At 37.8% G+C, this 956,141-nt stretch overlaps 2 protein-coding genes and 1 long non-coding RNA gene across 11 annotated transcripts; 1 reads left to right on the forward strand and 2 right to left on the reverse strand.

The window, feature by feature from the left end:
* Positions 1–26,139: 26,139 nt before the first annotated feature.
* Positions 26,140–769,664, reverse strand: MALRD1 (MAM and LDL receptor class A domain containing 1). Of its 7 annotated transcripts, XM_044928175.2 has the most exons (42): positions 769,271–769,598; positions 769,054–769,156; positions 584,695–584,835; positions 575,129–575,223; positions 574,879–575,040; positions 566,085–566,175; positions 553,334–553,435; positions 552,586–552,732; positions 539,626–539,792; positions 530,818–530,910; positions 528,080–528,287; positions 517,919–518,065; positions 511,324–511,421; positions 502,425–502,598; positions 495,759–495,879; positions 493,418–493,516; positions 462,350–462,502; positions 460,791–460,896; positions 459,969–460,336; positions 455,389–455,801; positions 424,326–424,413; positions 412,943–413,119; positions 409,454–409,616; positions 382,474–382,630; positions 378,717–378,827; positions 374,052–374,265; positions 347,594–347,841; positions 343,132–343,423; positions 303,177–303,422; positions 301,115–301,272; positions 254,248–254,431; positions 220,512–220,640; positions 208,379–208,540; positions 178,705–178,862; positions 160,683–160,884; positions 142,870–143,133; positions 131,894–132,019; positions 124,144–124,210; positions 56,984–57,063; positions 56,794–56,890; positions 29,978–30,053; positions 26,140–26,586 (listed from the first exon to the last, which is right to left on the reverse strand). In XM_044928175.2, the coding sequence occupies exons 3-42, from the start codon at positions 584,789–584,791 to the stop codon at positions 26,506–26,508; spliced, it is 6,321 nt and encodes a 2,106-aa protein (XP_044784110.2). In that variant the 5' UTR covers positions 584,792–584,835; positions 769,054–769,156; positions 769,271–769,598; the 3' UTR covers positions 26,140–26,505. The 7 variants fall into 7 exon arrangements, with proteins under 7 accessions (XP_044784110.2, XP_044784111.2, XP_044784108.2 ...); XM_044928176.2 differs by having other exon boundaries at positions 413,042–413,119; positions 769,054–769,599; XM_044928173.2 differs by having other exon boundaries at positions 769,054–769,598.
* LOC123329261 lies at positions 40,205–49,174 on the forward strand. Its single transcript, XR_006544646.2, has 3 exons — positions 40,205–40,394; positions 46,761–46,955; positions 47,788–49,174. It is a non-coding gene; the product is annotated as an uncharacterized LOC123329261 (long non-coding RNA).
* Positions 769,665–922,876: 153,212 nt separating the features above from the next.
* ARL5B (ADP ribosylation factor like GTPase 5B) lies at positions 922,877–949,972 on the reverse strand. Of its 3 annotated transcripts, none has more exons than XM_006078362.4 (6): positions 949,672–949,972; positions 936,766–936,826; positions 934,713–934,860; positions 931,997–932,080; positions 930,275–930,426; positions 922,877–929,266 (listed from the first exon to the last, which is right to left on the reverse strand). In XM_006078362.4, exons 1-6 carry the CDS (start codon positions 949,718–949,720, stop codon positions 929,218–929,220), a joined length of 543 nt encoding a protein of 180 aa, XP_006078424.1. In that variant the 5' UTR covers positions 949,721–949,972; the 3' UTR covers positions 922,877–929,217. The 3 variants fall into 3 exon arrangements, with proteins under 3 accessions (XP_006078424.1, XP_006078425.1, XP_044784114.1); XM_006078363.4 differs by lacking the exon at positions 949,672–949,972 and adding an exon at positions 949,584–949,632; XM_044928179.2 differs by lacking the exon at positions 949,672–949,972 and adding an exon at positions 938,015–938,073.
* Positions 949,973–956,141: the final 6,169 nt, after the last annotated feature.

Genomic DNA, 956,141 nt, shown 5'->3' on the forward strand with positions numbered 1-956,141 from the left:
ACAAAGATACACAAAGACCTGGACTGTCTATGCAATAAAGTTGTGAATTTGGGTCCTTAATCCCTCCTGGTGGGAGGAACAAAGGAAGTGACCTGACATACCTCTGTGGTTGTATGTACCCTTAAAATCAACCTAACCAGAATGCTCAAATGTATACACAGGAACTTCAGCTGATAATGTCAAAAAGAATGTTAAATGTGTGATAAATGTTATTGCTTCTAGACGAGTTCGGAGGAAAGGATTCACTGCAGGCTGAGTGTTGCAGGGAAGGCTTCCTGGAGGAGGGACAGCCTCAGCTGGATCAAGACAGAGCAGACAATGGATGGCCATAAAAGCAGGACAAGGAGTTCGAACATGTAAAGTGGCAGTGTGGTTTTAGGTGATAAAGACTGGATGTGATAACATGAAAAGGAAATGGTAATGAGAGTTAGCACAAAGTAAGTTTGATTCAGTGTATGATTCATCCATTTCCACTTCTGCGTGAAAAATCTCGAACTAAGAAACATGCACTGTTTTATGGGACAGAATCATTCTGGCAATGCTATTAATTGCTTATTTTTGTAATTTTCTAATTGCATTGTGTATTTAAGAGAATACAAAACTGAAAAATCAGCTTTTGTAACATTTACCATTTTGGATTATTTTCATACATGAGGCACCAAATATGAAATGGTGCCTAGCTAGCTTTATTTTAATAAACCATCTTAAGGTACTGGACAATACTAAATATCAAATGAAAAATAATAATTTTGTAAAGTATCATTAGTCTGCCAATCAACAAATGTTCATTTGGCACTGAGTATATGCCAGGCTCTGTGATAGGTGCTGCTGCTGCTAAGTCGCTTCAGTCGTGTCCGACTCTGTGTGACCCCATAGACATCAGCCCACCAGGCTCCCCCGTCCCTGGGATTCTCCAGGTAAGAACACCGGAGTGGGTTGCCATTTCCTTCTCCAATGCATGAAAGTAAAAAGTGAAAGTGAAGTCGCTCAGTCGTGTCTCGTCCATGGGATTTTCCAGGCAAGAGTACTGGAGTGGGGTGCCATTGTCTTCTCCGTGTGATAGGTGCTAGGGCAGATGCAAATAAATGCATTCTGGCTGGAATGGGAAACATTGATTTGAAATTCTGGAGAGGGTGTGGAGCAAAGGGAAACCTCCTACACTGCTGGTGGGAATGTAAGTTGATGCAGCCCCTATGAAAAACACTATGGCAGTTCCTCAGAAAACTAAAAATAGAATTACCACATGATGCAGCAGTTCCACTCCTGGGCACACATCAGAGAAAACTACAGTTCAAAAAGATACATGCAACCCTATGTTCATAGCAGCACTAGTTACAAATAGCCATGACATGGAAGGAACCTAAATGTCCATCAACAGATTCATGGATAAGGAAGATGTGGTACATATATGCAATGGAATACTACTTAGCTATAAAAAGAATGAAATGTCATTTGCAGCTACATGGATGCAACTAGAGATTATCATACGAAGTAAAGTAAGTCAGAAAGAGAAAGACAAATACCATGATATCATTTATATGTGGAATTTAAAAACAGGACACAGATGAACTTATCTATGAAACAGAAAAAGAATCAAGGACACAGAGAACAACTGGTGACTGCCAAGGGAGATGGGGTGAAAGTGGGATGGATTCATAGTGCGGGATTAGCAGAGTAAACTGGTATATACAGAATAAATAAACAACAAGGTCCTACTTGTTATAGCACAGGGAACTAGATTCAATATCCTATGATAAATCATAATGGAAAAGAATATGAAAAAGAATGTATACACATGTATAATTCAGTTTGCTGAACAGCAGTAATTAACATTATAAATCAACTATACTTCAATAAGTAAAATAAAATAAGGTGTACATAACAAAATCTGGTGCTCTGAATGTGACCTCTTGCATTTCCTCTAGGGGAGGGCTGCAGGAGTGATGTGATCTTATATATTAATATAATGGATCTTGGATATTTATATTCTAACACATACATGTTTTTCACTTGTGGGACATAATGGCTGTATAAGAACATTTATCTTTGAATATATTTCCACTTTTATGATGCAAACTTTAATGTCATATTTCATAAAGTTGCTGCCTTCTCAAATTTCAAGGGATAGCTTCTCAATCACATATGCCAGAATTTGATGAAAGTTAATTATTTCTCTGTAGCCATCTGGTTCATGTCATTATACATCTCAATAAACAGTAATAAAGAAAGAAAACACTGATTTGAAATTCCGGAGAGGGTGTGGAGAAAAGGGAACCCTCTCTTTGGCAGGAATGTAACTTGGTGCACCCAATACAGAAAACAGTATGCAGCTTCTTTAAGAAACTAAAATTAGAGCTACCATATGAACCTGCAATCCAAATCCTGGGCATGTATCAAGGAAAGATGAAAAAAAAAAAAAAACTAATTCAAAAAGACACATGCACCACAAATTCATAGCAGCATGAGTCACAATAGCCGAGATGGAAACAACCTAAATGTCCATCAACAGAGGAATGGATATTGCCAAATTCAGACTTAAATTGAAGAAAGTAGGGAAAACCACTAGACCATTCAGGTATGACATAAATCAAATCCCTTATGATTATACAGTGGAAGTGAGAAATAGATTTAAGGGCCTAGATCTGATAGATAGAGTGCCTGATGAACTATGGAATGAGGTTCGTGACATTGTACAGGAGACAGGGATCAAGACCATTCCCATAGAAAAGAAATGCAAAAAAGCAAAATGGCTGTCTGGGGAGGCCTTACAAATAGCTGTGAAAAGAAGAGAAGCAAAAAGCAAAGGAGAAAAGGAAAGATATAAACATCTGAATGCAGAGTTCCAAAGAATAGCAAGAAGAGATAAGAAAGCCTTCTTCAGTGATCAATGCAAAGAAATAGAGGAAAACAACAGAATGGGAAAGACTACAGATCTCTTCAAGAAAATCAGAGATACCAAAGGAAAATTTCATGCAAAGATGAGCTCGATAAAGGACAGAAATGGTATGGGCCTAACAGAAGCAGAAGATATTAAGAAGAGATGGCAAGAATACACAGAAGAACTGTACAAAAAAGATCTTCACGACCCAGATAATCACGATGGTGTGATCACTCACCTAGAGCCGGACATCCTGGAATGCGAAGTCAAGTGGGCCTTAGAAAGCGTCACTACGAACAAAGCTAGTGGAGGTGATGGAATTCCAGTTGAGCTATTCCAAATCCTGAAAGACGATGCTGTGAAAGTGCTGCACTCAATATGCCAGCAAATTTGGAAAACTCAGCAGTGGCCACAGGACTGGAAAAGGTCAGTTTTCATTCCAGTCCCAAAGAAAGGCAATGCCAAAGAATGCTCAAACTACCGCACAATTGCACTCATCTCACACGCTAGTAAAGTAATGCTCAAAATTCTCCAAGCCAGGCTTCAGCAATATGTGAACCGTGAACTTCCAGATATTCAAGCTGGTTTTAGAAAAGGCAGAGGAACCAGAGATCAAATTGCCAACATATGCTGGATCATGGAAAAAGCAAGAGAGTTCCAGAAAAACATCTATTTCTGCTTTATTGACTATGCCAAAGCCTTTGACTGTGTGGATCACAAGAAACTGTGGAAAATTCTTAAAGAGATGGGACTACCAGACCACCTGATCTGCCTCTTGAGAAATCTGTATGCAGGTCAGGAAGCAACAGTTAGAACTGGACATGGAACAACAGACTGGTTCCAAATAGGAAAAGGAGTTCATCAAGGCTGTATATTGTCACCCTGTTTATTTAACTTATATGCAGAGTACATCATGAGAAACGCTGGACTGGAAGAAACACAAACTGGAATCAAGATTGCCAGGAGAATTATCCATAACCTCAGATATGCAGATGACACCACCCTTATGGCAGAAAGTGAAGAGGAACTCAAAAGCCTCTTGATGAAAGTGAAAGTGGAGAGTGAAAAGGTTGGCTTAAAGCTCAACATTCAGAAAACGAAGATCATGGCATCCGGTCCCACCACTTCAATGGGAAATAGATGAGGAAACAGTGGAAACAGTGTCAGACTTAATTTTCTGGGCTCCAAAATCACTACTGATGGTGACTGCAGCCATGAAATTAAAAGACGCTTACTCCTTGGAAGGAAAGTTATGACCAACCTAGATAGCATATTCAAAAGTAGAGACATTACTTTGCCAACAAAGGTTCGTCTAGTCAAGGCTATGGTTTTTCCTGTGGTCATGTATGGATGTGAGAGTTGGACTGTGAAGAAGGCTGAGCACTGAAGAATTGATGCTTTTGAACTGTGGTGTTGGAGAAGACTCTTGAGAGTCCCTTGGACTGCAAGGAGATCCAACCAGTCCATTCTGAAAGAGATCAGCCCTGGGATTTCTTTGGAAGGAATGATGCTCAAGCTGAAACTCCAGTACTTTGGCCACCTCATGCAAAGAGGTGACTCATTGGAAAAGACTCTGATGCTGGGAGGGATTGGGGGCAGGAGGAGAAGGGGACGACAGAGGATGAGATGGCTGGATGGCATTACTGACTCGATAGTCATGAGTCTGAGTGAACTCTGGGTGTTGGTGATGGACAGGGAGGCCTGGTGTGCTGCAATTCATGGGGTCGCAAAGAGTCAGACATGACGGAGCAACTGAACTGAACTGATACACAGGGAAGACGGATCAAGGGTTCCTGGGTTTCCGACAAAGCAGGTACCCAGATCTCATTCTGAGGTCCACTTGGCCCCTTCTGGGCCAGCAGGTGTGGCCCTAGGGAGATGAGGGTACCCAGTGGGTGGGAAGGCTCCACAAGCATCTTGCCCTTCTCTGCACAGGGCAGGCTTACTTTCCTGGCATTGCATTTCAAAAACCCACCCGATGAATAAAAGGAGACCTTGCTGGGGGGTGGGGGGTGGAGGGGAGCATTCAAACAACTGACTGATGTTCTAGAGCATTCATACGTTAGTCAGGCATGACTTTGCATATGATAATTCACAAAAATAAACATTTTTCCAGTGTTTTCTGTTTTAGAAAAACTCTGTTTCAATGCTTTCATAAACAAGAATTCTTATTACATACTGTTTTTCTAGTGAAGAAAATATTTTAAGAATTTTTGCCATTTCTGAAGTAGAAGAAAAGTGCTAGCTAGAAAGCACTGGGTTGCTTATTGTGGCTGCTACAATGCTTCACATCTCTAGAAATCTTCTATATGAAACTTCAAATACATCACATTTATAGTACTATAGTATATCTTTATGAAATGAATGGGGTGGGGGGAGAGAAGCTGAGGAGGCTAAGGGACTCCTCCAGGATCACAGAGTCAGCATGGAAATGAATTCTCAGAGTGAACCTTTACTGATGCACTTTGCTGATGACATCTGACTGCAAGGCGGAGAGAATGGCTTCTCCAAGTATGGAAATGAGTTCATGTATAAAAGGTTAATCGATGACCTTACTACTGGGGAGGCTTTCCTACTCAAAACACATCTTTCCAAAGTCTCTGTTCAAACTAAATTGAATCTTATAACTTCTCTGCCTTCTTCCTAGTCATCATTTTCCATTAGGCACCAGAGAAACAGTGCTTGGAGACTACAAGTTTTCCAAGAGTCTAAGAAAATGTCAATGGGAAAAATAAATTATACTAAATATATGAAAAAATAATCACAAAATTGAATTAAACATTTCATTCATTGTCTGCAAAATGTGGCCTTATATCATCTTCAAATACAGTCCAACTAACATGATTATGTATAAAGTACACTTTAATGTCTGAGAGAATCCCATGGACAGAGGAGCCTGGCAGGCTACAGTCCATGGCGTTGAGAAGAGACACGACAGTGTACATGCACATGGGCACATTTTAAAAGTGTTTGATATAACACAAAGCACTTCAAAGAGTATCTATAATTTACAGAGAACCTCTTCCCCAGGCCTACCTGGAGACAACTACTCGTCTGTCAAATGTCAGCATTAAGTGCCGCTTTCTCTGAGAGGCTGTTTATTATTCTGCATTTCTGCTTCCTCTAGGCTAAAGAGGTAAGCACTTATTTCTCTATGTCCTGATGATGTCTCTGTATTCCCAGTTACCAAGAACTGTGTGAGGGTGTGGTAGGTGCCCCATAGTTCTTGACTGATTCATATTCCTTTTCTGTGAAGATGCTAGAGCATCTGAAATGCTACCATTACAGTTATGCTTTTGGGGAGGGTACATATGCTTATAAAATGCACATAATCTTGGGACTTATATTGGAGTGTTTTCCCCAGATCTTTTTGTATACCTAATAGTTTTTCCTAGGACTGGGTAGACACAATGTTAGAATCATATTTGATCATTTAACTTTTCCTCAAAGGATGACAGCTAGGCTGAAATTTCCCCCAAATACTCTTTGCCTCCATTTTCTTTCTCTGTTTCTTCTATCAATCATAATTTTTTCCCTCTTTACTCTTTCCATTTTGGATCTATCAATATAAGTTTTAGCTGGAATCAATTATCTTAAAGGTTATTTTTATAACAACTCTGAAAACTCAAGCTTCTCTTCTATATAAATCTTCTCTTAATTTACTGATATTTCCAGGATGTTTGTTTTATCTTTAAGTAGAAGGTGGAGGAAAAAAAAGAAACAAAGCATGCTTATCCTCATACTTAATATTTTTTACACTTACCCATTCTTGATTAATTACAATGATACGCTGCAGATGTCCAGCATAAACTGGATCATTTAATGCATAATTATACCTTTTAGATGACTCTCAGATCTATTGCTGTTATTTTCCATGGGCTGTAACTGTTATGTACCTGAACAGAATTAAGTTCCCATCATCCTGTGTCATAGAACATTATCTTATGGAAGATGAGAGTGAAAAAGGAAACTAGGTTGAGCAGAAATTGTTCTTATAATAGTAGAAGTAGCACTTTGGAGATGCTTTGAGTTTCTTGAAAGACAGAAAACTTCCAGATGCCACTATTAACTCATGTGAAAAATAAACTCCATTCTACAGATGATGAAACTGTTTACGTAGTAGTGAATCATGCCACTTGAAGAGTAGGTTTTCAGGACATGTTGTATCATTCACTTGGTAACAAAATACTGTTCCTATGCTTAACTTTCTTCATATAACAGGGATAATGGATGAAAGGGTAAAAACAAAACATCATAGCATTGCTTCATTTTAAACTTTATCATATGGCATACAGTTAATGAGATGTGTGTTTTTCTGTAAGAGTAACTGTTATTCAAGACAGCACTGAATTTGTGTGGCTGAATTTTTAGAGATAACAGTATCTTAAAATTGTGATTGGTTTAATTCCAAATAGTATCAGAATTTCAACACTGACCCTGAAAAAAATCAACATCACCTGTATCTCCAAAATATGTAATTGAACTGTGCACTTGACAGCTTAATTCAGTTATAGATTATGAACCTTTGCCTCCCTTTTAGATTTTCTTTTCTTTTTTTTTTAATAGTGGTGATAAACTACTGATGTGCTTTCAAGATCAAAAAGCTTGTTTATCAGAGCTGCCTTCCAACAACAGTATTTCATGGAGCTATTTTATTGAGTCCAGGGGAAGTTCCAGAATAAGAGGATGAATGTTGAGCCACTGAGTGACTGATCTGATATGGCAGAGATGTAGGCCAAGAGTCAGAAGCCAGGCATGCAAGATCAGTCTCATAACTATACTTTGCAGCTGATCTTAGATAGGTTAAATCATAAGCCTTATAAAATTGAGATGATAATACCTACTTCAAAGAATGAATTTACAAGTTTGATGCTACATGGGAAGGCACTTTTAAAGTGCAAAATTACACAAATTTTAAATTCTAGATTTTCCCTTAACTCCAGTGGATGATTTGTTAATCCAAATAACTTAAAAAATGAATAGCAATAGAACTGTCATTTATTGAGGCACTGTGTATATCTCATTTAATTGCCTACTAAAGACTTTATGAGGTAACTAGTATTATCTGCATTTAAAAAATGAAATCTAAATAACTCATTAAAAAAATAGCATGTGAATTTTCTCTTTTCATTTTCTCATTGTCCTGGAGCTAGAAATCCATATTACCTACTGTTTATTAAACTCTTTACTGGGATATCTAGGTTATTCAAATTTAATGTGTTTAAATCTAAACTCATTATTGTCCTTCCCAGATCAGGTTCTTTCTCTTGCATTCCTAATTTACTTAATCATATCAATATCTACTTAGTTCTAAATTGGGAAAGGAGTATATCAAAGCTTTATATTGTCACCCTGCTTATTTAACTTATATGCAGAGTTCAGTTCAGATCAGTCGCTCAGTCATGTCCAACTCATTGCCACCCCATGGACTGCAGCATACCAGGCTTCCCTGTCCATCACCAACTCCCGGAACTTACTCAAACTCATGTCCATCAAGTCAGTGATGCTATCCAACCATCTCTCCATATTTCTTGAAAAACAATATACACATTTAGGAAGGTCAGTGAACTCTAAGACTCTTTCTCTCTCAAAGAGAGCCAGAAATAGACATGTAATAGTAAAAATGATGAAAGTTGAAGACAAGGAGACAATCTTGGGACTAGCAGGAGAAAAACTGCTCGTTACTTTAAAAGGACCCCCAAGGAGATTAAAAACAGACTATGGTATGGTATGGTAGAAACAAGGGAAACCAAACATATTCAAAGTACTGAAAGAAAAAAGCTGTCAACCAAGAATCTTTTATCCAGAAAAACTATCTTTCAGAAATGAAGTCCAAATAAAGAATTTACCAAAAAAATTGAGAGACTCTATTTCTGGCAAATCTATTTCTAAGTTTTTCCAGAAAGAAATCCTACATTACTTTTTCAAGCAAAAAGCTGGTGAATTCAGATGGTAATTTGAATACATGAGGAAAAAAAGAGTACCAGAAGACATAATTATGTAGTTGTAAAAAAAAAAAAATAGATGTACATATTTTTTATTTCCTTAAATGATGTAAAAAGCAGTTATACAAAATATATACATAATCTACTCTTGGACTTATAAAGAAATGTGCCAATAACAGCATAAAGGAGGTGAGTGGAAGTAAAGGTATTTTGGGTTAAGAAAAGGACTAGATTGTAGAATAATAATTGTAGCAATGTATTTTGGGGTCTGTAATATTAACACACACAATGAGTATAAAAATAATACTTCAATAAAAGGAAAAGAGAACAGAGCTGTATAGGAATAATATTTAGATATAGATGGTAAACCCTGAGCAACTATCAGAAAAAATAACCAACTAAAAAAAATGTAGTGAAAAAAATCATTTGAGAACTTAAAATGCTACATTATAAAATATTCACTTAATGTTTAAAATAATCACAAAGGAGGAATAGAGGAAGAAAAAAGACATATATAAAAAACAAACAAAAATGGAAGCTGTAAATCTATCATAGCAGTAATTACATTAAATGCAAGTGAATTAAAAATGTATTCAACTCTCCAATTAAGAGGTAGGAATTTTAAAATTTGACTTAAAATAACTGCCACAGTGACCATTCAAAAGTGGAAATAGATTGAAAGAAAAAGAGATAAGAAAGATGTATCAAACAAACAGCAACCACAAAAAAGCTGGAGTGGCTATACTGATATCAAACAGACTTTAAAATAAAAGATGATACTAAAGATAAAGAGAAATGTTTTATTAATATACTGATAAAAGAGTCAATCCATCAGGAAGATACTATATATGCACTCAGTGACACTTTAAAATATATAAAGCAATAGTGATAGAAATTAAGGGAGAAATAGACAATTTAAAAATAATAATCTGAGCATGAATATCTTATTTTAAATAATGGATAGAAAGACTAGACAGAAGATCAATAGAAAATTTGAACCGCATTATAGAAATTTGTATGCAGGTCAGGAAGCAACAGTTAGAACTAGACATGGAACAACAGACGGGTTCCAAATAGGAAAAGGAGTTCGTCAAGGCTGTATATTGTCACCCTGTTTATTTAATTTATATGCAGAGTACATCATGAGAAACGCTGGACTGGAAGAAACACAAACTGGAATCAAGATTGCCGGGAGAATTAAATAACCTCAGATATGCAGATGACATCACCCTTATGGAAGAAAGTGAAGAGGAACTCAAAAGCTTCTTGATGCAAGTGAAAGTGGAGAGTGAAAAAGTGGGCTTAAGGCTCAACATTCAGAAAACGAAGATCATGGCATCCGGTCCCACCACTTCAATGGGAAATAGATGGGGAAACAGTGGAAACAGTGTCAGACTTTATTTTTGGGGGCTCCAAAATCACTACAGATGGTGACTGCAGCCATGAAATTAAAAGATGCTTACTCCTTGGAAGGAAAGTTATGACCAACCTAGATAGCATATTCAAAAGCAGAGACATTACTTTGCCAACAAGGGTCCGGCTAGTCAAGGCTATGGTTTTTCCTGTGGTCATGTATGGATGTGAGAGTTGGACTGTGAAGAAAGCTGAGCACTGAAGAATTGATGCTTTTGAACTGTGGTGTTGGAGAAGACTCTTGAGAGTCCCTTGGACTGCAAGGAGATCCAATCAGTCCATTCAGAAGGAGATCAGCCCTGGGATTTCTTTGGAAGGAATGATGCTAAAGCTGAAACTCCAGTACTTTGGCCACCCTAACATATTTATAGAACACTCATACATAACACAGAATATACATTCTTCTTAAGTGTACATGGAACATTCTCCATGGATTATCATATACTAGGCTATAAAACCTCAACAACTTTAGAAGAATAGAAATTATACAGTATGTTCTTTGGCCACAATGGAATAAGAAATCAGTAGCAGGAAAAATTGGGGAACTCATAAATATTTGGAAATTAAAACACACTCCTAAATAACTTAATGGGTCAGAGAAGAACTCAAAAAGGAAATAAAGTATTTTGATATATGTAAAAATTAACACAATGTACTGAAACTTATTGGAGGAGACTAAAGCAGTGGTTAGAGATAAATTTATAGTAGTAAATGCCTATAATAAAAACAAAGATTGCAAATCAATAACCTAAACTTTAGACACTGAAAAAGAAAAGCAAACTAAACCTAAAGCAAGCAGAAATAATAAAGATTAGAGCAGAAATTAATGAAACAGGGAATCTACAAACAATAGAGAAAAATCAAGGAAAACCAAAAGCTGGTTCTTTGAAAAGATCAATAAAATTAACATAAATATATAGCTAGATTGACCAAGGAAAAAAAAGAAGACTCAAGTTACTAGAATCAGAAATCTAAGAGGGGACGTTATTATTGCCCTACAGAAATAAAAAGGATTTAAAAAGAATACTATATTTACTTGAATACCAACAAATTAGATAATTGAGGTGAAATGAAAAAATTTCTAAAAGTATAAGAACTACTGACGTTGACTCAAAAAAATAAAAGGCAATCTGACTGTACTTATAATATAAAGAGACTAAGGAAATAGTTTCTTTAAAAATCTACACACAAAAAAGTCCAGACCCAGATGACTTTACCACTAAATGCTAACAAACACTTAAAGAAAAGTTGAAAACAACCATCACAAATTCTGAAACTTAGAAGAGAACACTTTCTAACTCCTTCGATGAGGCCAGTATTATTACCCTGACAACAAAGTCAGACAATATCATTATAAGAAAAGAAAAATACAGACTAATATCTCTTATGAACTTAGCTTCAAAAACCTTCAACAAACTACTAGCAAACCAAATCTACCAACATAAAAAAGTATACTCTATGACCAAATGGAATTTATCCCAGGAATGCAGGCCAGATTCCCCATTTTGAAAACAGTACATTATATCAATATAATAAAAAATGAAAGTCACATAGTCATCCCATTAGATGTAGAAACTGCATTTGACAGATGTAATAACTTTTGACAAAAAAGGGATTCAACAAATTAGGAATAGAAGGGATCATGCTCAACTTGACAAAGGCCACAAAAATCATAGCTAATATCATAGTTACTGATTAAAAATCTGGATACCTCCAAGAACAGATAAACAAAAAGATACCCTTCCTCACTATTTCTATTCAACATTGTACTGGAGATTTTAGTAAGGACAATTAGGCAGGCAAAAGAGATAAAAGCCATCCAGATTGGAGAAGAAGTAAAACTATCTCTATTTGCAGATGACATAACTTTATTTGTAGAAAATCCTAAATAATTCATTAAAAAGAATTAGACCTAATAAATAATAAGATAAATAAATGAACTAAAAGAAACAATCAGAACTAATAGACAAGTTGTTGTTCAGTCACTAAGTCATGTCTGACTTTGTGACCCCCATGAACTGCAGCATGCCAGGCTTCCCTGTCCTTCATTTGAAGAATACATGATCAATATACAAATATCAATTTTATTTATATTGCAGTGAACAATTCAAAATGAAAATTTTAAAAATCCTTTTATGATAGTGTCAGAAAGACTAAAATATTTAGGAATTAATTTAATAAAAGAAGTATAAATCTTATACTCTGAAAACTACAAAGCAATGGTAAAAATAAAGAAAATGTAATAATTGGAAAAATTCCTTGTTCATAATATTTTAATATGGCAAAACTCCCCAAACTTATCTATAGATGCAACACAATCATCATAAAAATTGCAGCTAACTTCCTTATAGAATTTAACAAGCTAGCTCCAAAATTCATATGGAATTTCTGGTCACCCAGGTTTATAGCCAAAATAATTTTGAAAAAGAACACCAAAATTAGAAGATGCATACTTTGCTATTTCAGAAGTTATGGCAAAATTTGAGTAAGTGACACAGTGTGGTATTGGCCCAAGGATAGACAGATCAATGGAATAAAATTCAGAGTTCAGGTACAAACCTATGGTTTATAGGTTTATAAACCCATATACGGTCAACTGCTTTTCAACAAGGGTGTCAACACTGTTCAATGGGAAAACAATCATGTTGTCGATAAAAATGGCTAGGACAACTGAATATCCATTTGCAAATGGGATTTGGTCCCCTTCCTCACACCCTACATGATAATTTACACAAAATGGATTAATTGAAATACAAAAACTAAAGCTATAAAAGTCTTGGAAGAAAAAATAGAGATAGACTGTCATGACCTTAGATTTGGCAATAGATCATCAGATATTGACTGCTCCAAAAGCAGGAACAAGACAAAAAATACATGAATGAATTTTATCAAAATTAAAAGAAAAAATGTGCTTCTAATGATGTCATCTGAAAAGTGAAAAGGCAACCACTAAAATGGCAGGAAATATTAGCAAATCATGCTGATATTGTTGACCATGAGGATGGAACAAGAATACTGAGAAAGAGTTTCTGGCACCTTCATGCCCATTCTAAGCATGAGGTAATGATAACTAACTGCTATATGCCTTTTAAGTCTGCTGGGAGGGGTGGCTAGGTGTGGGGAAGAAAGGTTAGGAGAGCAGCAAACAAGCCAGAGTCCTAATTAGAATAACAACCCAACAAAACAGAAGCATGACAAAAGAAGAGGCACGCTTATTTTCAGGCATAAATAATATTTACTTAGTCTCTGCTAGTCTACATGTGATATCCAGCATTCTATACAAAATTATCAGACAAAAAGCAAAAAGAGCTAATCCATAATTGAGGTAATCAGAAAATCCAGTTTCAAAATGACCAAGATGTTAAAATAATCTGAAAAGAGAATTTAAAATAATGATAATTAATAAGAATCTTGCAGAAAATGTTGATAATGTATAAACAAATGAAAGATTCAGCAGGCTGAAAGAGAGTATTGAATCAAATGAGAATACTAAAAATAAAATATACAATGACAGACATGGAGAATTCCTTCAATGGGACCATCAGCAGACCAAGCACAACTGAGAAAATAAATTTGCAGATACAACAATAGAAATTGGCTTCTCTTGTGGCTTTACCTGCAATGCAGGAGACCCAGGTTCAATCCCTGGGTCAGGAAGATCCCCTGGAGAAGGAAATGGCAATCCACTCAGTATTCTTGCCTGAGAAATTCCATGGACAGAGTAGCTGCTAGGCTACAGTTCATGTGGTTGCAAAGAGTCAGACATGACTGAGAAACTCACACACACAATAGAAATTATCCAAAGAGAAACTCAGAGATAAAAACTGGGGTAAAAACCAAAAACAGAATAGAGCATGCACAAACTTCAGGATATTATCAAATGATCTAACATATATGAAATTTGAATCTTAGAAGAAGAGAGAAAAATGAGATAGAATAAAAGGATGAAGAGATAATGGCTAGAAATTTTTCTAAAATTTATGGATTAAAAAAAAGACAGAAATCTATGAATCTCAAAGAACCTCTAAAAGAATAAATTCCCCCAAACACACCTACACATATTAGAGTCAAACAGCTAAAACTCAATGATAAAGAAAAAAATCTGGAAGCAAACAGAAAAACAAAAGATACATCACACAGAGAGGAACAAAGATGATAATTTTATTTCAAGGTTGATGTGCATTCTAAGCTCTACATAGTAATCATTTGAAAATAATATAATCATTTAAATTCTCATAAATATAATACAAAAATTATACAATCTCTAGAATAAAAACTGCCCCATATTTTTAAAAAATCTTAATTAATGAAGACTGATGCTCTATTCTTATAAAACATTTGTTCTAAATTGAAAGAATATATTTTAATATAAATGTTTAATCCTAAGGTCAGTAAACTTCATCTGTTTTCTCTCTACAAATTCAAATATAAAATAACTGGGATTAATCTAGTAAAGACAAGGACAAGGTGGACAATATTTTGTTCTATATATGCTCTCAACACCGTGAAACATAGTAGTAAAAGTTTAAAAGTATTTTATTCTAACAACAAGCAATAAGGTGAAATCTTTCACTTTCTATTCCTTACGGTGGTATGAAAGATAATAAACTTGCATTATAAAATCACCTTCCACAGTATCATGTTTCAAAATAAACCAGACAGTGTGAAGAGCCCAAGGTAATAAAGAGGAATTTTAAATTTGGAACTTTTAATGGTAAGAAATAACACTGTTTATTTGTTCCTAATATGTTTTACTTCGTTTTCATTTACTCTGATATTTTGGATCCAAAACCATTCGGAAAATAGAATATTTGTATTTTTAATTGGCATAAAACATATGCCATTCAAACAAAACAAAAACCAAAAAAAGTTGAGTTTTTAATCCTAATATAAGCCTTATTTTTTCAGCTTCCAAATTACATTCGTGCTGTAATATGATTGATAGAAGCACATCAAGCACTGGCCGTTTTCTTGCATTAATTGAACTACATTCATTCTAATCTTTGGCTTGGTAATGGTTTATGCACTGCATGCGAATGAGCAGCCACTGGGCTGGTTTTCTGACATCTCCTCCCATCCCCCTTTCTTTCTTTTCAGTTCTGCCTCTAGATGCTGCAGTAGATGAAAGCTTTTCAGAAGCAGCAACATGCTCATTGTCTTTCTAGTCATGGTATGATACAGAGTGACGAAGAGGAACAAGAGTGTTTGGAACAGCTACAATAGTATCTATTATGCATCAGTCATAGAAGGACTAGCTGAATTGTGCGGAATTGATATGTGCCTATTGTGGAAGCTTTTTCTGTAACATCAGATAGAAATAATCATTCTGAGGCAGTCTTTCCTGGGAAAGATATCCTCTCTCTTTTGGACGTGCGTTTTCAGTATGGTAGGTGGTGCTGCGGTTAATGTAAAGCACATCAAATGAGTAATTCAGTTTCAAAGAATTGGTTTTAATTGCTGTGGCAATACTAAATGATCAGCCATTGGGATGTATAATACCGAGCATGGAACTGGCACTCTTTTGAATTAGAAATTATCTGTTTTCATATTTATATCTGGCAAGCACCTTAAGTGTGAAGAAATGCAAATGCTTCAGGGAACTGCAAATGGGTATCTGCCAAATAGGTACCCATGAAGAGTGTAATGTCTAGTGCTCTTGAGAATCTTGAAATTCATTTTCAGAAATCTCTAGGTCATTAAAATCCTACTTGGCACAGGCATAATTTTCTTGTCTTTGTACTTTAAGGCACCAGATACTCTGTACCTTTTTTTCCTGCTAACATAATTTTAATTGAAAAATGTTAAATATTTTATTATATTTAACCTTATAATATCTCTGGTTATGATCTACTTCATCAAATGTCCTTCAAAAAGTGAAATTCCAAGGTCTTTTTCTAATAAAAATTTGCCAAGAGATTCATTTTGTAGAAAGACGTAGAAATTTATTTTAAAAAAATAGGGGGATTTTTGTAGTCTTATAGGCAATACAAAGACCCATACATTTTTTAATAGGCACATTATTAAGAATGTAAATCAACCAGTTTTAAATTTATAGTTTCTCTATAAGTTTCTTCTATTTTTCACATGGAAGGGAAAAATCTGCCTCTAGTCTGTCACAGTGGGTTTTCTTGAGGAACAGAACTGTTCAGACAGAGTTTGAACCCAAGAACTGTGCAGACAGAGAGGAGGTCACTAAGAATTTGACCGCTAGAAGCACCCCCTGTCTTGGCTCAATTGGGTGGGGTGGGGAGAGAGAAATTCTTTGCATGATGGCCATGGTAAAGCTGTCTTAGATTTGGATAGACTAGTGAGGTTAGCAAAAGAAAAGATTAGGGTCTCCATCTTATGATTTAACATAAACCAGAATTATATGATCTCTCACTGTCTCTTTTTCTCTCTCTCTCTCTACACACACACACACACACACACACACACACATCTATATATACCCATCTGTATCTACGTCTATAGCTATATAAATATAGCTATAGCCATCTACATCCATATATCTCTATCTCTACATTGTTCTGAAGAGCCTAATTTGCATCAAAGGTTTCTTTGCTCCATCACTGCAAAGTTTTGTATTCAATTGCATGTTGTCTGGACATGAGGACTTTCCTTTTCTCTCCATAAAATGTAACTTCTATGTGTAGACATAGGATAAAATTATACGTGAGCATGAGTATGCTACTTACCTACCTGAACAGAATTCCTGTCACTTCAATGGATACATTTCTTCTTTATTACAGCTGGGAAATCATTATACTAATTTGTGGCACACTGATATAAATTATTATCATTCTTGATATTAAGGCCATTATAATGTCTAGTTCTATCATAAGTCTGTTTTAATTTGGCACTAAGTAACTTCTACTTCTTGAAAATTGTAATCATGAATAATGTTAAGACATTTATTTATTGTGTTTCCAAATTTAATACAATTGAGTACTTAAAATGTTTACATCTGAAACAAAAGTAAGGCCATGTAAAATGATTTCTAAGGAATAATATATTTCCAAATCTTCACCATGAAATGTTTATTAGGGAAGTCAGAGTTAAGTGAAATTGTGTTCACTGGGAACAAACACAGTTTGGTAAAGAGGACTTGTGTTCTTCTAGATTAAATCTATGCAAAATTTGGCAAATATATATTTTTTGTGATTCTTTATTTTAAGGAATTTCAATAACTTCATTCAGTGTTAATTAACCGTCTGTGAGTTTCATTTTTAAAAGTTGCTAAAACTAAAGTTTCTAAAAGTTATCCAAGCTGCTCTTACAGTCTGTTCTCATAGCACAGAATGCTTTCTGAAAATCTATAAAATATTTTATATGACTTTAATGATATTTGTTAAAAACTTAACTTTTATTGATATTTTCAACCCCTAATAATGGACAGTATACAGAATGCATCTGTAAAGAAGAATGAAGGAATTACTAGAAAACAGAAAGGATAGATTTTCTAATCCATTCTTGGTCTGTAATCACACGTCACTGTCTAAATCAGGATCTGAACTTTACATTCTTATTCTATTACATTCTTAGCCAATTTTTAATATATTTTCCACACCTATGATATATGAAAAATGTAACAAAAAGCCATTGCAGATCCTATGTAACAACAGCACTGTTATGGACTGAAAGTTGGTATTCTCCAAAATTCACACGTCAAAGCACTGACTATAATGTGATAGTGTTTGGAGATAAGACTTTGGCAAAGTAATTAGGTTAAGATGAGGTCATGAGGTGTGGGGCCTTGAAAAGGAGAGGTTACTTTCACTCTTCTCTTCCCTAACACAAGGAAGAAGTCATGAGAGCACACAGGAAAGGTAGCTGCCAAGTGTCCAAGGGAAGAGGGCTCAGAATGAAACCTACTTTGCTGGCACATAGATCTCAGACTTCCAGCCTCCAGAAATAAATAAGAAATAACTTTTTTTTTGTTTAAGCAACTCAGTCTAAGGCATTTTTGTTACAGCTGCTCAAGCTGACTAAGGCAAGTTCCAATTTATGCTTCAGTTGGTTTTCTTTGGTTGTTTGCAATAGAAATAGCCTGACCAACTTAAGCAAGATAAAGGGATATATTGGAAGGATACCAGGGAGCTCTCAAAACTGAACAAAAGAACAATCAGAACATGTGAAGGATTTGAAGCAGCGTTGCTTTGAATATTGAAGTAAGGGCACCATCTTTGTAGGCATTTCCAAAAGATGCCTCAGCTTCTATCGCCTTCAGTCCAACTACCTTACATTTTCATATGTCTGCTTAATAGGCAGATTCCCATCAGGGAGAAATTAATTGGCCTGCCTGAGAGTTGGTAAGATTTATTATTCTAGTGTATCTATTTTAAATTTATTATAATAATTTCATTTAAAAAATTTGTTTGTTCAAGACATATATTCAGTTAACCTTATATATTATTCTTGTATCTAACAAACTTGTTATACTATTTATAATGACAATTTTCTCCTCTTCCAATACTTTTATGTATATATATTTTTTCTTTTTCATGTCTTCTTTTCTCTTTAGGATCACTAGTAAACAGTTATTAAAAAAAAAAAACTGGAAGATGAAGTCTTTAGAAAGACTTTAGAAAGCTTTAGAAAGCATTACTGTGAACAAAGCTAGTGGAGGTGATGGAATTCCAGCTTAGCTATTTCAAATCCTAAAAGATGATGCAGTGAAAATGCTGTACTCAATATGCCAGCAAATTTGGAAAACATAGCAGTGGCCATAGTACTGGAAAAGATCAGTTTTCATTCCAAACCCAAAGAAGGGCAATGCCAAAGGATGTTCAGACTACCACACAACTGCACTCATTTCACATGCTAGCAACATAATGCTCAAAATTCTTCAAGCTAGCCTTCAGAAGTACATGAACCGAGAATTTCCAGATGTGCAAGCTGGGTTTGGAAAAGGCAGAGGAACTAGAGGTCAAATTGCCAACATTCATTGGATCCTAGAGAAAGCAAGGGAATTTCAGAAAAACATCTACTGCTTCCTTGACTATGCTAAACTTTCTGACTGTGTGGATCAGAGCAAACTGTGGAAAATTCTTAAAGAGATGGGAATACCAGATCCCCTTACCTCTCTCCTGAGTAACTTGTATGCATGTTAGAACCGGACAGTTAGAACCAGACATGGAACAATGTACTGGTTTGAAATTGGGAAAGGAGTATGCAAAGCTGTATATTGTCACACTGCTTATTTAACTTATATACAGAGTACATCATATGAAATGCTGGGCTGGATGAAGCACAAGCTGGAATCAAGATTGCCTGGAGAAATACCAATAATCTCAGATATGCAAATAATACCACTCTAATGGCAGAAAGTGAATAGGAACTAAAGAGGTTCTTGATGAGGGTTAAAGAGAGCGAAAAAGCTGACTTAAAACTCAACATTCAGAAAACTAAGATTATGGCATCTGGTTCCATCACTTCATGGCAAATCGAAGGGGAAAAAGTAGAAATAGTGATAGATTTTCTTTTCCTGGGCTCCACAATCACTGTGGACAGTGACTGCAGCCATGAAATTAAAAGATGCTTGCTCCTTGGAAGGAAAGCTATAACAAACCTAGACAGCATATTCAAAAGCAGACATCACTTGCCAACAAATGTCTGTATAGTCAAAGCCATAGTTTCTTCAGTAGTCATGTACAGACGTGAGAGATGGACCATAAAGAAGGCTGAGCACTGCAGAATTGATGCTTTCCAATTGTGGTGCTGGAGAAGACTCTTGAGAGTCCCTTGGACTGCAAGATCAAAGCAGTCACTCTTAAAGAAAATCAACTCTGATTACTCATTGGAATCACTGATGCTGAAACTGAAGCTCCAGTACTACCTGATGCGAAGAGCTGACTCACTGAAACAGACCCTGATGCTGGGAAAGATGAAGTCAAAAGGAGAAGGGGCGACAGTGGATGAGATGATTAGATAGCATCACTGACTGGATAGAGATGAGTTTGAGCAAGCTCCAGGAGATAGTGAAAGACAGGAAAGTCTGGTGTGCTGCAGTCCATGGGGTTGCAAAGAGTAGGATACACTTTAGCAACTGACCACCACCAACAATGTCTTATTTTCTCACTGGGATCACTAGTAGACAGTGGGGGGGCGGGGGGGCGGGGAAGCTAGAGAGAGAAACAAAGTTTCCTATTCTTTATCTTTTATGCTGGCATTTTTTCATTGGCTCCAAATTATATATTGACTGCAGAGATTATGCTAATTTCCTCAGCTGATTTCTTAGTAACACAGCTTTAGGCAAATATTATAAAACTATAAGGAAGCTGTCTTTAAAGTGGCTAGAACCAGGCCTATAGAAATAAATGTTTTTAAATTTAGAAAAATAAAAACCTCTTTATTATTGCTTCCACATTCTAGAGAAGAAAATGTATTCTTTACTCTCTCAGAATGTTTAATGACATGTATCTGTGAATTTTTGAGTGGATCCTTAAGTATCATAATCATTCATTTATGCTTTTATTTATTTGCATACTTAACGGATTCATAGTTATAGAGTTCTTTAATTCAAGATATGGCATGTAACCAGTTTCACTGAAATTTCACAAAGTGGGTGCTTGTAGAAAGTGGTGCTTTTTCACTTCTAATTAAAGAGCAAGTTCTTGAATTTAATGACTACTTATTTTACAGATTGAACCCTTGTGTTGGTTTTCTAGACACATCAGCAATGAAACTCCAAGCATTTTGAAGGTTGATACAAAAAAAAAAAAAAAAGCAGAATAACATTAAGACTCAAAAAGCAAGACTTCCCTGGTAGTCCAGTGGCTCCCAGTGCAGGGGGGCCTGAGTTCAATCCCTAGTCAGAGAAATAGAAGCCACGTGATACAACCAAGCGTCTGCATACCGCATGTGAAAGATCTCTCGAGCCACAACTAAAATCCGCCGCAGCCAGAGAAAAGACTGACAAAGCTTTCATTGTTCACAGTGAAATATATACTTGAAATCTTATTTTTTAAAAGACTTTTTGGAAAACAAATTCAAAATCCTTTTATGGATTTTCCCTGGTGTTTATTTTTAAGAATAGTTTAAGACTGCTTGTTGCAAAAGACATTGCCATGAATATCGTAGTAGGTTTACCTAAAGTACATGCCCTTAAGTGAAAAATACAAGGCAGTTATTATTTAAAGGATTTAGGAATCTTCAGTTCTCGGTGTGACAAATGTGAAAAATGACTGACAGTCAAGAAGATGAAAAGGGAAAAGCAAATTCTTACATGATTTTTTCAAAATGCCATCTAAATGCAGAAAAACTAGGCAAAGATGATATGGTTATAATATGTTATATGCCAAGAAAGCACTGTTAAAATATGCTACTTTATCACATATATTTGGTAGTTTGCTTACAGCTAAACATGCTTTGTCTTATGCAAAACTTATCATTATGCTAAAATTTGGCTGCTTCTAGTTAAAATACATATACTGGGAAATATTTTCAGTGCTTATTAGATTTATAGAGATTGCTGCTGCTGCTGCTGCTGCTAAGTCGCTTCAGTCATGTCCGACTCTGTGCGACCCCATAGGCGGCAGCCCATCAGGCTCTGCCGTCCCTGGGATTCTCCAGGCAAGAACACTGGAGTGGGTTGCCATTTTCTTCTCCAATGCATGAAAGTGAAAAGTGAAAGTGAAGTCGCTCAGTAAGTGTCCAACTCTTCGTGACTCCATGGACTGCAGCCCACCAGGCTCCTCCGTCCATGGGATTTTCCAGGCAAGAGTACTGGAGATTACTGCTGTGCTATTTATAGGAAAATATTTCAATGCTGTTCTAAGCCGCTGCTGTTGGAGAGAGCTTCATGGGATGATGGAAATGTACTCTGTGTTGACCAATACAACTGTCACAAGCCACATGTGGCCATTGAGCACTTGGAACATGGCTAGTACAACAAAAGACACACATTTGCATTTAATTTTGGCTAATTTAAATTTCATATTAAATATCCACCTGTGGCTAATATAATATACAGATATTTCCATGTTTGTGATTTTAAAACACATAAAATAAAAACAGTATTTGGCAGATGATTAGTACTTATCAGTTTGTTATTAATGTTGCTATTGGCTTAAAGTATATTTTGGGAAAGAGCAGGTTGGTCACATGTGTCCAATTAACAGTAAGATGTTGCCTTAAATATGTGTGCACTCAAAGCCCTAAGAATTTATTAGCACTACTTATTGGTATCCATTCTCCTGACATCTACCAGCTTAAAAAAAAAAATACTTTCAACAGATTCTCTGTCCTTTGTGAAATTTTAGATGATTTAAAGCTGAGTTATGTAATTTGTGGGCTCTCTATACTTCCTGTTGTCCCTCTGGGTTTTTTTTTTTTTTTTTTTTTTTTTGCTTCCTTGTTTCTTTTAAAAATCACAATGATGCAAATTTGGACTTATATCAGAAAGTTTTCAGAGAAAGAAGTATGCAAATAAAAATAAAATTTTTATTTCTAAATCTTGCATTAAAATATGAAAACAACATAAACATTTCTACCTCTTCTACTTACTGGATAAGAAAAATCAGTTCCATTCTTTTAGCTCCACAGAACTGCATATGTATTTGTTGCTGCTGCTGCTGCTAAGTCGCTTCAGTTGTGTCCGACTCTGTGCAACCCCATAAATGGCAGCCCACCAGGCACCCCCGTCCCTGGAATTCTTCAGGCAAGAACACTGGAGTGGGTTGCCATTTCCTTCTCCAATGCATGAAGTGAAAAGTGAAAGTGAAGTTGCTCAGTCGTGCCCGACTCTTCCTGAACCCATGGACTGCAGCCTACCAGGCTCCTCCATCCATGGGATTTTCCAGGCAAGAGTACTGGAGTGGGGTACCATTGCCTTCTCCATGTATTTGTTCAAGACTCACAAATATTTGACTTATACTTTTTAAAGTGTGTTTAACTGCTCCTGAAGAAAGTTTTAAACACTTTTAAAAATATCATAATTTCTAGTCTGTGTAGATTTTCTAGTCTCTGTCATTAGTCTCAGTCAGAAGCTACATATATGTCAGGAGTTTCCTCGATACTCCAAAGAAACAAGCCAATTTAAATTGGACAGTCATTTTTATTATCTCTTTTGCACTTAAGCTATATTTTTCATGTAGTAGCTTTGAGAACTTTACTAAAACTATACCTGAATTTTAATTCACTGCTTATTTAGGAAGTAAGATAAAAATACTGAATATATCTGGATGATATTTTTAAGCTAAAATAAATGCAACTTCCAAAAATGCATATGTCCCACAATGCCATGAACCAGTAAACAACAACAATTCAACAATAAGAATGGCAACTGATCCTCTCCTGTATGATTTTTTTTTCTAAGTTCAGAAATTTTGGTGTTAGTTGAAAAGCAGCACTTAGAAAAAGATAGAAAAAGAAAGCAAAACTAGAATGCAGTTTATGGGGTTCAAAAAATTAATTTCGATAAAATTTGAGATTAACTTTATTGTAGGTTTAATGAAAAGTAATATTTTTCTCTACCGTGTACTCTCACAAAGGGCACTATGTTGGTAGTGAAATTTACATGGGGCTCAGAAATGTCCCAAACATAGCCTGAGAATTGAAACTTGTGAATGAGAATCCTTGCTGAAGCCATAGAGATGTCATAAGAACTACTGAACCCACATACTGCAATTACTGAAGCCCATGAGCCTAGAGCCCATGCTTCTCAACAAGAGGAACCACTGCAATGAGAAGCTATTGTGGTACAGCTAGAGAGTAGCCCCTGCTTATTGCAAATAGAGAAAGACTGCATGCAGCAATGAAGACCTAGCACAGCCAAAAATAAATACATTTAAAATAAAACTTTTAAAGAATAACAAAGCAAAGAGATGCCCTAGTTCCCAATTTCCTGATTTGTTGGCTAAAAATTGCCACATTATTTAAGCCATTTCAGTAGGGAAGTTTTCAGTTACTTACAGCCCAAAATGTTGTTAAAAAAAAAAAAAAACCCAATATTTTATAGATGATATTACATTTAAGTTATTGTAAAATATTGGCTATATTTCCTTGTGCTATGCATCCTTGCTTATTTATGTCAAGGAGAGTAGTTTATATCTCTTAATCCTCCACCCACTTCTTACCCCTCCCTTCTGCCCTCTCCCTCGCTGGAAACCACTAGTTTGTTCTTTCTACCTGTGAGGGTTTTTTTTGTTTTTGTTGTTGTGAGGGGTTTTTTTTTTGTTGTTGTTGTTGTTATATTCATTGGTTTGTCTTATTTTTTAGATTCCACATATAAGTGATAACATAGAATATTTGTCTGTCTGACTTATTTCACTAAGCATAATACCCTTCATCCACATTGTTGCAAATGTAGAATCTCATTTTTTTTTTGCTAAGTAATATATATACACACACATATATACACACATTCATACCTCATATCTTCTTTATCCACTCATCTGTTGATGGACACTTAGGCTGCTTCCATATCTTAGCTGTTATAAATAAATGCTGCTGTGAATGCTGGGGTACATATGAAACACTAAGTTTCGAATTAGTGTTTTCATTTCCTTTGGACATATACCCAGGAGTGGGATCGTTACATTTTCAGTTTTTTGAGGAACCCCCATACTGTTTTCCATAGTGACTGAACCAATTTACATTCCTACCAACAGTGTATTAGGGCTCCTTTTCTACGCATCCTTGCTAACATTTGTTATTTGTAGACTTTTTGATGATAGCCATTTTGATGGGTGTGACGTGATGTTTCATTGGGGTTTCCATTTGCATTTCTCTGATGATTACTGATGTCGAGCATCTTTTCTTGTTCCTGTTGGCCATCTGTATTCTTCCTAGGAAAAATGTCTATTCAGGTCTTTTGCCCATTTTTAAAATCACGTTGTTTCTTTTTTTGATATTGAGTTGTATGAGCTGTTTATATTTTTTTGATATTAACCCCTTATTGGTTATGCCATTTGCAAATATTTTTTTTACCATTCAATAGATTGTCTTTTCATTCTGTCAGTGGTTTCCTTTGTTGTGCAAAAGTTTTTAAGTTTAATTAGATTCCATTTGTTTATTTTTGCTTTTGTTTCTTTTGCTTTATGCTACTAAGTTGCTTCAGTCATGTCCGACTCTGTGCAACCCCATAGATGGCAGCCCACCACACTCCCCCGTCCCTGGGATTCTCCAGGCAAGAACACTGGAGTGGGTTGCCATTTCCCTCTCCAATGCATGAAAGTGAAAAGTGAAAGTGAAGTTGCTCAGTCGTGTCTGACTCTTAGTGACCCCATGGACTACAGCGCACCAGGCTCCTCCATCCATGGGATTCTCCAGTTTTATGAGACAGATCCAAAAAATATTGCTATAATTTACATATGCTTGCCTATGTTCTCTACAAGCAGTTTTATGGTTTCAGGTCTTACATTTAATTCTTTAATCCATTTTTAGTTTATTCTTGTATATGGTGTGAGAAGATGTTCTAATTCAATTCTTTTATAAGCAGTTGTTCAGTTTTCCCAGAACCACTTACAGAAGGGACTGTCTTTTCTTCATTGCATATTTTTGCTTCCTTTGTTGCAGATTAATTGACCATAAGCGTGCGGGTTTATTTCTGGGTTCTCTATTCTTTTCAGAAAAACAAAGCTTGTTAACATATATTTTAGCATTATTTTTATATCTATGTAAAGATAGATGTTAAATGATGATTTGAATGAAGAAAAGTTCAAGATGATAATTTATCATATTCTTTTTTTCCAAATACAGAAATACCTTTTATTCATGGTTATGTTGATTAGGATTACTATATTTGTCCACCCACTCCTGCTGGTTTGTAGTCAGTTCAGCTTTATTTCTAAGCTCAATGGAATATAAATAAGCATCTTAAAACTTCTTTATAGTCAGGATCTGAAACAATTTGATTCATCCTTTAAAAAATATCTATAATAAAGTCAAAAGAAAACAAGAAACTTAAGTGGGACATTTTATTAAAATATTCAGATATATAATGAAGATAAAGTTCTAATTCAGATTCCATGAAAACATTCAAAATATTCTATAAGAAAATTTATTTGTAACTGTAATAATTAGAGTGGTATTCCAAATCCCTTCCAGTTTTACTATTGGATAAGATGAGTTTCTATCAGATTTCACAGACTGGATATGAGATCATATTTGATCTTTTTGTTTTCTTTCTTTTTTTTTCTTTTGCCATGCCATGCAGCATGTGGGATCTTAGTTCCCTGACCAGGGATCAAACCTGTGCCCTCTGCAGAGGAAGTGCAGAATATTAGCCACTGTACCACCAGGGAAGTCCCAATCTTGATCTTGATGGCACTATTTGAGACGATTAGATATAGTCTCCAGTCTTCCTGATATTGTGTCATATAACGGATTTGAGAAGGAGTATACAGAACTCTAAAGAAAAACACATCGAAAGAGTTATGATTTTAGACTTTAAAATAAGAGACTTTTCCCCAGATCATGCAGAATGCAGTGAGTTTTTAATGGATTTTCACTGGAGTAATAACTAGTGCATCTGTGACTCCTGCTTCAACACCTCCAGTCCATACTGCCTGAACCACTGACACAGGCCTCTTCTTGGTGTGTGCCCAGCATCCTCTGAGCAAAGGAGCCATTGCCTCATCCTCACCTCCGGTGCGATGGGGGAATGCAGTGGCCAGGATCTTGACTGCTTCTTTCTATGGCACTGTTTTTAAGTTTGTTACTTTAATTATAGTTAGTTTAAATAAAACTAAATAAAAATATTTACAAAAAACAACAGCCAACAGCTTTCAGCTGGGAGAATTATATTTTGCAGTATATATTAGAAAATCTAAAACATGGAAAGTTGTATAGGACAACCAACATGATTTCTTCAACAAATAAATTGCAAGGGGAAAATAGAAAACAAAATGTAGAGATTAAAAGAGACCAGAAACATGTCTGGAGAAGGCAATGGCAACCCACTCCAGTACTCTTGCCTGGAAAATCCATGGACGGGGGAGCCTGGTAGGCTGCAGTGCATAGGGTCGCTAAGAGTCGGACACGACTGAGCGACTTCACTTTGACTTTTCACTTTCATGCATTGGAGGAGGAAATGGCAATCCACTCCAGTGTTCTTACCTGGAGAATCCCAGGGACGGAGGAGCCTGGTGGGCTGCCGTCTATGGGGTCGCACCGAGTCGGACACGACTGAAGCGACTTAGCAGCAGCAGCAGCAGCAGCTAAGCTAAGCTGCTTCAGTCGTGTCCAACTCTATGCAACCCCATAAATGGCAGCCCACAAGGCTCTGCCGTCCCTGGGATTCTCCAGGCAAGAATACTGGAGTGGGTTGCCATTTCCTTCTCCAATGCATGAAAGAGAAAGTGAAAGTGAAGTCCCTCAGTCTTGTCTGACTCTTAGCGACCCCAGGGACTGCAGCCTACCAGGCTCCCCCGTCCATGGATTTTCCAGGCAAGAGTACTGGAGTGGGGTGCCATTGCAGCAGCAGAGACATGTCTAACAATTTGAATGCACATAAATTATATGGATCCTGATTTTAAAAATATAGCAACAACAACAACAAAGTACAACCCCTCCACACACATTTATGAGACAAATGGGATAGGTTGAACACTGATGGAATCTTTGATTGTGTCACAGAATTACTGTTAAATGTTTGCAAGTGATACTGTGGTTATATATTTTTAAAATATATTTATCCTAGTATAACTGAAGTCTTTACAGGTAAAATTAAATGATACTGGAATTTGCTTAAAAACACTCTGGTTGACACAGAGTCAACAATTCACAGAGTGAATTGTAATGTAAACTATGGACTCTGGGTGATAATAACATGTCAATGTAGGTTCATCAGTTGTAAGAAATGTACCACTCTTGTTGGAGATGTTGATAATGGGAAAGGCTATGCATGTGCGGGGGCACAGGATATATGGAAAATCCATGTACCTTCTGTCCTGAACCTGAAATTTCTCAAAGAAAATAAAGTCTATTTTAAAAAATATTACCACCATTCTGGTGGGTGGAGGGAATGGGTGGCAGCAGAAGTGAAACAAGAATGACCATGGGTTGATCATTGTAGATGTTGGCTGATGGGTCCGTGGTTTTCAATATACTATCTTCTAAATTTGTATATCAGAATATGAGAATTTTCTCTAAGAATGTTCATAAGAGTATTTTCTGAGACGTCTACTTCTCTGTTATGTCAGGAAAGGTGCACTTAGTTTAATACAAAGTTATTTGTTTCTGAAACAACAGAAATCAAAAAAGCAACAAAAGTTGAGAGCTATGACAGGATTTCTTCTCTAGCCATTCTTAATGGAAAGAAACAACATCAAAGAGGAATGATTAATAAAAAAATGTCAAATTTAAAACATTGTATTTCCTTACATCCTTTGTAACTTTCAGATTCTAAAAGTTAAACTAAGCTAAAGACTAAAAAGATTAAATTTTCTTTTCTTTAGTAAAAATGAAAATATGTTTATGTCGCACCTTCCTACTTTGTCAAGAAGATACATTACTTTTGTTTCTTATTTATTAATATTATCCATTGAGTAAAACTCTGTTTTCATTTTTGCTCTGTGACTTAATTGACTTGAAATCAAGTTAATTCTGTATTCTTAGGTATATCTTACTTATTTTCATTTCTAACATAACCACACACAAAGAGTGTATTATGTCATTAATGAAAATGTAATGTCTTTAATTTCTTTCTTCCTCTTCTAAGTTATCAGGTAAAGTGAAAGTCGCTCAGTTGTGTCCGACTCTGCAACACCATGGACTATACAGTCCATGGAATTCTCCAGGCCAGAATACTAGCGTGGGTAGACTTTCCCTTCTCCAGGGGATCTTCTCAAGCCAGGGATTGAACCCAGGTCTCCCGCATTGCAGGCTGGATTCTTTACTAGCTCAGCCACAAGGGAAGCCCAAGTTATCAGGTAACAGAAAAGTCAAGTGTTTTATTAGACTTTGACCACATAACTCAAATATGTTGGAAACCACCTCTGCTACTTATTTTTAGTAACAGTAATAACTGTTTGTGACTGACTTTCATTAAAATTAAAAACTGGTTTTCTAACATATGCTCACTTTGACAACAGAATTAATTTGATACAATATTTCTAAAATCAGATGTAAGGAAGCTTTCACACAGAAGTGATGTGTCATGGCTAATCCTGTTTTATACCCAAATGGATGCTCATATTACATACTTAAGAAAGGGATGAGAGGGATTTTACTTGACATTTTCTCTCCAGCCTATTTCATATTGCACTCATAAAGAGTAGCCGTTAAAAAGGGCAAGAAAGATGTAACACACTTCAGTTTCTTCTTTCTCTGTCTAAATTATCAGGTAACAGCCCTCACAGCCCACACCTGAATTGAAAGAGAGCATAGAATGCTATTCTCCCTTTTGTGTTTGGGAATAAAATATGAAGAACAGTCCATGAAGAGTTACTGTGAGGAGACGACTAATACTCTGTCAGTTAAACTGATATTTTCCAGAGTTGTTGCCTCTTTCTCCTATGACCACAAAGCCATTTAACAGTGAACTTCTTCTATAAGCAGATTGAAACCATCCTGAAATGGAAAATCCTCACTGCATATTTAGAGAGAATTAAAATCCTTCCCATCTCATCTCTCTGGTGGAGAAATAAGTCCACTAAAACACATCTCTTAACCATGATATGGGAACATGTCCAGACAACACTCTGTGTGTGTGTGTGTGTGTGTGTGTGTGTGTGCGTGTGTGCGTGCATATGCTTGTGTTTTCCCTTCTCAGACAATACAGTTTATCATTGCCACTTACCTCTGTTTTCTCTGGGTTGCTCCAGTTCCCATAAATTGGATTAACAAATGCACGGTTAACACTTCTTTTAGTTTTCCTTAAAGCACACAAGGCCACAAAAAGGAAAGTAAGTATTGAAATTCACCACAGGACATTTTCAGGTTGTTATCTGATACAAATCTTTGGAAGACACACTGTCTAGCCAGTGTACTTATTTTTATGAAGGTATTTCCATAAGTAAAGACTACTTTGTAGGACACCAAGGCAACCACATCTTTGAAGGCAAACATAATGTGATGTCTGAAAAGTTAGATCCAAATAAATCCAAGCATAGAAAAAAGTTGTTCTTAATTTCTTAAATATTACTAAAATAATACAAAGGTTACAACATTAGAAAGAATGATGTAATGTAAAGCTGAACTGGTTATAAGGAAATACCACCATGAAGTCCCATAGATTCAAAAGTGCCAAGCCCACCACAATCTGAGGACTATTTTCCATGACATTGTCTGTCATAATGATGTGTACATAGCATATGAGTCAAAGTATTTAACATTTTAAACAGCAAATTTAAATAGGAACATTTTGAAGAGAACTTTATGTTAGTATTTCCTTTCAGGAGTCATAAAGAGGCATGTCCTTGGTAATCTCACATATTGGTTTATATCTGCATAATTGACTCAGATTAACTGAGCTCCTAAATGATCATTCCTTTTTATATTTTGGTTACTTAAGAGTCAATAGATTTATTAGAAGACAACTAGCCCTGGCATAGTTGGTCACAACTGATGAAGAAACAAATGCTCATCACAGGAACAAAATAAATATAACCAGATAACTAAATACACGCTATTGAAGATACAAGGAATATTGCATATATGCACACATTCACATACACATACACACAGTGGAGAATGGAAGACCAATTCCAGGATGATTGCCAGTGTCTTAAGAAGGCAGCCAGGAAGAAAAAGTTATACGTGCTGTGTCTAGTTGCTCAATTGTGTCTGACTCTTTGTGACCCCCATGGACAGTAGCCTGCTATGCTCCTCTGTCCATGGGAATCCTCAGGCAAGAATACTGGAGTGAGTTGCCCTGCCATCCTCCAGGGGATCTTCCCAAGCCAGGGATTGAACCCAGTTCTCCCACGTTGCAGGTAGATTCTTTTGGGTAAGAATTCCAAAAGGCATGGAAATATTTGCTTAATCAGAGTATAATGACAATTAATACTTGTCAATAATGTACCTTTATATTCTGAAAGAAAAGGGCGTAAAGAGTAAGTCTTACTGATTCCCTCTTTGATAAGATATTGTCAGAGGTGTGACCTCTCATTTCATCTACCAAACCACAGGGTCCTTTTCTAAAAAGTAACAGGATTAATGAACCCAACAGCATAATCTGGGTAACTGTGTCTGGCTGGCAATACATTCTCCCTGTGGATTCAGTGTTTTCTAAGATTCCTGACCTCTACTGTTTTTAAATATTCAGTAGCTAAACCAGATCACCTTTGGGTTATAGGTGAAGAGGGTTGTAGCGGCCATTTTTGTGAGTTATTTTGTGGGAAAAAAACAGATATACTTTAAAATGATGAAGGAACAATTAATTACTTAACCACTAATTGAAAATGTACAATTGCTATAATTATTAATGAAAATGAATAAGTGGTGTTTGATTCTTTGCCTTTTCTCTCTCCAAGACCAGTCAAGGTTGAGTTTTCAGAGCACTAATCTCATTAAGTGGCATAGTTAGGGCATGATGGGGCTGCTCTTAAAACTGAGACTAGGTAGGAAGTGAAGCGGTGTTTTGAAATGTGTCAAACGTGAAAGCAGAAGCTGGTACAGGAGAGACTGAGGTTTAAAACAAGATGGAAATTAGGAGCTAGGTAAAGATGAGACAGCCACAAACACCAACAACTGAGAAAAATTCTTGGCTGAAATCAGGCATGAAATCAGAAAGCAGGAGGAAACCCAAACCATAAGACCAGACAGGACAGATGGTCCAAAGACTGGGCAGGCAACCAGGAACTGAAGAGACAGGCTTTGCTGTCAGTGGGATAGAAGTGAGGCACAGGCAACATGAAAGATTTTGATACGAGATGATTATTTCTGGCTTTGAACTGCTAAGACTGCAGCTGACGTAAACCACTACTGGCAAGCAGAAGTCAAGTAAATTGATCAATTTTCCAACCCTATTATTACTATGGCTTTAGCTATAGAAGTTACTTTTCTTCTGAAAGGATTTTAAGTCTTAAATAATTTTCTGTTAAAATGAAGCGACCAGCCTTTGGGGTGGGTGACTATAAAGAAAGAAGAGGGATACATAAGTGTAAGGATATGGGGCCATAATAAAAGAAGGGTCACAGTATGAGTAGTGGGAGGTGAGCAAATTATGTTTACTTCAAATTATGTTTATTAGCAATCTCAAACTTTTAATTTTCCCCAGATCAGGAGCTGTTTCCCAATATGGAAAATATGAGAATTGTTGGGCTTAATTTTAATGTCTTTCCTATTTAAGAAGTAAAATCATACCCACTACCCATAGATACCTCAATTAAGTACATTTCAAGTGTCAACTCCATAGAATCACTATTTCAAGTTCCATGATACAAATTTCCACCTTCATCAGTTATATGTTTGATACTCAAACATAAACAATTTTACTTAAAATGACAAATCCTGCTACAAGGGACATAAAATGTTTCATTATGAAGTTTTCTACAAGTCCTAACACTGTATGGTACAATGTTAAGTCTGCATGAGGCTAAAAAATGCTGCTTTTAACTTACTGTATCTGTCATTATTAGGCAGACAGCTCTTTTTAAAAAAATATATAAATTTATTTATTTTAATTGGAGGTTAATTACTTTACAATATTGTATTGGTTTTGCCATACATCAACATGAATCCGCCACAGGTATACACGTGTTCCCCATCCTGAACCCCCCTCCCTCCTCCCTCCCCGTACCATCCCTCTGGGTCGTCTCAATGCACCAGCCCCAAGCAGACAGCTCTTTAAGAGCTAAGGTTTCGAAGAACAGAATCATCTCTGGGAATCAGAAAGGCATTGATTTAGAAGTTTAGAGTAGATAAAAGGAAACTGTGAATCACATGCATTCTCCTCCCCTGACTTAACAGGCATTCACATAAATTACCATTAAGCTCTGGCTACACCCAGTGTGTGCAGGCACTGTATAAGGTGGTGTTCTGAGGGAGCTAAACAGAGATATGTTAGTGCAGAACTAGGATAAGGCTGATAGAAGTTTCTAATTTAGATATAGTGAGCATATGGATACCTCCACAGGAACTGACTTCATGGCTTATTAACTAAAAAAATTGTTTCAGTGTTGATTAAAAACATGAAAGTAGTTATAATAGATATCTGAAATTATTTTAGATGGGCAATGAAGAAAAACAAAAAATAAATTCCTGTATGTTGCATCCATTAAACATGACTTTCAGGTAAATGCTTATTTTATACCTTTTAACCACCTTATTAAATTACAATTGACACACCCTACAAGTCACCCATTTATTAAGAATATAACTCAAAGTTTTCTAGGAATATTAATTGTATTTATTAATATTAAAATGTGGTAAATATATGTATATAACAAAATTTGCCATTTAAGCCATTTTTTAAGAGTGTACAATTCAGTGGCATTCACTGCATTCACAGTGTTGGGCACTATTTCATTCTTAGTGAAATGAACATCTTTGATGAAATCCAATTTATCTATTTTTTTTTCTTTTGTTTCCTTTACTTTTGGTATCATATCTAAGATGGCATTGCCAAATCTCAGATCATGAAGATTTACTCCTATGATTTCCCCTAAATATTTGATGGTTTTAGCTCTTATATTGAAGTCTTTGATCCATTTTGAGTTAATTTTTATGCATGGTATGAGGTAGGAGTTCAAATCCATTCCTTTGTATGCAGAAATCCAGTTGCCCTGGCACCATCTATTGAAAAGACTGTTCTTTCTCTATTGAATGGACTTGTCAAAACTCAACTGGTCATAGATGTATGGGTTTATATTTCAATTCTTAATTCTAATCCATTGGTCTCCACTTATATTCACATGCTAATACCACACAGTTTCATTTCCTATGGCTTTGTGGTAAGCTTTGAAATCAGGAAGTGAGTTCTCCAAGTCCATCCTTTATCAAGATTGTTTTAGCTCTTTGGTGCCTTTGTAATTCCATACTAATTTGAGGATAAGTTTTATATTTATGCAAAAAAAAAAAAAGCTGCTGCAGTTTTAATGGGTACTGTATTGAATCTGTAGATTGCTTTGTGTAGTACTGACATCTTGACAATAATAAATCTATCTATAAACTCAAAATGTCTTTCTACTTACTTATGTTTTCTTTAATTTCTTTCAGTAATGCTTTGAAATTTTAAGTGTAGAAATCTTTCACCTCCTGGTTAAATTTATTCCCAGGTATTTTACTCTCTTATATGCTATTGTCAATGTGATTATTTCCTTAATTTCTTTTTCTGATTGTTCACTGATGGTATTTAAGAGCATACCTGATTTTTATGTGTTGATCTTGTATATCAAAACTTTGCTGAGTTTATTAATTCTAGTAGCTTTCTTACTGATTTTTTTGAGTTTTCTATCTATACATGTTCATGTCATTTATAGTATAATTTTCTTTCTTCCTTTCCAATTTGGATGGCTTCTGTCTCTTTTTCTTATATAATTGTTCTGGTTAAGGTTTCTTATTGATAAACACATTAATCTCTAGCTTGCTGCTGCTGCTGCTAAGTTGCTTCAGTCATGTCCGACTCTGTGTGACTCCATAGACGGCAGCCCACCAAGGTTCGCCGTCCCTGGGATTCTCCAGGCAAGAACACTGGAGTGGGTTGCCATTTCCTCCTCCAATGTGAAAAGTGAAAGTGAAGTCGCTCAGTCGTGTCCAACTCTTCGCGACCCCATGCAGCCTAACAGGCTCCTCTGTCCATGGAATTTTCCAGGCAAGAGTACTGGAGTGGGGTGCCATTGCCTTCTCCATTAGCTTAGCAGACCTATAAAATCTTCATTAATAAAAATCCAAATTGTAATGCTAGTGTATGAAAAAAATTATTATGGCAATGTTTGGACAGTTTTAAGGTAGAGTCTGATTGCCATTAAATGTGAACATCTTTAGATAAGTGAATAAGCTTTTATCTAGGTTGAAAAAAAACAAGGTGACAGCATTCTGCAGTTGAAAAATGGCTATCAGGAAGCTGATAGAAAAGAATGACAAGACAGTGCCTGAATTGTTTTAACTGACAAGTCTATACTTCAAAATAAACATCTATTTACACATATTGTAAGTTTATTAATAATTGTAATCTGCTTTTATAATTTGTCTTAGTGAATGTCTTATTCATTTTCTTTACTAAATTTATTATTGTTTTTGGTTATCAGTTAGTAGTTTACTTTCTTTTTGTTAACAACAGACATCTTTTTCTCCAATTTTGTGTGTTGGGGAAACTGGTCAGTCTTCTTAAGTCAAATCCACCAAATATCTTCTCCTTGCTACCATCTCACAGGAGTAAAGCTGTCATAATGTTTTCATACTTAAAAGTAAGCTTAGAATATGCTCAAGTGAGCTCAAAACTTTAGCACAAATTATTAGGGTGGAACAACACTGAGAGGGCCATGCTCAATGGTTTCTGTTATATGCAGGTGGACTGTATTATAAAACTGTACTGTAAAAAATATGTCTATGAAAAAAGTATGAAGAACAACACTCTCTGAAACTGGGTACTCCTAATGTAGCTATCAAGGTGATTTGAAGAGATAAACATGATCATTTATTTACCAAAAGATATTCGTTGTGCATGTGTGTGTGTGTGAAGGAATTTGCTCTCATGCTTCCACTAAAGAAATGATTTCTATGTTTGTTTCTAAATGCTAAAGAACATTCTAAGATCTAAGAAATAACTGTTCTTAAGTGTCTAAAGGAAAATGATGTCTATAATGTGGTGACCCATTCCTCCAGATGGTGGAATGCTAGAATGCTGATTATGTTATTTATCATCTTTCATATTCATCTATTTAAATGTATCCAATATTTCTAGGACACATATTATCTATCAAAGACTGCTTTAGGTCCTGTACTTACAGAGTTAATCAGTATGTGGCTCCTGACTCTAGATCTAATTTCTTTTAGAGGGTGGCAGCTTACTAGATTTCTGTCTCTTAGATTAAATTACATGTTTATAAAATGCCCACCACAAGTAGATGCCCACTAATGGTTCAGTGCTATTCTTTTACCTTCTTTTCTTATTTTCTCCTTTTGCCATTGATATTTTCATTTAAATTCCCCACTTCTTTCTCCTGACCCCAAAGCTTGGGACCAATGAAAGGACATTGGAATAAAGGGGGGGGGGGAGAAGGAAGTGACAACATTGGCAATAATACTCACTGTAGTACTTTTAACTTTTTATGATAGATTTATTTATTTAGGGAGAAGGCAATGGCACCCCACGCCAGTACTCTTGCCTGGAAAATCCCATGGATGGAGAAGCCTGGTGGGCTGCAGCCCATGGGGTCGTTAAGAGTCAGACACGACTGAGTGTAGAGTTAGCAAGGACCTTTGCAATCATCTTGTTCATGCATTTTTTTACAGAGGGTTAAATGAGGTTCTTCCTTATCTGGCTTCCTCTTCTATCATAGCACCTAGTGTAGTACCTAGTGTTATAGGAATCAAGTGAATATTTACAGAAAGAATAACAACAAACGTATATAGTCTGAAGTCTTGATGATCCACCAGCTAACTCTCTACTCTGTTCTTCCATGCCCACTCCTAGCAATATACTTCATCAATACTCAGAGAAAGACATTCATTTTTACTATTGTGACCTTGGAATCACATTTGTGTTTAGATTTCTGTTCCATTTAGCCCAAGACTAAGTGGGCCAGGAGCCTACTTTTGATCTCTGTCTCTTTCTATTTTTTTTTTCAGCTGGTTAAGTGCCAGGCCAGAGGGGTAGCCTGGGGGCTTTCCTGAAGATGAAGTGAAAGTGAAAGTCCCTCAGTTGTTTCCGACTCTTTGTTACCCCCGTGGACTATACAGTCCATGGAATTCTCCAGGCCAGAATACTGGAGTGGGTAGCCGTTCCCTTCTCCACGGGATCTTCCCAACTCAGGGATCGGAACCAAGGTTTCCCACATTGCAGGTGGATTCTTTACCAGCTGACCCACCAGGGGGAGAAGAGTATAATAGAACAGGGCTGGTCCCTCTATCCATTTCATCACACAGGAAATGAAAAAATCATACAATTGGTGAAAAATTAATTTGGTAGAAATAACTCACTTTCCAACATTTGAAAAATAAAGGTCTGTGTTTCCTACATCTCGTATGTATCTCTGAAAAATGGTATGAAATATCCATGTATAAATATCAGGAGTTGATGTGAGTTTTCAGGCTATGAAGTATATGATTTGTTGCTACTGGGGAAAATGTTTTCTAACAGTAAAAGTACATGTGACATATTTTTTAAAAAAGGATCCATCTAAATTATGAAATACAATCATTTCACTGGTGAAAATGGAATTCATTTATTCTGGGAGTAATGCCTATTATATTAAATTTTGCTTACCCTGAATAATGGTGAACTTGAGGTGTCCCTCAGAAGTAAATCTCAATTCTACTTTACTCATTTCAGTCTCTGTCATTTTACACTCTTCAATTTGGTTTTTCTAAATATTTTCAGTTCTAAGAGTTTCTATGAAGTCTTCCTGAGTGTGCTTAATCTTTCAGGTAAAGGGAAAATATATTATAAAATCCTAATAAAAATAAAATATTTTTGATCCCTACTTTTACTCATATCTAGTAAACATATTTCTTTTGGTCAAGAAGAGATCTTTTTAGAAATGTTTGATTCTTAGTTAGGGTACTATTAATTTTTATTCTCTATCCCATTATAAAAATTAATGCTCTTTTTTTGCTTCCTGATTTTAAAACCTATGAAAATGAGGTTTGCTTGTTTTGATTTTTTTGGTTTGTTCATTTTTAAGTTTAGTAATGGGGAGAGATTGTGCACTGCATTTTCTGTGCAACCATGAGTGCCACACGATTTACATATATCATCTTTCTTTTCTGAAAACCCTAGATAGTTTTATTTTATACCTGGTCTCTGATCATTTCCAATCCAAATTTTAGCCTGTTTGAATAAACTGTTTTTAAGGAACGGTATCACAAATTTTAAAATTCAGACACTGCTTTGTCCTTTTTGTAATGAAAACAAATTTACAGCAGCTTTCAAAGATAAGCACAACAGAAGAATATAAGACAGATGAGAAGTAGATAGGAAGTGGAGAAAGGGATTCTGAGAACTGGAAAATAGAATTGACCCAGAGGGAATGCGCTGGGGACGGTCCATGAAATGGGTATGGTCCAGTCTATGTATTTAATTCATACAGGATACAACTTTGATTTGAAGATTCTCCAATGCAAATTTAAGCAGGACAAAAGAATCAGTTACCATAGGTCACGCTTTCAAAACAAAACAAACCAAAGCCAGTTGCTTAGAAGCACATCTCCAGCTTAGGAGGAAAGACATTTATGGTCTGTATCCTGTCTCTATCATCAAGACTAACAAAGTAACAAGGCCCCACAATATTATTTTAGGAAGACCAGCAATGTGCTTCATTAAGTTGTTTCAACTAAAATCCTTAAAAAATATCACACTGAGATTATGCCCAAGTGTGCTTCAGTAAAAACTGTCTAGGAGAGGTGGTGGCCAGAGGGGAAGGATTTAATGGAAACCTTGAAACACAACAGTACCTTAGAGAATCTGATTTGGGGGGCATTTTCATATGGTTGTGTTTATCATAAAAAAGCCAGCACCAAGATTACAATCTGCAGTGTGTAATTACATCGTGGCACATTAAATCTGTTATAAGAATCTACAGCTAGAATAAAATTGTACAACGTTATAAGGCAGTATGAGAAACAATAAACCAAGTCTATTAAATCATCCTTTTCTCACTGAATGTGTTAAAATGCTGTATTATCTGACCACTGCTAAAGAAAAAAGGGAAGAAATCGTGATGAGTAGTAAACAAAAATATTGAGCTATAAAATGGTGTCTACCTTTGGAAAGATGACGACTTAAAAAAAAAAAAGAATTAAAACAATCTGTAATAAAGGAAAGAAAGAAAAGAAACAACCCAATTTGGAAAAGCAGTGATAATTGGGGGCAGTTGTGGCGGGGGGAAGGGGGGGGTGGTCGGGGGCGGTGCGGGGAATGTCCATGAACTCAAGTTTTCATTTGCGAGTCCTTATGAAACAATCTGAACCAAATGTTTTGGGTGAGAAAATTCAGAAAACATTGGCTTTGCAAATGTAACCAGAAATGCCACAAAAAGGAGGGGAAAGGATTAATCATCCAGGGTCACAAAACCAAAGGACAACTGGGACATCAAATTTGCTAAACCGATTCACATGATACAGCAGCTGCCCTATTTTTTCTCCGACTCTTCTCAGGCAGGAAATAAATATCACTGACCGCAAAAACTGTCACTGTTTAATTGGATCTAGCTGTGGGAGAGTACTTAAATGGGAACATGCCCAGGAATATGGAGGCAGTTAGGATGAATAAAGCTGACCCAGGTTTCCGTAGCTTAACTCTAAGGAGACCCCGTGTTGCCAACAGGAAGGTGGTCTCTGCCAGCTTCTCCTCCCGAGTGCAGTGTTAGCACATCCACAGCCACCTAGTGGGAACCAGACGCAGAGGAAAACACAGACTTTCAAGATGAAAAGCGTATGTATGTGTGTGCACATGGATAAAGGTTTGGAAGAAGACACATCAAAATGTAACAGTCTGCATCTCTGGGTGGTGACATTAAATATAATCTTTAATTCTTTTCTGGCACTTTGTTGTATTTCCAAAATTCCATTCATTATGCTACTGTGTATCTGAATCTTGAGGGTGAGGTGATGGTTTTCCAATTTGGAAAAGATAATGAGGTGTTTCCCCTGAATGAGCTCCTTGCCTCTGTCCTGCCCGGCTCCTTGTAAATCATTTACCTAAAAGACAAGATCCTTATTGCAGTCTTTCCTGATTCCTCTCTTTTTAGCATTTCTTCTCAACATCTACCTACCTCCTGTTGCGGCTACACTCCTTAGGCTAGGTTTTAGGTAGGTCATGTTTTTTCATAATTCCTATTTTTGCTCTTAAATACCCTCCCAGGTGGCACAAGTGGTAAAGAACTGGCTTGCCAATGTGGGAGACATGAGACGTGGATTCGATTCCTGGGTTGGGAAGATGCCCTGGAGGAGACCATGGCAACCCACTCCAGTGTTCTTGCCTGGAGGATCCTATGGACAGAGGACCCTGGTGGGCTACAGTCCACAGTGTCACAGAGTCGGATGTGACTGTAGCCACTCAGCACGCACACACCCTTCTCATCGACCAGAGTCTTTGCCAGCCTTGGAGCCAGGTAAACCACATCTCTTCTTTGTACTTCAGTGTGCGTTGTGCATTTTACCATCAGGCTACATGATGTTTTTGTTAATTGAATTGAAATATTTTTCTCTGTAAATTCCTCCATATGAAAACTCACTCTAATTTCCTTATTGAATTCCCTTAGACACATAATTTCTTTGCTTAAAAACTGATTGCAGTATTGAAGTTAATTATCAGTCTTGTGACTTCCCCTAGCAATCACCTAGAAACTGGCTTCTTTCTAAATCTTTGACAATTTAAAATTGAAAATGCTGTGTAAGAATCTGTCTAGAAAAATGAACTTTGTTGCATTTATTTATCTACACTCACATCTCTCCAACTAGAATATTAACTTCCTATAGGCGGAGCTAAAATCTTTATAATTTATCTAGGAAACATTTCTTGAGCCCCAAATATGAGCCATGTACTCTACTGCAGAACTACTCAAGAGTGTGATTTATATTTGGTTATGGTCTTATTCTGTTTACTGTTCCAAGATGACATAAATACAAAAATTGAGGATAGCTGTTTAGAAATGTTTGTTGCTATTTGTGTGCTGAGACTAAGAATAAGAAATCTGGACTAGTGCCTTGTGTGTCTTTTAATTTCACTTTCCCAGTACGTCTTACAAAAGCATTGGTATGTGATGGATTGAAAACAAAACAAAACACAGCTGGTCCTTCATCATACAGTTTAGATAGCTCTGTTCTGCTAACACTGGTGTTTAGATATGAGTAAATACACATGTGCCTGGCTGGTTTCTACTTCTGATTTCTAATAACTTTTTGCTAGCTGAAAATATATATATATATATATATATATTTTTTTTTTATCTTCTGAAAATATGTTCTCTTCCTTTCTCTTTGAATGAATGTGATACCCAAAGTCCCACAATTGGAAAGGGCCAAGTACTATATAACTTTTTTCAATCAGAATGAAATATTTTTTCATGTAAATTGCTCTATATGAAAACTCACTCTAATTTTCTTGTTGAATTCCCTTAGACACATAATCTGTTTGATTGAAACTGATTGCAGTGTTGAAGTTAATTATCAGCCTTCGTGAGTTCCCTTAGCAATCGCCTAGCAACTTGCTTCTTTCTAAATCATTTTAGACAATTTAAAGTTGACAACTCCATATGATAATCTGTGTAGAAAAACTGACTTACTTCATTATGACTTACAAATACCAACAAATTCCTTTAAATATACCCTATATTGGGTTTATCAATACATTTATTAAAACTCTCTTGGATCTTTGAATTCATTCAGATCATAGTGCTTAAAATTTTTAAAAAGCAATAAAACTGCATTTTCTTATAGTTATTCTAAAACAACTTAGTTTTAAAATATAAAGAGAAATTTTTATGTACACAAGCACATGATTAGCATTCTATGTAGATTTCTTAAATTCTTAATTTCCTATCATTTTTCCTTATCTGTGTTTGCATGCTTAGTCATGTCTGACTCTTTGCAACTCATGGACTATAGCGCACCAGGCTCCTGTGTTCATGGGACTTTTCAGGAAGAATACTGGAGTGGGTTGCCATTTCCTTCTCCAGGGGATCTTCCCATCCCAGAGATTCAACCTGTATCTCCTGCATTAGCAGGCAGATTCTTTACACATTAAGCCATCACATTAACCCACACCATTCTCCAGTACAGCCTGTACCTTGACACAAGTTGTTCTGTCTGCTCTTCCTGCTTTTCATCTGGGGTTTTCAACCTATGAATTCAGACTTGAGTGATGTAGCACATAAATCCTTTCTCAACCTCCCCCACCATATTATTTTCACCTCTGAAATAGACTTGACCTCTTATTTACCTGTGTTTCTCCAAAACTTAGTAGGAAGTAGCTGCATATATGCTTGTTGAAGAAATGACATTATTTGCTTTTCTATATGCCTTCTCCACCAGACTGTACATTATCCTGTATTTTTATATCCCCAGCCAAGAGCACAGTGCCTAGCACATACTAGGTGATTAATAAATGTTTGCCAACAAGTATATTAATGAATTATTAAGAGTTTCTGATATATGTGTTTCTCTTTCCAAAGACAAAAACAGGCTGGCCTTCAAGGTCTGTTGTAATTGTGTCCTTTGATTCATTGGTGAGCTAGAGATTCCCACACAGTAAACAGATCATTGAACTTGTTAAGAGTGTCCCTAAGGATGGTTCTAAGGAGAAATGCTATCAAAGATGATGTGAAAGCAGAAAAGAATCTAGCAGGAGGATGGCAAAGCAGTTCGTGAAGAAAAATTATGGAGCTGATCCCATCGTCCCCTCTTTGAAATTCCCTACCCTCTAGTATCATTAATAATGAACAACATTTAGAATTCTGATTTTCTGGCAATAGTGACTTAATGTATTTGCTACATGCCATTGTAGAGCTAAATGGTTTGCTAATAGCACATGCCTCACTTATCTTTACTACCTTCCTGTACTTCCTCATTTAAACAGGTTACCTCTTTCAAGGAGCAACTCTGGTTTCCCTACAACACATTCTTCTACTCTAATTGCTTGGATAGGCAGAAACAAATGAAACACTGAAATACATCAGGACTGAAATGCTGTCTTCCTGCTCATGTAAGATTAATAGTGAACAGAAAGATGATGCTGAAAAGCGCCTTGCATCTTGCCCCGAGGACTATTTCTGCTAAACAGTCATCTGTATTGAAATGGGAAAATAGCTATCTTCAGATCAAATAATTAGAACATGGAGCTATTATACAGTAAAGTGCTCTTTCTATTTTTTCACACAGAATTTATTTCTTAGACTATTTGGAGTCTGTATCTGATGACAACAAAATTGAAACAACTTGGGAAAGTTAGCAATGACAACACACATATGTACAAACCACTGAAGCCTGTATTATTCCAGACTTGTATCCCTGACACATTGCATGTAAGCTGATTTTGTACAGTCAACTCTTTGCAACCCCAGGAACTGTAGCCTGCCAAGATCCTCTGTCCATGGGATTCTCCAGAAAAGAATGCTGGAGTGGGTAGCCACTGCCTTCTCTAGGGGATCTTCCCGACCTAAGGATCGAATCTGGGTCTCCTGAATTGGCAGGCAGAATCTTTACCATCTGAGCCACCAGGGAAGCACCAACGATCAGAGGAGTGGTTACTTAAGGAGCTACTAGTTATTTGCAGCAAATATTTTGAACATTCATGTGAAATTTTAAATTTTGTTCATTTGATAAATATGAGTATTACTTTAAGAGTAAATCTATATGCTCATCTATAAAGGGGGAGAGTGGACACATGTATATGTATACTTGAGTCACTCCACCGTGCATCTGAAACTATCACAACATTGTTAATTGGCTATATTCCAATATAAATTTTAAAAAAGTAGAATGGGAGTAATAATATCATTATGAATAAAACTGATAATTAGATTACCACCTAGATGGACTAGATTAGACTGTCAGATGCCAGGCATTGTTTTCAGAAACATTCAGGGTAAAATCTGTCACACATATAAATATCCAAATGAAATGATATAGTGTGAGGATGATATTGGGATGAGTGAATATAGTCACTTCTTAAATTTAAATTCCCTGCCTCCCTGAGATGCCCAGTGTTTTGATATCCAATTTCTTCCATAGAGTATGAATGTGCATACTTACAGGATTTTGGTTTTCTCTAATGTCCTTCATTCATATTCCAGGATTTAAGCTCCTGACTATGGGCTGATTTTGTAGCCCATCATGGAATTCAGTAATGATTCTGCTAAAGGTCATACATGTAGGCATCATTTGGAATTCCTTTATTTGCTTTCAGCCAATCAAGCTGGATTGAAATTTTTTAATAAAACTCAACAATGATATCCTAACTTTAAGAGTCATCTGTGAGGATTCTAGCAGAAATAAATCTTGGAGCACTGAAGCCAAGTAAAATATTTCTTGGAATATAAGATGTTCATTTGGACTCAAACACCCTACTGGAAACAGGCTAAGAAATCTGATTTAACAAATAATTCAGTTCAGTTGAGTTGCTCAGTCATGTCCGACTCTCTGCAACTCCATAGACTGCAGTAAGCTGGGCCTCCCTGTCCATCACCAACTCTGTAAAGCTTTGTCTGTAAAGCTTTTGATTTCTCCTTCATATTGGAATGAGATCCTTGCTGGGTACAGTAATCTGGGCTGTAGGTTATTTTCTTTCATCACTTTAAGTATGTCCTGCCATTCCCTCCTGGCCTGAAGAGTTACTATTGAAAGATCAGCTGTTATCCTTATGGGAATCCCCTTGTGTGTTATTTGTTGTTTTTCCCTTGCTGCTTTTAATATTTGTTCTTTGTGTTTGATCTTTGTTAATTTGATCAATATGCATCTTAGGGTGTTTCACCTTGGGTTTACCCTGTTTGGGCTCTCTGGGTTTCTTGGACTTGGGTGATTATTTCCTTCCCCATTTTAGGGAAGTTTTCAACTATTATCTCCTCAAGTATTTTCTCATGGTCTTTCTTTTTGTCTTCTTCTTCTGGGACTCCTATGATTTGAATGTTGGGGCATTTAACATGGTCCTGGAGGTCTCTGAGATTGTCCTCATTTCTTTTAATTCGTTTTTCTTTTTTCCTCTCTGATTCATTTATTTATACTATTCTATTTTCTACTTCACTAATCCTATCTTCTGCCTCCGTTATTTTACTATTTGTTCCCACCAGAGTGTTTTTTTATCTCATTTATTGCATTATTCATTATATAATGACTCTTTTTTATTTCTTCTTGGTCCTTGTTAAACCTTTCTTGCATCTTCTCAGTCCTTGTCTCCAGGCTATTTATCTGTGATTCCATTTTGATTTCAAGATTTTGGATCATTTTCACTATCATTATTCAGAATTCTTTCTCAGGTAGATTCCCTATCTCTTCCTCTTTTGTTTGGTTTGGTGTGCATTTATCCTGTTCCTTTACCTTCTGGGTATTCCTCTGTCTCTTCATCCTGTTTATATTGCTGTGTTTGAGGTGGCCTTTCTGTATTCTGGCAGTTTGTGGAGTCCTCTTTATTGTGGAGTTTCCTCGCTGTCGGTGGGGTTGTACGGGTGGCTTGTCAAGGTATCCTGGTTAGGGAAGCTTGTGTCGGTGTTCTGGTGGGTGGAGCTGGATTTCTTTTCTCTAGAGAAATGAAGTGTCCAGTAATGAGTTATGAGATGTCAGTGGGTTTGGAGTGACTTTGGGCAGCCTGTATATTGAAGCTCAGGGCTGTGTTCCTGTGTTGCTGGAGAATTTGTGTGGTATGTCTTGCTCTGGAACTTGTTGGCCCTTGGGTGGTGCTTGGTTTCAGTGTAGGTATGGAGGCGTTTGATGAGCTCCTGTTGATTAATGTTCCCTGGAGTCAGGAGTTCTCTGGTGTTCTCAGGATTTGGACTTACACCTCCTGCATCTGGTTTTCAATCTTATTTTTACAGTAGCCTCAAGACTTCTCCATCTCCTTTTGAAGACAATGGGCTGCTTTTCTGGGTGCCTGATGTCCTCTGCCAGCATTCAGAAGTTGTTTTGTGGAATTTACTCAGCATTTAAATGTTCTTTTGATGAATTTGTTGGGGAGAAAGTGGTCTCCCCATCCTATTCCTCCACCATCTTAGGACCTCCTCCTGTCTCTGCTTTTTAATATGCTGTCTAGGTTAGTCATAACTTTCCTTCCAAGGAGTAAGCGTCTTTTAATTTCATGGCTGCAAGTCACCATATGCAGTGATTTTGAAGCACAAAAAAATGAAGTCTGACACTATTTCCCCATCTATTTGCCATGAAGTGATGGGACTGGATGCCATGATCTTAGTTTTCTGAATGTTGAGCTTTAAACCAACTTTTTCACTCTCCTCTTTCACTTTCATCAAGAGGCTCTTTAGTTCTTCTTTGTTTTCTGCCATAAGGGTGGTGTCATCTGAATATCTGAGGTTATTAATATTTCTCCCAGCAATCTTGATTCCAGCTTGTGTTTCTTCCAGCCCAGCGTTTCTCATGAGGTACTCTACATATAAGTTAAATAAGCAGGGTGACACTATACAGCCTTGACGTACTCCTTTTCCATTTGGAACCAGTATGGTGTTCCATGTCCAGTTCTTAACTGTTGCTTCCTGACCTGAATACAGATTTCTCAAGAGGCAGGTCAGGTGGTCTGGTATTCCCATCTCTTTCAGAATTTTCCACAGTTTATTGTGATCCACACAGTCAAAGGCTTTGGCATAGTCAATAAAGCATATATAGATGTTTTTCTGGAACTCTCTTGCTTTTTTGATGATCCAGTGGATATTGGCAATTTGATCTCTGGTTCCTCAAATAATAGTTACTGGTTCCTCTGGTTCCTCAAACAAATAATTACTAAGATGCATTTTCTAACTGCTATTTGTTGAACTTAGGAATATGAATATGAATAGGACATGGACCCTACCATCAAGAAGCTCACAATCTGATATGGGAGACATCAAACCAAAAGTCAATGTGATGAGAAAAAAACAAGGCTGAGAACCAAGCACTTTGGACACTCAGAAGTAGGAGTGCTTGCTTTTGTCCAACGTTACCTGGGAAGATTTGCAGATGACACAGCTTCTGTGGTTAGTGTTTGTGAAAGTTTTTCCTTTTGTGTTTTATTTTTATGGGAAAGGAAGAAGTAAACCTAGTATTTCTGAAAATTTATTCTATCTTCCTTTGACCAATAAGTTCTTCTAGATCACTGGAGTCTGGAAAAATGGTAGCTGGCATCATTCATTCTATGTCTTGGGCATATTTGGCTTATAGAGCCTGAATCCCAAGACTTTGATGTATTACTGCAAATACATCACAGCCCCTAGCCACCTTATTTTTCATCTGCCCTACATGTTATTTGTGAAAAGCACACTGTGTGTTAGGCAAAGAACAGAGTAAACAAACACTGCTGTCTCTGCTTCCCAGAGATTTATCTGCAGATAGAATTAGAACTGAGTCCCAGATATTGCTGTTTCTAATCATCAGTCATCTGTGTGGTCAAGACCACCATACAGATAGATTTGCTAAGTGCCTAGTCTAATTTTGAATTGTAAGTTAGAAATTGTAATTTTTAAAATTAAGCATTAACTCTCTTGGAGAATTGTAATGCAAAGATAAAGACAGGACACTACTCAGTCAGATAAAAGGCACACTAATAGCTGAAAGGTTTAATGCAGTTATTAATACATCACAACCAGGCAATACTCAGGGCCCAAAGGAGTAAACCCTAAGTCTATTTAAAGATAAATAAATAAAAATAACAGTAAACGTAATACATAGTCATGCCCTGAATTGTGGGGGTGGCCTATGCATCAGGATTTCCCAATCCCCTGGCCCCCAGTCGTGGCCTGTTAGGAACCAGGCCACACAGAAGGAAGTGAATGATAGGTGAGTGAGTTAAGTTTCATCTGTATTTTACAGCTGCTCCCCATAGTTGGATGGCATCACTGACTCAGTGGACATGAGTTTGAACAAGCTCCAGGAGATGGTGAAGGACAGGGAAGCCTGGTGTGCTGCGGTCCATGGGGTCACAAAAAGTTGGACACGACTGAGCGACTGAACAATAACAACAACCCATTGCTCTCCCATCACTCCCAGATGGGACCATCTAGCTGCAGGAAAACAAGCTCAGGGCGCCCACTGATACTGCATTATGGTGAATTGTATAATCATTTCATTATATATCACAATGTAATAAGAACAAAGTCCATAATAAATGTAATACTCTTGAATCACCCTGAAACCATCACCCCACTCCCAGTCTGTGGAAAAATTGTATTCCATGGAACCAGTCCCTGGTGCCAAAAAGCTACACATGACAGGTATTTGGGAAAACTTTAGTTCAACTTCCTCATTTTATGTATAAGAAAATACAGGATATCAAAACAGTTTTCTTCCCTATTACCCAACCCGTTTATCTCCCTGGGTTTTTGGATTTTTGTTAGTGGCATTATCAACTATGCAGTTGTCTAAGTAATACAGTCTTGGATCAACTCTGACACGTGTTTTTTCCTCACCAGTTATATCAGGTCAGTTGCCACTGCTCAAGTTCAAGTTCTCATTGTCTCTTATCCAAACCTCTGAAATAGGATTATGTCCTCTAGACAGATGATCGCTTTTATAATCTTATCCTAATCTGTTTTCATGCTCTGCATTCTTTTATTTTAACCATAAATATGATCTGGTCATTCTTCTTACAATCTGAAAAGACTTCTGGTCATTCTTAAAACACTTTCCTGGCTTGCATCAGTTAAGGCCCTAGCAGGAAACAGCTGATATACTCCAATTGGGGAAGTGAGGAGTGTTTGATAAAATGATAATTTGCAAAGGTGTGGCCAGAATATAAAGACACCATACATGATGTGGCAGTAGGCTGGGCCAATGACATCAGGCCTGTTACCAGCCTAGGCTGGAAGGAGGAAGACTGAGAAGAGGTACAGCTGAGGTCTACATAGGGCCCCTCATGGACCCATCACTGCCGCCAGCCAGCTAGAATGGTGCTGGAGCCATAATCCTGGCTGGAGCCAGGATTATGATTACCCAGCCCCCTCTCTCTTTCCTCCCTCAAGGTACCCTCCACTTCAACCAAACATAATATAAATTCAGATGACAAGGGAGCCCTTAATGCAATCCATAAAGGCCAGTTCTCTAGATGCTGGGAGAGACAGACAGATAGACAGCACTTATCCCAACTTTATCAATAAATTGAAAACTCCTTAATAGTCATTCAAAACCCTTAACCACCTCTCTACCACATACTTTTATCACAAGTGTAATGTAACTTGTTCTCCTCCATATTCTATAGCTATGTTAGCCTACTGAGAAACTGTAAGTTTCCACAGTATCTTTTATTTTCAGCAATGTTCTTTCCTCATCTCTACCTAGTTTCTTCATCCTTTCAGGCTTTATATAAATGTTACTTTCCCCTTGCAGCCCTCTTCATCCATCTGAATTTCATCTTCCCAGAATATATCGCCTCTATGTGATACACCAAGACATACGCCATGCCCCACTCACTCCACTCTGAATAAAAGGAGTTCTGAAATCCCCAGGCACAGGGTAGGGAATGGGACTCTTCTGAGAGGTGCAGAGAGGTGCCTGGGACAAAGGCACTTCTTCCTTTGAGGTCTTTTTTATGGGCTTGTTCTATCATTTCAAGACAAAAAACAAAGGTGAGGATTAAGGGAAAAGAATAGGTGGCATGGTATTCTTTAAAAAAAAAAGAGAGAGAGAGAGAGAAGAAAAGGGAGGAGGAGGAAGAGGAGAAATCATCATGATCACATATGGTCCAATCCTGTTTTTAAGGGAAATATTTCAAAACTCTGCTCTCCATTTTCCTTTTCTAGCTCAAAGTAAACATTTAGCAGAGTTGACAGAACATGGCCAATATATGCACAAAGGCCTGAGACTGGGGAGTTAGGTTTGTGCATCTTAACAGCTGTACTTCTTTTGGGCAAATGCATATGTGGAGAGAGCAAAGGTTTGCAAGCATTGGGACCTTAGTCATTGCCGCTGGTGGAATTCCAATTTGCTAAGGCTAAGAATTCAGTTCTGGGACCAAAGACAGGCTTACTAGTGACATTCTAGCTGCAAGAGCAGCTGAATGCCTTGAGGCATAAAGTAAGTAATTTTTGATTTTGGCTAAGGATAAATATTCATTACTGAACCCAGTTTAGGTCTAGCCAAGGATCACAAACTAGGAGAGAAGCAAAACTTCTGCCCCCAAAGAAACACATTATCATACAAGGTATTAGCAGTGGGAAAGGCTCTGGGAGAAAGAATAATAATATAGAGACAGATATTTTATTTGGCCATCAGGGCCACTCATTCATAAATCTCAACCAAGAACATCTGTACTTTGCATGGGCAGCTGGTAAACCTTTTGGGATTCCAGTCACCTTCTTTTTTATCAGAAATATAAACAATTACTATTTTGATCATTCTTTCCTTCCATTTTATCCCCAAAGTATTTTGTTTTACATTTCTACCTTTACACATCCCATAGTCAAATAAATACATTACTATAATGGAGTATGAGCCAGAAAGCATATAACACACATATATATATATCACACACACACACACACACACACATATATATATATCTTTGAGCTTTTGCAAGACCAGCACATAGGACATCTTAATAAATGTTCACGGCATTGAATCAAGAGGCATTTCCAAGATCATATTCAGGTCTTATAATTTCCTACTCAGTAATATTTTTATAGTTGTACATACTTATAATCCCATGAAATTATTTAGAAAGTTTTCAGAAAGACGTAGACCTATCTTATTTCTCAGCATAACTGAATGAAATAGGTCTGTTAATTTTTAACATCTGTTAGTGTATTTATTAAATCAACACAATCCCTCAGGAGTAAGTGCCACAAGACAGCATAATAAACAGCTATTTACTGTGTATTTTTCCCCAGGCAAAGATGATGTAATCCAAAATAGGAAAGCAGTGGGTGTTATGTGGCTTTAGGAAAATAAGGATAAATAGCCCACTATTTATTTGTGTTCCTTAATATTGGCTTTCTGGTGTAGGTGGGATTGTCACAGCTTTTTGTATTAACCGCAAACAACTCTAGAAGTTAATACAAATTTGCTGCATCCTCTAAAGATGTGAGAGCTGGATTATAAAGAAAGTTGAGTGCCAAAGAATTGATGCTTTTGAACTGTGCTGTTGGAGAAGACTCTTGAGAGTCCCTTGGACGGCAAGGTGATCCAACCAGTTCATCCTAAAGGAGATCAGTCCTGGGTGTTCATTGGAAGGACTGATGTTGAAGCTGAAAGTCCAATACTTTTGGCCACCTGATGTGAAAAGCTGGCTCATTTGAAAAGACCCTGATGCTGGGAAAGATTGAGGGCAGGAGGAGAAGGGGACAACAGAGGATGAGATGGTTGGATGGCATAACCAACTCAATGGGTTTGGGTGGACTCTGGGAGTTGGTGATGGACAAGGAGGCCTGGTGTGCTGCAGTTCATGGGGTCGCAAAGAATCGGACACGACTGAGCGACTGAACTGAATTAAAGTCTCATGAGGAAAATCTGGTGGATTTTGGACTCTGAGGCCAGGTGTGGTAGATACCTTTCAGAGACCTTTCGTGATGACCCCCATCATCCTTACCATGGGGCACTGTATGGGGTCCCAGCAGCCATGTTTGTACAGTTGATCTTGCCCTATAACTCACCCATAGTAGATTTTACCAGAAATGGGATCTTGACCCAAGTGGGCTAATTAGAGGGTCTTCCTTTGGAATATGGAATGGAGATAGAAAAACAAAGATATAGTCTCTCCACAGGTCTGGGGGCATAATGAGTTAACATCCATCCTCAAGGCAACACATTTTTGTTATATAGACAGAGTAAAGGCAGTATGTCTTCAGAGAAAGAATCACCAAGAGCGAAGCAAAAAGCAGCAGAGATGAGAAGCAGAATACCACTGGGTCCAGGCCTTTCTGAGGCCTGATCTCTTTATTCCTACCCTTGAGCTCTGTAAGACATGTGCATTGTTACACTAAATTCTTTATTTTGATTAAGGTGCTTGAGATGCTTTCTTCCCCTATAATCATGTCCTCACTCATACATTTGGTAGCAAGTAGCTAACAGAAAGGTCAGAGAATGTATAATAAAATCCAGGAACTGCATCTCTAAAAACAACTTAAAGAGGCTTGTTGCTGTGCTTAGCATTGTCTGAGCATGCAGTGCTCCATCCTGTGTTTTTCAGAAATGAATACAAAAAAGTTTCAAGTCATTGAAGGATCTCTTATGCTACAGATTGTTTTTTATAAAATCTAATGAAAAATATTAAGGTTAAGGTTTATTTAGAGAAGGTGATAAATTTCCTGCTTACATTAATTCCTGCCTATCTCAAAGTTTTGGTATTATTTTCAAGATGAGTCATTGTTATCATGTAGCTATCTCCCAGCCAAACATTCTAACTTGCTTTAGGGCTTAAATGATTTTTTGCAAAAAGACATTTAAAAAAAGTTAATGTGTAACATTTTAATTGAAAAGTCATTAGTAAACATGAGCATTATTTCTGGTGATGATCAGAAGTATGGATAATATTAAAGTACAGATAGTCTTCAATAGGTGTGTATTGGATATGTTATGCATATGATGCTAGAAACTGGGAATGTAAAGATAAGGAATGGTTAATATGGAAATTGTTAAGTAATAACACTACAAAATGGTGTTTTAACAGTCTCCTTGAGGATAACATTCTGACAACTCAGTGACTAGCCCTGAAGGAATACCAGGCTATTTTTACTTAGTATCAAAAATACATGTGTTTGTATCGCTCTGCTAGGCATATTGTGTGAAATGCCACACACTTTAGAGGAATGCAAACACTTCCCAAGGGTAGGGTGTGTGTGGAGGGTGGAGTTGGTGGAAAATCAAACTTGGTGCAGTGGTCTTTGAACATTGCCACTTGAGTTATCTCTAAAATAATTTAGAAAAATATGCATCTCCTTTTACATTTTTATTTTAATGTTAAAAATTGTATTGAGTCAAATTCTAGATAGGTTGATAAGAAGTTGGGGGTCCCTGAGGAGGAGAGAGGGATCTGGGGCTCTCAAGGGGTCTGGAGTTCGCAAGGAGGAGAAAAGGACAAACTTTTTTTTTTTCTATAGTCCTTAGTTTTAGTTTTCTTTCCTTAAGCCCAGAGCTGATGATTATACAACAAAACAACTCAGCTTAAACTCTGTACTAAGGACTGTATTAACAATGTATCCTGCTTGAGGATATGTTTCTCCTTCTTGAGAACCTTCTGACTAATCCTGTTATCTTAAAATGTAAATTGTGGGAGTGGGTCTAGTAAGACCTTTACAATCTTGGGACATTCTTTTGATTTATTGTAATAATTAATTTAAAAAGTATAAATGGCAACCCACTCCATTGTTCTTGCCTGGAGAATCCCAGGGACAGCAGAGCCTGGTGGGCTGCCGTCTCTGGGGTCGCACAGAGTCGGACACGACTGAAGCAACTTAGCAGCAGTAGCAGCATAGCTCCCTTGCTAAGACTAGTGAGGCGACACTTTCCATCCCCTTCTGATGTCTTTGTCAGAAGCTTTCTTTTTCACTGTAATGAAACTTCTGCCACACAAGAGCCCTGAGTGGTCAAGCCTGGTCTCTCCTCTGGTCCCGAAGCTAAATCTTCTTCGGAGATCAAGAATCCAATATCGTTCACAGTAAGCTATAAGTTTAGTGGTTGCAAAGAAAAGAATTTCTGGAATATTTTATATTGAGTTCTTTAAATTATGGAATTTGTCTACCATCTCATCTAAGTGACAAAGCCAGTCGTGCTAACTATCCAAGCAACCAACTCAAACTTAATTTTCAGAAAAAGCTGACATTGTTAAATTTAAATACATATGTTAAAACATGTCCCAGGGAATCAAAAAAAAAAAAAATGGTACAAATGAACTTATTTAGAAAACTGAAACAGACTCACAAACATAGAAAACAAACTATGGTTTGTTACTGTTACCAAAGGGGAAAGGGGTGGGGAAGGGATAAATTAGGAGTTTGGGATTTAACAGGTACACACTTATTTAGTTGCTAAGTTGTGCCCCACTCTTTTGCGACCCCATGGACTGTAGCCTACTAGACTCTTACTTCTATATGTAAAATAGATAAACAACAAAGTCCTACTGTATAGCACAGGGAACTATATTTGATACTTTGTAAAAACCTATAATGGAAAGTAATCTGGAAAAAAATATATGTTATATACACATATAACTGGGTCACTTTGCTATACACCAGAAACTAACACCACACTGTAAAACAACTGTACCTCAATTAAGAAAAAAATTATGATTTCAAACTCTAAGTGAGAAAGGAGAGAAAGAGGAAAAGAGATCTCTCGGGCTGGGCTGTGGTGCCACCAACATTTGCCTTAGAAGTCTCTCCATAGCCCAGAATATACAGGTTGTCCAATATGAATCTGGAGAAGGTGTGAAACTTAAGGTTCTTTTTGAGGACTTCTGCTGATTGTGTTCATATTGTTAGGTAGGTAGAATAGGGAAAAGGAGTCCAAAATGGCGGTGGCTAAAAGACAAAGAAGGGAAAAGCCCGTGAAAATAGAACAAAGAAAGGTCAAAGGAAGGTCCGAGGACCAGAGTGAAGACTTCAGGTAGAACAAACAGCACTCCTAGATAAGCCCAATTTGCATAGGGCAGGCCCAGGTGGAGGAAAAAACATATAAAAGGAGGAGCCAAAGCGCTTTCTCATCTCTTTCTCTCCCGCGTGTGTGCGCACTTTCTTTCTCTCTCCCTCTCTCTCCCTCTCTCACTCTCTCCCTCCCCTGCGTGCTCCTCCACTCTCTTCTCTTCCAGTCTTTGGGTTGGCATGCCCTCACGCTTCGAGGATGGATTCTCCTGCTATCTTCTAAATAAAACAGAGCTGTAACACTGATTTGCCTAAGAGCTGTAACACGGTTTGTCCAAGACCTGAGAGCTGTGACGTGCTGAGGGCTTTAATGTCCGTCGCTCCAAATCTTTGTTGTGACAAGACAAAGAACGGAGGAACATGCACTCGTGTGACAAAGTGAAAACTTATTTATATAATGCAATGATTAGTTTTATGTGTCAACTTGGTTGGGCTGTGGAGCCCTATTGTTTGTTCAAACAATACTCGAGATGCGACTGTGAAGGACTTCTCAGATGTCACGAGCACTTACCATCAGCCAACTTCAAGATTACTACCTGTATTGTGGGTGGGGCTCACTCACTTATTCACAGGCTTTAGGAGTAAAGGCTGAGATCTCTTAAAAAAGAAAGAATTCTGCCTCAAGATTACAACAGAGAAATCCTACCTGTGTTTCCAGTCTGATAGCTTGTCTGAAAGATTCTAGACTCAAGCTTACACCATGAACACTTACTTGACTTTCCAGCTTGCAGGCCTGCCCTGCAAGTTTCACGCTTGCCAGTCCCCACTATTACATGAATAAATAAGTCCTTCTCTCTTAATATATTATATTATTGTCTTCTTAATACAATTAAACATGATTATCTCATTAATATTAATAAACACTTTTATAATTCATATTGCATAAATGGAATATATTAATATGTAATTCTTTATATGAAGATATATGTTAATTTTAAGATATCTTAATATATTGTATACTGACATATTTAAACATAATAAGATAATATATTAACATAATACTTATATAATAATTACTAATTTATTGTATAGGTTTTGTAGTATATTATATTTATACATTAAATATATTATGTATTTGATAATTAAAGATATATATACACACAGAAGGATAGAAACAACAGGATATCTACCTAGATAGCTAGCTTCTATCTTTTAATCTATTTTTTTGTTTCTCTGGAAAAAGCTACTATATAGTAGCACAAAACCAGTGTTTCACTTAGTAGCTTTGTTTCTGTTTTTTCCCAGTACATTAAGTCCAGACTTATTTTCATTCATATTTGTATCCACATTGTCTGGCATATTTTAGGCACATAAGAAACAAAGAATTAATAGATGAGTAAGATCTTAATAGTAATGGATTAAAACATATCTTTTTTCCTAATGAACACTATAATTTTATAATAAATTTGCCTTAATTGATGATATCAAGTTTGGTGTCTGCTAATTAACATGATTGCAGGCTGGTGATCTGAGGAGAATTCAAGCAGGAGGCACATTTAAGTTGGCACCAAGGAACAGGCAGCTTATCCAGGGCTCTGTGACACACTGGCTTGCAGCAAATCTAAATTTATGAACACAAATGCAGGTGTGCAAGACACGATGCATTTCTTTAATTTCTTAAAATTTCATTAAATCTTATTTTGAGCCCTTAGCTTGTTTAGTTCATGGGAAAGACAATCACTTTCATTACTGGGCAGATGTGATGTGTTTCTCATTCAGATGATAGAAGATGGGTATGAGGTAGGAAGCCCCAGAATCCTGAAGGGCACAATAGCTTGTGAGGTCTTAATCATGCATAAGTCCAGCCCACAGAGTCCCTCCCGGTGCACAGATCTCAGCCTCGGATCTGCATGCCGCCTGGGACATGGAGTCTTGGTCTGGGGCACTGGTGCAAGACCTCCCTGAGCAAGCTGAGAAAGGGTCTCTTTGACAGTTCTGCTGCCGACCCTGAGCACTGCCAGAAAGTGGGACATCCATCACCTTGTGCATTTTTCATTTGGGCTGAACGTCAGATTTTGTTATTTGGTGTCATCAAAAATGTTCCTAACATAATCAGAAAAGTAAACTTATGGCTTTTTATTTAAAAACTACTAATCATTAAATAGCTTAGGCTTTCTTCCCAGAAAAATAAATCCATGAAGTATGGAAAACTAAAGTTACCTGAATGTAATATGGAATGAAAGAAAAATATAACAAATGAAATGTTTCAGAAAATTGGTCTGCCAGAGCAATGGAAGGCATCACTTACCTTACTGGTACTTTTCTGTTGGCAAGAAAACACAAGACTGCTAGTGTAATATGAGCTATCAGGAAAGCTAATCCAATACCCAGGAGGGTCCATATATCTGGAATTTCAAACCAATGAAAAAATGTAAATATTCAGTGAAAAATATTAGAGACTCCAAAACTCAAGTGATTCTGGTCACAATGTCACTTACTGTTCTGAGTGTTCGTGAAATCAGCAGTCGGTGGGTTAACCTTGATGTGGCAACGATTTCCCTTCCAACCTTGTGCACATCTGGAAATGAGATAAAATGTGATAGTTGGCAAAAAAAAAAAAAAAAAAGAAGAAGTGGAAACATATTTTAGCAGTACTGTCATGGAATAAAACAATGAATGTTAAAAAACAATGAGATACCAGGAATGTGGGTAACTTTGATATGAAACCAAAAATGCTAAAGCAAAACAAAAAATTAAATGTTATTATTTTCACATTATTGTGTAAGAGAATTTTTTTTTCAATATTTATTCCCTCCTTGTTTTATCTGTAAGGTGAGGGCTTGATTTCTTTATCTATTTGGTGGGAACCATATTCCATATATTGGAATATATTTCCTTTGATTCTTGTGTTCCACAGTTCCTTTGATTACTGTGGCAGACAAATTCCATATTTCCATATATTGGAAAAGACCCTAATACTGGGAAAGATTGAAGGCAGGAGGAGAAGGGATGAGGATGAGATGGTTGGATGACATTACTGACTTGATGGACATGAGTTTGAGCAAGCTCCAGGAGTTAGTGATGGTCAGGGAAGCCTGGCATGCTGCAGTCCATGGGGTCGCAAAGAGTCAGACATGACTGAGCAATGGAACTGAACGGATGGTGGGAACAAGACTCATTTCTTGTTTTCAAAATTTGACTTCACTTTTCACTTAACTTTTTCATTTGTCTCAAACTCTAAAGCTAGCACATTTTTCAATAGTGAATGGATTTAAGTTCTTTCAGATACCAAGAGAGAATATTCAAATAATAGATTAACATAAATATAAATTAGAGAGTATTTTTATTTCTCATTATAAGGGGATGATCCTTCAATTTCATAGATGTGGAATCAGATTAATAATCAAATTGGAAATACCATCAATCCTATAGGATTTCACTATCTCTGCTTTATTTAGGGTCATACGTGATGAAATTTGTAACACTGGGAGCATCTGCTCTGATATGGATGGCCTTCAGAAAGCTCAGAACCGGAGACTAACTCATGCCTCAAAGGGAAACGGGGTTTATTTCTAAGCAGTATAAGTGTCAGAATTTCTCTGGTAGAATGTGTTTGCATATGAATGTGAAAGTTTATATATACATACATTCTTGTTTACCAGAAATAACAGGATACAAATTAAGACGGGTTTGGTTGAGTTTCCTGCCAAGTTCATAGTACATGTGACAAAACTGGATTAAAAACTGGCTTTTGAATGCATGTTTTTAAAAGCTATGTGTTAGAAGTAATGTTTCTTCAGCACACAGTTAATTTTTTTCTCAATCTCTCTTTTGAGTTTGAAAATCTGAATAACCAATAGCAATTTCTTTAAAAAAGCAATAGCTTCCTTAAATATAAAAAGCTTAGAGGTTCAAGGGGGCCCATAAGAATGCCTTCTTTCCTTAGTAAATATTCTTTAAAAAGTAGAAATTTAAGACAATTTAGTTGTTTTTGATGTCTCTATACAAATTAAAATAAATCAGAAATGTTTAAGATCAGAGTCTATTTGTTTTTTTATTCTCATAAACCTTAATAAGTATTCTTGATCAGTTCTCAGGTTGTGAGAACTCACACTCTCAGTGTGAGTCTACATGTCAGTCTTTCGCATTTTGCCTTACACTGACTTGATCTAAGACATTACTTTGCTGACAAAGGTCTGTATAGTCAAAGTTATGATTTTTCTAGCAGTCATGTACAGATGTGAGAGTTGGACCATAAAGAAGGCTGAGTGCTGAAGAATCGATGCTTTTCAAATTGTGGTACTGGATAAGACTTGAGGTTCCCTTGAAATGCAAGGAGATCAAACCAGTCAATCTTAAAGATCACTGAGTTTTTTTGTTTTTTTTTTTTTAAGGCTAGTCATCCTCTCTATTCCTTTTCATGTGCAATCTGAAGCTTAGATATCTCATTCATCTATTTATTTTTCACTAGAAAATCATCAATAGTAGCATCAGTTCACTTCAGTTCAGTTCAGGTGCTCAGTCGTGTCTGACTCTTTGAGACCCCGTGAATTGCAGCATGCCAGGCCTCCCTGTCCATCACCAACTCCCGGAGTTCACTCATACTCATGTCCATCAAGTTGATGATGCCATCCAGCCATCTCATCCTCTGTCATCCCCTTCTCCTCTTGCCCCCAAACCCTCTCAGCATCAGAGTCTTTTCCAATGAGTCAACTCTTTGCATGAGGTGGCCAAAGTATTGGAGTTTCAGCTTTAGCATCATTCCTTCCAAAGAACACCCAGGACTGGTGTTTAGAATGGACGGATTGGATCTCCTTGCAGTCCAAGGGACTCTCAAGAGTCTTCTCCAACACCACAGTTCAAAAGCATCAATTCTTTGGTGCTCAGCTTTCTTCACAGTTCAACTCTCACATCCATACATGACCACTGGAAAAAACATAGCCTTGACTAGACGGACCTTTGTTGGCAAAGTAATGTCTCTGCTTTTGAATATGCTATCTAGGTTGGTCATAACTTTCCTTCCAAGGAGTAAGCATCTTTTAATTTCATGGCTGCAATCACCATCTGCAGTGATTTTGGAGCCCCCCAAAATAAAGTCTGACACTGTTTCCCCATCTATTTCCCATGAAGTGATACCAAATGAAACAGTAGCATACCAAATAAAAAATAAAAGTGACTGTTCCTGAAGAAGGAAGGCACAGATTGTTATTTTCAGTGGCAGCGTTCTGGGTAGTTTTAACAGTTGTTGGGGATGCAAGGTGAAGGCTCTTGTGGGGAGAAAAAGGGAAAGTAGATGATCTATTGGAAAGAACCTGGTGTGCTTTGCCTAAGCAGATGCCAACCAGGGGATACCAGTCCAGGTGGGGCGTTCCAGGCACAGCTGTGAAAAGCTGGTTGGCTGGGTGGTGAGTTGGGTGGGTGTGGGGAGTCCTGTATAACTGTCTGATACCAAGAGTGAGATCCCTAAAAGAATGGGGCAATGAGATTCACCCTATTTGCTTGAAAATTAAAGACCAAATCATCCTTTCTAGGTAATGTTTTAGCTACCTTATGATTAGACAAGACTGAATGGGTTGGGTTGTATAACCCTTGTATAACCCAACGAGATTTATTAATATAAGGATGATAAACACTATATAATATTTGTGCTAAAGACTAGGATTATTGTTGTTGTTTAGTCACTAAGTCGTATCCAATTCCTTTGCAACCCCATGGACTATAGCCTGCCATGCTCCTCTGTCCGTGGGATTTCCCAGGCAAGAATACTGGAATGGGTTGTATTTCCTTCTCTAGGGGATCTTCCTGACCCAGGGACCAAACCTGCATCTATTGCATCTCCTGAAGATTCCTTACCAATGAGCCAACAGGGAAGCCAAAGACTAGGATATCTCAGTCTAAATGAGAAGGCTTGTTTTGTTTTAATGTCAAGAAGAAAAGAAATGTTAGATGTGATGAAATTATTCTGGAAGTCTTTTTCATACTGAGTCATAAGAAACAGTTTAATCAAAAAAATTACCTGCTAAGCTTGACAAAAAGTCAAAAATAACTCGTTTTTATTTAGAAAGTACGCATAAGCAAAAAGTTTTTGAGGAAAATTTAATTTATTCCGAGTTAATGTGAGGCTGTGTGTTTTCTCATTTATTTCATATACCTAATGAAATGAGTTTAACATTGGAGCATTTCAGCCTTATGTTTTGTTGTTCAGTTGCTCCGTCATTTCCAACTCTTTGTGACCCCATGGACTGTGGCACGCCAGGCTTTCCTGTCCTTCACTATCTCCTGGAGCTTGCTCAGACTCATATCTATTGAGTCGGTGATGCCACCCATCCACCTCGTCCTCTGTCGTCCCCTTCTCCTGTTTTCAATCTTTCCCAGCATCAGGATCTTTTCAAACAAGTCAGTTCTTTGCATCAGGTTGTCAAAGTATTGGAGCTTCAGCTTCAGCATCAGTCCTTCCAATGAATATTCAGGATTGATTTCCTTTAGAATTGACTGGTTTGATCTCTTTGCAGTCCAAGGGATTCTCAAGAGTATTCTCCAACACCATAATTCAAAAGCATTAATTCTTCAGCGCTCAGCTTTCTTTATGGTCCAACTCTCACATCCATACATGACTACTGGAAAAACCATAGCCTTGACTAGACGGACCTTTGTCAGCAAAGTGATGTCTCTGCTTTTTAGTATGTTGTTATGTTTGTCATAGCTTTTCTTCCAAGGGGCATTTGGAAGCCTTTCAGCCTTATTTTAGAACAATGGAAGTTCAAGCTGCTACTCAATTATCATGTATGTTATGACTGCCTGCCCCAAATTCATTGAAACACCCATCTTCCTTCCCTTCCCTCTGTCAAATTATAAGCATTTCTATGGTTTGGTTGAGATGGAACCCCAGCCTGTCTCTAGGGTTATCTCATTTTCCTTGGTGCAGTGTTTTGCCTCAGGACCCTGTCCATTACCAGACAGCACTTCCAGTCAACAGGGATTGGTTCATAGACAGACATGGACATAAGTTGTCCAGAAATAATTCTGTCACCAGTGGGTACACATTGATGGATATTTGTGGTAAGAATTATCCTCTGCCCAATTCTGATGTGGACAAGTAAGAATATAGCCTTATGAAGCTACCATTTTTCTACAAAAGCCAGCCTGAGGATAAAATAACCTACTGGGAAGACATAGCCTAGGAAATCATAGAGAAAGGGAAGAACAATCTTAATGGCATTTCAACCTGAAAGTCTGTTCCTGTTTCAAGTCTGCTCTGCATTCAGACTTTTTAGATACATGAGTCGATAAATTCCTTTATCATTTGAGCCAGTTTGAGTTTGGTCTTCTTTTAGGAACACACATGCAAAACCCATTTTCCTACTCTTCCATTTTGATCCCTGAAGTTCTCCTCATTAAATCAATATCCCTTATTCTTAAAATAGTTATTGAATGTCTACTACATACAAGATAGTCTGCTACATAGAAAAAGGATGGCCAAGATATGCTAGATAATTGGCAGGAGCATAAACTTAGGAGATAAAAACTTTTTTAAACATAAGTAAGAAACAAAATAGAAAATAAAATATATGAAGTATATAAGAAAGGGAAAGAAAAATGCTAAAGGAGAAGATGAAAAAACTGTTTCCAGAATCTATTTCTCCAGACTCAGAAAGTGAAAAATGTATAATCACAACCAGACATGTATGGAACAAGTGATTTATTAAAGTGTATTTATTCCAGAGCATGAAGTATTTATATATATATATTACAACGAGTAAGAAAAAATGGTCATCTGAGTATGTAGAAACCATCAATGACTGATGGGATCTGGAGAGATATGTCTGAATTATGTTCAAATTGTTAATGGGATGCTAATCTAGCCTCTAGATTTCCCAGTTCTTTACTGAAGTACATTTTTTTCAGAAATACTTACTCTATAATTTTTTAAGTCTGCAAAAGGGAACTTCCTTCAGAAGGAAGGGATTTTGAAAATAGTGCAGATTAATCATTTAGCATTCTAGTAGTAGACTTGTTTTTTTTTTACTAGGCATGTTTACAGTAACACTTTATGATTATTAAAATTCTGAATATTGTTATAGGAATTGATATCATTCAACAATGACATTCATGCTTCAAAAAACTAAAATATACTAAACCCAATAGGGAGTGGATTGAGCACCTCCTATGTGCTAAACAATATTCTAAATACTTTAATATATGATTTGTGATACACCCATGTTACAGGATACAAGTTATTTCCCCATTTCATAGTTGAGAAAATAAAGGCCCAGAGTGGTTGAGCAGTAAGTCACCAAAGGTACTCTGTGAACAAGCCCTTACACTGTATCTGTTTGGCTCTCAGCTGATGCTCTGTTCACTACATGGTTTTGCTTCCCACATTCTTCCCAAAGTTGGAATATAATTGTTTATAATTGCCATTAACTTCACAGTTTTTGTCTGTTAGGAGAGACGCTGGGGTCTGATCTTCATTGTCTGAAAACGTCCGTTTATCACATTAAGTTTTACCCTGTAAACATCTAGATGTAGAGGAGGCAGATGTGGTGCTGAGAAAGACAAAGAAAGGAGAATCAGGGCACCTGGATTCATTCAGCAAGACTAAGCCACTTTCTAGCTTTGTAGCTTTAGGAGAGTCAGATCGCTTCATTTTACTATTTATTTACTTATTTATTTAGAGAGGAGACATACTTTTCATTAATTAAAAGGTGATTATTTTTCCTCTTACAAAAGCAACAGTAGTTAAAAAACAAACAAACAAAGGTAAGCACACACACACACAAAAGAAAAACCCCAGTTTCGATCCCTGGGTTGGGAATATCCCTTAGAGAAGAGAATGGCTAGCCATTCTCCAGTATTCCTGCCTAAAGAATGGCTAGCACTCCAGTATTCCTGCCTAGAGAATTCCATGGAGAGAGGAACCTGGTAGGCTACAGTCTATGGGGTTGCAAAGAGTCAGACACAACTGAGCAACACTAACACTTTGACTTCACTTTTCTCCACCCAACTAAAGAAAAATCATGGTATTCATCTAGACTTTCAAAATACTACACAACAGTTAAACACACACACAAAATGCAGTTTCCTATTTATAAAGAGTAATACGTACAACTCATCTCCAGGATGTGTAGGAGAACTGAATTTAAAAATGCACATGAAAGCCTGTTGCTAACTGTAAAATATTATCTATGTCAGGCTTTTTGATACCCAGCCTTCTGCTTTCTATATAAACCATGGTCATGATCATTCCCTGCCCTAACATACTGACCCACCAGGGAGCTGGCATCTGACAACAGTCCTATATCCACCCCTGCCTGAGCATCAGTAAATCTTAGGAGACAGTGAAAAGCCATGGTTCACAGCTTCTGCTTTCATAACTTATCACTTATGTCACTTAAAAAGCATTATTACACCCAAATTTACCTGGAGGTTCTTGAACCAGTCACACAGGTAGAGGAAGGAAGAGCAGGTATTTAAGGAGCTCACTGCCTGTGTTGAACACTTCTACACCCCTCCCCCATCGCCTGTGGTTTCTACCCACTGGAAGTACTCCAAGGAGGGAAAAAGTAGTGCCAACCCAACTTTGCATGAAAGCATCAGTTCAGACGGAGTGCTTTCTGATCCCTATGGCGAGCCTGTGCCAGCAGAAGGGGAGTGGGACAATGGAGGTAAGCCCCTAATGAGCCATCCGTGTTGACGTGCGTGAATTCATTTTAACAGAAAACAAGAAAGCAGGAGAAACAACTATATAATCTCTGAGTCACAAAGCACTGAAATTCCACATTGAGCACCAGTGATTAATTCTCTTGGACTAATTTCCTCCTTGACTAATTAGCTGCAGCATATTTTATAACATTTAGAAGTATTAGGTAGAGCCCTCCTGAAAGAGGAAGATAAACCTCCCACTCCATCCATGCATAGGGGCCTGTTTTCTTAACACAAACAGGAGAAAGGGAGAAATAAAATGTAGTTAGACTCTTTCAGCCACAGCCAGCATCCTAATCTTTCCTAAATTCTTACAGGTCTTCTGCTACTAGTAGGTAATAAGGGAGGAGTTATAGAATAACAGCTTATTTCTGGGTGCGCTTGGGAACACCCATTCATTACTCACTAACACCTGGAACAAAAGATCCTCCCATCCTTTCTGTCTTCTGTGTGCTGGTCCCAGCTCATCTCTCATTGCCAGGAAAAACAAATGAGGAGCCACACATTTTCAAGCATGTGTTCATGGATTAATTTGGTGGGAGCCAGCAGGGGGTTTACTCTGTCCTTTTTGAGCAATATGAGTTGTTCAAATAATTCTAAAGTAATAAAAAACAAACTAAGTGATAATGCAGAGGCATGGCTATTTCATAACATGTTGACATTTGAATATTTTAGATTTTAATTAGCTGACCTCATCCAATACTTCTTACTGATTCAGGATAATGAGGCAAACACCTCTGACTGCATTTTTTTCCTAACAATTTTGAAAACTCTTGAAAGGGAATCTTAATTCTGTTTTGAAATATGATATTTCAAGCATCAGAGAGAGAGAAGAATTTTACGTTAAAAGAAAGATGTATAGGTTAAAAACTGTTTCTGAATTTCCATATCCATTCTTCCACTTCATCATCTCCAGGGGTCCCCAACCTCCAAGAATTAATGCCTGATGATCTGACATGGAGCTGATGTAATAATAATAAAAATAAAGTTCACAACATAAGTAATGTGCTTGAATAATCCCCAAAACAACCTCACCATCCCAGTCCCTAGAAAAATTGTTTTCCATGAAACTGACCCCTGGTACCATAAAGGTTAGGGACTGCTGATCATCTCAGTCACCAAAGTTCCATCAATTTACCTGCTAGGCATCTCAGCCATATGTCCTTCTGGTTCATCCTGCTTTGGTCACATGGCCAAAGGCCCTCCTTGCTCTAGTACTGGAACTGGATTTCCTGCCTTAAGAAACTGATGTCACATCATATAACTTCCCTGATTCAAGCCTTTGCTGGTTTTCTGCAGCTATGAGAATCCTATCTAGATGAAGAGGTTTCACATGGAGATTCTTCTCCAATAGGGTCTCCTGATGGTATGGAGGGTTTGATCTCCATTCTCCCTTTGTTCACACTCTATCTTTATTTGAGCCCCTTTCGTCTAAGATACTCTTTCGTACTCCTAGGACCTTCCAGGACATCTATTCTCATTAGCTGGAAAATGGGTTCAATCCTTATCAACCTAGCCAACTCACTTTAAGGACACAGACCAAACAGCATCCCCTGGGAAGCTTCCTTCATGCCCCTGCCTAACTGAAATGGACCATCTTTGGTTCTAGGAGATTCTGCAAGCTCCCATGATAGCTCTTAACATACAGCACCACAACTGCTGGTTTCTTTATAAATCTTTCTTGATCATGGATTTTTTTTAAGGTAAAGACTATACCTGTTTAACTCCTGTATGTTTCAATTAGCACAATCCTGCTCAAGACAATTTTTGCTGAAAATATTCACTAGCATCACAATAATGGGAGTTAACCCATGGGCAATGTGTTACTTTCATTTTAATGAAAGTCCAGAGTCCAAATAGTATCTGTTTAGCCACAGTCATGGTCATTTATAACTGTAGTGTGTAATAAAATGACCTAGAATGTTTGTGAAAACAGATGGCTGGCCCATCCATAGAGTTTCTGATTCACTAAGTCTGAAGTGACCCCAGAACTCCATTTCTCATGTTTTCAGTGATGCTGAACGGAGGCCACACTTTGAGAACCGATGCCTTAGAACCTCTCTTAAGGTAAGTGTTATTACCCCCAATTTACAGAGAGGAAACTGAAGCTCAGAGAGCAATGCTTTTGTAAGTGGCAAATTCAGGTTCTCAAAACTGCTTAGCCTGTGTTCTTGTCATTGTACCATATGAATATTTGTAAATTTCTCACTATATTCCATTTCCTTAGGAATATAGACCTCTCCTTATTGAAGTATAGTTGCTGTGCAATATTATATGTTACAGTTACACAATATTATATATTACAGGTATACAATATTATATTTTACATGTATACGATAGAGTGATTCACAATTTTTAAAGTTTATGTTCCAGTTATAATTATTTTAAAATATTGGCTATATTCTCTGTGTTGTATAATATAGCCTTGTATCTTATTTTATATATAACAGTTTGTACCTCTTACTCCCGTACCCCTGGTTGCCCCTTCCCACCTTCCCTCTTCCACTGGTAACCACTAGTTTGTTCCTTTCTTTTTTATTGGAGTATAATTGTTTCACAATGGTGTATTAGTTTCTGCTGTATAATGACGTCAGTCAGCTGCAGGTATACGTCTATCCCCTCCTTCTTGAACCTCCCTCCCACCCCCATCCCAGCCCTCTAGGTCATCTCAGAGCACTGAGCTGAGCTGAGCTTCCCATTAGCTAGCTATTGTACACTGGCCGTGTATATATGTCACTGCGACTCACTCAATTCTTCCCTGGCTCCCTCTCCCCCGAGCCCACTAGTCCATTCTCTACATCTGTGTCTTGCTTCTTGCCCTGCTAACCAAAAGCAGCGTATGTATGGTCAGATTTTGTCCTTAGGGGATGATAACTTGTAAATGTAAATCACACGCTCTTGTGTAGGAAATGCCAACCCACTTCAGTATCCTTGCCCAGGAAATCCCATGGACAGAGGAGCCTGACAGGCTATAGTCCATAGGGTCACAAAAGAGCTGGACCCGACTGAGCAACTAACAGCCATCACCACCACTTGAACTGGTAGCTAAGTTGCACAGAATTGCAAATATAGGAAGGAAGCACTTTCACCTGTTATTTCAAATTATTACAGGAAAAACAATTTTAATTACTTCAGAATAGAAATAAAGCAGATAAAAAGTATGTTTCTGTTTCCTCTTTGTTCATATAGGGAACTGATGTGATACTAAAAAAAAAAGGATTCCTGAAATTGATGTTTTGAGCTTCCCACTTAGTTTTTCTTTCTTTCTTTCTTTCTTTTTTGTTCCAACTGTTATGAAGTAATATTTCCCTGGAGTCAGATGAAAGGTGGGGAAAAGGTAGAGGAAATAACATAGAAACTAAATAATTCACAAACTGGGCAATTGAAAAAGGCTGCAAGTCAATAGAAACCAGTCTTGTTCTAGGATGAAGAAGATAAAGACATTAAGTTTTTGCTGTGAAGTGTAAACTAGCAAGAAATAGGTTTTTGAACTTTTTCTCCTGTCATTCTATGAAGTGTAAAAGAATTTTCCTTTAAAACATAAACTCTGACTTAATTCCAGCAAGGCCTTATTCTTGTTTTCTCTCCTTCGTTGAATATATGTGGGTTGAAATACATACAAAAACACACAAGATGGTAAGGCTGAAAACTAGAAGGAAGAAACAATGAATTGTCAGCTCTGGAAGGGATGTCCACTAACCAGAGTACCCACAAAGGCCAGGATGCGAGTTCATGGGTGTTTAGGACTCACTTTGACCTTTATTAATAATGAGGTCCTGTACTTGTTCAGTACACAACAATGAATATCCTAATGACCTTTCATCTAACTGAGAAAAAAAAACAGTCTAAACCCTGTACTCTTTGTTCAGTGAGTAATTATTGAATGTCTCCTATTGGGTTGGCCAAAAACCTCGTTTGTTTTTCCTTTTTTTTAATTTTTTTTATTTTAAAGTTTACATAACTGTATTAGTTTTCAAAAATATCAAAATGAATCCGCCACAGGTATACATGTGTTCCCCATCCTGAACCCTCCTCCCTCCTCCCTCCCCATTCCATCCCTCTGGGTCGTCCCAGTGCACCAGCCCCAAGCATCCAGTATCGTGCATCGAACCTGGACTGGCAACTTGTTTCATACATGATATTTTACATGTTTCAATGCCATTCTCCCAAATCGTTTGTTTTTCTAGAGCGTTTTTCATAAGATGTTATGGAAAAACTCGAATGAACTTTTTGGCTAATCCACATTATACACCAGGCCTTGTTCTAGGTGCACTGTAAGCTATTAGAACACATGTTGTCTGGTACTCAGTTCAGTTCAGTTCAGTCACTTAGTCGTGTCTGACTCTTTGCGACCCCATGAATCACAGCACGCCAGGCCTCCCTGTCCATCATCAACTCCCGGAGTTCACTCAAACTCATGTCCATCGAGTTGGTGATGCCATCCAGCCATCTCATCCTCTGTCGTCCCCTTCTCCTCCTGCCCCCAATCCCTCCCAGCATCAGAGGCTTTTCCAATGAGTCAACGCTTAGCATGAGGTGGCCAAAGTACTGGCGTTTCAGCTTTAGCATCATTCCTTCCAAAGGACACCCAGGACCAATCTCCTTTAGAATGGACTGCTTGGATCTCCTTGAAGTCCAAGGGATTCTGAAGAGTCTTCTCCAACACCACAGTTCAACAGCATCAATTCTTTGGCGCTCAGCTTTCTTCACAGTCCAACTCTCACATCCATACATGACCACAGGAAAAACCATAGCCTCGACTAGATGGACCTTTGTAGGCAAAGTAATGTCTCTGCTTTTGAATATGCTATCTAGGTTGGTCATAACTTTCCTTTCAAGGAGTAAGTGTCTTTTAATTTCATGGCTGCAGTCACCATCTACAGTGATTTTGGAGCCCCCAAAAATAAAGTCTGACACTGTTTCCACTGTTTCCCCATCTATTTCCCATGAAGTGATGGGACCAGATGCCATGATCCTCGTTTTCTGAATGTTGAGCTTTAAGCCAACTTTTTCACTCTCCTCTTTCACTTTCATCAAGAGGCTATTTAGTTCCTCTTCACTTTCTGCCATAAGGGTGGTGTCATCTGCATATCTGAGGTTATTGATATTTCTCCCGGCAATTTTGATTCCAGCTTGTGCTTCTTCCAGCCCAGCGTTTTTCATGATGTACTCTGTGGCTCAGATCATGAACTCCTTATTGCCAAATTCAGACTTAAATTGAAGAAAGTAGGGAAAACCACTAGACCATTCAGGTATGACCTAAATCAAATCCCTTATGATGATACAGTAGAAGTGAGAAATAGATTTAAGGGACTAGATCTGATAGATAGAGTGCCTGATAAACTATGGAGGGAGGTTCGTGACATTGTACAGGAGACAGGGATCAAGACCATCCCCATGGAAAAGAAATGCAAAAAAGCAAAATGGCTGTCTGGGGAAGCCTTACAAATAGCTGTGAAAAGAAGAGAAGCAAAAAGCAAAGGAGAAAAGGAAAGATATAAGCATCTGAATGCAGAGTTCCAAAGAATAGCAAGAAGAGATAAGAAAGCCTTCCTCAGTGATCAATGCAAAGAAATAGAGGAAAACAACAGAATGGGAAAGACTAGAGATCTCTTCAAGAAAATTAGAGATGCCAAGGGAACATTTCATGCAAAGATGGGCTCGATAAAGGACAGAAATGGTATGGAACTAACAGAAGCAGAAGATATTAAGAAGAGGTGGCAAGAATACACAGAAGAACTGTACAAAAAAGATCTTCACGACCCAGATAATCATGATGGTGTAATCACTGACCTGGAGCCAGACATCCTGGAATGTGAAGTCAAGTGGGCCTTAGAAAGGATCACTACAAACAAAGCTAGTGGAGGTGATGGAATTCCAGTGGAGCTATTTCAAATCCTGGACGATGATGCTGTGAAAGTGTTGCACTCAACATGCCAGCAAATTTGGAAAACTCAGCAGTGGCCACAGGACTGGAAAAGGTCAGTTTTCATTCCAATCCCAAAGAAAGGCAATACCAAAGAATGCTCAAGCTATCACACAATTGCACTCATCTCACACACTAGTAAAGTAATGCTCAAAATTCTCCAAGCCAGGCTTCAGCAATACGTGAACCATGAACTTGCAGATGTTTAAGCTGGTTTTAGAAAAGGCAGAAGAACCAGAGATCAAATTGACAACATCTGCTGGATCATCGAAAAAGCAAGAGAATTCCAGAAAAACATCTATTTCTGCTTTATTGACTATGCCAAAGCCTTTGACTGTGTGGATCACAATAAACTGTGGAAAATTCTGAAAGAGATGGGAATACCAGACCACCTGACCTGCCTCCTGGGAAATCTATATGCAGGTCAAGAAGCAACAATTAGAACTGGACATGGAACAACAGGCTGGTTACAAATAGGAAAAGGAGTATGTCAAGGCTGTATATTGTCATCCTGTCTGGTACTGCTCTTCCCTAAATACACTAAACTTGTTCTTGCCTTAGGGACTTCATAATGTTCCTAAGGGACTTAGGAACATAATGCCTCAGGGACTTCATGCCTTTCTGACAGTTAAGCAGTTTTGCCCAAATTTTGGAATAGCTTGCACTTTCCTGGAATTGTGATCTGGACTCAAATTACACTCTCTCAGAGAGGCCTTAACAAATTTATCAAAAATACATTACTGCCTTCATACCTGCTTACCCTAATGATTTCTTCATTGCACTTGTGACTACTCAAATTTAATGCACACATGTACGCATAAGCATATATATTATATACGTATATTTAAAATATACTTCTAAGTATAAATGTGAATATGCAAATATATAAGGTATAAAGAATAAATTTTTGTTTTATATGTATATACACACATATTTACATATTAAACTATAAATATAAACTTGAAAACTTCCATGAAATAAATGATTTTGCAATGATACTACAAATTACACAATTAATGTAAGTGGTAGAAATCCAGATAAGTTCAATAATACATATGAAATTGAAAAAGCCTTAAATTACTGCTTCAAGACCAGGCTATCTGGCTGTTTTTGTCCTTTCAAAGTTTCAAGAAAGGTAATTCTCATGCTTTACATGCTGTTTAGGAAAATAAAAAGCTACCCAATTTACTTCAGGGAGCTAATGCTTGCCTAGTAATGAACCTTAAAAAATATGCACAGAAGAAAAGCTGAGAACAATGTTGCTCATAGATGCTAATATCCTAAATAAATTACCAGCAATCTGAATACAATGTGCAAGAGTACATTGTGCTTTAGGATTTATTAAACACTCCTTTTTCCCTGGGTATGTAGTTTTAATCCATGGGGAAAAGAGAAATCAAATGGTACAAGAAGCAGAGGACCTTGTGAGAGAGAAGTAAAAGATATAACAGAAGAACCTATTGTTCTAAGGCATCCACAGAGTCCTTCCGATAAAGTTTCTTTCTCTAAATCACTGTACTGATGAATTTTCTCAAGTTCTTAATGAATAAATAATTTTTATGTTATATAAACTCTTCTAAACATAGAAAATATGTAAAAATAAATCCATTTTGTTATTAATGAAAAACCTCCTAATATATTTCCTGGTTTAGATCAGTTTACTAGTGAATTCTTTCAAATGTTTAATAAAGAGGTAGTTCCCAGGTTATATATGTCCTTCTAAACATGATTTAAAAAAAAAAGGTTAACTAATTTGCTGCATAAAGTTACATATCTCTGCTACATAAATCAAGTATAGCACACCCACAAAATCATAGATCAGGGGCTTCCCTAGTGCTAAAGAATCTCAGCGGGCTAAATCTCAGTGGGTAAAGGGGCTCAGTGGCAAAGAATCTGCCTGCCAATGCAGGAGACACAGTTCGATCCCTGGTCCGGGAAGATCCCACATACTGCGCAGCAGCTAAGCCCGTGTGCCACTGTTGAGCCTGTGCTCTAGAGCCTGGGAAGCACAACTACTGAAGCCCGCATGTCCTAGCGTCTGTGCTGTAGAAGCCGCCGCAATGAGGAGCGCATGCCCACAGCTAGAGCGTGGCCCCCACTCATCGCAGCTAGAGAAAGCCTGTGTGTAGCAACAAAGTTCAACCAAAAATAAATAAATAAAATTATTTAAAAAAATCATAGATCAATCTCACTCAAAGATGCACCAAAATCCTCATATAATTCAGAAAAAAATTCTCTGTTGCACACACACAAATATTTCCATTGTTTACATCTCTTTGTTACGAGTATGTGTTGATCCCTTAAAACTTCACGCCCTTGGACATAATGAAGAATGATGGTTCTTCATGTGTAACACCTGGTGAGGATGGAGCTCTGGATGGCTGCCTATATGGGCGGAAGCTCTGAATAAGGATAGGGTGGTGTGGCTAGCGATGGAAGAAAAATGACTCTGTTAGGGGCTATTTCACCTTGTGAAAATCTCATAAATTTTAAGGATAATAGGTCATTAACCACCTGGCTGGGGATATTCTAGGTACACAGCGGGAGAAAGAAATTGGAAAAAAGAAAAAGTCAGGGCAAGAACAAGCCGGTGATGCTGATGGATCTTTACCAAAGAAATGTTGCTTCAACTCTCCTGAGGTTTCATCTGTTTCTGTTACAATAAATTCTGACATTAGAAGATTTTACAACATCCAATGTACAGAGAATTAAGCATTTCCCATTAAATTAAAAACATATATATATGTGTGTGTGTGTGTGTGTGTAGTTTGAATTATTTCTGAGCACCTTACTATGTTTGCAAGGAAATAAACATGCACTAAAAATGGAATTTTTAAGCAATTAGAATGGACATGTAGCATGTATTGGTTGTGCTTATGTGCCTAAATCCTAAAAATAAAGCTGTTTTTGTAGAATGTTATATTTAATTTGTAAAATATATCTCCCATAGCAAACTCTGGGACAGAGAAGCCTAGTGTGCTGCAGTCCTTGGGATCGCAAAGAGTCAAGCATGACTTAGCGACAGAACAAAAACAACATATTTATATACATTATATAAACAGATTATAGTGGGAAAAAAATATATGTTTTCATTTGATTTGATTTTACATTTCTATTAAATCAAATGTTGTTTTAAAAATATTTAAGTCATTGTCACACTGTACGTTGTATATGGTGGACCTTACAATGTGCTCTAAAACATCTTTCATAAAAATCATTGTGTTGTTTTGAAATAAACATTTGATACTTAATTTACTTGTTGGAAGATATTTATTGAAGGCCAGGTGCCAAGTCCAAAGTTGGGACAGGAGCATAAAAGACAAAGTCCTAACCTCACAAAATATATATTTTATTGAGAGAGGGGGCTGTGGAGATAATAAGCAATTTATCAGTAACTATGTTTATGGTGGACTAGAGATGGCATCACTGACTCAATGGACATGAGTTTGGGTGGACTCCGGGAGTTGGTGATGGACAGGGAGGCCTGGCATGCTATGGTTCATGGGGTCGCAAAGAGTCGGACATGACTGAGCGACTGAACTGAACTGAACTAAGAGAGGCTGCAGTGCCAATGGAAGGACCCAGTTGGCAACAGTGAGTGTGGACAACTCTTTGAAGTGGACAAGATGGACATATTGGGAGCTGGAATAGAAAGTGGGAGCTAGTGAGGGTTGCGTTATTTTAAGGGTATAGATCCAAGAGCATGTTTGTTGATGATTCAGTAGGTAAGGAGAGGCTAATGTCTGATAAAGAGAGAGGGGGTGATGAAAGAAAAATTCTAGGATGAGGAGAAATGGCTGCCTTCAGAGCCCATGGGAAGTAGGATCTTTTTTAAGAGAGGATAGGGAACATGAGAACAGGTCATTTGCTAATGGAAAGGCTTTTGGGGAGTTCTCTTCTAATAAATCTTTTCAATAAATTTGAGGGTGAGTAGTTGGCACAGATGGTATTTTGGGGTGGGGGGACTGAGGAGAGGAAAGAGCACGAAACTGGAGTAATTTCTGATTCAAAAAGCACACAGTCTACAAACATGTGAGGTCATGTTCACTGAGGTCACAGGTGTGTGTGTGTGTAATCAGGGGGATTTTGCTATATTTATATTTTCAGTAAAACATTACATGCATAAGTGTTCACAAACTCAAGTTGAACTAAAAGTCTTAAGCTCCAAGACAAATACTTTCAATCTCCTTCCTGTTTCTTCCAGTTCTTCCAGTTTCTTCCTCTATTTATATTAATGATATTCATATGTGGTGCTTTTTGATTTATCTATTTTATTGTTATAGCTAAAAGTTTCACTGTGTTATATATCCAGCAGCTCCTTAGTCATGGCGTCTTAGAGCCCTTCCTCCACCACTCCATATAATTAAATCCATATTCACAGTTTATAACAACTATCACTACATAAATATTGCTGTTAACTGCCGAGCTAATAGGGTATGAAAGTGAACCATTCATTTACTTTTTTTGTTCTTTTCTCTGGAGCTAATGATCTGATTTATTTTAATTTGCCAAGTTGTCTGGGCTTTGGGGCCAATTCTTAAACTCTCCAACAACTTCTCAATAAAATGTAATCCACTAGATTAAACTATCAGATAGACTTATTCACTTATCTATAATTTATTTATTGTTTAATTTTGGCTGCGCTGGGTCTTTGTGGCTCCATGTGGGCTTTTCTCTAGTCAGAAAGAGCAGGGGCAGGGGCGACTCTCTAGTTGCAGTGCACAGGCTTCTCATTGCAGTAGCTTCTCTTCCTGGGGAGCATGGGCTCAGTAGTCACAGCTCACGGGCTCAGTAGTTGTGGCCCATGAGCTTAGTTGCTCCATGGCATGTGGGCTCTTCCTGGACCAGGAATAGAACCCTGCATTGGAAGGCAAATTCTTAACCACTGACTAACTGGCAAGCCCATCAGACTGACTATTAGTACACTATTTCCTTTGGAGACTTCCAAAGCCCCTTTGTGTTGATTCTTTGGGCCAAACTTGATGCTTGTTCTCTGGACCTCCTTTCCAGGGACTTTTCTGGGACTTCTCTTGAGCATCAGCCCTGTGTCCTGAATCCCACTCTGCCCTCTTCTTTGGTTCCATCCCCCCATTTTCCTAGGGCACAGAGTACATGGGATGTTCATTTTTTAATATTTTTTCTTTTAAAGACTACACTCACTCCATTTTTAGTTTGGAACTCGGGCTTGAAAATCATGTAATCGAATAAATAAATAAACTTAAAGATGTATTATCTTGTAGATCTCTCCATTCTTAGCTTCTAGTTTCCAGTATTTCTAGGATTATTCCCCCTTCTGTGTATGTGAACTGTTACATTCACGGAGAGTGTTGTCATCTCAGGTTTTCTGAAATTCCCCCAGGGACAGTCTTTGTAGGACTTGTTTGTCATCCACCGTACCTCTCACTTCATCAGTCTGGGGAAGGTTTTTGCACAGATTTCTTTGACAACTCTCCCTACTTTTTATTGTCTCTGTTCTTTCTTTCTGCAACTCATTTTTTGGGGGTACTGACCTTCTGAATTGATCCTTAAATGTTCTTATTTTCATCACATATTTTTTTAGCCCTTATATCCATTTTAAGGAGAATGCTCTGCTTTCATCTGCCAACATTTTTACTCATATTTTAAAATTCTGAGAAACATTTTAAACTTCTTTAAGCTTTTTTTCTCTATTTTTCATAGACATCAGGTATAATAAATTTTCTCTCTCTCTGAACACATTAAATCAAATTAAATATTTTTCTTTAGATCCACACACTGTTTGTTTTATATGAACTCCATTTTTCTATTGAATCTTTTGATTTATGTTATGAGTTCTAACTGTCTTTTATATCATTGGCTCTCCTCTACATTTGGTTATTCTTGGGTTTTTAGGTGTATTTAAGAGTAAAGGCCTGAAAAGATGATCACTGGGTCTCTGGCATGGGCTAAACTGGTTTACTGACAGGTTACAATTTAAGACAACAAGCCTCCTTTTCTTGGCACTGTCCTATTATAGAATTTATAGGTCTTTATTCTGGTGTGATTCAGTCTCTGTAGTGGGGGGTGGAAATTTGGCATATCGAAGATACAAAATAAACTGCTGGAGTTCTGGGGGCTGTGAAGGAAAGGAAAAGAAAAATAAGGTTTTCACCATTAAAAATGCAAACTGGCAATTCTTGAAGCAGCATCTCATGACTGTTCTCCACTGAACCTGTTCTTCTGGCATTCAGAGTGCTGGCACAATTTATTCAGAGAATTTTTGATCTCCTGAATGGGTGAGTACAGCTGGGGTTTGGCTGACAGTCCCTTACAGGCTTTCAACAAGTTATTTTCCAACTTAGTGCTCCATTCTGCCATTGAGGTACTCAGTCCTCCAACTGTTGAGCCCTACAAAGCAGCACTCTCTAACCTTTCTGGCAACAGGGACTGGTGTCATGGAAGACAATTTTTCCCCAGACCAGGGGCAGTGTGGGACGGCATGGGGTGGGGGGTTAGTTTCAGGATGATTCTAGTGCATGGCATTTTTGTGCACTTCATCTCTATTACTTTATCAGCTCCACCTCAGATCAGCAGGCATTAGATCATCAGGCACTAGATTCCAGAGGTTGGCGACCCCTGCTGTAGGGTGTCTAATGGGGTGAGGGCACCTATGGCTTATTGGAAGCCCCTTCTGAAGCTGGTTAGGCATCAGCTGGTTCCACTTGGGCAAGTCATCCTTTATATCTATGTTTCCTTCCTAAAATGCTACCAACTTCTCTTATCTTTTATTGTCTATTCATCACTACTGAGGCCTTGTGGATTTACATGGCTTTCATGCTTTGTTGCTGCTGTTATTTTAGTGAGTCTGGAAAAGAGATAGAGGTAAATGCATTTGCACAACTTCCCACCTTTTATAATCTTCTTCATCTACATTTAGCTGACCTGGTATATTCACAGAAAAGACAGGGAGTTGTGTACATTTAGAAGTAGTGTTTTCCCCAGTAAATGATTCGGAAAGTGAAAGTCACTCAGTTGTGTCTGACTTTTTTCAACCCCATAGACTATACAGTTCATGGAATTTTCCAGGTCAGAATACTGGAGTGTGTAGCCTTTCCCTTCTCCAGGGGATCTTCCCAACCCAGGGATCGAACCTAGGTCTCCCACATTGCAGACAGATTCTTTACCAGCTGAGCCATAAGGGAAGCCCAAGAATAATGGAGTGGGTAGCCTATCCCTTCTCTAAAGGATCCTCCCGACCCAGGAATGGAACTGGGGTCTCCTGCATTGCAGGTGGATTCTTTACCAACTCAGCTATCAGGGAGGCCCTAAATAATTCAGAGGAAAATGTGAATGGGAACTGACAATATTATCAAGAGAAGACTTTTAATTATAGACCACAGAATTGAACTTTGATAAGAACGTACGGAAATACATGAGGAAGTGAGGAAGAATGTAAAAACTACTTTGGAGTCAGTGGTATGGGGATCTGAATAAGAAGGAAGAATACTGCAGTGGACACTGCAGTGATAGATTATGTGGTCTGGAAGTATTAGGCAGAAACTTGAAATCTAAATAACGGAGCTGTAGATGATGACAGTGTCCAGGATGTGAATATGAGAAAGAAGAGATCTGCAAGTGGAGAAGAAAAGCTAACTGGGAAGAAGTCCGAGAATTGAAAGGACAGAGTATTGTGAAGATATATTCACTAACCCTTAGGCCACTAAGAATGATTACAGGCCTGGAAATGAATACAGATGAAAGCCAAAATCAAACACAGTGAGGCAGATGCTGGGAACAATGAGGGGTGGCAAGCAGCAGAGCCAGAGGGCACAGTTTTCAAGGCACGAACTGTTTTATGTGGTGGAAAGGAGGGGGAGTAAGTCATTCTAAAAGTTGCTGATGCTATGAGAAAGTTTGTTGACTACGCAGATTGGGGGACATGAGGAAAGAGTGTGGGGAAATGGATGGAGGTGGGTGGGGGGTGGTTGATGTAGATTAGCAAATGTATCTTATAAAATGGGGTTGAAAATTCTTAGATATATTAAATGGAATAAAAATGTAGAAAATTCAAGTTTAAGCTAAGACCCTAATGGCTAAGTTTTGGAAGGGCTCAGGCTAGCTATTCCCTTCAGTAGTTTAAGAAGATCTGATATCTTACAGGAGAAAGGGAATTAATACAATCAACCCCAAACAGGTTCCTGTTTATCTGCCAAGACTCTAGATAATGATCTTTGAATTATATGTAAATACTCGATGGTATGTGTATAACTAATATTATTTATAATAACCTTTGATCATACAGAGTGAAGTTAGGAAGAGAAAAACAAGTATTGTATATTAACGTATGTATGTCAAATCTAGAAAAATGGTACAGATGATCCTATTTGCAAAGCATAAATAGAGACATAGATGTAGGGAACAAACGTATGGATGTCAAGGTGGGTGGGAGGAATTGAGAGATTGGAATTGACACATATACACGATTGATACTCTGTATAAAATAGATAACTAATGCAAACCTACGGTATAGCACAGGGAACTCTACTTAATGCTCTGTGGTGACCTGAATAGGAAGTCCAAATGGGAGAGGATATATGTATATGTATGGCTGATTCATTCTGCTGTACGGTAGAAACTAATACAATATTATAAAGCAACTATACCTCAACAAAAACTGATTTAAAAATGCCAAAGAACAAAGTATTATGATTCTTAAAACCATTAAAAAAATAACCTTTGAAATGAAGTGCAAAAATAAGTTCATGGTAAGTACAAAAAGAAGTGTTCTGATAGTACACAGGCAGTATAATCTTAAAGTAATAATTTTGATTACTTCTGAGGTGTTTCTATTTGATGTACTTCTGAATTCCAAATTTTCTATAATAAATACATTAGAAATATAATTCTTTTATAAGAAAGAAAAAAAAATCTTTAAAAATATCCAACAACACCATGCATTGAATATTTACTTTTCTTTATGTGTGCTTATTTTTAAAAAGTTATTATATGAAAACTTTAGATTAATAAACAAGGTTGCTTTGAGATACATGAAGGCTATGAGGCATTCATCCTAAAACTAAATTAACACTTACAGCCAGTGATTTCCAAACTGGACTCATCATTAGCATTCTCCTTTGTTGTTGTTCAGTCACTAAGTCATGTCTAACTCTTTGTGACCCTGTGGTCTGCAGCATGCCAGGCTTCCCTGTCTCTTACTATCTCCTGGAGTTAGTGCAAGTTCATGTCCACTGAGTTGGTGATGCTATCCAACCATCTCATCTCATCTGTGCTCCTCTGAGATCCCATTAAAAGTCCTGCTCCTCGGCCCATGGAACCCAGCCACGATCACATTCCATGGCTAACAGGCTATGGAAGGCAGAAAGAGGGCTCTTCTGAGGGTTTTCACCCTGAATTTTTGCAGAACAACCCAGTCATCTCCTCAACCTGCATATCTGCAAATTAGGGGCTATCACAGAGAGCTTTCAGAGTAATTTTAACTACTTTCTTTACCTTTACTGCCTTTGTAATAGAGGTGACTTTGGTGGCAGCAAAGCTTCACCTTGATGAACCACAATCAGGAATTACATTTCACTATGTTTTATACAGGACTGTACAAAACTGTGCTAAAACCTGAACAGTTGGAAATTTTAAAACCTTCTTTTTCTCTTCCTTTGGATAGCTGGATGACTTTGAGTAAATCATGTAAACCCTCAATACCGTTGTCTGCAAATATTCACAGTAGACTCTCTACATCTCAGAAATGCTATGAATGCATAATTGTTTCAAGAGTGGGAAAATATTTTGAATTCTCCAAAAAGAACAATCCTGTATAAACTCAATAATAATGCTTGAGTTTGTTCTATAACAAGTGGTGAGTAAAAGGATTATTTCTCTCTTTGCCCTTTTGCTTCTGCAATGTACTGCTACTCTGAAATGTACTTGGTGTGCCTTTTTCATTTCCTCCAAAGAGCAGGTTAGGTAGAGACTCAATGGGAGAGGCTCAATGAACATGTTCATCTTAGAGGTCCTTAAATTTCCATTCAAATAATGGTAATCTACATGTTGTTGTTGCTGTTCAGTTGCTAAGTCATGTCCAAATCTTGCGACCCCATGGACTGTAGCACGCCAAGCTTCCTTGTCCTTCACTATCTCCTGGAGCTTGTTCAAACTTATGTCCATTGAGTCAGTGATCCCATCCAAGCATCTCATCCTCTGTTGCCCCCTTCTCCTCCTGCCCTCAATCTTTCCCAGCATCAGGCAATTATAAATACAATATAGTACTGATGTTGAATAGTACCCAGTCAATAGCAAAAATATATGACAAAGCCTTGTCCAATTATTTTCTTTTTCTTCCTAGAACTTGGAACAGTATGTACTAACTACACTCTTTCATATTAAAGTAGGGGCTTCCCTGGTGGCTCAGATGGTAAAGAACCTGCCTGCAATGTGGGAGACCTGGGTTCGATCCCTGGGTTGAGAAGATCTCCTGCAGGAGGAAATGGCAGCCCTTTCCAGTATTCTTGCCTGGAGAATTCCCATGAACAGAGGAGCCTGGCAGGCTACAGTCCAGACAGTTGCAGAGTCAGACATGACTGAGTGACTAAGCACAGAGTACACATATTAAAGTGGTCTGTGATTTTATTAACAGATGCTACATTTTCAAGATATATATTTTTTAAAATAAATAATGAAGGAAAGGGTGTTCCACTGAATCCATCTGTAGGTGGAAAGCTAATTCAAAACCTCAAACTTTCCATCTGTTTTGTTCATTGTGATGCTTGCCATGGTGTTTTATATATGCATTGTTTCTCACAATAGCAAGTGACCTGTTTCCCTTGGTTTGCTTGCTGTGATTATGTTGTCATTAATATCAATCTGTCATTTGGTTTCCTTTTTACCAAAGAAAAACTGTTAGTGTTTTTGGCATGTTGGCATTGGAATAACCAATCTTATCTCTTACCTCCTCCCACATGGAAAGAAAAGAACCTGGGAAAAAAGTTTAACAAGAAAGTCCAATTGGAAAACAGTTCTTTAAAGAACTGTGATCACAGTAGCTAATTAGTTTCCTCTTTTATGAAAACGTAGGGGAGTAGAGGAACCTTCTAGAATTAACACCACTACTGTGTTTTGTTTTTTCTTTTTGATTGAGCGCTTACGGGAGAAAATCTTTTAAGCTTTCAGGAGATTATAATTACTGTGAACTCTCAAAAACAAAGCAAGCCAAAGAAAAACAAAACAGAACTTTTTTTTTTTTTTTCCCTCACATGGAGAAAGGTGAAGGTAGCTTATCTGGGCATTTTGAAGTGATAACCTTACTTGGGCGAATATACCTGATATCCTCTTCTTCCATTTTCATAGCCTCACAATGCATATGTAATAACTAGTTAAGACCGCATTTCACTTCCTAACCTCCAAGGCCCAGGAAGACACTGCAGTAATGACTGTCTTATTCACTGCTTTATCTGAAGCCTGGGATAAGAGGTACTCTGTGGTCACTCAGTACACATGTTTTGAATTAAACTATGATGGATGCTTCTAACTTTTTAAAATTTATTTTTAAAACTAATTTATTTTTTAATAACTTCTTGTATGGGTATGTCTGATACACCACCACCCCTCACTTGCCAAAAGAAGAAAACTCAGAAACTCTAAATTAAGACTGATATTCCACCTATTGCCCGAGACTTGGAGAAGGCAATGGCACCCCACTCCAGTACTCTTGCCTGGAAAATCCCATGGACGGAGGAGCCTGGTGGGCTGCAGTCCGTGGGGTCGCGAAGAGTCAGACACTACTGAGCGACTTCACTTTCACTTTTCTCTTTCATGCATTGGAGAAGGAAATGGCAACCCACTCCAGCATTCTTGCCTGGAGAATCCCAGGGATGGAGGAGCCTGGTGGGCTGCCGTCTATGGGGTCACACAGAGTCGGACACGACTGAAGCAACTTAGCAGCAGCAGCAGCAGCCCGAGACTGGGAGAAATTTCTTCAGATAACAGTTTCAGGCAGATTAAGAGAAACATACACAAGCTTCGACGTCTTGTGTAAGCAGACTTTAGTTGCTCAGTCTGTGCCTAGCAAAGAACAAGGAGTCATTTTATTACTGCCAAGCTGTGCTTTGATCTCTCTATTGTCTTTTCAGTGGAGGAACCCTTGGAAAGCACCATGATCCAAAGATACTGATTTGGGGGTACATTATGGGCTTCCCTGGTAGCTCAGCTGGTAAACAATCTGCCTGCAATGCAGGAAACCTGGGTTCTGTCCCTGGTTTGGGAAGATTCCCCAGAAAAGAGAATGGCTACCCACTCCAGTATTTTGACCTGGAGAATTCCAGGAACTATATAGTCCATGGGATCACAGACAGTCAGACATGACTGAGCAACTTTTACTTTATGACCCACAAGATAAAGTCCTCACAGCTTGTCACTGAAGGTGAGGATGGCATTAGGGAGAAAGTCCTCCCTATAGCTCAGGCTGTGCATTGTATCTTACACAATTCTGCATCAAGTCATCAACACAGTCATCAAGTTGGCAGATCCAAGGGCCAGTTAGTACCATGGAATAGAGCTGAAAATGGGACTGCTTCTTCCCATCACCAAACTCCGCATTTGACTGAAGACAAGTTTAACATCATCCAAGTGGAAGTGGAGTGGGGATGTGAGCACCTGATATACTTATTAATTGACCTCAATAAATAAATACAAACACTTATATTTACTGACCTCAATCCACAAGGAAAAATAAACATGCCACCTTAAATATTATAGTAAGAAAAGGTGAAAGGAACATTATCCTAAAGATCCAGAGAATGAGCCACTGTAAGAAATGGCTTCTTTCATAGAAGTGCTTCATGCACACCAGTGGTGGAGAGAGAAGAAAATGAAATAAACTGGAATAAGATGAGGAAGATTATGTGAAAATTTAAAACAAAAGATTTAAAAATTCAAAATATATGTTGGAGGTAACAAACATAGAAATAGGCATTTCAGAAAATAGCTTATTGATGAAGAGAATAAATTTGAGAATCTTATCTAGCATGTAGAAGATAAAGATAATTACTTAGTCAATTTATGCTTCAGTTTCTTCATCTGTAAAATATGAAAACATAACACTTATCTCTTAGGGATTGACTCAATATATGTCAAAGTGCTTATAACTGTAACTTGATATATATTAAACATTCCATGAATGTTAGCTATTATCATAAACAAATATTTTATTGAGCTCCTAATATATGCAGTGTGCAAGGCTAACTATTAGAAATATAAAGGCCAAAGCAACTGATGTATTGATGAAAAGTTCATCAAATGACTAGCAGAGCAAATATCAAAAGACTGAAATAGATAAGAAGGAGCTCCCTATCCTAACAGTGACAGCTAAAGAGCAAAACATAAGAAAATACACATATAAGTCATTTCTAGGGCTGGTTCAGAAAACAGGCAGTTTTCTACTTTGCCAAATAAAGCCTTTACAAGATAGCAAATGATTTGTCTTCCAAAGCAAACATTTGGCTCAATTGATTTTTCATTTCTCTTTAAAAAAATCATGACTGTTTTCAATGGCGTCTCTCTAACAAAATCAGCACAGCAGTACTATTACTTTTAGAGATAAACCACCAAGAGACAGCTACTAGCGTTTTTTCAAGTGTGGCCAACATGACAATGAAAAATAATCCATATGAAATTAGAGGCTATACCAAGTGTTATACCACGGTAGGTAAATAGGAGAGGTTGATAAAAAAAATCTCACTGAAACAGCCCTTACTGCTCTTCTGGTCCAAGTCTCTCCTCTCATTCCCATCTATGTATAAGGAGACTCAACATCAGAGAAGTGAATTTGGTCAAAATGACTACAGCCATCAGAGCCCACAACTTTTGACCCTCAATATCAAGATCTCTCTAACATTTCCAAATTGTTGTATTTTGATGGTCCTTTGTTTGAAAAATGGAATACAAAGAGAAGAAAATTTCCAGAACCTCTTCCCAACACTTATTATGGTTCATGACACACCTGTGTCTCAGAATTAAGTCTCTGTGATGTTTGTACTCTCAGGTTATGTTGAGAACTGGTGAGGTATCAATCACGGAGTAAAAGATTGAAAACGGACAAACCCATGTAAGGTTACAGTACTATTTTGAGCATGCTGAGTCTCAAATCTATTTTGATCTTTTGTGAAAAGTCTTATACTTGGTCTGAGTATCAAAATACAGCACTCATACACTATTAGTCTGACTTTAATCAATAAATATTAAGTGAATACCATGAGTGGAGCAGAGCAGATACCTAAGAGTATAATAGCCTCTCCTCTTTCTACACCCACAATCTACTAGATGCCTTATATCTACATCATAGAATTTTCAAAGAACTTCTATCCATACTGTTTTATCCAGTTCTCAGAAAAGCCCTACGAGACAGCAAAGACAGACACCGTCATCCCATTTTAAAGATGGAGAAATCAGTGTTTATAGAAGCCTCACAAGCAATAATAGCTGAAGACAAGTGTCACCTAAACTCTTAGCTGGGAATCATGATGGCTTGAATGATTCATGACTTGCACATTTTCAAAGTAGTGGTATATTTAACCAACTATTGAATAAATGTGTATGTATTCTGTAGTATTGATACTTCTCTCTTAATTCATTTATTTATAAAGGAAGCAAAAACAATTCTCCTTTAGTCCTTGAGGTCATTTCTTGGTGACTAGGTGGGGCTTCTTCTAGACCTGGTATCTAAACTACCAGTACAGAGGTCCTGCATATGGATACTAGGAGATGCTTTCTTTGGGTTTTTCTGGAGAAGCCACCCTGAACTCTGCCTTCTCAAGAAAGACAAAAGCAAAGGCCCAAAGATTTTGTGGGAGAATGCACATTATTAGGATGTGGAAGAAGGGGATGGGTTCAATGCCAAATAAAAATCCAGTTAGCATAAAAGATAAATCAGTCAACAATGAAAAATTTGAATACAGATTAAAGAGAAAAATGATTGGATTAGATGATCAAGCGTGGTTGAACAGCTGTGCCAGTACACCAAAATGTATACATGCCTGCAATGCAAGAGACCCCAGTTTGATTCCTGGGTCGGGAAGATCCCCTGGAGGAGGGCATGGCAACCCACTCCAGTATTCTTGCCTGGAGAATTCTGTGGACAGAGTCTAGCAGGCTATGGTTCATGGGGTCTCGAAGAGTCAGACAGGATGGGAATGACTTAGCGCGTGCACACACACACACACACACACATCAGAGTCACTACCTACTTTAAAAAACATTGTCTTTATCCTACTGGTGCTATTTTCAACAATGGATATGTCATATGTCTAGCTATTACATCTCACCAAGCAATCAGTTTTATCACAGGTAAAATGGGAATAATTGTGGATGATATACTTGTCCTGTCTCCAGAAACATACATGACTTCTTGGAATCTCTAGGTTCTGTGATATCAAATGTATCTTCAAATTATCAATAGTTACATTGAAGAAAGTCATACCTAGAGAAGTAAATATTGGAGAACTCAAGACCAGAAATGGTCTATAAAATCACTTCCCTCTTCTCTTAGACAGAAGTAAATATTAGAGAACTCAAGACCAGAAATGGTCTATAAAATCACTTCCCTCTTCTCTTATACAAAGGGCAAACTCCTAGAAACAGACTCTTCTACATCTTACTGCAGAAATTTAAAAATTCTTCAATTTGAATTTCATTTTTAAAATTAATTTGACAAGAAGACTGTAGAAGAACCATACCCAACCCTCCAACTGAGGCATAGATTTCTTTTTAATCTCAAATGAAGCTTCTATAGCTTTTGCATCATCATTCTGTCTACAAATTCCCACTTGCTGTTATTTTTATCCCACACCACAGTGCAAAATATCGACCAACTACATCATGTTTTTTGCTCTTTAAAAATGAACTTTTAGATTCACATCAATTCTGTGATTATTTTAAAGTTATTATCAGAGGAGAAGGACTGATTCCTTCCTGTTAAATAAACAGGAAAAAAATTGCAGTTCTTTACTCTCTACAAAAGCCAAACACCTCAAGTCTTCATATAACTTTTATGTAGCAGGTGGGGCAGCAAGCTGAAACAGCCATAAATATTCAAGGCCTCGGGCCCAGAACACACTGCGTCTATCTTTTACATTTCTTTCTTGCCTCTAATTCTCTGGATAGTCACTTCCTGATTCCCCTTTGTATGTGGATATTTTCAGCTTCAACATTCATGCTCCCTCATTTTCTCTTTTACTGTATTCAATGACAAAGGTAGTTTCTTTGGGGAACTTTGTTCCCTAACCTCTTTTTACTTTAAGAACATTGAATTCCAGATTCAACCGAAAGTTATTTGTTTGCAACTGGGAGTAAGCGAAAGCAAAGTACTGCAGCCATTTAATACAGCAAAAATTTCCTTTCCAAAATACACAGAGAACAAGAAACTGCACTATTTAATATGATTCGCCTTTTGGGTTCATCTATGTAGAAATATGGATACTGTTCATTTTTTCCAGTCCAAGACAGCCTTTATACCTGTTTTCCCTGGTGCTTACCATGTAAATCAGCAGAGTGTGAATAACATGAAACAAGTCTTCACTTAAAGGCTTGAAGGATGACTGTGTTTCGTGAAATCCATTATGCTACATATCTTATTAATAAGATGCAAAAAAAACCCCTCATTTTTTGATGAAATTTTTTTTCTTTTTCTTTTCTTAATCTTGGTTTAGTCTTTTATCCATCAAAATTGTTTGTTCCCACTGGAGAGAGCATGCAAAGGGAAACATTACTCCTGCCGGGTGGATGGCAGTGCATATGGGAGGTGATAAATCATTTTGTCATGTTGAGGAAATCAGAAATTCATCTGCTTCCACAAGAGACAATATTATGCTATGAAGTCTATGGCTGTCTATTCTTAACGCTGCGCATGTCAGGAAGCCACTCAGTCCATCAGTGATAACCCCGCTCACTGTTAACAAAGAGCTTCATTAAACTGTTAAATGCAATATCACAGTTCCACTTAGAATTGAGGATCATGTGTCAGTGGCAAAGAAATGCTCAAATCTCTCCCCATCAAGGTTCCAAAAATAGAGGAAGGATAATGATAAATGATATTGATATTTTAGATTCCTGTCTATAATCTAGAAGAATCTTTATATATTTCTATTATCCTAGTTTCATAAATTTAATTAATCATCTAATTAATTCCTGGACTATGAGAGTTGTAATGGTGAAAAAAAAGTAACATTTATCTTCATGGTTAGTTGGTACTTCAGTGAACTGAGACATACATGGGTTTAAAGGAATAACATTGATAATCTGTAGACTACCCAAAGAGTGTCACACAAAAGAGAATAGTTTTAGACAACAAAGTCTTTAGACAAGTGGTAACTTTGGCATCTGGTCCCATCACTTCATGGGAAATAGATGGGGAAACAGTGGAAACAGTGTCAGACTTTATTTTTTTGGGCTCCAAAATCACTGCAGATGGTGACTGCAGCCATGAAATTAAAAGACGCTTACTCCTTGGAAGGAAAGTTATGACCAACCTAGATAGCATATTCAAAAGCAGAGACATTATTTTGCCAACATAGTCAAGGCTATGGTTTTTCTAGTGGTCATGCCTGGATGTGAGAGTTGGACTGTGAAGAAAGCTGAGTGCTGAAGAATTGATGCTTTTGAACTGTGGTGTTGGAGAAGACTCTTGAGAGTCCCTTGGACTGCAAGGAGATCCAACCAGTCCATTCTGAAGGAGATCGGTCCTGGGTGTTCTTTGGGAGGAATGATGCTAAAGCTGAAATTCCAGTACTTTGGCCACCTCATGGGAAGAGTTGACTCATTGGAAAAGACTCTGATGCTGGGAGGGATTGGGGGCAGGAGGAGAAGGGGACGACAGAGGATGAGATGGCTGGATGGCATCACCAACTTGATGGACATGAGTTTGAGTGAACTCCGGGAGTTGGTGATGGACAGGGAGGCCTGACGTGCTGCAATTCATGGGGTCGCAAAGAGTCGGACATGGCTGAGCGACTGAACTGAACTGAACTTAACCCTGCATACATTTGCATATATATATTCATAATGCTAATTAGGAGCCGCAAGCAACGGTGTGGAATTCAAAAGTTTCTTTTTTAACTATTAATGGAAAAACTATATTAAAATGGATCACTATGGACCACCAAAGAATAACCTAGATATTATTTTGAAGTTTAGTCAGACTATTCAGAAGTAGCCTTTGAATTATCCACGTGGAGGTAAAGAATAAAAAATTCTTCTTAAAGTACGAAAAAAAGAGAAGAAATTAACAAAGGTAAATGTGAATAGAAGAAAGCAAATGAACTTTAAATTTCCATTTTAAACCTACAGAAAATGCAACTTTGAGGGAAAAATCGTATTTAGTAATTGTTTAGGTTTATTCTTGCTAGGGATCAGAGGATTCTTTGCACGTTTAACCTGAAAAGTAATTTTCAGTATTCTCATTTTTAAGAAATGTTATAAGCTTCTAATATTTACCCTATATGTTTTCTTTTTGAAACACTTGTCACGTCTATATCCCATGTACCTTCTGGATTCACTGAGATGCTCTAAGTTAGGTGGCTGGCAGCACTCTAGTTGTTACCAAGGGACTCTTTTCTAGGTCTTACCTTACTGGACTTTCCACCATTTGAGAGTTCTGATGTCACTGGTCTGAATTCTCTAGGATTCTCTAGTTGAATCCCCTCTAGGACTTCTTGACATCAACTCCCCCAGACATTATCCTTCCTCAGATTCTTCCTTTCATTCTTTTCTGCAGTCTGCCTGTCCTTTATATTTATGTACTACTGATCCCAAAATTAAAACCTCTAGTTCCAAGTGTTAAGAACTACATGCTTTATAGGTATACATCATGATTGACATATATTATCTTATTCTTTATATATATGAACCCTAGCAGTAGAAATTATTCTCCTTCTATAATTGAAAAACTGAGGTTCGGAGAGTTTAAGTAACCTGTCTAGTTCATACACACACATTTTAAAATTTAATTTTACACATACATTTTTAAAATAGTACAGTGGTAACTCAAACCAAAGATAGTTTGACCAAAAGCTTCAGTCCCAGTCACCACACTACACTGCTTCTAATCAACAATCTCCTCTAACAGCCAGATGCTCATATTTAATCTCTAGAGTCTATCTCCATGTGGATATTCCACATCTGCTTCAGAATCAGTGTCTCCAAGCTGGAGGTCAACATCATCCTGCAAAATCTTCGAACACCTTTGCCTCTCTTAATTCAGAGTGGAACAAGTCAGTAACCTGACTGTTATCTTAAGCCATTTGTTTTCACTCAGCCCCATATCTGATTGGTTTTCAAGTCTTGCTGGTTTCTCTTTTGTATATTTTTATTTTTTTGCAGCTTCCTCTTTGTTCTCATAGCCATAGCCATCACCCAGGCCCTCATCATTCCTCTCCTGAATTCAATTCAGTGGCCTCCCCATGGATCCTTCTTGCTTCAGAGTATTACTGACACACTGTTCCAGAGCAGTCTCCATCCTGCTTTGTGATCTGTATAACATTCAGATCCAAGAATGTCCCTTCCCACTTTTCCGAGGCTCACCCTCCTCCTTGTGGCACATGATCTGAACCCTGTCTGGCTTTAGAAGTTTACCTCTAAGACCTCTAAATGCCTTTCCTGCATAGGCCGCATACTTGAACAGCACACTGAAGAAATGTCTTTACATACTTGGTTACTTCTTCTTGGACTATGTAACTCTTTGCCTGTTTAGTAAACATCTATTTATTTTCCAAGATTCATTTCAAAGGCATTTCATATAAGAAGTGAGAGGCATCGCACACTTCCCATTACAGAAGCTGAACACTCCAGAAATTTGCTTTTCCAGTTTCCATGGCAGCTAAGATGTCCGCATATGACTTAGGCTCTGCCCAAAAGAGGCTCTCATCCTAGACTTCTTTAAAATTTATTTTTAATTGGAGGATAATTGCTTTATGATATTGTGTTGGTTTCTGCCATACAGCAACACGAATCAGCCATAAGTATACATAGATCCTCTCCTTCTTGAACCTCCCTCCCACTCAGCCCTCTATCTCCATCCTGCCCTTTTAGGTCATCACAGAGCACCAAGCTGAGCTCCCGGTATTATACAGCAGCTTACCACTAGCTAGCTATTTTACACAAGGTAGGGTGGGAGGGATTGGGGGCAGGAGGAGAAGGGGATGACAGAGGATGAGATGGCTGGATGGCATCACCGACTCGATGGACGTGAGTTTGAGTGAACTCCAGGAGTTGTTGATGGACAGGGAGGCCTGGCGTGCTGCGATTCATGGGGTCGCAAAGAGTCGGACATGACTGAGCGACTGAACTGAACTGAACTGAGGCTATATGTGACAATATTACTGTCTCAGTATGCCCCACCCTCTCCTCCCCTCACTGTGTCTACAGGTCTGTTCTCTATGTCTGTGTCTCTATTCCTGCTCTGCAAATAGGCTCATCAGTACCATTTTTCTAGATTTCATATCTCCCTAGACTTGGAATTTGGCACTGGTGATGTATCATGGGCATTCTCACTGGCAGTGCTGGGGATTTCATCAGTTGTTAGTTTCTGGAACTATTAAGGACAGAGTCAAGGGACAAAGCAGGTGATTAAATAGTTAATCCCACTAGGGGACTGCAAGTGGAAAAAATATGGGAGACCCATGTAAGTTAATGGTTACTCAGGAAAGCACATTTGCTTAACCACAAAACCAAGCAGGCTTGCATAGCAACAAAAGCATGCAACAGAAGTATGAGACATGCCCCCAAACAAAAAAACAATGATAGCATGAGACCCGTGTCCTTCTCAGTGAGCTCAGTAAGTTAGGACACACTCTCTGCACACATAAAAAACAATCTGTGGACCTAGCTTGACCATGTAGGGACAGGAAGACTCCCCTGCCCAATCTGGAGGGGAAACTGATGATGGAAACATGGCATCTAATCGAGAAAGACAAAGAAGGTCCTCTACCCCTCCCCTCTCTTCCTTTGATTATAAATATGTGACCCACTAAGTTCTCAGGGCACGGCATCCTCTCAGCCACCGTGTGTAAGCCTCTCAAGTGTCCTATTGTAATAAATAACTTCTTACCACTTTGGCCGTCATTGAATTCTTTCTGCACTGAGACATAAAGGACTATGGTCCTGGAGTTCTTCAGAGGCCTTTGAAATGCCCCCATCTGTTTCAAAACAACTCTACTATGGGGATACAGCATCTGTGCTCTGTGGCAGCCGCAGTGATGCCCCATCACCATCAGTTCTGGGGCATGAATTTAGTCATGGTTCCTGGCTTCATAGATACCGCATAGTATTCTTGAGTCTTCTAAGTGTTTCTATAGACTATACTCTATTTTAAAGATACATTCCTTTCTACTTAAGGCCACCAGAGTTATATCTGTTTATTGCAACTAACAGCATTGATTGTCATGCCCTGGAGGATTAAGCAAGTCCTATTCTCTGATCTCATAGCATCCTTTCTTGTAGGCTATTATGCTCATCTCTCATTATATTGTGGTTTTCTTGCTCATCTGCCTTCCCCACTATATTAATCATTTTGAAACTATGATAATTGCCTTCTTTATGCTTCTATCCACATAATACCACAGGTCTTGGTGCATAATGGTATCAGTAAGTGTTTGTTTTGAATGAGGAAACTATTGAATGGATAACTAAAAACTTGTGATTCTGAACTAGTCTGCTTTACTACATTATACTTTTTCTTTTTCAAATAGCAGCCCTCTCTTAAAAATTAACAATGAAGCTCAAGTAGGCTCAGTCTGCCTACAATGAATCTGATGATTTTAAGTGTTTTCTAAAGACACATAATTGAGAGATCAAATGACACTCTTGTGTTTATCTGATCAAAAATGTTTTGGAACTTACGTGTAATATAGGTCACTATAGGACATTTCTTGCATAAGGGTATCTCAGTCCCCATCAAATTTACTAACTAATCTTCAGTTAATGAGAAATGTCAATTTCCTAACCATGATAGCTAAATTAAAAATTATTTGAACTGAAAGAATACCTAAATTCTTTGGACTTGTGACCATTTAATTCACTTTATTTTTAATGAGGAAAAATAGGGAAATGGTATTGAGGGGGAAATTCCATTATTGAATTAAAGTATTTCATTTGGGTCAAGAACAGAGAATATCCTTTGATGTGGACAGTGGATTCTAAAGAGGGTGAGAAATTGATTTTCTATTATCAACCATACATTTAGAAACACTCAGTGCTTTCTCTGGCTTTCAGTACAGACTCCCACAGTCAGGGCTGGCTGTCAAGCTGCTGCTGCTAAGTCACTTCAGTCGTGTCTGACTCTGTGCGACCCCATAGATGGCAGCCCACCAGGCTCCCCTGTCCCTGGGATTCTCCAGGCAAGAACACTGGAGTGGGTTGCCATTTCCTTTTCCAATGCATGAAAGTGAAAAGTGAAAGTGAAGTCATTCAGTCGAGTCTGACCCTCAGTGACTCCATGGACTGCAGCCTTCCAGGCTCCTCTGTCCATGGGATTTTCCAGGCAAGAGTACTGGAGTGGGGTGCCATTGCCTTCTCCGGCTGTCAAGCTGAGCTGATACCAATTCCACCTCTCAGTAGGAACAGCTGCTGCAGATCTAACCTAATGGGTGACATAGGAGGCAGCCTGTAGAGATCCAACTGACTTAAAAGATGCACATTAACTGGTTGGAAATCTGGAATGTCACAAAATCTTAAAAGGTTATTACAGAGACACTAGTTAATATTAGTTGAGGCTGCAGTGTAATTTTATTGCCCTTACAACCATGTATTACAATTACAAATTTATGTGTCTATCTCGACCACAGTCTACTTTGAGGATAAGATCTTTGCTGGACTTCATCATTCATTTTCTGATTTCCATGAGTAGGCACTGTGCTCGGTACCCCTTTAAAAATAAATAAGTGATAACAGGCTAAACCCATAAGCCAATGCCCCTTAAAAACAGGTTAAAAGCTGCTTTCTGCAAAAATCGACTCAGATCTTGTTATTACCCATTTGATGGTTTAAAGAGACTATTCAATAACATCCATTGAGAAATGGAATATTTTCTGCCATATCAGTAAACAAGGATATCACAGTCACCTCCAATTGCTGCCACCATGGATGGTAAGCTGGTGAACCCTGAAGGAACTCAGAAAAGAAAGAATACCTGCAATCCAGCAGCCATTGGACTGCACTCACTCCCTATGTGAATGAGGAGCTCAGGATGTGCAAACACACCGTCTTGGCCCCAGATAGGTGAGCTGCATATCAAAGGAATAATTTCAGTGAGCCCAGACTCTTTCATCTTCCTATATATTTGTACTAAGTTGTGTCTGACTCTTTTGTGACCCCATACATAGAGTCTTTTGTGACCTCCTTACCTTGAGATACCTGGTTTTGTTAATTAAACAGTAATCTCTTGCTGTTCCAAACTACCTGCCCTTTGTTGAAAAATTCCTATGTATTCTAGCTCCTCCCCTCACAACCTCTCAGCAATTTCTCAGAGTTATCTGAAATGCTGTCTCCCAGGTTGCAGCCCTCATTTTGCCCGCAATAAAACTTAACTTATAACTCTCACATTGTGCAATTTTTTTTAACACTACCTTATCCTTTCTGATGATTTCTAAATTGTTTTCATCAGTTTTTATTCTTTTATTATTCTAAGAAATGTTAAACAGTACTTTGCTTTGGTTTGAAATTTAACAGTACCATGATCATAGTTGAAAACAACAGCTAACAAACATGTGAACTTAAAACTTTAATTAATATTAATGGATATAAAATATTGCTATTTATTAAAACATAATAAACATCTAAAACACTTAACCAATTTTCAAAACTAATGTGTTTCTCAAATTGAAAAATCATTACAGGGTTAACCAGATGAAAAGCAAAGAACCCAAAGGATGAAATGTTCTAAAAATCCATTTTTGAAGAAATTTCTAACTCAAGGAAGTTTCTGATGTAACCATCCACAGTGAAGCTAAAGCCTAAATTTTGTTGTTGAAATCCAGGCTTTGCTTGCTGCTAATGTTATGACTTCTTTCAAAATTCTCATCCAGAAAATAAGGATGTCTACATTACTTATTTTACTTTACATTAGTACATTACTTATCTATTACTCCACAGAAGAGTTTTTGAGGATTGAGATAATGCATAAAAGTGCCCTGCAAAATGCCTGGCCCTAAAAACTCTAAAAATATCATACCATCTAAATCAGATGGACAGCTTCCATGGAAACAAAAATGGGTCCATTTTTTTTTATAAATTAAAACCTGTATTATCATAAATGTATTTTAAAAATTCAGGTAGAAAGGACTTTTGTCACTCTTCATACAACGTTAATAATAATAAGAGTGCTTACTCTAAATAGAAGGCTTACTATTTAGGGAAAAAACAAATTCTTGTTGGCAATAAAGTACCAGAATATAACTGGGAATACATGAAGATATTCACTATCTACTTACATCGTTCATTTTTTAAAAACAGAAAAGTAAATTAAATCTTAACTTTAGCCTGACTAGAGGATTATTGGTTTTATGTATCTTTACAAAGAGCCATCTTTTCATTGATTTTCTCTATGGTTTTCTTGTTTCAAATTCATTGTTTTCTATTCTTATCATTTCTTTTCTTCTACTTACTTTAGTTTTAATTCATTCTTTTTTATTTTTGTAAAATGGAAACAGGTTATTGATTTTAGCCCATCCTTCTTTTCTAACATATTCATTCAATGCTATAAATTTCCTTCTAAGCACGGCTTTCATTGCATCCCACAAACTTTGATGTTATATAGTTTTGTTTTCATTTAGTTCAAAATAGTTTTCAGTTTCTCTTGGGAGTCCTTCTTTGACCCATGTATTATTTAGAATCACATTTTTAATTTTCATGTATTTTGGGATTTTCCAGTTATCTGTTACTGATTTTTATTCTTTCAAATTTGCTAAGGTGTGTTTTATGATCCAGAATGTGATCTACCTTGTTGAATGTTCTATGTGAGCTTGAGAAGAATACGTGTTCTGCTGTTGTTGGGTGAAGTAGTCTATAAATGCCAATTACATCCAGTGGATGGATGGTGCTGTTGAGTTCAACTGTGTCCTTCTGATTTTCCTCCTGCTAGATCTGTCCATTTCCGAGAGAGGAGTCTGAAATCCCCAACCATAATAGTGGATTTACCAGTTGCTCCTTGCAGTTCAATCAGTTTTTACCTCATATATTTTAACACTGTATTGTTAGGTGCATAATACATCAAGGATTTTCTGTCTTTTTGGAGACTTGACCCCTTTATAAATATAAAATTCCTTTCTTTATCCTGATAATTCTTGCTCTGAATGGGGTCTGTTGTGGCAGAAATTAATATAACTACTCCCTCTTTCTTTTGATTACTGTTAGCATAGCATATTTTTCTCTATTCATTTACTTTTAATCTATATGCATTTTTATATTTACAGTGGGTTTCTTGCAGAAAACATAAAGTTGGGTCTTGTTTTTTGATCCACTCTGTCAATTTCTATCTTTTTATTGGTACATATAGACCATTTATATTCATAGTGATTATTGGTTGTGTTAGAATAATATCTGCCATATTTGTTACTGTTTTCTATTTGTTGCCCTATTTTTTCTTCTACACATTACTTTCCTTTTTAATTAAACATTTAGGTAATTGTATTTTCTTTTTTTTCTAAGTGTGTTGGTTATACACCTTTTTAATTTTTTTAAGTCATTGCCCAACAGTTGGCAGTATATATTTACAGTTAATCCAAGTCCACTTTTGAATAAGTGGTAACACTAAGTGGTAAGTTCATGGATAGTGTGAGTATCTTATAATAACAAAATAATTCCAATTCTCTCTCTCGTTCCTTGTATCATTGCTGTTATCCATTTCATTTATATACAAACATATACAATCAAAACCGTCACACTTGCAGTAAGCTTCATCAATTTTTCCTCCTAAACTTCTCCAGGGATATGCATTTCTTTCTTTCTGCTGCTAGGGCTTTTTTCTTGAAAAAGTTTTGAGGAATACTTCTGGGTCATCTGAGGACATTTTTCAAAACTTACCCAGCTTTAAAAAATGTTCTCTCTGCCTTTCCTCTGTCCAACCAGTCCCCTCTCATAGGTCTTCTATTACTCAGTGCTCAGCACAGCTCTTAGAACTTTTTCTGTTAAGAAACTACATATACACCTAGCACATGCTGTGTCTTAAATGACAAAGTAGCATCTACTTTTGTCCTTTTCAACTTCTGAACCAAGAAGAGTGAAAGTCTTTACATTGGTTATCTCATTCAATGAACAAAACAACTTTATTAAAAAAAAAAAAGTATTATCATTTGCTTTATTGTATTTTTAAAGCACGTATATGCCAAACAAGGAAAGGGGGCAGCAGAGGATGAGATAGTGAGATGGTATCACTGACTCAATGGACATGATCTGAGCAAACTCCGGGAGATAGTGGAGGACACAGGAGACTGGCATGCTGCAGTCCATGGGGTCACAAAGAACTGGACATAGCTCAGCGATTGAACAAAAAATATGCAAACGGTGTCTGGGCACCAGGGTCACAGACATAAACAGTACTTAGCTCTGTATCTGAGAAACAGAGGAAGGTTTAAAACCTATTTTAAATCTAAAATATCTTATATTCTACAAATGTTTTGGGTCATTGGTTAACCAAAAATTGGAAACCAATGTAGTCGCTGAGACAGAGGAATGGGTTTTCCTGTTAATAATCCCAGCCAGCAGCCACATGCCAGCACCCTCCGTAATAAACTGCTGAAAAAGGAAATGCTAACCTTTAGATATGTCGGGGCAGGGGGGCAGGAAACGAAAGAAGAAATGGTGTCATGTTTTAAGTAGAAAAGAAAACTGGTGAAAACTGGACCCATATTTAACTTAGCAAAACTTTGCTTTTCCTTATTTACATGAGCTACAAAATTTGCATTCAAACAAAGAAAATGCCAATAAAGGAAAACCAGAATTTGTTTCTGTAGGGAATACAGTACACTGTTACTTAATTTACTATTTAGGAGCTAAGAAAAAGATTTTTTCCTATCCATTTTTTAATATACTGAATTCAGAGTATCATCTAAAGTTTAACAAGATGCAATGGCACCATTTAACAAGAGAAACGGAGAAAAATTATCTGATAATGTTCTTCAATTAGACCTGATATATAGTTTATTCTAAGTTATAATCAGTATGGGATAATTATTTATATACTGTTAACAAAATAGAACATACCTGCAAAGGACAATGGATAGCTTTATAAATGGCTGCTTTTCTACATCCAAAAGGCTAATTATGAGGGATAAGAGTTAGGAGAATGTTATTTATAGTCAGAATGGGTTTACTTCCTGCTGCTTGTTAGTTCCATGATTTGGGGAAGAACTACAAGGTGTTGATCCTCAGGTTCATCATCTGAAAACAACACCATCATGGACTATTTATTCTTAAAATTAAAGAGACAGGGACTTCTCTGGTGGTCCAGTGGCTAAGACTCCCAAGGCAGGTGGCCCTGGTTCGATCCCTGGTTGGGAGATCTCACATACCACAGCTAAGAGTTCTCCGGCAGCAGCTAGAAGATTCCATATGCCACACTGAAAGATCCCACATGCCGCGATGAAGATTGACGCTCCCGTGTATTGCAACTCAGACATGGAGTGGCCAAATAAATAAAATATTAAAAAAGTAAATGAAACAGTGGTATCTTACCCATAGTAGTCAGAAGTGATGGCCATTTATATTATTAAATTATAATATGTATCCACTAACAACCCGTTTTGCTCCTGTCCTGAGCTCCTATCATGATATAAGATCTTGCTAAATGTCAATCTTAAAGATGATCCTCATTTAAGAACTCCATTTTATTATGTAGAATCAGATGCTGTCTTGCCTATAAGCCTAAAGATCACCTATTGATGTAAATGCCATTCTCCCACCATCACTGCACATGATCCAGTTAAATGAACTGCTTCCACCTGTTCATCTTTGATGCCTACAAGCAACAAAGCAGACTGATAGGCAATTATGGTAAGCATCTGCTAAGCCTTGATACAAATTTCAATGTCTCTTTCAAATGAATAACGATGGGGTTACTTTATGAGATCAGTGGGCTTCCCTGAGAGCTCAACTGGTAAAGAATCTGCCGGCAATGCAGGAGACCTGAGTTCGATTCCTGGATTGGGAGGATCCCCTGGAGAAGAGAACGGCTGCTCACTCCAATATTCTGGCGTAGAGAATTCCCTGGACTGTATAGTCCATAAGGTCGCAAAGAGTCAGACACGACTGCGTGATTTTCACTTTCACTATGAGATCAGTTACCTGAAATGAGCTCAGAAAACAGTACTCCACAGGACCACTGGTTCCTGTACTTCTGGGATCTTTAAGCCTACAGAGCACTACCTTTGCATCTTCTCCTTCTTTAAAACCACCAGCTGGGAGGGAAAGTGCTCAGGTAGGGTTTCGGCAGAAAACAGATGATGAAGTCCTTCCAGTTCAGTAAGGGGGTTTAGTAAAGGGATGTTTTTCAAAAATGAAGGCAAGGCTTAGGCAAAGCCACAGGGGACCGTGCAGTATATCAGGGCAAATAACAGTAGGAAGTTGAAGGGGTGAGAGGAGAGAGCAATTTCCTGAGCTCAGAAATAGAACTGCAGTTGGAGCAGGGCTCCAGGTCAGAAGCTATGTCTTAGAAGGTACAGCCAGACTGCAACAGCACAGGAGGGAGGTGTCCAGGAAAATAATCTCGTTTTCTCTTCTACCCTCTGATCTCTCCCTGTGCATCCCCACAGCTGAATTCAATTAGAAGCCAAAAGGCATGGGAGTCTGTTGATACAGTCCATGAAGGTCAGCACCCCAGGACCAGAGCGTGGGAAGAGAGAGTGGAGAATAGATATGGGGGCAAGCGGAATACGTGCTGTGGGGAGGGGACCGAATATGCATCATTTGTGGTCTAGACACTGCATACTAATAAACACACCTCTGTTCAACAAAAACTAAGGTCAAACATTTAACTTGATCTGTTAGTGGAGTCAGTGGCTAAAATAAGAACACTGAGTGCTGATCTCCATCTATTATCAGTGTTCATATGTGATTACATTAAAAAGTATGTTAAAATTACTGGAGAGTTTCACAATTTTGGTTAACTGAAGAAATAACACACATAGTCTTATTCATGTAAACTTACAACATTCATGTCTTTACCCCCAAACTAATAATTACCATACTAGTTGGTATGCAAAATGTTTCCTACAGTGAAGAGAATATATAAAAGAAATGCAAAGGGAAACTAAATTTGACCATTACCGACGAGGAGGCCATAAGACAGCTATGTTTGGACTAACGAAATTATTACAGCTGCTAAGTTACAACATGAATCAAGTTCAGTGAGAGCGTGAAGAGAGAGCTTTTTGGAGCCAATGGTAATGGCTTTGTTCGCATAAGTCTATCTGAGACCACTTCCTTAAAGACCCCACTAACTTCACAACCACATCCCCTTGCTGAGTAATACATGGATGCCCAGTTATCTTTAGTTCTTTCACTCTAGACTCTCAAGCTGGAGGCACATAACCTAATACTTCAAATTTTAAAAGACCCAGATCTTTTCAATGGAACATCACCTAAATTGAACTTGAGGATTTCTATGCAGAGTATATATTTTTTATTCTTAGATCTTTCTGAATTACTCAGACTATTGCACCTAGCCTTAGAAATAGGTTTGTTCAGTTGGATTATATGTGTATTGACTGTACTGATTATTTTTATCTTTTTCCCTGCTATTCTACTCAATAAACTTCTAGTGTGTTTTTATATTTTTTACTTTATCTTTGCTTTTTTTGCTTTTTATTTTTTACTGAGAGATTGGAAGTAACAATGAAAGAAAGTAAACTATGTAGGTAGGCTGTTTTAAATTAAAAAAAGAAAAAAACTCTCAATATTCCTGTTGCTTAGGTTAATGTTTATAATAATTTCTGTACTTCTAAATGGATTTCAAAAAAAAAGGGCACCAAGCCCTAGTAAAAAATGTACCCATTTTTCTAACTCTGAGGATCATAGAGTTCAACATACCTTCGTAGAAAAGTAATAAAATTAGCCACTAAGATTGTTCAGTAGATTTTCTGAACAGTCTGTTATCCTGTTTCCACAATGATTCAAGCCAACTTATGGAGATTTACATAAATATACAAACAAAAACAATTTGTTTGTACAAATATACAGACAAAAACACTGTTTCATTGGCCTAACCCTTAAAAACAAAATATGTGGCAGTTTCAGTAAATTTATTTTGGGCTTGAAATTGACATCTATCATTCAAAAATAGCTTAAAACTATGCCACAAATGACTGAGATTATTTTTAACTTATTTTTAAGTAATTTATTTTCATTGGAGGCTAATTACTTTACAATATTGTGGTGGTTTTTGCCATATAGCGACATGAATCAGCCATGGGTGTACATGTGTTAATTTTAAGGAAAAGTATACATTAATCTTTATTCATTCAAAGATAAACTCCAATTCTTACCATTACATGTTTACTTGTTATTATCAATAATAAAAGGACAAGGTTGAGATATATGGACTATAATAAAACTTGGGTCATTTAATACATGTTTAATTTACAATTTAACTCTGAGGAAGTCATGTCAAGAGTTTGGTAAATATTTTGTATATATACTTGTGATAAAATGCTGTTCCAGGCATTAAAAATCAACCAATGAGCTTGCATAACAGACAGCAAACTCCCATTAGATTATAAGATAGCTACAATGCTCATTTTCTTCTAACAAAGATTTTTCACTCCAAGAATGTAACAAATGGTTTCTATCATTCCTTGAAGGTCTTCCTTTTTCCATAATTTGTCTGTAGGATCCTATAATCTGTAATGGAGAATTAGAGTACCAGAAATAAAACGTTTTAAACAAAGTCTAATATTATACTGGGGGAAAATAGTTGGTCAATAAGTAAAACAAAACTATTAATCTGTTTTAAGATGAGGTCTTTACTTATAAAAAACACACTCTTATATAAAGCAGTACCCATTGCCACTTCCTATTTGTATTTCAGAATGCACCTTTTCCTTTTGCATGTAAAGCGTTTGTCTAATGATTAAAAAGCAATGAGTGTGCATATAATTAGTGCTTGGTACTCTGATACATATAGTTTATTTATAATATCTTTAGTGATCTTCATAATTTACTTTAATCATCCTATCTAAAAATAAGATTTTGAATGCTAATTAGAATATCCTTATGTATTACTTGATGTTTATCAGATTTGTCATACTATATATACTATCATATAAAAATATAATCCACCATCATAGAGTCTAAATATGTTTACATTAAACATATCTTTGGGATATTTAAATGTGACAAATTTATGATAAATATACCTTTGGGATTATAAAATCCAATCATTTTAGCTTTTGCCTCTTTTTTAAACCTATTTTTAATCTTCCTTTGGGACCATTCGTAAAAATGAATGTCCAAGAGGAAAAAAACACAGATGGCATTAAGAGGATAACAACGTGATTAGAAAGCAATTTTTAGATGATTTCTAGTTGGATATGAAAACAAAGTAAAAATTGCATAGCGCTAATTTTTTTTAAAGACAAAACTCCATTATTCGGACAAGTTCCACTTTTGCATTTTTTCCTTTTCATTTGAAAAACAAAAAATGATTATATAATTGCCACCTCTCAGCTCTTTTGTTATGTAATACCATGAAACAGTTATTTCTGGATTGAGTAGAAAGGAGAAAGGAGGAAACGAGATAGGCTCAAGAAATAAAATGAGAGGAACTTTTTAACCACAGAGTAACAGTGACCCAGAGAGATACAAATTAGAATTAGATGCTGTTGGATACATTTTTCAAAATAGTCTAGTGTTATGAGAATCCATGAAGTATATGATACAGAATATGGTTAGGGTAGAAAGGAAGTTAATAAAATGTTCAGTGTAAGTTTCCATTGAGGTTTTTGAAAGACCCCATACACGTTTATCTATTGAAATAACTGAAACAGACTTTTTCTCCTCCTTTTTCTTTCTTAGGATTGGAAACACCCTGCTGCTGCTGCTGCTGCTAAGTCACTACAGTTGTGTCTGACTCTGTGCGACCCCATAGGCGGCAGGCCACCAGGCTCCCCCGTCCCTGGGGTTCTCCAGGCAAGAACACTGGAGTGGGTTGCCATTTCCTTCTCCAATGCATGAAAGTGAAAAGTGAAAGTGAAGTCGCTCAGTCATGTCCGACTCCCAGAGACCCCATGGACTGCAGCCCACCAGGCTCCTCTGTCCATGGGATACTGCAATGGGACTTCAGGAAATAGCAGCTGAGGAGAAGAATACAATGAAGCAGTACCCCTTGTGGGCATCATATTCAATGGGGAGTTAGTGTAATACATTGGATTTGAGGGGAGAGGAGGTGATTTGAGCTGGTTTCATTTAATTGGCCCAGTTCTACTGTGAAAATAACCTCCATTTCCACTACTACCACCCCTGAAAAAAAAAAATCCCATATATTCTTCTCTATGATATATATACACAAAACCATACATTGACTCTGGAGGAAGAGAAATTCTAGGTTTAGTTAATGGTGACTCAAACTATATACTGTCTTGCTGAATTAAAAACATACAAATTATCTGAAAGTGATGTGGTGGTTAGCTGCTGGCCAGAGGTATATACATTGCAAATATAATCAGAAAAAATACTAATGTTTGATTGTGGTATATTCATACTTTCTTATTTAATGCCTCTGCCAGTGAAATAATTTGTATCTGCCATTTCTCACACGGATTTTATGATGGAAGACTAGAGCTGTGTGGTCAGGTTCCTGTACACTCCAGGACTGGAACACTGAGATCTCAGTGATCCCTTCAGGGATACTGTAGAGGATCAAACTCAATTTTGAAGTGTTATTTATTTTTGCATCTTTGTCAAAATGTATGGTGGGAGCTGGAGAAAGCTTGTATGGTGGATAGAGTTATTTTACAGGATTCTTACAGGGATCAAAGAGATATGCTTGTTGAATTTGAACTACTTCATTTCAGCCACTGTTCTAATCAAGACTATACAGAGATGACTACATCCTGCCAGCATCCTACAGACAAATGAGCACATGAGTTTCAACCATCTATGTACCACTGAAGTCTATTTGGTGATGTGATAGAAGTTTTTCTAAAATAAATGCACAGTGCTGTGCTGTGCTGAGTCATGTCCAACTCTTTGCGACCCCATGAACTGTAGCCTGCCAGGCTCCTTTGTCCATGGGAAGTCTTCAGGCAAGAATTACTTGCTGCCACGCCCTCCTCCAGGGGATCTTCCCAACCCAGGGATCAAACCCAGGTCTGCCTCATTGCAGGCAGATTCTTTACCATCTGAGCCACCAGGGAAGCACAAGAATACTGGAGTGGGTAGTCTATCCCTTCTCCAGGGGATCTTCCTGACACAGGAATCAAACTGAGGTCTCCTGCATTGCAGGCAGATTCTTCACCAGCTGAGCTACCAGGGAAGCCCAAAAAGTACAGTATGAAGACTAAATTTTTTTCTTTGCTACACTTTTTTTTTTTTTTTTTTTAAGGAGAACAATGTTATACATTTTTGACACTGTATTCATTTCTATATTTGAACTTCTGGACCATTCCTCCCCTTGACTTCCTAACTTTTACTTTGTGTATGGTTGTACACTGTACGAGTTTGGAATGATTTTTTTTTTTTTCCTACTCAGATAAAGCAAAGTTTAAGAATTTAGTTTTCATGAGGCTTCAGTAAAGAAGAATAAATAATAATAATTTTAAAAACCCTACCCTTCCTGTTACTCTGGTCATCCTCATGACAAAAAGGAAGTTAAACTGTTTGCTGACATGTCTCTTATGGTTTGAGCCTGGGCTTCCTTTTCTAGGACTCCTGCCAAACACTCAGCTTCCACAGACAATCTTTTGTGGGAGGTGACCTCTTTGGAATCTAAGAGCAAAGGCTAAAAAAAAAATGCCATAATAATTGCAAACAAACCCTAGTTCTGGTGAAGGATTGTTTGGTTCACATTCCTGAAGTAGCTGGACATATACTTTCTGAAGAGTTTAATAGAATATTAGTTCTCTTCTCTTGAAAACAACTCTTCTAGACACTCAAGTTCCAGTTTACTGTACCACCACTTTCCAAGTTGTTAAAAAGGGTTAGGGTAAACTTTCACTCTTCCTTCTTTATTATCCATCACTCATATTTGATTAATTAGTTCTAAAATCTCTTTTATAAGATGAATTTTCTGCTACTCCCTTAATGCAGTATCACTTGACTTTTAGATGAATGGTGTACCTGTAGCTTTTTTTTTTTCCCCTGTACCTGGCTTTTTAAAAACTTATTTTTTAATTGGAGGAAACTTGCTTTACAATGTTATGCTGATTTCTGCCATACAACAACATGAATCAGTCATAATTGTATATAGATCCCCTCTCTGTTGGGCCTCTCTCCCCTCCCCCATCTCACCCACGTAACTTGCATGATTAATTTCAGTCTCTTTAAGTATTCTCTCCATTATCATTTTCACCTAACTTCTTGTTCTGTGGCTTTTACACACTTCACATATTTTCATGATCCATGCAAAGAAATCAATAGAAGGAAAAGTGTCCTTTGGCATATAGGACTGCTTCATTGCCTTTGTTTAAACATTTAGTGTATAGATCCTTGATATTCCTTTTGTTGACTAAAACTTCCTTTAGGACTAAAAGTTTTTTTGCCTTCCCTTCTGCATTCTTCCATCTGTTAGTGATGTGGTCTTTCTCATACCAAGTGGTTTCTCTCTGGGAAAGTGATCTCAAATTTGTTTTGGAGATTTTATCTTGGCATACCAGTATTATGACTTCACCCCATGTGCCTACCTTGGCATGTAGCTGGTATGTTTGCTGATTCATTTCCTATTTCTGGAAAGGAAATGGGACATTAACCTTCTGAAAACAGAACTTTGACCATATGACTAATGTGGTTATAAACCATCAATGACTCCCCTTTGACTCTGGATCTGGAACTAGGTTGACCTGATATCCGGTTCTGCCACCACTAGCACAGGGGCAAGCTCCTGAACCTCATTAGGAATAAGTTACTTTATCTGCTAACAATTGATATATTCAGTTTCACTTTTGTGTTTAGAAGTAAACTTTCTCTACACTTTCTCTGCTTTGCCCTTATTCAATAGCAGAAGACACAGGAGATTCAGGTTCGATCCCTGGGTCAGGAAGAGTCCCTGGAGGAGAAAATAGCAACTCCATCCAGAATTCTTGCCTGGAAACATTCTATGGACAGAGCAGCCTGGTGGGCTACAGTCCACCAGGTAGCAAAGAATCAGACATAGCAACTGAGCACGCACGTACTCATAAAGTAAAGTAAGTAGGATGGGTTTTCTACTTCTATTGTTTTTAGAGGTAATAGCTAATAAATTTATAGAACGGTTTACCAACTTCTTGAATCCCCATTGTGTTGCACATCTACACTTTTCCTTTGGGATAAAGTTTTCTCTTTGTTTAAATACTTACCAAGGAATTATTTGTTTGTTTTTGATTGGGGTTTTCATTGTTTTGCATCGGCTTTCCTCTAGTTGCAGAGAGTGGGGCTACTCTGTAGTTGCAGGGCACAGGCTTCTCATTGCAGCGGCTTCCCTTTTGAGCACAGGCTCCGGATGCACAGGCTTCAGCAGTTGGGGCACATGGGCTTAGCTGCCTCAAGGCATGTACTATCTTGCCAGACCAGGGGTTGAACCCTCGCCCCTTGTATTGGCAGGCAGATTCTTAACCACTGGATCACCAGAGAAAACTTCTCTTTTATTAGAAAGCCTATGGATAATAAATATTCCTCTGACCATATCTTTATTTCACTCAGGCTTTATTTTTTTCCCATAACTATATTTTATTATTATTATATATATATATTTTTTTTTACCAGAGCACGAAATGTCAATTTGACAATTATGCTCCCTCAGTATTTTCCCTCTGTTGTCATGTGGTGTCCTGAGACAAGTCCATGGTCAGTTTAATTGCTAAAACTCTATAAGTACTGCGTGTATCTTTTCTTCCAAATGCTTTAAAAATAGTCTCCTTTCCCTAAAATCCTACAATTTTTCTGACACATTAAGTGGTGGATTTGGGGGTTTTTTGTTTTGTTTTTCCTTTATGTATAGTACTTTGTGTGCTACATTTGAACTCATAATTTTACTCAAATCAAAAATATTCTCAGCACCTTTTTTCTTTCAATATTGCTTTCCTAATATTCTATTTTTTTTTTAATGTTTCTAGAAATCACAACACTCTACAGATCACTCCCTTCTGTGCCCTTATCTGTGAAGAACCACTATGGATGACGTCCTTATCTGTGGTCCTGGGTTGGCTTTCTGTTGGGTTCATCCAAAGGGAGACAGAAGCTGGAGTTGGAAGGGTGGGAGAATGGAGAATTCAGATATCTTTTATCTGTTTGTTTCCTCCAGTTTCTCTGACAGGCAGCTGCTTCCTCAACTCCCACTCCTGCTATGAGGTCCCCTCCCCACGGTTCCAGCTCTGACTGGGCACTGGGCATCCATGTCCACTCCATGTAGTCTTTCTACTGCTGGTAGCCTCCAGGAGTCTCACCATCCCTTGTCATTCCTTACACCTTGCCAATGCCTCCACTAAAGTAAGTATTCTTGGAAGTTTGTTATTTTAGCCATCTCGATTTGTCTTTTCTGATAGGCTCCTAATACCACTATACAATTATGAAGGGTAGTCAGGCAGATCTAATTCTAAATCCATTCTTCCTTTTCTTATACCTCACACTCTTTCATATACTTGACCTTCAATAAATGATTACATTTTATATATTATGATACATTACCATAAAAACAAACAAAAATATAGGCAAAATACTTGTCAGTATGGATACACAGTTGTTCCCTAGGGAGATTTGTCCTAGTGAAAAAAAAAATAACATAAAAAGAATATATTACATATCATCTATCAACATATATCTTTTTATGTATATAACTTGTATCCCTCCATACCAGGGCATTATGGTTATAGGCAACACATTATAATTTACATTGTTACAGAGAAAATTCTTATCTTTTTTAGTTCCAAAAAATGGAAAAGAATAATATATATAAAGCCTCATTTTCTATGTTGAAGTCTTCATTCAAACTAACACACTCTCATTCTGACACTCTAACAAGAGAACAGTACTTTTCAGTTTTATCTACACAATGAAAAAAAAGTAATTATTAGAAAATATTCTTATTCCAAACTTAGAATTCCCCATGTATATTCCGAAGCATGCTACTTTAGTCCTCTACATTTTCAGATACTGGTGATACTAAAACATAAGTTTTGCTATGAAATGATCTTATATGTTTTCATTCTGAATCCTCAGGCAATAAATTCAAAAGGGATAAATTTCTCTTAATACCAAAATGCCTGTTCTCTCCTTTTATTTATTTATTTTTTTTTGCTGCACCTGCGGTATTTACTGCACTATATTTGTGTGGTTAGTCATGGCACACAGAGGGAATGAAAAGGCAAGAAGTTCAACACTATCATATTTTGCATAAAGTTATTTTTTCCACATTGTGTGTTGCTTTTTCTAGTGTTCATACGTCTGACTCACAATTCCTTCATGTTTCAATACACAGTAAATAGAAGGATAATATGGCCTTATAGATATATAGCTTATATAAAATCTAGCCACTGATCATGAATAGAGGTCATTTAATCCTAAACTTAGAGACATAAACAAGTTCCATTACCTCTTTCTTCCTCCTGGTGCAAACAAGGAAAATAAACAAAGTCTTTCTCTGAAGAATACAAAGGGATGCCCTACATCTCAGAGTTACAGATGGACAGCAGATTAAGGCAATCACACACATAAACCAGGGCTTTCAGAGGATAAGAAAAGTCCCACGGAGGTTTCAAAATTAAAATGCACTGAACTACTCAGATGTGTCAACATTTCACTAGGAAGAGGGACAAGTTCAAAAAGTTCTACCTCATTTGGTAGATTCTGCTTCTGTAAGGCAGAGATCAGACACCTAGCAACAGCACAAAGGAGTCTACTCTTGACATAGTTAAGCTCATGCTGGCTGAGCAGGAAGAAAAGCTATGTAGGATCAGGGCAGAGCTGGAAGGCCTGCAGTTCCAGTGCCACTAGGCAGCCTGGTTTGGGAAATTGTGAAATTCCGTCAGAGGAATGACTTTTTGCCAGCATTCTTTGAAGCTCAGGTTTCAGCACCTCTCTCCCATTCAGGAGACTGCACTGGACACATGCACGCACATCAAGCTTGGCAAAGAAAGAACGGGTGTCACTTCCAATCCACAACTACCTCGTTAAAGCAGCAGTGTGCATAGGCTAGGAAAAATGAGGAAGTAAAAACTGTGTCGATGAAGAGGAAACATTTTCTGACGCAGCTATTTTAGGACTGGTGAAGCACTGAGCTTTTTCAAGATCCTGATCTTCACAATATAGACAGCTATCTCTTGTTCTGTCTTTTAAAGCCAGTCCTTTGGCACGGTAGATCCTGCCCCAGAAATAACCCACCACTTTTCTTCCAGGAGAAGGGAAATATCTACTTAACAGTCAGGTCAGACCAGAGACTTTGGAAAATATCTGGATCACAAATCTGTCAGCAATGACCAGTGACCAAAATCTGGGCCATGTGCTTCTTTGGAGGGCACCCTTTTGGGAAGAGACCACACCACAGGTCATTCAGAAGGCAGTTGCATCAGATTGTCAAAGCAATGCTGTAGTCAGCTGTGAAAGTTTACAGGCTGGCGGGGGGGGTCTAAAAACAACTGGGCAATTAAGTGGCCCAACACTTCACAAGGCTTGCTTTCTGGGAAAGGGTCAGAGAGGGAAAATGAGGTATTACTGGGCTTTTGATTTTCATGATTCTCTGGGCATATGTGATCAGAGGAGAATGGAGCTCGAGGAGGGAGGTAGGGAGGGAGGCTTGGTAAGAGAGGTTATTTGTTTCATCGTCAGTCGCATTCCTGGCCTGCCTGGCCTGTCTGATTCGGCACAAGGCAGAAAGTGTGTAATGCTTTCTGACAACGGGGGAGGAAAACTCAGAGACAGGCACATCTCATCACGGAGCTGCTGGTAAAAGCAGCCAGTTGGCTCTGCCTTTTACTGTAAAAGGTGTTATTCTTTTTAAAACATTGCAACCATTTTAAAGATCTTTTTGGAAAAAAATGCATTTCAGAGCTACAAGAGCAGTTCTTGTTAAAATAAAAAGGCAGAAACTAAAATATGAAACTGTCCTTTTCTCCAGAGCCAGTCTCCTTCTAGAGAGGTCACTGACTCTCTAGAACACCTGAATGTGTTGATGCTCATGCTGCTATAAGCATTTATTTTGTATTTTCACATACTTTCTGCCCGCCCTCCCTCACATAGGATTTTAATACACATATTATTTTGGAATCTGCACATTTTTACCTAACAACAAAGATACTTTTCTGTCAGGATTTATATTTAATTTAAAAATTGTTTTCAAAATAGTACTGGCAAAATACCCAACTCAACACACTTATCTATATTTTTTTGTTAATATGACAGTGGGCTAGAGTCCTAGGATTGAGATGGCTGGGTTTAAGAATTCAGTTCAGTTCAGTTCAGTTCAGTCACTCAGTCGTGTCCGACTCTTTGCAACCCCATGAAGTGCAGCACGCCAGGCCTCCCTGTCCATCACCAACTCCCGGAGTTCACTCAAACTCATGTCCATCGAGTCAGTGATGCCATCCAGCCATCTCATCCTCTGTCGTCCCCTTCTCCTCCTGCCCCCAATCCCTCCCAGCATCAGAGTCTTTTCCAATGAGTCAACTCTTCGCATGAGGTGGCCCAAGTATTGGAGTTTCAGCTTTAGCATCAGTCCTTCCAAAGAACACCCAGGACTGATCTCCTTTAGAAGAATATGGATATTAAAAATCTTGAATGGATATTGCCACTTTGTCTTTCCTACAAGTTTCTTTTCCTAAATGTTGTATGTATAATTTCCTAAATATACAAGTTATATTCCCATATCTGTATAAAATAGGGTAAATATTTCTACCTTCTAGTAGATATTAGTTGGAGAAGGCAATGGCCCCTCACTCCAGTACTCTTGTCTGGAAAATCCCATGGATGGAGGAGCCTGGTGGGCTGCAGTCCATGGGGTCGCTAAGAGTCAGACATGACTGAGCGACTTCACTTTCACTTTGATGCATTGGAGAAGGAAATGGCAACCCACTCCAGTGTTCTTGCCTGGAGAATCCCGGGGACGGGGGAGCCTGGTGGGCTGCCGTCTATGGGGTCACACAGAGTCGGACACGACTGAAGCGACTTAGCAGCAGCAGCAGATATTAGTAGATAGTAGTAATACTATCTTCTAGTACTATCGAGTAGTACTATCTACTATCTATCTAGTACTATCTACTAAACTGGTAGATATTACTAAATTTTTTTTTGTCAATTTGATAGGTTAAACCAAAGTTTAAAAGGTTTAACTTTGTACTTTTTTATTAATGAGTGCTGAGTTTTATCTGGTATGTGCTGAACATTTATATTCCTTTTTCTGTGAATAATCTTTGTCTATCATTATTGCATAATATGTATTGCTCTGAGGGGATACTACATATATTATAGCTAATCTCCATCTACGGTGTTTACTGCATATCTTTCTTGTGGCCTGCTATTGTATCTTTCACCATTACTGCAGTTTTATTTTTGTTTAGGAACCATCCATGTGGTCAAATTTCCAAACCTGTTCATCTTTTCTCTTATGGTTGTTGCTGCTGCTGCTGTAAGTCACTTCAGTTGTGTCCGACCCTGTGTGACCCCATAGACGGCAGCCCACCAGGATTCCCCGTTCCTGGGATTCTCCAGGCAAGAACACTGGAGTGGGTTGCCATTTCCTTCTCCAATGCATGAAAGTGAAGAGTGAAAGTGAAGTCACTCAGTCGTGTCCAACTCCCAGCAACCCCATGGACTGCAGCCCACCAGGCTCCTCTGTCCATGGGATTTTCCAGACAAGAGTACTGGAGTGGGGTGCCATTGCCTTCTCCACTTACGGTTGCTAGTAAGCTTATAAATGACATCCATTCTTCAAGATCTTAAACTATTCTCTCATTGTATATTTTCTTTAATTATAAGTTTTCCCTATTTATACCTTTAACAAATCTTGGATTAGTTCATTATACCCAGATGAGTTTCTGGGTATAATGTCAATAACAATTAATATTTTAAAATAAATGGCTAACCAATAGTCCTAACATCAATTATTACATAGTCCAACCCATCTACCCTCATCAACTTGAAATGCCACTGGTTTTATATTAATTCCATATAGCTATATCAACCTATTAGTAGACTCTTCATTCTGTCCCAATAGTTTCTTTTGTGGTTTCTGTCCCTTCTCCACAATATTTATTACCAAGAATCTATAGAAAGCTTTAATATCAAGTGCAACAAATAGAAATCCCTAATTTTGTCTTTAAATATTATATTTCTTTTTCTAGTGAACATTAAGATCCATTGGTCTACTTCAAAAACAAACAAAATCTAAAACACTAAAAGTGTCCTTTGTTAATTATCATTTTTATATTATTGAATATTGCTAATTCCAGAAAGTAAGTTTGTTTTCTTTTCTTATCCATTTGATTAGGTCTTTGAGTATCCTTCATTTGTGCATGCAGTTCTCTTTATGTGGGTCTTCATCATTTGAGTGTAGGCCTGTATATATTATAATAACACTATTTCAGAATGGAGCTCTTTTTCTAATTATCTTGTTTAATTATTGTTCTTACTGGTGAAAAGGAAATTTAATTAGTCTTGCATTTTTATCTTGTATCTATCTACCTTGCTGAGCCCTTTTTATTATTCTAATAGTGCCACAGTTAATTTGCTTGACTTTCCTAGGCTGTGAGTATCTGCAATAATATTTGTGTTTCTTCTTTTTTAATATGTTTAATTTTTACTTCTTTTTGCTTGTTCCTTCACTCAAACCTCTTGAGCAAATAGAATAATCTCAGACTCACCCTTTTCTTTTTTTCTTATTCCTGGCTTTAAGGGAAAATACTTTCAGTTTTTAAAATAGATATATACATTTAAGTTTTTGGAGGAGAGGAACTACATCTTTGACATAAAATTTATACTATGTCATTTAATCTAATCAACTTTAATATCTCTGGGCCTATTTTGGTGATTTATATTTTCCCATCAAGTGGTCTCTTCATGTATTATTAATAGATATGAAAAGAAAAGCAACTGCATGGCCTTAAGCTTGCTACATAGAAAACATCTGAATGCTCTCTTTTTAAATTGACTTCTTGAAATTTTGAAATAATTTTCATTTACAAAGCATTCAAATGTTATTATAAATATATTTGTTAGTCCTTAGCACTTCAGTACTCTGTTTGGAAAAAAAAAAAAAGAGGCCATGATCTTAAATTTTGATAATTTGTTCTATTTTCCACCAGTAAAGAATTGTTGTTGGTTGCTATGGAGATGATTTCAATGATGTTAAATAAGAAACTGGCAAACAGATTACCAGTGCTTCCCACTTAGATATGTTTTAAAAGTGTTCTTAAGTAAATAAAACAATTATGAATTATATATATTCAGCAATACAGAAGCTCTTTTCAATTCATAGCTCCATCATGGCAGAGAATGTTGGTTTCTTAGTGAATGCTCATTTCCCCTTCTCTTCAGAAAAAAATGAGGTAATTTATTCAAAGTCATGGAGTTAGTCAATGGTGGATGGAGTTCATACCCAAGCCCAGGTTGACCTCATTTTAGGGTCAAATTCCTGCCCTCTTTTGTACACTTCCTACAGGATATGGCTCATATGCATGTGGGTTCATGGAAATAGAGAGGAGTTTCTACAAGTTGGGACATAAAAAATTAAACTGGAGTTTTTCAGATAGTCATGGTGAGAAAGTGAAAAATGGGCAGAAAGGAACAACATGAAAACTTGTAAGAATAGAAGTGCACAGTGTGTTAAAGAACAGAAAACATGCAAATAAAACTTAGTTTTATAATTCCTTCAGGCATTTGAGTCAAATCTATACTCAATGAATCTGGCAATTATAGAATCATGAGTCACCAAGACTTTACTGGTCGTCCAGTGGCCAAGACTCTGTGCTCCCAATGTTAGGGGCCCAGGTTTGATCCCTGGTCAGGCAACTAGATCCCACATACAACAGCTAAAGATCCCACATGCTGAGACCCAGTGCAGTCAAATAAATTAATTAACTAATTAGAATAAAATTAAAAAAAAAGACTCACGAGTCACCTAGTCAAATATCCAAAGAGGCAACATATCACAATGGTTGATAACTTAGGAGTAGAGACACTGGCCAGAAGACTATGGTTTAAGTCTTAACTCTATCACTTTCTTGCCCTTTGTCTTTAGGAAAATTACTCAATTTCATGGTCTCTTCTTACCTGCCAAATTAGACCCAGTATCATCTACCCTATAGGTTTATGTGAAGGCCAAGTCATGTCAGACACTTAAGAGGTATCTGACGTGTGACAGTAAGACACCTGATTTTTAACATTTGAATCAAATGAAAGAAAAGCCATATGATAATTCTAGCAACTATGACTATATATTCTCATTTTCCTTTAGCCCGCCCCAGGCAACACTTGTCCCACATCTGGTAGAAGGGACACCCCTTAACTGTTCTACATTCCAATTGTAGTCTGTTGTGTGAATGTACCATTGTTTATTCTGCCACTCTCCTATATGTCGGCATTTCGGTTGTTTCCAATATTTTGAAATTATAAAAAATGCTTACAGTGAGTAACTTTGTGGACATGCATTATCATAGTGCTGGAATTGTACCAAGAGTATAAATTCTAGAAGTGGAATTCTTAGGTTCAAGAAGTAAATGCATATGTAGTTTTGCTATATACTGCCAAATTCATTTCTATAAGAATTATACTGATTTGCATTTCCCCTAGCAAAGTGCTTGTTTCTTCACTTTCTTACCAACAGAATATGTTGCTCATCAGAGAGGCAGAGAATAGCATCTTAGTATGGTTTTATCTTTATCTCATGAATGAAGTTGAGATTTCTTCATATATTTAAGCATAATTTTGCATATTTTTAACTAATCATGGTCTATTTTTAATATGATGTTTAGGCTTTGGCCATATTTTAAAATATTTAAGTATTAGGCAAATTTTCATTTTCCTGCGATATATGATACAAACATTTTCTCTCAGATTGACAGGTGTCTTTTGATGTTGCATATGGTACTTTTTTATAACATGCAAAATATTCCTTCTAACCACATTTTTATGTAGTCAAATTTATCAGTATTATATTTTATTGTATTTGGACGTGTTTTTTTTCTTATATCCAGATTATAGAGAAATTCACCATGTATGTAATTGGTTTAAAAAATCACCCTAGTATATGCATGGTTTCACTTTGAACTCTGATCTACCTTAAGTTTATTTTTATTTGTGTATGGTGTGAGGTATAGTTTTAATTTTTATCTGTTTTCCAAATAGCTAAGAAGTTGCCCCAACACTGATTCAAAGTCCATCCTGTTCTGAGACTGAGATGCTGTCATTAATATTTACTAAGTTTTCATATGCAGTTAAATGTATTTCTAGACTTTTTATTCTGTTAGTCTAAAATGTCTATAAAGTCTACTCAATTTGCTGTACTCAGTTCAGTTCAGTCACTCAGTCGTGTCCGACTCTTTGCAACCCCATGAATCGCAGCACGCCAGGCCTCCCTGTCCATCACCAACTCCCGGAGTTCACCCAGACTCACATCCATTGAGTCAGTGATGCCATCCAGCCATCTCATCCTCTGTCGTCCCCTTCTCCTCTTGCCCCCAATCCCTCCCAGCATCAGAGTCTTTTGCAATGAGTCAACTCTTCGCATGAGGTGGCCAAAGTACTGGAGTTTCAGCTTTAGCATCATTCCTTCCAAAGAAATCCCAGGGCTGATCTCCTTCAGAATGGACTGGTTGGATCTCCTTGCAGTCCAAGGGACTCTCAAGAGTCTTCTCCAACACCACAGTTCAAAAGCATCAATTCTTCGGCACTCAGCTTTCTTCACAGTCCAACTCTCACATCCATACATGACCACTGGAAAAACCATAGCCTTGACTAGATGAACCTTTGTTGGCAAAGTTATGTCTCTGCTTTTGAATATGCTATCTAGGTTGGTCATAACTTTCCTTCCAAGGAGTAAACGTCTTTTAATTTCATGGCTGCAGTCACCATCTGCAGTGATTTTGGAGCCCAGAAAAATAAAGTCTGACACTGTTTCCACTGTTTGCCCATCTATTTCCCATGAAGTGATGGGACCGGATGCCATGATCTTCGTCTTCTGAACTACCCTGCTTTAATAGTAAGGACTTTACTATCTTTGTACTAGTCGGTGTACTCAGCTTCTAGTAGCTTTTTTCAACAGTTAACTAGCTGTTAACTAGTTTTATTTTCCCATATGAACTTTATTATCAAATTATTTACCCCAATTTGTGGATATTTTTGTAGGGTTGTGTAAAATTCATAGACTGACCTAGGGACCAAGGTCCTTTAAGATGATGAAGTCAGCTACCCAGAGAAGGAAAATGCCTTTCTATCTGTTCAAGATTGTGGGATTGATTTTATCATATGGATTGCTTTTTACTTTATTAAATTTATTCCTAAATATTTTATCTTTTTGTTTTTATTATGAATAGGGTTTCCTTTTCCATTTTCCCTGAATTTTGTGTATATTGACTTCTGATTGCTGTATATTGATTTCTGAATGCTAATTTTATATCCTCCAAACTTACTTATGGAAATGTTTTCAATTTTTGAATTTTATTTATGATCAATTTTCTAAGGTTTTCGGGGTTTATTGTCATAATAATTTAAGTTCTTTTCTAGTGCTTAGGCTGCTTGTCTCCTTTTCTTTTTGGTCCAATTAAATTGACTACCATCTCCCATACAAATTTAAATGTCAGTGAAGATAGTGGCCAAATTTCCTTGTTCCTGACATCTTAATGGAAACGCCTTGTGTGATTCTCAATTAAGATCCTGACTTTATAAATAAAGAATTGATTCAAAATTTAAAATAAGAATGTCTTACCACATTAAGAAAGCATCAGTTGGATACCAATTCCTATGTTCCTTAAGGCTTTTAAAAAAAAATCAGGAATGGATATTAAATTTTGTCAAAGACTTTTTTTTTTTTTTTTTGAAATTCTGGAGAAAATCCTAATAGGTTTCTTTGTCTCTCTGATTTCAGAAGTGTAATGCTTGACTAATCCCTTTTCCTTATTATTTGGTCTTTCTCCCTACAGGTAATGAGAATATTTTTCTTTGGTTTAGAGCCTAAGGTTTTTACTAGGATATATCTTGGAAATGCTGGGTTTGTGTCTGATTTCCCAGGTGCTGAAAAACTGTCATCTTACAGCTGTTCATCCTTTCATTATGTAAATTCAGGTCTTCTTTCATTTCTGAGTTTCTTGGATGATAGTTTTAAATATTAATTCTGTTCTATTGTTTTGATTTCCTTCCTTAGGGACTCAAACTACAGTTGATCTTTGAACAACTTGAGGTATAGGGACTCCAACCATTGCACAGTTGAAAATTTGTGTATAAATTTACAGTTGACCTGCTGTATCTGAAGTTCCACATCCCCAGATCCAATCAGTCATGAAATGTGGTATACTGTAGTACATATGTTTTTTAAAAATCTGTATATAAGTGAATTTGTAATCTGCATATAAGTTGTATGTACTTCAAATCCATGTTGTTCAAGGGTCAACTGTACATGCATGATTTTTGTCTTCCACTTCAATTACTTTCTCTTTGGTTCTTTTTACTTCATCTCACTTTCATTCCCTTGGTTATTTTCTTACTTTTGTTCAAAATTTCTTAATAAATTTAATTTTAATATATCCTTCCTTGAGAGAATTATAATTTAGTTTTTCTTTTTTAATTTCTTTCCTGAGTTCAATCAGTAATTTGATTCTTACTGTTGTGTTGTCCATTTGTACTTTGGTTTTGTCTTTCTCAGTTAAGATTTTTTTTCCCTTATCTCTAAATGTTCTGTTTTTTTCTGACAATATTTAGGAGAAGGCAATGGGAATCCACTCCAGTACTCTTGCCTGAAAAATTCCATGGATGGAGGGGCCTGGTTGAGAACTTCGAGTATTCTGTCTTTTGCTTCATATTACTTGTTTTTTCTTCTTTCCTTCCTTCCTTCTCCTTACTCCTCCTCTTCTTTTTATTTTTTGTGGGAAGAAGAATAGTGTTCATAAAGTGAACTTTTAAACAGTGGATTTGTAGGAAAGAAAATTGCATTTACTCTTCATTTAAAGCCTAGGGTTGTAGATTTGAGGTAGTTTATAAGATTCCTAGTTTAAGAGCACCCTCTTCTGTCATTATAGCAAAGTAGAGTTTCTTCAATGGGTGATATTTATCTTTTTTGATATCCATTCTGTCCTATAAACTGGAGAGTCATTACTTTTTAGTATAATGAGCACATCATAGGCTTACTCAATATTCTTCTTGCAGTCTACTTAGAAAACATTCAATAATTCCTTTGTGGTTGACGGTCTGAGTTTTGGTGAGACCATATGCTCACCTGGGCTTCCCTGGTGGTTCAGATGGTAAAGAGTCTGCCTGCAGTGCAGGAGACCTGGGTTTGATCCCTGGGTTTGGAAGATCCCCTGGGGAAGGAAATGGCAACCCACTCCAGTATTCTTGCCTGGAAAATCCCATGGATGGAGGGGCCTGGCAGGCTACAGTCCACAGGGTCACAAAGGGTCAGACATGACTGAGCGACTTCACTTTATATGCTCACCTTAATAACTTAAGACATATTTTAAAGTATTGATATTTTTTCCTTGAAACTCCAGAACTTTGCATGTATATCCATTTGTTCATCCTTCATTCAGTATATCACACAAATAGCTCTTATAATGTCAGGTATGAATTTGGTACTAGTCATGAGAAGATATACAACAAACTCTGGAAAATTAAAGAGATGGGAATACCAGATCACCTGACCTGCCACTTGAGAAATCTGTATGCAGGTCAGGAAGCAACAGTTAGAACTGGACATGGAACAACAGACTGGTTCTAAATAGGAAAAGCAGTATGTCAAGGCTGTATATCGCCACCCTGCTTATTTAACTTATATGCAGAGTACATCGTGAGAAATGCTGGGCTGGATGAAGCACAAGCTAGAATCAAGATTGCTGGGAGAAATATCAATAACCTCAGATATGCAGATGACACCACCCTTTGGTAGAAAGCGAAGAACAACTAAAGAGCCTCTTGATGAAAGTGAAAGAGGAGAGTGAAAAATCTGGCTTATAACTCAACATTCAGAAAACTAAGATCATGGCATCTGGTCCCATCACTTCATGGCAAATAGATGGGGAAATAGTGGAAACAGTGAGAGACTATTTCTTGGGGCTCCAAAATCACTGCAGATGGTGACTGCAGCCATGAAATTAAGACACTTGCTGCTTGGAAGAAGAATTATTACCAACCTAGACAGCATATTAAAAAGCAGAGACATTACTTTACCAACAAAGGTCCATCTAGTCAAGGCTATGGTTTTTCTAGTAGTCATGTATGGATGTGAGAGTTGGACTATAAAGAAAGCTGAGCACTGAAGAATTGATGGTTTTGAACTGTGGTGTTGGAGAAGACTGTTGAGAGTCTTGGACTGCAAGGAGACCCAACCAGTCCATCCTAAAGGAGGTCGGTCCTGAATATTCATCCTGAGATCGGTCCTGATGCTGAAGCTGAAACTCCAATACTTTGGCCACCTGATTCGAAAAACTCACTCATTGGAAATGACCCTGATGCTGGGAAAGACTGAAGACAGGAGGAGAAGGGGATGACAGAGGATGAGATGGTTGGATGGCATCATTGACTCAATGGACATGAGTTTGAGTAAACTCTGGGAGTTGGCGATGGACAGGGAGGCTTGGGATGCTGCAGTCCATGGGGTCACAAAGAGTCAGAGATGGCTGAGTGACTGAACTGAACTGATGAAAAGGTACAAAAAACATGACTTTTATTTTCTATTTTGGTCTTCAAAATTTTTGCCCACACTCTCTAAAAGAATTTTTGAAAATTTTTGAATTTCCTTTAAGTCAAAGTTATTATTTTTTTTTAATCTTAACTTTAAGCAATTTCAAATTAAAACTCTTAGACCACTTTTTCAAATGTTGTTATTGAAATGTAAATATCATGGTGATTGGATACACACTGGTGGTGGTTTAGTCTCTAAGTTGTGTCTGACTCTTGGTGACCTCATGGACTGTGGCCTGCCAGGCTCTTCTGCCCATGGGGATTCTCTAGGCAAGAATACTAGGGTGGGTTGCCATTTCCTTCTCCAGGGGATCTTCCCAACCCAGGGATTGAATCCAGGTGGCCTGCATTGCAGGCCATTTCCTTACCAACTTAGCTATGAGGGAAGCCCCGGATACACATTATCTTCCAACAAAATATACATGAAAAAGTTTGCCTTTAATGGTTAGAATTTTTAATAGCTCCTTTTCCTCATTGAACTAATATTTTGATTTTCCTTTCCAACTGATTTTTATTGTTCATATTGCAAACTTTTTTATCACAAAGCTTTGTTTTCAAACTTTCCAGCAACAAATATGTAATTTATTTTTTTAAATTGTCTGTGATAACTAAGATTTTATCCTTATATATAAAACTTATAAAAATTGGGAAAAGCAAATTTTGATGGTAATAAAAAATGAAATTGCATTGGAAATGTATTTCTTAATAGGATAGATAGGTTTTAAATAGGTAATGAAGTAAAACAAAGACTTGTAAAATAACATACTTATAGAGTCAATAGAGGAGCATAGAAGGAGCAATGAGTCATTTTACTTGGTTGGTATGGGAAAGGATATTCAAAGAAAATGCCATTTATAAGTATTAAAAAGTATCATTTGGGAAAATAAGGCAGAAAAAGAAAACTTGAGGCAGAAGTAACAGTGTGTGTGAAGTGTGGAGAAAGAGAAGATGCCCTGTCGAGGCAAAAGATCTTTTTGGACATGTTATATTTGTGATGCCTATTAGATATGAAGTCTGATGTCTTCTTGGCAGCTTACTTTAAGAATGTGGAATTTGGTAGGATAGGTTTGAACTGCTAATACACTATTCAAAGTCAATAAATTAACCGAAGCTTAGATGAGATCATATGGTAAGTGAAAGTAGGCAGAAAAGAGAAGAATTTCAAGCCCTGAGTATTGGAGCACTCCAATATTACAAGAAGGAGAAGGAACTAGTAAAGCAAAGTGAGAGTGATGGCCAGTGATATCTCAGAAACCAGATAAAGAAAAGCGGTAATTCACTCTCACATACTGCCACGGAGAGAAGATGAGAAAAGAGAAATTATCATTTTTATTGTCTTTAAAATTCCAGGTTAAAATGCACTTCTAACCTAAGGGCTTCCTAGAAATGGTATTCAAAATTTCCAAAAAGGTGTTTATTTTCTTTTGTCATCCTTCTTTTTTTTTTTTTTTCTTTTGGGTATCTAGAAACTGCTGCTTTCTTTATTTTGTTACTAGGTCATTTGCTACATAGGGATTTTTGTCTGTTGTAACTTTGAGAGTGCATCATTTTAATTTAGCAATATAACCTTTTAAAAATGTGCTTATACTATAATTTTGTGGGGTTTTGATATTAAAGTTACCACTGTGAATTTTTTTATTCATTTGTCAAATCGTTTTTTTCTTGCCTTTTTTCAGTTCTTCTTCTAAATATATTTTTGTTTAAAATTAAATATATGTGAAATAAAAATATAACATATAATGTTCATACAATAAAAATATATATGAAATAAATATGTATATAGTAAACTTCTGTATATGTATGTAATTGTATAAGTACTTTAAATTTAATGCTGTTTCCTATTTCTCTCTCTTAGCCTGGCTAACTTGATTTTCTTTTCTTTCTTGTAACTTCTTTCCTGCCCTCCATATTAACTTGAAATTTATATTACACAGCTCACTCTTTTTTCTAATAAACATGTTGGTATACTGAAATAATATAATAATCAAGCCTCCTCAGGTGAAGAATAATTTACATCTTTTGGCTCATGGTTTGCTTCCTAAGTCATTGAACATGCCAAGCTATTAGTGTTTCTCAAGTAATGGGAAACCATGGTTCACCTTGTAGCTTCTACTCTTGTGAATAATTACAAGCTCGAGCAATACGAATGACCTTATATAGTCTCTTTCCTCTGGGATTGTAGATTAAACCTGAAGGTCCTTTCTCACAGATTCCAAGAGGAAGTTCAAAGGCTTTTCTGACAAGTTTCCCCAGGAAACCATGAAATTCTTGTATCCACAGTGGCCTGAATGAGAGATGGGCTTTGGACTTCTGTCCTTATTTCTTTGGGTGAGAATGACAATGAATTCCCACTCTTGGGAATGAGAGAATGGGGCGTGATATAAAGCCAACACCTTTCCACAGTACCCTAGAGTTACTCTAAAACTGTATTCTAGAGCTGTCTTCATTTAACCTTATATCCAAAAATGAATACCTGTATGTGACAAATGAACTGGATTCTAAATTTAACTGGAAATGAATCTGGCACTAAGTGCCATCAGAAATAATTTACGTTGTTATTTGGCATTACAGAAAGACACATTATGCTTAAAATAAGGAAATGTACAAAAATAAGTCAAAGGATGGGTATTGCAAGATAACTGTGAAACAAAATACTTAAGAACCAAACAACTAGTAATAGGATTAATGGGGTTAATTACATGATGACAAGCCCATATATTGAATACTATATACTACACAGTATAAAACAGTGGCATAGTAATAATAATGGGTAGCATTCCTAGAATGTCTTATGTGTCAGGCTTTGTGCAGAATGTCTTACGTATATTAACCCCTTTAAATCTCTTAACGGCTCTAGGAGGCTCTATGAGTGCACTTATTTTCTCCATTTTAACAAAGAAGAAGCTGAAACAGTCAGATTAATGGATTCACCCAATAATACACAACCAGTAAGTGGTAGATCTAGAGCTATGTTGACTGATGTGGAAGAACAGCATGATTTTTCATGAAAAGATTACAAATAAAACACACATACACAGTACAAAGTGTATTGTAAAGTGTAATTCACATTTCTGTAAGAAATAAATGTGTGCTTGTGTGTGTGTGTGAAAAGAAAGCCATGTGGATATAAGCCATACTACTCAAGAGGAGGATTTAGGTGTTGGGATTTCTACTTTTGCCTCATACACTATTTTATGCTTTTAAAAAACTTTATTACAATACACGTGTCACTTCTGAAGTTCACCATTTAAAGAAATAAAAATTTGAATGAAAAGGCTACCATATTATACTACGAAAAAAATGTTTAAAAGTCGTATTTTTCACCCCTATGGAGCAGATAGCCCTCAGACCAGTTGTTTATATTGATGGTAATTAGAGTTAGCTAGCTATTTGAAAAGTATTATTTATTATGAAAAGTAACATAATAAAATACTTCATTGGCTTTCCAAGTCAGTGAATTGCTTTATATTGCATTGACCAAAAACTTCATGCGGGTTTTTTTCCATAAGATCTTGTGAAAAATCTGAACAAAGTTTTGGGCCAACTCAATACATTTTGCTGCATAAATTTCCTTTCTTTAGTCTAGCTCTCTCTCAATCCTCTTGTCATATCTTCTCCCCCCACATCAGAGTTTCCTCACTTGAGAGAAACAAGTTTCAAACATCACCATCTGGATTTCAATTTTTAAAGTTTATTTAAGTACACGAGGATGTTGCCAAGAACGTAAAAGTCTTTGCTTGCTCAGCTGAGACTAACTACATTTGGGAGCTTTTGTGTAACCATCAGGGTTAGAAAAGAGAAAAACTGGAACCTCCTTATTGTAAACAGTTGACACTAAACATTACCCACTCAGCTGATGATCAATAAATATTTATGCCATCATTCTCAATTTCTTCCACAAGATTTTTAGAAATTAGTAATATGTATCCTGTATTTCCACGAAGTCATAATTTGTAGAAAACTAATTTCCATGGAAACTGATACAGGGAAAAGTATAATTTTGCTAAGATGTTGTGAGTTAAATTATGGAGTGAATCTGAGAGTCAAAAACTTTTGAGAAACACATTAATATTGCTGTTTCAACAATGTTAAAATAGTGTAGTATTTCATCATAAAATTTTTTGTTGTTCTCCTTGGTAGACATGTTTGCTTTCTTATAAAGTGATAAATGAATTTTTCTAAAATATGAATGTTGACTCAGAAGGATATAAGAATTTAAACAACTATTAATGAGTTTTTCCAGATATTAATGCTTTTGTGTGCTTTGTTATGACTTGAATGTCAACCTGAAACCATTTCTCTAATAAGCAAAGTAATATATACACTGGTCTGTTAGAATAAAAAATCATAAACACAAATATAATGGAATATGCATCATTTCCTTTAGAATTTATGAAACTGTTTTGCATGATATTCCCGAAAGGGTGAGAGACAGAAATTTAAGCCATCTTTGATAGGCAATATAAATAATTCCCAGAAGAAATCACAAGAACTGTTTTGATTATTTTTGCTTTAACTATGCAAATGTATTCCTTATCTGTACCTTAACTTTATCTACTCATAAACATCCATTGAATAAACCAGAAAAAGGTTTTACTTATGAGTTAATTTCATTCTTGTCTTGTTAGAAAAGAAAAATATAGAACATGAAATAAAAAGGGAGATAGGAAATACAGACACTAAGTTTATCTGAAATAGGATGATACCTATATGAAATCTTTTTATAACCTGATATAAAAATTAAAAACAAGAAATAATGAATATTATTAAAATTATATATCCCATACAATATAAAATGAATGTTGAGAGATATAAAATCATGTGAAATCATTGATATTTTCCTAAATATCAAATATTCCTTTCTCACACTCAAATGGATAAATATTAATACTGCCATTATTCACTGTTTTTACCTTAATAACCACATGTTCATTATGTTCTCTTAGATCAGCCTCAAGAAAAACAAGATGACTATAATAAATGTTTAAAAAAATTTAAAAAGGCAATTATTCTTACCGACACACTGGACCGTTTTTCTCCAGCACACAAGTCCCACCATTTCTGCAGTAACCTCTTGGACACTCTAAAAAGAAGCAACCCAAAACCCACAGTTAATTATAAATATTACCAGGAAGAAGGAAGACATATTACTATTAATCAAGACATTAAATCTAATCATGGAGAATAAATTGCTTCCTACCATCTAAAAGCACAAGAATTTGTTTAGGCTACTTTCCTGTACCCCCAAATTTGTTCAATGCTCCCCACGGCTCTGGATGTGTTCATTCCTTATACATGCCCCGTGCTTGGTCCTAAGACTTTCTTTCCCCATAGATTAGGTACAATCTACTTATTTAGAAGGTCTGTATGACATCTTTGTGATTATACTGAAACGTTTTCTATACTGAAACATTTCTTCAGTTCCACACACCAGTCACTATATCATGGCAGATGAATGCTTCGCATGGGTGACTGTCATTTTGATAAAGTGTCACTCGTACGCAGACTCTTGTCCTGCCCTCCATATTTGTGACAGATGTCAACACAGCTCAAATGGATCCTCACCCCCCTGAACCTGCTTAGTTTGCTGCTTGTATCATTCCTGAGTTCTAGGTTAGCATGAACATTTATTTTCAAAGATGGTTTGTTTGTAAGTTAAAAAGAAGTTAAATAGTTTCATGAAGAAGTGGTTAGTGTTGCTCTCCCAAATACACTACGATGTGTAAGACAGGTAGCTAGTGGGAGGCTTCTGTATAGCAGAGCTTTAGCCCGGTGTGCTCTGTGATAACCTAGAGGGACGGGCTGGGGGCTGGGGGTGGGAGACTCAGGGGGATATATGTATGCATAATAGCTGATTCACATTGCTGTCCAGCCGAAACTAATACAACAGTGTAAAGCAATTATACTCCAATAAAAAAAGAAGTGGTTAGTGATTTCAGCTCTTTCCTTTACACAGTCTCCTTGTATTGTCACTACACAATCCCGATCCATTGCAACTTGCCCATTTCCCTACTCACATAGCTGTTAAGGCTGAGGGTACTGGAGCCAGACCACCTGAGTTGAAATCTCAGCTCAGCCTATTAGCTGTGTGATTCAGAGCAAGGTAGTTAATCTCTCTGTGCCTCAGGTTTATCTCTGTTAAACAGGGTTAATAATAGTACCTATCCCATAGGGCTGTTGAGAATGTTAATAGAACATCAGGATCATAATATGTGTTTAAGAAATGTTGATCTAAAAATTATATAGGCACAGCCTCTGCTCTCATTGACCTTCCGGCTTCATAGAGGATGTAAAAAGTTACTAGGGAATTAAAATATGGCATTAAAAGTAATCTACTTTGTAATGAATGTAACAAGGGTAATGGGGACACCAAGGAGAGAACCTAAGTCAAATTTGACCAATAAGGAAAAGCTCCAGAAGAGCTTTTATTTGGATAGGGGTGTGTGTGTGTGTGTGTGTGTGTGTGTGTAGGTAAACATAAAGACACAATGGTCTGAGAAGAGATTGTGATGTATTTGAGAAACTGAGGGATGTTCCATCAGACTGGGTTGTTGATAATACAAAGTATGAGAAAAGGTCATAGACACACAGGGACGAGATCATCTGGGCTCAGTGAGTTTAAACTTTATCCTAGGAAGCTACGATCTTAAGAAGGGAAGTGGTGTGGCTTATGCTTTAGAAAGATAATTCTGGCTACAGAGTTTACAGTCAACAGAAGGGCGAAGGCGAAAAATCTGGGTGTATGTCACAATCCAGGAATGCCTGAATGAAAGAGATGGAATGGAAACATTCAGAGTTGTGGGAATTTATGAGATATTTAAATATTGGGACTGAAACATTTTGCGAAAGTCAAGGATGATATTCAAATTTCTGACTGGGCTACTTATTAATTGATGGCTTGATTCCTTGAGTTGTGGAATTTATGGGGAAGGAAGATTTTAAAGGGAACAATGATGCTGTGTTTTAGGTGCCTAGTTCAGTTCAGTTCAGTTGCTCAGTCGTGTCTGACTCTTAGCAACCCCATGAACTGCACCACACCAGGCCTCCCTGTCCATCACCATCTCCCGGAGTTCACTCAAACTCACATCCATTGAGTCGGTGATGCCACCCAGCCATCTTATCCTCTGTCTTCCCCTTTTGCTCCTGCCCCCAATCCCTCCCAGCATCAGAAGGGACATCCAAATGGAAGTATTCAGTGGGCATTTTTGTAGGTCTGAAGAAAGGTGAAATATTAACACAGACAAAGAAACCATTTACTTGGGCAGAGGAAGGTTGATGTTCGTGAGGCATAGCAGAAAAGTAAAGAGGAGAAACAGAGACATTATGTAGGTATCATCCATTGAAGGAAACCATGAGTCTAAAGAATCAGATTGTCAGGTCAGTCACTGAAAGTCCAGAAGGGGCTGGTAGAGGCATTAGAAAAGAGGGAAACAGGGAAGAAGAAAGTTCGCCTTCTGGGAACAAACTTGAAATATACCAGTGTTGGGTATACATTTAATTTCAAAACTTTCCAGTGTTTTGTTTTTCCAGGGGTATATTTCCTGTCTTGCCTTCCCCACATCCTCCTATGTAACTTCAAGAGGAAAGTGCAGGGCTGGAAATGAGCATAAAGAGCTGCCCCCCTCAGCCATTAAAGGCAGACTTGACTGAACAGAGCAGATGTGAAATTTCCTTCATAAATAAGAAATTAGCTGGTCTGACTAAAAACACCCTATCAATTTGATAGAGAATAAATAGATATATACCTTGTTAGATTAACCATTTTATTATTATTATTTTTTGTCTTAGGTACAATTTTAATCTTCCACAAGTAAGAGCTGTGTTTTAATAGTAAAAAAAAATAGAATGTCTGATACTCCACAGTGTCAACATATAATACACAGCTGCAGATTTTTTTCTAGAGTTATTAAAATTTGCTTTGACGCTTACTTTACATCAGAATGACTTTGTGGGAATCTAAATACGTATTTTCTTGCACAAGAGAGTGGAGCACAGCAGAAAGAACACAGGCATCAGCTGCAATACAGAGTGAATTCCCGTGTCTGGGTGAACAAAGATTTCTAGATTATTTCTGCGAGAAGTTTTTCTAAGTTTTGGCCTTAAAACCAAGTTCTTTATAAAGATAATGGGCAGAAACAGTACAAGCAATTTCATCTTTAATTTATTCAAAACAATTTACAGCAGAGAGAAGAGAGTGAAATGGGGAAAGACATGGACACCAGATAGTAATGAAGATACAAAAAATATTTAGTAGATAAATGAATAGTTGGGAGCTAGAAATCCATAAGCTGGATGTTAGAATTAGCAACACAAATATCTCACTGCCTTGTACCCTCTTGAGTTGTTTATCATAACCATGTGTCTATACATGGTTAGAAGCCTATACAACTCACTGTTAACTATGTGGAAATACCATTCTGGAAAGGATTCACATTCAGTCTCACTCTCACATGTGACGTTGGATAAGCAGAAAACACATATAAGTTGGATAAGTGATGAGTACAAAAACGAAAGTAACTTTTAAGCTTAAATCTAAATAATCTGCAATTAGGCACACACACAAATATATATTTATATAAAATATTTTTACACATATATATTTATAAAATATGCTTATATATCTTTATATAATATTTGGGCTTCCCTGTTGGCTCAGCTGGTAGAGAACCCACCTGTCATGTGGGAGACCTGGGTTCAACCCCTGGGTTGGGAATATTCCTTGGAGACCCACTCCAGTATTCTGGCCTGGAGAATTCCATGGACTGTATAGCCCATGGGGTTACAAAGAGTGAGACATGACTGACTTTAACTTTCACTTTTCACTTTATATAATATTTATATATAATATAATCATATGTCTTTATATTTCATTTATATGTTTTTTTCCCTTCTCAGTTGCATGGAAACTAGAGTAGTGATGACTATTCTATGGTGGACTATAGGGAAGACTGACAATCACGTGAGTCCTGGTTTTCCCTCTGTGATACATGACTTAGTTAATGATTTATGTATTGTTGGATTAGGTATTTCAGGTATAAAGTTCTTCATGTTTAAAATGAAGATGACCTTCTTTTATAGGACTTCTGGGAGGATAAATTGCAAGGACTGATGCTGAAGTTCCAATACTTTGGCCAACTGATGCGAAGAACTGACTCATTGGAAAGGACCCTGACGCTGGGAAAGATTGAAAGCAGGAGGAGAAGGGGATGACAGAGGATGAGATGGTTGGATGGCATCACTGACTCAATGAATGTAAGTTCAAGAAAACTCCAGGAGTTGGTGATGGACAGAGAAGCCTGGTGTGCTGCAGTCCATGGGATCACAGAGTCGGACATGACTGAGTGACTGAACTGAACATTTTTATAGCAGTGAATGGTATGAATGAAGTATTAAATGATTGCTCTCATCCATTTCTCCATATCTGGTGTTTTTTTTTTTTTTTAATGATACAATTTATTTCTTTATTTGGCTCTCCTGGGTCTTAGTACTCTTGCCTGGAAAATCCCATGGATGGAGAAGTCTGGTGGGCTGCAGTCCATGGGGTCGCTAAGAGTCGGACACAACTGAGCGACTTCCCTTTCACTTTTCACTTTCATGCACTGGAGAAGGAAATGGCAACCCACTCCAGTGTTCTTGCCTGGAGAATCCCAGGGACGGCGGAGCCTGGTGGGCTGCCGTCTCTGGGGTAGCACAGAGTTGGACACGACTGAGCGACTTAGCAGCCTGGGTCTTAGTTGCCACACGCAGGATCTTCAATCTTCGTTGCGGCATGCCGGATCCTTAATTGGGGCATGTGGGATCTAGTTCCCCAACTAGGAATCAAACCTGAGTCCTCTGCTTTGGGAGCATGGAGTCTTGGCCGCTGGACCACAAGGGAAGTCCTATTTGGGGGTTCTTTGAGTTTACCATGGAACTTAATTTCTATTACCACTGCTCTCTCCAAATTCTCTTATTTTTCTTCTATCATCAAGATCACCATCTCACTACCGTTTACAGAAGACCTGCTTTATCAGAGACGTACAGCAAGAGTCCCAAGAATTGTACTGATGTTACTTCATTTAATCCTCACAGCATTAAATGGTATATCCTTATATCGCATACTTATCTTCTTCTTCTTCTTTTTTTTTTTTTTTTACAGAGGAAGAAACTGGTTAATAGTATAACTTGTTTAAGTTAACAGCAAGGGAACACCAGATGTTTAACTAAATTTTGGTCCTCTAGTTCTAAATCCTGTTAGTCTAAAAATGTCAAATAATTTGTTGTTCAGTTTAGAATTTCTACCACCCCTTGTGTTTCTTGATATTATGTGATATTTAGGCACTGCCATGGATTAAACATACATATACACAGCACACTGTATGTAGTTTCAGAAGCTCTATAGATTATAAGAGTTCACCAGAAAATTATGCAGCAAACTAAATTCCTAGTGGGCAGAGACTTCTCTTTATCTTGAAATCCCAGCTCAGGGACAGCAGGGGGATTAAGTGCATTTCAGAAACTTGAAAAAGCTTCACAAGTACTTATATGAGACATTTTTGTGTTATGTTTTGGTTTGGTTTTCAGAACCTCTGAAACTTTATTAAGCTATAGTATTATTATTGTTGTTCAAATATTAAATGAATACTATCTCATCTGATAATTGTATGTTTTGTGTGCCTTTCCCTAATTCTCCTTTAAATAATGATTATCATAATTACAGTATCACTTTAACATAATCTTTAGTAACTCTACTACTTCAAATGACTGGAAAAAGACTTTCAATGTAAATTAACTCAGACATATTCTGTTTAATAATTTTCTGTTGCCTAAGCAACCAAAACTTGAAAATAATATTCCTTTTTAGTGTAACTTGGGAACAAATAGGACTCATTGAAATATACTTAACCTGCAACACTCATGGAGTGCCTGAGCTTGATGTTCTGGTTAATGACTTAAACCTTGAGGTGAGGGAAGACCAGCTGCTCACCATCTGTTGTGTGACCACTGGGAGAATTATTGGATGCTGTAAGATTGGGCTCATAAAAGTCTATGAAATGCTGACCTTAAGAGAATATGATGTTTGAAAAGAGGAAGGTATAATATGCATGGACACATTTTAGCATGGATGAGGTATAAAGGCATTCTTAAAAACAGAAACATTAACTTTATCATATTTGATTGACAAGCTAAAAGGCATAAAAATATAAATAAGAGAATACATAATATGGATCTTTTTTATGAAAACTGTTTCATTAGTTCTTTATTTCATTCTAACCCAACAGCTGTGGCAATATGACCTATACTTTGTAAATGAACTAAGTGAATTGCTGAGTGACTGAAATGACAGACAACAAAAATGTGTACTATAATATTATCTACAGATTGTCCATCATACAGTATGAATGACAGGTCTTCTGTTTTCCTGACCGTATTTTAAAAGACAGAATATGTCAAAGTAGACAGTGAACTGAAACATGTTGCAACATACTTGTTCTCAGATAGGACTATCTTGAAAAAAAATCTCAGTTTTATACAGATAAATATGAGTACTGGACATAAGTGCTGTATCTTCATAAGTTCAAAGAATGGACTTATTTCATTAATACCATTCTTACTCTCTTCAGAGAATAAGAACACTTCCTTTTGGATATCTGATCTGATGTATAAGCATGCCTAGTAGAGATATAAAGTCAAAGAGCATTCATCTTTGCATATTTCATGGGATCAGATTTGCCCACTTCTTGATTTCCCTTCGTGCTCATAAAATTCAGTGCTGTGCAAGAACTCATTTTTAGCAGCATAAAAAATATTTTTGCACTATGATTTAATTTTAAATATCTTGCCTTTGTTGCTTATCTCATAATGTTTTTCTATCTTGAAAGATACAAAGAATATATTCTGTCCTAGTTTTGATATGAAATATCCCTGGTTTATTTATAAAATGTGATTGAATATATCTTTTATCACCAGTTCATATTATCTTTTAGTTGTGACATTTACATTGCCTCTATCTTTTATTTTACATATCCCTGCATGAAATAAAAATTCAGTTACTCAGGAGAGATGTTAACAATATGCTACAACAAATTAGAGGCTATTAAAGCAGTTTTGATAAAAGTATAATCACAAAAACACATTATCAGTTCTTAAAAATATTCTGGGGTCAGAAGAAAGAAAAATGTTTAAAAGCTAAAGTTTCATAAATTAATTTTTAAGCATGACTAGATCATGAAAATAGGGAGTTCTTAGGAAGAGGTGAGAAAAATGCACAATTAAAGGGTTCAGGATGGGGAACACATGTATACCTGTGGCGGATTCATTTTGATATTTGGCAAAACTAATACAGTTATGTAAAGTTTAAAAATAAAATAAAATAAATAAAAATAAAATAAAAAATTTTTTAAAAATGCACAATTAAAAATATTAATAACATTAGATTATGTAGGGGTTATATAAGATTAGATTACGTACGGTTATTATAGAAACTAGCAATTTGCATAGAGGAGATTATTAAATGCTAATAATGTAAGATATATTAAATTAAAATTGTTTGATTTTTATTTTGTGAACATTTTAAAATAGAGTATGCATGAGTTCATTGTATTATATATTGTGCATTTCTATAAATGTAGCAAAATAACATTAACATTCTTCCTGCCACTAAGCCAATAACAGAAATGTAATTATCCTGTTTGCCGTTATTTAGAATTTCAAGTTTTAATATTTTTATTGTGCACAGGTGAAGTTACTGACTCATATTGCAAAGAATATTTCAATGGATAGTTACCTAAGCAGCTGGATTCATCAGGTTGGAAATCCATGCAGTCAGCAAAACCATCACAGCGCTTGTGCAGTGGGATACAGCTGTTAGAAGAGGAGCATGCCAAAGCTCCATGAGAACAGCTCTCATCGGCTGAAGAAAAGAACAATAATAATCAGTTAAAAAATGGATTTCTTCTAATAATATAAGCCAATTTGTTTTATCCTTCATTTCTCGAGCCTTATTATTTTTAAAATTTTTAAGAATCTATTCTGTATTGGAGTACAGTCGATTGTGGTAGTAACAGGTGAATAGCACGGGGACTCAGCCGTCCATATTCCTATATCCATTCTCCCTCACAGTCCCCTCGCCTCCGGGCTGCCACAGATTACTGATCCGAGTTCCTTGTTCTAGCCTTATTTTTAAACTATAGAGTTCTTAATGAAGAAAACGTCAGTTTTCTAAATTGTTTAGAAAAACAAAAAAAACAAAAAACAAACAAACAAACAAACAAAAACAGTTTACTAAAATGTCCTCAAAAACCTGTCAATACAATCATTGTCCAGCTGTGTGCATCATGTAGTATTATTCCTGTATGTATGTATAAAATGCTTTGTGTATGTTTTATGGTCTGAACTGATGTTAGACTAGTCAACTTTAATATCAAGGCATATCTCTGTTTGTTCTTCTGTTGCTCCCCTAACATCTCTACATTATGTGCTATTGAATTAGCAGAGACTGTAACTTGTTTGAATGTTCATCCATTTCCATCTGGGTCATCAGCCATGGGTAGTCACTGGATATCTGCTAGATCCGGGTGATGGTGAAGGTCACTGCAGCCCAAGGTACTGTGACTACATGCCTTGATAGCACTGTCAATGCATGATGTAGGTATTTCACTACTTCCAGGGTCTCCTGCTGGCTTGATTTCAAGGGGCAAGCGTAAGTCTTGTGTGTAAGACTTTGGCTATTTCAGAAAACTGCCTTTATGGATGCCCATCAAGACTCCTGACAGCTCAATGGCAATCTAGCCCTGCAAAGTACTTGACCTTCCTCAGATGCTACTCTTAGTCCTGTAACTGTATTCTTGTATCCCTTATATGAATATTTTAACACAAAGCTGCTGCCAAAAATTTATAAAAGACTGATCTATGAAATACTTCTACTAGAATAAAGACAATTAAGCTCAAATTTTTCAAGCTAAATTGATAGCTTCAGAATACTCAGGAGTAAATTTCCCCATGTATGGGTCTTGCACAGATTTTGTCAGTTATGTCACAATTTTTCTTTTTTAAGTATATTTATGGGTTGGAAGGAGTTGTTTATTTGAATCGTAGGTTATTGATCAAAGGTTATTGACAAGTTTAGTTTGAGAACTGCCTATCACCATTTAATGTCAAGTAGGACATAAAAATGTTTTTAAGAGTATATATTTTCATTGACTAAAACTGCTGGATCTGAAAAATTCAAGTGATACTCTTCATTGAGTGATTCTTCCTGCTAGAACATTAATTCCCGCCAGTAAATAATATTGAGCTGCCTTATTGTAAGTAAGACATTATAATACTTTGAGCTTCCACTGGTAAGTGCAGGAAAGAGATTTTGAAAACAGTAATCAAAACATATGGAGCAACAAAATGAAGATAACAATATAAGAATGATTAATGTTTCAAAGTAAATATGGGAAATGTCATAAGGCCAGACTTAGCTAGAAAAGCATTGGTATAGGTAAATATGACAGAAACAAGAGATTCCTTTAGTATAGGGAAGTCTGTAAAGGGGGAAAGTAGGAATAGAGTCTTGAGATATTCTTTACATTTTAATTTACATTTTGATGCTTTCAGAGAAAATCCATTTAGCAGAGTGGGAATCAAATCTACAGATTGGGAATCAATACCTTTGATATTGGAACAGTAAGTAAAGCAGTTTGCCTAGGCTGGAGAATTTCTGTGAAGAGGTATGAGAGACAAATCTAAAACCAAAGGCTGAAACCAGACTGTAGAAATGGCTAAAGTGCTAGGAGAAAAAGCTAGGGAAAAAGCTCTTTAAGCTTTTCCAAAGGGTAAAATAATTTTAGGATATACATTGACAAGATAAATAATATTCCAAACCAAGCAAACTAAGAAACAGAATAATTTTCCAACTCTTATAAGATGAAGAGATGTTTGTAAAACTTAAAAAAAAAAAAAAAGGATTGTGTCTCTAGAGCCCACAAGCCACACTTACTGAAGCACACATGCCTACAGCCTGTGCTCCACAAGAGAAGCTGCCACAATGAAAGGTCAGTTCACGGCAACTGGAGAGTAGACCACTAGCAAGAAGACCCAGAGCAAACCAAAATAAGTTTAAAATATGAACGTGTGACTAAAAACATGCATCAATATATCCATGTATATATGTATATGACAAAGGTCCCCATGGTCAAAGCTATGGTTTTGCCGGTAGTCATGTACGGATGCTAGAGTTGAACCACAAAGACGACTGAGAGCTGACGAATTGATGCTTTCAAACTGTGGTGCTGGAGAAGATACTTGAGAGACCCTTGGACTGCAAGCAGATCAAATAGTCAATTCTAAAGGAAATCAACCCTGAAGATTCATTGGAAGGACTGATGCTGAAGCTCCAATACTTTGGCCACCTAATGCGAAGAGCTGACTCATTGGAAAAGACCCTGATGCTGGGAAAGATTGAGGGCAGGAGGAGAAGTGGGGGACAGATGATTAGATGGTTGGATAGCATCATTGACTCAATGGACATGAGACTAAGCAAACTCTGCGAGATTGTGAAGGACAGAAAAACCTGGTGTGCTGCCATTCATGGCGTCTCAAAAAGTCAGACACAACCGAGCAACTGAACAACAGCAATGTACGCATATGCATTATATCATTGTTTTGCATTGCTAGGAGCTGAGAGATCATACAAGAGGACAGATTTAAGGTTTTAAATAATGTGTTGAAATCTGTATACAAAGATGATGGTGCTTTTCTACTTGTAGAGCATTATTTTGGACCCTTCTTATCTCAGAAACACTAATCCAATTCATATTCCTTAACCCAATTTTCAGTATGACTGAGAGCTTAGTTTCAAGTTTATTGTACAATGAAAAGTTCTAACTTTAAATGATATAAATGTTCAACCATAGCCCAAGTAACATTGAAAGACATAAAATACATATAAGAAAACACATGGTTTCAATTTGTAGAAAATTTTACTCTTTTCTTTTTATAGAAAATTTACAGTTTAGATAATTTAAAATTGGCCTTTCACTTAATGAAATTAGAAACTAAAATCTTAGTTTCTATGATATGTTAAATGATATAATATTAAAGTTAATGAATACTTATTAAAATTGGGTTTTAAAAGTAGGTGGAAAACCTACTTTTACATATGTGATGAATACTTATCGACATCTACACAGCAAAAGACTGAAAGCAGGAAAACAAATGGAATCATTACTTTCTTTTTATCCATTATTAATATACGGGTCAGGAAGCAACAGTTAGAACTGGACACGGAACAACAGACTGGTTCCAAATAGGAAAAGGAGTACGTCAAGGCTGTATATTGTCACCTTGCTTATTTAACTTATATGCAAATACATCATGAGAAACGCTGGGCTGGACGAAGCACAAGCTGGAATCAAGATTGCTGGGAGAAATATCAATAACCTCAGATATGCAGATGACACCACCCTTATGGCAGAAAGTGAAGAGGACCTAAAATGCCTCTTGATGAAAGTGAAAGAGGAGAGTGAAAAAGTTGGCTTAAAATTCAACATTCAGAAAACTAAGATCATGGCATCTGGTCCCATTGCTTCATGGCAAGTAGATGGGGAAACAGTGGAAACAGGGTCAGACTTTATTTTTTAGGCTCCAAAATCACTGCAGATGGTGATTGCAGTCATGAAATTAAAAGACACTTACTCCTTGGAAGGAAAGTTATGACCAACCTAGATAGCATATTCAAAAGCAGAGACATTACTTTGCCAACAAAGGTCCGTCTGGTCAAGGCTATGGTTTTTCCAGTAGTCATGTATGGATGTGAGAGTTGGACTGTGAAGAAGGCTGAGCGCCGAAGAATTGATGCTGTTGAACTGTGGTGTTGGAGAAGACTCTTGAGAGTCCCTTGGACTGCAAGGAGATCCAACCATTCTGAAGGAGATCAGCCCTGGGATTTCTTTGGAAGGAATGATGCTAAAGCTGAAACTCCAGTACTTTGGCCACCTCATGCGAAGAGTTGACTCATTGGAAAAGACTCTGATGCTGGGAGGGATTGAGGGCAGGAGGAGAAGGGGACGACAGAGGATGAGATGGCTGGATGGCATCACTGACTCGATGGACGTGAGTTTGAGTGAACTCCGGGAGTTGGTGATGGACAGGGAGGCCTGGTGTGCTGCGATTCATGGGGTTGCAAAGAGTCAGACACGACTGAGCAACTGAACTGAATTGAACTGAACTGATACATAGATCCTCTCCTCCTTGAACCTCCCTCCCACTCAGCCCTCTATCTCCATCCTACCCTTTAGGTCATCACAGAGCATCAAGCTGAGCTCCCGGTATTACACAGCAGCTTACTACTAGCTAGCTATTTTACACAAGGTAGGTTGGGAGGGATTGGGGGCAGGAGGAGAAGGGGACGACAGAGGATGAGATGGCTGGATGGCATCACTGACTCGATGGACATGAGTTTGAGTGAACTCCGGGAGTTGGTGATGGACAGGGAGGTCTGGTGTGCTGCGATTCATGGGGTCGCAAAGAGTCGGACACGACTGAGAGACTGAACTGAACTGAATATACATACAACAAAACATTTTCCAAAATTAGTCCAAATAAGCTATAAATAAAATTTATAGGAAAATCAGGTTTCAAAATGTTTCCTTGGACAATATCAACTTTTGCCACATTCTCTTTCAAACATTATGGTTTCGTAGCTATAAAAATACTTATTTCAATCTGTCATCACCCTAGAGGTTGATACTCTTTCTAACCAAAATAAGTATCACAGTGCATTTTATGGCTTTTAGCTCATTCACTTAGGTAGATGATACATCAAAAATAAACAGCTGATGAATGATGGCTCACCAAAGTTACATCTGTAAAGTAATATGCCTTTTGAAGATTATACCTGCTACATAAGAAATATACACAGAAGTAAAGCATATATGACTATGGCTGTGTATCTATTTACTATTAAAATGAAAGGTCATATATGTAGCAGATTAACATTTCCAACATTAGAGGAGCTACGGTTTTGTGCCACGAGAATGAAGGCGACAAGCCCTTCAAGGCAGACACACGCCTAGCATGAAGCAGGATGGATATGTACTTTGTCCCTGAACAAAACCAATCAGTACTCTTATTAAAATATCTTAGCAGCTTAAATAATTTTAATAAAACTATAAAGACAATTTAATGTGGAAAGGATAATAATGCTTATATTATTCAATTTGCCACATTAATTCATTTAATTCTTGAATACCTCTGTAAAACAGACTTAACCACTATGATTTTCATGTTGAATAAACTGAGGAACACCTTTGTAAGAAGCTGTCAAATACAAAGGGTAATCTTTGTACATAGGGTGCTGAGATCATAGCTAACAAATTGAAAGTGAAAGCCACTCAGTTGTGTCACACTCTTTGTGACCCCATGAACTATACAGTCCATGGAATTCTCCAGGCCAGAATTCTGGAGACGGTAATCTTTCCCTCCTCCAGGGGATCTTCCCAACCCAGGGATTGAACCCAGGTCTCCTCCATTGCAGGTGGATTCTTTACCAGCTGAGTCACAATGGAAGCCCAAGAATACTGGAGTGAGGAGCCTATCCCTTCTCCAGGGATCTTCCTGACCCAGGAATCGAACCAGGATCTCCTCACTGCAGGTGGATTCTTTACCAACTGAGCTATCAGAGAAGCAACAAATTCAAAGGCCCCAATAAAACTGTTGATAAAGGTTGGTCTACAAGTCTTAGGAGCACAACCCCACTCCTAATTTTCAGAAGTGGCACTTAACTTCATAAAATACATCAACTACTTCTGGAACATAAATAAAAAAGTTGTGTGTGCTCAGTTGCTCAGCCGTGGCCAACCTTTTACAACCCTGTGGACTGTAGTCTGCCAGGCTCCTCTGTCCGTGGGATTTTCCAGGCAAAAATATTTAAGTGGGTTGCCATTCCCTCCTCCAGAGGATCTTCCCAACCCAGAGATTGAACCCGCATCTCTTGCATTTCCTTCATTGGCAGGTGGATCCTTTACCACTAGCGTCACCTGGGAAGCCCATCAATTAAAGTTAGATAGCAGTAAAACTATTCACCTCCCCATCTACTGGTCACAGTTATCTCTCTTATTGATAGAGAGCATCCATGTGCCTCTCTTGATCCATCTCCATCCTCTCTCCTTGCTCTGGGCCCCAGGAGGCAGAACATCTTTCTTTATCTTTTGCTTTGATTGGGTTTGATTGATGGGTACCACCAGTGGGAGGTTAATGCAGAGGAAGAGACTGTGAGATTACCAATGGTTAGCTGCTCCCATTACAAATGCCACATCCTTTATCAAGTAGCTCTCCTTGATTCTAGATTCAAACAACTGTTCCCTCCTCTCTCATCCTTTGTTCTATGGGTGACAAAAGACCTCCTTGTGGTTTTCCTATGCATATTACTTCCCTAATAAATAATTCCTTTATTAAAATAGTCTAAAATTGCACAATATCAATATGCCATCTATTTCTTGTCAGGACACTGACTGATACATCTGATGAAATAAAAATCTTCATGACGAATAGATTTCTATCAGAGGAATATCAATGAGAAGAATGTTTCTAGTTTGGGATTATTTTCCCATATCATTAAACCATACTTATTTTTTTCCACTTACTTTAATAAATTGGATATTTTTGGTCAAACAAAAGTATCACTAACGTAAGTGACACTTCTATAAAAAATATGTTATCATTGGAAATACATGGTTAAATATGAATTATTTTTAAATGTTGGACTCACCATATGCTCTGTTTGATCATTCTGATCACTAAACATGTATTTTTGTAAAAATAAAAGACTTTTAAATATCAATTGGTACAGATTTTCCTGTATAAAATTTCAAACTTTTCAGAATTCTGTTCCTACAATGCTTAAAAACATGCAAGTCTCACAAAACAAACAAACAATCAACCAAACCTCTTATTTTGTCCTATATTCCAGTCTCAATGCCACCTTCTTGAAGGGGTTTTCTGGCTTCCCTCTATGATTTCTCATCTTCTCCACAAAAGGCTGATGTCACAATTCTGTCCTCCTACTCCACAGGGTGTTACCTCTCCAGGATCACAGCAACTACTTTAGCTTTTTCCCAGTCTAAAAATTTTTAGTACTAATTTTATGTGATCTCACAGAAACATCTGAACCTGTGCATACCCTCTGATACATAGATTTCTACCTTTGATTTAAGATCATCATTCTCTTTTGGTTGCCCTCCTATGTCTATGACCACATCTCCCTGTCTTTTGATTTGTTTTTAAAACTATCCTTTAGATGTTCCTTAGGATTCTGTCTACCCCCTTATCTTTTTCCTCTATTATCTCATTTACAGCCACAGTCTGAATCATTGTATGCTAATAGCTTTGTATTTTTATGTATCTTCCTTGAGCTCATTCCTGAGCTCCACACACCCATTTCAAAACATATTCTGAATGTTTCCATGTGGGAACATGGAAGCCAGAGATAACATAAATAAAACATGTTTAAAGGTGAAGCCACTTTCTTACCCTAAGAGGTCCTTCTCTTCCTATTTTTCCCAGCTCAAGAAATGGCAGATTAGCTGTCTTGTTGCCTAGATCAGAAATTTGGAAACTATTATTGATTTCTTTCTCCTGCTCTTCACTTGAATATCTCTTAAATCTATTCATACTCTGCACCATACCATTAACCTAATCAACCTCTTACTATTTCATGTGTGACATCTCCTAACCAAGCACCCATCCTCATTCCAATCCATTCCATGTACCACTTAAACACTTATCACTGGCATGATAGGGTGGACTCTTCAAGACCTAGTCCCTACTTATCTCTCCCAACTTATTTCTATGTTTTTCACCATAGACTCTAGTTATATGAAACATTCTTCGATCAAACAATTTCTCCTCTATTCTTGGAACATTCTCACTGGAATCAAGCATTTCAAATTGCCTAATGACTATCTGTCTTTCCAAATTTGGCTCTGCAATCACTTTTCATGTTAAAATTTAGACACTCTGGCACCATAATTAGGGAGTACCCTATGTTATTCAATAACACTTTGGTTATCTCTCAGAGAACTTACCACATGGTATCCCAACTATCATTTACTACTCTCCTTCACTAATATAGAATGTATCTAACAACCTGAGCTTGTATTGAGTCATGTCCATTGGATCATCAATGCCCAATACAATGTGTGGCATAAATTACATCCTTAAGGTCCGTCTAGTCAAGGCTATGGTTTTTCCAGTAGTCATGTATGGATGTGAGTTGGACTGTGAAGAAAGCTGAGTGCCGAAGAATTGATGCTTTTGAACTGTGGTGTTGGAGAAGACTCTTGCGAGTCCCTTGGACTGCAAGGAGATCCAACCAGTCCATCCTAAAGGAGACCAGTCCTGGGTGTTCATTGCAAGGATTGATGTTCAAGCTGAAGCGCCAATACTTTGGCCACCTGATGCGAAGAGCTGACTCATTGGAAAAGACCCTGATGCTGGGAAAGATTGAGGGCAGGAGGAGAGGGGGACGACAGAGGAAGAGATGGTTGGATGGCATCACTGACTCTCAATGGACATGGATTTGGGTGGACTCCAGGAGTTGGTGATGGACAGGGAGGCCTGGCATGCTGAGGTTTATGGGGTCACAAAGAGTCGGACACAACTGAGCAACTGAACTGAACTGAATGGAGGTTTGTGAATGAATGAATGGCAGTTTATAAAATACCATTCTAAATAAAAAAAGAGCCCATAAAAAAAAGAAAAACTGTTATGCTTTCAATTGTTTAGTAAATTGTCACCATCAGATGACAATCCTGTAATTATTACTCTAGCATTTTGTCCACAATATATTTTCATGCAATTTTCCCTACAGAGCCATAACTCAATAAATATTTTGGAGATGGAAAAGAGCAATCTTTCACAGTACCATCTGTTCCTAATGTACACTTATTTCCCTTTAGGAGCAGAATTCCATATATTACTATCTCATCAAATACCAATTTTCTAACATATGTCTAAAAGTATAAGAATACAGTACCTTCCTATGCTTCTCTTTAAATAGCACTGTTATTTGAAGTCAAATACCATATGACTGTATTGAGCTAAATCTGATTTCTTTTTTATTTTTACTTTTTTAAATTTGGCCAAGCCACGAGGCTTGTGGGATCTTAGTTCCCCAACCAGGGATGGAAACTGCACCTATAGGAGTGAAAGTGCCCATTAATAATCACTGGACCACCAGGGAATTCCTTAACTTAATCTGATTTCTAACAGCCAAATTCCATTAGAGCCTTGATCAGAACAGGGATAAGTATCTTGGCTTCCTCTTCCTCATTTGCCTCTATTTGCCTCTTACTTGCCTCTAAGACAATATTATATGACCTCACAAACTGACTTTACTATAGAAAGAATATACATGTAGGAAATAACAGGGAAATAGAAAGCCAAGGAGAAGAGATTCACTGATTTAAAGCTAAAACCTTTAAACAAACAAACAAACAAACAAAAAAACATACAAAAACTGTCTTTACTTCATTCATCTTCATGCCTTTTGCAATAGATATCATAATTCTGGATGCTCACGCAAAATGGGGCACTGAAATAGCCTTCTATTTTTTTTCCAATACCCTCATCTTACAGTTGCATTCCAAACTTTACTGCTCCAGAAAAAGTGGCCACTAACATAAGGCTTATGGAGCTCTATCACTGCAGCTCATATACAGTGTGATATAACATGAAACCAGACAAAAAATAATTAAATAAAATGCTAGTGGTGCCTTGACTCCACCATGATTATGTGCTCACATTAGAGATTTGTGTAATTTGTGTAATTACTTAATTAACACTAAAGAAAGAAGTTGATGAATGCAGGACTGAGAATTATACATGCATTCTCTCCAATTCTTATAGCTCTGTAAGGCAGGCATAACATGGGTGGTGAGACTGACTCAAATGACTTTCCCCAAATTGTACAGGTAGTAAGTGATGAAGATGAGGTCAAACCAGATGTCCCACTGATTTACTCTGGCATTAACTTTAAAAAAATTTTTTTATTTGTTTATGGCTGTGCTAGGCCTTTGTTGCTGCACGTGGACTTTCTCGAGTTGTGGCGAGTGGGGGCTACTCTCTAGTTGTGCGTGGGCTTCTCCTCACCACGCCTCCTTTTGTTACAGAGCATGGGATCCAGAGCACAGGCTCAGTAGCTACGGTACACAGACTTAGTTGCTCTGTGGCATGTGGAATCTTCCTCGACCAGGGATGGAACCCATGTCTCTTGCATTGGCAGGTAGCTTTTTTATCTATTGTATCACCAGGGAAATCCTGCATTAACTCTTACTGACATAACATCTATCAAGGTCCAGGTCTAAACTCTAATTACATTTATTCACTAAAATGGATATTTCCCCACTTGCTTGTGCCATCTTCATGAACATTTTTAGGGGGAAGAAATTATAATTACATGTCTTTAATCCATCCCCACACACATTTTAAAAACTAATGGATCTGTAAGAGCATCCCCTATATGAATGATTCAGATGCAACTATAAAAAGGAGATTAGACACATCTAACAGAGATTAGTATGACTACAAACAAAATGTTTCCAAAAATGCTACCCTAGGACTGTACACTTTGTTCAGCAACATAGCACAAACAACTTTGTTATTGATGATATGATCATGCTAAGACTCTAGAGAACTTTGTTTTATGTGTCAAGCTCTCTCTATCATTTCCAAACAGCATTTCTTCCCTGGAACACTGAATGAATGAAAATAACTCACAGCAGCCAGATTCGTCTTCATTAAAGTAGCAGTCAGGCACTCCATCACAAAGCAGGAGGGACGGGATACACTCATGGGTAGAGCACTGGAATTCTGTTTGACCACAGAGCTGGGGAAGGGGGCTGATGGGACAATCCATTTCGTCAGATCCATCTGCGCAGTCTTCCTGTCCATTACATTTCCCTGCAAGAGGGACACACTGGACAGCGTAGATACAAGAAAACCAGTCAGCTCCACACAGTGACGGCTGTACTGTGACAAGACCTGCAAAAGAGCAAGTCATCTTCACATTAGGGGAGTTAGCTCTCTGTCCAGTGCTGAAACACTGTAAGATATTTTCAGTGAAACATTTAGCTAATTTAAGTGTTAATTTTCTATTAGGAATAATAAGCACTCTAACATAACAGTCCAACATGATTACAGAATTTAACCTCAGAAACATTTTTATAAAGGGCATCATTACTGTTAAAAAATGACACTTCCCAATTAAAGAGGAAATTGTGATTCATATTCTTAAATTCAACCATCAGATTTTCTTGGAGGAGTAAAAACACTTTTATATGGTAAGTTAGGCTCTTTGAAGGGTTACATTAATAATTTTAGCATTTAAGGAAATTGGCAGTATGTCCTTATTAACTGTTTCTCAGTGACTTCAGCTTGGGGAATTTGGCTCCTGAGAACTTGAGGAGGACTGAGTCACAGAATTGAGGGCTGATATGGTTTTGTCACACTATTCTTCGCCCTTCAATAAAAGTACAATATGTGCAGTCGTGTCAGAAGTAGAGATGAAAGCATAGCTTAAGCCAAGATATCACACTAGTGAGACTCTTCAAGATAATGTGATTCATACCCAACAATCCCATTTTATATATAAGGATACTGAGGCTCATAAAATTTTAGTGTCCAAAGACACAATGTAAGTTTAATGAAGTTTTATCATATGAAACTATTCCACAGCAACGGTTTGAATCAACACTTAAAGCATGAGAGAAGAGTGCCGACTTGCTGCTATTCCTAGAGGTCAGAGAGTATCTGTGAATATACAGGATTGCACTAATCTGCTGGAACATTATTCTTGGAGCAGTCCTTATACTTATCATTTCTGGGACATATGATAATGGGCTAATCAGTATTTTAGGGGGAAAAAATAGCATGTAATGGGGATTGGGAATTCCCTGGGGGTCCAGTGGTAAAGACTTCACCTTCCAATATAAGGCATGTGGATCTGATCCCTGATCAAGGAACTAAGATCCCACATGCCTTGTGGTCAAAAAACCAAAATATAAAACAGAAGCAATAAAGTAACATGGACAATAAAGACTTTAAAAATGGTGGATGTCAAAAAAAATTTCTTAAAAAAAGGAAATAATGGGAACCAGTTCAGAAATACCTTTTTTTTGTGTGTTCGTTACATTTTAAAACTATTATTTATGGATTTTGTAAGAATGCTTTGTTTTAAACATAAGAATGGTGGTGTGAATTCATTTTAGAAATGAAATCTAAAAGTTTCTCTCCCACTCAGTAGTGGTGATATACTCAGAACATATTTAAATTTGAACCCTGTGATGAAAGTCATGAGGGAATTTTTGTTCATAAGAATAAGCATGTTTAAGTGGAGAGGGAAACATGTATGACTCTTAGATGTTTGTATCATGTTTTTATTTAATTATCAGTGCATACAACTGCAGTGTTCCAATGGAAACATTCTGAATGAAAACTTAGAAAGTAAATTGTATTTAAATTTTTATAAATATATATATATATAGCATATATATCTTTTGATATTTAACCATGGTCAAATGAATAATTTCTCTTCATTCTTTTTATTAATCTCACATTGCAGGAATGGCAGACAGCCTTACTTTCATTTTTTTTCTCAAACATTTTATGGACTAAACTTTTATCTTTATAAACTTCCCTCAAGGTAGAACCTCAGCTCAAGGTTGAAAAGGCTGGATAAACTTTTTGCATGTGAAGAAAACCTAGAACTAATATTAGTAATTAACCTATTACTTAGTTAAGCTATAAATCTTTTCGGAAAAAACACGAGGGAAGTAATTTTCTGTATTTCACAAGCTTCTTGACTTATTCAAAATGAAGTATGTGTGCTTTCCTTTATATTTTTGCTTAGATAAGATATGCACAAATAAACTTCTCTCTTGTTTGGAGGCAGCAATTCTGTTAAGTTCTAGAATCATTTCTATCAAAAGATACTCAAACTCACTTGATCTAAGTCCTTCTTTACAGGAAACCTGGTAGGCTTGTATTGTCTCCTGTGGATTCTGTCTTGTATTGTCCAGATTTTTCTTGCAAGGTCAAGGCCCTCATTCCCCCAACTGCTGAGAGGTTACCAGATGATAGCGCACAGCTGTCTACCTCTAGCATCTTCCCTGTAAAGTCACACACCCTTGCAGAGGCTGTTCCTGGCAGAATTTCCAATTGTCACAGTTGACCAGTGGCACTGGAAGGTTGATTATGGGGGAGACAGGTATACACAAACTCTCTGTAATTTTCACCTCATTTTGCTGTGAACCAAAAACTGTTTTAAGAAATAAACTCTGTGTGTACATCTCAGCACCAATATCCCTCAAATCTGTATTCTAGCCTATAACTCATGTTTGATATTTTTCTTTTCAAATTTTCTGTGTTTTAGTTTCTCTAAGTTCCTTTTAAAATCCAGCATTTAAAATTCACTGTATTTAAGTAAGTGTATTTAAGTAAGTGTACCATTGGTCAAGCCACGTGGTCCATTTCTTCCCATGCCCAGTGAGCTGCTTAGTCAGTTGTTTAAAACCAACAGAATTGAGGTGTAAGGCCAGTGAATATACAAGAGAAATGGCACTATTTCAGTCCTAATCCAACTTTGCCTCCTTGAACATGGACGTGATTGTTCATTAAATGTGAGTTACTTTGAGAGAATGTAGCACAATCAGAAAAGGCAATGGATGACTTACAAGCTGGAATCAAGATTGCCAGAAAAATATCAACAACCTCAGATATGCAGATGATACCACTCTAATGGCACAAAAGTGAAGAGGAATTAAAGAGCCCCAATTGGAAAAGATCCTGATGCTGGGAAAGATTGAGGGCAGGAGGAGAAGGAGGTGACTGAGGATGAGATGGCTAGACAGCATCACTAACTCAATGGACATGAATTTGAGCAAACTCCAGGAGATGGCAGAGGACAGGGAAGGCTGGCATGCTGTAGTCCACGGGGTTGCAAAGAGTTGGGCATGGATGAGCAACTGAACAACAAAAGCACAACCAGAGCAAAATAAAACCGACATCCAGAAAGTCAACTGAAATATACCTCCAAGAGTAAAGTGAGAATAGGAAGGATGAAAGGTAAGAAAGAGAAATTGAGGGACATCAGAAATGTTGGTGACGGTGACAGGGGCAGAGAGAGAAAGTGGAAAGAAAGACAGTGCAAGAAAATGTGGATTCATTTTAACAATGTGATTCAGCCTTTAACTTACAGGTGTTCTTCTTATTGCTGTTTAGCCAACACTTCTCAAGCTGTATCTGAGAAGGGGAATTGTGAAGACCTGATACTGTGAAGACTTAGTACAATTGTACACACATACACTCACACACATATTATATCATCTTAGCTTTAGGGGCATGTTTCTCAAATAGATCACAAGTCTAAAGTGGGGTTCAAAAACCAAGGGTATCCCACATTGTGGTTTGCAACTGATTCACAGTCCATGAGGTCGCAAAGAGTTGGACACAATTGAGCGAATTTTACTACTCTTTGCAGGCTGGAGCTGATTGAAGGCATTGTTAACTAACTTTTGCATTCCCAGGAATCAAAGACATTCCTCTCATTACCACATTCCACTTTTTATTGTGCTATGCAGACAGGTACAATTTCTAACATTATGGATATTTCTTTGTTCTCCTAAAATGATGCTCAGTGTCATTGTTCACTTAGTTCGGGTAGTAGCTGAAATACCTTTTTTTAGAGCAATAAACATTATAGACAATATAAAGCAAAAACATTTCATACTGATGATTTACAGTGAAATACAATGTAGCATTCTCATGAATTTCATGTAAATTCAATAAAAGTCTAAAAGTGCCCAAGGAAAATCTCATGGATTTTGATCTTTATGATTAATATGTTTAGTGAAAGCAAAATTGATTGCCTGTTTTGAAGGGAAGGAAAAAATATGCGCAGGGAACTTTAGTTTTAAAGAGCAGGAATTAAGCTTTTGTCAAATCCTGCCATAGTCAATGACATAAATGGTAAAATGCTTATTGTAAAATATGATAGCCAGTTATAAATCGGTAATTCTTTGTCTTTGGCCAATACTTCATTAACAACATTCAAAAATGTTACAGGAAGCTACAAGAGGGGAAGCAGATGATAAACTTTTAACTTGAATTCTGCAGAACTCTTGATTTCAGATCATTTTGAATTAAAATTTAATTTTTATATCTTTGCAAATCACTTCATAAAGTATAAAAATATTTCTTGTTCAATACTTAGCTTTAATGTGGAGTCATAAAAGAATCATTTTTATCTTTTTATATCATTTCAATATTTAATAGTTTAAATATTCCTAGAAAGATGGAATGTGACTTCAGGTTGAACTAAAGAAGATAGAAGAGCCTGACATAAACAGAGCAGTATGGGGAGCACTGGAGTGGGTGATGAATCAGGAGAACTTGGGTGGGTGGTTAGAAAGGCTATACAGAAATGTCAAAAGTCTAACACAGTAAACAAAAATAAAGGAAATTTAAAAATTTGTAAAAGGTGAGTCCAAAGTTTTGAGTTGACCAAAAAGTCTGTTCAGGTTTTTCCATAACATCATATGAAAAATCTGAACAAATTTTTTGGCCAACCCAATAGAAGCTGCTAAGTATTTGAAAAGAGATGCCATATGGAAAGTGATAATTATTTTCAGAGTGAATGGTAGAGCTAGTAAAAGCTAAGGCTAAAATAAAGATAGAAGAATACTAGAAATTAAATTTGTTTTACATTTGAGAAGAGACCACATATCTACATGACACAGAAATCAAGAAAAAGAGTAACAATGATTGAAATTGAAAAAGATAGAAGAGACAAGTTCAAAAGTGATACAGACATACAGATATGCACAGACATACAGATGGCAACTGCAGCCATTAAATTAAAAGATGCTTGCTCCTTGGAAGAAAAGCTATGACAAACTTACACAGCCTATTAAAAAGCAGATACATTACTTTACCAACAAAGGTCCATCTAGTCAAAGCTATGGTTTTTCCAGTAGTCATATATGGATGTGAGAGTTGGATTATAAAGAAAGCTGAGTGCCGAAGAATTGATGCTTTTGAACTGTGGTGTTGGAAAAGACTCTTGAGAGTCACTTGGACTGCAAGGAGATCCAACCAGTCCATCCTAAAGGAAATCAGTCCTGAGTATTCATTGGAATGATTGATGCTGAAGCTGAAGCTCCAATACTTTGGCCACCTAATGTGAAGAACTGATTCATGGGAAAAGATGCTGATGCTGGGAAAGATTGAAGGCAGGAGGAGAAGGGGACGACAGAGGATGAGATGGTTGGATGGCATCACCGATGCACATGAATTTGAGCAAGCTCCAGGTGTTGGTGATGGGAGGCCTGGTGTGCTACAGTCCATGGGGTTGCAAAGAGTCAGACATGACTGAGCGACTATACTGAACTGAACAGATTAGCACTGATAAATGCATATATGTACTTTTGTGTAACAACTGTGTGTATGGATATATGTGCACATGCACTACACCCAGAGGCAGGTTATTTGAAACCATGAAGCTCTTTGCTAGTGACAGAAAGGCTGGAGGAGAGACCCACGGCAGTGGATGTTGGGTTACCTACAACATGAGGTTGTGATGGAGCCGCTCTCTCCCCAGCACACAAAGGCTGGATGTGAGAGAAAATAAAAAACACATTTTCCATACTGGGGAAAATCAAGAGCTGAAGGAGCAGAACATATTAAGAGGTCCTCTAAAGAGTTATCATTTTTACCCAACATCAGTATTTGCCACAATGATAGCCAATAGCTTCCTAACTATAAATAGTGATTCCACTGCAAATGTCTGAAACTGCATAAATGAAGAATTTTCTGCCTACTTATACCCTTCAATAATCTAAAACATATGTGAATGTGGAAACATGCATAAAATATGGAATGCTAGAACAGTTGTTGGTCATTCCTTTCTTGTCATGAAGCCTGGAACCCAGAGAGAGACCCCAGTGGATAAGAGATAAATTCCTCTCTTACCATCTCCAGATGGTGCTATACTATACTTCTTGGTCTGCCATATCTATGCTGGTGTGGCCTCTTTTGTATGCACTGTTGGGCCAGGTAAAGTACTTGCTTTAATGTAATGCTACTGTTCACTGATAGCTCTAGTTCCATATTAACTAAATTTTATTTAATAGTCAAAGAATTCCCCAAATGTTAAACTCTTGACTTCTATATTAGGGCCAATATTATTAAGTACACTCCCCTTTTAATCCATGCTTTACACTGCTTCAAATATATATTTCCCAAAAGAAGAATCCTGCTCAAAAAGGGTTCTTCAATGTCTGACACAATGAAGTCCACTGTCCTAATAAGATAAAGGTCCACCGTCCTGTGGTTATTCAGTGACTTAACTTCTGGTTCAGCCTCACCAGTGCTCTCCCATTAAGCCTAAAATTGCAGAGGAAATACTGACTCTCTTTCAGTTATGACTGTATTGTACTCTGCCAATTATGACTGTATTTTACTCTTTGACTATTTCAATTATGACTGTATTGTACTCTTTGGGCTTCCCTGGTGGCTCAGATGGTAAAGAATCCACCTGTAACATGGGAGACCTGGGTTTGATTCCTGGGCTGGGAAGATCACCTGGAGGGAGGGAATGGCAACCCATCCCAGTATTCTTGCCTGGAGGATACCCATGGACAGAGAAGCCTGGTGGGCTACAGTCCATGGGGTCACAAAGAGTCAGACACTACTGAATGACTAAGCACAATACTCTTTGTCAGTTGAGGTGAGGCAGAGAAGAGAATGCTGTTGTCATTCCTGTAAGTGGGAAGGTTTTCACTTATAATTATGAGAGGGTGTCTTGGCATCAATCAATTATTACATCTTTGTTTCAGTGTAGAAGGGTTGAGATGGAGAGTAGAAAGCTGTTTCTTTAACACACTCTACAAATACACACAATTGAAGGAAATCTAAGAGTCTCAGGCAATCTGTCTGTGAGGGAACTTTGCTGAATTTCTTACCTACTTTGGGGACTTTCTACATGTCCCAAGAAAGTCAAAGGAGAGAGGCAGATTCCAAGATGAAGATATGGAGGTGGGCAGTACAGACGACCAGTCAGGAGTTAAATATGGTGGTCTTTTAGAGATCTCCCAGCTGTACTGTCATGACTGCCTCTATGATCCAAGAGAAAGTGGTGGGGATAGCCCATAACTTTTAGTTAACAGGGCCTTGGCTCTAAGCACAAAGACAAATACCTCCAGCTATGTTTAACTTACTATTAACTTCGGAGGAATAGGAATGAATAACTTTCTCTAAAGTTTAGAGTGTTCTATACGATTGAATTACTATTAATTTTAAAATCACATAATTTGAAGACTAATTTCTGTCTTTCTAATAAACTCATTTAAAATGTACAGCTATATACCTGAAACTAATACAACATTGTAAAATAAAATTTTAAAAGTTAAACTAATCTTTTAAGTCAAAAAGAACTAGTAGAAATAGTACTTCATTCGTTGCTTAATGACAAAAATTGATTTATTGCGAAGATTAAAAAATGATTATTTTAAAGTGCGTTGGATTCTTTTGCTCCATGTGGAATTCTATAGGAGGCATGCCTATTTAACATACCTTAGTTACATTTTAATCATAAACAGCAGAATGGGCAAAATGCAAGATCTGGATATTTTAGAACTTGAACTGACTTATCAATTATCTCCATCCAACAGAGAAGACCAACTATGGGTCTATTATTCCTTTATACCTTTTTCTAATAAAAAACTGCTTATTTCTCTAACCTCATATTTTTTATTTTGAGGAAGTTCATATTAGTGAAAATGATAACTCATATATGTAAACCCATTTCTTTACTCTTTGTTAAGACAAGAAAGTTGTTTTTTATTTTCTATTTTCCTATTTAAAAGAGTGGTCAGTCTTTGCTGAGTAAAATGTTCTCACATGCCAGTAAGATGCTATCAGAAAAACGGTCATTCTGTTGAAGTCACTTGTTTTCAATGAAAAGAAAAAAAGCTTTTCTTAAAATAGATTTCTTAGTGAATGAGTGTCACTTTCTTATTCTATTTCTTGGGCAACAGACAAACACCCTTGTTTTCGTAGATCTGAATGTTTTCCAGATAACAGCATATGTGTTCCAGGGAATAAGGAGACCTGTAATAGAAACAGACTTAAATAGCCCAAGAGAACTAAACAGGCCCAGACTGACCTTGGCTATTGAAAAACTCCCAGAATCCCTCAGATACACTTGGCTTGGTAAAACATTTGGTCTACTAAGTATTTCCAAGTAAAAAGAAAAGAGTCAGCAAAGGTTATGATCATTTTCAAACTGACTGTGCAGTAGAGAAATAACAATCTCCATATTTTATTTTAAATATACATATATTTATATACTATGGTACAAAATATATATGATTATGTGGTAAACATCATTTTTCACATAAGAGCATTCACCTTTAAGACAGAGTGTTGAGACAGTGAAGTGTGGTTTATTGTTATGTTCAATACGAGGCACTTGTCAAATCCAGGCTAATGGAGTATGGTTCCTACTGGGACTGATTTTTCCATGGTTGTCATTTGGATTTCTTGCCCCTAACTCAACAGAATTCCTTCCAGTCTGAGGATCAGCAGGAAATCAAGTAAGAACCACCTCATAGTACAACAGACAAGCTCCTCCAAATGTAGTTAAGAGGGAATCCAGATTTTACTCCTATAAGTTGGCTTGGTATTAGCTTTTAATGTCATTTTTCTGGTTCCTGTGTTTTTCCCTTCTAATCTAATGTCCTTTCTGGGAATAAAGAGGAATTATTCTATTATTTGACAGACTGTGAGGACTTCACAACCCACAGTAACAGATTTAAAACATAATAATATTCTATAAACCAGTAAGTGAATCAGAATGAACAGACAATAATTTTCCTTCAGCTTTTTGTACATTCATTATTATTCCTTTAAAGATTAGGCCCATGAATGACTCACTGAATCAGTATTATAAAACGGACCCATGTATTAAAACTATGGTTTAAATTATTTATCTACAGTTGCTATGATACCACTTCTTATATAAAATGGATATCTACTCTATATCATATACTTTTTTCAAATTTATATTTTTATCCATCATCCTAAAATTAAAGATCACTTACACACAACAAAATTTTCTTTAAAAAATAAGATAATGGAAATTTTTCAATGTAGAGGAACTAAAAGTAACAGAAAATAAGCTACACATACCACAAAATACTATGCAAGATATATTACAGGAGAGCTGCAAATTTAAGTCTAAGACAATCTGGAACAGAGTTTATCTTTCTGCTGGGAATATCAAGGATAAATTCAAGGATAATAAGACGGTTTTGCTCTGCCCTAGAAAGTGAAAAAGGATTTTAACAAGAGGAGATAAAGGACAGGGCATTCCCAGTCTGAGAAGTGGTAAGATTAAAGTCAATGAGATGAAAGGAGAAAATATAGGAAAATATAGGACAAGACTAGAGAAAGGCAAGAGGTCCTGTTTTAAGGGATCATTTTAGAACCAGAATCACACAGCTAGCCAGGAGCTGCAATAAAGGGTAAGCAGTGTATTTAGCAGGCAACTGAGAGTCTCTAAGTATTTTTCTTCTTCTTTATAGCTGGTCTGAGTTACTATATTTTGATTAGTCTCAGTTTTATTTCCTCTCTCACCACTGGCATACAGATAGATAATTTATTGTTTCTGGTCAACCATATAAATTGAACCATATGGTTACAGAATATTCAGGCTTGATTATAAATTTTTTTAAAGAAGTAGAGGAATGGTGATCATCCAGGTGATGGATGATGTGGAAATTAGAAATGAAAGAGTAACTTACAAGACTCTGAAGCATGGGCATTTGACTAGGGCTTGGTCAATAGTATGCTTCCAATCAGTTCTTTTAATTTTGTGGGAAAGAGAAAGGCACAATTAGAGAATACTCATAATGATGGCAGGCAAGTAGACAGGTCAGCTCTGAAGGAAGTATTCATAGGCAGTGGAATTAGGCAGTTTCACTCACTTTCTGCTCATTTTTCTTAGACTCTTAGTTTTACATTTAATTTTTGGACTAATCTAATATTCTTTCAATAAACTTATTTTCTGCCTTTTAAGTTAGCCTAAGTCAGATACTGTTGCTTGCAATAAAAAAGAAAAATCTTTCTGTTGCTATGGTAAGAAAACTGCAAGAAATACTTTTCTGTTTCATCCACCTCATTAGAACTGATTCAAATGTATTCTTTTTAATGGCTGAGTAATACTCCATTGTGTATATGTATCATAGCTTTCTTATCAATTCATCTGCTGATGGACATCTAGGTTGCTTCCATGTCCTGGCTATTATAACTTACACTATAGTAGGGACTAGAACATTAAGTTGATCATTATGTGGAGTAAATTAGACAAATCGGGTATGCAGCCATAAGAGAGATTCTGATGAGTCATAAGAAGCCCTTGAACTAGAGTTTGAGCAACAAAAGGGAACTGGGGGGTGGGGGGTGGGGTGGGGGAAGAAGGTGAAGTCTATAGAATATGCTGCCTGAGGCATGCTTGGAATAAGCAAATGGAGTAAAAAATACTGGTTTCAAAGTGAATATTTGAGGAAAAAAAAAGGCACTAAAATATTGATAATACCCTTTATGGCTATTCATAACCAAGACATTCTGGGGTTTTGAAAATATCAACTGATACAAATGCTATAAATATCCTTATGATAGGGTAAGTTTTCAGTAGCAATATTCTGGATACATTATGTGAAATAGATATGCCCATTCTTTGCCCTGACTTTGCACTCCAGGATGTCTGGCTCTAGGTGAGCGATGACACCATCATGGTTATCTGGGTCATGGAAATCTTTTTTGTATAGTTCTGTGTATTCTTGCCACCTCATCTTAATATCTTCTGCCTCTGTTGAGTCCATACAATTTCTGTCCTTTATTGTGCTCATCTTTGCATGAAATGTTCCCTTGGTATCTCTAATTTTGTTGAAGAGATCCCTAGTCTTTCCCATTCTACTGTTTCCCTCTATTTCTTTGCACTGATCACTTAGGAAGGCTTTCTTATCTCTCCTTGCTATTCTTTGGAACTCTGCATTCAAATGGGTATATCTTTCCTTTTCTCCTTTACCTTTTGCTTCTCTTCTTTTCTCAGCTATTTGTAAGGCTTCCTCAGATAACCATTTTGCCTTTTTGCTGGAGTACGAGGTCAAGTGGGACTTAGGAAGCAACACTATGAACAAAGCTTGGAGGTGATGGAATTCCAACTGAGCTATTTCAAATCCTAAAAGATAATGCTATTAAAGTGCTGTACTCAATATGCCAGCAAATTTGGAAAACTCAGCAGTGGCCACAGGAAGAGAAAAGGTCAGTTTTCATTCCAATCCCAAAGAAAGGCAATGTCAAAAAATGTTCAAATTACTGCACAACTGCATTCATCTCACACGCTAGCAAAGAAATGCTCAAAATTATCCAAGCTAGGATTCAATAGTACATGAACAGTGAACTTCCAGATATTCAAGCTAGATTTAGAAAAGGCAGAGGAACCAGAGATCAAATTGCCAACATCTGTTGTATCATCAAAAAAGCAAGAGAGCTCCAGAAAAACATCTACTTTTGCTTTCTTGACTATGCTAAAGCCTTTGATTGTGTAGATCACAACAAACTATGGATAATTCTTAAAGAGATGGGAATATCAGACCACCTTACCTGCCTCCTGAGAAATCTGTATGTAGGTCAAGAAGCAACAGTTAGAACTGGACATGGAACAATGGACTGGTTCCAAATTGGAAAGGAATACACTGAGGCTGTATATTGTCACCCTGCTTATTTAACTTACATGCAGAGCACATCATCCAAAATGACAGGCTGGGTGAAGCACAAACTAGAATCAAGACTACAGGCAGAATATCAGTAACTTCAGATATGCAGATGACACAAAACTTATGACAGAAAGCAAAGAAGAACTAAAGAGCCTCTTGATGAAAGTGAAAGAGGAGAATGAAAAAGTTGGCCTAAAACTCAACATCCAAAAAACTAAGATCATGGCATCAGGTCCAATCACTTCATGACACATAGATGGGAAACAATGGAAACAGTGGGAGGCTTTATTTTCTTGGTCTCCAAAATCACTGCAGATGGTGACTGCAGTGATGAAATTAAAAGATGCGTGTTCCTTTGAAAAAAAACTGTGACTAATTTAGACAGCTTGGAGAATTTTGAGCATTACTTTACTAGCGTGTGAGATGAGTACAATTGTGCGGCAGTTTGAGCATTCTTTGGCATTGCCTTTCTTTGGGATTGGAATGAAAACTGACCTTTTCCAGTCCTGTGGCCACTGCTGAGTTTTCCAAATTTGCTGGCATATTGAGTGCAGCACTTTCACAGCATCATCTTTCAGGATTTGAAATAGCTCAACTGAAATTCCATCACCTCCACTAGCTTTGTTTGTAGTGATGCTTTAATCTGTATGCAGGTCAGGAAGCAACAGTTAGAACTGGACATGGAACAACAGACTGGTTCCAAATAGGAAAAGGAGTACGTCAAGGCTGTATATTGTCACCCTGCTTATTTAACTTATATGCAGAGTACATCATGAGAAACGCTGGGCGGGAAGAAGCACAAGCTGGAATCAAGATTGCTGGGAGAAATATCAATAACCTCAGATATGCAGATGACACCATCCTTATGGCAGAAAGTGAAGAAGAACTAAAAAGCTTCTTGATGAAAGTGGAAGAGGAGAGTGAAAAAGTTGGCTTAAAGCTCAACATTCAGAAAACGAAGATCATGGCATCCGGTCCCAGCACTTCATGGGAAATATATGGGGAAACAATGTCAGACTTTATTTTTTGGGGCTCCAAAATTACTGCAGATGGTGACTGCAGCCATGAAATTAAAAGACGCTTACTCCTTGGAAGGAAAGTTAGGACCAACCTAGATAGCATATTCAAAAGCAGAGACATTACTTTGCAAAAAAAGGTTCGTCTAGTCAAGGCTATGGTTTTTCCTGTGGTCATGTATGGATGTGAGAGTTGGACTGTGAAGAAGGCTGGTGCCAAAGAATTGATGCTTTTGAACTGTGGTGTTGTAGAAGACTCTTGAGAGTCCCTTGGACTGCAAGCAGATCCTACCAGTCCATTCTGAAGGAGATCAGCCCTGGGATTTCTTTGGAAGGAATGATGCTAAAGCTGAAACTCCAGTACTTTGGCCACCTCATGCGAAGAGTTGACTCATTGGAAGACTCTGATGCTGGGAGGGATTGGGGGCAAGAGGAGAAGGGGATGACAGAGGATGAGATGGCTGGATGGCATCACTGACTCGATGGACGTGAGTTTGAGTGAACTCCGGGAGTTGGTGATGGACAGGGAGGCCTGGCGTGCTGCGATTCATGGGTTGCAAAGAGTCGGACATGACTGAGCGACTGAACTGAACTGAACTGAACCTGGACAGCATATTAAAAAGTAGAGACATTACTTTGCCAACAAGTATGTCTAGTCAAAGCCATTGTTTTTCCAGTAGTCATGGATGGATGTAAGAGTTGGACAATAAAGAAAGCTGAGCACTGAAGAATTGGTGCTTTCAAATTGTTGTGTTGGAGAAGACTCTTGAGAGTTCCTTGGACAGCAAGGAGAACAAACCAGTCAGTCCTAAAGGAAATGAGTCCTAAAAATTCACTGGAAGGACTGATGCTGAAGCTGAAGTTCCAATAATTCGGCCACATGGTGCAAAGAACTGACTTCATTAGAAAAGACACTGATGCTTGGAAAGTATGAAGGCAGGAGGAGAAAGGGATGACAGAGGACAAGATGGTTGGATGGCATCACCAATTCAATGGACATGAGTTTGAGTGAGCTCTAGGCATTGGTGATGGACAGGGCAGCCTGGTGTGCTGCAGTCTATGGGTTCGCAAAGAGCCAGAACAACAGCAAGTGAACTGAACTGATTCTTTGCCCTGGACCACAGCTGTGGTCTTCACTCCTGTGTGGTGTTGGTAGGAAGCAAACACCATTAACAGTGAGGATCCTTCCTCTGAAGTGTGTGTAGAGCAGCCTATGTAAAGAACAAGACGGCATGCTTTTCTTCTTAAACCCACCAACCTGCAGTGATGTCATACTGGTAAATTAAAATTAACCTTGCTGGAGAATCGACACCAAGGAAATAGGAAAATGCTACACATGGGGCTTTTTTATCCTCTTGAGAACTAGCTTACCAGCACACCACTGAATATTTCTAAGGAATATTCATTGATGGCTCAATAAACCACTTCTCTACGCCTGATGCTGCCTTCAAGTCAAATGAAACTGTCTTAGAACCATAGTTTAGAGCTAAGAGAGTTTCAATTACATTTACTACTATCTTAAGCTTCCAAGGATGCATTGCTATCCCAATATGTCCTTAGATATTAAACTTCTGGAGAGCTGGCAGTAATATTATAGGCACATATGACTTTTCAATCTAAATTCAGGGCAGCACACAGTAGATTCACAACAAACTTTAGTTACATGGGATTCCCTGGTAGCTCAGCTCATAATCTGCCTGCAGTGCAGGAAACCTCAGTTTGATTCCTGAGTCAGGAGGATTCCCTGGAGAAGGGAGCGGCTACCCACTCCAGTATTCTGCCCAGGAAAATTCAATGGACTGTATAGTCCATGAGGTCACAAAGAGTTGGATGCAACAGAGCAACTTTCCCTTCACTTTTGGTTAAATGAAGGGCAGACTTACTCAAGTTTACAAACACAGCAAGTAATGAGAAGTCTTCTATGTCTTCCCGCAATGACATTTCTGCTCTAACTCCTGGACCCTCTGAACTGCCTCATCATTCTCTCTGGACTGTCTTCTTTTCTAGATCATTTTCTATCCCTTTCTTCTGCTTTCCTGATCCTCTTTTACAAATCCCATCCCATATGATCATAAGAAAGTAGAATTAAAAGAGAGAGAAGACACTGTTTATTTCATCTCCCTGGTAATATAACATGATCTAAGGAGTTTAAATTTCTTTGAAAATTATATAAGAGTTTGGTAATACAGTCATGATTTAGACTCATGTCTCCAAATTTTTAGTATAATTGTTATCTTTCTACCTCTCAATACAGTCACACAGAGTACATTGGACAATTCACACAGCTCTGTCTATCGCTGTCTCTTACTTTTTCCAAAACAAGAGTTAGAGAATAAGACTGGAGGCAGAGTTCATTGTTGGTAGTGAAGAGGGGTATCATATAAATTCAGCTGAGGACTTTTACTTATTCATCTTTTCATTTGACATATTTATTGTTTATTCATAGGACATGTTTATTGAGTATCTCCTATTTAACAGGTCTCCTCTAGGCATATAGAATACATCACTGGAGATAATATAAATGATGAAGATGATGAAAACAGACAAATATTTCCATTTTTAAATAATTTGCCTTCAAGAGAATATACCAGTCCTGGAAATGCTCCAGAGTAATACTCTCTGTTCACATCCAGAGATGGGAAAAAAGAAGAAAAATCTCTATTCAAGAATGAGGTGAGAGCTACTGTCATTTAGCAGTGATAATATAAACAAGGAGAACTTGTGGCTGCCTATTCCCCATGAATTCCTTATGAATTTCATTATTTTGTTTGGCACCTTGCTAGTTGCTGTCATTTTATATTTACCAAGTCAAGTTAAAAGGGATGCCCCAGGATAACATTTCTTTTTTTTGGAATTGCATTCACTCCCCGAAGATCTATTTTCTTTCAATTTAACGACAACAACAACAACAACAACAACAAAATGTAGCTGGAAAGATTGTTCAAAAAGAAGAACTAAAAAAGCCCAAAGTTAGTGGAAGGAAGGGAATACCAAAGATTAGAGCAGAAATAAATAAAATAGAGACTAAAAGCACAATAGAAAAGATTAGTGAAATCAAGAGCTGGTTCTTTGAAATGATAAACAAAATGACAAATCTTTAGCTAGACTCACCAAGGAAAAGAGAGGACTCAGATAAAATCATATATGAAAGAGGGGATGTTATACCTGGTAACACAGAAATACAAAAGATAATAAGAGACTACTACATGCAATTATACACCAGATAAATTGGACAATCTAGAGGAAATGGATTGATTCTCAGTAACACAATCTTCCAAGACTGGTTCAGGAAGAAATAGAAAATCTGAGCTGATGGATGCTAGTAAAGAGATTGAATCAGCAATTAAAAACCTTCCAACACACCAAAGTCCAGCATAAGAAGGCTTCACAGGTGAGTTCTACAAAACATTCAAATAAGAACTAATATCAGTACTTGTCAAACTCTTCCAAAAACAGAAGAGGAGAGAACACTTTCAAACTCATTCTGTGAGGTCAGAATTATATACATAAACAAAATAAGGACACTATAAGGAAAGAAAATTACAAGTCAATATTCCTGATGAAAATGAATGAAAAATCTTCAATGAAATATTAGCAAACCAAATTAAACAACACATTATAAAGGTTGTACGTAATGATCAACTGGGATATCTTCTAGGGATGGAAGGATTACTGAAAATCTGAAAGTGAGTCATTGTGATACACCATATTAACAGAATAAAGGATAAAAATCATATGATCATCTCCATAAATGCATAAAAGGCATTTGGCAAAATCAACATCCATTTCTCGATAAGAATTTTCCCAAAGAAAATATAGAAGAAATGTACATCAACATAATAAAGTCCATAGAAGACAAAGCCGCAGCTGATGTTATACCTAATGATGAAAAGATAAACACTTTACCTCCAAAAAAGACCAGGAACAAGACAAGGATGCACATTCTGTCTACTTTTATTCGATATAATATTGAAGTCCTAGCCATAGCAATCAGGGGGAAAAAAAAGTAAATGGCATCCACATTGGAATGGAAGAAGTAAAACTGTTATTATTTGCAGGTAACGTGATAGTATACATAGAAAACCCCGTAGACTTCACCAAAAAATTCCCTGTTGGAAACAATAAATAAATGCAGCAAAGTTGCAGCATACAAAATTAATGGACAGTTTGAAAGCAATGACCTTACTCTCTAATGTTGATAAAGTGAAGGATTTATATGAGAACAAATAGCCACTTAAGTGGAAGCATCTTAAACATCAGAAACTCAGATTTTTGTTAAAGGTATGATTTCTTAGAAAAGGAGTTAATTACAAGACTTTTTTTTCCTTGATGCAATAGAATAAGAGTTCTAGATTGTAATGTAGAAACAGAAGGGGAAAAGTTAATCTGGATGGAAAAGACAGGTGAGCAGAAGAGTCTTTGGGCAGTTGCTGTGAACCTTTGTAAATTAAAAGAAAAAATAAGACAACAAAGCTATATTGAGAAAACTAAATTTTCTCTGGGTTTCTTAAAGAACTTTAGTCAAAGCTACTTTGTTGCCTAGAGGGCATGGAAATTTCATGATAAAGTTTCACGGAGAGAAAAACTTTACCTCCAGCTGTGTCTACTGCTCTTTCTACAATGTATGAGTAAGACTGGGCATGAAAAGAAATGCAATTCCTCAGAAATTCCCAATTCTTTTATATTTAGATATCTAAAACAATCTTTGTACAGCCCATTTTCAGAAGGAATTGCTTACCTCCAAATACACATTCTGGGGTAAAAGAGATGTCATCAAGAGCGATAAAGATGTTCTCTTTTCCACTCAAATCAGCTTCAAATGCCACTTTAAATGGACTGTTACTTGAAAGAGGAACATGTCCGTACATCCAACCAGTTCGTTTATTGCCAATCACTGACCACATGAGGATGTTTAGTCCAGATTCATCAACAGTATACACCTAACAACAGGGAAGAAAACAAACAGAAAAAAATCAACTCTTTGAGGTTTAGGTATTAGAGGAACACAGATGTCCAGGTTGTCAATGAAAGAATGGAGTCTGGCTTGTGACAACCCAATAACAATACTTCTCTGTATATAAAAGCATGGTTGCCTATGGATGTTATATTTTCTTTGGTGAATCAGACCTTTGTTTAGGTCTGATTTCTGTGTACCAACTTAGATATGGGCCCAAAGTGTAACTATTTCAAGTCTCTAAAAAGCTGGCGGAGGGGTGCAACCAGAATTTCTCACCACTTAAAAAAAAAAAAAAAGAAAGAAAGAAAGAAAACAAAAAAACATGGAACAACAGACTGGTTCCAAACCGGGAAAGGAATACTTCAAGGTTGTATATTGTCACCCTGCTTATTTAACTTATATGCAGAGTACATCATGAGAAATGCTGGACTGGTGGACAAACATCCACAGGTGAAAAAAACCCACAAAACTGACTGTTCCCAGCAGAATTCTGGAATAACTGTAAGAGATGGACAGCATAGAGAAGAAGCACAACCTGGAATCAAGATTGCTGGAAGAAATATCAATAATCACAGATATGCAGATGATACCACCTTATGGCAGAAAACAAGGAAGAACTAAAGAGCCTCTTGATGAAAGTGAAAGAGGAGAGTGAAAAAGTTGGTTTAACACTCAACATTCAGAAAATTAAGATCATGACATCTGGTCCCATCACTTCATGGCAAATAGATGGGGCAAACAATGGAAACAGTGGCGGACTTTATTTTTGGGGGCCCCAAAATCACTGCAGATGGTGACTGCAGCCATGAAATTAAAAGATGCTTGCTCCTTGGAAGAAGAGTTATGACCAACCTAGACAGCATATTAAAAAGCAGAGATGTTACTTTGCCAACAAAGGTCTGTCTAGTCAAAGCTATGGTTTTTCCAGTAGTCATATATGGATGTGAGAGTTGGACTATAAAGAAAGTTGAGCTTTCGATGCTTTTGAACTGTGGTGTTGGAGAAGACTCTTGAGAGTCCCTTGGACTGCAAAGAGATCCAACCAGTCCATCCTAAAGGAAATCAGTCCTGAATATTCATTGGACGGACTGATGTTGAAGCTGAAACTGCAATACTTTGGCCACCTGATGTGAAGAACTGACTCACTGGAAAAGACCCTGATGATGGGAATGATTGAAGGCGGGAAGAAAAGGAGACAACAGAGGATGAGATGGTTGGATGGCATCACTGACTCAATGGGCATAAGTTTGAGTAAGCTCTGGGAGTTGGTGATGGACAGGGAAGTCTGGTGTGCTGCAGTCCACGGGGTCACAAAGAGTCGGACCCAACTGAGCAACTGAATTGAACCTAACTACAACATTAATTTCACATTCTTTGAAAGAGACAGACTATTTAGGAGTAATCAGAATTAAAGTGCCTCTTAATATCAGAATGACCTATGTAGCATTCAATGTTAGCCTGGTACCTCTAAGTTTTGTTTTTTTTTTTAATCCCAATTAGTAATATCACTGTACAGACTACCTTCAAAATGGCTTCAAAGGATCTTCCCTCAAAGGAAGGAAGTTTTAGACTGTAAAACAACAAACAGGAAAAAAAATGAAATTATTATTTGATTTACTTTTTTAGTGTATTCTGAAGAATTGTAAATATTTGGAAAAACGGTTTCTGGTTCTGATGGCTAACTAAAACATACATTTATCTATACACCTCAAAAATGTTTCCATCCACAGAAACACTGGAAAATTAGGAGCACATCTACCAATGTACAAAAATGGTAAGTTCTTTCTGGAAGTTTTAAATTAAATGCAAACTGTTGGTTGAAATTACATAAACAAAGCTGAGGAATTTGCAAACATCCACAGGTGAAAAAAACCCACAAAACTGACTGTTCCCAGCAGAATTCTGGAATAACTGTAAGAGATGGACAGCATAGAGAAGAATCTATGCATGTGTCACCAGCTTATAATTAATCAAAGAATTCCATGAAAAGCCCGGTCATTCATTATGTTAGGAGTTATTGATGCAGACTTGCATACCTAGAACACACAGGTTGGGTATATACTGCTGGAGAAAGTATTTTGTTATGGTGGCCATGAGCAGAGCAAACTAATGAACACATTAAACAAAAAGAATTCAATATAGTGGACTGCACAGGGATTAAGATTGAGGGTAGGAGGAGAAGGGGGCCACAGAGGATAAGACCGTTGGGTGGATTATCAACTCAATGGACATGACTTCGAGCAAACTCTGAGAGACAGTGAAGGACAGGGAAACCTGGTATGCTGTAGTCCATGGGGTCACAAAGAGTCAGACATGACTGAGCGACTGAACAACAACAATAGGGATTAATAAAGAGTAGTGAGCAAAGACCATGCTCTTTGATAATTATCATTGATAATTATATACTGATGATGTCTAAGGAATTTTAAAGAATACAATTGCCAGGAAAGTAGATGACATTTACAACATGCACCTAACTTTAGTAAGTCATAGAGCTGTTTGAGAGGGTTAGTTTAGGTCAATAAAATTTTGCCAAAGGTCTTTTTTTTTTTATTTGTGGGACAGGTAGTTTAAAGTATGCAATTAATTTTCAACAAAAATGGATAAATATTTTATAGAGATTTACTAAAAAATAAGTGTCCACTTTACAGAAAAAAATATAGCAATTAGAATGTAGAAACAGGGAATAAGAAGTAAAGGATGTATAATCAATCTAAATGAAGACAGAGCTAACATGGTAAATAATGAAACAAACAAACAGACAAATAGAAAATGTACACAAAAAATGGTTTGTATAGATGCAAAAGAACTGCACTGATTTATAAAATCTTAGATTACACAAAAAAAAAAAAATCCAGCCATAAGCTGTTTATAACTGATGTTCAGCTCAGTTCAGTAGCTAAGTTCAGTTCAGTTCAGTTCAGTCGCTCAGTCATGTCAAACTCTTCGTGACCCCATGAATCGCAGCACGCCAGGCCTCCCTGCCCATCACCAACTCCCGGAGTTCACTCAGACTCACGTCCATCGAGTCAGTGATGCCATCCAGCCATCTCATCCTCTGTCGTCCCCTTCTCCTGCCTCCAATCCCTCCCAGCATCAGAGTCTTTTCCAATGAGTCAACTCTTCGCATGAGGTGGCCAAAGTACTGGAGTTTCAGCTTCAGCATCATTCCCTCCAAAGAAATCCCAGGGCTGATCTCCTTCAGAATGGACTGGTTGGATCTCCTTGCAGTCCAAGGGACTCTCAAGAGTCTTCTACAACACCACAGTTCAACAGCATCAATTCTTCGGCGCTCAGCCTTCTTCACAGTCCAACTCTCACATCCATACATGACCACAGGAAAAATATAACCACCATAGCCTTGACTAGACGGACCTTTGTTGGCAAAGTAATATCTCTGCTTTTGAATAAGCTATCTAGATTGGTCATAACTTTCCTTCCAAGGAGTAAGCATCTTTTAATTTCATGGCTGCAGTCACCATCTGCAGTGATTTTGGAGCCCCCCAAAATAAAGTCTGACACTGTTTCCACTGTTTCCCCATCTATTTCTCATGAAGTGATGGGACTGGATGCCATGATCTTCGTTTCCTGAATGTTGAGCTTTAAGCCAACTTTTTCACTCTCCTCTTTCACTTTCATCAAGAGGCTCCTTAGTTCCTCTTCACTTTCTGCCATAAGGGTGGTGTTATCTGCATATCTGAGGTTATTGATATTTCTCCCGGCAGTCTTGATTCCAGCTTGCGCTTCTTCCAGTCCGATGTTTCTCATGATGTACTCTGCATATAAGTTAAATAAACAGGGTGACAATATACAGCCTTGAAGTATTCCTTTCCCGGTTTGGAACCAGTCTGTTGTTCCATGTCTAGTTCTAACTATTGCTTCCTGACCTGCATATAGATTTCTCAAGAGGCAGGTCAGGTGGTCTGGTATTCCCATCTCTTTCAGAATTGTCCAGTTTATTGTGATCCACACAGTCAAAGGCTTTGGCATAGTCAATAAAGCAGACATAGATGTTTTTCTGGAACTCTCTTGCTTTTTCCATGATCCAGCGGATGTTGGCAATTTGATCTCTGGGTCCTCTGTCTTTTCTAAAACCAGCTTGAAACTCAGGAAGTTCATGGTTCACATATTGCTGAAGCCTGGCTTGGAGAAATTTGAGCATTACTTTACTAGCATGTGAGATGAGTGCAATTGTGCGGTAGTTTGAGCATTCTTTGGCATTGCCTTTCTTTGGGACTGGAATGAAAACTGACCTTTTCCAGTCCTGTGGCCACTGCTGAGTTTTCCAAATTTGCTGGCATATTGAGTGCAGCACTTTCACAGCATCATCTTTCAGGATTTGGAATAGCTCAACTGGAATTCCATCACCTCCACTAGCTTTGTTCGTAGTGATGCTTTCTAAGGCCCACTTGACTTCACATTCCAGGATGTCTGGCTCTAGATGAGTCGCTCAGTTGTGTCCAACTCTTTGTGATCCCATGGACTGTAGCACACCAGGCTTCCCTGTCTGTCGCAAACTCTCAGAGCTTGCTCAAACTCATGTCCATTGAGTCAGTGATGCCATCCAACCATCTCATCCTTTGTCATCCCTTTCTCCTCCTGCTTTGTAGCTTTCCCAGCATCAGGGTCTTTTCAAATGAGTCAGTTCTTCACATGGGTGACCAAAGTATTGGAGTTGCAGCTTCAGCATCAGTCCTTCCAAAGAATATTCAGGACTGATTTCCTTTAGGATGGACTGGTTGGATCTCCTTGCAGTCCAAGGGACTCTCAAGAGTCTTCTCCAACACCACAGTTCAAAAGCATCAATTCTTCAGCACTCAACTTTCTTTACAGTCCAACTCTCACATCCATACATGACTACTAGAAAAATCATAGCTTTGATTAGATGGACCTTTGTTGGCAAAGTATTGTCTCTGATTTTTAATATGTTGTCTAGGTTTGTCAAAGCTTTTCTTCCAAGGAGCAATTGTCTTTTAATTTCATGGCTGCAGTCACCATCTGCAGTGATTTTGGAGCCGCCCCCCTCCCAAAATAAAGTCTCTCACTGTTTCCATTGTTGGGATGAATAAGATGTTAAAGTATTTATTTTTAAAGTGGTAAGATGTCTGTATTATAAACAAACAAAATAAGATTTCAGGTAAGTATAAAGGGGGGATATTTAAAATTGATAAACATTATAATTCCTCTCGCACATATAACTGTCTTGAATCTTCATGCATTCCATGACATGGCTTAGAAATATAGAAGCTGAGACCAATAAAAACAGAAAACCAAATTGCGACTTTATACTGGAGGAAAAATGTCTTTTTCCTAAATTGTCAAATTAAGTCAATAACAGTGAGTAAGGTTGTAGAGGATCATGATTTATCTCTGTGTTTCTATCATCTCTGTGTATCTATCTGTCTTTGTTTCAACTAAGAAGCAATCATTTTCTTACACATCCATAGAAAATTTACAAAGGTATACATAAACTTAACAATGATAACGAAAGCATGTCTAATCAACAAGGAGAGGGCATAGTACTGAATCAACAGTGTTGGAATAACCAGCTTCGTATCTGGAAAGAAAATCATGAGTTTCTAACTTCTCACCAAATATACACAAAATCAACTATGACTGCATGAATCAGTTAGATCTGAAAATCAAACTTATGTGATAACAAACAACTGAGAATATTTTGCTATTTATGACAGGAAAAGGCTTCCTAAACAAAGCATTAAAGCCAAAATCTATCAGGAAAATAGACTGATGTATTTCACAAAATAAAAATGGGGAAAAAAAGTTGCTTTAACTATGAATATATTAAGTGTTTTTCTCTTTTTAAGAAGTAATATTCAGCTTGGGAATCAGACTTTAAAGCAGAGCTGACTTCTGGTTCTTTCTCAAGGTGACTTTGCACCTAGCTTGCTTTTAGGCAGGTGTAAGAAATATCTTCTTTTGCAAATTCCCATGTCTCTATCCTAAAACTGTGACTTGATTTTAATTTTTAGCAGCATAACTCTTCAACTTGAGGTCGCTTTTCTTTTCCTGCTTTTATTATATTCTAAAGGGAAAGTCTAATTTGAAGGTCATATTCGATTAGCTCCTTCTTCTGAGTGTCAACCTTTGCATTTCACAGAGTGCCTTCTCAGCCTGCTAATTTATACTTTAATAGAAACTAACAGCAAGGTTTTTCCCATTCTGAGATTTATTTTCCTATTATATACAATAAAAGATAACAGCACGTGTCAGCACTGTTTCCTCTGTCTGCACTATTGAAGTATCTCTGCCATCAAGGTCTGTGCACCCACCTTTGCTAAGCTGTTAACATAAGCCCATGATTCTCACTACACAACACGCAGATGAAACATTCTGTTGGACACATTCTCCTACGGACACACTCCCCATCACAGCATCCTCAGTGTCACACGAACTGCTCAGCAAAATGCCTGGCACACCAGGTACAACCTTACCTTTCTTGTCTTCTATTCAGTAAGACCTGTCAGAAGAAATATAGGACACTGATACAGGGAGAATCTTGAAGCTATACTCAAAAAGGGAAGAAATCACTGAAAAATACTTGGGTTCATTTTAACTACTGTTCTTGCGTATTACCTGTGTCCCATTTTACAAATGACTGACATACCAGCATGCGTACACGTTGAGAATTACTGCCTTAGTACATGACTATGTTTTTGCTAAAATAGTATGAAATGCTCAAATGGAGGGTATTATCTAAAGTTTGATAAGTCTGTTTAGAGGGCAGAAATTTGCTAAGTCTGCTCATTTACACAGACTTCCGACTTTTTATGCCTGGGGATATTTGCGTGTGTCATTGTTTGCTCTGTTAAACATTCTCTGAGGTTATTCTCAAAAGCTGCCATTGATAAGCAGTGTACCACCACTTGTAGATATAAGGACTATGAGGTTCAGCATGTAACAGGAATGAGAGCGAACTTGTTAGCCTGGGACAGTTAAAATGTGTTTAATAAAAGAATAAAATTATAGACCAAATACTGATAATGCCTCTCAACAACTTTTGTAATAACATAGTATCATAAAAAAGCACTTTAAAATTAAGCATTAATAATAAACAAAAGGACTAAGCAGAAAATCTGATGTGTAAATTGCCTTAAGCATGTGCCATACAAACTATAGTTCTATAAATATAAGTATATATTAAACTTTTTTGAATATATTTTTTCCTTCCTGAAACTTAACATTTTTATCATTTATCCTTTTACTCAACATATCACTGGAAGAATTTCTATAGCACTAGTGATAATTAAGAAATAGGCCAGGTCCTTGCCTCTGTGGTAACATCACATGGTAAAAATCAGAGACTTAGGGCAAGTCATTAATTCAGGTTATCAGTTTGTAAGTTATGACTTCATTGAACTAAGTGGCAATCTAGTGTCCTGATTTGTGTGAATATAATCTAAAATGGGCTTCCCTGGTGGCTCAGATGGTATAGTGTCTGCTTGCAATGCTGGAGATCCAGGTTCAATCCCTGGGTTGGGAAGATCCCCTGGAGAAGGAAATGGCAGCCCACTCCAGTACTCTTGCTTTAGGAAAATCCCATGGACAGAGGAGCCTGGTTGGCTACCGTTCATGAGGGTTGCAAAGAGTCAGACATAACTGAGTGACTTTACTTACTTACTTTACTTAAATCTAAAATTCATTTTCCTTTATTACTAGGAACTGTTTATATACAATATTTTATTAATTCATAATTCAATTATTTCTGATCATATTATTATATGTGGTGATAAGGGTAGTTGCCAATTGGTGTATCAGATGTCCTTTCTAGAATACCTCAAAATACCTGGCCCTCAATGACTCATTGTGCTCTGCGTCACCCCTAGAGGGCCCAAGGTCATTTTGCATTTAAGAAACAAGGCTGAATTGAAGTGCGACTCTTTTCTCTTTTTTGGCCACCTGGCTTGAAAAATCTTAGTTCCCTTACCAGGGATTGAACCCAGGCCCTTGACAGTGAGAGCACAAAGTCCTATCCACTGGACTTCCAGGAAATTCCCTAAATGTCTTATTCTGAAGTTTGGAAGTCTAGAAGCAACACAGGGAATATAAAGAATTTCCTCTTGCATTGTTTGAGAGATGGGGGCCCCTGAAAGGGCCAGTTCTTCTAATAGGACAGATATAGATCAGATAACAAACCCAAGAGGACTCTGAAACTGACCAGAAAGGGCTTTGAAAAGTTTGACAAAAAGGATGTAGTCTTGGTGGCTCTTGTCCTTGAACAGCTCATTCAAAAGTTAACCTTCAAAAGCAGCAGAACAAAAGGATTAAATGTTATGACACAGGGGCAATTATAGAAAAAATGAATACTGATGGCACCCCCATCCAACACCAAACACATACTATACATTGAGGGTGCCATGTTTCAGTTCAGTTCAGTTCAGTCACTCGGTCGCGTCCTACTCTTTGCGACCCCATGAATTGCAGCACATGAGGCCCCCCTGTCCATCACCATCTCCTGGAGTTCACTCAAACTCATGTCCATCGAGTCGGTGATGCCATCCAGCCATCTCATCCTCTGTTGTCCCCTTCCCCTCCTGCTCCCAGTCCCTCCCAGCATCAGAGTCTTTTCCAATGAGTCAACTCTTCGCATGAGGTGGCCAAAGTACTGGAGTTTCAGCTTCAGCATCAGTCCTTCCAAAGAACACCCAGGACTGATCTCCTTTAGAATGGACTGGTTGGATCTGCTTGCAGTCCAAGGGACTCTCAAGAGTCTTCTCCAACACCACAGTTCAAAAGCATCAATTCTTCGGTGCTCAGCTTTCTTCACAATCCAACTCGCGCATCCATACATGATCACTGGAAAAACCATAGCCTTGACTAGATGGACCTTTGTCAGCAAAGTAATCTCTCTGCTGTTCAATACGCTATTTAGGTTGGTCATAACTTTTCTTCCAAGGAGTAAGCGTCTTTTAACTTCATGGCTGCAGTCACCATCTGCAGTGATTTTGGAGCCCCCCAAAATAAAGTCTGACATTGTTTCCACTGTTTCCCCATCTATTTCCCTTGAAGTGATGGGCCATGTTTAGGAGGATGATTTGAATAACTGTTACACCAATTTTTTTTGTTTTGTTTTGTTTCTGTTACATTGGTTGTTGTTGTTCAGTTGTTAAGTCAAGTCCAACTCTTTGTGACCCCATGAACTGTGGTACACCAGGCTTCCTTGTCCTTCACTATTTCCTGGAGTTTGCTTAAACTCATGTCCATTGAGTCAGTGATGCCATCCAATGCCATCATCCTCTATCTCTCCCTTCTCCTCTTGCCCTCAATCTTTCCCAGCATCAGGGTCTTTTCCAATGAGTTGGCTAGCTCTTCACATCAGGTAGCCAAAGTACTGGAACTTCAGTTTCTGCATCAGTCCTTCCAATGAATATTCAGGGTTGATTTCCTTTAGTATAGACTGGTTTTACCTCTTTGCTATCCAAGGGACTCTCAGGAGTCTTCTCCAACACCATAGTTCAAAAGCATCAATTCTTTGGTGCTCAGCCTTCTTTATGGTCCAACTCTCACATTTGTACATGACTACTGGGAAAGCCATAGCTTTAACTATACGGACCTTTTATGGCAAAATGACGTCTTTGCTTTTTAATATACTTTCTAGTTTGGTCATAGCGTTTCTTCGAAGGAGCAAGTGTCTTTTAATTTCATGGCTGCAGTCACCATCCACAGTGATTTTGGAGCCCAAGAAAATAAAATTTGTCACTGTTTCACTTTTTCCCCATCTATTTGCCATGAAGCAATGGGATCATATGCCATGATATTCATCTTTAGAATGTTGAGTTTTAAGCCAGCTTTTTCACACTCCTCTTTTACCTTTGTCAAATTACACTAGTAATTCAAATCAAATTTATATTGAAAACCACAATATGCAGAATATAAAACAGGCAAAGTATCTTTTAAAGACCAGATTTCAATAATTATTTCAGAGAATAAAACATGATTTTGAGCAATAAAGTATGGAAAATAAAATATGCCATAAAAACCCATCTAGTTCTGGGAGGCAGTAAAGCATATTAATTAAAAGCATAGGCTGGAGCCAGTGGGTGTGGGAACATCATGGCCTGCCATCTCTTAAATAGTACTGTGACCTTGAACAAATTCTTGAAGCTTTTTCTATCTCATTTTACTCAACTGTTAAAGTGTAGATAACGTCATTATGTTCCTCACTGGATGGTTGAAGATTCAGTTCAGTTCAGTTCAGTTCAGTTGCTCAGTTGTGTCTGACTTGTTGCGACCCCATGAACTGCAGCACGCCAGGCCTCCCTGTCCATCACCAACTCTTGGAGTTCACTCAGACTCACGTCCATCGAGTTGGTGATGCCATCCAGCCATCTCATCCTCTGTTGTTCCCTTCTCCTCCTGCCCCCAATCCCTCCCGGCATCAGGGTCTTTTCCAATGAGTCAGTTCTTCACATCAGGTGGCCAAATTATTGGAGTTTCAGCTTCAGCATCAGTCCTTCCAAAGAACACCCAGGACTAATCTCCTTCAGAATGGACTGGTTGGATCTCCTTGCAGTCCAAAGGACTCTCAAGAGTCTTCTCCAACACCACAGTTCAAAAGCATCAATTCTTCGGTGCTCAGCCTTCTTCACAGTCCAACTCTCACATCCATACATGACCACTGGAAAAACCATAGCCTTGACTAGACGGACCTTTGTTGGCAAAGTAACGTCTCTGCTTTTCAATATGCTATCTAGGTTGGTCATAACTTTTCTTCCAAGGAGTAAGAGTCTTTTAATTTCATGGCTGCACTCACCATCTGCAGTGATTTTAGAGCCCCCCAAAATAAAGTCTGACCCTGTTTCCACTGTTTCCCCATCTATTTCCCATGAAGTGATGGGACCAGATGCCATGATCTTCGTTTTCTGAATGTTGAGCTTTAAGCCAACTTTTTCACTCTCCTCTTTCACTTTCATCAAGAGGCTCTTTAGTTCTTCTTCACTTTCTGCCATAAGGGTAGTGTCATCTGCATATCTGAGGTTATTGATATTTCTCCCGGCAATCTTGATTCCAGCTTGTGCTTCTTCCAGCCCAACGTTTCTCATGATGTACTCTGCATAGAAGTTAAATAAGCAGGGTGACAAATATACAGCCTTGACGTACTCCTTTTCCTATTTGGAACCAGTCTGTTGTTCCATGTCCAATTCTAACTGTTGCTTCCTGACCTGCATATAGATTTCTCAAGAGGCAGGTCAGGTGGTCTGGTAGATTAGATCAATGTAAAGGACTTCAGTGTATAGCATATAGTAACCATCTTACATTATTCTCATTTTTTCCATTTTCTCATTTTTTGAAATTCTCTTACTATTTTTCTAAATATCACATTAAAACAAAACAAAGCAAACTTTACGAGCATAAGGCCATGGCAATAATGGCTTCCTGAACAGAAGATTTACATGTTGAATTCCATATGTTTTGCAGAAATCATTTAGCTCTAAAACTCAACTTTATTTTGTTTAAGATTTTTTTTTTTTTGATGTGGACAATTTTTAAAGTCTTTATCAAATTCAGTACAATATTGCTTCTGTTGTTTATGTTTTTTGGTTACTTGGTGATGAGGGATGTGAAATCTTAGCTCCTCAACCAGGGATTGAAGCCATACCCCTGTACTGGAAGGTGAAGTCTCACCTTAACCACCGGACTGCCTAAAACTCAACTTTAAAATAAAACTCACTTCAACCTCGTAGGCTAACTGTAAGCTTCTGGGAAGCCCCTTTAGATATATTAACTTATCTGTTATCACTGAAAGAAGTTTTAGGAAATAGTTCATTTTTCTCCCTTGAACAAAGAAAAGCTTCTATAAATTACAAAGAGCGTTTTGAAAAGTATTAATTACAAAACTTCACTTCCTTTTTGTGTCTTTAAAAAATGAGTGTAGAGGAATAAAGGGCTATTAGTTATTTGTAGGGAAATTCTCTTGTCCTGTGCCAAACTTTACCTCTTTTCATAGACATTAAATAATTCACCTGAGCTAGCATTAAATAGTAGGACAAGTCAGAAGCTATGAGCTGAACTACTGAAACTAAATAATCTCATAGGAAATTAATTTGGTTTCACTTAGGGCTTTTTTGGCAATATGTATCAGAAAACGACCAGCACCATTTTAAAGAGTGCTTTTAATTTTATATGTAGGTAGGTAATTGAAAGAAAGAAACTGACCTAGAAAATAAAGTATGTATTAGCATTGCTCCATAAATCATGAGCCTGTGAATCAGAGGATACTGAAGCCTGAATAGACATCTTATTATTCTGAATATTATTCATTCACTATCCTGAATATTATACATTTAGTATCAGGCTTTCTAGTTTCTATAAAACATTTCTTTCATCATGCAGCCTTCTACTTTGCAGGATGAATAGATGTGAATTATTTGGCTTTTTATCCTAAAAAAGTAATAGGGACATCATAATTGAATTTCACCTTGATCTCATCAACTGTATAACATTTTGATTGAACTAACTTTATATGATGCCCTTCACTAATATACTAATAAAATTAAAGTGTGTTTTATTTAGAAGATAATCTTAATATGCCAATGAAGAGCTCAGGCTTGTTCATTATTTGTAGCAATTGTTTTCCAGTTTATTCTTACACTCCACTTTAAATCAAGCTGGGGACCCCTGGAAGTCATCTAACTTGCCTTCCTGTTTCACATCCACTTCTGATTTCCTCCTCCTACCCCCAGGTCCTGTCCCTTTTCCACACAGCATATCTTCTAAATTTTCAAAGAAGATATTATTATCCCTCAGTTTAATACTCTCGGCTATGGACTGAATATATCCCCTCAGATTCATAAGTTGAAGCCCAAATTCTCAATGTTTTGATTTTGGGAGGTGGGGGTCTTTGGAAGGAATTAGCTCATGAGTGTGGGGTCCTGTGGATTAGATTAGTGTCCTTTTAAGAACAGACCCAAAAAAGATGATTTCTATCCACTGGTTGAGCACACAGTGAGAGCCAGTTATCTACAAACCAGAAAGCGAGTCCACAAGAGGAACCAAATTGGCCCATACCTTTATCTTGAACTTCTGAGCTTCCAGAGCTGTGAGAAGGAAACTTCTGTTGTTTGATCCACCCACTTCATGGTAATTTGTTATAGTAGTTCAAGCTGACTAAGACTCTCCAATGACTTTCCATGATTCTTAGAATAAAATCTAATCTCCTTACCATCCCTGCAAGGCCCTGGTTCCTACCTATCTCTGATTGTTTCTCTCTTTCTCTTGCTTACTTTGTTCCACTACAGTGGCCTTCAAATAATTTCTACTTTTGAGCTTTTCCCTTAGCTTATTTCTTCTGCCTAGAACATTCTTACTACAGTTATTCACAAGAATGGATCTTTCTAGTTTTTCAAGTCTAAATTCAAACTTCATATTTCTCAGACAAACTTTCTTACTATTCAATATAAAATAACTTTATCAGCAGACCGTGAGTAATTATGTATTACAGGAAACAGTTTAATTTGGTCCATAGTATTATATCACAAACAGAAGTTTTCATATTGGTGTTCTTTTTTTCAATTTGTTTTCTGTCTTCCTCTACTAGACAGTAAGTTTTTAAGAAGTTAATGTAAGGATGACAAATTTAAATTGGTGCTCATTCATAGTTTTTCACTGTTTTATCAGTTAATGTCTTTGAAAGATTCATGTTTTCTTTGACTTAGGTACCTAGACAGGGCTCAGTTAGGAAACAGAAACTAATATATTTCAAATAGAGGAATTTTAACATAGGCAATAGGTACTATGTTTATGGAAGAGATGAGAAATCACCAGGGAAATTATGAGGCAACCTATAGATTAGCATGTGCAGGAAGAAGTTTCTCTTCCGAAACCTAAAGTCAAAGGGAGGGAGTAGCGAAGTTGAGTTGCTGGAGGAAGATGGCATTTGTCAGTATCCTTGGTGGGAGTTGAACCAGGGAGGCAAGGCCTTCTAGGGGAACTGAGTCACAGATGAGATGCAGTACAAACTCAGCTAGAGAAATATAAATATGCAGAAAAAGAGAAGAGACAAAGAGGAGGAAGGCTTGTCTCTTCTTCCTGCCCTGATTTTTGGCCAGTACTTTCCTTTGGTCAAATTTATTCAGGAATGCAGCAGCAAAGGAGTCTGGGAAATGTTGTTCTCTGGGATACAGAACAGAGCACAGAAAGGCAAGAGATACATAACACTTAGCACAATTTCAGATTTGTGCTGACAAGAGACCATTCTAGCACAATCTGCTATTTGAGCTCTTTTAGGAATGCCAGGTTATTTTTAGGGCCTCATAGACACTTTAGTATGGAACTTCACTTTAAATATTTTCTTTGACATATCCTTTTTAAAGAATTTATGTTACCAATCTAAGAGATGGTTTATAATCTACCAAGTGCTCCAGAGCCACATTTGCTCTTTATTAACTCAAGAAGTGACCTGTTTATGGATACCCTTGAGCTGTCTTTCAACATTTTCAAAGGTGAAGATCCTTTGGAAAAACCCTTGTATATATTTTTCTTACTAGAAAGGCATCATATGCTTAATGTAGAAAAATGATAAAATAAATAAGAGTAAAAGTAATGAAAACAATCTTTTCATCTCACGTCTAAAGATAATTACTCTTTTCATTTTAGTGTATATCCTTTGATATATTTTTTCACATATATATACACACACACATATATACTTATTTACATAGATTAAGGAATAGATAGTCCCATGTTAAAATATGTGAAATTAGATATATTTTTATACATTGTATAAATGTATAATACAATGTATTATACATTCTAGAATACATATTTGTAAATTTGGTTACTTTGGTTATTAATGAATCACAAATGCTTCTCTTTATTATCATTTATTCATTTACAGAATTAACTTCTCCACAATATTTCACTGTAAGAGTGAATGTACTATATTTCACCAATTCTTAATATTTGACATTCATGTGGCTTCAAATATTCCTTTTTATAAACAACAGTGAGATGAAGACACTTATAAATAAAACATCATGCATATCTATCTTTATTTCCTTATATTTATAGATGTGGAATGTTTTGGTAAATAATATAAAAAGTATAAAGCTTTTAATTTCCAAAATGCTCTTTATAATTGCATGCTTATAACAGTGAATATCTATTTATCCACATCATGCCTCAGTGCATATTATCATTTATTATAGTCTTAAATTTTTTTAATATTAAAAAGAAGAAGTTCCTCCTCACCATAAATTTAGATAATATTATTTTGGTTACTTTAGAAAATATATTCACAAAGGTGGGTTTTCAGACCCTTTGTAAGAAGCTATCTGTCCATCAGTCTTGTCAATACTGTAACTACAGATGATTCTTTCTAAGGCAACACACCAGCTGAAATACCCCTGCCAAGGAAATTTTATAAAATATGACACTGTTATACTCAAATTAGAGATTACGAAAAAGAAAAACAGCTGCCCATGAAAGAATAGCATGCAGCTGGAAAGTCTCACTTTAGAAGAGTGGAAAGAATGGGTTTCCACTTCACTGATTCATTCACATAATATAAAAATATGGTATACTCAGGGAGTTTTTCAGACTGGGAATAACTCAAGATTAAAAGCAACAGTTGAGAAACAGACTTGCCACAGTTACTGTGATCCATCAGAGACATGAGGATACATTACAAAAACAGTTTCTCCCTGGGTTCTGTAACAGGAATTTTCCAATAGCAAGTAACAAAGAGCACTTGACTGACTCAGGTAAAGTAGGCTCTGGGATTTAAACAGAAACAGTTCTGTCTTCCTTCTTTTGGTCCCGAATTCCTCTGTGTTCTAGCTTCTTTCTCAGACAATCTCTCTCCCCATATCAGGAAAGATGGTCTCCAAGAGCCCCAGATCTAGTCTACTTCTAGCCAGTGACTTGCAACACAGAAGACAGAAAAAGCCTCTTGTAAACATCGAATCAAATCCTGGAAGTGACTATAATTGGTTCTGCTTGGGTCACTTGTGGAGATGGTAAAAAGCCATGGGGGCAGTCAAACCTACCAAGACAATCTGGTGTTGAGGAGGGCAATTTCTCTACAAAACCTGGATGTCAGCCTTACTGCAATTCCCCTCCACTATTCTTTCCAGTAGACCTCTCTGAAGACAGCCGAGAGTATAAAAGCAATGGTACACTTAACGCTGCCTTTCAGTTAGAAAAAACTGTAATCATTATTTTTAGTAAGCTATCAGAAATCAAGACTTGAGATCAACGTTTTCATTTCAAAGACTGTTTGGAGAAGCATGGCTAAAAACAGTGGGCTGTTTAACTAGGTAACTCAACTAGCTGACTGTCATAGTTAGGGTTTAACACGTGAATTTTGGGAGACAAAAACATTCAGCTTGTAGCACTGACTGACCAGCTGGTGAATAGCTAAAGGATATACAAATGTTAGTTTTGAATCAAGAAAGCAACACTTTGTTAGAAAGTGACTGAAATCTCTGTGCATTCTGTTGAAAGGTTTCCATTTCATATTTGCTTCTGTGTGTAACAAATAACCACTGACTACTGTCCTCTTCAATTGCAGTATCTATGTTTTAAAATATCAGTGAAAACAACATATTAGAGAGTCTTTTTAAGATCAGTGTTTAGGATAAAATTTAGCATAAGCAAAAGGCTAATCTACTGAATATTTATATACTACATGTAAAAACAAAAAAAAAATCCAAAATTTTTTCATGATGTACAAAATACATGTATCTAAACTGTTGAAAATGAATATCTTTCTTTGTTATTTTTACTGGTTTCTCTTGAGGAAAACCGATTTTCCACTTTCTTGCATGCTTTTATTTTTACTTGATAAGAGCTGGCTTTCCCAGCAATGGCTAGAATTGATTAGGCATTTTATTCTTTCTCTGCCTCATATTTCTCCTTAGATGTCTCTGAGTAATGCAGAAAATATAAGCAACAAGGATGTCAGATTTTTGAAATCAGATTTCTGGTCAATTGTGTAATCATGGAAAAGTTATTAAGCCACTTTGAGTTCAGTTTCTTTACTGAAAATTTTGGGAAAGCTAAACACTACCTTATTAGGTCAATGTGAGAATTAAAACTGCTAACACATATAAAGTTAAAATGAATAGCCAGAAAGATAGGAATCACTTAATAATAGCTGTTATTATTTATGAGGGACAATATTTGAGATAATGACAAAAATTCCAAATTGTATATCTATCCCAACAACAAATGACTGCATAATTTCAAGGCAATATCACTACATGTGTTCTGATACACAATCTTTTAATTAGAAATTAAGATTCAAAATTTGTTCCTAACAAGTGAAAATTTCATTCATTGATCTTTCATATAAGAAGTATAGACGCAGCAACCCGTTTATTTAAAGAGATTAGCATTTGGTGTAGATTCTTGTATTCAATTAGTTAAAAATAAAGCAGGCACATTGTTTTCAGTGTGAGCTGATAATATACTTATCTTAAGTGTGCTTTGCTTTTACTTTGCTTTTACTTTTACTTTACTATCCCTCTCGTCACATTTCTTCATTGTTCCTATCTAAGTTGTTATTAGAAGATACATGTAGAATCTGCCCATAATCTTTCATCTGTAGATAATCTTTTAAAAAGCGTGCACCATAATTGAGTTCAGGTGGCAGCCATGAATGAGACAAATCTTGAAGGAGATTAAGATGAATAACAGAACTGCTTGCCAGAGTCCCATTGCCCCAGAAAGAAATGAGAAATTAATAGAATCAGGATTGGTGTGGTCTGGCTACCAAAAAAAGAGAGAAATGTTTAAACACATGCTCTATGTCAGTGAAAGACAAATCTCTGTCTTCCCGTTGTACCTTTAAGACTCCTGTGCTCCCGGGATCAACCATGTAGAACCAGAACCGAACAGCACACATTCCGAGGCTTGCTGGAAAGTATTGGGAAGTGGTGATTCTTGCAGTGTATCCTTCTTTGGGGCCAGATGAGTTGACAAACAGGAAGTGCTGACCACTACCTTGAAATAGATAAACAATTTTTATTTAGTGAAATGATATATTTTGTAGCATGAGGTAGAATATATTTAAATCGTGTGTGAATTTCAGTTTTCCCCAAACACACACACGCGCGCACAGAGAAAATTAAACACAACTCACTTTCTGTCAATTATATATCAACAATATTGACTTCTTTAAACCAATATTAAAAAGAGTGTCACCATGATTATATGATTCACCAAGATTCACCTTGGTATGTGACTTGTGCATAAAGATGATCAAGTATTTCGTTGACTCTGAAAGTGTATTCCTTTTCTCCTACATTGCACAAACTTGTCTGTCAGTTTCAAGCAAATAAAATATTTTGTATGCTGCATGTAGAACAGGTATGGAGGGTGTTGGGACTGACTGATACTCTATGTTATTTTTGGTTGTTCCAATTCTCACACTGACCAAAGTAGCAGTGAATGGCAGGCAAGAACTGCAAAGGGAAATGTAATTCTGAAATTTACCTTACTATTTTTCTGAACAATAGATAACTTCTCAACTACATTAGTATGTGAACGATCTCTCAATTTAAACACAACTGGGTTTTCTTTTTCTGCAGACATCATCAAAATGCATCACAGATACTACTTCCTCTGTGGCTTTTACTAGGGGAGAATGAAATGTGTGTGTATATATGTATGTATGTATTTATATATATATAAACATTTCCTCAGGTTAATTATTTATTTATAGTTCTAAACAAAGTCCATTAAAATATTCTTTAGTTACAAGTATTTTTTCTTGTGGCTTTCTCAGTATTTTTACTGAGAAATACACGTGTAAATCATAAATTGTGAGTTAACAGTATGCCTTTTCCAGAATGTCATATAGTTGGAATCATACAGTACATAGTCTTTTTAGATTAGCCTGTTTCAGTTAGCAATATGTACCATTTAAGGTTCTTCTGTTTCTTTTTGTGACTTGATAGCTCATTTATTATTATCACTGGATAACATTTCCTTATATGGATGCACCACAGTTTCTGTATCTATTCACCTATGAAGGACATCCTGGTTTCTTCTCAGCTTTAGCAAATGTAAATAAAGTTTTTATAAGCATTAGTGTGTAAATTGTTGTGTGGACAGAAGTTCTCAACTCATTTGTAAATACACCAAGGTACACAACAGCTGGATCTTACAGTAAGACTAGGTTTAGTTTTGTATGAAACGGACAATCTATTTTCCAAAGTTGGCAGTCCCACCAGCAATGAATGAGTTCCCATTTCTTCTCATTCTTATCTGCATTTGGAGTTATCAGTGACCTGGATTTAGCTACTGTAATAGATAATATTTATTTGTGTTCTCTATTGAGGGCAAGTCTTGTTAGAGAGAACAGACTGTTCTGGATAAATGGTGACTTTTCTCTTCCACCAGCTCAAAGCAGAGAGGAGTTTTCTCTGATCTTTACTGTGAGAAATGGTAGGGCTCCTGAAGTTAAACCGTAAACAAGTTTGAGGACCCCTAACACTGAATCTCCCCCGGGATTTTTTAATCTCTCAAATGGGTGCACATTGTTGTTGTTTAGTGGCTAAGTCATCTCCAACTCTTTTGCAACTCTGTGGACTGTAGCCCGCTAGGCTCCTCTGTCCATGGGATTTCCTAGGCAGGAATACTGGAGTGGGTTGCTATCTCCTGCTCCAAGGGATCTTCCTGACCCAGAAACCGAAACTGCGTCTCCTACATGGGTAGGCAGATTCTTTTCCACTGAGACACCTGGGAAGCCCAGTGCACATTGAGCCTACAGCCCTTCATCAGTTAGGGATTAGAACTTCCTCCCCCAGTTCTGATTCCTGCAGAGGTTTCTGCTCTTGAGCTTCTGCTCCAGGAAGCTGTGATTCTGTTTCTCCTATTTGTCTCCAACTTGGAGGCAGTGGTTTGCCTTTGACATCAATTCTCTAACAGATCTAAAAGAGCTGTTGATTTTTAGTTTATTTAGCTTTTTGTCTTGTTATGAGGATAGGAATAATGATTTCCAAATGACTTACATTCAGATGAGAAACTGAAAGTGACTGCTATATATTAAAAAAAACTATTCCTTTCTGAAAGTATTTCTCTTCATTAAGGACCCTTATAATGTCTGGCAAAATAAAGAAAAAATCTTATCCAAGAAAAATAACCAAGAAACATGAAGTATGAGTTATTGCAGCAAGATTCTCCTCAATATAAAAGAGTGGTGGGAATTCCCTGATGGTCCAATGGTTGAGAAATGGGCTTCCCAGCCAGGGGACTGGGTTTGATCCCTGATCAGGGAACTAAGATTCTGCATGCCACGACTAAGACCTGATGCAGCCAAATAAGTAAATAAAGCATTTGTTTAAAAAAAGAGTGGTAGTGGAAATAATTTGAAATGTTTCCCTATTATATCTGTGAATGGTCTTCTATCTTCAATGTTCTATGAAATTTATTTTATGTGCTAGCAAGTACTGGATTAGGAAAACTGTACACACTATTTTAATCCAACAATGAAACAGTTTTCTTTCACATTTCATTGCAAGGATGTCACTTGTTTGTTTTCTTATTTGGAAAATAAAGACATATATGTGGGATGCACAACCAAGGTATACCTACACTTCATCTGTCAAACTTACTAAGAACTGTGACTTATTCCTTAAGAACATGCATTCTTTAACTCTATGCTATTTTGATTAAATAAGAACATTGAAGCTTTCCCTCATCTTATTACATTTTATACCCTTGATGACTTATAATTAGCTTAAATAATTATTCTTTTATATAGTTAAGACTTTACTGAAAACATAGTAGATGTAAAGAAAACATAGTAGATGTAAAGAAACAGACTTGATCGAGTTCCAAATAAGGTAAATTAATGCTAACTGTCTGGGCTGCCATTGTTAGCTCATGCACGAGGTGGCATGGCTCTGTCATAGGAGCCTCATTGTAGGCATGCTCTCAGCGGGGAACAACTGTGGTTGCAGGCTTTGTGAGTGAGCACGTGGTGTGGGTGTGGCTGGTACGTAAGCCCATTATCAGTGTTCCAACCAGGGGGGTGGGTCCAGCAGCAGCCACTTTGTTGGTGAACACACTGGGTGGTGGGCTGTATCACAGAATCCCATGGACTCTGCAGACAGCCCCTAGGGTGAAGCATGCTGGGATCCCTTTTCAAATGGAGTATTCCAGGCCCGCCTACCTCACACCACAGCTTGGAGCTGGATCTGAGCAGACAGGTCCTGGGAGAGTACTGCCATCTAGGCAACCGTGTTTCCAAGAGGCAGCACAGCCACTTCAATCCCCATAGCCACACCTCAGGCCCTAGCACCAGCCTGGCATTAAGTCTGGTAGGAACAAAATGGAGAAAGGGATGCAGCATTTGGGCTGTTTCTGGGTAGAACCGAGTACCCCTGCATGGTCACTCGGTGCATAGGTTCTCTGTGACCACACAGGCCTCACGTGCATTAGTGCTCACCTTCTTGGGGACAGAACACACACATGAGCAACAGACCCTTATCAAACCTGACCCTCAGGGCCTCTACTCAAACAACTGGGAAGCAGACCCATCCCTGACAGGTCTGTGACAGCCACACAGCAAAGAGGTCCGACACAACTTCCAGACAAGGCTTTTGTCACCACAACACCAGCCACACCCCCTATGAAAAGGATGACAGCCAGCACACCCTTTGGATGTGCTGTGCCTGTCGTGACTTGCAAATAGCCCTTGCACCCAAAATATTGGACTCACACAGTCTGCATGGGATGGTCGCACATGAAAACAGCCCTTCAATACCACAGTAGTTAACTGTTTCTCCTGGATTTACAGAGACAGAGAAATTTGAGAAAAGTAAAAGTGAAGGAACTATTTCCAACTAAATAGTCAAGGCTATGGTTTTTCCAGTGGTCATGGATGGATGTGAGAGTTGGACTGTGAAGAAGGCTGAGCGCCGAAGAATTGATGCTTTTGAACTGTAGTGTTGGAGAAGACTCTTGAGAGTCCCTTGGACTGCAAGGAGATCCAACCATTCCATCCTAAAGGAGATCAGTCCTGGGTGTTCACTGGAAGGACTGATGCTGAAGCTGAAACTCCAACACTTTGGCCACCTCATACGAAGAGTTGACTCATTGGAAAAGACCCTGATGCTGGGAGGGATTGAGGGCAGGAGGAGAAGGGGACGACAGGATGACATGGCTGGATGGCATCACTGACTCAATGGACATGAGTTTGAGTGAACTCTGAGAGTTGGTGATGGACAGGGAGGCCTGGTGTGCTGTGATTCATGGGGTCGCAAGGAGTCAGACATGACTGAGCAACTGAACTGAACTGAACTGAGACAGGAAAAATCCCCTGAAAGAAGAAACAATGAAACAGGCCTTTCCAGTCTGCTAGGCACCAAGTTCAAAAAGGAGGTGATAAAAATGATAAAGGAATTAAAGATTATCAATAGCTGAAAACTTCCCTATCACCCAAAACAATTAAGAAAATGGTGATAGAAACATATATATCAATACCTATCTTAAATGTAAACAGGTTAAATGTTTCAAGCAAAGGGCGTACACTGGTTAATGGATAAAAAAGCAAGACCTGTAAGTATGCTGTCTAACAAAGACCTCCCACTCCAGATCTAGGGATACAAACAGACTGAAAGTGAGAGGATGGAAAAACATATTCCATGCAAATGGAAATGCATGGAAATTCCTTTACTCAGAGGAAAGCTGGAGTAGGAATACTAAGAGAAAATAGACCTTAAAGACTGTTACAAGAGACAAAGAAGGATACTACATAATGATCCAGGGATCAGTCTAAGAAGGTGTAACTATTGTAAATATTTATGCCCCCAACATAGGAGAACCTCAATATACAAGGCAAATGTTAATATGCATTAAAGGAGAAACTGACAGTAATACAGTAATAGTGGGGGACCTTAAACTCCAATTTCATCAATGGACAGATCATCTGGACAGAAAATCCAGAGGAAACACGGGCCTTAACACACCCATTATAAGCAGACAGACGTGATATTTATAGAACATTTCATCTGACAGCAGGAGAATACACATTTTCAAGATACATGGAACATTTCCCAGGACTGATCACACGCTGGGTCACAAAGTGAGCAAATTTAAAATTTAAAAATTCTTAAATTCAAGAAAATTGAAATCATATCAAGCATATTTTCTCACAACACTCTGAGATTAAAAATCAAGGGGAAAAAAAAAGCTGTTAAAAAAAGACAAACATGTGGAGGCTAAACAATGTGCTACTAAACAACCAGTGGGTCACTGAGAAAAATAAGGAGGAAGTAAAATCCCTGGAGACAAATGAAAACAGAAGCACGATGATCCAAAACCTATGGGATGCAGCAGATGCAGTTCTAACAGGGAGTTTTATAGTAATATCTTACCTCAGGAAAAAGAAAAATCTCAAACAACCCAAACTTACACCTAAAGGAACTGGAGAAGAGAGAACAAAATCCAAAGTTAGTAGAAGGAAAGAAATCTTAAAGATCCGAGCAGAAACAAATGAAAAACAGATGAAGAAAACAATAGAATAGATGAATGAAACTAAAAGCTGGTTCTTTGAAAAAAAATAAAATTGATAAAGCTTTTTCAATTAAAAAATGGGAGAGAGCTCAAGTCAGTAAAATTAGAAATGAAAAAGGACAAATTACAAATTACAGTGGACACCGCTGAAATAAAACCCATAAAACACCACTATTAAACACCTGCTGCTGCTGCTGCTGCTGCGTCGTTTCAGTCGTATCCGACTCTGTGCGACCCCATAGACGGCAGCCCACCAGGCTCCCCCGTCCCTGGGATTCTCCAGGCAAGAACACTGGAGTGGGTTGCCATTTCCTTCTCCAATGCATGAAAGTAAAAAGTGAAAGTGAAGTTGCTCAGTCTACATACCGATAAAATGGACAAATTCTCTGAAAGGTACAATCTCCCAAGACTGAACCAGGAAGAAACAGAAGATATGAACAGGTCAATTGCAAGTACTGAAATAGAAACTGATTTTAAAACTCCCAACAAATTAAATTCCAGGACCAGATGGCTTCACAGGCAAATTTGATCAAACATTTAGAGAAGCGTTAACACGGGTGCTTCTGAAGCTATTAAAAAAAAAAATTGCAGAGGAAGGAACATTCCCAATCTCATTCTGTGAGGCCACCATAATCCTGGTACCAAAGCCAGGCAAAGACACCACAAAAAAAGAAAATTATAGGCCAAGCTCATCGATGAACATAGATGCAAACATCCTCAACAAAATATTAGCAAACCTAATTCAACAATATGGCCTTCCCTGGTTGCTCAGATGGTAAAGAATCCACCTTCAATGCAGGAGACCTAGGTTCAATCTCTGGGTTGGGAAGATCCCCTGGAGGAAGGCATGGCAACCCCCTCCAGTATTCTTGGCTGAAGAAGCCCCGAGGACAGAGACACTTGGCGGGCTACAGTCCATGGGGTCACACAGAGTCAGACATAACTGAGCGACTAAGCAAAAGCACACAATCTTTTTATAAAACTATTCCACATTTCATAATTTAGCTCTTAAATAGTAATGATATATATAATGAGATTGATGAACTTTGATCTCACAAAAGCAGATTATGTTAAACTCAGACATCAAATATATTTCTTTCCATGATTTAATGCTAACATGATGCTGAAGATTAAATATTTAGGGCAGTGGGGCAAAAAGTATGTGTGTTCATTGACATGAATTTAATCTGTTTTACAAAGTTGGGAACTCTCATTTAAAACCAGTATTGTAGTAAATTATTCTTCTAACTACAAAAATACACTGAAACTTCACTAATTCAGATGTTTCTCTTGAATAGTTTTAATCATATAGTATGTAGTTTAAAATGTAAGTTTTAAGCTTGCCCAGAAGCCTGAGTTCATTCTAACCAAGTTCTCCATGCTTGGTCTTTGCCTACTCACTTCTAGAGGGACTTAGACTACAGCATCCTTACTGTCTCAATACCTCCTTTCACGGCACCTCAAGTGGGAAGTTACATCTCAATTTTGTTTATTAAGTACTTCAGTGCAAACAACTTAGTATTTATTGGTATCTAACAATATTACAGGCCTTTGAAAACTAAAACATACAACTGAAAAAATTCATTTCATTCTTAAATAGCCACAATTATGTTCTATCTGAGTGGGCTTCCACTGGGCACTTCACACGTTCTCAAACCTCGAAATCAGATGGAACAAAATCACCTTCACTCCTCATTCCACATTTATTTTCCCAGGACTTAACTTTTTCTTACAGCAACTACTGAAAAGCAGTTTAGCAAAGATACAATATGACTGAAAAGAATGTAGGACAATCTGCTGTTTGTATTTTAGGGATATATCATGGAACTCCGTGTAAAAAAAGAAACATATTCACTGGGAATGATGATAATCCAGCATGCCACTGCAGTATGTATTATTTCAGTACAAGACAAACAATGTCACATAAGGCTCAACATCAAAGGTAGCAATTCCAATTATTAGTTAGGGGACTCTGGGTGAGCTTTCAGAGCACACCCCACCTAGCCTCTTCTGATTTGCATATTCAATTTTGGTCTTACCAGATCCCCCAAACACAGAAATCAGAAAGTCAATTCCTGTGTCGTGTATTTGTGCTTATAAATGTAAAATTTTATCCATTTAAAAATTTAAGATTGCAAAACCGTGCATAGCAATTTAGAAGCCACCATTGCAAATTTGGTCTTTGGGGATTTTAAATTCTGGAACTCAAGCATATCTAAGTTTGACCTTGCAAGTGAAATAGACTTGTTGCGATGCTATGTTTTTTTTTTTTTTTTTCCTGGAGAATCATAAAGGTGAAAAGTTGCTAAGTCTCTTAAAATTATTAATAGAAATGTATAAATTCTCTGGGAACTAGGTACTCTATCACAAAATTATAAACTGTTACATTGAATTATACTTTCAGAAATAGACTTGTTCTTTATCTAGCAAGCTCAGACTAGACATGCTTTCATACATTTATAAACTTTCAGTTGCTTCATTGACAGCTACCTATTTATATCTGGAAAAATCCTTGGGGAGGTCAATCCAGCCTCCTTCACAAAGTTCAGAACTTGTTAAAGCAGAAAATAAAGCTGAAAAGTTCCAATTACCACAACATAGTTAGAATTTAACAATAAATCATTAAACCAGCATTATTTAAATGTAACTTTGTGGCATGATCAAGCATTCATTCATGGGACAGATTTCCACAGAAGGGGACTGTTTTGTTCATTAATTTGATTTTAAACTATTTCATAACTTTCTACTGGGCATTTAAAAAGCTATTTAACTCTGATATAATAGATCAGAATGGATCCAATTAAGTTTGTAAAATCTAAAACATTACTACATGTAATACTCTAGAACATGGGCATTCATTAAATATTATCTGAATTTTACCTCTCCTTAGATGCTATGCCTCCTGATATTTTCTGTACCTTTTCAGTTTAACATTTCAATTTTGCTTGTACCAGACTAATGATTACAAATTCTTAAAATTCTCAGGGTATAGCTTTTATATTTCACATCTTAACTAGCTAAAATAAAAACTGGACAGAAATTTCTCATTAATGTTAAATTCTTTACCTTAAAAACTTTAGAATCACACATGTTTTCAAAAACTGCGTTAGTGTCAAATAGGGCAAATTCATCATCAAAGTGTATTTTGTTCAAATCATTACCGTTTCTTGACATTAGAGGCCAAAATACACTAGCCATATTCAGAATCCATCACCATGCTTCATGAACATTCTTTTTAAACTTTGATGTCTGCAGAAAGTAAAGATTCTAATTTGTCTTGTAGATGTTATTAGCTACAATTTTGAGTTTTTGAAAATATTTCATTGAGTTATTATGGCATAAGGTAATATATTTGACATGTCTCTTTAAAATAGACAGCTAATACTTTTAAAAGAAAGCTGCATTTTCTAAAGCTCCAGTGCCCTCAGCAGAATGATACTCATTTGCACTAGGGTCAAATCATAAAAGACAATTTCTCACTTCAAGTGTTCTGAATTCACTCCCTGCTTTAAATTGTAGGCAATTTTCATCTTTTTTTTCTTGTTCATAAAATAGGCTAATGGTTTTTTTTTTTTCCCTTTCTTTTTTAAATGCAATATGTCTCTCTTTCAAGATAGCAAATTCTCCCTTCCTCAAAGTCAGACTTCCTTTGTTTGGCTCCATATCCTCTATAATTTCTACCTGTATCTCATTCTAAAATAGAAGGGTGCACAGGACTATGAGTTGAAATGCCCTCAATCTCTTTATGTACTTTCATTCCCTCCCCACACCAGATGTTCAAGGTGTTAGCCATTTGCAACTGCAAGTTTTAAAGCCTGTGAAATAGAAACATACTCAGAGAGAGAACAAAAGTTTCCTCAAAGGTGTCAAAATGGCAACTACAGATACGGCGCCTCTCAAGTCAAGTGTGATCTGCTCATAGTATTTGATAGACATTGTCACTGCATCACTTCCTGAAGAGCTATGCACTGAATATATTTGACATTTCTTCATTTTCACCTTTTCCAACAGTTTATTCTTTAGGCGTTATTCTCTTGAGAGTCATTATTACCTATTTTTAAAAACTCCACTTTCCAGCAGAATGTCTCATTTCAGCACTATTCTCTATTACCAAATTGAGTGCTGTAAACTTTCCCCCTCAGGATGTGGTGCTCTGATATAAAAATGAAGCTTCTAGTTGCGACATGCTGACATAGGGTAGATTCAACTTCTTTTGAAGTTTCTAATATGCTCAGCAGCAAAAATGTCTCAATCACATGAAGATGATATATGAATGGAACTGGCTGGTACTTCCTATAAGTCTAGGAATTTCAAAGGATTCAGAGTTTCTCAATCCTCAAAGAAGAACCCTGAATTATATCTTTAGTGCTTTTTCCTGTCAAAATGCCTTTGGAAACATGTATTGGTTTAACAGTATTTCTGTAACATGGTTTCATTTGCCAAATTAAGATTAAAAAGGAAGCTAATTAAATTATAAACTCTTTTCTTTAGGTAAGTGATATATAGTAAGAAATGATTTTGTTTGATCTATTGCCTGAAAGGGTATGGGAAGCAAATAAGAATGGAAGAAAATTTATCTTTATGGAAATAGAAAACAGTATTATTATATTATTTTAATAAATAAATAAGGAGCAGAATCTGGGCTGGATTGTATACTAGTTAAGCCTGCAGGAGCTAGAGGTCTTATTTCAAATTCTGACTTTTCCACTTATTAGGTATGTGACCTTGAGCAGCCTATTAAAATTCTCCAGGACTCAAAAACAATAAGAGATAATTACAGTAGGTACTTTAGCCTCAAGGGGTTGTGGTAAAGACTGAATGAGACCCTACACAAGAGCATATAATACCAAATATTAATATAGATGGTAACTGCTATGTAGTTCAACAGATAACAGATGTCTTAAAATCGGTGGATACAGAGAGACCATAAAAGATGATTCATTATGTTGTTATTCAGTCACTCAGTCATGTCCAACTCTTTGTGACCCCTTGGATTGCAGCATGCCAGGCTTCCCTATCCTTCATTGTCTTCCAGAGTCTGGTCAAACTCAGGTCCATTAAATTGGCAATGCCATCCAATCACGGAGAAGGCAATGGCACCCCACTCTAGTACTCTTGCCTGGAAAATCCCATGGACAGAGGAGACTGGTGGGCTGCAGTCCATGGGGTCACTGAGTTGAACATGACTAAGCAACTTCACTTTCAATTTTCACTTTCATCCATTGGAGAAGGAAATGGCAAGCCACTCCAGTGTTCTTGCCTGGAGAATCCCAGGGACTGGGGAGCCTAGTAGGCTGCCCTCTATGGGGTCACACAGAGTCGGACACAACTGAAGCAACTTAGCAGCAGCAGCCATCCAATCATCTCATCATCTGTCATCCCCTTCTCTTCCTGCCTTCAATCTTTCCTAGTATCAGGGTCTTTTCCAATGATTCATTATATTAGAATATTAAAGAATATTTACAAGTGCTTCCCTTGTAGCTCAGTCAATAAAGAATTTGCCTGCAATAGAGGAGACCAGGGTTTGATTCCTGGGTTGGGAAGATCCCCTGGAGGAGGAAATGGAAACTCACTACAGTCTTCTTCCCTGGAGAATCCCATGGACAGAGGAGCCTGGCAGGCTACAGTCCATGGGGTCACAAGAGTCAGACATGGCTTAGTGACTAAACCATTACCACCACCACCAAAGTATACAGCAGAGATGTTGTCATAGGCAAAGAAGGTTGTACAGGATTGGGAAAAGATCATCAAAAAAAAAAAAAAAAAAAAGAAAGAAAGAAAGAAAACAAATGTGGGGGAAGATTTCTGGTTTCCAGTCCAGCATATAAGGAGCTTGGAAAGCACTGGTTTCATCTTCCCAACAGCCAAAAATAAAAAACTCTTCTTAGATCCTTCAAGAAGAGAGATCACAGGGAAAACTGCTTCTCCCAAATTGATGGGCATATATAGAGAGTACAAGGACTTCCCTGGTGTCTCAGACAGTAAAGCATCTGTCTACAATGCGGGAGACCAGGGTTTAATCCCTGGGTTGGGAAGATCCCCTGGATAAAGAAATGGAAATCCACTCCAGTACTATTGCCTGGAAAATCCCATGGACAGAGGAGCCTGGTAGGCTACAGTCCATGGGGTCACAAAGAGTCGGACACGACTCAGCGACTTCACTTTCACTTTTAGAGAGTACAACTTAGCAAAGCAAAATCTGGGAAAAGGAACTATGACTGGAGTCAGCATTTGGCTTTCCAGGTGGCTCAATGGAGGAGACGTGGGTTCAGTCTCTGGGTGGGGAAGACACTCTGGAGAACGAAATGGTAACCCACTCCAGTATTCCCTGGGAAATCCCATGGACAGAAGAGTCTGGCGGGCTACAGTCCATGGGGTCATAAAAGAGTCAGTCAGACATGACTGAGCGAGTAAACAACTCGCTTGGTAGGAGCCCTACCAAGTTTTCATGGTGAAGATTAGAAAAAAATCCCTTCTACTTCTTACAAGGAGAGAGGAAAAAGTAGCCATCTGAAAGTGTGCCTGTTTTTCTTAATGATTTCTCTCTCACCTAAGGCTTCTGGGGTCGGGTAGGGTAAGAAGTGGAAAGTACTTACGAAGGTTAAGGTGAAAGGACACAGCCACACGAGTAGACTGAGATCAAACCACGAGATTTGGCACTTTTCCATCCCATCATCACATCACTAGGGCTCCTACATAATAGCAGGGAACTGTAGTGAAAGAGTGTCACCTCTCAGACCTTATTTAAGAAGTTTGGACCTCCAAAATACAACAAGGGAGACAAAACCAGGATGCCAGAGGAAAACTTTACCTTCTGACACCCACAGCTCTAGTCAGCAGTAAACACAACCTAGCCAGATCAACAAAAACCTGACATTATCTGGCTGTTTATCTTGATTCTTTCAAAGCAATTCATTATGTTCACCATCGACACAAACTTACAAGTCATACTAAAACAACGATATAGCCAAATGTTGACCTTCGTTAACACCCAAAGCATATTCGAGGAATAAGCACACAGACTCTGTAGAAGAATGAGAGATGAAATCAAAACTGCTCTTTGGGGAAGAACATAGGAAGCCCTTAAAACCAAATTAAAAAGGTAGTGAAGAGCCTCTGATTTGGTGTCATCATTTAGTAATATTAACCCTGCATCCATGTGAAGAGTGGCCTGGTTTAGGAGAATACTTGCACAAAAATGAGTTGGCTGGACATGTGCAACAGTCCAGGAGTTACTAAGATGGCAGAGGTGGAGATGCAATGAAAGAAAAGCATAGAAGTTGAGAATGAAGAGGTAACAGATTGAAATTCAGAAAGAATTAGTTAATAATGTTAATAATGATAATAGTGTTAATAATGATAATTTTAATAACAGAAATAGTAAGATCAGGATTAGGAAATTCTTTCCTAAAGGAAGGTAAGTGTGAGTTTGAATATGGAGTTGAAGATACTGTCAACTAAAAATATGGGATGAGGATGTGGAAATAAGGGTTACATACATGGGGGAATGAGCAAATTTTGAGTGCTAAGAGAATAAAAATTCAAGCAAAATGTGTAGGAAAAGATATAAAAAAGTAAAAGTCAGAATATTGGTTAAGATGTACAAATAGGTCCTAAAAGGAGAAAGAAAAATCATAAAATACAAATATAACACTAGGGGGAAAAATCACATACACTATACTGAAAACATGGATGAATACTTTAAGAAGGTGTGGATTGATCATGAGTGCGTGCTAAGTCACTTCAGTTGTGTCCACCTCTTTGCAACTCCATGGACTGTAGCCCACCAGGCTCTTCTGTCCATGAGATTCTCCAAGGAAGAAGACTGGAGTGGGTGGCCATGCCCTTCTCCAAGGGATCTTCCTGACCCAGGCATCAAACCCATGTCTCTTGAGTCTCCTGCATTGGCAGGTGGGTTCTTTCCCACAAGCACCATCTGGGAAGAACAGGTGGATTGATCAGTAGTGTCAAATGCAGCATTAGAAGAATCATTATAATTATGAAATTAATGAAGTCCTCAAATACAGCTAGAATACATGCTTCATGAGGATCTGAGATGTATTTGATGAACAATTATCTCTACAGTTTTAGATCAGTGACCAAGAGTCAGTGACCACAATGCAACATGTGGACTCTTAGTTACCCAACCAAGAATCGAACCTGCACCCCCTGCATTGGAAGGGCAGAGTCTTAAACACTGGACAACTAGAGAAGTCCCAAGAAAAAATATTTTGGGGGGACTATGGAAGACAGATTGCAGGGAACCAAAGATGATGTGTGTATTGAAGTAGAGGATACAAACAGTGTGTTGCTGTGCAGTTTCTCAATGGTGTCCAGCTCTTTGTGACCCCATGACTGCAGCACACCAGGCTTCCCTGTCCTTCACCATCTCCTGGAGCTTGCTCAAACTCATATCCAATTAGTTGGTGATGCCATCCAAACATCTTGTCCTCTATCGTCCCCTTCTCCTTCTCTCTATCTTGCCCAGCATCAGTCTTTTCCAATGAGTCGCCTCTTCTCATCAAGTGGCCAAAGTATTGGAATTTCAGCTTCAGCATCAGTCCTTCCAATGAATATTCAGCATTGATTTCTTTTAGGATTGACTGGCTTGATCTCCTTGCAGACCAAAGGACTCTCAAGAGTCCTCTCCAAAACCACAGTTCAAAAGCATCAATTCTTCACAGCTCAGCCTTCACGGTCCAACTCTTATATCCATACATGTCCCATAATATGTGGAAAATGTTAATTTGAGATAAAAAATAATTAAAAACAATAATATTTAGACGAGAAACAAAGTTAAGATTTTGTAGTTAGGTAATCCATTGTTTTTTAAGGTAAGAAAGAATTGTGATGCCTAAAATCAAAAAGTGGTGATAAAGAGGTAATTTAAGGACACACACAAAATGAACTACATACAAAGAGGCAAGGTTCTGAAAAGACAGAAAAGGATAAGTTGAATGGTTCTATTATTTCACTGAGAACTAGAGTCATAAATAAATAAACATTTAGTAAATTCCTTTTAGAGAAACTCTTGATTCTTGGATACTTGGAAAATGATAAATAACCTGAAAGATTTTCAGAGTATTTATTTAGGCTTTAATCTTGCCCTACAGGATTCTAAAAGCACCGCTTCCTTCACATGCCTTCCACTTTCCACCATCTCTCACAGATGATACCTCCTGGCATTTCAAAAAGAGAAAGCATATCCTGAGTCCTACTTGAAACAATTATTAAGTATCCTTGGAAGTATTTTAAGTGAACACAGACAAAACAAAGAAAAGAAAAACAGAAATAAAGATTTTGTTTCTCCCGGGAGGCAGGAAAATGTGATATAAATTGGGTGGGGTATTGATTCAAATGCTGCATGTGAATGATTGGAAGGGGTTCAAGTTTGATACCAGCATTACTTTTTGCCAACAAAATAGAAATCGCCGTGGGATCATGAGAATTTTTGAAGAAACACAGAGGAGCTGTAGAGGATCTGGGCTTGTTTCTGCTATATAAACATCACGAAGTTTACCTTCTGTCTCAGAGTAAAATAAGGGGGACAGAAACAACCCTGGCCTAACCACTCACGTCCTGAAGGAAACTGTCCTTGCTTTCTCACTTCATGAAGATAAGTCACGATGAGAAGTGCCTTTATTCTAATTCTGCTTAACAAACAAATGAAGAGTGTCATCCATTGCCTTTTTGCAATGAGAAAATGAAATCTGCAAGACATATCCTGAGATTTATCAGCCAAAACAGCCTCTTTGTTTTTTTCCCCCCTTAGCATAGTTATATATTTGGAATGGAATGTTTGTAACTCCAACAAGTAACTGGAGAAAAACAGAAAGTAGAAATGATACTGAACCGTGATAAGAAAATGGCAACTAGAGTGAACAGGAAATATAGAAATAAAATACTTGTTTGTTTTGAGCCCTTTGACATGGATAAAAATGCCATCTCCCAACATTTTTGTGTTTTAGAAGAGAAACTATTAAGTATTCTCATATGACCATCACATTTTACATTTGTAAGCTTTGAGAGTGTCATGTTAAGCTGAAGAGATTGAGGGTTACACATGCAGGCTTTTGCTTTAGAGAGATATGAGTTTCAATGCTGGATTCAACAAGTGTCTTTTGTGTGGCTGGGGGCAAGTTATTTATTCTCTCTGTGCATCCATTTCCTCTGCTATAAAAGCCTCAAGGTATTATGAGGATTAGAAAAGAAAGCCAGGGACCTGGTGATTGGCATTCAGTGACTACCAGTTACACAGTCACGATTTTTGATAACCAGGCTTATTCTATTTCGTTACATAGAAAAGTAAGTGTTAGTCGCTCAGTCGTGCCTGACTCTTTGTGACCCCATGGACTGTAGCCGACCAGGCTCCTCTGTCCATGAGATTTTCCAGGCAAGGATACTGGAGTGGGTTGCTATTTGCTTCTCCAGGGGATCTTCCCAACTCAGGGGTCGAACCCAGGTATCCTGCATTACAGGTAGATTCTTTACCGACTGAGCACAAGGGAAGCCCTAAGTTACATATAACAATTTTCAAGTTGTAGTAGTAAAAAGAAATAAATGATAATAATAAAAAACCTCTCTTCATCTGTATTATACAAAACCTCTCTCCATCTGTACATATACTCTATGTATATGCAGATTATTTAGTACTCTTTCTGAATTATTATTCTGAAGTATTTACTTAGTTACTGAATTAATACATTATTTATTTATGAGATGACATTAAAGGTTACCAAAAGATAAAAGAAAATCAGAAAAATGTTATGCTATTTAATATTACTCATTTTATCCTAATAATCTATATCATTATTCTTGATAAAATCTCCTTTAACCTGATGCTATGTGTTTGATGGCATCATAGAAGAGAAGTAAAGGGGACAGAGGAGGTACAAATAGAAGAAAATAAGAAAAAATACCGACACACAACCTGTCATCATACAGATGTTATCATACAGTAATAACTATTATCTAATTGTTTTTTTTCCAAATCTGTACTTTCATAAAATCAATAACATATCAACTTTGAACTTTAACTACATATTAGAAAAAGAAAAATATATAAAAGACAAATTAAAGAAAATATGGAAATAAAGAAAGACTGATTCTTCTCTTTGAAAAGTATTGAACAAGGAGCCATAATAGTTGGGCAATAATTCAGAATGCAGTATTTTTAGACATAGAAATTGCTGATACCATAAGAAAACTGCATGCTAAGGTTTAAGTATTAAGAGGTAATATACACAATACAATATTATAAAGATAACGTATCAGATAAGATTATAATCACCCCACTTTACTTTTTATATGTTTTTTTTTTTCAAAGTACCTTTTGCATAAAGTAGACGAAGTTGTGCTGTGCTGTACTTAGTCACTCAGTTGTGTCCGACTCTTTGCGATCTCATGGGCTGTAGCATGCAGTTTCCTCTGTTCCTGGGGATTCTCCAGCCAAGAAAACTGGAGTGGCTTGCCATGCCCTCCTCCAGGGGATCTTCCCAACCCAGGGATCAAACCCAGGTCCCCCACATTGCAGGTGGATTCTTTACTGTATGAGCCACCAGGGTTAAGTAGGTCATTTTTGCATTTTTCTAGTGGCAAGTACATGAATTCAAAAAACAAGAGGCTGCCCATCTTCAAAGAGATGGATATTTTTCAGTATTTCTTTAGTTAATTCAAGTGTTTTTTGTTTTTTTTTTTTTTTTCACTTGAGTGACAAGAAAGCCTTCTCTATGTGTCCAGGGTAATATAGAACAGAGCCATTCAACAGAAACAGTGAATCCCATATGTACGTTTAGAATTTTTAGCAACACATTTTAAAAAGTAAAAGGAAATAGGTTAATCTTTAGTAATACAACTTAACTGAATGTTCCCAAATGCTATCATTGCAACATATAATCAATAAATTCTTAATGAGATTTTCCTAAATTCTATTTTCTTTTGTATGACATATTTGAAACAGTGTGTAGTTAACATTTGGACCAGCCACATTTCAAGGGTTCAATAGTTCCATGGGGCTAGTGACTACCACATTTGGACAGTGTAGGCTGTAAAAGAAAGCCTTTTAGTCAGAGACTTCAATATTCCAATCTCCCTGCCCATTTACCCTTGTGACTTAGTCAAGTTTTTTTTTTTTCCAACCTTTTAAAGAATTAAGTATCTTCTACATCTCACTGTATTAAAAGGATGAAATGAGATAACAGAGGCAATTCTCTTACTGTTTCTGATTCTCAGGAAACATTTAACAGATGTTAGTTTTCTTCCTCTAAATCCCTTTGAAATTTATCCTTATTTTGTTTGTAAAAAAAAAAATCCTTTTGTTTGGATTTTCATGAATGGATAAGAACAACAACTATTCCACATCCATTCACAACCCTTTATGGAAACAGTAAGGCAGGTAGACTCATTCTAGTGGCTACAGACAAAAATGTCTTTAACCTATAGTACCTCCCCACCCTTGTAACACCTACGCTACTCCCCACTGGCTCCTGGGTGATATTTTTTTGAAGGCTCCACTTTTCCTTTCTTTTTCCTAGCAGTTAACTTTCCACATACCATACAAGCTTTTTACTTCAAATGCTTGATATATTTTTTTTGTTCTCCTCTGCTACAATGTCAGCCACATGACATCAGAGATCCTTTCTTGACATATTCAACATATATTCCAAATAACTAGAAGAGCAGCTAACAAAAAACAAAACAGAACAAAAAACAACATATGCTGTATGAATAATTGAAAAAAAATCTTTCACCATGTCAGTGTATGATTTAACTTGGACAGTAAAGAATCTGCCTGCAGTGTGGGAGACCTGGGATTAATCCCTGGGTCAGGAAGATCCCGTGGAGAAGGGCACGGCAACCCACTCCAGTATTCCTGCCTGGAGAATCCCATGGACATAGGAGCCTGGCATGCTATATAGTCCATGGGGTCATAAAAAGTCGAACATGACTGAATGACTAACACACACACATAATGTATATAATTTTATTTATCTGTCACACGTGTAGAAACTCTTCCATTTAGTCACATGCATTTAAGATTTTTTGATGTGGACCATTTTTAAAGTCGTTATTGAATTTGTGACTATACTGCTTCTGTTTTATGTTTTGTTTTTTTGGCCCCAAGGCATGTGGGAGCTTAGCTCCCTAACCAGGGATCAAACCTGCACCCCCCTGCATTGGAAGGCGAAGCCCTAACCAATGGACCACCAGAGAAGTCCCCGGTTACATGTGTTTTTAAAGCAGTGGCTGAAGAATTACACAAATTACAGATGTTTTCCTTTAACACTCTTCTCAGACTTTAATGTGATGATAAAGAATAGTAGTAGAAGTATGTTAGTAATTCACTCCCTGTGGAGTATCCCCCAAAATTCCCATAACATATAACATGTATTATGTAGTAATATTATTTAATAATATAAATACAAAAATTATGCATTATTATGTATAAAAATACATAATAAATTCCAAGGTATTGTTTAAGGATCAGCTAAAATATGTACATATTTAAAAATCATATACCCTCAGAGCAGGAACTGGCAACCCACTTCAGTATTCTTGCCTGGAGAGTTTCATGAACAGAGGAGCCTGGTGGGTTACAGTCCATTGGGTCACAAAGAGTCGGACATGACTGAGCGTCCAACACACTCACCTTTGTTCTACAGCATTGTCTCTACCCTTGAGTAGCACGTGTCTTTATGAGAAATATGAAGGCTTGACTTATGATACACTTTCATATTTAAGGAGAAAAAGATGTGTGTATGAATGAGCCAATTTTACTGAAATGACTGATATTTGTGAAATGTAATGTGTCACGTGTCTTTAACCAGCCAACACTCATATTTAATCTATTTTTTTCTTTATTTGTCTGTGGAGTGAGGAGCACAGAGTAACAATGCAAACTTTCCAGGTGAATCCCAGCTCTTCCCTCTGATTCCTCCTTAGAGAGGCTTCAGGAACACTTCAGTCATTTTCTAGAGGTTGATTGTAGACACAATAAAACAAAACACACAGCTAAATTAAGCTAAATGATAACAATACATTCAGAGAAGGAACCTCATTTTTAATCTTACAAAAGATTGTGTGAAGATTTACTGTCAAGTAGACTGACTAGAATTTTAATGGTTAAAATACAGGCACAGGTGAATTCCACAAGCATCACCATTGGCTTAGTCCCAGTATATGGATTAATGACTTATATTGTTTGCCAGGGTATTTTGAGATTCCTTCCTTTAATTTTTTTAAGCAACATGTGATAGTATTACCTCACATTAAGAAATATACTGTACAGAAAGATATAAAGATAATCATGTAATCACTCTGAACCCTTCTCAGGGCCTTTCAAATGACTATGTGAGTTTGTAGGGCCATTTTGGTCTGTTACTGAGTTCTTTATGTTAGCCTACTGATCTCTGTATTTATACCTCTGCTAATACCACATTATCTTGAATACCATAGCTATCATTAAATCTTAAAATTGGATAAAGTAAAAAAAAAACCATATACCTTGAGTATCATTTAAAAATCTAATGAGATTATTTCAATTATTGCATTCATGTCTTCATTTCTACCTTGTATATTTCTGAATATCAAATTCTTATTTCACGCTAGATATCATATTATCAGGGTTTTTTTCACTTAAGTTACATTCATGTTTTGTGGGAAATATTTTTTAAACATCTTTGAGAAATTTCAAATTTATACTGAAGTATAAAAAAATAGCATAATGAAATCCCATCTACACAAAATCCAACTTCAACAGTCTCAACCCATGGTCAGTCTCGTTTCTTCTAAATTAACACTCATATCCTCACTACCACTAGACTATTTGAAAGTAACCCAGAATATGAAATTACATGTTTATATGTTAAATATAGGTCAGTATATATATCTACCATATTAGGACTATCATATTTCATAAATATATTACACAAAGATGAGTTATACTTCATTATAATCAAATATTTAGACAGTAGAAAATATATTTTATATTTATGTTAATATGGATATAAGTATATTTATTGGAGCATAAATATATATATACACACACATATATATAAATGGGAGTATCTACATTCCCAATTTTTTCAGAAATGATTATACTCCATTATAAATGGAGAAGGAGAACTGCTGTCTGCTTTCAGATCAAACTCATGTGCATCTGATTCGCACCTTTCATTGTAAGCACAGGACAAGTTGGGTGAGAAGGAACTCTTAAGGTTCAGTAGTAAATAAACATCTTTCTAAAGAACAACAAGAACATATGACAAATGTCTACTGCACTAAGTTATCTCCTTCCTCCAGGGTAACTGTTCTCTTTTTACATCCTTATCTTTCATGATATTGGCTGTTTTTAAATGCTTGGTGATGCTTGGCTATCTATTTCAACTTTTGAATGAAGATATCTATATATTACAGATATCGGGAAAGATATATAGATATATCTTAGTATATAGATATCAGGAAAGAATATTCACAGCTGTAACCAGAACTGTTTTTCCCACAGAGTTGTACTTTGATTGGAAGAATAAAGAGCAGGTGCTGGACAGGTGGACTGGGCACAAAGATGCACAGATGTCCCTAAGATGGGACAGTATTTCTCAACCTTGGATACACATTAGACTCAAGGAAAGTTCTTAAAAATCTTGCTGCCCAGGTCACAGCATTGATTGATTTTGTCAGAATCTTTGTGGGTGGATCCAGTTATTAATATTTTGTTTAAACTCTCAGGGGGTTCTAATATTCAACCAAGTTTGAGAACCATTGTCCTTGGTTGTGAGGTGAAGGGTTGGCAGACAGGCAGATTGCCTGTTCGATTTTCTTTTATTCCTAGGCAGAGTTATCTTTCTTTATTTCCCCCTGAAAACCTAGGGTATGGATCCTGTATAATCCCCAATATAACCCTGCTTCTTTTTCAGGATGTAATTAAATTATGATAATCATTTTGCAGGCAGATGCCTGGCTTTCCTTAGATAACATTTCGCTGATTTTATTCTGTGAGCAAAAGCTACTCTTGTGAGCAGTTGTGTTTGGAAACGATGGTCCTGGGAAGGAAATACAAAAGGTGGTGCCAAGTTCCAATTCAACCAGGTGTTCTGCATGCTGTTTCTCAGGGACTTTGAAGAATTCTTCACAACCTTTCCTGGTATTTGTATTAGTCAGCTCAGGTTGTGATAAATACCACAGACTGTGTGCTTCAACCACGGAAAGTTATCTCCTCACTGTTATAGAGTCTCGAAGTCCAAAATCCAGGTGCTGGCAGGGTTGGTTTCTCCTGAGGCCTCTCTCCTTGGCCTGAAGACAGCCAGCTCCACTGCGAATTCTTGCAGGGCCTTTCCCCTGGGTAAGTGCCTCCTGGTGTGTCTTCCTCTTCTTATAAGGGCATAAGTTTTTTGGATGCTGCTGCTGCTAAGTTGCTTCAGTCGTATCCGACTCTGTGCGACCCCATAGATGGCAGCCCACCAGGCTCCCCTATCCCTGGGATTCTCCAGGCAAGAACACTGGAGTGGGTTGCCATTTCCTTCTCCAATGCATGAAAGTGAAAAGTGAAAGTGAGGTCGCTCAGTCGTGTCCGACTCTTAGTGACCATGTAGACTGCAGCCTACCAGGCTCCTCCGTCCATGGGATTTTCCAGGTAAGAGTACAGGAGTGGGTTGCCATTGCCTTCTCTGGTTCTTTGGATGAAGGTCCCCCAATTCATGACATCACTTAACCTTACAATCTCTTGAAAGGCCTTGTCTCCAATGCAGTCACATTGGGAGTTAAGGCTTCAACATCTGAATTTTGAAGGGGGGGCACCATTCTGTCCAGGACAGTACTTTTGACTTTAATCTAAGAATATCTGTATAGTTTCCTTGGGAAGATCTACAGGGAACCATGTTCCCCTGGGCTGAGATTTATGCTGTTTTCACTTCACCCATTCTGATCCCATCTGTTTTTTTATTCCCTTCTGGAATACCTCAAACATTTCTGGTCTAAAGATGGGAATTTTCTAAAATGTGTGAAAAGTACAGTTATTATCTCTTTCTACATGTGTGTATAGGTGTGCATGAGTGTGTGTGGATAAGATCAAAGTGAGTGGTCTGATGAACATGTGAGCGAGGGCTGGCTTTTGTATATAACACACCATTTCCCTGACCAAGCCTCAACTCTCCCTGCTGTATCAGAGACCACGGTGAGATGGCGACATAATTCATAAGAAAGAAAAGGTTAAGCAGCCCCAAATAAGGCCATTAAGAAGTTTCAGGCAAAGCTGTACCTAAGGATAAAGCAAGACAGTGAAGGAAACAGCTTGGATGAAGCTCCAAACACCAGGGGTTCTGTTCTGAAGTGGGTGCTCAGTACACAGACTCAGAGAAGACCTTAAGCTCCTCTTGTTCTTCATCTCTGATGCAGGAATAATAATAGTATCTGTCCTGTCTGCCCAACAGGAAATACAGCTATCAGCATCAAGCCTGCAGGGCTCTGTCAACTAACTACCAAGTTAAGTTCTGTTTGTTGAACACTTAAGGCTTTAAATTACTAACATACGCATTAGAGTGTTAGTATCACTAAGATTGTTTGCAGCTTTACTTTTTGACCTTGGGCTGTGAGTAGAGAATTGCACAATAGTAAGCGTGTGGATCATATAAAGAAATATACTCCATTTTAGTTATCTTCCAAACATTCACTTAATTCGGTTTCCAACACATTGTGTGTGGTATTTAGAAGGCACTCAGGAAAACTACACTGCATTCTTTAATCCCAAAAATTTGTAAAATACAGACGAACATAAATCTAGGTCACGTGAGGCCTACATAAATTCTCATTAAGGTCTATTCAATTATAAATTCTGGAAAGAATATAAAAATAGCAAAAGATGTGACTTTGGTATACCCTATCAGAGTTTATACTCTAATTGTAGAGAGAGTTGATTTATTATAACATTAAAAAGAAAATAAAGTTATGAGGGAAGGGAAAAAAGAGACAGCAGCCTTCTGCATTTTGCCTCTGTTAATTTATGTCATGCAAATGTCATTCTTGCCATTAAAACTCATATATACTCAGTCCAAACACTATTCATGTGCAGACTGGAGAGTAGATTAATGCTTGCAGTTTCTCTCTACAACTTTGGTGATGGCCCCAAAAAGACTCATAAATAGGCCTGTGATGGACATTGAGAATGCCCTCCTTATGTATCTAATTCTTCATCTTGGTAACAACAAGTGAAAAGATCCATAAATGCAGCTTTAATTAACAGCAAGGTTGTGATGCTTAGAAAAAGACCGTGGGTTCTTTGAATCTGTTGGCCTTCTCATAAAGAATTTTGTTTTTCCCAGAGGGTCAACATTAATTAATGTCCTTACAATCTATTTAGCAGCCCATTGTCTCAGTGATGCCTAAACAAGTTGAGTGAGCTGTAGTGGTGTAGCCTGGGTGATATAATCAGCCCGCTTTGAAAAGAGCACTCCGTAAAAATAAACTGTCTCGCACAGTGATTAACAGGGAGGATAATAAAGTATTCTGTCCACATGATTACTTTTCCTTATCTGTGAACAACATGACTTGTATACCATATTGCATAAAGAACCAGACGGAAGACTTTTCATGTGGTCTTTAATGAACTCACACTAGCTATAAAGGTTAAAAAAAAGAAAATAAAAATAACCATTAATATTCTTTAAATTACATTAAAAAGGATCAATAGATCACTCATGGTTGTCTTTTGGGACAATGCATGGAAGCTTTCTCATGTCCATTGATTATACTTCTTTTTCTCTAAACTATTATATTGTATTATATTTCCTAAAGGAAATCCGTCCTGAATATTCATTGGGAGGACTTATGCTGAAACTGAAACTCCAATACTTTAGCCACCTGATGCAAAGCACTGACTCCTTGGAAAAGACCCTGATGCTGGGAAAGATTGAAGGCAGGAGGAAAAGGGGATGACAGAGGATGAGATGGTTGAAGGGCATCACCGACCTGATGGACATGAATTTGAGCAAGCTCTGGGAGTCAATGATGGACAGGGAAGCCTGCATGCTGCAGTCCATGGAGTCACAAAGAGTTGGACACAACTGAGCAAATGAACTGAACTGATTATATTATATTGTATTATATATTATATTATAGGTTAACTATTATATTTCTTCTTGTTGTTTATTTGCTAAGTGTTGTTTGACTCATTTGCAATCCCATGGATTGTAGCCCACTAGGCTCTTCTGTTTGTGGGATTTCCCAGGCAAGAATACTGGACTGGGTGGCTATTTCCTACTCCAAGGGATCTTCCCAATCCAGGGATCAAAGCTCATCTCCTGCACTGGCAGGTAGGTTCTTTATTACTCAGCCACTAGGGTAGCCCATTATACTTTTACATTTTCCCTAAACTGAGCCTACAATAATTTGTCCCACTAGTAGTATTATACAAGCAGACATGCTCTGTAGTTTTCAAATACTGTCTTAAGATGAGGAAAGACTGCTACAGATGTTATCTAAAGAACTCATGGGCATTAGTTACCTAAATGTTACTCTCTGGATCTTGTGTGAAGTCGCTCAGTAGTGTCTGACTCGTTGCAACCCAGTGAACTGTAGTCTATCAGGCTCCTCCGTCCATGGGGTTTTCCAGGCAAGAGTACTGGGGTGGGTTGCCATTTCCTTCTCCAGGGTATCTTCCCAACTCAGGAATCAAACCCAGGTCTCCCACATTGTAGGCAGACGTTTTACCGTCTGAGCCACCAGGGAAGTCCCCTCTGAATCTTAGTAGCAAATAAATATCAGTTTATTTCTCTTAATTTCTCAAGGAAGAGAAACTAATATTTATCCTCAGAGACTATCACAAAAGGTTAAAAGAAAAAAGTTCCATCTAAATGTATATTGACTGTTGTGATATTTGTTATACTGAAAATGTTAGGAAATAATTTAAGAATTTACCGTTAGATAATTTTATAAATCATGATATATCCACAAGTAGAATACTATGATATAATCACAATTATGTTACTAAATGTACTGCATAAGATAAACTTGTTCACATGATGGTTTTTTTTAAATTACTGAATCAAGTAGAAACTTTATTTTTGTTGGCCAATGTGTACATTAAGAAAGAATGGCAGGAGACACAGATATGAAGCTTAAAAGTAGTTATACTACTCTACTGGAATGACTAGAGTTTTCTTTTTTCTGCTTATTTAAAATGTTTTAGAAAAAAATGTATTTCCAGTAATGTAAAATTCAAGAAAAGAATTCTTGAAGAAAAAATGTTAAATATTAAGGATGAAATGCAATAGTTCAGGTTTTTTTAAGGAGTAAAACTTAAAAATATCCACCACATTTTCCACAAACACATAATTGTGCTGCTATCATGTATGCTGGTGTTTCTTTTGAGGTGTCATTCCTGGTTTCAATTATTCTTTTTGTTTTTGGATTTATTTCTCCTCTCTACTCCAACTCTATCATCCATCTACATAATTCATGTTAATAAACGAATGTATATCCTTTCTCATCTTCTTTTCCATGTTCATATTGTTATTCTATAAGTATTTGCATTTGGAGTTCAATGTATGCACAGATAAGAGGGCGTCAGTCATTGTTGTTTTAGAAATATTAGATCACATCGTATGATCATTTTGCATGTTATCTCACTCCTTTAAGAATATCTTTTGGAAATCCTTACAAGTCAAGTGTATGGCACTACACTCTTTTCAGTGGCTGCGTGATATTGTGCACTGTGGATTGAATCAATTACCTTGGCTATTCCTCTAGATTCTTGACAAGGGGCAATTTTGGCTCCTTGGTGGTAGTTGTCAATTTCTAAAGATATTTTGAGCTTTCAACACTGGAGAGAGGAGTGATGCTGGTATTAGCTGGGTAGAGGCCAGGGATACTGCCAAACATCACAGAGTGTACAGGGAAGCTCCACCGCAATTAATTAGATTGCCAAAACACCCACAAGGCATACTCTGACCTCAGCGTGTTTGGCACTGGCTATTCCTCAGGCTAGAACACCCTCTCCTTAGGTCCCTACCTGTATCACTCTCTCTCACTTCTGTCAAGTCATTTTTCAAATGGCCTTTTCTCAATGCAGCCTATTTTGACCAGCTTATTTAAATTAAAACTCTCCTTCAATCCATCCACTAGCCTTCAGGAACCTACTTCCTCTATTCTTTCTTTCACTAACTGACCATATAACATTTTTACTTATATGTTTATTTATTATTGTTTTTCCCTTCTAGAATGCAAACTCCACTGTGGTGATGATTTTTGTCTGTTTCATCCTCTTAATCTTTCCCCAGGTCCTAGAATGGTGCTTGGCATTTAATAAGTAATAAATAAATGAACAAGTGAATGATTAAATGATTGTATGAATGATGCATACTCATGTTGAAAGTGAAAGTCACTCAGTTGTATTTGACTCTTTGTGATCCCATGGACTGTAGCCTGCCAGGCTCCTCAATCCATGGAATTCTCCAGGCAAGAATACTGGAGTGGGTAGCCATTCCGTTCTCCAGGGGATCTTCCCGACCCAGGGATGGGATGCTGGTCTCTTGCATTGTATGAAGATTTTTCACCATCTGGACCACCAGGGAAGCCCCATGTTCATGTTACTTCCCATTTTTTCAACCTCAAACAATGTTGAAGTAAATATCCTTACATACATATGCTTACCCAATGGTCTTTATATTTCTATATGGACAAAATGCTTCCCAAAATGGAAAACTTTCCACAACTATGAATGAGTGTCTTTCCCCCTCTTTCCCCAATTCCATCACTCAGTCATCTGTGAGTGGCTTCTGAAAATCCCTTCCCAGCTTATTAATTTGCATTTCTCTGATGAGTTGCAAACTTGAGCATCATTTAATATATTTGTTGATTATTTGAATTTGTTCATCTGTGAATTGGTTATGCAAATCTTCCCTGGTTGGTAAAACTGCTATTTCTAATAAGTCTATAAGAGTTACCTACCTATGTACTTGAAATATGTAAATAAAAGAATTTTCAAATATATTATATGCCTGTTGATTTTGTTTATGAAAATTTTAGACCATAGTTATAATTTTATATCTTTAAATATGTGCAGTTTATTTATTTATTTATTTATTGTAGCTTTTGGAAGGTAGATACTTCTTTAAATTGCACATAGCTTACCCTATGTTTTCTTGCAAGAATTTTATTATTTTAACTTGTTATATTTATATTGTTAATCCATTTAGAATATATGATTGTATATGAAATATTCAGAAGAAAAACTAGAATTTCATTTAATTTCCTTCCATGTGGATAACTAGCCATGCCAGTATCACACTAAATAATACATCTTTTTCCCAGTGAATTAACCTTTGTTATAATACTAAACTCTTCTAATTATTTACCCAAGTGCCTTAATTCTCTATCCTGTTCCATTACCCTATCACCTGGTATACACTAATCTCATCTGTTTTTTAAGGAAATAAAAACTTGATGAAAGGCAGAGGAAATACAACTTGACAGGTCAAAAGGAATAGAAATATTCAACCTGAGGCTGAATTAGGAAACAGCTTTAAACAAAAACGCACATCCAAGCTGTAGTTGAAATCATGATATTTTCAATCTGCCTGGAATATATAAATAACAAAAATACTGTTCTCATTTATTGGACATAGAATGGCTGAGCCAATCTTGAACACCCTTTCTATGAAAAATTATTTTAATTCCACATAATCTTGTTCTTTTTCATTGAGCCTATGCTTCAATTATTTTGCGGAATGTTGTATTAATTAGAGTTCTCCAGAGAAACACAGCCAATAGGATATGTGTAAACATAGCAAGGCATTTATTAAAGGAACTGGCTCATGTAATTATGGAGGCTGGCAAGCCCCATATTTGCAGGAAGAAAGCCAACAGGGCAGTGAAAGTCCAAAGGCAGTCTGTTGGTAACTTATCTTTTGCTCAGAGAGGCTGGCCTTTTTGGTTCTATTCAGGTGTTCAACTGATTGGGTGAGGCCCACCCACATATGGCGTGTAATCTGCTTCAAGTTCACCAATTTAAATGTTAACCTCATCCCAAAACACCCTCCAAGATGATACATAAAATTAATCATCACAATAGTTAAGATGATTTTTTTTACCTCAAAGAAAAGCTAGATTTTATCCCTAAGAATAGTTTTGTCCCTAAGAAAATTTATCACTGAAAAAAGTTATTTTTAATCCCTAAGAAAGTTTGACTCCTAATAAAAATGTTAAGCATCAGGCAAAATTTCAGGTTAACAGCAAACAAAAATACAAGTTTACTTCTGCTCTGACTCTATTACTTGTAAAACCATTTCAGATCACCTTACTCTCAAACCACCGGCAGGAAGCAAAACTAGTTCAGGGTTCATTGGTGCTCATTCCTTCTATCATCACTTACCTTTTAAATCACTGCCTCTGCACTTCAGAGGGTCTGGAATGAAACTGATGGCCAGCTAGCTATCACCGTGGTAGCATGCCAACTATATTCTTTTGTCTACTGCATGCATTAATTTGAACATCCCCTACTTGTCCCTGCCCCAATTAAGAAATTTTAAGGCCATCTTTATTGCTGTTATTTAGTTGCTAATTCGCATCTGACTCTTTTTGCAATCCCATGGATTGTAGCCCACCAGGCTCCACTCTTCATGGGACTTCCCAGGCAAGAATACTGGAGTGGGTTGTCATTTCCCTCTCCAGGGGATCTTCAAAGCCAGGGATTGAACCCATATCTTCAGCATTGGTAGGTGGATTCTTTACCATTGAGCCACCAGAGAAGCCCTGGGCCTTTAGGGTACCATAAGTAAAATCTGAGTTTCTTAAAGTATGAGTCATGGATTTCTTTGTTGTAGCAATATCCGTTCTACGTCTGTTAAATAATTCAGGGGATAACCAGAAGGAACTAACTCTCTTTTCATAAAGGATACTAAGTTCTATCTCCACAAAGACACAAGGAAGGCACTCTGATGTTCAAACAGTTAAAGCAGATTACCACCCAGTGGACTCTTTGGCCTGGCTATCTCTCCTAGATTTACCTGGTGTGTGATCAGGGTCTGGACTCGATGCTTCTGTAGGAATTCCACTGTCAATGGCCCAATCCAAGTCATCTTGAGAATCTTGTGTAAGATGGCAAGCTGTGGTCCAGTTTCCTGCAGTTGTTTCAAAACTGCAGCTTCCTGCTGTGCCTGTATATTGGCCTAAGGAAACAAAAATATTAATGGAGTGTTCTGGAAATGTATGTCACACTTGATATTACACTTCATTTGTGATGGTTTAAAATTATTAGTGCATATTCTATTATTTAAAAATTTAAAGAATCATGGCATTTGTATTCATTGGATATATCAGTCATACACCGAAGGTTTTTTTTATCACAGAATCTAGAAGTGCATGAATACTGTCATTTAGCCGATAAGGATTTACATGAATTGACTAGTAACATTTTAGATGATAGATAAAACTGTATCTATACATGAAGAATGAATATAACATTATGATAATGCAGATAATTCAGGTCAAATAATTCAATATTTCCAGTTGTCTGGATGATTAATTTAGGCCCTCTGTCCACTGTAGTGCTTGAATAGCCAGCACCTTTAGAGAGGAAAAGTCAATAATTAAAGAAACCATCATCCACAGAAACATTTCAGAGCCAGTCACTAAATAATGAAAGAAGTTCTCTTCTAAAAGTGTTGATTGATAACTCATTAAAATATTAAGTTGTTCACAATGAGAAAAATTACTAGGTAATAACTGATTGTCTACTAGTTAGTCATCTGTGAAAAGTGCCATCATAACACCCTGATATCTGCTTTCACTTTTCTTTAATTTTCTTTTTGCATAGCAGTTATTATCTTTGAGCATTCACTGTAAAAGCTGTGTTACAGAGACAGAATGAATTATTGGATGGTTTAATCAGTATGAATCAACTGAGATTGTCATTGACTTTTTTTTTCTTTTTTGAAAGATGAAATCTGTATTATTTTAACACTTCTTCTCCAGGTGGTTTCTCATTCCAAACTTTTTCTTAACATAAAACTATTATGAGCATGTATAGACACATTGTCACAGGAAAACTTGCTGTTAAAATGGATGCCAGACATTAGGTATTCAAAGCTTTACTATTTTTATAGAAAACTTTCTGAATCTCTGAGAGTATTTTCATAAAATATCAGCCTTTTACTTCTCTGGCATGATTGCATCTTATTTCTATAAACTAGAATCATTTTTAATTATGTACATTTCTTTCATTCATTCTCCATGACCTATGATCCATTGGTTTTTACATGTTTATTTATGGGCTCTGTATATCCTTTTTATGTTTACATGCCAGGATTATGTGATATAAATAGATCTATATCATACTTATGCAATATGGATAAAAGTGAGGAATTTGTTTCTCCGAGTGTTTAGCTAACCAACTGCAAACATCCAGAATCTTCCAAGGTTACAGAAAAGGCAGCCATTGTGTGTTTATTAGAATGAAGTCACATACAGGTTCTACTGTATTTCTATAACAATAATTATTCTACATCCTTTTTTTCCCTTGCCCTAATTCTTCTACTCTATTTAATATTAAACTTCTTATTTGACTCTCAAGATATCTACACAATCAGGATTTATTCTGTTACATTTCAGCCTCTCTAACTCAAATTACCTCACTTTTACTTTTCCCTTTTCTAGGGCTAATCTTGCTAATCAACTGTTTATCAAGCACTGCTATTAGCATTCCAAGGCTTCATTTATTTCAAGGTTACACAAAGTTTCCACATCTTTCAAACACACATTCTCTACTAATTCCTTTCTCACCTTGCAGAGGTAGCTAGGGTGCCCCTCATGTTAAAAAAAAAAAAAATCACATAAAATTTGAAAGTCTCACTGTGTATATCTTCATTCATTCTTTCCCATGGCTTTCATACTTTTGTGCAAATGATCTACAAATCCACAGACAAAATAAAATGCAGGTGTTTTTCTACAAATGTTTGTTGAATATTCTACTTGGAATATGCAATTGTCATCTCAAAGCCAACAATCCTAAAATGAACTCATCACTGATCCCTCCAAATGGGTTCTTCTCTGAGATTGATTTATATCATAGCATGAATCTTCTCTGTCTAAAGATTCAAACTTTGAAGTTATCTTTTGATTTTGCATTCTTATTTGTATATCTAATCTACCAACATTTGTGTAATCTCCCTTCAAGAATTTGTTTAATTCACTCCTTTTGCAGCAGCCCCATAGTCCCTGTTCTAGTTCCATTGGTTTAAGCTGCCGAGTTAAGAAGCCTCTTTCTTTACTGTAACCTTCATTCTATCAACCTTATAAACTCAAACTCCATCAATCATCTTTCAGACTTCTCTTCTATTATTTCCTTTGCTCAAAATATTCAGGTGTTCACATTATTTAAAAATGCCCTCAAGACTTCTAGTCCTGAGTACAATAACCTTTCTGTTGATGCAATATTTTTAAGGCTGAAATCTCTCTTGTCTTCAAACTGTCTCTACAAATTTTTCAGTAAATTATCTCTTGAATAAAATTGACATTTTTTTCAACTTCTATGTTAAACTACTCTTATATTTTGCATATTCTCTCTAGCAATTGGGTGCTACTTGTCAGTCCTTCCTTTTCTCTCTTGTTCAGGACATAACTGCAGTTTTATTAAGAGTGAAGAACTGAAGTTTTATGAAGAGTGTCTGAAGAGTCTGCTATCATAGCTCCAGAGGTGCCTCACAGTTTATGTAAGCAATCCTGATGCAATGTTCAATTTTCCCTTGTCTTCACTGGTTTAAGACAGTTTTGGGATACATTTCTGACAATGAGACTTACTAGGAAAAAAAGACACCTAGGAAAATGTTTATTTATTCTTAAAAATAAGTCAAAAGGAAGAAAATCTATCTGTCCTTTCTCAGGATATCATTGCAAAGATGTGTAAGGGAAGCTGACTTTATAAGACCATTCATTATCTGAAGAAGGCAGAACTTAAAGAATTATGGAGGGCATACAGTTCTATACTTTTGATGACAAAAGTTACTAAATTAACCAACTCTAAATTGCTTTTGGACTTCTTGCCATTTGAGAAAATACATTTTCCTTATTGTCTGTATCAGAGATACATTTAGTTTCAAGTACTGAAAGCCCAAATAATAGCATAAATAGACAAGAATTCATTTATCTCAATTAACAATAGGTCAGGAAGGTGTCAGTATAAGGTTGGCATCCTGATGTTGTTGTTCAGTCACTAAGTCACGTCTGACTCTTTGTGACCCACGAACAGCAGCACACTAGGCTCTCCTGCCCTTCACTTATCTCCCAGTGTTTGCTTAAACTCATGTCCATTGAGTCGGTGATGCTATGTAACCATCTTATCCTCTGCTGCCCCCTTTCCTTTTGCCGTCATTCTCTCCCAGAATCAAGGCCTTTTCCAATGAGTAAGCTCTTTGTATCAGGTGGCCAAAGTATTGGGGCACTATGGTTGTAGTTCCAGCATCCAGTGTGAAGCACACATTTTCCATCCTTCCTTACTGTCATCTTGTCATCCTCATGCTCCTTCATGGTTGCAAGATGCTGCTGTATTTCCCAGAGCCACAGATATTCACAGCATTGAAAGCAATGCGAAGAGGAAAGAAGAGAAAAGCTTTTTGCCCATTCTGTCGCTTTTTATTTTTGAAAGTGATACTTTCCCCCAGTTCCCATGTATATCTCAAGGGCCTCTAGTGGCTACAAAGAAGCTGCAGAAGATAGTATCTGTGGCTGGTTATAATGCTGCCCCAAGTAAAACTGGAGTTCTGTTTCTTAACAAAAACATGGATAGGCAAGTAGCAGGGATTGCTCTGCAGTCTAAACCTGTCAAGTTTCAAATTTCTCTACAATTGTATTAATTTACCTTAATTGCTCCATTCCATCTGGCAAAAATACTTTTCCTTGAAAGTCCAACCTAGGTCCTATCTTTCTCTTTCCATATCATGTCAGTTCTTGGGTAGTGGGGGTGTTTTACAACAGTAATTATAGTTGTTACTATTTAAATATTTAGCAACTTATTACTTCTTGGTTTTGCATTGTCACCCTAATTGTTATTTACCACTGCAGCCTGGTGTGCTACAGTCCTTGGGGTTGCAGAGTCAAATACAACTCAGTGACCTGAACAATAACAACCACTGAATTACTATAAACATTTCCATGTGATTAAGTATTATTATTAACTGCATCACATAAGCCATAATGATTCCACACTAATTATTGAATGATAGATGATATGAACAATTTGAAATATTTCTTGATGATTAGTACATATCAATATTTTTGAAATGGCTATGGCTTTAGAAAAAATAATTTCCAAATTGTGAACTTTGTCATGATTCCTTGAATGGCTTCAAAGCATTACTAACACTCTTAAACAACTGGCATTTTTCCATTGGTACAATATTCAGCCATATGGTTGAATGGTCAGTACAAACATTAATCACCTCACTTATATTAAAGAGATGGCTCCATCATTAATTATTTTTAATTCTCACATCCACGTAGCCACCTGATTTTGCAACACCAAAATATATAACATGGGCTTCTCTGGTGGTTCACTCGGTAAAGAGTCTGCTTGCAAGGCGGGAGAACCAGGTTCTACCCCTGGATAAGGAAGATCCCCTGAAGAAGGGCATGGCAATTCACTCAAGTATTCCTGCCTGGAGAAATTCATGGACAGAGGAGCCTGGTTGGCTACAGTTCTTGGGGTCACAAAGAGTTGGACACGACTAGAGTGACTAACACAGCAATATATAACATAGAACTATTAAATAATTTCTCCTCATTGTGACATGACTTCTTGGAAAGTTGCATTCAAAAGAATTTTGGAGAGTCTGGGTATAGTGGGAAAAACTGTTGATAGTGATGCTCATCACTGTAAAAGACAGGAGAGAAAGTAGCCACCCCATTCTCTGCCTCCCTAGCCTAGAATATGAAGCACTCTTAACACATGTTTCAGGTAATACCTTCCTTCCACACACACACACACACACACACACACACACACACACACACACACAAAGGACATCTTTTCTAATGTAACTGTTTCTTTTAAAAAGAATTGCTCTCCTTTCCTATCAACTATGCATTTTTGCAACAAGAGGTAGAGATGCAAAAGAAAAATTTACCTTTGCTCATAACCTACAGTCAAAATTTAGTCATAAGAAATAGCTGCATTTATTGTCTGCTGAGTATAAGGGATATGTAAATAAGGTATTCACAATGACTGACAAATTTCAAGAGAATATAAAAACAACAGTATGAAAGAAGCTAACATTAATCCTCAAAGACTGAACAAATATATCCTTTACATTATTTCATTTAATTCTCAAAGCACTCTGTATGCTATTATATCTTCTGTATAGATAAGAAAAGTGAGTCTCTAAGAATTTAAATAATTGCCCAAGAAATGATGCTCAAAGTAAAAACGAAGACTTCAGTTTAATAATCTCAAAGGTCAATTCTTTCCTTATTTCTTCAAAGGTCACTTTGAAAATGTTCCATTATCCACAGTAGATTCTCTGCCTGCAGGAATCCAGTGCTGATGTCTCTGCTACATCCTCAAGATCAGCAATATAAAATATTGAGGGAGTCAATCTGAAGCATCAGTTTTGCTCAGTCGTGTCTGACTCTTTGTGACCCCATGGACGGTAGCCCACCAGGCTCATCTGTCCAAGGAATTCTCCAGGCAAGAATAGTGGACTGAGTTGCCATGCCCTTCTTCAGGGGATCTTCCCAACCTAGGGATTGAACTCGGGTCTCCTGCATTGCAGGCAGATTCTTTACTGTGTGAGCCACAGGGAAGCCTTTGCAGAATCAATAAAGTCACCTGAATATCCTTGTGTGCTTTGCAATGTTCCTCTTGGATATGAACAAAATCTATCAAGATGTTTTAAGAAAAGTGACTATTCACTTCTCAACATATTGCTTTTAGTTTAATGAATTCAAATATTTCCCGCTGCTGTCCATCAAAGTCATGGGTAACACTAACAGACATGGTATGTAACGGACTTCAGTTTTTGAACATCAAAAATGCCTCTGTGGCAAAAATGCCACAAGTTTTATATCAGTACCTCAAACAGCTGTGGGAAAGATAAAAATCATGTAAGGTTCTCTGAGAGGAAAAATAAATGAAACAACAAAGCATAGGCAGCATTCACACCTGAAAAACCAAAGGACTTGAAACACATTCTAATGTTTTAAAGTCTATTTTTATAATTCGTCTACAGATGTACACATGCACACACATTATTCTTCATATATACCCCCCAAATAACTGGTGGTAACTTTATTCCTGACAGTACCTGTTACATTTAAAGAAAATAACCTAGGGATCTTTTCATTTACAAACTTTTTAAAAAGCAAAGAACTTCATATTTTAATATATTTTCACCTCTAATTGTTTTTCCACAGTAGAAAGTCAATTTTAGAAAAGGCAGAGGAACCAGAGATCAAATTGCCAACATCTGCTGGATCATTGGAAAAGCAAGAGAGTTTCAGAAAAACAACTATTTCTGCTTTATTGACTATGCCAAAGCCTTTGACTTGGGCATCATAGTAAACTGTGCATCACAGTAAACTGTGGAAAATTCTGAAAGAGATGGGAATACCAGACCACCTGACCTGCCTCTTGAGAAACCTGTATGCAGGTCAAAAAGCAACACTTAGAATTGGACATGGAACAGCAGACTGGTTCCAAATAGGAAAAGGAGTATGTCAAGGCTATATATTGTCACCCTGCTTATTTAACTTCTATGCAGAGTACATCATGAGAAACGCTGGGCTGGAAGAAGCACAAGCTGGAATCAAGATTGCCAGGAGAAATATCAATAACCTCAGATATGCAGATGACACCACCCTTATGGCAGAAAGTGAAGAAGAACTAAAGAGCCTCTTGATGAAAGTCAAAGAGGAGAGTGAAAAAGTTGGCTTAAAGCTCAACATTCAGAAAACGAAGATCATGGCATCTGGTCCCATCACTTCATGGGAAATAGATGGGGAAACAGTGGCTGATTTTATTTTGGGGGGCTCCAAAATCACTGCAGATGGTGACTGCAGCCATGAAATTAAAAGATGCTTACTCCTTGGAAGGAAAGTTATGACCAACCTAGACATTACTCTGCCAACAAAGTAGCCATCTAGTCAAGGCTATGTTTTTCCCAGTAGTCATGTATGGATGTGAGTGTTGGACTATAAAGAAAGCTGAGCACCAAAGAATTGATGCTTTTGAACTGTGGTGTTGGAGAAGACTCTTGAGAGTCCCTTGGACTGCAAGGAGATCCAACCAGTCCATCCTAAAGGAAATCAGTCCTGGGTGTTCATTGGAAGGACTGATGTTGAAGCTCAAACTGCAATACTTTGGCCACCTGATGTGAAGAACTGATTCATTTGAAAAGACCCTGATGCTGGGAAAGATTGAAAGCAGGAGGAGAAGGGGACGACTGCCGGGAGCCGGCATATTGCATATTGAGTGCATATTGCATATTGCATATTGAGTGCAGCACTTTCCACAGCATCATCTTTCAGGATCTGGAATAGCTCAACTGGAATTCTATCACTGCCGGGAGCAAGCGTGAGGAGCTCCACCCATGACAAAGGTCATGAGGAAGGAGGCTCAGCATACGCAAAGGCGGGATCGAGCCTCAGGAGTCCCCCTGGAAATTCTCGAGCATCTACCCCCCAAAACCAGAGTCTGCCTACTTTCTGCTTTGTGCTTTCACCTACACCTCTGACTTTACGGGGGGCTGTCCCCCACTACCTCGCTCTGAAAAAAGAGTTAGCTTACAGCTCCAGTTAATAATTCCTGGGTGTGACAGTGTTTCAACCTACAAACTCCTTTGGAAGTCCTCTAGCCTGCCTGAATAGGTTTTTTCCGGCAACATGTGATTGTTCAGAGCCTCCCAACTGAGAGGCAGGAGATGTTCTAAACTGTCTAAACACAGATTCCTTTGAGTAGTTAAAAGATTGATTAGAAATTGTATTGGTGAAGGGTTTTTCACTTGTTGGGCCAATGTTTGCTGCTAAGTTTTCATATCCCTTACCTGCTGTGTCCCTGGCAGTGTATTGATTAATATAATTGGTGTAAGTAGTAGCTTTAATGTTTGTAACCTGGGACCCTTGAGTTAATTCTTTTTCTTGTTATAGCCCATCACACCTTTGCTCTGTAGGAATGCAACTTTATCTAATGCTTTTGGAGGGTGGCTCCTGACCAATCACCTTTAGAGAAAAATAAGTTTTCTGAAGAAAGGGTCTTAAAATGTTAACAGGCCTCCGGGCCAGAAGATGATGCAAATCACCTAAGCTTTTGCATATGATAAGTTTGCAGGAAGAAAGCCTGGCTTGCTGCATGACTCTACTCCTTCCCCCATTATCCTCTATGCACAACTTAAGGTATAAAACTACTTTGGAAAATAAAGTATGCCCTTTTTTTTTGTTCACCGAAATTTGGTCTCCCCATGTCGTTCTTTCTTTCACCTTCTAGCTGAACTTTTCCTCTGAGGCAGGGAAGCTCGTCAAGCCTACTAATTTTGCCTGGGCTTCTAAGATCTGACCGGGGAGGCCTTAGTGTCTCCTCTCTTTCGGGAGAACAGGAGGATGCCTGCGGCCTTCGTAGGTGACGTAAATTCCCTGCTTTGGAATTTTATTCAGCCTCTTTTCTTCACTGAATTTCTTCACTGAGCTATCCTTATTTCACCACTCTTTATATCCTTAATAAACGTTTAATTAAGCAGTTGTTTCCTGATTTTCGCCGACGCCGTCCCCGCTTCGAATTCCCTGGATCCACCGGGGCTGGACCCCGGCAGACGACAGAGGATGAGATGGTTGGATGGCATCACCAACTCAATGGACATGAGTTTGAGTAAACTCTGGGAGTTGGTGATGGAGAGGGAGGCCTGGCGTGCTGCAGTCCATGGGGTCACAAAGAGTTGGACACGACTGGGCAACTGAACTGAACTGAAGTGTTTAGAAGGTGGTTCTTAGTCCAGTTTAGGAATAGGAATAAATGGAAGAGTTTAATTTTTATATAAACATTTTCAATATATATTTTTACATGAGAGAAAGATAATTTACCATCTGTAATAAATTGTCTACATGCATGTAACAGCTGTCCCTCTTGTCCCACTGGATATGTACATCACTATCACCATATTCTTAATATTTTTCCTTTAGAACCTTCTTAAACTTTGCCAAGTTTTTAATGTTTTTACTGGTGATTATTAAAGCTCTACTTGTCATATCTTGTGGGGAAAATGGTGATTTCAAAATGCTTCAGAGCACTGTTTAAGAACTCCATTGAAATCAATTCCTTACAGTCAATGTAAAATATACGTGTGTGTGTGTGTGTGTGTGTGTATATATATTTGATTCACGTAAAAGAAGCTAAAAATAATACTAGGAATTATTAGTTAATATATTATAAATTTCATTGGAGAAAATATGCATTTTAGAGGAAACAATATTTTATAAAATTAAGATTTATATATTGTAGTATTAGTAGTACAGTTTTTAAAAGTACCAACCATTTATACTTTTTTATGCATGATTTAAAATGAAAAGATGGGATGAATGTTGACAATAATATGCTAACTAAAATAAGCCAGTCACAAAGGGATGAATACTGTGATTCCACTTATATGAGTTACTGGCACCCCACTCCAGTACTCTTGCCTGGAAAATCCCATGGACAGAGGAGCCTGGTAGGCTGCAGTCTATGGGGTTGTGAAGAGTCGGACACGACTGCATGACTTCACTTTCACTTTCATGCATTGGAGAAGGAAATGGCAACCCACTCCAGTGTTCTTGCCTGGAGAATCCCAGGGATGGGGGAGCCTGGTGGGCTGCCGTCTATGGGGTTGCACAGAGTCAGACACGACTCAAGTGACTTAGCAGTAGCAGCAGCAAAGTCATCAAATGAATAGAAAAAAATTAGAAGGGTGGTGGTTGGGGGCTGAGAGTTAGGGAGAAGGAAGGGCTATTGCTTAATTGGCATCGAGTTTTAGTTTTTCAAGATAATAAAAGTTCTGGTTATAGGTGGTGATGTTGGCTGCACAACAATGCAAATATATTTACTGCCCCTGAACCATAACATTGAAAGGCAAGAATAGTACATTTTATTGCACATATATTTTACCACAATTAAAAAAAAATAATGGATGCAAAAAGGAGAAATGAACACTGCAGAAGCATTGTCACTGTACCATTCTGAAAACACCACTGAGCTAAAAATAACAAACACTTAACTATGGCTTGAGTATTACTCCTTCCCAGTGCATGTGTGATGTTTTCCCATTGAGAAGTGGAGTCTACGCTCTTCCTCCGTTTAAATCCAGTCTAGACATTGTTATCTGCATGATCATTAGGAAGAATCAGGAGGGACATTCTGAAACTTCTAAGGTGAAATCATAAATACACTTGCTGCTTTTCCACAGACTCTTGGAATGCTTGCTCTTGGAACATTCACATGTGTGAATGAAAAATGCTGCCTGCCATGTCAGTAAACAAAGGATGTTGTAGCGATTAGCCACTACCCCCCACCCCCCACAGGGAGCCCTGAGGGACTCAGGGTAGAAACAGCAGAATGCCTGCCATCAAGCCCTCAGCCACTGCAGCCACCCCAACAGTGTAGCCTGAGGGGACTCAGGGTGGGAAAAACCAGGGTGCCACCCTAGATAGCTGAGATGGATATCAAAGGAATGATTTCAATGAGCCCACAGCCCTACATCTTCCCACACACAGGAAAGCACTAAGTTCCTTAAGATATCTGGTTTTCTTTCATTAACAGTAATCTTTTGATGTCTGGACTACCTGGTCTTTGTTGCAAACTTCCTATATAATCTGGCTCTTTGTGGACCTCTTGGGAGCACTCCCTCAGAGTCATCTGAGAGGCTGTCTTGTAGGATTGCGTCCTCCAGGTAGTAGTAGCAGTAGCAGCAGCATTTAGTAGCGATAGTAGCGGTGGTGGTGGTCAGCCAGCTGTGTTCGACTCTGTGTGGCCCTATGGACTGTAGCCCTGCAGGCTCCTCCGTCCACGGGATTCTCCAATCAAGAATACCGGAGAGGGTTGCCATTCCCTTCTCCAGGGGATCTTTCTGACCCAGGGATAGAAGCCTGGTCTCTCGCATTGCAGGCAGATTCTTTACCATCTGAGTCACCGGAATCCTCCCAAGAAAACACAATTCTCAACTTTCATGTTGAGCATTCATTTTTTCAGTCAATACATGGTAAAGGCCAACCCCATGAAAGATGTCTGACGAACCTATGATAGTCCAAGCCATACCAATTGCCCTAGAGGTTGATTCCATGCTGATTCATACAGAGAAACCAAAGAGCACACACATGCCAAATAAATAAGAGATACCACCATCTTGGAAGTGCTCCTCCAGGTCTAGATGTCCCAGTTTGAGTCATGTGGATCTGAGACAAACTGCCTCACTGATTCCTTCCTAAGTTACAGACCCACAAAATTGCAAAGTTGTTTGGACCACTAACTCTTAGGGTACTTTGTTACATAGCAAATGCTAATTGCACCAGGTAGCCGTGTGGTATATGAGTTCTCATCAGTAAGATATATGAAAAAAATTCTTTGGATTTAAGTATGTGCTCATGTTTTAAAATTACATACTTGGCTTTATACATGACCTTAAAAATCATTTGAATTAAAGTTTGAATTAAAAAGAATGTGGCTCATGTATTCTTTTTCCAGTGCAATGTAATTAATAAAATTAATCATTAAACTAGTATTTATTCAAGGTGCTCATTTTTTGCTTCATCTATAAAATCAGGCATTGGGTGGGGGGAGGAATGAAACCAGTAATGAGAATTGATGAAGCAATGTAGACTGCTAGTTCAATTTCTGACAATTTGAATTCTGACTCTGCACACAGTTCTATACAATGACATAATGGGAAATTTTGTCACACGATTTGCTATAGATTTGCTTCAGTTTTTAGTATGGGGATAAAAAGGATGGTAGGGCCTCTATTTAAATATCTTCAGAGAGAAGTTGGACAAATATTTTGGCTATTCTAAGTCTACTCTAGTGCATGAAAAGAATATTTCTTCTCACTCACCAACGTCAATAAGTTACTCTACTAATAAAGGGAAACTCCGGGCTGGACTGGCAGCATTAGAACAGGCAAACACACTTACCACAGTGAGCTTCGTCAGACCCATCAGAGCAGTCTGGCTTATAGTCACAGACAAGGTGGGATGCAAGACACTTCTTGTTGTGGCACAAAAAATCAGTGGCCTCTGGGCAAATCTCAGAAGTCTCTCCCACTGGAGAAAAACAAAATAACAATCGCAAACATCATTTTGTAATATTTTCATTATACTTCAATGCTCCCTTTAGTTGTTTTATAGATCCCACAGTATTAGATAAGTTCAAGATCTGAGTCATTGCCCAAGATAGACTTTAGATGACTCTCCATCTCTCAGTCACATCTGGGACTGTTCAGCAAGTAACAGAAACTGCACTTTGAAAATATATTTTAAGCAATTAAGGGCTGACCACTGTCTATTACATAAACCCAAAATCCCAATCAAGGCATTAAAATCTTTTGATTTTTGGTTCCAGCTTAGTTTTCCAGATGCAACTCTTCTCTGAAGCACCTGCAGCTAAACTCTATCCTAGGACTGAGGGCTTCACTGAGATGCCACTCACTCTGTGTTTTGCCATGTCCTCATAAATATTTCTTCCATTGCCTGTACTGATCATTCCCTATTTTCGTCCTGGTGGTCTGTTCAACCTTAAGACCCAAGGAAACAACTTTTTTCTCTACTGTGGTCCCACCTTCTCTTCGCCATCTGAGCCTCAGGTTGGACACTCCCTATTTCATGCTGCCTAAGAGCACTTTTATTTCTATATTAAATGCTTACTACCTTGTATAAGAGCTGTTTACACCTCTGTCTGTCCTTACAGACTCCAAGCTCTTTTGACACAGGATTTTTTGGGCCTAATACAGCACTCAATATACAACTTGTGCTTTATAAATGCTAGTTATAATAATTGAAGGCACAATGGTATCATCTAAAGGTGACTTAGAAAAGCAGATTGAAAAAAAAGAAAAAGAAAAGCAGATTCATGGACTTCCCTGGTGGTCCAATGATTAAGAATTTGCTGGCAAATGCAAGGGACACGGGTTTGACCCCTGGTTCAGGGAAGATCCCATATAACATGGAACAACTAAGTCTGTGTGCCACAGATACTGAGTCCATACTCTATAGAGCCTGTGCTTGGAAACAAGAGAGGCCAACACAGTGAGAAGCTGGCTCTCTGCAACAAGAGAAGGCTCAGGCAGCAACAAAGACCCAGATCAGACAAAAATAAATGAAAAAAAAATTTTAAAAAGCAAATCAACATAGAATTTTCCAAGCAATTCACCTGTTTGCATATAATTTCAACTGATACAAAGTCTAATGGTAATACTTTATAGCTTCAAAATTATATACATTAAAGGTCTAAAACTATTGTTATCAGATTCAACAAATTAAATAAACCTCAGCAATTCCTTTGTTACATAGATTACTATGGTTTTGGACCAGTGTGAGTGTGGTGGCAGTAAGTCACTCAAAAATAGGCAGTATTTTCATGAAGGAAAAGAGTAAATCTCTGCAGATTTCATAAAAGTGCATTTCCATAGTCTTTGAGTCATTTCCATAATACAACAGTTAAAACATGAAAAATTTCCAGAAACAATTTACCAGTAAAATGGAGTCTAAATATAAGATTGAAGAGAGGAAACCTAAAAGAACAGCCGTGGATATCAGTAACATGAATTAAAGATTATGTTCTTTGAGTGATTTAGAATCTTTGCCACATAATTTTAATTAACATTAGTGAGAACTTACTATTAACCCAGAGCAGTATGCGGACACTGTTCACCATGCAAGTCTATGCACTGGAGATTATTTTATTTTTCTATGCCATAGGCTGTGGAGTTACATAATTACTCCACAGAGGAAATGCGTTTTAATTTATAATCTAAATAATTGGTTCTTTAGTTTTAAAAAAATGATCAAGAGAGACTCCATCTCTAAATGAGGCTTATTTCCTTAAAAATATAAAATAGAAAAAAAGAGAGAGAGAAATCATAGTATAGTGAATTATAGTATAATTTTTGTAAACTTGGCATAGACCAGAGTACCTATGATATAGTTCAGTCACTAAGTCATGTCTGACTCTTTGCGACACCATGGACTGCAGGATGCCAGGGTTCCCTGTTCATGACCAACTCCTGGAGCCTACTCAAACTCATGTCCATAGAGTCGGTGATGCCAACCAACCATCTCATCCTCTGTCTTCCCCTTCTCCTCCTGCTCTCAATCTTTCCCAGCATCAGAGTCTTTACCAATGAGTCAGTTCTTTGAATCAGGTGGCCAAAGTATTGGAGTTTCAGCTTCAACATCAGTCCTTCCAATGAATATTCAGGACTGATTTCCTTTAGGATTGAATGGTTGGATCTCCTTGCAGTGCAAGAGACTCTCAAGAGTCTTCTCTAACATCACAGTTCAAAAGCATCAATTCTTCAGCACTCAGCTTTCTTTATGGTCCAACTCTCACATCCATACATGACTACTGGAAAAACCATAGCCTTGACTAGACAGACCTTTGTTGGCAAAGAAATGTCTCTGCTTTTAAATATGCTGTCTAGGTTGATCTCAGCTTTTCTTCCAAGGAGCAAGCGTCTTTTAATTCCATGGCTACAGTCACTATCTGCAGTGATTTTGCAGTCCAAGAAAATAACGTCTCTCACTGTTTCCATTGTTTCCTCATCTATTTGCCATGAAGTGATGGGACCAAATGCCATGATCTTGGTTTTCTGAATGTTGAGTTGTAAGCCAACTTTTTCACTCTTCTCTTTCACTTTCATTAAGAGGCTCTTTAGTTCTTCCTCCTCACTTTCTGCCATAAGGGTGGTGCCATCTGAATATCTGAAGTTATTGATATTTCTCCCGGCAATCTCGATTACAATTTGTGCTTCATACATCCCAGCATTTCTCATGGTGTACTCTTCATATAAGTTAAATAAGCAGGATGACAATATACAGGCTTGACATACTCCTTTCCAGATTTACAACCAGTCTGTTGTTCCATGTCCAGTTCTAACTGTTGCTTTTTGACCTGCATACAGATTTCTCAGGAGGCAGGTCCGGTGGTCTGGTAGTCCCAACTCTTTAAGACTTTTCCACAGTTTGCTGTGATTCACACAGTCAAAGGCTTTGGTGTATTCAATAAGCAGAAGTAGAGATATTTCTGGAACTCTCTTGCTTTTTCGATTATCCAATGGATGTTGGATCTCTGGTTCCTCTGTCTTTTCTAAATCCAGCTTGAACACCTGGAATTTCATGGTTCATGTACTGTTGAAGCCTGGCTTAGATAATTTTGAGCATTACTTTGCTAGTGTGTGAAATGAGTGCAATTGTGCGGTAGTCTGAACATTCTTTGGCATTGCTTTTCTTTGGAATTGGAATGAAAACTGACCTTTTCCAGTCCTGTAGCCACTGCTGAGTTTTTCAAATGTGCAGGACTTTCACAGCATCATCTTTTAGGATTTGAAATAGCTCAACTGGAATTCCATCACCTCCACTAGCTTTGTTCGTAGTGATGCTTCCTAAGGCCCACTTGACTTCACATTCCAGAATATCTGGCTCTAGGTGAGTGATCATACTATCATGGTTATCTGGGTCATGAAGATCTTTTTTGTATAGTTCTTGTGTGTATTCTTGCCACCTCTTCTTAACATCTTTTGCTTCTGTTAGGTCCATTCTGTTTCTGTTTCCTTTATTGTGCCCATCTTCGCATGAAATATTCCCTTGGTATCTCTAATTTTCTTGGAGAGATCTGTCTTCTTTTTGATTCGTTTATTTTCCTCTATTTCTTTGCACTGATCACTGAGGAAGGCTTTCTTATATCTCCTTGCTATTCTTTGGAACACTGCACTCAAATGGGTATATATTTCCTTTTCTCCTTTGCCTTTAGCTTCTCTTCTTTTCTCAGCTATTTGTAAGGCCTCCTAAGATAACCATTTTGCCTTTTTGCATTTCTTTTTCTTGGGGATGGTCTTGATCACTGCCTCTTGTACAGTGTAACAAACCTCTGTCCATAGTTCTTCAGGCAGTCTATCAGATCTAATCCCTTGAATCTATTTCTCACTTCCACTGAATAATCATAAGGGATTTGATTTAGGTCATACCTGAATGGTCTAGTGGTTTTCCCTACTTTCTTCATTTTAAGTCTGAATTTGGCAATAAGGAGTTCATGATCTGAGCCACAGTCAGCTCCTGGTCTTGTTTTTGCTGACTGTATAGAGATTCTCCATCTTTGGCTGCAAAGAATATAATCAGTCTGATTTCGGTGTTGACCATCTGGTGATGTCCATGTGTAGAGTCTTCTCTTGTGTTGTTGGAAGTGGGTATTTGCTATGACCAATGTGTTCCCTTGGCAAAATTCTGTTAGCCTTTGACCTGCTTCATTTTGTAATCCAAGGCCAAATTTGCCTGTTATTCCAGGTATCTCTTGACTTCCTAGCTCAGTAGGTAAAGAATCTACCTGCAATGCTGGAGACTCAGGTTCGATTCCTGGGTCAGGATGATCCCCTGGGGAAGGAAATGGCAATCCACTCCAGTATTCTTGCCTGGAGAATCCCATGGACAGAGGAGCCTGGCAGGCTACGGTCCCTGGGATCTCAAGAGTCAGACACGACTGAGCACCTAAACCACACCATACCGCGTAATGAAAAGGACACCTTTTTTGGGGTTTTAGTTCTAGGAGGTCTTGTAGGTCTTCATAGAACTGTTAAGCTTCTTCAGCATTACTGGTCAGGGCATACACTGGATTACTGTGACGTTGAATGACTTACCTTGGAAATGAATAGAGATCATTCTCTTGTTTTTGAGATTGCATCCAAGTACTGCATTTCAGACTGTTTTGTTGACTATGATGGTTACTCCATTTCTTCTAAGGGAGTCTTGCCCACAGTAGTAGATATAATGGTCATCTGAGTTAAATTCACCCATTCTAGTCCATTTTAGTTCACTGGTTCCTAAAATGTCAATGTTCACTCTTGCCATCTCATGTTTGACCACTTCCAATTTGCCTTGATTCATGGACCTAACATTCCACGTTCCTATGCAATATTGCTCTTTATAGCACATCCACAACTGGGTGTTATTTTTGTGTTGCTCCGACTCTTCATTCTTTCTGGAGTTATTTCTCTGCTGATCTGCAGTAGAATATTGGGCACCTACTGGCCTGGCGAGTTCATCTTTCAGTGTCCTATCTTTTTGCCTTTTCATACTGTTCATGGGGTTCTCAAGGCAAGAATCCGAAGTAGTTTGCCATTCTCTTCTCCAGTGGACCACATTTTTTTCAGAATTCGCCACAATTACCTGCCCATCTTGGGTGGCCCTACACAGTATGGCTCAAAGTTCCATTGAGTTAGACAAGGCTGTGGTCCATGTGATCAGTTTGGTTAGTTTTCTGTGATTGTTGTTTTCATTCTGTCTGCTCTCTGATGGATAAGGATAAGAGGCTTGGATATGGAAGAATATGGAAGCTTCCTAATGAGAGAGACTGACTGAGGGGGAAACTGGATCTTGATCTGATGCATGGGCCATGCTCAGTAAATCTTTAATCTAATTTTCTGTTGATGGGCAGGGCTGTGTTCTCTCCCTGTTGTTTGACCTGAGGCCAAACTATGGTGCAGGTAATGAAAATAATGGGCAGCTCAGTGCCCCCTACCATGCAGCAGGCCACTGTTGACCCACACCTCTGCCAGAGACTGCTGGACACTCACAGACAAGCTGTGGGGTCACTGCTACTTTCTCCTGGGTCCTGGTGCACACAAGGACCTCTAAGAGTCTGGCCCTCTAAGAGTCTGTTTTACCCTGTCCTGTGTAAGTTCTAACAGCTCTATGGTGGGGTTATGGTGGGGTTAATCTATGGTATATGGGTTGCACAAATTAAAAATAAAAAGATACTGCCATTCTAAGAAATGTAGATCTTCTTTAAGAGTATGGTCAGTCAGACTGGTGTTAGGAAAATCAGCATGGTAAATAGAAGAGGTGCATTATATTCCTCAGCATGTCTTGTCTATCTTTAACCATTCAGTTTCTTCTTTTAGTCAAAATGACAAAAGCAGTACCTATTCACCTGGTCAACAGATATATGAAATGAAAGATAATCTCACATATACTGTAGTAAATTAGAATGAGAATGGAAAAAGCATTGGTGCTCATAGGAGCAAGCTGAAGATACCCTGGCTGGCAGAAAACAATATATGAAACAGATGAAATATTTATTTTAGTTTAAAAAAGTAAAGACTGACAGAACCCTAAAGACCTAAAACTAAAACATGATAAATGGAAAAGTCCTAGAAAGAAGAAAATATCTGCAAAATGATGTAGCCATAAGAAGTGAATATTTAATCCAACAAAAAGCATGGGAAATATATAGGACTAATCCACTGTGGATCTGAATACATTGTCCCCACTTAAAGTGACATCACTTGAAAAGTGGCATCATTCTTCTTTGTAATAGAATTGACAGTAAAGAAATCCTTGCCCATATAAATTTGTATTTGGAGTAAAATAGCTTTGAACACAGGATTCATTACACAGAACTTGACATAATCATTCTACAGGTTCTATTTGTGGGCACACACTCATTTTATCATCTCTTTCAAGTGATGATATTCAGTATGCTCTGGGATTTCAGACAGTAAAATTTACATGGGCAGATATTTTTAAACACCTTTTTTTTTCATGCAGAATATTACCACATGAAGTACACAAAAAATGTGATGATAATGGCCAGACCCATTATTGAAAACCATATTATTCAGTTGGTAAGGTCATGTCCCCTTAGGCTCTTCTTCACTGGGACAGTTTCTCAGATTCTCCTTGTTTCTGATAACTTTTACAATTTAGACATTACTGGTCAAGTATTTTGCAGGATTTCTATTGGACTCTGATTCCCGACCCCTGCCCTTATAATTTAGATGGGGTTAAGGATGTAGGGGAGGAATAATACAGAAGTGTTATTTTCATCACATCATGACCAAGGTGCATACTATTACTTGACTTGTCACTGGTCATGCTGATCTTGTCTACCTGGCTAATGTAGTTCTTGTCATGTTTCTCCACTTTAATTTTTTTCCTATCCCTTTCCATAGAATAGTTTTTGGAAGGAAGTCACCATGTGTAGACCACATAGTGAAGATCCGTACGTCCCTCCTTGCGGGCAGAGAATCTACATAAATTTAGAGTTCTTACATATAGGAGATTGCTCTTTTCTCTCCCATTTATGTATTATTTAGTAAATTATATCAACATAGACTAAAGGATATTTATTTTACAATTTGTATTATTTAGCATAATACAATGCTAGTTTGGGCTTCCCTCATAGCTTAGTCGATAAAGAATCTGCCTGCAATGCGGGAGACATGGGTTTGATTGCTGGGTTGGGAAGATCTCCTGGAGAAGGAAATGGCAAGCCACTCCAGTATTCTTGCCTGGAAAACCCCATGCAAAGAGGAGCCTGGCAGGCTACAGTCCACAGGGTCACAAGAATCAGACACGACTTAGCGACTAAACCATCACCAATGTTAGTTTATTTTATTGCTCAAATTGCTCCAGCTTTGGCCAAGGAGCTCTTTCATTTGGCTCCTGTGTCCCTTTGACATATTCCTATCCATGTAGACTTAAAAAATTTTTTTTGCACACTGCCATTTGTTCTAACACCATAAGTTGCTTCAGGCTGATCTTGTACACTTCTTGACTCAGTCCTAGAATCAGCTGTCAGTCATTTCTGTAAGCAGCCCTGGTTTCTTTTATTGGAGAATGCTGTTGGAAACCAAAATCTGGGTGCTGGGTCGACCCCTGCTATTAGGGTGTGACTGTTTCTATGCTATGATAGCTTGAGGATTCATGATATTTTTCAATTACAGAAAATGATCAATTTTATCTCTTCAAGTAGTCTCTGTTTCTATTTCTGGAACTGCCATTAGAAGTGTTGGATTCATATACTCTATCCTCAGTGCCTCAATTTCTATTTAGTATTTTTTTCTCTTTACCTTTTTGCATCACATTCTGGTGAATAAGCTCACATTTCTTTTTTGATAATTTATCCATCAGTTGTGCTTCTGATCTGTTTAAATTTTTCACTGATATTTATTTTTAATTATAATCATTTCTGGGAGTTAAAGTTAAATATCTTATTTAGTATCCTGCCTATTTTATGATTTCCTTTTTCTGTATTATGATCCCAATAAAATGGGGTCCCAACAGCATAAATGTACAGTGGCTTCATGACTGTCCTTGCAGTTTTAAAGGTTCTAGAAATGTTAATATTAATGTGTTGTTTTAGAGTTATTCTTAAAGCTTGTACTATTCTATATGTGGTATGGCACAAGTTTTAGGGTTTTGGTTTCATGCTGGTAGATCCTGTTCTGTTTTTGTTTTTTTTTTAACCTTTTCTAAGTCCATGAGCAGACAACAAATTTCTGGGATTTCTCTGGAAAGGACAAGGCTTGATGCAAATTGTACATGTCTAGCTCTCCTATTCTTATACAGGATTAAAATTTTCAGTCTTCAGATACCATATTCTATGTTCATGTCCCCAAGTCCTTTACACCACTGGGAAGTTAGTTTTCATCTATAACCTGTAGTTAAGTCCTGTCTTTGGTTCCGGAACTGATAGATTTTCTTTTTTTAAATTTGGTATTAATTAATAAAATAATATTTAAATTATTTACATTAAATATTAACTTAAAATAAAATAATTAATTAAATATAAGTATTAATAAGTGCTTTTTAAGGATATTTTTAGATGTTTGAAGTGAATGGGAAACACATACTATGATACAGTTCTGCTAATTTTTCTATAGTCTAATTTACAACATGAATTTAATATTTTAAAACTTCTAATATATCATGAATTCTAAAAATAATCTCAAGAAAGTCCCAGAAAGCAATTTTCTCCAAATCACTCTCCTCATTTAACATTACTTGGATTTTGTCCAATCTATGCTTTAAAAGGAAAACCTCTGAAATCGGCATGTATCAGTTTATTTTGTGTTTCTATAAAAGTAAACATATACGAACATTTGAATGCATTCACTGAAACAGAAACATTAAGATATATTTGTAGTGGCTAGAAGAGAGAACATTTTCATAAACATGTTTTTGTTGTTTGTTAAGATATAAGTTTTCCTTGTCATTTGTCCATTTTAATTTGTTGATAAATTGCCTTTGGGTAGTTTTTATTGTAAGTATGCTTCAAACATTTCATCATGCTAAGCAAAAATTTCTCTCCAGTTAAAGTTGGTACTACTGGACAATAGATATTGATTGTTAGTGGAAAGTCCAAATATGTGAGGCCAATGTAAGGTGCTGAGCCTCCATCCTCATAAAAGCTCTGTAACCTCAGGGAAGTCATTTAATATCGATCTCCAAATGAAAATAATGGCAATAACTCTCATAGAAAGGACTGTACCTTTACACCTAGTGATGCAATCGATGTAGTATCTTTACTTATTCATCCTAGAAACATATATCAAACCATTATCAGACACCAGGGTGGATAGATCTTACCATCAAGGAATTTACAATCTGGTGGTGAAGACTTATATGAGTAAAACAGGATGTTCGGGGCTGTAATGGAAAATATTAAATGGCTTGCTGTCAGAGGACAATAAAATGTAGCCCTAGTTTGCACTGGTGTGATAATAAATATTTAATACATTTATTCAGCTGCTGACCTTTCAAAATGCCTATCATCTCAGCTTGTCATTTAATCAGTCAGAAAGATGGGCTAGACTACTCAACTGAGAGGAAGTAAGTCCTTTACAAAATGCCATTCTTTCTGTTTCCATATCTAGTAAGTTTGGGCACATGTGGCAAATACGGAAGATTCAGATTTATTTCGAGAATAACATTTGGCTTTTTGAAAAAGGGAAATGGGCTCAAGGAAAAAGTATTTTGGGAAAGATAATACACCTGAAATCTTCCTTGACAGGTGTTATTCTTCCTTAACAGAACTGATTATTTCACCTGAGTGCTCTCTTATTCTAGAAACACTAACAGGGGCAAGTTTGCAACTAAAAAGAAATCTCAGCACTGCTGACAACTACATTTCTCATGACCAGGATATTTAAATGTCCAGAAAATAACAATACAACCTTTCATATTTTCTATTCAGGGTGAATGTTTAAATCTATCTTATGTTAGAAAAAATGCTAGGTTTTAAGGTCATTGCACATATCAGACAGTTCAGTACAACGTATCTAACATAGTAACCTCATGAGCTCAGTGACAGCAAAGTTCAACTTGTGCCAAAATTATCAGAAGTGTTATCGGAATTACTGGACCATGTACCATGTCTTAGATACAGCAAGAGCTTAGGGAAATATAAAAAAATGTGAATCCACTACACAGAGCCAAGGTGTATACACAGTTGTCAAGACCAACTTTTCAAGATTTTAAGCAAAAAAAGGGGGCACTTTATAAACTGATTGTATATCAACCTCTCCTTTAAGACATGAAACTCAGATTTTTATCTTTAGCGTTTTTAGATCTGGTTATATTTTAAATGTCTGGTTTTCCTTATGGATTCTTCATATAATTAAGCACAGTAGATTGCTAAATTCTAGGCTGTAGACACATCAAGTTTAAAGGTTTAGACAAAAAGCCTTTTTAGAAGGCCTATGATGAACGAAAAGGAAATAATAAAAAAAAGTAAAACAAAATCAACAACAAAATTCAGAAATGATGTATATGACGAAGACCACTATGCCTTTATGCTTGAAGAAGCACTTTTAGTGTGTTAGTGATTCGAAAGTCCTCATTAACTCCTCACGTCTTTTCAGGTCCTTGTTGCTATTGTTCAGTCACTGTCATGTCTGACTCTTGGCGACTCCATGAATTGAAGCCCTCCAGGCTCCCCTGTCCTTCACCATCTTCCGGAGTTTGCTCAGATTCATATCCATTGAGTTGGTGATGCTAACACTCCACTAAAAGAACCCTTGCTCAGTTATCTGATGATTTCCTAACTACCATTTTAAAAGAAATGTCAGCCTTTTCCACTCTGGATTTTATTTCTGCATCTGACATGGCAATAATGTCTTCCTTCTTGTAACCCTCCATTCCTTTAGCTCTTGGCCACCATCTTTCTACTGCTCTGTCACATCTTGACCCCCTTCTCCTCTCTTGGCTCCTTTCCTAATCCAGGTCTTTAATGCCACGGCAGCAAATTGTGACCTTTTGCTCTCTTTGGACATCATATTCATGATCATGGTTTTACCTGCCATCTGGGAGTTGGTGACATGATGTCTGCAACCCAATCTGTCCCTTTGCCTGAGTTTAGAAACAGGATACATTTCCTGCTGGATTTCTCAATAACATACCAGACACACTAAACCTGACCAACAATGCACATTCTTCTTCTTCTTCTTCTGTTTTTTTTTTTTTTTCCTTCTATTTTCTCTTTCCCTACTTTGTGCCTCACACCAAACCTCGAAATGCCCATCTGTGGATGGTCCACAAAAGCATAACATTTTTACTCATCTACTTCAGTCTTTACTCTTGTTTTTACACCCTCATCCTGTCTCATCCATGTGGTGGAGATGGCTGACTGCTTACAACATATACCCTCAAATTTCTACAGCAGACCACTGTTGCTGGGTAGCAGCTGTTTAACTTCTCAGTTCCATTTGCAACCAGGTGGGGCCACAACATTAAGTTCTAACACAAGGACTGTGAATGGAGGAGATACCACCTCCAGCTGAAGGCACACAAACTTCCACGGCCTGCTCATCATGTTCTCTTTCTCCGCAAGGTGAATAAGAAATGAACTTGAACTGTGATCTACCTGCTATGGCTGCAGCTTCGCCATTTACAAATGGGATACAGTGAGGATGATTCTGATGATGATGGTGATGGCAATTCTTAAGGAGAAAAGGGAGTGGGGAAGGCAATGGGTTGTATGCCTCATCCTGTTTAAGCACATTACATATATTAACTCATTTAATTCTAAAGATAGCTCCACAAAGCAGGTACTATAAATTTCCATATGATTTGAACTACTGAAGGTCACACAACTACCTCATAGCAAAGCCAGAATTCATGCTCTGACTACAGTCTTTACTCTTACAAACCCCAACACCTCCCCTCATTCTGCTCAAATGTCTAATCCCATAAACTGTATGTTAAGTGTTACTCTTTCCAAGTCCCATTTACCCATCCAGCTCTCTTAGTGCTCTGGATAATATTAACTATAGCACATGGTATTGAAATACAGTACACTGATACATTTCCTGTTGGATTTATCCACTATACAATAAAAAACTAGACATGCTTCTTCTTTGAAAAAAATGAAAGAATCCTTAAAGGAATGAACTGTTTTGTATTAATTGCTACATCCCTAATACTTATCACAGAGCCCAGGTATCTTCTGGTGATTAAGTTAACATTTGTTGAACTGTGTTTAACTTTGGTAAAACTGCTTGTACTTTACCACAATAATCAGAATAGGTGGTAAATTAAACATAAAATTCTAAACATGCTATGAATTACATTTAATGAATTTAAAATATATTGGGCAAAATCATTCTTATAAAATTGTGCATTTAAAATGGTTATAAGAAAATTGTCAAATATTATAAACTATTTATAGGATAAATCAGCTGCAGGATAATTATTGTCACTGCCTAAGATAATTTCTGAGATGTACGATATACTGTGAGCTGGACCATCTATCTATAAACACAGGTCATGATGTATTTTTCTGGTTGTTACACAGACATAGGTCCATGGTATGTGATGACATGAGGCAGAAAGCAAAGATAAGCTAAAGAGAAGTGAGGAAAAGCAGCCAGGAGTATTGAGATAATAAATACTCTTTTGAAGGATGATGAACTTGGTGTTAGACATAAAATTGTAAAGAAAGAAAAAAACTCACCCTTAAAATTGTAATCATCATTCACAAGTGGTCCTTTATTAAGGATATCTATCTACATGCCAAATTCCAACTCTAACTCGAAGACAACCCATAATGTAAGAAATATGTCATCTGTTTAGACCTACTTAAAGTTTTCTAATTGTATTAAGAGAGGAGTGCACACTTTAGCTTAAGTTTATCTCCAGTCCACTGGAGATGAGGTGTAAGAGGAAATTTTCATATCAAAGCATATGTATATATGTATACACACATATGATAGAAAATGCAAAGGAGGCAGATTCAGTTGTTTATTTAGCATTTGTCTCAGAATACTATTTTTTTTCCCTTCGGGTACCTTTTGTATAGAAATTATACTGAAGCATTTGCTGATTGGTTCAAAATATTAATATATAGTAGGCATATATGTTTATTAAGATAGATAATAAGTAGTTGATCTATTTTAACCAAACTGAAAGCAACTATTTGTATATATTTTACTAATCATGTCAGCAATTACTATATATGTTTTTTTCTTTTTCTCCTACACCTGCTTTGGAATTACAGAATAATTGGAATGACAGACTAAATTGAGAATCAGTAAGCCTCATTCGATCTTTAATTCTTTAGAAAAAATGACCTTGATTTAAGATTGGTAAAACTGGTTTCTAGTATATGCACTAAATGAGGATATAAACTGTTAATCACACCTATTATTACCCCATCTTGGCCCCTCTTTAGAAGTAGGAATGCTTCAACAATAATCAATGATATGTGTAATATAGAAAAATGATCGTACATCAGATATTTCCACATTAAAGGAAATATATGGTCTTCCTAAAAATGTAAGATTCTAAAACCTGTCTGGTATTGATACCATTAATGGATTTTAAGGAAGAATAAGAGATTTTTAAATGCTGATCAAATCTAATTCAGTTTTCTTAATTAGTTTGTCTTGTCTCTTATTTGGGACACTTACATAATTTGCAGTTAATGTGCAAATTTTAGCATCAGTGATCAGGTTATGTTTTTCTGTATAAAATGAATACAAATAAGTATAACCACAGTATAATATTATCTTTTATCCCTTCCACTGAATTTTCTCATATATGTGAGATGTATAAAAATTTAATCTCCACTGTATTTTTGATAAAATATTTCATTCAAATCTTCAGAATTTAATCAGTTTACTGTAGTCTACAGAAACATATTTTGATGCATTTCATAACTGTTTCAGTTCAGTTCAGTCACTCAGTCGTGTCTGACTCTTTGTGACCCCATGAATCGCAGCACGCCAGGCCTCCTTGTCCATCAAAGAGTTCATCCATAACAAACTTAAAGATATTTTTAAACAAAATCTTCAAATGTCCCTGAGTAAACTCTCTAAAAACTGTGTCATTTGGCTAAATTAATCAGTCTCTCTGAGGCTCACATTCCTAATCCGACAAATGGAGCTACTGAAGGGCCCATCTGAATAACATAGGTGAATGAACATTAGAAATCATGTTTGCAAAGTTTTCAGTACATGTTTGACATTTAGCAGTTAGTTCTTTACTGTCACTTTTTTCCAATTTTTTCTTGATTCTTGACTACTTACCCTATTAAGAACCTTAGTTTCTTTATCTATAAAATAGGTTCTTGTAAGATTTAATGAAGATAAAACATATAAAGCTGGTAAACTGTCCTTGATTTGTAGATATTGAAAGTCCTAATTCTTTTGGTAGTCATCCTAGGCCAGCACTCTTACTACAACAAAATGCTCCTTTGAGAAGACATTAGTAATATTTTATACTACTGTTTCCTTTATAAATAGTGTTAGAAAATGCTTCATCATTTATTTGATATTAATCAAAATTAATATCATCAGTATTACTAGACAATATTAATTCTTCACTTAAAATGGACTGGGTACTGGTTGAATCACTTCCAAGGATAAAATCAATAGATATCCACAATAATCCAATTGTATGGAAGATGCCTAGATTAGGTAAGTGACTTGTTCCAGGTCATATACCTGAGAAACAGTGATGTTAAAATTCAAACTGAGTTAAAGATTCCAATGCCTATCCTATTACATAACCTCTAAATATTGCTTTTCAAATCAAAATAGTGATAAAAGAATAAAATTAAATTGTGTGTTCTACACTTCTAGGGAAATTTGAAAAATATCTAAAATATTTAAAAATAAAGGTTTTCTTAGAATATAAGATAATATCTTTTAGACTAGAAACAGCCAGAAGCTCACTGGATTCATTTTCAAACTCAACATAATACTTAATTGCTTAATATGTTGCATAAGTTCCTTTAAAGATAAACTCATCAAAGAGAACATTACATCCTAAAGAACGAGGCAGGATTGACATCTTGGGAAAAGATACACATCTAAAGTAGGATTCAAAAAATGATGATATTATTTTCCATAAAATATAAAACACTGCAAAAGACTTTGGTAGTCATGTGTTTTACATTTTAAAATATTTTAAGTATTATTGACAGAAACCACTTTTTTACTTCCATATTTGGTGGTATGAGATTTTAGTCACTGTATTAAGGTCATCTGAAAGAAAATATCTAAAATCTGTAATAAAATATGGAATTATATTTTCAAATGCAAGACTCTTCAAAGTAAAAAACTGAAATTAACTCAGCCAACTGGAATTTCTATTAAAATCTGGAGATAACTTCATGGGCTAAGAACTACCCAGGGCAGATTTATTGGAGGTTCCCAGACAAAACTGGAAGCAATAGGGTTTATATTTGCTGCATTAGACTAAATGAGAAAGAAACCTGCTTCTCAGAAGTGGTGGAGATATAGATATAGCTATAATGAATCACCTGAGTATCTATCTCTATATCTGTATCTATCTTTGGCCACCTGGTGTGAAGAGTGGACTCTGGAAAAGACCGTGATGCTGGGAAACATTGAGGGCAAGAAGAGAAGGGGGTGACAGAGGATCAGATGGTTGGATGGCATCACTGACTCAATGGACATAAGTTTGAGAAAACTCAAGGAGACAGTGAAGGATAGGGACGCCTGGCATGCTGCAGTCCACAGGGTCACAAAGAGTCGGACACAACTTAGCGACTGAACAACAACATCCATCTCCATAGATATATACCTATATATACCTATACCTACCTCTATAGCTATATACCTAGAGAAAGAGAAACAGAGTCAGAGATCAATCACTTGAATCTAGAATTGATACAGAATAACAAAAGGCTAACAGGAGCAAAGACACTCCCGAGAAAGAAGATCAAAATCAAGAGCCTGTATAGTGGATCAGCCAAAAAGTTTGTTCAGGTTTTTTCTGTAAGATGTTGTAGAAAAATCCAAATGAACTTTTTGGCCAACCTGATTTTCAGATATCAAAACTTATTTAAACATTATAGTAAATAAGAGGTGAGGAATAGCAGATACAGACTCATAAACCAGAGGACACAATAAAAGACCTACAACTGAACCTTATGTGTTTAGATATTTGATTTTTGGCAGACTTGGCATGCAGATCAGAAGGTAAAGAAAGAAAGGACCTATCATGCCTAAGCAGTCTTCAGGCTAATATGGGTGCACTGCAAGAGATCCAATCAGTCAATCCTAAAGGAAATCAATCTGGAATATTCATTGGAAGGACTGATGCTGAAGCCCCAATACTTTGGACTCATTAGAAAAGACCCTGATGCAGGAGACTGAAGGCAGAAGGGGACAACAGAGGGTGAGATGGTTGGATGGCATCACTGACTCAATGGACATGAGTTTGAGCAAGCTCCAAGAAACGGTGAAGGACAGGGAAGCCTGGTGTGCTGTCGTCCATGGTGTTGCAAAGAGTCGGACACAACTGAACAACAAGAGAGTCCACAAAAATGTTTGCAAGGGAGATAAAGACACAGTTTTCAGGAAATGGATTTCTAATAGATTTTCTTTCCCAAATATGAAGCTTCCTATAACTGATATGCCTAGAATGTACCGATGATCAACTTGGTCTTCCTTTACACACTCTTTCACAAGCATACTTAACGCTTTATAGAAGGTAGAGCTTTGCATCTTTCCCTCTATTTGACATTCAAAAATATACATGGGCAAACTGTGACAGTAGAAATATGGTAATTTTTAGCTCATTTAAAGTTTCACTTCTTTTATTCTATTTTCAAAGAATGTTTCAGCCTGATGGAGTTTCATGAGATTAAAGGGAAAAATATTAGCATGAAACCATTTTACCATACAATGTTATTTGCCAACAGTGCATTCACAACTAAAAATAAAGCTATATTTTAAAATTAAGAAATCTGAATATATAAGCACAAACATAAGTAAGTTTGATATTTTTAAGCTTCCATCAAAGTATTAAAGTTTGATACAAATCAGCATTGCTCACAGTGAAAGATCGAGAAACATACACCTACAGAAAAATTATTGTCTGATGTACTGTTAGTAGCTACAAGTTAAATGTTCATGTTAGCACTTCAGAAAGTTTATTGCCTATCATGACATCACTGTGCTCATGAATGAATGTGATGGCAGAAGCCGTTGTTGAGCAAACTGCATCAAAAATCATCACAGGGGAAAATAATATGCCTCATTGCCAAGAAAAATATATTACTCCTGAGATTACAACAAGCAGAGAAGAGCTTGTTGAAATATACTTTTGGAAAAGTATGTTGGGACTTGCATTGGGAGAGGAGTATTTTTATAAATGTTTACACATTTGTATTTACAATTTTTTTTTTTCCCTGAAGGAACTGCTTGATGACTAAGCAGAAGGGTGCCTTTCTTGCTCATGTTCATCTCTTTACTTTTTTTAAAAGTATGTGCTTATAGACTTTTTTGATGATGGCCATTCTGACTGGTGTGAGGTGGTATCTCATTGTAGTTTTGATTTGCATTTTTCTATAATGAGTAATGTTGAGCATCTTTCCATGTGTTTATTAGCCATCTGTAAGTCTTTGGAGAAATGTCTGTTTGACATTTGGAAATGTATATGCTACCATCTGTAAAATAGACAGCCAGTAAGAATTTACTGTATGACTCAGGGAGCTTAAACCCATACTCTGTGACTACCTAGAGGGTTGGGACAGGCTGGAAGGTGAGAGGGAGGTTCAAGAAGGAGGAGACATATGTATACCTATGGCTGATTCCTGTTGATATATGGCTGGGGAACACATGTATACTGTAGTGGATTCATTTTGATATTTGGCAAAACTAATACAATTATGTAAAGTTTAAAATAAAATTAAAAAAAAAAGAAACTAACACAATACTGTTAAACAATTATCCTTCAATTAAAAATAAATTTTAAAAAAGTATGTGCTTAAAAGTCAAGAGCAAAAAAAGAAAACACACACACAAATAACATGGATAAAGGAATTGATTAGATACTCCTTGGCCCTCATACAAATAGCCAAGAAGCAACTTGAAATGATGCTTTGTGACCCCATAGACGGCAGCTCACCAGGCTCCCCCATCCCTGGGATTCTCCAGGCAAGAACACTGGAGTGGGTTGCCATTTCCTTCTCCATAAATAATGTATAGATTCTAGTTGTTGTGTTTCCATTTCCATTTGTCTCCAAATATTTCCTCTTTGATTTCCTCAGTGACTCACTAGTTATTTAGTAATAAGTAAAGTATGTAGGAATCATGTGACAAAACCAACTTTTTTTTATCATATATAATTGACAAAGTTATGTTAAAATTATGTTTGCAATTTTTTACATCCTTATGAGTATATTATGTTAAAAAAGGAGCCACTAAGTGGAAGAGTAAAAAGATTACTATCTTTTTAAGTCTTGTTAGGTAAATCATTCTTGTATATTATTCTTAGAAATTAAGAGAATGAAAAATTCTACTGACTATATTATAATAAATGCTTTTATAAGTCAGGTGGATTCTAATCCATTGCTTCCAAAAATTCAGGGTAGTTTTCAGATATTAGATCAAAAAATAAGTTTCGATTATAAAATACTATGATTTTTTTAAACTTATATTTTTGGCCCATAATCCAATTCAAGTACTTTCAGGACAATGCTATAAGAAAATTCAGTCTTAACAAACATCACAACCTTATGTTAATAAGGTTTCTTAGTACTTACTTTTAATAACAGCCAAAAGTAGAAATAGATTCTTTCTTATTCTAGGAATATTCATTCATGAACATATAAAACAATTGATGTCATGAACATTAGTTCATGACAGTTGCATGCACGGTCAAGTCAGTTGCATGCAGAGTGAAGACTCTCGAAAAACTTTAGCCAAAAAAGAAGCAACACACACACACAATTTTACAGTATGATTCCATTTACATAAAGTATGAAACCTGACAAAATTAAATAATGTGATTTAGGAATACAGTTGTGCCAAAGCTAAAAATAAATTCAAGAAGATGATTATAATAAAAGTCAGGGTATTGATTTCCTCTAGCAGAACATTACATGAGTGGAGAAGTGCATATAAGGATTTGCAAAGTACCGGCAATATGCTTATTTTGTGTAGAGTAACTTGAGGGATCATTTTATTTTCATATTAAGCTGAAAATACACACTTAAAATACACACACACACACACACATATATATATATATACACACACACACACACACACACAATAAGGGCCTATATAACTGGCTGCACATTAGAATTATCTGAAACTCTAAAAATTATCGATGCCTGCAACCCACATCCAGAGATAATGATTTAATTGGTCTGGAATGGGGCCTGGGAAGAGATATTATTTTAAGCTCCCCAAGAGATTTCAGTGTGAGACCAGAGATAAAGGCCACAGCACTGATGCATTTCACAGTAGGAAGTAAATAATGGGTTTTTTAAAATTTTCATGAGAAAATAGTTTTTTCTTTTTTAAAATTTTTAATTGGAGGATAATTACTTTACAATATTGCATTGGTTTCTGCCTTACAACAACATGAATTGGCCTTAAGTATATATATGCCCCCTCCCTAGCAAACCTCCTTCCCAACCCCCATCCTATTCCATTTCTCTAGGTCATCAGAGAACAGCCAGTTGAGCAGCCTGTGTTATATAGCAACTTCCTGCTAGCTATCTATTTTACATATGGTAATGTATATGTTTTGATGCTACTTTCTCAATTCACCCCACCTTATCCTTCCCCTGCTGTGTCCACAAGTCTGTTCCCTATGTCTGCATCTCTATTCTTGCCCTGCAAATATGCTGATCAGTACCTTTTCCTAGATTTTATATTCAGTTAAGTCACTCAGTCATGTCTGACCCTTTGTGACCCCATGGACTGCATCACACCAGACTTCCTTGTCCATCACCAACTTCCAGAGCTTGCTCAAACTCATGTCCATCGAGTCAGTGATGCCATCCAGCCATTTCATCCTCTGTCAACCCCTTCTCCCCCTGCCTTCAATCTTTCAGATTTCATATAAATATGTTAATATATGATATTTGTTTTCCTCTAGTTGATTTACAAGGAAGTAAATACTGCTTTTAAGAAACAGTAGAGGGAAAGAGAGAGAGAAAGAGAAGATTCTGGAACATTGGAGATTTTGAATTTTTCGGATCATCTAAACACAGGGGATATGGTTTATGCCTTGTTGAAGGCCTCCATATGTTTTATTGAGCATATGTTCTTATAGTCTCTGTAAAACATTCCATAACTTATTGGGCAATTCCATCCAATACCCAGAGAGAGCTGTATGCCTCTCAACTTCATTTGAATGTGTTTATAATATTTAATATATCAGAGATGACTTTCAATCAGTGATTCAACACATAAAGGTAAAGCTGGGCATAAAATAACTCACACTAAAGTGATCTAGAAATGTTAACAAGAGTAAAAAATCAATGAATAATAAAATCATTGATTTCTTACTGTCATTTTTTGTTTTCTTATTAGTTCAACCAACACATTTAGCTTATTACAGATTAAAAGAATCTTTTAATAATACTATGCTTATATTTAAAGCAATTAAGAAAATGAAAGTATGACCCTGCTAAATGAATTCCTATGGGTCCTTGATAATCAGGATAATCACCTAATTCCATATTTTAGTTTCCACCAGAGTGGGATAATTGAGAATTCTAATTAACCACTAAGAAATAAACATGTAAAATCAATGCAGAATGTTCCCCAAGTGCAAAGCACAACAGATTAAAAAAGAAAAGAGTAGCTTACAATACTTGGAAAGTATAATAAAATGCACCAGCATGTTGTAAGTGAAAAAAACAATCTAACAGTGATTTTATTTTATTTTATTTGGTAGAGAGCTTGAGAAAAAGCAACAACCAAAAATATAAAGCATAAAGTTAGAAAAAATCCGAATGGTGATGAAGTAGTATGTTCAAGAATATTTAAATGTAAGCGTTAAAATGTAAAGATGAAAAACAGAATAAAATGTATTTATTTAACCTCTGGTGTTTCTTAAGCTATACAACAAAGGCACATGTATAAAACAAAACCTTCATTAAATTAGGTTAAATAAACTGGACGAGGATGCTTTCATCAAAAGTTCCCTAGTGGCTCTGACAGTAGAGAATCTGCCTGCCATACAGGAGACCTGGGTTCAATTCCTGGGTCAGGAAGATCCCCTAGAGAAGGGAGTGACTACCCACTCCAGTATTCTTGCCTGGAGAATCCCATGGACAGAGGAGCCTGGCAGGCTACAGTCCATAGGATCACAAAAAGTAGGACATAACTGAGGAACTAACACTTTCACTTCATCATCAGATCAGATCAGATCAGTCACTCAGTCATGTCCGACTCTTTGCAACCCCAGAAAAACATATTTACAATATATCTTACAAAAGAATGTTTATATAATTAGTGAAGAAAGAACATGTCCAAATCAATGCAAGAAGCAAACAGCTCAAAACAAATTTTTGACAAGAAAAGGAATGGGCAAATCTCAAAAGAAGAAATGTTAATGACCAATAACAGGCATTTTAGTAAAAAAAAAAAAAAATTATGTGCATTATTAAGTACAGATGTAGATATATCATTTCACCTACTAAATTAGGAAAAAATTCTTTAACAGAAATTTAATGAAAAACAGTGGGCAATGAGGATTTAAAAATATAGATAATTCACCTAAACTAAAAAGGGAAAGCAATCTAGATGGAAAAGGTAGGAGGTTAAGAAAGGTTTAATGTGTTGAATTATGGCAACAAGGGAAATATGGCCAAAGACTGAGAAGAACTGAGCAATAAGGAACCTTAACAGATAGCATGAGAAGAAACAGAGAAAACAATGAAGGGTTGCCAGTGGAAATTTGCATTTTATTAATCATTCTTATTGACAATATATATTAAATTCATCATTCTGTATACCTTTAGGCTGGGATATTGTCTGTAGGAACTTGTGGTAGGCTGCTGCTGCTGCTGCTAAGGTGCTTCAGTCGTGTCTGACTCTGTGCGACCCCATACACGGCAGCCCACCAGGCTCCCCCGTCCCTGGGATTCTCCAGGCAAGAACACTGGAGTGGGTTGCCATCTCCTTCTCCAATGCATGAAAGCGAAAAGTGAAAGTGAAGTCGCTCAGTCGTGTCCGACTCTTGGCGACCCCATGGACTGCGGCCCACCAGGCTCCTCCATTCATGGGATTTTCCAGGCAAGAGTGCTGGAGTGTGGTAGGCTAGTCATTTTCTAAACAAATATCCATTCCTTTCCTTTTCCTTAGTTTTGAATAAACATATTTCCTGACTTTCCTTATGATTTGATTATGAAACAAAATTTTGACTAATTAGTTATAAGTGGAATTTTAAGACATCAGCTTCAAGAAAAGTTTTTAAAGAACAGCTGGTATGGGCTCTTTGTCTTTTTCTTCTACCTTATTTTTTTTCTTGCCAGCTGGGAGGGAGATATTATGACTAGAGCTAAAGCATTCATCCTGAACTACCATCTCCCTTGCCAATACCTCATACAGCAATCTCCCCTTCTCTATTTCTATGGCAATACTCTAGCTAATTACTTTTCACCTATGCCATCAGACTAGCCATCCACTGGAATAAGTAACTCATCTGTGTACTTATTTGTGGAGGCATTGTATTCATATTTGTTGAATGAATACTATTCTAAGAATACATGATCAATGAGCCAAGAGTGGACCTGTTTACTCCACTCCCTTCATCTGATGACTCCCCATCATTCACCTGGACACATGGGCCACCAAAGTGGGGGCTCAGCAGGCATGTTTGCACATGTCTCTAACATCAGATTACTTAACTGGTCTGAAGATGGCTATTTGACCCAAGATAGGTCAGTTGGAGTCACCTACCAGAGAACTAAAAAATGTAACTAATGGGTCTCTGCAATGGTGTTTTGAGGCTCTTGAATCCTGTGGTGCAGTAACAATTTTTGCCATATATGGTGAAGCAAAGAAAGCTGGTTACACAGTAGAAAAGCCCAAAACAGACACAGAGGGAAGCAAAGAAGCACAGAAAGATTACAGCTCAATTTCCCTCTTTCCAATCCTTGGTTTTAGAATCTTCCTGAAGCTGGACTGCTCTCCCGAGCTTGGGTTTCCTGAGATTCCTTGTGTCCTTAAATAAACTCTTTATGTTTGATGTTTTTGGCGATTAAACTAGACCTAGTTAACCTAGAGACTTCTCAGAAATGATCATGAGGATGCATAAAGACTGACAGCCCAAGGAGTAAATGAGTGGAAAGAAATTCAAACCACACTTGTTTTTCTGCTGAACTCCTTCCTGACCATTTAATCAACAATTTAAAACTGTATTTCCCAACTCCTCTGAGGCAACTTTCCAAACAATTTGTTTGACTCATTTTGCTCAAATCCCTCAAGAACTTCTTCTGTATTAAATATCCTATTCCTGACTTAAAAGACATTATGTATGCACTGGGTCTGGTTTCACCATGCCACCCACAATGCTAGGTGTTCAAAATATATTAGCTTCCTTTCATTGTCTTGATGCTCATGTATGCAGTGCAGGTTTCTGTAAAATAATGAAGTTTGTATGCAGCTAAACAATGAAGGAATTAAGTCAATACAGCACAGAATTTGTATGGATTCCTACATTATTTTTCCCTCTATGATAAAGTCTTCTGCAGAGAAGGCATAGTGGAAGAGAGGGAAGTACTCTATCACAGCTCAGCCGAGAGCAACAAAAAAATACAGGGCTGTTAGGTATGTACCTCATCCCACGTTTCTTTGCTCTGTTTCTCCACACGCTCTCGTTTGTTTTCTTTTGTCACTTTCTCATGTCTCCATAATCCAAAAGCCTTAAACTCTTTTTCACACCACCCGTTCATCAAGATTCCTTGCATCCTACCCCACACACCTTTTTAGGTAAAGTAGCACATTTGCTGAAAAGTTCCTCTATTAGGATTCCTTGATTAGGGTTTTTAAAATGTTTTAAACTGTGCCTGTATTTTTACTATGGTTGCATTTATACTAGCACTGTATAACTTAGGTATCTGTGCTTATACTGGCTTGTCCCAATCCTGTTTTCCCATAAGCCCTTTTGTATGATTATCCAAATTATGAGGTTTTTGCATAAACTCATGCTTGCCTCTGTGTATATGTATGTACATATGCATGTATATGTGTGTGTGTTTCATCAAATAGACAAAAAATTAGTTTCTGGTCCTGGCCTAATATTTGTACATGTGTAAACACCTATGGATTTTGTTGAAACCTATTTATGTTTGAACTAACTGGATATAAATTTGAGTTCCACATCTACTTACTTTGCATACACTTCTATCTTGCATATCTTATATAAATACATTTGTTTCAGGACTGAAGACTTTACCTTTCAACTGTGTAATGGAAATTAAAAAATATATAAATATACACATATATATCAGTGTAAAATGGAAGTTTCATAAACATTAATATTCATTTTGATTAGAAATTAGCAAAAATACAATTCAGTAAAAATTGAAATGCCATACTATTACAAATTCTCTAAGCAATGGTCTTACTGACCTAATAGATATTAAGCGGGGAAATGTTCATTGTAATTGAAACAAATTCTAATTAGAAATTGCATGAATTGAGGAAGATGTTAGTATTCAGATCTACAGTAGTCTTCATTTGAACTTATGGATATTTCAAGGGTTATTGAAGGCTTACTAAAATGTATGTTCAAGTAATTATATTGTCTTAATATTATGAACAAACCAAGTTATATTATTGTGCTTTATTATAATCAAGTACAATCACATTAATTATAATATTCGGTTTGTCATGATGATACGATTATAGCTACATCTTTATATGTAGACTTTGACACTGACGTGCTAATTATATCAAATTTATTAAAAGATAAATTAAGATTTGATATTTTCTAGGTATGTAATAAATGGTTGACTTGAATGCAACATTAAAATAATTAGATCCATTCATGGCTTTGATTTTTTAATTTAAAATAACTGATTAAAGATATAATAAACTCAATTACTTAGTCCTATTGTCTAAAACATGGACATGGAATCAGGAATAAGAATCTATTCCCTGATTTTACAAGAAACAAATAAGTTGGCTCTCAGAGTTAATGAAGAATACTGTTGTTGGCTAACTATAATAAGGAGACTTCTCCCCTGAGGCGTGGCTAAAATTAATTCAAGCAGTGAGGCAAAGTGAGCGGACTGCTCTCAATGTCCGGAACGAGAGGGTTGATGCCACAAGGAGTCTCTCCACCTCTTGGTTTTGAACTTTGCTTAGTGTCAACTTAATTTTATGACCTCTCTCCTCATAAGACTGGACCCAGGAATGGTGTGGATGTTCTTTATTAACATATTTAAAGTTTTAGTATAGGAACAGTAAATGTATTTTTTATAGAATAGCCCTAACTGTAAAAAAAATATTACGGAATTTAACACAGGAAAATACATTATATGTTCATTAGATCTGACTAGATTATACGAAACTTAAAAAAATCTCCAAATCTCAAAGACATCATTTTTTTTTCGGTCACTTTGCTATCTAGGTCTATAACAAGTGGAAAGTAGGGATTTTTCTCTGCAAACTCAAGGGGACCAGGCAGATATAGACACATTGCCTAGAAAATGAGGCATCCTCAGCCACAGCAGCAGGAGACCATGTGGGCTGTGCCACAGCTTGGAAATGCTTCAGCCTGGAAATAACATTTCACGTCCTCACAGCACTCTGGCCACCTCTTTTTTACATGGGTCTACCTATCTAAAAGATTCAGGGACACTCGGGGGAGAAAATGGATATATCAAAACAGTAAATATCTCTAATGCACAATGGTAGGTTTAAAAAGTTTGTAGTATTTGTTCATAAATGAATGAATTGAGATCAGCATTATTCCCTTTTGATAAAGAAACATTTTTGAGTAGATAAAAACTAGTTACCTTTCTTTGAAAAGTCAAAATGTTTAACTTCTGCATAATGTATAAAGTACATGCTTAGTAAAATATGCATTTATGGATGGATGGATATCTTATTGATATGTAAGTTGGGAGAGGAATATAATCAGGATATATATTAATTATAACAAAAATTTTCAAGTATGACCTTGATACTTTTTGTTAACCCATAAAGGATATTTGCAGAAATGTAAAGTAGTTACTTCAAGTACTTTTTCATAGTCTTTTTCAGAACTGCTTGAGAATCACTGGACATTTCACCAGCAAACAGATAAAGTTCAATATAAAGTATCAGGTTTAATTTAAAGATATGAATTGGCTCTGACACACAGAATATGTTTAACAAATTATATCAATTCTTCGCAGAAATTTTTAGCTTTACGCACAAAGGTGCATTGCAGTTTAAGAAAACCTAAAATAAGAACAGTCGTATATAATCAGATAAAGAAACTGCTGTGAATTTAATCTCATTCAAGTCCTATAACATTTGTTCACAAAGTGTGTTTCCCTCCCTCATCTTACTGAAAAATATTCTGAATCCAAAATAAAACAAGTCTGTAACAATGAAGACTGGTTGAACATGAAATTTTTTTAAAACCAGGATTTATCATGTTGAAAATATTTCAAGTGTTACTAAAACACACCACTGTTAGGAGTACAAGTGATATGTCTGATACTGCCTTTCTTCCAAGAGCATTTGAAATTATTGACAAACTAGATGTGGCAGGTGTTGCACGACTGCTTTTACTCCAGAGTATTCATCATGATTTTAGCAGTACTCTCTGCTGTTATGGTTCAATATGGTTGTTTCTGTGCCATTAAGCATCAGTAAAGAAATCAAGCTGGTTGGAATTATTTAGTATAACCTCTGGATCCCTCGATTTTCCAGAGTTGCAGTGATGATTAAATTAAACATAATAGTGAGGATTTCAATGATAATCATGTCTAACATTTACTGAGTAATTACCACACAGAATTACTGTTCAAAGCTTCTGGCACATATTAACTTGCTAAATCCTCACAAATTGCCCTATAAAGTAGGTCTGATTTTCATTGCCATAAAAAACTGAGGTAAAGAGTTGATAAGTGCTTATTCAAGGTCACACAGCAACTAAGTGGCAGAGACAGAATTTAAACCTAGGAAGGCTGACTCCAGAGTCTGCTCGCTTCCCCTCTGGGCTGTGAGATGATCGTAGCACAAAGCAGCTGAGGACAAAGCTCTGCATCCTGAGGGTCACTGCCATCTCCCCACACTTCCTTCTGCTTCAGGAATGCATTCCCTCCCAGTGAGTCTGCCTTATTGTGCCTGAGGCCTGGAGTGCTTTTCCCCAAGGTGTTGGTGTGATTGCCTTTGTTTTTTTAAATATTTGGCCATGTTGTGAGGCATGTCAGAACATAGTTTCCTGATCAGGGATTGAACCCATGGCCCCTGCATTTGAAACAGAGTCTTAACCACTGGACCACCAGGGAAATCCCATGTGGTTGCCTCTTAGTACATTCAAGCCTTTGCCCATCTGTAACTTTCAGAGATTACTTTGACTACTCTAATCTGGGTAATAATTCTCCAACACTTTCTTCCTATAGTATTCATAGTACCCAGTACCGCATGACACAATATTACATATTTCTTTGCTTATTGTCTGCTTCTGCCAGTAGACTGTAACTCAATGAAGGCTCTTTTCTGATCTTTCAAATATAATAAGATTTGAATAAATGTTTTCTATTAATCCATCTGTCTGTCCATCTATTGATCCATCCACCCATTCATCCATCCACTCATTCATTCATCTTTTACGTACTCTTACATTATAAAGCACTACATATTATCTAGCCATTAGTTATTAAAAATAAAAGTCACTTTTAATTATTTCACTATGGTGAGATATTTAATACTTTTTTCTACTGACTATCATCTTCCCTTTTTTCCCTTTTCTGACATTTACTATAAGAGAAAATTACTTGGAACACTCCTGTGTTGAGCAGAAATACAGTTTTTCAGATTAACTTAGTGAAGAAGCGAAGTTTTAAAGTCACTCCACAGGGTAGTGTGTATAGATTTATGTAAATGTGAACTCTATATAGAGTAATCACTATTTTGTGATCTCCCAAGTTCAATTTGAATTCCGAGTGAGGCTGCGCTGAAATCATTAGCATCAAACCACTATTTTTCACTCCAAATCAATTACTGCTTACAGGACACTGAGGAGTCATACATACAGTGTTTAAGGGGGAAAACAAAAGGTGTGAGAGTCGTTATAATCTTTTAAGGTGATGTGAGAAGACCATGTACTAGATATCTGATATTATAATGATGCTATCTTCTCTTACTTTCTCCCCAAGGTTGCTTCCTTCCTTTCACATTTAGGATTATTTGGGGGAGCATGAGGTGTTTTCCTCTATATGAATTAAGAGAGAGACGGTGTAGCTACTGGGCTCCTGTCTACTTAGAAGACTTTGTTGACTTCTGGAAGCATTTGCAATCCCTGAATTATTTCCTTCTTTTCCTTCAATGGAAAACTGGTCATCATTCAATTGGATCTTTTAGATTTTTCAGTGGAAAAGGCAACATTTTATACTGTTACTGGCTCCTATCCCAAGGGCCTGGGCTTACCAGTGTCTTAGAGACTGCTCGCAGGGCAGTGCTGGCAGCAGAAGACACAGGAGGGGCACACAGGGGAGGGGAGGAAATGCCGGGCATCAGGAAAGGGTACTGAAAGGGGAAAAGGAAAGTCAGGAAAGCCAAACACTGTGAGCCACAGGCGGTTCAGCCCTGCTTCAGAAAGATGGACATAGTTCACTGGAGTTTTCTGTAGCCTAGTAGCTGAGCGATAAAGACCCACTGAACATGGAATGGGCCGAACCAGCTTTTAAGCGTTGATACAGAAGGTGTCGTGCCTGGAACAATGTCAAGCTTTTTGTCACTGTTGTTCATCTATACTTGTAGCCAACAAATATTCAGTGTTTTTTATGCCCCACATATTCTTCAAAGAATTTGTTTAAAGGATTTTTTTTAAGGATTTTAAAGGATTAAAAAATGATTTAATCCTTGTAAGAGCTCTTTGAGATGGAAGCAGTATTCCTACCATTTTCTGGCTGAGGAAAAGAATACAAAGGAAGATTTTGAAACTCGCCTGAAACCACAGAGTAGATAGCAAGTGGTCAAACTAGGATTTGCACCTAGCGTTCTTACTGCAAAATTGACATAACTGATATTTAGTATTAATAGTCAGCTCAATAAGTATCAGCTGAATGACTGTGCATAATAAATGATTGTACTTAATAATATTGATCCAAAATTGAGTAACCATTTAAATTTTGAATTGCCACTTTTATAAGTTACACTGATGGAATATTTCTTTTGTCACTATATGAATTCCCTTTCTACTTTTCTGTGTTATAGAATGGTGGTTGTGTTTTATAAGATTTTTGTACAAATAGTTTCTAAATCAAGTTGAATTTAAAGAGAGAAAATATCAAATTCATTAACAGTCATTTTTTTAAAAAATGCGTATGCTACTAGGTTCTATGTTAACTTGTCCAAAAAGGAGGTATGCTTCTTAATGTGTCCCTGCACACAGCAAAGATAGACCTATTCTTTTATTTTTCTGTTAAAAAATATAATAATTTTGACAGTTAATTGGAGGTAGCACCATGATGTGTTCTGAATACAAAGAAATAATGGGTATATATCTAGCTTTATGTTGGCCATGTACGAAATATTACTTAGTAAACCAAGTTATGTGTTTTTGAATGGAAGGTAAAAAGTAGACATGAAGCTGAAATAGTTTTCTTATCTGTAGGTAAAGTAGATAACCATCAAATATAGCTCATCTATAGCCTCAACTTTCTCCTCTTTCACTCTTAATCAATTTAAAACTTTCTTCTCATTAATTTTGAAATTTAAAAAGTATGCATAGATTCCAGAGTTTTCAAAAAGTCCTAGAAAAATCTCAGAGACACTGTTACGACTCTAGGAAGAATTATGTCTATATACTCTATACACATAAAAAAATAATGATGTGCTTTTCAAAATTTTCTGGATCTATGTCCCTCCAACTCTCTGATGTTAGTCTTTTCTGTTCTTCACCTTTCCCTGTTCAATTTTGACTTCACTCCCAGTGGTGTTTTTGTTTGTTCATTTTTTGCTTTGTTTTTGAATGTGGGCTGCTGTCCTGAAAGGGAATCCTGGTGGATCAATTTTGAGTGTTCCTGGGGTTTAGACTGCTCCAGCCCCACAGACTTAACCACAGATCCCTTGGTCCCAATGATTCTAAACGTAGGTGAAATCTCTCCCAGTTTTGGCTGCCATTTTAAAACCATGCGACTGCATCTTCAAGTGAGTATCTGTGGGCCATTTTGTGATTCTCCTGGCTTCTCTCTCATACACACAAATACCATACAGATCTTGCGGCTGTTGGCAGTTTATCCTCAGTAGCTTATATGTTGGGTTTCTTAGGAATGCATTTTCACTTACTTCGCTGCATATGTTTTCTATAGCTTATAGACTGCCAACTAGGCTTTGACTATTTCTTTTTTAATTTTAAAAATTAAAGTATAGTTGATGTACAGTATTATATAAATTACAAGTGTACAATATAGTGCCTCATAATTTTTAAAGGTTATTATACTCCACTTATACTTATTATAAAATATTGGCTATAGTCCCCAGTTCTGTTTTATGTGAGAATTTGGGAAAGTTCAAAAGCTATTCACCACCACCACCATTTTCCCAGAATTTTTTCTGAATTCTTTTTTATTTTTAATAGCTTTTGATAAACAATTTATAATTTAGATAACATTAAGTCCACCCACATAAAGTTTACAACTTTATGGTTTTAGCATATTTATGGAATTGTGTAACAATCACTATAAAAACTTATAATAGTTTCATCATCTCATAAAGAAACCCTGTATTTATCAGCAGTCACTCCCCCACCCCATATTCTTGAGCCCTAACTAGCCAGTAATCTGTTTTCTGTCTCTATATACCTCCTATTCTGGGCATTTCATATAAATGGCATCAGACAGTATGTGTTCCATTGTAACTGGCAGAAAATGATAAGATAAATGAATATTAAGTCATTTTTTAAGTTATTTATCTCAAATGGGAATCAGTTCCATGATAGGTTTTATGGTGACCTATTTGCATAGGGTCTGAAACTGGTTTCTTAATAGAGCAATAAAGTACCATTTAAAAATATGACATAGTTAATATTAATGATGATGGGTAAAACAATACAATGCAACACACAAATTTTTTACTGTGTGTCAAGACTATTCTAAGCAATTTATGTATAGTAACAGTATTCACAGAAATCTATGACAGAAGTGCTATTACTATTGTACCCATTTTATTGATGAAGAAACTGAGGAAAAGTGAAATAAGCTCACCTAAGTCAGTCAGTCAGAGAAGGCGATGGCACCCCACTCCAGTACTCTTGCCTAGAAAATCCCATGGACAGAGGAGCCCAGTAGGCTGCAGTCCATGGGGTCGCTCAGAGTCAGACAGGACTGAGCAACTTCACTTTCACTTTTCACTTTCATGCATTGGAGAAGGAAATGGCAACCCACTCCAGTATTCTTGCCTGGAGAATCCCAGGGACAGGGGAGCCTGGTGGGCTGCTGTCTATGGGGTCGCACAGAGTCGGACACGACTGAAGCGACTTAGCAGCAGCAACAGCAGCAGCAGCAAGTCGGTCAGTGGTAGAGCCAGGTTCCATGCCCAGGTAGTTTGACTCCACTCCTTCTTCCTAACCACCATTCTACACTGTGTCTCTGATGTTTTGTCAAATACCATTCTCTTCTAAATTAGCAATAGTAGAAAACAACCTAGATCAATGTATACACTAATTTGCTTCTTATTACTGATTTTTCACAGCCCTCATTTTATTGGCATACAGTTTAAAACTAAGAAGACCAAAAAATTATTGTTTTTTTTTTAGTTCCAGACATATGCAACAGCCTGGCTATTTAAAAAATGGTTACTTCTTCATAAAGTATATTTGACATACAATTGACCATATTCACTACAATTAACCAAAACTGCCTCTTTATTTATGACATAGAAAGACTTAAAAGTACTATATCACTAAATATAAGACAATAAAGTATTAGTAAGGTGAATGAATGTTCAATTGACTTGAATGCATTATAACCATGTAAATTTTCACAGGACTTTAAGAGAAGAACAAAAAGAACTTCAACATGAAACTTGGCAAAACTGGAATAATAACTCTCAAATTTTTTTCTGCACTGAATCAACCCATCCAAGAATCATTCGGTTTCCCTTGAGAGGAAAAGAATCTCTCCTGTTTAATAAAAGCTTCTTTCTAAAAATCTTAGATAAAGCTTTGAAGAGTTTCTCCTTTGGAACTTGCCAGAATCACTTATAAATTGAGTAACAAACTATAATGGAAATTTAGCATATTACTAGGAAGTTACTAGAAAAGCACTAAAGAAGCACATTCTAACTTCTAAGATTTTCATGATTATATTTTCAGATCCCATTTTCTGTGGTCCAGGAATCCTCTTCCAAACACCTCCACACCCAAACCCTGTTTTCAGATTCTCTGCTCCCTAGATTACCTAGGGTGCATACATTCTGCTTTTATGTAATATGTGTGTGTGTGTGTGTGTGTGTGTGTGTGTGTATGTATGTATGTGTATGTGTATACATATAATAGCTGAGTCTCAGTGGCCTTTGCTGGAAACACAGCAGAGGGGTGGGGGACTCAATAAAAGACTGACATCTAAGCAGAAGGCTTTTCATAAAGAAAGCAAATGCTCTAACAGCACCAAAAACCAAAGTCATATTTTCAAAATGTCTCAGTGAAGTGATATTTTAATATGAAAGCAGCAACGGAATTAAGCAGCACTCAGGTTTAGCTCTTCAGTCCCAGGGGCTTGCCTCCAAGGGAACCAGCATAGGAAACCGCAGAAGGCGTATCTTTCATGGGCAGGACATACCACACTGTACTATTTCGTAAATCAGATGGAATAACTTCTCAGAAAGAAACTTTGAAGTTGTGAAACTGTACAAATATATTTATAATTATTTTTGACATTTTCTGTGTAGTTTCATAAAGAGAATCTAAGTATAATTATGCTTCAGATTTAGAAGTGTGATAAATGATAACATATTTTTCAAAGTATTGTTCACTGGCTAGAGTAGCCTTTTAGATGCCTTAAGTATAGCTCTCAGTTTAAGTTCTGCTTGAATTATGCCTAGTTGTATATACTTCTTATATCGCCACTAACTTCCTATTTTCTAACCCTTTCTACTGGTTCATTTAAAATTAATTACATAAATGTATGTGAATATTAGGCTTATGGTTTAAATTGTGTTGAAAAATAAATTCAAAGAAAAACACTCCTACATGTTAGAAAAAGACGATAACATAGAAGGAAGAGAGGAATTATCTTTATAATCAAAAGATGGAGAAACTGTTATCTCTTAACATGGAACTGTAAATTCAACCATCATAAAATCATCTCTTTCAATTGATTTTTATGTACATACAGAACATGAAGTTCATGCAGTTGAAGAACATTTTATAAACATGAAGCAAAGATAAATGGCTAGGTTTTATGTGTGCTTCCAAACAGCAGAGCCTTCCAGAAACTTACCAGTCATGCAGTTTTCAAATTCAATGTCATCAATTGCAGCTCCTCCTCCCAGATCCCGTGTACGGAGACCTTGAAATATGACTTCGAAATTCCTTAACTTTCCTAGAAGGATGACAGCCTTTTGCCAGCGATCACCAGAGTTCTGATTATTTTCTTCCCATACTTTTGATAGTCCTTTCTCTGTCTAAAGATAAAGAAGTTTGCATTAGGCAAATAATTTAACACAAAAGAAGGAAAAAACACCAATTATTTGGAACACGAGCATTTGACCAGTGAAAACTGATTAAAAAGCTGATAATAGTCATGGTATACTTTACCCCATTGAAACAGAGGCCCATTAATCTACTAATGTATTCCCAAAAGAAATATGAGCAAGACTTGTAAACTTGTTTCAATATTTTCAGAGACATCATTATTAGCAAGTGAATACTCAATTAATTCCACTTCTTCTTGCTTGCATGCAGAGTTCTCAATGGATAGTTGATGGAGTCTGAACAGTTTACTGAAGCCCTGGTTTTACTGCTCTAGGTACCCTGCCCGCCAATCTTCTATGCACATTCTTTAATCATTGATACTGTATTGGGTTGGCCAAAAAGTTCATTACGGTTTTTCCATAACATCTTATGAAAAGCCCAAATGAAATTTTTTGTCCAGCCCAATACCTTTCTTTACAGATCTGAAATAACTTACAGACCTGAAATAACTTAAGGAAAGAGAAAAGAGAGAAGAAAGGAGGAACAGGTGGGAGAAATCACAGATCCCTGATAGATATAAGATATTGTGAAGTGAATGGAAAGTGATCACTTCTAAGATGGTATTTCAAAAATTCTATTAGATGATTATATGATTTTGGCTATTTATAAAATTCTACTATGATTATTAATAAGGCTTAACAGTATTTTAGAGCAAATTCTTCAAATTGTAAAGGAAAAATTAATTGTCTAAGAAAACATTTAAACATCTCCCCTCAAGACAAACGTTTCCTTGGCCAAGGGAATATAAAGAAACTACAAGGGACTAAAAATAACTGTACCCATGCACAGGTGGAGTAAATTATGAACAAGCTACACAAAGACTAAAACCCTGCCACTTCTGAGGTGCCAGGAGCAAAAGCAGGGACGGTGCATGATTCCTGCACAACAGTACCACCAAGGGCGTGGGCAGATCCCCCACGCCATTCCTCAGCCCACTTAAGGGACCCAAGCAAGGGAAGCTGGCGCTTGTTTTTGCTCCCTGATGCTGTAGCACAAGTCCCAATGAAATCTTGGTTGAATTTCTTGTCTGCCCTCTTATCAATTTCTATTGATTAAAAAGTTCAAGAATCCAAATTAGTAATACTCTGAATGTCAAAGTTTGGTCTGCTAGCAGTACAATATTCTAATAGATGAATAATCCAAGTATAACATGACATGACAAGACACAATGTGACATATTGCATAAGCTTAACAATAACAACAGCAAAAAAATGATGTTAACAGTAAACTAGAATGTAAGTCAGTTGATCACAAGGACAAGGCTTAAACTGTATGTGTTGCTCTTTGCTATTCTGGGCATAGTCCTTATTGGGAATTCAAGGTTAACAAATCATAGCAATGGATATATAGCAAAGAAAAACAGAAAATATATATAATTATGTTGATGTCCCCAAAATTAATAGTTCAGGGTCTAATACTGTGTTTTTATGACAAATTCACAAGTAAACTTGGTCACTGAAACTTATAATCAAAAAGGTGGAATAGAGGAGAATATTTAATGGAATGGCATCTAGAAAATCAAATAAGATGTTCCAACTGATTTATAGCATATAACTGAAATACATATTTTACAGATCTTTTTAAAAAATATATGGACTGAACAAAAAAAAAGAAATGCTTGAAGAGGAGATCCAAAGGAGTTACACATTTATAGTCTTACCCTTTTGGGAAACTAATGTTAATAAATGAGGTGGCTGACACCTCATTCTGTTGAGGGAGGCACAGATCAATCAGTCAAGCATCTCTTCTGGGGAATTACAGAGAGAAAGTGGAATTCTGTATTAGTTACTCTAAAATTAACTTTGTAAAACAACCAACAGTACACAGATAGATCTTTCAACATCCTCCTCAAAATAACAAACAAATTTTTACACCCAGAAACTCCTGTAGCTTCTGCATTGAAGGGGATGAGAAATTCACACCTAATTAATGAAAATTCATATCTTTCTAATGATTAAGGAAGAGAAGCTTTTTCAAGGTTAGTCTCTGACTATCACCAATGTCTTAGTGATTTGGAATCAAAGGAATGATTAGTTAAATTAAAGATTAAAGTAGAAAGTGTTTGACAACATCATAACATGCATAGATAATGATATAAGTCTCTTTTAATTTGCAAACTTAATTCAAGCTCAGTGCTCAGTCATGTCCAACTCTTTTGGACCCCATGGACTGTAGACAGCCAGGCTCATCTGTCCATGAAACCAGGTAATAATACTGGAGTGGGTTGCCATTTCCTCCTCCAGGGGAATCTTTCCAACCCTGGGATTGAACCACATCTTCTGTGTCTCCTGCACTGGCAGGCAGACTCTTTCCCACTGAGCCACCTGGGAATATATTGCTAATTTGTCCTGTTAGTTTCAGAAGTTTATAGAACCACTTCTATACTATGCCAATCACCAAAAGGGTTTTCCAACAAATGCCACCAAAGAAGGTTGTGTGATCACTTTAACCAATAAAATGCACATCATTTCTTTACTCTGACAGCAGGCCTTCTAATAAATAAGAATTAATTAATATATTTGTTCTCATTTTATATGATAGGAAAAGAAAATGAGGGTTAATGGATTGACCTGTTGATGGGTTACTGTAGTATATCATTTTAATATATTTGCTCTCATTCAACTCTGGATATAACATATCAAATCATGTCCCCTTAATTATCAAAAGTAGCCAATTCAAATGTGCAATGGAGATTTATTTATTGACTTATTCAGATAGTCTTCCATATATTCATCAAACATTTGATGCTCATACATTTGCCATATATGACATTAGACACCAGGAATAAGAAGGTCAAAAGAGAGGGGGCACTTACCCTATAATGGTAATCATTTAATAGAGGTGAGCCATACAAAAAATTATTAGTATAAAATTAATATAGAAACATAAAACAGAACTTTAAAACATTTAATATACACAATTTAAAAATATATAAATGTATCAGGTCAGATCAGTTGCTCAGTCATGTCCGACTCTTTGCGACCCCATGAATCGCAGCATGCCAGGCCTCCCTGTCCATCACCAACTCCCGGAGTTCACTCAAACTCACGTCCATCGAGTCAGTGATGCCATCCAGCCATCTCATCTTCTGTCGTCCCCTTCTCCTTTTGCCCCCAATCCCTCCTAGCATCAGAGTCTTTTCCAATGAGTCAACTCTTCGCATGAGGTGGCCAAAGTACTGGAGTTTCAGCTTTAGCATCATTCCTTCCAAAGAAATCCCAGGGCTGATCTCCTTCAGAATGGACTGGTTGGATCTCCTTGCAGTCCAAGGGACTCTCAAGAGTCTTCTCCAACACCACAGTTCAAAAGCATCAATTCTTTGGCGCTCAGCCTTCTTCACAGTCCAACTCTCACATCCATACATGACCACTGGAAAAACCATAGCCTTGACTAGACGAACCTTTGTTGGCAAAGTAATGTCTCTGCTTTTGAATATGCTATCTAGGTTGGTCATAACTTTCCTTCCAAGGAGTAAGTGTCTTTTAATTTCATGGCTGCAGTCAATATATATCTTCTATATAACTAAAAGTAACTAAAAATTATCAAGTCAAATTTGGAAAAGTCAGAAAAAATAAAAACTACAAAAATTATTTGACCTTTATTCATTTTTAAGATAATAGAGCATAGATTCCAAATATTCCAGTTAAATTTTCTGTGTTTGGCATGTAATGAATTATTTCTGCTATTAATACTTTTTGAAACTTCAACAATTTTTTAAACTTAAAATATGCTTAAATAAACATAATGCTTACAAAAGATTAAGCACATAAAGGATACCAGCACATTGAGCAAATAAAGGGTAAAAAAGATGCAATGTGATACAGGAATAATTCTGAACCAAAAACAACAACAAAAAAGTCATTTAATACATGTCTGGCCCTAATTACTGGCACTGCAGCCAAGTTTTGTCTTCTGACTCTAGACAAGATTAAAATATTGATTAATGATGCCATGTAGTATTAAAATCTTTCATAGCCATTATAAAATATTTTTATACTTTTTTTTAAATGGAAAGGAGTAGCTACAGTTTAGAATAATATCTGTATCTAGCAGATAAATATTGGGCTGGCCAAAAAGTTCATTCAGATTTTTCTGTGTAAGTTCTAATGAAAAAACCCAAATGAACTTTTTGGCCAACCCAATATATATAATTCTCTAAATCATCTAAATAGTAAGTCTTAAAAATTAAATATTAGAATTTTATATTTTTTACTATTCTAAACATTTTCAAATGTTTAAAATTTATATATAGTTTAATCCTATTTTGAATTTTCAAAAATAGGATGATATCAAGCATAGACTATTTTAAAAGTGCATAAAACCTATTCCACAGAAATATCTTGCAAATGGCTGTTATACTGGGAGTAAAATCTATAACCAGTGGCTCTTATATTTACAAGAGGATTTCTGTCCTAACAACATGATTTTGAAGTTTAGATTAATGTATTCACTGAACAGTCATGTGTGGTTTTAGACATATATTCACTGAAAACATTTTAAACAATATGTCCTCATGTTTTGTAGAGTAATGTTTCTTTAAATTCAAAACATTTATTTCTTGATAACTTTCTTTAAAGTTTTAGGCAACTAGCATGGGACTCAGGCAAAGCAGGCAGTTTAATGCAAAGTATCAAGATGAATAAAGCTGAAGTTATATAATTTTTACAATCACTTTTTTTTTCTTTTTATCATTCTGATCTTTCTGTTTCCTGGGAAACAGGATTCCAGAATCACAACTTCATTTACACTGTACAAGAGAGAAAGTTTAGTTTCTCTTTCAGTCATATACACACACAAATCTGATATATACATATATATGTATGTATATGTATATACACACACAAGTATTTTTTTTTCCCCCAAAATAAGCAACTGTCTTTTTATCTTCAAATGTCACCTTGGAGAAGCATTCATAGGACCTTCAGGGTGGGTTTCGTTCTCACTCACATTGCATCACCCTGCTTTAATGTTTATAGCACTCTCACTTCTCATTTTCCAATATTATCTTATATTTTAATTATTTCAGTAATTCACTGTCTGTCTTTCCCACAATTTAAAGTCCATGAGGACAAGAGCTTTCTCTATCTTATTAACCTCTAGATCTCCCAAGCCTAAGACAGAGTTTGGCATAATGTAGGCACTAAAAAAAGCTTCTTTTTAATCAGTGAAATATTTAATTCAAAATGGTGAATTAAGATGTTGCATTAAATTGTTAGTACCAGCTGAAAATAGGTTCAGTGCCTCTTTATAAAAACTCTACTGGATTTCAGATTCTCTGAAAAGGTAAAAACTGAGGTACCATTTCATGCCAGTCAAAACGGCTGCTATCCAAAAGTCTACAAACAATAAATGCTGGAGAGGGTATGGAGAAAAGAGAACCCTCTTACACTGTTGGCAGGAATACAAACTAGTACAGCCACTATGGAGAACAGTGTGGAGATTCCTTAAAAAACTAGAAATAGAACTGCCATACAACCCAGCAATCCCACTGCTGGGCATACACAGCGAGAAAACCAGAATTGAAAGAGACACGTGTACCCCAGTGTTCATCGCAGCACTGTTTATAATAGCCAGGACATGGAAGCAACCTAGCTGTCCATCAGCAGATGAATGGATAAGAAAGCTGTGGTACATATACACAATGGAGTATTACTCAGCCATTAAAAGAATACATTTGAATCAGTTCTAATGAGGTGGATGAAACTGGAGCCTATTATACAGAGTGAAGTAAGCCAGGAAGAAAAACACCAATACAGTATACTAATGCATATATATGGAATTCAGAAAGATGGTAACGACAACCCAGTATGCGAGACAGAAAAAGAGACACAGATGTATAGAACAGTCTTTTGGACTCTGTGGGAGAGGATGCGGGTGGGATGATTTGGGAGAATGGCATTGAAACATGTATAAGATCGTTTGTGAAATGAATCGCCAGTCCAGGTTCGATGCAGGATACAGGATGCTCGGGGCTGGTGCACTGGGATGACCCAGAGGGATGGTATGGGGAGGGAGATGGGAGGGGGGTTCAGGATGGGGAACATGTGTACATCCGTGGCCGATGTATGGCAAAACCAATAAAATATTGTGAAGTAATTAGCCTCCAATTAAAATAAATGAATTTATATTGAAAAAAAAATTAAAAAAATAAATTGCAGAGCTTGTCATAATAAACATTTAAAAATTGACTAACAGATAAATTCTCTCAACAGTGAGTCACTACACTCATAGAGAATTTCCTGAGACCTGCTATAGTTATTTTAACTCTTAGGTGATACAAAATGGAGGAAGAATTATTTATAACAAGGACTAGGCTATAGAGCTGATTATTCTTACAAAGTTACATTCAGAATGATTCTTGCAAGGTCCTTACTCACTTAAAAGAAAGGGCTGCCTAACCCAATTAAAATTCCCAGTCTATGATACTGAAGGTGATATCCTCCTTAGTGGTTGATGGCTTGTTTCTGCTGTCTTTCACACTACATTTGGTTCCTGAAGGAGAAAAACGTTCATACGGGTGAACATAGAAGAACAATGGGGAAAAAAATAAAAATGAGGAGTCTTTAGGAAGCATCTGACACGAAGAATAATAGAGGAGGCAGCAGGTCCGAGGCAGAATGTCAGTCATGAATGATTGTATCTGTCCCTTGGCACACTGCCGTTCACCAGGGTTGATAACCACTCGATGCGAACAAAAGAACAGCATTTTATGACAAAATCATTGGACATAACTCAGCTCCCTGTCTTCCTCCAGGGGTGGGAAATAATGAGAGAGAAAATAAAACAAATATATGTGTGTGAAACAGCATATGTGTACAAAGGAATGGCAAACTTCAAGCTAAGATTCGTGCACAACTTTTTCTTCCAAAGGAGACACAGGTATACAGTGTTTATAACACATGAATAATGGTCTACTTTCCTTCAGGAAAGTATTAAAAGAGTAAAATTCTCAATCTAAAATTCTCTGAAGACCAATCCTAATAGCAGGCCCAAAATTATAGGTATAAAGGTATTACTACCTAGAGAAGTATATATTATGTGTGTATAAAGAGTGAGAAAATTTTCTGACTTTAATAAATCATTGAATTCACCAAAACAGTATTGCTGTTTGTATTTAACAAACAAGTCAAATATATCTACACTTTTACACTCAAAATATATTACTAAAATAAAAATTGCAATTCAAAAATAATTATAAACCTAAAATCTGCATATAAATATGAAAAAAGAACACTAGGATGAGAATTAAGTCAATAACAAAAGAATAAGTCTAGTCATTAAATCACTTGGAATAGGAATTAACTAGGAAAAACAATGGTTTATTAAAGACTAGAACCCCAATATGATAAAATGAAATTATGAGTTTTCTACTTACTTAACTGATATGTTGAGTACTAAGCCTAGGTCAGACATTCTTCTAATTGTTGATAAAATGTTATAATGATAAGAAACACAACCTAATATTGAGCTTGTTTTACATAATCTCAAAGCAGGTATGTGCTCACTACATTGCAATATTCCCTACTGCAAGTAATGAAGGAAATGAACATCTATGATTCAAATGAGTGCTGAATTTTAATTTAAATCAATTATTATTAGGTTCTTGTATATGCTGTTAATTGAGACGGGTGTCAAGAAGAAAAATAAGCAGCTGTTATTATTTAATTCAGTTTAGTCGCTCAGCCGTGTCTGACTCTTTGTGACCCCATGAACCGCAGCACGCCAGGCCTCCCTGTCCATCACCAACTCCCGGAGTCCACCCAAACCCATGTCCATTGACTCAGTGATGCCATCCAACCATCTCATCCTCTATCGTCCCCTTCTCCTCCTGCCCTCAATCTTTCCCAGCATCAGGGTCTTTTCCAATGAATCAGCTCTTCGCATCCAGTGGCCAAAGTATTGGAGTTTCAGCTTCAAGATCAGTCCTTCCAATGAACACCCAGGACAGATCTCCTTTAGGATGGACTGGTTGGATCTCCTTGTAGTCCAAGGGACTCTCAAGAGTCTTCTCCAGCACCACAGTTCAAAAGCATCAATTCTTTGGCGCTCAGCTTTCTTCACAGTCCAACTCTTACATCCATTCATGACCACTGGAAAAACCATAGCCTTGACTACATGGACCTTTGTTGGCAAAGGTCTCTGCTTTTTAATATGCTACCTAGGTTGGTCATAACTTTCCTTCCAAGGAGTAAGCATCTTTTAATTTCATGGCTGCAGTCACCATCTGCAGTGACTTTGGAGCCCCCCCCCCAAATAAAGTCTGCCACTGTTTTCACTGTTTCCCCATCTATTTGCCATGAAGTGATGGGATCGGATGCCATGATCTTCGTTTTCTGAATGTTGAGCTTTAAGCCAACTTTTTCACTCTCCTCTTCCACTTTCATCAAGAAGCTCTTTAGTTCTTCTTCACTTTTTGCCATAAGGGTGGTGTCATCTGCATATCTGAGGTTATTGATATTTCTCCTGGCAATCTTGATTCTAGCTTGTGCTTCCTCCAGCCCAGTGTTTGTCATGATGTACTCTGCATAGAAGTTAAATAAGTGTGGATCACAACAAACTGTGTGGATCACAATAAACCGTGGAAAATTCTGAAAGAGATGGGAATACCAGACCACCTGACCTGCCTCCTGAGAAATCTGTATGCAGGTCAAGAAGCAACAGTTAGAACTGGACATGGAACAACAGACTGGTTCCAAATAGGGAAAGGAGTATGTCTAGGCTATATATTGTTACTATTTAAAGGACTCACAAATAAATAGAAACAAAAACACCATGTAACGATTTAGCTTGAGTGTGAGCAAATTCCATTATATTACAGAAAAATAACACAGTACTTGAGTGGAGTTGCAGTAAAATAAAGGATCTGTGTGAAATTAGGAAGGTGTAGTAAAGAGTGTAGTATTTGTATGGGCTTTGAAACTGCACAGAATACCACCAAGGGCATAAAGTATATGAGGACATTCCAAGTAAAGAAAATCACATGTGCAGGCAGTAGGCTATGAAAGTATTGAAATATTTTGGGAACCTTGAATAGCCTGATGTGATTAGAATATCAAAAGTATAATAAAGACTGAGGATGTACAACTCAGATATAGAGATCAAGACCATACATTGGAAAGTATCTTTAATTTCATTGTGAAGGTTTAATCCAATCCTATAACCAATATAAAGCCGCCTACAATTTTTAAATAAGGGAGTAACCTGATCATATCTGCTTTAGAAAGATCTGTTCTTTAGTAGAAAGAGCTGTAGATAGTGGGAAGGGTGGATCCATGGCAACTAATCCTGGAGCTTTAGAGGAAAGAAATTCTAGAGCTTTAGAGGAAAGAAAGAGATTTGATATGCAAGTGGGTTGAGACAGGACATGTATCATCAAAAGGTGTGACATGCAGAGAGCAAAGCCTGAGGCATCTAGGAGTAGACATTACTGTGGAATGAATGGGAGGCTTAAGGGACTTCACTGAAAAATCTAGTTGAAACTAGAATTCAAATTCCTAATGGAACTGATCAATATAAGTATTAATACATGGTTTCCTCAGTAGTCCAAAACCAATAACTAGAATTAGAGCAAATTCACGTAAAGAAATGCTTTTTGGAGTTGTTGCCAAGCTGGGAGTTCACAGAGAAGGAAAAAGAGGATATAGGCAAACATATGCTTGTGTTTTATAAAGAAAGAATACCTTTGATGAAATTAACAAAAAGTGTAGCCTACAGTGAGAATCAGGTGAAACTTCTAGAGACTATTCATCGATTCCCCTCCTAATCACCAAAGTATTAATTTCCCAAAGACTCTCTCCCTACCCCAAGAAGACATGAAGATTGTAATGGAAAGTGATATTGGTCAAACTGTTCTTTATTCTGTCCACAAGATGGGGACATTGATCTAGAACAGTTGACACTGAGCAGGGCTTCTGGACAGGTGATGAGAAAGAGGTCAAGTCTTTATAGCTCCTAGTGTTAAAGGTAGGCAGGTGGTGCAGTGGTAAAAAACCTGCCTATGAATGCAGGAGACCAAAGAGAAGTAGGTTTGATTCCTGGGTTGGGAAGATCCCCTGGAGGAGAAAATGGCAACCCACTCCAGTATTCTTGCCTGGCAAATCCCATGGACAGAGGAGCCTGGCAGGCTACAGTCCATGGGGTCACAAAAGAGTTGGACATGACTTAGTGACTAAAACAACAAACAACCTATTATTAATCTATTTTGTAAATAAAGAAACTGAGGCTCAGAATACTTCAGAAATTTGAAACTGAGAATACATGGCAAGAAATATTAGGATAGAGCAGAGGTTGGACCCAGATTTATGTGAATCTGATGTCCATGCCACCGCCTGCTGCCTGAAACAGGAGAGCCATGCTAACAAGAATTTGTAGGCAAAATATGGTTTAAGCCTCTGCTAAGCCAAATGGAATATTTCTCTTTAAAACAGTAATAACAACACTCACTCTATAATTTATTATCTGGACATTTTAACTGCTGAAATGCAGGGTAAGAGCTAAAAAATGAAAGTTTGATTTGCATTAGCCTTTCAATTTATTATGTATATAAAAATATGACTGCCATACTCATTAAGGTTTAATATCATAAAGAAGTGTGCATGTCCTTTGAAGCCTTGGGCAGCAGCACTGAGACCCAAATGCTTACGCGTGGTGGACTAATTACTCAGCAATAAATAGTTAAAAGTTTACTAAGGACAAGAATAAGGAATAATTATCGGATTTATTTATTCATGCCCTTGTTCCAAGGATGAAAGGTAAGGATACAAGAGTATAATAAGATGAAACTAAGTGATAAATATGTCGTTAAGGAAAAACTCATGTGGTAAAACTTGCAAATTCTAGTACACTGGCCTGAATGTTGGCCACAGAGACTCCTCAGAGCTTCATGTGTTAGCAAAAAGAACACATATGCACCCACACACAGTTGATAAATATGTCGTTAAGGAAAAACTCATGTGGTAAAACTTGCAAATTCTAGTACACTGGCCTGGATGTTGGCCACAGAGACTCCTCAGAGCTTCATGTGTTAGGAAAAAGAACGCATATGCACCCACACACAGTCTAAAATAGGAGGGTAATTAGAAAAGGCAGAACATATTTAAATCATGAAAAAGATACAAAGTTCTATTCATAGATCAGAGGTACCATAATTTCCTCTCATCTATCAAAGACTAAACTTCTAAAAATGAATGTGGCCTTAGCAGTCAAGAACCTCACAGCAGTGGAAGGAGAGGGTGGGACGAAGTGAGAGAGTAGCATTGACATATATACACTATCACACGTGAAATAGCTAGCTAGCGGGAAGCCGCTGCATAGCCGCTCAGCCCTGAGCTCTGCGATGACCTGAGCGGTGGGATGAGGGCAAAGGAGGGAGGTTCAAGAGGGAGGGAATATACATATACATGTAGCTGATTCACCTTGTTATACAGTGACAACTAACACAACATTGTAAAGCAATTATCCCCCAGTTAAAAACATAAACGCATTTTTGATAAAAAAATATGCAAAAAAAAAAAAAGGAAAGTCACAGCTTCCACGAGGCTTAGCTAGAAGGACAGTGCTGCTTTCTGTAGGTATTTCCCATTCCTTAAACCACACAGTAAGTGATAACTAAACTAAAATCTCTCTGTATTTGCAAACTTGCCTCATCTATACTACTTAATTTATTCTGCACTCAATGCAATGTAATGGAAATAACCCAGTTCTGTACTACGAGTTTCACTTTCCTCATCTGAAAAAATGAGAACTATCATATTTACCTTGTCATCTTTTGTAAGGATTGGAGATCCAGTGTTTAGAGCTTCTAATACCATGCTTGACATAGAAGACATTTACATTTTACCAATATATGTTCACTGATGCTGCTGCTGCTGCTGCTGCTGCTGCTGCTGCTGCTAAGTTGCTTCAGTCGTGTCCGACTCTGTGCGACCCCATAGACGGCAGCCCGCCAGGCTCCCCCACCCCTGGGAGTCTCCAGGCAAGAACACTGGGGTGGGGTGCCATTTCCTTCTCCAATGCATGAAAGTGAAAAGTGAAAGTGAAGTCGCTCAGTCGTGTCCGACTCTAGCAACCCCATGGACTGCAGCCTACCAGGAGGTCTTACACGGAGGTCCATGGGATTTTCTAGGCAAAAGTACTGGAGTGGGGTGCCATTGCCTTACACATAAACATTTATTATTAAGATCTATAGCAAATAAAAAATATATTTCTAAAACATAAATCATGATTGTTTAAATGCATTAACTCTCACCCTATTTTCTTTCCAGGGAAATATTCTAGGAGTGAGATGAAGAAAAATAAAAAAAATAAAAAATATATATGTATTGAGTTGGCCAAAAAGTTCATTGCAGTTTTTCTGTAACATCTCATGAAAATCCCAGATGAACTTTTTGGCCAACCCAATATATCTTTATACTCAACGATTAGATTAATGCCCTAAGATTCAGTGAAGAGGGGAGACTAACAAATGGGCTGGTTGCCTGTGGCTCAAAGAAGACTCTAAGGACAATAGTCTGCAATCATTACACTCCATAACACCCTGGATCTCAGAGGTCTTCACATGAAATTTGTCCTGTCAAGAAGTAGAGTATTCACAAGTATCTCAGAGGTCTTCACCTGATATTTGTCCTGTCAACAAGTAGAGCCAAATACTCACTGGAGGTCTTTTCACTCTTACTTTCCTCTTCAGTTCTAAACAACTCAGGCCAATGCACAAAGCTCTTCTTACACAGCAGACAGAGAGGCACAGAATCACTTGTTTTTTGTTTCACTCTTGCAGTTCACTACAAGGCATCACAAACAATCACACCTTTCTTCCAATTATACACTTGTCAACCTGTGGCTTACACAACACACACACACACACACACACACACACACACACACACACACACACACGGCTTCCCTGGTAGCTCAGCTGGTAAAGAATCCGCCTTCAATGGGGCAGACCTGGGTTCAATCCATGGGTTGGGAAGATGCCCTGGAGCAGGGCACGGCAACCCACTCCAGTATTCTTGCCTGGAGAATCCCCATGGACAGGGGAGCCTGAGGCACTACAGTCCATGGGGTTGCAAAGAGTCAGACATGACTGAGCGACTAAGCACAGCACAGCATACACACACCAACACACACATACACACACACACACACACACACATATAATGTTACATGCATATAGGTATGTACAAGTATGTACACATAACACCATACTTGAGTTTGACTCTGTGACCCTATGGACAGTAGCCCTCCTGGCTTCTCTGTTCATGGAATTTTCCAGGCAAATAGTACTGCATCTTTCTAACCCTGGGATCGATCCCACATCATTTGTGTCTCCTGCACTGGTACACAGATTCTTTACCACTGGCACTACCTAGGAAGCCCCACATATATACACACACATATGTGTATCGAACATAACCTATTCAATGCTACGATTTCTTTTTTAACCTTGTTATGTAACTTTAAAAAAATATTTTATTTTTATTAATATATTGATTTGGCTGGGCCAGGTCTTAGTTGCAGCATGCAGGATCTTCAGTTGTGGCATGTGGGATCTAGTTTCCTGACCTCCTATCTTGGGAGCTTGCAGTCTTAGTCATTAGACCATCAGGGAAGTCCCTACTATTTCTTGAGCGTCACCAGAAACCATTGTTTTCTCCCACAGGTGTGATGCACTAACGCTAAAGGGAAGAAGGAAGACATCATGGATAACAGGTGAAGTTCAAACTCAGGTAAAAGTCAAAACAAACAGCCAAAACTGTACCAGTAAGGCTAAGAATAAGGGAAAGACTAATTCTTAAAACTGATAAAAAGGGCTGAGGTTTCTCTCACATTGTCATTTAATATCTGTTGAAGGGCAGATCTCCATTCGCTTGGAAAGCCCCTCAGGCAGATGAAAAGATAGGGAGGAAATAGCCCCCAATCACTTTTTAATGATGTGATTAAATATATAACTATCATATTTAAGATGGCAGAGCTCAGAATAATTCAGGTCAACCATCAACACACTTTTGGAAAAGTGGTCCCTCTGTTCCAATCCTACCCTCTTAACCTTTGTTGCATTTTTTAAAAATTGTATTTCTTTGTATCTCTTGATGGTCAGTTTTATTGTCAGAGACCCAGACTTCTCTGGTACCTGATGTTAATCTGGTGGCTGATATCCGCTGCCAAGCAAACTAAGCTCAGAATTTTATCACTTTTCAATAAAGTCCATTTCCATACTCAGAAAGCAATCACTCAGAGAGTGATTTTTAAAGCAAATGTTAATACTTAAACCCAACACAATCAGGGGAGTTTCTGAATACAGAAGCAGGTTGTAGTGAACTGTCCATTTCACAAAAGCAATAAACATCTTTGTGTAATATTTTAATTGTAGCATTGCAAGTTACTTCATCTCTGGTTTTTGAAAAAGGGTCCCAAATAAAGAGGCAAAGCTCATGATAACATACATGCTTCTGTGTAGGACAGTCAGTAAAACCTCTTTTTCAGTTTTAAATTAAAATTAGTTAAGAGTATGTTAAGCAACAACTGGCATAGTTCCAAAATATGAGCTAGATTTCCAAACTCTTGGCTCATTTAATTGAATATATATTAATAATCTAAAAATTGTTTTTCTTATTTTCTTTTGTCTTATTTTAGCCATGCATGCTACATCAATCTCTTCTGTGATCGGTTTCATCCATATTTTTATGTCATCCATGTTAGATGAATGTCTAACATAAATGATTCATATGACACAATCATCTCATTTCACTCTTACTTTTCAGCCTGTTCCTAGGTCAAACTGTGTTTATTGTTAGAATGGCCATTCTTGTGCTGATTACAATTAGAGTCCTTGGTACATCCTGATCTTCATGTATGACAGAAGGAAGTGCTTTGGGGTGACAAGAAGCTGCCAGTTATATGAGTCTTTCTCAGCCTTGATAATTGTTAGGTTCTTCACATCACGTGGGGAAGGAACACACAACCTTTTACTCAGTACCTCAACCCCTCAACTTATTTTTTTCCTCTCTTCATTACTGACACCAAGGTTGGTTTTCTCATCCCTCTAAACACATGATGCCCTGCCACTGGAATCCCCTATTACTCTGATGGCCTTCCACGACACTGAAAGTGCAACCTGTACTTATACTTCTTACAGGAAGAATGATTCAATGCTTAGTGAATTTAGTTTATATTTCAGCTTCATTATTTGCATAAAGACCTTCATTATAGGGTGCTTTTCAGTGATTTTTAGTATCATATAACTTGAAAGTCTGTTACTCCTAAATCATGACCATTTGAATCAAACTACCTTAAAGATAATAGAAATAATTACTAGGATATTTGTGCCTAGAGTAGTATTAAATGTCTGTCTCCTGAAGAAACAGATTTAGAGTAAAACTAAGTGAACAGGATTTCATTTTACTATAGAACGGTGATGATACAAAATATCTAGATCTCTGCTTTGTGGAACAATTACAATTTTATAAAATATTCTAAGGAAGATTTAGCTGAACTTCCTATAGCAATTACTAGACTTCAGAAAACTTCAATTGGAATAAGCTTTTTTGTTGTTGTTTTTCAGTAGACTCGCAGTCTTTCCATTGTAAGGATCATCTTCTATCTTGACAGCATAGCCCAAGCAGCCAGGAATGCAGAGTTAGCACTGCATGGGCTCAAGAATATCATTAGTGGCTCCACTGCCCGGGAGTGGATTTGTTACAAACACCACCAGTAGAAAGTGAAGTCGCTCAGTCGTGTCCGACTCTTTGTGACCCCATGGACTGTAGCCTACCGGGCTCCTCTGTTCATGGGATTTTCCAGGCAATAGTACTGGAGAGGATTGCCATTTCCTTCTCCAGGAGAAGCAGAGCCTGATTACAGATGGAACTGCCTTAAAGTGAGACAGAAAATGAGTGCAGACCCAGACAACACCTCTTGGGGGCCCTCTTGGCGCACATGGGTGAAGAATGAAAATGCTATCATTATTCTGCACTTTGCATTTCTCACAGAAATGTCCAGCCCAATTAGTGAGGCTTCATAAACTTCCCACATGGAAGGGAAAATGAAAATTCAGATGGATAAACTTCAGGAAAGCATTCCAGATAGAAATTGAAACCTGACTTTCTAAGATTATAAAATGCAGTAATTATTTTATATCGTTCCAATAAACCACAGATCCATTCTATGTCTCATCACTAGGTATAAAAAATGTAATTCTCATTTGTTACATTTCACTCTGAATCTGTAGCTCTGGAGCCAGAAAGCAATTACCACGCTATGCACAAAGATTATGCGGTAATAATTATCGTCAGTCTTAAATTTTCTCTAGCATGCTGGCTTGGAAGCATTCAAGCTTTTGTGTCATGACTTTTCCCCCAGATTGTAGCTCTCTTGGTTTTAGTCTATGCATTGCTATGCTTATTTTCTGTAAATGACATTTTTCATATCTGAAAGATATTTATCTGGCTAATACTTTTATTATTTCTTTGTTTGAAATTCATTTCTCATACATTGATTACTATGCTATGGCATCAGGGTATTTTATTGATCATAAAATTACAAAGATACTGCAGAGTGGCATTTTATCACAGGACTTCACAGTCAATTTTACTAAATAGTATTAGTGCCAACATGAAGTTAGGAAAGAATATAAATGGGAAAGAGACCACAGAGAAGCCATTAGACTTTAAAGGTTAGAGAAATGGATTTTCCTTTTCAAAATTTCTTGCTGGAAGAAATGCTATTTCTTTTTTCTGTATTAGTATCTTTATCAGTCTTCCAGAGGATTTTATTTATTACTGAAATCATTCACTGTTTTTTGCAGTGTTTTAATTATTTTTTTTGCGTCATCAAAGGCAATTTGCTACAGATGGGTCCAGTCATATGCTCCTTCCATCCTTCTTCTTGGCACAAGCATACTCATTTTGGCTCTCATCTTTGAAATCCTTGTATCTAAGCCAAACTCTGGACATGTCTTTCAAGTTAAGGGTTTAACCCTGTCCTAGTCCAAAAAAAAATACAATAATAAAATGCCATTGAAGACTAGAGAAGGATAAGATGAATTATCAAAATATTCTTTCTGGATTACTGACAAGCCATACAGGCCCTGGCAAAAGCATAAATGGTATTTTTAGCTGTATTAATTTCAGTGCAATATATAGAAATATGTTAAATAGAGCAGCAATGAATCGTTACTGCATTTGGTCAAATTTGAAATCATCAAAGGTGGTTCTTTCTTGCACTCTTCAGTGTGTAAAGCTTTTAAACATTCTCCAATTCTGGAGTAATTACCGAGGCACTTCGGTGTCTGTAATATCTTGTACTCGTTTCACTGTGGCCCCTAATCAAGAATTAAAATGCTCTCTTTTACGATTGCCTGCCTTTTCCTACAATGGCTTCAGGTGAATCAGGCACTACTCATTATTCCTCATTTAAGCCAGTGAGTTTGTTTACACATCTCCAAAGCCAGTCAGCATTATTATGTCAGTCAGTGCTTAGAACTAGAATGCATTAGAGAGTCAGGCTTCAAATTCTGGATCTCATTAGCACAGTTTCTGGAACACAGAGTATAACAAATTCTAGGTTTAAAACACACACACACACACGTACATACATACACACACACACTGAGGAATCCAAAACATCTATGGTGACAGGAAAAGATAATAATGAATATTAAAACTTTTATCCTTCCACATAATAGAGGGCAGAGAAAGTAACACTTAGGTACAGTCCTGATTACTGAAATTATTGCAAAATGAGAACTAGCCATATTCTATACATTAAACACAATCAAAAGTTTCTTTCAGAGTCACAGAGAGAGATCTCCTCTATGTAAGAAAAAATATATATTTCAATTCCCTAAAAGCAGTGTTTTAAGTGGAAAAAACATAACATTTAACTTTTTAGTTCTGAATCTTCTAAACTATAGCATTTATGTTTGAAAGCAGTATGTGTGTGGGGGTGGGGTGGGGCAGGGGGAGAAGTGGTGTGGACGTCATCCATTCACCTATCCATCTAGCTATATTATCTAGCTAACTAGATTACTACATAGCTAACTAGATATATCACTCTCCCAAGCACAAATATAATGATAGCGTGAAGGGCTTCCCTAGTAGTGGTAAAGAATCCACCTGCAATGCAGAAGACCCTGGTTCAATTCCTGGGTCAGGATGATCCCCTAGAGAAGGGATAGGCTACCCACTCCAATATCCTTGGGCTTCCCTGGTGGCTCAGCTGGTAAAGAATCTGCCTGCAATGTGGGAGCTCTGGGTTTGATCCCTGGATTGGGAAGATCCTCTGGAGAAGTGAAAGGCTATGCACTCTAGTATTCTTGCCTGGAGAATTCCATGGACTATACAATACAGTACATGGGGTTGTAAAGAGTCAGACACGGCTGAGCGAAGTTCACTATCAGCACATAGTTATTCTTGGAGATCTACATTTATCCTAGGATTTTACATTCTTTGTGATGATAAAACTCATATGAGTTCATGAATACAAAGAATACTGTCAAGATTTTTCATAGGTCAGTAGGTTTGCCTTAAAAGAAGCGAATCCGGGACCTAGAGATTGTCATACTCAGTGAAGAAAGTCAGACAGAGAAGGAGAAATATTATATGACGTCCTTTATATGTGAAATCGAAAAAGAAATGATACAAATGAACTTACAAAACAGAAACAGACTCACAGACTTAGAGAATGAACTAATGGTTGCTGGGGGAAGGATAGGACAAAGGGACAGTTAAGGAGTTTGGGAAGAACATTTATACACTGCGTATTTAAAATGGATAAGTACCTACCGGAACTCTTCAGTATTATGTGGCAGCTTGGACAAGAGGGGAGCTTGGGGGAGAGTGGACACATGTATATGTATGGCTGAGTCCTTCACTGTTCACCTGAAACCATCACAACATTGTTAATTGGCCATCTCCACTTTTAGTCACTCAATCTTGTCTGACTCTTTGCAACCCCATGGATTGTAGCTCACCAGGGTCCTCTGTCCATGGAATTCTCCAGGCAAGAATACTGGAGTGGGTTGCCATTCCCTTCTGAAGGGGATTGTCCCAACCCAGGGATCTAACCCAGGTCCCGTGCATTCCAAGCAGATTCTTTACTGTCTGAACCACCAAGGAAGTCCCAATACAAAATAAAAAGTTTTTTTAAAAAAGTGAATCCACAGGCCATGCATGTGTTTGCTGTTGTAACCCCAGGGCCAGGCACACTAAGCAACCATTTCCTGAAAGAATAGGAAATGATTTTTCCTTATATCACATATTCATATCATATGTATATAACACGTTATATTACATACATACACATCTCTAACACATACATATGCATATATATGATATACATACATTAGATATTAGATATACATTATACATATTACATATACATTTTGTATCTGTATACAGCCACTCTGAATTGAGATCTCTACACTCAAAATTCATACACTGTGTAGAAGGAATGAATAAAAATAGCACTCTACAGTTACACAAGGCATATACAAAAATGACTGATATCAGTCTAGGAAAAGCACATTTTATTCATTTAGACATATTTCTTAAAACATATTCTATCCATTTAGATGTGTTATGTGTGCTTACTTAAGAAAAAGAGTTAGAGATTTGTGTTCCTGTAAATTATTATACTAAGGTTAATTAATGACATCACTTAGAAGTAAATTTGTTTCTCTGTCTAGAACTGAAACTGCATTTATTTTATAGGCTGTACTTGTCCTGTCATACTGACATATTAGTTGAATTCAATGGGTATTAAGCACCAAATAGTTCCCTCTCATTTTGCTATGTGTCATAACAAATAGTAAAGTATAAACTACATTTCTGAAACTCTTAAGTATTTACAACTACTCTGGGAAACATAAGTCATATATATATATATACATATAAATGTATATATATATATGAAGCTATGACACCATTATAAAATCATGGAACTTAAAAGCATGCACCAGAATCAAAGTTTAATTTATATTAAACTTATTGGAAATCCAATTCATTAAGTAATTCGATATGAGGCAAGGAACAGAACAGTTGGCATTTAAAGCTGTATGAGCCAGGACATGGAAGCAACCTAGATGTCCATCAGCAGATGAATAGATAAGAAAGCTGTGGTACATATACACAATGGAGTATTACTCAGCCATTAAAAAGAACACATTTGAATCAGTACTAATGAGGTGGATGAAACTGGAGCCTATTATACAGAGTGAAGTAAGCCAGAAAGAAAAACACCAATATAGTATACTAATGCATATATATGGAATTTAGAAAGATGGTAACAATAACCCTGTATACGAGACAGCAAAAGAGACACTGATGTATAGAACAGTCTTTTGGACTCTGTGGGAGAGGGAGAGGGTGAGATGATTTGGGAGAATGGCATTGAAATATGTATAATGTCATATATGAAATGAGTCGCCAGTCCAGGTTTGAGGCACGATGCTGGATGCTTGGGGCTGGTGCACTGGGACAACCCAGGGGGATGGTGTGGGGCAGGGTGGAGGAGGGTTCGGGGTCGGGGGCACGTGTGTGCCTGTGGCGGATTCATTTCGGTGTATGGCGGAACCATTGCAATGTTGTAAAGTTTAAAAGTGAAATAAAATTAAAAAAAAAAAAAAAAGGCTGTATGAGGAACGAAATAACCTAAAGAGATTCAAAGATGGAGAATAAGGAGGCAAAGATACTGTATGGAGAAGAGTTAGGAAAAAATATGAAGAGGAAAAGATGGAGAAGTTAAAGTAAAACCGTGAAGGTATAGTATCCCATAAGCTAAGACAAGGAAATGAAAGTGTTTCTAAGCAGGGGTGGTCACAGATGCCAAATACTGCTGAGCTGCCAAGCAACTTGGGCCCAGAAAGGTGTTAAGTGGCATTGGTGAGATGAAACTGGTAAACTTTCCAAGAGAAGATTCAGTGGAGTTTGGAAGGCTGAATATGAGTTGGTTGAGGAGTGAACACAAGTTGAAGATGGGAGCGCAAGAATTACAACTTTTTAACAAGTTTTGCTGTGAACAGAAGCCAAGTAAAGAGGCGGTAACTAAAGCAGGAAATGAGACAGATAAGGAATTTTAAAGGGTTTTACAAGTGGATTGGATGATATAGTGAGAGGGTGAGACTGAAAACAGGAGAAAGAGCATCATTATATGGAAGCAAGTACAGAAGGAGAGAGAGATTATAATTGAGGACATACTGGAGAGGAATTGTATGCACAGTGATGTCAAAGTTGTTTTGGTGCCAACTTGAGAGCAATTCCATTTGAGAGGAATATGCAAGCTTTCCATGTTTGGACTTTTTTTTAACCTGGGAATGAGGAACCACTGAATAAATGAGAACATGTAACAAGAAGAGAACACGTAAACATCAATGAAGTTTAAGCTGGGAGTGGTTATCAGGATGTCCTTGTGACAGCCAGCCAAGATGGCCCACTCCCCATTGTCTGATATTTACTGAGTTCTAGCCTGATGGATTGCTCACACTGAAGATGTTGGCCTATATAACCAATGGGTAATCCTGCAAATGATAGTGGATAACTTCTGAGGCTAGTAGTTAAGCCACTCTGACTCTTGCCTTGTTCCTGTAGGCAAATTCCTTGACCTGCAACCAGTGCTACCTTATAAACATACAAAAAAATTGCTTACAGCCGGAAACAAGCCATAAAACATCCCTTACTTAGATTATTTTTCCTTAAAAGCTCCATTTCATTTAGCAACTCAATATTTGAGTGCCTTTCTTTTATCAAGACCAGTTCTTAGTGCTTGGAATCCATCTGTGAACAAAACAGACAAAAGTCCCTACTGCAAAATAAGGTTTATTGTTCAGAGATTACAAAGACCATGAACACACCCTTTTCCTACTGGCAATGTTACTTAGCCAGGGTTGTTCACTTCTTTAAAATTCTTATACTCTTCCCATAAAATATGAAAACTAAACTAGGATTTTTAAAAAAAACACTTCGATGAAAGTCTGCAGAAATCATCCATTCTCTAGGATCTATTTCTTAAAAGAGCACATTTATGAATTTTTAAAAAATAGAAATACCATGATCTGATAATTTTAGTAAGTCCTATTGAAAACAAAAATCCTGCTTTCTTGTCTGATCTACATGTAGAAATGACATTTTGATTGCCATTTATCATGTTTAAATATGATAGTTGATTAGCCTAATATACTGTAATAATACATTATTTATGAAAATACAAATCATTTAACAGATTCTCAAGAACTAGAGCGATTATATCTTTGAATTATTGATTTTGTCTAATAACTCAGAAAGGGAATCCCAATATCACTTTCTTTTTTTGGAAAGTTTACATAACCAACCTTCATTTAAATGAATACACATCTTACACTGATTTGAAGGAATGGTCAATGCCCAAATACAAAAAATCTTTTATGGCTGTGTGGCATTGGTACATGTGCTTAGCTGGTTGGCAGGCTATGCAGGTGGCGGTTCAGGCTCTTAGAATGTCCACCCAAGTTCCCCACACCCTGCCCATTTCCTGGTGGGCATCCTTTAAGTTTAGCTCTTTGACTCAGCAGAATGGTGAGCCACCCTTCATGCCCACCATACATAATTTGGAAGTCTCCTTTCCATTCCAATCCTATCTCTTTGGTTTTGAAGATACGATGCTATTTTTGGTAAGACTCCATAGTGTTCCATGCCCAGTTCCTTACAGCATGTCTCTAGAACCTCCATAATGTCTTCAATGTGTGCCTAGTTGCTCAGTTGCGTCCAACTTTTTGCGACCACATGAACTGTAGCCTGCCAGTTTCCCCTGTCCATGGCAGTTTTGGGGCAAGAATACTGAAATGAGTTGCCATTTCCTTCTCCGTGGGAATTTCCCAACCTAGGGGTTGAACCCGCATCTCCCGTGTCTCCTACCTTGCAGGCAGATTCTTTACCTGCTGAGCCATTGGGGAAGCAGAATGTCTTAGTCCTATGGTTTAGTTTATACCTCTGAAGTGGAGGAACCTGAACATGGGTTGGGAAGTGCCAGGAGTCTGAGTTTCTTAGGGAGAGACACCTGCCTTAGGGAGGAACACAGGTGAAGGTTCAGGATTCAGCTCAGGTATCTTCTGGTTAAAAACTGAGGTTTGACCAGAGACACAAAGAAAAAAAAAAACACATATGTAAAAGAAAAAGAGAGGATACTGATGTCTCAAAAAACATCTTCCACTGCAGGAGAAAACAAAACAAAAAATTAAGGAAAATATAGCAAAGTAAGATTGATGCTATAGATAAAATAGATAACTAGTGAGAACCTACTGTGTAGCACAAGGAACTCCACTCAGTGTTCTGTGGCGACCTAAATGGGAAGTAAATCAAAAAAAGAGGGGATGTATGTATACGTATGTATGGAGAAGGCAAGGGCACCCTACTCCAGTACTCTTGCCTGGAAAATCCCATGGATGGAGGAGCCTGGTAGGCTGCAGTCCATGAGGTCGCGAAGAGTCAGACACGACCGAGGGACTTCATTTTCACTTTTCACTTTCATGCATTGGAGAAGGAAATGGCAACCCACTCCAGTGTTCCTGCTTGGAAAATCCCAGGGGCGGGGGGAGCCTGGTGGGCTGCCGTCTATGGGGTCACACAGAGTCAGACACGACTGAAGCAACTTAGCATGTGTATGTATAGCTGATTCACACTGAGGTAGAGCAGAAACTAACATGGGCTTCCCTGGTGGCTCAGAACACAACACTGTAAAACAACTATACTCCAATAAAAATTAACTTTAAAAAAGACAGAGAAAATAAATCTAAGGGAGAATGAAGAAGAAACTTCTAAATATGAAGGATTAGAGGAGGCAGTTAGGAAAGTTTTGTGTTTTCAAATAAAAATGTTTCCTTCAATTACAATCCAAATAAATAAAATGAACCTAATTGTGCAAGAAATATACAAAAACCAAGGGGAAAAAAACAGTGTTGAAATTCAATTAAATAAATAGAAGAGCACAATAAACATTCAAGGACTCTGAGAATGCTCATGAAGTCCCTTTATTATTCATCCACTCTCCATCTACTTCATCACTCCCCACATCAGTTTAATTCCTCTCACATGTTAACATTCAAAAGTAAGTCTAAAATCTTATCTTATTTAGGACATGAATTCCCTTTGGTTGCGTTATCTCTGACTTAACACATTTAAAAATCATCATATCTACCAATGATTATTCTGTCTGTGCCATGTGCTTAATTATAATTTTGTTGCTTAAAAGAACAAAAAAGATGTTTTCTATACCTATTATTTTCATTTCAGGTGTAGAATATATTATGGTTTCAATAGGGTTGTATAGACTAGTTTGTGAAACAAACCATGATCTACAATATTGTTTCTACAGAAAAATGTGTTGCAAGTTTCAACCAGCTGATTTATTCATGATCTTTTGGAAAATAAATCATTCACAAATTTTGCGCTGCCTAAAAATGATATGAATTCTATCAATAACCTCAGATATGCAGATAACACCACCCTTATGGCAGAAAATGAAGAAGAACTAAAGAGCCTCTTAATGAAAGTGAAAGAGGAGAGTGAAAAATTTGGCTTAAAACTCAATATTCAGAAAACTAAGATCATGGCATCTGGTCCCATCACTTCATGGCAAATAGATGGTGAAACAATGGAAACAGTAACAGACCTTATTTTGGGGGCTCCAAAATCGCTGCAGATGGTGATTGTACCCATGAAATTAAAAGACATTTGCTCCTTGGAAGAAAAGTTATGACCAACCTAGACAGCATATTAAAAAGCAGAGACATTACTTTGCCAACAAAGGTCCGTCTAGTCAAGCTATGGTTTTTCCAGTAGTCATGTATGGATGTGAGAGTTGGACTACAAAGAAAGCTGAGCACCGAAGAATTGATGCTTTTGAACTGTGGTATTGGAGAAGACTCTTGAGAGTCCCTTGAACATCAGGGAGATCCAACCAGTCAATCTTAAAGGAAACTAGTCCTGAATATTCATTGGAAAAATTGATGCTGAAGCTGAAACTCCAATACTTTGACAACCCAATGCAAAGAACTGACTCATCGGAAAAGACCCTGCTGCTAGGAAAGATTGACGGTGGAAAGAGAGGGGGATGATAGAGGATGAGATGGTTGGATGGCATCACCAACTCAATGGAACTGAGTTTGAATAAGCTCTGGGAGTTGGTGATGGATTGGGAAGCCTGGCATGCTGCAGTCCATGGGGTTGCAAAGAGTCGGACACAGCTGAGCAACTGAACTGAACTGAAAAATGATATGAATTCTGATGTATTTGGCCTGTAGTAAAGAATTATAGTGCATTCAAGATACTCTCTGCTCTTTTCATATTTATGTAGAAAATTATGCCATATATGGGGTTTCCAGGTGGTACTAGTGGTAAAAGAGTTGTGGGATCAATCCCTGGGCTGGGAAGATCCCTTGGAGGAGGTTATGCAACCCACTCCAGTATTTTGACTGGAGAATCCTCATGGACAGAGGAGCCTGGAAGGCTATAGTCCATAGGGTCACAAAGAGTTGGACATGACTGAAAAGGCTTAGCAAGCAAGCATTGCCATATATAAGATTTCCAAGATGTTTCATAAGAACCCAATGGTTCACAAAATATCTAGCCTATACAATTCTTTGGGGATAAGGTGACTCAGAAGATGCTGATTATCAATAGCTGTCATTAAATCCTTACACTTCTACTGAAGTGTAAGTATACTGAAATTGTACTCATTATCTCTTTTCCTGTAACTTTAATACATTTCTGAGAGTAATTACCAAATTTTATTTTCAAAATCCAACATCTTCCAGGCCATAGCTATGTAATTCCAATTATAAGCTGTGTGTCATATAAGTAGTAAAATACAACCTAAAATTAATTCATCTTCATCCCACAAATAGGTTTTTTTTCTTCCTGATTTCTCTATTCTTCCTGTATGTAAATTTTTACCCCAATCACTGAAACTAAATTGAGGACTGTGATCACTTTCTTTACCTGGCTACCCAGTTCCAGGTCACAAACCACTTATTTGACAATGCATTTTCAAAAATGTACTCTATGGTCTCCAACCTATTTGTGACAAAGTGGTTTATCAATTATTACTTTATAAGTTTTTAAAATTACATCTGAATGGATTTTATTCTTTCCTCCCACCTAGTTCATCCCATGTACTAACATCAGAAAAACCTTCTGGAAAAGGAATAGAGAGAATTTATTCAGGAGTTCAATTACTGAACACTATAGGCTATTATATAAAACTCTGTATAGTCTAGAACTAGGAAACCTTTTACTGAAAAAGACCACTAAATAATGTGCTACATTTAAAAGGAAATTGAACTCAGAGGGAAGGAGCAAATGTGAGGAAAGAAATTGGAAAACTCACTATTAAAAAAAAAAACAACAACTTACTATTTAGAAAAACAAGAAGAAAGTAGAGAATAATAATCTGGTTGATGGGTGAAATATGGGGATATACACTAATCTTTCCTAAAATTCTTACATATCTCGCGATTTAAAAAGAAATAGTCTAATTAAATTGTGTCCACTAAATACAGAGAAATTTAATTTATAATTTTCAAAGCAGAGATGGAAAACTAAAATAAAGAGAAGCTCTCAAAATCAACCTAATAGAAAGCAAGAAATCAGCAAAAGAAGTACAAGGTAAACATAGTAACTAATATTATTATTTAAGTATTTTTCTGCTTTCTCTGAGAATATGTCTATCGGTGTCTCAGACCTAAATCTGTAGTGTTGTAAAGCAACAAAAAGTTAAAGCTATTTCATAAAATGTCAGTGTAAAATTATTAATAGCCCCCAAATTTCAAAACTACCTAGTGGCAATTCATTGTTGTCATGGACTATGAAGAGAGACTCCAAAACTGAGCTGAAGTTCCTCATTTGTAAAATGGATAACTGTTTCATAATATTTTAAGAGAAGTAGAATGCATCATACATATGGCATACCAGCATATAGAACATACTCCAAAATTAATATTTACCATTACTTTTTCCCAAAAGTTTCAATCCATGTATAGCAGTGAGTTCAATTTACAAGAATAAAATTATCTTCTAAAGTACATCATATAAGAAAGGCTCTTTTCTTCCTTGTAAAATGGAATCTTTAATTTACAAAGGAATAACTTTTAATCTATGCAATGCATTGTCTATACTTATCATTACTAGGACAGAGGATAGTAATACACAAATCATGGATTTCTCTAGACAATGAGGAAGATTTTCATGGGAAAAATGGCAAGAGATTAGCTTGGGAGTAGAAGTAACAAGATAATTCTTTAGCTTTCTAGTGGCTGACTCAGCCTCCTCACAGTACTGATTTGTGAGTTCATCATTTGCAGGAGGAATGTGTCCCTGTGGGGCTTTAAGTTCAACCCTAAAGGTTCCAGTTGTCCTACATTTGCTCTAATGCTAATTTCTTAGCTCAGCATGTCTCCATCATGCAGATAGTATACACCGGGATTTCTCATTGAACATTTTGCAAATCTAAGTTTTCACATTATTTCAGAGACATTTTAGCCCTACACGAGACTCTTGAAAAATGGCAAACTTTGCTGCTGCTTTTCTTTGAGGGTTGATGGAGTTTTTCTAATACTGTATTTATTAATTACTTACTCAATTTATGCAGGGGAATTTTTGTGAGTCCAAACTCAGTTGCCCTTCTTTTAAAGAATCGATTCCATTCTAACCTTAAGACAGTCACATATTATATAATTTACTTATGCAATAACCGATATGAAGTAGAGATCTGAAAACGTGTCTGTACCATTTCACCACAAAGGTCATGCTGTCTTTAAAATTCTTTAATATAGTTTATAATTAAATAGCAAAATTTTCTCATACGAAATTCCAAATCACTGTTATGCTTAGAGAAATCTAGGAAAGTACTTAAAGTCCCTTGGTTTCTTGCCTGCTAGATGTTGAATGAAGACTGTGTGTGGAATTCATAAATCTCTACATTCTACAAACTGAGAGGCAGCCTTAGGTGATGGTTAAGATTTGAGTTCTCAAGCTGAACTGTCTGGATCTATAATCCAGCTCAACAACTTACTCAATATAGCAAGTTAATGAGTACTCTCTAATGCAGTTATACCATGGAAAGAAGAGTATTACAGTAATATCCTTTTCATAGAGTTAGCTTCCTTGATGGTTCTGCATTAAAGAATCTGCTTGCAATGCTGGAGACACGGGTTCGATCCCTGGGTCAGGAAGATTCCCTGAAGAAGGAAATGGCAACCTACTCCATTATTCCTGCCTGGAAAACCCCGTGGACAGAGGAGCCTCATGGACTATAGTCCACAGGGTCACAAAAGAGTCAGACATGACTTAGCGACTAAACAACTCCAACAACAAAAGAATAAACAAGATAACACATTTAGTTAAGAGGGTGCTTAGTTAGTAGGAAGAGAATAAGAATAGCTACTATTCATTGCTCCATTAAGCACACATTTTTCAATTTCCTTTTCCTGTTAAATGGTGTCTGGATAATATTGCTATTAGAGAGGCTTTGGTAAATGCTAACAGCTGCAGCAACTATGGGCTTTTAGGATTAGTTATATCTATTCACAAACCTAAATATTTTGTTATGTTCTTCATATTTTAGCTGAGAAGGGTAAGATGATGGAATCTAAACAATACCTCCTGCTAACCCTGAATTTGATACATTCAAGGGTTGGTGCATACACCATGATAGACAATTGCTATGGCATTTAAAAACATCCTTCTCCCACTCACTGTGCCTAAGAGGGTGATCCAATATTCACCTTCTTTTTAAACCCAAAACTGTCCACTGTGATATCACACAAAATCATGTACTCACTGACAACACTTTTCCAAAAGTAAATTGTAGCACATTTACCAAAAAAGTCCAATTAAAGAGACAGTTAATAAAATTAACCTGGGAAAAATCCTTATGGTTAAATAACACTGAGAGACTATTTTGCTAGGAAACATCAACACCAAGAAGGTTCGTTCTTTTAAGGTTCTTTTACCCAAATTCAGCTCTTAATAGAGTTCAAGCCTGTAACCTCTATCTCACAAGCTAAATGGAATTCTAATGAATAATAAATTTATTATCAATTTGCTGCTATCATGTAACAGTTATTCCCAAGTGTGGCTGGTTAAAAACAGGTCCTCACTAAACATTGGAAGGAAAGAAGGAAAAAAGGAGGACAGTTCACTAGCTTCTATTTCTTTCTCTCCTTGCTTTTATCACCAAGGTTATTTCCTGAAGTGTACAATGTTCACACTTAACTGAAAGATTTAATTTAGATTTCCAGAGGTCAAGAGGCAGGCTTGTACTATGCCATTCTTTTGATTTGAAATGCCTGATTATAGCTTAATCCCAAAGTGCAAATTATTCCATCTCAAATTTTAAAGTAGTGAGAAAATTGTCTGTCTCCTAGACTTGACATTCATGAGGACTGCTTCCAGGGTCATTCACAGTGACTTGTAACGAGGTTAAAAAAATCTGAACTACACTTGGGCACAAAATACCAAAAACCATTTACCCAACATCGCTAATTGTTAGAGAAGTGCAAATCAAAACTACAATGAGGTACACCACCTCACACGGTCAGAATGGCCATTATCAAAAAGTATACAGATAATAAATGCTGGAGAGGGTGTGGAGAAAAAGGAACCCTCTTACACTGTTGGGGGGGGGGGTGAGTGTAAATTGGTGCAGCCATTGTAGAAAGCAGTATGGAGGTTTCCTAAATACTAAAGAGAGCTACCATATGATGATCCTACAATCACACTTCTGTGCATATATGTGAAGAAAACCGTAATTTGAAAAGACACATGCACCCCAATGTTCATTCCAGCATTATTTTTACAACAGCCAAGACATGGAAACAATATCAATAGGCAGTGAAAAGATAAAGAAGACATGGTACATATGTACATTGCAATATTAATCAGCCAAGAAATTGAATGAAATAATGCCGTTAGCAACGACATGGATGGATCGAGAGATTATCATACTAAGTCAGATAAAGACAAGTGTCCTATAACATCATTTATATGTGGAATCTGAAAAAAAATATATACAAATGAACCTATTTAACAAAACAGAAACAGACTCGCAAACATAGTAAACAAACTTACATTTACCAAAGAGGAAAAGTAGGAGGGATAAATTAGGAATTTGGAAGAAACATATACACATTTCTATGTGGACAAGACTGAGCGACTTCACTTTCACTTTTCACTTTCATGCACTGGAGAAGGAAATGGCAACCCACTCCAGTGTTCTTGCCTGGAGAATCCCAGGGACGGTGGAGCTTGATGGGCTGCCGTCTATGGGGTCGCACAGAGTCGGACACGACTGAAGCGACTTAGCAGCAGCAGCAGCATGTATAAAATAAGCAACAAAGACCCACTGTGTAGCACAGGGAACAATACTCAATATTTTATAATAACCTGTATCTGATAGGTATATAGTGATATTTCCTTGTGGATTTAATTTGTATTTCCCTAACAGCTAGTAATATTGAAAACACATTCACAATTTTTTTTGCTATCTGTTGTAGTCTCTTCCGTAGAAGGCAATGGCACCCCACTCCAGTACTCTTGCGTGGAAAATCCCATGGGCAGAGGAACCTGGTAGGCTGCAGTCCGTGGGGTCGCTAAGACTTGGACACGACTGGACGACTTCACTTTCACTTTTCACTTTCATGCATTGGAGAAGGAAATGGCAACCCACTCCAGTGTTCTTGCCTGGAGAATCCCAGGGACAGGGGAGCCTGGTGGGCTGCCATCTATGGGGTCGCACAGAGTGGGGCACGACTGAAGTAACTTAGCAGTGGCAGTAGTCTCTTCATGTCTTTTGCCCATTATCTAACTAAATTGTTTATTTTGTTTGTTAATGTATTTCACTAATGTATGATTTTCACTGTTTGAAAATACCACCCATTATTTGATGGAATCTATTAGGAGGATAGACTATGTGATTCCTTGAAAAGAATCAAGAAGAGTCAAAACTGAACTGGAGGAGAAAGGATGGGAACTAGAATGTGCTGAAAGAGGGAATCCATGTGGAAGTTTGATATTTGTTTTTTTCTTTTGTGCTATGGGAATAGTCACATTCAGTCATTCTTCTACTGACTGACATTTGGGTCAATTCTAGCTTAGAGGTTTTATAAACTCTCTGCTTTGAATTTTTTAATGACTCTTAGACACACAAGCAATTATTTTCCTAGAAAATATGAAAATGAGGAACATAGCTGGATAACAGGGCCTATGCCATCTCAGTTTTACTTACTATTGCATAGCTATTTTCCAAAATTGTTATACCAATTTACAGTCTCACTAAGAGAAAAAAAAAAAATTTCATGGCTTGTTTTACTTTCTTGGGAACACTTGATATTGACTTTTTAATTTTTGCCCAGCAATTTCACATCAAATAATAGCTGCCTGTGTTTTGATTTGCATTATCCTGATCACTAGAGTGGAGCATCTCTTCATATGTTTAGTGACCATTTGTATCTTCTCTTAGGTGAAATACCTATTTATGTCTTATGCTTATTTGTCTGTGTTTTAGCAATCTGCAGGAATTCTTTGTAAAGAGAGAAAATAGGATAAGTTGGTTTAAAGTGCAGATTCTGGATCTTAAATCTTAAGATTTAACCTAGGCTTAAGTCAAGCCAGGTTTTAGGATGGATAGGGGTACAAGGAAGACCAGAGGTGGAGGAGTTAAACCTTCATCAGGAAGAGACATCCCCTCCTCATTTGAATAGGAAGAAAAGTTGTACCTGTATCTGGAGGTAGAAGGTGGACACAGGGCTATACATGGAAAACAAAACAAAACAAAAAATCTGAAATCATATTAATCATTGGATTATCCTTCTCATGTTCAGTGCTCTATTGGAGAGCTGGTACTCTGATAACAAAGTGTGGGCACTGGATTTTCTTCTCAGTAGAGAGCTACTGAATGAGGTGTCTACGGAACTATATCATGTTAATGTTCTTCCATCTGTGAGATATCGTGATTATTGGAACATTCGTCATGTGGGAGATGGGGAACAATGTTTTTTTAATGGACCATGTTGACATAACTCAATGTCCTTCCTTAGTTTAAAAACAAACATCTTAGGTTTATCTAGATACGTATTTGTCATGAATAACCTGACTCATAACAACATTCTGCTTTTCTAAACATTATCTCCTCAATGACAGACATCTTTAGCCAGGTTATGGGAGGCAAAGAATAACAGCTTGTGCTCCAAGCTTAACGCCTGAGGGGATCTCATCATGGCTCAGCTACAGTGAACACAGGCACAAAGTCCTATGCATCCAAACAGACAATGTGCGAGAATCAACACAGATAATGAGTTCTGGCATCAAAGAGAAGGGCAGTCAAGTGGAAACAATATGAAAATCCCCATTTAGAAAAGTGATCAAATTCACATTTGGGGATGATACATATATTAATACAATTTATTTTTAACAAAAGAACAAAAATAAATATTCTAATTTTTACTCTTTCTCCCTTTCCTAAACTCACTTTTCATTAAGAATCAATAGAAAAAAAAATGACTTAAAACTTATTAAATACTCTATAGTTTTCAAACAACACCCTCACCTATTATGGCACTGATGACTGTAGAACTGTTTCGGCTCATGCTATGACCATCATTTTATACGGTGGTTCAGTGGTAAAGAATCTGACACTGCAGGAGACAATCCCTGGGTCAGGAAGATCCCCTGGAGAAGGAAGTGGCAACCCACTCCAGTATTCTTGCCTGGGAAATTCCATAGACAGAGGAGCCTGGCAGGCTGCAGTCCATGGGGTCGCAAAGAGTCAGAAACAACTGAGCAACTAACTTTCAATTTTATATATATATATATATATATATATATATAGTGTACATATGTGTGTATCTTTATATACACACACACACACACATATATATATATATCATATATAGACCTTAAGGTCATGCCCAAGGTCATGAGTAATAAGTGGTACAGGTGGGATTCAAATCTGAAGGTCTCTCTGGCTACATATCTAATGGTCTTTTGACACACCCTGAAGCCTAGGGTGAAACTCTGTCAGTTAAATACTTCACACCTTGAGAAATGAGCTGATAGAGGTCTCAGTGTCTTGATCACTATGGTAAGATTCATCCACAGTGAAGACCAACTGCTATGTTTAGGGTGGTGTTATCTGAACTGGTGTCTGTCTATGCACTGGAAGGACAGATCATCTGATTCCTTGAAAGCCTCAAAGGAAGGTCAAACCCAGAGGAAAGGAGTAAGTCTGAGAATGAATTTTGTTTACCTTCCTACTGTCCAAAATAATAATTAAAACTCTGTAAAATCTATGACATACACCAAAGGCCGTTGGTGATTTTGCTTTGAATGAATAAATAAGATCAAAGAAGTATGTGGCTTTCTTCATTTGGTGACAACAGCAAAGTGGTTGTAGCAATCAAGGGGTCTCAGAGTACCAGACAGCAGCTAGAACAGAATAACTGATCACTGAAAATACTGTTGAGAGTTCCAGGCAGACGTACACAATGATGAGAGGCAGCTTCCTGGTAAACAATTCAACGGGGGATGTAAAAATAATTGCAAAAATATTAGATAATGGTGATCTTTCAAAGGGGAGAGAAGATGACCCTTCTCATGAATTTTTTGTTTATGTAGCTCATTCTCCATTCTACTTGCAGTTCTCACTTCCTTCTTCAGATAGAGCAAGTAAGATGTTTCCAGTATTCTTACCAAATTCAGAAATATTAAGAAAATTAATGTTAATATATCCATAAGACTACCAAGGACACATTTGCAATTTCAACTATTGTCACAAATTTAACTTCTTGCAGAATTTTTTGTTGTTGTCATTATGAAATACCTACTGAATAAATTGCGAATTATCTTCATGCATACATACATAGACGTATTCACATGGATATATTCACAGGCAATTACAAGGAAAAAATTAGTAAGCTTTCTTTCTCTTCTCTGTGTGTAGAATTTCATGTGTTTTCCAAGCAATTATCATGTATAAGAAGGTACAAATGGATGAAACAAGTACTGTGCCTGGGGTAATGATTCTGATCCTTGTGGTTCACACTGACATTATTAAATGTAACAGAACTTTTCAAAAGTGCTGACTAAAAAAAGTTAATACACCTTATGTGTGTGCAAAACATGACATGGAGCTATCACTTCCCCCCAGAGATCTAGGAAAACAAAGTGAATCTAGAGTCATCCATCAGCCACTCCAAACCAAGCACTGTCCTTTAGACGGCTCGTGGTCACTGCACAGCCATGCCTGCATTCATAAAATTTTCTTAGAAGTTTAGCAGTATCTGAGCTACTCAGAAAATCCTACATGTTTGAAGCTAGAGTTTGGAGGGGAAAAAAAGGGAGATTTTCAAGGAAGTAGGATATATCAGAAACTTCTAACAGAAAATAGAAAATATTGTATCTTAGCTACAAATAAATAATCTGGAAAAAAAAAAAATATGACCTGGTGCTCCAGATCAACAGTGTGCCTTTAATCATTTTATAAAATACAGAAGCATTTTTCAAGTACTGAGGTATCTATTTGAAATATTGTATGAGATTTTGCAAATGTTTATTACTGTGTGGATAGAACAGTAATAAAAAGAAGCATAAATGCACTGTAAAATCACTACTAACTGTATATCTGGAAAAATAAAACTGCTCACAATCTCTCGGCATCTAAGTAAACAAACTAAATTGCAAAAAAAAAATCAATTATATGTCCCCATATTTTGTGCTCAAATGTAGAAAGAAAATGAAAACAAAAAAAATTTCTTCTAATTCTGACTATTTCTTTTTCTTACCTTATCTTTTGTTTAGACATCTTTTGGAAGAAAAAACAACTCAAAATGAAATTGCTTTACAAAAGTTTAGCTTGTTTAGTGCTATTTAATGTTTTATTTTCTGTTCTTCTGTACATGTGTTTGTGTATGTTCTTTTGACTATTAAGAAAAATTAGCTCCAATTCTGATGAAGCTGAGAAAGATATTACTTTGAGTCTAACTTATAATTTAGAACTTTTTCCAAAAATAATTTAAATACCCCACTCGGTGCAAAATTAAATCCTGCTCTAAACTAAATAATTTTCTCATCACCTAGAAGCCATATGCATATCTAACTTTGGTGAGATTTTATTTGAAGAATGACCCCCAGTGAGGTAAAAAAAGAGTCAAGTTAACTCATTAAAAATATGACCCCTAAAATCCTTAAGGGCTCATGAATGCTGATGAAAAGAAACCCATAAATTCACAGAAAATATTATTTTACCCTTCTTTTTAACCTCAAGTCTCTATGTCACTTCAATTGCTAGCACTCAGAATAATGATCTCTCAGCTCATAAAACTGAAGAACTAAGTATGCTCTTTTGCCACCAAGAGGTTAGCATAAAATAGAAGACAAAGCAATGTACAATGATTATCTGTAGGATATAGTACATGGTGCATCTTGAATTGAAAATAAAATTGATCTATATTTGTAATCCATAACTAAGTCCTCAATGAATCAATCAGGGAATGTGCACGTTCAAGTCTTGATATGTGAATATATGACACAGGAAATAAAATGTTAAAGTCTTGGTCCATAAAGTAAATCCCTAAGAAAATGGTCTAATTCATAAAAAAGAACAGTAATTCAGCCAAGTCCATGCTTAACTCTATTTTTCCATTCTTGGGAGAATAACATCAACCGCAATATGACAGGGTTTTCAATTAGGACCACAAAGGTAGTAGTTTTATAAAGAATCTGTCTAGATGGCATAGATAATTCTGTATACAGGTCCTGCTCAAAAATTTCTTCCATTATCTTCCATTTTGCAAATTCCCTTCATTATATATTTACATATTGTTCTCCTTGTCTATATCTAAGTTCATTGAGATATTTGAAATCTGTCTTTTTTTTTTTTTCTAACAAGTACTTTATGTGCCTAAAATAAACTATTTTAGGGCTTCCCTGATGGCTCAAATGGTAAAGAATCTGCCTGCAACGCGGGAGACCTGGGTTCCATCCTTGGTTTAGGAAGATCCCCTGAAGAAGGGAATCTCTACCCACTCGAGTATTCTGGCCTGGAGAATTCCATGGACAGAGGAGCCTGGCAGGCTACAGTCCGTGGGGTCACAAAGAGTTGGACATGACTGAGAGATTTTCACATTCAAAATAAACTATTAATTACTTGAAAGGTCTAGTTCCAAATTCTCTTCCCCTAAACACTTTCACTCCACAAATACTCTAATAGCTTTGAATTCCTAGGATATTGAATGGTTTGTTCTCCATAGTTGGCATTTAATTATATATGGGAAGCCTGTATATTCACTAATTCATTTCAAGCACCTATTACATGCTATACACTAGACCTATGCTACATGCTAGAGATAAGTAAACAAGGTAGATACAGTTTCTGCAACATGAAAGCTCCCTAGCACTGGACTACAGAGCTTTACATGTAGACAATCAGGATGCAGTGTGATGGGGTCATAAGACATAGATCACTGGAATGGGAACACACGCCATTCAATTAGGACCCACACCATGACCCCAAGAGAAGTTCCTGTTCTAGGAATACAGCACAGCAAATCATAAGTCACCTTCTCAGATGGAGGACAACTTCAAAAGAGGATAATTAAATATCAAAGAACATTCCATTTTAGTGGGAGAGCTCTGATTGATTCTGATAGACTGAGTACCACACTGCTGCATTTTTGCAAACAGTTTAGTCCACTCTGAACTCACAGCCTTCATGACAGCAAGGAGTATATTCAATGGAAGTTCACTGAAGACTGCTTTGAATGCATGAATGGAAGAGTAATAGTATCCACAGAAGTAGGATCACAGCAGAATGTTACACAGAGCTTTGCTGACACAGGTCATAGATTATGAGAAAATATTCTTGACTTCTTTAGAAGATGTAGAGAGATGTACCAATCTGGACAATGGAAATTAATTCTAAACACTTTTCATCATTAAATGTGCTATATATTCATCTCATAGAGATAAGACTACCAACATAATTAGGATTTTCATTGTTTATTTTGACAATACATATGAGAGTGAATCATAGGGTTTTTTCTACTCCAACTCTATGATCTATAATTAGTAAAAACATATCACTGCCCCTGTAGCAGCCTGAGTCAGGCGTGTGATTCATTTAGAACAGTCAGCCCACAGATAAGCAATTTTAACCTTTTCCAGCAGAAACATATGCTGCAAACTCCAAAGAAAATTAACAGAGCAGGCATTATAAATTAACTGATAAGATAAATAAAAACTATACCAAGAGTCAAAAAAAATTAATTGATGAAAACTTACAAGTTCCCAAAAGTTGCTATCATGTGCCGAAGACTCAATTTTTCCAGCAATGCCCTCCCCAAAAATAAAAGAAAGTGAAAGAAAGAAGCGATATTTTGCCATGGCAAATTGGTTTTACATAGTGAAGATGCAAATATCAGGAAGTAAGCAAAAGTAGAGAGGAAATTAACCAATCCTCAGGATTCCCATCACTGGAGGAGGGCACAGCAACCCACCCCAGTATTCATGCCTGGAAAATCCCATGGACAGAGGAGCCTGGCAGGCTACAGTTCATGGGTTGCAAAGACATAACTGAAGCAGCTGAGCATGTACACACAGGATTCCCATTTAGGGCAGTCCATACATAATTGCGCTTCTGAATTTTCTGACATCAAATGGAGAGTAAGCAAGTGAAGTTACCAGCCAATTACACCTTGAATTAAAATTAATTTAAACATTAAATTTAAATTCAAAAGTGAGGTAAGTTACAATATTGTTTCTCTTCACTTTCTTCTACCAGACTTTATATTACATAAAAAGTCAATAGCTGTGACTCCTTATGACATTTGAAAAGACACTCCTGAAACTGGGTGATAAATCTCTCAATATTTTAATCCACTAACAGTCAGTTCAGAAGCTGCTGACTCTACCTGGCTGCAAGTCTGACAACCAGCAGCTGAAACAGCTCTTTGCTGTGGCAGCATCTAAACCTGTTTACAGTCATCCTGCTCTAAATTTGGTTCACATTGAATGTTATCTTCAGTGCCTTTAAGTTCCATTTATTGGGAACTGGAATTGCTTTTCCATGCAAAAAGTTCCTACTCAGACAAGATATTTATATATTTTAAACAACAAATAAGGTAGATACACTTATGAAATTAAAAATTCACAAGACCCTTTATAAGAGAAGGATCTGGGTTTTTAAGAGGGTCAGAACATGGATGGGGGAAACTTGAACTAAAATTTGGTATTTTTTTTCCAACTGTGAATACAGGCAACAAACTCACAAATATTGATAGCACTTGTGACTTTCCCACCAATAATAGTAACAAATATTTTAACATCACTTTAAAGTGACATAACTGTCTCAAAAATATCATTTATGTCTATCAATCTTTGGAATAATAGTTATTTTATCTTCCATTAAATTTTGTCCTTTACAATTTGTCACAAATTTACTATATCATGATTTTGGAATTTTAAAAGTATTTTAATAATTAGCATTATTTTTTTCTGGCCACACAGCTTGCAGTATCTCAGTTCCCCAACCAGGGATCAAACCTGTGCCCCCTAGAGTACAAGTGCAGAGCCCTAACCACTGGACTGCCAGGGAATTCCAAATAATTAGTATTAATTAACTAGTTTTCTTTGTAAGTCTAGCATTTTATACACTTATAAGTATTCCGAGAAGTAATTCAGAAGCTCAGCTGATTTCCAAGGAATCTGTAAAACACACAAACATGGACAATTGACAATCCATGACCTTGAAGATTTCTGCTTTAATTTACAGGGTCTCAGTTTTCAAAAAGGAAAAAATTATTACTAAGTTTGATCATACTAGTAAGCAGAGAGGGGAGGGAGAGGAAGATTCTAAAAAACAACAGATGTTTGCAACAGCTTTAAAGATTTCATGTTTGAATAAAAATTAAGAGCTTTAGTCTAGCTAGATTTCTGTCTTACAAAAAACAAATTATGTTGCTTCTAACTCATTCTTTCTTCATCAACATTAAAACGCAGCTATGAATCATGATTCTGAAATTTTTGAAATATTTATATATCAACCAGAGTGATTTAGATAAATGTGGCTATTATTACTAGATGTTGACGAGCTGTTCCCCCCCCCCAAAAAAAAAATCTGTAAAAGTTGCTAAACACAAACTAATCCTTTCCCCTCTTTAACATGTGTGGGACAGGCTGTGGATTTATTATTATGGAGAGACAGAAATCTCTAAAACATACGATCTCAGAGCCACAGGAAAACTTTGATGAGATATGTTTGCCTCCTCAGCATGAGAATGTTTTAAATTCTAAAAGCAGAAGTGGAATGCAGTAGTTTAGAGATGGATTTTAGAGCCAGAATTGGCTTTAAACCTGATGATACTGCTTATTATTTATGTGATTTGGGTCTCAGTGTCATGGTCTGTTAAATTAGAACAAAATATCTACCTTGCAGATTTATTCTGAAGATTAAGTGAATTACTATGTATAAAAGACATCTATGATATATAAACAATAAATCACCAAGATATGGAAGCAAACTAAGTGTCTATCAACAAATAAATGAATAAAGATGACATTGTATGTATCAGTTCAGTTCAGTTTATCAGTTGTGACCCCATGGACTACAGCACACCAGGCTTCCTTGTCCATCACCAATTCCTAGAGCTTGCTTAAACTCATGTTCATTGAGTCAGTGATGCCATCCAACCATCTCATACTTTGTTGTCCCCTTTTCCTCCTGCCTTTAATCTTTCCCAGCAGCAGGGTCTTTTCAAATAAGTCAGTTCTTCACATCAGGTGGCCAAAGTATTGAAAATTCAGCTTCAGCATCAGTCCTTCCAGTGAATATTCAGGAATGATTCTCTTTAGGATTGACTAGTTTGATCTCCTTGCTGTCCAAGGGACTCTCAAGAGTCTTCTCCAACACCACAGTTCAAAAGCATCAATTCTTTGGGACTCAGCTTTCTTTACAGTCCAACTCTCACATCCATACATGACTACTGGAAAAACCATAGCCTTGACTAGACAGACCTTTGTTGGCAAAGTAATGTCTCTGCTTTTGAATATGCTGTCTAGGTTGGTCATAGCTTTTCCTTCAAGGAGCAAACATCTTTTAATTTCAAGCTGCAGTCAGCATCTGCAGTGATTTTGGAGCCCAAGAAAATAAAATCTCTCACTGTTTCCATTGTTCTCCCATCTATTTGCCATGAAGTGATGGGACCGGATGCCATGATCTTCATTTTTTGAAGGTTGAGTTTTAAGCCAGCTTTTTTACTCTCATCTTTCACTGTCATCAAGAGGCTCTTTAGTTCTTCTTCACTTTCTGCCATAAGGGTGGTGTCATCTACCTGTCTGAGGTTATTAATATTTCTACCAGAAACCTTGATTCTAGCTTATGTTTCATCCAGTCTAGCATTTTGCATGATATACTCTGTATAAGTTAAATAAGCAAAGTGACAACATACAGCCTTCATGTACCCCTTTCCCAATTTGGAACCAGTCCATTGTTCCTTGTCTGGTTCTAATTGTTGCTTCTTGACCTGCATACAGATTTCTCAGGAGGCAAGTAAGGTGGTCTAGTATTCCAATCTCTTTAGAATATTCCACAGTTTGCTGTGATCCATACAGTCAAAGGCTTTAGTGTAGTCAATGAAGCAGAAATAGATGTTTTTCTGGAACTCTATTGCTTTTTCTATGATCCAACGGATGTTGGCAATTTGATCTCTGGTTCCTCTGCCTTTTCTAAATCTAGCTTGAACATCTGGAAGTTCTCGGTTCACATACTGTTGAAGCCTAGCTTGGAGAATTTTGAGCATTACTTTGCTAGCGTGTGAGATGAGTACAATTGTGCAGTAGTTTGAACATTCTTTGGCATTGCCTTTCATTGGGATTGGAATGAAAATTGACCTTTTCTAGCCCTGTGGCCACTGCTGAGTTTTCCAAATTTGTTACATATTAAGTGCAGCACTTTCACAGCATCATCTTTTAGGATTTGAAATAGCTCAGCTGAAATTCCATCACCTCCACTACGTTTGTTCATAGTGATGCTTCCTAAGGCCCACTTGACTTTGCCCTCCTGAAATACAGGCCACAAACTCACACATAAAAGCAAATATTACTAACCCTAACCTTAACCATACAAAATGAATGAAATCTTGCCATTTGCAACACTATGAACATAGACATTATACTTAGTGAAATATGTTAGAGAAAGACAAATACTGTATGTTTTCATTTATATGTGGAATGAAAAATAAAACAGAGGAATATAACAAGACAGAATAGATTTATAGATACAGAGAACAAGCTAGTGGCTACCAGTGAGGAGAGGGGTGAGGGGAGCGGCAAGATACGAGAAGGGAATTAAGAGGTAGAAAGTACCAGGTGTAAAATAAATGAGATACAAGGATGTAATGTACAGCATAGTGGAAAAAAACATTATTTTATAAAGATTTAAAGGAAGTATAACCTATAAAAATACTGAATCCCTCTGTTGTACACCTGAAACATACAACATAGCAAATCAACTATACTTTAATAAAAAGAAGAAAGAAATCGGTCAATAAGTAGAGGTTTGTCCAAAAAGTAGTTGTAGTAGTTTGGAATAGAAATGGAAGTGAAACAGCAATATAGTAGTTATAAGGACAGTCTGCAGTGCTGACCATATGAGTCTCTTGAAGAGTAAAACTCTAGGCTCAATTAAACTAATTAACTAGTCTCTTAATAGAAGGGACTCCACTGGCTGCCTAGTGGGAAGCAATAGAGGTATCTAAAAGAGATAGATGTGAAATAAGTAGTGAGAAGTTCAGAAAAAACTCTTAGTCAAAAATATATGGGGGATAAAAATTGCCCACTGTTGTGCAGCAGAAATCAACACAAAATGTTAAGCAATTTTCCTCCAAATTAAAAAAAATAATAATAAATTTTAAAAAATAAAACAAAAAACAAAAAAAAACCCACTGGCATGTTCTCTAAGGAACATTTGTTTTACATAAACCATGGTGTTGTGATCTTGTGGCTACTAATTAATCAAACTCTGGGTGTGTTGATCTCTTGTAAGTCTATCATTTGAAATGCAAAGATCAACTTTTCTCCCTTGATTTGACTAAGGTCAATAATATAATAGTATCAAAACTACTCAGATTGAATTGTTAACACACTGAAACAACTCCAGAAAAGCAAATAAAGTTCTGGTACTAAAGTTTAGTTTAATGAATTTACAGCTCCCAATGCACATGACTGGCTTTGAAAAAATCAATTTGCTATATACAACTGCTGTGTAGCCCCTCTATCCATATTCTCTACATCCTTTTCTCTGAAATAATGAATCAAATCTCAACAACGTGATTAAAATAGCATCAGATATTCAATAGGCAGAAAAGATCGAAAGATGTCTAAGTACAAAAGCCTGTCTGACATTCTCTTAGGCACATTAGTATTAGTAATTAGCTGTAAATCTCACATTAGGACTGTGGGGGTTGTGTGTGTGCACGCACCAGGGATGGGGTAGTGGTGAGTGAGAAAGGATGAAGGTGCTCACTTTTGTCAGTGGACCCTTACGCCCAAATGAAGCTCCTTGTTTGCTAGGCTGAGGGTAAAATCAGAACCAGAACAGCCAAGTAGGCAGTTCTTCCAAGTAGGCAAAGGAATCTGGCCTTTCCTTTGTTGATTTGACATTTTCCACTGCCTACTGAACAAAATCTGTATTTCCATACTGAATATGATTTTTAGATAGACTTTCCAGGAAGTCAAGTACGTAAGATCTCTGAATTAGAAGTCAGGAAAACTGAATTTGCATCTTAACTTTTTTCTTAAAATACCATATGAGCTGGGACAAGAAAGACAACCTCATAATCTTAGTTCCTTCATCTGTAAAATGAATAGTTTAAACATACTTCGAAGGACCTTACCAGCCCGAAAATTTTCTGAATCACTAAGCAAGATAAAGCAATAGGCTAATTTAATTACTCTCTTTCATCATAACTAGGTTGCTATAATCAGGAGGGCTCTCCTGAAATAACATTATTTTCCTCCACTTCAGGCTTGAATACATTATGTTTTCTATCACAGTGGCATAATGGATAGTCCTGAAGACCTCCCGTCAAATAGATTCAAATTCCCTATAGCATGAAGTCATCTTGATTAAAATATCAACAGTTTATCACAGATGGAGTTGCTCCAAAACACAATAATGCCCTTCAGGCAGCAGGTGTTTCTGCATTTTATTCGCAAGACTAGTTGAAAAGATGCAAAGGCCTTTTGTTTCATGATGAAACTAGAAATTTTACCTAGGAAAACAATTTATCAAATGCATGTAAACTTTAAAATTCCCTCAATTCTTTTTTACATATTAAAATCAACATATTACTCATCATTAAGTCCATCAGAAAAAATTGACCTGAAAAATGTGTAAAATTAAATATATTTGTAAAAACAAGTTAACTTTCATGCTGTAGCTCTAACTCTACCCCTAAGCATTTGTTTCATATTTTTTAAACCTTAGATGGTTTCAAAAGCTATATATTAAAATTTAATGAGAAATTTCATATTGAATGTATGAGTTAAAAGGTAGGTAAAAATGATAGATGATATCAAGAGCAAAGTGCAGTGAGGTCGCTCAGTCGTGTCCGACTCTTTGCGACCCCATGGACTGTAGCCTACCAGGCTCCTCTGTCCATGGGATTTTCCAGGCAATAGTCCTCAAGGGGATTGCCATTTCCTTCTCCAGGGGATCTTCCCAACCCAGGGATCGAACCCGTGTCTCCTGCACTGTAGACAGATGCTTTACCATCTGAGCCACCAGGGAAGACTATCAAGAGCAAACATACTATTTTAGAAACGAATCATGGTGTCATATGGCAGAAATCAACACAACATTGTAAAGCAATTATCCTTCAATTAAAAATAAATTTAAAAATAAAAATAATAAATTTTAAAAAGAAAAGTGAATTATTATTATATGCAGAAAAAGGCATGACTCAGTATGTGATACTGCAGTTATGATTTGCAGTCAACAACACTACCCTTTAGAACTATATGGTTATAAAATTATTGGTCAATGCTTTCATGCCTTTTGCATCTGAATGTATATATATATATTTCAGACTTAGATTACAGATTCTCCAGGTTAGACTTTAATCATGCACGTAATGTGTAATGGCCATTCCTTCACAAGGATTATCCCAAACAATGGTTGTCCTGAGCCCAGCGATGGGCTCCTCTGGGGAAGCACCACTCCTTTCCTCTAGTCCCTTCATCCTGCAATCCCTTCTCTGAAGAGCTGAGACAGACATAAGAACTAAGTCTCAAGGCTTTGCCTTCACTATGTTATGATGTATCTATTGAAATAGTATAAATATAAATGAACAGTCAGTCATAAGGAAGAATTTCTGGAGCTGTGAGAGACACTTACAAAAGGAATAGTCATGGTTGGCAAAAGTGTCGAGGAAAGATTTGTGAAAGGCTGAATCTACCCGATTGTGTTGGACCTGATGTGGAAGAAAACCATGGGAACACAGAAGGAGGCATTCCTGAGAAAAAATAGAGGAGACTGGGCCGGGGACACCATATGCATATACTGGGTCCATTCTAAAGGATACGGAGCACAGAAAGAAAGAAAAGGTAGCATTCACACCCCTGCTGTGGTTACCACCTGGCGAGGACAATTTCCAACTAATGAGTGAGGTGAAATCCAACATGCTTCCACACAGACAGAAGCCTAAGCAGTACTTTGTAATGATGATCAAAAATATGTATTATGTTAATTACCAAAATGAAATGATTGCCCTAATTCACGAATATCAAATCAATATATGGTATGAAAGATTTCTCCTTGTAATAAATGTAACTAAATAATAATAGGCATTTTTTTTTATACAATAGGAATATAGGTCTTTAAAGTTGCTATTAAATGTCCAGAGGAATTGGGAGGAATATGGGAGGTCAATGTGACTTGATAGGAAGACATATATGTCAAATCAGTATAATTTTATAGTAAAGTTTTTTCTAGTAATATAAAGCTTGTTACTATAAGAGGTGAGAAATGTAAATATGAGTGAAGTAAATAATAAAGGCAAAATCCAATGCATCAAACCCTTCACATGGCACTGTTGAAAAAAGACAACTTGCTCAAAATGGATTCACTTGTGCTAAGCACCATGACAGTAAACTAAGACCTTAATACCTAATTTAATTGCAGTTTCAACTTCCCTCAGGAAAGTAATCTTAACCAGTCAGAACTAGAGAAATTATCTGTCCAACAGAACCCCTCCATCCTCCTTAGGAGGGGACGTTCCCTGAAACAATGCATTTTTTTTTTTTTTTTGCTAATAATTTCCTTTTCCTGCCCCCTTTCTGCCTTTGAAAACCTTTTTTGTTTCTATAACTTGGCAGAATTCCTTTCTATCTCCTACATGGGATGCTGCCAAACTCATGAATCGTTCAAGAAAGCAATTTAATCGTTAAATTTCCTCAGTTGAAGTTTTGTTATTTAATAGTACAGACCATATAGCCCAGTGTCACATTCAATAGAGTACTGGAAAATATTCTTCTAAGAACTTTAAGCACTGTATTTCAGTAAGTTTCCATATTTAAATATAAGAATAAATCGTTGTGATATTTTCTGCATGTATTTTATTAGGCAGGCTTTTCTGCATTATTAGAGAAGGGTTCTAAATTATAAAGTTAGCTCAGGTTTCAGATAAAACATGAACTATGCAGCCACGAGCTATTCAGACAAATGAGGCCTTTGATATTCTGCTCAGGCATTGTCCATCAGTGTGGGGCACTTCACCAAAGCCCATGTGTGAGAAAATAGCAACAGCCTAAAAAGCATGTCTTTAGAGTAAGCTTTCTTGGAATTCTAAAGAGATTCCTGAAATGAACACACATGTGTGTACATACATGCAGGCATGCATGTATGCACACACACACGCACACACCCCACCTTTTTGCTGCTGCTGTAACTTGCCAAAGAGTCAAAGTATGTGAACCAAGTTTCATTAATATTAATATATACTTTGTTACTTTGCTCCCCAAACACTGTCACTCTGTTAAACTAAATTAAAGCCCTGTCAGAAACATCTGATTAATCCCCAGTAAGAAAATGTATTACGGTGTCATAGTTAATAAGCGGTTCCATGTAATCAAACCTTGATCATTCTCCTGAGCAGTCCTGTCCTTTGTATGCTGTACTTAGGACCAGAATGTTTCACATTAATTTCTTTAATGATCATTCATATATTAATTACAATGGATAGCTACTCTTCTTTCAGATGTACAAATCATCTAGATTCTTTCAGTGAGGAGGATAGGCAAGGAAATACCCAAATAGAGTGAAGAAACTTGTGGGTCTTAGACTAACTTACCACAAAGAGTTTCTGAGAGTCACTTACAACCTGTGTTACAACTTGTTGTATGATGTTGAGCTCAAAGCTGGTTCCTGTGCCCAGTTTACCAAATTCCACAAAACATCTGAACCACAAGCAGCATCGCCCTCCGATGGGAGGAGGCCTTCCAGGCCACGGCAGCAGAGTTGTGATAAACTCCCTTTGGCCATGTGCTGCCTGTAGGAAACTTCACGAAGCTCAGAGGCATCACCAACTGAAATCTTACCTTAATGAGGATCTGAATGGACCCCGTGGCTTTTGTGGATATGAAATACCAGAAGCTCATGGTGCAGGCAGCACTGGATTCTTGCCACAGGCCACTCTTGAGGTGTGCTTCTTCGCCCCGCAGGCCCACTGGAGTAGCTTCCAGATATAGGAAGTGCCCTGGGAACAAGATGAGATTCAGATCATGCCAAAATAACATGGAGAGGATCATTTTAGTTTTCCTATCGTAGCGTTTTTAATTACATTTCATAGGATCTCAACTGCCAAAGGTATTTCTACTTGAAAGAGAAAAGAAATATAATAGCCTTGCCTCCAGCCCACTGACAGAACAATTTCCAACTGTCTGTGCTTTTAGCAAAGTACTTCACAGTGTGCAGATGAACTGATCTGACAGAATATTTATGCCATGGACTCAATGAGACAGTTACAGAAATCATTGCATGGACTCCCCAAACTATCCAGTTACTGTGAAACAATGCAAAGATTGTCTACGAAATATAAATAAAGAAATATGACAGGCTTTCAATAAGTCAGTCACCTTTTGAGTGCACAAATAAAATGCTGAGAATTTTAACATACAACATACAAGGAAAGATACTGAGTTTTTGGCTTGTTTATCCAAATGTCCAAAACATTTTACGTATGTAGAGCTGAGTGTTAGAATGGGACTCAGGCCTTCCTTTCTCTGGCATGGTTGGCCCGGCTGGGAGAGCTCTGTTTTATCATGTGCTGTGTGCTTAGTCTCTCAGTCATGTCTGACTGTTTAAGACCCCATGGGCTATAGCCCACCAGTCTCCTCTGTCCATGGGGATTCTCCTGGAAAGAATTCTGGAGTGGGTTGCTCTGCTCTCCTCCAAGGGATCTTCCTGACCCAGGGACCGAACCCAGGTCTCCTGCATTGCAGGCGGGCTCTTTAGGGAAGCTACCAGGGAAGCCCCTGTTTTATCATAGGCCTATGAGTCTCAGTGAACTCCAGGAGTTGGTGATGGATAGGGAGGCCTGGCGTGCTGCGATTCATGGGGTCGCAAAGAGTCAGACATGACTAAGCGACTGATCTGATCTGATGAAACTTCAATATTTAAACACCTTTATTCTACTCTGTAACAGCCAGGAATTCAAGATCCCTTCTTTATTCTGCTAATGACTTTTACCCCTTGACCAAAGAATATGAGAAATAGGTTCAGCTCACTGTAAAAATGAGCCATCCCAAGCACCCTTCACAGAGATGATCTTACAGCTACATCTGCACAGCACCTTTAGGGCTTTCTACTGCCTGTCCCCAAATACAGATCATCTCCCTTGATCCTGACAACTCCAGGGCAAATTTTATTATCTCCATTGGACAGAGGAGAGATTTGAGAATCTGAAAAGTTACATGACTTGCTACTGATCAAATAAATGGTAGAATTCAAGGTTATTGATTACAAATGTGTCATTTAGAAAAGGTACCCGAGGGCAGGCTATGTTATCATCTATCTACAATTATCAAAGCAATATTCAGTTTTAATTACTCACTGTTATATGTTACATAGTGTCCCCCCAAAAGATGTGAAAGTCCTAATTCCTGTCCCAGTTAATGTGAGCTTCTTTGGAAATAGGGTTTTTGCTGATGATTAAGTTGAAATAAAGTCATGAAGGTGGCCTCTAGTCCAATAAGATTATTGTAATGAAAAGGGAAAATTTAGACACATACATAGAGGAAAGACAACGCAAAGACAGAAAGAGAGTTCCACCTACAAGCCAAGTAGCATGTGAAGCTACCAGAAGCTAGTGAGAGGCAAGGGATAGATTATTCTCCTTCAAAATCCTCAACAGGAACCACCAGCCCTACTGACACCGTGATTTCAAATTTCTAGCCCCCAAACTGTGAGACAATAAATGTCTGCTTTTAACACCACCCCGCTGAGGCTGTCTGCTATGCAGTCCTGGGAGACAAAGGTACTCATTAAATGTTTGACTTAGTTGCCCTGACACCACAGTGGTCTTTCTGATGCTCTCAGGAAAGACAATGTGATGCTCACTGTGAATAAAAGTAGAGTAACTGGAACAACCTGATAACCTACCATTTTCATTTCCAAGTGTGTGGTCTCTGGGAGGTCTTAGGCTTTGTGGAGAGCCGACCCCCAAAATCCAATCGAAGTTTTCAGCCAAGGAGTTTTGCCAACCACACCAGCCTTTTTCAAAAGTACAGGAGCCGCCGCATTCATTTTCATCAGTATAATCTCCGCAATCATCTACAAAATTACAGCTCTGCTCCGGTTTAAAACATCTGCCATTCTGACATTCCCGATAGCCATGTGGACAGTAACCTAAAAAACAAACAAACAAAAAGGATGAGGAAACACTCCCACCATGTTTATGAGGTTAAAAAGTAGGAAGAGTAGATTCCCTTTAATATGTAAAGAAACATAAGGTTCTTGGGAGTTTGGGGTGTCTGACCCCTGCCTCTCTCTTCCCTAATCTCTCCAGGGTTCTGGTCTATGGCTTATTCACAAGCTTCATTCAAAATGAAAACAATCAATCATTTTATTGATCTAGGAATGTACTCCAATCGTCCTCAAATGCAGCATGTCCTGTGAGCTATCCTCAAAGAAATAAATTAGATCTGAAAACCAAAGAGAGGCTTTCTATTTTTAATCCTGAAACAAGATCTTCAGGGTAGTAAGAACTTGTGTAACATGGGGTATTTGAAGGTACATCAGTATCCATGCACTCCATTATTTATCTGAAGCCAAACATATATCACACTTCCTCAGAAGCAGGGGCATGAATATACAACTAATATTTAACCTTCCAACAGATTTTTTTCCTCCAAAATGCTTATTTATTTCATAGTTGTTTGGAATTTAAGGTGCAATTTTCCTACAAAGCAGTGTTGCTCATAAAGACTTTTCTACAAACTTAAAGACAAAGCATGATGATTCTGAATGTCTGAGTTTGAACTGATGCTGATAATTCATCAGTTATGTGATTTGGATCATTCCTATATTTGATGAGTTTTAGTCTACTGATCAAAAAGGAGAAAAAAATAATAGTAAAAAGTTAAACTAATTAAGAGAGACTTGTTTATATTGGGGATCCTCAATCTCTGGGATCTAATGCCTGATGATCTGAGGTGGAGCTGATGTAATGAGAATAGAAATAATGTGTACAATAAATGTAATGGCTTGAATTATCAGGAAACTATACCCCCACCCTCACATCACAGAAAAAATAATCTTTCACAAAACCATTCCCTTGTGCCAAAAAGGTTGGGGACCTCCAGTTTCTATCACTAGAATAGTGCTTGAACCTTCACAGGCAAGCAGTAAATATTAGTCAAATGAATGAGTTAAAGTGTTTTGGAAATAATAAACCCGTTCAATAGGCACAGTCAAGTTATAAATATCCTGCTCCAACATTTCAATAGAACATAACCACCGTGGTTGACAATATTTCAGTAGGAAAAGTTCTGATGTGGTGACATCAGCTTCCCATTTGCTTTGTGACTCTATAGTACCTGAACTTTTGTTTTCCTTCCTCCTCAGTTGGCCAGTTAGGGGAGCTGGTAATACCACTTCCTACTTCATTTTTAGATGGGAGTTTCCATGGCCTGAGAGAGTGGCTGGAGGTTGAGGACTGGTGTGGATTAGAGGAAGGAGGTGATTCAGACATTTAATGGAAGGTGTTCTGAGAATTGGAAACTGCTTTTGATGGAATCTCATAGAAAAGCTTTTATGTTCTGGATCAGTCTCACATTTTAGAAAACAGATGGCTAAGAGGAAAGAAGTGGCAGGAGAGGAATGGAAGGCCATGTAGACACCAGTGGGGAAGAACTGGTGTTCTGAGAATTCCCAGCCACTTTGTGTGCTAAGCTCTTCTTGGACTGCACGTTCAAGATTGCCTAATTAAATGGCCTTTACATTTGCAATGCCTTTGAAACAAATTTCAACTCTGCATTCTGTCTCTAACAAAACTTTCTTGTCTTCTAGGTTAATTGCTAACATTTTCCTTTCTTGCAGTGTAAGATTAAACTATTTTTATTTAGGTGCCCAGTTCAGCTGGCAGATTGGAGGGTAAGACAAAAGACTTTTGTTGTTTCAATTACAGAGCTTGACTGAGAATTGTAACATTAAAGCATTTTTGAGCTACACAGAAATGGAGATCATTTACATTAACCCTCTCATTTATAGATGAGAAAACTGAGGATTATAGATGTTAAATGACTTGCTGAATTTTCAAGAGGAGCAATGCAATCTGGACCCAGGTCTGTTGTCTTCAGAATTATTTTTTAAGTCCATTGACTTGAAGGACAGTGGTAGGTCTACTACTGTAAGACAGAAGATCACCCAGGGATGAAACACCAGTGTTGACTACCAGTTGCATTATTTCTCATGGATCTGTTAAGAACCTGAGAAATTACTAGATCATTTGATTTTATATAATTGACATTTGTATTGATTCCATCAATTTCAATTTGTCTGGGGAATAAAAGCAAATTTACTGGTTTTGAAGATGTTTTTCTCCAAAGCAACTGGGTCAAGCTAAAATCTAATTCTTTTAAAACACAAGAGAAAATAATTTGGACTGTCTGTAAGTGGAAACATGAGGCAAAATATTACACAATCAATATAGCTAATATTTTAAGATAGTCACAATGTGAATCACTGTTTTACATTTATAAAACATAAATACTTGCATAATTTAAGATACAATGATTCAAACATAACACAAAATTAATTTTGAACTGAAAGCTCTCTAGGTTAATAAAGAAAACTTCGCTGCTATAATGTACTTTTATCCATAAAACAATTAGCAACATTTTTTGGTAAATTCAAGGGAAGTTATCAACTAATATTATTTACCTATTTCTAAATTATTTTCCATGCCTATTGTTTTGTTCAAAGAAATCAGCTACCTAAAAGTAGGGTGTATATCTTTAAATGATTTGATATTAAGGATCTAATGATATTATGTTCATTTTTACAGAAAAAAATACTGTTTAAATTAGGCAGTGACCCTTCTGATAGGCAGTTTAATTTTGTGTGCTGTGCTGTTATTAGTCGCTCAGTTGTGTCTGACTCTTTGCGACCCAATGGACTGTAGTCTGCCAGGATCCTTCGTCCATGGGGATTTTCCAGGCAAGAACACTGGAGTGGGTTGCCATGCCCTCCTCCAAGGAACTTCCCAACCCAGGGGTCAAACCCAGGTCTTCCACATTGCAGGCAGATTCTTTACCATCTGAGCAGTAGGAAAGCCCTTAATTTTGTAAGGAAGAACAAATTATAAAATTTAAAAACCTCCCATGTAAACGTCAGAGACTCTGAAACTTAATATGCTTAAGTTCAAAATCTGATTCTTCCCCTTCAAACTGACTCACTGAACAGTCTTCTCCATCTGTGTTAATGGCAACTCTATAACTCCAGTTGCTTGGAGAGAAAAAAGTCTTGTAAGGAGCTCTGTATTAGAAGTCTGACTCCACTTTTCAACGTATGACTTAATGACTGACAGCCTTTCCCCATGTGTTCTACACCCAGGAAATTTTCAAACCTTCTTGGTATGTATGTGGTGTCATCAGTCTTAGAGGTGATAAGATATATTCTAATTATAAGACTAACAATTGACAGAATTCACTGGATGATTACATATGATTTATGAGATAAAATATTACATATATTATTATTACAACTCCTAGAGCTTGGGACTATCCTCAGTTTCAAGGTAGACTGCTGTTCAAAATTGGGTTCAGATATTAAGACTGATAACACCACACCACACACCAGGATTGCATTACCCACAAAATGAGGTTTTCTAAGAAAGCCCAGGTGCTCCCCCTGTTGGTAGAAGATCCCAAATATATCAGCCCCTACCCGTGTGCAGCAATCTTCATCCAGGTCCTATCCCCTAACCAGCATAACACTCTCCCCAGGTTCATTTCCTCATTCTCTAAATATTAATAATATATCCATATATAATACTGTTGTAATAATATATAATATTTTATCTCATAACTTATATATAATCTTTCAGTGAATTCTGTCAATTTTCAATCCTACTCTGTTACTAGAGGTGATGTTACTACAACTTTTGGTTCAAGCCACTATCATTTTCTGTGTGTGATTTTATTACAACACTTTCCTTTCTGATCTTTGTACCCTACCATTTCCCATTAAGCAATAAAGAACGATGGTGATGTAAGCTGTTATATATGGAATGGATAAACCACAAAGTCCTACTGTATAACGCAGGGAACTGTATTCAATATCCTATGATAAACCATAATGGAAAAGAATGTGAAAAAGAATGTAATATATACATACACACACACATATATATAAATCACTTTTCTCTACAGCAGAAAATTAACACATTATAAGTCAACTATACTTCAATAAAAATATTTACCTAGAAAAACCATGGAGATATTTTATATGAATTGAATGTCACTTCTCTGTCCCAAACACTACAGTACTTAAATACTATTCCCCATTACAAGGAACTAGGTCTTGGGAAAATGGTCTATTTGGGGCTAAGGAAAAGAAGGTCCAAGATGAGCCTGGGAATTTTTTTGTGTGCGCCAAAAATTTAAAAGGTGCTCAAAAAAATTACATCATTATGATGAAAGTCTGAATTACTGGTCAAATCAGAAATAATTTCAACATCAAAATAAGTAATGAGAGGACTTTGGCTCTTACCACACGTATAAGAAAAAGTAAGAAGGTACAAAATTATTCTCCAGTCATAAGCAACTAGAAACTTGGGGAAAATCTATGTCTGATGCTTATGCTCTGTGAAACTGTTTACACTATAAACAGGAGAAGCACCAGCTCATAACAACCTCAAGGCCTAGCTGACAGTTCCAGACCAGGTCCTGAATGTCAGGAGATGCCTTTCTTTAACTCACTTTGCAATCCTGTTTATATGGCAAGAGAGTTCAGTGGAGCAACCAAACCTTCTGGGTGATATGAGGCTAGAAAATAAAACCCTTCTGGTTATTGTCTTTGCAGTAGGTAAAACATGGCAGTTCAAAGGCCTTCCTATTGGTTATTTTTAAGCCTCTTGATATTTCCCTTTAGTAATTTTCAGCAAAAACTTGAAAATATCAAGGTTTGTGGGATCTACTTTAATGTTATTAGCATGAAGGAGATAATATGTGGAAAAAAGTTCCATAAAATAGATAGTGGTGGCCTTAAAGAATTGACAAACGGAAGACAACAACAACAAAAGTAGAGGGACTGTGATTTGCAATAAGAAATAAGGAGAAACATGGAGGGAAGTCTAGGCAGAAAAAAGGCCTCCAGGTTTTAAGGAGAAAGACCTAACGTGGTTCCAACTGGCTGTGACTGAAGTACTGCTGAGGCCCTGGCTGAGAAGAGCAGTTCTGTACTTCTGTGCTTCCTGGGCAAAGCTTACTAGCCAAAGGCTCACTCAGCCCTCAACTGGGAACAAACTGCCAGCTGGACAAAATATAAAAATATTGTGCCTGCAGGCTCCCACTTCTTCATTCCAAATAGTAGCAATCCAAATATTCAAAGAGCACTTTCTAACAGTCTTGATCAGAACGATGAAATTTACACTAACACAGTTACCACTCATGTTCATTCAAAATACACTGTCAGAAAGAACAGTTCATGCCTCACCTTTTACTCAATTTTAATACTGAACATTTGAGAAATATTACGTTAACATTACATGCTCACCTTCAATTAACTCTAACTCTCTTAGAAGAACACTTAAACAATTACAAAGAAACCTGTAAAGATACATGTTTTTTTTAATAATTCTGACTTGGAGAACATTTCTAATGTCTTGGTGGTGAACGATTTATATATCTTTATTTTGAGGGTATCATACTTAGTAACACAAAGTAATGAGTTAGATCACTAAGCATCTCTGTTTTCTGAAGTCTTATTTTCGCTGTCAAGAAATGTAAAACAATTCTTTATTGTCCTTCAGCGTACCTAGTAGAGGCTCCAAGTATTTAAGGAGAATTATTTTTATCTAAGACATTGCAAATGGAGCTGTTGCCATAAGACGAAGCTAGAGCTACAAGTCTGACCTACAGTAAAATCTCAAGCTCGAAATCACTTTAGGAAAATTGTATTTTGTACTTCTATGCAGTCAAATTTTTACTTCCTTCCTTTTATGGCTTTTGACAATCCCATACTAAATAAAAGCCTTCCATATGTTTTCCAGGACTGTATGATTAATATATGATTTCATTTTTAAAAAGATTTCAAACCTTTGATGCACCTGAAATTTACTTTGGCTGCAAATGAACAATAAGATTTTTAGAGTGAAAAAGAGGAATATATACACAGGCACAACATACATGTGTGCTGGTGTATTTATTGACTGCCTCTGGAAAGATACATAAGCAGTGAACAATTCCTCTGGAAATAGAAACAAAGACTAAAGTCAAAAAAATTTTAATTTCTGCTCCTTTTTGGTAATACTGTGTGTGTGTAATGAAATGAAAGTTTGCTTTATTTTAAAAAAGACATTGGTGAGAACAAAGGCCTGAACACACCAGGGCCTCATCCCAGGTTAAAGAAAGGGCTATAGTTGTAAAGTTATATTATAACTGGGAAATCCCAAACAGACTGCAGTTCCTCTGAAGAGTATTAGCCTGGAATGAGTGGCAAGAATGTTGACAATTTTCTGGACACCATGGTTTATGGGGAAGTGGGAGATTGAACACACTCTACTCCATATGGCTATGGAAGAAATGTTGAAATTAAGGGAGAATTGAATCCAATTTCAGTTTAAAAAAGGAGTTGTAAGGAATGAAATGCTCTACCATAGTCAGGGGAAAGGCCAAGTTTGCTAAGGTGACAGAGAATCAACTCAAGGACTGTTTGCCACTCACCTTTCCAGCCTCCTCTCTGATCATGCTCTTCCCCTCAACTTCCCACCACAAACCTACTGGCCTTCATCCAGCACCTCCAGCCACAGACACTTACACAAGCTGGACCACCTACCTGCCTCAACAACTCTCCCTTTGAAAATCTTGCAGATTTAAGCTCAATCTCTACTTTCTGCAAGAAGCCATGATTGGTCAAATCCTTCTATTATAACCTCTTTTCACACCAGGCAGCTTTTCTTCAACGGACTTTTCAGAACTCTGTGTTATATGTGTCTGCATGGTTATTGGCATTTGACTCTTTCCACCGCCAGTCAGAAGGGTCCATGGGGGACTGAAATCGACACACCTTAAAAGTGCTCACTATACGTTTGCTGGCCGAACAAAAAACTGAATGAGTGAATGAATGAATGAACTGAGTAAAACAGAAAAGAGCACAGTGATGACTGAGAGCTTCAAGAAGATAGTGCATGCTCAGTTGCTAAGTCGTGTCCGACTCCTTGTGACCCCATGAACTGTAGCCCACCAGGCTCCTCTGTCCATGGGATTTCCCAGGCAAGGATATTGGAGTGGATTCCCATTTTCTTCCCGGGATCTTCCTGACCCAGGGATCAAACCCACATCTCCTGCTTGGCAGGTGGATTCTTTACCACTGAGCCACCAGGGAAGCCCTCCTACAAGATGGCTGAGTGGAAAATGACTTGCTATTCTGGCTGTTGGACAAGGATAACAGGCACGGGACTGTGTTTGAACTGATGAAATCTGAGATACCAAGACTGAGAAAATTATACAGAGTCAATCACCTCAGACCTCTTTTGCTGTGATGAAAATGTCAATTACTTCTGGGTTTTTCTCCTTTTGTTTTTGATAGTGACAGTAGCTATTCAGTTTGTTCAAAATATACATTTTCAATACCTTAAGCAAAGATTTACCTATTACTTACATAGGCAGAATTTATTATAGTCACAATCCCAATTTAATACTACCTTTATATAATTTGATTCTATAACAAAGCAGTTTCCATTTGTAAACCCTATTGACCTGGTTAACAAAAATTCTATGTAATGAAACGGAGGCAATTATCTAATTCAAAGGCAAATATACAACAGACCATTTAAGCTAAATTCTATTAATACGAAGCAAAGCAAATCCACAGGATTTGTGTGGCTAAATGCTACTCCCATTTGTGCAGTGTATTATGTCTAAAATTAACTGGGATAAACCAAACCATGTTTGAATTTGCTTTAGTTTATGTATTTTTGACTTAGTATATATCATTCACAGTGAGTTGAGTGCAAAATCCTTTTAAAACAAGATTAAAATATAGGGTCCCTTTCCTTAAAATACGTATTGTCTACCTAGGGTGAAAATAGTTTTCAGTACTTCCGTGTGTATGTCTGTGTGTATGTATGTTACATATGTGTTGCATAAGTCACCCATATTATATATATATGTGTGTGTGTTTGTATAATTTTGTATATATACATATGACAGTATTAAATATATGAGCATGCGTATATATTAAAATATAGTTAAAATGAGTGAAGAGCAATTTTAGAGTAAATGGCAAAATTAGTTATTTATCAATCACCTCCTATATGGTTTGCTTTGTGCTAGACATTTTATGACTATCATCTCTAATCCTCATGACAACATAATAAGAAACATTACCTCCATTTTCAAATGTGGTAACTAAGGATCAGAAGGCTAAAGTACAATTTAACACACGATCGGTGCTACTTTCTCAATTCGTCCTGTCCTCTCCTTCCTCTGCTGTGTCTGCAAGTCTGTTCTCTACATCTGTGTCTCCATTCCTCCCTTGCAATAGGTTGATCGGTACCCTTTTTCTAGAGTCCACATATATGCATTAATGTACAATATTTGTTTATCTCTTTCTTACTTCACTCTGTATAACAGGCTCTAGCTTCATCCACCTCACTACCACTGACTCAACTTGATTTCTTTTTATGATTAATATTTCATTGTATATAAGGTACATGTTATTGGTATTTTAATACTTTCTCTTCAGTAAGACTGCAGTGACCAAATGGATAAACAGATGGAATCAAAAGATAAAGAGAGCCTAATACAATGAATCTAGTTACAAACTTAGAAGCACAATCTGGAATCAAGATTGCCAGGAGAAATACCAATAACCTCAGATATGCAGATGACACCACCATTATGGTAGAAAGTAAAGAAGAACTGAAGAACCTCTTGATGAAAGTAAAAGAGGAGAGTGAGAAAGTTGGCTTAAAGCTCAATATTCAGAAAACTAAGATCATGGCATCCGGTCCCATCACTTCATGGAAAATAGATGGAGAAACAGTGGAAACAGTGGCAGACTTTATTTTGGGGGGCTCCAAAGTCACTGCAGATGATGACTGAGGCCATGAAATTAAAAGACACTTACTCCTTGGAAGAAGAGTTGTGACCAACTTAGACAGCATATTAAAAATCAGATACATTACTTTGCCAACAAAGGTCCATCTAGTCAAGGCTATGGTTTTTCCAATAGTCATGAATGGATGTGAGAGTTGGACTATAAAGAAAGCCAAGTGCTGAAGAATCGATGCTCTTGAACTGTGGTGTTGGAGAAAATTCCTGAGAGTCCCTTGGACTGCAAGGAGATCCAACCAGTCCATCCTAAAGGAAATCAGTTCTTAATGTTCGTTGGAAGGACTGATGTTGAAGCTGAAACTCAGTACTTTGGCCACCTGATGCAAAGAGCTGACTCATTTGAAAAGACCCTGATGCTGGGAAAGATTGAAGGCAGGAGGAGAAGGGGACAACAGAGGATGAGATGGTTGGATGGCGTCACCGACTCAGCGGACATGAATTTGGGTAAACTCTGGGAGTTGGTGATGGATAGGCAGGCCGACTGTGCTGCAGTCCATGGGGTCACAGAGAGTCAGACACGACTGAGTGACTGAACTGAACTGAGCTGAATACCACCCAGAAACAAATTTAAAAAAAAATTCTTGATTGGCACATGGAAAGAGTAGCATGAATACATAAAAAGAGACCCACTAGGAGGCTATTATGTTTAGGGATGAAGTAGGTTCAGACTGACAGGTATGAGTATTAAGTAAGCAATGCCTGGAACATAGTGAATACTCAACCCCTATGAGCTGTCAACATTGTCATTAGAAGAGTAGCTGAGTTGATGGTGAAAAGTGGCTGAAATTGGGAAATATGTTCAAGAAAATAGGGCCACAGAAATTTTTGCTAGATTCAAAGGTAAATAATCAGTATGGGAAAAGTCAAGAACACTTTTAGGTTTTTGGTATGAAACACTGCCTGAATGATTTAACCATTTATTCAAGTCAGGGCAGGAGGAAAATTTGAGACAAAATAAACTTCTATTATTATTTGCAAGAAAAAGATACATTAGTATAATAGATAATAATATAAATATCATATTTTTATATAACATTAACATTAAGAAAACTAAGATCATGGCATCTGGTCCCATCACTTCATGGGAAATAGATGGGGAAACAGTGGAAACAGTAGCTGACTTTATTTTTGGGGGCTCCAAAATCACTGTAGATGGTGATTGCAGTCATGAAATCAAAAGATGCTTACTCCTTGGAAGGAAAGCTATGAACAACCTAGATAGCATATTATAAAGCAGAGACATTACTTTGCCAACAAAGGTCCATCTAGTCAAGGCTATGGTTTTTCCAGTAGTCATGTATGGGTGTGAAAGTTGGACCGTGAAGAAAACTGAGCACCGAAGAACTGATGCTTTTGAACTGTGGTGTTGGAGAAGACTCTTGAGAGTCCCTTGGACTGCAAGGAGATCCAACCAGTCCATTCTGAAGGAGATCAGCCCTGGGATTTCTTTGGAAGGAATGATGCTAAAGCTGAAACTCCAGTACTTTGGACACCTCATGCAAAGAGTTGACTCATTGGAAAAGACTCTGATGCTGGGAGGGATTGGGGGCAGGAGGAGAAGGGGACGACAGAGGGTGAGATGGCTGGATGGCATCACTGACTCGATGGATGTGAGTCTGAGTGAACTCTGGGAGTTGGTGATGGACAGGGAGGCCTGGCGTGCTGCTATTCATGGGGTTGCAAAGAGTCGGACACGACTGAGCGACTGAACTGAACTGAACATGTATTATACTGTCCTCATCTCAATTCCTAGGGGGATTAGAGACCAGGATTCCTTTGTATAGGTGAGAAAATTGAGCGGGAGGAGGTATAAATGGTTTCAACACCTATACATCCACCAAGACATTATCACAGCAAAGCACACATTGGCAAATATTAACTATCTGCTGTATTTAAGTGCTCTCTCTGGAGAAGGATAATGCTGAATTTTCCTTGAAATTTACTGACATATGGAACCACACCCATGATGTATTTAAAAAGAGAAGGGAGAAGCGTCTTGTACTGAGTGAGACAAGATGAGAAGTGGAATGAAAGCTGAAAGAATTTAAGTAATGAAGGTAATCAAAGGTAAACAAATAATTTCCTCCAAAAGTATTTGAAAAATACAAAGGAAAATAGTGTACACACAAAGAAATCGACAGGAGAAAATGTCTAGTTTTCTTTTTTTCAGATTGTCTGCTACAAAATCAAGGCACTGAAAATTTTTTATGAAAATATGCAAATGTCCGACAGTTTTGGTGGAAGAAGGCTAACTGCTAATAGTTAACTAAGCATAGGAGGCATATTCACCACGCGAAGATCCATTCGTAGACCTTCAAAGTCTGGTCTTAATCACTTCTTTTAACCTTCCTGTACAAAAATTTTCCATTACTAAAACTGTTGTTAAAAATGACTTCACTTTCACGGTTTTTCTGAAATATAAATGAATGATCATAAGATGCTTTGGAAAACATGGGTCACTATGTAAATAACTATATAAAACCAAATTTAGGTGAACACATGCTTGGTTAAAAAAACAAAAACACTGTTTAATAGTCATCACTTTCATTATCGTAGCTTCCCTGATAGCTCAGACGGTAAAGAATCTGTCTCTGAGGCAGCAGACCTGGGTTTGATTCCTGGGTTGGGAAGATCCCTGGAGAAGGAAATGGCAACCCACTCTAGTATTCTTGCCTGGGAAATCCCATGGACAGAGGATCCTAGAGGGCTACAGTCCATGGGGTTGCAAGGGTCATACACAGCTGAGGGACTCTCATTTTCACATCATTATCATAACTAAAATTAATTGAATGTCAACCAATGCTGGGCATTTTATACATATTATCTCTAATTCTCACTACATTGAAAAATAATTATTATCTTGATTTTACATCAATATTAATTAACTAGTGCAAATTCACATTGGTATATGGCAGAGCTGGGATTTATACCCAAATGGATCTAACACTGAGGTTTGTGTTCTTTTTCATTATAACTCATTACATAAAATCCTAGGCCAAATGGAAAAACTATGAAATAAGAAGCCAAGACTACATCTCTGTCCTAACAGTTTATAAATAACAACAATGCATACATTTATACTAGAGGTTAGCTGAGCATATAATTCAGTATATGATGGGAGAACTGAATGGCATAAGTGAAGTCTAAGAAAGATGAGTGATATCAGCAGATGTAACACTGGGGTCACCGGTGATGACTCCAGAGAGGAGTTGAGTACTTAACTACCATAAAAAGAAGAGTAGAATTCATAGAAGAATCACTGAGAATGGAAAATGTCTTTCCAGCAATCAACAAGTGGTATGAATAATAATAAGTACAATTCACAGCATGCTTGTGGATAAGAAATAAATCAACTTTGAGATCCAAACTAATATTATTATAACATTGATAATTTACAAAGCACTTTCATATGTGTGTGTACCTATAGAAACATATATATACATGTACATATCAGTTCAGTTAAGTTCAGTCGCTCAGTTGTGTCTGACTCTTTGTGACCCCATGGACTGCAGCACGCCAGGCCTCCCTATCCATCACCAGCTCCTGGAGTTTACTCAGACTCATGTCCATTGAGTCGGTGATTCCATCCAACCATCTTATCCTCTGTCGTCCCTTTCTCCTCCCACCTTCAATCTTCCCCAGCATCAGGGTCTTTTCAAATGAGTCAGCTCTTCGCACGAGGTGGCCAAAGTACTGGAGTTTCAGCTTCAACATCAGTATTTCCAACAAACATTCAGAACTGATTTCCTTTAGGATGGACTGGTTGGATCTCCTTGCAGTCCAAGGGACTCTCAAGAGTCTTCTCCAACACCACAGTTAAAAAGCATCAATTCTTTGGCGCTCAGCTTTCTTAATAGTCCAAGTCTCACATCCATACATGACTACTGGAAAAACCATAGCCTTGACTAGACGAACTTTTGTTGACAAAGTAATGTCTCTGCTTTTGAATATGCTGTCTAGGTTGGTCATAACTCTTCTTCCAAGGAGTAAGTGTCTTTTAATTTCATGGCCACAGTCACCATCTGCAGTGACTTTGGAGCCCCCCCAAAATAAAGTCTGCCACTGTTTTCACTGTTTCTCCATCTATTTTCCATGAAGTGATGGGACCAGATGCTATGATCTTAGTTTTCTGAATGTTGAGCTTTAAGCCAACTTTTTCACTCTCCTCTTTCACTTTCATCAAGAGGTTCTTTAGTTCTATACACACATGTATATAAGATTATACTTGTTTTGCATCAAACCTTAAGAACAATCATGTAGAGAGTAAATTAGTCAAAACAGGGTCAGAACTCAAATGTATGTCCTCCTACTCTGAAATTCATATATGGACTTTAGTACAGATACGATCATAGGGGATTCTCATCTGTCTGCTTCATGGTCAGAACACTTCCTCTGAATTTAATGGAATTGAGTCTAAACTTCTGAGCACATCATTCAAAGACATTCACATGCCATATCCAGACCAACTTTATAAATCATTATCTCAAATTTTCATTATTACATCATCTCCCTTTCATTCAAACCAGGTATCTGTTCATCCTTCTAAACACACACGTACCGAGACTTTCCTGGCAGTTCCGCAAGTAAGATTCTGCTACCACTGCAGGGGTGCAGGTTTGATTCCTGGCCTGGGAACTAAGATCTCGCATGCTGCAAGGTGTGGTCAGTAAATAAACTAATAATAAACACACACATGGATGTTTATGTTCCTGAGTCCTTAATCATGCTCTTCCTAGTTTTAAGTATATCTCTATTCAAAGAAAATCTACAGTTCCATTAGATCAAACTTATCCCACTTTACTAGATCCCTCATTCTTTAGGAAAAATGATAAAGAAAGATGGGTGTGGTAGTATAAACAATGACTCATCATAATGTTCCTGCCCAAATCTCTGGGGGGAACCTGTGAAATGGTAATTTGTGTGTGGAGTGGGGCGGGGGGCGGGGGTGGAGGGGGGTGGACCAGTGGGTGGGGTGGGTATGATTTTGGTGAATGTGATTAAAGGTAGCCATCATTTATCTTGGCATCACTAAAGCCTAGAACATTTTCATATATAATATCCACTCAAGAAACATGCTGAATAGAACCTAAGTGGAATACCCGTCTAAGAAGTCCGAATTTTATCTTTTAGCTTAGGAAAGCTATTGAGTAATTCTCGGCAGAGAAGCAATGTGATCAGAGTATGGTTCTAGAAGGTTTAATCTTTTTAAATTGAGCAATGACCTGAAATTGGCAGTGACTAGAAGCAGTGAGACTAGTTAGGTTTCAATTAGTTAGTCTCTTTCATTTGACACTTAACATGTTAGGAAGCTGACACAGAGAGGTGAAGGGACTTATTTAAGGCTCTATTTTTAACTCTGAGCTGGCAAAGGGCTAAAACTCATTAAAAAAAATTCAAGTTCAATATTCTTCCCACTATATAGCATTGCTATTTGTGGTTCAAGTGTGATGGTGAACTTTAATGCAGAATCCAGAAAGCATTATCACCTGCCAGACAGTACCCATTTTTCAAAGTATAATGTGTAATTAACCAGGGACAGCCTCCTTTTCTCCAGCTGAATTTCCAAGGAAGCACCAATTCAGAGGACTGACAATGGACATAAAACATGTAAACCTATTCCTGTGTATCTATGCCTACAGTCGTTTCTGGTTACATTCGGTCTCATAAGACGAATAATATTAAGAGTAATGAAGAACCAAGAATAACAATAATTACTGGAGGCAGAAATATCAATAGAGATCATTTAACCTAATAGGATTCTTTGAATCAAGGAGACACACATCTCAGGAGCCAATACCAGGTCCATCCTTTCAGTGAATGTGTTTGGGACAAAGAGACCACATACACCTGCATCAGGACATAATAAGAATTCACCACTTATTATCTATGTTCAAACCTTACTCAATAAATTATCCAAATATTCTCATTACAATAAAGCGACCTGTTGCAGGATATTACGATGGTTTTCAGAACAACCTAACAAGGATGCAAATGAACTAGATTATATGTTTCAAATACACTGAGGCAAAATATAAAGATATTCTTTAAAATTTTTAAGATTCATTTTGAAGTCATCTACAATAAATGATATTCTTTTAAAATATGTATCTTTTTAAAATTTTATTTTCAATTGAAGGATAATGACAATATTGTGCTGGTTTCTGCCATACACCAACATGAATCAGTCATAGGCATACGTATGTTGCCTCTCTCTTGAACCACCCCATCCCACCCCTCTAGGTTGTCACAGAGCATGCATTTAAGTTCCCTGAGTCAAACAGCAAATTCCCACTAGCTATCTATCTTACATATGGTAATTTATATGTTTCCATACTACTCTCTCCATTTATCCCACCCTCTCCCTCCCCCACCCTCTGTGTCCAAAGTCTGTTCTCTGTGTCTGCATCTCCATTGCTGCCTGCAAATAGGTTCATCAGTACCATCTTTAAAATATGTATCTTAAATTGGGGGCCAATTCACGTGGTGTCTGGCAGGAAATGTACAATATATAGCCTGCTCTATATAAGCTTAAAGTCTTCCTTAAAGAATAAGACATTCATACACAAGACACAAAATAAACGATTAAGACTGGTTGCTGATTACTGGTCCAAGGCAAGAGTCTTTTAGAGTAATTCTTGGGGCTGGATGGCTGCTGCCACCCAGTGGACATTAGTTTGGCCATGCCTTTGATAACCAAGTCCATGTATTCTTGAGAAATTCCTGGAAGGTTTACCATGGTGCCAAGGTAGCCAAGGCTTCCTCTGTTATTGATCAAGGGGAAGATGTGCCTGTGACATTTTGGTATCAGGAAGATACTACTGCAGAGCCCGATTGGGGTCTCTTTTGAGTATACCATCTCCACCTCAAAGGAGAAGACTGTGATGACTATAACCATCTTTATTGCTCATCTTAACCTGTTTTCCATACAATTGTTGGAGTGATATATCTAACCAGGAAATCTCATCATGTGTGTGTATACACTTCAATATAAATATTATTTACATGCGTCCTCAAATCACTTAAAAAATACATTACAACTTTAAAGAAAAGTTTGTAATTTCCACTAAAAACATACTTAGTGTTTCAGAAACTATACTAACTAGGTTTGTGATAACAAACAGAAAACAGAAATCAGCCGTTACCATTTCTGCTACTGGGCTTTGCCTCAATCTTCACATTTTTTTAAGTTTTTTTTTTTTTAATGTGGATCATTTTTAAAGTCTTTATTAATTTGTTACAATATGGCTTCTGTTTTATGTTTTTGGATTTTTGGCCATGAGGCATGTGGGGTCTTAGCTCCCCAATCAGAGACTGAACTCACACCTCCTGCATGGAAGGCAAAGTCTTAACCACTGGACTGCCAGGAAGTCCCAATCTTCAAATCTTCAATGTGAACACCTATTATGAATAATATTACGCTGAAATTTTTAATTTATCTGAAATTGGCAATAGTATTAATATACATTGAAATCTGAGCTATATATTCTAGCTAGATCATACAGCATAATTTCCAGTATATTAAAACGTTCTCTGTATTATAAGAGAATGGATTTCTGTATCACTACTTTATTGTATTATGTATGCCATCTAAATAACTAAAGCACTAAAAGAAATAGTAGTATGTGTTTATATATGCAGTCTAAGTCATTGACAGCATTTTTAAAAAGTAGCTAACTCATGCATGTATTTAAATGGACTTTCTTTGGAAAGACAATAAAGATGCCAAAATGAAAGCCCCTTCACAAATAGCTTCTCAAACAATTTCCAGTACAAACAATAATTCATGCTAAGTGATCAGTAAAGAACTGCATTTCATTCAGTTCAATTGCTTTTGCACCATCCAACATGAGGGAGAAATAAGCTAGTCAGAAACTGCTTTGAATTGATAAATGTGTGTTCTACTATGAAAAGTGAAGTGAAAGTGTTAGTCACTCAGGTGTGTACTGACTCTTTGCAACCTCACGGACTTCTCTGTCTATGGAATTCTCCAGGCAAGAACATCCCCTTCTCCAGGGGATCAAACCTTGGTCTCCTGCATTGCAGGCAGATTCTTTACCATCTGAGCCACCAGTGAAGTCCTGTGTTCTTGTATATTCAGTGCAAATCTAATCAAAATAAAATTCCAATTTTTCAATTTCCATATTGACCTATATATTCGCTCTGACATCTGGATAAGAGTCACAAAACTATGTGAAAATTGCCGAAGCGTCTAGGCTAATTGATATTCATAATTTTAAGAAAACATTGTGAATAATGTCCTGCCTGTAGATCCAAGGGCAATTAATTTAAAGTGAGGAATAATACCCAGGTGGCACCATGGTAAGGAATTGACCTGCAAATGCAGAGATGCAGGAGGTATGGATTTGATCCCTGGGTCAAGAAGATCTCCTGGAGGTGGCAACAACAATCCAATCCAGTATTCTTGCCTGGAGAATCCCATGGACAGAGGAGCCTGGAGGGGCTACAGTCCATGGAGTCTCAAAGAGTGAGACATGACTGAGCAACTGAACACAAGCACACACAAGGAATAACATATACTGAAGTGTGAGAAACTTAGAAGTCATTTTCTTTAACAATTTTTATAGAGATGTTTTCCCTTACAGTTTATCTTGTCATTCTTTTTTGGTATGTGTTTAGAATATCATGCAATGCAAGAAATAGGTCTTCTGGAAAAAATTGAGGTTAACTTTTATCTTTCTGTGGTCTCCTGAAAGAACATAAATTTCAGCAATGGCTTGGCTTTTTTCTCCCCCAAAAGTGTAAACTCATCTTTTCTAAGAATTTTAATCTTTTAAAGTCCACTTGAGAATAATCATTTGGCTAGGAGACTTTAATTCACAAGAATATTCCTTTTATCATCATCAATGATCTTACTTTAGTTTATTGATGAAGACTATAATCACAATGAAAAATATATAATTTGACCGGTAATTCAAGTCTTGAGCAACCTAATGATTGTATTAAAAATGAAAATAATCTTATATAGTCATTATATATAATCTCAATTTTATATATATATACACACACACACATATAAATGGAGTTTTAAGAGTTGAAGACTACTTCAAGTAGCCCATGTCTCATCCCACACTCATTATATTGTCTTACTTTGTATACATTCACTTTCATTTATTTTGTCTGATAACTTCCAATATGTCTAAATAAGACATTTATAATGTTAATTCTTGATTTTTCAATTTCAGTATAAACTCTTGTCTTCATCCTCAAAGAGTATGGATATAAGTCATGCTACTTCCTTCTCTAACACATACACTTCTCTCCCCCCACCATATATTCATGAACTGTTATAATTTTTTGTTAAATCCATACTTAGTGTTCATATTATTGTAACTATACAAATACTGTTCTTGACTTAATTACATATATGTTTATAATAGTTAAATTCTTAATAATTATTTTCCTATACTTACCTATCTATTTTTCTTCCACTTGAGTATATAAATGAGATATAAAATTCCTCTAAATAGTCAAATCTATGAATAACAGTCCACTTGTACGTTTTCTTGGAGATATTGTTATTGCAAATTAGGCCTCTTAACCCAATATTGTCACCCTGCTTATTTAACTTATATGCAGAGTACATCATGAGAAACGCTGGGCTGGAAGAAGCACAAGCTGGAATCAAGATTGCCGGGAGAAATATCAATAACCTCAGATATGCAGATGACACCACCCTTATGGCAGAAAGTGAAGAGGAACTAAAAAGCCTCTTGATGAAGGTGAAAGAGGAGAGTGAAAAAGTTGGCTTTAAAGCTCAACATTCAGAAAATGAAGATCATGGCATCTGGTCCCATCACTTCATGGGAAATAGATGGGGAAACAGTGGAAACACTGTTTTTTATTTATTATTATTTTATTAATTATTAATTATTACTTTATTAATTATTACTTTATTTTGGGGGGCTCCAAAATCACTGAAGATGGTGACTGCAGCCATGAAATTAAAAGACGCTTATTCCGTGGAAGAAAAGTTATGACCAACCTAGATAGCATATTCAAAGGCAGAGACATTACTTTGCCAACAAAGGTCTGTCTAGTCAAGGCTATGGTTCTTCCAGTAGTCATGTATGGATGTGAGAGTTGGACTGTGAAGAAGGCTGAGCACCGAAGAATTGATGCTTTTGAACTGTGGTGTTGGAGAAGACTCTTGCGAGTCCCTTGGACTGCAAGGAGATCCAACAAGTCCATTCTAGAGGAGATCAGCCCTGGGATTTCTTTGGAAGGAATGATGCTGAAGCTGAAACTCCAGTACTTTGGCCACCTCATGCGAAGAGTTGACTCATTGGAAAGATTCTGATGTTGGGAGGGATTGGGGGCAGGAGGAGAAGGGGACGACAGAGAATGAGATGGCTGGATGGCATCACCGACTTCATGGACGTGAGTTTGGGTGAACTCTGGGAGTTGGTGATGGACAGGGAGGCTTGGCGTGCTGCGATTAATGGGGTCGCAAAGAGTCGGACACGACTGAGTGACTGAACTGAACTGAACTGAACCCAATATTGGTTGACTGCCTTGTGCACCCTTATGGGTTGACATTCTGCACACCCATATCTGTGGAAATTCCCTTTGCCTTTCTAATTAATTGATTTAGGAAATAATTACTGAGCTCCTACTATGCGACAGGGAGTTTTTAAAAAATATTTTAAAATATGCTTTTAAAGCAATTTTTTTAAAAAAGTAACTTAAATTTCTTTGAGATGAAATACAAAGTCAGTATACAAATATATGATACATATAGTATGAAAGATGAGGGGTCAGTATAAGAAAAATTATCAAAAATGAAAGTTACAGAACAATGCTTTTCACTAATATAAAAGTAAAGATATTCAGAAAAATTATACCTAAAATCTAGCAATATATAGGTAGGATAAAACATTCTAATCAAGTGGGTTTAATGCTAAGAATGCAAAGCCTTGTTTAAGATTTGAAAACCAGTTAAGGTACTATATACAGTTAGATATTAAAGGAGAGATACTGCATGATTTTCTTCACAGATTCAAAAAGAGCATTTGACAAAATTTGATATCCAATCATGATTAAATCTCTTAGAAGATTAGGAAAGAAAGAAAACATCTTTAAACTGATAAAACTGTTCATTAAAAATATACAGTTATCAGTTCAGTTACTCAGTCATGTCTGACTCTTTGCGACCCCATGAATTGCAGCATGCCAGGCTTCCCTGTCCATCACCAACTCCCAACTACTCAAACTCATGTCCATCGAGTCAGTGATGCCATCCAACCATCTCATCTTCTGTCTTCCCCCTTCTCCCATCTTCAATTTTTCCCAGCATCAGGGTCTTTTCCAGTGAGTCAGATCTTCGTATCAGGTGACCAAAGTATTGGAGCTTCAGCTTCAACATTAGTCCTTCCAATGAACACCCAGCACTGGTCTCCTTTAGGATGGACTGGTTGGATCTCCTTGCAGTCCAAGGGACTCTCAAGAGTCTTCTCTAACACCACAGTTCAAAAGCATCAATTCTTCAGTGCTCAGCTTTCTTTACAGTCCAACTCTCACAACCATACATGACTATTGGAAAAACCACAGCTTTGACTAGACAGATCTTGTTGGTTAAGTAATGTCTCTGCTTTTTAATATGCTGTTTAGATTGGTCATAGCTTTACTTCCAAGGAGCAAAGTGCTAACATCACATTTAATGGACAACAGAATGCTCCCCTCTAAAATCAGAAGCAAGGCAAAATGTATCTGACCACCACTTACTCTCAGCATTGTCCTGGATGTTCTAACCAGCAAGGAAAATAAATAAAAGCTTGAAGTTTGGAAGGAAAGAATAATGACACTGTCTTTTATCACATGTTCCATGATTTAAAGTCATAAAAAAAAAACTTATGAAAAGGCTACTATTAGAACTAATATATCAGTTCTGTGAAGATATACATTTAGCATACAAAAATCAATTATAGCTTTAGATATTTGCAACAAGTCTCTGTAAAATAAGATAAAATAAAACACTGCCACTAGAAATAGCACTAAAACATTTAAAAGTTTGAGCTTCTTTTTTGAGCATTTCTTAAAATCTATACCATTAAATTACAAAGTAGTACTGAGAGAAATTAAAGAACACTCAAAGAAGTGGAGACATATACATGTACATGCACATGGATAGAAAAACTCAGTACTATTCACACATCAACTCTCCCCAAACTGACAGATATGAAGTTATCACAATCAAATCACATTTACATGAAAATATACAGGATATTGAATAGACAAATATATAAACAAAAGAGAACAAAGTACCAGTTTTAGATCTATACCTATGTGATTAATTTTGATAAAAGCTTCCAGGAAATCAATAGGCAAACAAAAATCATTTCAGCAAATGATGTTGGAACATCATACATAATAGTGACAAGTCAGAGACCTAAGTATAAAAGTTAAAGCTCTAAAACTAATGAGAAAACATGGAAGAATACTTTGTGACTTTGGATAAGGAAAGATTCCTTAGAAAGAAAAAAAACTGATAAATTGGACATTTCTCATTATTAAGATACCATTAAAGAACTAAGACATTCATTTAGAAAAAAAAAAGTTTTACAATATATATATGCTGATACTTATATCCTGAGTATATAAAAAATTCTATAACTTAATATTAAATATCTATAACAATATTAAACTTAATATCGATATCTTAATATTAAGCATGCTGCTGCTACTGCTAAGTCGCTTCAGTCGTGTCCGACTCTGTGCGACCCCATAGACGGCAGCCCACCAGGCTCCCCCGTCCCTGGGATTCTCCAGGCAAGAATACTGGAGTGGGTTGCCATTTCCTTCTCCAATATATGAAAGTGAAAGGTGAAAGTGAAGTCGCTCAGTCGTGTCTGACTCTTAGCGACCCCATGGACTGCAGCCTACCAGGCTCCTCCATCCATGGGATTTTCCAAGCAAGAGTACTGGAGTGGGGTGCCATTGCCTTTTCCAAATATTAAGCATATTAAGGTGTTAAAAAAATGAAAAAATATACTTAAACAGGCACTCCATAGAGGAATATATACAGATGGCCAAAAGCACAATTAAAAATCACGAGGGAAAAGCAAACTGAAACTACAGAGAGATAGCATTTCATACCCACTAGAAGTGCTAAAATTAAGAAGACAGACAAAACAAATGTTAGAATGAGTAGCAGCTGGCAATCTCACACACTGCTGGTGGTGTTATAAAATCATTTTGAAAAAGGTTTGGTTGTTTTTTCATAAAGTAAAACATACATCTGTCTAATGACCAAGCATCCACAGTTCCAGATATTTACAAGGAAAAAACACATTTTGACAAATAGATGTGTACACAAATTTTCATAACAGTTTAATTCACAATATCCAATAAGTTGAAATAACCATGTGTTTATCAACAGAATGAATAAACACCGTATGACATATTCATACAATAGAATATATCATATTTATTTATTCAATTTGTCTATTTTATCCATCTATTCATAGAAAAAATAAGCAAATCAGTGACACACTCACTAATATAGATAAATTTTAAAAACCTTATATAAGCAAAAGAAGCCAAACACACCACTGATGGGATGGATGCTCATGACAGGCAAATCTACTATGTGGAGAAATACTTTAGAACTTCGATTGTTTTTGGAGGAATGGGGGACAGTATTACTGAGAAAGAGAACAAAGAAAATTTCTGGGGTGAAGGAAATTCTCAGTATTTCCAAGTGGTTTGGTTAACAATAGTGTAAGCATTTGTCAAAATTCATTGAATTATGTAGTTGACCCTTGACAACCGGTCTGAACTGCTGGGGTCCACTTCTTTGTGGCTTTTTTAAAAAATATAGTACCTATATTTTCATTTTACAGATCTGTAAATTAAATTTGGGGAAAAGTTTGTGTTCGATTAGATATCACAATATGTGGAATCAAAAGAATCACGGTTGGGTGATGATTCTATCCAAACTGTTTCAGCCCTCTGCCCTTGGATGAATCATTTATTAATTCCTCTGTTTTTGAGGCAGAGATAATAGTACAAGGATTTTCAACTGTGCAGGAGGTTGGTGCCCCCGACCCCTGTGTGGTTCAAGGGTCAACTGTATACTGGAAACCTGTACATATCACTATATCTAAGCAATAAATTTTTTTAAAGGAAAAGAAAAGATGAGAAAATCCTATGTAAGTTTTAGCAGAGATCCAGAGGACAGAAAAGGTTGAATGAGGAACAAGTAATATTCTAAGACATAATAGCTTAGAATGTTTCAGAATTTATGTAGAACTTTAATTCTTAGATTCTGAAAGTTCATTGACTCTTTAGTAGAATAAATACAGAGAAACCTATCCTATTTCACATAACTTGGAACACCAGGAAAAAAGAGAAAATCTTCACTATCAGCTTATTTTTTAGTGGAAACTTTATAAGTTACAACAGAGTACCAAGATGTATTTAAAGTGCTGAAAAGAGAGGGAAAAAAATGCCCCCTACTGAATTGGAGTAGGTATTTGCAAATGGTATACTGGATAAAGTGTTGATATCCAAAATACATAAATAAGTCTTACAACTCGATATTACAAACAAAACAAAGATACCTATTAAAAAATGAGGAGAGGAGCTGAATAGATATTTTCCCAAAAGAAGAATACAGATGGCCAAAAGATGCTCAATATCACTAACCATCAGGGAAATGCAATTTAAAAACACAGGATGTCACCTCACACCTGTCAAAATGGTTATCTTCAAAAAGCAGGAAACAAGTGTTGGTAAGGATGGAGGGGAAGGGAACCCTTGTCATCATTGGTGGAAATGCAAACTGCTCCATACATGATGGAAAATAGTATGGAGATATCTGAAAAGTAAAGGAAAAAAGAACTATCACACAAGCTAGAAATTCAATTTCTATGTGATTATATGAAGAAAACAAAAACACTAATTCAAAAAGATATATGCACTCCTTTATTTATTTCAGCACTATTTTACAATAGCCAAAATATGGATGCAACCTAAGTGTCTATCAATAGATAAACGGACAAAGAAATTGTCAATATGACTCGGCCATAAAGAAATTGAAATGTGGTCATCTGCAGCAACATGGATAGAACTAGAGGGTATTAAGTAAAATAAGTAAAACAGAGAATAACCAATACTATATGATTTCACTTATATGTGGAATTTCAAAAAAACAAAATAAATGAACAAACAAAACAGAAACAGACTCACAGACACAGACAACAAAACTAGAGGGACTTGGGTTGGGTCAAAGGACAAAAGAGGTAAAAAGGATTAAGACACACAAACTTCCAGCTATAATAAATGTGATAGATATGAAACACACAGCATATGGAATATAATCAATATTGTTAACAACTGTGTATAGTGACAGAGGGTAACTACACTCAGGGTGGTAGTCATTTCATCATGTATGAAAAGTGAAAGTGAAGTTGCTCAGTCGTGTTCAACTCTTAGCAATCCCATGGACTGTTATCTACCAGGCTTCTCTGTCCATGGGATTTTCCAGGCAAGAGTACTGGAGTGGGTTGCCATTTCCTTCTCCAGGGGATCTTCCTGACCCAGGGACTGAACCCAGGTCTCCTGCATTGCAGGCAGACACTTAACCCTCTGAGCCACAAGGGAAGCCCATCATGTAAAAGAGCACTGAATTATAGTAGTTTCAGTTGTACTCCTGAAACTAATATTGGATATTAATCATAATACAATAGGAAAAGTGATCAGGATACAGTTACTTGTGCTAGTAATTTACTATTTGATTCCTATACAGAGCAATGTAGTCTCAAAAATAGTACCTTAAAATACTGTATGATTCCACGTACATGAGGTACCTAGAGTAATCAAATTTATAGAGACAGGAAGCAGAATGGTGGTTACCAGGACTGGGAACACTGGTAAACGTGGAGGTACTGTGCAACTAAGCCCGTGCTCTACAGCCCAGGAGCCACGACTACTGAGTCCACATGCCACAACCCCTGATGCGTGTGGGTCCTAGAAGCCATGCTCTGCAACAAGAGAGGCACTGCAATGAGAAGCCCACGCAGGGCAGCAACGGGGACCCAGCACAACCAAGAATTTGAAAAAGAATACTACTAATAACAGCACTTGGATATTCTAATTCCCATTATCGTTTCCACAAATGAATAGAAATAATTTATTTGGAAACAAAAATCTTAAACTGAATAAAGGACATGTTCTTGGAACAATGATAAAGTGAAAAATTAAACTGCACCTCTCTCCACTACTACATCAGTAGGGTACAGCCAATTGACATTTGAAATGAAGCTGAAATTTTCCAACATATTAAGTTCACTGGGACATAAAATATATTTGATTTCACACAACCATATTTTTCTTCCAAGAGAAATGTAATTTGTGTTGTTTCACTTACATTCAACCATTAAAATAGCTTATCACACAATCTTTCTTGGTTTTTACTTAACCAGAATATACTTTCGGGGCTCAAACAGTAAAAACAGCTTAATTTTACCTTGACAACCAAGATAATGCTAATAATGCTGTAATTTTTAATTTTGCTTATGATATGAATATTTCAATAAGGATCAAGCTGATGAACAACACAAACATATATTATTTAAGAGAATACAAATGTAGTGCTCTGTTTTAGTGTTCCTAAGAACCAAATTGTAAATGCAAAGGAAAATATTTAAGATACAAAAACACATTTTTGAGAATTCTGTAACAATTATTACTACTGCTGCTGCTGCTGCTGCTGCTGCTAAGTCGCTTCAGTCATGTCCAACTCTGTGCGACCCCATAGACAGTGGCCCACCAGGCTCCCCCGTCCCTGGGATTCTCCAGGCAAGAACACTGGAGTGGGTTGCCATTTCCTGCTCCAATGCATGAAAGGGAAAAGTGAAAGTGAAGTCGCTCAGTCGTGTTCGACTCTTCGCGACCCCATGGTCTGCAGCCTACCAGGCTCCTCCGTCCATGGGATTTTCCAGGCAAGAGTACTGGAGTGGGGTGCCATTGCCTTCTCCAACCAGTCATTTAATAGGAAATAAAACAATCGTTAATCATTATAAGCTGGTATGAAGGTGAAAGTGTTAGTTGCTCAGTTGTGTCCGACTCTTTTGTGACCCCATGGACTGTAGACTGCTCCTCTGTCCATGGGATTTCCCAGGCAAGAATACTGGAGTGGGTGGCCATTTCCTTCTCCAGGGGATCTTCCTGACCCAGGGATTGAACCCAGGTCTCTGCACTGCAGGCAGATTCTTTACCATCTGAGCCACCAGGAACGTCCCTCAGCTATGATTTAAATACCACCCATAGTTATCTAAAAAAAGTGTCTATTGAAAGCAAAACAGTAGAAGGCTAAGTGGTAGTCTCCATAGTACAATGCATAAGAAATTCAGGCCATATCAGACTGAGTTGGCTACATTGGAGTTCATAGCCAGAGAGTTATAAAAAGAACTAATTGGCTCAGAACTTTCAATTCTTTATTTAAGGTTTGATCAGAAATTCAGAGTGTTGCTGATATGACCCTAAAGAAATTTCTTTTTGCTTGTAGGCAGGAGGCTGATATAGGCACACACACACACACACAAAATCAGACAGTTTGACTTACCAGACTGCAGAATTACAATAGAGGTTGAAATCAAATCCGGCAAGCAAGATTTTTAAGTGACATTTGGCACACTGGCTCATTAGAATCAGAATAACATGTTTAGAAAATTCTTACAAATACAACTAATGCAAACAATAAAGTCAAGCCTTTGGTACAAAATGCTCAGATCAATCAGCATTTAAAAGCAGATAACTCAAATCATCCTAAACATTTTAAACAGAAAGTGATTTGATAGTGAGAATTATATATCTGAGAAACTGTTGAAATAGTTGGAGGAGTGATGTATGTTGAGTTCCCACAGGAATGACTCCCAGAATTGACTCCCCAAGAGACCAACTGCCAATACAGAGATCATAGAACATCTTTCTTGGTGACAAGTGGAAAATCTGAGATCCTCTAAGAATAACTAGAGACAAGCCAACATCCAAACAAACATCATAATGGTATGGCATGTAGCAATTGAAAATAACAAGTTCCTTTATTAAGATATAGACTGGGCTGCTGTCCCAAATCAAAAGACAACAGTGACAAAGTGAGAGGGTTTTTCTTTTTTCCCCTCTCACTGCTATACAACCACAGACTGATGTTCTATTCTTTGCAGTCTAGGGGACCAGACCCCTTCTATCTGTCACATGCTAAAGAGGCAATTACTCAACCTCATGAACTAAGATCAAAACTTTAGCTCCTGCCATCACATCTACATTCCAACCAGCTGGTGAGAAGAGAAGGGAAATGGAGAGAATGTTTCTGTCTTCTAATGTACAATCTATAGGGTACATGTAATGCCTATTCAGAGTCCATTGGCTAACATGTAGTCACATTCATTGCAAGGGAAGCTGAGAAATATAGTTTTTTCCTCAATTAAAAATCAGTTGAAAAAAAATCAGTTGATAAGGGTATAAGGGTATAATAATAAAAGGTAATTATATTTATGTATACCAGTAACAAAAAGAAATAGAAAATTGAATTTTAAAAGACTATTTTTAAAAATATCATTTGCCTTTAGCATTTAAAATATTATATAATAAAAGCTCCTTCCATAAAAACTATAAAACATTACCAATAAAAATTAAAGATTACCTAAATATGTGTTTATCCTTACCATAAACAAGGTTAATATTTTAAAAATCAACTACTTTTCTACCCAAATCCCCTGGAGTAAGAAATGACTACCCACTCCAGTATTCTTGCTAGGAAAATCTCATGGAAGGGGAGCCTGGCGGACTGCAGTCCATAGGGTCACAGGAGTCAAACACGACTTGGCGACTAAGCAAACAAATATGTACTTATCCTTACCATAAACAAGTTAATATTTTAAAAATCAACCACTTTTCTATCCTCAACACAAATAGAAAACAAAAATTAAAAGATACCACTTTAAAAACTATAATTTTCAATAGCACGGAGGATATTAAATGCCCTTACCATAAAGTTATGATATATTATTGAATCTTTCAGTCTATGAAAATAATGCTATTTTGTATTTATTGCAGCAATGAAATGTTTAGCTATATGCCTGTCTAAATATAGGGCTATCTTATATACCACAAGAACAAAAATAAAATGGCTATTTCAGAACAAAAAGCAGATTACCACAGTTCCAATACTGGGTGATTCAATAAAAAATGATACCTTGTTTAGACAAGAGCACTTACTTTTACGTAATTAACTGTATAATAATTACACTGTAGTAAAGCTATATGAAAGAATGAATTATAAATGAAAATTCATTAGTTGCCTTACTAAATAGGGAATTTTAAAACTGATATATGCCATTGTTAACTAATATGTAATATAATTAATAATATGGAGCATTAGTACTATTTTATTATATTACTATCACCTAAAATATTCTAAAATGAAAGTGAAGTCACTCAGTTGTGTCTGACTCTTAGCAACCCCGTGGACTGTAGCCCACCAGGCTCCTCCGTCCATGGGATTTCCCAGGCAAGAGTACTGGAGTGGGGTGCCATCGCCTTCTCCATATTTATTTCTCCAAATATTCTAAGATGTGTTTAAATAAGACATAATGATGTCATATATTTAAATTTTATTTATGCACACACACAATGGAATACTACTCAGCCATAAAAGAGAATAAAATCTTGCCATTTGCAACACCATGGATGATCTTAGAAGGTATTATGCTAAATGATGCTGAAGCTGAAACTCCAATACTTTGGCCACATGATGCAAAGAACTGATTCATTGGAAAAGACCGTGATGCTGGGAAAGAATGAAGGCAGGAGGAGAAGGGGACAACAGAGGATGAGATGGTTGGATGGCATCACCAACTCGATGGATATGAGTTTGAGCAAGCTCCAGGAGTTGGTAATGAACAGGGAAGTCTGGCGTGCTGCAGCCTGTGGGGTCACAAAGAGTCAGACATAACTGAGCAACTGAACTGATTAAGAGAAATGAGTCAGGCGGCGAAAGACAAATACTGTATGGTACCACTTATACGTGGAATCTAAAAAATAAAACAGTAAATAAAATGAAAACTAAGGAACAAATTTTTTTTTATCCAAAATGTATAGAACTTTACACAATATCTGTTCTATTATATCTGAAATTAGAAGAAAGAAAATTTGTAAAATAGAGTTATCACTAGCAATAGAGAGACTTGGGACATGAAAAAGAATGGGGCTTGATGGGTACCTTCCTACTAGAGTGAGGAAAATTTTGTTCTACTTGGAACAAACACATTAAAAAAATAGAAGGATTTCATAAAATTTTTTGTATTAAAGGAAAAAAAGAAGAGTTAATTAATGATTATATCCATAACCTTGAGACAAGTATTTGTTTTTTTCAATAGACACAGGTAACACAAAAGAAATAAAGTTTTCAGACTTTAAAAGTCCCAGTCCACCCCTGGCCATTCAAATCTGAACCCTCACAAGTCCAAGCGTTGCCCAACTGTATCTACCATCATGCCTCCTTGAAAACTTACAGTATAGTTCCTTCCAACATAGTTAAAAATATGTTTCTAAAATTCAGATGTTCCATTTTATTGATTTTTAGAGATTTTTAAAGATTTTCTTTGATGTGGACCATTTTAAAATCTTTACTGAACCTGTGATAACAATGCTTCTGTTCGGTTTTTGACCTCACGGCATGTGGGATCTGAGCTCCCTGACTAAGGATTAAACCTGCACCTCCTCATTGAAAGGTGAAGTCTTTAAGCACTGGACCACCAGCGAAGTCCCAGATGTTCTGTTTTAAAATGCTGTATCCATAGCCAATTTCACCTTATTTAAGTGTGAAAAATTATTATGCATTACACAATCTACTCATCTAACCCCAACTAAGTTCTAAAAATGCAAATGAAGCACAGAGGAGCACCAATTAAGGTATTATGTTTATCCCTGCAATTATAAGAGCCATAAATTCTTTCAAGCCAATGATGTCTATCATTTTAATTAGTCAGTGTCTGAGTTTTCCTTAGACTAACATTATATGTTTACAGGAACAAACTTAATAGCAAATCCTTCAGTAAGATATAAGAGCACTTTAATAATTTTTTTAAAGATTTTTTTTTGTTTTTTTTTTTTTTTGGATGCAGACTGGTTAAAGTCTTTATTGAATGTGTTACAGTATTGTTTCTGTTTTTTTTCGTTTTGGTTTTTTGACTGAGAGACATGCGGGAATCTTAGCTTCCTGAACAGGGATCGAACCCACATATCCTGCACTGGAAGGCAAAGTCTCAACCACTGGACCAGCAGGGAAGTCCCTCTCAATTATTGTTTAAATCTATCACAGAAAACTAGCCAATCTGATCACACAGACCACAGCCTTGTCTAACTCAATGAAACTAAGCCATGCCATGTGGGGCCACCCAAGATGGTCGGGTCATGGTGGAGAGGTCTGACAGAATGTGGTCCACTGGAGAAGGGAACGGCAAACCACTTCAGTATTCTTGGCTTGAGAACCCCATGAACAGTATGAAAAGGCAAAATGATAGGATACTGAAAGAGGAACTCCCCAGGTCAGTAAGTGCCCAATATGCTACTGGAGATCAGTGGAGAAATAACTCCAGAAAGAATGAAGGGATGGAGCCAAAGCAAAAACAATACCCAGTTGTGGATGTGACTAGTGATAGAAGCAAGGTCCAATGCTGTAAAGAGCAACATTGCATAGGAACCTGGAATGTCAGGTCCATGAATCAAGGCAAATTGAAAGTGGTCAAACGAGAGATGGCAAGAGTGAATGTCGACATTCTAGGAATCAGCAAACTAGAATGGACTGGAATGGGTGGATTTAACTCAGATGACCATTATATCTACTACTGTGGGCAGGAATCCCTTAGAAGAAATGGAGTAGCCATCACGGTCAACAAAAGAGTCCGAAATGCAGTACTTGGATGCAATCTCAAAATCAACAGAATAATCTCTGTTTGTTTCCAAGGCAAGCCATTCAATATCACGGTAATCCAAGCCTATGCCCCAACCAGTAATGCTGAGGAAGCTGAAGTTGAACGGTTCTATGAAGACCTACAAGACCTTTTAGAACTAACACCCCAAAAAGATGTCCTTTTCATTATAGGAGACTGGAATGCAAAAGTAGGAAGTCAAGAAACACCTGGGGTAACAGGCAAATTTGGCCTTGGAGCACGGAATGAAGCAGGGCAAAGGCTAATAGAGTTTTGCCAAGAGAACACACTGGTCATAGCAAATACCCTCTTCCAACAACACAAGAGAAGACTCTACACATGGACATCACCAGATGGTCAACACCGAAATCAGATTGATTATATTCTTTGCAGCCAAAGATGGAGAAGCTCTATACAGTCAGCAAAAACAAGACTGGGAGCTGACTGTGGCTCAGATCATGAACTCCTTATTGCAAAATTCAGACTTAAATTGAAGAAAGTAGGGAAAACCACTAGACCATTCAGGTATGATCTAAATCAAATCCCTTATGATTATACAGTGGAAGTGAGAAATAGATTTAAGGGCCTAGATCTGATAGATAGAGTGCCTGATGAATTATGGACAGAGGTTCGTGACACTGTACAGGAGACAGGGATCAAGACCATCCCCATGGAAAAGTAATGCAAAAAAGCAAAATGGCTGTCTGAGGAATGGCTGTCTGAGGAGGCCTTACAGATAGCTGTGAAAAGAAGAGAAGCAAAAAGCAAAGGAGAAAAGGAAAGATATTAAGCATCTGAATGCAGAGTTCCAAAGAATAGCATGGAGAGATAAGAAAGCTTTCCTCAGTGATCAATGCAAAGAAATAGAGGAAAACACCGGAATGGGAAAGACTAGAGATCTCTTCAAGAAAATTAGAGATACCAAGGGAACATTTCATGCAAAGATGGGCTCGATAAGTGACAGACATGGTATGGACCTAACAGAAGCAGAAGATATTAAGAAGAGATGGCAAGAGTACACAGAAGAACTGTACCAAAAAGATCTTCACAACCCAGATAATCACGATGGTGTAATCACTCACCTAGAGGCAGACTTCCTAGAATGTGAAGTCAATTGGGCCTTGGGAAGCATCACTACGAACAAAGGTAGAGGAGGTTAAGGAATTCCAGTTGAGCTATTTCAAATCCTGAAAGATGATGCTGTGAAAGTGCTGCACTCAATATGCCAACAAATTTGGAAAATTCAGCAGTGGCCACAGGACTGGAAAAGGTCAGTTTTCATTCCAATCCCAAAGAAAGGCAATGCCAAAGAATGCTCAAGCTATCACACAATTGCACCCATCTCACACGCTAGTAAAGTAATACTCAAAATTCTCCAAGCCAGGCTTCAGCAATATGTGAACCGTGAACTTCCTGATGTTTAAGCTGGTTTTAGAAAAGGCAGAGGAATCAAGATCAAATTGCCAACATCCGTTGAATCATGGAAAAAGCAAGAGAGTTCCAGAAAAACATTTATTTCTGCTTTATTGACTATGCCAAAGCCTTTGACTGTGTGGATCACAATAAACTGTGGAAAATTCTGAAAGCGATGGGAATACCAGACCACCTGATCTGCCTCGTGAGAAACCTATATGCAGGTCAGGAAGCAACAGTTAGAACTGGACATGGAACAACAGACTGGTTCCAAATAGGAAAAGGAGTACGTCAAGGCTGTATATTGTCACCCTGCTTATTTAACTTCTATACAGAGTACATCATGAGAAACGCTGGACCGGAAGAAGCACAAGCTGGAATCAAGACTGCTGGGAGAAATATCAATAACCTCAGGTATGCAGATGACACCACCCTTATGGCAGAAAGTGAAGAGTAACTAAGGAGCCTCTTGATGAAAGTGAAATAGAAGAGTGAAAAAGTTGGCTTAAAGCTCAACATTCAGAAAATGAAGATCATGGCATCTGTTCTGATCCCATCACTTCATGGGAAATAGATGGGGAAACAGTGGATACAGTGTCAGACTTTGTTTTTTTTGGGCTCCAAAATCACTGCAGATGGTGACTGCAGCCATGAAATTAAAAGACGCTTACTCCTTGGAAGGAAAGTTATGACCAAACTAGATAGCATATTCAAAAGCAGAGACATTACTTTGCCAACAAAGGTCCATCTAGTCAAGGCTTTGGTTTTTCCAGTGGTCATGTATGGATATGAGAGTTGAAGAAAGCTGAGCACTGAAGAATTGATGCTTTTGAACTGTGGTGTTGGAGAAGACTCTTGAGAGTCCCTTGGAGAGCAAGGAGATCCAATCAGTCCATTCTGAAGGAGATCAGTTCTGGGTGTTCATTGGAAGGACTGATGCTAAAGCTGAAACTCCAATACTTTGGCTACCTCATGCGAAGGGTTGACTCATTGAAAACACCCTGATGCTGGGAGGGATTGGGGGCAGGAGGAGAAGGGGACGACAGAGGATGAGATGGCTGGATGGCATCACCAATTCGATGGACATGAGTTTGAGTAAACTCCGGGAGTTGGTGATACACAGGGAGGCCTGGTGTGCTGCAATTCATGGGGTCTCAAAGAGTAGGACACGACTGAGCTACTGAACTGATCTGAACCTCTTCAGAACCAGCTCTTATTGGTTAACATTATAATTCCTTTATCTTCTCTTACACTGAAATCTCTTTTGTTTTCACTTTCAACTTTTTCAACATTTTCTCAATTTCTGGAGGAATTTCTTGTTTAAATTAGACAAAAATACGCACTGAAGAAACACAGTCAGAACAAATGCACAAATGAAATAATATTTTACTGTGTATATACTACTCTCAATTTCCCCTAACCAGAGCAGTGTCTGTGATAAACTTCCTCCGTATGGTCACTGCATGAAATTTTCAAAATCTCATTGTCTGTTGACTGTATTTAGAACAGAACTTGAGATTTTTCCTATACAATATGTTGCTTAAACAGTATTCTCAGTTTTGCGTAATCCAAATATAATTTCCAATATAAATATTTTCCCCCCTAAAAAAATAAAAATTAAAAAACCAGAGTGAAATATAGTGATTCCATGAATTTGAGTACCAAAAATCAACAGATATTTTACTGGGAAAATATTAACTTGGAAAACACTGGGTGGAGTAAGCTTGTACATTTAAAATGAACTTTCCTCTGCCCCCACCCACATCATATGCAACTCATCAACTTCCTTGAATCTTAGGACCACTTCTTTCGTCTTCATTGTTTATTATGAATAATAAATGAAACTAGAGAATTTAGCAATTTAGGGGCTTTTGTGAGAGCAAATTCTTTGAAGAAAATAGGAGGGTCAGAGGAAATCTGAATTTTTAAGCAATGAATGGAACATGAAGAAGAAAAAATAACAAGTATACAACATGCTTTTAAGAAATTTCAACTTATGCACACTTTAATCTCCCCAACAGGGAGAGAACTGCTAGAAAAAAGGGAGATGTACTAAACGCTGACTGTATGCCAGTGGTTGCTTAAAACATTCTATATATTATTATCTCCATTATTTTTCAGATGACTTAGATTCCAATAGCTCCATTTTTATGGACAAGAAAGATAAGAATTAGAGAGGTTAAATAGATCAGGTGACACCTTATAAGTAGTAAGCATTACAAAAGTCCAAATTCATCTTTTTAAACCCCAAACACATGCATTTAGAACTAAACCCTGTGTACAGGGTTCACTAAATTACACAGCCGAGGATAATCAGCCAGATTTCCCAGCGGAGGACTCTGAGTTGCTATGCCAGCATTCTCATCAGTAGGTAAGAGCCTTTTAAACTCCCCCCAAGTATTTCAAGGAAATACTTGACATCAAAGAGAAGCTAATCCATTCACGCTCCATTGTCTTATGCATTTTTTTTTTTTGCCTTATTTAAACTTTTCATTTTATACTGGAATATAGCTGATTGATTAAGAATGCTGTGATAGTTTTAGGTGCACAGCAGAGTGACTCAGCCATATACATGGATCTGTTCTCCCCCAAAATTCCCCTTCCACCAAGGCTGCCACGTCACATTGAGACCAGACTTCCCCGTGCTATACAGAAGGTCCTTGATGGTTATCCATTTGAAATTTGGCAATGTGTACACATCGACCTCAAACTCCCTTACACATAGTTTTCAAGCAAAAGTTAATTGTCATGTTAAAACATAATTATTTTATGACTCATATCTATAAATTACTTAAAACACATATGTGCATACACACACAAATTAAGACTTGGTCTCTGTCCTTATTATAATTAAAATTTTTATTAAATATTGGTCAATAACACAGAATATGATAGTGGCTGAATCTCCATACAGACATTTAAAAGAGGAATCTTGGTTGTCTTTTTCTTATTAAAATTCATTAAACAATTATTTTTCTCCATCATCATTTAGCAATTAACAAAATTGCCATCGAAATAAGCTTTTAAATATAACATCTAAAGACTCAATAATAACCCCCTAATATTACTTTTGCTAATAAAGCTCTGGTTCTTATTTGACTGATTAGAATCACTAATTTCAGATTCAGTTCAATTGCATCTTCCTAAATATATATGTTTTGCCTCCTCTTGTCTTTTTCTATTTTAAGTCGTCCTTGACGGAATTATTAGCCTACACCCATGAATATAGATGAAAAGTGTGCATGAACTAAAGTCACTTTCAGAAGTTTAGTGGATATAGCCACTGCCTGAATATCATTTATCCTTCATTTATCTGTGAAAGTTCCAGGTTAAGTGTTTTTGCAGTACTGAGACATTGAGAAACATTTCAAAGATATACACATACACACACGTTCTTCATGACAAATCAAAATTACTAAATTAAAGAGGTTTTCAATAAATAATAGATTGAATGATTACCATGTAATATAAAATAATTATATGCTTGATCTCTGCAAGAGAGAAAACTTTGCTAAAACATATGGTAGAAATATATTCTTAATAAAATGCAAATAATGGAGGCTCACACTCAAATGTCTATACCATCTAAGGAATACTGGTAAGGTGCTCAAAATATCAGATAATGTAAAATGATATAGTTTTTACTGAATACATGCCAAACAAGAGAATATACCAAACATGAGACTAGGTAAATTATATAGGTGATTGCGTGTGTGTGCTAAGTTGCTTCAGTCATATCCAACTCTTTGTGACCCCATGGACTGTAGCCCACCAGGCTCCTCTGTCCATGGGATTCTCCAGACAAGAATACTAGAGTGGGTTGCCATTCCCTTCTCCAGGGATCTTCCCAACCCAGGAATCAAACCCACATCTCTTATATCTCCTGCATTGGCAGGTGGATTCTTCACCTTAGCACCTCCTGGGAAGCCCATATAGGTGATTACCTCTTTTTATTTTTTTTTAATTTTATTTTATTTTTAAACTTTACATAATTGTATTAGTTTTGCCAAATATCAAAATGAATCTTTTTATTTTAAGAACTTAAGAAATAGGTTCTCTTCGAATAACAGATGAGGAATTTGGGTTTCAGAGAAGTTGTACAGCACATAGCTAGTAAGAAGAATGTCTGAAATTAGTACCTACTTCACTAGAACATGGTACCTAACCCGTGCTTCCCCATTTAGCCTAGGGGTGTATTTTGCTTCTGTTTAAATAAGAATAGAACTGAAATTCTTTGGAATTCACAAACTGGACCCCAAGTAATGGAACCCAATTGTCAGACTTATATAAAAGTGCCCTACAGTATCTACTTCATCTCCTGTGCACTAGGATAGAATGAGTGGCTATCAAGCAATCAAAATGTGGCTAATCCAAATTGAGATGGGTTGTAGTTGTAAAATAAATACACACTGGATTTTAAAGGCTAAGTCTGGAAGTAAGATTATAAAATACTTCATTATTATCTTACATAGCTTTTGTGTTAAAAATGATAATACTTGGGGCATATTGAGTTAATTCAGGGTTCAGTCGTGATTCAGGGTGAACTACACCAGGGTGTAGTTTGGTCCGTAAAGAATCTGCCTGCATTGCAGGAGATCCAGGTTCAATTCCTGGGTGGGAAAGACCCCCTGGAGAAGGAAATGGCAAAATATATTCTAAAAATTAACTCTGCTTTTCCTAAACATAACTTCTAGCATATATAAATTACACAAGTAGCTTACATTAGTGGCTTGCATTATACTTCTGTTAAAAGTTCATGATATTGCTGAATTATCTTTCACCAACTTTCATGAAGACTAATAAAAAGCAATTTGGCTTTTTAAAAATTTGTCCAGGACACTCCCCCAAATATGTTTAAACACATATATACACAACAGTATATATACTCTCTACTGGCACTTTATTATATCTAACCTAATATTAGGTGGTTTTTGAGATGGTTTTCCTATTCTACCCTACCACAATGAGATATTCTTAAAAGCAGAGTCTCAATTTCTATTCACCAAAAATTTTAACAGAATATCTTCAACAGCATCAGGATATACAAAGAACTCTAGTGATATTAATCAGATCAGATCAGTTGCTCAGTCGTGTCCGACTCTTTGCAACCCCATGAATCACAGCCCGCCAGGTCTCCCTGTCCATCACCAACTCCCAGAGTTCACTCAGACTCACGTCCATCGAGTCAGTGATGCCATCCAGCCATCTCATCCTCTGTCATCCCCTTCTCCTCCTGCCCCCAATCCCTCCCAGCATCACAGTCTTTTCCAATGAGTCAACTCTTTGCATGAGGTGGCCAAAGTACTGGAGTTTCAGCTTTAGCATCATTCCTTCCAAAGAAATCCCAGGGCTGAACTCCTTCAGAATGGTATGCACCCTTAATTTTATAATTAATATATAATCTATACCACTTTATACATACTTTAAAATTTTCCTTTTGGAAGCCTTTCCATTTTTGTTTAAGAAACTTCATTCCAGATTTCACAGGTTTAAGAATTTAAAATTCCCAATGAGATTGGTTTGTTCCTCTGACACCCCACTTAGTAGTTGTTCATTGAAGTTTAAAGTGGTTCTACATAAAACTTTTGCTCTCTCGTTACTTGGATGCTATGAGATTACTTTTTATTATGATCAAACATTTACTATTTCAAAGGTCAGATCTGGACAAAAGCTAGTATAGCTGTCATCAGATCTCCTACAGAGAAAGAAGGTGAAGCTTTTCTCAAGAACTAGATTATTCTGAGGTATCTGAAATGCTTTTACATTTCATTCTTATTAGTATCTAGGCTTCCCTGATGGCTCAGCTGGTAAAGAATCTGCTTGCAATGTGGGAGACCTGCTGCATTCGATCCCTGGTTTGGGAAGATCCCCTGGAGAAGGGAAAGGCTACCCACTCCAGTATTCTGGCCTGGAGAATTCCATGGACTGTATAGTCCATGGGGCTGCAAAGAGTCGGACACAACTGAGCAACTTTAACTTTCACTTGTTTGTATATATATATCCCTCAACACAATTTTGAAATCTTTGTTTTCCTCTGTACCATTCCATACTGTGCTGGAAACTTCAAGCAAACATACTGACTTAATTATGTGTCAGTGGGGAAACAGTTATCTAGAAACATAATCTGTGAAACGAATGAGGAAGTCAAGGCAGAAATGGTACGGTTCCCCATTCCACCCACCATGTTAAGTCAGCACAAATAAATTAGTTCATTCTTCTTAAAGCACTTTTGTTTCTTATTTACAATATGTAATTTATATACAAAAGGAATGGCATTTTTATTTTCTTCTCCAAACTCATGGTTTAAATATTAATATATATCATGTTATCAATTGATAAAATTTGTTCTTTTGCTTTCTTAGCACTATATACTGTATTTATTTTCATCTAATACCTCTAATATATTATAGGGATTAATGCTATTTAATATTTCCACATCTTATAACACTGCCAATTTATGTATTTTATTGGACATCTATCAAGTCAACATTTTAATCTAATTATTAAGAAAAATTACCCAAATATTTTTAGCTGAATGGATGGACATAGTCAATCATTTAAATGACTTAAATATATAAATTCAACCATTCAAATGAATAAGTGAGTGAGTGTTAGTTGGTCAGTCATATCTGACTCTTTGTGACTCCATGGACTATATAACCCACCATGTCCATGGCTCCTCTGTCCATGGAATTCTCCAGGCAAGAATATTGGAGTGGGTTGCCGTTCCCTTCAAATGAATAAAGTATTTGTCTAAAGAGAATCAAGTATATAAAATAACCACACTAACATCTAATTAAAATGGAATAAATCTGTTCTTGACATTCTTACATTTTATTAAGAGTGAATGATATTTATTTTGGATTGAAATCTGAATCAAACTGAAAACAAAGGAGCCTTATTTTATTGATCTAAGAAGATACTGACTAAACTAAGAACTCAGGAATTGGTAAATACACCAAAGCTTGGAGAGAAAATTGGAAGACAAGTTTATGAGTAAAGGCTTGAAAGATAAGATTTTAGATTTAAAAAGAATTTTCCTTATGAAAAGAATAATTTACTAGGTGTTTAGGTCACTTCTTTTCCATTTCTTTCCTTCCCACCTGCTGCTGCTGCGAAGTCACTTCAGTCGTGTCCGACTCTGTGCGACTCCATAGACGGCAGCCCACCGGGCTCCCCTGTCCCTGGGATTCTCCAGGCAAGAACACTGGAGTGGGTTACCATTTCCTTTTTCAATGCATGAAAGTGAAAAAGTGAAAGTGAAGTCGCTCAGTCGTGTCCAACTCTTAGTGACCCCATGGACTGCAGCCTACCAGACTCCTCCATTCATGGGATTTTCCAGACAAGAGTACTGGAGCGGGGTGCCATTACCACTCTGTAAAAGCACGAACTAAATAAATTAAAATGTACCTGTTGGAAGAGGCACTGTGAGTTCTTCTTTCACGGAGTGATGGGAAGATAGACAGTTCTTTGTAAGCACAATGTCATCCAGTGCTATATCACCACGGTGGCCCTTCCCAACTCGGCCTTCAAATTTGAGTTGGAAGTCCTCATCACCAGACAGGACTAGCTCTTTCCGCTGCCAGAAATTGCCTTGTTCTACAGTGAGGTTAAGCAGGACCTTCGTTTGGTTTGAGATTGATACCTGGATCAAGGTGAGCGCTCCAATGCCATGTCCATACATGTGATAATGAAAAATTATCTGCAACCAAAAATAGAAATATTATAAATAATGAGTACAATTAATTTCATCTTATTTTCAATTATATCATGCTGTCCTCTCTTTTCTTAACAGATTCTGGAAGAAAAAATAGGTCTGTATGTTCTATTGCTTAGTGAATACTCTATCAATGAACGAAGTTAGTCTAGCCTTAAATCATATGCTGCAAAACATGGAATGTAGTACAATAAGGACCAAACAGGAATTTAGTTGAAAAAATGAGTGGCGTTTACCCCCTTTTTGTGACTTACAAAAGTAGGATTCCTCCACAAACTCTTAAAATCCGCTGTCAAAGGGATACAAATATCATTAAAAAGTGCTATATTATATAGAAAGACTTTTCATGATTAAGAAACATCAGATACTAAAGAAAATAATTTCCATCTCATGAAACTTAAATCATTTTCTTCAAAACAGCAGAGTACTTGATTGCTTATTCCACCACATTCTTATACTTGAAACACATTTTCAGTTCTTCAAGGTCCTCAGGGCTCTACTATACATAGCAAAACCACCAGAATAGCAATTTCTAAATTTTACTTGAAATGTTTTAGAAGAGTAGACTTGAGTTTTACCCCCAAGTAAAAATTAATATGAGTATTTCCAAGGATTAACATTTCAATGTTTCAAATATGGAGTTTACCAGATTTTTGGTGATTAAAACACTGGTGGAGAAAGTTAGGGGAAATTCTAAAAAAGAGAAGAGTATGAGTTAGGAACAGTAGGGACTCAGAGTTTGGGCTTGTCATTTTTAGGAGTGAGGGAAAACTAATGGTGGGTGATCTTCATGCAGGAAAATAACATTTTAGAAACACTGGCACTCATGGATATTATATTCTAGAGAAGGGAAATGAATGTGTTTAAAGGGTAAAGAATGTGATTAAACAATATACATAATGCATACTTTCAAACAGCATCAAGAAGTAAGCTCTGTGAAGTCAATCTATGCAAATTTCCTAGCTGATGAATAATACCCAAACTTCAGCTATTACTCGATCATCCAAAAACATTTATTCTATTGATTAACCCATTAATGTAGGAAAACATGAACTCTGTGACCACTGTGGCTTGTTCTGGGAGGACTGGTCAAACCTGAGTGGCACAAAGTGAGAAACAAAAAGTGTCTGACTGGGGTTGACATATATACAATATTGACACCATGTAAAAAATAGATAACTAACAAGAACCTACTGTACAGCCCAGGGAACTCTACCCAATGCTCTGTATGACCTAAATAGGAAGAAAATCAAAAAAAGGAGGGGATATACGTATATGTAGAGCTGATTCCAGGGGGCTCCCCTGGTGGCTCAGTGGTAAACAAATCCACCTGCCAATTCAGGAGACATGGTTTCAACCCCTGGGTCACGAAGATCCTCTGGAGAAGGAAATGGCAATCTACTCTGATATTTTTGCCTGAGAAATCTCATGAAGAGGAGCCATGAGGCTGAAAAAGAGTCTGACATGACTTAGCAACTAAATAACAACAGAGCTGATTCACTTTGCTGTACAGCAGAAAACTAACACAACAATGTAAAGCAACTCTATTCCATTAAAAATTAATTTTAAAAAAGTGTCTGAGGCCAGCTTCTTGAGCAGTGTCAAAAAGCAAGAAAGGAAACTATCCAACAGGAAATAGCACACATCTGTCTGCAGCCCCTGCAGTCATACACATGGTCTTCCCAGTATTCTGCCTTGTTCTGTCTTATTTGCACAGAAAGCATAAGGCATATGTTTTATGTCACATAAACACTTCTGTATCTTCTTGAGGCCATTTTCTGAATGATACCATTGGGTTAACATGCAAACAAACATCTAAACACAAACACTCCATTTCTACAGAGAATACTTGATGACAATGTAACCTAATCACAGGGCAACATGAGCAAATAAAAATCTGTCAAGTACTGAATTCTTTTAAGGAAGCATCTTCACCAGAATTTCAGTTACTCTCTACACTCATCAATCTATGTCTGCATACCTCTCTGTATTCCACCCATCCCTCAGAAGGGAGAAAATTCTCCAATTTGATTTTATTCTGCCTGAAGGTACTCCACAAGGTCAAGTGACAGGATTTTCATGAAAGTTTAGGAGGTCATTTCTGCTCACTTGATAAACAAATTTTTTATATCTGAGAGTCCCAATCATTTCCAGCATGACTTTTCCTTACTACTTTTTATACAATCCATATCATAAATATTCATAAAATGAACTATTCATCATTAATTTTTTGACATTTCTCCTAGGCATACTTCATTATTCTCACACAGATGTTTAAAACAGTGGGAACTATAGTTCTGGGACCAGGCAAAAGTAGAGATAAATGAAACCCTTGGTTACTACAGTATGAAAAAAAAAAAATCTACTGAACATTCTTAGAGGAAGTCTAAATAGAAAAGCTAAGAAGTCTTCTTTCTGTTGTCTTCCAAATTACTTGATACTTTCTTAAAAATAAAACCCCAGAACACCGGGTTTATATATGTTGTGTCTATATCTATAAATCTGTATATTCACAGATATTCTGAAATGAGAAAATCAGTTCTAGTCTTGGAAAGTTAATTAAAAATTAAACATGCAGTATATAAAATTTCAGTTTGACTTCTTTGCTTCTCTAAAACTCAATGTTTGCCAAACTAATTAAAGTTTAATTGTGTATTTTTTCATTACATCCACTCTGGACTGCTGAGTTATGTCTCTCAAAGTTTGATCGTGTCACTTTCTTGCAGAAAATCTATCAAATGTGCCTAAAGAGAGAAGAGAGATATTATTCCGAGTGTTAAACTATGAAATCAACTTAAGCTGAGACAGAAAAGCTCCGAAGACAAGCTAAAGGTCTAACATGACTGGGGCAGTGGTAGGATGTGAAGGCTGGTCAGTATAAAACAGAGGAACAAACACCTGTAGTAAATACAGGTTCAGCTGGAAAGCCCATGACCAAAGATTTAACATGTCTCCTTCTAGAGGTAGGGCTCTCTGTGTTGTGGAAAGAAATATACAAGAATATGACAATCTGAAGATAATAAAGATTTAAATCATGCCTCCCAGTTTGATTCTTTGATCAACTAGCAACTTTCTGGATATAATTTGTTTTATTTACAGTGTTCAGACATTGAGGAGTATACCAGTCCAAGTACATGTGTTCACAGCTATGGAGACTATTTTTTGTCACAAATACAAAGGGCACATTTATTCACACATTAACTTCTTATAAAAAGATGCCATGAAGTCATTTCTGAGGGCTTAATTTATATGTAAAGCTAAATTTAGCTCCCAGCCTAGCTGGCTCAAATCCCCCTGGGGAATAAAAACAGACACTCACACAAATAATAAAGGAAAGTGAAGGGCCTTGCAAATGCATAGTCATCATATGAAGATCCAAACAACTATACTTATATTTTTAACGCTCTATAAACATTTTCTTCAAATTTCCACAGGATAATGGCCAAACCATTTTTTCCTAATCTAGAAATTCTACTTTTTAAAGGGTCAACTTCAGTCTTTAATTTTCCGTGAAGATGTCCAACCACTTTATCATGGTGTCAACTGTGACTAATATTAGTTCTTGGAAATATTTAACTATTTTACACTATTTCTCGCTGTTTAATTCTCTTCCTTATGATGAAATTCCCATAATTCCAATGAGTGCCAAGTTCCCTGAGTGGACACAACCAATATTTCACTTTGTTCTAAGTGGCTCAGACAGTAAAGAATCTGCCTGCAATGCAGAGACACATGTTCAGTCCCTGGGTTGGGAAGATCCCCTGGAGAAGGAAACGGCCACCCAATCCAGTATTCTTGCCTGGAGAATTCCATGGACAGAGGAGTCTGGTTGGTTACAGTCATGGGGTTGCAAAGAGTCGGACACAACTGAGTGACTAACACTTTCTTTCACTTTCACCCATAGTTATGGATAATAACCATGACATTTTTCCAATGGATTCCAAGATTCTTTGTCTATGGAACTTATCCATAGGATAAATTCTTCCAACAGTTCTAACAAACCTTCCCTTTCATCTTCACTTTCTGCTGCTCACAAAATTCCAAGTTGAGTGCATTCAAAGTCACTTTTTGGTCGGGTTTTGGCCATTCTGTTTTCTGTTTTAGACTCTATCAGAAGTTGCTTATAACATTTCTGTTTTAATTTTTTCTCCATACCTTACAGTTTTTGCTTCTCCAGCTTATGACTGGACTTGAAATTCTGGCTGCCCTCATGGGCTGCTGAGGGAACAAGCTCTTTATAAAGATGTAATGGCCAGATGAATTTCCCAAGGTGTGGTCAGCTGCTGGCTCTGTGCCTGTAGCAGGGACATTGCTCGCCTTCAGATTCCAGTCAAAGTCATCATCCTGCTCCTGCTCCCAGGAACAAAGATCAAACTCAAAGTCACAGCGCCCCCTGGAGGCACCTGGAAAACATTTTCCAATTTATGGTGGAGAGAAAAAGGAAATCAGCCGATAAAGCATGCAATCCAAAATCACATTTTATAAAGCATTCTCATGTCTAGGGACCTTTGAACTTGCTCCTCTCTCTGCCAGGATTCCTTCCCAAATGTCCACATGACCTGCCCACTCTTTTCTATCAGATCTGTATTTGAATATCACCTTGTCAGTGGATCCTTATTTACTGGTGTATCTAAAATCTCCTATACTCAACTCTCTCCTGCTTCACTGCTTTATTTTTATTGTTGGCACTTTCCTAATATATCATATCTTTACCTATTTATTTTATTTTTTGGGGCTTCCCTCACTCTTCACTCATCAGAATGCATGTTTCATGAAGGAGAGAATTTGCTCAGTTTTGTTCATTGTTATTTTCCCAGTGCCTGGCAAAAAACTGCTTAATTTGTTGAATAAATAAATGAAGTTTAAAAACAGAAAAAAAAATTATAGTAATCTTATGTAAGCTTTTATATAGAGAATGAATAAACAACAAGGTCCTATTGTATAGCATGAGGATTATATTCAATATTATATGATAAACTATAATGGCAAAGAATACAAAAAATAATGTGTATATATATATGTATACGGAGAAGGCAATGGCACCTCACTCCAGTACTCTTGCTTGGAAAATCCCATGGACGGAGGAGCCTGGTAGGCTGCAATCCAAGGGGTCGCTAAGAGTTGGACACGACTGAGAGACTTCACTTTCACTTTTCACTTTCATGCATTGGAGAAGGAAATGGCAACCCACTCCAGTGTTCTTGCCTGGAGAATCCCAAGGTCGGGGGAGCCTGGTGGGCTGCCGTCTATGGGGTCGCACAGAGTCGGAAACGACTGAAGTGACTTAGCATAGCATATATGTATAAACTGAATCACTTTGCTGTACAGCAGTAATTAACACAACATTGTAAATCAACTATACTTCAATTGAAAAATACCAAAAAAATTACAGTAATCCTGCCACATCATGCAATATTCAAAACCTACCAATAATATCCTGACAGAAACATTAAAATAGAATATTTTAGTTTGTTACACACAGATACATTACAAGCTAATGACTTACGTAAGTTTATTTCTTCACCAATCTGGTCCCAGGGTCAAAATCCATGGGAAGCTGTTAGTAATTACACCTTTTCTCCTCCAAACCCCTATTTGATCAAAGTAACTTATTTCTTCTCTCTTCTCCTCTTTGCTTCTCAGCTCTTGGTAGGGAATTTAGGAAGTTCATTATTTTTCAACACAGTTTGGCATGGGAAATACTGCCTGAAGCAAAATTACTAATCATCATAATTATTTTTTTAATGTATACTCATTTCAGAGATAATAAAATTGTGAAATGAAAAAGTAAGGTTAAAACTGCAATTATTTATTATAATAAGTCACAGAAACTAAATCTGTTATTTAATACCAACTATCTCTCAGGTATTCTAAAAATATTTATTATTAACATTGCTTAAGTTTTTCTTTCATTTCCAGAACAGTAAAAATTATTGAGTTCAACTATGTCCGTATTGGTTTTCTGCCTGCCAAATCTATGCATCTCTGACAGTTACTGTTGTTCAGTCACTCTCATGTCCAACTTTCCATGACCCCATGGGCTGCAGCACTCCAGCCTTGATTTCTTTTTTCTTCTTTTTAAAAATACAGGCTATCCTTTTTTTTTTTTTTCCCTTCTTCTTCTTCTTTTTTTGCTTTTTTCTGGTTGCCGTAGAGTCTACATTATACATTTGCAACTAATCCAAGACAACTTTTAAATAACAATATACTACACTTCAAGGGTGGTGTGAATAGCTTATAATAACAAAATAACCCTAATTCCTCATTTTCATTCCTTGTATTACTGCTGTCATTAATTTCACAAAGATAAGCACATGTATTGGAAAAGGAAATGGCAACCCACTCCAGTATTCTTGCCTGGGCAACCCCATGGACAGAGGAGCCTGGAGGGCTACAGTCCATGGGGTCACAAAGAATCAGACATGACTTCGTGATTAAACAACAAAGTATATGTGTATATATACACACATACATATATATAGATATACACAAGAAATACATAAGCATACGTAATATATTGTGGCTTTTTATTATTTTGAACAAACTATCTGTTATAAGAAAAAAAATGTTTTTTATTTTACCTTCACTTATTGCTCCTCTGATACTCCTTTCTTTATATAGCTCTGAATTTCAGATTTTTTTCTCTCAAAAAGTTAGTTTAACATTTCTTGCAAGGCAAGTCTACTAGCAAAAGATGCTCTTATTGTTTGTATGAGAAAGTCTATAGCTTCCTCATATTTAAAGGATAAATTCACATGGTACAGAACTCTACATCAGTTTTTTTTTTTTCCTTACAACACTTTAAATGTCATTCCACTTTCTTCTATCTTGCATTGTTTCTGCAGAGAAGTTGGATGTAATTTTTACCTTTATTTGTGTATAAGTAAGGTATTTTTCCCTCTGACTTCCTTCAGAAATTTTACTTTACCTTTGACTTTCTGTAATGTTAAAAGTTAAGCCCACGTGTAGATTTTTTTGGGCATTTATCCAGAATCATATTTCCTGAGCTTCCTGTATCTGTGATTTTTATGTGCCATAGGTTTGGCAAAATTCTGTCATTATTGCTTCAAACATTTCTTCTGCTCCTTTGTTTCTTCTCCCTTAGATATTCCTATTAGTCACATCTTTGATAGTTGTCCCATAGTCCCCCAATATTCTGTTCTGTTTTTCTCAGTCTTCATTCATTTGCTTTTCAGTTTTGGAGACTTCTATTAATATACCCTCTAGCTCAGATCTCTCTCCTTAGCCACATTCAGGCTACTATTCAGTTAATCAAGACACCATTTCTGTTACAGTGTTTTTAATCAAAATCATTTCTTTTTGGTTCTTTATTAGGATTACATCTGTTCTTCTTGCATGCTGTTTTACCTACTAGAGGCCTTAGAATATAAATCATAATTGTTTTAAATTCTTAGTCTGATAATTCCAACATCCCTGCCATGCCTAGTTGTGATGCTTGTTCTGTTTCTTCAGATTCTATTTTTGCCTTGTAGAATGCCTTGTAATTTTTTCTTGATAGCCAGACATGATGTACCAGGTAAAAGGAACTGTTGTTGTAAGTAGGTCTTGAGATTCCCTGGTGGCTGAGATGTAAAGAGTCTGCCTGCAATGCAGGAGACCTGGGTTCGATCCCTCTGTCAGGAAGATCCCCTGGAGAAGGAAATGGCAACCCACTCCTGTGTTCTTGCCTGGAAAATCCCATGGGCAGAGGAGCCTGTCAGGCTACAGTCCGTGGGGTTGCAAAGAGTCAGATACGACTGAGCGACTTCACTTTCACAGAAGTAGGCCTTTAGCAATGTGGTGGTGAATATGGGGGTAGGGAGAGTGTTCTATGGTCTTATACTTGGGTCTCTTTTAGTGAACCTATGCCTCAGGACTGAACTTCACAAGTGTTCTCAGGATTTCTTCCCCCCTCACTTCTTAGGTGAAACAGGATTCCTAGAGGAAGCTAGCATTATTTCCCCTCGCCCTATAAGTTAAGCTCTGATAATACCCTAGCAATATAGGCTCTGGTTAACTACTAATAGCTTCCCCCAATGACAGGATTTGTTAGGAAGAATCAAGTGCTTTGGTGAATTTCAGAATGGTTCCTTTATCCTTCCTCCTGCTGGAAGAAGGAGGGGATTCTTTTTTCTCCAATATTTAATGTGGGAAGCTGGTTGAACTTCTGGAGATAAATCTCACAGTACTGGGTGGGGGAGGGGGGGTTGGAACACGCCTTATGGCTGTGTTCCCCTATAGTTTTTAACACTCAGGCTTGGCCACATTGAGCCTCCAGAAACTCATCAATATCACTCAGGTTTTCCTACTCTAGAAACTGATTTCTGAAGTGGCTACTGCTTGCAAGTCTCTGCTCTGATAAATTCTGACTCTCTGTACAGACTGCCTATCTTTCCAATCTTGAGGACAGCTTTTGTGCTATGCCCTCCCCTCTCTTATGGATGCAAGTGAAGTGAAGTGATATTGTCACCCTGCTTATTTAACTTATATGCAGAGTACATCATGAGAAACACTGGGCTAGATGAAGCACAAGCTGGAATCAAGGTTGCTGGGAGAAATATCAATAACCTCATATATGCAGATGACACCACCCTTATGGCAGAAAGTGAAGAAGAACTTAGGAGCCTCTTTATGAAAGTGAGAGTTTAAAACATTGGCTTAAAACTCAACATTCAGAAAAGTAAGATCATGGCATCTGGCCCAATCACTTCATGGCAAATAGATGGGGAAACAGTGGAAACAGTGGCTGACTTTATTTTCTGGGGCTCCAAAATCACTGCAGATGGTGACTGCAGCCATGAAATTAAAAGACATGTGCTCCTTAGAAGAAAAGTTATGACCAACCCAGACAGCATACTAAAAAGCAGAGACATTACTTTGCCAACAAAGGTCCATCTAGTCAAAGCTATGGTTTTTCCAGTAGTCGTGTACAGATGTGAGAGTTGGACTATAAAGAAAGCTGAATGTTGAAGAATTGATGCTTTTGAACTGTGGTGTTGGAGAAGACTCTTCAGAATCCCTTGGACTGCAAGGAGATCCAACCAGTCCATCCTAAAGGAAATCAGTCCTGAATATTCATTGGAAGGACTGATCTGAAGCTGAAACTCCAATACTTTGGCCATCTGATGTGAAGAACTGACTCATTTGAAAGACCCTGATGCTGGGAAAGATTGAAGGTAGGAGGAAAAGGGGACAGCAGAGGTTGAGATGGCTGGATGGCATCACCAACTTAATTGACATGAGTTTGAGTAAACTGCAGGAGATGGTGATGGACAGGGAGGCCTGGCGTGCTGCAGTCCATGGGGTCACAAAAAGTCAGACATGACTGAGTGACTGACCTGAAGTGAAGTGAAAGTTGCTCAGTCGTGTCCCACTTTTTGCAACACCATGGACTATACAGTCCATAGAATTCTCCAGACCAGAATACGAGAGTGGGTAGCCTTTCCCTTCACCAGGGGATCTTCCCAACCCAGGGATCGAACCCAGGTTTCCCACATTGCAGGCAGATTCTTTACCAGCTGAGACACAAGGGAAACCCAAGAATACTGGAGTGGGTAGACTATCCCTTCTCCAGAGGATATTCCTGACTGAGGAATCAAACCAGGTCTCCTGCACTGCAGGCAGATTATTTACCAACTGAGCTATCGGGGAAGCCCTACGGATGCAAGAAGAGTTGTTCATTTTTCATTCTGTTCAGACTTTTACTTGTTATTAAGACAGTAGGTTGCTGGCAATTTCTGAGCTCCTCACATACAGAACCAGATAGTGGGGATTACACTAACACCTTTTTACAATTCTGCTGCTAAATGATAAAGAAGGCTGACACCGAAGAATTGATGCTTTTGAACTGTGGTGCTGCAGAAGACTCTTGAGAGTCCCTTGGACAACAAGGAGGTCAAATCAGTCAATTCTAAAGGAAATCAACTCTGAATATTCATTGGAAGGACTGATGCTGAAGCTGAAGCTCCAATACTTTGGCCACCTGATGCGAAGAGCTGACTTGTTGGAAAAGACCCTAATGCTGGGAAAAACTGAAGGAAGAAGAAGGAGGAGATGACAGATGGTTGGATGGCATCACTGACTCAATGGACATGAGCTTGAGCAAGCTCCAGGACACAGTGAGGGACAGGGAAGCCTGATGTGCTGCTGTCCATGGGGTCACAAGAGTCAGACATGACTGAGCAACTGAACAACAACAGAACAAGAGGTTGTCAGCAATTTCTGAGCTCCTCACATACAGAACCAGATACTGGGAATACATAAACACCTTTTTACAATTCTTCTGTTAAATGATAACACTAACGATGTTAGTAAAGATGTTATAAAACTGAGAATGTATTCAGTTCAGTTTAGTTCAGTCGCTCAGCCGTGCCCAACTCTTTGCAATCCCATGAATCACAGCACGCCAGGCCTCCCTGTCCATCACCTACTCCCAAAGTTCACTCAAACTCACGTCCATCGAGTTGGTGATGCCATCCAGCCATCTCATCCTCTGTCGTCCCCTTCTCCTCCTGCCCCCAATCCCTCCCAGCATCAGAGTCTTTTCCAGTGAGTCAACTCTTCGCATGAGGTGGCCAAAGTATTGAAGTTTCAGCTTTAGCATCATTCCCTCCAAAGAAATCCCAGGGCTGATCTCCCTCAGAATGGACTGGTTTGATCTCCTTGCAGTGCAAGGGACTCGCAAGAGTCTTTTCCAACACCACAGTTCAAAAGCATCAATTCTTCGGCACTCAGCCTTCTTCACAGTCCAACTCTCACATCCATACATGACCACAGGAAAAACCATAGCCTTGACTAGACGGACCTTTGTTGGTAAAGTAATGTCAACAAACAGAATGTATTAGTAAGGGAAATATCTTATAAACATAACGTTTAGGACACTTTTCACATTATTTAAAGTAAATTCACATGCTGTAGCATAAAACCAATGAGTGATTAATTGACAATAAGAAAATGTACTATTTAGAATTACTTGTCAACAGTAATTCTTTATTTAAGTCCTACTTGAATATTACAAAGTGAAAGCGAAAATCTGTAAGATTGTAATTACATGTAAGCTGATGTTCAAAACTAAAAATGCTTGAGAAGAAGGTAAGTTGCAACATGTCAAGGTATATTTATACAAAGATTTTTCTCTTAAAGACAGCACATTTGAACAACTGCTCAATAAATAAAATTTAATAAATTAAAATTTTAATAAATATTTATAAAATTTAATAAATAAAAAAATTAATAAATAAAATTTAGATGATTTTATCAAAATGAGAGTAGGAATGATTCTGCTGCCAAAACTCTCAGGAAAGAGGAGGGCAGGTCGATATCCTGGCAGAAGTCACTGAAATTCCTGGATGAACAATCTATTTTATTACATGGGACTCTTTAAGAACTACCAAGGCATCAAAACTGTGTTTTTTCAGGGAATTCCCTGACAGTCCAGTGGTTAGGGCTCAGCACTTTCATTGTTGGGGCTAGAGTTCAATCATGGTCAGAGAATAAGCTCCCACAAGCCACACAGCACAGTCAAAAAAATAAAACACATCTTTAAAAGAAAAAACTTTTTTATTTATGGAGGTATTCTTACTGTTAACACAGGTCAGATAAAAAGTTTTAGTTCAGAATACTCAAGTTCTCCCAGGTATTCTCTCAAAGGACTGGGAAGTAAATCTCACTAAAATAATAATGAACCCCAACTCATTATCTTGTTTATAATATGAACTCTTGTCTTGGTTAAGAATATAAATGAAGTAACTAATTCAGTTGCCCTTACATTAGAAAATTTAGCAACCCATGAGGACCAGATTTCCATATGGACCAGCATCTAAAAAGGCATTTCCTTGTATAAGGAAATGATGTGCATTGCTAAAAGACAGATTTGTTTTTCTAAAAAAATAAAATAAAATACAAATAAAATACTGCCGCATGAATCTCTATAATGTAAATCATATTTCTGCTTTTGGTATTTACTATAGGTTTGAAGATATGTTTCCTTGGAAAGTTTAATTCTAAAATGTCAGTGGATAAAACACAAGAAGGCCTAAAAGCTATTTGAATTTCACATCACTACGGTTAGGAGCAGCAACTTATGCTTTCATTTTCTACTATTTCCCATCGGTGCCAGGTGAGACAAGCAACAAATAGTCTTCTGTGCAGATGCCAATTCTTGGCATTTCATGGAGCAATTAATGCCAGTGCCAGACAGGTGTGCCCTCAGGAGGAAAATGATCACCTTTGTCTACAGCTGTGTCATCCATCAAACCAGTTTTTCCCTTTCAAAATGCTTTTATTTCTCCATGGATCAATATCCTTATACGTATAAAATATCAGTTTCATTTAAAATGTGCATAGTTTTGAAAGAACATGCCTTGTAAGATCTTACCATCAAATCTCCAAAATTAAAATAGCATTATATTCATTTGTCCCTTTCATATACATTTTAATTATTTATTTTGAATTGAAGTATAGTTGCTGTACAATATGTTACAGGTGTACAATATAGTGAATCAAAATTTCACAGGTTATACTCCACTTATAGTTATTATAAAATATTAGCTATTTTCCATGTGTTGCATAATATATCCTTGGAGCTTATATTATACCTAGTAGTTTGTACTTCTTAATCCCTCACCCACATATTACCTATATTACCTCTCCCCTCCTGCCTCCTCTCCCCACTGGTAACAACGAAGTTGTTCTCTGTATCTTTGAGTCTGCTTCTTTTTTGTATTATTCACTAATTTGTTGTATTTTTTAGAATTCACATGTAAGTTATATCATGGAGATTTGTCTTTCTCTGACTTATTTCATTTAGCATAATGCCCACCAAGTCCATCCATATTGTTTCAAATGGCAAAATCTCATTCTTTTTATGGCTGAGGAGTATTACAATGTATGTATGTGTATACACATACACACACACACACATCTTCTTCACCCATTCATCTGTTGATGGAGACTTAGGTTGCTTCCATATCTTGGCAATTGTAAATAATGCTGCTATGAATATTGGGGTGCATGCATTCTTTTGAATTAGTGTTTATTGAGCACATTCTATCAAAAAAGCACATTTAAGAAAATGGGAAACAGCCTGGAAACAGGGCTCCATTGTATTAATCAAAACATAACATCAGGGCCTGAGCATTTTCTTTATACATATTATGACACTTAATTCCCACGTCTCTGTATAATAGTTATTATGCTTATTTTGGTCAAAGAGAAAGCTAGAGTTCAGAGTTAAAGTACTTTGCTTAGTATTATCCAGTAAGTAGCAGAACTATGAGTTTAAGAATGATATGACACAACCCCTGGACCAATATTCCCCATTATAATGAGGTACACAGTGGCTGGGGGTAGAAGCTGCAAAAAAAACCCAAAAAACAAATAATGCAGGATAAGAAAATACATGTGTCTATAAGGAAATGCTCTAGGAGACTTCTTCTCTAGGGTAGGGAGCTACATGAAGATGGCAGTCATCCAGTTTGGCTTGATTCTTCTTGAGGTGGCAAGACATCGTTCATCATTTCTTTAACTCTGTTCATCTGAATTATGAATGTCCAACAGATATCAATTTGCTGTGCAAAGGAAGTACGTTCTTCACAGTTGCCAAGAGACAGAATATGATCAATCTTATAAATTATATCTTTCACTGAGAGATTTCAAAATACACTAGCATATTAAAAGCTCCATGAATTCCCACAATATAGAAACTCTCTTTATATAATGAAGTCTATTCCCAACTTATTTAACAGGGCTTCCTGGTGGCAAGGAACCTTTTTACTTGCTTATTTAGAACTATGAACAACTTAGAATACTACACTGCTGATAATGCACACAGCAAGGTTCACAAATCCTAATTAAAAACAATTTACAAAGCAGAAATAGAGATACAGATGTAGAGAACAAAAATATGGACACCAAGGGGGGAAAAAGGGGGTCAGATGAGTTGGGATTGACATATATACACTACTATATATAAAATAGGTAACTAATGAGAATCTACTGCATAGCACAGGAAACTCTATTCAATGCTCTATGGTGACTTAAATGAGAAGGAAATCCAACAAAGGGGATATATGTATATATACAGTTGATTTGCTTTGCTGATGACACTACCCTTATGGCAGAAAGCGAAGAACTAAAGAGCCTCTTGATGGAAATGAAAGAGGAGAGTGAAAAGTTAGCTCAAAGCTCAACATTCAGAAAACTAAGATCATGGTATCCGGTCCCATCACTTCATGGCAAATAGATGGGGAAACAATGGAAAAAGTGACAGACTTCATTTTTTTGGATTCCAAAATAACTGCAGATGGTGATTGCAGCCATGAAATTAAAAGACACTTGCTCCTTGGAGGAACTGTGACCAACCTAGACAGCATATTAAAAAGCAGAGACATTACTTTGCCAACAAAGGTCCATCTAGTCAAAGATATGGTTTTTCTAGTAGTCATGTATGGATGTCAGAGTTGGACTATAAAGAAAGCTGAGTGCGGAAGAAGTAATGCTTTTGAACTGTGGTGCTGGCGAAGACTCTTGCAAGTCCCTTGGACTGCAAGGAGATCCAACCAGTCCATCCTAAAGGAAATCAGTCCTGGGTGTTCATTGGAAGGACTGATGCTGAAGCTGAAACTCCAATACTTTGGCCACCTGATGCGAAGAACTGACTCACTGGAAAAGACCCTGATGCTGGGAAGGATTGAAGGCAGGAGAAGGGGATGACAGAGGATGAGATGGTTGGATGGCATCACCGACTTGATGGACATGAGTCTGAGTAAACTCTGGGAGTTGGTGATGGACAGGGAAGTCTGGCACGCTGCAGTCCATAGTCACAAAGAGTCCGACAGGACTGAGCAACTGAACTGAACTGATAAAGCAACCATATTGTAACAATTTTTTTTCCAAAACTAGCAAAAAGCAAACTTAAAGAAGTTAGTTTCCACCAGTTCTGAGTGGGGTACTTTCCTTGAGGAATTGTATTTGTTTCTTAGGGCTGCTGTAACAAAGTACAGCAAAGGGAGTGGTTTTAAACAACAGAAGTTGACTCTCTCAGTTGCTCAGGTTAAAGATCTGAATCAAGGTGTCAGTGGCACCATGCCCTCCATATTGGCTCTAGGGGCGTATCCTTTCTTATGTCTTCGTAAGTATACACGTAGTTATCGGCAATCTGAGCATGCCTTGTCCTGTCCACACCACTCCACTCACATGGCATCCACCCTGTGTGTTATCGCATCATCTTCCCTCTGGGGGGTCTCTGTTCCTATTTCTCTCTTCTTACAGGGACACCAATCACAGGGTTTGAGCCCACCTAATCCAGTATGACTTCATTTTACTTATTTTTTTAATATAAATTTATTTATTTTAATTGGAGGCTAATTACTTCACAATACTGTATTGGTTTTGCCATACATCTACATGAATCCACCATGGGTGTACACGTGTTCCCCATCCTGAACCCCCTCCCACCTCCCTCCCCAACCATCCCTCTGGGTCATCCCAGTGCACCAGCCCTGAGCATCCTGTATCCTGCATCGAACCTGGACTGGCGATTCATTTCACATATGATATTATACATGTTTCAATGCCATTCTCCCAAATCATCCCACCCTCGCCCTCTCCCACAGAGTCCAAAAGACTGTTCTATACATCTGTGTCTCTTTTGCTGTCTCGCATACAGGGTTGTCGTTACCATCTTTGCTGGTCCAGGTTCGATGCACGATACTGGATGCTTGGGGCTGGTGCACTGGGACGACCGAGGGGGATGGTGTGGGGAGGGAGGAGGGCTCAGGATGGGGAACACATGTATACCTGTGGCGGATTCATTTTGATATTTGGCAAAACTAATACAATTATGTAAAATTTAAAAATAAAATCAAATTAAAAAAAAATAAATTCCATATATATGTGTAAGACCAGAAACTATAAAACTCCTAGAGGAAAACATAGGCAAAACACTCTCCAACATAAGTTACAGCAGGATCCTCTATGACTCACCTCCCAGAATATTGGAAATAAAAGCAAAAATAAACAAATGGGACCTAATTAAAATTAAAAGCTTCTACACAACAAAGAAAACTATAAGCAAGGTGAAAAGACAGCCTTCAGAATGGGAGAAAATAATAGCAAATGAAGCAACTGACAAACAACTAATCTCAAAAATATACAAGCAACTCCTACAGCTCAATTCCAGAAAAATAAATGACTCAATCAAAAAATGGGCCAAAGAACTAAACAGACATTTCTCCAAAAAAGACATACAGATGGCTAACAAACACATGAAAAGATGCTCAACATCACTCATTATCAGAGAAATGCAAATCAAAACCACAATGAGGTACCATTTCACACCAGTCAGAATGGCTGCTATCCAAAAGTCCACAAACAATAAATGCTGGAGAGGGTGTGGAGAAAAGGGAACCTTCTTACACTGTTGGTGGGAATGCAAACTAGTACAGCCACTATGGAGAACAGTGTGGAGATTCCTTAAAAAACTGGAAATAAAACTGCCATACGACCCACCAATCCCACTCTGGGCATACACACCAAGGAAACCAGAATTGAAAGAGACATGTGTACCCCAAAGTTCATCGCAGCACTGTTTATAGTAGCCAGGGCATGGCAGCAACCTAGATGTCCATGGGCAGACGAATGGATAAGAAAGCTGTGGTACATATACACAATGGAGTATTACTCAGCCATTAATACATGTGAATCAGTTCTAATGAGGTGGATGAAACTGGAGCCTATTATACAGAGTGAAGTAAGCCAGAAAGAAAAACACCAATACAGTATGACTTCATTTTCATTCACTACATCTGCACAGACTCTGTTTCAACATTCACAGGTTCTAGTTGGAATTTAAAGGGAAACACTATACAACTTAATACTGAAATGTTTACAGGTTTTAAAGCATATCACCATATCATTGGAAAATAATCACAAACTGCTAAGACAGAAGATCTTAAAAGTTCTCCTCACACACACATACAAAATGAGTAACTATGTATGGGATTGGATATTAACCAGACTTAATCTGGTGATCATTTTGCAATATATACTTTTGGTCACCTGAAAAATATTATATGCTAATTATAAATTCAATACAAAGAAAATATAATTTGATGTTTCTGTATTTCATTTTATGTCCTACCATATTAAGCAGAATCACAAAGAGTACAAAAAATAATATCATCAGTAATGGATATTCTTGACATGATCTTGATTTTACTGGGAATATTTCCATTGTTTCCTTCTTTAATTTGATAGACCATTTTTAACTTGTTAAAGTAACACCATTCTGTATATATTATAAGAAATGGTTGTTAAATTTCAGAGAATATATTCAGCACCTTGCAGTTTACTGTGACAGTTTTTAGTGACTTGGTTACATTAACAGTCTGTTACATTAAACCATTTTTAAAATGTAAGATTCTCATCTCAAAGTATATGATTGTTACATTACTGAATTTCGTTTGCTGGTGTTTTAAGTTTTGCACATTTATATTCACAAAGAGGTTTAACTTTCATTTTCTTTTCTAATTTCTGGAGTCTTCATTATCAGTAATATATTAGCTTCATAAAATAAATTCTATCATTTCATATGGTTGGAATAGTTTCTTTGGGCATTATCAATTCATTAAAAACTGATAGAACTCAGCAGTAACTATCCCAGGAGACAAAATTGGAGGACGTTTGTTGATAACTTTATTTTATAGTAATGGTCTATTCAGGTTTTCTGCTTCATTAGTTTGATTTTGGTCATTTTTCTGTGAAAAAACTAACCATTTCATTGACATTTTCAAACTAGCACAGTTATTAGTTTCCATATACTTATTCATTTTCCTTAAGCAAACCTACATTTGTATGTGTTTTTCCTTTTTTAAAATTAAAAAATTGGTGTTTTGTCTACTTTTAAAAATTACATATTCTTGAGTTTATCACTTGAATTGGTTTTGTTTCCAAGTTAGTATTTCTTTCTCTTGATTGTCTTAATATGATGTTATTCTTTGCAATATTTTATTTTGAAATAATTTCAAGCTTATAGAAAAGTTATAAGAATTGTATAAGTATTTTCTGTCTACTCTTTAACCTAACTCTCATGTATCTGCATTACCCCATTTGTTCTATCTATACATGCATGCTGCTGCTGCTGCTAAGTCGCTTCAGGCGTGTCCGACTCTGTGCGACCCCATAGACGGCAGCCCACCAGGCTCCCCCGTCCCTGGGATTCTCCAGGCAAGAACACTTGAGTGGGTTGCCATTTCCTTCTCCAATGCATGAAACTGAAAAGTGAAAGTGAAGTCGCTCAGTCGTGTCTGACTCGTAGCAACCCCATGAACTGCCTACCAGGCTTCTCCATCCATGGGATTTTCCAGGCAAGAGTACTGGAGTGGGTTGCCATTGCCTTCTCCGATACATGCATATGCATATCTATATACGAATTTTCAAAAAAACTTGAAAGTAACTTAGAGATATAGCATCACTTTATCAATATTTTCATGTGTCTTTCTTGTAAACAAAGATGTTTTCTTACATAACCACAGAAAAATCACAAAGCCAGAAAATGTGACATTAATACTAATATCTGATACACAGTTCATATTTCAATTTGTCAATTATTCTGCCTAAGTCCTTTATAGTTATCTTTCTCCTTGGTTCAAAATCTAATCCAAGTTAGATCACACATTGTATTAGTTGTTGTGAATTTTATTTTCTTATCTATGAGTTTTTCATCCTTTCTCTTTCTTTGCCTGGATATGTTCCATGAGGCCAGGCCAGTTACTTTAGCAAGTACTTGAATTTGGGTTTGTCTGAGGAATCCTGGTGATTAGATTCAGATTATGCATTTTAGCAGAAATACATATGAAGTTTCATTCAGCCATGAAATTAAAAGATGCCTGCTCATTGGAAGGAAAGCTATGACAAATCTAGACAGCGTATTAAAAATCAAATACATCACTTTGCTGACAAAGGTCTGAATAGTCAAAGCTATGGTTTTCCCAGTAGTCATGATGGATGTGAGAGCTGGACCATAAAGAAGGCTGAGCACCGAAGAACTGATGCTTTCATGTTGTGGTGTTGGAGAAGACTCGTGAGAGGCCCTTGGGCTGCAAGGAGATCAAACCAGTCAATCCTACAGGAAATCAATACTGAATATTCATTGGAAGGACTGATGCTTAAGCACCAATTCTTTGGCCATGTGATGGGAAGAGCCAACTCATTGGAAAAGCCCCTGATGCTGGAAAAGATTGAAGGCAAAGGGTGGAGGGGAGGGCAGAGGATGAGATGGTCAGATAGCATCACCTACTCAATGCACATGAATATAGCAAACTTGGGAAATAGTGGAGAACAGAGAAGCCTTGTGTGCTACATTCCATGGGGTGGCAAAGAATCAGATTACTTAGCGACTGAACAAGTGTGAAGGATACTTAATCTATTGATCTATATGATCAATACATACAATATTAACTGTATAAATTAACTGAACTTTATATACCATCAATGAATAGGTAAAAATCAAACTTTAAAATATAATTTTATCTGCAATCCTTTAAAAGTTAAATACTTAGGTACAAATCTTATAAAATATATACAAGACTTACAAGTTGAAAACCACAAAACATGGGTGAAAGAAATCTAAGTCTTAATAACGGAGAGACAAACAGCTCATGGATTGGAACACTCATCCTATTAAAAGCCTTATTTCTCCAAACTGATATATGTGTTTAATAAAATTCTTATCAAAATTATTTCACTTTTGAAAGATATATAGATGATTTTTTAAAAAATGCAAAAGCCAGGCTAAAGAAACAGGAATAACTGACGCTATTTAGTTGAAAAAAAAAAAAAAAACAACATAGAAAGACTTGCTCCACCTAATTTCAGGATTTACGATAAAGTTTTAGTTCCTAAGACCATGTGGCATTGATGAAGGAGCAGACATATGGATCAATGGAGCAGAATACAGAACCCAAAAATAGCTTCACACAAGTACAACAACTAATATTTGACAAATATGCAAATGCAGTTACAGGCAGGGAGGTCAGTTTTGTTAATGGTGATGAAGCAACTGGATAACTATTTACAAAAAATTAAAAATGTGCCCTAAATTTCCCATCTTCTATAAAAACTAACAAAATGGAGCATACGTTTAAACGTACAATATAATACTATACTTTTAGAAGAATAAAAAGAAAATCTGGAATCTAAAACTCAGTGAATTATTTTTACCATATCAAAAGCATGATCCAAAAAGGGAAAGATAATAAATTGGACTTCATCAAAACAAAATTCGTTACTCTTTAGTGCCACACTGTGTAATGTGCCACTCATATCAGCCAAAGGACTTATATCTGTAACATATGAAGAACTCTGAAAACTCAGCAGTTTGAAAAAAATCTGCTTAGAAAATGGGCGAAAAAGACATGAATAAACACTTCACCAAAGACAACAGAAAGATGACAGAGAAACATGTGAGAAGATGTTTAACACTACAAGCTACTAGAGAAAATGCAAATATCGTGATAAGATAACCCATACCAATAGGAAGAACAAAAAATAAAAATAAAATAGTTACAATACCAAATGCTCACACAATGTAGACCAACTGGATCTCTCACACATTGCTGGTGGTTATGTAAAATGGTATAGCCACTCCGGAAAATGGTACTGTGTGGAACTATGTACATTCCACATAGTGGAACATGAGGCAGCAATAAAAAGGAACAAACAAACACAAAAAACTTGGATGGCTCTCAAGGGGATTCTGCTGAATGAAATAAAAAAGCAGTCTCCAAAGGTCACATGGTATATTTACACATTTGCATAACTTTCTCAAAATGACAAACTATGAGGCAGAGAACAAAGCAGTGGTTGCCCAGGATTGGAATGGAAGGAGTACATATAACTGTAAAGGAGGAGCTCGGGGAGATTTTTGTGGAGATGGAAAAATTTAATTGCATGGATGATCACAGGAATTTCCACATATAATAAAATGCAAGAGAACTATACATACATATTACACCAATGTCAGTTTCCTAGTCTTGATACTATATGTTACATAAACTGTAACCACTGAGGGAAACTGCATGAAGGCTAACAGAATTTCTCTGTAATACCTACATAACTTTTCCTATTAATTCATTAGTATTTCAAAGCTTGAATTTCAAAAAGTTAATGACATGTGTCAATTATTATTGAGCTGTATCAATAAGAAATTGTGATGTGATATCCTTTCTATTGCCTTATTTTGTTAAAATAATGTTAACAAAGTCTACAAATACTTTCCAAACTGTTTCACAGACACAAAACAATTGTTCTACAAAGAGCATATTTGGTTTTCATACTAAAAAAATTGGAGGCATAAGATATTTGGAAAAATTCTATTTATAGTATCAGCTTTTTGAAAATTCACACTGCAGGATCCAGAGAAACCCCTCACATAGAAGTTTGTCTTCTCTGAAATGCAGCACTTGGATGCAATCTCGAAAACGACAGCATGATCTCTGTTCGTTTCCAGGGCAAACCATTCAACATCACAGTAATCCAAATCTATGCCCCAACCAGTAACACTGAAGAAGCTGATGTAGAATGGTTCTATGAAGACCTACAAGACCTTTTAGAACTGACACCCAAAAAAGATGTCCTTTTCATTATAGGGGACTGGAATGCAAAAAGTAGGAAGTCAAGAAACACCTGGGGTAACAGGCAAATTTGGACTTGGACTACAGAATGAAGCAGGGCAAAGGTTAATAGAGTTTTGCCAAGAGAATGCACTGGCCATAGCAAACACCCTCTTTCAACAACACAAGAGAAGACTCTACACATGGACATCACCAGATGGTCAACACCGAAATCAGATTGATTATATTCTTTGCAGCCAAAGATGGAGAAGTTCTATACAGTCAGCAAAAACAAGACCAGGGGCTGACTGTGGCTCAGACATAAACTCCTTATTGCCAAATTCAGACTTTAATTGAAGAAAGTAGGGAAAACCACTAGAGCATTCAGGTATGACCTAAATCAAATCCCTTATGATTATACACTAAAAGTGAGAAATAGATTTAAGGGACTAGATCTGATAGATAGAGTGCCTGATAAACTATGGATGGAGGTTTGTGAAATTGTACAGGAGACAGGGATCAAGACCATCCCCATGGAAAAGAAATGCAAAAAAGCAAAATGGCTGTCTGGGGAGGCCTTACAAATAGCTGGGAAAAGAAGAGAAGCGAAAAGCAAAGGAGAAAAGGAAAGATATAAGCATCTGAATGCAGAGTTCCAAAGAATAACAAGGAGAGATAAGAAAGCCTTCCTCAGCAATCAATGCAAAGAAATAGAGGAAAACAACAGAATGGGAAAGACTAGAGATCTCTTCAAGAAAATTAGAGATATCAAGGGAAGATTTCATGCAAAGTTGGGCTTGATAAAGGACAGAAATGGTATGGACCTAACAGAAGCAGAAGATATTAAGAAGAGATGGCAAGAATACACAGAAGAACTGTACAAAAAAGATCTTCACGACCCAGATAATCAAGATGGTGTGATCACTCACCTAGAGGCAGACATCCTGGAATGTGAAGTCAAGTGGGCCTTAAAAAGCATCACTACGAACAAAGCTAGTGGAGGTGATGGAATTCCAGTTGAGCTATTTCAAATCCTGAAAGATGATGCTGTGAAAGTGCTGCACTCAATATGCCAGCAAATCTGGAAAACTCAGCAGTGGCCACAGGACTGGAAAAGGTCAGTTTTCATTCCAATCCCAAAGAAAGGCAATGCCAAAGAATGCTCAAACTATCACACAATTGCACTCATCTCACATGCTAGTAAAGCAATGCTCAAAATTCTCCAAGCCACACTTCAGCAATACATGAACCGTGAACTTCCAGATGTTCAAGCTGGTTTTAGAAAAGGCAGAGGAACCAGAGATCAAATTTCTAACATCTGCTGGATCATCGAAAAAGCAAGAGAATTCCAGAAAAACATCTATTTCTGCTTTATTGACTATGACAAAGCCTTTGACTGTGTGGATCACAATCAACTGTGGAAAATTCTGAAAGAGATGGGAATACCAGACCACCTGACCTGCCTCTTGAGAAACCTATATGCAGGTCAGGAAGCAACAGTTAGAACTGGACACGGAACAACAGACTGGTTCCAAATAGGAAAAGGAGGACGTCAAGGCTGTCTATTGTCACCCTGCTTATTTAACTTATATGCAGAGTACATCATGAGAAACGCTGGGCTGGAAGTAGCACAAGCTGGAATCAAGACTGCTGGGAGAAATATCGATAACCTCAGGTATGCAGATGACACCACCCTTATGGCAGAAAGTGAAGAGGAACTCAAAAGCCTCTTGATGAAAGTGAAAGTGGAGAGGGAAAAAGTTGGCTTAAAGCTCAACATTCAGAAAACAAAGATCATGGCATCTGGTCCCATTACTTCATGAGAAATAGATGGGGAATCAGTGGAAACAATGTCAGACTTTATTTTTCTGGGCTCCAAAATCACTGCAGATGGTGACTGCAGCCATGAAATTAAAAGACGTTTACTCCTTGGAAGGAACATTATGACCAACCTAGATCGCCTATTGAAAAGCAGAGACATTACTTTGCCAACAAAGGTCCATCTAGTCAAGGCTATTGTTTTTCCAGTGGTCATGTCTGGATGTGAGAGTTGGACTGTGAAGAAAGCTGAATGCCGAAGAATTGATGCTTTTGAACTGTGGTGTTGGAGAAGACTCTTGAGAGTCCCTTGGACTGCAAGGAGATCCAACCAGTCCATTCTAAAGGAGATCAGTCCTGGGTATTCTTTGGAAGGAATGTTGCTAAAGCTGAAACTCCAGTACTTTGGCCAACTCATGCGAAGAGTTGACTCATTGGAAAAGACTCTGATGCTGGGAGGGATTGGGAGCAGGAGGAGAAGGGGATGACAGAGGATGAGATGGCTGGATGGCATCACCGACTCAATGGACATGAGTTTGGGTGAACTCTGGGAGTTGGTGATGGACTGGGAGCCCTGGTGTGCTGCAGTTTATGGGGTCGCAAAGAGTCGGACATGACTGAGCGATTGAATTGATGACTACCTGATTTCATAATTTGGAAAATATTATTCTAATGCATGTCACTTACAAAACTGTTGGTGTGAGTGGGGATCAGTGTCAGTAATTTTGGAAAGACAATGAAAGCTTCCAGAGCTCCAGTCACTTGACTACAGCCTGCAAAGAATGAATTCCTGAAGCTTAAGATAGCTGATCCTTCACAGAAGTTCTGGTTTATTAACATTATGATACCAGACCTACTTTCTAACATTATCTCCCAAATAAAACAAAAGCTATTCATTGTGCATGATGAATAAAGTCTCTGAAAATATACCAGTTGTTTTCAAGGTGATATAAAGTTTATGAAAATTCATGTTGGGAGTATATATTTATATTTATTATATATAAATATATAATTTATAGATTATATATTTATATATTCTCTCCCACTTTTATCCATTCAAAAATGCTTTGTACTTACTCTAATGCCCATTCACACTGTGAATGTTTAGGTACCTATTTCTCTAACTAGACAAGAAGCTCAATAATTCTTCATGTAGCATCTTATTTTTCTTTGTTTTCACTCCAGGTCACTTATATTAATGTTAGAGATGCCCAGTGTTTACCAAATAAATAAATTAAAAGGAAATGTCCAGTATGCAAGGCTAGGTCAGTGGTTTTCAGTGCCTATGATGGTGGACACTGTTGCACTCTCATAAAGGCAGTCTACACCTTTAAATTCACTTTGGACGCAACTGAGCACAAATTCTGAAATGCTCAAAAGTTTTAGGTGAAGCACTGAATATTGATGGAGACATAACATTCATAATATAACCTTGTGTGTGTGTGTGAGTCACTCAGTCATGTCTGACTCTCTGTGACCCCATGGACTGTAGCTCACCAGGCATCTCTGTCCATGGAATTCTCCAGGCAAGAATACTGGAATGGGTAGCTATTCCTTTCTCCAGGGCTTCTTCCCAACCCAGGGTTTGAACCCAGGTCTCCTACATTGCAGGCAGATTCTTTATCATCTAAGCCACCAAGTAAGCCCTAATATAACCTTACAGTGAGTAAAACATTAGATAGATAGATAGATAGATATAAACATATAGATAGATATATAGATATCATAGCATCAAACAGTAGCCCCTTCTCCCTCCAACATTCATCAGTTTACTTAAAAAGAGAAAGAATTCTGCTATAACAAATGAGAAAGGACATTCAGGACGTAAATGAGTCAACTCAAATGAAGGATAACTCTTTAGGGGAATTACAGTTATACATTCACAGAAACCAAAGGAAATTGTTAGTGATGTGGCAATGATACAGAAAGCGCTGTGTTTTGGTTATTGCTGGCTTTTAAAATAGTCTTTAATTTTTTAAAAAAATCATTCAAATACAACAAATATCACTCGGCTCAAACCCACTGTTTTTTCATTCTTTATTTAAATGTCAATTTCTCAGTGAGAACTTCTCTGATGGCCCTGTTTAAAACTGTAACCATCACTACAAGCATTTTCTTTCTCATTTTTCCCTATTTTACTTTTTTGCCAGAGCACTTATCCTTATTTTACTGTGTTATTTTACTTACTCTGTTTTGTCTGTGTCCACCTAGACTACCACCATCCATAACGGAAGCTTCATGAGAGCAGGAAGTTTGTCTGTACTGTTCATAGCATTAATCCAGATAGCTAGAAGAAACCCTCACACATGATAGATACTCAATAAATATTTCTGAATAAATACACAAATGTTTATTCTTTAAAATTTCTTAAAATCATCAATAAATTATATCAGGCAATTAAATGTATGTACAGCCATTAAATCTTGACTAGAGTATGAATGAATCAATTAAATTCATTAAAATATACAGAATCACTTCCAATATTTAAAACATTAATTATTGCCCGTATACAAATCCTGATATATTTGTGCTGCTAAGTCGCTTCAGTCGTGTCCGACTCTATGCGACCCCATAGACGGCAGCCCACCAGGCTCCACCGTCCCTGGGATTCTCCAGGCAAGAACACTGGAGTGGGTTGCCATTGCCTTCTCCAGTGCAGGAAAGTGAAAAGTGAAAGGGAAGTCGCTCAGTTGTGTCCGACTCTTCACGACCCCATCGACTGCAGCCCACCAGGCTCCTCCGTCCATGGGATTTTCCAGGCAAGAGTATTGGAGTGGGTTGCCATTGATATATTTGTATATGTCAATAAAAAATAAAATCATAGCTCTCTCCTCACCAGGAAACTTTTTCAAATGTTTGTCTGTTTAAATGAGTCTTTCTCGAATTTTAGTGTGTGTGTGTGTATATATATATATATATACATATTTGTTAAAATGCAGTTTATAATCTATAAGTCTGGGGTGGAGCCTGAATTCTAATAAAAATGCTATTTGTGGACCAAAATTTGAGTAACTGAGTTTAGGGAAATTTTCAGCAGTGTTAAATACCAGATATATATATATATATATACTGCACATAATGTAATATTAAAAATGATTATTTTTAAAAACATTGCATCCAATAAGAAAAAATGTGTTTAAAAATATTGGTAATGAATTTAGTAAGGCTACTATTAACTAACTGAGTATAAGAGTTTGATTTACTGTTTATCACCAAGTGTCTAACAGTTGGTATTCTTTCACCAAGAGGGAACCCAAATGTAACTATGGACCGTGGCGATAATGACGACTCCAGTGTAACAAATCGACCCTCTGGTAGGCAACATGTTAGTCAAAGGGAGGCTGTGCATGTATGGGAGTTAGTTTTGCTGTGAACATACAAGTCCTTTAAAAATAAATTCTATTGAAAATTTTAAAAGACAGCCTACAGAATGAGAAAAAATATTTGCAAATCATATATTCAATAATGGCTTAATATCCAGAATATATAGATAACTCCTACAACTCAACAATGAAAAAGTACACAATCCTATAAAGAAAAGCACAAAGGACTTCAATAGACATTTATCCAAAGAAGACATGCAAATAGCCATTAAACACAAGAAAAGATGATTAAGACTGTTAGTAATTAGGGAAGGACAAATCAAAACCACAATAAGAGTCTGCTTCATACACTTTAGGATGGAAATAACTTTAAAAAAGCGGGGGAAGGGGAATAAGTATCAGTTAGGTCCCAGATCACCTTTGGGTTATAAGATAAACACTAGGGCTTTAACACACAAGATGATGATTATAGCTAGCACTGTTGTATGGTATATTTGAAATTAAGAGATTAGATCCTCAGAGTTCTCATTACAAGGAAAAAAGGTTTTCTTCCCCTTTTTATTTTCTGTACCTATACTAAGCTCCCTAATATTGCAATTTGCTCTTCATTTTTATCTCCTTTAATTTACCCTATAGTTTCTCATACAAAGTATATTGTTTACCACCTTCTGCCATACTCTGTAATATACCGACACACACGTTCTGTGTAACTTTTGTCTTCTCTACTTCTCTTGCTCATTCTTGATGGAGTCTTGGAAATGTTATCAGTCTTTCTAAATTCTCTCTATCTGACATTTGTGTTCTATTCCATTAATTTGCATTGCAAGCTAATTTCTAATGTAAGAATTTAACTACATAAAATTTTCACTAAGCACTTTCTTATCTAAATACGACAGGTTTTTTTATTACATTATTGTTATTATTTATTTAAAACATATTCTAGCTTTTACTGTAATTTTTTTGGGGGGAGCCATGGGTTATTAAACATGTCTTTCTTCTAAGTAACAAGGATTTTTCTTGTTTTTGCCTTAGAACTGATTTCCAGACTAATTCAAAGGATCAATCCATGTCACTTTAATCCACTTAAAATTACTGATATTTACTTAGTGTTTAATAATTTTGTATGTACTTGAAATAGATGTCTGCAGTTGAGAAATACAGATTATTAATACAAGTGCCCATTAAGTTCAGATTATTAAATAATTATGCTGGTCAAATATCCTGTATCTTTGCTAATCACAGTTCAGAATTAAATTATTTTGAGTTTCCCTGAGATACTCTTAGTTGCGTACCAACAATAAATATGCTAATTGGAATATATAGGAAAACAAAAACATGACAGTTTTCTAAGGAGCCTCTACACCAATGGGAAAAAAATGTTTAAGATTTCAGATTTCTCAGATACACAAATCATTTTCTTTTTGACTATGTCCTGTATTTTCTAATATTTTATATCATAAAATAAAAAGTAATATTTCAACTTTCAGCCAAATTTTGCTTTCTGAGCCTATACTGCTCTACAGAAAATTAAAGCCACAGATACTTTGATGTATAAAGGATTATTTTATTTTCCTCTGTCAGAAATAGTCTATGTCTTTAAAAAATAGCTCATATTTTTCTATATCTAGGTGGTATATTTATACCAAATGATATTTTCGAAGTTTTATTAGAGTTGTGATATTTGTTCAGCCTTTACTTAGCATCTGAAAAAGTAAATAAATAAAATGAAAGAAACAAAAGAAGGACATACAAGTTCCAAAGATCATGAAACTTAAGGCTAAATTCTTGGTTGGTTGTCAGCCAAACTTCTGAAATCAGTTGCTATGGTGATTTTTTTTAAAGCTTTTCTTCCTATTCCTCTGGGACTAATTAAAGCATCGAAGTTTATAGTATATGGAGGGTTAGCACTCATTATTCATATAGTAGGTTCTAGCCACTTATAATTAAAACATTTAAAACCATCAATATAGGAATGCAACTGAGGTTTTTAAATACATAATAAAATAAGCAGTGCTATATAAAAAGAAATCAAGTTCATGTAATAAGATCCAATATTGAAATGTGGGATTTTTTTTTTTTAAGGTTTGCTGTAACTTGGTTATTTTTTCTAAGGAGCTAAAAAAATATTCTTCTTATGTAATATTGGAAACTAATTCACCTTCCTATTCCAGTATTACTGATATCATAGCCCATTCAAATCATAGAGAGACTGGGAAATTAGCTCACCAAAAAGCACCTTCTGATACAACTTTTCCTCCAAAGGCTTATAATGATTTTTGTCTTTAGTTTTCCATACAAAAGAGCTACCAAGACAAATTTCAATGCATTTCTCTGACCCTCTCAGTATATCAGTATCCCCTTCCAAACACAGATAGAAGATGCTTAGAAATATTCATAGCATTATTATCTAAACACAAAGAGTAAAATTCAGCCAGAAATAAAATGTTACTGTAAACACTGAAAAAATGCATTAAATCATATCTTGGGAAAGATATAAATTGGCAACATTGCAAATAAAATTCAAGAGCATAATATCTGTTCTATTTGACTGATAACCTAACAAATTTGTGAGATACTCATATGAAAACGACAATGAAGAAAACGGAAAAGCATTTGATGCAGAAAATGACTAAATATGCAGCAAAAATATTCATAAGATACAGATAAATATTAATTAAGAATATAAGATTAGCCACACAGTTTTGCTTGGTTTCTATATTAGTAACAATGGATATTATAAGACATAATCCACAATTGAGGAAACAGTTATTGGATAGAAACAAGATTTCTACATCTATAAAATCTTTGGTTTTCCTAAGATTCAGCTGTACATAGAGGTGGTATGGTATTATAGCTTTGGCAAAGCAGTGAATCATAAACCAAAGTATCTGGAAACTTGGATCAACTCTGCCAGTGCCAATTTTATGAAATTTGACCTTATCTCAGCCATTCTTGTCAGCAGCTTTATCCATGGAAATCACTAATAATTAATACCTCCCCCCCCCCACCACCTCTTGGGTTTCTGTGACGATCAATTGGAGATTAATAGATAAAAGGGCTTTAAATGTTGAAAGTTGTATATAAACATGAGCTCTTATTATACTGAAGTTGTTCTTGTGATTCCAGATTTGGTTTCAAGAGGCAAAAAATAAAAAAGATCAAACTGAAACACACTAGCCCTGAAATTATTACTAGTAATAGTGGAATAATTTGTCTTAGTAGAATAATTAGCCTTCATTTTGACAATTTCACGGACTTCCCTGGATGAGCACACATGGCCCATTTAACTAAGGATGGTTTAATAGGTGCTGTTATTACAAGTTATAACAATACTATACAGCTTATAACAATATTACACAGCTGATATATATTTCCCTTAGGAGATAATTTTATACATTATCTGGATATTGATTTTGTTTTAATCCACTTCTCCCAGATCATAATTGACTCAAGGGAATGACAATTCCCTGAAATACATCAAAGCATCAAGGCTCGTCAACCTGCACGAGTTGGCTTTGATGGATGTTTGGCTTGTCTTCTCCTCCACAATTTATTTTATGTAGAAAATACATGTTTCAATTCAGTTTGTCTTTGAAGACATCTGTTTTCCAGTTAACCTCCAATTCTTCACACACAAACACAAAGTCACTGACTAGTTTCAAATGACATGTTTTTTAATGACTTAAGTAAATTAAGTATTGCATTTAGAATCATTAAAATGTATTTGAATGGTTAAACTACCTTACTTGCCTAGGCTTCTCCAATTATATACACTCTGTATTTTTCATCAATGAACCCATCGCAGGGAGGGAAGCGGTAGAGATAAAGACGACAGGAAGGAAACAGAACATGTGCACTCACCACAGATGAAAGGAGTCTCATCTGAATTATCAGCACAGTCATTCACAAAATCACATAGCTTGTCCTTGGCAATGCAGTGCTTGTTAGCACACGTGAATTCTTGAGCAGTACATGTTCTGTCTGCGCTTAGAAGTGGGGAACAATCTTGAAAGGAAATATCATCCACTGCTACATCTCCTATGTAACTGATACCACGTTTTGCCCTGAAGATAATCTTTAAAAGAAAAAAATAAAACCACTGAAAAAAACAACATCAGTAGACTCATTCATCAAGAATTTAAAACTTGGGAGACTGGGATAAACGTACATAGACTATTGATGCTGTTGTTGAGTTGCTAAGTCATGTCGACTGTTTTGCTACCCCGTGGACTGTAGCCCTCCAGGCTTCTCTGTCCATGGGAGTTCTCAGGCAGGAATACTGGAATGGGTAGCCTTTTCCTTCTCCAGGTGATCTTCCCAACCCAGGGGTCAAACCCACGTCTCCTGCACTGGCAGGCAGATTTTTTACCACTGAGCCACCTTAGCTTGGACACACTTTTGATATTATGTATAAAATAGATAACTAATGTGAATCTACCATATAGCACAGGGAATTCTACTCAACGCTCTGTGATGACCTAAACGGGAAGAAAATCCAAAACTGAGGGGATACATATATATATATATATATATATATATAGCTGATTCACTTTGTTTTATAGTAGAAACTAACACAACGTTGTAAAGCAATGCACTCCAATAAAAATTGCTTAAAAATTTAAAAATAGAGTTCAAAACCTGGGACAAACAGTAAATGCAGTACAGAACATAGGGCTTGAATCTGATAAAAATGACCCTGCCATCCGTATGACGAAACTGACCCAGGAAGGTGGAGGGACACTGAAGATCTGTACCAGACTCAACACATAGGAACGTGCGAGCAGCAACACTCGTGCCTCTCGTCTAGGTTTTTGAAGATGGGGCCTGAGAAACTGGCAGGAGTCACCCATCACTGCTGCCTCTGTAAACCTCAGGGCCAAAAAAGACCTGGGCGCTTGAGAGCCTCAACGAACAAAGAGGTAGGAGGCCCACCAGGTGACAGAATGTACCTAGAGACAGAAGATACAAGCGTACTTTTTTTTAAAAATTATATCCACTTACCATTTTTTTGATCTAGTCAACTCAACTAGTGTTTATCAAAAACATACCAAACCTCAAAACTATGAATTTTTTAAAAATTGGCCACCTCTTTGGACTTGACACAATTGTGATTTGTCTTTGATTAATGGATGTGATGAACAAAATTCTCAAGTGTGTCACTATTGGTCAGTGAGATGTCACTTCTATGGATTTTGATAGAAATGATGGAAAATAGAATAACAGTACTCACTAAAGTTTTCTAAGTGAAACTAATTCAGATAGTTTCTATTAAATTTGTCGGCAAGCTAAATATGTATTTGTGTGTTAACAGGAAATAGTCATATATTTTAAAGCAAACTTGGGACAATTAGAGATGAGTTAATAAGAAATACCTATTTATTGTCATCAAACTCTCAAATCTTTTTACCAAATCTAAACAACTATTTTTAGTTTTTCCTTAATATATGATATATTTTTATACTACTATATGAAAAACCTAGGTGTTTTCCTTTTAAGATAACTGAAAATTCACATATTTTACATTATAAAAAATATACATTTTTATGTACAATAAATTCATGTATCAAATTTACATAAAAGGAAAAAATAATTTTTTTCATAGTAGTTGTACTGGAAAAGAAAAATAAATTTGTAAGATATATTAAGAGCTTGGCTGTGATTAAGAAGAGGTAAAATTAGAATTATAAAGACAACTTTTTTATAAGAAAAATTAAGTCCAAGACAAATGGATACACAAACTGAAACAGATATTCAATTACTGGATTATCTGAACTCTTAAATACATAATGCATTGCTTCTGATTAAGAAATTATATAATTCTAAAAGTATCTGAATATTCATTTATTTGTCATCCTATAGATAAACCTTAGGTACTTTGCCATAATCCAATGGTTAAAATATCACTTACGTGTCAACGCTCCACACAATGTTGGTTAAGATTCCATAGACTTTAATACCGAATGTCATTAAACATTTTTAAAAGCACAAGTATATTTTTTCTACTACAATAAATAAAAGTTGGATCAATTATTTTATAAAACATAGGAAGCAATAAAGCATGGCATCTGTATTATGGACTTGCACTTGACCTGCCTGTACTTAAAGCCTATCACTGCCTTTATGTAGTTATATAAATAGGGCAAGTTACCCAACTTTTAAATATCTCTGTATTCTAATCTATAAAATGGAGATAATAATATAAGTCCCTTATAACATTACAGGAATAAGTTTTTTATTCATAGAAGAGTACTTAGCATTTAGTAAGTACTATGTACATGATTGCTCTAGTTATAAAATTATTATAATTAAAGATTATGATTAAATTGTGGTTCTCAAATATAACTTTGAAAATGACCCAGTGCCGACTCAGTATATAATTTCTAAAAATACTATATACTTCTACTCAAAGGTTAAAGGCACTCATGTTTCTGATGCTAAAGAGAATGATACTGTAATAATGGAAGAACAGTAGACAATATATATGCTCCATCACTATTTCTCCAGTGCGTAGTAATGTGCTTTCCTGCACATAGTAGGTTCTTAATATGCTTTTATTGAAGGAATGAGTGAATCATATTAAATATCAAATATTAACAAACCATTAAAATTTCATCCTAAGATTCAAACAACATGAGCATATTCCTCTGCAAATTCCCTATATGAAAAATTAAATTTCAGAAAGACTAAATTAATAATTGATTCCTCTGCTTAAAACCCTCTTAATGTTGTTTTGAACAAGATTTTACTATGCAAATATTCTACTTGCACAGAATAGTTAAGAATCCACTGCCTGAAGTGGAAGCTGATGCCTGGCAGCAGCTGAACCTTCTACATGTTTTTGGTGATGATCCTTCTTGCCTCTGTTAAAAGGTCTTGATGGTTAAACAGGTAGAATCCTTTAATAATAAATTTCACACAGTGCCAGGCCACTATATTGCTGTCCAATCTTTCTTATTCTCAAGTTGAACTTATTTCTTGTCCATTTCCTAAATTATCTACAAATGACCCTTCAGAAAACTAGGTTCCAGCAAGATAGATTTATTATACCTAACATTCTAAGAAATTGGGGATAATGCTGAATCAATGCCTTTATTTATTTATTTTAAAATGTTACCTTTTCTTTAAGTCTTTATTGAATTTTTTTACAATACTGCTTCTGTTTTGTGTTTGGCTTTCTGGCCAGGAGGCATGCGGGATCTTAGCTCCCCTACCAGGCATTGAGACCACACCACCTGCATTAGAAGATGAAATCTTAACCCTTGAACAACCAGGGAAGTTACAAGTATCAGTGCCTTACAAGAGCTGTATCTAGCCTGTGCGTCCATTGGAGTTGAAATGGGCTGATCTATCAGATATGGCACATGACTGCAGATACAGTTACTGAATATTCACAGCTGATTTGACTACATTTGCTGTTATATAGTGGAGAAGGTAATGGAACCCCACTCCAGTACTCTTGCCTGGAAAATCCCATGGACGGAGGAGCCTGGTAGGCTGCAGTCCATGGGGTCGCGAAGAGTCGGACTCGACTGGGCGACTTCACTTTCACTTTTCAGTTTCATGCATTGGAGAAGGAAATGGCAACCCACTCCAGTGTTCTTGCCTGGAGAATCCCAGGGACAGGGGAGCCTGGTGGGAGGCTGTCTATGGGGTCGCACAAAGTCGGACATGACTGAAGTGACTTAGCAGCAGCAGCAGCAGCAGCTGTTATATAGAGGACTGGAAATGCAATCGTTAGCAAAGATAGTATACCATCTATAGATACATGTTGTAAATTCAAAGAATTCAGGCTTGTGCAGTTAAAAGTGAGAAAAAATGACATAAATGGCTCTGGATTCTCACTTTCCCATATCCATTCTAAATCTTATCAGTTAAGCATTATCATCCAGTAAATATCCCTTCATGTCAGACAAAGCAAACCTCCAAAAGCAAAAATCACACATCCTAGGAGCTCTTTTTTGCCAAATAATCCATAAAAAATAAAATTCACATTAAATATCTTGTCACATAATTACTTTGGGGTTAAATGTTTTAATCTAGGTATCATTCGTTCTTTTCCTTAACTTTTAGGTCTTATCCTAATATTATTGTATTTTACATGAAGACAAATACAGCATCACACAATTTTGTGCTTCCCCAGATATTTTTCAGTCACGTAAACCTGTTTTCTCTAATAAGGTTCAACAATGCAGTGTACTTTCAAAGGTCTCTTTAATCAGGTTTGAAATAAATGAAGGTAATTACTCTACAGTCTCTGAGAATCTATTTGCAAAATAGAGTGGTGTATGAGACTGTGGAGGCATGACGGTTGTCACTAAAATTAAATATTCCTAGAAATATGGTTGTCTGATTAGGAACAAAATTAGGGCAGTCCAGAACTATAAATTCCTTATGGAAAATGCTATATGGAGTGGTAAGAATTCATGTAACATATCAGAATGGGAATGGGAGGCCAGAAGACAGGGGTAGAGGAAATAAAGAAAAAAATCAACAAAACTCAATCATTATCTTAACTTGTTTACAAACCTGTATATGGGAATGAACACCTAAAAACAGCTCCACTTTTTTCCACTGTGCACCTTGCTGTCCACTTTGAGCCCACAATTTAGAAGTAACATTGTCTTTCTTGCTGAGTACCTGCAGAGATAAATCAAGTAAGAAGTATTGAAACATTGTGCCTTGATAAATTTTAAACATGTAGAATTTCCCCAGTATTTCTTTTAATTTTAATGTCAACATGAATCCCTGAGAGAAAAGCTCAGACATTTTTCATTAGATATCTTTGTTTTCTAGAACAGCACTGAGTCCCCCAGGGTACCTTACTAGCTCTGTGTAATAAAGTCGTGCATGAATATCTGTCAGTCAAGTCTGAAGGTATCTGGGCACCATTTAATTAAGAATTCTTAACTACCTTATCTTTTAAAATCTGACAGCAGGAACAACTTGAAGTTTCAATATTGAATAACAGTCATGTAGTCACATGAAAAGCACAGGATTATTTACTGAAACATAGTTTTGAGAATGACCTTGTGTTCAGTGGGGATGGTGAAATTACAACAGAAGCCAATTCAATTCCAACAGCACGTATGGGCGATATAAGCAGGCATCTTCTTATCTAAGCCAGTAAGAGTTCCCCACCCAATGAACTCTCACCAGTACTACTGGGGCGAGGGAGGGGGTGGCTTCCCAAGTGGCACTAGTGGTAAAGAACCCACATGCCAATGCAAGAGACTTAAGAGACATGGGTTCGATCCCTGGGTCAGGAAGATCCCCTGGAGGAGGGCATGGCAACCCACTCCAGTATTCTTGCCTGGAGAATTCCATGGACAGAGGAGCCTGGTGGGCTATGGTCCATAGTGTTGTCAAGAGTCAGGCACAACTGAAGCGACTTAGAACACTCACATGAGTACTACTGGGCCCTCATTCTAAAGGCAAATTGAGACTCAGCAGATAAATAATCATGGCTCTTCATTTAGATGACACAAAAAGAGCCATCAAGGGAGTAATTGAGAAGAATAGTTTCACATTTTAAAATAACTGAATTAGATGATGTATTTAATTATATCACGACATTACTTTTTAACAATACAAATATGTACAATGAAATTATTATTCACATAAAGGTGTGGGAAGGTTTGGGTTTTTGAGAGTGAAGTTAATTTTGAATGCTTTAATCATTATTTTTTAAAGATGTTAAATAGAAATGGTTATTTTTACAAAGTTAGAGTTTTCAGAGTCATATAAAAATTAGTTTGCAACTAGCAAAAATACCACTAAATTCTTGGTCCATAAAATTCAGGTTGAATTTTAAACATATTAAAGTCAAGAAAACAGAATTTCTAAAAAATCTAAAAAATCATTTTTGAAGTATACTAAATGAGTCAAGGCTATGGTTTTTCCAGTGGTCATGTATGGATGTGAGAGTTGGACTGTGAAGAAGGCTGAGCACCGAGAATTGATGCTTTTGAACTGTGGTGTTGGAGAAGACTCTTGAGAGTCCCTTGGACTGCAAGGAGATCCAACCAGTCCATTGTGAAGGAGATCAGCCCTGGGATTTCTTGGGAAGGAATGATGCTAAAGCTGAAACTCCAGTACTTTGGCTACCTCATGCGAAGAGTTGACTCGTTGGAAAAGACTCTGATGCTGGGAGGGATTGGGGGCAGGAGGAGAAGGGGATGACAGAGGATGAGATGGCTGGATGGCATCACTGACTCAACGGAAGTGAGTCTGAGTGAACTCCGGGAGATGGTGATGGACAGGGAGGCCTGGCGTGCTGCAATTCATGGGGTTGCAGAGTCGGACACGACTGAGCGACTTAACTGAACTGAAAATGAGTGTATAGGAAATAGGTCTTCTTTGTATGAATATTGCTGTACATACAAATCACTAAAGACAACTGTGTTCATATAACATAGTACCAACATTTAATGTCCTTTTATTCAGCCATGCACAAAAATATGGATTGTATGTATTACCACTGTAATTATTTGATAATTAATTGCTTATAAAATTTAAGGCTGTTTTATAATTTTCCATCTACTAATGTAAAATCATATTTTGAAAAAAAAAATGAAAGCCTATTTCAGACAATTAATCTCAACCACAAAATACACCCACTAAATAATTCTCATTTTTCTTATGGAAACCCTGTAGTCAGTTGTATTGATTGTTTTCTCTAAAACAATTTTTAAAGAATCAGTGTAACACAGAGGTAAATTATAACTTCAATCCACAAGCCTACTTGGATGTTTTCAGGTTATTATATGCACACATCATATACACAAACAGGTTTACTCTTTAACTGTTTTTGGTGAGAAGTCTCATCTATAATAAGTAAAACTATTCTTCCAAAATTGATTTATAAATTTAACATATTTCCAATTAAAAAAGTAAAAGCATTTTAAAAATAAGATATGTTTATCTAATTTGGGGGGATATAATACTTAATATTGCCAGAAAAATCCTAGAATAATACTAAAATTACATCAAGCTAGCTGACAAGAAATGGATAAGCAGGTGATCTGCAGTGTATTTCTCTCTACTTGTTGGGAAAAAGAAAGCAGGTAACCCAAGTGTCACCTCTTTGTAAATATACTAAATATAGGGCTTCCCTGGTGGTCCAGTGGTTGGGAGTCCTCCTGACAATACAGGGGACATGGGTTCAATCCTTGGTCCAGGAAGATCCCACATGTCATGGAGCAAGTAAGCCTGTGCAGCACAACTACTCAGTCAGCACTCTAGAGGCTGCAAGCCGCCACTGCTGAGCCCACAGGCCACAACCACTGAAGCCTGCAATGCCTTGGGCCTGTGCTCCGCAACAAGAGAAGCCGCCACAACGAGAAGCCTGCGCACCGCAACTAGAGAACAACCCTGGCTCACCGCAACTGGAGAAAAGCCAGCACACCGCCCTGAACATCCAGCGCAGTCAAAAAAAATTAATTTTTTAAAAAGATACTAGAAAGAGATAACAATGGAGTGTGATACATAATTCTATATTGAATTAAAATTTTCCTACAAAAGATTCTATTGGGATAGTGGACAAGAAAAAGAATCTCTGAGTGAAAGATACATTAGAGTTGCCTGTGAGATTTTTGCAACCTTTTGTGAGTTTCAAACAGTTTAATATATATGTGTGTGTGTGTGTGTATGTGTGTATATATATATATATATATATTTTTTTTTTTTTAACCAAGAAACAATTTGAAAGAGACTATTGGAGAATGCAGCACCACTACATCAAAGACAACAAGAATGCACATCCAAATAATCATCCAAGTGCTTATATTCATTTGTTGTGTTATTCACAGAATATTGACTCTGAAACCTATATGACATATTTCAAGTGTAAAACAGTATCACACAGTAGCTGTAGCCTCAGAATATTCATAATCATATACAACATTATAAACTATATGTCAATAAATTAAAAAAAAAACAAACATGAGGTCAACTGGCTACTTGAGTTTTGAAACAAACTTTATATGTTTATAAATGGTCTTGACACACTTTTATATGTCAAATATATTTGAAAAAAAATAGAAGAGAAAATAAAATGACCTAAAATAGACCATAATCATAAATAGGGTAGTTAAAAAAATTCTATTAGACATTCAGCTCCAATTCTACTAAATTTTTTCAGTCATAATGTTTTGAAACCAGTTGATAATTATTGGTAATTGTCCATTTCTCATTTATTAGCAGACTATATATTTTAATAACACTAAATTGTATAGTATGAATTTTTATAGAACGAATTTGGAAAATGCCATTGCCTAAGCAGTACCTGGAGAGAACCAACTGTGGCACCATTCATATGAGTCCAGAACACCAGGGTACATTTTGGTCCCGTGCGTGAAATGACAGGAGTAAGGATATCAGCTATGTCACCAAAATTTCCATTGGAACTATCAGCATACAGGTACCAGCCGTCTGCGGTATTTCTAGGGAAAGAAGGATGTGTTTATCAGATAAAAATGAAGAAGAAACTCATAAATACAGTTTGTCATTGATCATACATTACAGTTCTGTAATTTGTCCTAAGAATATAACATGCTGTTTAGCATAATAATGACTCATAACCTTCAGCACAGACATTCTTCTATTTTAATTTTGAATCTATGTAGCATTGGTACAATGTGCAAAAATTATGGTAAAGGCTGAAATTACCAATCTAACATGTAATGACTTGATCTTTTTTTTTACAGCAATACTACCAATACTCTGATCAGCTTTGTAGAGCTTATTTTTATGTGGGTAAAATGAGACTTTGAAACACTGAAAACATTTAGAAGAGGCATAAAAAATGTAACTATAAATATAAATAATTAAAGCATGAAAAAGAGAAATGAACTGTCCTGGGGTTCTATTAACTGGTCTAAAGTCTATCAGGTTCAAATTTATTTCCTCTATTAGGTCAGTTTTACTTAAACATATTTTAATAAATTGGTAGATAATTTTTAATGTGTGTCTTTTCTCTCTGAATTTCATACAGGAGAGGGAAACTAATGATGGAAACAAATATCAGCATAATCTTGCCATAACGGATAGAGTTTATACCCCCATTTTAATTATCAATTCAAAAAAGAGATAAGACATGCTATGCAACATAGAGCTTTTTGAAATATTAAATAAGGAAGTGATTCCTCAAAACTTGGGCATTCTGGCATTCTTTCACTTCTTTGATTAATTAGCTTTCACAGCACTTTTTCACCACATGTACCATAGAGTTTAAACTTGCTACTTATTAAAACCATTTGGAAAGCTGTATAACTTCTGGAGGAAAGTAGTATGAAATATTAATAGTAAATAGATGGAGAGAAAGAGCAAAGTGTCCCTTCAGTCACCACATGTTTACTGAGTCAGTCTTTCGAGTCTTACTTATCCGGCAGTGGGAATGTGACTGTGGACAAGACACATGACAGGGCTGAGCCCTGGCCACAGCATTTACTAGATGGCATTTTAGGCAAGTTATTTAACCTCTCTGAACCTACTGCTCTCTTTGTTTATAAAATAGGATAGCTCCATGTTATTAACAGGAGTTAGAAATAAGTGGAACCTCTAACACAGTACCTGGCCCATCTAATATATTTAATAAATGGGAGTTGTGATTTGTGATTATGTTTGTGTCACTAATTGTTGCTAATGGAATAAAGAATTTAGTGTCCTATGAACTACACAGGTTATGAATTAAGATTATTTTTAAGAGGCAGTATTATCACATTAAATTGTCAGAATTGTGTGTCAATGACTAAACAGTTCCAGCTTTTTTCCTTGTGTGTGCTTAATATCCTAGGATCCCACAGATGCTGAGAACAAAGATGAATACATGAATTATTCAGTGGTTCAGGATTCACTGAAATTCAGCTCCATTTAAGTAGATTTTTTCCCCCAAAATTGGCAAACTGACTCTAAGCTTAATATAGATATCCAAAGAACTAAGAATAGTCATTTTATCACAAAGGAGAACAAAGTTGAAGAATTTACTTGATCAGATATCAAGATTCATTATAAAGGTAGAATAATCAAGATAGAGTTGTACTGGAGTAAACAGAAAAACAGGCCAGATAAATGGATAAAAAAGTCTTAAAATTCTATACATATTTATACATCTGATTCATGAAAAGCTTAGTTCTTCAGAGCAGTGAAGGAAAGGACAATCTTTTCAATGTGGACTGAATAAATTATGTAGTCCTATGGGGAAAAAAGAAACCTTGATTTCACAGCATTCAAAAACAATAAATTACAGATAGAATATACCTGAAATATGAAAAGTAAAACAATAAAGCTTGTCTATGGTTTTTCCAGTGGTCATGTATGGATGTGAGAGTTGGACTGTGAAGAAAGCTGAGCGCCGAAGAATTGATGCTTTTGAACTGTGGTGTTGGAGAAGACTCTTGAGAGTCCCTTGGACTGCAAGGAGATCCAACCAGTCCATTCTAAAGGAGATCAGTCCTTGGTGTTCTTTGGAAGGAATGATGCTAAAGCTGAAACTCCAGTACTTTGGCCACCTCATGCGAAGAGTTGACTCATTGGAAAAGACTCTGATGCTGGGAGGGATTGGGGGCAGGAGGAAAAGGGGATGAGAGAGGATGAGATGGCTGGATGGCATCACCAACTCGATGGATGTGAATTTGAGTGAACTCCGGGAGTTGGTGATGGACAGGGAGGCCTGGCGTGCTGCGATTCATGGGGTCGCAAAGAGTCGGACATGACTGATGCTTTTGAACTGTGGTGTGGAGAAGACTCTTGAGAGTCCCTTGGACTGCAAGGAGATCTAACCAGTCTATCCTCAACAAAATCAATCCTGAATATTCATTGGAAGGACTGATGCTGAAGCTCCAATACTTTGGCCACCTAATGCGAAGAACTGACTCATTGGAAAAAACCCTGATGCTGGGAAAGATGGAGGGAGGGAGGAGAAGGGGATGACAGAGGATGAGATGGTTGGATGGCATCACCAACTCAATGAACTTGAGTTTGAGTAAACTCCGGGTATTGGTGATGGACAGGGAGGCCTAGCATGCTGCAGTCCATGGGGTTGCAAAGAGTCAGACACGACTGAGTGACTGAACTGAACTGACTATATAACTACATATTTATATAAGGAAGAACAACAGGATGAAATACTGCCAAATGGTAATTTTATATCTTTGGGGCCATGACTATTTCATCTCTTACACAGTGTCTGGTTCACTCTCAACAATACTTGATACTCTCAATAATACTTGATACTCTCAAAAATACTTGATAAGCAAAAAGTACTTTTAAAATCACATGTGAAAACAAAAACACCAAGGGAATACTAGAGCTGTAGATCAGATGATATTACACAAGAAAATTTTATAATAATATGTTCCAGGCTAGGGGAGAAAAAACATAAAAAGATAGAACAGTATGAATAGATTTGGAGGCCATGGAAGTATTTGGTGATTAAAAGTCATAATTCTAGTAACGATAAAAGCATTTAATCAATGGTTCTTCAACTGGAGGTCCTTGTACTAATTTCACAGCAACTAGACAATGAAAAAATACAAGTGCTTCATTTCCCCCAACAATACAATTCGAGAAAATTCAATCACAATAACAAAAGTACATGAATTATTGGAACAATTCTAATTATATTCCCTTGAAATATCCCCTCACCTGCAAAGAAAAGGAAAAAGGGAGACATTTCAGGAGATCCATTTGAAAAATGAAAACAATACCACTGCATTTGTGTTTTAACACTGTCCTATGAACACTGGGCTTCCCCAACGATCAGCAGTAAAAGAATCTGCCTCCAAGCCAGGAGACATGGGTTTGATCCCTGGGTCAGGAAGATCCACTGGGGGAGGAAATGGCAACCCCAGTATTCTTGCTGGAAAATCCCATGGACAGAGCAGTGTGGAGTGCTACAGTCCACAGGGTGGCAAACAGCTGGACACAACTGAGCAACTGAACATGCAGAAGCACACCTACACAGTACCAATGTAAAAGTATATCATCTGGTTACTAGTTTTATAGGCCTTAATTGAGGACATATGATGTGTGCATGATGTCTAATGGAAAGTGAAGAATTATCCAAGCACGTGCCTGAGATGAAATTATTTGAGCACGTACCTGCAGAGGAAATCAACTCCCCTCCTGGAAAGAGTACAGCAGTAATGATCATACCTAACAGTACTGCCACTCATAAAACATCAGCATCTCTCTCCCAGCCTTCAAACTGTCTTTTCTCATACAGGGCAGGAAGTATGATGTTTTATAGAAATACACCTTTTCTAATAAAACATAGCATAAACCACAGTAGTAAAGGTTTAAAGAAAGCACAGCTTTATATCCAGGTGTCACAAAAGTAAAGATCCAGGCGATGATATAGAAGTCACTAAAAAGTCATTATAAAAAGAGATCTGATTTACAGTCATGCTATTTTTTAAAATGCTGCCTAAGTATCATAGGATAATCAGTTTCTAGAGCCTCAGTATTACACAGATTAAGTGATTTAAAAATTGACATTTCCCTCTTATTTGAGAAGTGAAGTGAAGTGAAGTTTCTCAGTCATGTCTGACTCTTTGAGACCCCATAGACTGTAAAAAATAAACCCTTGCATGGACAAATCAAAATATACAGGTACAGTATGAGGGACATATTCTTCAGGCTTATCCTCTGTGTTGAGATATATCTTATGATTATAATGCTGTAACAGGCTGTTGTAATATACCTGATGATACATGCGTGACTGAAAGTTGTCATGAACTTGATTACCTGCACGAGTAGCAGAAAATACAAAGTGTTCAACAGTATAATTCTCCTGGGGATTTCCATAGTATCACCCTCATGTGTGCAATGAACCATCCTTGCCGTGTGTAACTGCTCCCCACCCCTCCTACCAGCTCCACAATCTGATCCACCGACTGCTGGAGTAACCTTCTTACATAAGACAGAACACTCAGAGTTCTCATGTGGGATTTTTAGAATATAAGGGAAAAGGAACATTCTTTCTTGAGTGTCAGGACATAACCCCACCCCCATCCCTGACCCCCACCCAGGTCTGAAACCAGATGTGTAGGATTCCAAAATTCCACATATGCCCTCTACATTCTGCTGGAACATTGCAAAAGACCAAAAAAGAAAAAGGTTCTATTTGATCTTATTGGTCCTTTACAATATACATTTGATTCTACCATCTGGCTTAGAAATCTTCAATACACCTTTACTTACTCAAAGTGAGATCCCTGAACTAAATTGTATGTTCCTGGATTGCAAGTACATAAGAAGCCTTGGTAAAATACACATCAATTCATTACATACACTGTCCTGATCAGCTGACTATTTTGTTTCATTTTTTTAATAGTTAGAATTTCTTGATAAAGGAAGCACTGAATTAATTTGCTTCTGGCGCAAGCTTGTTGATATCATCGTTTTCTTGTAATAAGCCTGTCCACAGAGCGGTCTTTCATAACGAGAAAAAGTGAGTTAGTCGCTCAGTTGTGTCTGACTCTTTGTGACCCTGTGGACTGTAGCCCACCAGGCTTCTCTCTCCATAGAATTCTCCAGGCAAGAATACTGAAGTGAGTAGCCATTCCCTTCTCCAGAGGATCTTCTCAACCACAAAACCCAGGTTTCCTGAATTGCAGGCAGATTCTTTACCATTTGAGCCACCAGGGAAGCCTCTTTCAGGCCGAATTGGTATCTTAGTGGGGGTCAGAGAACTTTTTTTCTGTGAAGGCCACACAGAAAATATTTCAGGTTTTGGGGGTCATATGGTCTTTCCTACAACTATTTGACTCTGCAGCACGATAGCATCCATGGACCACTTAAATGAATGATTATAACCATGTTCAAAAAAAAAACTACACTAACAAAAACAGGCATTAGGCAAAAACTGGCCCCCAGACCACAGTTTATTCAGCACCATTTTTAGATAAAAGTCTCAACTCATCGGGATCTGAGAAATAACTTTCTATACTAACATCCAGCTTCAACTTTCATATATTATTTCACTCAGCCACCCAGATTTATACTCATTGTATGTGTTCACGCACTTACTTGAATACATCATGTATTTCCTTCTCTCTGTCTCCCTTATGTTGGTCTTTCTTCTGGACAATGTATAACCTCTGTTGCTGTTCAGTCACCTGGTCATGTCCAACTCTTCGCGACCCCATGGACTGCAGCATGCCAGGTCTCCCTGTATCTCACCATCTCCCAGAGTTTGCCCAAGTTCATGTCCATTGCATCAGCCATCCAGCCATCTCATTTCCTGAGATGAGATGAGTATAACCTCTATCCTTAGTCTTTTTCCTAAAGATTTACCTTCCATAGCATCTCAAGTATATTCTCCTTTCTCAGTTCAGCTCAGTTGCTCAGTCGTGTCCAACTCTTTGAGACCCCATGAATTTCAGCACTCCAGGCCTCCCTGTCCATCAGTAACTCCCAGAGTTCACTTAGACTCACGCTCATTGAGTCAGTGATGCCATCCAGCCATCTCATCCTCTGTCGTCCCCTTCTCCTCCTGCCCCCAATCCGTCCCAGCATCAGTCTTTTCCAATGAGTCAACTCTTCGCATGAGGTGGACAAAGTACTGGAGTTTCAGCTTCAGCATCAGTCCTTCCTAAGAAATCCCAGGGCTGATCTCCTTCAGAATGGACTGGTTGGATCTCCTTGCTCTCCAAGGGACTCTCAAGAGTCTTCTCCAACACCACAGTTCAAAAGCATCAATTCTTCGGCACTCAGCTTTCTTCACAGTCCAGCTCTCACATCCATACATGACCACCGGAAAAACCATAGCCTTGACTAGACGGACCTTTGTTGGCAAAGTAATGTCTCTGGTTTTCAATATGCTGTCTAGGTTGGTCATAACTTTTCTTCCAAGGAGTAAGCATCTTTTAATTTCATGGCTGAAGTCACCATCTAGATTTTGGGGCCCCCCAAAAATAAAGTCTGACACTGTTTCCACTGTTTCCCCATCGATTTCCCATGAAGTGATGGAACCAGATGCCATGATCTTTCCTTGACTCTAAATTCCTTGATTCAAAATCACTCCCTCACCCAAGAATTCCATATCATTTTATACATAACTTTTAGATGCATTTTTCATATTAGATTTTAGTTCATTGAATATGAAGCTAAAAGTGAAAGTGAAGTCGCTCAGTCATGTCTGATTCTTTGCCACCCCATGGACTGCAGCCTACCAGGCTCCTCCATCCATGGGATTTTCCAGGCAAGAGTACCGGAGTGGGGTGCCATTGTCTTCTCCATGCCTTCTGCCACTGCCTTCTCCATATGAAGCTAAAGTCTCACATAAACATATGAAGGCATATATTTTAACTTAACCTATTACGATATCTAGAACACCTTGTAAAATGGCTTAAACTCAACGGGTGCTTAATAAATATTTACTGAATGTTTTGCTAAATAAAAGCAGTAGATATTTCTTGCTTTTCTATAAAAAAATTCTTCTTTACAAATACAATTTGCACCTCAATTGTGAAAAAGGGATTTAATTTGAGCAGTCCCTTTTAGATTTCTCTTTCCTAGTCTTATGAAACAAAAAAATGAAAAAACATTTGTTGAAATTTTATATAACCACCTGGGGTTTTATCAACACAAAATTTAATAACAAAGGTATTAAAGCCAACTGTTTTAATTAGGAGCATCCATGGTTCTTGTTTCAATATTGTATGACATTCCCTGGAGAACAGCTCTTTGTGAGGCAAGAAGAAATATATTTAAAAGATAACAAGTGCTAAACATAGAGGTCTTATATGGAAACTCCTAAATTTACACAATGCAGCTGTATTTATCATCTAATTCCAAAACAGGAATTTAGAATGCTCATGTATGTATATTCTTTGTTAAATAGATTTCAGACCAAAGAAACACTAGCTTCTACAATGTATAAAATATTGGAATTTTTAGATCAGTCTTTAAATTAGCATGCCTTTAAATTAGGGAGTATTAAATAATAGTTGATTATTTGATACTTGCAACAAGACTAAGAAAGTAGGATTATTCATTACTATTTCATACATGAGATAACTAAAACAATTTGCCAGTGGTAATTCTTTTGCAAAATACTGAAGTCAGGACTGGGGACTTAGATTCATCACCCCATGCTTTATACTCTTTTTAAAATAAGAACACCTGATTTATGCTTAGATAGAACTGACATTTTTACAAAATAACCTTCCTATTCAAGTATGTATTTCCACTTATCTATTTTTCAGTGTGCCTCAGAAGTTATTTTTTAAACTGCATTATAATTAATATACAGTAAACTGCTTATATTTTAAATGTTAAGTTTGATGGTTTTTAATAACCTTTTACATCTGTATAACCACCACACTGGATATAGAACATTTCTCTTACCCCAGAATATCTCCTACTAGTTGTCCTATAAGTATGATGTCTGAATTAGCAGCATTAGCCTCACCTGGACACTTTTTAAAATGCTAATTCTTGGGCCCTATCTCAAACCTACTGAATCAGTAACTCTGGGGTAAGGTTCATTCAACAAATTTTTCAGCTTATTCTGGGGCATGTTAAATTTTGAGACCCATTGCTCAAAATTGCTAACAGTTAAAAGTTGCTAAATGAAGATGCTAATCCAAAAGGAATATGCAGAAAAATAAACATTCAAGCTTCATTATCCTTCCTGAAATGAACACTCTAGGGACGATAACTTTGAGATTAAAGAATTTTTTTTAATAATTGTTAGAACAATACATTTTCCATTATATAATGTGAAAAAAGGTCCTATGTTTTAGTAGTAGAAGGAGAAGAGGAGGAAAAGGAGGAAGAGAAGAAGGAGGTGGGGACAGTAGGGAGGAGAAAGGAAAAGGAAAAAATGGTTAGGAGAAGTAAGATATCCATTTGCAAAATAATGAAGTTGGACCTTTACCTTTATATCACACACAAAGATTAAATCAAAATCCTAAACATAAGAGCTATAAAACTCTCAGAAGAAAGTTTAGAGGAGGACTTTCCTTGGGGGTTTAGTGATTAAGACTCCATGCTCTCAGTGCAGGGGGCAGAGGTTCAATCCCTGCTCAGGGAACTAAGATCCCACATGCTGCATGGCACAGCCCAAATACAGACTAGGGAAAAAGCCTCATGACGTTGAATTTGGCAGCTATTTGTTGGCTATGATACCAAAAGCAAAGGTAACCAAAGGAAAAATAGATAAACTGAACTATGCCAGAAGTAAAGCTTGTATGCATCAATGAACACCAACAACAGAGTGAAAAGTCAGCACATAGAATCTGAGAAAATATTTGCAAATCATACTCTGATAAGAGATTAATATCCAGAATATACAGAGAACTCCTACAACTCAACAATGAAAAACAAAAACCCCATTCAAAATGAGCAAAGGACATGAATAACTATGCAAATTAGCTAAGCACATACAAAGATAGTCAATGTCACTATCATTAGGGAAATACAAATCAAATGTGAAATGTGATATCATTTTTCACTCACTGGGATGGCTATTATAAACCCCTCCCAGGAAAAAAAAAATGCTGTCAAGAACGTGGAGAAAGAAATGTTTATTGTATATGTAAAATTGTATGTTAGATATATTTTGTCATAATAAAAAATTTGAAAAGACTTTAATAGGAAGCAAATTAAAGATCTTGTTATCTTTCTGGGAAAAAAAAGCATTCGCATTATTTGAATCTAATATTTAATATCTTCCAATACTTGCTTTATTCTTCTTACCATAATTATATAAAGAAAATATTTGTTGTTATTGTTCAGTCTCTCAGTCACATGGACTTTTTATCTTAAGCATGGTACACATAAAATCAAATCTCCTCTAATTTACCCAGTGGATCTTACCAGTATCATCATTTTCTACAGGCTCCATGTCATGAAAAAGATTGAGAAGCCCAACTATATTCAAGTTTTCTTTCCTTCTACTGGCCACTTAATTTAGTTTTACAAATATAGTAGCTGAAAGTCAAAAGAGAAATGAGAATAAGCAGAAGTATAGCATTCTGTATCAAAAAATATATATATCTGTAATGGAGAGATAACTGCTTGGACATATTTTCCTTTTGAAAAGCAGTTGGGCTGATTCCACAATCTAAAATCAGCATAAGCCTGCTAGTGTCAAGGAGGTAAAAGAAATGTACAAGCCGTCTCTGTTAACAGGCAATAGGCTTGTCGGATGTAAATGGCAATCACAAGTATGCAAATGAGTCATATTTTCCAGTCAGAGTCTTATTCATTCAACATTATCAGGGTCTGATAAAAACTAAAATGTTCTATGCTCAAATTTTAAATGATTCCTGTATTTGAATATTTTTCAATATTATTAAAGCTATGGTGCCTTGAGATTAAGCACTTCTACCTTTTTACCATTTTTTTAAAATGCCACACTGTACTAGAGATTAAATTAGCAATAAAGTATGAGTGAGGAGCAGCTATGATGTGTAAAACTATCTGTTGTCCTGTGTTGCACACAGAAAGCTGACCCTCAGATCTCTGCATCTGTACAGAGAGCAGGTAATTCGGTTCTGGTTCTTAACCTTCTCACAATCACACTGATGAAAGGGGATTCATTGTGTGCCATGAATTCCCTGTGCCAGGCCACCGAAGTTCAACATCAGTATTTTAAAGCCTTGTATACTTTGTTAAGGATGATCATGAACTATCATTCTTTGACCTTTACATTATTCTACAGCACTGCTCATCAGCAGTTGCTGTTATCAGTTATTTATAGTATCACTGGTCTGTGTTGCAAAGGGCAATCTAAATTCTGAATATACAAAAGATGTAGATCATGTTAGAAGTATTTGAAAATGTAAACAAACACTACCACAGTGTTTTGTGGCTAATCCTCTGTTTTCCTAATAACGTGAATACAGAATGTCACAACTGGAATCTAAACTAAGGCAATGCTAGTAATGAAACAAACATGGTACAAGCTATAACAGTTTAATGCTGTTAAAAGGGAAATCTTTTTTGAATTGAATGTGAACAGCGAATGGGTCTAGTCCAGGACAACTTTGGAGCCGACTATACTACTTCATAAAAAGCCTCTTGTGTCCTTTCCTTTTAAATCAATCTTTGAAATACACCAATGCTATTGATACTACTGGGCAGTCATATTTGTTTCAAAAATTTTGCTGATAAAAATTGAATTGCCAAATTTAATATTTAAATTTTAAAATAATTTAATAATAAATATCATTTCATTTAAAAAAATCTACACTTTCTAATTAACTCACTAAAAGCTTTCCCAGAATATTAATTTGAGTTCATGACATCCTAACCAACAGGATAACTGTGTTTCATTAGATAACTTTGTGTTTAATTTTAAATAGACTGAAAAGTAATCCCTGGAAAAAAATTTAGATCCCTACTTTAATATCAGGAAATTTTAAACTTAGTGATTTCTTCAAAGAAATTATAGCCCAAGATATTTTTCTCTGTCTTCTCTTTTACAAGTACTGCATACATCTCATGTAAAAGTTAATAAGTGTAATATATCTATGCACATGAATTAAAAGCATATCAGGAAATAATACATAAAAGCACCATAATTCTATCTAAAGCAGTTTGGAAAAGAGAACTAATTTTATCATCAAAATTTTATTATTGTAACCAATCTCCTCTGGCTTTGCTTTTAGCTTTTATTTATTTTTTAAGACCTCCTCTATTGGTCCAAATAGCAAATGCTTCAATTGTGTTGTTTTTTCATCATCCCTTTTCTCTCACAGTTACTTAGTATGCGATCAGCACAATGGTAGACGTTGTAAAATAGTCAAATTGTCAGCACCCTTTTTCTCAAGATACAGTATCATGAGGGCATTAGACAAGTAAACTAATATTAGTGGTATTCTCAGACACATGCTGGAATACAGCTAATACCCAAAGAAGAACTATTTGGATTTGACTGGAGAGAGATCAGAGAGTTTCGCAGAATTGACTTTCAACCAAGTTTGAAAGGGTGGTTTGGAGATTGTTGAAAGAAAGCACCATGCATGACACAGAGTCCCACATTTGGAGAGTAAACAGATTCACTAGAAGAACAGGAGAGAGGGCTAATGATGATGTGGCCAAAATAAGAAGCCCGAGTCACACAAGAAAAGACCTTAATGATGAATGCATTAATTAACCTTACTCTGGTAATCATTTTGCAGTATGCACATATAGAGAATTATTACATTATATAACTTAAGCTTACACAATGCTGTATTATCAATTATATCGAGATAAAGTTGGAAACAAAAAAAATCATAATACCAAGCTAAGGAGATGAAGAATGTTAACTTGGATGTTGGCTAAGTGCCTTAAACTAAAGAACTCAAAACAAAATGAGAGATCTTTTTCTGTTCCCACAGAAAGGTCCTATTGGACTTCTGTCAACCCAGGCTTCTAAGTTAAAAACGAATAATGCTCTTTAGCAGCTCTTTTTTCTTTTTCCTTGTATTTCCAGTTAGTCCAATTGTATTGCATTTACATCATACAAGTATTACATCAACTTCTCCAGCCTTTCCTCTCCTTTTTGTCCTTCTTAATTTCCCTTCTTGCTCATCACTTGAAGTATTTCAACAATGAATTTAGCCCTCTAGCACAAAGCGCTACTCCAATCAATTACTATTATCAATAACTTTAGAAAAGCAAATTCAAGCACATCTTTCCCTTCATTAAATGTTTTATCAATCATTCTACTATTGTAAAATAGTTCCAGTTCTGAAGACCTCTAAAGAATGTGTCATCTAGGTTCCATTAACTTCTGACTTTCAATTAGAATTGGCTGGCATAAGATACTAGCAGGAGACTGGAAGGTGGAAAGAAAGAGCATTCAGGGTATTTATTCCCACAATCCCAGTCCCTTCCCTCTCTACCTCACCATTTTTGTGGCAGGGAGCCACAAAGTGAAATAGAGATAGAAAATCCGCCAGAAAAAGAAGTCAGAGTAACAATAGTAAAGATGATTCAAGATCTCAGGAAAATAATAGAGGCACCAACGGAGGTGATACAAGAAATGTTTAATAAAGAGATAGAAACTTAAAAGAACAAACAAAGATGAATGATGTAATAACTAAAAAATTAAAAATACACTAAGAGGAATTAATAGCAGAATAAATGATGCTGAAGCATGAATAAGTGAGCTGGAAGACAGACTGGTGGAAATCATTGCTGCAGAACAGAAGAAAGAAGAATGAGAAGAAAAAAGGGCAGTCTAAGAGACCACTGGTACAACATTAAATGCACCCACACTCATATTATAGGGGTCCCGGAAGGAAAAGAGAAAAAGGATCTGAGAAAATATTTTAAGAGGTAATAACTGAAAACTTCTCTAACATGGTAAAGGAAACACTCAAGTCCAGGAAATACACAGAGTCTCGTACAGGATAAATCCAACAAGGAACACATCAAGACACATATTAATCAAATTGATAGAAAGTAATAACAAAATTCAGAGAAGGCAATGGCACCCCACTCCAGTACTCTTGCCTGGAAAATCCATGGACAGAGGAGCCAGGTAGGCTGCAGTTCATGGGGTCGCTAAGAGTTGGACACGACTGAGTGACTTCACTTGCACTTTTCACTTTCATGCATTGGAGAAGGAAATGGCAACCCACTCCAGTGTTCTTGCCTGGAGAATCCCAGGGATTGGGGAACCTGGTGGGCTGCCGTCTCTGGGGTTGCACAGAGTCGGACACGACTAAAGCAACTTAGCAGTAGTAGCAGCAGCAATGACAAAATCACTACAGATGGTGACTGCAGCCATGAAAATTAAAAGACGCTTACTCTTTGGAAGGAAAGTTATGACCAAACTAGATAGCATATTCAAAAGCAGAGACATTACTTTGCCAACAAAGGTCCATCTAGTCAAGGCTATGGTTTTTCCAGTGGTCATGTATGGATGTGAGAGTTGGACTGTGAAGAAAGCTGAGCACGGAAGAATCGATGCTTTTGAACTATGGTGTTGGAGAAGACATTTGAGAGTACCTTGGACTACAAAGAGATCCATCCAGTCCATTCTAAAGGAGATCAGTCCTGGGTGTTCATTGGAAGGAATGACGCTAAAGCTGAAACTCCAATACTTTGGCCACCTCATGCGAAGAGTTGACTCACTGGAAAAGACCCTGATGAGGGGAGGGATTGGGGGCAGGAGGAGAAGGGGATGACAGAGGATGAGATGGCTGGATGGCATCACCAACCTGATGGACATGAGTTTGAGTGAATTCTGGGAGTTGGTGATGGACAGGGAGGCCTGGCGTGCTGCGATTCGTGGGGTCGCAAAGAGTCAGACACGACTAAACGACTGAACTGAACTGAATGACAAACAGAAAACCACTGATTATTACTCCTCCATGATGGGAGCATAGTATAGCTGCTATTTTATCTTTGCTTGGTGAAGTTCTATGCAGTTCTTTAAAACCAGCTCAAAAATCACTTTTCATAATTTTTTGTTTCTTTGTATATGATCAACCCTGCTTCTTCTGCACCCAAGTAATATTGCACCTTCTTAATGGTCCTTATATTCTCTTTTAAATGATAGCTAATTTTTAAAATTTCTCTTCAGTTCAGTTCAGTTCAGTCACTCAGTCGTGTCCGACTCTTTGCAACCCCATGAATCGCAGCACGCCAGGCCTCCCTGTCCATCACTAACTCCCGGAGTTCACTCAAACTCACGTCCATTGAGTCAGTGATGCCATCCAGCCATCTCATCCTCTGTCGTCCCCTTCTCATCCTGCCCCCAATCCCTCCCAGCATCAGAGTCTTTTCCAATGAGTCAACTCTTCGCATGAGGTGGACAAAGTACTGGAGTTTCAGCTTCAGCATCATTCCTTCCAAAGAAGTCCCAGGGCTGATCTCCCTCAGAATGGACTGGTTTGATCTCCTTGCAGTCCAAGGGACTCTCAAGAGTCTTCTCCAACACCACAGTTCAAAAGCATCAATTCTTCGGCGCTCAGCCTTCTTCACAGTCCAACTCTCACATCCATACACAACCACTGGAAAAACCATAGCCTTGACTAGATGGACCTTTGTTGGCAAAGTATTGTCTCTGCTTTTGAATATGCTATCTAGGTTGGACGTAACTTTCCTTCCAAGGAGTAAGCGTCTTTTGATTTCATGGCTGCAGTCACCATCTGCAGTGATTTTGGAGCCCCCAAAAATAAAGTCTGACACTGTTTCCACTGTTTCCCCATCTATTTCCCATGAAGTGATGGGACCGGATGCCATGATCTTCGTTTTCTGAATGTTGAGCTTTAAGCCAAGTTTTTCACTCTCCACTTATCTAAACTCAAATTTAAAATTTTTTCATATCCTTCTGTTATTAGCATAAAGTATTTCTCATAACCAGTATGCAGAAATCTCTCTTAAATTGTATTATAATTATTGTATATCTAGAAGTAACTATTCTTAGGGAATACCAGTGATGTTATGAATATATCAATAGTTTACACATTATGAAGTCACTATAGTCTTGTAAAAATTTGACTACCTGTGGTGGATTCATTTTGATATTTGGCAAAACTAATACAATTATGTAAAGTTTAAAAATAAAAGAAAATTAAAAAAAATTTTTGACTAGATATAGACAAATTTGAAAGATAACAAGGATGATGCAGATTTTAAAATCTTGACTCTGAATCCCAACCTTATTATCCCAGAAACTTTATTACCTGTACTGTTATATTACAAATAAAATATTTGTAGCTATATATTTTTAGCTGCTTAAAGAAAACATTATGTATACATACTTATTCTTTTAATCTTATGATTATAGAATTTTAAGAACTCTTTAATTATTTTATGATGATCAATAACAATGAGGAAAATAAAATTATAAAAATGAAAACATTTATAAGTTAATAATAAATTATGCCCATTAAAACAATGTTCATAGAACTAGTACATTTTTAATGAGATCATTAATATTGCTTACACTTCCTTAATTTAATTTTTATTATTATTGTTATATCTCACCTTATTCTCAAAATATACTGCTATTTACAAAAATAAGATATTGTGTAACATTATAAACTAGAGCTTCCCTGGTGGCTCAGTGGCAAAGAATCTTCCTGCCAACGCAAAAGACTCGGGTTTGATCTCTGGATTGGGAAGAACCCCTAGAGAAGGAAATGGCAACCCACTCCAGTATTCTTGTCTAGGAAATACCATGAACAGAGGAGTCTAGTGGGCTCTAGTCCATGGGGTCACAAAAGAGTTGGATATGCCTTAGCAACTAAACAATAACAACATCATAAACTAAAAGATAAACACACACAAATGTATACTTTATTCTTACACTAAATGGAGCCACAGATAAAACTAGATCACAAAATGCATTTTATGTTGTACAGAATCACTAACATTAGATTAAAATTTTCATTCTAAGATTTCGCTGAGTCAATATGAACAAGGAAACATAAAAAGCAACATAATTCAGAGACTCAAGAAAACACAAAGCCAAAGTGATTGGATCACCCCTTTGGCATCAGTGAATTCTAACAGTCACAGGAAATAAACACCCACTTTTAAGGGTCTATATTTCTCAATATGACAGAAAGTTGACAAGGGTAAAAAAGTAACCAAAGTTAGAAGCCCATTTTTGGAGCCATTCCTTTATGAGTATCAGGGGAAAAAAAAAAAAAGTTTTCTGTATAAGACCTGGATATCAGTATCTTTAACAGTGTTTCCAGACAAGTCCAATGTGTTGCCAATTTTGAGAACCAGAACTTGGCTAAACAAATGGGTCTTCACAGCATGGCTGCCAGATGACTGGCCTCACCTGGGAACTTAAAAATGTAAATATTAGGGTCCAACCCAGACCTACTGAATCAGAAATTCTAGAGTGAGTCCAAGATTCCTGTCTTTTAACAAGCTCTCCAAGTGATTCTGATGTGTAATGGGGAACCACTGGACTAAAACAATTCCCAGGAAGCAGAATGAGATTGCCTTCTACCAACAAAATGTGGGTTCTGGACTTAGAAAAGAAGGCAAGAATGGGTTTGGATACTGGATATTTCTTTTCTTTTTTTAAGGTTTTTTTTGACGTGGACCATTTTTAACCCCTTATTAAATTTGTTACAATACTGCTTCTAAGTTTTGTTTTGTTTTTGGCCACAAGGCATGTGGGATATTAGCTTTCCAACCAGGAATTGAACCTCCTGCAGTGGAAGGTGAAGTCTTAACCTCTGGACCACGATGGAAGTCTCTGGACATTTCTAGATTACTGCTTTCTCCCCAAACTACCATCACTAACACTTCACTCATCTACCCTTCCTTTTTCTTCTGAATTATTTATATAGTACCAGTTGTCTTGTTTCTCCATCTCCTATGGCATAAAACTGCAAACAAATCAGGTCAGAAATCTTAAAAATGCTTGGTTCTTAAGCAAGAGATATTTCCAAGATGAGGGAAAGTTGTGTAAGATCACAGATTAGAGCATCTGTGATTTGGCTGCAAAGGTTCCATCTCCCAAGGTTACTAAAGTGTGCACCAAGGCAAGCTGTTTAACATCTTTAAACCTTGGTTTGCTGACATGTAAAACAGGGATAATTATACAAACCAGCAAAGTTCACTGGGAGGACTTAATGTGATTATGTATGAAAGGCATCCTCATAATGCCTATCACATAATAAACAATTAATACTGATTTCATTTCTAAGATGCTTCAGTATGAAAGATATCAGGGCTCATTTATCAGACCTCCCTGTTAGTTGTGTACAGTCAAAGAGGACATGCTGAGTAAACAGACCTATGTAAATATCTGAATTTAAAAATTCATAAACTTGGCATTTTCCCCCTTTTTCATGAACAGTCTCCACTTAATTGTAGATATTATTCTTTGAAATAGGCAAATCAAAGGTAGGTTTTAAGTATAAATTAGATGTAATTTTTAATTCTATCTAATATTTATTAATGATAAGTAAGTAATCTTATGTTTCCAGAGAAAAAGGATTTAAAGAAGATATAACTGAACTTATATAACATCCTTCCATTAGCCATTACATTATCAATGAATTGTTGAGCATACTGACCTTAGTACCTATCATGTGTAAAACTATGCATGATTTTTAATAAATCCACTTAAAGCATCTTTTGTAGATACTTTTAAAATAAACACTATGGAGTTAATCTAAGGAGAGACATATATTCATTCATTTAGTCATGAAAAGATAACAGCTGTTGTATCTCTTACATCACATTTTAAACTTCCATCCTCTGGTTATCTGACCATTAATAGAGAACTAAAGTATAAACAGACATCTCTTGTAAACTATTTTTAATAAACTGTTTTTAGTCTGATCTGCTACACTTGATAACTAAGACAAAACTACTCTTCTTGGATAATAATGTTATAAAGAACTTGAAGAAAATGAGTTCTAAACAACGAATCTACTGAGATTTATTCAAACCATGAGACCGAGGAAGTGTATTTTGAATTTCATTATGAGTGTAGTTCTAAAAGACAGACTTTGTAAGACCAGTGTAAATAATTCTTCAGTGGAAAAGTCTGTGCTAGATAGGATTACTACTACCTTTACCAATAGTTTATGGTTGAATTTGAATATCGTATAAACTCTCAGGAAAAATTTATGTTCTTAATGTCAGAGAGATTTGAATGGATGCATTAAAATCACATCATCTTACAAATAAATATCTTTTTAATATGCAAACACAGGCATCACATTTAAGCAAAAACCTTCACACCATAAAGAAAATGCATTGCCTTCCCTTGCTTGTATTTCTAAGTCTACAAAGTGAATACACAACAAATGTAGAAGAGGTTTCTTTCTTCCTCTATTAAAGCTCACTCTATATTTTTATACTAAGCATTATGTTGACTTTGTTAACTTTTGCTCAATTTATTTTAATATCTCAAAACCTAGAGAAAAGTTTAGTTTTAATTCAGTAAATTTCTTTTAAGTGGACAGAAATTTAAAAATCCACTTTATGTCAATCCTTGGTGATTGAAAATATTAGACTAAATTAATAATGTTAATAATGAGGCTTAAAATGTCAAATTGAAAGGAGAACTAAATCAAGTAGGTGCAGGTGAAGAAATGTTCCCATTAGAATAAAATTATCTAAGAAGTATGAATACAGATTACAATAATGGATGAATTTAGCTAAATAGGAAGCCACTTAATAAAGTAACCTGAAGCATTTCCAAGGCACTTGTTTTAGTGCCTATATTTAGGAAAGACACAAAAGGGAAAATTTTATGGAGACTAGATCCTAATGAGCTTACAACCTAGTGGAAAAAAAGAAAATAAATCCAGATGGCTATTTGCAGAAAACTCAATTGATGGAATTAATGTTAAATATTTGGAAAGTAAAGATAGCCATGAAGTATGTTACTGAAATAAATGATAATTCTAAATTTAGAAAAAAGGCCAATCTTTCCATCTCAACCATGTCTACCCTCCACTTGCAGATATAGCTTCTTTAACAAACATTCTGAACTTTAAATGATACTATTTCCTTCCTGGCATTTGACCACTGCAAATAAGCTCTCTACTGTCACAGTGAACTTCTGGTCAAGTCCACTACTCAGTGCCCTGAAACCTCAATATAATGACATTGATTTGGGGGATCTATAATGTTATTTTGTAGACATATTCTGCACATAATATTTTGTCACACTATTTTCCTAAGCACTATAAACTGAAAACCAAGCAAAGAGCACAAACAGGAGATACACAGAGAAATACCCTTGAACAAGGTACAAAGGAAAAAAGGTTACTCTCTCTTTGTTTTAGAGAAATGAAAAGAATGCGGTTAGCTGATATTTAATAGCTTTAATACACACAAAATAATTCAATACTCAATTGTTTGGCAAGCATACAGAAAAACAGACACCATCATGTACTGCTTTCAAAAACGGTACATTTTGCAAAGTAACACAAAATTATAAACCAAATGTTTTAAAACATAATTAATAATATAAGAATTCTACTCTGTATGCTTTTTAACTCTCAGGATGTAATCTACAATATGTGTAAAGTTGCATAGTGTTCAGCAAAGTTTGATTAAATTTGTGTATAATCAAAAACAACTCATAAATCAAATAGTGAGGAATTAAATTACTGCGTTATGGTGCATCCTGTTAATGGAAAACTATTGCCCCATTTTAAAAAGTATTGGTAAATAATTGCTTACCAATTGTATATAAAATTAAAAGCATATTAGAAAACAATGTGATTAACAGAACCTATTTTTGCTTATCAAATATATGTATATATACACATACAATGCTTTTTATCATGGTGGCAAGATTATAGTTATTGCCATTTTTTCCCTTTGTTATTTATATTTAAACATTTTCCTACAATAAGAATACATTTCTTCTTTTGTGGGGAAAAAGTATTTTTGTAACAATAAAAAAGTTAAAGTCTTAAAATGATCAGTAAATGGTCTTTACCCTTAGTGTGATTTTAGTTCACTTATATTGTTCACCAAAATTCAAATTTGGAGAATCTTTTCAGGTATTATTAAAGATAGAGACAACCAAGACAGACCTGTAGACCTCAGTGTCTACAGTGGGCCTCTCCTGAGTGTTACACATGTATTCATGTCTATGCTGGTTCCATGTCTGATTAAGCTTGCGATTCTCACAGACCAGATGCTTAGGAAATACATGTCTAATTTCAGAATGAGTTGTGTGTCTAGTCAAGGGTACCTCTTCATCCTCCAGACCATAAAGATATTTGAATATTTGATAAATCTGCATATACAAAGGTCATTAGATGATATTAATATATACGTGATTAATATGTGATATATATATATATATATAAAGAGTTAATATGTGGTATAGTATGTTCGAATTTTCAAGTTGTCTTCACATAAGAATTAAATCTAATTTACTTTACTTGAGAAAATATTTTATTCCTCCATATTTTGTATAACTATAGCAATTTTTTGCAAAAGTTGGAATACAAATAAATTTATTTCATCTTAATGTGGTTAAAGGGAAAGCACATTTAAATATTATATGATGAAAATGAATTCAAAAATTTTGAAAGTAACTGTAACTATGATATACAAGTTATTTTATTATTAAACAGTGACCATTGGTAACATATCATAAATCATATGCTATATTATGAATATATTGTTAAAACTTTACCATGTAGGGCAAATACATTACCTAACAAGCTATATTTATATTATTTTAGGAATGGTCTACAAGTATTATTTTCAGCATATATTTCTCTTAAATTCCATGCTTTGGAGCAACTGTAGTTAATTTTTTAAAAATATTATCAAGTTAAAATACACCAAAATAAAACTAAAGTGATTTAATTCACTTAATTAAAACAAATTATTGATATGTATGGAAAAATAAAGAATAGGTGCTTAACTCAAGGTCAACCTAAAATGAAAGCCATTTTTTTGTGTTTTAGAGGTGCAATTATGCTTTATATTCAGTCCTGTGAAAAGACTGCCAGAAATGCTATTTCCCACAAGTGTTAAAACAGTTAAGAGAAAATTACTACAGTTTAATTTTGATTTTGCCTGTTTGCATTTTTATTTTCATTTTAGCCAAACTGTTTCTAAAGCCTACTATTTAACCATTATTCTAGATTTATAAAACTGGATCTTTCAGAAATTATGTTGGAAGAGTGTTGAAGCATTTAAATTGGCCTATAAAATATTGGCTTCCCAGACAGGACTCCGAGAAAGCAGTGATCCTGGCATTTAATGTCTAAGAGAGTAAAGCTTTGCAAATTGTTATTGTTGCAGAGCAGAAAACATTAAAATATTTTCGGGTTTACTGAAGCCTTTATCCACATTTATATCTAGCACTTAGACACATTATGGTATGCACAGTTATGTCACAGAGACAGCTTGCATTATTTATGTGGCTTTTAGTTTATAATGATGTCAAGCCTGTACAAATGCACAGTGTTGATAGGAATGTAGGTCCACTGGCAACAGTGTGGACTATAGCTCATTCCCATCTCAAAGACAACAGTCAGTGCCATGAAATAAAAATTTCAGAAAAAGTACTTCCAGCTTTATAAACAAGCAACACACGAAATTATATTCTATCAAATCTGCATTTTGAATGAGATGGTTCATACTCAAACAGCTTCTCGATAATCTGTAAGCAAACCTTAAAATGCAAGGCATTTAAAAATAGCCTTTTTTTTTTTTTTTTGTCAAGATGTTAATAAAATCAGTACATTTGGTTTTGATCTTAAAGAAAAGCAAGAATCATTTTGATTAGGGGTAGAGAAGAAAACACACAGGCAAAAAGACTTGAGAAAAAAGGTTGGGTATCTTACATGAATGAGGCAACACAGAGGGTACCTTGAAATTACATGTCTTCTAGATTAACACAGGGTAGAGTTTTCTCCCATGCAATTTCTCAATTATAATAGTTACTTTATAGCACACACATTTTGTTGTTTTTGAATAAAATCATCTTTGAATTTTTCTGCTTCATTTTTCCTGAAATATTTTGTTCTAAATTTTTTAATTAGTCACTGGATTTAGAGGAAAATGAGTCGGCTCTGATCAAAATTGGAAATAGTTGCTAAGAAAGCCACCCTCTTCTAGCAATACCCTCCCCACTTTCTCCCATATATGGCTGCTAAGAATGAGGTTTTAGAACCATCTAGAAGTTATACTAAAAGTACAGAGTCCCAGCTCTAGCCTGAATATTCTGATTCAAGTGTCAGAATCTGCTTTTAAATAAATGTATTACATATTTAACTATTAATAAACACAGAAACGTGATCAGAGTTCCTTGATGTATACTTTGCAAAACTTCTCTAGAGCTTCTGTGAGCAGTCAGAAACCACTGCCCCAGAATATGCATGTGTATTCTACTAGATATAATTCCATATGAACAATGAATAGAGAGAGCTTAATCTGCCTGAGGGAACGATTTAAGGCTCCCACAAGATCTTAATAGCAGACTTTACTTAACCAATAGATAGGCATTTACTGAAGTCAAATAAAATGGAATTGAGGGCCAAGGGCTCAAAACTTTGCTCTTCTTGCTTCCACTGTGAAAATGAATAAGCTGGATCAAACAAAGGCTTTCCTGTGAGATAAAAATGATCCTAAAATTTATGGTACTTAGCTATGAGCCAATTTACATACTAAAGTAAAGTAAAGTAAAGTTGACTTGGCTTGTTGAACTGATTATGGAGGTTAGAGGAGAGGATTCTGAGGTCTTATAAAATTACAAACTGAGGGAAATCATGCACGACACTCCTATAGCATCAATGTTCTAAACTTAATATGAATTAACTACATATTCATACTTAATATGAATTAGTTACAAAGCTTAGATGCTAGGTAATCCAAATGCCTTGATTTAATACTAAGCAAATAATTTTTTAAAACAATTCTCAGTTAAGATTCATGTTTTTCCAAGTTCTGTAGTAGTTCCTGGAGCATGAATGGATATAAATCCATTTTGCTTCTGTGTTTTGTGTGTGTATGTGTGTGTTGTTGTTGTTATTGTTTAACTAGATCATGGTTCTTTTCCCAAAATACCAAGAAAATAATTTTTCTACTAAATATTCTCTCTCACTGCCTAACTTAAAGGAAATGGAAATTTCATCCAACTCAAATCTCAAAAGAACATGCAAATTGCAATATTTACATTGAGTAGGTTTTACTTTCTTATTTCTCCAGATTATAATTGAGAACAATATGTATTTTTAAATAAATATTTAGATTTCAATCCTAGGAAAAAATATCATGCCAGGTGCCCTTAGTTGGTCCCTGCTGAGCAGGATGAAGGGAGAATCCACTCACAAGCCCCATGCTAAGACCACGGCCACACAGAAGAAGCCCCAGAAGAAGAAAAGACTATTTCTAATTCATATGCATATGTTGAATGAAATAGCTGTATGGAATGGTGTTACTCTCCTACAAACAAAAAAAGTAAAATAAAGATATAACCCTTATTATAGACCCAGAGTTCACTCTAGATCCTCAAGTATAAAGACTTGTCTGTTAAAGTGTAAACACAAACCGAAGAGTGTCCCTTGGAATATCACTTCACTTTGTTAGCCTTTACCATTTCATTTCCATGATGAAAAACACAAGACTTATCAAAGATTCAACTACACAATGAAAACCTCCCTACATATTCCTTCTCCATCACGATAGACATTCTACTGCTTCACTAGGTATATAAAGTGAGAGAATATTCTGAAATACAGTAATGTGACTTGTTTTTCTTTGTACTAACTTATGAATGACCTTCGCCACCCTAAGCCAGAAGCAGTCTTGGGCTTAAGGTGAAGTGAAATCATAGAATGAAAGAATTGGTATAGACCTTTTGTATTTTCAAGAGTGCTCTTGAAAACTATTTCAGACACAACAGTCTAAAAATCTGGCTTTAAATCTCTAGAGCCAGATACCTGAGAGAGAAAAAAATATTTTCTAAATAGAAAAGCTCCTCTTGAAAAATAAAACAATAACAACAACAAAAAGACCAAACAGAATTTGGGTAAACTGAGCTTGTGCTATATGCTGTGCTTAGTTGCTCAGTCGTGTCCAACTCTTTGGGCCCCTGTGGTCGATAGCCCACCGGGCTCTTTTGTCCACAGAATTCTCCAGGCAAGAATACTGGAGTGGGTGGCCATGCCCTGCTCCAGGAGATCTTCCCAATTTAGGGATCAAACCTAGGTCTCCCATATTGCAGGCAGATTCTTTACCAACTGAGCCATAGGGAAGCTTGGAGTTCTACTACAAACCAGGGAGTAGGATAAATGACACATAAGAACTATTTCACAAAGTAAAAGGGAAAAAGAAAAAAAAACAGAGAGGAAGGCAAGAGGAGATGGAAGCTCAGGGACTGCACCCTTCTCCAGGACTCACTGTCACCTAGTGTTCATCCATTAAACATTATCTGACTAAGTATTCCTATTTAGGATGTATTTAACTTTGTGCCTTGCAGCCTTTAATTATAAAGTATCAATATATTGATCCTAATCATCAACTAATTCATTCAGCAAATAATTACTGGTACTTAATTATATAAGGAATCTTTAAAATAATGCAATGGAAGGGAATCACAGTCCTTGAAATTCCTCAGGGAATCTGCAGTCTACTGGAGGTGGCGGGGGTGAGAGGCAGAGACCAACAAGTTAAAAGTCAATTATATTACTCTGCTTATATGTTGTCATAGTTCTATTTACACTTTTACCACCTAGAAATGAGTCTCTTTTTCTTTACAAAAATATAGATTATTAATGAAGCACAGCTTTGCATGAGCCACAGACACTTTCTGAAATCACCCTATTCTTTTTTATGTGAGAAGCAGCCCGAGAAAACTTTTGTATACTGAAATTACAAAACTTATCTGCCAATTGTCAGAAGTGATCAAAACAAAGCAGCATTCATATCTGCTACTCTATAGACTTCGGGCAACTTGGTTGCAGATGTTTAAATAAAATGATGGTAAAACTGGAACCATTTTAATGGAACACAAACAACAAAAGAGAGCTCAAAAAATCAGGGTGAAAAAGTCAGCCAGGAAAATAAAGTCACTGAACACTAAAGATACAGTGATCCCCTTGAATGCAAGTTCAAGTTGGCTGGGCCAATAATGGACTGGACAGCAGATATACCTTTAGTTTTCTTTGAAGCAGCAACCATAGGAGCTGGGGGTCATAAAGCTTTACCAGAGGAGAAGTGTGAAGGTATAAAGGTTTTGAAAAGATTCTCTGTAATATAAATGGGGAGTTCTTTGTTGTCTTCAGTAACAGTTCCTTGAAATCATTAAAAGGAAAAAATAAAAATGGGAGCTTGTAGAGAGTATTATTTGCAGACTACAAAACAGGGGAAGGAATGAGTTATTAAAACTTGAAAGAAAAGACCAAAATAAACGATGATAAAGAGCAAGACTGGAAGAAGAGCAAAAGGGCAAGGTGATGGAGGAGAAGTTTGAAAAGGAAGAAAAGAGGAAAAGAAATTTGGAGAAGGGATGAACATATAACTCCTTCTGGATCCTGGGCAATATTACAAATTATTTTTCTTTACTTACGCATGCTTTTCTCTGGTTTCTATGACTTTTTTGTATGTAAAGGAGTAGTTTACTTGGAGAAGAACGTAGAGACCAAGGAAATGAGGATTGTGTCATCTAGCCTCACCAGACAGTTGCAAAACATTGAAACACAATAAAAATGAATATTAATGCACAAAGACTTCATGAGGTATAATAAGTTGCGTACACATTTAAGGCAGTCTATGAAATGTATTTTTCTAAACTTTTTAAATTAAAAAAATGTTGTTAATTTTTATTAGAGTATAGTTGCTTTACGATGGTGTGTTAATTTCTACCACACAGCAAAATGAATCAGCTATATGTGTAATGTGTGGGGGTGTGTGTGCTAAGTCACTTCAGTTGAGTCCTACACTTTGTGCTCCCATGGACTGTAGCCCACCAGGCTCCTTGTCCATGAGATCCTCCAGGCAAGAATACTGGAGAGGGTTGCCATGCCTTCATCCAGGAGATCTTTCCCACCCAGGGATCAAACCCACATCTCTTGTCTCCTGCATTATCAGGCAGGTTCTTTACCACTAGTGCCACCTGGGAAGCATATATACATATATGTATACATATATCCCCTCTTTTTTGGATTTCCTTCCCATTTAGGTCACCACAGAGCACTGAGTAGAGTTTCCTGTCCTTTACAGCAGGTTCTCATTAGCTATCTATTTTATACACAGTGTCATATCAATAGTGTATATATGTCAATCTCCCAATTCATTCCACTCCCCTAGACCCCCTTGGTATCCATACTCTAATTCTGCTTTGCAAATAAGATCATCTATACCATTTTGGGGGGCTTCCCCAATGGCTCAGCAGGTAAAGAATCCATCTGCAATGCAGGAGATACAGGAGATGTGGGTTTGATCCCTGGGTTGGGAAGATCCTCTGGAGGAGGAAATGGCAACCTACTCCACTGTGTTTTCCTGAAAAATTCTATGGACAGAAGAGCCTGGCATGCTATGGTCCAAAGGGTTGCAAAGAGTCTACATGCCTGAGCAACTAAGTAAGCAAGAAAAATTATACCATTTTTCAAGATTCCATATATATGCATTAATATACAATATTTTTCTCTTTATGACTTTTATAAGAGCATTTACTACTTTTTTAATTAAATGTCTTCTTCAATATTGTAAGAAAGAATATACTTAGTCCACTTATTCTCTCACTTAAACATTCATCTTTACAAGAGCACTAACAGGGTAAGGGGGCAAGGCAGGAATTTGGGCAGTGCTTAATAAACAGTTCCTAAGAGACATTTTCCAAATATGTGGTCACTTACGTTGTATGATCCACCGATGGCCTGTGATTTTCCTCACCATGATGAATACTGGTTCCATTACCAAGTCCCCATCTGAATGTGTTTGAATCTTTAATTAATTTTTCTGAGATTGGCTGGTACCATTCACACAGGCTTCCTTTCTCAAAACTGCAAATGTCCATAGCTTGAAGAGAATGGGACAGAGACAAGATGAGTTAATCACAAAAATGTATCAATAAATGGCAATTTCCATCTGCATCAGCACTTTCTTACACTTGGGGATTTTTAAAATTTTTAATCAAACTTTTCAACATTACTGAAATAATTAGGCTAATGCTTTATGTAATCACTCAAAGAGTTTTAAAGAAATCTAGGCGTATTATATTTAAATATGTATAGTCACGGAAATGTAGAAATAAATGCACACACTGAAGAATCTGCTTTCATAAACAAGTAAGGTTTTAATTAGCTCCTAAAGCAGCACTTTAAGCATCACCAGTCTCTTCTGACACAACACTTACATTGCTTATATGACCTCCAAGTTCTGATAAGTCTGTTCTTTTGTCACAGTATTACTGGAAAACTAAATTCCAAATTAGTTAAATTCAAAGCAATAAGATTTTCAACAGCTTTCATATTGAATCTCTTTCCTTGAAAGTTTTCAATATTCTTATCACTGTATTCCAATATCAAAAACTAAAAAAAACAGTAATTTTTAAAAATACATAGGTTGTGTGTAAAAACAAAAGCTCTCTTTTCCTTTCCCCCTCCCTTTCTCTCTGTATGTGTTCATATGTCTGTCTGTTTTCAATCCTCTACTTCTTAAAGATTCAATGAGGTTTTGTGTATAAAATGGAAAGCCTGGTGTGTTAAAACAAATAAAAACCAAAACTCCAGTTTTTTTCAGTTTTTAATTGGATGATAATTATGTTACAATATTTTAACAGTTTCTGCCATGCATCAGCATGAACCAACCATGGGTATCTTTAGATGGCATAAATAATAACGGCATAGACTACCACTACCACCATTTAGAAACTTGGTTCACAGTTTAACATAAAATTTGAGAAGGAAACACTGCATCAAAAAAAGTGATTTTAATCATGATATTCAAGTGTGTTATTTAATCACTGATATTAATATTGATCATATGATTATTCTGTGAAGAGGTTAAGTATTCAATAGAATCTTGTTCTTCACATAATTTTAAAAAGACCTTAAAAAGTATAGGTTTTTAAAAAATTACAGGACAGAGTTTCAGGCAAGCTATCTGCTGTACAATATTGTACCTATAGTCAACAATGCCATATTGTACACTTAAAAATATATCAAGGGGGTAAATCTTATATTGTTGTTCTTATTATAATGAAAAACTTACAAAATGTAAGACTGTAGATGACAGGAAGATTTATCACAATAGTTCATCTTACAAGAGATAGAGGAGGAAAGACATACAATTTATTCAGAAATAAATGGCAAAAATTCATGTTTAATCAAAATTAAACATCCTTATGATTTTAAAGTGATAATTTAATTGTAAGCATTCATTCAGGACATTTGGAGAACTTAACAAAACTTAACAAAACATCCCATTCAATCATCAATGACATTACTAAAATTTCTAAGCCGAACTGAGAAGAAAGTTTGTATTCACTAAAATTGCTCACTAGGTGTAATTAATTAGATTTTGTGTAAACTTTTACAAAGATAACTTATGTGTGATTAGAAGAGGATTCTGTTGTCTTCCCATGAAGAAGACTGAATACCACAACATCTTCCATTATCCTACATCTGTGATACACTGTGTATCTTCCTGACCAACTTGAATTAATTACTGTCTCATCTCATTCACAGAATGGATCAGCTTTGATTTTATGAGTTTCTTCAGCCTCATTTAGTTTACATGTGTATTTATACTTTTTAAGTTTTGGAATTCCTTGATGAGGCTGACACAGACAAATTAGAATGTCACTATAAGTGAAAAGGAACTAAATAGCCTCTTGATGAAAGTGAAAGTGGAGAGTGAAAAAGTTGGCTTAAAGCTCAACATTCAGAAAACGAAGATCATGGCATCCGGTCCCATCACTTCATGGGAAATAGATGGGGAAACAGTGGAACCAGTGTCAGACTTTATTTTTCTGGGCTTCCAAATCACTGCAGATGGTGACTGCAGCCATGAAATTAAAAGACGCTTACTCCTTGGAAGGAAAGTTATGACCAACCTAGATAGCATATTCAAAAGCAGAGACATTACTTTGCCAACAAAGGTCCGTCTAGTCAAGGCTATGGTTTTTCCTGTGGTCATGTATGGATGTTAGAGTTGGACTATGAAGAAGGCTGAGCGCCGAAGAATTGATGCTTTTGAACTGTGGTGTTGGAGAAGACTCCTGAGAGTCCCTTGGACTGCAAGGAGATCCAACCAGTCCATTCTGAAGGAGATCAGCCCTGGGATTTCTTTGGAAGGAATGATACTGAAGCTGAAACTCCAGTACTTTGGCCCCCTCATGTGAAGAGTTTGACTCATTGGAAAAGACTCTGATGCTGGGACGGAGTGGGGGCAGGACGAGGGGACGACAGAGGATGAGATGGCTGGATGGCATCACTGACTCGATGGAAGTGAGTCTGAGTGAACTCTGGGAGTTGGTGATGCACAGGGAGGCCTGGCATGCTGCAATTCATGGGGTAGCAAAGAGTTGGACACGACTGAGCGACCAAACTGAACTGAATTGATACACTGTACTGTCTGTACATTCTAAATCTTTAATATTATCAAGACATTTGAGCAAAATTATGGTAAATTCACATATAATCAATACCTAATAATGGGCAAGGAAGGGAAAAAATTCACAAGTGTTTATTTCTTCTGATCCTGTGCTTTGCCTATTCAGATGCAGATCAATCTTCCTCCTCTCAGTTTGTATCTCTGACTGAGACATTCACTTTCAAGTTAAATAATTTGCCTAGATCCATTTTTTAAAAGTCATAGATTGGTAGATGACAAGAAATGGATACCATCTTTCAACAGTATATAGCTATTGCAGTGTCCACATGTACTAGGATTGATTTTCTTATTAACCCTGCACATTTGACATGGTATTCATTGTATATGTGTATTTTGACAATGGCAAAACTTGAACAGATTCATCTTATTTGAGGGTATTATGCTTCTTCTCTAAATATTTCCATGTAATGATATTGAAGAATAAAGACAAAATGAAGATGAATTAAAAAAGGGCTGGTAAATGATAGCCCTAGAATCAAGTTAAGGTCATGAAAACAAGTATTCTGAATCTAAAATATTAAAGACACTTACCTCTTGTTGGACATGATAGAAGAATGCATGCTGACTCTTCCATCATTTTCTATACAAAAACCTTTTATATTAAGAAACTGCTTTAAACCAGGTTGAAGACTTCTAACTAGGACATTACAATACTACTTGAGATTACACTAGTGTTTTCTTATCTATTTTATGGCTATATTTAATACAAAATTTAGGAATTCACATACCGCAGGAGGATTCATCTGATTGGTCAGGGCAGTCATATCTAAAATCACATTTCTGGATATTTTCGACACACTGACCATCAGACCTGCAAACAAACTCACTGTCTGTGCAGTTGTGTGGAGGCAGTGTTACTGGAACTGTAGTTTCTGGTGGAGTTGGAAGGTTCACAGGTAAATGACCTTGAAATAACAGACAAGTATCATTTGGCAGTTTTTCCATAATCTTCAAAGATTGCACACGATAAACTTTACTAAGTATGCTTCACATTCAACATTATAAGGAATATCTGATATCATTTTCTAATCTGCTGAACTGCTTTATTGTAAGCATATAAATTGGGGTTCATGGTCTTAGTAATGGCAAATAACTCTGGATATCTCTGATTATAAAAATAGTGAAAGTGCAGATGGAAATTATTGAAAATTCTTCAGAGCTCACTGAATAAATGGGAGTCTCAAGAGCAGGGCTTGGATGATCTTCAGGAACCAAAAGAATCCCAGGTGCTGGCATTAGGGACCAGAGTCAAGGTCAGATTAAACCCTCAAGTTCTCTATGTAAAGGAACTTTGTTCTTCCACTTTCACAATGAATCTAACATCTCATGTTTGTTTCAGATATCCCCACATAGTTGGAATTCAAAGGCTGTAAGACAGACCCAAACAAAAGTATTCACCCAGAAGTATTTAAATAAGATAATTTTTGATATTACAGAATTTAGAAGAAATTTATACAAGCTAATTAATTTAGACAGTAAGCTATTCAATAAGCATTTTTTTTTGCAGGGTTCATTTTAGGTTTACTTTTTTTTTTCTTTTATTTTTAAACTTCACAATATTGTATTAGCTCTGCCCAACATCGAAATGAATCTGCCACAGGTGAACCCTCCTCCCTCCTCCCTCCCCACACCCTCCCTCTGGGTCGTCCCAGTGCACCAGTCCCAAGCATCCAACATCGTGCATCGAACCTGGACTGGCGACTCGTTTCATACATGATATTATACATGTTTCAATGCCATTCTCCCAAATCTCCCCACGCTCTCCCTCTCCCACAGAGTCCATAAGACTGATCTATACATCAGTGTCTCTTTCATCTCTGTATCATATACATACTAGTTGCAGAGGACTTAAAGCCAAAGTTGTCACTGCCATAAAATACTGGGTTGGTCCAAAAGTTCATTCAGATTTTACCATAAAATGGAATGGAAAAACCCAAACAAACTTTCTGGCCAACGCAACATTTCTCTGTTCTTTAACCATTACCTCATTGTCTTGATTACTGAAGCTTTATAATAAGTCTTGAAGTCGGTAGTGTCAGTCCTCCAATTTTGTTCTCCTTCAATACTACATTGGATATTCTGGGCCTTTTGCCTCTCGATATACACTTTAGATTTAGTTTTTCTTATTCACAAAATAATCTCCTGGGATTCTGTTTGATTGGGGTTGCATTAAGCCTATAGATCAACTTAGGAAGAACTAACATCCTGAATATAGTAAGAATTCCTCCAATGCATATTTTTGTATCCTTATCTCAAACAAACATTTTCTGTATAAAATATATACTGTTATGTGTCAGAAACTTTTACATAAATAATATTCATACTTTTTTTGAACTTGCCTTTTTGACTCAAAACATACTTTTCAGATTTCTCTCTATTGATACATACAGAATCAATTCATTCATTTTTAACTGCTTTAGAGTATTCAATTAAATGAATACCCAGATTCAATATTTATTGTATGAATAGTCTGCAGCTGGTATACCTCTTCTCAAGTAGGACAGTAAGAATATAAAGTCCTACAATGGATGTGTTTGTACATTTCTCTCTGTAAACACATGCCAGAGTATTTCCAAGACAAGTCATCTTAAAATGAAATTTCAGAGTTATAGAATATGTAATTAGTCAACTTTAGTTGTTTTCAAAGGTGGTTTACCATTTCCACCCAGAACTGTGTGCATTTCTCATATTCTAGCCAACACGTCGTATCGTGAATTTTTTGTTTAATGTTTGCCACAGTAACAGTTCTGAAATAAATCTGTGATATTCTAACTTGTATTTCCCTAATTACTGAGACTCTTTAGGCCACTCAAGTATTTTACTATAGTTTTTGACTATTCACATTCTCTGCTCTTTCTTTCTATTGAATCCATTGTCTTTATATTAATTCACAAATTTAAATTAATCCTATATTCTCTATACTAATCCTCAATCATTTATCTATGTGAAAAATAAGTTCTCGTAATCTATGATTTGTCTTTTCATTTTGTATGGTTGCCCTTCAGAAAAAAAAAATTCTAACTTTAATATATCAATCATTTCCTTTATGGTTTGTGCTTTAAATTTTCACTGAAAAATAATCTTCCCTGTTCTAATATCATAAATATATCTTTGATAATTTTCATGAAGTTTTGATAGCTTTACTTTTCATATTTAGATCTTTACTCCATCTGGCCTCTATTGTTCTCTGTCAGTGATAAGAATCTAAATTCAATTTTTTCCACACAAATGACCACGTTTTGACCTATTAATCTGTTATGCAACTCAAACTTTTCTCACTTATCATTTTATATTTTATTATGAAATATATTGGGCTTTCCTCGTGGCTCAGACAGTAAAGAATCCGCCTGCAATGCAGGACCTGGGTTCAATCCCTGAGTTGGGAAGATCCCCTGGAAAAGGGAGTGTCAACCCACTCCAGTATTCTTGCCTGGAGAATTCTGTGGACAGAGGAGCCTGGCAGGCTATAGGCCATGAGGTTGCAAAGAGTTGGACACGACTGAGCAACTAACACTTTCACTTTTTTTCCCCCATGAAATATAATTATACATATGGAAAAATGAACATAAAATATAGGCTTTTTTTTTTTAAGGATAATGAAAGTCAAAGTTTATGAAAATAAAATTCACAAACAGATTTGAACCCTCTAGTGTTTCTCTGTTGATTCCAGACCCTCATTGCAATCTTCCCTGGTTCACAGAACACTGAAATTTGTGTTTTTTATTTCTTTGCTTTCATTTGTGTTCATATTTTCTTCATTTGCATATAAACCAAATAAGCTCTTACGGTGTTAACTTACTAGCTCATTATGTGACTAAATAACACTGAAATTCTTAGAATAGTGACCATATACATGGAACACCGTGTAAGTCCGATTTAAATAAAACACTGTTGAGAATCAAACTTTGGATGAATGGACTCATTCTTTTTATAATCTGCAACTTACTTTTTTCTTAACATTGTATATTCACCCACCCAACCTAATGTATGTTCTCGCAGTTCAGGGGTTGACTGCTGTATAATAGTTCACTATATGACTATGTAACATATGTTTTCATATGTTTTGTAGCCATTATACCATCAGTGGTTCTTGAGTTGATCCTGTTTGAGGATTTGTTTGTACATTTCTCCTGATATACCTAGGTATGGAATTGCTTGGTCACAGAGCATGCACATTTAATTATAATAGATAATGCCAAACTGGGGCTTCTCTGGTGGCTCAATCTACCTGCAGTGCAGGAGACACAACTGACTAACACACAATGCCAAATTGGTTTCAAAAGTAACTCCATCAATGTCTACATTCCCCAAGAATGCATAAACATTCTGGTCATATCACACATTCGTCATCCACTAGTGTAGCTAAGAATTACCTGTGTGTTTGTCATTTACTTTGCTGTCTATTCCCTTTTGCATCTCAGCCTTGGTTTGGCTCATTCTGTCTTATAATGTTGACATTTACATCGTTCATTTGGTAAGAGTCTGGTGCAGTAAATTCATTTTTTCATTTGATTGTGGATGTCATACTGAGTGCCTCTTGTCACCCTCATTCTTGAAAGAATTTTGCTTTGCTCTAGACTAACAGTCATTTTTTCTCAGAACTTTGCAAATAATATCCAACTGTCTTCCTAATTCCATTCTTCTGTAATTGTATTTTAATCTCTGGCTATTTTTAACATAATCTTCCTTTTTATTGTTTTTCTAATTCATTTCCATAAGCTCACATCTGGATTTATTCTAATATTTTTGCATGAGGTTGACTAGGCTTTTTAAATCTTAAAATTCTTTGTCCTTTTCTCATTACACTGTATTCCATCAAAATTAATGAATCTTAAGTGTAGTATCTTTGTATTTGAGAGCATCAAAAGAACAATTGGAGGAAAGTGATTTCTCCAGCTAAAATTTAAGTATTTTAACAGTCTTCTCCATTTGGGGTATTTAGTATTTCCCTCAAATAAAAGATGACAAAATTTTAAAGTTTTAAATTAAAATAAGTCAGTTATTTGTCCAGTTTTATTTTCTAGAGACAGAATAAAAAATATTAAGTTGCACAGAGCACAGGCTTTGGACAAAACTTTTCCCTGGATATATGCTAAATCACTTTACAAAACTACGCTAGAACACTAAAACAAGAATATTTCAGATTATAATCACTGAGCCTCAAATTTCTTCATTTATGCCTTGAAGAAATATTTCCAGCATTTCTAAAAATTTTTCAGAATCTGTATTTCCTTTCAAAGTACAGATTTTTCCCAAAGCATAATGCTTTCATGAAATTTATTATATTGAGATAAATGTAATGGGCACACCAAACAGCTTAGTATTAGAAGGTAAAAAGCTGCCTGTGATATCCTAAAGGCATACACAATACAACACACACATTTTGCCACTGAAACAAATACCACCCTTTGTAGAAGGAAGGGAGACTTGATCAAGAACAAATAAAGCTGGTAAGATGTGTAGGCAGAGGAGGAGAGATGTCAGAAATTCCATAACTCGGCCAGTTTGGCAGCAATAGCAAAAGCTACTCGGTGTGGACATGGAAAAAACTGTTGCCAAGCATTCTCCAAAGAGTTAGTATCGTTTCTCAATCTTAAGGTGTCATCAGATGCAAGAAATGCCCTTGACTTAGTCACAACTTTCCTTGGAAAAATAAAATATGAATACCTTAGATAGTGATGCTCATTCTCGTTCCTTATGCATGTTCAGTCATGTCCGACTCTTTGTGATCCCATGGACTGTATCCCACAGACATCTCTTGGAACTTTCCAGGCAAGAATACTGGAGTGGGTTGCCATTTCCAACTCCAGGGAAACTTCCCGACTCAGAGATCGAACCTACATCTCTTGCGTCTCCTGCATTGGCAGGCGAATTCTTTACAATTGTGCCCCCTGGGAAGTCCAATACTCACTCTAATAATTAGTAATTCTAGTAACTAGTCAATGTAATATGCATGCTGAATTCTGAAACTTTCAACTGGTGAAAAGTACCCACTCCTGGGCATATAGCCAGAGAAAAACACGATCTGAAAAGATACATGCACCCCAGTGTTCACTGCAGAACTATTTACGGTTTACAGACATTTACAGAGAGACAGATAAAGAAAATATGGTGCATGTATATAATGGAATATTACACAGAATTAAAAAGAATGAAATAATGCTATTTGCAGCAACATAGATGGACCTAGAGATTGTCATATTGAGTGAAGTCAGAGAAGGAGAAATATCACATGACATCTCTCATATATGGAAAACAAAAAGAAATGATGTAAAGAACTTACTTACAAAACAGACTCACAGACTTAGGAAATGAACTTTTGGTGGCAGGGGTAGGGGAAAGGATGGGGAGAAGAGATAGGGAATTTGGGATGGATATGTACACACAGCTATATTTAAAATGGATAACCAACAGAAACCTACTGTATAGCACACGGAACTCTGCTCAATGTTATGTGGCAGCCTGATGGAAGGGGAGTTTGGGGAAGAATGGATACATGTATATGTATGGCTGAGTGCCTTTGCTGTTCACCTGAAACTATCAAAACATTGTTAATTTGCTATATTCCAATACAAAATAAAAAGTGCAAATTAAAAAATAAACAGAAAAGTATATAGGCAATTTTTATTTCAGTTGGCAAAGAGTATGTTGTGATGCCATGTCATCACAGATCTATTCTTCCAAATAACTCAGGTATCTCACCAATAATGTGTTCTGCTGAAAGAAATGTACTTCTTGCTTTTCTGATTGAAGATGGAAGGCATAATGCAAAACAGATACTTCCTCTGGGATAATATTTTTAAACCTGAATGTCTGGTAACAATTCTTCCAAAATAATCTACTCTGAAGGTCTAATTCAAGGTGAAGGGAAAGCTATTTAACTTTGCCATCATTCCGCATCATTATCTACTCTGGGACTAGACAACATCATCACACACTAATGCAGAGAATCATACGATTCAATTGCATGGTTAAGATTGTCTACTTTCCCTAGAAATGTAATTAATCTTGTCTAAACAGCTGTTTCTCTATTTTCCTCCTGAATTAGATTTAAAACGAGAATCTCTGTCATCAAAGTACTGAAACAAAGGCAGTACAATCCATAATTGAGAATGGATTTGAAAATTATTAGAAACAACTTGAAGTTAGAAAATGAGAGAAGAATGACCTAAAAGAGCAAGTAATAATCGTCTAGGATTAAGTGGAAATAAACTAAGCTTATGGCATAAAAATTATTGAGGAAAAGTAATAAAGGTTTGCAGTTAAGAAGCTCAATCATTCGAGTCAAGGACATGGCAGAGGTAATGGAAAAAATAGAACAGATGTGAGAAATATTTTGGAGTTGAGAGTTAATAGGATCTGCAAGGGGGCAAGTTTAAGGGGAAAGCCAAAGATGACTATGGTATTTCAATCCTGGGTTGCTAGAGAAAACTGAGTTCATCCAAAAGGAATAAGGGAGATATGGTGGAAAGAGTTTGATTTTGAGGAAATGGGTAAAAATGAAATAATCTACTTCACTTTAGCCATTTTTAGTATAAAATAAAATTACAGGTTACAAAACTGTATTTTGGACATGAGGTCAATAGTTTGTGTTTTTGTTTTTGTTTAGTTTTTATTTGTTTTGTTTCATTAATCAAGAGGGGGAACATGCCATAGATAATGTTTATACTGAAAGCAAATCAATGTAAGTGATCCTACATACACTGATCCCATCTCAGCTAATGTGATGTCATGACAAAACACTGACTGATAATCATCAAAAGCAATATTTTTATTAAAAGCCTAATTTTTATTTTCATTTTCATCTTATAGTAAGATTACATCAACTTCCTTTATGAGACATATGGCTTCATCAGATTCTGCAGTTTCAACCCAAAGTTTCTTTTGTTATGAAGCCAACATGAAAACCACACAGTTCAGACAGTCTTTAAAATTCCATATTTTTATTCCAAAATGTAAACCAGAAAATTGGGACTAATGGTGGGTAACTGATATTTCACATCTCTGCCCTTGTTTCTGGCAGCTCTTTCCTCTCCACCTTGGAAACATCAGCCACAGAACACATGCAGCAGTATAATTAAAGCAGCAACAGTATCCACGATGCCTTGGTTCTCTTTCTGAATTCTTTATTCCCTTCCACCACTGGGGTTACAGCCATTCTCCCTAAGCTAAGAATGGGAGGTGATTTGGGTACTGAAATCACACACCTTAGGTGAAAATCTCATTACAGCTTTCAACTGTGTATTCTCATCCCAGTCATCTACGTTCTTTAAGTTTTGTTTTTCAGATCCCTAAAATGGAAATCGCTTTTTCTTCCTTGGGAGGTGAATGCATTTGATGAGCAATATAATGATAGTGGTAAGCATTCTGATCCACAGAAGAAGACTGCACTCTGACATTTGATAGCTACGCAGCCTTAGACTGGCTATCTCCTCCTCAATGTGCTCCACAAAATTGGGATAACAAACACATCCAACCTATTTATCATTCAAGGTCTCTTCAACCTGTGATGGACCAAGCATTATTCCAGTTTTTTAAAAGGTTACAGGATTATATGAGATGATATGGAGAGTGATAACAATATTTAAGGAAGTGTGTTTTTTAATATTTACTTATTCATTTATGGCACTGTTGGGTCTTAGTCGTGGCACACAGGATCTTCGCTGAGGCCCATGGACTTCTCTCTAGTTGTGGCACGAGGGCTCTAGAGTACACAGACTCAGAGCTGTTGCGGGGCATGGCCTTAGTTGTACTGCAGCATGTGGGATCCCAGTTCCCCCACCAGGGATCAAACCTGCATGCCCTGCACTGGAAGGCAGATACCCAACCACTGGACCAACATGAAATACGACCATTTATCAGCTACCTTTCTTTTAAGGACTTTCTGTATTTTCTGTCCTTGCCAAGCTCCCCAACTGTAGCGAATACTGCTGTGCCCCATTGTAAGGCTTGATCACTTAACTCGCTCTGACCAGTGGAAGCTAGTAGACACGAGGCCCTAATAAAAGCTTTAAGTGTGCTTTCTTTTTCTAACCCTCTGACTTAAAAACAGAATGTGTCAGACAAGGATTTGGTCCATCAGCTTGGGTCCCAGATAGATAGGACATGCAGAACAGATATATAGTTTGGAACTACATGGAATTATGGGGCTTCCCTGGTAGCTCAATGATAAAGAATCTGCCCATCAATGCAGGAAGATGCAGGTTTGATCCTCAGGTCAGGAAGATCCCCTGGAGTAGGAAATGGTGACCCACTCCAGTGTTCTTGCCCAGGAAATCCCAAGGACAGAGGAGCCTGGTGGGCTACAGTCCATGGGGTCACAAAAGAGTCAGACACAACTCAGTGACTAAAACAATTAAAACAACATAGAATTATATGGAGATATGAACAAGAAGAGTGTATGTTTGCTGTTATTTTTCTATGCCAACTGACACACTTGAGAGCAAGAAATAAATGCTACTGGTTATAAGCCATTGAGATTTGGCTTTCAACAGAGGCTGACGTATAGTATATTACATACATAATTAATATTTTAGCAATAGTAATAATAAACTAAAATACATAAGCACTTAAAAAACAGACATCTCTCCACCTATCCACCCATCTATCCAATAGATGCTTATTAAGTACTACTATGCACCAGGTACGGTTTATACTACAAGGAACAGCAGTGATCAAATAAAATCCCTCCTCTCATGCAACATTATTATGGGAGAAAATCAAATTTGACTATAAGGTGATGATAGGTGTTGTGGAGAAAAACAGGAGATGGAAAATGTCAGGTAAAGAGATAAGAAGAGATGTGTGTATGTTTGAGAGAGAGGCGGGGTATAGGTTGAGAGAAGGTTTTACTAGAGAAGAAATTCTCTAGCAGTGATCAGAAAGAAGGAGGTGAAATGGATTATCTGGAGGAAGCACATTCCAGGAGGAGGGGAAAGCAGGTATAAAAGTCCTGAGGCATAAGGGGGTTGGAGTAATCAAGGACCACTTAAGGGGTCTTATCACTAAGGGACGTCAATTAGAAGCACATTGGTCAGGACTTCCCTGGTGGTTCAGTGGTTAAGCAATCACCTGCCAATGCAGGTGACATAGGATTGATTCCTAGTCCTGGAGGATCCTACACGCTGTGGGGCAACTAAGTCCATGAGTCACAACTAATGCAGCCAACGCACCTAGAGCCCGTGCTCCACAACAGGAAGCCACTGCAGTGAGAAGCCTGCATACCTCAACTAGAGAGTAGCCCCTATTCCCCGCAACTAGAGAAAGTCCATGTGCAGAGACATGGACTTGTCTCTGCTGGAAGAGCCAGCAGAGACAAAAATTAAACAAATAAAATTTTAAAAAGAAGGTGCTTTCAAAAAAAAGCACAGTGGTAGAAGGTAAAAACAGAGCCATATATGACAGTGCCAATCATTTACTCCTTGGATGTTATTGTAAGAAGTTTGGCTTTTGTTCTGAATGAGATGGATGTCATAGCAAGGCTCAGGTTAGGGTGACATGAGCTTATGTAAGTTTGAAAAGGATCATTCTGGCTGCTGTTATATGAGAAGAGATTATATGGTTCAAGGGTAGAAGCAGAGAGATCATTTAAAAAGCAATCACAAAAATCTACACAGAGACACTGGTGATTTGGACCAAGAGGAGAGAAGCAAGGGAAATGAGAAGTGGAGAATGGATACACGTGTAGCTAGTGGTTGATCAAATTTGTTGATGAAGTATAAGCAACTAGAGATAAATTGTCATTCACTGAGATAAGAAGGGAGGCAAAAATTATAGGATTGAGGGGACAATGGGTCATCCAAATTTTACTTTTACACATTGAGGGATAAAAGTAAACTTGTTGAATTCTGATTTCATCTTTGCTGGCCTTCCAGAGAGGGGTTTGACTCTGCAGAGTTCCATGGAAACTGCTACATTGAGGATGATAATTAACCCTGCCAGAATGATGAGCCGGAAAATTGGAGCTGGGGCATGTAGCTACAGTAGAAAGCACTGGAATCCAGCCCTCTGATTATGTCTGGGAAGGGGTAGATACTCTGATGGACCATTGCATGTAAAGTTTTCAGCATATGAAAAGGCTCTCCTTGGATTACTGCAATTGATTTTTAAACTACCCAACCTCTGATCACTCTGAGGAGGAGACGGTGCTTCTTCTTGTCATGCAATTAAAGAGTCTACAGTCTCAATCCCAAAATTACCTTCCAAGAGCTTGATATCTACTCTACTAGATTACTATGCACTGCTGGAATGAGTCTCCCTTGGGGCGTGTTTGTTTTAGGTTATTTCCCTAGTTATCTTTGAGATGCTCGTTACATCTAAGTTTGGATACTGAATAGGTTGTTAGTATCCAAGTCTGGAGTTCCAGCATTCTTGGGCTTCCCTGGCAGCTCAGCTGGTAAATAATCCGCCTGCAATGTGGGAGACCTGGGTTAGATCTCTGGGTTGGGAAGATCCCCTGAAGAAGGGAAGAGCTACCCACTCCAGTATTCTGGCCTGGAGAATTCCATGGACTATATAGTCCATGGCATCTCTAAGAGTCAGACACAACTAAGTGACTCACTTTCTTTCTGGAGTTCGGGGAGAGGGGAGGAGTTTGAGGACGGAGATATAAATCTGGAATAAATATATTAGTTTTTTAATGGAAAGAAGTCTTTAACTTGGAAAGGAAATGGCTGGCAGCAATCCTCAGGAATGTTTAAAGTGCAGCCTTAGAGTAAGACATCACTGAAGGTAACTGAATGGTTACTAAAGTCTACAAAACAATGTAATTACAAAGCAATCAGTTCAGTTATTATAACTGCCCACCCCCTCCCCTCCCCCGCCCCGGCCCAATATGATAGAATTACTGTTTAACTTCAGACACATTTTCCTAATACTTTGAATGTGATGGGATGTATACACAACTGATTCAAACCTCTTTACTATGTTTGCAAAGAGTTTGAAGAATTACAAAGATTTGCAACCTTTTCCAGGGTTAGGGTTAATTAAGAGAATAGAGAGAAGTGCAAATACTTTTGGAATATTTCTGGAAATGAAATATTGATTTCCTTGGAAGTTCTATTCAAGTAAACATGCTTGAAAGCACTCATACATTGAAATATCCTTCCTTACCAGGGTAGAGAGTGCAGTCCATGAATGACAAATCATCAATTGCAATGTCTCCAGTAAAGCCATCTCCCACTGAAGCCTCCACCAAAATCTAAGAACAATATAAGAAATTTGTTGATATTGTGAAGGAAATTCATTTATGGATACACATGGTTGAAAAATAATTCAGAATTTACCTAAAGACAATCTCCTCTTCTGAACCATTAAAATCATACTTCGTAAAACTCTCCATAAGCAGGCATCTTGTCTCTCTACCAAATACTTCCAGTCATAGGAAGTGCCACACCTTACTGGGCCTATTATATCCACGAAGCCCACTTTCACCCTGCTTCTGGTCAAAGTTTTGATTTTTTGAGATTTCAGTGTATCAGACTGATATCTACTTCTTTATAACTTTCCATCATTAATTCTAGACTTGTCTTGCTTTCCTCCGAGCCTTTAAGGCAAATTACTGAACCTCTGCCCAGCGTTGCCCTAGTAGCTCATCTGTTTCCAAGGTTAAATCTCTTCATCCTTCAAGAAACCCAATTTGTTGCCAGAGGTACTTGCTAGACTGCACATTGTGAAGAGCTTTAAAATTTTTCTCACATCGACCTTATTCTGTAACACTTTATGAAACCGGCTAATCGTTATTAGATCTCCTTCAGAACCACATTAATCACAGTGAACTCAGATGACATCGGTACTGTTATACGAGCTGCAATTCCACTGCAACTCCAGTAAAATATGAAACACTGACAAACCATGATAGTATATGGCAGATTGTAATTAGGGCTGAGATTTCCTATAGCAGAATTAATCATGATGAATTATTTTAATACTCATGCAAATATGTTGCACACTTACTAGGAATTCTGCTATATAATGAAGAACAGTAAGCAAACTCAAAAAAACACATTCCCTTTTTCCACTAGTATAGGAATATATGTTTGTTTCATTTTTCCTCACAAATGCTATATATGGAAATTGAAATTTTATTTCGTTCTTCAAATTCTATCCTCCATTAAAAGTTGTTTCATACATTATTCATGCCCTAAAGAAGATAATTAAAAAGGTCAAACTACTGACCTTAAGCCTCTTGACATCTTCCACCAGCTTTTTAGATTTTCTCCAGAATTACTAGAATTTTCTCCCTGATATGTCACTAAGGAAATTAATCAATTTGGAAAAGGTTTATGCATTCAACTAATGGGAAAATATAGTCCACCTAACACTGCCTGAATAACAGGACGTCTCCTGCTGTTTCAAAATGGATCACTGCAAATATAAAATGCACCCTTCTTTTCACCACCAGCATGATTAAAAGAAAACATTACAGGGGGAGAAAAGAGAAACACAATTGTATTCTAATAAACAAAAAGCCAGCAGTCAGAATTTGACAGAACACACTGTAATAAAATATCTCTTGTTTTATAGAAAATAAAGACAGCAGTTGGGTGAACAATAAGAAAAAGGTGTAAGGACTGATTAATAACTATACATTAATTAATTACTAATATATTCTTTGGATCAATATCACTGCAATACAACAGAGGACATGGTAACAAGAGGCTCAGAAGATGTACGAAAAAGGAAAAATTAGGATAAATAAAAATAAGCATTACTAACTTGACTACACTGCTCATGCTTATCTTGCTTTATTCGTGAGAAGGAATAGAAAATTGATATAATAGAATCTCAAGTCTATGATAAGCACAACTATACATATAAATATTTATAAGCTAACTATATGGGTATATAACCACACATAGCTCCATTTAAGTGGATGGGTGGGCTCAAGTGTCCCAAAGCATTCCTTTTGTTGTCTTTATAGAGTCACAAATTCAAGAATTGGCCATTTGAGAAAGTCACAAATTCTCTCATTTACAATCCACACCAGGTAAGCAGCATTTGTGAGTGGATGCTGTCTATACAAGGAGTATTTACATTGGGGTTACTTCACATTACACAATAAGCATTTTGATATTGTTTCTCTAGCACTGTCAGTGGGAAGACACAGAAATAATCCATGGCAGAGGACAGTTGGGTCTTGCTCTAAGACAAAAATTAACCATAATTTTTACCGAAATATCTTCAATTCCCTAACCTCTAAATGGTAGCATACTTGAGAAAGAATGAACAATAATTTCAAGCCAAGATACTAAAAAAGTCAATTTGCATATATAACTGCAGTCTCAGCCTTTTTTGAATATTTAATTAAGGCAGACATTTAAAAAGCCTACTTGATAATCATATCTTGAGAAAAAGTCATGAATGTTAAAGTTCAATTCTACTTCTGTCCTGTATTTATTTCAGTCTTGCAAAAAGCTTTGCAAATTATCCTAAGAAACTAGTCACAAGAAAGAGCAAACCCAAGTGTCTCTATTCTGGAAAATTCACTTTCTCTCTTGGTGTTTTTCCCAGAATAAATGGAAGGCTGTTAAAACACTAATGTTATTGTATGCAAGGCAGTATTGCCACTCTGGACATTAGGGAAGCCAAATTTTCCTCCTAAGTTTCATTAGCACCTTACTGAATGACTTAAAAGGCAATTGAAAATTCCAGTTTGGTCTGAATGACCTGCATTATCTGCAGAGGCCAATTCTACTTACTTGAGAACTATTACTGGCTTGAAAATTTTATAAAGTAATCCAGCCCTTTTAAGTTGTTCTTTTCATGGGCTGTTGCATGCTCCAAATAAAGATGGAGTGGTCTTGTCAGCTATATTGGAAATTTTAGCTCTAATGTAGCCAAAAACTCTTATATTAATAAGCCTCTAAAGACTTGTCTGAATAGATTCTTTTCCATATTGAGGAAACCGAGTTATTCACCAAAGTGTTTACATGATATAGAAACTAATCATTCATATGTAAGACAGAATTTAATCATATTTTTTACCAAAATACCTTCAATTTCCTAACATATGCATATTAATTCATAAATGAGTTATATACATGTATATATATTATGTATGTACATATATATACATGTACATATACACATACACATACTCTATTTTTTTTTCCTTATTTTTTTTTTCTTTGGTCTTGTTTAGTCTTACAAACTCTATTAACTCAAAGGAAAAATGGAATGGAGTCAGCCTGCCACTTAGTTTAACCACCCTGCATTGGGAAAAAAATTACAAAATTCCAGGATAATATATATCAATTTTTAATATAACTCATCTTCAGAAAGATTTGAAATTCTTGCTTAAATTTTATAAAAAGCACAAATCCTGTGTGGAGCAACTGGAATTCCAATGCATTGATGATGGGAATTCAAAATGATACAGTCACTATGAAAAATAGTTTGGCAGAAATAAACCTGTGCACTTAACGGTAAATTAATGAATGACAAAGGAGGTAAGAACATACAATGGAGAAAAGATAGTCTCTTCATAAGTGTTTCTGGGAAAATTGACAGCTACATGTTAAAGAATGAAATCATAACATTCTCTAACACTATATAAAAATAAACTCAAAATGGATTAAAGACCTGAGACCAGAAACCATAATAGTCCTAGAGGAAAGCATAGGCAGAACACTCATCGACAAAAATCACAGCAATATTTCTTTTGAATCTGTCTTCTAAAACAAAAATAGAATAAAAAGATAAACACATTGGGCCTAGTTAAACTGAAAAGCTTTTGCACAGCGAAGGAAACCATCAGCCAAATGAAAAGAAAACCTACTGAATGGGAGAAGATTTTTGCAAATGATGTGACCTACAGGGAGTTAATATCCAACATATATAAACAGCTTCTACAACTCAACATCAGGAAAACAAACCACCTAATTTTAAAAAATGGGCAGAAGAGCTGAATTTTCCTAAGAGGAAATGCAGATGCCCAACACGCATAAGAAAAGATGCTCCACATCACTAAACTTCAGGAGAATGCAAATTAGAACCATGATGAGATACCACCTCACACTCGTCAGAATGGCTGTCATCAAAAAGAACACAAGTAACAAATGTTGACTAGGATGTGCTGGAAAGGGAACCCTCCTGCACTGCTGCCTGTGTACCTGTGCTCAGTCATGTCCAAATCTTTGCGACCCCGTATACTGCAGCCCACCAGGTTCCTCTGTCCATGGGATTTTCCAGGTAAGAGTAGCAGAATGGGTTTCCATTTCCTTCTCCAGGGGTTCTTCCCAACCCAGGGATAGAACCCAAGTGTCCTGCATTGGCATGTGGATTCTTAACCACTGAGCCACCTGGGAAGCCCTCCTACACTGTTGGTGGGAGTGTAAATTGGCACAGCCACTATGGAGTTTTCTCAAAACACTAAAACTACCATGACTCAGCGTATATACCTAAAAAAAATTTACCATATTTCTTCTTGTCAGGCTTCACAATATATGGATTGGTAAGAATTCGGTTTTTCTGGGCAAATCTACTTTGGCATTGTGCCAACTGTTCCCCTGGTTACCAAGAAGGAAAAAAAGTCTTCCCTGTCCTGGCGTTTCTCATCATCAATGACAGAAGAGACTAAATGGTGATGGTTCAGTCCTCGTGAACTTAGTTTAACCCCAACAGTGCTTTCAAGTAGAAAAGTGAAAGTGGCTCAGTTATGCCCAACTCTGCAACACCACGGACTATACAGTCCATGGAATTCTCCAGGCTGGAATACTGGATTGGTTAGCCTTTCCCTTCTCCAGGCGATCTTCCCAACCCAGGGATCAAACCCAGGTCTCCCGCACTGCAGGTGGATTCTTCACCAGCTGAGCCACAAGGGAAGCCCAAGAATACAAATACTGGAGTGGGTAGCCTATCCCCTCTGCAGCAGATCTTCCCAATCCAGGAATGGAACAGGGGTCTCCTGCATTGCAGGTGGACTCTCTACTAACTGAGCTATAAGGGAAGCCTGTGTCAAGTAGAATAGGTTGCCAAATACTTCTTAAAAAAAAAAAAGATATTCTTGATGTGGACCATTTAAAAAGTCTTTATTGAATACATTATTGCTTCTGTTTTAAATTTTGGCTTTTCAAGATCTTAGCTTCACAATCGGGGATCGCACCTGCACTCCCTGCATTGGAAGGCGAAGTCTTAACCATTGTACCACCAGGGAAGTCCCAGCAAATACTTCTAAGGCAGGATGTTTCTCAAGAAGATACTGCCTGCAGTTGCTGCAGTCCCCATTACTCCCTATCAAACGTAACTCTAAGGCTGAAAGTCAGTTGCCATTAATTATTTTACACCCGAACCAATTCTCTTAATTCACATCCCTTGCCTGGTTTCCATAGGCACTTGGGTTTGCAATTCCTTGTGCATGCTGGTTAGGTTAGAAACCATGAAGGGTCTGAGACTTTACCCTACTTTCAAGCTAACAAGTTAGGCTGTCACTGTTTCATATACATACACTGAGAGAAGATACAAGAGATTGACTTAGAGAGATGGCAAAAAACATCAGCCAGAGAAATGTCTTCCATTGCTTTCCCACTTCCTGCAGGGGAAACATGATACGTGCCAGCCATTTTTCTGCCTGAGTGGTGGGCTGCATCATAGAAGAAGAACCCCAACATTAGGAGATTCTAGCTGTTATAAGCTGCTGGCACAACTGAAGGACAAGGAGGAGGAGGAGGAGGTGGTGACGCAGGAGGGAAGGAAGGGGATGGGCTCTAGGCAGGTTAAGTAACTGTGGAACACAAGCAAATGTCTCAGGGTAAACTCTATGCAATAGATTATTTGCTCAGAAGCTGAACAACATGGGACATACAAAATGCACGGAGCAGCCTAGGTGGGAGGGGAGTTTGGGAGAGAATGGATCCATGTAAATATATGGCTGAGTCGCTGTGCTGTGCACCTGAAACCATCACAACATTATTAATTGGCTGTACCACATATAAAATTAAAAAACATTTTTTTAAATGCATGGAGAACTGTCTCCCAATGGGGAAGTTGGACAGTATACTTAATTTGTGGAAGTATGATAATCCCTTCATGTATGTAAAAATTGAAATATTTATCTAAATTCAGACTCCTTTCCTCTTATACCTCATTTTATACTCTTCTAAACTGAATGAGAGTAACGTGTTAAGAGTCTCTCAGAGATGGTTATCCACCTGCTGTTGGCCCAGCTCCTTTTCCACCCACAAAAATCTTTTCCCATGAAAGCTGCTGCTATATTAACAGTAGAGATTTTTTAAAATTCAAGAAGCAAAGAATGGGGTTGAAGAAATAAGGTCACTGAAAACTTCATACAAGCTTCCTTATTCAGATAAAAAAATTTTCCTATTATTCTTCTTGAATGAAAGAGACAGAAACCTAAAATAAAAAAAAACTCTGAGTATTCAGGTCACATTATTTGGATTTGCTTTCCACAGTTTTTAAAGGATTGGCAAGCCACAAAGCTTATTTCTGATACTCTTCTCTCTATACCATTTTAGATGTACAGGAAGAGTCAAAATTTGGGCAAGTTTTTTTCCTCCCTGCCAATTCTTAACAGTGCCTTTCTGGAACTTGCCTAACTAGATTTTAAAAGGGATAAATGTTGATCAATTTGAAATTAATTTGCTACTTGAAACTAGACACATTCATATGCTATATTACAGCATCCTCCAGGGACTCATCTAGACCATAATCCATTACACATCTCATCAATTATGTGAATGAAGACAAATAGTTCTCAATTTCTCTAGTTCTAAGAATTTATACAGAACCAATTTGATTGGTGGTTACAAAGAAGCATTTAATTGAAAAAAGCCTGGTCAGTATCAGAGAAAAGTGATGCAGGTTTGGAATTATTGACTTAAAAGTTCAGAAAACTGTGGTTTTATTGAAATGATACAATAAGATATAATAGAATTTTAACAGAATGCGATGTAATACTGTCTGAGTGACTAGTTCACATGTGCCAAAATTAAATTCTCATTTAAGAAGCATAGTGTTGAAATTCTTAAAGGTTATCTTTTTTTCAATTAAAACTCATTTTTTTATCCTCCATACTATTAAAAATAATATTTAAAGGTAAAGGAGTAGAACTGCAGTTTATTATTTTGACTTTCAGTATGTCTTTTTTTACAAAAAAATAAATCACATGCCCTCTCAATCTCCTTGTGAAAAGATAAAGCTCCAAAGCTACCCCCTACCTCCATGTGGGTACTTCTTAAAACTGATGTAGACAGAAAGTGAGAAAAATCGGGTCACGCATTTAAACTCCAACGATAACACACATCTGCCCTTTGCCCTGGTTCCACATCTCATAATATCCACCCCATGATGACTGTGGATTAAAAAACCCATTTCAAATCTCAGTTTTAGATTATTACTTCCTCAGAGAAGCCTTCCTTGATCACTCAAGTTGAAGCTATTTTCCTTTAACAACGTCTCATTTTAATTATTTTGTTAAATAATTTGTAAGTATATTGTTATGCGTGCATTTCAGTGTCTGTCTCTTCTTGGAGACTTTAAGGACAAGTGACATGAGGCTCGCTGAGGCACACACAAAGCTGTATGCACCCAGCACCTGCACCCTGATAAGCATGTGGTGAGAATTGACTATTACAGGGAAAAACCAAACTAATTTCAACTAAAACTATACATGTTACTCTTGATGCCTTACTTCATTGCCCACATTTCCTTTCCTTTTTAAAAAAAAAAAAACTTATTTGGTTGTGCCCGGTCTAAGTTGTGGCGTATACAATCTAGTTCCTTGACTAGGCATCCAACCTGGGTCCCCCTGCTTTGGAAGCATGGAGTCTTAGCCACTGAACCACCAGGAAAATCCCAAGCTTGTGTTTTCTAAATGCAACTTAAGAGAAAAAATAGGCCTCCTGATGCCATTTAAGCAATAAACTTGAATGAACGGTCACACTTACATCTCCAGGTATTATTAAAATAAATTCAGATATTAAATAATGGTAACACCTAATTTAGACATCATTTAATCCACTATCTCCTAAACTTGTCTCACCATCAGAATCACCAAAGGTTTCTATTAAAAGTGCAGATTCATAGGACTCTCCTCTGGGGCTTCTGATACAGTGCATGAGATAACTTGTATTTTTTTTTAATGCTCCAGATGGTTTTGATAATTAAGAAAATTTGGGAACTACTAATCCAATCCAAATTCTGTGTTTAAAAGAACAAAGTGGATTCCCAAAGAAATAAAGTTCTTTATAAGATAACTGAGACACCTCACCACACACACATACAAATGCCTCAGAGATGAAAAGTATTCTGCCCAAAAACGGAGATAAGACATAGTAAATGAATGCCACTTGAACCAGTTTCTGTCCACACAGTACTACCAGGAGAATGTAAATAATGCACAGACTTATTTTGTTGCTCAAAAGGAAACTTTTTCCTGAACTCTGGAGGATCTCTAGCTGTATTTTGTAGCTTCCTGTAAGTCAACTAAAGCCTTGAAGGAAAAATTATTTTTAATTTTGATATATAAATGCCCTATAAATTTCTACTTCCTAAGAATCCATTCTATTTTCTCTAGTTCTCTACCATCACCTATTCTATACCTAAAATTACCACTGCATCTCATAGTCAGCTCTCAGTATTCAAGCTTAAGTGCATTAGGGTGAGCCTCCTTAAATGGCAAAATTTCAATACTGAAACAAAATTAAAACTAGTACAGTATGGAAGCCACTTAGTGTAGGGTTCATTTACACCTGCTTTTCATCCCCAAGATTTAAGTCTGTATTGAATTTGTTATAATATTGCTTCTGTTTTATGTTTTGGTTTTTTGGCCACAAGGTATGTGGGATCTTAGCTACCTGACCAGGGATTGAACTTGCACCCCTTGCATTGGAAGGCAAAGGCTGAACCACTGGAGTGCTAGGGAAGTCCCCATCCTCAGGATTTTTTAATGTATTTCTTTCTTCTACTTTTTTATTGGAATACAATTGCTTTACGTTAGTTTCTGCTGAACAATGAAATGAATCAGCAATATACATATATAGCAAGTTTACTGATAGAAATCAACAGTCACTCGAAATGTACTGAAAAGTCAGCTAAATTGGATGAGATTTAACTCATTGCTCTGTCTGGATCATCCCAGTTCATGGAGCCTCTGTGGCAGGTACCGACAGGCGGCCACCAATCAGGGACAGTTGTCCTTGCTCTTAACTCACACCCAAGGCCACAAGTTTTCATATTTGTTAAAAAGACCAAGATACAGAATGACAAGTTTACATTTTTTTTTTTTCTGGTGGGTAGATGAGCTTTTTAATAACTGCCAAAGGAAGTCTAAACTCTTAAATATACATATATACAGCTTGCTTTCTGAGTTGCATATTCACATCTGCTGGTTCTATAGAAAATGCAAGTAAGCAATGGCCTTAAAAAAGTCATTAGCTCTAGAGCTTTCTTCATTTTGAATCCCGTGGAAACGAAAGCTTCACCTATCACTAATCTCTTAAAAATTAATTTCACGTGAAATTGTCTAAGTAAGCAAGGGAAGGTGAGATACGTGAGGAAGCAATCAGTGGAGGAATAAAATTAGAAAATCATATGTACTGACAGCATGATGTCACATGGTAATAAAAAAAAAAATACCACCTAAGGTCTTAAATCCTGCATTAAAGGATCATTTTTAAAAACTAGACTGTTTTGGACACATTTTAGATAGAATGGAAAGTCATACATACAGATTATTAAAGTGTTTCCTTCAGTGTAATTTTAGTATAGGACATTCACTTTCATATAATTCTTAAGAGTCAGAGATTTAAAAGGCAAGGTTGCTCTGTCAAACCCTCAGTTTCATGCTTTTTGCATCTCCTCCATCCGTGTGTTAGCGACCTCTTTTCAACCTATTCTGTCAATCCTTTTGAAAACATATATTTTGTTTTCACCTCATCAGAAAACCATTACTCCACATCCTACCTTTCTGAGCAAGCAGAAGACTGGTTGTGGCCCAAGCTTGTTTTTAGTATATATTTCTAAACCAAGATGATTGGGAAGAATTGATACAATTCCCAATATACCTTTCAGTTAACAATCAGTGTGATCTGACTCCAGGGTAAGACAAAAAAGGCCTGAAAGCACGGTCTGTCTAACTATGCCTTTCTAACAGACCTAAACAAATCATAAAGCAGAAATACTCAAAAGTTACATTCAAATTGGTAATGTGGCAACATAAGAAAAATAAAGAATCATACCTAAGGATGACATACAACATACCAGTCCATTCTGAAGGAGATCAGCCCTGGGATTTCTTTGGAAGGAATGATGCTAAAGCTGAAACTCCAGTACTTTGGCCACCTCATGCAAAGAGTTGACTCACTGGAAAAGACTCTGATGCTGGGAGGGATTGGGGGCAGGAGGAGAAGGGGACGACAGAGGATGAGATGGCTGGATGGCATCACTGACTCAATGGACGTGAGTCTGAGTGAACTCCGGGAGTTGGTGATGGACAGGGAGGCCTGGTGTGCTGGGATTCATGGGGTCGCAAAGAGTCGGACACGACTGAACGACTAAACTGAACTGAACTGAAGGATGAACAGCAATTCTACTTCTATTATAATATTAAAGTGTATAATGATCTTGTGAACTCCATAGTGGCTTTCTGCAAAGATCAGGACTCAACAAAGTCATAACTTAGGTGTTTTTCCCCCCTTTTAATTGGAGGCTTTATTTTTAAAATGTTTGTTTTCTCAACTGGAACACTCCATTTGTTGTTGTTTAGTCACTAAGTCATCTCTGACTCTTTGTGACCCCATGGACTCCTCTCTCCATGGGATTTCCCAGGCAAGAATACTAGAGTGGGTTGCCATTTCCTTCTCCAGGGGATCTTCCTGACCCAGGAATAGAACCCATGTCTTCTGCATTGGCAAGCAGGTTCTTAACTGCTGAGGCACCAAGGAAGCCCAACAACAACAAAAGTTGCTTTCATTCTACCATGACTCCCTTGAGTAGTCCAGAGAGCGACACTGTGGTTCATGACATCTAAAATATTTATCACCTTGCTCTTAACAAGAAAAGTCTGCAAATGGCTGATACAGATTAAAAATATTTTGCCTGTCAGAATCAATAACAATTAAAAGGTCCTTTTATAATCTTTCATTTTTTAAACTATGTACTTATTAAATTAAAAAATGTAAAAATATCTCAACAAATCACTTAATACTAAATAATTTAGACTGAACTGTTTTAAAGCTGCCTTTTTTAGAAACTTAGAAACTTACTTCCTTTCTATCAAAGTAAAGTTTAAGAATCTGTGCTCAATTTAGTTCCAAACCTGGAAAAAAAAATCTGTTAGGAATATTTGTAGATCCTTTCAATTTTAAAAGCCTTTGATAAACTTTTGAAATATAAAATGTATTTCATGTACTCTATTCTTACATATAACCTGGGGTGAGTCTTACTCTTAGGTGAAGCATACAAAAAGGAAAGGTAAAAGTGTGTGAAAAGATTTTGAAGTATTTGGGAAAATTACAGTGAAATCCATAAAGCCAAATTTTCTATATAGCAATCTTCCATTTTATATGTGTTCAGCGGTTTTAGAGGTAGGAGTCTAGATTTTGGAGATATAAATAGAATATCAAACTATCTTCCCTAATATTGGAAGTAAATATTTTGAGAATTTAGGAAGGAAGGAAGGAAGGAGGAGGAGCAGAGTGAGATACAAAAGGAAGGAAGGCAGCTTAAAAGGATGACTTAGCAGCTTGGCTGTCTCTGTGATGGAACCTCATGGGTCTTCTGAGGAGCTGAATGAAATGGTCTAAGAAACATCCAATCCATTAGGGCGGAGGGAAGGGCTTCATCCCATACTGGTCATGAAGGGGGTTCCAGGGCATGAACTTTCCCACACTCCTGGGCAGCACCTGTATGAACATCCCACCTCCTAAACAACAGAAGCCATGAGCTGTGGGCCAGTCCAGGCCCACAGGACCTGGACCTGTAATAGGACCCAGGTTTGGGTCCTATTACACCCGAACAGAGTGGTTCAAGCCCTAGTGGAAGTTTATGAAGAACTGGCTGTTACAGCAGAAGCTAAAATAAAATATGTGCCTGAAAGATTGAGAAGTGGTGCCCAGGTATCCAAAATAGGGTCCCATTCACCTTAAGTGGGAACTAAGAAACATTTTCCTTTGCCTTATAAGAAATGCAGACCTGTACCTTTTAAGAACATCTAGGTTAATTAAGCACTACTTAAGCACATTGATGAGTCACCTAATTTTACCTACTCTGGTTTTCCCACTTTAAACATTCTCTCTGCATGAATCAATTCTATACTTTCAGTTACAACCAGTATGTTGATTACCCCAAACCTCTTTTCACTCCATACTTCCCTAAACCTCAGACTTTTTTCCCCCAACCCTAAATTTGAGATTTTTTTTCCAAAAAGAAATGTCCCTCAGAGTTTCTGATGGCCCTCAAAGTTTTAAAATGTCTTTCAATAACTCCTCTTTCTACCTAAAACTTCCTCTCTTTTGCTCTCTGTTCTATATTTCAACTGATGGCTCCTACTTTTGTTACCACCAGAATCTTGAATTATTCTGGACTATTCCCCATCATTCACACCATACATGCAAGCCTCAGTGGCATTACTTTCTAAATATTTCTTGAATCCTTTTCATTCCATCTATATTAGCCCATGTTCCCAGCTTAGGCTCTAGCTGTCTCCTACCTAAGCCGCATACATACGCATATACAAATACACACATAACACACACACACACACACACACACACACACACACACACATATATATACATGTATATAATTGATTATTTTTAATGGTAAGCCCTACTTCAAAAATGTTCTCCTCGAAGCTAACAGAGTGCTAGATCTGACAGTGATCCAAAAGTGATGGATCACTTTTGATCGGCTCACTAAACTGATTAAGACCTTCAATGGTGCTCATTAGCTCATGGTCAGTGTATGCATTTGTGACCATGACAAGTGAGTCATTCCCTGCTCTGGCTTCTGTCTACCTTCCTCTGCCTCTAACTTCATGCACCATAAACTACAGAAGTGCTTGGTGGTTCTTCCAATCAGCATGCTGCTTCTCATCTGTGTATATTTGCATCAGCTTCTGTGGCTCCTTAATCCTGACCCTCAGCCCCAACACAGGCCATCACCTATAGATACTGTATAGATACATAAATCATACAACTCCTGCCTTGATATCACCATTCCTAGTCAAGATGTCACTCTTCTAAAAAAATAATTTTTATTGTAACTATTTGCTTGAGTATCTCTGTCTCACTTTAGAATGTGAGCTCCATGAGGACAATGACCATCCACTACCTGTATTTGTATCACCACCAAGTAGCATAGTGCCTGAGGCAATGGACAGCCTAAAATCAGTGAACAAATTAATACAGACATGAATTAGCACTTAAGTTAAAATTTACACAGAGAGATTATACTTACAAGTTAATTTTGCTGTTTATGTTCCATTTCTTTCAGGAAATTAATGATTTACTTTTAGTATGCTCAACACATTTTTCTGATATTTAAAAAAAAAAAAGAGGAACTAAATGGCTATCTCTAAAAATACAACAGTAGAGCTGTTGCTATCTACCAGTAGAATTTGAATTATCTGAAAAGAAATTTAAAACAAACTCTGATCTTAAATGTGCATTCAGTTCACTTTAGTCACTCAGTTGCATCCGACTCTTTGCGACCCCATGAACTGCAGCATGCCAGGCCTCCCTGTCCATCACCAACTCCCGGAGTTCACCCAGACTCACGTCCATTGAGTCAGCAATGCCATCCAGCCATCTCATCCTCTGTCGTCCCCTTCTCCTCCTGCCCCCAATCCCTCCCAGCATCAGAGTCTTTTCCAATGAGTCAACTCTTCGCATGAGGTGGCCAAAGTACTGGAGTTTCAGCTTTAGCATCATTCCTTCCAAAGAAATCCCAGGGCTGATCTCCTTCAGAATGGACTGGTTGGATCTCCTTGCAGTCCAAGGGACTCTCAAGAGTCTTCTCCAACACCACAGTTCAAAAGCATCAATTCTTCGGCGCTCAGCCTTCTTCACAGTCCAACTCTCACATCCATACATGACCACAGGAAAAACCATAGCCTTGACTAGACAAACCTTTGTTGGCAAAGTAAGGTCTCTGCTTTTGAATATACTATCTAGGTTGGTCATAACTTTCCTTCCAAGGAGTAAGTGTCTTTTAATTTCATGGCGGCAATCACCATCTGCAGTGATTTGGGAGCCCAGAAAAATAAAGTCTGACACTGTTTCCACTGTTTCCCCATCTATTTCTCATGAAGTGATGGGACCAGATGCCATGATCTTCGTTTTCTGAATGTTGAGCTTTAAGTCAACTTTTTCACTCTCCTCTTCCACTTTCATCAAGAGGCTTTTGAGTTCCTCTTCACTTTCTGCCATAAGGGTGGTGTCATCTGCATACCTGAGGTTATTGATATTTCTCCCAATAATCTTGATTCCAGCTTGTGCTTCTTCCAGCCCAGCATTTCTCATGATGTACTCTGCAAAGAAGTTAAATAAGCAGGGTGACAATATACAGACTTGACGTACTCTTTTTCCTATTTGGAACCAGTCTGTTGTTCCATGTCCATTTCTAACTGTTGCTTCCTGACCTGCATATAGGTTTCTCAAGAGGCAGGTCAGGTGGTCTGGTATTCCCATCTCTTTCAGAATCTTCCACAGTTGATTGTGATCCACACAGTCAAAGGCTTTGGCATAGTCAATAAAGCAGAAATAGATGTTTTTCTAGAACTCTCTTGCTTTTTCAATGATCCAGCAGATGTTGGCAATTTGATCTCTGGTTCCTCTGCCTTTTCTAGAACCAGCTTGAACATCAGGAAGTTCACAGTTCACGTATTGCTGAAGCCTGGCTTGGAGAATTTTGAGCATTACTTTACTAGCATGTGAGATGAGTGCAATTGTGCGGTAGTTTGAGCCTTCTTTGGCATTGCCTTTCTTTGGGATTGGAATGAAAACTGACCTTTTCCAGTCCTGTGGCCACTGCTGAGTTTCCCAAATTTGCTGGCATATTGCACAACATCATCTTTCAGGATTTGAAATAGCTCAACTGGAATTCCATCACCTCCACTAGCTTTAGGGGCTCAAAAACCATTGAAATTCATGGTAACAATAAAAGTTTAGGAAAGCTTTTTAGAATATGATGGGCTTCCCTGGTGTCTCAAATGGTAGATAGTCTTCCTGCAGTGCAGGAGACCTGGGTTCAATCCCTGGGTCAGGAAGATCCCCTGGAGAAGGAAATGGCAACCCACTCCAGTATTCTGGCCTAGAAAATCCCATGGACAGAGGAGCCTGGCAGGCTACAGTCCATGGGGTCACAAAGAGCTGGACATGACTGAGCTTTTAACTTTTTTAAGATATGATAAAACTAAAGTTAAGTTTCTTAATAAGAATGACTTCTGTGACATACAACATGTAACAAGAATTGTAGAGTTCAATTATGAATGAAAAATGGAATTTCTTGAATTTTACAATTAGAAATAGTTTATAGATGATTTTACTGTTCTGATGAAAAAATACATAATTAAAAGATTAAATCACATCCATAAAGTCACTAGATCCCTTAATGGAAAATTTAATCTTTAGAATCCAGGTATTCTAGCTCCTGACTTGATGTTACTTCCATTTTATCACATTGTTTCCCAAGTACTTTCTAAACAATATTTATTTATTTGTGTGGCAGCAGCAGGCCTTAGTTGCAGCGCGGGGAATCATCAGCCTTCCTTGTGGCAGGCAAGGCCCTTAGTTGCAGCATGTGGCACCTAGTTCCCTGACTAGGGATCGAACCCAGGCCCCCCTGCACTCAGAGCACATGGTCATAGCCACTGGACCACCAGGGAAATCCTGCCCCATACTTTTAAAAATAAAACTTGGAAAATTGCATTTACATGTATAGCATAATATCAAGTTCAGTATAACAGCATAACTATTATGTGTATCTATTAAGGGCAAAACAATGAAATTTCATATAAAAATCATCTCAAAATAATTGAATATAACTGGGTAATCTAACAGGAAAAGCTCTTATACAAAGATATTTTACTCCCCAAAAGGGAATACATTGAAAAAATAAGATACATTATTTGTAAACATGATGAAATATAAGTTAGTTCATTTTAATCCAAAGCTTCAATTTGAAGCAAATTGACTTTCGAGTTATTCCCATTTTTTTTTCACAATCTTGTTCTTCATTATATTACACTATGCTTCATATCAACTATAATCAATTTTTCATATTAACATGTGCTGAAAATACAAAGGGTCACCATGCTGGAAATAAGTAGGAAGAATATTTGTTTCTTACTAAATTTTTTTTTTTAAGTTTCTTGCTAAGTTGTGTTTTTTTTTTTTTGTTTTGTTTTTTTTGTTTTTTTTTTAAGCAGAATCATCTTATTCAAACACAATGATTCCCCTTCCTCCTAAGAACTGGGATCTGTGAGGAAAAATAAGTATCAGCTTAAGGATGACAAAGTGTTAAAGATAAGGTGCTACTAACTGAAACTGCAGGGAGACATGCTGACTGCTTGAACCACTTCATTCTCTACAACACTGAAAAAGCAAGAGAGAAAAGGGTGGGAGTCACATATTCGGATACTGACAGGACTGTATTTACTGAAATTCATCTTCATGCTTGCATATGTGCTTTTGATTATGGCTGATACAGCAAAAACTATAATACAAGAACTAGATCCCTATTTTTCGGTAATTATAATCTAAGTGCTAATATTAGACTGATCATTTATATAAAGCTTATATCCATAATAGAATATTTTAGCTAACTATGTCTAGATAAACATCCCATTTCACTCTGTGCAAAAAAGGCACACAATCATGTCACTTTGCTGTGATTTGAGTCCAAGAGAACTTTTGTTTCAAAGGCAATTTAGGTTGGTATTTAAGAACTTGAATTGTGGAACCACACTGCAAATCTTAAAAACCTGGTTCTATTACTCAGTGTCTTCAAATCTCTCTATTCTGACTTCATTTTAGACTTACAGAAAAGATGCAAAAATAACACAAAGAATGCCCTATGTCCTTCCCTCTACTTCTTCTAATGTTAACTTTTACTGAGCAACTCTCATTTTCTCCAGGTAAGAGCAGAGTCCTCCACTTAGTAGTTTGGGGATATTATGAAAAAATAACATACAAAATACAGCACCAGGCACATAGAGTGTTAAGCTAAAGTATGGTTAACTAGTTTCTTTTCTATCTACATGTGTAAAGCTTTGGTAGAAATAGAGCCTAGAAGGAAAAACAGAAGGGAGGAAGCTCCTTGATCCGGCTTTGGGCTGCTAAAACTAATCACGGTTAACAGCCAGAACTCATGGAAATAGGACTCATGCCAGATTCCCTATAAAAATCAATCTGAGACAGAGATTTGGGTACAGAAATTTTGCTGGGGGAAACTCACCTGGAACCAACAAGTGGAGGGAAGTGAGAAAAAGAAGGACTGAGTGGAGGGAGCAGTTGAGCTGTGATGCAGTCACAACAGAGGCCTCAGCCAACCACACAGGGAGCCTAGAAACTGGGCCGGCCCTTCAGTACTGTCCTACATGGAGGCAACAGCACTGAGCTTTTAGGCTCTGCATTGGAGAAGGAAACAGAACCCACTCCAGTATTCGTGCCTGGAAAATCCCATGGACGGAGGAGCCTGGTGGGCTACAATCCATGGCGTCGCAAAGAGTTGGACACGACTGAGCGACTTCTCTGTGTGTGTGTGTTGACCAGACTGCAGATGTGGGCGGTCTCCAAGGAGAGGTATCCTCTTGGCAAGTCAACCCTCTTGGGGGCATTTTCTAGAGAGAGAATCAGCTAAGCAGCATTAGCTGCCAAGAGCCCCAGCACCTGGGGGAGGAGCCCTTCTATGCTGAGGGGGATTTAGGCTGTGGACAACAGTGTCCATGATCAATGAGTCATACAGAACTTTGTGTGGACAGAGCTAATTCATGGCCAGCAAGTCAAACCTACATCATCCTTTCTATTAGGTGATAGCTACTGAAAAGATAAATCAAAATCTATACATTAACGCTCAAAGCCTGTTAAAACATTTGTCTTTTGCTATATTTTGTTTTTGTTTAGTTTGGGAATCTCTAGAGAGCAATAATTACTAATATAACATGGAGTAGGAAGGAGTTAGGGAAAAAGAGAAGATTCTTTTCCCCTTTCCTGGAACTCAGACTAAGACACTCAGCATCCTACCGTGTGACAGCATCCACAGATGACACACCTTTAGACTGAATACAGGCTGGCCTCCTGTCGATGGGCAGTAGCAGTCCTGACAGTACATCAGGAACTTTCGTGAACAGTGACTATAAAGGTTGGATCTACTACAGAGTATTGAGTAGAGTTCCCTGTGCCTGTGTGTATGTCCTTATTGTAACAGCCTATATGGGAAAAGAATTTAAAAAAGAGTAGACACAGATATACGTGTAACAGATAAACTTTGTTGTACACCTGAAACATTGTAAATCAACTATTCCCTCAAAATTTTTTAAATAAATAACTTAATGTTTAATAATGTAAAGTTAAAATAGTATTAATATTATTAAATATTCATATTATTATTATTAAGAACAATAATAGCAGATATCAAGCTCAATTTCCTATTCCTAACATTAATGTAAATGCTTAATGTTTTCTGTACAGTTATTAATAACTACTGAATGAAAATTAATTTATTCATGCCCAATTTTATCCTATGGGACATCATCATCTGAGGATCATGCCAATATCTTTTGAAAATTGTCATTTTTTTGTTTATTGTATTTGTGTAATACAAAATACTTCACTAAAAAATAAAGGTTGAATCTAGATATTTAAAACAAAGTGAATGACATGTGGGGATTACAGACAAAAGTTGGGTTGTTTTTATTTTTTGTCATATAAGGAGCAGAAATAAATATGGTTAAGATTGAGGGGAAAAGAAAAAGACCTGTTTTGATGCAGATGGAAGCTACTAAATAAGGATAAATACAGACTGTACATCATAATGCAAGTCAAGCTAGAGGCATGAAAGGCAAAGATTAGGCAATAATTAGAATAGAGACCAGTTGGAACCATGAAATCCCACACTCAGAGAGGATATGACAGTCCTAGAAGGAGTCAATTTTGCCAAAGCTAATTAATGAAATGGAACCCAAGGAAGCATTGTGTTATCAAACATAAGTGGAGCATAAGCAAATGTTGAAATAATTTGATAATTTATCTTTTGGTGGCTCAGACTGTAAAGAATCTGACTGTCTTGTGTGAGACGTGGGTTTGATTCTTGAGTCAGGAAGATCCCCTGGAGAAGGGAATGGCAACCCACTCCAGTACTCTTGCCTGGAAAATCCCATGGACAGTGGAGTCTGGCAGGCTATAGTCGAGGGGGTCACAAAGAGTCACACACGATTGAGCGACTTCACTTTTATCATTATATTACAACATAAGAGAAAAATCAGGTAGTTTGTGCTGGCTACCATGAGGGGAGAAATGCCTTTATTTAGAGTAACTAGGCACAAAGATAGAGGAAATGGCTTATCTCCTCAACCACTTAGAAAGGAGACAAAGGTCATATGATGTTTACTTCTAGCTCAGTGACAACCTTCAATTTTTACTTTTAAACTTAATAACACCTATTATATTTATTATTATTACATTACTGTTCTTATTGCTAATGTTTGAGTAATTACTGTATGCCTGGAAAATTTCAAGTGTTTTATATGTATATATTAATACATGCAATCTTAAAAAAAAACTATACAAGGTAGCACTATTATTATACCTGATTACAGGTAAAGAAAATGTGGCACAGAGAGTTTACATAATTTTCCTAAGGCTACACAGATAATAACTTGCAAAGTCAGGATTTGAACTCAAGCAAATGTAAAGTCGATATTTTACTCTAAAGTCCTTATTATATCTTCCTCAGTAACCTGAAATCACTCTATAACAGAGTACAAGTTAAATTTATTGTACTAAAAAAATACCTCTTGAATCTGAGCTACTTAAAATGTAAACTAAAATTAACTCATACTTTATACCAAGTAGTAGTTCCAAGTCAATGCAAAGTTCTCTAACACTGCATAAATTGTGGCAGCGGTACAGCACTATAATTTGCAATGTAGGTATAACACTACTAATTGTAGATCCAAATGCATAGAGTTGACTTAGATAGAAGGACATGTAATACACCCACCTCTATCATTAGCAGTTATCAGAGCAAAGATAAAGCAATGAATTATAGAGGAAGCTGTCATTACCTATGAGAGAAGAGAAGCCAAGACAGCAGTAGGAATAAATCTTAAAATGCAATAAAAAATTCAAACGTCAGGGGCAACAACATAGGAGGAGTATAGAGTCTTGGAGGTCAAAACAAGTAGTTATACAGTGTATTTCATAAAGAAAAATAAAGCCTTATCCTAAGATAGAGCCTAGGTGCTCCCTAGCTTTTCTGAGACTTCCTCATGGATTTTAATTGCTTCTGACTGTGTTATAATTAAGATGAAGCTACAACCAGGGACACAGTGGGTGAAGGTCTGCTCCGTACTGATTGAAGCAGTAATCAGGGACCTGCAGTTTAAAGAATACTCATGATACATACAAATGAAAATCATAGTAACTCTGCTAATAACAGAAAATATAGTTATATGGATTTGCACATAAATCGATGTGCACAGAGTGAATTTGGAGATACCAAAGTATTCAAGTAGCCTCTACACGAAAAGGATGTATTTATACACAAAGACACATATTTCAGATTCCCCAGAACAGTCCTCATTTAAAATATCATAAATAGTCTCTACAAACCTCTCAAATGTCTTGAAAATTTCAAAGGTTTTCCTGAAAATTTCAAAGTTTCCAAATGCAAATAAAATTTTCATAGACAGCAACTCACAGAGAAACTGGGAATAGAAAAGTCCTTTGTCAGATATTCAGTGTAAATAAACACTTCAGGTACAACACAGAATTGCCCAAAGGATCAAAGTATGAGGTTATGGGGATTGATATCTATTTTTTTTAAAACAATTTTAAGGATTTTTCTCCATTTTCATTTGTTACTCTTAATCATGCTGGAGATTTTTTTTTAATTTTTTAACTTTACAATATTGTATTAGTTTTGCCATATATCAACATGAATTCACCACAGGTATACACGTGTTCCCCATCCTGAACCCTCCTCCCTCCTCCCTCCTCCCTCCCCGTACCATCCCTCTGGGTCGTCCCAGTGCACCTCTCTTTAACAAGTGGTGCTGGGAAAACTGGTCAACCACTTGTAAAAGAATAAAACTAGAACACTTTCTAACACCATACACAAAAATAAACTCAAAATGGATTAAAAATCTAAATGTAAGACCAGAAACAATAAACATCTTTTAACTGAAACATTTCATTAATTGGATTCAGATGGAGTAGCCATCATAGTCAACAAGAGAATCCGAAATGCTGTACTTGGATGCAATCTCAAAAATGACAGAATGATCTCTGTTTGTTTTCTAGGCAAACCATTCAGTATCACAGTAATCCAAGTCTATGCCCCGACCAGTAATGCTGAAGAAGCTGAAGTTGAACGCTTCTGTGAAGACCTACAAGATCTTCTACAACTAACATCCAAAAAAGATGTCCTTTTCATTATAGGGGACTGGAATGCAAAAGTAGGAAGTCAAGAAATACCTGGGGTAACTGGCAAATTTGGCCATGGAATATGGAATGAAGCAGGGCAAAGGCTAATGGAGTTTTTCCAGGAGAACACACTGGTCATAGTAAACACCCTCTTCCAACAACACAAGAGAAGACTCTACATATGGACATCACCAGACGGTCAACACCAAAATCAGACTGATTATATTCTTTGCAGCCAAAGATGGAGAAGCTCTATACAGTCAGCAAAACAAGATAAGGAGCTGATTGTGGCTCAGATCATGAACTCCTTACTGCCAAATTCAGACTTAAATTGAAGAAAGTAGGGGAAACCACTAGCCCATTCAGGTATGACCTAAATCAAATCCCTTCCGATTATACAGGGGAAGTGAGAAATGGATTCAAGGGACTAGATATGATAGAGTGCCTGAAGAACTATGGATGGAGGTTTGTGACATTGTACAGGAGGCAGGGATCCAGATGATCCCCAAGAAAAATAAAGGCAAAATGGTTGTCTTAGGAGGCCTTACAAATAGCTGTGAAAAGAAGAGAAGTGAAAAGCAAAGGAAAAAAGGAAAGATGTACCCATTTGAATGCAGAGTTCCAAAGAATAGCAGGAGAGTTAAGAAAGCATTCCTCAGTGATCAATGCAAAGAAATAGAGGAAAACAATAAATGGAAAAGACTAGAGATCTCTTCAAGAAAATTAGAGATACCAAGGGAACATTTCATGCATAGATGGGCTCAATAAAGGACAGAAACAGTATGGACCTAACAGAAGCAGAAGATATTAAGAAGAGGTGGCAAGAATACACAGAAGAACTATACAAAAAAGATCTTCATGATCCAGATAACCACGATAGTGTGATTGCTCACCTAGAGCCAGACATCCTGGAATGTGAAGTCAAGTGGGCCTCTTAGGAAGCATCACTACAAACAAAACTAGTGGAGGTGATGAAATTCCAGTTAAGCTATTTCAAATCCTAAAAGATGTTGCTGTGCAAGTGGTGCACTCAATATGCCAGCAAATCTGGAAAACTCAGGAGTGGCCACAGGACTGGAAAAGGTCAGTTTTCATTCCAATCCCAAAGAAAGGCAATGCCAAAGAATGCTCAAACTACCACACCACTGTACTCATCTCACACGCTAGCAAAGTAAGGCTTAAAATTCTCCAAGCCAGGCTTCAACAGTACATGAACCATGAAATTCCAGATGTTCAAGCTGAATTTAGAAAAGCCAGAGGAACCAGAGATCAAATTGCCAACATCTGTTGGATCACTGAAAAAGCAAAAGAGTTCCAGAAAAACATCTATTTCTGCTTTATTGACTATGCCAAAGCCTTTGACTGTGTGGATCACAACAAACTGGAAAATTCTGAAAGAGATGGGAATACCAGACCACCTGACCTGCCTCTTGAGAAATCTGTATGAAGGTCAGGAAGCAACATTTAGAACTGGACATGGAACAACAGTCTGGTTCCAAACAGGAAAAGGAGTACGTCAAGGCAGTATATTGTCACCCTGCTTATTTAACTTATATGCAGAGTACATCAGGAGAAACTGGATGAAGCACAGGCTGGAATCAAGATTGCTGGGAGAAATATCAATAACCTCAGATATGCAGATGATACCACCCTTATGGCAGAAAGTGAAGAAGAACTAAAGAGTCTCACCTGTGGCGGATTCATTTTGATATTTGGCAAAACTAATACAATTATGTAAAGTTTAAAAAAAATAAAATAAAATAAAATGAAAAAAGAGTCTCTTCATCAAAGTGAAAGAGTAGAGTGAAAAGTTGGCTTAAAGCTCAACATTCAGAAAACTAATATCATGGCTCTGGTCCCATCACTTCATGGGAAATAGATGGGGAAACAGTGGAAACAGTGGCTGACATTATTTTTGGGGGCTCCAAAATCACTGCAGATGGTGATTGCAGCCATGAAATGAAAAAACACTTGCTCCCTGGAAGGAAAGTTATGACCAACCTAGACAGCATAGTAAAAAGCAGACATTATTTTGCCAACAAAGGTCCATATAGTCAAAGCTATGGTTTTTCCAGTAGTCATGTATGGATGTGAGAGTTGGACTATAAAGAAAGTGAATGCTGAACTATTGATGCTTTTGAACTGTGGTGTTGGAGAAGACTCTTGAGAGTTCCTAGGACTGCAAGGAGATCTAACCAGTCCATCCTAAAGGAAATCAGTCCTGAATATTCATTGAAAGGACTGAGGCTGGAGCTGAAACTCCAATACTTTGGCCACCTGATGGGAAGAACTGATTCATTTGAAAAGACCCAGATGTTGGGAAAGATTGAAGGCAGGAGTAGGGGATGACAGAGGATGAGATGGTTGGATGGCATCACCACTCAATGGACATGATTTTGAGTAAACTCCGGGAGTTGGTGATGGGCAGGAAGGCCTGGCTTGCTGCAGTCCATGGTCTCAAAGAGTCGGACATGACTGAGCAACTGAACTGAACTGAACCTTAAACATTTTAAAGAATTGCATTCATCTGTATTCTTTTCCTCCCCTTGGCAGAAGGTTTTATATTATAAAATGTAAAGGCTTCTTCTACACAAGCACAAAACACCTAATTATTTTTGAATTCAATAAAAAGTTCAAGATGGTAACAATGAATTACTGTTTCCAGCGTAGATATATGACAAGACGAAGTAAACTACAATGTGCATTTGGAGTAAATAAAATTAAAAGATAAGTTACTTGGAAGATGATTTCTTGAATTCTAGTCCAAGAAATTATCTTTAAAAGTTTATAATCAGATTTCAGTTTGGCCATAGTCGACAGTGCTGTTTTGAAGATAATTTCAGAACAGGCCCTAGAGCAGTTCCAAATGACAATCCTGATAACACAGAGTGAAATCTTGCTGAGACCAAGAATCCTGAGTTTCTTTTCAGATTCCCAAATTCTGGGAAGCCCTTGAATACCCTGAATAATAACCATCTTCAATCACCTTTTATTTTATAAAGGAACATTTTCACTAAAAATTTCAATGTAAAAATTTGGATATGCACCATAATCATTAATCTGACATATTTAAGAAGGAAGAAGGCATTGTGTCCCTAATACTGTGAGTTGATATGTTCCATAAACAATTCTGGAAGGAGGCTGCACTCAGAGCATAAATTGGTATAGATTGCTTTGCTCTCACCGATATCACCATGATATTTTCTGCTGAATGAGAAAAAGTTTAAAGGCATAAATCAAGATAAAGCAATATCTGACAAAGAATTATAAAGAGGTACCATACCTTTTTCTTAGTGAGCGCTATGACACATTGATTTTCTACTGAAGATAAAAGCCAAAATCATGTGTCATCAATAAAAACAAGCAGAACTATTTGGTTCAATACGTTATATTGTTAAACACACACACACACACACACACACACACACACACATTTGCAGAGAAAAGTGAAATCTGAAATGTTACACATGATTAAAATGAGTTTGGATCCGCAGAGAAAAAACACACTTGAAAGACATTTCACCGAGTTTATTCCTAGAGGGTGAACAATACATCAGATGGGAATCAACTATTGCTTTTGTTTGTCCAGATAAATACACAGACACTGTCTGAATAAGAAGGCTCATATCCAGTATGCTACTTACAGTTTTGCTTTTAGCAAAATAATTCTGCCCTGATAATCTAGTGCACTTTTCTTCATACTGAAGTTTCACAGAAGTGTAGTTAAAAACTTGGTCAAGAGGCCAGAAAGGCAGCTGCACCATAGCCAGCGCTTTTGCACAAATTCCAGAATGGTAAATAAATCCCACAATGGAGATTTCAACCCCACTCAGAGCCCCGCAGCTGTATAGCCTTGCTGTGGCAAAATCTGCCAAACCAGACATGGCGACCCCTACACTGCGTCTACATTTTCTGCCTCCATCCTACTCCTCTAGCCAGAAGGGAGGATAAAAGTATTTGCAAGTATGATTAGAAAGGAACTGAATGGCTCATGTATGCAACACCAGGAAGAAAAAGAAACAAACCAAAGCATATTTACATGAAGTTTCAAATAGGGCATAGACTAAAAGGGGATAAGACAAACTACATGTTACGGAAAAGATCACAAAGAAAAATCTGAACAAACTTTTTGGCCAACCCAGTAAAACATTCAAACTCGTTATTTTTCTTATTGCTACAGTCCATGGGGTTGCAAAGAGTCACACGTGACTGAGTGACTAACACTTTCACTTTATGTAGCATGTATTAACTTCTATGATTTGTTAATACGTAATGATCCATAATATATAACACATATATTACAAATATATAAAGTATATTTCCAAAGTTTAATGACTCATATTAATATTCTACTGTAATTTTAGAGGATCAAAAATATTAGATGTCATTTAGTATTATAGAAGTCATAAGTAGTGTGTTAGTCACTCAGTTGTCTCCGACTCTTTGCAACCCCATGGAAGGTAGCCGCCAGGCTCCTCTGTCCGTGGGATTCTCCAGACAAGGATACTATAGTGGGTTGCCATTCCCTTCTCCAGGAGATCTTCCCAACCCAGGGATCGAACCTGTGTCTCCTGCATTGCAGGCAGATTCTCTACCAACTGAGCTACCGGGAAGCTCTCTCATAACAGAGCAGAATGTAAATAATGGATTTATTAAGGAATGAGACTTCCTTTCTGGCCCTTGCATTCTTGTAATATTCTCTACCTAACCTTTTCTTCTCCCTTTCTTACTCACACATTGTTCCCACTGGAAACCAAGCTCATCACGTTGGATTAGGTTGTGATCAAGAGTTGACACACTAAGCTGTGGTTATATTTGAGTTCAGCAGAAGAAGACAGCCTATGAGAAACTTAAGATTGTAAAATAAGATTCAGTATGCTGTTCAGTAAGCAACAAATCTATGAACGCTACTTACACAGCTTCAAGCCAGCAGATTTCATCCCAAACCTTTCAATGTAAATTCTAACAACTCCACTAGAATCTTGGAAGAAAAATGTTACATGAGACTGCATAAATAATTTATACTTGTAGCACTTCTGTTTATAATTTCATGAAAAGTGGAATCAACTTAACATTATTAAATATGGTCCTCTTTTATTTACAATATAACTTATGAAACAACATTTTTCCTAGAAGCACTGAAAAATGATGCACCATTTAGGATTTAAAGCTATATCCCACAAATGAAAAAAATAAATCATGATTATGAATAAGATTTTTCAATCTTTTCACAAAACCCACCAGTGGAAAATTCTCTTTATTACTGAGGGATGTTACCAGAACACTATAGAATTCTTTTAGATTTAGTCAGACAGTTCTGTGGTGTTAAGAGGTCTAGCCAAAGAATATTTTTTATATAATTTCTTAATATTTTAATGATGTGATACTACCTGCAGAATTTTTTTCTTTGAAAGTCCATGTTCTCTCCTTGGACCAACTTCATATATAAATATATACTTCAGAAAACAAGGCCATGTTAGGAATAAGTGAGCAGAAGCTTGTAAGTCCTGGTTCCTGCGGTGCCAAAGAATTAATAAGTTTCTTTAAACTAGGTTTTTGCAATACTTACCAGTGAACACTGCTGATATTGAATCCCTGCCAAGAAGAATGGAAAAAAACTGCTCTATTCACATCATGGAATACTATTTAACAATAGAAGGAAGTGCTGATATATTTGGTAATACATTGAATTTTAAAATAATTATACAGAATGAAATATGTCAGAAAAAAGCACATGTCATACAATTTGACTTATATAACATTTTGAGCGGTGTAAGTTAATATACACTGAAAGTTCAGTGGTTGTCCAGGGATGGAAGCGAGGGCCAGAAGGAGATACTACAAAGGGATATCAGAAACTTCCCTGGTGGCGTAGTGGATAAGAATCCACCTGCCAATGCAGGAGACATGGGTTCGATCCCTGGTCCGGGAAGACTGCACATGCTGCGAAGCAGCCAAGCCTGTGTGCTGCAAGTACTCAGCCTGCACCGGACGGCCCTCAAGCTGCAACTACTGGAGCCCTTATGCCCGAGAGCCCACATGCTGGGACTACTGGAGGCCGAGTGCTCTAGAGCACGTGGTCTGCAACAGGAGAAGCAACTATAATGAAAAGCCCATGCACTGCCACCAAGAGCAGCCCCAGCTCACCACAACTAGAGAAAGCCTGGGTAAAGCAATGAAGACCCAGTGCAGTCAAAAATCAATTAGTTAAAAAAAGAGGATATTAGGAAACTTTCAGGAATGAAGCATATTGATATTTGAATTAGCTTGACCATACATTCACTATGTATAGTTACCAATCAAATCTCAGAAATCTCATAATAAAAATTAGGTAGAAGGCTGACCTGAAGCTTTATATGCAGTGACTTGCTGAGCTTTTACTGACCATACCACACATAAAAGCAGTGGATGATAATTTAAACTGACATTAATAAGACAAATTGTTCCTATACCTGCATGAGCAATCTGGTTCTACCCTATGTATTTCATTTTAAATGAATGATCCTGAAAAACCTTTAAATTTTTCTATTAACCAAATATTTAGTGAGTACCTGTTAATTCCTGGGCATGATACTAGGTAATTTCACTACAATATCACAGTTAATGAAAATGTTGGTTGTTGCCACCTTCGCTCAGTAGAACAGAAACTATGTATATCTATCATTCAATGAACAAACATCCTATTGCTTAAAATGGTCTCAGTCCTTATTATCTTAAACCATTAATCTACACAGCATGCAGAATCTCTGATTTCATCTTTTCGTGCCTAAAATTCATAAAAAAAAAAAAAGAACCCTTAGATAAAATCAAATAGAGTACTCTGTGTAATACAGGTTGGGTTTCAAACCTCAATATTGATGCTTTAGATTCATAACCAAAGGAATCTTTGGTTAATTCCACGGTCATTTGACTCTGAAGCCACTCCCTTACAAAGTTGATTTTCTCCTGAAAACCAATTCTTTTTTTTCTTTTTTGTATTGGGGTATAACCGATTAACACTGTTGGGATAATTTCAGGTGGACAGTAAAGGGACTCAGCCATACATCTACATGTATCCACTCTCCCCCAAACTCCCCTCCCATCCAGGCTGTCATGTAACACTAAGCAGAGTTCCATGTGCTCTACAGTAGGTCCTTGTTGGTTATCCACTTAAAATATAGCAGTGTGTATATCCCAAACTCCCTAACAATCCCATCTCCCCATCCATCCCCTTCCAGAAACCATAAGCTCAATTCTCTAAGTGAAAAGCAATTCTTCAGTAAACATCACAAGGAAAGTTAATCCATTTAAATACTAGTTAAGCCCAAATTACAACTGACCTGATTAGACGTTAAGAATTAACTTGAAGTGGGTGAGCCATTATTAAATAAAAGTCAAAAAACCCTCTTCAATTTCATTTCACATGATTATATGGATCTTACCACTGGGCTGGACAGCAAGATATCACTATGCACCTTGCAGATTAGGTTTCATGATGTCAGCTTATGTCTATCAGTACAAAACACCAACCCCGATGTGTTCTCTACAGAGCCACATACAATGTATATCTATGATGGTTAGAAGCTCAGGTGGCCTGGAGCTAAGTTCTTGGCTGTAAAACTCTTTACTAGAGATTTAGATAAAGATAGTACTTTCAGTTGGGGTAACTGAGAAGTTTAGAATGTGCCAAAAAAAAAAAAGGTTTAGCCAGTATAGGTAAGAAGTTTCTTCCAATATATTATATGCACGTCTATTTGACCAGAAGGGAAAAAACAAATATTCAACACTCCTACTTACAACAGGCTATATGATGCAACAGAAAGAGAATGAGGGTTTCCCTGGTGGCTCAGTGGCAATAAATTTGCCTGCCAATGCAGGAGACATGGGTTCAATCCCTGATCAGGGAAGATCCCACATGCCATGAAGCAACTAAGCCTGAGCACCACGATTGAGCCCATGCTCTATAGCCTGGGAGCCACAACTACCGAGCCCACGTGCTACAACTACTGAAGCCCACACACTCTGGAGCCCACGCCCTGCAATAAGAGAAGCCAGTGCAATGAGAAGCCTGCAGACCTTAACTAGAGAGTAACTCCCACTCACTGCAATTAGAAAAAAAGCCTGAGCAGCAATAAAGACCCAGCGGGGCCAAAAATAAATAAAATTCTTATTTTAAGCAGAGTAAAAAAAAAAAAATGTATTATGAGACAAACAAACAAACAAAAGAAACAGAATGAGCATGAATTAAATAGACATTGTGGATTCTAGAACAAGTCCCTGTTTTTCTGCTCACCATCTATCTGGCCAGGAGCTCAGCTGGTAAAGAATCCACCTGCAACACAGGAGACCCCAGCTTGATCACCTGGGTTGGGAAGATCACCTGGAGAAGGGAGAGGCTACCCACTCCACTGTTCTTGGGCTCCCCTGGTGGCATGGATGGTAAGGAATCTACCTGCAATGCAGGAGACCTGGGTTTGATCCCTGGATTGGGAAGATCTCCCAGAGAAGGGCATGGCAACCCACTCTAGTATGCCTGCCTGGAGAATCCCTAGGGACAGAGGAGCCTGGCGGGCTACAGTCCATGGGATCGCAAAGAGTCAGACACGACTGAGTGACTAAGCATGGCACAAAAAACAACTTGAGTTTTTTCCTTCATATCTATAAAACTGGCAAAAAGGATCTTTGACTTACCCACTTCAGGGAATTGTTGAATCAAACAAAGTATGCCAACACCCTTTACAAAACTGTAAAAGCACATAAGCATTTGAACTTGCTATTGAAACTCTGACTTTTAGGAGAAGGTAGGAAAGATTTCGGAGAAGGCAATGGCACCCCAGTCCAGTACTCTTGCCTGGAAAATCCCATGGACGGAGGAGCCTGGTAGGCTGCAGTCCATGGGGTTGCGAAGAGTCGGACACGACTGAGCGGCTTCCCTTTCACTTTTCACTTTCATGCACTGGAGAAGGAAATGGCAACCCACTCCAGTGTTCTTGCCTGGAGAATCCCAGGGATGGGGGAGCCTGGTGGGCTGCCGTGTATGGGGTCGCACAGAGTCGGACACGACTGAAGCGACTTAGCAGCAGTAGCAGCAGGAAAGATGTAAAGAATATTCCACCAAGAGGAAGGAAACCTAGATTCGAAGTCTGGTTCTGCCCCAGAAGAGCTCCTCCAACAATGTGTGCCGTCTTCCTGGATTTTTGCTCCCTACTTACAAAATCTGAGGAAATGAGAGATTCAAAATAACAAGTTTAAGAGTCTGAACTTTTGGCAGAAGACTAGCGATTGAGCCAAACTCTTTTTTCCCCCCCTCCAGGTTTTTCATTTCAGCACAACAATGACTTAGATTGGAAGAACCTACAGCTGTGTTCAATGCCATGCGTCCACCTGTAGAAATTTCAATCTCACGTTACTGGAGGTAGTCAAGGAGGAAGGAAACCTAACGAGTGTGGGTACACCCTTAATTAATGATAAATGTGTGTCAAGCTAACTGACCAAAGTTCACTTTTAATTCAAGAACACAGAGATCTTTCATATTCTTTAAACGTTCTGACGCCATTTTGAATATACCTTGTGAAAGCCATTGTCCATACCTGAAAAGGCTTCCTGCTGAAAAGGCTGAGAGATTTCCGTATCCAAAGGGGGCCTTGATTCCCAAATATATGCCACAGCAGCTGTCCTCTTGTGTTGTTCCAGACGCGCTGGTAGACGGCCAGCCTATAAATGTGCTTTCCGAACATGTGGTAGTACAAGCGGAAGGTGCAGCCCTCCGCGTCAGTGGCGTTAAGGATCGGGCTGAGCAGAGCAGCTCGGTGCTGGAAAACCTGTGGTTCGGAAGATTCGATGTACAGATAGTGTCCTTGAGCGGTGCCCAAAGTGTTATCCTTCATCGGCCCTGTATTAAGCGTTGACGTTGGGCCCTGGTACCGGGTCCAGTCGAAATCATCTTCTGTATCTTGTTCCCAGTTACAAATTCCATTTTCAAAGTTACACTGAAGTTCAGGTACTGAAACGGGCATTAAATAAAATCAAAAGATCATTAAGGACCAAAATAACTATGAATGGGAATCCTAGTTGCTACTTCGCTTCTGCCAAGGTAAACCATTCTAATCTTTTTTAATGCTACATTAGAGCAAACTTTTAAGACAAGTAAATCTTAGCTAATACATCAAGCAATAATACTTTATAGATGGAGGTGGAATCACTTTGGCCATTATTTTCCAAATGCCTTTTATACCCATTCCCTGCCCTGTAGCACCATCCCAACCTTAGGGAAATGATCACTACCCCACAGCTGGCTCACCACAACAAACTTCTGTCTCCAGGGATTTCAACTTCAGCTGAATGTTCCAATCACCAGTGAACATTAGAAAAATTAAAGTTCAAGTTCAGCTCCAGATATGTTGATTTAATTGGTCCAAATTGTGTACCCATCAACTGAGAGGATATTTTACTAGCTCCCTTGGTGGTTCTAACATGCACTGCTGACAAGAATCATACTAGTTCTCAATCTTTGGGAATGCCCTGGGGTGAATGGTCAAGTTGTTTACTCCTTGGTAAAGTCCTGTACAAACACTGTGTAAGATATGGAAGGAAGCCCAATTTTTAATAAGCACCCGAGATGATTCTGAGACAGGTGTTTTCCAGACTTCACTCTGAAATCAAATTCTTCTCTCTGGATCCATCCCACCCCTCCTTTGTACCAAATATCCCTCCTTTGTACCACAATGACCGTATTTCAATGGTAGCTTATCATTTTTCTTCTCTATTCAAAATCCTTTCATATTTACTTATTTAACCTCAACTTAAATCTAAACTCTATCTTTCCAGCTTTACCATTCCCAAATTAAAATAACTTCCTGTTCATCCACAACTGTCTTTCCCCTTGGCATGCACTAATTTGTCAACATGCCCTAAACATCTCACCTCTCCCCCTCCCTCTCTCGATGCCTCTTATGTGGTGTGCCTCATCAGTTCTTAGCTCTGTCTCCTCAGTGGTAATCGTTTCTACTCACTGGGTTGTAGCTCCTTTGAGCTGATGCTTTAAAATGTTTTCGTTATCTATTTGTTTGGCTTCACCAGGTCTTAGATGTGGCATGCAAATGCTTAGCTGCAGCATGCAGGACCTAGTTCCTGGGATTGAACCCGAGCCCCCCGCATTGGGAGCATGGAGTCTTAGCCACTGGACCACCAGGGAAATCCCTGGTGCTTTTAAACTTTTAACTCCCTTCAGTCAGTAGAAGAACTCAAAGCACTTTTAAAGAATTGGTCAGTCTCTTATCCACTCAACACTCTACCTACATTTGTAGGATAAGATTGGAATGTATTCATTTTTCAAGATGTGACAATTCTGTTGACATCAAGTACTTTTTTAGAATAAATGGGATAGACTATACGTTTAACATTATTTGGGTAGAAGGGACAGTATTTAGGATCAATGAAGATTCCACACTTTAACTTCATTTACATAAGTTAATGTTTTTGAAAGACAAATGTCAGCTGTCCTCTATTCATCTTTCTAACGGCACTTGGCGCCAAAGGTGAACAAATATTCTGAAACAATAAATAAAAGCATATGTGAGTAAACGCAGCCAGGCAAAAACAAATCATCTGTCTCGAAACCTAGAGAACAGGAGCTTAGACCCAATGAAGGGAACCGAGAGAGTAAATGTCAAATGGGAGATGAGCTTTCCTTTGATATTTCCTCACTGGTGACTAATCAAGCGCAGCTGTGACGTGAACTGGGCCCGCAGGTCCCCTGCGAGTGTCAGTTTGGGGCTGTGCAGCAGAAGGGGGATGTCAAGCAACTGTGTTTTTGACATAAAACTGGCACTAAAGCCAACAGTATTTTTCACATTGCCTGTCTTCAGACTGACTGCATGCTCAATCTTTATTTCAAAAAGGAAGGCATATAGCCCCACCCTTCAATGAAAGACCACATTCCTCGAATACTTCGGGAAATATAGCATTGATTTCTGGATGACTAAGGCATTCTATGTTAATAAAGTACTAAATCTAGGGACTTCCTTAGTGATCCAGTGATTAAAACTCCACACTTCCACTCTAGGGGCACGGGTTTGATCCCTGATCAGGGAACTAAGATCCTGCATGCCACATCGCACAGCCAAAAAATAAAAAAGCTAAATAATAAAAAAATAAAAATAAAGTCTCCATGTAAAAAAGTTACTATGTCTATTTATATTCTTATGGCTGATTCACAGTGTTGTACAGCAGAAACCAGAACAACATTGTAAAGAAATTATCATCCAATTAAAAATATTTTTAAAAATTACTACGTCTAAATGGAAGGCTATGAGAGAAAGAGAAAGTGACAGTCACTATGGTTTCCTCTCATTAATATTTAGTCAGAAGAAATATTTTGATATTATAGCCATACTTCCACAATTTTATTCTAATCAGTTAATACTGTGAAGTTTGAAGGATAATTTGCTTATCTTTAGTAATAGATCAACATCTTTCAAGGAGTGGGGTTTGAAGTGAGTGAAAAAGATGAAAGGGCTTTCGAAATTTGCAAAAAATAAATTACTTTTAGGACAAGCAATGCTTCTTGTAACAGCCATTGGTCGAAATCATCAATTTCATTTATATGCACTAAAGTTATTAGTTGTGTAACAAGCTGCCTGGCAATTCTGACTTTAATGTGCCTGACTGTATTAAACACCACATATGTGCAAAATTCTCCACAATATTTATATGGAAATTTCTCAATGTAATGTTTCCTATGATGTTCCAAGTATTTGATGGCTTTCCTTTGGTTTATGATAAGACTTCCAATTTAATAGGCACATAGATTGAATTTTAAGGATCATTGCTATTTCTGGACAAAGAAAAATGCAAACTTTCCTTGATAGATTTTGGTAATTAAAAAAGAAAAACCTCTCTTAGCTTGTGATTCATTTTCAGAAACAAATGCAGCCGGCACTACCAGGAACCAGGTTTATTAATTAAACTGCAAGAGGTACACAATCATCAGATACCATCAACTTTTCGGTAATTTAAATCAGCAATTCGGGACTTTAACATCTCACTCTCTGCTCCCTATATCTAAGACATCATCTAACGTCCCTCCCCCAAACTTTAGTCCCTGCATCTCCACCACTGACACTGGAGAGAGGCTGCCAACCCCTCTCCTGGGAACTCCTGCTACAGGCTCCTAATAAATATGATCCAGTTTCCTCTAATCCACTCATTACACTGTATCCACAGTGACATTTTTAAATCAATTTTATTATATTACCTTCCTTCTTAAAAACCTTCAAATGGGGAAAAACTTCCTTAAAATGGTCTACAAAGACCTGATAATCTGGCCTCCCCCTTCATCTCCATCTTTATGTCGCATCCTAGTTCTCCCTCAATGCCTTGCTCCAGCCATACTGGGTATCTTGCAGCTGCTGTGCGGTCATGCCTCAGGGTTTTGCACATCTTCATTTACTTACTATTTTTCAGATCTCAGTTAAGTAACCATCTCTAGAAAGTCCAAACCCATAATTATATGAAGTCATAGCATTTGTGAAGTCCTGTCTAAGCTCCTGTCATTTTACATTTATTTTTTACATGTGTATGAATAATATCTATCTCCTCAATGAGACTGTAAGCCCCATGGGGTCAGCGACACTGTATAATTGTGCTCATCACTGTATCTCTAGGATGTAGTTCATAAATCTACATAATAAATACTGATGGCTGACTAATCACACAAAACATTCATTCAACTTTGGAACAATGCTTAGGGCCTTTGTTTTGATGGACTAGGAAAACAATGAACTGATCAAGATCACCACCATCAAAATGTATACCCATGGCTGATTCATGTCAGTGTATGGCAGAAACCAACACAACATCGTGGGGCTCCCCGCCCTGGTGGCTCAGTCTGTAAATAATCTGCTTGAAATGAAGGATACACAAGTTCGATCCCTGGGTCGGAAGGATCCCCTGGAGGAGGAAATGGCAACCCACTCCAGTATTCTTGCCTGGGAAATCCCATGGACAGAGGAGCTTGGCAGGCTACAACCCATGGGCCCACAAACAGTCAGACAAGACTTAGCAAATAAACCACCACCACCAGCACAATATTGTAAAGCAATTATCTTTCAATTAAAGTAAATAAATATTTTAAAAATTAGTAAGAGGGACCAGAAAGAAAGATACTTACCACAATTGACCTCATCAGTATAATCACCACAATCATCCACCAGATCGCATAACTGAAGTTTTTTTACACAAATCCTAGTGTGCAGACACCAGAAATGATCTGGCTCTTTGCAGCTCTTTGAGGGGGGTGGAAGAAGACAATTTTCAAATCTGATATCATCAATAGCTGAGACACCAACATAAATGCCAAGACTGACTTTATGTAGCAACAAATGGAAGGGCTGAGTAAGACGTCCAAGCTGAACAACTGCCTGTGACCACTGGTCACCCTGGTTATACAATACTCTCCAGAGTACCGTGGACTCGCTGGAATTTTCCATGTGTAGCTGTAACTCAGCTGCCCCCACTGATAGGCCATAGTTATAAAACCTGAAAGAGAACAAACACAAGAAATGGAAATGATTTCTGGAAAAGACTAATTGTGTGACTTTTACTCAGTCAACAGTCAATCAAAAATGAGTTATCACAATAGATGCCTTTATTTAATACTGTGGCCACCCATATGAAAGAGCTTATCTGCTCAGGTGCATACTCTGACTCTCAGGACCCTGAGACCCTTTCTCAAGGAGTTCACTCCAGAACTCAGGAAGCAGTGTTAATTATAATTCACTGTTGGAGGAAGGGTCCTTTTTATTTTAAGAAAGAACATTATAAATACTGACAATGTGCTCCTAAGTAAAATGCTAAATGTATGGATCTAATGCAATAGCTATTTTAAAAATAAAGCCAAATTATAGGAAAAATTACAATATTGAGTATATGCAGGACTATCCTTGCAACTGCCAAGCTGCTAGAGTAATTGACCATTGTTTTCAATATTTACCAGAAGGAAAGAGTGCATCCAGGTCCTGTCTGGCTGAAAGTTGGGCTCTGGAGTCTAGCAATTTGTGATAAGCTGTTGCTTTTCTTCAGAATGAACATAAAGTGCCCTATTGGAAAATAAGAAGAAATCGTAACTTAACCTGCAAAATTCTAAAATGAGACATCTTTCTGTAACCCTTACACTGAAGACTATACAACAATTAAAAATCAATAAAAGTGATTGTTAGCAAATTTTCTTTTATGAGCACTCAACTATTATCTAGAGCTGGGCCAAAATGATGCCAAAAACAACTGGAAGTTTCCATTAATTCAGCCAAAAATATATCTATACTCCATCCCCAAAACCTGTAAAGGAGCATTTCTTTTTTGACAACATAAGTACAATAGATAATATTCAACTGTTCTATTATTGTTTAGTTGCTTGGTTGTGTCCAACTCTTCGGTGACTCCCTGGACCATAGCCCACCAGCCTCCTCTGTCCATGAGATTTCCCAGACAAGAATATGGGAGTGGGTTGCCATTTCCTACTCCACACTGTCCTATGTTGTAGTATCAGAGAACTTTACTGCTTCTCTTTTTCTTCTCAGACTTGAGCAAAGGTAAACTGAAGTACAGATCTCCCTTGACTTAAGATGAAGTTATGTCTCATAAGCCCATCATAAGTTAAAAATATCAAAGTCATAGCACAGGGAACTCTACTCAATACTCTGTAATGGCCTATATAGGGAAAGAAACTAAAAAAGAGTGGATATAGACATACCCACTCTGCTATGTTTAAAATGGATAACCAACAGGGACCTACTGTACATAGCACAGGGAACTCTGCTCAGTGGCACGTGGCAGCGTGGATGGGAGGGGTATTTGGGGGAAGAATGGATACATGCAGATGTATGGCTGAGTTCTTTTGCTGTCCACCTGAAACTATCACAACACTATTAATTGGCCATACTCCAATGTAAAATGAAGTTTTTTTTTAAAATATGTGCATTTTAAAATACATACATCAGATATATGTATAACTGATTCATTTTGCTGTACACCTGTAACTAACACAACATTGTAAATCAACCCTATGTAAATAAAAAGTTTTTATAAAAAAAGAAAATATTGAAGTTCAAATGGCATTTGATACACCTGACCTACTGAACATCACAGTTTGGCCTTGCCTCCCTTAACCATGCTTAGACCACTTACATTAGCCCACAGTTACACAAAATCATCTAACACAAAGCCTATTTCATTCTACAGTGTTGAATATTTCATGTAATTTATTGAATGCTCTACTGGAAGTGAAAAACAGAACAGCTGTTACTGTATCGATTGTGCATCATGGTGATCACGTGGCTGCCTGGGAGCCGCATCTCTGCCTCTTCCCAGCATCAGAAGAGAGCATCATAGGTGTATCATTATCCCAGAAATGGTCAAAATTCTAAATGTGATGTATAGTTTCTATTGAATGTGATCTCTTTCACACCATCATTAAACTGACGAATCATTAGGTCAAACCATCGTTAGCTGGGGAAAGTGGGTAGGTTCGGAGAACCTCTACAGGCGTCTCACCTTGAGATGTGTTGTGAGTGTGATCCCGAGGTGGAGCCTGATCCTCAAATTCAGCAGAGAGGTTACTTCTAGAGCTCCAGGTCCACTCAAAATCATCACCACGGGCTGCTTCAAACCAACCACAGCTATCTGTTTCAAAGTCACATTCGGTAACTGAAAAAGAAAAACGCAGCTTTTCGGTCGACTCTTGAAGGTGATCACGTGTTTAAAGGGGTAGACAGAGCTCAATGGGAATCACCTTGCCACATTTCCCTAAGTAAAGTTTTATTTGAGGAAGAAAAGAATATCTGATCCCCTCCAAAAAAACTGAAAATTGTTAGGTAGAATCAACAATTTAAGAATATTTTCCAAATATTTTTCTAAGAAACAGCATTGGGACTTCCCTGGCAGTCCAGTGGTTAAGATGTCACCTTACAATGCAGGGGCGTGCAGGTTCGATCCCTGGTCAGGGAGTTAAGATCCCACATGCCTCGCGGTGAAAAAAACCAAAACATAAAATAGAAGAAATATTGTAACAAATTCAATAAAGACTTTAAAAAACTGTCCACAGCAAAAAAAAAAAAAAAGAAGAAAGAAACCTTAAAAAAAAAAAAAAGGAAAGAAACAGCATCATTCGGCCACATTGCTTATAGAATTGCAGAGGTCTAATTTATTCTGATACTTATGCTAGTTTCTCTGCTATTACATTATCTGGAAGGTTTCATTGTTCCTACAGACTATTTTAAACCAAACCATGAAAAGCTACTTCTAAAAAATTTAATATTTGAAAAATCCATGATTTTTAACATTAATGTTCACTTCTGATATTTGTAGAATTACTATTTCCCAAAGCATCAAATGTATCACCTAATAGGCACAAGGCAAAATAATATGACCTACTTTTCAAGTAAAAAGGAAGAGAAACAGTTAACTTCCATAAAGGCATTCTGGAGGAGGAAGAGAAGAAAAAAGTAAAAGGGAAAGAAGGGGAAGTTTTAATAATAGTAGTGTGGAATTAAAACTAATACGTAGTGGAACAGACCCTATACAGTAGGCTTTACATAAATCTAACTTTCACAATAGCTATGTGGAGAAGGTATTATTATTGTTGTTTTACAGAGGAAGAAAGGAAGGTTTAGGAAAGCTTTTAACTTAACCAAGGTCACATAGGTAGAAAGTCGTAGAGACTGATTGAAATCAAATATTCTGGCTTCTACTCTAATACTATTTTTGCAACTGCTGACAGTAACTTTTAATTGTCATTAGATTGGAAAAGGGATAAACCAAAAAGGCATGATCTGAATTTTCTTAGTGAGGATATTTAGGTGTTACTACAGACTCCAGTGAAAAATAAGGTTTGCCCCATTGATGATTATTACATTGGGATCCTTGGCCACTGGATATTTTTATCCAAGGACACAGTAATAAACTGCACAGATATTCCTTTAAAAAAAAATTTAGAAAGTAAGCAGTATAATTAAGAGATAAAAGTATAAAGTAAATCACTCAATGAAATTATAAAATTTTACATGGTAAAGGCAATTATATCTAATGATAAGTTATGTTTAATTTTGAAAATGCTCCTTCCACATGGGAAGCAATGTTAGGTGACTAGTAACATAATAAACATTTTTTATTTTTTTAAGATTCTATATTTCAAAAAATATGTTTTCTATCAGGTCTTCTGGCCCAAAATATGGCCAATAGAATACTTTCAAATGTTATCAAAAGTCAACGAGAAGGTATGAATACATTTAAAAATAAATATTTTGAAAATGTTGCATCAACTTTAATAAACAAGCAATAATTATATTTCAATAGAGACAAATAGAAATCATCAAAATGGAGACACAATTGCTACACTTAGAATAAAGATTTTCAAATAAATTTAGAAAGCAAAATTAAGTTCTATTCAAAAGTGACAAACAATAGTGATAAATAAGACAGATCAGATCAGATCAGTCGCTCAGTCGTGTCCGACTCTTTGCGACCCCATGAATCGCAGCACGCCAGGCCTCCCTGTCCATCACCAACTCCCGGAGTTCACTCAGACTCACGTCCATTGAGTCAGTGATGCCATCCAGCCATCTCATCCTCTGTCGTCCCCTTCTCCTCCTGCCCCCAATCCCTCCCAGCATCAGAGTCTTTTCCAATGAGTCAACTCTTCGCATGAGGTGGACAAAGTACTGGAGTTTCAGCTTCAGCATCATTCCTTCCAAAGAAATCCCAGGGCTGATCTCCTTCAGAATGGACTGGTTGGATCTCCTTGCAGTCCAAGGGACTCTCAGGAGTCTTCTCCAACACCACAGTTCAAAAGCATCAATTCTTCGGTGCTCAGGCTTCTTCACAGTCCAACTCTCACATCCATGCATGACCACAGGAAAAACCGTAGCCTTGACTAGATGGACCTTTGTTGGCAAACTAATGTCTCTGCTTTTGAATATGCTATCTAGGTCGGTCATAACTTTCCTTCCAAGGAGTAAGCGTCTTTTAATTTCATGGCTGCAGTCACCATCGGCAGTGATTTTGGAGCCCCTCAAAATAAAGTCTGACACTGTTTCCACTGTTTCCCCATCTATTTCCTCTGAAGTGATGGGATCGGATGCCATGATCTTCGTTTTCTGAATGTTGAGGTTTAAGCCAACTTTTCCACTCTCCACTTTCACTTTCATCAAGAGGCTTTTGAGTTCCTCTTCGCTTTCTGCCATAAGGGTGGTGTTATCTGCATATCTCAGGTTATTGATATTTCTCCCGGCAATCTTGATTCCAGCTTGTGTTTCTTCCAGTCCAGCGTTTCTCATGGTGTACTCTGCATAGAAGTTAAATAAACAGGGTGACTATATACGGCCTTGACGAACTCCTTTTCCTATTTGGAACCAGTCTGTTGTTCCATGTCCAGTTCTAACTGTTGCTTCCTGACCTGCATACAGGTTTCTCAAGAGGCAGGTCAGGTGGTCTGGTATTCCCATCTCTTGAAGAATTTTCCACAGTTTATTGTGATTCACACAGTCAAAGGCTTTGGCATAGTCAATAAAGCAGAAATAGATGTTTTTTCTGGAACTCTCTTGCTTTTTCGATGATGCAGCGGATGTTGGCAATTTGATCTCTGGTTCCTCTGCCTTTTCTAGAACCAGCTTGAACATCAGGAAGTTCGCGGTTCACGTATTGCTGAAGCCTGGCTTGGAGAATTTTGAGCATTACTTTACTAGCATGTGAGATGAGTGCAATTGTGCAGTAGTTTGAGCATTCTTTGGCATTGCCTTTCTTTGGGATTGGAATGAAAACTGACCTTTTCCAGTCCTGTGGCCACTGCTGAGTTTTCCAAATTTGCTGGCATATTGAGTGCAGCACTTGCACAGCATCATCTTTCAGGATTTGGAATAGCTCAACTGGAATTCTATCACCTCCACTAGCTTTGTTTGTAGTGATGCTTTCTAAGGCCCACTTGACTTCATATTCCAGGATGTCTGGCTCTAGGTCAGTGATCACACCATCATGATTATCTGGGTCGTGAAGATCTTTTTTGTACAATTCTTCTGTGTATTCTTGCCATCTCTTCTTAATATCTTCTGCTTCTGTTAGGTCCATACCATTTCTGTCCTTTATCAAGCCCATCTTTGCATGAAATGTTCCTTTGGTATCTCTGATTTTCTTGAAGAGATCTCTAGTCTTTCCCGTTCTGTTGTTTTCCTCTATTTCTTTGCATTGATCACTGAAGAAGGCTTTCTTATCTCTTGTTGCTATTCTTTGGAACTCTGCATTCAGATGTTTATATCTTTCCTTTTCGTTTCTCTTCTCTTCACAGCTATTTGTAAGGCCTCCCCAGACACCCATTTTGCTTTTTTGCATTTCTTTTCCATGGGGATGGTCTTGATCCTTGTCTCCTGTACAATGTCACAAACCTCATTCCATAGTTCATCAGGCACTTTATCTATCAGATCTAGGCCCTTAAATCTATTTCTCACCCCCATTGTATAATCATAAGGGATTTGATTTAGGCCATACCTGATAACTATGACAAACTAGGTACAAATGCTAAGAATATTTAACTCTTTGTATTTTCAAAAGCCATCTCTACCAATACAAATAACCCATAAATATGCATAGATTCCAGTATGTAGATGCTACTTCAATCCCAAAGAAAGTAAATACTTTTGATTCCTATTTCAGACAATCCCAAAAATAGGATCCAGGAGTTTTGTTATGCACATATAGAAAGAAAATAAGTTGTTGCTACTGTATAATATCTATCCCACATAGATCCCTGAAAATGGAACTTTGTCATCTACTATCATGGGATATATTGCCATGGAAATAAATGAATATTCAAACAGTAGAAAATTTAAGAAACTACTGCAGCAATTCTGTAGTTCTTGAATAAAAATCTTTATCTTTGAAGAGCCTTAGGGCCTTAGAGCCTGATGATTTTGCTGTTAAAATTCAAATATGCCTTGTTAGTATACTTTGTTTCTATATATTTAGATTTCTACACACATTTAAAAACTCAATTTGACTGATCAGAGATGTAATAATCAGATGAAACCTTCTCAAACTAAATATACACCTTGTCAATGGTAAACAAATGTCCTAGTCTGGAGGGGGGATGTGAATAATGGGGGAGGCAATGGATATGGACTTCCAACCTACAGAACTAAGAGATAATAAATAAAAGTTGCCTTAAGAAACTAAGTTTGCAGTAGTTAGTTATCTAACAATAGAAAACTCATGTACTGAGTAGAGACTGATGGCTGATTTCTCCCAACACTCTGGAGATAACTTTCCATTTTCTTCTGGTTTCCACTGTCTCCATTACAAAAGTCTAATAGTCAGTCTTTGACAGTGATTTATACCTTTTTCTAGCTGTTTTAAAAATGTTTCACTTTGTTATAGATTTTTAGCAGTTTCACTATGATGTCCCCACATGGTTTTCATTTTTGTTTTCATGCCCACAGGGCTTCTTGAAATATGGTTTTGTATCCTTTTCAATTTGAAAGCTCTTAGCTAAACTCTCTATAAACACTGTCAGTCTTGTTTTTTGTTTTTTTTTTTTCTTTTTCTGGGACTCCAAATATATAACACTAGAAATTCTCACTGCTCTCCCATGCTTATTCTTTTTTTTTCTGTAGTTTCAATCATTTTATTATACTTTACTTCACTTTTTCTCCTGATCTAAAGTCTAATTTCCTTATCTCATTAGCTGTGTATAGTATGCTGATAAACCATTGATGAGTTGTGAATTTTAATTATTGTTGTAATTTAGAAATTCCATTTAGTTCTTTTTTATATCTTCTAATTATCTGCTCAAATTCTCAGCTTTTTTTTTTTTTTTAAACTTTGAGCATATAAAAGATAATTCTTTTCAATTCAATGTCTGATAACTGCTTTATCTGGAGGAATTTTTGTTTGATTTCAGTTTTAATTGAGCTTTTTCTTTCCTGTGGCCTCATCTTATTGGTGTCTAAGTGCTTGACACTGTATATAATAAAAGGTAAAATAATTTGGGACCTAAGATATTACCTTTCTTCAGTAAGATTTATGTTTGTTTCTGTGGGCATGAAGAGTAAATAATATTTGAGGATTACACAAAACTAACTTCAGAGATTGAGGGTATTTGGAACTGGGTTTGAGACTCTGAGGAACCATACCTTGCAGTTCACACAGATCTCTTAGATACAGATTTTAGGCGCTGCAAACAAAACTGCGGAGTTTACCAACCCATATTTAGTATACTAAGCCTGAACTCCAAATTGTTCCCTTGCCTAACAAGACTTCCAAAGTTCTATACTCTAATTCTCAACTACCGGTTCCATGTTGGCATATGAAGTGGTACTAAACACCAGGTTCAGTTATCAAGGTCTTTCTTCTCACTGGTCACTTAATTTGTCCCTTCCTTTTTACATCTTCAATGCATTCAAGTAGGTTTATCAACATTTTTTTGATTAGATTTCTAGTTGTTCTCAGAGCGTGTCCCAAATTATTCTACCATAACTAGAAATAGAAGTTCTAGAATTTTTTATTTACACTTTTTAAAACAGTACTTTAGAACAAATTGTATGTAATAATAGCACATACAGTAGTCCCCCCTTAGCCATGGGGGATATGTTCCAAGACGCTTGTGAAATACCTGAAACTGAAAGATAGTACTGAACTCTACATATTGTATGTTTTCTTCCTGCACATACTTATGATAAAGTTTAATTTATCAATTAGGCATAGCAAGAGCAATAACTATATAGAAAAATTATAATAATAAAATATGTGAATATGGCCTCTGTCTCAAAATATCTTACTCTACAAATTTAATTCCTTTGCCATATTTATCATGCACTGTGGCTATTAACTTTTGTAGTTTGAGATGCAACAGTAAACTAGAACTAATTTTTTTTCCTACTTTATAATTTGATGTATTTCCTTCTTACTGTAGATCTTAGCAATGTCAATATACAGGTGTTTTTCTTTATTAAGTCAAGAATTTTCAACTTTTCACTTAAAGGAAACACTCTATAGCTTCCATTTGGCATAATCCAAATGAACAGAATGACTACTCTTGTGTTTTGGGGCCATTATTAAGTGAAATTAAGAGTTAGTTGAACAAAAGCACTGTAATACCATGATCCTCAACTTGATAACCAAGACGATACTAAGGGCAGGATACAGTGAACAAAGGGATGGTCCAAGGCAGGACAGAGCAAGATGGTGGGAGATTTCATCATGCTGCTCAGAACAGCATGCAATTCAAAAACTATGAATTGTTTATTTCTAGAATTATCGATTTAATACCTGCAGATCATAGCTGACCATAAGTAACTGAAACCACAGAAAGGGAAACCACTGATGAAGGGGGACAACTGTATTAAAATATTTATACAGTAATTATGGGCACATAATGCTCTAGTAGAATTTTATTTGTGGAATGGGGAAAAGTTATTTTTCTTAATGTCAAATTGTTTTTGAAAGAAACAAAGAAAATTTATGTGTATACTTAGATGTATATATAAGGTACAAATTGATGTGATAAATAACATAAAATATTCATTTAAAAACTTTCCAGTCTACTTTGTGTATCTTATGTCAATATTTAAATTTAATAAATTTTTATATCTATATAGCTTCTAAAATATTTTAACAGGTGTTACAATGGCTTCTATATATCTAAAACAGGAACACTATTAAATACATTCATAGAATACCAAGTCAGAAATGGAAATATAGTCAAACTTAGTTATAAATAGTCTTTAATTTTTGTTTGGGAAATGAAAAGAATTAGGAAATATGGAAATACCAGAAAATGCTAAATTTGAACCTTTGGTATTCTTTTAAAATCAATAAATTTTTGATTTGAGGTTTGTCCTAAAGCTTGAGCTCCTGGAGTTACTAATTATTCATTTATCCATAAGGATAAGAAATCCTTAGAAATGCTGCAAGTCCCATAGGGAATTATGAAAGGTCAAGACTATTCCACCAAATAATCAAAAATATCATTTTAACAAGGAAACAGGATGTAGGAATAAAATAACTTGCAAGGTAAGCCTAGAAAATCATGTAATAAAAAGGCATCATTAAGACATGATACTGATAGGAGACTATTAATAAAACTGGACTTGCCTTGCATCTTAAAATGGATAAGATAATAATATAAGTGACTCAGAAGTGACTGAGGAACAGTATATCTTGGGTAAATGAAAAAACCCTATAAATGTTAACGAAATAACCTGAGCTTATTAGCTCCACAGATAATTGGGCTCTTCTCAAGAAATACAAAATATCTGAAATCATTAGGTTAGTCTGAGGAAAGAAATACAATACCTATACAAAGAAGATACACATAAAAATCTAACAGAATAGAAAAAAAGTTAACTCTTTTAAAAAAAAATCATCATTCATTTCTGCCTACTCTTGGGGTAAAAAATAGTAAGCCTTTTTACAAATCATATTTTCTGTCTTTATATCACTCGAGTATTCATTCAATGTGATTATCATCTCAAAAATTGTTCCTCATAAGTTCAGGTTAGGGAGATGAGCATAATGAGTTTATTACATGTCTGTGCATGGCTTATTCTTGCTCGATGGAAGCAGCACAAAACGAGAGGTTATTAGACATTTTTCCATGGAAATGTGATGAAGCAGAATCTTTGCTCTTACTCAACAAAAGGTAGGGAGTTCTCTTTGTTTATATTTCTGGTAAGGCCTTGGTATCTCGAATTATTCCTTAAGATGGAGCTAGTCTAAGACATGGTTATCCTAAGATTCAGTTAACCTTATTCAAGTTTTAAAAAGAGTTAAGAATAAGAATGTTATTCACAAATGACTAAAAATTTCAGTAGTAAACTAAAATGAAAAAGGAAACATATCCATTAAAAATACCCATAGACACAACAGTCTAAAGATGGTAATAAAATTAAATTGTTTAAAAATGTCATCTCAAAGCTTTATTCTCTTACTAAAATGGTTTTCTTAAAGAATATCAATGGTTCTGAAAACAGAAGTATGGATAGAATCTTCTTACATGTATGTATATGATTAACTGAAGAAACAAGATGAGAAAAAGTTGAACTGTGCTTTTCCTTTTAAACTGTAAACTAAACACAGAATATTTTCTTTATAATGGAACTCATTGTCTTTTGAGGAAAAATGTTCAGTTTTGATTTCTAAAATGGTGTTTCAGAAATCTGCTCTATACATGTTCTGCCACAGATACAGCACAAGCTTTATAAGCAGATAAGCCAGGGTGGAATTTTACCCTTGCCTTTACTAGATTTGTACTTTTGGTTGTTGATCTCTCCAGAGGGAATTCCTACTTCCTTGAACCCTCCCACAAATTATACAGCATAAGTCTAAATCCATTAACAAGTTCCTCCTAACACTCCTGCTAAAATGCCCCACAGGTCCCCACAGTAAACCATTTTCCTTGTTCTGCAAGTATCAATCAACACAATTTTGTTACAGGGATTGTATGGTATTCTCTGATGGTTTTTCCTTTAGCCATGTATGAATATGAGAGTTGGACTATAAAGAAAGCTGAGCACCAAAGAATTGATGCTTCTTAACTGTGGTGTTGGAGGAGACTCACAAGAGTCCTTTGGACTGCAAGGAGATCCAACCAATCTATCCTAAAGGAAATCAGTCCTGAATATTCATTGGAAGGACTGCTGCTGAAGCTGAAACTCCAATATTTTGGCCACCTGATGCAAAAAACTGACTCATTGGAAAAGACCCTGATTCTGGGAAAGATTGAAGGTGGGAGGAGAAGGGGATGACAGAGGATGAGATGGTTAGATGGCATCACCGACTCAATGGACATGAGCTTGAATAAACTCAGGGAGTTGGTGATGGACAGGGAAGCCTGGCGTGCTGCAGTCCATGGGGTCACCAAGAGTCGGACACTACTGAGTGACTAAACTGAACTGAACTGGTCTTCTCCGATGGATGGGCATTAGTACCCTCCTTTCTGTTCTCAAAATAGTTCACATAGTGATTCTATTGAGTCAGTTCCTGGAAGGCCTCACTGCAAAGTGCCACAATGGTTCCCCATCTCACTCATTTAAAGCCAGTGACCTTACAATGACCCTGTAAGGTCTTAACTGAATGGCATTCAAACTTGATTGCATATTAAAAATCACATAGGCAGCTTTAAAATTGCTAACACCTGGGTTGTACCTCCAGCGACTGCAATGTTAATTGGCCATGGCATCTAGAGCTTTAGAAGCTCTCTAGATATTGGAATGGGCAAAAAGTTCATTCAGGTTTTTCCATGAGATGTTATGGAAAAACCCAAAGGAACTTTTGGCTAACCCAATACTTCTCAGGGCCTTTCTGGTGGCCCAGACGGTCAAGAAATTGCTTACAATGCTGGTAAGACCATTCCCTGGGTAGGGAAGATTCCCCGGAGGAGGAAATGGCAACTCATTCTAATATTCTTGATTAGAGAATCCTATGGACAGAGGAGCCTGGTGGGGTACAGTCCCTAGGGTCACAGAGTTGGACACGACTGAGTGACTTTCAATTCTTTCTTTCAATACTTCTCAAATGCAGTCAAGGTTGAGAAGCACAGCTTTAGATCATTTGTTTATTTTTCTGGCCTCATTTCCTATTATTTTTATCTTTTGTTAAAGGAAATCCTTTCTCTTTTTTTTTAGAATTTTTTTTATTTATGTATTTTTGGCTGTGATGGGTGTCCATTTCTGCGTGGACTTTTCTCTAGCTGTGCCATGTGGGGTCTGCTCTCTAGATGCGGCGCAAGGGCTTCTCATTGAGGTGGTTTCTCTTGTTGCAGAGAATGGGCTCAAGGGCGCCCAGGCTTCTGTAGTCGGGGCCCATGGGTTCAACAAGTTGCAGCTCCCAGGCTCTAGAGCACAAGTTCAATAGTTATGGTGCACAGCCTTAGTTGCTTCAAGGAATGTGGGATCTTTCCTGATCAGGGATGGAACTTGTGTCTCCTGCATTGGCAGGCAGATTCTTTACCTGAGCCCCCAAGGAAGCCCTTACTTTTTTTCTTATAATCACTCTCTTCCAGCCAAACAAATCATTTGCTATTGCTCAAACTCACCAGATAGCCTCCTGTTTCAATCACTTTGTTCTTGCTTTCTGCCTGAAAATCTTTTCTCTGAGATATTCTCAGTTTATTTCCCTTCCCTTCTTCAGTCTGCATTAAACCACCTTGTCCTTGAGAGCTACTATGACAATCCTATTTAAAATTGCAAAGTCATCCCCTCCATCATTACCTGATTGCCTTTACATCACTCTATTTCTTATAACATATACCGCTTCTAAAATAGTATGCACTCTGCTCATTTATCATAGTTTCAGTCTCTCCCCTACTTGGAACAAGTTCCAAGAAGAGAGGGATATCTGTCTGTTTTACTTACTGTGGGATCTATATGCTTGGCATAGACCAGGCACTCAAAATGCACTTGTTAAAAGCATCAGTGGTGACCTTCCTTTTTCCAGAAATAATTTTTTTCTCATTTCTTATTTTCCCCCATATTCTTGATTCTATTACTGAGTTAGACATACTTAGTTGGGACCCCCTAATACAAGCCCACTTATCAGTCCATCCACTCCTAAAAATTCACTCCTAATTTTTTTTTAACTAGGTTTCTCCTTTGCCAGAGTTCCCTAATTGTGTGTCTCTCTTTAGGTTCTATTTGACCCTTCTTTTTTCATCTTACTTATAATTATATTTAATTGCCTCTCAAAGGAGATGTAATTAAATATCATACTTCATCTGGAATGGAAAACCTCAAGTGGTGCCACCTTGCCAGATTTTCAGTTAAAAACACTGGCTCTTAGCCTATACTCTCTCCCCAGTAAATTCTATCCAATATCAAAGTTTCAATTACTTTATTATGTCAATAAAATTATTCAATAATTATTTCTTCAACTCACTGTCCTCTTGTTAATGCCAGAAGTATCCAACTTACAGACAATAATGATCTCCTCCTTCAATCTTACTTCTCCGTCTTACTCACTCTATATCCTGTGATTCCAGATAGAAATACTGATAAGTATTACATAAGACACCCATTTTCCATTCTACCAAAATTCACGGATGCCCCTGGCATCCAGTGGTTTAAGACTTCACCTTCCAATGCAGGTTAGACTAGACACAGACCTTATACCCTTCACAAAAATTAACTTCAAATGGATCACAATCCTAAATGCAAAATGTAAAACTATAAAACTCCTAGAAGATAACTTAGAAGAAAATTTAAATGACCTTGGGTATGGCAAAGACTTTTTAGGTACAACACCAAAGCATGAGCTACGAAAGAAATAATTAATAAGCTAGACTTTATTAAAATTAAAATTTTCTGCTCTGAAAAAGACAATGTCAACATACAGTATTTGTCTTTCTGTGTTTGACTTATAAGTCACAGGTAGGTAATACACAGCACAGGGAATAAAAAGTCGGTAATGTTATAACTTTGTATGGTGCATAATCTATAAAATAAAGCTCTCACTGTTTGCAGATGACATGATCCTCTACATAGAAAACCCTAAAGACTCCACCAGAAAATTACTAGAACTAATCAATGACTATAGTAAAGTTGCAGGATATAAAATCAACACACAGAAATCCCTTGCATTCCTATACACTAATAATGAGAAAACAGAAAGAGAAATTAAGGAAACAATTCCATTCACCATTGCAACGGAAAGAATAAAATACTTAGGAATATATCTACCTAAAGAAACTAAAGACCTATATATAGAAAACTATAAAACACTGGTGAAAGAAATCAAAGAGGACACTAACAGATGGAGAAATATACCATGTTCATGGATTGGAAGAATCAATGTAGTGAAAATGAGTATACTACCCAAAGCAATCTATAGATTTAATGCAATCCCTATCAAGCTACCAACAGCATTCTTCACAGAGCTAGAACAAATAATTTCACAATTTGTATGGAAAAACAAAAAACCTCGAATAGCCAAAGCGATCTTGAGAAAGAAGAATGGAACGGGAGGAATCAACCTACCTGACTTCAGGCTCTACTACAAAGCCACAGTTATCAAGACAGTATGGTACTGGCACAAAGACAGAAATATAGATCAATGGAACAAAATAGAAAGCCCAGAGATAAATCCACGCACATATGGACACCTTATCTTCGACAAAGGAGGCAAGAATATACAATGGATTAAAGACAATCTCTTTAACAAGTGGTGCTGGGAACTCTGGTCAACCACTTGTAAAAGAATGAAACTAGAACACTTTCTAACACCATACACAAAAATAAACTCAAAATGGATTAAAGATCTAAACGTAAGACCAGAAACTATAAAACTCCTAGAGGAGAACATAGGCAAAACACTCTCTGACATACATCACAGCAGGATCCTCTATGACCCACCTCCCAGAATATTGGAAATAAAAGCAAAAATAAACAAATGGGACCTAATTAACCTTAAAAGCTTCTGCACATCAAAGGAAACTATTAGCAAGGTGAAAAGACAACCTTCAGAATGGGAGAAGATAATAGCAAATGAAGCAACTGACAAACAACTAATCTCGAGAATATACAAGCAACTCCTACAGCTCAACTCCAGAAAAATAAATGACTCAATCAAAAAATGGGCCAAAGAACTAAATAGACATTTCTCCAAAGAAGACATACAGATGGCTAACAAACACATGAAAAGATGCTCAACATCACTCATTATCAGAGAAATGCAAATCAAAACCACTATGAGGTACCATTTCACGCCAGTCAGAATGGCTGCAATCCAAAAGTCTACAAGTAATAAATGCTGGAGAGGGTGTGGAGAAAAGGGAACCCTCTTACACTGTTGGTGGGAATGCAAACTAGTACAGCCACTATGGAGAACAGTGTGGAGATTCCTTAAAAAACTGGAAATAGACATGCCTTATGATCCAGCAATCCCACTGCTGGGCATACACACTGAGAAAACCAGAAGGGAAAGAGACACGAGTACCCCAATGTTCATCGCAGCACTGTTTATAATAGCCAGGACATGGAAGCAACCTAGATGCCCATCAGCAGATGAATGGATAAGAAAGCTGTGGTACATATACACAATGGAGTATTATTCAGCCATTAAAAAGAATACATTTGAAGCAGTTCTAATGAGGTGGATGAAACTGGAGCCTATTATACAGAGTGAAGTAAGCCAGAAAGAAAAACACCAATACAGTATACTAACGCATATATATGGAATTTAGAAAGATGGTAACAATAACCCTGTGTACGAGACAGCAAAAGAGACACTGATGTATAGAACAATCTTATGGACTCTGTGGGAGAGGGAGAGGGTGGGAAGATTTGGGAGAATGGCATTGAAACATGTAAAATATCATGTATGAAACGAGTTGCCAGTCCAGGTTCGATGCACGATACTGGATGCTTGGGGCTGGTGCACTGGGACGACCCAGAGGGATGGAATGGGGAGGGAGGAGGGAGGAGGGTTCAGGATGGGGAACACATGTAAACCTGTGGCGGATTCATTTTGATATTTGGCAAATCTAATACAGTTATGTAAAGTTTAAAAATAAAATAAAATTAAAAAAAAAAAAAAAAGAATTATATGCTGTATACCTGAAACTAATATAATACTGTTAAGTCAACTATACTCAATTAAAATTTTAAAAGACAATGTCATGAAAAGAATGATAAGACAAACCACAGACTGGGAGAAAATACTTATGAAAGACACAGCTGATAAAGGACTCTCGTCCAAAATTTTAAAAATCCTAACACTCAACAATAAGAAAATAAACTACCTGATTAAAAAATAATCCAAAGACTTGAAGACACCCCACCAAAGAAGATACAGCTGGCAAATAAGCATATGAAAAGACGCTCCACGTTTGTACATCATCAAGGAAATGCAAATTAAAACAACACTGAGATACCACCGTCCACATATTAAAATGGTCAAAATCTGGAACACTGAGGACAATAAATGCTGTTGAGACTGTGGAGCAACAGGAACTCACGTTCATTGCTGGTGAGTATGTGAAATGGTACAGCCACTTTGGAAGACAGCTTGTCAGTTTCTTAGAAAATTAAACACTATCTTACATATAATCCAGCAATCATGTTCCTTGGTATTTACCCAAAAAGGAACCAAAAATGTATGTCCACACAAAATCTTGCACATAGATGTTTATAGCTGCTTTCTTCATATGGAATATTGAACAATGGAATATTAATCAGCACAAAAAAAGTAATGCACTTGAAAGCCACGAAAAAACCTTAAATGCGTATTACTAAATAAAATAAGCCAATCTGAAATGGCTATAAAGCATATGATCCCAACGACCTGACCTTACAGCAAAGGCAATACACACTATGGAAACAATGAATGGATCAGTGTTTGCCCATAGTTGGGAGCAAGTGAGGGATGGAGCAGCAGAGCACAGAGGATTTTCTAGGGCAATGGAAATATTTTGCATGATACTGTAATGATGGATATATGTACTTATATATTTGTCCAAACCCATAGAATGCACAACACCAAGAGTGAACCATGAGGTATATTGTGGACTTCGAGTGATCATGATGTGTCAATGTAGGTTCATCAACTCTAAGAAATATCCCATCCTGGTGGGTGATGCTGATAATGGTAGGGGTTATGCATGTATTGGGGGTAGGGATTCTACAGAGACTCTCTACCTTCTCAGTTGTGCTGTGAACTTAAAATTGCTTAAAAATTTTTTATTTTATTTTTTAACTTTACAATATTGTATTGGTTTTGCCATATATCAACATGAATCCGCCACAGGTATACATGTGTTCCCCATCCTGAACCCTCTTCCCTCCTCCCTTCCCATACCATCCCTCTGGGTCATCCCAGTGCACCAGCCCCAAGCATCCAGTACCGAGCATCAAACCTGGACTGGTGACTTGTTTCATATATGATATTATACATGTTTCAGTGCCATTCTCCCAAATCATCCCACCCTCTCCCTCTCCCACAGAGTCCACAAGACTATTCTATACATCAGTGTCTCTTTTGCTGTCTCGTATACAGGGTTATTGTTACCATCTTTCTAAATTCCATATATATGCGTTAGTATACTGTATTGGTGTTTTTCTTTCTGGCTTACTTCACTCTGTATAATAGGCTCCAGTTTCATCCACCTCATTAGAACTGATTCAAATGTATTCTTTTTAATGGCTGAGTAATACTCCATTGTGTATATGTACCACAGCTTTCTTATCCATTCATTTGCTGATGGACATCTAGGTTGCTTCCATATCCTGGCTATTATAAACAGTGCTACGATGAACATTGTGGTACACGTGTCTCCTTCAATTCTGGTTTCCTCAGTGTGTATGCCCAGCAGTGGGATTGCTGGGTTGTATGGCAGTTCTATTTCCAGTTTTTTAAGGAATCTCCACACTGTTCTCCATAGTGGCTGTACTAGTTTGCATTCCCACCAACAGTGTAAGAGGGCTTCGTTTTCTCCACACCCTCTCCAGCATTTATTGCTTGTAGACTTTTGGATTGCAGCCATTCTGACTGGCGTGAAATGGTACCTCATAGTGGTTTTGATTTGCATTTCTCTGATAATGAGTGATGTTGAGCATCTTTTCATGTGTTTGTTAGCCATCTGTATGTCTTCTTTGGAGAAATGTCTATTTAGTTCTTTGGCCCATTTTTTGATTGAGTCATTTATTTTTCTGGAGTTGAGCTGTAGGAGTTGCTTGTATATTCTCGAGATTAGTTGTTTGTCAGTTGCTTCATTTGCTATTATTTTCTCCCATTCTGAACGCTGTCTTTTCACCTTGCTTATAGTTTCCTTTGTTATGAAGAAGCTTTTAAGTTTAATTAGGCCCCATTTGTTTATTTTTGCTTTTATTTCCAATATTCTGGGAGGTGGGTCATAGAGGATTCTGCTGTGATGTATGTCGGAGAGTATTTTGCCTATGTTCTCCTCTAGGAGTTTTATAGTTTCTGGTCTTACGTTGAGATCTTTAATCCATTTTGAGTTTATTTTTGTGTATGGTGTTAGAAAGTGTTCTAGTTTCATTCTTTTACAAGTGGTTGACCAGTTTTCCCAGCACCACTTGTTAAAGAGATTGTCTTTAATCCATTGTATATTCTTGCCTCTTTTGTCAAAGATAAGGTGTCCATATGTGCGTGGATTTATCTCTGGGCTTTCTATTTTGTTCCGTTGATCTATGTTTCTATCTTTGTGCCAGTACCATACTGTCTTGATGACCTTGGCTTTGTAGTAGAGCCTGAAGTCAAGCAGATTGATTCCTCCAGTTCCATTCTTCTTTCTCAAGATTGCTTTGGCTATTCGAGGTTTTTTGTATTTCCATACAAATTGTGAAATTATTTGTTCTAGTTCTGTGAAGAATACCATTGGTAGCTTGATAGGGATTGCATTGAATCTATAAATTGCTTTGGGTAGTATACTCATTTTCACTATATTGATTCTTTTAATTTTAAAAAAAGGCTAGTGCACTAAGAAAAAAATTTTGGTATCTTAAGACTAGGGCCAATCAAAGAATCAATCTATAACTTTCACTCTAACTCCTACATACTTCTCATCAGAATTAGAATCATGGCTATATTAGTGTAATATAGATCTCCCCACTAGACTGTAATCCCTAAGAAGGTAGGAACTACATGTGTCTTGTTCACCCTGTAAACAGCTGTTGAATCAAGTACAGTGCTTGATAAATATTTATTGAATGCATAAACTAACCCCGAGGATAGCAAGTGTTAAACTACACCTGCTTCCTACTATTATCCACTCTTTTCAGGCACTCTCCCAAAGTATGCACTCCTCTAGCCCAATATTACAACACTAATGCCCCAGGTAAAAACTTTCCCAGCTAATTTGCCTCACTCTACTTTTATCGACAGTAGATAAAATTGATGACACCATGCAAACTGTGCTTCCAGCGAACTTCACCTGTGCTGTATGGAATTTTCAACTGAAGTCAAGAAATGTTTATTCTCAAACTTTTCATTAAACTTTCCCCACAAGTTTCTCATTTTAGAATCTGATTCATGCCTATCCTAGTCCACCCTTATTGTCTATGAAGCAAAACCAGCTTTTTCTATTAGTTACATTTTTATGTATATTTTCATCTATTTTTTAAAATTTATTTTTAATTGAAGGATAATTGCTTTACAGTCTTGTTTTGGTTTCTACCAACACAATATGAATCACAAACATCAACCTGAATCAGCCATAGATTTACCCATGTGCCCTCCCACTTGAACATCTCTCCCACCTCCCTCCCCATCTACCCCTCTAGGTTGTTACCGAGCCCCGGTTTGAGTTCCCTGAGTCATACCTCAAATTCCCATTGGCTATCTATTTTACATATGGTAATGTATGTTTCCACATTACTCTCTCCATATCTCCCACCTTCTCCTTCCTCCCCACCGCCAGCTGTGTCTATAAGTCTGTTATCAATATTTGTGTCTCCATTACTGCTCTGCAAATAGGTTCATCAGTACCATCTTTCTAGATTCTGGTCAGAATCTTCATACTCTTCTCCATAGTGGCTGTATCAATTTGCATTCCCACCAACAGTGCAAGAGGGTTCCCTTTTCTCTATACCCTCTCCCACATTTATTATTTGTAAATTTTTTGATGGCCATTCTGACTGGTATGAGGTGATAACTCATTGTAGTTTTGATTTGCATTTCCCTAATAATGAGTGATATTGATTATCTTTTCAAGTGTTTATTAGCAATCTGTATGTCTTCTTTGGAGAAATGTCTGTTTAGGTCTCTTGCCCACTTTTTATTAGGCTATTTTTCTGGTACCAATTTGTATGAGCTGCTTGTATACTCTTGAAGTTAATCCTTTGTCAGTTGTTTCATTTGTTATTATTTTTTCCCATTCTGAGGGTTGTCTTTTAACCTTACTTACAGTTTCCTTTGTTGTGCAAAAGCTTTTATTAGGTCCCACTTGTTTATTTTTGCTTTTCTTTCCATTACTGTAGGAGGTGGGTCACAGGGGATCTCACTGTGATTCATGTCATAGAGTGTTCTGCCCATGTTTTCCTCTGAGTTTTATAGTTTCTGGTCTTATATTTAGGTCTTTAATCCATTTTGAGTTTATCTTTGTGTGTGGTGTTACAAAGTGTTCTAATTTCATTCTTTTACCGGTAGTAAAAGTTTTCCCAGCAGCACTTACTGAAGCGACTATCTTTGCTTCATTGTATATTCTTACCTCCTTTGTCAAAAATAGGATATCCATAGATGCATGGGTTTATCTCTGGGCTTTCTATTTTGTTGGTCTTTGTTTCTGTTTTCATGTCAGTACCATCCTCTCTTGATGACTATAGCTTTGTAGTATAGTCTGAAGTCAGAAAAGTTGATTCCTCCAGCTCCATTCTTCTTTCTCAAGATTGCTTTGGCAATTTGGGGTCTTTTGTGTTTCCATATTAGTTGTGAGATTTTTTGTTCTAGTTCTGTGTTCTAGTTCTAGTTCTGTTCTTGTTCTAATTTGGTAAGGATTACATTGAATCTATAGATTGCATTCGGTAGTATAGTTATTTTCACAGTATTAATTCTTCCTAACCCAGGAATATGGAATATCTCTCCATCTGTTTATGTCATCTTTGATTTCTTTCATCAGTATCTTACAGTTCCCTGTATACAGCTCTTTTCTATCCTTAGGTAGGTTTATTCCTTGGTATTTTATTCTTTTTATTACAATGGTAAATGGGATTGATTCTGTTAGGCGAAGCACACTGACTGAAACCGCCCACCCTGGCCAGGCCCTTTAGTAATCATTCGCATGAGTTGTTTTATGACAGGAGATCCTGGGAAGGAACACGGAACTAATAAGCGACCACCAACCGGAAGAGTTTGGGAAAGGTCAAAAGGAGACACCGCGTGTCCGTCCACGTCCCAGAATCCCTCTCGCTAGCATCCATCTTGGCTGGACGATGCATGCGCCACCAGGAAAGACTCTGAATCAGAATGATTTGCCAAAGACAACCCGGAAACTAATCCCATCACCACAAAACCCGAGACTGCGAGCCACGCAGCAGAGCAGTTCTCCTGGGTTCCCTTACCCTACTGCTCTCCACCCGGGTGCCCTTTCCCAATAAAATCTCTTGCTTTGTCAGCACATGTGTCTCCTCGGACAATTCATTTCCGAGTGTTAGACAAGAGCCCAGTTTCGGGCCCTGGAAGGGGTCCCCCTTCTTGCAACAATTCCTTGATTTCTCTTTCTGATATTTCATTGTTGGGGTATGGGAATACAAGTGATTTCTGTGTACTCATTCTGTATCCTGCCACCACTTTGTAAATTCAGTGATTATCTCTAGAAATTTTCTGAAGATATCTTTAGGGTTTTGTATGTATAGTATCATGTCATCTGCAAACAGTGAGAGTTTTACTTCTTTTCCAATCTGGATTCCTTTTCTTTCTTTCTCTTCTCTGATTGCCACAGCTAGGACTTCAAAAACTGTGTTGAATAATAGTAGTGAGAATGGGCACCCTTGTCTTGTTCCTGATCTTACAGGGAATGCTTTCAGTTTTTCACCACTGAGAATAACATTTGCTGTGGGTTTATCATATATGGCCTTTATTATGTTGAGGTAGATTCCTTTGATGCCCATTTTTTGAAGAGTTTTTAATCATAAATGGGTGTTGAATTTTGTCAAAAGCTTTTTATGCATCTATTGAGATTATCATATAGTTTTTATCTTTCAATTTGTTAATATGGTGTATCACATTGGTTGATTTGCATATATTTAAGAATGCTTGCATGCCTGTGATAAACCCAACATGATCATGGTGTTATGACCATTTTAATGGGTTGTGGAATTCCATTTGCTGCTCACAGCAGAGCAAATATATTAACATCTCTACATACTCTATACACATTTCTTTTAGCAGATATTAAGTACAACCACTGTTTATTATTATTATTAACCAGGTTACTGGCAATAGATTATCATGACTTCTTTTATGCACACGTCTAGATTTTCTCACTAGATTGCTTTTTCCTAAAGTAAAAACTCCTTTCTGTGTCTACCATACAAACCTAACAAAGTGTTGGAAATGTTCAAACAGTCTTAAAACACAGTCACTGGAAATACTAACCTATTTTAATGCCTTTCTTATAAATGTCCATGGGAGTGAAAAGGTTTACATTCTTTGATAACTTTACAAATTTAAGCACCCTGAAGACTCAGTGGGTGAAATGAAAATCAATCCCAAGATCCATTTTTCACTCCCACCTCTATCTCTACTGAACTAACTGCATGACCAAGACCATAGGAAGAACTGTGACATTCATTGTGTGTGCCTTATTTTTCCTAGCTATAAATTATTTAATACATATAAATTCATTTTAAACAATGTCAGGAACAAAATAAGTGCATGAGAAGTGTGTAACAGAATTTATATTATCATACCATCTTTAAACCTATGTTTAAGTCTACACCCGAAAGAAAGGGGCTTCTATCAACCCTGGAAGAAAATGATAACTTCACTATCTACAGTGGTAAAGTTCTTCAAGGCAAGGAGACAGGGACTGCTAAGCAAATCTAGTGTTCAACAGGAGAGGATGATTAAATCCACTTATATTTCTCATCACAACCATCACTAACCTGAAAATAGAAACTAAATGGACAACTGTAGCAGGTGTGAAACTAAAGAGAAGGACTGAAGTAGTTGGGGTATACAAGCAAAAATAATGCCACTTATACTTCTAGCTTATAGTTTTCAGAGTGAAGAAGAACAACGATCATGCTGAAAAACAAAATCAAGTGCCTCTCGATGAAAGTGAAAGAAGAGAGCAAAAAAGCTAGTTTAAAACTCAACATTCAATAAACTAAGATCATGACATCTGGTCCCATCACTTCATGGCAAATAGATGGGGAAACAATGGAAACAGTGACAGACTTTATTTTCTTAGGCTCAAAAATCACTGCAGATGGTGACTTCAGCCATGAAATTAAAAGATGCTTGCTCCTTGGAGGAAAAACTGTGACAAACCTAGACAGCATATTAAAAAGCAGAGACATCACTTTGCTGACAAAGGTCCATATAGTCAAAGGTATGGTTTTTCCAGTAGTCATGTATGGATGTGAAAGTTGGACCATTAAGAAAGCTGAGCACTGAAGAATTGATGCTTTTGAACTGTGGTGCTGGAGAAGACTCTTGAGAGTGCCTTGGACAGCAAGGAGATCCAACCCAGCAATCCTAAAGGAAATCAGTCCTGAATATTCATTGGAAGGGCTGACGCTGAAGCTACAATACTTTGGCCACCTGATCGAAGAACTGTCTGATTGGAAAAAACCCTGATGCTGGGAAAGATTGAAGACTGGAGGAGAAGGGAACAACAGAGGATGAGATAGTTGGATGGCATCACCAACTCGATGGATGTGAATTTGAGTAAGCTCCAGGAGTTGGTAATGGACGGGAAACCTGGCATGCTGCAGTCCATGGGGTTGCAAAAGTCAGACATGACTGAGCAACTAAACTGAACTGAGCTCAACACAATGATGCACACAAAATCTTTCCATAGATACTCTTAATAATGTAATTTATTGAAATTTAATCTTAAATAATCATAGAAAAAGACTTTCCTATTAAATACATAGATTCATATTCTCAATAGAATTTTCAACTGAGAAAATTCACTGTCTACTGCATTACCTATTTTATTATTTTATCCCTACTGTCCTGAATTTCTCTAGTCTAACAACATAATTATCCACAGCAAAGGGTGATCAAATCATCATGGGTTATTTACCAGATTTTGCTTGTCTACAGAAATAGTTTTCTCTTCCTTCAGTGATCAATGGCTCCACAATTGAGAATGAATGGATTTTTTCTCAACTTCATGGTTTTATGTCACAGAAATGATGAGCCTTCACCAGAAACAACTTCCCATTCTAGTCTTTTACAGTTACCTCTGTCTAGGGAGATCTTTATTTTTTTTGGACTGGAAAACAGTGTCTAAATCATGGAGGACAATATGAAGAGAAAGAGAACCCGGTTCGGTAAGAAAAAAAATAGCAAGATCGCCTTCTTTCTACAAAAACGTGTAGATTGATATACATTTAAGCAAGATGCTAAATTATTAGCAAATTTAGTTTTATTTGGAGACCCTATTTTTCCCTGGCAGTCGGGCCTATAGAAAACAGCATTAGATAGAAAACATGAAATAGCTTATTTCCACATCTTTCATTAAAATAAAAAGCAATTTGTGGTTATACAGAAAAGTACATTTTCAGATCAGATCAGTCGCTCAGTCGTGTCCGACTCTTTGCGACCCCATGAATTGCAGCACGCCAGGCCTCCCTGTCCATCACCAACTCCCGGAGTTCACTCAAACTCACGTCCATTGAGTCAGTGATGCCATCCAGCCATCTCATCCTCTGTCGTCCCCTTCTCCTCCTGCCCCCAATCCCTCCCAGCATCAGAGTCTTTTCCAATGAGTCAACTCTTCGCATGAGGTGGCCAAAGTATTGGAGTTTCAGCTTTAGCATCATTCCTTCCAAAGAAATCCCAGGGCTGATCTCTTTCAGAATGGACTGGTTGGATCTCCTTGCAGTCCAAGGGACTCTCAAGAGTCTTCTCCAACACCACAGTTCAAAAGCATCAATTCTTCGGCGCTCAGCCTTCTTTACAGTCCAACTCTCACATCCATACATGACCAGAGGAAAAACCATAGCCTTGACTAGACGAACCTTTGTTGGCAAAGTAAGGTCTCTGCTTTTGAATATGCTATCTAGGTTGGTCATAACTTTCCTTCCAAGGAGTAAGCGTCTTTTAATTTCATGGCTGCAGTCACCATCTGCAGTGATTTTGGAGCCCCTCAAAATAAAGTCTGACACTGTTTCCACTGTTTCCCCATCTATTTCCCAGGAAGTGGTGGGACTGGATGCCATGATCTTTGTTTTCTGAATGTTGAGCTTTAAGCCAACTTTTTCACTCTCCACTTTCACTTTCATCAGGAGGCTTTTGAGTTCCTTTTCACTTTCTGCCATAAGGGTGGTGTCATCTGCATATCTGAGGTTATTGATATTTCTCCCGGCAATCTTGATTCCAGCTTGTGCTTCTTCCAGCCCAGAGTTTCTCATGATGTACTCTGCATAGAAGTTAAATAAGCAGGGTGACAATATACAGCCTTGACGAACTCTTTTTCCTATTTGGAACCAGTCTGTTGTTCCATGTCCAGTTCTAACTGTTGCTTCCTGACCTGCATATAGGTTTCTCAAGAGGCAGGTCAGGTGGTCTGGTATTCCCATCTCTTGAAGAATTGTCCACAGTTGATTGTGATCCACATAGTCAAAGGCTTTGGCATAGTCAATAAAGCAGAAATAGATGTGTTTCTGGAACTCTCTTGCTTTTTCCATGATCCAGAGGATGTTGGCAATTTGATCTCTGGTTCCTCTGCCTTTTCTAAAACCAGCTTGAACATCTGGAAGTTCACGGTTCACGTATTGCTGAAGCCTGGCTTGGAGAATTTTGAGCATTACTTTACTAGAGTGTGAGATGAGTGCAATTGTGCAGTAGTTTGAGCATTCTTTGGCATTGCCTTTCTTTGGGATTGGAATGAAAACTGACCTTTTCCAGTCCTGAGGCCACTGCTGAGTTTTCCAAATTTGCTGGCATATTGAGTGCAGCACTTTCACAGCATCATCTTTCAGGATTTGGAATAGCTCAACTGGAATTCCATCACCTCCACTAGCTTTGTTCATAGAGATGCTTTCTAAGGCCCACTTGACATTTTAGGCAGCCTATAATTCTATAATTGAGTTTATATATGTTCAATCTCACCAAAAAAATACCTTCTCAAAAAACATTTTTTTTTAGAATATAAGCAGTAAAAGCAGAGCCTTCATTAGATCTCTCTAACATACATGCACACACAGACACAAACATACACACATTCTCAACAAATAGAGAGCAAAAGAAACACAGATATGGAAAATTCAAGCTTTCTCATAATGCTATTGTGTCATGAAAGAAATCTGTCTCATTGCAGAATACAAAAATTACTATTGGAAGGTAAAGCAAAGTGAATCAAAATGTTAGTCACTCAGTCATATCCGACTTTTTGAGACCTCATGGACTGTAGCCCATTAGGCTTCTCTGTCCATGGAGTTCTCCCGGCAAGAATACTGGAGTGGGTAGCCATTCCCTACTCCTGGGGACCTTCCCAACCCAGGGATCAAACCTGGGTCTCCTGCATTCAGGTGGATTCTTTACCATCTGAGCCATTAGGGAAGCCCATTGGAAGGTAAAACATTAGTAAAAATACATGGAGATGGCCTCCAAAGCATCAACACATAAAATCACTTAGCCTCTACCTCACTATCAGCTGTAGAAATGCCAGTGTTTAATACATACATTTTTATATTTAGCAGACATAGTAGTTTGGGCAAAATAAACAGCCAGTATTTAAGTTTGAAAAGTCAAATCAGAAAAATAATAAATCACTCTTCTTTTCTGCTCAACCTGCCTTGGCTTAGACTTTATTGAATTCAAACCAAGTACTGATGTATGTGTTTTTTCCTGTGAACAGAGAGAAAAGTAGAAAATAAGAAATTGTGTAGATCTATTTTTAGAAATAAAGCATATGCATTTTCTACTAACCAGTTTTTAGACAGAAATACAAGTGCTTAGAAAATGATGTTTGGGAATATTATAATACCTGTAAAACACAGAGAGTTGTTTAAAAAAATACAGGCTTTCTCATCTATCTGATAAACTATGTCTTTTACCAAAACTGGTTAAAAATTACATTTGGTAATTTTTTCCTAAAAAGTTCAAAGATATTTTAGAGACACAGAATATCTAAATTATAGTAAGTTTAACAACTCTTTTGAGGTAAGTCATAATCATTCTTATTATAAAGAAAGACAACTCAAATTAGGTCCGAGATAGTTGTGAAAATTAGAATAAATTGCATTTAGATATTAATATTTGAAACCCTAGAGGAGCAATGTTCCTTTTACAGAGAATTTATTTTTATGTGTAGAAATCCTGAGTGTGGTATCGTCTCTTCCTCCTTACAGATAATCTTTTTTTTTTAAAGCAATTAAGCTTTCTATGATTATACAGTGGAAGTCAAAAATAGATTTAAGGGACTAGATCTGATAGATAGAGTGCCTGATGAACTATGGGCGGAGGTTCATGACATTGTACAGGAGACAGGGATCAAGACCATCCCCATAGAAAAGAAATGCAAAAAAGCAAAATGGCTGTCTGGGGAGGCCTTACAAATAGCTATGGAAAGAAGAGAAGCAAAAAGCAAAGGAGAAAAGGAAAGATATAAGCATCTGAATGCAGAGTTCCAAAGAATAGCAAGGAGAGATAAGAAAGCCTTCCTCAGCGATCAATGCAAAGAAATAGAGGAAAACAACAGAATGGGAAAGACTAGAGATCTCTTCAAGAAAATTAGCGATACCAAGGGAACATTTCATGCTTCAACTAAAAAGCCTCTTGATGAAAGTGAAAGAGGAGAGTGAAAAAGTTGGCCTAAAGCTCAAGATTCAGAAAACTAAGATCATGGTATCTGGTCCCATCACTTCATGGGAAATAGATAGGGAAACAGTGTCAGACTTTACTTTTTGGGGCTCCAAAATCACTGCAGATGGTGACTGTAGCCATGAAATTAAAAGATGTTTACTCCTTGGAAGGAAAGTTATAACCAACCTAAACAGCATGTTGAAAAGCAGAGACGTTACTTTGCCAAGAAAGGTCCATCTAGTCAAGGCTATGCTTTTTCCAGTGGTCATTATGGATGTGAGAGTTAGACTGTGAAGAAAGCTGAGCACCAAAGAATTGATGTTTTTGAACTGTGATGTTGGAGAAGACTCTTGAGAGTCCCTTGGACTGCAAGGAGATCCAACCAGTCCATTCTGAAGGAGATCAGCCCTGGGTGTTCTTCGGAAGGACTGATGCTAAAGCTGAAACTCCAATACTTTGGCTACCTCATGCGAAGAGTTGACTCATTGGAAAAGACTCTGATGCTGGGAGGGATTGGGGGCAGGAGGAGAAGGGGACGACAGAGGATGAGATGGCTGGATGGCATCACTGACTCGACGGACGTGAGTTTGCGTGAACTCTGGGAGTTGGTGATGGACAGGGAGGCCTGGCGTGCTGCAATTCATGGGGTCGCAAAGAGTTGGACACAACTGAGCGACTGAACTAAACTGAACTGAAGCTCTCTATGGGAAATCTGACAAGTTAGTTCTCTGCTAGACTCTCAGCCTAAAATCACTGTGCTTACTTCTCTTTTTTGCTGCAAAGAAGACAAAAGATGCCTGCTTTTACTCCAAATTCTTTACTTCATTTCAACTCACGGCTGGGATCTTTAATGTATAAATTCATAAAAATGGGTTGAAAAATTAGCATTTGTATGACAAAACAGATTCATCAGGATAAAATCAGCCTTGCGGGGGTTGGGGGGGGACAAGCAAAGAAATAAAGACAAAGATTTTAGAGATATGAAGTTCATTTGCTTATTTTTTAATTCAATTCACTATAATCATGGATCCAATGCCAAATAAAGATTCCCATCCTCTTTTTGTGTCTATAAATCTTTTAAATCCCTGAAACACACAATTGGAATGGAAAGAAATTTAGTACATTTCTGATTTATGAGATGTAATGAGATAAACAAAATAATTTCTAAAGAGAAAAAATTAAGGTTTCTCTCTTCTTTTTTAAGGACATTAATGTTTTAAAACTTCCAGGCAGAATTCCTAAGATACCATTTGACATCCTAGGGGCCTGAGAGCATGATTTCTCCTCCAAAAGTAAATTCTTTCACTGGCTTCAAATTTCCTATTGCTCAAACTGATCAAGGAAGCAACTTTTCATTTCTGGAAACTATCATTTTCAATTTAATGATGAACTTGAAAGGACAGAAAGGTTTCAAAATGTGTGGTTAAGAATGTGTTCTGGGAACAGATTACCCACATGTAAGATGGCCTTCCACCAATTACAAACTACACAACATTAGGAACACGTGCCAGTTATAATCACATTGTATCCCAGCTCCAAATCTACCCTCTTTGCTCTGCTTTGAGATAACAGAGCTGGACTGTGCAAACATTTCTCTTTTCAATAGCTCATGCAATGGTTGGCTTTCTTAGTAAAGAGCAAAGAATGCCACAAAGCGTGGCAGAACAAGGACCTTCCCTTTTTGGTTCCAGGGTACTTTTTCTTGTTTTTGTTCTTAAACCATGACAACCAACCTTATAAGACAATGCAGTTAAGTCACCCTTCAGTGAGTTTTGCAAGTATCTTGGTGGATAATTTCTTCCTTGAATACTAAGCTGTTAACAAAATCTAGCCCACAGCACCCCAGCAGATTTCTCCAAATGGAAGAACACTTCCAAATACACCTTCAGGCCAACATTACCCAAATACCAAAATCAGAAAAGGATGCCACAAGGGGAAAAAAAAAGGGGGGCCAATATTTCTGATGAACAAAGATCCTCATTAAATACCTCAATAAAAATATTAGCAAACCAAATTCAAGAGCACCTTAAAAGGTTTAAACACTAGGATCAAGAAGGATTCATTTCCGGAATGCAGTGATGCTTCAGTATTTACAAATGTAATACACCATGTAACAAAATTAAGCAAATGTGATATATCATGAGAACAGAATGAAGGATAAAAATCATATGATCATCTCCATAGATGCAGAAAAAGCACCTAACAAAATTCAACATCCATTTATGATAAAAACTCTCAACAAAGTGCGTATTAACAGAATGTAGCTCAACATAGTAAAAGCCATATATGACAAGCCCACAATCAACATCATAATCTATGATGAAAGCTGAACATTTCTCCTCTAAGATGAAGTACAGGACAAAGATGCCTACACTTATCATTTTTATTTAACAGTATTGGAAGACCTAGTCACAATATCTACCAAGAAAAATAAAATAAAGAGCATCAAAATCAGAAACAAAAAATAAAACTATTTGCAGATGAAATTATAAAAGATTCCCCAAAAATCTGTTAGAACCAATCAATGAATTGGTAAAGCTGCAGGATACAGAAACAATATACAAAAATCTATTGCCCTTCTATATAGCAATAATGAACTATGAGAGATAAATTAAGAAAAGATTGACACTTAAAATTGCACCAAAAAAAAAACAAACAAAAAAAAACACAAAGTATTAGGGAATCAATATAACCAAGGGGGTGAAAAACCTGGACACTAAAATCTATAAAACATTGATGAAAGACATGGATGACGACACAAATAAATGGAACAATTTTCTATGCTCAATGAATTGTAAGAATTTATATTGTTATAATGCCCACGCTACCCCTCCCCGCCCCCCACCTCCCCGCCCATGACGCAATCTACAGATTTAATGTAATCCCTAACAAAGTTTCAGGGGTATTTTTCACAAAAATAGAACAAACTATCCTAAAATTTTTATGGAACCACAAGAGACACCAAATATCCAAAGCAATCTTGAGAAAGAAGAACAAAGACAGAGGCATCTCACATCCTGATTTCAAATTATATTACAAAGGTATCATAATTAAAACTATGTTATTGCCATACATAAAAACAAACACGGATCAATAGAACAGAATAGAGAGCCCAAAAGTAAACCCACCCATAGATAATTAATGTTCAATAAAGAAGGTAAAAATAAACAATGAGGAAAAGATAGTCTCTTCAATAAATGGTGCTGGGAACACTGGACAGTCACATAAAAATAAAACCAAAGTGGGCCACTCTCTTTACACCATACACAAAAATTACCTCAAAATAGATTACAAACTTCAACATAAGACTTGAAACATAAAAGTTCTAGAAGAAAACACAGGCAAGAAGCTCCATGACAAAAGTCTTTGAAACCCTTTTTCGATTTGACACCAGAAGCTGAGTCAACAAAAGCAAAAACAAACAAGCAGGATTACATCCAAAAGGTTCATCCCTGTTTCTGGCTCAGAGTTCCTAAAATCCTTGGAATTTCCTAAGTGTGCATGCGTGCATGCTAAGTCACTTCAGTCCTGTCCAACCCTTTGTGACCCTATGGACTGTAGCCCACCCGTCTCCTCTGTCCATGGGATTCTCCAGGCAAGAATACTGGAGTGCGTTGCCATTCCCTTCTCCAAGGGATCTTCCCAACCCAGGGATCAAATCTCCTGAGGTTCCTGCACTGCAGGTGGTTTCTTTACTGCTAAGCCACTAGGGATTCCTAAGTATGGAGAATAACAAAGTTGTGTATTCTCATGTTAATTAGGCAACTTTGGAGTGAACCTAAGGATGGAGGGCGGTTGCCAATGGAACCAAATATGTGATTAGAGGTTGGAACTTCCAGTCCTACCCCTGACCACTGAGGAGAGGAGATAGGCTGGAGGTTGAATTGGTGGCCAATGATTTAATCAATCACGTTAATATCTATGTAATGAAGCCTTCATAATAACTGAAAAGGATGGAGTCTGAAGAGTTTCTAGGTTGGTGAACACTTGGAGGTGTTGAGAGAGTAGCACCTGGAGAGGACACAGAAGCCCCTCATCCTTTGCCCCCACACTATGTCTCTTCCATCGAACTGTTGCCGAGTTAGATCCTTTTATAATAAACGGGTCATCTAGTAAGTAGAATGTTTCTTTGAGTTCTGTGAGCTGCCCTAGCAAATTAATCAAATCCAAGGAGGGAGTCCAAGGAACCTGATTTAGAGCCAGCCCATTAATAACAACCTGGACTTAAGATCATCATCCAAAGTACAGCAGAAGAAGGGGGGCAATCTTGTAGGACTGAGCCTCAACCTGTAGAACTTAATGACATCTTTAGGTAGATAGTGTCAGAACTGAGTTAAAGGTGTAGGACACTCAGATGGTGCCCTGAATTTATCTGAAGAAAACAAAAACACTAACTCAATAAGATATTTGTGCCCCCTGCTCACTACAGCATTACTACAATAATGAAGAAAATGTGATACATAGACACAATGGAATAATATTCAGCCATAAAATACAAAGGAATCTTGTCGTTTGTGACAACAAAGATAGACCTTGTGGGCATTAGGCTAAGTGAAATAAGTCTGACAGAGAAAGACAAATACCATATGATTTCATTTGGAATCTAGAAAACAAACAGACAACAAAACCCCAAGGTGCTAGTTCAGGGAACAGATTGGTGATGGCCAGAGGCAGGGAACTGGGGATCAAAGGGTACAAACTTATAAGTCATGAGGATGTAATAAAGTACAGCATGGTAATAATAATCAATAATATTATATTGTGTATTTGAAAGTTGTTAAGTGAGTAAATTTTTAAAGGACAATGGAGATCCCATATGCTACAACTAAGATCCAGTACAGCCAAATAAATATTTTGTTTAAATAAAAGTTCTCATTATAAGAAAAAATTTTATAACTATGTATGGTGATATAACTAGACTTATTTTCATGGTTATTTTGCATTATATTCAAATATCAGAGCATTGTGTTGTATGTCTGAAACCAATATAATGTTATACATTAATCACACCTTGATAAAAATATTTTTAAGATATTAATAACAAAAAAAGAAACATTCTTCATTAATTAAGTAGCATGAACTTTACATTCAGCAAGTAAATATGTACCCACAGATCTTAGTCGAGTGAGTCTGGACTCTCTCACTCACCACAGTTAGCTTCCTCTGCTCCATCTGGACAGTCAGATGTGAAATCATGCACCCTGCTGGATGACGTCCAGCCTGCGTCCTCAGGTGGCACAAGTCCAGCTTCAAATTAAGAGATGGAGAGAATAAAACATTTTTTTCTCTTCCAACAAATAGATGGAATGTGTAATTGTTTCATGAACACTAGTTTTTAAATGGGCTAAAGATGGCAAGCATAGGGTCTCAATAAATCTCTGGCCATAAATATAACATAATTCACCATAAGTAGGACTTGACAAGTCCCCTTCTACTCCCATCCCTAAACTCCTGCTTGGTAGAAATACTAAAGTCCATGAAGGAGATCTTATACTTGCCTACTGGATAAATTTGTACAAATGGTAAGAAAGTTTTTTCCTTTGTGTAAAATCATTGGTCTTTCAGGAATAATTCACGTTAAGTTTGGCCTAATGAGAATTATGCTCTAACCAACTGAGCTGGTGTGCCAATTGAAGCACACATAAATGAGTTTTGAGTTAATTTATGAAGAGAATTCTCTGTAAGTGAGATCAAGTATTCTCAGAGACTTCTACTGAGGTTAATTTTACTGATAATTTCAAACTTTTAACTACTTCTGCTTCCAAATACACCACCCTCAATGTCAACTCTAATACCTTCCTACTATTCCAATTCTGGTGATGTAGCATTTAATTAGGAGAAGGAAAATGTTTAATTAATTAACAGAAATAAGGTAATTCTGGTTAACCCTCCAAAACTCATTAATCATTAAATCTGTTGCTTTGCATTCTGTAATGTCTATCATCCCCCCCAACCCCTGCACCGCCACACACACACACACACACACACACTACACATAGCTTAGAATGGTTTATTGTAAATTCAGGACACATATTCTGAATGATGTAAAAGCATGTTAACACAACATTTAGGACATAGAATATACAGCCTCACCAATGAAAGATGCCTTTAATAAAGGATCTTTAATGAAAAGTTCTCTAACTCAGATCTGAATTTAAAATTGTTTCTCCCATATCATCCTTGATTAATGCATTTAGCTCCTATTAAGAATGCAACTTATCTCACTAAATATGTCATATAAGAAAACATAACTTCAGAATGTATGACATGCCTGATGTCCACATGCAATTATTTTTCATATAAAGAGATTAATAAAATGAAGTGTGGTGATTTTCAGAAACATTTTTAATATTCATTTTTGTTTCTTAAATGAGACCTGAGGAAAGGGGTGGTCAGAGAGAAACATCAACCAGTGGTAAAATAAGAGTAACTGCAGGCACAATATATACCCGTTTCAATGTGCTCTCACAAAGACCCCATGAACTATAGACCCCCAGGCTCCTCTGTCCATGGGATTTCCCAGACAGGAATACTGCAGTGGATTGCCATTTCCTTCTCTAGGGGATCTTCCCCACCCAGGGATCAAACCTGAGTCTCCTGCATTGGCAGGTGAATTCTTCACCACTGAGACACCAGGGAAACCCATATATTATGGAGAGGTTTTCAAAAATGCCTATTCTATTATTTGGGATCCATTGTTATGACAGTATATCTTTCTCTCAATTGAAATTCTCTACAAAATATGTAGTCAAAGAATTAGTCAAACTCCATTTGTTTCTTGAAAAAGTTGTTTTGAATTTAAACACATAATTTTAGGGTCAATTTTGAAATTCTTCTTTGGCCTTAAGTCACTTTTCCAAACAATACTTTTTTTGAACTCCTGAGTGATTCTGAAACATGAATTTAATTACATATTCACTTGAAGTATCAAACAATATTAAAATACAATAGATTATTAGAGAGGTATTTTAACACATGCAAAATATTTAAAATTCTTTCATAACTGTTATAATTAAATAATCTGTATGTGACAATTTTAGCCACAAGTATACAATGGTATTTTGGATAGCCTCGGCCTAGACTGTGATAGACCGTATTTTTATCTTTTTCTTTAAAAAAAAAAAAAAAAGTTTTAGTTTTCATGGACATGTGACATAATACACATCCTGATATTAATGAACTATATTAATGAAGGATTCTAATATATTTTATATTTTGAGGGACTTTTCTGGTGGTCTAGTGGTTAAGACTTTGCCTTCCCATCCAGGGGGTGAGGGTTTCATCCCTGGTCAGGAAGCTAAGATCCCACATGCCTTGCAGCCAAAAACCAAAACAGAAAAATATTGTAATAAATTCAAAAAAGATTTTTTAAATGGTCCATATCAAAAACTTAAAATGTATACATATATTTTTATATTTTGGTATCAAAGAAAACCATTTTAATGTTCAAAATTGCAACAACCATAAGAAAAAAAAGAAAAAAACTTACCTTTGCTTTGTACACTAGTACCTGGAAATGTCTTATATGAAATTTCACATTCCTGGGATACACTGATGTCATCTAGAGCAACAGTAGCATTTGATGATAAAACTGTAGCTTCCAAAATTAACTAAAATTACAGAAAAATAAATTATTAGAAATATACTATAAACATTTTTTTAAAATTTCTAGGCCCAAGATAGAGCCATTCCTGCCCTGGGTGCCATGACAGCAAATCAAAACTTAAGTAACTTTCATGCCTTTAAATGTTCCTCTTGACCAGAAACACAGTATATTCAGTCAGTCAGTATCCAAACTTCAAGCCAACTCTGGGCTCTATATTTCCTTATTCCTTCTTAACCCAAACAAGGTTGACTATGAGGCCTCAACCAACTGAATATTTTCTGTTTTATCTCTTTCTCATTTTTTATTCTTTACCCTATAAAGCTTCTTGCCTTCCACCCCATTTTGCATTTCTTCAAATTAGAGACTGTTTCTTGAAGTGTTGAATAAACCTTGTTTGTACACCCTAAACTATCTTCCTTAATCATTTTTTAACAAAAGTAAACGTATTACAATCATATTTCTTCATGTAGAGAAGCTTATTTGCATATGTCCCAATCTTCCAACCTAATTTTAGAAAATTGTTTTGATCAGAAAATTCAAATTAGGAATTTATAAAGTCATAACTGCTTTGACAGTACCTTATGCAACCTTAATATACTAGGTAACTTTGTTTCAATTAGAAGTTGCAACATTCATCACAACTGAAGGGCCACCTTCCCACTGGAGCCATTAAGAGTTATAAGCATTTAAAATGAGCTCTTTGGAGTAATCAACTGTGTGGTTTACAACTCAATTTAATTGTGATATGAGTTCATTTATAATGTGTCTGCTGAAGGCAATGATTCATTTACATATCAGAATATTTAAACACTTATATAGATTATATATACATATATGGAAACCTACTTAGGCAAAAAAACACAGCAGTTAATAACATTCATATGCTAAAGCACTTGGAGGCATCTACTTAAGTTTAATTTATTCTAACTTTCTAAACAATGACTAATATAATTTGTTTTCTTTCTTGTTGATCACTCACATTATGTTGTTATTTCACCATCTTTTAAAAAAAAAGAAAAAAAAATATGTGCAGAGTCTTAACAATACATAGCAGGACCACTAGTCCAGGCTAGCAAGTGGCTAGTAAGTGCATCTCCATGTTATCAGGAAGGATCTCTGAGCTCAGAGACCTTAAAATTAACCTGGTAAGACACATTGACACCTAAACTATACCATAAGTACTATATAAGAAATATGCATAAGATACTAAGAGAATCAAAGAAAAGCACTTCATTACTTCTGCCAAGAATGTGAGACAGAATTCGGAAAAAAGTTTTAGTAGAGAGGTAATACTAAACTTCAGTTTTAGGTCATCTACACCTTTGCCTGCTTTCCTCTATATAATTAAATGTAAGACAATGTGATGAACAGTTACAATTTGATCTAAAATTAATTAAAATCCTCCAATTTTAAGTAGAGAAAAATGTTAAAATTCCTCTAAAAATATATATCTCATATCTGTAAATAATATCACCTGATTGTGCCCAAATCATCTTCACTGTTTCTATTTTGTATTACTTGCTTTAAACCAAGCTGATCTTTCAATTCGTCACTGAAGGTAGCTCCCCCCTGAGAACTACAGTTATCAGTTAATAACCACTGTGTGAGCCAGAGGTTGCTCAGAAGAGACGCTTCAACCATGCAAAAAGGCAGAGAGAAAAACCTAATTTTAAGAAGATTCTGAAGGTAACTTGAGAGCTAAAATTTCTAATTATATGTAGATATCTTTCCTTCTAAAACTAATTTTTAGGATCTTGCTGAGTTTTGTTTTATTCAATTATATTATATTACTCCCTGAGTGAGCAGAATCCATTCTTGTTTTTGCTTTCAGGAAGCACGGCAATGGTAAATATTGTTTACAGTCAAGTGATTACTTTTTACATCTGCAAAACTGAGAGAAGGTTTTCCAGAGAAGTATTCAACTAGCATATTTAAATTTTGGTTCTTTGATATCTTGTTTTAAATAAAGGATAATGAGAATGAATAAATATGAATCTAAGGGGAAACGGAGACTATGGGAATATGGTAAGAAAAAATAAAGAAAAACTGGACTACAGTAATTTTTAAACAATGACGGTGGTGTTAATGTATACCTGTGGTGGATTCATTTTGATATTTGGCAAAACTAATACAATTTTGTAAAGTTTAAAAACAAAATAAAATTAAAAAATAAAATAAATAAAAATAAAATCAACAGCAAACTTTTACTAAGAGCTTGGATGCTTTTTTTTTTTTTAACACGCCAGGCCTGAAGTAAGCTAAATAAGTTAAAATGCATTCACTTATTTTAACCCTGAGAAGGCAGTGCTACTTTCGTCCACATTTTAAAGCAAAGGAAACAGAGCTTAGAGAGCTGAAGTTACTGGTTGAAGGTCACATTTTGAGTAAGAAAAATGTGTAACCTGAGCCACGGATGATTATGCTGAACATCATCACTACCATGAAATAAGAGATAACTGGTCTTCAGAGATGCTGGAGGACACAGCTACCTGGCAAAAGAAGATTTAATGAAGCCCTGGACTAAGAAGGCCAAGGACATAGCAACATTACAGAGACCCGACCAGCTTTTACTTTGCGTTATAAATCTTACCCTTCACCGAATCCTCAAATAACGTCAGGAAATTGTTATTGATTTATACCATCAGCACTGATCAAGAGTGAAAATTATTGTAGAAAATTCCACAAAAGGGTCATCTTAAAATAAAATCTAAATATGACACGATTATGTTTTAGTAGCAAACTCAAAGACAGCAGGTCAACCTGAAATCAATAAACAGTATTCAGAAAAAGTACCACTTCTAGATATGAAATTAAGAAGAGTTAGGAAACAAATTGCAAATTAAGTGGATATATTTGTGTAAAAAGCTGAATATTTAAAATGAGTAGGAACAGTTAAAACAGATCGAAAAAAAATACTATTAATGTGAACTATGTGACATACGTTCTTCCAATGAAAACCGCAAAGGCAATGGAGAGGATATTAAAATGCTAATCTGCTGTTCTTCCAAAATAAACAGTAAGCCAAATCCACTTCTACCAGAAGACTGAAAGCCCTACCTAACCTGGGCACTGATTTTCTAAAGAAATCAGAGCAATTTATATTCTGTTGCGATGTGTACAAGAGACATAAAAGGACCACACTGAATCTGAATGTCATGGCTACAAGAGAACGGAGAGGTCACACGGTCCCATGTCTTTCTCCTTTCCAATGTTTGGATTAGATAACTCTCTACAAATATATGCTTAGCCACATTATACTGATGGTCAGGCAATGAAGGTCACCCTTAAATACTTCAGTCCACTAAATTTAAAGTGCCAAAGGAGCCTGTTTCCAAGAAGATAAACTTTAAATATTTGAATATGTAAGAGCTAGATTGACTCTTTGTAGGTATAACATCTTTTCCGTTTGCTGTTGACCAAAGAATGAAGTAGAACTACATCTAGCTAGACTCCTCATGCATATTTCTGTAACTTTGAAAATACACATAGAAAAATCAGGTTAAAAACAACATAATTTTAGCATTTTTGTTTCTTGTAGAGGATAAGAAATGGAGTAGAAAAGGGAACCAAGAAGATAAAAGCTGTGCTTTTAGAAACAAATATATCAACATTAAAAGCAAATGAAAATGTTCATATTAATTCATTCTGAAGTTTAAGTACATGGGTGTTTGCCTTTCTGTGTACTTTCTACTTGTTTGAAAGGTTTACTAATGTATCTAAATAATATCAATGTATTCAATAAAAACACATGTTATGTATGTGTGTGACTGTGTATTTATCTATCTTATAAAATGTGTATAAAATCTGCACTGATTCACACCAGGATGTTAACACAGACCCCGATTCCTTACCCACAGTCTTTGAGTCCAGCTAGGATTTGAAATCTGAATAGTTCAGAGTTGTGGATGTTCATCTTAAATGTATCATGATGCCCTCAGAGAGACCGAGGGCAGCTCTCTATCATCAAACCCATCACTAAATGAACTGCTTAACAGTGGTTCAGCTCAGGTTAAATTTTGTCTCTAAATTTGTTTTTCAAAAGCTTATTGCTTTCCAAATTTTGACTTTCTAAATTGCTGCTTAGAGACTGTGGACCTATAATAGCCTTCTGAATGGTGAAATCTGAGAAAACAGTTCTTTTTCTTTTCACTGACTATAGTTTCTAAAACAAGCCTTTACTACAGCCAATTAACAGGATTACATGAGACGGAACAGAAAGAAAGTGAAGTCGCTCAGTCATGTCCAACTCTTTGCGACCCCATGGGCTGTAGCCTACCAGGCTCCTCTGTCCATGGGATTTTCCAGGCAATAGTCCTGGAGTGGATTGCCATTTCCTTCTCCAGGGCATCTTCCCAACCCAGGGATCAAACCCAGGTCTCCCGCATTGTAGACAGACGCTTTACTGTCTGAATCACCAGGGAAGACAACAGAACAGAGGCACAGGCTAAAACCCTTACCTTCCCAGGGCAAATTAAACACGGCTGAAGCCTAAAGCAAGAACCCAGGGCCATTCACTCCCCTCCAAAGCCAGAACAATTAAGAAGAACCTGGGACTTCCCTAGTGGTCCAGTGGTTAAGACTCCGTGCTTCCAGGGCAGGGGGCACAGGTTTGATCCCTGGTTGGAAAACTAAAATCTCATATGCCGCACAGTGCGGCCAAAAATATACTAAAAAGAAAAAAAAAGAAAAGAGGCTGACTGGTGCTGACTGGGACCCCTCGGGTTAGGAGAGAGAAAAACCAACACAGGATGCTGATTCACCACGGAGGGGAGCGAAGGGAGAAAGAGAGCACCAGAGTGTTTGCCAAATTATAAAATCTCGTCAAACCCTGATCAATCCACAAACTAGTTAATACGTCCCCCAGATAATAAAGAGCAATCTCAATTTTCACTGCAAAACAAAGACAAAAGAAGAAATATTAAAAAAAAAACAAAACACCTATACTATGCTAAAACTCTTCAATAATAAGTGACAGGTTAATGAAGCCCAGAAAGAACAGTATGAGTTTCAACTGCTAATATTTCTCAAAGAGTCAGTTTCAACAAAGAACATTCTGGTTTTTGTATTTTGTTTTTTATTAAGATTTTAGAGCACCTTTAGGGACAGTTTTAGAGCACAGTTTAGAGGAAGGTACAGAGGGTTCCCACACACCTCCTGCCCCCAAGCATCCATGGCCTCCTCCATCATCATCACCCCCCATCAGAGGGGGGCATTTGTTACAACTGAGGAGACAACAGTGATACATCATAGTCACTCATGATAAGATGTTTTCCCCAAAGGTTGAGTTTTCGATTCTCTAGCAGTTGGTTGTTCTCTGGGTGGGGCTGTTTATTCTGAGGTGAAGTATTATTTTAAATTTAAACAAATTAATTTATTTCTTGGCTGCACTACATCTTCATTGCTGCATACAGGCCTTTGCTACTTACAAAGAGTGGGGGCTAATCTCTACTTGCCACGTGCAGGCTTCTCATTGCATTGGCTTCTCTTGTGGAGCACAGGCTTTAGGTGCCCTGTGGCCAGTGGGATGTTAGTTCCTGGACCAAGAATCAAACCATGTCCCCTGCATTGGCAGGCAGATTCTTAACCACTGGATCACAGGGAAGTCCTTATTTTAAATATATCCCTGAAGGTTCTAAAGGCATCTTCTCCAAAATAGTTTGTTCTCCCTGTTCGACTTCTGTATTTGCCTCAGTTAGGAAGTGAGTAGCAGATGAGATGTGCTATTTTTCAGAGGCTTCAAACACCCCAACACACCTCCATGCACCCATTTACAGAGAGAAAATCAGAAGCATGGAAGGATTAAACAATTTCCCTCTGACTATATACCAGGGTTTGAACCTCAGGCTAAAGAGCCCATGTTCACAGCCACCGTTTTAGCTACATTTTCTTTAATACTCAGCTTCCCCAAATATTGCTTTTATTATCACTGTGGTTTTCACAGATTGGGAAATCTGAAGCTCAAAAGTATAATGTATACAGTCACTTAGCAACCCTTGGGTTAAGCAGAGATGGGAACTCAGACCATCTGACTGATGGCAGTGTGTGCTCCTCTAATTCCACCACCCAATCTAGTTACTAAACTAGCTCTTTTCAAACATCATCCAGAAGGGAGTCATGTCCAGAAGGGTGGAAGCTGGGGCACTCATCTGATAAGCTACAGTTTCCTTCTTTCAGTATTTAACCAAGAAAATGACATAAAAGTGTGATAAAAATTCTCAGTATTAATGGACAGCAAATAGGAGTGCAGCTCAGATTTTTTTCACTACCTCATGTACTCCGCCATCCTTATTTAAGAAAAATATTTTCCCGTTACATTTCTCTTCTCTCTGCCATCCTGTTCAATCCTTACCTCCACTTTTGCTCTGCTTCCACAAGTTAAGTCGTGAGTACTTAATCAAGATAACTTCTCGACTTATTTCTGACTGTGAATATGCTTGCTTTATTAACATCAGATAAACTTATGGGACATATGTGTTCCACTGTTGTCTGGGAAGATCAGCATTAAATAAGCATCTTCTTCTGAGTTGTATTCATCTCTTACATGCTTACCTGAAAAGGGAGAGTAGATTCTCCAGCCTTTGCAATGAGATTGATTTTTGCTTGTCGCCATTGAGATTCAGAGATTCCGATTAGATCACTGTGCTTCTGCAAATCCCCATTCAGAGATGTTCTTGTAAAAAGCGAGAGACGTGAATGCTGAGACAAACGATACCAAAACTGCACCTGGTGAAAAGTGTGTTTGAGTGATATAAATATTCCATTTACTTATGCCCAGTAGATCTTCTATAATTAAAAATACCCAAAATTACTTTGGTGTTCAATATCATCTTCTTAATTCTCCTCCAAATATGTAGACCCAGAAAATGCTAAGTACATCTTCTGCCAGCCTTTGTGGCCCCTCCTTAAGAAAAGGCTCAAGGCAGTTACATTAACTGGTATTTTAAACACATGCTATAGAGCTGTCTCAAGACATGGGACACCAGCATCCTGCTCAGGCAAGTATGAGGACAAATATTTGTCTACATCATTAGGGAACACTTTTAGGACCCTTTTCTCTTGCTTTCTTACTTCTTACGAATATAGGAAGACACACGTTCTATATCTGACTCAAATTACAAAATCACATACTGCTATTCATTCTCTTTGATGTCTTCAAAATTTCCTCAAGTAAAAGAAGACTGCAAGGAATACTTTTTCATGAATTCCTTCTTTGTTGTGACCTTAGCAAAAACCTTGGGAGATCACACAGTACTGTTTATCAATAATTTGATCTAACTAGAAAATGTTCTTTTTGAGGTTAGGGAGCCCAGATTTGATCATTTTGTTTCCTACTCACCATGAATGGTGGCACAATGTAAAGGACTGACAGGTTAATGAGGTGGTGGAGTAACAGCGAGGATTATTTTAGGTGCTGACTGCTGCAGCTAGAACATGGAATTCAGCACTATCACCAACCAGTATTTACTGACCATCTACTAAGCACTGCACACAGGCAAGTTGAAAAGTAATTGCCTCAGTGGTTGGATGATATAATACAAAATATATCAAGAAAAAAACCCCACAAAACCAGGTGCAGACACAGCAGCAATTTTTTCTTCCTCTCATTATGCCATGGAGTTCTAATGCTTCATGTTTCAAAGACAGAGCATTGTTCAGAGATGAGGCTCCTGAGAAATGAAATCCTTCTCTTTTGACTCAAAGTGACTCCTTTTCAGTTTCACTACATTTTAAATTCCTGCTTTTTTTTTTCCTTTCCCTTCATCACTGGACTTTTACCTTGCTGCATGTACAGGCATGATTACACGCATTATTTATTTATTTATTATCCCATTTATGTCATTGTGGGTACCAATTTCAGTGGAGATGAAAGTTGAAAAAAAATGTGTAATGTCTTCTAAAAAACTGTTTGAAACATCAAGCATTCTCTGTTTCAAAGTGGTACACATTTTTTTTCAGTGTCTACTGAATTGCCATCGCTTGGTCAAAGCATCCTTTCTGATCATCCATTTCATATCAGATTTTACCACCAAGCTCACCTACACTCAGGTCTTGAGGCAAACCAAGAAACGTAAAGTCAAATGGAACTGTTTAATTAAATTCTGTGGAAAGGGAGGCTACAGGGTCCCCTACCACAATTAAATTTTAGATCCCTGCTATAGTTTCAGCATGTTCCAACTTTGTAAATATTCAAAACAGAGCTTTAAACCTAGTTGAAGAGTTGTGCGTGCCGCACCAGAATTTCAAGCTGTCAAATTGTCACTCAGTACATTACCCGTGCGAGGTTAATAGTGCATTAAGAGTAAATGCCAATGGGATCCATATTCAGTTGGATAAGAGCTTAGAACTTCACATTTAATTTACTTTTTAAAAGTGAATTGGCTTTATAGAGATTTGAGGAGAATTGTTTAGTTTGGTATAGACCAAGAAACCTCCCAGAGTCTTTCCAAATTTAATACTGGTCAGGGTGAAAATACTGTACAAAAGTTAATACAGCTATGACTTTAGACAGGCACGTAGTCAACATATGTGGTTCCCACTGTAATACATGTTCAGTTCAGTTCAACTGCTCAGTCGTGTCCGACTCTTTGCAACCCCATGAATGGCAGCACACCAGGCCTTCCTGCCCATCACCAACTCCCATACATTGGAGAAGGAAATGGCAACCCACTCCAGTGTTCTTGCCTGGAGAATCCCAGGGGTGGTGGAGCCTGGTGGGCTGCCGTCTATGGGGTCACACAGAGTCGGACACGACTGAAGTGACTTAGCAGCAGTAGCAGCAGTGTGACATTATGTCATGAACTCAAAATCACAATGCACGTTGTTAATTCCTCATAGAATCAACTAGGGCAATTTGTATTTAGTAGGTATTCAGTTAATAGGTACTAAAGAAAAGAAGGAAGTTTGAGTGGGACTATCAGCATTAGTGTTAAAGTAAATGTTTATAGGACTTTCTTGGTGGTACAGTGGATAAGAATCCCCCTGCCAATGCAGAGGACACAGGTTCGATTCCTAGTCCAGGAAGATTCCACATGCCATAGAGCAATTAAGTCCATACACCACGAGGACTAAAGCCCGTGTGCCTGGAGTCTGTACTCCACAAGAGAAGCCACCGCAATGAGAAGCCTGCTCACTGCCACCAAGAGTAGCCTCTACTCGCCACGAGAGAAAGCTCCCGCAAAGCAACCAAGACCCAGCACAGCCAAAAATAAATAAATGTCTAAAGACCTTCAGAGAGAGTGATAAAGAGAGAACCCCCACCCCCCGCTATGTATCATAAAATGTACAAGGAATCAGGCATCCTTAGGGACCTCAAAGTTTTATGGGAGAGAACGAAAAGGAACAATTAAGCATATAATGACAAGCATATGAAAACAGTGTGGCTATTTAAATGTAAATGAATTCAACAAAATGACAAATTCACTCTCTCTGTTATCATCACATTTTAAATGCTCAATAGCTATTTGTAGCTAGTGACTTCCATAGTGGATGCAGAAGACAATTTCATCACAGAAAATTCTATTAAAAAGAACTATCAAGCATGTATATTAAAATCATGTTGTTGTTCTTATTGTTTAGTCACTAAGTCATGTCTGAATCTTTGTGGCCCCATTGACTGCAGCCCACCGGGCTCCTCTCTCCATGGGATTTCCAAGGCAAGAATACTAGAGTGGGTTGCCATTTCCTTCTCCAAGGGATCTTCCTAACCCAAGGTTTAAACCCACATCTCCTGCACTGGCAGGTGGATTCTTTACCATTGAGTTACCAGGGAAGCCCATATTACAATGATACCAACCATTTAAAATGTATTCATTAATTATCATTTAAAGGAAACTACTATCTTGATTTTTGTCTGATTCACTAAAAAGCAGGGATATAGGGACTTCCCTGGTGGTTCAGTGGTTAAGACTCTGTGCTCCCAATGGAAGGGGCAAGAGTTCAATCTCTGGTCAGCGAACTATGACCTGGTGTGCCCCCCTACCAAAAAAAAAAAAAAAAAAGCAATTATATAAAATGTTAATATTAAAGGCTTGCTTTTATTTCTTCTGGGTTTTCAGTAAGTTGTATATCCACAGCTTGGATTGTATGTACAGGGTGACTATGCAAGACACTGAATCAATTTATTCAAGAGAATTTTATGTGGTTTAAAAAGCTTCCAACAAAGCAATTCCTTTAATTGCAAATTGGAGAGAAAAGAAATGAAGCTCAAATTAATTTACTGTTTTTAATTGTATTCTCTGATTTTATATTATTTGTATATATTTTTTAAAATACTGAATCATTCATTCTACTATAAAAAGAAAGGACATCTTATTGAGTGACTTATACTATTAGTTACTGAGTGAAGGCTGAATAACTAATCTTGCTATTCTGTTTCTACAGGGTCCTGTGATATTCCCAGAGGAAAGGCCAATCTCTACAAAACAATATGATTAGGAACAACTAGGAATTACTTATTAGGAGAAGGCAATGGCACCCCACTCCAGTACTCTTGCCTGGAAAGTCCCACGGACGGAGGAGCCTGGTAGGCTACAGTCCGTAGGGTCACTGAGGGTCTGACACGACTGAGCGACTTCACTTTCACTTTTCACTTTCATGCATTGGAGAAGGAAATGGCAACCCACTCCAGTGTTCTTGCCTGGAGAATCCCAGGGACGGAGGAGCCTGGTGGGCTGCCGTCTATGGGGTCGCACCGAGTCGGACACGACTGAAGCGACTTAGCAGCAGCAACAGATATAACAGGACATTATTTAGAAGCTCAAAATAATGTCTTCCTTATTTCTGTTTGCTATTTCATTTGATTTGGGTTTGTCTCCAATCGGAACTCTACTCTTCAGATTTTCTGCTTTTTTCCTCAACTTTCTTATGCTCTTGACTCCTTTTGCTTCCCTATGAGGGAGCTTATTGGTCAGATCTTCATGTCTTTTCTCATTTTCTCCAAATGTGCAGTTATCTCTGTTTTCTCGGCCACAAACATCGCCCCCTGTCTGGTGTTTCCAACACCTGTTGTAGCTTCATGCAAAAAAATAAAACATGCATACACCAAAAAAAGAGAAAGAAACAAGATATCTGTAACTCCTCAAAACTCAGCTGGGAATAAGTCCATGTATTAGAGGGGGAGCATTCATCTCTCTCTCTCATACATCCCCCTTTAACATTACCAGAATACTGGAGTACAAGAAATCTGGAGTGGGTTGCCATGCCCTTCTCCAGGGGATCTTCCTGACCCAAGGGATTGAACCCAGGTCTATTATATTGCAGGCAAAGCATAGAGACCTGGGTTCAATCCCTGGGTTGGGAAGATCCCCTGGAGAAGGACATAGCAACCCACTTCAGTATTCTTGCCTGGAGAATCTCACGGACAGAGGAGCCTGGTGGGCTACTGTCCATAGAGTCACAAAGAGTCAGACGTGACTAAGTGGCTAACACTACTACTATTCTAGTGATTCTTATGCCTCCTAGTCATAATGATGCTTTTGACCGACTTTTTTATCTGAATGAGCTTAAGTGGAAGTTTGAAGTCTTCAATAAAATATAATCTTTTCTCATCTAAATGATTAATCTGGGTTTTAACCATGTCCAATAAGAAAGAATAGCTGCTCAACCTTTCCCCAAAATCCATTGTTTCCTCTAGAATATCTAACATGTATGCATGCATGCAAAGTCGCTTCAGCTGTGTCCAATTCTGTGTGCCCCACAGGGCTGCAGACTGCCAGGCTCCTCTGTCCATGGGACTCTCCAGGCAAGAATACATCGCAACCCACTCTAGTTCGACCCAGGGAACAAACCCCAGTCTTCTACATCTAACCTGCACTGGCAGGCGGGTTCTTTACCACCAGCACCACTGGGGAAGCCCAGGATCTCTAACATGATCTAATCCTATCCTTGGAGTAAAGAAAACAGAACAAATCATGATTGCACCATTTCAAGTCCCACCACGAATTTCCTAAATTTCTCTCTGATAAGACTTCATCACTCTAGTAGGGGAACATGATAAAACATGGCCTCTTAAAACTCATTGAGAGAGTTGCTACAAGTGGGTTATCACTGTTACATTTTATATTGTTAAATGTTTTATATATATATGTTATATATCTTATATATGTTTAATGTATGTGTTGTTACATTATACATTACATATGATTACAGATAATATTGCATATTGGGCTTCCCTGGTGGCTCAGATGGTAAAGAATCTGTCTGGAATGCAGGAGACCTGGGCTTGATCCCTGGTCAGGAAGATCCTCTGGAGAAGGTAATGGCTACCCACTCTGGTATTACATATATTATATTTTTATCATGCTGTGAAGCACTTAACACTGAACTGCTATTAGTATCCTTCACTAAATTCTATATTTTGGCAAATATTTTCTATATTATGACGAATGTGTTTCTATTGTCCCTTTATTATCCACATGGAGTATGGAAGTAACAGGTGTGCACTGAGTCAGAGAAAGAACATTTACACTTGTATGTGTGCACTCAGGAGTCTCAGAAGAACTATTTTTCTTTTGTTTTTTAATTCCTTGAACCTGAGCCAAATGACAACTCACATGTCTCTCTCTGCACTAGCTGAGTTTGAATACTTCGATTCAAACATGTAGCCTGGCCCTCAAACTTTATTTTTGGAACCATTCTATCTTTTGTTTCATCAATCTTTTTCCTGATATACCCATTCACTTTTTTTTTTAATTTTTAAGAATATTTAAATTAAAGACTATTAGAATAGCAAGTATGTGTTGGGGAATTTAGAACAAACAAAAGACAAACAGATAAACTGTTAATAGCATTGAAAGCAAAAGCTTCGTGTTATCAATCCTGCTGTATTTAATTGTGAAGTGAGATATTTGGTCTTTCAAACAGTAACTCAAATATGAGAGCTCAGAAAATATTAATATTCTCACAAACCTCTTTCATATTCTATATTTCCTGATTTATTAAAAACAGTAACAGTATTTCAACAGCAGTAAGAAATACTAGCTTCTGGCTTCCACATGTCCTGTGTGTCCTATCTTCTGACTATTCTAAGGAAAAATGCCAAATTTCCACCAGTGACTAAAGGAGCTTTTGAAGCTTTTAATAAAAGCCCACACCGTGAGTACTGCATAGTTACAGGACCAATTCTGTATGTCGATGGCATGTGTAGTCTATACATAAAGTACAAGGTAATTCATGCAAAATAACCCTAAAAGTCTGTTAGAAAAAGTTTCAAAAGAAAGCTTCATATTCCTTTAAAGTCCTTTCAAAAACATATTCTTAGCTGTATTAGCCTGATATGATTATGTAGAAGAAAAATCATATAATTTCATAAAATGAAAGCTTTAATCATATCAAAGTTCCCCACTTTGGTTATCTCACTGCCCTTCTTTATTATTTTATTACAAAGAACATCTGCTATTCCATGAATACAGCTATGATCAATAGGTTCCAATTAGGAAGATCAGCTGCATTTTCTGGTTATTGAAGAAGATAAGAATTTGTTCTGTTAGCTTATTTTGTAACTTTCATGAAAGAAAGAAACACACATTACCACAGACTTCTAAAAAAGTAATAGTATATTCTTAGAATACTCCTATGGGAGAGAACCTTGGCTATGCACATCTCAGACTATGAATAACCTATAACAATTGAATAATAATTCTAAGCTGGAAAGTACTATGAAGTAACCCAAATATCCACCCTTCTAACTCAAATATTCCTAACATTCAAGCAGATGCAGTTAAAAGGGAACAAAAACTTCCTCTGGCAGTCTTCCTCTGTAACCTCTTATTTTTCCACAAATCAAGGCAAGCCCCTAAATTAGTGTCTGAGAACAAAGGTGGAGGACTTTGTTCTGAGAGACAAACAACAAATCATCTACATTGCTCATTGCTTTTACTGAGGCTCCACCCCAATAGCTCCCATAGGTAAGCTCCAAATTTAAGCCACAATAAAGAAAAATGTCCTCAAGTGGAAACAATCATAAATTGTGGGTCAATCCCAATGACCACAAATTAATGGCTACCCACACAAACAGGAAATGCAAATCATCTTGAAAAAGAAGAGAGCTGTATGATTTCTTAATGAGTCTCAGAATTTCTAATAAGTTCTTAATGTTAGTTTTCATACTTGTGTAAGAGAGGCAGAATTAATACATTCCATTCCTTTTTATCCAGTCTTTAATGAATTTAACAACAGCAGTTGCATTACTTTGGTATGTGATCTTGAATTAAAGTTCAGTAAGTCTGTAAAGTGCTTTTAAAGAGCAAGTAAATGTTTCACAAGTTCTCCAAAAAAATCTATATCTATCACATCAGATTTAATTAAAATAAACCAAAGGTGAGAGAGTCTAGAGTCCAAGTGGGTGAGATGGAGGTGGAGTTCAGGCCATTGTTTTAATCCAAATTCTCACAAAGATATGGACAACAAAAAAACAAAGGAAAAAAATAAAAAAGAGTAGGACAATCTATTAAGAGTTGCAGGCACTCTCAGTCAGGCTTATATCAAGCTGAAAGTATAATTAAATTTACACCTCTGAATGATCTGTAATTTATCACCAGGAATGCCTGAATTAATTCTGTAACCCTGCATTTCCAGGCAATGAATTTAGTGTGTGGGACTACTGATCCCTTCATTATTTTCTGATAAGTAAAGGGAGAAAAAGAAAGCTGAAATCTACAGGCTCAGAGACATGTTAGAACTCTCAAAAGGATAGAAACTTCTAATGGAAACATTAGTGTTATGGAAAAATGGAAGGATTATGTTTATTGAACACCTACTATGGCCCAAATACTTTCCCAGATCCTTTATTTAATCACATTTGAATTCTCACAGCCATGTGAAGAAGGTGTACTATCACTACGCTTCCAGTGTGGACACTGAGTCTCAAAGCATATCATCTGTGGCAGAAGTGAAATTAGAACCAGGTTCATCTGACTCCAAAGTTCCCTTGCCTTCTTCTCTGTTATGCTGTGGGAATGAACTGAGTGTTTTACCCATTGGTCTGTGTTTAGTGGCACCAGAAGGACTAACTGAAAAAATAAAATTCGGAAAATATATTTATTTTTCCTGCACATATTTGTCTTCATTTATTCACCCTTTCATCTTGTTTTCAACAGAATTTGTTAAACTGCTTTTATTTTCCTCAATTATTAGCAACATTTCTGGCCAAAATAACAAGCAGTTGGGACAATGTGTATCCACAGCTTTAAATTATTGAAAGAACTACATGGAAAGAACATAAAATGATAGAAATATTTTTGAATAGGCCCCCCAAACAAAGGGTGCAAGTTATACGCTGTAAATGTCTTTTGGAATGACATGACATTTCCTGTTGAAATAGCTCACACAAATCTCTCAATACATCATGAAAATAGTAGTAAAACATAGGAGGCATTTACTAGCTGGAGTAACCCAAGCCTAACAGTTTATAACCACAGACTAGCCAATGAAAATTCCAGTAATTGGTTACCTGACATGGGGTAGAGACAGTGACTGATTTTGTAAGAACAGGACTTCCAAGCTTGGCCACTGCAGGTGGTTGATGTGCCCCAAAATAAATAAATGATCCTGCAAAAACAAACATAAAGTCATGTGGATAAAAGTTCTTCTCTTGTACATTTGGCGGTTCTTTGCTCTAATAGCTCAACCGTGCACACATTCAACTGTCAATCAGATAAAGAAAATTATATTTTTACTTCTTTACCATTAAGTTCCAGAGATAACCATGAATTGCTTTCATATGGATAACACTAAATATTTGAAATAAAATCTCATTGATGAAAAATAAGCTCTTGATCTAAATTCTCTCAATGAACATGTTTTATTGGCTTAACTCAAGTCACGGTTTGAAATTAAATTAAATGAAGCTTCTAAATTTACAATTAGATATTCAGCACGCCCTTAGAAAATTCCTAGGAGATCTTTACTTGTAAATTTCTTCTGGATGTACTGAAAGATGAGAGCCTATAGAATGAGCTTGGTTTCTCCTGGGGCTTACATGTTTGTCATTGTTGTCTGTGCTGGTGGGAATGAGAGCTTAATTAAAGATGTAATCTGAGTGTTAACAAAATAACTGCTTTTAGATTTTAACTACAATGGAAGTGCTAATGGCAAATGTACAGGGGGGATAACATCTCTCAGCAACTCGAAAGATCACACATTCAGAAGAGTGGTCAGGGTAGCTTCCCTGAATAATGAAAATTTACAACGTAGTCTATGCTGCACAATGTCAAGGTCTGATCCTGCCCTTTGATAATCACAAAATAGTAAAGACAACTATTTTGATGAAATAAAACACATTCAGAAGGGAATTTTCTTAGCCAGATCAACGCTGATTGCACAGAATGAAAAGGATTTCATAATTAAATGTGTTACAGGTACCACCACATGTTTAACCAAACTACCATGGCTGCAAGTCAGCAGTGCAGTCTCTGAGTGAGAAAAACAGAACCCAGTTTCTATGGGCTTTAAATCCAAATACATGTATACCTGTGGCGGATTCATTTTGATATTTGGCAAAACTAATACAATTATGTAAAATTTAAAAATAAAATAAAATTGAAAAAAAAAAATCCAAACCCAATTGGGAAGGATAATGCCCACTGTCTCCAACTCCAGACTAAGAGTAATAGAGTATATGAGTTCATTAAATTCTCTATTTCACCTATAGAAGAGTAGGAAAAGATGACTTTGAAAAATTATTCCAGCTTAAAAATCTTCAGGTTCAAGTAAAAATCAACTGAATATTGCCAAAAGACTAATAAAAATTTTAAACTTTAACAATATTCAAAGATCTTACTCCTCTGGTCATTTAAAACAATATGGACAATTTCAAACAAGCAGTTAATGAAGGATGAAACACATAAACACTAAAACTCCAAAATCTAAAAGAAGCAAAAGGTTTGAATAAGTTGATTATCCCACAAAATTAACTGGAAAAGTGATAGGAAAACAATCTACCAGGGTGTATGGCCCACCGTTTATTTTATTTAATTTTTAAAGAATAAATATTTGCACATTACTTTCATATATCACAGGTTTTAGGAAAATATGAACAGTTCCTTGACTCATTTTATGATGCCAGATATCTCTAATGTTAAGAATGATGAAAAGAGAATTAAACTATAGATCAATATCACTCATGATCATAGATACAAAACTCTAATTAAAATGTCTCAATTGCATGTGCAATTCTTAAAAAAAATGCTGTGCCCCGACCAATGAACTTTCCAAGAATAGAAGTTTGGTTTAACAGTCTTATCAACATAGTCAATAAGATCAAATTAAAGAGTAAAATAATAGAGTCATATAGAGTGAAAGTGAAAGTGAAGTCGCTCAGTCGTGTACGACTCTGCAACCCATGGACTGTAGTTGGCCAGACTCCTCCATCCATGGGATTTTCCAGGCAAGAATACTGGACTGGGTTGCCATTTCCCTCTCCAGGGGATCTTCCTGACTCAGGGATCAAACCCGGGTCTCCTGCACTGCAGGCGGAGTCTTTACCATCTGAGCCACCAGGGAATCCCTTATAAACAAATATTGAAAAGACTCTGAAAAATAGTCATTCATTCCCAATAACCTCAATAAAATGTTAAAAAGAAACAATAAAGATTAATGATCTACCTCAAAATAAATAATGTCTTCAATGGCCAACAATAAAATTATTTTAATTATAATGAGAAACTACCTAGAAAATTCTGTCACCATTACTAATTAGAGGAAATATTAGTAAGATAATATTACTTATCTTAGACTAATATTATCTCATAGGTCTAGCAAATGTGCAAGTCAAGAAAATAAAATTTCTAGTAAATGCAACAGAAAAGTAGAGATAGCGTTCCATGTGTATTGCCAATAATGTAATTGTAAAATCAGAAACCCCAACAAATTCTCTTTTAATAAAGACAGGTATCAATAAGAGAATTTAGCAAGGTAAATTCAGAGAAATACTTCTAAGTTTTTTAATTTATTTTAGCAATAAGACCCTGAATATAGAATGATAAGAAATATTCTACTCAGAGTTAACAATGATAATACAAGATATGTAGGAATAAATTTAACAAGAAAAGGACAGGACTTGTATGAAGAACATCATAAAACTCCATGAAAAACTATAAGACTTCTGATTAAGTGAAAAGAGATAACATGTTTTAGACGAAAAGATAATATTATGAAAATATTACATTAGTGAAAACTGATGTGGAAGCTAAATGCCATCTAGAGAACATTTTAACCAAATGCTTGAAAAACAGAGAGTATTGACCAAAAATTTATATATGCAGGTAGACCCTAAAGAGAATGAACTCTGACCCCAGGCCCATATACTTCCAGAAAGATATCTCTGGATTTATTTTCTTACAAGCCTGCACCACAGAATGCTCTGAATTAAGAGACCTATGAAATTACAGCATACCAAAGAGACTGTTCCTGTTCATCTTAACTATTCATCGTAAAACTGTTCTTGTAAAACTCCTGTAACCCCAGAGGGGCTAGCTGACCAGTACAGTATAAAAATAAAGAATGGAGGGGTCAGTCTCCCCAGGCTACACTGTCCAGGCCAGCTTCAACCTCACCTTTTGCAAAGGATGCACCCCTTGTAATGCAATATGGCCCAGAAAGGATTCCTTAGACACTGTGAGAACATTAGAAAATAGACCTTATAATGAATTTAGGTAAAAATATCACAAATATACCATTATGCAGGAAGAAATCATAAATAAAACCAGTCAAAAGAAGTTTGCATCAGGAATACAGGGTGGTTTAATATTTGAAAAAATCATTATTTTATTATAAACAAAAAAAGATAATATCACAATGATGATTATCACAATATGTTCTGAAAAGCATAAACCCAGTTTTAACAGATTAATAATTAAATATAAATATTTATATTTAATATTTATATTTTGGATGTTTATTATTTATATTAAAAATATCTTTGAAGACAAAATAATTATTTTGAATATTTTTAATTCAAAATAAATATTTTGAATATTTATTAATTATATTTATATTAAAAATATCTTTGGAGACAAAATAATTATTAATTATTTTAATTATTTATTAAATGAATACCAAAGAGACAGGAACAGTCACTTTGGTATGCTATAATTCCATAGGTCTCTTAACTCAGAGCATTCTGTGGTGCAGGCTTGTAAGAAAATAAATCCAGAGATATCTTTCTGGAAGACCCCAGGCCCACACACACACACACACACACACAAACTTTAACACTACAAATAGAAACATCTTTATCCGATACAAAACAATCTTTTAGTAACTATAGTATTCAAGGCTGAATTACTGACAGTTTTTCCCCTCAACAGGAATAAGACAAGTACAGAAGCTATCGCCAGCTCTAGCCAACATTTTTCCAGAGGTCCTTGTCAGAGCAATAAAACTGAAAATAAAGAGTTTAAGATTTAGAAAGAAGGAAATAAAATTGTCAATCTTTGAAGACAAAATAATTATGAGCCCATAATTTATAAATGCTTAACTATAATTTTAAAATAAGCAAGGTCATTGAATACAAGGTCAATATTTTAAAATATAACTATATTTATATATACAGGAACAACTCCAAAAATTAAGTTTTTAAAATGTGACATTTACAATAGCTGCAAACATTTTTAAAAACCTAAGGAAATATTAGCAAAATCTTTTTAAAATCTATACACTGAAGCTTCAAATACAGAGAAATTAAAGATCTAAATACATGGAAAAAATTAGAAACATTTGAAAAAGATCATCTTTCCATGAAATACAAATCAAGGTTATATATTTCCATTTATATAAAGCTTAGTGAAGTCGCTCAGTTGTATCCGACTCTTTGCTACCCCGTGGACTGTAGCCCACCAGGCTCCTCTGTCCATGGGATTTTCCAGGCAAGAATACTGGAGTGGGTAGCCATTTCCTTCTCCAGGGGATCTTCCCAACCCAGGGATCGAACCCAGGTCTCCCTCATTGCAGGCAGATGCTTTAACCTCTGAGCCACCAGGAAAGTGGTGAAATGAGAAATCATTTTTTACACATAAATTTTTTTTTTTAATTAAGAGAATAGCTTGTCTATTGATGGTAGACAAATAGAAAACAGTACTCCTTTTGCTGCTGGAATTTTAAGTATTAAAATTTTGAGAGAAAGTACATTTCTGTAAAAAAATAGGAGTATCACTGTTAGTTATTTACTGCATAGAATTAAAGATCCCCATATAAGAAAATGCATACCAGTATAGATTTTGCAGCATGGTCATAATATTGTTATCCAATAAGAGGATGGCTAGATATATTACAGCATACCCAGACCAAAGAAATTAAGCAAATTAACAAAAGGAATTAGGCTTTTTTCTGTTTTAAGGTAAGGTTGAATATCAGGCATCAGATTTAGCCTTCTATCTTACACTAGCAAAGAAATCAAAACAATATATATTATATAATGGTTTTCAAATGTAGGACAATGGGAATATAGAATCACAATGATCTCTGAGAGAGGAAACAAACGAACAAAGCTACACAATTTTCCCAGCTTGCTACCTAAACCCAGTTCCCAACTGCCAATCAGGGAGGCGGAAGCCAGCAGTGTGGTGGTCTTCTCAAGATGAAAAGACTGCAGTTTGGGGAAACACAAGTGGCCAAAGTTCATGAAGCAGAGTTCGAAGAAAAGGAGAGCTGCAAAGAGAGCGAACTCCGGAGATCTCCAGAGAGTTCCCTCCAAATCTCCACCTGAGTACTGACCAGGGCGTGGGCATAAGGTAATCACCTGAGGCTGGAGGAAAACCTTCTAAAAGGAGCAACTGGAACACTGCCCCAAGGTCATAAAGGGCCAGAAACAGTAGGGTCTTTTTACCAACCAGAGTGGAAACATTAATTATACATAGGAATTAGACAGAGTGCTCAACTCTAATGAAAATTTATGTCCAGACAATCCCGTAGGCAAATTATATGCTCATAATCACCAAAATGTAGGAAGAACTCAAATATCTTTCCACTGGTATACACCCAGGTCTAATACATGGTATGTACTCAACTGGTTTAAGAAAACATTATATAAACTTTGAGGAAATGTACTAGTAATAAATATAGTTTCAATAATTAATAGTCTCCTTCCTATTTTAAACTGTAAATTTAATCCAATCTGCTACAGAATCTGAAGGGAAAAATAAGACCCACTGGCACAAGAGCAGAAATTAAGATCTTAATCTACTCTTAAATAATAAGCTGAGTTTATAGACAACAGATGGGATGAATAGCCAGTCTCCCTCTCTGCCCCCTAACATCCTTCCCCACTAACCCCAACTTCCAATGGCTAAAAACACAATCAACACTATTAGTTTTGGTGTACTTCTTTGGAAATCTCAAAGAAGAAAGAGATATAATATCTAGTGGAGGTTATGCAAGCTTAAAGAGGATCTATGGCACAGTTGTGTTATTATAAAGTTATATGAAACTAATGTACCTTTGCAATTCATCAAACAAAACTAAAACAGAACAAAACCCTTCTATTTTCCCTGGAGTTTTACAACCCTTCAATGGAATGCTATATATAGTTATGGTTGCTCTATTTTAAGGGGATATGTAAAAACTGTACTGCTGGTTAAAATAAAAGGATATACGGGGAAGAAGTAAAACTGTTACAAAGAAGCTCTAAGAGTGATTAAGTTGTATTAGAGTATTTGCAATTTATTTTCGAGCTAGTGCTAAATCTCTGTTCTCTTTTCCTAGAAAAAGGATTAAACTATTCTGTTTTGCAAAACTTGGATTGCTCCAAAAAGAAGGCAAGCCTACTGTACATGATTCATGACAAGAGAAAATTATCAGAAGACTTTTCCCCTCTTCATGCCTTCAATCCCACCTTTTAAAAGGTGTAACAAAACGTTTTGTTATTAAATTAATGCTCCTTTCAGAAAACTCAACCACAAATTATGAAGTTGATTAGAAGAAATGAAAGCAAGACAAACCAGAGTTCCACTTATACAGTCTACAGTGGGAAGTGAAAATGCACAGAATCATCATTCCACAACAGGGGGAAAAAAAATTTTTTTTTTTAAGAAAAGAGGAAAATATCCTACCATGATTTGTGTTTGTTGGGTGCTCAGCATCAGGAAGATGGTGGTCTGCACTGGGCAACTCTTTCATGAATTCCCAGTGTGAATCTTCTGTGAGAAATGGCTCCCAGCCGCAGAAACCAGACTCAAAGTCACACCTGAGGTGACTGGCTGTTATGGACAAAAAGGAAAACAAACGAGAATAAAGGGGGAGCAAGCAGGGAAACACTGACTCTAGCATAGCCCATCAACTTAGGTGGTCAGAACCATCAATGTCTTCTGATCATCAGAGTCGTTTTGCTTTTGCCAACCTCACAACGTTGTGCTGCATGAGGCAGCGTCCTTCTACACGCTTCTATCTACACCTGGCGCATTTCTTCCTGGTTGGCCATCTCTGTTGCATTTAATAACATAAGGTAAAACTCTGCAGCTTTTCAGAGTAACCAATTCAACTGCCAAGATGAAAAAGATTCACCTGCTGGGATGGTTAAAAGGATGGAATTTAAATTAATTCTGGACACCTGAAGAGCCTGAGGTCAGCACCTTAGAATTCAATCTATTATGTTAGTTTAACAGTTTCTCTAAAAAAAAGAAAAAAAATCCCCAGCCACTTTGGATTGCAGGTAAATTAGATATTTTTGAACTTTGCTTTTTTCCTTCCTCTTAATACACAACTGCAAAGTTGAAAAATACTTAAGTTCCTACATTTATCACAAGATAACGAGTTCTAGAGAAAGTCGGGATTTAGAGTAAGCTTCCTAAACACTATTCATAGCTTTGTCACCAAATTTGTGAGGAAAAAAAACAGCAAGTTTTAGTGGACTGGGTAGTACACTAGAAATTCTAACAACTTGATTTGTGCTTTCAAGAAATTATAAAGTTTCCTTATCCTAAAATAAGAATTATAGTATCAGCCTATATTAGACAGTAGTTTGGGGGATAAATCCATGTAATTAATTTAAAACATATTTGCAAGTATTCCTCTTTATGCAGAGGCATTTTCATAACAGAAAGAAGGATAAAATAGTTCTTGGTCTTGGTTAGAAAACACCTAAAGTTTTGACAGCTCCCCCAGATCACAATTCTATGATCTTTAATAAAATAGGAATAGATGTATTCCCACTGAGCTCCAAGTATGTGCCAAGTATTTTGCATATATTACCATCTGTTTTCACAAACACCCTACAAAGCAAGTATAATTATCTTTTGGAAACCTTAGTGCTAAGTAACTTGCCTATGATACATTTTAGTAAATGGAATATCCAGACTGAGTTGTCTGATACCAAAGGTTATACTTTGAAGCCTCCCTACACCAGGGACTTTGCCTCAAAATTTAAACGACTGCATCACTGCTTGCTCTTAACGGTTTTGTTCAATTTTTAAAAATGTGACCAATTTTACCAGTATATTGAATAAGCTCATTATATCTTAATAATCAAAGGATATTCAAATATCCATAAAAATGGACACCTGGGTCACGACCAGATATTTTATCACTAATATGTCAGCTCTTAGAACACTAAAGGATACTTTGCAAATAAGGCCACAAATTTTCTCTCCATGTAAATTAAATGTTTAGTTCTTAGAGCTATGCTTGTTTAGATAGTCATATAATGGATATGTAACAAAAGATTTTTCTCTACAAGCAAATATTATTTCCCCTTAAATGTATTCTCCAAAAATAAAAACAAGCAAATTAACTACCATATAATAATGGGAAAATGTTGCTCATAACCCAAATCAACATGTCAAGGAAAAGCTGTTCACCCACATAGTACATAACTGGAAATCTATTGCCTCTGGATGTTTTTCTTTTCTCAGCTCTGGTTACAGTGTTGCTGGAATACTGCTATTGATAGCCAGTTATTGCTCCAAGCAGAGCCTCTTCGGTTTTTTGACAGTGTCAAGAACTTATGACCTAACTGTGACTGTCTCCCCCTGCATCCAGAAGGTCTTCTGATCTAGTTCTTTGGTCTCCTGTGAACTTCACCACCTGCTAAGCCACCCCCCAGCTCTTCTCAGTCAGAAGAATATACAAATAGACAAAGTTTAAATACATACTTGACCTCCAAAATGTGTTAACAAGTTCCCAATTCTTGATTGTGAACTTGGTCAAGGAATCCGTCCTTCCTCAACCACAAGCACCCCCATCTGGGTTGGCCCAGAAATGTCCCAGTTTATACCCATTGTCCAAGGAGAATAATTAATATCTCTCCTCTTTCCTCTCAAGTGCCCTGTTTGGGCAATATATTCAATATAGCCCTATTGGAGCAACAAATTACAGGTTAATACACAAAGGAAGCAAGCAAGACCATGCAGAGAAGAATCACTGTTAGATGCAACGGTATGAAATGGCTATAATACCACTGACCGTGAAAATGGAACGTACAAAATGACTCAAACATCACCAGCCCTTCCACAGATGTTTCACATCTGTGCCTGTGTCACTCAACTGCAAAAGCCGTAAAGATTTTAAGGCAAAATAGATTGTATTCATGTTGAAATTCAACTTTAGAAGAAAAGTTTTAACCGTTTCTTTCATTATCTGGATGTTTTATCAGTTAAAATGCCAATCATTGCACTTTCCACAGAACCCAAAACACTGTCTTTTGAAAAATGAAAATTAATTTTTAAAACCCATCACCATAAAGATATATGAAAGCAAAATGATGCAAAGTGAAAGTGAAAGTCACTCAGTCATGTCTGACTCCTTGCCATGGACTATTCTCCAGGCCAGAATACTGGAGTGGGCAGCCTATCCTTTCTTCAGGGCATCTTCCCAACCCAGGAATCGAACTGGAGTCTTCTGTATCACAGGCGGATTCTTTACCAGCTGAGCTACCAGGGAAGCAATCACCTCTATAAAATGATGCAATCATCTCTATAGAGATCTTAGTGAACTGCTCAGCTGGTTTTTTTTAAACCAATGACATTCACTCCAGTACATGTCAAAGGACTTTCTTAAAGCTAAATATTTCAGAACTTAACTGCACTATAAAATATAAGTCAAATTCCAGTCACCAAAGCTGAAGTTCTTCCATTAATATTTCCCCTACATAATTCCAAATATTTAAAATAAAGTTATTATCTGAAGTAAAACCAGGTGGGCCAAACACACGCAGGCAGTTAATAAATGCCTATGATACCACATGTGTTAAATGTTAAATATTTATAAAATCTAAAAATGTACCTATTCATATTATACACAACCTGTATTCATGACAAGTAGTGATTTGGATTATCTGGTTGCTTTTACTTAAATTTCTGTGACTGCAGAATACATATAGCCATTTCTAATCAGAGGATGAGATATGCCACAGTTCATAATTTCAGTGAAATTTCACTGAGTTCATCAGTTAGAGTAATATTTTTAAATTATGACAAAGCTTTCTCTTGCATGTTTAACCACTGAAGCATACTGGCAAGAGAAAAAGAATTTTATTGTGGCAGCTGAGGAAAATTCTGGATCATGAAAATTAAAATATTTATGAACTCCCTGGTTCAGAAGTCAGTCAGTCAGTTCTCTATTGTATAAGAAAAGAAGTCTGTGTGGGAATTATACATTCATTAAGCAGACACTAGGTTTTAATATGATTATACTAACAAAAATATTTTATTTATTGAGAACCCACAAGATCTTTTTTCCACTAAGTGTACATATATGTCCCTTACCCTCAGGAGGTATTTTAGTATTCAACATTTTTTTTCAAAATATGGAAAGCATTCAGGCACAGTATCATATTGAAAATTAAACATCTTGCACCGGATTCTTGGTTTAAGTTTCTTTCACTTGAATATCGTACCTTCTTCTTTGAAGTGTCACAATTTCTATTTGCATTTTAAATGCTCTAAAAGATTCCTATTTTTTCATTCAATTAAAAGAGTTTTCCCATGGAATTTTCCAAACTGCTTTAATTTAAACACTGATCTGTCCATCCTTCGTCCTTGTTGACACACAGTCTTTCTGCATGAACTATATATATATAGTTTTTTCAACATTTTATTGTGGTAAAATATATGGGCTTCCTTTGTAGTTCAGTTGGTAAAGAATCTGCCTGCAATGCAAGAAATCCAGGTTTGATTCCTGGGTCAGGAAGATTCCCCTGGAGAAAGAAAGGGCAACCCACTCCATTATTCTTGCTTGGAGAACCCCGTGGACAGAGGAGCCTGGTGGGCTCTAGTCCATGGGGTTGCAAGAGTCAGACACAACTTAGTGACTAAACCACCACCCTTATTATAAATTTTACCTTTTGGACCATTTTTAAGTGTCCAGTTGAGTGGCACTAAGACCTTGACACGGTTGTACAATTGTCACTATCATGTGTCTCCAGAACGTTCCCATAATCCCAAAGCCAAACTCCACACCCATTAAACATTCTCATTTGCCCCTTCCCTTCAACCTCTGGCAACCACCATTCTGCGTCCTGTTTTGAGTCCTCTAGGTAAGTAGAATTATACAATGTTTGTCCTGCTGTGACCTGCATATTTCACTTAGCATAATGTCTTCAAGATTTAGCCACATTGTAGCATATGTTGGAAAATTAGGTATATTTTATGTTAGTTGTTCTGCTAGCCAATGTATACTTTTAGACCGTGTATGCATATACCAATGTATACCTGGTATATGTTACATCTTATTAGAAATGTTGGAGAAAATATATGGCATGAGTATTTTATTCTTAAATGTCCCTGTTTTATACAGGATCATATTAATAACCATCAAGAATCTATAGTTTGGAACTGTGCCGTATTTGTCTTTCTGTGACTGGCTTATTTCACTTAGAATAATGATTCTACTTGCATCAGGTATGGAAAACACTGGAAAGCATATGCTGTTCAGCTGATACAAATTTTGGTTATGCAAAGTAGTGTCTATAGTCAACAATACTGTATTATACACTTTGCCAATGGTGTTGCAATACTTAATACTTGTAAAAAAAAAAATAAAACGTGTAGTGTAGTATTTTAAAATGGGAGAGGCAGAAAGGAGGAGCATGAAAAAAAGCTCACTTGTCTGCTCCACGAGCACCCGTTCACTGAACCGTCTTTCGTGTTCATTTAAACGACGTATTTTAAGCTGAAAGTGCTGTGGGGACATCTATGGGGTCACACAGGGTCGGACACGACTGAAGTGACTTAGCAGCAGCCGCAGCTGTGGGGACAGGCAGTTGCCTGTGCATCTCCAACACCAATCTTGAGACTTTAAGAGTGGACAGTGGCGACGTTTTACTGAGCAAGAGCATCTAAGCTATCTGGAACTTTGACAGGTGATATCCTCCACTAGGAAGGGTTAGAGGACTTTGGACAAGTTCTACAAAACTGCTTGCAGTAAACCACGCACTGGCGCTTCCCCATCCTTGCAGGGCTTAGAGTCCTGCTCCTGCTCTGAGAACTGGAAAGGCCTGCGCTCCTCGCTGCTACTCGGGGTTCTTTGGCCACCACCCCTCTCCTCAGGGGCTGATTCCCCTAGGTCACAGTGGTCACAGCCTCCGGGCTTCCCGCCTCCAGCGGCTGCTCGGGGCTCCCAGGTGCGCCCCTCCCTGAACCTTCCGTGGCTCATCGGCACTGCGGCCTGGGCCACGTTCTTCCGCAGGGACCACTGCCGTTTGGGCACCTTCCCTGGCAACACCTCTCCTGCCCCGGAGTGTCAGAGGGGGTGGCCCCCCCTTTCCCTCCGGCACCCCCACCTCCGCTGGACTGGTCTCTTCCAGGAAGGAGGAGCCGTGGCGAAGGAGACGACTCCACAGGAGCGCCCGGGTCCCGGGGAGCCGCCACACGGGGATGCCCTGCTAAGGGGAGGCCCCGGACCTGGGTGACCTGCGGCGATGGCCAAGAGGCCAGTGCCTTCGCCCCCAGGACCCAGATCACTAGGGCGGCGGATCTTGGGTCCTGCGGCGCCCCTTTCACCATCCGAATGAACGCTGTACCAAGACATCGAGGCGTGGGTTCACCTGCAAGGGCCCGTCGTGAAGGCTGCTAGACCCAGGCAGGGGTTCACCTGCAGCAGGTGGGCCCTGAACCTTTCCGCTGCTGGGAAATGTTGAAACACTCGGCGGCCCTTAACTGACCTGAGCCAGAGAAAAACCAGGAGGCAGCGGAAGAGGAAGGGGGAGAGGGGGCGCAGCCTCAGGTACCACCGGCTGCCCCTCCCCCCGCCATGCCCTTCGCCTCTGCTGCCTGCAGATAGCGGCAGGTACCCTCCAGCACCTAGGCTTCCAGGGCACTTGTATGCGCGGCCCCTCCCGGTTAGGAAGATAAATCTCGGGTCAAGTGTTTTGGCTACAAAAAAGTGGAGGGGGGAGGGCAGGGAAGGACAAGGAAAACTTTGGAGGTGAAGGATGCGGCACAGGTTTCACAAGTGTATGCATATGTCCAAAGTAACCCAATTGTATACATTCGTTTTGTGCACTTCTTGTACATCAATTTATCTTAATAGCACTATTTTAAAACTATGTTGTTAGGAATTATAGTGTTGCCCTTAGGTATTAGTGAAGTACTGGGAGTTTTGTTTTCTATCATGAAAGGCCTCCAATTTGCCTTTTAAGACTGTTTTCTCTTACAGTTTTCTCTCCACCTGTTTTCTCTTCTCAGAAAGTATTTTCGGCCTCCATTTTGGAAGCCTTTTAGGCACGGTGGTTGTCAAATTTTAAAAAATGCAGGTGAATCATCTGGGGCGCTATTAAAATGCAGTAGAGAAGGAAATGGCAACCCACTCCAGTACCCTTGCCTGGAGAATTCCATATACGGAGGAACTTCGGAGGCTACAGTCCATGGGGTCGCAAAAAGACAGACACGACTGAGTGACTTACTTCTACGGGAATTAAAATGCAAGTTTGGGTTCTGTAAGACTGGGTTGTATCCCAAAGTTCTATGTTTCCAAGGAATTCTGCAGATGCTGCTGCCGAGACTTCTAGTCAACCAAGTAATACTAAGGGTAGGAACTTCAGAACCCGTTTTTCCTTTACCATTAGCTACTTTTGAAAAGGTACTGGGCTGGAGGCTCAATCAACTACATTTGTTAAAATGGTATAAAAGTAAGAGGAACTTGGTAAAGAGAGTTTGGTAAACTTTCTTGGTAAACTTGGTAAAGAATGTTTACCTGAGAAAACATGCATTTTTGCAAAAATCACACTGACCACAGATACCAACTGATAATATTCATGAGTTAATATTTACTTAGCCTCTGGAATATAGTAAAAAATCTGATGTATTCAAGCTGTATATATGAATATCAGTTCAGTTGCTCAGCAGTGTCCATCACCAACACTCGGAGGGTGCTCAAATTCATGTCCATCAAGTCAGAGATGTCATCCAACCATTTCGTCCTCTGTCGGCCCCTTCTCCTCCAACCTTCAATCTTTCCCAGCGTCAGGGTCTTTTCCAATGAGTCAGTTCTTCGCATCAGGTGGCTCAAGTCTTGGAACTTCAGCTTCAGCATCAGTCCTTCCAATGAATACTCAGGACTAATTTCCTTTACAATTGACTGGTTTGATCTCCTTGCAGTCCAAGGGACTCTCAAGAGTGGCTCCAACACCACAGTTCAAAAGCATCAATTCTTTGGCACTCAGCTTTCTTCGTGGTCCAACTCTCACATCCATACCTGACTACTGGAAAAACCGTATCTCTGAATAGATGGACCTTTGTCAGCAGAGTAATGTCTCTGCTTTTTAATATGTTGTCTAGGTTGGTCATAACTTTTCTCCCAAGGAGCAAGTGTCTTTTAATTTCATGGCTGCAGTCACAATAAAGTCTCTCACTGTTTCCATTGTTTCCCCATCTATTTGCCATGAAGTGATGGGACCAGATGCCTTATCTTAGTTTTTTGAATGTTGACCGTTAAGCCAACTTTTTCACTTGGTGTCATCTGCATATCTGAGGTAGTTGATATTTCTCCCGGCAATATGAGCTATACTAGAGATTTATCCTATGCTGACATTTTAAAAAAAGGTATAAAAACATTTTTCTTGAGTTTTATGGACCTGAAAATTCTATTTATAAAAAAATTTGTATAATGAATTCAATTTTATAAAATACAAACTCAAAGTATGTTGCACAATGTTTGAAATTGGATTAAAATGTCAAAGGAAAGCCTCTTATGTTGCAATACCATATATATACATGTGTTTATATACTTTATATAGGGGATATGACATAAGAATGTAGCCATGTTACATACTACAAAACATATATATATACTTTGATGTCAACATGATTATTTCATGTACTTATTTGTATAATCATTTTTGCTTGGAGAAACTTATTTATATAGTAATGGAATTGTTAGAATTGGTACAGTGCTACACTATTTTATGTACTATAGTATTTAACATGTTTTGCATATTACACATGGGCTGCACATGTTAAATACTTCAGTGCAGAAAACAGTATAACATTATAACATTTATATAGATTCTAGTAATTCCATTACTATGCAATAATTTCCTCCAAGCAAAAATGATTATACAAATATGTACATGAAATACTCATGCTGACACCAAACTCTATGGATGTTTTGTAATATGTAACATGGCCACCTTTTTACGTCATATCTCCTATTTAAAGTTGATCTAAATCAAGCAAGCATGCCAGGTGTTCTTTGACCATTTGACTAAATGAGCTTACATTATTTGGAAACTTTAGCTGACTATGAAGTAAAACTACTTTTTGATAAGGACAGACATCTGTCCCTAAATTCACACAAAGGAAACAGCAAAATGGTATCAAGATATAATCTATGCGGGAAACGCCAGATAAGTAATCAATAAAACTTCCAATAAAGAGATATGGGAAAGTATGTCCAAAATCAAATGCTAAAGTATGTACTAATATTCTAGATGAAATTCGATGAAGAAAACCAGTTAAAAGGATAGCATAAAGAATCCTTCAATTGTGGGGAAAGAAAGAAGAAAAGCTATTAATAAGTTTAAGTTTCAATATGTGGAATTGAAAAGACAAGAAATATATTTACTCTCAATTATTGAAATTGAGAATAATACAAACCATTAGAAAGGTGAATTTGTCACAAGAAATGAACCAAATTGTCTGTAATAAAAAAACTTTTTAATGAAGCAAAAAAGAGGAAAGTGACAGTCGCATTAGAGAAAATGAAATGCCTCTTTTCTAATGAGAAAAAGGGCACAAAAAAAATCCATGGAAATCATATTGGTAAGGAGACTATTTTACTTAAATGTATGGTTAAAACCAAGTGTCTTGGGAATAGACTGAATTGCTATTTACAAACGGGCAGAGAGTTTCTTCCTTGCTTTCTCATCTCATCTTTTCTACATCTTTGTCCATTACTCTCAGTAAAATCCTTACTTACCAATCAGCAGAAGCATATTGTAAAAGCTTTTCATTAAAAAGGTGATATCCATCTTGTTATAATATTTTTCTGTTGCTCAATAAAATATATCACTAAAATAAAGCACTGCAGCAAAAATAAATGTAAAGTTTTTAATAATTAAGAAACCCTCCTGTTTGTGACATAGAAATTGAATGCATTTAGTTGTATTCATTGTTTCTAAGAAGACAAATATTTTAGTTGCTAAGTTACCTCATATGAATGAAAACCATGATGTAAGTTGTAAATTAAATTATGTTTCCTTTCTGACATAACTAGGTTTGAATAGTAATAGAATTTCTTATCATTACTCTTATCAAAGACTTCATAAAAGGTCTGAAATAAAGGAGTTGGGCCTTTTTGCCTAGTCGTGAATACCAACCATGGCTGATTTCTACATCATCATGGCTATCTGGAAGGTAATGACAGCCCTCCTTCTCTTTTTCCTTGCTCCACAGCTTTCTACATAATTGGTCAGAATGGAAAAAAATCTTACATTTAAAAAAGGTTATTAACCCATAGTAAATTTGTATTTAAGAGAAGAATACAAATAGGTTCCTTCTCCCATCCATTTTCCTCTTACTCAAAATACACACACCTCACTCAACATCACAACTATTCATTTGTTGAACAAATAGATTCTGAGAGTGAGAAAAAAAGCACCAAAACATTAAGTTAGCATAGAGATGTCCACAGGGAATAGTGCTAATGGCTTCAGAGTGAGAACACACCTTCATTTTACTTCATACATACTAACTTCACCTTGCTCAAGGTAAAGACTCTTTTAAATTCAACCACTATCATGAATGTGAGCATAGGAGTGAGTCAACCATTAATTTACTTACAGCAAGTTGTTGGGTCCTCATCACTCTTATCAGAACAGTCCTGCCAAGAGTCACAGACCGATTCCCGAGCAATGCACTGGCCGCTGCCACAGGTGAATTCATCTGTAGAGCAAAGTTGTCTCGACGGGGCCTGGGCACAGGCGTAGACCCACAGGTCATCAAGCCCAATAAAACCTTTGTGGCTCAAAACAGTTCCTTCAAAAATGATCTTCAGGGAAGCACAGAGAACAATTTGTGACCTTAAAAATCTCTTCAAAAAGACTCCAAAAATAATACTGGAGATTCAAGAATTATTAAGAAAAATGCCTTTTTAAAGATAAAGCAAATACAACTAAGAATAAAGTTCCCATTTGATAAGCTTGACTCACATGCATCAGATTGATGGGCACATTAGAGCCACTGAGGTGTCTAAGAAACCACCCATGATCTGATGATCTGATCTGAGAAATCACCCATGATCATGATCCCATTTAATCACCAACAATGTCCCTGACTGCAAACTTACTTGGTCATCATTTTCACAGCCCATTGACTTTAATATTCAAGGAAAAGAATAAATGTTGTTGCTATTTATGTAACAAGAGTTATAGATGCATTTGTTTTTTTAACTATTGAAATTAGTTACTAGAAGGTAGGAAGTGAACTGTCAGGCAGATAAAAAGGGTTGCAATAGAATAGGAAAACATCTAAAAGAATAAATTTTAAAATCTATTAATCCTTATAAAAGAATTGCTCTAACAATCAAATAAGTGCTAGTTAAAGGAAATGAATTCATTTTCTCTAACTGAATTGCAGGCTTTCTAAAGGTATAAACTACTAGCAAGTTGAAACAACCATACACTGCTATTCTAGTGTAAGATAATGTGAAAGTATTAATATCCCTTGAGGTTTTAACAAGAGCAATTATTAGGTAACACCAAGGGTCCAAGAGAAATCAAAAACTGTATAGCAGATGCCTTATTCTCTGCCATCCAATATGGTAGCCACTAGCTGCTGCTGCTGCTGCTAAGTCACTTCAGTCGTGTCCGACTCTGTGTGACCCCATGGACTGCAGCCTACCAGGCTCCTCTGTCCATGGGATTTTCCAGGCAAGAGTACTGGAGTGGGTTGCCATTGCCTTCTCCAGTCACTAGCTACATAGGCCTATATCAATTTAAATGAACTAAAATTAAGTTAAAATTCAGTTCCACATTTTAATAGTTACATTTCAAGAATTCAATAACCACATGTGGCTACTGGCTACCATACTGGAGAACGCAGATAAAATTGCCATTAACACAGAAAGTTCTGTTGATCACCACTGAACTAGATATTGGGTTTGGCTTGGTTTTCATGGAATACAACAAAAGTATTTCTATTTTTTGAAGTATAGTTAATTTATAATATTGTGTTTCAGATGTACAGCATAGTAATTCAGGGGGTATTCTTTTTGCATCGATATTGTTAATATGCAAATAAGATTCTAGGAACAAAGACTGACTCTTTTTAGCCTCTTCCAGCTTCAAATGTCTGAGAAATTTTCTTTTCAAAAACATGAACAATATATATTTAAGAATTACTTAAGATCAAGTTTGCATAAATATTTAACAATTTATAAAATAGTATCAGAATGTTAACTCAATGGGCTATGATATAAACCTCAACTTCTGAGATTGCTACAAAAATGCTGTGATTCTTAAGTTCCAAATTCAGCTGCAAATTGGATTTAAAAAATCTGCATAGTCACAGTTCATATCATTTGGGTCCTCCTTTTAATACCTAGAAAAATGTATGAGTGTGATATTACCTTAAAGGAATGAAATTGGTTTCATAAGCCACACATACAATCAGCCTCATTATTTTACACTTACACTCCAGTATAAATGCATTTATGTACTCTTTATACAACACAAAATGAATGGAACCTTAAAGTACTGTACTTTAAAAATAAAAATCTAAACAGCAATAAATAATACCAGAATTTCAATGTTGATCTGACATTACTACACATTGCAATATTGCCATGATATAAGAAAAGAAATGACAAACTAACACTCAATATGAAAGTTTAAAAATGTTACCAGATATTTTTCTGCACAATCTCAACTCTATATACAACACAAAACCCAAGTTAATAATTTTAAGAGATAGCATTCCCACTGAGCATATGTATATTTCAGATGCATCTTTGGACAGACTGAGTTACCCATGCGTTATAAAGATGTGAATTCCTGCATTCAAAATATTTGCATATACTCCCCTGATTTTTCAATACTGGTTTATTGTTTATCTGCTTCAAATGCAACTGGCTTCCTTGGTTGTACTGCACAGTGTTTGGGGATGCTAAGGAGGGAGCCCATGGAGAACGAGGATGCTTTAAACAAGAGTAGTTAATATTCTCATCATTTCAAAAACATTTGTTGAATACTGAATTATATAAAATTTGAATGTGTCAATCTTTTGTTTGTGAGTAACCTGTAGCTTCAGTATAAGAACTGTATTATTCTTTCCTAGATTTGATCAATACACTAACTCTGTTTAAAAAAAAAAAAATAGTAGTTACTTTCTTGCTTCTTCACTCAAGCAAATTTGACTTGAGCACAGGTAGGTACAATGAAAACAAGTAATTGCTCTCCCTAAACATATGAGTTTGTATTTCTAATTTAAATGCTAATTTAAATTAACAATGAATGATAAATTCACTACAAGGCTAAAAATTAAACCTATGATAAAAAAATACTTGTTTTTCCCTTTTATACCTTAAATGTCTTCAGTTCTTCTGGTATTACCAAATCCACTTTCACCCATTTTCTGTGAGTTGATGTGTTGTATATCCAAAATGTTTCTTCTTCCTTTGATTCAAAGAAAAAAACATCACTTATTCCCAAAATTCTATTCTCATATTTATATACATGCCCTCTTAATTACATTTCAGTGGAGTTGATCATACCTGTAGGGTATTAAGTACTAAAACTCTGAAGTATTGTTTAAAATGGTATATTATATTTTAAGAGAAAAATAAAGAAATGGAGATCAGGAGGGATGAAAAGAGAGAGTGCAGAGAGTATTTAAGGTAGCGAAAATACTCTTTATGATAATATAATGATGGGTCCATGTCATTCATTATACATTTGTCCAAACCCACTGAATATGCAGCCCTAAACATGAACGCTAATGTAAATTAGAGACCTCAGGTGATAATGACATGTCAGTGTAGGTTCATCAATTGTAACATGTGTGCTATTCTAGTGGGACATGATACTAATGGGGGAGACTGAATATGTGGGAACAGGGGGTGTATGGGAGATCTCTATACCTTTCTTTTGATTTTGCTGTGACTCTAAAACCACTCTATAAAAATTATTTTTTAAAAAATAAGGAAATAAAGTATATGTACATAATAAAGATGCCTATTTTTTATGATGGAGACAAAGTTCAGAAGAAAAATTTGAATAGAATCTTGAATAAAGTACTACACTTCCAAACATAAAATTCTAAGTATAAAATAGCTGTGAAAAGAAGAGAAGGGAAAAGCAAAGGAGAAAAGGAAAGATATAAGCATCTGAATGCAGAGTTCCAAAGAATAGCAAGAGATAAGAAAGCCTTCCTCAGCGATCAATGCAAAGAAATACAGGAAAACAACAGAATTGGAAAGACTAGAGATCTCTTCAAGAAAATTAGAGACACCAAGGGAACATTTCATGCAACGATGGGCTCGATAAAGGACAGAAATGGTATGAACGTAACAGAAGCAGAAGATATTAAGAAGAGGTGGCAAGAATACACAGAAGAACTGTACAAAAAAGATCTTTACAACCAAGATAATCACGATGGTATGATCACTCAACTAGAGCCAGACATCCTGGAATGTGAAGTCAAGTGGGCCCTAGAAAGCATCACTACGAACAAAGCTAGTGGAGGTGATAGAATTCCAGTTGAGCTATTCCAAATCCTGAAAGATGATGCTGTGAAAGTGCTGCACTCAATATGCCAGCAAATTTGGAAAACTCAGCAGTGGCCACAGGACTGGAAAAGGTCAGTTTTCATTCCAATCCCAAAGAAAGGCAATGCCAAAGAATGCTCAAACTACTGCACAATTGCACTCATCTAACACATGTTCTTGCCTGGAGAATCCCATGGATGGAGAAGCCTGGTAAGCTGCAGTCCATGGGGTTACACAGAATCGGACACGACTGAAGCGACTTAGCGGCAGCAGCAGCAACACGCTAGTAAAGTAATGCTCAAAGTTCTCCAAGCCAGGCTTCAGCAATATGTGAATCATGAACTTCCAGATGTTTGAGCTGGTTTTAGAAAAGGCAGAGGAACCAGAGATCAAATTGCCAAACATCTGCTGGATCATCGAAAAAGCAGAAGAGTTCCAGAAAAACATCTATTTCTGCTTTATTGACTATGCCAAAGCCTTTGACTGTGTGGATCACTGTGGAATCAACTGTGGAAAATTCTGAAAGAGATGGGAATACCAGACCACCTAACCTGCCTCTTGAGAAACCTATATGCAGGTCAGGAAGCAACAGTTAGAACTGGACATGGAATAACAGACTGGTTCCAAATAGGAAAAGGAGTATGTCAAGGCTGTATATTGTCACCCTGCTTATTTAACTTATCTGCAGAGTACATCATGAGAAATGCTGGGCTGGAAGAAGCACAAGCTGGAATCAAGATTGCCAGGAGAAATATCAATAACCTCAGATACGCAGATGACACCACCCTTATGGCAGAAAGTGAAGAGGAACTCAAAAGCCTCTTGATGAAAGTGAAAGAGGAGAGTGAAAAAGTTGGCTTAAAGCTCAACATTCAGAAAACGAAGATCATGGCATCTGGTCCCATCACTTCATGGGAAATAGATGGGGAAACAGTGGAAACAGTGTCAGACTTTATTTTGGGGGCTCCAAGATCACTGCAGATGGTGACTGCAGGCATGAAATTAAAAGACGCTTATTCCTTGGAAGGAAAGTTATGACCAACCTAGATAGCATATTCAAAAGCAGAGACATTACTTTGCCAACAAAGGTCCGTCTAGTCAAGGCTATGGTTTTTCCAGTGGTCATGTATGGATGTGAGAGTTGGACTGTAAAGAAAGCTGAGCATTGAAGAATTGATGCTTTTGAACTGTAGTGTTGGAGAAGACTCTTGAGAGTCCCTTGGACTGCAAGGAGATCCAACCAGTCCATTTTGAAGGAGATCAGTCCTGGGTGTTCTTTGGAAGGAATGATGCTAAAGCTGAAACTCCAGTACTTTGGCCACCTCATGCGAAGAGTTGACTCATTGGAAAAGACTCTGATGCTGGGAGGGATGGGGGCAGGAGGAGAAGGGGATGACAGAGGATGAGATGTCTGGATGGCATCACCGACTCGATGGACATAAGTTTGAGTGAACTTGGGAGTTGGTGATGGACAGGGAGGCCTGGCATGCTGTGATTCATGGGATCACAAAGAGTCAGACATGACTGAGCAACTGAACTGAACTGAAATATCAATAAACCAACTATTTAAACATTGATCCCACTGACATTACTACATTCTGCAATATTGCCTTGATTAAAGAAAAGAAAAATTGCAGGCAAATATTTAACATGAAAGTAAAAAAAATGTTATCAGATATATTTTCTGCAAATCTCAAATATTTTTTCCTATGGAAGAAGTCATTCCAAGTTCCAAATAATACAGTTCTTTTTTGGAGATTATATTTCTATCTTACTTTCCAGTCACTCAATCAAAGACCTTTCCATGTCTTCTAAAGCATCCTATGTCAGGTGTCTCTATGATGGTCATTTTCCAGGTTGCAAAGTATATGCAAAACTATGTTACTATATACTAGGAGGTCATATATTTGATAAAAGTTTATAAAGTACTCCACAATTTTGCCCATAGTGTTGGACCTTATGATTTTGAGTGTGCTTTCATGCTATGAAATAACCCTATTTTCCTTATATTTAATGATATATATATATATAATCACTGTGGATGGTGACTGCAGCAAAGAAATCAGAAGATGATTACTTCTGTCAGGAAAGCTATGACAAATTTAGACAATGTGTTGAAAAGCAGAGACATTACTCTGCCAACAAAGGTCCATATAGTCAAGGCTATGGCCTTCTCAGTGGTCATGTACGGTTGTGAGAGCTGGACCATAAAGATGGCAGAATGCCAAAGAATTGATGCCTTTGAACTGTGGTGCTAGAAAAGACTCCTGAAAGTCCGTTGGACAGCAAGGAGATCAAACCAGTCAATTTTAAAGGAAATCAACCTGAATATTCGTTGGAAGGACTGATGTTGAAGCTGAAGCTCTGGTATTTTGGTCATCTGATGTGAACAGACAACTCATTAGAAAAGTCCCTGATGCTGGGAAATATTGAAGGCAAAAGGAGAAGAGGGCATCAGAAGATGAAATGGCTGGATGGCATCACTGATGCCATGGACATGAACTTGGGCAAACTTCAGGAGATGGTGAGGAACAGGGGGGCCTGGAGTGCTACAGTCCATGGAGTCGCAAAGAGTCGGACATGACTGAACAACTGAACGATTATATACACACACACACACACACACACACACACACACACACTCACATATATATATAGATAGATATAGATATATAGTGAAATACAGTGAAAATGCAGACAGTGGCATAAATGTCTCAGGTTAAACTCTGAGGCCATCTCTGTGACCTCCCGTCTGTGAGATAGGAAACAGCACTGGAAGGTGACATCTAATTGTAATCCAGATGACACATGACATCCATCATTTTCAGACTCTTAAGAGCCTTTATCTCCTTACTTGGTTTCACTTATTTCATTCATACGCAAGATTTTCTAAATATGAATTTCTTTTTAGCTTTGTTCTTTGCCCTCTGTTATCTACTCCAATTTCTAGGTCTTAAATATTTCAGAGAAGATAGTCTAAACGCATTAAAATGTACTTCATTCTATTACTTATTTATATGAACAGTTAAGACTTCCATAACACAATGAAACATACATGGAGGACACATATTTTCAGCTGATCATTTCCAGGTCACATCACAATGAAGTTATAAAGGGTTGAGAAATATGACAAATTTTCTTTCAATAATTTCTTAAGCAACTTTAGTTATTTAGCATTGAGACACTATGTCCTCCGCTGATGCTTTTATTGGCACTACCAGGCAAGCTGCATTCACCACGTCCCTTCACTTTCAGTTTATGAGGGTAATGTGCAGTTGTTTTGCTCTTTCTTCACAATGACTAATTGATTTTCCCCATTCTACCTGAAGAAGAATGCATTTACATTTTGTTCAAGAGGCTGAGCATAGTTCTTTCTAAACTTAACTTAGCATTTGAAAAACCATTTAATGGTATATTGTGTATGAAATCCAGACTTTTCTACCACATTTTCCTGTCTGACAACACACGTAATGCAAACGAGAAAAATTTACTCCAACTACATGATATCAGCTTTTAGTTTATATTTGTCCATACTCTCAGACTTAGCTAGTTACTTTCAACAGGTGTCAATGTAAAACACAAACCCTCAGGTCAGAAAAGCCTTCAAGTGATATTCCAATTTTCTATTATCTTAAAATCAATCAAAATTGTTTAAATGTCTTTACTCCCCTAGACTAGCTTCCCAGGTGGCAGAGTGGTAAAGAATATGCCTGCCAATGAAGGAGATGCAAGCGATGTGGGTTCCATCCCTGGGTCAGGAAGATCTCCTGGAGAAGGGAATGGCAACCCACTCCAGTATTCTTGTCTGGAGAATCCCATGGACAGAGGAGCCTGGTGGGCTACAGTCCATGGGGTCGCAAAGAGTCAGACACGGCTGCATAACTGAGCACACGCCTAGAACTTAGCAACTGGACAAAAACAACAACAAAACTCCCCCAGACCAGGCTTAATAATGTTATTTTACCTCTCAAGAGAAATATTTATGATCAGATCTCTTAGAGTTCTCTGCTTCTCCCCCCCATCTTCCAGTGGGGGGGGGGGGGGGGAATCAGATATCAAGTTCAAGTTGTTTTTTTTTAACTACTTTTGATTGCATGTGGTGATAGGTCCATGTACTTTAGCAAAAGCTCTTCTTCAAGGAGAGCTTATTATAGCTTTAAAACTTGTATCATACAAGAAAATATATTTTTCTAAGGCATTTTCTTTCCTTTCCCAACATCAGGTTCCTCCTATTTATTTGCCAGTGGGAATTTAAAAAACATAAAAAGTCACCACAAGCTGGGAAACCTTACTATCCTTGGCTCAGTGACATGGCAACTTTCCTGAGGATAAAAGACAGGCTGTTGCTATGATTATTATCTTATAAATGATGGGCAAAGACTTAATCCTAAGAAGAGTTAGATAGTACATACACTGAAGCTGACTTTCAAAGTTTCAACTTTTTATATAACAACTTTTCTTTCACCTATTTGTTATTTCTCAAGCTCTAAAGTACTCCAAAAATAAAATTGTGCTAAGCATTCTCGCTAGATATATCTTGGTTCACCTGCACACATTATCATAAGGGTTGTTTTTGTTATTCTATCCACAGATTATGTTAATGATCATTTTCATCAGCAGTTAATTTTTTAAATGATAGGTTTGAAGTCCTTTTTAACTTTGTGACAAAACATCAAGTTGTAATTTAAATGTACTGTGATGCAGATTTTGCGCTAGTGACCAATGTGTTACATGTGGCGAGCACAGTGAATAGTGTCAGAAAAGACTGGACAGTGCCTTGCAGAATACTGGTGAACTCATGGATCAAGTATCAGTCAACACTGCCTCAGATGTATACCTCCAATTGGTTCTGATTAATACGCTGGATCAGTTCTCCACGGTTAACTTCTTCATCTAATGTGGGAGACAGCATCTTGATAAGTCTATTATTATTATATGACATAGTATCTGAAACCAATTTATTTGCACTTTTTTCTTGTACAGTCCCAAAGCCAGAGGAATGATACTGCTCACTTCCAATAATTCATATCTCCATATACACCCACTGAAACATAATCCACCACTGATGTTCAGGATATTAAAATAATCCTTAGTACTAGAAGATAAATAACACCAATTTCTACTTAGGGTAATAACTCATTCAACATTTAATGAATATTAATTACCCACCTCGGAGAAGGCAATGGCATCCCACTCCAGTACTCTTGCCTGGAAAATCCCATGGAATTACCCACCTTGTGAAAAGCAGTATTGTAGCATCATACTTTTTAAAACACATCTTTAACTATAATATAAGCTCAACAAAATTTCAGAATTTTCTTTTTCCTATGCCTTTGTTGAAGGAGGATTTGGAAATGACAGAAAGTTTCAAAGTACATGAAAGCTCAGTGGACTTGGTTTACATGGCACAGCTGATAATAACTAAAAGATGTTTGAAGCTTGAATGCTACAACATATATATATATAAAGTTAAACCTATCTTTGTAAAATTTTTCCAATTATCTGAAAAGTTTGGAGCCCTACAGAAAGGGCAGGGAGATGTTTCAGCCCCTCCACCCACCTCATACCACGTCAAATTGAATGCAATATATCAAATAGATTCTAGGGCAGTGGGCTGCCAAATACTACTGAAAAAAATGTGATGAAAATATAGTTACAAAATGCTACAAATTGTGTCTCATCCACGTAACAAAGGAAAATGTATGAGGCTATCTAATGAGAGTATTCAGCTTTATAAGTCTGTGGAGGTCCTGGAAAAGAGAAGTAGAAAAAAAAAAACTGGATATGATGAGAATGACACAAAAAGAAAAGGGACAGGTGAAATGATAGAACTCAGGAGAAAAAGAATGCCTTGTCAATGTTCGAGTATCTTGGTAATAAGAAGTCTGATACTTGAGGATCAACTATGAAGTCACTTCACACTTCTAGAGCCTATTATACAAGATGAAGTACAGAAAGAGAAAGACAAATATCATATATTGATGTATATATATATGGAATCTAGAAAGATGGTACTGATGAACCTGTCTGTAGGGCAGCAATGGAGAGGCAGTCATAGAGAACAGGCTTGTGGACACAGAGGGCAGAAGAGGGTGGGCCAAATGGAGAGAGTAGCCCCAAAACACATACATTATATGTGTAAAATTACATAGCCGGTGGAAATTTACTGTATAATACATGGAGCTTAGATCTGGTGCTGTGTGACAACCTAGAGGGGTGGGATGGAGTGAAGGGTGGGAGGGAGATTCAAGAGGGAGAGAACATATGTATACCTATGGCAGACTCATGTTGATACATGGCAAAAACCGATGCAATATTGTAAAGCAATTATTCTCCAATTAAAAATAACGAATTTTAAAAAGAGAACAAAAGAAAATGCTTCTGAAAGATGGTTAGTGGCACCTTATAAGTACAAGTGACAAACTTTCGTTGAAGAATGAATCTGACTGATGTCACAGAAGTTTCAACTCGATTTACCCAAAGCCATTTGAGCAAAAGGAAACTTGATTGGAGGCTTTTACTGTCCTTTTCCAATGTCAGAATTCCTGCAATTATTGTCAAATGTCTCCCATTTCTACAGTGACTGCTGTTTACCCCTATAATTTCTTTATTCCTACCTATAAATAAATTTTTCACAATAGAAATTCTCAGTGTCTCAAGTATTTTTCGCATGTGCGGAGAATTGTTTTCAGTTAAAGTTGGTTTTTTTTACTCACTAACATGACCACTACAGCTTTCACTCTGCCCAATGCACTGCTGCTGCTGCTGCTGCTAAGTTGCTTAAGTCGTATCAGACTCTGTGCGACCCCAAAGACGGCAGCCCACCAGGCTCCCTGTCCCTGGGATTCTCCAGGCAAGAACACTGGAATGGGTTGCCTTTTCCTTCTCCAATGCATGAAAGTGAAAAGTGAAAGTGAAGCCACTCAGTCATGTCCAACTCCTAGCAACCCCATGGACTGTGGCCTACCAGGCCCCTCCGTCCATGGGATTTTCCAGGCAAGAGTACTGGAGTGGGTTGCCATTGCCTTCTCCGGCCCAATGCACTATTTTTTTTCCAATTATATGACTCATTTGGCTTATTTAATCAGCAATTACCAATCTTTTAAAACTGTATCTACTGTAACAGAACAAGTAATTTGCTTCCATCATATTTATAGCTTTAAGGATGCAGAGATTAAAAGTCCAGAGCAGATCACATCAACTCTTCAGTGTAGAGTGAATAATATAGAATCCCCAATACATTATGACACCATAGTTACTTTTAACATATTTTCATGAATTTTAAAAATCTTATGAAGTTTTTACAAACTACCACCATGACTTTTGTACATGACAATATCTCTGAAACCAATTTCTTAGTACATTTTTTAAAGGTATACCAAATAAACAAGGTCCTATTGTATAGTACAAGAAACTACATTCAGTATCTTTTACTAAACCATAATGGAAAAGAAAAACATAAACTCCCCCCCCCCCGAGAAAAAAAATAAAAGTATATCAAATAAAGGCAAGTTAAAGAATACCTTCAGTCTACATATAACTAAGTAGTCTACATATAACAAATTTCCAAGAATAGAAATTTCATTTATTAATGAATTTGAAAGTAATACAAGTTTCTCCTCACCTTATCATTAGACAGTCCTACTCTGAGAACACTGCTTTCCATAGCGTAATAGAATTGAAGATGGCAACTCCTGCCCAGGCAGTGACACACGGAGCTATTCAGATAAGCCCTGCTGTCTAAATGGTTAAGAGCAGAAGCTTGCTTAGCCCCTATCCATAGACAGTAACCTGAAAAATAAAGGGGGGGAAAGCAACTTAGGAAAAAAAACCCAGCTGGTTCCATTTGAACAAAATTATCATGTTTCTGGAATTTTCAAAATCAAGTTTGAAACACAAATATTTTATTTAAAAGAATAGGATTTTTTTTTAAATGACATCAACTACAAATGATAGATTTTCACTTCCATATTTTCTTACTTTTTTTTGATGTGGACCATTTTTAAAGTCTTTATTGAATTTGTTCCAATATTGTTTTCTGCTTTGGTTTTTTCAGCCATGAGACATATGGGATTTTAGCTGCCTGACCAGGGGTAGAACCCTCACCCCCTGCATTGGAAGATAAAGTCTTAACCATTGGACCGCCAGGGAAGTCCTGCCATATTTGATTTCTAAAATGCATTGTAATCTCATCCTAATTCCTGAAATCAAAGTTTTATACCATCCTCAATATGAATGTTCTTATAAAAAGAAATCTATTGATATAAAAATCTCTGTGCCACCAAATGATCATTTAAATGTCACAATGCAATCTTTCTTTAATCAAAAATTCATCTTTCTTCCCAGAATTATTTTCCCTTTTGATTATTTTTTCTATTCTTCACAGGAAAACCTTTATCATTTAAGGGAATGTAATTTGAACTGCCTCTTTCTGACCAATCTATGTTGAAGCACCAGATACTTACAATCCCACTAAATTACATGGATGGGTTTTGTAGTACATAAAAATATTGTCAATCAATTTTTCCTATCTGATTCTTAAAACTAATTTGGATTTAATTCAATACATATAATGCAGAAATACAAAGCTATTTCTATATTTTCATAACTTTAATTTTCAAAAATAAGGTCTTTCAAATGCTCTATTTCCTTGTAAGATAGCAAATATTCCAACAGCTTCAAAAATAAACTATGAATTTAGTGAAGCTCTGATTGACCTTAGTCAAAATAGTACAATAAATTAATACTTTGCCTCTGACCTATACACAAGGAAATGATAAATGACATAAAAATACAGTTTTATAAAAGCAGAGACAGAATAAGCACAGGAGAAAACATTTCAAAAGATAAGGAAAAATAGATATGATGAACAGAGCTGAAACCATAGAACTCTCAGACTTGGGACCAGACACAGGCTGTAGTAGCTAGAATTTCAACTACTTCAAATGCTGCACAGTCCTGGATGAACAGAGTCTAATTCTCTCAATGAAGTTAGACATTAGGGCTGGGAACCTTGCTTATAAACTGAGATGGGGACTGGAGGAGCCAAGATGGCGGAGGAGTAGGACGGGGAGAACACTTTCTCCCCCACAAATTCATCAAAAAAGCATTTAAACGTCAAGTAAATTCCACAAAACAACTTCTGAATGCCGGCAGAGGACATCAGGCACCCAGAAAAGCAACCCAACTCTTCGAAAGGAGGTAGGAAAAAATATAAAAGACAAAAAAAGAGACAAAAGAGGGAGGGAATGGAGTTCCGTCCAGGGAAGGGAGTCTTAAAAAGAGAAGTTTCCAAACACCAGGAAACCTTCTCACTGCCGAATCTGTGCCAAGCTTTGGAAGCACAGAGGGCAACATAAAAGGGAGGAAAATAAATAAATAAATAAAAAATAAAAAATCGCAGATTGTGAGCCCTACGGTAACTCCCCCAGCAGAGAAGCAGAGCATACGCCTGCACACGCCATTAGCAAGCGGGGGCTGGGCAGGGAAGCGCGGCGCGGGCTGTGTCCCTTAGAGTAAGAATCGGCCCGAATGTCCTGAGCGCTATCTGAGCGAAATAATTTGGGCTAGCAAACCAGACTGTGGGTTATCTACCACGCGAAAAGCCAGCCCTAACCTAAGACACCGCCAGGCCCGCGCACAGAACAAAGGACTGAACAGAGATAGCCGGTTGCAGACCTTCCCCCTCCGGTGACAGGCAGTCAGAGCCGGAAGGGGGCAATCGCAGCCCCAGAGAGACACTATCTATAAAACTGTAAGCAGGCTTCTTTGCTAACTAAAACTTCTTGGGGGTCTGGACGGTCAACATCTGCCTGAGAAGGTGCGCCGGTTTTACACCCAGATAACCGAGTGGCGGGGAGGCGATAGGTCGCAGCATTGGCGCCCGCCAAACACATCACCTGAGCTGCTCGGATCTGGGAAGAGCACAAAACGCAGGCCCAACCGAGTCTGTGCCTCTAAGGACTACCCGAGTGCCTGAACCTGAGCGGCTTGGACCTGGGAGCTCAGCCCAGGCCCGGCCTCTGATTGTTCCCGGCGGAACAACCTAGAGCCCGAGCAGTGTGGGCAGGTAGGCTACACGCGCCGTGAGCGGGGGCAGACCCAGTGTGGCTGAGGCACTGCGAGCGCACGCCAGTGTTATCTGTTTGCAGCATCTCTCCCTCCCTCCCCACAGCGCGGCTGAACAAGTGAGCCTAAATAAAATAAAAAAAATAGTGTCTGCCACCGTCCGTTTTGTGTCAGGGCGGGAACCAGACACTGAAGAGACCAGCAAACAGAAGAAGCTATAACAGAGGGAAACACCTTGGAAGCTACAGGCCATAGCCCTGTGGTTACTACGGACTACATAGGAAGGGGCCTATAGATCTAGAGAAATATAAGTCAGACCAAGGAACTAGCCAAAAATGAACTGAACCCACAATACTCACAACAAAACCAGAGAAAGACCTAGATATATTTTTACTATTTTTACGATCAATCTTTCTTTTTTTTTTAATTTTTTTTAAATTTTTAAGTCCTCTATTGTCCTTTAATTTTCACTTTTATAACTATATTTTGTAAAAAAAAAAAAAAAAAGACCCTATTTTTTTTTTCTTCTTCAGCAAACTTCATATATATATTTTATAATTTTTTGACCGTGTTTTGTTTTGTTTTGTTTTTCTTTTTCTTCTTTTCTTTAACATTGTATTTTTGAAATTCCAAACTCTACTCTAGATTTTTAATTTTAGCCTTTTGGTATATGTTATCAATTTTATACCTATAGTTTTTTTTCATAATTTCTGTGACTTTTTTTTTTTCCCTCTGTTTCTTTCTCTTCTTCTTTTGTATAACATCGTATATCTACAATTCCAAACTCTACTCAAGACTTTTAATATATGCTTTTTGGTATTTGATATCAATTTTGTACCTGTATTTTCTTTATAATTTTTGCAACATTGTTTTTGTTGGTTTGTTTGTTTTCTCTCTTTATTTTTCTTCTTTTTTTTAACATTGTATTTTTGAAATTCCAAACTCTACTCTAGATTTTTAACTTTTGCTTTTTGGTATTAGTTATCAATTTTGTACCTGTAGTTTCTTTATAATTTTCGAGACCTTGTTTGTTTTTCTTTGTTCGTTTTTTCTCTCTTTCTTTTCCTTCTTCTTTTCTTTAACATCGTATTTTTGAAATTCCAAACTCTACTCTAGATTTTTAATTTTAGCCTTTTGGTATATGTTATCAATTTTGTACATATAGTTTTTTTTTTTATAATTTCTGTGACTTTTTTTCTTTTTTTTCCCCCTCTGTTACTTTCTCTTCTTCTTTTATATAACATCGTATATCTGCAATTCCAAACTCTACTCAAGATTTTTAATTTATGCTTTTTGGTATTTGATATCAATTTTGTACCTGTATTTTCTTTATAATTTTTGCGACATTGTTTTTGTTGGTTTGTTTGTTTTCTCTCTTTATTTTTCTTCTTCTTCTTTTTTTTTAACATTGTATTTTTGAAATTCCAAACTCTCCTCTAGATTTTTAATTTTTGCTTTTTGGTATTAGTTATCAATTTTGTACCTGTAGTTTCTTTATAATTTTCGCAACCTTGTTTGTTTTTCTTTGTTCGTTTTTGCTCTCTTTCTTTTCCTTCTTCTTTTCATTAACATCGCATTTTTGAAATTCCAAACTCTACTCTAGATTTTAAATTTTTGCTTTTATGTATTTGTTACCAATTTTGTACCTTTAAAAAACCCAATCCCCAGGACCCATTTTTCACTAGGGAACGAGATTAGTGGCTTGACTGCTCTCTCTTCCCTTTGGACTCTCCGTTTTCTCCACCAGGTCGCCTGTATCTCCTCCCTAACCCCTCTCTACTCTACCCAACTCTGTGAATTTCTGTGTGTTCCAGACGGTGGAGAACACTTAGGGAACTGATTACTGGCTGGATCTGTCTCCCTCCTTTTCATTTCCCCCTTTTATCCTTCGGGCCACCTCTGTCTCCTGCCTCCTTCTTCTCTTCTCTGTATAACTCCGTGAACATCTCTGAGCGGTCCAGATGTGGAGTGCACATAAGGAAGTGACTACTGGCTAGCCCACTCTCCACTATTGATTCCACCTCATCTCATTTGGGTCACCTCTAACTCCCTCCTCCCACTTCTCTTCTCCATGTAACGCTGTGAACCTCTCTGAGTGACCCTCACAGTAGAGAAACTTTTCATCTTTAACGTAGATGTTTTATCAATGGTACTGTATAGAAGGAGAAGTTTTGAAACTACTGTAAAAATAAGACCATTAACTGGAAATAGGAGGCTTAAGTCCAAACCCTGACTCCAGGGAACTCCTGACTCCAAGGAACATTAATTGACAGGAGCTCATCAAATGCCTCCATACCGACACTGAAACCAAGCACCACACAAGGGCCAACAAGTTCCAGGGCAAGACATACCAAGCAAATTCTCCAGCAACAAAGGAACACAGCCCTGAGCTTCAAGATACAGGCTGCCCAAAGTCACCCCAGAACCATAGACATCTCATAACTGATTACTGGACATTTCATTACACTCCAGAGAGAAGAAATACAGCTCCATCCACCAGAACATCAACACAAGCTTCCTAACCAGGAAACCTTGACAAGCCACCTGTACAAACCCACACACAGTGAGGAAATGCCACAATAAAGAGAACTCCACAAACTGCCAGAATACAGAAAGGACACCCCAAACTCAGCAATTTAAACAAGATGAAGAGACAGAGGAATAGCCAGCAGATAAAGGAACAGGATAAATGCCCACCAAACCAAACAAAAGAGGAAGAGATAGGGAATCTACCTGATAAAGAATTCTGAATAATGATAGTGAAATTGATCCAAAATCTTGACATTAAAATGGAATCACAGATAAATAGCCTGGAGGCAAGGATTGAGAAGATGCAAGAAAGGTTTAACAAGGACTTAGAAGAAATAAAAAAGAGTCAATATATAATGAATAATGCAATAAGTGAAATTAAAAACACTCTGGAGGCAACAAATAGTAGAATAACAGAGGCAGAAGATAGGATTAGTGAATTAGAAGATAGAATGGTAGAAATAAATGAATCAGAGAGGATAAAAGAAAAACGAATTAAAAGAAATGAGGACAATCTCAGAGACCTCCAGGACAATATTAAACGCTACAACATTCGAATCATAGGGGTCCCAGAAGAAGAAGACAAAAAGAAAGACCATGAGAAAATACTTGAGGAGATAATAGTTGAAAACTTCCCTAAAATGGGGAAGGAAATAATCACCCAAGTCCAAGAAACCCAGAGAGTCCCAAACAGGATAAACTCAAGGCGAAACACCCCAAGACACATATTAATCCAATTAACAAAGATCAAACACAAAGAACAAATATTAAAAGCAGCAAGGGAAAAACAACAAATAACACACAAGGGAATACCCATAAGGATAACAGCTGATCTTTCAATAGAAACTCTTCAAGCCAGGAGGGAATGGCAAGACATAGTGAAAATGATGAAAGAAAATAACCTACAGCCCAGATTATTGTACCCAGCAAGGATCTCATTCAAGTATGAAGGAGAAATCAAAAGCTTTTCAGACAAGCAAAAGCTGAGAGAATTCTGCACCACCAAACCAGCTCTCCAACAAATACTAAAGGATATTCTCTAGACAGGAAACACAAAAACGGTGTATAAATTCGAACCCAAAACAATAAAGTAAATGGCAACGGGATCATACTTATCAGTAATTACCTTAAATGTAAATGGGTTGAATGCCCCAACCAAAAGACAAAGACTGGCTGAATGGATACAAAAACAAGACCCCTACATACGTTGTCTACAAGAGACCCACCTCAAAACAGGGGACACATACAGACTGCAAGTGAAGGGCTGGAAAAAGATTTTCCATGCAAATAGGAACCAAAAGAAAGCAGGAGTAGCAATACTCATATCAGATAAAATAGACTTTAAAACAAAGACTGTGAAGAGAGACAAAGATGGTCACTACATAATGATCAAAGGATCAATCCAAGAAGAAGATATAACAATTATAAATATATATGCATCCAACACGGGAGCACCGCAGTATGTAAGACAAATGCTAACAAGTATGAAAGGAGAAATTAACAATAACACAATAATAGTGGGAGAACTTTAATACCCCACTCACACCTATGGATAGATCAACTAAACAGAAAATTAACAAGGAAACACAAACTTTAAATGATACAATAGACCAGTTAGACCTAATTGATATCTATAGGACGTTTCATCCCAAAACAATGAATTTCACCTTTTTCTCAAGCGCACATGGAACCTTCTCCAGGACAGATCACATCCTGGGCCATAAAGCTAGCCTTGGTAAATTCAAAAAAATAGAAATCATTCCAAGCATCTTTTCTGACCACAATGCAGTAAGATTAGATCTCAATTACAGGAGAAAAACTATTAAAAATTCCAACATATGGAGGCTGAACAACACGCTGCTGAATAACCAACAAATCACAGAAGAAATCAAAAAAGAAATCAAAATTTGCATAGAAACGAATGAAAATGAAAACACAACAACCCAAAACCTGTGGGACACGGTAAAAGCAGTCCTAAGGGGAGAGTTCATAGCAATACAGGCACACCTCAAGAAACAAGAAAAAAGTCAAATAAATAACCTAACTCTACACCTAAAGCAACTAGAAAAGGAAGAAATGAAGAACCCCAGGGTTAGTAGAAGGAAAGAAATCTTAAAACTTAGAGCAGAAATAAATGCAAAAGAAACAAAAGAGATCATAGCAAAAATCAACAAAACCAAAAGCTGGTTTTTTGAAAGGATAAATAAAATTGACAAACCATTAGCCAGACTCATCAAGAAACAAAGGGAGAAAAATCAAATCAATAAAATTAGAAATGAAAATGGAGAGATCACAACAGACAACACAGAAATACAAAGGATCATAAGAGAGTACTATCAACAATTATATGCCAATAAAATGGACAACGTGGAAGAAATGGACAAATTCTTAGAAAAGTACAACTTTCCAAAACTGGACCAGGAAGAAATAGAAAATCTTAACAGACCCATCACAAGCACGGAAGTTGAAACTGTAATCAAAAATCTTCCAGCAAACAAAAGCCCAGGTCCAGACGATTTCACAGCTGAATTCTACCAAAAATTTAGAGAAGAGCTAACACCTATCCTGCTCAAACTCTTCCAGAAAATTGCAGAGGATGGTAAACTTCCAAACTCATTCTATGAGGCCACCATCACCCTAATACCAAAACCTGACAAAGATCCCACAAAAAAAGAAAACTACAGGCCAATATCACTGATGAACATAGATGCAAAAATCCTTAACAAAATTCTAGCAATCAGAATCCAACAACACATTAAAAAGATCATACACCATGACCAAGTGGGCTTTATCCCAGGGATGCAAGGATTCTTCAATATCCGCAAATCAATCAATGTAATACACCACATTAACAAATTGAACAATAAAAACCATATGATTATCTCAATAGATGCAGAGAAAGCCTTTGACAAAATTCAACATCCATTTATGATAAAAACTCTCCAGAAAGCAGGAATAGAAGGAACATGCCTCAACATAATAAAAGCTATATATGACAAACCCACAGCAAACATTATCCTCAATGGTGAAAAATTGAAAGCATTTCCTCTAAAGTCAGGAACAAGACAAGGGTGCCCACTTTCACCATTATTAGTCAACATAGTTTTGGAAGTTTTGGCCACAGCAATCAGAGCAGAGAAAGAAATAAAAGGAATCCAAATTGGAAAAGAAGAAGTAAAGCTCTCACTATTTGCAGATGACATGATCCTCTACATAGAAAACCCTAAAGACTCCACCAGAAAATTACTAGAACTAATCAATGACTATAGTAAAGTTGCAGGATTTAAATCAACACACAGAAATCCCTTGCATTCCTATACACTAATAATGAGAAAACAGAAAGAGAAATTAAGGAAACAATTCCATTCACCATTGCAACGGAAAGAATAAAATACTTAGGAATATATCTACCTAAAGAAACTAAAGACCTACATATAGAAAACTATAAAACACTGGTGAAAGAAATCAAAGAGGACACTAACAGATGGAGAAATATACCATGTTCATGGATTGGAAGAATCAATATAGTGAAAATGAGTATACTACCCAAAGCAATCTATAGATTCAATGCAATCCCTATCAAGCTACCGACAGCATTCTTCACAGAGCTAGAACAAATAATTTCACAATTTGTATGGAAATACAAAAAACCTCGAATAGCCAAAGCAATCTTGAGAAAGAAGAATGGAACTGGAGGAATCAACCTACCTGACTTCAGGCTCTACTACAAAGCCACAGTTATCAAGACAGTATGGTACTGGCACAAAGACAGAAATATAGATCAATGGAACAAAATAGAAAGCCCAGAGAGAAATCCACGCACATATGGACACCTTATCTTTGACAAAGGAGGCAAGAATATACAATGGATTAAAGACAATCTCTTTAACAAGTGGTGCTGGGAAATCTGGTCAACCACTTGCAAAAGAATGAAACTAGAACACTTTCTAACACCATACACAAAAATAAACTCAAAATGGATTAAAGATCTCAACGTAAGACCAGAAACTATAAAACTCCTAGAGGAGAACATAGGCAAAACACTCTCTGACATACATCACAGCAGGATCCTCTATGACTCACTTCCCAGAATATTGGAAATAAAAGCAAAAATAAACAAATGGGACCTAATTAACCTTAAAAGCTTCTGCACATCAAAGGAAACTATTAGCAAGGTGAAAAGACAGCCTTCAGAATGGGAGAAGATAATAGCAAATGAAGCAACTGACAAACAACTAATCTCGAGAATATACAAGCAACTCCTACAGCTCAACTCCAGAAAAATAAATGACCCAATCAAAAAATGGGCCAAAGAACTAAATAGACATTTCTCCAAAGAAGACATACAGATGGCTAACAAACACATGAAAAGATGCTCAACATCACTCATTATCAGAGAAATGCAAATCAAAACCACTATGAGGTACCATTTCACACCAGTCAGAATGGCTGCAATCCAAAAGTCTACAAGCAATAAATGCTGGAGAGGGTGTGGAGAAAAGGGAACCCTCTTAGACTGTTGGTGGGAATGCAAACTAGTACAGCCACTCTGGAGAACAGTGTGGAGATTCCTTAAAAAACTGGAAATAGAACTGCCTTATGATCCAGTAATCCCACTGCGGGGCATACACACTGAGGAAACCAGAAGGGAAAGAGACACGTGTACCCCAATGTTCATCGCAGCACTGTTTATAATAGCCAGGACATGGAAGCAACCTAGATGTCCATCAGCAGATGAATGGATAAGAAAGCTGTGGTACATATACACAATGGAGTAGTACTCAGCCATTAAAAAGAATACATTTGAATCAGTTCTAATGAGGTGGATGAAACTGGAGCCTATTATACAGAGTGAAGTAAGCCAGAAAGAAAAACACCAATACAGTATACTAATGCATATATATGGAATTTAGAAAGATGGTAACAATAACCCTGTGTACGAGACAGCAAAAGAGACACTGATGTATAGAACAGTCTTATGGACTCTGTGAGAGAGGGAGAGGGTGGGAAGATTTGGGAGAATGGCATTGAAACATGTAAAATATCATGTATGAAACGAGTTGCCAGTCCAGGTTCGATGCACGATACTGGATGCTTGGGGCTGGTGCACTGGGACGACCCAGAGGGATGGAATGGGGAGGGAGGAGGGAGGAGGGTTCAGGATGGGGAACACATGTATACCTGTGGCGGATTCATTTTGATATTTGGCAAAACTAATACAATTATGTAAAGTTTAAAAATAAAATAAAATTTAAAAAAAAAAGAAGAAGAAGAAAAACTACTGAGAAAAAAAAATTAAAAAAAAAATAAATAAACTGAGATGGGAAATATGCTTACCCTCATTGCTGTGGCTAGGGCTAAGTGACAGAATGTGGAAAACATATGAGACCCTAAAACAGGACTGTTACTCACATAAGGTTCTGGGTTGCTGAGTAATACCACAATAAAACAGCTGAACAAGAAGGCAAGAACAAAGAAAAAGAGCTGTAAAGAATAAAGGTAGTGGAGAAAGAGAACAAATCTCATTGAAAAAGAGCCTACAAATTTTCCTGTTTCTGGACCACTATGTAAGGAGCTTGGGAGTTGCTAGAAAATATATGAAATGAAAATCAACAACTCCTCTTATACCCCTAAGAAAATTGAGGTCAGGGTACAAACCACTGGGCAGGAATTGGTGAGACAAGCAGATATAGAGAATCACAACTTTCAAGACCAGAATCCCAAGAACACAAACTTCTATGGAAATCAGTACTGGGGTGGAGAAATCTGGACTGTAATGAATGAACTGCTAGAGGCTCAGTGTGAACACACTTGAGAGCTGAAAACTCCAGACAGTCCCATCCTAGGGAGGACCTCATTCTCTTTTACCTCCAGGAGCCCTACCAGATTCTCACAGTAAGAGTTAGAGCAAAATCCCTTTTTGCCTACAGCTAGGGAGAAGAAGAGAAGGCAACGGCAACCCACTCTAGTACTCTTGCCTGGAAAATCCCATGGATGGAGGAGCCTGGTAGGCTGCAGTCCATGGGGTTGCAAAGAGTCAGACATGACTGAGCAACTGAACAACAACAACAACAAGGGGAAAAGAGGGCTTCCCAGGTGGCTCAGTGGGTAAAGAACCTGCCTGCAAATGGGGAAGACCCTGGAGATATAGGTTCAATTCCTGGGTTGGGAAGATCCCCCAAAAGAGGGCATGGCAACCCACTCCAGTATATCCAGAGGCAAGTATGCCTCTGTCCACAGGCAAGAGAATCCTGTGGACAGAGGAGCCTGGTGGGCTACAGTCCGTAGGTCACAGAGTCAGACAGGACTGAAGCAGCTGAGCACAGCACAGAGGAAAAGGAAAGTACTCATTTTGAAATATACCTGGCTTCTCCTGTTATTCTTAACAAGGCTTTTACTCAAACTATTTACCACCACCACCACATAACTGACTGCAGTTGAGATCAGGGAGAAGTGAAATATTAAATCCATCAGGTTCTAACCTTCCACATGAAGTGAGGCCAATATCCAGACCCAGTCCCCTCTGGCATTCCTGTCTCACCTGATGTAAGGGAGAAGGATTTGTGAAGGTTTTAGAGCAAAGGTACCATTTCTCTCAAAGACTGAGATGACTCATGGGACTATAGGATGCTTCCCTTCCTCTCACAAGTTATCACCACATCAAAAGTGGTCTTGTAAAATAACAAGGGCATGTTATCAAAAGAACAGCAGGCCTCAGACCTTATTTCAGAAGACATCTCTAGGGAAACCCAAAGACAACAGTGGGACAAAAACAAAAACATCAGATACAATTTTCATCTCAGACATTAAAAGCTATTGCCATCAGTAAACAGAGCCTAATCTATAGCTGGAAAAATATAAAAACTCATATTAAATACCTATTTATCTTAATTCCAATATGCTTGGCTATCATAAAAAAATTATAAGGCATACTAAAAGGCAAAAATATATAGTTTGAAGAGAAAGAAAAAGCATCAGAACTAGGCCCATAAATGACAGGGATGTTATAATAAGACTGAAAATTTTTTAAAATTAGAATTAATAAGTTAAGAGTTCTAACAGAAAAAGTAGAAAACATGCAAAAAGGATAAAATAGGCAGAGAGTTTAGAATGTTAGGAATAAAAAACACTAGAACAGAAATGAAGAATGCCTTCAAAGAACTCATTAATAGACTGACTCAACTGAGGAATGAATCTGAGCTTAAGAATACATCAACAGGAACTTCCAAAACTGAAAAGCAAACAGTGGAAAATAAAGGAGCAATTCTATAATCCTATCTAAGAACTCTGGGAAAACTACAAAAGATGCAACATATGCATAATGGGAGTATGAGAAGAAGAGAGACAAGAAGAAAACCAATATTTGAAATAATAATGACTGAGATTTTCCCCCCAAATCAATGTCAGACAGACACCAAAGTGCAGATCCTAGAAGCTCAGGAAACACCAAGTAGGATAAATGTCCAAGAAACGACACCTACACAAATTATTATATTAAAAACCACAGACAAGCAAAGACAAGCAAAAATTTTGAAATACTTCAGACTTGCTTTGTAAGAAATGCTAAAAGGCATTCTTCAGAGAGAAGGAAAATGACGCAGGTCAGAAATTCTGATCTACATAAAGAAAGGAATAGTGTTAGAGAGGGAATAAATGAATCTAAAACAAAACATTTTATTTTCAGCTTGCTTAGTTGATCAAAAAATAATATTCCTGTTGATCAAAAAAAATATTCCTGTTGTTCACAACAGGAATAGTCTTAATGTATTTGCTAATTAAGTGAAATGAATGACATCAATAATATGAGAGAATTGAGGGAAGAATTAGGAGTATTTTATTATAATAAGTTCCTTGTACTACCCATGAAAAGTATAGAGTTATTTGAAAATAGTCTTAAGATTAGTTGTAAATGCATTTTTATGATTCTAGAGCAAACACTAAAAAAGGTAAAAATGGAAGTATAATTGATATGATTTTTATTTGCTACCTTCATCATCACCGCTCTGGTCTTGTTGAGGTGTATATTCTAACACAAGAATTTCTCTTGCTTTTGTGCGCATCCAGGAAGTTTGCCCAGCAGTTGCTTCTGATACCCAGTCACACATGTCAAATGCGAATCCACAGGCTTGACACACTGAAGAGAGGAGAAAAAGATGTTGGCAGACTATCACAGTCTACTGGAGTGGCTGCTTAACAATGGCTTTAGCTGCAATCAAGGCTAAGCATATATACACACACAAATACACTAATTCATACCAATAAGCCTTAGAGTGAACACTTCTTTTTAAAATTTCTTAATTTGATCCAGACAGGCATCCTCTCAAATGAGAACCATTACCACACTTCCATTGTGGGTTTTTTTTGTTTTTTTTTTTTTTTTTCATAAGAAATACCAGACTTTACCTACTTTATGGAATTCAGTTGGTTTAAATCATTTACTATTCATAATCACATTAAAATTTTAAAGAAGATACATTGTATTTAATTCCATGATTTTTAGAGCAACTGTTTTTCAAAACATTACCTGAACTTGATATATTCACTGTCTTTCACTTTTTTAATAAACCACACACTTCCAATTACAATCCAGCTAAAAACCCAATGACACTCCTGGTAAAACGAGGACACAGATGCCAACAGAGCTTGTCAAGTGAGTACCCCTACTAGCGGTCTGATATTTCTGTTGGGGTCCGAGTCTCATGGATGGCAGGCAGGCATCTCATTTTTACACTTACACCTCAATCCTTCATCTGTAGAATCAAATCTGCAGAGACTTCTATCTGGATGGCATAGTTCCTTCTCAGTATTTGATGCCTCTTGACATGGCAAAATGTCATCTGTTAAATGTAAAGATTGGCAAGAAGTGAGATGTGGTATCACTAGAAAGGATCATGGATTTCTCAAAAAGTTAACCTTTGTTCTACAGAGAATGCTGAACCCAACTCTTCTCTATGGCAGCATCACACCATTATATAGACAGAGAAACCGATTCAGGAAGAGAAGAGAAGAGAGAATAAAACAACCATGGCAGTACTTCTAGATTTTAATCTGATCTCTGTGGTGCTTTCTAAGACCCCAAGCCAAATCATCTAGGTCTCCAGTGAAGTAGGTTACATGCCTTAATGTGGAAATAAAGAGCCTATCATTAGGCTGATAACTGTACATGTATCAAATACAACATATGGTACCCTCTTTACCTGGGTCTGCCCTGGATTTACTTTCCCTGCAGCTCTTTCAAATGGAGCCTATTTCCTCCCACTGCCCCACTACCATAGTCCTCCCAACACAGGACTTGAAGATGGTGGAATTGTCCTTTTATCCCCTGTTTCCATAGATAATTCTCAGCACAAAAAGAGGCAAGAATATACAGTGAAGAAAATACAGACTTTTCAATAAGTAGTGCTGGGAAAGCTAGACAGCTACATGTAAAAGAATGAAATTAGAACATTCTCTAGTATCATAAACAAAAGTAAACTCAAAATAAAGACCTGAATGTAAGACCAGATACAATAAAACTCCTAGAGGAAACACAGGCAGAACACTCTTTGATATAAGTCATAGGAATGATCCATCTCCTAAAGTAAAGGAAGTAAAAGCAAAAATAAACAAATGGGACCTAATTAAACTTTTAATTAATTAAGCTTTTGTACAACAAAAGAGACCATGGGAATGGGAAAAAAACATTTGCAAATGATTACTGATAAGAGGTTAATGTCCAAAATATATAAACAGCAACACAACTTAACATCAAAAAACCAAGCAAACAAACAAATGACCAGGTAAAAATGGGGAAAAGAAATGAATAGACACTTTTATCAAAGGGGAAATGCAGATGACCAACAGGTCATGAAAAGATGCTCAACATCACTAATCGTCAGGGAAATGCAAATCAAAACCACAATTAGATATCACCATACACTAGTCAGAATGACTGCCATCAGAAAGAACACGGATAACAAATGTTGGCAAGGGTGTGGCGAGAAGGGAACCCTCGTACACTTTTGGTGGGAATGGAAACTGATGCAGCCACTGTGTAAAGCAGAATGGAGATTTCTCATCTTCCTAAATATTTGACTTTTGAATCTTTTGACATCAGATGATATCCCTCTCTGCCTGTGCCAGCTTGTCTCCATCATCTATGGACACTGGTGCACCACCAGAACATTTTAAAGCTAAATCAAATAGTGAGTCAGACCTTGGTTCCTCTGCTCAAGATCATCACACGGGCTTCTGTCCTACAAGAAGTAGATGTAAAATTCCTTTGCACGATCCTCACACAAACCAGGCTTACTTTTGCCTCAGGACTTCTACATTTACACATGGCTTCCTTCCAACGTACACATGGCTAGTATCTTCAACTTATTTCCCGAGCAAAAAAAAAAAAAAATATATATATATATATACACACACACACACACACATTCTCCAAGTGACCATGCGTGATCTATTTAAAACTTTAAAATTCTACTTAAAACTTCATTTCCCCCTTACCTGGGCACTCTCATCTCAATTTTCTGCTGTTTTATTGTATCTATAGCACATGTCATCATGACATAAAATACATTTTTCTATTTACTTGTTTAATTTCATTCACTATCTGATTAAAATATAAATCCCATGAACTCAGGGATTACTGCCTTTTTTTTTTTTTAACTGCTTCTCCCATGCATCTAGAAAAATTCTTGATATGACATAGATGTTCAATATGTACCTGTTTAATGAATGGATAAATAAATGACCTAAGACCTATTCAATGAAATCTTCTAAAATAGTGCAAACTCTATATAAATTGTTTATATTTTTACTGGAAATAAAATTGAACCAATTGGTTATGAAAATGATTTATGCATAACGTCCTTAATCTGGTTTCTCATAATGGAAGCTAACAAATGATGAATATGCAAAGCTTCTTGAACATAAGATTCAAGGAAAATAAAACTAATGCAATTAAAGGAGTGTGGGCAATAAATGAAGCGAAGATTGAGCAATAACAATTACTGTGAAACAATTAAAACAGTAATTTTTGTAGATTCATATAAGAGCTACAAATCTTCTACCCCTAGAGCTCCATAATTAAATATTTGCCATAGTTCAATTAGATGTTGTATATTATCTCTAATTTTTTACTATTTGTACAAAACAATACCCACAAAAGTGCTATAAACAAAAATAGCAAAACGGTAAAGTACAAATTGCATGGAATTAAAAATATTTTTTTTGATGTGGATCATTTTTAAAATCTTTGTTGAATTTGTTACAACATTGCTTCTGTTGTTTATATATATATATATTTTTTTGGCCAGGAGGCAGGTGGGATCTTAGCTCCCTACCAGGGATCAAACATGCACCCCCTACAGGAGAAGGCAAAGTCTCAACCACTGAACCACCAGAGAATTCTCATGCATGGAATTTAAAATGCAGCTTGTATCAGTTGGTATTAAATATCTTTCACCAATGTTAGCCACTTTTACTACCTTTAGTCCCCCAAATGGAATTTGCAACCACAAAATCAATGACATGCAGGAGGGGTACAATAAATTGTCAATCAATTAATCTCCTGAACAGCTTTTTGTTTTAGTGTGTTCTATTTCAGAGCTCAAAGCTATTTAAAGATGTCATCTATATTTATATTCATATTCAATTTTCTCCCTCTCCAGCCTCTCTCCCTTTAATTCTTATACTGCACCACAATCCAGCTGTAGAAAATTATCTTTGGCATTTTAAAATTCTCCATCAATGATGTACAATCAGCAGGATGAAGCTTTGTCAACAGTTTCAAAGTCTGTACCGATGAAGCTACATGTGCAAAGCCTGCCATCCTTCAAATCTTATCTTGTACAAACAGGTTACATGAAATTGACCAGACTCTCTCAGATGGTGGAGAATGAAATCCAAGTCTCAAGGCTGCTGCTGCAAAAGTTATAATTGACATCTACTTTTGACTCCAGGGGTTTTTGACAATTTCTTTATCAGTTTTATTAAATCAGTAATGAATTCCAATGAATAGTCATTAGATCTTAAAAGGTAGCTAGAAATTAATAAGATAAAAAAGTAACTAGCTAAATAATGCTTATTTAACTGGATAATATACAAGCATTATTCAGGTTTTCATCAAGAGATAACTTGTGTACTTGGAATGTTTATAAATGAGACTAAGGCAAAATCCTGGCAAACCAACCTAAAAATATTCACAGAATATTCACAATATTCTGATTGTGAGCTATATCATGCAATCTTTATAAGAACACATAGTGAGTAATTTGTTCAAGAATCAATGTTATTTAAGAATCAGTGATTAAGTATATTCTTATTTAGTCACAAACACTGATCTCTTTTAGTCAGAAACACTGATCTTTTTTCATATTTGTTATTTTGGTAAAGCCTAAACAGATCTTCCTTATAATAAAGTGAAGTCGCTCAGTCGTGTCCGACTCTTTGTGACCTCATGGGCAGTAGCCTGCACCAGGCTCCTCCGTCTATGGGATTTTCTAGGCCAGAGAGAGTGGGTTGCCATTTCCTTCTTCAGTCCTTATAATAAATGCACAGTGAATAGTAGCCATCATGGTCAACAAAAGAGTCCGAAATGCAGTACTTGGATGCAATCTCAAAAATGACAGAATGATCTCTGTTCATTTCCAAGGCAAACCATTCAATATCACAGTAATCCAAGTCTATGCCCCAACCAGTAATGCTGAAGAAGCTGAAGTTGAACGGTTCTATGAAGACCTACAAGACCTTTTAGAACTAACACCCAAAAAAGATGTCCTTTTCATTATAGGGGACTGGAATGCAAAAGTAGGAAGTCAAGAAACACCTGGAGTCACAGGCAACTTTGGCCTTGGAATACGGAATGAAGCAGAGCAAAGACTAATAGAGTTTTGCCAAGAAAATGCACTGGTCATAACAAACACCCTTTTCCAACAACACAAGAGAAGACTGTATACATGGACATCACCAGATGGGCAACACCGAAATCAGATTGATTATATTCTTTGCAGTCAAAGATGGAGAAACTCTATACAGTCAGCAAAAACAAGACCAGGAGCTGACTGTGGCTCAGACCATGAACTCCTTGTTGTCAAATTCAGACGTAAATTGAAGAAAGTAGGGAAAACCACTAGACCATTCAGGTATGACCTAAATCAAATCCCTTATGATTATACAGTGGAAGTGAGAAATAGATTTAAGGGCATAGATGTGATAGATAGAGTGCCTGATGAGCTATGGAATGAGGTTTGTGACATTGTACAGGAGACAGGGATCAAGACCATCCCCATGGAAAAGAAATGCAAAAAAGCAAAATGGCTGTCTGGGGAGGCCTTACAAATAGCTGTGAAAAGAAGAAGTGAAAAGCAAAGGAGAAAAGGAAAGATATAAACATCTGAATGCAGAGTTCCAAAGAAGAGCAAGAAGAGATAAGAAAGCCTTCTTCAGCAATCAATGCAAAGAAATAGAGGAAAACAACAGAATGGAAAAGACTAGAGATCTCTTCAAGAAAATCAGAGATACCAAAGGAACATTTCATGCAAAGATGGACTCGATAAAGGACAGAAATGGTATGGACCTAACAGAAGCAGAAGATATTAAGAAGAGATGGCAAGAATACACAGAAGAACTGTACAAAAAAGATCTTCACAACCAAGATAATCACGATGGTGTGATCATTCACCTAGAGCCAGACATCCTGGAATATGAAGTCAAGTGGGCCTTAGAAAGCATCACTACGAACAAAGCTAGTGGAGGTGATGGAATTCCAGTTGAGCTATTCCAAATCCTGAAAGATGATGCTGTGAAAGTGCTGCACTCAATATGCCAACAAATTTGGAAAATTCAGCAGTGGCCACAGGACTGGAAAAGGTCAGTTTTCATTCCAATCCCAAAGAAAGGCAATGCCAAAGAATGCTCAAACTACCACACAATTACACTCATCTCACACGCTAGTAAAGTAATGATCAAAATTCTCCAAGCCAGGCTTCAGCAATATGTGAACCGTGAACTTCCAGATGTTCAAGCTGGTTTTAGAAAAGGCAGAGGAACCAGAGATCAAATTGCCAACATCCGCTGGATCATGGAAAAAGCAAGAGAGTTCCAGAAAAACATCTATTTCTGCTTTATTGACTATGCCAAAGCCTTTGACTGTGTGGATCACAATAAACTATGGAAAATTCTGAAAGAGATGGGAATAGCAGACCATCTGATCTGCCTCTTGAGAAATTTGTATGCAGGTCAGGAAGCAACAGTTAGAACTGGACATGGAACAACAGACTGGTTCCATATAGGAAAAGGAGTTCGTCAAGGCCGTATATTGTCACCGTTTATTTAACTTATATGCAGAGTACATCATGAGAAATGCTGGACTGGAAGAAACACAAGCTGGAATCAAGATTGCTGGGAGAAATATCAATAACTTCAGATATGCAGATGACACCACCCTTATGGCAGAAAGTGAAGAGGAACTCAAAAGCCTCTTGATGAAAGTGAAAGTGGAGAGTGAAAAAGTTGGCTTAAAGCTCAACATTCAGAAAACAAAGATCATGGCATCCAGCCCCACCACTTCATGGGAAATAGATGGGGAAACAGTGGAAACAGTGTCAGACTTTATTTTTCTGGGCTCCAAAACCACTGCAGATGGTGATTGCAGCCATGAAATTATAAGACGCTTACTCCTTGGAAGGAAAGTTATGACCAACCTAGATAGCATATTGAAAAGCAGAGACATTACTTTGCCAACGAAGGTTCGTCTAGTCAAGGCTATGGTTTTTCCTGTGGTCATGTCTGGATATGAGAGTTGGACTGTGAAGAAGGCTGAGCGCCGAAGAATTGATGCTTTTGAACTGTGGTGTTGGAGAAGACTCTTGAGAGTCCCTTGGACTGCAAGGAGATCCAACCAGTCCATTCTGAAGGAGATCAGCCCTGGGATTTCTTTGGAAGGAATGATGCTAAAGCTGAAACTCCAGTACTTTGGCCACCTCATGCGAAGCGTTGACTCATTGGAAAAGACTCTGATGCTGGGAGCGATTGGGGTCAAGAGCAGAAGGGGACGACAGAGGATGAGATGGCTGGATGGCATCACTGACTCGATGGATGTGAGTCTGAGTGAACTCCGGGAGTTGGTGATGGACAGGGAGGCCTGGCGTGCTGTGATCCAAGGGGTCGCAGAATCGGACACGACTGAGCGACTGATCTGATCTGATCTGAATACCCTTGTCTTGGAAGGGCAGTGGTTAGATACTGTTGCATGGAAGTAATGCAATGGAAGCATGGAAGTAATCTAAACTATTTCTTTAATGTTATAAAAAGAATTTAGTTTTATTGTCCAACTTGAAAACCTTCAGAAACCATGATAATACCTATATATATCACTTTTTATAGAGTCGTTTATACTTTTATAGTAAAAAAATAGAAACAGTTTGGTTTTTTTCCTAATGATAATAGTACACATAATAATCTATGTGGTGAAATAAAATATAAGAACAAGAGAAAATCTATCTGGTGGATTTCTCATGATCAGAATTTTCCCATTTGTAAAAAGTTACTATTTCTTTTTAATTAAAAAAAATTTAAACAATAAAATTATACATTTCTGGTATTTATTTCTGTGTGTTTTGACAAACATAGAGCCATGGTCTGAAAATCCATCAATATCTCATTTAGTCAGTCAGGGCTATCCCTAGTTGCTCTGAAGGGCTGAACTGTACCCACCACCACCAATTCATACGTTCAAGTCCAAACACTCAGTTGCTCAGAATGTGACCATATTTGGAGATAGGGTCTATAAAGAGGTAATTAAGGTAAAGTGTGGCCATAGTGGCAGGCTCTAGTCCAATATGATTGGTGTCCTTAAAAGAAGAGGCATTTAGCACATGGACACAAAGAGAAAGAAGACTATATGAAGACCAAGGAGAAGACAGTCACCCACAAGCAAGGGGAAAAAAAATGCAAGAAAAACAAACTTGGTGACCCCTCGATCTTGGATTTCCAGCCTTCTGAATCATGAGAAATGAAATTTCTGTTGCTTTAAGCCATCTGTTTGTGCATTCTTAGTCTCTTCCGTCACATCTGACTCTGTGCGACCCTATGGACTGTAGCCTGCCAGGTTCTTCTGTCCATTGGATTCTCCAGGCAAGAATACTGGAGTGGGTTGTCATTCCCTCCTCCATGGGATTTTCCTGTCCCAGGGATCAAACCTGTGTCTCCTATGTCTCCTGCTTTGGCAAGCAGGTTCTTTACCACTAGCACCACCTTAAGCCATCCAGTCTGTGATAATTTTTTTTTTTAACTACTGTCTTAGAAAACATGCACTCCCCCTGGGGTAATTAAGGCAGGTGTCTAGTGACCCAGAGTATGAAAGCCTAAAGAGGTGGCTGTTGGTTTGAAAAATACACTGTAAGGCGAGCTGGTTTACTGTCTCTAGGAATTGGTTCACTCTGGAAGAGACAGACCCTCTGTGATCAGCAAGACACTGGGTACCAAAGCATCAAAACAGAGAAAATAAAAACACGGTAATAGAATTGTTCCCTTGTCTCAAAAGAAAAAAAAAAATCAGAACAAATTTTTGAAAGCACACTAGTTTGAAGAAGAAAATAGAGAAGTCTTGTCAGGAAACCTATATATCTTAAACAAAACCATTTCTATAAATCAAAATGACCACCAAAAGACTTATTACAGCTTTCACTTTCAAGTGGACTCATTCCCAAATGCTATATATCTGCTGTAAAATGACAGAAAACACAATGTTTCTATTAAACCATGGCAAATGTTTGCCTCAGCTTAATTCATCCTGATAAAAAATCTCATTATTTTGAAGACATATCTTTATTTTTGATACTGAAACAAAACCTAAAAAATAATATAATATTCTTAGCATAAGTGTAAGTCCTGCTAAAGAAATATATTCCCATGATATTTTATTTAAATCTGCTTTTTATGGAATGATGCTTGTGGCTCAGCAGAAAGAAGAATTCATCCAAACTCCCAAATACTTGATATTTAAATAATTTCACATACTCTTTGTTCAATCTATTATTCAATTCTCGGCATTTAGCTGTGGAGGTAAATCAATACTGTGTGTGTATGTATGTACAGGGACTTGGAGTGTGGGGGCATTTCCTGTAAGAGAAGGCTTCTCAGAGAAGACACCCTGACTCAGTCTGAAAGGATATCTAGTAGCAGGACAGGTCAAAAAAAATTTTTATGAAATAAGCAGAGGGAGCAATGTTTGCAAAGATATGCAAAAAAGGAGATAACACTGGACTCACGAGTAGCTTTTTTGGGTCAGAATATGGGAATTCTTGGGGGAATTAAGAAGAAAGAATTTGGGCTGGTGTGTAAGAGCAGGATACTGGTGACTTTGTGTCATGACAAAAAAAAAATCTGAATTCCATTCTGAAGGCAATGAGAGTTACTGAGGGATTTAAATAAAGTAGAGATTGGTCATAGTTGGATGTTAGAAAGTACAAACGGGTGGATAGCAGATAGTAGTGATTAGTGGAGTGGAATAGACTGAAACTGGAATTTTCAAAATCCAAGAAAAAAAAATGTGGGACATACAAAATCAGAGTTGGATGAATAATAATGACAAATAAGTGGAGACAACTGGAGAAATATAAGAACATACTCTCAATAATGTTTTGCACCAAGTTAATGTGGAGGTGAGAAGGGGGAAGGAGGATTGAAGAATGACTCCTTGGCTTCTGTGTGAGACCAAACAGACATTAATGACTAAAATAGGGAACATAGGAAAAGAAATAGAGTTTGAAAGAAGATTGGAATTTAATTCTAAATATGCTAATGTTGAGTTTCTGTAGCAAATGGATGCTCACTCAACTTATAAACCTGTTCTCCTTGCCTTCCTTTATTACAGAGGCCAAATTTAAACACTCGGTTTTATTAGCCTCCCTAGCAACCAAGGTTATCTGCCTGACAATCATCTAGCTGATGAACGACATGTCCAAAACTATTTCCTATGCCATTCCTTCCTTCTTCCTATCCTGAATGAGAGAGGTTATTCCAGAAGCATAGATGGCAAGTAGCAAGGAAACCCCTTAGTCCTTGAATTTAGCAGTGTCAGAGTTGAAGAATCTGTGCCATGACTATCTATCTCCTCTATTAAGTCATCTGACAAGTGAAAGTTACTCAGTCATGTCTGACTCTTTGCAACCCCATGGACTAAACATTCCATGGAATTCTCTAGGCCAGAATACTGGAGGGGGTAACCTTTCCCTTTTCTAGGTGATCTTCCCAACCCAGGGATGGAACCCAGCTCTTCTGCATTGCAGGCAGATTCTTTATCAGCTGAGCCACAAGGGAAGCCCCAAAATACTGGAGTGGGTAGCCTATCCCTTCTCCATGAGATCTTCCCAGCCCAGGAATCAAACTGGGGTCTCCTGCATTGCAGGCATATTCTTTACCAACTGAGCTATCTGGGAAGCCTATTAAGTCAAAAGCAAAAGCAAAAATCTCAGACTTTTCTGCTTTCTTGCATTCCAATGCATATCTAACCCTATTTTCCATTGGAGTAGGATTTTCTAATGGAAATGTCCAGAAGCTGTTGGGTTGGCTCTGCCTGCTTCTCCCGCCTTGGCCATCACCACCAGGACCACATGAGACTGAAACCATTGACTCTAGTCATCCAGAACCCTACTCCAGGGCAGTCACTGCCAAATGCAAAAAATCAACACAAGACTAGGTCTCATGGTTCCCAAAGGCTAGTTCTGTTCTTAAACCTAGAATTGGCTGACTTCACAAAAATTTCCTAAGGATATTATTTAAAATGTAGGCCCCATCCTCAGTGATTCCCATCTAGCAGGGCTGGAATGAATCCCAGAATCAATCACTCTTTTACATGATTCTGATGATTAACTAGATGTAGTCTGTCAGTGCATGAATTTGACTGGAGAGTCTCATTTGAAAATTTAATGCCACCTAATTTTACCATCTCTCACAGTCCCACCATTTATAAAATGTAACTCCATCTGAATACCAGTCCTATCCCATAATGCTTTCTCCTTTGTCTCCATTAGTCCTCATGCTGCTGTGTTTTCCTCCCAAAAGTTTAAATATGCTTTCAATCTTCATTCTATTTGAAAAACAAAACCCGTGCACCCTCACCTTCAAAGATTCAAAGAACGCTTTGTGACCTTGACCTGAGTACGGAATTTCTCTAAAAGGAAACCACTCACTTTGCAGCTTTCCCCAAGGAGAGATATCTTTTTCCAATGCCCCATAAAACACAAGGCCAAAAATTAAAGTTATCTTCCTTCTAAATCCCCAATGTTGCTTCCATACAGTGATTTATTTTTCCATGTTGTAAAAACATCTTGGCTCATGACATTTAACTTATAGCCCTGGGTCATCCATGTAGGAGGTCTGATTTCTATATTTATTGAAGACTTCAGTCATGGATTTCAAAGTCATCTTCTCTAGAGCTTTATCTTGTAATCTTGTATAAACGTAACAATCATGTAAAAGCCCTACCCAATAATTGAGCTTTAAAATCCATGTCTCATCTTCATCAAACTTTATTTCCACATCACCTCAGAACAATATGGTGATAACACTACCTGGAACTATTCTTAGAAATTGTAGGTGCCAGTATTTTTCTATGTGACCCCAACTTTTCTTTGAATGTTCAAGTATCTGATGCTCTCACTCCCACTATTATTGCATTTTTTATTTCTATAGTGATGTTAAGGAGTTCAAGTGCTTACTAAAAACCTGGCATTTGTCTTCTGAGTAATTATTATGGCCCGTCTACACAGGCCTTTGTCCTAGTGTATGGGTCATGGGTACTTAGAGAAATGGCTTTGGTTCCCAGAGCTGAAGATGAAGAGTTAAGTTCATGTCTGAAATGCTAGCAGAGTCCTATTACAAGCAATCTCAGGCCCCAAGCACAACCCAAGCATTTTCCTGCATAAATTTGCTGTGTAAACAGTTTCAATGGCAACAGCCATTTCCTAACTCCCTGATGGTCCAGGAAGTCCAGTCAAGAGCTGATTTCATGGCTTTGTTCTCCTTTGAGGGTGATCAGCCATACTGGGCAATAAATACAACTATTAGGGATCATTTTGTCTGGCAGACCTCAATTTCTGTAGAAACTATTAAACTGAGATATATAATGTCCCTGCTGAGGTGATCAGGGTCAGGGACTAGATGTTTCATTAAGAATCAAGTGTAAGTGGGCTGTGCTCTGGTTCAGAAGCAACCATGCAGGGTAACAGAAGAGAGATTATTAGGGGAGTTTTGAATGGCAGATCATGCATCGCCTGGAGTTGACAATGTATTCTCTACTGGCATATCGCTTCCCTTCTGATAAATCTGAGGAAAATTATCTGCTTGTAGTGAAAAGTCACTGATGTGCTTAATAATAATGCTTAAATAATAATAATAATGCTTAAATTATTTACTTCTAGGAATGGGTGGAGGTTACAGTCTGTTCCTTTAAAGTTCTACATTTCACATCTATATTTCAATTTATCCTATCATGATTTCTTACTAATATATACTAAGAACTGAAAATACAAAGATGAAAGAGAACTTTATGTGTTCCATGTTTAGAGGGGCTGTCATTAGCTCTTGTAAATTTACCTTGGTTTGAGTGACAAGAGACACAAACCTATAAGCTCTTATAACAGCAGAAGTGCTTTTTAAGTATCAAAGCACAATGCAAACATCCTTTATCAAGTTTCCTTGGTCTCTCTTAGGTAGACTGGAACATTTTTTTCTTAACCACATTTCTTCTGTTACTGGAACATTTTTATTTTAACCACAACTACCATTTCTTTGTATCCAACTAGAACTTGGAACCCTCTCTACAAAATAGCTTTCTTGATTCTATCATATCATAATAAAATTTCAAAAGGAAAAATTCTATCAAATATCTATACTCAAATATATCAAATAAATGTTATTACTGCATATTAGACTAATTTCATCCTTACCAACTTATATTTTAAACATTGAACTTTCCTATTGAGAACAATGTGAATGGTAAATTGAATATTACACAGTTAATATAATCACAGGACTGATATGGATAATTTTTTAGATCTGATGTGTGGTTTATTGATCTAGTTGTTTCAGTCTAAATAGAAAATAGATTATAACTAATATACTTCTCCATTTGTGTCTTTCAGTGGCTTAGTTAAATTGATTCTCCAAGAAGACAGTTTCAAATCAATGGGGGCCAGTTTTCTCCTGATATCCTAGAAAGCATAGAATTCTCTGGGTAAGATTTAACTAACCAGTGTAAATATGCTACAGGATTCTAAATCTGAGACTAAATTACACACTTCAGTTCTTTACAGTAGCCTGTGTTCACCTCTAGCACAAATCTAGTCATTGTACCACAGTGTATAAGGACAAGAGAAAATAGTTCACTCTAAAACATTAAGCAAAAATAAAAGAGCAGATCAAAATCATTACACAATGTTTAAACAGAACTGAATTTATTAAACAATAAGGATCAGAATGAGAAAAATATCTTACCATCTGCTGGCAAGCAGCCTGAGCTGAAAGATAGATCATCAATAGCTATGACTTCATCCTGAGCTGAAATCATCTGGCCTTGAAAAATAACCTGGACAAGAAAAATAAACAAAAATAAAGAACAAGGAACAGTATTTTCTTACAGTCTTGTAGCACAGAGTCTATAAATAAACATGATACTTCCTAGAAGCACATGGGTGACCATGCCAATTCCAAGTGGAGAGAGATCTATACTTTGAAGAACAAAAAAATGCCTGGATGGGAGGGGAGTTGGAGGGAGATTAGATAAATGTATATGTATGGCTGAGTCCCTTTGCTGTCCACCTGAAACTATCACAACATTGTTAATTGGCTATACTCCAATACAAAATAAAAAGTTTAAAAACAAAACAAACAAACAAAAAACACCTGAACCAAAAAATGTACAGTCTTCTCTGTATCTCACATGTTTAGAATAGGTTAGGTAACATATTTGTGAAATGAATCAACAGCCACCTGGTTTCTTCCCCATCTTCCATGTTTGGTTCCTATGCATTCATACTACTTAGCATTTACCAGTTCTGGGAGCCTCACTCCATCTTAAGCTCTGGTTCTCAGTATTTTGCATCATTAAGCAAAAATAAAGAGCAGATCAAAGTCATTACCTCTGGTTCTCTGAATTTTACTCGCAGCCCCATCTTGAACGCCCTTGTCCTATCCTCCTGCACATTTTCTGCCATTATCTAAACATAGCCCGGGACACTGATTGGAAATCATTGTTTGGTGACTTACTGTTAAAATGACCGAATGTTGTACTGTGATGGGAGGCCAGCTCAAGTCTCCACCAAGAGGAAATACTCTAGCATAATGAATCTGAGAAACTTGGAAAGATCAAATAATCCTAATTACTTAAATCAATGGCTTCCCTAGTGGCTCAGACAATAAAGCATCTGTCTGCAATGCAGGAGACTCAGATTCGATCCCTGGGTTGGGAAGATGCCCTGGAGAAGGAAATGGCAGCCACTCCAGTATTCTTGCCTGGAAAATCCCATGGATTGCGGAGCCTGGTAGGCTACCGTCCATGGGGTCGCAAAGACTCGGACACAACTGAGCGACTTCACTTTCACTTAAATCAATAAAACATTGGTGTATTGGTAGAGAGTATTTTCCTGTCCTCACTAATGAATATCAATAATGTGTGAGGCTTAATTCATGGATGCATTAAACCTGTGTGCATGACTCAACCTTATTCATAATGTAAACATTATTTCAAGACATCACACTGGTTCTTAGCTTAACAGTTGGTCTGTATCACAAACCTTAGCAGATCATTTTGCTGTCCTGCATTTTCTTTTGTTTCTGTACAACGTGATGTCCTAATATATTTCCTTTTAAGCCAGAGATTGTCTACTAGTCTATTAAAAACGTGATGAAAAATGTCCATAATGTATCCAGTGAACTGCCAATATATAGCCCTAAGAAAGTCATCCTCTCTTGACATAAATTAGAATAACCATGCAACTAGTTACAAGTCAGGACCATGATGAAAAAAGTCTATCAAAAATTGTGATATAGGGATGGCTTCATATGAAGGTAGCATAGCATAGTGTGTATGCTCAACCGTGTCTGACTCTTTGCGACCCCATGGACTGCAGCCTGCCAGGCTCCTCTGTCCATGGGATTCTTCAGGCAAGAATACTGGAGTGGGTTGCCATTTCCTGCTCTAAGGGATCTTCCCGACTCAAGAATTGAACCCATGTCTCCTGCACTGCGAAGCAGATTCCTCACCACTGAGCTACCTGAGAAGCCCCCATAGCATAGTGATTAAAGTGTATATTTGGAATCAGATTACTTGAATTTAGATCCCAGATACACCACTTCCCAGCAGGAAGACCCTGGAGAAGTTACTTAACACTTCTGTGCCTCAGTTTCTTTCTTTGTAAAAAGGTACTGATAAGAATAGTTATTACCTATATGATAAGGTGCATGCAAGGTAACAAACGAGTCATCACTTATACAACTGCACTTGACCTATATAGTTGGCATTAAATGTCAGCTATTATGGCATAGAGTTATTAAAATATTTAAGCTACTGTATAGTGTTTACTAATTAAAAATCTACTCTGCACAGATTAACTTTATTCTTCTTGAAAGCCTATTCATATAGATACAGTCCCTAGTTCCTGTTGAACTGAACACTTACCTATAGCAGCCACATTTAAAAAAAATTTTTTTTTTAATTTTTAAAATCTTAAATATATTGTATTGGTTCTGCCACACATCAACATGAATCCACCACGGGCGTACACGTGTTCCCCATCCTGAACCCCCCTCCCACCTCCCTCCCTGTACCATCCCACCGAGTCATCCCAGTGCACCAGCAGTTGAAATGCAATTATTTTAGTATAATTGAAAACATTTCTATAGTATTACAATGATCAAGGATAACCAAAAATTAATATCTGGATACTAGGATTTCAAGGTGTCATAAGGTACTTGCAGCAGCCACATTTAAAGAGAAAAGTGGAAATAAGTGTTGACCAGTCTCTCTTCTCCTCCACGCTCTCCCCACAAACCCATTCATCTTTAGGACTTTAACTGTCACCCAGGCTCATGAATACATGTTTACATCAGGAATGTCAACCTCTTTCTCTTGAGCTCTCCTTCCCCATCTCTACCATCTGTTGAATATTTTCAGTCAGGTGACACGAAGTCACTTCTAATTCAAGATGTTCTTTCCTCTCAACTTGGACCTCTGCCCTAACGCTCATCCTCTGAAAATGGTACCAGGAGACTGCCATCTGCAATGCTCAAAACTCCAAAATGACCTTTGGAATCACTTTCTCCCCCAGTCATGTCCAATCCATCAAGATGTATTTAACCCTCTTTCCTTTCCATTGCTATTTCCTCTCCTACATCTTCACACCTGATCTAATGAAGTAGCTTTTATGTTATTTATTTGGCTCTGCCAGGCCTCAGTTGCGGCATGCAAATTCCTAGGTGCAATATGCAGGATCTAGTTCCCTTCCCAGGGATTGAACCACAGGCCCCCTGCATTGGAAGCTTGGAATTTTAACCACTGGACCACCCAGGGAAGTCCTGCAGTAGCTTTTAAATTACCTTCTTACCTTCAAGCCTCTCTTCAGAGTTTGCAATATGTGTGTTTATTTATTCGATTCAGTTAAATTATAGATTAACTTGGTATAGCTGAAGAGAAGCTAGTATGAAAATCGGCCGTCATTTAAGCCCACTGGCACTGCAAGAGCAAAGGGAAAAGAAGTGCTTCTCTAATTGTAGGGAAATTACTTGTGGATCTACGTAGCTAGGAAACAAAAGACCCACCAGGTACAAGGAGATAATCCAGTTAAATGTATTTAAACAAAAAGTTTCCAGGGATTTTGGTTGGGATCCTGAAAAGAGGGATGGGTGAATTATCTAAAGAATGTGGAAAGTGAGTGAAGTTGCTCAATCATGTCCAACTCTTTGTGACCCCCATGAACTGTAGCCTGCCAGGCTCCTCCATCAGTGGGATTTTCCAGGCAAGAATACTGGAGTGGGTTACCATTTCTTTCTCCAAGGGACCTTCCTGACCCAGGGATCGAACCTGGGTCTCCCGCACTGCAGGCTGGCTCTTTACTGTCTGAGCCACCAGGGAAGCCCTTAAAGAATGTGGAAACCCATGATAATTTTTTAAAAACCAGGCCCTATAGTCAGAGGCTGTTTGTGATATGGTAATTGCATTTCTAAGAGACGTGATTAACATTCTTTGTTTTCTCCAAAACTTAGTCAAATAACCTTTTCCAAATACCCAACTCATTTTTTTATGTGAAGTTTTTTCTTCATTTAGGTGAAGTTAAAAAAAAAAAAAAAAAGATAGGGACTTCCCTGGCAGTCCAGTGGTTAGGACTCTGTGCTTCCACTGCAGGGGACAAGGATTTGATTCCTGATCAAGCAACTAAGACTGAGTGCCTCAGGGGCACAGCCAAAATAAAGAAAAGAAAACAACAGCCAAGTAGCAAAATGAAAGCAGATCACAGCGTGGATAATGAAGTTAGAAGCTTGACACCATCACGTAAGTCAGGTATGGCCTGCACTGATGCAATGGAAAACATGAGACAAATTCCTTTCACCTCAAACATTTTAAGAGAAGATGGCTTGGAAGGGAGGCTTTGTGCTTGAAATACTCGATTTAAATCTTCAATGAAATTTTTATGGCAGGTGAATAATGAATAGAAACTCACTTGGATTATACTAGTAACGACATGAACAGAAACCCTTGCGTCTATATCTTCGGTATGAGAATTTTCCTAATTAGCAGTATGCATTTAATGGTCTTTTTCAAGAAAATATATAAAACACAAGAAAATGACAGTAGTGTTTTCATCGTCATGTGTTCACACAGTAAGTATTCTTGAATTAAAAGATAAAATGTCTCAAATTATGATTTTGAAAAGTTTGAGAGTAGCAGTAAGTTAATAATTTACATTCATCATTATTAACCACATCTTTTGTTTGTATTAATAAAGCCTATTGTTTCTGAATGGGAGAGTGATGAGAAGTCTCGGGCATTTCTAAGTGGAATATCAGAGAAATGACAAGTAGATAATAGCATATTAAAAATGCTTCAGTATTGTCTTAAAATTCAGGCACTGATTTCAAGAATCCAGACATTCAATTTGGAAACAACAGTCAATGATATACTTAGTAACATAGTATTTATTCCTTCCTACCCATAAAACCAATAGGGGAAGTCCCTTCAAGAACCAGAAAAAAACAGGGATGAGGGGAGATTACATCTGAATTTGAGGCTAAATTTCTACTATACGTTTAGCCTGGTTTATTCTTTGCTTCTATGAATATTTTAAGACAAGAGTAAAATTAATTGCTTTTGTCTGCAATCTTGAGAAATGTGATCGCAGTTCATTAGCACCATGCAATGCATAATAATGTTTCATCTAACACAGTAGACAAAGGATTCTTTAACAAGTCACATCAGATCTGACCAAATCTAGAGGTTGGATTTTTTTTCTATATTTTATAAATTCTTACACGGCTTTATTAGATAAAAAATTATCGTGGCTCAGTGACTGACTGAGATCTGAAATCAAGCTATCCTATGTTCTAATCTTGTATGGGATTTGGTAAATTATTTCATTCTCTATAGCTTACAATCCTCTGGACTTCCCTGGTGCTCCAGTGGCTGAGACTTCACCTTCCAATGCAGGGGGCCTGGGTTTAATCCCTGGTTGGGGAACTAAGATGCCATTTGCCTCAGGACCAAAAAACCAAAACATGAAACAGATGCAGTATTGTAATAAATTCAGTAAAGAATTTAAACATGGTCCACATCAAAACATCTTTAAAAAATAAAGCTTACAATCCTCATGTGAACAATGGGGTAAATGATAGTTGAGAGGACTGCCATGAAGGGCCAATAAGATAGTATACATGAAGGACTAAATGCAATTCTTTACACACAGTAAGCACTCAATCAAAACTAGATGTTATTCTTTAAACACCTTCAGAAATTTTTTGAAACACTGCCATCTCTGTGGACTAAATGCATAAACACCATTCCTAGTTTATACAGCAGCAGTCTCTCAGAAATTAACATACACTTCAGGTTAACAAGGGATGGATCTAGTTAGCCCTTTACAGGTGAAGGTGACAAAGTCTCCACACAAGAGCCAGATCCAGAGGCTTTCTCAGAAACCCATGCTAAGCCAGAGTCCAGCTGGGACTAAAATCTATGTAAGTATTTCTAAAGCAAGCATGAATGACTTTAAAACTATCAAGGCAGCATGCATGGGAAACTGCCAAGAAATAGAATAATTCTAGGAGACTTGTAAATTGATAAGGCAGCAGATACTGTCTGGAGACGCTGATTACAAAATGCCCCCAAATAAACCTCTTTCTAAAGCTTTTCAGGAAAGGGCTACTACATAGTGGCCTGCAGTACTAAAGTACAGCACATCTCTGTGGCCCAGCTCAACAAAAGCAAATGAGTATCTGTTCACTTGCTGACAGAACAGAGCTAAAACATACCTGCAGATCTTAAAGATCGGTGTAGCCAGAGGATCCCATGAGAGTCATACAGTTTCCTAATTTTTAGCAATGCCTTTAAGGTAGAAGCACTGTTTTTGTATCAGCAATGAAGGATTTTGAGAATCAAATTAATATGCTCCATGGGCATCTGTTTTGGTGGAAGACACTGCTGCATTTTAAAGCACTCAGGTGAATAATCTCACTTCTTCTGCTATAGCTGAATTGCCCTGGAGATAATCTATTTGGGAATTTAAAGTTTTATAGTTAGCTACTACACATATTTAATCATCAACCCCCACAAAATGCTATTTGGGAATGGACAGCTGAGAAAAGCAAAGAATTTATCCTAAAACGCTTAACTTACAAGTAGCCGGTTCCCGCTACTTGTATCCAACATCAAATCTCTTGTCGTGCTACTAATAAAGACCTTGACCAAAGTATTTTTTTTGGTTGTAGTTTTAGTTGCTAAGTCATGTCTGACTCTTTTGTGACAGGTTCCTCTGTGCATGGGATTTTCCAGGCAAGAACACTGGAGTAGGTTGTCATTTCCTTCTCCAGGGGATCTCCCTGGACCCAGGGCTCAAATCCACATCTCCTGCATTGACAGGCAGACTCTGCACTAAAATAAGAAGGCACAATGCTTGACAAAGATAGCTTAAGACTTTTTTTTTTTAAATCACCCACTCTGTTTCAAAGTCAGAAAAGGTGTATAAATACCGATAAAGTTTACACACAGACAAGAGTCCCATAGCAGTCCTTAAGGTTTAGACAAGCGTGCAGACAGAGGGACTTCAGCAAGCTCATCCTTCAGCATCTAGTCAGTGTCCCCTCAGAGGCACTCTTGGCTCTCTTTTGTTGCTATTGTTGTTACAGAAAAGAGACAAACACAGGGAAGTAAGAAAATAAAGTAATAATATAATAAATAAACTAGAAATGTCTCCTTTAGTTAATGACACCTGAACATCCACAACAAATCGGATGCATTCTTGTTGTCTGGGGTTCTCACTCTGCAGAGCACTCCCCACCAAGGCAGGAACTCAAGATGTCTTGTCCCTGTGCCTGGGGAGTCCTTTATAGGAAGACTTAAATGCCTGATGGCTTAAAATACCACACACACACACACACACACACACACAATACTGGATTTCAAGAGGATACAAAGCCTCAAATGACAGAATTATGCTTCCAGCTGTACAGTTCTCCTCAAGTCATCATCCAGGAGTCACCTAACTATCTACTAAATGATTTTCTTTCATCTTCTTTGGATTCCCATTTGATTTTACAAAAGGCTGAAAATTCTGAACTTCAGTGATTTTATGACAGATCAATTAAGAATATGTGCCATTCTTATATCTTATCATTCAATTTTAGTAATAGAGGTCTTGTTCATTCTCCCATATTCCCTCTTAGCCACTCAAAATTCAATACAATTTACTCTCTATATTAAGGCAAGTGCTAAATCTATCACATATCAGATGATTTTCTATAGAATGATTCTATAGAATAAGATGATTTTCTATTCTATATCAAAATTATAAAATTATTATATTATTCTAATAATAGATGATAAAGGAAACCTACCTGGGCTAAATTGAGTCACAAACCAGGTTTAAAAAGCCTATTTGTTCAGAATAAAATGTTTTAAGATCCCTTTTTTAACAGGAAAATTTTGCTTGGCTGCCCAAAATGTTAAAGTATGCACTATTTTTCTAAGAACTTCTATAATAGTTATTAGATTATAATTTCCATCATACATAAGTTTTATTAGGCTGCATAAATAAATGTCTTTTATAGGCTTACATTGGCTTTAATTCTCAAAATTATTTTGGAAGATGAAGGCTGTATTGAATAATTTGAGTTTAACCATGAAATGAACATGACAATGATTCCACTTCAGCAGCATTTGGTATTAGTATTGAAAACAGTCTATGTTCTCATTACCCAAGACAATCCTGTTCTCTCAAGAGATTGAGAAAATTGTGAAACAGAATCAATTTTTTTTTAAAATTGGAAGATAATTGCCTTACAATGTTGTGTTGGTTTCTGCCACATAGCACTGTGAATTAGCCAGAAGTATACATGTGTCCCCTCCCTCTTGAACCCCTCCTCCCACCCCTCTAGATTGTCACAGAGCACCAGGTTGAGCTCCTGTGTTACACTGCCACTTCCCCAAAGCTATCTATTTTACAAATGGTAATGTATATGTTTCAGTGCTACTCTCTCAATGCATCTCGCCCTCTCCTAACCCCGCTGTGCCCACAGGTCTGTTCTCTATGTCTGCGTCTCCATTCCTCTTTACAAATAGGTTTATTAGGTCCATTGTTCTCGACTCCATATATATGCATTAATATACAATATTTGTTTTTCTCTTTCTGACTTACCTCACTCTAGATTCAGCCACCTCACTAGAAGTGACTCAAATTCTTAAGAACGCAAAATGAAATGAAAGAAGATTGGAAAGATGAGAGAAAAAGGAAAGTGGAGGGGAATCAAGAAATTAGGAAGAGTATTAGAAGGTCACATTTTACTGTTATATCAATATATGTCAATATATAACAAATTTAGTTTTGATACATGTTTTAAACTTCTTAAAACTGTCTTTTAGGATGAATGGCCACCCCAGCTTCCTGGAACTGTTTGGTTTCAACACGTGACAGTTCTGGTAAATTCCTCAGTCCTCAGACAACTGGGATGATTAATCACCTGGTGTTAAACATCTGTACTTTATCATTTTTCCTTCAAAGACAGTTAGAAAACCCAACACACATACCTGAAACCTCTGGGGACTCTGAATTTTGATGACATTCCTCTCCCAACGACTCTGGAGCCCAGCAGTGTTTTGCCATAAATGCTGTATAGGGCCACCACAGGTAGTTTGAAAGCCAGCCATTAATTTGCCATTCATTTGGCTGGAGAAGTAATAGAAGGTAATCTGTGAAAAATAATGAATGTCCACACAATTATAATAACGAAGTTCCCAAATGTGGAAAGTAATTCAAATGCCGTGTGCTTTCAAATACCTGACAAGCATGTTGGTTATTCGTTGGAAGAAAAACTCTGCTGCTTATGTTTGAGGAAGTAGAATCCAAGTCAGAGACCAATGAGAGGAAGTGAGCTGTTAGAAACAAGACCATCATTGGTAAACGTATTCAATATACCAGGCGATAATTCAGGTCCATATCCACATTAGGTCAATATATTTTTGTTTAAAAAATGAACTATTTAACTGCACCATTTATTTTTGCAAATGGTCTGGCTGATATTGTGACTTCGATATATTCCCCAGTAAAATAACTAATTTTGAGTGCACTCCATATAATACTAATATGGACTGTAATCCACAACCCAGTTTATCTCATATAACTTAGAAAGTTATAACTCAGCAAAGATGGTATCCAGGAAAAACAGTATACTGGGATTGCCCACCCAAATAAGTAATTCAATGAAGAATTTAAAAGAAATCCTCTTTTGTAGTGCTTTTCTCCTGAAAGAATTGGGTCAATCAGCCGCAGTTTTCCCCAGGATTACGTGGAAAACAATACTGAGTCCCAGAGCTGTCCTGTACACTGCAGTACAGATTATGCCACTGGACTGTCACTATTTAGCAGCTTATAAAATAAACACAGAATATTCTCTGGGCTTTCATAAATTTTTGCAATGCTTGACAAGGTTATAGTGTATTATCTGGGAACCACTATTTCCTCCTACTCTATTTGGTAAACCCCCATTTGTCAAGAAGAATGAAAAAATGACATTGATGATGATTGTGAAGGTCTATCTCCCCAAGTTATTTAGTGGTATTTTAAAGCTGTCTTGGAAATTAAATGTAATTGTCACATCATTGACAGACTTAATTATGAAATCTATGAAGGCTCTTACTCCCTACAGCTTTTCCAAAATTTACCCTAATTAAGTGGGAAAAAAGAACATTAATGATTGTTTATAGATATAGTCAGAGGCATAACTGAAATCCTTGAAATAACAGAAAATTGTTCTGAGAATGTACTACCTGGAATAATTTTATAAACATAATTTAGATGAAGAGTTGGCATCATGGTGACAAAAGTGGACAATCGTTAGTTTGCTTTTGCTTCATATTCAGCAGGGAAAGCAAATGTTAAGCAAGTGAAAAATCAAATGAGCATAATGAGTCATATAGATATATTGTTTGAGGTGTAAATAAAATTGTTTGCAATACAAATGGTAACCCTATTCAATGGGCCCATAATTATTGTTTATAAATATTCAGCTACTAAAAAGCATTTGTGATACATACAGAAAAAGTTATTTTCATTTGTCAAGGAAATTACTTAACCATATTTAGTTTTCAAAGCTTGGTGTTAAAAATCAGATGGATACATTTTAGTCATTATGTAATAGAACAGCATTTTCAATAAAATAATAAACTATATAAATATTTAAGTTAGGTGTGTTATAAATAAGAACTGTCGTTTAGTACATTTTATGACACTGAATTATTCTGTATTGTGTCCAAAATTAAATGATAATCTTCAGGTTATCACAAAAAGTAAAGTTTAAATTCAGAAACAACTTAAGATCCTTTGGCATTTGTTCTAGCAACAAGCTTTCTTTTCATGGGGTAAAAAAGTGTTCAAAATACATCCAATATAGCAATATCTTTTTAACTTTTCATTCTAATTTAGTGACAATAGCAAGTATTTTTTTAATACACACACAATTTTTAAAACATTTTTATTGGAATATAGTTGATTCACAATGTTGTGTTAGCTTCAGGTGTCCAAAGGCAAAGTAAATCAGTTATGCGTACATAAACTCTTTTTGCATGCTCAATTTTACATTGCTCCCTATCAGCATAGAATTTCTTTAATTCATAGCTGGAGATATTCCTTGGAGAATATCAAAGTATAGCAAGTTCTCTTGCTTTCCCTGGGGCTTTAGTTATCAAGTTTATGATTAAAAAAGAAAAAAGCAGATCCCTGGCAGCAAAAGTTTTTCCACAAGCCCATTTCCTCATCTGGTACCCTTTCTTGCCACTGGCTTTCACCATCAAGAAGGGACTTACGAAGCTGATTTTTTTTTTAAAAGGTTCTCAATGTCCTATCCACATACCATTCTTAGTCCTTGAGGGAGACTAGTAGTATCATATCACATATACACACATCATTGTCATCATCACACGTCATCTATTTATCTCTACCATATTTGTTTCCGTGTATTCATCATCACCAACTCGATGGACACGAATTTGAGCAAGCTCTGGGAGTTGGTGATGGACAGAGAAGCCAAGCATACTGCAGTGCATGGGGTTGCAAAGAGTTGGACACAACTTACCAACTGAACTGAACTGATTTATCTGATTCATAAATTCCCATTTTATGCTTGCATCCATAAAAGCAACTGCATAGCATATTTTTAAAACATATTTAAAATAACCCTGTGATGAAGTTGTTAACTATTAAAATTATGAAATAAGGATTAATGACATTGCAAAATAAGATGACATGATATCATTTATAATCTCAAATGTTTACATTAAAGGGGTTTTTCTTCCTAGTTGCTGGGTAAGTATAGGAGTAAAACTCCAACATAAACTTAAGATTGATGACAAAAAAGTATATAAAATATGAAAGCAATAAAAACCATGAATCAAGTTTTTGAGGGCTAAATTCAATAATTTTGGCAGTGAATTCCACCAACCTTGATCCTCAGAAAAGATAAGGTAGAATATTCGGTCTCACTTTCTTCAATGACTGATAGGCAGTCTTGCCTTTTCTCCATTTTCCAAGTTCTAAGTGATTAATAGTAATGAATTCAAGCAGAATAAATATAAATCCTATTGCTCCTGCATAGCAACCTATGCATTTAAAGGAACTCAAAAACTTGAGTATTTTAACAGTGAGATACTATCCAAAAAAATTCAGGCTGCAGGAATGGATCATTGTGACAAGCTCCAAGGCATGAGGCAAAGGTTAGAATACTGAAACTTTGGAAAAGAAAAAGTGGGTTCATCTGTGACAGAAATATGGCTCAGTTCAGATAACAGAGGTGAAATAGCGTCTTGCATACGAACTCCTTCAAGATGATAATTTCTATTTATTAAATTCCATTTCTATTGAATCAAGTTTAGGCTCATTCCTGTTCATTAAATTCACAAGTCAACATTGCCACATAATATTTGCTAAAACTGTGTCAAAGGATACTCTCAAACAGTACTCCCATATAGTTGCTAGCAGTGTGTAAATAAATCTTGCCATATCGATTTAAGTCTGCTTCAGTGATAAAGGGCTAGGTGAATTACTTTAGGAAATCATTAAACATAACAAAAAAAATGAGGATGATATTAACAAAATTGCCAATGTAAAGATCTCTGAAAATTTTTTCCTCCATAAAAGCAAAGAAAATACTGGCAGAATGACCATAATAAAATTTAGAGAACTGGAGAATTTTATTCAATAGATAACTGAATCTCAGTTTAAAAAACAAAACAAAACAATGAATTTCAATAAATTTTAGGCTTTTTTTTTTTAATTTGCCCTATTCCCATTGTTGGCACCCCACTCCAGTACTCTTGGCTGGAAAATCCCATGGACGGAGGAGCCTGGAAGGCTGCAGTTCATGGGGTCGCTGAGGGTCGGACACGACTGAGCAACTTCACTTTCACTTTTCACTTTCATGCATTGGAGAAGGAAAGGGCAACCCACTCCAGTGTTCTTGCCTGGAGAATCCCAGGGACAGGGGAGCCTGGTGAGATATCCTCTATGAGGTCGCACAGAGTCGGACATGACTGAAGTGACTTAGTAACATTCCCATTGCCCACTCTCAAGCGCCATCAGTTCAGTTCAGTTCATTTCAGTCGTTCAGTCGTGTCCGACTCTTTGTGACCCCTTAAATCGCAGCATGCCAGGCCTCCCTGTCCATCACCATCTCCCGGAGTCCACTCAAACTCACATCCATCTAGTCAGTGATGCCAGCCAGCCATCTCATCCTCTGTCATCCCCTTCTCCTCCTGCTCCCAATCCCTCCCAGCATGAGTCTTTTCCAATGAGTCAACTCTTCGCATGAGGTGGCCAAAGTACTGGAGTTTCAGCTTTAGCATCATTCTTTCCAAAAAATACCCAGGACTGATCTCCTTCAGAATGGACTGGTTGTATCTCCTTGCAGTCCAAGGGACTCTCAAGCGTCTTCTCCAACACCACACTTCAAACGCATCAATTCTTCGGCGCTCAGCCTTCTTCACAGTCCAACTCTCACATCCATACATGACCACAGGAAAAACCATAGCCTTGACTAGACGAACCTTTGTTGACAAAGTAATGTCTCTGCTTTTGAATATGCTATCTAGGTTGGTCATAACTTTCCTTCCAAGGAGTAAGCATCTTTTAATTTCATGGCTGCAGTCACCATCTGCAGTGGTTTTGGAGCCCAAAAAAATAAAGTCTGACACTGTGTCCACTATTTCCCCATCTATTTCCCATGAAGTGATGGGACCAGATGTCATGATCTTCGTTGTCTGAATGTTGAGTTTTAAGCCAACTTCTTCACTCTCCTCTTTCATGTTCATCAAGAGGCTTTTTAGTTCCTCTTCACTTTCTGCCATAAGGGTGGCAGCCTACATTCCTGGTGCAGTATGGCAACCATAGGAATGAGCAGAATGAAGCTAAAACTCTTTCAAGCCTCATTACCAAATAATTATCATTATTTGACTTTACTGATGTTTCCTGATAGCAAAGGAAATGGCAATGCACTCTAGTATTCTTGCCTGGAGAATCCCATGGACAGAGGAGCCTGGTGGGCTATACAATTCATGGGCTAGCAAAGAGTTGGACGTGCCTGAGCACACATGTTTCCTGAAAGCCATCACTTATAAGGCTGTCTAAAATTGCCCAATGCAAATAGACTCCTCATAGTAGGCATGTGTTGAAAACAACAACTGGCAAGTATTTTAACTTTATAGTGGCCTGGAACAGTATATAACATCTGGGGCCAACAACAGACTGACTAAAACTGCCCAACAATCCCGAAGCCCAAAGAATGCTCTGGAAATGGATCCTGCAGGTGTGTCTGTGGAGAACAGCAAAGGGATTTCAGTTCTAGACTATGATCATACTTTCCTAGGACAAAATGGGAAGACTGGATGCTGTTTAATAGTGTGTTTCAAAATACAGTATATGGACTTTAGACCCATTTTAACAACTTAACAATTGGTTTAACAACTGGTTAAAATAACAAAAGTTCTTATAATTTCATTTAAACCTAATTTTAAACATTCAAATAAGGAAAATAATCTGGTATAAAAAGAAATATTAACTTTTCATAATTTTTTATCTTTGATAAACCTATACTGTTTAAGATTACAGATAATTATACATTTTAAAAGCCTCATGTATCACCTTTACTATTAGTTGAACTCTAGAATTATTCTATACTTATATATTTATAAGAATTAAAAGAAAAACTCATTTATGAGTTATGAGAAAAAATTTTATACTTATAAGAAAAATTGTTATAGTCCATCCTTTTAAAAGAGTGTTACTGTAATTGCAAAGATGTATTTGAATTTTTGTAATAATATTATTTTATCAAATCGCAATGTTATATACTTTTAAAAATCAGTACTACATCTTAATCACTCTGCTTCAAGCTTTAGTAGACGTCAAACATCAGCCCAGTGATGCTTTTAATGTTCTAACAGATTTTCAAAATTAGCTCAGAAAACTTCTCTAGGCATTGATTACATGATGAAACTTAATCTGGAGCACTGGCAAATTATTTCAAGTGTAAATTAATCAAAAATTTTATTAAAACTCACGAAATAAGGATTTTTGAATTAAGACAAGATTTCAGCATAGCTATTTTTCTATAAACATTTTCAACACTTTATATCTGAAGGCAAAACATTTGCTTATTTAAAATTATCTCTAGGGAAAAACTCATATTTTAACATTTAGTTGTAGTTACGAGACACATCACTATTATTAAAATCACTAGCCTTTCATTACTATGCTAATCAAAATTTTGCCTCCTTTTCCCTTTTTGGCTTATATTATTATTTCCATTTTACAGATGAGGACACTGAAACAACATAGTAAGCAGGCTAGCAGGGCCAGGGTTCAAACCCAATGAGTCTGACTCCAGAGATCTGGAGTCAAACCAAGTGATACAGATGAAAACAGTGTCTGCCTATATAACATCTCAATTTTGATATAAATGATCCCACGTTATCTCTTGACTAGGCTATCAAAAAATTAGCATGGCAAAATGAGAAAATAGGCAGAAGGAAGGAAAGAAAGAGGGATAAAAAGGAGGAGAACAGAAAAGAGGCAGAGATTCTGATGTTGTCTAACTTTCAGATGAAGAGGCAAGCAAGAAAGAGTAAGAGCTACATATGACATAAAATCAAAGTATCAAGTCTTCTGCCCATGATGGAGACTGCGGTAAGTAAAAGTATACTGCAAAAAATCTTGTAAAGTACAAGGAAGAAATGGTGGGGAGGTTCTAAAAGGGAAATGGTATTACAGTGGCTAAAGTCTGGGAACCAGATTCAGTGTCACCATATAGTTCAACTGAATTCACAATAAAACTTTTATGTGTTGCCGTGAATCACTGGTCCTGTCTGTGAAGCTGGTCTTTTCTTGGGGGGGAGGGAGCAAGGGTGGTGGTGAAAAAGTTGGCTTTTTCCTAACAATGGTCAAAAATTCTTTTTTAAAACTTATTTTTGTCATCAAAGTCAAGGAAGATAAACATTTTACTTACATGAGAGTTAAACCTAGGAAAACCAAAATTATTCAATTCATTTCAGTTCAGTCGATCAGTCGTGTCCGACTCTTTGCGACCCCATGAATCGCAGCACACCAGGCCTCCCTGTCCATCACCAACTCCCGGAGTTCACCCAGACTCACGTCCATTGAGTCAGTGATGCCATCCAGCCATCTAATCCTCTGTCGTCCCCTTCTCCCCCTCCCCCAATCCCTCCCAGCATCAGAGTCTTTTCCAAAGTGTCAACTCTTCGCATGAGGTGGCCAAGGTACTGGGGTTTCAGCTTTAGCATCATTCCTTCCAAAGAAATCCCAGGGCTGATCTCCTTCAGAATGGACTGGTTGGATCTCCTTGCAGTCCAAGGGACTCTCAAGAGTCTTCTCCAACACCACACTTCAAAAGCATCAATTCTTCGGCGCTCAGCCTTCTTCACAGTCCAACTCTCACATCCATACATGACCACAGGAAAAACCATAGCCTTGACTAGACGAACCTTTGTTGACAAAGTAATGTCTCTGCTTTTCAATATGCTATCTAGGTTGGTCATAACTTTCCTTCCAAGGAGTAAGCGTCTTTTAATTTCATGGCTGCAGTCACCATCTGCAGTGATTTTGGAGCCCAAAAAAATCAAGTCTGACACTGTTTCCACTGTTTCCCCATCTATTTCCCATGAAGTGATAGGACCGGATGCCATGATCTTTGTTTTCTGAATGTTGAGCTTTAAGCCAACTTTTTCACTCTCCACTTTCACTGTCATCAAGAGGCTTTTAAGTTCCTCTTCACTTTCTGCCATAAGGGTAGTGTCATCTGCATATCTGAGATTATTGATATTTCTCCTGGGAATCTTGATTTCAGCTTGTGCTTCTTCCAGTCCAGCATTTCTCATGATGTACTCTGCAGATAAGTTAAATAAGCAGGGTGACAATATACAGCCTTGACATAATCCTTTTCCTATTTGTAACCAGTCTGTTGTTCCATGTCCAGTTCTAACCGTTGCTTTCTGACCTGCATACAGATTTCTCAAGAGGCAGGTCAGGTGGTCTGGTATTCCCATCTCTTGAAGAATTTCCCACAGTTTATTGTGATCCACACAGTCAAAGGATTTGGCATAGTCAATAAAGCAGAAATACATGTTTTTATGGAACTCTCTTGCTCTTTCCATGATCCAGCGGATGTTGGCAATTTGATCTCTGGTTCCTCTGCCTTTTCTAAAACCAGCTTGAACATCAGGAAGGTCACGGTTCACGTATTGCTGAAGCCTGGCTTGGAGAATTTTGAGCATTACTTTACTAGCGTGTGAGATGAGTGTAATTGTGCGGTAGTTTGAGCATTCTTTGGCATTGCCTTTCTTTGGGATTGGAATGAAAACTGACCTTTTCCAGTCCTGTGGCCACTGCTGAATTTTCCAAATTTGTTGGCATATTGAGTGCAGCACTTTCACAGCATCATCTTTCAGGATTTGAAAGAGCTCAACTGGAATTCTATCACCTCCACTAGCTTTGTTTGTAGTGATGCTTTCTAAGGCCCACTTGACTTCACATTTCAGGATGTCTGGCTCTAGGTCAGTGATCACACCATCGTGATTATCTTGGTTGTGAAGATCTTTTTTGTACAGTTCTTCTGTGTATTCTTGCCATCCAGCTTTGTATCAGATAGTTTATGACAAATTCTACTCAAAATATCTTATTTAGCTCTTAAATCTGATCCAAGATAGATTTTAGAATTGAGTAAACCAAGTCTTAACAAAGTAAATTGCTCAAGATTATATAGTTAGTAAGTGTCAGTGCTGGGATTCCAACCACATGTATACTATTTATGTAAACATTTCCAAAAATTAATATGCAATTGCTCTAAATTATCTCTAAGCAGGTAATTCTCTGGTGGTCCAGTGGTTGAGACTTGGGCATTCAGTGCCATGGACCCAGGTTCGATCCCTGGTTGGGGAACTAAGATCCCACAAGTTGCACGGTGCAGCCAAAAAGAAAAAGTTATCTTCAGAGAAACATTCATATATAGCATTCAATTGTATTTATTTGAGAGAAGTACAAACTTTAAAAAATCACCAGCCTTCAATTAGTTATGCCAGGCAAAAGATTACCTCTTTCCATATCATGTATAAGGCCATCGGATGAAAGCAGGCACAGGGTCAATTTCTGTTCCCTAAAATATCTTAATTGCCTGGTATAAAATGGTGAATGAATGGAGTTCATTAGCTAACAAATAAAACAAATAAATATCTGGGTCCAGATCCAACTCAAAGGCCAGTGGTCAACCCATCAGTGCTTTCTAGGCAGTCAAAGAAAATGAGCATTACTACAATCAGTTGAGCCAAAAGCAAAGATATTTGACAAATTAATTTATGTAGGATTGTCACATTTAAATTTCACAGTTTTCAGATAGAGTCAAAATAGCTAGAAAATCCCAATTATCTAGATAGTCCTTTGGGAGATCAGGAACCCAATTATAAGTATCTAATATGACATTTTAGATACTGAGTGGCTCAGTGGTAAAGAATCCACCTGCAAGACAGGAGACATCGGTTTGATCCCTGGGTCGGGAAGATCCCCTGCAGAAGGAAATGGCAACCCACTCCAGTATTCTTGCCTGGAGAATCCCATGGATAAAGGAGCTTGATAGGCTACAGTCCATGAGATTGCGAAGAGTCAGACATGACTTAGCAACCAGATAACAACAACAATATGACACTTTAGAATCACAAACATCTTGAATATGCTTAAAGAAGATATCAAATTAAACATTATAATCATAATCTCTAAATATCAGCCAAGATTTTATGGTCCTAACCAACCATTTGACAAAAATGAATAATAAAGTTCAAAGCATTTACCAGACACATCACCATTGTGATCATAAAATGGAGGTGACTGGCTGATCAGCCCATTCCTCTTTGTCCAGCCAAGTCGCAGACTCTGATCTCGTATCATACTACAGGGCCCATCCTCAAAATCACATCTTTCATAATCCGAGCCTAATAAGAGAGAAAAGAAATTAGCTTCCAAAACCCTATGTGTCTTCTTAAGAAATAATACAATTACATGAAAAAAGAAAGCTTAGGAACAAATGAAAAATAGAGATTAACAGCTGGATAGTTTTTCACAATTTCAGTCTACTTTATCGATGCAAAGGTTTTCTGGACATGACATTCAAATAAATCCCCACACGTAAAAACCAGTGTGGTCATACAGACAGAATGCCACACATGAGGTCATAAGACTGAGGACCTAGTCCTGATTTTGTCTCTTACTAACGGAGGGCCTAGCTAAACCATTTAATCACACTAAGCCCTTTTTTTCCATCTATGAAACTAAAATACTGACATCCTGTCCTTTCTCCCTTGAATGATTTCTATGAAGATCTAATGATACAATGTATTTTAATCACACAAAAAAGAGTATTTTCCGGCTTTTTTTTTTTTTTTTTCCATTTTCTCTGGGTACAAGTGATCCAACAGGCTTGGGAGAAAGAAAAGGATTTGGACACCTGGTTGCTCGTGATAATCATCCAGAGTGGTCTTTATTCCAACATCCGCAAATGCCACTCTAAAATTAAACAGGTTAATTCAACCACAAATACACCATCCCTGGGTTGCAGCTCTTAGTAACGGTGATTTTCCTTTGACAAGTTTGTTCTTGTCCTGACTGGTTGCATTAGCCACAGTGCTTATTTGGACTAATAGATAAGACAGTGCTTGGCAACCCAGTCACAAAAACCTAATTTTTATTTAATCATATTTTGGTCAAAATATTACTTAGTAATACATCTGGTGCATGTTCTTGCGATCATCCATGTGAGTACTAAGAGCCAATTTAGAAATGACACTTTTAAACAACATTAGCTAAACCTGCTTTACTACCAATGGTCTGTTTTATTAATTTTAGTCCTAGATTCCTTATTGAAAGATTTTACAAAGCAGCTGTATTCTGTAATATTAACAGGAATATTCTAGGTACAATTTACTGAGGAAGGTCAGTGATAGGCTTTCTACTTCCAACAGTTTAATCTTTAGAACAACCTTACAAAGCAGGCAGCAAGTGAATGCTGGGGCCAAAAGAGGAACCCAGGTCTTTTTTGACTCCAAAACCTGAATTCTTAAAACTCTAAGGTCTTATTGTTAATCCACTAACCCATTTTTACCAAATACCTAGATTTAAAGGTCGGTCACAGTTTCTACTCAACCTGAGGAAACCAATATTTCCAGGTAGAAACAATGTCCTTCTGCCTAAAAACTAAGGAACTTGATTAGTCTATGAATCATACTATGATTAAATTTACAATTGCCTTAAGGCCTTTACAATGGTTAGAATTGCTGAAATATCTGAGTTATTACCTCATGGACTCCTACTGATCCAAGAGTCTAGTTGAACAGAAAATGAACTAAATTATATGCTATTTGTATATAAATGTGTGTCATTCAAATAGCTATGCAATAGCCTGCATAAATATGTATCTGTTTAAGTCTCTTTCAGCTCCAAGCAATGTTTCCAATGATCTATTTCTGATTACAAAATATTCACAAAAGTAATTTTATCACTGTATTTCAACAATTATGTGTATGAAATATACTCACATTCTCACATAGGTGTCAGTTTTTAAATACCAAGAAATTACCTTGCGTTAAAATTACTTAGTTGATGTTTGTTTTCAATGTTTTTGTTCTCTTTAATAAACAAGGATAATGATGATGTATTCTGAACTGTTAGAGCTACAAAGTAGCTAAATAAAACATTTTTATTTCTGAATAGTCTCAACAGGGGTTCTTTTCGTTACAGCATGAATCTAATGAGCATACATTTTTCAACTCATTCTTATTAAAAAGAAGCAATCATGAACGTCTCATAACTGCTGGGTTATTCAAAAAATCCATCAGAAAATTTTCTAAGTACTCATTTTTCTCCCAATACAGAACTGGGCATTTTAAGCCATTTGAACAATTTTTCTTGAATTGTGGTTGATTTGCATTTTATAATCTCATATGCCACCCAACTACATTCAAATCTGACAGTACTTGCTATAGTAAAATCTGTGTGGAGATTTATCTGCTATTATAGCAATGCTGCGGTTGGACTGGATATGGAACCAGAAGGAATGGACGCAGGAACTTATCCAGAGAATCATGTTCCTGAGCTTTCTAACTTGAGAAATTCCTCATTTTGCTTTTAATTTTGTGATACCACAGGTCAAGTGTACTATCATCAAAGAGAGACTGTCTCTATGTTGTTCTTTGAGGTTGCTTGGAAGACCCGAGTTATCTTCTGAATTGGCTTCCACCATGCCAGATTCTCTCATTAAAATTTTACTGCAGAGCCATTCAGAGATGTGATCATTAACACCGTAATTGGGGAAAATATTTTTTTAAATATCCTCAAGTGATAGTTAACATAGGGCATGCTTCTGAGAAAATGGAAAGGAATTTAAAAAAATTTAATAGTGGTTAATGGTGAAGAAATTGATGCAGAATTCAGGATTAACTTAGTATGAATGGTCATCACAATAATGAAGTTCTTAGAAAACAGAAAATATAAGAATTAGGAAATTTTTTAAAAGGAGAGGTAGAAGGCATTTATTTCACAGTTTTGCCTGGGCCTATATTAATAATGCACATTTTTTCCCTCTTGAAAGTTCTATGAGGCAGAGTTGTAGTCTTTCCTTAATGATAAATCCTGCTTTTCTTAAAAAATTGTGCTAAGACATACATAAAATGCATCATTTTAAGTATATAGCTCTGTGGTAACAAATACATTCACACTAATATGCAACCATCATCACCCTCCAAGTTCACAACTGTTTCATTTCCCCCAACTAAAACTTTTCATCCTCCCTCCCCTCAGCCCCTCAAAACCACCATTCTACTTTCTGTCTATAAACTTGACTACTCTAGGTACCTCATAAAAGTGGAATAAAATATTTGTCCTTTTGTGATTGGTTTATTTCACTTAATATAATTGCCCTCAAGGTCCATCCATGTTGTAGCATGTGTCAGAATGTCCTTCCTTTTTAAATCTGAACAATATTCCATTGTATGTATCCAGCACATCTTATTTATTCATTCATCTGCTGGAGGATACTTGGGTACTACTAACATCTAAACACTCTTAATTCTTCCAATCCCTGAATATGAAATGCCTTTGCATTTATTTGGGTCTTCTTTAATTTCTTCCAGCCAACAATTTTTAGATTTCATATCCTTGGTTATGTTTATTCCTAGGTATTTTATTTTGTTTTACCCTTTTATGAATGGAATTTTTTCTTAATTTCCTTTTTAGATTGTTCATTGTGTACAAAATGCAGTTAACATTTGTATGTTGATTTTGAATCTGGCTGCTGCTGCTAAGTTGCTTCAGTCGTGTCTTAATTTGTTTCTTTGTTCTAACATTTTTTTCATAGACTTTTTAGGATTGTCTACATTTAAGATCACATTTTCTGTGAACAGAGATAATTTTTTGTGTTCATATCCAGTTTTAATGGCTTTAATTTCTTTTTATTGTCCAATTGCTCTGGCTGGGACTTCTAGTGCTATGCTGACAGAAGTGATTAAAAAGGGCATCTTATCTTGTTCCAGATCTTAAAGAAAGAACTTTTAGTCTGTCACCATTGAGTATAATGTTAGCTGTCGATTTTCCATATATAGCCATTAGTGTGTTAAGGTTAATTTCCTTCTAGTCCAAGATTAAGTGTTTTTATCTCATTACTTTTTGAGGAAAGCTATGTATTACATGGTCACAAAATTTTACATACATTTTAATGTTTAGATGATTTCCCTCATGCAGATAGCATATAAAAATTTTTCACAAAGAATTATCTCCCTTACTCTCATATTTAAAAATTAATGGCCAGTTCCTGCAAAGGATAAAAATATGTTCAAAATATTCCAATTAAATAAAAGTAAATTTTAATTATCCTCAAAAGTAAATTTCCATGAAAGAGTGCTATTATTTGGCTGGGCAATTTGAAACCATTAATTAATTTTTATCAGGGAAATGTTTATACTTCACACTAAATTAATTTTAATAGTTTCAGTGAGACAAAAATAGGAAAAATCCTAATTCAGAAAGGTATGTGATAGCAAATGGAGTAAGAAGTTCCATAGCTCACACCAGAATTATCTAATGTTACTTAGGTTGGACTCTTGTCATATAGTTGCCTTTAATCTCAAGCCATTAAGCACATCTTCGGCAAGAATTTGACACAGATACCATCAGTGACACGTGAAAAAAAGATTTCCAAATCATTATTTTAACTGTAATATGTTACTCAAGATTACCAAAATTCAAAGGAATTCTCTCTATCTAATTGTCTGGTGATTTCTACAGAAATACTGACTATGTGTGGCATTTACTCAAGCCTGCAGTAATATTACATGAGTATTATAAAGGTTATATAGCTGCTTACAAACAATTCTCTACTTCAGAGCCGCAGTTTGGCGAAAAGATCTTATCACTTTTCACCGCTGTCTGTAATGGTGAATATGGGACCTTTAATAGAACGTTATCGCTCTTGCATAGAGAAAATTCATTTTGCATTCAATGTAGTGGTAAGATAAATACTGCACGTGAAAACTCACATTTCACTCTATTAATGTTTATCTTCATATACTTCAATGAACTTCTACAATTACAATTACTTTTAAAAGTAGTTGAAATTTATGTCATCCTACTGAAGAAACAATGTTTGTACTTAATATCATCTGAATAAACACTATCACCTCTCAGAATTTCAGAATGTACCTCTGAGGTAATTTTCACACATTTCACATACAATGATTTATATGAAGAAAATACCTTTTGAAAAATTCCTAAATTCAAAAAGTTTGCAAAAGAAGTTAGGTAATACTTTAAAACTTTATGATATATCTCATCATATCAAAGTAAACAAAAGAGACCAAATGGAAGTATTCTTAAGCAAGACATGTAAGTATGAGAGAAATTATATAACTGAATATATTTTTCCATTTTTCAGTCACAGTAAATTTAGCTCTAAACATAAGTGTTAAACAGTTAATGTTTAAATGTTAAACAGTTAATATTTAAATGTTAAGCAGTTCATGTTAAAACTAACTTCAGGTATGCTCAAGTAATTATCTAAGAATATTTTCTGGCAGTATTCCAGTAGTAGAGACCCACTGCATGGGATATACCTCAACATTGTATCAATAGTATAGTTTATTATCTTATGGTTGATTTATTATCTGAATGATAGCAACATAAGTAACATTACTGTTTTGTTGCTGAGTAAAAATAAAACAATAAAGCCTTCGGACATCAAATAATTTTGCATGATTGCTAAAAGAGAAACTATGGCTTAGTTTAATTAAACTAATAAAAATTTAATAGAATGAGGAAGACCAGGCAATGGGGTACTGCAAGGAGGCAGACAATGTGACATGAGAAACATAATTTAAAAATACCTAGAGCAGTACCACCGGAGAAGGCAATGGCACCCCACTCCAGTACTCTTGCCTGGAAAATCCCATGGACGGAGGAACCTGGTAGGCCGCAGTCCATGGGGTCGCTAAGAGTTGGACATGACTGAGCGACTTCACTTTCACTTTTTACTTTCATGCATTGGAGAAGGAAATGGCAACCCACTCCAGTGTTCTTGCCTGGAGAATCCCAGGGATGGGGGAGCCTGGTGGGCTGCCATCTATGGGGTCGCACAGAGTTGGACACGACTGAAGTGACTTAGCAGCAGAGCAGTACCACAACATTTATTTCCCTGGCTCAGGATATTAATAAATTCTAGTAAAGGAAAGTTCTTGTCAACATTAAAAACATATCATTGTTACACCTAAAAATTATTTTTCTTGCTCAAAATTTATTTGCTCAATATCATGTATACAGAATTTATTTCATTCTGAAGATTTAGTCTTTCTAAATTTACTATCTTAAAAAAATACTGAGTTAAAATAATACGTTTAAATATTCTGAAAATAGGACCATCATGTAAAATAAGAAATTTTTCAAAACATTATTAATAGAATTAGTTGCATCTGAATTTTAACTATGTCAATTTCATTTTAAAAAATTATATTAATCCATTCTCTAGAGCTTACATTATTTGGACTTTAATGAGGGTCACAAATTGCTTTTTTCCCCCAAAATGTGATTGCTTAACCATCATAATAAAGTTAGCTTTAGGAAAAAAAAAAAATCTTGTCTGTAAGTTTAGTATTGCAAATTTTCAAGAGAAAAACTGCTTTGCTATCATGATTCCTCCACAATATTTTCCCTCTAGTGTACAAAAGAAACTCATGCTTAAAAGTGATTGTCAATTTTATCTACAGCTATCCCATTTTAAATAAAATACCAAAGTGGAACTTCTCAGAAACGAAAAGTGAAAAAGCCAAGAGGTGACTTCCCCAGGGTAACATTTAAAATGAAATCTGTTTATTCGACAGATCTGCTCCTTCATGCTTCTCTCAGTCTGGGGTTATTAGAATCTTTCATGCAGCCAGATCTTTCCTGCTCAGCAACTCTCCCCTTCTTTCTCATTAACCTTTTCCTCAAAGCAGAACCACTCATGTTATCAGAGCAATCGTGCTAAAGGAAGCTTCAGAGGGATTATTAATGGAAGGGACTTTGCACTTCTGGTCAAACTAGCCAAGTGGTTTCCCTTTGCTGCTCAAAGAATAGTAATGGCTTCTGCCAGACAAGCCAAAGAAAGGGCAGTGTGTCCACAGGTGGCCTCTCTGGATAAACTGGACAAATATAAATGAATCCTCCTTTTTCGTTGCACTTTGTGTTTCATAGTTCCTAACAGCCTGATTGTAATCACAAACTGTAGGAGAAAAATCCCTCACCTGTTTCTTTCTAAAGAGAAGATTTCCAGTTTTTCTTGTTTTTTGTAGTAACAACTGAATTTACAAATTCCAACAAAGCAAATATGTAGAGCTTTATGTAGAAGATGAAGAATTCTGTAAGCACTAATTAAGATCGTATCTGAACACAAAACAGAAACTGTTTGACTGAATTGTTCTAAAATACTAGACTTAGTGCCTCCAGGTGTCTGAGGGTTACTACAAATCAATAATGGACCCATTTAATTGTATGAAAATGTTGTATATAAAAGGTGGCTGCTTGTAGGAATGGCACTCGTTCCATTGATGAAATGCACTCTATTTTCAGGATGTGATACTGTAATGGAAACTACAGAAACATATATGCCTTTACCCATATCTTCCTAAGTGAACTTTTTATTAATGTTATATCAGGAGCATTTTCCCACCAGGGAGATCAGTTTATCTAATTTTATGACTTCTTATAACAAACTGGAGGTTCAAGATCACACAATTAGTAGGTGGTTGACCCAGGATCCAAATCAAGGCCCTGAACTCTCTAAGGCTTCCCCTCTTTTCCTCTGCCTTAGAATCAAAGGATATTCATCAGTTATGCTCTGTGTACAACAGGTACCAACTTACTTGGTGGGAATATCATATAAGCAAAAATAAAACCTCCTCAATCTTAAATTCATATTAAATATTCCCATAACTATATTCCAACTTAAGCTCATAATTTCCATCACAGCATTTTAAAACTGCATGACTAAGTTTTTTAAAAATCTTGTTTCACGGATAACATTAAACTTACCTTTTTGCATTTCATTCCCTCTTGATACTCAGTAAAAACTGATTCAAAATACATCCCATCAAGTGGAATCTTAGCAATTTGATAACATTTAAGTAGAGTTGTTTTTATTTGTGGATCTGTTTCTTTAAATTTATTTATTTTTAACTGAAGGATAATTGCTTTGTAATATTGTGTTGTCTTCTGCCACATATCAACATGAATCAACTATAGGTACACGTATTCGCCCTACTTCTTGAAACTCCCTCCTACCTCTGCCATCCTATCCCACCCCTCTAGACTGTCAGACCACCGGATTTGAGTTACCTGTTATCATACAGAAACATTCCACTGGCTATCTATTTTACATCACCAACTTGATGGACATGAGTTTGATTAAGCTCCGAGAGTTGGTGATGGACAGGAAAGCCTGGCATGCTGCAGACCGTGGGGTCACAAAACGTCGGACAAGACTGAGCAACTGAACTGATGATGCTTCAATGCTACTCTCTCAATTCATCCCACCCTCACCGTTCCCAACCTTTGTCCATAAGTCTGCTCTTTATGTCTGAAAAAGAGTCTTAGTTTCTGATTGATACTGAAGTCATTTAAATGAACTCTGTGCAGAATCAGGCATCTAACTGAACTTCCTCAGGCAACTCAGCAGCCCCTGGATTAAAGGTGGACAGGACTTAGAGGAAGGAGAGAAAGGAAACTTACATTGCTGTTCATCACTCATGTCACCACACTGATCTGTGAAGTCACACACATTGTCAAGAGGCAAGGAGACCCCATTGTCACACTGAAAGGCTCCGGTTCCTTGTTGAACCATTATGGAGATGAAAATACAGGAAATCCAAAGGACGCACAAAGCTTCATTCTTTGGGAAAACTAACATTCTGGCAAAGGAGCATCACTTGACATGTCTCTTAGAGATCAGGCAGCTGTAACAGGTGAGTCCATAATTGGAAACATCCTTTTTCTTTTCTCTGTTCTTTGATTTCCAGGTTTACCTCTTATGACTGGAAACTATTGGTTAACTATCCACAACTCTTAACAAATGAGTCCAAGGCAGCTCATTTACTCTTTCAGAGGAGTGTCTTTAGAAAATATTTAACTGAACAATTGCTCATTTCTATATCTAGCTAAGCACGTATGTTTATTGCCCTAGTTATACCATGTTCAAACAGTTTAAGCCCTTATAATCATGCTATATCTTGAAAGAAAAAAACTTTTTTTAAAAAGAGCAGGCACATAAGTGGGAGGAAAACCACTGCAAAGTTAGAAGCAACATAAAAATGCTCTATATGAATTCCTATGTTTAATGATGTTCATGCAATTCAGAACATTGTCATGAAAATTTATTCAAATATTTCAGGCCTGTTAGAACTGAAATATTAGATTAAATATTAAATATTAGAATTTCATGAGAGTTTCATGAGAATTCATGAGAATCAAGAGTTTCATGAGAATGAAATTCTTGTCCTTTATCACTGAATGGAAACTTTGTGCTGTTTGTTGAGATAAACTGAAAACACCGGATTTTAAAACCGAAGGGACACTGGAGATCATTATTTTCCAAATCACATTATTTGGACTCAAGAAAGTTAAGGTATATGTATGAGGAAATACAGTAATTTGTTGTTAGAAACTGGAACTCAAATATCCTGCTGCTGAGTGCAGTGTTCTTTCTTCTGTAGTATGTGGATTTCCCTGTTAATTCATCTTAATTTGCTTTTACAAGTGAAACATACGATTTCAGGGTGATATTCACAATGAACAGTATACTCAAGTTCAGAACACTTGAACTTCATATTATAAATAATAATTCAGTGAAGCTGAAAAATAGAAATCATATGAAGTTGATTATTCAAAATAGTCCTTTATATTTGATTTATTAACAGTAAAGTTCTTTTGAACTACTTTTAATTTCTGCAATATAACTTCGAGAGATGAAAACACAAAGACTGTACGAAGTAACTGAAGAATGTAGGGTGAAAAGAATCACAGACCAGGGACCAACAATGTACCTATGCTTTTAAAGAAGATACAAGGAAAGCAAGATTTTTCACATATTCAAAGAGAAAAGGCCCAATAAACATATAAATTTCTACAGTATAATTATTCAGGATTCTAGGAGAAAAATTCATAATTTTGCCCTATTATTAAACATTTCACACAATTTAGCATTTCCTCACTCTGTGTTTTGTTCTATTTCAGAAATATTTATTCTCCCCACCTCTCTGCTTTGTAAGTGAATTGCCTACTCCTTTCTTTGTACATCTCTTAAATGCTGATTAACCTGATAGTTCCATGTTAGTCCTCCTCTGTGCTCAGATTATATTTTCCAGGCTTTCTCTTCATGCTCATAATTTCAAGTATCATCTATATATTGTTGTCTCCCAAGTCCATATCTGAAGCCCTGATATGACATGCTGAAAGTGAAAGTCACTCAGTCGTGTCTGACTTTTTGTGACCCCATGGACTGTATCCATGGAATTCTCCAGGCCAGAATACCGGAGTGGGTAGCCTTTTCCTTCTCCAGGGGATCTTCCCAATCCAGGGATTGAGCCCAGGTCTCCCACATTGCAGGTGGATTCTTTACCAGCTGAGCCACAAGGGAAGCCCAAGAATACTGGAGTGGGTAGCCTATCCCTTCTCCAGTAGATCTTCCCTACCCAGGAATCAATCTGGGGTCTCCTGCATTGCAAGTGGATTCTTTACCAGCTGAGCCACAAGGGAAGCCCACGATATGACATGCTACTCAAACCTGTATTTTAAGTCTTCTTCCTGAGTATATATACACATACACACAGCACATAGACAGACACTGTGACTTCTCTACTTGCATCAAAAATTAACCTCATCTTCCTTTCCACCACCCACTCAATGAGCCTTTACTCCCATATTCTATATTTCAGTGAACAGCACCACCTTGCCAAGCCAGGAACTGATATGTTGGTCCAGGACTACTCTCACCAACTATCCATCAGTCATCAAATCTCATGAGTTGAATTCCATATATGTCAAGTGAAGACTCCATCACTTCTTATCTCAGCAACACCCTGAATCAGATGTCTCCTATCCACAACTCATTTTCCATTCTTCAGGCAGAGTGATCATTTTCAAAGCATAAGCCACTCCTACTTATTTCCATCTGAAATAACTGTAAGTGCCATATGCCCTCGCAGCTTACCTGCTGCAGTTCACTGCTGATTGAATCCTCCTCTGTGTTCTCCATCACAATTTTGCTTAAGCATGACCCTGGCAGTTTTCTGAACATGCATCTCAAGACTCCAGATCTGAGATCTCCTTCCTATCCCAACCACCAGATGCATAAATTAGTCTTTAGTTTTCCAATTTTGAAGACTATCTTTGAAGTATCTTGACTTATTTTCTCAGGTTGAATTAAGTTTTGTCACCGGATTGTCTCTCATAGTCTTCTGCTCACTAATCTTAAATACTTCTGGGTCTGGTGTGGTCACTGATGTTTACTTCAGTGATTCCTCCACTAGTCTATAAGACTAGAGCTGGACTGTGACTTTCTCACTATTGTATCATGAGTTACTAGCAAGGTCCTGGCAGATAGGTCAGTAAGTAATTCCTTATTGAATGTAATTTAGGAGAGCTTACCATCATTTCAACTTTTGCTGCTGCTGCTAAGTCGCTTCAGTCGTGTCCGACTCTGTGCAACCCCAGAGACAGCAGCCCACCAGGCTCTCCCGTCCCTGGGATTCTCCAGGCAAGAACACTGGAGTGGGTTGCCATTTCCTTCTCCAATGCATGAAAGTGAAAAGTGAAAGTGAAGTCGCTCAGTCGTGTCCAACTCCTAGCGACCCCACGGACTGCAGCCTACCAGGCTCCTCCATCCATGGGATTTGCCAGACAAGAGTACTGGAGTGGGTTGCTTTGCTAGGCACATGTAAATAAATGCAAGAGTTGAAGTTTTTAGTGCCTCTACATAAAAGGGATATAATTCTTGTGTTCAATGTGGCTTTTTTTTATTTCTAAATCTTGTGCTGTTTTTAAAGGTCCTTTAGATTTTGAAATTGCAATTTTGTGTTGCATTGGCAATACACTCCACCACCTGCCTACACTAAATAAATAAAGACATGTATCATGTCAAAACTCATTCCAGATTTTCCTTTTCAAGTAAGGAAGACAAAAGAGAATAGAAATGAGAGAATGTTATAAAGAAGAAAAAAGAATAAGCAGAAGAGTGTAAAAAGGCATGAAAGCATAAAAACATTTCAATTTTATATTCTAACTCTGAATTCAGGTCCCTTAACATTTTATATGATCACTATTTTCCATTTGGAAAAAAGTTACATATTTCATTGCTGTCATAGCTGTTGATTGCCTAGTTTCAGCTGGGAAACTCCTTTATTAACCGTTACTGTCTCCTAAAACTAACATTACTCTATACTGTTTAAGTGCCATTCATCATTTAGACAAGAAATGAACTGGAATAGTGGCACCCAAAGTAAATCAGTATAATCCAGTAAATAAAGCAAATTTATATTTTGTGGCCAAAAGGTAAAATTATAGTCAAGTGATAATATAGTAAATCACTTTTTCTCTACATATACCAAAAGGGGTATAAAATGATCCTGGTAGCACCCAGGGACGTTTTTATCTAGTTTACTGAGGAAAAGAACAAGTCTTAGAGATCCAGTGCTCGTACACTGGGCTCTGTGCATTATATACACTGTCTCATTATATCCAAAACATCTTGCATTTCCCTAGATCTAAATTTAAAAAATAGTACTCAGTTGTCCAAAACCACATGATTATTAAATGATGGTACATACCTGGATTAGAACTCGAGAGATGAGTTCTAAAATTACATAGTCTAAAAAAGGACTAAGCTAAGCTAAGCTAAGCTAAGTCACTTCAGTCGTGTCCAACTCTGTGCGACCCCATAGAGGGCAGCCCACCAGGCTCCCCCATCCCTGGGATTCTCCAGGCAAGAACACCGGAGTGGGCTGCCATTTCCTTCTCCAGTGCGTGAAAGTGAAAAGTGAAAGTGAAGTCGCTCAGTCATGTCCGACTCCTAGCAACCCCATGGACTGCAGCCTACCAGGCTCCTCCATCCATGGGATTTTCCAGGCAAGAGTACTGGAGTGGGGTGCCATTGCCTTCTATGTAATTTTAATTGGTAATAATTGTTCAATAATTTCATAAGGCAATATAAAGGTGAGATTTCCAAGAGGCAAAGTGACAGAGAATATTCATTTTAGAAAGACATACCATTCTATCTTTTTTAAAATATTGAGAAGCTACTTTACACTAGACATTGGGGGTGGGGGTTAGGGAGATAGGAAAGACACAATTAAAAAAAAAAAAAAAGACAATGTCCCTAACTTGAAATTACAACTTGGAAAGGTGATATGAGACATTTATAAAAAAATGTACTCACACTGATTCTAATTTTGGCTAAAAAGTGGTAGGTTATACTTTATATTTAAAAAGCAGCATTTTCAAAATACAAGAAAGTTAGATGATAGATGGAGTGGAATATAAACTGTTTTAAAATATATAATTGAATCCTGAGCCCATAAAACTCAAAGAAAATTCCCAAGAGTTGGAAGAGAAATAGGAAAAAGGAAGTAGCATTAACTCAGAGTTTATTACTGAAAGATGGTACTAAAGAATATTTTAAGGAAAATTTCAGATGAGTTCAAAATGACTGAAAGAAGGTATAAGATGCATGAAGAAGACATGAGAAAGCACTTGCTCTATTATAGATTGAAGTGACCCATAACCCTAATCTTGAAAGATGAACTGAGAAAGGTCATAAAAAGATTTGGATTTATATAGCATACTACTACTACTACTAAGTCGCTTCAGTCGTGTCTGACTCAGTGCGACCCCACAGATGGCAGCCCACAAGGCTCTCCCGTCCCTGGGATTCTCCAGGCAAGAACACTGGAGTGTGTTGCCATTTCCTTCTCCAATGCATGACAGTGAAAGTGAAAGCGAAGTCGCTCAGTCGTGTCCGACTCTTCGCGACCCCATGGACTGCAGCCCACCAGGCTCCTCCGTCCATGGGATTTTCCAGGCAAGAGTACTGGAGTGGGGTGCCATTGCCTTCTCCTTATATAGCATAGGGAAATCCAATTGCTATCACTGCAGAAAGCCAGAGGAAGAATATGCGAGGAAATAAATTCCTGACACCTTCAATAAGGATTCCCATAGGTTATGATCATCCAAATAAGAACTCGGTGAAAAATTAACTGGCAAATCACAAACAAGTCTATATAACTCTGGGCCATCACAAATAATCAAATAAACAAAGGTACAATTACATACCCAAAGTGTCATACACCAGCATTATGTAATAGTGAATAAAAATTATTTATCAAAGAGTTTAAAAGATTAAAATTTTAAAACAAGCACAAGGAAAGAGACTAAGCATGATTTTATAAAAGTGCCCAGGAAAAATATAATCATTGAGAATGAAAGTAAAGTAAATGGTAGAGGCAGGAAGAAAAAAAAATGAATAAAAATTTAGTGAATTGGAAGATAGATATTTTTTAAATATACAAAATGCACCATTGAGATGTATGCAAATATTTTAAAGTATAGTTTAACAGCCTGGAACATAGAATCATAGAATCCAACATATGACTAAATGAAACTTATAAGAGAGATTAAAAAAAAGAAATATAGACAGGCAATATTTGAAGTAAAAATTTTCCAGAAAAGAAGGGCATGAACTAGTAACCCTTTTGATTCCTCCAATTGTCTACAACCTCTTCTAGAAGACAGAAGCAGAGGGGATGCTTCCTAACTTATTCTATGAAGACATGCATGTGTGCTCAGTTGTGTCCCATTCTCTGTGACCCCGTGAACTGTAGCCCATGAGGCTCCTCTGTCCTTGGAATTTTCCCGGCAAGAATACTGGAGTAGGTTGCTGTTTCCTACTCCAGTTCTATCAGGGCAGCATTACCCTATTACCAGACAAAAGACAAAGGAAGAAAAGTTACAAACCAATCTTTAATGAACATAGATGTAAAGATCCCCAACAAACTGAAGGCAAATCAAATCCAGCAATGTATAAAAATAAATGTGTGTGCATGCAAGCTAAGTCACTTTCATCATGTCCAAACTATATGCCAGTCTATATGTTACCAAGTGGAATTTATTCCAGATGTGTAAAATTGGTTCAACATTCAAAATCAATTAATGTAATCCATCACATCAACTGTCTATAAATAAGAAAAATTATGATTATATCAACTGATGCAAAAAAAGTATTGGACACAATCCAACATTAATTATAATTTTAAAAAACTCTCAGAAAACCAGGAATATAAAGAAATTATCTTCTTGATGAACATGTACCAAAATCCCACAGCTAATATCATACTTAATGGTGAGAAACTAGGTGTTTTCTCCCTAAGATCAGAAATAAGGCAAGAATGTCCTCTTTTCCTATTCAATATCATACTGAAAGACCTACATAATGCAGCAAGGAAACACACGCGCACACACACGATATACTGATTGGGAAAGAAGAAATAAAACTCTTCAATTTTTTATGACAATTTTACATGTAAAAAAAAATTTTTTTTAATCACATATTAACAAAATATCCTGAAACAAACAAGTGATTACAGCAAGGTTACAGGATCCAAGGTTAGTATATAAGGTAAACCACTTTCCTATATACCATAATGGAAATTAGGCTTTGAAATTAAAAACACAGAACTATTTTTATAAGTATCCAAGAAATGTATAAATATAAATCTAAAAACATATGCATAAGAGTAATATACAGAAATATAAAGTTTTAATCTAAAAAAATCAAAGAAAATTTGAATAAATGGAGAAACATCCCATGTTTATGGATAAGACAACAATGTTAACAGCTCTTCCCAACTTCATGTATGAACTCAACACAATTCCAATAAAAATCCACCAAGTTATTTTATGAATATTCACAAAATGAATCTAAAGTTCACATGAAAAGGCAAAGGCTCAGAAAAATCAATCCTGAAGAACATTTGAAGACTTCACAACAGTGTGAATATACCACCTAATTTCAAAAGTTAGTATAAAGCTTTAGTAATCAGAACAATGTGGTACTGGTTAAAGAAGAGTTAAAACTAATCAATGGAACAGAATGGAGAGCCCAGAAACAGATCCACACAAATACAGTAAGTTGGCTTCTGACAAAGGAGCAGGGGCAATTCAGAGAAAGAATAACCTTTTCAACAACTGGACATCCACACAGGAAAAATATTAATATATTTTTAAAGATATTAACATATAAACACAGACTTTAGAGCTTTTACTTTCATTAATTCAAAAGTCGATCATAAACCAAAATGTAAAAAGTTTAACTATAAAGTGCAGAAAATAACATAGGGGAAAATTGAGGGGACCTTGGGCTTGGCAATGATTTTTTACATGTAATATCCAAAGCACTATATATAAAAGGGGATAAATGTATAAGTTTGATTTTATTAAAATTAACAATGTCTCTCTGAAAGACTAAGTGAATGAAAAGATTAGCCATAGACTGAGAGAAAATCTTTTTCAGTACATTATCTGATAAACGTCTTGGGTCTAAAATAACAGAGAACTGTGAAATATCAACAATGAAAAAAAAAAAGCTAATTCAAAATTGGACAAGAAGAAAAAAAAACACTGATTAGAGACTTCAATCCAAAACCTGAAACTATAAAATTCCTAGAAGAAAGCAGAGGGTGTAAGCTTCTGGACGTTCATCTTGGCAATGTTTGTTTGTTTTGGATTTGACGTCAAAAGCAAAGGCTGCAAGAGCAAAACTAAATGAGTGGGGCTAGATCAAACCTCAAAGCTTCTGCAAAGCAAAGGAAACCATCAACACAATGAAAAGACAATCTATGGAAATGGGAGAAAATATTTGTAAATCAGATAAAAGGCAAATATCTAAAATATGTTTAAAAAATTCGCACAACTTAATATCAAAAATAAGAATTATTATTCAATTTTAAAATGGGAAGAACCAAATAAACATTTTCCCAGAGAAGATGTAGATATGACCAAAAGGTTCATTAAAAAGTGTTTAACATCAATAATCTTCTGGGAAATCCAAATCCAAATCACAATGATGTATTACCTCATACCTGTTAGAATGGCTGTCTTCAAGAGACAGGAGAAAATAAGTGTTGGTGAAGATGTGGAGAAAAGGAAACTCATGCTTACCGTTGCTGGGAATGCAAATTGTACAGCTACTTTAGAAAGCAGTTATGTGATTTTCTCGGAAAATTAAAAATACAAATACCACATGATCCAGTAATCCCACTTCTGGGTATGTAGCCAAAGGCAATGAAAATGGGATATTGAAGACGTATCACGCTCCCATATTCACTGCAACATTATTCACAACCATCAAGTTACAGAAGTAACCTAAGTGTCTGTCAACAGATGAATAATGGATAAAGAAGCGGTACGCGTACACATGGAGTATTATTCAGCCCTGAGAAAGAAGAAAATAGCACCAGTTGGGACAACATGGATAGACCTTGAGGACATTATGCTTAAAGAGCCAGACAGAGAAAGACAAATGATATATATCACTTGTATGTGGAAAAGGCTGAACTCATAGAAATGGAGAATCCAGTAGTGATTACAAGGGACTGGGGATGGGGGAAAATGAGGAGAAGCTGGTCAAAGCTTATAAACGTCTACTCAGAAGATGAATAAATTCTGGGGATATGACGCACGGCATGGTAATTATGGTCATTACCATTACATGACATAACAGAGGTGTTTGCTAATGTGATGGCAGTCATCATTTTTCAATATTTAAGTGCATCAGATCAACATGTTGTATGTCTTAAACTTAGACAATGTTATACATCAATTATATTTCCATAAATCTGGGGAAAATTTTAATGTGGGAAATTTGAATAGATACCTCACCTAAAGAAGATATACAGATGGCAAATAAGCATATGAAAGGATAATCAACATAACACGTGTTCAGGGCACTGTGAGTTAAAACAATGATATAATATTACACATCTATTAAAATGGCTAAAATCCAAAAAGGGAGAAAGCCTCATCCCCTGTTGATGGGAATGCAAACTGGTACAATCACTTCGGAAGATAGCTGGTAATTTCTTGCAGAACTAAACATATTCTACCTTATGACCCTGTAATCACACTCCTATTTAACCAAATTATTTGAAAACTGTGTTAACACAACTTATTTATAACACTTTATAAAATCACCAAAACTAGAAATTATCAAGATGTCCTTCAATATCTGAATTATTAAACAAATTGCAATATATCTATACAATGGAATAATATGTAGTGATAAGAAATAAGCTATGAAAAGAAGGGAAATTAAATACTTAAGTAAGTCTGAAAGCTATACATGATTTGATTCCAACTACGTCCCATCACTTCATGGGAAATAGATGGGGAAACAGTGGAAACAGGGTCAGACTTTATTTTTCTGGGCTCCAAAATCACTGCAGATGGTGAGTGCAGCCATAAAAGACGCTTACTCCTTGGAAGGAAAGTTATGACCAGCCTAGATAGCATATTCAAAAGCAGAGACATTACTTTGCCAACTAAGGTCCGTCTAGTCAAGGCTATGGTTTTTCCTGTGGTCATGGATGGATGTGAGAGTTGGACTGTGATGAAGAAGGCTGAGCGCCGAAGAATTGATGCTTTTGAACTGTGGTGTTGGAGAAGACTCTTGAGAGTCCCTTAGACTGCAAGGAGATCCAACCAGTCCATTCTAAAGGAGATCAGCCCTGGGTGTTCTTTGGAAGGAATGATGCTAAAGCTGAAACTCCAGTACTTTGGCCACCTCATGCAAAGAGTTGACTCATTGGAAAAGACTCTGATGCTGGGAGGGATTGAGGGCAGGAGGAGAAGGGGACGACAGAGGATGAGATGGCTGGATGGCATCACTGACTCGATGGACATGAGTCTGAGTGAACTCTTGGAATTGGTGATGGACAGGGAGGCCTGGCGTGCTGTGATTCATGGGATCGCAAAGAGTCGGACACGGCTGAGTGACTGAACTGAACTGAACTGATATGACATTTTGGAAAAGGCAAAACTATAGAGATAGTGAAAAGACAAGGGGTTGCTCCTGCTTCCAACTCAAGATCAATCCAAAAAAGTTAAATATGCTCCCCCCAAGCCAATGCGTAACATGACTCACTTTTTATTAGCTGGTCCACCTCCAGCTTCCCTATGGCAACAAAATCCATCAAATCCCACCTAAAGCCCTCCCTTTTCCTCATTATGAAACTTCCTGCCTGCCTTTGAGTCTGTGCAAGTGATGGCACTGACCCTTGCTATACCAAGCTTGGAATAAAAAGCCTCTGTGTGTTCTCATTTGGGCGGTCTTCGTTTATTTTCACATCGGCAAGAACGTTAACACCCCTTCCCCTGACACCCTTTCCCCTCTGCCTTCACTCTAGTTGTTCTGCCCATTCTGGGAGAAGGGATGCATCAACTCAGAATTGCAGAGATGAAAGCACATCAGATGTGTTTAAAGGACAGATACTCAGTGTGTCCAGCAGTTTACAGTGATTCTAGCAGCTAGCCGCTCTTTTCATTAACACCAAGCACTGCCAGCTTGGGGAGGGGACAGCCAACTTGAGTAGGGGACACAGCCAGTACACCTGCCGAGAGAGGCTCATGGCCAATCCACAGTTACACGCACAACACAGATCCCCCACACATCCCATGACCCCAAGGTGGAGGGGAGAGGTCAACAGCAGGCCAACCCCTTCCCTGATCCATGATGCTATTACACTAAGTTCTGAGGATTCAGGGCACTCTTCAGAGCAAGAATCCCCAGGGGCTTCCACATGGAGTTTTTTTCTAATTGGAGGATAACTGCTTTACAATAGTGTCAGCTTCTGCTATACATCAACATAATCAGCCATAGATATACTTATGCCCCCTCCCTCTTGAACTTCTCTTCTACTTCCCTCCCCATTTGACCCCTCTATGTTGTCGCAGAGCACTGGTTTGAGTTCCCTGAATCATACACGAAATTCCCACTGGCTTTCTATTTTACATATGCTAATGTATATGTTTCCATGAGGTTTTTTCTGCCCAGCCAGTGTCCTAGCTTAAAATAGCAGGCCTGCCCTGGATGGACATTTAAACATCTCTGGAGCTTTGCAGCTGTAACTATTCGGCACCTGTCTCCTGCCCAGCCATGCCCATCCTCACTCTTCCACTGCTGAGCTCTCACTTTGAGCCCTCAACTGCTTCTAAGGACCTGCAGGGCACCAATAACCACTTAGCAGTAACCATCCAACTCTGTCACCTTTGAAAGCTTTGGTTTCCCCCAGTCTTTCAAATACCTCAATGGTTGTATCCTTGAGGGCACTGATTTCCCAGGTCACTATTGGTGAAATCATTAGCAGGTGGGCTATCACCAAATAAGTGTCAGGGATTATTTTGCTCCACAAACCACTCAGAGTGGTGTCCATTTCACCTGCAAGGTCACAAGTACACCAGTTCCCAAACCTTATCTCACCAGCTTTCCTCTTACACTACTTTTGCTAAGCAAATCTAAGAGCAGATCCCAAAATGGAAGACAAAAAACTGATTAAGTAGGGGTGGTGGGAGGGTCCTCATGATGAGTAAAGGACTGAGAGCTGGAAGAGCAGGAAGATAACCTTCTAACAACCTTGGACAAAAGAGGGAAGGGGGCTTGGATTGCAAGAATCTGTGACTATAGCAAGAAAACTTTCTAGAAAGCAATCCTTCACTGTATAAACATTATCATCAAGCCAGTGACAACACCTTAGAGAAAGAGCTTTGTGTTAGAGCAGGCTCTTTTTTCCCTCCAAATAAACATATGGTTTTTGCCTTTAAGACTTGAGAACGTTATGGTGAAAACTTGGGTCCCACGGGACTTGCACGTATAGTGTGATGATCAGATTCCCAGCAGAGCAACAGCCATCCGGAGACCCTGGAGGAATCAAAACTGTATGACCTCTCAAACTGTGGAGTTCTATTGCTTTCCCCCTCAGTGGGGTGGGTGTTTGTTATTATGAGTTTCTGCCATAAAATAAATACAGTATAGACAGCCAACTGTGCAGACGTGAAGAGAGTGTAGGAGAGCTCAGATTTTCCACAAATGTTAGAGTTTCTATGAGCACAAGGGTAAACTTTTTCCCAAAGTCTTAGCAGCAGGTAGAGGCAGGTGGTGATCTCAACCCACCAGCAACCTCAAGTCTTCAAAACCCATCCTACTGAGAAGTGACTGTGAGAGATTCTGGTTCTTGAGTCAGGCTCCCAGAGTGCAGCCGAGTTCACTGAAATAAGATGCTTCAGCAGCCAGGCTGTCTGCCATAGCCCTCAGGCCCTGCCGGACTCCTCTTTCATTGCATTTAATATTGATTTTGATTTTAAGAAATAAGATAAAATATTGATTTCAAATTTAAGGGAAAGGGCATATTATGAAATGAATCTCTCTGGCAAAGCCTTGCAAGGTGGTGTTCTCCCTTACCATGGTTAGCAATAAATTCACCTTTGTCTTATCAAAAGCCTTTGCTGTAATGTCGGGGGAGCCAACCAGCTAGAGAAGAGTGTCACCAAATGCTGAGCCACCAGGAAAGCCTGATAAGAATTACAAAGGGAAGGAATTTGAAACTAATAATTTGGAAGATTCAAGTAGCAAGGGATGCACAGCTTGGCAACATCATAACAATGATGGACTCTCTGATGTTAAGGCAACCAGTGCAGGAAATACATAATTATAAATGAAGAAAAACAAATTCATTGGTGTTCATGTGTGTCTGTGTTTAGGAAAAAATAAATAGAATGTGGACCATATTATGTTATCTATCAAATGGCCAAAAACTCTTATCCCTCCACATGACATAGAGAAGACTTGGCATTGTAGATTTAAAGAGAGAAGCCACACAGACAAATCAGACATGGAATATGCCAAACGTTGTGATTAAATCTTAGTGATTCATAGTTCTTTGACATTTGCTTTTGTGCTTGACCTTTGTCCTTTGTTCTCTGGCAAGAGTGCAGAGGCAAGGGAGGGAGGGAGGGAGGAAGCCACAGGACAGGCTGCTTGATATAATTACAAAACTTCACAGAAGAGTGCTCCAAAAGCCTGAAAGAGCAGGAAGATGTCCAAGTGAATAATAGAGAAAGATTTTTTGTCCCCTTTCTTTGCTCTTCAATGGTAAACAAAGACATCTGCATTTCTAACTCTATTCACCATTCTGTTCTCTCTTGAACTACTTTCGCTTCAGCTTTCTAAAGGGCTGGATGTGTTCAGAGTCCTTAGAATTATGCTTGAATAAAATCCAGTCAGAGACTATATGATGCATATGGTATGGGTTTGGAGTGAGAAAGCATGAGTCAGAGACACTTGTTGGAACACACTGAAAGGTACTTTTAAGGCAGATGATTAACAAAAGCAAACAGGACTAAGAGAAATTAGAAAGATTCATGAAGTAAGGCAAAGAAAAGAATCAATCAATAAGAATGTGGAATAGTATATAGAAGGCAAGATAACTATAATTGTTAGAAGGTGAGGGACACAGGATGAGATGGTTGGATGGCATCACCAACACAATAGACACAAGTTTGAGAAAACTCCAGGAAATAGTGAAGGACAGGGAAGCCTGGCATGCTGCAGTCCATGGGTCAGACACACTGGTCAGCCATGACTAGTCAGACACATCTTAGCAACTGAACAGCAACAAGGTAAGTAGAAAGTAAAATTAGGAAAGGAAAAGTAATACTATTACCATGAAGTGTGGGTATGTTGTAGAAACAGAGAAATTACTTATGAAACAATCCAAAGATACATAGTAAGTATAATTTAATGTGATAGAGCATCCAATCTGAAATAAGACTAGAATATGATTGTTGTGGACAATTCTGGAATCTAATAAAAAGATATATTTTTGTCAAGGCTATGTTTGGAGTACTTAGAAGAAAATGTGAGTGTTATTCATTGCTCACTGCCATTCTTTGGAGAATTGTGTAGTAGTGATGGAAACTAAAGCACCAGGGGGTGGAATAAGAAAACTATGATAAGAAAGCCAAAAAGTGGGGGGAAAGGAGAGAATTTACCCACTTGATCTCGCCTCCCGGTGGCGTAGGGATGGGTTGCATAGGCGAGGAGGTCACCAGGTGGCATTAACAGAAAAGCTTCTTGCCATGTCTTAGTCCATTTGGACATCTGTAATAAAATACCATAAACTGAGTGACTTATAAACAACAGAATTTTATTCCTCATAGTTCTAGAGACTGGGAAGGCCCAGATGCAAGTATCAGTTTTTAGGACTCATGTCCTGGTTCATAGACAACAGTCATCTTCTCCATGTCCTCACATGAAGGAAGGGATGAGAAAGCACTCTGAAGTCTCTTTTATAAGGGCATGGATTTCATTCACTTTGACCTAATCAAGCTGCAAACCTTGGGGATTTGATTTCAACTTAGGAATTTTCCGAGGACACCAACAGTGCATGGCATGCAGGAGGCAGAAGACAAAAGGTGCAGGCTGAGGAGCTGAAATGAAATGTATGAGGATCTCAAGTGGCATCAGGAAAAGTTGATGCAAACAATACTGAAAGCCAAGATACAGGATGAAAGCACCAAGGTTGTCAAAGGAGAAACTGAATGTTAGGCCACTCCAGTGTTCCGAGGTCAGAAAGATAAGGAGCAAAAGTGGCAGAGAGGCTACAGATGGGAAGGTAGGATGAAAGCCAGGACAGTGAGACATTCCAGAAATGAAATTAAAGAAGGAATTCAGGAGGAGACAGATCGTCTGTGTCAAAGGCAGCTGAGAGATCAACTGAAAGTAGAACGATGATACAGCAACCCTGTGAAGCTTTTTGGTGACTTTGTCGGGGGCAGCAGACAAGGGCCTACTTGGAGTTCAAGACTGAAAACGGGGAGAAGAATTGGGAGAAGTGATTACAGATAACTCTTTCCAAGAGTTTTATCTCAAGGGGGATAAAAGTGGGAGTGAAAAAAAGTGAAAAGTGAAGGTGAAGGGGCTCAGTCCTGTCCGACTCTTTGTGACCCCATGGAGTGTAGCCTACCAGGCTCCTCCATCCATGGGATTCTCCAGGCAAGAATACTGGAGTGGGTTCCCATTTCCTTCTCCAGGGGATCTTCCCGACTCAGGGATTGAACCCAGGTCTCCTGCATTGCGGGCAGATGCTTTAACCTCTGAGCCACCAGGGAAGCCCCTATAAGTGAAGTGAAGTCGCTCAGTCGTGTCCGACTCTTTGCGATCCCATGGACTGTAGTCTACCAGACTTCTCTGTCCATGGGATTTTCCAGGCAAGAGTACCAGAGTGGGTTACCATTTCATTCTCCAGGGGATCTTCCTGACCCAGGGATCGAACCCAGGTCTCCTGCATTGCAGGCAGACGCTTTACCCTCTGAGTCACCACGGAAGCTCATAAAAGTGGGAGAGTAACTGACAAAAAGACGTGAGATAAAAGGAGCTTCACTTTTTAAGAACAGGAAAATGGAAACTTGTTTGTGTGCTTAGGAGACTAGCACAGAAGAAAGGGACCAGTTAACAATGCAAAAGAGGAGAAAACTGCTACAGGAATAGCACTCAGTAAAGGGGATATACACTAGCATCTTGGGGGAGGAGCTGCAGGGACTGTGGATCCATTGTCCACTGGAGATGGGGCAGAGTGAATATTAAGAAGGCAGGTAGTTAACCATGGTGGAGCAGAAGGTAGTTCCCTCTGCTGCTGCTGCTAAGTCACTTCAATCAAGTCCATAGACGGCAGCCCACTAGGCTCCTCTGTCCCCTCTGGATTACTTGAATTTTCTTAAAGACCTGGAAAACAAAGTCATGAGCTGAGAATGCATGCATGCAGGAGAGAAGATAGTGGAGGCTCAAGGAAAAAGGAGATGTATAAAATAATCCTACAGGAGAGAAGAGGAAATGAAACGCACCAAGGACAAGTATATGATAGGGATAGCATTCAGAGCCCATGGAAGGGATGATGTGGGGCTTATTCGCCAGACTCTGGAGTGAGAGAGATTGAATAAGAACCCAGCCTCCACCAGCTTCCACCTATGTTATCTGGGCAAGTTAGCTAACCTCTCTCTCTAACCCTCCCTTTCCTGCTCCATAAATTAGTGTGCTAAGTTGCTTCAGTCATGTCTGACTCTCTATGACCCCATGGACTGTAGCCCACCAGGCTCCTCTGTCCATGGAATTCTCCAGGCAAGAATACTGGAGTGGGATGCCAATTAGGGATAATAATAATATTGATATTTTCTCACAGAAAAGAGGATTCACTGATTAGACGGATGGATGGAGAGACAGACAGAGAGATAGATGGGTAGAGATAGGCAGCATAAAAATGTGCCTGAAACAAAGTTTTATAGGAAAGATGTTATCTATCCTGATGTTAATGACCATGGATTTAAATTCAAGGTAAATACCCAAAACCAATAGTTATCAAATTCACTTAACTCCCTCTTCTTTCACCACAAAATACAGTAAGTTACCAAGTCTTGTCAATCCTGTTTTGTGTGTGTGTGTGTGTGTGTGTTTAATTTTTGGCTAGACCATGGGGTTTGTGGGATCTTAGTTCCCCCACCAGGGATCAAACTGTCAACCTTGGTGGTGAAAGCACAGAGTCCTCACTACAGGACTGTGAGGGAATTCAAGTCTTGTTAATTTAAAAAAGGAAACTTTAAGGTATAATGTTGCATCATATAAAATTACTGATGTTCAATTGCTGATTTTCTACAAATATATATATATATATAGTTCAACTTACTATGTTCCCTAACTTGTGACAGACCAACTTTAGATAAGGGGCCCAAACCCTAACAGACTGTAAAATTTTTGTCCTGCTTTATTGAAAAAAGTGAAAGTGAAAATGATAGTCACTCAGTGGTGTCTGACTCTTTGTGACTCTATGGATTGTGGCCGGCCAGGCTTCTCTGTCCATGGAATTCTCCAGGCAAAAATACTGGAGTGGGTAGACATTCCCTTCTCCAGGGATCTTCCCGACCAAGGGATTGGACACAGGTCTCCTGCATTGCAGGCAGATTCTTTACTGTCTGAACCACCAGGGAAGTTTACTGGAAAGTTCCTTCAAATGCCAGAATACATCTGCCTTTCCATATCTTTTTCTGTATCTATTCCTATCCTATTCTAGAACTTCAGGACACACTCTCACACACACACATGCATGTACATCCCTTTTAAAGACTTTCTTTTTAAAACAATCACTGGCAAAAGATATTTTTCTAAATTGAAGAAAAAGACATCTAAGACAGTCAGGAAATAAATGAGTGATGAACACTCAGCAATTGAAAGCAAAGTGATGGATCCACTGAGTAGAGAAAGATCAATTGAGCGCTGGAGGGAGGAAAGGATGCTTTAGCAGGGCCCACCCGTGCATTTCACCTGAAACAGATTTCCCAGAAAAATATCATGAAGATGAAAGATAAGGCAAAACCCCAAGAGGCAAACACCCTGAAAACAATAACAACCAAACCAACCCTCTAAAAAGTCAACTCTCATTAAAAAAAGAAAAACAAAAAACACAGGAACCCTCAAGCCTGAGACAAAATGACTTGATTGTTTTTTCTTCAGTATATAATGCAATGTGTTCCACTCGGTCAAACATTCATTCCATCCTGAAAACTTCCAAGATAACCACAGTTACTTCAGATTGAACTCGGTCAATTTTAAAAAAGATTCTCAATTCTTCTGAGCAGGTTTATAAGCCTGTTGCATAGTAATTTACTTTAAAAAAAAAAAAATGTGGTTACAGTTTCTAAAGAGCTGAAAACATCATTTACATTCAATCTGCTGCTTGGGTGGTGAGTGAGACCGTGTTAGTGGTCGCTCCGAGCCACCTTCCTTTTTAACCAGAGAGAATGCCCAGCAGATGAACAGGCTGCCAGGTCTCCCTTGACTCCATGCCGGAGGAAAGCATCTAACAAACATTATCAACTTTGAAATATAAACTTCCACCCATGTTTACACAGGGACAATTTTATTTTCTAACTTAAAATAGCAAAAATAAGTTATATCTCCAAGAGGAACTCACTGTCCAACTACTTCATTTTGCAGCTGAGGTGCCAAGATGCATAATGAATACGGAATTAATGTGATTTCTACACATTTTAATTGCCAAATTCAAGTTGAATGAACTGTATTAATGAAAACGCAAGGAGTTTCAGTAACCCTTGGCTTAATCCATATTTAACAAGTATTGACAGGCTTTTTTTTTTCTTTTTCTTCTAGGAAGGCAATAATCAAACACCATCTGCTGCCAGTTAAATGCAACTAATTCAATTGTTAAATTACAAATGTAAAGGACTGAGTTATAAATATGTTTGATTAAAACAGACGCTGGGCAGATTTCTTTTGGTAGTGGCTGGTGCTGCCAACTCAATCATTGAAGAGGGGAAAATTCATCCTCTTTCCTTCTTTCTTTCCCCCTCATGCTTTGCAGTTTCAGTGTATGAGCGCTTTTGTCAGAGAATGAGCAGAACAAGAAGTGATAAATATACATGCGTCCCTTCTAGGTCTATGGCTCCAAATAAAAGCAGTAACACCACTTCTTGTTTTAAACAACAACACCACAAGTGACCAAAACAGTGTACAGCTAATGGTAACTATAAAACTGTTTTTCTTTGTACTGTAGCATTCAGAATCATGAACTTCTAAACTTCTAGACTTAAACATTTAGTCAATGAAACCATTATTAATCACTGCTTAATCCATTCTGAGTCTATTTCCACTCTGAGTCTATTTATGGAATTTATATTCTCCAGCTTATAAAAATATCTAGGAATTTTAGTTACATATGGCAGATGGTCTCTCTGCTTCCTAAGCTACCTGATATAAGGATGAAAGAAAAAAAGATATAGATGCAAAAGTACAAAGAGATTAGGAAAGAAGATGAAAGCAGAAATGAGATTAACAAATTTTGAAAGATGGAAAGTAGATGGAGAAGTTGTAAAGGGCTTAGCAGAGGTGGGGGGAAAAAAAAATTATGTCTCACAGAAAGCCTGAGGATCTCAGCCACTGGAGGCACCAATGCCTTGGAAAGCAGAGTAGAGTTGAAGGAATGAAAATTAGACTTTATTAAAAGCTGGAATACAAGTCTTAGATGCTCAGCTCTCTCCCTAACCCAGCACAGCCATGCCACCGTCCTCAATTCTAGTCCTTTCTCTCACTGCAACTAGAGAAAACCCACGGATAGCAACGAAGACCCAGCACAGCCAAAATAAGTAAATTAAAAAGGAAAAAAAACATGTATATATGTATATAACTGAGTCACTTAGATGTACAACAGAGACTGGCACAACATCTAAATCAGCTGTACTTCAACAACAAAAATTTTTTTTTTAATCAGCTAGACCCATGCTCATCTTTTCATACCACTTTAGATTTTTCAGAATAGTCATAATTTCAAATATTTCATCTCACTACCGTGATAAGCAAGCTTATGCTTTTCAGATAATGTGACCTAATTTTCTGCTTGAAAATTATTGTTACTCTGTATGTTTCACTGGGCTTCTCTAGTGGCTCAGTGGTAAAGCAACTGCTTGCCAATGTAGGAGATGTGGGTTCAATCCCTGGGTCAGGAAGATCCCCTGAAGAAGGAAATGGCAACTCACTACAGTATTCTTGCCTGGGAAATCCCATGGACAAAGGAGCCTGGCGGGCTACAGTCCGTGGGGTGCAAAAGAGCCTGATTCAATTTAGCAACTAAACAACAACAAATTTTAACTTAGGCGTATCAAAGAACTGAATGCTGCACGGTCTATCTAAACCTTTTATACCAGATACAGAAAAACCTATTACCTCTGCCTTCGATGTGATAAAGGTCACCTTTAGACAAAACAATCACCATGTGCTGTTTTAGTCTTGGCATTTAAAGAATTACAGCTACCGCTTCAGAAATATAGATCCATTTTGAAATCACATGTCACAGTTTGCTTAACATTTTCAGATAGCTAAATCATATGGTACACTGCACGTAAGGTGTGGGTGTGGGTGTGTTTGTGTGCGCCTGGGCTCAGTTGTGTGAGTAACGTGAAGAACTTTAAAACAGAATAAATGGTGGATGAGGAAGCAAAGGGGGAATAAAGAGACAATATTTTCTTATCTACCAGTTCACCAAATTCTCTTAACTGAATGAAGTAGATTAAACTTTACAGATGAGGGAATTAAGGTTTAGAGAGCTTTTAATTTGCCCCAGATCACACATCAATTTTGGAGAAGGAAATGGCAACCCACTCTGGTATTCTTGCTTGGAGAATTCCATGGATGGAGGAGCCTGGCAGGCTACAGTCCATAGGGTCACAGGGAGTCGGATACGACTGAGTGACTAACACATACATCAATTCAATTGAATACTTATTGAGCAGATACTTTGTACCTGATACTGCACCACCACACACCAGGAACACAGTGGTGACAGGTTTTACACAGCTCACCAAGTCAGAGAGAACAGATAAGAAATCACTGACGGATAAGCAAGGTACCATGGCAGCCAAGCCAGCCTTCCTGGGAAATTAGCAGTTAAACTGAAACCTGGAAAACTGGTAGGAATTTGCTGGGCAAAATTAGTTAGTTTTCGTGCATGTAATACTACTTTCGTATTTTTTGATGAGAATTTTAGGGAATATCCAATATGTACAATTCATGTTTCCCATCTGCTATGGATAAAATGTGTCCCCCCAGATTTCATAATTTTGAAGCCCTAACCCCAATGTGATGGTATTTGGAGGTGGGACTTTTGGAGGTTAATTAGGTTTAAATGAGATCATGAAGGTAGAACTGCCATGATAAGATTAATGTTCTGGGGAAAAAAAAAAAAAAGGAAAGAGAGACCAGAGCTTTCTCCTACCATGTGAGGACAGAGAACTCTGCCAGCCAGAAGGCAGGTTCTCACCAGAAATGAAATCAGCTATCAACTTGTTCTTGGACTTCCAGCCCCCAGAACTGTGAAGAAATTCATGTCTGTTGGCTAAGCCCAGTCGATGATATTCTGTTATTGCAGCCCAGGCCAATTAAAACATTTTCTTTATAAAACTCCAAATCCAGCTAGGATGGCAGAAGAGAAGTATAAACCAGTAAGTCAGAAACAGGCTGGATAAAACGGATTGGATAAACAATAAATAAATAAATAAATCCATATCCAAACAGTCATTGGATAAAATGACTGTTTTGAATCCAAATTCTTCAAATGGCTATACCTCTCCAAAACAAAGTTGTCAACTCTCTAATAAACATATTGACCTTATAGAATAGTTGTGAGAATTAAATGAGTTAATAAACATGAAGTCCTTGTAAAGGGCTCAAAAAGTGATAACTACCATCTTTATGATAACAAGAGATGTTATGAGACTGTCGAAGAAAAATTAATCAATCAATCTAAAAATGAAATGGAAAATTTTATTCAAGAAGAATTTGAGAATTCTAACCTGGGAACAGCATCTCAGAAAGCTCGGAAAACTGTTCCACCCATTAGAAGTCAAAGCACAGTTACAGGCATTTTTTGAAACAGAGGTCTATACAATAAGTGGTGCATTATTGACAGTTTACACAATCCAGATCTAAGTGTCTTGAGCCTTTAGGAGATTAGGAAGGAATGTTATCTTAAAGGAGTTGTTGCTGTTGGGAGAATGTAGCTCTTTCTGGTTGAGCGGGTTCTTCTGCTGATCAGACCCAGTTTGTTCAACACATAATACAGATAAACAATGCACAGTGCAGGGAGTGAGGAGGCCAAAGGGCAGAGAAAAAATTTTCTGTTTATATCTTTCTTGTCTTGCCATAAAATATGAATTTCATTTCACAATTCAGTACCTATTTATGTGCCAAATGATTAACTAGTATAAAAAAATACTCAGTTTTCTCTTCAATATTTTTGCTCCTTCCTCCCTTTGGAACTCTGGAGAAGAAATGGCAACCCACTCCAGTATTCTTGCCTGGAAAATGCTATGGACAGAGGAGCCTGGCATGCTACAGTCCACGGGGTCACAGAGAGTCATACAGAACTGAGCAGACATGTAAGCACACCCTTTGGAACTCACTCCCATCACTTCTCCCCAGGCCCCCACCTCTTATTTTTCAGATCTCCATTTAATTATCCCCTCCTCTGAGAACTTGCCTGAACTTCCTTGAGCCCAGAAAGCCTCTTTCTTTCTTCCCCTCCTCCTCATGGCAGTATCTCAGCCCAGGATTCTTTAAGGACTTGTGCATGCTAAGTTGCTTCAGTCAGTCCAACTCTGTGTGACCCCATGGACTGAGCCCACCAAGCTCCTCTGTCCATGGGGATTCTTCAGTCAAGAGCACTGGAGTGGGTTGCCATGACCTCCTCCAGTATATTTTCCTGACCCAGGGATCAAACCTGTGTCTCTTAAATCTCCTGCATTGGCAGGCAGGTTCTTTACCACTAGCACCACTTGGGAAGCCCCCAAGAACTTGTTACCACATGAAATTATCCATTTTAATTTCATAAGTTCTTATCTATCTCCTACAATAGCATAAACATCATAAAAACCAAAGGCATTTTCCCTCCAGAAAGAGAAATGTAAATCAATCCTGTAAATTTTCAATTATTCAATGTTTAAATACTAAATCATTTATTGGTGAGAAATATCCTGAATCAAAAATTATTTCTTGAATATTCCCTACATGTATAGATTGATTTGGGGAACTTTTGTTCTGTTCCATTGATTAGTATTTCTGCACTTATAGGAAACCTATTCTGTCTTGATTAATATAACTTTTTTTTTAAGGCATTTTCTTAGCCAATGTCCTTACCCAGAAACAATATCTGGCATACAGTAGTAGCTCAATGAACATTTTGAACAAATGACTAAATGCTCTTGGATTAATAAAGTATATATCAGATAGAAAGAATTCAATGATTTTATCAGAAAGTTACTATCTATGTAGAACCTTAATAGTATCTGTGGGGATCACTACCAAGAAAATAATATTCTATCGAGGTAGCCAGTGTCTGCAATTTTGGCAGATGCCCCCATGAAGCATTAGAATTTATCTTGACCTCGACAGTATGTTACATATATACACTAATTTGGTATGAATCCACAATGGTAGGATTGAGGTAGATACAGATAGCTGCAAGAGGCAAAATTATCAAGACATGACTGTGGAAATAATCTGAGCATGAGGATATGTGAATAGAAACTTCCAAAATTAAAAAATGCCCCCAAATTCCCCAGATTTGATGAAAAATGTCAACTTCTAGAACCAAGAAACAAACCAAGTTCCAGGCAGGATAAGTTCATAGAAAGCACAATTAGACCACAATCAAATGCTAAATCAAAAGAAAAGTAATTCTTAAAGTAGAATGAGAAAAATGATTTTAAAATCACAGCTAACCTCTCATGATAACAGAAAAGGCTAAACAACAATGGAACAACAATAGTTAAGCACTGAGTGAAAAACAAAATGGTCAAGCTAGAATTCGATATCCATTAAGACCATTCAAAAATTAGGGTGAAAACCAGACATTTCAGATTATCAAAAACTGTAAAAATTCAGCATAAAAGATCTGTTTCCCAAAAAATGCTAACAGAAATTCCTCAGGCTAAAGGCAAATGACACCAGGTGATAATTGTTAGAAGAAATGATAAGAATATGAGTACATTTTCTATAACAGCCTAACAAATCAGCCTAAAAGCTAGTTGGCTGGTTGGTTTAGTCACTAAGTTGTGTCTGACTCTTGCAACCCCATGGACTATAGCCGACTAGGCTCCCCTGACCATGGGATTCTCCAGGTAAGAATACTAGAGTGGGTTGCCCTTTCCTTCTCCAGAGGATCTTTCTGACCCCAAAATTAGTAGCTTAATATAAAAAATGTATTCTTCTCTCTCATAGGCCTGTGGGTTAATTGAAATCAGCTGGGCAATACTTACTTGAGCTCTTTCATGTGGTTTCTGGCTAGAAGCTTACCGGAGACTTCATATAGCTTGAGCTGCTCACAGCGTGATGGCTGAGCTATAAGGGGAAATGCTCTAAGAAACTCAGTCTGAAGCTGCAAGGCTTTCTATGAGCTATCATTGAAAGAATAACACAATTTCTACTGTATCTTATTGATCAAGCATTAAAGTCAGCCCCAAGTCAAGAGCATTAGAAATCAGATTCCACATTTCAACAGAGTAGTAGCAAAATTGTAGCAATGTTTAATCCATCAAAAAATATTGAAAAAATATAAAACATAAAATGCAATCAATAACAAAATGTTAATTTCTGTGTGTTATATAATACTTAAAAACAAACATAATGTATTTAAGTGCAATGCATATGGTGCAAAAACACATGGGACAGAGATGCAAATAGTATTACACTGATGGAAGACTCTCATACTTTGTATGGACTAACATAATATTAACTCTAAGATTTTTATTAATTAAAGATGCTATTTGCAAATCCTAGAGCAGCATTAAAATCCTTTCAAAGAAGAAGAGCTAAATGTCAATATAATTATCAAAATAGATTTTTTTTAATATTTGGGAAGGAGAGGGTGGGACAAATTGAGAGAGTAGCATCAACATACATATACTATCATGCATAAAATAGAGAGTCGGCAGGAAGCAGCTGTATATCACGGGGAACCCAGCTTGGTGCTCTATGATGACCTATGGTGGGATGGAGGCTCTAGAGGTAGGAGATGTATGTATACACAGGATGGCATAGATGGCAAAGAATCTGCCCACAAAGCAGGAGACCAACATTCAATCCCTGAGTCAGGAAGATCCCCTGGAGAAGGGAATGGCAACCCACTCCAGTATTCTTGCCTGGAAAATTCCATGGTCAGGGGAGCCTGGCAGGCTACAGTCCATGAGGTTGCAAAGGTTGGACAGGACTGAGCGACTAAGACTTTCACTTTCATAGCTGATTCACATTGTTGTACAGCAGAATCAAACACAATATTGTAAACCAATAATACTCCAATTTAAAATTTAAATTTTGTTTTGCCCTAAAGAAAGTAGGACAAAGGAAGCAAAGGAACAAAAAGGAAACAGTAAATAAAACAGTGGATTCAAATCCAATCATATCAGCAATTGTATTAATTTTAAATGAGCCAAACTTTTCACAAAAAAGCAATTATCAGATTAGATTAAAAAAAAAAAACAAGGCCCTATAGTACATCTTTAAAAGATACACCTTAATACAAATGAAAAGGATGAAATACAAATATTTATCATGAAAAAGATTTTATCACTGGCTATATTAACATCCCTGGTGGCTCAGATGGTAAAACGTCTGCCTGCAATGTGGGAGACCCGGGTTCAATCCCTGGGTCAGGAAGATCCCCTGGAGAAGGAAATGGCAACCCACTCCAGTACTCTTGCCTGGAAAATTCCATGGACGGAGGAGCCTGGTAGGCTACAGTCCATGGAGTCGCAAAGAGTCGGACACAACTGAGTGACTTCACTTCACTTCATATTAACATTAGACAAAGCAGACATCAAGACAAGTAGTATCAAAAATAAAAGATTTAATCATGAAAAAGAGTTAATACATCATGAAGATAAAACATGTTTAATGTGTACACATCTAACTATAAAGCTTCAAATAACATGAAGCAAAAGCTAACAAAATTAAAAGATAAACTAAATAAATCTAACATTACTTTTGGATAGTCTTGTATCCCTTCTCAGCAATTAACAGAACTATTACACTATCAACCAAGTTGATCTTACTGACATTTATAGATACTATACCCTAAACTGTAGGCTATCTTTCTTTCCAAAAGCATGCAAACATTCAGCTAAATAGACCACATGCTGAGCCATAACACAACACCAATCATAATCCCAGTAAAGTATTTTTACAAGAATTGATCATCTAGTTCTAAAATTCATATGGACCTAGAATATACAAAACAATCTTGCAAAAGAAAAAACAAGGTTATAAAATATATGTTGACTGCAAGATTTACCATTAAGCTACAGTATTCAGTTAGAGCTTGGAATATAGATAAATACAAAGTTGGAACATAATGGAATCCAGAAATAGACTCATATTTACACAGTTAATCGATAATTGACAAAGATGTGAAAGCTATTGAGTGAGCTGTTGTTTTCAACCATCAGTACTGAGACAACAGACAAAGGACCCTGGCAGCCTACAGTCTTGGGGTTGCCAAAGAGTCAGACATGACTTAGTGACTAAACAACAATAACTGAGACAACTGGACTGGACATTCAAATGGAAATGAGTAAATAACCTCTACCTCTACGGAATGAAGTAGGGCAAAGACTAATAGAGTTTTGCCAAGAAAATGCACGGGTCATAGCAAACACCCTCTTCCAACAACACAAGAGAAGACTCTACACATGGACATCACCAGATGGTCAACACCAAAATCAGATTGATTATATTCTTTGCAGCCAAAGATGGAGAAGCTCTATACAGTCAGCAAAAACAAGACCAGGAGCTGAACTGTGGCTCAGACCATGAACTCCTTATTACCAAATTCAGACTTAAATTGAAGAAAGTAGGGAAAACCACTAGACCATCCAAGTATGACCTAAATAAAATCCCTTATGATTATACAGTGGAAGTGAGAAATAGATTTAAGGGACTAGATCTGATAGATAGAGTGCCTGATGAACTATGGAATGAGGTCCGTGACATTGTACAGGAGACAGGGATCAAGACCATCCCCATGGAAAAGAAATGCAAAAAAGCAAAATGGCTGTCTGGGGAGGCCTTACAAATAGCTGTGAAAAGAAGAGAAGTGAAAAGCAAAGGAGAAAAGGAAAGATATAAGCATCTGAATGCAGAGTTCCAAAGAATAGCAAGGAGAGATAAGAAAGCCTTCCTCAATGATCAATGCAAAGAAATAGAGGAAAACAACAGAATGGGAAAGACTAGAGATCTCTTTAAGAAAATTAGAGATACCAAGGGAACATTTCATGCAAAGATGGGCTTAATAAAGGACAAAAATGGTATGGCCCTAACAGAAGCAGAAGATATCAAGAAGAGGTGGCAAGACTACACAGAAGAACTGTACAAAAAAGATCTTCTCATCCCAGATAATCATGATGGTGTGATCACTCACCTAGAGTCAGACATCCTGGAATGTGAAGTCAAGTGGGCCTTAGAAAGCATCACTACGAACAAAGCTAGTAGAGGTGATGGAATTCCAGTTGAGCTATTTCAAATCCTGAAAGATGATGCTGTGAAAGTGCTGCACTCAATATGCCAGCAAATTTGGAAAACTCAGCAGTGGCCACAGGACTGGAAAAGGTCAGTTTTCATTCCGATCTCAAAGAAAGGCAATGCCAAAGAATGCTCAAACTATCGCACAATGCACTCATCTCACACGCTACTAAAGTAATGCTCAAAATTCTCCAAGCCAGGCTTCAGCAATATGTGAACTGTGAACTTCCTGATGTTCAAGCTGATTTTAGAAAAGGCAGAGGAACCAGAGATCAAATTGCCAACATCAGCTGGATCATGGAAAAAGCAAGAGAGTTCCAGAAAACATCTATTTCTGCTTTATTGACTGTGCCAAAGCCTTTGACTGTGTGGATCACAATAAACTATGGGAAATTCTTCAAGAGATGGGAATACCAGACCACCTGACCTGCCTCTTGAGAAATCTGTATGCAGGTCAAGAAGCAACAGTTAGAACTGGACATGGAACAACAGACTGGTTCCAAATAGGAAAAGGAGTTCGTCAAGGCTGTATATTGTCACCCTGCTTATTTAACTTCTATGCAGAGTACATCATGAGAAACACTGGACTGGAAGAAACACAAGCTGGAATCAAGATTGCCGGGAGAAATATCAATAACCTCAGATATGCAGATGACACCACCCTTATGACAGAAAGTGAAGAGGAACTAAAAGTCCTCTTGATGAAAGTGAAAGTGGAGAGTGAAAAAGTTGGCTTAAAGCTCAACGTTCAGAAAACGAAGATCATGGCATCCGGTCCCATCACTTCATGGGAAATAGATGGGGAAACAGTGGAAACAGTGTCAGCCTATTTTTTGGCTCCAAAATCACTGCAGATGGTGACTGCAGCCATGAAATTAAAAGACACTTACTCCTTGGAAGGAAAGTTACGACCAACCTAGATAGCATATTCAAAGCAGAGACATTACTTTGCCAAGAAAGGTCCGTTTAGTCAAGGCTATGATTTTTCCTGTGGTCAGGTATGGATGTGAGAGTTGGACTATGAAGAAAGCTGAGCGCCGAAGAATTGATGCTTTTGAACTGTGGTGTTGGAGAAGACTCTTGAGAGTCCCTTGGACTGCAAGGAGATCCAACCAGTCCATTCTGAAGGAGATCAGCCCTGGGATTTCTTTGGAAGGAATGATGCTAAAGCTGAAACTCCAGTACTTTGGCCACCTCATGCGAAGAGTTGACTCATTGGAAAAGACTCTGATGCTGGGAGGGATTGGGGGCGGGAGGAGAAAGGGAAGACAGAGGATGAGATGGCTGGATGGCATCACTGACTCGATGGACATGAGTCTGGGTGAACTCTGGGAGTTGGTGATGGACAGGGAGGCCTGGCATGCTGCAATTCATGGGGTCGCAAAGAGTCGGACACGACTGAGCGACTGAACTGAACTGAACTACTTACCATATACAAAAAGTACTCTGAATGAAGCAGGGTCCTAAAAGATAAAACTATAACACTTTTAAAAGAAAACATACAAAAAAATCTTGCAGACTTAAACAAAGGTTTCCTGGAAAGCAGAACAAAATTATTACAAGAGAAAAAAATGAAAAATTAGACCTTCTCAAAATTAAAAATTGCTGATCAAGAGACATCACTAAGAAAATTAACAGCAAATTACAGACTGGAAGAAAATATTCACAAAACATGTAGCTGACCACAGTCTTGTATTTAGAATACTATAAAAAATTCCTTTTGAGAAATAAATAGTAAGCACATCCAAAAATACTTAATATCATTTACCATCAGGGGAATGTAAATTAAACCCATAAACCATCACTAATGAAATTAAAAAGCAGTACAACTGTTTTGTAGATATGCTTAGCATTTGTTATACTAATAAACATACACCAACACTTTACCCAAACAGCTCCATTCTTAAGCATTTATCCAAGAGAAGTGAGAACGTATGTCCAAAAAAAAATAGAAAGACTTGCAGAAGAAGATATACAGATTTTGAACCACAGCCAAAACCAAACTCATTTCAATTGCACATAAAACATTCAGCTAGATGACCACATAAAACAATGGCAAATGTCAGTTATTGAGAGAATGAAATGACAAGCTGACATATATTCATATAATGGAACACTACAATGTGGAGAGGAACTAATTAGTACTAATACATGCAAAAACATCAATGATTCTTAAAGACACTGTTCTGTGTGAAAGCAAAAAAAGAAAAATGAAGGATCCCTAACATACCCTGGTGGCTCAGCTGCTAAAGAATCTGCCTACAATGTGGGAGATTTGGATTCAATCTCTGGGTTGGGAAGATCCCCTGGAGAAGGGAACAGCTACCCATTCCATTATTCTGGCCTGGAGAGTTCCACGGACTGTACAGTCCATGGGGTCTCAAAGAGTTGGACATGACCAAGCAACTTTCACTTTGATTCTGACTTTTAACATACAGGTCAATCTAGACATGAAGTTCTAGAACAGATGAAACTAGGTTAAGATGGAAAAAATAGAACAATCATTGCCTGGGTTAGGAGGGCAGGAAGAGTGACAAGAGCAGTGTGGCTTGGAAGGGACATGAGTTAAGCAGATGAAGTGCTTCATGTCACGATAAAGATGTAGTATATGTAGGTGTATATATTTATCAAAAATTATATAGATTTATGCATTTCAATATGTGTAATTTTACCCCCCCCAAAAAAAACTGAGTCCCCACTGAATTATCAAACAAGGGATAAACAGACTAAGTGATATAAGAATGGTAGAATGATGATAATTGTTGAAGCTGAGTGATTGGTACAAGGGGTTCATCACAGTATTTTTCCTTGATATATGTTTGATATTTATTATGACATTAAATTTTAATTACCATATAATCATTCACTCATTCAAATATCACTTCATGTTTATGTGCTAGGTTTTCTCAGTTCTGATGATAGAGCAATTCTACAACCAACATTGCTACTCTTACATTATATGACTAACAGGTCACATGCTAGTGGAGGAAGTTTTAAAAACTAAAATAGTAAAGAGAGAAACAATAAACAAGGAAAAGATAAAGCATAACAGGTGGTCATAAGAGCTTTAAAGAAAAAGTGGACATAGAGGGAAGGGAAAATTGTAACAAAGGCCAGGGATGTGATTTTAAACTAAGTGATGGACTCACTGAGATGGTGATATTTGAGGAAGAAATAGACCATGATAGGGAACAAAATAGGCAAATATCCCAAAGTGGGGGTATAACCGGCATGTTCCAAGGCAGCAAGGTGGGGAGGGGAACAGGTCATTAAGGAACCTTGCAGGCCAGTGTGAAAACTTTGACTCTCAATTGTAGTGAAACAGGAAGCCTTTGAAGTGTTCCACACAGTGTAGTGACGTGATCTTATTTACATTTTAATAGAAATGTTCTGGCTCCTGTGTTGGTAATAAATTTAAGAAGATCAAGAGGGGGAGCAGGGGAACATCCAGATGAGAGAGAAGCTAGATCTGAGGATGCTGGTTTGTGCCAGCTTTGTAGCTATGCAAGTGTGAGAAGTGGTCAGATTAGGGCCATATTCTAAAGTTAAAGCTGCCAAGCTGCGCTGAAGAATGATTTCTGAAATCAAGAATAACTCTCAAACATTGTCCTGACAAATTTAAAGATGGAATTACCTCTTATGGAAATGTGGAAGATTCTAGAAAGGGTAGATCTGGGGATGCAGTCCATCATAGGAGGGTAAATATCATCACTGTTCCCCCTTTAAAGTCTCAACATCAGACCTGACATGTTATAGGGTTTTTCCAGCTTTTGAGAGGAACTCTTCAAGGCAAAGCAAATTTTTATTATGGCTTGTTCAAAATCTCCTTTCCTAAAAGGGTAAATATGGGAAATTTAGAATGGCATGAGGGACTAAAAAAAAAAAAAAATCCAGCATTGCTCTATGAAAAGCAAAGAAAAGGCATGTGACTCTCAAATTTCAGATGAAATCATTTAGTGCCCAAAATATAATTTTCATTTTCTAGGTGGTAAAGAATCAGCCTACCAATGCACAAGACGTGGGTTCAATCCTGGGGTCAGAAGATCCCCTGGCAAAGGAAATGGCAACCTGCAACTTACTCCAGTATTCTTGCCTGGAGAATCCCAGGGACAGAGTAGCCTGGTGGGCTGCAGTCCATGGGGTTGCAAAGAGTTGGACATGCCTAAGAGATGGGGCATACACACACACACACACACACACACATTGTATAAGAAGGAGGAAGTTAGATGGAAACAACATTAACAGATAATGGAAGAAACAGTATATTATAGGGAGAATTCAGAGGAATAGAAAATGACAAAGAAAGGCAAGGAAGGAGTCACCAGAATGATATAAGCAGCCAATGGTTTGGGGTCATTTCAAATACCTTGTGGAAAACAAAAGCTACAGGACCTTTTCCTAACATCTTGCAAGTTTACCTCCAGTGGTTGTTAGTTACTTATCAGCAATTAATTCAGTCCTTCCCCTTCTTCCTTTTGGGCCAAGTGTTCCCACCTTAGATACTAAAAGAATCTTCTATCCCTCTCTGTTCAGCCCCTAAATGCTGTCGTGTTGGTACTTAATGTTTGGAGGTGCCAAAGCCATCAGGGCTAGGTGGAAATGATGCCCAGTGAGGAAGCCATAACCAACACAATGAGGATGTCACAGAAGATGAAAAGGGGTCGACTCTTGACCTTTGTGCCACGGAACAAACTTTGGGACTTTCTATTTCTGGATTTCCATCCATGGGAGATAATTATTCCTATTCTTAAATCAACTTCAGTCAAGTGTTCTATTATTTGTAACATAAAGTAATCCCCCCAAGCACTTCTTTGTACCAGCAGTTCTTCCAGCAGTCTTAGTCTCACCTGGAAACTTTACAGAAAGACCAATTCCCAAGCTCTATCCCAGTCCCTGGAGACAGGGGCACAGCAATCTATCTCAGCAAGGTGGTGCTGATCCACCTACAGTTTGAGAATCCTTGCTCTGTACTTTAATGAGCAGAAGCAGATAGATAAAAAAATTTCATTCCATTCCCCTAGACTCTGACTCCTAAATGCAGGTCCTATCAGGGCAGAACTGAGAATATACCTTAATTGAAAGACCCAAACTTACATCTTGGAAACTGCAAACAGTAAATCTTGGGAATAATCATGTAAAGTTTAAAGGAACTGTGATCTTTGCCACACATTTATCCTCCAAAATATAATTATTCATGAGAGATCCTGAAAATTTAGCTACTGGAAGGAGAGGGAGGTATTAAGTCCTGCGATGGGCCACATCATGGCCAAAGCTAATTTCACAGCCATTACTGCTATCCTTTCTAAATGCATATTTTAACCACCTCACCTATAATCCCCAAACTTGGTTCCTACTGTTAAATTTATATATCAGTTGCTGGCAGCCGCTAAGTTTTTTAAGCGTGGCCAATCATATTTCATACACTCTGAATTTAAAACATTTGAAGCTAATTTAGTGGTTATGTCTAGCATTAGATATTTTAAGTGCAGCAATAAACTCTTACTGCTCTCCTGACTGATGGAACACGTAATACAATTGCCACTGAGTTTTGACTGTCAAAATAATTCATTACATTCCATATAAACTTTTTTAAAAAAGAGAGCAGGTTACATCAAATAATTTGAATAAACTTTTAAACCCAAGGTCACCAAAGTGCTTGAGACTCCTTTTCAGAATTAATTGAAATTCAGGTACATTCTCTGCAATGATTTGAAGTCTCTTCCCAAATATACAAGCTGTCTGAAAGCAACAACTTGCTGCCATGCTAACTGAGCTGTTAAGCAATTATCAGTGACAGCTGTAACTCAGGGCTATGCCAAGCAGGACCTGTGTGCAGACAAACTTTTTAATTCTTTCGGCTGACAGTTACCGGATTAATATTTGACACAGTTCAACCAGCTCCATTTTATTTGTGATGATGGGGCCCCGAGAAGCAAAATCTATTGACAGCCTACTTCGAGCCAAATTCTCTGCTGCCTAAATTCACACATACCATCTCACACTTATCTCTTACTCTAGTTTAAAAAAGAGGAAATCAGAACAGAGAGGATAAAGAGTTTTACCATGACTCTAGCAATGCATGAATTCAGATGTCTCTGACTCCAAAGTGGTTTTTTCTTGTACAGCATGTTAGGGTTTGTGTATAATAATTTGGCTAATTCTTAAAATTGTTTTTGTGATGTGCAAAGCCTAGTGTATAAAAAATTAGACATCTTCCATGCTTCCCTGTGCATTTTAGGAAGAGTTGTTCCACTGCAAGCCAGCCCTCAACTAAACCATAAGTGGTTACATTCCTAAATGGGAAAAGAATTTTAAAAGAATAGATATATGTATGTGTATTATTGAATCACTCTGCTATCCACCTGAAGCTAACAACGTTGTTAATCAATTACGCTCCAAATACAAACGTTTTTTCAGAAGTGGTTATAGTAACTTCTAACACCTCTCACTTTTTTCTGTGGGAGAAAGGGAGGAGAGAAAGAATGAATAAAGAAGGAAGACAGGCAACAGACCCAGGTACTCCCCCAACCCCTACCATGTGGTAACCATGGTGCCTGATCATTTATGCAACATTAACTCGTTTAACAGCTTCCCTGGTGGCTCAGGGGTGAAGAATCTGCCTGCAATGCGGGAGATGCAGGAGATACAGATTTGATCCCTGGGTCAGGAAGATCCCCAGGAGGAGGAAATGGCAACCCACTTTGGTATTCTTGCCTGGAAAATCCCATGGACAGAGGAGCCTGGCAGGCTATGGTCCATGGGGTCTCAAAGAGTTGAACATGCCTGAGTGACTGAACACAACTCATTTAACATTATTCTCCTCACTACTGAGCTTCCCTGGTGGCTCAGATGGTAAAGAATCTGCCAACAATGTGGGAGATCTGGGTTCGATCACTGGGTTGGGAAGATTCCCTGGAGAAGGAAATGGCAACCCACTCCAGTATTCTTGCCTGGAGAATTCCATGGGTAGAGGAGCCTGGCAGGCTAAGTAGTCCATGGGGTCACAAAGAGTCAGACACAACTGGGAGACTAACTTTCACTTTTCCCCACTACTCAGTGAAATAAATATTTGTCCCAGTGGTGAAGCTGGATCTTTAATTAGTGAGATAATTTGCCCAGACATTACAGGACTACTCAGAGGCACAACAGGGATTAAAAGTGAGTTCGGCATGAGTAAAAGTAGTTGTGTTTCCTATTACACCTTTAAGGTATATGCACTCTCTCCTTTCTCTCTTCCTGGGATAAAACTAATAAAAGATTCCAGACAACAGAGCAAGTCCCTTATTCCCACTGTAGACAAATGTCTCCCTTTAGCCACCCTGGCTTGGTCCCGATTAATACCAAAAAAAAAAATATATGACTGCATCACTCAAAAACTTCATTTGTAGCCAAGCTCTAGAAGTGTTATTCTTCCTCTTTGCTACTGAGCTCTGTAGTAGAGTTTCACTATCTCTGATTTCCCCTGTGCATCTTCCTGATGGATTCATTGTGAACTAAGAGTTGAAAAGAAGAAAGAAGCCAACTGAGGAAGTTCACAGCACTGTGATTAGAAAATAAAATGCAACTCCCTTACAAAAAATACATGTTATTTAAAATGCAAGTATTCATTACAAATCTGCAATGAATTAACTTTAAATAGTGCATAGGCATTTTCACTAGAAAACTACTGATTTATACTTATTTTGCTGTAACAGGAAGTTTTCAAAATCTAAGGTGCTTGAAGGGCCTACTTTATATAACAAAGTAGGAAATTTTTCATTGAAATGTTTTCCCTCATTTTAATGATAATCTCAGCAGTTCTCAGTATTGTATTTATCAGTGCACATTTATCAAAATAAAAAAGGTTTCGACTTCCACATATAGTTAATCTGCAATGATTGTCAAATGTATTCTAATTGATTTAAGGCCCATTAAAATTCTATTTTCAAATAGAAAACAACCAAACATGAAATAAATGATCAGTCATCTAGCACAACCAGAAAAATCATATTAGTTATAAGTTATTCAAATGAAATGGTAACTCAGCAAAATCTTTAGACCATCTCTGAGACTTAGATAAATGAGGAAAAAAAATTAAGCTTTTAAATGGATTTTCATGGTCAAATTGGTATTATGCTTCAAACACCCATTAAGAGTTACTATAAAATACTACTAAAATAAGCTCAATATTTATATTACTGTTGCTATATTCAATGGAAGATAAAATCAAGAATGTTACATTAAAATTAAAATGAAGATTATTCATTTTGATGTTATATGTTAAACAAACTACTTTTCTAGAAATCACATATGCTATCAAATTAATCTTTCTAAACCTGAATATATTTTCAAAATCAAGTTAGCACTTATTTTTAAAAAGTCATACTAAGTTTAACACAGTATAAGCAAACACATAAACATATACATGTATAGATATAAATTATATAGCTGGATCTACATACCAGAGACAGAGAACAAGAATATAAGAGCATAAAATCTGGAAAGACATCAAAGATTTGGCACATATGACCATGTTAAATGTAGTAAGGAGCTGGTAGGATGACAATTTGCAAAACTGGGCTGGATTAAAACAGGCTGTGTATTTGCCAGATCATAACTTCTCAGTTACTACTTCTCTTGGGATGTGCTAAATGCACGCAAATATGTAACAAATAATGAGAAACACAAGTCTTCTGGCACAATTATCACATATTCATGTACAGGAATTGATGAAAAAGCAGTGTTAATGCATAGTGTTCATTATAATTTTGTCCGGCAAATCTAACTATTGGGAAAATTCCCTTCCCCTTGTGTTTTAGGAATGGTTTAACTTCCATACATGGTTCAAAATGTTCAATCTGTATCTGAGGCTGGGGTGAAGAGGTTATAGTTATTAGTTCAGAAATGGATGAGTGACTCACTTCCTGTTACTAACATGCCAGAAGTTTACTGTGGATGGATTCTAAGGAAGATTCTTAGCCACTCTGTGAGAGAACTTCTAAAGGGGCCCTTCTCTTTTCCTAGCACTGACAAGTATGTATCCCTGGGAATCATCGGCAGCATCATCATTACCTAAATTAGGAAAAGAGAATAAAGCTGATGTTGTCAAAGGCAGACCAGAGAGGTAGACATGAACTTGACCCTCAATGAACTGAATGAGCCCCTGTGTCAAACCAGACTCAAAGACTCTTTCACTTCTGTACTTTCCTGATATGTGAACCAGTGAACTCACCACACAGTTTAGGCCAAATTGAGAAAGTTTTCTCTTATTAAGAACCAAGTCCATTAAAAATTGTATACTCAAAGTGTTAATTCAACCAAAAATATTTGTTTAGCTTCTTTTAAAAAGGAACTAAAAGTTATGACGATAAAAAGGGTTGTACTTCCAGACTTCATCTAGACAATAAAAATGAACCCCGCATCACTCAGCTTTAAGTTACATGACAATAACTTACCAAGATCTCCAAGGCTTACAATACAGGATCACTTCTGTTACGTGTCCAATGGGGGTCTCCTCCATGTTTTCACTCTGAGCACATAGTGCCAACAGTACTACTGCCGGGAGCCGGCGAGAGACATTCCACTCGTGACAAAGGTCATGAGGAAGGGGGCTCGGCATACGCAAAGGCGGGATCGAGCCTCGGGAGTGCCCCCGGATATTCTCGAGCATCTACCCCCCAAAAAAAACAGAGTCTGCCTACTTTATTGCTTTGTGCTCTCACCTCTGACTTTACTGGGGGCTGTCCCCCACCACCATCTCGCTCTCTCTGTCAAAGAGTTAACTTACAGCTCCAATTAATAAAGTTCCTGGGCAATTAGGAGTGTTTAAATCCAAACCCCTCAGATGGCTCTCTAACCCGCCTGACAAGTTTACCCGGACACCTACAGCTATGCATACGATTGTTTACAGTCTCCCAGCCTCCAGAGGCACGGGAAGCTTAAGATATTCAAATAGCTTAGAGCCTCTCAGAGAATTAGAAACTGTCAGAATAAAACTAGTAAAAGATTTCATTGATGAGCCAATGTTTGTTGCCAAGTTTTCACATCCCCTGAATTGTATCCTTGAATGTGCATTAATTAATATAGTTGGTATGTAGAAAAAATAAGTAGTGGCCTTGGTGTTAGTAACTTTAGACCCTTAAGGTAGTAAATTCTTTCCTTTGTAAACCCATTACACATCCACCCTATAGGAACGTAATCTTATCTTCGGAAGATGGCGCCAAACCTTAGAATAATTACTCTTAGAGAAAATAAGTCTTTGTTGATAAGTCCTTGTCAAGAGTCATAAAATGTTAATAGGCCTCTGGCCAGAAGATGATGTAAATCACCTAAACCATTTGTATACGATAAATCTGCAGGAAAGAAACCCTGGTTTTTGATAAGCATCAAAGACTGCTGATTTTGCATCCCCTATTGTCCTCTATGTGTAACTTAGGGTATAAAAGCCCCTGTTGAAAATAAAGCTATGGGCCTTGCTCACCAACGCTTGGTCTCCCCATGTCATTCTTCCCTTTAACTTCCAGCTGAGTGTCCATCTGGAGTGTGGATGTCCTCTGCGACCATTTATTTGCCTGGGCTTCTAAGACCCACTCGAGAAGGTGTCTAAGGTGGGGCACCTTCCGCTATTCGAGAGGGCGCCTGCGGCCTCCGTGGTCAGAGCTAACCTGGTGTCACGGGTTATATTGATTTTCCTCATAAACCAAGCCACTCAGCTTCTTTTCTCCACTGAATTTTCCTACTGAGCTATCCTCATTCTATTCCTCTTTATTATATCTAATTAACATTTGAATAGGCCGCCTAGCCGTCTCTCCTTCGAATACCCTGGATCAGCCGGGGCTGGACTCCATACTACCCAGAGGCAGAACCCAGCCTACAATCCCATCAAGCAGTGAAGCCTAGCATACAGCCCTGGTTGACTGCTAAACATAGTCCCTGGACTCACTCAACTGTGGCGCTCATTCGAAGGCCCTCCCCAACCAGAGAGCCAGACCAGTGACCTCAACCAAAGGCAGAACACAACCGATGGCCTATCTGATTGCAAAGCCCCGTCAGTAGCCTTGATCAACTTTGGGGCACAGCCTGATTACCCATCTGTCCATTTAACCCTGCCAGCTCGTGGAGTCCAGTCTATGGAAATGTGCAGGCAGGGAGCACAGCCTAAGACCCCACCCAAGGGCAAATGTGAAGCATGGCCCAGAGCCCTACCCAACTGTGGAATCCAATCATTGGTACCACCTTGCCAGAGTGCGCTGCCCAACCAGGAAGCCCACCCAGTAAACCTACTTAAAAACACAGTCTAAACTTGGAGAGAGAAATAGACACTTAGAATCACGAAGCTCTAAAGACCATAAATAGGTTGAACCAGTGTAGAAAAGTTCTACACTGAGACATATTATAATTAGACAGTCAAAAACAAAGAATTTTGAAAGCAGCAAGAGAAAACTGACTTGCCACATACAAGATGGCCCCCTGTAAGATGATCAGTGGTAACTTCGCAGGCCAGGAGAGGGTGGGAAGATATATTCAATATTAAATGAAAAAAATTCAACCAAGGATTATTTTTCTGGAAAAGCCATCCTTCATATAAATTGTTGTAGCCACTATGGAAAATAATATGGGTTTACCTTGAAATGGTAAAAATGAAACTATTTTATCATCTAGCAATCCCACTTCTGGGTATTTATCCAAAGGAAACAAAAATACTACCTCTAATAGATATCTATATTCCCCAGATAACATTATTTATAATATCCAAGATGTGAAAACAACTTCAGTTTCCCTAGATGATAACTGATAAAAGACACACACACACACACACAATGGAATATTATTCAGACATTAGAGATGAAGGAAATCCTGTCATTTATGTCAACATGAATGAATCTGAAGGGTATTACACTAAATGAAATAATTCAGAGAAAGACAAGTAATTTGTGATCTCACTTAAACATGGAACCTAAAAAACTGAACTCATAAAAAATAGATTATTGCGTGCCACGAGTGAGGGTATGGATAAAAGTGGTCAAAAGATACAGACTCCCAGATGTAAGATGAATAATTTCTGGGGATCTATCGTACAGCATAATGACAATGTTAACAACCCTGTAATGTATACTTGAAAGTTAAGATAATAAATCTTAAAAATTCTCATCACACACTCATACACACACATGCGTAAATCTACATACTAATTTTTATCTGAAAAAAAATAAGAACCAAATTTCAGAATACCATAGATATTAAAAGGCCCCACATGTCTTCAGAAGAAAAAGTATACACAAAGGATTGAGAGCCAGAAAGTCATGAGAGCTTTCTATCAGAAACTTAGAAGGTAAAAGTAATTGTACCAATGCTCTGGATTATGAAGTACAAGTTTTTAACATGGAATTCTATGTAACTCTAAATCAATTACAAGTATGGGGAGAATAAAAAGATTATCAAGCAGACAAGGTCACAAAAACTTTGCTTCTGAAGCAAACTTACTCAAGATCCCCATGTGTTTGATTACACTGAGAAGAGTTTTACATTTTTAGTCAAAAACTAGGCCAATAGACAACAACAAAAAATTATCTCCAAGAAAAAACTGTACATCGTGGCAAATATTATCACTGATGCAATGTAATTCACTTGTCAATAATATTTACATATTATTAATATTATTATACTAACAATATTATCAGAGGGTTGGTACATAGACCTTTTTAATATTATAATCATATGGTACTATTTGACTTTACATTATGTTCAGTTGTTTCTTTGATTAAATTTCTTAAATAAAATAACAAGAACAATTTAAATGCTTAAACTTCTTTGCAAGGTTTTCATTTTCTTTCAAACAAGCTTAAGTTTCTGTTTCTAAAATGAAAAGCTGGGCCAAATTATTTCTATTGTTATTGTTCAGTTGCTCAGTCATGTCCAACTCTTTGCAACCCCATGGACTGCAGCACACCAGGCCTCTTTGTCCTTCACTATCTCCCAGAGCTTGCTCAAACTCATGTCCATTGAGTCAGTGATGCCATCCAACCATCTCATCCTCTGTTGTTCCCTTTATTCTTTGAGTCTATGTGCCTTTAGACACAATTTATTTCATTCTATTAGTGGAGAAGAATTATGGACATGTAAAGAAATACAGCTTTGAATTCTTTTTTTGAGCTCTTTTCTAGAGTTCACATTTGCTGAGTTAATAAGCTGTTCTCAAGACCCATCTAGGCATCATCCTTAGATTACTGTATGTGTAACATACTTTCACTTTTCACTTGCATGCCTTGGAGAAGGAGATGGCAACCCACGCCAGTGTTCTTGCCTGGAGAATCCCAGAGACGGGGGAGCCTGGTGGGCTGCCGTCTATGGGGTTGTGCAGAGTCGGACACGACTGAAGCGACTTAGCAGTAGCAGCAGCAACATAGCTAATCATCTCTCTACTCCCACCTTTAAGCAGCAACAAATTCTCACAAGCTGATGCATGTCTGTGAATTTCATGGTGGAGTGATCTTTTAAGAAAGAGATGGCAGGACTTCCTTGGTGATCTAGTGGTTAGGAATCTGCCTGCCAATGAGGGGAACATGGGTTTGATCCCTGGTCTGTGTAGATCCCACATACCATGGGGCAATTCAACCTGTGTGCCACAACTACTGAAGCCTGCACACCTAGAGTCCATGCTCCGCAACAAGGGAAGCCACCACAAAGAGAAACCTGCACACCAAAACCAGATCAGACCCCACTCACTGCAACTACAGAAAGCCTGTGCACAGCAGTGAAGACCCCGCTGAGCCAGTAATAAATAATTTTTAAACAAAAAGAGAGAGATGGCTTCCTGGGATACCAAGTAGTTCCCATTTTCTGCACTTGTTCGTATTTTCCAAATGACTTTGAAGACATTTTTTTCTGAATTTAAAATCGAGGCCAATTTTAAGCAATGAAGTTTTATTTTTGAAAAGGAATCTTGTTCTAAGACTAATGCAATAGAAGGTGCCCTGACTTGTTCTGACAAGGTGAATTCCAAAATCAAAGAAGAACAATTTGCTTTTCACATTAAAGGTCAACTTTACAAAATGTCTCTCAAAGGCACAGGTCTGCTTGTCAACTTCGTCAAATAAGACCTAGAGGTATTGATTCAATCGTTCTGTTAACCCAAATATATAATCCAGGCACTACAAGGGAGATTACCGAATGCTGTTATCACATTCTTCTAACAGATACTAAGGCTGAAAAAGCAGAACCAATTTGGTACAGTTATGCATGAAATCTTTTTATAGTACACAAGCTTCAACTGTCCTATCAAAATATCTCAGAACTCAATAGTAATTGTATCTGAACCATCCCCCTGCAACAACTAATGCAGTACTATAGATATGATCATTTGATTTTTGCCCATATTGTTCATGGCTGATTCAGCCTATTTTAACGTAATGAATGGAAAAGTCAGCATTTTTTTCTCTCAAAATAGAAAAGCATGTTTTTCAAGACACAGTGAAACCACATCTGATGTATGTGGTAGTGGTGGTTTAGTTGCTAAGTTGTGTCCAACTCTTGCAACCCTATGGACTGTTGCCCGCCAGGCTCTTCTGTCCATGGAATTCTCCAGGAAGAATACTGCAGTGGATAGCCTTTTCCTTCCCCAGGGGATCTTCCCGACCCAGGATCAAAACTTTGTCTCTTGTGTCTATTGCATTGCAGGCAGATTTTTTATCACTAAGCCACCAGGGAAGCCCTCTGATGTATATTTGTAGTCAACATATTCTAAGACAGGGCTTCCCTTGTGGCTCAGTTGGTAAAGAATCTGCCTACAATGTGGGAGACCTGGGTTCGATCCCTGGGTTGGGAAGATCCCCTGGAGAAGGGAAAGGCTACCTACTCCCGCATTCTGGCCTGGAGAATTCCATGGACTCGTCCATGGAGTCCCAAAGAGTTGAACACGACTGAGCAACTTTCACTTTCACTATTCTAAGACAAGGTGAGAAACATCATATCTTTCTTAAAATATTTTCAGTCTTAAACAGAAATTCAAACAGAAAATGTATAAGCTATATTGAAATAGTATCTGAACATCTCCTTGGTACTATTCTGTTTAGTGAGCCTTCATAGGGCCAACCACAAACTCTCCACAAGGTTAGGGAGAATTCATTAACCAGAACTCATGCCCAAATGAAACTTATCTAACACATGTATTTTGTCCACGAGACACATCACTGCCTTCTTGCACTTGGGTACAGTAGAGGTACAGGACTATTCAGTGCAGTTCAGTTGCTCAGTTGTGTCCGACTCTTTGCGACCCCATGAATCACAGCACGCCAGGCCTTACTTGGGGCCAATTTTAAACAACGAAGTCACCAAAAAAAGTACAAAAATCTGGAAACTCAATATTGGTTTCCTTAAAAGCTGTACCATTTTGCATTTCCATCCAGGCATCCTAACAGATGTGGTTTGCATGTGTACTTCCCTGATGATTTGTGATATTGAGTAAAAAAAAACATGGTACTAAACAGAACATGAAAAGGATTTTTTTTTCTTTTTTTTCTAACACTATGACAGCTGAAACAAGAAGGCAGAACATCACCTGTTAAACTTCAGTTGAAAACATGAGCTTCAGGCGACTCAAATATTTCACCACTTGGCATTTCCACAAATGATGACAAAGGCAGATTAAGTATTGGTTTGGAGGTTATCAATAAGCTTTAACAAAAAGGCGAATTTGCAAATATGGTGTCTGTGAATAATCAGGATTTATTTTATCTCTTATGCATGCTTTTGAATCCTTAACATTTTATAAAATCCTTGTTTTATTATCCACTAGGCAGGCCAGTATTTTTTTTTCAGTTTTCAGTTTAATTTTTAGACCAGCATTTTCTTTGTTGTAAATTTATTTCTCTCAAAGGTTTCACAGTCATTTTAGTTTTTTCTCTGTGCTATTTAAGGTTGAACAAACTGTGTTTTATCTCATTATTTCATATTCCAATTCCATTTTGAGGAAACTAAAAAAATGTGTTTTATCCTATCTGTTAACACACGACGCATTATCTTACTCCAGTTTTTCAGATGCCATTTGCTGTTTCTGTATTAATAGTTCATTTCATGCTGCAAATTGGACATTACTTGTAATTGTTAGACTTCTGCTAAGTGGCAGCTTCTGGTTTCTTGAAGCTAAATGAGATTTGCATGCTTTTTAAAAATTTTTAATTTATTTATTTGGCTGCACCAGGTCTTAGCTGTGGCATGCACAATCTTTTATTTGTGTTACGTGGAATCTAGTTCCCTTACCAGGGGCCAAACCCTAGTCCCCAGCATCAGGAGCGTGGAGTCTTAGCCACTGGGTCATCAAGGAAGTCCCTGCTGCTGCTGCTGCTAAGTCGTTTCAGTCGTGTCTGACCCCGTAGACGGCAGCCCACCAGGCTCCTCCGTCCCTGGGATTCTCCAGGCAAGAACGCTGGAGTGGGTTCCCATTTCCTTCTCCAATGCATGAAAGTGAAAAGTCAAAGTGAAGTCGCTCAGTCGTGTCCAACCCTTAGCGACCCCATGGACTGCAGCCCACCAGGCTCCTCCGTCCATGGGATTTTCCAGCCAAGAGTACTGGAGTGGGTTGCCATCGCTGTCTCCAGGAAGTCCCTAGATTTGCATGATATTGCATTTACTGATTAAAAACTAAGCTGGAATCGGTCTAACTGCTGGGTCTGTGGAGCACTCCCCTCTTCATCAGTGGAAGGCTCCCGTGGTGGACATCCCCACTTCAAGGACAAGACTTTCTCCAAGTCTGTGAATACCTTCGACAACAATCACATGCGATGTCTCTTCTTCATCTGATGACATCTACCAACCCTAAAATGGACTGGTGCAACACGTTGCACTTTAACTATGGACATAATGTGACTTTTAATTTCGATTTTAACTTATTTTAATGACTATGTTGCCTGCATCTGTAATTGTATAACTGGATTTGTTTCTAGCCACATGAAAGCTTTTATGTTACAAATGGTTGATCAAACTCCTGCTACTGCTGTAGCTTCCTCCAACTACTATTTGGGGCCCCTGGATCAAATATCCTCAATATGAGGATTAGGAGAATATGTTGCCTCACCAATTTAGGGAAAACGCCCCTTGTCAGCTCGGAAGTAGTTATGGAACGAGAACAACGCCCCTTTTCCCTAAATAATTCTCCTCCCATAATTCTCCTAAAAGAAAAGGGGGGAATGAGAGAGTCAGTTCCTAGGCAAGTTGATAGGGAGTCTAGGGGTCCCCAAGGAGAGAGGGGTCTGGAATTCTCAAAGAGGAAGAAAGGACAAACTTTTTTGTCTTTCTCTACATTCCTTAGGATTATATAACAATAATGTATCCTGCCTAAGGACAGTCTTTGGATTCAACCTTTTGTTATCTTAAAATGTTAATTATGGGAGTAGACCTGGTCTTTACAAGGATGTATCTTGCCTGAGGACAGTGTTACCTTAAGATGTAAATTATGGGAGTGGGTCTGATGAGGTCTTTGCAACCTCCAGACATTCTTTGGATTATATAACCTCATTGTTAACACTAGCAAGCAGGTACTCTTTCTGCCCCCTTCTGATGCCTATGTCAGAAGCTTTCTCTATCTCCTTTATACTTTAATAAAACTTTATTACACACACACACACACACACACACACACAAAACTAAGCTGGAATTGAAAGCTCATTTCTCAGGAGCTTCTGCAGTACTAGTTTTTCATTCTAAATCTAGATTGAAAATAGAAGCAATAGGTAGCTGAAACTAGAAATATAAGGCCAAGAACAAACTATGAAGTATTTCAATGCTCTCCATAGTAAAGATATTTTTTAACTTTAATTTTAGGACTAAGCATCATCAAACTACTAGGACTTTTAAATTGAGTCCCAAAATCCATTTTAACACTTGCTATAAGTCTTTTCTAATTGCCTGTGCTAACTGGGGATACAGAAGGAAAAGGAAGAAAATATATAGTATCTAAATTTTCAGTAAAAAGTAATCTAGAATTTCAAACATTCTACTGTTCCCTTTTAACCAAACCACTTATTTGTAAGAGATTAAAATAGTTGTTTTTTGGACAATCTATATTATACTTTGAAATATTAGCCTTACATGCAAAAAAAAAAAAAAAAGGAATCCCTGTGTTAACAAAATTGCTTGAATATTTTGGATATCTCATATTTCTTAATAGCTTTCTTTTATCATTTCTCCTTCCCACTGACACATGCTTTTCTTGTAGGGAGTGAGGGCTGGTGTCATTTCATTTGCCACTTGGTGAAACTAAGTTTTTATCACCAAGCAGCAGCAGCAGATCAAAGTTCAAATTTATGTTGCTTTATCTTTGTTCCTTGTGTGTGAACCTTGGCCTAATAATCCACAGCACTAACTATAACCACTGGGAAGATCAAGATGTGGATAAGGGTTGAGTTAGTGTTATAAAAGATGAAAGAATCAAAACCAACATTGATAGGGACTTTCATTTTAAAGTAATCAGTCTGTCAATGGTTTTTATCTAAAGTTGCAGTTTACCAGTTATAAAACTTAGATGTTCTATTTTCACATGGTATACTATTTGGGAAAATTAACTGCTCTCTTTTCTGTTGAAAATTCAGTCTTAAGAATTATGGAAATTATTAGTTTAGATTTCAATAGTTGTATTAAGGAGCCAAATAAATATGAAGAGTGTATGCTAGTCTATTATCTACAGTATAAAAGTCTTTAACTTTGAAGGTATACTATCACAAGGACCGAAATATCCATCTATGCTGTTATTTATAGTTTATGTATTCTCTACTAGGGGCATTGCACAGTTTATCACTGATAAAAAAAATTATTCCCCTCCCCCCAAATTTTGCTCTTAAGAGGATATTAATTTCTCCTGGACCATGTGAGTAAAATTTTTATTGAATATACAGCTAATATTAGAATTGCTGCATTATAGGGCAAGAAATTAAAATAGAAGTGCCAATGTTTTTAAGTAGTTTTACTAACAGATATAAGCTACCAACAGTGTATAGATCCAGCTAATCTATGTCTAACACTGGCAATTGTCTGCCTTCTTGGTTGCTGCCAGTATGAATTTCTCATTCTGTGAAATAGTTATTCATATATTTTACCCATTTCTATACTGTGCTGTTTTATATCTTTCTTGACTTGTAGTAATTAGATTATCTGATTATTAGTCTTTGTGCAATATAAATATCTCTTCCCAGGTAGGAGCCTCCTTTTTCAGGCTCTTCAACTTGTTTTTAATAAAATGAAGTTCTTAATTTTAACATAATAAATGTACCTATAATTTCTCTACTGGTTGAGTTTTTGTCTTCAGAAAGCCTTTCTAATGCTAAAGCCAGCAGGGCCTTTCCTTGTATTTTCTCCTAAAAGTTTTAAAACTTTGTTTTTCATATTTGTGTCTTCAATCCATTAGGGGTTGAATTTTTAGTATGATGCAATGGAAAGATCCAATTTTATGTTTTCATGTAGTTAACCAGTTTTTCCAATTTAATTTATGAGACAGTATCTCCACTATAAATTTGTTTTGTCACCTCTGCCAAATATCTATTCTAAATATGCATTGTCTGGGGAGGAAGGATAAATTGGAAGGTTGGGATTGACATATACACACTATAATTTATAAAATAGATAACTAAAAAGAACCTGCTGTACAGCACAGCGAAATCTACTATGGCCTTTATGGTCAAAGAATCTGAAAAAGAAAAAGGTGGAGATATATATATATCAATATGTATATATATGTATAACTGAATCACTTTGCTGTACACCTGAAATTAATACAATATTGTAAATCAACTATGCTCCAATAAAAATTTTTTGAAAGAGAGGCTATTGCCAAGCTTAAGCAAAAAGGGATATATCAAGCAGGGGTTAGAAAACTACAACCCATGGGCCAAATCTGACTCAATGCTGGCTTTCGTGAATCAAGTTTTCTGGGAAAACATCAATCAATAAATAAATAGGTATGGTCTATTTCTAATCATTCTGTTCTTCATTATTCAATTTGTTCACCTCTGCACTAACACAACAGCATCATAATTACTGTAGCTCCATAAGAGTCTTGATATATGGTAAAGCAAGTACTTATTCATTCCTCTTTTTTTTTTTTTGGAGTGTTTTGACTTTTCTTGACCTTTTGTTCTTCCTTATAAATGAGAAAATTAGTTTGTCAAGCTCCATGAATAACCTGGTTGAGATATTTATTGGCCCTGCATGGACTCTATAAACAGATTTGGAAAAATTGAAGTATTAATGATATTAAGCCTTCTCATTCCTGAATTTGGCATGACTCTCCACTTTCAGAGGCTTCCTTAATGGCTTTTATAAAGATTTATAACTATATATCTTGCTCATATTTTGTTAGATTCATTTACATGTGTCTTATAGCTTTTGTTGCTTTATACAAGATATTTAAAACAAAACATTTGTTGAGATTGAGATGTATGGAGAGAGTAATATGGAAATTTACAATACCAAATGTAAAATAGATAGCCAATGGGAATTTGCTGTGTGACTCAGGGAACTCAAACAGGGGCTCTGTAACAATCTAGAGGGGTGGGATGGGGAGACAGGAGGGAAGACAGGAGGGAAGACAGGAGGGAAGTTAAAGAGAGAGGGGACATATGTATACCTGTGGCTGATTTCTGTTAATGTTTGACAGAAAACAACAAAATTCTGTAAAGCAATTATCTTTCAATTAAGAAATAAGTAATTATTTTAAAAATTAAAAAAAGTTTGTTGGTGAATGAGGACTTAATTGATTTGTTCATATTGACCTTGCATTGAGTCACTCTGCTAACCTTTCCTCTAGATCTAATAATTTATAATAAGTTTATAGTGGATTATAAATTTTTTAAAGAGACAAAATCAATAGCAACTGTATTTACTTTTTTATAATCTTAACACTTTTCATTTCTTTTCTTCAACTTACTGCATAGCCAAAACCTTCAGTAAATTGGTGAATATAAATAATGGCAAGGGGATTTCTGGCTTTTAGCTAATTTTAAAAGAAATTCCATTAATATTTCTTCACTTAGAAAGTTGATTGCTGTGTCCATATAGTAAGAGCTGTCATCTCACACGCTAGTAAAGTAAGGCTCAAAATTCTCCAAGCCAGGCTTCAGCAATATGTGAACCGTGAACTTCCTGATGTCCAAGATGGTTTTAGAAAAGGCAGAGGAACCAGAGATCAAATTGCCAACATCCACTGGATCATAGAAAAAGCAACAGAGTTCCACAAAAATATCTATTTCTGCTTTATTGACTATGCCAAAGCCTTTGACTGTGTGGATCACAATAAACTGTGGGAAATTCTTCAAGAGATGGGAATACCAGACCACCTGACCTGCCTCTTGAGAAATCTGTATGCAGGTCAGGAAGCGACAGTTAGAACTGGACATGGAACAACAGACTGGTTCCAAATAGGAAAAGGAGTTCGTCAAGGCTGTATATTGTCACCCTGTTTATTTAACTTATATGCAGAGTACATCATGAGAAATGCTGGACTGGAAGAAACACAAGCTGGAATCAAGATTGCCGGGAGAAATATCAATAACCTCAGATATGCAGATGACACCACCCTTATGGCAGAAAGTGAAGAGGAACTCAAAAGCCTCTTGATGAAAGTGAAAGAGGAGAGTGAAAAAGTTGGCTTAAAGCTCAACATTCAGAAAACGAAGATCATGGCATCCGGTCCTATCACTTCATGGGAAATAGATGGGGAAACAGTGGAAACAGTGTCAGACTTTATTTTTCTGGGCTCCAAAATCACTGCAGATGGTGACTGCAGCCATGAAATTAAAAGACACTTACTCCTTGGAAGGAAAGTATTACCAACCTAGATAGCATATTCAAAAGCAGAGACTTTACTTTGCCAATAAAGGTTCGTCTAGTCAAGGCTATGGTTTTCCTGTGGTCATGCATGGATGTGAGAGTTGGACTGTGAAGAAGGCTGAGTGCCGAAGAATTGATGCTTTTGAACTGTGGTGTTGGAGAAGACTCTTGCGAGTCCCTTGGACTGCAAGGAGATCCAACCAGTCCATTCTGAAGGAGATCAGCCCTGGGATTTCTTTGGAAGGAATGATGCTAAAGCTGAAACTCCAGTACTTTGGCCACCTCATGCGAAGAGTTGACTCATTGGAAAAGACTCTGATGCTGGGAGGAATTGGGGGCAAGAGGAGAAGGGGACGACAGAGGATGAGATGGCTGGATGGCATCACTGACTTGATGGACGTGAGTCTGAGTGAACTCCGGGAGTTGGTGATGGACAGAGAGGCCTGGCGTGCTGCGATTCATGGGGTCGTAAAGAGTTGGACATGACTGAGCGACTAATCTGAAATCTGATCCAAGTATTAGCAATATTCATTGTCATTTTATTGTTAGCTACTTTTACTGCATTGACTTAATTTTATAGAATTGTATTCTATTCCTTCAAATAAATAATTTATATCTTTTCATTAGTATTTATAGTGAATGCATGCATGCATTCATGCTAAGTTGCTTCAGTCATGTCCGACTTTCTTTTACGACCCCATGGACTGTAACCTTCCAGGCTCCTCTGTCTATGGGATTCTCCAGGCAAGAATACTGGAGTGGATTGCCATGTCATTCTCTAGGGAATCTTCCCAATCCAGGGATCAAACCCAAGGGTCTTACATCTTCTGTGTGGCAGGCAGTTTCTTTACCACTAGCACCACCCGGGAAGTAAATAGAGTACTTATATACTAGAATTTACAGTATAATATAGTAAATACTATTATAATGTTTTTGTCTGTCTGTCACCCTCCTTCCTTCTTCTGAAATATAAACACTTTTCAATATAAAGAATGCAATTTAAGTGATTTATATGGGAGTAAATTATCACCTACTCAAAACCCAGGCCTGTATAACCAATTCTTCCAAGCCACAGTAACTGCTAGTCCAATAAGAAGTTATTTGAGCTGAGACCACAGAGAAAGGAACCTTTACCTGCTTCTGAGATCATTGGTGCTAAGAACCACATAAACCTGTAGTACAAGGAATGTTCTCAGCTAAGATGTAGAGAAAGGCTGACTGAGAATACAGACCAAAAAAAAAAAAAAAAAAAAATAGCCTGAGTGAGCAAAGCTGGGAGTCCTCTGGTCCTAGAATGCCTCAAAAATAACCTCCACTTTTTATTTATGTGCCAAAAATGCCTACCCATACCTACCACTTTTGTCTCCACTGTATTGATTTTCCATTTCTTCTACTTACAATCAAAAGAATCCTACCATATAGTTCAGTTCAGTCTCTTAGTTGTGTCCAACTCTTTGCAACACCATTGACTGTAGCCCAGCAGGCTTCCCTGTCCATCACCAACTCCCAGAGTTTACTCAAACTCATGTCCATTGAGTCTGTGATGCCATCCAACCATTTCATCCTCTGTCATCCCCTTCTCCTCCTGCCTTCAATCTTTCCCAGCATTAGGGTCTTTTCCAATGAGTCAGTTCTTCGCATTAGGTGGCCAAAGTATTGGCGTTTCAGCTACAGTATCAGTCCTTCAAATGAACAGTCAGGACAGATTTCCTTTAGGATGGACTGGTTTGATCTCCATGCAGTCCAAGGGACTCTCAAGAGTCTTCTCCAACACCACAATTTGAAAGCATCAATTCTTCAGTGCTCAGCTTTATGGTCCAACTCTCATATCCACACATGACTACTGGAAAAACCATAGCTTTGACTAAACAAACCTTTGTAGGCAAAGCAGTGTCTCTGCTTTTTAATACACTGTCTAGGTTGGTCATAGCTTTTCTTCCAAGGAGTAAGTGTCTTTTAATTTCATGGCTGCAGTCACCATCTGCAGTGATTTTGGAGCCCAAGAAAATAAAGTCTGCCACTGTTTCCATTGTTATCCCATTTATTTGCCATGAAATGATGGGACCAGATGTCATGATCTTTGTTTTTAAATGCTGAGTTTTAAGCCAGCTTTTTCACTCTCCTCTTTCACTTTCATCAAGAGGCTCTTTAGTTCCCCTTAACTTTCTGCAATAAGGGTGGTGTCATCTGCATGTGTGAGATTATTGATTACATAGCTATTATTTATTCTTTTTATATTCTAGTCCATAAACTATGAAAATAGAAGATATGTCTATTTCTACTCACACTACCCTCACAATGGCTGGCATGTGGTAGATAGTTCATATTTGATTATATCAATGCCTATACTAATAAACATGTAAAAACTATGTTTTTCTATATAGAATACAAGCTGATATATTTTGTCATATCAATCTACATTTATTTTGATAACTTAATAGTTTATGTACAATTCAATAATGATAAAGAATAGAGTTTTATGAATCTTTTTCCATCATTAAAAAATTATTAGTCCTGTACTTTTCCTCATTTTATTAAAGGGTGTAAATTATTACTGGTCTTATTCTCCTCTCCTTCAAGCATTCATTCAACAAGCATGTACCCAATATCCATGTGACACCATGTTAGATATTCCAGGAGATTCAAACTGAATAAGGCATGGTCACCACTTCCAAAAATCATCCCAGTGATCTTTCCCATGAATTCAGTGTCTGAGTACTCTGTAGAAACAAAGTTAAGTGAGGAAAAGAACTCTGGATACTAAATGGCTTTCTAGTAATCAAGAAGATAAAAAGCTCTAAGTATATGATCCTACCTAAGACAAGTTAAAAAGTAAAGAGGAAAAATAATAGCTAAAAAAAAAAAAAACATGAGGTAAAAATAGAGAAATGAAGACAGCCAGAAGCATGTAACTAGAACTGAAACAGATGCTGAATTACCCTCAGCATCTTTAAAATTATACTTTCCAAACAACCAATCATTTCTAAAATCTTAATCCATCATGATCCTAAAGCATCATTTTTCATACAAATTGCCCACATTTGGCTATAATTTCAGGAGTTTGCATTTATGCCAGGAGATTCAAGAAAGCAATGTTTTTACATAGCATTCAAGCTGTTACTCTTGCCATTATTAATCTGGTCATTTATATGGGTGAATCGAAATATAGCCTGCAAAATATTAAAATTTCATCTGTAAACATAAAACACAGAATTTCCAACATCTGAATTCACATTGATGTGGAAATTAAATCAAATGATTCATTTCAGAGCACAGTGTATACACAGTGAACTTAATACAACTAAACAGTGAAAACTGAGAGATCAGTACAGTAAGAAAAATATTTTGTATTAACACAAAGGAAATGTCTTAAGTTTTGTGTTTCAAACAAGACTATCTTAGGTTATTGTCAACTCCAGAAGTTGTTTTTTTCTTTTCCAAATCCTATAAACTGCTCCCACTGGCATGTCACATATAAGCAAGTTCACAGAGCAGAGATCAGACAAAAATCCATAGTGGATAGAAACCCATTCCTAGGAAAACAGACTCCAGGGGCTTTTCAGGGACTTTAAAGAAGGAGAAAGCATCTTCTTATGAAGGATCTTTGCTCAGATAGTCACAAGTCAACAGAATGCAGGAGATGCCTTCACTTGATTCTTAGCAATCTGCAGAAACCCTGAGCTTCGATCAGCACTGTTTCATACTGAGGACACTCTGCTATCCAGCTAGGCAACCAGACTTCATAAGCAAAGGCTGAGCTTTCTTGTACATGGATTGAGTCGACAAAAATAAGGGACAATATCACTAATGGTAAAGAACTAGCCTGGCAATGCAGGAGACACAAGAAATGCAGGTTCAATTCCTGGGTCCAGAAGATCCCCTGGAGTAGGAAATGGCACCCCACTCCAGTATTCTCACCTGGAAAATTCCATGGGCCGAGGAGATTGGAGGGCTACAGTCCATGGGGTCTCAAAGGGTAGGACATGACTGAATGACTAACATTTTCACACTTTTCACATGGTATGAAGAAGACCAGAGGATGATGGGCCAGGGTCAGGACTGTAACCGTGGGATAAGGGCAAAGCTAGTGCTGCATACACACTAGTTATGAATGTGTTAGATATTATTTACATATATAATTTATATGTGTTCAGTTCAGTTGCTCAGTCATGTCCAACTCTTTGTGACCCCACGGAATGCAGTACACCAAGCCTCCCTGTCCATCACCAACTCCTGGAGTTTACTCAAATTCATGTCCATAGAGTCGGAGATGCTATCCCAACCATTCATCCTCTGTCATCCCCTTCTCCTCCTGCCTTCAGCCATTCCCAGCACCAGGGTCTTTTCCAATGAGTCATTTCTTAACATCAGGTGGCCAAAGTATTGGAGTTTCAGCTTCAGCATCAGTCCTTCCAATCAATATTCAGGACTGATTACCTTTAGGATGGGCTGGTTGGATCTTCTTGCTGTCCAAGGGACTCTCAAGCATCTTCTCCAACACTACAGTTCAAAAGCATCAGTTCTTTTTCTTTGGTGCTCAGCTTTCTTTATAGTCCAACTCTCACATCCATATATGACTACTGGAAAAACCATAGCTTTGACTAGACGGACCTTTGTCAGCAAAGTAATGTCTCTGCTTTTTAATATGCTGTCTAGGTTGGTCATAGCTTTTCTCCCAGGATCAAGGGTCTTTTAATTTCATGGCTGACATGCATCACTTACAGATGCAGTCACCATTTGCAGTGATTTTGAAGCCCTAAAAAATAAAGTCTGCCACTGTTTCAATTGTTTCCCCATCTATTTGCCATGAAGTGATGGGACCAGATGCCATGATCTTAGTTTTCTGAATGTTGAAAGCTTTCATTTCATCAAGAGGCTCTTTAGCTCTTCTCCACTTTCTGCCATGAGGGTGGTCTCATCTGTATATGTGAGTTTATTGATATTTCTCCCAGCAATCTTGATTCCAGCTTGTCATTCATCCAGTCCAGTATTTCTCATGTATTCTGCATGTAAGTTAAATAAGCAGGGTGACAATATACAGCCTTGACATACTCCTTTCCTGATTTGGAACCAGTCTGTTGTTCCATGTCCAGTTCTAACTATTGTTTCTTGACCTGCATACAGATTTCTCAGGAGGCAGGTCAGGTGGTCTGGTATTTCCATATTTTGAAGAATTTTCTACAGTTTGTTGTGATCCACAGTCAAACACTTTGGCATAGTCAATAAAGCAGAAACAGATGTTTCTTTGGAACTCTCTTGTTTTTTCGATGATCTAGAGGATGTTGGCAATTTGATCTCTGGTTCCTCTGCCTTTTCTAAATCCAGCTTGAACATCTGGAAGTTCATGGTTCACATACTGTTGAAGCCTGGCTTGGAGAATTTTGAGCATTACTTTGCTAGTGTGTCAAATGAGTGCAATTGTGTGGTAGCTGGAGCATTCTTTGGCATTGCCTTTCTTTGGGATTGGAATGAAAGCTGACCTTTTCCAGTCCTGTGGCCACTGTTGAGTTTTCCAAATTTGTTGGCATATTGAGTGCAGCACTTTCACAGCGTCACCTTTCAGGATTTGAAATAGCTCAACTGGAATTCCATCACCTCCACTAACTTTGTTCATAGTGATGCTTCCTAAGGCCCACTTGGCTTCATATTCCATAATACACACATATATTTAAGTATGTATGTATATGTTTACATTATATGTGTGTGTGTGTGTGTGTGTATATATATATATTCCTTTTATTCAGTTGATAATCAGTCAGGTACTTGATAGGTAAAAATAGAGCTTATTTCATTGAGTGGATTCATTCTAAGGATGTTTTTAAAATTCCTACATTACTAAATTGTATTTTTTCTTAACTTGTCCTATATGCAATGCTGAAATTTAAAATGATGTATAGGCGTCAACTCTTCAGCTGTCAGATCTTATGGAGAGAATATTCAGGAGGGCCTCAACAGCTTGGAAGGAGTGTGAGCCGCCCTTTGCATGAAACACCCCTCTGCAAGAAACCTCTTTTCTTGTCACTTTATCAAAGCTACGTTGCAACTAAACTTTTAAACCAGGCACCCCCATGCTCTACTCACCTCCCATGCTAGCAAATCCTTCATGCTTTCAAATTACACTTCACCTGTGCCTAACAAAATCACTGCAAATGGTGACTGCAGCCATGAAATTAAAATACGCTTACTCCTTGGAAGAAAAGTTATAAACAACCTAGACAGCATATTAAAAAGCAGAGACATTATTTTGCCAACAAAGGTTCATCTAGTCAAGGCTATGGTTTTTCCAGTAGTCATGTATGGATGTGAGAGTTGGACTATAAAGAAAGCTGGGTGCTGAAGAATTGATGCTTTTGAACTGTGGTGTTGGAGAAGACTCTTGAGAGACCCTTGGACTGCAAGGAGATCCAACCAGTCCATCCTCAAGGAAATCTGTCCTGAACATTCATTGGAAGGACTGATGTTGAAGCTGAAACTCCAATACTTTGGCCACCTGATGTGAAGAACTGACTCATTGGAAAAGACCCTGATGTTGGGAAAGATTGAAGGCGGGAGGAGAAGGGGATGACAAAGGATGAGATGGTTGGATGGCATTATCGACTCAATGGACATGAGTTTGGGTAAGCTGCGGGAGTTGTTGATGGACAGGGAGGCCTGGTGTACTCCAGTCCATGAGGTCACAAAGAGTTGGACATGACTGAGCAGCTGAACTGAACTGTGCCTAACTTGTTGATTCTTTCCAGAAATCAAAGTAGAAGAAATGAAGAATAATTAACAGATAACAAGATCTCTTCCCCAGTTTTCTGTCCATCATCTCGTGGACAAACTGAACAAGATAACATCTAAAGGAGGATCACAAGAGTCAACAAGCCTGTCCTCAGTAGGGTGATGTTGACAACTCTGACTCCCTATCTCAAAGATTAGGTTTACTTCTCTTATTCTCTTTAAAACTTTCACAGCTAAGCATACCAGGAAATGGTTTTTGTGGGGGGACACTGAGTCCACTAACTCCCCAGATTGCCAGCCTTCTGACAAAAAGCAACTTTCCTTTCCTACCAATATTTGTCTTTCTTGAGTATTGATTTTTGACTTATGAGTAGAAGGACCTGATTTGATAGCAAGAGGGAGAGAGGAAACTCTCATCTCTTTCTCCTAAGGGCCTTAATCCCATCATGTAGATCCACCCTCATGACCTCATCTAAACAAAATTGTCTCCCAATAGCCTGTAAATACACTAGGGGCTATGGGTTCAACATATGAATTTGGGAAGCACACAACTCAACCTATAGAATTGGTGAGGTCCTCAGGACAGGGTGCAGGCTATCAGCATATTTCCAGACCTAACCCAACCATGTGGAAACAGGCTAGGATCTTGATTCATTAACTTCTATTCTCACCATACACAGTCGTAAGGTACCAACCTTTGCACCAAGCACATATTTGAAAATCAGCCCTCTGTACAGTCGTGGGTTGACTATGCCAAAGCCTTTGACTGTGTGGATCACAATAAACTGTGGAAAATTCTTCAAGAGATGGGAATACCAGACCACCTGACCTGCCTCTTGAGAAATTTGTATGCAGGTCAGGAAGCAACAGTTAGAACTGGGCATGGAACAACAGACTGGTTCCAAATAGGAAAAGGAGTACGTCAAGGCTGTATATTGTCACTCTGCTTATTTAACTTATATGCAGAGTACACCATGAGAAACGCTGGGCTGGAAGAAACACAAGCTGGAATCAAGATTGCCAGGAGAAATATCAATAACCTCAGATATGCAGATGACACCACCCTTATGGCAGAAAGTGAAGAGGAACTCAAAAGCCTCTTGATGAAACTGAAAGTGGAGAGTGAAAAAGTTGGCTTAAAGCTCAACATTCAGAAAACGAAGATCATGGCATCTGGTCTCATCACTTTATGGCAAATAGATGGGGAAACAGTGAGAGACTTTATTTTCTGGGGCTCCAAAATAGCGGGAGATGGTGACTGCAGCCATGAAATTAAAACATGCTTGCTCCTTGGAAGAAAAATTATGACCAACCTAGACAGCATATTAAAAAGCAGAGACATTACTTTGCCAACAAAGGTCCGTCTAGTCAAGGCTATGGTTTTCCCAGTGGTCATATATGGATATGAGAGTTGGACTGTGAAGAAAGCTGAGCACCGAAGAATTGATGCTTTTGAACTGTGGTGTTGGAAAAGACTCTTGCAAGTCCCTTGGACTGCAAGGAGATCAAACCAGTCCATTCTGAGGGAGATCAGCCCTGGGATTTCTTTGGAGGGAATGATGCTAAAGCTGAAACTTCAATACTTTGGCCACCTCATGTGAAGAGTTGACTCATTGGAAAAGACTCTGATGCTGGGAGGGATTTGGGGCAGGAGGAGAAGGGGACAACAGAGGATGAGATGGCTGGATGGCATCACTGACTTGATGGACGTGAGTTTGAGTGAACTCCGGGAGTTGGTGATGGACAAGGAGGCCTGGCGTGCTGCAATTCATGGGGTCGCAAAGAGTCAGACACAACTGAGTGACTGAACTGAACTGTACAGTCCTGGGTATTCATTGGAAGGACTGACGTTGAAGCTGAAACTCCAATACTTTGGCCACCTGATGTGAAGAACTGACTCATTGGAAAAGACCCTGATGCTGGGAAAGATTGAGGGCAGGAGGAGAAGGGGATGACAGAGGATGAGATGGTTTGATGGCATCACCAGCTATATGGACATGAGTTTGGGTGAACTCCGGGAGTTGGTGATGGACAGGGAGGCCTGGCGTGCTGCAGTTCATGGGGTTGCAAAGAGTCAGACACGACTGAGCGACTGAACTGAACTGAAAGTGATTCTAATCATACTTCCTCAAGAATATTTCATTTACAATTATTCAGAAATAGGACTGAATCACAATGTCCCCAATTCCCTATGCAAATGTAAACTTCACATGAATTAAGTGGAATATTTTTAAAATTAGTGATGAACATTGTCTTATCCTAAAGAGTATTCCTTTTTATGATAAAAAAGTAAAAATATCAATGAATATAGTTTAAATTGGAAAATCATTCAGTGTGTAATAGAAGCACCAAATGGATTTGTAGATGGAAAATAAATGAGCTGGAAATGAAAGAGTAATGCATTAGGGATTCTTTTCTTTATGTAATACGTTTCTGCATCTGATGGAATCTGTATTGACCACCTCTCCAATCTCTCATGAGAAGGAAATGCCAGCAAAGAAGAAAAATGCTAGAGCTAAAATTCTTACTGTCAAGGTTTTTCAATCAACTCTTATCATATGAGGTCTTAGAGCTTCAGTTATCTTTCTATGCACACGTGTATTATCTTCCTGCAGCTCAATTATAAACTGAGCTCCTGGAGGATTAAGGCCATATCTCAATAGATCATACCTTTCTATAAACTATTTCAACCTTAGAACAATTAAGAATACACAATGATGACTTTAGAACAACCGAACTAACACTTGTACATTTTTTGTCTTCCTTTGAATATTCTCATCCATATTCACAGTTTTATAGTTATCATGATGACTTACATAGAATTTCATGTTGCCAAGTACCTAGAATTTCTTCAAATATTCCATCAGTTGATTTAATAGTTTCTGTAACCATTTCCCCTTATCCCTTGTTTAATCTTTTTGAAAATTCTGTATTATGAATAATTCTGCAACAAACCACTCCACACAAATAGATTTTACTTTAAAATACATCCAAGGACTTCCCTGGTGGTCCAGTGATTAAGATTTCATGCTTCCACTGCAGGGGGCACTGGTTCGATCCCTGGTCAGGGAACTAAGATCCTTCATGACACTTGGTGCAGCCAAATAAATAAATAAATTATATCCATAGAATACGTTTCTGGGGTGGGATACATTGTCTAAACTAACACCCATGTCTGAAACTGCTTCATACACAATAAATACAAATAAATATAAAAGACAAAATTGGAAATGCTCAAGGAAAGACACTGAGGAATTAATAGCAACAGATTAGAGAAGTTAACTAATGAAAGACTGGGATGGGATCATAAAGATCTTCAAAGTCTACTAAGTGAAGCCTACTAGATGAAATTAAATAGCTTGCTTTACCAAGTGGAAGAAAGAATAGAGGATAATTTAATAATATGAGAAAAATGAATTTTAGATTTAAAATCTAAAGATCAGATCATTCAGGTAGTTTGTTTCAAGGTAACATAGTGTCACATGGGTTTGGGACATTCTGCTCAGAAGGTTGTTGTCCTCTAACCCAAGTCCTGACCCTTCACATAGTCATACTTGGGCCTGAACCCTGGGGGTTCCACCTCCTCAGCTGGCTCCCCAGAGTTTCAGTGTTAATGGCTGAGAATCTACAGTCAAATACAATTAAATCTTATCCCTTCTGGGGAATTTCTCTCTATTCTCTTCTTCCCTATTTAAGAAGCATTAGCCAACAAGATAAATTAATTTAACTTTTTAATAATGTCTTACCCCTCTGCTATTTTGGACTCTAATTGGAATTACCAGTCACATAGGGTAGAAGATACTAATTTGATAAATCAGTGGGATAATTATGTTTTGATGGGTAAGCAAAGTCACTTTCATGATACCTTTAAATCATACCTTATGACTTACAGGTGACTATATGGCCACCTATGGAGAAGGCAATGGCACCCCACTCCAGTACTCTTGCCTGAAAAATCCCATGGACGGAGGAGCCTGGTAGGCTGCAGTCCATGGGGTCGCTAAGAGTCGGACACGACTGAGCGACTTCACTTTCACTTTTCACTTTCATGCATTGGAGAAGGAAATGGCAACCCACTCCAGTGTTCTTGCCTGGAGAATCCCAGGGACGGGGGAGCCTGGTGGGCTGCGGTCTCTGGGGTTGCACAGAGTCGGACACCACTGAAGCAACGCAGCAGCAGCAGCATATGGCCACCTAATTATGTTAAAAAAAACAACACCTTACTTTTATGTCAAGTGTATTTAGTACCTCATAAATAGTTCTAAATTAGCACCATAGAAGAAAAGCAGAAGCCTCTTCGCTCTTTTTCATAGTCATTGCATTTACAGGCATATTAAAGAGGCAGAATAAGAAGCTATATAGACTAGGGGGACTTCAAGCAAGCCCAGGAGCCAATGCACAGCCAAAATAAATGGAACAAGTAACCTTATAGATTGCTGAGTGGAACAAATTCATATAGTGCTTTTGAAAAACAATTTGATACTCACTGCCAACAGACATTTTAAAATGTTTTCTTATCCTGTAAGCCACTAAATTCACCTGTAAGAAAAATCCTAAGTAAATAATCTCATACATTAAAAAGTTTCATACTCAAAGGCCTCTTCTTAAAAATACTGGTAGCGAGAAAATTATAAATAGCTTGAATGTCCATTTATAAAGACCTGGCTACTAATCTTGGTTCTGCCATGTTCTGGCTATGTAACTGAAGACTGAAGGCAAGTTACTTAATTCTGCTTGTATTCTCCTTGGCCCTACACCTGTATTCTAGAATAGACAGAAGGAAGAAGATTCTGTCCTTGAAGTGTCTAACACATCTGTATTTGAAGCTTCTAGTTTCAGATTAGATCATAAACTTACCCCTATGCCTGGCCAAAAGAGTGTCATGACCTAATAAGCTTCTATTTACAATAGCCAAGACATAGAAGCAACTTAAATATCCATCAACAGATGAATGGAAAAGATGTGGTATATATAAATACAATGGAGTACTACTCAACCATAAAAAAATAAAATAATGGCATTTGTAGCAACATGGATGTACCTAGAGATTATCATACTAAGTAAAGTAAGCCAAAGACAAATATCATACAATATCTCTTGTATATGAAATCTGAAGGGAAAAAAAGATACAAGTTAACTTATTTACAAAACAGAAGTAGACCCACAAACAAAGAAAACAAACTTATGGTTACCAAAAGAAAAAGGGAAGGGGAAGGATAAATTAGGAGGATGGCACTAACATATATCAGATCAGATCAGATCAGATCAGTCGCTCAGTCGTGTCTGACTCTTTGCGACCCCATGAATTGCAGCACGCCAGGCCTCCCTGTCCATCACCAACTCCCGGAGTTCACTCAGACTCACATCTATCAAGTCAGTGATGCCATCCAGCCATCTTATCCTCTGTCGTCCCCTTCTCCTCCTGCCCCCAATCCCTCCCAGCATCAGAGTCTTTTCCAACTCTTCACATGAGGCGGCCAAAGTACTGGAGTTTCAGCTTTAGCATCATTCTTTCCAAAGAAATCCCAGGACTGATCTCCTTCAGAATGGACTGGTTGGATCTCCTTGCTGTCCAAGGGATTCTCAAGAGTCTTCTCCAACACCACAGTTCAAAAGCATCAATTCTTTGGCGCTCAGCCTTCTTCACAGTCCAACTCGCACATCCATACATGACCACAGGAAAAACCATAGCCTTGACTAGATGAACCTTTGTTGGCAAAGTAATATCTCTGCTTTTGAATATGCTATCTAGGTTGGTCATAACTTTCCTTCCAAGGAGTAAGCATCTTTTAATTTCATGGCTGCAGTCACCATCTGCAGTGATTTGGGAGCCCAGAAAAATAAAGTCTGACACTGTTTCCCCATCTATTTCCCATGAAGTGATGGGATGGGATGCCATGATCTTCGTTTTCTGAATGTTGAGCTCTAAGCCAACTTTTTCACTCTCCTCTTTCACTTTCATCAAGAGGCTTTTTAGTTCCTCTTCACTTTCTGCCATAAGGGTGGTGTCATCTGCATATCTGAGGTTATTGATATTTCTCCCGGCAATCTTGATTCCAGCTTGTGTTTCTTCCAGTCCAGTGTTTCTCATGATGTACTCTGCAGAGAAGTTAAATAAACAAGGTGACAATATACAGCCTTGACGTTCTCCTTTTCCTATTTGGAACCAGTCTGTTGTTCCATGTCCAGTTCTAACTGTTGCTTCCTGACCTGCATACAAATTTCTCAAAGAGGCAGGTCAGGTGGTCTGGTATTCCCATCTCTTTCAGCATTTTCCACAGTTTATTGTGATCCACACAAAGGCTTTGGCATAGTCAATAAAGCACTAACATATACACACTGCTATATATATAATAGATAAGCAACAAGAACCTACTGTACAGCTCAGGGAACTATACTCAATATTTTATAATAACCTATAAGGGAAAAGAATTTAAAAAAATTTATATGTGTGTCTGTAAAACTGAATCACTGTGCTGTACACCTGAAACTAACAACACATTGTGAATCAACTACATTTCAATTAAAAAAAAAAAAAAAAAAAAGCTGAAGCTTTCCAGTTCTGATCCTATCACTTCAATGAGTGATCAAACTACCCAGTGGCATAGATGAGTGATCAAACTACCCAGTGGCATAGATTAGAAGGTATCCCCTCCTTGAAGTTGGGGTCCACACTCAAAGGATCACCTTACACATCCCTGACTATTGTATGAAAGAAGGATAGCATGGATGCTGAACAACAACCACAGTGATACATGAAATGCTTCATTTTATATCTTAGGAAAAGAGCAACAGTCACCATAGTCAATATGCTTTAACAAAAACATTTATCTATGAACTATCACATTTTCTTTCTAGGCACTAGGGCTGTGCATGGACCAGATAGATGGTCACAGTACAGGCCAATGGGAGAATGAGACACAGTTATAAGCACTGATACTAGTAAATGATTAATTCTATTTAGAGAGAGGCTACAGAGGAGGATACGGATAATGTGAAATATACTTGAGGGATTTACATGGTCTAGATGTATATATGTTCTGGATGGCAATGAGTTCAAGCTAGGTTCTGCAGGATAATAGACCAAATAGTCTGTGCGAAAACTCAAAACCACAGGAACCTGGCCTATCTTGGTATCAAAAGATGACCACTGTGTAGATGATGAAGGAAAGTCTGACATCACTTTGTTGACAAAGCTAAGCATAGTCAAAGCTATGGTTTTTCCAGGAGTCATGTATGGATGTGAGAGTTGGACCATAAAGAAGGCTGAACACTGGAAAACCGATGCTTTTGAACTCTGGTGCTGGAGATCTTGAGAGTCCCTTGGACAGCAAGGAGATCAAACCAGTCGATCCTAAAGAAAATCAACCCTGAATAGCCATTGGAAGGACTGATGCTGAAGTTCCAATATGTTGGACACCTGATGCGAAGAGCTGACTCATTAGAAAAGATCTTAATGCTAGGAAAGATTGAGGGCAGGAGGAGAAGGGGGTGATAGGATGAGATAGTTGGATGGCATCACCGACTCAATGAATGTGAGTATGAGCAAACTCTGGGAGATGGTGAAGGACAGGGAAGCCTGGCATGCTGCAGTCTGTGGAGTTGCAAAGAGTTGGACACAACTTCGTGACTGAACAACTGTTCGTTGATTTGCATGACTTTGGCTAATGTGTCTCTTTCTTATTAGATAATTAGTTCTTAAAAGCATGAACTCTTTCTATAATGCTCACCACCATATGTTAGCATGTAGCGTGACACAAATTAGGTGTTCCATAGGTATTTGTGGAAGTAGGGAAGAAGTCTAAATGCACTTGGATTTAAGGTGTGGGCATTTGACACACAATTTCCAGTACAACAGCCACTAATCACAATGATAGAAAAAAAATGATAGAATCAGATAAAATCACCATCTGGGAAATTTTGCAAACTTACCCAGATCTCACACAATTACTGACACAGCATATTTGCCTCAAAGATAAGGATCTCATGAAGGGCATATAGGATTCCTCCAGAATCCAGGGTTTCTTGCCCAGCTTAGATTATAAAAAAGGAAGTCTTGATTCCCATGACAGCAATGGACACAAAATTAGAAAATAAAACTAAATAACATACATTTTATTTTGTACACATTATAAAGGAGGCATCTTAGGAGGAAAAATAATATCCAATCAGACAAATAATGTGTCAAGTTGTAAAAAGTAGATCTCACAACTTGAGCATAGAACTCTTAAGTTAAATTAGGAATACAGTAAACTACTATGAAGAAATCAAGTCGAAGTTGTTTTAGAAAAGTAACCTAGCCAGAAGAGATCTGTGACTGATCTGTGATCACACAACCAGAACTGGGGGCTCCCCTAATTTTCTGGTCCTAATTCTATTTTGATTTCAGTTCAATCCACCATTTAAATATCACATTAAGGGGAATTCCCTGACAGTCTAGTGGTTAGGACTCTGCACTTCCACTGCAGGGGCATGGGTTCAATCCTTGGTCAGGGAACTAAGATTTCACATGCTGCACCAGCACAGCAAAAAAACGAAAGGAGTTTGGGGGAACTCCTTCAATGGGCCAGTGGTTAGGACTTGATGCTTTCACTGCCAAGGACCATGATTCATTCCCTGGTCGGGGAACTGAGATTCCACAAGCTGCGCAGTATGGCCATAAATAAATTAGTATCACATTTCACATTTTTTCTACCATATGGACCTTCCAGTTGAATTTGTCTCAATGTGTACTAAGTAACATTCATCTTACAACACTGGTGCTAGTTATTAAAGTGAGAGTGAAGTTGCTCAGTGGTGTCCGACTCTTAGCAACCCCATGGACTACAGCCCACCAGGCCCTCCGTCCATGGCATTTTCCAGGCAAGAGTACTGGCATGGTCCTAAGTACTGGGTGCCATTGCCTTCTCCGGCTAGTTATTATTGGGGTACCTAAAAGGAAGACTTCATTCTGAAAGTCTGCACAAATTTTTTTCACTTCAATAGAGCCATGAACAGCTCAGAGAAGATTGCTTCTTCCTCTTTAATTTTAGAGAGCATCTCTTAATCCTTGACTTCATCCCTGCCCAACAGATATCTGAATAAATGGTTTAAAAAAGTCATTTTCATTCTTTTACAAGTGGTTGACCACTTTTCCCAGGATCACTTGTTAAAGAGATTGTCTTTTCTCCATTGTATATTCTTGCCTACTTTGTCAAAGATAAGGTGTCCATAGGTGTGTGGATTTATCTCTGGGCTTTCTATTTTGTTCCACATTTGTTCCAGATCTATATTTCTGTCTTTGTGCCAGTACTACACTGTCTTGATGACTGTAGCTTTGTAGGATAGTCTGAAGTCAGGCAGGTTGATTCCTCCACTTCCATTCTTCTTTCTCAAGATTGCTTTGGCTATTCAAGGTTTTTTGTATTTCCATACAAATTGTGAGATTTTTTGTTCTAGTTCTGAAAAATATCATGGGTAGCTTGATAGGGATTGCATTGAATCTATAGATTGCTTTGGGTAGTATACTCATTTTTTGCTATATTGATTCTTCTGATCCATGAACATGGTATATTTCTCCATATATTTGTGTCATCTTTGATTTCTTTCTAACACCATACACAAAAATAAACTCAAAATGGATTAAAGATCTAAACATAAGACCAGAAACTATTAAACTCCTAGAGAAGAATATAGGCAAAACACTCTCTGACATAAATCACAGCAGGATCCTCTATGACCCACCTCTCAGAGTAATGGAAATAAAAGCAAAAACAAACAAATAGGACCTAATTAAACTTAAAATCTTTTGCACAATGAAGGAAACTATAAGCAAGGTGAAAAGGGAGCCTTTAGAATGGGAGAAAATAATAGCAAACAAAGCAACTGACAAAGAATTAATCTCAAAAATATACAAGCAGCTCATGCAGCTCAATTCCAGAAAAATAAGTGACCCAATCAAAAAATGGGCTAAAAAACTAAACAGACATTTCTCCACAGAAGACATACAGATGGCTAACAAACACATGAAAAGATGCTCAACATCACTCATTATCAGAGAAATGCAAATCAAAACCACAATGAGGTACCATCTTACGCTGGTCAGAATGGCTGCTATCAAAAAGTCTACAAACAATAAATTCTGGACAGGGTGTGGAGAAAAGGGAACCCTCTTACACTGTTGGTGGGAATCCAAACTAGTACAGCCACTATGGAGAACAGTGTGGGGATTCCTTAAAAAACTGGAAATAGAACTGCCATATGACCCAGCGATCTCACTGCTGGGCATACACACTGAGGAAACCATAACTGAATGAGACACATGTACACCAATGTTCATCACAGAATGGTTTACAATAGCCAGGACATGGAAGCAACCTAGATGTCCATTGGCAGATGAACGGATAAGAAAGTTGTGGTGCATATACACAATGGAAAATTACTCAGCCATTAAAAAGAATGCATTTGAATCAGTTCTAATGAGGTGGACGAAACTGGAGCCTATTATACAGAGTGAAGTTAAGTCAGAAAGAAAAACACCAATACAGTATATTAATGCATATATATGGAATTTAGAAAGATGGTAACTATGACCCTACATGCGAGACAGCAAAAGAGACACAGATGTAAAGAACAGACTTTTGGACTCTATGGGAGAAGGTGAGGGTGGGATGTTTTGAGAGAATAGCATTGAAACATATATATTACCATATGTGAAATAGATCACCAGTCCAGGTTCAATGCATGAGACAGGACACTCAGGACCAGTACACTGGGATGACCCTGAGGGATGGGATGGGGAAGGAGGTGGGAGAGGAGTTCAGGGTGGGGAACACATGTACACCCATGGCTGATTCATGTGAATGTATGAGCTGCTGCTGCTGCTAAGTCGCTTCAGTCATGTCCGACTCTGTGCGACCCCATAGACAGCGCCCACCAGGCTCCCCTGTCCCTGGGATTCTCTAGGCAAGAACACTGGAGTGGGTTGCCATTTCCTTCTCCAATGCACAAAAGTGAAAAGTGAAAGTGAAGTCGCTCAGTCGTGTCTGACTCTTAACAACCCCATGGATTGAAGCCTGCCAAGCTCCTCCATCCATGGGATTTTCCAGGCAAGAGAGTACTGGAGCGGGGTGCCATTGCCTTCTCCTAATGTATGGGAAAAACCACTATAGTATTATAAAGTCATTAGCCTCCAATTAAAATAAATACATTAATTTACACACACAAAAAAAAGTCAGTAAAGTCATGTACCCAGGGATTCTTAAAGGTTTGAGGAATTTCTGGGAGAAACTGGAATCCACCTGCAAGTGTAGCAAGGTGTGGGCCTTCGTTTAACTTAGGATATATTATGAGAAGTTAAATAAAATTACCAAACTGGCAGCTCCCATAAGAAATCTGTTGGAGGTCAGCTTATATCAGGAAATTGCAGAATCAGGTTGTGGAGCTAGACCTTGATATTTCATTTTCAACTTAACAAATATTTAGTAAATTGATTGATGGTGACAACCTGGATGTCAGACGAAAGATAATTCACAAGTGAATGGTCCAAAAATGGTTTTGTTGATAGAGTAAAGGAAGGAGGGACAGGCTTTTAATACTGGCTGTATGCCCAAGAGCAGAGAAAAAGGAGAATTGGAACTTTTTCAAGGTAGCGTTAAGAAATTTGGAAAGTGGAAGCAAAGGATTCATCGAGAGAGTGGAGATGATTCATGGCTGCACATTTATGGAATGAGTGGAGCTGGAGGCACCTTCAAAGACCGAGAACATTTTAACTTAAGATACAGGGGCCATAGAGAAGGAAAGATGTCACGCAGGTTTAGGAACAGAGGAGTAAGTTGAAGTCATTGTTGTCTGTGGTGGCTCAGTGGTAAAAAATCCACCTGCCAGTGCAGAAGACAAGGGTTCATTTCATCAGTCAGAAAGATCCCCTAGAGAAGGAAACAGCAACCCACTCCAGTATTCTTGCCTGGGAAATCTCATGGATAGAGGAGCCTGGAGGGTTACAGTCCATGGGCTCACAAAAGAGTTGGACATGACTTAGCAACTAAACAACAACAAACAGGGCTATGGGAAATAGACACCTGCCTTCCCTTTGGTTTGCCTTCTATCTCTGCCTTTTTTCTCTTCCTGAACTTCGTTTTAGTCCCCACCTTGTCTAAGGTATAGTTGCTGCTACCAGACCTGTCCTTGTCTCTATCCATTATGAATCTATCAGTTCTCCAAATTTCTATTTGTTTGAGAGCTCCCTGATAACCTTTATCTTTCTCATAAAAAAACTTAAGGTTTGTCATGTCAGTTTCTGTTCCTTACAATTATTACAGGCCTGTTTCAATCAGTACTTTGAAAACAGATACTTCTATGAATTATCTTCTAATTATCTTCTAGAAGTATCTTCTAATACTTCTAATACTGATGATAATGAAATTATCTACCAAGAGGTAGTATAGAAATTAATCAGAAAATTCTACCTGCCTACTATGAATGAAGTATGATATTGGCTAAGAAACCCAGAATGACCATAGAAGTTGGAGATGGCTTATAAAGGAAGAACCACCTATAGATAATTAGAAGGAAGTGATGCAAGTCACAGATCACAGGATGATGACAACTAGCCAAAGTAATCACCTGGGGCCCAAGGAAACATAAATTGAGTGTGACCGCAGTATCATTTTAAACTCATACCTAACTAAAGGATGGTTAAGAAATTAATTTCCAAAAATATCAGTATAATTTTACTTTTCAAGTTTAGACTATCAGAACTGTAATAATATCAGAATGTAATAAATGTAGGAGATGTACTTCTGAGTCCAATGTAAGGAAAAAATAGAAATAATTCAAATTTATCCTTACATTAGCTTTTCAGATCCCCATAAGAAACTTATTGGCCACTCTTGATGACCTTCACATATAAGCAGCGTAGACAATCACAGTAATCTATTTCAACTTTCTTCTAAGATTTTTTCAAAAAGAGATAGAAACTCATGACATTTAGTTTTCTTCATTTTGATAATCTTTACTAATGGAAACAAGAGACATACAAAAGAGTAACAATGAAATGGGAGAAACATGAAAACACAAATTCTATAATCATCTGCTTGGAACTGAAAGTTGCCTATAAAATGATAGTCATTTGTTCAAGAACAAAAATTAAACAGGAAAAGGAATTGTTCGAACAATCATGTAGCTGCTATGACTATATAGTGCTGTTTCCTACTACTATGCAGTACATTCAGAAAAAATAATACAACTGAATGTTTAGCCCTAGCTGAAGACCAGATCTTTAATATAGCCTGATAGAAATATTGAGATTTTCTTTTTGGCTTTATAAGTTTGAGTTCATGGAGTTAAAGATTCTGGAAACTTATCTTACAAAGTTTAGCTAGAACACAAATTCAATTGTTCTAGGACCTTAATATTTCTGTTCTCAAAGAAAAATCTTCAAAAAATACCATGTCAGACACCTCCAGGAATGAAATTTTTTTCTATCATGAAACAAAATATTGAAAAGACAATAATAAAACAACTCTACTCAAGTCCAAGAAAAAAATAAGAACTATTTGCTTCTTTTGTCTATATGGATGGCATTTAGACAATGTGTTAAAAAATAATTGAACAAAAATGGGGGGGAAATGTAGACCTTTGGCTTTAGAATCTTCCCTTTCTGGAATTAACAGGAGCCAGAGGTGAGCTAGGAGAGCCTCCAGTAATTGAAGATTTCATTCAAAAATAGTGATTTATGACCAAATTCCAAAGTGCTTTTATTGTTAGAACCATCTTGTTTCTTCCTAAATTAAAAATCATAGTTCTTAACTTTATATACCTATAGCACAGATTTTTTTTTCTTTCAAAACTTCAGTTGAGAAATTATTCTGACCAAATTCTCCCTAATTCTGGTTTTCCATGCTTTCAACACATCCTAAAAGGGATTGTGCTATTTTACCACATCTTGGATGGTCTCATCAGATTAAAATTCTATTCCTGAATCTGCCTGCAATGTAAGAGACCCTGGTTTGATTCCTGGGTCGGGAAGATCCAGTGGAGAAGGTATAGGCTACCCACTCTAGTATTCTTGGGCTTCCCTTGTGGCTCAGCTGGTAAAGAATCCACCTGCAATGCAGAAGACCTGGGTTCGATCCCTGGGTTGAGAAGATCCCCTGGAGAAGGGAAAGGCTACCCACTCCCATATTCTGGCCTGAAGAATTCCATGGACTCTATAGTCCTTGGGGTCACAAAGAGTTGAACATGACTGAGCAACTTTCACTTTCCTTTTATAATTAACAAAACTCCCATCAATAGGAGAAACAAAATCTAGTTCCTATTCCAGGGTCTGGTGAGAAAAAACTTCAAAGCTCAAATAAGTTGAGCTTTTCCTTTGGTGATGTCCAAGCCAATGAGATCATGCCAGAAAAGTAATTCTATATGGATTTCATGATTCAAGAGCAGATTGTCTACCAACTTTTTTTGTTAAGAATCAGATAGGAGATATCGCAGGTGTTTCTGGCCAAGCAGTCAGTCACAGCTACTCAGTTCTACTGCTGTAGTATGATGGATGTAGCTGTGTTTCAATAAAACTTTAGAAAGACAGATGTGAGCCAGATTTGGCCTTTAGGCCATGGTATGCCAATGCCTGTTCTAGAATATTATGGTATTGCAACATTCATCAAATCAATTTAAATTTGATCTTTGAACACAGTATTTCTGCAAGAAACACCAATGGAATATAAGATTCAATGATTCATCTACTGTCTTCCAATAAACAGGTAAAAAATTTTAGGCTGTCTGTGCTTAGTCACTCAGTAGTGTCTGACTCTCTGCAACCTGATGGACTGTAGCCTGCCAGGCTCCTCTGTCCATGGGGGTTCTCCAGGAAAGAATACTGGAGTGGGTTGCCATGTCCTCCTCCAGGGGATCTTCCCAACACAGGGACTGAACCCAGGTCTCCCACATTGCAGGCAGATTCTTTATCATTTGAATCACCAGGGAAGCCCTTTGGGCTGTCTAGAACCAAATTATCTTTCTAAAGACGTGTAACTACTTCAGTTTGATGAAGGAGCTATTTCTGCCCTTAAATCTGATGGCTAAACAAATCATGGTATATGTACAAAATGGATTATTCAGCCATAAAAAGAAATGGAGTACTAACATATATAACTTGGATGACCATAATGCTAAGTAAAAAAAAAAAAAAAAAATACAAATTTTTTAAAAAGCCAAGCACAATGATACACACACACTGCATGATTCTTCTTATAAGAAATATCCAGAATAGGCAAATTTAGAAAGACAGATACCAGGTTAGTGATCGCTAGGGGATGGGACCAAGAGAGAACGGAAAGTACTTTATAGGTATGGTATATTCTTCTTGAAGGACAAAAAAACCCTGAAACTTAAGAGGGGTGATGTTTGCCCAATATTATTAGTGCATTAAATGCCATTGAAATGTATTCTTTAAAATGGTGAATTTTATAATATGCAATTTTATCTTTATTTTTAAAAAAACAGGTCTGTTACCGGAATCTTTTGTTCTGCTTAAGAATTGCAAGCAGTGCTCTTGCTCTTGGAATGTACTAACAGTATCCTTTCCTTAAGCTTTCACTGTGTTCTCTTGTGGACTTGGCACTAGACATGCAGTGGTAACAGATGCTGCCTCTGCCCTCAGGAGGATCACAGTCAAGAGGTAACAGGCACTGCACAGTGTATGAAGTTCCTCTGTGAAGCATATACTTTCAAGGAATAAGGGAACATAAGGCATAGAAAAATTGACTTAGTCTAATGTGGGAGGAGTGAGAGGAAGAAGGGTGTTTTGAGGTAAGGAAAGTTAGGGTTAGATTTCCTAAATGTATTGAAGGATTTGTAAGAGTTCACCAGACTAACCGCAGGTGCAAAAGTCTCCCAGTGGGGCAGTAAGTCCAAAGGCTCCAAAGCTTGCCAACCAGGAAATGAGTTGCTTAACATGGGGCTGGAGAAGAAGACAGAAGCCAATTCATGCAGACTGATATGCCATAAAGATTTTTTTCTATATTCTACAATCAAAGTGAAAATGCTACAGGGTTTCATTCAGGGAAGTCACGAGATCCAGGTTACTTTCTCTCTGAGCACTGTGACTGTCAAGACCTGGACTGGAGGAGAAAAAGTGTTGAGGGGAGAAGACACATTAAGAAATCAATGCAAAAAAGTAAGGAACAGGCAAAATGTTCATAACCAAGAAATAACATTTACACTCCTTACAAGTCAAGGGCCAAATATATTCTTTACCTTGTCCAAAAGGTGCTTTCATGGTTCAAAATGTTATTATATAATATTCCTTATAAATTATAGCCTGAAGTAATTCTAGGTCTTGTGTGCACTGGATTAAAATGCAATACTTTCAGAAAGTCCTATACTTGGTTTATAGATTTCACCATTGTTGGGGTCCTTTAATGGACCGGAACCTGCTGGTCCAGAGTCAACGATAAGAAAGTGAAAGAGACAGCCAGAAGGAGGGGGAGAGAGAGAGAAAGACCAACAGACACGGGGACCCAAGCTCTGATGAAGCAAAGGTGCTTTAATGATCTTTCTGTGAGTATATATAGGCTGTTGTCCAAGAAATTTCTTTCGACGATGATAAAGATCAGAAAACCAAACATACAGCAAGTGTTACCAAGGGAACAAGGAATTAATAACGGTCGCAAGGTCAGGAAACAATCCATATCTCAAGAAAGAGGATTGGGACTAAGCAGTTTTGCCATAAGGAGAATGTTTACTGAAGGAGATTCAAGCCTGTCTCATCCTATGACCTCAGTCCTGGGAGCGGCTTGTCGTTCCACTAGTTTCTGACAACAGAAACTGATAAGGAACAGAGGATTTATGAGAAACAGCATGTAGGAATCCTCCTGTTTAACATTCCCTGACAACCATGACCAAATTTCATGTAAGACTTTCTGCATCCAATGTAAGCATCCAGGAGACATGGATTCATTGTAAGACCCCAGGTGAATAAACATACCCCTTCATCAAACTCTAAAAATAAATGAAAATACTGATGAGAAATAGGTTACTGCAGAAGACAGGTAGGGATGTTGCTGGTTTCAACTAGAGTGTAAGCAACAGCAAGAACAGGTGTGAAAGATCTTAACATACTTAGGTGAAATCATCTGATGTTGGAGACTGTTAGCATATAACATAGAGGATAATAAACAGGATCTTCTTAATTTCTCTCCTTTTCCACATATATTCAACTGCACAGTTGCTTCGGTCAGCCTCTCTCTCTCTCTAGCTCGGCTTCTATCCCCATCCTGAGTTGTTTCTAACCTTTTCCAGGAAAAAAGGGATTTGATAAAAAAGGCAAGGCTTTAGGGTTATGTTTAGATTCAATATCATGGGCCCTCTAGTGTGGCCTATGTTTTCAGGTTCTCAGGTGGCTCTTTCTCCTGTGGGACATGTTTACAGGTGCACATATGATCTCTAACTGCATCTGCCATGAAACGAACAAAAGAGCATCCCCTCTGCTGATCATATGTAACTGATTCAGTCTCTTTGTACCTCCAGAGTCTCCTGGGCAGAACACTAAAATGACCTTCCCCTCACAGATGTATATGTGCCATACCCTGAAGGTGCTGGTATACTAGAGGTAATTAAAAAAAATGATTAAGTTAATCGGGATTTCTGGTATGAGCAGTTGCATAGATTCCACCACTACATACTGAATGAGTGAGCTGAAAATGAGAAGCAGAGACAGATGGAGTAGATGAGAATGATGACTTCCATTTCAGATATCAATGTTTAATTAGCAAAGTGAAAGTGTTAGTCACTCAGTCATGTCTGCCTCTCTGTGACCCCATGGACCGTAGCCCACCAAGCTCCTCTGTCCATGGAATCTTCCTGGCAAGAAAACTAGAGTGGGTGGCCATTCCTTCCTCCCAGGGATCTTCCTGACCTAGGGATCGAACCTGGGTCTCCTGCATCGCACGTCGATTCTTTAATGTCTGAGCCACCAGGGAAGCCCATTTAATTACCAAAGGAGATGACAAGTAGGCCATGGCATAGCATGTTGGTATAGAAGTCACAGGATGGTTCAAGGTAGAGGGTATAATTTGTAAATTGCTGCTGTAGAGTAAGTGAGGCAATGGGTAAAAAGAGGACTAAGGACAAAGTACTGAAGAGTTTCTCTCTTTAATGGACTGGGGGGAAAAAAGAGAAGTCAGTAAAGGAAACTAAGAAATAGTGGCTAGAAAAGCACAAAAGAAAAATGCGTGGATCTCAAAGCAATCAAACAGAAAAGATGGTGTAAAAAACTGTTGCAATGGGCAGTTTAGGTAAATCTGCTGAGTTGCCAAGCAAACTGCAGATGCACAATTCCTAATTAAATTAATCCATAAGGAAGTCATTTGTGATGTAAGCCTATTTGGTTTTATTCAGCAAAACTTGTCAGCTTGACTGCAAGCCTGGGGAAGGGGAATAATTGGGTTCACTCAGGACTGGGGGTTTTGCCAAAAGTTGTGACAAAGGATGGGAAGGGAAAAGGAATTTAATCAGTTTTTAAATAATTTAATATTCTATATCAGTTTGTTTTAATTCTGAGGATCCTATGGTATAGTCAGGAGGAAAAAAAGTGAGCAGAAGCGAATTTAGTGAAAACAACCCCTCCTGCCAGTTTTGCCTCAGCCCTTCCCAGAGGGAGCTCTTCATAACAGAGGAGAAGAGGAAACCATCAAAGCCAGACCCCGCTACAGTGTAGGTCCCAAGAAGGTCAACAACCTATCTGTGGTGTTCACTTCCAGACATGCAGGGTCTCACATGAACAACAGAGATTCAATTAATATTTGTGAAATAGTTAAGAATTGAATAAATGTGTGTAACTTCCCAAGATCTTTGCAAGTGAATGGATCTCTCTCTCCAACATGTTTCAAAATATTGAAACTATATACCTCAGTGGACCCCAAAGTTCCATTTTTTCCTACTTAAAACTGTAGTAAACATATCAATAATACATAAACCATACACATATTTGTGTGAAAGACTCTGATACTATGCATTCAACAAGCTGGTGTACCCAGAAAAACGTGAGAAGGCAGTGTTTTAATAAAAACTGAGCACACTTTTACAAAAGCCTACTAAAACATCTGCCTGTTGACTATACGTATACTTAAAATCATCAACTGAGGTCACCCCAAAAACTGGAGACAGAGGCAAACACAGGTGCTCACAGTGTACCAGGAACAGGAACTGCTGGTGGATTCCACCAGAACCTAATCAACTCTAGCCTCCTCTAGCATTCCTGTGTCTCCTAAGAGGCTGTGAGGGATGTGGATGGCTGACAAGCATCTAAGTTTACAGTCCAGAGACACCATGAGACACCTGTATGATAGCAGAGAACTACAGCTCCAAGAATTAGAAACCTCAGAGCTCATTTGAGAAGTTTCTAGAGAAACCCAAAGACAACAGTGGAGATAAAAAGGCTACCAGAGAAGATCTTGGCCTCTGAGACTTCCAGCTACAACAAAAAGTAAACACACCCTAACTTCTAGCCACATAAATATAAAACCTCGAACTAAAGGCCCGTTTACCTGTTTATTTTATCCAGTTCATCATGTCCACCTTTCCACAAAATATTACAAGGTATGCTATAAATAAGAAAACACATGCTGAAGACGTAAAGCAAGCATCAGAAGCAGACTTAGATATGGCAGAGATTCGGGAATTATCAGGTGGGAAGTATAAGGAACAATGATTACTGTACTAAGAGCTGAAATGAAAATACAAGGTTGAAGCAGAGGACAAAGTGGGAGGACAGGTTCTGCCTGACATCAAGACTTACTATAAATCTACAATTATCAGGACAGTGCAGCTAGCCAGAAAAACAAACAGATCAACAGATCAGAATAGGTAGCCCAGAATCAACGTATGCAAACATAGTCAACTGATCTTTGACAAAAGAACAAAAGCAATTCAACGGAAAAAAAGAGTCTTTCTAACAAATAGTGTTGGAACTGGACACCCACATGCCAAAAAAATTTGTCAACAAAGAATTAAAATATACAAGTTACTACATATAAAACAAAGATACAAGGATGTTATGCAGAAGAGTACTTAACAAGAACATTAAATGAAGTATAGTCTATAAAACTATTGTCATGTTGTACACCTGAAATGAATACAACATTGCAAATCAACTATCCTATACTTCAAGGCCTTGAAAGTATCTATCAAACATCTTTCACAAAAATTAACTCAAAAATGGATAATAAACCTAAATGTGAAATGCAAAAACTATAAATCTTCTAGAAGATAAGGCAGTAGGAAAATCTAAGAGATGCTGAATTTCACAATGACTTTTTAGATAAAAAAAAGCACGATTCATGAAAAACAAAGTTAATGTTAGATTTCATTAACAATAAAAATAATCCATTAATTGCCCTTCTAGATATCTACTCAAGTTAAAAACTTATGTCCCACAAAATCTGAACACAATGTTCTAAAATGCTCCAATAAAGTAAAACATTAATTAAAAGTAATGAAGTAAAAACAAAATAATCATTGTGGGAACTGTGTAAGCTACAAAGGATAACACTAAAATCACCTTTAATATCCCCCAGAGCCATATAGCTTTGTTTGTAGTGATACTTTCTAAGGCCCACTTGACTTCACATTCCAGGAGGTCTGGCTCTAGGTCAGTGATCACACCATCATGATTATCTGGGTCGTGAAGATCTTTTTTGTAAAGTTCTTCTGTGTATTCTTGCCACCTCTTCTTAATATCTTCTGCTTCTGTTAGGTCCATAACACTTCTGTCCTTTATCGAGCCCATATTTGCATGAAATATTCCCTTGGTATCTCTAATTTTCTTGAAGAGATAAGTCTTTCCCATTCTGTTGTTTTCCTCTATTTCTTTGCATTGATCACTGAGGAGGGCTTTCTTATCTCTTCTTGCTATTCTTTGGAACCCTGCATTCAGATGCTTATATCCTTCCTTTTCTCCTTTGCTTTTTGCATCTCTTCTTTCCACAGCTATTTTAAGGCCTCCTCAGACAGCCATTTTGCTTTTTTGCATTTCTTTTCCATGGGGATGGTCTTGATCCCTGTCTCCTGTACAATGTCACAAACCTCATTCCATAGTTCATCAGGCACTGTATTTATCAGATCTAGTCCCTTAAATCTATTTCTCACTTCTACTGTATAATCATAAGGGATATGATTTAGGTCATACCTGAATGGTCTAGTGGTTTTCCCTATTTTCGTCAATTTAAGTCTAAATTTGGCAATAAGGAGTTCATGATCTGAGCCACAGTCAGCTCCCGGTCTTGTTTTTGTTGACTGTATAGAGCTTCTCCATCTTTGGCTGCAAAGAATATAATCAATCTGATTTTGGTGTTGACCATCTGGTGATGTCCATGTGTAGAGTCTTCTCTTGTGTTGTTGGAAAAGGATGTTTGCTATGACCAGTGCATTATCTTGGCAAAACTCTATTAGTCTTTGCCCTGCTTCATTCTGTATTCCAAGGCCAAATTTGACTGTTACTCCAGGTGTTTCTTGACTTCCTACTTTTGCATTCCAGTCCCCTATAATGAAAAGGACATCTTTTTTGGGTGTTAGTTCTAAAAGGTCTTGTAGGTCTTCATAGAACCGTTCAACTTCAGCTTCTTCAGCGTTACTGGTTGAGGCATAGACTTGGATTACTATGATATTGAATGGCTTGCCTTGGAAATGAACAGAGATCATTCTGTCATTTTGAGATTGCATCCAAGTACTGTATTTCAGACTCTTTTGTCGACCATGATGGCTACCTCATTTCTTCTAAGGGATTCCTGCCCACAGTAGTAGATATAATGGTCACCTGAGTTAAATTCACCCATTCCAGTCCATTTTAGTTTGCTGATTCCTAGAATGTTGACGTTCACTCTTGCCATCTCCTGTTTGACCACTTCTAATTTGCCTTGATTCATGGACCTAACATTCCAGGTTCTTATGCAATATTGCTCTTTACAGCATCAGACCTTGCTTCTATCACCAGTCACATCCACAACTGGGTATTGTTTTTGCTTTAGCTCCATCTCTTCATTCTTTTTAGAGTTATTCTGATCTCCAGTAGCATATTGGGCACCTACCGACCTGGGGAGTTCCTCTTTCAGTATTCTATCATTTTGCCTTTTCATAGTGTTCATGGGGTTCTCAAGGCAAGAATACTGAAGTGGTTTGCCATTCCCTTCTCCAGTGGACCACATTCTGTCAGACCTCTCCACCATGACCCGCCCGTCTTGGGTGGCCCCACACGGCATGGCTTAGTTTCACTGAGTTAGACAAGGCTGTGGTCCATGTGATTAGATTGACTAGGTTTCTGTGATTACAGTTTCAGCATGTCTGCCCTCTGATGCCCTCTCGCAACACCTACCATCTTACTTGGGTTTCTCTTACCTTGAACATGGGGTATCTCCTCACAGCTGCTCTAGCAAAGCACAGCCGCTGCTCCTTACCTTGGACGAGGGGTACCTCCTCACTGCCGCGCCTCCTGATCTTGAACATGGAGTAGCTTCTTTCGGCCCTCCTGCACCTACGCAGCCCCTGCCCACAATGGTGTGATCACTCACCTAGAGCCAGACATCCTGGAATGTGAAGTCAAGTGGGCCTTAGAAGGCATCACTATGAACAAAACTAGTGGAGGTGATAGAATTCCAGTTGAGCTATTTCAAATCCTGAAAGATGATGCTATGAAAGTGCTGCACTCAATATGCCAGCAAATTTGGAAAACTCAGCAGTGGCCACAGGACTGGAAAAGGTCAGTTTTCATTCCAATCCCAAAGAAAGGCAATGCCAAAGAATGCTTAAACTACCACAGAATTGCACTCATCTCACATGCTAGTAAAGTAATGCTTAAAATTCTCCAAGCCAGGCTTCAGCAATATGTGAACCGTGAACTTCCAGATGTTCAAGCTGGTTTTAGAAAAGCCAGAGGAACCAGAGATCAAATTGCCAACATCCACTGCATCATCGAAAAAGCAAGAGAGTTCCAGAAAAACATCTATTTCTGCTTTATTGACTATGCCAAAGCCTTTGACTCTGTGGATCACAATAAACTGTGGGAAATTCTGAAAAGAATGGGAATACCAGACTACCTGACCTGCCTCTTGAGAAACCTATATGCAGGTCAAGAAGCAACAGTTAGAACTGGACAGGAACAAAAGACTGGTTCCAAATAGGAAAAGGAGTACATCAAGGCTGTATATTGTCACCCTGTTTATTTCACTTATATTCAGAGTACTTCTTAAGAAATGCTTGACTGGAAGAAGCACAAGTTGGAATCAAGATGCCGGAAGAAATATCATCTGCATATCAATAATATGCAGATAACACCACCCTTATGGCAGAAAGTGAAGAGGAACTCAAAAGCCTCTTGATGCAAGTGAAAGTGGAGAGTGAAAAAGTTGGCTTAAAGCTCAACATTCAGAAAACGAAGATCATGGCATCTGGTCCCATCACTTCATGGGAAATAGATGGGGAAACGGTGGAAACAGTGTCAGACTTTACGTTTTGGGGCTCCAAAATCACGGCAGATGGTGATTGCAGCCACGAAATTAAAAGAGGCTTACTCCTTGGAAGGAAAGTTATGACCAACCTAGATAGCATATTGAAAAGCAGAGACATTACTTTGCCAACAAAGGTCCATCTAGTCAAGGCTATGGTTTTTCCAGTGGTCATGTATGGATGTGAGAGTTGGACTGTGAAGAAGGCTGAGCGCCGAATAATTGATGCTTTTGAACTGTGGTGTTGGAGAAGACTCTTGAGAGTCCCTTGGACTGCAAGGAGATCCAACCAGTCCATTCTAAAGGAAATCAGTCCTGGGTGTTCTTTGGAAGGAATGATGTGAAAGCTGAAACTCCAGTACTTTTGCCACCTCATGCGAAGAGTTGACTCACTGGAAAAGACTCTGATGCTGGAGGGATTGGGGGCAGGAGGAGAAGGGGACGACAGAGGATGAGATGGCTGGATGGCATCACCGACTCGATGGACTTGAGTTTGAGTGAACTCCAGGAATTGGTGATGGACAGATAGGCCTGGCGTGCTATAATTCATGGGGTGACAAAGAGTCGGACACAACTGAGCGACTGAACTGAGAGCCAACTACTCTGATTTTTTCCTACTTTCAATCAATAACTTCTGTTCTACTTATAATAGGTCAGGTCATAGATTCATTCCTCTATTCTGCTTTTTCCATTTAACATCACAGTGTATTTTACTATGTAAGTAAAATGTGTTTTACCATTTAAGTTAAAAACGTCAGTTTTTATAAATTGTATTCTATGGCTGTAACAGGTTATCCTTTTTCTATTATTGAATATTTAATTATATCTTCATATATAAGTAGTATTATAAGCAGATACAGTAGGAGGTCCCTGGAAAAAAGGAACCAGGCATGGATTTCTTGACATAAGAGAAGCCATCTCTGATCTAAGCCATGTTGTGATCCAAACTGGACACAATGCTTGTCCTTGAACTCTCTTTGTGACCCTATGGACTGTAGCCTCAGGCTCCTCTGCCCATGGAATTTTCCAGCCAAGAATAGTGGAGTGGGATTTCTTTGGAAGGAATGATGCAGTACTTTGGCCACCTCATGCGAAGAGTTGACTCATTGGAAAAGACCCTGATGCTGGGAGGGATTGGGGACAAGAGGAGAAGGGGACGACAGAGGATAAGATGGCTGGATGGTATCACTGACTCGATGGACGTGAGTCTGGGTGAACTCCGGGAGTTGGTGATGGACAGGAGGCCTGGTGTGCTGCGATTCATGGGGTCGCAAAGAGTCGGACACTACTGAGCGACTGATCTGATCTGATCTGAAGGGAACAAAGAATGCTGAAACAAACTTATCAGACAAAAGTAGTAGTTATAATAGCAAAGATAGCAGTTGTAAAGACTCCCAGTTCTGTTTCAATGGTAAAGATTGGCTCGAAGCACTCAACCACCAGATCAAATGTCACCTAAGGGATAATGCTGACTTTTTCTCACTCTCGTGATTTTAATCAACTGAAGCTTGGACTCTGTCCACCACCCAAGCCCCTTCATGAAGGGGCTTAAAACTTCCCCAATTTTGCTGCTTTGGGAAAGATCACAGGTGTTCTCTTTACTTGCTGCAAGTAATAAATCCTTCATTCTCCTCTTTACTTTGGTTTTGCCTTTTGGCTCAATGCCCATCAAGAGGGGAACCCAGTTTTCATGTAATAGTTTCTATTTATCTGTATCTTCAAATAATAATGTGGAAAAAAATCTTTGTCCATATAATTTTGCCTGGCTTTTTAATCTTTTTTTTTTTTTTCTCTAAGAAATATATAGTAGAATTAGTATGGCTAACATTTAAGGAATTGCTTAAGAGAGTGTGCTAAATACTTAGAAAAGACTTATGAATATTTTAGCTAAATATGTAAACCCTTTTGCATGTAAGCCACTACTCACTTGGCAATAGGGTGCCATGTCATGGTCATGCTCTGATTCTTCCCATTCTTTCTCAGTTAATGAAAATGTAAAGCTATTTGATGACTCAAAATGTTACTAAGTCCAAGCTTGCTCTGCTCTCCATACGACATGCCAATGAATCCAAGAGATGAGATGTTGAGGCAAGGAATAGGACTTTATTCAGAAAGCTGGCTGACTGCGAAGATGGCAGACTAATGTCTCAAAGTAACCATCTTGTGGGGTCTGGATGCCAGGTTCTTTTGTGGAGTCTGAGAGAGAAGCAATGAGGAAATTAAGTCAAAAGGCAGAATGGAGAGGGAAAGGCAGTGAGGAAGTCAAGTAAAAAGGGTCTTCAGGCTAGCAAAACATCTCTGGAAAGGGCCAGCCTTTGGAAGGGGTGTGCTAATCTCTTCTTTTTTGTAGCCTTTCACAGGTGGTCAGGGTCAGATTATCTCTCTGTAAACCAAACAAAGGCAATCCTTTGAGGTAGGCTATTATGAATGACTGTAATAACACAAGCAAGGAAAAGCAAGTCAAAGAAATAGTTCCAATATGGAGTCAGAATTGGCTTCTCCCTGCAACAAAAATACAGTTCTAATGTCACAGTGCTAAATACTAATATAAATTATTAGTTTACATACAGCTACATGTTTAAGTAAGCTTAAAGAATTTTTAGATCTGATTATCGACATCGATGCTATATAAAGAAGTAAATGAGACCAGAGCAAATAACAGGTTGTTGGCTGGGCTACCTGGATGTTTTCACTCAGAAGTCTATCAAAGTGCCTGTCATTGAACATTTCCATCACACTTTAAATTCAGTATCTCCAATTATAACAATCACCAGAGTAAAGTGTGCAAAATGGTTTTATTATATTAAAATTTATTATTTTCACTAGCGTAAACTCCTCCGAACAATCTCTGCTAGTTGTACACTTTACCTTTCCTGGCTATATCTTAATGGGGAATTTGAGAGCTGTTAAAATCCTTTTAGCTATAATTAACTTTTTTGATTTACCATCAAAAATTAAAAATAAGACCTCAGTTTTTTTTTCAAATTTCTTGGCATCAGTAACATAACAAGACACTGATAGTCTGAGGAAAGAAATAAACAGGGACAATAATGAAAATATATCAGTTACCATTAATATATGTACCATTAGATACAGTGGTACCATTGATGCTTACAGATACCACTATGACTTTGCAACTGGAGTCACTAACACCAGGAGAAAAAACATGCCATTCACTCCTTTTATGAATGAGTACTTATTATTTGCAGAGAACTATGGATGGGCTTCCCAGGTGGTGCAGTGGTAAAGAACCCACCTGCCAATGTAGGAGACATAAGAGATGGGGATTTGATCCCTGGGTCAGGAAGTTCCCTTGGAGGAGGGCAGGGCAGCCCACTCCAGCATTCTTACCTGGAGAATCCCATGGACAGAGGAGCTTGGCAGGCCACAGTTCATAAGGTTGCAAAGAGTTATATATGACTGAAGCAACTTAACGTGCATGCATGCATACTGGCTGTCAGGAATTTTTGTGTAAAAATTTATGCGATAAAACTGATAGCTTATGGTGAGCGATGTCAGATTCATGAACTCCGAAGAAGATTTAGCTTCAGGACCAGGGACCAGACTTGATCACTTAAGAGCTTTAGAATAGCAGAGTTTTATTAGAATACAAAAAGGGACAGAGAAAGCTTCTGACATAGACATCAGAAAGGAGATGCAGAGTGCACCCCTCGCTAGTGTTAGCAAGGGAGTTATATATATTTTTAAATTGGTTATTACAATAAATCAAAAGAATATCTCAAGGTTGTAAAGATCTTACTAGACCCACTCCCATAATTTGCATTTTAAGATAACAGGATGAGCCAGAGGGTTTTCAGGAAAGAGAAACTGTCCTCAAGCAGGATACATTGCTGTTATATAATCCTTAGTAGAGTTTAAACTGAGTTGTTGTGTAATTATCACTTCCAGGCTTAAAGAAAATAATATTTTATGTGACTAAGACTAAGGAATGTAGAGGAAAAAAAGATGTTTGCCCTTTTTCCTCCTTGAGAATTCCAGACCCCTATCTCCACTTCAAGAGCCCCAGACCCCTTTCTCCTCCTCCGGGACCCCAGAGTTCTTATCAACCTGCCTAAGAATTGACTCTCTCAAAACCCCAGTATGACCTTTCAATAGGAAATGTTTTGCTCTGATTAAATGACTGAAATGTTAAGTCACTTTAAAAGTCAAGTTGTCTTACCTTCTTAAATGAAAACAAGACCACCAAGAGTTCAAGTGACTTGCCCAATACAAATTCCCCATTTAACAGATGTGAACATTTAGGGACATCAAAAATGAAGAGTTTCCCAGTGTCAAATAATTTGTCCACACCCACTCAAATCCCATCTTGAGATCACTGAGTTTTAGCCTCCACTTTTTTTCTTTGCATCATGCATAATAAGAAAAAAGTTAAATGATTAAAGGGGGTTAAAAAATATGCAAGATAGAATGAACAAAATCTGTTGCATTACAATCATTTTAAAATAAAGACTCAACACAGAAAATCAAAGAACTGGATTCTACTAGGTAGAAGCATTTCTGCTGTTAAAGGAAATCTGGGCTCAAGGCAGAAAACCTAGGAGGAGGAAGTGATGGGGAAATGTCCCAGCACCACAAATAAAAAGCACATCTCTGATAACTTCTAGAAGAGAAAAGCTGCAGATTTTCCTCATTTCTTATCAAATAACAACAAACTGGAAAGTATCCCTGAAGTTTCAAGCTATCATTCTATGTGTTTCTTTTTTTTTTTAGAGGGGGGGCTTACTATAGCATCAGTTCAGTTCAGTTGCTCAGTTGTGTCCGACTCTTCACGACCCCATGAATCGCAGCACGCCAGGCCTCCCTGGCCATCACCAACTCCCAGAGTTCACTCAGACTCACGTCCATCAAGTCAGTGATGCCATCCAGCCATCTCATCCTCTGTCATCCCCTTCTCCTCCTGCCCCCAGTCCCTCCCAGCATCAGGGTCTTTTCCAATGAGTCAACTCTTCGCATGAGGTGGCCAAAGTACTGGAGTTTCAGCTTTAGCATCATTCCCTCCAAAGAAATCCCAGGGCTGATCTCCTTCAGAATGGACTGGTTGGATCTCCTTGCAGTCCAAGGGACTCTCAAGAGTCTTCTCCAACACCACAGTTCAAAAGCATCAATTCTTCAGCATCCAGCTTTCTTCACAGCATAAAGATTGACTAATTAATTGAAAGGGGGGTCTTTATAAATACTTGAATGTTTTCTCACTGCATAAATATGCCCTCATGAATGTCAGTCTCTGTGCAGTTTCAGCATCTTTCCCTTGCCTTATGAGTATCAAGGTTCTGACCATGATCAGTTTTCTGGACAACAGCTTGTCTCCTTTACTAGTAGGTGAATCAAACCCTGTCCCATTCATCAACCTTTATCTCTAGGGCTGAACTTTTCAACTAAATCAGGGGATTCCTTAAAAAACTGGAAATAGAACTGCCATATGACCCAGCAATCCCACTGCTGGGCATACATACAAAGGAAACCAGAATTGAAAGAGACACATGTACCCCAGTGTTCATCGCAGCACTGTTTACAATAGCCAGGACATGGAAGCAACCTAGATGTCCATTGGCAGATGAAGCAATAAGAAAGCTGTGGTACATATACACAATGGAATATTACTCAGCTATTAAAAAGGATGCATTTGAATCAGTTCTAATGAGGTGGATGAAACTGGAGCCTATTACACAGAGTGAAGTAAGCTAGAAAGCAAAACACCAATACAGTATACTAAAGCATATATATGGAATTTAGAAAGATGGTAGTGATGACCCTATATGTGAGACAGCAGAAGAGACACAGAGATAAAGAACAGACTTTTTGACTCTGTGGGAGAAGGCAAGGGTAGGATGATTTGAGAGAATAGCATTGAAACAAGTATATTACCATATGTGGAATAGATCACCAGTCCAGGTTTGATGCATGAGACAGGACACTCAGGGCTGGCGCACTGGGACAACCCTGAGGGATGAGATGGGGAGGGAGGTGGGAGGGGGGCTCAAGATGGGGAACACATGTACACCCATGGCTGATTCATGTGACTGTATGGCAAACACCACTATAATATTACAAAGTAAATAGCCTCCAATTAAAATAATTAATTAAAAAAATAAAGTATATGCAAAAATGCTAAGATCATAGCATATGGGCCCATCACTTCACGACAGACAGATAAGGAAAAAGTGGAAACAGTGACAGATTTTATTTTCTTGGGCTCCAAAATCACTGTGTAGGGTGACTACAGCCTTGAAATTAAAAGACACCTTTTTGGAAGAAAAGTTATGACCAACCTAGACAGCATATTAAAAAGCAGAGACATCACTTTGCCAACAAAAGGTCCATATAAAAACCAAAGCTTTGGTGTTTCCAGTAGTCATGTACGGATGTAGAGTTGGAACATAAAGAAAGCTGAGCACCAGAGAATTGATGCTTTCAAACTGTGGTGCTGGAGAAGACTCTTGAGAGTCCCTTGGACAGCAAGGGGATCAAACCAGTCAATCCTAAAGGAAATCAACTCTGAATCTTCATTGGAAGCACTGATGCTGAAGCTGAAGCTACAATACTTTGGCCACCTGACATGAAGAACCAACTCAATGGAAAAGACCCTGATGATGGGGAAAATTGAGGGCAAGAGGAGAAGTGGCGACAGAGGATGAGACGGTTGGATGGCATCACCAACTCAATGGACATGAGTTTGAGCAAGCGCCAGGAGATAATGAAGGACAGGGAAGCCTGGAATGCTGCAGTTCATGGAATCGCAAAGAGTCAGACAGGACTGAGCAATTGAACAACAACAAAGTAAATGCTAAAGGCTTGAATGTTATTAGACCTTTTTTCCCAGTCCTATCCACATATATAACATTCATTTGCATGCCTATGTCTTTTCTTCACCTGTGTGTCTGGAACTCTCTACATACTGCCTAGCCTAATACGTCTTATCCTTCAAGTAAACTGGTCATAGCAAACACCCCCTTCCAACAACACAAGAGAAGACTCTACACATGGACATCACCAGATGGTCAACACCAAAATCAGATTGATTATATTCTTTGCAGCCAAAGATGGAGAAGCTCTATACAGTCAACAAAAACAAGACCAGGAGCTGACTGTGGTTCAGATCATCAACTCCTTATTGCCAAATTCAGACTTAAATTGAAGAAAGTAGGGAAAACCACTAGACCATTCAGGTATGACCTAAATCAAATCCCTTATGATTATACAAGAGAAGTGAGAAATAGATTTAAGGGCCTAAATCTGATAGACAGAGTGCCTGATGAACTATGGATGGAGGTTAGTGACATTGTACAGGAGACAGGGATCAAGACCATCCCCATGGAAAAGAAATGCAAAAAAGCAAAATGGCTGTCTGGGGAGGCCTTACAAATAGCTGTGAAAAAAAGAGAAGCAAAAAGCAAAGGAGCAAAGGAAAGATATAAGCATCTGAATTCAGAGTTCCAAAGAATAGCAAGAAGAGATAAGAAAGCCCTCCTCAGTGATCAATGCAAAGAAATAGAGGAGAACAATAGAATGGGAAAGACTCGAGATCTCTTCAAGAAAATTAGAGATACCAAGGGAACATTTCATGCAAAGATGGGCTCGATAAAGGACAGAAATGGTATGGACCTAACAGAAGCAGAAGATATGAAGAAGAGGTGGCAAGAATACACAGGAGAACTGTACAAAAAAGATCTTCACGACCCAGATAATCACAATGGTGTGATCACTGACCTAGAGCCAGACATCCTGGAATGTGAAGTCAAGTGGGCCTTAGAAAGCATCACTATGAACAAAGCTAGTGGAGGTGATGGAATTCCAGTGGAGCTATTTCAAATCCTGAAAGATGATGTTGTAAAAGTGCTGCACTCAATATGCCAGCAAATTTGGAAAACTCAGCAGTGGCCACAAGACTAGAAAAGATCAGTTTTTATTCCAATCCCAAAGAAAGGCAATGCCAAAGAATGCTCAAACTACCGCACAATTGCACTCATCTCACACGCTACTAAAGTAATGCTCAAAATTCTCCAAGCCAGGCTTCAGCAATATGTGAACCGTGAACTTCCAGATGTCCAAGCTGGTTTTAGAAAAGGCAGAGGAACCAGAGATCAAATTGCCAACATCTGCTGGATCATCAAAAAAGCAAGAGTTCCAGAAAAACACATGTAGAAATATTTATTAAATATTTCTGCTTTATTGACTATGCCAAAGCCTTTGACTGTGTGGATCACAATAAACTGTGGAAAATTCTGAAAGAGATGGGAATACCAGACCACCTGACCTGCCTCTTGAGAAATTTGTATGCAGGTCAGGAAGCAACCAGAGAAGGCAATGGCACCCACTCCAGTACTCTTCTTGCCTGGAAAATCCCATGGACGGAGGAACCTGGTGGGCTGCAGTCCATGGGGTCGCTAAGAGTCAGACACGACTGAGCGACTTCACTTTCACGCATTGGAGAAGGAAATGACAACCCACTCCAGTGTTCTTGCCTGGAGAATCCCAGGGACGGGGGAGCCTGGTGGGCTGCCGTCCATGGGGTCGCACCGAGTCGGACACGACTGAAGCGACTTAGCAGCAGCAGCAGGAAGCAACAGTTAGAACTGGACATGGAACAACAGACTGGGTCCAAACAGGAAAAGGAGTACGTCAAGGCTATATATTGTCACACTGCTTATTTAACTTCTATGCATAGTACATCATGAGAAACGCTGGACTGGAAGAAACACAAGCTGGAATCAAGATTGCTGGGAGAAATATCAATAACCTCAGATATGCAGATGACAACACCCTTATGGAAGAAAGTGAAGAGGAACTCAAAAGCCTCTTGATGAAGGTGAAAGAGGAGACTGAAAAAGTTGGCTTAAAACTCAACATTCAGAAAATGAAGATCATGGCATCAGGTCCCATCATGTCATAGGAAATAGATGGGGAAACAGTGGAAACAGTGTCAGACTTTATTTTGGGGGGCTCCAAAATCACTGCAGATGGTGACTGCAGCCATGAAATTAAAAGACGCTTACTCCTTGGAAGGAAAGTTATGACCAACCTAGATAGCATATTCAAAAGCAGAGACATCACTTTGCCAACAAAGGTCTAGTCAAGGCTATGGTTTTTCCTGTAGTCATGTATGGATGTGAGAGTTGGACTGTGAAGAAAGCTGAGCGCCGAAGAATTGTTGCTTTTGAACTGTGGTGTTGGAGAAGACTCCTGAGAGTCCCTTGGACTGCAAGGAGATCCAACCAGTCCATTCTGAAGGAGATCAGCCCTGGGATTTCTTTGGAGGGAATGATGCTAAAGCTGAAACTCCAGTACTTTGGCCACCTCATGCGAAGAGTTAACTCATTGGAAAAGACTCTGATGCTGGGAAGGATTGAGGGCAGGAGGAGAAGGGGACGACACAGAGGATGAGATGGCTGGATGGCATCACTGACTCAATGGACGTGAGTCTGAGTGAACTCGGGGAGTTGGTGATGGACCGGGATGAATCGTGCTTCGATTCATGGGGTGGCAGAGTTGGACACCACTGAGCAACTAAACTGAACTGAACTGACTGAAACACCAAGTTCCTAGTCATATTAGCCGCACACTCTGTAAAAAGTCATTTTGTAGTTTAATTTCTTATGCTTATTCTTTAAACAATTAAGTTATTCATCACATTTTGCATTTCTGAGTGCCTAGTATGACAGAAAACATTGAAGACATACTGTTTTCGTTGATTTGCTGCTGCTGTTGCTAAGTCACTTCAGTCGTGTCCGACTCTGTGCGGCCCCATAGACGGCAGCCCACCAGGCTCCCCCATCCCTGGGATTCTCCAGGCAAGAACACTGGAGTGGGTTGCCATTTCCTTCCCCAGTGCATAAAAGTGAAAAGTGAAAGTGAAGTCGCTCAGTTGTGTCCGACTCTTAGCGACCCCATGAACTGCAGCCCACCAGGCTCCTCCGTCCGTGGTAATGCCAGGCAAGAGTACTGGAGTGGGGTGCCATTCATTGATTTGATCTCAAGGTAATTCTTCATGGCAGCCATTTTGTTTCCTGCGTGCATTTCCAGGTAAATAGATGATGGCTTTATTTTCTTTAATGTGGAGAATCAAGTTTGTCTTTCTAAGAAATATAAATTTTAAATCTTTATCTTAACATGTATTAAGTAAATTGCCATTCTATTTCTCTTTGGACTTATTTGAAACCCTGCTGCTATTTTTTATTTCCAGAAAGGGCACTTCTATTAAATCTGATCCTTTCATTCTTTTCCCCTCACTGCACCACTGTTGCTACTTTATACTTTATTTCTCCTTTAAGTATAATAAGTGTGGGCTGACACAATAGTTCACGTGCTGTGTGTGTGCACGTGCATTGTGTCTGTGTGTGCACTATTTGGGAAGGGAATAAATAAAATATAATTCTACATTAGCCTTAAGTAATTCATTGAGTAAATTCCACATAGATGCACAATACAAAAGGCATGTAGATGAGGCTGATCCTTTTATTTTTCTCAATGTCTACAAAGACTTGAAGAATATAGATACTGAATGATTTACTTCCAACTGATTATATTGGAAGGAAAAAATCCTCTCAGGCCTAAACCTAAACATGTGTTTCATTATGTTATTTGATTATGAAAAAAGAATTTACAAATTTTTTAGAAATGTGTTATGAGAGAGTCTTTGGGTGCTACCTCAAATGATTCCAATAACTGAAAATTTCAAAAAAAAATAGAAATAGGAGAAAATTACAACTTTTAATATCATAAACAACTATAATAATTTCAATTAGTATTGTTACAGACAGTTGAGCAGAGCTAAATTATAAGCTTCAAAATGTCCTTGCCCACATGTGACAAACAAAATAGAAACATAGAAGATTATTATTAATACTTAGAAGGATACTGAAGCTTGAAGCACATGTATTAAATTTGGGCAGTCTTGGTGAAAATGAGAATGGGTTTCCTCATTATACAACCTGACATCCTTCATCTAAAACCAAATGAGACAATAAAGTAAGAGAAATGAGATATTTTCTGCATAAAGAACCATATAATCTTTTACCTTATTTAAACAGATTTGTAATTTTATTCCAACTATCCTTTGAAACAAAAACATGCTTAATAATGCCATATGTCCAAAACATACATGATATTCCTGTATTCTTTTAATGTGCACAAGCTCTCACGTTTTGATTTCAGTCTAGATAGTTTTATGCAATTTTTCATGCACTATATACTAGAAATGAGAGGAATAGAAGGAGATTATTTTCCAAAAATAAGTTGACAACAGTTTAAAACTGGAGGAGAGACTGAACTGACAACATTTAATGTTCTTATGAAAATAACTAAAGTGTACCATTCCTAAAACATCTCATTTAGAAATGGGATTTTTAATCCCCGCAGATAAAAAACTTTCAAGAATTAATTCAAATTTGTAAAGATTTCATTACAACATGTAATTGTTACTTATTTTGCTTTCTTATGTTTAAGAGCTTTTCCAAATTCTGAAGCAAATTGGGTGATAGGCATATGATATTCACCGTATTCTTTTTTTTACATTTTTCTGTGTACCTGAAATCTTCCATTATATAGAATGTATTCAATACTTTAAAATTTCATTCCACAAGTACCAACAAAATATCTGAAACCAATAACTTTATGATTATACCTTCATATTCAAATATTTAATTCAAATATATAAATAAAAATTTCATGTAACGTAGTCTATTACACTTAATACAATATTATACTTTTAAGTATGAACTACCAGACACATCCCAATCCCATCAACCCCAGCAGTTTCTCCCTAAAATTCTTCGAAATAAATAAGCATAAAAATTAATCAGTTTCCCAAGACTGAGTGAAAAGGGTAATAAAATTTAGTTATCTACCTATTCCCTCTTTCAAAAACCCTTTATGAAGTCACAAAACACAAATTCCTTCACTCAGCTCAATGAACACTGAATAAACTTAGGGACCTTCCATGTAGGAATTCAAAAGCTAATGGGGCCATCAGTCACAGTATTACACCAGCATATACTCATGGAAGTGGTTTCATTAACTCAATTTTATACTCAATAACTCATAATTCATATTAAATGCAGTTCACTTTTATTGACCTATGTATTCTAATAAAGTTTTTTTTTTTTAATATCACCAAGTCCAAAATAAGGAAGAAAACAGTTCCCCAACAGCTATGAGGTTTCAACAGCTACAGGTGTCAAGGGGGGAATCTTGGGCTCCAGCAGAGGGACAGCAACATTTCTCTTCCTCCTCCTCCTCCCAGCCTGATCAGCATCACTGTAATGATGTCAACATTAAATCCCTCTCTACTCAAATACTCAAAGTGGCTTCTTTTCTCTGACTGGACACTGCTGCTGCTGCTGCTGTTGCTGCTGCTAAGTCTCTTTAGTTGTGTCTGACTCTGTGCGACCCCATAGACGGCAGCCCACCAGGCTCCGCCATCCCTGGGATTCTCCAGGCAAGAATACTGGAGTCAGTTGCCATTTCCTTCTCCAATGCATGAAAGTGAACAGTGAAAGTGAAGTCACTCAGTTGTGTCCAACTCTCAGCGACCCCACGGACTACAGCCTACCAGGCTCCTCTATCCATGGGATTTTCCAGGCAAGAGTACTACTGACTGATAACATGAAACAGGGCAATTCAGCTGGGTAGTCGGTATATGAGGAAGAAAGTAGAAAAATTTCAACTGTATTACAACTAAGTTATTCTTATTGTCATTATTTCATAGAAATTCTGTCAATATGAATGGGAAGAATGCAAGGTCAAAAAAAGAATAAGCTCAGGAATAAAGGGCAATTGCTCAATATGCTACATTCCAAACAACTTATCTTCATATTCATAAGCATCCCAGTACCTATTAGGTAATGAGAAGACAAGGAACATGGTGGGGAGGGGTCTTTTGCTAAAATAAGTCTTGGGTGGGTATCCACTGACTGACACAGGGGCCTTCAAATAAAATTCTTGTCAATCAGAACAACTGCAAAAACACCTGACTCTTCAACACACTATAAAAGCTGCCGGGAACAGTAAAACAAACAGCAAATCTAAACAGTTTACCATATATAATAAAATTCCGCAAAAATGATAGGGGACAATAAATATACTTAGATGGATCACTGAAAGTCAACATTATGCTTGAAAATTCTGATGGAGTATGCAAACATACAGCCAGTTCAGTCACTCAGTCATGTCCAACTCTTCGCAACCCCATGGACTGCAGCATACCAGGCTTCCCTGTCCATCACCAACTCCCAGAGCTTGCTCAAACTCATGTCCATCAAGTCGGTGATACATCCAACCATCTCATCCTCTGTCATCCCCTTCTCCTCCTGCTTTCAATCATTCCCAGAATCAGGGTCTTTTCCAATGAGTCAGGGTTTCCCTGGTGGCTCAGATGGTAAAGAATACAGAGTGAAGTAAGCCAGAAAGAAAAACACCAATACAGTATACTAATGCATATATATGGAATTTAGAAAGATGGTAACGACAACCCTGTATGTGAGACAGCAAAAGAGACACAGATGTATAGAATAGTCTTATGGACTCTGTGGGAGAGGGAGGGGGGGATGATTTGGGAGAACGGAATTAAAACATGTATAATATCGTATAAGAAACGAACCGCCAGTCCAGGTTCGATGCAGGATACAGGAAGCTTGGGGCTGTTGCACTGGGATGACCCAGAGGGATGGGGAGGGGGGTGGTGGGGGGGGTTCAGGATGGGGAACATGTGTACACCCGTGGCGGATTCATGTTGATGTATGGCAAAACCAATACAATATTGTAAAGTAAAAAAAAATTAAAAAAAAATAAAAGAATCTGCCTGCAATGCGGGAAACCTGGGTTTGATCCCTCAGTTGGAAAGATCCCCTGGAGAAGGGCATAACAATCCACTCCAGTATTCTTGCCTGGAGAAACCCCACGGACAGAGGAGCCTGGTGGGCTGGAGTCCAGTGTTTCACAGAGTTGGACATGACTGAAGTGACTAAGCACAACAGAAGAAACATGCAAGTCTTATTCAATGAATTTCTCTGGTTGATAGTTTATCAGCTAAGAAATATTAAGATCACATTTATTATTGGAATAACATATGTTAATAACCCTACACTCACTCTCCATCAATTTAATGCAACATTTATTGATTTCCTACTACAAACTAGGAATTTCAAATAGGAAAACAACCAGAAAGTATACCCATCACCTTAAGATTCTCAAGAGCCTAATCATTTTTCCCTTTAAAAAATAGCTTCCTTAGTTATGCTTGAATTTTAAAATTTGAAAATGGGCTTCATTTCCAAGCAGAGATCTTGGTTTTAAGTTTAGTACGTTCAGATCAGTAGCTCAGTCATGTCAGACTCTTTGCAACCTCATGGACTGCAACATGCTGGGCCTCCCTGTCCATCACCAACTCTCAGAACTTGCTGAAACTCAAGGATATCAACCCGGTGATGCCATCCAACCAGCTCACCCTCTGTTGTCCCCTTCTCCTCCTGCCTTCAATCTTTCCCAACATCAGGGTCTTTTCCAATGAGTCAGTTCTTCACATCAGGTGGACAAAGTATTGGAGCTTCAGCTTCAGTCTTCCAATGAATATTCAGGGTTGATTTCCTTAGGACTGACTGGTTTGATCTCCTAGCAGTCCAAGGGACTCTCAAGAGTTTTCTCCATCACCACATTCTAAAGCATCAATTCTTTGGTGCTCAGCCTTCTTCATAGTTCAACACACACTTCCACCCATGACTACTGGAAAAACCATAGCTTTGATTAGACAAACCTTTGTCGGCAAAGTAATGACTCTGCTTTTTAATATGCTGCCTAGGTTGGTCATAGCATTTCTTCCAAGGAGCAAGAGTCTTTTAATTTCATGGCTGCAGTCACCATCTGCAGTGATTTTGGAATTCAAGAAAATAAAGTCTGTCACTGTTTCCACTGTTTCCCCATCTGTTTACCATGAAGTGATGGGACCAGATGTCATGATCTTAGTTTTCTGAATGTTGAGTTTTAAGCCAACTTTTTCACTCTGTTTCACTTTCATCAAGAGGCTCTTCAGTTCCTCTTCACTTTCTGCCATAAGTGTGGTGTCATCTGAGTATCTGAGGTTACTGATAGTTCTCCCAACAATCTTGATCCCAGATTGTGCTTCATCCAGCCCAGCATTTCACATAATGTACTCTGCATATAAGTTAAACAAGTAGGATGACAATATACAGCCTTGATGTACTCACCAATTTGGAACCAGTCTGTTGATCCATGTCCAGTTCTAACTGTTGCTTCTTGACCTGCATACAGATTTCTCAGGAGGCAGGTCAGGTGGTCTGCTATTTCCATGTCTTGAAGAATATTCCACAGTTTATTGTGATCCACACAGTCAAAGGCTTTGGTGTAATCAATAAATCAAAAGTAGATGTTTTTCTGGAACTCTCTTGCTTTTTTGATGATCCAATGGATGTTGGCAATTTGATCCCTGGTTCCTCTGCCTTCTCTAAATCCAGCTTGAACATCTGGAAGTTCACTTGAGGTATGTTAGTATGTTACTTGAAAAATAAAATTTTTTATTCCACAATAAATTATGATATTTTTAAGAGGAAATTTATTTAGAATTGAAGTGTTCATACAAAGATTATATGGCATAAAAATAATGTGTAAAGTGATAGAAATGAAAAAAATCCAATGGCCTAAATTATTCTTCCTTGCTTGAAAAATATATTTATATAAAAAAACATTATTTGGAAAATAGATACTTTTTGTCTACTTACTGTGAGTCAGGCACTGTGTTATTAGATACTGGAGTACAAAGGAGTATGAAACAATTCTATCTCTGAAGTACTCACACAAAAAGTCACTTTAAGACACCTCACAAAGAGGCACGCAAATTCTTAAGAATAATGATTTTAATTACAGATGACAAGAATACACAGAAGAACTATACAAAAAAGGTCTTCATGACCCAGATAATCACAATGGTGTGATCACTCATATAGAGCCAGACATCCTGGAATGCGGAGTCAAATGGGCCTTAGGAAGCATCACTATGAACAAGACAAGTGGAGGTGATGGAATTCTAGCTGAGCTATTTCAAATCCTAAAAGATGATACTGTTCAAGTGCTGCACTCAATAAGCCAGCAAATTTGGAAAACTCAGCAGTGGCCACAGGACTGGAAAAGGTCAGTTTTCGTTCCAATCCCAAAGAAAGTCAATGCTAAAGAATGTTCAAACTACTGCACGATTGCATGCATCTCACACGCTAGCAAAGTAATGCTCAAAATTCTCCAAGCCAGGCTTCAACAATATGGGAATCATGAAATTCCAGACGTTCAAGCTGGATTTAGAAAAGGCAGAGGAACCAGGGATCAAATTGCCAACATATGTTGGATCATCGAAAAAGCAAGAGAGTTTCAGAAAAACATCTGTTTCTGCTTTACTGACTATGCCAAAGTCTTTGACTGTGTGGATCGCAAAAAACTGTGGAAAATTCAAGAGATGGGAATACCAGACCACCTGACCTGCCTCCTGAGAAATCTGTATGCAGGTCAGGAAGCAACAGTTAGAACTGGACATGAAATTGGTTCCAAACTGGGAAAGGAGTACATCAAGGCTGTATACTGTCACCCTGATTATTTAACTTACATGCAGAATACATCATGAGAAATGCTGGACTGGATGACGCACAAGCTGGAATCAAGATTGCTGGAAGAAATAAAGAACCTCAGATATGCAGATGACACTCACACTTAAGGCAGAAAGTGAAGAACTAAAGAGCCTCTTGATGAAAGTGAAAGAGGAGAGTGAAAAAGTTGGCTTAAAACTCAACATTCAGAAAACGAAGATCATGGCATCTGGTCCCATCACTTCATGGGAAATAGATGGGGAAACAGTGGAAACAGTGACAGACTATTTTGGGGGGCTCCAAAATCATGGCAGATAGTGACTGCAGCCATGCAATTAAAAAGACACTTGCTCTTTGGAAGAAAAGATATTTTTGAACTGTGGTGTTGGAGAAGACTCTTGAGAGCCCTTTGGACTGCAAGGAGATCCAACCAGTCCATCCTCAAGGAAATCAACCCTGAATATTCATTGGAAGGACTGATGCTGAAGCTGAAACTCCAGTACTTTGGTGACCTGATGCAAAGAACTGACTCATTTGAAAAGTCCCTGATGCTGGGAAAGATTGAAGGCAGGAGGAGAAGGGGACGAGGGAAGGTGAGATGGTTGGATGGCATCACCAACTCGACAGACATGAGTTTGAATAAACTCCTGGAGTTGTTGATGGACAGGGAGGCCTGGAGTGCTGCAGTCCATGGGGTCGCAAAGAGTCGGACATGAATGAGCGACTGAACTGGACTGAATTCCCTACAAATTCATTACCAGATATGCCTCAAACATTGAAATTTGCTATTTTTGCTTCTCTTGCACAACCTACAATAGCATATTTTGTCATAAGGAAAAGTATATAATGACTTTACTCTGGTTTGTTTGTTTTTAACAAATATACAGTATGAAACTCATTTCATAAATTTTATAGCCTTCCTGGCAACAAAGGTGAAGAAGAAAATGTGATTTAAAAGAGAACAAATGTTCACCTTGAACCAATGTCATTCATCCATTGTAGCCAAGCTTTAATTGCCTTCAGTGATCTGAGAAAGGAAATGCCTGGTCATTTTAACCTGGTGTTTTGAGTAACTTTTACCTATACTCATTTGCAGTTTCCATATAAATAGTTCCAATAACACAAAACATTTTTTCACACACTAATGCTAAAGCTCCAAAGTCCATGTTATCACTGATATGCTTTTTACACATGTTTTTATTGATCAATGAACTTCCATGTTTACATATAAATCTAGAGATTGATAAATAAGTACTCATTCACAAGGTTCAGCTTTGGTACAAACAAGTTGATCAGCCTTTGTTGATTTAAAAAAAAAAAAAAGCACATAGTATTTATCGTGTGTTTAGGAGAAATTGCATTAGGCAACAACCAGAATATCTACATTTGATTTATTTCACGGTGTGAACTGGATGAGTTGCAAACCAAAAACATTTAGTGTTTGATAAATTGTTGACTTAAAAAAATAATCATCTGTGGCTTGAAAAGGTTTTTTGGCATTTCCTTCCCAAGATACCTGAAGAAAGATTTCATAATTTATGATTACTCCAATATATTAAAAGTCAGCACAGATTCTTCTTCCAGTAATGACAGAGTGGATGACTCACCCATAGATAACAATTATAAACTCCAGACAAAATGTAAATAAAAACAATCATTATAAGTTAAGGTACTAGGAAGTGAGCAAAACTTTCAGGATTTAAGAAAAAAAGACTTTTGAAAAGAGAATAACTGCAGTGGGTGAAATTTAAGTTCACACAGATTTCTCTGTAAGGGCACTTTCCAGTCTGAGCGGCTCAGTACAGCATGAAATCAGAAGATGGATTTCAGGTCTGAGAGAAACCGCTCAACAAAGAGCTATAAAGAAGATGGACTAAACCCTGTTTAAATACTCTACCCAAATCCTTCTCTGATCCTTGAACTACAAGGGGACTTCATGGCACCAGGTGGAAGAAACAGGTGGAGGCTTAAAAACTGAGAGGAAATTTCAGGCACTTGCTCACCAGAAAGGTCATAGACTCGGGAGCTGCAATTCAATTACATTATAATGCCTACTAGGACAAAAGTCAAGATTCTACATTGAAAGACAACAAAATTCAGAACTCCCAACCATCTATCAACAATAATGCCCATTATAGAATAAAAAAATTACTTGACATTGAAAAAGGCAAAAACATCAGAAGAAATGAAAGAAGTTCCATTTACCATTGCATCAAAAATAAAATAACTAGGAATAAACTTACCTAAGGAGGCAAAACCTGTACTCCGCAAACTAAGACACTGATCAATGAAACTGAAGATGATAGAAACAGATGGAAAGATATCCTCAGAATTAAAGTATTAATACTGTTAAAATAACCACACTACCTAAGGCAATTGACAAATTCAATGCAATCCCTATCAAAATACCAATGGTATTTTTCACCAAACCATGCTCCCTGACTGCAGACTATTCTATTGCTTCAGACTAAACTATTGATACAAAGCTGTAGTAATCAAAACAGTATGGTACTGGCACAAAAACAGACACACAGATCAATGGACCAGGAGAGAGAGCCCAGAAATAAAGCCATGCACTATTGTTTAATCTATGACAAAGGAGGCAAAAATATTCAGTAGAGAAAAGACAACCTCTTCAGTGAGTGCTGCTAGGAAAATTGCCGGGAGAAATATCAATAACCTCAGATATGCAGATGACACCACCCTTATGGCAGAAAGAGAAGAGGAACTAAAAAGCCTCTTGATGAAAGTGAAAGTGGAGAGTGAAAAAGTTGGCTTAAAGCTCAACATTCAGAAAATGAAGATCATGGCATCTGGTCCCATCACTTCATGGCAAATAGATGGGAAACAGTGGAAACAGTGTCAGACCTTATTTTGGGGGGCTCCAAAATCACTGCAGATGGTGACTGCAGCCATGAAATTAAAAGACACTTACTCCTTGGAAGGAAAGTTATGGCCAACCTAGATAGCATATTGAAAAGCAGAGACATTACTTTGCCAACAAAGGTCTGTCTAGTCAAGGCTATGGTTTTTCCTTTGGTCATGTATGATTGTGAGAGTTGGACTGTGAAGAAGGCTGAGCGCTGAAGAATTTATGCTTTTGAACTGTGGTGTTGGAGAAGACTCTTGAGAGTCCCTTGGACTGCAAGGAGATCCAACCAGTCCATTCTGAAGGAGATCAGCCCTGGGATTTCTTTGGAAGAAATGATGCTAAAGCTGAAACTCCAGTACTTTAGCCACTTCATGCAAAGAGTTGACTCATTGGAAAAGACTCTGATGCTGGGAGGGATTGGGGGCAGGAGGAGAAAGGGACGACAGAGGATGAGATGGCTGGATGGCATCACTGACTCGATGGACGTGAGTTTGAGTGAACTCCGGGAGTTGGTGATGGACAGGAAGGCTTGGCGTGCTGAGATTCATGGGGTCGCAAAGAGTTGGACATGACTGAGCAACTGAACTGAACTGAACGTGTAAAACAATCAAATCAATACATCCTCTAACAGCATGCAAATCAAAACATCTTCTAACAGCGTATTAAAAAAAAAAAAAAATCAAAGTAAATTAAAGACCCAAATCTAAGACTGGAAACCATAAAATTTCTGGAGGAAACCATATGCAGAACACTCTGACATAAACCATAGCATTATTTTTTTAAATATGTCTCCTAAAACAATGGAAATAAAAGCAAAAACAAATGGGACCTAATTAAACTTAAAAAGCTTTTGCACAGTAAAGGAAACCACTGACCAAACAAAATTATAACCTACTGAATGGGAGAAAATATTTGCAAATGATATGACTGAAGAGGATTTAATATCAAAAATATAATTACTCAGTATCAAAAAAAGAAAAACCTAATTAAAAAATGGGCAGAAGACCTTACTAGACGTTTTTCCATAGAAAACATACAGATGCCCAACAAACACATGGAAAGATGCTCAATATCACTTAGGGAAATGCAAATCAAAACTACAATGAGATATCACTTTACATTTGTCAGAATGGCTATTATCAAAAAGAACACAAGTAACAAATGTTGACAAAGAGGTGGAGAAAAGGGAACCCTTGTGTATTGTAGGTGGGAATGTAAGTTGGTGCAGCCACTGTGAAAAACTGGATGGCAGTTTCTCTGAAAACTAAAAATAGAGCTACCATATGACCCAGCAATTGCATCCTGAGTATATATCTGAAAAATCCAAAAACACTAATTCAAGAAGATACATCCAATCTCAATGTTCACAGAAGTACTATCAACAATTGCCAAGATATGAAAGCAACCTGTTTCCATCAACAGATGAATAGATAAGGAAGATGTGGTGTATATCTATATATATATACACACACACACACACACACACACAATCAAATACTACTCAGCCATTAAAAAAACAATGAAAATTTGCCATTTGCAGCAACATGGATGGACTTGGAGGGTATTATTCTAAGTGAAATAAGTTAGAAAGAGAAAGGCATATTGTATATTATCACTTATATGTGTAATTTAAAAATTCAACAAGCTAGTGACTGTAACAACAAAAAACAAAAACAGACTCACAGATATAGAGAACAAATTAGTGGCTACCAGTGGGGAGAAGGAAATGGCAACCCACTCCGGTATTCTTGCTTCGAGAATCCAATGGACAGAGGAGCCTGGCAGGCTACAGTCCATGGGGTCGCAAGAGTTGGACATGACATAGTAACTAAACCACCACAGTGGGGAGAAATTAGGGGGGGAGAGACAAGAGAAGAGTAGAGGATTAAGAGGTACAAACTACTATTTTAAAAATAAACTACAAGGATATATTGTATAACACAGGGAATCTAGCCAATGTTTTATAACAACTATAAATGGAATATAACCTTTAAAATGGTGAATCACTGTATTGTACCTCTGTAATTTAAATATCACACATCAACTATATATTTAAATTTCCTAAAAATCCTTAAAAATTAAAAAACAAGATAATACTAATATTGACACCAACAAAATAATACTTTTGAGAATCTTGAATTTATAAGATACTTCAGAGAAAAAAAACTTCAGGACAAAAAGATTGTCCCCTAGTCAAGAGAAAACAACTCTGAGTTTACCCTCATGTTGGAATTAGCACCTAATTCAGAGAAGCTATGATAAACATGTTCAAAAATGAAGAGAAGTTTTTTTCAGATGAACAGATGAAAATGTTATCATAAATTCACAAACTACAATAGTACACTGAATAGAAATCATAGAATTGAAAATGACAGTATATAAAATAGAAATTTTGCTGGATAGTCTTAATAGCATAGAGATTCCAAATGACTACCACAACAAACTTCGAGAGGTAAATGGAAATATTCCAATCTGGGGCTTCCCTGGTGGCTCAGATGGTAAAGAGTCTGCCTGCAATGCGGGAGACCCAGGTTCAATTCCTGGGTTGGGAAGATCCCCTGGAGAAGGAAATGGCAATCCACTCCAGCACTCTTGCCTGGAAAATCCCATGGACGGAGGACCCTGATAGGCTACAGTCCGTGGGGGCGCAAAGAGTCGGACACGACTGAGCGACTTCACTTCACTTCACTTTCAAGGAGTAAAGAGGAAAAAAATTTTGAAAAATCACTTAAATCCCTATCAAAATTTCAACGGCAGTTTTCACAGAAATAGAACAATTCTTTGTATAAAACCATGAAAAACCTTTGAATAGGCAACACAATCTTAAGAAAGAAGAACAAAGCTGGTGGCATCACACATCCTGATTTCCACCTATATTATAAATATATAGTAATCAGATCAGTATGTACTGGCACAAAAGCAGGCACAAGGTTAAATGCAGAATAGAGCCCAAAAATAAACCCACACATATATGGTCAACTTATGACAAAGGAACCAAGAATATACAATGGGTAAAGAGAAGTCTCTTCAATAAATGATGCTGGGAAAACTGAACAGTCACACACAAAAGAGTGAAACTGGACCACTATCTTATACTGTATACAAAAGTCAACTCAAAATGGATGAAAGACTTGAACTTAACACCTGAAACCATAAATCTCCTGGAAAGTAACATAGGCAGTCAACTCTTGACATTAGTCTTGGTCATGATTTTTTGGATTTGATCACAAAAGCAAAGGCCACAAAAGCAAAATTGAACAAATGAAATAAATGACTACAAACAGAAAAAGCTTCTGTACCACAAAGGAAACCATCAACAAAGGGAAAAGACAGTCTTCTGAATGAAAGAAATTATCTGCAAACCATGTATCTGATAAAGGATCAATATCCAAAGTATTAAAAATATAAAGAAATCATACAACTCAATACCAAAAATATCTGATTAATAAGTGGGCAGAGGATCTGAATAGACATTTTTTCAAAGAATAAAGGTTAACAGGTACGTGAAAAAGTACTGAGCACCACTAATCAGAGAATTGCAAATCAAAATCACAGTGAGGTATCACCTCATACCTATTAGGACAGCTATTACCAAAAAGATAGGAAGTAACATATTTTGGTAAGGCTACAGAGAAAAGGGAACCTTTGTTCAAGCTCTGTGTCTGCCTTAGTTTCTTAGCCCAATGACCCTCTAGGTTCATTCAGGCTGTCACAAATGACAGAATTTCCTTCTTTTTTTTTTTAAAGGCACAACAATATTCTCTTTGATACCACATTTTCTTTATCCATTAAAGGAGACTTAGGCTGTTTCTGTGTCTTGGCTATTGTAAATAAAACTGTAGTAAACATGAGGGTGTGGATATCTTTTTGAGTTAGTTTTTTCTTTTTCTTTGATAAATACCCAGAAGTGGGATTGCTGAATGATATGGTAGTTCTATTTTTAATTTTCTGGGGTATCTCTATAGTGGTTTCCACAATGGTTATACCAGTTTACAATTCTACCAATAGTGTAAAAAGTGTCCCTTTTTTCTCCAAAATCCTTAACATATTAGCATAAGATATTAGCAAATAGCACAATTCAACAGCATATTAAAAGGATGACCTACCATGATCACCTTGAATCGCAAGGATGATTCACTATACACAAAATCAATATGATACACAAAGTTAACATAATGGAGGATAAAAGTCATATGATTATCTCAATAAATGGAGAAAAAGCATTTGCCAAAACTCAACATCCTTTCATGAGAAAAATTATCAACAAATTAGGTATAGACAGAACATATCTCAACAGAGTAAAAGCCATATATGACAAACATAACCAACATCATCATACTAGATGATGAAAAGCTGCAAACTTTTCTTCTAAGGTCAGGAATAAGCCAAGGATGGCAACTCTTGCCACTTCTACTTAACACAGTACTAGAAATCCTACACAGAGCAATTAGGCAAGACATACTAAAAAGACATCCAAACCACTAAGAGTCAACAATACTTTAAGTATTTAAATAATACACAGTATGTTATCTGACCACAGTGGAATTAAATTGGCAATCAGTAACAGAAATAAAAATGAGAAACCCCTAACTATTTGAAAATCAAACACCTTTAAATATGAGTCAAAGAATTTACAATGGGAATCGGCAACTTTCTTGAAATGAGTGAAAAAAAAAAATCAACCAACCCTTAAATAAAAAGTAACTAAAGTAGTATCACTCAGATCTGCATTAACTCGTAGGAATTGTGGCTCAGAGAACCTGGGAGTGGGGGGAATTACAGAACGATGGCTCCTGCTATTGTGAGTAATAAACTGTCCTTTGCCTCCAGCTCAGGAGATTTATATTCTTCCTAAATCTGTAAGACTATGGATAGACTCCCTTGGTACCTTAGCAGTAAGGTAAAATCTCAGAGCCTTCACAGTTGCTGAAAGAGAACTATAAAATCCAATTCAGAAATCAATCTCACATATTTGAGAAGTTACTATTTGACAAAGGAAGAATTTTATTTCAGTGAAAAACTGTGACATTTAACAAATGCTATCAGAACAACTAGCTTTCCATCTGGAAGAAAAGCAGATCCATTCTTTCCTCATAAATGTAAATAAATTTCAGAAGAACGAAAAAACTAAATATAAGACATAAAACAATAAAATCCATTCACAATATACAATCTAAGGAAATATCCTTTACCATGGATAGAACCCCAGTAGATATAGAAGAAAGATTATTTGAGCCTTATAAGTTTTAAAACTTTGTAAAATAGAAGACACCATAGCTTAACAGATGAATATGGGGCTTCCCTGGTTGCTCAGATGATAAAGAATCTGCTTGCGATGCGGAAGACCTGGGTTTGATCCCTGGGTGAGGAAGATCCCTGTAAGATTGGAAAAATCTAAAAATTATTATATCATCTCTTACAGGTAGAATGTAAAGGAAAGGGTATTCTGACCCTTTTTTTTTTTTTTTTAAATAGAAATGAGACCTCTTACAATCCAAGGTAAGCCTTTTGGAAAGCAATCTATAAACAATGAACAAACTTAATATTGTACCCCTTCAACCAGCAACCACGCAAAGACATATGTTTAATACAGCACTGCCGATAGTGTCTAAAATTGCAAACAAACTGAAATGCCCATTGAGGAGGGAATACTATATAACTGCTAGTATGCCCGACTGTGATCTAACATGTAGTCAATAAAAAAGAATGAATGAAAATTCAGTCTGAGAGAGATTTCCATACTGCTTTAAGCGAGAAAAGCAAAATACAAAAAAAAACTGCATATTATGTAATTACTATTCATCTTCATGTATAGGTGTATTTTGTATGATTATTTAAAGCATGAAGAAAACAGGAAGAACATGTTTTTAGCATTGGATATCTATGGTAGAAGTGGAGGATTAGGGTGATTTGCTGGGAGAGGATTAAAAAGGCAAAGGAGAAGCTCAGAAAATGCATAAGATAACATAAACTTAATGGAATGCATATGTGTGTATGCACATGCATGTGAAAGATTTAAACAAAGAATTGTTTTAATGAATTACCAGAAAATAGATTCTTTAAATCACTATGTGTGTGTTAGTTGCTCAGTTGCGCTCAGCTCTGCGATCCCATGATCACTGCGCTCATCTGTCCATGAAATTCCCCAAGCATTACTGGAGTGGGTCACCATTTTCTTCTCTAGGGGATCTTCCTTACCCGGGAATCAAACCTGTATCTCCCACATTGCAGGCAGATTCTTTACCTTCTCAGCCACCAGCGAAGCCCTTTTAAATCACTATAGTAAAGGAAGAAATGTATTCATTTCAATTAAATAACCTGGTTTCAAATTTTGCCTCTGCCATTCTGGGCAAGTTAAATAACCTCTTAGAACTTCAGTTTCTTCGTTTGTAAAACTTAATTAGAAATATGACCCATAGAGGTACTACCATGGAGTTGTTACAAAGGTTTAATTCTATAATAGACATACAATTTTAATAAATTGTAAAATTTGCACTGCACTACTACCATTGTTGGAATTATATAAATTATAGATTTCATCCTGACATTTTCATAAGTCACTAAAGCTATCACTTAACAGGAATTACCCAGTCTCACTTCCAAAGTACTGATGTCACCAAAATGGAAAGTGAAAAATCATCACAAACATGGCATCAGGCAATACTGAACTATAAACTTTTCCTGTGACCACCCCCATCACCACCATGCACCCTCCCACGTTAGATTAAATGTAGAGCATCCTGAATTTCTTCCTTCAGACACATTGGTCATACATAATTTGTATTTGACCTTGTTCATAAGAAAATGAAATATTTAACAGGTACTCTACATTAAACTAGAGGGTGTCCAAGGTGGCTCATAGTAAAGAATCCACCTACCAATGCAGGAGAGGTGGAATTCAATTTGGGAAGATCTCCCAGAGGAAGAAATGGCAACCTGCTCCAGTATACTTGCATGGGAAACTCCATGGACAGAGGAGACTGGCAGGGTACAGTCCATGGGGTCCCAAAGAGTTGGACACAACTGAGTGACTGAGCACGCGTGCTACGTTACTAGACCTCAAGGACAATGGCTGGGAAGGGAGGTGGCACTCCTCAGCATACATTCTCCCAGTGACCACTGACACCAATGCCTATGCTGATCAGCCCCAAGGGATGTCACAAGCTTCAAGCATCAGGGCGACAGGGTGGCAGTGGCAGCTGAAGAAGATGGTGAGAACTGAGCAGGAGGGGAGAGCCTCACTCTGGAAACAGAGGGACTTGAGAAAGTCATGGGGGTGGGGCTTTTGAGGCTGTGTGTGAGCATGTAGTTTTAAGAGTCAACAAATAAAACATTATTTTTGTGTGTGTGTGTGTGTGAGCCACTTATTAAAGTCTTTATTGACTTAGCTCTCCAACCAGGGATCAAACCGGCACCCCTGCATTGGAAGGTGAAGTCTTAACCACTGGACCACCAGGGAAGTCCCCAGGATGATTGTTTTTGAAGTGATGTCCTTTGGACCCTCCTGCTACTTCATGAACCCTTATGTGACCTGGAGAAATGCAGGTTACATTACACAGTATTTCTGTGTTTTTTCTTCTAAGACAGAATCTAAATATGGCTCAGCCATTATAGAGATTTCTAAGTCCTGATAGCTCAGTTGGTAAAGAATTCACCTGCAATGCAGGAGACCCCTGTTTGACTCCTGGGTCAGGAAGATTCGCTGGAGAAGGGATAGGCCACCCACTCCAGTATGCTTGGGCTTCCCTTGTGGCTCAGCTGGTAAAGAATCCGCCTGCAATGCAGGAGAGCTGGGTTCGATCCCTGGGTTTGGAAGATCCCCTGGAGAAGGGAAAGGCTACCCACTGCAGTATTCTGGCCTGGAGAATTCCATGGACTGTATAGTCCATGGTACCACAAAGAGACTGAGTGACTTTCACAGGAGAGAAGAGTTTCTATGTACTCAGCATATTTGTCCACTTGGAAGCACAAATACAGTAGATTGACTTACATAGCACCAGCAGTAATATTTATAGTTAATGAATGAACCAACTTTCATCTCTTAAAGCTATTTTTCCAGGATAAGAAAAAATGATTGCTAACATTTTATGCTGCTCTTAGCCTAGATTTTTTCTTGTCTGTGACAATGAAAGCACACTTAAAAAAATAAAGCAGATTTAAAAAGATGTTTTCCATATTTTTAATTGAATTGGGTGATTATATAATCATTTCTCCTTTAAGGGCAGCCAATGGCAGTTTTTTTTCTTTTCCCACTCTCTGAAACTAAACTCCTACAATCAAGGAGGCAGGAGGAGGCAGGGCAAAGGGTATATTCATTTATAATGAATTGAACCTTGACTTATTAGAAAATGCAATTTGAGAACAGAAAAATCACTTGCTTCATATAATGGCTTGGCACTTTTCATCCTTACATAAATCTGTCCCTTTTTAAACTCTTAGATTTTAGGCCCTGGCCACTCTCATTATATTTAGGAAAATTGTCTTCAATTACATGACTCCAAACAAGGCCCTGGGCTCTTTACAAATCCATTTCTAATGTGTTGATCTTTATGCCGCACCTTAAGGACTCTTACATCTCAGACTGAATAGAACTGTATAATGGTGAAGAATTATTATTCAGCATCTTAGACACTGAATGAATAGTGTCTAAGCAAAACAGAGTCCTCATGCTATGTAAAACTGTCCCTTGGAAGCTAAAATACAAGACTTTCCAAATCCTAAATACCAGCTCAGTTTCTCCCATCACATAATCTCCCCCTACAGAGGACTCAGAGTGTGGACTGTCGACAAGTGTTTGACAATTATTCAACAAAAATGAATAAACACCTACCACAGTGTGCTAGGCACTGATCCATCTAGGGGTTAGATACATAAACAAGACATATGGAATCATTAGTGATTATATTTGTCTCCGTGCAACTTGCTTCTACCCACAGATCCAAGAGGTAAATAATCACACATGCCAAACTTAAAAATTTAATGAGACAAGGTACCAGTTGTTGTGGCATTAACAACATGCTAAAAAGGAAAAATACATATAGAATAAATTACAGTATTCACCTGATACTATGTGCTGTTCAGTTCCTTAGGTCCTTATTAGAAACCATTTTAAAACCATGAACAGGGACAAAAGAATTGAAAAAAGCATGACCTTCACACTACTGATTCAATAGCAAGTCAAAAGCTTGAGTTGAGGGCACAAAATGTTGCTGCCCAAAGCAGAAAACAGTAAATGGGGAAAGCAGTCTTTTTCCTGAACTTAAACATCTCTTACCATATACATTTTCTTTCCTTTCAATGAAAAATAAAATTCTAGATTTTCTTGGGATGGATTCCTATTTAAGAATTAAATGTGCCCGTCATGTATTTATATGTAATAAGATGTTATTCACAGCAATGTTTGTAACAGTGAAAATTAGAAGCATTCAGCATCCATCGAGGGCTTCCCTGGTGGCTCAGAGGTTAAAGCGTCTGCCTGCCATGCGGGAGACCTGAGTTCAATCCCTGGGTCAGGAAGATCCCTGGAGAAGGAAATGGCAACCCACTCCAGTATTCTTGCCTGGAGAATCCCATGGATGGAAGAGCCTGGTGGGCTACAGTCCGCGGGGTCACAAAGAGTCGGACACGACTGAGCGACTTCACTTTCACTTTCAGTGTCCATCGTGGAGGTCAGATTCATAAGTATCGATATGACCACAGTGTATTAAAATCATGCTGCATTTGTATTACAGACTGTATTAATTACCTTAATTTTTCACATCTCCCAGTACTTACATCCTCAGTATGTTCCCACACTAATTCTGAGCATAACCTTGTGATATGCTTCAGGACAATGGGACAATAGTAAATGTGATGCAATCAGAAGCTTGACAAAACTCTTCCACACTTCTTCACTGATTCTTTGATTCCTGCCTCCACAATTACAACATGCATGAGCTAGCCTCTTAGATGTGAGACACATGAAGAAAGCCGTGTCTCTCTCTGACTTATTTCACTGAGCTTAACATCCTCAAGTGCCCAGCAATGGATGAATGGATACAGAAGATCTGTTATTATATACACAGTGGACTCTCTCCATTGGAAAGTTAAAATATAAGAGCAGGAATTTAATGCACAGGAAGACAAAAAGTAGCCCAATTGGCCAGTTATTAAAATCAACCAAGATCTCTAAAACAAAGGAGCGTCAGTAGGGGAAGGCACCTTGCTCTTTGCCTAACCATGAAGGGAATACCTCTTTGAAATGGATGCCTCAGCAGTCACAGCTTAAGCCAGGCACTTGCATTACCAAAAAAAAAAAAAAAAATTCCACCTCCTAACAACTGTCAAGAATCACACTACAATACAATCTTTATTGATTTAAATTTTTTTCTCAGCGAGCATATTTTCATGTATTACTTACAGAATTTTAAGAGACTCTTCCAAAGAAAGCATAGCTATAGGAAACCTGCACACTGAAGTATTTTCTCTTCTAAGCCCATTTGTTAAAAGAACATTAGGCTATAGATGATAAACATTTCAGTGAGTTTCATCTGACTTGCAGAAGAAAACTTTGAAAATCTAGGAACTTGAAAGAATCTCTTCAAAGCAGATATAGATAACTAGGTGGATAAAAGACCTAAGAGTCGATCTCTGATTGAACTATTTAATGGTGTCAATTTAATAGTTGTATTTAATAGTTGATACTATTTAACAGTGGCCTTAATTGTGGTAGATGAATAACAACAGAGCAACACTCAGAATCCTGCTGACCTACAGGTGCCTTGGAAACCTCCATCACTACAGTGGATATAAACACCATTTCCTTGAGCCCAGAATTGTCCCCAATACTTAGAGACAGATCATTCTAGGCCACCTAATTCAAAGCACCTCTATTAAAGAAGTTCCTTTAAGAAATTCATTATAATCTGAATGCTTGTGTCCTCCCCAAATTTTTAAGTTGAAATCTTAATGCCCGATTTGATGATAGTAGAAGGTGAGGTCACTGGGAGTTGTTTAGGTCATAAGGGTCATGGAGCCCTCACGAAGGAATTAATGCTCATTTACAAGGGACACCAAAGAGCTAGTTCATAGGGCCACCATGTGCATATAGAAGTCTGCATGTAATCTGGAAAAGGACCCTCACCCAACCATGCACACACCCTGATCTCAGACTTCTCAGCCTCCAGAAGTATGAGAAATATAGGACTGATGTCTATAAGCTATCCAGTCAGTGGTGTTTTGTTATAGCAGCCTGAAAGAACAAAGACAAATGTCACAGTTTTTAAATTAAGGAATCCAGCTTCATCATTCTAATTTGCTCATTTTCTAATTTAATATGAGAGGTGAAAGAGAGGCATATGTCAAATATGACCCACAGGTTTCTGACTCACAGTACTAAGAATTTAGTGACTTCCATCACTGAAATAGAAAATATGAATAAAGGAATGCTGCCCAAAGTTCTATAAACATACAAAAGAAAATAATAGCAATTCAGCACTATTTATAAAGGAAAAACACAAAGTACTCTTGATTTATGCATCCTGTGTGATATCTTGACCCAGAAAGAATGCTTATTTTTCAGCTTAGGGTTATCTGTATATGGCAAGTAGTGCTATAAAACACACTCACCTAAATCAGAGTATTTTATATTAGAACTAAGGAAAAATGGTGTTTTCCTATTCAATTGCTCACCTACAGAATAAATTTCCATAAATCCAATTCAACTGATGTAATAATTTAGAGCCCTCCCCCTTTAACAAACAATGATGAATCTGATCCTAAAACCAAGTTCATTTCTAGTATTTCATTTATGTACTTGTACTCACCCCAAATCTCCAGGTTTTTCCTTTTGGATAACACATACACTTTGCCCTTGAAAGCACTCTTAAAGTAAGAGATAAATGGGCTAAATTTCATCAATGTGCTAAAGAAGCAATGGTATGGTGTGACAGTAACAAACAGTATTATCCTTCCAGACCACAGTTACTTTATAGTCAGATTAGTTCAGCTCTTTCCAACCATTTTTCCATCATGACATACATATAACATGATCATGTCTGCCAGAAATCTAGAGTAAATGAAAGGCCTTTCCAGGTCCTGTCTGCCAACTCCACAACCCACTAATTTGTGAACCCTACATTGGATTATACATGTAATTTTCACTTTCTAGTATCTCTTTCGGAGAAGGCAATGTCAACCCACTCAACTACTCTTGCCTGGAGAAGCCTAGAAACAGTGGAGCCTGGTGGGCTGCCGTTTATGGGGTTGCACAGAGTTGGACGCAACTGAAGTGACCAGCAGCAGCAGATCTCTTTAGCTTTCATTTCTTTTATGACCCAAAGTTAATGGCACAATCAATTTGAAGAAGATTTATCCAAGGTTTAATGAGCCCAAGCTTTGAGACATATCCTTGCTGCTGCTAAGTCACTTCAGTCGTGTCCAACTCTGTGTGACCCCATAGACGGCAGCCCACCAGGCTCCGCCGTCCCTGGGATTCTCCAGGCAAGAACACAGGAGTGGGTTGCCATTTCCTTCTCCAATGCAGGAAAGTGAGAAGTGAAAGTAAAGTCGCTCAGTCATGTCTGACACTTCATGACCCCTGGACTGCAGTCTACCAGGCTCCTCTGTCCATGGGATTTTCCAGGCAAGAGTACTGGAGTGGATTGCCATATCCTTCAGTTCAGTTCAGTCACTCAGTCGTGTCAGACTCTTTGTGACCCCATGAACTGCAGCACGCCAGGCCTCCCTGTCCATCACCAACTCCCGGAGTTCATCCAAACCCACATCCATCGAGTCGGTGATGCCATCCAGCCATCTCATCCTCTGTTGTCCCCTTCTCCTCCTGCCCCCAATCCCTCCCAGCATCAGAGACTTTTCCAATGAGTCAACTCTTCGCATGAGGTGGCCAAAGTACTGGAGTTTCAGCTTTAGCATCATTCCTTCCAAAGAACACCCAGGGCTGATCTCCTTCAGAATGGACTGGTTGTATCCCCTTGCAGTCCAAGGGACCCTCAAGAGTCTTCTCCAACACCACAGTTCAAAAGCATCAATTCTTTGGCGCTCAGCCTTCTTCACAGTCCAACTCTCACATCCATACATGACCACTGGAAAAACCATAGCCTTGACTAGATGGACCTTTGTTGGCAAAGTAATGTCTCTGCTTTTGAATATGCTATCTAGATTGGTCATAACTTTCTTTCCAAGAGTAAGCATCTTTTAATTTCACAGCTGCAATCACCATCTGCAGTGATTTTGGAGCCCGAAAAGATAAAGTCTTAGACATCACCAAATTCATACCTCTTCTGTTACTGCTCCATTTGTAATATATTTCTGTGCCTTGAACGTCAAAGGTGAAGGAGAGCAAGGTTGATTCAAAAAATGTCTTCTTTTAACTCATCTTTCTCATGGATTAATTAATCCTTCATGGATTCTAGAAGGATACACAGAGCAACTCTTTCCTCTGTTAAGTTGCCTATTGTTATCCTATTGTTTCAGACAGTCCACCTGAAATAGGTTCTCTACACATTTCAACTTGTCCCACTAGAACCTTGACAATTCAAGAAGAACTTCAGTCCTGTTTCTCAGGGTCACCCAGAACTACAGCACCTCTGCCATGCACTTGATGTTCAAATGGAAATAAGACACCATCCATAAGTGCTTTCAAAGTTATTTTGACAGCTAACATATTACAACATTTAGTTCTGCCCAGATGCACAGTTTTTCACCACTGATTCATGCCACACTAAAAATCCATAAATTACCCTGTTCAGTTCAACCCATCTGCTTTGTACAAACATGGTAGGTTTTCACTTTCAACTGTTAATAATCCCAAATTTCTCTTTCCTGTCTTCTGTTAAAAGGATGTTTGTGTGTCCTACAAGCCCTTGTTCATTTCTTTTCACCAATGAAGACATTCTATCTCTAGCAAATTTTTTTATTACTATTTTCTTTAGGATGTTGCAACCATACCCAAAAGAATACAGAAAATGAGAGTCAAAGAAGAGGGAGGAAGAATTCTGGAAGAACTCAGAAAAGAGATGAGTTTCAATATATAATAAGAAAAAATATTTTAATCTAGTAGAAAATGGAGAATGAGGCAAAGGTCTACAGTGTCGGCCCTGATACGTGTCATTCCTAGGGAGTTGTGGATGGCAGGGCTGGGGGGCATTCTGCCCAACACAGGCCCTTCTCACACCCTCGAGGCTTCCTGAGATTTTCTTCTTCCTCTTTGGCACAGCCACTTATACTCTGCACTGGAGTCTGTCTGCCCAAGTTAACAACTCTTACTGCTGAGCACCAAACATTCACAAACTTTTCCTCTCTGCTATTGTTGATGCAAATAAAGGGATTTGTCCCTGCAGGTGGAAGTCTAATGACCACCAGGAGAATGAATGGGCACCGTAAGAACGCATCTGCACAATTTTGCCAAAACAGGTAAATTAGAGGGCTAATTTAAAAAACCGCACAAAATCCCCTTTCTCTAACAGGAATAGCTTGAGCTATTACTATTAACCATGTTTCTAGCTTCCACACATTTGATGTTTTACCTCTGCCCTTCATGCATATCCCAGACATGCCTTGTTCTGGACAACATGTCAATGTGCTTGAGAAACTTCCTTTTAGCCTCCTTCAGCATCTTCTCTCCTTGGAAAGAGTTCTTCTCTCAGCGGGTGCACTTTTCAAATACAAATCAACCAATCCAGGCTTCACACTCCCAACCAACTTCCTTTTTCGGCTCTCAGGCTTCAGGCCACTGTTCACCTGCCTCCTTGCTCCAGGGCCAGGTATTCAACAATGAGGGACAGCCCCCAGTCCCATGAGCCAATCCCAAACCTGCTTCCTCTGCCTCATCCATTCCCTCTCACAGAAAACCACAAAGGTTCTTGCACACAGTTCCCCACACCCCACCATGACCAACCCCAGTGCTTCCCCAGGTGGTCCCTCATGGCATGCCCTCTCCCCCTAGGGACTGTAAAGAACTATCTTTATAATGAAAGTCATGTGCTGATCTGTTAGCCTCTCTATCCCTCAAGTTTCCTATTAATAGAGCATTTTAGAACAGCTGCTAACTGTCACTATAAGGTAGCCTGGAGAAGACAGTGACCACAGTGACTAGATGGGGAACGTATAAACCAGACGCTGAAGCTAAGATGTCTCTCCCCAGTAACTGTCATTTCAAAGAGAAGACTGACACCCCCCCCCACACACACACTTTGAAGTACCACCTTTCCTTCACAAAGGCAGACTAGGGGCCCAGACTGGCTCCATATCTTCCCTAACATAACTGATCATCAGTTTATTTTAACTATGTAAGATAATGCTCCTAAACTCTTGGAGTGTGTGAGAATTACAGATGTGAAGTTCCTGTTACAGTGCTTCTTCATACATAGTGGGTCCTCAATAAACAGGAAATATTTTTACTGGTATCAATATCATTATAATTGCCATTTTGCAGATTCATTTTGATATTTGGCAAAACTAATACAATTATGTAAAGTTTAAAAATAAAATAAAATTTAAAAAAAAAAAGAAAAGAAAAGAAAAAAATAAAATAAAATAGCACAAACTAAGGAATTAGTTCTTTTTTTTTTTTTTGGTTGCACTGGATCTTCATTGCTGCTCCCAGGTTTCTCTAGTTGGGGGTGTGGCACACAGGCCTAGTTGCTTCTAAGCACATGGAATTGTCCTGGACCAGGGATCAAACTGGTGTTCCCAGCAATGGCAGGCTGATTCCTATCCACTGTACCACCAGGGAAGTCCTAATTTTAAAATTTTCTTTTCACGTCTCACTTCTTGCTGAAATGGCACTTAAAATCCAACAAGGCCACATGTTACTTCAAATTACTTCAAAATAAAATTTAATGAGTTTTTCATAAATGAAAAAACACATAAGATTTGTCACTTAATTACTCAAATAGCTTGATTTGTTTCCACAATAACCAGCCAACCTGTCAAATTGTTCATCCCAAAAGGGACAGAAATCATGATGATTGTGACCAGGCTAGGAAGCATCAGGCATTCAGTAATAAAAAGGGATGGACATAACTATGAAAATTTTTAAAATATTTAAACATCAGTAAATCTCAATCAAAAATATCACAGAATATAGAAACTAGGTACGTCTAGTGTTGATGTTCTATCTGATGCTATGCTATTAATTTCGTGTCAACCTGAATGGCCCACGGGGCACCCAAATATCCGGTAAAATATTACTCTGGGTATTTCTGTGTAGGTGTTTGGAGATAAGATTAATATTTAAATCGGTAAACTGAGGAGTTCCCTGGTAGTGCAGAGGATAAGAATCTACCTACCAATGCAAGGGACACGAGTTTGATCCCTGGTCCGGAAAGATCCCACATACCTCGGAGAAACTAAACCCATGTGCCACGACTACCGAGTCTGCACTTGTGCCATGAGAAGCCCATGCACCACACGAGAGAGTAGCCCCGTTCTCGGAAACTAGAGAAAGTCCCCGCAAAGCAACAAAGACCCTGAGCAGCCAAAAATAAAATTATTTTTTAAGAAATTGGTAAACTGAGTAGAGCAGACTTTCCTCCTTAATGTGGGTAGGCCTCATTCAATCAAAGGCCTGAACAACAGCAGAACAATAGGTCTGCCCCTGTTATCATCCTGTGCCAGGTAAGAGAGACTTCCTCTTAGCTGACTTCTTTCAAAACAAGGCATCAGCTTTTCCTGCCTTTGAATTCAAACTGAAACAACAGGTCTCCTGGATCTCTACCTGGCTAATTCACCCTGCGTGTCTTGGGTTTTGTCAACCTCCATAATCACATGAGTCAACTCCTTTAAAAAAAAAAAAAAAAAAAATCCTATTGATTCTCCTTCTGTGGAAAACCCTGATTCATACACATCCTCAAGAACATGTAATAATAATGAGAAGAAATAACCCAGAATGTTTTCTATATACCAGGCACTATTCTAAGCCCTTTATAAAAATTTTCTCATTCCTTACAAACAATCCTATGAGGCACGTACTGTTGATATTTACAGTGGAGCAAACAGAGGCATAGAAAGGTAGAAAGACTTGGACAGCTCATACAACCAGAATTTTAATCTACACACAATGGCTTCAAATCTCTGCTTCTAACCATGTTAGTATTAAGAAACAAAATATTTGGGTGAAGTAGGTCATCACTGGAAACACAGTATCACCATGGACAATTCAACGTGACATGTCAGAACCATATTCCTATCTTTAAAAAAAAAAATAACTCAGGACTTCCATGGTGGTCCAGTGGCTAAGACTCTGAGCTACCAGTGTATGGGGTCTCAGTTCAAACCCTCATCAGGGAACGAGATCCCACATGGCACAAATAAGACCTGCTACTGCTACTACTAAGTTGCTTCAGTCGTGTCCGACTCTGTGCAACCCCACAGATGGCAGCCCACCAGGCTCCCCCGTCCCTGGGATTCTCCAGGCAAGAACACTGGAGTGGGTTGCCATTTCCTTCTCCAATGCATGAAAGTGAAAAGTGAAAGTGAAGTCGCTCAGTCGTGTCTGACTCCTAGCGACCTCATGGACTGCAGGCTACCAGGCTCATCCGTCCATGGCATTTGCCAGGCAATAGTACTGGAGTGGGGTGCCATTGCCTTCTCCCAATAAGACCTGGCACAACCAAATAAATAAATATTTTAAAAAATAACTCAAAGGATTTGTAAAAATTGAGTATTCAATTCATAATATCAGTGTCAAACAAAGGGCTAGCACTCAATTATTAATTTCTTTTGCCATTATGAATGAAACCATCTTGATTCTATTTTCATTACTAGATTCAGTTCAGTTCACTCAGTTGTGTCCAACTCTTTGCGACACTGTACACCACAGCACACCAGGCCTCCCTGTCCATCAACAACTCCCGCAGTTTACCCAAACTCATGTCCATTGAGTCAGTGATGCCATCCAACCATCTCATCCTCTGTCGTCCCTTTCTCCTCCTGCCTTCAATCTTTCCCAGCATCAAGGTCTTTTCAAATGAGTCAGTTCTTCGCATCTGGTGGCCAAAGTATTGGAGTTTCAGCTTCAACATCAGTCCTTCCAATAAACACTCAGGAATGTTCTCCTTTAGGATGGACTGGTTTGATCTCTTTGCAGACCAAGGGACTCTCAAGAGTCTTCTCCAACACCACAGTTCAAAAGCATCAATCCTTCGCTCAGCTATCTTTACAGTCCAACTCTCACATCAGTACATGACTACTGGAAAAAAAATACATGACTACTGGAAAAAAATAAAATAGATTATATGGACCTATGAGTATTTCTTCTCATCAGAAAGCAATACACTGCTATGTTTTCATTCTTTTCTTCTTTGATGATGTATCTCCCCATAAACTTTGAAAATTAGTAGTAAACATAAAGGTGACTCAGTTTTAATATCCACATTTCTATCAAGTTACACCATGCTTGCCATGTTGTAAAACAAATTTCCATAATTTCATTATCATGATAAAATGAAAGAACTTGCTTTCTGACATTAGAATAATATACCTTCTCTAAGAGCCCTAATTCCAGCTTCATAAATGTGACAGGTAATTTTTTTTATTCTATTCATACTTTATGTGGGGAATTTACTTGCCAGTCAGATTATATACAAATTGCACTGCTCATTATTCCTTATAAGACAGAAACCACAGGAGCTCATAATGTTTGTAACATTTGAATTGCTATCAGTAGCACTAATGTTCTGTATACTTCGCATTTCTTTACAGAAAGCTGCATTCATGTCACTAGTACAGTTTCATCTAGAGAGCAGTCAAGGTCATGACATAGGTTTACTTGTCTGCAACTAAGTGAATGTTTATGTTTTTCTTCCCCCTTTTATTCCTGCTCAGCTTCAACTTGAATCTGCATATATAAGCAAATAAAATTTTTTAACAGATATAGATATATTGCCATTCAATAACTATGTATACTTTACTCTATTATTTGATATGTTTGGACAGACATATTCACCCATGAAACAATTACTGCAAAAAAAGATGATTTATCCATCAATCCAAAAGTTCCCCTCTGCCCCTTTGTAAATCTTTCCCATTTAAGCAGTGCTCCCATCCCCAAACGTGGGGAACAGACTGAGGTGGCCTCCTGCTGTTCATGCTCTGACATCGTCTCCTCCCCTTGGGTGTGGGCTGGACCTGTGACTTGTTTCTAATAAATAGAACTAAGGTGATAGGATGTCCGTAGATCGATCGTAATATTCATGGATGATAATCTCTCCCTTGCTGGTCTTTAGGAAGCAAGCCTGCCAATTCCCTGAGCAACCTCAGGGAACTGAGGGCAGCTTCCAGCCCAAAACCAGAGAGAAAATGATGTCTTCAGTTTAGCAGCCTACAAGGCACTGAATGAACCAACAACTGAATGAACTTGGAACCTGATCCTTCCCCAGTTTAGCTTCAAAGAAGAGCCCATTCCTGGCCAATGCTTTGATTACAGCCTTGTAGAGGAGCCTGTTAAGCTGTACCCAGACTTTTAACTCACAGGAAGTCTGAGATAATATATGGATATTGTAAGCTGCTAAATTTTTGGTAATATTATCACATAGCAATAGATGATATACCAGCCAACAACTGACCTGCTGTCACCGTGGACTAGTTTGCACTTTCTGGAATTTTATATAAAAGGAACATAGAACAAAGAAAAAAATTTATCTAGCTTATATATGTGTGTGTATATATATTTGTGTACACACATAATGTATAATTGAATTGCTTTGCTATACACCTGAAACTAAAACATTGTAAATCAACTATACTTCAATTTAAAAAAAGAAAAAACTAAGGCAAAGAAAAAATAATGACTTATTTCAAATCTACAAAGCTTATCTGGCTGTATTTTCCACTTACACTTTGTTTATGCAATTAAATACAGAAATCACCTTATCAACTCGTCTAAGAAGACAGTGACCATGTCTGAACCTAAGGCAAATAAATAATAAGTATTTGTCTTTGAAAATATAACTTTATCGTGTATTCCTAACACTTAAAAGGTGAGGCTTACATGTCAGTTGTTGGTGATGATTAGTAGCAAAGAAATTAAGAGAAAGTAGGGAGAGATGTAGCCAAGAAAAAGAATAGGATTGGTGATGAAATGCAGTGAATGTTTTTCCTGCCAACTTAATGTTCACTTTTTCCTTTTACTTAATGACCATTGTTATCACTTGATATTGAATTAAGCCCTATTTTATAATAGGAAATGCTAGATGATTTGTTCTTTTTGTTGAACAAAATATTTAAACTCATATTCTCACTTATATGAGGAAAAGCAAAACAAAATGAAAACAGGCGCATAGATACAGAGAACAAACAAACTGGTAGTTGAAAAGGAAAAGGGGAGTGTTGAGGGGAGGTAAAATATGCAGAAGGGATTCAGAGGTACGAACCTCCAGTTATAAAACAGATAAGCCACAGGATGTAGTATAGAACATAAGGAATATGGTCAATAATATTTTAAGAGGTATGGGGACAGATAGTTATGAGACTTATGGTGGCAATCATTTCATAATGTATGCAAATACCAAATCATTATGTAGTACACCTGAAACAGTATTATTGTACATTAACTATATTTCAATTAAAAAATAAAAAAGATGAATATTTAAACTCTGATATTTATATTTAGTTCTTCATACCGAAGAGCCATGGGACCCAAACTGTTAGCAATCTTTAGCTAATTGATCTCCCAAACCACCCACTGTGCTTCCTATCGGTCAGTTCAATGCACTATTGAGTGCTGACTGCATGACAGTTGTGTTCAGGTACTGGGGATAGATGAATTGGAATGGTCATTGTCCTTGAAGAAGTTTTACTTGCACTGTGGACTTGGAAATGTAAGTAGATGATTCCAATGCAATCTATTAAGGTACAATGAAATATCACGAAGGTACAACTTAAAGGACTTAAGACCTACATAGTATACAAGTGATTGTGTTGGAAAGATTTGTTTTCCAGGTTTTATCAGAAATATTCTCACATGATTTTGATATTAAAAATCTGTCATCCTGGCAACATAAGCCCCCAAATCAAAATGTATAAACTATAAGAAAAGGGAATCTGAGAACAAAATCAAGGGGTGGGGGGGAGGGTGGAATCACAATTTTTCTTTTATTATCATCCTCACAGCCCTATCTCTACTCAATAGAAAAGATCCATACAGTCTGTTAAATGGCTAATGGTACTGGAATGAGGTACAGGAAAAGCTTTCAGATTGTCCTAATGTGATTTGAAAGAAGTTCAATGTTATAAGTGTAAAAAAAATAGGAAAATTTTACTTCCTGTAGTGATAATGCAAACTTTCCTGCAAAGAAAAAAATCAGAAAGCTGTATAAAATATTTTAAAGATTTATAATCATGAATAAGTGGCTAATGAGGCACTAAAAACTGGACATGGAACAACAGACTGGTTCCAAATAGGGAAAGGAGTACTTCAAGGCTGTATATTGTCACCCTGCTTATTTAACTTATATGCAGAGTACATCATGAGAAACGCTGGGCTGGAGGAAGCACAAGCTGGAATCAAGACTGCTGGGAGAAATATCAATAACCTCAGATATGCAGATGACACCACCCTTAGGGCAGAAAGTGAAGAGGAACTAAAAAGCCTCCTGATGAAAGTGAAAGTGGAGAGTGAAAAAGTTGGCTTAAAGCTCAGCATTCAGAAAACGAAGATCATGGCATCCGGTCCCATCACTTCATAGGAAATAGATGGGGAAACAGTGGAAACAGTGGCTGACTTTATTTTTTGGGGATCCAAAATCACTGCAGATGGTAACTTCAGCCATGAAATTAAAAGATGCCTACTCCTTGGAAGGAAAGTTATGATCAACCTAGATAGCATATTAAAAGGCAGAGACATTACTTTGCCAACAAAAGTCTGTCTAGTCAAGGCTATGGTTTTTCCTGTGGTCATGTATGGCTGTGAGTTGGACTGTGAAGAAAGCTGAGCGCCAAAGAATTGATGCTTTTGAACTGTGGTGTTGGAGAAGACTCTTGAGAGTCCCTTGGACTGCAAGGAGATTCAACCAGTCTATTCTAAAGGACATCAGTCCTGGGTGTTCATTGCAAGGACTGATGCTGAAGCTGAAACTCCAGTACTTTGGCCACCTCATGCGAAGAGTTGACTCATTGGAAAAGACTGATGCTGGGAGGGATTGGGGGCAGAAGGAAAAGGGGATGACAGAGGATGAGATGGTTGGATGGCACCACCGACTCGATGGAAATGAGTTTGGGTAAACTCCCGGAATTGGTGATGGACATGGAGGCCTGGCATGCTGTGGTTCATGGGGTCACAAAGAGTCAGACACAACTGAGCGACTGAACTGAACTGAGGCATTAAAAAACCTACATGGCCAAGACCTGGATAAAGAGGCGTATCCAAAGAGATGAAGCTAGCATTAGAGGCTATTTCCCCCTGGGAATATTTTCTAATTGCAAAAGACGCAGATAAGAGGAGAGTAGTTGAACAGGGCTTTGTGAAGATTCATGGGGTTAGTCGACCAAAAACTGGAGTTCAAGGTCAACTAAGAAGGGAATATCAACCTGAGTGCTCTTTCATGGTCTTTCACCTGACTTGAGCTTGTCGTATCATGTTGAATGAATTCCAAGAAGAAGCATTTCATGGATAAATGTGCTAAGAGACTCAGATGGAAGCTGCAAGGCTTCTTGTGACTTTGCCTCAGTAAACATGTGGCATTATTTTTGCTCTAATCGAGCAAACTAATTGAGTCAAAGTGTCAGTCTAGAGTCAAAGGCAGGGGAATACTCAATAATGTGAATACTGGGGGACATGATGCACTGAGGAGGGCACCTTTGGAGACTACAAGAACTTTAGGGAACAGGAAGAACATAATTGACAATCCCTGCTGAGCTCTTAACAAGCGTCAGCTGCTGACCATGTGAGTGAACCATCAAAAACACAGAGCCTAGCTGAGCCTTCCAATGATTCGAGCTCTAGTCACCTGATTAGACTATATCACAGAATCCAAGAACAAATTTTTCAGATAAGCCCAGTCTCAACAGAAACATGAGAATATTAATCAATTACTGGATTAGGGCATTACGTTTTGTGATGGTTAGTTGTTCAAAATTGGACAGCTGAAACACCTCTCATTGTCTAGACATTAAGAACAAGGTAAAACAAGGACCTATTGTATAGCCCAGGAAACTCTGATCAATGTTATGTGCCAGCCTGGATGGGATGGGAATTTTGCGGAGAATGGATACATGTATATGTACGGTTTAGTCCCTTTGCTGTCCACCTGAAACTATCTCAACGTTGTTAATCAGCTATACCCTAACACAAAATGAGATGTTTTCTTAAAAAAAAAAAAAGGTAAGAATGTATGTTATAATACCTATGGTAAAAACTGAACTAGAGAAATGACTGCTGCTGCTGCTGCTAAGTCGCTTCAGTCGTGTCCGACTCTGTGAGACCCCATAGATGGCAGCCCACCAGGCTCCTCTGTCCCTGGGATTCTCCAGGCAAGAATACTGGAGTGGGTTGCATTTCCTTCTCCAATGCATGTATGCATGCTAAGTCGCTTCAGTTGTGTCCAACTTCGTGCGATCCTATGGACAGCAGCCCTCCAGGGTCCTCTGTCCACAGGATTCTCCAGGCAACAATACTGGAGTGGGCTGCCATTTCCTTCTCCCAGAGACATGACTATTTAACTATAAATCTTACAAAGAGGGAAAGAAGGATAATAAAAATAATCAATCCAGACAAACTTGACTTTATAGCTATTTCACAGCAGGCCAATGCTCCTGCAGTAACAACTAGTAAAAAATTAATTATTCAAAACATGTTTTTAAAAGGTCTTCAGAATCTGTGGAAGCAAAGAGTAAGATTAAATAAAATTCTAAGCAGAATTCTAAGAAGTTTCTAAGAGGATAAATTCTCTCAGGGGAGCTAGTAACATCCAATTATTTTTCCCATGGAACATGAAGTAATTTTTGTTGTAGACTCAGATCTGATTTGTTCAAGTTTCAAGGTTACCTAAGAATAGAGCCTCTAATGGGGAAAATGTAAAGTGAAAAGCTTTGAATAATCAAAGAAATAGTGTGGCAAATTGAAAACTTGAGAACTAAAACAATAGTTCACAATTCAACAGGACCTTTTCTGTATTTTGAGACCATAAAGGTATAAGAAGATAGAGGTCAAAATCTTCTAGAGGAAGACTGAAATTCTTAGTTTCTCAATGCTTATGGAAACAAAAACTTGCTTCAAGCACACTGTCAAGTTTTCCTTTCAATATTAGTCAAATTTTGAAAATATGCAGGGTGTGAACCTGGAGATTTGGTTCTGAAGCACAGAACTGGAATTATAATAATATTTCATACCTAGACTTTCCTGGTGGCTCAGACGGTAAAGCGTCTGTCTACAATGCGGGAGACCCAGGTTCGAGCCCTGGGTTGGAAAGATCCCCTGGAGAAGGAAATGGCAATCCACTCCAGTACTATTGCCTGGAAAATCCCATGGACAGAGGAGCCTGGTAGGCTACAGTCCATGGTGTCGCAAAGAGTCAGACACGACTGAGCGACTTCACTTTCACTTTCATACCTAGGAAAAAGAAGACCATCCAGGCTCTAAACCAGAGATCTTGGAGAGCCATATCCTTGAACAAAGATGGCCAAAGGTAAACTGCGTAACAAACTCAAACTCAGCTTTGATCCAGTTCAATTTTGATTTGGATTGAGATAGCAGTCTCAATTATCTGCCCAAGAAAGAATCCTCTTAGTTGGAAGTCTGTAGTATCAGGAATCTCTGATTCTTTATATCTCAATATATATAAACATTGAACACATAACTTAAAAATTACGAGAACAGCAAAGAAGAAAATGTTACTAAAATTGAAAAAGAAATGGTAAATAGAAATGAACATATAATCAAAATAGAGTTAGCAAAAACTTTAAAATATATCAAAGAAAGAATATGGATCAAATAGATAAAATAATGGGAAATTTTAATGGAAAATTGGAATCTACAAAACAGAATCAAATGGAGAATCTAGAACTGAAAACTGCAAAACAGAGTATATAAGATAAAAAACCCAACTGATAAGTTAAACAACAGATTGAACACAGAACATGAAAGCAGTAAGTTGTAAAGCAAGTCAATAAAAATAACTAGATGAAGAGAGAAAAAAAAAATGAGGGAAAAAATAAAGAACAGAGTACAACAGGCAAATAGTAAATGATTTTAAACCTTGAGGCTTACATATAACAACTTATATCCATAACAGTCTATTTTAAATGGACAACGACTTGGCCCCATTCTAAAGTTCAGTATTTTTACTCTCTTCTGTATTTATGCTTCTGAGACCATATTTTACATCTTTTAATTGTGCTATCCCTTAATTATTGTAATTGCGGTTTTTAATACTTTTGTCTTTTACAATAGCTATAAAAATGACTAATCAACTACCTTTACTATATATTTATCTTTCCCATGAGATTAATTTTTTCATGTTTTCTTGCTACCAATTTGCACCCTCAAACTAATTAGTCCTTTCCCATAGAAATGTTATCTTTTAATAACAAAATCTATTTTTATGACTTGACATTTCTCTATTGACATACCTATCCAAAAATCATGCATGCTCAGTTTAATGAATTACCATTAAGTGTACAACTACCATCTAGGTAAAAAACTGCTTATTGCCAACATCACGCAAGACCCTTTAATGTCCTCTCTCAATCTCCCTACCTTCTTCCTAAAAATGACCACAATCTTGACCTTTACCATGATGGTTTAGTTTCACCCTTGCCAGCTAATCACGAAAATTTGGATGAGTCACATCAGCATATCAGTTGACAATGGCCAGAGTCACATAATAAACATATGATTCCAATTATATAAATATACCAAAGACTTGACACCATAAATGACCTAGAAGAAATTTTCACTACATCAAATCACAATAGAAAAACATGAGAACAAATTGGAGTTTGTTAAAAAAAAAAAAAAAACACTTTTTAGAAAGTAATATAATTTTGAGAATGCCAATATATAATTTTTATTGGATTATTTGAGTCAACATATTGGAATCTGGCTTAACGAATGCTATAGACAGAGGAGAGAGAGAAACTTCATAGTTATTCAGTTGTTCCTTTCCTTAGTGGAAGTGCTTGTTACATAATCAGGACTCCAGAAGTCAGAGTCTCTAGAATTGCAACTCAAATATCACTTGCCAAAATAACAATAATAGCATTTAATATTCCTGATGCTATGCTACAGTAGGAATATAAAAATGAAATACATGACAACATTATGAAGTGCATTGTGTTAAAACAGAGCTATGATCATCTAATTATACTTAGGAAAAAATAACTTGTGATATTACAGGAAATACCTGAAAAAAACACATATTAGGTTCAAAGTTTTAAATTAAAATTTACAATACATTTTAGGGACTTCCCTGGTGGTCCAGTGGTTAGGACTCTGCATCCACTGCAGGGAGCCCAGTTTTCATCCCTGATCAGGGAACTAAGATTCCTCAAGCCACACAGCACAGCAAATATATGTTTTAATCTTATTTTAGAAACTTCTCTCCTAACCACTTTCCATACATGATACAAATTACTTGCACTCATGAAGCACTGTATGACTGATAAATTTAGTTCAGTAAGGTTCTCAATCATTTTCCAGCACTCACGTATGGGAGCACTGGACCATAAAGAATGCTGAGTGCCGAAGAATCAATGCTTTCAAATTGTGGTGCTAGAGAAGACTCTTGAGAGTCCCTTGGACTGCAAGGAGATCAAACCAGTCAATCCTAACGGAAATCAACCCTGAATATTCACTGGAAGGACTGATGCTGAAGCTGAAACTCCAATACTTTGGCCACCTGAGGTGAAGAGACAACTCATTAGAAAGACCCTAATGCTGGGAAAGATTGAGGACAAGAGCAGAAGGCGATGACAGAGGATGAGATGATTGAATAGCATCACCAACTCAGTGGATGTGAGTCTGAGCAAACTCCAGGAGACAGTGAAGGATGAGAAAGCCTGGTGTGCTGCAGTCCATGGGGTCGCAAAGAGTCAGACACGACTTAGTGACTGAACAACAACAAATCATTTACACACTTCCTACTTCTTATTTGTACCCTTAAAAAAAAAAAAAAATTCAATCTATCACTAGAAGCTAGTCTATTAACAGCAAGCACAATGTCTTTAATAGACCTCATTTACTCAAACTATATGGTCTTTCCGGGTGACACAAGTGGTAAGGAACCCACCTGCCGATGCAGAAGCAAGAGGCTTAAGAGGCGTGGGTTCAATCCCTGGGTCAGGAGGATCTCCTGAAGTAGGAAGTGGAAACCCACTCCAGTATCCTTGCTTGGAAAATTCCATGGACAGAGTAGCCTGACGGGCTACAGGCCACAGGACCACCAAGAGTAGGGCACGACTGAGCATTACTACTTAGACTGTAAAAATATAAAGTTCCTGGACACTAAAACCAACAACAACAACAACAACAAAAAGGTAAGATCCAATTTGTAGATTTAAAAGTCTCACTAAAACCCATTAAAATAGATCTACATAAGGCAAATCCTTATACTACTACTTTAATCAGTAAAATATCAGTATCCAAATATGTAAAAAGAATTCTACAAATCAATTAGGAAAGACACATGAGTCAAAAGAACCATAAAAAAAAAAAATACAAGCATTTCACATTCTACCATTCAAGAAGACAGAAACCGCTCCTAACATTTAAAACAGAATACATTTAATAAAATAATTGGTTACAGAGGCATTTGGAAGGTTGAAGCCAAACGGGATGATGAGGCAACCCAGACATTAGCACAGAAGAAATCCCTCCCAACCCTCCACTGGAGAAACAGGGAAGTGATATAATCGGGGTCCGGGGATGCCGATCACCAAGTAGTAGCTAAAGCAACAGTGAGCTTCCAGGCACAAAGGGGACCCCTGCGGGGACAGAGCCGCGACAGATTGGGGTGGGCACAGGGGAGAGAGCAGGCCAAGGAGATGCTGGCTTTTCCTTCACTCTGCCATCTAATCCCTGTCTCCAGCCCCCTATTTGCTAGGCCCAACTGGGAGCCAGCGTCACCTGGGGAAAAAAATCAGCCCAGAGGATGTTGACCCCTGCTGCCAAGCAAGAGAAACAGATCTGGGTACAGATCAGAGGGCAAACAGGCCACGGCCAGCCCCGCAAATACAGACAGAGGTTTGTTGTTGTTTTAAATCAATTCCTCAGATGCCACTAATTTGGATTTGAGATTAAAATTAAATATTTTCGGAGGTAAACATGTGCTCAAATGCTTCCACTCTGTTCAGTCTTCCCACTGAGAGGAAATGTTGCTTTATTATTAATTCTTGGGAAACTAGCTGTTTAAAAAAACAGTGAATGGACTTAGGAAAATCCTTAAAAGAGCTCAGTTTTTTTTTTTTTTTTAATGTGTGCAGCCTCATATGATAAATATGCTATTGACCTAAAATTCTAAATATGTTTTCTGATTTTACCTTTTTTCTGGGCTTGTTTTGAGCTTATATAAAAGCATCTTCTGTAGCAGAAGTCTCTTTAATAAAGCAAGTAACTAAGTCTCCATGTTTCCTTTCTTCCTTCCTCCCGATTAGAATTAAGGAAAACTATGGAACATAAGAGTATATGCCTCCTTAAAAAAAAAAAAATCCACTTACACATTCTGATTCCAACTTTCCAAGCAGTTGTAAACAATTACAAAGCATTCTGATTCTCCTATACAAGTGCAGAAAGTGGTTTCCCTGTGCATTGACTGAAAAGTATAAATGCTACCAACACTTATATTTTGTGAGTTGTCTATTACCTGAGTATAATTCAGTTTCTTCAGTAACAAAAAGCTGTTTTAAAAAAAAAAGAAGAAAAAGAAAGAAAAAAGAAAAAAATAGCTTGAAGAAAATGAATCTACTCCAAAGCTATTAAAACCATTCCCTATTTTGGACAGATGCCAACCCTCACTCCCTGCCCACTTAAAATGCTTATTGATACTTTAATAGCTTTGATGCAACCACATCCCCATAATGACAACACAGCAGATGATTAGGACTGTGGCCATTTTGTTGGTCTTTAACGATAATATCACACACAGAAAGACTGAACAAAAGAAGATGGCTGAAGTATAGATTTAGTTGGAGAATTTGTAATCTAAAACATAATAAACAACATCCTGGGCAGATGGCACAAAACTGTTTAACCATCTTTAGAAAATAGCAACAGATTACTTAAAGCTGCCCTTTAGCTATTAAGGACTTGGTTAACAGCAAGGATCCACAGGTATGAGGTTTGGGGTTGTTGTTTTTTTTTTTCCTTTTTCACTAGCTAAGCATTTGCTGGTTATTTGGCTCAATCTCAATAAAAATATGAAAAAATGCCTAAAAAAAAAAGTGGCTCATGTATTATTTAATAAAGACATTTATGAAAAGAATTAATGAAATCATCTTTTAACTAGAAATGTCCAAAAGACATGTAGACAAATTTACTGTCAAACAGTCTTGAAGATTTTCTTAATTTAAGTAACATATGTTGTGCTTTCAAGCTGTACAAGTATTCAAACATTGTCCTGTGGTCTCAAAACATTTAACTGAAATGCAAATGAATGACCTTTAAGGCCCAGTAAGATGATTTCTTTTCCTTTCATTTGTGAAAAGATACTATGATCACTATCATTTTTATCTAAAGAAGTTTTCTCAGAGTAAGAAGAGCCAACAAAAGACCATTTGAAATATAATTCGTTGACCAAACAGGAAATTTTACTATGCATTTCAGCATCTGGTTACATAACAAACAATTAAGCAAAATTGAATTATGCCTTCAGTTGGAAATGGTAGTTGTTCTAAGGAGTGACTTGCCTGAACGAATACACGCTCTGTAGAAGCTTGGAATTGAGGCTTTAAAATCATCTGGCTTAGAAACTGAGCTCTATGACTTACCATGTGTGTGACTCTGGGAGTTACTTAAACTAAACTTCAGTATCCCTGGTGGCTCAGAGGTTAAAGCATCTGCCTGCAATGCGGGAGACCAGGGTTCAATCCCTGGGTGGGAAGATCCCCTGGAAAAGGAAATGGCAACCCACTCCAGTGTTCTTGCCTGGAGAATCCCAGGGACGGGGTAGCCTGATAGGCTACAGTCCACAGGGTCGCAAAGAGTCAGATACGACTGAGTGACTTCACTTTTACTTTTCACTTTCATCATTGTTTTTAACACAGGATCGCATCATATCTCATGTGTTTCTTCTAAGAAACAGTGTACAGAAACTGCTCAGAATCCAGTACTGAGTAATCGTTCAATAAGTGACTTCGCTCAGTCATATCCAACTCTTTGCGATGGCGTCCCTGTCCTTCATCATCTCCTGGAGTTCGCTCAAACTCACGCCCATTGATTTGGTGATGCCATCCAACCATCTCATCCTCTGTTGCTCCCTTCTCCTGCCCTCAATCTTTTTTTACCGTTGTTTTAATATTACTGAGTCAAGAGTTTGTAAACCGCTGACGACATGGTTTTAGCTGAATTACAGCTAAAACAAATGTTAATCAGGTCAGTGGAGTTAAAAAGTATGTCTTGAAAGTAACGGAAGAAAATCTTTCATTTCTTCTGAAAGGAGAAAACCTATCCCTATTATTCTGAGAACCATTTATTGTGCAAATCCCCAGAAAGTTCAGGGAAACAGGTTGGGTTAACCACGGGACAAAGACACTGGAAGTATTGCAGCAGGTCAGCAGCTGTTAGTGGACAGTTTGGGCTTCAGCCAGAGAGTAGGCAGAAATATCTGGAGGCCAAAGTTGTATGAAGGTCATACCGAAAAATGTTTGGTTGTTCAGGGTCTTTTCAACATATTTTATGATGGCAACAAAATCATTACTTCACAATTACTGCATTTACTCCAGAGGATGAGCTATAAACCAAGTGAACATAAAGTTGTGGTTACCGTGTTAGGGTTAACACAGATCAAGGCGGAAGCAAAGGGAACAGTTAGGAAATTAATGTGACAAAAAGCACTTCAGCAGAATATTTTAGGCTGGGAGGAATATGCCTGGGGTGTTTAAAGTGAGGATAATTCCTTCCTGAGGTTAAGGATGAAGCCTTTCAGGAATGACTAGGGTGTGCCCACCTATTCATGCTATTGTCTGCTTTTGTTTGCCTGCAGCTTAAGACCATAGATTCTAGAGTCAAATGTAGGGGTTTTAAGACCTTGGGCTAATCCTCAATTTTCACACTTGCCAAGTGAGAATAAAAACACCTGTCTCTGGAACTTCCCTGGTGGTTCTCTGGTTAAGGCTCCATGCTTCCACTACAGAGCACATGGCTTCTATCTCTGGTCAGGAACTAAGGCCCCTTAACCCACGTGGTGTGGCAAAAAAAAAAAAAAAAATCTATCTCATGGAACCACTTTGAGGATTAAAGAAGATAACAGATTAAAATCCCTTGTACAAATCAGTAGTCACTCCAGTGATCATTATTATTTCATTCTGTGTCAGCCATTGATATGCTTCTATAATTCATGTCTAAACTTCCCATATTTACATTTGAAAGGAATAAAAAAAGACTCTCCACCTCCTGAATTTCCTACGTTCTCAAGAATAATGCAAGAGCTATTAGGAACAAAAGTAATGAGAAATGACCCATTCATTTCCCTTCTAGTACTATTTCCTAAGGGAATAATAATCCAAAATATTAGCAAAGATTTACATACAAAGACATGAATATGCTTAAAAATTATGCTTACTCTGAGCTTTAGCCAAAGGAAAACTCTAGTATTTTCTGAGAAAAGTAAGACTCGAAATTTTATCTGCAGTCCCAATTCAGCTATTGCAAAGTGCATAGAGAAAAAGACAGCATGGAAATAAATGTGCCTTGAAACTGACCTCTAACTTCTGTACAGTGCCTTCCACTACAGATTTTCTTCTGCACGTGGTGCTGCTTTTATTTATACCTTCCTATCTGTAAGTACGGGCATTGTATCCTCCAGGCCAAATGTTGCCTGAAAGAGTCTCTTGCATTATTCAGAATCTTATTGCTTTATGATTGTCCACTATCATTTACAATTACACATAGCCCAGCTCCAATGGCTAACTCTAAGAGCTGTGTTTTTGCTACAACAATTCTCTGAAACATACGAAGCTGTATTTATCTCACGCAGTAGAATTATTTCTTCATCCTTTGGAATTCTTGAAATAACAAAAAACAATACTTCCTTTGATTCCTTCTGTTTCCACTCTTTCAGGAATGTCTCATACACCGGTTAAGGAAAACTTCAGCACCTATGTTCCCTCTAACAAATTCCACCTCTCTCTCTCAGCAAACTACAAAGAAAATATCTTAAGCCAAAGTTTTAGTTGTTCATTATTGTCATAACAGATGCTCATTTCCTAATTAACAAAATCTATACTCTGTGCAATTTTGCATAAGGCAAAATTTTTCAGCCATCCATTACACAGAGCACGAGCTCACCCATCCATCTGGATTCCTCTCCATTCCCGCATCAGGACTATTTTACTGCTCCAGTTTCACTCAGACCATTCCTTCATGCTGAAACATCCTTTCCATTTTCCTGTTAGTCTTAAAATTCTGCTCAACCTGATCCTCACCATTAGCTTTCTAATTGTTCTGCCTGCTTCCATATTTGACTGCTTGCAAGAGACCCAGGTTCGATTCCTGGGTCAGGAAGATCCCATGGAGAAGGAAATAGCAACCCATTCCATATTCTTGCCTGGAGAATCCCATGGACAGAGGAGCCTGGCAGGCTATAGTCCATGGGGCTTGTAAGAGTTGGACACAACTAAACCACCACCTACTATTCTTCACATGGTGACTAAACTGACCTTAAGCAATTAACTCACCCCAGTGCCAATGACTTTATTCTAAAGAATAGTTATTTTTCTTTTCTTTTTGTTTGCGGTGGGGTGAGGGGGTGAGGGAGTGAGGGGGTGGGGGTGGGGATTTTACACAGCACATGGGATTTTAGTTTCCCAACCAGGGCCAAACCCTCATGCTCTGCATTTGAAGCACAGAGTCTTAACCACTGGACAACCAGAGAAGTCCCTTATTGGCAATGACTTTTGATGACCTTACAGTAAGATCTCAAGGACAAATGAAACACCAGCCCACCAGCCCTACCTCCCTCTGAATGATCCTCACTTTCTTCAACACTGCATGCTCTTCCCACCCCTGAGCTTTTACTCTTCCTTTGTCCTCCAGACACATTCTCCTTCCTCCTCCATGTACCTCCCAAAGTCTCATGGCTTTTCCTTCACATAATTCAAGTTTCTACTCAAATGTTATTTTCAAAGTTGTCTTTTTCAACTACCCTGTCTGAAATAACATCCTTCTCATCTTTTCACCACATGTTATTGTTTCCCTCACTTTTTTTTTTTTTTTTGAAGCATTCATTTGTAAGATTCAGAGCATTCATTTTCTTGGTGGAGACTAATGGCTAGGTTATACATAAAAAAAGAACTCCTACCCACAATCTGAAGCAACCATCCCAGGAAGCCAACCTATTTTCTGCCAATCAGACTTGTAGGGAGTCAGACAACTATCTCTAACAACCATTCCAGGAAGCCAAACAATAACCCCTAACAAATTGGCCACAAAATGATCAGTCTTAATAATGCTGCTCTAATTTCTGACCTACTTCCAACGCAGGGGCAACTCCAGAAAGCCAAATACACCCCACTAACCAGCCACACTGAGTGTCCTGCCTACACCCTCCCCTGCCAATGGCCTTCAATCAAGGCACATATGAAGCCTTCTATTATTTCTCTATTATAAAACTTTCTCAGTCCTCTGCCTGTCTTTGAGTCTCTCTCAAATTCAAGTGATGGTGGTGGCTGACTCCCTTGCTATAACAAGCTCTGAATGAATAGTGGTTGTTTATTCTCTATATTTTCATTATTAACAATGTAGAAATATGAGACACAGACATGCTCAGACAGAAGACCATGTGAAGACAGAGAGAAGATAGCCATCTACAAGCCAAGGAAAGAGGAGAGAAAACTAACTCAGCTGAACTTTGATATCACACTTCTAGCCTCCAGAAATGTGAGAGTATAAATTTATGTCATTTAAGCTGTCAAACAAAAAACAAACAAAAACTGCTTTCTTGAAAAATCTAATGAAATAGGCAAAGCTTTCATAATTAAAAATCACATAAAACAGACGAATAAAATTGGTCATAGGGACAAAGCTTATGACTACATTCTGTTCTTACTAATATGTATTTTTAAATACTATTCTGGAATCTATTGATGAATACTATAAACACACACAAATTTGAAGTAAAAAAAAAAAAAGGCAAATATAAATGAAGACTAATCTATCTCAATAAGGATGCTAAGTTCCATGAGGAAAAAGCACATCTATTTTGTTCATCACTGATTTTCCAGCATGTACATTGGTGCTTACAGCATATGCTAAATAAAAATGATCAATAAATGAACGAGCAGCATTCCTGAGTACAGCCACAATGTACCCCTTATTCCTCTGTAATCTCATATAAGCCAGCCTACATCACCTGTGAGGGCTATCAGTCTGCTCTGTGATGTAGTACCTTGGACTCCTGCATTGCCCTCTCCCTACTGTGAATTATACTACTTGAACACAGAGAATGGTGTAATTTTTTCTTTTAATGGTCATAGCTCATGCTATTCTCCAAACATGTCTCTGATTGTCTTGGGCGTGTCCATCGCATCTCTAAACAGCACTGTCCTCATTTCTGCTCTCCCTTAATTTATGGTGTATCCTCGGGTGAGTCAGCGCTGCTCTGAATGGTAGCTTGCTTGTTCGTAAAAGGAGATGATTGGATCACGTGATCCAAAGCCCCTTCTAACTCTAACAAGCCCTGATTATCTCAGGACCTGAGGTAAAAGACCAAGAGGGTAGGAAGAATCCAGGTTTCCAAATGACTTTCACTTTGGTGTATTTCATTAATACAGAAGTTACAAATTCACTTGCCACACATTGCAGGTAAAGCTGATTTACATTCAGAGCACTAGGGAGGTTTCCATGTAAAACACAAGGATGTCCAGCATACTGATGAAGCTTCTGCCCTTTGAAGACAATCCAACTTAAACAGGACGACAAAACCAAAGAACTGCTAGGGGTAAAATGTGTCGATCTTTTATGTCTTAGGGCAGAAACACTACTAAGGCGCTTCCAAACAGACATGAATAAAACCCTTTAATGCAGATGTAGTATAACAGTCTCCACAATTATATAGCCCAAACAAAGGAAAATGCATTAGTATTAGATGTAGAATTTCCAAGACTTTTAAGTTTTTCTTTAAACAGCTACCTAATTATTAATTCATTATGTCTTCAGTATACATTTACTGACTATCTACAGCCCATTTCTGGGCTCTGCATTACTAGCTAAGTGCGTTTGAGAGTTATTTCACTTACCTTGCACCTCAGTCTCCTCATCAGTTGAATGGGGATAATGATAGTGCCCACCTCAGAATTGTTGTATGAATTAGATGAGTCAAACCCTAAAACAGAGACTAATGGGCTTCCCCATTGGCTCAGTGGTAAAGAATCCACGTGCAATGCAAGAGCCACAGGAGACACAGTCCGTGGGGCTGTGAAGAGTCAGACACCGCTGAGCATGCATGCTCAGAGACTAACCCATACTTAACACTACTGAAGTGATTTATATTGTTACTGGTGTTACTGCTATTATTCTGGTATTGTTACTTTTCTATGTAGGGCACACAGCTATATGTGTTTGACAATTTAATAAGAGATGATCATGATGGGAGGGGAGGCATTATAAGCAGCGCACAGAGGATATTCAGGACAGTGAAAATATGCTATATGATGTCCTAATAGTGTATACGTGCATGCTAATTACACTTCAGTCATGTCCAACTCTTTGCTACACCTTGGACTGTGGCCCACCAGGCTCCTCTCTCCTTGCAATTCTCTTGGCAAGAATACTAGAGTGGGTTGCCATGCCTCTTTCAGGGGATCTTCCTGACCCAAGGATCAAACCTGTGTCTCCTATGTCTCCTGCATTAGCAGGAGGTTTCTTTACCACTAGTGCCTGCTAGGAAGCCTATTCTAATGGTAGATACATTTAATTATATCAATATATTTGTCTAAACTCAAAGTAAAACAGTAAGAATGAACCATAATGTAAAATATGGACTTGGTACAATTATAATGTTTTGATATAGGTTCATCAGTGATAACAAGATGTAGCACTCTGGTGAGGGAGGTTAATAACGGAGGCTGGGGTGGGGGCAAGGGGTACAGGGGTATGTCTGTTCTTCCCCTTCAATTTTGCTGAAATCCTAAAACTGCCCTCCAAATTATCTTAACAGCACACCTAGAGGGGTGGGAGGGAGGCTACAGAGGGAGGGGAAGTATGTATACTTATGGCTGTTTGAGGAGGCCTTACAAAGAGCTGTGAAAAGAAGGGAAGTGAAAAGCAAAGGAGAAAAGGAAAGATACACCCATTTGAATGAAGAGTTCCAAAGAATAGCAAGGAGAAATAAGAAAGCCTTCCTCAATGATCAATGCAAAGAAATAGAGGAAAACAACAGAACAGGAAAGACTAGAGATCTCTTCAAGAAAATGAGAGATACCAAAGGAACATTTCATGCAAAGATAGGCTCGATAAAGGACAGAAATGGTATGGACCTAACAGAAGCAGACGATATTAAGAGGTGGCAAGAATACACAAAACTACACAAAAAAGATCTTCATGACCCAGATAATCACGATGGTGTGATCACTCACCTAGAGCCGGACATCCTGGAATGTGAAGTCAAGTGGGCCTCAGGAAGCATCACTACCAACAAAGCTAGTGGAGGTAATGGAATTTCAGTTGAGTTATTTCAAATCCTGAAAGATGACACTGTGAAAGTGCTGCACTCAATATGCCAACAAATTTGGAAAACTCAGCAGTGGCCACAGGAATGGAAAAGGTCAGTTTTCATTCCAATCCCAAAGAAAGGCAATGCCAAAGAATGTTTAAACTACTGCACAATTGCATCTCATACGCTAGTAAAGTAATGCTCAAAATTCTCCAAGCCAGGCTTCACCAATATGTGAACCATGAACTTCCAGATGTTCAAGCTGGTTTTAGAAAAGGCAGAGGAACCAGAGATCAAATTGCCAACATCTGCTGGATCATCAAAAAAGCAAGAGAGTTCCAGAAAAACATGTATTTCTGCTTTATTGACTATGCCAAAGCCTTTTACTGTGTGGATCACAATAAATTGTGGAAAATTCTTCAAGAGATGGGAATACCAGACCACCTGACCTGCCTCTTGAGAAATTTGTATGCAGGTCAGGAAGCAACAGATAGAACTGGACATGGAACAACAGACTGGTTCCAAATACGAAAAGGAGTACGTCAGGGTGTATATTGTCCCCTGCTTATTTAACTTCTATGCAGAGTACATCATGAGAAACACTGGGCTGGAGGAAGCACAAGCTGGAATCAAGATTCCTGGAAGAAATACCAATATCCTCAGATATGCAGATAACACCACCCTTATGGCAGAAAGTGAAGAACAACTAAAAAGCCTCTTGATGAAAGTGAAAGAGAGTGAAAAAGTTGGCTTAAAGCTCAACATTCAGAAAACTAAAATCATGGCATCCAGTCCCATCACTTCATGGGAAATAGATGGGGAAACAGTGGAAACAGTGGCTGACTTTATTTTGGGGGGGCTCCAAAATCACTGCAGATGGTGATTGCAGCCATAAAATTAAAAGGCACTTGCTCTTTGGAAGGAAAGCTATGACCAACCTAGATAGCATATTAAAAAGCAGAGACATTACTTTGCCAACAAAGGTCCATCTAGTCAAGGCTATGGTTTTTCCAGGGGTCAGGTATGGATGTGAGAGTTGGACTATAAAGAAAGCTGAGCACAGAAGAATTGATACTTTTGAACTGTGGTGTTGGAGAAGACTCTTGAGAGTCCCTTGGACTGCAAGGAGATCCAACCAGTCCATCCTAACGGAGATCAGTCCTGGGTGTTCATTGGAAGGACTGATGTTGAAGCTGAAACTCCAATACTTTGGCCACCTGATGCAAAGAGCTGACTCATTTGAAAAGACCCTGATGCTGGGCAAGATTGAGGGCAGGAGGAGAAAGGGATGACAGAGGATGAGATGGTTGGATGGCATCACCAACTCGATGGACATGGGTTTGGGTGGACTCTGGGAGTTGGTGATGGACAGGGAGGGCTGGCGTGCTGCGGTTCATGGGGTCGCAAGAGTCGGACATGACTGAGTGACTGAACTGAAGGCTGATTCACATTGTTGTACAGCAGAAACACAACACTGTAAAGCAATCATATACCAATTAAAAAAAATTTTGAACAGTAACAACAACAAAAACTCAGCACGTAATACCCATACCTTACCCTTCAAAAAGTTTGAAGTCATAGGAGAGGAAAATGTACTAAAATGTGAAAGTAGTAATGTTTTTTGAGGCATAAAGATAGAATGCAACAAAAATTTTAAAGGATTACTTGGATGAATTTCCACTCTAGCCCTTATCACACCATGTGATTTAAACAAACAAGCAAACAAGCTTCCTGTCTCTCCTGCTGCTGCTGCTGCTGCTAAGTCACTTCAGTCGTGTCCGACTCTGCGCGACCCCATAGATGGCAGCCCACCAGGCTCCCCCATCCCTGGGATTCTCCAGGCAAGAACACTGGAGTGGGTTGCCATTTCCTTCTCCAATGCATGACAGTGAAAGTGAAGTCACTCAGTCGTGTCTGACTCTTAGCGACCCCATGGACTGCAGCCCACCAGGCTCCTCCATCCATGGGATTTTCCAGGCAAAAGTACTGGAGTGGGGTGCCATTGCTTTCTCCACCTGTCTCTCCTACCCACCCCTATTGGGCTGAAAGTCACCTGGAAGGTAAGTACCATGACTAATTCACCTTTGACTCATGTTGCCTTGCACAGAACACAACACAAAGGAAGGCTTCAATAAATCTTGATTTAATGGGAGTAAATGTTACTGAGCATCTACCTAGGAATGTCTGGCAAAAAGTTAATCATTAATTAAAGTTTCTTGAGTTAAGGAAGAGCCATGTACTGGGATCTGAACTTTAATAAAATATTATGATAGTTGTCTTCAGGATGAGTTGAAAAAGCTGGTAGTCATTTAAACTTTTCAGTGTTCTTCAAGTGTCAAGAAATTTAACTCAACATATTTTCAATTTTCCCTTAGTTTTACATCTTTAACAAAAGATATTTAAAGAACACTTCTATTATTGACATGGTATCCTTTGGTTCATTACAAAAATAAAGTCAGGACATTCGAAATGTGAGGCTATTCAGTAGATATTGAATTTTATCAGTTCTAAAATAACATTCATGCCATAGATGCTGTCAGAGAGAAGGATCTTAGAAGAGACTTAGCTAAGACAATTTTATTACAGATTCTATGACTGAGATTTTATATACATCTAGTGCTCTCCATGAATAATCTATCATCTATAACCCTTGACTATAATCTATAACCCTTAAAAAATAATTTAGGATAATAGTTCAGCTACATAGAGAAGAGAATTAATAAAATCAACTCCTTCTATCCTACAGGCATTGCAGAGCTGCAGTTATAGTAAAATGTTCTTAATGATGTTTAGTCACACCACCTCCCAAAATGTTAAGATACTGCTACTTTCTAAACTGTTGGAAACTAAAGTACTTTTCCACATTGCTAGGCAATTATTTATTGCCTCCTTCTCCAGAAGCTCAAAGTAACTGAAATGCTTCATATATGTTGCTGAAAAAAACAGTGATACATTTGTGTCTGGCCACTTGGGAATTCATACTCTGAACCCACTATGCCAATCTGCTGTATAAAAAAAAGTTTTTGATAAATTACAAAAATCATATTTTCCAAATGCATTGCTCATCTATAAAGAGTCTGGGAAAATCCCCACAAGGCAAGAAATAGTGATGATGATAAACCAAAAATAGAATGATAACGAGAATATGAAGCTGAAAATCTTCTGGTGACAAATGCCAACAACGAGAGTCTTTAAGGACAGAAATCCCACGGTGCTGATAACTGAGGAGAACTTTGTGGATGGAAACTGCTGGACTGAACACGCCCTCACTCTCCCCACTGCCAAAGAAACAACCAGAAGGAAGGAATGACTTCACGACTCAGCTCTGCAGCAAAGAGAGCTAAACCTGTCTACCCTAGCCTTGGTTTTAGGGGAGAAATAAGAAAAACGATCTCATAAAAAAGTTTAGCCATGAACTTGTCTCCATATGTGTTTTGGAATTAACTTCACATCACACATATGATCTGTGAAGTAGAAGCCAAAACAATTATTCAGATGGACCCAGGATGATGACACAATCCACTCTAAAGGAAAGTATCATCCACTTAACTCCCACAGGATTTTCTCCACAGTCAAACATTAGTCCAAAATAATGAACAAATACATATGAAAACCAGGCATTTTGAGTGAGAGCCAGTAGAAACAAAGACAGCAGATTGAGATCCTCAAGGATTCTAATACCAGAATATGTATAAGATAAAATCAAGCATTAAAATCTTCAAAGAATAAAGAATCAAACCCTAGCCAAGGCTCAAGAAGCTATTAAAAATAACCAAGCCAATTTGACAACAAACCAAGAAAAAGATCTAAAAAATATAATCACTGAAGTTCAAGACTCAAGAGAATAGTCTTGAGTGAACAGCACATGAAACAAAACCAAAGAAAGAATAAACCAGAAGAAATGACCCAAATGCAGTGCAAATAAGAGAAGTTAAGAGGTACAGAAAATATTCATAGAATGAGAAACTTTAAAATATATCAAGTCACTCCTTCAAACAGAAATACAGAGATTGAACTAAAAAACATCTCAAGAATGATGTCTAAGAATTTTCTAGACATGTTAAAACAAAAACACTCAAACAGAATTTTAAAAGGTAGAAAATCACACTCTAGGTATTAATATATCACATTAAAAATTCAGGAAACCAAAGATTCAGAAAAGATCCTTTAAGAAGTCATTTGGAAAAAACCAAAAGAATAAACCAGATAAAGATAAAAGAGAGAATCAATAGCAGGATGAAATAGAAACTATAAATAGAAATGCAAAATTTTCAATTTGTCCCTTTAAACCAATGAATATGTGGCCCTCAGGAATAAAAAGCCCTGAAATTGACACTTATATACAAGGAAATATAATATATGACAGATGTATGTCATATATACTGCTGATCAGCAAGGATGAACTAGGAGCTTAAATGATGGAAAATGGATTAATGAAACAGTGATGCAGAAATATTGATTAAAAACATAAAACAGGCGTGGAGTAGGTTGCTCAGTGGATTGGTTCTATGTTGTGGACTACTCAAGTCTGCATTTGTTACTGTGCTAATAAACAATATTAAAACAAAAAAAAATAAAATAAAAATAAAAACATAAAACAGAAATGGGAATTCACACCATACAGAAAAATCATTTCTAGAAGATCAGAGATTTAAATGTGAAAACTCTTTTAATTTAAAAAATATAGATGAAAAAAGAAAAAAACATATATAGATGACTATCCTCAGGACTGATGGAAGGACTGATGCTGAAGCTCCAATACTTTGGCCACCTTGTGCGAAGAGCTGACTCATTGGAAAAGACCCAGATGCTAGAGAAAGATTAAAAGCAGGAGAAGGGGACAACAGAGGATGAAACAGTGGGATGGCATCACTGACTCAATGGACATGAGTTTGAGCAAACGCCAGAAGACAGTGAAGGACAAAGAAGCCCGGCATGCTGTAATCCATGGGGTCACAAAGAGTTGGACATGACTGAGTGACTGAACAACAACAGTCTTCAAGTCACTCTAAGGACTTTCTTAAAGACACAAAAGCATTAATTATGACTGAAAAATAAACATGACCCATTAAAACTAGGATTTCTTTTCATCAGAAAGTATAAGAAAGTGTAAAATCGAATTTCAAACCTATTTTTGTAATTTATAGAGCATAAATGAAAACAAGTGTTGCAAATCAAAAGAAAAATATCAACAACCAATTGAAAGAGGAGCAAGAGAAGAAATGTGAAGTCTTATAAATAAGTAAAAATATGCCCAATCTCATTTTTAATAAGGGATATGAAGGTCAAAACTATGAGAGAACATTTATACAGACTGGCAAGAACATTAAAAACTGACTCTTTGCAAGTAATGATAAATAAAATGATCGACACAACATTAGTGTGAGGTAAATGTATTCAACAGTCTCGTGAAGATACTTGGCATTATTTTATAGCACCTCTTGCCTGTAATCTACATCCAACTCTTCTTGAGTGCTTACCCAATGATAAAATTGTTTTCTTTCTCTTCTGCCTTTGTGGAGAGGTTTCCTGGGTTAATAGGAGATTTTGTTTTTAATTATATTTCCTAAACAATTGCAAAAGCAAATTACAGAAAAATATGGAGTAGCATGCTATTTATAGGTGGTTCAAGATTCAAAATTGATCAATATTGGATTACAAATATGTACCTATGTGTTGAAAAAATGCAGTGAGCACACTGGAATTGGAATACAAAAATTGAAATTGATACTATTGGAAAGGGGAAGAAGAGGGTTTGAATGGAGAAAAGGTATGTAGGAAGCTACAACTGGTTTTATTCTCCTGCTCAATCTGGGTGGTGAATACCAGGGTATTCAATCTCACATTCTTTGTGCCTGTTATATACTGTTGTTGGGGTTCCATATGTGGGACACCCTTGTCCTGCTGTCTAGACAGGGGACCTTCTGAGGTAACAACTCCTAGTATTAAGTATGTCTTGGCACAAGTCACCCCTACCTCTCCACACCTCTCCCCAGGCACCTCAACTTCCACCCTGGATGTCCTCTCTTGCCGCTGAGGCACATGATCAATGATGCAGGACAGAAAATGCAAGGCAAGATAAACATTGACAAATGAGCAGGAAAAACCCAATCGATAAATTCTTTTCCCTTGCCCCCAGTAGACTATTTGTTGGACAATAGCTTCGTGGAGCCCTTTGAGGACATCAGGGCACACATTTTCCCTGTGAAAGCTGTGAGCATCAGTGACCTACAGCTTTGCATCTGTTCACCCTTCTTCCCTGTCTCAGATGCCTTTGTTTGGTCCGAACAAAGCTGTACACATAAGCGTTTGCTCAGGCTCTATTTTGCCTGGAAACAAGAACTAAGACATTTTATATCTATTTTTTATTATTACTATTAAAATTTATATTTTATGCTATAGCTAAGTCACTTCAGTCGTGTCCGACTCTGTGCGACCCCATAGACGGCAGCCCACCAGGCTCCCCTGTCCCTGGGATTCTCCAGGCAAGAGTACTGGAGTGGGGTACCATTGCCTTCTCCATTATATTTTATACATTTATGCTTTTATGTAAATATAGTTTAGGGAAATAGTAACAATTTAAAAAAAATAATGCTAATAAATATAAAAGATGAATATGAAAAAACTCTCCCAAGGAAAATGGGATCTGGAGAACAAGTGGAAAGGTTATTTCAGGAATCAGATCAGATCAGATCAGTCGCTCAGTCGTGTCTGACTCTTTGCGACCCCATGAATCACAGCACGCCAGGCCTCCCTGTCCATCACCAACTCCCGGAGTTCACTCAGACTCACGTCCATCAAGTCAGCGATGCCATCCAGCCATCTCATCCTCTGTTGTCCCCTTCTCCTCCTGCCCCTAGTCCCTCCCAGCATCAGAGGCTTTTCCATGCGAAAAGTCAACTCTTCTCATGAGGTGGCCAAAGTACTGGAGTTTCAGCTTTAGCATCATTCCTTCCAAAGAAATCCCAGGGCTGATCTCCTTCAGAATAGACTGGTTGGATCTCCTTGCAGTCCAAGGGACTCTCAAGAGTCTTCTCCAACACCACAGTTCAAAAGCATCAATTCTTTGGCGCTCAGCCTTCTTCACAGGAATACTCAGCTCTAAAAATTTTTTTTGATGTGGGCCATTTTTAAAGTATTTAATCTGTTACAATATTGTTTCTGTTTTGGTTTTTTGGCTCCAGAGCATGTTGAGCAGGTCATCTCAGCTAAATGACCAAGGATCAAACCTGCACCCCCTCATTGAAAGGTAAAGTCTTACCCACAGGACTACTAGAGAAATCCCAGGAATAACTACTCAGCTCTAGAAGTGAATGGAAGGTTGGGATGAGAAGAGACGAGAGAACAAGAATAAATAAGAATTGGGGTAAGGCAATGCCACCCTACTCCAGCACTCTTGCCTGGAAAATCCCATGGACGGAGGAACCTGGTGGGCTGCAGTCCATGGGGTCGCTAAGAGTCGGATACGACTGAGCAACTTCCCTTTCACTTTTCACTTTCATGCATTGGAGAAGGAAATGGCAACCCACTCCAGTGTTCTTGCCTGGGGAATCCCAGGGACGGGAGAGCCTGGTGTGCTGCTGTCTATGGGGTCGCACAGAGTCGGACATGACTGAAGCAACTTGGCAGCAGCAACTTGTGTTTTATCTGTCTCTGTCAATCGGAAATCTTGTCCACTTACAGACACTGAGAGTGACGAGGAGAAAATTGACCATTGAAGGAAAGAAAAATCACTATCATAGGTGTTAGTGCAGGGCAGGTGGAGCTGGTCAATAGGAATTGGAAATGGATAGGCTCCATTAGCACTCAGGCTTCCACCAGCAGTGATTAGTTCATGTGTTAGTCACTCAGTTGTGTAAGGTTCTGTGCGACCCCATCGGCTGTAGCCCATCAGGCTCCTCTGTCCATGGAATTCTCCAGGCAAAAGTACTGGAATGGGTTGCCATGCCCTTCTCCAGGGGATCCTCTCAATCCAGGGATCAAACCCAGGTCTCCTGCATTCCAGGCAGATTCTTCCCTGGTGGATAAGAGATAAAATCCTGAGTTTTTGGCTATTCTCAAATTCATATAGCCAAAGGGCACCCCAAATAAACACACAAAATAATTAGATAACTGAAGCTTAAAATGATCCCAAATGAAACCATATGAATTTGAAACATATAAAATCTATAGCAGAATTATTGTCAGGAAGATTATGAAACTGAATTGAAAAATTCTGGAGTGATATTCAAAAAGTTATCGACAATTTGAAAGGAGAGTAATCACAAGTAGGCCAAGTGTAATATTAATGATGAAAAATATCGTATTTGAAATAATGAAACAGTACATAATCTAAGCAGTAATATGAATGTTTTATTTTTAAAAATCAACTTAGAGAGCTGGAAACAAACTGAGAAAATAACAGAAAAGAATAAAGAGGTGTTTTTTTTTTTTTTCTTCCAAAGTTAAAGAATTTGGAAACAACACATAAGCCAAAATACAGATATAAGAGTCATGAAAGAAGAAAAATAAAATATTGAAGGGGTAAAGTGTAATAGAGATAAAAGCCCCAGATTAAAGAGGGGCAAAAGAACTCAGATCAAAAGGGCTCAGAGAGTGCCACCTATGAGAGATAAAAGAACCCAAGTAAGACAAATAGGACATCAAACAGAGGGAAAGTTCTAGAGCCTTTCAGAGAGAGAGCTGATCATCTGCAGAAGGAAAAAAAAAACATCGAGTGAGGCCCAAGAATATGCATTTCTAACAAGTTTCCAGGTAATATTAATGCTTTTGGTCCAGGAACCACACTTCGAGAATCACTGTACTATATTATACTCAGAAATCAAATAGCAAGCAACAAAAAAATTCAAATATATGGAATATCTGAATAATACACTAATATGCTTTTAGATATAGAGAACTCTAAAACAGAGCACACATTCTTTTCAAGTACATACAGGATATTTACTAAAATAAATTATTCAGTTCAGTTGCTTAGTCGTGTCCAACTCTTTGCGACCCCATGAATTGCAGCACGCCAGGCCCTGTCCATCATCAACTCCTGGAGTTCACCCAAACTCATGTCCATAGAGTCAGTGATGCCATCCAGCCATCTCATCCTCTGTCGTCCCCTTCTCCTCCTGCCCCCAATCCCTCCCAGCATCAGAGTCTTTTCCAAAATAAATTATTAGGCCTCAATAAAAGTGAAAGTGAAGTCACTCAGTCATGTCCGACTCTTTGCAACCCCATGGACTGTAGTCTGCCAGACTCCTCCATCCATGGGATTTTCCAGACAAGAATACTGAAGTGGGTTGCTGTTTACTTCTCCAGGGAATCTTCCCAACCCAGGGATCAAACCTGGGTCTCCTGCATTGCAGGCAGACTCTTCACCATCTGAGCCACCAGGGAAGCCCTAAGCCTCAATAAAGGAGCCCAAATAAACCCCAAAGTATAAATATTGTACAGGCTCTATTTTCCAACTATAATGCATAAAACATTTTTAATAATAGTTCTCTTGTAATGAAAGTGGTGGTACTGGACTGTAGTCAAATTATCATTATTTTTTAAGACAGAGAGAGAGGGAAATGCAAGTGTGTGTATAGATGGGTTATTATACATAGAGAACTGGAAAGATATATTTACTAAGGGGCATTCGAAGCTACGAAACCAGTAAAAGCGTATCTGAGTACTCAAATCCTGATTTCCACATACCATCCTCCAACACAAGGAGCAAGTCTCCTTAGAAAATTAGTGGATTTCAAGGTTAGGGATTAGAAGGTTAAGCCTAGAGCATCTTCTGGTATAAAGAAGAAAAAGGATAGTAGTATATCAAAGACCATAGGGACAGATCTGCATGGTGAAAACAGGGTATTAGACCCAAAGCTGCTGCTGCTGCCAAGTCGCTTCAGTCGTGTCCAACTCTGTGCAACCCCATAGATGGCAGCCCATCAGGCTCCCACCATCCCTGGGATTCTCCAGGCAAGAACACGGGAGCGGGTTGCCATTTCCTTCTCCAATGCATGAAAGTGAAAAGTGAAAGTGAAGTCGCTCAGTGTCTGACTCTTCGTTACCCCATGGACTGCAGCCTACCAGGCTCTGCCATCCATGGGATTTTCCAGGCAAGAGTACTGGAGTGGGGTGCCATTGCCTTCTCCAGACCCAACCCATCTCCCCCCAAATATTCAGTAATTTCAAGAGTGAAATAGGTACTTGTGTATTAGAAAATCCTGAAAAAACACCACCTTAACCAAGTGATCAAGGTTAATATCACTATTAATATGTAGATATTAGGGACCTGATTCTATGTCCTGATACCTCTGTGATATTCTCAGTTTTGCATCATCACATTCTAGCCAGGTGGAATCATCCTCTCAACTTAGATTGAGGGACATTCTGTGTGACCACACTTATGAAGAGTCCTGGTCGAAGTTACACAAGAAAAGACTGAGGAACAAGTACAGATTATTGTTGTTCAGTTACTGAGTCGTATCTGACTCTTTGTGACCCCATGGACTGCAGCACACCAGGATTCCCCATCCTTCAATATCTCCTGGAGTTCGTTCAAACTCATGTCTATCGAGTTGGTGATGCCACCCCATCAACTCATCCTCTGCCGCCCTCTTCTCTTCCTGCTCTCAATCTTTCCCTGCTTCAGGGTTTTTTCCAATGAGTCAGCTCTTCAAAGAACTTAAAATACACAGAACAATTAAATGTGATGCAGAATCCAGCACTGGATGCTGGGAATGGAAACAGAGCATTACTAGAAAGCTGGTAAAATGCAAGTATGTTCTATATGTTAGTTAACATTATACCTAGGTCATTCTCTTAGTTTTGATCATTGCTCTTTGGTTACAGTAAAGGCTGATGTAGGGGAGCAAAACTTGCCACCCCAAAATATCTTTCTGGTATGAATTTTATTTCAAGCTGAAAACAAGCAAGGCATAAAAGACTCTCTTACCTTCCCCCTAACTGCCTGAATTTAGATGGTGAGCCTGTTCCAGGAAGGACGCTATCACTATAGATAACTATATTTGGTCAGCCAAAAAGTTCCTTTGGGTTTTTCCATACCATCTTATGAAAAAACCCAAAGGAACTTTTTCCCCAACCCAAGAGATGTGGTAGCCAGGGAGGAATCTGGCACAGTTTGTCAAAATTCCTCTCTGCCTGTTGTCTTTGCAGGCCCGGCAAACATCTGTTTACCAAACAATTTTCTTTCCATCTCTATGCAAATTGCCTTCCTCCCCTTCACCTTCCCAAACCATAACCCTCATCTCCCTCTTTTTATGCACTAAAAATGTTAACCAAGGTGAGAATTTCAGCCACTTTAGCAAGCTATTCAGTCCTGGGTCTCTCTTGTGTATACATGTTAAAGAACTTTTATTTGATTTTCTCCTCTGAATCTGTCTCATGTCAACTTAACTCTTAGACCAGCCAGCAGAACCCAGAAGGAGAGAGGACACCGACTAAGAAAAGGCTGAATGAAGGGCATCCAAGGATTCTGTTCTATCTTTTTGCAGTTCTTCTGTAAGTCTAAACTATCTCAATTAAAAGTCCATTAAAAATTCTTTAAATCATACCTAAAACCTCAACAAAATGGCAAATTTTAAACTTACAGCTATGTCCCATAATTGAATTCTCAAGACTCAAAGGCATTTTTTTTTTCATTTTTAAATTAACAAGTCATTTAATACATGCATCATGTTTTTGCTTTCATGGCTTTTCAACTTGCATTTCACAGCAATTCAAAACCAACAAAAAAGCTAAAAGTATGGAAATGCTTTGTGTTGCCCATAATATTGAAAGTAAAACTCTAGAAAATGTTAAATAACAATATACACAAGAAGCCTTTTTAATTCTTGTCCCCCAGCAACCACCCCTTGCTTAAGAACTTTCCTTTAGCATCTTTTGCCATGGCTGACAGAGGCTGAGGTAGATAGCTCAGTTGAAACAGGCTCCACTGATTGGTCTGATTCACTCAGATTCTCTCCTGTGAATGACAAATGCTGCTGCTCTGTCAATAAAGGATGTTGCAGGCTTCAAGCTCCTGCAGCCCCCAACAGAGAGCCCTGAAGGCACTCAGAATGAAAAAGAACAGGATACCTACCCTAAAATGCATATCAAAGAAATGATTTAAATGAGCCCAGACTCTTGCCTCTTCCCTTGCAATTGTGCTTATTCATTCAGTCACATCCAACTCTTTGGGACTCCATGGACTGTAGCCCACCAGGCTCCTCTGTCCATGGGATTCTTCTGGCAAGAATACTGGACAGGGTTGTCTTGCCCTCCAAGAGGGAATCTTCCCAACCCAGAGATCGAACCCAGGTCTCCCCCGTTGCAGGTGGAGTCTTAATTATCTGAGCCACCAGGTAAGCCCTGCCCCCATCCTTAGAAAACTGCTAAATTCATTAACTTGAGATATCTGGTTTTCTTTAACACTAGTGTTTTGATATTCCTACTACCTGGTTTTTGCTGCAAAACTCCTACATTCTGGCTCCTCCTTTATCTTTTCAGAGTAGTCCTGCAGAGCTATCTGAGAGGCTGCCTCAAAGGCTTAAAATCTCAGAAAGTCCACAGAATAAAACAATTCTCAACTTGCAGCTTGTGCATTTTTCTTTTAGTTGACACTCTCTCCAGCAATATAGAGTCTAGACACCAGACACTTTAGTATCACATTTCTTTCATTGATGCTAAGATGCAGATTTTTGCACATTTTATAATTTATAAAATCAGAAGGCATCTCAAAAGCTTGTGCATCATACTTGACAATATTTCTTCTTAGTCATACATAAAGTAATCATTCCTCTTAAAGTATTTGGAATGCACAGGCCAAATATAGTATGTGTTTTATACACTTGGGTGGGAGACCATGTGGGTCTGAAGTTGTTATGAAGCTAAAGAATAAAGCAAACATACAGAAGAAAGACAGGTGAGAGACTCTATGGCCCCAGAGAAACACTAAAAACATTTATATACGTTAGTAAGAACTGCTGCTTTGGCTCCTGACAATAATTCCATTCTGCTTAGCTCAGCTTTTGTGTGGCCCAGTGGCACTGTCATTATCAGGTCCTGCAAATTATTTCATACACTTATAATAAGTTATTCTTCACTAAAACATATATGCCAAGACATCAAGGTTATTCAAGGACACCAAAATGATTTGTAAATCAGCCAAATCTTCTAGAATTTCAGGAAGAAAGTTGTCACCTGCATTAAACGTGTTTAATGTGAAAAGTGCTACAGTTTGCTATCGGTTCAGTCACTCAGTCGTGTCCGACTCTTTGCGACCCCATGGACTGCAGCACACCAGGCCTCCCTGCCCATCACTAACTCCCAGAGTTTTCCCAAACTCATGTTCATTGTGTCGGTGATGCCATCCAACCATCTCATTCTCTGTTGTCCCCTTCTCCTCCCGCCTTCAATCTTTCCCAGCATCAGGGTCTTTTCAAATGAGTCAGCTCTTTGCATCAGGTGGCCAAAGTATTGGAGTTTCAACTTCAACATCAGTCCTTCCAATGAACACCCAGGACTGATCTCCGTTAGGATGGACTGGTTGGATCTCCTTGCAGTCCAAGGGACTCTCAAGACTCTTCTCAAACACCACAGTTTAAAAGCATCAATTCTTCTGTGCTCAGCTTTCTCTATAGTCCAACTCTCACATCCATACATGACTACTAGAAAAACCATAGCCTTGACTAGATGGACCTTTGTTGGCAAAGTGATGTCTCTGCTTTTTAATATGCTGTCTAGGTTGGTCATAGTTTTCAGGGAGTAAGCATCTTTTAATTTCAAGGCTGCAGTCACCATCTGCAGTGACTTTGGAGCCCAAAGAAACAGTCCGTCACTTTTTCCATTGTTTCCCCATCTATTTGTCATGAAGTGATGGGACCAGATGCCATGATCTTAGTTTCTGAATGTTGAGCTTTAAGCCAACTTTTTCTTCCTTTCACTTTCGTCAAGAGGCTCTTTAGTTCTTCTTTGCTTTCTGCCATAAGGGTGGTGTCATCTGCATATCTGAGGTTATCAATATTTCTCCTGGCAATCTTGATTCCAGCTTGTGCTTCCTCCAGCCCAGCGTTTCTCATGATGTTCTCTGCATATAAGTTAAATAAGCAGGGTGACAATATACAGCCTTGATGTACTCATTTTCCTATTTGGAGCCAGTCTGTTGTTCCATGTCCAGTTCTAACTGTTGCTTCCTGACCTGCATACAGATTTCTCAAGAGGCAGGTCAGGTGATCTGGTATTCCCATCTCTTTCAGAATTTTCTATAGTTTGTTGTGATCCATGGTCAAACACTTTGACATAGTCATTAAAGCAGAAATAGATGTTTTTCTGGAACTCTCTTGCTTTTTCGATGATCCAGCAGATGTTGGCAATTTGATCTCTGGTTCCTCTGCCTTTTCTAAAACCAGCTTGAACATCTGGAAGTTCATGGTTCACATATTGTTGAAGCCTGGCTTTGAGAATTTTGAGCATTACTTTACTAGTGTGTGAGATGAGTGCAATTGTGCGGTAGTTTGAGCATTCTTTGGCATTGCCTTTCTTTGGGATTGGAATGAAAACTGACCTTTTCCAGTCCTGTGGCCACTGCTGAGTTTTCCAAATTTGTTGGCATATTGAGTGCAGCACTTTCACAAAATCATCTTTTAGAATTTGAAATAGCTCAACTGGAATTCCATCACCTCCACTAGCTTTGTTCATAGTGATGCTTTCTAAGGCCCACTTGACTTCACATTCCAGGATGTCTGGCTCTAGGTGAGTGATCACACCATCGTGATTATCTGAGTCATGAAGATCTTTTTTGTACAGTCTTCTGTGTATTCTAGCCACCTCTTCTTAATATCTTCTGCTTCTGTTAGGTCCATAACATTGCTGTCCTTATTGAGCCCATCTTTTCATGAAATGTTCCCTTGGTATCTCTAATTTTGTTGAAGAGATCTCTAGTCTTTCCCATTCTATTGTTTGCTATACATTCATCTTATCAAAGCTTTTTCTTCCCAACCCAGGGATTGAACCCAAGTCTCCTGCATTGGCTAGAGGATTCTTTACCACTGAGCCACTAGGGAAGCCCAAGATGTAGAATATCAAGTGATAATTCATGTTTTTAAAGGAAAAAAATAAAGAGTTGAACATTGGGGATGCTATTTATGGTTGTTGCTGTTTAGTCACTCAATCGCATGGAACTGCATGATATAGTGTCAGGAGTTTAGAAACCATCTATAGGATGTGCTTTAGTTGTTTTTACATTCCTCTCACTGAAATGGAAAATCTGTCAAAACTTGAAAAATAGAACATAGCAAGAGCAACACTGCACCAATTTCTGAGACCAGATTTTATGAAATGGCAGCTTTTACTTCCTGTCTCTTGGCATACTTACTGTTGGAACCCAGCCCCATGCTGTAAGGAATTGTAAACAGTCCACAGAAAGGTCCAAGTGAACAGAAACCGAAACGTAGCCCATAGTACTGACTGAGTTCCCAGACAATGGTTTGTCCCAATGTGCTAGCCACAAGAAAGAGCTAGCAACTGGATAAGAATGGACCTGCTAAGGTAGATCAGCTGGTAAAGCATCCGTTTGTAATGCAGGAGACCTTGATTCGATCCCTGCGTGGGGAAGATCCCCTGGAGAAGGAATAGGCTACCCAATCCAGTACTCTTCAGCTTCCCTGGTAGCTCAGATGGTAAATAATCCACCTGCAACTCGGGGGAGACCTGGGTTCAATCCCTGGGTTGGAAAGATACCCTGGAGAAGGGAACAGCTACTGACTCCAGTATTCTTGCCTGGAGAATTCCATGGACAGAGAAAACTGGCAGGCTACAATTCATGGGGATTGCAAAGAGTCAGACGCAACTGACTGACTTTCACGTAACCTCCATTCAACCAGCCCAAGCTGATATTTAGTAAAGATAAGATGCCCCCTATCAAGTTTGGCCCAAATTGACAGCCAGAGAAAAATGGTTTGTTTCAAACCACCAAATTTAGGGGTGATTTAGGTAGTTCAGTCACTCAGTTGTGTCTGACTTTCAGACCCCATGAACTGCAGCACGCCAGGCCTCCCTGTCCATCACCAACTCCCAGAGTTTACCCAAACTCATGTCCATTGTCTTGGTGATGCCATCCAACCATCTCATCCTCTGTCATCCCCTTCTCCTCCTACATTCAATCATTCCCAGCATCAGGGTCTTTTCCAATGAGTCAGCTCTTTGCATCAGGTGACCAAAGTATTGGAGTTTCAGCTTCAACACCAGTCCTTCCAATGAACGCTCAGGACTGATCTCCTTGCAGTCCAAGGGACTCTTAAGAGTCTTCTCCAAATCACCACAGTTCAAAAGCATCAATTCTTCAGCGCTCAGCTTTCTTTATAGTCCAACTCTCACATCCATACATGACCACTGGAAAAACCATGGCCTTGACTAGATGGACCTTTGTTGACAAAGTAACGTCTCTGCTTTTTAATATGCTCTCTGCTGCCGTTGCTGCTGCTACTAAGTCGCTTCAGTTGTGTCCAACTCTGTGCGACTCCATAGATGGCAGCCCACCAGGCTCCCCCATCCCTGGGATTCTCTAAGCAAGAACACTGGAGTGGGTTTCCATTTCCTTCTCCAAATGCATGAAAGTGAAAAGTGAAAGTGAAGTCGCTCAGTCGAGTCTGACTCTTCGCGACCCCATGCTGTCTAAATTGGCCATAACTTTCAAGGAGTAAGCGTCTTTTAATTTCATGGCTGGAATCACCATCTGCAGTGATTTTGGAGCCCAAAAAACTAAAGTCAGCTACTATTTCCACTGTTTCCCCATCTATTTGCTATGAAGTGATGGGGCCAGATGCCATGATCTTCCTTTTCTGAATGTTGAGCTTTAAGCCAACTTTTTCACTCTCCACTTTCACTTTCATCAAGAGGCTTTTTAGTTCTTCACTTTCTGCCATAAGGGTGGTGTCATCTGCATATCTGAGGTTATTGATATTTCTCCTGGCAATCTTGATTCCAGCTTGTGCTTTCTCCAGCCCAGCGTTTCTCATGATGTACTCCACATATAAGTTAAATAAGCAGGATTACAATATACAGCACAATATACGTACTCCTTTTCCAATTTGGAACCAGTCTGTTGTTCCATGTCCAGTTCTAACTTGCTTCCTGACCTGCATACAGGTTTCTCAGGAGGCAGGTCAGGTGGTCTGGTACTCCCATCTCATTCAGAATTTCCAGTTTATTGTGATCCACACTGTCAAAAGCTTTGGCATGAGTCAATAAAGCAGAAATAGATGTTTTTCTGGAACTCTCTTGCTTTTTCGAGGATCCAGTGGATGTTGGCAATTTGATCTCTGGTTCCTCTGCCTTTTCTAAAACCAGCTTGAACATATGGAAGTTCAGTTAATGTATTGCTGAAACCTGGCTTGGAGAATTTTGAGCATTACTTTACTAGCATGTCTTAAATATTGCACAAAATTTTAAAGAATTAAAATTAATAATAAATGCATATACATTTTACAGGCATGTATCAGATAAATGTAACAGTTCTATGACGACCTACAAGACCTTCTAGAACTACACCAAGGAAAGATGTCCTTTTTTCATAGGGGACGGGAATGCAAAAGTAGAAAGTCAAGAGATACCTTGAGTAACAAGCAAGTTTGGCCTTAGAATACAAAATGAAGCAGGGCAAAAGTTAACAGAGTTTTGCCAAGAGAACACACTGGTCAAAGTAAACACACTCTCCCAGCAACACAAGGGACAGCTCTACACATAGACATCACCAGATGGTCAATACCGAAATCAGATTGATTATATTCTTTGCAGCCGAAGATGAAGAAGCTCTATACACTCAGCAAAATCAAGACTGGGAGCTGACTGTGGCTCAGATCATGAACTTCTTACTGCAAAATTCAGGCTTAAATTGAAGAAAGTAGGGAAAACCAGTAGCCCATTCATCTATGACCTAAATCAAATTTCTCACAAACAGTGGAAGTGACAAATAGATTTAAGGGATAGAATTTGATAGACAGAGTGCCTGAAGAACTATGGACAGAGGTTCATGACACTGTATAGGAAGCAGGGATCAAGACCATCCCCAAGAAAAAGAAATGCAAAAAGGCAAAATGGTTGTCTGAAAAGGCCTTACAAATAGCTGGTAAAAGAACAGAAACTAAAGGCAAACGAGAAAAGGAAAGATATACCCATCTGATTGCAGAGTTCCAAAGGACAGCAAGGAAGAAACAAGAAAGCCTTCCTAAGTGATCAATGCAAAGAAATAGAGGGAAATAATAGAATGAGGAAGACTAGAGATCTGTTCAAGAAAATTAGAGATACCAAGGGAACATTTCATGAAAAGATGGGCACAATAAAGGACAGAAATGGTGACACCTAACAGAAGCAGAAGGTATTAAGAAGAGGTGGCAAGAATACACAGAAGAACTATACAAAAAAGATCTTCATGACCCAGATAACCACAATGGTGTGATCACTCACCTAGAGCCCGACATCTTGGAATGAGAAGTCAAGTGGGCCTTAGGAAGCATCACTACGAACAAACCTAGTAGAGATGATGGAATTCCAGCTGAGCTATTTCAAATCCTAAAAGATGTTTCTGTGAAAGTGCTGCATTCAATTTGCCAGCAAATTGAAAAACTGAGCAGTGGCCACAGGACTGGAAAAGGTCAGTTTTCATTCCAATCCCAAAGAAAGGCAATGCCAAAGAATGCTCAAACTATCACACAAATGCACTCATTTCACACACTAGCAAACTAATGCTCAAAATTCTCTAAGTCAGGCTTCAACAGTACATGAACGGAAAACTTCCAGATATTCAAGCTGGATTTAAAAAAGGGAGAAGAATCAGAGATCAAATTGCCAACATCCATTGGATCATTGAAAAAGCAAGGGAATTCTGGGAAAACATCTACTTCTGCTTTATTGATTGCACCAATGCCTTTGACTGTGTGGATCACGAGAAACTGTGGAAAATTCTTCAAGAGATGGGAATACCAGACCACCTTACCTGCCTCCTGAGAAACCTGTAAGCAGGACAAGAAGCAACCGTTAAAACCACACATGGAACAATGTACTGGTTCCAAATTGGGAAAGGAGTACGTCAAGGCTGTATATTGTCACCCTGCTTGTTTAACTTATATGTAAAGCACATCATGTGAAATTCCGGTCTGGATGATGCAGAAACTGGAATCAAGATTGCCGGGAGAAACATCAACAACTAATAAGCAGATGACACCACCCTTATGGCAGAAAGTGTAGAACTAAAGAGTTTCTTGATGAAAGTGAAAGGGTAGAGTGAAAAAGTTGGCTTAAAACTCAGCATTCAAAAAACTAAGATCCTGGCATCCGGTCCCATCACTTCATGGCAAATAGACAGGGGAAAAGTGGAAACAGTGAAAGATTTTACTTTCTTGGGCTCCAACATCACTTCAGACAGTGACTGCCACCATGAAATTCAAAGATGCTTACTCCTTGCCAAGAAAAGCCATGACCAACCTAGAAAGCATATTAAAAGCAGAGACATTACTTTGCCAACAAAGGTCCATCTAATCAAAGCTGTGGTTTTTAGTAGTCATGTATGGATGTGACAGTTGGACCATCATGAAGGCTGAGTATTGAAGAACTGATGCTTTTGAACTGTGATGCTAGAGAAGACTCTTGAGAGTCCCTTGGACTGCAAGGAGATCAAACCAGTCCATCCTAAAGGAGATCAGTCCTGAGTGTTCATTGGAAGGACTGATGCTGAAGCTGAAACTCCAATACTTTGGCCATCTGATGCGAAGAGCTGACTCATTTGAAAAGACCCTGATGCTGGGAAAGATTGAAGGCGGGAGGAAAAGGGGACAACAGAGGATGAGATGGTTGGATGGCATTGTCAATTCAATGGATATGAGTTAAAGCATACTCTGGGAGATAGTGAATAACAGGGAAGCCTGGAATGCTGTAGTCTGTGGGGTCTGAAAGAGTCAGACACTACTTAACTACAGAATAACAGTTTAGAGATGTTCATGTGTTCTCCTTGTAAATAAGATAGCCAACAAAAGTTTAAGAGATTTTTCCCCAAACTAAGAATTTAATGAAGAAATTCATCAAGATTAAAATCCAATCCTCCAGCCTTATGCTTTAATGTTTTTCCCATAGACTGTGCCCCTTTGCAAAGGTTTTAAAGGTATTTATTTTCTAGGGAAGGTTTGTACTTAATTGGCATTCTTCAAAAGATAACTCCAGCACTGATCAGGGCAAAGAAATCTAACATTATGCTGGAAGTCAAGAGCACGTTCCAGACAAACATTTTAATATCAGTGTCCCTTCCCTAAGCCTTAAGTAGCAGTATTTATGAATAATTGGCAACAGCATTCTATCCGAACATCTGGGCAGTACAGTCAATTATACCATTAACAAGGAGAACAGAATAGCATCAACTCCGGCAATAACAAGGCAAAAAAAAAAAAAAAAATAACCAACAAAATTAAATGTTAAAGGTTAGTAAAAATGTCAGATGATAGACTCTGATTGTATGCAACTTGAGAATTCACTGACCCATCTTTAAAAATAAATCTAAAAAAGTATATTCACCTACCATTCCAGAAAGTATCTTGCAAAGTTTTCATTTTAAATTTACTGAAGAGAGACCCTATGTAACTGGTATTTCCTGCAGGGCTTGCATATCACTAACACCCAGGAAATATATAATAACAAAATCAAAGAATAAAATGCCACACGGACGAGGTTACACAAGCCTTGCAAAGTCAAGAACGCAAAGGAGAAAATGTAAGCGGACTATCAACCTTGTTAGTAAACTCAACCAAAACACTGGAAGTATGGCTCAGGGTTTATTTCCACACCAAGCCAATGAAACAGAAAACTTTCCGTCCTTCTGACTGGCAAAATAAAATAAATATTTCCTTCTTCCATCCCAATGTTTTGGCCCAGATGAAATCAAGAAATATATAAATCAAAATCATTGTTCATGTTTCTGGCTATCCTCGTCAAACAATCCCAGCAGCAAATACACAACATCCAGAAGTGGATGGAAGACAATTTCTTTTTTTATATCAAATTTCCCTCTAAAAACAACTTCATTAACTGCTATGACAGATGTCTTTTGGGGGGATGTTCTCAGCTTTGATTTCTCTATTTCTCTGCCCTTAGCCCAACTGTGTCTTGCTTCTAAGGAGCTGTTCAGAATACGCTTTAAATATTTGTTGATGAAGCATCTCCCATAAATTTTAACTACTAGATGTAAAATAGCCATTACTGATTATACCAGACACTCCATGGATTTGTAATAATAGAGTGGTTAACAATTCAGGAGTGGGAGTTGGAGAGATCCTGGTTTGAATCCTGACTATTTTCTATTAGCACTATGACACTGGGCGAGATACTAAGCCTTTCCAATCCGATCTGATTTTACAAGGATTACATTGGATTAAGTATGAAAACAACTGAGGATTTTTTAATTTGCCCATGGATGAAGAAACAGTCCAATTAGCAGTAAAACTTATTCTTGTCTGTCTCCAAAGCCCTATTCTATCTACTGCAAAATACCATTTCCAAAAACACGCATGAAATGCATATGCAGTACATGGCACAGAAGTATTATTCAATGCAGAGATTTTTTTAAACCAGCATTCACATATATTGTCACTGTAAAACTTTATGCATATTAGCACATTTCCTAAAAAATAGAGCAACATGGTGGTAAATGCTTCTCATGAGAGAACATCCCTTCATAACAACTCTTGGAAGGCAATTCTCCAATAGACTCTTACATTTCCAAATGCCTTGCAAGCAAGGAAATGATTGTCCTTTTTCCCCAGACTTTCAAGGAGATTTGATTTAAAAATAGCCTTGGAAGACAGATATTTTTCCCTTCAGGAGCAAAAAAGAATAGTTTTGCTTCCTTGGCAGATAGAAACAGTATCTTTCGCCAGAGCAACTGCCCATTAGAGAACAATCAGATTCCCCGAAGTCAGGTTCCTCTCCTGCAGTGCAATCCATGGTGTTTCCAGGGTATCATCTGACTCTTCACAGCACCTTGTGTAAATGGAGGCTGGGAAACTGGTGTAAAATGCTGATACTATTATTGCTATGAGAAATCGCATCGTTTTTGACCCAGGATAAAAACTTATTTGTTCTACCAGCATCAATGAAACCATTAAGCTGACTTGTCAGTCTGCAAGTGGGGAAAAAATCTCAGACTATTCACAGCTCTTAACAACTTATGTGTATTTTAATACAATTCTCAAAATTTTGAAATTGAACTTCTTGGTAACCATAGCAGAGTTAAGCTGGACCACATATTTCCTCCTCATAAAACTAATGGAATTAATAAAAAGGATCAGCAATCTACTAAAGAAGTAGTTACACACCAAACTTAAGAGATTTCAAAGAGTGGTATGTTGAATGGTGTACAATAGAAAATTCTGTGTGATCACTAATCCTACCAGCAAACTTCAGAGAAGTATTGGTAAAGGAGGACAATACTAAAACTCTATTATTCTCAATCTGGAAAGAAACTTGTCGGGGAGAAAGACAGAAGCCCCAGAAAATGTCAAGAAAAAAAAACTGGAGAAAATAACTATAATTGCTACAGGATATTCATGTTTGCAGTGAACATCAGCAAGATTCATCATCTCTAAGACTGTTTGACTCCCCCAAAAACATATGTTAAAGTCTTAGCATCCCCCTAGTACTCCAGGATGTGACTATATTTGGAAATAGGATAGCTTCAGAGGTAATTAGGAGATTGGGGAGATGAATCTACAAGCTGAAGAACACAAGGATTATTGTCTGCCCTCCTGCCCCCAGAAACTAGGAACAGTCAAGAAAGTATTCTACCCAAAGTTCACAGAACTTCACTTTAGACTTTTGACCTCCAGAACTTGAAAAATAACCTTTTAAGGTGGTAGTTTGCCATGGCCGTCTAGGAACTTAATGCAATGACGAAAGTAAATGAACAACCTATATCTTCGGGACCATACCCATCAGCATAGCATAGACAAAGCTGCATTAAGCCCAAGTTGAACTCTCAACAGCCCCTCGCTTGCATGCACACTTGCTCCATCCTCCCACCACCCCAACAAGACCAAAAGGGAATGGGACAAAGTGTGCTGTCCTGCAACTCAGAGAAAAATAGATCTTAGGTTAGTCTCTTTCTCAGTCCTTAGGCTCCATGCATCATCAAATCCTACTACCATGCCCGTGTATTCAGAACTCTTACCAATGCCACCACAATTGCCTCTCTCACTTTCACCACTTTCTCCCAACTGAATTCTTGTAGCAGCTTTTAAACTGATCTCTCGTACCCTCATATGCCCTTATGTTCTATTTTCACACTGCAAGAAGAGCAATCCTATTAAGATGGATCATGTCACTCTGCTCAAAATCCTTCAATGGCTTCCCATCTTTCTTCAGATAAAAACCTAAGGTCTTACAGGGGAAGTGGAGGCAGGCTCAACAGGGAGAAGATACATATATATAATTATGACAGATTCACATTGGTGTATGGCAGAAATGAACACAACATTGTAAAGCAATTATCCTCCAAATAAAAAAGTTTAATTTTTAAAAATTAAAAAAATAAAGAATCTAAGGCCTTATAAGAACCACAGGGCCCCACATCATCAGGCTACCTGCTACTCTTAGATGCTCTCTCCTTCTTTCCTCGACAGTGGCTTCTTTGGTAAACCTCAGAATGCCACGCCTTGAGGCATGCCGCTCTGCCTAAAGCACACTTCCTGCAAACAGTTAACGATGTGGGTTATTCCCTCACATTTTATGGATCTCTGGTCAAGTGATCCTTTATCAGAGTTGCTTCCCTTAATCACTCAAAAATGGTAAATCTCTCTCCCCTACATGTCCTTACCCAGTTCTGTTTTCTTAACATGACATATATCTACCTAAGAGATATATTGGTTTATTGCTATATGATTGTTGGTTTATGTTCCCTCCTATTAGAATATAAGCCCCTTGAGGTCAGGGACTTTGTTCTGTTCATTATTATATTCTGAATGCATAGAAAATAACTCCCACTGAACAAATATTTGTTATTAAGTAGGTGAAGACCAGTTCTGTGTGCTACCTACTGGCTATCTTTATAAGAGTAACTGGAAGATCTGGACAGATGTTATCACAATGGCCCAGTAAAATGAAATGTTCTATGCTTTAAAAATATAATAAAAATAAAGGGCTACCATAGTGGCTCAGTGGTCAAGAATATACCTGCCAATGCAGGAGACACAGGTTCAATTCCTGACCATGCTATGGAGCAACTAAGCCTGTGCTCTAGATGCCAGGAGCCACAACTACTGAGCCAATGAGCCACAACTGTTAAAGCCCCTGTGCCCTAGAGCCCATGCCCCACAAGAGAAGCCCACACGCCGCAACTAGAGAGTAGCCCCCACTCTCTGTAACTAGAGAAAAGCCTATGCAACAACAAAGACCCATCACAGTCAAAAATAAATTAATTTTAAAAAATTAAGCAATATAGTCTAGTCCTCAGGAAATGGCAAGAGAGGAAGTATGTCTTATTCACTCTGAATCACAATTATTTAACATACATTTGTTTATTAGACTAAAAGGTCAAAATGGCAATTTTTATGTATCCTTCCTATAGTTTATAACATCACTTCTTTCTCCTCCAAAACAACCAGTATTTGTAATAATTTACCCATAATCATAATCCCAGCATTAAATATGGAAAAATTCATCCTCTAAAAAAATTTATTCTATAGACAATGTCACAAAAACAATTTCAGTATCTAAATTGAATGCAAATTTAGTAAGTAGCTTTCTTTGAAATTTTTTTCTTTCAAATTTACTCAAACATATCTACATTTCCATAGTAATTATTTATAACATGTCTAATGTGTTCATTCATTTCAGTTCAGTTGCTGAGTCATGTCTGACTCTTTGCAACCCCTATGGGCTGCAGCACACCAGGCTTCCCTGTCCATCACCAACTCCCAGAGCTTACTCAAACTCACGTCCATCACATCACTGATGCCATCCAACCATCTATCCTCTTTTGTCCCCTTCTCCCGCCTTCAATCTTTCCCAGCATCAGGGTCTTTTCTAATGAGTCAGTTCTTCACATCAGGTGGCCAAAATATTGGAGTTTCAGCATCAGTTCTTCCAATGAATATTCAGGACTGACCTCCTTTAGGATTGACAGATTAGATCTCCTTGTAGTCCAAGGGACTCACAAGAGTCTTCTCCAACACCACAGTTCAAAAGCATCAGTTCTGTCTAGGTTGGTCATAGCTTTTCTTCCAAGGAGCAAGCCTCTTTGAATTTCATGGCTGCAGTCACCATCTGCAGTGATTTTGGAGTCCAAAACATAAAGTCTCTCACTGTTTCCATTGTTTCCCCCATCTATTTCCCATGAAGTGATGGGACCGGATGCCATGATTTTAGTTTTCTGAATGTTGAGCTTTAAGCCAACTTTTTCTTTCTTTCACTTTCAAGAGGCTCTTTAGTTCTTCTTTGCTTTCTGCCATAAGGGTGGTGTCATCTGCATATCTGAGGTTATTGATATTTCTCCTGGAAATCTTGATTCCAGCTTGTGCTTCCTCCAGCCCAGCATTTCTCATGATGTACTCTGCATATAAGTTAAATAAGCAGGGTGACAATATACAGCTTTGATGTATTCCTTTTCCTATTTGGAGCCAGTCTGTTGTTCCATGTCCAGTTCTAACTGTTGCTTCCTGACCTGCATACAAATTTCTCAGGAGGCAGGTCAGGTGGTCTGGTATTCCCATCTCTCAAAGAATTTTTCATAGTTTGTTGTGATCCACACAGTCAAAGGCTTTGGCGTAGTTAATAAAGCAGAAGTAAATGTTTTCCTGGAACTCTCTTCCTTTTTTGATGATCCAACGGATGTTGGTAATTTGATCTCTGGTTCCTCTGCCTTTTCTAAATCCAGCATGAACATCTGGAAGTTCATGGTTCATGTACTGTCGAAGCCTGGCTTGGAGAATTTTGAGCATTACTTTGCTATCATGTGAGATGAGTGCAATTGTGCGGTAGTTTGAACATTCTTTGACATTGCCTTTCTTTGGGATTGGAATGAAAACGGACCTTTTCCAGTCCTGTGGCCACTGCTGAGTTTTCCAAATTTGTTGGCATATTGAGTGCAGCACTTGAACAGCATCATCTTTTAGGATTTGAAACAGCTCAACTGGATTAACCCTCACCAATAATACATTTTTCTTAGAGTCAAATTTACCTTTTATCTCTCATGCTCTTAATAATTATGCATAAGGTAAAAGAAATGTGTTAATATTTTACAATTTCCTCTAATTTTCATTTGCCCCACAAGAATGTATGATACACCTCAGAAATAACTTTAAGAGGTATATAAGTTGGGGAGTAGAGCATGCAATGGTGTTCCTCAAATTAAATTCTGAAAGATTTTTAAAAGAATAAAACATTCTTCAAAGCAATGATTTCAAACCTTGAAATTATGCAAGTTAACATAGAATTCCAATGTGTGGCTAAGCCAACACATGGCCAATGGGTATGTTCTCTATTGTGTGAAATCCTGTTGCTCAAAGTTAATGCATAAACTTGTCAAATACAGTAATGAGCCCTGACACAATTGTGTACATCAAAAGCCTAGCCAGGCATTTACAAGTATATAAACCTCTGGGATAAATTATTTCCTCGACTTCTTGGATTACAATGTTATTGGAACTTGGCATTTGGGGGAATTGGAACTTAATGAACTTTAGATGAACCAGGATATGGGCGGTTGCCTCTAATGCATCACTGTGACAGCCTCCTTTCCTTCCTTCTTTTTTTTTTCAAATACGAAAGTGAGTTGGGCAAGAGTCAGTTTATTTCCATCAAAAGCTCAATGAGGATTTGCAAGGTGAGTGGGAGTGGGAGCCTTTGCTCTGATGAAGAGCTAAAAGGGTTCACTGGCTGAATACTAGATATTTAGCCATTTGCCAAACATCTAGAAAATATAACCTTCTACTGTGTTTTACAAAAGATACTTGGAAGCAATTTAGAGTACAACGATTCTCCCAAATGGGTCATCAGTCACAAACAACCTGAGTTCCCACTGTCATACTCTCAACCTAAACCCAGGGAACTGCCCTTCAGGTCTCAGACGTGAAGGTTTTGCCTCAATTTCTAAGAAAGAGTTCCAAGGCAAAAGTAAAAATGATGCAATTACACAGTTCTGGATCTCAAACCCAAAGATGCGAATCTGACATCAATTTACCACCCCCCAAGATGAATTTCACTTATAAGGGATGATTTTCGTGTACCCAATATGTGACTTAGTATCACACTTCTTAACAAGGGATTCAAATCTTATTCTTCCACATACTCAATTTCCCCTCCTTCCTTTTTTCCTTTCCCTTTTACTACCAGACCACAGTTGTATGTAAGTTTGCATCCCTATCTATTTGTCTTTGAATTATGACCAAAGGTACCATTTGAGTGCCTACAGCAGCCACAAAAGTGACTACGAACCACATAAGCAATTAATCTGAGTGTAAGTTGCATAACATCCTAAATATCCACGGGGAACTAAAAATATAAAGAGGAATGTCTTCTTCCTTTTGCATTTTTTCTACTCTGCCTTACTCTAGATAAAATAAAAATGCTTATTAATGACTGAGTTATTACATAATTTAAAGTAACATGATGATCTGGTGGACATGCTAAAGGCAGAGCCCAGCACATTTGAAGTCAGCAAGACTGAAACAAGCTCTAGCTGTCAGTTAAAAAGCATCCAGTTTTATTTCCCTGAAAGGCCTTGCAGAGGCTGACCCTGCCAATTTATACTAACATTCTCAATCTTGCATAACATTAGGTTAGCAACCTCTTAAACACAAGTAGGCTAAAGTCTGCCATCAGCTTCCAAATTCTCTCTGCTCTCGTTCTACAAGTCTCTGTCAGTTTTGGAAATAAGTTCATTTGTATCTTTTTTTTTTTAATTCCAAAAGGTATCATATGATGTTTGCCTTTCTCTGACTTAGTTCACTTAGTATGATAGTCTCTAGGACCATCCATATTGCTGCAAATAACATTATTTTATTTTTATGGCTGAGTAATATTCCATTACTCAATAATATTCCATATACACATTCTATATACACACCATGTCTTTTTCCCATTCATCTGTCAATGGACATTTAGTTTGCGTCCATGTCTTGGCTACTGTAAACAGTGCTGCAGTGAACACTGGGGTACATATATCTTTTCAATCTTGCACTCATTCTAATTTAGTTGCAACAACTCATCAATACTATAACTCACCTCAGGTCACTCATGACCTCACTCCCTGTTAAATATTAGTAATACAGCATTTTAGTCTTAGAGTTTTACTATCATATTTCACATCTCCACATCCTTCTATACTCATGTCCCCTCTTTCATTCCTAAAGCCATCTCTTTCCTAACATCACATTATTCTGGTTATTTCTCCATGTTCTGGTCTCGCCTTTGCAGGTTCATGCACCACTCATTGACTTTAGAGATTAGTCTGGCCAGGCTCAGTTCTACCCTTTTCTTTCACCGTTATACACTCTCTTCTTAGATTCACCAGTATTTCCTAAATTGACAGTTTTCACCCAGAACTCTTCTCTAAATTTCAAAACCACATGAGTACCTATTTGACATCTCTTAAGATGTCAGTTACTTTGCAATATGTAAAAAACTGAATTCATCACCCTGCCGTCAACCTAACTTGCCTCCTGTGTTCCCCTCAAGACCTTGTTCTACATGCCAAATAAAGTTTCCTTCACATCTCCTTTCCACTGATTTCTTCATTTCTCATACATGTGTGTGCGCTTGTACGCATGTGCACATGTCTGCATGAAAGAGAAAGCCTCCTGTGAGCATGGATGGATATCTTTGAGTGCCTATGTGAATCTTTTGGTGATTAAAGTGAAATTAGTCAATAGGGTATGTGATTTGCTCTAGAAATATTAAACTGCTTAAAGCAGTACAGAGGTTGAACAGTTGAGTTTAATGGAAAATTAGGCTTTGCAAGATGAATATAATGGAAGAAAAGGGAAGGGATTAGAGAATTCAAGAGAGCAGTTATGTTAGATCATAAACTCTTATGTGGAGTAATAGGTCAGATGAGATCAGGTGTATTTAAGGTGCTATGGCCATAGACCTATGTTGAAGAGTAGAGAAAGTAAGAGAGAATAAGTATTGATAGAAATAATGGTCAATACTCTGTAATGACCTATAGGGAAAAGAATCTAAAAAGAGTGGATATATGTACACGTGTAACTGATTCACTTTGCCATGAACACTGTAAAACAACTAAACTATAAAAACTTTAAAGATAAAAAATAAAAGAAATAATGGTGAGATAAAAGGATTAGAGGTCTACATAGAGCCAAAGAAAATGAATGGAACAGGCTGGAGATCAGTGAAATGCTTAAAATTTTTGAGTAATTGAGAGGCCAAGTTCTAAGGAAGAGGAAGAACTATGTTGCAAGTCATTAACTTCAATAGGGGAGGAAGGCATCACCAAATCAAATTATTCATTGGTTTTTACCACAGCACCCCAGTATATGCCACCATGTATGGAAATACCCAATAATACTCGTACCTGAAGAAGAAAGTGGGGAAAACCACTAGACCATTCAGGTATGACCTAAATCAAATCCCTTACGATTCTACAGTGGAAGTGAGAAATAGATTTCAGGGACTAGATCTGATAGACAGAGTGCCTGATGAACTATGGACAGAGGTTCGTGACATTGTAGAGGAAACAGGGATCAAGACCATCTCAAAGAAAAAGAAATGCAAAATGGCTATCTGAGGAGGTCTTACAAATAGCTGTGAAAAGAAGAGAAGCAAAAAGCAAAGGAGAAAAGGAAAGATATACCCATTTGAATGCAGAGTTCCAAAGAATAGCAAGGAGAGGTAAGAAAGCCTTCCTTAGCAATCAATGTAAAGAAATAGAGGAAAACAACAGAATGGGAAAGACTGGAGATCTCTTCAAGAAAATTAGAGAAACCAAGGGAACATTTCATGCAAAGATGGGCTCAATAAAAGATAAAAATGGTATGGGCCTAACAGAAGCAGAAGATACTAAGAAGATGTGGCAAGAATACACAGAAGAACTGTACAAAAAAGATCTTCCTGATCCAGATAATAATGGTATGATCACTCATCTAGAGCCAGACATCCTGGAATGCAAAGTTAAGTGGGCCTTAGGAAGCATCACTACAAACAAAGCTAGTGGAGGTGATGGAATTCCAGTTGAGCTATTTCAAATCCTCAAAGATGATGCTGTGAAAGTGCTGCACTCAATACGCCAGCAATTTGGAAAGTTCAACAGTGGCCACAGGACTAGAAAAGGTCAGTTTTCATTCCAGTCCCAAAGAAAGGCAATGCCAAAGAATGCTCAAACTACTGCACAATTGCACTCATCTCACATGCTAGTAAAGTAATGCTCAAAATTCTCCAAGCCAGGCTTCAGCAATAAGGGAACTGCGAACTTCCAGATGTTCAAGCTGGTTTTAGAAAAGGCAGAGGAACCAGAGATCAAATTGCCAACATCCGCTGAATCATCGAAAAAGCAAGAGAGTTCCAGAAAAAACATCTATTTCTGCTTTATTGACTATGCCAAAGCCTTTGACTGTGTGGATCACAATCAACTGTGGAAAATTCTGAAAGAGATGGGAATACCGGACCACCTGACCTTCCCTGCCTCTTGAGAAACCTGTATGCAGGTCAGGAAGCAACAGTTAGAACTGGACATAGAACAACAGACTGGTTCCAAATAGGAAAAGGAGTATGTCAAGGCTGTATATTGTCACCCTGCTTATTTAACTTATATGCAGAGTATATCATGAGAAACGCTGGGCTAGAAGAAGCACAAGCTGGAATCAAGATTGCTGGGAGAAATATCAATAATCTCAGATATGCAGATGACACCACCCTTATGGCAGAAAGCAAAGAAGAACTAAAGAGCCTCTTGATGAAAGTGAAAGGAGAGTGAAAAAGTTGGCTTAAAGCTCAACATTCAGAAAAGAAAGATCATGGCATGCGGTCCCATCACTTCATGGCAAATAGATAGGGAAACAGTGGCTGACTTTATTTTGGGGGGCTCCAAAATCACTGCAGATGGTGATTGCAGCCATGAAATTAAAAGACACTTACTCCTTAGAAGGAAAGTTATGACCGTCTAGACAGTATATTAAAAATCAGAGACATTACTTTGCCAACAAAGGTCCATCTAGTCAAGGCTATGGTTTTTCCAGTAGTCATGTATGGATGTGAGAGTTGTACTATAAAGAAAGCTGAGCACCGAAGAATTGATGCTTTTGAACTGTGGTGTTGGAGAAGACTCTTGAGAGTCCCTTGGACTGCAAGGAGATCCAACCAGTCCATCCTTAAGGAGATCAGACCTGGGTGTTCATTGGAAGGACTGATGTTGAAGCTGAAACTCCAATACTTTGGCCACCTGATGTGAAGAGCTGATTCATTTAAAAGAACCTGATGCTGGGAAAGATTGAGGACAGGAGGAAAGGCAGACAACAGAGGATGAGATGTTTTGGATGGCATCACCGACTCAATGGACATGAGTTTGGGTAAACTCGGAGCTGGTGATGGACAGGAAGGCCTGGTGTGCTGCAGTTCAGGGGGTCACAAAGAGTCGAACACAACTGAGTGACTGAACTGAACTCATACCAGATTATTCTAACATATATAATTTGTATATTTCTTTTTAATGGCAGAATCAGAATTATTTTTAAATTACCTATAACCATCCCTTAAAGAGAACAGTAAAAAAAATAAGTATATTTACTGAGGATAATATCATTATTTACTGGAGTCTTAATTTTTAAAAAAATTAAATTAAAATAAACATTACAAGAAAACATAGGTACTATACACATTAGTAAAATTCTGCACATCTAAAAACTCTGGGAGAAATATCTAAATATATAAATGGAAAAGATTCTATTTGTGTGGTAATAGTTTAAAAAGTAAATGTGGGTAAATAACATAATTCAATATATTTTATTCTTCAGAAATAACCTTATATATGTCATTGTAAAAGAATAATACCTTATCTAAGGTTAAAAAAGAAAGCAAGAATTTGTCAGTAATACATAGCTATGGCATGGGAGATGTGGCTTAGTGCCTCTCATAAGGCAACAGAACAATAAAATTTACATTATGTTTTTTCCTTTAACTAAAAATAGCTGAGTTGGCAAATGAATGAATCATGTAGTAGAAACTCGGACAACGTTGGCTACATTCTGGCACATTGTAAAGATATTCTTATCACTCGTATTGTAGGATTTCTGGTAAAGTACTGCAATTAACACTTTTAAAAAGGAGTATTTTAGAAATAAATGTTTTGTTGAATATACTGAACAGTAATATTTCAAAACAATTTTTAAAAACCATAGTACTTCCTGAGCACCTCGAAAGTATAACATATTTAGCTCTCTTATGAATATAATTATGTTACGTTATTCCATACACTTTTCAAAATTCCCTAAATCAGTGTTATTAGACTGAGATTCAGCACTACTGTCTAAATTACTCAGCATAGCACATACCAAAATGAGCAGTATAAATATAATTTCTCAGTAATGAGGATATAAAAATGTAAGCCTATGACTTACGGACAAAATTGTCAGTTTCAAATGTCTACAAAAATGCTTATAAAGAAAAGAAACTGTTCAGTTACCTTAAAAATCTATGCTTTTAAGTAGAATTATCCTTTTAAATTGCCAGACCTGGATGATAAAATATGCCAGGCCAAGTTCCACCTGTACAGATAAACTCTTCAAAATATAGGCTTTGCAAGGCTTTAAAATTTCTTATTTCAATGGAACTGACAGACCAAGAACAGATGCGAAATCCAAAGATGTGAGAACCATATCTTATCACTTCTTCTCTTGAAGTTTAATCACAGGAAAAGCACTGAGAGCACACAGATTGGTCTTTCCTATTTTTAAGACTCCATGAGAAAAAGCATTTCTCTAAGGTAACTGAAGTCCAATCACAACATTTTTTCATTTAAACTCAGCATCTCGAATTGTAACCTGGAGGTGAATCATAAAACTGCTATAATGCCTGCAAGCCTCATACTTCTCAAGGATACAACCCAGAATGCTCAATGTAAAGAGTGATATTTCCCAGATATCATAAGGCCCTTACCTGAACAGAAAGGAAAGCCTTAAATTATAAACAACATTTAGTGAGATTGTTTTCAGCACCAAAAAGTAGATTTGGGGAGGAAACTGCAGAGATTGTGTGTGTTGTGTGCTGAGTCGTGTCCAACTCTTTGTGGCAACCATGAACTGTTAGCCCACCAGGCCGCTCTATCCATGGGATTTCCCAGGCAAGAATACTAGAAATACAGACAATTTCCTACTGCCGGAAATCTTCCTGACCCAGGGATTGAACCCCCATCTCATATCTCCTGCATTGGCAGGCAGGTTCTTTACCACCTGGGAAGCCACCTGAGAAGCAGAGATTATAGAAATGAGAAAATATTTCACGTGGTTTTTCTTCAGATGTCAGATGTTAAAAGCACTACTGAAGATTCAGTATCATTCAAAAAAAATTTAACATACTCTAAATTTTTTAATGTTCTTTTAAATAGCTTTTTTATCAGAAAACTAAGATCATGGCATCTGGTCCCATCACTTCATGCGAAATAGATGGGAAAACAGTGTCAGACTTTATTTTGGGGGGCTCCAAAATCACTGCAGATGGTGACTGCAGCCATGAAATTAAAAGATGCTTACTCCTTGGAAGGAAAGTTATGACCAACCTAGATAGCATATTCAAAAGCAGAGACATTACTTTGCCAACAAAGGTCCATCTGGTCAAGGCTATGGTTTTTCCAGTGGTCATGTATGGATGTGAGAGTTGGACTGTGAAGAAAGCTGAGCACCAAAGAATTGATGGTTTTGAACTGTGGTGTTGGAGAAGACTCTTGAGAGTCCCTTGGACTGCAAGGAGATCCAACCAGTCCATTCTGAAGGAGATCATCCCTGGGATTTCTTTGGAAGGAATGATGCTCAAGCTGAAACTCCAGTACTTTGGCCACCTCATGCGAAGAGTTGACTCACTGGAAAAGACCCTGATGCTGGGAGGGATTGGGGGCAGGAGGAAAAGGGGACGACAGAGGATGAGATGGCTGGATGGCATCACTGATTCGATGGACATGAGTTTGAGTGAACTCTGGGAGTTGGTGATGGACAGGGAGGCCTGGCGTGCTGTGATTCATGGGGTCGCAAAGAGCTGGACACGACTGAGCGACTGAACTAAACTGAAATTTTTAAATATAAAATTTAGACAAAAACAGTATTTCAAAAGTGGAAGTCATGTTTTTCCTCCTTTTACTTTATGTGGCAATTCACTATCAAAGAACAGGGAGAAAAAAGTTAGATCTCAAACTAGGTAAGTTTTGCTACTTACTCTTCATTTGCAAAAATGTTTTGGTGGCCATATTAGAAAATTATGACTAGATGAAATTAAAAAGGTACTTATGATCCTGGCCTACACCTTCTATCCAAATACTATAGAAATATTATCTTGAATTCTAGCCATCTGATATTTAAGGAATAAAAAGATACCCTAACCAGGCAGTACACATGTGCTATGGGCCAAGCAGGTTCCAATCACAAAGCAGTACCATTGTGTAACTATCACCAAGTACTGTAATAAAATAAATGGCTAGGTAGTAACTGTAATTAAAGGTGAATTTCTCTAATTCCATTATTTTGAGATGTTCAATCTAACTCCCTAAAAGAACATATGTAAATAGAGAAGGGATGTGAATAAAGCCTGCAAACTCAATTTACACGTGAGTCACATGCCACAACTAATTCTCTAAGAAATTCTCTTGATAGTCTTAATTTTTTTTTAAGTGTGGCCTGTATCTGTTTCTAATTGTATAGATTACTGCAAAGTGAAATTCAAATAGATGCTTCTTAACACATATATATGAAATCTAGAAAAATGGTTACAGATGAATTTGTTTGCAATGCCAAAATAGACACAGATGTAGAGAACAAACGTATGGACACTAAGGAGGGAAAGTGGAGTGGGATGAATTGAGAGATGGGATTGACATATACACACTACTATGTACAAAACAGATGACTAATGAGAACCTACTGCATAGCCCAGGGAATTCTACTTAATGCTCTTTGGTGACTTAAATGTGAAGGAAATCCTAAAAAGGGAAAATACACACATACATATAGCTGATTCACTTTGCCATACAGTGAAAACTAACAACACTGTGAAGCAACTATACTCCAATTTAAAAAACAAAATTGAAATGTTATCTACATAATTTATGAAGTAATTAAGTTATAAAAATAAAGCTATTAACTCTAAAAAAATCTAGATGTTTCAGCTGACACTCAGAAACAGTATTTCTCAGTAGAGATATTCATATTTGAGGTACAATAATGCTTCAGACTTGCTCTACCAGCCTTGACAACTCTGAACTGGAGCAGACACCCCAGGGATGGGATGCCAGAGAACTGGACCATGAAGGGAAAGGCATTTGACCAGCACATCACTCCCTGTTCTCTCTCATTCCTTCAAGCTTCCCACTGTGCCCCCATGGCCACTGTTGACCCACCTTCTGTCACTATATATCAGTTTGCATTTTTAAAGAATTTTATATAACTTAAATCAAATACATAATATTTTCAATCTGGCTTCTTCTACTCAGCATAATTATTTTGAGACAAATCAATATTGCAGTGTGTAGTACTAGTTCATTCCATTTTCCAACTGAGTAGTATTCCATTGTATGGATATACCATGGCTTGACTGATAGATATTTGGGTTGTTTCCATTTTTTGGTTATTACAAATAAAGTTGCTGTGAACATACACTTTCCAGTCTTTGTATGGATATATGCTTTCTTTCCTCTTGGGCAAATGGCCAGGAGCAGAATATAGAGGCTATCCAGTAGGTATTTTTAATTCTGTAAGAATCTGCCAGTTTTCCAAAGTGGTTGTTTTGTAATATTTTACATTCCTATCAGCAGTCTGAGCGTTCTAATTCCTTCACAATCTGCAAACATTTGCTGGGTCAGTCTAACTGTATCAGTCTATTAGATATATATTGTTATCTCATTGAAATAATTTGCATTGCCCTAAGCACTCATCTTTGGCCACCTCATGCGAAGAGTTGAGTCATTGGAAAATTCTCTGATGCTGGGAGGGATTGGGGGCAGGAGGAGAAGGGGACGACAGAGGATGAGATGGCTGGATGGCATTACCGACTCGATGGACATGAGTTTGAGTGAACTCCAGGAGTTGGTGATGGACAGGGAGGCCTGGCGTGCTGCGATTCATGGGGTCGCAAAGAGTCAACGCAACTGAACTGAATTGAAGCACTAATTATGCCAAGTATCTTTTCATGCATATATGCTATTTGTTCAGTTAGCTTTTTTTAATCCAATCTTATAACCACTGCCTTTTATTAGGATAATTATTCCACACTACCAAGGGAAGACCCTCTGAGTACTCTACCCAGGGCTCCATAATTGTGAAGTTTTCTAGTCTAGCTGATGGAACAGGGACTATTTCGACCTTGACAGCCACATACTGCTCCAGCTAGTCCTTTCAAATGTTTCCTTCTCTCAACTCAGGTCTGTTGGTTTCTCACCTGAGCTAATCACTATCCCGCTAAACACCTGCAAGAACCTTCGTGCAGATCAAAGATTCTTTGTGTAAATATCTCTTTTCCAGATCTCTGGCCCATGGACTTGAGCTGATCTGGTCACCTTGAACTCCGTTATATTTCTTCAATTCAGGGAGTCAACTGTATTCTACCCAAGCTCCCCCACCCTGCACTACAGCCTAGAAATTTCCTCAAGACTGCTGCACCAGTCATGGGTTCACCTCATTTGTTTTCTGTCAGTCACTGTTCTCCCTGCCTGATGCTCAATGCCTTCAAAACTGTTTCATCTGTCTTGTCCAGTTTTATTTGTTTCAGGAAGTAAAGTAATTCTGGCAGACATAGACATTTATAATCTTAGAAAGTTATGACTTAAGTGATGATAGGATTTTCTATTTAAGAGTCGTCAGATAAGGGATCCCAGAGTTTTCAGATAGGGCATAGGACAAACAAGTCCGACTCACCAAATAAATATGAAGGGACTATTAGAGAGAAATATAGAATTGCCTTCTCATTACATCCCACAAGTTGCTTCTGTTCATTGAACCAGTTATTCAACCACTAGAAAAATTTTAATGATTCTAAGTATGAGATTCACTCATTCATCTAACCCTTTACTGACTTTCAGTAAAACTGCAACCTCTCTCTATTCAATGATAATTGTAAAACTTTCTCATAGACTGAGGCATTTACTTTGCCCTTGTAAAGTTTTCCAGTCACCATTTCTTGCCCATCCACTGCCACTGGAAAAAGGAAACCCACTACCCCTTGGTGATATTTGCTGCTCACACAGAAAGATGTGACGATGGAATCAGGCTTCACCCTGCCAGTTGCTTTTGCAGGGTCATAGAGCAATCTTTACAATATTGCCAAACTGGGCTCTGCTGCTCCACACCCTGGACTACCCAGGGTAGTGAAATGGCTACCCACACCAGTACTCTTGCCTGGAGAATTCCATGGACAGAGAAGCCTGGCAGGCTACAGTCCACGGGTCACAAAGAGTCGGACACGACTGAGCGACTAACACTTTCACTTTCACACACTATCTTTTATATTCCTCTGACATAAACCTAAGTCTATGTCTTTGACTGTACGGAAACCCAAAAGAAAAGGTTTCGGTCAAGAAACCTTGTACCATAGCAATAAAAATGCTTCCAAAGGAAAGAAAGACATTGACTGGTAGACTCCTTACTGTATAAAAAGGAGAACCTTCAGTATTTCACTATTTCAAGATTTTTCAGCATTTTTATTGCACTTAAAGCAGCCTGCTGCTGCTAAATCGCTTCAGTCGCGTCTGACTCTGTGCGACTCCATAGACGGCAGCCCACCAGACTCCCCCGTCCCTGGGATTCTCCAGGCAAGAACACTGGAGTGGGTTGCCATTTCCTTCTCCAATGCATGAAAGTGAAAAGGGAAAGTGAAGTTGCTCAGTCGTGTCCGACCCTCAGCGATCCCATGGACTGCAGCCTTCTAGGCTCCCCCGTCCATGGGATTTTCCAGGCAAGAGTACTGGAGTGGGGTGCCATTGCCTTCTCCATAAAGCAGCCTAGAAATGCTTTAACATTTGATGATTCAATTAACATGTCTATTAAGCATCTCTTTAGTGATGAGCACTATCCATTGCACTGAGAATACAGTTGTGAAGGAAACCCGTTCTTCAGGATGCTTGTGGTCTGGAGTGGGTCTCAGGGTTCTATAGGCAAGTAAGTATAAAATCAGAAAAAAATTTGTTTCCAGAAAAGGTCATACCCAAGATGAACTATTACAGAATTTTTAAATTATAAAATAAACAAGTTTTTAAAAATCACAGAGATGAAGCTCACTTATTATCACTCGTCTTAAACTCTACCAAGCAAACCGTCAAGTCTCCACAGGTAAGTGCTATCAGGCTTGCCAAACCATGAACCATGGGTTAAATTCCACTTTCTTCCTGTTTTTTTATAAATATTTATTGGACACAGCTGCTCATCATTTACATATTGCTTAAGGCTGTGTCATCCTATCAGAGTTGAGTAGCTGTAAGACATCACGTGGTCCCTGACACTGAACTTATTACTACTGACCCTTTAGAGCACTGGTCCCAACCTTTTTAGCACCACAGACCAGTTTCATGGAAGACAATTTTTCCACAGACTCGGGGTGAGGGGGATGACTTTGGGATGATTCAAGCATGATACATTTAATGTGCACGTTATTTCTATTATTATTACATCAGTTCCACTTCAGATCATCAGGCATTAGATCCCAGAGGTTGGGACCCCTGCTTTATAGGGAAAATTTGCTAGCTCCTACATCAGATTATTAATTGATCAGTCCTGTGTCTAAACAAAGAGCTCTACCTAAACCAAGATTAATACTCGGCTGCTTTGAAATCTATATTAAAGGAAATGAAACCACCCATGAGCCAAAGAGCCAATTTTATGTTCAACAGTGGCTTTCTTTCCACTCAGCCCATCATATCTGTTTTGTTTGAGTAGTATCAGAAAACACCTGACCAATAAACTCTTCTTTATAGTCCTCTACGTGTTTTTATATGCCACCTCTTCCCTCAAAAGCCAAAATGTTTCAAGCTTCTTACAACTGTCATAATGCAAATGACACAGTGAAAACCTTGATGTCAATCTCACCTGCCATGTGACTTCCCAAATACATGATTTTTCAGTAAATCATTTTCTTTGCATTACCTTGATTTGGTAAGTGCCATTAAAAAGTATCAACTATTTCTACTACTATTTTCTTGAGGTTTTTTAAATAATCTTTTTTTGAGAAGGGAATTATCCCCTCAATATCAATTTCTCACATTCTGCTTTTCTAATGTCACCTTTTGTCAATAACATAGGTGCTCTCATTGATTTACAAATAGTTCTTTGACATACTCAACAATTTTACCATGACACAGATTTCTTAAAGCCATTTAATTTAGAATTGCTTGCATAAGATAGAGATGTCTTAAAATATTATCAATTACTCCCAAATAGATCATTAAGCAACTCAACAAGCCTCAATAAGAGTATCAAGCAAATCTAAAGAAATTCAAAACAAAATAATTCAGAACCTTGTTGCCTCAACTGGTAAAGAATCTGCCTGCAATGTGGGAGACCTGGGTTCAATCCGTGGGTTGGGAAAATCCACTGGAAAAGGGAAGGGCTACCCAGTCCAGTACTCTGGCCTGGAGAATTCCATGGGCTGTATAGACCATGGGGTAGCAGAGTCGGACACAACTGAGTGACTTTCATTTTCATAACTAAACTTCCTTAAAAATAAGAAGTCATGGAAAAAGAATCTAAAAAAGAGTGAAGATACATATATATATATAACTTATTCACTCTGCCGTACAACAGAAACACATTTTAAATCAACATATTCCAATACATTTTTTATAATTTCAAAAATTAAAAAATAATCAACTTAAAAAATTAAGTCAGTTGTTAACACAAAGGTGTTTCTCATGAAAGTATAATGGAGAAAATGTCTTCATTTCTGTATGGACAGACCAAAAACTGGTAGTTTACTTAATTGGTTTGGGCTAATATAGGAGAATATCATAGACTGGGGGGGCCTAAACAACAAATATTCATGTCTTACAGTTCAGGAGTCTGGAAGTCCAAGGTCAGGGTGCCAGTGTGGCCCAGGTCTCACTGAGGGATGTCTTCTTCTTAGGTCCTCACAAGACTTCCTCTGATGCATGCTGGGAGAAAAAGCCAGATCTTTTGGCTCTTCCTCTTTTTATAAGTCCACGTGAGGGCTCCAGCCTCATGACCTAATTACCTCCCAAAGGCCCCACCCCCAAATATCATTTCACCTGGGTATGGATTTCAATCCATGGATTTTGAGGGGACACAAACATTTAGTCCATAACAGTAGAAATTAGCTGCTATGATGAAAATACCCTTAGATGCAAAATCATCTCTACAGACCCTGTATTTTTAGGTCAGATTTCTCTTTCACTCAACCCACTCCCTCCTCAAATCAATTCTAGAGTCTCAGAGCTTGTTTTCAAAATGAGATTGCCGTAAGGGTCCTCAGCTGAAGCAACTACACAGCACGAGTTTAGATTCTTCTATTTATCCACTAGGGCCAATCAGTGAATAAGCTGACTTAGTTGCTGTTCCCCAGGCCCAGCCACTATAGTCTTTGAATATAATTAGAGACATTAAACACCTCTGTGAGTTTTCAGGGAGTTTTATGCAGTTGCCCTTATAATATTGTACTTTAAACATTTTAAACAGGGCTATGTCTAGTCACTGAATTATTTATGTTACTTCTTAAAAAAGTCAAAAATTCACTCTGAAGTTTCCAAAATAAAAAGGCAGAGCTAGTTCTCAAGCTTGAGCTATTTCCTTATTTCAAGACCCAGGTGATAAGATGCAGTTCAATGAGATGTTTTCAGTTACTTTTATAATCCTACATAGCACCATTTAACATACATTATATGGAACAACATGCAATAATAGAATACATGTTTTACTACTACTCCAGCTGCTGTCTTCATTTAATAAATTAATTGTTCCGTGTGTGTGTATGTTAGTCATTCAGTCATGCCCAACTCTTCATGACCCACAGACTACAGCCCACCAAGCTCCTCTATCCATGGGATTTCCCAGGCAAGAATACTGGAGTAGGTTGCCATTTCCTTCTCCAGGGTATCTTCCTGACCCAGGGATCGAATCTGGGTCTCCTGCTCCATAGTTTTACCTTAAAAAAGTCATTTGGCTAATTTAGCAATTAGTTCATTTTCCATTCCTGAATTAGCAATTAGTTTCATTTTGAACTCACATGTTGCTAAGTCACTTCAGTCGTGTCCGACTCTGTGCGACCCCATAGACGGCAGCCCACCAGCCTCCCCCGTCCCTGGGATTCTCCAGGCAAGAACACTGGAGTGGGTTGCCATTTCCTTCTCCAATGCATGAAAGTGAAAAGTGAAAGTGAAGTCGCTCAGTCGTGTCCGACCCTCAGCGACCTCATGGACTGCAGCCTTCCAGGCTCCTCTGTCCATGGGATTTTCCAGGCAAGAGTACTGGAGTGGGGTGCCATTGCCTTCTCCGAACTCACATGTTAGATAAATATTTATCTTTTTCAGTTTAAGTACCATCAGAACTACCTATAATAATCCACTGCCTTCTCATATTTCTAGATTTGTTGTTTAAAAAATCACCACATAGAGATCATTAGCCTTCCTTTTATATTTTTTATTTTCTTAACATGGCCCTCTGATGAGAACAGATTTAGAATAATAGAGGGAAAAGAAGCTCTATTTGTGGGCTCTTTTCTCTCCAACAGTTTTGTATGAAAGGATATGGTTTCCATGACAAAGAAAGCATCATATAAACCACTGAAGTATCAATGTGGCTTTCCAGTCCCTCACTCTAAATACTGACCACAGCAGGCATATCAAGGCCTCCACATAAACCCCTTTGAACATTGACTATTTCCCTCAAACTTATTTTTCAAAATGTTGAACCAACCCTAATACTGAATTCACATTCCAAAAGATTTGTCCAAAGAGTTTTATTGGAAATATTAGCAAAATACATCCACATAGGAAAATTTAATCCTTTTGTTTCTAGCAGTATTTACTTGTGCAACTCTAGCATCATAGCTTTTGCTTTAGAAATGATTGTACATCTAGAAAGGATGGAATTTAATAATAATAATAACAGTAATAATAGCCATCATTTAATAACAACTGAAATGTGCCCAAATGTGTGTACTAGATGTATTAAATATAATAAAATCTATTTAATCCCCACAGCAATCCTATTAATCTCTCCTTTTTGCAAATAAAGAAATTGAGTACTAATAAGTTTAAATGCAATGACCAAAGGGAGGTAGCTAATAAGACTCTGAGCTAGAATATGCATCAATATCTGAACCTCAACCTCTATACAACATGGTCTCTCATTAAAAAATGACCACACTTGGAACTTCCCTCGTGGTCCAGTGGGTAAGTCTCTGAACTCCCAATGCATGGGGCCTGGTTCAATTTCTGGTCAGGGAACTACTGATAGATTCCACATGCTACAACTAAGAGTTCACACGCTGCAAATAAAGATCCCAAATACCCCAAGGAAGATCAAAGATCCCACATCCGTAATTAAGACATGGCACAGCCAAATAAATAAATTATATATGTCTGTGTGTGTTAGTTGCTCAGTTCATGTCTGATTCTTTGTGACCCCATGGACAGTAGCCTGCCAGGCTCCTCTGTCCATGGAATTCTTCAGGCAAGAATGCTGGAGGGGTAGCCATTCCCTTCTCCAGGGTATCTTCCCAAACAAGATATCAAATGATAGTCTCCTGCATTGCAGGCAGATTCTTCACCATCTGAGCTATATATGTATATATATATATTTATATACAATATATGTGTATATACATATATATATATATATATATATATATATATTATATATTGCCGGGGTCCAGCCCCGGCTGATCCAGGGTATTCGAAGCGGGGACGGCGTCGGCGACCTATTTAATTATTTATTCATCAAAGATACAAAGAGTAATAGAATGAGGATAGCTCAGTGAGGAAATTCAGTGGAGAAAAGCGACTGAAATAAGGATAGCTCAGTAGGAAAATTCAGTGGAGAAAAGAAGCTGAGTGGCTTGGTTTATGCGGAAAATCAATATAACCCGTGACACCAGGTTAGCTCTGACCACGGAGGCCGCAGGCGCCCTCTCGAATAGCGGAAGGTGCCCCACCTTAGACACCTTCTCGAGTGGGTCTTAGAAGCCCAGGCAAATAAATGGTCGCAGAGGACATCCGCGCTCCAGATGGACACTCAGCTGGAATTTGGGAGAGAGAGTGACATGGGGAGACCAAGTTTCAGTGAACAAGGCCCGCACTTTATTTTCCAAAGTAGTTTTTATACCTTAAGTTATGCATAGAGGATAATGGGGGAAGGGGTAGAGTCATGCAGCAAGCCAGGCTTTTTTCCTGTAAACTTATCATATGCAAAAGTTCAGGTGATAGACATCATCTTCTGGCCCGGAGGCCTGTTAACATTTTAAGAAACTTATCTTTCTCTAAAGGTGATTATTCCAAAGTCAGGCACCAGCCTCCAAAAAAGCATTGGACAAAGCTGCATTTTACATTTCTATACACCCATTATATCAATCAATACACTGCCAAGGACACAGTAGGTAAGGAGTATGGAGACTTAGCAGCAAACATTGGCCCAACAAGTGAAAAACCCTTCACCAATACAATTTCTAATCAATCATTTAACTACTCAAAGGAATCTGTGTTTAGGCAGTTTAGAACATCTCCTGCCTCTCACAGTTGGGAGGCTCTGAACAATCACATGTGGCCGGAAAAACCCATTCAGGCAGGCTAGAGGATTTCCAAAGGAGTTTGTAGGTTGAAACACTGTCACACCCAGGAATTATTAACTGGAGCTGTAAGCTAACTCTCTTTTCAGAGAGAGGTAGTGGGGGACAGCCCCCCGTAAAGTCAGAGGTGTAGGTGAAAGCACAAAGCAGAAAGTAGGCAGACTCTGGTTTTGGGGGTAGATGCTCGAGAATTTCCAGGGGGACTCCTGAGGCTCGATCCCACCTTTGCGTATGCCGAGCCTCCTTCCTCATGACCTTTGTCATGGGCGGAGTTCCTCACGCTGGCTCCCAGCAGTGATAGAATTCCAGTTGAGCTATTCCAGATCCTGAAAGATGATGCTGTGGAAAGTGCTGCACTAAATATGCAATATGCACTCAATATGCAATATGCTGGCTCCCGGCAATATATGCTGCACTCAATATGCCAGCAAATTTGGAAAACTCAGCAGTGGCCACAGGACTGGAAAAGATCAGTTTTCATTCCAATCCCAAAGAAAGGCAATGCCAAAGAATGCTCAAACTACCGCACAATTACACTCATCTCACACGCTGGTAAAGTAATGCTCAAAATTCTCCAAGCCAGGCTTCAGCAATATGTGAACTGTGAACTTCCTGATGTTCAAGCTGGTTTTAGAAAAGGCAGAGGAACCAGAGATCAAATTGTCAACATCCACTGGATCATGCAAAAAGCAAGAGAGTTCCAGAAAAACATCTATTTCTGCTTTATTGACTATGCCAAAACCTTTGACTGTGTGGATCACAATAAACTGTGGAAAATTCTGAAAGAGATGGGAATACCAGACCACCTGACCTGCCTCTTGAGAAATTTGTATGCAGGTCAGGAAGCAACAGTTAGAACTGGACATGGAACAACAGACTGGTTCCAAATAGGAAAAGGAGTACATCAAGGCTGTATATTGTCACTCTGCTTATTTAACTTATATGCAGAGTACACCATGAGAAACGCTGGGCTGGAAGAAACACAAGCTGGAATCAAGATTGCCAGGAGAAATATCAATAACCTCAGATATGCAGATGACACCACCCTTATGACAGAAAGTGAAGAGGAACTAAAAAGCCTCTTGATGAAAGTGAAAGAGGAGAGTGAAAAAGTTGGCTTAAAGCTCACCATTCAGAAAACAAAGATCATGGCATCCGGTCCCATCACTTCATGGGAAATAGATGGGGAAACAGTGGAAACAGTGTCAGACTTTATTTTTCTGGGCTCCAAAATCACTGCAGATGGTGACTGCAGCCATGAAATTAAAAGATGCTTACTCCTTGGAAGGAAAGTTATGACCAACCTAGATAGCATATTCAAAAGCAGAGACATTACTTTGCCAACAAAGGTTCGTCTAGTCAAGGCTATGGTTTTTCCTGTGGTCATGTATGGATGTGAGAGTTGGACTGTGAAGAAAGCTGAGTGCCAAAGAATTGATGCTTTTGAACTGTGGTGTTGGAGAAGACTCTTGAAAGTCCCTTGGACTGCAAGGAGATCCAACCAGTCCATTCTGAAGATCAGCCCTGGGATTTCTTTGGAAGGAATGATGCTAAAGCTGAAACTGCAGGACTTTGGCAACCTCATGCGAAGAGTTGACTCATTGGAAAAGACTCTGATGGAGGGATTGGGGGCAAGAGGAGAAGGGGATGACAGGGGATGAGATGGCTGGATGGCATCACTGACTTGATGGACGTGGGTCTCAGTGAACTCCGGGAGTTGGTGATGGACAGGGAGGCCTGGCGTGCTGTGATTCGTGGGGTCGCAAAGAGTCGGACAAGACTGAGTGACTGATCTGATCTGATCTGATATATAAATACATACATGTATATATAATATTATCATATAATATATATTTTATAATAACATATTATTACAATATTTATAATCTAATAATAAATATATCATATATGTATATGTATAATATATATACATATATATATAAATTAAAAAACAATGGCTGCACTTGGTTTTAGACTTTTAGGTGTTTCTATATTAGTGCCAAAAAAAATAGGCTAAACATTTCTGGATAACCTCTCATAATCTCCCTAAATTAATATAGTACCAAGCAATCTAAAATATTCAAATGAAAAATTCATCCTCAGAGGAACCAGAGTCTGTTATCAACATCCCACACTTCATTTACCATGCTGAATGTAAAAATTTAGATTGTGAGGCTAGATGTCTCTTATTTGGGGTTTTAGAAATTTCTGAAAACCATTCAACACTTGGCAGCCCCTCTTAAGAGACCTAGTACCTTCCCTGTTTTGCTCACCTTCCCTTTCACTGTTCTGTGAAGCATCCTCGATAAGGGGTCCCCAACTCCAGGATCTAATCCCTGATGTTCAAAGGTGGAGCTAATGTAATAATAACAGAAAAAAAAGGGCACAATAAATGCAATGTGCTTGAATCATCCCAAAACCATCTCCCCACCACCAGACCATAGGAAAATCGTCTTCCATGAAACTGGTCCCTGGTGCCAAAAAGGCTGGGGGCTGTTTTACCTAGATTATTTCTATTGAATTCTAGAAGGCAGTATTATAATAAGCCATAAACAAGAACGCGTTTGAGTTACTTCTAATGTGGTGGAAGAACGTAGAGCCTATTATACAGAGTGAAGTAGTCAGAGAAAACAAATATTGTATATTAACACAAATATATGGAATGTATAAAGATGGTGCTGATGATCCTATTTGCAGGGCAGTAACTGAAACACAGACATAAAGAACAGATTTGTGGACACAGTAGGGGAAGGAGAGTGTGGGACGAACTGGGAGAGCAGCATTGAAATACATTACCATGTGTAAAATAGATAGCCAGTGGGAATCTGCTGTATGAAACAGGGAGCTCACATCCGGTGCTCTGTGACAACCTAGAGAAATGGGATGGGATGAGATGGGATGTGGGAGGGAGGTTCAAGAGAGGGGACATACGTATACCTATGGCTGATTCATGCTGCTGTATGGCAGAACCAAACATAATATTGTAAAGCAATTATCTTCTAAATAGAAATAAATAAATTTAAATTTTAAAAAATAAGTCTGTGGATCCACATAGCACAAAGCACAATGTTGTTGGAATAAATAATAAGTTTAACACTTGTACGTATTGCATTTCAAATAGATTTTAGTGATTAAGACAAGTTATTTGAAAGTATTTTAAAATTCATAGCATTTTGTCACATCAACTACCATAAAAATTATAAGTAATATAACATGAATGTTTCTATCGATTTCTTACTTTAAAAGAACGCTTCATAGTGAAAAGTAAAAAACCAATACATTAGTCCTTGAAGAATAAAATTTTCATTCTGCTAGGTCTATTATGATGTGCACAGCAAAACAATCTCTATAATTGTGCAAGATTACAGCAATAGACAAAAGAAAAAGCCCACAAGCAAAAAACTGAAAAGTCCTCCAAATAGAATATCTTGTTGACTACACCCAAGAAAGAATTCGAGAACATAAAAGAACAAAAAGTACTAAGACTGAGTCTCAGGATTCCCCTCTGTCTCCTCTCCCAGCATAAATAATGTGCAGCACTGCAACTCCTGCAAAGGAGGCCCTGGGATGCACAGTATGCAAAGAGATTCAGTCTAGACTGTGTTTCTTCCCAGGTATTAGCATGTCTTTCTTAAAGGGCTCAGCAGCATAAAAGTGAGGCATGGATATTTTAGGCAAAATATTCAAGAGCCACTCTTTAATTAACTTCACCAAAGATATTCAACATTATACACCAGTAATTAGAATTTAGAGCTATTTGCTCTGTAATATTAAAGAATGGCAAGGCTTCCATTATTTATAAAGCTGCATTTTTTCAGCTTTTCATTTCACTTGCTCAAATTGGTTCTGAAAATATACTTCAAAGTATCCAGCTTCACTATTAATCAAAATTGTCTCAAATTTCCAGTGTGTTCTCATTGCTAGCAATGGTCACCCCTAAATAGATACTTACTCCATAAGTAAGTATTGACCTTGATGTGATTGACCTTGATGAACACAAGTAATGTCTCTCCCACAGTTATTTGAGAAACAGGATGCTCCCTGCTGCCTAGCCTTTGATCCACATAATTTCTCTTACCCAAAACCTGTAGAAAGAAGTCAACTTCATGTTGATATTTGGCAAAACCAATACAATATTGTAAAGTTAAAAAATAGAATAAAATAAAATATAAAAAAAAAGAAGTTAACTTCAGAGTTAGATCTGTCTGCCAACCCCAGTTCCATTACCTACCATTGTTTTATTCAAGGAAAATTCTTCAACTTCTTTGGATCCCTCTCCCAACAAAATTTACTTCACTGTCACTTAGAATTACATGAAGCAATTCTTTATACACAACTGACAAAAGCATGACCAACAGCATTTTATTCCCTCAAGGAGCCCACTCCCACTTTCCTAAATATTTTTTATTCCTATCTCTTCCTCAGGTCTGAACACTTGCTTCAGTCCACACTGCTCAGTGGCTTTGACCTTGCCCATGAAATATATATGGGCTTCCCTGGTGGCTCAGTGGTATAGAATCTGCCTGCAATGCAGGAGCCACAGGAGACGTAGGTTCCATCCCTGGTCGGGAAGATCCCCTGGATGAGAGCAAGGCAACCCACTCCAGTGTTCTTGCCTGGAGAATCCCATGGACAGAAGAGCCTGCCAGGCTACAGTCCATGGGGTTGCTAAGAGTCAGACACAACTGAAGCAACTTAGCACACACACATGAAATATAGGGACTGGCTAGTATCAAGTACGGAGGAGGCAATGGCACCCCACTCCAGTACTCATGCCTAGAAAATCCCATGAACGGAGGAGCCCGGTATGATGCAGTCCATGGGGTCGCTAGAGTCGGACATGACTGAGTGACTTCACTTTCACTTTTCACTTTCACGCATTGGAGAAGGAAATGGCAACCCACTCCAGTGTTCTTGCCTGGAGAATCCCAGGGATGGGGAATCCTGGTGGGCTGCCATCTATGGGGTCGCACAGAGTTGGACACGACTGAAGCGACTTAGCAGCAGCAGCAGCGGTATCAGGCAGAAAGAAGCGCAGGCAAAATCATCATCATGGATCTTGCTGGTTCCGTTTGCAATAGCTCCTATTCATTTGCTTAATTCATCCTCAAGGGAATATGTTTATTTTCAAGAAACATCTAAGTAAGTGCTAATCATCTAAGTAAGTGTGACAAGATGAAACTCAGTCTAATCCAACCAAAGAGCCAGAACATAAACTTTTTTCAATTGTAATTACATAGGTTAAATTAAAAGAAAACTGTGGGCATAAATCAGTGTTTCCGGAGTTCATGAAAACTGAAAACTGAATGTTTGGATGCTGTGAATCAGATACACAAAAATCATTCACAACCTTATTTTTCTTTACTTTCTATCACAGAGACTGGAGAATTGAGATGCCTTCCTAGAATCCCCCATAGTTGGGCTTAGCCACGTGACTCACTTCCAGCCAATGAACTGCAGGCCAGAAGGACAGGCTTTTTCAAATGGACAATGGTGTAAGTTTTGGCATTTTGCCCTTGCCCTGCAACCCTCTCTTTTCCTCCATGTGAAACATGAATAGAAGGCTAGAGGCACAACAACCACATTGTAACCATAAGGCTGAAAACAGTTTAAGGATAAAAGGAACCAGGTTCACGCAGAACTATTTTACCAGCCTAAGAATTCCTAGCTCCAAATTCCTTGTTACATGAGACAGATAAACCTCTTATTTGTTTAAACCACATTTAGTTGAGTTTTCTGCTAGTTATCATAATTGAACTTTATCCCAACTAATGCAGCCTAAATGGAGAACAAAACTTAGTCTAACAAAGAATGGCAGAGAACTCCAGGGAGGAAAAGCAGCAGGAAACATGGCCATATCTAAGAATGAACATCCTTGGTTTGGAGAAAAATGAACAAAATAAATTCACTGAAGTCAAGGAGATACAGAAGGTATCTCTGAGCCAGCAGGGAAGCCTATACAGAAGGTAGCAGCAGATAGGGTTGTATCTGTGGATAAGGGCCCAAATACATAGTGTCTGAGTGCTGGGACGAAGGGTGTGAAGTGGGGCAAGAAAGAGGGGATTTATATATAGTGTAGTATAGTATATTCAGTATACTATGCGGCTTCCCCACTGGCTCAGCAGGTACAGAGTCCGCCTGCAGGAGATGCAATGCAAGAGATGCAGGAGATGCAGGTTCAATTTCTGGGTTGGGTAGATCCCCTGGAGGAGGAAATGGCAACCCACTCCAGCATTCTTGCCTGAAAAATCCCATGGACAGAGGACCACGGCAGGTTACAGTCCATGGGGTTGCAAAGAGTCAGACATAACTGAGCGACAAAGCATGCACACGCAGTGTACTACAGTATAGTATGTGTGGTGTAGGATAGTATAGGGTTGTGTCATATAGTATAGCATGGTATGCTACGGTGTGGTACAGTGTAGTATAGTATAGTGTGGTATAGAGTGGTATGGTATCATTCATTCATTTCAGTCGCTCAGTTGTGTCTGCTGTTTGCGACCCAATGCACCGCAGCATGCCAGGCCTCCCTGTCCATCACCAACTCCTGGAGTTCACACAAACTCATGTGCATTGAGTCCCTGATGCCATCCAGCCATCTCATCCTCTGTCATCCCCTTCTCCTCCTGCCCTCAATCTTTCCCAGAATCAGGGTCTTTTCAAATGAATCAGCTCTTCACATCAGGTGGCCAAAGTATTGGAGTTTCAGCTTCAACATCAGTTCTTCCAATGAACACCCAGGACTGATTTCCTTTAGGATGGACTGGTTGGACCTCCTTGCAGTCCAAGGGACTCTCAGGAGTCTTCTCCAACACCACAGTTCAAAAGCATCAATTCTTTGGCACTCAGCTTTCTTCATAGTCCAACTCTCACATCCATACATGACCACTGGAAAAACCATAGCCTTGATTAGACGAACCTTTGTTGGCAAAGTAATGTCTCTGCTTTGGAATATGCTATCTAGGTTGGTCATAACTTTCCTTCCAAGGAGTAAGCGTCTTTTAATTTCATGGCTGCAATCACCATCTGTAGTGATTTTGGAGCCCAGAAAAATAAAGTCTGACATGATTTCCACTGTTTCCCCATCTATTTCCCATAAAGTGATGGGACCAGAAGCCATGATCTTAGTTTTCTGAATGTTGAGCTTTAAGCCAACTTTTTTACTCACCTCTTTCACTTTCATCAAGAGGCTTTTTAGTTCCTCTTCACTTTCTGTCATAAGGGTGGTGTCATCTGCATATCTGAGGTTATTGATATTTCTCCCAACAATCTTGATTCCAGCTTGTGCTTCCTCCAGCCCAGCGTTTCTCATGGTGTACTCTGCATATAAGTTAAATAAGCAGGGTGACAATATATGACCTTGACTTACTCCTTTTCCTATTTGGAACCAGTCTGTTGTTCTATGTCCAGTTCTGACTGTTGCTTCCTGACCTGCATATAGGTTTCTCAAGAGGCAGGTCAGGTGGTCTGGTATTCCCATCTCTTTCAGAATTTTCCACAGTTTATTGTGATCCACACAGTCAAAGGCTTTGGCATAGTCAATAAAGCAGAAATAGATGTTTTTTCTGGAACTCTCTTGCTTTTTCGATGATCCAGCAGATGTTGGCAATTTGATCTCTGGTTCCTTGCCTTTTCTAAAACCAGCTTGAACATCTGGAAATTCACCATTCATGCAATGCTGAAGCCTGGCTTGGAGAATTTTGAGCATTACTTTACTAGCATGTGAGATGAGTGCAATTGTGTGGTAGTTTGAGCATTCTTTGGCATTGCCTTTCTTTGGGATTGGAATGAAAACTGACCTTTTCCAGTCCTGTGGCCACTACTGAGTTTTCCAAATTTGCTGGCATATTGAGTGCAGCACTTTCACAGCATCATCTTTCAGGACTTGAAATAGCTCCACTGGAATTCCATCACCTCCACTAGCTTTGTTCATAGTGATGCTTCCTAAGGCCCACTTGACTTCACATTTCAGGATGTCTGGCTCTAGGTGGGTGATCACACCATCGTGATTATCTGGGTCATGAAGATCTTTTCTATACAGTTCTCCTGTGTATTCTTGCCACCTCTTCTTAATATCTTCTGCTTCTGTTAGGTCCATACCATTTCTGTCCCTTATCGAGCCCATCTTTGCATGAAATATTTCCTTGGTATCTCTAATTTTCTTGAAGAGATCTCTAGTCTTTCCCATTCTGTTGCTTTTCTCTATTTCTTAGTGCCGTATAATAAAGGTTAGTATAGTATGGTATAGTATAATGTAGTATAGTATTGGATAGTGTGGTGTAGTGTACTATAGTGTAGTATAGTGTGGTATAGAGTAGTATAGTGTAGTATAGTATTGTATAGTGCCGTGTCATATAGTTTAGTATAGTGTGGTACAGTGTAGTATAGTAGTGTGGTATGGTGTAGTGTAGTATAGTGTGGTATCATGTAGTCTCATATAGTACAGTGTGGTATAATGTAGTGTAGTATAGTATAGTACAGTATGGTAATCTTCAAGGGATTTTTTCCAGTTACTGAATCCACATACACATGAAACTACTATTTTTTATTTTTAAGGACCTAGAATGATACAGCCATACAATATCTATTCCTAGTAATTCACTCTTTGTAATCTATGAAATAGCCCTCACTCAAGTCCTCTGAATAGTGTTCAATTCAGAGCCATCCTAGTGAAAGCCCTCAAAATAAATAAGTAAATAAAAAGCAAGGATGTGTTTATCACTTGGACACACTGTCCTTTGCATGATACCTAAACTCTTCACTTGTCCTATCTCCCATATCCGGTAACTCCAACTAAAAATGCCATGACATTTTTGGCAAACCCAGAAAGAGAAAAAGTCCAGCTATTGATCTAGATGGTGAAAAACACACCAAATACTAAATTCAGAGTCTAATGTCTTAACTAGACAAGAATTATGAGAGAGAGCCACGCTTGCTTCCTCAAATGGGCTGTGACTTTTCTTCCTTATTTAACAAACACTGACACAATGCATGCTACATGCTCAGCACTGTTTTATGTGCTTTGTAAAGAAAAGCAAACAACATTTAATTTTCCAAACAACTCTATAAAGCACTTAGTATAATTTATCACCATTTTACAGATAGAAGCATAAAGAGGCTAAGTAACTTTTCCAAGGAAAAAAAAATCTACTTCCAAAATATTTATATATACTAATCATTGCAGTCATCTACCTCCCTTCAAATTAAAATTCTGATCAGTGTCGGGAGTATATGATCACAGTCTGAACCCCTTTTACAAGTTTTTGCCTCCTTATAATTATCATTGGCCTATCCTCAGGTTGTAAAGGGAGGATTAGGATGAAAGAACTGAGCCTTCTGGCAAATGTTCACATCTAGACTAAGTAGAACATCACAAATCACCTCTATCTTTACAGTGTTTGGTACACCAGAAATAGACTAAATAGGCTAAACAAGAACAAAGTAGGGCTTCCCAGGTGGCTCAGTGGTAAAGAATCCACCTGCCAATGCAGGAGACTCGGGTTTGATCCCTGAGTCGAGATGAGCCCAAGGAGAAGGAAATGCAACCCACTCCAGTATTCTTGCCCGGGAAATCCCATGGACAGAGGAGCCTAGTGGGCTACAGTCCATGGAGTTACAGAGTCAGACACAACTGAACAACTAAACAGAAACAGAGAAACTGTCAACTAACTGTGAGGTGGACAGAGCTTTCCACATAAGAGAAATTTTGTGGAAAGCAATATATGATTTCAGATTTCATGGATCATGAATTGCTGTGGGTTGAGTAGGGGCAACAAGAAAATGTGATTCCAGAAAAAAGCTGGAGTTTCTTTCCAGAAAAAAAAAAAAAAATCAATGAGCTTCTAGACAAAGCTTCCATGAAAGTCTTCTACTTACAGCCATGAGGGACTAGCTGGTGTCAGAGCATTGCCTACTGAAAACAACAAGAAACCTGGGTAGATTTTTTACAAATAAACAAACAAACAAAAAAACTGATGGTAATGTGTTAACAAGACAGCAAGGACTTGAGGAGTCAATATCCAAGAAAAAGAAAGTATAATACAAAGAGGTAAGGCTAAATTTATCATTATATGCTCCTTTCTGTCACTGGCTTTTTTCAGGAGGTGGTCAAGAGGCTGAAAAGTCAAAGAGGAAGCAACTCAAAGGTCAAAAAGCCGAGTAGAGTTCAACAGAGAATTCAGGGGTCTCAGGGGATTAAGAAAATAAAGATGAGAGCCCACCAAGAAGAAGATACCAGAAAATACTTCTAGTTTTCACATAGGACTCATCAGGGGCCGTGCTATAAGACTAAGTGCGACTAGAAATAGAATGCTGCTGCTGCTGCTGCTGCTAAGTCACTTCAGTCGTGTTCGACTCTGTGTGACCCCATAGATGGCAGCCCACCAGGCTCCCCCGTCCCTGGAATTCTCCAGGCAAGAGCACTGGAGTGGGTTGCCATTTCCGTCTCCAATGCATGAAAGTGAAAAGTGAAAGTGAAGTCGCTCAGTCATGTCCGACTCTTCGTGACCCCATGGACAGCAGCCTACCAGGCTCCCCCCTGCATGGGATTTTCCAGGCAGGAGTACTGGAGTGGGGTGCCATTGCCTTCTCCGAGAAATAGAATAGTTTTCATAAAAATTTAAATACAGCTGCAAATCAACTCAACCCCACACAAAGCTGAAGTATTCTTCCTCTAAATCTCCTGCATGCCAGAAGCAAAAATCAATTCTCTTGCCAGGAAGATAACACACAGAGCCTCAAAATCACTTTACAATTTTTCACACACAACTATAAGAAACAATCATTTCTATGAAATCAGATAACAAAATTTACCCCTATGCTGCTGTAGTTATGAGGACTGTAGACGAGGTCTGTAAATTATCTGGCTCTCAAAAGGTCAACAAATGACAGCTTTAATAGCAAGCACTGAGGAAATATAAAGTGTGTCATGTTTTTTTAAAAAATTCATTTTGATATTTGGCAAAACTAATACAGTTATGTAAAGTTTAAAAATAAAATAAAATTTAAAAAAATAAAAATAAAAAATAAAAAAAAAATTCACTTTTATTCTTTCTGCCAGAGACCCTGGGGGGTTGACTAATAACTTTGTTATATTAAAGGAAAAGATGTGCTGGCTTTATGATTTGATTAACATTAGTATTAGAAACTAGAGATAGACACTTTTCCCTTGTCAGTTCCTCAGCAAGTAACCAGAAGTCAGCAAAAATGACAGTTCCACGTTAATGAAACAAGCACAGCTTGAAAAGCATTTAACCTGGCTTTTTTAGCCATTGTCACCACATCATCCCAGGCTGTTCTGTTTATAATTAAACACAATTTCTGCATATAGCTTCACAACTTAATGTTTCATAATCAAGGGAAAATAATTACCTTTTAGTCTGGGTGTTCCTTAATGGTTGAAAACAGAAATGCATTATCCATGCTTTCAACGTCTCTGTTTTGTACCGCACTTAGAACAGCAGAATGGAGGGCTGATATTTGGAATTAAAGGCAGTTCAAATTTATAAAGGGTTTTACAAACATATGAGTTCTTATTTTTATACCCTTAAATAAGGATTGGGTTTTGATATTTATACACTAATGGCTAAGAATATGAGGCCTACGAAATTTAAATGCCAGTAACAAAAAGGTGGCTTAAAGCTCAACATTCAGAAAACGAAGATCATGGCGTCCTGTCCCATCACTTCATGGGAAATAGATCGAAAAACAGTGGAAACAGTGTCAGACTTTTTGGGGGCTCCAAAATCACTGCAGATGGTGACTGCAGCCATGAAATTAAAAGACGCTTACTCCTTGGAAGGAAAGTTATGACCAATCTAGATAGCATATTCAAAAGCAGAGACATTACTTTGCCAAAAAAGGTCCATCTAGTCAAGGCTATGGTTTTTCCTGTGGTCATGTATGGATGTGAGAGTTGGACTGTGAAGAAGGCTGAGCGCCGAAGAATTGATGGTTTTGAACTATGGTGTTGGAGAAGACTCTTGAGAGTCCCTTGGACTGCAAGGAGATCCAACCAGTCCATTCTGAAGGAGATCAGCCCTGGGATTTCTTTGGAAGGAATGATGCTAAAGCTGAAACTCCAGTACTCTGGCCACCTCATGCGAAGAGTTGACTCATTGGAAGACTCTGATGCTGGGAGGGATTGGGGGCAGGAGAAGGGGACGACAGAGGATGAGATGGCTGGATGGCATCACTGACTTGATGGACCTGAGTCTCAGTGAACTCCAGGAGCTGGTGATGGACAGGGAGGCCTGGCGTGCTGCGATTCATGGGGTCGCAAAGAGTCGGACACGACTGAGCGACTGAACTGAACTGAACTGAACAGCCCGGGTAATACTAAATTGGGGTAAAATTATGGCTAAATTGAGCAGAAACGATGGCCTTAATTTTCCTTGTGCCATTTACTCATCAGGTTTTCAAGGTCACTTTAAACTGGATTTGAAATATCCAAACGTTATTTTGAATAACTGTGCCCCAAGTTTTAGATATACCACAGCCTGGGAAGTGTAATAATATAACAGACAAAATTTAAAAAGAAAAAAAATCGAGATTAAAAAAATTTTCAACTGCCTCACGCTACTCCACTTCTTCCACTGTCCCATGGACAGAGGAGCCTAGAAGGTACAGTCCATGGGGTCATACAGTCCGACACAGTTTAGTTTTAGTGACTAAACAACAACAACCCGGAGGTGAATCACTTCTTCAAGGAGGTGCCCATTACAGTCGTGGGCTGCAAGACTGACCTGCGCAAGGACATGCAGCTGGTGAAGAAGCTGCGGGAAAGGACTGGAGCCTGTGACCTACCAGAGGGGCCAGGAGATGGCAAGGGAGGACCGTTTGGATGCAGGGTCTCCGTACAGTGCTCAGCTTGGCTGCACAAAATGTGTGTGCCGTCTTCCAGGGAGTGGCCAAGGTGATCCTTGGCCGCAGTTGCAAACTCTGGTGGAGGATTACGCAAAGCTTTGGTGCGGTAACAGGATGGCCTGGGGCCCTCGCTGCCCCCGAAGGACCCCACCGCGCGGGAAGGAGGGACCCCACCGCGCGGGAAGGAGGTGGGCAACGACCTTCTGCCTGCTTGGCAGAGTTGTGACCGCCGTATTGCATTTGAATCAGATGAGCATGGCCGAAGCCTGTCTCTGACCTCAAGGCTGGCTCCCTGGAGTGGAGAGAAACCCCGCTGAGGCTGAGGCCTGAGGAAAGGGGATCCTGGGCCCATCAATCCAGTAGAGGCCCAGTCCTAGAGTCTCCTGGACTTGCTGACAGACCATCTCCCAGCCCCGGGCCGCGCGCATCTAGGACCGCACATCCTGGAACCACCTGTGAAGCCTGGCGCCACCTCGCGGCTGTTTCTGGATCTGCACCTTGAGGACCTGCATGCCTAGGACTCAGTCGGCCCCATTCACCGTTGCCCTGCCCACCCCAGTGATAATTGTAACAATTACCATTATAAGTACAATTACAAATGACATTGTTCTGCGCGTTCAGTCACTCAGTCGTGTCTGACTCCTTGCTATCTCATGGACTGTATGTAGCCTGCAAGACTCCTCATGGGATTATCCAGGCAAGAATACTGGAGTGGGTTGTCATTTCCTTCTCCAGGGGATCTTCTCCACTAGCGATCCAACCTCATCTCCTGCATCTCCTGCATTGGCAGGAGGATTCTGTATCACTGAGTCATCTGGGAAGTCATCTGACATTACTTATCCCCCCAAAAAAAATTGTTACATGAAATAAACAACCACTTATTTCACAAAATAAACAACTGTTGGCAACCATGATATCCCAAACCCTACCCTCGTGGTGACACAATGAAAGAGGTCTGAAAGAATTGTGATTCTGGAAAACTATGGTTATCTGAGTCAAAGCTTTCTTGTAGTTCTTAATCTTTAGTTACTATGACATATCCCAAGAAGTCCTTAAGTACAAAATAATTTTTGTTCTCCATATAAATTTCTTCTTTCCCCCATGATAGAGGTAATAAATTCAGAAAAATGAAAGAAGCAAAGAAGATCCATGACTTCTGATGAGAACGAATAAATAGACAAGATCTGAAATGAAGAATTAAGGAGATATAATAAAAAAGAACTGACAATTTAAAACATTGGCAGTTTTAAGTGATGTTTGTTATATTAAGCAAAACTTTTTATGATAGGAAAATAAAATATCATATTCTTGATTTTTAAACACTTTCAAAAAACCATTTACCTACTAAAATATATTGAGACATAGGATAACAGTTGAATAGTTCAAGTAAACAGCAATTTTTAACTGAAGCACTATTCTTCACTTTAAGAAAAATTCAGTTTATAATAACAACAAAAACTAAAATAGCTATGAACTAACAGGACAATTGATATACAAGAGACATATCATGAAAGCTATTACATTTAAACTTTATTCATGGACACAAGACGTGAGTACACAGAGAATCACACCATGTTTTGGACCGAAGGTAAAAATATTGTAAGCCAATCAACTTCCCTTAAATAAATTCATAAAATCAAAACAATCAAATTTTGAACAGAAATTATATGGAACATTACAACGTGATTCTAGAATTTAATTGAGAAACTAAATGCACAAAATAAGTAATACAATCTTAAAGAAATAAAAATTAGTGATTCCTTTGATAGCTCCAATACCAAAACTGTGACAAAAAATTTCGGTACCTAAGAGAGAGTCTGATTGTCTTAGAAATATTACCAATAAAATAGATAAATAGAATCAAGTACTGGAAAAGCAGACCTACCCATACAAGAATAATTAGTATATAATATTGTTAATGTTTCAGGTAATTGTTAAAAATAGCAATTAAAACTGTGACCATCCATTTGAAAACTAAAAACAGATCACTATATCACAAATTCACAAAAATAAATTTCTGTCATACTAAAAAACTAAATTAACAGGCAAAATTATGCGGTAATTTGAGCATTCAGTCTGCTTTCCAGTACTTGATTCTATTTATCTATTTTATTAGTAATATTTCTAAAACAATCAGATGTTCCAGATGTTCAATCTGGTTTTAGAAAAGGCAGAGGAACCAGAGATCAAATTGCCAATTGCCAACATCCGCTGGATCATGGAAAAAGCAAGAGAATTCCAGAAAAACATCTATTTCTGCTTTATTGACTATGCCAAAGCCTTTGACTGTGTGGATCACAATAAACTGTGGAAAATTCTGAAATAGATGGGAATACCAGACCACCTGATCTACCTTTTGAGAAATCTGTATGCAGGTCAAGAAGCAACAGTTAGATCTGGACATGGAACAGCAGACTGGTTCCAAATAGGAAAAAGAGTACATCAAGGCTGTATATTGTCACCCTGCTTATTTAACTTATATGCAGAGTACATCATGAGAAATGCTGGGCTGGAGGAAGCACAAGCTGGAATCAAGATTGCTGGGAGAAATATCAATAACCTCAGATATGCAGATGACACCACCCTTACGGCAGAAAGTGAAGAGGAACTAAAAAGCCTCTTGATGAAAGTGAAAGAGGAGAGTGAAAAAGTTGGCTTAAAGCTCAACATTCAGAAAACTAAGATCATGGCTTCTGGTCCCATCACTTCATGGCAAATAGATGGGGAAACAGTGGAAACAGTGGCTGACTTTATTTTTCTGGGCTCCAAAATCACTGCAGATGGTGATTGTAGCCATGAAATTAAAAGACACTTACTCCTTGGAAGGAAAGTTATGACCAACCTAGACGGCATATTAAAAAGCAGAGATATTACTTTGCCAACAAAGGTCTGTCTAGTCAAGGCTATGGTTTTCCCAGTGGTCACGTATGGATGTGAGAGTTGGACTATAAAGAAAGCTGAGCACCAAAGAATTGATGCTTTTGAACTGTGGTGTTGAAGAAGACTCTTGAGAGTCTCTTGGATTGCAAGGAGATCCAACCAATCCATCCTAAAGGCTATAACTCCTGGGTGTTCATTGGAAGGACTGATATTGAAGCTGAAACTCCAATACTTTGGCCACCTTATGCGAAGAGCTGACTCATTGGAAAAGACCCTGATGCTGGGAAAGATTGAAGGCATGAGACATGAAAGATGAAGACAGAGAATCAGATGGTTGGATGGCATCACCGATTCGATGGACATGGGTTTGGTTGGACTCCGGGAGTTGGTGATGGACAAGGAGGCCTGGCATGCTGCAGTTCATGGGGTCACAAAGAGTCAGACACGACTGAGTGACTGAGCTGAACTGAACTGAATAGGCAAAACTATAAATTTTAGAAGAATATATAGGATATTATATTGTTTTCACAGAAAAGGTCTTCTTAAAACTAAAACCCAGAAGCCGTAAAAAAAATTTGCATATTTAAGAAAAAAATTTAATAAGAAAATCCCTTAAACAAAATAAAAATGAATGAGAGAATAAGGATTATAGTGTACAAAGGATTTCTACACATCAATTTTTTAAAGAAATAGAAACGACTTTAGAATGTATGAATAAGCAAATCACAGAAGAATAAATACAAACCTCAAATCATCATTTATGATCATATTGTTAAGAACCTTGGGAACTAAAGTTTACCATCAACTTGGTATAAAATGAAAAGAATTCAATAAAATCTAGTGTTGGTCTGCCTTCATACTATTGGTAAGACTACAAAATGTCACAGCTGTTTGAAGGACCTTTGACAAAATTAGTCAAAATGTAAAATGGCACAGATATAGATCCAGGTACTTCAGTTCTTCAAATTTATCCCTCAGAAATACTTGAATATAAAGTAGAGTAGAAACTATCATTATATTGTAAAGTAATTATTATCCAATTAAAAATAAAATTTTGAAAAAAGAAATGTTTGAATAAATGTTCAGGGATATGTACAAAAGCAATACTTAAAGCATTGATTATAACAAAAATTAAAACAACTTAAGTATCTATCAATTAAAGAATTTTTATATATCATGATAATCCATTTTACAAAATTACATGTAGGTTTTAAGAAAAGGGAGGCCTACCTGTTCTAACATAAAAAATTCTCCCAAAGTGTCCATAAAATAATTGAGGTGATATACAATATGTACATTAAAATATAATTTATCTTTTAAAATATAGATGTGCATATATATGCAAATTAATAGAAATCTATATGAAAATATAACACCAAATATTAATAGTGATTTGTCTTAGGAAGTAGTAAATGACTAATATAATCTACTTTAAGTTGTAAGAAGTTATAGCCAACCTACTTAATAATGTTGTAATAGGTACCTAACAAATATTATGCTGTCAATAAAACTATTACTTGATACATAACACACATATAATTGATTCTGTATATTGACTTTTTGTTAACACAGAAGAAAAGCAATAGCAACATATATCCACAAAAATACAATCAATAAAAGCATTTTATTTGAGTTTTCATTTAGATTCCCAGTCTTTTAGAAATACATATAACAGTTGTTTTTATGTGACTAAATAGCTATATATGGAATCAAAATAAAACCAAGCTTAAAATTATCATCATCCTCATCAATTCTGTAATATTCAAGTCCAAAATTAAAAAACAAAACAAAGTTAAAAAAAAGAACAACTGAAAGTCCAGTGCTTAGGACGCCATGATTTCACTGCCCACAGTCCGGGTTCAACCCTTGGTCAGGGACCTAAGATCCCACAGGCTAAACTGGGCAGCCAAAGAGAAAAAACTAAAACAAAGCAAAAAAAAAAAATTAATTTTTGAAAATGTTTCCAAAGCCAGCCTATATATTCCCAACATTGCAGAGACTCATAAGGTAATAAGTGTAGTTTTGCAGTTTTAACCAATATCTCAAGACATTTCAAAAATTTCCATTGCAAGTGTCTTCTGTACAATCCAACTAGAAGTGTATGAGAAAGGTAAAAACAAACAATTTAATTAACTTACCCCAACTGAAGTCAGTGCTTCCCAGGTGGCTCAGACAGTAAAGAAACTGCCTGCAATGCAAGAGACCCAGGTTCAATCTCTGGATCAGGAAGATCCCCTGGAGAAGGGAATGGCAATCCACTCCAGTGTTCTTTCCTGGAGAATTCCAGGGACAGATGAGCCTGGCAGGCTACAGTACACTGAGCTGCCAAGTCAGACAAGACTGAGAGACTAACACTAGGAAAACTGAAGTCTGTTCAAATTATTCAGAGAAACTGAGTAACAAGTCAAATAACTATACATAGCTGTTTTCCCCTGCTCCATGAGACCAAACTACCCATTCAGATATGATCAGAGATGAACTATCAATTTTCCTAAGCAAAACTCTCACACATTTTTGTGACAATTCCCAGTGATCTCAAATTGTACATTCATAATTTCCTGTTCCAAAGACCTCCCTTAGGAAAAATAATATGAAGTGCAGATTGCCTTAAGGATAACTGAACAAAATGTTAAACTGCCGTCTGGGGCAATCAACTCAAGACATTTTCACAGTATCACTGGATAGGAAAAAAGGTTTGAGTTTCACAAAGTGAAAGACCCGTTGCCAATTAGTTGGCAAACAGCTATCTGTATTGCCTTGAATACTTTCCCTGAGGCTTATTTTCTTGTCTATAAAATGAAGTGATTAGACTAAATGATCTCTAATATTATCCATCTCTTTATTTATTGAGGTTATGGGCCAGGCTTCCAAGCTTAAGAGATACAGAGAAAGGGCACCACTAACCAACATGAAAGTAAAATGGGGATTGAGGTGATGGGGGTGGAACTAGCTGTCAGGTAGTTTCAGTTAGCATCAGTTTATATTGCATCACAAATCACACAAAGCTAGAAGGTTTGAAACAACAAATATTTATTACTCCTTATGATTTTGTGGGTTGGCTGGGTAGTTCTTCTGATCTGGGCCAGCTTACCTGGGATTAGATGTCTTAGGGCATGAGTCCAAAAACTTTTTCTGTAAAAGACTTTGTAGACCATGTGATCTTTGTTGCAATTACTCAGCTCTGCTTTTGAAGAACAAAAGCAGCCACAGATGATATGTAAATGAATGAGTATGGCTGCCTAAATACTATCTTATTTACAGAAGCAGATATTGGACTGGATTCAACCCACAGATCACCATTTGCCCATCCGCGGTCTACATGCTCTAACACACATCTGGCTGGTTAGCTCAATATCAGTCGAGATGCTTCAGTTCTTTTCCACATCAACCTCTCATTCTCCACGAGGCTAGCCTGTGGTCATTCATATGCTGTACTTGGACTTCCAGATGCAATAAGACAGCAAGGCAGATTGTAGAACATTTTTCAAGCATCTGCTTGTGATATATTTGCCCCATTGGCCAAAACAAGTCATGTGGCCAAGCTCTGAGTCAAGGAGTGGAGAAATAGACTCCACCCTTTGATGTGACCAATGGGCAAAATCAAAATATAAAGAGTTACACATAAAAATGGAAGAAAGTGTTATACAAAAAGTGGAAATATATAATAATTATTATATATTATATGGACGACAGAGGATGAGATGGCTGGATGGCATCACTGACTCGATGGACGTGAGTCTGAATGAACTCCAGGAGTTGGTGATGGACAGGGAGGCCTGGCGTGCTGCGATTCATGGGGTTGCAAAGCGTTGGACATGACTGAGCAACTGAACTGAACTGATATATTATATTATTATATTATATTATATATTATATATTATATTATTATAATATAATAATTATACATATTATTCCCCTTTGTATAATATGCCATGGGGAACTCTGTAAAGGATACCTGCAATGAATCCAAATTTCTAATCATTTAGATTTCACTAACCCTAAGCCAATTAGAAACATAATATTTTGAGATGACATGAAGCATACTTTATTTCTCCGAAAAAATAACTTTAATGTTATGATTATTTCAAACTTCTTCACATGAAAAGAAATAGTATAACTCCAGAGTTCCTCTGACAATATAAACTCTAATTTATAAGGTTGGTGGAGTTTAGACCATTATGCTGCTGCTGCTGCTAAGTTGCTCAGTCGTGTCTGACTCTTCGCGACCCCTTGGACTGCAGCCTACCAGGCTCCTCCATCCATGGGATTTTCCAGGCAAGAGTACTGGAGTGGATTGCCGTTGCCTTCTCTTAGACCATTATAGAGTAGATTAATAAAATCCTTTTAAATTGCAATGATTTTTTGCCTATCCTTATATGAAAAGAGATGTCTATAGCCTACAGCAATAAGTGAAGAGTACATTTATTACTTGAGACTAAACATACACACTTCACTCCGTCATTTTCACTCCAGTTTGATATCTATCCTCTAGGCAACAGAGGCGTACAATGACAGAAGCAGTGATCACTACAGAAATTGGTGTTATTTTATAGCAGGAAAGTAGCTGAGACAGTGGTCTGAGAAAATTGGGAAGCACCCTTGGAAAGCCAAAAGTGGAATTCTCCCTGAACATTTTGTCAAAAATATAGAAATAAAAGTGAGAATGTTTAGTTACGTGATATAACTTTCAAAATAATGGATAGACTACTTCAGCAGCCATCCTTGAATCTGTTCCTAAGATACATTTATTTTTAAAAACTGTTTTATTTATATTAATGTTGATCATCCATTTGTCAGCAACAGAGAAGCAGAAAGATATACAAAATAGAGAGGCATTTGAAATACGATTGAAAGTTCCCTGTACATGGAAGTGATGCCTTCTGTGTTTGACATGATTTTATTTGCTCTCCTCAGTGATTAGCTTCATAAGAAACTGACCTTTTCCTACCTTCTAACTCTCAGGAAAGGAAAAATAAATTTTCAGGTAAGCCTTTCAGAGAAGATGCAATCCACATTCTTAAGCATGAAAAAAACAACATAAATTATTTTATAGATCTCCTATTAGGGATAGGTCAGAGAATAGAAAGAATTCACTTAAGAACAGGGGTCTTAAAACGTGGCTGCTTACTGAGAGCATTGGCATCAACTGGGGATGTGTTAGGTATGTAAGTTATCTAGCCCCATACCTTGGTCGGCGAATCAGAATATCTAGGAGTGGGATCCAGCAATCCGTTTTTAAGAAGCTGAGGCTCACTAAATTTGGGGGCTGCTGTATTCATCAAAGATAGTCCAATTTGATTATTACATTAAGAGGGACCACTAGAAGCCAATCATATCTGATGATTTTAAACTATCTGCTTTCATCAACCTTCACGGGCCATTCACTTTTTTTTTTTTTCAATTAGATATTCAGTCAGGAATTTCTAGTTATAGACACACAAGTTGACTATGGACAATAGGCTTGACTGGCAAATCAACATGCTGTGAATCCCTGCACTTATTTCTTATTCACATCAGGTGGGATCCGTGGAACTAAGGAAGCATTAGCTAAATGAACAAAGTTAGGACATGGAAATTAGATAAATTCCATTTCTTTTTTCACAGTAGTTTACAGGAGGTGTATACTTCCTAAGACTACAGGGGTTCTATTTGGATCATGAGAAGAGTAGCAACAATGTGCTATTTTGCTCTAGAGCATTGAAATCACACAATATAGTCCAGCATAAATACAATTTAAAAAAAAAGATTTTATCACTTACCCAGAAAAGTACAAGTGGTATTTTTCTTCTTTTAAGGAAAAGGTTGAAATTAAACTGACACTTGAAAATATTAGCAAGACATGGGAAAGAAGATAACAAACTAGGTGAAAAAGCAATTTAGTAAAACTGAGGACAAAATGATGGATGGAGGGTAAACTGGATATCATATAGATTATGGATGAGCTTCCAGAAGTTCAGAATTTTTCAACTATCTAATAGTCTTTCATGAGTTCACAATTGTATTTACTCCTGCTATTTTCTACCTTCAGGGAAGACGTTGTGAACATCCAGGATAATGAAGGTTCAGAAAACCTGTTCTTTACCATCCAGTCCCCCATCTCCAGCTACATTCTACATTCTTTCCTCACTTTTGAACATGGTGTTTTGGTAGAAATGCGTATTTCATAGGCCTTCCTAACAATGAATAGCTTAATTGTAACTGCTTTCCAAATACTTCTTTACCTAATGAAGCAGGAGGGTGACATTTCCAAGTGTATTTACTGGACTTTCCTGGCCATCCAGTGGTTAAGATGCCAAGTTTCCAATGCAGAAGCTGTGGGGTCAATCCCTGGTCAGGGAAACTAAGATACCACATGCCGCATGCCTTGACCAAATTAAAGCACACACCACACACACACACACACATGCACACACACTTCAAGTGCATTTACCAACCTATGAGAAATCTTAAGTTCAAATAATGAAGGGTTGACAGGGTTCAAGACACCAAAATATGGGTGCTTACTACCCCCAAATATAGCCCATTGGCATATTGAATAGTTTCAGCTGAAGGAGTTTGAGAAAATGACAGAAGCAGGCAGGTTTCTCTGACCTTCCTCCCACCCTTCTCTCCTGAAACAGGTTGTAAAATGCTCACAGGAGAGATGCCTCCCTATACCCAAAGGAAAAGGGCATCCTTATCGCCAAAGACACAGAGGCTCCATGAATAATCTTAACAAACAGGTCTTGCTAAATTTTTTCCAGTTTATTACACTTACCTCATACTCCTTAACCTATTACATTTCTACCTGACTGCCCATCTTCATCAAACCTTGCATAAAAATACAGAGGTCTGACTGTTTCTTTGGGTCTGTGTTTCCTTATGAAGGCTCCCAGGTCAGATAAATTTTATAGTAAATATATTTATATGTTTTTTTCCTATTAGTCTGTCCTTACCAGCTAAGTTTTCAGACCCACCCAGTGACCCGAAGAGGGTCAGGCAAGAAGTTTTCCTTTTCAATAAGGTTATAGAAACTCATGAGGGAAAAGATCATCTTAAAAGCAAAATTTGGTCTTTCTGTAAGTATATTTTATATAGTTGATTGCCTAGAAAATGTTAGTCGCTCAATCATACCCAACTCTTCGCAACTCTATGGACTGCAGCGCATCAGGCTCCTCTGTCCATTGAATTCTCCAGGCAAGAACACTGGAGTGGGAAGATCCTTCTCCAGGGGATCTTCCTGACCTGGAGATCAAACCCAGGTCTCCTGCATTGCAGGGAGATTCTTTACTAGAGCCATAACTAATCAAGACAGTTTCAGAGGTGATTGTTGCTGGGAGTATGGCTTTCTGAAATAAAGGTGGGCATGGGGGACCTTTACTTATCTAGATTGTTTACAAACCTAAAGCAAAACATCACTAACTAATGCTGGTCTCAAATATTCAAAAGTGAAGTTTCTCTTTCCAAAGTAAGTCTCAAACTTGCAAATGATGTTTTATGTAGAATTATTATAGGAAATGACCCAATAATATGTTCTTTTTTTATATTGCATAAAAGATTGGTTTTTACATCTTTAAAAAACAAAGAAGCTATAAAACATTTACACTAATGAGAAAGTTAGGATATTTGCTGATGCATTATATTGTCTGACAAGCTTATTACAAATAATATTTTACTGATTTTTAAAGCTTTGTACATGAACGACAATAATCTACCAACTGTGAAGACATTAAAAATATAATTTCCACAAAACTATTCTGAGGCCAAGAATGAAATCATTGCCTAAGGTTTCCTATGTAGTTTAATAGTATCTGTTTAAAATTTTTTAAGCATAAGCACTATTTTAAGCTCAATCTATGAATGTGATCAATGACTTATAAGCCTTACTGAACTTATTAAAAAGAAATTTTTTCAATTGATTTGCCTGATTGTCTTTTTGTAATTTGCATCCACAAATAAAATCTAAGTTACATGTGCTTTTCATGCAGAAAAAAAAAAAAAAGGAAATATTGAGGTTGATAAAAATCCAAAAGATCAAATTATATAGGCCTCACCAATGTTCATAGCAGCATTATTTGCAATTGCTAAGATGTAGAAGCAACCTAAATGTCCATCAACAGATGCATGGATAAAGAAGATGTGGTATGTATATGTAACGGAATACTATTCAGCTATAAAAAAAGAATGAAATTGTGCCAATTTTGCAACAATATGGATGAACTTGGAGGGCATTTTGCTAAGTGAAATAAGTCAGACAGGAAAAGACAAATACAGTATATCACTTATATGTGAAGTGTAAAAAATACAATGAACTAATGAATATAACAAAAAAGAAGCAGACTCACAGATATAGAGAACAAATTAGTGATTGCCAGTTGGGAGAAGGAGAAGGGAAGGATAATATAGGAGTAGGGGATTAAGAAGTGCTTTATAAATCCCCTACTTTATAAAGTAGGGGATTAAGAAGTACATTAGGTATAAAATAAGCTACAAGGATATAATTGTACAATACAGGGAATATAGCCAATATTTTATAACAACTATAATTGGACTATAACCTTTAAAAATCATGACTCACTATATTGCACAACTGTAATTATATAATACTGAATATCAATTATGCTTTGATGAAAAATTTTAAAATTAAAGGAATAAATACCAATCATTTAGGATACAGTGAAAGCAGGGCATGAAGGGAAATTTATATCTCTTAATGCATATAATCTAACAAGATCTATATGAGGAAATCTACAAAAGTCAGATGAAAGAAATCAAAGATGACCTAAATAATTGGAAGGATATTTCATATACTTGGATAGGAAGAGTTGATATGGTTAAGATATTAGTTCTCCCCAACTTTACCTACAGATTCATGCAATCCCAGTCAAAATTCTGGCAAGCTATTTTGTAGGTATTGACAAATGTATTCTAAAGACTCAGAATAGCCAACATATCAACACCGAAGAACATAGTCAGAAGACTGATACTCCCTCACTTTGACTTACTATAAAAATACAGTGGTTGAAACAGTGTGGTGTTAGCAAAAGAACAAACAGATCAACAGAACAGAATAAAGGGTCCAGAAGTTCACCTTCACACATAAAGTCCACTAATCTTTAACAAAGAAGTAATGACAACTCACTGGAGGAGAGAGAGTCTTTTCCACAAATGGTACTAGAACACTAGACATCAGCATTAAAATAAGGAATCCAAACACAGACTTTCTGGGACTTCCTTGGCAGTCCAGTGGTTAAGACTACATTTCCACTCCAGGGGGCATGGGTTCAATTCCTGATTGGGGACCTAAGATCCTGCATGCTGCATAGCTTGGCCAAAAAAAAAAAAAATCAATTAAAAAAGTAGATAGTTAAAAGTCAAGGTTGGATGCTTTCCAAAAAAATTTTTTATAAAAAAATTTTTTTAAATGAACACAGACCTTCTATCTTTCATAACTGTGAACTCAAAATGGATCATAGGCCTAGGTATAAAAATGTAAAACTATAAAACTCCTAGAGGATAACACAGAAGAAAATTTAGATGACTTTGAGTTGGCAATGACTTTTTTAGATAGAACATCAAAAACTCTAGCCATGGAAAAAATTGATGAGACTTTATTAAAATTAAAAGCTTTGACTCTGTGAAAGCACTAAGAGAATAAAAAGGTAAACCAAGACAGTGAGAAATTATTTGCGAAACACATATCTGGTAAAGCACTTGTATCCAGATTACACAAAGAACTCTTAAAACTCAGTAATAGGAAAAAAAAACCAATCTAATTTTAGAAAATGGGCAAAATACGTGAACAGACACCACATTAGAGAAAAAAGAAGCATATAAAAAAATTCTCAATACCATATGTCACTAGGTAATTGCAAGCTGGCAGTATGTATATTTTGTTACTCATCTTTATGAAAGAAGCACCTCTGTCAACTAATGTACAAATACCTATGTAATAATAAATATGATGTATATAGTTAATAACAAACATAAGCAAATAAATATAATATGTAAAAACAAATAATACATTTATCACTTAGAACTATCTATTCAATCTTATTTCAATCTTACACTAATTGAAAATTGGTTGTTAAATTATAACCATTGTGTGCATGCCTAAAAAAAGGAAAAGACAAGAGAAATGCCATGATAGATGTATTTTCAGAACGAAATTTCTTCACATTCAAAATCCAGTGCTTCTGAATTGTATTTTTCCATACTATATTGTCCTCTGTGCCATCAAGAGGATTGGCGAGACATCGTTTACTTCAAAAGCTTCACACTTGTCTTCAGAATTTCCTCCCAAGCTGCTGACATTCACACTGCAAGGTTTCATGTAAGTGCTTTTTAAATCTTACCTAAAGATGTCATCAGAAGGTTTTCCAACAGAACAGACTCAAAGCGATCCTTAATGATTTGTTGGCTGAGACATCAAAGGATTGCTATGGTCCAACCATGCCACCAAGAATACTAAGCAATTTGCACCACTTAGCGGCAACTGCATCATGAGTGTTGCCAAGACACGTCATAAAATATTTTGTAATTTCAGAGTTGACAAATGTGAAAATAATATGCATCTTAAAATCAGTGAAACATAGTATTAGGTTTCATTTTCTTTAATGAATTTGAAAGATTGCATCAGTGGATTTAAACCCAGCTCTATTTCAGTGAAATAAGTCAGACAGAGAAAGACAAACACTGTGTGATATTGCTTATATGTGGAATCTTAAAAGAAATGAGACAAATGAACTTATTTACAAAACAGAAACAAACTCACAGACTTAGAGAAGGAACTTCTGGTGACCAGCAGGGAAGTGTGGTGGGGAGAGATACTTCGGGAGTTTCCGATGGACATGTACACACTGCTACATTTAAAATGGGTAACCAACAAGGACCTACTGTATAGCACAGGGAACCCTGCTCAATGTTATGCGAAAGCCTGGACAGGAGGGGAATTCGGGGGAGAAGGATATATGTACATGTACGGCTGAGTCCCTTTGTTTTGCAACACTGTTTATCGGCTATACTCCAACATAAAATAAAAAGTTAAAAAAAAATAATAAGGCGCCACAACATGAAAAAAAAACAAGCAAACAGAAAAGCCCATCTCTATTCATAATTACCAGTGATGTGTGTGGACATAGTTCTGCCATCCTATTTTGCACATGTATAAAATGGCAAGGGGAACTTTCAGCCTTTCTGCGATCCAAAATTTCAAACACGAATTTTCTAACATCCTTTTTAAATTTTCTTAAATTCTTAATCATAATAAAAAAATCAAAATACCCTTTAATTATTTCTTGTCTCCTGAGAGCTCACTTCTCAATGAAATGTAAATTTTTGCTTCAATTAGTGATGGAAAAAAAAATCGCCAAATAATTATTGTTTGATGATGCAGATGTAAAATACATAGATGGGGGAAACCACACTATTTCTGCTTTCAGTGTAAGACACATAGCTCATAAAACTGAAAGGTAAGTTTTTCTAGCTGTGAAGTGTCTCTGTTTGGAGAAGGCAATGGCACCCCACTCCAGTACTCTGGCCTGGAAAATCCCATGGACAGAGGAGCCTGGTAGGCTGCAGTTCATGGGGCCGCTAAGGGTCGGACACGACTAAGCGACTTCACTTTCACTTTTCACTTTCATGCATTGGAGAAGGAAATGGCAACCCACTCCAGTGTTCTTGCCTGGAGAATCCCAGGAACGGGGGATCCTGGTGGGCTGCCGTCTATGGGGTCGCACAGGGTCGGACATGACTGAAGTGATTTAGCAGCAGCAGCAGTGTCTCTGTTAGGGTGATTTCTAACAGCGGAATGTACTCCCAGTGAGAATACAACAGTTGTACTGAGTCTTTACTATGTGCAATAGTAAAGTCTTTAGCATTTAATTAGTCTTTAAAAAATAGTCTTTACCATTTAATTCAACTAAAATCCTTCCTGAATGAAATATTTAATATTTCACCTGAAATATTTTTACCTTCTGAATAAGCCTCATAAAAAGAAAAGTTTTCAAAAACATTATAATATTCAAAATCCAAAATTGAAAATTTATTTGAGTACAGCTTGGAGAGTAAATGTCACCTACCCACAGGAGTTATTAGAATCATTGCACATTTTCTTTAAACTATGACAATATTTGGGGGGAAACTTTAGGAGAGAAAACAGTAAGTCATTTTCTTTGAAAAAATGCACTTTCATTCTGATGGTTTTCAAGCCCAATCTTCCTTCAAAAGAACATTTTGCTTTTAAATACAGCTCATGATTATTCCCTAAAAAAAAAAAAAAATGCAAAGAATAGTATGAAACAGAAAAGGATTATTATTTCTACTTTGGCTATTATCCTTTCTCTTATACTAGTAAATGCGTGAAAAACAAAACTTCAAGGAGTAAAACAAGCAGAGAGTGAATAAACTGTAATGAAAAATAATATTCTTGGGGCAAGTTGTTTTTTTCTCAGAATCAGGGTCTCAGTAAATACTGTCTAATAAGTTTAGTAAGTTGAAAAACACCTTTTCCTCTTCTGTTATCTTACTGTACCCTGAATATTCTTTATACATTACAGATGCACTGAATACCAAAAGGTATAGAATCTCTTAGGATAAAAAGATAAAATCTTAGGGGAAAACCATTGTCCATTTTTCTCTACAAATATTTCAAACATAGGACATGAAAAAGCATCAGGCCTCCCTTTCTTTAATTATTTTGGATTGCAGAAAATGAGTAGATTGTCTATTTTAGCCTTCGGTAGTATTACCTAAATCACCTTGCCAAGCTTGGAGACTGAAAAGGGAGAAAAATTGTTTAACCTCCCATACAACGTAGACATAAAGGATGACAACAAATGACCCAGGTAAGGAACATCCCTCCTCTTTTCATTCATTTTCAAAGTTCCCGAGGCGTCTTTATCCAAGTTATTAAGGAACCCATGATCTGTCCCCTCAAACACAAGAGAGAAAGTTCATCAAAAACAAAACAAGGTTTTATCTAATTTTTTTTTAATGTAGCGACAATGCCTTGCAGAGTGTCAAGTTGTAGTATTAACAAATGTGTGCTGTCTGTTGTTTAATGAAAGAAATTTTAAATGAGTTGAACCAACTGTATAGTACCTCTTTCACACACTTTAAAGAAGTCAGCAATAATCATTTTACTTTGTTAAAAGTCAGCAATAATAATTTTACTTCTTTTCCTTCAATATAACAACTTTGTTTCCATGTGTCCTCACGTGCAGCTTTCCACAGTTTTCTAATGCTTCCAACAACAATCTCTTTAAGAGGTCCTCCTAATCTCTTCCTTGGTGGCTCTTTCTCTCCCTCACAGTGACTCAGTGGTAAGGAATCCACCTGCCAATGCAGGAGACTAGGGTTCCATGCCTGGGTCGGGAAGATTCCCCGGAGCAGGAAATGGCAACCCACTCCAGTATTCTTGCCTGGGAAATCCCACGGACAGAGGAGACTGGCAGGCTACAGTCCATAGGGTCGCAAAAGAGTCAGACACAACTGAGTGAATAAACAACAACAGATTACGCTTCCAGAGAGTCAAGGAGAAAGAGGTTTTAGTTGAGGAGGGTTTCTGTTTGATTTGCACTGTGAATTACCTCCGACAATGACATTCCAACTCGCCAGAAATTCAGTTGGGCAATATGACTGCTGTAGCTGTGTAAATTTACGCAAGCCTATAGAATTGTACTGCTGGGGGAAAGATAATTGAGCTTAATATTTGATGAGAAAGACAGAAAAGTTACGATCCTTTCTAGTCCCCGATATGCTGAGCTCCCAATTATCAGGATTTGAAGCTGAGTGCCACAATAAAATGAAAAAAAAAAAAAAAGTAACAGTGGGGAATTTCATCAAGAATTAAAACCTAGCCACAGGGAGAGATTGTTGTTGTTTAGTTGCTAAATCGTCTGACTCTTGTGATCCCATGGACTGCAGCACCCCAGGCTCCTCTGTCCGTGGGAATTCTCCAGGCAAGAATACTGGAGTGGGTTGCCATGCCCTTCTCCAGGGGATCTTCCCTAATCAGGGATCGCACTCCCATCTCCCATGTCTCCTGCTTTGGAAGCTGGTTCTTTGCAGCTGAGCCACCAGGGAGGCCCCTCTAAAGAGATCAGGACCTCCTAAAGATAGGTGAAGATTTGGTCCAGGGGACTCAGCCCAGACAGAAACATAATACACAGAATGCCTCTAAATCGTAGTGTAAAAGACAAGACTGAGACTATAGAAAGGAAAGAGAGAGTAGGTGGGGTAATAACAGGAGCAGTCCGCATGCCAGAACAGCAAAGGAAAGACAGTTTCAAGCCAATGGAGGGAACAAAGTTTTTCATTTCCATTTAAATGGACCACTAGCCAGTGAATGCCATCCTCTCTGTGCAACAGAACCCAGGACTGACACCTGGCAATTCAGATAGAATTGAGATGTGATCAGATCAGCTTGGCAGGCCCATGGTGGTTTGTTCCGGATGTGAGGAGAACAGACCATCCTTGGCATCGATGCACTTGGATTGTTTCCTCCTTGTTGGTAAATCAGTCAATGGATAGTCTTTAGAATTAGTGAAGTATCGCCTCCCAAAATAAATACCATTTTATGCACATATCCATTTACAATACTTCAGCCTCGGTAAGACTTTCAAATTTTGAAATGAAGGTTTTGGTCTGACTAGATGGGGTAACGTCAGACACAGACGCTTTAGGGTATGAATGGGAATTTGGAAATAAAGTTTGAATATCATTATGTCGCCATGGCCGTGGCTGTAGAGATAGGTATTTTTTCTGAGCCAAATGACACTTCAGCATGGTCATTTAATCACCACATATTTGCATATGTCCAAATTTCATTTTATACATTGCAAGTTTCTGCTAAAAGAAAATAAGATACTTTTGTGTGTTTTGCTTGTCATCAAATTCTACGAACTAGAAAATTTTGCCTGATGGCATATTAATATTTTGTTGTTGTTTAGTTGCTAAGTTATTTCTGACTCTTTTGTGACACCATGAACTGCAGCCTGCCAGGCTCCTCTGTCCATGGGTTTTCCCAGGCAAGAATACTGGAGTGGGTTGCCATTTCCTTCTCCAGGGGATCTTCCCCACCTAGAAGTCAAACCCACATCTCCTGCACTGGCAGGCAGGTCCTTTACCATTGAGTCACCAGGAATAGGGCTAGATAATATCTGAAAGTGAGTATTTTCTGAGTAATCTATAGGAATGCATGACCACTTTTTACTTTGTTGGGGCCATAGAGGAGTAAGTGGCCTTCTGTACCTGAAAACAGAATTTATCTGGGACTTGCCACCCTGCTCAGGGTTGGCAAAAAGCTATAGGAAAAAAAACTATCAAAAAACTATAGGAAAATCAATGACCAGCCTTTCTGTCATGCTTCTGGAGGTAAGTGGATAAGTCTTTGTGACTGTAATTTATGTTGCTAATGGATCCAGACAATAACAAAGATAAGTATGGGGACATTACAAACATTACAAAAATCTCTTATATAACAGTTCCTTGGATTACTTGATATTAGGAGAACATAGGCAAAACACTCTCTGACATACATCACAGCAGGATCCTCTATGACCCACCTCCCAGAATATTGGAAATAAAAGCAAAAATAAACAAATGGGACCTAATTAGCCTTAAAAGCTTCTGCACATCAAAGGAAACTATTAGCAAGGTGAAAAGACAGCCTTCAGAATGGGAGAAGATAATAGCAAATGAAGCAACTGACAAACAACTAATCTCAAGAATATACAAGCAACTCCTACAGCTCAACCCCAGAAAAATAAATGACCCAATCAAAAAATGGGCCAAAGAACTAAATAGACATTTCTCCAAAGAAGACATACAGATGGCTAACAAACACATGAAAAGATGCTCAACATCACTCATTATCAGAGAAATGCAAATCAAAACCACTATGAGGTACCATTTCACACCAGTCAGAATGGCTGCGATCCAAAAGTCTACAAGTAATAAATGCTGGAGAGGGTGTGGAGAAAAGGGAACCCTCTTACACTGTTGGTGGGAATGCAAACCAGTACAGCCACTATGGAGAACAGTGTGGAGATTCCTTAAAAAACTGGAAATAGACATGCCTTATGATCCAGCAATCCCACTGCTGGGCATACACACTGAGAAAACCAGAAGGGAAAGAGACACGAGTACCCCAATGTTCATCGCAGCACTGTTTATAATAGCCAGGTCATGGAAGCAACCTAGATGTCCATCAGCAGATGAATGGATAAGAAAGCTGTGGTACATATACACAATGGAGTATTATTCAGCCATTAAAAAGAATACATTTGAATCAGTTCTAATGAGGTGGATGAAACTGGAGCCTATTATACAGAGTGAAGTAAGCCAGAAAGAAAAACACCAATACAGTATACTAACGCATATATATGGAATTTAGAAAGATGGTAACAATAACCCTGTGTACGAGACAGCAAAAGAGACACTGATGTATAGAACAGTCTTATGGACTCTGTGGGAGAGGGAGAGGGTGGGAAGATTTGGGAGAATGGCATTGAAACATGTAAAATATCATGTATGAAACGAGTTGCCAGTCCAGGTTCGATGCACGATACTGGATGCTTGGGGCTGGTGCACTGGGACGACCCAGAGGGATGGAATGGGGAGGGAGAAGGGAGGAGGGCTCAGGATGGGGAACACATGTATACCTGTGGCAGATTCATTTTGATATTTGGCAAATCTAATACAGTTATGTAAAGTTTAAAAATAAAATAAAATTAAAAAAAAATGTAAAAAAAAAAAAAAAAATAGATACATTCAAAGAGAAGTTAATCTATGGCATACTTAGGACAGTGGTCTTCGTAGGAACGTGTCACCAAAATCCTTGAGCCTTACGAGTAGATCAGGGCTTCCCTGGTAGCTTAGACGATAAAGAATCTGCCTGCAATGCAGGAGACCCGAGTTTGATCCCTATGTTGAGAAGATCCACTGGAAAAGGGAACGGCTACCCACTCCAGTATTCTTGCCTGGAGAATCCCATGGACAGAGGAGTCTAGCAGGCTACAGCCCATGGGGCCACAAAGAGTCAGATACAACTGAGTGTCAAACACTAAGAATGGATCTGACCAGTGGAAAAGAGACAATAAAGCCCTCAGACATATGGTGGGGAGGGGAAGCAAGGAAAACATGATGTTTTTATGCTATCCACACATTTCAAAAGAAAACAGCATGGCAGCAAGGGTGAGATGGGACAATCGCTGTGTGACACTCAGGGCCAGCTACATAATTTGCAGGGCCCGGTGCAAAATGAAAATGCGGGACCTCTTATTCACAAAACTGGCAAAAAGCTCCTCCTCGATTTTGCCATCTGTCTCTGGACCAGCCGTGGTATTTTCACAATAATAAATGTTGCACTGTCTTGGATGAGCCAGCCTCACAGCTCTACCCCACAACTGGGCACATATGATGCTTTCCAGCTCCAACCATCCCATCCCACGCCTACACTCTGTTCCCTCACAGCAGGTGAAGGCCATGGGACCACAGAACAAGTGCCTGAGTGTGTCTCAGGTGGCACCAGGGTGGCCCCCACATGAAACAAGGTTCCAAGTCCCCCACACATACTCCATTGTTCCATCAGAGTTCACTTATTGAGCACAGATTCAAAGATTAACTTATTAAGAATTTCAAGGTGAAAATTGCAAAGCATTCAACCGAAAGTTGCCTGTACTCATCACACACCCAGGAAGCAGGTTCTGGTAACTCACAGTCATCCAAACCCAGGGCATATGGACTAATTATATGATGACAAATGAGAGCGAATGGAGCCAATGGAAGTGGCTACTCAGGCTCAGGAAAATCCTCCTTTCCTTGTCTTTCTCTGCTCTCGTGAGCTGCCAGGGAAAAACAAATGAGATTTAACCAAATCTGTAAAGAAGGTGAGACTTTCTGGAAATGCTTTGAATTGGCTCATTTATTATTATTATTGTTATTATTAGTGACACACATAATAAACAGCTTTCCTGATACTGGATAAATATAAAATGCTAGGAACTAATTTTTTTTTTTTACCTCTTCCTACCTGTTCTGCATAGCCACTAGTCATGTCTGACTCTTTGGGACCCCATGGACTGTAGCGTTCCAGGCTCCTCTGTCCATGGGATTTCTCAGGTAAGAATACTGGAGTGGTTTGCCATTTCCTCCTCCAAGGGATCTTCCTGACCCAGGGATCAAACCTGCATTGACAGGCAGATTCTTTACCACTGTGCCATCTGGGAAACCCTTCTACCTCTTACTCAAGCCATATATTTTTTTGCTCACAAATTTCAGTCTAACTTTAATTGAATTTAATTTCCCCACTAGTGGAAAGTTAACTGATAAAAGAATATAGAATTATGTACTTGATCTTTGATAATGAATCAGAACAGTTTTGCCTGGTTCTTTTGTATATCTGCTGGGGCAGTCTAGCAAAATCCTCATATATTGCTGAATAGTTTTCATCTGCTTGGTAAAAATTCACAGCAGTGGGGCTGAAAACCATAAATTTCACAAAGAGGGCAGTTAGTGATTTTTTTTTAATTCTAACTTCTCTTTGCCCAACTCAGAGACTCTCGAACACATTAAATAAATCATCAAAAAGATTAAGTCCCTAAAGCTAGAGGAGAGTGTTGGTAACAAAGGGCTGCTAACGAGATCACCAAATTTTATCACAATTTCCTACAGTTCTTTCAAAATTATGAAATGATTTATAAGGTTCTGACAAGGGAATAATATAGCATCAAGTGCAGTCTTATTAACTGTAAAACATCTAATTCTTCAACAGATGCACTATCTTTATTCAGCCATCTCCATGGGGTTAATTCAACACCACAGGGTTTAATCTGAGGGGAAAAGAGAATACTTTTTTGTTCTTAATAATATCAAAGTTTCGGCCTGCTTTGCTGCAGTTTTAAGAAAAGAATACAGAAAAATAGCCCTGTTTGAACCCCGACAGCAGAAACACCTGGAGGATGAATCCTTCCTAAGGCTTTTTTGTCTATTACTGTGTTCAACCCCACTGCAGAGATCTGGGGAGATGAACGTAGAACCCACAGTGGATAAGAGCAGAGTGAAACTGAGTTTCTAATGGGGTGGCCATTCAGCAGGAGACAGGATTCATAATCTTTGCGGTGCCAGCCTGCTAACAAAAGATTCCTGGAAAGAAAAACAGGAATTGTATTCTTTAGAATGAGCTCTTCAAAGTAGCCCTAAATTGTTTCCTTTTAATTTCAAGCAGAGCAAACAGGGTAAATAGAACTGTGAACTTATATTTGGCAAGATTAGCACAACTATAATGACAAATAAAGGTGAACCTCAGCTGTTCACAAGATGTGCTTCAGAGAAAATGTATGTTTGTGCAACCACTGTGTCTCCTTAATCAACATCATTAAAGTAAACATTAGGTGGCGTTGGTAATAAAACAATTCTAAATTCAAATCTTTCTTGCAGTGTTTCACATCCCCCAACTTTGCCATGGAGCCATTTATTAAGTGCTCTTTACCCTGTGAGACATATTATTATGTTGACTGCAGGAATGTTCTAGAGAAGATTATTCCCTCAAGAGACGATCCATAGAGCAAAATTCCCTCACATCCATGTACATAGCAGAATTATGGATGCATGACATTAAGCAAATTATTTCATTTTATTCTATGATCATTGAACAGCATGTAACCATCATTAGTTATCAGGTAAATGCCAGTGAAAATCTCAGTGAGAGGGACTCTCGTGGTGGTCCAGTGATTAAGACTCTGTGCTTCCACTGCAGGGGGCAGGAGTTCAATCCCTAGTCAGGGAACCAAGATCCCACATGCTGTGCAGTGCAGCCAAAAGATTCGAAAAAAAAAAATTACAGTGAGATACCACTTCACACCCAATATGATGGCTTGAATCAAAAAGTCAGATAACAAGTGTTGGCAAGGAAGTGGAAAAAGTGGAAACTTAATACACTGGAAATGGGAATGGAAAATGCAGCAGCTACTTTGGGAAATAGTCTGGCAATTCCTCAATTGGTCAAACACAGAGTTACAGCATGACCCAGCAACTCCACTTGGGTACTTACTCAAGAGAAATGAAAACAATGCCTCACAGACTCTGGCACACAACATTTAGGGCAGCATTTTTCAAAATAGCTAAGAGGTGGAGATAATCCCAAACACTGATCAATCGATGAATGAGTTTTTTTTAAAAGTGGCATATCCACATAATAGAATAGTATTTGTCTATAAAAAGTGAAATATTGATGATATTTTACAACACAGATGAACTTTGAAAACGTTATGCCAAGTGAACCAAGCCAGTCATTAATATATGTATATATATATGATATGATTTCATTTATATAGAAGTCCAGAATAAGGAAGTCTACAGAGAGAGAAAGTAGGCTAGTGGTTTCTTAAGGCTGAAGATTGGGGTAGACTGAAGAAAGGTAAAAGCCAAAGAATATAGGATGGTATTTTTTTTTTTTTTTTTTTTGCTGTGTAATATGGCTTGCAGAATCTTAGTTCCCAGACCAGGGATTGAACCCACACCCTTGGCAATGAAAGCACAGCATCCTAACCACTAGACCACCAGGGAATGTCCAGGGTTTATTTTTGAGATGTTGAAAACGTTCTACAATTGACTGAGGTGATGGCTGCATATATCTGTGAATATACTAAAACCCACCAAATTGAATATTTTCAATGTGTGAACTGTATTGTTTATCTCAGTAAGGTTGTTCAAGATTTTTAATTAAAACAGTAGAAAATAATGTAACCTATTTTTATCTCCTGCTGTGAGAAAGTCAGTCAAACTTATGTACAATTTCAGTAAATGTATAAACTTCACAGATTATGTTTTTAAATACTAATTTCACCCTAGCTTTATCTGCCACTTTCTTGACTTTGTCTTTTCATCTCTCTTACCACCAACCTTCTAAACTTGATTTATTCACTTATTTATTTTACATCTATTTATTCTCCAGGTAAATTTATATACTGTCTTGTGTTCTCTCTGGAATGATCATGCTATTAATTATTAATTAAGCTGTTATTATTAACTCAATTAAACTTTGCTCTTTTAGCCAATAGGTTAGAGTAACAATGTATACCAGATTTACAATTTATTTAAAGGAGACAAAATTAGCACCATTTTCCTAGATTCCATATGTATGAATTAATGTAGGAAATTGGTTTTCTCTTTCTGACTTACTTTACTCAATATAACAGGCTCTAGGTTCATCCACCTCTCTAGAACTCAACTGCATTCCTTTTTATGGCTGAGTAATATTCCATTTTATACATGTATCACAACTTCTTTATCCGTTCATCTGTTGATGGACATCTAGATTGCTTTCATGTCCTACTTATTGTAAATAGTGCTGTTATGAATCTTGGGGTACATGTGTCTTCTTCAGTTATGGTTTTCTCAGGGTATATGCCCAGTACTGGGATTGCTGGGTCATTTGATAATTTTTTTTAAGGAATCTCCATAGTGTTCTCCATAGTGGCTATCTCAGTTTACATTCCCAGTGACAGTGCAGGATGATTCTCTTTTCTCCACACCCTCTACAGCATTTATTGTTTGCAGATATTTTGATGATGGCCATTCTGACCAGTGTGAGGTGACACCTCATTGAAGTTTTGATTTGCAGGGCAGGAATAGAGTTGCAGACATAGACTAGACATAGGCTTCTCTGGTAGCTCAGCTAGTAAAGAATCTGCCTGCAATGTGGGAAACCTGAGTTTGATCCCTGGGTTGGGAAGATCCCCTGGAGAAGGGAATGGCTACCCACTCCAGTATTCTGGCCTGGAAAATTCCATGAACTGTATAGTCCATGGGGTTGCAAAGAGTCAGACACAACCGAGCAACTTTCACACATGTTTCAGAGAACAGACTTGTAGACACAGTGTGGGAAGGAGAGGATGGGACAGTTGAGGGGGTAGCATTGAAACATATACATTGCCATGTGTAAAATAGATGGCTAATGGGAAGTTGTATATCACAAGGAGTTCAACCACATGTTCTGTGACAACCAAGGGAGGTGGGATGGAGTTGGCGATGGCAGGAGGTCGGGGGGATCAGGGGTGCGCTGGTAGGTTCAAGAGGGAAGGGACATATGTATACTTATGGCTGATTTACGTTGTTGTATGGCAGAAGTCAACACAATATTGCAAAGCAATTATCCTCCAATTAAAAATAAATTTTAAAAAGAGACAAAATTAAAATTCGTATGAAAGTGTAATTTACTGTTTCACCTATTTGAAAAATCTCATCTTCATTTACTTATAGGTAATATTTGCCATTTGTGGCTAATATTTTAATAACACTGGCTATGTCTGTACCATATCAAGGAACTCTATACATCTGAGACAAAATGACCAAAAGAACTATCCAAAACATTTGTGCGTACAAGCTAAGTCATTTCAGTCATGTCTGATTCTGCTACCCTATGGACCATAGCCCACCACGCTCCTCTGTCCATGGATCGAATTCATGTCTCTTAACCAAAACATTTACTTTAAGCAAATATTAACCTGAAGAATTGATTGCTTAAAATACTGTTATTTTTACCTATCCATTCAAGAGTTCCCTCTAGCTCAAACAGTAAAGAATCTACCTGCCATGCAGGAAACTAGGGTTCAATTCCTGGGTTGGGAAGTTCCTCTGGAGCAGGGAATGGCAATCCAGTCCAGTATTCTTGCCTGGAGAATTCCATGGACAGAGAAGCCTGGTGGGCTACAGTCCGTGGGGTCGCAAAGAGTCGGACACAACTGAGCAACTAACATACACATGACATATTCAATTTGGGTAGGTAATACAAAGTTAGCACAGCTTGCTCTAGAATCGGTTTGCTTTTGTAACAAAAGGATTATGTGAAGTTAAGCAAAAATTTTCACATAAAAGTCTAGCATATGAAACTTAAATGGAAGATGAGTTGACACAATTAAGCTTCTTAGAAAAGAAAATTGTACGAGGATAATGTTTTTGTCAAAAACGTGAACATCTGCACTACCACATATCAGTTCTGGAAAATCAGACGTCTCTTCCTATATTCCAACAGAAGGCAGGACAAGAAAGCTCTGAACTTCACAACAGCAAACACCAATAAAACACATATTATTGCATTTTCTTCAGTTTGCCGCTCTCAGACTCGTGTCTAATTTCATAAAAGCACAAGGCTGAGATTGTCCTGAAGGTATGTAATTAATCCTAGTTTCCAGGGTAGAAGAAACTTTTATAATTTTGATTTTTCATTCTTTTCATATTACTCAGCCAGTGCTAAATGTGAGAAGTGCTAACACTTTGGAAAATCCAATGAACATACACCCTCTGCTGGTTAATAGCTGTCTTTCATACAGCATGAATTCATCTTTTTCTCCCATGTGTGAATCCTTTACATGTTAGATTTTCTATTTCACAAGTCTTAAAGGAAGCTCTAAACAAACCAGTAAATAGAAGCTTTTTAAAATGATAGATTTTTAGCAAACTCATTATAAGCAAAACCTTCCTTCTTGCCAAACTTTAACACCTTTGAAGAATTTGATACCACCATCCTATTTTGACCCTCTCCTACAAAGCTAATCTATGAAAAATGCTATTTTTTCCTTCATATACAATAGCCAGTTCTAAAAACTTCAACCAAAGGCTTCTTGCTTCCAAAATAACTAATGACATAACTGCTGATACCATAGAAGTCTTCCTAAAATTCTTGGAATGTTGAACATCAAAATTTATACACACAGAAAATGACTCATTGCATTTCATCTGTTTAAAAATGTGTCTTCAGTTAATTAATGAACAATATCTTCTTTTTATGGCTTTAATCTCCATTCTTACAGCTGCCCTCTTAGTCTGAACTTCATTTTCTATTTGTATTTCTCTATTTCCAGATCATTCCTGATTCCAATTATTTGTTCTACGGCTACCAGGAAACTTCCCTAAAGCAGGCAAATGTCCCTAAACCCAAGTTAATCATTGCACTCCCCTGTTCATAGATCAATAGTCATTTTGAAACTAACAACTTCCACCTCATTTCCTTCATTAGACTTGAATAAAGTTGTAAATCCCTGAAGTTAAATAAAAAATTTTGCATCTGTATACATATACATTGTTCTGGAGAAAAGATTGCATAGCTTTCATTAGCTTATCAAAAGGACTCAGGACACTGCCTCCAAATTGTAAGAACTTATTCTTCTGTGTCTGCTACAGCCTGTCCCTCTACACATAAATATATGTATCACACTGGCCCCTTTGCTCTGCTGGCACTCATACTTGAATGGCCTTTGTCTTTACATTCCAGTATCCAAGTCCTGTCCTTTTTCAGGATACACGGTAAGATGCCACCTTCTGCATAAAGCTTATTCCAATGGCTTCTCAGTTCTTGAAAGTGAAAGTTGCTCAGTCATGTTTGACTCTTTGAGACCCCATGGACTGTAGCATGCCAGGCTCCTCTGTCCATGGGATTCTTCAGGCAAGAATACTGGAGTGGGCTGCCATGTCCTTCTCCAGGGATCTTCTCAACCCAGGGAACAAACCCAGGTCTCCCACATTGCAGGCAGACTGTTTACCAGTTGAGCTACTCAGGAATCTGCCTGAGCATCCGAGAATCTCAATTCTTCAGTTCAGTTCAGTTCAGTCACTCAGTTGTGTCCGACTCTGCGACCCCATGAATTGCAGCACGCCAGGCGTCCCTGTCCATCACCAACTCCTGGAGTTCACTCAAACTCATGTCCATCGAGTAGGTGATGCCAACCAGTCATCTCATCCTCTGTCATCCCCTTCTCCTCCCACCAATCCCTCCCAGCATCAGAGTCTTTTCCAATGAGTCAACTCTTTGCATAAGGTGGCCAAAATACTGGAGTCTCAGCTTCAGCATCATTCCCCCCAAAGAACAACCAGGACTGGTGTCCTTTAGAATGGACTGGTTGGATCTCCTTGCAGTCCAAGGGACTCTCAAGAGTCTTCTCCAACACCACAGTTCAAAAGCATCAATTCTTCAGTGCTCAGCTTTCTTCACAGTCCAACTCTCACATCCATACATGACTACTGGAAAAACCATAGCCTTGACTAGATGGACCTTTGTTGGCAAAGTAATGTCTCTGCTTTTCAATATGCTATCTAGGTTGGTCATAACTTTCCTTCAAAGGAGTAAGCATCTTTTAATTTCATGGCTGCAATCAACATCTGCAGTGACTTTGGAGCCCCAAAAAACAAAGTCTGACACTGTTTCCACTGTTTCCCCATCTATTTCCCATGAAGTGATGGGACAAGATGTCACGATCTTAGTTTTCTGAATGTTGAGCTTTAAGCCAACTTTTTACCCTTTACACAGCAGCACTCTTTTTGTGTGCTAAATCATTTTAGTCATGTCAACTCTGTGAAACCCCATGGACTGTAGCCCACCAGGCTCCTCTGTCCATGGGATTATCTAGGCAAGAATACTGGAGTGGGTTGCCATTTCATCTTTAATTATTCTGTAATAATTCTTCAACCATGGTCAAATAATCACTTCTTAATATTTGTGTCTTGTGTATTTGTTTATTTTCCCAACTAAACTGCATTATCTTATCACTTAACATGCCTTTTTCATTCTTTTAACAGTGAATTTCCTGTAGTCACTCCCAACATCCAGTATTGCACTGGGTAGAGATTCCCTAAGTATATGATACACAGAGCAACAAGAGGTCTGAAGGAAACAAAATACCTCACTATTTTACTTCTTTCAAATACACAAGTATTTCAAAATACACCTATCTATGGATTTTTAAAAGACTTTGTGAAAATAGTCATAATCTAAGGTTTTCCCAGGTGGCACTCAGTCAGTTCAGTTGCTCAGTCATGTCTGACTCTTTGCAACCCCATGGACTACAGCATGCCAGGCTTCCCTGTCCATCACCAACTCCCGGAGCTCTCTCAAACTCATGTCCATTGAGTTAGTGATGCCATCCAATCATGTCATTCTCTATCGTCCCCTTCTCCTCCTGCCTTCAATCTTTCCCAGCATCAGCTAGCGCTAGTGGTAATAAAAAGAAATCCACCTGCCAATGTAGGAGATTCAAGAGATGAGGGTTCAATCCCTGGGTGGGGAAGGTCCCCTTGAGTAGGAAATGGCAACCCACTCCAGTATTCTTGTGTGGAGTAACCCATGGATGGAGGAGCCTGGCAGGCTACAGTCCATGGAGTTGCAAAGAATCGGATACAACTGAGCTACTGAACATACCCATGGGTGTGTTCACTGTGAAGTCGCTCAGTTGTATCCAATTCTTTGCAACTCCATGTAGCCTGCCAGGCTCCTCCATCCATATATATATATATATATATATATATATATGTTGACTACCGTTGACTCAAAAAGATGCACAACATGAGAGTCGCCAGTTAACTTTTATTTGAGGCAAAATAAGGACTCAGTCTGGGAGACAGCACCTCAGATAGTTCTGAGAAACTGCTCCAAACAGGCAGTGGAGGAAGGTCGATATATAAGATTTTTGTGAAGGGGGAATTCAGTGCAATCAAGGCTTACTTTATGGAGAAGGAAATGGCAACCCACTGCAGTATTCTTGCCTGGAAAATCCCATGGATGGAGGAGCCTGGCAGGCTACAGTCCATGGGGTCGCAAAGAGTGGGACACAACTGAGCAACTTCACTTTCACACTTATACAACGGTTTTCTGCTAGTCATGAGGAGCTGATGTCACCATGAAGGGATTTAGGGCTTTTCTAGATATGAGGAGACAAAAGAATTGGAATCATGGCATTAGTTCCTGAAATATCCAACTATTTAAAGACCTGTCCCACCAGTTTCCCTGGAGCACAGATTGCCTCACTCTCCACCCTGAATTGCATCAGGTCATGTCAGATGCAGCCCTGCGCAGGAACACAGGGTTCAGTCTCCACAGAGGCAGTTGACAAATGCCCTTGGGAAGCACCAATTTGTAGCTGACACTACATATATATAAACATAAAAAAGAATAAAATAATGGCATTTGGAGCAACAAGAATGGACCTAGAGATTATTATCCTAATGAAGCAAGTCAGACAAGGAAAGACAAATATATGGTGATATCACTTATATTTGGAATCAAAAATTATACAGAGAAAATGGATAGCAAGACACAATCCCAGACCCCAAAGTTTTGGGGGGAGACTATATCCATATTTTCCATAGATTATGTCAGAGCTTGGTGGTAATCACGTTGTTTTCTTTTTGTCCTCCATGAAACAGTTTGCCATCTTGTTAAAGTCTCTCCTATAAAAGATGAATTTTTGCAGTAAAACGATATGAGAAGCAACAACAGAACAGGCAGAATCCAAATGATCTCAGTCCTAACTTTAAAACGCGAAGGCATTAGCGACAGACAAAATGAACTAACTAGTGTTTCTCCTAAATCACTGCAGATGGTGACTACAGCCACGAAATTAAAAGACGCTTGCTCCTTGGAAGAAAAGTTATGACCAACCTAAACAGCGTATTAAAAAGCAGAGACATTACTTTGCATCACTGACTCAATGGACATGAGTTTGAGTAAACTCCAGGAGTTGGTGATGGACAGGGAGGCCTCTCTTGCTTCAGTCCATGGGGTCACAAAGAGTCATGACTGAGCGACTGAACTGAAGTGATTCTTAAGCCTGAACACCATTGGAATTAACTGGAAAGCATTCAAAAGACTATATGTACCAGAACTCTAGCCCCAGATTTAATTACTTTGTGGTAGAGTCCAGGCATTTTTTTTAAGCTCTCCAAGTAAATCTAACATAAGGTTGGATTTGAGAAACTCTGCCCTAAATCATAACTGTATCTTAACAAGGTTTATGAGATATATTATACAACTCATAAATGAAATTCTGTAGGCATGAATGAAAAAAAAAGAGTAGCATGAATGAAAATAAGAGAGGCAAGGAGTCAGAAGGAAAATGAAAAGACAATGAAGGTATTAAAGAGTTTCAGTTATCTTCAGACCAGCAGAAAACATACTGCTCTAAAATCCCTCCACTTTCCAAGTGTTAGCCTGAGATCTACTGACCCTTCAAAAGCTTGTTTTATTAAATTGTCTCATAAATTCTTTCTTCTAGGTTCCCTTGAAATTTAGATGAGTGGTTCTCAAAGCTAGCTGTGAATCATCAGATTCCATTCAGATTTTTCCTTTAAATACAGTTTCTTGTCCTACCTCCAAGATTCTGATTCAGTAAAACTGCCATGAAGTTCAAGAGTCATTTCTATCACTAAATGTTTTCCAGGTGTTTCACAGTCAGGATTGAGAAATACTGGTCTGTATTATATGAAAATAAGCTCTTTTTTAGCAAGAGTGTGTCCATTTCAGGGGTTCTCAAATAGACTTGTTGAAAATACAATGGGTCCTCCATAACTGCAGGCTCTAAGTGTGTGGATTCAACCAATGGTAGATCAAAAATATTTGAAAAAAAAAAAAATTCTAGAAACTTCCAAAAAAAGCATAACTCAATCTTGCCTCACCCTGGCAACAACTTACATAGCATTTACATTGTATTTACACTATTTACTTAGCATTTACACTGATTAGGTATTAAAAGTAATCTAGAAATGATTTAAAATGTATAGGAGAATCTGCATAGATTATATGCAAACACTATGCCATTTTACATAAGGGAGTTAAGCATCTGTGGGTTTTGGTATCTCTGTGGGGAGTGGGGAGGGTATCCTGGAACCAATCACATGTGGATATAGACACACAACTGTATACACTTTCAGACTCAACCCAAGAGATATTCTTTCAGCAGGCAAAGAGTTTAGGCTGAAACATTTGTATTTTTTAAAGCACCAGAGGTAATACTGAAGCACCCAAAGCAGATAGCCCCAGCATAACACATAAAGTTCAATGCATAGCAGATAGCCCCCAGCATAATGCATAAATTTCAATGCATAGTTGTTGAATAAACCAAAGAATGATTGGGTATAAATCTCTGACTTTTGCCTCCCTTTCATTAACACAACTTGCCTTGCTTTAGATTTATAACTGTATTTTTATACCTCTTTCTCAATTTGGGTACAGGATGTTCCCAAATATTGGTCTCTTAATTCCTAGGAAGACTTGATGAAAACAAAGATCAATCTGACTTCCATGGATACTTTGTTCATAAAGCCAGGATTCCAACTAGGGGTGGATAATATGTCTCAAACCCTGTCTGAAAGTTGTACTTCATTCTTCAACCAGAGCATAGCAGAATCTTGATGTGAGTAGCTGTCTTGGAAGAAAAGGGATGGCTTGGTCATCCTTCAAGTCCAGTAACAATAAGACAACCGAGTAGTTAAATTAAATGTGTCCTAATCTTGCTATTCACTTATGGGACATGGGAGAATATTTTGGAACTTTTTTTTTTAATATTTATGTATTTGGCTGTGTCACATCTTCACTGTGGCACATAGGACCTTTGATCTTCCTTGCGGCATGCAGAATCTTTAGTTGCAGCGTGTGGAATATAGTTTCCTGACCAGGGATAAACCTGGGCCCCCTGCATTGGGGACTTGGAGTCTTAGCCACTGGACCACCAAGGAAGTCCTGGGACTGGTTTGTTTTTAATAAGCACTTGGAGCTAATTCTATGATTAGGCAAGATTTGGAAACACTGAATAAGGGGAAATTTTTAAATAAACCAACACATAAAGGAAATTTTGGATAAACATCCAGTGCTTAATCCAATAGATAAGGAAAAGCAGCTGATCATCACATCATTAATGTAGATTGCAAATCATTAAAACCATGCCTTAGATGGAAAGAAAAGGAAGACAATATTTCACCAGAACATATAGAATAATAAATAAGTGCAGCTTTTCAAAGTAATTTATTCTCATAAAGTCCCCCCATTCTTTCCACTTCAAGAAATGACTTGGGGAACTTCTCTGGTGGCTTAGTGGTAAAGAATCTACCTGCCAATGAAGGAAACATGGGTTCCATCCCCGATCTTGGAAGATCCCACGTGCTGCAGAACAACTAGGCCCATGTGCCACAACTATTGAGCCCGTGCTCTAGAGTCCAGAAACCTCAACTACTGAAACCTGTGCACCCTGGAGCCCTTGCTCTGCAAGAAGAAAAGCCTGTGCAACAGTGAAGACCCAGCACAGTCAAAACTTAGTTTTAAAAGGTTAATTAATTTAATTAATTTGTTTAATTAATTAACTTTTTAAAAAGAGATGACTTGGGCTGGCTAAAGTACAAATATATGGATATTTAATAATTATTATAAAACTCAAATGCCAGTTTATATAGATGAAAGAAAGCAATTAATATCCATAAAACTCTGACAGATGAAAGTTATAAAAATGAAATTCAAAGCTTTGCCCTGAGCTTCCTAGTGGCCTAAGTAACAAGGGAATTTTGATCTGTTATATATCTCTATTGTCTAGTAAAAGAAAGTACATCAGTTCATCAGAAGAAACAAACTTTTTTAAAATCTGAGTACTATGAAAAATTAGTCCCAAGATCTATATATAAGGAACATTGAGAGTGTAATGAACTGTGAACACTTAAGCAGAAAAGAATAAGGAATGTTGTTATTCAACATATGGCCATTTTTCAATCAAAGCTTTAGTGAAAGTAAAGGGCATAGTGGTAATGATTTTGTAGAGATAGGCAGGCTTCTGGTAATTTCTGCTAATAGGAGAATGATGAGTATCACATTATCCTCTGAAAAGCTTGAGAAATTAACAAGCCCATTAAGCTTGTGTTGCTGTTAGTCAATCATATGTAAGAATCACACAAGAGCAGTTAAAAAGTGTAAATTCCTATACTGCTCCCTAGACTTCAGAGTTGGGATCAGAAATCTACAAATAGAACAAATGATTCTCAAATGATAGTGAAAAACCACCTTCTAGAATTGCCACTTTCAAAAATCAGTTGTCACTGCTGGAAATGTTGATTCAAGGTAGAAGACCCCAGTAAATGTCTGGCAGGTACACTGATTGAAAGTGGCAGGAACCATGGGCTCTAGGATTAGTTTGTCCAAGTGTGGCCTATTCCCTTGGTGGCTTCTAAAAATACTTATTTTGAGAATAGAGACGCAGATGTAGAGACTGGACATGTTGCCACAGAAGGAGGAGGGGAGAGTGAGATGAACTGGGTGAGTAGCCTTGACATATATACACTACTATGTGTAAAATGGGTTTCCCAGGTGGCACTTAGGGTAAAGACCCCACCTGCCCATGCAGGAGACACAAAAGATGTGAGTTTGATCCCTGGGTTGGGAAGATCCCCTGGAGGAGGGCACAACAACCCACTCCAGTATTCTCGCTTGGAGAATCCCATGGACAGAGGAGCCTGGCAGACTACAGTCCGTAGGGTCACAAAGAGCTGGACATGACTGAAGGGACTTAGCACGTATGTATAAAATAGATAGCTAATGGGAAGCTGCTGTAGAGCACAAGGAGCTGAGCTATGTGCTCTGTGATGACCTAGATGGGTGGGATGGGAGTGGGTGTAGGGGTGGGAGGGAGGCTCCAGAGGGAGGGAATATATGTATCCTTATGGCTGATTCACTTTGTTGCACAGCAGAAACTAACAGAACTTTGTAAAGCAATTATACTTCAATAAATAAATAAATATACCTATTTTAAGTCTCACTCCAAAGCTGGGGAACCCCTCTGTTAGTGGTAGAATATAGGCATCTGTATTCTAATACTGAAGGTGATCCTTTGCACAGTAAAATTTGAAAATCTTTGTTATAGCCTTTGTGTAAATCTTTGTTATATTGAACATGTAAATGGGGGAGAAAGGATAAAAAAGATACTTTATTATGAGAAGTAAAGTTCATGACTTGAAATATGGCCACAGGAGAAGCCTGCTGGGAGAATTCTTACAAGTTGTGCCAAAATTTCCTAGACAGCAATTTCAGATCTGTTCCCATGCTCAAACAGAAATCAACTGAATATTGTACCATCCATGGCAAGTAATTAATCTCAAGTTTCCAGAAACTTTTAGCTCTAGGAAGTGTCCTAATATGGCAGCAATGAGCATTGCAGAACTACACTTTCAAATGCAATCATTCTTTGAAAACTTTCTTAAAAAACACTCGAGCTTAGAAGAGATTTTCCAGTTTATCTAATTCTCTCAATCTGCAAATGGAGAAAGCTGTAGACCAGACATCATGGCCAAGGTGACATGGCTAATTTGGGCACATAAGTTCAAAACTCTGGGCCCCGACTGCTACCATAACCCAACTCTTATTACAGACTTGCCAATGCAAACCATTTTAAAGAAAGGCTTAATTTAGAGGTTATGAAAGCAAGAAGGAAAATTCTTTTTTTTTTTTTTCCTTTTCAGGCCAAGCCATGCAGCATCTTAGTTCCCTGAAAGTAAAAGTGTTAGTTGCTCAGTCGTGTCATACTCTTTGCAAGTCCATGTCCTGTATGTAGCCTGCCAGGCTCCTCTGTCCATGGGATTCTCCAGGCAAGAATACTGGAGTAGGTTGCCATGCCCTTCTTCAGGAGATCTTCCTGACCCAGGGATCAAACCTGGGTCTCCCACATTGCAGGTGGAGTCTTTACAGTCTAAGCCACCAGGGAAGCCCTGGTTCCCTGACCACAGCTCAAACCCTCACTCCCTGAAGTAGAAGCACAGAGTCCTAACCACTGGACCAGCCGGGAAGTCCCCAAGAAGGCAATTCTTTTAATGTGCTATTTTTCATAAAATGTCCTTAGTAAATGGTGATTCTCTTTAGGGACGGGGGGTGGTTTTGACTTGGTTTTGCTCTTGGTTTTCTCTTGCTGTATTTTTTGTTCTGTCCTGGTTCAAGAGATATTTTGGTTGATCTAACTATTCTCTTTACCCAAAATCCCCACTTATAGATTTCCCACTGTGAAAGTGAAAAGTGAAAGTCACTCAGTCATGTCCAACTCTTTGAGTTGGAATTCCAGCACTGGAAGGGGTAGCCTTTCCCTTCTCCAGGGGATCTTCCCAACCAGGGATTGAACCCAGGTCTCCCACACTGCAGGCAGATTCTTTACCAGCTGAGCCACAAGGGAAGCCCAAGAATACTGGAGAGGGTAGCCTATCCCTTCTCTAGCAGATCTTCCCGAACCAGAGATTGAACTGGAGTCTCCTGCATTGCAAGCTGATTCTTTACCAACTGAGCTATCAGTGAAGCCCTCTCACTGTGAGTACAAGTTGAACGTGGGCATCCCACTCTAATGGTCTGCTTGTTGATGCTCAGTATCACTTTGACCTTCATGCTATGACATTTTAAAGCCAGAATGACCCTGGGTGAAGCAGAAACTCATCCTTTCATAAAAACACTTCCTTCCTGACATTTTCTAAAGATACTTCCAACTTTCTTGACATAAATAATCCTGGCTGTAAATTAGTTTTAGACCCTCCAAAGCTCAACTATAAATCTAACCCTGAATTACACATTCTGACTTTATATTCAAAAAGAACTCAGAAAGAAATGGTGCTTTTTCTCTAGAGTTTTTATCTGCAACCGTGTTACCCATTAGTTCTCCTAATGATCTACCACAATCTGCTTTTAAGAAATGTCTTCAAAGGGAAAAGCTCAAAATAAATACAGATTATTTTCCTGAGACACTTTAGAGTTTGTGTTTATCTGTATACATTTTTTCCTTTTACCTTCCTCTGAGCATGGTCTTGTTAGAGTTTGATTGGAGTGGCCCTAAAAGCCTGCTAATGGCAGCTATGAGGAAGAAAGGCATTAACACACATTTCAGGAAAACAGGCTTAGCAAACAAGTCCCTATACTTCACAGAGGATAAAAAGCTCTTCTACCGAAATGCTGTTTCACATGAGATCCTATTCAAGGAGAGGATATTTTTACTAAAATGCAAGAAAAAGATGCTGTGAGCAGACATCCTGTGTTTAGATTTATGGAATTTAAGAAAACTATCAAATGGAACAATCGTAATTAATAAACACTGCCCCCAAAAATGTTGAAATTGGGTGTGATTTCTGTAGTCTTGAAAAGTGTGTCAAGATAGTTGGAACTTATTTTCCTTAATTTTGATCCATTATGATTAATTTCTTAAAAACCCACTTACATTTCAGGAAATATAGTTAAAATGAAAGCTTTTCACCCAGTATATCATCCATTGATTATTTCCTAGCTGCCAAGCACTGGTTACCATAAACCAATTGAAAAGAATTTTTTATATTAATTCAACAACCATCTTTTGTAAGTTTTCTATCCTTCTGGGACTAGAAATACAAAGAATTAGAAGAGCTGAGCTCTTCCTGGTAAGAGGGTCGACATGTAAAAAAATAATTACAATTCTTTGTGGTAAGTACTAGAAGATATTTAGATGCTAAGCAAGTCCTTGAAACAATCAACTCCTTTCCTGGGATGAAAATAGAAATTTACTTCAAGGCCCTCTTCAAACTGAGATTTATAGAATAAGGAGTTGATCAGGATATGTGCATATCCTAGGAGGCTTTCCTAGCAAAGACAAATCAGGACCACATATGCAAAGGCAGAATCATGAACAAGTGTAGTGTATGCAGAAGACAGTTAATATTTTGGTGTCTATGTGGAGAAAGGATATGGCAAGAACATGCAACCAAGCAGGAACCTATGCGACTTCCCAGGACTGACTCCCCACCACCACCACCACCATGTCCTATGTCTGCACTAATTTGTAAAAGAACTTTAGCCACCTAGGTCTTCCCTGAGTTCCAAAACCAAATTGAAACAGAGACAAGAGAAGTGAAAAAATTCAGAAAATAAGAAAAAAGAGTCTTGCAAGACACAATAATAATAGTTTAGCCATTAAACAAAGTCAAGGACTTTTATTTCCTCTTTAAGGACTACAGATAATATTCTGAGCCATTTTCTTTAAGCTGTTTTGCAGATACCGAAACCCCTACCAGGTGGAAGGAGTTAACTGCATGCTGACCACAAGCACAAAGACCCCCACACCAGCTGGGCCAGAAGGTTGATGATGTTGACACCCAATTACCTCATGGTGATGTCATGAGAGCACCTTTGGGCTGTAAGAGGCTGTGTGTTAGTCGCTCAATCATGTCTGACTCTGGGACCCCAAGAACTTCAGCACTCCAGGCTCCTCTGTCCATAGGCAAGAATACTGGAGTGGGATGCCATTTCCTTCTCCAGGGGATCTTCCCAACCCAGGGATTGAACCTGGGTTGATCTCTACCATCTGAGCCATTAGGGAAGCCAGTTACCTCACCACCAACCAATCAAAAGAATTACCATGAACTGATACCGCTCAACGTTCTCCCTCACCCCGTCTTTAAAAACCCTTCCTTGTTCAGGTCTTTTGAGCATTAGCCACCAGTGTTTGGTGAATGCAATAAATTCTACACTTTCTTTCACCACAACCCAGCATCAGTAAATTGTCTTTACTACACTTGAGCGAGTGGACCCAAGTTTGGTTCAGTAACAAATAGAAGGAGATTAGAGTAAATGAGCCGGCAAATGCCAGATGATAAAGGCTTTTTATGCTCAGTTCAGTTCAGTCACTCAGTAGTGTCCAACTCTCTGCGACCCCGTGGACTGCAGCATGCCAGGCTTCCCTATCTATTACCAATTCCCAGACCTTACTCAAACTCATGTCCATTGAGTTGGTGATGCCATCCAACCATCTCATCCTCTGTCGTCCCCTTTTCCTCCCACCTTCAATCTTTTCCAGCATCCAGGTCTTTTCCAAAGAGTCAGTTCTTCACATCAGGTGGCCAAAGTATTGGAGTTTCAGCTTCAACATTAGTCCTTCCATTGAATATTCAGGACTGATGTCCTTTAGGATTGACTGGTTGGATTTCCTTGCAGTCCAAGGGACTCCCAAGAGTCTTCTCCAACACCACAGTTCAAAAGCATCAATTCTTCGGGTCTCAGCTTTCTTCACAGTCCAACTCTCACATCCATACATGACCACAGGAAAAACCATAGCCTTGACTAGACGGACCTTTGTTGGCAAAGTAATGTCTCTGCTTTTGAATATGCTATCCAGGTTGGTCATAACTTTCCTTCCAAGGAGTAAGCATCTTTTAATTTCATGGCTGCAGTCACCATCTGCAGTGATTTTGGAGCCCCCAAAAATAAAGTCTGTCTCTGTTTCCATTGTTTCTCCATCTATTTGCCATAAAGTGATGGGACATGGGATGCCATGATCTTTGTTTTCTGAATATTGAGTTTTAAGCCACGTTTTTCACTCTCCTCTTTCACTTTCATCAAGAGGCTTTTTAGTTCCTCTTCACTTTCTGCCATAAGGGTGGTGTCATCAGCATATCTGAGGTTATTGATATTTCTCCCAGCAATCTTGATTCCAGCTTGTGCTTGCTTCATCCAGCCTGGCATTTTGCATGATGTACTCTGCATATAAGTTAAATAAGCAGGGTGACATTACTTTGCCAACAAAGGTCCATCTAGTCAAAGCTATGGTTTTTCTAGTGGTCATGTATGGATGTGAAAGTTGGACCATAAAGAAAGCAGAGCGCTGAAGAATTGATGCATTTAAACTGTGGTGTTGGAGAAGACTCTTGGGAGTCCCTTGGACTGCAAGGAGATCCAACCAGTCAATCCTAAAGGAAATCAGTCCTGAATATTCATTGGAAGGACTGATGCTGAAGCTGAAACTCCAATACTTTAGCCACCTGATGTGAAGAACTGACTTATTAGAAAAGACCCTGATGCTGGGAGGGATTGGGGGCAGGAGGAGAAGGGGACGACAGAGGATGAGATGGCTGGATGGCATCACTGACTTGATGGACATGAGTTTGAGCAAGTCCTGGGAGTTGATGATGGACAGGGAAGCCTGGCATGCTGCAGTCCATGGGGTCACAAACAGTCGGACATGACTGAGCGAATGAACTGAACTGACTGAAGCAGGGTGACAATACACAGTCTTGACATATTCATTTCCTGATTTAGAACCAGTCTGTTCCATGACCAGTTCTAACTTTTGGTTCTTGACCTGCATACAGATTTCTCAGGAGGCTGGTCAAGTGGTCTGGTATTTCGATCTCTTGAAGAATTTTCCACAGTTTGTTGTGATCCACACAGTCAAAGGCTTTGGCATAGTCAATAAAGCAGAAGTAGACGTTTTTCTGGAACTCTCTTGCTTTTTTGATGATCCAATGGATGTTGGCAATTTGATCTCTGGTTCCTCTGCCTTTTCTAAATTCAGCTTGAACATCTGGAAGTTCATGGTTCACGTACTGTTGAAACCTGGCTTGGAGAATTTTGAGCATTACTTTGCTAGCATGCAATATGTCCAGTGTTCTATATAACAGTTTGTTTTAACTTTGTCCAGTAAGAGCTAAGGGTCAAAGAGAACCTAAAGAAGTGAAGATAAAAAAAAGAAACACGTGAGAAGTATTTATATATCTGATTGTAACATAAGATAAACTGTTAAGTTTCACAACAAATATGACCACATTTAGAAAATTAACACATCTGTGAACATAGGTAAATCTGAAGCTGTCTTTCACTTTTACTCTTCATGGTGAATTTAAAGTTATATATGGGGATATTTTTTGGAACAACAAATGACAGCTATTATGTCCTAAAGCTAAAATTTGTGCATTTGTGAAACTTAAGTATTTCTATCCTTTCATGCCTGTAGTCTTTCTCAGTATCACAATTTTATCATTTTCTATTCTTACTTCTAGTAGCATCCTGCTGCAGTCTGGCATGAATGGATCCTGAATCATCACTCTTTCTTAGCATCACCTAGAGATTTCCTCTGTGAGGCAGTTCAGGAGAATGTCAACTGAACACTCACCTAAAAATAAAGTAAAAATACATAAAAATGCATTGAGAGCTTTCAAAATTGAACTGTAAACACCCAAACCTAAAACAGAACAGAAATATAGCAATGCAATTTTGTAAGGGCTTTTCAAGGTCTTAGAGAAGAAATTCTCATAGAATACATATTGATTAAAATACTGACTGCCAATCAGGCTCTTCCAGGGCTATGTTAAGTTTCATCCTGTCAGTAGGTAATGGACTGATTACAGATGTCAACACATCCCCTACTTTACCACCCATTACACACACATATACACACACACATGTGCGTGCATGCACATGTTAAGCAGAAGTTATTAGGGCTGGTCAAAACTGTAATAGAAGTGACATTTATACTTTCTGTTGTTACTCCACTGATTCTCCAACATTTTTCTCTTTTATAAATGTCTTCTCAGTCCAAAGCTGCTAAGTCATCTCTTTCTTTCACACCTTCAATCATATTCGTTAGCACATTCTATTGACTCTACCTTCTGAATATCCTTAAAATCTGACCTCTTCTCACCTCTGCCATTCATACCTCTCTTTTCAGAATTTTGTGATAAAAAACTCGGGAAAATGGGGGACTTCCCTGGTGATGCAGTGATTAAGACTTTGTCTTGCAACAGGTTTAATCCCTGGTAGGAGAGTTACGATACCACGTGCCTCGGGACCCAAAAAACAAAACATAAAACAGAAGCGATATCGTAATAAATTCAACAAGGTCTTTTTAAAACAGAAATCAGGAAAATGGGATGGGAGGAAGTTTTGTGATGTGCACATAGTTGAAAAGAATGTAGCACAAAGCAGGGAAAACTTGTCAGTGGAGAAATAGTAGATGAAGAAGATTGAAAGAATTTATTATTTACTTATTATCTCCTTTACAACGTTTGAGTAACACAAGTAGATATTTTAATTACTTGGACTTGATGACACTATATATGCTGCTGGATTATGGTCTTGCTTTGTGTCTGGGCTATTGCATTCTGGCTTAGTAGAATTACTGTAGAGACTTCCTTGGTTGTTTTCGGTCATTCCCATGACTTTTATGTTCTCCTTGTATAGATTAATATATTTGAAACACTAGTCCTGCTTTCTGCCCTAAGCACCAATCTCATAATTTAACTGCCTGCACCTCAAACACAATTTCCTTAAAGCTTATTTGCTAGAGTTTCTTCTCAACGTTCTCCTGGTTTTCTGGTCCTTGTATTTACTACTTAAACAACATTGACTTTTTTTTTTTTTTAACATTGATTTTGCCTGCTTCCCTCCTCTGCCCCAACTTCCAGTTTATTGCCAAAGCTTATCATTTCTGCTTTGCATCATCACATCAGTATTGTATTGATTAGGTCCTCGCAGGAACTAGGATAACACACTCAAACTGCGCAGTTTGAAGAGAGGTTAATAAAGGTACAGATGCAATAATGGAGGTGGGCGGAGGGGGGGGGGCGCTTTTATTACCCTTAGGTTTAAAGGATGAACAAGAGAAGAAAATTGTTAATGGAGGAAGGAAGCTACTTGAGGACAGCTGTCTGATGAGAGCTATGGCCTTGGATCACAGCAAGACCATGCCAAGTCCTGACAGGAGCTATGGTGTGTTGGGAGTGGGGGGAAGCAGGTATAAATATACTGATCTTACCCTCTTTCACTCCTCTGATGTCCAGTCAGGGCACATCATTGTCTGGACTTAATTAGAAGCCAGAGAGTAAAAATACCTTTCTTTTTTTTTTTTTTTTTTTTTGTCAATAGATATAGTCCAAACTTCTGGTTTCTAACACTCTGTAGAACAGGATAGGAAGGGACCACAGGGAGGCCCTGATATTATTAGTGAACAAAACCCATCATTTTGCCAAATAAATGAATGGCTCATCAGCCACTTGAATCTTCCACTGCAGACCAGGGTCCAAATTCTCATACTCATCCCAACAGCTTTGTGCAAGTGACACAGATGCCACAGCTAAACCCTGGAGGTGAGTGACATAAAAGCAGCATTGTGAAATAATTACAGGAATGGGAACTCAGGTTAAATTACTTTTAAATCCGTTGTGTTCCATTCAGTCATTTGTGGAAGGCTGAGCATAATTATGAGAATAAGTATACTCGGTGGGGTTATTCAAATGAAACACTTTCTGGCCTAAAGTAGTATATAGTTTAATGGAGAGTGAATAAACAAATAAAAAACTAAATAATGAGTGAAAAATAAACCCTAAGTAGAGCTAAATACAATTACCCATCTTCAGTTAAATGCCAGTTCTTCAAAATTTCCTGATCTCTATTAATCTGTTCTTCCTCTCAGAGCACTGTTATAATTTCCCCCATTTGCTATGCCAAGTCGTTAATTCTTATGTGATTATTTGATGAATGTCTATCTCCTGTGCTGGCCTGGAATCATGTAGGTAGAACCCATGCCTGCTTTCTTGCTCACTATTGAACTCTAAAACCTCAGACAGTGCCTGACACCTAGAAGTACTACTCCATAGAGGATCAAACATTTCCATTATATTTTTACTACTAGTTATATAACTCTGAGGCTTCCTTGGTTGATCAAGTGGTAAAGAATCTGCCTATAGTACAGAGACCCAGGTTCAATCACTGAGTCAGGAAGATCCCCTGGAAAAGGAAATGGCAGACCACTCCAGTATTCTTGCCTGGAAAATCCCACAGACAGAGGAGACTGGGGTTGCAAGTCCATGGGGTTGCAAGAGTCGGACATGTCTTAGTGACTAAACCACCATATAACTCTGAAATAGCATCCAGTGGTGGAAATGATCCAGTATTATACTGACACTAAATTATTAATAGAGTTTTGCCAAGTAAATGAACTGGTCATAGCAGACACACTTTTCCAACAACACAAGAGAAGACTGTATACATGGACATCACCAGATGGTCAACACTGAAATCAGATTGATTATATTCTTTGCAGCCAAAGATGGAGAAGCTCTATACAGTCAACAAAAACAAGACTAGGAGCTGACTGTGGCTCAGATCATGAACTCCTTATTGCCAAATTCAGACTTAAATTGAAGAAAGTAGGGAAAACCACTAGACCATTCAGGTATGACCTAAATCAAATGCCTTATAATTATACAATGGAAGTGAGAAATAAATTTAAGGGACTAGATCTGATAGATAGAGTGCCTGATGAACTATGGATGGAGGTTCGTGACATTGTACAGGAGACAGGTATCAAGACCATCCCCATGGAAAAGAAATGCAAAAAATCACAATGGCTGTCTGGGGAGGCCTTATCAATAACTGTGAAAAGAAGAGAAGTGAAAAGCAATGGAGAAAAGGAAAGATATAAGCATCTATATGCAGAGTTCCAAAGAATAGCAAGAAGAGATAAGAAAGCCTTCCTCAGTGATCAATGCAAAGAAATAGAGGAAAACAACAGAATGGGAAAGACTAGAGATCTCTTCAAGAAAATTAGAGATACCAAGGGAACATTTCATGCAAAGATGGGCTCGATAAAGGACAGAAATGATATGGACCTAACAGAAGCAGAAGATATTAAGAAGAGGTGGCAGGAATACACAGAAGAACTGTACAAAAAAGATCTTCACAACCCAGATAATCACCATGGTGTGATCACTCACCTAGAGCCAGACATCCTGGAATGTGAAGTCAAGTGGGCCTTAGAAAGCATCACTATGAACAAAGCTAGCGGAGGTGATGGAATTCCAGTTGAGCTATTCCAAATCCTGAAAGATGATGCTGTGAAAGTGCTGCACTCAATATGCCAGCAAATATGGAAAACTCAGTAGTGGCCACAGGACTGGAAAAGGTCAGTTTTCATTCCAATCCCGAAGAAAGGCTATGCCAAAGAATGCTCAAACGACCACACAATTGCACTCATCTCACATGCTAGTCAGAGAAGGCAATGGCAACCCACTCCAGTACTCTTGCCTGGAAAATCCCATGTACAGAGGAGCCTGATAGGCTGCTGTCTATGGGGTCGCATAGAGTCGGACACGACTGAGCGACTTCACTTTCACTTTTCACTTTCATGCATTGGAGAAGGAAATGGCAACCCACTCCAGTGTTCTTGTCTGGAGAATCCCAGGGAGGGTGGAGCCTGATGGGCTGCCGTCTAAGGGGTCGCACAGAGTCAGACACAACTGAAGCGCCTTAGCAGCAGCAGCAGCACATGCTAGTAAAGTAATGATCAAAATTCTCCAAGCCAGGCTTCAGCAATACGTGAACCATGAACGTTCAGATTTTCAAGCTGGTTTTAGAAAAGGCAGAGGAACCAGAGATCAAATTGCCAACATCCACTGGATCATGGAAAAAGCAAGAGAGTTCCAGAAAAACATCTATTTCTGCTTTATTGACTCTGCCAAAGCCTTTGACTATGTGGATCACAAGAAACTGTGGGAAATTCTTCAAGAGATAGAAATACCAGACCACCTGACCTGCCTCTTGAGAAACCTATATGCAGGTCAGGAAGCAACAGTTAGAACTGGACATGGAACAACAGACTGGTTCCAAATAGGAAAAGGAGTACGTCAAGGCTGAATATTGTCACCCTGCTTATTTAACTTCTATGCACAGTACATCATGAGAAGCACTGGGCTGGTAAAAGCACAAGATGGAATCAAGATTGCCAGGAGAAATATCAATAACCTCAGATATGCAGATGACACCACCCTTATGGCAGAAAGTGAAGAGGAACTAAAAAGCCTCTTGATGAAACTGAAAGAGGAGAGTGAAAAAGTTGGCTTAAAGCTCAACATTCAGAAAACTAAGATCATGGCATCTGGTCCCATCACTTCATGGGAAATAGATGGGGAAACAGTGGAAACAGTGTCAGACTATTTTGGGGGGCTCCAAAATCACTACAGATGGTGACTGCAGCCATGAAATTAAAAGACGCTTACTCCCTGGAAGGAAAGTTATGACCAACCTAGATAGCATATTCAAAAGCAGAGACATTATTTTGCCAACAAAGGTTCATCTAGTCAAGGCTATGGTTTTTCCTGTGGTCATGTATAGATGTGAGAGTTGGACTGTGAAGAAGGCTGAACGCCAAAGAATTGATGCTTTTGAACTGTGGTGTTGGAGAAGACTCTTGAGAGTCCCTTGGACTGCAAGCAGATCCAACCAGTCCATTCTGAAGGAGATCAGCCCTGGGATTTCTTTGGAAAGAATGATGCTAAAGCTGAAACTCCAGTACTTTGGCCACCTCATGCGAAGAGTTGACTCATTGGAAAAGACTCTGATGCTGGGAGGGATTGGGGGCAAGAGGAGAAGGGACGAAGGAAGATGAGATGGCTGGATGGCATCACTGACTCGATGGACGTGAGTCTGGGTGAACTCCGGGAGTTGGTGATGGGCAGGGAGGCCTGGCGTGCTGCAATTCATGGGGTCGCAAAGAGTCGGACACAACTGAGGGACTGAACTGAACAGAACTGAAATTATTAGGAGACCCTGAAAATGTCACTTCTTTCTCTCTCTTTGCTTGTATTTCCTCAGCACTAAAATGAGGATTAAAACCATCTGACTCACAGGATTTCCCTGGTGGTCCAGTGGCTAAGACTCCAAGCTCACAATGCAGGATGCTCAGGTTTGATCCCTGGTCAGGTAACTAGATCCCACATGCCACAACTAAGACCTGGCATAAATATATATATTTATATATGTGTGTTCAGGTGTGTATACATATATATATATATATATATATAAATTAAGGACTTAATTTTTAATATATGTGTATTATATATATTTAATATATAAAATTAATAAATAGAAAGGACTTCCTAATGGAAATTAAGAAGTTCCTAATGGAAGTTCAAATCACAGGAAAAAAATGAAGCACTGATTAAAACAAAATGGGTAGAAATAAATAACCAATTACTAACAGAAGTGGCAAAATGTTAATAAACATGAAAATACATTAATTGTGCTTTTAAAATAATATTAACTAAATTAGACTTTTAATATAGTAAAAAAAAAAAAAAAAAAGGGCTTCCCTGATGGTCCAGTAGTTGAGAATCTACTTGCCGATGCAGGGGACACAGGTTCGATCCCTAGTCTGGGAAGATCCCACATGCCAAGGGGCATCGAAACCCATGCACCACAAATACTGAGCCCGAGCACTCCAGAGCCTGTAATCTACAACAAGAGAAGCCACCACATGAGAAGCCCATTCACTGCAACTAGAGAATAGCCTCCGCTTGTTGCAAGTAAAGAAAGTCTGCTTGCAGCCACAAAGACCCAGCACAGCACACCCCCCCTCCCCACTGCCAAAAATAGATAATAAATAAATAAATAGCTTAAAAAAATCTGACTCAGCTTTATATGGTTGCTGTGCCAGTTATATTGCCACATAACAAAAGCACTTAAAACTTAGAGGTAAAACAATTATATGATGCTCATAGATTCTATTGGTCAGGAATTCAAACAGGGCAGAGTACACTTTATTGTTTCTGCTCGAAGATGTTTGCAGCTCACCTGGGAAGACACAAAGATTGGAGATGGAATTATCTGGAGGCATCTCCACTTACATATTTGGCAATTGATGGTGGTTGTTGGCTAGAATATCAGCTGGGCTGTTGGCCAGAATAACCTATGAGTGGTGTTTTCCTAGTATCCTCTCAAGTGGGGTAGTTTGGACTTCCTTGCATCAGAGAAATTAAGCTCCAAGAGCAAGCATTGAAAAAGAACCAGAATCATCTTTAATGATCTAATTCAAAAGCCACATAGCCCCACTTACACTCCCAATTTCATCCAGGTTCAAGGTGATAGAGTTTATAGACCCTACCAATTAATGGGAGGAGTGTGACATTCACATTGTGGGAAGAGCATGGAGATTAGAAATAATGCTGTAATATTTTTTGGATGTACACAGTTCCTTTGAAGAGGGTGCCAGGAGAAATACCAAACCATATCTCTAATATTTAATTTTTGTCCAAATCTAAACCCTTAGTTAACCTAATAAAATCTTCGAATTATGCATTTCTGAGGCTTCCTTATTGTCTTTATTGGCACTTTTATGCTGTTCCTATTGGAAAATCAAATCCCAGAGAAAAAAATGAAGCACTGATTAAAACAAAATGGATACACATAAATAACCAATTAGAAGTGGGGGAAAAGGTTAATAAACACGAAAAAATTAAATTATGCAAATAAAACAATAAGACGATTTTTATCTGCCAGATTAACCTACAAATTACAATGTCGGCAAGTACTCTATCTCAACTGCTGATAGGAGGTTGTATTAATTATCTATTGATGTGTAACAAATTATCCCTAGATGTAGCAAGTTAAAACAACAATTATTTATCATCTTACTCAGTTTCTTGGGGTCAAGAACCCAGCAGTGGCTTAGCTGGCTAGTTATGGCACAGAAGTTCCAATCAGTGACCATCAAAGTGTTGGCCAGGACCGCAGTCGTCTGAAGGCTAGCCCAGGGCTGGAGGGTCTGCTTGCAAAATAACTCACTCATACAGTTGTTCACTGGAGGACTCAGGTCCTTACTGGCTCTTGACAGGAGGCCTGAGTTCCTTGCCACATGTACCACTTTTCAAGGTTGCATAAGTGTTCTCATGATATGGCACTTGGCTTCCCCTAGAATGTGGGATTTAAGAGAGAACAAAGTAGATATCACAAAGATGTCTTTCATGACAAGCCATAAAACATTTCCATTATAAAATACTGATTTACACAGGTCAAGCCAATTCATTTTAGAAGGAACTATATATACAAAGGCATAATAACAGGAGGTAGGTATATTTGGCATAATCACCAATAAAGTGGTATGATCACTTTGGACAGCAATTGTATATTATGTATCAAAAGCCTTAAAAATGTTTCATAGCACAAAGTTGGCTTTCCAAGTATGTTTGTTCCAGGAATGATTAAACGAATAAATAGCCTAGTAGCTTCAATTCTAAGAATTGCTCTAAGGAAATAACAAGATGGAGCTGACAAAGATTTATATACCAAGATGATAATGATGTATGAATTACTGCAGGGATCAAGTGGAAATAAACTAAGTGCACAAACAACAGAATCATCAAAAACACTATAACACACTGTATCTTGATTGGTTTTGCAGTTATTAACAATTACATTTTTGAAGGAGTTTAGTGAGATGTTCCTGATATAATGTTAAGCAGAAAATAAAAGCAGAATAAAAAATAATTAAATATGATCTCAATTAGTTGCATTCACAAGTGAAAATAAAGAACACTGGAAAAAAAAAAAAAAGAACCTGGAAGGAAATACAGCTAAGAGTTAACGATAGTTATTTCCAGGTTGTATGTTTAGCTTTTCTGTCTTCCTTCTACTTCCTGTATTTTCAAATTGCCCATATTGCAAATACACTATTTCTATAAGCAGAAATAGTACCTATTTAAATGTTCATTTATTGCTTTGTCTTCTCATTCACTTTCTTCTCAACGCTCATGCAACCCTACATGTTCTTGTCAAAAAAGACATAGCTCAAGTTTTGCACTTTTCTATTACGTTAACATTTAAATATTATGCACATGGAGAACAAACTAAATTTCTTATCTTAACATCTATGATCACTATAGAGTCAGCAATCTACATAGTAATTTATCAAATTTTATTTTTGCTATTAATATTATAAATTGGGGCTGGTTTTTACTTGCTTGTCACAAAATCATCTATTCCAGAAAATATTGCTATTAAAATCATAGAAATCACTGTTTAAATAAATATACAATGAATACCATTTGGAGATGAACAGATTTTTTCTTCCTTCTTTTCTTTTCCTTTCTCTAGATAATTATAGTGGCTTTAGACTTTACAAATAATTAGCCTGGTGTTTTATGTCCCAGCAATTTTGAAGTTCACTTTGTCTGTTCTGTCTACATATTATGGTCACTAAAATCTTTCACCCAGAAACTAAATCTTTTTACAAATGGTATCTTAAGACACATATTCCTGCATGGAAACTAAATAATTTGATTATATAAGTAAAGTAACACAAGCAAGAGTTAAATAACCAACCGTACTCCCAAAGCAAATTTTGAAAGCCCTTGAAAGAAGAGGCTTTTTCCTCAAAGAGCAGCTTCTTTCATCAAGGGCCTTTAATATTCTTGTCCTTCTTTGCAAATAACCACAAAAAAAGAACTTGAACCTTTGCACTAAAATATTCAACATGACCCAAACATCTCAATGAAACAGATGAAAAAACTCAAATAAAATTTAAAATAAGAGTTATCATGTTCCATTACATGCTAATAAGGCCATTTTCTGTTCTTGTTTAAAAATTGATTAAAATCAACCCATCCTCATTGAAATAAATATATCCTTGCTGTAGCCTCCTCATTTGAAAAAAATAATATACTTCAAACTAAGAACAAAGTTAAAAGAAATTATAATTGGAATAAAAGCAATAAAATATTTTTATACATTCATTTCAAAGTCATTAATATTTTATCTCCCCATAATTAAACTCAGAACAAGAAGTTCATTCAAATATATTAATTAAAATGCTCTATACTTCTATCAGTGTTGATTAGCTATTAATACAAATATGTTAGCAGTTTTTATAAAGTAACAAAAATTTACCCCCAAAGAAGAAGAAAACCACATATTTAATAACAGATGCCAAATATGAAATTGTTCTCTCTTTAAAATTCACCACTTAAAGACTAAGAACTGGAGAAGAGATAAATATACTTTTCTCTACGGGTTTTTTTGTCTTCAAACATAAGGACTGAGGACTCATTACAGAGAAGCTGAAAACAGGCTATAGTAAGTTACCCAAAAGCTGCTTCACAAAGTGCCCATCTTATAAAGGAAAATGTGTGGGTTTTGTTGCAAAACTTACAATCAGCTAATCTAATATATAGAGAAGTCCTCGTTTGGATTCAGTATTTAGTATGAATCACTTACATTTACAGTTGCAAATCATAAATCTGATAAACCAACATCTCAAAATACAAAATTTATATCTAGAAAATAGAAGCACCTGTCATTTTAAAGGCATTTAAATAGATTGAAGTTATCTCTGCTCTTTTGAAAGCAAATCAAGTAAGGAAATTTTAAAATTTACCTGCCATCATTCTATTTTGAAAGTGTATTATCTATCCTTAACTCAAGCTATATGCTGTGTTGAAGAATTAAATGCTACCCACAGGTTAGAGATGGTGCTGCCTTTCCTCATATACAAAACAGAATTTCCAAATCCTATCTAAATTTCTTCACAAACATGCCTTGTACCCTTCTGAGAGTCAATGGGATTTAGCAGTTAAGAACAGAGACTGGAGTCAAGGATGATTGTAATAATATATAGCCCATAGAGAGTTTTTGCAAGGAACAAATGAATGATATAATAAAGAACTTAGAAAAGGGTCTGTCATATCACAAGTGCTCTGCATTAGATTTTTTTAAATTTCTGTTCTTGTTGACACAACCTGTTCACCAAAACTTCCTGTATTACAATGAATCCTCACTAACGTGACCTGGTTACCCACACATAAATACTAAAATTCCACATCTGGGATGTTCTTTTGGGTCTTTTGTCACTCACTGCCCAGAACTTCTGTATTTCAGGGTGTAATTCCTATGTAAATGTGAGACAATATCATACCTAACTTTTAGCAATCTCAAACAATTAGCTTGCTTCTCTGAGGATCAGGATTGGGTTTTACTCGTCTTTTATCAGAGCTGCAGCCAGGCACATAACAAGCACTGCATAGAATTGATTTGAATATTTACGATCCCTGCCTAAGCCAACATCATCATACTAGCATATTAGCATGTTGTAACTCATGGAAAAAAAAAAGAAAGAGGGAGGAAATTCTGGTAGGAAACTCATGAGAAAGTGCACAAACACACTAGTTAATTACCCAGGATTTGTCTTCAGAGCAAGAGGAACATAGTAGAGCAAACATGGCGACTGGGAGGCCTGGCAACTGTCTTGGTGTCCCGGAGGGAATTCCCAGTGGTTGGGATTTCACCTGAAGTGTTATACTAATCCCTGTCAAAGGTGTGAGACAGTGATTTCAGTGGCAGCTCTGTTACTACTGTAATTTATTGCCGTCCAATGACTAGGTTGTCGGATTCTTTTTTTGTTTGTTTGTTTCCATTATTTGGGTTGTATTTAAGCAAATGGATTAGAAGAATTTCGAGTATTGTGAAGCCAGACCTTGGGGTTCTGTCAGTGCCCTGTCCACAGCCCCTGCAGAACACCTCAACCACTACCCACAGATCAGATCAGATCAGATCAGTCGCTCAGTCGTGTCCGACTCTGCGACCCCATGAATCGCAGCAGGCCAGGCCTCCCTGTCCATCACCAACTCGCGGAGTTCACTCAGACTCACGTCCATCGAGTCAGTGATGCCATACAGCCATCTCATCCTCTGTCATCCCCTCCTCCTCCTGCCCCCAATCCCTCCCAGCATCAGAGTCTTTTCCAATGAGTCAACTCTTCGCATGAGGTGGCCAAAGTACTGGAGCTTCAGCTTTAGCATCATTTCTTCCAAAGAAATCCCAGGGCTGTTCTCTTTCAGAATGGACTGGTTGGATCTCCTTGCAGTCCAAGGGACTCTCAAGAGTCTTCTCCAACACTACAGTTCAAAAGCACCAATTCTTCGGCACTCAGCCCTCTTCACAGTCCAACTCTCACATCCATACATGACCACAGGAAAAACCATAGCCTTGACTAGACGGACCTTTGTTGGCAAAGTAGTCTCTGCTTTTGAATATGCTATCTAGGTTGGTCATAACTTTCCTTCCAAGGAGTAAGCGTCTTTTAATTTCATGGCTGCAGTCACCATCGGCAGTGATTTTGGAGCCCAGAAAAATAAAGTCTGACACTGTTTCCTCTGTTTCCCCATCTATTTCCCATGAAGTGATGGGACCGGATGCCATGATCTTTGTTTTCTGAATGTTGAGCTTTAAGCCAACTTTTTCACTCTCCACTTTCACTTTCATCAAGAGGCTTTTTAGTTCCTCTTCACTTTCTGCCATAAGGGTGGTATCATCTGCATATCTGAGGTTATTGATATTTCTCCCGGCAGTCTTGATTCCAGCTTGTGTTTCTTCCAGTCCAGCGTTTCTCATGATGTACTCTGCATATAAGTTAAATAAACAGGGTGACAATATACAGCCTTGACAAACTCCTTTTCCTATTTAGAACCAGTCTGTTGTTCCATGTCCAGTTCTAACTGTTGCTTCCTGACCTGCATACAAATTTCTCAAGAGGCAGATCAGGTGTTCTGGTATTCCCATCTCTTTCGGAATTTTCCACAGTTAATTGTGATCCACACAGTCAAAGGCTTTGGCAGAGTCAATAAAGCAGAAATAGATGTCTTTCTGGAACTCTCTTGCTTTTTCCATGATGCAGCAGATGTTGGCAATTTGATCTCTGGTTCCTCTGCCTTTTCTAAAACCAGCTTGAACATCAGGAAGTTCACGGTTCGCGTATTGCTGAAGCCTGGCTTGGAGAATTTTGAGCATTACTTTACTAGCATGTGATATGAGTGCAATTGTGCAGTAGTTTGAGCATTCTTTGGCATTGCCTTTCTTTGGGATTGGAATGAAAACTGACCTTTTCCAGTCCTGTGGCCACTGCTGAGTTTTCCAAATGTGCTGGCATATTGAGTGCAGCACTTCACAGCATCATCTTTCAGGATTTGGAATAGCTCAACTGGAATTCCACCACCTCCACTAGCTTTGTTTGTAGTGATACTTTCTAAGGCCCACTTGACTTCACATTCCAGGATGTCTGGCCCTAGGTCAGTGATCACACCATCGTGATTATCTGGGTCGTGAAGATCTTTTTTGTACAGTTCTTCTGTGTATTCTTGCCATTTCTTCTTAATATCTTCTGCTTCTGTTAGATCCATACCATTTCTGTCCTTTATCAAGCCCATCTTTGCATGAAATGTTCCTTTGGTATCTCTGATTTTCTTGAAGAGATCCCTAGTCTTACCCATTCTGTTGTTTTCCTCTATTTCTTTGCATTGATCTCTGAGGAAGGCTTTCTTATCTCTTCTTGCTATTCTTTGGAACTCTGCATTCAGATGTTTATACCTTTCCTTTTCTCCTTTGCTTTTCGCTTCTCTTCTTTTCACAGCTATTTGTAAGGCCTCCCCAGACAGCCATTTTGCTTTTTTGCATTTCTTTTCCATGGGAATGGTCTTGATCCCTGTCTCCTGTACAATGTCACGAACCTCATTCCATAGTTCATCAGGCACTCTATCTATCAGATCTAGGCCCTTAAATCTATTTCTCACTTCCACTGTATAATCATAAGGGATTACCCACAGGCCCACCCAAAGAATGAGGCATTCTCTCTAATCTGAAGAGGTGGAGACACAACAGTGCTTCCCCCCAGCAAGTCCCTCCCAGTGTCTTCCCACATAACACCCTCAGCAGGTCTTTTCAGGACAGTCTTAATTTGCTAGAGTGTTCAGATTGCATCAAAAAGGTAAATGGCAGATAAAGCCAAAATTATGTTTTACTCAAGGAATCTTATGAGGGAGGGTTTGTATATATAACTAACAGATATGAAATTTAAAAAAAAAAAGAAAACATTATGGCAGAATATACATCTTGAGAGTCCCTTGGACTGCAAGGAGATACAACCAGTCCATCCAAAAGGAAATCAGCCCTGAATATTCATTGGAAGGACTGATGCTGAAGCTGAAACTTCAGTACTTTGTCCACCTGATGCAAAGAACTGACTCATTGGAAAAGACCCTGATGCTGGGAAAGATTGAAGGCAGGAGGAGAAGGGGACAACAGAGGATGAGATGGTTGGATGGCATCACCGACTCAATGGACATGAGTTTGAGTAAACTCCAGGAGTTGGTGATGGACAGGGAGGCCTAGAGTGCTGCAGTCCATGGGGTTGCAAAGAGCTGGACACGACTGAGCAACTGAACTGACTGATACGTCCTTAAACCATAATTGCTATTCCTCTGTCCAGACAACCATGTAGCCACATCCCTTCCTAGAAGGCTTTGGAGCCACCACTTCAATTTTGTGCATTTCAGTAATATATATTAAGACTATACCTCCCTGTTATTTTTAGCATTTGTTTTCTCTTCTGTACTACCATTTACTGTTTTATTTTCCTCTTGGCCATCTATATTCCCTTTATGTCTTCTACCCTTTTAAAAGTGTTGAACTGTAACTATTTCTGGAACAATGTCTTTTTCCATCCCTGTGAAGCCCAGATAGAAACTGAAGGAGGGGACTGTCCACTAAGTGGCTATTATGTGAAGATAAAGAGGACAGTCAGCCTCACAGGAGGCCTGCAGGGAGTAGTTGCAGAGCAGCAAATGTAGGGCGAAGGCTTAGCTAGCTTCACCAGGGATGAAGATTTCATCTCAGTGAGTTGAAAGAGACATGCAGAGCATCAAATTAGGAAGAAACCATGAAAGTCATATTAAGAAGTCTGATCACTCCAGGAAATGCATAAAAGGGGATTAAAGACAGGATAGAGCCCACTTTCTGGAAGTGGAGCTGGACAGGAACCACTGAATCCTGCCATCTGCTAAGACATCAGGCCCAATTCCCAACTGCCATGGGCACAAGTGGCCCAGAGATGGGGAGGAGGAAGCACCTGTTCCTTCATAGAGGATGACCAGACAGTAGCCTGGCCCCCCATAGTGGAGATTCCGTGTAAGGAGCCTGAGCAATGGCCATCCCCCAGCAACAGCAGCAGACAGCCTGGTGGCTGCACCCTGGGCTTGTGTGGGAGGTGTCCCCTGTGCCTGGAATTTCAAACTCTACTCTTTAAACTGGGAAAAGAGCATTTATCTTTTAATCTCAAGTCCACCTCATGGATAAGGTGCCCTTCCAGTGTGCCCTAGTAGTAGTCATATTGAAGTTATCTATTTGTTTATCAGTTCAGTAGACTGGGAGTCCCTGGAGGATATACATTTTTTTTTCACCTAGATATCCCCACAAATACCTTACACATTCTGCTCAGTACTTATACATTGACAAGCAAGTGAGTAAATCAACAGATGAAAGAATGAAAGGATGAAGGCATCCTTGAGTATTTATGGTACTGACAGAGAGACAACCAACTGCAGGGACCCTGATTGGGACTGAGGGCTTTGGTGGATGGGATGAAATGATGATATGGAATCCTGCCATCACACTGAGACTGAGAAAGGGAGAGAGCTGCCTGCCAGACCCTAAGCACATGACAAACACAAGGATCGCACTCAGACACATGCACCGCCTCTGATAACAATGACATCTCAAGGAACCATAATCTCTCCTCTTCTTCCTGCCTCCAACCAGAGTTAAGGAAAAACTCCTCCCACACTCTTTTATATCTCAATAAATGGCAATCCCCTCTGATTAATTGCTCAGGTGAAAAGCCTCAGTCTTGCCGGTCTTCTCACTTAACATCATTTAGTTTAACAGAGACCTATCAGCTCATCCTTCAAAATAGATCTTAAATCAAACCACTTTTACTGCCTCAAAGCTATAGTTACCTGTCCTTTGCACAGAGTTTGATGAATAACTGGTTTCCCTTTTCTCTTTCTCTTTTTATATCATCTATTTCTTTATATAGTCAAATTCCTGCACTGCAGAGTCATTTCCTTAAAGGAAACCTGACCATGTTTCTCTTCTACTGGAAACCTTGTCTTGGATTCTAAATTCACACTAAGTAAAAGCCAGAGTCATGACAGTGGTCTAAAAATCCTATACCATCTGTACCTTCAGTTCAGTTCAGTTGCTCAGTCGTGTCCAACTCTTTGTGACCCCATGAATTGCAGCAAGCCAGGCCTCCCTGTCCATCACCAACTCCTGGAGTTCACTCAAACTCATGTCCATCAAGTCGGTGATGCCATCCAGCCATCTCATCCTCTGTCGTCCCCTCCTCCTCCTGCCCCCAATCCCTCCCAGCATCAGAGTCTTTTCCAATGAGTCACTCTTTGCATGAGGTAGCCAAAGTATTGGAGTTTCAGCTTTAGTATCAGTCCTTCCAATGAACATCCAGGACTGATCTCCTTTAGCATGGACTGGTTGGATCTCCTTGCAGTCCAAGGGACTCTCAAGAGTCTTCTCCAACACCACAGTTCAAAAGCATCAATTCTTCAGCGCTCAGCTTTCTTCACAGTCCAACTCTCACATCCATACAATGACTACTGGAAAAACCATAGCCTTGACTAGACGGAGCTTTGCTGGCAAAGTAACGTCTCTGCTTTTCAATATGCTATCTAGGTTGGTCATAACTTTCCTTCCAAGGAGTAAGCATCTTTTAATTTCATGGCTGCAATCACCATCTGCCATGATTTTGGAGCCCAAAAATATAAAGTCTGACACTGTTCCCACTGTTTCCCCATCTATTTCCCATGAAGTGATGGGACCAGATGCCATGATCTTTGTTTTCTGAATGTTGAGCTTTAAGCCAACTTTTTCACTCTCCTCTTTCAGTTTCATCAAGAGGCTTTTTAGTTCCTCTTCACTTTCTGCCGTAAGGGTGGTATCATCTGCATATCTGAGGTTATTGATATTTCTCCCAGCAATCTTGATTCCAGCTTGTGCTTCTTCCAGCCCAGCATTTCTCATGATGTACTGTGCATGTAAGTTAAATAAGCAGGGTGACAATATACAGCCTTGATGTACTCCTTTTCCTATTTGGAACCAGTCTGTTGTTCCATGTCCAGTTCTAACTGTTGCTTCCTGACCTGCATATAGGTTTCTCAAGAGGCAGGTCAGGTGGTCTGGTATTCCCAACTCTTTCGGAATTTTCAACAGTTTATTGTGATCCACACACTCAAAGGCTTATCTGTACCTTACCACCCTTCTTAATTCATCTTATGCCACTCCTGGCCCCATTCACTCTGCCCTAACACATCTGCTTCATCACTTACCTGGAAAATACCCAGAATGTCTCCACCTCAACATCCTGGCGCTTACTATTCTTTCACCCAGAAGTTCTTCTTCCCATAGACCTCATGTTGTTCCCTTCTCCCCTTCACATCTTGATTCTGATATCTCAGACTTGGAAGATCTTCTATGACCATATTATATAAAACAGATGTGACTACAATGTTCTTTTAATTTTTTTCTGTTACTGTACAGATGGTGACTGAAGCTATGAAATTAAAAGACGCTTACTCCTTGGAAGGAAAGTTATGACCAACCTAGATAGTATATTGAAAAGCAGAGACATTACTTTGCCAGCAAAGGTCCGTCTAGTCAAGGCTATGGTTTTTCCAGTGGTCATGTATGGATGTGAGAGTTGGACTGTGAAGAAAGCTGAGCGCCAAAGAATTGATGCTTTTGAACTGTGGTGTTGGAGAAGACTCTTGAGAGTCCCTTGGACTGCAAGGAGATCCAACCAGTCCATTCTAAAGGAGATCAGTCCTGGATGTTCATTGGAAGGACTGATACTAAAGCTGAAACTCCAATACTTTGGCCACCTCATGCAAAGAGTGACTCATTGGAAAAGACTCTGATGCTGGGAGGGATTGGGGGCAGGAGGAGGAGGGGATGACAGAGGATGAGATGGCTGTATGGCATCTCTGACTCAATGGACATGAGTCTGAGTGAACTCCAGGAGTTGGTGATGGACAGGGAGGCCTGGCGTGCTGCGATTCATGGGTTTGTAAGAGTCGGACACAACTGAGCGACTGAACTGAACTGTACATACAAATTTTTGTATATTTTACTTGTTTGGAGCCTACCTCTATTATTTAGAATATAAGCTCCATGAGGATAAGGACTTTGTCTTGTTTACCAATCTATGCCCTAGAGACTACCACATACAAAAACTCAAATATATATATATATATGTATATAGTCACATGAATGAATGAATGAACATAATTACTGCAAAATTTATACACATAATTTGCATCTCATATAATTTGCAGTTTACTTCATTGCACCAATGAAATTCTCAAAAGTAAGTGATATCATTTTGGTCGTAGTGGCCGTAGCACAGCTTGGTGAACGAAAGTTAGCTTTCAACATACAATGCAGCCCATTAATGAAAAAAAGAAATCATCTTCTTGCTTCTTGAATTCCGCCTCTAATTTAGATGAACCCTTAATCCATTGATTTCTTGGTCACTTGGACTGTGAAAGAATCCAAAAAGACCAGATCAGTGTTTAAAATCTCGCCAGTCATTGGTATTTTCTTCATGATTTAATGACAAACAACAAAACTGACAAGTGAAACTCCGACTTTTCTGACTTGGAAGCATTGCTAGCACAGTCATGCTCCTCTGTTGTGTTAAATTTCTGGTCAAGTAAATGTATTCTTTTTCTACCCACACTGGATACACACTGTGAATAGTAAGGGCTCCCCAGACTTGCTCCAACTCAAGACATAAAAAAATATACTTAAAGTTGTTCATTTTTATTTGTAGGTTCTTCCCATGTCTCTAAAAAACCAAGCTCTACACAAATTATACAATTTTTATCCCTCAGTCCATTAGTACCTTTTATACTGCAAATGAGGTGTCCTCTCTTACCCCCTGGGGAATCCATTCTCATACAAGAATCTGTCCTCAGTGTCAGCCCACCAGATCTGGTCTCCCATGGTGAGCCTAGATTCAAGCACTATGCTCATGTCCCATACTTTGGCTAGAACTAATCTGTTAACTGATTCAGGCCAGGGTAATGATGAACAATAACTTTAGATGGAAATTTTGAAATAAGAAATATTTTTTAGCACTTACTCCAACAAGCCACTCAGGGAGTTACTTATTACAACTAAATATTATAAGTGGTGCCTTCTCAGGAAGGAAACAGAATGTGACTGAATCCTGTATGAAAAAAAGTAGTTAAGCAAATTACAGCAATCCACCAAAGGGAATATTAAGTGATTATTTAAAATGGTGTTCATGGAGAGTATACAGCAAGATGTGAAAAATACATTAAGTCAAAATCATAAATATTTTAAATTGCATGTCACTTATGCTTATGCCTGTAAAAATATATATGGATTTAGATAAAGGCTGGAAAAATGTGATTTATGTATCCGAATGTTCATATTTCTTTCTTTTAATTTTTTAATCTCATAGCTATTTTAAGTTAAAAATAATAGTTTTACGGAACTTCTTTAACTGTATTATAGGAATATATAATATTCCATTTATAATGATTATAATATTTCCTTTTGTAATTAATCTTTTTCTCTCCTTTTTTTTTTTTTTTTGGCTTGATTTGACTGTCTTTTTGAAAAGTCTTTTTTTATGTGGACCATTTTCAAAGTCTTCATTGAGTTTGTTACAATATTGCTTATGTTTTACCTTTTGGTTTTTTGGCCATGAGCCATATAGAATCTCGGAGAAGGCAATGGCACCCCACTCCAGTACTCTTGCTTGGAAAATCCCATGGGTGGAGGAGCCTGTTAGGCTGCAATCCATGGGGTCGCTAGGAGTCGGACACGACTGAGCAACTTCCCTTTCACTTTTCACTTTCATGCATGGGAGAAGGAAATGGCAACCCACTCCAGTGTTCTTGCCTGGAGAATCCCAGGGACGGGGGAGCCTGGTGGGCTGCCGTCTATGGGGTCGCACAGAGTCGGACAGGACTGAAGTGAGTTAGCATAGCATAGCATAGCATATAGAATCTTAGCTCCCTGACAAGGGATTGAACCCACACCACCTGCATTGGAAGGCAAAGTCTTAACCACTGGAGCACCAGGAAAGTCCCCTGATGCTTCAATCTTACACGGGCTTTTTGAAAAAAATTTTAATTGAATGATGTAACTACTCTTTGTAGTCTTCAAAATTAAAAGTCTCATCATGATATTTTGGTCATTCTAAGCTATATTTATGATATATTACAAGAAAGTCTAATAAATACCCTGCCTACTAAACATGGAATAGTTTCCATAATGAAATAGCCTATAACACTAATTCTTACATTAATCTCATAATTTATAAAGCTCATTTGGAGAATTTTAATCATCTTCCTATAGTAATATCTATTCCATTATGACACTGCTGTTTAACTGTCATTAGCTTTAATGGTATCTTTTACTGAAAACAGTTTTAATCTCAAATCATCTTTAAATTTACTTATTTATTTTGACCACAGCATGTACTGCTAGTGAAGAATGTATCTTTTTCAGGTATTTAAAATTATCTAGATTTTCCATCTTCTGGATTTATTTGAAATGGCAGATTTAATTTAATTTCTGTCAAACTGGACCATGATGAGATATACATCACAAAAATCCAATGAAGTCTTGGATTTCTAGCAGTATAATGTATGACTCTGATTGACATTTTATTTTGGCTGCAAGTGATTTTGATAAGCACAAAATATCCAGTCAATATATTGACTCCAAAGTCAAGTTTGGACAATTTTGGCCACAGAGAAAACATTTCCAATATATCCTTGCTTTAGAACAGTTTACCCCCAGCACCCCAACCCATAAAATAAAAAAGAAATGATTCTACAAACCTAGAGTCCAGAAAATAATTAAGCGGAGTCAAAAATAAATCCTGTTCCTGTGAAGACATGACCAAAGGGTACTGGCCTTGCTCAGGCCCTGATCTCCCACTATTGGGAGAGATCTTCAAAGATGTTTAGAGGAAATTTCACAGCAGTTATGTTTCTCAACAGCGATGGATCAGTTTTCCAATAGAAGTTCAAGTGTCTTACTAGGAAGAGATTCTTCTAGTAAAACCATTTAGAATGAACCTTCCATTACCGTGTATGAGCTCAGCACGGGAGTGAAGAATTCTCAGGTAAAGAGTCATGTTGTTGGTGTTACTCAGTTGCCAAATTATGTCTGACTCTTTTGTGACCCCATGGACTGTAACCTGCCAGGCTCCTCTGTCCATGGAATTCTCCAGGCAAGAATACTGGAATGGGTTGCCATGTCCTTCTCCAGGGGATCTTCCCAACCTAGGGACTGAATCCATGTCTTCTACATTGCAGGCGGATTCTTTACCACTGAGCCACCTGGGAAGCCAAAAAGAGTCTTAGAGTTGACTAATCATAGAACCACAACCAGCATTTTATACATTTTAAGTAAGAAAATTAAACACTTCCATACCAATACATTAAAAGTCATCTACTCTTTCTTGTTTGTTCACTGGAAAACAAATTTATTGAGGTTGGGACTTCCCCGGTGGTCCAGAAGCTAAGAATATGCCTTCCAATGTATGTGAGTTCAATCCCTGGTTGAGGAACTAAGATTCCACATACCGCAGGGCAACTAAGCCTGCACACCACAACTACTGAGCCCACAGGCTACAGCTAAGATCCCTTGCAGTCTAAATTTGAAAATAAAAAAGAAGCCCTGCTGAAGGGGGTTTTGTAGAGAATGAGAAGACAGAAGGCACTCACTACCATTTTTAAAAAGTTTGCTAGTGAAGGATGTAAAGAATTTGGACAATATCTGGTGGGAAATGAGGGGTCAAGAGAAGGTTTTTGGATAGAAAATATTTCAAGCAACTTTTATATTTTCAAAGATGTGAAAGATCCATTCTTATATTATCCCTTGGCAAATATCAGCGTTATGTAGCTTCATTTCAAAGTCAATATGCAGCTTCATTATAAAGTCATTATAATGTCAAAGGGGGAAAAAAAGCCAAATAGGTATTTTTCTCAATCCTACCATTTCCATGGAAATCTTGAAAGCATATTTTTTAAAGGAATTTTTTTTAAAGTATTCTGCCTTTATAAAAATGCCAGCCATTTGAAGAAAATATGTTTTTAAAATCTTGATATCAGATCAGTTAAGCACAAAATTTAACATTTGACTTCCCACAAAAAGTAACAAAATTATCCATGAGATGAGAAAGAAATAAAATAATTGCTACCAATTTGCTTCTTATTTTGAGGAGAGTCTCCTGCCAGTAACTTCATTAAGAGTATTTAACAACATAATGAATGTGCTAAATACGTGTATCCTCAAAAATGTAGTCCATGTGGCTTTTTTAAATTTTAATATAACAATCTTCTAAAAAACAAAGCCTTAGGACATATTTTGTAGTTCTTTGTGGCAATTTCTACAGAAAATTAACATCATCTAAAGCACCACTTTCTGGTGGTCTTGAAATAGAGAAATCAGAAATTCAATGATTAATTTATCTCTAGGACCAGTGCTTCGGAGACTTTTTCAGACCCACACATGTCCTTCCACGTGGTCTTGAACAAGCCTGTCTACAACTGTAGGAAACCAAGGACTAGGTATTTCTGCATACCCTCAACCAATACCAACTGGTATTTTCACAGATTGAGAAGTCTTAAATGATGACTTTCAAACATTCCCTGCTGGCTCAGCAATAAAGAATCTACCTGCCAATACAGGAGATGCAGGCTCAATCCCTTGGTTGGGAAGATCCCCTGGAGAAGGAAATCCCAACCCACTCCAGCATTCTTGCTTGGCAGATACCATAGACAGAGGAGCCTGATGGGCTACAGTCCATGGAGTCAGAAAAGGGTTGGACACGACTTAGTGACTAAACAACAACAATCTCAACGTAGGCACTCTAAAATACCACATTTGTGGAGAGTATCAGAGGCCAGTACATATGTTTTGCTCACCCTTTCACATCAATGATCACCTATTTTGTTGGAAATATCAAAAGTCCTCTCAAAACAAAATATAAAAGTATACCATTTTCCTCAAATTAATAAGAAAATACATAAACAAGTTCACTTCTCTATGAAGAGTATTTTTTTATTTGTTTAGATGAAAATAAGTATGCCTCCTCTACTTTCCTATTTCTTCAGAAGGCTTAAGACCACTGAAAACAAATGTTTTGCCTAACTTTTTAGAACCATATTTCTTCCAAATAAAACCAAAAGTAAGTACCCGTAGGGATACAGAGGCTTTTTTATTTAATGACTCTAGAAAATAAATCTAAAAGAGAAATATCTGTAGCCGTGTATTATGTGATGATGAAGATAGCTAAGCTCAAGATTCTTTGTTCAGAGTACCCAGCATGTGCCGGGGAAGATGGAGAAAGAATGAGAAGCTAATATCGAAGCTGAGAAGGGATGCTGCAAACTGAAATACAAAGGATGAAAAGGACATGGGAAGACTGTTATTTACACTCCTAGAACAAGACTATTTCTAAGTCCAGTGAAGCTAAAAACACCCACAAAAATGAAATACCATCAATGTCCAGAATTTAGTCAAGTATGTTTTATTGTGTTCTACTGCTCAGTGTGAAATGAACTCACAGAGGGATTACAATCCAGGCTCAGATGTTTTAGATCACCAATTTCCCAAGTGCTAGGACAAGACACATTCATCATAATGTTTTACGTTAGAGGATTTTTCAGACATGCAGTTCCCTAGTAAGCCTAGGTTTTTACATTTCTTCACTATTTATGTACATATGTGTCAAACAGAGAAATAATCTTTAATAAGAAACAACATCTATCATTACAAAAATAAGGTTGTTTCCAGATTTTTACTCTCTAGAAGGATAAATGCATTGTGTCAGTTAAAAACTCATGGATGGATCCAGGAGGAGCCAAGATGGCGGAGGAGTAGGACGGGGAGAACACTTTCTCCCCCACAAATTCATCAAAAGAGCATTTAAACGTCGAGTAAATTCCACAAAACAACTTCTGAATGCCGGCAGAGGACATCAGGCACCCAGAAAAGCAGCCCAACTCTTCGAAAGGAGGTAGGAAAAAATATAAAAGACAAAAAAAGAGACAAAAGAGGGAGGGACGGAGTTCCGTCCCGGGAAGGGAGTCTTAAAAAGAGAGGTTTCCAAACACCAGGAAACCCTCTCACTGCCGAATCTGTGCCGAGCTTTGGAAGCACAGAGGGCAACATAAAAGGGAGGGGAAAAAAAAATAAACAATTAAAAATCGCGGATTGTGAGCCCTACGGTAACTCCCCCAGCGGAGAAGCAGCGCAGACGCCTGCACACGGCATTAGCAAGCGGGGGCTGGGCAGGGAAGTGCGGCGCGGGCTGTGTCCCTTAGAGTAAGAATCGGGCCGAATGTCCTGAGCGCTATCTGAGCGAAATAATTTGGGCTAGCAAACCAGACTGTGGGATATCTACCACGCGAAAAGCCAGCCCTAACCTAAGACTCCGCCAGGCCCGTGCACAGAACAAAGGACTGAACAGAGATAGCCGGCTGCAGACCTTCCCCCTCCGATGACAGGCAGCCAGAGCCGGAAGGGGGCAATCGCAGCCCCAGAGAGACCCTATCTATAAAACTGTAAGCAGGCTTCTTTGCTAACTAAAACTTCTTGGGGGTCTGGACGGTCAACATCTGCCTGAGAAGGTGCGCCGGTTTTACACCCAGATAATCGAGTGGCGGGGAGGCGATAAGTCGCAGCATTGGCGCCCACTAAACACCTCATCACCTGAGCTGCTCGGATCTGGGAAGAACACAAAACGCGGGCCCAACCGAGTCTGCGCCTCTGAGGACTACCCGAGTGCCTGAACCTGAGTGGCTCGGACCTGGGAGCTCAGCCCAGGGCCGGCCTCTGATTGTTCCCGGCGGAACAACCTAGAGCCCAAGCAGTGTGGGCAGGGAGGCTACACCGCCGTGAGCGGGGGCAGACCCAGTGTGGCTGAGGCACTGCGAGCGCACGCCAGTGTTAGCTGTTTGCAGCATCCCTCCCTCCCTCCCCACAGCACGGCTGAACAAGTGAGCCTAAATTAAAAAAAAAAAAAAAAAAAAAAATAGTGTCCTCAACCATCCCCTTTGTGTCAGGGCGGGAACCAGACACTGAAGAGACCAGCAAACAGAAGAAGCTATAACAGAGGGAAACGCCTTGGAAGCTACAGGCCATAGATTAAAACCCTGTGGTTACTATGGATTACATAGGAAGGGGCCTATAGATCTTGAGAAATATAAGTCGGACTAAGGAACTGCCAAAAATGAACTGAACCCACAATACTCACAACAAAACCAGAGAAAGACCTAGATATATTTTTACTATTTTTACGATCAATCTTTCTTTCTTTCTTTTTTTAATTAAAAAAAAAATTTTTTTAAGTCCTCTATTGTCCTTTAATTTTCACTTTTATAACTATTACTTTGCAAAAAAAAAAAAAAAAAAGACCCTATTTTTTTTTTCTTCTTCAGCAAACTTCATATATATATTTTATAATTTTTTGACCGTGGTTTTTTTTTTTTTCTTTTTCTTTTTCTCCTTTTCTTTAAAATTGTATTTTTGAAATTCCAAACTCTACTCTAGATTTTTAATTTTAGCCTTTTGATATATGTTATCAATTTTGTACCTATAGTTTTTTTCATAATTTCTGTGACTTTTTTTTTCCTCTGTTTCTTTCTCTTCTTTTATATAACATCGTATATCTGCAATTCCAAACTCTACTCAAGATTTTTAATTTATGCTTTTTGGTATTTGATATCAATTTTGTACCTGTATTTTCTTTATAATTTTTGCGACATTGTTTTTGTTGGTTTGTTTGTTTTCTCTCTTTATTTTTCTTCTTCTTCTTTTTTTTTTTTTTTTTTTAACGTTGTATTTTTGAAATTCCAAACTCTACTCTAGATTTTTAATTTTTGCTGTTTGGTATTAGTTATCAATTTTGTACCTGTAGTTTCTTTATTACTTTCACGACCTTGTTTGTTTTTCTTTGTTCGTTTTTTCTCTCTTTCTTTTCCTTCTTCTTTTCATTAACATCGCATTTTTGAAATTCCAAACTCTACTCTAGATTTCTAAATTTTGATTTTATGTATTTGTTCCCAAGTTTGTACCTTTAAGAACCCAATCTTCAGGACCCATTTGTCACTAGTGTACGAGATTACTGGCTTGACTGCTCTCTCTCCCTTTGGACTCTCCATTTTCTCCACCAGGTCGCCTGTATCTCCTCCCTAACCCCTCTCTACTCTACCCAACTCTGTGAATTTCTGTGTGTTCCAGATGGTGGAGAACACTTAAGGAACTGATTACTGGCTGGATCTGTCTCCCTCCTTTTCATTTCCCCCTTTTATCCTTCTGGCCACCTCTGTCTCCTGCCTCCTTCTTCTCTTCCCTGTATAACTCCGTGAACATCTCTGAGCGGTCCAGTTGTGGAGTGCACATAAGGAAGTGAATACTGGCTAGCCCACTCTCTCCACTATTGATTCCACCTCATCTCATTTGGGTCACCTCTAACTCCCTCCTCCCTCTTCTCTTCTCCATGTAACGCTGTGAACCTCTCTGAGAGACCCTCACAGTAGAGAAACTTTTCATCTTTAACGTAGATGTTTTATCAATGGTGCTGTGTAGAAGGAGAAGTTTTGAAACTACTGTAAAATTAAGACCGATAACTGGAAGTAGGAGGCTTAAGTCCAAACCCTGACTCCAGGGAACTCCTGACTCCAAGGAACATTAATTGACAGGAGCTCATCAAACACCTCCATACCGACACTGAAACCAAGCACCACACAAGGGCCAACAAGTTCCAGGGAAAGACATAACAAGCAAATTCTCCAGCAACAAAGGAACACAGCCCTGAGCTTCAAGATACAGGCTGCCCAAAGTCACTCCAAAACCATAGACATCTCATAACTCATTACTGGACATTACATTACACTCCAGAGAGAAGAAATACAGTTCCATCCACCAGAACATTGACACAAGCTTCCCTAACCAGGAAACCTTGACAAGCCACCTGTACAAACCCACACACAGCGAGGAAACGCCACAATAAAGAGAACTCCACAAACTGCCAGAATACAGAAAGGACACCCCAAACTCAGCAATTTAAACAAGATGAAGAGACAGAGGAATACCCAGCAGATAAAGGAACAGGATAAATGCCCACCAAACCAAACAAAAGAGGAAGAGATAGGGAATCTACCTGATAAAGAATTCCGAATAATGATAGTGAAATTGATCCAAAATCTTGAAATTAAAATGGAATCACAGATAAATAGCCTGGAGGCAAGGATTGAGAAGATGCAAGAAAGGTTTAACAAGGACTTAGAAGAAATAAAAAAGAGTCAGTATATAATGAATAATGCAATAAGTGAAATTAAAAACACTCTGGAGGCAACAAATAGTAGAATAACAGAGGCAGAAGATAGGATTAGTGAATTAGAAGATAGAATGGTAGAAATAAATGAATCAGAGAGGATAAAAGAAAAACGAATTAAAAGAAATGAGGACAATCTCAGAGACCTCCAGGACAATATTAAACGCTACAACATTCGAATCATAGGGATCCCAGAAGAAGAAGACAAAAAGAAAGACCATGAGAAAATACTTGAGGAGATAATAGTTGAAAACTTCCCTAAAATGGGGAAGGAAATAATCACCCAAGTCCAAGAAACCCAGAGAGTCCCAAACAGGATAAACCCAAGGCGAAACACCCCAAGGCACATATTAATCAAATTAACAAAGATCAAACACAAAGAACAAATATTAAAAGCAGCAAGGGAAAAACAACAAATAACACACAAGGGAATTCCCATAAGGATAACAGCTGATCTTTCAATAGAAACTCTTCAAGCCAGGAGGGAATGGCAAGACATACTTAAAATGATGAAAGAAAATAACCTACAGCCCAGATTATTGTACCCAGCAAGGATCTCATTCAAGTATGAAGGAGAAATCAAAAGCTTTTCAGACAAGCAAAAGCTGAGAGAATTCTGCACCACCAAACCAGCTCTCCAACAAATACTAAAGGATATTCTCTAGACAGGAAACACAAAAACGGTGTATAAATTCGAACCCAAAACAATAAAGTAAATGGCAACGGGGTCATACTTATCAGTAATTACCTTAAACGTAAATGGGTTGAATGCCCCAACCAAAAGACAAAGACTGGCTGAATGGATACAAAAACAAGACCCCTGCATATGTTGTCTACAAGAGACCCACCTCAAAACAGGGGACACATACAGACTGAAAGTGAAGGGCTGGAAAAAGATTTGCCATGCAAATAGGGACCAAAGAAAGCAGGAGTAGCAATACTCATATCAGATAAAATAGACTTTAAAACAAAGACTGTGAAAAGAGACAAAGATGGTCACTACATAATGATCAAAGGATCAATCCAAGAAGAAGATATAACAATTATAAATATATATGCACCCAACACGGGAGCACCGCAGTATGTAAGACAAATGCTAACAAGTATGAAAGAAGAAATTAACAATAACACAATAATAGTGGGAGACTTTAATACCCCACTCACACCTATGGATAGATCAACTAAACAGAAAATTAACAAGGAAACACAAACTTTAAACGATACAATAGACCAGTTAGACCTAATTGATATCTATAGGACATTTCATCCCAAAACAATGAATTTCACCTTCTTCTCAAGCGCACATGGAACCTTCTCCAGGATAGATCACATCCTGGGCCATAAAGCTAGCCTTGGTAAATTCAAAAAAATAGAAATCATTCCAAGCATCTTTTCTGACCACAATGCAGTAAGATTAGATCTCAATTACAGGAGAAAAACTATTAAAAAATCCAACACATGGAGGCTGAACAACACACTGCTGAATAACCAACAAATCACAGAAGAAATCAAAAAAGAAATAAAAATTTGCATAGAAACGAATGAAAATGAAAACACAACAACCCAAAACCTGTGGGACACGGTAAAAGCAGTCCTAAGGGGAAAGTTCATAGCAATACAGGCACACCTCAAGAAACAAGAAAAAATTCAAATAAATAACCTAACTCTACACCTAAAGCAACTAGAAAAGGAAGAAATGAAGAACCCCAGGGTTAGTAGAAGGAAAGAAATCTTAAAAATTAGAGCAGAAATAAATGCAAAAGAAACAAAAGAGACCATAGCAAAAATCAACAAAACCAAAAGCTGGTTCTTTGAAAGGATAAATAAAATTGACAAACCATTAGCCAGACTCATCAAGAAACAAAGGGAGAAAAATCAAATCAATAAAATTAGAAATAAAAATGGAGAGATCACAACAGACAACACAGAAATACAAAGGATCATAAGAGACTACTATCAACAATTATATGCCAATAAAATGGACAACGAGGAAGAAATGGACAAATTCTTAGAAAAGTACAACTTTCCAAAACTCGACCAGGAAGAAATAGAAAATCTTAACAGACCCATCACAAGCACGGAAATTGAAACTGTAATCAAAAATCTTCCAGCAAACAAAAGCCCAGGTCCAGATGGCTTCACAGCTGAATTCTACCAAAAATTTAGAGAAGAGCTAACACCTATCCTGCTCAAACTCTTCCAGAAAATTGCAGAGGATGGTAAACTTCCAAACTCATTCTATGAGGCCACCATCACCCTAATACCAAAACCTGGCAAAGATCCCACAAAAAAAGAAAACTACAGGCCAATATCACTGATGAACATAGATGCAAAAATCCTTAACAAAATTCTAGCAATCAGAATCCAACAACACATTAAAAAGATCATACACCATGACCAAGTGGGCTTTATCCCAGGGATGCAAGGATTCTTCAATATCCGCAAATCAATCAATGTAATACACCACATTAACAAATTGAACAATAAAAACCATATGATTATCTCAATAGATGCAGAGAAAGCCTTTGACAAAATTCAACATCCATTTATGATAAAAACTCTCCAGAAAGCAGGAATAGAAGGAACATACCTCAACATAATCAAAGCTATATATGACAAACCCACAGCAAACATTATCCTCAATGGTGAAAAATTGAAAGCATTTCCTTTAAAGTCAGGAACAAGACAAGGGTGCCCACTTTCACCATTACTATTCAACATAGTTTTGGAAGTTTTGGCCACAGCAATCAGAACAGAAAAAGAAATAAAAGGAATCCAAATTGGAAAAGAAGAAGTAAAGCTCTCACTGTTTGCAGATGACATGATCCTCTACATAGAAAACCCTAAAGACTCCACCAGAAAATTACTAGAACTAATCAATGACTATAGTAAAGTTGCAGGATATAAAATCAACACACAGAAATCCCTTGCATTCCTATACACTAATAATGAGAAAACAGAAAGAGAAATTAAGGAAACAATTCCATTCACCATTGCAACGGAAAGAATAAAGTACTTAGGAATATATCTACCTAAAGAAAATAAAGACCTATATATAGAAAACTATAAAACACTGGTGAAAGAAATCAAAGAGGACACTAACAGATGGAGAAATATACCATGTTCATGGATTGGAAGAATCAATGTAGTGAAAATGAGTATACTACCCAAAGCAATCTATAGATTTAATGCAATCCCTATCAAGCTACCAACAGCATTCTTCACAGAGCTAGAACAAATAATTTCACAATTTGTATGGAAAAACAAAAAACCTCGAATAGCCAAAGCGATCTTGAGAAAGAAGAATGGAACTGGAGGAATCAACCTACCTGACTTCAGGCTCTACTACAAAGCCACAGTTATCAAGACAGTATGGTACTGGCACAAAGACAGAACTATAGATCAATGGAACAAAATAGAAAGCCCAGAGATAAATCCACGCACATATGGACACCTTATCTTTGACAAAGGAGGCAAGAATATACAATGGATTAAAGACAATCTCTTTAACAAGTGGTGCTGGGAACTCTGGTCAACCACTTGTAAAAGAATGAAACTAGAACACTTTCTAACACCATACACAAAAATAAACTCAAAATGGATTAAAGATCTAAACGTAAGACCAGAAACTATAAAACTCCTAGAGGAGAACATAGGCAAAACACTCTCTGACATACATCACAGCAGGATCCTCTATGACCCACCTCCCAGAATATTGGAAATAAAAGCAAAAATAAACAAATGGGACCTAATTAACCTTAAAAGCTTCTGCACATCAAAGGAAACTATTAGCAAGGTGAAAAGACAGCCTTCAGAATGGGAGAAGATAATAGCAAATGAAGCAACTGACAAACAACTAATCTCGAGAATATACAAGCAACTCCTACAGCTCAACTCCAGAAAAATAAATGACCCAATCAAAAAATGGGCCAAAGAACTAAATAGACATTTCTCCAAAGAAGACATACAGATGGCTAACAAACACATGAAAAGATGCTCAACATCACTCATTATCAGAGAAATGCAAATCAAAACCACTATGAGGTACCATTTCACACCAGTCAGAATGGCTGCGATCCAAAAGTCTACAAGTAATAAATGCTGGAGAGGGTGTGGAGAAAAGGGAACCCTCTTACACTGTTGGTGGGAATGCAAACTAGTACAGCCACTATGGAGAACAGTGTGGAGATTCCTTAAAAAACTGGAAATAGACATGCCTTATGATCCAGCAATCCCACTGCTGGGCATACACACTGAGAAAACCAGAAGGGAAAGAGACACGAGTACCCCAATGTTCATTGCAGCACTGTTTATAATAGCCAGGACATGGAAGCAACCTAGATGTCCATCAGCAGATGAATGGATAAGAAAGCTGTGGTACATATACACAATGGAGTATTATTCAGCCATTAAAAAGAATACATTTGAATCAGTTCTAATGAGGTGGATGAAACTGGAGCCTATTATACAGAGTGAAGTAAGCCAGAAAGAAAAACACCAATACAGTATACTAACGCATATATATGGAATTTAGAAAGATGGTAACAATAACCCTGTGTACGAGACAGCAAAAGAGACACTGATGTATAGAACAGTCTTATGGACTCTGTGGGAGAGGGAGAGGGTGGGAAGATTTGGGAGAATGGCATTGAAACTTGTAAAATATCATGTATGAAATGAGTTGCCAGTCCAGGTTCGATGCACGATACTGGAGGCTTGGGGCGGGTGCACTGGGACGACCCAGAGGGATGGAATGGGGAGGGAGGAGGGAGGAGGGTTCAGGATGGGGAACACATGTATACCTGTGGCGGATTCATTTTGATATTTGGCAAATCTAATACAGTTATGTAAAGTTTAAAAATAAAATAAAATTAAAAAAAAAATAAAAAAAAAAAAAATAAAAGTAAGAATACACATAACCAAAAAAAAAAAAAAAAAAAAAAAAAAACTCATGGATGGTCTTGGTCTCCATTTTATTTATTTATTTATTAATTTTGGCCATACCATGAAGCATGTGGGATCTTAGTTCCCCCAACAGGAATCAAACCTGTGCCCCCTGCCATGGAAGCAGGGAGTCAATTATTGGACCACTGGGAAAGTCCTGGTCTTCATCTCTTTGTACTCACTTGGCTGCAGCCTAGTTTCTCATCAGTTCTGGGCTTAGCCAGGACATAAGCACACACACGCGACTTAGTATATCCAGCTTCACAGGCTAAATTTTAGAGCATTCAGAGTCAACAAAAACCAAAAGATCATCTTTTGGGAATGATGCTACTCAGGTTTAGAAAGTCAATGTACGCAGAAATGTTTTACTGCCAGACAATCAATCCTACTACAATTATTATTTGCAAGATCCACGAGTTTTTATTATCACTTTATTAGGGGGATGCTTGTAATGCACTGAGGCAATGATAAATAGGCACTGTAACTCAAATGCTCTTCTCTAAGTATCAGTTGGAATTATATGCCTCGTAGTACCTTACAAAGTGAGTGTTAAGGGCATTCAATAAAGAAATTTTACCGAATAAATTAATGCATGGAATTATTTCATTCCATGAAATCATTCACAGATCATGGTGTTCACTTTAGAGAGAACAAGTAGGCCCAATGAATCTAGGATCAAATTCAAAATCAAACCATGTCAATTCAATATTTAGTAGCTTAAATGCCAATGTCTGCTCTTGTTCATAAGATAATATCTTTATGAGGGTCTTCCCTGGTGTTCCAGTGGTTAGGATTCCACATTTCAATGCAAGGGGACTCAAGTTCCCTGGTTGGGGAACTAAGATTCCACATGCCATGGAGCAACTAAGCCATTGCTCTGCAATTGGAGAGCTGCCGTGCCACAACTAAGACCCAATGCAGTCAATAATAATAATAAAAATATCTTCAGAAGAATATGTTGAGATTCAGGCTTTGAGACCCTTGCTGTAACGGCCACGGAAAACATTAGCAGCAGTTTTCACATAGATGTAGGTACAGAAGTCTTAGGTTTAACAAAATCGATGTTCCTACAATCTCTCTGGTCTAAAGGGTTAACCACATTTATGCGGACCTCTTTCCCTTGCCATTTAGAGATAAGCGAGCAATTTAGATGCCATCTTTGTGCCCAAGTAGATTTGTCCATATGAGCCCTTGTTGAATGGTCTTAGATCAGCTTATTCATCTGCTCTGTTATGAAGAGCCTCTAAGTTCCCTGCCACTTGCTCTCAGTCTTCTATACATTTCACCAAGTTTATTTTTCATTCTTGCACACCTGGATCCATCATACTTCTAAAGACTGCCACATTTCTCCACTGCCACCAGTATAAAATCAAAATGTGTTACAATACTGAACTCGTTTAGACTAACCTAACATTTTAGCCTAATATCCCCATCTCAAGTATGCACACACATATCTATCCCTCAGATTCCTCAGTTTTTCCCAAATGTCACAATATTCCTGCTTCCAAGCCCTTGTTTGTGCTACTTTTTTTCCCCTAGAATGCCTCTTTAGACCTTAAAACTCTTACTCATTCTTCAGTGCCCAGGTCTAAGACTGTCCCCATTGCAAAGCCTCTGGGTTTATGGGCAGAATAAATCAGTTTTGTTTCCATAACACTTGTATCTGTGTATCGTAGGGAGATAATATAGTTATCTGTCTTCCTACCTTGAATTTATTTTTTGGGGGGGGGGGGTTTCTTTTCTTTTTTTTTTTTAATTTTATTTTATTTTTAAACTTTACATAACTGTATTAGTTTTGCCAAATATCAAAATGAATCTGCCACAGGTATACATGTGTTCCCCGTCCTGAACCCTCCTCCCTCCTCCCTCCCCATACCAGCCCTCTGGGTCGTCCCAGTGCACCAGCCCCAAGCATCCAGTATCGTGCATCGAACCTGGACTGGCAACTCATTTCATACATGATATTTTACATATTTCAATGCCATTCTCCCAAATCTTCCCACCCTCTCCCTCTCCCACAGAGTCCATAAGACTGTTCTATACATCAGTGTCTCTTTTGCTGTCTCGTACACAGGGTTATTGTTACCATCTTTCTAAATTCCATATATATGCGTTAGTATACTGTATTGGTGTTTTTCTTTCTGGCTTACTTCACTCTGTATAATAGGCTCCAGTTTCATCCACCTCATTAGAACTGATTCAAACGTATTCTTTTTAATGGCTGAGTAATACTCCATTGTGTATCTGTACCACAGCTTTCTTATCCATTCATCTGCTGATGGACATCTAGGTTGCTTCCATGTCCTGGCTATTATAAACAGTGCTGCGATGAACACTGGGGTACACGTGTCTCTTTCCCTTCTGGTTTCCTCAGTGTGTATGCTCAGCAGTGGGATTGCTGGATCATAAGGCAGTTCTATTTCCAGTTTTTTGAATTTAAAGTTCTTCAGTTCAGTTCAGTCACTCAGTAGTGCCTGACTCTGCAACCCCATGGACTGCAGCAAGCCAGGCTTCCCTGTCCATTACCAACTCCCAGAACTTGCTCAAACTCATGTCCATTGAGTCAGTGATGCCATCTGACCATCTCATCCTCTGTCATCTGCTTCTCTTCCTGCCTTCAATCTTTCCCAACATCAGGGTCCTTTCCAATGAGTCAGTTCTTTGCATCAGGTGGACAAATTATTGGAGCTTCAGCTTCAGCATCAGTCCTTCCAATGAATATTCAGGACTGATTTCCTTTAGGATGGACTGGTTGGATCTCTTTGCAGTCCAAGGGATTCTCAAGAGTCTTCTCCAACACTACAGTTCAAAAGCATCAATTCTTTGGTGCTCAGCTTTCTTTATGGTCCAACTCTCACATTCATACATGACTAGTGGAAAAACTATAGCTTTGACTAGATGGACCTTTGTCAGCAAAGTAATGTCTCTGCTTTTTAATATGCTATCTAAGTTGGTCATAGCTTTACTTCCAAGGAGCAAGTGTCTTTTAATTTCATGGCTGAAGTCACCATCTGCAGTGATTTTGAAGCCCAAGGAAATAAAGTCTATCACTGTTTCCATTGTTTCCCCATCTATTTGCCATGAAGTGATAGACCAGATGCCATGATCTTTGTTTTTTGAATGCTGAGCTTTATGCCAGCTTTTTCACTCTCCTCTTTCACTTTAAAGTCCTTGGAAGTGGTACATTCTTTCATTCAACAAATTATCACTACTATTATCATAATTATTTTAACTTAATTATATTATTATAATTATTATTCAGTAACTACTAAATGCCAAGCACAAATCTTGGAGCTGAGGATACAGCAGAGAACATAACAAACAAGATTCCCTACCCTGCTTATCTTCTAGTCTGAAGAGAGAGACAATACGAAAAATACATAGTGGAGCTTCTCTGGTGGCTCCAATGGTAAAGAATCTGCCTGCAATGCAGAAGACCCAGGTCTGATCCCTGTGTCAGGAAGATATCCTGGAGAAGGGAATGGCTACCCACTCCAGTATTCTTGCCTGGAGAATTCCATGGACAGAGGAGCCTGATGGGCTACAGTCCATGGGGGTTGCAAAGCATCAGACACAACTGAACAACTAACACTTTCACTTTCAATACAGTTTTAAAAGTGTTGTCAGAAGGTAATAAGAGCTGTGAAAACAAAATTAAGCAAAGAAGCAAAATAAGGAGTACTGGGATTGATGATTGCAATTTTAACATGGATGAGCAGGAATGGACTCACTGAGAAAGCAATATTGGGACCAAGATACAAAGACAATAAGGCAGAATGCCATGCAGATATTTAGAGGAAACACTGAAGGCAGGAGAAACAGCAAGTACAAATGCCCTGAGGTAGATCACTGGAACATTCAAGGACCATCAAATAAGTCAGAGACTGAAGATGAGTGAACAAGGGAAAGAGTAGTAGAAAATAAAGAGGTAGTGGTAGCCAGATCATGTAAGACCTCTTAACCCATTGTATGGATTTAGCTGGTTTTCCAAGTGAGAAGTTAACCATTGGAAAGTTTAGAGCAGGAAAGCAATTTGATGCTTCCATTTTAATGAGCTTAACTGTGACTGTTTTATATTCAAAGCTAATTTTACTTCCTTCCAGTATACACATTCAATGCAATTTCTTAACCTCCCTTGCCGTTAGATAAGATCATGTGACTGGCTTTCAGCCAATAGGAAGCAGTCAGAAGTAATGTATGAGCACCCAAGCCAGGCAAGAAAACTCATATACTGCCCATATTCTCTGCCATATGCAGAGAATCCAGTAGAGAATTTCATACCACAGAGAAAGAAGGAAGAATCTTGGGTCCCTGACGACCATGTATTATAGATCAGAGCCCCTTCACCCACTCACTGTCATGTGAGCAAGTAATCAATATTTGTTGCACTAAGTCACTTAGATTTTGAAGCTGTGACAGCAATTATGTCATGACTAACACAGGAAGCTATTGCAATAATCCAAGTAAAATATGACAATGACTTGGATCAGAGTGGCAACAGTGGTATAAGCAGTTAGAACCTTGATCTATCTTGAAAGTGAACCAGTGGAATGTACTGATAGATTAAATCTGGGATGAGAACTGAAGACACTAGTCAAGGATGACCCCAAGATTTTGGCCTAAGGAACTAGAAGGATGGAGTTACACAGATATGCACTGGAGGTGACTGACACAATCAGGCTGTGCAGAACTTGAGAGCTCAGTTTAAGAAACATAAAGCCTGAGCTCCAGTACAAATGTCATCTAGACAGTCAGACACAGAAGACTGCAGGTGAGGGGCAAGGTTTGGGCTGCAGATATTTAGATGACATAATATATAATATTCAGCACATATTTAAACCACAAGACAACAATAATGATTTTTATTATATAATATGTAAACCACAAGACCACATGAGATTTCCAAGGTTTTTGGTGTACATGGAGAAAGAGGCCAAGGATGGAGCTCTGGGACATTCCAGTTTCAAAGGTCAGGGAAATGAAAAATACCAGGGAGGTAAATTGGAAAGGAAAGACATTGAGGTAGAAGGGATCCAAGACAGAATGAAAAATGGATAAAGAAAATGTTTCAAAGATGGCAGAGTAATTAACTGCAGCAAGAGCCAATGATAGATCACTTAAAGTTTGTATCATCCTTTTCCTCTTTAGCACAGTACCTGATACACAATAAAAATGAATAAATATTAATAACCTTTGGATTACTCTAAATAATAACTATAAATTTGCTTCAAGAAATGGGTAAGATGAAAGAATAGCATGAAGGATACAAGAGTCAAGAATTATAGTTAAGGGAAGTGATAAAATAAAGTTCACCTAAAAAGCTATCTTCATAAATATTCTTTTTTATAATGTATAGTATTTTTATTTTGGAAAAAATGGCTTTTTCTTAAAAGTCTGGCTATTTGAAATGATAAAGAATAGTTTGAATTTTACATGAATGAGTAATTATTTCATGCATAGCTCTGTCTTCTGTGATAACTACCATTATTAAGCTTTCCGGTCTTTGCACACTTCCCCATTTTTTTCTCCTTAATTCTCCTCAATATGTTGAAAATATAACACTGAACTTTAAAACATCCCTAGGGAATTAAAATAGAAATGAACTAGCATTGCCAGAAGGTTGATAATAAAGAAATACTACTTAGAGAAATTATCTACTTAAAAATATACAAAGACACAAAGGATATGAAGAATTGACAAACTGACAAAGTTAATGTAATTCCATAAAATAAAACATAAACACAACCTGTGGATACCAAGGGGGGAAAAGGGTGGGGAGGAATTGGGAGATTGAGACTGACGTATATACACTATTGATACTATGCATAAAATAGGTAAATAATGGGAACTTACTGCAGAGCACAGGAAACTCTACTCAGTGCTCTGTGGTGACCTAAATGGGAAGGAAATCAAAAAAAGAGAGGATATATGTAAACATAAAGCAGATTCACTTTGCTGTATAGTAGAACCTAACACAACATTGTAAAGCAACTGTACTCCAATAAATTTTTTAAAAAAAGAATAAACTATTAAACAAGGTCAGGAAACTATAGATAAACTTAAGCTATAAGGCTAAGCATTACTACATAGTTATGGATGTTATAGGTACTAAAATTATAAAAATTGGGCCACAAATTAATTCTAGAGCTTCTTGATGACCACAAGGGATAATGCTTAAGTCTATAATTTCCTCTGTGTTCTTTGGATTTTCTTTAGAAGGGCTACTCAGTGGTGTAGTGATAGCTTCAACTACTTTCCTGACTGCTTACAATAAATTGAAAAATATATGTATCTTACAATGCTGTTTATGGGAGGGCATTTTCAAAAGAAATTTAAATGGAATTTTGTAAGGAAACCAAAATAATATGGACCACTGCATAGCTCTTCGACGCTCTGGCTTAGTTCACAGAAAAGAATGAGCTGCTTAAAAAATCCCCATAGAAATTGATTATTTCAAGAGTTCCCAGGCTGTCCAGTGGTTAAAACTCAGGGTTTTCAATGTGGTGGAGCACAGGTTCCACGTCTGGTCGGGGAACCAAGATTCTGCATGTTGCATGGCACAGTCAAAAATGTTAAAATAAATTAAGAGATTATTTATCTCAAAGGGGCTTGAAAAACACTACAAATATAAATTCTTGATAATTCATTTTGAACAGTTTTCAGTTTAGCTCTTTAAATACTTGTGTGTCTCTCAACTTCTTGGAGATAAGAATTCTGCCATTTTAATATTATACAGTGCCTATCATGACATCTTTCAGGGGCAACTGCCGTTCAGTCACTCAGTCGTGTCCGACCCTTTGTGACCCCATGGACTGCAGCATGCCAGGCTTCCCTGTCCATCACCATCACCCAGAGCTTGCTTTAACTCATGTCCATTGAGTCAATGATGCCATCCAACCATCTCATCCTCTGTCATCTGCTTCTTCTCCTGCCTTCAATCTTTCCCAGCATCAGGGTCCTTTCCAATGAGTCAGTTCTTTGCATCAGGTGGCCAAAGTATTGGAGCTTCAGCTTCAGCATCAGTCCTTCCAAAGAATATTCAGGACTGATGTCCTTTAGGATTGACTGGTTTGATCTCTTTGCAGTCCAAGGGATTCTCAGGAGTCTTCTCCAACACCACACTTCAAAAGCATTAATTCTTCGGCGCTCAGCTTTCTTTATGGTCCAACTCTCACATCCGTACATGACTACTGGCAAAACATAGCTTTGACTAGGTGGACCTTTGTCAGCAAAGTAATGTCTCTGCTTTTTAATATACTGTCTAGGTTGGTCATAGCTTTTCTCCCAAGGAGCAAGCATCTTTTAATTTCATGGCTTCAGTCACCATCTGCAGTGATTTTGAAGCCCAAGAAAACAAAGTCTGTCTCTGTTTCCATTGTTTCCCCATCTATCTGCCAGGAAGTGATGGGAGTGGATGCCATGATCTTAGTGTTTTGAATGTTGAGTTTTAAGCCAGCTTTTTCACCTTCATCAAGAGGCTCTTTAGTTCCTCTTCCCTTTTTGCCATAAAGGTGGTGTCATCTGCATGTTTGAGGTTATTGGTATTTTTCCCAGCAATCTTGATTCTGGCTTGTGCTTCATCTAAGCCCAGCATTTCACATTATGTACTCTGCGTATAAGTTAAATAAACAAGGTAACAATATACAGCCTTGATGTACTCATTTCCCAATTTGGAGCAGTCCATTGTTCCATGTTCAGTTCCAACTGTTGCTTCCTGACCTGTATACAGGTTTCTCAGGAGGCAGATCAGGTGGTCTGGTATTCCCATCTCTTAAAGAATTTCCCACAGTTTAGCTTTACTTTAGCTAAAGTAAAGACTTTATTTAGCTAAAGACTTTAGCATAGTCAATGAAGCAGAAGTAGATGTTTTTCTGGAATTCTCTTGCTTTTTCAATGATCCAGTGGATGTTGGCAATTTGATCTCTGGTTCCTCTGCCTTTTCTAAATCCAGCTTGGACATCTGGAAGTTCTCAGTTCATGTACTGTTGAAGCCTGGCTTGGAGAATTTTGAGCATTACTTTTCTAGCACGTGAAATGAGTGAAATTGTGCAGTAGTTTGAACATTCTTTGGCATTGCCTTTCTTTGAGATTGAAATGAAAACTGACCGTTTCCAGTCCTGTGGCCACTGCTGAGTTTTCCAAATTTGCTGGCATATCGAGTGCAGCACTTTCACAGCATCATCTTTCAGGATTTGAAATAGCTCAGCTGGAATTCCACCACCTCCACTAGCTTTGTAGTGATGCTTCCTAAGGCTCACTTGACTTCTCACTCCAGGATGTCTGGCTCTAGGTGAGTGATCACAGCATCATGGTTATCTGGGTCATGAAGATCTCTTTTGTGTAGTTCACCATGTATTCTTGCCAGTTCTTCTTAATATCTTCTGTTTTTGTTAGGCCCATACCATTTCTGTCCTTTTCTGTGTCTCTATTGTGCAGGGGCAGAAGTTTTCAAAATACAAAAACAGTTGCATTCCTTCACTGACAAACTTTCTTTGACAAAAAAATTGATAGAGAGCCTCCTCCCAGCTAAGGCGGTTCCTTTCCTCACAGTTCACCTCTGGTCCTTGATTATCACACCACGAGAGTAAATGGAATGGAAAGGGAGACTGAAATTACCATTCCCACCATGAACCTTTAGAAAACGGCCATGCAGTCTTTTTTACATCTTTAACCATAAGTTGTAGACTGCATTAGTTCTTGCCCCACAAATTAAATAAACTTGAGCTAATGAGCAGAACTGACCCCAAAAGAGAAAAGATAATTTTTTGAATACCTGTGATGCAGTCATCACACACATTTTACTTAATCAATACAAATAACAATCCTGTTTGATAGGCAATATTCAACTCATTTTACATTGGGGCTATTTCAGATTTGTAGAGATGCAGTGTTTCTCTGGGGCTACACATCTGGTAAACAGTGGAGCAGGGCTCAAATCTCAAAATGTCGTATTTTAACACATATATATGGAACCTGGGGGTAAAATGGTACAGATGAAGCTATCTACACAGTAGGAATGGAGATGGAGAAGTAGAGGACAGGTGGACACAGTGGGGGAAGGGGATGTGTGGGATGAGCCAGGAGATTAGGATTGACATAAATTCACTACCATGTGTGAAATAGATAGCTAGTGGGAACCTGCTGTATAGCACATGAAACTCAGCCTAGTGCTCTTTGATGATGTAGACGGTAAGTTGGCAGAGGGGTGGGGGTAGTGGGAGGGAGGTTCAGGAGGGAGAGGATATATGTGTACATATAGCTGATCCACTTCGTTGTACAACAGAGACCAAAATAACATTGTAAATAAATTATAGTCCAATAATAAAAAATCTATGCTCATTCTCTAATATCAAATACTGCTCTCAGTCTTCCATATTATTTTTTGTTTAGCGATATAGAGGAAAGCTTATTAAAATAATACTGTTTTTCAGAAATAGAGCCTCATAAAAATTACCATATGTCTAAAATATAAATGCACAACTGAAAAACTAAACTGCATTGCAAGAAGTGAAAACTAAGTAATGTTATATTCAAGAAAAGTAAGAATTGAGAGAGCAAAAGAGACACACATGTATAGAACAGTCTTTTGGACTCTGTGGGGGGGGATGATTTGGGAGAATGGCATTGAAACATGTATAATATCATATAAGAAATGAATTGCCAGTCCAGGTTCAATGCAGGATACAGGATGCTTGGGGCTGGTGCACTGGGATGACCCAGAGGGATGGTACGGGGAGGGAGGTGGGAGGGGGGTTCGGGATTGGGAGCACGTGTACACCCGAGGCGGATTCATGTTGATGTATGGCAAAACCAATACAATATTGTAAAGTAATTAGCCTCCAATTAAAATAAATAAATTTTTAAAAAATTTATTCTTTCAGAATGATACATAAGAAGGTATGACTTCAAGATCTTCATCTTTATTTAAAAATATCAAACAAAAATATTTAGGACATTGGTAATTATAACAAAATAACATAAGTACATAAATTAGTTCATTAAAATGTTTACATAAATCTTTTAGAGCTAAAAGCCAACAATGCATATTTCACTGACATATGTGTTGGTGTGAGTATGTGTGTGCATGATCAATTCTGTAAGCTCTGAGTGCAGTTATTTCCCTGGGAGATTTGGGAAGCAGCTAAAATTGTCATACATAAACAGAAGAAAGGATGGTGGCCAATGCACCTTATAATACTAAAGCTGAAACTTGATTAACACCACCACAATATCTGAAATTCAAAAATTCTATAAAATAAAGTAAAATGATTATGAAGTCTTTCTAGGTAACAAATTCCAAAATATTGAGAATAACATGTCTATCGAACACAGGTTTGAAATTGGTATGAGCTGAATAATAATAAACTAAAGCTTTCTATCTGTAAGTTCCATCATTTCTGAAATATTATTTCACCAACCTAGAGAAAAGAAATGAATTGTTCCTTTTTCTTTTAATATTGCCCTGTCTCAGAAGATTTTCTTCACAGCTACCAAATTTTGCTTCGTGTAATTTAGAGATCATTTTGAAATGCAGGTACAATTTCTAATGTGAACTGTTAAGAAATAGTGCAATATAAGTTCTTCTTCGATTTTCAACTTTGGTTTCATTTCCATTTCATTGCAAGCAGACCTCAGATTATTCAATACCATCAAAGCAAACTTTTTTTCAGGATTTTCGGATATGTTTTGTGTTTATAAAGTCTCCATCAGCTTGTAAAAACACCTTTAGACCCTGAGCTACATAGTGATTAAGGGATAATTGTTAAACAAGAATTGAAATATTAATGGATATATCATGATAAATTTTTCTAAAGGAGTCATATGTACCATGCAGTTCCATTTTCTGACAGTAGAGGCTGGGCTCCATAATCCTCCAATTAAAAACAAGTTAAAACATAAGTATCCCTGATTAGTTATTAGGGACATGAAAATCAAAATCATAATGCAGTACCACTAAACACTTATAGAATGCCTATGTTTTTTTAACTGACAATATAAGTGATCAGAATTTTGCAGAGCAAATGGAACTCTTCTCAACTCCTGGTGGGAATATAAAATGTACAGCCACCCGATTTAGAACCCAGGGTGGCAGTTTCATTAAAATTAAACACATATTTACTCTACAACCCAGCAATTCTAATTCTACCTATTTACCGAAGTGAAACAAAAATTCACATTAAAACCAGTATAGGGGGCTTCCCTATACTGGTGGTCCAGTGGTTAAGACTCCAAGCTGCCAGTGCAGAGGGCCCAGGTTCTCTATGCACCATATGTAAAAGAGATAGCCAGTAGGAGTTTGATGTATGACACAGGGAACCCAAAGCAGGTGCTCTGTGACAACCTGGAGGGATGGGCTGAGGAGGGAAGGGGGAGGGGAGATCAGGAGGCGGGGACACATGTATGACAAAAACCATCACAATATTGTAAAGTAATTATCCTTCAGTTAACATAAATAAATCAAATTTAAAACCAAACCAAAGTTGAGCCACCTCAATGCTGGTCTCAGGCACCCACAAGGAGGTATCTTGCCCAGGACACATCAGCAACTGGGCTGTGGAGGAGTGCTTGACTGGCACTAGCTCCAGGCTTCAGATTCTTAGAGGGCCCCTTAGGTGAACACTTCAGAAGTGTGACGTCATGATATCAATTGGAACACAGAAGATAAATGGCAGTTTGTATAACATCTCAAGGACCATGAATGCCATACCCAGAGGAAGAACATAACAGAGAGACTAGATTCCAGCAATTCTCGGAGGAGACAAACTGACATGCAGGGTACTGGGTTCATACCTAATTCCTAGAATTGCAAAATCTTGAGACTTCCCTGGCGACCTGTGGCCAAGATTCCATGCTCGCAGTGCAGGGGGTCTCGGTTCAACCCCTAGTCTGAGAACTAGATATTGCATCAGTTCAGTTCAGTCGCTCAGCCGTGTCCGACTCTTTGCGACCCCATGAACCGCAGCACTCTAGGCCTCCCTGTCCATCACCAACTCCCGGAGCTTACCCAAACTCATGTCCACTGAGTCGGTGATGCCATCCAGAACATCTCATCCTCTGTTGTCCCCTTCTGCTCCTGCCCTCAATCTTTCCCAGCATCAGGGTCTTTTCAAGTGAATCAGCTCTTCGCATCAGGTGGCCAAAGTATCGGAGTTTCAGCTTCAACATCAGACCTTCCAATTAACACCCAGGACTGATCTCCTTTAGGATGGACTGATTGGATCTCCTTGCAGTCCAGGGGACTCTCAAGAGTCTTCTTCAACACCACAGTTTAAAAGCATCAATTCTTTGGTGCTCAGCTTTCTTTATAGTCCAACTCTCACATCCCTACATGGCCACTGGAAAAACCATAGCCTTGACTAGACGGACCTTTGTTGACAAAGTAATGTCTCTGCTTTTTAATATGCTGTCTAGGTTGGTCATAACTTTCCTTCCAAGGAGTGTCTTTTAATTTCATGGCTGTAGTCACCATCTGCAGTGATTTTGGAGCCCAAAAAGTAAAGTCAGCAACTGTTTCCCCATCTGTTTGATACTGCATAGCACAACTAAAGATCCTATGTGCCACAACTAAGACCTGCTGCAGCCAAATAAATATTTTTTTAAGTATACTTGATTTAAAAAAAACTCAAAATCTTGCAGCCAGAAGAAACAGCCATTAGAAGAGTAGTATTTTTTGCTTTTTAGATTCAGCAAAAAGTAGATGGTTTATTCAAGTATTTACAATCTATACACATAGTAAAAAGCTTTTAGAAAAGGTCTCCCAAAGCAACTTTGGGCTTATCCTCCCAAATAAATGAAATCTAGATTTAAAAAGAGATAGCATCCAGTGTTAATTTTCCCTTTCACTTCTTATATTCTCATTTTAACTTCAATAATGTAATTGGGAACTAATTGCCCTTTAATGATGAAAACAATTGAGTAACAGGCAATTGATTCTTTGTCAGATTGAAAGCATATTTGTTGAGGGCACAAGATGAACAGAAAAGGTTAACACACTATTTTGATCTTTTTTAAAAATCAACTACACTGACTTAGGTTTCTCCACAGATTAAACAACAGATGTTTTCTTACCAAGGTTAACTTTTTCTTGGAATTTATTGGGTAAAAATTATAGGAGAATTCCCTGGATGGTGCAGTCTTTTAGAAATAAAAATATATTGTCTCATATTGTCAGAGAATTTGAAACTCTAAATTGCATCCATGTTCTAAAAAAAAATATGGTATTTGGAAATAGGAATCAGTCCAAAAAATGATATTTGAAAATAGAAATCAGTCTAAAAAAATGGTATTTGGAAATAGAAATCAAATAAATGACTCTTTTTTTCCTAGGATAAAAACATCAGAAAAGCAACATTTTGAGGAGGTAATATACCACACCAGTTAATGACAGTTTTTGAGATCAGTAAAAGTGAGTTGAATTCCCACCTTCTCCTAACACCTCAAACTAGGTATGTCTTCTTTAGCAATTCACTTCTTTTCTCCAAGCCTCACTTTCCCACTAACGAGAAGACAGTGCTAATACCTAACTCTCACCCGAGCAAGTCAATTAATCTTTGTGACCCGCAGTTCCTCTAGCTATAAAAATGGGCTGTTAATGCTGGTCTCAGAGACTTATTGTTACATCTAAATGAAACCTGCTAAAACACACGTCATGTAAAGAACTATATAAATATCATAATTGAGTTGCTTCATATTATTTGTGGAACATGGTGGTGTATAAATTAATAGATTATTAAGCACTGTTAAATACAAGATGGAGACTCGACTTGGAAATTCTCTGAAGAGACAAAACTTTTTGGGGTCATTGAGGGGGAGCATACAGGGGGAGTGGGAAATACTTTGAGACAATGTAAAAATCCCATCTCTAATTAAATTTTTACCCACTGGTTTTAACACCCATTGATGAGTATTACCTGAAACTATTATTAATGTGATCATCACCAAGTGGTGATTTTTTTTAACATTTTTTATCAGTCGTTCTATAATTAATTAATTTGAAATTAATTTTAGGCATCACAATGGGTTTATTGATTTTTTGAGAGATAAACTACATCTTTAAATTTTTTTTTAACTTTTACTGAGATATAATTGAATATAACACTATATTAGTTTTAGGTGTACAACATAATGACTCTATATTTGTATATATTGTGAATGATTGCCACAATGAATCTAGTTAACATCCAACCATATGGAGTCATAAAAACTTTTGCTTTGCAATAAGAACTTTTATAATCTACTTTCTTAGCAACTTTTAAAATATAAAAAACAATATATTAATTATAGATACATGCTGTATATTACAACTTCATGACATTTAGTTTATATCTGGAAGTTTGTACCTTTTGATCCCCTTCACCCATTTTACCAACCCCCCAAACCCCACCCCTGACAATCACAGACTAAGCCATTTAAACCACATAAACAAAACTAAATCTAGTTTATTTCATGAACATAAGTGAAACTTGGGTTATTTCTTGAAAATACTACTGATAATCATAAAAGGAACTTAAGTCATCACCCTAAAAATGGTATAAGGTAATCACTTTTAACCAAACCTTGCCACATGGAGACCCCTATAGTAATAACCAATTATCATAAAGCTTAATGGACTTCCTCATTTTCACTTTATAAGCCATCCTGTAACTCCATGCCACTGAACTTCCTATCAACTTTGAATTTCAAAGTTCCCAGTTCGAAAACTGTTCATACATGCACAATAAATTTTTACTAAATAATATTTTATTGACCTGGTAGTTTTAATTTTGCTATTTCTGGAGTTTTGACAATATATATAAGTATTAACATAATTAGAATTATCTAGTCAATTGTCAGACAGGGCCTGATGCAAAATAAGATATATAAAAAAAAGAAAATCTAATTTACATTTAGAAATGGCTTGATTTGCACTCTTCTTGTCTTTTTATCATTGAGAGGGTTTGTCATGGAGATAAATGTCCACCAGGCATGAACAGACAAACACATTTTACCTCCTGACCTGGTCAAATCTGAATGCAGGTGGGCATGTGAGGTAAAAATGCAGCTGAACATTGCAACTCACTATTCCTATTTCATCAGTGTTCAGCTCAGATTTCTTCCAAAAGAAAGCTTAGTTTTTATTGCTTCATCTCTGCTCCCCAAACCCTAGAGTATAACATCTCTAGATATTTCTACACAGCAATAAGGATTTATCCCACACAAAATGATGTTTCAGACTTCTGATATTCTTCTGACTTGTTCATTAATCTGTTTCTCCTTCAGATACCAATGCTAAAATCGAAGGTCATTTTATTTAACCTTTTTTTTAATATTTAACAGTCATACAGAAAATTTTAATACAGTTAAAATTTCCCTTAAATCTCTATTTTTAATATCTCCATGTGAGACTTCTCTGGTTATCCAGTGGTTAAGACTCCATGCGTCTACTGAAGAGCTAAAGGTTTGATCCCTAGTAGGGAACGAAAACACTGCATGCCTTGCAGCCAAAAGAAAAAAAAATTCCCCATGTGACAGTACAGTTGTTAAGGACGGGCTATAACTCTGAAACAGGATTTTAAGATACTATATTACTGGTGACTTTAGACTTCATTCTGTTCAGGAACTGGCAGACTCCTGATATTTAATATTTTTATGAGTCATTGCCTGAGCATATTGTCATTTTTGGAACTTGTATAAGGCAGGCGTAATGGCATATATGTATGCCATATATAGGAAGACAGAATATTTTTCATTTTTATAATGAAATATCTTATACATATAAGTGTACTATTTATACAGTATAAAGAGTAATACTACAACATGTACAATACAGCCATCACCCTACTTTATTTTTTTAGTTTTATTGAAATATACTTGATTTATTGTTATATAGTTAATTGATGTTGTGTTAGTTTCAGGTGTACAGCAAAATAATTAGGTTTTGCAGTTATATATATATATATATATATACATAAATTCTTTGTTAGATTAATTTACATTATAGGTTATTATAATATATTAAGTATAATTCCCTGTACAGTAGGTCCTCATTGGTTATCTACTTTACATGTAGTAGTATCTGTTAATCCCAAACTCCTAATTTATCCTGCCCCACCCACCACACCACCCTACTTTAAAAATAGCAATATTTTTTATATTTTCCTCTTTGGCTGTTTTAGGTATCAGTTACATATTTCCTCCCTCCTCAACAAAACCTTTGAATTTTATAAGTCATTATATTTATATTTAAAGTTAAAACACTTGAAATACCCACAGAAAAAAAGAATATAATATCAAAACTAACATTTAAAAGCTGTCACTTCTTCAAAAGTGATTTTGTATTTTATATCTATATCCAATTTTAATATTATAAATGATATGCAGAAAATTTTGAAAGAGAGGGAAATTGTTCACAAGATAAAACAAAATTCATAGGAAAACATTTCTTAAAGCAATTAATTTTTGCCAGCTTTATTGAGGTAAAATTAACAAATAAAAATTGTATATATTTAAGGTGTACAACATGATAATTTGGTATACATATGCTTCATGAATTGATGACCACAATCAATTGTGAAGACAATTAACATATCTATCACCTCACATAGTTACTGTTTTGTGTGTTTGATAAAAACACTTGAAATCTATTCTCCTACTGAATTTCAAGGATATAATATATATATATGATATATATATATCATGGGACTTCCCTGGTGGTCCAGTGGTTAAGACTCTGTACTTGCAATGCATGGGGCATAGGTCTGATCCCTGGCCAGGGAACTAAGATCCCACATGCCAAAAACTAAGACCCCATGTGGCAAAAAAGAAAAGGATATAATACATCAATATTAATTTTAGTCACCATACTGTACACTGAAAGTAGAATGTACAGCTCAGTTGTGTCCAACTCTTTGCAACCCCAAGGACTTGGCCCACCAGGCTCCTCTGTCCTTGGAATTCTCCAGGTAAGAATCCTGGAGTGGGATCTTCTCCAGGAGATCCTCCCAACCTAGGGATCGAACCCAGGTCTCCTGCATTGCAGGCAGATTCTTTACCATCTGAGCTACCAGGGAAACCCAAGACCAGAGATCTCTTCAAGAAAACCAGAGATACCAAAGGAACATTTCATGCAAGTGTGAACACATAAAGGACAGTAAGGACCTAACAGAAGCAGAAGAGATTAAGAAGAGGTGGCAAGAATACGGGGTTCTCCAGTGTTTCCCCGGCAAAGAATCTGCCTGCAATGCAGGAGCCACGGGTTCAGTCCCTGGGTCAGAAAGATTCCCTGGAGGAGGGCATGGAAACTCACTCCAGTATTCTTGCCTGGAGAATCCCATTGACAGAGGCATGAATGGCAAGAATAAACAGAAGAACTATACAAAAAGTCTTAGTGACTTGAATAACCATGATGGTGTTGTCACTCACCCAGAGCCAGACATCCTGGAGTGTGAAGCCAAATGGACCTTAGGAAGCATTACTACAAACAAAGCTAGTGGAGGTAATGGAATTCCAACTGAGCTATTTAAAACCCTAAAAGATGATTCTGTTAAAATGTTGCAAATTCCAAATTTCCAGCAAATTTGGAAAACTGAGCAGTGACCACAGGACTGGAAAAGGTCAGTTTTCACTCCAATCCCAGAGAAGAGCAATGCCAAAGACTACACCCAATTGCACTCATTTCACATGTTAGCAAGGTAATGCTCAAAATCCTTCAAGCTAGGCTTCAGCAGTACATGAACTGAGAATTTCCAGCTGTACAAGCTGGATTTAGAAAAGGCAGAGGAATCAGAGATCAAATTGTCAACATCCAGTGGATCATAAAGAAAGCAAGGGAATGCCCAAAAAACATCTATTTCTGCTTCATAGACTTCACCAAAGTCTTTGACTGTGTGGATCACAACAAACTGGAAAATCTTTAAAGAGATGGGACTATCAAACCACCTTACCTATCTCCTGTGAAACCAGTATGCAGGTCAAGAAGCAACAGTTAGAACCGGACATGGAACAACAGACTGGTTCAAAATTGGGAAAGGAGTACATCAAGACTATATAATATATTGTCACTCTGCTTATTTAACTATATCAGAGTACATCATGCTAAATGCTGGGCGGGATGTATCACAAGCTGGCTGGAAAAAACAACAACCTCAGATACACAGATGATATCACTCTAATGGCAGAAGGCAAAGAGGAACTAAAGAGTCTCTTGATGGGGGTGAAAAAGGAGAGTGAAAAAGCTGGCTTAAAACTCAATATTCAAAAAACTAAGATCATGGCATCCAGTCTCATCATTTCATGGCAAATAGATGGGGAAAAAGTGGAAACAGTGACAGACTGTTCTTGGGCTTCAAAGTCACTGTGGATGGTGAGTGACTGTAGCCATGAAGTTAAAGATACTTGCTTCTTGGAAGTAAAGCTATGACAAACCTAGACAGAGTATTAAAAAGCAGAGACATCACTTTGTTGACAAAGGTCTGTGTAGTCAGAACTATGATTTTTCCAGAATATTCATTGGAAGGACTGATGCTGAAGCTGAAGCTCCCGTATTTTGGCCACCTAATGCAAAGAGCTGACTCATTGGAAAAGATCTGTGATGCTGGGAAAAACTGAGGGCAGGAGGACAAGGGGACAGCATAGAATGAGATGGTTTGATGGCATCATCAACTCAATGGACATGAGTTTGAGCAAACTCCAGGAGATAGTGAAGGACAGGGAAGCCTGGTGTGCTACAGTCCATGGGGTCACAGGGAGTCAGACCCAACTTAGTGACTGAACAACAGAAACATGCTGCACATTAGGGCTCCAGAACTTATCCTACTTTTGGTATTAGGATAGTGCTGTCCTCACAGGATAAGTTATAAAGTAGTGCCTCTGCTTCTAGCCTCTGAAAGAGATTGTAGATAATTGGTATACTCGCTTCCTTAAAAGCTTGGTAGAATTCAGCAGTGAGTCTGGGTTGGCCTGGTACTTTTTGTTTGGGAAGTTTATTAATTATTGATTTAATTTTTTAATAGATATAAGCTTATCCAGATTGTCTATTAGACTCTTTTTTGCCTGTCCTTTATTAGAATTTTAGTATTTTCTTATCAATTTGCAAAATGTACATATTTCTTTTCAGTGGCTATTTGGGTCATTGGAAGTATTGACTTTCATGCATGCAGAACTTAACTTGTCATTTATTAACTCTAAATCATCATAGGCACATTCTCCAGAAATCTTCTTCTTGGGGGTGGCGGTGGCGGGGAGGGGGCACCATGCTGCACAGCTTGTAGGATCCTAGCTCCACAAGCAGGGATCTTATCCAGGCCCTTGGCAGTAAAACGCAGAGTCCTAACCATTGGCTCACCAGGGAATTCCCATACAAATATTAATATTACAGTTATAATGGACCACACCAACTGATTGATCCAATGCCTTCAGGTTGCAGATAAGGAGACAAGGTCACAAGTCCAGACCAAAGGAAAAAAACATAAAAGAAAAGTAATATTTGATGAGTATTGCAAGGGAAACAACTGTCATTTACTTATTCAACAAATATTTCCTGGCAGTATTACATGCCAGGCACTGTGTTGGATGCTGGGGATTCAGACAGCTACCTCAGAGATTATATGATTGTGGATATGACAAACAACAAACATGTAAAAAGATAGTGTGTTACAATAATTTTAGTGTTTGATATGTGCTCTGAAGAAAATTCAAGCCGACTAGAGGGATAGAAAGAGGTTGGAGAAAGGAAATACTATTTTGGATAAGGTGTCAAGCTGGGTCATTCTAAGCCAATGACATTGGAGCAGAGATTTATATGAATTGGAGGAACAAGCCATCTCATTTCATCTTAAAATAAATAGCAAGTGAAAGAGCAAAATCCCTGACTCATGAATGAGCTTAGTAAGATTGGAAACAGCTCAAAGGCCAGAGAAGCTATAATGAAATTAAAGACAACAATGGAAAGAGAGACATGTAAAGAGACTAGAGTGAGTAAATTGTTATAAGTCATGGTAAAGAGTTTAGGTTTTATTCTGGAGGTGGGGACAAATAGAGACATACTATGATTTAGTTTTACTCTTAAAGTAGATAATGAATGTCTGTGTGGGAACAGAGGGACAACCATGGAAATAGGTAGACCAACAAGGAGGAGTATGACAGTTCATCTGTAAGATTACAATGATCTGAACTAGGAAGTAGAAGAAGTGAAGTTTCAGACTCAGTACAAAGTTTAAAGATAGGGCTCATAATATTTGCCAAAAGATTGACTCTGGAGAATGAGGAACAGAGAAACTATCATTATCAGCATCATCAATAATGTTATGCATTTATTACATGTCTGGCAGTATGCTCAGTCCAATCGTTTGCACATTCTCCTTCTGTTCTTCAAAACAACCCTTCAAAGGAAATCCTATTACATCTATTTTACAGATAGAGGCCCAGGAAAACTAAGTGCTGTACTCCATCTAATAAGTAGAAAAGTTCAGGTTCAAATCCAGTCCTGCCATTAAAGCTCAGGTTCTTCCTGTTATATCCCTGACTCCAATCCAATTACCATTCCAATGGTATCACATGCTTTCCTTCACTTAAGCAGAACATACTCAGCCTTTCTGTTATGCCAAATACACACAGTAATCATCTTGTCTCTTACTTAACAGAATTTTTAATAATAAGTCAACTTTGGCAAAAGTCTTGTGATATGGCATACCATTGCAATTTTCATTTCAGTTTCCTATTTATCCATTTATTTTGTTTAGGAAATAAGGCTTTTATTTACACAATAGGAAGCAATTAATTTGAAAAGGTTCTCTATATTCTATTGGCCAAAAATACTTAGTTTTAAATTGGTAAGGGTCACTATGAATTGTTGCATTTCAGTTTTCCCTCTTCCTTCTTTAAGGATGCTGAGAAAAGCAGGGAAAAGCAGTCCCTGACATTTAGGAACTGGCCTGGAACCCACAGGTGGAATTTAATGTCCTCCTGTTGAACATAAAAAATTTATAGAACACCATGATAGATTAAGACAAAAACAAGATCACTGTGTTTGCCTAATACAAGCAAAACATGAACATCAGCAAAGCCACATTAATGACCAAGCATCCCCTACCCAGCTAATATGCATAAATGCCTTACCTTACTGTGACCTCCTTCTAGGTAAGATTATTTAGGACATCTATTATGGGCTGAATTGTGTCCCAGTAAGATTTATATGTTGAAGCCCTAACTCCCAAGACCTCAGCAGTGATGATATTTAGAGGTAGGGTCTCCTAAGAGATAAGTAATTTAAAATGAGGTCACTAGAGTGGACGCTAACTCATTATGATTGTGTCCTTATAAGTTGGGAGGATCAGGACACAGACACAGAGGGAAGACTGTGTGAAGACCCAGGGAGAAGATGTCCATCTACAAGGCAAGGAGAGAGGCCTCAGAAGAAACCAATCCTGCCAGCTCTTTGCTTTTGAACTTCTAGTCTCCACAGTTATGAGAAAATAAATTCTGATTTTTAAGTCACCCAGTCTGTGGTAAATCTGTTGTATCACCCAGTTTGTGGTATAATAGGAAATAGATTTGGTCTTTGTTCTTTTTTTCTGGTACAGAGCTCCTAAAACTCTTAATTTCCTAAATGACAAGTGAAATGAAAGTCTTAGTCACTCGGTCATGTCCGACTCTTTTTGACCCCATGGACTATACTCCTCTGTTCATGGAATTCTCCAGGCAAGAATACTGGAGTGAGTTGTCATGCCCTCCTCCAGGGAATCTTCTCAATCCAGGGATCGAACCTGGGTCTCCTGCTTTGCAGGCAGACTCCTTACCATCTGAGCCACCAGGGAGCTGACAATGATGAGAGTGTCTCATTATTCCGAGCAAGCTCTTTGGAACTCTCCTGAATTTCTATTAATGAGGTGACTTAGGCTAAGTGAGTGAGTGAAAATCACTCAGTTGTGTCCGACTCTTTGTGACCCCATGATCTATACAGATCATGGAATTCTCTAGGCCAGAATACTGGATGGGGTAGCCTTTCCCCCAGGGGATCTTCTCAACCCAGGGATTGAACCCAGGTCTCCCACATTGCAGGCAGATTCTTTACCAACTGAGCCACAAGGGAAACCCAAGAATACTGGAGTGGGTAACCTACCCCTTCTCCAGCAGATCTTCCCAACCCAGGAAACAAACCGGGGTCTCCTGCATTGCAGGTGGATTCTTTACCAACTGGGCTATCAGGGAAGCTCTGATTTAGGGTGGGGACCCTACATAGCCTCAGACTGGGGTTGGTTACTGGAAAGATCAGGTGATTAGAGCACCTAGCCACCAATTTCAAGGAAGTGAAGAGAAGGGCAGTGGGCTAGAGTTTAAACTCTAAAACTCTTAAACAAGATCAATGAGCTTCCGAGCTGGTGAACCTCACGCGCTTGGAGGGTGATACACCCTAGTTCCACAGAGATAGAAGTTCCAGTCTTGAGTTCATTGACAGGTTTCTTTTGTTAAATACTCTCCAGTGCTTATATTCACCAGTTTTACTGAGTTCCAAGGTATTTTCCAACCCAAGTAAGCAGTTCCAGTGCCAATTAGCTCACAGTTTAAAGAACCACCCCATCATCTCACACCCCCATCCCACAAAAGACAGTCTAGAAAGGTTGCTTCAAGAAAATGCCCTCAAGACTCTTTGTTAGGTCCTCTCGACGTACCAAGTCAGACACCAGGTGCTTTACACAACTTATATCACTCAATAAATGCTTTCAGCAATCTGTGAACCAGATATTAGCTTCCTCACTTTTAAATGAAGGCTACACCAACAAAACAAATGCTAAGACAGAATTTTCATTCTCCAAAGCCCACCAGGGATTTTCATAAAGCTTTGCTGACATAAAATATACATTCCAAAAGGCACTTTTAAATAGATGAAAATTACCCACTTGTTGGCTGTAGTTTGCATTCTCATATCGGAGAAGGCAATGGCACCCCACTCCAGTACTCTTGCCTGGAAAATCCCATGGATGGAGGAGCCTGGTAGGCTGCAGTCCACGGGGTCGCTAAGAGTCGGACACGACTGAGCAACTTCCCTTTCACTTTTCACTTTCATGCATTGGAGAAGGAAATGGCAACCCACTCCAGTGTTCTTGCCTGGAGAATCCCAGGGACGGGGGAGCCTGGTGGGCTGCCATCTATGGGGTCACACGGAGTCGGACACGACTGAAGCGACTTAGTATAGTTCCAGACCGTTACCTACCCTTTGGAGTCAGGCCCCAACCAGGGTCCTCCTGTCGGTGTCACTAGAACAAGGCTGAGTTGGGTTCAGAAACAAAGGAATTCTAATCTTTGAAGAAAGAATGAAGAGATGCACGCTCTGGCTGTAAAGCACAGGCTCCCTGACAGTCTGTGGGCAGGCCTGTTTCGTGAGAACCCCAGCGGTTTGGGGGAGGGGATGGAGTGCACCCCACGCCAGGAGCAGCTTCTCTGCCCACGGCATACCGCCGCCATCTTGGATTGAGGTGTTGAGCGCAGCCTCTTTTCACTCGGCTGTGAGGCCGACTTGTCCCGGCAGCCGTTTCACAAGGAGGAACTCAGGTTGGAAATGCCAGGCCCTAGATCTCTGTGAGTCAGAGAAACTGGACTAGCCATAAAGGAGAAGAAGAAAGGTAAGACTTTATTTTATTGCCCAGGTTCTGTTTTTATTTCCTGGGAATTGTGAATGGATTTTGCCAGTGACCAATCTCTTCTCTACCTTCATCTGGCTTCTTATTCTTGAGGGTCCCTGGCGGGGGAGGAGGGGAGAAGGGGGAGGGGGTTGGGCGCCTGGCGGGTCGATGGTTTGGCTTCTGTAACTACTTCCTACGGTACTGAGGGCCTCCTCATAACTGCTGGTTGGAGGAGCTGAGCTTCCCTCAGCTCCTTTTGATGTACTTGCTAGTCAACTGACTTGGGCCCTCACTCTTCGACCCTCGTCTGTCTAACCTTTTAGAGACAAAGGGCACCAGGCAAATTTAAGGTCTGTGGTCCCAATACTAGAAAGAACGTAGTGGTCAGGTGTCAGAGTTTTCCTAACAATGCAGGTATCTCAGTCTTCAGCCTATAGGTGAGTGGGCCCTGGTGATGAGGCCCTGCCAGGGCCTGCATCAAGAGGTTTCCAGAGTTGTCCTTTTTAGCCTTGGAGCAGAACTGTTGGCAGTATGGCTGTTTTTGTTGCACATTTGAGTCCTACCACTTGAAAGCCCAATTTCTTGTGCCTCTGAGGCTAATGCAATACAGAGGAAGGCATCTTTTAAAGCTAGCACAGTATATCAGTATTCCTGGTAGATGGTAGAGTGGCCAGCAGGACCTAGGGATTAGGGAACACTGGATATATATTACTGCCCTGTACCATCTGATATCCCCCACTGGGTATCTTTACAGGGAGAATGGAGGTATTACAGGCTGACTGGATGATCTCATAAGGACCTGGTCAATTAGGTCCTGTATAACAGGAGCAAGGCCCAACAGACCTTGGGATAGGGTACTGTTCTTCTTTTCTCCCCACCCCCCGCCTTTTTTTAATACATGTTTTTGTTTTGTTTTGTTTTTTTCTTTATTTGGAGTGTAACTGCTAGTACTGTTTTCTACTGGGCTTTGTATGTCTGGGTTTTAGATGGACTATCACAGGACTAGCTCTTTCAGCTTGTAGCACACATCCCTGGGCTGAGACCTCAGGATTTACTCCAGGGAGATCAACTTATTTTGTCTGGGGAGCTTTGTCCTCAGTCATTAACATGTTTATTTCCTGAAAATTTTTATTAGACTTTGCTAGTAACAAGACTACATGAGACAGGTAGCAAAAGGAATGGAAAACACTGGGGTCACAGTTAACAAACAGACAAAAAGGTAGTCAGCACTTCCTTAGCTCTTTTTTTTCCTCTCCATGGTTGTATGTACTACTTAAAAAGGCACCATGTTGGATAGGAGAAAATAGACAATACATTGTTACATAAACCATTTTTACAGATTAGATATGGTATAGATTAGACTAGCCATTTGACACTTTTTCATAAAATGAGTATTCAGTTAAAATTTTTTGAAAGAATGAAGACACAGTTTTATATTTTCACATTTCATCCTCAGAAAAATCCTCTGAGATAAAGAGAAAGTGGCCTCCGGGAGTGATTCTTTCTGATCAAGAGATGTTATCTTTCAATTTACTAGGGGTAAGGGAATCATTTCTAAAATTTTTGCTTCAAAGACAAAAGTGTTTTTCTCCCCACTGCTTACATCATAACTTCTTTCATATCAAGTAGACATGAAATTTATCATTTTATAATATAATGCTTTTTTCTTTGATCAGGTTAGCTCTGGACTTTGCAGAAAAGAATAATAGAATGCATTTGGGTATAATAAATAACATCAATTTCCTGATTAAAAAGTGTGAAAGGAAAATAAAAATGGAGTCAGTATTGCTAAGAGAGCTGTCTAAAGTGGAGCCAGAAGGCATTGAGAAAGTGTGACGTATGCATGTCTCAGCCTGAATGGAATCTGAACTTTGTCTTATTGTCTTAATGCAGGCATCTAGAACATCTGCCCAGTGTTCCAGAAACTCAAGATACTTATTGAACCCTTACTGTAAAATAACTCATGATTGCCTATATCCTAAGAACAAATATTTCCTTTCTTGAGTCAAGGTCAGTCAAAATTCTTGCCAGACAACTGTAACAATCTTGTGGGTTTTGCCTTTATAAGCCCTGAACTTTCTTTTCCCCAGAACAGTCTTTTGGTTTTACCCAGATCTGTATCTCTCAAATTGTGATATTAGACCCCATATAAACTCTTTTCTTGTTTACAGCCTTCTGCATTTCTTGATTAGCAAAAGACAGTAATTTTCTATTCAAAAAGAATTTCAGTATGCATGCTTATTCTTTTCTGAAATGCAGAATTATAATGGTTTCATAATAAATCACTTTGTAAGGCTGGTGAGTTTTTAACTTAAAAATCTTCAGAATGACAGCAATTGATAAATATTAGTCTACCATTCTCTAGTTCCTCAGGACACATCATACCCTGGCAATGCTTGGAGAGAGGTAAGCACTCCACCCAGACTACTGTCCCACATGGTTTACTCAAGATTCTGGGGACTTTCCTGGAGGTCCAGAGGTTAGAACTTGTTGTTTTCACTGCCATGGGCCTGGGTTTGATCCCTGGTCCAGGAACTGAGATCCTGAAAGCTACACAGCATGACCAAAATTTTTGAAAATTAAAATTGCAGAAAGGAACTAGAGCTTCCTGATACAATAATTATTTGGCATCAGTGAAATGGGTCTTTAAATTCTAGAATTCTGAGGTGAGGGGTGAATGAAATGGGTGAAGGTGGTCAAAAGGTACAAACTTCCAGTTATAAATAGGTAAGTCATGAGGCTGTAATGGAGACTATAGTCAATAATATTGTATCTTATACTTAAGAGCTGTTAAGAGAGCAGCTCTTAAAAGTTCTTATAAAAAAATTGTTACTGTTTGGTGGTGGATGGGAACTAGACTTATTGTGGTCATTTCACAATATAAATATCAACTCAGTATGTTGCACACATAAGCTAATATAATGTTGTCAATTATTTCTCAATTTCTAGGAAATTCTAGAATTCTGGATACCAGTTTCTCATGGAGGGTGCATATACATGGGTGCATGCATGCATACGGTTCTCTCCCTCTGTTTCTCTCTCTCTGTCTCTCTCTCCTTGGATCTGAGAAGCAATAAGTTTGATGTCTGCTCAAATTCACAATTTGTTGGAAAGTGAGTAATGGTGATTATTCTCACAATGGCCTTACATAATCGAGAAAAATAGCAAAAATCCTCAAAGAAATTGATACTGAAAAATAAAAAAGTAAAGTCCTTGGGAGTCAGATTATTTAGCTTTATGAAGACCTTTCTAAACTTTTCACTTTCTGAATGCTTTCTGGATTCTGGAAGCCATAAGTAGCTAAAGTAAAGCAGAGAATGAAATGGTGATGCAGTCACTTGAGACTAGATGGTGACAAAATCTTGATATCTAAAGATAAGCCAAAGCCAAGTGCCTGTTGAGTTCAGAGTGCAGGAAACCTTGCTTTGGATACACTAAGCCAGGGAGTGGAGGGAGTTTGAGTGACAGCTTCTGCATGTAAGTCCTTTTTTATCAGGTAATAACTCAGAGTGAATAGCCCAAGAGGTCTCCCAGAAAGAATCTGCAGTTCACGTTTGAAAGAGTGTTGGGGTTGATAGGTTTCAGCCCCTTTGCAATGAGGAGTGTCAGGGAAATTGAAAGAAAGGCCCAAAGTGAGACAATTGGTAGAAAAGAACAGTGTAAAGGATTTTCAGCTTCTGCTGGCTCAGATGAATGGAACCAGTTCTTTTTTTTTCTATTTTAAATAGGTCATTTTTTTTCTCAATAAACTCAGTGGTGTGTGTGCATGTGTGTGTGTGTGTGTGTGTGTATATATATATATATATATATATATATATATAAACTCTTATAAAGAACAAAAAGAAAAATTCTCTAAACATACAAATTAACCCAAAGGTTACATAGCTTTCAGAAAAGAAAAAAGTACTTATTTCTTATCTACTATTGAATAGGGAGTGCTAGTTTCCCATCTTATCTTTCCAGGGTTTAGGCAACTCCTTGGAATAAAAGATATGAACTTGTTAGGCCTACATGGCAGTGCTTATGTAAAAGTCTCCCTAATGATTTTTTTTTAATTACCATATCATCTGCAAATACCAAAATCACTGACTGAATTTAAGGAGCCACAAAAGTGATGTTGGGCTAGAACAATGCAATCTACCCAATAAATTGAAGATTTTGAGCCCAAAACTCCAGTGCAAAAAGCATAAAGACTCTCCAATAAATGCTTGTGAGTTTTCACACAATAGTGTTTCATCAAGAGTAGCTGTTCTGGGACTTCCCTAGTGGTCCAGTGACTAAGACTCTGGCTCCCAATGCAGGGGGCCTGGGTTCGATCCTCAGTCAGGGATATAGACCCAATTTGCTGCAAAGAAGAGTTAGAATGCCGCAATGAAGATGGAAGATCCTGCATATCGCAACTAAGACTGACACAGCTAAATAAATAACTTTTTAAAAGTTGTTATATCAGTATAAATTGCAACAATAATTGTATTTACAGGCCCCCCCAAAAACCATTTACTAGGAAACCATTATATAGCCACCACAAAATGCAAATTCACAATGTTTTTGTGCTTACAGTCATCATCCGCTGACTTTAAGAGTAAGAATTAAAAAATGTTTTTCCTATGCTTACAGTGGCATAAAGAATATGGAGAAATAATACATTTTCAAAAGCACTTCCATCACACTTTCAGCTTCTAATAGTAGCATCTGCCCACAAAGATGACACTTCTGTCTTGGTTTCTCTGCTTTAAATTGTTTGCCATCACAGCTTCAATCAAAAGCAAATTTTACACCCAAGAAAGATGCAAAACCTAGCTTTTTCCAGAGTATTATCAAGGACAATGAGTCATTTGTCTCTCAGCCAAACTCTATATACAGTCTTATTTACACTGCAATAAGAGCTTGCTTTTCAGAGTTGCTGATAGGCATAGTTATGTTCTGCGTAGCAGGATCACTCTCCCGTATCACTCCCTCCTAGACTGCTATTCACAAATTTACCAAACAGTAGAAAGGCTTTTGGGGCTTCCCCGGTGGCTCAGCAATAAAGAATCTGCGTGCCAATGCAGGAGAGGAGACAAAGGTTGAATCCCTGAGTCAGGAAGATCCCGTGGAAAGGAAATGGAAACCCACTCCGGTTTTCTTGCCTGGGAAATCCCATGGACAGAGGAGCCTGGTGGGCTGCAGTCCATGGGGTACCAAAGAGTCAGTCACGACATAGTGACTAAACAACAGGACTTTAGTTCCAATTTTGCCCTTTTGGTGGGTCACTTGACTTGTTACTACCTGAGTTTTCTCATAAAAAGTATAGCATTGGCAAAGCCATCCAATAGAGTACCTTGCTTTTTAAAAAAATCTCAGACCCCTTTGAGAATGCTAGAAAAACTTACAAATAATTTCCCTAGAACTAAATACACATAGGGGATAATCGGCTTCCCTGATGGCTCAGATGGTAAAGAGTCTGCCTGTGGTCAATCCTTGGGTCAGGAAGATCCCCTGGGGAAGGGAATGGCAACCCACTCTAATTTTCATAATCACAAACATATGTGGTTTCAGTTCACATATTCCTGAATTTTACCCATGAACATCTGGTTAAAACTCTTACCCACAGCTTTTGAAATGAGTACCATTGCCCGAGGAGGTTATTATGTGTCAGTTTTAAGTTTCCCATGTCCACACAGTGACGTAAGAAGGTGGCCAGTGACCAGAAAACATTTGACTCTATGAACTACTATTCATAAAGTGGCTGGAGTTACATTTCCCCACAACCAGTCCCAAGACTGCATTCCATTCCTCAATTATCATTAAGGACGAAGGTTAAAATAGCCCCCTTTCTCCCTCGATGTACAGCCTTTATTTTTAGAAACTTTTCCTCCACAGGGAGCTCAGCTCAGTACTCTGTGATGACTTAGAGAGATGCAGTGGGCTGGGGCAGGGGTTGGCTGTGGGAGGGCGATCCAAGAGGGAGGGGATATATGTATACATAAAGCCGATCCACATAGTTGTACAGTGGAAGCTAACACAATATTGTAAAGTCATTATGCTCCAATTTAAAAATAAAAAATATCTTCTCCCTTCCAGGGGAACTTTATTTTAGCCATGCTTTACCACCTATGCTACACCCACAGACTCACTCTAACCCTCTGGGGATTGCACTACCACTGCTTCCCCAATTATGTTGTGGAAAATTTTCCCTTCCTCCATATTAATCACTGGTTGAACACAGAGATTGGCTTTCTTGCTATGTGTCCCAAATAACTAACTCAGTTTTCCTGGTGCATCTAGCTTAAAAAAAAAAAAAAAAAAAAAAAAAAGAGTCACTGCTTGGTCCTCCCCTCAATGTCCTTAACCAGTCACAGGCCTATCCTGAGGCCCTGACACTGAGAACAAGGATTCTCTTGGTTAATCTATATATTAGGTATACCCTGCAGCCTCTCCTGGGCTCATATCCTAGCCCTCTTTTAAGTATGTATTTTATTCAGTGATTTATATTGTCTGATTGACTAATCTGAAGAGACCATTCTCTTAATAAACCAGCAGCATTTCCTTTTTTCCTAGACTCAAAGGTCTACTCTTAGGTCAAAGGCCAGAGGAACCTGATCTCCTAGAAGTTGATAAGGATAATTGTCAAACTCTGTTTACTATTGTGCAGTATTTGTGGGCTGTCAACCAACCAATACAAGAAGAATGTATTCATTTTCTCATTCAAGTAATATTTACAAAAAAAAAAAAAATTTTTTTTGCAGAGCTCCACACTTAACAAGCTTCCCAGGTGGCGCTAGTCATATAAAGCCAGCCTGCTAATGCAGGAGACCTAAGAGACATGGGTTTGATCCCTGGATTGGGAAGTTCCCCTAGAGGAGGGCATGGCAACCCATTCCAGTATTCTTGTCTGGAGAATCCCATGGACACAGGAGCCTGGCGGGCTGCAGTCTGTTGAGTCACAAAGAGTTAGACGTGACTGAAGTTTCTTAGACTCAAAGTTTGGAGGGGGAGGGGAGACAGACAATGGCCCTCCACTGTGTAGAGCACAGTCTTATGGAAGGACAAAAATTAGAGGATTAAAGAGGATAATTTCAGATAAGGAAAAATAGTATTTTTTTTCTAAAAGTGCCAGGTAATAAAAGTCACCGTTAGGTTTGAAAAGCAAGAAAGAACTTACCAGGGAGATAACATTTGAGTGTAAACTGATTAAGCAGCGAATCATGCCGCAATTGGGGAGCAGGATTTTCAAATCAGTATGGCCAGCAATGGCAAAGGTCTAGAGTGGGGAAGGTAGGCAGTTTATTTAGAAAGATGGTCTATAATTAGAAAAGAGAATGCCAGCGGGAAAGTGTCATGAGATGAGCTTGGAGAAAAGGGTTCATTCTTTTCAGCTGAACAAAGAGTAAGGAAATTGGAATTTTATTTTAGGGCTTTTTTGTTTTGTTTTTGAGGGATGGTTTTTAGTTTGAGGGGTTTTGTTTGTTTTCTGGCCATGCCGTGCTGCATGCAGGGTCCTATTCCTCAATGAGGGATCGAGCCTGCACCCCCTACAGTGGAAACTGGAAGTCTCAACCACTAAACCCCTAGAGAAGTTCCTTGAATTTTCAGTTCAGTTCAGTTCAGCCTCTCAGTCATGTCTGATTCTTTGGGACCCGATGGACTGCAGCATGCCAGGCTTCCCTGTCCATCACCAACTCCCAGAGCTTGCTCAAACTCATGTCCATCGAGTCAGTGATGCCATCCAACCATCTCATCCTCTGTCATCCCCTTCTCCTCCCGCCTTCAATCTTTCCCAGCATCAGGATCTTTTCCAATGAGTCAGTTCTTCACATCAGGTGGACAAAATATTGGAGTTTCAGTTTCAGCATCAGTCCTTCCAATGAATATTCAGGACTGATTTCCTTTAGGAAATCCTTTTAGAGTGGATCTCTTTGCAGTTCAAGGGACTCGCAAGAGCCTTCTCTAACACCATAGTTCAAAAGCATCAATTCTTGGGCACTCAGCTTTCTTTATAGTCCAGCTCTCACATCCATACATGACTACTGGAAAAACCATAGCTTGAATTTTAAACACAGGGAAAAACCAATGGAAAGATAAAGCAGAGAGTGACGTTATACTATTTCCATTGAGAAGTTTGCTCTAGATGTCATATGCAAATAGACTATAATGGGATAAGACTAGAAACAAGAAATGAGAGATAAATAATTACTCTGTAGTATGAAGAAACTGTTATTCCTCAGCCAATTTTTGAAACCCTAGAGATGGAAATGGCAACCTACTCCACTATTCTTACCTGGAAAGTTCCATGGACCAAGAGTCTGGTGGGCTACCGTCCATGTGGTCACAAAGAGTCAGACATGACTGAATACACACACATGCAATTTTTGAAAAGTGAATTTGCTTGGCCTTCTACCAATAAAAATCCATACAACAGAAGTCACTTCCAAATTAAAACATTGTAAAGATAAAAACTCAAATTGGCATTACTGTTAATGAAATGTTTTCAAACCTCTTTTGCATGATTTTGTCAGCCAAGTATTCCTGGTGTGTCCTTGGGGCATTTATCTCTCAGATGCAGACAGTTACCTAATGTTAATAGCTGCTTTGCAGGTTAGTATCAGTTGATTCATTTAAAATAAGGCATATATAATATGATATTTTACTTGTGTTTTGACTACAGTTTTAAGCTTTAAATAACATTAGATTGCTTGTAATATTACATAATTGGATACAAACTTTTAGGAGGTATCAAATTTTATGCAGAACAAGGATCTAAGTCTGGGTAAAATGGTTTCTACTGCTATCACTATGTTTCAGTCATATTAATTGCATTTTAAATAGAAAAAACAATGGAAATAACTAGTAATTAAAAAAAAAAAGAAAAGAAAAACTGTGTCAGTACTATAAAAAAAGACCTATTTTTCTTTCACCACCCCTGAATATCAGACCTTCCAAATCCACAGTTGAGCTCTTGCCCTAACATGTTGAATATATTTACTTTTGTCCATCCTTCCACTTTTGGCAGAACTAGTCCCACCTTTTTCATCATTTCTACTGCCCAGGGTACCTCTATTGCATTCTAGTGCGTTTTAGTGACTGCCAAGAGGGAAATCTACTTAGAAATGTTGATGGTTATTAATGTTTAAAATATTCCTCTGTCTTCATAACAAGAAGATTGAGAAACAGAAATTATGATACAAAGATATAAATGTCATTTTAATGGCAGAAATTGCAGACATCCTGAATATTCTAGAAGCACAGTGATGGAGGAGGCCCCCAGACTCTGCACAGATCCCATCTCTAAAGCCCTACTCATGCCCCACATGGAAAATTACCTCTGCCAATGCCATGGCTGCCATTCCCGTTCCCACGCATGGAAGAAGCTCAGGATTAGAATGTGGATCTGCAAGGGGAGAACCACCTGTGCAATAAGTACTGCCAGATTTTTCTTCCCTACAGTTCTATTTTCTTCCCTAAAAGTGCTATTTGTAACTTTAATGACTTCTTCCTCTGGTTGTTGTTCTTTAGTCACTAAGTCATGTCTGCTTTTTTGTGACCCCCATGGACTGCAGCCCACCAGGCTCCTCTGTCCATGGGATTTCTCAGGCAAGAATACTGGAGTGGGTTGCCATTTCCTTCCCCAGGGGATCTTTCTAACCCAGGGATTGAACTCTCTTCTTCTGCCTTGGTGGCAGGTTCTTTCCCACTGAGTCACCTGGGAAGCCCCTTCTTCCTCTCACCCAGTCTTTTCCCACACATCCCCTTTCTAAAATTTCAACTGTCATGATGCCAAACAACACTGTAAATGTTTTAGCTAATTTGCTAGCTATTTTCATCATTCAGATATGACAGACCCAAATAAATTCAATTTCTGTCTCTGATGACATATATGAAAAGCCAAAATATGGTGACACTGTGGCTTTGCCAGTGCTTAATGAATACCATGCAAAAGGAATATCCTGATTTTTTTCCCCCAGCAATCGATAGGTACAGTCTCCATTGTTATATTAATCCACTCAGCATTCAGACCTAGAAAGATTACAGCTTTCAAGTCTCTGTACTCATTTCCCAAGGTGCTCTAGTTGATGATGTGTTTTTTCTAGACATTGAGCAATTGTCAGTCATCCCTACCTTTCACCAGCTCCCTGCTAATAAGTTATTTGCTTTGCTGATCTATTAAGTAATGTATGAAGAGAGGCACAAGTTTGTGTTTTCAATGAGTCATAAAAAGCTTGAGAAAATCCAACAAAGGGTGGTGAGCAAAGGAAAGCTTAATTAGCTCAAGAAACTGACTCAGAGAAAAATGCTAATTTGCTGACTCTACCAGGATCTGATTTTGTTGAGAACAGTCTTCCTTGACTGACTGTTTCATCTAAGCTCACTTTTGACTTTTAATTTACATTCATGACTATAGACTGTCACAGGCTCCACCCTTCAAAGCCAGGGTCGGCATAGGGTTGATGACATAGAAGAGCCTCCAGGCAGGAAGGCCAGGCCTGGCTCAACAGGAGCTGTTCTCAAGGTCAAGCCCAACAAGGGCTTCTAGTAGGAGGGAGAGAATGTCACCTACAGCTGAGAAGACAGGACAAGCAGATGGGAGCAGTTGAGAAGGCATAACAAGCAGATGCCAGAGTTGGTCCTAATCAGAATGGCAAAGTGCAGGTCTGGGCTAGTTGGTGAAATAAAAACAGGGGTCATTGTGGGTCAGGCTGTGCCCATGTTAGATGCTGCTTGGGATGAGGACATGTGAACAGAATACAGGAGCCAATCTTTAAAGCGCTCTCAGGCCCAGAGCTGGGGCAATTTGAGCAATGCAGTAAACAGGAGTAGTGGAGGATAACCCAAAGAATAAAATAAATACCCATGATATGAGTAAATGACTGAATACATAAATAAATGGGGACAAGACTTTTTTTAAAATAGAATTCCAAAAATAAATGTAGCAGAAATGAAAGAAATAGAAAACCACAGTGGTTATTTCTGCAGGGAAATCCCATTGATGGATACTAAACTTAGTGGGTAAAACTTTAAGGAGAAACAGGATATTAAACAGGATATTAGCATAGCCTCAAAGTATCACCTCATAATATTTATTAATTACTATATTGCCTGTTAATTACTGTGGTTCCAGGAGGTGGAATGGGGTCCAGATTTAGTGTCTAGCTTCTAATGAATAGAATGTGGTATGGGAAATTTTGTAACTTCATAGGCGAGAAACCTGCCAGACACCACCTTAACTAAATGATCAAGGTTAACATCACCAGTGTGAGTCATGTTGATATCATATTCTCATTAAGATGTCAACGTGAGAAGGGCATGTTATCTTTGTGATATTCTTCCCAGATCTCTATAACGCTGATCCAATTAATCATGAAAAATTGAGAGATATTCTACAAAATACCTGACTGGTACTCAGGTAAAAGTGTTAAAATCATGAAAAACAAGGAGGAACCAAGAAACCACAAAAGAATGGACCCTAAGGACAGAAGAAGGACATTAGTGGAAAAGTTGATCAAATCCTATAACAGTTTGTATTAATTTAGTTAATAGTGTTGCTTTGATGTTAATTTCTTAGTTGTGATTGTGTACTAACATTATGTAAGATGTTAACATTAAGGGATCCTGGGGAGAGAATAAACCAGGACTCTCTGTACTAACTTTGCAATTCTGCACTTCTAAAATTATTTCAAAATACAAATGTTCTTTACAAGACTAGAAAAGCAATCAAACCATTCAGTATTTTTTTAATAAAATTTAAAAAATAAAAAACAAAACACCACAACCTTCTTTGAGTGCTGAAATGCTGTTTCGCATCACTCTCTTTTAAGTTTATAATTTTTTTCTAATTAAAAGAATGTTCTCATTTAAAAGATGGACCTAGGTCAGGAGGATGAGAAGACAGAGAAATATTTGCAAAAGATATACTTGATAACAGATTGTTATCCAAGATATACAACAAATTCTTAAAAATTCAACAATAAGAAGGCAAATAAACCAATTTTAAAATGAGCAAAAGAATAGACACCTGATCAAAGAAGATATATGGATGACAAGTAATCGTATGAAAAGGTACACAATTCCTTACATCACTAGGGAATAGCAAATTAAATAGCACTGAGGTACTACCCTACAAACCTATTAGAATAGCCAAGATACAAAACACCAAATGCTAACAAGGATATGTAACAAGAACTGTTATTCATTGCTGGTGGGAATGCAAAATGGTACAGACACTGTGGAAGACCATTTGGCAGCTTCTTATAAGACTAAACATACTCTTAAAATCAGTTCAGTTCAGTTACTCAGTCACATCTGACTGTTTGTGACCCATGCACTGCAGCATGCCAGGCTTCCCTGTCCATCACCAATTCCTGGAGCTTGCACAAATTCATGTCTGTTGAGTCGGTGATGCCATCCAACCATCTTATCCTCTGTCATCCCCTTCTCCTCCTGCCTTCAATCTTTCCCAGCATCAGCGTCCTTTCCAATGAATCAGTTCTTCGTATCAGGTGGCCAAAGTATTGGAGCTTCAGCTTCAGCATCAGTCCTACCAATGAATATTCAGGACTGATTTCCTTTAAGCTGGACTGGTTTGATCTCCTTGCTATCCAAGGGACTCTCAAAAGAGTCTTCTCCAACACCATAATTGAAAAGCATCAATTCTTCGGCACTCAACTTTCTTTATGGTCCAACTCTCACATCCATACATGACTACTGGAAAAACCATAGCTTTGACTAGACAGACTCTTACAATACCGTTTTGCAATTTGCTCCTTAGTATTTATGAAACTCCAATACTTTGGCCACCTCATGCGAAGAGTTGACTCATTGGAAAAGACCCTGATGCTCGGAGGGATTGGGAGCAGGAGGAGAAGGGGATGACAGAGGATGAGATGGCTGGATGGCATCACCGACTTGATGGACATGAGTTTGAGTGAACTCTGGGAGTTTGTGATGGACAGGGAGGCCTGGCGTGCTGTGATTCATGGGGTCGCAAAGAGTTGGACACGACTGAGCGACTGAACTGAACTGAAAAGTCTACACATGGATGTTTAATCATAACTGTCAAAATTTGGCAGGAACAAAGATGTCCTTCAGTAAGTGGGTGGATTAATAAACTGTGTGTATCCACACAATGGACTATATTATTCAGTGCTAAAATGAAATGAGCTGTCAGGACTTCCCTGGTGGACCAGCGGTTAAGATTCCATTCTTCCAATTCAGGGCCACAGGTTTGATCCCTGGTCTGGGGAACTAAGATCCCAAATGCCTTGTGGTACAGCAAAAAAGAAAAAAGAACTGAGCTGTCAAGCCATGAAAAGATATGGAGGAAACAAATGTATAAGATGTACTAAGTGAAAGAAGGTAATCTAAAAAGACTGTATAGTGACTTCCCTGGTGGTCCAATGGTTAAGACTTCCCCCTTCCAATCCAGGAAACACAGATTCAATCCCTGGTTGAGGAACTAAGATCCCACATGCTTCATGGTATGGCCAAAATAAATAAAAAAGACTGTACATTTCCAACTATATGGCATTCTGGAAAAGACAAAACTATGAAGACAGTAAAAAGATCAGTGGTTGCCAGAGATGAGGGGGAGGGAATGGATGAAAAGGTCCAGTATAGGGGATTTCTTTTTTAATAGACTTTATTTTATAGAACAGATTGAGATTCATAGACACTGAGAGGAAAGCACACAGATTCCCCATATATGCCCTGCCCCTACTCATGCACAGCTTCCCCCACTGTCAACATGACCCACCAGAGTGGTACATTTGTTACAATCAATAAACCTACATTAACACACCATCACCCAAAGTCCATAGTTTGTGTTATGGTTCACTCTTGGTGTTGTATACTTTAAAGGTTCAGACAAGTTTGTAATGACATGTATTCACTTACAGTATCATACAGAGTAGTTTCACTGCCTGAAAAAACCCTGTCAATGTAGATTCATCAATTATAATGTATTTATCATATTGGTGATGTAAGCTAATGCTCAGGAAGGCTGTGCAAACACTTCTGTTCAACATTCCTTTATATCGAAAACTTCCTTAAAAAAAAAAGTTCAATTTTTTTAAAAGATTGAAGTGGGGTAATGAATGAAGAAAATTTACCAAGTAAAGAAAACAATTTCTTCCTAATTATAAAGCAGTAGATTTACTGGTACACAGAGTTTCCTATATCACCATATTCAAAAAGCTTGCGGTACATATGAAAGAGTTAGTCACTCAGTCATGTCGGACTCTTTGTGACCCCATGGACTATAGCCCACCAGGCTTCACTGTCCATGGAATTCTCCAGGCAAGAATACTGAAGTTGATTGCATTTCCTTCTCCAGGGGATCTTCCTGACCCAGGGATGGAACCTGGGCCTCCTGCATTGCAGGCAGATTCTTTACCATCTGAGCCACTTGGTGTGCATAACTTACTCAATAATCAAATGTACTTAATCAATCATCACAATATTTCTATGAGGTAGCTACTTTTATAATTACTCCTGTTTCGGTATCAGTTTAGTCACTCAGTCATGTCCAACTCTTTGCGACCCCATGAACCACAGCACACCAGGCCTCCCTGTCCATCACCAACTCCCAGAGTCCACCCAAACCCATGTCCATTGAGTCTGTGATGCTATCCAACCATCTCATCCTCTGTCGTCTCCTTCTCCTCCTGCCCTCAATCTTTCCCAGCATCAGGGGCTTTTCAAATGAGTCAGATCTTTGCATCAGGTGGCCAAAGTATTGGAGTTTCAGCTTCAACATCAGTCCGTACAGACAAGGAAATATACTCAGGGAGTTGTTGAGAAGGCAGAAAAACATAAAGACAGGTAATACTTTCTAAGTAAAACAAAAAGACAGAAACTGAGGTACGTTAAATTTCCAAAAGATTATTTGAGTAAATATCCATTTGAATCACACAGTGTCAGACGGAAAATGGTTAGGAGCACTCCATTGATAGAAGCTAGTATAAAGGCTTTTATTGGACAGAGCAGAAGCAAAGCAAGGAAATGATTTGATTGGCTATAGCTTCTCTGGTTGCTCTATTTGGGAAAACCTAATTGGTTGTTTGTGATCACTTGTTCCTAAATTGTCCTTCCTCAGGTTCAGGTGCATCCCCTCTGGCTTCCATAGACTCCCAAGGTATTAGAGCCACCTCATTCTAACAGGCTCCTAACAGCTGTAATAGAATACAGCTAAGTTTGGGGGCATTAAATAGAGTCCTACTCATAACAAGAGTTTTGAAATTTTATACTTTTTATACTAAACTATGTAATACTGACTAAAGAATCAATTTAGGCAGAAATACAGTTGACCCTTGATCAATAAGGGTTTGAATTACATATATGCAGCTTTTTTTTAATGTATTAGAAAAATTTTTTGGAAATTTGCAACAGGTTGAAAAAGTTTGCAGACTAATCATGTGGCCTAGAAATATCAAAAAAATTAAGAAAAAGGTATGTCATAATGGCACAAAATAGAGGTACACACTAGTCTATCCTTATGCAGATGTAAGATGAGTGATGTTTAATATAAAGTTAATAATGTGTCAATATTTTACTGTCTTATAACTGTACCTTGAAAGAATTCCATTACTAGACAAATATGCCTCTCTCTCTCATAAGTAGATAAACTGCTTATCAATCTATCATAATAGGTAAGTGATTTTTTAAATATTGTAAAATATTTAAATACTATACTATAAATATGACTGTAATACTTTCTACAATAGAAATTTTATAAAAATTCATCCATTAGTGTATAGGCTAAGCTACAGTGAAACAACTGTACCAAAGACACTAGGCAATCATAAAATAAGTATATTGCTGCTTTTTTGTTATCAATGCATGAATATGAATTTCCTTTTCACATCATCTTTTAATTTTTGATGTCTAGTGTTATAATATGTAGAATATCTATAGTGTTTTGTGTCATATAAGACAATATTGATGTAGGTATAGACAATTCATTTTATAAATCGACAATGTAAACTTATGGTATCAATAAACACAGTATGGTTTTTTAAGTGTATTTCTCTCCCTTATGATTTTCCTAACAACATTTTCTTTTTTCTAGCTTATTTTATTGTAAGAATACAGTATATTATACTTATAACATACAAAATATCTGTTGACTCAATGTTATCAGTAAGGCTTCTGGTCAACAGTAGGCTGTTAGTAGTTAAGTTTGGGGAGAGTCAAAGTTATACGTGGATTTTTGACTATGCAGGGGTCAAGGCCCCTAACCCTCCCATGTTGTTCAAGAGTCAACTGTGCAATGATGTCAACAGAAAATCACATTGTTTTTTATAGATTCAAAAAGCAATTTTCTTTCCATATGTAGTTACCTTGGTAACTCTGCTGGTAAAGAATCTGCCTGCAATGCAGGAGACCCTGGTTCAGTTCCTGGTTGGGAAGATCCCCTGGAGAAAGGATAGGATAGCCACTCCAGTATTCTCGGGCTTCCCTGATGGTTCAATTGGTAAAGAATCTGCCTGCCAATGCAGGAGACATGGGTTTGATCCCTGTCAGGAAGATCCCACATACTGTGGAGCAACTAAGCCCCTGAGACACAACTATTGAGACTGTGGCCCAGGAACCACAACTACTGAAGCCCAAGTGCCCTAGAGCCTGTGCTCTGCTACAGGAGAAGTCACTGCAGTGAGAAGCCCGGGCACCATACCTACAGAGTAGGCCCCTGCTCGCAGCAAATAGAGAAAGCCTGCACACAGCAACGAAGACCCACCACAGCCAAAAGTATATAAATTTTTTTTAAAGATGTTCTTTTTGCATCTGTCATTGAGAATATGTTGATGTGAGTTAAGATCCCCACCAAGAATAAACAACCTTAACAGAGGGTACAGTACTCTCTGTGCAGAGTGAATTACATACAGCAGGTCTAGTGAGGCAAAGGGAAAGATGAGGTGGGGTTGACCTAGTGCTTTAATGAAAAGCAACCCTTTAATCAGTGGTGAAAATAAATAAGGAACAGAAGAGGGAATAGAACAGAAAGAAAAAAAAACAGTGAGCTATTTTGCCCCTTCTTGTTCTTAACTTTTGACAGCTTCTCATTATCAGTAAAATAAATTCCAAAGTCCTTAACATGTCACACGATCACTAATTCCTAGGCTTCATTGGCAGTCATCATTCCATAGGTTCCAATTTCAAAGAATTACTTAAATTCTCCAAACTCGTTCTTCACTTTCCAGCTCAGTGCCTTTGCTCATGTGTCCCCTCGTCTTAAAATATCCTTAATATAGGCTCACTCAAGATCTAATGCAGAGGTCAATCTGGCAGAAAAGTTTTCCCAAATCATATTTAATTCTCCCATTGAAATGTATCTTTCTTCTCTCTCCCAGTATTTTTTTTTTTTTTTTGGCTGCACCAGGTCTTAGCTGTGGCACACAGGATCTACAATCTTAGTTGCAGCACTCAAACTCTTTGGTTGATCCCTGGATCACCAGGGAAGTCCCTCACTCTTCCAGTATTACCAAGGCATTTTATACATGTGTAGGAACACATCACATTCTTCCTAATGCAGCAGTCAGCTAAGACTGTCTACCTCCTTTTCAGGGCTGTAATCTGAGAGCAGAGAATACAACTTACTACTTTTCTTGTCCTTCCCAGCATAACTTTTGCAAGGCCTGACATGTAAAAGAATCCTAGAATCTTAAGTTCAGAGTTAGAAGGAAACTTAGAGATCAAACAGCAAATTTTGTAAGGCATTAAGAAATGTTTGATGCAAGAAGATGGAGAGCAGTTTGAGGGGAAAGGTTAGGAAAAGAAAACTAGAAAGGGCAATATTAATAATGAATATTTATTAAGAACTTACTAGGTGCTATACAATTCATGTACATTATCTCATTTAATGTTCACAACAAAATAGGTATTGTTATCATTTTCATTCTAACAAAGAAGCAAACCATGACACAAAGAAGTTAAATACTTTGCCCAAAGTTAGACAGTTAAGGAATGATGGAGGTAGAATTCAAATCCAGGCCACTTGACTCTAATGTCTGTTGTTGTTGTTCAATCAATAAGTCACGTCCAGCTCTTTGCAACCCCATGGACTGCAGCATGCTAGGCTTCCCTGTCCTTCACTATCTCCCGGAGTTTGCTCAAACTCATGACCACTGAGTCAGTGATGCCATCCAACCATCTCATCCTCCGCTGCTCCCTTCTCCTCCTGCTCACAATCTTTCCCAGCCTCAGGGTCTTTTCCAATGAGTTGGCTCTTTGCATCGGGTAGCCAAATTATTGGAGCTTCAGCTTCTGCATCAGTCCTTCCAATGAATATTTAGGGTTGATTTCCTTTAGGATTGACTGGTTTGATTTTCTTGCTGTCCAAGGGACTCTCTAATATCTATACTTATCAGTGAAACACAGTTCAGTAGAAGGGTTTTTCACTCATACTACAAGGAGAAGGAACCTTTAGGAACTGGCGAATGAAATGTAGCTTCCATCTTGCTGACCTTTGGGTGCCCACACTAGGTACACTGGGAGTAATTATCTTGAAGTTAAAATCCTTACCCCAAATGGTCAACATTCGTGTGCTGTTATAAAACTTTCATATAATATGGCATATTCAGAAAGCACCTTTATGTGATTTTTTTAACTCACAGATCCCCATGAAAGCAAAACATTTGGTAACCAGCCCAGAACTGTAGCCACAATAGAGGAAACTCAGTGAATTTAATCAAAACTATGTACACAGCCATCAAGGCCCCTTTGGGAATGCTTGCTAGAAAAACCACATGTAGCTTTCATTTTTCAATCATCTGGCCTTAACGTGGCCCGTGTTTTTTTCTGCTTCGTAATAATTCAAAGCAGGTTGCCAATGGGAACAATTTTTAAAAGACTAATTTTTTTATAACTTTGATGCAAAGGAAATTAAAAAATTTTTCCCATTCTAATCAGCATTCAATAAAATATTAATAAACTACTGAGGGTCATAGTTAATGCTTTTCCTTTTTTAACAAATGGAATAACACTGAGTATTGATATCATGTATGTTCTCTGTGGTCACAACATGGAGAAGTTGTTAAGTCTATTTGACTTTATGGAATATGGAGGTCAGTTCGGGTTTCAGGAAAGTTTCTTAAATTCAGCTCAGTGTAATAGTAGAGCAAATTTTAAAGTTGAGCATGGGAATGGCTTGAAAACTGCAATAAGAAGTATTTGACAAGGAAGCAAAAATATGTCCTCAGTTAATCTTCAGTTAAACACACACACACACAAGCACACACACACACTCCCTGCCCATCACCATGTTGGCATTTCTGGACACACCACTCACACTGTAGTCTAAATCAATGCTTCTATTTGTGTTCCTTCTTTTCTTTCCTCTTACTGCCTCTTCCATTAATCAACCCTACAGTGCCCCATTTTCCTGGGGAAATCAGATATCTGCCTTTTATTCACATTATACAAATACCATGACTGATTTCAAGTTTAAAGATCTACCCTTCCTGCATTCTAACACAGAAAAGAAAAGATTAGAGCCTGAGGTTGAAGGCTTGGGAATTTTAAGCATCAGTTAGCAGGTAGAAGGAAATATCTGGGGACGTCCAAGCATCTCATCTGTAGGGAAGCAAAACTTGCCACTACAAAATATCACTTTGGCATGTGGATTATTTTGAAATGAAAATAATCAAGGCCCAAGAGACTCAGGTAGAAACTTTGACCTCCCCCCTTAGCTGCCTAAAGGATTTAAATCAAGAGCCCATTCACAGGAATAGAGCTATAACCATAGATAGCTATAGCATAAACTAGCTGTGGTAGACAGAGAGGACCCTAGCAAAGTATTTCTGTTAAAATTCCTCTGTGTGTCCCATTGTCTTGGCAGGCCCAGCAAAGGTTTGTTTACCAAAAATTCACTCATCCACCTCCGCATCAATCGCCTTTCACCCCTTTAAAGTCCCAAACCCCTACCCTCAACATCCCCTTTGTCTTTAGCTGAAGTTGGTATTTAAGGTAAAGGTTTCATCTGTTTTGACCAGTTATTCAGTTTTCCTGAGTCTCTCCCAAGTATACATATTATTAAACTTTGATTTTCTCTTGTTAATCTGTTTTAGGTCAGTTTAATTCTTAGACCAGCCAGAGGAAGCTTGAAGGGTAAGAGGAAATTTTCTTCCTCCCCAACATAGCCTTCATATATAATAAATCATATAGATGGGCACCTAGTCCTCTTCTATTAATCCAGCTCTTCTTTCTATTTTTCATGAAACTTCAGGGTCATTCATCCCTTAGGTTTCTGTTGGTGAACTGGAAATGTGTTGCAGGATAAAGAGATGTGGGTGGCGAACCCACTGGGCTAAAGTCCAGTGCCACGGTCACCCCAGCCTCATTCTCCCCATCCTTGGGTGCTGTTGATTCATTCATTCATCCCATCTTTCTAAAGCCCCATATGTAAAATGAGAAGGATAATAAGACTCTCTCGCAGGGCTCTATTGAGTGTTGGAATTCACACGAGTAAACTTCTGGGATGATCCTTGCAGCACTCCAGAAATAATAACTAGTGTTGTTAGAAATCTACAAAGTTGTACGGCATTTGATCTCTAAAGAAAATGCCCCAAGTTTTGTAAACTTCTTGTTTACAAAAGCTCGCACTTACTCTTACCGGGTTTTCATTACTCTGTCCCACTGAGATGACAGGGCTCCAGATGTTATTTCTCCTTCCTCAGATTACATAATACCTTTGATGCCTCACTTTCAATCAGGACTAATAGGCTCTAATTGCAGACATTATCGATGTGAATGGTGCTGCTTCCTGATAAATGAGCTGCCAGCACAGGGTGTCCTGCCACAACAAGTAGATGAGCACGGGGAAAAGCAATGTCATTCTGCAAATCACTCTTGGCACCCAGGATTCGGAGGATGGCACCTGGCACTCGCTCTGTTTCGGGCCATGTAGCTTTTGCCAGTCACTGATTGTCATCAAACAATATCCTCTCATATTATTCTATGGTTTGGTTTGCAAAGATATCCTTTCTAAAATGGTCCAGTTGATTCATTTCCAGGCCACTAGCAAACATAATCACATAGCACAGACAGAATAATAGAGTGTTTTGGTTGCTCTCATATTTTCCAGGATGAAATCAGAAAAAAAATGAAAGTCTGTGTTTTGAATAAAGTTTGAGGATGAGAGTTTCCAGGGTCAGAGGGGAACCACAAACATGACTTTAGAGTGAGAATTTCACAAAGACTTTGAATTCTTTGATTAACATTCACGCTGAAAATTAAGCACCCTCTTTACCACAGAATCTATTCTACAGCTGTTTAAAGCTCGAGCATTTAGCCTCTCAACTTCCTCAAAGTGTTAATATGTGATCCTAAATAAAAAAAGTGAAGAACAGGGAGCTTGAGCCAAGTACAGTAAGCTCAACCGTCAGTGAAACTCGAAAAAGAAAAAAAAAGAAAGCATTTGATCAACTTCATCTTTCTAAACATGGAGAATACTGAAGGAAACAATCAGAATCAGAAACAGACCAAAAAATCTTTCATTTTTTCTGTTGAATTTGGAAATTTCTAATCAGGGTGTCTCTGCAAACTTCTCTGACTGTGAGAAGATACTGTTATCAGTATTAGGCTCTGGAAGATCCACCTGCCTCCAGCCAACCTGATCTTATTTCAATTTCAGTTCCTCCAACTCATTCAGTTATCCCTCCACTCAGAGCCATCACACTGGCCCTCCTTCTCTACCTGGAACATCCTCCATGCCCTCTGCCACACAAGCTCACTCTGACCTCTCCTTTAATTTCAACTTTAACATCACCCCCTCACAGTGATCATCTCAGACAAATTCCCCCAATCCAGGCTTCCTTCCCTCACACCCTTACACTTTCACTATTGCCCCCAGACCTCCTCCTCTGTAAAGTTCTTCATACTTATAGTGACTTTTCAATGTGGATATTTCCTATAGTCCACATGATCCATGATGACTGAGACCTAATCTTCTTTATCTTTCTGTCCCTAGCACTTAATTAACATAGAGCCCATCACATTTTAGGCACTCAGTAATTATTTCTTGAATTACTTGATGAAACATGACTGGATGAATTCAAGCATGTTGATGCACTTTTACAGAGTGGCCATGAATTAGCACCAGGAAACAGTTACTTTTAAAACATGATATCCTAATGCTTTTGAAGTCTCCAAAGAATATTCCATGTCTAGACACCCAAGTGTATAACTGTGGCCAAAAAACAAAAGTGCAACCAAAAGCCCCACCTTTTTTTTTTTTTTTTTTTTGGTCACACTGCTCAGCTCAGCTTGGATTTTCATTCCTCAAAGAGGGATTGAACCTGTGTCCTCAGCAGTGAAAGCACCAAGGCCCAAGCACTGAGCCACTAGGGAATTCCCTAAAGCACATAGTTCTTTATTAAAGCAGATACTCTGACCATTTGTCATCTTCCAAAGAGCTGAAGAGATCCAAGAATTTATTTATATCCTGAAAGAAAAATAAACAAGCACACAGGGTAATACTAAAAATACAGAAGTTTCATATACAAGTGTACTGGTCATTAAGGTTAGAAGGAAATCAGCAGAAATACAAGTGGCATTGATTTCCACAGCACAGACTGCGTCTAAATCCTCTCTGAACTATGTAGCCAGATCCTTGTGGAGGATGAAGAAGCTTTTCCTCAATTGGGGAAAAATTAATATGCACAAAGAATTTGTTCTAAGAATTGGACTAGTGATATTGTCTCCATCAGTCAGAGCACTTAGAAACTGCATTGTGACTATTTCTGGGTATAGTAACCAGGATCTACACTAGGTTACACTATGGTAACAAATAAAACCTCAGTCTTAGTGCTTCCCTGGTGGCTCAGATGGTAAAGAATCTGCCTGCAATGCAGGAGACCTGGGTTCTATCCCTGGGTTGGGAAGATCCTCTGTAGAAGGGAATGGCTATCCACTCCACTCCAGTGAAAAAGAGAATGAAATAGTTGCCTTAAAGCTCAACATTCAGAAAACCAAGATCACAGCATCCGGTCCCATCACTTTATGGCAAATAGATGGGGAAACAGTGGAAACAGTGAGAGACTATTGGGCTCCAAAATCACTGCAGATGGTGACTGCAGCCATAAAATTAAAAGACGTTTGCTCCTTGGAATAAAAGCTATGACCAACCTAGACAGCATATTAAAAAGCAGAGACGTACCTCTGCCAACAAAGGTCCGTCTAGTCAAAGCTATGGTTTTTCCAGTAGTCATGTACGGATGTGAGAGTTGGACTATAAAGAAAGCTGAGCACCGAAGAACTGATGCTTTTGAACTGTAGTGTTGGAGAAGACTCTTGAGAGTCCCTTGGACTGCAAGGAGATCCAACCAGTTCATCCTAAAGGAGATCAGTCCTGAATATTCATTGGAAAGACTGATGTTGAAGCTGAAACTCTAATACTTTGTCCACCTGATGCAAAGAACTGACTCACTGGAAAAGACCCTGATGCTGGGAAAGATTGAAAGCAGGAGAAGAAGGGGACGACAGAGGATTAGATGGTTGAAGGCATCACTGACTCAATGGACATGAGTTTGAGCAAGCTCTGGGAGCTGGTGATGGATAGGGAAGCCTGGCATGCTGCAGTCCATGGGGTCGCAAAGAGTCTGACACGACTGAGCAACTGAACTGACTGACCCACTCCAGTATTCTTGCCTGGAGAATTCCATGGACAGAGGAGCCTGGTGTGTTACGTTATGGTAACAAGTGAAAGGGCTTCCCTTGTGGCTTAGCTGGTAAAGAATCTGCCTGCAATGTGGGAGACCTGGGTTTGATCCCTGGGTTGGGAAGATCCCCTGGAGAAGGGAACAGCAACCCAATCCAGTATTCTGGTCTGGAGAATTCCATGGTCTGTGTAGTCCATGGGGTCCCAAAGAGTTAGACATGACTGAGCGGCTCTCACTTTCAAGAAATAAAGCATTCAATCTTAGTGGCTTAATTTGTTTGTTTCTCCCTTTTGCCACCTGCCTTTTCTATCTTGGAGTCTTGCCATCTTCTGGCTTAAAGATTAGTTGCATTATTGGGCAAAGGAATAAACCTGGAGTAAAACAGTTTACTTCTACTTACATTCCATGGGGCAGAACTCATCATATGGTGAATCCAACTGTAAGAAAAGATGAGAAATGAAGAGGGAGCATGTGGATATGAATATTAACTGTTTCTACCACAGTAAAGTTGGGTCTTTCAGAGCAATTCTGCTTTTTGACACTCGGTCTTGATGGTTTAGCTAAAAGGGCTATTTCTTTGACAATAATTGGGTTTAGTCCAGACACTTTTAAAATATACACTCAGAAACCTATAGCTTTGCATTTAGATTCTTTGGCATTGTATACTAGGATATACTTAAGGTATTGTATTGTTTATTTCTACATAACAAATGATCTTAAAACATAGCAGCTTGAAACAACAAACATTCATTATCTCACAGTTGCTGTGGGTCATGAATTTGGACGTGGCCTCTGGCTTAAGAGCTTTGAGCTCACAGTCACACTGGGTGGCTGGGGTGAGGATACATGGAAAGGTCTAATTAGAGGAGGATCTGCTTCTCAGGTCACTTTCGTGGTTTTTGACAAGATTCAGTTCCTCACAGGTTGCTGGACTGGGGACTCGAGTTCCTCACTGGCTGTGGGCTGGAATTCTCCCTCAGGTCCCTGCTAAGTGTGTCTCCATAGGGCGGCTCACAACACAGGTGCTGGCTTTTCCCTTAGCGTGAATGAGCAAGAGAGAGCAGCTGAAGATGGAAGTCACAGTCTTTTGTAACCTAAGCTCAGCCATAGCAGTCATATTTTTCACTTCCTACGCATTAGAAGTGAATCCCTAAGTCCAGCTCACATTTAAGGGGAGAGCATTACATAAGGGCGTGAAGACTAGGAGACAGGAGTCACTGAGGGGCCATCCTGGAGGCTGCTTAATGCACATGTTCTTCCAGCTCATCTTATTTTGGGTTATACTTTTTTTAACTCTTTTATTTTGCTTCATATTTTCTTTACCAGTTTAGGATATTTTACTGCCATGAATCAGATAAGTTTTAGAATCTTGGATGTGACATTCTTCTTTGGTCATGATGCTGAGTGTGGCCTGAAGATGATGGAAATAGTGAAGAACTGATCTGAAAACTGTAACAGATTCAAGTTGCATGGTCATCTAAAAAGTAAGAAGTAGCTTTTCTTCAGCTACCTAGTGCTGTGTTATGCTGTATATGCTTTCCTAATTAATCTCTTACAAGACTTGATGGTTTCCAAAATCCCATCTGATAACTGCTCTGTCAGTGACAGACAGTATCTTTGGATAAGTGAAATGGCCTATTAGCCAAATTGAATGAAAGTATGACAGTTTATTAATAATGACATTTAAATGATATTTCCACTCACAGAGAACTTTGTTGCCTGTATCAGGATGTAGGTTATATGAACTAGCAAGTAATCTTAAATTCTAAGTGGCATAAAACTACCCAGATTCATTTCCTGCTCCTACTACATATCTCCAGAGCTGAGATGGAGAGAATGAGTTTGGGCAGGGGGCTAGAATTTGCTCATTGTTGCTATTACGAGACTCAAGCTGATTGAGGAACATTACTCCAAGTATTGGTTTCCATGCCAGAGGAAGCAAAGTGTTCTGGAGTGTCTTGTACGAGTATTGAAGTTTTGGCCCAGAATGATGGGCAGCATTTCCAAAATCACTTATGTGGCTTCTCAACCACGGGAAGTCAGAAAGTTCCATTTTTTCCAAGTGCCAAGAGTGGGAAAGAAATAGAAATGTTTGAAACTAACAATACAACACTCCCCTTACTGCCCCCAAAATCTCAGCAAATATTACTCTGAGGAAACTTTTATCTTCGTTTCCCAACCTGAAGGTCAAATAATCCTACTCACGTGGTCAAATTGGAGGTTTGTAATAATAACAATTAATAATCTTTGTTAACACCCTATATATTCTTGGAACTGCCATCCAAACTGCTTAGACCTTCCGGTGCCTCAATGTAGGGTTTGATGCATGCATGCTAAGTCACTTTACTCATGTCTGACTCTTTGCAAACCCATGGACTGTAGCCCACCAGGCTCCTCTATCCATGGGATCCTCCAGGCAAGAATACTGGAGTGTGTTGCCGTGCCCTCCTCCAGCAGATCTTCCAGACTCAGCGATTGAATCCATGTCTGTTATGTCTTCTGCATTGGCAGATAGGTTCTTTACCACTAGCACCACCTGGGAAGCCCAGGGTTTGGTGAGGCCTGGACATACTTGCTTTTACCGCCAGTAATCTCAAACTGAATATCATCAGTGTCTATGCCATCTGGGAAGGGGCCTGGATGTTTCTTTGTACCTAAATTAAGAAATCTCTGTTTTTATATCATTTTATATATATATAGATATTTGAATAATATCAGACAACATAAGACAAGGGCTAACAGGTTTAGAATTCCTTAAAAAGTGCATGCATTTAACTTTTAAGGATTTTGACAATAATACATATAATTGTATATGGTGTTGACTATTTAAAATAGAATTTTATGATAATCTTTATCACTCTTTACAATAGATATTTTATTATCTGGTCTTCTTGTTTATTCTAGTTTTTTCTCTGGTGTTTACTTTATAGATGTAAATATTTTAACAAAAATTCAGACTGTATCATTCCCCTATTCACAACCTTCCAATATGCCCCAAAAGGCTTGGAATAAAAGCCAAAGTCTTTACCAAGTTTTCATATCTGGCTACATGTCTAATTTGCTATCTTACCACTTCCCATTAGGGACCTAATGGAATTAGACCATGGGGCCTCCTCCATGATAACTTCACTCAACAGGCATGAGCCTCAGAATCTTTGCACCTACCACCCATCTGTACTCTTCCTATAGGCCTTCACGCAGGTGTCTCCTTCACTTCATTCATATCTCTGCTTAAATTTTAAAAAATCTAGAGAGTGAATTCCCTGGTGACCTAGTGGTTAGGATTCCGGGTTTTCACTGCTGTGGCCCAGGTTCAATCTCTGGTTAGAGAACTGGGATCCTGCAAGCTGCGTGGTGTGGCAAAGAAAATAATAATAATTTTTTTTTTAAAAATCCATAAAGAGACCTTCCCTGACCAGTCTTTCACTTCTTATTACCTTCTCCTGTTCTTTCTAGTGTGTATTACAGACATTACACTATGTTTAATTTTTTTCCCCCTAAAACGAAAGTTTTATGAAAGAAGCTTTGTCTGTTTTAGGCACTGCTATATCTACAGCACCTAGAATAACTGCTGGCATATAGTTGGAGCTAGAGGACACAGAAGAGCCATTCAATAAAGTAATTTTAGAGGAACTCAAATCTAAAAGGAAACTCCAGAAGGGCAAGGGGTATTTTAAATTTTTACCCAGCACTGTGAATCCCACACCTAACAAAGTGCCCTGCTGCGTAATAGTTTTTAAACGAGTATCTGTGGATGAGATGAATGAGTAAATTGTGGCCTCAAATGAAACAAACAGTGCTACTGGTCCTTAAAATGTGTAATGAGATATTTTTCCCCAGCTAACACCTTCTACCTGCATGCTAACCAGGAAAGAACAGCAACAATAAAAAAAACAGAAGCCTGCAATTGGTGAGAAGCCTGGCAAAGCCTTATGTATAAGGAGATCAGAAAATTGGGATTGTTCATCTCTAGCCTATTGCATAAGCAGAGTGGACCAGAAACGACCTTTTAGTGGAGCTAGTCTAATCCTGCAATCACATTGTTGAATTCCTTTGAAGAGATGAACTTGAAATCCCTCTGATAATGAAGCCAGAACCCAGAGGTGAAGGCAAACTTGTGTACTTGCTCCTCCTCCCTACTCTTCCACAAGACAGAAAATGCTTATCAATCAATCGTAGCGTCCTTTCCTTCTGAACCCAGACTTGGTCCAGAATCCTCAGCAAGGCTGTCTTAGACGCCATAGCTGTCATTACTCTAGATGACAGTATATGTCCTTGTTTCTTGTATTAGTCAGACTAGGGCAAATTATCAGAGATTGAGAAAGCACTGACTGAGGAAAGACTGAGCAGAGATTGAGAAAGCAATTTAGTAAAGTAAAATTATTACTTTACTACCTAAAACAAATATTATAGAACACAGACCTCAATGTATGTAAACCTAAAATCTAGATGTTAGCCTTTATTACTTTACCTCCATATTAGTGGAGAAAGAATGATCTTCATTTTGGGAAACATGAGATCCAAGCTTTTGTGATGGATATATGACCCCTGCAAAAGAAAGGTTAAACTTGAACTTTCAAGTACACCTCTTGGGATGTTTCAGATTAAAGCTGCGAATGTGACATTTAAAAAAAATATTTATTTATTTATTTGGCCGCTCAGGGTCTTAGTTGAGGTTTGCGGGGTCTTTTATCTTCGTTGCAGCCTCCAGGATCTTTAGTTTCACATGGGATCTAGTTCCCTGATCAGGGATCAGACCAGGGCCCCCTTCATTGGGAGTGGTAAATTTTAGCCATTGGACCAACAGTGGCTTGTATTTAAGTCTATTCAAATACAAATGTGTATTTATTGAGTGTCTGCTGTGGAAAATATATTCCCTGGTAGGAATAGGTTGGGCTTCCCTGGTAGCTCAGTCGGCAAAGAATCTGCCTGCAGTGCAGCAGACCTGGGTTCAGTCCTTGGTTGGGAAGATCCCCTGGAGAAGGAAATGGTAAACCACTCCAGTGTTCTTACCTGGAAAATGCCATGGACAGAGGAGCCTGGTGGGCAGTAGCCCATGGACTTGCAAAGAGTCAGGTACGACTGACTGGCTAACACTTTCACTTTTCCAGAATAGGTTATTAAGAGATGAAAGAAAGCTAATAGTCCCTGCTGGCAACTGTATTCAGAGATGACATTTCATAATATCATAAACTTATAAATTATGATTGCTTAAGGGGCCTGACATAAATTTCATCTTTTGGATGTCACTAATCCCAAATTCCTATTCCTAAAAACTAAGCCAGGCCTATTCTAAAGTTTCATTTTGAAATTTCTCTTGGGGAAAGAAATGTGTGAGTGAGCAAATCCACAACATAAAGGTAAATGTAACAACATATTCAACCTAGAGAGTGAGAGAATAATTTTCCAGGACTCCAGAGAAGGCAATGGCACTCCACTCCAGTACTCTTGCCTGGAAAATCCCATGGATGGAGGAGCCTGGTAGGCTGCAGTCCATGGGGTCGCTAAGAGTCGGACACGACTGAGCGACTTCACTTTCACTTTTCACTTTCATGCATTGGAGAAGGAAATGGCAACCCACTCCAGTGTTCTTGCCTGGAGAATCCCAGGGATGGCAGAGCCTGGTGGGCTGCTGTCTTTGGGGTCGCACAGAGTCGGACATGACTGAAGCAACTTAGCAGCAGTAGCAGCAGCAATGACATTCATTAAGCAGAAACAATAAATGTCAGTTAACAATAGGTCTTATCTTTTCTTTTTTAAACCTGGTAGAGCAGGATCTACAGTTTGGCAAGATAATTAGCAATTTATTCAAGATAGCATGCAACCTAAGAACATCAAACATTTTGGCATTTTGGATTTTTTAAAAAATGTATTGTTCTATTTTTACACTAGTGTACCTTGCTTCTCCTTCCTGTGACTTTGGATAAGTGAGGTGTTATCTGTAAAAAAAGAAATTAAGCTCTTTCTACAATGTGCTCATGTTCGTTATTAGTTGCTCAGCCGTATCTGACTCTTTGCCACCCATGGACTGTGTAGACTGCCATGCTCCTCTGTCCATGGGATTCTCCAGGCAAGATTACTGGAGTGGGTAGCCATTTCCTTCTCCAGGTTCCCAACCCAGGGAATAGGAAACTTCAATTAAATAGCCAAGAGGATTCAGCAATGCAAAATGAAATCCTGTTCTGCCATCTAGAGGACACACACAAATAGCGTAGAAAATATTTTATCTTTAAAGACCCCTAAAGCTTAAAATAAAAAGAGATATTCTGTTAAAAAAAAAAAAAGAGGGCAGTGTGTTTTGCTCTATAACATATCAGATTTTGCCATAGAGAAAAAAACAATATTTTTAAAGCAATTTTTAAAATTAAAAACTGTGGATTAGATATGCACCAAACTGAGGTTTTACAGTTCATCAAATTTTCTTGACCCCATCTGGCCTCCAAGGATTTGTCCACTTGCAAAAGCAGAGCCCTGGCCACAGCTGCATGCCCTAAGAAACATTCCTGGCCACCGAAAGACAAACACTGCAGCCTTTGTTGTGCCTGCCACAGGGTAATCAGAGTTATCTGAGGCATCTGGGCTTGACCTCATTAGACTCAATCAGCAATTTTTCAAATATTTCTGATGATATTCTAATTTGACTCTCTCCAAATGATCCATCCCAGAATTCCACAGCAATTTGTCATATTGCTAAGTGCAAGAAAACAAGGTATGCCTGTACTCGGAGAACTTCACCACTGAAAGGATAGTAAAGACAACCTATTTCAACTTCCTCATTTTTTGGTAGAAGAAACAGATCAAGAGACTCTATAACTCTGTCTTAAGATCACACACCAGTTATCAGTGGAGTTTTCATGATAACACACATGGCCTACTCTTTTTTTTTTTTTTGCATTGTCTAGCCTTAAATCCAATGTTTTCCACTTCATGGATCTATTCATTCAACAAACACTTAGCACTTACCTGCACGTATAGACTTAGCACTTATGGACTAAGTATTGTGATAGGCACTGAGCAGAAAATGCCACCTGAAAAACAAACAAGCAAATGAAAAAATATAGTCCCTGCTCTTTAGACCCTAACAGTCTGCTGGCAATGAAACATTAATCAGAGCCATATAAAATTATGGAAGTATACCACTTCCCTGGTGGTCCAATGGTTAAAAGTTCACCTTCCAATGCAGCAGGTTTGGGTTTGATACCTGATCAGGGAGCCGAGATGCCACAGACTTCATGGCCAAAAACCCAAAACATTAAAAAAAAAAAAAAAAAGGAAGCAATATTGTAACAAGTTTAATAAAGACAAAAAAAAAAGTACAGGCGGTTAAGAATTTAGTGGGAGCAGAACTTGGTCTAGTCTAGAAGAGCAGGTATGATTTCTCTAAAGAAGCTACTTTTAAACAGAGATTTAAAAGATAAATAGGTGTTATCTAAGGAAAGCAGAGAGAAAAATGCATTCCTGGGAGAGTAAACACCACTTGCAAAGGTCTTGAGATAGCAGGAAGGCTGATACTCTAGTGGAACTGAAAGATCAGTGAGAAACAGCTGTGAGCTGTCTGCTTAGACTGACTGGGGCGATCATCTGGAGATGAAGAGGGCCATGACAGACATTAGCAAGACTTGGAGAGTTTTAAGAAGTGGATTTAGACAATCAGATTTGTGCTTTTGAAAGCTTGCACTGGATCCAGGGAGTGACAGAGAGAAAGAAAGAAGAGACCTTGCATAAGCCCAGTTAGGGGGCCAAACATGACAATAGCTTGCACTACAGCAGTGCCATTACTTTGCCAACAAAGGTCCGTCTAGTCAAGTCTATGGCTTTCCCAGTAGTCATGCATGGATGTGAGAGTTGGACTACAAAGAAAGCTGAGCGCTGAAGAATTGATGCTTTTGAACTGTGGTGTTGGAGAAGACTCTTGAGAGTCCTTTGGACTGCAAGGAGATCCAACCAGTCCATCCTAAAGGAGATCAGTCCTGGGTGTTCATTGGAAGGACTGATGCTGAAGCTGAAACTCCAATACTTTGGCCACCTGATGTGAAGAACTGACTCATTTGAAAAGACCCTGATGCTGGGAAAGATTGAAAGCAGGAGAAGGGGACAACAGAGGATGCGATGGTTGGATGGCATCACCGACTCAATGGATTCATTTAAGTAAACTCCGGGAGTTGGTGATGGACAGGGAGGCTTGACATACTGCAGTCCATGGGGTTGCAAAGAGTCGGACACAACTGAGCGACTAAACCAAACTGAACAGCAGTGCCCTGGCACTAGAGAGGCACCATAGGATGTGGTGATGTTAGCAGTGTCTCCTGGTTTGGACAGAACACTCCTTGCACTGTGGCATTGTTACAAAAGCATGGACTTCTTTTCTTGAATCTGGAGCATAAAACCTTTTTATTCTCGCTTTCATAGTGTCAACAACAAATTGGTGCTTGCAAAGGGCATTTGCCATCTGCCTCTACAGAGATTGGGCTTCCCAGGTGGCACAATGGTAAAGAATCTGCCTGCCAATGCAGGAGATGCAGGTTCAGTCCCTAGGTCAAGTAGATCCCCTAGAGGAGAAAATGGCAAACCTCTCCAGTGTTCTTCCCTGGAAAATTCCATGGACAGAGAAGCCTGGTGGCCTACAGTCCAAGGGTCGCAAAGAGTCAGACACAACTTAGCGACTCAGCCCACACACACACCAGAGATGGAACCCTGTGTCCCTGCAGCTGTTGACCTACAACACACTCTGAGGCAGTTCAGAGTGGAGAGTGAGGCACTTCGTGCTCCAAGGAAACTGGTTGAACAGGTCTTTAAGGAACGATTTCAAGACCCCAATCCTTGCATCTACTCATACCTAAAAGTACTAAATCCCTTCAAGGTGACATCAGCTCTTTGTGACTAGCAGAAAACCTTTTGTAAGATAAGTGCTTGATTGTGTGAACTCTCCCTTCACCAAAGGCACCTATATGAACCTTCCCCCACTGCCTCTTTGGAGCATTTTCTCAGAGCTATCTGAGGTGCTATCTCCCAGGCTGCAATTCTCATTTTGCCCCAAATAAATATTAACTCACAACTCTCATATTGTGTTTTGTTTTGTTTTAGTTTACAATAGGAACATACTCAGACTGTTCCTGCCTCTTCAAAAGCGGAGATGTCTGGCTTCTTCTGAAAGAATTTGCATAAAAGTTGTCTCCCAGGGTCTTCCCTGGCAGTCCAGTGGTTAAGACTCTACTCTTCCACTGCAAGGGGCATGGGTTCAATCCCCGGTGTGGGAAATAAGATCCCACATGCCACATGACGTGTCCAAAAAGCCCCAAAATAAACCAAACCAAAAATCGTCTCTTACTGAAAGATATTACCAAGAGACTCTCATTAAAAATGCAGAGCTTGCAGAGTTCCCTCACCTGCCCACTTGCATCTCTTACAAGTGTCCTATATTAATACATCTACTTCTTGCCTATCGAAAAAAAGAAAGAAATGCAAGGATCTTATTCTTGCCTTGAGAACCCCACAAACAGTGTGAAAAGGCAGAAAGATATGACACTGAAAGATGAACTCCCCAGGCTGGTAGGTGCCCAATATGCTACTGGAGAAGAGTGGAGAAATAACTCCAGAAAGAATGAAGAGACAGAGCCAAAGCAAAAACAACACCCAGTTGTGGATGTGACTGGTGATGGAAGTAAAGTCTAATGCTGTAAAGAACAATATTGCATAAGAACCTGGAATGTTAAGTCCATGAATCAAAGTAAATTGGAAGTGGTGAAACAGATGGCAAGAGTGAACATCGACATTTTAGGAATCAGTGAACTAAAATGGACTGGAATGGGTGAATTTGATTCAGATGACCATTATATCTACTACTATGGGCAAGAATCCCTTAGAAGAAATGGAGTAGCCCTCGTAGTCAACAAAAGAGTCTGAAATAATACAGTATTTGGGTGCAATCTCAAAAAGGATAGAATGATCTCTGTTCATTTCCAAGGCAAACCACTCAATATCACAGTAATCCAAGCCTATGCCCCGACCAGTAACACTGAAGGAGCGGAAGTTGAACAGTTCTATAAAGACATACAAGACCTTCTAGAACTAACACCCAAAAAAGATGTCCTTTTCATTATAGGGGACTGGAATGCAACAGTAGGAAATTAAGAAACACCTGGAGTAACAGGCAATTTAGCCTTGGAATACGGAATGAAGCAGGGCAAACACTAACAGAGTTTTGCCAAGAGAACGCACTGGTCATAGCAAACACCCTCTTCCAACAACACAAGAAAAGACTCCACACATGGACATCACCAGATGGTCAATACTGAAATAAGATTGTTTATATTCTATGCAGCCAAAGATGGAGAAGCTCTATAAAGTCAGCAAAAACAAGACTGGGAGCTGACTGTGGCTCAGATCATGACCTCTTTATTGCCAAATTCAGACTTAAATTGAAGAAAGCAGGGAAAAACCATTAGACCATTCAGGTATGACCTAAATCAAATCCCTTACGATTATACAGTGGAAGTGACAAATACATTCAAGGGATTAAATCTGACAGGCAGAGTGCCTGAAGAACTATGGATGGAGGTTCATGACATTGTACAGAAGGCAGAGATCAAGACCACCCCTGAGAAAAAGAAATGCAAAAAGGCAAAATGGTTGGCTGGAGAGGCCTTACAAATAGCTAAGAAGAGAAGCTAAAGGCAAAGGAGAAACTGAAAGATATACCTATTTGAATACAGAGTTCCAAAGAACAGCAAGTTAGAGATAAGAAAGACTTCCTAAGTGATCAATGCAAAGAAATAGAGGAAAACAAAAGAATGGGGAAATCTAGAGATCTTTTCAAGAAAATTAGACATACCAAGGGAACATTTCATGCAAAGATGGGCTCAATAAAGGACAGAAATGGTATGGACCTAACAGAAGCAATTAGGAAGAGGTGGAAGAAAACACAAAAGACTATACAAAAAGATCTTCATGACCCAGATAACATGATAGTGTGATCACTCATCTAGAACCAGACATCCCAGAATGTGAAGTCAAGTGGGCCTTAGGAGGCATCACTATAAACAAAGCTACTGGAGGTGATGGAATTCCAGCTGAGCTATTTTAAATCCTAAAAGATGATGCTGTTAAAGTGCTGCACTCAATATGCCAGCAAATCTGGAAACCTCAATAGTGGCCACAGGACTGGAAAAGGTCTGTTTTCATTCCAATACCAAAGAAAGGCAATCCCAAAGAATGTTCAAATTACCACACAATTACACTCATCTCACATGCTAGCAAAGTAATGCTCAAAATTCTCCAAGCGAGGCTTCAACAGTACATGAACCAGGAACTTCCAGATGTACAACCTAGATTTAGAAAAGGCAGAGGAACCAGAGATAAAATTGCCAACATCTGTTGGATCATAGAAAAAGCAAGAGATTTCCAGAAAAACATCTACTTCTGCTTCATTGACTACACTAAAGCCTTTGACTGTGTGGATCACAACAAACTGTGGGAAATTCTTCAAGAGATGGGAATACCAGACCACCTGACCTGCCTCCTGAGAAATCTATATGCAGGTCAGGAAGCAACAGTTAGAACTGGACATGGAACAACAAACTGGTTCAAATTGGGATAGGAGTACGTCAAGGCTGAATATTGTCACCCTGTTTATTTAACTTATATACAGAGTACATTATGCAATATGCTGGGCTAGATGAAGCCCAAGCTATAATCAAGACTTCCCAAAGAAATATCAATAATCTCAGATATGCAGATGACACGACCCTTATGGCATAAAACAAAAAAGAGCCTCTTGATGGAAGTGAAAGAGAAGAGTGAAAAAGTTTGTTTAAAACTCAACATTCAAAAAACTAAGATCATGGCATCCAGTCCCATCACTTCATGGCAAAATCGATGGGGAAACAATGGAAACAGTGGTAGACTTTATTTTGGGGGGCTCCAAAATCGCTGCAGATGATGACTGCAGCCATGAAATTCAGAGGCTTGCTCCTTGGAAGAAAAGCTATGACCAACCTAGACAGCATATTAAAAAGCTGTCTTTTTAACTTTGCCCGACATAATTTTGCCAACAAAAGTCCATCAAGTCAAAGTTATGGTTTTCCCAGCAGTCATGTATGGATGTGAGAGTTGGACTCTAAAGAAAGCTGAGTGCTGAAGAATTGATGCTTTTGAACTGTGGTGTTGGAAAAGACTCTTGAGAGTCCCATGGACTGCGAGGAGATCCAACCAGTCCATCCTAAAGGAAATCAGTCCTGAATATTCATTGGAAGGACTGATGTTGAAGCTGAAACTCCAATACTTTGGCCACCTGATGTGAAGAACTGACTCATTGGAAAAGTCCCTGATGCTGGGAAAGATTGAAGGCAGGAGGAGAAGGGGATGACAGAGGATGAGATGGTTGGATGGCATCACCGATTCGATGGACATGACTTGGAGCAAGCTCTGGGAGTTGGTGATGGACAGGGAAGCCTGGTGTGTTGCAGTCCATGGGGTCGCAAAGAGTCAGACACAACTGAGCGACTGAATGGACTCATTTATAGATTAAATTCAATGGGGGTTTTTGGAAGTTAATACTCATGGGCATCCACTGCTACTGAAGATTTCCCCATTCATCAACCATTTATCAGTGTTGACTTGTTTTGATTCTGTTTTTCTCTGTTAGCGCAATCTGAGTTATTTACATGTCACAAGCTCCAGGAAATAAAAGGGGCAAATAGGAGACCAAAGCTTTTCCCTGTTAGATTTCTCCTTGTCCCTATAACTTATACCCATCACTGGGGAGCTCTGTGGGTTCTTTGAGAGAGGACCAGTCACAGCCCTAAGCCCACCTAGGGAAAATTTTGGAGATAGGAAATGGTCTTAACTATGCTGAATGAGAATGGTAGCCATGACTATATGAAGGTGGCCTTTTCCAGGGAGGAATCCCATGTGGACCAAGATGACAATGACAAGCTGTGGGTACATATGTTCACTCTATTAGTTGTGTACATTGTTTTGTGTACTTTATTAAAGTTAATAATTGACACAAAAAAGGAAATTATAACACTTATGAGGAAGGAACAAAAAGATTTTTTTTTACATTTGCTTTTTGTTTTCTTATGAAGCAAAGGAAACCAGGGTCCATATTTAGCTCAGTCAAGCATTCCACTGATTTCTCCCCAGAACGTGAAATCCTTCTCTAAGCCTCTTCTGGCCACAGGGTCTTTTTTTGAATCCATACTCTGTTAGGCTTCCCTTGTGGTTCAGCTGGTAAAGAATCCACCTGCAATGTGGGAGACCTGGGTTCGATCCCTGGGTTTGGAAGATCCCCTGGAGAAGGGAAAGACTACCCACTCCAGGATTCTGGCCTGAAAAATTCCATGGACTGTATAGGTCATGGGGTCGCAAAGAGTCAGACACAACTGAGTGACTTTCACTTCACTCTGTTAGACATGATTTCCACTATGCCTATGCATCCTCTGAACCTCCTTTTGGTCAAGGCATTTTTGCAGGGAATTCTTTCATGTCTCTTTCATTCTGTTGATAGGAGAAAATGAAGCCAGAAGTAAAGTTTCCAAACCTTCTCCATTAATAGTTAACAGCTTAGAATGACACATATCTGAGTCCTGGCTCTGCCACTTACTAATCTTGTGATTTTGCACAGGTCACTTTCCCTCTGAGACAGTTTTCTTACTACAGAATAGGAATAAATACATTTACCTTCATAAGGCTGTTGTAGTAAAATGAGTTATAGAGTGGTTAGCATAGGGCCTGGTGTGTGGGATGCTCAAAACAGTAGGTGTCATCGTAAACTTATGACAATTAGTTGTCTGACCCTCTGAACACATTCTTCAATACCGTGGCTTGCATCCCATCTCTCCACCAATTCCACAGTAACTGGCTATATTTAACTTCCCATCTCCTGTTGGCTCAGCAACTGGATCCAGTGCCAGAAATAATCTCATTTTCTACTTAGGCAGAATTCAATAGGCTGTAACTTAAACGGAATGTGAAAATAATTCAGCACAGAATCATCAAGCACTAGATAGACGAGATGACTCCTATCAGGTTAAGCAGTACCCTGACTTTGAGTTATACGTCATCTACCAAAAACAAAGTGATTAATTTGAAAGAAATGATAAAATAACCAACCCCATTCAGAGGGCATGGATTTTGTCATAAAACTCATGTTGCCTTTGCTACTGTTGCAGAAGAATCTTCCCAGATGACTACAGTACCCAGTCTTCAAATCCTCACAAAAATCTCAGATATCTCAGCCCACTGAAATGGTAAGCCAGCTTTGCTGGATCCTCTAGTTCACTGATTTCAAATAGTTTGGAGAAACACAGTATGGTCCTGTTTTAGTTTCTTCCTGCTGATGTAACTGATTACCACAGATGTTAATGGTTTAAAATAAAAATTTATTCTAGAACCTTAGTCTAAAATCAAGGTGCCAGGACTTCCCTGGTGGTCCAGTGGCTAAGACTCCATGCTCCCAATGCAGGGGACATGAGTTCCATCCCTGGTCAGGGAACTAGATCCCATATGCCACAACAAATATGGATCCCACGTGCCACAACTAAGACCCAGGGCAGTCAAATAAATATCTTTTAAAAAATAAGTTTAAAACATAAAATCAAGTTGCTAGCAGGGCTGGCAGCATTCCTTCTGGAGACCTTAGGGGACAAGCTTTCCTTGCCTTTCTCAGAGGCCTCCTGCATTCCTGGGCTCTTAGCCCTTTCCTCACTTTACAAAATCTTCCTTCTGTTGTCTCCTATCCTAGTCTTGATCCTGAGGCTGATTCACCTGGGCCCTTTTCATAAAGTCCCTGGCAACTACATTTAGGTTTATCTGAACCATACAGGATGATCTCCCCATCTCAAAATGCTTTTACCATGTAAGGCAGCAGTCACAGGTTCTGGGGAATGAATCAGTACTTCACATGAGCTAAAAGGAGTGCCCCGAATCAAAACAACCCGTCATGTCGGTACCTGGTCACTTTTCTGACTCAACTGTCATTTGAGAGAGTGTCGGTTAATAAACAAACCACTGACCAGAGCTCTCTAGTTTGGTTTCCCAGCAGCTATTGCTTCCAGAAGATTCTCTGCATAATCAGTTTAGTTGGAACCATCCTGGATTTTGAGATGGTAACTCAGAGAATCTGTTCTGCACTAGTTAGTATTTACATTGGATTTTAGGGACACCTAAAATATGTCTCTAGTTGATTGATTCCCATCTTTGCAACCCACTGTGTATTCCATAGTTTGATGGGCCAGAGTTTTAGTAAACTAAAATAAATTAAATTAACCTAAAACTTAGGAACAAGGTAAAAAGATTACCATACATTTTCAAAGTCATACTGTGGCATTCATTGTCCACCAAATCCACTGAAAGTTCATCTGATTTTCTAGAGGAAGACATAAATGATTTCTGCTTACTATCATTTAGGCCCCAGACTTTATAAGTTAGATGGTAATGTGCAGAAAATTAGCTTGCAAGTTTTTCAGATGTGTACTCCTTTGAATCAACTTTGTAGCCTGCTGGTTCCTTGACCACTGACTTAAATCTTTAACAAGTGATCACCATATAATTATATGAGTTTGTTTTTAACTTTTTAAAATTATACGTTGACATCAGGCTTCCATGTTAATGGAGAACAGACAATTTTTCTCCTATGAAGCAAGCATGTTCATTCCAAGCAAGCTTGGGTTAACGATTAGAAAATGGAATGGACTATATAAAAATTACATGCAGATGCTATATAGGAATCTATTAAGTATATTCAACCACGTAATTAGCCAAAACCCATGTACTGATCCTCTTGTATTTTGTCCTCTGTAAATTAAGTAGTGTTAAAAATAGGCAGAATGTTAAAAAGACATTGTTAATAAAAAAGCAAGCCACAGACTGGGAATGGACTGCAAATAACATCTGATAATAGTTTCCATGCAGAATAAACAACTCTCGAAACTCAATCATAAGAAAAGCCAATGAAAAAGTAAGCAAAATATTTGAACAGTTTGCCAAAACAAGAATGGTAAACAAGCACTTGAAAAGATGTCCATCATCAGTCATTATAGAAATGCAAACTAAACTCACAAGATACCAATTACAATGTCTAAAATCAGTGACCAGACCAAATGTTGGCAAGAATGTAGAGCAACTGGGACCCTTATATACCAATAGTGGGAATGTAAAATAGCACACTTTGAAAAAGCTTGCCAGTTTCATAAAAAGTTCAATGGACACTTACCATATGTCCCAGTCATTCCACTAATTTTCTTAGTTTAGCCAAGACAAGTGAAAGTAAATGTTTATACAAAGACTTATATGTAAACGTTCTAGCACTCCAGCAGCTTCATTTGTAATAGCTAAACCCTGCAAACCACCCAAATGTGTACTAACAGGGAGTACATAAACAAATTGGGCCACCTCTATACAGTGGAATACTACTCAGCAATAAAAATGACTGCTATTGATAGAATAAAATAAAATGGTGGTTTCTATTTTCTTGGGCTCCAAAATCACTGTGGACGGTGACTGCAGCCATTAAATTAAAAGACGTTTGCTCCTTGGAAGAAAAGCTCTGACAAATCTAGTTGTTGTTCAGTCACTCAGTCATGTCCGGCTCTGTGAGACCTCATGGACTGCAGCATGCATACTAAACCTGGATAGCATACTAAAAACCAGAGACATCACTTTGCCAACAAAGGTCTGTCTAGTCAAAGCTTTGGTTTTACCACCAGTTGTGTATGGATGTGAGAGTTGGACCATAAAGAAGGCTGAGTGCCAGCGAATTTTGTTTTCAAACTGTGGTCCTGGAGAAGACTCTTGAGAGTCTCTTGGACAGCAAGATCAAATCAGTCAATTCTAAAGGAAATCAACCCTGAATATTCATTGGAAAGACTGATGCTGAAGCTCTAATACCTTGGCCACCTGATGCAAAGAGCCAACTCATTGGAAAAAAACCCTGATACTGGGAAAAACTGAGGGCAAGAGAAGGGGGTGACAGAGGATGAACATGAGTTTGGGCAAACTCCAGGATATAGTCAAGGACAGGGAAGCCTAGTATACTGCAGTCCATCGAGTTGCAAAGAGTTCGACATGACTTAGTAACTGAACAACAATGATAATCTAATGTCTCCGTTTCATAAAGATAAAACTATGGGAGCTATTATAAACTTGGACATTATATGGCATGGGACTAGGAAAGAGAAAAATCCCGTCTAGAAGTGGATTTGAGAAGGAAAAGTAAGAGAAAGGCAAGCTCTTGGTTTCTCCTCAGTGTTTCTCGGTCTCCAGTCCCAGGCTGTTCCAGAAGTCCAAGTGTATTCCTGACCTTGGGTTCCGTGAGAGCCTACCACCTCATTGTTTTGGTTTTTTTTGGTTATGCTGGGTCTTTGTAGCTGTGTGCAGGCTTTCTCCAGTTGCAGCGCGTGGGCTTCTCATTATGGTGGCTTCTCAGTTGTGGAGCATGAGCTCTAGGTGCTTGGGGTTCAGGAGTTGTGGCATGTGGGCTCAGCAGTTGCACCAGCACCTCATTTTTAATTATAAAAATTCCTCTACGTTGCTTAGGTGAGTTTCTATCACCTGCAGCAAAACTGTTAAATTTTATCTTAAAAACAACAACAACACTGGGTTCATGTCATATTGGAAAAGTAATTATTTATTATGACAAAAATAAAACTGTTGACTGAAAACAATGTTACACTGTATTGCACCATGATTGCAAATGAGCCAAAACCTGTCTAAAAGATGAACATTCCAGAGCAAACAGCATCCTTTCACTTGGATAAGTAGGCATGCAAGCAATAAGTCATGAGTACCAGTAACCTAAACTTAACATATCGAAGCATTTTACGACAGTAATAAAACTATTAAAAAGTTAAAACATGTCTTTAAAACAACCCCACCACTAGAAGAACATGTTTTGAACCACTTTCAAGAAGTGATGATGTGAGTGCATTAAATAATTTATTTGCTGTTTTAAGTCTATGAATGCTTATATACTGAACCAATAGCACACATCTCAGTTGTTTGGTTGGGATTAAGAAGCACAGTTTGTGGCATGAAAGACATTTTTTTCCTCTGTACAATACCAGTGGACCCCCAGAGAGATCCAATTCATAATTCTGGCCTTATTAACACCATTTCATTTTAGCAAGATGATTAGCTAATATACTGTTACAGTGTTTGCAGAAAGCCTGAAGCTTCATGGGTAACAATTGTATTTAAATCTTAAGAAATGAACATAAAAATACAGACACTTTGATGTAGTTTTACATTCTGAGGCAAGAAGTATATTATATAGGGCCTGCTGTTTCCTCTTTCATGCTCTAAAGCACCAATTTATGTTAAGATGGCAATGTGCAATTATAATCATGATATTCTGATCAGAACTAACAAAAAGCAAGGCTGCAATGATTCTCAGCTTTATTTTTTGTTTTTTTTTTAACCATCCTCTGTACAGTGATCAATAAGGTAAAATTTATAATAATTACATAATGGAAAAAATCATAACCATTATTTTATTTCACACTTTTAATGAAATAGCAGCTCAACTTTTAAGAAAAATCAAAATGAAAAGTTTTCATAACTACACTGAATAGTTTACTCCAAGAGAACAAAATAGGGGCTGTAGAGTCCCTGAATTTCCTAAAGGAAAACGTAAGATTAAAACGATTATATTCTCTTATGAATATGGCCAAAAGATAACGAATAAATGATATATAACCAACATCAACTGATAGTCATTTGATATCTTACCAACACTGATGGAAATATATTCACAGTATAATAAAAATCAATTAAATTTTAAGGTTTTTCCTTTCCCTTCCTTGGTTTTAATTAAACAGATTAAATATTGACTAAGCACTTGTCCATGTGCTTTGATGAACAGTATATGGATCTGTTCCACATTAGTCCTGCTGCTGGTAAACTAGACTAAAAGAACAGTCTTTGAGGAATGTTCTCCCTTAGCTGTGAAATCTGCCTATTTCAGTACAGTTCGGGGGAAGGGGACTTTAATAGGATGGCGCCACATCGCACAAACTGGAGGACACCACCATATGGACTGAAAACTGAGGTAATTTTTAAATTAAAATTTTACAAGTTTGTGTAAGAGAACATTTCTATTCCTCTAGAATTTTGTTTTCAATTCCAGAAGACATGCATAGCACATTATTTTTCCATTTCTAGGTGGGGGCGGGGGGGGGGGGGCAGACTACTGGTTTATAAAAATGCAAAAGGGGCTTTTTGTGACTATAGTCTCAAATTCTAGAAACCCGATCAGTCTTCAATCCTTTGGTCACATAAATAATAATATAGGCTATCCGGTTCTACAGTAAGACTGAATTTTCTAGTAGTTTTAAGTGCTTTGAATGGGGGCAATTCACTGTTTTCATTCAAATTTTCTATTGAAGATTTTAACCTCACATTATCAAGTTTTTTGACTTTTGTTTCTACATATGCTTCTAAACCTCTAAATTAACATTTCTCAAACATCTCACAAGACTTCATATAGTTAAAGCTGATTTTAGGTCTGTGAAACACAATATTTTTTCTAACTTGAATTTAATACAAAGCAGCTTAAAAAAATTTTTTTTTTAATTGGCCTTCCCTGTATAACTCTGGTGAACTGAAACTCTTAAAAAGTACTTTTTGGGGACCTGGCTTTTAGATGCCAGTCTTCACAGTAATGCTAAATGAATAAGGATGAGACATTACTGAAGAAACTGACTTTGAATCTAAACTACTTACAGATTTATGATATTTGTAAAATATTGACAATCCTGGCTGCACTATCCTTTCAGTACTGGAAAATCAACATAGAACTGGAGTTTGGGGTAATCCTCTAAAGCCAATAAGCTCTGAACAAACTAACCACTTCCATCCAATTAGTAAAAGCCAGGAAAATAAGCAAGATAGTTTCTAGAAGAGAGCACTTCCCAGTATAGTGTTTTGTAAATAGCTTAAATATCTTCTTAGCAATATGTGGCTTATTTTCTCTTTTGCATTTTCATTAACTATAAGCTCAGTTTAAGTGGAGTGGCAGTTACTAGTTGATTCTTTGCTTTCTTATTTGATTGTATCGATAAACTAAACGAAATGATAATAAGGTGGGAATCAAATAATAGATTAAAATAAACGCAATTTCATGTTACATGTCCTTCCTCCATCTGGTTTGCTTCTTTTTTGTTTCTGGGTTTTGGGTGCGTTTTTCTTCCTTCAGTTTTTAATAGTAGTATATAAACTTGCAGAATTTTAAAACCAAAAGTTGCACTGCTGCTCTAGTTTTCTTCAGTATGGGAAAAATAGTAAGAAGGCCAGGAACAACAGTAATTGTCCAAGGTCACACAGGTCACAGCCAAACTGAGATTCAAATCCACTTCTTTAGATAGCCAGCCCTACATTCTACTGGCTACAAGCCCTCATGCTATATCGTGAAGTGACCATACCCTGACAAGATAAAAAAGATCCTTTAGAACTGAACTAGGTATGAAATATGTTTTGGATTCAAAGCCATAGTTAGGCTCAGAAAGTTGGTCTTCAAAGATAAATATCAAGGGAATTAATCTATTCTAGGTATAATACCAGTATGTTTTTTCAACTGGTATTCTTTTATATAGTTAAGAATTCAATGAGCTCTAGGCAGAGACAAATCCATTTATAATTCATCCTAAGATACTACATCAAAAATACTTTTTTAAAAATAAAGCTTTTATTGTTTTAAAATTTTCTTTGCTTTGTGGCTCCCCATCACTCTTCAGAGAATAATGTTTACAGCACTGCCTTTATCACTCATGGTTTCCATAGGAAAATAATTGTTTTCTCTTTATGCTAAAGATAATGAAAGTTATTTATGCTTAATCAAAATGACTATGGTTACAAGAGTAGCATCCATTTAAAAAATAATTTTTAACAATGAAATTTCAATTTATCATCATTCCTCTAGTGAAGCCAGAATAAAATTATACCTTTAAGTATACTAACAAAGAACCTAAAAGCAAAAATTTGTACTTAATCGTGCTATTCAATAGATTATAGATATACTATTTCAAATTTTAAGGAATTAAATTACATTAACAAAATACACAGCTATGTTCCCATATAAAAAGGCTTATTAATTCTAAAAGTTCTCAAATGGACTTTGATAAGAAAGATGGGTTTAAACAGGAAGAATGCAACATGTTCAAAATTAAGAAAAATGCCTTGAACTTACAAGGGTAACAGTTACATTTTAGTTATACCAAAGATTTGTTTAAATTTAGTTTCTTTATCTCAAATTAAAACCAATATGTAGAATAATCTCCCAGAAGTAACATGGGTGGGTCCCCCTGCCTTCAACCACTTATTAGAAATTTTGCTAGGCAACTAAGGGATTGACGGGGAGGGTGAAACCTGAACTATTGTTAAATTAATAATGAGCTGCAATTATGACTTCTAAAGAACAGGTATAATACAAAATTGAGAACTTATCTCAAAATTCAGATAAAGGCACTAATCACAATTTACGTTTTTTCATCAGACAGTATCTTATAGTTGACTGATTTTCAATAAATTTCAGAATCAATGTTTCAATGTTAAATACATGCTTGGGTCAAAACATTCTCTTGGAGTAAAGGATAATCAGTTTTCATATTACTGTAAGAGGAAATATCTAATGAGAACCCATAAAAAAAACTTAAAAAGTCTTACATGAATTTTCTAATTGAACTTTTCCCAATCGTTGGCACAAAACCTAGCTGGACATCTATTTCATCTTCAACACACAGCTAACAATTTCTAATCCGGAACCAACAAATATTTTTTTAAAAGCATTTAGAAAATAAAACAAATTGTATTTTAAAGATCAAATAGAAAACTTGAGTCTACACTAGTAGTCTGACAAAATACAATCGACTATTAACACTTTCAGTATAATGCTGATGTGGTAATATAAAAAAATAACCATATAATTTGATAGAAGAAAATGGAGCCAGCCAATCTTATTAGATACAAGAAGAAAGATATCACAATAAGAACAAAAACAGGAGTATTAAATATGATTTTTCTCAGGAAAGAATTCAGAGAATTATCCCCAGTATTCATGGCTAAACTATACAACCCATGATAGAAATTCTGGCCAAGTGTGCTTTAGGTAAACAGATTTTCATAATTTCCCCTGCCCCTACTCTACCCCACATACATACCGTGTTGATTCTTGTCTACTTTTCTCTCCTGTTCCTGACTATACATTATATTAAAAACAAAATTTCCCTCTACCTGGTACAGTATCACTTAAGAAAAAGGTTGAAAACAAGGTTAATGAACAACTAGGTCCCAAAGCCCAGAGAGTTTTCCTCTGGTGATTTCCAGTTCCAGGGAGTACTACCACTAAATAGGAATCAGAAAAATGTCACCACATTCAACTAAATTATTTAGACTAAGTATAATAAATCCAGTATACCTGAAAACAGCAAAATTTAAACAACCTACAGTAAAAATATTAAAATATCGCTTTTGAATAGGTATTGATATTTTTATGAACACTGAATCCTATTTTTGACCCAAATGAAAGAATACTGCAAAAATAAAGTATTATTCTCTATGTATGTGTTTTATCCCTTTCACTATAGCAAAAGCACACATTAGAAATAAAGAGAATCAAAACTACATACTTTCCCCCTCCTTAAGGTATGTACTATTTAGATTACTGTTCATATTAGACACTGCCTTAAAAATGTTTTAATGTTATTCAATAAAATAAACTTTTGCTAGATTATGAGTTTTTAACTAGCAAAAATTTGTTTAAGTTGTTAGTGTATTAAACTTGAGTTTCATAGCAATATTCTAAAAGCCACACTTAAGGTCAGCAGTTTCCTATAATCCAGTAAAAGATTTTAGAACACGAGGCATAATTACACAAATGTTAATCATTTCAAGCCTATTACACAACAGATTTAAGCAAAGACATATGGATTTTTTAAGTAATATACTGCTGGTGGTAGAGATGCTATCACACAATTTGAAATCCTAAGAAATAAAATGAACTGTTTATTATTCTGCTTTTTAGCTATTGCCCAAAGCAGATGTGGTACCCTTGCAAATGAAACAGTTAACTTTTTTCTGATAATAAAGTTGTTTGTAATTGATAGTAAAAATATATTTCAAGTGCCTTGTTATATTTTCAGTGCTGGTATACTTTAGTAATTTCTGATAGTTATATATGCATTGAATAATGTGACATTCTTAAAAATACCATATTTAATCAAAGTATTTACTATTGAAGTTGGGCTTTGAAATAAATATTTTACTATTATTAGTTTTTAACCAAAACCAATCCCATCTTGTAGGCTGAAAACTGAACTTAATTCTTCTAAGATAAACAGCCTTCTTAATTGAGATGCTAATAGAAACTTAAAATTATTCCATGACTTGCAATAATGTGGGGTAAAGCAACTCATTTAAAAGGCAGGTCTCATGATGTTCATCCACTCCTTAAATATATATCTTTTAGGCATATTTCTTTCTCTATAATAAAGTTCTGTCCAAAAGTAAGTGGTTTACAGAGGGAGCAAATATTTAGTGCTAGATAAGTTTGCAAACAGTACCTGACAAGTTCCACAACTGGTAATTATCTGGTAGGGGGAGGGAGCAGTCAAGAAATGAAAAGAAACTGGTCATTAAAGTCATTACAATACTTCAGAAAACATTAAACATATGACAAATATTTCTTAAAAGGCAGTCGTTGAATAATTAGAATAAGCAGTCTGAAGAATTCTGTTGCTGAAAACAGTTATACATTATGTTTATCCAACTGAAGATTAGTGCATTAAAAAAAAGTTAAGAAAAAATCTTTTATGTTCCAGTTCAGCTGCACTTGATTCAAGTGTTGCTCACAGAGGTTTGTGTTGTTATAAATTAATTAAACATGCTGCTGCTTTAGCAGCCAAATGTACTAGGTTCATGTCACAGAATAAATAGAGTCTCTTTCGAGCAAAAAAGTTATCTCACACCAATCCGGGAGGTCATCCACTCTAGACCTTGGCATAACCTGAAACAGAAAGCAAAAGTCTTTTCAAAATAAAAAAACTATATATTAAAAACTGAAAGCATCCTTTAAGTCTACTGTAAGTATACTTTCGGAGAAGGCAAGGGCATCCCACTCCAGTACTCTTGCCTGGAAAATCCCATGGACAGAGGAGCCTGGTAGGCTGCATTCCATGGGGTTGCTAAGACTCGGATATGACTGAGCGACTTCAGTTTCACTTTTCTCTTTTCATGCATTGGAGAAGGAAATGGCAACCCACTCCAGTATTCTCGCCTGGAGAATCCCAGGGACGATGGAGCCTGGTGGGCTGCCGTCTATGGGGTCGCACAGAGTCGGACACAACTGAAGCGACTTAGCATAGCATAGCATAAGTATACTTTAACAAGTATAGGTCCAAACATCAACATATAGCTACTATATTACAAGTTATTTCTAGTATGAGAAATAATGAGAAGGTCAGTTTGATTTGAGGATAAATAAGTTCCTAGAAATAAACTGGGTAGGCCATATATAATACAATGGGTTCTCCTCAGTCTACTATGTCCAAATGTAAGTTCTTAGAAAAGGAGAAATACATTAGAATGGCATTTTTCTTAATTGTTCATTGTTTACAAGTGTGCCTCCCAAAATGACTCCTGATAAGAAAGAGATGCACTCTTGTGGAAAGCTGGGGGTTTAGACTTAATTTCTTTGATGTCTCCTCTTTTATTCCAGTTACATTAGTTTTCTCCCAGTTAATGACACAAGAAATGAACAACAAATGAAAATCCAGATTGTAAAAACTTTCTTCAAAAGTTTGTTCTTGCCCTTTTTTGGTAAAACATTCCATTTATACTAAAAGTTATAAAAAAAATTGTTGGTAACTTAGTTAAACTGTAATTTAACAGTAGCAATTGAGTAAAATTATTTCAACCTGAGACACCGTAAGAACAAAAATGGAAAAGGATTCAAATAAGAAAGCAAGTTGGTGGAAAACACTTGCGAGAAATCTGAAAGAAGTCACACACTCACCCTTCTCCTGTTAAAGCACAGCAGGACTGAATGTGCCATGGATGATCCTTAATTGAGCTGAGGGTGAGGTATTTAGAGATTTCAGCTGCTGTCATACACCCTTTCATATCCTGTTTATTGGCAAAGATAAGGACTGCGGCCTTCCGTAAATCCTGCAATCAACATGAAATCTTTTATTAATGTTTTAATTTTATATTGGAGTATAAGAAAGAAAGAAAAGAAAGTCGCTCAGTTGTGTCCGACACTTAGCGACCCCATGGACTGTAGCCTACCAGGCTCTTCCATCCATGGGATTTTCCAGGCAAGAATACTGGAATGGGTTGCCATTTCCTTCTCCAGGGAATCTTCCCGACTCAGGGGTTGAACCCGGGTCTCCCGGGTTCTATATTGGAGTATAGGCAATTAATAATGCTGTGATAGTTTCAGGTGGACAGCAAAGGAACTCAGCTATATATACACATGTATCTATTCTCCCCCAATGAAATATTTATAATACATCAAATATCACAATTCAAAATAAAACTAATGAAGCAGGAGGGTTGAATAGGCCCTACAGAACAATTCTAATGAAATCTCTGTACTTTAAAATAATCAGGCACTAATCATTTAAAAGTTTTGTTGAAATAAAAAATGACCTCAAAGAACCATGACTTAATGATTCACTCTAAAAAACACATTAATATAAGCTAGATATTAAAAGTTATTTTTCTGTTGTTGGGCCAAATGGGTCAAGCTAAAAGTAAAATAAACCTGAATCTGAAATAATGACTTAAAATTATCTGAGCAATATTCTAGTAGGTCAATACAGTATACTATAGAATCTCTCCAGAATTTAAAGGAGCATACTGAAGGTGAGGGTTGGGCAATACTACTAATTAATCTGTCCAACCGAAGCTCATTGATTAATGTTCACTGCAGAACTGGGAACACTGGAAGTAACTTTAATATTCATTAACACAAGAACAGATCAAGTGTGGTATATATACTTAGAGTAAAACACTATATAGTTGTTGATGGGTACATAAAATTGTAGTAATAATGTGCACAGTAATAATAATGCATAATATTCACTACTTTTAGGATGGTGTAATCTTTCAGGATCCTCTCAGAGAGAAGGGAAGAAAATCAGATTGGAGAGATCTCATAAGGTATTTAACATCTTATATTGAGTGGTAGCTACATAAATGTTTTACTTTCTAAGTCTTTTGTATATATGAACTATTTAGAATTAGTGACCCCATGGACTGTAGCCTGCCAGGTTCCTTTGTCCATGGGATTTTCCAGCCAAGAATACTGGATTGGGCTGCCATTTCCTCTGCCAGGGGATCTTCCTGACCCAGAGATTAACCTTCACCTCCTGCATTGGCAGAAGGGTTCTTTACCACCAAGCCACCAGGGTAACCCATTATACACTGCAGGGATGAAAAGATCTTAAATTTTCCATTCTCTTGCCACAATTTATCAGACTTTTTAAGGTATGAACAAGTAGTTTTAACCGTGAAAACTATTTTCAATTAACAGCATCAGTCTCCAGATTAATGTGTAAGGTTTTCTTAAGTTTGATAAAGTATTAAAATTTTTTGACTTCACGACTTTCATCAGTTTGATATATAAAACTATGTTAACGAAGAAATAACCAACAGCAGAGCACATCAATCTTTGTGAAAACACAAAAGCAGTATTGGATACCTTACTCCATTTATGTTTGTTTTCAAAATTTACCTCGTGAGCCAACATTCTGTATAATTCTTCTTTCGTAATAGCTAGTCGTTCCCTGTCAATGCTATCAACCACAAGAATGATGAACTAGAAGACAAGTAAAAAGAAAGCAAACTGAATGGGATGTTCATGTTTTCTACAAAACTACTCTAAGTGCTAGAAGTACTTTCTACTATGGCAACATCATCACTATAAAACTGGTCTTTTTCATCATAAAGAATTTGTATTATACTGAATCACATCAAGCAGTAAAATCCAAATGTCAATAAGAACAATAACTCACAACTTCAACAAATAAAAACCATGCTGGAGTTTATTTTTTAAAAGTGATATTTGAATATATAATATGCCCTTAATATATATACTAAGATTTATTTTAAAATTCAAGTAGTAAAAGGTATTTTTAAAAAAGAAAGCCACAGTCTTAAAAAAAAAGTTTCAGTAATTTAAATAACTCACACTAAAACTTAAAAAAAAAATTTTTATGTAAAATATCAACAATAGAAGGGCAAGAAAAATGTGTTAAATGGAAATATATATACACACTTGGATGTTACTAATACTCTAAGAGAACAGGAGAAAGCTATTGATAATGGTGTAAATAAAGAAAGGTATGTTACATTTTCAAAATAAAGCATCTTTGATAAGAAAAATAAGATACAATGAGAAACGGCCCCTAAATTGAACATCTTATACAGAAGAAAAAGAAATGAGACTAAACATTTTGAGGGATATAGAAGAGGAGTCAAATACACAGGAAGGGTAGAGTCATATTGTCCAAATGACTCTACAATTAGGGGAAAGAAACAAATAGAGCAATCCGAGCACAAACTAACAAGAGCTTATAAAGAGATAAAAGGAAATCTAAAAACAGGGGATAAATGTAAGAAATACAGCCAAGTCAGAATAGACAGACAGGGAAGTAACTCTGTAAGTTAAAGATGGACTGCTGCTGCTGCTGCTGCTGCTAAGTTGCTTCAGTCATGTCCGACTCTGTGCGACCCCACAGACGGCAGCCCACCAGGCTCCGCCGTCGCTGGGATTCTCCAGGCAAGAACACTGGAGTGGGTTGCCATTTCCTTCTCCAGTGCATGAAAGTGAAAAGTGAAAGTGAAGTCGCTCAGTCGTGTCCAACTCTTAGCGACCCCATGGACTGCAGCCTACCAGGCTCCTCCGTCCATGGGATTTTCCAGGCAAGAGTACTGGAGTGGGGTGCCATTGCCTTCTCCTAAGTTAAAGACGGAAAGTGTCAAAAATTAGTCAATGACTGTGTAACTTACTGTATGAAGACATTTCAGCTTTTAAATGATGCCTCCATATAAAGAATTTAAGCAGCAAGATAAGAAGGGTGAACAAAGTGAACAAAAATCACTATGTAGATAAAATCTCTACCTAAGAATCTAAGGCTGCAAATGCTATGTGCTATGCTACTGTGCTACATGCAAGGTCAAAAAGTTCTCTGTAGTAATTCTGATATTCTTGTAGAAATAGTTTCTAAGGACAATTCATGTAAGTGGAGTCACTAATAATGTATGTCTTTCTGGACCAATGTGAAGTCTTTTTGTGTCAACAAATTGAAAAACTACCATTTAGGAATGTTATCAATACATATGAATCAGCTGGAACCAACTTTGATTTATTCACCAAAGGTAACTGCTCCTTTCAGACTTGGAGTTAACTGCGAGCTGTGAACAAATTACAGCTATGTTAAAATGTTCTTCCCTTATTCTAACACATTTTAGTTTCAGAATGTTATTTTGCTATGTTATGTAGAAATATATACTAAACTAACCTATAACCATAAATGCTAGCTTATCAACCTATCCTCCCCTTGCAAATAAAAATAATTAAGCATTACTACAACTGCTAAGTATCTATGATATGCCATCATGGTTTGACCAGTCACACACTGCACTAGAATATATACACACATACACATAGGCTATTATTTTTTTTTAATTTTAAAAGAGAAGTTATTCACCAAAAATTCTTTGCATCAATACTCTCACCTCCTCTGCAACTCCTTCTCAAAAAAACAGTCAATTTTTAAGGTTTCATTATAGAAAAAGTAACTGGTTTGGTGTATCTCTTTGTAAAGAAAAACTATAGATGCAATTGTGCATTAGTATTCCTGAAGATAAACCTCTCTCAATAGCACTGCACTTTTTATTTTTTTAAAGAATTTGCCTCGAAAAAGATTAAATAAACACAAATATAAAAGATATTCCAGATTTGCTTCTTGGGTTGACTCAAATAATGAAATAAGTGATAGTGAATGCTGGGAGGATGGCTTGCAAATCATCTGCTTTTTATTTAAAATATAATCTCACCAAAAATGTGAATGTTCAATTCATGTGATTTAAAAATCCTGTATTAAATTATGCTTAAAATATGGTATTCCCCACTATCCACAGCCTCTTGTAAGGCTGGGAAAGGTTATATAGTTTATCCTGGTGTCCACTTCCTCCAGCAATGGAGGTACTAAAAGATTAGCCTACGGATGAATTTAGAGAGCCAGACAACAGTAAGCACTCCACTAGTAATAGCTCCCATTATTCTCCGACTTGCCTTTCCTCTTTGATTTGAAAACCTCCAATTCCTTACAGAAAAAGAATCTTATTAAAAGGGAACTGTCACTATGCCTTCTGTATAGCCTATCTGTTTTCTGGGTTTACTCTTTGGTTCTTCTTATTCAAATTCAGAAGTAACCTCAGTATACCTCTGTATTTGAGTAATACGTGTTCCAGGATGATCGAAGTGACTCTTGACCACCAATATCCCACATAAGAAAATGAGTGTTCTTCACAACTATTTCTTCAACATTGCTTCCTATGGTTGGAGATGTATGAACCACTTCATTCATTAAGCTGTTAAAAGACAGACACCATAAAAACTCTTGTAAATCTTGAGAACCCAAAGCAACCGTTATCTCTGTATTTTCATATGAATCAACCTTTTTTACTTCCACCAATGATGGTTGGTAATCACTAGCAACAAAATCACTGTTCAACCTTGCAGAACATTTGTGCAAACAAATACCTAGACAAACAACAACTGAAGGAATGCTTTTTGGTTCTTTTAATAGAATAAACTACAGGCTTGATCTGGACAGAACTGCGTGGAGTGAGAGTGCATTTTTGTGGCCAGAATTCCAATAGTCCCATGTCCTCTTATCAGTTAGAGCAGAACCAATCCCCTACGCTGAAAGAGCAAATTTCTAGGTGACTGTTTCATCTATACTTGTAAAGTAGTAACCAACAAATAGTAAGTAGGCTATCATTTTTTAAAGACTGTCTACGTGAGAAAACTGACACTTGGTTCAGCCATAAAGATTACTGGATGTCTGTTAACTAAAACTACAGTCGCTATGCCATCCTGTTCTGGGCTCGAGTATGGCGGTTGTTTAGTCACTAAGTCTTGTCTGACTCTTGCGACCCCACAGACTGTAGTCTGGCAGGCTCCTCTGTCCATGGGATTCTCCAGGCAAGAATACTGGAGTGGGTTGCCATTTCCTTCTCCAGGGGATCTTCCCCACCCAGGGATCAAACCTGGGTCTCCTGCATTGTGGACAGATTCTTTACCAACTGAGCTACAAGGGCTTGAGATCATTTTAAAGACTGTCTACGTGAGAAAGCTAACACTTGGCTTAGCCATAAAGATTACTAAATGTCTATTAACCAAAACTATAGTTGATGGGCAAATGAAAATACAATGATGCTCGATTATATCACGTGTATTATCATAATCATCAGTTAAGCTATATTAATCAATTAATTCAACAAAATTTATCTGCCTATAATATGTCAGTACTATGTTAGAAGAAGCTTGTAATTCTCCCTTGGGTTTAATGTATGTATTTTTGAAGCTATATACAAAATTACTTCAACAATGATGACAGGTTTCTGAAATGTTTATTTCTAATGTCCAAAGGCTAAGGCATAGTAAATTACATAACAACCAATGGATGAATGTTTTAAAGAAAAACAAGTAGTTATTCAACTCTGAAACAACAAGCCATAAGTTGGTAGCTTTTCAGCAAAGCAGCTGAAAAAAAAACATTAAGCATTGCTTAAGTGAAGTATTTCTGGAGAGCTGTCAGCTGATGTACTTAAGATGAGGCGGGAAGAGACAAGAAGCACACAATGGAGCACTGTATTTTATAATTATTTGTTAAAATGCCTGGGACACAGATCCATTTCCACTGTTTAACAAGGATCACTGCATTGGCACTGAGAGGATAATGGGAGGCAGTCTGACAAGTGGATTGATGGGCTGTTAAAATATCCTGAAAGTAGTAATGTATTTCTCTGAAGTCTCAAGCCTCTTGTTGCAAGCCGCTAAAGCAGTATTTTCAGGTGCGATCTTCATTTCTTTTGATTTGACAAGTCTGGGTATGTTAAACAATTCCTGAGCTATTTAGTCAGGAGAGCAATAATAGCTTCAATATATCATTCTATTCACATGGACTTCAGAGAGGGAAGAGCTCAGCAAAATGTACTTTATCCCATCCTTCCCTCACAGGAATGTGTGCTTCAGTTATTTTTAGTTTAATATTAATTCTTTCTTTCAAGGCTGGAAAAAAAATGAGTGTTTTTGAAGGTTGTAGCAAACATACAGCAAATTTACCTTAAAAACTGCTTAATAAATTTTGTGTTTGGCTAAATACAGAACTGTATGTTTAAGTTTTCCCCTTATAATGGCATCTCATTAAATATACAAAATTAGCTCCAATATTGAAAATAAAAACTGTTTAATTAAACACCCATACTTACAATTGATAAAGAATGGTGGTTTTCCCTGCGTTATCCAGTCCCACTATAATTACTTTGTGTTCTACAAAAAGAAAGCAAACCAGAAACATTTAACACTGCTGTGCACTTCAATTACACGCTTTCAACAATGATTATTAGTTAGCTCTCTAATGAGAATCATTCACTGGATATTTATTCCTAGATTAAGATACAGACAGAAAGAAAACTTTATGATGTCAAGACTACTCGCCTTAAGTGAGGCAATCTGTTATGACATTCTCTCTCTCTTATAAAAGAATCTGGGAGATGGGTAAGATGCAGGCACAAGAGAACTTTGTCACTTAGTTTGGGGGGAAAACCCAAATAGTAATCTTGACAAGATAGTATGACTTAGAATATAAGTTTTAAAAAAAGCACTGTACACACCTGCTTGGCCTCTCTACCAATCAAATTAGTTTTTTATCAAGTTGTTTTTACAGTCAGATGTTTTCCCACCTACACATACCAAGATATTTTTTTCTTTCCACTTAAAAATCCAAAGAAACTGAACAGTATTGCCTGTCAATAGTAAGATGTATAATTTCTTTTTTTTAAGACATATAATTTCAACCAGACTTTTTTACTCCCATTAATTTCCAGACAAATAAGCAATTACTGAGTTTTTCATGCTTTTTCAACTGTTTCCACTCTTCATACAAAAACAACTCTTCAGTTCCCTCCTTCTGGTGCCATGCGTTAGAAGTGCCATTTCTTTCATAACACATTTTTAAGGCCCAGCTAATTATTCTGTAAAGTAGTAGATATTTGGGAACTGCCTTAGTATTCAGAAAATACTTTACATATCGTCTTTGCTAGACTTTTAACGTATACAGAATGTACGATTCCTCTTTTCCAGGGCAGAACGTTTAAAAAGTTACCAGTGAATTCAACAAGGTATATAAGGAAGTTGCCATAAGAACAGCCACATAATCAACTTATGTGTAGTGAATCTGCTACATTTCATATCAGATCCCTGATGCTCTTGGTAACCTCTGATGAATGTCAAAATTCTGATTATACATCTACTCAAATAGTATCAACACTGCACCCATCAAAAAGAGGAGCCATAATTCACAAAACGTCTCTGTCTTCTCATGACCCGCATGCTACACGGGCGCTGTCTATAGCACTGCAAGACAAACGACATGGTCCTCTGGAAAGGCTATTTTCACTATGGCAGGAGTTACTCTTTAAAAAAAGAAACACAACTTGTTTGCTTATCTTAACTCACTGTCATTCTTTTTCTTTTTCTGGCTTTTGATTTGTATCCCGTAATTTCTAATGGAGTCGATCTTGAAGTGTTGCCCTGTTTCTGTCCCTGAGAACAGTACACGAGTGACAGCACTCTTGTTAGTGGAGGAACAGATATCCTAAACTTTGGTGACAGCTGGAAAGTCCACCTGCCCAGGATCTGGAGACCACGTGGCCCTAGCGGACAGGAGAAGAAGCCACTAATATAAAGGTGCACTCAACCTGAGTACTCCTGCCAGGAGAAGCGTATGGAACGATAATACCATCATTACTGAGCAATTCAAGAGAACACACAAGGCCATTTGCAAACATGCCTGCTCTTGGCTTTACGGTTGTATTATAATCACTATTATGGTACTGAAGACTTGTAATGGTAAATTCATAAATAATCCATCATTTTGAAAGACTGGCCCTGAGTTTAAACTGTTAGGAAAGAAAACACTGAAGGTAGATGGAGTATGAACTTCATTAAAGTTTCAAATGCTTAATTAACTTAAGGTTAATCAAGATTAACCTTTTCAGACTCCTTTCCCCCTCAACGATATGGAATTCTAGCAATTAAGACAAAACATAAAATTTCAACTCTGTCTTATGATGAAGGGATGTGTATCTATCCTTCAGGTAAACTGAGACATATCCTCTGAAGTGAAAATTGAGTCTATATAATAAAGCACCATTAGTAAAAGAACAGCTAAGTGCTTTTTGAAAGCATGAAATAACCAAAAGTTTATTTTAAATCTTTTCTTTTAAAAATCTCTAAAAATATCTATATAATAAGAGTAAACTCAAATTCAAAGAGCATTTACTAAAAACAAGTATAAAATAAAAGCTGTTTGTATTCTATGCACAACCATAATTCGTCCTCCTCCTTTCAAATGCCTCTGCTGTGTTTAGCTGCTACTTGAGCATATCAATGACCAAAGACTTAATTCAGTTCTCAAAGGAATACTGAGAAAAATATGGAAAGTGACACATATTCTCCCTAGCATAGCAGAAAAATTTAACACACTGCTTTAAACGTCCACCAGTGGGTGTCTAGACTAATCAAGTGTTAGTTTCTTGGACCTACTGAATCACAGCGCTCTATCAAATTTTCACATCCATACATATCAAAAGCATAACTACCATCATAACTATCATAGTGTATGGTGCTACCTGATGTTAAAAAGGGGCCCTCATGCTCACAAAGTATGCCACAGGGAGTTTGTTCTGTACTGCTGTCTTTTTGGTTAGGCATAATCAACAAGCCATAGACAGTTCTTATTTTATGTACTGAAACCCAAAAGATCAACTAAGAGACTAAGCTATATAACTGTCAGTGATTTCCTGTAGAGTAGCTTCGATTAAAAACAATTTCCTTTGCCTTTCATAATTAACTAAAACAGATGTGCTTTTATTATTTATTTACCTAGTATACTAAAAAAATAAATTTCAAAATATATCAGTTATGGTTCAAGTGAGTCTCAAATTAAGGTGAGAAAGGATTTATGCCAAAGGTTGAACTGCGACCTGCTGCCTCTGAGATGAACTTGAAATATTTTAATGTCATTTTTATTTACAGAGCAGGGAGTAGAGATTTCCATTTCACTAAAACTGAAATTTCTAAAGTTATGAGGAGAAAATTATACAAATGTATATTTTTATAGCTGCAACTTCTCCTCAACATGTATATGTAAGCCATATATTCTTATCTTCCAGTTCTTCAAACTACTCTCCATGAATACCAAAAAAGTTAATTTTTAGTTAAGCTTAAAGAGGGCAAACCATAACATGGACAACACTAAATTCTTTATTTCAAATGGACTTTACAAATGTAATTAAATTAAGATTTACTGTCTTTTCGCCAATGTTTCCAGATAGCATTATTTATTTAAAAAACATGTTGTCATAGAGTAATAGGCTGCCCATGCTTAGGGAAAGGAATGTGTGTTTTAAAGGTATGGTTGTGTGTGGAAAACCAAGTAATTCTGGGGTTAAGCCATTAACAATCAGAATGACAAGGAATCCAAACATGTTAGAACTGTGTCACACACCATGAGATGGTCTCTGTGGGCATCCTACTTCACTAGAAATCTCTTCCAGCTCATGTGGGTTCTGGAGATGCATCAACGAGTAGCATTGGAAACATTATTCTCAGACCTTTGTTGAGGGCAGAGGTGCAGCTTGGTCTTCTGGAAGAGATTTCTAATGAAGGACGGTGCCCACAGAGACCATCTCATGGTGTGTGAGCCCAGCACAAAGAAGGTTTATTTGTATTAAATGAAGGAAAATACTCAATCATAGAGCTTTTGTTTAATTTTGACCAAGTGTTTGCACAAAAGTTTTTCAACAGGGCTTGGCTTTGGTGTTTATTCTCTTGGATTTCCTTAAAAGCTGGCTCCCCCCAACCCCCAGCAAGGAAGACATAAAGACTATACAGGATGAGGCTTCAAAGAAAATTAGTACACTCACTGGCTTGTAGACAAATATAGGTAAAATGGCTAACAGGAAAAATATGATGAAAAAGGAACTTTAAAAAACAGTAGGAAAAAGAAACAACAAAAAAATTTCTCCTTTTATCCAACTAAAAAAATTTTTACATACTCAATTTGTAGTTTAGTAAGGATAACAAATAGAATTTATAGTTTTAGCATAGACTATTAAACAATGAAAATGGACTAACGCCAAAAAATATATATAAAATGACCAATTTTTAATCTTAAGACAAAAGATAGCCACCTAAATATCATGAAATAGGGATTGCTATCTTCTAGATACATAATATCTGCACTAAAATTGTCATATAAGGAGAACAAGCCCTCTATGAACACAGAGAATGTGAACAACTATGTAAGTACACAAATAAAGATGCCCTATGCTGCCGTCTATGGGGTTGCACAGAGTCAGACACGACTGAAGTGACACAGCAGCAGCAGCACGCCAAAATTTAGTGACTTGGAAATTTAAAATACTGCATGTATAGAAAATAAGTTTGCATTACTGCAATAGGTAGGGAGTAAAATGTCAGTGGATATGGGGTCACAACCTGAGACCTGAAGGCCTGGAGAACAATGAGGCATAGCCTGCCTCCTGGAGAGGGCAAAAGGGAGAGCCATTAAAAACCCTGTCCTATATTATACTATTCAGTTCAGTTCAGTTCAGTCGCTCAGTCGTGTCTGACTCTTTGCGACCCCATGAATCACAGCACGCCAGGCCTCCCTGTCCATCACCAACTCCCGGAATTCACTCAAACTCATGTCCATCGAGTCGGTGATGCCATCCAGCCATCTCATCCTCTGTCGTCCCCTTCTCTTCCTGCTCCCAATCCCTCCCAGCATCAGAGTCTTTTCCAATGAGTCAACTCTTCGCATGAGGTGGCCAAAGTACTGGAGATTCAGCTTCAGCATCATTCCCTCCAAAGAAATCCGAGGGCTGATCTCCTTCAGGATGGACTGGCTGGATCTCCTTGCAGTCCAAGGGACTCTCAAGAGTCTTCTCCAACACCACAGTTCAAAAGCATCAATTCTTCAGCATTCAGCTTTCTTCACAGTCCAACTCTCACATCCATACATGACCACTGGAAAAACCATAGCCTTGACTAGATGGACCTTTGTTGGCAAAGTATACTATTACAGAATCATAAAACGCCATAGCTTTATCTGCTCCTTCTCTCCCACCTCTTCATCAACAAATGTGTTACCTACACAGCAAATCTGAGGAAGCCAGGTCTCCAAAAATGCACAAAAATACTGACCTGGGCTACCTTACATATTTTATAGATTAAGAAATTACAGGCCTATGAAGTTAAAAAAAAAAAACACTCAAGATGCTATTTTCAGCAAAAATACACTTTAGGAATGAAGGTAAAACAGGCATTTGCAGATGAAAGAAAACTAAGAGAACTGATTCACCAGTAAAACCACACTACAAAAATGGTAGTGTAGTTCCTTTAGCCTGAAAGGAAATTATACAAGATAGAAATTCAAAACATGAAAAACAGGAATGTGGGTAAATATAAGAGAACATTTTACCCTCTCTTAAAACTGAATGCAATATAATATATTAAAATCTGTGGAATAAAGCCAGGCAGTACATAAGAGGAACATTTATAGCTTTAAGATGTTTATATATGAAAGGAGAAAGAAATAAAAACAATGACACCCTGCTGCTGCTGCTAAGTTGCTTCAGTTGTGTCTGACTCTGTGCGACCCCATGGACAGCAGCCCACCAGGCTCCTCTGTCCCTGGGATTCTCCAGGCAAGGATACTGGAATGGGTTGCCATTTCCTTCTCCAATGCATGCATGCATGCTAAGCTGCTTCAGTCGTGTCCAACTCGATGTGACCCTATGGACAGCAGCCCACCAGGCTCCTCTGTCCACAGGGTTCTCTAGGCAAGAATACTGGAGTGGCACCCACCCAACCCTTAAGAAGGTGGGGGAAGGGGAGGATAGGAAACTCAAAGTAGATGGGAGGAAATGAAAAACAAGAATTAGTGAAACAGAAACAAAGAAACAAAAGAGAAAATGAAAACCTTTTCTTTGAAAAGATCTAACAAAACAAAGGTGGGAGTAATACCAGCTTTAAAATTTATTGTGAAGTCACTGCAAGAGAAGAGAAAGTCTAAAGGTAACAGATGGCTCAGAGGGTAAGGAATCTGCCTGCAATGCGGGATTCCTGGGTCAGGAAGAGTCAAGACACTGAGTAACTAAAAAAAATAAAATAAAATAATGAATCCCAACCCCAAAACAATCTGAGATGGCTACAGACCAAAGCATCAAATTTAAAGCTTCTAGATGAAAGGAGCAGGACATAGAAAGTAACAATCACTTAAATAATAATATATAGAGAAATGAGACTTCACCAAAACCAAAACTTCCACTCAGCAAAAATCTCCGTTAAAAAATGAAGAGAGAAGTCATAGGCTGGGGGGTTAGGGGTGGATATATTCACAAAACACATCTGACAGAAGACTTAATTCCAGGATGCGTGCTAAGTCGTTTCTGTTGTGTCCACCTGTAGCCCACCAGGCTCCTCTGTCCATGAGATTCTCCAGGTAAGAATACTAGAGTGGGTTGCCATGCCCTCCTCCAGGGGATCTTCCCAACCCAGGGATAGAACCCATGTTTCTTACCTTTCCTGCATTGGCAGGAGGGTTCTTTACCACAAGCACCACCTGGGAAGTACAATTCCAGGATAAATAAAAAGTTTTATGACCCCCAAAAAAGGGGCAGGGCAGAGGATTCAAACATTTAGCAAAGAAAGTACACAAACGGCCACTTAGCACATGCTGCTGCTGCTGCTGCTAAGTCGCTTCAGTCGTGTCCGACTCTGTGCGACCCCATAGATGGCAGCCCACCAGACTCCTCCATCCATGGGATTTTCCAGGCAAGAGTACTGGAGTGGGGTGCCATTGCCTTCGCCGAGTTAGCACATAAAGAAGTGTTCATACCCAAAAGTCATCAATTCAGTTCAGTCGCTCAGTCGTGTCTGACTCTTTGCAACCCCATGAATCACAGCACCCCAGGCCTCCCTGTCCATCACCAACTCCTGCAGTCCACCCAAACCCATGCCCATTGAGTCGGTGATGCCATCCAACCATTTCATCCTCTGTCGTCCCCTTCTCCTCCTGCCCTCAATGTTTCCCAGCATCAGGGTCTTTTCCAGTGAGTCAGCTCTTTGTATCAGGTGGCCAAAGTATTGGAGTTTCAGCTTCAACATCAGACCTTCCAATGAATACCCAAGACTGATCTCCTTTAGGATGGACTGGTTGGATTTCCTTGCAGTCCAAGGGACTCTCAAGAGTCTTCTCCAACACCACAATTCAAAAGCACCAATTCTTCGGTGCTCAGCTTTCTTTATAGTCCAACTCTCACATCCATACAATGACTACTGGAAAAACCATAGCCTTGACTAGACAGACCTTTGTTGACAAAGTAATGTCTCTGCTTTTTAATATGCTGTCTAGGTTGGTCATAACTTTCCTTCCAAGGAGTAAGCATCTTTTAATTTCATGGCTGCAATCACTATCTGCAGTTATTTTGGAGCCCAGAAAAATAAAGTCAGCCACTGTTTCCATTGTTTCCCCATCTAAAGTCATCAGAGAAATGCAAATTAAAACTAAAATGAAACACCATTACACACCCAACAAAATAGCTAAAATTAAAATACTGACAACACCAAATGTTGGTAAAGATATGGAACAAGTAGAAGCCTCAAATGTTGCTGGTAAAAGTAAAAAAAAAAAAAAAAAAAAGTAAAACCACCTTAGAACAATCTAACAGCCCATCATGATGCAAATGAATAAACAGACTGTGGTATATTCATGCAATGGAATCACTTATAACAGCTCTATAGGGAAAGCTTCCAAGGTAAATACACAGAAACAGAAAATAAATAGAAACAGAAACAAACCTAAGACACTTGCAAGACATAGCATTGTGAAGCAATGACATAAGAACAACAACAAAGTAACATTTAGAAAATAATAAGTTTTTATAAATTAGAAATATAACAGCTAAAAATAGACAATAGGATTGGAAGACAAAGAAATATCCCAGCACTCACACATACACACTCAAAAGACAGAAAAATGGAAAGGACATTTAGTACCATATGACCAATAAGATTTACAGATTAGTAGAGGAAGAAATCCTAAATTTAAGAAGAAAGAAAACAGATTTCCTAGAATGAAAAATACTGGGAGCTGGAAGACAGTAATACCTTCAAAATTCTGAAAGAAATGCTTTCCAACTTGGAATTCTATATCCAGCCCAAGTATAAATCAAAAATGAGGACAGGCCAAGATATTTTCAGGTATTTGGAATCACACACAAAAAATTATCACTTTGGACACCTTTGCAGGAAATTTCTGAAGGATGAACTTCATCAAGGAGTACAGCCAGGAAATAAGAAAAAAAAAGAAATTTCTAATAAAATGGAAAAGCAAATGAAATTCCTAGAATGGTAGCAAAGACAAGTCCAGAATAGTAGTATAGCAAGCAGTCAAAGATGAGAAACAGGCCCAACTAAGAGCAGGATGGAATACTGAGGGGGCGAGTAGGAAGAGTAGATCATGATAGGTGTGATGTAGAAACTCTACTGTTTTTGCCTGGAAAATTTCATGGACAAAGGAGCCTGGGGGGCTACAGTCCATGGGGTCACAAAGAGTTAGACACAACTGAAGTGACTTAGCACACAGCACACACACAAAAAACTAAGGCAATGAGATGTGATTATTCAAGGGGGGGAAGGCTGCAGAAAAAAGGGAAACATAATTATAGCATATTGCAGCTCAGTAGTAACAAAACTTGACAGTCACAAAAATTAACCCAAAATACTATCCTAGGATAATGAGGGAAAAAGGTATAAAAATACTAATTTCTCTCCTACCACAATAAGACAAATAATTAGTACACCTGTAACAAATATAATGTTATGTGTTGATTATACCTCAATTCTTTAAAAACCCCAAACTATGTTTAAAATTTCCATGTTATCCAGAATATGCATATTATTCAGAAACGTGTGATTTGACTAATACATCATTTACAGACTTCAGAACTATATAACTTTTTAAAAAGTGTGTTACTTTGATATAAAATTTTTGTTTGAAAAACAAAACAAAAAAAATTGAACAAAAGTTCTTTTGTATTGGGGATACAATAACAAGACAAAGTTCATGCCTCAAGGAATTCATTTCTACTGAAACAGATAAGTACTGCAAACAACTAAATTTATATGATTACAGGGAGTGATAAGTGTTACTCAGAAAAACAAGGAGGGTAAAGACAGTGAATGTTGGGGTAAAAGTGGTCAGGGAAGGAAAGGGCTCTCTGAGGAATGACATTTGATCAGAAATCTGAACCATTTGAAGGTATTGATAAAGCAGGTTTTAGAAAATGGGGCAGATAGTGATAAATTTAAGTCTGGTGTGTTTCAAACTAGCAAAAAATCCAGAATTAAGAGCAAAACACTAATAGGAGACATCAGATGTAAGCCATCAGAAGTGAACAGTAACAATGCATACAAATTGGCTATCATTGCTCAAAATGATAGCAGGAAATTAACCAATGAGAAGGAAATGATGAATTAATGAAATTAAAATGTCACTGCTCTTTGGCTCTGAAAATGAACTACAATTAAAACCATATTCCACTCATTCCTAACTCTGAGTAAAATAAGAAATAACATGACCAACTGTATAGTGGTGACAACACATAGAAAAAAAGACCAAGGTCTAAGAGAGGTAAGAAAGTTTAATAAAAAAAAAAGGAGTGCTCAATTTCTGAGGTGAATCTAAAGACAGATATCAACATATGTATTTTCTACAGGCATAACCTCATTTTATTGCCCTTCACAGGTATTTCATTTTTTACAAATTGAAGGTTTGTGGCAATCCTGCACTATCAGATGATGGCTAGCAATTTTCAGCAATAATTAAACTAGGATCTGTACACTGTTTTTTAGACATAATACTATTGCACATTTAATAGACTACAGTATGGCCTAAACATAACTTTTATGTGCATTGGTAAAGCAAAAAAACTGTGTAACTGGCTTTTTTGCAATATTCGCCTTATTCTGGTAGTCTGGAACCGAACTCAGACTATCTCTGAGGTATGCTTGTACAAAACACATAAACCACCACAAAGATATATACAATAGTTTGCAAAGATAATCAGATTTAAAATTACTTCCTTCATTGATAAGTGCATTGAAGTAATCAGTCTCCTAGCTTAAAATAAGGAAACACAAAAATCACAGAGATTAAGCATGCACTTTGTCATAGCTTTATTTAGTCAAACGTGCTGTTAGTATACTTATTCCCAGAAAGGTATCACATTTATGAGAAGATGCCTGGTGCTCTAAAATACTATAGGAAACAAACGTTGGAAGAAAGATAAGGGAAAGGACTATTTAAGGCAAGATAAACAGTCCTCAATTCCCTCTTTATATTCCAGTCATCTTGGCACTGAGGCCCAGGGCCACTCCTCCCCTTTCTGATTCAACTGGTCTGAGGTGGGGCCTTGGGCATATTATTCTAATATGCAACCAAGACTGAGTGATTTGAGTATCACTTGATGTGTCACAGTGGTGAAAATGGAAAATGCTGAGACTGTCAGATGATACAAATAGAAAGTAAAAATACAGAACTAAAGTACTAATCTGATCATATTATTCCCCTGCTCTAAAAATAACATACAAGGACCAAACTCTGGAAGGGCTCTATGGCTAGCAGGTCTACACACAAGGCCTTCTATGATCTGGTTCTCCCGGTTACCTCTCCAACTTCATCTCCTCTAACTCCCCCCACAGGCAAACTAAGATACAGCCAAACAAAACTACTTACCCAACTATTTCATTCCTCTCCTATTTGCATATCAGTCCTTCCACTCAGACTGCTTAGCATGCCTCGTAAACACCTATTTATCACTAAAGTCCAAGTATATCTTTTCCTGTAATGTCTTCTAGGAATGACCTGAGAAAAAATTTATTGCTTCCTTCTCGGTGACCATCACCACACTTTTATTACATTATCTGTGAAATAATTAACCATGCTGCATCTTTTTTGAGTACTTTGAGAGCAAGTAACTACCTTAACTTTAACTTTTCTGTTTATTTTTAACCTTTGTCTCTCCTATGCCTAAATCTCATGTCTGGCTTTATGGCCTATGAGTAAATGTTAGTTGTATGAATGAATACAATGACAGAATAACCATTACATAGTTCTAAATTTTCTAAACAAGGAAGTTAAAGGAAAATAAAAATTCCTAAATAATAATGGGGATTTAAAAGGATGAAACAATTATGACTTTAGAAATAGCCTATTGAATATTTTTCATCATCTCCTGAATTTTCCCTCTTCATACTTCATTCCCTTCTAGTCTGATTAGTTAGTTAGTTAGTTAAGTGGCTCAGTCGTGTCCGACTCTTTGCGACCCCGTGGACTGTGTAGTCTACTCCGTCCATGGGATTCTCCAGGCAAGAATACTGGAGTGGGTTGCCATTTCCTTCTCCAGGGGATCTTCCCAACCCAGGGATAGAACCCAGATCTCCCGCATTGAGGGCAGACGCTTTAACCTCTGAGCCACCAGGGAAGCCTAGTCTGATTAAGAAGCCTCAAAAAAATGATAAACGGGGACTTTGCTGGTGGTTCAGTGGTTAAGACTTCACCTTCCAATGCAGAGGCTGCGGGTTCAAGCCCTCGTCAGGGAGCTAAGGTCCCACACGCCCCAGGACCAAACATAAAAGGGAAGCAATACTGTAAAAACGTCAATAAAGACTTTAAAAATAGTCCACATCAAAAAACATCTATAAAAAATATTATAAACACAGTAATAAAACAGAAAGGAGAGAAAAGGGGATGGGACAAATTACACAAAGAGAACTCTTTAACTATGAGAAAAGATATGCAAGTGATTATTAATCTCTATACTTTCAAACATGTCTTAAAATGTTGCTTTACATAGTAAATTCATGTAAAGAGGATTAGAAAACATACACTGCTGAAAAAATAATGTATTAAAGTTATGGATAATATCCATATGGAATTAAAACTCTGGCCACTTTGAAACCTGCGGTAATTGTGTTTATACGCACACGTATATGTGTATGCATATATCCATCTTTATTAACTTGTAACCTTGAAAAAGAATATTTTAGTATTCTTATCGATCTACAGAACAAGTGACTATAAAGTCATTTCATTCTCCTAACTTCTTAAATACAGAAAAAATAAATCACATTAGCAATAACTGACTGGTACTATCATAAAACACTGGCTTTTATTATGTTCGGATGCTAAATGCAAAAAAAAAAAAAAAAAAAACCCATATGTTTTAGAATGGTTTTAATTACTGAGATAACAGTTAAAAGAATGCCTAAAACTTTACCTATAGCCGGCCCTTTTGTCTGGGTATATTCTCTTCAGAAGCCATCACGTCTTAGTCACTCTGAGAACAGGTTTTACAACTTCTTGGCCGTTTGGATTTGCAACTTTTAGACATCTCAGAACCAGTTTCTAAACTAATTACGGACACGCAACATCCTCCACAGAACCAAAAGCACTGAGTTTTTCAATATCGAAGAAAGGAATAAAGGGTTTAGTACGAAGATTTCCAGAAACCCGTGCATCTCAATTCATTCCCAAGTCCGGGAAAGCAGGCGAAATCACAGAGAACGTGACGGCGAATTGGATAAAAGAACAGGGCGGAAAACAAAGCAGCACTAGTAACGTTTTTTTAAGTTGATAGGTTTCTGGGCGAACACATCCTGGGGCAAGACCTAGGATACTTAATTAGAAAAGGAAAAGGCCCTCCAAATGTCTCCCGGTATCATTAGGTTGCTTTCCGCTTTCCTTCGGTAAAATTTCCAAATTCTTGGTTTGGATCCCAGGACACCAAATGCCCCCTGTTCTGACTTTCCATTTCTCGCAACTATCATTCCGTTTCTCGCAACCATCACTTGCACCTTCTTCCAAGCATTAACAGTGAGTTTCTACCCAACCTCCTTGACTAAGTCACTTCTCTGCGTCTCAGAACGTTTGTGTCCACCGAGGGCCCTGCCTTACCTTGTCCTAACCCCCAGACAGCTGTCCCCTCCAGCGGTTAGACCCTCTGCCTCGGATTCGAGCCGTTGCGCAGCTCCATCCTTCTCACCTTGGTTACAGAAGAGGCTCCATAGTTTCGCGAAGATCAGCCCCATCATGAGCACCTTGGCGGGCCGCGGGGTCCCTCAGCAGCAGGTGCCGCTGCGCCGGGCCCCCCACCGCGGGACTGGCCGTGGGGCACCGAGGTAAAGCCGACTGGGACCTCGCGGCAAGGGCACTGGTTGGCGGAGAAGCAGCGATCTGCCGCTCAGCTACCCGTCAGAAGGCACTGCGCCGAGTCCCTGGTCGAGAGTCCTTTGTTCGAGCCCACTGAACCCAACGCCGACCCGTAGTCCCCTCGGTCTGAACCCACCTACCCACCAGAGCCTCAACCAGCCCCAAGCCCCGCCTCCGCTCCGCCTCCCCTCCCGATCTGTGAACCACCCATCGCCGGAAGCACGGCGCCGGACGTCGGCGCGCTTACGTCAGCCCACGCCTTCGATGTGGCGTTTCCTCAGTTTCACTTCCGGTGGGCGGACTCCGAGCTACTGGAGGGGTGGAAAGTGGGGGTGTGGGTGCAAGTCCCGGAGTTTCCCGGGAAGAACGCTTCTTCTGGTGTCTTCCTGTTTAGAAGCTGTTGCTGAGTTACCTTTCTTGAGTTTCTGTTGACTAGCAGGAGCCTTCCTGGTCCTTAAACCTGGGTACAGACTACAGTTATTCTGAGCAGCTGCCTTTTGTTGCACAAAAGGGAGGAGTGTTTCAACTGTCAAGTTCAGGCTGGTGGGCAAGCTTCGCTTCTGCAGTGATTCTTAATTCTGAATAGAATTGATTACTAAAGGATGCATGGAATGCCTGTAGCCGCAGAGTTCGGCTGTGTGATCGATTTGTGCTCTGTGTGGTCTCAGTCCTATTCGAGTCTTTGCTACCGCACAGAACCCCGCCAGACTCCTCTGTCCACGGGATTTTCCCTTACCGGCAAGAATAGTGCAGTGGATTGCCATTTCCTTCTCCAGGGGATCTTCCCGACCTAGGGATTCTGCCCTCCTCTCCTGCGTCTCCTGATTTGGCAGACCGATTCTTTACCACTGGCATTCTTTACCTGGGAATCCCATGTGACTAGTTTAAGGTCCCCCTATTTTCCAAAGTATTCGGTGTTTTCGAGGATCTCCAGCCCACAAAACAAAAAAGCGTATTTTGTGAAGTGTTGATTGGAAATAAGTTCCTTTAGTTAAAATGAATCCTAGGAATCGTTCTTCCCAGTTTAACCAAAGAAGGAATAGCTACAAAGCGCAAAACAGAAACTGAAATTTCAAGGAAAAAATTTGAACAACTAGGGATTATAAAAATGTTTGTTATCTAATGTTCTTTAATAAGAACTATTGGAAGGAATGATGCTAAAGCTGAAACTTCAGTACTTTGGCCACCTCATGCGAAGAGTTGACTCATTGGAAAAGACTCTGATGCTGGGAGGGATTTGGGGCAGGAGGAGAAGGGGACGACAGAGGATGAGATGGCTGGATGGCATCGCTGACTCGATGGACGTGAGTCTGAGTGAACTCCGGGAGTTGGTGATGGACAGGGAGGCCTGGCGTGCTGCGATTCATGGGGTCGCAAAGAGTCGGACACGACTGAGCGACTGATCCGATCTGATCGTAAACTGACTTAAAAGTCTTGGAAGAATTGGCTGCACTTGGATATTGAATTAAATTTATTACTCAGTTAACTAAGAAGTCCACATATATAAGCCAATTTTCTACATACTGGTTTCATTGCCTTTTTCCACACCCGCCCCCCTCCCCCCACCGTGGTTAGGTTTTAACAAATATTAACTCTTCAGAGATTGGGATGAAATGTTACAAATACCCATGAAACTGAAGGAGAGAAATTAAAGACTATGGATTTATGTGGTAGATTTTAACCTCAGCAGCAGGGGCGTTTTGAAACAAACTATTTTATTACTTGTACAAGTGTATTTCTTATTATGTGCTTCCAGTGTTATGGTTCAAAGACCCTTTAAGACTTATATGTAAAATAGTGTGTTTCAACATTCTGATATTAAAGGCAAGTTTAAATCTCCCATACGAAAAGGTATGTACTGTCTATGAAAATCAGTTTAATTTCATGACCGTGAATTGGCCCATTGTATATATGATGTGTATATACAGCAACCCCATGGACTATAGCCCACCAGGCTCCTCTGTCCAGGGAATTTTCCAAGCAAGAATACTGAAGTGGGTTGCCATTTCCTCCTCTAGAGGATCTTCCCAATCCAGGGATCAAAACCGAATCTCTTGAGGCTCCTGCATTGGCAGGCTGATTCTTTCAACACTGTGCCACCTGTGAAGCCCCATACATATAAATTTATAGTCACTGCTTTTGTGTTTTAACATAAAGCCTTAAAGGGACATTTCTAATCCTAGTTTCAAGATAAAGTCAAAACAACTAGGGAATTAAAAATATTTTTAAACTACATATTTTTTTAAAATTATCTTTTACTTGATGGAAACATGCCTTACAGTTTTGTGTTGTTTCCTGCCATACAACAACATGAATCAGTCATAATTTTATATATATATATACACATATATATATACACACATATATATATACACACATATATATATATATATATCCCTTCCCTCCTGAGCCTCCCCCCATCCAACCCCTCTAGGTCATCACAGAGCTCCAAGCTGGGCTCCTTTTGTTAATTAGTGATGTCCCACTATCTACCTATTTTATACATGGTAGTGTATATATGTCAATGATACTTTCTCAGTTTGTTCCACCTTCACCTTCCTCTGCTGTGTCCATAAGTCCGTTCTCTACTAGATTAATCAGTACCATTTTTCTAGATTCCATGTATATGTGTTAATATACTTGTTTGACTTACTTTACTCCGTATAAGAGGGTTCAGGTTCATCCACTTCATTACAGTTAACTCAAATTCGTTCCTTTTAATGGCTGAGTAATATTCTGTTGTATAAATGTACCACTGCTTCTTCATCCATTCATCTGTTGATGGACATCTAGGTTGCTTTCATGTCCTGGCTGTACAACTACATATATTTAATATTCCCTAGAAGGAACTATTATAAACTAACTTTAGATCAAGCTGAACTGGCCACAGATGGAATTGAATACAATTTATTACTCAGTTAACTAAGATATATTGCATGCATAGCTTTAACTAAGGATCCAGGGACAGCATGTTTTATTGACTAGGAAAAAAACTTCTAAATCTTAAAAAATTATATTCACTGTGACTTTAAAATTCTCCATCAGTCTTTCATGTTTCTGCATATCTTCTCATACCTTTTTGATTTGGACTATCTTTTCAAAGATATTTGTATAGCAAATGTTTTTTAGAAATTTAACATCCCTCTTTGGGGCAGAGGGCAGATATGTTGACTCATCATGATAGTAAAGACAATGTCTCCCACTGAAAAAAGATGAGGTTTTCAGAAAAGATGAGGGATAGGGTGGAGCGAAGCTCATGCGGGGGGCTACGAGCTGAACAGGTTTAGTCATTCTACCCCACAGTCTTTGGGAAGGTGTGAGACAAGGACCCTTCTTGAGGTTCAGGGAGGTGAGTTCCCAGGGGGGGAGAAAAGATAGGGCTTTCCTAAACAGGATTCCTCTCAAGGAACCCAGTTCAACTCTACAAGCATCAGCTGGCCACCATTGCTTTGTAGGAGTCAGAGCTTTGGGAACGAGCACAAGTGTTACTATTCGGGCTGCCGCTATTGCTATGATTAATAAACTTTCCTTTGACTCTGGCTCAGGAGTCTCATAGCTTCTTCAAGGATCTGTGATACTGCGGTATACTGACTTGTTTTCTAACGAATAAGCAAAACTGTAGACCCTTCCCAGTTGTTGGCAGTTTCAGTGACAAAGATGGAATACTAACAAGACATGACTTCCTGGAACAGGAAATATAAGAGCCTCTCCACAGTCCATTTAGTACATTTAACATGATTTGGACTCCTAGGAGATCAAACCAGTCAATCCTAAAGGAAATCAACCCTGAGTATCCATTAGAAGGATTGATGCTGAGGCTGAAGCTCCAATACTTTGGCCACCTGATGCAAAGAACTGACTGACTGGAAAGGATTCTAATAGTGGGAAAGATTGAGGGCAAGAAGAGAAGCGGGTGACACAGGATGAGATGGTTGGATGGCATCATCGACTCAACGATCATGAATTTGAGCAAACTCTGGGAGATGGTGAAGGACAGGGAAGCCTGGTGTGCTGCAGTCCATGGGGTCTCAGGGAGTCGGACACGGCTTAGTGACTGAACAACAGCAACATGATTTGAAAAAAGTCCTTGGATTTAGTAACGGCTATATTATTCAATCCAGCAATAAATAATCCTCTATTCTCTCACTGAGGAGGAATTAGGGATAAGGCTGTGGACTGAGCACTGGGAAGCAGATTCAAAGACAGCTGCCTGAACAGTGACTTGATTGTTGTTATCCTTGGGATGAGGGCTAGAGGATCCATATGATCAGCCTCACACCCATCCTAACCAGTGCTAAGATTCACCCTGGCTTAGAGGAGAGTTCTGATCCTTTTCAGACAGTAATTACAGAGACACTCACCTATGCCAAATGCAAAAAGAGTGAAATTTATGTATGCTGAGTAGAAATCTTGCAAATTTACAGAACTTTGACTGGTTAGCTTGGGAGATAAAAGGAAGGCACACATACTATTTGTTAAGGAGTCGGATGTGTGAAAAGGAATGAAGAGCTCTTCCTAGGGTGCTGTAAAAGACAGTTTGGTTCAGCACTCTAGGCAGAACTATTTCTTTTCACAAGCTATTTGATGGGACTAGCTTGGCCCTCTTACAGCTCAGCTTCTCCTGAATTCTATCAAGCCAATCTCAGATCCTTTCAAAGATGACATTACAAAGCCTCAAAGTTTTTTTTTTTTTTTTTTGAAGTGGGCTTGGGTCATAAGGGTACCCTGGTCCTCTTAGTAAAAGTTCCCTGAGATAGAAAAATCCCATGAGAAGTCACAGATGAAGCACTGCTTAATATTTGGACATATATTGTCCTGCCTTTTGCCTGTATGCTCCACTATACTGGCCCTCATGGGCTGAAAGACAGAGACATTATGGATCTTTATAAGTTTTATAAAAATCCTCTTGTCCCTCTTGCTCCTGACTGATTCTTCCAGATAAAAAGCTTGGGTGACAGTAAAGGATTACTGGAAAGATGCAGTTATAGTTCCTAGAATGGGACACATGAATTTTGTGGCAATGGAAAGACAGGGGGGAAAAAAGCATCTGGGGAGGGAGCAACTTAAGCACTGAGAAGTAGAGGGAAATGAAGGGACATTAATATTTTTTTTGTCTTTTAGAACAACTCTAGGACTCTTCCTCACAAAGGAAAATGCCTTAGTGCATCTCTCCCAAACTAGTGCAAGTTCCTTTAATTTAACTGACTCCTGGGTTGCTGTCTATTAGACAGCTTTGATTGCAGTTTGACCGCCATTCTCTTAGTGTTACGTCCTGGTATTGGAAATAGCAGCAGATGGCCCCAGTTTCTTCACTTCCTATGGTATCTTTAAATTTCCATTTTAGTTCCTTTTTACTTTTGAGTCACTGGTTACAACTCTTTTCTGTGTTATTTTATGGTTCACTTTAGGCTCAGATAGTAAAGACCCTGCCTGCAATGTGGCAGACCCAGGTTCAATCCCTGAATTGTAAAGATCTCCTGGAGGAGGGAATAGCAACCCACTCCAGTATTCTTGCCTGGAGAATCCCATGGACAGAGGAGCCTGGCGGGCTACAGTCCATGGGGTTGCAAAGAGTTGGACATGACTGAACAACTAACACTTAGGTTTTAGAGTATCTGTCTTTAACTTACTACATGTATTAGTTTCTTATAGCTTCTGTTCCAAATTATTACTTGGTGGATTAAAACAAAATAATCTCTCATGAAATGTGAAATATTTCACTGGGCTAAAGTCATAGTGTTGGTGGGATTACACTACCTCCAGAAGCTCTAGAAGGGAATTTGCCTCTTTCCTCTTCCAGTTCCTGGTAGCTGTTGACAATCCTTGACTTATGAACACATTGCTCCAATCTTTGCCTCACTGGTAACATTGCATTCTTTTTTTCTATGTCAAATCTCCCTCTGCCTTTTATTCCCACCTTGGCCGTGCCTGGCGGCATTGGGAATCTTAGTTCCCTGAACAGGGATGGAACCCATTGTGCCCCTTGCAGTGGAAGCATAGAGTCTTAACCACAGGACCACCAGGGAAGTCCCCCTCTGCCTCTTTCTCACTTGCTGACACCCAGATTATCCCAGATAATCTCCTCATGTACATGTACAGTGATCATGTACGGATGTGAAAGTTGGATCATAAAGAAGGCTGAGTGCCAAAGAACTGATGCTTTCGAACTGTGGTGCTGGAGAAGACTCTTGTTCCTTGGACACCAAGGAGATCAAACCAGTCAATCCTAAAGGAAATTACCCTGATTATCATTGAAAAGACTGATGCTGAAGCTCCAATTCTTTGGCCACCTGATGGGAAGCA

The sequence above is a fragment of the Bubalus bubalis genome, chromosome 14 (genome assembly GCF_019923935.1).
Source record: "Bubalus bubalis isolate 160015118507 breed Murrah chromosome 14, NDDB_SH_1, whole genome shotgun sequence".
Taxonomy (NCBI): domain Eukaryota; kingdom Metazoa; phylum Chordata; class Mammalia; order Artiodactyla; family Bovidae; genus Bubalus; species Bubalus bubalis.

Excerpts from the sequence above, each read along its gene's own strand:
- MALRD1 (XM_025264439.3), bottom strand. The coding sequence starts at position 593,324 with ATGTTAGTTTTCCCAAAGAATGAAGCTTTGTGCGTCCTTTGGATTTCC. Across the intron at positions 584,836-593,146 it reads CATGAGTGATGAACAGCAAT|GCTCGGATTATGAAAGATGT; the intron begins GTAAGTTTCCTT and ends CTCTCTTATTAG. Across the intron at positions 382,631-409,453 it reads CCATCGGTGGATCATACAAC|AAATACCGCAGACGGCTGGT; the intron begins GTAAGTGACCAC and ends TTCTTTCCCTAG.
- ARL5B (XM_006078362.4), bottom strand. The coding sequence starts at position 949,720 with ATGATGGGGCTGATCTTCGCGAAACTATGGAGCCTCTTCTGTAACCAA. Across the intron at positions 936,827-949,671 it reads GAGCCTCTTCTGTAACCAAG|AACACAAAGTAATTATAGTG; the intron begins GTGAGAAGGATG and ends TTCTTTTTGTAG. Across the intron at positions 932,081-934,712 it reads CGTATTACTCAAATACAGAG|TTCATCATTCTTGTGGTTGA; the intron begins GTATACTGAGGT and ends CTTGTCTTCTAG.